At 39.5% G+C, this 1143397-nt stretch overlaps 2 protein-coding genes across 4 annotated transcripts; one reads left to right on the plus strand and one right to left on the minus strand.

The window, feature by feature from the left end:
- Nucleotides 1-91086: 91086 nt before the first annotated feature.
- Nucleotides 91087-326175, minus strand: LOC150081735 (outer mitochondrial transmembrane helix translocase-like). Of its 2 annotated transcripts, XM_090378838.1 has the most exons (10): nt 325951-326175; nt 255457-255498; nt 233679-233856; nt 198748-198816; nt 162880-162968; nt 146947-146989; nt 124035-124231; nt 106725-106775; nt 94596-94735; nt 91087-91432 (listed from the first exon to the last, which is right to left on the minus strand). In XM_090378838.1, exons 1-10 carry the CDS (start codon nt 326113-326115, stop codon nt 91297-91299), a joined length of 1110 nt encoding a protein of 369 aa, XP_090234964.1. In that variant the 5' UTR covers nt 326116-326175; the 3' UTR covers nt 91087-91296. The 2 variants fall into 2 exon arrangements, with proteins under 2 accessions (XP_090234964.1, XP_090234965.1); XM_090378839.1 differs by lacking the exon at nt 198748-198816.
- Nucleotides 326176-358483: 32308 nt separating this feature from the next.
- On the plus strand, nt 358484-882482 carry LOC150081736 (phosphatidylinositol 3,4,5-trisphosphate 3-phosphatase and dual-specificity protein phosphatase PTEN-like). Of its 2 annotated transcripts, XM_090378836.1 has the most exons (12): nt 358484-358701; nt 432305-432394; nt 474770-474854; nt 538175-538219; nt 619249-619423; nt 626596-626703; nt 671589-671730; nt 684419-684582; nt 708560-708753; nt 772639-772750; nt 810287-810464; nt 882251-882482. In XM_090378836.1, the coding sequence occupies exons 2-12, from the start codon at nt 432310-432312 to the stop codon at nt 882274-882276; spliced, it is 1314 nt and encodes a 437-aa protein (XP_090234962.1). In that variant the 5' UTR covers nt 358484-358701; nt 432305-432309; the 3' UTR covers nt 882277-882482. The 2 variants fall into 2 exon arrangements, with proteins under 2 accessions (XP_090234962.1, XP_090234963.1); XM_090378837.1 differs by lacking the exon at nt 538175-538219.
- The last annotated feature ends 260915 nt before the right edge of the window (nt 882483-1143397 follow it).

Here is a 1143397-nt window from a genome sequence, read left to right on the forward strand (position 1 = left end):
CGTTCGAAATACCTGTCCAGCTGAGCCTTAAACTTATTTAGGCTATCAACTTCCACGACAAGGGATAGAAGTCTATTCCACCAACCAACCACCCGCTGGCTAAAGGCAAATTTCCTCACGTCTATCCTACATCTGTCTTTCCTCAATTTGAATTTATGCCCTCTCAGGTGATTATTCTGAGCAAGAGGAAGAATCCCATCAGCATTGAGCATGCTCAAACCATTCAAGGCTTTATACACCTCTATCAGATCACCTCGCTGGTGCCTAGTCCCCAGACACTGTAATTTGCAAAACTTAAGCCTTTCTTCGTAAGACCCCCCCCCTTTGTTCCATTCACTAATCTTGTTGCCCTTCTCTGCTGTACTCGTTCCAGCATCTCTACATCCTTCTTGAAATGAGGCCTCCAGACCTGTATACAGTACTCTAGGTGTGGCCTGACCATTGCCTTATACAAGGGAATAATCACCTCCTTATCCCTGCTAGAAAAATTCCTATATATCATCGACAATACACCATGAGCTACTCTTGCAGCCCGTCTGCACTGCTCAGAAAACTTCATATCTGCCTGCACAACCACCCCCAGGTCCCTTTCATTCTTTACCACTGTCAGTGTAGTACCACAGAGTTGATACGTTGCTCTGGGGTTGCTGTTTCCCATATTTAGTACTTTACATTTGTCAATGTTAAACTTCATTTGCCACCTCTCAGCCCATCTGCTCAACCTTTCCACATCCTGTTGCAGAAGCATAGTGTCAGTAGTGTCCTTGACAACCCTGCCAACCTTCGTATCGTCTGAATACTTGGACATTAAGCTTGATATACCATCATCAATATCATTTATAAATACAGAAAACAATAATGGACCCAATACTGAACCCTGAGGGACTCCACTAATAACATTAGTCCACGATGAGCAGTGTCCATTGATTACCACTCTCTGTCTTCTCCCTCTCAACCACCCCTTTATCCATAGCAGCAATTTGCCTCCAATGCCACACTGCTCCAATCTGTGCAGCAGTCTTCCATGTGCAACAGTATCAAAAGAATTTCTAAGATCCAAGTATATAATATCAAAGTTATACCCTGCATCCAGTTCTTTTGTGACTGCATCATAGTATCCAATCAAATTGGTCAGGCAAGACTTCCCCTTAACAAAACCATGCTGTGTCTGAGCTATAACTGAAGTCTTGTCTAGATGATCCTGCAGTGCTTCTTTAACCAGTGCCTCCATTAATTTTCCAGGAACAGAAGTTAAACTCACAGGTCTATAATTACTTGTGTCAGCCTTTGATCCTCCTTTGTGAATTGGGGTAACATTTGAACATCTCCAGTCCATGGGTACTTCCCCTGAGTCCAAGGAAGCTCTCATAATTATGGCTAAGGGTTTGCTTACTTCCTTTGCTGCCTCCTTTAATATAACTGGATAGATCCCATCCACCCCAGGTGCCTTTCTTGTATTTATCTTCAACAATTTCTCCTCCACTTTACTCTCAGTTATTACAAGATTCTCTAGCTTACTGCTAGAGCTGAATACACCTCTGGCATTCCCCTCGCTGAATAACGCCTCATATGTGAATGTCGATGCAAAATATTCATTCAGTTTGTTAGCTACCTGAGCAGGATCATCAACAGTTGACCCATCGATATCAAGTGCACCAATCTGATTCATCAAGTGGACCTGCAGAAGATGACTTTCAATAAGAAATAAGAAATCTCCTGCAATGGATCGCATTTGAACTACTGGAATAACTCTTCCTAAATATTTTGGTATAAACTGTGCCAGATTACCAAAGGATAAAATAATCAACCCACATCGTCTTTTTGAACTACCCTGTAATTTTGAGCTATAACATGAATTGTTATAGCTCAAATTTTTTGAAATATTTTTCAGTTGTACATGTACAACAATGTAAATATTTTTTCTTCTTATAATTTCCCTTTTATTATATATGCATTTTAATCATATTGTGTAACTTTTTATTATTGGTTTGTCTTTTGTTTTGATCCTAACAAATGCTAAACTTTTCCCAATTTTATTTAATTAAATTTATCATACTAGTTGTACCAGGCGTAATATACGCCATCTTTCTGATTATGGCGTAAATAGTTGAATTTAGATCCTTCAGTCTTCACCATTCTTGTTCAGCGCTGATGTAATTCTACAACAGTCACCTGTGGGATATACTGTATATAAATTTTCCTAAATTTAATACTCTTGGCTATATCGCCGTGATGAGTTATTTTGTTTCTGTGTCTACTTGTACCGTACTTGGCAACCATAAAGATTAATTATTTAATGAAATTAGTTCAAAGTTTAACAATCCTAAATACAGTACTCTTCAGATCAATTGCTGAAGCCAACTTGGAAATCCAAACTTTTCACCATCAATCAACACTTGCATTGGAACAGACACCCGAGTACTTACACTTTGTTGTTCAACCAAGATGAGCTAATCTAACGTTTGTAAAACGGATGCAACGCCTTATTTTCAACGTTCCCTTACAACAGCCCCTGTGTATAGTAAAATCTGTATCTTGCCACTGACAGTAGTCTTGAAGGAATTTTTTTTCATATCAGGAAGTATCTTAACTGTTATAACCAGCATCCTCCAGGAAAAACAAATTATAGCGATTAATGAAAATTGAACAGTAACCTATTATGTAACAAAAGAGAAGAAAACATTTGGGTTCGATCCTGCATTTGTTCTTTTCATACTTTCTTTGTCATATCAGAATTAATTTTACGTTACAGGAAGAGAGACAGAACATCGTTATTGCAAACGTTCAGCAGTCATATAGAGATAATAAACTGAACAGTTTTCAAAACTCTTCAGAGCCATAAAGCCAAAAATTTACAAGTAGCATGTACTCGTATATTCGTGTCAGGAAAGACTTCGATTATTCGGGTTATAGCGCTTGGAAACCAGGCACTGGAGAGGGACACGACTGATGTTTAAAAGGCTTTGAGAAGAAGTAGTAAAATTAATGAAGGCGAAATTTTCACTGTCATAAAATATTCCAGATTTAGGGGCCATAAATTTTAGACTAAACTGTAGAAATTTTAGCCAGCGAGTTATTGATTACTGGAACAAGTTTCCTCCGCAAGTAGGCTGACAATTGAAGAATTACAAAGGGCTACTGAAATAAATTGTATTTTCTCATCTAATTTTTACTTTTTTTGGCCGCTGCTCAAAAGTCTGTGGCTTCATAACGCTGTATGGCTAATACTAGTACCACGCTTTTGAGCCAAAGCACCTAATACCCCTATCTCCACGAGTGAACGCATCCCCACAGCACCTAGGAGTGGCGTCATCGACCGGCACAGCATACATAGCGACGGGACCTGTAATGCCTGTGAGTTCATCAGTACGAAGCCTGTAAAACTGCATTAAGAATTTACAGATAAATGAACCACTGGGTGATATTGATCACAGTGTACTGATGTGGGATTTACATAAAGATGTAACTACAATCAACGGTTAAAGGAGGGTTTTTGCTTTCGTAAAGGTGACTATAGTGGTCTCAGAGAGTTTTTAAATTCTGTGCAGTGGGATCAACTTATGATGTTAAAAACAATGAATTCTAAATGGGAATTAACCTTGGAAGCTACCAGCCTTTTCATACCAACTAAGAAATGCTGTTCAAGATTTAGACCTAAATGGATGCCAGATGAACTAATGAGGCTCGTGGAAAAGAAGAAAAATGCACGGGATGCATATAAATTATCAGGTGACACAGAAGCCTATGACAGATATAAGCTAGTCCAGAGGTTCCCAAACTTTCTCGGTTCACAGTGCCCTTAATGTCCCAGTAATTTTTTCAAGGCGCCCCTTAGGCCAAAAGAAACACCTAACACTGGTTTTCGACCTTTTAATATATACCTATATATATATATATATATATACAGGGTGCCTCAAAAATACACGGTATAACTTCAGGAATGAGTTCCTCATATGTAGACAATAAAAATATTTTCTATCAACATAGTTCCGGAAATGCTTGGTTCCCGAGTTATTAATCGGAAATGTCTTATCTCCCGCAGGTGATTTCCTTCATCACAAGGTACTGACAGAATCTGGTGATTTTCCATTCCGACCATGTACTCAAATCAGGATCAAGCGGATATGAACTTTATGTACGGTTTGGCGGACGGCAATGCTCTGGAGGCTCGTCGTTTGTACCACGAAAGGTTCCCAGAACGAAGATGTCCAGACAAGAAAACGTTTGAAGGTATCCATCGCCGCCTTTGTGAACATGGGACCTGTACACCTCGTGCTACCGACAGAGGACGACTAAGATCTACGACTCCTGAAGTAGAGGAGGAGATTTTGGATGTTGTGCATGCCACTGCTGGAATCAGCACACGCAGAATAGCAATGCAACTGGCTGTTCAACGTTCAACTATTTGGAGAGTGTTGCGAGAACACCAACTGTATCCTTACCATCTGCAACGGGTACAGGCCTTGTCACCAGCAGATTACTCTGCGCAAGTAATGTTCTGCCAGTGGTTCTTGCAGCAGCAGTGTGGTACAACTCCTCACTTTCCTGCCTTAGTGATATTCACAGATGAAGCACAGTTCCCACGAGACGGAATCCAAAACTTTCACAATCACCATGTATGGGCTGAGGAAAACTCACATGCAATTCTTCCATCACATCACCAACAGTGGTTCAGCCTCAACATCTGGGCGGGTGTTTTTGGTGATAAGTTATTTGGGCCCCATGTACTTTCAAACAAACTCACAGGGCAGGCGTACAGAAACTTTCTGGAAAACAACATGACTGATTTCTTGGACGACACGCCACTGGTCATTTGTCAACAAGCACACTTCATGCACGATGGCTCTCTCGCACATTTCAGCCACCTAGCCCGCATATACCTGAATCGAAGGTTTCCTGGTCGGTGGATAGGTAGAGGTGGACCAACTGCCTGGCCTCCACGCTCACTGATTTAAACCCACTAGATTTCTTCTTGTGGGTCCATTTAAAGTCATTAGTGTATTTGACTCCGGTAGCTGATGTAGAAACTCTCCGCAATCGAATGTGGCAGGTTGCGAGACAATACGAAACATGTCAGAAATTTGGCATCGTCTTCGCGAGTCCATGAGGCGTCGATGTGAGGCCTGTATTCAGCCAGAAGGTGAACATTTTGAACAATTACTATAAGGTGATGTGAACAGTTAAGTTTCATAAACAGTCCTTCAAAACTCGGAAACCAAGCATTTCCGGAACTATCTATGTTGATATAAAATATTTTTATTGTCTACATATGAGGAACTCATTCCTGAAGTTATGCCGTGTATTTATGAGACACCCTGCATATATATATATATATATATATATATATATATATATTTTTTTTTTTTTTTTTTTTTTGTTAGTTGTTGGCACATCGGCTTCTGTGGCCATAATGCACCTCCCAAAGTTTTTTGCTTTTACTCTGATCCAAACTTGAGGCGGGATTCGAACCCGCAACCTTTGGGTTACCAGGCAGGCACTTTACGCACCCGGCTAGCTCGTTTGGCATATACCTATATAAAAATTTTATTCTTTATATAGAGGTACTAAATAAAGATCAATTATAGATCACTACAAAATTAAAAAGATACGGTACAATGGATACCGTACACCTTTTTATAATGAAATAAATGTATAAATTTCAAAAAAAAAAAAAATAATAATAATAATAATAACTCTAAGTAACTTAAAGCCAAATTACAGGGCACCCCGGTTGAAAACCACTGAGCTGCTTGTCTATAAATGAAGTCACAAAGGAGGTTAGGCAAGCAAAGGCTGATTCCGAGAAATCCTTGGCAAAGAATGCAAAGAAAAACACCAAAGACTTCTTTACTTATGTAAACTCTAGAAGGAAGGGGATGAAACAGATTGGTCCGCTTGATATTGACGTTTCGACAGTTGATTGATCCTGCTGAGATACCTGACAACTGTATGAGTATTTGGATCTACATTCACACATGAGATATTCTGTAAGGAAGGGAAGGATAGAAGTATACTAAACTCTAACGGGGAGCTAAAAGATTTTGTAATAACTGAGAGCAAAGTGGAGGAGAAATTGTTGAAGTTAAACATAAAAAAGGCACCTGGGGTGGATGGACTCTATCCAGTTATATTGAAGGAGGTAGCGAGGGAAGTAAGCAAACCCTTAGTCATATTTATGAGAGCATCCTTAGATTCCGGGGAGGTCCCCATGGACTGGATATATGCTAATGAATTCCCAATTCACAAAGGGGGTTCAAAGGGTGACACAAATAATTACCTGTTAGTTTAACTTCTATTCCGGATAATAATGGAATCACTGATTAAAGAAGCATTGCAGGATCATCTAGACAAGACTTCAGTGATAGTTCAGAGAGCGTGGGTTTGTTAGTTCTGACAAATTGATCAATTGGACAACACCAATCAAATTGGTCTTGTCTGACCAATTTGATTGGCTACTACGATGTGGTCACAAAGGAGCTGGATGCAAAAAATAATTTTGACATCATATACTTGGATTTCAGTGAAGCTACTGTTGCACGTGGAAGACTGCTATACGAATTGGAGCGGTATGGCATTAAGGGCAAGTTCCTACAATGAATAAAGGAATGGTTGAGTGGGAGACGGCAGGGAGTGGTAATAAATGGGCACTACTGTACGTGGACTAATGCTATTAGTGGAGTCCCCCCAGGGTTCAACAATTGGCCAAGCCAATTGTTGTTTTGTGTATTTATGAATGATATCGATTCGATGAAGTTATATCAGCCTAAAAGTCCAAGTTTGCAGATAATACAAAGGTCGGCAGGGTTGTTAATGACAATAAAGACAGTATGCTTCTGCAACAGGATCTATAAAAGTTAGGCAGATGGCCTGAGAAGTGGCAACTGAAGTTTAAGATTGACAAAAGCAAAGTACTGCATATGGGTAGTAGTAACCCAAGAAAAACGTACTGACTGTGCGGTACTACACTGATGGAAATCGAGAATGAAAAAGACCTGGGGGTAATTGTTCAGTCAGATGTGAAGTTCTCTGAACATTGCAGAGGGGCTGCCAGAGCAGATCATGCAGTCTTGTCAATGATATATAGGAATTTTGCTAGCAGGGATAAGTAGGTCATTATCCCCTTGTATAAGGCAATGGTCAGGCCACACTTTGAGTACTGCATTCAGGTCTAGAGGCTTCATTTTAGGAAGGATGTAGAGTTGCTAGAACAAGTACAGAGAGGGGCAACAAGATTAGTGAGAAGAACAAAGGGGTGCTCTTACGAAGAAAGGCTTAAGTTGTGCAAATTGCAGCATCTGGAGACTAGGCATCTGCGAGGTGATATGATTGAGGTGTATAAGGCCTTGAATTGTTTGAGCAGGCTCAATGTTGATGGGATCCTTCTGCTTGCTCAGATTAAGAACCTGAGGGGACATAGATTCAAATTGAGGAAAGATAGCTGTAGAATAGCTGTGCTGAAGCTTGCCTTTAGCCAGCGGGTAGTTGATTGCTGCAACAGACTTTCATCTGTTGTTGTGTAACTTGATAGCTGAAATAAATTTAAGGCTGAACTAGACGAACATTTGGAGGGGTTTTTTTACTAAATTATTTATTTATTTATTTTTATTATTTTATTATTTTTTTATTTATATATTATTATTATTGTTTTTAATTATTATTATTTTTTTTATTATTTTTTTTTCCATTACCTGCATCACGGGTGATTTTTTTTCTCTATTTTGTCTGTACCTATGGAATGAGCCCCTAGAGGATCCTGACCCACCTTCTGGCAACATCAGGTGATCAGAGTCTCTTTTGAGACAGCACGTGCATTACTGGGACTGGCCCCCCCTTCCCGTGGTGCTCGAGTACCCAGAATCGTCTCTCCAGGTGATTGATGCTTCTGGGTAGCCAAGCGGTCAGACACAACAATAGAACATGCATAAACCTACTTCACACACATATCTGGCCCATTTGTAGTAATACTGTTCTTCACAGAGATACGAGACGAAGTTCAACAGACGTTTTAGGTGCCGCCCTTTACCAAAACACATGTCCACACACACACACACACACACACACACACACACACACACACACACACACACACACACACACACACACACACACACACACACACACACACACACACACATTTCGAGTGACCGGATGGGTGAAATGGGAAGGTTTTTTAATTTTGCTGATGCTGTATAAGCTTGCTTTTTTGCATCATATGTCTCAACTAATGCTAATGCTAAATGAGGAAAGGGAAGGATCTGACGGAGTTTGAATGGGGCTGCTAGCGGGAATCAGAAAATCAGCAACTACAGGCATTGTCAGCTGCTCGAAGGCCGGCATAGTGAACGATCCGCAGGAATGGCCCGAAGGTACGGAGAAACACCCAAAGTGCCGGAACGGAGAGACCACTATTGGTTGTAGAAGGAGGGCAGTTTGCACGTGCTTTCCGGGATAACAGAGAGAGAGAGAGAGACAGAGAGAGAGAGAGAGAGAGAGAGAGAGAGAGAGAGAGAGAGGGCGAAGACGATACACTTGTGATTGCTACAAACTGATGCCTAGTGTTGATGGATCAAGCTCAGTGATAATTTAATTGGCAGTTTCTATGGAAGTTGAAGGCAATGCTCTCTCAAAACGTGGAACTGTGTGCGATAACCACAATTAAATTATCGGTAACGTATTCACATTGCGACAAAGCTGAAGGAACAGTTCGTTTTGGGTTCAAATGTCTGGGACAGCTTGTCATGCAGCAATGTATGATAATGGCGTCATCTTGCATTGAATTCATTTTGCTTAGGGTCCGGCGATTGTGGTAAGTATCGGTACCCTTACCAGATGCTTATCAAAGCGGGTTCCCATCAGTATCCGCTTTGATAACCATCTTTATCCAACTTTCTCTATAGTAGTTAGATTTTTCTGGTTATTCTACATCACTCCGAAGTCCTCTTCCAGTTTTCAAAACTTACAGAAGAAAGTAAGTTCTAAGTTTGTTGGAAATGTTAAGTGCCGCCCTACTTTAGTTCATTAAGTTTCTTTCGAAAATTTGCAGATAGCGTTACCCCTCACCCCATCATGATTCACTATGGAATATTTTTCTTTCTAATCATCTGGGAACTGGCAGCAAAGTGTTTTTTGTGAAGAATACTCATCTTCGTCCTTTTTTTGAATAAATTTATCCATGAAACCATTGAAATCAATTCACAACACAAAACAGTTCAGTATCTGCGTAAAATTACAAGTGCAGTTAAATACTGAAACTTGGAGAGATTAGAAACAGTCAAAACTTCTGGCTATACTAAGACCGCAGCTGACCGCAATACTGAATGTAGAACTGAATAAACTTCATAAAATATCAAACTCAAAAACTAGACAAAGAACAAAAGACATACACAGTAGGAAACAAAAACAGCGAAAGCGACATTTCTACCCACAAAGAATTCCAACAAAAACATTTCGCATTACTTCTTATCAATCGGCATCTTTGAGTCCGTTAACGCAATGGAAAAAACTGCGTCATTGTGGAGGAAATGTAAATAATACTTTTAATAAAATAACAGTTGCAGTGTACGCAAGAATGTTTTTATAATGATAAAATATCACTTACTGCAATGCTTTTTACTCTGTGTCACTCATAGTTCAAAAATGTATAGTTTACCATTTGATTAATTGCTTATTTTTTTGTTAAAATATTGGGGAACATTTCTCCATTTATATATATTTATACTGAAAAGTTCCTACCGTATATGTCAGGCAATTGTGTATATAAATAGGGAAAAACTGTACACGCCGTTAAAACGCTCACGATAATTAGGGCACATAGGAAAAAATGTCTATCTTAATAAATTGGTCCTTGAGGTTGTCACAGACATTCTCTCAGATATACCAGACAAGCTGTACTTGCTACCTGGGCGTCTAAAACGCTGGTGGAACTGATATTAGAGTGACACTGAAGTCAAGTGGACCCAATTTCGGCGAAGTCCGGACGGTCTGTGACAGTCAAATCCTCTGCTTGCACTTTCACGATGGTGGGACTGTTAGTAATCCTGGGTATAACCCCCATGCACAAGCACACTGTGGGCGACCACCCAGGTGTGAACCAACGTAAGCAGGAGTCGAGGTGTGGCGCCCACACCACATGGAGGAATGCTGCCCCGCTAGGTGGTAGATGACTAAGTTCCGGGCAACCCTTCACCATCTCTTCCATCATGCAGTATGACTGATGACTTTTGAGGTTATGATGGACATCATGGCGAGAACCAATCTTCCTTACATTTCGAGGGTACAGCTCTAAAACGGTGTTCGCAGGCCGGCCGCTAGTTAGTACACCGGATCGAACCTATTGGTAACTTTTTAGAAGGCTAGTGTATAATCTTGCAGTCTGCCAAACCCGTGTACTTTTTTTTGACAGAATCACAGTTATCGGGTGAATCAACTACTGCTCATCTCAATTGCCCAAATTATTCGCTGTATGTTACCTCAAAGGTGGTACTTGTGCATATGTCCGTTCCGATATTCCTTGTCAGAGACTTAATAATTTGGAATCTCCTCTTTTCGATCTTCTCTGGCTTAAAATCTCTCTACCTCATTCTGTCAAATTCATCTGTCGTCTGTATCGTTCTCCCAACCCCACTAATGACTTGGCACTCTTTGACTTCCTCTCTTTGCAATTTGACTTTCTCCAGTCCAACTTTCCTAACAGTGAGGTAACTTTCCTTGGTTATTCTCCCTGGTTCGCTCTGTGGAGCGATTCCCACCTATTCCTCGTGACATAGTTCGCTACTGCACCAAGAAAGCGGACTGATGACGTTTCATGATGAGTTAATAAGATACCTACCTGAAAACAACCAACTTCCCTATGCCTACTCACCTGAGGACTGCGTAAATAAGATAACTAAGATATAAGGAGAGCCTCTGATATATCGATTCCCCGAAGGAAGCCATATCGATATACTGTCCCTTGGTGGAATGCAGATCGCCTGGAAGACATTCGAGCGGTCCTGCACTCATCTCCCTCCTCGAGAAGTTGAAGCTGCACTAGAGACGTACCGAGTGGTGCGCAATAACTACACTCAGGAAATACGAAAGGGCAAGAAAGCATCGTGGCAGGCTTTCGTGACCACCACCGGAAACAGTGACCCTTGGCGAATTGTCTTCCGTATTGTAACAAAGAAATTACCTAGAGGAGAAGTCTTGAATGCAACCCTCAAACTTGATGGGATCTCCACCTACTCCCGGATGGACTCACTAAACAATATCCTGGACTCCATCTACCAAACTGTCGACACACAACTATCTCCAGAACAACAAGAGATCATAGCCACCAATGCAACCTATACTCCAGGAACAGACGAACTACCTTTCACAACCATAGAATTGAACATGGCCTTGGCCAAGATGAAAGAAGGGAAGACTCCTGGATGTAATCTCTTGGAGGTAGATGTTATCAAAAATTTGTTGTCCACTACCCCATCCAACCCAGCTAATTCTTTTCAACAGATGTCTAGCCAATGGAACCTTCCCTGCTTCTTGGAAAATAGCCAAAATTCTCAAAAATCAAGAAAACCCACCACAGCTTTCTGCGTCTTATAGATCAATAGCACTACTCTCTCTCTCCTAGCAAAACTCCAGGAACGGATCCTACTCTATCGACTTGCCAACCGATATTCCAAGCAGCAAACTCGTATCCCCACACCAATTTGTCTTCAAGCTTGGATGTAGCACTGAAGACGCCATCCACAGACTAATTACTCATGCCACACAAACGGAAGCAAAATACTCCTTGGCTATTATGGTTGACTTCGCTGGGGCCTTCAATCGACTGTGGTGGCCCGGTGTCCTTCGAAGACTTCGATAGGCTGGAATCTCCAGGAACCTCTACAACAATTAAAATCATACCTTGAAGACAGAAGAGTGCAGATTATCACTAAATTTCAAACAGTCACAAGAAGTGTCTTCCGGGGTTTTCCCCAGGGCTCTATTCTGGGACCATTTCTATGGTCCATTGTCTTGGATGAATTCCTGGGGAATAGACTTTGGTGGGGTTCTTCCCTTAACCTACGCCGACGATCTTGTTCTCGTCATTCAGTCCGACACTAGAGCTGCCTTGGAGGTTAAGGCCAATGTGGCTTTGGAATGCCTCCAGAGTTCGGCCAGAACACAACTTTCTCTCTCCAGTGAGAAGACGATGTCGATCTTATTGATGGAGAAACTCCAGATACGCAGACCACCAGTTATGAAGATTAATAATATTCCAATTCGCCGCTATGAGGAAGCTAAATACCTAGGCCTCTACATTGACACCGAGCTAACCTTCTATCCTCACTTGAAATAAAGAGCAATCAAGATACAGAAATAAGAAGCTATGATAGAAGAATCAGTGGAGCAGATTGGGGCCTAAAACACAAAGCCATCTCCCTAATTTACAAAGCAGTTTTTGTTCCGATTGTCAGTTATGGTGCTTCAGTCTGGTGCACCAAATTTGCACTGGAGCGAAACAAACGCAAGCTGGACTCCATACAGCGATTTATGCTTCTATCGGTAACCAGGGAATGCCGCAATGTCAGCACCCCTGCGCTCCAAGTCATCGCAGGGTATATGCCCCTATACTTTGAAGTTGCCAAAAGAGGCCTTTTCCATCGTCTGGAAAAAGGCAAGCCTACACACCTACTTAATCTCCAACTGGACCTGATAAGCGACCACAAACAGGAAAAAAGATGAATCTCAGATCACTTTGTGGGTTGAATTCCAGGAATCCTGGAATTCAACCCACAAAGGAGATATAACAAAGAAGTTCTTCCCGTCGGTCAGCTTCAGCTTTCCCAAGCCCTGGTACTCACCTGGTATTCCCCCCTGGTACTCACCTGGATTGTAAGCAACCTTTTTATTAACAGGACACGGATCATTCCAGCAAAAACTCAACTCTATGGGTATCGAACCACATCCCTTTTGCCATTGTGGAGATGAGGAGTCCTGGACCCACGTTATGTATGACTGCCCCTCCTATGAAAACACCCGGTTACAACTGTTTACAGTAATCCGAGGAACTCCCCGCGATCAGGAGCAAGATCTACTAAATGACGGAGATAAATATAAAGCGTTCACTCGATTTGCCGAGGCTGTATTCCCCACAAGGCGTGCCAAGCTCACCGCTGCTAGGAGAGTCCAGAATACTCCCCACTCCCTGTTAACCCTTCGGGGGTAGGATAAATGTAAATCTGCGCTACAGAAACAATACTGCAAACCCTTTATGGATAGGATTCACGCTAGCACCCAATTTAGGGTACGGAATCACTGCTGGCTGGATCACTCAACTGGGTGCTAGACCAATACACAGGGGCACCTGCTCATGTGACTTTTAGTCCCATTCCCTACCCCTACTTCGCCTAAATCCATGGTGGACTGTCTTCACTATTATTCCAACTTTCGTTCAGCCCACAGTCTGACCTCTTATTCCCTGTGAACTGTCTTCTACAAAAAAATATATTTTTTTTTTTTTTGTGGCCTCTGTCAGGAAGCTCAAGCGACCCTGGCAGAGGCCAGCCAGAGTATGGTGGGCAGCCTGACTCACCTCCCAGTGGTGGTGGCGGGCAACGCAGGGTCCCATTAGGGGCCCTGCGGCCAAGAAGCCAGAGAAACAACAGAACCCAACACAATACTATACGCATACAACATGCCACACACATTTCTGGCATTTGCAGAGTCCTGTATACCTCACAAGGGTACAGTTGTGGGACACCACAGGTGGCGCCTTACCCTAAACACTATGCCACTATGTTCACAACTCCAGCTGGCTTCCGTTTTCTAGTCGCATCGACCGAGCTTGTAGAGATGCTGAGGCTTTTGCAATTACCAATTACCTTTCACAGATTGTTCATTTACCTACAAGAATACCGGACAATCCTAACCATACAGCAATACGCTTGATCTTTTTCTCACAAACAACTCTTCTAAGTACACGATCGAAGTGAGTGGTCCTTTAGGCACCTCAGGTCACAACTCGGTGATTGTCTCTTCTCCAATGGAGCCTTTATCTCATGGCTATTCCCAACCTCACGTTGTTTGGCATTACAAGAATACAAAATGGGATGACCTGAGAGATTTCTTTTCTTCTTTTCCTTAGTCGGATTACTGTTTCAAAACTTCTGATATCAACGTTTGTCCTACCAAATATAAAATATAGGTGTACATTGGTAAGTGATAAATTCCCTTCACGGCAGAAAATGTCAGGGGATTACCATAAAATGAAAAATAAAAGAATGGTTAAAATATACAAGAAAAGCTGAAATATCAACTGCATTACTCATCACTACATTTCTGTCTAGAGACCTGGCAATTTTAGTACCAAAGTTCATCTTGACACCACATCCATTGAAACAACTTGTGCAAGATATACACTTGTTTAATTACGTACACACAGTTCTTGACAGAAATGCAAACAACTACTAGACAACAGTAGCCTCAGCGAACTAAACGGGGGTTTGTTTCCTTTAATTCGGATCTTCTATGAGCCTTAGTAGGTCAATTCCGATATGTGTTAGGCACTGAATTGTTTCTAACGCACTAGGGGCATAAACCTGTCGGCCATCTTAAGTCTGTTGGTCTTCATTTTCAAGGATTTGGTGCCTCTTAATGCAGATGGCGGGATGTGCCACTCACAAAGCTGCCAGAAGCATGGTGATGATATCGTGCCAGTCATCATTTTGATTGTGGTTATTAATCATTTCCAGGCAGTGATGTCTGGTAAACGCTGCACTTTAAGCTGTTCAGAAAGCCGCGTGGTCCTTAACTGATGAGGGAGATGGTGCTTATGGTTTGCCCATTTCAGCAGCCAGAATTCACTCGCATATATTCTCCTAATGTGGGTAGATGTGGCTGACGCCCACAATTTGGTGCCATACAAAATGGCCGAATACACTGTGGTTTTTAAATATCGTGCGGTTGTTGTAGTCTGTTTCGCGTGCAAGAGGTGTTGTTTTGTTTCCCAACGTAAGTAGTTCATTTTCTTTACAATCAGGTCAATATGCGACTTGAACGTAAGTTTCGTATCAAATGTTACTCCCAGATCTCTATGCGTCTCAACAATTAGGATAGGTTTGCCGTTAAGTTTAGAGTTTACGAGCGTAGGGATTTTTTGAGCGAGTACACCATGATTACAGTCTTCTGCGGATTTAGGGCCAAGCCAAATTTATCTAAGTCCATGAATAAACTCAGAAGCTTATAATTAATCTGGTCACACAATACATTATTGGTCATGGACGGTTGGATGGGTGTTAGGATCTTAATATCGTCTGCGTAAGTGCATACATCATCCCTACCCTTGCAGAACGGGATCATCATGGCGGTAAAGAGGAGTCCAGATAAGACTCCACCCTGTGAAACTCCTGCATGGAGTTGGCATTGGAGGATCTGACTGTACTGTATGTATGGTAATAAATGGACCGACAAGTAAGTAGGGCCTGTAGGAACTTCAGCAAATTTCCTTTCATGTAGAAGGCGTGTTGGAGCAGATGAAGTAAGCCATGTACATCTACACTATTGAAGACTGCTTTTATATTAGCATAAATTATTGCAATTTCCTTTCTGACTTGGAAAGCATTTAGTATCGCAGCTTGAATTGTCAGGCGGTTAGTAATTGTTGATCTTGTAGTTATTGAATAATGAATTTGTTGAGGCTGCCCAGCCAGTATTTGATTCGACAACTTTGGCAGTAGAGCTTTCTCCAGTACTTTTAACAGGGTAGATGCAGTAGATATAGGCCTATAGTGCTCCACGAGGTTAGGCTTTGTAATTTTCGGCATTGGAATTACAGCGTACTTATTGCAGTTCTCAGGGAAAACTCGGCAAGCAAGGACAGAATTATAAATTGCTTGGAGTAGTTCAATTAGGTAAGAGCCGAGACACTTTACCATTAATTTGGGGACTCCATCAATTCCAGCTGTCTTAGTTGCCCTGAGGGAGTTAACACTCTGTATTGGTGCTTCTTTAGTGATAAGAACAGACTCCATCTCATTGACAACTGATTGATCCTACTCAAACTCCCTGACGTGAGACTCGTGATATATGCTACAGAATCTGCTGATGTGATCCATCCATGCTTCTTTGTCAAGTCCCTGATTTGTGTCACTTTTATGTGACACAAATCAGGTAGCTTGACAGGGGAAAGCAAGGAGGTAGCTTTCCCCTGTCAAGTGTGTCTTTCATGTAGCGGTTGATTGCTCTAGATTTTTTCCTATTAAATATTGCCCCGGCCCCCGAGTTTTCTCAGATCGTGTCAGTGAAATTATTCTCTTAGGAATGGAATCCTTTATCTCACACTCCACTTTAAAATCTCGTCCTTTATCTGAACCTTGGTTTTTCAATAAATGTGCTAAGACTGTTCAAGATAAGAATGCTGCATATCATGATTGGTTTGTTTCCAATTTTTCAGTTTCACTTTCTGCCAACACCAAAGCTTGCAATAATTGTAAAGCAGTTATTATTCAGTCCCAACTAGATTTTGAACAGGCTAAGAGTAGAAACTTGCTTCTTGCCCTAATGGTAGCAGAGCATTCTGGTCTCTTGCCAAAGCTATTGGCCCCAACTTTTACCCATCTCTACTCCCACCTCTGTCAAAACCAGATGGTTCTGTTGTCACTTCAGCCAAGGATAGAGCTGACCAGTTAGCATGCCATTACTCTTCCAACTCATGTATTAATGATCTTGGTAAAATACCTCCCACCATTCCCAGCACGCTCCATTCAATGCTTCCTGTGGTCTTCCGTCAAAAGGATGTCAGAAGGATTTTGACGAATCTTGATGCTAAGAGAGCTCCCCTGATGGTATTTCTCCACTTGTTCTCAAAACTTGCTCTCCTGAACTTACTCCTGTTCTTTACCGCCTTTTTTTTCACTTTCTTATTTCAAAGGTGTTTTTTCTTCTGCTTGGAATTTGCTCATATCCGGCCAGTTCCTAAAAAGGGTGACAAAACTCTTTATCCAATTATCGTCCCATTGCAATTACTGTACTTCTATTCTTCATAAAGTAATGGAGAAATCAATTAACCACCAACTCTTAAACTACCTAAAAACCTTCCATCTGATCAATGATCACCAGTATGGATTCCGTCAGTGTCGATTCACTGGTGATATTTTGGTTTATGTTACCCGTTTATGGACAAATTCAATGGAAAAGTTAAGTGAAACACAAGCAGTTGCTCTTGACATCTCAAACGTTTTCGATCATGTTTGGCATAAAGGTCTTCTAAACAAGCTTCCATCTTATTGTTTGCCAACTGTTTTTTATAATTGGTTATCCAGTTTTCTCTCTGATCGCTCACTAAGGGTAATGGTAGATGGCTCTCTGTCTTCTGACTTATCCACTAATGCTGGTGTCCCCCCAATGTTCAGTTCTTTCCCCCAATCTTTTCCTCTTGTATATTATTGACCTTCTTCCATTGACTGGAAATCCTATCCATAGTTTTGCTGATGATAGCACATTGCATTCCACTTTCCATTTTATAGAAACCTTGCCCTGCTCAATCAGCTTCAACTTCTCGAATATCCGGTACTAATTCCTTAAATGTCGATCTCCAAGTAATTCTCCAGTGGGGCAAAGACAACTTAGTTGATTTCAAAATCCTTCTAAAACTCAGACTTGTCTTATATCTCGCAAAAAGGATTCTTCTACTCCTATGCTTATCTTTGTTGACACTCCGATTTCTAGGCAAGTTGATGTATCTCTTTTGGGGATTACCCTGACTTCTAATCTCTCTTGGCACATGCACATTACAAATATTGCTTCTTCTGCATCTAAAAAAACTTGGTTTTGCCTTTCGCTCTAGATGGTACTTCCAAACTGTTGTTCACTCTGTACAAATCGCAAATCCGCCCTACCATGAAATATTGTTCCCACATCTGAGGTGGTGCCCCCAAAACCTCTCTCAGGCTTCTAGATTCCATTCAGAAGATGGCAGTTAGGTTAATTAAGGCCTCATCTCTAACTGGTCTCTCTCCACTCGCTGTCTCATAGACGTACTGTTTCTGTTGCATGCCTTTTCTACATACAGTACTTCCATGGGCACTATTCTTCTGAATTGGCTATAATTCCCGCTCTCTCCTTCAAAACAGTCCGAACACGTGCCGCCACCAGCCAACATCCATTTTCTGTCCAACTTGAAACTCACAAGCTTATGCAGCATCAGCCAAAAAAAAAAAAAAAAAAAAAACCACGCCCATTTCACCCCTCCGTTCGTTCGAAATACCTGTCCAGCTGAGCCTTAAATTTATTTAGGATATCAACTTCCACAACAAGGGATGAAAGTCTGTTCCACCAAACAACTACCCGGCGGCTAAAGGCAAATTTCCGCACATCTATCCTACATCTGTCTTTCCTCAATTTGAATTTATGCCCTCTCAGGTGATTATTCTGAGCAAGAGGCAGTATCCCATCAGCATTGAGCATGCTCAAACCATTCAAGGCTTTGTACACCTCTATCAGATCACCTCGCTGGTGCTTAGTCTCCAGACACTGTAATTTGCAAAACTTAAGCCTTTCTTCCATTCACTAATCTTGTTGCACTTCAGTTACAGTTACAGAAGTTCAAGTCTAATGTCAACAAATATCTTCTGTCGTTTTCTCAACCTCCGACCCAAGCAAGCTACTAAGTACTAGAGATTCTAATACCCAATTAAATTTAACCAGCTGAAGTGTATGGGGAACATAAAATTTCTTTGTAGTATCAAATTTTAGATGGATAATAAAAAGTGGGCACTGCAAGGAAAAATAATAAAAGCGAGCACTGCATCCATGAATCCCCGAAGAAGAAAAAAATACCATGTCCCTTGGTGGACAGCAACTCTCACCGATTTGAAGCAGCAAACCAGACTAAATAGAAGGGAATATCAAAGAGCCTGGCAAGAACCAACGAGACCCCAACAAGAAGTACACAACGTACAAGAGCGATATTGACAAGCAAGAAGAACCTACCATCTTAACATTCAGTTACAGAAGAGAGTTGCCTGGGAAAAACTGATCGAAACCAAAGGTAATTCAGACCCATGGGGTCTGGTCTATAAAATGATAAATAGCAAGATTCCCTCGAGAAATCTACGCCACAATAGGAGTGCAAGGGAACACTCCCACTAGTAATTCGGCAGAAACAATCAATGCAATATTGGGTGCAATGCAATCATGCATCAGGATATAGACCGGAGTGAGACGCTATACCAAAAGGAAGGCAAAAAAAAACAAGTCATATATATGGCCCCCAACGGAACTTCCCTTCACAAATGAGGAAATTGTTCATGCTATCGCCACCATAAAAGCAGAAAATGCCTGGGCCATGATGCCATTGAAGTTTAGGTCCTAAAGAGGGTGTGGCAGTTGGTCCCCCAAAGTCATTCATGGGGACCTTAACTCCTGCCTCCTTGCTGGCACCTTCTCAAGTCCTTGGAAACTAGCCAATCTGAAAATTATTTTGAAAGGGCCAGGCAAGTCAGTACAGCATCCCTCGTCCTACCGGCCGATCGCCCGCCTTGCGGTTTTGGGCAAGATCCTAGAGAAAGTCATCGCGACCAGATTGATGGAGGTATAAAAATCAAAAGGCCTTTACTCGCCGAAACAATATGGCTTCGCCCCTGGACGCGGCACTGAGGGTGCAATCAGTGAATTAATAGCAACCAGAGACAACAACGACAACAAATACCTTCTCGCTCTCTTTGTGGAGTTCGCGAGGCCTTTGACACACTATGGTGGCAAAGCGCCCTTGCGAGGTTCAGGGAGGCCGAGATCTCTGAGCCCCTCTACTCCCTGCTGCCTGACTACTTCAAAGACCACGAAGTTATGTTGAGAATTAAGAGTTCATGAAATCAGGAGGAAAGTCACAAGGAGTTGCCCACAGGATTCGATATTAGGCCCCTTATGCTGGAACCTGGTGTTCGACTCCTGGCTGGGAAAAACCTTTCAATCACCTACCTTCATTGCCTACACAGCTGATCTCACCATACTCACGGCTGGTAACTCTAGGAGAGAAATTGAGAACAGGACAAACCTAATTATCAAGGAACTCGCTACATGCGGAAACAACAAACTAAAGGTGTCGACAAAGAAGGCAGCATAAATGCTCATCAATGTATACCCAAACAAACAGATACTTGGGAATAATAGTAGATGAGACACTCAGCTTTCTCCCTCACATCAAATATATAAAAGAAAAAACCAAAACCTTCTTGTTTGCAATAAAACAGATAACCAGACGAGAGTTGGGACTTAAAGCTCACACACTTAGGCTTTATTACAACTGCATTTTTTTCTCGCAACCCTCTCCTACGGTGCCGGGGCTTGGGGTTATAGAACGAACAAGGTGGCTCTGATTAAGCAGCTGAATCAAGCACAACAGTTAGCGCTACTAACCATGTCCAGAGCCTGCCAGACAACTTCTACTATGGCCCTACAGGTACTGCTTGGGAAGATGCCAGCCCATCTGGAAACCCAATACCGGTATCTTAAATACAGGCTAAGAAAGAATATACCTACCACCTTGGATGACATCACCATCAACCTACAAGCACAAAAAAAAAAGGAACTGACAAGAATAAGAAATAAACTGAAGGAGAGATGGCAGGAAACCTGGTCAATGGCTGAAGTGGGGGATATGATTAGGCGCTACATTCCAGAAGTAAGAGAACTGACCAAGAAAGAAAAGCTATGGATGGCACCAGGCCTACACGCAACATTCCTTATGACGGGACATGATAGCATGAATGCCAAACTGCACCAACTAGGACTGACTCAAGCCGCACACTGCCATTGCGGTGAAATAGAAACAGCCGACCACATCCTCGATGAATTTTATTACTATCAAGATCTCAGACAGAAGCTGTCCTCCTTGGTGGATGCCATACCGCCAATGAATAAAGAAAACCTGATTGCAACAGAAAGTAACTTCAAGACCTTTAACATATTTGCCACCAAGGCCTTAAAAAAGAATTGCCAACTCATGGAAAATAAGCGAGGACGACATCAAAAATTACATTTCCCCTACTCCCCCACCATCCTGAGTGGGGGAATCTTTCTACTTGCTTAACACTTATTTCTTCTATCTAGGGCAGATCTTTCCTTAGACCTGTCCCCCTTTCTATTCCCCTCCTTCTCCTTCCTCTACCTTGAGCACTCCTAAATTTCTCTAGAAGTGCTCAGAATGATGACGATAAAACCTGGCACGCCTATGGGCAGTAATTAAGGACGACAGCACCAAATATCACCTTTTCCTCTACCCCCCCACAATCTTGAGGGGGGAACCTTTCTACTTGCTCAACACTTATTCCTTCTAACTAGGGCCGATCTTCCCTTAGACCTGCTCCCATTCCAGCCCCCTCCTTCTCCTTCCCCTTCCTCTACCTTGAGCACTTATAAAGTTCTTTGGGAATTCTCAGCATGATAGTAGAACCCGGCACGCATTCACATGGCAGGGTTGGGGAGTGGAGGCGGCGACTCGGTGTTTCTGACCCCCATCTGCTAAGTTGCTGATTCTGCCATTGTGTGTAGACACAACAGAACATAACACCATCTCAGACAATACGCAGCACAACGGCCGGAAGTGAGATGACATATTACAAGAAATGAAGCGGCTAATGGAGTAAACTCCAGGCTCCGCTCAGGCAACCCAACACACACACACACACCTAAACATCATGTCTGCGCGGGTAGCACAGTAGTATCGTTACCGTCCTCCCCACACCGGGAAAAGGCCCAGGTTCGAATCCAGTCGACGACGTGAGGAACTTTAATGGGCTTTTTTCAGTCCGTGGCTGAGTTATTCGGTCTCAGGCATAGATAGCAAAGTTTCCCCCCCAGAAACTAGGGTTTTTCGTTCAACAAAACAGACAAATCGACCATAGAACACACTCAATTAACAGACATAAGACACACAGCACGGCAGATGAATTTAATTATTCGGGTGGCTTAAAAATAAATAAATAAAAATACCTAAACATCATTGCTGACCAGGTACACCCTTTCATGGCAACGGTCTTCCCCTCAGGCGGTGCCGTCTTTCAGCAGGATAATGCGCCATGCCACACCGCCCGGATTGTTTGAGACTGGTTTGAGGAATATGAAGAAGGCTTCCAGTTATTGTCCTGGCCTCCAAATTTCCCAGACATCAATCCCATCAAGCATTTGTGGTTTGTGTTGGAACAGCAAATCCGATCTGCAGCGTCTCAACCTGCAGATCGGACCTTACAGGCGTTAAAGGATCTGCTGGTTACGTGTTGGTACCAGATACTACAAGACATATTTAGAAATCTTGTAGCGTCCATGCCCCGCCGGGTACGAGCTGTTTTGGCTGCACGTGGAGGACCAACATCATATTAATAGGTGGTCATCATGTTTTGGCTCATCGGTTTATTTAAAACTGTTTAAAGAGAATTCCCTCTTAGAATTTTATGCAAGTCTTCCTGATGAATATATAAATAAAAAAAAATAATAATAAGGTTTGTTGCTGGTCTGTTCTCAATATTCGGTAGCACATACAACCGTGAGAAAACATTTTCAAAAATGAAATTAGTGAAATCCAAGCTGAGGGCAAGACTTACCGATGAGCATCTGTAACAGATTTTGCGGCTTTCTGTAACTAATATAAAAGCAGATATTGTTAAGCTTGCAAGAAAATTCAATTTGAAGCCCTTGTGGGTAGCACCGTTGGTAGGGTTGTCGTCCTTCTCCACACTGGATGGAGAGACCTGAGTTCAAGTCTCGTCGATGACGGAAAGAATTTCTATGGGTCTTTTTCGTGGCTGAGTTAGTGGGTTTCAGGTGACGGTAGCATGGTTTTTTCCTCTCGGAAACTCGGGTTTTTCTCCAGCAAATAGAAAATCGACCTCAGAACACACGCAATTTACAGCCAATATACAGGGAGCAATATGGTCTTAGTCACGGATGCTACTAAAACCCAACAACAACAATTCAATCTCAAGTATCTGATTAAGGTCTGCTGTTATCTTTTTATTGCTTGTATTTTTTTAATAAATGAATAACATTAAAAAATTATCCATTGACCAAAATTAATTTCTAAATATTCATAATTCCAATATGTGACCCTCTAATAAATTTGGATTTTCAATGTGGCTCTGCCATGTTAAATATTTGGGGACCACTGATACAATTCATTGCAAATAAGCAAAATTATACTTATCTTTGGGGAAGACATTATTTATTTGTAAGGAAGCACCAAGAATGAATTTTCTCACAACTTCAGAAATCAGTGCTACGTAAAATGATTTGTCTTTTCAGACAATTTTCTGCTTTGTCTGAACAAAACAAATTATATAAAAAGAGCAACACGTGCTGCTTCAACTGTTTTTTTTTTTTTTTGCTAGCTCTCTTTGATAGACATAAGGCTTAATGTCCTTAATTATCTAAGATCAATTTTAACTTGTTTCCCTTACAGAAATAATATTATTTCCTTACCTTTATTGAAAAATTGGGCATATGGTTTTTCTATGTCAAGGGGTTCTTTTTGATGAAGCAAGCGTATGATGATGGGAAAGGGAACCACTCCCATCTTCCTAAAATCAGCTTCCCGCTTCACAGGCATTGCGGGCGATGAAGTTGTGCTTTCTAGTGTTGTAGAAAACTGAGTGGGAACTGCCAAACTACCTATTCTTGTATTTAACTGGACTGTAGTTTGCGATTCCGTAGTTATTTGGAATGCAGATTGAGGAGTTGGTCCTGTAATTGCTGAAAACATCTTTGACATGAGGTCTTCTTCCGTTAAGAACTGACTATAAAGATTTTCTGCTGCTTTACTAGAAGTAATTTTCTCTGGTAGTATCGTTGTAGTTAATGAAGAAGTGGTTGGATTAACTGTAGGGAGCGGAGACAAAGAAGAGGAATCGTTGGTAGATGATATTATGCTACTTGCACTTTGTGTATCGCTGGTAGTATTACTATTGTCATCTGGTGCCATTCTCTGAATTTTTCGAATAAGTAGATCCCTATCTGCAATTTTAGTGGAACAGGATTTACATAGATATGAAAATATCCATTTTCCTTTTACATTCTATATTATACATTTTCATGTGTTAATTACAAATGACTTATGAATTACAACACACTCACCTTCAGTGTCAGGAACAATTCCTTTCGGTTTATTCACTGTCAATTCGTCGTGCACCGACAGATTTTGAGACAAAACCGATATGTGGTGCTTTTTTGATCCATGCTTGGATCTCTGAAGTAAGACAGGAGGCTGTATTTTTGAGGAATATCCTTTTTGATCTTGAAGTCGAGAAACATGTGGGAGAGATATAAGGCTTCCATCTAAATTATTAGATTTACTTGAAAAGCTATTTATACTTGCATCCGGCATATTTTCCTTGTTGGTATGATATTCAACTACATTTTTCTTATCACGTTGTGTGTACTGCTTCTTTGGATTTCTAAAACTCCTAAATTGCCCATTTGAGTAGTCAGGATAATAATAATAGGGTATAACGCGATAAATTTCATATGAACAAATATGAATTATACACATCAAAGCTATAATAATTTTAATCATGATGCCAAAAGACATGATTAAAAAAAAGCATGCCAAAAAACTCTAAAGCCAGACGGTAAATGAATGACGATAACTGTATCCAGTTATTTCTTCAATCTCTATTGTTAACATAAATATTGTTACGCTATCAGATATTTGGAAGCAAAATTCGTCCTAACAATTCTAGCTTCTATGTTACATGCTGTATAGTTTTATAATAATTGTCGTAATAAGCTAAATTGCACGAAAGTATGAATTAGCGATTCTAAACATTTTTCTAGCACAATAATGGTAGCTTTTATATCGCACATGAAACCAATTGATTGCAAACCAATACCATATGCTATTTGGTTTAAAATTTACGGGTTTTTTTTTCAGTTAAGTAGTAAATATAAAGATCGCTTAGAATGCTAAACTCAGCATAAGGAGGCCTCTTTTGAACTCCATTTCCTACAGTTTTATATATATATATATATAAGTGAAATTTTGTAGAAAATTATGGAATTTGAGTAATAGAAATAGAAAAAGAGTATCAAAACAGATTAATGCCATCAAAACCGCCAACTTAGGTTACCAACATACTTGGCCCTATGGGCTCATAGGTATATTTTTCACCCCTAATACTCACCCCTTATTCCAAATTCTAACCCACCGGCTATAAAGCTGACCGGGCTAGCCAGGTCAGTAAAGTGCCTACCTGGCAATCGAAAGGTCGCGGGTTCGAATCCAGCCTTGGGCTTGGATCACAGTAAAATGCAAAAACTTTGGGAGGTGCATTATGGCCACAGAAGCCGATGCACTAACAAACAAAAACAGTCTATAAAAGCAAAGTATAAAGCACGGATTTACACTTTATTACCTTGCCAATTAAAAAGAAATGAAAGCAACTAAACCGCGTATTCAGATAAAGTTACCCTCCCAATTACTAACCATAATGCTGCTTAATTTCGCTGATGAGATGAAAAACGGTTGTTGTTGTTATTTGGTTTTTAGGAGCATTAGCAACTAAGGCCATATTGCTCCGGTGCGGTGGTCATTCCCTGACCTTTCCGCATGCTCCGTATTTGGTGGTGACGGGCTCGAACCCCGGTCTAATCAAGAAGCGTGTGCTACGCACTGGTGCTCCTTCCCACCTGGCTACGGAGGCGCCTATGAAAAACGGTGCATTCAGCCCAGCTTGATAGTCAGTTATTCAGAGTGCCTATAATGCATTTACTTAAGGCTTAGTTTGCTGTGTCGCATTTTCTTTGCGTTTTTTGTCAATCCACCAACGCAAGTTACTCCCATCTGAAAACTGCCTGGAGAGCGTCTAAAGAAGTTTCACTTCAAAATACCGTTCACTATACGATATGTAATAAGCGCCAGTCACGATCACGTTTACGAATTAAAATTTAATTCTATTAACGGAAATTCTAATAAGCGAAAATAGAAAGAATATTATTCACAAATTATCTGTACTTTTATAGATTTATACTTTCAGAATGCAAGGAGATTGATGAGAACGTCAAGGCATCATATTTGACACTGACATCAGCGACTATGACAGAGGGTGGTTTATCAGTCTTTGAGAAGCTGGATGGCAGCTTTTGCATGTAGTGGAAAGTGTGGGCCATGGCGATTCCAGTTGTCGACAACAGTGGCTGCAGGAAGGTGACTGCATGTCTACTGGACAGTAGAGCACGATGGAGAACTACAAAATCGGAGGATCCTTTTATCCATCAACGGGTTTACATCGTACCTACAGCCACCGCTAGTTAACATTCGAGCTCTGATATAAGTTGGCTGTAACCAAATCACCCACACCCCTATAGCCTTCAGCGATGAATATCTCTTGTTTGGGGCCGGATGATCGTTGCGTATTCGTCTGGCAATGATTCTGGAGCCATTATTGAATGCAATACTGTATGCACTGCTGGTGGTATGATCGGTGAAAAGATCACGTTTGATGATCCGTCTTCGTTTTTGTAAATAGCAAACTGGCTGCTCGCCGCAATGTTGTTGTTCTTTGAGAGCTATTGGCGCAAGAGCAGCTTAAGCTATAATGCGCCTAGCCGCCGCAATATCACTGAGATTCTGGAACCCATCGCTCATCCCTTTCTTGCTGGGGTGAATGATGCCATTTCTCAGCAGAACTTCGCCCAAACACATACCATAGGGGGTTGCTCTGAGTCTCTTCATGGTGTTTATGTATTTTCTTGGCCATCCAAGTCCATGGATTTCTCCCTCCATCAAACACTTATGTGCCAGCATTGTGTACCATTTACAGAACCGCCCTCAGACACAACAGGCTACTAGAGACGGTCGTGTTCAAAGCCGCTAAGTGGATTTTTCTTATTTATTGATTTGAAATTATTGTTTTTCTAAAACTTTTGATTTAAATTTAGTAGTATAATATTATTTTGTGATTTTTTGATTAATTTGGTGTATTTATTCTTTACTCGGCCTCGTAATTGCATAAAAGTATCGGTAAAGGTTTCCACGTGTTTCAACTCCGCTACCGTTCGTAATTTTCCCGTCTTTGTGATACGATAGTTATATACCGTACTAGATAGCGTTAGTTGAACTTCGTTAGCAGTTAAATTGTACGTTTAAATAAATACATATAACGACTTAGATTACAAACGTAATATAATTAATTATATTTAACATAATTAATAACATAACATAATTAATTAATAAATTAATAGAATCATGACTCAGACCAGAGCAGCAAAGCAAAAGGCTCAAGCTAATGGAAGTGCTGTGGCTCAGAGCAGAACTGAGGGGGGCAGTTGTCCTCTGACTCACAGCCTTATAAAATGCACTGTTTGCTTGATGTTTGCAGAGCAATCGGCTACGGAACATGATACTGCCAAGGGGGATGTCTTTGTGTGTGCGCGATGCAAGGAGTGTATCGATATCAGGCAACAACTCGGCGTTCTTGTGGGCCTATATGAGAGCTTGAAGGACAGGGTGGATGCCCTCGAAGAAACTAAATTGAGGGGCCCATCAAGCTCTCAGCTGCCCACATCAACGCCAGAGCTTGCACTTGGGCATCGCGTGACACAGAGACAACCCCCAAGGCAGAATGCGCTGGTCCCGAAGGAACTAGTAGTTGTTGGTGACTCTATTGTCAGGGAAACGGGGAACATGCTTTGTAAAAAGGATAGGTGGAACAGGACCAGGGTATGTCTGCCAGGGGCAAAGATTGATGACGTTGTAGAGCGAATATCATCTTTTAAGGGCACAAAAGGTGATATAGTTGTACACGTTCGCACTAATAATATTAAGAGTAGGAGACCGGCAGAATTACTTAACAAGTACAGGTCACTGTTGAACAAAAGCCGAGAATTAGGGTTGAATTTGAAAGTGTCTGCAATTCTGCCCAGACACGATAGGAGGGAGTATATGATGAGAGCCTTGTCGATCAATTCGGCCCTGGAAAGATTGTGCAAGGCTCAAGGGGTAGAATTTTTTTCAGCCTGGACTGTACTTGTTAACAGGAGAGATTGCTTCTACAGGGATGGGATACACTTAAATAGAAAGGGTGCAAGAATATTTGCTGATGCTATAGAGACAAAGACCAATAGATTGACAGTAGCCACTGGCAGAGGTGAAAGAGATTATTGCACTGCTTCTATTAGAATGAGCAGAAGCCTGAAAAACAAGATGCATGGTATTTCAGAGACTGCTGGGAGCCATTGCGGTACAAGTAAACACATGGGTTGTGTTAGGGTAGCTAAGAATAGAAACAGGTGCAGGTATACTTGCGTGTACACCAATGCTAGGAGTTTAGTAAATAAATTTGATGAATTTGAGGTATTGCTCAAAACATCAAAGGCAGATATTGTTGGGATATCAGAGACGTGGTGTCACACAGATATAAGGGATGCAGAACTGCAATTTGGGGAGTACAACGTCTACAGAAAGGATAGACAGGATAGGAAGGGAGGAGGGGTTATGCTATTAGTTAAGAAACACATAAAAACCAAGGAAGTGAAGCCAGTCGACATCGCTGGACAGTGCAGTGTTGAGTCAGTTTGGTGTGACATAAGCATTGGGAGATCAAAATTGAGAGTAGGAGTGTGCTATAGGCCTAATGACTCTGATGAGTATAATAAGGAACTGTACAGGGAAATAAAGTGGGCCAGTAAATCAGAGAGTCTTATAATGGGAGATTTTAATTTCCCAGATATTGACTGGAATTTGGGGGCTGGTTACTCACACATTAGCAGGGCTTTTGTGGATTTATTGGATGATTGTTTTCTACATCAGCATGTTCGGGAGGCAACGAGAGGGAGGAATACTCTTGATTTGATTATCAGCAGTGATTCTTCATGCATTAAGAATCTGCAGATAAATGAACCACTAGGTGGCAGTGATCACAGTGTGCTGAAGTGGGATTTACTCAAAGAGGTAACTACCATTAGGGGTAAAGGGAAGGGTTATTGCTTCCGTAAAGGCGACTACGATGGACTGAGACAGTATTTAAATTCTATACAGTGGGACCAACTGATGATGTTACCAACAGCAAATTCAAAATGGGAGGCATTCAAAGAACTTATCTTGGAAGCTACTAGGCTTTACATACCAACTAAGAAATATTGTTCAAGGTTTAGGCCAAAATGGATGTCAGATGAACTAATGAGGCATATGGCAGAGAAGAAAAATGCATGGGATACTTACAAATTAACACATGATACAGAAGCCTATGATAGATACAAGTTGATATGCAACCAAGTTACAAAGGAGGTTAGGCAGGCGAAGGCAGATTACGAGAAATCTTTGGCAAGGGATGCGAAGAAAAACAGCAAAGAGTTCTTTACTTATGTAAACTCTAGAAGGAAGGGGATGAATCAGATTGGTCCACTTGATATTGATGGGTCAACTGTTGATAATCCTGCTCAGGTAGCTAACAAACGAGGGGAATGCCAGAGGTGTATTCAACTCTAGCAGTAAGCTAGAGAATCTTGTAATAACTGAGAGTAAAGTGGAGGAGAAATTGTTGAAGATAAATACAAGAAAGGCACCTGGGGTGGATGGGATCTATCCAGTTATATTAAAGGAGGCAGCAAAGGAAGTAAGCAAACCCTTAGCCATAATTATGAGAGCTTCCTTGGAGTCAGGGGAAGTACCCATGGACTGGAGATGTGCAAATGTTACCCCAATTCACAAAGGAGGATCAAAGGCTGACACAAGTAATTATAGACCTGTGAGTTTAACTTCTGTTCCTGGAAAATTAATGGAGGCACTGGTTAAAGAAGCACTGCAGGATCATTTAGACAAGACTTCAGTTATAGCTCAGACACAGCATGGTTTTGTTAAGGGGAAGTCTTGCCTGACCAACTTAATTGGATACTATGATGCAGTCACAAAAGAACTGGATGCATGGAATAACTTTGATATTATATACTTGGATCTTAGAAAGGCTTTTGATACTGTTGCACATGGAAGACTGCTACACAAATTGGAGCAGTGTGACATTGGAGGCAAATTGCTGCTATGGATAAAGGGGTGGTTGAGGGGGAGAAGACAGAGAGTGGTAATCAATGGACACTGCTCTGGACAATCGTGGACTAATGTTATTAGTGGAGTCCCTCAGGGCTCAGTGTTGGGTCCATTATTGTTTTCTGTATTTATAAATGACATTGATGATGGTATATCAAGCTTAATGTCCAAGTTTGCAGATGATACCAAGGTTGGCAGGGTTGTCAAGGACACTACTGACACTATGCTGCTGCAACAGGATCTGGAAAGGTTGAGCAGATGGGCTGAGAGGTGGCAAATGAAGTTTAACATTGACAAATGTAAAGTACTACACATGGGAAACAGCAACCCCAGAGCAACGTATCAACTCTGTGGTACTACACTGACAGTGGTAGAGAATGAAAGGGACTTGGGGTGGTTGTGCAGGCAGATATGAAGTTCTCTGAGCAGTGCAGACGGGCTGCAAGAGTAGCTCATGGAGTATTGTCAATGATATACAGGAATTTTTCCAGCAGGGATAAGGAGGTGATTATTCCATTGTATAAGGCAATGGTCAGGCCACACCTAGAGTACTGTATACAGGTCTGGAGGCCTCATTTCAAGAAGGATGTAGAGCTGTTGGAACGAGTACAGAGAAGGGCAACAAGATTAGTGAATGGAACAAAGGGGTGCTCTTACGAAGAAAGGCTTAAGTTTTGCAAATTACAGTGTCTGGAGACTAGGCACCAGCGAGGTGATCTGATAGAGGTGTATAAAGCCTTGAATGGTTTAAGCATGCTCAGTGCTGATGGGATTCTTCCTCTAGCTCAGAAAAATCACCTGAGAGGGCATAAATTCAAATTGAGGAAAGACAGATGTAGGATAGACGTGCGGAAATTTGCCTTTAGCCAGCGGGTGGTTGGTAGGTGGAACAGACTCCCATCCCTTGTGGTGGAGGTTGATAGCCTAAATAAGTTTAAGTATCAGCTGGACAGGTATTTTGAACGAACGGAGGGGTGAAGTGGAGGTGGGTTTTTTTTTTTTTTTTTGGCTGATGCTGCATAAGCTTGCTTTCTTGCATCAAATGCCTCTACTAATGCTAATGCTAATGCTAATATATGGGACCAGGTCCAAGAGGCTTGCTGGAAAATACCACACGACATCTATACACATGTGTTCAGATGGTTAGCTCATGCTAACGCAACTGTTGTGGATTTACATAATTTTTATCTGTCCATTGGAAGCATCATTTTGTGGCATTAAATGTGTTTAGAAGAGCTATCTTCATGGCTTCCTCAAGCTAAATCCTCATTAACCACAGAAAGTGAAATTTTATAAAATATATAAGTAGAAAGTGTTAACTTGTTATGGGAATGTGTAGTTATCTAATGTAATGAATAATAATGGGTTGTGCTTGGTTAGTTTCTAATATGCGGGAACCACCCTCTCACTTTTTCATGTTTCAGAAATCAGACAGGTTTTAAAATCAAAAACAAAATGATATGATTTTCGATAATCTGAATTTAGAATCATGTTATGTTGAGGTGTCAGGAAAAAGATATCCCTATGGAGAATTTAGAATAAATTATGAAGAATATGAGTAAGATTATATACGTTTTTTAGTTGCAAGAATAAAAGATGTGTTGCGATGAACACGTAACTATACTTTTCAGTTGAAAAACATATCCAATAATACATTTTGACAATTGCAAGTATTCTGATTATGTCAATATCAAATCTATTGAAGTTTTATTTCAGTGGATATTAAAGAAAAACAATGAAAATTATTAAATATATTGTTTAGTTTTATCTGAAAAGATGGAAAGTTTCAATTATTTGACAAAACATCATTATTTAATTGAAAAAAGTTAATTAAATGAAAATTCCTGAAGTTATGTTCAACTTTATATGGGAGATCATTGCCTTGTCATTCAAGAAAAAAAAAAAAAAAAAACTATTATATTTAGGCCACCCGAATAATAAATTCCTCTGCCGTGCTGTGTCTTATGTCTGTTAATTGCGTGTGTTCTATGGTCGATTTGTCTGTTTGCTGGACGAAAAACCCCAGTTTCTGGGGGGAAAACCTTGCTATCTATACCTGAGACCGACTAACTTAGCCACGGAGTATAAAAAGCCCATTAAAATTCCTCTCATCATCGACGGGATTCGAAACCGGGCCTTTTCCAACCGGTGTGTGCAGGACGGTGACACTACCACTGTGCTACCCGCAGATGCTTTGTTGTTCCTATTTTCCTAAGTCGCCAGACCTGGGCATCTTTAACTTTCTCTTTCTCATAGCTGATAGCAGGGCTGCTGCGACCCTATGTGCCACTAGTAAGAGAAATCAAATTTGCCGCCCCAAAATATTTTGATTAAAAAATAAAATAAGGCGTAAATAAAATAGTATTCATTTATTGAAAAAGGAAAGAATTACAAAATTTCTCACATATAATATAATGAAACAACAAACAAAAATAACAAAATCATTCTGAAATTCTGGAAATAAACTATAAATTCTAAATCACAGTATGATGCACCAGGAACTACGACTCGTCAGACCAAGCAACTGTTTTCCAATCCTTGATAGTCCAGTGCTGGTGTTGGCTGTGCTCTCTTGTTCTTCATTGATAACAAAGGTACGCGATGTGGCCGTCGGCTGCTGTAGCCCATTCGTGACAAAGCGCGACTCCGTTGCGATATTTTGTTCTGCGCACCAAGATTGTATTCTGACGTGATGTGCGACATTGTGGCCCATCTGTTTGCTTGCACAATTCTAGGCATCCTCCTCTGACCTCTCTCACCTCACCAGGCATGGAGGGCGCTGTTGTCTGCCTACTTGGTTAGTCGCACATGTTTACTGCTCCAGATCTTTGCTTTTAAAAATTAATGTTAACAATGAGTTTTGTTTTAAAACATATACCATCGGATTCCTCGTCATGTGGACTGTCGTGGGAGTAAGTTTATTTTTGATTTTTGGGTTCTCCGCTGGGATATTTTCGTTATTTATCTGGCGCTATTGTCTGTAGGCCGGGTCACCACGCCTCCATAGACATAGCATTGGAGAGTGCGGTCACTCTATCTTGGCCGCCACGAAAGTATCTAGGCGACCTTGACTGGGGTGGGTTTCCCCCTTGTGTGCTGACAGTGGATAGATTTGCTTGTGACTTGAGTGCGCTTGAACATTCCGGCAGCTCTGCTGACCTTGAAATTCTCACCAGGTTTTCTCTCACTGATCTTTCTCCCTTGCTGACCGACGGCAAAAAAAAAATCTATATTGTCTTTCTCGCAGCGTCTACTGTGCTACAACTGATTCTATCATGTTTTCTGTATTCCCTCCCCTCCACTTATTCAAATTTTCCGCGACTGACTTTCAACTCCTCCCGTTTCTTGCCTCAAATTGACGCACGAACTTGTGCTTCATCCCATGCATCCTGCAGCTGTTGTGGAGGACTTTACACCGTATAGCTTGCATTCTGCTAAACCAGAGAGCCCCGCAAATCCGAAATCGTACGGAAATGGAGAATGGAATGGAAGAGAGAGAGCTTGGTGCTCCAAGCACAACTGAGGTCATGCCACCAATACAGGGGACACAACCAAACTCAACCGAAAGAACAGAGGAGACCAAGGATCCAAAATCGGTCACGAAGAGGAAAAATACAAAATCGACGTTACCGAAATTTGATCGGGAAACCCGGAGTACAAGTGAGGCCAAGCAACCAAGCGTTCAGATGGGAGGACTTGAAGAACAGCATAAAATGCCAGAGGCAACCATCCTAGACTCGACACTCCCACAGGGAACTGTGCCAGAGCAGACACTCCTACTGCATATGGCTCTCGAAAATATAATGAAGGATAATAGTAATAGGATCTTTTCATCCATCCGTGCAGAAATAATCCTGCAATGGAATAAGCTGGAGACCATACTAATGAACACACATACAAATTACCAGAGAACAATGGCAACCCTGGAAGCCCTACGTGCAGATGGCGGCAATCAAATGCCACAGCGTGCCCCATCATATGCTCAAGCGCTGAGGAATACACCCACAGAAACACTGAGAATGGGCAAGGCCACAGAAGCTAAAAAGAAAACACTTCTGCCAACGCCCAATATAGTCATTTTAAGACCAACAGGGGAAGAAACCAGTACAAGTGAGGAAATCAAGAAAAAAGTAATCCAAAACCTCAGAGAAGAATTCGGAGCAACCAGAATAAAAGCCATAAGAAAGACCAGAAATCCAGGGATAGTAATAGAAACAGAGAGTAAGGAAGAAGCAGAAGGAATTATAACAAACACCAAGATCCCTACACTGGGCCTCACAGCAGAGGCCCCGAAGAGAAAAAGGCCCTCGGTGGTTATCTTCAACATGGACCAGGATTTAACCCCTGAACTTCTGGCGGAGGAGATCTCCAGGAAGAATCTAAAAAGTGCACTCCCAGACCGGGATGGGAAAGTGCTGGTGTTCCCAAAATATAAAACCAGAGTAAATAACAGTGGCAACTGTAATTGGGTCATAGAACTTGCCCCTGAGGCTTGGCAAGTCCTACGAACACAGAGTACCATCTATGTGGAGTGGAGCAGTCATAAGTGTAGGGAGCATGTGGCAGTAATAAAGTGCTATAGGTGCTGCAAGTATGGCCACACCTCCCATACCTGCAACCGGAAAGAAGCTACGTGCGGCCACTGCTCAGAGAAAGGGCATGAATTTAAAAACTGCCCAAACAAGGAGAAAGATCCCATATGCGTCAATTGCAAATCCCTGAGGCTGGACCACACAGACTCCATACGGGATGCAAAATGCCCAACGTACCAAAAAGTAAAGAGTGTATTCCAACAACGAATTGATTATGGGGACACACCATAAGAAATATAACTACGGAGTTCTGAAGATACACCAGATCAATGGACAACGTGCCAGGGCAGTGGTTGACCAGGTGCGCCACAAAGCCGATGAAGAAAATGCTGACATCATCCTTATCCAGGAGCCCTATACACACACAAAGCAGGTCAGGGGATTCCCAATGAGTTATAAAATTATCCAGAGTGATGAGGATACCCCATGGGCAGCAGTGGTAGTGAGGAATCCGGAAATAGCGGCAACAAAATTACCACAGCTCTGTACACCCTGGGCCGCCTGTGCCCATATAATCAGCTCAATTGGGAGCTTCTACGCAATTTCATTGTACTGCAGACCTGGTGTGGAAATCGACTTTGCTATCACATATCTCCAATCCGTCCAAAAACCAACCCTTTAACCTGCCAACATTCTGCAATACCTTGTGGGAAGCCACGATTGATATCACCCTGACCACAAGGAATATTGAAGCCCACGTGACCGATTGGACAGTGCAAAATGCCTGGACCACCGTACAATAACCTACCAAATCAGCAGATCAATGACAAAAATAACTACAAACAGACAATTGGCAAACAGATTCGCAATCCAAAAAGCAGACTGGGAACTCTTCAGAGTACAACTGACCAGCAAGGCGTAAAAAACGCTGGAGGAACTGGACAGACAGGCGGTGGACAGTGAGATTAAAAACCCAGATACACTCCAAGAGAAAATCACCAATATCATAACTGAAGCAGCAGAGACAGCGATGAAGAGGAAAACCCCCTCAGTCGGGGACATGCCCTGGTAGACTCCAGAATTGCAAAGATTGAGAAAACAGGTCCAGACAAAACGGAAGGAATTCCAAGAAGCTCGGAGTATATGGCCACTAATAGAGGTAGCAGTACTACGGCAGCAATACAAAGAGGTGCCAAACACCTATACAGAAAAAATTAAAAAGAACAAGCGAGCCTCTTGGGAAAACCTGGTCTCCAAGACAGGGAACGAGAACCCCTGGGGCGTAGTGTATAAAATCACCACAAACAAGCTCCCCAGGGGAGAAGCATCCACTGTAACGAGGATGCCCAATGGAAGCCTGACTAAAACGTGGGAGGAATCGATTACCAATATCCTTAGTGCTATCATCCATGAACCACCAGATATCCTTAATGAACCACAAAAGGTAATATGCCAGGCAAACCAAACGTATAGAACCCAAGAAATAGAACCGCCCTTCACAGTCGATGAATTACAGGGTGCGGCCTTGCAAATGCGAAACAGGAAATGTCCCGGCCCGGATCTCATAGAACCAGAGATGGTCAAAAAAGCCGTGGAATATATACCGAAACTGATACTTAATCTCCTCAACCGATGCCTGGAAACTGGGAAATTCTCGACAAGTTGGAAGACTGCACACCTAAAACTTATCTTAAAAAACCCAACAAAACCTCTGGCCCAACCGGCCTCATATCGCCCCATAGCCCTACTCTCTACCTTAAGAAAACTCTATGAAAGTCTGCTCCACAAAAGGATCATGAACCATTACAAAACCGCCAATCACCCAGGCAATATGGTTTCAAACCGGGCTTCTCGACCATTGAAGCAGTCCAAAACCTCATAAAACCCCAAAACCCCAAGGCAACCCAAAGTAACAAGAAGTATTTTCTGGTAATAGCAGTGGATTTTGCTGGGGCCGTCGGCACCGTCTGGTGGCCCAGCGTCATTGGTAGACTCCGGAAAGCAGTACTCCCAGAAAACTTGTATAACAGTGTCCGGGCATATCTGTCGGATAGGAAAATTGAGGTCGTCACAACTTTCCGAAGAGTTGTTAAAATCGTCCGAAGAGGCTGCCCACAGGGATCTGTCCTGGGGCCTCTAATGTGGAACATGGTTTTTGATGACTTCTTGGCTCTGGACCTGGGAAATGTGGCCAGTCAGGCCTTTGCTGATGATCTCATTTTAATGGTGGAAGCGGACTCCAGAAGGGGACTTGACAGACAAACCAAGCACTACAAACCTTACAGAATTGGGCAAAAACACATATGTTAATGATTTCACCAACCAAGACAAACTCAGTATTACTAAAAGGCTCTCTAAATATCAGACGACCACCGCAAATAAAGATAGCGGGATCCACCATTAAACTAGCAAAGCAAATAAAGTATCTAGGTATTATCCTGGATGGAAACCTCTTCTTTACACCTCACCTCACCTACTTGAGAGAGAAACTAAGGAACTATGCAGCACTTGCAGCAAGAGTATCTGGCAGGGACTGGGGACTCAACAGGAAGACCCTGTCCCTGTATTATAAAACAATATTCATCCCAGCGATCACCTACGGATCGCCAATCTGGTTCAGGAAGGCCGGAACCGCGGTCAACAGAAGACTGCCTGACACTATCCAAAGAAACATACTTCTAACTATAGGGGATCGCCAATATGGCTGCCGTTGTTACTGCCACGCTGAAACTTCTCTCCGCGAAGTTTCAGCGTGGCAGTAACAGCGTGGCAGCGTGGATTAAATTATGAGTTCTTAGTGCTTTTATTTCAGTAAAAGTATATCCAGTGATTTATAAACTACAGTGGACTCTCTAGGTGAGAAACTTTTGAGTATTTAACTGGAATTTTGAAAGTTACCAGCGTTTTTTATCTGTTTCCTTTGTTTGCCAGACCTACACTGGTCACCATGTGGCTGGCAGCAGGGATATAGAGAGGCACCGATTTTAACGCGGAGGCCACGTTGGTACCTTGTGCTTGACTAGGGAGGGTGCCACGATCTGTGATATATCCAGAGCAAAAGCTGCTCCAACAAGCTGTGTTTACAACTGTTTAAAAAGACAGTGAATTATGTTTTTAGTGACTCCCCCCCCCGCCATGAACTTTCCATGATGTTGTGGAATCTTCTCTTACGTGCCTATTTCAATATTTTAGATGTCACCATAATCTTCGGTACCCACAGGAAACCCCATACAGAGGTAATCCCACTGCTCTAGGGGCATTTTAACACTTGACTTCCCCCCCCCAACGATTTGACCTTGGGGATAGCTCAAATCGTTGCCAGGGTATTGTGTGACAACCATACAATGCACGAACTTGTGTGACCCACCAAACTTCGTATTTTTAAATAAGCTACAAGAATATATAAGCAGAACCCCGCTAATCCGAATACTCCGATTTTCCGATCTGGCCAGAAATGCCTTCGGAAAACCCCAACCAAACCGAAGAAAACATCGGAAAAGAACCAGAACCCATCCTGATTGATGGCAATAGGGACGACACCGAGGAACAAAAGCCGACCCCACTTTCAAAAAAAAGGAACAAGAAACCGGGCGTCCCGAAATTCGAACGGGAAACCAAGTCGCAATCTGACCCGAGCAAAAGTAATTTGGAACAACAAAACCAACTGACTGAGATGACTGAAGAAACGCAAACCCTAGACCCCACCTTACCAGGGGGGGCCCAGTAGCAGACCAGATTCTCATACTCAGGTCTGCCCTGGAGGAAATTTTTGCAAAGCAGAACAATCGAGTGACAACAACGATTCGAGCAGACATTGTCTCACTGTGGACAAAACTGGAGACTATCCTGTACAAAACCCACATAGAGAACGAAAAAATAAACGCCACATTAGAGGCATACCTGCAAGGCGGGGCAAGAGAAATGCCACAGCGTGCCCCGACCTACTCAGAAGCGCTGAGGAGCAAAACCACCACTGCAAACATAAATGAACCTGCCGCCAAACCTGCAAGAGTGTCCTCGAGAAGAACACTCCTACCAACACCCAACATAGTCATCCTAAAGTCAACAGGACAAGATGAACATACAAGCGAAGAAATAAAGAAGGTGGTAATGGAAAACCTGCGGAAAGACCTCGGAGCTACCCGAATTAAAGCAATAAGGAAAACAAGAAACCCAGGGATTGTAATAGAAACGGAGACCAAGGAAGAAGAGGAAATAATCATGTCCAAAGCAAAGATCCCAACCTTGGGCCTTACTGCGGAAACCCTAAGAAGAAAAGGGCCATCTGTCATAATATTTGACGTGGACCAAGACATCACCCCCGAGACTCTAACCGGGGAAATCTATAGGAAAAACCTACAGAGAGGACTACCAGAGAGGGATGAAAAGCTAATGGTAATGCCCAAGTATAAAACAAGGACCAGAAGCAGCGGAAACTGTAACTGGGTAGTGGAGCTGGCCCCAGAGGCCTGGCAAGTCCTGCGGGAACAGCGATCAATTTATATAGAGTGGAGTAGCCACAGGTACAGAGAACACGTGGCTATAGTAAAGTGTTTTAGGTGCTGCAAATATGGGCACACGACACACACACATGTAATCAAATGGAACCAACCTGCGGCCACTGCTCCGAAAAGGGGCACAACTTCAGTAGCTGCCCAAACAAAGCAAAAGACCCTGTATGCGTCAACTGCAAGCTACTAAGGCTAGATCATACGCATTCCATAAGAGATCCAAAATGTCCGACATATCAAAAGTTCAAGTGTATATATCAACTCAGAACCGATTATGGGTACGCAACGTAAAAAATATAACGATGGAGTGCTAAAAATTCACCAAATAAATGCGCAATGTGCGAAAGCAGTGGTCGCCCAAGTATGCCTAAAAGCAAAAGAAGACAATGCTGATCTCATCCTTATTCAAGAGCCCTACACTCACATGAAGAAGGTTAGGGCATACCCGCTCAGGTTTAAAATAGTACAGAGTGACGAAGATACGCCGTGGGCAGCAATTATAGTCCGCAACCCAGAAATTACAGTAACCAAGATCCCGCAGTTATGCACGCCATGGGCAGCATGTGCACATATAATCAGCTCTGTCGGCTGCCTATATGCAGTCTCTCTCTACTGCAGACCCGGCGTCGAGATTGACTTCGCCATTACATATCTCCAGGATGTCCAAACTAACCTAGCAGGACAGAGGATCATAATAGGTGCCGACGTCAACTGCCGATCCCCAGTCTGGCACAGCGCCACGCCGGACCGGCAAGGCACCAGAAACGGCCAAAGACTGGAAGAGTTCCTGGCTAACTCAATATTGACGGTTATGTTGTTGTTGTTGTTGTTGTTAAATTTGTTGGTGCATCAGCAACTTAGGCTATAATGCACTGGTTACTGTCTAATATCTTCTTAGTTTGTCTTACACATGATATGGTTCATATATTGTGATATTTATTTATCAATTTTAGAAAGAGAAAAATGTCATTCATGTCCTCACGATCTCCTAGAACATTCTGTAATGATAACCGGCTGGAGTTATGAAAATGAGAGAAGAAAGCAGATTTCCGTTCTTGCAGATATAGCGGGCATTCCAGGATGATATGTTTTACTGTTAGTGAACATAAGCAGTTGCTGCATTGTGGAGGATCATCGTTTGTTAGTAGGTAGCTATGTGTGAGGAATGTATGACCAATGCGTAATCTGGCTAGGATGGTTTCTTCTTTTCTGTTTCGTCTCAGACTGGATTGCCATTGCTTGGGTTCTCTCTTGATTTCAAGAAGTTTATTATTTGCTTGACCTTGCCACATGCGTGTCCACTGTTGTTTATACATCTGTTTGATAATGGATTTATGGTCAATATAAGGAGTCCTGAAATTAGATGGTATCACATTTGTAGCACATTTAGCAGCTAGATCTGCCTGCTCGTTTCCTAGTATTCCAGCGTGTCCAGGGATCCAACAAAATATTACTAGCTGTCCATGTCCGTGAAGTTCTAGTAGCTGTGCCCAAATTTTTTGTACCAGCGGATGACTAGGGAAGAATTGACGCTGTAGAGAATTAACAGCACTCAATGAGTCCGTATATATGATGGATTTGGTACACGACTCTTCTGTGATATTCTCTAGAGCTAGAACAATGCCGTATAGTTCTGAGGTATAAGTACTGCATTCAGACGGAAGCTGTCTGGAGATGGTGATATTTGGTAATACTACAGCGGTACCAACTTTACTACCAATTTTGGATCCATCTGTATATATTTGAATGAAAGTGCTAAACTCAGAGGAGTGGGTCTTATGAATTTGTCTAATGTTGGAATCTGGAAGGTTATTCTTTCCCCATTGCTGAAAGTGTCTATCAATATGTATCGGGGGCATTTGCCATGGCTGGGTTTCCATGCTAGTGTCCTGAAGAATGTTAGTAAAATTCAGGCCCCAGCTTGTGATAAGAGCTTGAAGCCTAATGCCAGATGGTTTATTGAGCCGTGGTTTACTTTCATAAAGTTTACTCCATTTGGGTATAAAGAGATATTGCCATATGGGATGATGTGGAAGACTGCTGATTTTGGCTGCGTAATTTAGTAACAGAACTTGTCGTCGAAGATGTAGCGGTGGCTCATAGGCTTCGGTATATAGACTTAAGATTGGTGAAGTACGAAAAGCCCCCAGTGCAATTCGTAGGGCACTATGATGTACAGGATCGAGCCATTTAAGTGCACTCGGTCTGGCCGAGTCATATGCAGGAGACCCGTAGTCTAACCTGGATCTAATCAGCGATCGATATAGCTGTAGCAACATGTAGCGATCTGCGCCCCATGACATGGAGGAAACTACTCTCAGAAGATTTAGTTTTCTAAGACAACTTGTACGGATATGTTTTATATGCTCCAGGAAGTTTAATTTTTTATCATAAATTACACCAAGGAATCTAATACTAGGCTGGAAAGTAATACGATGAGAATCTAACTGTAGGTCTGGATCAGGATGTAAAGAACGTTTGCGACAGAAGTGTACTGCTGTTGTTTTTGGTTTAGAAAGTCGATATCCGTTGTTTTTGGCCCAAGAGACTATTTTGTTAATAGTACCTTGTAGTTGTCTTTCAATTAGTCGCATATTTTGAGAGTGACATGAGATGGCAAGATCGTCAGCATATAGGTATGCATCAACTGTATTAGGTATACACTTGGTTATGGCATCAATCCTAATGGCAAAGAGTGTAGCGCTCAACACTGAACCTTGGGGAACTCCCTCTTCTTGTACATATGCTCGAGACAATGATGAATGGAATCGGACTTGAAATGATCTATTGCCTAGAAAGTTTTTAATGAATATCGGCAGATGACCCCGAAGTCCACATTTATGTAAGTCCTGAAGAATCCCATATCGCCAAGTTGTATCGAAGGCTTTCTCTATGTCAACGCATATCATGACTAGGTGCTCGTTTCTGAGGAAAGCGTTCCGGATATTTGTTTCTGCTTTGATAATGAGATCAAGTGTAGATTTTCTTCTCCGGAAGCCATGTTGGTTTGGACTTAGAATGTTTTCCGTTTCTAGAAACCATGTCAATCTAGCATTAACTATTTTTTCTAATGTTTTTCCCAGACAACTGGTTAGAGAAATAGGGCGGTAGTTTCTGGGATCTGTGTGATCTTTTCCTGGTTTCGGGAAAGCTAGCACATAAGAATGGCACCAGCTAGCAGGGTAATACTCCTCTAGAAAAATTCTGTTATACAGTTGTAATAGGGCAGTTAATGAATCCTCACTTAAATGAAAGATCATGGTGTAAAAAATTCCATCGGGGCCTGGAGCACTATTCTTTAATTGGGAAAGTGCACTGCGCAATTCAATCATGGTCAGAGGTAGGTTATACGAATATGGGACGGCAGTATTAAATTTTAGTTTGTATTTTTCTGTCCGGGATTTTAACAATTGAAATGCTGGTTCATATGTGGCAACAGCTGAAAGTGTTTCAAATGAATTACCTAAGATATTGGCAATCTCCAGAGGTTCAGAAATTTCCTTCCCTCTTACGAGTAGAATAGGAGAAATTGTTTGTGTGTATTTGCCATTAATTCGTTTGATCTTTTTCCATATTTTAGAAGTATCTGTGGATCTGTTTATGGTGGAAGCGAAACGTGCCCATGCTTCTTTTTTACTCTCTCGTCTTATATGACGAGCTTTAGCTCTGGCTCTCTTAAACTGTAGGAGGTTGGCTGTAGTTGGATATTTTCGAAACAGATTCCAGTACTTATTTCTTTCTTTTTTAGCATTGTTACATGCTTCATTCCACCACATTTTTGGATGAAGCCTGATTTTGGATGAAGATTTTGGAATAGCAGCCTCCGATGCTTTCATTATTTTTCGTGTAGTATACCTGACTGCAGAATCAATTGTGAGGGTTGTTATGACGGCAGTATCTATTCGAGCTATTTCCTGGTATTTAGTCCAGTTAGCCTTTTCAAATTTCCAGCTTGTCCTAATTTCTCTCTGGGGAGGAGAACTTGAGCTAAAAGTACAGATGATAGGAAAGTGATCGCTACCACAAGGGTTGTCAGTAACAGTCCAGTCTACGATAGGAAATATTGTTGGGGAGCATATTGAAAGATCAATAGCTGAACTTGAACCAGATGGAGAGTGTATGTATGTGTGATCACCAGTGTTTAGAATAGTTAGATTATGTTTATCTAAAAATTTTTCTATTATCTGTCCTCTAGAGTCAAGATGTTGGGAACCCCATAGGGGGTGATGGCCATTCCAGTCACCCATAATACAAAAGGGAACAGGTATTTGCTTAACTATATCATCTAAATCATCAAGGCTGTATGAATGGTTTGGCGATAGATACAACGAAACTAATGTTACTGTTATACCAATGGTGACACGAACTGCAACTGCCTCTAAAGATGTTTGCATGGGGATAGGTCTACAGGGAACTACAGAGTTCACTATGACTGCTACTCCTCCATGAGCTGAGTTAGAGGAACTTCTATCTTTTCTATATATAGTATAATGTTTAATTGTCATAGACACTGTATTTGTGAGATTGGTTTCTTGAAGGCACACTGCAACAGGCTTATATTTACTTAATAGATCGTAAAAGTCATCTACGTTACCACGGAGCCCACGGCAATTCCACTGAATAACTGTACTCATTGTTTGGTTTTAACTGGTGTCTGCTAACATCCGTGAAGTAGTCTGCTTACGCCTGTCTAGTTTCCCCTTTTCCTTCTTTGAGAATACTGGTCTGCCTGTGTCGATGTCATCTTCTGGATGAATTTCAAGAATTGTATCGTCATCGCCTGCTTTTTCATCGATGTCCATGGTATCAGATCTGAGTTTGTATTTATCACTTCTTTCAGAGCTCTTGATTTGTTCTTTCTGTTGCTGTTTGGGATTCTTATCTGGAGGAACTGTTACTGGTGTATTTACTTCTTTTGTTACATATCTGGAGGGAGAGTGTTCCTTTGATGAAGAAAGTACTGATTTAGCCCAACCAGATATAGAGATATTTGGAGGGACTGAGCAGTCAGTTTGAGTTGATATTGAGCGTAGTCGTTGAGTAATTGATGCATACGTAGATGATTTGACAGGAGTTGTAAATTGTTTTTTTGCCTCTTGATATGACACCTTATGCTCTATTTTATATTTCTGAATATTCTTCTCTCGTTTCCATTGATCGCAGTCCTTAGAGAAGGCAGAATGATTTCCATGGCAATTAGGACAGTTTTGAGTTTCCTTGTTACAATCGGTATGTGTGTGTTCTTTAGAACCGCAAGCAGCACAAGTGACTACACCTCTGCATACCGTTTGTGAATGACCAAATTTTTGGCACTTGAAGCACCGTACCGGATTGGGAATGTATGGTCTAACATGACATCTGAGGTATCCAGCCTTTATAGTTGTGGGGAGAATTGGTGTTTTAAAAGTCAGTATAACTGTCCGAGTAGGGACAAGCTCTCCATCTCTTTTGATCAAAATTCTTTTGGCGTGGATTACATTTTGGTTGTTTAATTCCTGGACAAGTTCATCTTCCGATACATTTAGGAGATCCCATTCTGATATTACCCCTTTAGAGGAGTTCAAGGTGGCATGTGGGGTAACCTTTGTGGGAATTCCACCAAAGGTAGAAATTTTCAGGAGTCTCTCTGCATGTCTATGTTCGTTCATCTCCACTAATAAATCTCCAGATCTTAATCGACGAACCATTTTTGGAGGGCCAGCCACATTTTCGAGACATTTCTGAATCAAAAATGGAGATAACTTACTCAGTGGTTGGTCTGTGGAGGAATGCAATATTAAAAAGAGAGGAGCAGAATAATCTGTCCCTTCTTTTTTTTGTCTCTTGGCATGGGATGGGTTTAAGTCATGATCTAGGTCATGCCTATCTACATCTGGATCAGTAGATCCATGGCTAGACTGTTTTGTGTTTTCCATTACTGCTCCTTTTAGCCCTGGGAGAGTGGTTTTCTTCTCCCAGACTTCCAGCCCCGCCACGTGGAGGCAGGAGCGGTGCCACCAGTGACCAAGCGATAAAGAGATTAGTTGTTAGTGTGTTAATAAGTTATTCCTATATACAAAAAGAAAGGTGTCTTGCCTTTCTGTCAAGTGCGCTAACTTCTTTACTTCAGAAGCGCAAAATTAAATAAGCTCAGAAAAATAACACTATTCTATAATCAACCGCTCTTTTAAGTAAATCGCTTTCAAAATCGCTTAGGAATCGCTATAGTCACTCGCTTGGCACTCGGGGCCATTGACGGTTAAAAATCAACCTTTCTGCCTCCCAACCTTCTGTAATACACTTTGGGAGGCGACCATTGACATCACCCTAATCACAAGAAATATCGATTCCCACGTGACCGACTGGACGGTGCAAAATGCTTGGACCATGTCAGATCACCGTACTATCACCTACCGGATACAGAGAACCACAGCAAGAACCGCAACAGAAAGGACGATGCTAAACAGATTTGCAATCTCCAAAGCCAATTGGGAACTCTACCGAGAACAGCTTATTAGTAGAGCCCAACATGATAGAATTGGGCAAACCAGACAGGATGGCCAAGAAATTAGAGAGGAACCAGACGAACTGCAACAAATAATAACAAACATTATAACCAAGGCAGCTGAAGTCGCCATAAAAAGAAAAACGCTTTCGAGCAAGACCATGCCCTGGTGGACCCCAGGGCTGCAACGACAAAGGAGATTAGTCCAACAAAAAAGGAAGGAATATCAGAGAGCACGGAGGTCGTGGCCGCCCGCTGAGGTCACTTACCTGCGCCGACAATATACAATACTGAGAAATACTTATACCGAGAGTATAAAGAAAAGTAAAAAGTCCTCCTGGGAATGACTGGTCTCAACTAAAGGTAATGAGAATTCCTGGGGAGTGGTCTACAAGATCACAACAAATAAACTCCCCAGGGTGGAAATAACCACAGCAACTATAACGCCGCAACGCACCCTCACCACAACATGGGACGACTCGGTGGCCAACATTTTGAACACCATTATAAAAGACCCACCGAATATACTCAAGGAAGACCAACAAGCTATCATACAGGCAAATGAGACCTATAACACCCAACAAATCGAGCCGCCAATTACCATGGATGAGCTACAGGAATCTGCAACACAAATGCGCAACAAGAAATGCCCTGGCCCTGACCTCTTGGACCCAGAACTCGTTAAGAGGGCGGTGGAGCACATACCGGAACCCCTGCTGCACCTCTTCAACTGCTGCCTCAGAGTGGGCCATTTCCCAACTAGCTGGAAAACAGCACATCTCAAGCTCATCCTGAAAAACCCAACTAAACCATCTGAACAACCAAACTCTTACCGTCCCATAGCGCTGCTATCAACACTAAGTAAACTCCTGGAGAGAATACTACATCGAAGAATACTCAGCCACTACAAAGAAGCTAACCTAGAGTCACTCAGACAATATGGGTTCAAACCCGGACTCTCCACGATTGAAGCAATTCGGAACCTCCTAGAAAGCGCAGCACAATGTAATGAAAAGTACTTCCTGGTAATTGCGGTCGACTTCGCCGGGGCGTTCGACACCCTCTGGTGGCCGAGCGTCCTGGGCAGACTCCGCTAGGCAAAAATCCCCATGAATTTATATAATTGCATTAGATCCTATATTTCAGATAGAAAAATCAGGGTAATGGCACCGTTCCGGAGCCTGACAAGATCGGTCCGCCGGGGCTGACCGCAGGGATCTGTCCTGGGGCCGCTCCTGTGGAACATTGTTTTTGATGAATTCCTGGCACTCGACTTGGGTGATGTCAACGCACAAGCTTTCGCGGATGATCTCGTCCTGACGGTGGCAGCGAGCTCTAGATCACAGTTAGAAGCCCGTGCGAACCATGCACTGCAAGTACTCCAGGACTGGGCAAACCTGCATACACTGGAGATTTCCCCGACCAAAACGAACTCAATTCTACTGAGAGGAACACTCAACATCAGACGGCCGCCCCAGATAAAAGTAAGGAGAAGCACAATCAAACTAGCAAAACAGATGAAATACCTAGGCATTATCCTAGATTCTAACCTGTCCTTTAAACAACACCTCTTATATCTGAAGGAGAAGCTGAGAAAATATGCAGCACTAGTAGTCAGAGTAACATGCAGAGACTGGGGACTAAACAAAAGAACATTATCCCTCTACTATAAAGCGATTTTCGTCTCAGAAATTGCTTATGGAGCCCCAATATGGTACACCAAAGCAAGAACTGCTGTAAATAAAAGAATCCTCGAAACAATACAGCGAAAAATACTCCTCACCATCACCAGGGCGTGTAACACGGTGAGTACCTGTGCGCTGCAGGTCCTGGCGGGAACTCTCCCTCTGGACCTGGAGGTGGCGAGATGTGGGTTGATGTACTACCTGGCAAAGGGAACACCGACCACGTTTGACAATTTTACACTGGACCCTACAAACAACCACCGAACGGAAAAACAGAAAATCATGGAACACCTGAAAGAAACTTGGCAGAGGAGATGGCAAGAGACGACCAAGGGTGAAGTCACACGGAAATTTATACCCTACGTAGACAAGACCTATCCAAAAGCTCCCAAATGGTTCTACCCAGGACTGAACACCACCTTTCTCCTGACGGGCCATGGGCCCTTTAACGCAAAACTGAATGCATTCGGACTGACCGAGGACCCAACTTGCACCTGTGGCAATATGGAGACGTGGCAACATATCATGCACAAATGTGAATGCTATGAGGAACAAAGATCAGTACTCATCACCAGTATAAAGTTTGTACCAAAAGACAATGAGCATCATCTCCTGGATTCGGAAGACGAGTACACCGCATTCAGCCGCTACGCCCAGGACATCTTTAACAGAAGGAGAACGGAAATCGCTATCCGCAACAATATGGAAACATCTGAATAGAAGAACTCCATTGAAACTAACCAAGGAGGAGACATTTAAGACTACAGCATGAACATACCGCATGACTACAACCGATCAGAAGAAATTACCAACAAAGATAACTCTCCATTCATGACCTGGTGCAAATGGCCAGGACTGATGCTCTCAACGAATATGACTACCTGAATTGACATCAAAGCAGTACTACAAACTGACCAGAGTCATCACTCCTCTTCCTGATCCCATAAGACGAACACGAGACAAGTGAGACTGAACCAAGACGGTGACCTACCTGAAGTGACACTGAACTGAACATCCAAAAACCATGACTGTGAACGCAACTACGCTGTTGCCTCGCCTTTTGGCGATCTGGGTTGGACACCTAGTCTGGCCCACTTTCTCTCCATATCCTGGTGGGGGAAGGCCGGGACCGTCCCCTCCCCACCGTACCCCCGTTTACTTCTCCTGGTGCGGCATGGGCAAGCCACACTGATAGCTGGTGTCGTCTACCCTATTGGCCTCATACTTCTGTCTTTCCCCTCCAGTCTTCAGTCTCTCTCTATACATCACAGCCACATGACAAAAACTTAAATAAACTTCCAAATTATAACAGCCAAATCGTGCATCAATTCCGAAACTTAACCTCATTAGCGAACCACCCCTTAAAATCGCGTTATTATTATTATTTTTATTTTTTTTATTTATTATTTTTTATTTATTTCTTTTTTTATTATTTTTTTATTATTTTATTTTTTTTTTATTTTTATTTATTTATTTATTTATTATTTATTTATTTTTTTTTATATTTTATTTATTTATTTTTTTTTAGGCCCTAGCCACTGAAATCTCAGGAAATTAGGTGGCAGGGCCTGCCAGTGTAAATAATTATGCTGGGTGTACCTGGTCTGCCTCCACGGGGCTGAGTGTGGGCAACGTTGGGCCCCAGCAGGGGTCTAGCGGCTAAATGGCCAGTGGAACAACCATACACAACACAATACTTCCAAATCCCATACACTTTTAAATCTCTGGCCTTAACAGTGATCTGTTACACCCACAAATAAAACCACGCGGAGATGGGAGAAACCCCTGGTGCCGTTTGACACGAACACACTTTACTTTACACCTTACACACTTCTAACTATAACTAGGGCATGCAAAACGGTGAGCACCCACGCTCTGCAGGTCCTGGTAGGAGCGCTTCCGCTGGACCTCGAGGTGACTAGATGTGGACTCATGTATTTACTCTCCAAGGATATACCTGCCTGCATTTATGACTTTACCTTGGACCCAACCAACAGCCGGGACGGCAGAGAAACAACGAATAGTGGCTCACATGTTGAAGATTTGGCAGCACAGATGGGGGATGTCGCCAAAGGGTCAAGTTACAAGAAGCTTCATACCGATAGTCGCAAAAATGTACCCAAAAGCCCCCCTCGTGGTTCTATCCTAGGCTAAATGCAACCTTCCTCCTGACGGACCACGGCCCATTTAAAGCAAAACTGAACGCACTCGGAATAATAGAAGAGTCCACATGCACCTGTGGAGAACCTGAAATCTGGCAGCATATTATGCACGACTGTGAATGCTACGAAGAACACAGAAGTAGACTTATAACTGAGATTCAATACTTGCCGAAAAATCAAGAGTACCATCTACTGGATTCAGAAGATGAATACAAAGCCCTCAGCCGATTTGCACTTGACGTCTTCAATAGACGACGAACAGAAATAGCCATCCACAACGAATAGATGACCACAAATAATAAATAAAGGCAAACTGATAAAACATCAGCACAGAGGAAAGGATAGCAAAATACTAAGGACAAACGGCGTAATATGCAGCAGAATAAATGAAACAGCATCGACCTAGGAACCAGGATGTCGTCGCTCCCAGGATGAGCCCACACACCTAGAAAAGGACCAAGCCCCACCAACGAGTCATCATCAGACTGCAATTGCTGGAGGGCACTGCAAATTGCCGCTATGGCGAACTGGGCAGGGCTCACTTGCCCGGCCCACTTTCTTCCCCTATCCCTGGTGGGGTGAGGGGAAGGTCTTTCTGCCCCCTCTCAACCCCACCACCCCCTCTTTTCCCTCTGGTGGGGCAAGGGAAAACTGATATACCTAGGGTCGCCTTCCCTATTGACCCCATATTTCTGTCTTTTTCCCCCAGCCTTCCGTCTCTCCCCCCTACTCTACCTATATCTTTTTTTTTTTTTTTTTTTTTTATGAAAACCCCAAACACGAAAGGTATCAAAACCTATAGTACTTAGTACCGTGCATGGGTTGAAGGAGAAGTATGGGAGGGGGGGGGATACCGGAAACTTTGCTCTAGAGACTAAACATGGGTTTCACCACTTCAAGCCTCCAATAAGCAAAGTGGTGGTATTTCCCCGGTTGATGAAAGTCATCTACAACCTATCGCCAGCGAAAAGCGAATGCCCCACACAACGTTAAATTTTAAATGCCAAACTCGACACACTTGCAACCTTTCGGCCTAATTAGATTCAAGCGTTTTTATCCCTCTCCCCCCCCTTTTTATATATATATATATTAGATAGTATGAATCAGAGCTGTAATACTCAATATGTTCTACGTTGATAATAATATTAGTAAATTAATAAGAGGAGTTTACCTCAATATAGTACGTGGAACACTTCCGTATGATACCCTCCAGAAATTAAAACGGAAAAAACGAAAAAATCGACAACTTACCGGTACATTAAAGTAAAATATAAATAATTAAAGTAAAATATAAATAATTAAATAATCAATTTAACACAATTCAAAATCAATTCAAAACAATTAAAATTCAAATTAACGCAATTAAAAGAATCTAACGAAAATATTCAAAACGATTTGAATATTTAAAACGCAATTAAAAGAATCTAACGAAAATATTCAAAACGAAAATCGTTTTGAATATTTTCGTTAGATTCTTTTAATTGCGTTAATTTGAATTTTAATTGTTTTGAATTGATTTTGAATTGTGTTAAATTGATTATTTAATTATTTATATTTTACTTTAATTATTTATATTTTACTTTAATGTACCGGTAAGTTGTCGATTTTTTCGTTTTTTCCGTTTTAATTTCTGGAGGGTATCATACGGAAGTGTTCCACGTACTATATTGAGGTAAACTCCTCTTATTAATTTACTAATATATATATATATATAAAAAGGGGGGGAGAGGGATAAAAGGGATTATATTATGTCCTAGATACGGTCAAATGTAGTATGTATTATATATTTAATCTTATTTTAATCATTAAATTACGTTCTCTGTCGGGTCAACAATGATTAATATATGTTTACATTTATATTTTACTTATATTTCTTACCTTTGATTCTAATACTTCAAAATTTTTCTTAATTTTTATCATCATTCGATTTATTTATATTCGATTTATATTTGACCTATACTGGTTTATATTTGGTTTAGATTTAAATTACTTAGCATATATTGATCATCACAGAAACAGAGAACTTCTTGTCGTTTTTTGCCTTCATTCCGGGTGGTTGGCCCCAGTTGAAGTCATCTAGATTGTCGGTAAAAAGCGATAATAATAATTTTTTTTTTTTTTTTTTGCGTTTTATTAGGTCCATGATGGTATTATTATTGGATTGATTTACTTTTTCTAATAATATTCTATAGACATTATGGGTGTATTGCATGTTGCTTGCAACTGCATTAACCCATAAATATTAGTTATTGTCTTTTTACTTTCTTTCCTTTTTTATCACTAATATAACTATTAATATATATATATATATATATATATATATATATATATATATAAAAGTGTGGGCAACGTTGGGCCTCAGTAGGGGTCCAGCGGCTAAACGGCCAGATGAACAACAGAACACAACACTACCCATGTACAATATCCATACACTTTTAAATCTCTGGCCTTCCTAGTGAACTGGTACACCCACAATGAAAGCAACGCGGAGATGGGGGAAACCCCTGGTGCCGTTAGACACTAAATACACTTTACACTTTTTCTCACCTCACCAGATTAGCACAAGAACTCTTTTCCAGAAGAAGAACCTGTTCTGCGATCAGGAACTAAGTGCACAGTATGCCTTGTAGCAGACAGTAAACTTCGACAACACCCGAATATGAGCAAATACACCAGCACTGAAACCCAAATTGTCTGACCCTACCAACCTACTTGAATAGGACGCACACCACAGAAACGATGGGCTCACTGGATGGAAAAGGCACTGGACCGCCCTCCCTGATGATGGAAACACGATCAACAGACCAGACCCATCCGGGATGCAAAAGAGACACTCCACGAGACACTACCCTGGTCGGGTATATAACCCATAAACGTGACTGACCTCAACCTACCTGGATGGACACATAGCCCATGAATGACATCGGGGCACTGGTTCCGACTGCTTCATTGGACCCATATTTTTTTCCCCACCTTGAACAGCAGATTTGCTGCCAGTGCGCCAACTGGCGACCGAGCTGGGCACTCTTTCCTGGCTTTCTTTCCACTCCACTTCCCTGGCAGGAGGGGGGGGGGTGCCTGTCCTCTTGTCTCCTCCCTTCCACGTCACCCCATTTTTCCTTCTGGTTGGGCATGGGCATGCCCCACTGACGCCTATTGGGGTCGCCTTCCCTATTGACTCCATATTTCTGTCTCTCCCCTCAGTCTTTAGTCTCCCTACCCTACTCTATCTATACACAAGCGATTGCCCTACACGTCCAAATTTAATCATGTCCAAATTACTGTTTGCCAATAGTTTCGGCCTTTCAAATCCTAGCGCTGTTATCCCCATTGCACGCGAAAGATCAATTTTTTTTTTTTTTTTTTTTTTTTAAGATCCTAGCCACTGAAATCTCAGGAAATTAGGTGGCACGACCTGCCAGAGTAAATAATTATAATGCTGGTATACCTGGCCTGCCTCCACGGGGCTGAGTGTGGACAACGTTGGACCTCAGCAGGGGTCCAGAGGCTAAATGCCCAGAAGAACAACGGTACATAACACTATACGTATACAATATCCACACACTTTTAAATCTCTGGCCTTTCCAGTGAACTGGCACACCTACAATGAAAGAAACGCGGAGATGGGGGAACCCCTGGTGCCGTTTGACACTAAATACACTCTACACTCATCAGCAAGCGATTTTCTTCCACATCCTTCCGTTGAGAGGATGTTTTCTGTTCGTTGCACCATTATCGATACACCCTTGAAACTGAGGTGTGTGAAAAGTTCAAAAGAACTGCCATTTCAGAGATGCTTTATCCAGCACCTCTTGCAAGTACTATCATGCCACGTTCAAAGTCCGTTAGATCACTCCTTTTCTCCATTCTTGCTATGGTTTTACGCTAAACTGGTACTAGAAAGGTTGTTCTACTGCATTTATATCCACAACTGTGGTCATGTGACTTGCAACGATGGGACAAATCATCTGTGTGCATAGCAGGGGTGTACCTAATAAAGTGGCAGCACAGTGTATATTGTAACAATTCAAATGGAGTAATATTGTCTTTAATATAAACCCGAAGTACTCCGAGTTCTTCAAATAATGCTAAGTCATCAATATCAAACTCATCACTATCAATGTCACTTCATTTAATATGGAAATCTTTGCAATGATTTAATAAATCATCGTCTGACCACTTTTTTATAAATTCAGAAATACATGTATTATAAAAGATTTTAAATATTTCTACGTTCTTTCATATTTGTAAACCTGTCAGTAAACGAGAAAATTGTGTCCATAATTTGAAATAAAGAAAAATTAAATTTTGAAATGTTGTTGTGGAGCCTGAATAGCTTCATCTATACTTTCATAATGGAAACGACGTTTTTTCAATCTTTCCTTACAGTGCTTACTACTGGAAACGAAACTTCACTGCTAGTGACAGTAGCCATATTATTAGCCGAATCGACAATTTTTCGGATTGCTTCCTCTGTCCTGTTTAATTTAAAATATTTCGTGAAATTCTGTAGACATTCAAGAGGTTTACGTATATTAAAATTCGTTTTTTGGAGCATTTTACTTACCGGATTACAGCAGGCCCCGTTATAATGAGGTTCGCTTTATGCTGATTCGCTATAACGCTGTTCTTATATTATAATCCGTATCTGACTATAACGCTGTCACAGATCACTATAACGCTCTTTTACAGATTGCATTTTTGGTATATTTAACGAAATCGTTTCATTTGATGGAGTCGACATGTGATATCGTTTCATTTGATGGAGTCGATGGAGTGAAACGTTTCCCACGCTCAGTGAAATTTTCTCGTACGCTAAATTAATTGCAGTACAATGACTTGTTACGTAGTTCCGAGATCAAAATTTTAAAAAATGATCAAGTATATTGCTTGTAATATTAGCGTTATATGCATTTATCCGAAGACTAGTCGTCACTCAGTACAGTATTAGACATCGTGCGTAACGGACAGTTTACTCGAACATTGTATCGTAATTAATGCAACCAACGCAGTTACATTTTCGAAGAGTTAATACTGTAATGGCCGATAAGAATGAAAGAGCAACAACGTCTGGGCTCAGTACGAAGACTATAAATGTAAGAAAAAGACTGAATGTGAAAATTAAATTAGACGTTTTGAAGAGAATCGATTCCGGCCAACGACAAGCGGATGTGTGACATAATTTAGGACTTGCAAGTTTAACTGTAAGAACAATTATAAAAAAAAATAAAGAATTAATTTTAACAGCGCGAAAGATAGCTGTTCCACTGCAAGCAACTAGGGCTAGGCCGACTATTAGGATTAAAATGGAAAGACTTTAACTAATTTTATTGTTTAATTATTTAAAATATTTAAATATTTTATTTTAAAAAAAGAGCGAGAGAGAGAGAGAGAGAGAGAGCAAGAGATATGATCTGAAGAAAACTCACCTAAAAAAAAAAAAAAAAAAAAAAATGTGGAACTGCAAGTGGAGATCAAGGAGTCGAAACTTTCAAAAAAGAACTTGTTAAAATTATTAAGAGGGGTATACTTCTCAACAAGTTTTTAACATAGATGAAGCAGGACCTTTGTGGAAACGAATGCCTAAAAGAAGTTTCATATTGAAAGAAGAAAAAAACATGCCAGGTTTCAAAGCAGCGAAGGATCGGTTGACTTTATTGTTGGGTGGTGATGCTGCGGAGGATTTTAAATTAAAACCTCCTTTAGTTTATTTGGAAGAGGGCCAAAGTTCAACCGAAAATCGGCACATTTTTCATGATTAAATTCATCAATTAAAATCGATTTAGATCAATTAAATTCATGATTTTAAGTTTAATTTTGATATGTAAGTACGGTAGTTACCACATAATTCTATACGTATGTAATGCAGAATATTTTATATGTACAAATATTTGAATATTAAATATTTTGACCGACATTTGTGCATCTTTTCACTACCGTTTATTACTGATTAGGAAATATCCTATGGCACCGACCGCAACTTACAAATACATATGTTACCTTATGGGAATGCCGCGCTCTTGGTTCGGATTCACTTAGCGCTCTGTTTTTCCGGAACGAATTATCAGCGTTAAGCAGGAATCACCTGTAATTTTATTTAAAATATCATGGCAAATTATAACTGAACAAAGAAATTTATAAGTTGTTATTTTTAAGGCTATTGACTTAGCATGATTCCTTTTATCCATATCTTTATTTTCGTCTTCAGTGATTTCAAGTAAAGCATCATAAATTTCCTCTATTTCCTTTCACAGCGTTTAATGGCCTCTATTCTACTTTCCCATCGGGTGTCAGAGAAATGTTTCAGAGTTAAATTAGTTATATATTTTGAAGTACATTCCAACGATAGGTTTATGATGAAGAAAGAAAACACATATAATTCCTAAACAATTCAACTATTTCAAGGGAAGTCTTAAAAATACATGAGGTGAAATAGTTGAAATTCGCATTAGTAGAGGCACACGATGCGCAAGAAAGCAAGCATCAGCCAAAAAAAAAAAAAAAAAAAAAAAAAAAAACCCCTCCCATTTCACTCCCTCCATTCGTTCCAAATGCCTATCCACCTCAGCCTTATAAATTTATTTAGACTATCAACTTCCACAACAAAGTATGGAAGTCTGTTCTAACGATCAACTACTCGCTGGCTAAATGCAAATTTCAGCACATCAGTTCTACAACTTTCTTTCCTCAATTTGAAACTGTGCCCGCTCAGGTTCTTAGTCTGAGCAAGAGGATGACTCCATCAGCATTCAGCTTGCTTAACCCATTCAAAGCCTTATACAACTCAATCACATCACCTAGAACGTGCCTACTCTCCAGGCACTGCAATTTGCAGAAATTATGCCTTTCTTGGTAAGAGCACCCCTTTGTTCCCCTCACCAATCTTGTTGCCTTTCTTTGTACTTGTTCTAACAACTCTACATCCTTCCTAAAATGAGGCCTCCAGAGCAGTATACAGTACTCTAGGTGTAGCCTGACCATTGCCTTGTATAACGGGATAATCCCCTCCCTGTCCCCTCTAGCAAAATTCCTATATATCATCGACAAGACTCCATGACAGACCGTCTGTATTTCTCGGCAAACGTGATATTTGATTGCACAATTACCCCCAGTTCTTTTTCACTTTCCACTTGCCTGAGTGCAGTACCATTGAGTTGGTACGTTTCTCTTCGGTTATCGCTACCCATATGCAGTATTTTGCATTTGTCAACGTTAAACTTCATTGCCACTTCTCAGCCCATTTTCCCCTTATCTAGATCCAGTTGGAGTAGCATACTGTCTTTAACAACCCTGCCAATCTTTGTATCATCTGCAAACTTGAACATTAAAACTGATATACCTTCATCAATATCATTGATAAATATACAAAACAACAATGGGCCCAACACCGAAACCTCGGTAACTCCACTAACATTTGTCCACGAAGAGCAGTGTCCATTGATTACCACTCTCTGTTCGTCTCCCAATCAACCATCCCTTTATCCATTGTAGCAACTTACCCTTAATGCCATACCTCTCCAATTTGTACAGCAGTCTTCCATGTGCAACATTATCAAAAACTTTCCAGAAATCCATGTATATATCAAAATTATTTTTGGCATTCAATTCCTTTGTGACCACATCATAGTATTCAATCAAATTGGTCACACAAGACCTCCCTTTAACAAACCCATTCTGTCTTAATTATTACTGCAGTCTTGTCTAGATTCTCTTGCAATGCTTCTTTAACCAGTGATTCCATTATTCTCCCCAGAACACAAGTTAAAACAGGTCTGTAGTTACCTGTCACCTTTTGAACCCCCTTTGTGAGTTGGTGATACATTTGCACACCTCCAGTCCATGGGGATCTCCCCAGACTCCAAGGAAGCTTTCATAATTACGGCTAAGGGTTTGCTTACTTCCTTTGCTGCCTCCTTGAATATAACTGGATAGATCAAATTCACCCCAGATGCCTTTTTTCTGTTTAACTTCAACAATTTCTCCTCCACTTTGCACTATTATTACAAAATCACCTAGCTCCCTGTTAGCGTTTGATAAACTTCTGCCACTCCCCTCATTGAATGAATCCTGTGTGACTGTAGATGCAAAATACTCATTCAGTTTTCAGCTACCTGAGCATGATCATCAATAGTCAACCCATCTATGTTAAGTGGTCCAATCTGATTCATCGCTCTCCTTCTACAGTTTACAGAAGTAAAGAACTCTTTGCTGTTTTACTTTGCATTCTTTGCCAAAGATTTCTCGTAATCTGCCATTGCCTGCCGAACCTCCTTTGTGACTTGATTACAGACTAGTTTATATCTGCCATAGGCTTCTGTGTCACCTGATACTTTATATGCATCCCATACATATTTACTCTGCTACGAGCCTCAATTAATTCATCTGATAAAAGCTTAGTACCCTCCAAAATTAAGTCCCTGAAGGCTTCCCATTTAGAATTCAACGTTGGTAACATCATCAGTTGATCCCACTGTACAGAATTTAAAAACTGTCTGAGACCACTGTAGTCACCTTTACGAAAGAAAAAGCCCTTCCCTTTAGCCTTGATGGTAGTTACATCTTTAAGTAATTCCCACATCAGTACATTGCGATCACTGTCACCCAGCGGTTCCTTTATCTGCAAATTCTTAATGCATGAATAATCACTGCTGATAATCATATCAAGAGTATTACTTCCACTGGTTGCCTCTCGAACACGTTGCTGTAAAAAACAGTCATCCAATAAATAAATCCACAAAAGTCTTGCTAGTAACCAACCCAAAAGTTCCACTCAATATCGGGAAAGTTAAAATCCCCTATTATAAGACATTCTGATTTACTGGCCCACTATTTCTCTGCGCAATATACTCATCAGATTCATTAGGCCTATAACACACCTATTTCATTTTTCCTTTGCCAGTGCTTATTTAACACTAAACAGACTCAACGCTGCATTGCCCACCATCAATTGGATGCACTTCCTTAGACTCTATATGTTTCTTAATGGCATAACTCCTCTTCCTCCCTTCCTGTACACATTGTACTTCCCAAATTCCAATTCTGCGCTGCTTATATCTGTGTGACACGTCTCTGATGTCCCAACAATATCTGCCTTTGATGTCTTGACTAGCACTTCAAACTCATCAAATTTATTAACTATACTCCTAGTGGTGTTCATGCACCTGTTCCTACTCTTAGTTACCCTAACACAGCCCATGTATTTACTTGTTCCACTAAGACTCCCAGCAGTCCTGGAAATCTCGATTACCTTGCTTTCCAGGCTGCTGCCCATTCTAATAGAAGCAGTGCAAGAATCACTTTTGCCTCTGCCACTGTTAACCTTTTAGTCTGTGTATCCCCTCCCAAGCTAGCAAAAAAATACTTGCTTCTCTTTTTAAATAATTATCAAAAACAATTTATACAAGTGTTTAGTTATATCGGTTTGCTTCCCTCTCTCCTTCAACCGAATACTCTAGGCTAAATCGCATACGAATTTCTCGTAGACATCATTACCTCTATGCATACTTCTCCATGCAAAAGCCCGCAAAAATAAAATGTTACACGGTCTATTTGATTAGTTTATGCCAGTAGATTAAAAACCGAAAAAAAAAAAAAAATAAATAAATAATAAATAAAATAAAATAAAATGTTAAAAATGATAATGCTACAAAAGTAGCGTACGCCACAAATACGCAAAAATTTATTTTTTAATTTTATGATTTTTCACATCTCGCACTAATGTTCCGCAGAACAGTTTGGGAAACGCTGGTATAGGTATTGCTTATATTTTATAGAACGTATCCAAGGCCGGACGAAGGTATTTGAGTGCTTTGGGCATGAAGTATTTTTTGTCACTCTTTACTAAAGATATAGATATATTTTGCCTCACTGTTCTTCGTATTTTGGCGAGCAAGGGACCTGCAAACCAGTGCCTTAATCGGCACTTTATCATATATATGTAATGAATAATAATAAAAAAAAAACATACCAAATATATTACTATGGAACATTTGGTGACACACCATGCTTTGTTTATAACAGCAAATTGCAACGAACGCATCGATTTAATTGTATCTTATATTGTGAGTCCCTTCGCGAGTTACCATGAAGTACACTACCTTGAATAAGAAATGCATATTCATTACAATTTGCTATTATGAACAAAGAATGGTATTTCACCGAACGTTCTAGAGTAAATTCCCAATTTATAATGTATTACGCCACGTGCATTAATTTACTTAATAAATATAACTGTATTAATAAAATAATCATTTATAAAATAGTTTATTGTTTACATATTTAATAAAATGTTTTTGTAATATTCAGGCACCTCATATTTAAAACCAAAAATAATTAGATTAGCATTAGGCACCTTTTTTGTGAATATCTGGCAAGAAAATCCTGGTTGCGCCACTGCTGCTGTTTGATTTTATGAATGTTCATGCGATGTTCCTTTCACACTAGTTTCCGAAGTTCATAACGCAGTTACCAATAGAAATATTTCTGGAAATTTCGTTAGAAGAAAAAATATACATGCAGAAAAAGTGCTATACTGATATTGTTCCCTAAAAACAATTACAACAAAGCACTTTTCTTTTATTAAAGACTTAACTGCTGTCAAGGTTAAAGGCTTTTACTTTCATAAAGGTGACTAAGGTGGTCTCAGACAGTTTTTAAATTCTATGCAGTGAGACCAACCGATGATATTACTATGATGCAAATTCTAAATGGGAAGCATTCAGGGAAGTAATCATAAAAGCTACTACGCGTATCGTACCAAAGAAGAAATACTGTTCAAGGCCTATATGAATATCAGATGAACTATTCAGACAACGGGCAGAGAAAAAAAGTGCATGGGATGTATATAAATTATCAGGTGACTCAGAAGCCTATGGTAAATATAAGCTAGTCTGTAATCAAGTCGCAAAGGAGGTTAGACAAGGCAGATTGTGAGAAGTCTCTGGCTAAGAAAAGCAACAAAGACTTCTCTGCTTATATTAACAATAGAAGGGATTGAACTACATTGGGCCACATGATGCCAATGGGTTAATGGCTGATGACCCCCATTCAGGTTGCTGATAAATTGAATCACTATTTTTCCTCTACACTCATACATGAGAAATTCTTTAGGGGACTGGATGCCAGACATTGGAGACACCAGCAGCTTCTCTTCCACAAGCCATATTGGCAATCAAACCGAGCACTCTAGCCTGGTTTTCTTTTGCTCTCCTCCCACAGTTGGGGCAGGAGAACAAAAGAAAAGTAAAAGGCGGGAGGAGACAGGGACATGATGTCTCCTCCCCCCTGGTGAGGCATGGGCCTGCCTCACTGACTTTCTGTAGTCACCATCTCTATCGTCCCCATACCTGTCTTTCCTCCGAGCCTTCAGTCTCCCCCCCCTACTCTGTCTAAGTTGTAGTGTGCACCTCACACAGTTTATCAATTGATAACGTCCAAATTTAAACCATGCTTACATAAGACTCTCTTGGGCTTTTATATTCTAGCGTTAACCCAGTCTTTTTTTTTTTTTTTTTTTCACATACGCCCTTGCCATTGAAATCTTCGGAAACTAGGTGGCAGAGCCTGCCAGAGTACAAAATAACATCTACTGGGTACCTGACCTGCCTCCCCGGGGCCAAGTGCAGTAACGGTGGGTCCCAACGGCTAAATGGTCAGAAGAACAACAGTACACATCCTTCCAATCCCACACACTTTTTAAATCTCTGGCCTTCACAGAGTTCTGTGGTATACAAACAGAGTACGCAACGCGGAGATGGGGGAAAGTGCAAAGTGCACACTTCGCACTTTCCAGAAGTTTATCGAACTCCAATGGGGAACTTGGAATCCATCCAATCATATTAAAGAGGCAGCAAAGGATGTAAGCAAGCCTTTAGCCATAATTAGGAGAGCATCCTTGGATTCAGGGGAGGTTCCGATGAACTGGAGATGTGGAAATGTATCCTCAATTCAAAAGGCGACATGAGTAATTACAGAACTGCTAGCTTCACATCTGCTCAAGGGAGATTAATGGAATCAGTGGTTAAAGAAGTAATGCAGGACCACCTAAACAGGAATGCAATTATATTGCAGTCACAGAATGGATTTGTTATGGGGGTGTCTTGTTTCTAACCAATTTGATAGGTTACTATGATGCAGTAACTAGAAAATGGATGCAAAAAATAGTTTTGATATCACATATTTAGGAGGCTTTTGATACTGTTACACATAAAAGAATGCCGTATAAACTGGAGCAATGGTAGCATTTCGGGCGAGTAACTGCCATTGATAAAGGGATGGTTAAGTGAGAGAAGACAGACTGGTTTTCAATGGGTACTCTTCTTTGTGGACTAATGTTATCGGCAGTTTCCCGAGATTCAGTGCTGAACCCATTGCTGTTTTCAAAATTTAATGATATTGATTAAGGTGTATAAAGCTTAATGTCAACGTGCAGATGATACAAAGGTTTACAGTCTAGTTAACAACAGTAGTCATTACTGGGTCATCAGTGGCGTAGGAACGCCTTGGCATTGGGGCAGGTACCAAGGGCGACGACATGAGAAGGGTGCCACTGACAGACTACATCATTACAGTGCTAAGCTATTACGACACCCGAGGCTAACTGACGAAATGGCATCCCTCGATGATGTCCTATCAAAATGACAGCACAAGGAGGGTGAAAATTAATCTTCACACGGTGATTCAAGCCTGCATGCATCCTTACATCTGAGTACATACTGCATAACATCATAGATCTATTTGCTGTCCAGAATGTAACTTTGAAGGGACCAATTAGATGACTGGCATCAACCGGTGAAATACCACCACTTTGCTTATTCGAGGCTTGAAGTGGTGGAACCCATGTTTAGTCTCTAGAGCTAAGTTCCAGTCAACCCTTCCCTATCTCTTCCATCATGCAGTATGATTGATGACTTTTGAGGTTATGATGAACGTCGTGGAGAGATCCAATATTCCTTACATTTCGAGGGTACAGCTCTAAAACGGTGTTCGCAGGTCGGCCGCTAGTTAGTACACCGGTCCGAATCTAATGGTAACTCTCTAGCAGGCTTCCGGATCAGCTGGTGTATAATCTTGCTACCTTTACTCTGCCAGATAGTGACTGGAGGGAGTCCGAGTAGTGTGTATGCGGGGAGAATTGTCGAGGCCACGTTATGTCAAGGATCTGGGTATATTCTTACCACATGTATGCCATATCCAAAAAATTTCATTACTTCATACAGCATGTCCCACCCAATTTTTCTTACTATTGAATACACCACGAATTATCAAAATAATAGAGCAAGCTTATCTGCGAAAAGATCTAATGTCTCTACCAAGGACTTCATAATTCATTTCACAAATATACGAGGTCTCAATTCTAATCTCAACGATGTCCATTTCCACTTGCAGTCTTCCAAACCCCATGTACTTTTTCTGACTGAATCTCAGTTATCAGTTGATTCAACTACTGCTCATCTCAGATGTCCAAATTATTTGCTGTATGATTCCTTTCGCCACAAAGGTGGTACTTGTGCATATGTCCGTTCTGATATTCCCTGTCAGAGACTGGGCAATTTGGAATCTCCTCTCTTTGATCTTCTCTGGCTTAAAATCTCTCTACCTCATTGTAAAATTCATCTGTTGTCTCTACCGTTCTCCCAACTCCACTAATCACTTGGAGCTCTTTGACTTCCTCTCTTTGCAACTTGACTTTCTCCAGTCCAACTTTCCTAACAGTGAGGTAATTTTCCTTGGCGATTTTAATGTTCACAACTACAGGTGGCTTCCGTTTTCTAGTCACACCGACCCAGCTGGTCGAGATGCTGAGGCTTTTGCAATTACTAATGACCTAGCACAGATTCTTCATTTACCTACAAGAATACCGGACAATCCTAATCATACAGCCAACACGCTTGATCTTTTTCTCACAAATAACCCTTCTAAGTACACGGTCGAAGTGAGAGTTCCTTTAGGCACTTCAGATCACAACTTGGTGATTGTCTCTTCTCCAATGGAACCTTTATCTCATGGCCATTCCCAACCTCGTGTTGTTTGGCATTACAAGAATGCAAAATGGGATGACCTGCGAGACTTCTTTTCTTCTTTTCCTTGGTCGGATTACTGTTTCAAAACTTCTTGTGTCAACGTTTGCTCAGATCGTGTCAGTGAAATTATTCTTGCAGAAATGGAATCCTTTATCCCACACTCCACTCTGAAATCGCGTCCTTTATCTAAACCTTGGTTTTCCAATAAATGTCCTAAGGCTGTCCAAGAAAAGAATGTTGCATATCGTAATTGGCTTGTTTCTAATTGTTCAGTTTGATTTCCTGCTTATACGAAAGCTCGCAACAATTGTAAAGCAGTTATGAACCAGTCCAAACTAGAGTTTGAACAAGCTAAGAGTAGAAAACTTGCTTCTTGCCCTAATGGTAGCCGAGCATTCTGGTCTCTTGCCAAAGCTATTGGCCACAACTTTTGCCCATCTCTGCTCCCACCTCTGTCCCAACCAGATGGTTCTGTTGTCGCTTCAGACAAGGATAAAGCTGACCTGCGAGCATCCCATTTTTCTTCCAGCTCATGTATTAATGACCTTGGTAAAACACCTCCCACCATTCCCAAACCGCTCCATTCAATGCCTCCTGTGGTCTTCCGTCAAAAGGATATCAGAAGGATTTTGTGATTCTTAATGCTAAGAAAGCTCCAAGTCCTGATGGTATTTCTCCACTTGTTCTCAAAACCTGTCCTCCTGAACCTACTCCTATTCTTTGCCGCCTTTTTTCACTTTCTTATTCCAAAGGTGTTTCTCCTTCTGCTTGGAAATTTGCTCATATCCAGCCAGTTCCTAAAAAGTGTGACAAATCCCCCCTATCCAATTATCGTCCCATTGCAATTACTTCTACTCTTTCTGAAGTAATGGAGAAATCAATTAACCTCCAACTCTTAAACTACCTAGAAACCTTCCGTCTGATCAACGATCGCCAGTATGGATTCCGTCAGTGTCGATCCACTGGTGATATTCTGGCTTATGTTACCCATTTATGGACTAATTCAATGGAAAGGTTAGGTGAAACACAAGTAGTTGCTCTTGACATTTCAAAGGCTTTTGATCGTGTTTGGCATAAAGGTCTTCTAAACAAGCTTCCATCCTATGGTCTGCCAACTGTTTTTAGTAATTGGTTATCCAGTTTTCTCTGTGATCGCACACTGTGGGTGATGGGGTTCTAACTTTTCCACTAATGCCGGTGTCCCCCACTCTTTTCCTCTTGTATATCAATGACCTTCTTCTATTGAGTGGAAATTCTATCCATATTTTTGCCGATGATAGCACATTGCATTCCACTTTCCATTTTTCCTCAAATCAGCTTCAACTTCTCGAAAATCTGCTACCAATTCCTTAAATGCCGATCTTCCGGTAATTCTCCAGTGGCGCAAAGACAACTTAGTTGATTTCAACCCTTCTAAAACTCAGTCTTGTCTTATATCTCGCAAAAAGGATTCTTCTGCTCCTATACTTATCTTTGGTGACACTCTGATTTCTAGACAAAATGATATATCTCTTTTGGGGATTACCCTAACTTCTAATCTCTCTTGGCACAAGCACATTACAAATATTGCTTCCTCTGCATCTAAAAAACTTGGTTTTCTCTTTCGCTCTCATTTTTTTTTCTTCCAAACAGCTGCTCACTCTGTATAAATCGCAAATCCGCCCTGCCGTGGAATATTGTTCCCACATCTGAGGTGGTGCCCCCAAAACCTCTCTCAGGCTTCTTGATTCCATTCAGAAGAAGGCAGTTAGGTTAATTAATGATTCATCTCTAACACAGTCTCTCCACTCTCTCTCATAGACGCACTGTTTCTGCTGCATGTCTCTTCTACAGATACTTTCATGGGCACTGTTATTCTGAATTGGCTTCTATAATTCCCGCTCTCTCTTTCAAAACAGTCCGAATACGTACGGCCACCAGCCAACATCCATTTACTGTTCAACTTCAAACCCAGAGAACCAACTTTTCATCTTCCTCATTTATTCATTCAACTGCCGTTTTCTGGAACAACCTTCCTTCGTACATATTTCCTGAAAATTACAATCTACAGAAGTTTAAGTCCAATGTCAACAAATATCTTCTTTCGTCTTCTCAACCTCCAACCCAAGAACGGTACTAAGTACTATAGGTTCTAATACCTCTCGTGTTTGGGGTTCACATAAAAAAAAAAAAAAAAATCAGGCGATCGGTTAATCAGCGCATGCTGGAATGCATAGTAGTTCGCAATTCACGCATTGTGTGCAAACAGAATACGTTATAAGTTAGTGTTTTTGTGATTGCTATATAAACAATATAGAATATTGTGATTTATAATTTAAATGAAACAATAAAGGTCAAATTAATTTTAGATATGCCACCAAAGAAAAAAAGTGGAAAAACTGCATAAAGAGGAAATTAGAAAAAACATTCTGCTAGTTTACGAAACTTGCTTACAATAAGCTACTCCAAAACCTGAAAGGCACAAAGAAAATGAACGTGATTAGAATGAAGATGAAACAAATGATGCCACTGAAATGGAAGTCCAAGAAAAGCTCAAACAGTTGAACTTATTTTAAAAGAATTAGAAAGTGTGGACAATACCAACAAAAGTTGGCAGAATAAAATGGCAGCAATAACATTAACATGGAACATGTTAGTCTGAATTTTAATGATCCGACGTGGAACTTTAATACCCACAAAAACAGATCTCTTATGGTGCAACACGGCCCCGAACAGTCTTAAATATGTATTCTGTAACTAATGGCCAATGTTTCAATAATTCATGGAAATACAAAAATGAAGATATTGAAAAAAAAAAAAAAAAAAAAAAAAAAAAGAGAGGAAATGGTTATTTTATTGTAAAAACAAAGATGCAATATATTGTTTTCCATGCCTTATTTGTATCTGGCACAAATAATGTTCCACTTTGCAGCTCAGATGGATGGAATGGAAACATCTAAATCCAAACATTCTTTTTCATGAGAATTCATTACAGCACACAATTTCACAAAATGGAAATTATTAGAAAAGGGTATTCAAAAATGTGGGCTTGATGATGTGCACAAGCAGCACTAAGAAGCGAAATTTCGAAATGGCGTCATATATTGAAATGTATATTGTTCTGTGCTGAAAATAATTTGGCATTTCGTGGACATGCTAGTAATATCGATACCGAAGAAAACGACAGAGGGCACTGACCAAGTACTGGCCACACGCATAGTTTTGGTGCTCCGTTATTTGTGCCGTTTATTGGTTTCAAGTGCCACATTTTGATTTATTTTGTGTCCATCAAGTTCCTCTTCTCAAGATGTGTCTACAGATATCAACTTTGTGACGATCGGCCAAGGTAATTTATTGGTTTCGAGTGTCACATTTTGATTTATTTTGTGTCCATCAAGTTTCTCTTCTCAAGATGTGTCCACAGACATCAACTTCGTGAAGATCGGCCAAGGTAATTGAAACCTATGGTCATTTTTATTAGCGTTGATCTCACTGGGTCACAGCGTGATTTTGCGTTGAATATTGTTATATTGTCAATTTTGTTAAAGCTAACAGAACCACAAATATTGCCTAAATGTTGATGATAGTAATTATTAGGAACAGTAATTGAACAATTCCACAGCAACATATAACTTTCATGATGAATTTTGGAAATTTTTTTAGCTTTCCTTGTCTGATTTTAGTAGATGCTTAATAAACAAAGGCCTTTGTACTCAGTGTACACCACACGGTCAAGCCCTGTTTGAGTGATCGTTAGCGTGAGTTGGTAGCTACGTACCTCAAGATATCTATATCCAGTATATTTATGGTTACTAAATTTATCTGATTTAAAATATAAATAGAAGTTATTAATTTCACTACATTTAAGATATTGAGAACATATATATGTGCAGTGCTGTGCTCCAAATGGTTCCCCAGGACGAATGCTGAACCAAGTTCAACATCTGGTATTCTTGATATCTAGGGGTTAAGACTTCCCCCTCCCGCTTGTAAAACTCCGGGTCAACGATTATACAGGAGACTCTGAACTAAACATTGCACCCCAGCAGCAAAGCAACTCAGCAGCTTCCCTTCAGAACCTTTCATCCTGTTGCAAAAAAATATCTCAGCACCATTATCCAATTCTGGGTATGGGAAAAAAGACCCGGAGGAGATGCCAAACAGTCAACAAGGCCAGCCAGAGGGTTCCCAGACATCTACCGACAAGCGAGAAGTGAAACATCCCCTGGACAAACCAGACAAGAAGCCACCGGCAAGAGGAACAAGAGGTATAATATTTAAAAACCAGACAGGGAAATGAGGAGCAATAGTGCAGCAAGAGATCAACAGGAACCAAGCAAAAACAAGGGGGAAAAACTTCCCCCTGGATCCCACGTTGCCACAGTGAACAGTCCTCAAGCAAGTGCTCACCCTGCGAGCCACTTTAGAAAACATAACGAAAGATAACAGGATTTCTTCAACCTTACAAGCGGACCAAATTAGAAACAATCCTACAAATGTGGAGCATCAGAGGGCGCTTGCAGCCCTAGAAGCATACAAAGATGTTGATGTGGCAAACAATGCGTCCCGATCATACGCCCAAGCGCTGAGGCACACCCCAAATGAGAGGGAAAAAACCCAGCGAATTACAACTGCAAAAGAAGAAAATACAAAAACTTCAAATATAGTGATACTGAGACCATGTAGAGCAACCAATCAAGTGAGAAAAAACAAACAAAAAGTCACAAATGAAGGAAGACTTTCAAAACATCAGCATAGTCTATCCACCAAACCAGGAACCCAGGGATTGTGATCGAGACTGAGAGCGAGGAGATAGAAGAAATAAAAGCAAATGAGAAAATGACCACGTTAGGGCTAAAGGCAGAATTACCGAAAAAGAAAGGCCCATCTATACTAAAATTTGATGTAGAGTATGACATGGATCCACAGCAATTAACCGAGGTTTATAGAAAGAACTTACAGAGCCACTTCCCAGAGCTAGAACCTTCTGAGTTGATTTTTCCAAAGTTCAAAATAAAAGCAAAGAACGGGATGGGAGTAAATTGGACGGCAGAACTGGTGCCATCTGCATAGCAAATCTTAAGCACCCAAAACAGAATTTATATAGAATGGAGCATCCTGAGATACCGGGAACATATACCAATTCCCAAGTGCTTCCGCTGCTGCAGATATGGCCACACCACTCATACTTGCATACAAAGAGAGCCGACTTGTGGCCACTGCTCCGGCAAAGGGCATGAGTACAATACCTGCCCCAACAAAACCGACACACCAACTGCGCAAACTGTAAGTCTGAAACTGTCCAACATACCAAAAAAATCAAGTTCTACCAACAGAGAATAGATTGTGGCCCAAACACCATAAACAATTCAACTCCAGAGTTCTCACATTCCACCAGCTCAATGCACAGCGTGCCCGGGCGGTGGCAGAGCAAGTCCGACTAAAAGCTGATGATGAAAATGCCAACATCCTCATATTGGAACCGTACACACACCAAAGCAAGTACAGGGATATCCTATTAAATACAAAATTGTGCAGTACACAGGTGAAAACCCCCATTCATGGTCACAAAAATCCCACAATTCTGCACTCCCTGGGCAGCATGTGCCCACCTCCCTGGTAAGTCTATGTGGTTGCCCTATACTGCAAGCCAGGGGCAGAAATCGACTACGCGATAACCTGCAATAAATGGACAAAGAGATACTAGTGGGGGCAGGCATCAACTGCAGGTCTCCCCTCTAGCACAGTACCACGCCCGGAAGAGGCTAAACGAATGGGTAAATGCTCGAGGAGCACCTGGCCAACTCTATTTGTTGTTAAAAACCAACCCTTCAGCATGGGAAGCAGAGATTGACATAACATTACCCACAAGAAACGCCTGGATGACCTCGGACCGTCGTACAATAACCCTCACATTAGAAAGGAACCTGACAAGAACAACTGCCGAGAAGCACATGCTAAACAGATTCGCCTTCAACAAGGCAAACTGGGACACCTTCCGAGAGATGCTATGCACAGCAGGCCAGCAATACCTGCACACACTGAGGGAGCAAGCATGCGAGAGCCAAAACCCGGAACGACTCCAGAAGGATGTAATAAAAATAATTGAAGCAGCAGCAAAAGCCATGAAGAGAAGAATCCCCAGTGCAGGGGCCACGGCCTGGTGGACTCCGGAGCTCACACGAATGAGGAAATTAGTACAGCACAGAAGGAAACAACTTCAGGGGGCTAGGAGGAATTGGCCGCAACAAGAAGTCACTGAACTCAGGAACCAATATAGAATCGCTAGAAATTATTATACTGAACAGATAAAGAAAAAGAAGAGAATCATGGAAGCAGTAGTATAAGGGTCAGGGAACAGCAACCCCTGGGGGTAGTATACAAAATTACTACTCACAAACTCCCCAGGGGGGGGGGGGAGTCGTGACAGCCACCAAAACAGCACAAGGAAACTTAACCATAACCTGGGAGGAGTTGATTGGAAACATTCTGGACATCCTTCCAGAGCTGCCAACAACACTAACAGATGAGCAGCAGGCTACCTTCCAAGCAAATAATTGCTATAATGACCAAATAGAACCCCCCTTCATCTTAGAAGAAATTTAGGATGCAGCAAGCCGTACAAAAAATAAGAAATGCCCCGGACTGGACCTAATCGAACCAGAGATGGCAAAAGAAGCAGGTAAATTTCCACTACGGTGGAAAAAAGGCAAATTTAAAGCTGCTCCTAAAAAACCCAACCAGGTCACTGGAGATACCTAGTTCCTACAGACCCATAGCACCGCTACCAACCATTAGTAAAATATACAAAAGGCTGCTACATACCATAATGACAAGGCATTATAATGAAGTAAATCCTAACATGACAAAGCAATACGGATTTACTCCTGGCAAATCCACTATCTTTACAATTGCACGAAGGATTACCTGGCTGATAGAGCAGTGCAAGTTACCACACCATATAAATGCTTGTCACCCAGTCCACAGGGGCTGTCCTGGGGCCGCTCATGTGGAACGTTTTAGACGAATTCCTTGCCATGGATCTGGGTGGTGTGGAGGCCCAGCCTATGCAGATGACATGGTCTTGACCATCGAGGCTGATAGCAGATCCTCCCTAGAAATGCAAGCAAATGATGCCCTGCAAAAGCTGCTAAACTGGACGAAGCTACACTTGCTCAAACTAGCACCCGACAAGACAAAATCGGTGTTGCTAAAGGTTGCACTAGACTTAAGGAGACCACCACAAATTAAGATTGAGAACAAAACAGTGAAGCTGTGCGAACAGATTAAATACTTAGGAATAATCCTGGGCAGAAAATTAAATTTCAAGCCACACCTAGAATACATTAAATGAAAGATAAGAAGATACGTGGCCCTCATCGCTAGTCACTCGCAGGGACTGGAGACTCGGCCGTACTACCCTGTCCCTCTACTACAAAGCTCTCTTCATCACTGCCATCACATATGGCTCCTGTCCGGTACGCGAGGGCAGGACTAGAAGTGAATAAACGGATCCTCGAAACCATTCAGAGGACCATCCTCCTTACCATTTCAAGAGCAACTAGAACGACTAGCACGGCTGCCATCCAAGTCCTGGCAGGGGTTCTCCCCCTGGACCTCGAGGCTACCTGCTGCGGTCTGCTCTACCATCTTGCCAGAAACACATCAGCTACAATGTATGACCTCACCACTGACACCACTAATGACCACAACTGAGAAGAGAAGAATCAACAACCACATCGTCCAGATTTGGCAGAAGAGACGGAGCGACACAGGAAAAGGCGCAATGACTAAAAGATTCCTCCCCACTCTTATCAAGCTGTGCCCTAAGGTGCCAGCATGCTTTCATCCCGGTCGGAACACCACCTTCCTCCTTACAGGACACAGCCTGTTTAAAGCTAAACTTCACCAACTTGGCATCACAGATAACATGAACTGTCCCTGTGGCAACCTGGTCAATGTTTGAGTGTGATCTGTATGATGACCTACGACTGCACCTAATAACAGCAATCCAATGTATAACAGAAAACCAAGAACCCAGACTGTTAGACACTCAGTCAATATGCCCAGGATCTATTTTCCAGAAGGAAATCAATGATAGAAATACACCAAAGGCAACCCAAATAGGACTGCAGAACCCAAACAAGTACATGATATACAAAAAAAACTCACCATACCACAGAAAGACAAGACTTTAGGGTGACTTGGATGGCCTACTGGCGACCCAAAACCACACTCCCTTGTGCGGCCTTGTTTTTTCCTATTTCCTGGGGAGGAGAGTATTTGCTCTTCTCTCCTCCCCATATTTTCACTCTGGTGGGGCATGGGCATGCCCCACTGAATATGGGAGTCACCTTCCTATCTGATCCCTCTTCTTCCTATTTCATCCCCCGTCTTCACCCTTCACTCCTACCACTTTCTCTTGTACAGCGACTCTCCACATGTCCAAATTTAAATCACATCAAATTTGGCCCGACCTTTTAGGCTCGCTAGAAATAGTTTTTTCAGCATAAAACCCACGCAGCACTTTCCAAATGCAATTTTGCCTAAATCAACCGCGTTCACTCCAACCTTTATTTGAGGTCCTCACTGAAATCCCAGGAAAGTAAGTGGCAGGACCTGCCAGAGTATAATTAGTCTCTTGGTACACCGGGATGGCGTCCTTGTCACTAGGTATGGTAATGCAAGGTCCCTTGGGGCACGGCAGCCAACAGGCTGGATGAACAATGGGCACAACAAACTACATACCACTACATTATTTTGAAACCTCTGGCATAGACAGGGTACTGTCACTCGATACATAGAACATACATGGAGATGGGAGTAATCCCTGGAGCCATCTTATCCTCAACATACCTATACCGAAGAAAATAATTGCGGCGTATTTTTAAACTTGATAAAATTTGTCAGCCAATTTGACGTTGGTATGAAAAATGCTCTGGAATCGCATATTAAACACCACACTAATTATTTTTCTCCAGAAATTCCGAATGAATTTATTAATTTGTTAGCAGCAAAAGTACAAATTGAAATAATTTAAAATAATTAAATGCAACAAGGCATAATATGTTAAGAGTAAGACTTTTATATCTATATAATATCGGTGTGGATACACCATAGATAACTCTTAAGAAAAAACTACGATAGTAGTGTGGGAGGCATCATTTCCTCTATATCTCATATTGTGCTCGATGATAGGCCAGTAGCTTTTAAATGGTGCCATTTCACTTCCACAAAACAACAGATGACTGCTTGTTGGGATAAATGAAAGCCGCTCTCTTCTAAATCTCTAACAGGGTGATTACAATAGGTCGACCAGAGCCTTTTGTCCGAATGTTTAATACACCTTGGTCTGCCCACTGGCTAGGAATGCACAAAGTAGTTGGGATAGATTTTATGGGTCCCACTGAGTTGCAGATGGTAATCTCTTTATCTTTTAATTCGGGCGTAACAACAGCACTATTGCTTACTTGAAGGCCATGGGTGTGAACAATGTGTACCCGGTTAAGTCTCGTAATGCAGTCGTTATATGGAAAATTTTCGTTTCCATAAAACGAAGAAATAAAAAAAATGCGGTAAAGAATAAAATTCTATTTAGTGAATTCTAAAAAAATTCGGTAAAAAGAAAACAGTTATTTCTAAATAAAAAAATTTGCTATAAAGAAGTCTGTTAAACAGAGGTCCAACTGTAATTATTTATTATGATTTTACCAATTATCGAAATATGGATATATCGAAACTGAAATAAGCTAAGGGCGTCGAAAACCTAGCTACACCTCTGTGAGTCATTACATAGTATTTGCTGAGAAATGGCAGTTGAAGTTTAACATTTACAAATGCAAGGTACTGCATATAGGTAGCAGTAATCCCAGAGTAACTTATGAACTCTGTGGTACTACACTTAGGCAGTAGAAAATGAAAAAGACCCGGGGATAACTGTGCAGTCAGATATGAAATCTTCTGAACAATGCAGACATGCTGCCAAAACAGTTCCTGGGTTTTTATCACTGATATACAGAAACTTTGCTAGTAGGGATAAGGCCATGCTTAGGCTGAATCTTGTGTATTGTATGCAGGTCTGGAGGTCTCACTTTAGGAAGGATATAGAGCTGCTGGACGGGGTACAGAAAAGGGCAACCAGATTGGTGAAGGAAACAAAAGGGTGCTCTTACCTAGAAAGGCTTCAGTTCTGCGAACTGCTGTCTGGAGACTAGGCACCTGTGGGATGATCTGATTGGTTTTTAAGGCCATTAATAGACTGAGTAAGCTGAATGTGAATGGCACTGTTCCTCTTGCTGAGACTACACAGATTAGGGGGGACATAAATTTAAGTTGAGGAAGGATGGCTGTAGGATAGATTGCCTATAGGATTGTTTGCCTTAAGCCAGCGGATGGTTGACTTGAAACAGGCTGGAATTAGACAAATCCTTGGAGGGTATGGATGAGTGAAATGTGTAGTGGTTCCTCCCCCATGCTATATAAGCTTGCCTTCTTGCATCATTTGCCACTACTACAACATCACTATTTTAGGATACTACATCATTCCTTTCCATTTTTGTATAGAATTTAAGAACTGCTTGTAAAACAATAAGGGAAGTTTACCCCAATATAGTACATAGAACACACACTTCCGTATGATACTCTTAATTTAAGAACAAAATATCAAAAATACTGTCTATCATCTGTAAAGCATGCTGCTTCACTGCTTAGTAGTGAACAGAGGCCACCCATCGGTTGATGAGAGCATGTTAAAATTTGAGAAACAATCATTCTAGTTTAGAATTATTATTCTACCCTCATATGGCCTAATCCAATTTATTTTCTCATGAAAAAGCACAATGACTGTTCTCATTGTTCTCAACTGATCTCCCATCAGTTGATGAGAGCATGTTAAAATTTGAGAAACAGTCATTCTAGTTTAGAATTATTATTCTACCCTCATATGGCCTAATCCAATTTATTTTCTCATGAAAAAGCACAATGACTGTTCTTCCCTTAAGAATAACAACCATTCTCCACTGCTCCACCTCTCAGACTATCAAAAAGTTTCCACAATTAAAGCATTATGATCAAGTTTAAATAAGAACATAAAAATGATTCACTTTGTACTTAAACAAATAGTGCTGGTAATTAACACAGTAAAATCCTATTACAACAAAATACACCCAAGTCTTGTTTGATTTAGCATTGTCTAAAGCTTCAAGATTTGATACGAACCCTACGAAGATTGTTTCATAATGATCAAGTCTGGCTGATATAAATTGTGATGATGTTATATGCATTAAATTTCTCTTAATTGACAAGAACATAAAAGATTTTTATTCTCAAATAAAGTTCAAAATAGTAAAACCTGATTATTCAAAGTTCAAGGGTCCATATGGTCCTTTCAGTTTAAACCATTGAAGTATCAATACAACTTCAGAATATGTTGGCATTAACTGATCAAGAGAAATTTTCAGGCAGATATTCATTAATACTGCACAGTTAAAAAATATTTAAATAAGAATAAAATAACAAAACTATTTAAATATTTAAAAATATTTAGTTTGTTGATGTGTAGACAGTTAATGCATCAATTCAGTCAACATGAAAAAAGATAACACTCATGTTGTGAAGAAATCTAATAAATTTCTTTTTATTTCAAATTTAATAAGTTAAAACAAGTTTCTTGTTTAATAAATTGTTTTTTTATCACATGAGAAATACAGGTAACCCTTGTATAATGCAGAGGTTAGGTTCCAGAAATATCACATCACGCATTATAGAAATCGCGTTATATGAGGTTCAGGTTTCATACAAAATGTAGGATTATGTTCTGTAGTGTTTTTTTAATTATAAAAACAACAATGACATTCAACAAAAACATATTTTATTCATTCAAGAATTCATGCAACTAACTATTTAACAAATACATAGCATAAAATTATAAAAATTAGGAATTGTACATAAATTTCATTGCACATAATGCATAAATTTCAAAATTAAAGAAATTGATATTTTAATTGTCATCACTGTCTTCAGAGAAAATATATCGTAGATATTCTTTATTTATGAATGGCCAGATGTCATTATCACTTGAAATCTCTTCGACATCATTTGTATAATTCTCACTGCTGATTTTCAATTATCACTAATTCTCACTTCAGCTGGTTTTCTTATCAAAACGTCAGTAATAAGACCTTGCTTACCACCATGCCGCAATTTTTTTTATTAAGTTCATAATATGGAGCTAAACAACTATCCAATTGTCTTTTGAATTTTTCCGAGCGCTCTGCTGAGGGATCATTATCCGTAAAATAACTTCCTAACTTTTGTGCCAAATTTAATCCTTCTGCTAATTTCTTTAGACTGAACTCTTTAACTCAGCACAATCAGAATCTTCAGTAGAACTTTCCTCACCATTTGTATTTGGTTTGTGGCCTTCTATTAATTGAACCAATTCCTCCTCATTTAAATGTTTTTTCATCAATTAATTCACAAATTTCATTTTAAACCATATCGGAAAATCCCTCGCCACAAATGTGTGCCAGATTTGTTATACGACTTAGTTCAGCATCCACAGGAGATATGAAATTTTGATTAAGGATGACACCAGGCCATATTTTTTTCCAGCAACCTTACAGTGTAGAGGGTTTTAACTCTTTACACATAGAGAAATAATTTTTACACAATTAAATATTCAAAACTCCTTCCACACTTGAGGCAGTGTCATGTTCGGATTAGATTCCATTTTTTCCAAAATTAATTCGAATGTTTGACGAATATAATATGCTTTAACTGTTGAAATTATCCCTTGATCAAGGGGTTGAATAAGTGACGTATTAGGCAGCAAATAAATTATTTTAATATTCGGATGAGTTACATTTTTTGTGCCTTGGCACTCAAATAATGTAACCCATCATCTGGCACGTTATCTAAAATTAGTAAAATTTTAAAGTCAGTATTCTTTTTCTTTGTGTATCTTCCTATATCAGCCACAAAACAGTTAAAAAAACCAATTTTCCAATATGCTAGCTGTAAGACATGCCTTTTTGTTGGCTTTCCAATAAACAGGGAGGGTGGACTTGTCAGTCGCTTTCATAGCACCAGGATTTAAAGTTAGGTTAATTAACATTGATTTTGTCATGTAATCACCTGATGCATTACTACAAAACAGTAGAGTAATTCTGTCTTTAGAAACTTTGAATCCAGGAGCTGTCTTTTTCATTTTTCAATATATAAGTGCGTTTTGGCATTTTTTTCCAGTTTAATCCAAATTCGTCTGCATTGAATACCTGGTCTGCACTATATCCACCTTCTTCAATGATTTTTAAATGTTCTGGGAATTTTGGGGCAGCATCTACATTTGTTGATGCTGATCTCCTTGGAGCTGAAGATTATGCAAAGAAAATTTTCGAACCAGCCCTTAATGGTACAAAATTCATGCTGACAGCTTTCTTCTGAAAAATCTTGTTCAAGTTCTTTTAAATATTGATAAATTTTTAGGGCTTTTTGTTTAATAAGGTTTCCATTCAAAGGCATTTTCTTGTGAATGCAATCTTCAATCCAAACCATTAGAGATTTCACCATTTTTTCCATTAAAATATCACATACACAAGCAACGCGCTTTGCACTTATCGTTGACCCAGCAATAACACTATCTCTGATTTTCTGCTCATTTTGTTTGATTGTACGAATTGTTGATTCATTTAAATTCAAAGTCTTTGCAACAACTCCTTGTTTTTCTCCATTTTTCAACTGATCCAAGATTTTAATTTTTTTTTCGAGAGAAATGAATTTTCTTTTCAATGTTTTTTTCCTTCTTTTGCAGTTTTGGTGGCCATTACTATAAAAAATAAATTTTTTATTTGCCAAGGAGTATTCCCTGAATAAATTCACTATTTATAACTACTTGCGCAACAATTAACTCTTTATAAGGTAAAAAAATTGGCACCACACAAAAAAATATGTATGTACTTGTGTGTTTCCCCTTATATAAATTCAGTTGTGGCAACTACAACAGTTATACAAGCAGACACAATTTAACGAACATAAAGTTTGATTTTTAATTCGCGTGGTAAAAGTGTGTAAAAAGAAGCGATACAACAGTTTGTAGATCGCATTATATTGAAACCACGACCGTGTCATGCAAGGGTAGCCACAATTTATAAACCGTGTTGTATAGGTACCACGTTATACGAGGGTTACCTGTACTCTCTATAATTTAATAACTTTCTCGCATGTGATAACAAGAGAGAAGTTTTATTTTTGCTGCCATTAACAGTTGTACAATTTGATGTACCCAAGCTCTACATTAATACATTAGAATAAGGATGTTTGTTTATTATGAATATTTACACATACCTGATAAATAGAGACAGTATCCATGTCTTGGAATATTATTTGCTGTTTAATACTTGTAGTTCATGCTAAGTGGTTAACTCATCTCTTTTTTTGTATTATAACTTTTTGCAAACATTGTAATTAAGTGCAATTTGGTCTTACTAATTACATTATGTGAGCTGGTGACCAACTTGACGTCACTTTAGAACAGCTGTGAGCAGTAGGGAGAAAATGACTAGTGTTTTAGTAGAGCTGAAAAAATAAAACTACATATGACTACAGTTGCAAATTCACCCTGGCGTGTGCAATTTTTTTTTTTGTTTATATAAATAAATTGGTATTTACAGAAAAGATTAACCCATGGAAGATGCTTGAAAGAAAATATTACTTATATACTAAAATAACCTAACAAAAAAAAAAAATAAAAAAAAATTGATTTTTAGGATATTAGAAATACTAAATTTGTGGAGGATACGATCAAATTTTTGGTAAAACCTGAATATGCATTGCTGCTAAATGCCATGGCAAATCCAGTTCAATGAACCCGTGAATTTTGTTGTTACCTCTACCTCTCCTGAAGTTTTGCAGCTTGAACCTTTGTTTTCAGTGAATTTTGAACTTTTCAGTAAAGAAAATAAATAAAAAATATTGAGAAAAAAAGATTCAAGAGGCAAAAAAAACAAAAAAAAAAAAAAAAAACAATATATATATATATATATAGTGTGTAGAGAATTTTATTTTTTGTTTGTTTATTTGCTTTACAGTGATTAGGAGCACTTATTTCTGAAGGAAGGTATTCAACGAGAAAAAGCACGACTACCTAATAAATAAATTTCATTTTTGTTCCTTAGCTCTTCACATTCCATTAATTCAGTTACTTCATTCACTTTTTATTAATTAATTATTATTTTTTAATGCTGGATTATCTTCTTGGGCCATTGGCCAAATTTCATTGCTGTAACAATTCAGTCATTTCTACCAAGGGAAAGTGCAACTGACTTTTTGGATGAAAATCGATTTCAGTTGGAATACAATGCTCATGTGCCACTAAAATTTTAACCAATGTCCAAAGAGTATATACCCCACAGAGCAACAAAAGTTAAAACCTAGGTATTCTCTAATGCATAAAAGTTTAATGCATCACCTTGCAGTTGTGCAAAACAGGCAAGCTCCAATGGCAGGAATTGTGGAACTGAAGCAGCAGATTGAGTTTTGATGGCAGATAAAATTTTAATTCCATTTTGTAAAGGATTTCTTTACTGATTGCTTTCAGTAAATAAAAATGAAAAATGATTTCTCAAATTAGCATACCGAACTACAAAATTAAATGAAAATATGGATGTTTTGGTGACCAATGATTTCGCAATTTGAGAGCAATATATTTCCATAACTGTTCATCACATTTAATAGGTAGTTAGATTTCTCCCACAAGTATAACATGCCAAACCATCAATGTGTGATATTTGAAAGCACAATAAGGTAACAACTAGTTGGTTATGCTACATGATTTAGAAAATCAAGTTATAAAATAAATTATCATTATACAGATAAAAAAAGAAAAAAAAAAATGCTTCTGTTTATGATCTATTCCTTTATGATATTTCATGACGTGAAAATACTAGTTATAACTGCAACAACATGGCAACGATTGCATCTTTCATGCAGTGATACTGGAATGTAATCCAATCTCCATGGTATCCATTTCCACTTACAGTCTGCCAAACCAAGTGGTGGGCTGGAGCCAGCTCGCACAAACCTGTTGTTAAATTTTCAAGAATTTTGCAAGCTGGTTGTTAAACCAACAATGGCATGCAATTCAATCCACAATGGCTAGCAGCATTTGGGCAATAAGCTTGTATATGGTGACTTGGAAAATCTAGCCAGGCGTGCTTATTTCAGGACCCTCTGTGCTTCCTTTCCTCATCCCCTTCCCTACGCAGCAGAATGTGTAGGCATTATCTCGGCTAACAATTTTACAGGAATATTATTTTAAACAAACACACTTTTTCAGTCCCGTCCCATTTTCAAGTGTTGTTAGACCACTAGGGTGAAAATTACCATGATGAAATTAACTAATTATTTCTATACTTTCTATTCTATCTACAAAATTAAAACTCTCAATATATATATAAACAGAAGTGTTTTCTTTATTTAATGTCCCAACTTTAAAATTCAGAAAAATCTATTAACATTCAAAACAGCAAAAAATGTACGTTCAAGTATTTATTTTCTAACTATTCCTGAGAAAAACAGCTCGTTGACCTTGATTTATTTTTTTAATGAAAACCCCAAACACAAGAGGTATGAGAACCCATAGTACCTAGTACCGTGCTTGGGTTGGAGGTTGAGAAGATGAAAGAAGATATTTGTTGACATTACACTTAAACTTCTGTAGACTGTAATTATCAGGAAATACGTACGAAGGAAGATGGTTCCAGAAAACGACAGTTGAATGAATAAAAGAGGAAGACGAAAAGTTGGTTCTGTGAGTTTGAAGTTGAAGAGTAAATGGATACTGGCGGCATATGTTTGGACTGTTTTGAGAGAGAAAGAGCAGGAATTATAGAAGCCAATTCAGAAGAACAGTGCCCATGGAAGTATCTGTGGAAAAGACATGTAGCAGAAACAGCACGTCTATGAGACAGTGGGTGGAGAAACTCTGTTAGAGAGGAGTCATTAATTAACCTAACTGCCCTCTTCTAAATGGAAACTAGAAGCCTGACAGAAGTTTTGGAGACACCGTCACAGATGTGGGAACAATATTCCATGGTAGGGCGGATTTTCAATTTGTACAGAGTGAACGTTTTGAGAATGAGGGTAGCCTGTGCGGACGTACATTTTTGCCACTCCTGGAACAGAGAAGTTTTTTCTGATTTATTTTCTGTTTTATTAGCTTAAATTGGCACATTAACTTATTTTCTAGAGTAGCTTAATATTCACATTTACGATACTTAGATTAAAGTAACTTAGATAGAGATTTTGTAGGTATTACTTAGTATCGGAAAGGGTATCAAATTTATGTTTACCGTTCGTAACTGCCGCCATTGTTACGCGATACAAAATATCTTGAAATAGATAGCATAAGCTTAATATAGTATAGTATAGTACATAATATTGTCAATTAATCAGATAATTAATCTAGTTGAACTTCATTGTCAATTAAATTGTATTTTTAACAATACATATAACGACTTGGGTTACGTAACATAAATAATTAGTAAAAAATAAATAATTAATACTTAACTAGATGCGGAAATTATATAAAGGGATTTCGTAGATAACACTCATAATTGAAACATAAATATAGTGTTATAACTGTGTTGGGATATAAGTTTAGGGTTTGAATTTTGTACTGAAATTGAAATTAAATCGAAATCATGACTCAGACCAGAGCAGCAAAGCAAAAGGCTCAAGTTAATGGGAGTGCTGTGGCTGAGGGGAGAACTGAGGGGGGGCAGTTGTCCTCTGAACCTTTTTACAAAGCATGTTACCCGTTTCGCTGACAAAAGAGTCACCAACAACTACTAGTTCCTTTGGGACCAGCGCATTCTGCCTTGGGTTCTGCCGATGTTTGTGGAGCAGTCGGGTACGGGACATGATACTGCCATGGGGGATGTCTTTGTGTGTGCGTGATGAAAGGAGTGTAAGGAAATCAGGCGACAACTCAGCGTTGTTATGGGCCTATATGAGAGCTTGAAGGACAGGGTGGATGCCCTCGAAGGATTAAAAGTGAGGTGCCCATCAAGCTCTCAGCTGCCCATACCAATGCCAGAACTTGCACTTGGTCATCAGGTGACACAACAGCAGAACCCAAGGCAGAATGCGCTGGTCCCAAAGGAACTAGTAGTTGTTGGTGACTATTGTCAGGGAAACGGGAAACATGCTTTGTAAAAAGGATAGGTGGAACAGGGCAAGGGTATGTGTGCCAGGGGCAAAGGTTGATGACGTTGTAGAGCGGATATCATCTTTTAAGTGCACAAAAGGTGAAATAGTTGTACACGTTGGCACTAATGATATTAAGAGTAGGAGACTGGCAGAATTACTTAACAACTACAGGTCACTGTTGAAAAAAAGCCGTGAAAAGCCCTGGAAAGATTGTGCAAGGCTCAAGGGGTAGAATTTTTTTCAGCCTGGTCTATACTTGTTAACAGGAGAGACTGCTTCTACAGGGATAGAATACACTTAAATAAAAAGGGTGCAAGAATGTTTGCTGACGCTATCGAGGCAGTGTTAGGTGGGTCGGAAAACTGTTAGATTGGGGGGGGGGGGATACAAGGACTAATAGATTAACAGTAGCCACTGGCAGAGGTGAAAGTGATTCTTGCACTGCTTCTATTGGAATGAGCCGCAGCCTGGAAAATAAGATGCAGGATATTTCAGAGCCTACTGGGAATCATTGGGGTACAAGTGAACACATGGGTTGTGTTAGGGTGGCTAAGAGGAACAGCAGGTGCATGTATACTTGCATGTACACCAATGCTAGGAGTTTAGTAAATAAATTCGATGAATTTGAGGTATTGCTCAAAACATCAAAGGCAGATATTGTGGGGATTTCAGAGACGTGGTGTCACACAGATATAAGGAATGCAGAACTGGGATTTGGGGAGTACAATGTCTACAGAATGGATAGACAGCATAGGAAGGGAGGAGGGGTTATGCTATTAGTTAAGAAATACATAAAATCCAAGGAAGTGAAGCCAGTCGACATCGCTGCCCAGTGCAGTGTCGAGTCAGTTTGGTGTGACATAAGCATTGGGAGATCAAAATTGAGAGTAGGAGAGTGTGCTATAGGCCTAATGACTCTGATGAGTATAATAAGAAACTGTACAGGGAAATAGAGTGGGCCAGTAAATCAGAGAGTCTTATAATGGGAGATTTTAATTTCTCAGATATTGACTGGAATTTGGGGGCTGGTCACACACTGACACACTAGCAAGGCTTTTGTGGATTTATTGGATGATTGTTTTCTACATCAGCATGTTCGGGAGGCAACTAGAGGGAGTAATACTCTTGATTTGATTATCAGTAGTGATTCTTCATGCATTAAGAATCTGCAGATAAATGAACCACTAGGTGGCAGTGATCACAGTGTGCTGAAGTGGGATTTACTCAAAGAGGTAACTACCATTAGGGGTAAAGGGAAGGGTTATTGCTTTCGTAAAGTTGACTACGATGCACTGAGACAGTATTTAAATTCTATGCAGTGGGACCAACTGATGATGCTGCCAACAGCAAATTCAAAATGGGAAGCATTCAAAGAACTTATCTTGGACGCTACTAGGCTTTACATACCAACTAAGAAATATTGTTCAAGGTTTAGGCCTAAGTGGATATCAGATGAACTAATGAGACATATGGTAGAGAAGAAAAATGCATGGGATACATACAAATTAACACGTGACACAGAAGCCTATGATAGATACAAGTTGATCTGTAACCAAGTTACAAAGGAGATTAGGCAGGCGAAGGCAGATTACGAGAAATCTTTGGCAAGGGATGCAAAGAAAAACAGCAAAGAGTTCTTTACTTATGTAAACTCTAGAAGGAAGGGGATGAATCAGATTGGACCACCTGATATTGATGGGTCAACTGTTGATGATCCTGCTCACGTAGCTAACAAACTAAATGAATATTTTGCATCGACATTCACACACGAGGAGTTATTCAGCGAGGGGAATGCCAGAGGTGTATTCTCTGGCAGTAAGCTAGAGAATCTTGTAATAACTGAGAGTAAAGTGGAGGAGAAATTGTTGAAGATAAATACAAGAAAGGCACCTGGGGTGGATGGGATCTATCCAGTTATATTAAAGGAGGCAGCAAAGGAAGTAAGCAAACATTTACCATAATTATGAGAGCTTCCTTGGACTCAGGGAAGTACCCATGGACTGGAGATGTGCAAATGTGACCCCAATTCACAAAGGAGGATCAAAGGGCAACACAAGTAATTATAGACCTGTTAGTTTAACTTCTGTTCCTGGAAAATTAATGGAGGCACTGGTTAAAGAAGCACTGCAGGATCATCTGGACAAGACTTCAGTTATAGCTCAGACACAGCATGGTTTTGTTAAGGGGAAGTCTTGTCTGACCAATTTGATTGGACACTATGATGCAGTCACAAAAGAACTGGATGCAGGGAATAACTTTGATATTATATACTTGGATCTTAGAAAGGATTTTGATACTGTTGCACATGGAAGACTGCTGCACAAATTCGGGAACGAGAGTAGCCTGTGCGGACGTACATTTTTGCTGCTCCTGGAACAGAGAATTTTTTCTGATTTATTTTCTGTTTTATTAGCTTAAATTTGGGCACATTGGGGTGGTTGAGGGGGAGAAGACAGAGAGTGGTAATCAATGGACATTGCTCATCGTGGACTAATGTTATTAGTGGAGTCCCTCAGGGTTCAGTATTGGGTCCATTATTGTTTTCTGTATTTATAAATGATATTGATGACGGTGTATCAAGCTTAATGTCCAAGTTTGCAGACGATACGAAGGTTGGCAGGGTTCTCAAGGACACTACTGACACTATGCTACTGCAACAGGATGTGGAAAGGTTGAGCAGATGGGCTGAGAGGTGGCAAATGAAGTTTAACATTGACAAATGTAAAGTACTACATATGGGAAACAGCAACCCCAGAGCAACGTATCAACTCTGTGGTACTACACTGACAGTGGTAGAGAACGAAAGGGACCTGGGGGTGGTTGTGCAGGCAGATATGAAGTTTTCTGAGCAGTGCAGATGGGCTGCAAGAGTAGCTCATGGTGTATTGTCGATGATATATAGGAATTTTTCTAGCAGGGATAAGGAGGTGATTATTCTCTTGTAAAGGGTTTTCCAATAGTAACGCTCGATGTTTGGCAACAGCGCATGACGAAGTCGACAGTCACACAGGTGGTATCTTTGGTAGCCGTATTCAGTTAGTCTCTGCATTTGATTATGGAGCGTTACACGACTGAGCAACGAGTCGAAATTGTAAAAAATTATTATCAAAACCAATGTTCTATTCGTCAAACGTTTCGTGCACTCCGTGCAGTTTATGGTGTCGACGAACGTCCTTCAGAATCCACAATTCGCCGTTTAATAAACAAATTCGAAGCAAATGGGTCTGTGGCAAATCTGAAAGTGCCTGTACGTCAGCAAAATGCAAGATCCGTTGAAAATATTGCTGCAGTCCGGGAAAGTGTGCGTGAGAATCCGCAACAGTCCATTCCGCGTCGGGCTCAAGAACTTGGCCTGGCTTCGACGACAACTTGGCGAATCCTGCATAAGGACTTAGGGCTTCACCCTTATAAAGTGCAATTAACCCAACAACTAAAGCCCAACGATCATGCGCAGCGGCGTGCATTCGCTGATTGGGTGCTAGAGCAGTTGGAGGTCGATCCTGATTTTGGGCGAAAAATAATGTTTAGTGACGAGGCTCATTTCTGGTTAAGTGGCTTTGTTAACAAGCAAAATTGCCGAATTTCGAGCGACGAAAACCCACGGGAGATTCATGAGGTCCCACTACATTCCGAAAAAGTTACGGTATGGTGTACATTTTGGTCCGGCGGAATAATCGGTCCGTATTTTTTCGAAAACGAAGAAGAAGTGGCACTTACGGTCAACGGTGAGCGATACAGGGCTATGATAAGAGATTTTTTTTGGCCTGCAGTGGATGGAATCGATCTAACAAACATTTGGTTTCAGCAAGACGGTGCTATGTGCCATACGGCACGTGATACAGTAACACTATTGCATGAGAAATTTGAAGGTTCCGTTATATCGCGAAATGGTGACGTTAATTGGCCGCCCAGATCCTGCGACCTAACGCCACTGGATTTTTTTCTCTGGGGCTTTCTAAAATCCAAAGTCTATGCTAACAAACCACGGACGGTTGCCGCCTTAAAGGCCAACATTAGGCACGTTATTGCTGAAATTGAGCCACTTTTATGCGATAACGTCATCACCAATTGGGTATCCAGGATTAACCAAACCAGACAAAGCCGCGGCGGACATTTATCTGATATAATTTTTAAAACATAATGTTAACACATATACTTCATAATAAAAATAAAAATAGATCACTATCACTCTCACAATTTGTTTTATTGCGTTACAAAAATCGAGCGTTACTATTGGAAAGCCCTGTATAAGGTAATGGTCAGGCCACACCTAGAGTACTGTATACAGGTCTGGAGGCCTCATTTCAAGAAGGATGTAGAGATGCTGGAATGAGTACAGAGAAGGGCAACAAGATTAGTGAATGGAACAAAGGGGTGCTCTTACGAAGAAAGGCTTAAGTTTTGCAAATTACAGTGTCTGGAGACTAGGCACCAGCAAGGTGATCTGATAGAGGTGTATAAAGCCTTGAATGGTTTGAGCATGCTCAATGCTGATGGGATTCTTCCTCTTGCTCAGAATAATCACCTGAGAGAGCATAAATTCAAATTGAGGAAAGACGGATGTAGGATAGACGTGAGGAAATTTGCCTTTAGCCAGCGGGTGGTTGGTTGGTGGAACAGACTTCCATCCCTTGTCGTGGAAGTTGATAGCCTAAATAAGTTTAAGGCTCAGCTGGACAGGTATTTTGAACGAACAGAGGGGTGAAGTGGAAGTGGTTATTTTTTATTTATTTATTTTTTTGGCTGATGCTGCATAAGATTGCTTTCTTGCATCAAATGCCTCTACTAATGCTAATGCTAACAGCTGTTTGGAAGAAAAGTAACACCAAGATCGAAAGAAAAATCCAAGTTTTTTAGATACAGAGGAAGAAATATTTGTAATGTGCTTGTGCCAAGAGAGATTAGAAGTCAGGGTAATTCCCAAAAGAGACATATCATTTTGCCTAGAAATCTAAGTGTCACTAAAGATAAGCATAGGAGCAGAAGAATCCTTTTTGTGAGATATAAGACAAAACTGAGTTTTAGAAGGATTGGAATCAACTAAGTTGTCTTTGCCCACTGGAGTATTGCCTGGAGATCGGCATTTAAAGAATTGGTAGTGAATATTTGAGAAGTTGAAGCTGATTGAGCAGGGCAAGGTTTCTATAAAATGTAAAGTGGAATGCAATGTGCTATCATCGGCAAAACTATGGATAGGATTTCCAGTCAGTGGAAGATGATTATTAATATACAAGGAGAAAAGAGTGGGGGAAAGAATCTTGAACCTTGGGGAACACCAGCATTAGTGGAGAAGTAAGAAGATAGAGAGCAATCTACCATTGTTCGTTTGTTTGTTATTTGGTTTTTAGGAGCATTAGCAACTAAGGCCATATTTCTCCGGGGATATGCAGTGGTCATTTCCTGACCTTCCCACATCCTCCGTATTTGGTGGTCACCGGCTCAAACCCCAGCCTAATCAAGAATCATGTGCTACGCACTGTGCTCCTACCCACCTGGCTACGGAGGTGCCTCATTTACCATTACCCTCGGTCAGTGATCAGAGAGAAAGCTGGATAACCAATTACAATAAACCGTTGGCAAACCATAAAATGGAAGCTTGTTTCGAACACCTTTATGCCAAACACGATCAAAAGCCTTTGAAATGTCAAGATCAACTGCTTGTTTCACCGAACTTTTCCACTGAATTTGTGCATAAATGGGTAACATATGTCAGAATATCACCAGTGGATCGACATTGATGGAATCCACACTGGCGATTGTTGATTAGACTGGAGGTTTCTAGGTAGTTTAAGAGTTGGAGGTTAATTGATTTCTCCATTACTTTAGAAAGAGTAGAAGTAATTGCAACGGGACGATAACTGGATGGGAGTGATTTGTCACCCTTTTTAGGAACTGGCTGGATGTGATCAAATTTCCAAACAGAAGGAACAACACCTTTGGAAAGTGAAAAAAGGCAGCAAAGAACAGGGGCAAATTCAGGAGCACAAGTGGAGAAATACCATCAGAACCTGGAGCTTTCTTTGCATCAAGATTCGTCAAAATCTTTCTAACATCCTTTTGACGGAAGACCACAGGAGGCATTGAATGGAGCATTTTGGGAATGGTGGGAGGTGTTTTACCAAGATCATTAATACACGAGTTGGAAGAAAAATGAGATGCCAATTACAATATGCAATGTCCTCCTCTTGAACAGCCTTGGCACATTTATTGGAAAACCAAGGTTTAAAGGTAGAGATTTTAAAGTCGAGTGTGGAATAAAGGATTTCATTCCTATAAGAATAATTTTACTGACACAATCTGAGCAAACGTTGACATCAGAAGTTTTGAAACAGTAATCCAACCAAGGAAAAGAAGAAAAGAAATCTCGCAGGTCATATCATTTTGCATTATTGTAATTCCAAACAACACGAGGTTGGGAATAGCGATGAGAAAAGGTGATTCATTTACCTACAAGAGTATTCTTGTAGGTAAATGAATAATCTGTGCAAGGTCATTAGTAATTGCAAAAGCCTCAGCATCTCGACCAGCTGGGTCGGTGTGACTAGAAAACAGAAGCCAGCTGGTGTGTGAACATTAAAATCACCAAGGAAAATTACCTCACTGTTAGGTAAGTTATAGTGGAGAAAGTCAAAGAGCTCCAAGTGATTAGTGGAGTTGGGAGAATGGTAGAGACAGATGAATTTGACACAAGTAGGTAGAGAGATTTTAAGCCAGAGAATATAGAAGAGAGAAGATTCCAAATTACCAAGTCTCTGATTGGGAATATCGGAACGGACATATGCACAAGCACCACTTTTGAGGCGAAAGGAACCATACAGCGAATAATTTGGCAACTGAGATGATTATTATAGAACATGTCTCTGAATTTGTTTGAATTTCGTATTTGGACGATAAGTTTGTATATGGTGACACAGAAAATCCAGCTGGGGTGCACTTATTTCAGCAACCTTTGTGCCTCCTTTCCCCCACCCCCTTTTCTACGTGACAGCCTATGTAGGCATTATCGAGGCTAGCAATTTTACAGGAATATTATTTCCAACAAACACCCTGCTTCAGTCTATCCTGTTTTCAAGCGTTGTTAATCTGCTGGGATGAAAATTACCATAGTGAAATTAACTAATTATTTCTATAATTTCTATTCTATTACAAAATTGAAACTCTCAATACACATAACTTTATAATTTTGCAAAATATTCCTGTTTAGGGTACCTACCCATAAAGCTCATACAGCTGAGTTCGAATCTCACCAAATGAAATTATTTTTATGAAAAAACATGTGTCAACATCCAGCAGCAAAATTTTAAATTAAAAAAAAAATAATAAATAATAATAATAATAATAGTCTCCTCTTCGCAAAGGATCATGGGAAACAAATTATCGGAGTCCAGCCTGTGTGGAAGGGATTATCGGAGCACAGAGCAGAGCATCATATGGTTGCGCAAAGGATCATGGAAAGCAGCTAACATCCTCTGGCAGCAAAGCAAGTGGAGTCCGGGATAGGTGGCTCACGTAATTAATGACATCATCTGCATGAAAGGATGGTGGGAGACAGGGCGCGCCAGCAGCCGAAATTAAAAATCAGTTCAAGTCACCGGTACTGCTACTTTCTTTTAGAGAGTCAGTTGTTAAAAATTTACCGGCACACCCCTGAGTATGCTGCTCCTCTGCTTATCTTTGTTGGTACTTAGATCTCTAGACAAGTTACATATCTCTATTAAGGGCTACCCTGACTTCTAATCTCACTTGGCATAAGAACATTACAAATTGTTTCCTCGCCATCCAGAAAACGCTCCCAGTGTTATTTTTCTTCTAAGCAACTGCTCACTCTGCAGAAATCTCAAATCCACCCTACCAGAATCTCTCAGGCTTCTGGACTCTATTCAAAAGAGGGTGGTTAGGTTAATCAATGACCCATCTGTTACGGTCTCTCTACTCGCTTTCTTATAGACATTCTATTTCTGCTGCATGCCTTTGCTATAGATACTTCCATAGGCACTGTTCTTCTGAACTGGCCTCTATAATTCCCCCCCCCCCCCCTTTCCAAACCACTCTGAAGATGTAGCACATCCAGGCAGCATCCATACACTGTCCATCTTCAAACTCACAGAACCAATTTTTCTTCTTTCCCATTCATTCATTCAACTTCTATTTTCAGGAAAAACCTTCCTTATATGTATTTCCTGAAAATTACAATCTACAGAAATTCAAGTCTAATTTCGACCTTCAGTCGACATACAGTACTAAGTATTATGATTTAAAATATCTTTCACGTTTGTAGTTTTCATAAAAAAAAAAAGTTGGTTTCGGCAGTCTTTTTAAATTTGATAAGGCATTCACTTGCAGAACCAAATTTACTCTTCAAATCAATATAAAATTATGAGGATATACTGTTTCTCTACAAGTTAGTTTGGATTATGAAGTAAATATTTTAAATTTTTAATATTTTAACCCATGCTGTGATAAATCCAAGTGAAATTACATGGGAATAATTTTTTCCTTTATTTGTTTTTTTTATTGACCTTGTCTGCTACACTTTATTTTACTAGCGTCATTTTTTACCTAAGTAGCAATGCAATGATAAGAAACTGAGAAAAGTTTTCCATTTATAGTGTTCAGTTCCCTACTTTGCCACATTTGTTAGTTTGACTGACTGAATTTAAATTTATTCAGTTGGTATTTAATGGTGCATGGGCAACAAAACTTTATGTCATGCTTCACCAGGTCTAACAAAGAGATTTACAAGATCTTGCAATGTTGCTTATATTGTGTAAATTTAGATGGTACTAAGGTAAATAATTTTTTAAATAAAAAAATTATAGCATTTTAATAAATTACCATATAATTTATATTTTTTTCAGTAGTTTAAACTCAGTACAACAATTTACCTTCAAAGTCCTTCATTTTCAAAAAGACTGAAAGATGTCCGTTCTGTAAACCAGATAGACTTGGGTTTACAAAACAAATAACTAAATGAACATCATGAATAATTATTGAAAAATGAATAAAGATTAGTTTGGTGTTAGTTTGGTCTAAACTCAATAACTAGAACATTTTGCTGACTTTATCATACATTACTGATAATACTAAGCAAGGAATAAAGAAATGAAAACAGTTGTGACTTGAAGAAATATAGTAGTCCTTGAAAGATATGGCAAAGAATAGTTGCTCCCTGTTGCAAGAGAAAAAAATGAAGTACTCTGAAAATCAAATAAAACTTAAGTACATAAAGGACCATGATATAAAAGGTCTGTTCATAAAAATTTTATGATAAGTCCTGTATTTTAATGAATTTAAGTCATTTGTGTTGGAAACATTCCTGTAAGTTTAAACATTTAAAAAAAAAAAAAAAAAAAATTGATGCATTATTATGAAAATTAACAATGAGTTATATCTGCCATACTATATGAATAAATTATGCCTATAGAATGATAACCTATATACAAATTGGTATTGTATGGTTTTACTTATTTAATATTAGCTTTGAAATTCATAAGTAAAATTAAGTGGGCAATTACTGTTTCTTTATTTTACAAAAGTGCAGCAAAACTTAACTAAACAACTGATTCATGTTCTCAAAGAAGCTTGCTGCAATGGAACTGTGTGTTCCATATTTGTACTGTACACTTGGTATCCAGTGCACAATACAAATATGTTGAAGAACTTTAAAATATGTATATATTTGAATCTACAGAGAATTCTATAATCCTAGAAATTCATAAATTAATCCAGCTCAATTCCAGTGTGTTTTATAAAACTGCTCGCTCGTACTTTTGAATCTTTCATTCTTGAGAGTGCGCTTAAGAAGTCATCCATTGATATAGGTCTTAGGGCATCATGATATCTTTCACTGTCAGACCTGATGAAATAGTAAATGGGACAAATCTACATAAATAAGCACAATTTTATATGAATACAAGAAAAACTAAACCTGAACTACTCACAATTTTAAACAATTAAATTGTAATTTATTAAATTTAACAAAACACAACTCGCACTATTTGCCCATCTAGTAACACTGGTCAACAAATTGAAAATTAAAACTTTTTTTTCATCAAAGATGCAAACACTTTTTTTTAAACTTCTTTTGCATACTGATTTCAAATATGTTTTCAGTTATTTCCTATCCTGTGCAATTTTCACAATGCATATTGTTAATAATATAAATACAAGTTAATTAAGATGATTTCATTACAAAATACATAAGACTACTCAGAATTATATTTTTATTACTTTTACAGTTTAAACCCAATACACTATTGTGGGCATGAATTGTTGAGGAGGCTTCCATCCTGCAGTGGGTTGATAATGGCTGCACTTTACTTTTTTTTACTTTTTACACTATTGTAAAAAAGTTATGCACAATATAAAAAGGTTGCACAGATCATTTCCTTTGGTACACAATGTCCAAAATGTCAAGAAACAACATCCAGCAATAGTCTTACAGCACATGTTCGTTCCAGGAACCTTGGCAGCAATTTTCCATCAACTTAATGTCTGTGTAGACTCTGCCCTCTAGAGAAATGTTGAGTCAAAGTTTTGTTCATAAAAAAGCTCTGCATTTCACACTTGAGTGTCATGAACGTTTTCAAAAGCTCACCAGAAAAGAATCTTAAATCAGCATTTGTTTTTCTAACCTGGCTAAATATTCTCATATGCTCAGCATTGCTATTAAGCTGTTGTTCGTTGTTTGGTTTTTAGGAGCATTAGCAATTAAGGCCATATTGCTCTGGGATATGCAGTGGTCATTCTCTGACCTTTCCACATCCTCCGTATTTGGTGGTGACGGGCTCGAACCCCGGTCTAATCAAGAAGCATGTGCTATGTACTGCTGCTCCTTCCCACCTGGCTATGGAGGCACCTTTGCTGTTAAGCAACTGTTAAAATTGCCAAGCAGACTTGGGGTAAGTTGTTATATTTCACAATTAAGTTCCCCAATTAAGGACCTATATATCTTGGGATAGAAATTTTCTCAACATAGTCTGTGCTTGTTAACAGGACCGTTTCTAGGTTGGCATACATTTAAATAGAAAGGGTGCAAGAATATTTGCTGATGTTATCAATGCAGTGTTAGGTGAGGCGAAAACTGTGAATGGTGAATATACAGACTAACAATGCCACAGGCAGAGGTGAAAGTGATTCTTGCACAACTTCTGTTCAAATGAGCAGCAGCCTGGAAAGCAAGGTGCTGGGGATTTCAAGAACTGCTTGGAGTCATCATGGAACAAGCAACTACTGTACATGGGCTGTGTAAGGGCAACTAAGAGTAAGAACAGGTGCATGTATAATTGCAATACACCAATGCTAGAAGTACAGTAAATAAATCTGATGAATTTAAGGTGATGGTCAAGGCATCAAAGGTGGATAATGCTGGGATATCAGAAACATGGTGTCAAACAGATATAAGGAATGCAGAATTTGAATTTGCTTTCACATAAGTACTGTGAAAGCAAAAATGAGAGTGGGAGTGTGTTATAGGCCAAATTACACTGATGAATAAAATGAAAAACTGTACAGAGAAATAGAGTAGGCCAGTAAATGAGAATGTCTTATAATGGGGGATTTTAACTTTCCAGATATTGACTGCAACTTGTGGTCATTGGCACACTACCAAGACATTTCTGGGCTTATTGAGTAACTATTTTCTACAGCAGTATGTTCAAGAGGCAACAAGGAGGCACAATACTCTTGATCTCATTATCAGTAGTGATTATTCATGCATTAAGATTCTGTTGAAGATTAAATGCACAAGGCATAATATGTTATGGGTAGAAAAGAACTATATAATATCAGTGTAAATATGGCATAGCTTACCCATAAGTTTAACTACATAAGTAGTGTAATGGCATCATTTGACTTTATCTCATATTGGGGCTACCTTCACAATGAGATATCAGGTATTGCATTACTTCGAATAAATAACGCTTCTCTAGTAGAGGAGACTACTGTTATTTATTCTCAGTGGGCACCACCACCACCCAGACGCATTTCGGAGCTTATTGGCTCACTCATCGGTGGGCAGACAGGTACCCTGATAATGCAGACATGCTATCATGGTTCCGAAGTTAATATAATATAATATAAGTTAATATAATATAAGCCATATAATCTTTATACAATCTCTGGTGCACCCTTTAGTTTCCCATTTTATGAGAGCAATTTTCATTTACTTTATTCATGTACATTTAATACATAAGCATTGTTTTTATGATTAATTTTATCACTAACTTTAGTTTTTCTAATATAAACAGATATAAACAGGATTTCATACATAGATTACCTTTATAATCAACAGTTATATGCAGTAAGGCCTGCTATCCGTGGGGATACGTTTCAAGACCTCCTATGGATGGCTGAAATCGTGGATATAAGCAAACACCTGCTGAACCCATATACAACGTGATTTTCTTCTACATACATACGCATAATAAAGTTTAATTGATAAATTAAACACACAGTAAGACATTACCAACATTAAATACGGTAATAATAAAGTACAGCAGACTCTCGATTTATTTACCGGGACACTTCAAGACCAAATGTTTAGTTTGATTTAGTGTGTCGCATCGATTGTTGTGTTCCGTTGCACCGCAAAAGGACAAATTTTGTTTTGTTATTTATGTCACGGATGTCGGAATTTTTTTTCTTTAATAATAACTATTTTTTTTGTTTAGAAATCACGAAAATGATGGGCAAACGCAAGAATTGTGCTTTCAAATTAAACAAAAACTTTAAATTATTCAAAAGTTTGAAAACGGTGCATCCGTTAAACCTCTAAAGAACCATTATAATGTTGGTGATCGAACCATACACGACATCGTAAAAAATAAACAGAAGCATCATATTGGACATGCGAGTAGTATGTGTTTTTTTTTCTGTGGTTAACCGCAGGTAACTGAATCAGTGGATACGGGGACACAACTGTACTCCACTTTCAATAGCTGAAACTATATACTATTAAATAAATGCTGTATGTTATACTAATTTAGAGTACTAATGAGTCATCTAATGATTTAGCTTACCATTGGCTATGATCCGTTTCTTCTTTCAGATAATCTCTTACTCTGTATAATGCTGCATTCCTGCACAATTCACGTACATCACTACCAGAATATCCTTCTGTTGACCTGGCTATTTTGCTAATACTGACATCCTCAGATATCTGAAAACAACAAACAACAGTTTGCAAAATGAAATATTATAAGCACTTAATTTTGTGCTTGCTATCTCAAAACAAAACAAAACAAAAAAAAATAAATAAATAAAAAAATTACAAAATCAGGTATCTCAACTCATTATCTTGACTTACAACGACTGGGACTTATGACCATGAAGTACATGTTTAGAGAGAGAGAGAGAGAGAGGGAGAGAGGGAGAGAGAGAGAGAGTCAAGATTTATCAAGATTGCATAGGAATATCAGCCGATTACACAATCGATCATACAAGAACATACCCAATCATGCAATCAATTGTTTTGTATTGGTTAATCACCGAATAGCAGTGTTCTTGTGTGGTTGTTTGTCTCTCATTTTTCATCAATTTACTTGTGGTTTGTATTTTGGTTTTTAATTTGTGTTTATATCAAATGCTTAAGGGAAAAGTGATAAAAGAAGGAAAAATACAATAGACTTAGAGATGAAAATAAAATTAATAAAACAACATGAGAGTGGTAAAACAAGTCTCAAACTTAGCACATGATTTAAAATTATCTCATTTGACAATTTCTACCATTTTTTAAAAACTCAAAGAAAATTCATGAGGTAGTGAGAGAATTAGCACCAATAAAATCTACAATAATTACAAAAAAAAGGAAAAATGTCCCATATATGAAATGGAAAAATTGTTAATGATTTGGATGGATGATTAATTCAAAAATGTATTCCACTAAGTTACTATTCCACTAGATAATGACTATCCAAACTAAAAGTGCAGTCTTTTACATACATTAAAAAAGAAACAAAATGCATGCCAAGTTTCAAGGCGAATAATGATTGCATTACTCTTCTCTTGGGTGGAAATATTGCTGGCTATAAGTAGAAACCATTAATTTATCACTCAAAAAAAAAACCCTAATCATATCACTCACAAAACTCTAGAGCAGGGTTGGCCAACGAGTCTATCACGGATTTCATTTCGGTTGATCACGACGAATTTTAAATATACAGTCATCCCTCGATTTGTGCACCTTGTGCAATTAAATTTTTGAGATGGTAGATCACGCCACATTTTGAAGAAAAAAAGTAGATTGCATCACAAATTAAGTTGGCCACTCCTGCCCTAGAGCATCCAAAAAAATTAGTAAAGTCAAATTACTGGTAGATTATTGTTCAAATAAGGTGTGGATGATGCAATTCCTTTTTGAAAACCGGTTTAACAATTGTTTTATTTGAGAAGTAAAAGAATATTGTTGCAAAAAGATATTCTTTTCAAAATCATTTTAATTCTTGATAATGCTCAAGGCCACTCTCTAACACTTAGGAGGTCTATAATCAAACATAAAAGTGATTTTTTTTTTTCTCACTTAGCACCACAAGTTTAATAAACCCTATGGACCTGTGAGCTATTGCTATCTTCAAAGCTCATTATTTAAAAATTACTTCTGCACAGACAACTGGAACAACAGAGAAAGAACAGACATTAAGAGAATTCTGGAATAACAATAACATTCTTAACAGAATAAAAAACATTGTAGAAGCATGGTCTGAGTTGATTACTACATTAGCATTAGTAGAGACATACGATGAAACAAAGCAAGCTTATACATCATCAGCTAAAAAACACCCTTCCCATTTCACCTATCTATTCACTCCAAATGTTTGTCTGGTTCAGCCTTCAATTTATTTAAGCTGTCAACTTCCACAACAACAGGTGGAAGTTTGTTTCAGGAATCAACTATCCACTGGCTAAAGACAAATTTCTGCACATCTATTCTACAACTGTCTTTCCTCAATTTGAATTTATGAGCCCTCAGATGATTAATCTGAGCAAGAGGAAGACTCCCATTAGCACTGAGCTTGCTCAAACCATTCTAGGCCTTATACACCTCAATCACATCACCTCACAGGTGCCTAGTCTCCAGACTCTGAAATCTGCAGAACTTAAGCCTCTCTTCGTAAGAGCAACCCTTTGTTCAATTTGCCAATCTCATTGCCCTTCTCTGTACTCATTCTAGCAACTATACTTCCTTGCTAAAATGTGGTCTACAGGCCTATATACAGTACTCAAGGTGTGGCCTGACCATTGCCTTATTATACAAGAGGACAATCACCTATCAGTTTTTTTTTGTTTTTTTTTGGCTGATGCTGTATACGCTTGCTTTCTTGCATCATATGCCTCTACTAATGCTATTGCTAATATTATCTCTGCTAGAAAAATTCCTATATATCACTGACAAGACACCATGAGCTACTCTTGCAGATTGCCTGCACTGCTCAGAGCTTATCTGATTGCACAATTACCCCCAGGTATTTTTCATTCTCCACTACCCTGAGTGTAGTACCACACAGTTGATATGTTACTGTGGGGTTATGCTGCACATATGCAGTACTTTACAAATGTAAAGTACTGCATATGTCAATGTTAAACTTCAGTTGCCACCTCTCAGCCCATCTGCTCAATTTTTCTAGATCCTGTTACAGTAGTATAACATTATACTACTGCAACAAGAGCAGTGTCCATTGACTACCACTCTCTGTCTCCTCCCACTCAACCATCCCTTTATCCATAGCAGCAATTTTCCCTTGATGCTGTACTGCTTCTAATTTGTACAGTAGTCTTCCATATGCAACAGTATGAAAATCTTTTTTTTTAAATCTAAGTATATGATATCAAAATTAATTTTGGCATCCAGTTCCTTTGTAACCGCATCATAGTATCCAACTATAACTATAACTGCAGTCTTCTCTAGATGATCCTGCAGTGCTTCTTTAACCAGTGCCTCCCAAGAACAGAAGTTAAACAAAGAGGTCTGTAATTACTCATGTCACCCTTTGATCCCCCTTGGGGAACTGAGGACACATTTGCACATTTCCAGTCCATGGGGACCTTCCCCTGAGTCCAAGGAAGCTCTCATCATTATGACTAAGGTTTTGCTTACTTCCTTTGCTATCTCCTTTAATATAACTGGATAGATCTCGTCCACCCCATGTGTCTTCCTTATGCGTAACATCAACAATTGAATGGGACCTATCCAATTTCTCCTCCACTTTGCTCTCAGTTATTACAAAATCATTTAGATGTTTCATTTAGATAAATCATTTAGATTTAGATGGAATGCCAGATGTTTATCAAACTTGATAAACATTTGGTTTGATAAACATCTGGCATTCCCCTCCCTGAATATCTCCTCATGTGTGAATATAGAGGCAAAATACTCATTCAGTTTGTCAGCTACCTGAGCAGGACCATCAACAGTCGAACCAGAGTTTAAAGACAAGAAACCACTGTTTGCTGTTTTTCTTTGCATCTTTTGCTACGGATTTCTCCTAATTTGCCTTCACCCGTCAAACCTCCTTTCACTCAATTACAGACCAGCTTATGGCTACCATAGGCCCCTGTATCACTTGATAGTTTATATGCGTCCCATGCATTTTTCTTGTCTGCCACAAGTCTCATTAATTCATTAACATCCATTTAGGCCTAAACCTTGAACAATATTTCTTAGTTGTTGTGGAAAGCCTAGTAGCTTCCAAGATTAATTCTTTAATTGCTTCTCATTTAGAATTTGCATAACGTCATTTGGGGTCACTGTAGAGAATTTAAAAACTGTCTGGGACCACTATAGTCACCTTTACGAAAGCAAAAACCCTTCTCTTTACCCCTGATGGTAGTTACATCTTTGAGTAAATTCCACATCAGCACACTCTGATCATTGCCACCTTTATCTGCAGAGTTTTAATGCATGAAGAATCACTGCTCATAATCAGATCGACAGTATTACTTCCTCTTGTTCTCTCAAACCTTCTGCTGTAGAAAACAATCATCCAATAAATCACAAAACCCTAGCCAGTGCGCGAGTGACCAATCCATAAAATGCAGTCAATATCTGGGAAGTTAAAATCCCATATAATAAGACATTCTGATTTACTGGCCCACTCTATTTCTGTGTACAGTTGTTTGTTGTACTCATCAGTCATTAGGCCTATAACACACGCCTACTCTCATTTTTGCTTTCCCAGTGCTTATTTCACACCAGACAGTCAACATTTCACTGTTCACCCATGTCAACTGGATGTAGTTGTTTCTTAACTAACGGCATAACCCCCCCCCTCCCTTCCTAACCTTTCTGTACACATTGTACTCCTGAAATTCAAATTCTGCATTCCTTATATCTGTGTGACACCACATCTCTGATATCCCAACAATATCCAACTTTGATGTCTTTACCAGCACACAAAATTTATCAAAAATATTTACTATACTCATAGAATTAGTGTAGATGCAAGTGTTCATGCACCTGTTCTTACTCCTTGTTACCCTAACATAGCCCATGTATTTACTTGGTACATGATGACTCCTAGTTGGCGCCTCCGTAGCCAGGTGGGAAGGAGCAGCAGTGCGTAACACACGCTTCTTGATTAGACCGGGGTTCGAGCCCGTCACCACCAAATACGGAGGATGCGGAAAGGTCATTCAGGGAATAACCACCCCATATCCCGGAGCAATATGGCCTTAGTTGCTAATGCTCCTAAAAACCAAATAACAAACAAACAAACAAACATGACTCCCAGCAGTTTTTGAAATCTCCAGCACCTTGCTTTCCAAGTCTTCTGCTCATTCCAATAGAAGCAGTGCAAGAATCACTTTCACCCCTGACTGCATGTACAGTTAATCTATTTGTCTGTGAATCTCCCCTAGCCAGCAGTTTTCCGACCTACCTAACATAGTCTTGATATCATCAGCAAATATTTTTGAAAATTTTTGAAGGAAGAGAAAAATTTTTGTCTCTTCCTTACATCTCTGGCATGTATAAGAATATGCTGTGTTCTCATCGTCAGTTAATACAGGCAGGTTTTTCACCTGAACCTAATCTAATTCCGTAGCATTTTGCACCACACTGAGCACATGCAGGAAAGACCACTGAAGGCTATCTGTGAGTGTTCATATTTCTGGAACTTAAGAGTCTAAAAAGGATTTGGTATATAAGGATATATTGTGCAGTTAAGGTAGCCAGCTTTAATTGAATTAGGAGACTTTGAATTCAAGGTAAGGATGACATTTCACGCAAAAGTTACCTTCATATCCCTATATACACTGGCATTCAAAGAAAATGCATTACCTAGGAATTTCACATTTCTAACCCTTTTTCGTGATGGTATGTTACATTAATGATTAGCATCACAAATAGAAATATAAACAAAAGATATTTATTAATAGTTAATGCAAAGCTAAGTAATATTTGACAGGTGCTCTCAAAATATTCCAAAATGAGCATTTGCAACCTTTATACCAGGAGTGGCCAACTTAATTTGTGATGTGATCCACTTTTTTCCTTCAAAATGTGCCGCGATCTACCATCTCAAAAATTTAATTACACAAGGTGCACAAATCGAGGGATGACTGTATATTTAAAATTCATCATGATTGACCAAAATTAAATCTACGATTGACTTGTTGGCCACCCCTGCTTTATACAATAGTTTTGGTAAACACGACAATTATGGCTGAAATGTTATCAGAAGCCCTCAATTGTTTCAGTTTATCATTTTAAATGGAAAACAAAATGAAAAGTTCACAAGGTGCAAACCAATCCAGGTAGCCCTCATTTTGCATTGGTCTGATTTGTGCCGATTACAATGCCATTTTTATTTATTTATTGTTGCAATTTTTTTTTTTTTTTTTTGCAATTTTTTTATAAATTGAAAGTTTAAAATCGTCAGACAAAATTTATCGGCATCATACTGTGCTATGTATCGTGCACTGTTTACGTGATTTAAGACAATCTGAGCCAATCAACAATTAGCGCATTCGTATCAGAAATGAGAAAGATTCCCGCCCTCAAAGTACCCACTCGTGGATGCGGGTAGCAAAGGTCCATGCGGTGAAGCATTCAGTTGGTTGCTGTTTACTCTATTTACACGTGTTGGAATTTATTACGCTAACATTTTTTAATTAATTATCCTATTAATAAATCGTGTTATAAAGTTTTTAATTTAATAGAATAAAGACACGCCATGTCTGATAAAAGTAGTTAATTGAATCCTAGTTCAATATTCGGAGGATAGAATCTGATGAAACCCGCCCTAATGTGTGTAGGGCTATGAAGATGCCTCCATCGACTATTAGTACAACTATGAAGAATGCTAATAAAATAAAACAATTGATACAAAGTGATAGGTAAAATTTTTGGTGCCCGGAACCTAACCCTCTGATTTCCCATTGACCCCGTTATATAAAGGGTTCCATTTGTGGCCAGGAACCTAACCCCAACGTAAATCAAGGGTTAACTGTATTCAGTTGAACTGCCTCTGGCCCTGAAGACAGCAGCAGCACACTGTCCAGGCATTGATAAAATCAATTTCAGAAGATAATCAACTGACAGTTTGTGGTTCCAAACACGAGTTATGGCTTCCTGAAGTTCATGAAGGATCTTTGGTTTCTTTCTGGCAACTGCAAATTCCACACTATGCCAACAGTTCTCTATAGGATTCAGGTCTGAGCTGTTTCCTGGCCAACTAACAGTTGTAATGGACCCGTAACAAATGTAAACACATTACTGTCAAACCCCTAATGCAGAAATGAGTAAATACTAAAGTAACCACAGAAGTGCCTACTTACACTTTTTGCCTGATGACAAGGAGCAGAGTCGTCCTGAAAGATGCAGTTACTTGGCAGGTTGAAATGGTCTCTAATGGTTGGCAGCAATTTGCCTTTCAATATAGCCAGGTATCCATTAACATTTACGGAACCTTTTATAAACTGCAGGTGACCCACTCTGCGATACGAAATACATCCTGATACCATTTGACTGGTAGGGAATTTCACTGTTAGACACCATACAGTCTGGATGGTATTCTTCACCACGTCTACGGCAAATCGTTTGTCTCCCATCAGAGCCATGCAGTTTGAATTTCTTCTCATCCGAGAAAATAACTGACTTCCACTGCTTGGGGGTCCATTTGACATGCTCCTTACACCAAATTAAATGGGCCTTTTTCATTTTTTGTGTGAGAAGGGGCTTCTTCTTAGGACGACAGGCTACAAGTCCATTTTTGAAGAGGTGTCTTCTGACTGTTACTGCACTTGCTACCACTCCTTTATGTTCTTCTTTATGGTTTTTTAAGGCATAAGCACTTCAAAACACGGTCCTGTTTTGGCAAAGAGACTCGTTTGCATCTGGTTCCTTTTTTCCTATCAGCAGAACCAGTATTCTTGAGTTTAGAAAGAATACCTACTCACTGTCGACTGAATACAAGACACTCTATAAGCAATATGAGGAAGTACATCCTTCCTCACGTAAAGTAACAATAGCACTCTTTCTTCGTGGCATCAACTGCAAGTAACTCGCCATCCTGACACAAGCAAGGAATGACTGCAACTCTTGCAGAGTGTGCTTATATAGCTGAAAGTAACAGCTGATGGAATATTACGTCATCACCTACCCGTGTTAATCTAATCTGATGCAATCTGTAAGAAATATTGCCATATACTTAAGTTATTCGGACGACAATTACAATTTTAAGGGGTGGTGCGCTTTCTTTGAACACCAGTGTATGAATATTCATTTTGCAATTGTCATGCCTCAGATTTTTTTTTAATTCAGAGCAGATTTCCTTCTTCTCAGACACTTGAGAAGATCACATTCCAAGATTACACCTTAGAGGCACTGTCCCAAGTGCATCTCACTTCTGGTTTCCACAAGAATGTCTCCAAAACAAATCATTCTGGGAAGACAGCAAACAAAAATTGGCACATTTTTCCTATGGTTCAGTGGAATACTATCAGGTATTGAGGTGTTGAACCTGATGTTATGTCTTCAGTTCTGTTTTCTTGTGGGGACCATGTTTAGTTTATCACAATTCATATGCTAATTTTTTTGTTCAGTGCCCAATCACTCCACCCATCACAGAGCCTAAAGGGATGCCCACTACCCAGCAAGCAATAAATATGCTTGGGAGCAGAATATCAGGGCTATCAAGCACTATACCTGCACATCCACAATCCAGGATTCTGTCCCTTTGGCCATGAGAATAGGGAATTGGCTTCAGCACAGTTGAACCACCCGATGTTCTCCCCCCATCATCTGAATTTCTATGGGCGAAATCTCATAGCAACCATACTGGATTCCTGTGGTTTCAGCCTGCTACCTGGGCTGTGAGCAATTGGATCCTAGTGATGCTATTCTGGAATACCAGAAGAATCACTGGGAAGTCTCCTAGCCACATACAGGCACCAATGTCAATGGTTGAAAGAGTCAAGGTAATGCAATAGGACAATAAGGGAGAGAATTGCCATCTTCTCTATAAACTGGCAAAATATCAGCAAATTTCCACGCAGATGGAAAAATACCAGTTTTCCACTGGTATTTTTCCATCCGCATGGAAAATTGTGCTCCAGGAAGCACAAGTTAAACCTAAAAAAAGCTTTAGCCAATTTAGGGAAGAACTATGGATTTAGATAAAAGATGAAAGTTTAGGGCAAATCAACAATTAAAAATGCTACATACTTTAAACCTGTAGTGGTGAAGAATAAGTAGGGAAAATCTATCAAGAAAGGGAAGCTTTCTTGGAATTGACACTGTTCTGGATTCTTCAAATCTCACTGTTGATAAATGAGGGAGACATTAAATGGAATGTTTCCTGTGTGGCATGAGAAGATTTACTGAGATAACTGATGCACGAGTTACAGGTTGCATCTTTAAATCAAAACAGACTGGAATTATCCAATCCTGAAGAGCCTCAGCCAATTTAGTTGAAGAACCACGGGTTTAGATAAATAAGGACAGTTTAAAGTGGAGCAACAATTAAAAATACTATGTACTTTATAAAGTCCTTTTGGTGAAGAAAAGATCAACGTGTTAGTTGCTAAGGTTGTCTGGTATTCTAGTAGGTTGATAAAGTTCTGTAAGATAATAATAGCAAAAGCTTCAGCATCTTGACCAGCTGAATTTGTTCATCTAGAAAAAGTGAAGGCAGTTGGAGTTATGAATATTAATATCGAAAAGGAAAATTAGTTCACTGTTACTAAAAAAAAAAAAGTGCGGGGGAGGGGGAGTTAAAATAATAAATTTGTTAGAATGTGGCAGAGAGAGAGAGATCTCTTAGCATGACAAACCATGGCAAGACCCAACACGCCTTACATTTTGAAGATATATCCTTAAAACTGTTTTTATAGGTTGAGTTGGATTGGATTCAGTTTAATGGTACAAAAATGTTTGTTGGTTATCAGTTACTAGTTTTGTGATCTAATTTGTGGAATTAGATCACTAAACCAATTAATTATAATGAAAGAATATCAGTTATTAGTTAGTGATTTTGGGTCATTGAGTTGAAATTGTAACAGAAATATCAAATTTGTTAGAATGTGGCAGGGAGAGTAATCTCAAACCAAAGGAAATCAAAATGAGGAAACTATGTTAGGAGGTCCCAAGGAATATCAGAATGGAGTTATACATAATTAGTACCCATTAAGCAACACAAATCACAGAGTGAATAATTATATCACTAACTAATAACTGATATTCTTTCATTATAATGGTTTAGTGATCTAATTTCATAATTAGATCATAAAACCAATAACTGATATTCTTTCATAAAATTGTCCCTGAGGACTAGCAAATGGCAGACAGAAATGGAATCTGAGATCAGAAATGAGCATGTATATTTTTGAAATCAATTATGAAGTTTTTGAAGTGTTTAATTCTTTTCTCAGGAAAGTTTGTTCCATTAGTTTGACACATCATGGTAAGACCCAACATGCCTTACATTTTGAAGATACATCCTTAAAGCTGTTTTGGTAGGCTGGGTTGGATTGGATTCAGTTTCAATGGTGCAAAAAAACAATTAAGGCTATAATGCACCAGGACAAGGTAGGCTAGGTGTCAGATAGTCTACCGGACAGAAAATATTAGCAATTCCCTTGGAGCAGCTAATGCATAATCTGCCACTACTGGAGAGAGAGAAAGTATGCAGGGGGAATTTCCAAAGTCATGTTGTTCCAAAGAGTTGGCTATATCTTATTATTGGTGTGACATGTTTAAAATCTTCATACATGTTCCACCAACTTTTACCTTGTCTACTTTCTGTACACCGCATACTTTTTCAACTTTCAATGATTATTTAACTTCAATGTCTCTTTATCTACTGCCTTTCTAAACTTTCTTTATTACGTCATGTGAAGTTACTGAAAATACCTCTAATCACAGAGTTATATTTATGCTACTTTCAAATCCAAATTCAGTTCAGCTCAAACCATCATGTATGCTTTCAAAGTATTCTCTAGAGAAAATAAACTGGGGAAGGTTCTGTCCTCTTATCTGAACTTAATTTTGACTCCTTTTCCACTGTAGAAAATTTGACTGCCACCGAAATGGTAAGACCCAACATGCCTTACATTTTGAAGATACATCCTTAAAGCTGTTTTGGTAGGCTGGATTGGATTGGATTCAGTTTCAATGGTGCAAAAAAACAATTAAGGCTATAATGCACCAGGACAAGGTAGGCTAGGTGTCAGATAGTCTACCGGACAGAAAATATTAGCAATTCCCTTGGAGCAGCTAATGCATAATCTGCCACTACTGGAGAGAGAGAAAGTATGCAGGGGGAATTTCCAAAGTCATGTTGTTCCAAAGAGTGGGCTATATCTTATTATTGGTGTGACATGTTTAAAATCTTCATACATGTTCCACCAACTTTTACCTTGTCTACTTTCTGTACACCGCATACTTTTTCAACTTTCAATGATTATTTAACTTCAATGTCTCTTTATCTACTGCCTTTCTAAACTTTCTTTATTACGTCATGTGAAGTTACTGAAAATACCTCTAATCACAGAGTTATATTTATGCTACTTTCAAATCCAAATTCAGTTCAGCTCAAACCATCATGTATGCTTTCAAAGTATTCTCTAGAGAAAATAAACTGGGGAAGGTTCTGTCCTCTTATCTGAACTTAATTTTGACTCCTTTTCCACTGTAGAAAATTTGACTGCCACCGAAATGGCTTCTATTCAGATGGCCATCATAAAAACTGCTAACAAAACTGCCAGCCTAAAGATAAAATGTGGTGGACTCCTGAGCTCACTGTTGCTAGAAGATTTTGCATCTTTCTCAGAAAATACATCAAAGATACAGAATTTCCTGGTTTCCTGAACATATTCAACACTTGATGAATACATACTTAGAACTTTAAAAATCCCATGTTAAAGCAATAGTCAATTAACTACTTAGCAAAAAACTTATTTTTTCCACTGGCAATAGAGATCATTGGTGTAATTTACAAGGTTGCCAGAAATTGCCCTCCCGAGCAATATGCAATATTGTTATTTACAATGATGGACTAACACAGTGAACAATATACTTAATTCCTTGTTTCCAGGTGACAACCCCCTCACTTGTTGATCTATCACATTAGTAAATTTGCCAAATCAATTTTCTACAGGTCTTACCTCCGATCCTTTCACTTTGGTTGAAGCAAAAGGTACAGTCATGATAAGTGTCCTGGTTGTGATGCAACAGAGGGTGAATTCCTTATCAAGCTTTTCTCCACTTGTCCTACTGTACTGGTTGAATAATATAATAAATGTATTCAGCAAGGCTCATTTCAGTCAATCTGGTTTCACCCCTGGTGTCAGCACTGAATATGCCCTAGATGAGTTTTTTTTTTTTCTTTAGCCAGCAGGTAGTTGATTGCTGGAACAGACTTCCATCTTTTGTTGTGGAAGTTTATAGCTTGAATAAATTTAAGGCTGAGCTAGACAGGCATTTGGAGTGAATGGACGGGTGAAATAGGAGTTTTTTTTTTTATCTGATGCTGCATAAGCTTGCAAAACATATGGTTTTGGATAAAAACACATGTCCATTAAAGTGTGTTTCTCCATAAACTAAAAAAAAAAAAAAAAAAAAAAGTTCCTTTTTTTAATTAAGTCTCCTGGTAAGTTAATAAATAAAATAAATTAATTGTATATAGTGGTTGAAAAGAGCTCTAGAAACTTACAACTTCATTTTCCAAGATCAACTGCAAAATGCCTTGCCTTTGCTGCTGATTCTACAAAATAAAATATTTAATTTTAATATTAGCTCTGAAAGGCAGTCCATAAGAAATAATATTGATTTCAATAAGCAAACTTTATGCCATTAAGGAAACAAATTTATTACATACAAAACTAACAAAGAAGGAAGAGAAGGATTCCTTTACTGACTTACATAGATTGTTACTCATTACAAATGTATACCATTATACCATTAAATCACTAGATAAAAAATAATAATAATAATATGGAACAGAAAAACTAAAACTTTAGGCATATGACGAAAAAAAAAAAAATAATAATAAAAGAAGCAAGGTTAAAATTAAACAATTGTCTACATATAAATATTAAACAAAATACTTCATGCATTAGTTATACGTAATAATCACAAAAGAGATCTGATTAACTGTTACCGGGTCCGGGAACGAGGCTAGCCTGTGCGGACGAAGCTCTTTGACGCTCTTGGAACAGAGAAGTTTTTCCTGATTTATTTTCTGATTTATTAGCTTAAATTGGCATATTAACTTATTTTCTAGAGTAGCTTTATATTCCTAGTTACGATACTTAGTTTAAAGTTTAACTTAGACAGAGATTTTGTAGGTATTACATAGTATCGGTAACGGTATCAAATCCACGTGTTACAAATTGCAGCTCCGTTGAACGAGAGGTTTTTTTTTTAACCAAATTTAGTCGATTTATTAACCAATTGTTATATCAAATTATCTTCTATAAGTAGATTATAGACCTAGTCAGGATCCTTACTTTATTCTAAATTGAGATAGCGAGATTTGGAAGCTAATCAATACTTACGAGTCCGTAGAAGTACGTTCGTGAATTCCCGCCATTTTTACACGATTGCATAAGCTTAGTGTAGTATAGTGCATAATATAATATTGTCAATTAAATTGTACTTTTAACTCTATATATATATATAATGACTTAACCGTAACAAATAATTAATACATAACTATAGTGGTACACATGATATGGAAGTTGTATAAAGGGAACTCGTAGAAAACACTCGATACCGAAAAAATAAATATAGCATTATAAATGTTTAGGATATAACTTAAGGATTTAATTTTGTTCTGAAATTGAAATTTTATTGAATTAAATCAGAATCATGACTCAGACCAGAGCAGCAAAGCAAAAGGCTCAAGCTAATGGGAGTGCTGTGGCTCAGGGGAGAACTGAGGGGAGCATTTGCCCTCTGAATCAGTCTTTTAAAATGCACTGTTTGCTTGATGTTTGCGGAGCAGTCGGGTACGGGACATGATACTGCCAAGGGGGATGTCTTTGTGTGTGCACGATGTAAGGAGTGCAAGGAAATCAGGCGACAACTCAGCGTTGTTATGGGCCTTTATGAGAGCTTGAAGGATAGGGTGGATGCCCTCGAAGGAAATAAATTGAGGGCCCATCAAGCTCTCAGCTGCCCACAACAACACCAGAGCTTGCACTTGGTCATCATGCAACACAGAGGCAGCCACCTAGGCAGAATGCGCTGGTCCCAAAGGAACTAGTAGTTGTTGGTGACTCTATTGTCAGGGAAACAGGGAACATGCTTTGTAAAAAGGATAGGTGGAATAGGACCAGGGTATGTCTGCCAGGGGCAAAGGTTGATGACGTTGTAGAGCAGATATCATCTTTTAAGGGGACAAAAGGTGATATAGTTGTACACGTTGGCACTAATGATATTAAGAGTAGGAGACCGGCGGAATTACTTAGAAAGTACAGGTCACTGTTGAAAAAAAGCCGTGAATTAGGGTTGAATTTGAAAGTGTCTGCAATACTGCCCAGACACGATAGGAGGGAGTATATGATGAGAGCCTTGTCGATCAATTAGGCCCTGGAGGGATTGTGCAAGGCTCAAGGGGTAGAATTTTTTTCAGCCTGGTCTGTACTTGTTAACAGGAGAGACTGCTTCTACAGGGATGGGATACACTTAAATAGAAAGGGTGCAAGAATTTTTGCTGATGCTGTCGAGGCAGTGTTAGGTGGGTTGGAAAACTGCTAGTTGGGGGGGGGGGATACAAGGACTAACAGATTAACAGTAGCCACTGGCAGAGGTGGAAGTGATTCTTGCACTGCTTCTATTGAAATGAGCAGAAGCCTGAAAAACAAGACGCAGGATATTTCAGAGACTGCTGGGAGTCATTGCGGTACAAGTAAACACATGGGTTGTGTTAGGGTAGCTAAGAATAGAAACAGGTGCATGCATACTTGCGTGTACACCAATGCTAGGAGTTTGGTAAATAAATTTGATGAATTTGAGGTATTGCTCAAAACATCAAAGCCAGATATTGTTGGGATATCAGAGACGTGGTGTCACACAGATATAAGGAATGCGGAACTGGAATTTGGGGAATACAATGTGTATAGAAAAGATAGACAGGACAGGAGGGGAGGAGGAGTTATGCTATTAGTCAAGAAACACATAAAATCCAATGAAGTGAAGCCAGTCGACATCGATGGACAGGGCAGTGTCGAGTCAGTTTGGTGTGACATAAGCATAGGTAAATCAAAATTGAGAGTAGGAGTGTGCTATAGGCCTAATGACTCTGATGAGTATAATAAGATATTGTACAGGGAAATGGAGTGGGCCAGTAAATCAGAGAGTCTTATAATGGGGGATTTTAATTTCCCAGATACTGACTGGAATTTGTGGGTTGGTCACTCACACACTAGCCAGGCTTTTGTGGATTTATTGGATGATTGTTTTCTACATCAGCATGTTCGGGAGGCAACAAGAGGGAGCAATACTCTTGATCTGATTATAAGTAGTGATTCTTCATGCATTAAGAACCTGCAGATAAATGAACCACTAGGTGGCAGTGATCACAGTGTGTTGAAGTGGGATTTACTCAAGGAGGTAACTACCATCAGAGGTAAAGGGAAGGGTTTTTGTTTTCGTAAAGGCGACTATGATGGTCTGAGACAGTATTTAAATTCTATACAGTGGGACCAACTGATGATGTTACCAACAGCAAACTCAAAATGGGAAGCATTCAAGGAACTAATCTTGGAAGCTACCAGGCTTTACATACCAACTAAGAAATATTGTTCAAGGTTTAGGCCTAAATGGTTGTCAGATGAACTAATGAGACATGTGGCAGAGAAAGAAAATGCATGGAATACATAGAAATTAATGCACGACAGGGAAGCCTATGATAGATATAAGTTGGTCTGTAACCAAGTCACAAAGGAGATTAGGCAGGCAAAGGCAGACTACGAAAAATCTTTGGCAAAGGATGCAAAGAAAAACAGAAAAGATTTCTTTACCTATTTAAACTCAAGAAGGAAAGGGATGAATCAGATTGGTCCACTGGATATTGATGGTTCAACAGTTGAGGATCCTGCTCAGGTGGCTAACAATCTAAACGAGTATTTCGCATCTACTTTCACGCATGAGGAGTTATTCAGGAAGGAGAATGACGTAGGTAAAGTAGACATTGGCAGTGAGCGAGATGATTTTGTAATAACTGAGAGGAAAGTGGAGGAGAGAGAGATTGTTGAGGATAAACATAAAAAAGGCACCTGGGGTGGATGGGATCTATCCAGTTTTATTAAAGGAGGCAGCAAAGGAAGTAAGCAAACGCCTAGCCATAATTATGAGAGCTTCTTTGGACTCAGGGGAGGTACCCAGAGACTGGAGATGTGCAAATGTAACCCCAATTCACAAAGGAGGATCAAAGGCTGACACAAGTAATTATAGACCCGTTAGTTTAACTTCTGTTCCAGGAAAATTAATGGAGGCACTGGTTAAAGAAGCACTGCAGGATCATCTAGACAAGAATTCAGTTATAGCTCAGACGCAGCATGGTTTTGTTAAGGGCAGGTCTTGCCTGACCAATTTGATTGGATACTATGATGTAGTCACAAAAGAACTGGATGCAGGGAATAACTTTGATATTATATATTTGGATCTTAGAAAGGCTTTTGATACTGTTGCACACGGAAGAAGACTGCTGCACAAATTGGAGCAGTGTTATTGTTATTGTTATTTGGTTTTTAGGAGCATTAGCAACAAAGGCCATATTGCTCCGGGAATATGCGGTGGTCATTCCCTTGACCTTTCCGCATCCTCCGTATTTGGTGGTGACGGGCTCGAACCCCAGTCTAATCAAGAAGCGTGTGCTACGCACTGCTGCTCCTTCCCACCTGGCTACGGAGATGCCTGGAGCAGTGTGGCACTGGAGGCAAATTGCTGCTATGGATAAGGGGATGGTTGAGTGGCAGAAGACAGAGTGGTAATCAATGGACACTGCTCAACGTGGACTAATGTTATTAGTGGAGTTCCTCAGGGTTCAGTGTTGGGTCCGTTGTTGTTTTCGGTGTTTATGAATGATATTGATGATGGTATATCAAGTTTAATGTCCAAGTTTGCAGATGATACAAAGGTTGGCAGGGTTGTTAAGGACACTACTGATGCTATGCTGCAACAGGATCTGGAAAGGTTGAACAGATGGTGGCAAATGAAGTTTAACATTGACAAATGTAAAGTACCACATATGGGAAATAGTAACCCCAGAGCAACGTATCAACTCTGCGGTACTACACTGACAGTGGTGGAGAATGAAAAGGACCTGGGGGTAATTGTGCAGGCAGATATGAAGTTCTCTGAGCAGTGCAGATGGGCTGCAAGAGTAGCTCATGGTGTCTTGTCATTGATATACAGGAATTTTTCTAGCAGGGATAAGGAGGTGATTATTCCCTTGTATAAGGCAATGGTTAGGCCACATCTTGAGTACTGTATACAGGTCTGGAAGCCTCATTTCAAGAAGGATGTAGAGCTGCTGGAACGGGTACAGAGAAGGGCAACAAGATTAGTGAATTGCACAAAGGGTTGCTCTTACGAAGAAAGCCTTAAGTTTTGCAAATTACAGAGTCTGGAGACTAGGCACCGGCGAGGTGATCTGATAGAGGTGTATAAGGCTTTGAATGGTTTGAGCATGCTCAATGCCAATGGGATTCTTCCTTTTGCTGAGAATTATCACCTCAGAGGGCATAAATTCAAATTGAGGAAGGACAGATGTCGGATAGATGTGCGGAAATTTGCCTTGGGCCAGCGGGTGGTTGGTTGGTGGAACTGACTTCCATCATTTGTTGTTGAAGTTGATAGCCTAAACAAATTTAAGGCTCAACTGGACAGGTATTTCGAATGAACAGAGGGGTGAAATGGGAGTGGTGTGTGTGTTTTTTTTTTTTTTTTTTTGGCTGATGCTGAATAAGCTTGCTTTCTTGCATCATATGCCTCTACTAATGCTAATGCTAATTATAGTAAAGGTAGTTCCCGACTTTATGAGTTAATTTGTTCCTAGTGCACGCTCATAAACTGAAAACTCAAAGCGGGAATTTATTTCCCATAGACAATGTTAAAAATAGGGGCTGCGTTATGAACAATGAAATTAGTTAGCTAATTAGTTTATGTTTAAACTAATTAGCTAAATTGATTTATCCAAAGAAATGAAAACATAGCCTGTAAAATCAAGCAAATATTACAAACGTTAAAGAATGTTTATTCTTCACCAGCATCATCGAATAAATGCACCTTCGTTGATCACTCATTATTGGCTCAGCACTCGCTGTTGGTTTGTTGCACAAGGAGTCATCTTCTTCAGAAATGCTTTAAGAGGCATTTGTTTCCAAGATAATCTTCTCTTTTCTTTATAAATTTCAATAGCATGCATAAGCATTTTTTTTTAATGGAACACACGATTTGCACGGAGTAACAAGTTTACGAAGTTTAAAAAAAAAAAAAAACAGGAATGAAGATAAGATTCTGAAAATTTATTATGTTTTTTATATGAGTGAAGATTTCAGTAAAGGGGAAACAGGTTTCACTAACGTAAAAACCACACTATTCCAGCTATCGGTATTTTCTCAAATGCAATAACATGGAGTTTGGTATCCGTTTATAATTCATTGCAGTAACAGAAAAGCCCAATTACAAATTGCCAGTGGGTAGTTGATTGCTGGAACAAATTTCCATCTGGTGTTGTGGATGTGGGTAGTTTAAATAATTCTGGGAAGAACTAGACAAATTATTGGAGGGGATGGACCATGTAATGTAATATGTACTTGTCTAGGAAGCACCAGAGGATCACACTCAACTCTGCATGACGTTGCCTTTTGTTGATACAGACTCCATAAAGCCAGTCAATGTGTGTGTAATGTCATGTTTGCAGTAATGTGTGTGGGTTATGTTGTTCCTGTTGCACGACTGGCCTCTGAGTAACTATGAGGAAGATGTCCAAACGATCTCAGCCTACTGTATTCAATTTGTTCTATATCTTGATCTGAATGGAAACGGCTTCTAATTTCCTCATTCATAACCCTCTCAAGCTTGGAAACTCTAGCACTTCGATGAAGGTAATCCATCTCTAATGCCCTAAGCTTTTTTTTGTTATCCTCTTTCAGTATCCACACCTCACATCCGTATCAAAGTACCGATTCCAGTAATGACTGTCTGATATATTTTTTCTGTTCAAACGAAGATATTGTTGCCCCACCACATACTATTAAGGGCACAAAGAATCTTCCTACTTTGATGAATTTGTGTGCTAACTTCCTCTTTTCCCAGTCTATCCTTAGTTATAATACATTCAAGATACTTGAAGAAGTCAACAGGCTTTAGATGTAAAGATTGTTTAACTTCCAATTTGTCAAGATGCTATGCTGTGCTTAGGAATTCTGTTTCTGTAAAATTGATTTTGAGGCCCCACTGGTTATATGCAGTTTTCTTAACATGTACACTAAATCATTAGTTTCTTGTGTTATGACGACATGATCATCAGAAAAATTGGGATTCCATAAATATCTGACATTAACTGTTACTCCCATTCCACAACAGCTTCTTTTCCATTCTTGCAAGGTGCATTCCAAGAAAACATTGAACAATAAAGGTGATAAGCTACAACCTTGCCTCAGCTGCTTTGTTGGATAGATTGGGTTAGATAGGGATTTTCCAACTTTAATAAATGCCATGTTGTTATCGTATAATTCCCTAATCAGTTTAACAAGTTCTAGAACAAATGAAATCTGTCGTAAGCCTTTTCTAGATTGATGAAGGCAAAGTAGGTATCTTTATTCCTTGCTCTTCTTTTCTCCACTAGTTGCTGCAGAATAAACAAATTATCCATACGTGAGAGGATGTTATTATTTGGTTTTTACGAGCATTAGCAACTAAGGCCATATTGCTCCAGGGACATGCGGTGGTCATTCCCTGACCTTTCCACATCCTCCATATTTGGTGGTCACGGGCTTGAACCCTGGTCTAATCAAGCATGTGCTACGCACTGCTGCTCCTGCCCACATGGCTATGGAGGCACCACACTCGTGAGAGAATGGAATCTATCTAGATATATTAAAGGAAGTAGCAAATAAACTAAGAAAACACTTAGCCATAATTATGAGAGCATTGTTGGACACAGTGGAGGGCCCCCATGGACTGGAGATGTGCATATATATCTCCAATTCACAATGGGGGATCAAAGGGTGACACGAGTAATTACAGACTTGTTAGTTTAACTTCAATTACAGAGAAAATAATGGAGTCAATGGTTAAAGAAGCACTGCAGGATTATCTAGACAAGATTGCAGTTATAGTTCAAATGCAGCATGGGTTTGTCTTGTCTGACCAATATGATTGGATACTATGATGTGATCGCAAAGGAATTGGATGCAAAAAAAAATTTTGATATCATGTACTTGGATCTGAGGAAAGCTTCTGATACTGTTGCACATGCAAGACTACGGTAAAAATTGGAACAGCATGGCATTAAGGACAAGTTGCTGCTATGGATAAAGTTGGTCCAAACATCAAATGCAAATATTGTTGGAATATCAGAGACGTGGTGTCACCCAGATATAAGAAATGCAGAACTGGAATTTGGGGAGTACAATGTGTACAGAAAGGATAGACGGGATAGGAAGGGAGGAGGGGTTATGCTATTAGTTAAGAAACACATAAAATCCGAGGAAGTACAGCCAGTCGACAGGGCTGGACAGTCCGGTGTCGAGTCAATTTGGCATGGCATAAGCACTGGGAAATCAAAATTGAGAGTAGGAGTGTGTTATAGGTCTAATGACTCTGATGAGTAAATAGAGGGAGGGGCAAGTAAATCAGAGAGTCTTATAATGGGGGGAATTTAATTTCCCGGATATTGACTAGAATTTGTGGGTTGGTCACTCACACACTAGCCAGGCTTTTGTGGATTTATTGGATGATTGTTTTCTACATCAGCATGTTCGTGAGGCAACAAGAGGGAGCAATACTCTTGATCTGATTATCAGTAGTGATTCTTCATGAATTCAGAATCTGCAGATAAAGGAACCACTAGGTTGCAGTGATCACAGTGTGCTGAAGAGATAGAGATTTACTCAAAGAGATATCAACCATCAGGGGTGAAGGGAAGGGTCTTTGCTTTTGTAAAAGCAACTACGGTGGTCTGAGATAGTATTTAAATTCTACACAGTGGGACCAACTGATGATGTTACCAAAAGCAAATTCAAAATGGGAAGCATTCAAAGAATTAATCTTAGAAGCTACTAGGCTTTTCATACCAACTAAAAAATATTGTTCAAGGTTTAGGCCTAAACTGATGTCAGATGAACTAATGAGTCATGTGACAGAGAAGAAAAATGCATGGGATACATATAAATTAATGGGAGACACAGAAGCCTATGATAGATATAAGCTGGACTGTGACCAAGTCACAAAGGAGTTTAGGCAGGTAAAGGCAGATTATGAGAAATGTTTGGCATAGGGTGCAAAGAAAAACAGCAAAGAGTTCTTTATCTATGTAAATGCTAGAAGGAAGGGGATGAATCAGATTGGTCCACTGGATATCGATGGTTCAACTGATGATGATCCTACTCAGGTAGCTAACAAACTAAATGAGTATTTTTGCATCTACATTCACTCATGAGGAGTTATTCAGGGAGAGGAATGCCAGAGGTGAATTAAACTCTGGCAGTGAGCTAGATGATTTTGTAATAACGGAGAGCAAAGTGGAAGAGAAATTGTTGAAGATAAACACAAGAAAGGCACCTGGGGGGGGGGGGATCTACTCAGTTATATTAAAGAAGGCAGCAAAGGAAGTAGGCAAATCCTTAACCATAATGATGAGAGCTTCCCTGGACTCAGGGAAGGTACCCATGCAGTATGGCTGATGACTTTTTAGTTTATGATGGACATTATTGTGAGATCCAATCTGCCTTACACTTTGAGAGTACAGCTCTAAAACGGTCTTTGCAGGCAGGCCACTAGTTAGTACACCAGACCGAACCTATTGGTAACTCTTTAGGAGGCTTCGAGATCAGCTAGTGTATAATCTTGCTACCTCTACTCTGCCAGATAGTGACTGGAAGGAGTCCGAGTAGTGCGTAAGCAGGGGGTCATTGTTGAGACCACGTTATGTCAAGGATCTGGGTATATTCTTACCACGTGTACGCCCTATCCAAAAATTTCATTACTTCGTACAGAATGTCCCTCCCTCTCCAACTTTTTCTTATTTTGAATACACCATGAATTGTTAAACTAATAGAGTAAACTTATCTGAGAAAAGATTTAGACCTTCCAAACATTTCCTAGTTCATTTCACAAATACACATGGTCTCAATTCTAATCTCAACGATGTCCATTTCCACTTGCAGTCTACCAAACCCTATGTACTTTTTCTGACAGAATCTCAGTTATCGGTTGATTCAACTATGCTGATCTCAGTTGCCCAAATTATTCGCTGTATGATTCCCTTCAACTCAAAGGTGGTACTTGTGCATATGTCCGTTCTGATTTTACCTGTCAGAGACTTGGTAATTTGGAATCTCCTCTTTTTTGATCTTCTATGGCTTAAAATCTCCCTACCTCACTCTGTCAAATTCATCTGTTGTCTCTACCGTTGTAGAAAATCACCAAGAGACTGTTGTTTCTTGATGATTTTAATGTTCAAAACTCCAGCTGGCTTCCGTTTTCTTGTCACACCGACCCAGCTGGTCGAGATGCTAAGACTTTTGCAATTACTAATCACCTTGCACAGATTGTTCATTTACCTACAAGAATACCGGACAATCCTAACCATACAGGCATCACGCTAGATCTTTTTTTCACAAACAACCCTTCTAAGTACACGTTCGAAGTGAGTGTGAGTGGTGCTTCACGCACCTCAGATCACAATTTGGTGAGTGTCACTTCTCCAATGGAGCCTTTATCTCAGTGCTATTCCCAACCTTGTGTTGTTTCCATTACATTTTGCATTACAAGAATGTAAAATGGGATGACCTGCGAGATTTCTTTTCTTCTTTTTCTTGATCGGACTACTACAGTAAACCCCGCTATTCGCGGTCGCTAATTTAATATAAAATGAAACCTAAAAATATGAATTTTAAAGTACCGTGAACATTTTCCGCCATAAAAAACATGGGCGTGGCTAAAATTATCTTTCCCGGTCAAAACACCGCATAGTGGGTGGGGGGAGAGGGGTGGCAAAATCGCGAGCTGGATGTTCTCGCTAATCGTTGTTCATTATGTGTTATGCGCTTGTCATGGAAGGTTTTGTCGCATGCTTTTAATTTATATGCTTATAAATTGAATAAATTTATCAATTTATAAATTGATACGCTTACAAAAGTGATAAATCTACCGTTTTGTAAAACAGACTTTTTCGAGTGTGTTAATGGAAGAAAATGACTTTATTGTGGACAAGTTCTTTTTAACCCGTACAAAAATATGGCTACGAATAACAAGGGAAATGTGAAAAGATCAAAGAAGGTGATGACATTAGAAAATAAAATTGAGTTATTAGATAAAATTTCTAATGGTGAAAGTGTCTTCTCGGTGGCAAAACATTATAAAATCAATAAGTCAACGGTACGATCAATCAAGAAATCGGAAGAAAAAATCCGCCGTAGTGTCCGTGAAAACAGACTAATTGTTTCAAAAATTTGCTCTGTAACTCGTGATGTTAAATTAGAAAAATTGGAAAAAGCCTTAAATCTGTGGATAGAAGACCGAACTCAAAATAAAATTCCGTTAAGTTCACTCATCATTCGTGAAAAAGCAAAACTCCTTTATCAACACTTTAGCGAAACTGGTGATAGCACTGGCGGGATAAGTTTTTTTTGCTAGCAAAGGCGCTGGTTTGAAAGATTTGTTTGAAATTTCTAATAAATATTACATTTAATATTAAATTGTTTCTTATTTTCATTTCGATGCCATATGCTTGCATTTCACTATGTACTGTCTATGTACATAGTCATATTATGAAGGTACATATAATACATACATAGAAAAAATTTTTGACTAGTTTTTCTTATATATTTCATACTTTGGAACGGAACTCCTTTATTACTATGGGAGCCATAACTCAGTATTCGCAGCATTTCTCAGGAATGTAACCCCCGCGAACAGCGGGGGTTTACTGTATTTCAAAACTTCTGATGTCAACATTTGCTCAGATCGTGTCAGTGAAATTATTCTTGTAGGAATGGAATCCTTTATTCCACACTCCTCTTTAAAATCTCATCCTTTATCTAAACCTTGGTTTTCCAATAAATGTGCTATGGCTGTTCAGGAGAAGAATGTTGCATATCTTAATTGGCTTGTTTCCAATCCTTCAGTTTCATTTTCTGCCTACACCAAAGCTCACAATTGTAAAGCAGTTATTAATCAGTTTTCAACCAAACTCGATTTCGAACACACTAAGAACAGAAAACTTGCTTCTTATCCTAATGGTAGCTGGGCGTTCTGGTCTCTTGCCAAAGCTATTGTCCGCAACTTTTGCCCATCTCTACTTCCGCCTCTGTCAAAACCAGATGGTTCTGTTGTCACTTCAGCCAAGGATAAAGCTGTCCTGCAAGCATCTCTTTCAACTCATGTATTACTGACCTTGGTAAAACACCTCCCACCATTCCTAGCGCACTCCATTCAATGCCTCCTGTGGTCTTCCGTTAAAAGGATGTCAAAAGGATTTTGACGAATCTTGATGCTAAGAAGTTCCAGGTCCTGATGGTATTTCTCCACTTGTTCTCAAAACCTGTGCTCCTGAACTTACTCATGTTCTTTGCAGCCCTTTTTCACTTTCTTATTCCAAAGGTGTTTTTCCTTCTCCTTGTAAATTTGCTCATGTCCAGCCAGTTCCTAAAAAGGGTGACAAATACCTCCCATTGTAATTACTTCTACTCTTTCTGAAGTAAGGGAGAAATCAATTAATCGCCAACTCTTAAACTACCTAGAAACCTTCCGTCTGATCAACGATCACCAGTATGGATTCTGTCAGTGTCGATCCACTGGTGATATTCTGGCTTATGTTACCCATTTATGAACAAATTCAATGAAAAGTTCAGTGAAACACAAGCAGTTGCTCTTGATATCTCAAAGGCTTTCGATCGTGTTTGGCATAAAGGTCTTCTAAACAAGCTTCTACCATATGGTTTGCCAACTATTTTTTGTAACTAGGTATCCAATTTTCTCTATGATCACTCACTGAGGGTGATGGTAGATTGCTCTCTGTCTTCTAACTTCTCCACTAATGCTGGTGTCCCCCAAGGTTCAGTTCTTTCCCCCACTCTTTTCCTGTTGTATATTAATGACCTTCTTCCATTGACTGGAAATCCTATCCACAATTTTGCCAATGATAGCACATTGCATTCCACTTTCCATTTTGAGAAACCTTGCCCTGCCCAATCAGCTTCAACTTCTCGAAAATCCGCTACCAATTCCTTAAATGCCGATCTCCAGGTAATTCTACAGTGGGGCAAAGACAACTTAGTTGATTTCAAATCCAGAATTCAAAACAAATATGCCAACCGTTTAACTATAATGGTTTAATACTGAAAATTATAAAATGTACCAAACGATACTACACTGTAAAATAATATATGCAAAAAACTGATTTAGAAAATAAAATATACGATAAAAATTTTAATATACAATAAAATATTTAAAATACAATAAAATACAATAAAATTAAAAGCGATAAAACATTGACTGAAGCTTTCGGAGGCTTCCGCCTCCTTTCTCAACAACAATGATGTTTAAGCAACACATCCTTAAGTAACAGGCTCACAGCACATGTGGCTGACCAGGCACATGCTCAATATTTCTTCCATATGATCCAGAACCGGAAGCAGCTCGGGAGCGTGGAAATATAAAACGCTCGTCTTTTGCCAGGACCACGGCTTCCAGTAGGGGATGAAATCGAACACCCCTGTCCCTATTCATACTATTGTTCTCAGACGAGCCTATCCACAAACTCTCCAGCCACTTACGGTCCCAGAGCCTATGCGTCCGGTCAAGGATGACAGCATTCACAGGGGAGACCTGATGATGTTTCTCCCAATAATGCTCAGCAATGGCGGACTTATTGAACTCCACGGTCTGTATAGCTCGCATGTGCTCCTCCATACGATCTTTTAGTTCCCGTCCTGTCTCCCCCACATAACATTCCCCACAATCCGGGCATTTGATCTCATATACGACCCCACTACTGGAATCCCCAGGAATGGGGTCTTTGACCTGTGACAACACTGTGTGCAACCTCCTGCCCGGAAGTTGCACACAGTGTGCCTGAAAATCACGTAACATTCTTGAAATTCGATCTGACAAGCCCGGATAGTAGGGAATATAAACTGTGGCGATTGGAACGGACGGTGTTCCATGATTAGGCTCCACACCTCTAATATATTTATCAATGACAGTCTGGGGGTAACCGCATTTCATAAGATCCGCCCTAACTTACCCAATTTCTCTCTCTCTCTCTCTCTCTCTCTCTCTCTCTCCTCAGAGGTACTACAATGTGTCCTAACCCTACCCAAAAGTGCCCTGGCCACACTGTTTTTATGCTGCGCAGTCTGTGCTGACCTATAATGGGTGTACTGGCTCCTACACATGGGCTTCCGAAACACTGTAGTACTAAGCCTGGAGCCTTCTCTACTCACCATTACGTCCAGGAATGGGAGGGAACGGGTAAGATTTCTAAAGAAAAGTACTGGTCTATGCATGCAACTGGGTGTCAGCTGCCCAGGTTTTATGGGCTGCCGAACATACATAAAGTGGGGGTCCCGTTACGACCCATTGTTTCTTTTATTGGGAGCCCTACCTATGCTTTGTCAAAATTCCTGGCGCAGCTGATTTCCCCTATAGTGGGACAGTCCATGTTTGTTGTTAAAGACAGTGTGGATTTTGTGAACTTTGTTAAAAGTCAAAATGTAGGGGGAGAATGAAATAATGGTGTAGCTAGATGTGGTGTCATTATTTACTTGTATACCCATAGCCCATGGGGTGGAATGTGTAAAGGTGGCACTACAAAGAGATGATACCCTAAGTACTAGATCGCACCTAAGTGTAGAGGATATATGCTGTGGCGTAGAATTATGTTTTTCGAGTACGACTTTGCTATATAAAGGAGTGATGTACAAACAGGTTCATGGCACAGCTATGGGTTCTCCTATTAGCGCTATTGTCGCAAACCTGGCAATGGAAGAGTTAGACAATAGGGTTTTTACAAGTTTGGAGTTCCCTATGCGCAAGTGGAAGAGATACGTGAATGACACGTTCACTTTGGTGCAAAAGGGGAGAGAAGAGGATGTAGTTAGTTTTCTCAATGATTTCTCTCCATTTATACAGTTCACCTCAGAGGTAGAAGTGAATGGTTCCCTCCCATTCCTGGACGTAATGGTGAGTAGAGAAGGCTCCAGGCTTAGTACTACAGTGTTTAGGAAGCCCATACCCATTATTGGTCAGCACAGACTGCGCAGCATAAAAACAGTGTGGCCAGGGCACTTTTGGGTAGGGTTAGAACACATTGTAGTACCTCTGAGGAGAGAGAGAGAGAAAAATTGGGCAAGTTAGGGGGGGATCTTATGAAATGTGGTTATCCCCAGAGGGTCATTGATAAATATAATAGAGGCGTGGAGCCTAATCATGGAACACCGTCCGTTCCAGTCGCCACAGTTTATATTCCCTACTATCCGGGCTTGTCAGATTGAATTTCAAAAATGCTACATGATTTTCAGGCACACTGTGTGCAACTTCCGGGGCGGAGGTTGCACACAGTGTTGTCACAGGTCAAAGACCCCATTCTTGGGGATTCCAGTAGTGGGGTCCTATATGAGATCAAGATTGTGGGGGAGACAGGACGGCGACTAAAAGACCGTCTGGGGGAGCATATGCGAGCTATACAGACCGCAGAGTTCGATAAGTCCGCCATTGCTGAGCATTATTGGGAGAAACATCATCAGGTCTCCCCTGTGAATGCTGTCATCCTTGACCGGGCGCATAGGTTCTGGGACCGTAAGTGGCTGGAGAGTTTGTGGATAGGCTTGTCTGAGAACAATAGTATGAATAGGGACAGGGGTGTTCGATTTCACCCCCTACTGGAAGCCGTGGTCCTGGCAAAAGACGAACGTTTTATATTTCCATGCTCCCAAGCCGCTTCCGGTTATGGATCGTATGGAAGAAATATTGAGCATGCGCCTGGTCGACCTCGTGTGCTGTGAGCCTGTTACTTAAAGATGTTTTGCTTAAACATCATTGTTGTTGAGAAAGGATGCGGAAGCCTCCGAAAGCTTCAGTCGATGTTTTATCGCTTTTAATTTTATTGTATTTTATTGTATATTAAAATTTTTATCGTATATTTTATTTTGAAAATCAGTTTTTTGCATATATTATTTTACAGTGTAGTATCGTTTGGTACATTTTATAATTTTCAGTATTAAACCATTATAGTTAAATGGTTGGTGTATTCGTTTTAAATTTTCTGGATATGTATTACTCTCCCAACCTTAGAGGCCTTTGAAGATATTAGTTGATTTCAATCCCTCTAAAACTCAGTCTTGTCTTATATCTCACAAAAAGGATTCTTCTGCTCCTATGCTTATCTTTGGTGACACTCCAATTTCTAGGCAAAATGATATATCTCTTTTGGGGATTACCCTGACTTCTAATATCTCTTGGTACAAGCACATTACAAATATTGCTTCCTCTGCATCTAAAAAACTTGGTTTTCTCTTTTGCTCTCGGCGTTACTTTTCTTCCAAACAGTCTTATTCTGTCTTATTCCAAACAGTTCATTCTGTACAAATTGCAAATCCACTCTACCATGGAATATTGGTCCCACATCTAGGGCAGTGCCCCCAAAACCTCTCTCGTGCTTCTAGATTCCATTCAGAAGAGGGCAGTTAGGTTAATTAATGACTCATCTCTAACAGAGTCTCTCCACTCGGTCTCATAGACGTACTGTTTCTGCTGCATGCCTTTTCTACAGATACTTCCATGGGCACTGTTCTTCTGAATTGGCTTCTATAATTTCCACTCTCTCTCTTTCCAAACAGTTCGAACACGTGCCGCCACCAGCCAACATCCATTTACTGTCCAACTTCAAACTCACAGAACCAACTTTTCATCTTCCTTGTTTATTCATTCAACTGCTATTTTCTGGAACAACCTTCCTTCACGTGTATTTCCTGAAAATTGCAGTCTACAGAGATTCAAATCTAATGTCAACAAATATCTTCTCTCGTCTTCTCAACCTCCAACCCAAGCCCGGTAAGCACCTATAGTAAAAAGGTAAACTGCAGCTATTATCAACTCACTGCAGGATGGAAGCCTCCTCAACAATTCATATTGAGGGAAATGGACCATAATGTGCTACGCTGGTCCAATGCGGGTTGGCAGATCGACCATATTTAGCAGTCAGGGGTTTGAACCCCAGTCTACTCAAGGAGCATGTGCTACTGCACTCCCGCTCCTGACCACTTAGCTAAGGAGGCCATCTGCACCTATAGTACTTAGTACTATAGGTTTTAATACCTCTTGTGTTTGGGGTTTTCATAAAAAAAAAAAAAAAAAATTTCTAGAAAGTTGGCAGCTGTGCAACATGAAATATCTAGTATTGAGAATGCCTTGATATGCTCAATACTAGTCAATCTAAAGAGGTTTCCATATCTCTTAGTCCAATTCTGAAATCATCCAAAGTAGTGGAATAGTTGAATAAAGGAAGCATTAACTACTTCATGAATAATTTAAAAACATATTTTATGCTAATTAAAACTAAATTAAGTCATACACATTTGATTGTCTAAAATTTCTATTTTTGTTTAATTTATTTTCTTAACAAAAAAAGGCAATGGTGGTAATATTAATCAAATCATTTCTAAAATCTGATGCACCATTTTATGTTTTTGTTTTAAAAAGTTTCATTCTCTAGCAAACCATTTGATATTTTGCTACTTGCAAGTAAAATCAGACTTCAAACTTTAAAAAACATTCTGAAACTTACTGGCAGACCTATATGAAACATAGCTGGCATACGACGAAGTATGGCTTTGTCCACATCTTGTGGTCTATTTGTAGCTCCCATAACAATAACCTGACAACCAGGATCAGTAATAAGGCCATCCCACAAACTCATAAATTGGGCTTTCATCATAGCCGTAGCTTCATGATCATGACTATCTCTGGAACGCAAAAATGAATCTGAAAACAAAATTTTAAAAAAAGTTCAGTGGTCTAAATTAAATTTCATTTATTTTCCGATCAAATGTAATTTAATAGGGCAAAGCATTACAAAGGTACTACTAGCATAAACCTGCAAGAATTATGACTAAAAATGCTACCGTTATTTACTATAGTAAATGTTTGGGGTGGGGTTGAGGTGCTTTGGGTTAAAAAGCACAGATTCTAAAGCATCACATAAACACTGGAAGGATGACAATAATAGGAGTTTATTATGAGTTAAATCAATGTAAAGTTCATATAATGTATAGGAACAACTATACAGACAAATAGATTGGGCCAGAAAATTAGGCATGTCTTATCATGGAGGATTTTTCAACTATCTAGATATTGGTTGTGGATTGGAAGCTCACAGTAGCAGAAAAGTTGCTGATTTAGTATTAGTAATTGCAAATAATGCAAGGAAAAAATAATAAACAAAAGATGCTATATAAGCAAGCTTATATAGCATCTTTTGTTTATTTTTTCAGTTTATTATTTTTTTTTTCAGTTTCAGAAATAAAGTTTTTCTTTTCTTTTCTATCCTGAGACGTACTACTTCATTTGCTTAATGCCAATTTTTTTCCTACATACTCTCGTAATTTTAATTTTGTTTAACTTAATATCTCCAAATTCTGATGCATGGGGTCTTCATGGTATGCTATAAAATACTTTGAATTGGCTTAGAATAAATCTCTTTTTGGCTATGAAGTATGGACACTTTCCTTTGTATATCATCTAGACTCCTGTTCGTTATTCCAGTAAGTTATTTCCTATTTCATTTTTCCACCTCTGTTGGTCAGCCATGAAATATACATGTTTATTCTTCCTTACCATTACTTTTTTGGCCTTACTTCCTCTATTGCTAAATTCAAAATGGCTTCACCACTTTTACACCACATGCTACGTACATTTCATGTCAGAAACAGAGACCTTACTTCTTGCTGTCTTTCCTGTGATTTCGACAGTTGACCCTTAACAAAGATGTTGAAGTCACAGGATTTTCAGCATTAAGTACTTACTTTTATTTTTCTTGTACTTTCCATGTTTCTGTAGTTCTAATTCCAGTTTTGTTAGCTCAGTATCCATTCTCTTCCTCACAATCTACTAACTTCTATTTCAAAATATAAGAGCAATGAAGGCCAATTCTTCCTACTTTAAGTAATATTGTTTAAATATAAGATAGCTTATAAAACCTTTTTGTAGGAAATTTCTTCACTCAATGCTCACATCAAATTGATCCGGTTAATATGGTTAACAGATCTGGTTAATGGATCAGTCCGGTGTGGACTGATCCATCACACACACACTGGAAGGATGACAATAATAGGAGTATATTACAGGTTAAATCAATGTAAAGGTATATGTATAATTTATTGAAAAACTATACAGACAAATAGATTGGGCCTATAATATATAATATATAATCTATAATATAAAAGATCTATAAGTTTGTAATGCAACGTGATCATATCCATATTAAAAAGAGTTAATTTATACGATTTTTAATAAAACTAATCTTACTAAAATTAAAATTACAGTTGCTCAGAGCAAAACGAGTGAACATCCTCGTCAACAGCTGGCTCAAACAAAAGAAAATAACAGAATCAAAACGTAATCAACTCCGTGCCTCCGGCTGCCAGATCCCACAATTTTACTGACTACCGAAAGTACACAAAGAAGGCACACCACTAAGCCCCATTGTATCCTGTTATGGCTCACCGAGTTACAAACTATCTAAGTTTGTCTCGAGGCTCCTTTCTCCCCTAGTAGGCAAGACCACCAACACCGTCTCCAACAGTAGTGAGTTCATAGAAAGGATCCGTACCATATCCATCTCACAAGATCAGGTTATGGCATCGTTTGATGTAGTTTCACTTTTTACATCCATCCCTGTAGAACTTGCCATCACATGTGCAAAACAACTCTTAGATAGTGACGAAACCCTTGGCAGCAGAACCAAACTAACACCAGACAATATCTCCACTGCCCTCAGACTGTGCTTAACAGGCGGTGCAATCATGTTTAACAACTCCATTTACCAGCAGGTACACGGCACAGCCATGGGTTCCCCAGTTGGTTGGGTCATGGCAAACATCGTGATGGAGGAGTTAGAGGGTCGTGCATTTACAGACGTACCAGATCCCATTGCCTTTTGGTGTCGCTATGGGGACGATGTGTTCGTAGTTATCCCAAGAAATTCAGGTGACCGAATCTTAGCCCACCTCGACTCTCTATCACCTTTCATAAAATTCATGATCGAGCTAGAGTCGAACAACACCATACCATACTTAGACACCCTTGTCCGGCGCGAGGGCACATGCTTGAAGACAACAGTCCTTCGTAAACCTATGTGTGCTGGCCAATTTACCAATTTCCAGTCAGCACACGCGCGTAGCCAGCTTCTTGCCACTGCACGAACCTTACTAACTCGTGCCTGGACACACTCTAGCTCTGTAAATGAGAGGCACACAGAAATCGCTAAAGTCAAGGCAGGTGTGGCTATCCCATCAATACCCTTGACAGGTGACCTACAGGCACGCGACCACGTAGCGACCAACAGAAACATCCAAGGTGGTGACTCAACCACAAGCGCCTTTATCTCATACTACCCAAACCTATCACAACAGGTCTGTAGAATCTTAAAATCACATGGGATAAAGTGCATGCAACTCCCAGGCAGGAAATTACGATCCCTCATCTCCAAAGTGAAAACACCTGTCCCCACCCTACTACAAAGCGGATTGGTCTACCGCATCTCTTGCTGTGACTGCACTAGCTGCTACTTCGGGGAAACTCGGAGATGGCTCGAAAAACGCCTTTCCGAACACAAAAGAGCGATCCACTTAGCGGATGTGGAGCACTCAGCTATTGCCGAGCACGTCTGGGCAACCCACCACGACATTGACCCACACTGCGATGTCGTGATTGTGGATAAGTCCCGCCATTATCTGTGCCGCGCCTGGTTGGAATCGTTAAACATCAAATGCTCCAATACCTCAGTGAACAGGAACAGTGGTTGTCAAGTCCGCCCTATCACCGAAGCAACGATCCTGTCCATTGACAAGCGCTGGCCACATACATCACAACCACAGGCTTCAACCTCAAACAATTAGCCACGCACTTCACGTACCAGATTGGCAGTACACGCCTCCATTCTAACTGCCATTTCATATCAACTGAAGAAGGTTAACTAGATAACCGAAAGCTTTATGTATCTAATCTAATATATGTATATTTCCTGTTATTAAACCTGTTACAATCTATATTTTTGTATCCGTTTCGCTCTGAGCAACTGTAATTTTAATTTTAGTAGAATGAATCCGGAGCGCATAGGCCTCTTTAATCAAAACTAATCTTGTCTTCAATTCCCAATGTCTACTTACTGCTACCAAGGAAGAGCAAAGCGTAGCCAATGCACATCAATCTACCCCAAACTAAACTCATCAGCAATGATAGACTAGAAACAGAAGACAATTGTCAAACTATATTAAAAACTATTAAAATATTTTAGACTAGACTTCTTTATACATGAGCAGGTTATTTCGATTATGAACTGTGCTCACAAGAATAAAGTTGCAAATTTAACAATATCCGCTCTCTTATAATTTAAAATTAGTGCACTGCAACAAGATTATTTTTGTTAACCAATGTGAATCACACTATTCACATATGCACGTAAAGGTCCACGAGTCCGAAATGGTGTATGGTCTCGCACATTCATAGAATTGCAGTACATTTCATTTCAAGTGTTTCAGCTATTCATTCTGTGTATTAATTACTTTAGGCTCATTAAAAAGAAAAACATGGTTCTCCTGGATGGTGTGAAAGTTAAGTTCAGATGCGCCTGTTCTTTTTGCCCTCACAGATGCCTGGTGTTGTTGTAAATGCATCAAAAGATAATTTTGGGTAGAACCAATGTAAAAGGAGTTGCATTCCCCACAAGCAATGTTATAGACTATATTGCTTTGCTCCATGTTAGGGACTGAGGTTGGTTTCCTCGCCCTCAATATTGCCTGGAGTTTACTTATCGGTTGTGCAACTATTTTGAATTCTGTATTTTTAAAAATGTTAAACTGTTCATACCATTGTTGCACATAAGGAACTTTAATAAAATATTTGTGTGTAGTGTTCTTACTAAGCGGAATTCATTCGGATTTTTGTTTCGCCTGTCGCTGAATGTTCCTAATTATAAATAGTGTACATCCCGTTTAAAAATCATGTTTTAAGTTCCCTGAGTTCATCATTAAGAGTTTCTTGTGTAGAACTGTATCTGCAAGTGATATAGATTTCACCCTTATCCTGTGTTTTTGATTAATAATACTCCAATTAATTAATAATCACTATCTGGGACTGAAAGTTTAGCAACCTAAGATTTTGGTCACATGTGACTCTTTTATGAACCATCTGTTTATAAAATGAAACATGCTTCGATCTGTAATATCCATGTTGTGGAGTGCACACTGCCACACTTAATTTCAACTCCTTAGAGCAATGATTGGATCTCGTTTAGGCTACGATTCTCTAATATATCACTCTGCAAGAAACAATTACTTTTCAGAGACCATTATTATACCATTCAGCACAGTCCTCTCCAGTACACACCCTTAATATCGAAAACGCATGAACCCTGTTACAGATTCATTGGAAACCATTGCCTTTACTGTATGTTGCAAAAATGTTTAGTTTACCCTCCCGTCCCAGTTGGGAATATCTGACTCTACTTGTGGGGGGGGGGGGGTCTCGGACACGCGGCAAGCTCACGGGCTTGTAGGTCGCATCTGTCCAAGACATGGGTAGGGTTGCCACAGTTGGTGAGCCGGCTCTTCTCTTAGAAACTTCATTGCACCTGGATTCCATGGAGCTGGAATGGTTCCAGGCTCAAGAGAGTAGTCCTGCAACACTCACCTAATTATACACAGTAAATGATTCAGCATTCGTGTATCTTCGTGAATACTTTCTTTTTACTTAACATGAATGTTCTCTACCATTCCATTTGTAATGTTTTATATTTATAATTAATATTTTATATTTATGTATGTATGTACTCCTACGGCTCAGGAAGAGATTTTTTATCTCGAAAGCTTCTGTTAACAATTTATTAAATAATTAGTTACTGCTCTTATTGGATGTACTGGATTATTATTTCTTATCTGTGGAACCCAGTACCACAGGCCTCTTCTAATTTAAATTTGATGAATTTGAGCTGCTGGTAAGACATCAAAGGCTGATATTGTTGGGATATAAGAGACATGGCGTCACACAGAGTTAAGGAATGCAGAATTGGAATTTAGGGAGGACAATGTGTAGAGAGGAGATAGACAGGATAGAATAGGAGGGGTGATACTGCTAGTTAAGGAACACAAAAAATATTTAAGGAAGAGCATCCAGTTGACATGAGTGGACAGTGCAGTGTTGAGTTAGTTCGGTGTGACATAAGCAGTGGGAAAACCAAGTTGAGAGTATGAGTGTGTTATAGGCCTAATGACTCTGAGTACAACTGACAACTGTACAGAGAAAGAGTGGACCAGTAAATCAGACTGTCTTATAATGGTGGATTTTAATTTCCCAGATATAGAATGGAATTTGTGGATTGGTCACACACTAGCAATACTTTTGTAGATTTATTGAATGACTGCTTACTACAGCAACATATTCAAGAGGCAACAAGAGGGAGTAATGCTCTTGATCTGATTATGAGCAGATTCAATTCTTCATGCATTAAAAATCTGCAGATAAAGGAACCAGTAAGTGGCAGTGATCAAAGTATACTGATGTGGGATTTACTTAAAGATTAATTACCATAAGGGCTAAAGGGAATGGTTTTTGTTTTCGTAAAGACGACTAAAGTGGTCTCGAAGATTTTTTAAAAATTTTATACAGTTGGGCCAACTGATGATGTTTACCAACAGCATATTCTAAATGGGAGACATTCAAAGAATTAATCTTGGAAGCTATTTGGCTTTTCATACCAAATAAGAAATACTGTTCAAAGTTTAGGCTAAATGGATGTCAAATGAACTAATGAGACTCGGCTGAGAAGAAAAATACATGGGATGCATATAAATTATCAGGAGACGCAATTGCTTATGGTAGATATAAGATAGAATGTAATCAAGTCACAAAGGATGTTAGGCAAACAATCTTCAACAAAGGATTGCAAAGAAAAACAGTACAGACTTCTTTACTTAAGAAAACTCCAGAAGGAAGGGAATGGATCAGATTGGTCCACTTGACATCGACAATTCGATTATTGATGAACATGCTGAGGTAGCTGATAAACTGAATGAGCATTTCGCATCTACAATCACACATGAGGAAGGCTGTAGGGAAGTGGATGCCAAAAGCTTATCAAACTCTGGCAGGGAGCTAAATGATTTTTTAATAACTGAGAGCAAAGTGGAGGAGAAATTGAACATAAGAAAGGCACCTCAGTTGATGGGATCTATTCAGTTATATTATTGTTGTTATTTAGTTTTTAAGAGCATTAGCAACTAAGGCCATATTGCTCCAGGATATGCGGTAGTCATTCTCTGACCTTCCCGCATCCTCCATATTTGGTGGTGATGGGTCAGTTATATTAAAGGAAGAAGCAAAGAAAGTAAGCAAGCCTTTAGCCATAATAATGAAAGCTTCCTTGTACTCAGAGGAGGTATAAATGGACTGGATATGTGCAAATGTCTCCCGAATTCATAAAGGGAGATCAAAAGGTGACATGATTAATTACAGACCTCTTCATTTAACTTCTGATCCAGGGAAAATAATAGAGTCACTGGTTAAAGAAGCAAAGCTGGAACATCAAGACAAGACTGCAGTTATAGTTCAGACACAGCAAGAGTTGGTTAAGGAGAAGTCTTGTGAGAAAAAATTGATTGGATACAATGATATGGTCACAAAGGAACTGGATGAAAAAAATTATTTTGATATCACATAACTGGATTTTAGGAAAGCTTTTGATACTGTTACACAGGGAAGACTACTGCACAAATTGGAGGTATGGCATTAAGGTCAAATTTCTACAATATACATAATGGTTCAGTGGGAAAACACAGAGTGGTAGTCAATGAACACTGCTCTTCATGGACAAATGTTAGTGTAGTCCCCCCCAGGGTTCGGTGTTGGGCCCACTGTTGTTTTCTGAATTTATCAATGATATTAATGAAGGTATATCAGGGTTAATGATAAATTTGGCAGACGATGTGAAGGGTTGCCGGGTTGTTAACAAGAGTAATGATAGTACTGTACACTACAGCAACAGGATCTGGAAAAGTTGAGCAGATGAGCTAAGAGGCGACAACTGAAGTTTAATATTAACAAATGTAAAGTACTGCATATGGGTAGCAGTAATGCCAAAGTAACATACAACTGGGTGATACTACACTCAAGGTGGTGGGGAATGAAAAAAGCCTGTGGGATAATTGTGCAGTCAGATATGAATTTTTCTGAGAAGTGCAGACAGGCTGCAAGAGTAGCTCATGATATCTTGTCAATGATATATAGGTATTTTGCTAGCAGGGATAAGGAGGTGGTTGTGTTACCAAGAAAGACTTAAGTTCTGAAAATTGTGTGTCCTAAGAGTAAGAACAGGAGCATATATACTTGCATGTACACCAATACTTCGAGCATACTAAATAAATTTGATGAATTTGAAGTATCAGAGAAATGGTGTCACACATATATAAAGATTGCAGAACTGTAATTTAGGGAGTAAATTGTGTGCAGAAAGGATAGGCAGGATAGGAGTGGGAGGAGAGGTTCTGCATTTAGTTAAAAAATACACAAAATGTAAGGAAATGCATCCAGTTGACAAAGATGGATAATGCCATGTTCAGTTAGTTTGGTGTGACACAAGCAATGAGAAAACAAAAATGAGGGTAGGAGTTTGCTATATGCCTAATGACTCAGATGAGTACAATGAAGAACTATATAAGAGAAAGAGAATGGGCCAGTAAATCAGAAAGTCTCATAATGAGGGATTTTAACTTTCCAGATACTGACTGGAACTTGTGGGCTAGTCACTCGCACCCTAGCAAGCCTTTTGTGGATTTATTTGAAGATTGTATTCTACAGACGCATGTTCGAGAGGCAACCAAAGGGAATAATACTCTTGATCTGATTAGCAGCAGTGATTATTCATACATTATGAATTTACAGATAAAGGAACCACTAGGTGGCAGATCACAGAATGCTGATGTGAGATTTACCCAAAGATGTAACTATCACCGGGGATAGAGGGAAGGGTTTTTTCTTTCGTTAAGGTGAATATAGTGGTCTCAGTGATTTTTTAAATTCCACACAGTGGGACCAACTGATGATGTTACCAACAGCAAACTTAAATGGGATGAATTCAAGGAATTAATCTTACTAAGAAATACTATTCAAGGTTCAGGCTCAGATGGATGTCAGATGAACTAATGAGACTCATGGCAGAGGAAAAAAAAATGCATGGGATGCATATAAATTATCAGGCGACACAGAAGCCTATGATAGATATAAGCTAGTCTGTAATAAAGTCAAAGGAGGTTAGGCAAGAGAAGGCAGATTACTAGAGACCTTTGGCAAAGGAAACAAAGAAAAACAGCCAAGACTTTTTTTAAATATGTAAACTCTAAAAGGAATGGATGAATAAGATTGGTCCACTTAATATTGATGGTTTGACGGTAGACGATCCTGCTCAGATAGCTGCCAAACCCAATGAGTATTTTGCATCAAAATTCACACATGAGAAATTCTGTAGTGAAGTGGAGAACAGAAGCTTATTAAGCTGAGAGTAAAATGAGAGTAAAACTGAGAGTAAAATGGAGGGGAAATCATTCAACTTAAACACAAGAAAGGCACTTGGTGTGGATGGGATCTCTCCAGTTACATTAAAGGAGGTGGCAAAGACAGTAAGCAAACCCTTAGTCATAATTATGAGAGCATAGTTGGACTCAGGGGAGATCCCTCATGGACTGGAGATGTGCAAATGTAACCCCAATTCACAAAGGGGGAATCAAAAGGTAAAACGAGTATTTTACAGACCTGTTAGTTAACTTCTCTTCCAGGGAAAATAATGGAGTCACTGGTTAAAGAAGCATTGCAGGATCATCTGTACAAGATTGCCTAGTAATAATTCAGACACAAGAGGAAGTCTTGACTGACCAATTTTAGTGGATACTATGATGTAGTCACATCATAGTATCCACTAAAATTGGTGGAACTAGATGCAAAAAATAATTTTAATATCATATACTTGGATTTCAGGAAAGCTTTTAGTACTGTTGCACATGGAAGACTACTGTATATTTTGGAGCAGTATGGCATTAAGGGCAAGTTACTACAATGGATAAAAGGATGGTTAAGTGGGAGAAGACACAGAATGGTAATCAATGGACACTACTCTTTGTGGACTAATGTTATTAGTGGGTCACCCTGGGTGCAGTGTTGGGTCCATTGTTGTTCACTGTATTTATCAATGATATTGATGAAGGTATTTCAGGATTACAGTCAAAGTTTGCAACAAAGGTTGGCAGGGTTGTTAACAACAATTGACAGTATGCTACTGCAACAGGATCCAGTTGGACAGATGTGCTGAAAAGCGGCAAATGAAGTTTAACATTGACAAATGCAAAGTACTGCATATGGGTAGCAGTAACCCCAGAGAAATGTATCAACTGTGTGGCATTACACTCAGAGAAGTGGAAAGTGAAAAAGACCTGCAGGTAATTGTGCATTCAGATATGAAGTTTTCTGAGCAGTGCAGGCAGGCTGCCAGAGCAGGTCATGGGGTCTTGCGAATGATATACAGGAATTTTGATAGCAGGGATAAGAAGGGATAAAATAACCTTGAGTACTGCATACAGGTCTGGCAGTCTCATTTTAGGAAGAGTGTAGAGTTGCTAAAACACAGAAGGGCAACAAGACAGTTGAGGGGTCCTCTTATCAAGAAAGGCTCAAGTTCTCCAAATTGCAGCATCTGGAATTTGGAGAACTCCCAGAAATCAACTACCCGCTGGCTAAAGGCAAACTTCTGCACATCTATTCTACAACTGTCTTTCCTCAATTTGAATCTATACCCCCTCAGGTTCTTAATCTGAGCAAGCGGAAGTATCCCATCACCATTGAGCCTGCTCAAACCATTAAAGGCATTGTACAACTCACTCAGATTGCCTCACATGTATCTAGTCTCCAGATGCTGCAACTTGCAGAACTTAGGAATTTAAGGATCTTTATTTTAGCCAGCGAGTTATAAATTACTGGAATGTTACCTACATGGGCGGCAGAGGCTGACAGTTTGGGGAAATTGAAAAGTCAACTGGAAATAGACAACCTATGCGTTTCCCTCCTACCTATGGTAGGAGGGAAACGCATAGGTTGTCTATTTCCTTTTCTTTTGTTATTATTTTATTTTTATTCTTCTATTTATTTTTGTTATTTAATTTTATTTCATTTATTATTATTATTTATTTATTTTTTGCCTTTCTTGCACCATGTAGCCATTGCTAATACTATCTTTGTAAGAGAACCCCCCACCCCCAACCAATCTTGTTGCCCTTCTATATATTCAATTTAGCAACTCTCCATCCTTCCTAAAATGAGGCCTCCAGACCTGTATGCAGTACTCAGGTGTGGCTGACCATTGCCTTACACAAAGGTATAATCACCTTCTTGTCTCGGCTTCAAAAATTCCTATATATCGTTGACAAAACTCCATGACCTACTCCGGCAGCCTATTTCCACTGCTCAGAGAACTTCATATCCAACTGCACAATTAACCCTAGGTTTTTTTCATTGTCCACCTGCCTGAGTGTAGTACCACACAGTTGGTACAATTCTCTTGGGTTATTGCTACCCATATGCAGTACTTCACAATTGTCAATATTAAATTTCAGTTGCCACTTCTCAGCCCACCTGCTTAAAATTTCTAGATCCTGGTGAAGTAGCAGTCTTTGCTATCATTAATAACTCTGTCAACCTTTGTATCATCTGCAAAGTTAAACATTCAGCCTGATATACCTTCATCGATATCATTAATAAATAAACAAAACAACAATGGGCCCAGCACAAAACCCTGGGGGTGGGGGGGAATCCTCTAATAATATTAATCCACATAGAGCAGTGTCCATTTATTACCACTCTCTGCCATCCCCACTCAACCATCCCTTTATCCATTGCAGCAACTTGCCCCTAATTCCATATGGCTTCAATTTGTACAGCAGTCTTTCATGTGCAATAGTATCAAAAGCTTTCCTGAAATCCAAATATTTTTATGAAATCAAAATTATTAGCATTAGTAGAGGCATACGATGCAAGAAAGTAAGCTTATGCAGCATCAGCCAAAAAAAAAAAAAATTAACCCTCCCATTTCATCCCTCCATTTGTTCCAAATGCCTGTCCACCTCAGCCTTAAATTTATTTAGGCTATTAGCTTCCACAACAAAAGATTGAAGCCTGTTCCACCAATCAACTACCCGCTAGCTAAAAGCAAATTTCCGCACATATATTCTACAACTATCTTTCCTCAATTTGAAACTGTGCACACTCAGGTTCTTAGTCTGAGCGAGACGAAGAATCTCATCAGCATTCAGCTTGCTCAACCCATTCAATGCCTTATACACCTCAATCATATCACCTCGCAGGTGCCTACTCTCAAGGCGCTGCAATTTGCAGAACTTAAGCCTTTCTTTGTAAGAGCACCCCTCTGTTCCCCTCACCAATCTTGTTGCCCTTCTTTGTATTCGTTCTAGCAAGCAAGCCTCCAGACCTGTACACAATACTCTAGGTGTGGCCTGACCATTGCCTTGTATAACGGGATTATCACCTCCCTCTCCCTGCTAGCAAAATTCCTATATGTCATTGACAAGACTCCATGACCTGCCATGGCAGCCCATCTGCACTGCTCAGCGAACTTCATATTTGACTGCACAATTACCCCCAGGTCTTTTTTCACTTTCCACTTCCCTGAGTGTAGTACCACCCAGTTGGTACGTTTCTCTTCGGTTATTGCTATCCATATGCAGTACTTTGCATATGGATAGCAATAACTTATCTAGATCCAGTTGGAGTAGCATACTGTCATTACTGTTGTTAACAACCCTGCCAACCTTTGTATCACCGCAAACTTGGACATTAAACCTGATATTAGCATTAGCATTAGTAGAGGCATTTGATGCAAGAAAGCAAGCTTATGCAGCATCAGCCAAAAAAAAAAAAAAAACCCACTTCCACTTCACCCCTCTGTTCGTTCAAAATACCTGTCCAGCTGAGCCTTAAACTTATTTAGGCTATCAACCTCCACCACAAGGGATGGAAGTCTGTTCCACCAACCAACCACCCGCTGGCTAAAGGCAAATTTCCGCACGTCTATCCTACATCTGTCTTTCCTCAATTTGAATTTATGCCCTCTCAGGTGATTTTTCTGAGCTAGAGGAAGAATCCCATCAGCATTGAGCATGCTTAAACCATTCAAAGCTTTATACACCTCTATCAGATCACCTCGCTGGTGCCTAGTCTCCAGACACTGTAATTTGCAAAACTTAAGCCTTTCTTCGTAAGAGTACCCCTTTGTTCCATTCACTAATCTTGTTGCCCTTCTCTGCTGTACTCGTTCCAGCATCTCTACATCCTTCTTGAAATGAGGCCTCCAGACCTGTATACAGTACTCTAGGTGTGGCCTGACCATTGCCTTATACAATGGAATAATCACCTCCTTATCCCTGCTGGAAAAATTCCTGTATATCATTGACAATACTCCATGAGCTACTCTTGCAGCCCGTCTGCACTGCTCAGAGAACTTCATATCTGCCTGCACAACCACCCCCAAGTCCCTTTCATTCTCTACCACTGTCAGTGTAGTACCACAGAGTTGATACGTTGCTCTGGGGTTGCTGTTTCCCATGTGTAGTACTTTACATTTGTCAATGTTAAACTTCATTTGCCACCTCTCAGCCCATCTGCTCAACCTTTCCAGATCCTGTTGCAGCAGCATAGTGTCAGTAGTGTCCTTGACAACCCTGCCAACCTTTGTATCGTCTGCAAACTTGGACAATAAGCTTGATATACCATCATCAGTATCATTTATAAATACAGAAAACAATAATGGACCCAACACTGAGCCCTGAGGGACTCCACTAATAACATTAGTCCACGATGAGCAGTGTCCATTGATTACCACTCTCTGTCGTCTCCCCCTCAACCACCCCTTTATCCATAGCAGCAATTTGCCTCCAATGTCACACTGCTCCAATTTGTGTATCAGTCTTCCATGTGCAACAGTATCAAAAGCCTTTCTAAGATCCAAGTATATAATATCAAAGTTATTCCCTGCATCCAGTTCTTTTGTGACTGCATCATAGTATCCAATCAAGTTGGTCAGGCAAGACTTCCCCTTAACAAAACCATGCTGTGTCTGAGCTATAACTGAAGTCTTGTCTAAATGATCCTGCAGTGCTTCTTTAACCAGTGCCTCCATTAATTTTCCGGGAACAGAAGTTAAACTAACAGGTCTATAATTACTTGTGTCAGCCTTTGATCCTCCTTTGTGAATTGGGGTCACATTTGCACATTTCCAGTCTATGGGTACCACCCCTGAGTCCAAGGAAGCTCTCATAATTATGGCTAAGGGTTTGCTTACTTCCTTTGCTGCCTCCTTTAATATAACTGGATAGATCCCATCCACCCCGGGTGCCTTTCTTGTGTTTATCTTCAACAGTTTCTCCTCCACTTTACTCCCAGTTATTTCAAGATTCTGTAGCTTACTGTTAGAGTTGAATACACCTCTGGCATTCCCCTTGCTGAATAACTCCTCATGTGTGAATGTCGATGCAAAATATTCATTTAGTTTGTTAGCTACCTGAGCAGGATCATCAACAGTTGACCCATCAATATCAAGTGGACCAATCTGATTCATCCAATTCCTTCTAGAGTTTACATAAGTAAAGAACTCTTTGCTGTTTTTCTTTGCATCCCTTGCCAAGGATTTCTCGTAATCTGCCTCCGCCTCCTTTGTAACTTGGTTGCATATCAACTTGTATCTATCATAGGCTTCTGTGTCATGTGTTAATTTGTAAGTATCCCATGCATTTTTCTTCTCTGCCATATGCCTCATTAGTTCATCTGACATCCATTTTGGCCTAAACCTTGAACAATATTTCTTAGTTGGTATGTAAAGCCTAGTAGCTTCCAAGATAAGTTCTTTGAATGCTTCCCATTTTGAATTTGCTGTTGGTAACATCATCAGTTGGTCCCACTGTATAGAATTTAAATACTGTCTCAGTCCATCGTAGTCGCCTTTACGGAAGCAATAACCCTTCCCTTTACCCCTAATGGTAGTTACCTCTTTGAGTAAATCCCACTTCAGCACACTGTGATCACTGCCACCTAGTGGTTCATTTATCTGCAGATTCTTAATGCATGAAGAATCATTGCTGATAATCAAATCAAGAGTATTACTCCCTCTAGTTGCCTCCCGAACATGCTGATGTAGAAAACAATCATCCAATAAATCCACAAAAGCCCTGCTAATGCGTGAATAACCAGCCCCCAAATTCCAGTCAATATCTGGGAAATTAAAATCTCCCATTATAAGACTCTCTGATTTACTGGCCCACTCTATTTCCCTGTACAGTTCCTTATTATACTCATCAGTCATTAGGCCTATAGCACACTCCTACTCTCAATTTTGATCTCTCAATGCTTATGTCACACCAAACTGACTCAACACTGGCTTCACTTCCTTGGTTTTTATGTGTTTCTTAACTAATAGCATAACCCCTCCCCCCTTCCTATCCTGTCTATCCTTTCTGTAGAAGTTGTACTCCCGAAATTGCAGTTCTGCATCCCTTATATCTGTGTGACACCACGTCTCTGATATCCCAACAATATCTGCCTTTGATGTTTTGAGCAATACCTCAAATTCATCGAATTTATTTACTAAACTCCTAGCATTGGTGTACACACAAGTATACCTGCACCTGTTTCTATTCTTAGCTACCCTAACACAACCCATGTGTTTACTTGTACCGCAATGGCTCCCAGCAGTCTCTGAAATACCATGCATCTTGTTTTTCAGGCTTCTGCTCATTCTAATAGAAGCAGTGCAAGAATCTCTTTCACCTCTGCCAGTGGCTACTGTCAATCTATTGGTCATTGTCTTCCCCCAAGATATACCTTCATCAATATCATTGATAAATATGCAAAACAACAATGGGCCCAACATCGAACCCTGGGGAACTCCACTAATAACATTAATTCCACTAATAATAAAAATGGTAATCAATGGACACGAAGAGCAGTGTCCATTAATTACCACTCTGTTCTCTCCCATTCAGCCATGCCTTTATCCATTGTAGCAGCTTACCCTTGATGCCATACCTCTCCAATTTGTACAGCACTCTTCCATGTGCAACATATCAAAAGCTTTCCTGAAATCCAAGTATATGATATAAAAATTATTTTTGGCATTCAGTTCGTTTGTGACCACATCATAATAACCAATTAAATTGGTCAGACAAGACCTCCCTTTGACAAACCCATGCCGTGTCTTAAATATTACTGCAGTCTTGTCTAGATGATCCTGCAATGCTTCTTTAACCAGTGATTCCAAGTTAAATTAACAGGTCTGTAGTTACTTGTGTCACCTTTTGAACTTCCTTTGTGAACTGGTGATACATTTGCACACCTCCAGTCTATGGGGACCTCCCCAGAGTCCAAGGAAGCTGTCATAATTATGGCTAAGAATTTGCTTACTTCCTTTGCTGCCTCCCATCCACCCCAGGTGCCTTCCTTATGTTTAATTTCAACAATTTTTCCTCCACTTTGCTCTCAGTTATTACAAAATCACTCAGCTCCCTGTTAGTGTTTGATAAACTCTTGGCACTCCCCTCATTGAATAACTCCTCATGTGTGAATGTAGATGCAAAATTCTCATTCAGTTTATCAACTACCTGATCATCAATAGTCAACCCATCTATGTTAAAAGGTCCAATCTGATTCATCCCTTTCCTTCTAGAGTTTACATAAATAAAGAACTCCTTGCTATTTTTCTTTGCATCCTTTGCCAAAGATTTCTCATAATCTGCCTTAGCCTGCCTAACCTCCTTTGTGACTTTCTTCCAGACTAGTTGATACCTGCCATAGGCTTCTGTATCGTCTGATACTTTATATGCATCCCATACATTCTTCTTCTCTGCCACTAGCCTCAATTCATCTGACATCCATTTAGGCCTCAACCTTGAACATTATTTTTTGCATCCAGTTCCTTTGTGACTACATTGCAATATCCAATCAAATTGGTCAGCCAAGACTTCCCCTTAACAAACTCAGGCTGTGTCTGAACTATTACTGCAGTCTCATCTAGTTAATCCTGCATTACTTCTTTAACCAGCGACTCCATTATTTTGCCCGGAACAGAAGTTAAACAAACAGGTCTATAATTATTTGTGTCACCCTTTGAATACACTTTGTGAATTGGGGATACATTTGCACATCCCCAGTCCATGGGGACCTCCCGACTCTAAGAATGCTTTCATAATTATGGTTAAGGGTTTGCATACTATCCTCGCTGCCTCCTTCAATATAACTGGATACATTCCACCTGCCCCAGGTGCCTTTTTTATGTTTAACTTCAACAATTTCTCCTCCACTTTGTTCTCAGTTATTACAAAATCATTAAGCTCCCCGTTAGAGTTTAGTAAACTTTTGTCCTCCCCTTCCTTACAGAATTCCTCAGGTATGAATGTAGATGCAAAATACTCATTCAGTTTATCAACTATCTGAGCAGGATCATTCACACAGTTGAACCACGATCAAGTGGTCCAATCTGATTCATCTCCATCCTTCTAGTATTTACATAAGTAAAGGAGTCTTTGTTGTTTTTGTTTGCATCCTTTGCTTGCTTAACCTCCTTTGTGACTTGATTACAGACCAGCTTATATCTGCCATAGGCTTCTGTGTCACCTGATAATTTATATACATCCTATGCATTTTTCTTCTCTTCCACAAGCCTCCTTAGTTCATCTGACTTCTATTTAGGTCTAAATCTTGAAGATTATTTTTTATTTGTTATGAAAGCCTTGTAGCTTCCAAGATTAATTCCTTGAAGGCTGTTTTTCGCTGTTTTTAACATCATCAGTTGATCCCACTGTATAGAATTTAAAAACTGTCTTAGACCACTGTAGTCACCTTTACGAAAACAAAAACCCTTCCCTTTACCCTTGATGGCAGTTACATCTTTAAGTAAATCCCACATCAGTAGACTGTGATCGCTGTCACCTAGTGGTTGACATCCAAACACCACTGTAGTCACCTTTACGAAAACAAAAACCCTTCCCTTTACCCTTGATGGCAGTTACATCTTTAAGTAAATCCCACATCAGTAGACTGTGATCGCTGTCACCTAGTGGTTGACACCCAAACATGTTGCTGTAGAAAACTATCCTCCAATAAATCCACAAAAGTCTTACTAGCAAGTTACCGACCACAAGTTCCAGTTAATATCTGGAAGGTTAAAATCCCCCATTACAAGGCATTCTAATTCTGATATTTCTCTGCACAATTGCTCATTATACTCATATTCATTAGGCCTATAACACACTCCTACTCTCATTTTCACTTCTAGCGTTTATATCACACCAAACTGACTCAAAATTGCACTGTCCACCAATGTAAACTGGATGCACTTCCTTAGATTTTATGTGTTTCTTAAATAATAGCATAACCCCTCCTCCCTTCCTACCCTGTCTATCCTTCCTGTGTATATTGTACTCCCCAAATTCTAATTCTGCACTGCTTATATCTGTGTGACACCATATCTCTGATATCCCAATAATTTCTGCCCATTGCCTTGATCAGCACTTCAAATTCATGAAATGTATTTACTATACTTCTAGCATTGGTGTATATTTAAGTATACATACACCTGTTCTTAACGTTAGTTACCCTAACTCAGCCCATGTTTTATTTGTTCCATGATAACTCCCAGCAGCTCTTGAAGTCCCCAGCAACTTGCTCTCTAGGCTGCTGCTCATTACAACATTACAATAGAAGCAGTGCAAGAATTGCTTTCACCTCTGCCTGCAGGTTCTGTTAATCTTTTAGTCTATTAGTTTTAGTAAGTTTAAATTGAGGAAAGACAGTTGTAGAATATATGTGCAGAAATTTACTTTTAGTCAGCAGGTAGTTGATTGCTGGAACAAACTTCCATCTGTTGTTGTGGAAGTTGATACCTTAAATAAATTAAAGGAAGAAATGGATAAACTTTTGGAGTAAGTGGATGGGTGAAAAGGGAAGGGTTTTTTTTTTTTTTTTTTTTGCTGATTGTGTACAAGGGGGTACCAAGAAGTTCATACCCTGACCTAGATAAAGCATCAGTAGAAAGATGCCATTTTTAATATAAATTTTTCATATATTCAATAACTACCATGTGAAATTTCAATCCAGTAAGTGATCATACACTAGATGTGAAGCCTGGAATCTGAGGAAGGATGCTATGGTTGACAAAGTGAAGTATCAGGCAGTGATCAAGTTCCTGCATTTGCAGGGCAAGAAAGCTCAGGAAATTGACGAAGAAAAGAAAGCTGTTTATGGGCAGAACTGTCCATCCTCTCACACTGTAGAAAAGTGGAAACAGGAGTTCCAGTGTGGTCATACAAGTGTCTTTGACAAGCCAAGAGAAGGAAGGCCATCAACATCCACAGGCGGTGAGATGGTTGCAAAGGTTTAGCAGCTGGTGCTGAGTGACAGACATGTGACAATTCATTTCATAGCAAATGCAGTGAGAATTAGTTACGGGTCTGCCCACAGCATTTAACATGACCATCTGCACATTTAACATAACCATCTGCACTATAAAGTCTCTGCATGATGGGTTCCATGACTGCTGACGCCTTTGCAGAAGCCGTTGCCACCACCAACTTTGTTGCCCAGTGCAGCTTCGAACTACTGCAGCACCCACCCTATTCTCCTGACTCAGCACTGTCAGACTTCTTGTTTCGAGAAATGAAGAAAACATTGCATGGATGCCACTTCAATTAGTCTCAGGAATTCGTCAATGAAGTGGAATCGTGGTTTCAGGAAAAAGGGGCAGACTTCTGTGAACAAGGCATTAAATAACTGATCCCTGGATGGGAGAAATATGTTACTATACATGGAGAGTACATTGAAAAGGATTAAAGTTCCTGTGAAGTTTCACCTTTCTAGGGCTATTATTTCTTTGTAAGGGTACGAACCGTTTGATATCCCCCTCATATAAGCTTGCTTTCTTGCATCATCTGGAAGCTAGGCACCTGCAAGGTGATCTGATTGAGGTGTATGAGGCCTTGAATTGTTTGAGCAACCTCAATGCTGATGGGATTCTTCCTCTTGCTCAGATTAGTCACCTAAGGGGATATAAATTCAAATTGAGGAAAGACAATTGTAGAACAGATGTACAGAAATTTGCCTTTAGCCAGCAGGTGGTTGATAGTTGGATCCAACTTCCATCTTTTGTAGTGGAGGTCAACAACTTAAATTCATGGCAGAACTAGACAAACATTGGAGTGAATGGATGGGTGAAATGGGATTTTTTTTTTTTTTTTTTTTTTTGGGCTGATGCTATATAAGCTTGCTTTCTTGCATCATATTCCTCTACTAATGCTAATGTTAACATTAGCATTAGTAGAGAAGAATTGTTGAGGAAGTTTCTATTCTGTGGTGGATTGATAATGGCTGCAATTTTAGGCTACTGTATCACCTGGTAATTTATATGCATGCAGTGCATTTTGATTTACTGCCACAAGTCTCATCAGTCCATCTGACATCCATTTAGGTCTATGCCATTAACTGAATCTTTTAGTTGGTGTAAAAAGCCTAGTAACTTCTACAACAACATACCTGACTGCTTTCCATTTATAATTTGCTGTTTAATTCCTTCAGTTTATCCCACTACACAGAATTTAAAAAACTGTCCAAGTCCACTGTAGTCATCTTTATGATAGCAAAAGCATTCCCTTTGCCCTTGGCAATTGTTATATATTTAAGTAAACCCCACATCAATACACTGTGATCACTGCCACCTAGTTGATCTTTTACTTGCAGATTCTTAATGTATGAAGGCTCTCTGCTAATAATCAGAGTACAGTCTGTCCTCGTATAGCACGATAGTTGCGTTCCTAGAAACCCTCGTGCAATGCAAAATCGTGCAATATAAACAACAGGCCCTATGGGAAAAGTAGGGTTAGGTGCCGACCACCCAAGATTGAACACACATTTGGAACCAAAATATTACCAAACACAATAAATAATCGGGTAATTTTAATCGTTATAAAATACTTACGTATTTTATAACGATTAAAATACTTAATAAAAATAATATTATATTATAATAAAGTATTTTTAGTATTTTTTAATACTAAAAAAGTTTTTTTTACGGATAAAATACGTATTTTATTCGTAAAAAATTTATTATATTAAATAAAATCGTAATAAAATACTTATGTATTTTATAATACATAAGTATAAATTATAATACGTAAGTCGTAATAAAATATTGCTAATGCTTTTGCTTCTATCGTAAGCAAACTTGCTTTTTGTTTGATTTTCTATCCAAAGAGATGACAGCCTTTCCATCTCTTCCAATTCTTTGTGTCTTAATCTAATGGATTTTAATTACACTTTGAGTTGTTCTCGCTATGAAAGTTGTTTTTATTTTCTCTGCATTCTTTGTAATTCTCCGCGTTGCCTCATTTAGGTCTGTAGCACGTGCAATATCACATGGTCTTTCATTTCGCTCAAAGCGTTTCACAATTTCATATTTTTTCTCTATCGACAGAAGCGAACTGACCATAAGCCTTACGGGGGAAACCACGGTGGGCCCGAGGCCGGTGTGATTTTGGCCATAAACCGTAGTATGAGGCCACTACAAATTTTCCCGGGTAAGAATTTTTGACCCAGTCCGCCTCTGTTTATCGATATTGCTTCTTTTTTTTTCTCTCTGAATCTGCAGTGTCTTAGCCAGGACGCTTCCTTTTCACACCTTTTAAGTATTTTACTAATTTTTAGGGAATAAAGCACAATTACAAACGAGGTGGCACGCTTGATACACAGAAACAAAGCTGCGCGCGTGTAGCAACTGAATAAACAACACCGTAAAGGCCAAGATACACTATTAACACCTCACATTTTACTAAAGCACATTTCTGGGGGTTACTACCATAAAACAATAAAAACAATTTCCAGTTGCGTTTGTGCTAGTGGAATCTGTTATAAACTGGTAGTAAACTCCATCTAATTGCATTTGCGATTATATCGATAGCTGGAATTGTGTTGGTTTTTACGTTATTATGGTGAAATGTGTTTCCCCTTCACTGATATAAAACACATAAATACATTTTCAGAATCTTCTTCGTTCCTATCGTGTTGCGTTCAGTTGGGGTGATTCCGCATTCGACTGCCATTTCTTGTAAACACAAAGGCGAATCGTGTATAAGCGAATTCGGTTCGTGTTATATAAGATATCGTTTCCCTATTTATAAATCGTGTATGATTGAATTCGTGTAATGCAAACACGTGTTATACGAGGACCGACTGTGCTGCTTTTCTTGCTGCTTCTGTAACATGCTTGTATGGAAAACTACCATCCAATAAATCCACAAAAGTCTTCCTTCTGTGTAAGTAAGTAAGTTTAACTAACCAGATATTCACTGGACCCTGTAGGGTCCAGTGAATATCTGGTTAGTCAAAGTCATCCATTACAAAACATCCTGATTTATTGCCCTGCATTATATGTCTGTACAGCTGTTTGTTATAATAACAATTAGGCCTATAACACAATTTCATTTTTGTTTTCTCAGAGCTGAGGTCCCACCAAATTGACTCAACATGCACTCAATCATGTTCACTGGATGTACATCTGAAAGAAACAAAGCAATGAGTGGAAAACAACATCTGTCTAATTTTAGAAATGAAAAGAATGCATTTTTAAATGTTAATTGTCACTGATGAGATAATTAAATGAGATGCATCTACTATGATTCAGGAGACAAGAGACAATTTGAAGAATTTCAGCTTAAATCATCTCCTATTTCCAAAAAAAGTTCCAAGTACAAGTATTTGAAAATCACACTTCAATTAGCCATTTTTTGATTGTTAGAGCTGGCCTGTATGGGAAAGGCAGTGAAAATAATGATGAACTGCAGAGAAAATGTTTAGTGTTTCTTGGGAATCTACTGTGTTATCCACACATTTTTGAAAAATGTACCACAATCAATTTAGCCTAATACATTGGACAAACTAAAAAAAAAAATAAAAAAAATAATAATAATAAAATAGAGCAATGTTACTTCCACATGACAACATACAACCTCACTGCAGCGTGCAACGCTGAGAAGAATTTTGTTGCTGGAATCTGAATTTGTTCTGCATCAATCCGAGTTTATACTGGCCCAATGGACTTATTTTTAATTTCTGAAGAAATAGATGTGGCTACAGTTAAGATGTGTCACAAAGAGATCAGCCTAATCTGTTCCATTTTTTTCATATTTTTAACAAATAATGGAAATAAGGAAGAAAACAACAACAACAACAAAAAAAAACTATGATGTTATCCTGCACAAGAATTATATAAATGATATAAAAGTTGATTTTTTTTTTTTATTATTCGAATTCAATAATTCATTTGTTATAACTATCAGATGTAATACACAAGTGAATTTCTTTGAAACAGATTACAATAAGCAACATACCTATTTCATCAATAAAAATTATGCAAGGCTGGATCTTGATGGCCTAAAATTAAATAAATTTTATATTAATTATTTTATAATTACTCTGATCAACATATAAATACCTCTTGAATATTATATGCATACCTTTATCTTGTAAGCTTAACACAAGTCTATCAACAGAAATGTGATATCAAGTTACTCAATCAACAGCATTTAAGATGAAATGCTGTTGATTGAGTAACTTTGATTGAGTTAGTAGATTTTTTGGTTAGTGGCAACAACCCTCCTTTCTCCCAGCTCTTCCTGTTCATTTTCCTCCTCAAAATATTTCACAAAATTTGAGGACGAGGTTTGCCGGTGCGGATGTGCCTTTCTGCTGCTCTTGGAACAGAGAAGTTTTTTCTGATTTATTTTCTGCTTTATTAGTTTAAATTGACATATTGACTTATTTTTTAGAGTAGCTTTATATTCCTATTTACGGTACTTAAGTTTAAAGTAACTTAGATAGAGATTTTGTGGTATTACTTAGTATCGGAAAGGGTATCAAATTCACGTGTTTACCGTTCGTAAATAGCCGCCATTGTTACGGGAAAATTAATCAGTAAAATCTATTAATCTTGTCAAACTTCATTGGCAATTAAATTGTACTTTTAACTATACATATAACCACTTAGGTTACGTAACATAAATAATTAGTAACAATAAATAATTAATACATAACTTTATACTGAAGTTATATAAAGGGATTTCGTAGATAACACTCGTTACTGAAATATAAATATTTCGTAGATAACACTCGTTACTGAAACGTAAATATTTCTTAGATAACATTCATAGATTTCATAGATAACACTCATTACTGAAACATAAATATTTTGTAGATAGCACTCGTAGATTTCGTATATAACACTTGTTACTGAAACATACATATAGCGTTATAACTGTGTTGGGATACAAGTTTAGGATTTAATTTTGTACTGAAATTGAAATTTTATTGAAAGTAAATCGAAATCATGACTCAAACCAGAGCAGCCAAGCAAAAGGCTCAAGCTAATGGGAATGCTGTGGCTCAGGGGAGAACTGAGGGGGGGGGCAGTTGCCCTCTGAATCACAGCCTTTTAAGATGCACTATTTGCTTGATGTTTGCGGAGCAGTCAGGTATGGGACATGATACTGCCATGGGGGATGTCTTTGTATGTGCGCGATGCAAGGAGTGTAAGGAAATCAGGCGACAGCTCAGCGTTGTTATGGGCCTATATGAGAGCTTGAAGGACAGGGTGGATGCCTTCGAAGGATTACAAGTGAGGGGCCCATCAAGCTCTCAGCTGCCCACACCAATGCCAGAGCTTGCACTTGGTCATCGCGCAACACAGCTGCAACCCCCAAAGCAGAATGCGCTGGTCCCAAAGGTACTAGTACTTGTTGGTGACTCTATTGTCAGGGAAACGGGAAACATGCTTTGTAAAAAGGATAGGTGGAACAGGACCAGGGTATGTCTGCCAGGGACAAAGGTTGATGACGTTGTAGAGCTGATATCATCTTTCAAGGGCACAAAAGGTGATATAGTTGTACACATTGGCACTAATGATATTAAGAGTAGGAGACCGGCGGAATTACTTAACAAGTACAGGTCACTGATGAAAAAAAGACGTGAATTAGGGTTGAATTTGAAAGTGTCTGCAATTCTGCCCAGAATTGCAGACACTCATAATTATGGCAATTCTGCCATAATTATGAGAGCATCCTTGGATTCAGGGGAGGTTCCCACGGACTGGAGATGTGCAAATGTGTCCCCAATTCACAAAGGAGGTTCGAAGGGTGACACGAGTAATTACAGACCAGTTAGTTTAACTTCTGTTCCGGGTAAAATAATGGAGTCACTGATTAAAGATGCATTGCAGGATCATCTAGACAAGACTGCAGCAATAATTCAGACACAGCATGGGTTTGTTAAGGGAAAGTCTTGTCTGACAAATTTGATTGGTTATTATGATGTGGTCACAAAGGAACTGGATGCAAAAAATAATTTTGATATCATATACTTGGATTTCAGGAAAGCTTTTGACACTGTTGCGCATGGAAGACTACTGTACAAATTGGAGCAGAATGGTACTAATGGTAAGTTGCTACAATGGATAAAAGGATGGTTAAGTGGGAGAAGACAGAGGGTGGTAATCAATGGGTGCTGCTCTTCCTGGACTAATGTTATTAATGGAGTCCCACAGGGTTCGGTATTGGGTCCACTGTTGTTTTGTATATTTATCAATGATATTGATGAAGGTATATCAGGCTTAATGTCGAAGTTTGCAGATGACACGAAGGTTGGCAGGGTTCTTAATGACAGTCATGGCAGTGTGCTACTGCAACAGGATCTAGATAATTTGGGCAGATGGGCTAAGAAGTGGCAACTGAAGTTTAACCTTGACAAATGCAAAGTACTGCATATGGGTAGAAGTAACCCCAGAGAAACGTACCAACTGTGTGGTACTACACTTAAGGTGGTAGAAAATGAAAAAGACCTGGGAATAATTGTGCAGTCAGATATGAAGTTTTCTGAGCAATGCAGACAGGCTGCTAGGGCAGGTCATGGGGTTTTGTCAATCATATATAGGAATTTTGCTAGCAGGGAAAAGGAGGTGATTGTCCCTCTGTATAAGGCAATGGTCAGGCCACGCCTTGGGTACTGCGTACAGGTCTGGAGGCCTCATTTTAGGAAGGATGTAGATTTGCTTGAGCGTGTACAGAGAAGAGCAACACGATTGGTGAGGGGAATGAAGGGATCCTCTTACCAAGAGAGGCTTAAGTTCTGCAAATTGCAGTGGCTGGAGACTAGGCACCTGCGCGGTGATCTGATTGAGGTCTATAAGGCCTTGAATGGGTTGAGCACGCTGAATTCTGATGGGATCCTCCCACTTGTTCAGAATACGAACCTACGGGGACATAAGTTCAAATTAAGAAAGGACAGATGTAGAATAGATGTGCGGAAATTTGCCTTTAGCCAGCGGGTGGTTAACTGCTGGAACAAACTTCCATCTGTCGTTGTGGAAGTTGATAGGTTAAATAAATTTAAGGAGGAACTGGACAGGCATTTGGAGGGTATGGTGTGATTTTTTTTTTTTTTTTTTTTTTGGCTGATGCTGCATAAGCTCCTACACTTGCTTTCTTGCATCAAGTGCCACTACTACTATGATAGGAGGGAGTATATGATAAGAGCCTTGTCGATCAATTCAGCCCTGGAAAGATTGTGCAGGGCCTCAAGGGGTAGAATTTTTTTCAGCCTGGTCTGTACTTGTTAACAGGAGAGACTGCTTCTACAGGGATGGGATACACTTAAATAGAAAGGGTGCAAGAATGTTTGCTGATGCTATCGAGGCAGTGTTAGGTGGGTCGGAAAACTGCTAGATTGGGGGGATACAAGGACTAATAGATTAACAGTAGCCACTGGCAGAGGAGAAAGTGATTCTTGCACTACTTCTATTGGAATGAGCAGCAGCCTGGAAAATAAGATGCAGGATATTTCAGAGCCTACTGGGAATCATTGGGGTACAAGTGAACACATGGGTTGTGTTAGGGTGGCTAAGAGGAAGAGCAGGTGCATGTATACTTGCATGTACACCAATGCTAGGAGTTTAGTAAATAAATTCGATGAATTTGAGGTGTTGCTCAAAACATCAAAGGCAGATATTGTTGGGATTTCAGAGACGTGGTCTCACACAGATATAAGGAATGCAGAACTGGAATTTGTGGAGTACAATGTCTACAGAAAGGATAGACAGGATAGGAAGGGAGGAGGGGTTATGCTATTAGTTAAGAAACACATAAAATCCAAGGAAGTGAAGCCAGTCGACATCGCTGGACAGTGCAGTGTCAAGCCAGTTTGGTGTGACATAAGCATTGGGAGATCAAAATTGAGAGTAGGAGTGTGCTATAGGCCTAATGACTGATGAGTATAATAAGAAACTGTACAGAGAAATAGAGTGGGCCAGTAAATCAGAAAGTCTTATAATGGGGGACTTTAATTTCTCAGATATTGACTGGAATTTGGGGGCTGGTCACTCACACACTAGCAAGGCTTTTGTGGATTTATTGGATGATTGTTTTCTACATCAGCATGTTCGGGAGGCAACTAGAGGGAGTAATACTCTTGATTTGATTATCAGTAGTGATTCTTCATGCATTAAGAATCTGCAGATAAATGAACCACTAGGTGGCAGTGATCACAGTGTTCTGAGGTGGGAGTTACTCAAAGAGGTAACTACCATTAGGGGTAAAGGGAAGGGGTATTGCTTTCGTAAAGGCGACTACGATGGACTGAGACAGTATTTAAATTCTATACAGTGCGATCAACTGATGATGTTACCAACAGCAAATTCAAAATGGGAAGCATTCAAAGAACTTATCTTGGAAGCTACTAGGCTTTACATACCAACTAAGAAATATTGTTCAAGGTTTAGGCCTAAATGGATGTCAGATGAACTAATGAGGCATACGGCAGAGAAGAAAAATGCATGGGATACTTACAAATTAACACGTGACACAGAAGCCTATGATAGATACAAGTTGATCTGTAACCAAGTTACAAAGGAGGTTAGGCAGGCGAAGGCAGATTACGAGAGATCCTTGGCAAGGGATGCGAAGAAAAACAGCAAAGAGTTCTTTACTTATGTAAACTCTAGAAGGAAGGGGATGAATCAGATTGGTCCACTTGATATCGATGGGTCAACTGTTGATGACTCTGCTCAGGTAGCTAACAAACTAAATGAATATTTTGCATCGACATTCACACATGAGGAGTTATTCAGCGAGGGAAATGCCAGAGGTGTATTCAACTCTAGCAGTAAGCTAGAGAATCTTGTAATAACTGAGAGTAAAGTGGAGGAGAAATTGTTGAAGATAAACACAAGAAAGGTACCTGGGATGGATGGGATCTATTCAGTTATATTAAAGGAGGCAGCAAAGGAAGTAAGCAAACCCTTAGCCATTATTATGATAGCTTTCTTGAACTCAGGGGAGGTACCCATGGACTGGAGATGTGCAAATGTGATCCCAATTCACAAGGGAGGATCAAAGGCTGACACAAGTAATTATTGACCTGTGAGTTTAACTTCTGTTCCTGGAAAATTAATGGAGGCACTGGTTAAAGAAGCACTGCAGGATCATCTAGACAAGACTTCAGTTATAGTTCGGACACAGCATGGTTTTGTTAAGGGAAAGTCTTGCCTGACCAATTTGATTGGATACTATGATGCAGTCACAAAAGAACTGGATGCAGGGAATAACTTTGATATTATATACTTGGATCTTAAAAAAGCTTTTGATATTGTTGCACATGGAAGACTGCTGCAGAAATTGGAGCAGTGTGGCATTGGAGGCAAATTGCTGCTATGGATAAAGGGGTGGTTGAGGGGGGGGAAGACAGAGTGGTAATTAATGGACACTGCTCATCGTGGACTAATGTTATTAGTGGAGTCCCTCAGGGTTCAATATTGGGTCCTTTATTGTTTTCTGTATTTATAAATGATACTGATGATGGTATATCAAGCTTAATGTCCAAGTTTGCAGACGATATGAAGGTTGGCAGGGTTGTCAAGGACACTACTCACACTATGCTGCTGCAACAGGATCTGGATAGGTTGAGAGATGGGCTGAGAGGTGGCAAATGAAGTTTAACATTGACAAATGTAAAGTACTACATATGGGAAACAGTAACCCCAGAGCAACGTATCAACTCCGTGGTACTACACTGACAGTGGTAGAGAATGAAAGGGACCTAGGGGTGGTTTGTGCAGACAGACATGAAGTTCTCTGAGCAGTGCAGACGGGCTGCAAGAGTAGCTCATGGTGTATTGTCAATGATATATAGGAATTTTTCTAGCAGGGATAAGGAGGTGATTATTCCCTTGTATAAGGGAATAATCACGTCCTTATCCCTGCTATAAAATGGTCGGGCCACACCTAGAGTACTGTATAGAGGCCTGGAGGCCTCATTTCAAGAAGGATGTAGAGCTGCTGGAACGAGTACAGAGAAGGGCAACTAGATTGGTGAATGGGACAAAGGGGTTCTCTTACGAAGAAAGGCTTAAGTTTTGCAAATTACAGTGTCTGGAAACTAGGCACCAGCGGGGTGATCTGATAGAGGTGTACAAAGCCTTGAATGGTTTGAGCATGCTCAATGCTGATGGGATTCTTCCTCTTGCTCAGAATAATCACCTGAGTGGGCATAAATTCAAATTGAGGAAAGACAGATGGAGGATAGATGTGCGGAAATTTGCCTTTAGCCAGTGGGTGGTTGGTAGGTGGAACAGACTTCCATCTCTTGTCGTGGAAGTTGATAGCCTAAATAAGTGTAAGGCTCAGCTGGACAGGTATTTCGAACGAACAGATGGGTGAAATGGAAGTGGTTATTTTTTATTTATTTATTTTACTTTATTTTATTATTTTTTTGGCTGATGCTGCATAAGCTTGCTTTCTTGCATTAAATGCCTCTACTAATGCTAATGCTAAATTCCAGACAACTTCTTTACCCTAGCAACTGATCATTTTTTTTTTTTTTTTTTTTTGTATTTCATTACAAATTTTGATGAATCCATAACTGTATATGTCCATAAATTCTGAAACTTAATGTGATCAAAATGATGTCCTACCAAAAACAAGCAAGTAGTAAGCAATAAGCTATTTACCACAACTGAACAAACTCTGTCATGTTTACCCTGTGTGAACCCTGCATGAAATTCATTGATTTTAGACTCTTTGCCTACCCAATCATTAAAACTGAATCTACCAATTCCTCAAAAAAAAAAAAAAAAAAAAAAAAAAAAAACCTTTTATTTCACCACTGAAAAATTACGGAAATTTCTATTACTTAATAAACAAATGGAAAAATTGCAGGATCAAGTATGAAACTAAGCTTTTTTTAGTTTACAGTGACCCCCCCCCCCCCGTTTAACGCTGATAATGCGTTCTGGAAAAAACCGAGCGCTAAGTGAATCCGTGCTAAGCGAGCGCCGCATTCCCATAAAGTAACATATGTATTTGTGAGTTGCGGTCGGTGCCATAGGATATTTCCTAATCAATAATAAACGGTAGTGAAAAGATGCACAAATGTAGGTCAAAATATTTGTACATATAAAATATTCTGCCTTATATACGTATATAATTATATGGTAACTATTTACGTATCAAAATTAAACTTAAAATTCCAATTAAAATCATGAATTTAATTGATCTAAATTGATTTAATTTAATTGATGAATTTAATTATGAAAAATGTGTCGATTTTGGGTTGAACTTTGGCCCTCTTCCAAATAAACTAAAAGGGGTATTAATTTTAAATTTCCCGCAGTTTAATTACCACCCAACAATAAAGTCAACCGATCCTTCACCGCTTTGAAACCTGGCATGTTTTTTTCTTCTTTCAATATGAAACTTCTTTTAGGCATTCGTTTCCACAAAAGTCCTGCTTCATCTATGTTATAAACTTGTTGAGAAGTATAACATACAATACCCCTCTTCAATAATTTTAACAAGTTCTTTTTTGAAAGTTTCGGCTCCTTGATCTGCACTTGCGGCTTCTCCCTGGATTTTAAATCTATTCAACCAGCCCTTACTAGTTTTAAATGGTTCCAATTCTTTTTTTTTTCAGTGAGTTTTCTTCAGATCATCATATAGGCTAATCTCTCTCTCTCTTTTTTATTATTTATAATATTTAACTTAATTGAATTCTGCAATGGATATTATCTTCAATAAAATTAGTTAGTCTTTCCATTTCAATCCTAATAGCTGGCCTAGTCCTAGTTGCTTGCAGTGGAACAGCTATCTTTCCCGCTGCTAAAATTAATTCATTATTTTTTTATAATTGTTCTTAAAGTTAAACTTGCAAGTCCTAAATTATGGCACACATCCGCTTGTCTTTGGTCGGATCGATTCACTTCAAAAAGTCTAATTTAATTTTCAAATTCAGTAGTATTTTCCTTACATTTACAGTCTTCATACTGCGCCCAGACGTTGTTGCTTTTTCTTTCTTATTGGCCATTATTAACTCTTTGAAAATGTAACTGCGTTGGTTGCATTAATTATGATACAATGTTCAAGTAAACTGCCCGTTACGCACAATGTCTAATACTGTACTGAGTGATGACTAGACTTCGGATAAATGCATATAACGCAAATATTACAAGCAATATACTTTATCATTTTTTAAAATGTTGATCTCGGAACTACATAACAAGTCACTGTACTGCAATTAAATTAGCGGGCGAGAGAATTTCACTGAGCGTGGGAATATTTCTCAAGTTGGCATGGGAAACGTTTTAACCACATTTTTATATTCATTTTCAAGCTATCGACTCCATCAAATTAAACAATTTCGTTAAATATGCCAAAAATGCAATCTGTAAAAGAGCGTTATAGTGATCTGTGACAGCGTTATAGTCAGATACGGGTTATAATATAATAACGGTGGTATAGCGAATCAGCGTAAAGCGAACCGCGTTATAATGGGGGCCTGCTGTATTCCCAATGCAAACAAGTAGAAGTTGCTCTTCACTAAGGCTTGTTTCAAAAAGGTATTACCTCATTTGTGAAAATTTTCCAGAATGTCAAGAATACCATCAGCTAACAGATAGTAGCCATAGCTGATTCACTCAGCTAAAGCAGCTGCATGCTCCTACTTATTTACATTGACAACAGAAAAGAAATACTGTTTCTTTACACACACTCCTTGCAGCAAATTCCTTTCTGGAAACAAAATTATAGTATATTCTTTCTTCAGTATGTATTGCATCTTCTAACAACATTTCAAGGAAATTTTGTCTATTGGTACTGCTTTATAAATTGCAAAAATTGGTAACAAACAGAAAACACCACACTGCACAAAGAATAGACAAAAAGTTCTTGTTATAAGCTGAATTATAAATAGCAAAAGCTGGAACTGAAGTGAAAACAGCACACTGTGCACAATTTAAAAAGATAATAATAAAAAAAATTGAAGTTCACATTACCCACATACATCATCATCAACCATTTTCAATCCACTGCAGGATGAAGACCTCTCCAGCAACTTTCCAGTTTCTTCTGTTTTGTGGGATGGCCATCCATTTACTACCCATCCATCTCTGCCGTTGTCTTCCAGGTTTTCTTCTAGATTTTGTTATTTTCTTAGTCCATCAATCATCATATCGTTGAGCTATGTGTCCGGCCCAAGACCATTTTAGTTCTTTCGATTTGATAAGAATGTCCTTTACTTGAGTTTGCTGCCTAATCCATGTGTTTCTCTTCTTATCTAACAGTCTGATTCCCAATATAATTTGTTCTATTCTTCGCTGTGTAGTTCTTAGCTTCTCTTCCATTCTTTTGGTGAGTGCCCAAGTTTCACTTCCATAAGTCATGGTGAGGAGTACACATTGGTTCATTATTTTACGTTTCAGACAAACTGGGATATTGCTCTTCAGTATGTGACTATATTTCCTGAGTGCTATCCATCCAAAATTTATTCTTCTCTTGACTTCCAGCCATTTAACATGTCCCAGATATACTTATAACATGTCCCAGATATACTTATCTGGGACAAGTTATTAGCTGTATGACCACCTTTTCAATTACTGCTCCTTCAAACATTATGTATCTTTCTGTGGCATACTTGTTCATCATTACTTTTGTTTTAGCCATATTTATCTTTAGTCCAAAATCCTTACTAACCCTGCATAACTGATTAAGATTTTCCTCTTAATTCTTTGCAATCATGGCTGATGACCACAATGTCATCTGCAAATTGTAAATGGTTTAGGTACTCTCCATTCACATTGACTCCTTTCTGCGACCAGTCTAATCTTCTGAAAGCTTCCTCAAGGGCAGCAGTAAACAACTTCGGAGATATTTTGTCTCCTTGTCGAACTCCTTTCTCAATTTTAAATTTACTGCTGTCTTTGTCTAGTCTAATAAAGGAGGTAGCATTCCCATATATTCTCTTCAAAATCATATGGGGTATCTATGCCTTGTCTTTCTAGTGCCCGAAACATTACCTTATGCTGTATGGAGTCAAATGCCTTTTCATAATCCACAAATGCCAGACATAATGGTGTTTTATATTCATTTGCTTTCTCCATTAGATGTGATATTACGTGGAGGTGAGCCATAGTTGAGAATCCTGTCCTAAAGCCAGCTTGCTCTTTCAGTTGATTCTCATCAAGTATTCTTTCCAGTCTGTCAGTGAACAACTTACAGATGTGGGATAACAAGCTAATTGGTCTATAATTTCCAATTTCTGATTCATCTCCTTTCTTATGCAGCAAAACTATGATTGCATTATTCCACTCCTTAGGCATCACACCATTTCTAATGCATTTTGTGAAGAGTCTTGCCAGTTTTTGTGTTATGTCTCTGCCACCCAATTTTAACAACTCTACAATAACTTCATCTACCCCGGGGCTTCCTGTTTCTTCATTTTCTTCAACGCATGTTCTACCTCATTAGGAAGAATAGTGGGTACATATGTCGTATGTGTTTCTAATTTGCGATCCAACTTCAGCACTGCTGGAATCATTCCCTCGCTCCTTGCATAATTCTCTATAGTAATCTTCTGCTATTTGAATTATGCCTTCTCTGCTATTTATAAGTTCTATTCTTCAGTTTCAGTATCATTTGTCTTTCTGTATTACTGCTCATGGCTGCTGATTTAAATCCTTTGTTTTCCCTTAACGCTTGTTCTACTTTTATTACACATTTATTACAACGTTATCTAGCTTACTGCCAGAATTGAATACACCTCGGGCATTCCCCTCACTGAATAACTCCTCCTAAGTGAATGTCGATGCAAAATATTCATTTAGTTTGTTAGCTACCTGAGAAGGTTCATCAACAGTTGAACCATCGATATCAAGTGGACCAATCTGATTCATTCCCTTCCTTCCTTCTAGAGTTAACATATGTAAAGAACTCTTTGCTGTTTTTCTTTGCATCCTTTGCCAAAGATTTCTCGTAATCTGCCTTCGCCTACCTAATCTCCTTTGTAACTTGGTTACAGATCAACTTATATCTATCATAGGCTTCTGTGCCACATGTTAATTTATATGTATCCCATGCATTTTTCTTCTCTGCCATATGTCTCATTAGTTCATCTGACATCTATTTAGGCCTAAATCTTGAACAATATTTCTTAGTTGGTATGTAAAGCCTAGTGGCTTCCAAGATAAGTTCTTTGAATGCTTCCCATTTTGAATTTGCTGTTGGTAACATCATCAGTTGGTCCCACTGTATAGAATTTAAATACTGTCTCAGTCCATCGTAGTCGCCTTTAAGAAAGCAATAACCCTTCCCTTTACCCCTGATGGTAGTTACCTCTTTGAGTAAATCCCACTTCAGCACACTGTGATCACTGCCACCTAGTGGTTCCTTTAAATAGTAACTGTATGGAATTTATTAATTAAAGTAGGGCATGTACCAATACCTTAAAGCATTGAGCTGCTAAAGAAGAGTGTTCATGAAAGTATAATAAAAGAAAAACAATTTAGCCAAAGTAATAAGTTGAAAGGTTTATTCTACAAGATGCCGACTTACATGAAGGGAAAGGAAAGTAGAAGCATAAGAAAGGAAGATAAAAAATGCTAATTATTTGATTAAAGAAATGATATAATACTGATTATATATAATACAGAACACCAGCTTGTTATGGGAGTTTAATGGTGCATAAGCTACTATGGCTATAATGCACCTACAGAACACCAGCATTACTTATTATTACTTATTTAAAAAGTATTTAATATGCCTACAGTTACAATGTGAACATTGTGCAAATTTTGCTACAGTAATAAGAAATACTTATGAAAGGCCTGACATGCACGTTAATAAGTAGAATATCAATGCTGGTTAAGAAAGCAAGGTAAAGAAGTAAAATAAAGCAAAATGTAACATGGCAAACTTCGCCAGGGAACCACAACAATGACGATCCTAGGGACAATGTTGTGTACACTTATGCAAATGCAAGGAGTTAAAATAGAAAAATAAGAAAACCAAATACAGTAGCCCCTCGATTTAACGAACTAAATGAAGGAAGGGGTGTCTGCTATTGCGAAAGTTCGTTAAATTAAATGTATTTCGATTGCTAGTCTAGACATCAAATGCAGATATTGTTGGGATATAAGAGATGTGGTGTTACACAGACATAAGCAGTGCAGAATTGGAATTTGGGGAGAACAATGTGTACAGAAAGGATAGACAGGACAGGAAGGGAGGAGGGGGTTATGCTGTTATTTAAGAAACACAAAATCTAAGGAAGTGCATGCAAATGATGTTGGTGGACAATGCAATGTTGAGTCTGTTTGGTGTGACATAAGCACTGGGAAAGGAAAAATGAGAGTAGGTGTGTGTTATAGGCCTAATGAATCTGATGTGTATAATGAGCACTTGTGCAGAGAAACAGAGTGGGCCAGTAAATCAGAGTGTCTTATATTGGGGGGTTTTAATTTCCCAGATATTGACTGGAATTTGTGGGTTGGTCACTCACACACTAGCAAAGCTTTTGTGGATTTATTGGATGATTGTTTTCTACAGCAGCATGTTCAGGAGGCAACTAGAGGGAGTAATACTCTTGATCTGATTATCACTAGTGATTCTTCATGCATTAAGAATCTGCAGATAAAGGAATGTGCTGAAGTGGGATCTACTCAAAGAGGTAACTACCATCAGGGGTAAAGGGAACGGCTATTGCTTTCGTAAAGGTGACTACGGTGGTCTGAGACAGTATTTAAATTCTATACGGTGGGACCAACTGATGATGTTACCAACAGCAAATTTAAAATGGGAAGCATTCAAAGAGGTAATCTTGGAAGCTACTAGGCTTTTCATACCAACTAAGAAATATTGTTCAAGATTTAGGCCTAAATGGATGTCAGATGAACTAATTAGACATGTTGCGGAAAAGAAAAATGCATGGGATATATATAAATTAACAGGTAATACAGATGCCTATGATAGATATAAGCTGGTCTGTAACAAATTCACAATGGAGGTTAGGCAGGCAAAGGCAGATTACAAGAAATCTTTGGAAAAGGATTCAAAGAAAAACAGCAAAGAGTTCTTTACTTATGTAAACTCTAGAAGGAAGGGGATGAATCAGATTGGTCGACTTGATATCGATGGTTCAACTGTTGATGATCCTGCTCAGGTAGCTAACAAACTAAATGAATATTTTGCATCTACATTCACACATGACGAGTTCTTCAGGGAGGGAAATGCCAGAAGTGTATTAAACTCTGGCAGTAAGCTAGACAATCTTATAATAACTGAGAGTAAAGTGGAGGAGAAATTGTTGAAGATACATATAAGAAAGGGACCTGGGGCGGATGGAATCTATCTAGTTATATTAAATGAGGCAACAAAGGAAGTAAGCAAACCCTTAGCCATTATTATGATAGCTTTCTTGGACTCAGGAGAGGTACCCATGGACTGGAAATGGGACCCCAATCCACAAAGAAAGGAGGATCAAAGGGAGACCCAGTTAATTACAGACCTGTTAGTTTAACTTCTGTTCCAGGAAAATTAATGGAGGCACTGGTTAAAGAAGCATTGCAGGATCATCTAGACAAGACATCAGTTATAGCTCGGACACAGCATGGGTTTGTTAAGGGAAAGTCTTGTCTGACCGATTTGATTGGATACTATGATGTAGTCACAAAGGAACTGGATGCAAAAAATAATTTTGATATCATACATTTGGATCTTAGAAAGGCTTTTGATACTGTTGCACATGTGGAAGACTGCTGCACAGATTGGAGCAGTATGGCATTGGAGGCAAATTGCTGCTATGGACAAAGGGATGGTTGAGAGGGAGAACACAAAGAATGGTAATTATTGGACGTTACTCTTCACGGACTAATGGTATTAGTGGAATTCCCCAGGGTTCAGTGTTGAGTCCTTTGTTGTTGTTTTCTGTATTCATTAATGATATTGATGATGGTATATCAGGCTTAATGTGCAAGTTTGCAGACGATACAAAGGTTGGCAAGGTTGTTAATGACAGTATGCTGCTGCAACAGGATCTAGAAAAGTTGAGTAGATGGGCAGAGAGGTGGCAAATGGAGTTTAACATTTACAAATGTAGAGTACTGCACATGGGAAGCAGTAACCCCAGAGTAACGTATCAACTGTGTGGTACTACACTGACAGAGGTAGAGAGTGAAAAGGAGCTGGGGGTAATTGTGCAAGCAGATATGAAGTTTTCTGCGCAGTGAAGACAGTCTGCAAGAGTAGCTCATGGTGTCTTGTCAATGATATACACCAATTTTTCTAGCAGGGATATTGAGATGATTATCTCCTTGTATAAGGATATGGTCAGGCCACACCTTGATTACTTTATACAGGTGTGGAGATCTCATTTTAACAAATGAGATTGCAGGATCTTAGAAAGGCTTTTGTAGAGAAGGTATTGCCTGAAGAAGAACATAGCATTCAAAATCTTGATATAATAAGATAAAATAAGATAAAAGCATTAAAATGCAATAAGATAAGTGTTAAAATATAATATAATAAAAGAGTCAAAATATATATTAGCTTTTGAGATGAAGTGCCGCTTCATCAGCTAGTCGGTGAATGGTGTACTTCAGTATATATTGATGGTTTTTCCCCCTTAAGTCATACCTCAGAAATGCTGGCATTACAGTGTTGGACTGGCCTGCAACAGTCAGATTTGAACCCTATTGATTGATCCAGCATTACATTTATCAATGAAAGAAAAAGAAGAGCTGTTAGATTTAAGAAATGATCGCACCCTTCAAGTACAAATTAAAGAAATAGAGTTATCCAAATTTTGGTTAATGGCGAAAAAGGAGTTTCCTTCAATGAGAAAAAAAGCAATTGACAATCTTCTTCCATTTTACCTATTTGTGCGAACAAAGTTTCTCCTCAATGGTGACTATCAAGAACTCGCTGAGAACTACACAGCGAAGAATGGAACGAAATATATTGGGAATCAGACTGTTAGATAAGAAGAGAAACACATGGATTAGGCAGCAAACTCAAGTAAAGGATATTCTTATCAAAACTAAAGAACCAAAATGCTCTTGGGCAGGACACATAGCTCGAAGACATGATGACAGATGGACTAAGAAAATAACAGAATGGTACCCAAGAGGAGCTAGAAGAAAACCTGGAGGACAGCGGCAAAGATGGATAGATGAAATTCATGAGTTTGTGGGTAGTAAATGGATGGCCATTGCAGAAAACAGAAGGAACTGGAAAGTTGCTGGAGAGGCCTTCATCTTGCAGTGGATTGAAAATAGCTGATGATGATGATCATCATCAAGAACTCGAAGAGATCATCATTAAAAAGTCTGAATTAGGAGTTACGTATAGCCATTTCAAGAATAAAACCTGATATAAAAATGTTATGTTCACATATGCAAGCTCAAGTTTCTCAAAAAAAAAAAAAAAAAAAAAAAAAAAAAAAAAAAATGTGAAAAGATTTTATTTTGAAGTTTTGTATGAATTTAGTATTAAATATTTAATATCTTCCACAGTACTTAAATTTTACTTTTCTTATCATAATTACATATAACGCAAATGTGATACATTTTTTTTCACAAAGTCCTTATGGACACCTCAAAATCTGATCTAGTTTATCTGTGTGCCATACAAAAATTAAGTTCCCAAGTGTGCCGTGGCATGAAAAAGGTTGGGAAGCACTGGCTTATAACACAGGTATAAAACGCGCTGCCTGACATCCACATTATATTGAAGTTGCACTGTAATTGTACTGCACTGACTGGGATCAAAACTTAAAATTATAAAAACTACAAGACATTACATACAATAAATATATGGTAGGTTTCAAATGTATAGGGAAGAAAAGGGTAGCAGAAACACTGCATTGTTTGTATACAAAAATTACTTGGAAATGTTACTCTAAATAAAAATTAGAGTTTTAATTCTGAAAAACAAATTTTTAACCAACATACTGACCAAGGTAAAAACTGCTGCTGCTAACTTCTGACTTTCACCATACCATTTGTCCGTTAATGCTGAAACCTCCAAGTTTACAAAACGAGCCCCTATAAATATATAACATCTGATTTTTACTTTTATAAAAGTCATTGTAGAAATCTTTATATACTAATTATCAACATATGTTTAAAAAATAATGATGATGTCATTATTACAACTTTCTTCACCTGCCCATGTATTTACAAATAAATACATGAGCTGTGTTAGTAACTAAGAATAAGAATAGATGCATGTATACTCCATATACACCAATGCTAGAAGTACAGTAAATAAATTTGATGAATTTGAAGTGCTGACCAAGACATCAAAGGCATATATTGTTGGAATATCAGAGACGTGTTGTCACACAGATATCAGGAATGCAAGCAGAATTAGAATTTGGGGAGTAAAATGTGTACAGAAAGGAGACAGAATAGGAAGGGAGAAGGGGTTATGCTGTTTTAATTAAGAAAAACATAAAATCTAAAGAAGTAGATCCAGTTAACATAAATGGACAGTGCAATGTTGAGACAGTTTGGGGTGACATAAGTACTGAGAAAACAAAAATGAGAGTAGGAGTGTGTTATAGGCCTAATGACTCTAATGAGTAAAACAAACAATTGTACAGAGAAATAGAATGGGCCAGTAAATAAGATTGAGTTATAATGGAGGATTTTAACTTCCCAGATATTAACTAGAACTTGTGGGTTGGTCACTCGTACTAGCAAGACTTTTGTGGATTTATTGGATGATATAGTTGTTATTTGTTTTTTTTTTTAGGAGCATTAGCAACTAAGGCCATATTGCTCCGGGGATATGCGGTGGTCATTCCCTGACCTTTCCGCATCCTCCGTATTTGGTGGGCACGGGCTCGAACCCCGGTCTAATCACAAAGCGTGTGCGACGCACTGCTGCTCCTGCCCACCTGGCTATGGAGGCACATGATAGAGTTCTGCAGCAGCATGTTCGGGAGGCAACCAGAGACGATAATACTCTTAATCTGGTTATCAGCAGTGATTATTTGTGCATTAAGAATTTGCAGATAAAGGATCCACTAGATGGCAGTGATCACAATCTACTGATGTGGGATTTGCTTAAAGATATAATTACCGTCAGTGGTAAACAGAAGTGTTTTTGTTTCCATAAAGGTGACCACAGTGGTCTCAAACAGTTTTTAAATTCTTTACAATGGGATCAACTGATGTTACCATCAGCAAATTCTAAATGGGAAGCGTTCAAGGAATTAATCATGGAAGCTACTAGGCTTTTCGTACCGATTAAAGAAATATTATTATTATTAGCCATTATCGGCCAAAAAAAAAAAATTTCCACATTAACCTGAGAGAGAGAGAGAGAGAGAGAGAAGTAGAAGGGAATCACCAAGAAAGCGAAGAATGATGATATCCAAGGCAAACCTAGGACCCTGGGTTTGCCAAGCCCATACTCACCAGATGTGAGCCCCTGAGGTAATTATTCAAGGTTTAGGATAAAATGGAGGTCAGATGAACTAATGAGACTCGTGGCAGAGAAGAAAAATGCATGGGATGCATATAAATTATCAGGCAACACAGAAGACTATGGAAGATATAAGCTAGTCTGTAATCAAGTCACAAAGGAGATTTGGCAAGCGAAGGCAGATTACGAGATATCTTTGGCAAAGGATGCTAAGAAAATCAGCAAGAGCAAGGACTTCTTCACTTATATAATCTCTAAGAGGAAGGGGGTGAATCAGATTGGTCCACTTGATATCGATGGTTCGACTGTTGATGAACTTGCTAAGATAGTTGACAATCTGAATGGCTATTTTGCATCTACATTCACACATGAGGATTTATTAAGTTAGGAAAACATCAGAAGTTAATCAAACTGTAACAGGGTGCTTAATGATTCTGTAATAACGAGAGTGAGGCCTCCGTAGCCGAGTGGGCAGGAGCGGGAGTGCAGTAGCACACGCTTCTTTGAGTAGACTGGGGTTCAAGCCCCTGACTGCTGAATACGGTCGATCTGCCAACCCGCACTGGACCAGCGTGGCAGATTATGGTCCATTTCCCTCAGCATGAATTGTTGTGGAGGCTTCCATCCTGCAGTGGGTTGATAATGGCTGCACTTTACTTTTTTTTTAATAACGAGAGCAAAGTGAAGGAGAAATTGTTGAAGTTAAACATAAGGAAGGCACATGGCGTTGATGGGATCTATCCAGTTATATTAAAGTAAGCGGCAAAGGAACTAAGAAAACCCTTAGCCATAATTTCATATGAGAGCATCCTTGGATTCAGGGGAATTCCCCACAGATTGGAGATGTGCAAATGTATTGCTAATTCACAAGGGGGCAGGGGGGGTCTAAGGGTGACACAAGCAATTACAGACCAGTTAGTTTAACTTCAGTTCTGGGTAAAATACTGGAGTCACTGGTTAAAGATGCATTGCAGGATCATCTAGAATAAGACTGCAGCAATAATTCAGACACATCTGACAAATTTGATTGGATACTATGATGTGGTTATAAAGGAACTAGATACAAAAAATAATTTTGATATCATACACATGGATTTCAGGAAAGTTTTTGACACTGTTGCACATGGAAGATTACTGTATAAATTGAAGCAGTATGGCATTAAGGATAAGTTGCTGCAATGGATAAAAAGGGTGGATGAGTGGTAATGAATGGATAGTGCTCTTCATGGAGTAATGTTATTAATAGTGTCCTGCAGGGTTCGGTGTGGGGCCCACTGTTTGTTTCGTATATTTATCAGTGATATTGATGAAAGTATATCAGGCTTAGTGTCGATGTTTGCAGATCATAGAAAGGTTGGCAGGATTGTTAATGACAGTAATGGCAGTGTACTATTGCAACATGATCCACAAAATTTGGGCAGATGGGCTGAGAAGTAGTAAGTGAAGTTTAACATTGAAAAAATCAAAGTACTGCATATGGGGAGAAGTAACCCCAGAAAAATGTACCAACTGTGTGGTTCTACACGCAGGGTGATAGAAAATGAAAAGACTGGGAATGATTGTGCAGTCAGATATGAAACTTTTGAGCAATTCTTTCTGAGCAATGTAGACAGGCTTCCAAGACCAGGTCATGGGGTATTGTCAATGATATAGAGGAATTTTGCAAGCAGTGAAAAGGAGGTGATTATCTCTTTGTATAAGGCAATGGTCAGGCCACACCTTGAGTACTGTGTACAGGTCTGGAGGCTTCATCTTAGGAAGGAAGTACAGTTGCTTGAGCATGTACAGAAGGACAAGTTTGGTGAGTGGAATGAAGGGGTCCTCTTACCAAGAAAGGTTTAAGTTCTGCAAATTGCAGCAGCTGGAGACTAGGTGCCTGCTGTTGTTATTTGGTTTTTAGGAGCATTAGCAACTAAGGCCATATTGCTAGGGGGATATGAGGTGGTTATTCCCTGACCTTTCCGTATCCTCCGTATTTGGTGGTCACAGGCTCGAACCCCGATCTAATCAAGAAGCGTGTGCTACGCACTGCTGCTCCTGCCCACCTGGCTACGGAGGCACCCCTGCAAGGTAACTGACTGAGGTGTATAAGGCATTGAATGGGTTGAACACACTGAATTCTGATGGGATTCTTCAGCTTGTTCAGTTTATGAACCTGAGTGGGCATAAATGCAAACTGAGGGAGGACAGTTGGAGAACAGATGTGTGGAAATTTGCCTTTAGCCAGCGGGTGGTTAATTGCTGGAATAACCTTCCATATGTCATTTTGGAAGTTGATAGCTTAAATAAATTCAAGGAGGAACTGGACAAACTTTTAGAGGGAATGGTTGTGTGAAATTGTTTATTTTTAAAGAAAGCAAGCATATCTTGTATCACATGCCTCTATTACTACTACTATTTCAGTGATTACTACTGCTATCTCTTGAAGAAATGTATACCGAAATTGAGTCGTCTAGATGAACAGAAATCTCACTACACTATCATTATGGGGGGACTTCAATGCTAAGGTTGGAAAGAGACAAAACAGTGCAGAAAGGGGAACTATAGGAAATTTTGAAATTGGTGAAAGAAATTGAAAGACTTGTGGAATTTGCAAAATCTCGAGGAATGTCAGTAATGACCACTTTTTTTTTCAAGAAAAGGGTGAACAGAAAGTGCACATGGAAGAGCCCAAATGGATTAACAACTAATGAAATCAACTTCATCCTCACTAACAGAAGATATATCATGAATGACATTACTGTCCTTAACAAGGTAAATCTTGGCAGTGATCACAGAATAGTAAGATTCACACTTCATATAGATGTAAGAAAAGAAAGGAAAAAGCTGACTCGAGTAAATAATACAAAGGTCTCTGAGATAGGAGAAGAGAAGAAAAAGCAGCATGTACTGGAACTTAAGAACAAGTTTGAGCTTCTTTAGACTGCTCAGGACCAAGATATCGACGAGGAATATTACAACTTTCTGAAAGTGATAAAGCCCACGAAACCTATAGGTAAAAAGAAATCCAAAGAAGAAAAAATTAGTCAAGAAACACTTGTCAAGATGAACCGAAGATGACAAATGAAGAGTAAGAAAAACACTGACAAGGAGAAAATTGAGTATACTGAGTTATGCAAAGCCGTTAGAAAGAGACTCAGAGAATACATTAGAAAATTTAACACAAGAAAAGTAGAACAACCATTAAGGGAAAACAAAGGATTTAAATCAGCAGCCATGAGCAGTAATACAGAAAGATAAATGATACTGCAACTGAAGAATAGCGATGGTGTACCTATAAATAGCAGAAGACTACTAAAGAGAATTATACAAGGAGCGAGGGAATGATGCCAGCAGTGAGGAAGATGGATCGCAAATTAGTAACACATACAACATACCTGATATCCTTCCTGATGAGGAAGAACATGCGTTGAAGAAAATGAAGAATCAGAAAGCCCTGGAGGAAGATGAAGTTACTGTAGAGTTGTTAAAATTGGGAGGAAGAGACATGACACAAAAACTGGCAAGACTTCACAAAATGCATTAGAAAAGGTGTGACGACTAAGGAGTGGAATAATGATGCAATCATAGTTTTGCTGCATAAGAAAGGAGATAAATCAGAAATTGGAAATTACAGACCAATTAGCTTGCTATCCCACATCTACAAGTTGTTCACAAGGATCATTACTAACAGATTAGAAAGAATACTTGATGAGAATCGACTGAAAGAGCAAGCTAGCTTTAGGACAGCATTCTCAACAATGGATCACCTTCACGTAATATCACAGCTAATGGAGAAAGCAAATTAATATAAAACACCATTGTGGCTGGCATTTGTGGATTATGAAAAGGCATTTGACTCTATACAGCATAAGGCAATGTTTCGGGCACTGAAAAGACAAGGCACAGATACCTCATATATTATGATTTTGAAGAAAATATATGAGAATGCTGCATCCTTTATTAGACTAGACCAGGCCTGGGCAAACTTTTTGGCTGAAGGGCCACCTTAGGAATTCAAAAAGAAGGTGGGCTGCACATAAAATACTATTTTTAGATATATATTATTTGTTATCATGAAGAAGAAATATAACAAAAAAAAATATATTCTCTAACAACCAAGAATTTAATGAGATGAATGGAACTGTTTTGCATCTTTTAACATTTTTTTTAATATCGGGTGTTAATTTTGTATGTGAGATTCTTAAAACTGCTTGTAAATGTTCATTGGTGATGCTTGATCGTAAAGAATTTTTATTTAGATTCATGATGGTAAATGTTTGTTCACATATGTAGGCTGATCCAAAAATAACCAACATTTTTCGGGCAAAATCTTTATGTTTGTTGAATTTGTCCGAATTAAAAGTATTGTAAAATTTACAGATTTCCTCACAACTGTGCGATTCCCTTAAATCGGTATCACACTGTAGATCTATAATCTGAAGTTATAGTTCACTCGGTACACTATCAATTTCAATTGAAAATGGGTCGCGCACTATTGCCAAACTTGTCTCAATTTTTCGGAAGTCGCCATATCTTTGTGAAAAGTCGTCATTCAAAGCGTTGATAATTTCACAATATTTTTCAAATTTATTTTCTGGAATCTTCAGCAACTTCATGGTTGGAAAGTGTTAATCCCTGTTAATCAATAAATGTTCAACAATAAATCAACCTTGTTAATCAATAAATGTCGAAGTAACAACTGGGAGTTTTAACTGAAATCCATTCAAACTTTTTACCATATCATGGGCATATAAATTTTTCCCTTGTCCCAGGCGCCTCCGTAGCCAGGTGGGAAGGAGCAGCAGTGCGTAGCACACGCTTCTTGATTAGACCAGGGTTCGAACCCGTCACCACCGAATACAGAGGATGCGGAAAGGTCAGAGAATGACCACCATATATCCAGGAGCAATATGGCCTTAGTTGCTAATGCTCCTAAAAAAAAAACCAAAATAACAAATTTCCCTTGTAACACGGTGTTGAAAGTATTTAAGTGTATAACGATGTCCAGGGTAAAGGCAAAATCACAAATCCAGTTATTATCAGTTAATTCAGGAAAGTCCATAATATTTTTCAGTTTTACAAATAGAATGATGTCATCTTTAAGATCCCATACTCGCCGAAGAACTTTTCCTAAGCTAAGCGATCGAATTTGGCTATGATAAGGAATATCTGTGTACTCGGATTTAATATCTTGAAGAAAATTAACGCATTGTCTGTGTTTCAGGCCCCTCAATCGTATTAAATTTATTAGTTTAATAATATAAGATGTGATATGTTCAACTTTTAACACATTTTTACATAATACTTGTTGATGTATAATACAATGAATTGTAAATTATAATCAGGATAATTTTCACAAATTTTATCCTGAATTTTCTTTAACGCTCCAACATTTTACCTGTCAAACTTGGTGCTCTGTCAGTTGTTACGCTTACCATTTTGTTCCATTGTAAATTATATCTTGTTAAGCATTTTTCAACTTTTTCAAATATATCAGCTCCCGTTGTTTGGTCTTTAAGAGATTCCATTGAAAGAAGCTCTTCAATAATTTCAAAATTAGAGGTACAACCACATATGAAAATTAATAACTGTGCAGTATTCTTTTGGTCATTACTTTCGTTGAGAGCTATCAAGTACCATGTTATGAATTATAATACTGATAATAATTGCTCATTCAAATTTGTATCGATACATTCAATTCTTCTTACTACGGTTCGCCGAGATAAACTTATATTCTCAAATTTGTGTGTAATGTCCGGACATATAATTCCACAAGCTTCAGTCATACATTCTTTAATATAGTCTCCATCAGAAAAAGGCTTTTGTTGCTTTTTGCAATTATATGAGAAATAACAAAACTTGCCTCTACAGTAGCTTCTTGTTCCTTAGTTAGCCGCATAAACACATTTTGTTGTCTAGATAAATTTTGAATCAGTGCATCAGCAGTTTTCTTTCTTGCTTCCGGAGTTAAATTGGCATCATATTTGGAATGTTTAGTAATGAAATGTCTTTTAATATTGTACTCTTTCAACACTGAGACACTCTCCCGGCAGATGAGACAAATAGTCTTGTTATTTATGTTAGCAAAGAAATATTTTGTGTTCCACTCTTCATTGAAGACACGATGCACTAGTTGAATTTTTCGTTTTTTTATTCATTTTTAAAAGGGCATAAATATTATTTTTATCGCTACTGCCAAGATGATAATCGAAGATAACGCAAAAAAAAACTAACTGCAGGATGACAGTCAGAGAAAAGAGATTGGAACAGCGGCTGGTCAGCAGTCCTATCCTATTACTCCGCCACTGCATCAAAGCCGTTGTCATCACCACTGTTCCACTCTTCAATGAAGACACGATGCACTAGTTGAATTTTTCGTTTTTTTATTCATTTTTAAAAGGGCGTAAATATTATTTTTATTGCTACTGGCACCAAGATGATAACTGAAGATAATGAAAAAAAAAACTAACTGCAGGATGACGGTCAGAAAAAACAGATTGGAACAGCGGCCGGTCAGCAGTCCTATCCTATTACTCCGCCACTGCAGCAAAGACGTCGTCACCACCGGTTGTCTGTTCCATAGTTTTGCATTGTTAGTTTATAATCGCAAATTATACCGTTATAAAAGCGCCCATTGGCTCGCTCCGGTTCGCCCACAATTTCAAATTCTATCTCAATTTGAACAATACAGATATAATAAAACAACTTACAAGTCGACAAATTCTATAAGGTATTACATATACAAATTTATTTTTCAAAAAGGCGTTACAAAAGGCATAAAATAAGTAAACTTTTTTCAAAAATACAATTAAAGCTCACGGGACACACAAAAATGTGCGGCAGGCCGCATGTGGCCCGCAGGCCATAGTTTGCCTGCGCCTGGACTAGACAAAGACAGTAGTAAATTGAAAATCGAGAAACGAGTTCGACAAGGGGACACAATATCTCCGAAGTTGTCTAATGCTGCCCTTGAGGAAGCTTTCAGAAGATTACACTGGTCGCAGAAAGGAGTCGATGTGAATGGAGAGTACCTAAACCATTTACGATTTGCAGATGACATTGTGGTCATAAGCAACAATCCAAAAGAATTAGAGGAAAATCTTAATCAGTTATGCAGAGTTAGTAAGTATTGTGGACTAAAGGTGAATATGGCTAAAACAAAAGTAATGATGAACAAGTATGCCACAGAAAGGGATATAATGAGTGAAGGAGCAGTAATTACTGCTCCTTCACTCACTATAATTTCAATTGAAAAGGTGGAGTCATATACTTATCTGGGACAAGTCATCAGCTGTAATAATGATAAATGGCTGAAAGTCAAGAGAATAAATTTTGGATGGATAGCATTCAGGAAATATAATCACATACTGAGGAGCAATATCCCAATTTGTCTGAAACATAAAATAATGAACCAATGTATACTCCCCAACATGACTTATGGAAGTGAAACTTGGGCACTCACCAAAAGAATGGAAGAGAAGTTGAGAACTACATAGCGAAGAGTGGAAAAATTATATTGGCAATCAGACTGTTTTAAATAAGAAGAGAAACATGGATTAGCCATCAAACTCAAGTAAAGGACAAACTTATCAAAACTAAAGAACTAAAATGGTCTTGGGCAGGACACATAGCTCGAAGACGTGATGACAGATGGCCTAAGAAAATACCAGAATGGTACCCAAGAGGAGCTACGAGAAAACCTGGAAGAGAACGACGGCGATGGACAGATGAAATTCATGAGTTTGTGGGTAAATGGATGACCATTGCACAAAACAGAAGGAACTGGAAAGTTGCTGGAGAGGCCTTCATCCTGCAGTGGATTGAAAATGGCTGATGATGGTCTCTGTGATGGTTTTAAATTATATACGTATCATCTGATGTTAATTCTTTACTTTGGTTTCTTTATTTTTAATTCCACTCTGCCCTTTTTACTTGAGATCCCCCCGAAGAAAGGGTAATTATATTTATTGTTGTTCCCTTTGTTTGTTCAGAACCTGGTATTTCCATTTCACTAACACAGCTTTGTGTTTCCAAAAGAATATTTAATATAGTGTTTTACAGAGTGTAGCTCTTTCTCTTGTGTAAATAAAGTAAGATATTGGCATAAAAAAATAAATAATAAAATTTAAAATAAAATTATATTCCTGAGTATGCACATTTTACTGGAATTTCACAACATAAAATGTTTTTCAACCAAGAAGCATATTCAAAGTTATGCATTACCTTTAGTAGCATTAGTAGAGGCATTTGATGCAAGAAAGCAAGCTTATGCAGCATCAGCCAAAAAAATAAATAAATAAAAAATAACCACTTCCACTTCACCCCTCTGTTCGTTCGAAATACCTATCCAGCTGAGCCTTAAACTTATTTAGCTATCAACTTCCACGACAAGGGATGGAAGTCTGTTCCACCAACCAACCACCTGCTGGCCCAAGGCAAATTTCCTCACATCCATCCTACATCCATCTTTCCTCAATTTGAATTTATGCCCTCTCAGGTGATTATTCTGAGCAAGACGAAGAATCCCATCAGCACTGAGCATGCTCAAACCATTCAAGGCTTTATACGCCTCTATCAGATCACCTCGCTGGTGCCTAGTCTCCAGACACTGTAATTTGCAAAACTTAAGCCTTTCTTCGTAAGAGCACCCCTTTGTTCCATTCACTAATCTTGTTGCCCTTCTCTGTACTCGTTCCAGCATCTCTACATCCTACTTGAAATGAGGCCTCCAGACCTGTATACAGTACTCTAGGCGTGGCCTGACCATTGCCTTATACAAGGGAATAATCACCTCCTTATCCCTGCTAGAAAAATTCCTATATATCATCGACAACACACCATGAGCTACTCTTGCAGCCCGTCTGCACTGCTCAGAAAACTTCATATCTGCCAGCACAACCACCCCCAGGTCCCTTTCATTCTCTACCACTGTCAGTGTAGTACCACAGAGTTGATACGTTGCTCTGGGGTTGCTGTTTCCCATATGTAGTACTTTACATTTGTCAATGTTAAATTTCATTTGCCACCTCTCAGCCCATCTGCTCAACCTTTCCAGATCCTGTTGCAGTAGCATAATGTCAGTAGTGTCCTTGACAACCCTGCCAACCTTCGTATCATCTGCAAACTTGGACATTCAGCTTGATATACCATCATCTATATCATTTATAAATACAGAAAACAATAATAGACCCAATACTGAACCCTGAGGGACTCCACTAATAACATTAGTCCACGATGAGAAGTGTCCATTGATTACCACTCTCTGTCTTCTCCCCCTCAACCACCCCTTTATCCATAGCAGCAATTTGCCTCCAATGCCACACTACTCCAATTTGTGCAGCAGTCTTCCATGTGCAACAGTATCAAAAGCCTTTCTAAGATCCAAGTATATAATATCAAAGTTATTCCCTGCATCCAGTTCTTTTGTGACTGCATCATAGTATCCAATCAAATTGGTCAGGCAAGACTTCACCTTAACAAAACCATGCTGTGTCTGAGCTATAACTGAAGTCTTGTCTAAATGATCCTGCAGTGCTTCTTTAACCAGTGCCTCCATTAATTTTCCGGGAACAGAATTTAAACTAACAGGTCTATAATTACTTGTGTTGCCCTTTGATCCTCCTTTGTGAATTGGGGTCACATTTGCACATCTCCAGTACATGGGTACTACCCCTGAGTCCAAGGAAGCTCTCATAATTATGGCTAAGAGTTTGCTTACTTTCTTTGCTGCCTCCTTTAATATAACTGGATAGATCCCATCCACCCCAGGTGCCTTTCTTGTATTTATCTTCAACAATTTCTCCTCCACTTTACTCTCAGTTATTACAAGATTCTCTAGCTTACTGCCAGAGTTGAATACACCTCTGGCATTCCCCTCACTGAATAACTCCTCATGTGCGAATGTCGATGCAAAATATTCATTTAGTTTGTTAGCTACCTGAGCAGGATCATCAACAGTTGACCCATCAATATCAAATAGACCAATCTGATTCATCCCCTTCCTTCTAGAGTTTACATAAGTAAAGAACTCTTTGCTGTTTTTCTTTGCATCCCTTGCCAAATATTTTTTCTCGTAATCTGCCTTCGCCTGCCTAACCTCCTTTGTAACTTGGTTACAGATCAACTTGTATCTATCATAGGCTTCTGTATCACGTGTTAATTTGTATGTATCGCACGCATTTTTCTTCTCTGCCATATGTCTCATTAGTTCATCTGACATCCACTTAGGCCTACACCTTGAACAATATTTCTTAGTTGGTATGCAAAGCCTAGTAGCATCCAAGATAAGTTCTTTGAATGCTTCCCATTTTGAATTTGCTGTTGGTGACATCATCAGTTGGTCCCACTGTATAGAATTTAAATACTGTCTCAGTTTATCGTAGTCGCCTTTACGAAAGCAATAACCCTTCCCTTTACCCCTAATGGTAGTTATCTCTTTGAGTAAATCCCACTTCAGCACACTGTGATCACTGCCACCTAGTGGTTCATTTACCTGCAGATTCTTAATGCATGAAGAATCACTACTGATAATCAAATCAAGAGTATTACTCCCTCTAGTTGCCTCCCGAACATGCTGAGGTAGAAAACAATCATCCAATAAATCCAAAAAAGCCTTGCTAGTGTGTGAGTGACCAGCCCCCAAATTCAAGTCAATATCTGGGAAATTAAAATCCCCCATTATAAGACTCTCTGATTTACTGGCCCACTCTATTTCCCTGTACAGTTTCTTATTATACTCATCAAAGTCATTAGGCCTATAGCACACTCCTACCAATTTTGATCTCCTAATGCTTATGTCACACCAAACTGGCTTGACACTGCACTGTCCAGCAATGTCGACTGGCTTCACTTCCTTGAATTTTATGTATTTCTTAACTAATAGCATAACCCCCTCCTCCCTTCCTATCCTGTCTATTCTTTCTGTAGACATTGTACTCCCCAAATTCCAGTTCTGCATTCCTTATATCTGTGTGACACCACGTCTCTGATATCCCCACAATATCTGCCTTTGATGTTTTGAGCAACACCTCAAATTAATCAAATTTATTTACTAAACTCCTAGCATTGGTGTACACGCAAGTATACATGCACCTGTTCTTTTTCTTAGCTACTTTAACACAACCCATGTGTTTACTTGTACCCCAATGATTTCCAGCAGTCTCTGAAATATCCTGCATCTTATTTTCCAGGCTGCGGCTCATTCCAATAGAAGCAGTGCAAGAATCACTTTCACCTCTGCCAGTGGCTACTGTTAATCTATTAGTCCTTGTATCCCCCAAATCTAGCAGTTTTCCGACCCACCTAACACTGCCTCGATAGCATCAGCAAATATTCTTGCACCTTTTCTATTTAAGTGTATCCCATCCCTGTAGAAGCAGTCTCTCCTGTTAACAGGAGAGACTGACCAGGCTGAAAAAAATTCTACCCCTTGAGCCTTGCACAATCTTTCCAGGGCCGAATTGATCGACAGGGCTCTCATCATATACTCCCTCCTATCGTGTCTGGGCCGAATTGGAGACACTTTCAAATTCAACCCTAATTCACGGCGTTTTTTCAACAGTGACCTGTATTTGTTAAGTAATTCCGCCGGTCTCCTACTCTTAATATTATTAGTGCCAACGTGTACAACTATATCACCTTTTGTGCCCTTAAAAGATGATATCTGCTCTACGTCATCAATCTTTGCTCCTGGCAGACATACCCTGGTCCTGTTCCACCTATCCTTTTTACAAAGCATGTTTCCCGTTTCCCTGACAATAGAGTCACCAACAACTACTAGTTCCTTTGGGACCTGCACATTCTGCCTTGGGGCTCCCGCTCTGTCGCGTGATAACCAAGTGCAAGCTCTGGCATTGGTGTGGGCAGCTGAGATCTTGATGGGCCCCTCAATTTTAATCCTTTGAGGGCATCCACCCTGTCCTTCATGCTCTCATATAGGTCCATAACAACGCTGAGTTGTCGCCTGATTTCCTTACACTCCTTGCATCGCGCACACACAAAGACATCCCCCATGGCAGTATCATGTCCCGTACCCGACTGCTCCACAAACATCAAGCAAGTAGTGCATTTTAATAGGCTGTGATTCAGAGGGCAACTGCCCCCCTCAGTTCTCCCCTGAGCCACAGCACTCCCATATTAGCTTGAGCCTTTTGCTTTGCTGCTCTGGTCTGAGTCATGATTTCGATTTAATTTCAATAAAATTTCAATTTCAGTACAAAATTAAAACCCTAAACTTATATCCCAACACAGTTATAACGCTATATTTATGTTTCAGTATCGAGTGTTATCTACGAAATCCCTTTATATAACTTCTGTATCAAGTTAAGTATTAATTATTTATTTTTTACTAATTATTTATATTACATAACCCAAGTCGTTATATGTATAGTTAAAAGAACAATTTAATTGACAATGAAGTTCAACAAGATTAATTATCTGATTAATTGACAATATTATGTACTATACTATACTATATTAAGCTTATGCTATCTATTTCGAGATATTTTGTATCGCGTAACAATGGCGGCAATTACGAACGGTAAATAAGTGGATTTGATACCCTTTCCGATACTAAGTAAGTTGTGCCAAACTATCCTTACATTCCAAATGGAAGGACAGTTAGGCATAAAAAAATTCAAAATACCTTTTTGTTCCAAATTACTAAAGTAACCCTTTGATAAGAATATTAAATCAAACTCCTTTGTTTTAAAGTAAACATATTTAGCAATTCTCAAGCTACCTTTTCAAAGTGTAAAAACACTGTACAGAAATCCCATTCCATATAGTGTTTTACAAAGTGTGACTCTTCTGAAAACATTTAAATTCAGCATACTTCTTGCCTTTTACTAAACTTTTTGAATATGTAGAAAGTAAATAATTTTGGCTTTGTTTTAATCATAAAATTTTCAGTTGCCTTTTTTTGAAGAAAATTTCTTTTATACCATAGTTCACGAAAATCAGGTTATACCGACATCAGCATAAATCTTTTTGAAAGTGTTACAAACATTCAAAAGTTTCCAATTTAGTGTTGTAATTTAAATTATTGAGTTTATACATTTCTTGTGTTTCAATATTAGCATTAGAAGCGACATATGATGTGAGAAAGCAAACTTATATAGAGCATCAGCCAAAAAAAAAATAATAATAATAATTCCCATTTCACCTATCCATTGGATAAAAGTTTATCCAATTCTTACTTAAATTTATTTAAGCAATCAACTTCCACAATAACAGATGGATGATTGTTTCAGCAATCAACCACTTACTGGCCAAAGGCAAATTTCCACACATATATTTTGCAACTGTCTTTCCTAAATTTGAATTTATGCTCCCCTCAAGTGCAAAATCTGAGCAAGAAGGATCCCATCACCATTGATGCTTGCTTGCTCAAACCATTAAGAGTGTTATACACCTCAATTAGATCAGATCACAGGTGTCTAGTCTCTAGATGTTGCAATTTGCAGAACTTAAACCTTTTTTGGTAAGAGCACCCCTTTGTTCCTCTCACCAATCTCTTCCTTCACTGTACTCGTTCCAGCAGCTCTACATCATTCTTAAAGCGAAGCTGCCAGACCTCTATATAGTACTCAAGGTGTGGCCTGATCACTGCCTTATACAAAGGGATAATCAACTCCTTATTCCTCCTAGCAAAGTTCCTGTATCTTCAAAAACATGCGAGCTATACAGACCGCACATGCGAGCTATACAGACCGCAGAGTTCAATAAGTCTGCCACTGCTGAGCATTATTGGGAGAAACATCATCAGGTCTCCCCTGTGGATGCTGTCATCCTTGACCGGGCACATAGGTTCTGGGACTGTAAGTGGCTGGAGAGTTTGTGGATAGGCTCGTCTGAGAACAATAGTATGAATAGGGACAGGGTTGTTCGATTTCACCCCCTGCTGGAAGCCGTGGTCCTGGCAAAAGATGAGCGTTTTATATTTCCACGCTCCCGAGCCGCTTCCGGTTCTGGATCATGGAAGAAATATTGAGCATGCACCTGGTCAGCCACGTGTGCTGTGAGCCTGTTACTTAAGGATGTGTTGCTTAAACATCATTGTTGTTGAGAAAGGAGGCGGAAGCCCCCGAAAGCTTCAGTCAATGTTTTATAGCTTTTAATTTTATTTTATTGTATTTTAAATATTTTATTATATTTTAAAATTTTTATCTTATATTTTATTTTGTAAATCGGTTTTTTGCATATATTATTTTCCAGTGTAGTATCGTTTGGTACATTTTATAGTTTTCAACGGTTGGTGTATTTGTTTTAAATTTTGGAAAAAGTTCCTGTATATCACTGAGAAGGCCCCCATGAGCTGCTCCGGCAGCTGTCTCCACTGCTCTAAAAACTTCATATCTGACTGCACAATTACCGCCAGGTCTTATTCATTCTCCACTAAACTGAGAGTAGTACTGCACAGCTGGTACGTTACTCTGGGGTAACTGCTATCTATATGCAGTGCTTTACATTTGTCAATGTTAAACTACAGTTGGCAACTCTCAGCCAGTCTGCTCAACTTTTCTAGATCCTGTTGCAGCAGCGTACAGTCACTACTGTCATTAACAACCCTGCCAACCTTCTTATCATCTGCAAAATTGGACATTAAGCCTGATATATACCTTCAACAATATCACTGATAAATACAGAAAACAACAATCGGACCAACACCGAACCCTGGAGGACTTCACTAATAACATTAGTCCATGAACAGCAGTGTCCACTGATTGCCACTCTGTCTTCTCCCACTCAACCACCCTTTTATCCATTGTAGCAACTTGTCCTTAATACCATACTGCTCCAATTTGTACAGCAGTCTTCCACGTGCAACCGCATCAAAAGCATTCCTGAAATCCAAGATATCAAAATTATTTTATGATATCAAAATTATTTTTTGCATCCAGTTCCTTTGCGACAACAACACAGTATCCAATCAAACTGGTCAGGCAAGATTTGTCCTTAACAAATCCATGCTGTGTCTGAGCTGTAACTGTAGTTCTAGATGATCCTGCAATGCTTCTTTAACCAGTGATTCCATTATTTTCCCCAGAACTAACAGATCTGTAATTACCCATATCACCCTATGAATCTCTTTTTAAATTTGGGATACATTTGCACATCTCCAGTCCTTGGAGGACCTCACCTGAATCCCAGGTTGCTCTCATAATTATGACTAAGGGTTTGCTTACTTAATTTGTTGATTCCCTTAACGTAAACTGGATAGATCCCAACATCCTTCTTATTTTTGACTTCACCGATTTCTCTTCCACTTTCCTCTCAATTATTATAAAACCATTTAGTTCCCTGTTAAGAGTCTGATAAACTTCTGGCCTCCATTTCTCTAGAGAATTCCTGAAGTGTGAATGTAGATGCAAAATGCACATTCAGTTTGGCAGCTATCTGAACAGGACATAAGTAGTAGAACTATCGATATCAAGTGGACCAATCTGTTTCATCCCCTTTCTTCTATAGTTTACATAAGTAAAGAAGTCAATGCTGTTTTCTTTGCATCCTTTGCCAAAATTTCTCGTAAGTTGCCTTTGCTAGCCTCACCTCCTTTGTGACTTGATCACAGACTAGCTTATATCTACCACAGACTTCTGCTGTTGTTTTGGTTTTTAGGAGCATTAGCAACTAAGGCCATATTGCTCCGGGATATGCGGTGGTCAATCCCTGACCTTTCCACATCCTCTGTATTTGGTGGTGACGGGCTCGAACCCCGGTCTAATCAAGAAGCGTGTGCTACGCACTGCTGCTCCTTCCCACCTGGCTATGGAGGCGCCTCCACAGACTTCTATGTCACCCATTAATTTAAAAGCATCCCATGAATTTTTCTTCTCTGCCACGAGTCCCATTATTTCATCTTACATCCATTTTGGCCTAAACCTTGAACAGTATTTCTTAGTTGGTATGAAAAGCCTAGCTTACAAGATTAATTCCTTGAATGCTTCCAATTTAGAATCTGCTGTTGGTAACATCATCTGTTGGTCCCACTGCATAGAATCTAAAAACTGTCTGAGACCACTATAGTTGCCTTTATGAAAGCAAAAACCCTTCCCTTTACTCCTGACGGTAGTTACATCTTTAAGTAAATCCCACATCACTAGACTGTGATCACTCCCACCTAGTGGTTCCTTTAATTTTTTATGTGAACCCAAAACACGAGAGGTATTAGAACCTATAGTACTTAGTACTGTTTGTTATTTGGTTTTCAGGAGCATTAGCAACTAAGGCCATATTGCTCCGGGGATATGCGGTGGTCATTCCCTGACCTTTCCGCATCCTCTGTATTTGGTGGTGACAGGCTCGAACCCCGGTCTAATCAAGAAGCGTGTGCTACGCACTGATGCTCCTTCCCACCTGGCTACGGAGGCGCCGTACTTAGTACTGTGCTTGGGTTTGAGGTTAAGACGACAAAAGAAGATATTTGTTGACATTAGACTTTAACTTCTGTAGATTGTAATTTTCAGGAAATATGTATGAAGGACGGTTGTTCCAGAAAACGGCAGTTGAATGAATAAATGAGGAAGATGAAAAGTTGGTTCTGTGGGTTTGAAGTTGGACAGTAAATGGATGTTGGCTAGTGGCGGCACGTGTTCGGACTGTTTTGAAAGACAGAGCAGGAATTATAGAAGCCAATTCAGAAGAACAGTGCCCATGGAAGGATCTGTAGAAGAGGCATGCAGCAGAAACAGTGTGTCTATGAGAAAGCGAGTGGAGAGACTCTGTTAGAGATGAACCATTAATTAACCTAACTGCCCTCTTCTGAATGGAATCAAGAAGCCTGAGAGAGGTTTTGGGGGCACCAACCCAGATGTGGGAACAATATTCCATGGCAGGGCGGATTTGCGATTTATACAGAGTGAGCAGCTGTTTGGAAGAAAAGTAACGTTGAGAGCGAAAGAGAAAACCAAGTTTTTTAGATGTAGAGGAAGCAATATTTGTAATGTGCTTGTGCCAAGAGAGATTAGAAGTCAGGGTAATCCCCAAAAGACATATCATTTTGCCTAGAAATCGGAGTGTCACTAAAGATAAGCATAGGAGCAGAAGAATCCTTTTTGCGAGATATAAGACAAGACTGAGTTTTAGAAGGGTTGAAATCAACTAAGTTGTCTTTGCCCCACTGGAGAATTACCTGAAGATCGGCATTTAAGGAATTGGTAGCAGAGTTTCGAGAAGTTGAAGCTGATTGAGCAGGACAAGGTTTCTCAAAATGGAAAGTTGAATGCAATGTGCTATCATCGGCAAAACTATGGATAGGATTTCCAGTCAATGGAAGAAGGTCATTGATATACAAGAGGAAAAGAGTGGGGGAAAGAACTGAACCTTGGGGGACACCGGCATTAGTGGAGAAGTTAGAAGACAGAGAGCCATCTACCATCACCCTCAGTGAGCGATCAGAGAGAAAACTGGATAACCAATTACTAAAAACAGTTGGCAAACCATAAGATGTAAGCTTGTTTAGAAGACCTTTATGCCAAACATGATCAAAAGCCTTTGAGATGTCAAGAGCAACTACTTGTGTTTCACCGAACCTTTCCATCAAATTAGTCCATAAATGGGTAACATAAGCCAGAATATCACCAGTGGATCGACACTGACGGAATCCATACTGGCGATCATTGATCAGACGGAAGGTTTCTAGGTAGTTTAAGAGTTGGCGGTTAATTGATTTCTCCATTACTTTAGAAAGAGTAGAAGAAATTGCAATGGGACGATAATTCGATGGGAGGGATTTGTCACCCTTTTTAGGAACTGGCTGGATATGAGCAAATTTCCAAGCAGAAGGAAAAACACCTTTGGAATAAGAAAGTGAATAAAGGCGGCAAAGAAGGAGTAAGTTCAGGAGCACAGGTTTTGAGAACAAGTGGAGAAATACCATCAGGACCTGGAGCTTTCTTAGCATCAAGATTCATCAAAATCCTTCTGATATCCTTTTGACGGAAGACCACAGGAGGCACTGAATGGAGCATGCTGGGAATGGTGGGAGGTGTTTTACCAAGATCATTAATACATGAGCTCGAAGAAAAATGGGATGCTAGCAGGTCAGCTTTATCCTTGGCTGAAGTGGCAACAGAACCATCTGGTTTGGACAGAGGTGGGAGCAAAGATGGGCAAAAGTTGCGGCCAACAGCTTTGGCAAGAGACCAGAATGCTCGGCTGCCATTAGGGCAAGAAGCAAGTTTTCTACTCTTAGCCTGTTCAAACTCTAGTTTGGACTGATTAATAACTGCTGTACAATTGTTGCGAGCTTTGGTGTAGGCAGAAAATGAAACTGAAGAATTAGAAACAAGCCAATTACGATATGCAACATTCTTCTCTTGGACAGCTTAGCACATTTAATGGAAAACCAAGGTTTAGATAAAGGACGAGATTTTAAAGTGGAGTGTGGGATAAAGGATTCCATTCCTGCAAGAATAATTTCACTGACACGATCTGAGCAAACGTTGACATCAGAAGTTTTGAAACAGTAATCCGACCAAGGAAAAGAAGAAAAGAAGTCTCGCAGGTCATCCCATTTTGCATTCTTGTAATGGCAAACAACACGTGGTTGGGAATAGCCATGAGATAAAGGTTCCATTTGAGAAGAGACAATCACCAAGTTGTGATCTGAAGTGCCTAAAGGGCCTCTCACTTCGACCGTGTACTTAGAAGGGTTGTTTGTGAGAAAAAGATCAAGCGTATTGGCTGTATGATTAGGATTGTCCGGTATTCTTGTAGGTAAATGAACAATCTGTGCTAGATCATTAGTAATTGCAAAAACCTCAGCATCTCGACTTGCTGGGTCGGTGTGACTAGAAAACGGAAGCCGCTGGAGAAAATTACTTCACTGTTAGGAAAGTTGGACTGGAGAAAGACAAGTTGCAAAGAGAGGAAGTCAAAGAGCTCCAAGTGATTAGTGGAGTTGGGAGAACGGTAGAGACAACAGATGAATTTGACACAATGAGGTAGAGAGATTTTAAGCCAGAGAAGATCAAAGAGAGGAGATTCCAAATTGCCAAGTCTCTGACAGGGAATATCAGAAAGGACATATGCACAAGTACTACCTTTGAGGCAAAAGGAATCATACAGCGAATAATTTGGCCATCTGAGATGAGCAGTAGATGAATCAACCGATAACTGAGATTCTGTCAGAAAAAGTACATGGGGTTTGGCAGACTGCAAGTGGAAATGGACATCGTTGAGATTAGAATTAAGACCATGTATATTTGTGAAATGAATTAGGAAGTCCTTGGGAGGTTTAGATCTTTTCGCAGATAAGCTTGCTCTATTAGTTTGACAATTCATGGTGTATTCAATAGTAAGAAAAAGTAGGTGGGACATGCTGTATGAAGTAATGAAATTTTTGGATATAGCGTACATGTGGTAAGAATATACCCAGATTCTTGACATAACGTGGCCTCGACAATGCTCCCCCGCATACACTATACTACTCGGACTCCCTCCAGTCACTATCTGGCAGAGTAGAGGTAGCAAGATTATACACTAGCTGATCCGGAAGCTTCCTAGAGAGTTACCAATAGGTTCAGTCCAGTGTACTAACTAGCGGCTGGCCTGCGAACACCGTTTTAGAGCTGTACCCTCGAAATGTAAGGAATATTGGATCTCACCAATGCGTTCATCATAACCTCAAAAGTCATCAATACTGCATGATGGAAGAGATAGGGAAGGGTTGACTGGAACTTAGCTCTGGAGACTAAGCATGGGTTCCACCACTTCAAGCCTCCAATAAGCAAAGTGGTGGTATTTCACCAGTTGATGAGAGTCATCTACCATCTAGTACTGCCTGGTAACATAGAGGGGTGGCGTTCCTCCATGTGGTGTGGGCGCCACACCTCGACCCCTCCTTACGTTGGTTCACACCTGGGTGGGCACCCACCATGTACTTGTGCATGGAGGTTATACCCAGGATTACTAATAGTCCCACCATCGTGAAGGTGCAAGCAGAGGATTTGGCTGTCACAGACCGTCCGGACTTCGCCGAAATTGGGTCCACTTGACTTGAGTGTCACCCGAATATCAGTTCCATCAGCGTTTTAGACTCCCAGGTAGCAAGTACAGCTTGTCTGGCATATCTGAGAGAATGTCTGTGACAACCTCAAGGACCTTTATCTGTAAATTCATAATGCATGAATAATCACTGATGATAATCAGATCAAGAGTATCACTCCCTCTGGTTGCCTCTTGAACATGCGGCTGTAGAAAACAGTCATCCAATAAATCCATAAAAGTCTTGGTAATGTGAGAGTGACCAACCCACAAGTTACAGTCAGTATGTGGAAAGTTAAAATCCCCCATTATAAGACATTCTAATTTACTTGCCCACTATTTCTCTGTACAGTTGTTTGTTCTACTCATCAGAGCCATTAGGCCTATAACATATTCCTACTCTCATTTTTGGTTTCCCAGTGCTTATGTGACACCAAATTGACTCAAGATTGCATTGGCCTTCCATGTCAGCTGCATGCACTGTGTTAGATTTTGTGCTTCTTAACTAACAGATAACCCCTGCTCCCTCCCTATCCTGTCTGTCCTTTCTGTACAGATAGGAGGCTTCTAGAGGTAGCATGGTAGTGAAGACGTGTCATTTTCACACTCTCGACTTTTAATTTGTGTGTTTTCTGGAGGAATAATTATGGTTTTGAATTGTATTTAATGCAGAACATCTGCATCCAAGTAAGTGCTTCTTTACTTATTTCTGCAGTGCATTCACTGATTTCTGAACAGAGTTCTTCTCTGCACTTTCACTATGACGCTGATAATGGCTTCACCCATGTCAATAGCATAGAGAACGACAGCTACCACGCTGAAATTCCCTTTGTTCAGGAATCAACTGGGTATATATGTGGCTCTACTAAAATAGATGTAACTAAATTTGTAGTTGATAACTCATTAGATAAGCCGCAAGTGCAGATCAAGGAGCCGAAACTTTCAAAAAAGAACTTGTTAAAATTATTGAAGAGCGGTATTGTGTGTTATACTTCTCAACAAGTTTATAACATAGATGAAGCAGGACTTTTGTGGAAACGAATGCCTAAAAGAAGTTTCATATTGAGAGAAGCAAAAAACATGCAAGGTTTCAAAGCGGCGAAGGATCGGGTGAATTTATTGTTGGGTGGTAACGCTGCGGGGGATTTAAAATTAATACTCCTTTTAGTTTATTTAGAAGAGGGCCAAAGTTCAACTCAAAATCGACTTATTTTTCATGATTAAATTCATCAATTAAATTAAATCAATTTAGATCAATTAAATTCATGATTTTAATTGGAATTTTAAGTTTAATTTTGATACGTCAGTAGTTACCACATAATTAATTATATACAGATGTAATGCAGAATATTTTATATGTACAAATATTTGAATATTAAATATTTTGACCGACATTTGTGCATCTTTTCACTACTGTTTATTATTGATTAGGAAATATCCTATGGCACCGACCGCAACTTACAAATACATATGTTACCTTATGGGAATGCAAAGGTCGCTTAGTGTGGATTCACTTAGCGCTCTGTTTTTCCAGAATGAATTATCAGCCTTAAGCAGGGGTCACCTGTATATATATATATATATATAAGACAAAGTATAATAAAGGGTAAAATTGTGAAATAGTAGTAGAAAGATAAAAATAAAAATAAATAAGATATAAAAAATGCACCTGAACACAGAAAGCAGCAGAAAAGGATGCAAAAGTTAATGTGCAGGGTTGAAATAATGTCAGTTTTTTTTTTTTTTTTTTTATGAAAACCCCAAACATGAGTTATTAGAACCTATAATACTTAGTACCATGCTTGGGTTGGAGGTTCAGAAGACAAAAGAAGATATATGTTGACATCAGACTTGAACTTCTATAGACTGCAATTGTCAGGAAATACGCATAAAGGAAGGTTGTTCCAGAAAACAGCAGTTCATTGAATAAACAAGGATGTTTGTTTGTTATTTGGTTTTTAGGAGCATTAGCAACTAAGGCCATATTGCTCCGGGAATATGCAGTGGTCATTCCCTGACCTTTCCACATCCTCCGTATTTGGTGGTGACGGGCTCGAACCCCGGTCTAATCAAGAAGAGTGTGCTACGCACTGCTGCTCCTTCCCACCTGGCTACGGAGGCGGCTAATAAACAAGGAAGATAAAAAAGTTGGTTCTGTGAGTTTGAAGTTCGACAGAAAATGTATACTGTCTGGTGGCGGCACGTGTTCAGACTGTTTTGAAAGAGAAAGTGGGATTTTTATAGAAGCAAATTCAGAAGAACAGTGCCCATGGAAATATCTAGAGAAAAAGCATGCAGCAGAAATAGAATATCTATGAGACAGTGAGTGGAGAGTCTCATCTCTTAGTGATGAGTCATAAATTAACCTAATTGCCCTCTTCTAGATGGAATCTAGAAGCCTGAGAGCTGTTTTGGGTACACCACCCCAGATGTGGGAAGAATATTCCATGGCATGGTGAATTTGCGATTTGTAGAGAGTGAATAGCTGTTTGGAAGAAAAGTAATGCCAAGAGTGAAAGAGAAAACCAAATTTTTTAGATGCAGAGGAAGCAATATTTGTAATGTGCTTGTGCCATGAGAGCGATTAGAAGTCAGGATTCTCAAAAGAGATATATCATGTCGCCTAGAAATCGGAGTGTCACGAAAGATAAGCATAGGAGCAGAAGAATCCGTATTGTGAGATATACGACATTAATGAGTTTTAGAAGGATTGAAATCAACTAAGTTGTCTTTTTTCCCCACCTGGAAAGCAGCATTTAAGGAATTGGTAGTGGATATTCGAGAAGATGAAGCTAATTGAGCAGGGCAAGGTTTCTCAAAATGAAAAGTGGAATGCAATGTGCTATCATCTGCAAACTATCCTATGGATAGGATTTCCAGTCAGTGAAAGAAGGTCATTAATATACAAGAGGAAAACAGAGGGAGAAAGAACTGAACCTTGGAGGACACCAGCATTAGTGGAGAAGTTAGAAGACAAAGAGCCATCTACCATCACCCTCAGTGAGCGATTAGATAGAAAACTGGATAACCAATTACAAAAAACAGTTGGCAAACCATAAGATGGAAACTTGTTTAGAAGACTTTGATGCCAAACACAATCAAAAGCCTTTCAGTTGGCAAGAGCAATTGCTTGTGTTTCACCGAACTTTTCCATTGAATTTGTCCATAAATGGGTAACATAAGCCAGAATATCACCCATGGATCAACACTGACAGAATTCATACTGGCGGTCGTTGATAAGACGGAAAGTTTCTAGGTAGTTGAAGAGTTGGCATTAACTGATTTCTCCATTTTTTTTAGAAAGAGAAGAAGTAACTGCAATAGGACGATAACTGGATGGGAGGGATTTGTCACCATTTTTAGGAACTGGCTGGATTTCCAAGTAGAAGGAAAAACACCTTTAGAATAAGAAAATGAAAAAAAGGTGGCGAAGAACAGGAGTAAGTTCACGAGTACCGGTTTTGAGAACAAGTGGAGAAATACCTGGAGCTTTCTTAGCATCGAGATTCGTCAAAATCCTTCTGACATCCTTTTGACAGAAGACCACAGGCGGCATTGAATGGAGCATGCTGGGAATGGTGGGAGGTGTTTTACCAAGGTCATTAATACATAAGTTGGAAGAAAAATGGGATGCTAGCAGGTCAGCTTTATCCTTGGCTGAAGTGACAACAGAACCATCTGGTTTTGACAGAGGTGGGAGCAGAGATTGGCAAAAGATGCAGTCAATAGCTCTGGCAAGAGATTTTCTACTATTAGCCTGTTCAAAATCTAGTTTGGACTGATTAATCACTGCTTTACAATTGTTGCAAGCTTTAGTGTAGGCCAAAAATGAAACTGAAGAGTTGGAAACAAGCCAATTACGATATGCAACATTTTTCTCTTGAACAGTCTTGAGGCATTTATTGGAAAACCAAGGTTTAAATAAAGGATGAGATTTTAAAGTGGAGTGTGGAATAAAGGATTCCATTCTTGCAAGAATAATTTCACTGATACGATCTGAGCAAATGTTGACATCAGATGTTTTGAAACAGTAATCCGACCAAGAAAAAGAAGAAAAGAAATCTCGCGGGTCATCCCATTTTGCATTCTTGTAATGCCAAACAATATGAAGTTGGGAACAACCATGAGATAAAGGCTCCATTGGAGAAGAGACAATCACCAAGTTGTGATCTAAGGTACCTAAAGGACCACTCACTTTCACCGTGTACTTAGAAGGGTTGTTTGTGAGAAAAAGATCAATCATGTTGGCTGTATGGTTAGCATTGTCCAGTATTCTGGTAGGTAAATGAACAATCTGTGCGAGGTCATTAGTAATTGCAAAAGCATTAGCATCTCTACCAGCTGGGTCAGTGTGACTAGAAAACAGAAGCCAGTCGGAATTGTGGACATTAAAATCACCAAGGAAAATTACCTCACTATTTGGAAAGTTGGACTGGAGAAAGTCAAGTTGCAAAGAGAGGAACTCAAAGAGCTCCAAGTGATTAGCGGAGTTGGGTGAACAGTAGAGACAACAGATGAATTTGACAGAATGAGGTAGAGAGATTTTAAGACAGAGAAAATCGAAAAGAGGAGATTCCAAATTATCCAATCTCTGACAGTGAATATCGGAATGGACATATGCACAAGTACCACCTTAGAGGGGGAAAGAATCAATTTCTAAGGCATAACGACCCGTATACAGGTCGTTATGCAATAGAAAAGCTATACCGGCCCAGTCCAAGGGATGGCAAAATCATTTGTATTAATATTTTTTTTCTATTTTTCAAAAACATTTGTATTAATATTTTAATCCATTGTTCAAACATTTTTCATGTATATTAACACATCAATTCTACCATCTTTTCATTTCGGAAGGTTTCTCCCGATTTCACCCCCCTACACACACACACACTGGCACAGGATATCGGGCCCTGCAGCCATTTCACTATCACACCACTATATACAATAAGCAGGACTGCGCAGAATAAATTTAACAACATATAAAACAAAAAGAAGGTGGGAACTGTTCCCTTTCTCACCGTCGACCACCACAGGACAGTAGCAGTAAGTAAGAACCTTCTCATTTATTCAGATACATACCCGTTGGCCTTTGTGTCACCTATCCCAGTTTGCTGCACCGGATGCTCATAAAAAGTATAAAACGAATCTAAATTCAAAATTAAAAATACTAAATGTAAAGAAAATTAAATTTAAAAAATTAAGTAAATAATTAATTCATTCCTATAAATTAGAAACCCTACTAAAACCAAAAATATCGCTTATATATACAGTAATACCCCAAAGTTACGTGATAGGTGGGTCCGACGAAAATCGCTCAAGTCAAATTCGCGTTAAGTCGGGGTACAACTTTGCATATAAATAAATACATATAAATTTTGTTTAACTGGGACCAAGGACTAACAAAAACACTAGTTTAGAAGAAAAATATTAATAAAATTGCAGTTCTTTATACATATTAATACAAAATATGTATTAAAAAAATAAATGACTTACGTAAAAAAGTTATTTCGATGTTGATGGCTTCATAAAATCTAACAAATTCGTCTGACAACACAGCACGTTCTTTTCACGCAGAATTTCTTCGTAGCAAGCTAATAATTTTTTTATTTCTTGCTTTGTAGCTATAATGCGTTCTTCGTTGGAGTCTATGTTTTATAAAATTTTTAAGCCCTTTACAATTGAGCCCTTTTCAATTTTCAACCTGTCAAGTTTGCAATTGTCATGTGCTTTTCGCCGTTGCTTCATTTAGGTCTGTAGCACGTGCAATATCACATGGTCTTTCATTTCGCTCAAAGTGTTTCACAATTTCATATTTTTTCTCTATCGACAGAGGCGGACTGGCCATAAGCCTTACCGAGGAAACCCCGGAGGCCAGTGTGATTTTGGCCATAAACCATAGTATGAGGCCACTACAAATTTTCCCGAGTAAGAATTTTTGACCCAGTCCGCCTCTGTTTATCGATAATTGCTTTTCTTTTTCTCTCTGAATCTGCAGTGTCTTCACCAGTACGCTTCCTTTTCACACCTTTTAAGTATTTTACTCATTTTTAGGGAATAAAGCACAATTACAAAACGAGGAGGCACGCCTGATATGCAAAAACAAAGCTGCGCGCATGTAGCAACTGAATAAACAATACCATAAAGGCAGAGATACACTATTAACACCTCACATTTCTAGGGGTTACTACCATAAAACAATAACAATCCAGTTGCGTTTCTGCTAGTGGAATCTGTTGTAAACTGGTAGTAAACTCGATCTAATTGCATACCGATAGCTGGAATTGTGTTGGTTTTTACGTTATTATGGTGAAATGTGTTTCTCCTTCACTGATACAAAAAACATAAATACATTTTCTGAATCTTCTCTTCATTCCTATTGTGTTGCGTACGGTTGGGGTGATTCTGCGTTCGACTGCCATTTCTTGTAAACACAAAGGCGAATCGTGCATAAGCCAATTCGGTTCGTGTTATATTATAAGATATCGTTACCGTATTTATAAATAGTGTATGATCAAATTCGTGTAGTGTAAACACGTGTTATACGAGGACTGACTGTATACGGCTCAACTGACGTGATCCATTTCTCTCGTGAAAACGATGTAATTTCCGACAAAAGTTGACATGAATTCGAACGCACACATATAAATACGACAGTTGGAATACAAATTCTTGTATATGTGTGCAGCTCATGCACAGTAAAGTTGAATTTTGTTCATCTTTCGCTCTCATTCTTTGCCGTCGCACCGTATATCGATAACATGAAAAACAACCTTGAAGATAGTGGGTGGCAGTGCTGCCAAACGAAAAAATCATAACCGCGTAACTCCGAGTTCGCGTAAGTCGGGGTATTACTGTATTAGCGAAGTAATTAATGGCAAAACTGGTATGGAGACAACAGAAACGGGTAGGTATGAGACATTCCGTTAGACTGGCTATCGATCTGCTCAAAGCCCCCGATGATAGATGGCCATGTGAGGGAATGATTTTCAAAAATTCCATCACCCTTTATCATTTAGTATTATATTTTTTCATTTCCATTATCATTTAGTATTATATTTTTTCATTTCCATTATCATTTAGTTATGATTTTTTCATTTTCAATCAGTATTGATATTTTCATATTTTGCTTCATAGTAATTAATATGTTTACATTAACAGGCCTACCAGAATTAAGATAGCCTATATATGCTAGCTTGATTAACTGATCCATATACACACTAATACCTATAATGTCTAAATTATGCACGTATAAAAATACCACTTAATTGAATTAATCGACCAATATATTATATATATATATACAGGATGATTCACTACCAGTGCAACAAACTTGCAGGAGGTGTAGGGAGCACAAAGACGAATCAGAATCACATAGCATTGCAGGGTCCGAAATGCCTTCGTCATGCGGTAGAGGACGTTGAACGGGAAGTCATGTGAACAGTGATCCCGCTGGAAGTCAGCATTTGCGAACCGGTTCCCGAGGTAGTAGGATGGATGAGTATTTAAACGTTGAACTGGCCGACATGCACCTTGCGTATGGAGCTGCGGACAGTAACGGGTGTGCCACTCTGCGCTTGTACCAGGAATGTTTCCTGCACAGGCATGCTTCTCATCATACAATTTTCGCACGTGTGCACAGAAGGTTACATGAGACTGGTTGTTTCACGAGAGGTACGATGAATCGAGAGCGAACGACGAGGACGCCAGACAATGAGGAGAATGTCCTACATCTTGCAGAAGGCAATCCGTGTACGAGTACTCGAGTGATAGGCCAACGATTGGGTATTTCCCAATCCACTGTATGGAGGATACTGTCAACAAACCAAATGAGTTCATACCATCTGCAATGCGTCCAATCATTGGAGCCTGTGGATTATCCACTCCGGAGGACTTTTGCTACTTGGTTTCTTCAACAGAAACGGTTCACAAATGCTGACTTCCAGGGATCGCTGTTCACGCGACCTCCCGTTCAACGTCCTATACCGCATGACGAAGGCATTTCGGACCCTGCAATGCTATGTGATTCCGATTTGTCTTTGTGCCCCCTACACCTCCTGCAAGTTTGTCGCACTGGTAGTGAATCACCCTGTATATATAAAATATATACAGCATGTCTCAAAAATACACGGCATAACTTCAGGAATGAGTTCCTCATATGTAGACAATAAAAATATTTTATATCAACATAGTTCCAGAAATGCTTGGTTTCCAAGTTTTGAAGGTCTGTCTATAACACTTAACTGTTGACATCACCTTATAGTAATTGTTCAAAATGTCCTGTCCACCTTCTGCCTGAATACAGGTCTCACATCGACGTCTCGTGGACTCACGAAGACAATGCCAAATTCCTGGTTTGTTTCGTATTGTCTCACAACCGACCAATTGCAGAGAGTTTCCACATCAGCTACCGGAGTCGAATACACCAATGACTTTAAATGGCTCCACAAGAAGAAATCTAGTGGGGTTTGTTTGTTTGTTATTTGGTTTTTAGGAGCATTAGCAACTAAGGCCATATTGCTCCGGTATATGCGGTGGTCATTCCTTGACCTTTCCGCATACTCCGTATTTGGTGGTGACGGGCTCGAACCCCGGTCTAATCAAGAAGCATGTGCTACGCACTGCTGCTCCTTCCCACCTGGCTACGGAGGCGCCCAAATCTAGTGGGTTTAAATCAGTTGATCATGTAGGCCAGGCAGTTGGTCCACCTCTTTACACCACGATGTGTAAAGGTCCCATTGTTCACAAAGGCGGCAATGGATACCTTCAAACGTTTTCCTGTCTGGACATCTTTGTTGAACCTTTCGTGGTACAAACAACGAGCCTCCAGAGCATTGCCATCCGCCAAACCGTACATAAAGTGCATATCCGCTTGCTTCGGATTTGAGTACATGGTCGGAATGGAAAACCACCAGATTCTGTCAGTACCTTGTGATGAAGGAAATCACCAGCGGGAGATAAGACATTCCGGTTAGTAACTCGGGAACCAAGCATTAACGGAACTACGTTGATATAAAATATTTTTATTGTCTACATATCAGGAACTCATTCATTCCTGAAGTTATGCCATATATATTTTTGAGACACCCTGTATGTATTATATTATAGATATGTATATAAAGTGCTTAGCATCATAATACACAGCCATTTCTGAATAAACAGAAAATTTTTAAGGTGGCATCGTTTTAGGTTATATCTCATATTGTGAATGCCTTCACAACGAGTTGCCATGATATTGCACTACTTCGAATAAGTAACGCTTCACCTAAGGAGAAGACTAGTGTTACTTATTCTCAGATAGGTACCACCACCCAGACAGCACTGTTTCAGGGCTATTTGGCCCTTCGTCAGTGAGTAGGTAGGTACCCAAGTGATGCAATGATGGCAAAAACAGTTATGAAGTATAACTCCACAATATGAGAGATGCCTGATGGTGTATGATGTATTTAGACTAAGGCGCATTTAGGGCTAGAGCCTCAAGCTGCGAACAAATTTAGACTATGTATATAAAGTGCTTAGCATCATAATACACAGCCATTTCTGAATAAACAGAAAATTTTTAAGGTGGCATCGTTTTAGGTTATATCTCATATTGTGAATGCCTTCACAACGAGTTGCCATGATATTGCACTACTTCGAATAAGTAACGCTTCACCTAAGGAGAAGACTAGTGTTACTTATTCTCAGATAGGTACCACCACCCAGACAGCACTGTTTCAGGGCTATTTGGCCCTTCGTCAGTGAGTGGGTAGGTACCCAAGTGATGCAATGATGGCAAAAACAGTTATGAAGTATAACTCCACAATATGAGAGATGCCTGATGGTGTATGATGTATTTAGACTAAGGCGCATTTAGGGCTAGAGCCTCAAGCTGCGAACAAATTTAGACTATGTATATAAAGTGCTTAGCATCATAATACACAGCCATTTCTGAATAAACAGAAAATTTTTAAGGTGGCATCGTTTTAGGTTATATCTCATATTGTGAATGCCTTCACAACGAGTTGCCATGATATTGCACTACTTCGAATAAGTAACGCTTCACCTAAGGAGAAGACTAGTGTTACTTATTCTCAGATAGGTACCACCACCCAGACAGCACTGTTTCAGGGCTATTTGGCCCTTCGTCAGTGAGTGGGTAGGTACCCAAGTGATGCAATGATGGCAAAAACAGTTATGAAGTATAACTCCACAATATGAGAGATGCCTGATGGTGTATGATGTATTTAGACTAAGGCGCATTTAGGGCTAGAGCCTCAAGCTGCGAACAAATTTAGACTATGTATATAAAGTGCTTAGCATCATAATACACAGCCATTTCTGAATAAACAGAAAATTTTTAAGGTGGCATCGTTTTAGGTTATATCTCATATTGTGAATGCCTTCACAACGAGTTGCCATGATATTGCACTACTTCGAATAAGTAACGCTTCACCTAAGGAGAAGATTAGTGTTACTTATTCTCAGATAGGTACCACCACCCAGACAGCACTGTTTCAGGGCTATTTGGCCCACTGACGAAGGGCCAAATAGCCCTGAAACAGTGCTGTCTGGGTGGTGGTACCTATCTGAGAATAAGTAACACTAGTCTTCTCCTTAGGTGAAGCGTTACTTATTCGAAGTAGTGCAATATCATGGCAACTCGTGAAGGCATTCACAATATGAGATATAACCTAAAACGATGCCACCTTAAAAATTTTCTGTTTATTCAGAAATGGCTGTGTATTATGATGCTAAGCACTTTATATACATAGTCTAAATTTGTTCGCAGCTTGAGGCTCTAGCCCTAAATGCGCCTTAGTTATTATAGATATATATAAAAAAAAAAATATATATATATATATATATAATATAATACAGTCCATTCCGGTTATTTGGGACACATCGGGACTAGTGCATTTTGGCCCGATTAAGAAGCTGCCCCAATTATCTGAAGTTTCACGTAAATAGTTAAAAATACAATGTACCCCCCCTCTTTACAATTAGTTCACTGTACAATCAAATCACGTTACAATGAACTCACAATAGTAAAGTACCGTTCACTATACGATGTATAGTAAGTGTTGGTCATTGTGATCACGTTTGTGAATTGGATTTTAATTCTATTAAACAGCGATTCTATTTAGAGAAAATAGGAGGAATATTATCCACAGGCTATAAAAGTAAAGATATATTAAGCACAAATTTACCCTTTATTACCTTGCCAATTAAAAAATTAAATGATACGTGATAATTGGAAGAATATACGTGATAATCGGAATAATTAATAAGTACAGTAAACCCCCGCTATTCGCGGGGGTTACGTTCCTGAGAAATGTCGCGAATACCGAAAACGCGAATACTGAGTTATGGCTCCCATAGTAAAAAAGGTGTTCCGTTCCAAAGTATGAAATATATAAGAAAAACTAGTCTAAAATTTTGTCTATGTATGTATTATATGTACCTTCATAACAGACAGTACATAGTGAAATGCAAGCATATGGCATCGAAATGAAAATAAGAAACAATTTAATATTAAATGTAATATTTATTAGAAATTTCAAACAAATCTTTCAAACCAGCGCCTTTGCTTGCTAGCAAAAAAAAACATCCCGCCAGTGCTATCACCAGTTTCGCTAAAGTGTTGATAAAGGAGTTTTGCCTTTTCGCGAATGATGAGTGAACTTAACGGAATTTTATTTTGAGTTCAGTCTTCTATCCACAGATTTAAAGCTTTTTCAATTTTTTCTAATTTAACATCACGAGTTACAGAACAAATTTTTGAAACAATTCGCGCGTTTTCACGGACACTACGGCAGATTTTTTCTTCCGATTTTTTGATTGATCTTACCACTGACTCATTGATTTTATAATGTTTTGCCACCGAGGAGACACTTTCATCATTAGAAATTTTGTCTAATAACTCAATTTTATTCGCTAATGTCATCACCTTCTTTGATATTTTCACATTTCCCTTGTTATTCGTAGCCATAGTTTTGCAGGGGTTAGAAAGAACTTGTCCACAATAAAGTCACTTTCTTCTGTTAACACACTCGAAAAAGTCTGTTTTACACTGAAAAACGGTAGATTTATCATTTTTGTAAGCATATCAATTTATAAATTGATACATTTATTCCATTTATAAACATATAAATTAAAAGCAAACGACGAAACCTTCCATGACAAACGCATAACATACTGAACAAGGATTAGCGAGAAACATCCACGCTCGCGATTTTGTCACCCCTCTCCCCTCACCCACTGAGCGCTGTTTTGACCGGGAAAGATAATTTTAGCCACTCCCATGTTTTTTTATGGCGGAAAATATTCACGGCGCTTTAAAATTCACATTTTTTAGGTTTCATTTTATATTAAATCGGCGATCGCGAATACGCGAAACCTCGAATACAGATACCGCGAATAGCAGGGGTTTACTGTACTGTAATATGTACATACGAACTAGTTGACATTTCTGTTCACTGATATTTGTGGTGGGGCTAAAATTTAAAACAGTAAAAAGATAAGCAATCAATAACAAAGAACACAGCACAAACACAAATTGCAAGTAACATTATATGTGCAATTGAGAATGGAGAAACGAGTTCCAAAGCTTTAAAAATAGGAATGAGAAGAAGATCTGAAAATTCATTTTTTTATATGATTGAAGATTTCATGAAAGTGTAAACACATTTCACCATAATAACCCACAGAATTCCAGCTGTCGGTATTATCGCAAATTCAGTAAGATCGAGTTTACTGTCCATTTATGATAGATTTCACTAACAGAAAAGCCCAAGAAACAGGTGACTGCTAATTGTTTTTATTGTTTTATGGTTGTGACCTCCAGAATTTTGACTAAACTACGTGGTACCGTCGGAGACAATCATAGGGTAATCTCCAGTGCTGCGGTCTCCTGCCCTGATTAAACGGCATGCTGTCCCAATTAAGCGAGGCAAACCCTGGCTATTTTCTCGATTGGTTTCTGTTTTTTAAGATTTGCCCCAAATAAGCAGCTGCCCCGATTAACCAGTGGCCCAAATAACCGGAATCCACTGTATATATATCATAATGTCCTCACACTGCATTCTAACATGTGTAAATGTAGCATGAATAATTTGTCCATATGTGCAAATTTTGTGGCAACTAGGTAACTGATATGCAGTCTTGTCAAAAAAAAAAAAAAAAAAAAAAAAAAAAAAATGGTGTCCTCATTCAGGGTCTGTGGGCTAGTCTATAAGCAAGTGAGTGAGGGTAAATGTAATATATGTTAAAAAAAAAAAAAATAACATCCTGTGTGCATGTGGTACAATAGGTATATGACTTGATTAGTGTGAATGAGAGGTATTAATAATCAGGTCCCCCCTCAATATGGTTAGGGGGTCAACCTACCAAGGAAGCCCTCACTGCATTCTGTTGATTCCTTTTCTCAGGCAGCACGGCAGGATGCTGACACTGGTTTCAGCTGGTCTAGCAAGTGTGGGATGTCAAAATTCTAACAAAAATGCTAAGATGGTGACTCAAACCCAACATAGAGTGCTCTGGCCCTATGACTTTAATTCCCTCTACCCCTTACTCCAGGGATCTGCCCATCCTTCCACATCCCCCCTCACTTTTTCCTAATGAGCTCTACCACCTTAAATACTCTCCATTTTTCTTTACAGTTCCCCCTCCCCCACGGAGGGGGGTTTGCCTCTGCAGCAGGGGTGCTCCTCTGTCCCATTCTTCTACTTCCAGCCTTCCTCTCATTCATCCCTTTCACCTTCCCTTTCCCCCAAAACTGTCACCCACATCCCCTCATATCCAATAAAACAATTTTATTTACTTATTATTTTTTTGAGTCCTCCCTAGAAAGCTCAGGGGATGACACAGTTTGCCTGCCAGTAAGTTTGTTCCATTAGTTTGACTATTCGTGATCTGTTTAGCAGTGTTTGCAGTGGGGTAGGGACATGTATGAAGTAATGGAATTTTTGGATATGATATATACACAGCAAGAATATACCCAGTTCCTTGATGAAATGTGGCCTATATAATGCCACCTGCATACAAACTACTTGGACTACTTCTAGTCACTTATTGGCAGAGTGGAGGCATCAAGATTATCCAAGAATTTGTTTTTCTGCTGCGCTAGCACAGTACTGTGCTACTATCTACTTATATTTCATATAAACAATCTGAAAAAGAAAACCAATGTTTATTCAGGGCAGGTAGTGTTGGTTTTTTTTTTTTTTTTTAAGCCCTCTTTTATTTGCATGTTGTAGCCACTGTGACTATATTTGTGCTGATAACCTTAATAATATTAAAAGAGATTGAGAAAAATGGACATTTAGCTAAATACTCCCCTCCCACAAAAAAAAAAAAAAAAAAAAAAAATGTAAAAATATATTGTCTGATAGAAGGAAATGCTATATCAATCAAAAATCTAATTGTTTTTAATAAAGCTAAACAAACCTGCTTCTCGGGCAGTTGCTTTAGCAATCATAGTCTTTCCACATCCTGGCGGCCCATGCAGTAAAACACCTAAACAGTGAAAACACTTATTTGAGACCAAACATTTAAACAGTATTAAAATATTACAGATAGAATGTTTCATTATGGCACCTTATGGAAAGTGCCATAATTCTAAAGATTTAATAAAATAAAATGCTGGTGCTGAATCACAGAAAAATCACATGAGCAGATATGAGACCATAATGAAAGAAGCTTCAACTGCACTTTCAGGATCTGAAGCAGTCCACTTCTGTGACAAAAATTCTTTAAAATTATTAATCTTATTCAATTTTTACCATAAAGGTACCATAAAGGAAACAAGGATCAGGAGAGGTGTGAAGCAGGGTTGCTCTTTATCCCCGTACCTTTTCAATATGTTCATCGAGGAATCCATAACAAAAATGAAGCAGGAAGCAAAGGATATCATGATTAATGGACATCAGATTCGCAGACGACATAGCATTATTAGCCAACTCAGAGCAGGAGCTGTGTAAGATGTTGGAAAGCTATCATTAAGGCTAAAAGATTCACACCTAAAGATAAATGCACAAAAGACTAAAATACTTGTTGTCACCAAGAATTATGAACAACCTCAAACAAACATCAAAATGGGGAACAACAAAGTGGAACAAGTAAAACAGTTTTGTTATTTGGGGAATTTCATAACCCAGGACAACCGGTGTGCTACAGAGATCAGAAAGAATCACCCTTGCCAAGCAAGCTTTCAGTAACAAGCAAAATATTCTAACCAGCAGACACATCGAGAAGAAGACCAGGAAAAAGTTTGCTAAGTCTATCATTTGGTGTGTGCTGCTGTATGGAAGTGAAACCTGGACATTATGCAAGCAAGATACAAAGAGACTGGAGGCTTTGGAGATGTGAGTCTGGGTGGGGGGGGATGTTGAGGATTAGCTGGAAAGAGCGACGATCCAACGAATCTGTCTTGAACAAGAGGCAAGAAAAGCGGCAGCTACTCACAACTGTGGCAAAAAGACAATCTAAATTTTTAGGACATACCCTAAGACAACAAATTTTTAGTGAATATCTCAGAAGGAAAAATATTGGGAAAGAAAGGAAGGGAACAACCAAGGAAGAAAATTCTGGAAAACCTGATGAGGAAAATGAACTTTAGGGGATATGAGGAAATGAAACGTTCAGCAGAAGACAGATGTATGGTTGCAGCAACAATGCGAAGCATTTAGTTTGATGATGATGATGATTGAATTTTTAAACATAATTTGCTAACACATTTTATATAACTTATTTTTATATTAATAATAAGTTATTTCTACTATTTCAATCATTCTGCCATAGTCAGTCAAAGGAAGTATATGCATTTTTAGTGGAGCCAGCAAAGGGCATTAACAGCAGGTGTCTGGTAGACAATTTTTGTTTAAAATTTGTTTGCTAGTAGTGAACGTTTCGGTGTGCAGCCTAATTTCTGTAATATTTTGTAAATTTAAATTCTGTAATATATTATAAACTTAAATTTTGTAATCTATCTTAAGTGCAAATATTACCTAAATAAGGACTGTTATCAGATCCATTTACAGTACAAAGTCCAAGGACTATGTGACTCAGATGGAAATTGCCTGCATGCATTTCCTGGTGTGAGTCAAGACTTCATCAATTGTATAGCCTGTGAAACACCCTAGAGTAAGTCTAGTAGACAAACCAAGACCAACTGACAATTCTTTTCTTTGCACCCAGTGTAATGAGTGTACCAATCTCAAATTAGAATTTAGTGCATTACAAGAAGAATTTGAGTCACAAGAAGAAATGGATGCTAGTGCTAGAAACAAAAGTAAAGAGGATGCTCATTAGGAACAAGTATCTTGTGATCCAAACAGTGATGAAGAATAATATGAGAAGAGCTGAAGCACCCCCAATTCAGGTCCCAGAGAAGAAAACCGAAGTGCATACTGCTCTGGTTGAAAGAGATTTGGGGGGGGGGGACTTTTCAGGGAAACTGGTAACATTTTTTGTAATAAACATATATGGACCAGAACCAGGGTGTGGTGTTTGCTGGGAGTAACAACTTTAGCATTAGCATTAGTAGAGGCATTTGATGCAAGAAAGCAAGCTTATGCAGCATCAGCCAAAAAAAAAAAACCCACTTCCACTTCACCCCTCTGTTCGTTCAAAATACCTGTCCAGCTGAGCCTTAAACTTATTTAGGCTATCAACCTCCACTACAAGGGATGGAAGTTTGTTCCACCAACCAACCACCCGCTGGCTAAAGGCAAATTTCCGCACGTCTATCCTACATCTGTCTTTCCTCAATTTGAATTTATGCCCTCTCAGGTGATTTTTCTGAGCTAGAGGGAGAATCCCATCAGCATTGAGCATGCTCAAACCATTCAAGGCTTTATACACCTCTATCAGATCACCTCGCTGGTGCCTAGTCTCCAGACACTGTAATTTGCAAAACTTAAGCCTTTCTTCGTAAGAGCACCCCCTTTGTTCCATTCACTAATCTTGTTGCCCTTCTCTGTACTCGTTCCAGCAGCTCTACATCCTTCTTGAAATGAGGCCTCCAGACCTGTATACAGTACTCTAGGTGTGGCCTGACCATTGCCTTATACAAGGGAATAATCACGATCTTATCCCTGCTGGAAAAATTCCTGTATATCATTGACAATACTCCATGAGCTACTCTTGCAGCCCGTCTGCACTGCTCAGAGAACTTCATATCTGCCTGCACAACCACCCCCAAGTCCTTTTCATTCTCTACCACTGTCAGTGTAGTACCACAGAGTTGATACGTTGCTCTGGGGTTGCTGTTTCCCATGTGTAGCACTTTACATTTGTCAATGTTAAACTTCATTTGCCACCTCTCAGCCCATCTGCTCAACCTTTCCAGATCCTGTTGCAGTAGCATAGTGTCAGTAGTGTCCTTGACAACCCTGCCAACCTTTGTATCGTCTACAAACTTGGACATTAAGCTTGATATACCATCATCAGTATCATTTATAAATACAGAAAACAATAATGGACCCAACACAGAGCCCTGAGGGACTCCACTAAAAACAATAGTCCACGATGAGCAGTGTCCATTGATTACCACTCTCTGTCTTCTCCCCCTCAACCACCCCTTTATCCATAGCAGCAATTTGCCTCCAATGTCTCACTGCTCCAATTTGTGTAGCAGTCTTCCATGTGCAACAGTATCAAAAGCCTTTCTAAGATCCAAGTATATAATATCAAAGCTATTCCCTGCATCCAGTTCTTTTGTGACTGCATCATAGTATCCAATCAAATTGGTCAGGCAAGACTTCCCCTTAACAAAACCATGCTGTGTCCGAGCTATAACTGAAGTCTTGTCTAAATGATCCTGCAGTGCTTCTTTAACCAGTGCCTCCATTAATTTTCCTGGAACAGAAGTTAAGCTCACAGGTCTATAATTACTTGTGTCAGCCTTTGATCCTCCTTTGTGAATTGGGGTCATATTTGCACATTTCCAGTCTATGGGTACCACCCCTGAGTCCAAGGAAGCTCTCATAATTATGGCTAAGGGTTTGCTTACTTCCTTTGCTGCCTCCTTTAATATAACTGGAAAGATCCCATCCACCCTGTGTGCCTTTCTTGTGTTTATCTTCAACAGTTTCTCCTCAACTTTACTCCCAGTTATTTCAAGATTCTGTAGCTTACTACTAGAGTTTTATACACCTCTGGCATTCCCCTCGCTGAATAACTCCTCATGTGTGAATGTCGATGCAAAATATTCATTTAGTTTGTTAGCTACCTGAGCAGGATCATCAACAGTTGACCCATCAATATCAAGTGGACCAATCTGATTCATCCCCTTCCTTCTAGAGTTTACATAAGTAAAGAACTCTTTGCTGTTTTTCTTTGCATCCCTTGCCAAGGATTTCTCGTAATCTGCCTTCGCCTGCCTAACCTCCTTTGTAACTTGGTTGCATATCAACTTGTATCTATCATAGGCTTCTGTGTCATGTGTTAATTTGTAAGTATCCCATGCATTTTTCTTCTCTGCCATATGCCTCATTAGTTCATCTGACATCCATTTTGGCCTAAACCTTGAACAGTATTTCTTAGTTGGTATGTAAAGCCTAGTAGCTTCCAAGATAAGTTCTTTGAATGCTTCCCATTTTGAATTTGCTGTTGTTAACATCATCAGTTGGTCCCACTGTATAGAATTTAAATACTGTCTCAGTCCATCGTAGTCGCCTTTACGGAAGCAATAACCCTTCCCTTTACCCCTAATGGTAGTTTCCTCTTTGAGTAAATCCCACTTCAGCACACTGTGATCACTGCCACCTAGTGGTTCATTTATCTGCAGATTCTTAATGCATGAAGAATCACTGCTGATAATCAAATCCAGAGTATTACTCCCTCTAGTTGCCTCCCGAACATGCTGATGTAGAAAACAATCATCCAATAAATCCCTAAAAGCCTTGCTAATGTGTGAGTGACCAGCCCCCAAATTCCAGTCAATATCTGGGAGATTAAAATCCCCCATTATAAGACTCTCTGATTTACTGGCCGACTCTATTTCCCTGTACAGTTTCTTATTATACTCATCAGAGTCATTAGGCCTATAGCACACTCCTACCCTCAATTTTGATTTCCCAATGCTTATGTCACACCAAACTGACTCAACACTGCACTGTCCAGCGATGTCGACTGGCTTCACTTCCTTGGTTTTTATGTGTTTCTTAACTAATAGCATAACCCCTCCCACCTTCCTATCCTATCTATCCTTTCTGTAGACGTTGTACTCCCCAAATTGCAGTTCTGCATCCCTTATATCTGTGTGACACCACGTCTCTGATATCCCAACAATATCTGCCTTTGATGTTTTGAGCAATACCTCAAATTCAACAAATTTATTTACTAAACTCCTAGCATTGGTGTACACCCAAGTATACCTGCACCTGTTTCTATTCTTAGCTACCCTAACACAACCCATGTATTTACTTGTACCGCAATGGCTCCCAGCAGTCTCTGAAATATCATGCATCTTGTTTTTCAGGCTTCTGCTCATTCTAATAGAAGCAGTGCAAGAATCTCTTTCACCTCTGCCAGTGGCTACTGTCAATCTATTGGTCTTTGTCTCCCCCCAAGCTAGCAGTTTTCCGACCCACCTAACACTGCCTCGATAGCATCAGCAAATATTCTTGCTCCCTTTCTATTTAAGTGTATCCCATCCTTGTAGAAGCAATCTCTCCTGTTAACAAGTACAGTCCAGGCTGAAAAAAATTCTACCCCTTGAGCCTTGCACAATCTTTCCAGGGCCGAATTGATCGACAAGGCTCTCATCATATACTCCCTCCTATCGTGTCTGGGCAGAATTGCAGACACTTTCAAATTGAACCCTAATTCTCCGGTTTTGTGACCTGTACTTGTTAAGTAATTCTGCCCGTCTCCTACTCTTAATATTATTAGTGCCAACGTGTACAACTATATCACCTTTTGTGCCCTTAAAAGATGATATTCGCTCTACAACATCATCAACCTTTGCCCCTGGCAGACATACCCTGGTCCTGTTCCACCTATCCTTTTAAAAAGCATGTTCCCCGTTTCCCTGACAATAGAGTCACCAACAACTACTAGCTCCTTCGGGACCAGCGCATTCTGCCTTGGGGGTTGTCTCTGTGTCACGTGATGTCCAAGTGCAAGCTCTGGCGTTGATGTGGGCAGCTGAGAGCTTGATGGGCCCCTCAATTTAGTTTCTTCGAGAGCATCCACCCTGTCCTTCAAGCTCTCATATAGGCCCACAAGAACACTGAGTTGTTGCTTGATATCGATACACTCCTTGCATCGCGCACACACAACTGATGATGATACCAACAGATTGTCAGATTTTGGGTATAAAGAGAGCATTATTATTCATGTAGGGGCTAACAACATTAAATTAACATGACCTGACCATTTGTTAGATAAATATAGTCATGCTGAAAAAATGATGACGGTTAGGTCAGAATGTATATGAGTCTGTATTTCTGCCCACACATGACAGTAGGGATTATATGCTGAAAGCAGTTTCAATTAACTCAGAAGAAGGAATCTGCTGTTTGTTATGTTTTTTAGTTATTTGGTTTTTAGGAGCATTAGCAACTAAGGCCATATTGCTCCGGGAATATGCGGTGGTCATTCCCTGACCTTTCCACATCCTCCGTATTTGGTGGTCACAGGCTCGAACCCCGATCTAATCAAGAAGTGTGTGCTACGCACTGTTGCTCCTGCACACCTGGCTACGGAGGCGCCGAAGTAATCTGTAAAGGCTCTAGAAGTGAAAATTTTTGATCAGGGTGGCCACAACTTGTGGGTAAAAGGAATCTTTTCAGTAGAAACAGTATCTTTGAATGTGGGTGGAAGGAATCTTTTTTATAGATACATTTTAACAAAGATGGTGCAAGGATTTTTGCCAGTATCACAGAGGAATCCTTAAGGGTTCAGGGAAACTTCTAGGAAGGAGGAGGAGAAAGATAATACAGATCTGAATTTATTGATATGACTCAAAGTAATACTTGCACTCACCTCAAATAATTTTGTTTGCTGCCGCAACACTTCAAATGTTGGCAATATGTTATGACGGTAGCCATGTTTCAAATAGTAGAAAGATAAAGCTACGGAAACAAGCCTAAATAACTTCAAGGGGGTGTGTCAGGGTAGTAAACTATAAAAGAATACTTAGTCTTAACTGTGTCTACAGAAATGTCAGGAGCATTGTCAATAAAATGGCTGAATCGAACTTCTGGTTAAGACAACTAATGCTAACATAATAGGACTAAGAGAAACGTAGTGCCACCTGGAAATTGAGGATGATGAGTTCCACTATGGTATGTATAATGCATTTAGGAAATATAGGGAAGACAGAAGGGGATGGCGGGGTCATGCTTCTTAACAAAAGCAGCCTGACTGCGAAAAGAGCTTTCGCTGAGTCAGAAGTGAATTTCTTGTCACAAACGGCAAACTGGTTAAGTGAGACTTTATTAAAATAAAATAAAATACAATAAGAAATATACATAAATAAAGCACTTAAACAGATATAAAACAATATAAAATCGTTAAAATATAATAAAAGCATTAAAATAAAGGAATAAAATAAAACAGTAACCTTCAGAGCAAGGCGTCCCTTCATCAGCTAGTTAGTGTACGGTGTACTGAGTACATACACTAGTTAATATAACGGAAGAAGAATGAGCATGATCATAAAATAAAATCACAACCCCGGTGCCGGTGACACAGTATTACACATGCGTAATGCACACCAGTGTTCACTGCGCTGTAGAATGGCAGATTCCATAATGGGATGCATATGAACTCCCCTATTACGATTCATAGTACAACTGCAACTAGCAATGTGGAATGCCTCAAGCCATGAGTGCTGGTGGTAATCATGTGAGTAGTCGACAGTTTCAATGTCGCAACGGAAATCAATTTAATTACTTTAAAACTAACTGGCTTGGAAAATATCCTAACCAGAAGTGGGTGTGAGTGCAATTGTTCTGTCATCTGTTGCAGTTTGTATAATTAAACTGAGAGTAAAATGGAATTAGCCATTTCAAACAGAGCAGTGGCTGTTTTCAAGGAGGCCAGGAAAAGTTTCCTGAAATGTTTGTGGTGAGCCTGGATCAGCTGACAAAAAAAAAAGGCCACAGACTGCTTGTGTTCTGTACAGTCACTCATTCCTCATTCATGAAAAATGAGCCAAAATAAATATTTAATCTTGAAGAAACAAGTATATATTATAATTTGCTGTCAAACAAAACACTTGTTGTTTGAGGAGAGTCTTGTAATGGTAGAATATTAAGTAAACAAAGAATCGCTATTCTGTTATGCTGCAAAGCAAATGACAGTACATAGCATTTCTTGTCTAGCAGCACTGGGGATTTCCCCTACAAACCACAACAGATGACAGAACAAAATTGCACTCACACCTACTTCTGGTTAGGATATTTTCCAAGTCAATTAGTTTTAAGAAATAACCATCTTCTGTGCAATTACAAGCCAATCAAAGTGTGTGGCTTTTGGTCAATTTTCGATATTGGTTACTGAGAGTGCACAGAAGAATGGCTTCAGAAAAAAAGAGCATTTTAATGATTCTAGATCACTGCAAAATATATGACAGCTAATAAATAACAGCCATATATTTGTCATTTAAGTTGACAAATATATGACTAATACCATTAGTTTTATGCAGTCACTGGATCAAGGCATTATTTATAATATCAAGATGGCATACAGAGGCCACCTGCTAAGATACTTGATCTGCAAACACAGAAGGAAACAATATGCAACCAAAGAGGAGATGTCTTGTGTGCTTACTGATTATTATTGCTTGAGATAGTATTACATCAAATGTAATAATCAAATGCTGTAAGAGAGTAGCTTTGGAGAGAATATCATCAAAAGACATGGTCGATAAAATAAAAGTGAGAGCAACATTCAGGAATGGGGAGGATACGGAATGGAGGAAAGAAGGAACATATGGATTTTGTTGGCTAATTTAGGGAGTTCGTTATGGTGAATGATGAAGGTGCTAAATCAGCAACAGCAACTCCTTAACAGCTGCTGATTACCAAGAAAACCAATGAAGTTTTTGTTACCAGTGATGAAAGTGAAAAACAACTCACTGTACCTTCTGAGAAAAATGTTCAAAATGAGTTCAACATAACATATAAAATAGTTGTCTGCAATAACATCAATAAACAATTTATTGCCTTCTGTATATTCTATACTCTTCTGTGTGTGTGTGTGTGTGTGTGTGTGTGTGTGTGTGTGTGTGTGTGTGTGTGTGTGTGTGTGCACACACACACACACACACAGAAGAATTAAATTAAATAAAAATAAATAACTAATCAATTTAATTTTATTTAAGATATTCTATACTTTAATTTCAATTATGTTGTTTTTTTTCTCTTAATTTCTCTTATAAATAAATAAAAATATGTTTTATTCTTATTATTCTTAGACAAAGATTTTGATTTTTACATTTTTTTTTTTTGTTTCATTTAATTTTATTATTTTTACTACATTTTTTTCTTATTATTTATTTTTGTTATTTCTTATTCTTGTTAGAATTATATAGAGAGAACAAAAAAAACAAGGTAAAGCTTTGGCACTGTTGGCAGGCCCTGGTAATACAAACTATGAAGATTTAGGTCCCTTGAACTTTCTATTATTGATATTGTAATGTGGTATGGTAAACTTGCCAGTAGTTGGTACTACCAGCAAGTAGTACCAACTACTCTAGTTCTTCCTTGAATTTATTCAAACTAACCCCACCAGAGGAGTTTGTTCCAACAATCAACCATCTGCTGGCTCAAGGCAAATTTCTACGCATCTGTGATGCAACTATTCTTTCTCAATTTGAATTCATCCATTATCCCCATGTAGCCTGAGAAAGAGGAAGGATTCCATTAAAATTGAACTCACTCAATCCATTCAAAGTTTTATAAACATCTCAACCACATGTCCTTGCAGTTGCCTAGTCTCCAGATGCTCCCATTTCCAAAATTAAAGCCTTTCCTGCTAAGAGAACCCTTTCACTCACAATACTAATCTCATTCCTCTTCTCTGCTCCCATTCGAATAGATTTACATCCTTCCTAAAATGAGACCTCCAGACTGGTATGCAGTACTCAAGATGTGGCATTACCATTGCCTTATGCAATGGGAACAACAAGTTCCCATTTTTCAATGAGAATTTGTACACATTGTAGTCACAATGCAGGCATAGCATTTTTTTAATGAAAAACCCACGCACAAAAAGTATTGGCATCTATAGTACTTATTACCATGCAAGTGTTGAAGGTTAAGAAGATGATTGATTTGATTTTTTGATTTGGTAGTTGTTGGCGCATCGGCTTCTGTGGCCATATTGCACCTCCCAAGGTTTTTGCAGTACTTTGATCCAAGCCCGAGGCGGGAATCAAACCCACGACCTTTGGGTTGCCGGGCAGGTACTTTACCCACTCGGCTAGCCCGGTCTGCCTTAAGAAGATGAAAGAAGATGCTTGCATTAAACTTAAATTTCTGTAGTTTGTAATTTTAAGAAAATTCATGTGAAAGGAGGTTGTCCCAGAAAACAAAAGTTGAATGGATAATCAAAAGGAAGAAAATTCACAGTTGGTTCTATCAGTTTTAAACTGGACAGTAAGTGAATGATGACTGCTTGTGGCATGTGTTCAACGTGGTGTGGGAGAGAGAGGACAAATTACAGAAGCCAGTTCATAAGAACAGCAGCCATGGAACTATCTATAGAACTTAAATGCAACAGAAACAAACTGTCTATGAGAGAGGGAGTGGAGAGGCATTGAAAGAGATGGGTCATAAATTAACCTAACTGCTCTCTTCTAAATGGAGTCTAAGAGGTTGTGGAAGCACCACCCCAAATATGCGAACCAAATTCAATGACTGGCCACTTTTGAGATTTGTACAGAGTAAGTAGCCGTTTAAAAGAAATGCAATATGAAGGGCAAATCTAGTTCTTTAGATGCAGAGGAAGTAGTATTTCTTTGATGTGCTTATGCAAAAGATACCAGAAGTCAGAGTAATCTCAAATAGAGATATATGATCTTGTCTAGAAATTTAAGTGTCATCGAAGCAAAGTACAAAGGGTACTAGGAAAGTTTTGCAATATGACGCAACAATGAATCACAGGAAGCTGCTTGTTGCTGCATGTTGAGACATGTTCATACGTGCATAGTAGCCGCCGCGGCAAGTCGATGGGCTCAGTTATTCATTAGTAGTGAGAGTGTAAAGTGCTTGCGATGGCATCGTGGTCATGAAATGAGATAAGGACAGTTTTGCGGTATAATTTCGTGCATGGTTTAACCATAGACCAGTGCTTAGAAGAAATGACTCTTGCACTAGATGATGATTGTCCACATCGTACAACGATATTCAGGTGGTATAGAGAATTCCAAAGGGGAAATTTCACTCTGGAGGATTCTGAGAGGCCAGGAAGGCCACAAGCGTCAGTTACGGAGGAAAACGTTACTGCTGTGAGGAAAATGCTTGACGAAAACAGGCGAGTGACCTACCAACAGATAGAGGATACTTTGGGCCTAAATGCACCAGCAATTCGTTCGATTCTGCAAGATCATTTGCACGTGAAGAAACTTTGTTCTCTCTGGGTGCCGCATCAACTGACTGAAGAGCAGATGACACGACGTGTGACTTGGTGCCGGGAGATGTTAAAAAAGTTTGATAAGGGACAATCTCGGTATGTGAACAACATCGTGACAGGTGACGAGACTTGGTTGTACTATTACGATCTGCCGACCAAGGCTCAAAACAAAGTTTGGGTCTTTGATGATGACGACACACCCGTAATTGTCAGAAAATCCCGATCTGTATTTTTCAAATCGAGTGGAATTGTGGAACGTGTCGTTTTGGCCACGCAGAAGACAGTCACAGCTGAGTGGTATACTGAACAATGCCTGCCTAAAGTCATTGGATCTATGAAGAACCTGCGGCCAAAGTCAAGAATGGACACCTGGTACCTCCATCACGATAATGCTCCAGCTCACCGCGCCAAAGCCTGCACCGAATATTTGACCACGACAGGACTGAAACTTCTCGAGCACCCTCCCTACAGTCCAGACCTTGCTCCCTGCGACTTTGCACTGTTCCCGCATGTGAAAATGAAGCTAAAAGGGAGGCGGTTTTCCAGTGATGAGGACCTTCTACGGGCTTGGGACAACGAGTGTGCTTTACTCCCTAGTGAAACTTGGCAGAACTGGTTTAAAGATTGGTTTCGGAGGATGGAGAGGTGTATTGAATGTAGAGGAAATTACTTTGAAAAAATTAAATAAACAAAGCTGTATTGCAAAACTTTCCTAGTACCCTTTGTATAGGGGCTGATGAATCCTTTTTGGGAGATATGAAACAGGATTGTTGCTTAGAATGATTGAAATTAACTAAATTATCTTTGCACCACTGGAAAATTACCTGGAAATCAGCATTTGAAGAATAGTGGATATTTCAGTAGTAGGAGCTGTTCATGCAGAGCAATCTTCCTGGAATTGAAAGATGGAATGCAATGTGCTATCTAAAACTCTGAAAAACTATGCTATCTATCTATGAAAGACTATGGCTAATATTACTAGCAGAAAACTATACAAGAAAGCAAGTTTATCCAGCATCAGCAAAAAAAATAAAAATTTCCCATTTCACCTTTCCATTCCCTCCAATAGTTGGCCTAGATCTTCCTTTAAGCTATCCACTTCTACAACAGATTGAAGTTTGTTACATCAATCAACAACCCACTGCTAAAGCAAATTTCAGCACATCTATTCTGCAACCATCCTTCCTTAATTTGAAGGGCAGCTCAATCCATTCAAGGACTTAAACACCTCAATCAGATAACCTTGCAGGTGCCTAGTCTCCAGATGCTGCAATTTGCAGAACTGAAGCCTTTCTTGGTAAGAGTACCCTTTTGCACCTCTCACCAATCTCTTTGACCTTCTCTGTACCCATTCCAGCAGCACTACATTTTTTCTAAAATGAGGCTTCCAGACATGTACACAGTACTCAATACGTAACCTTATACAATGAATAATCACCTCTTTATCCACACTAGCAAAATTCTGTATATCACTGACAAACCCCATGAGCTGTCCTGGCAGCCTGTCTACACTGTTCACAGAACGTCATATCTGAATGCCCAATTACCCCCAGTTCTTTTTCCACTACCTTGAGTACAAAGTACTCAAGGTAGTGGAAAAAGAGTACCTAAAGAGTACCTTGAGTACCTATGGGTAGTAAGCACAGAAATTGTAACACCACACAGTGGTACAATTTCTGTGGTTACTACCCATAGGCAGTACTTTGCATTTGTCAGTGTTAAAGTTTGATTGTCATTTCTAAGCCCATCTGCCAAATTTTTTTAGATAACATTGCATCAGTATACCATCATTACTGACATCACCAAACAGTTCTGCATTCATAAGAGTACTTTGTTCACTATTCTGAAATATCAGAAAAAGATTAAAAGATAATTCCTTTGCTGCCTCCATTAATATAATTGGATAGAACATAACCACCTAGGGTGCCTTTCTTATGCTTAACTTCGAGAATTTCTCTTCCACTTTCCTCTTGGTTATTACAAAATCATTTAGCTTCCTGTTAGAGCTGGATAAAGTTCTGGTATCCCCTACACCAGGGGTTCTTAACCTTTTGCTTTAAGGGAGCAAGATTTTGCAGATTACAATACCTGCGAGCACCATATATTAAAATATAATTTTTTTTTGGTTAAAGATTAAAAATGCATTTTTGTTATTAATTTTTTAAGCCATATTACGCATACAAGAATTTTATATAGTAGGGCCCCACTTTACAGCATTCTGCTTCTCGGCATTCTGCTAATACGGTGGTTTCCAATTATATCCATGTTCGTTATGTTCAGTGCCTGTTGCACATTTTCAGCATTTTTGTGCATGACAAGCTCAGCAGGGGTACAAGAATGGCATCACGTGCCATTTTATTGTTGGTAATTCGGTTTGTTTACAGCACTTGTGCGCTCTACATCTCTTTGTATTCTGGTAATTTTCAAAACTTGAAAACTTTTTAAAGTTATTATATTGTATTATATATAATATTTTTGTGCTAATTACAATGGCAGTTGTAGTACTTTTTTTTTACTAGTGATAAAAAAGGAGTCTTAAGCCTCTTATTTTAAATGCCAAATTAGAAATGATTAAACTAAGTTTCCAAGGCTTTGATGGGAGGAACATTAAGGACTGGTAGACAGAAGTGTCCTGTAGGAGCAACAAGGCTTTCATCTCATAATCTGTATGATTCAATATGACTGTTCAACGACCTCTGTCTGCTGGAAGGATAACGATGGACGAATCTTGCTTCAATGCTTTAAGGGCAGAGATGTTTGCAGTTGAGACTGGAAGAAGCAAAATTGCACAGTTTTCAGGCAATTAAGACTCATTGACCCACGCTGCAATGTCATGGTTGTCGATCGGTCCCGCCATTACCAACAGCGCGGCTGGTTGGAGTCGTTGCACATCACGTGCTCTAATACTTCGGTCAACAGAAGCAATGGATGTCTTGTCCACCCTATTATTGAGACAACCATTCTCATGACTGACAAACATTGGCAAAGTTCACATACGTCACAACCACAGGCTTCAACTTCAAACAGTTAGCTGTTACATCACGCAGTTTACCGGGCATGACAGGCACTAGACGCTCTTAAGTTCTACGTTACTAAATTTTCAGTTCAACCAATGAAGATTACTAAAATAACCAAAAGCTTTTTGTACTGTACGTATTTAACATATTCTGTTTTACTATTTAATATTAAACCTGTCATTTATTTTATTTTACTTTCTGTTTTGCTCTGTGCTACATAATAGATTATACAGAATAAATCCAGAGCACACAGGCCTCTTTACTTCTGTAATTTATTGTTAATTCAAATTTTGGGAAGTGCGCTTTCAAGTATTCAAATTTTCTTGGAATTGTCACTAAAGTCTGTTCATTATGATTACATTCATTACGAACAATGGGCACTCCCCAGCAGTTCCTCCAGATATTTTTTTAGGAGTAGGAAAATTAAGCAAATTTTGTTTTAAAACTTGATTCTGAAACACTTGAAGTTTTTTCTCAAATGCAATAATCTCCTCGTATAAAACTACCACAAATTTATCTTTTCTCTGTAGCCTCAAAATTTAATTCATTTAAATAGCTGAAAATGTCATCCATGAATGAAAGTGTAATCTTGAAATTTCATTAAAAAGGTTTTGTTTATTGCTTTCTATTAGAAAAGCTTTTACTTCTTCAAATACCTCCCAAATTCTGGAGAGTGCCTTTCCACAACTGAGCCAACGAATCTCTGTATGGGTAATAAGATCAGAATGCAGTGCTTGAAGAGCTTCCAAAAATATTTTTAGAAGTCGCTTATTTAGGGATTTTAGCGATAAAATGGTTAATAACTTTAAGAATGACTTCAAGACATCCTATAATTTCTTTTTGATCTTTCATTCGTGAACACGATGCCTCAATATGAATCAAACAATGATAATGCACAAAAAGTAGGTATCCTTTCATCTCTATTAAGATAAGCAATAAAGCGTTTGTTTTTACCTATCATGGAAGGTGCACCATCGGTAACAATTGATACAAGTTTACTCAGATCAATTTTGTGCACTGTGAAGAATTTCGTAAGTGTGTCTGTCATATGCATCTTTTCCAGTTGTATGACCAGTAAGCAACTAAACAGCCAAAAAATCATCTTCACAGTTGCCATCATGTTGAATCAAATTAACTAAGCACATGAGTTGTGATATGCCCGAAACATCAGTTGACTCATCATGTGACAGTGAAAAAAAAAATACACAACTTTCGATTTTACCTGATAATTCATTGAATATTACATCTGCCATTTTATGAACTTGATTTGAAACTGTATCATTACTCAAAGGAATATTTTGGCAGAGCTAATCAATGTAGCTTTCTGTTTTTTGGTAAGATGCTAGCAAGCACTTCTAAACACTACACAATTTTTTATTATTTCACCATTAGTGTAAGGCAATGAATTCTTTGCAATTATATTTGATAAAATAAATGAAACTTCATTTGCTAATGCTATACTACTATTAGTTTAACCAAATTTTAAAATATTTTTCTGTCTTTCAGGTTTCTTGAAGTTTTGCTTTTCTAACATCACTAAATTTGGGAAAAGCTTCATGAAAATTCCTACAACATGTTTGGTAACGTCTTTAAATGGCCTCCGTAGCCGAGTGGTCAGGAGCGGGAGTGCAGTAGCACACGCTCTTTGAGTAGACCGGGGTTCAAGCCCCTGACCGCTGAATACGGTCGATCTGCCAACCCGCACTGGACCAGCGTGGCAGATTATGGTCCATTTCCCTCAGCATGAATTGTTGAGGAGGCTTCCATCCTGCAGTGGGTTGATAATGGCTGCACTTTATCTTTTTTTTTTTCACAATTTGACTTCCAATAGCCAGCCAAACATGCGTGACATAATAAGCAAATTATACTAGTTCCACTACTATTATCTATTACCAAATAATGATATTCCCAAGAGGACTGAAATAAATACTTTTTTATTTTTTGTTTCTTTGCATTTGAAATATGTAGTTCTAAATCAGACAAATGCAAAGGTAGTGTTAATGCTTCATTTTTTTTCCTCACCGTGTTCGTTTTGGTTTCTTTTTAAAAATTTATTTATTTTGAAAGGGTTTAGTAACTTTAGATTAATCTGTTAAAAGAAAATATATTTACACATTTGCATACAAAATCAAAATATTTCTTACTAGGACACTTTCATTACCTTTAAAAGTCAGCACTATACATATACAGTACCTATTGCAACAGTGCAGCTGAGCAAAAAAAAAAAAAAAAAAAAAGGATAAACTATAGCCATTATCACAACAATTCATGTTGAGGAAAATGGACCATAATCTGCCACGCTGGTCCAGTGCGGGGTTGGCAAGTTGACCATATTTAGCAGTCAGTGAGCTTGAACTCCGGTCTACTCAGAGAGCATGTGCTACTTCACTCCCGCTCCTGACCACTTGGCTACCCCGGCAAAAACCCGTTAAAACCAGAAACTGAGAATCACACCAGACAATATCCTCAGTCTGTAGCAACACTATAGCAACAGTGATTGTACTCTCAACATAGTATTTTGTAAAAATTTTTCTTACTAAATAAATGTCAAATTAACAATAATAAAATATTTTAAGAATACTGTAAAATTGTCAAACTTTGGCCGTTTTTGAAATTAAAATGTCGCAAAATATATAATTTTCCTCTAATCACTCACAAAAGAAAGGATTTTCTAGCGAAGATTTGCATGGAATTTTGTAGAATATCGTAGAAAGTTGAAAAACAGAAAGCACCTTTTTTAAATACAAAGATTTATATATAAATTTTTTAGCTTAAGTGAAGGTGCTTGCGAATACCCTATTCAAGATAGGACGCAAGCAAAATTTATTTTCTGAATAGCACAATGGTGCTCACCAGCACTAGGTTAAGAATCCTGCCCTAACCAAAGAATTCCTCATGAGTGAATGTAGATAAGAAACACTCATTCAATTTGTCAGCAACCAGAGCAAGATCATCAATAGTCAAACCATCACATTGAGTGTATTAATCTGATCATTCCCATTCATTTAGTGTTACACAAAAAAAGAAATCTTTGCTGTTTTTCATTGTAATCTTAGCCAAAGAATTCTCATATTCTGTCTTCCCGTGCCTGACCTCCTATGTGACGTGATTAGAGACTAGTTTATATCTACTATAGGCTTTGTGTTGCCTGATAATTTATATGCATCCCATGAAATTTTCTACTCAGCCATAAGTCACAACTGACACAGCAGCCACAGGCAGAGGCAAAAGTGATTCTTGCATTGCTTCTACTGGAATGAGCAGCAGTCTGGAAAGCGAGGTGCTGAGGATTACAAAGACTGTTGGGAGTCACCAAGGAATAAGTAAATACATAGGTTGTGTTAGGGCAAGAGTAAGAATAGGTGCATGTATACATTCATATACACAAATGCTAGGAGTATAGTAAATAAATTTGATGAATTTGAGGTGCTGGTGAAGACATCAAAGGTGGATACTGTTGGGATATCAGAGACGTGCTGTCACACAGAGATAAGAAATGCAGAATTGGAATTTGGGATGTACAATGTGTACAGAAAGGATAGACAGGATGGAAAGGGAGGATGGTCATGCTGTTAGTTAAGAAACATACAAAATCTGACAAAGTGCATCCAGTTGATATGGGTGGACAATGCAGTGTTGAGTCATTTTGGTGGGACATAGGCACTGGGACACCGAAGTTGAGAGTAGGAGTGCGTTATAGGCCTAATGACTCTGATGAGTACAATGAACAACTGTACAGGGAAATAGAGTGAGCCAATAAATCATAGTCTCATAATGGTGGATTTCAACTTCCCAGATATAGATTGGAACTTGTGGTTTAGTCACTAGCACACTATCGAGATTTCTGTTGATTTATTGGATGATTGTTTTCTAGAGAAGCATGTTCAAGAGGCAACCAGATGGAATAATACACTTGATCTGATTATCAGCAGTGATTATTGGTGCATTAAGAATCTGCAGATAAAGAAACCACTAGGTGGCAGTGATCACAGTGTGCTGATGGGGGAATTACTCAAAGATATACATACAATCAGGGATAAAGAGAAAAGTTTTTGCTTTCATAAAGGTGACTATAGTGGTATCAGACAGTTTTTCAATTCTATACGGTGGGACCAACTGTCCATGTTACCAACAGCAAATTCTAAATGGGAATCATTCAAGGAATTAAGCTTGGAAGCTACTAGGCTTTTCATACCATCTAAGAAATACTGTTCAAGGTTTAGGCCCAAATGGATGTCAGAGGAAATAATGAGACTCCTGGCAGAGAAGAAAACTGCATGAGACACATATAAATGATCAGGAGACAAAACAGATGCCTATGGTAGAGATAACATAGTCTGTAATCAAGAGACAAAGGAGATTAGGCAAGCAAAGGTCGATTAAGAGAAATCTTTGGCAAAGGATGCAACGAAAGACACTAAAGAATTCTTTACTTATGTAAACTCTAAAAGGAAGGGAATGAATCAGATTGGTGCACCTGATATCGATGGTTCGATTGTTGATGGGCTCAGGTAGCTGACAAACTGAATGAGTATTTTCAAACTACGTTCACATATGAGGAGTTATTCACGGAGGGAAATGCCAGAAGTTTATCAAATTATGGCAGGGAGCTAAATGTTTTTGTAATAATTGAGAGGAAAGTGGTGGAGAAATCACTGCAGTAAAACATAAGACAAGCACCTAGAATGGATGAAATCTATCCAGTTATATTAAAGCAGGAAGCAAAGGAAGTAAGCAGGCCCTTAGCTATGATTATGAAGGTATCTTTTTTTTTTTTTTTTTTTTTTTTTTATGAAAACCCCCAAATATGAAAGGTATCAAAACCTATAGTACTTAGTACCGTGCATGGGTTAGAGGAGAAGTATGGGGGAAGGGGGATGCTGGAAACTTTGCTCTAGAGACTAAACATGGGTTTCACCACTTCAAGCCTCCATTAAGGTATTTCACCGGTTGATGAAAGTCATCTGCCACCTACACAAGGGAGGTCCACACTAACTGGACTTTTGCAAATGTTTTTCCTCCAATTCACAAAGGGAAGATCGAAAGGTGACACGACTAATTACAGACCTGTTAGTTTAACTTCTGTTACGGGGAAAATAACGGAAGCACTGGTTAAAGAGGCATTGCAGGATCATCTAGACAAAACTGCAGTTGTAATTTAGACACAGCATGGATTTGTTAAGGTGATGTCTTGTCTGACCAATTTGATTGGATATTATGATGTGGTCACAAAGTAAAATGATGCATAAACTAATTTTGATATCATATACAGTAAAACCGTATCTGCGGAGGATATGTTCCAAGACCTACCGTGAATATAAACAACCACCTGCTGACCCCATATATAACGTGATTTTCTTATACATACATATATGTATAATAAAGTTTAACTGATAAATTAAACACACAGCAAGACATTACCAACATTGAATACGGTAATAATAAAGCACAGCAGACTCTCGATTTACCGGGATTGTATCTATTATCTTGCAACCCCGCTGTCTCGCAACATCTACTGCTCAAAACGAAAAAAAAAAAAAAAAAAAAAGACCAAATGTTTAGTTTGATTTAGTGCATCACATCGATTGTTGTGTTCCGTCGCACCGCAAAATGGCAAATTTTGTTTTGTAATTTATGTCAGGGATATCGGATTTTTTTTTTTTATGGTAACTATTTCTTTCTTTTTTTTTTTTTTGTTTACATAGTATGAACCAGAGCTATAATGCTCAATATATTCTACGTTGATATCAATATTTGTAAAACAATCAGAGAAGTTTACCTCAATATGATATGTAGAACTTCCGTATGATACTCTCCAAATACGATAATAATAAAGTAAAACAAATAAAGTAATAAAGTTAAACAGACCTGTCAGTTTAAAAATCATGAAAATGATGGGCAAACAAGAGTTGTGCATTCAAATTAAACAAAAACTTGAAATTATTCAAAAGTTTGAAAACAGTCCATCCTTTAAATCTCTAAAGAATCATTATAATGTTGGTGACCAAAACATATAAGCAACATTGTAAAAAATAAGAGGAAATTCAATTTAAAATTGACATCATAAAAAATAAAGGGAAGCATTGCATTAGATACATGAGTAGTATGTGTTGTTTTTTTTCCGTGGTTAACCACAGGTAACTGAATCAGCAGATACCGAATCCAACTGTACTTGGATTTAGGAAAGCTTTTGATACTGTTGTACATGGAAGACTACTATAAACGTTGGAGCAGTATGGCATTAAAGGCAAGTTGCTATAATGGATAAAATGATGGTTGCGTGGGAGAAGGTTGAGAGGAAGTACAGCCAATCGACATGGCTGGACAGTGCAGTATCGAGTCAGTTTGGTGTGACATAACCACTGGGAAAGCAAAATTCAGAGCAGGAGGATGTTACAGGCCTATAAGTCTGATGAATATAACAAACAACTGTAAAGAGAAATAGAGTGGGCCAGTAAATCAGAGTATCTTATAATGGGGAATTTGTGGGTTGGTCCCACACACACACACACACACACACACACACACACACACTAGCAAGGTTTTTTTGGATTTCTTGGATGATTGCTTTCTACTATTGAATACATCATGAATTGTCAAACTAATAGAGTAAGCTTATCTGTGAAGAGATCTAAACCTCCCAAACACTTCCGAGTTCATTTCATAAATATACATGGTCTCAATTCTAATCTCAACTATGTCCATTTCCACTTGCAGTCTGCCAAACCCCATGTACTTTTTCTGACAGAATCTCAGTTGATTCAACCCCTGCTCATCACAGTTACCCAAATTATTCGCTGTATGATTTCTTTCGCCTCCAAAGTGGTACTTGTGCATATGTCTGTTCCGATATTCCCTGTCATAGACTTGGTAATTTGGAATCTCCTCTTATTCGATCTTCTTCGGCTTAAAATCTCTCTATCTCATTGTGTCAAATTCATCTGTTGTCGCTACTGTTCTCCCAACTCCACTATTCACTTGGAGCTCTTTGCCTTCCTCTCTTTGCAACTTGACTTTCTCCTGTCCAACTTTCCTAACAGTGATGTAATTTTTCTTGGTGATTTTAATGTTCACAACTCCAGCTGGCTTCCATTTTCTAGTCACACTGACCCAGCTGGTGGAGATGCTGAGGCTTTTGCAATTACAAATGACCTTGCACAGTTTTCATTTACCTACAATAATACCGGACAATGCTAACCATGCAGCCAACATGCTTGATCTTTTTCTCACAAAGAACCCTTCGAAGTACACAGTAGAAGTGAGTGGTCCTTTAGGCACCTCAGATCACAACTTGGTGATTGTCTCTTCTCCAACGGAGCCTTTATCTCATGGCTATTCCCAACCTCGTATTGTTTGGCATTACAAGAATGCAAAATGGGGAGACATGCAAGATTTCCTTTCTTCTTTTCCTTGGTCAGATTACTGTTTCAAAACATCTGATGTCAATGTTTGCTCAGATCGTGTCAGTGAAATTATTCTTGTAGGAATGGAATCCTTTATTCCATACTCCACTTTAAAATCTCATCCTTTATCTAAACCTTGGTTTTCCAATAAATGTGCTAAGGCTGTTCAAGAGAAGAATGTTGGATATCATAATTGGCTTGTTTCCAAATCTTTAGTTTCATTTTCTGCCTACACGAAAGCCCGCAACAATTATAAAGCAGTTATTAATCAGTCCAAACTAGAGTTTGAACAGGCTAAGAGTAGAAAACTTGCTTCTTGCCTTCATGGTAGCCGAGCATTCTGTTCTCTTGCCAAAGCTATTGGCCGCAACTTTTATCCATCTCTGCTCCAACCTCTGTCAAAACCATTTGATTCTGTTGTCACTTCAGTTAAGGATAAAGCTGACCTGCTAGCATCACATTTTTTTTCCAACTCACGTAACTGACCTTAGTGAAACACCTCCCACCATTCCTAGCACACTCCATTCAATGCCTCCTGTGGTCTTCCATCAAAAGGATATCAGAAGGATTTTGATGAATCTTGATGCTAAGAAAGCTCCAGGTCCTGATGGTATTTCTCCACTTGTTCTCAAAACATGTGCTCCTGAACTTACTCCTGTTCTTTTCCACCCTTTTTCACTTTCTTATTCCAAAGGTGTTTTTCCTTCTGCTTGGAAATTTGCTCATATCCAGCCAGTCCCTAAAAAGGGCGACAAATCTCTCCCATCCAATTATTGTCCGATTGCAATTACTTCTACTCTTTCTAAAGTAATTGAGAAAGCAATTAACCCCCAACTCTTAAACTACCTAGAAACCTTCTGTCCGATCAACAATCGCCAGTATGGATTCCGTCAGTGTCGATCCACTGTGATATTCTGGCTTATGTTACCCATTTATGGACAAATTCAATGGAAATGTTTGGGGAAACACAAGCAGTTGCTCTTGACATCTCAAAGGCATTCAATAGTGTTTGGCATAAAGATCTCCTAAACACCATCTTATGGTTTGTCAACTGTTTTTTGTAATTAGTTATCCAGTTTTCTTTCTGATCGCTCACTGAGGGTGATGTTAGGTGACTCGGTGTCTTCTAACTTTTCCACATGTCCCCCATGTCCTGGGGATGTCCCCCAAGGTTTAGTTCTTTCCCCCACTCTTTTCCTCTTGTATATTAATGACCTTCTTCTATTGACTGGAAATCCTATCCATAGTTTTGCCGATGATAGCACACTGCATTCCACTTTCCATTTTGAGAAACCTTGCTCTGCTCAATCAGCTTCAACTTCTCGAATATTCACTACCAATTCTTTAAATGCCGATCTCCAGGCAATACTCCAGTGGGGCAAAGTCTACTTAGTTGATTTCGATCCTTATAAAACTCAGTCTTGTCTTAAATCTCGCAAAAAGGATTCTTCTGCTCCTATGCTTATCTTTGGTGTCACTCCAATTTCTAGGCAAGATGATATAGCTCTTTTGGGGATTACCCTGACTTCTAACCTCTCTTGGCACAAGCACATTACAAATATTGCTTCCTCTGCATCTAAAAAATTTGGTGGCTAAGATAAAGAAAACAAACATGAGAATGACGAGAAATGTCGGATAACTTACGTGGAAAATTAGTTTTACGACACCAGACTCTAGCGCTGCTCACTCGGTAAACAGACGGTGGGTGTTATCGGTCTGGACCCAAAATCAAGAAGGATATATTGATTGACAGGTTGACATGGCAAACGATGAAATGATTGGTGGTGGGCGTGACAGAGTACAAGCTACCATGTAGTCATTGGTTGGCATTATAATGTGTATTTATGAGTAAATAATAGTGCATAATAGTTTTATAATGGCCATAATTATGAGAGCTTCTTGGCCTCATGGGAGGTACCCATAGACTGCAGATGTGCAAATGTGACCCCAATTCACAAAGGAGGATCAAAGGGCGACACAAGTAATTACAGACCTGTTAGTTCTGTTCCAGGGAGATTAATGGAGGCACTGGTTAAAGAAGCAGTGCAGGATCATCTATACAAGACTTCAGTTATGGCTCGCAGAGAGCATGGGTTTGTTAAGGGGGCAAGTCTTGTCTGACCAATTTGATTGGATACTACGATGTGGTCACAAAGCAACTGGATGCAGGGAATAACTTTGATATCATATATTTGGATCTTAGAAAGGCTTTTCATACTGTTGCACATGGAAGACTGCTGCACAAATTGGAGCAGTGTGGCATTGGATGCAATTGCTGCTATGGATAAAGGGATGGATGGGAGAAGACAGAGTGGTAATTAATGGACTCTGCTCTTTGTGGACAAATGTTATTAGTGGAGGTGATCTGATTGAGATGTATAAAGCCATGAATGGTTTGAATGTATAATGTTCTTCCTCTTGCTCAGTATAATCGCCTGAGAGGACAAATTCAAATTGAGGAAAGACAGTTGTAGGATAGATGTGCGGAAGTTTACCTTTAGCCAGCAAGTGGTTGATTGTTGGAACAAACTTGCATCTGTTGTAGAAGTTGATAGCTTAAACAGATTCAAGGCAGAACTAGACAACCATTTGGAGTGAGTGGATGGGTGAAATGAGAAAGGGTTTTTTTTTTTTTTTTTTTTGGCTGATGCTATATATCTTGCATTCTTGCATCATGTAACTTTACTAATGCTAAAGACAGAGTGGTTAACAGTGACCACTGGTCTTCATGAACTAATGTTATTAGAGGAATTCCCCAGGACCCATTGTTGTTTTCTGTATTTATCAATGATATTGATGAAGGTATATCATATCAGGCTTAATGTTCGAGTTAGCAAATGATACAAAGGTTGGTAGGGTTGTTAATGGCATTAAGGACAGTACAGTATTGCAACAAGCTCTAGAAAAATTGAACAGATGGGCTGAGAGGTGGCAACTGAAGTTTAACATTCTCCTGAGTCCATGGATGCTCTCATAATTACAGCTAAGGGTTTGCTTACTTCCTTTGTCACCTCCTTTAATATAACTGGATAGATCCCATTCACCCCAGGTGCCTTTCCTCTGTTCAACTTCAACAATTTCTCCTCCACTTTGCTCTTAGTTATTACAAAATCATTAAGTTTCCTGTTAGAATTTAATAAGATTGTGTCCTTAACTTCCCTAAAAAATTCCTCATGTTTGTTTATTTGTTTTTTGGTTTTTAGGAGCATTAGCAACTAAGGCCATACTGCTCCGGGGATATGCGGTGGTCATTCCCTGACCTTTTCACATCCTCCATATTTGGTGGTCATGGGCTCGAACCCAATTCCTCATGTGTGAATGTAGGTGCAAAATACTCATTCAGTTTGTCAGCTGTCTGAGCAGGATCATCAACAGTCGAACCATCAATATCAAGTGAACCAATCTGATTCATCCCATTCCTTCTAGAGTTTATATAAGTAAAGAAATTCTTGATGTTTTTCTTAGCCTCCTTTGCCAAAGATTTCTCGTAATCTGCCTTCTCCTGCTCAACCTCCTTTGTGACTTGATTACGGTCTAGCTTACATCCACCATAAGCTTCTGTGTCACCTGATAATTTATATGCATCCCATGGATTTTTCTTCTCTGCTACGAGTCTCATTAGTTCATCTGACATCCATTTAGGCCTAAACTTTGAACAATATTTTTTGATCGGTATGAAAAGCCTAGTAGCTGCCACGAGTAATTCCTTGAATGCTTCCCAATTAGAATTTGCTGTTGTTAACATCATCAGTTGGTCCCACTGCAAAGAATTTAAAAACTGTCTGAGACCACTGCAGTCACTTCTACGAAAGCAAAAAACCCTTCCCTTTACCCCTGATGGTAATTATTTTCTTCTTTATGTGGCTTCCTCAATGTGAGGGTGCAGTATCATGTATCTCCAGTTCCCTCTATCATAAGCATTCCTCTTGGTCTCAGCATAGTTTTGTGACCTCGTCTAGATCCTTATGTCTTTAAACCACGTTCTTCTTCTCCTTCCTCTTGATCTTTTTCCCATGATCTTTCCGTCAAGGAATGTCTGTGTTCTTTGTCCAGCTGATCCTCTTAGCATGAGTCCTCCTAGTCTCATTTTTCTTTGAATTCATTCAATTAGTAAAGATCTTTGTGTTCTGATTCTGTGTAGGACATCAACGTTTGACATGTGCTCTGTCCATGATATTCTTAATGTTCTTCTGAAGCACCACATCTTGAATGCTTCAATCTGTTCTTGCACTCTTTTCTTATAGGTCCAACATTCACTTCCATATGTAAAAACTGATCAAACCAATGTTCTAATCATTCTTTTCTTTGTTTCAATTCTCTCAGGAGGTCTTTATTCTCCAAAAGGCATCTTCGGCCATGGCTGTTATAATTTTTATTTCTCTTTCCTGATTTCCAGTGTCAGTAAGTTAGGTACCCAAATATTTGTATTCTGTTGCTATTTTCATGTTGTTGATCGCAATGTCTGGTTCAGTTTTACTGACTTTCTTAACTTTCATATATTTTGTCTTCTCTGCATTTAGTTCAAGGCTGTAGTCTTTTGCCTTCCTCAATTAGAAAAACCAGTAGGGTGAAAATGAACTGAACCAAATAAAATAACAATAACAAAAAAATAAAGGGGGGGGGGGGTAAAGAATAAAAGGGTAGTGTTGAAGCAACGTTCCTAAAATAATTTAGAAATTAAGCCAATTAAAAGAAATTTAGTGGTGCCCCCTCAATGGCACCTGTTTCTGAATTATGTGAAATCTCACTAAGGTAGAAACGTAAACTAACAACATTACATGACCAAATAAACTGAAAATTAATAAAATAAAATAGACTGACCATTATGGCCCATCTCGACAGAGGACCACGAGGCCAATAATAGGGAATCACTGGCATTTTGAACGCTAAACAAATCCAGTTCAACTACTGTTTTGTGAGTGGTGTGGTTTGTCCATGCGAGTACTAGACTTTCTGTTTTATTATTATTTTTCGCTGCATAAGGACCACCGCTATGCAAATCTATTGCATCGGCGGTTTGATCTTAGTATCATTCCGTCGTTGCATGGATTTGTTTAGCGTTCGAAATGCAGTTTATTTAACCTATCAACTTCCACGACGAGAGATGGAAGTTTGTTCCAGCAATTAACCACCCGCTGGCTAAAGGCAAATTTCCGCAAATCTATTCTACAGCTCTTTCCTTAATTTGAATTTATGGCCCCCTTAGATTTGCAATCTGAACAAGTGGGAGAATCCCATCAGAATTCAGCATGCTCAACCCATTCAAGGCCTTATACACCTCAATCAGATCACCTCACAGGTGCCTAGTATCCAGCCGCTGCAATTTGCAGAACTTAAGCCTCTCTTGGTAAGAGGATCCCTTCATTCCCCTCACCAATTACCCTTCTCTGTACACATTCAAGCAAATCTACATCTTTACTAAAATGAGGCCTCCACACCTGTATGCAGTACTCAAGGCATGGCCTGACCATTGCCTTATACAGAGGGACAATCACCTCCTTTTCCCTGCTAGCAAAATTCCTGTATATCATTGACAAAATGCCATCACCTGCTCTGGCAGCCTGTCTGCATTGCTCAGAAAACTTCATATCTGACTGCACAATTACTCCAGGTCTTTTTCATTTTCTACCACCCTAAGTTGCTTTAGCCAGTGGCGGAGCACACACAGAAAATTCAAATAAAATCAGTGAAATGTTCTATAATCAAGGTCAAAGCCCGATTGTTTTTCTCGGGAATAATTAGAAAATACATACTTGAACTTACTTTTTTGCTGTTTGTGCATTAATTAATTGATTGATTTTTCTGAAGTTTAAAGTTGGGACAGCAAAAATGTAAGTTCACGTATGCATTTGAACCAGTCTCCAAAACCTTAACAACTATGAAACTCTGCTCACGAATGAGACAAAGATCCTATTAACATTAAATTAATTCATAACACGTTATTTGTGCTAAAACACAGCAAACTAAAAGACCTTAAAAAGATCTGCTTACCATACTCCTTCAAAAGCCTGCACTAAAACACACCATAGAAGACAATTAGATTTAAAATAGGATACACAAGCCCCAAAAATAAAACGAAAGAATACTGCATAACAAAATATCAAAAAGCCTATTCGGCCATGTCAATCTAAAAGATATTACTGATAAAAACCACTAAATATTTGCCTATTGACAAAATGAATTAGAGAAAAGGCATAGATATGTAAGGCCCATTGGCTGGCTATGTGCAATTACAAAAAACACAATAGCACACCTGAATAAGATTGAACTTTCTTGTTTCTGCAAAGAAGCCAAATATAAAGCATTTATAGATCCACTCACAAGAACATACTTACAGCGGATCTTAATATAGAATGAAAAATGAGATGAACAACATTTCTTCTTTTCCTTGGTCGGATTACTGTTTCAAAACTTATGATGCCAACATTTGCTCAGATCATGTCAGTGAAATTATTCTTGTAAGGACAGAATCCTTTATTGCACATTCCACCTTAAAATCTCATCCTTTAACAAAACCTTGGTTTTTCAATAAATGTGCTAAGGCTGTTCAAGAGAAGAATGTTGCATATCATAACTGGCTAGTTTCCAAATCTTCATATTCATTTTCTGCCTACACCAAAACTCGCAAAAATTGTAAAGCAATCAATCAGTCCAAACTAGATTTCAAACAAGATAAGAGTAGAAAACTTGCTTCTTGTCCAACTTGTCCAACTGAGCATTCTGGTCTCTTGACAAAGCTACTAGCCGCAAGATTTGCCAATCTCTACTTTTCTTCCAAACAGTTGTTCACTCTGTACAAATCGCAAATCCACCCTACCATGGAATATTGTTTCCACATCTGGAAACAAAACCCCAAGAGGTGATGTGATTAAGGTTTACAATGCTCTGAGAGGAATTAGGAAAACGAATGAAGATAGAATTCTCATTGTTATAAAGAAATCCAGAACCAGTGGTCACAAATTCAAATTACAGGGGTTGAAGTTTAGGTTAGATCAGTGGTTTTTGACCTTTTTTTAATAATGGCACCCCTCTCAATTTTAGTCCTGTTACATCTGATTCTCTCTTTTATTATATTATGTTTATATTATATTTTATTAATATATATATATTAATAAAATATGTTATGTGATATGTGATAGTTATATGATATTTATACGAAACTTAACCATAATGTAATGTTGTACAAAATGAAACTATCTTTTATAATGTGAGGCTTTTTATATATATATATTTTTTCATTTTGGAATTGTAAATAGAATGATCGGTTGACATATGTTATCATTGTGGTTTATGAACACAATAATAAAAATGTACCATTTATAATGAAATAAATACACAAATTTAAAAAATATATATGTTTAAGTAACTTAAACCCAAATTACGTGGAACCCTGGAATGAAGGTTAGATTGTAGTAAGTTTTCTTTTAGCCAGCGAGTAGCTGATTGCTGGAACAAATTGCACTCGCAATTAGTTGAGGCTGACAGTTTCAATAAATTCAAAGGTCAACAGAATACTTACCTGTGTGAGGACAGTAGCATATAATTTATATTTCCTTATCTACTTAGATGGGTTTTTTTTTTTTTGCCAATGCAGCAAAAGCTTGTGGTTTCCTTGCACTATATGGTAAATACTATCACTATAACTATTACCACTTTGCCCATTGGAGGCTTGAAGTGGTGGAACCCATGTTTAGTCTCCTGTTTAATCTTTTCCATCATGCAGTATGACAGGGTTATGATGGACGTCATAGCAAGATCCAATCTTCCTTACATTTTGAGTACATAGCTCTAAAATGATGTTTGCAGGCCATCAGCTAGATAGTCCGCCAGACCAAACCTATTGGAAACTCTCTAGGAGGCTTCCAGACCAGTTGGTGTATAATCTCGCTGCCTCTGCATATGAAACTCTCTAGGAGGCTTCCAGACCAGTTGGTGTATAATCTCGCAGCCTATGCATATGCTACATAGTGACTGGATGGAGTCCAAGTAGTGTGTGTATACAAAGGGCATTGTCGAATCCATGTTATGTCAAGGAGCTAAGTATATCTTACCATGTGTATGTCATATCCAAAAATTTCTTTACTTTATTCAACATGTCCTCCCACCTTTTCTTACTACTGAATACATCAAACTTAGTCAAACTAACAGAACGAACTTATCTGCGAAAAGAACTAAACTACCCAAACATTTCCTCATTCATTTCACAAATATATGTGGTCCCAGATTTAATCTCAATTATGTCCATTTTCATGTACTGTTTCTAACAGAATCCCACTTATCAGTCGTTTCAACTACCACTTATCCGTTGTCCGAATTTTTCACATTTTTATGATTCCATTTGCTTCAAAGTCACTGGAAAAAATGGTCATGGACATTTCTGACTTCAATATATGGGATGTATGTTCATGGCACATACCCCCTGCACATCTAAAATGAACTCCAATGGTAGTTAAGCATTCCTACAGGCTTGTCTTACTGGACCATTTCCTGCCCAATCAAATGCTCAACAGAACCCAAGGACTTGATGCTAAGCTATTTGCCACCAGTGTAGCTTATGGATGCCATATGCTTCTAATGACAAGCTACCTTGCTGATTCATTTGACTAACTTTCAACACCTGCTGCTCTTCAACTGGCTTCAGCACCACCAGCTATGAATGGACAACCAATCATAAGCAGCACTTGTGCATATGTGCGTTCTGATATTCCCTGTCAGAGAATTAGTAATTTAGAATCTCCTATTTTTGATCTTCTCTGACTTAAAATCTGTCTACCACATTCTGTCAAGTTCATCTATTGCCTCTATCATTCTCCGAACTCCACTAATCACTTGGAACTCTTTCACTTCCTCTCTTTGAAAGGTGACTTTCTCCAGTACAACTTTCCTAACGGTGAGTAATTTTCCTTGGTGATTTTAATGTTCACAACTCTAAATGACTTTCATTTTCCAGTCATATGTACCTAGCTGGTCAAGATGCTGAGGCTTCTGCAATTATCAATGACCTAGCACATACTGTTCATTTACCAACTAGAATATCAGACAATACTAAACAGGCAGCCAACATATCTGATCTTTTTCTCACAAACAACCCTTCTAAGTACACAGTTCTAGGGAGTGGTCCTCTGGTCACAACTTGGTGTCGGTCTCTTCTCCAACGGAGCTTTTCTCTCATAGCCATTCTCAACCTTACGTTGTTTGGCATTACAAGAATGCAAAATAGGATGATCTACAAGATTTCTTTTCTTCTTTTCCTTGGTTGGACTACTGTTTTAAATCTTCTGATGTCAATGTTTGCTCAGATAATATCAGTGAAATTATTCTTGTAGGGATGAAATTTTTTATTCCACACTCCACCTTAAAATCCTTTCTCTAAATCTTGGTTTTCCAAGAAATGTGCTAAGGCTATTCAAGATAAGAATGGTGCATCCACATTCAAATCTCCAGATTCATTTTCTGCTTACACCAAAGCTCATAACAATTGTAAAGCAGTTATTAATCAGTGCAAACTAGATTTTGAACAGGCTAAGAGAAGAAAACTTGCTTCTTGCCCTAATGGTAGATGAGCATTCAGGTCTCTTGCCAAAACTATTGGCCGCAACTTTTGTCCATCTCTATTCCCACCTCTGTCAAGAACAAATGGTTCTATTACCAAGTCAGCCAAGGATAAAGCTGATCTAATAGCATCCTACTTTTCTTCCAACTCGTGTATTGATGATCCAAGAAATGTGCTAAGGCTGTTCAAGATAACAATGTTGCATCCAGATTCGTTTTCTGCTTACACCAAAGCTCATAACAATTGTAAAGCAGTTATTAATCAGAGAAAACTAGATTTTGAACAGGCTAAGAGAAGAAAACTTGCTTCTTGCCCTAATGGTAGACGAGCATTCAGGTCTCTTGCCAAAACTACTGGCCGCAACTTTTGCCCATCTCTATTCCCACCTCTGTCAAGGACAGATGGTTCTATCACCACGTCAGCCAAGGATAAAGCTGATCTAATAGCATCCTACTTTTCTTCCAACTCGTGTATTGATGATCCAAGAAATGTGCTAAGGCCGTTCAAGATAACAATGGTGCATCCACATTCAAATCTCCAGATTCATTTCCAAAGCTCATAACAATTATAAAGCAGTTACTCCTGTTCCGTGTTTCCTTTTTTCACATTCTTAATGCAAAGGTGTTTTCCCTTCTGTTTGGAAATTTGTTCATATCCAGCTAGTTCCTAAAAAGGGTGGCAAAACCCACCAATCCATTGTACTTACTTCAACTCTTTCTAAAGTAATGGAGAAATCAATTAACCAACTCTTAAACTATGTAGAAACCTTCCATCTGTACACCAGCATGGATTCCGTCACAAACGAATAATAATAAGACAGAATATCACAAGTGATATTCTTTGTTATTATTATTATCATTAGCCATATAGTGCAAGGAAGTCTGAGGCTTAACCTCTGCACCAGCCAAAAAAAAAAAAAAAAAAAATTCCTGCGTTACCCTGAGAGAGAGAGAGAGAGAGAGAGAGAGAGAGAGAGAGAGAGAGAGAGAGAGAGAGAGAGAGAGAGTCAGAAGTAGAAGGGAATCACCAAGAAAGAGAAGAATAATGATACTGAGCTCAGGACCCTGGGGTTGCCAAGCCCATACTCATTGGATGGTGAGCCCCTGTGGATAATTTTACCCACTAATGACAAATTCAGTAGAAAGGTTTGGTGAGACTCAAGCAGTTGCTCTTGACATTTTAAAGGCTTTTGATTGTGTTTGGCATAAAGGTCTTCTAAATAAACTTCCATCTAATGGTATGCCAACTGTTTTTGTAATTGGGTATCCAGTTTTCTCTCTGAGTGCACACTATGGGTGATGGTCTCTCTCTCTCTCTCTCTCTCTCTCTGGCACTGACCCTCTTTAAAAATTACAGCTGTGAATTACATGCTCCAAAAAAGAGATAAGTGTTTGCCTTTTTATTTACCTAATTGTTATTTTAAATTGTACTTTATACATAGTCTTATAGTTATAGTTGCGCTGGTTATTTTATTTTTAATTTAGATAAAGTTATTGTAGATTACTACTTAATTAGCATTAGTAGAGGCATATGATGCAAGAAAGCAAGCTTATGCAGCATCAGCCAAAAAAAAAAAAACACAACATCCACTTCACCCCTCCGTTTGTTCGAAATACCTGTCCAGCTGAGCCTTAAATTTATTTAGGCTATCAATCTCCACAACAAGGCATGGAAGTCTGTTATACCAACCAACTACCCACTGGCTAAAGGCAAATTTCCGCACATCTATGCTACATATGTCTTTCCTCAATTTGAATTTATGCCCTCTCAGGTGATTATTCTGAGCAAGAGGAAGAATCCCATCAGCATTGAGCATGCTCACACCATTCAAGACTTTGTACACCTCTATCAGATCACCTCGCCGGTGCCTAGTCTCCAGACACTGTAATTTGCAAAACCTTAAGCCTTTCTTCGTAAGAGCAACCCTTTGTTCCATTCACTAATCTTGTTGCCCTTCTATGTACTTGTTCCAGCAGCTCTACATCCTTCTTGAAATGAGGCCTCCAGACCTGTATACAGTACTCAAGGTGTGGCCTGACCATTGCCTTATACAAGAGAATAATCACCTTATCCTTGCTAGAAAAATTCCTGTATATCATTGACAATACACCATGAGCTACTCTTGCAGCCCATCCGCACTGCTCAGAGAACTTCATACCTGCCTGCACAATTACCCCCAGGTCCTTTTCATTCTCTACCACTGTCAGTGTAGTACCACAGAGTTGATACGTTGCTCTGGGGTTGCTGTTTCCCATATGTAGTACTTTACATTTGTCAATGTTAAACTTCATTTGCCACCTCTCAGCCCATCTGCTCAACCTTTCCAGATCCTGTTGCAGCAGCATAGTGTCAGTAGTGTCCTTGACAACCCTTCCAACCTTCGTATCGTCTGCAAACTTGGACATTAAGCTTGATATACCATCATCAATATTATTTATAAATACAGAAAACAATAATGGACCCAACACTGAACCCTGAGGGACTCCACTAATAACATTAGTCCACGATGAGCAGTGTCCATTGATTACCACTCTCTGTCTTCTCCCCCTCAACCACCCCTTTATCCATAGCAGCAATTTGCCTCCAATGCCACACTACTCCAATTTGTGCAGCAGTCTTCCATGTGCAACAGTATCAAAAGCCTTTCTAAGATCCAAATATATAATATCAAAGTTATTCCCTGCATCCAGTTCTTTTGTGACTGCATCATAGTATCCAATCAAATTGGTCAGGCAAGACTTTTCCTTAACAAAACCATGCTGTGTCCGAGCTAAAAAACAATAAAACAATAAAAACAATTTCCAGCTGTGTTTCTGCTAGTAGAATCTGTTATAAACTGGTAGTAAACTCGATCTAATTGCATTTGCAATAATACCGATAGCTGGAATTGTGTGGGTTATTATGGTGAAATGTATTTCCCCTTCACTGACATAAAAAACAAATACATTTTCAGAATCTTCTCTTCATTCCTATCGTGTTGCGCTCAGTTGGGGTGATTCCGCGTTCAACTGCCATTTCTTGTAAACACAAAGCAGCCGAATTGTGCACAAGCGAATTCGGTTCATGTTATATACGATATCGTTCTTCTATTTATAAATCGTGTATGATCGAATTCGTGTAGTGTAAACACGTGTTATACGAGGACTGATTGTACTCCCAAACTATTCAAGTTTATATAGTAACTGCTCACATGGGAACGAGTAAAATGCTTTACTAATATCCAAATGCACTACGTCAAAATTGTTCTCTAAATCCAGCTCATGAATAACTGTGTCAAAATAGCCTACTAAGTTAGTTAAGCATGATTTACCCTTAACAAAGCCATGTGTGTGTCCTTCGGAATGCATATCTATCTAAATGTCCGTGGATTGCACTCTTTATCATTGCCTCTAAGATTTTTCCTACAACTGAAGTCAGACTAACCAGTCAGTAGTAGTTACCAACTTCACTCTTAGAACCACTTTTACGTATTGGCAATAACATTGGCACTTCCCTGAGTCCGAAGATGCCCTAGTAATTAACCTAAATGGTTTAATACACTCTCTCGCACCTCCCTCAAAACTACAGGGTATATGCCATCAACTCCGGGAGCCTTACTTGCCTTTATACTCAAAAGTTTTTCTAATAAAAAATAATCTATAAAATATTATACCTACACAAATAGTAGGTATAATATAACTATACCTACTTAATCCTATTGTTGAGATATCTTCAGTTTTTAACTTGCTAAAATAAAGCTGATGGCATAAACATTAAAAAATATATATATTAAACACAAAAAAACCCCTGCAAATTAACAGTCTACTTGCCAATTACAACCTTTGGGAGGCTGAATAAGCTGTGATCCTGCAAAGAGCTCTCTCTTCTGTATTGGAAGAATAACTGTTTCTCTGATTTCCTGGATGACATCATCAAGTCCAGCAATATCCTCCCAAGATATGTTAATACTTGATGGATCCACTAACTGGGCTGCAATTGATAATTCATAATCTGAAAGCTGTTAATAAAAAAAATAATAATAATGAAATGTGTTTTTTCTCTCTGGAAATATGATAAATTTAATTAATAAAAGCCCCACCTATCTGACAGTTATATTAATTCCAACTGATATACAGGAAAACTAAAATATAAAACTCCTCATTCCACAATTATCTAAGCATAAATGCAATTTATTGGTTCAAGATAGGGGTTATAATGACATCCAAATAACTCACAACTTTAACTTTTCAGACTCACTTCAAAGCTTGTTATTAAATGTCATTGCTTTCTTTCTACTTTTTGTAGAATGTGTAGTGTTATATTCTCCTATCTATTTAAGACCAAATAAAGTTTAGTAAGCTACAGACTGGAATGTTGTGAAGACCATGATGGGAGTCAACGTGATGTAAGTGAAAAACAATCCACCAAGAAATGGTCATTATTTATGGAAAAAACTTCCCAGTTACAGCAACGCTGCATATTGGTATAAACAATTCAAGTGTGGAAGAAGCTTAGTGCATGATGAAGAAATACCATAGGATGCCCAGCAACTGCCGAAACAGAAGAGACTGTTGAAAAAATTGAGGCATTAATCCAGAAAAGTGCCATATTAGCATCAAAGAACAGAGCTCCAAATTAGTACTAGGGTCTGTGGAGAATGTCCATCAACAGTTGCATAGAGTAAATTGTCTGCTAGATGGATTCCCAGATTTCTGCCTCCTTACCAGAAGAAGGAAAGGGCATAATGTGCACATAAAATGTCGATGTGCCAGGAAAAGCAAGGAGTTTTTTTCATGACTAGTCACCATGGATGAAACTTCAATCCATCTCTATGATCCCAAAACTAAACAAATGTCAAAACAATGGAAGCATGCAGAATCCACCCCTCCCCCAAAAAAGGCAAAGATGCAACCAAGTGCTGGCAAGGTGATGCTGTCAGTTTTTTGGGATCAGATTACCTTCAAAAGGGCTATACTGTGACAGCAAAGTATTATTTCGAACTCCTCATAAAGCTAAGTGCTGCTATAAAAGTAGAAAGGTGAGGAATGCTGTCAAAAGTTGTGTGGCTGCTCCACGATAATGCCTTTGCACATTCCTCACATGCTGCAGTGAAGTGCACTTACAAATGTGGGTTTGAAATATTGCCACATCCTGCTTATTCCTCCAACCTTGAATCCTCAAGGATTTCTTCATCTTTCCTGCCCTCAAGTCCTTTCTTCAAGGGAAAACACTCTGCTGCTGGTGCTGATAATGAGGTGATTTCTGCTGCCGAGTCATGGTTTGAAGGATGATGAGAGGACTTCGATCCATCTCTATGATCCTAAAACTAAACAAATGTCAAAACAATGGAAACTTGCAGTCCCCCCACCCCCCATCCGAAAAAGTGCTGGCCTGCAGAAGTGTATTGAGAGGTGGCTATGTTGAAAAAGCATAATAAATGGTGTTTGTTTCAACCTTCTATCATAGCTACTTCTGGGTGAATACAAATCTTTTTGAGCTCCCGCCCCCTTGTACTTACTTTTATTTTTTTATCCACTTTATATTTTTATTGTTTTATTATTATTTTTGATTTATTTTATTCTTTTATTGTTATTATGTTTATTTTTGTTGACGTACAGCAGAAGCCTGTGACTTCCTTCCACTATGTGATTAATGCTAATATTATAACAATTTAGAGATAGTCAATAAATTTTATCCCTCAAGTAGAACTAAACATTCATGATTATTTTTTTTTTTTTCTTTTAATTTAAACTGATTGTGTGGTTTTAATGTTTATACAGGAGTTTAATGTTTTTTTTTAAAGCTGTGACTGCAGGTCCCCATCCGATCTCAGATGCTTGGTCTTTCGCATGCATGCGCCAAGATAACAAATGATCTCTACTGTAAATGCTATCATGCACTCTGTGGTTTTACTATCCTGTCATCATGACTCCAGTCAAAAAGGCCTGTCAGGTTCAGGAAAGTAAAAATTTTAAAACAATTAACATAATTTTAGCATTTGTTTTTTAAGGACGGATTTATTGCACTCATGGATTTTGGTTGGTGGTTTGATGTATTTGCAGTCAGGTTTGGGATTCTTGGACTTTGATTCAGGGTGCATTGGATCATTTAGTTTTGTCTTCTAGTGGGAAGAATTCATTTAAATTAATTTTAAACTCATTACAACTACAGAAAAAATTAGTACTGAAGTGTTCTACAGGACATCATAGAGGCAATTCCTCTTTTAATAGTGTTGAGATAGTACATTTTGATATCGTACTTGAAAAGTCTGATGATGTTCAAGGAAGTTTTGTGAGAATTATGACAGGTGACCTCATAACCCCAAAGAGTTCTTTAATAATGCCAAATCCCCATGTAGTATTGAAGGCTTTTTCTATGTCAAGACTTTATCACAAAGTGTTCATTATTCACATAAAGATTACAAATGGTGGTACTGGCCTAGACCCGGGGTTCGAGTCCGTCACCACCAAATACGGAGGATGCGGAAAGGTCAGTGAATGACCACCGCATATTCCCGGAGCAATATGGCCTTAGTTGCTAATGCTCCTAAAAAAAAAAAAAAAAAAAACCAAACCTGGCCTCGACCATAAGACAGCTAGACAGAATCTGTTTTTTTTTTTTTTTTTTACAATCCAAATTGACTTTATCCAACCATGTTTTGGTTTCAATGTTTGTTTGTTATTTGGTATTTAGGAGCATTAACAACTAAGGCCATATTGCTCCGGGGATATGCAGTGGTCATTCCCTGACCTTTCCGAATCCTCCGTATTTGGTGGGAACGGGCTCGAACCCCGGTCTAATCAAGAAGCGTGTGCTACGCACTACTGCTCCTGCCCACCTGGCTATGGAGGTGCCTTGGTTTCAAGACTCTATAAGTCACCTGTGTATCATCCTTTCCAGTGTCTAACTGAGGTGCAAGTAACTAGTTCTTTCTGGGTTTGCAAAAGGCTTATGTTAACTGAGTGATGCCATGAGGTTGGAGACATCCATTCAAGATAGATCAAATTAAAGAACAGTAATGATAAATTCAGAGCAGTAATGTTGAGTTGTTTTAGCATTATGTAAAAGATTCTATCAGTCCAGCTGCCCTGTTGGCCAATCTGTTCGAGGCTTCTTGAAGTCAGATGATATTGAAGGGTTCGTTGTAAGCAAGAGATTAAGAGATAAGAAAAAATTATCTTGTATCTTTCTGCTAACCTTCTGATTTTTAGAAAAGAACCCTCATAGGTGGATTCTGCAGAAGCCCATGAGCAAATGTCTGCAAGAACGGATATTTCCTCAAGGGAAAATTTCTTTTTCATTGTTCATTAGGATTAGGGAAGGAGCAGCTGGTGTTCTTAGTTATAGTAGAAGCAAACCATATCCACGAATATTTTTTTTGGCTTGTCTTCTAAATGGTTGTGCTTTAGCTTTGAGTTTCTGATAAAATATAAAAGTTTTAAGGTAGTGGGAAAGCTTTGAAACATCTGTTTCCAGGCTTGCTTTTTTTTTTTTTTTTTTGCGTTGGCATAGACTTCATTCCACTAGTGTTTTGCATGTTTGTGCTCATGCTGTAGGTTGTGGTATTGTTTGAGATGCTGCTGCCAGGATTTGTTAATTAGTCACTATTGTATGGTCTAAGACTTTCCACTCTATACAGGTTAATCAAGTAGAGGGACAGACAGAGGTCAGAAAAAGTGGAATTAGCATTAGTAGAGGCATGCAATGCAAGAAAGCAAGCTTATGCACGATAATGTCAAGACTTTAAATCAGCCAAAAAAAAAAAAAAAAAAAAAAACCCTCCCATTACACCCCTCCATTCATTCCAAATGCTTGTCAAGCCTTAAATTTATTTAGGCTATCAACTTCCACAACAAAAGATGTAAGTCTTTTCGATCAATCGACTACCCACTGGCTACAGGCAAATTTCCGTGCACCTATTCTACAACTGTCTTTCCCCAATTTGAATCTGTGCCCCCCTCTGGTTCTTAATCTGAGCACGAATCCCCTCAGCATTCAGCAAGCTCAAGCCATTCAAGACCTTATACACCTCAATCAGATCACCTCACAGCTGCCTACTCTCCAGGCGCCTGCAATTTGCAGAACTTAAGCCTTTCTTGGTAAGGGCACCCCCTTGTTCCCCTCACCAATCTTGTTTCCCTTCTTTGCACTCGTTCCAGCAACTCTACATCATTCCTAAAATGAGGCCTCCAGACCTGTACACAGTACTCTAGGTGTGGCCTGTCCATTGCCTTGTATAACGGGATAATCACCTCCCTGTCCCTGCTAAATTCCTATGTATCATTGACAAGACTCCATGACCTGCCCTGGCAGCCCATCTGCACTGCTCAGCGAACTTCATATCTGACTACACAATTATCCCCAAGTCTTTTTCACTTTCCACTTCACTGAGTGTAGTACCACACAGTTGGTACATTTCTCTTCGGTTATTGCTACCCATATGCAGTACTTTGCATTTATCCGTGTTAAACTTCAGTTGCCACTTCTCAGCCTATTTCCCAACTTATCTAGATCCAGTTGGAGTAGCATACTGTCTTTACTGTCATTAACAACTCTGCCAACCTTTGTACCATCTGCAAACTTGGACATTAAACCTGATATACCTTCATCAATATCATTGATAAATATGCAAAACAACAATGGGCCCAACACCAAACCCTGGAGAGCGCCACTAATAACATTTATCCACGAAGAGCAGTGTCTATTGATTACCACTTGTCGTCTCCCACTCAACCACCCCTTTATCCATTGTAGCAACTTGCCCTTAATGCCATACTCTCCAATTTGTATAGCAGTCTTCCAAGGTGCAACAGTATCAAAAGCTTTCCTGAAATCCAAGTATAGGATATCAAAATTATTTTTGGCATTCAGTTCCTTTGTGACCACATCATAGTATCCAATCAAATTTGTCAGACAAGACCTCCCTTTAACAAACCCATGCTGTGTCTTAACTATTACTGCAATCTCATCTAGATGATCCTGCAATGCTTCTTTAACCAGTGATTCCATTATTTTCCCCAGAACACAAGTTAAACTAACAGGTCTCTATAGGTAACCTTTTGAACCACCTTTGTGAATTGGTGATAACATTTGCACACCTCCAGTCCATGGGGACCTCCCCCAAGTCCCAGCAAGCTCTCATAATTGTGGCTAAGGGTTTGCTTACTTCCTTTAATATAACTGGATAGATCCCATCCACCCCAGGTGCCTTTTTTATGTTTCACTTAAAGATGTAACTACTATCAGAGGTGAAGGGAAGGGTTTTTGCTTTCGTAAAGGTGACTACAGTGGTCCCACAGATTTCTTGGGTAGACCATGATTTTTTTTTAATAGACTCCACGCTATAGTAGCACTCCATAGTCTTTAGTATACAGTACAATATACCGAAGATTATGGACAACGTTTTTTGCTTGAATCCATCGCAAATTGGTGGCGTAAACTCATCTGACTCTTTTTTTAACCAGCCCAAAATAAAAGCATATTGAAAAAAACCACACTCCTGTAATCAGAAATTACAAAAAAACACTGTGCTACTATAGTGCTGGTAGTGCTATAGCAGCACATTTTTTTTTTTTTTTTTTTGGGAAAGAAGGATGCCGTGTCCGATGTCCTATTTTGCACTAAGATCTAGAATTATTTCAAAGGTTGTCATCTTCAGTATCCATGCATGTGGCACGGGTAGGGCCTTCATTTTTTTCTAAAGGTACTTGATGCTATTGTTATTGGTTTGTCAGCTTTATGACATCAGCTTGAGTAGATATCAAGCAACATGTAAGCAGCTTTTGATTTGATCTGATTTGGATTTTTAACAGCACATTAGCAGCTGAGGTCATAGCATACCAAGTCAACAAGTATGGAGCATTTGTGCACAAATGCACCTTAGTACAGACTGCATCACGTGCTTATCTGCTTCTTGGTAAGTTACTTTCAATTCTGTTTTTGTATCTATATTTACTTTCCTATTTTACACAGCTCACAGTTTTTCAAACTGTGTTGCCTTGGCATTTGCACAAAAAAAAAAATCACAGTGCAGGCTTCTCCATAAATCAGTTTGAGCAGCTATCGAGAAAACAGTAAGGAACATTTGTGCACAGTGCCTTGGTACAGACTGCATCATGTGTTTACCTGCTTCTTGGTAACTTGCTTTCTGTTCTGTTTTGTATTTCTGTACTTGTTCTACTATTTTCCCATAGCTCACAGTTTTTAAAGTAAGCTGCGTGATTGCCTTTGCAACTGGGACATAAAAAAGTTACTTGAGTGTGCTCAGATGAACCACAGTTTGGGCATATCATAGTGACTTGGGAGTCTCCATATTTCTGGTATTTGCAGCATTTGATGGTATTCTGAATATACAGTCGATTCCGATTATTTGGGACACATCAGGACTAGTGCATTTTGGCGCGATTAAGCGGCTGCCCCAATTATCTGAAGTTTCACGTAAATAGTTAAAAATACAATGTACCCCCCCCTTTACAATTAGTTCACTGTACAATCAAATCATGTTACGACGAACTCACCATAGTAAAGTACCATCCACTATACGATGTGTAGTAAGTGCCGGGCATTGTGATCACGTTTGTGAACTGAATTTTAATTCTATTAAACAGTGATTCTAATTAGCGAAAATAGGAGGAATATTATGCACAAATTTACCCTTTATTACCTTACCAATTAAAAAATTAAATGATACGTGATAATCGGAATAATTAATACGTACTGTAATATGTACACACTAACTAAACTAGTTGACATTTCTGTTCACTGACATTTGTGGGGTTAAAATTTAAAACAGTAAAAAGATAAGCAATCAATAACAAAAAACACGACACACAAATTGTAAGTAACACAATACGCGCAAGTGAGAACGGAGTAACAAATTATGAAGCTTTAAAAGTAGGAATGAAGAGAAGATTCTGAAAATTATTTTTTTTATATGATTGAAGATTCCATAGAAGTGTAAACACATTTTACCATAATAACACACAGAATTCCAGCTGTCGGTATTAGTGCAAATTCAATAAGATCGAGTTTACTATCCATTTATGATAGATTGCACTAACAGAAAAGCCCAATAAACATATGACTGCTAATTGTTTTCATTGTTTTATGGTTGTGACCTCCAGAAATCCAACCGAACTACGTGGTACGGTCAGAGACAATTGTAGGGTAATCTCCAGTGCTGCGGTCTCCTGCCCCAATTAAACAGCATTTTGTCCCAATTAAGCGAAGTAAACCCTGGCTATTTTCGATTGGGTTCTGTTTTTTAAGATTTGTCCCAAATAAATGGCTGCCCCGATTAACCGGTGGCCCAAAATAACTGGAATCCACTGTATATGAATGTATGTGATAATTGAAATATCCAGCCTTCACTAAGATTTGGGGATACAGAAAGTTAAGCATTATGTTTCATGTAGGCACTAACTGTCTGAAGTCTTTCCAAATTAGATTCCTTTGCACATATGACATGTTGACTGTTCAGCTCTTTAGCTATTTCTTACTCTGATATGTTAATGAAGTTTCACTTTGCTATAGTTTCTTTGGAGGTACGAGGTGTTACTTTGACAGGAATTCCACTAAAAAGTTGTTAGTTTCATTAATAATAATTCTAAGGCTTTTGATTTTGTTGTTTCAACCAGCAAATCTCCAGCTTGCAGTTGCTTAACTATCTTGGGTGATCTGGTGGCATTTTCCAAACATTTCTGATTAAGAAATGGTGAAAACTCGCTCACAGGAATATCTGACAATGAATGAAGATAACGAAATTCTGGACGATCCTGTTGACCTAGATCTCTTTTTTGCCTTTTAAACTTCATCATTATCAGCCATTTTCAATCCACTGCAGAATGAAGGCCTCTCCAGCAACTTTCCAATTCCTCCTGTTTTGAGCACTGGCCATCCATTTACTACCCAAAAACTCATGAATTTCATCTATCCATCTCCGCCTTTGTCTTCCAGGTTTTGTTCTAGCTCCTCTTGGGTACCATTCTGTTATTTTCTTAGTCCATCTGACATCATGTCTTCGAGCTGTGTGTCCTGCCCAAGACCATTTTAGTTCTTTAGTTTTGATAAGAATGTCCTTTACTTGAGTTTGCTGCCTAATCCATGTGTTTCTCTTCTTATCTATTCTTCCATTCCATTCTTCGCTGTGTAGTTCTCAGCTTCTCTTCCATTCTTTTGGTGAGTGCCCAAGTTTCACTTCCATAAGTCATGGTGGGGAGTATACATTGGTTCATTATTTTACGTTTCAGACAAACTGAGATATTGCTCTTCAGTATGTGACTATATTTCTTGAATGCTATCCATCCAAAATTTATTCTTCTCTTGACTTCCAGCCATTTATCATTATTACAGCTAATAAGTTGTCCCAGATAAGTATACGACTCCACCTTTTCAATTACAGCTCCTTCAATCATTATTTCCCTTTCTGGGGCATAGTTGTTCATCATTACTTTTGTTTTAGCCATATTCATCTTTAGTCCAAAATCCTTACTAACTGTGCATAACTGATTTAAGATTTTCCTGTAATTCTTTGGGATCGTGGCTTATGACCACAATGTCATCTGCAAATCGTAAATGGTTTAGGTACTCTCCGTTCACATTGACTCCTTTCTGCGACCAGTCTAATCTTCTGAAAGCTTCATCAAGGGCAGCAGTAAACAGCTTCGGAGATATTGTGTAACCTTGTTAAACTCCTTTCTCGATTTTAAATTTCCTACTGTCTTTGTCTAGTCTAATAAAGGAGGTAGTACTCTCATATATTTTCTTCAAAATCATAATATATAGGTTATCTATGCCTTGTCTTTCCAGTGCCCGAAACATTGCCTTATGCTGTATAGAGTCAAATGCCTTTTCATAATCCACAAATGCCAGGCATAATGGTGTTTTATATTCATTTGCTTTCTCCATTAGCTGTGATATGGTGAAGGTGATCCATAGTTGAGAATCCTGTCCTAAAGCCAGCTTGCTCTTTCGGTTGATTCTCATCAAGTATTCTTTCTAATATGTTAGTAATGATCCTTGTGAACAACTTGTAGATGTGGGATAACAAGCTAATTGGTCTACAATTTCCAATTTATCTCCTTTCTTATGCAGCAAAACTATGATTGCATTATTCCACTGCTTAGGTATCACACCTTTTCTTATGCACTTTGTGAAGAGCATTGCCAGTTTTTGTGTTATGTCTCTTCCTCCCAATTTTAACAACTCTACAGTAACTTCATCTTTCTGATTCTTCATTTTCTTCAATGCATGTTCTACCTCATCAGGAAGAATATCGGGTATGTCGTATGTGTTGCTACTTTGCAATCCATCTTCTCCACTGCTGGCATCATTCCCTCGCTCCTTGTATAATTCTCTATAGCAGTCTTCTGCTATTTGAATTATGCCTTCTCTGCTGTTTATACGTACACCATCACTATTCTTCAGTTTCAGTATCATTTGTCTTTCTGTATTACTGCTCATGGCTGCTGATTTAAATCCTTTGTTTTCCCTTAATGCTTGTTCTACTTTGTGTTAAATCTTCTTATGTCCTCTCTGAGTCTCTTTCTAATGGCTTTGCATAACTGAGTATACTCAATTTTCTCCCTGTCAGTGTTTTTCTTGCTTTTCATTTGACATCTTTGGTTCATCATGACAAGTGTTTCTTGACTAATTTTTTCTTCTTTGGATTTCTTTTTCCCTATAGGTTTCTTGGGCTTTATCACTTTCAGAAAGTTGTAATATTCCTCGTCAATATCTTGGTCCTGAGCAGTCTGCAGAAGCTCAAACTTGTTAAGTTCCAGTACATACTGCTTTTTCTCCTCCTCTGTTATCTCAAAGACCTTTGTATTATTTACTCGAGTCAGTTTTTTTCCTTTCCTTTCCTACATCTATATCAAGTGTACATCTTACCATTCTGTGATCACTTCCAACATTTACCTTATTCAGGACGGTAACATCATTCACAATTTATCTTCTGTTAGTGAGGATGAAGTCGATTTCATTAGTTGTTAATCCATTTGGACTCTTCCATGTCCACTTTCTGTTCACCCTTTTCTTGAAAAAAGTGTACATTACTGACAGTCCTTGAGTTTCTGCAAATTCCACAAGTCTTTCACCTCTTTTATTTCTTTCGCCAATTCCAAAATTTCCTATAGTTCCTCTTTCTGCGCTGTTTTGCCTTTTTCCAACCTTAGCATTGAAGTCCCCCATAATAATAGTGTAGTGGGTTTTCTGCTCATCTAGAAGACTCTCAATTTCGGTGTACATTTCTTCAACCTCTTCATCATCATGGCTCGATGTTGGTGCATAAATCATTATAATCTTTAATCATTATAATCTTTAGCTTGTACCTCTTAGAAATCTTGAGTGTTTCTTTAGAAATCTTTTAAACTTAAGAGTAAAAAAAAGTCGGTAAAATTTTAATCTTACTGGATCAAGTAAAGAAAAGGCTTTGACACCCATTTTATATTCCCTTTGGCCCAGAGGGTTGGTTTTACCACTCGGGATACCAGCCTCCCCACAGGGAGGCTGGTATCCCGAGTGGTAAAACACAACACTTGTCTGCCCATGGGATCTCTCCAGGGAGGCTGGAGAGATGGCAAGTGGTGTGTTAGGCTAATTAGGCAGATTACTCCAAAGAAAAATATAAAAAGAAAGGTGTCTTTTCTTTCCTGACTTGGCATACTTCTTGTAAGACAAAAGTCTGCAATTTTTTAAGGAACCCTTTGGAGAATGCTCAATCATCATTTGGCCACAGAAACACTTGGCACCCGAAGTCTGACTCTTTTAGTAGAAGTCATTTTAGTTTGCATCCCAATGAAATGCTTCCCCGTAACTTTCTCAGCATGTGACGGCTTGTTGCCATTTATTGGTTTAACCGTCTTCCTATTAAAAAGAAATTTTCAGTTCTGCCTTGAGTCTTTTTATCTCTTTTTCTTCTTTCCACCACTACAATGCTCATGAGTATGCAGAGTGTTCTTCTTGGCAAAATAATGTTCAGCCCAAAAACATGTTTTTGGGCTGAACATGATTTGGGTTCCCTTTGCCCCGACAACATGATAAGCCATTTTCAAGTGTCCATATTGTTGACACTAAGTATTTTAAAGGATTCATTTCATATGGCTTTACTGGGCAGTGCTATGACGAAATTAGGAGATGTTAGCAAAAGGACGAGGTTTCTAGTGTCTACTCGATTCCCATCCCTATGTATAAAATATTCTTTTTAGAGTGCTGTCACTCCTTGTGGCTTAAGTTCAGAATAGATTTCTTCTTCAAGAACTTCATGAAAATCCCATTCAAAGATCACACCATGACAAATTAATTATGCATTATGAAGGAGGACTACTATAATCAAAATTCTCCTTCCCCTCGGGTGGCTCAAAGAAACTGTTCTGAATGCTTTTCACTTCTAATGTCTGTAAAACCATCACCAGATTGTAACGGTTTAACTGATTTTCAGGAACCCCCCCAACCTTTCCATACCCTTCTGAATAAACAAAGGCAATACATTCTCTCTAGTTTTTCATTAGTGGAATGAAGTACCAGAAACTGTTATATAGGCCCTGGTGTTTCTTCCACTCTGGGCCTTTTTGCTGCATTGGTGGCATTATTGTCAATTCATTACTACCTGGCAGGGACTGTGTTAGGGTCCCAGAAGAAGAATTAAATTTATTTATCAGTTTCATGAGTTTTTTTATTTCATTTCTGTGGCCAGGCTCTGCACCCACTATGAAATGAGCCCAAATGGAACACCCATTACATGGAAAGCAACAAATGTGATTGGGAGTAGAATGTCAGGGTCACCTAAACATCATACCCACACAGTGACCAGCATGAATCTTGCCTGTTAAACCATGAGTTGGGACATAACATTGACACAGTTTACCCTTACAGGCAAGCCATCTCAGGACCTCCTGTTTGTCAAATCAGGGACCAAAGTGATGTGTTGAAGCTTGGCCCTCTCAACCACCAGGATTCTCTGAGTTTCCACAGGTTGCAGTGCACACAAAAACACCAGATTCCTATGCTGTTAGCATAGGAATCTAGAACAGGGGTGGCGAACCTATGGCATGCAAACAAATTTTATGGGCACGCGGAATTCAGAGGGTCCCAAAAAATTTTCAAACCTCAAACAACATCACTCCAGGAATCCATCTTGAGTCATAACCTACGCACACCCATTCACTCTGCCAAGCATGTAGTGACGTTATACCATTCAGTAAATATCTGCATTCATGCAGTGATTTGTTTCTTAACCAGCCTGCACTCCAACTGACGTTCTATACAAATTTTGGCTCACATGTAAATGACTTGAACATCAAATTACAGGGATCTGGTATGACCCTTGCTGTTATGTTCAATAACTTCAAGGGTCATATATCATAAAGGCATTTTAAATTAATGCTTTGAAGTTTTTAAACGCAATGTACAGTGGAAATTTTAAATATTTCCAAAACCTAAAAAGACACATCACTGATCTTGAAACTGATGAGTAAACAAGAGCCTCAATGTCTGAATGTCATTGAGTCAACTATTGAACAGTTTTCTTCAAGATTTGTGAAGTCAGAGAATCGGTAGAAACTGCAAAATTAATTGTTTGCAGACAGTATAAAACTAGCTGAACTGAACCTGAAAATGTTTCAATGGATCGACCTGGATGATCTTGAGATGCAATTGTTTTCGACTTGGATGATCTTGAGATGCAACTGTTTGATTTTCAGAGCAGCTCAATTTGGAGGCAAAAATTTATCGATCTCAGAGCTTATTTATAAAATATTGAAAGGGAACGATTAGCAATGGGATTAGCACTACAGAAAAGAGGTATTAAAAATTTTGGAATTCCATTCCTGAAACTTTTGTCTGTTTAAAAAATCTGACAACACCATTACTAACAACTTTGTCACAACATATTCTTGTGAGTCATTGTTCTCGGTGATGAACTCTGTTAAGTCTAGTCATAGGAGTAGTCTCGTGGATTAAACTAGTGCTGCATGCAAAGCTCTAAAAGTTACGAAGTATAAGCCTGATGTAAAGTATCTGTTGTCATTGCTGCAGCAACAGAAGCTCACTGAGGTTTTATAGTTATAATATTTGAAGATTAAATGCACAAGGCATAATATGATATGGGTTTAAATTAACTATATAATATCAGTGTAGATACACCATAGTTTACCCATAATTTAACTACATACGTAACGTGAAAGGCATAGTTTTTAAGTGTATCTCATATGCTACCTTCACAACAAGATACTAGGTATTGCACTACTTCAAATAAGTAACGCTTCTCTAGTAGAGAAGACTGTTATTTACTCTCAGTGGAAACCACCATCTAGATGGCACTGTTTCAAAGCAGCTGTTAGCCCATCACAGGTTGATGGGCAGGTCGCAACTGTGATGGCATGTTTGCATTATCTGGGTACCTGCCCACCCACCATTGATGGGCCAACAGCTTTGAAATTGTGTTGTCTGGGTGGTGGTATCCACTGTGAATAAATAACATTAGTCTTCTCTACTAGAGAAGTGTTACTTATTCGAAGTAGTGCAATACCTGGTATCTCATTGTGAAGGTAGCAACAATATGAGATATAATTAAAAACTATGACTTCAACACTACGTACGTAGTTAAATTATGGGTAAACTATGGTGTATCTACACCGATATTATATAGTTTATAGTTATAAGAGAGGTTTATCATTTTATATTAAATTATTTGTTCTGTAAGCTAAAAATTACATTTTTTATGAAGGATTTCATTTTAATACCTTTATTAAAGCATCTTTAAAATAATGTCTTTTATTTCATTCTTTACGCTTTTGTCAAGTAAAACGTGTATGAGAAAAATAACGATACAGTAGAATGTCGATTATCAGAACTAACTGGGACCAAAGTTGGTTTGGTTAATCAAATAGTTCGGATAATCAAACATACACGAGAATACCCAGTTCATACGAAACAAAGTGCGATTAAGCCTACAATTAAAATTATTGTATGCAAGGTATTTTGAAATATGAAGTATTATAAAAAATAATTGATTTAGGAAATGGTTTACTAACTAAATAATAACCAAAATTTTTTGAAGAAACAATGTATATTAAATTTATTTTGAACTTACCTAATTGTTTTACAGGGTTTCAACTATAAACCACACTTTTTTTTTATATAAACAGAAATGAACAAACACAAGTAATTGCACACAAATAAGAGTATAATGAATCTTGCAAATGTTTGTTTTTTAAAATATGTAATCTTGAATTTTTCTTTGAACAATGCGAGATTGTCTTTTTTTTTGTTGCAAGGTCTTTCATCCTCTTTAATAGCAGTATCTCCGTGAAACTTACACCATGCCATCAGTTTCTAGTGCAGTGAAGGCTTCCGCATGAGTGGGCCTTCAGATGCATTAAGCAGCAGGAGTAATTTTTTTTTGTTGTTGATATGGGGGTTTGATGGCGCATAAGCTACTTTGGCTATAATGCGCCTATTCATTTATAATAAAAAGAAATGAAAAAGTTTCATACATTCAGAATTTATTAAAAAGTCCAGTTTGCTTTAAGAAGTTGAAAAATTCGGAAATATCTGCATCATCTCCAATGAGATTCTCTAAAGTTATTGGTCTACGAAGATTAACCAGTGATAGCAGGGTTGAAGTTCTGTCTTGTTCATAGTAAGGGCAGTCAATGAGAATGTGTTTAATACTCAGATTTATATTACAAAGTGGACACTGTGGCAGGTCATTCCCTGTGAGTAAATAAAGGTGGGTCAGGTAAGTATGTCCTATTCTTACCCTTGAAAGGACTACCTCTTCTCGTCTTGATGTGCAGACACTGGAGCGCCAAATTTTTGGATCATGTTTAAATTGAAATAGTTTATTATTAATTTGAGAGTGCCATACTGCTGTCCATTTTGACAGGCATGCAGCCTGAATGGTTAATGCATAGTCTAATGGCGGAACAGGGATATCAGTTAAGTCGAAGCTAGTTGGATTTTTTGCAGCTTTATCAGCCAGTTCATTGCCCAAAATGCCAGAATGAGCTGGAATCCAGCAGAAGGTGACCAGTTGATGGCGTTCTTCAATTTTTAGTAATATGCTTTTTATTTCGTCTAGAACAGGGTGTACTTTATCTAAGTGGTTACATAAAGCCAAGATTGAGCTGAGGGAATCAGTGTAAATAACAGATTTTAAAGCACAGTCAGAAGAGAGATTCTGTAAAGCTAGTTTGATTGCATATAATTCAGCTGAGAAGATACTGAATTCAGATGGCAAGGATGCTGAAATAACGGTATTTGGAAACACTGCAGCCGCTCCAACGTTTGAATTAGATTTAGAGCCGTCTGTATAAATTGGAAAAAAGTCAAGATATCTTTGAGTGTGAGCTTCGTGAAGTTGTTTGATATTTGTAAAATGTTGTTTCCCCATTGAGAGAGGTAAGTGTCACAGGTCGGTATAGGAGGTGGAACCCATGGGGGTTGAGTACAAGTTGTTACCTGTTGTACAGAAAGGATGGAAACATTCCAAATTTTCATCAGTTCAAGGCGGCGAAAACCAGCTGGCTTTACTATGCTTGGTTTATTTCTGAAAAGGTTTTATAATGGTGGATTGAACAGGAATGACAGTCGGATGCATGGCACAGCTTTGTATCTTGACAGCATACTTCAATAACAGTGTTTTCCTACATAAAGTTAGTGGGGGTTCATGGGCATCAATGTAGAGACTATGTGCTGGTGATGTTATGAAAGCACCGAGTGAAAGTCTCAAGGCACTGTGTTGAATTGGATCAAGCCAGCGCAACGCACTCAATCTGGCTGAATCATAGATGGGAGCTCCATAATCAAGACGGGATCTGATTAATGCCCGATATAGCCGAAGCAGAGATGTACGATCTGCTCCCCCATGTTTGGGAGGATAAAGCTCTGAGTATATTTAACTTTTTTAGACAGGAAGTACATACATTTTTTATGTGGTCTATAAAATTTAACTTATTATCAAGTGTTAATCCTAGAAATCTGATGTTATTAGTGACCGGGATGGAGACATTATAAATTTGAAGTTCAGGATCCAGATGAAGTTTGCGCTGTCTACAAAAATGGATGGCAACTGTTTTCTGCTGCGAGAGTCGATAGCCATTGAGGCTGGTCCACTGTTGTATTTTATTAAGTGATATCTGGAGCTGCTGTTCAATAGACCTCATGTTTTGGGAATGGCAGGAATGGAAAGATCATCTGCATAAAGGTAGGTCTCAACTGTATTTGGAAGCTGATTGGTGATGGAATCTATTCTAAGAGCAAACAAAGTGGCACTCAGTACTGATCCCTGTGGTACTCCTTCTTCCTGTATAAACGTTTTGGAGAGGGCATGTTGGTACTGAACTTGAAACGATCTAGTACGTAGGAAGTTCTGAACAAATATAGGAAGGTTGCCTCGCAGACCAAGAGAGTAAAGATCACTAAGTATGCCATGCCGGCAGGTAGTGTCAAAAGCCTTCTCGATATCTATTGAAACCATTACAAGATGTTCACGTTTAACGAAGGCATTTCGAATGGCGAATTCAGCCTTGACCATAAGATCTAAGCATGACCTATTTTTACGAAAGCCATATTGGCTATGGCTCATTAGATGTTGTGACTCAATGATCCATACGAGTCTTCTGTGGACAATTTTTTCAAGGATTTTGCTCAGGCAGCTTGAGAGAGAGAGATCAGTCTATAGCTATATGGGGTTAGTTGGATCTTTCCCAGGTTTTAGGAATGCCAAAACGGTAGAGTGATGCCAAGAAGTTGGAAAAACATTTTCTAAAAATATACGATTGTAAAAAACCAGAAGCAGGCTTAAAGCTTTGTCATCGAGATGTTGAAGCATGACATAATAAATCCCATCTGGCCCGGCAGCACCATTGTGGGCTGTTCTAATGGCATGCAGAAGTTCAGAGTGTTGCAGAGGTTTGTTATATGGAAGAGTACGGGCAGTTTGAAATTTTTGGCATGCCTTTCTCTTGTGTTTTTAATTTGTTGGAATGATGTAGAATATGCTGATGCCTCTGATATTTCAGCAAACGTATTGCCCAAAGCATTAGCAATATCTAAGGAACTGGATAGATCTTGCCCTTTCCAGGAGAGGATTGGAGAAGGTATAGTAGGAAACTTACCAGATAACTGTCTAATTTTTTTCCGTATAGTTTTCGGATCAGTGTTTCTGTTAAAGGTCGATGCAAAACGGGTCCAGGATTCTTTATTGGCTTGCCTTTGTACAAATCGTGCTTTTGCTCTTAGCTTCTTATAATTAATGAGATTGTTTGTGGTTAGACATTGCCGAAATAAATTCCAGGCTTTGATTTTTGCTTTCTTTGCTTTTGTGCATTCGTCATTCCACCAGTAATTATAATGCTTGCGACCAGGGAGATTTGATAATGGTATTGTGTCCTTGGCCACTTTTAGGAGATGTGATGTGATGTAATCTGTTACATTATCAATATTCTGGAGCTGGATTTTTTCCTCGTCAAGAGAGATTGATGATCGAAATTTTGCCCAGTTTGCACGAACAAATTTCCATTTCCTGCGGAGTTTGTTTGAAGGAGGCTGTGATATTAAAAAATTGCATATGATTGGAAGGTGGTCACTGCCCATAGGATCATTTAAAACATACCACTCTATGGTTGGGAGGAGTATTGGAGAACAAATTGAGAGATCTATTGCTGAGGTGTGTCCAGTTGGGAGTTGTATGTGAGTGTGTGCACCAGTATTGAGTAAGGTGAGGTTTTGTGACTCTAGAAAGCTTTCAACGAGTCGACCACATGTGTCTAGTTTAGGATCGCCCCATAAGGGGTGGTGCCCATTAAAATCCCCTAATATACAGAGAGGTGGAGGTATCTGTATGAGGAGATCTTCAAGATCTTTTAAACAGTAAGTATGGTTTGGTGGTAGGTATATTGAGACAAGTGTTATTGAAATATGGAGAGTTATATGAACAGCAACAGCTTCTATTTCAGTTTGAAGTGGAATATGTTTAGTTGGGATCTTTGAATTTATTAGGATTGCTACACCACATTGGGCAGCATTTGCTGTATTACGATCTCTTCGATAAAGACAATAGTTCTTTATTGAAGGAGAAATTTGTGAGGTTAGGTAAGTTTCCTGAAGACAAAGGGCAACTGGAGAATATCGGTTAATTAGATCACATATATATCTGTGTTGCAACGAAAGCCTCTGCAATTCCATTGTAAAATACAAGGCATTATTTGTGTTTAATTGATGGAGATGTATCTGACTGCTTTTTGAAGGTTACTGGCTTATGACATTCTAATTTAGATTTATCTTTTTTGGAGAAAACTGGCCAACCTGTGTCCATTTCTTCTTCTGCATGGATTTCTAGAAGGGGATCTTCCTGTATGGATGTGCCATCTGTGTCCATGGTTGTATCTTGAAAATTTTTCACTACATTTGTGTTTAAACTATGAGATATGGTATCTATGACTGGAGCAGGAGATGCCACTGGTATTGTCAGAGGAGTATTATTTGCCTGGTCAGAGAACTTGGATTGTTGCTTAGAAAGAACATTTCTAGCCCAGTCAGAAATTGATTTGTTAGTGGGAACTGTTACATCAGTTTGAGTGGAGACTATCTGAAATTTTTTTACAGCATTGGCATAGGTCATATTTTTGGTTATAGTAGGAGCGACTAATTTTCTCGCTTCTGGGTAACTTACTTTGTTCTCAACCTTGTATTTTACTATTTTTTTTCTCGGTTTTCCACTTTTCACATGTCATCGAATATGCAGGATGGTCACCTTTGCAATTTGGGCAGGTCATTTTTGTAGCTGTACAGTTACTTTGTATGTGATCTGAGGATCCACAATTAGGGCAGACAGGTACTCTTCTGCATACAGTTTGTGAGTGGCCATACTTTTGGCATTTGTAACACCTTAAAGGGTTTGGAATGTAAGGTCGGATTCAGTAAAGTAAATAACCTGCTTTTACAGAGGAGGGTAAGTTGGGTGTATTGAAGGTGAGAATAATATTTCTTGTAGGTGTCAGTTGATTATCTTTTTTAGTCATTATTCTTTTTGCTTCAATTACATTCTGTCCCTGCAGTTCTTGGGTTATTTCTTCCTCGGTGACGTTAGTAAGTCCCAACTGGATATCACACCCTTAGATGAATTTAGGGTTGTGTGTGGAGATATTTTAACTGGAATGGCAGCAAAGCTTGTAAGTTGTAACAGCTTCTTGGAATGTCTGTGGTTGGTGGTTTCTACTAGAAAGTCTCCTGATTGCAGTCTCTTCACCGTCTTGGGAGATCCTGCAATACCCTCCAGATGTTTTTGTATGACAAACGGAGACAATTTATTCATGGGCTGACTAGTAAGGGAGTGGATGATTAAGAACGACGGGCAAGGTTGCTCCATCCGATCAGTCTCTTGTCTCTTTGGATTATCATTCTCAATATCCTGATGGTCTGTGTTATCCATGATTGCTCCTTTTAGCCCTTGGCAAGTTGACTTACTTGCCAAGATTTCCGGCCCCGCCACGGGGAGGCAGGAGCAGTGCCGCTAGGAGGCCAAGCGGTTAAAGTGTTAGTTGATTAGTGACCTAGAAAAATGAATAAAAAGAAAGGTGGCTTTTCTTTCTCTGTTCTAACTTGTGGCTTTTCAAGTGTAGAACGGTTTTAAAAAAATAAGGCTTTAGATAAATGTATAAACTTTAATTGCCTTTGAAAAGCACTTTATAATCTCACAAATATCGCTTGGCCTCGAAATACGCTTGGCACCTGGGGCCAGCAGGAGTAATATTTCAGCATAACAACCAGTGCACTAAAAGTAGATACTGTAATTTTTGGGGGGACCAGTGGTGGTTCAGATAATTGATGGTCCGGATAATCGACGTTTAACTCTACAGTACTTTGCAAAATTCCGAGAGGCACACGAGGGTAGTTTTCAAAAAGATTTAGCCAATTTTGGCACACACCCTTAAAAGGTTTCGCCACCCCTGGCGTAGAACCTAGGTTGTGGGTGTTTGATCACAGTGATGGTAATCTGTAGAAAACCAGCAGCATTAGTGGAATATTCCTTCACCACGTACAGGTGCCCACATCAATGAGGATGGAATGGAAACAATGAATAAAAAAAAAAAAAAAAAAAAAAAACTTTGTGGTGGTGATGATGTCAATGAATTTCTATTTGCATATTTTGCCACTATAGGTAGATCTATTTACAGTATTGCTGGCATTATTTATGCATAGTAAAGATTAATAATATGAGCTGTCACTTGAAGTTAGAAATCAACTGATAATGGAAAACAATGGGGATAAAATATTCTATGGAAAATTATATCTTATGCTTGCTCCTGAAATGGTACCTTATACATCTAACACATTTTACAAATTCCTATGAGACATCCATAAAAGATATTGTAAGTTTGGAATAGAATATAGATATCCAACTAGTAAAAAAAATAATAATAAAAAATAAATGTTTGTTGTTGTTTGTTTGTTATTTGGTTTTTAGGAGCATTAGCAACTAAGGCCATTTTCCTCTGGGGATATGCTGTGGTCATTCCCTGACCTTCCCGTATCCTCCGTATTTGGTGGTCACGGGCTTGAACCCCAGTCTAATCAAGAAGTGTGTGCTACGCACTGCTGCTGCTTCTGCCCACCTGGCTACAGAGGTGCCGAAAAAAAAATATATATTTATATCAGCTGGAACATTCTGAAAGTAATTTAGATTTTTTTTTTCCCCCAGCTCAAAATTTTACCCTGCAAGCTGTGATTTTCTGTACCTTCCTAGATATTAAAAAATTTTTACTTGGTATGGTTTTTTTTTTTTTATAATTTTCCCAGATTATCATGTGAGCGAACCTCGTCTGGCCCAATACCACCACACACGTTGTACTTTTAACTCATAGTCATGCTAGCATAGAACCTGATGGAGAGTTCGAGTAATTTATAGAACTTTCCAACGTATTCTACCCAATGAAAGAGCAACAGTTTTAAGGCTACTACAGTATTTTTCAATGAGTCATTTGAGAGATTCATTATTATTTTTCAATAATAACTAATGCATTATTATTATTCAAATACAGAAGGCAAATAGTGTTGGAAATATACCTGATTTCAAGTGCCAAATTTGAAATAAAGTTTGAAAAAAAAAAATTGAAAATTGAAGTGAATAACATTATCGCATATTTGTGTGTTTTTAATATTTATGCACAAAATAAGTAGAATTATATGTAAAATAATATGCACATTTTAAATTTTTTTGCATGTTTTAGTGGCTTCTTAAACTGAAAAATGGAAGAGATTAACAGTTTCCTCTTCATATTTTTTGTCTATAAAACTCTTTTTTTCTAATTTTCAGGAAAATTTTTTTTTTGTTTTTTTTTTAAATAAAAAACCAGCATTTTTTAAATATTTAATTTTTTTGTTATATTATATAAAGTAAATATTGCAATCCATTAAAAAAAGATAATATATTGGTAAAATCTAAGCAGAATTCAAAAAAAAAAAAGTTGTAACCTGTCAGATTCTTTACAATGTGGGACACCATCAGTGCATGGTTAATCATAAAACATCAAATAATGAGAAAAAATTGACTAATAATCATTATTTTAAAACAAAGTCTAATCAAGAAAATCTTTCCATTTGCTAATTTCCTTACCTTTACATCTTTAACACCTATTCTATTCAATATTCTTTCAGCCTGTAAAATTGCAATTCAAATACTTTACAGTTTGCACCTTCAAGTAATGTTTATTTTACATAATATAGGTGTGTATACACAAAATATAAAATATTCTAGGGAAAATTATGTTATGCTTGCTCCTGAAATGGTATTTTATATATTTGCCACATTTTACAAAATTCCCATGAGCCATCCATAAATGATACTGTAAGTTTGAGTTAGAATTTTACCCTGCAGGCTGTGATTTTCTGTACCTTCCTAAATATTAACAAATTTTTACTTATATCTAACTGGCAAAAAAAAAAAATAATCATATCAGCTGGAACATTCTGAAAGTAATTAAGTACCTGCCAATTCCAATAAATTTAAATAATAGATATTCTAATGTTGGGGCAAAGGTATGTAACAATGTCCACCTTGTTACCACACTGGTGGACACTGTTATCCAGTTTGCTGTAGCAAGCAAAACATTTAATGGTCTTTCTGAAAAATGAACACAATCTAAATGAAACATGCAAATAGGATGGTTTCAGCTGTTTTCCATTAAATTTAACAGTTTTTATGTAAATTTTTTACTTCTGTCATTTTATTGCCATGCTATAAATCATGAGAAAGTTTCTGCATTTTGATCAGTTCTGGTCACTTTAAATCAGTTAATTTTATTTTCTTTCCTTTGCATCCTCACTGACGTTCACTTCCATTTTGCCATGATGTTGTCCAGAGCTTCCAGGATGCTTATTGACCAAACAGAACCCTCATATCCAATGACCATAATTGTGGTGCTCCAGCAGCTCTCCTCCCACAAGTTTACTTGATTCTACATACTGTCTGTGTGTAACTTTTCCATCTTCAGTTAAAATGGTGAAAACCATATGAAAATAATCAGTAGCCCAATCTCACAAATCATGTATTGATTGAAAAAAATTGTGTCAAAAAATGGTTAACATACACTGTATAGGACTGTGCTTCTATGACCTCTGTAGTAAGTGTGGAAATTTTTAAATGGCATTTGAAAAAGGGAAGGACATGAGAATTTTTTTTTTTTGTTGTTGATGTTGCATAAGCTTGCTTTCTTGCGTCATTTGCCACTATTTAATGCTAATATTAAAACTGACACAAACTGAAATAAAAATTTACAGAGAGTAAAATGAATAAACTGAAGGTCACCTAATGAAAAATTTTCACTTCATAAAAAATTACATTTTTTGTTTGGTACATTTGTTTGGTAGATTTTCTAATTTTGTTTTCATTTCTAATACCACTTTGTTTCCTCATTTTTAGATCTTGTTACAACTAAATTTAATCAACATTATCCTTTTTCTATACCATGTGTAAAGTTTACATTGTAAAGTTCAACTTAGTTCCTCTGCTGTTCAATTTAGCTCTTTTTTTTTTTTTTTTTTTATGAAAACCCCAAACATGAGAGGTTTGTTTGTTATTTGGTTTTTAGGAGCATTAGCAACTAAGGCCATACTCTCCGGGGATATTATTATTATTAGCTACATGGTGCAAGGAAGCCTGAGGCTTATGCTGCACCAACCAAAAAAAAAAAAAAATTCCCTGAGTTATCCTGAGAGTGAGTGAGAGAGAGAGAGAGAGAGAGAGAGAGAGAGAGAGAGAGAGAGAGAGAGAGAGAGAGAGAGAGAGAGAGGTCAAAGGGAATCACAGAAAGAGAAGAATAATGATATCCAGCTAAGAACCCTGAGTGTGCCAAGCCCATACTCACTAGATGTGAGCCCCTGGGGTATGCGGTGGTCATTCCCTGACCTTTCCGCATCCTCTGTATTTGGTGGTCACGGGCTCGAACCCCAGAACACGAGAGGTATTAGAACCTACAGTACTTAGTACCGTGCTTAGGTTGGATATACTTTCCATACCTTTCTGTCTTTACTGTTTCCCACATATTATTTTTATTTTTTAAGTCTGTACCAGCTGTATATAAGGGACTAAACGTTACAAGCTGTGCAGTCAAAGAATTTTGAGCTCCTGGAAGCAGGTAAGTTTTTATGCAAAAGCTTTGTCTTTTTATTTAATTAAAATACTAAATTGTGTTAAGTAAATAGTTTTAATAGTCCTAGTCATGTTTATTAAATAATTTTTAATTTAGCTTAATTTAATTTAATTTTAAATTAATTTATTTTAATTTAGCTACGAATTTTAAGTTATGACTTAAAATTCGTAGAGCCTTTCTATCAGCTCGGCACAATTACTGTATCTCGTAATTAGTATTATGTAGTATTGTGCATCATAGTGGTCATTGTAGTATTTGAGTTGTAGTAAATAAGTTCAAAGGTTCTAATCAAATAGGTTAGCAGTTTTTTCTGTTTTTAGCAAAGAAATCAGAAATGCAGTAGTGTTATTTAAAACTTAATAACATTAGCACATATTACGCAACAAAATCTGGTAACAACATGTGTTGTTATACTCTTACCTCTTTGTTCATGCAATTGCCAGTTGTGGGACTTCCTGATCAACTGATATACTTCTTCCTCCTGAATCATCCATTCTATCATCTCTTATATGTCCTTGGTTTTCTTCTGTTCTAGGTGTATCCAGGGGGCATAGCTGTTATGACTAACTTCACTGCTCCAAAGGTTGCCCAATAACTGCTCAATCGCCTTCTGGTCAGTGGATCCATTGCCCTGCATCTCCTGTTGTTCAATGTTCCAGATGGTTCTCTGGTTTCCTTCAAATATCCCTGGCTCTCTCCCTGTATCGGTGAAATCTCTTACTGAGTGCAAGGAGGTTCTGCTTCATGGTGTCCAGGTATTCTGCAATTTTCTGATTAAGGGCCTCATGTTTGCTGTGGATGTTTTCTTTCCTGAGGGTGGTCTTAACTTTTCTATTGTTTCTCACTTCTGTTACACCACTGGCACTGAGTCAATTGGCCTTAGCTCTTCTATCTTGTGCTGTAGCCTGTTTCCCTAGTGATTCTTTATCTTTGCATTTTATTTTCTGTTAGTCTCTGTTTTCTCACCCATTTATTCTGGTGGCTGTGCAGATGGTATGTAGTATTACTTCACTCTTTAATCCGTTATTATTCGGCGAATGAAATAGTCTGCGATGCCATATGATTCTGTGCAGTCTCTGCTTCAGTGTGGTGTGGGTAGTCTTTGTGTGGTCCTTTCCCCCAGAGTTCTGCTAGGGTCTTCTTCCACTCTTCTGTTTTTGATATTGCAACCTTATTTTCTCTTTCCACTTTGGCTGCTCTGGGTTGTACTTCTTGTATTTGCTGTACCTCCTCTAGTTCTGGTACAGTTGTGTCCGTATTCTTTGTTCTTTGCAGTTGGTTGCTCAAATCCTGCTTGATTTTTTCCAAAATTTCAGAAGCTATCAGTTTCTTCAAGACAATGATCCATCTACGGTCTGCTAGTCCATGTTCAGTAACCTGAGCAATTAGGAACTGTTCCAACCACCTTGAAGTGTAGTTTCATCCTGCACATTGTCATATCAGTCTCTGGCTTGGTTACTTCATAGTATGCCTGCATGATGAACGTATTCATTTCAATGCTCCACGTCACACGCTGGCTTTTCTTCCTTCCTGGGTGGTCACTGGCACAGTTGTGCAGGAAGTACTTCCAGTTGGTTGGGCTGGATGGTCTTGCCCTTCCTTTGTTGTAACCATATGGGGAACAGCATCACTTTCTCCACTGTCTTCTTCAGAAGAAAATCAGACTTTCTTCTGAGAAAGACAGAAGAAAGTCTCTGATTTTGAACCAACCCTTCTGCCTAAGTTGCCTAAAGCTTGAACACACAATAATCTATGCAGTACGTTCAATATTTCTAATTGTCACCTTCATCCAGCTATGGAGGTGGATCTGTATAGATTTGGCTTTTGCAACTAGTGGAAGTTATTGGAAGCAATACCAGATGGCACATTCCACATCAGCCATCATTTTGACCTTGGTGGAGGTAGGTTTGATAAAGCAATTTTACTTCCTTTTTTTTTTTTCACGGTGGGATTCAAACTCTGGTCCATCACTGTGACCACTTGGCTAATCATGCCCTTTTGTTATTGTTTATACATTTGACAAAAGATGTATTACTTTTGGATCACCTCTTCAATCAGTGTAAGAATACACTTAGAAAATTATATACTAAAATACTTCTAGTAAACCAAATAACAAACACAAAGTAAATAGAAACTGCTTTACAAAATAAAGCAGACTAATTCATGCCTGTTTTCCAAAAAAAAAATAAAAATTAACCTTCCAAAAAAGCCATTTATTTGAAAGTAGTGCAATACCAGTGAAAGTCATGCAGGAAGTTTTTTCTGCTGTGAGCATAAAGAAGAGTAGAACAGACTGTCTATAGTAAAGAACTATCCCACGTGTTCTATGGAACATCAACAGTCTTACATGAGGTGTTTTTAAAAGATTCATTAATATTTTTTTCATTATTATTTTGGATAATCAAAAAGAATTGAATGTGATATTTACTCAGGAGAGGAGTAAGTAATATTCAAATTTCACATGATTCAGTCCAAATTTTGAAAAAAAAAATTTTTTTATTTAAAAAATATTGGAAAATGGAAGTAAATAATATTCTCTAGAATTATATATTTTAGAGAAATGTGTGCATGTACACGTTTAAAGGTTTCATACATTTCAGCATTTAATATTGGAATATGAAAGAATATTTTATGTCTTTATATATTTTGTCTATAATGTTTTTGTTTTGTTTTTTAATTTTCGGCAGAATTAATTTTGGTTTCAAAAATAAAAGCCAAAATAATTTTTAAAAAAACAGATTTTTTAAATATTTATTTTTTATTAAAAACTAAAAAAAAAAACTTACAATTAATATTAGTATCTATTAAAAAAAGAAGAAATATTGGTAAACTCCAAGCAGAATTCAAAAAAACCCATAAACTTTTTTCAGAAATTAAATAGAAAATTTAGCCCTGGCAGCTGTACCTTATGAATCAAACTACTCTTAACCTTGCAGTTGTGGCATTCCTAATTGTTATTAAAATGGTGCCACTGAGACCTCATAGGTGATTTACACCTACCAGGGCTAAATTTTCTATTTAATTTCTGGAAAAAGGTTTGTTTTTTTTTTTTATGTGAACCCCAAACACGAGAGGTATTAAAACCTATAGTACTTAGTACCGTGTTTGGGTTGGAGGTTGAGAAGACGAAAGAAGATATTTGTTGACATTGGACTTGAACTTCTGTAGATTATAATTTTCAGGAAATATGTATGAAGGAAGGTTGTTCCAGAAAACAGCAGTTGAATGAATAAATGAGTGAGATGAAAAATTGGTTCCGTGGGTTTGAAGTTGGACAGTAAATGGATGTTGGCTGGTGGCGGCACGTGTTCGGACTGTTTTGAAAGCGAGAGCGGGAATTATAGAAGCCAATTCAGAAGAACAGTGCCCATGGAAGTATCTGAAGAAGAGGCATGCAGCAGAAACAGTACATCTATGAAAAAGCGAGTGGAGACTCTGTTAGACATGAATAATTAATTAACCAAATTAACCTAACTGCCCTCTTCTGAATGCAATCAAGAAGCCTGAGAGAGGTTTTCGAGGCACCACTCCAGATGTGGAAACAATATTCCATGGCAGGGTGGATTTGCGATTTATACAGAGTGAGCAGCTGTTTGGAAGAAAAGTAACGCCGAGAGCAAAAGAGAAAACCAAGTTTTTTAGGTACAGAGGAAGCAATATTTGCAATGTGCTTCTGCCAAGAGAGATTAGACAGTCAGGGTAATCCCCAAAAGAGATATATCATTTTGCCTAGAAATCAGAGTGTTGCTAAAGATAGGAGCAGAAGAATCCTTTTTGCGAGATATAAGACAAGACTGAGTTTTAGAAGGGTTGAAATCAACTAAGTTGTCTTTGCCCCACTGTAGAATTACCTGAAGATCGGCATTTAAGGAATTGGTAGAAGATTTTCGAGAAGTTGAAGCTGATTGAGCAGGACAAGGTTTCTCAAAATGGAAAGTGGAATGCAATGTGCTATCATCGGCAAAACTATGGATAGGATTTCCAGTCAATGGAAGAAGATCATTAATATACAAGAGGAAAAGAGTGGGGGAAAGAACTGAACCTTGGGGGACACCGGCATTAGTGGAGAAGTTAGAAGACAGAGAGCCATCTACAATCACCCTCAGTGAGCGATCAGAGAGAAAACTGGATAACCAATTACTAAAAACAGTTGGCAAACCATAAGATGGAAGCTTGTTTAGAAGACTTCTATGCCAAACACGATCAAAAGCCTTTGAGATGTCAAGAGCAACTACTTGTGTTTCACCAAACCTTTCCATTGAATTAGTCCATAAATGGGTAACATAAGCCAGAAAATCACAGTGGATCGACACTGATGGAATCCATACTGGCAATCGTTGATCAGACGGAAGGTTTCTAGGTAGTTTAAGAGTTGGCGGTTAATTGATTTCTCCATTACTTTAGAGAGAGTAGAAGTAATTGCAATGGGACGATAATTGGATGGGAGGGATTTGTGACCCTTTTTAGTAACTGGCTGGATATGAGCAAATTTCAAAGCAGAAGGAAAAACACCTTTGGAATAAGAAAGGGAAAAAAGGCGGCAAAGAATGGGAGTAAGTTCAGGAGCGCAGGTTTTGAGAACAAGTGGAGAAATATCATCAGGACCTGGAGCTTTCTTAGCATCAAGATTCATCAAAATCCTTCTGATATACTTTTGACGGAAGACCACAGGAGGGATTGAATGGAGCGTGTTGGGAATGGTGGGAGGTGTTTTACCAAGATCATTAATACATGAGCTGGAAGAAAAATGGGATGCTAGCAGGTCAGCTTTATCCTTGGCTGAAGTGACAACAGAACCATCTGGTTTGGACAGAGGTCGGAGCGGAGATGGGCAAAAGTTGCGGCCAATAGCTTTGGCAAGAGACTAGAATGCTCGGCAACCATTAGGGCAAGAAGCAAGTTTTCTACTCTTAGCCTGTTCAAACTCTAGTTTGGACTGATTAATAACTGCTTTACAATTGTTGCGAGCTTTGGTGTAAGCAGAAAATGAAACTGAAGAATTAGAAACAAGCCAATTACGATATGCAACATTCTTCTCTTGAACAGCCTTAGCAAATTTATTGGAAAACCAAGGTTTAGATAAAGGACGAGATTTTAAAGTGGAGTGTGGGATAAAGGATTCCATTCCTGCAGGAATAATTTCACTGACACGATCTGAGCAAACATTGACATCAGAAGTTTTGAAACAGTAATCCGACCAAGGAAAAGAAGAAAAGAAATCTCACAGGTCATCCCATTTTGCATTCTTGTAATGCCAAACAACACGAGGTTGGGAATAGCCATGAGATAGAGGTTCCATTGGAGAAGAGACAATCACCAAGTTGTGATCTGAAGTGCCTAAAGGATCTCTCACTTCGACCGTGTACTTAGAATGGTTGTTTGTGAGAAAAAGATCAAGCATATTGGCTGTATGATTAGGATTGTCCAGTATTCTTGTAGGTAAATGAACAATCTGTGCTAGGTTATTAGTAATTGCAAAAGCCTCAGCATCTTGACCTGCTGGGTCGGTGTGACTAGAAAAGGGAAGCCGGCTGGAGTTGTGAACATTAAAATCACCAAGGAAAATTACCTCACTGTTACGAAAGTTGGACTGTAGAAAGTAAAGTTGCAAAGAGAGGAAGTCAAAGAGCTCCAAGTGATTGGAGTTGGGAGAATGGTAGAGACAACAGATGAATTTGACACAATGAGGTAGAGAGATTTTAAGCCAGAGAAGATCAAAGAGAGGAGATTCCAAATTGCCAAGTCTCTGACAGGGAATGTCAGAACGGACATATGCACAAGTACCACCTTTGAGGCGAAAGGAATCACACAGCGAATAATTTGGGCATCTGAGATTAGCAGTAGTTGAATCAACCGATAACTGAGATTCTGTCAGAAAAAGTACATGGCATTTGGCAGACTGCAAGGGGAAATGGACATCATTGAGATTAGAGATTATGGGTTTTTTGAATTCAGTTTGGAGTTTACCTATATTCCTTCTTTTTTTTAATGGATACCGATATTTATTGTGTTTTGTTTAGTTTTTAATAAAAAATAAATATTTAAAAAACCTGTTTTTTTTTTTAAATTATTTTATGGCTTTTATTTTCGAAACCAAAGTTAATTCTGCCGAAAATTAAAAAAAAAAAAAAACAGTATAGACAAAATATAAAGACATAAAATATTCTTCTATTTTCCAATAAAAAATGTAAGGTAGTAGTTGACTTTCATCAACCGGTGAAATACCACCACTGCTTATTGGAGGCTTGAAGTGGTGAACCCATGTTTAGTCTCTAGAGCAAAGTTTCCAGCATCCCCCTCCCACCATACTTCTCCTTCAACCCATGCACAGTACTGAGTACTATAGGTTTTGATACCTTTCGTGTTTGGAGTTTTCATAAAAAAAAAAATATATATATATATATTAAAGACTGCTGAAATGCATGAAACCTTTAAACATGTACATGCACACATTTCTACATATTATTTGTATCAGTTGTTTTAAAAACCTTTAAAAAATATATAACATTTTACAGAATATTTTCTTCCATTTTTCAATTTTTTTTAATTAAAAAAACTTTTTTTTTCAAAATTTGGACTGAATCATGTGAAATTTGAATGTTGCTAACTTTAAAAAATTTAAAATGAATTCATTACTCTGGCTTACATTTTTACTCGGCTGTTATGTGGAGTTGAGATTTGGTCTACTGCTGCAAACACACCGACTAAATTCTAATCTGATATGTAAAGTACATTAGACTATAAAATATTTAAGGGCAAAGGCCTCATGTTACGAGGTAGAATGAGTAACATACAGGTTAGTGCAAAAGCATTATTTTAACGTAGCCATCTACCAAAGCAGTTAAATTAATTAATTAAATTGGCATCATTTTGGTTATATCTCATATTGTGAATGCCTTCACAAGTTGCCATGGTATTGTGCTACCTCAAATAAATAACAATTTACCAGTGGAGAAGACTAGTTACTTATTCTCAGTGGATACCACCACCCAGACGGCCCCATTTCAAGGCTTGTTGGCTTCTCCTCGGTGGGTGGGCAGGACAGTGGTCTTTTCCAATGTTGAAGTGTTACTTATTCAAGGTAGTACAATACCATGACAATCGTTGTGAAGGCATTCACAATGTGAGTTATAACCAAAACAATGCCAATTTAATTAATTTAACTACTTTGGCAGATGGCTAAGTAAAAATTGTTTTTGCAGTAACCTGTATGTTAGTCATTCTACCTCGTAGCATGGGGCCTTTGCCCTTAAATATTTTATAGTCTATATCACTGCACACCATCGGGCATCTCTCATATTGTGAAGTTATACTTCATAACTGGGTTGTCACTTTTGCAACACCAGGGTATCTGCCCACCCACTGAGGAGAAGCCAACAAGCTTTGAAACGGTGCCGTCTGGGTCGTGGTATCCACAGAGAATAAGTAACAGTAGTCTTCTCCATTGGTAAATTGTTATATTTTTGAGGTAGCACAATACCATGGCAGCTCGTTGTGAAGGCACTCACAATAAGAGATATAACCAATAAGATGCCAATTTAATTAATTAATTTAACTGCTTTGGTAGGTGGCTACATTAAAATGAAGCTTTTGCACTAACCTGTATGTTAGTAAAGTACATTATTATTAAATGAGTTAGTGTTAACTCGAGATTCCAATATACCAGACATGAAAAGCAAATTTATAAAAAAACTTTGGATCATTCACAAGGTCATTCAAACCAGAGGATAATCAACTCCTTATCGCTGCTAGCAAAATTCCTGCATATCATTGACAAAATCCCATGAGCTGCTCTGGCAGCCTCTCTACACTGTCCAGAAAACTTCGTATCTGACTACACAATTATCCGCAGGTCTTTTTCATTCTCCACTACCCCAGTGTAGTACTGCATAGGTGCTCTGCAGTTACTGCTACACATATGCAGTAGTAGTAGAGGTATGCATTTGGGGTAACACTGGGATACATTTGTGCATCTCCAATCCGTGCGATTTCCCCCAAGTCCAAGGATGCTCTCATAATTATGGCTAAGGGTTTCCTTACTTTCTTTGCCAACTCCTTTAACATAACTTGACAGATCCCAGGTGCCTTTCTTATGTTTAACTTCAACAATTTCTCCTCATCTTTGCTTTCAGTTATTACAAAATCATTACTTCTTCAATGTTAAACTTCATTTTCCACCTCTAAGCCCATCTGCCCAACTTTTCCAGATCCTGTTGCAGTAGCACATTACCATTACTCTCATTAACAACCCTGCCAACCTTCGTATCATCGGCAAACGTGGACATTTAAGCCTGATATGCCTTCGTCAATATCATTGATAAATATAGAAAACAACAGCGGGCCCAACACTGAACACTCAGGAATTTCCCTAATGACATTAGTCCATGAAGAGCAGTATCCACTGATTACCACTCTCTGTCTTCTCCTACTCAAACACCCCTTTATCCAAATCAGCAACTTGACCTTAAAATCATCATACTGCTCCAATTTGTACAGTAATCTTCCATGTGCAAAAGTATCAAAAGCTCTCCTGAAATCCAAGTATATGATATTAAATTATTTTTTGCAATCCAGTTCCTTTGTGACCACATTGTACTATCTAATCAAATTGGTCAGAGAAGATTTCTCTTAACAAACCCATGCTGTCTGAAACGTAACTACAGTCTTGTTAAGATGACTTGCAATGCTTCTTTAACCAGTAACTCCAATATTTCCCCGTACCGTAACAGAAGTTAAACTAACAGGTCTGTAATTACTCATGTCACCCTTTGATCCCCCTATGTGAATTTGGGATACATTTTCACATCTCCAGTCCGTGGGGACCTCACCTGAATCCAAGGGTGCTCTCATAAGTAAGACTAAAGCTTTGCTTATTTACTTTGCAACCTCCTTTAATATAACTGGATAGATCCCATCTTTTTCTTATGTTTCACTTCAAAAATTCTTCCTCCACTTTGCTCTCAGTTATTACAAAATCATTTTGCTCCCAGTTACAGTTTAATAAACTTCTGGCCTCCAATTCCCTACTGAATTCCTCATCTGTGAATGTAGATGCAAAATACTCATTCAGTTGGTCAGCTACCTGAGCAGAATCGTCAATAGTCAAATCATCGATATCGAGTGGACCAATCGGATTCATCCCCTTCCTTTGCATCCTTTGTGAAACAGTTCTCGTAATCTGCCTTCACTTGCCTATCCTCTTGTGTGACTTCATTACAGACTAGTTTATATCTACCATAGGCTTCTGTGTCATCTGATAATTTATATTCATCCCATGTATTTTTCTTCTCTGCATAAACCTTGAACAGCATTTCTTAGTTGGTATGAAAAGCCTAGTAGCTTTGAAGATTAATTCTTTGAATGCTTTCCATTTAGAATTTGCTGTTGGTAAAATCATCAGTTGGTCCCACTAGCACTGCTGTCACCTTTACAAAAGATGGTAGTTACATCTTTAAGAAAATCCCACAAAGTTACATCTTTAAGTAAATCCCATGATCACTGCCACCTAGTGGTTCCTTTATCTGCAGATTCTTAATGCATGAATAATCACTGCTGATCAAGAGTATTTCTCCCTCTAGTTGCCTCTCAAATTCTGCTGTAGAAAACAATCATCCAATAAATCCACAAAAGTTTTGCTCGTGTGCCAGTGACTAACCACAAGCTCCAGTCAACATCTGAGAAGTTAAAATTCTCCATTATAAGACAATCTGATTTACTGACCCACTCTATTTATCCGTACAGTTGTACCCAACAGAGTCATTATTAGTAGTAGTGGCATGTGATGCAAGAAAGCAAGTGTATGAGCTTATGCAGCATCAGCCAAACAAAAAAAAAAAAAAAAAAAAAAAAATCACACCATTCCCTCCAAATGCCTGTCCAGTTCTTCCTTAAATTTATTTAACCTGTCAACTTCCACAACAACAAATGGAAGTCTGTTCCAGCAATTAACCACCCACTGGCTAAAGACAAATTTCCGCACATCTATTCTACATCTGTCTTTTCTTAATTTCAATTTATGCTCCCTTAGGTTCGTAATCTGAACAAGTGGAAGGATCTCATCAGAATTCAACGTGCTGAACCCGTTCAAGGCCTTATACACCTCAATCAGATCACCGTGCAGGTGTGTAGTCTCCAGCCACTGCAATTTGCAGAACGTAAGCCTCTCTTGATAAGAGGATCCCTTCATTCCCCTCACCAATCTTGTTGCCCTTCTCTGTACACACTCAAGTAAATCTACATCCTTCCTAAAATGAGGCCTCCAGACCTGTACACAGTACTCAAGGCGTGGCCTGACCATTGCCTTATACAGAGGGATAATCACCTCCTTTTCCCTGCTAGCAAAATTCCTATAAATCATTGACAAAACCCCATGACCTGCCCTGGCAGCCTGTCTGCATTGCTCAGAAAACTTCATATCTGCCTGCACAATTACTCCCAGGACTTTTTAATTTTCTACCACCTTAAGTGTAGTACCACACAGTTGGTACATTTCTCTGGGGTTACTTCTACCCATATGCAGTACTTTGCATTTGTCAAGGTTAAACTTCAGTTGCCACTTCTTAGCCCATCTGCCCAAATTATCCAGATCCTGTTGCAGTATCACACTGCCATTACTGTCATTAACAACCCTGCCAACCTTTGTATCATCTGCAAACTTCGACATTAAGCCTGATATACCTTCATCAATATCATTCTATTGATTGTTAGTTTGTTTTTTATTTGGTTTTTAGGAGCATTAGCAACTAAGGCCATATTGCTCCAGGAATATGGTGGTGGTCATTCCCTGACCTTTCCGTATTTGGTGGTGACGGGCTCGAACCCCGGTCTAATCAAGAAGCGTGTGCTATGCACTGCTGCTCCTTCCCACCTGGCTACGGAGGCGCCTCATCATTCTACTGATTACCACTCTCTATTTTCTACCACTAACCCATCCTTTCACCCATTGCGGAAACTTGTCCCTCATGTCATACTGCTCCACTTTGTACAATAGTCTTGAAGGTGAAACAGTCTCAAAAGATTTCAAAAATCCAAGTACAGTACATAAATATCACAATTATTTTTGCAATCAGTTCCTTTGTGACTACATCACAGTTACCAAACAAATTTGTCAGACAAGACTTACCTTAACAAATCCATGCTGTGTCTGACCTAGGAGCAGAATCGTTCTGAAAGAAGCAGATACTTAGCAGGTCGAAATGGTCTCTAATGGTTAGCAATTTGCCTTCCAATATAGCCAGGTATCCACAGGCATTTATGGAATTTTTTTATAAACTTCAGATGATCTACTCGGCGATATAAAATACACCCCCTCATGTCATTTGGCTGGTAGGAAATTTCACAAACAATTCGTCTACGGCGAATTGTTTGTCTCCAGAGCCATACAGGTTGAATTTCTTCTCATCTGAGAAAATAACTAACTTCCACTGGTCAGGGGTTGTTTGACATGCTCCTTATACCAAATTAATCCGGCCTTTTCCATTTTTTGTGTGAGGAAGGGCGGGCTACCAGTGCATTTTTGAAGAGGCGTCTTCTGACTGTTACTTCACTTGCTACCACTTCTGCATATTCTTCCCAACAACAACAACCGTAAATCTTCTTTTCAGCACAGACGAAGAAGATTTACGGTTTTTAAGGCATAAGCGCTTCAAAACGTGGTCCTGTTTTGGCGCAGAGACTCGTTTGCATCTGTTCCTGTCAGCAGAAACAGTATTCTTGAGTTTGGAAAGAAGCCTACTCACTGTCGACTGATTACAAGACACTGTATAAGCAATATGAAGGGAAGAACATCCTTCCTTACGTAAAGCAACAATTGAACTCTTGCTTCGTGGAGTCAACTACACGTAACTAGCCATCCTGATACAAGCAAAGAATGACTGCAACTCTTGCAGAGCCATATGCAAGAAATATTAACATTTACTTACGTTATTCGGACGACAATTACAATTTTAAGGGGTGATGCCCTTTCTTTCAACACCAGTGTATTCTTGCACCCTTCCTGTTTAAGTTTGCCCTTTCCCTGTAGAAACAATCCCTCCTTTTAACAAGCACAGGACAGGCTGGGAAAAATTCTACCCCATGAGCCTTGCACAATCTCTCCAGGGGGCACGCACGCCCTCCAGGTCCTCCCACTGGACCTGATTAACAAAGATTTCGTCATGTACTGCATCCTATCATGTGTGAGCAGAATTGCATACACTTTCAAATTTTGCCCTACCTCGCGACTTTATTGCAGTATTGACCTTACTTGCTAAGTAGGTCTGCAGATCTCCTACTCTTAATGTTAATAGTTCCAACGTGTACAATTCTTTCTCCCTTCGTGCGTTTAAAAGATGGTATCTGCTGTACAACGTCATCTACTTTTGCCCCTGGTACTGTTCCACCTATCCTTTTTGCAAAATATGTTTCCCATCATCCTGACAATACAGTCACCAACTCTATTGTCAGGGAGACGCAAAACAAGTATAACTTATTACTGTGGAACCAGCGCATTCTGCCCTGAAGATTTCTGCTGTATTGCCTCATGCACAAGAGTGAGCTCTGGCTATGAGTTGGGCAGCTGAGAGCTTGATGGGTTCCCCATTTTAATTACTTCGAGGGCATCTACCCTACTCTTCACACTCTCATAGAAGTCCATTAGAACGCTGAGTAGACGTATTATTTCTTAACACTCTCTGCACCTAGCACACAAAGACATCCATCATGGGAAGGTCATGTCCTGTTTCAGAAAGCAGCCAACATTTCGCAAGTTGCATATTTTTTAGGCTGTGTTGCGTTGGAGAACATACTCCTTCGGTTCTGCTCCAAGCTACTGCACTCGAGGAAGCCGCTCGAGTTCAGTGGAGCAAAGCTGATCAACCAGGCAAAGAATGGTGTCCTAGATGACCACAAGATACGTCAATTCAGCAATTTAATGGTCCCCTCCCCATTTTGATTTGTGGGGGTGTGTTTGCTTGTAAGAACCCTCTGAGCAATGCTAATTCGATTTTTCTGGAGACATGGTGAATATGGCTTGTTTGGCAGGAGTTTCCAGAGTTCATCAGAGGTACAAAGAGAATCAGGTCGTCTGCAAAGGGGCTAAGGATGAAGTCCTAGGGACATCAGCAGCCTCTGCAGACAGGTCTGGTAACTTGGCGAGAGGCATTTGTGACAGTGATTCTCTTATTACTCAGGCAGTCCTGTATGCAGGGATCAAGGTTTACTGGGGTGTAAGCTTGTCTAAGTGCACAGATACTACTTCTAGGGCCCCAGCGATATCGATAGATATGACCAGGAAGTATTTGGATGTAGAATTTTTAGCTTAACTGCTACTCAGTTAAGCTAAAAATTCCTGACCTGCCCGTTGTGCTGAATGGCTTTCTCAGCACAATGGGCAGGTCAGGTCAGATCAAACCCCCGAACTGATTCTGGGCTTGGAAACTTCCATTGTGCTGGAGATGTAACTTGAAGCGTAAGAGAAATTAAAAAGCTTTACTTAAAACAGAGAGCAACGCTATGGTGTGCAGGACATTGGCTGCATAGTTTGGTTCTTCAAGATGAGGAGTTCATTTGTTTCTTTCCAATCATCCAGAAAAAACAGATATCAAAGTAATTGGAAAACAAGTTAAGACCATGTTGCGTTTCAGTGAGCTTCTTGAGGATATCTAGTACAATAAAGTTAAATACTGTGCATTTTTTTTGTTTTGTATTTGGTGGAGAGTAAGTTTGACCAAGGGTGAAAGGCTCTTCAATGGATTAGGTGTTGTACGAGTCGTTTCCAAGGCAGATTTGTGCCGGTTGCTCAGAATTTTGTGGAATGGTGTTTCCAGTCGTGGTTACCTGGTGCTCTTTTGACTGCTTGATGGTACAAGTTAAGACAGGTCTGGTAACTCGGCAAAAGGCATTTGTGACAGTGATTCTCTTATTATTCAAGCAGTCCCGTATGCAATGATAAAGGTATAATAATTTTTGTGCCTGCAATGGGTATTTCAAAGGGCATCAACTTCATATGGGGGAGTGTTGGAATGCTTTGTATGTTGAGTTAACTTGATGGGAAGGCCTGCAGCTCTGTGGATTTTTCCTCTCGACGGCTTTATCACAGTAATTAGTTATAACTTTTCTCTGATTCAGATTTTAGTTGACGTTGTTAATTTTAAGAGTTTGAGGAGAAGTCCGGAGCTTACTAGTAAATAGGTCCCAGTTTGCTTTGATTGCGTAGAGTGAATGTCGTTTCGAGGATACATGCTGATCGAATTGAGCAAAAGTGGTTCTAAGTAATCATCAGATGGTCGGAGGTTCATGCTTCATGAACTTGCTAGGGGGATATATTGGTGCAAATGCAGCAGCGATACCTAGGTGGTTTCCAAAAGGGCAATGCTGAGAGTAGGCAAGCTGTTTGGCCTGGGGAGAATAGTAAACGAGAATGCAGCCTGTAGTGTGTGCCGGTCTGGGTGAGTATCGTCACCGTCCTCCCCACACCTGGTGGAAAAGGTCCGGGTTCAAATCCCATTGATGATGTGAGGAAGTTTGAAGTTTGTAAACAGCTTGCAAGAACTAATGACTGGGACAATTTCCTCGCCGGAGCGGCAGTCCTGTGATATTGTGAGGTGAGCCTATCAGTTGAATAAGTTGGACAGACACTGCCCAAGGGTACAAAGGGTATGAATTTTAGCTCATTAGGCCTATCACTCTGCTACTCTCATTCTTGCTTTCCCAGTGCTTGCTTACGTCACACCAAACTGACACAACATTGCACCTTTCACCCACATCAACCAGATGCATTGCCTTAGATTTTGTGTTTCTTAACTAACAGCATAACCCTTCCTCCCTTCTGTCCTGTCTATCCTTTCTGTCCACATTGTACTCCCCAAATTCAAATTCTGCATTCCTTATATCTGTGTGATAGCAGCTCTGATATCCCAACAATATCCACCTTTAATGCCTTGACCAGCACTTCAAATTTTGTCAAATTTATTTACTATACTCCTAACATTGGTGTACATGCACCTGTTCTTCCTCTTAGTTACCCTAACACGACCCATGTATTCACTTGTTCCATGATGACTCCCAGCAGTTCTTGAAATCGCCAACCTTGCTTTCCAGGCTGCTATGTTATGTTATTTGGTTTTTAGGAGCATTAGCAACTAAGGCCATGTTGCTCCGGGGATATGCAGTGGTCATTCCCTGACCTTTCCGCATCCTCCGTATTTGGTGGTGACGGACTATAACCCAGGTATAATCAATGCTACGCACTGCTGCTCCTTCCCACCTGGCTACGGAGGCGCCACTTTCCAGGCTGCTGCTCCCTCAATAAAGCAGTGCAATAATCACTTTCACCTCTGCCTGTGGCTACCGTTAATCTATTAGTTTGTGAATACTCTTAATCTAGCAATTTTCAGACCCACCTAACCCTCGATAGCATCAGCAAAATTCTTGCAATTTTTTGAAGGAAGATAAAAATTTCTGCACCCTTTCTAATTAAGGAAAATATTCTTGCACCCTTTCTATTTAAGTGTATCCCATCCCTGTAGAAGCAGTCTCTTCCGTTAACAAGCAGAGCACGCAGAAAAATTCTATCCCGTGAGCCTTGCACAACCTCTCCAGGGCCAAAATGTTTAACAATTTCAAATTTAACCGTAACTCTTAACTTTTTTTCAACACTGATCTGTACTTGTTAAGTCTGCAGATCTCCTACTCTTAACATGTAAAACAATACAGGTCGAATAGCATCTTTATTGGTCCAAGTTGATCAAACAGGCCCATATCAACTTTCAAAAATTTCATGCTATTTATTTGCTTTGTCCATACCAAAAAATATATTCGATTGGAAAACTCCTGCTAGCTGTTAACAAAACTAATTTTTTGACAATATAAAATTTAAAAATTTTAAATGGTCATTTTAATTTTGCATTTCACCATTTAAAATACCAGACATCTTTATTAGTTACGTGCAACAGCAAAAACATAGGACCAAGTATGAAAATGTTAATAAATTTTTTTATTTATTCCTGAGGAAAATAATGGACATTGCATTCACTAATCTAAGAGCTATAGCATTTGTTTCATTTTTACCAAACTTGTGTTCAGCATACTAACTGCAATGAATCTGCTAAAGAATGTGTGGTAGCTGTTGCCAATTTGCTCAGTTCAGCATCTTCATGTTACTATATATTTGAAAATGAAATTAAAAAAAAAAAGAAATACTGTTTCTTTGCATGAAAAAAAAAATATATAGCCCAATAAATAAGAACTGAATTGTTTTTGAAAAAAAAAATATATATATATTATACTTTCTTTCTTCAATGTGTATTGAATCTACTAATATAAATTTCTCTATTGGAAAGAAACAGTGGAAACTGGTGTCAAATTTGATAACATCCATTTCACACTAGATAAAACAAGAAGTTTACATTATTATAATTGTTTTTTAAAAACAATATCTGTACAGCACCTCTCATACATGTCACAGATATTCTCTCAGATATGCCAGACAAGCTGTGCTTGCTACCTGAGTCTAAAATGCTGATGGAACTGATATTTGGGTGACAAATAGACTTAATTTCAGCAAAGTCTGGATGGTCTGTGACAGCCAAATCCTCTGCTTGCACCTTCACAATGGTGGGACTGTTAGTAACCTGGACATAACCCCCATGTGCAAGCACGCTGTGGGGTGACCACACAGGTGTGAACCAATGTAAGCAGGGGTTTAGGTGTGGCACCCACACCACACGGAGGAATGCCACACCTCTGTGTTACCAGGCAATACTAGGTGGTTGATGACTCTCATCAACCGTTGCAATACACCACTTCGCTTATTGGAGGTAGGAAGTGATGGAACACGTGTTTAGTCTCCAGAGCAAAGTTCCGGTCAACCCTCCCCATCTCTTCCGTCATGCAGTATGATTGATGTCCTTTGAGGTTATGATAAACACCATGGTGAGATCCAAACTTCCTTACATTTCAAGGGTACAGCTCTAAAACGGTGTTTGTAGGCCGGCCACTAGTTAGTAGACCGGACCAAACCTATTGGCAACTCTCTAGGAGGCTTCCAGATCAGCTAGTGCAGAGGTTCCCAACCTTTATAAGCCTACACAGGGGTCAACCACATTGGTATCTTATGACGTACAGGTGTGTTAATGAATATATAAGTCTGTTTTGAAAAGTCACATAAATAATTAGGTAAGCAAAACCAAGCTAATCTAAGAACAGAAAACCATATTTATTAATTAAGAAAGTACAATTTATAAATGAAGGTTTTATATTTTCACATAACATGTGGTTTAAACATTTTCCTCTTTACTTGAATTTTTCTCATTATTTCTTAAAACTATCAAATTTACTACATATTAAATTAAACGCTAATGGTTATAATAGTAATGCAGTTAAAAAATGAATTAAAGTTATTAACAAGATTGTTAAGCAATTTAAAATTATTTAAACACATTTATCCACAAAGTTATAATTTTTATTAACAAACTATAATTTTAATAACAAAAACAAAACTGTCTAATTAACATTTTTTTTTCAAAATTTTTTTTTTTTTTTTACTTTTGGATTGTACGTCGATTTACATACAATCCACAATTACAGAAGGAAATACATCTACTTTAAATAATAAATGTTCCAAACAAAGGCAAATATTTAAATTTAAAAGCCAGAAAATATAATATATTCAAATAAGAAAAGAAGATAAGAAAACACACCAGATACTAAAGCAAATATTTCTACTTTCCATCATTTATATTTCAAGAAAAAAAAAAAAAAAAAATCATTGTTTGCTACTAGATCTAATGCGATGACTGAATCTGTTTCGCTTTTACTAGTGAATGGATATCTAGATTTATTAGTGTCTCAGTCGAAGATCTGATTCAATACTAATCGCAGTCCTATATTTATTTTTCATTGCAGTAATCGCTGAAAATCCAGCCTCACACAATTAAGTCGAATTAAATGGCATTACAACTTTCAATGCCTGCTCCAAAAGTAGAGGACATTCTTGGCAGATAGAGAGACAAAATTTTGTTAAGTTTGAACTCTTAAACTTCAACATTAAACCCCTGTCAGACACTAAATCTATGAATGACTCCTTGTACATCACGTCTGGGATCCCATTCGAGAATGCGAAAGTTCCCAATCCAATTATGTGCTGTAAAGTCTACCTGGAAATATTTTTCAAAACTTGTGTGCAAAGATTTTATATTATTTTTATTTATTTTTTATTATTATTATTATTTATTAGCCGTATGGTGCAAGGAAGTGCCTGAGGCTTATGCTGCACCAAAATAAAACCAGCTGAGGAGCCTGGGTGTGCCAAGCCCATACCCACCAGATGTGAGCCCCTAAGGTTAATACATATGTCAAGAAACAGACTTTTCACGCTATAAGTTTGTGATATTATTTCAAACTCCTGAAGAAAACAAAACTGTTTTCTTCAGGAGACAATTACCGGAAGAACAGCTGACTGGCGGTAAGCTAAAAGGAAAGGTGTCACCAGACGAAAGAAGCGTCTGCTCACTTTCATCTTCCATGAACCCCCCCCCCCCAATCCAACATGCTAGCTTCTTCGTTGCCACTACTGACGTAGATTTTCCACGATTTTCCACTTATAGAATTCCTCAACGCCTGCCAACTTCGAAAACTGCGGCCCGGTTCCCCACTTCCTTTCCTTCGTCCTATGAAAGGGACCAAGAAATGGCCTCTTTTTGTTCCGGCTCAAAGGGCATCCGTCCCTAGAACAAAACACTCCTCACGTAGGAGATCGTGGGGCAGATGGCTGTTCCTCGATGAGCTTTCACTTAGGTCCTCCTAAACACAGAGAAGTACAGCACACAATCCGTTCTTGGTCACATAAAAGGGCAAGTCTCCTCCTGCCCCAACCATAACAACAAGATAAGCAGAAAGATTTTTTTTTTTTTTTTCGCAGCTCCAAACTGTGACTGCTTCGGCCGACACACCGTTGTCTCTTCTTTCTTTTTTCCTTCTCTTATTTATTTATTTATTTTTTTTTATCTATTCTTTTTCATTTAATTTTAATTTTTCTGCCGCGTGGGGCCCAACTGACCGGCTCTGGACATAACGAACAATAACCACTGGACATAACGAACAATAACCAATCGTAAGTAGGTAATCGTTCACTTTAGCATCGTGCCATGACAGTGCTATACGAACTTGACATCGCAGAAGTTCCTACACGTGACTGAACTTAAGATTCAAACCTGTTATTCTGACGAATCATGCGTGTCTATGCTTGAATTTTAAACATAACAACTAGAAAAATTCTCAGAAGGTAAGGATTGGTAAAGTTCATGTTTTTTTTTTCTTTTCTTTTACTTGGCTAATGCTATACAGTATTATTTTTGCTTTAAAGTATTATTGCTTTGCTTTCTTGCACCATTTATCACTACTACTAGAAGTTCCAACCCGTGACTGAACCAGTGATTCCAACATGTTATTTTGACAGAGCATGCGTGTCGCTCACTGCTCCATGCTTTACAAAGTATTTTCAATACAGAAAGAAATAAAAAAATAGTTATAATAAAAGGATGAGAGATTACCTCACTCTTTTTTTTATCAGTCAGCCAATCAGTTATTTATTATATACAGCAGGCTCCCGTTTTAACGTGGTTCGCTTTACGCTGATTCGCTATTACGCTGTTCTTACATTATAACCCGTATCTGACTATAACGCTGTCACAGATCACTATAATGCTCTTTTACAGATTGCATTTTTGGCATATTTAACGAAATCGTTTCATTTGATGGAGTCGATAGCTTGAAAATGAATAGCAAAACAGCATTAAAACGTTTCCAACAACGACTTGAGAAATTTTCCCACACTCAGTGAAATTTTCTCACACGTTAATTTAATTGCGTACAGTGACTTGTTACGTAGTTCCGAGATCAACATTTTAAATGATCAAGTATATTGCTTGTAATATTTGCATTATATGCATTTATCTGAAGTCTAGTCATCACTCAGTACTATATTAGACATTGTATTAGTCATCACTCAGTACTGTATTAGACATTGTGCGAAACGAACAGTTTACTTGAATATTGTATTGTTATTAATGCAACCAACGCAGTTACATTTTAGAAGAGTTAATAATGGCTGATAAGAATGAAAAAGCAACGACGTCTGGGCGCAGTATGAAGACTATAAATGTAAGAAAAAGACTGAATTTGAAAATTAAATTAGACGTTTTGAAGCGAATTGATTCCGGTCAAAGACAAGCGGATGTGTGCCATAATTTAGGACTTGCAAGTTTAACTTTAAGAACAATTATAAAACAAAATAAAGAATTAATTTTAGCAGCGGGAAAGATAGCGGTTGCACTGCAAGCAACTAGGGCTAAGCCGGCTATTAGGATTGAAATGATAAGACTTAACTAATTTTATTGAAGATAATATCCAATGCAGAATTCAGTTAAGTTAAATATTATTAAAGACAGAGAGCGAGATTAGCCAATATAATGATCTGAAGAAAACTCACCTTAAAAAAAAAAAAAAAAAAAAAAATGTTGAACCATTTAAAACTAGTAAGGGCTGGTTTTTTTTTTTTTTTTTTTTTTTTTTTTTATGTGAACCCCAAACACGAGAGGTATTAGAACCTATAGTACTTAGTACCGTGCTTGGGTTGGAGGTTGAGAAGACAAAAGAAGATATTTGTTGACATTGGACTTGAACTTCTGTAGATTGTGATTTTCAGGAAATATGTAGAAGGAAGGTTGTTCCAGAAAACGGCAGTTGAATGAATAAATGAGGAAGATGAAAAGTTGGTTGTGTGGGTTTGAAGTTGGACAGTAAATGGATGTTGGCTGGTGGCGGCACGCGTTCGGACTGTTTTGAAAGAGAGAGCGGGAATTATAGAAGCCAATTCAGAAGAACAGTGCCCATGGAAGTATCTGTAGAAGAGGCATGCAGCAGAAACAGTGCGTCTATGAGAAAGCGAGTGGAGAGACTCTGTTAGAGATGAATCATTAATTAACCTAACTGCCCTCTTCTGAATGGAATCAAGAAGCCTGAGAAAGTTTTGGGGGCACCACCCCAGATGTGGGAACAATATTCCATGGCAGGGCGGATTTGCGATTTATACAGAATGAGCAGCTGTTTGGAAGAAAAGTAACACCGAGAGCGAAAGAGAAAACCAAGTTTTTTAGATGCAGAGGAAGCAATATTTGTATTGTGCTTGTGCCAAGAGAGATTAGAAGTCAGGGTAATCCCCAAAAGAGATACATCATTTTGCCTAGAAATCGGAGTGTCACTAAAGATAAGCATAGGAGCAGAAGAATCCTTTTCGCGTGATATAAGACAAGACTGAGTTTCAGAAAGGTTGAAATCAACTAAGTTGTCTTTGCCCCACTGGAGAATTACCTGAAGATCGGCATTTAAGGAATTGGTAGCAGATTTTCGACAAGTTGAAGCTGATTGAGCAGGGCAAGGTTTCTCAAAATGGAAAGTTGAATGCAATGTGCTATCATCGGCAAAACTATGGATAGGATTTCCAGTCAATGGAAGAAGGTCATTGATATACAAAAGGAATAGAGTGGGGGAAAGAACTGAACCTTGGGGGACACCGGCATTAGTGGAGAAGTTAGAAGTTGAATAGATTTAAAATCCAGGGAGAAGCCGCAAGTGCAGAAGGAGCCGAAACTTTCAAAAAAGAACTTGTTAAAATTATTAAAGAGGGATATTATGTGTTATTCTTCTCAACAAGTTTTTGTGGAAAAGAATGCCTAAAAGAAGTTTCATATTGAAAGAAGAAAAAAACATGCCAGGTTTCAAAGCGGCGAAGAATCGGTTGACATTATTGTTGGGTTGTAACGCTGCGGGGGATTTAAAATTAATACCCCTTTTAGTTTATTTGGAAGAGGGCCAAAGTTCAACCCAAGATCGACACATTTTTCATGATTAAATTCATCAATTAAATTAAATCAATTTAGATCAATTAAATTCATGATTTTAATTGGAATTTTAAGTTTAATTTTGATATGTAAGTAATTACCACATAATAATATACATATGTAATGCAGAATATTTTATATGTACAAATATTTGAATATTAAATATTTTGATCGACATTCGTGCATCTTTTCACTACCGTTTATTATTGATTAGGAAATATCCTATGGCACCGACTGCAACTCACAAATACATATGTTACCTTATGGGAATGCGGCGCTCGCTTAGTGCGGATTCACTTAGCGCTCTGTTTTTATGGAATGAATTATCAGCGTTAATCGGGGGTCACCTGTATTTTTAAATTTTTTTTATTTCTATTTGATTGTCTGCTTGGAATTTAAACTTGCCATTCAGATCTCTTTCAGGTGTCCGATGGAATGTAAGAAAGAATTACATTTTTTTTTTTTTTTTTTTGTAAATACTGTTAGCATCGTTAATTTTAAATTTCTGCTTTTACGGGAGCGATATCCTGGTCAATATAAGATAAAATTTTAGGGCTACTTTTTGTCCCCAAATTTAGTGGCTGGTGTGTTACGAGCGGTATGAATCCCACCTTTCCTTTTTCGGATTAATTAAATATTCAGTAATGGATAAATTAACTATTATTCTGATTTCCCTGGTTGCTGATGTATATTTGAATTGTGTTGAAATTCATAGAGATTGTAATACCATCAGCAAGGACGGAAATCAGTAAAGTCAAGTAAATGTTATTCAAAATTAGAAATAGAATTTTAAACATCCTCTAAAGGCCCAGCCCACTCGTAACCTTGCTTAGGAGAAAAGTATATACAGTACAGTTTCGGCTGTATAAACTTCCGTTGGAGGGTCAAAATGTCAAGGGAAAAGTGTCTTCTCCTATAAACATATGAGCATTCGACAACGATGGGAAGATGCTATAACAGGGGAAGGACAGTTCCTTCCCCGCATAAACAACAAAATACCTTGAGTTCTTTCCGAATGATGGTGATATTGAATAACATCTCGCTTGTCCAAAAATGGTCAGAAAAGTAACACCAGTGTAAGTAGCCATGACGTACTTAGGTTGGCTGCTTGTTGAGTGGCCCAGTAGAGGAGTCAACAGATTTCTCAACTATGACCTGGTACTTGGACCGCCTAAAATTCTGGCCTTGGAATTAGACCATCCAATGAGATGAGCGATGGAAAGATACCCAAAAGATTTGACCCTGAATATAAAAGCAGATGGAGAGTGTATGAAAATATAGAGAGAGTTAGGAGAGAAGAAAAAGGTGTTGTCGTTGTTGTTGTTAAGCATAGCATTAGTAAGACGAATTGGAAGATAGTTCGATCTAGAAAATTAAAAGAGAGTCGCGACATTTTATATATAGTGAAACGCTACATAGTAAAATTGGTCAGTGAAAATCGTATTGAGGAGTCAAGTAATTTCCAGCAGCAGAAACGAGCAGAAGGAAGAAGGAAGAAAGCTTGAAGCAAGCCTAAGAGAGAGATAACGGTAAGCTAAAATGTTTCATCATGTATGTGTGAGAACGAGAGATAGTTTAAATGGAATATTACGGTGACGCAGTTTTAAAAGATGATTCCTTTCTAAGTTGATTTCTTTCTATGTTTATATATGTTACCCATGAATCATATACATGCCGCGGGTACAACAGTTAAGTACCATGAATATTAACTGGTTAACATAAAGATCTGATATCCTAATGTATGTACTTAAAATAATAAATGTTTTTAAATGTTGAAACGTTCACAAATACTAAATGTCTTAAATATTATATAGAGGAGAAAAAGGTAAAAGACGATGGTACCCAGTTGATATTCAACAAGGGCCAATAGAAATATATATATGTTTATGGATAGTATAGATTGTTGTATTAATGGTATGGCCTTTGTAAGAGAAATATAATTATAAGGAATCACAGTATAATCTTAAAACGGTTTAAATCAAATGATGATAATTTCCTAATCTTTACTAAAAAGGTGAAATGTTATAAAAGTGAGAATGAGTTATATATATATATATATATATATATATATATATATATGTGTATTTCTTTTGTAATGTGTTTTATATATTGTATTAAATGATTGTTTTGTTACAAATACTGCCTCGTTGACTTCAGATCACATCAGTATTCACCTGGGGTTGATTAAGTTCAATTAAAAATTGCGCTAAGAAAGGTAATTTCATTAAATTATTAATTAAATTCTTTCTTAGTTACACAACGCAAAAACAGATTCAAATCGCATGCATAGTAGAGGAAATAGATTATTCATCTCATCTATTATGTATTAGGATATACGAAATCTGGTCCTAAACAAAGCCACCAGACACACAGATTAAGCCATAACTATGTTGGGGAAGATTACTGATTAAGGAGAAAAATTTAATCATGCAAACACATCTTAATGACAGCTTTCATAGCAATTATAGCCTTTTATAATAGAAGCCATTATTCATTATTTCTCCTATCAAAATGGTTGTGACGACCTAACGACAGATAACATCAAAAAAATAATTATAGAACATCCTAACATAAAACCCCTCCAACAATCGGTTCGTGCGCATTCCACTCTCACTCCTCCCCCAACAATTATGACCATTTATAACATTCTCGACTCCTTCTACTACACTACTCCCCCCCCAACATAATTGTTGCCGTGACCAGTACGAATAACATTTTGTTGTCGCGATCAGTACAAATAAGCAATTATGGCTTTAGAAAATTAGGGGAATTTTACTAAGGTTTCTAACGTTTTTTAAGTATGTGAATAGGTATTAAAAGGTTAAAAGTAATGTCTGAAGCAAAAGTTAATGATTACTGATGCTCTGAGAGTATAGCAACAGGTATTATGTTTTCTGTTTACTTAGCATTGCTGAATTATCATTATTATGAAATATATTATGAATTATGGTATTTTTATTTGATCATGCATAGCAACAAGTAGTAATATTTAATAAAATAATGGAGTTATATATCTTGGCTTAAGAGCATGGAATAGTTAACCAAAGAAAATTTAGTTAGAAAATTTGAAGTTTAAACTTAGATCAGTAGATCTATAAACGGTTTAAAATATATATATATTAGTTATTGCTTGTTGCTGGCCTAACTTTAGCATTATACCATTTGTGGGGCAATTGTGATACAGTGGTAGATTTGAATTTAAAAAAAAATGGAAGAACCAAGTTTAGAAATGTCTGAACCATTATTTCCCACCCAACCCGAGACAACATCTGCGAGGGTGTATCCACCTCAAATTGCTGGTTTTCTTAATCTGGTCCCGATGTACCACGGTAGGGATGACGAAGTTATGACGATCTCTTATTTTTTCGAGATATTAGAAGAAATCGCGGTCATTGCTGGATGGTCGAGTAGGGAGAAAATCGCAGTAATTAAAAGCCGGCTTAGAGATTGTGCCGCTGAGTTCTTGTCTCACTCAATCGAGTTAAGATCAGAAAAAGATTATGATAAAATTAAAGAAACATTCTTGACAAGATTTGAACGTACACAACCTGTCATATCGCAATTACAGAAGTTCAGTAATGCTAGACATGGAACAGACGAATCAGTTATCCAGTTTGGAACTCGTCTGAAAAATTTGTGCAGGGCAGCTTTCAAAACTGAAAGTGAAACACAAGAGGTCATAACTTTGAGAGATCAGACTCTCTTGGCACAATTTTTGAGCGGGTTAAATACAAAACTGAAGCGATTAGTACTAAGCCAAAATCCGGCCACTTTTCAATCAGCCTTGGACATAGCAATGCTTGAGGAACAGAATAATAGCCTCGTACAGGGAAAACAGGTAACCATCAGCGCGGTACAAACAATTGAACCTCAGATTAAACAGATGTTAGGACCAGTGCAAGAACAAATTCTATCATTACAACATTCAAATTCTATCATTACAACATTCATTACATAAGTTAACAACTAACAATGCAGATCTGAATGGTCTAGAAAAACAAATGGCTTCACTTAATAACAGGTTTCAGCAGTATGCAGATGAAATTAACCAACAGTTAGGAGAAATTAGACAAAAACAATTTAGGCCTTATTACTCACCTAATATACGCCGAGATACAGCAGTCAACCGATCTCTTACACTGCTCCACAAGGAGAAAGATGGGGTAATCGAGGAGCTCGCAATCAAAACGTATCAGATTACACCAGATATAACAATAAGTGGCAGGGGCAAACGCAGAGACCTGTAAACATTGATAGGGATGAACAGTGTCAATATCCTGCTGAGAAACCACACGAGCCTATCTACCGCCGGAGAGCGCCAGATAGAAATAACTACACTGGGGTGACACAAGTTGGGAGGTCCGTTATTGATAGAACAAATAATTGCTTTTCAGAAAATGTAAATCCTAGTTCCTCCTATGTCAGAGATAGAGGAGAAACATATAATACCTACAGGGGACGACGATCGTCCAGAATAATAAATCGCAGGCAGGTAAACCATATGGGAGTTAATTCACATTGGCAACCTAATCGCCAAACAAGTTGACTAAAAAGACCCTTCCCATCTAAGCTTCATTTAAGATATCCTAGAGCAGAACATGGCGTTTTCACTGCCGAAAATGACATGGACTTACCTCTAGTTGCTGGTTTAATTCAGGGCGTCCCAACTAAATTTTTAATTGATAGTGGTGCATCAGTATCTTTAATTAGTGCAGGGATCTTTAATAAAATCAAACATCACCGGTCCTTGAATCAAAGACCCCCTGAAGTTACTGTTTGTGGGATAGGAGGTAATGTTGTGCCCATACGCACAAAAATTTCAGTAAATTTAACTCTGGATGGGAAAACATTTAAAGAACAGGTCCTCGTAGCTTTAGATGCCTTAAGCCCAAAATATGATGTTGTTCTTGGATCGGATATTTTGCAAAAACGATCTTTTGTCCTAGACTCAGGCAAACGAATTTTAAAATCTCTGCCACTAGGCATTTGCATGAGAGAAATAGGGGTTAGAGAAAGGATTTTAGGTGATACAAAACCCACTATAGGAAAACTAACATCTAAACACATTATCCCACCCGATACTGAGACAGTACTTACTGTGCAGTGCGATCACACGCTTTTTCCTGAACAGGCAGTAATAGTCGAACCAAATTATAATTTGGGCATTAATGACCTAGCTGTTTGTTGCTCATTAGATCAGTTATCTCAAGACAGGCGTGCTTCTGTCGCGATTGCGAATGTTTCGGCCGAGCCACTGCATTTAGCAAAAGGGACAGGTCTTGTTAAAGTTGAATGCGTTAATATGAAAGAAGCTAATTTTGCAGGGGAGAAAGAGAAAGTTAGGAGATCTTCTCAAGTGTCTATAGAAGATTTCAAGCTGAATCATTTAACTGGTTCCCAACGAAAACAACTGTCTAAATTGTTACTTGATTACAGAGATGTTTTTGCCAAATCTCCTTCCCAGTTAGGCAATTCTAAAATCTTACAACATAGAATAAAGCTCACAGATGACATTCCAGTCGCACAGCGTGCATACCGAACGCCTTATTCTCTGCGAACTGAGGTAGATCGCCAAATTGATGAACTAAGAGAGGCAGGGATAATTTCTCCGAGCGTTTCACCATACAGTGCTCTGATCGTCATGGTTAAGAAACGTGACAATTCTTTTAGATTATGTGTTGACTTTCGAAAACTTAACGCGAAAATGGTGGCAGATAATTATCCTCTTCCTCAGATCTCGGAGATATTGCAGCTGTTATCAGAATCTCGTTTCTTTTCCACTCTCGACCTTCAATCTGGCTTTTGGCAGATCCCAATTCATCCTGCTGATAAGCACAAAACGGCATTTACAACGGGTCAAGATTTATGGCAGTGGGAAAAATTACCACAGGGATTAAAAAATAGCCCAGCAAGTTTCGTGCGAGCTATGGGAATTGCTTTGCAAGGTTTAAAGAAACAATCCATCTTCTGTTATATGGACGACGTTGTGATAGCCAGCCGAACCTTTACTGAACATCTTGAAAGATTGGAGACTGTTTTTCAGCGGCTGAGACAATACGATCTCAAGTTAAAACCTTCTAAGTGTGATTTCCTAAAGCCAGAAGTCATTTATCTGGGTCATCTCATCAACTCTGAAGGCGTCCGCCCAAATCCGGAGAATGTGGAAGCCATCAAAAGGACTTTAGCTCCTAAAACAGTAAAACAAGTCAGAAGATTTTTTAGGTATGACAGGATTCTATAGAAAGTTTATTAAAGACTATGAAGAGATATCTTTCCCGTTGACCAAACTGACGAAGAAAGACACTCCCTTCAAATGGGACGAAGCAACACAGGCCGCTTTTGAGAAGCTTAAAATGGCCCTGATAACAGAACCTGTTTTGATTTATCCTAACTTTTCCAAAATGTTCTATTTGTCTTCTGATGCTAGTGATATTGCCATCTCGGGAGTGCTAGAGCAGATTACAGAAGATGGAGAGAAACATCCTATTGCTTACGTTAGTCGTCTGTTAAAACAAGCTGAAAAGTCGTATAGTACAGTGGAAAAGGAGAGTTTAGCAGTCGTTTTCTCCATTTCGAAGTTTAGACCTTTTTTATACGGGTTTAAATTTCAGATAATTTCTGACCATGCACCATTAAAATATCTTCTCCAATTGAGAAACCCCACCCCGAGACTGACGCGCTGGAATTTAATGTTACAAGGTTACGACTTTGAGGTTACTTACCGTCCTGGTCGACTGCATTCTAATGCTGATTATTTATCTAGACCAGTATTAGAGGAAGATGCTAAGCCTAAGAGGCAAAAGAAATCTAAGAGTGAACATGTTGCGACGATGTCGACCGGAATTACGCTTGAAACACTGGTAATGCCAAAGGAAGCCACTAAAGAGTTAGTAAGAACATTACAAAGAGAAGATAATAAACTGAAATTGTTGATCACTCATTTAGAGGGAAACACCCAAACCTTAGCAAGAATTCCAGATTCATACTATTTAAATGATGGTGTCTTATGCCATTATACTTTGCCTGACACAAGATCAGCTCGAGAACAGCCTTTCGAACAAATAGTGGTTCCACATGCACTAAAACGAGAGATCTTAGACGCTTGTCACAGCAGTCCTTCTAGCGGGCATTTAGCGTTTGATAAAACTTTACAGAAGGTACGGAGAAATTTCTTCTGGGTGAATATGTTTTCTGACATTAAAGCTTATGTGAACACTTGTCCTTCATGTTTGGAAAGAAGAGGATATAATCCAAAAGCAAAAGCTAGCCTTATGCGGGTTCCTTTTGAGACAATTCCTTGGTATCGAGTAAGCATGGATATTCTTGGTCCACTGCCTACCAGTTTGGTTGGCGATAAATATCTGCTGATGGTCGTAGACTGTTTTACACGGTATGTAGAGGCAATACCACTGAAGACAGAAAGCAGAAGTGGCAACCGCTTTTGTGAATCATGTAGTTGCTAGACATGGAATTCCACAGATTTTATTGACTGACAGAGGAAGTAACTTCTTATCAACCTTAATGAAAGAGATCTATCAAAAACTAGGCATTAAGAAATTAGAAACCACTGCGTATCATCCGCAGGCAAACGCAAAAGTAGAAAGGTTGAATAAAACTTTAGCAGCAATTCTATCGCATGTCGTGAATGCTACTCAATCAGACTGGCATACCTGTGTTCCATTGGCAGTAGCAGCATATCATTCAGCTGTACATTCTGCTACTCATGAAACACCAAATTATTTAATGTATGGGAGAGATATTGTGATGCCTCAGCACATCTGGACTGGCGCCTCCGTAGCCAGGTGGGAAGGAGCAGCAGTGCATAGCACACGCTTCTTGATTAGACCGGGGTTCAAGCCCGTCACCACCAAATACGGAGGATGCGGAAAGGTCAGGGAATGACCACCGTATATTCCCGGAGCAATATGGCCTTAGATGCTAATGCTCCTAAAAACCAAATAACAAACAAACAAACAAACAAACAAACAAACAAACAAACATCTGGACTTCAGAAATCCACCCTACATATGCTTCTTTAGAGCATTATTCAGAGCAAATGGTAGCAAGGATGCAGCGAACTTATGAAATAGTTCGGCAGCATCTGGAAGACGCTGCACAAACACAAGAACAATATCGCTCTACTAAAGCTGTAGATAAACAGATTAGGGTTGGAAGCATAGTATATCTCTATACTCCTATGGTAAAACCAGGTAGAACACGCAAATTGTCTCGACAGAGTAGTGGTCCATATCGTGTCATATCACAGACATCCGCTGTTAATTTTCAGATTCAACATATATATCATCCTAAGGATAAGCAACTGGTACATGTAGACAGATTAACGAAAGTGATAGATCGCAAACCATTTCCAGAGCTACGTTTAGTCTTCTGAGACTACTACATCACCTGAACGATCCTCAGAAAACACTAAACCAAAAAGAGTATATGTGGAATCGGAAACAGATGAAGAAGAAGAATGGGTCGAACCGGTTTTCTATCAGCCACAGAGTTTACCCGTTTTAATTCCATTAGCGTATTTGCCAAATAGGGGTCAGAAGCAAGCGACACAAATAAAGCAAGACCAACAGGCAAGTCCACAGAGTGGAAAACAAGAAGAAACTGTCACTTTGCCAGTCAGAAAACAGCAAGTGCGTTCTCAGCCGACACACCAATATAATTTACGCAGCAAAAGCCATGAACCTCGTTTTATATCAGTTCCTGAAAAGGAAGATGTGAAAATACATCCTCAGGCATCAAATAGAGTAATTGTTCCTGAGACAATTCAAACGTCGGATGAAGAAATGGACCAAAGTGGCCCCTCTCAAAATACTGAAAAGGAAGATGAATCTCAGCCAGTTCAAGTCTGCTCTGAAGAAAGGGCAGAAGCAGCAGCACCACACTCTGAAAATCAGAGTCTTTACGATCGATTTGTACGATGGGTGAACGAACCTGAAATTGAACCCAATCCCGAACCAACTTCAGAACGAAATTGGGCGAACGATGGATATGATCTTTTAGTAAAGTGGATAAATGCAAAGGACTGAGCACATGATTAATCTCAGGAATTAGCATTTTCATGTATTTTACCTACTGATTTCATTCAGCATTAAAGAGGTTACCATAATGAAAGGTTGGGAAAAAAAATGGATTGTATTCGAATTTATCATCATGTTTTATCAGCAGTTGTTATTGGATAGCTCAACGAGCACAGATTGTTATACAGTATAGTTAGTAACACAGGAAGGAGAATTTAATTTATTGTGACTGAGAAGTTTCAAGCAAAAGCATAAGTTATTCTTTTGAAAAAAAAAGGGGTGAATAGTGCCAGAACTTTTAATCAATTAATAGTGATGAACCACTATTACTGAGCAGATGATAATTTTCATCCCGCAAAATTATATTTCAAGTATACAGGATTAAAAGAGGAGAGGAGGATTGCAAATGGTCTAGGGTTTTATTAGGCGCCCCCCCTAGTCCCCTTTTGCGTTCTCTCTCTTCCTCTCATTGTATGTCTAAATTCAAGTTCAAGAAAGAAGATTCAGAGTGATACCTAAGAAAGACAATAATCGTTCTTTTGGAGATGAGATGAGGCATTTAGCCTGGGGACGGCTGGTTCCTCCCAGTTACTATTTGTTTTATCACGTTTCTAAAAAGAAGAGTTAAATAAAACAAGAGCTAACATCACATCTGAATTTCAAGATCAAGATAAGGGGATCTTCTTCTTGTGCTGATTGTTTTGTAAAAGAAATGAAAAAAAAAAAAAACTCATTTTACTCAGATCTGGAGCAATCTACATCAGAATTTTAGTTCTGCAAATAATTGTCAAATAGAACTTTATCTATTCATTATAATTCTTTCGCATATGAAATTAACGAGTTAATGACATTGCATTAATATAAGATCGTCAAGACAGGATAAATGCATAGTTATTATCAACTGTTTTATGTATGAAAAAAAAAAAAAGAGAGAAAAAAAAGGGGTATATATTTGTATAAATATTTCAAGAAACCAAAATATTATTTTTATTCTTTGCCTTCTCCGCAGAAAGAAAAGATAGTCACCATTATTAAAACCAACTCAGAAAGGATGCAGCACATACAACGTATTTGGGAAGAAATTTCGCAGTGGATTCACAGGATGTTAGCCTGGTTACTCCCCATAGTGCGAGTGTCGCCAGAAGACCAAAAAGAAATGGAAAATGAAGTGAAGGAGATCCTTTCAGATCGTCTTCAAGTCATCAAGGAAGAAACAGAAGGAAGAAACTCGGGCGTTGCCATTATGGAAAGAAGTTCTGAAGCAGAAAAGGAAGCTAAACAGCCACAGATGACGGACTCACATAGTCTCGCGGTAATAAAGAAGACCAAGGGACGTGAAGAGAAGAATAGCAGAGACTTCGGAAGATCCAGTTCCAATCCTAGGGTGTACAAACCCCGCAGGCAAGATCAGCGTATTAGGCAAGAAGTCAGAGCTACAGAAAACCAAAGGAGGGTGTTCCAACCCTACCCGACTGAGAGTAACAGAGTTCCAGTGATAGAAGAGGAGGAAGATTGGGACAAAGAATATGCTCTCTACGTAGCACAGAGAGAAAATGAGAGCTCTTCTCATCCCAACATAGCCAAACCTCCCGCGAAATCCTTCTTAACAGTTAGAAATACATATGAAGAGCAGTGGAGCAGCCCAAGTTTGGAAACTCCCGTCTATACACCTAAATTAATTCGATCGGAAATTAGCCATATGACGTCGAAGCGTGGGTCAGCCCCTTTTCCCATTCCCGTGGAAAATTGGTGTTGCATAGACCTGCAGTTTTGTAGGGACACAACCGGAGCCCTCTCGCCCAAGGAGATTGCTTTAATAACTTCCGATGGTTTGGAAAAAAACACTGTGTTTAAAGGGGGTTGTAGGTTTTTAAACCTACCAAAATGTCTTCAAACCCAAAACTTATGGATTTGTGATAAACTTTTAGGCTTGCCTTGGGGACGAGGAGCATCCTCAATCGCATTCTTCGACTCTTGGTTGAAACCCCTCACCCGCCCTTATTGTTACATTTTTGTGAAGGGATCAGAAAAGACGAAATGGCTTAAAAATTCATTACCGGGGAAGACGATAATAAATTTGGATGATTTGGGCTGCCCGAAAAGAGATCAACTTCCAATAAGAAGGTTCTCTTTTCGCTGCTTTTGGGACCACCCCCAGTCCTTTTGTGCCGTTCTTGCGGTCAATCAATATGTAGAATGGATTGTTCAGGAGAGTTTCGCGAAAAAAAAGAGAAATACGATAAAGTTAATAGTTTAATAACAAGAAAGAAAGATTCTAGCAAGAAAAGGAATTAACGAAGGTACACACATTTTTATTTAATGAATATTTTAATCACTCATCTTTCCAGTTAAAGTTTACATTTTGGATTATGTCTTAAATAAACGAAAATAATATTAAAAAATATATATATAATAATATTAAAAATATATATATATCCGGGGCAAGAGGAAAGAAAAGAAAAGGAATAGAATCTCTTTTCATAGGAAGGAGACCAGGAAGATGGAGGTGCAAATGAAAGAATTCTTGCTGGTCATATTGCTAATTTTGAAGTATACTACATCTATGCACGCTAACATCCTTATTCTTCAACCGCTTGATAGAGAAGCCATAGCAGGACAGAACGTGATTTTCCCATGCAGACTTATTCGTAATATTACAGCTAATGTAGCTTGGTTTGTCAATGGAAAGAATATAGACAGTTACTACAGACCCCGTGGTCTCCCTCACTATGAAGTAGTTGGTTCTCCTAAAGAGAATGATTTTTCACTGCAGATTTCTGAATTGCAGTTGACAGATGAAGGTGACTATTATTGTCGGGTTAACACTGAGGATGGACGTCAGTTCCGATCCAGCACAGCTAATCTGACAGTTTATGTCACACCTCTACCTCCTCTGATAGGGGAAGGTTCGTTTCTCAGTGGAAACGAGGGGGACCAAGCTACTCTCACATGTAAGTCTCTAGCAGGAAAGCCACCCGCTTCATTAAGCTGGATTAAATACGATGGTTCTATGATAAAAGGATCGTTACAATCTAGCCATGAGCCGTGGTCAGATAAAATTAGAATGACTTCCTATTTGAGATGGATAACTACTCTGATACCAGAATATGATAAAAAGGCTTTCTCATGTATTGCAAATCATGTGACTTATCCTCACCCTTTGATGATTTCCATAACAATCATCGTTAAATATAAACCAAGAGTTACCATGAAAGCAACTTCAAGATTTGCACGTGAGCATGATGATTTTAAGTTAAAATGTGAGGCGTTAGCAAATCCTGACGTTTTCTCATATCAATGGTTCAAAGGAGAAGAGCAATTAATAAAGGAAGGAAATGCTACGCTTATAATCAGGAATATTCGAAGAGAAAATCACAATAACAACTTCACATGCGTGGTGCGAAACGAATTAGGATCAGCTCAAGCCTCATTTATAATTACGGTATCATATGGCCCCACCTTGAACACGAAACTTAGTGACATTGCCACAACCTATGGTAACCCAGTTGTGTTGCAGTGCGATGTCAGAGGATTTCCATTGCCTGCAGTAAAATGGTACTTTGAAGATAAGCTCATTTAAGCTAGCATTATTTCTACTCTAACGATCCCTAAGATGTCGCCAAGAACATCAGGTCGTTATTCATGTGAGGGAGTGATCCCGAATTTTCCGTCGGTAAAAGACGAAGCCTTAATTTATCTGAAGGAACCACCAGAAGGCATATGCAGTTCACATCTCGCAAGTCTTGGAGATGATGTTCAACTTCGTTGCATTTTCAAAAATGTGCCTCCTGTCGAAAATCTGACTTGGAAAGGCCCAAATTTGGATGATTTGACCACACATATAGAAATGCAAGGAATAAGAAATCTCAGTAGTTCACTTATGATTAAGTCTGTACGTGTAGAAGATTTTGGTCATTATCAGTGTCACGCATGGAATAAATGGGGTTATTTAAAACTTACCGTACCTCTAGAAAGAAATTGGTCGAAGGAAGCAATCTACTTCACATTAGGAGTCCCAGCCGGACTGTTAATCATTATAGCCTTAGGAACTGTGTTGTGGAAATTACGAAAACGTGGAAATAACATGGAAGAGATAAGCAACTCTTACCAAATATATTATAGTAGAAACATCACTGACGAAGAGAACATTAATAGCTTAGATCTGAGAAGAGAAGATGAAAGACAAGAAGTTCCCACTTAGATCAGAATGGACTGCCACTTAATCGGAATCGTTCTGAACTTGTGAACATCTTAATCACCGAGTCTTCTAATAAAGCATTTTCTTTTGATTTTTCTTGATGTAATCATGCAATACTCACATTATATCTTTGTGCTATACGTCCTATTCAAGAGAGATCTTCAATTCCAGTTTGCTAAAATCATCAAAAATGTTACCAATAGTGATGTGTTTCCTTCAAATTGGTCAAATAGAAGATGAAGAGAACTCAATCGTTGAAAAGAATAAGAAGAAGGAAATAAACATTTTTTTTTAATGATTTATCATTTTCTATTAGATATATTCTGTTTTTTTGGTGGAACTGAAATTTTAGTTTATAGTCTTTGTCATTTATTACTATATGTATTTTAATAATCAAGTAATTCATTGTTCATAAATATGCTGAAAGAATATATATTAAAATTTGTTTTTTTTTATTATATGTATCATCTCTTCTGAGTGATTTGGAAGATAAGGAAACACAGACTAATTGTGAAAGATGATAATAGTGTACACTCATGGAAGAGTTAAAGCAAGAAAAGATGCAGATACCGAATCGAAACTGAAGAAGTGGACGATTAGACTGGAGTGTATAATCATAGGTGATTAAGGACAGTAATACAAAGGAAGTGAAAGAACATAAATAGTGTGCTTCGAACATTCTATTTCTTCCTTTTTTTTTTTTTGAACAGTTTTTTATCTAAGACTGAATGTTCAGGACTATAGTGAATCTCGAATGCAAAGGAATGGTGATTAGTCAAGAGATAAATAATGCCTCAGAATAATATTATGTATGCTTTTCTTATATAACATTGTATTACTTATGTAATGACTTAGAAGTATTTTAACAATCTATATTGCTACATTGATATAATGATAAGGTAAATATACCCATGTTAATCTTCAATTATTTAGTAATGTTATCAAATAATTATTTTATGTAAAGGAAGGAATCATTTTTTTTTTTGTTTGAAGTCGCACCTACTTTCCCAAAGCTTACCAAAGATTGAGTTCCTGGATTTTCATCCCGTAAACTAAATCTTTTTCTCGGGGGAGAGAGCAGTGTTACGAGCGGTATGAATCCCACCTTTCCTTTTTCGGATTAATTAAATATTCAGTAATGGATAAATTAACTATTATTCTGATTTCCCTGGTTGCTGATGTATATTTGAATTGTGTTGAAATTCATAGAGATTGTAATACCATCAGCAAGGACGGAAATCAGTAAAGTCAAGTAAATGTTATTCGAAATTAGAAATAGAATATTAAACATCCTCTAAAGGCCCAGCCCACTCGTAACCTTGCTTAGGAGAAAAGTATATACAGTACAGTTTCGGCTGTATAAACTTCCGTTGGAGGGTCAAAATGTCAAGGGAAAAGTGTCTTCTCCTATAAACATATGAGCATTCGACAACCAACGATGGGAAGATGCTATAACAGGGAAAGGACAGTTCCTTCCCCGCATAAACAACAAAATACCTTGAGTTCTTTCCGAATGATGGTGATATTGAATAACATCTCGCTTGTCCAAAAATGGTCAGAAAAGTAACACCAGTGTAAGTAACCATGACGTACTTAGGTTGGCTGCTTGTTGAGTGGCCCAGTAGAGGAGTCAACAGATTTCTCAACCATGACCTGGTACTTGGACCGCCTAAAATTCTGGCCTTGGAATTAGACCATCCAATGAGACGAGCGATGGAAAGATACCCAAAAGATTTGACCCTGAATATAAAAGCAGATGGAGAGTGTATGAAAATATAGAGACAGTTAGGAGAGAAGAAAAAGGTGTTGTCGTTGTTGTTGTTAAGCATAGCATTAGTAAGAAGAATTGGAAGATAGTTTGATCTAGAAAATTAAAAGAGAGTCGCGACATTTTATATATAGTGAAACGCTACATAGTAAAATTGGTCAGTGAAAATCGTATTGAGGAGTCAAGTAATTTCCAGCAGCAGAAACGAGCAGAAGGAAGAAGGAAGAAAGCTTGAAGCAAGCCTAAGAGAGAGATAACGGTAAGCTAAAATGTTTCATCATGTATGTGTGAGAACGAGAGATAGTTTAAATGGAATATTACGGTGATGCAGTTTTAAAAGATGATTCCTTTCTAAGTTGATTTCTTTCTATGTTTATATATGTTACCCATGAATTATATACATGCTGCGGGTACAACAGTTAAGTACCATGAATATTAACTGGTTAACATAAAGATCTGATATCCTAATGTATGTACTTAAAATAATAAATGTTTTTAAATGTTGAAACGTTCACAAATACTAAATGTCTTAAATATTATATAGAGGAGAAAAAGGTAAAAGACGATGGTACCCAGTTGATATTCAACTAGGGCCAATAGAAATATATATATGTTTATGGATAGTATAGATTGTTGTATTAATGGTATGGCCTTTGTAAGAGAAATATAATTATAAGGAATCACAGTATAATCTTAAAACGGTTTAAATCAAATGATGATAATTTCCTAATCTTTACTAAAAACGTGAAATGTTATAAAAGTGAGAATGAGTTATATATATATATGTGTATTTCTTTTGTAATGTGTTTTATATATTGTATTAAATGATTGTTTTGTTACAAATACTGCCTCGTTGCTGACTTCAGATCACATCAGTATTCACCTGGGGTTGATTAAGTTCAATTATAAATTGCGCTAAGAAAGGTAATTTCATTAAATTATTAATTAAATTCTTTCTTAGTTACACAACGCAAAAACAGATTCAAATCGCATGCATAGTAGAGGAAATAGATTATTCATCTCATCTATTATGTATTAGGATATACGAAATCTGGTCCTAAACAAAGCCACCAGACACACAGATTAAGCCATAACTATGTTGGGGAAGATTACTGATTAAGGAGAAAAATTTAATCATGCAAACACATCTTAATGACAGCTTTCATAGCAATTATAGCCTTTTATAATAGAAGCCATTATTCATTATTTCTCCTATCAAAATGGTTGTGACGACCTAACGACAGATAACATCAAAGAAATAATTATAGAATATTTTCTTCCCCCCCACAATTGTTGCTGTGACTACCTCATACCCCCCCCCTAACAGGTGCCCGCTACTCAAATGTGTCTATAAGCATAAAAATATTAGGGACCACTGTTTTAGGTTTCTTCCAGTCTGTTTAAAGTGCTGTACATATATTCTTTTTCCCTGTTGGACAATGGAAAGGTTTAATTTTGACATACCGCAAAGATTGCCATTGTAGCATGCAAAAGTTTTCTATACAGTATCTGGATTTCTAAACCAAGGAAGAAGAATACAGCTGAAATGTTTGTGCACGGCAACTTACTAAAAATTTATATAATTATGTCATGAGTATGTGTCATTTTTCTAAATTATATAAACAAAAAATATTATTTATTTATTTCTTTTTATTATTATTATATATATATATATATATATATATATATATATATATATATATATATATATATATTATTCTTTAGTAATATGATAATTTATGTTGTATTTTACTTTTAATATACTTTTATAGTGGTTTTCCTTAAATTATTTCTAGATTTTTCTGTTGTCCCGGTAGCTGTTTTAGCAATGCCCGGGTACGAACAGAGTACATATTTTTATTTTATCTTTCTATTGTGGTTTATTGTGTTTATTTTCTTAATTACGGGTGTTTTCTACTCATAGGTATTATGGTTAATACATTACTGGTCTTTAAGCTAGCCTAAACTCGGTTAGGCCCTGGGCATTTAAGATAACCGAGTTTAGGCTAGCTTAAAGACCAGTAATGTATTAACCATAATACCTATGAGTAGAAAACACCCGTAATTAAGAAAATAAACACAATAAACCACAATAGAAAGATAAAATAAAAAAATATATATATATATATATATATATTTTTTTTTTTTTTTTTATGAGAACCCCAAACACGAGAGGTATTAGAACCTATAGTACTTAGTACCGTGCTTGGGTTGGAGGTTGAGAAGACAAAAGAAGATATTTGTTGACATTGGACTTGAACTTCTGTAGATTGTAATTTTCAGGAAATACATATGAAGGAAGGTGGTTCCAGAAAACTGCAGTTGAATGAATAAACGAGGAAGATGAAAAGTTGGTCCTGTGAGTTTGAAGTTGGACAGTAAATGGATGTTGGCTGGTGGCGGCAATTGTTTGGATTGTTCTGAAAAAGAGGTCGGGAATTATAGAAGCCAGTTCAGAAGAACAGTGCCCATGGAAGTATCTGTAGAAGAGGCATGCAGCAGAAACAGTACGTCTATGAGAAAGCGAATGGAGAGACACTGTTAGAGATGAATCATTAATTAACCTAACTGCCCTCTTCTGAATGGAATCAAGAAGCCTGAGAGTGGTTTTGGAGGCACCACCCCAGATGTGGGAACAATATTCCATTGCAGGGCGGTTTTGCGATTTATACAGAGTGAGCAGCTGTTTGAAAGAAAAGTAACCCGAGAGCGAAAGAGAAAACCAAGTTTTTTAGATGCAGAGGAAGCAATATTTGTAATGTGCTTGTGCCAAGAGAGATTAGAAGTCAGGGTAATCCCCAAAAGAGATATATCATTTTGCCTAGAAATTGGAGTGTCACTAAAGATAAGCATAGGCGAAGAAGAATACTTTTTGTGAGATATAAGACAAGACTGAGTTTTAGAAAGGTTGAAATCAACTAAGTTGTCTTTGCCCCACTGGAGAATTACCTGAAGAACGGCATTTAAGGAATTGGCAGCAGATTTTCAAGAAGTTGAAGCTGATTGAGCAGGACAAGGTTTCTCAAAATGGAAAGTTGAATGCAATGTGCTATCATCGGCAAAACTATGGATAGGATTTCCAGTCAATCGAAGAAGGTCATTGATATACAAAAGGAATAGAGTGGGGGAAAGAACTGAACCTTGGGGGACACCGGCATTAGTGGAGAAGTCAGAAGAAGACAGAGAGACATCTACCATCACCCTCAGTGAGCGATCGGAGAGAAAACTGGATAACCAATTACTAAAAACAGTTGGCAAACCATAAGATGGAAGCTTGTTTAGATGACCTTTATGCCAAACACGATCAAAAGCCTTTGAGATGTCAAGAGCAGCTACTTGTGTTTCACCGAACCTTTCCACTGAATTAGTCCATAAATGGGTAACATAAGCCAGAATATCACCAGTGGATCGACACTGACGGAATCCATACTGGCGATCATTGATCAGCCGGAAGGTTTCTAGGTAGTTTAAGAGTTGGCGGTTAATTGATTTCTCCATTACTTTAGAGAGAGTAGAAGTTTTTTTTTTTTTTTTTTTGGTAGTTGTTGGCGCATCGGCTTCTGTGGTCATAATGCACCTCCCAAGGTTTTTGCAGTACTTTGATCCAAGCCAGAGGCGGGATTCGAACCCGCGACCTTTGGGTTGCCAGGCAGGCACTTTACCCACCTGGCTAGCCCGGTCGGCGAGAGAGAGTAGAAGTAATTGCAATGGGGCGATAATTGGATGGGAGCAATTTGTCACCCTTTTTTGGAATTGGCTGGATATGAGCAAATTTCCAAGCAGAAGGAAAAACACCTTTGGAATAAGAAAGGGAAAAAAGGCGGCAAAGAACAGGAGTAAGTTCAGGAGCACAGGTTTTGAGAACAAGTGGAGAAATACCATCAGGACCTGGAGCTTTCTTAGCATCAAGATTCATCAAAATCCTTCTGATATCCTTTTGACGGAAGACCACAGGAGGCATTGAATGGAGCGTGTTGGGAATGGTAGGAGGTGTTTTACAAAGATCATAAATTCATGAGCTGGAAGAAAAATGGGATGCTAGCAGGTCAGCTTTATCCTTGGCTGAAGTGACAACAGAACCATCTGGTTTGGACAGAGGTGGGAGCAGAGATGGGCAAAAGTTGCGGCCAATAGCTTTGGCAAGAGCCCAGAATGCTTGGCTACCATTAGGGCAAGAAGCAAGTTTTCTACTCTTAGCCTGTTCAAACTCTAGTTTGGACTGATTAATAACTGCTTTACAATTGTTACGAGCTTTGGTGTAGGCAGAAAATGAAACTGAAGAATTAGAAACAAGCCAATTACGATATGCAACATTCTTCTCTTGAACAGCCTTAGCACATTTATTGGAAAACCAAGGTTCAGATAAGGGACGAGATTTTAAAGTGGAGTGTGGGATAAAGGTTTCCATTCCTGCAAGAATAATTTCACTGGCACAATCTGAGCAAACATTGACATCAGAAGTTTTGAAACAGTAATCTGACCAAGGAAAAGAAGAAAAGAAGTCTCGCAGGTCATCCCATTTTGCATTCTTGTAATGCCAAACAACACGAGGTTGGGAATAGCCATGAGATAAAGGTTCCATTGGAGAAGAGACAATCACCAAGTTGTGATCTGAAGTGCCTAAAGGACCTCTCACTTCAACCGTGTACTTAGAGGGGTTGTTTGTGAGAAAAAGATCAAGCGTATTGGCTGTATGATTAGGATTGTCCGGTATTCTTGTAGGTAAATGAACAATCTGTGCTAAGTCATTAGTAATTGCAAAAGCCTCAGCATCTCGACCTGCTGGGTCGGTGTGACTAGAAAACGGAAGCCAGCTGGAGTTGTGAACATTAAAATCACCAAGGAAAATTACCTCACTGTTAGGAAAGTTGGACTGGAGAAAGTCAAGTTGCAAAGAGAGGAAGTCAAAGAGCTCCAAGTGATTAGTGGAGTTGGGAGAACGGTAGAGACAACAGATGAATTTTCCAAGTCTCTGACAGGGAATATCAGAACGGACACATGCACAAGTACCACCTTTGAAGCGAAAGGAATCATACATCGAATAATTTGGGCATCTGAGATGAGCAGTAGTTGAATCGACCGATAACTGAGATTCTGTCAGAAAAAGTACATGGGGTTTGGCATACTGCAAGTGGAAATGGACATCGTTGAGATTAGAATTAAGACCATGTATATTTGTGCAAATAAAATTTTAAATAGGATGTTGCAAGCCCGTGTTGCTTATTGATGTTGATGATGGTATATCAAGCTTAATGTCCAAGTTTGCAGATGATACAAAGGTTGGCAGGGTTGTCAAGGACACTACTGACACTACACTGCTGCAACAGGATCTGGAAAGGTTGAGCAGATGGGCTGAGAGGTGGCAAATGAAGTTTAACATTGACAAATGTAAAGTACTACACATGGGAAACAGCAACCCCAGAGCAACGTATCAACTCTGTGGTACTACACTGACAGTGGTAGAGAATGAAAGGGACTTGGGGGTGATTGTGCAGGCAGATATGAAGTTCTCTGAGCAGTGCAGACGGGCTGCAAGAGTAGCTCATGGAGTATTGTCAATGATATACAGGAATTTTTCCAGCAGGGATAAGGAGGTGATTATTCCATTGTACAAGGCAATGGTCAGGCCACACCTAGAGTACTGTATACAGGTCTGGAGGCCTCATTTCAAGAAGGATGTAGAGCTGCTGGAACGAGTACAGAGAAGGGCAACAAGATTAGTGAATGGAACAAAGGGTTGCTCTTACGAAGAAAGGCTTAAGGTTTTGCAAATTACAGTGTCTGGAGACTAGGCACCAGCGAGGTGATCTGATAGAGGTGTATAAAGCCTTGAATGGTTTAAGCATGCTCAATGCTGATGGGATTCTTCCTCTAGCTCAGAAAAATCACCTGAGAGGGCATAAATTCAAATTGAGGAAAGACAGATGTAGGATAGACGTGCGGAAATTTGCCTTTAGCCAGCGGGTGGTTGGTTGGTGGAACAGACTTCCATCCCTTGTGGTGGAGGTTGATAGCCTAAATAAGTTTAAGGCTCAGCTGGACAGGTATTTTGAACGAACAGAGGGGTGAAGTGGAAGTGGGTTTTTTTTTTTTTTTTGGCTGATGCTGCATAAGCTTGCTTTCTTGCATCAAATGCCTCTACTAATGCTAATGCTATTTCTATTTAGGTTTAAGCTATTTGTCATCTGGACCTTTTTTGTCATATTTAGGCTAAAATTCCTGAATTTGAAGTTAAAATTGGACTAAACTTAGAAATTTAGATTCTAAATTTTAATTTTGCCTAATCAAGTTTTTTTTTTTTTTTTTTTTTTCCCAATGGGAAAGAAATTTCCCATCCTCGGTTTAGTCTAAAAGCATCATCTGTGTACATCTGAAACGAACATAAACCGATTTTTTATTTGAAGAAAAAAAAAAAATGACGGCTTGTATGCAATGGTTGCTTTTTCATAGGCACGCTTGCTAGTAATAAACGGTTAGCTGTACACGGACAGCTATGTGTCGCGTCTACTCTTGCAAGTAACAACGAAAAATATATATATTATATATACAGTATATAAGAAATAACATTCAAGGGGATTATTCTAAAAAATAATTGTGGTGAAAAGTAGCAATTTTATAATATAGAAATTTAAGCAGAAAGCAAATGCATAATAATAAAATCATTATCAGGAAATAAAAACCAAGGAATAAATGAAACTGGAATGGATACTTCGGTGCTTAACTTTGCGATTTGGGCCATTTGTCACCAAAAATAATTTATTAGTAATGTTCAGCAACACTGTACAGTATATGGCTGCTGCTATATTTAATCTTAAAACAAAAGAGCAAAACACACCACGAAAATAATTTACAACATTCTGCATTGTTTTTAAGAAAGAGTGGTACTTCAAGTAATAATTTAAACAATACAGGCAGTATGTGGTTGCCCATGAATTGCCACGTTCTAGCCGGTCCACTGGGAATGAGTACCTCCCAGTACACAATTGTATCAATTATGCAGACGAATTGGCCTGCAAAATCCAGAATACGCTCGAAGCGCAACGGAACCATGAAATTTACATCTCACACTGTTGGCCGAGCCACATAAAGTGACCGAAGAGTGCAGCGAAATTCATTAGAAATACAACTCCTTGCTGTTTATTCACAAGCACATTTGCAAAATCGTATTTTCCTAGAGAGATTCTCAGAGACCTCGTTGGTAGTACAGTTGGTATAATCACAGTCCTCCCTACATTAACGTGATTCGAACTCAGTTCCTTTCCGCCGTGTAGACTTGGCGGAAAAGAACTGAGTTCGAATCCCGTCAATGAAGCAAACTCTTGTTTTTCATCCAGAAAACAGCAAATCGACTAAGAACACGCGATTTGTAGACATATTGCATACGCCGCCACAAAAAACATCCATAAAAATTCCTCACAAAGTAAAAAAAGATCCATAAAAACCCCTCATGTCATCGACGAGACCCAAACTGAGGTCCCTTCCACGGTGTGGAAAGGACGGCGATTCTACCAACTGTGCTACACATAAGATCGTGCAAAGGTACTTGGGGACCCTGATGCAAAAGGGGTTAAGGGGCCTCCTTTGTTTATGTTGAGACTCGGTCTGCGTGGTAGCACAATGGCATCGTCACCGTCCTCCCCACACCGGGTGGAAAAAGCCGGGTTCGAATCCCATCGACGACACAAGGAACTTTAATAGGCCTTTTTCACTCCATGGCGAAACTGGTTTTCCCCCCAGAAACTTCGATTTTTTTGTCCAGCAACACAGACAAATCGATCATTGAACACATGCAATTAACAGACATTAGACACAGCATGGCAGATAAATTTAATTATTCGGGTGGCCTAAAAATAATATATATATTTTTTTATGTTGAGACTGCGCAAGTAGCACAGTGGTATCGTCACCGTCCTCCCCACACCGAGTGGGGAGGACGGTGACGATATGAACTTTTTTCACTCCGTGACTGAGTTAGTCGGTCTCAGGTGCAGAAGCAAGGTTCCCCCCCCCCACCCACCAGAAACTGGGATTTTTTCGTCCAGCAAAACAGGCAGATCGACCAGAGAACACACGCAATTTACAGACAAAATAAATATATGGATAAATGTAATCATTTAAGGGTGACCCTAATATCATAATTAACGTTGAGACTTTGATGGCTCCCCTGGATCGGCCCTGCTGCACTGCATGCAATGTAATCTCCATTTGCACGGCCTTGGTTACACACAAGGGCGTTCCTGATGTGGCTAAAACAGTACAACAACCAACCAATAACTAAACATCCACAGCAGCTACTAATACCACATACAACAGTTACATGTGGAATTGTTGGTCGTATATAAACGTTGCAATAAAAAATATTAATCCTTTGATCTGTCAAAAAAAAAAAAAAAGTGTCATATCATTAGCAGTGGCATATGATGCATGAAAGCAAGCTTTACACAGCATCAGCCAAAAAAAAAAAAATCACTAATCATTTCACCTATCCATTCCTTCTGAACATTTGTCTAGTTTTCTTTGAATTTATTTAAGCTATTGACTTACACAATAACAGTTGGAAGTTTATTCCAGCAATCAACCACCCACTGGCTAAAGGCAAATTTCCGTACATATATTCTGCAAACGTCTTTCTTTAATCTGAATTTATATCCCCTCAAGTGTGTAATCTGAGCAAAAGGAAGAATTGCATCAGCACTGAGCTTGCTTGTTCAAACTATTCAAAGTCTTGTACACCTCAATCAGATCACTTTGCGGGTGCCTAGTCTCCACACGAAGCAATTTGCAGAACTTAAGACTTTCTTGCTAAGAGATGTTCGTGGATGTCGTCAGTCACATTTTTGGTCATAGATATGTTATTTTCTTGGATAAAATCATGAAGTGAAGATAACATGCTAATATTGTTTTTTAATAACTGCTCTTCCATTAGTTTTAATTTTCTTTTAAAAGCATTAATTTTATCACTGGAATCAAACACTGTACTAGTTGTTCCTTGCGAACTCAGATTAAAGTCATTCAATTGGGAAAAAATATCTGCTAAATAAGCTAGTCTGAATAACCACTTTTCATTCAAGAAATGAACTTTTTTGGGATCTTCTGATTGAAGAAAATTATATACTTTGGAGCACAGCTCAAAAAGATGATGAAGGGCCTTTTACTCAAGAAAGCCACTTCACTTTTGTGTGGAGTAAGAATTTTTTATGAGCACTCCCCATTTTGTTTAAATAATCGGGAATTAAGAGCTTAAGATTTTATAAAATTCACTGTCCTTACTGCTTCATCTAGAAGCTTTTTTAGATTAAATGGCATATTTCCTGCAGCTAAAGCTTCACAATGAATTATACAGTGCAAAGACTTACATGCCAGTGTCACTGTCTTAATTTTGGTAACTCCACCAGACAGCTTTCCAACCATTGCACGTGCCCCATCTGTGCAAATTCCAACACAATTTTATCCAGTTTATGTCATTTCTCTTACAATAATCATTAATAAAGAAAAGGATGGATTAAAGTTCCTGTGAAGTTTCACCTTAAGATAAAGATACTTTCTAGGTAAGGGTACGAACTTTTTGATACCCTCTCGTAGATTGGTGATGTTTTCCTGGAAGTAATTCCTCAGGTTTTTAATTGCCTTCTGTTGTTCTTCAATAAGGTCTGTCACACCCCTCCATCCTTCTTTCCAGGCTATGGTCAGTCTCTTGATGGCCACCTATGGATGGTTTCGGTTGCTCTTCGCCACAGTTATCCTGGTCCTTCTCATGTCCCCCCCCCCAGTTTAGGGTTACTCCATTCTATGATCCTGAAGGACTATGTTAGTACTGGGACTGCATAGGTCTTTATGGCTTTGAACTATGTTTGCTCTGTTCAGCTTTGCTTTTAGCAGGCTTCTGATGGTATTTTTCACTCACGTAGACCTTGATCTCCTTGTCTTTTAGATGTTCAGCTTGCACCATTCCCAGTTACTTATAGGTTTATCCATCTGTCACAGCTTTGTTCTGTTTCCTGGTCTTCATCTCGTACATTCGCCCAGCTAGTTTTTTCTAATGCGATCCATGGCGGGTCTTATATTTGTCTAGTCAGAATTCCATCCTAGTGCCATTGCTGAATGTTTCAGTGACTGGAGTAGCCATTGGAGTTGCTTTTTGGAGTTGTTTTATTTTACAGAATCTGTCCTAAGTAGCCCAATAGCACCCCTAGTTACTTGCACTAAATTAACACTAAAATGCAGTAAATCGAGTAAATAAGGTTCCCATCACACTGAAATCTGGAAATAAAAGTGTAATTTAATCTATGTTAGGAATTCCAAAAATAATTTTACATCTCATCCTTTTGGTTCCTTATTTTTTAAGTTCATTGTAAATTAAATGAAACTTCCTTTGTTTAAAGCCAAATATACATGGTATTTGAAATTAAATAGGCTTTAAAAAAAAAGAGTTAAAATTAGAAAGAAAGTGTTCAGAGTACATCAACTTGTAAGTACAAAGTGTATGAAGAGATATAAATTTTTTCTGTATTGATTGAAAATTTAAGTGAGAATAATGCCAGAATTTGGTAACACCCATTTTGGAAAGCTTTGCTATGTTTATCTTCATTTCTGATTTTTCAGATTGGCTCCTGATGGAAAAAATTTCACATTAGGAGACATGCCACTATCGAGAGCTGCATGGGCCCAGGTGGAATGTATGCCATGGGTTGCCTACACCTGCTTTAATCCATTCAGTGATGTTTAAATAGCACTGTATACAGAACACATGGAGTGCCCAACTTCTGTCTTAAATTTCCAAGTGCATTCAATGGAATGTTCAAAGGAGTGCATTCAATTAGAGTATGCACAAAAAAACAAAAAAAAAAAAAAACCCTTAGATTTCAGAAAAGCTTTTGATAGGCTTCTACATAAAACACTGTTGTACAAATTGAAGCAGTGTTGCATTACTGCTGGATAAAGGAATGCTGAGTGAAAGAAGACAGAATGGTTATCAATTGGGTACTGGCTTTTCTTGGATTAATTATTATTATACAACTTGGTTCAGTGCTGGTCCTATTGTTGTTTTATAGTGTTTATTAATGATATTGATGAAGGTACGTCAGGCCTAATGTCTAAGTCTGTAGTTGATATAAAGGCTAGCAAGGTGGTTAATGATAGTAATCAGGTATGCTACTGTAACATGATTTAGAGTAGTGGAAAATTAAAAAAAAGACCTGGGATAAATGTGCAGTCAGATATGAAGTTCTCTGAGCGGTGCAGACAGACTGCCAGGACAACTCATTGGGTTTTGTCAATAATATATAGGAAGATTGCCAGTGGGGATTAGGTGGTTATTATCCCATTGTACAAGGTCAAGATTAGGTCACACCTTGAGTACTGTGTACAGCTCTGGAAGTCTCATTTTAGGAAGGACATGAATCTGTTGAAATAAGGGCAGAATAGAAATGAGATTAGTGAGGTGGTTAATGCCGACATTATGGAAAAGAGGTAAGAGTACCAAGAAAAACTTCAGTTCTGTAAATTGCATTGTCTGGAAACTAGGCAACTGCAAGCAAATATGATTGAAGTGTTTAAAGCTTTTGAATGGATTGAATAAGCTAAATGCTCGTGGCACCTTTACTCTTGCTCAGAAAAGATACACGAGAGGGAATAAATTTAAACTGAGGAAGAATAGTCGCAGGATAGATGTGTGGAGATTTGCTGTGGGTTTGAATAAATCTAAGGAAGAACTAGACAAATTATTAGAGGGTATGAACAGTTCATTTAGAATTATTTTTTTTTGCTGGTGCTGAAGCTTGCTTCCTTTCATCATTTGCCACTACTAATACTAAAGTAATGTAATAAGCTTGTAATTTGTCTATTTTTATTACAGACAGATATGATTTTGGTTTAAACTATCTACTCACACAACAATTAGAGTATGCACAGAAAAAAAAAAAAAAAAAAAAACCCTTAGATTTCAGAAAAGCTTTTGATAGGCTTCTACATAAAACACTGTTGTACAAATTGAAGCAGTTTTGCATTACTGCTGGATAAAGGAATGTTGAGTGAAAGAAGACAGAGAATGGTTATCAATTGGGTACTGGCTTTTCTTGGATTAATTATTATTATACAAGTGTCCTTGAGGTTGTCACAGACATTCTCTCAGATATGCCAGACAAGCTGTACTTGCTACCTGGGAGTCTAAAACGCTGATGGAACTGATATTCGGGTGACACTCAAGTCAAGTGGACCGAATTTCGGCGAAGTCCGGACGGTCTGTGACAGCCAGATCCTCTGCTTGCACCTTCACGATGGTGGGACTGTTAGTAATCCTGGGTATAACCTCCATGCACAAGCACATGGTGGGTGACCACTCAGGTGTGAACCAACGTAAGCAGGGGTCGAGGTGTGGCGCCCACACCACATGGAAGAACGCCGCCCCTCTATGTTACCAAGCAGTACTAGGTGGTAGATGACTCTCATCAAGCGGTGAAATACCACCACTTTGCTTATGGAGGCTTGAAGTGGTGGAACCCATGTTTAGTCTCTAGAGCTAAGTTCCGGTCAACCCTTCCCTATCTCTTCCATCATGCAGTATGATTGATGACTTTTGATGTTATGATGAACGTCATGCCGAGATCCAATATTCCTTACATTTCGAGGGTACAGCTCTAACACGGTTTTCCCAGCCGGCCGCTAGTTAGTACACCGGACCGAACCTATTGGTAACTCTCTAGGAGGCTTCCGGATCAGCTAGTGTATAATCTTGCTACCTCTATTATGCCAGATAGTGACTGGAGGGAGTCCGAGTAGTGTGTATGCGGGGAGCATTGTCGAGGCCACGTTATGTCAAGGATCTGGGTATATTCTTACCACATGTACGCCATATCCAAAAATTTCATTACTTCATACAGCATGTCCCACCCACTTTTTCTTACTATTGAATACACCATGAATTGTCAAACTAATAGAACAAGCTTATCTGCAAAAAGATCTAATGTCTCTACCAAGGACTTCCTAATTCATTTCACAAATATACGTGGTCTCAATTCTAATCTCAACGATGTCCATTTCCACTTGCAGTCTGCCAAACCACATGTACTTTTTCTGACAGAATCTCAGTTATCGGTTGATTCAACTACTGCTCATCTCAGATGCCCAAATTATTCGCTGTATGATTCCTTTCGCCTCAAAGGTGGTACTTGTGCATATGTCCGTTCTGATATTCCCTGTCAGACACTTGGAAACTTGGAATCTCCTCTCTTCGATCTTCTCTGGCTTAAAATCTCTCTACCTCATTGTGTCAAATTAATCTGTTGTCTCTACCGTTCTCCCAACTCCACTAATCACTTTTTTTTTTTTTTTTTATGAGAACCCCAAACACGAGAGGTATTATAACCTATATTACTTAGTATCGTGCTTGGGTTGGAGGTTGAGAAGACGAAAGAAGATATTTGTTGATATTGGACTTGAACTTCTATAGATCGTAATTTTCAGGAAATACGTATGAAGGAAGGTGGTTCCAGAAAACTGGAGTTGAATGAATAAATGAGGAAGACGAAAAGTTGGTTCTGTGGGTTTGAAGTTGGACAGTAAATGGATGTTGGCAGCACGTGTTCGGACTGTTTTGAAAGAGAGAGCGGGAATTATACAAGCCAATTCAGAAGAACAGTGCCCATGGAAGTATCTGTAGAACAGGCATGCAGCAGAAACAGTGCGTCTATGAGAAAGCGAGTGGAGAGAGTCTATTAGAGATGAATCATTAATCAACCTAACTGCCCTCTTCTGAATGGAATCAAGAAATCTGAGAGAGGTTTTGGGGGCACCACTCCAGATGTGGGAACAATATTCCATGGCAGGGTGGATTTGCGATTTATACAGAGTGAGCAGCTGTTTGGGAGAAAAGTAACGCCGAGAGCGAAAGAGAAAACCAAGTTTTTTAGATGCAGAGGAAGCAATATTTGTAATGTGCTTGTGCCAAGAGAGATTAGAAGTCAGGGTAATCCCCAAAAGAGATATATCATTTTGCCTAGAAATCGGAGTGTCACTAAAGATAAGCATAGGAGCAGAAGAATCCTTTTTGCGAGATATAACACAAGACTGAGTTTTAGAAGGGTTGAAATCAACTAAGTTGTCTTTGCCCCACTGGAGAATTACCTGAAGATCGGTTTTTAAGGAATTGGCAGCAGATTTTCGAGAACTTGAAGCTGATTGAGCTGGACAAGGTTTCTCAAAATGGAAAGTTGAATGCAATGTGCTATCATCGGCAAAACTATGGATAGGATTTCCAGTCAATGGAAGAAGGTCATTGATATACAAGAGGAAAAGAGTGGGGGAAAGAACTGAACCTTGGGGGACACCGGCATTAGTGGAGAAGTTAGAAGACAGAGACTATCTACCATCACCCTCAGTGAGCGATCAGAGAGAAAACTCGATAACCAATTACTAAAAACAGTTGGCAAACCATAAGATGGAACTTGTTTGGAAGACCTTTATGCCAAACACGATCAAAAGCCTTTGAGATGTCAAGAGCAACTACTTGTGTTTCACCGAACCTTTCCATTGAATTAGTCCATAACATAAGCCAGAATATCACCAGTGGATTGACACTGACGGAATCCATACTGGCGATCGTTGATCAGACGGAAGGTTTCTAGGTAGTTGAAGAGTTGGCGGTTAATTGATTTCTCCATTACTTTAGAAAGGGTAGAAGTAATTGCAATGGGACGATAATTGGATGGGAAGGATTTGTCACCCTTTTTAGGAACTGGCTGGATATGAGCAGATTTCCAAGCTGAAGGAAAAACACCTTTGGAATAAGAAAGTGAAAAAAGGCGGCAAAGAATAGGAGTAAGTTCAGGAGCACAGATTTTGAGAACAAGTGGAGAAATACCATCAGGTCCTGGAGCTTTCTTAGCATCAAGATTCATCAAAATCCTTCTGATATTCTTTTGACGGAAGACCACAGGAGGCAATGAATGGAGCATGTTAGGAATGGTGGGAGGTGTATTACCAAGATCATTAATACATGAGCTCGAAGAAAAATGGGATGCTAGCAGGTCAGCTTTATCCTTGGCTGAAGTGACAACAGAACCATCTGGTTTGGACAGAGGTGGGAGCAGAGATGGGCAAAAGTTGCGGCCAATAGCTTTGGCAAGAGACCAGAATGCTCGGCTACCATTAGGGCAAGAAGCAAGTTTTCTACTCTTAGCCTGTTCAAACTCTAGTTTGGACTGATTAATAACTGCTTTACAATTGTTGCGAGCTTTGGTGTAGGCAGAAAATGAAGCTGAAGAATTAGAAACAAGCCAATTACGATATGCAACGTTCTTCTCTTGGACAGCCTTAGCACATTTATTGGAAAACCAAGGTTTAGATAAAGGACGAGATTTTAAAGTGGAGTGTGGGATAAAGGATTCCATTCCTGCAAGAATAATTTCACTGACACGATCTGAGCAAACGTTGACATCAGAAGTTTTGAAACAGTAATCAGACCAAGGAAAAGAAGTCTCGCAGGTCATCCCATTTTGCATTCTTGTAATGCCAAACAATACGAGGTTGGGAATAGGCATGAGACAAAGGTTCCATTGGAGAAGAGACAATCACCAAGTTGTGATCTGAAGTGCCTAAAGGACCTCTCACTTCAACCTTGTACTTAGAAGGGTTGTTTGTGAGAAAAAGATCAAGCGTATTGGCTGTATGATTAGGATTGTCCAGTATTCTTGTAGGTAAATGAACAATCTGTGCTAGGTCATTAGTAATTGCAAACGCCTCAGCATCTTGACCTGCTGGGTCGGTGTGACTAGAAAACGCAAGCCAGCTGGAGTTGTGAACGTTAAAATCACCAAGAAAAATTACGTCACTGTTAGGAAAGTTGGACTGGAGAAAGTCAAGTTGCAAAGAGAGGAAGTCAAAGAGCTCCAAGTGATTAGTGGAGTTGGGAGAACGGTAGAGACAACAGATGAATTTTACAATGAGGTAGAGAGATTTTAAGTCAGAGAAGATCAAAGAGAGGAGATTCCAAATAGCCAAGTCTCTGACAGGGAATATCAGAACGGACATATGCACAAGTACCACTTTGAGGCGAAAGGAATCATACAGCAAATAATTTGGACATCTGAGATGAGCAGTAGTTGAATCAACCGATAACTGAGATTCTGTCAGAAAAAGTACATGTGGTTTGGCAGACTGCAAGTGGATATGGACATCGTTGAGATTAGAATTGAGACCACGTATATTTGTGAAATGAATTAGGAAGTCCTTGGTAGAGACATTAGATCTTTTCGCAGATAAGCTTGCTCTATTATTTTGACAATTCATGGTGTATTCAATAGTAAGAAAAAGTGGGTGGGACATGCTGTATGAAGTAATGAAATTTTTGGATATGGCGTACATGTGGTAAGAATATACCCAGATCCTTGACATAACGTGGCCTCGACAATGCTCCCCGCATGCACACTACCCGGACTCCCTCCAGTCACTATCTGGCAGAGTAGAGGTAGCAAGATTAAACACTAGCTGATCCGGAAGCTTCCTAGAGAGTTACCAATAGGTTCAGTCCGATGTACTAACTAGCGGCCGGCCTGCGAACACCGTTTTAGAGCTGTACCCTCGAAATGTAAGAAATATTGGATCTCGCCACAACATTCATCATAACCTAAAAAATCATCAATTATACTGCATGATGGAAGAGATAGGGAAGGGTTGGCCGGACCTTAGCTCTAGAGACTAAACATGGGTTCCACCACTTCAAGCCTCCAATAAGCAAAGTGGTGGTATTTCACCGGTTGATGAGAGTCATCTACCACCTCTTTGACTTCCTCTCGTTGCAACTTGACTTTCTCCAGTCCATGATCCAACTTTCCTAACAGTGAGGTAATTTTCCTTGGTGATTTTAATGTTCACAACTCCAGCTGGCTTCCGTTTTCTAGTCACACCGACCCAGCAGGTCGAGATGCTGAGGCTTTTGCAATTACTAATGACCTAGCACAGATTGTTCATATACCTACAAGAATACCGGACAATCCTAATCATACTGCCAATACGCTTGATCTTTTTATCACAAACAACCCTTCTAAGTACACGGTCGAAATGAGAGGTCCTTTAGGCACTTCAGATCACAACTTGGTGATTGTCTCTTCTCCAATGGAACCTTTATCTCATGCCTATTCCCAACCTCGTGTTGTTTGGCATTACAAGAATGCAAAATGGGATTTCCTGCGTGACTTCTTTTCTTCTTTTCCTTGGTCGGATTACTGTTTCAAAACTTCTGATGTCAACGTTTGCTCAGATCGTGTCAGTGAAATTATTCTTGCAGGAATGGAATCCTTTATCCCACACTCCACTTTAAAATCTCATCCTTTATCTAAACCTTGGTTTTCCAATAAATGTGCTAAGGCTCTTCAAGAGAAGAATGTTGCATATCGTAATTGGCTTGTTTCTAATTCTTCAGTTTCATTTTCTGCCTACACCAAAGCTCGCAACAATTGTAAAGCAGTTATTAATCAGTCCAAACTAGAGTTTGAACAGGCTAAGAGTAGAAAACTTGCTTCTTGCCCTAATGGTAGCCGAGCATTCTGGTCTCTTGCCAAAGCTATTGGCCGCAACTTTTGCCCATCTCTGCTTCCACCTCTGTCCAAACCAGATGGTTCTGTTGTCACTTCAGCCAAGGATAAAGCTGACCTGCTAGCATCCCATTTTTTTCGAGCTCATGTATTAATGATGTTGGTAAAACACCTCCCACCATTCCTAACACGCTCCATTCAATGCCTCCTGTGGTCTTCTGTCAAAAGGATATCAGAAGAATTTTGATGAATCTTGATGCTAAGAAAGCTCCAGGTCCTGATGGTATTTCTCCACTTGTTCTCAAAATCTGTGCTCCTGAACTTACTCCTATTCTTTGCCGTCTTCTTTCACTTTCTTATTCTAAAGGTGTTTTTCCTTCTGCTTGGAAATTTGCTCATATCCAGCCAGTTCCTAAAAAGGGTGACAAATCCCTCACATCCAATTATCGTCCCATTGCAATTACTTCTACTCTTTCTAAAGTAATGGAGAAATCAATTAACTGCGAACTCTTAAACTACCTAGAAACCTTCCGTCTGATCAACAATCACCAGTATGGATTCCGCCAGTGTCGATCCACTGGTGATATCCTGGCTTATGTTACCCACTTATGGACTACTTCAATGGAAAGGTGCGGTGAAACACAAGTAGTTGCTCTTGACATCTCAAAGGCTTTTGATCTTGTTTTGCATAAAGGCCTTCTAAACAAGCTTCCATCTTATGGTTTGCCAACTGTTTTTAGTAATTGGTTATCGAGTTTTCTCTCTGATCGCTCACTGAGGGTGATGGTAGATGGCTCTCTGTCTTCTAACTTCTCCACTAATGGTGTCCCCCAAGGTTCAGTTCTTTCCCCAACTCTTTTCCTCTTGTATATCAATGACCTTCTTCCATTGACTGGAAATCCTATCCATAGTTTTGCCGTTGATAGCACTTTGCATTCAACTTTCCGTTTTGAGAAATCTTGTCCTGCTCAATCAGCTTCAACTTCTCGAAAATCTGTTACCAATTCCTTAAATGCCGATCTTCAGGTAATTCTCCAGTGGGGCAAAGACAACTTAGTTGATTTCAACCCTTCTAAAACTCAGTCTTGTCTTATATCTCGCAAAAAGGATTCTTCTGCTCCTATGCTTATCTTTAGTGACACTCCAATTTCTAGGCAAAAGGATATATCTCTTTTGGGGATTACCCTGACTTCTACTCTCTCTTGGCACAAGCACATTACAAATATTGCTTCCTCTGCATCTAAAAAACTTGGTTTTCTCTTTCGCTCTCGGCGTTACTTTTCTTCCAAACAGCTGCTCACTCTGTATAAATTGCAAATCCGCCCTGCCATGGAATATTGTTCCCACATTTGGGGTGGTGCCCCCAAAAACCTCTCTCAGGCTTCTTGATTCCATTCAGAAGAGGGCAGTTAGGTTAATTAATGACTCATCTCTAACAGAGTCTCTCCACTCGCTTTCTCATAGACGCACTGTTTCTGCTGCTTGCCTCTTTTACAGATACTTCCATGGGCACTGTTCTGAATTGGCTTCTATAATTCCAGTTCTCTCTTTCAAAACAGTCCGAACACGTGCCGCCACCAGCCAACATCCATTTACTGTCCAACTTCTAAACCACAGAACCAACTTTTCATCTTCCTCATTTATTCATTCAACTGCCGTTTTCTGGAACAACCTTCCTTCATACGTATTTCCTGAAAATTGCACTCTACAGAAGTTCAAGTCCAATGTCAACAAATATCTTCTTTCGTCTTCTCAACCTCCAACCCAAGCACGGTACTAAGTACTATAGGTTCTAATACCTCTCGTGTTTGGGGTTCACATTAAAAAAAAAAAAAAAAGAAAATTATATTAAATATTTCATTGGACATTGCTTTTCCACCTACTGGTTTGCAAAACAGTGTCTTCTTGCTCAAATTGAACATAAACCAACACTGAGCTTGGGCCAAATTTGAAATATCTGTGCTTCATCAATTTCCAAGGAATAAAATGAGCTTGTTCTTAATCTTTCGAGTAGAATGGCTTCTACTTGATATGTCATGTCATCCATTTGATATTTTATCGTATTATTCGATAATGAAACATTATCAATTTGTTTAGCTGCTTTTTCTTCCAAGATATATTTTACAATATCTTTGGTTGCTGGTAATACCAATATTTCTCCAATAGTGTGAGCTTTTCCGCACTTAGCAATACATAAATTTGCTGAATATAATGCTTTCACTATGTTGGAATTAACATCAGTGAAGGAAGTCCCAACCGTTATCTCAGCACATAGTTCAATCACCTTTCTATGAAAGAAATCATAAGTTGTCTTTTAAATTTGTTGTCAAGTGTCTTTGAAATGGTATCAAATTTGAATTGGACAGACATTCATAACAAACAACACACTGTGGAATTGGTTCTGCTTCTGTGCTGGATTTAATACAGAAGCCATAAATTATATAATCAGGATCACACCTCCTAATCCATGTTAGCATTAGTAGAGGCACTTGATGCAAGAAAGCAAGCTTAAGCAGCATCAGCCAAAAAAAAAAAAAAAAAAAACCCACTTCCACTTCACCCCTCTGTTCATTCAAAATACATGTCCAGCTGAGCCTTAAACTTATTTAGGCTATCAACTTCCACGACAAGGGATGGAAGTCTGTTCCACCAACCAACCACCCGCTGGCAAAAGAAATTTTCGCACGTCTATCCTACATCTGTCTTTCCTCAATTTGAATTTATGCCCTCTCAGGTGATTTTTCTGAGCTAGAGGAAGAATCCCATCAGCATTGAGCATGCTCAAACCATTCAAGGCTTTATACACCTCTATCAGATCACCTCGCTGGTGCCTAGTCTCCAGACATTGTAATTTGCAAAACTTAAGCCTTTCTTCGTAAGAGCAACCCTTTGTTCCATTCACTAATCTTGTTGCCCTTCTATGTACTTGTTCCAGCAGCTCTACATCCTTCTTGAAATGAGGCCTCCAGACCTGTATACAGTACTCAAGGTGTGGCCTGACCATTGCCTTATACAAGAGAATAATCACCTTATCCTTGCTAGAAAAATTCCTGTATATCATTGACAATACGCCATGAGCTACTCTTGCAGCCCATCTGCACTGCTCAGAGAACTTCATACCTGCCTGCACAATTACCCCCAGGTCCTTTTCATTCTCTACCACTGTCAGTGTAGTACCACAGAGTTGATACGTTGCTCTGGGGTTGCTGTTTCCCATATGTAGTACTTTACATTTGTCAATGTTAAACTTCATTTGCCACCTCTCAGCCCATCTGCTCAACCTTTCCAGATCCTGTTGCAGCAGCATAGTGTCAGTAGTGTCCTTGACAACCCTTCCAACCTTCGTATCGTCTGCAAACTTGGACATTAAGCTTGATATACCATCATCAATATCATTTATAAATACAGAAAACAATAATGGACCCAACACTTAGCCCTGAGGGACTCCACTAATAACATTAGTCCACGATGAGCAGTGTCCATTGATTACCACTCTCTGTCTTCTCCCTCTCAACCACCCCTTTATCCATAGCGGCAATTTGCCTCCAATGCCACACTGCTCCAATCTGTGCAGCAGTCTTCCATGTGCAACAGTATCAAAAGCCTTTCTAAGATCCAGGTATATAATATCAAAGTTATTCCCTGCATCCAGTTCTTTTGTGACTGCATCATAGTATCCAATCAAATTGGTCAGGCACGACGTCTCCTTAAGAAAACCATGCTGTGTCCAAGCTATAACTGAAGCCTTGTCTAGATGATCCTGCAGAGCTTCTTTAACCAGATCCTCCATTAATTTTCCTGGAACAGAAGTTAAACTCACAGATCTATAATTACTTGTGTCAGCCTTTGATCCTCCTTTGTGAATTGGGGTTACATTTGCACATCTCCAGTCTGTGGGTACCTCCCCTGAGTCCAAGGAAGCTCTCATAATTATGGCTAAGGATTTGTTGGCCTACATTAATCACTACAACTACCAACACTACTTTTAATGTTCACTAACCAACCTATAAAGGAAGACTGACCGTATAAAATAAAAAGTAAACAGATAAAGTTCTATGAATCAAGAAGTACAAGGAAAAAAAGAAATATATTTTCCAAGAAGAAAGACTGAAATACTCGCATAGATACGAAATGTGAAAAACAAAAAAGAAGTTTTGGCTTTAGTAAGATATTAACGTTTAAAAAGTTTATTCTCCTATGAGGGAAATTGCAGGTGGTTTCATTCAAGGCCCACGTACTGGTAGCTCACACCTCCCGTACCAGTACCAGTTCACATACGGAGGTTGGGAACATCTGAGATAGTCTATAATCTTGCTGCCTCTACTCTGTCAAATAGTGACTAGAGGGAGTCCAAGTAGCATCTCAATGATGTCCATTTCCACTTACGGTCTGCCAAACCCCATGTACTTTTTCTGACAAAATCTCAGTAATTGGTTGATTCAACCAGTGCTCATCTCAGTTGCCCAAATTATTCGCTGTATGTTTCCTTTCGCCTGAAAGGTGGTACTTGTGCATATGTCCATTCCGATATTGCCTGTCAGAGACTTGGTAATTTGGAATCTCCTCTTTTTGATCTTCTCTGGCTTAAAATCTCTCTACCTCATTCTGTCAAATTCATCTGTTCTCTCTACTGCATTCTGTCAAATTCATCTGTTCTCTCTACCATTCTCCCATCTCCACTAACCACTTGGAGCTCTTTGACTTCCTCTCTTTGCAACTTGACTTTCTCCAGTCCAAATTTCCTAACAGTGAGGTAATTTTCCTTGGTGATTTTAATGTTCACAACTCCAGCTGGATTCCGTTTTCTAGTCACAGACCTAGCTGGTCGTGATGCAGAGGCTTTTGCAATTACTAATGACTTTGCACAGATTGTTCATTTACCTACCAGAATACAGACAATCCTAACCATTCAGCCAACAGCCTTGATCTTTTTCTCACAAACAACCCTTCTAAGTACACAGTCAAAGTGAGTGGTCCATTAGGCAGCTCAGATCACAAAATGGCAATTGTTTCTTCTCCAATGGAGCCTTTATCTCATGGATATTCCAAAATTTATCGAATTCCAAAATTCAATGATTTATCGAACAATTGCTAGTAGAGATAAGGACGTCATAATCCCATTATATAAGGCTATTTTTAGACCACACTTGGAATACTGTGTTAAAGTATGGAGACCACCTAAAGAAAGACATTATGCTCGTTGAAAGGGTCCAAAGATGGGTAACTCACCTGGTGAGATTGGCAAAAGGGCGTGCATGTGAGGAAAGACTTTGAATGTGTGGGTTGCAAAGCTCGGATACTAAGCACCTTAGAGGAGACTTGATTGAGGTGTCACGGTTATAAATGATGATTCTAGAATAAGGGGCCATAATTTCAAGTTATTGGGGGTTGGTTGAATGGATGGATTTCGATTTCATTGGCGCAAAAGCGACTAAGGCTATGGTGTGACACAACTAAGTTATGGGTGGAGATGTTTAGACTGGATTGCATGGTTTTATTTTAGCCAGTGAGTTATAAATTATTGGAATAAGTTACTAACGTGGGCGGTAGAGGCTGACAGTTTCAGGGAATTCAAAGGTTGGCTGACTAATTACCTATGGAAGAAGGGAAACGCATAGGTTGTCTATTTTCTTTTCTCTTATTAATTATTATTTTTTTTTAATTTTCTTCTTATTATTATTATTTTATTTATTTTTTGTTATTTTATTTATTTATTTTTATTTTTATTTTGGCTTGTGCAGCATAAGCCATAGGCTTCCATGCATCATGTAGCCACTGCTAATACTAATGTACACCAGGTAGCAAGGGTGTACAGGTTCTTCCTACCATCTTTTAGGGCAGCGGTTCCCAACTGGTGGTTGGCATAAGTGTTCCAGATAATTTGCACTAAAAATTCTGTAATGGCATCTGCTGAGGTTTACATAATTTTTGTAAACTACAAAACAGTTTAATAATAATTTATGTGGTTTGGTTCAAAATTTATATTTAGTTGTGGTTTGGGTCACGTGCCCTTATACAGGAGCAATATCGCTTATAAAAACATTGTACTGGAAATATTTTATAATAAAAATTCAGAACTATTATACAGCTTCAGAGAATATAGGCTTAGTGGTTTACAATAAAAATATGTTGAAAGGAGTTTGCGAATCAAAAAAGGTTAGGAACTGCTGTTTTAGGGTATATCCATACTTGCTGCTGTTTAGCAGGGTGGGCAGTGGGTTGAATGTTAAAGAGAACCACAATGGGCTCAGGGCATCTCCCTGGAAGATTCCTCTTCACATAGCAATCAGTTTGGTCGTGATGTTCTCGACCTTGACGACAAATGCACCGTACTGCATTTGTCGTCAAGTAATACCAACCATATTAGCCACATTACATGGTTGGTATTACTTGACGACAAGTAATACCAACAGTATTACAAGATGGAAAATGAAAAAGACCCAGTGGTAATTGTGCAATCAGACATGAAATTCTTTGAGCAATGCAAAAGGACTGCCATGGCAGCTCAAGGGGTTTTGTCAATGATATACAAGAACTTTGCTAGCAGGGATAAGCAGGTGATTTTCATATCCCGCTGTACAAGGCAATGGTTAGGCTACATTTTGAGTACTGCATACAGGTTTAGAGGCCCCATTTTAGGAAGGATGTAGTTATGCTGGAATGGTTTCAGAGAAGGGCAATGATATTGGTCAAGGAAATGAAAGGATGGTCTTACCAAGAAAGGCTTTAGTTCTGCAAACTGCAGTCTGGATACTAAGCACCTGCAAGGTGATCTGATTGAGATGCTCGAGACTTTGAATGGATTGAACAGGATCAATGATGATGGCATTCTTCCTCTTGTTCACACTACACATGAGGGGCCATAAATTAAACTGAGGATGTTGCAGAATACCTGTGTGAAGGTTTGTATTCGGCCAGAGGTTACTGATTATTGGAACAAACTTCCATCTGTTGTTATGGAAATGGGTAGTTTGAATAAACTCAAGGAAAAACTAGAGAAATTATTAGAGTGGGGTTCCCGATGTGGGAAGTTTTTTTTTTTGTTTTCTGGCTAATGCTTTATAAGCTTGCTTTCTTGCTTCACATGCCATTTCTAATAATAAAACTTAAAAAAAACTTAAAGAAAAATAAAAAATTTAAATTTCCAAATTTTTCATTGAAAAAATAAGAAACCCATTCACATCCATTAGGAAAATAATCAAGAATTCACATGATTCAAATATAATCTGTTTTTTTATTTCTTTGTGAAACTTTTTCCTAAAATGAAAAACAAATTTGGAGACACCTTTCATGTGCTAAAAAAATGGGTTCCTTTATACAGGACATGAAAAGAAAAAAACTGGGGGTATGTCCATTGCCAGATTAATATAAATTTTATTTAGCTACATATATAAGAATGGCATTTATGACATATATTAAAATTGATCCCATAGTACTTTTATTAAATATTAAGAATATATATCATAAAACCAAATCAGATGAAAACTTGAAATTTTTTTTTTTTTTTTTTTTTATGAAAACCCCAAACACAAGAGATAATTAGAACCTAAAGTACTTAACAGCATGCATGGGCTGGAGGTTGAGAAGACAAAAGAAGATATTTGTTGACATTAGACTTCAACTTCTCTAGACTATAATTTGGGGCGCCTCCGTAGCCAGGTGGGCAGGAGCAGTAGTGCATAGCACACCCTTCTTGATTAGACCGGGATTCGAGCTCGTGACCACCAAATATTGGAGGATGCGGAAAGGTCAGGGACTAACCACCACATGTCCCCAGAGCAATATGGCCTTAGTTGCTAATGCTCCTAAAAATGAAATAACAACAACAACTGTAATTTACAGGAAATACGTATGAAGGAAGGTTGTTCCAGAAAACAGCAGTTGAATGAATTAACGAGGAAGATGAAAAGTTGGTTCCATGAGTTTGAAGTTGGACAGTAAATGGGTGTTGGCTGGTGACGGCACATGTTCGGAATTTTTGAAAGAGAGAGCTGGAGTTATAGAAGCCAATTCAGAAGAACAGTGCACATGGAAGTATCTGTAAAAAAGGTATGCAGCAGAAACAGAAAGTCTATGAGACAGAGAGTGGAGAGATGCTGTTAGAGATGAGCCATTAATTAACCTAACTGCCTCTTCTGAATGAAATCTATAAGCCTGAGAGAGGTTTTGGGGGCACTGCACCAGATGTGGAAACAATATTACATGGTAGGGCAGATTTGCTATTTGTGCAGAGTGAACAGTTGTTTGGAAGAAAAGTAATGCTGAGAGTAAAAGGAAACCAAAGTTATTTTTATGCATAGGAAGCAATATTTGTAATGTGCTTGAGCCAGAGAGATTAGAAGTCAGGGTAATCCCCAAAAGAGATATATCATCTTGCCTAGAATTCGGAGTATCACCAAAGATAAGCATAGGAGCAGAAGAATCCTTTTTGCAAGATATAAAACACGATTCAGTTTTAGAAGGATTGAAATCAACTAAGTTGTCTTTGCCCCACTGGAGATCAACATTTAAGAAATTGGTAGCAGATATTCAAGAAGTTGAAGCATATTGAGCAGGGCAAGGTTTCTCAAAGTGGAATGCAATGTGCTATCAGCAGCAAAACTATGGATAGGATGTATGGTCAATGGAAGAGGATCATTAATATATAAGAGAAAAAGAGTGGGGGAAAGAACTGAACCTTGCGGGTCACCAGCATTAGTATAGAGGACAGAGAGAGCCATCTACCATCACCCTCAGTGAGCAGTCAGAAAGAAAACTGCTTAACTAATTACAAAAAACAGTTTGCAAACCAAAAGATGGAAGCTTGCTTAGAAGACCTTTATGCCAAAAACACAATCGAAAACCTTTGAGATGTCAAGAGCAACTACTTGTGTTTCACAGAGCTTTTCCATTAAATTTATCCATAAATGGGTAACATATGCCAGAATATCATCAGTGGATCAACACTGACAGAATCCATACTGGCGATCGTTGATCAGATGGAAAGTTTCTAGATAGTTTAAGAGTTGGCAGTTAATTGATTTCTCCATTACTTCTAAGTAGAAGTAATTGCAATAATTGGATCAGAGGGATTTGTAACTCTTTTTAGGAACTGGTTGGATATGAGCAAATTTCCAAGCAGAAGAAAAACACCTTTGGAATATGAAAGTGAAAAAAGGTGGCAAAGAATTGGAGTAAGTTCAGGAGCACAGGTTTTGAGAACAAGTGGAGAAATACCATCAGGACCTTTAGCTTTCTTAGCATCAAGGTTCGTCAAAATCCTTCTGACATCCTTTGGTTGGATGGCCACAGGAGGCAGTGAATAGAGTGTGCTGGGAATGATGGGAGGTGTTTTACCAAGATCGTTAATACACGAGTTGGAAGAAAAATGGGAAGCTAGCAGGTCAGCTTTATCTTTGACTGAACTGACAATAGAACCATCTGGTTTTGACAGAGGTGGGAGCATAGATGGGCAAAAGTTGTCGCCAATAGCTTTGGCAAGAGACCAGAATGCTCGGCTACCATTAGGGCAAGAAGCAAGTTTTCTACTCTTAGCTTGTTCAAAATCTAGTTTGGACTGATTAATAATTGCTTTACAGTTTTTGTGAGCTCTGGTGTAGGCAGAAAATGAAACTGAAGAATTGGAAACAAGCCAATTACAATATGCAACATTCTTCTCCTGAATGGCTTTAGCACATTTATTGGAAAACCAAGGTTTAGGTTTTCCAATAAATAAATAAAAGAACGAGTTTTAAGGTAGAGTTTGGAATAAAAGTTTCCATTCTTACAAGAATAATTTCACTGACACGATCTGAGCAAATGTTGACATCAGAAGTTTTGAAACAGTAATCCGAACAAGGAAAAGAAGAAAAGAAGTCTCACAGGTTATCCCATTTTGCATTCTTGTAATGCAAAATGTAATGCAAACAACACGAGGTTGGGAATAGCTACAAGATAAAGGCTCCATTGGAGAAGAGACAATCACCAAGTTGTGATCTGAAGTGCTTATAGGACCACTCACATTCACCATGTACTTAGAAGGGTTGTTTGTGAGAAAAAGATCAAGTGTGTTGGCTGTATGGTTAGGATTGTCCTGTCTTCTGGTAGGTAAATAAACAATCTGTGCAAGGTCATTAGTAATTAGCATTAGCATTAGTAGAGGCATATGATGCAAGAAAGCAAGCTTATTCAGCATCAGCCAAAAAAAAAAAAAAAACCACTCCCATTTCACCCCTCCGTTCGTTCGAAATACCTGTCCAGTTGAGCTTTAAATTTGTTTAGGCTATCAACTTCAACAACAAGTGATGGAAGTCAGTTCCACCAACCAACCACCCGCTGGCCAAAGGCAAATTTCCGCACATCTATCCGACATTCGTCCTTCCTCAATTTGAATTTATGCCCTCTGAGGTGATTATTCTGAGCAAGATGAAGAATCCCATTGGCATTGAGCATGCTCAAACCATTCAAAGCCTTATACACCTCTATCAGATCACCTCGCCGGTGCCTAGTCTCCAGACTCTAATTTGCAAAACTCAAGCCTTTCTTCGTAAGAGCAACCCTTTGTTCCATTCACTAATCTTGTTGCCCTTCTCTGTACCCGTTCCAGCAGCTCTACATCCTTTTTGAAATGAGGCCTCCAGACCTGTATACAGTACTCAAGGTGTGGCCTGACCAATGCCTTATACAAGGGAATAATCACATCCCTATCCCTGCTAGAAAAATTCCTGTATATCATTGACAAGACACCATGAGCTACTCTTGCAGCTCGACTGCACTGCTCAGAGAACTTCATATCTGCCTGCACAATTACCCCCAGGTCCTTTTCATTCTCTACCACTGTCAGTGTAGTACCGCAGAGTTGATACGTTGCTCTAGGGTTACTGTTTCCCATATGTAGTACTTTACATTTGTCAATGTTAAACTTCATTTGCCACCTCTCAGCCCATCTGTTCAACCTTTCCAGATCCTGTTGCAGCAGCATAGCGTCAGTAGTGTCCTTAACAACCCTGCCAACCTTTGTATCATCTGCAAACTTGGACATTAAACTTGATATCCCATCATCAATATCATTCATAAACACCGAAAACAACAACGGACCCAACACTGAACCCTGAGGAACTCCACTAATAACATCAGTCCACGTTGAGCAGTGTCCATTGATTACCACTCTCTGTCTTCTGCCACTCAACCATCCCCTTATCCATAGCAGCAATTTGCCTCCAATGCCACACTGTTCCAATTTGTGCAGCAGTCTTCCATGTGCAACAGTATCAAAAGCCTTTCTAAGATCCAAATATATAATATCAAAGTTATTCCCTGCATCCAGTTCTTTTGTGACTACATCATAGTATCCAATCAAATTGGTCAGGCAAGACCTGCCCTTAACAAAACCGTGCTGCATCTGAGCTATAACTGAAGTCTTGTCTAGATGATCCTGCAGTGCTTCTTTAACCAGTGCCTCCATTAATTTACCTGGAACAGAAGTTAAACTAACAGGTCTATAATTACTTGTGTCAGCCTTTGATCCTCCTTTGTGAATTGAGGTTACATTTGCACATCTCCAGTCTATGGGTACCTCCCCTGAGTCCAAAGAAGCTCTCATAATTATGGCTAGGGGTTTGCTTACTTCCTTTGCTGCCTCCTTTAATATAACTGGATAGATCCCATCCACCCCAGGTGCCTTTTTTATGTTTATCCTCAACAATCTCTCCTCCACTTTCCTCTCAGTTATTACAAAATCATCCAGCTCACTGCCAATGTTTACTTTACCTACATCATTCTCCTTCCTGAATAACTCCTCATGCGTGAATGTAGATGCAAAATACTTGTTTAGATTGTTAGCCACCTGAGCAGGATCCTCAACTGTTGAACCATCAATATCCAGTGGACCAATCCGATTCATCCCTTTCCTTCATGACTTTAAATATGTAAAGAACTCTTTTCTGTTTTTCTTTGCATCCTTTGCCAAGGATTTTTCGTAGTCTGCCTTTGCCTGCCTAATCTCCTTTGTGACTTGGTTACAGACCAACTTATATCTTCCATAGGCTTCCATGTCACCCATTAATTTGTATGTATCCCATGCATTTTTCTTCTCTGCCACATGTCTCATTAGTTCATCTGACAACCATTTAGGCCTAAACCTTGAACAATATTTCTTAGTTGGTATGTAAAGCCTGGTAGCCTCCAAGATTAGTTCCTTGAATGCTTCCCATTTTGAGTTTGCTGTTGGTAACATCATCAGTTGGTCCCACTGTATAGAATTTAAATACTGTCTCAGACCATCATAGTCGCCTTTACGAAAACAAAACCCTTCCCTTTACCTCTGATGGTAGTTACCTCCTTGAGTAAATCCCACTTCAACACACTGTGATCACTGCCACCTAGTGGTTCATTTATCTGCAGATTCTTAATGCATGAAGAATCACTACTGATAATCAGATCAAGAGTATTGCTCCCTCTTGTTGCCTCACGAACATGCTGATGTAGAAAACAATCATCCAATAAAACAAAAGCTTTGCTAGTGTGCGAGTGACCAACCCACAAATTCCAGTCAATATCTGGGAAATTAAAATCCCCCATTATAAGACTCTGATTTACTGGCCCACTCTATTTCTCTGTACAATATCTTATTATACTCATCAGAGTCATTAGGCCTATAGCACACTCCTACTCTCCATTTTGATTTCCCTATGCTTATGTCACACCAAACTGACTCGACACTGCCCTGTCCATCGATGTCGACTGGCTTCACTTCCTTGGACTTTATGTGTTTCTTAATTAATAGCATAACCCCTCCTCCCCTCCTGTCTATACACATTGTATTCCCCAAATTCCAGTTCCGCATTACTTATATCTGTGTGACACCACGTCTCTGATATCCCAACAATATCTGCCTTTGATGTTTTGAGCAATACCTCAAATTCATCAAATTTATTTACCAAACTCCTAGCATTGGTGTACACGCAGGTATACATGCACCTGTTTCTATTCTTAGCTACCCTAACACAACCCATGTGTTTACTTGTACCGCAGTGACTCCCAGCAGTCTCTGAAATACCCTGCATCTCGTTTTCCAGGCTGCTGCTCATTCCGATAGAAGCAGTGCAAGAATCACTTTCACCTCTGCTGGTGGCTACTGTTAATCTATTAGTCCTTGTATCCCCCCAAGCTAGCAGTTTTCCGACCCACCTAACACTGCCTCGATAGCATCAGCAAATATTCTTGCACCATTTCTATTTAAGTGTATCCCATCCCTGTAGAAGCAGTCTCTCCTGTTAACAAGTACAGACCAGGCTGAAAAAAATTCTACCCCTTGAGCCTTGCACAATCTTTCCAGGGGCGAATTGATCGACAAGGCTCTCATCATATACTCCCTCCTATCATGTCTGGGCAGAATTGCAGACACTCCCAAATTCAACATTAATTCTTTGTCGATCCATCCAACCACAGGCACCAAACACCTCTACTGCCACTTGATGAATTTTCATGAAATTTTTATATTTGGCTCTTGTAGAATTATTTGTAATCTTCCCAAACAAAATTTGGGAAGGACAACAAAACATAGGGAGCCTGTATCATCTTTCTAGAAATATACATGTTTATTGTAAAACACTTCTTTAGTAAGAGATATCCTGTATTTTTAGAAGCGTACATGACCATGAGTATGCAAATGCTGAATGTTCGAATTGGTATGCAATCAAAAAAAAAAATTATGAATTAGGAATGAATTAAACCGTTTCCATGCCTAGTTGTAGTAGGGAAGAATATCTGAACACCAAGTATCACACTAAGTCAAGATGATACGGGCTCCCTATTTTGTAACTCAAGCATTTACAGTACGTTAATCTGTCTCATAGAAATTAAGCAAGAAAATCTAAAGGTGGTTTATAATAAAACCAAAAAAACTGGTCAATTTTATCGGTTTTATTATAAATTTTATCTGTTATTATCGAGTACACACATACTTCTATTTCTAAAATATATAAATAAAGTCTAATAAATAAATAGTCATATAAATAAATAATATCAAAACATTCAGTATATTTAGCGAAATAAAGCGAGTAAAACTTTTACCCTCTTCTGAGCTTCGATCTTTTGCTTTCGAGTTGGATCTATTGCATTTACCATCCATCGAATACCGAAATAAGTTAAAGCACCAAATAACGTAAGTCTAAACACCAAACCAATTAATTCATTTCTAGTCAGAGGTGACGAAACATTCATTCTTTCAACAGGCATATTCCCAATACAAACAAACTATACTACTTTCCAATAACCACAGAGTACTATATAACTGTATTGAAAACACGAGCGGCGAAAAGAAAACGTAAAACTTTGGCCCCCTTCTTTTATTGTTGATCGTTCAGCGTAAGGTTATAGAGAAACCAGCCAAAATAAGCCCAAATTAATAATAAAAAATTTTAAAAAGTGGGTTTCATGTAATGTAGCAGTATTACTATTGATCAAATGAGCTAAAGTAGCATAAGCCAAAAAAAAAAATAATGAAATAAAAAAAAAGGAAAAGAAAATTTATTTCATCTTGCCATCCTTCTGTTATCTCAGGGGTTATTAACTTTTTTGTACAGTACAGATTAGTAAGTACTGTATATTAATGTGTTGTACAACTTCCGATAGTTGGCTAAACAAGAGATTTTTTTTTCTATTTTGGAGAAATCCAAACAGCGGCGCAGATCTGCAACCTCAGAAAACACAAATAGCAAATGAAACCGAAGTGAAGAAACTGTGCAGTGTGGGAATGAGACTATACCGGTGAAGACGTTGGCTTCTTGAGCTCTTGCAATTGGATAAGTTTTCTTAGAAAATGTATCGTATTTTTGATTGATTAGCATATTAATTGGTGTTATATAAATAGATTACATAGGCTTATTAGCGTTCGTTAGCTTATTTTTAAATTTAGCTAGTGATTTTGAAGGTTACGACTCGCTACCCATAACTATTGTTTTGGGCGAATATCGTAGCACGTAATCAGTAGAGCAGAAGAATAGTAAGATTTTAATTGTAATGAATAAAAATTTTGAAGGTTTTACTTACTTTTTGGGCATATATCTTTTGTACTTAGCTAAGGATATAAATAATTTAAAATTGTGATTGTTACGGCATAGCACAGCTTATTACGTATATCTCAAACTTGATAGTTAATATCATAATACGTATCACTGAATTAGCTTAGTACAGTATTGTATAGCAAATTTATCAATTAAATTTATTAACCTGATTAATTTTGATTGTTATTTAATTAAATCGAATTTAAATGGAAATCATGCCCCAGAGTAGAGCAGCAAAGCAACTTGAAAAATGTAGCGGGAGTAAAAGTAGTCAGAGCCGTTCCGAGGGTGAAGCTAACGAGGCTCTTGTCTCAGGTTAAAAGCTGAAAGGGGCGCCAAAAGAAAGATTAAATAATTTCCAATGTTTTAGATTTTATGTTTTGATTAATTCAATCCGTTTATCATCTTGCTTTTACACGACGAACATCTTTGTCAACAAAATACATTAACAATATATTAATGTTAAATTATTAAAAAAATTTTGTTTATCTCTCTACACATTAAAAACGTTTCTCCCCTAGTGATCTTTATTCGAGCCAATGGGAGAAGAGGGTGCGGCAGTTACGTCACTACATGTGCAATTAATTATTGACAACTGCCTCCATAACGTTCACCACCCTCGTGTACGTACTTCCCTTTATAACATTTGGAAGTTTGTAACCATTTAATGTTTTTTATTTATTAATAAATATTGTATACAGTATTTGTAAATAGTTTAGTATTTTGTAAATATTTTTAATATTTGTATAGTCTGTAAATATTTCAGTTCTGCTCTTTTGGATGCAATAATATTCCTCATGCATTATGAAACCCGAAGCAAAAGTCCTTTTCCTAAGTGAACTACGTAAACGCAGGTAAATTATTATTCGACCTTGAGAATGCGGAGAACTACAATGCACAGGTTACATAGGTCATTTCCTGATTAGATATCAATCAGTATTGACAGGTGTGTCTTTTATGTAGATAAGATTTGACTTACTCCGCATACCTCTACATTTTACACAGAAAAGCGGGCAAGGGGAGGAACCCCTAGTTTCTAATTAAAATTATTTTAATTTGTGATATTTTTGACGAATGGATAAGTAATCGATCTGTTATATATTTATAATAAATTAGAATAAAAATCACTTTAAACAATTTTAATTTTTAATAATTTAATTTTGTCATTTTAATGTAATTTAATAATTTAATTTTTAATAATAATTTCCAATATTTAATAATTTAGTTATAAATATTGTTGTTACCTTTAATAGTACTTCAAATTTTAAAAATATATAAATTAGTGTTTTGAAAGTTTAATGATACTTTCAAAAAGTTAAGAACAGCTTTAATTTTCAGTTATCATGGTGTTATATATGTATATAAAAAAGACTGAAAACTTGTTGTTGTTGAGCATCTCATTTTATTGTCATCCTTTTATTTTTATTAAAACGTGTACCAGAAATAAATTTTAAAAGAAGTCATATTTTTTAATTAAATTTTTTTATATATATTTTAGGGGAGGGCACAATCTTTCATTCTTGACTCGGCTAATAAAATGGGGCGATATGGTCCTGGAGTAGTAATAGAAGTAGAGGCATGTGTTGCTAGAAAGCAAGTGTATGAGTTTATGTAACACAGCATCAGCCAAAAAAAAAAAAAAAACCAATCCCTCTTGAAGTTTGCCCAGTCTCTCCTTGAATTTATTTCAGCTAACAACTTCCACAACGAGAAATGGCAGATTGTTCCAGCAGTAAACTACCCATTGGCTAAAGACAAAATCCTCACATGTATTCTAAAACTGTCTTTCCTCAATTTGAATTTATGCCCCCTCATGTCTGTAACCTGAGCAAGCTGAAGAATCCAATCGGAGTTGGGCCTGCTCAACCTATTCAAGGCCTTGTACGCCTCAATCAGATCACCTCGCAGGGGCAAAATCTCCAGCCATTACAATTTTCAAAAATTAATTTCCCCTCGCCAATCTTGTTGCCGTTCTCTGTACTTCCTCAAGCAACTCTACGTCCTTCCTACAATGAGGCCTCCAGACTTGTATGAAGTACTCAAGGCGTGACTTGACCATTGCCCCTATACAAAGGGATAATCACCTCTTTTCATTGGTACCAAAATTCCTGTATATAATTTACAATACCTGCTCTGGCAGCCTGTCTGCACTGCTCAGAAAACTTCATATCTAACTGCACAATTACTACCAGGTTTCGTTTTCTACCCCCCCCCCTAAACTGTAGTACCACACAGTTCGTTTGTTTCCCTCGGGTCACTTCTAAATATATGCAGTACTTTGCATTTGTCAAGTGCTGTAGCTTGGGAAGAGTACCAAAGGACATGATTCTCCAACGCATCAGCCTTTAAAAAAAGGTGCAACTTGTGAAATGTTTGTGAATTTCTGAAAGAGGACATGATCCAGCGATTTAGATATCTTTGTGTGCTAGGTGCAGAGACTCAAGAAATTTGGCACAAACTCAGCGTTCTGATGGGCAGATATGACAGTTCGAAAAGTCAGATACATTGCCTCGAAGGTATTGAAGGGACAGTTCAAGCTCTCAGCTGCTTGACTCAATGGTACAGTTCACACTTGTGCATCAGGCAACCTTCAGGGCAGAATGCGCTGGTCCTATTCATATTTTCAGGGAGATGGGCAATATACTGTGAAAAAAAGATAGGAAGAAAAGGACTAGGATATGTCTCCCGAGTGCAAAAATTGATAACGTTTTAGAGGAGATTTAAGAGCAAAAAGCATGATATTGGTGTACACGATGGTACGAATGATATTAAGAGCAGGAGATCTGCTGATTTACTTAAGAAGTATAGGTCAATGTGGAAAAAAATCCGGAAATTAAGTTAAATTTGAAAGTGTCTGAAATTCTGCCCAGATACGATAGGATGGAACCTATAATGAGAGCCTAGTCAATCAATTCGGCTCTTGAGAGATTGTGGAAGGCTCATGGGGTAGAATTATTGCAGTATAGTCTGTCATTGTTAAAAGGAAAGATTGTTTCTACAGGAATGGGATACACTTAAACGGAAAGGATGCAAGAATATTTCTTGATACTATCAAGGAAGTGTTAGGTGGGACGGAAAACAGATAGCTTGAGGAGATTCAGAGACTAATAGATTAACAGTAACCGCAAGCAGAGGTGAAAGTGATTCATGGAGCAAGGTGCTGGGGATATCAAGGAATGCAGGGAGTCATCATGGAACAATTAAAAACATGGGCTGTGCTAGGGCAACTAACAGGAAGAATAGACACATGTACAGCAATGCTAGGGGTATAGTACACACATTTGATGAATTTGAGGTGCTGGTGATGACATCAAAGGCAGATATTATTGGAATATCAGAGATGTGGTGTCACACAGATATAAGGAATGCAGAATTGATATTTCGGGAATACAATGTGTACAGAAAGTATAGTGTAAAAATGTCTTCATTTTAACTCCTGGCTCGCCTTTAAGAAGCAGTCGCCGCTCCAAGTCACCCTATACTTTTGCCACTACTATATTTGTAGAACAACATCCACTTCCTGTGAAGGCTGTTTTTCTTTCGCACTAGCACGCGCTCGTTGATGCCGTGCTAGGGAAAGCAGCAGTTGAAACACTATTCCACCGTAATGAGTCTGACTGGATCACAGCAAGAGATCGTCACTCGATCGGATCGGACGAACGTCATGCACGTAATATTTATAAAAACGGTGAGAAAGTATGTGACTTTCGTCGGGGAAAAGAGAGTAACGTTAGTAAGAAACATACTTTTTAGTGTAGTCTGAACCAGATATCTACGGGGTGCTTGTTTGGAGATCCTTTGTGTAGGAGTGGGCGAACTTTATGTCTGGTAACCTCCTCTGGGCAGTTCGGAGACGTAACCCCGTGCAGATATGAAGTTCCCCATAATCCTCATAAATCCCATTTTTGGCTGTATCAGGTCTCCTAGATGGCAGTCTCTGGCTTTTCTTCTTCCCGCAAAGCTGACCTGTGTACCAATACAAGTTCGGGGAACTCAAAAAAAGGGGACATATATATATATGGAAAGGGGAGAGGAAAAGGGGTTGTTGTTGGTGTGCTGAGAGAGAGAGACCAAGAAACTGAGAGAGCGGAACGGGGAAGAGTTTCCTTTTTTTTCTGGTGAGATTATCTAACGAAGAGAGGACGTCTCGAGAGTTGATGTGTTGCCCCTATCCTGAACTATCAACCCCGGAATATACCCAGGAGTTTTCTGGTAAGTCCATCCTAGTTTACTGATAGTTAACCTAATGAAACTGTCCAACAATAAGACCTACCCTTTATTTACTGATGTCATTAATAGACATCCCTCCTTATAGGTACACGCTATGATAAGTGTCTATTTTATCGCGCTTATACCCTAAGATGTATTACCAATAAGACCCACTATTAAATGTATTACAATCAGTTATTGTCAAACTTACATGTCAACTTTACACTGGCACCTAAATACTTGGACAGCGAGATGCTTGTCAATTCCTTAGAGTACAAGCAATAGTGCCGATCAAGGGCTACACGAAGAACCTAGACCAATTGGCATACATGTATCAAAAATATTCTAACTTATAGTTATTTAGTAATAAAGGTATAGAGTTTGTTTTTTTATATTAAAGATACAACAATTTGTTTCTTTTATCTATTTTGTCGATATGCTCAATAAATCATGTTTTGTTTATTCACCTTTGCCTCTGACCATTCTCTTGCTACACAACACCCACAGCACGTGTTTTTAGTGAAAGAGTCATAATTTTGCTGCACTCTGAGGTCTAACTACTGGAAGGAGCTCAGAATGAATAACACAGCGCCATCTTGATGTTGCGAGCTTATTCTACACGATTCAGAATAGGTCTGGAGAACACGAGATTGTTGTCCTAAAATTAAACCACTAGTCAACAATATAAAACACAGGCGTTTTCTGGAACACCATTATTAGTGATTGAACTTGCCCGGAAACCTTATTTTACATATTAAATGTTGAATAATAGTAAGAGTTGATTGCCTTAATCATCATGTAAAGGATGCTGTCCAGCAAACACACCATAACGGAAACACCTGTGGAACAATAGAAAGGGAGGAAGGATCGGGCTGTGAGTTAAGAAAAACATAAAATCTAAGGATCCAGTTGACATGGGTGGAAGTGCACTGCTATGTCACTTTGGTGTGACATAATCCTGGGGAAAGTGCTTATCTCACACCAAATGATGAGTACACCCAACAACTCCACAGAGAAATAGAGTGTGCCAGGAAATCAGATTGTCTTATAATGTGAAATTTTGCCTTCCCAGATAAAGACTGAAACTTGTGGTCACTCACACACCAGCAAGAATTTGGTGAATTTATTCAATGATTATTTTCTAAAGCAGCATGTTCGAGAGGCAACCAGAGGGAGTATAATATTCTTGACCTGATTATCAGCAATGATTTTTCATGCATTAAGATTCTGCAGATAAAAGAACCATCAGGTGGAATTGATCACAGTGTACTGATATAGGATTTACTCAAAGCTGAAGCTAGCGTCAAGGGTAAAGGGAAAGTTTTTGCTTTCATAAAGGTGACTACACTGGTCTCACGTAGTTTTTAAATTCTACACAGTGGGGGATGAATGATGAGGTTACCAATAGCAAAACGTAAAGGGGAAAGCATTCAAGGAATTAATCTTTGTATCTACTAGACTTTTCATGCCAACTAAGGAATACTGTTCATGGTTTACTGTTTAGGGGCCGCAACCAGCATGAATGGGAATGAAATGCCTAGTAGCTTCCACGATTAGTTATCTTGGACATGATTTCCGTTTAAATACGATTTAATTAATTAACAATGAAATTTAATAAGGTTAATAAATTTAATTGATTATTTGACTACACTAAACAACACTATACTAAATAATGCAATGATACGTAGCACTACGGTATATGGTTTTGCCTTGTACCTTAATTCGAGATACCCGTTATCAGGTTATTCTATAACGTAACGATCATAATGTTAAATTCGTTATATCCTGACCTAAATAGAAAAGATATATGCTCAAAAATTGATTAAAGCCTTCAAACTGTAATATTTATTACAATTAAAACCCTACTATTCTTCTGAGCTACTTGTTACATGCTACGATATTCGTGCCAAAAAACGATACAATAGTATATTATAAGTAGTGAGAGTCATAAATTACAAAATCACTAGCTAAATTTAAAAAACCTGGCTAACGAACTATATTAAGCATATTTAATCTTTTTGTAAAACACAAATTAATATGTTAATTAATCAAAAATACAATAAAATTTCTAAGAAAACATCAGTTTTCTGGAGCTGAATAATTCCCATATCATTTACAATAATAATAAAAAGTTACAGTTGTACCAAAGTATACCGATAAGCCAAATCATTATGACCACCTGCTTAGGATTATTTCAGATATATTGCCAAAAAGCAAGCTTATACAGCATCAGCCGGAAAAAAAAAAAAAAAAAACCTTCCCATTTCACCCATCTGGTAACTCTAAATGTTTGTCTAGTTCAGCCTTTAAATTACATAAGCTATCAACTTATGTTGACAGCTTATGTAATTTTAAGGCTGAATTACATAAGCTATCAACTTATGTTGATAGCTTATGTAATTAACGACAGATGGAATTCTGTTCCAGCAATCAACTACCCACTGGCTAAAGGCAAACTTCCGCACATTTATTCTACAACTTTGTTTCCTCAATTTGAATCCATGTCCGCTCAGGTTCTCAATCTGGGTAAGAGGAAGAATCCTATCAGCATTCAGCCTGCTCAACCAATTCAAGGCCTTATATACCTCAATCAGATTACCTCGCAGATGCCTAGTCTCCAGATGCTGCAACTTTCAGAACTTAAGCCTTTCTTCATAAGCGCACCACTGTGCTCCTCTCACTAATCTTGTTGCCCCTCTTTGTACTCGTTCTGCCAATTCAAGAGCCTTCCTAAAATGAGGCCTCCAGACCTGTACACAGTACTCTAGGTGTTGCCTGACCATTGACTTGTACAACGGGATAATCACCAAACCGTTGCTAGCAAAATTCCTATATATCTTTGACAAGACTCAATTACCTGCCATAGCAGCCTGTCTGCCCTGTTAAGCAAACTTCATATTTCACTGCATAATTACAACCCCAGATCTTTTTCACTTTCCACTTCCCTGATTGTAGTACCACACAGTTAGCACATTTTTCTTGGTTTATTGCTACCCATATGAGTACTTTGCATTTGTCAATGTTAAACTTCAGTTGCCACTTCTCAGCCCGTTTGCCCAACTTGTCTAGATCCAGTTGGAGAAGCATACTGTCGTTAACAACCCTGTGAACCTTAGTGTCATCCGCAAACTTGGATGTTAATCCTGATATACCTTCATAAATATCACTGATGAATAAACAAAACAAGAATGGGCCCAGCACCGATCCCTGGAGAACCCCACTAATAACATTTGTCCATGATGAGCAGTTTCCATTGATTACCACTCTCTGTCATGTCCCACTTAACCATCCCTTTATCCAATGTAGCAACTTACGCGTAACGCCATAGCTAGCCAACTTGTTCAGCAGTCTTCCACATTCAACGGTATCAAAAGCTTTCCAAATATCCAAGTATATCACGTAAAAATTATTTTTGTTATTCAGTTCCTTTGTGACTACGTCACAGCATCCAATAAAATTGGTCGGTCAGAGAAGACCCCCCTTAACAAACCCATGCTGTTTCTTAATTATTAATGCAGTCGTGTCTAGATGATCCTAAAATGTTTCTTTAACGAGTGACTCTAGTATTTTACCCGGAACACAAGTTAAACTATCAGGTCTCTAGTTACTTGAGTCACCTTTTTTCCAAGGAAGCTCTCATAATTATGGATAAGAGTTTGCTTAATATCTTTGCTGCCTCCTTTAATATAACTGGATAGATCCCGTCCACTCCAGGTGCCTTCCTTCTGTTTAACTTCAACAAATTTTGCTCTCAGTTATTAAAATCACTTAGCTGCCTGTTAGAGTTTGATAAACGTCTGGCATTCTCATCATTGAATAATGATGAGAATCCTCCTCTTTGTGAACAAATATGCCAAATACAGTACTCATTCAGTTTATCAGCTACCTGAGCATGATCATCAATAGTGAACCCATCTATGTTAAGTGATCCAATCTGATTTATCCCTTTCCTTCTAGAGTTTGCATAAGTGAAGGACTCTTTGCTGTTTTTCTTTCCGTTCTTTGCCAAAGATTTCTTGTAATCTGCCTTCACCTGCCTAACCTCCTTTGTGACTTGATTACAGACAAGTTTATATCAAGCATAGGCTTCTTTATCACCTGATAATTTATATGCATCGCGTACATTTTTCTTCAGTGCCACGAGCCTCATTAGTTCATGTAGTATCCATTTAGGCCTGAACCTTGAACAATATTTCTTAATTGGAATGAAAAGCTTCGTACAGTTGATCCCACTGTAAAGATTTTAAAAACTGTCTGAGAACCGTGGAATCACCTGTACGAACGCAAAAGCACTTCCCTTTAGCCTTGATGGTATTTACATCCTTAAGTAATTCCCATATCAGTAGATTGGGATCACTGTCGGTGGTTCCTTTTTCTGCAATTTCTTAATTCGTTAATAATCACAGCTGACAATCAGATCAAGAGTATTACTCTCTCTGTTTGCCACTCGATCATGCTGCTGTAGAAATCAGCCATTCAATAAATCCTAAAATATCTTGCTAGTGTGCTAGTGACCAACCCACAAATTACAGTCAATATCTAGAAAGTTAAAATTCCCCATTATAAGACATTCTGAAATACTGTCCCACGCTATTTTTCTGCACAACTGCTCATTATACTGATCAGATTCATTAGGCCTATAACACACAAATATTCTCATTTTTTCTTTCCTAGTGCTGATGTCACACCAAACAGACTCAACACTGCATTGTCCACCAACATCAATTCGGTGCACTTCGTTAGATTTTAGGTGTTCCTTAACTAATAGCCTCTCCTCTGTTCCTGTCCTGTTCATATTGTACTCCCCAAATTCCAAAATTTCACTACTTATATCTGTGTGACACCACGTCATTCATTCATTATCATTCTTATTAGCCATATGGTGCAAGGAAGCCTGAGGCTTATGGTACACCAGGCAGAAAAAAAATTTTTGGGTCACCCTGAGAGAGAGAGAGAGAGAGAGAGAGAGAGAAGTAGAAGGGAATCACCAAGAAAGGGAAGAATGATGATATCCAGCGCTGAGGGACCATGGGTGTGCCAAATCCATACTCATCAGATGTGAGCCCCTGGGTGATATCGGAACAATATCTTCCTTTGATGTCGGTCGAAGAGGTTGCACTTTGAACAGAATTTGTCAGCAGGTGGTCTGTCAACCCTCCCCTCTCCCCACCCCGCCACTACCATCGAAACACTTTGAACCAAACTGACCAGAGGAGTATTCTATCCTCCCCTTCCCCACTCCCTACTCAGAGGTTGAATCTTTGAATGTGATGACATCACCAACCATGTGAATCCTTCCCATAGTCCTTTGCGTGATCTCCTCTTAGGACTTTGTTGTTTTTTACTTCCCATGATGCTTTGCGCTCACCGAATTTCGTTATTATTTCTTTTATTTTATTTTGAATTTTGATACTGGATGGCAGCACATGTATATTTTAAAAAGAATTTTAAGTGGTGACGCTTCCAGTTAAAATTATCTTAAATTTTCATATGCTTGCTTCGAATTTTTCCTTATTCAAGTATAAAGTAAGGCGTTACATTGGTAAATGACGAATTGTATAATAAACACGGTATCTGCTGATACATCAATAAGGAAATGATCGTAACAGCGGTGATTATTACTGCTATTACCATGGTTTCAGAACTCTTGTTTGATTTGAGATTCGAAATTACTTATGTTTCTTGAAAATTGTGGTGAGTTTTCCTATTGTAACACACTGCTGGTTTTTCTTATTGTAACATGCACTTTAAATATGGTAGTTTAGAATTGTTTGAACACCTGTTTTGTGTTTTGCCCTCATCTAGTATGTTGTTTTTGTCTAGCTTTGTTAAATCTCAAGGTTTTTGTCTCAAATTACCATTGCTCATCTTTTGTATGAGTGTGCGTATATGAAAATTCATCAGTTGTTATACAGATAGATTCATAAAAGTATAGTTTCTGTTGTCATTGTTAATTTTACAGAGTGGTGCGTGTGTCTGTGTGTATTTTCATGTTTCTGCTGCAACAACAGATCCAAAAATTGTTAACATTTCAACTGTTCAGAGTACTTTGAAAAGTTTTTTTTATTATTAAAAATATCATCTTTTTACTGTTTTGCTATGTAAAAACCAGTTATTTGTCTATATGTCGCACACATGCAAATTTTCAACTTTTGATTGTAAATAAGAAAAAAACGCTTTTTTATTTGAAAAATCCTCTTATTTTTCACTAATTCTAATATGTTCCCTTGATTCCAAATGTGTAATTTCTGAAATTTTGAGGGATGATGGAATTCCTGGAAACACAAAAGTTCTAAAATGTAATTATTTCAATGATAATGGTTTATATATTTTTAACCCTAACACCATTATGGTGTCTTAACACCATAATCGTTTTGAGGAGGAGGAGGTGGTTGTTAAGAACCTGTGAAGTTGTAGCGGGGTCTGAGGGTTGATTAAATGTTGAAGCTGTATTATTTAAGATATTTTTACTTAATTTTCTTATATTTCTGTCTCTTGACAGTATTTTGTGTTTCCATCCTGATTTTTACTGTGATGAATGAATTTCATGTTTTGAAAGCACAAAAATGTTGTGATGTGTAAACAAATTTTAATTAAAAATCTCACAAACACATCCCTCGGGTACATGCGAAAAACCCGATCATTTTCTCTCTTTCTGACCGTTTTCTCTAATTTTAAAGGGTCCATTAATTACTTGTACGCAGTTTCCGTTTTTTTTTTTTTTTTTTTATGTTAATGTGTAAGCTTATTGGAATTCTGAGAAAAAAACCCAAGAAAGTTATTAGTAATCCCCTGGAGTTGGTGATGACGCTCTATATATTTTTGAATCATGAGGCGTAAATCTGCTGTGACACCGTAATCCTTTTGTGGGTACAATGGAGGATTGGGATGTGGGTGGGGTCTCAATCTTAAATAAATGTTGAAAAACATTTTATTAAGATGTTTTTTTACATAATTTTTCTCAGATTTTCCGAGGTTTGGCTGTATATGGTGGAGCTTTACGCTATTTGGGGGATGTGTGTTACGCTGTTGAACAAAATTTTTCCATCAAATAGTTTCTTTTATAAAATAATTTTTCATTACAATTGTCTTTATCTGAAATCTTTTTGTAGATGTTGCTTTCTTGGAAATGGCTCTCTCAGGAATATGTCAGTTTTCTATCACGTGATTACAAGCTCAATATAAATCCGATGGTTCTTGGAAACGAGCACTTTTTAAATAAATAAATAAATTTTCTGATTATACTCGGGGACGACCAAACAGTCAGAGGAGTTAACAAGATAGACAGAATACAAGAAACAGCACCGTATTAAGCAGTCACGGGATTGAACCCCGGTCACTCAAGGCACGTGTACTTCTTGTTGCGTTTCATGATTTTTGCTGTTATTTGGTTGCTATCAGTTGTAATTGGTGATATGGAATCCAATACTGTAAGTATTATTCATAATATTTGAATTTTTCACTTTAGTTTACCTGTTTAATAAAAGTTCATTTTTTAGAACATTCGTTTTTTTTTTTTTTTTTTCGACTAATGATAGTTAAGAATAGAAATAAGGTGGAATGCTTTCTATTGCTATTTTTCCATGGTAAGAAGGCGGTTTTGAAATCACAACGATGTTATTGCTTATCGATAAGTTTTTATTACAAATTCCGCATTTTTTAACGGTCATATTGTTAATCTATAGGATATTGTGTATAATGTCCACCGAATTCATACTAAAAATGGGATGTGTAAAGGTGTGACTAGGGCATTTTTGATACCTTCGAGAACCTTCTAATAAGAAATTAAATTTGTTGGTTTTGAAATTTTTGCTGATATTTTTATAAATACAAGATCTTTATGATTCATCATTTTAGGGTGGATTTTAGATTTTTCGTAATTGAATCGCATGCATTTTTTTTGTTTATCGATAAGTTTTAGCTGTCGAATCATTAATCTAACCTTTTACAGAATATTGTGTATAATGCACACCAAATTCATAAAATTTGGGGTTTGTAAAGGTTTGACAGGGACAATGAACATTCCTGATATATATTTTTCTTTCCAAAACTTTAAGCAGTCTGTTAATATGGTAATCTTATTCTTTCAATGGTAGTTTTTTTTTTTTTTTTTTTTCATATTCTTAGTTGTACATGTGAAATTTAACAATTCGGTGTCGTTATCTTTTAGCTTATATATATATAAACAGGGCGTTTCAGTTAAACGTTTCAGAACTTCTAAGAGGGGTAGGGTACATCCTGACAACTCGAAATCATATAGCAATGTGGGGTCGGAAATGCTTTCCTGAAGCGGTCTTGTACACAGAAGCACCATAAAGAAAAGAGACCGTAAGTGAGAAATCGTTTTAATAATACATGAAAAGAAGCAAAAGGTACGTGGATTAAAGTAAGTGTTCGAAGTTTCTTCCACGGGCTACAATTCACGCCTCACATCTCCGACGCATGGACATCCGAACATTCTGGAATACTCCAGGCGAATTTCGAATTTCTTCGGCAGCTACTGCGATTCTTGCAACCAGCTCCTCAGCATTGTCAAGAGGGGTGTCATAAACTAGCGATTTCATATGACCCCAGAAATAAAAATCAAGACATGATAGGTCGGGTGACCGAGCAGGCCAACGTACGGGACCACCACTTCCGATCCACTGTTGACCAAATGTGACATCCAGGTAGTTACGAACATCTCCGCTATAATGGGCAGGGGCTCCATCGTGTTGGAACCACATTGTCTGTTGCGTCGATGCAGAAATCTGTTCATCTCTCAAAAGTTGTGGCAATACTTGCTGCAGAAAGATCAAGTAGATAGGTCCGGTTAGACGACATGGTAACAGGTAAGGTCCGATGAGGTGATCTCCCATAATATCGGCCCATACATTGACCGAAAATCTAATCTGTGCTGCACGACGTCGCACGACGACTTCTGTGTACAATACCGCTTCAGGAAAGCATTTCCGACCCCACATTGCTATATGATTTCGAGTTATCAGGATGTACCCTACCCCTCTTAGAGGTTCTGAAACGTTTAACTGAAACACCCTGTATATATATATATATATATATTTTTTTTTTTTATGTGAACCCCAAACACGTGAGGTATTAGAACCTATAGTACTTAGTATCGTGCTTGGGTTGGAGGTTGAGAAGACGAAAGAAGATAATTTTGATATTGAACTTGAACTTCTGTAGATTGTAATTTTCAGGAAATATGTATGAAGGAAGGTTGTTCCAGAAAACGGCAGTTGAATGAATAAATGAGGAAGATGAAAAGTTGGTTCTGTGGGTTTGAAGTTGGACAGTAAATGGATGTTGGCTGGTGGCGGCACGTGTTCGGACTGTTTTGAAAGAGAGAGCGGGAATTATAGAAGCCAATTCAGAAGAACAGTACCCATGGAAGTATCTGTAGAAGAGGCATGCAGCAGAAACAGTGCGTCTATGAGAAAGCGAGTGGACAGATTCTGTTAGAGATGAATCATTAATTAACCTAACTGCCCTCTTCTGAATGGAATCAAGAAGCCTGAGAGAGGTTTTGGGGACACCACCCCAGTTGTGGGAACAATATTCCATGGCAGGGCGGATTTGCGATTTATACAGAGTGAGCAGCTATTTGGAAGAAAAGTAACGCCGAGAGCGAAAGAGAAAACCAAGTTTTCTAGATGCAGAGGAAGCAATATTTGTAATGTGCTTGTGCCAAGAGAGATTAGAAGTCAGGGTAATCCCCAAAAAGAGATATATCATTTTGCCTAGAAATCGGAGTGTCATTAAAGATCAGCATAGGAGCAGAAGAATCCTTTTTGGACTAATAAGACAAGACTGAGTTTTAGAAAGGTTGAAATCAACTAAGTTGTCTTTGCCCCACTGGAGAATTACATGAAGATCGGCATTTAAAGAATTGGTAGCAGATTTTCGAGAAGTTGAAGCTGATTGAGCAGGACAAGGTTTCTCAAAATGGAAAGTGGAATGCAATGTGCTATCATCGGAAAAACTATGGATAGGATTTCCAGTAAATGGAAAAAGGTCATTAATATACAGAGGAAAAGAGTGGGAGAAAGAACTGAACCTTGGGGGACACCGGCATTAGCGGAGAAGTTAGAAGACAGAGAACCATCTACCATCACCCTCAGTGAGAGATCAGAGAGAAAACTGGATAACCAATTACTAAAAACAGTTGGCAAACCATAAGATGGAAGCTTGTTTAGAAGACCTTTATGCCAAACACGATCAAAAGCCTTTGAGATGTCAAGAGCAATTACTTGTGTTTCACCGAAACTTTCCATTGAATTAGTCCATAAATGGGTAACATAAACCAGAATATCACCAGTGGTTCGACACTGACGAAATCCATACTGGCGATCGTTGATCAGACGGAAGGTTTCTAGGTAGTTTAGGAGTTGGTGGTTAATTGATTTCTCCATTACGTTAGAAAGAGTAGAAGTAATTCAATAGGACAATAATTAGATGGGAGGGATTTGTCAACCTTTTTATGGAACTGGCTAGATATGAGCAAATTTCCAAGCAGAAGGAAAAACACCTTTGGAATAAGACAGTGAAAAAAGACGGCAAAGAATAGGAGTAAGTTCAGGAGCACAGGTTTTGAGAACAAGTCGAGAAATACCATCAGGACCTGGAGCTTTCTTAGCATCAAGATTCACCAAAATCCTTCTGATATCCTTTTGACGGAAGACCACAGGAGGCATTGAATGGAGTGTGTTGGGAATGGTGGGAGGTGTTTTACCAAGATCATTAATACATGAGCTGGAAGAAAAATGGGATGCTAGCTGGTCAGCTTTATCCTTGGCTGAAGTGACAACAGAACCATCTGGTTTGGACAGCGGTGGGAGCAGAGATGGGCAAAAGTTGCGGCCAATAGCTTTGGCAAGAGACCAGAATGCTCGGCTACCATTAGGGCAAGAAGCAAGTTTCCTACTCTTAGCCTGTTCAGACTCTAGTTTGGACTGATTAATAACTGCTTTACAACTGTTGCGAGCTTTGTTGTAGGCAGAAAATGAAACTGAAGAAATAGAAACAAGCCAATTACGATATGCAACATTCTTCTCTTGGACAGCCTTAGCACATTTATTGGAAAACCAAGGTTTAGATAAAGGACGAGATTTTAGAGTGGCGTTTGGGATAATGGATTCCATACCTGCAAGAATAATTCACTGACACGATCTGAGCAAACGTTGAAATCAGAAGTTTTGAAACAGTAAGACCTTGTGATTGGAGTTTCTGGGCGCTCCAGACTTATATTGGAAAGAAAAATACAGTCAGTTTTAGATGATTTAATGGAGTGGGCCAATTTGAACAAATTGAAGATCTCTGCAAGTAAGACCTGTTTTATGGTTTTTAAGAAACAATTTGATTACGGCAGGCCTTCTCTTCAAGAGTTCTTTTAGGTGGTGATCAAATTCCTTATGTTGCTAAAACTAAGTATTTGGGATTAATCATAGATGACAAACTTTCCTTTTTCCCACATGTTTCACACCTAAATGTAAAAGTAAGACACTTAACAGGCTCCATTGCTAGGATTTCTCGTAAGGAGTGGGGATTGAATAAGAGAGTGTTGTCATTGTATTATAAGACTATTTTTCTCCAGATAGTGGCATATGCGGCTGTTGTTTGGTTTTCTGTGGTAACTAAAACTAGGATTCGATCGAAACTTTTATCGCTTCAGCGCTCTATGTTATTAACTTTATTGAAAGTACCTAGAACAGCGTCTACAAACGCCCTACAGGTAATTGCTGGTACCATGCCATTGGATTTATTTATTGTCTACAGAGGGTTTTTGTACAAATTGAAAAAGGGTACATCAGTAACGTTTTTGGATATTACAATTGATTTGGAGAATAATATTAAAGAAGAAAAACAACGAATATGGAACAAATTAATGGATTTATGGCAGACCAGATGGGAAAGTGGTGATGTTGGAGCTGTGACGAGGAAATATATTCCCCAGGTGAACTATGCATTGGCAAAAACCGTGGCATCTTGGTTTACGCCTTCTATGTACACTTCTTATTTGTTAACAGGACACGGCTCACTTAGGGCCAAATTATATGAGAGAGGGTTGGAGACAGATCCTTTCTGTACATGTGGCGAGCAGGAGACTTGGATGCATGTAATTTTTTTATGTCGGGAGTATAAAGACCAAAGGCGGATTTTGATGGCGCATATTCCTGACTTATCATTTGATACAGTGCATTTGCTTATTGCAAATCGTGACTGTTTTAATTTATTTCAGGAGTTTTCAGCTGCTGTTTTTGCAAGAAGAACTGTTCTCAGAGCCTTTCTTCAGAGGCAAACCTAGTGTCTTAATTGTCTTCATGGAGTTTCACTATTGGTTTCTGCATCTGGCTGGCGGCTGGGGTGCTGGACCTGATTCATGGTGTTGGGTCTGGTGCTCTGGTTGGTTGTCTTTTGTGCTGCAATCATGAATACTCCATTCTGGATTCTGCCGTGCTGGATCAGATTCATTGCGTCGGGTCTGGTGGTCTAAAGCGTCTATTATCCATGGCGTACAGTTGGAGATTGCTGGATAGTACCGTTATTGGTTTTGGAAGTTCCAGTGCATGTGAAACAGCAGCTGAGGAAATATTCAATTGAAACTGTGATTTTTGAAGTTTATAGTTGTGCCATCCAGACTATTGAATATTATTGTTGTTTTATTATATATATATATATATATATTTTTTTTTTTTATTATTTTTTTTTTTCCCTGCTGGCTCCCTGGTATGGCCAACCCGGGGCGCGGGATTGCTGGCACTCACTGGTATTGCACTACTCAGTGGGTACGGGATTTCAAGTGCGAATAGCGCTACAGTAAAATCAGATTCAAGTAATTTAACATACTTTTAAGGACTTCTTTGTAAAGACTATATATTCCCAAGTTCTCAAGGTAGATTTGGGCTTATGCCTGGGAGCTACCCTGAATAAGAACACACTTGCACACACACATGAGAGTTTAATGTTTGTCAGAGCATATAATTATATGTAAATATATCTTGTATATAAATCATGTATATACTTTTATGTACATAATGTTGAGACTATATTGTGTGTAATTAATAAATGAATGAATGAAATCCGAACAAGGAAAAGAAGAAAAGAAGTCTCGCAGGTCATCCCATTTTGCATTCTTGTAATGCCAAACAACACGAGGTTGGGAATAGCCATGAGATAAAGGTTCCATTGGAGAAGAGACAATCACCAAGTTGTGATCTGAAGTTCCTAAAGGACCTCTCACTTCGACCGTGTACTTAGAAGGGTTGTTTGTGAGAAAAAGATCAAGCGTATTGGCTGTATGATTAGGATTGTCCGGTATTCTTGTAGGTCAATGAACAATCTGTGCTAGATCATTAGTAATTGCAAAAACCTCAGCATTTCGACCTGCTGGGTCGCTGTGACTAGAAAACGGAAGCCAGCTGGAGTTGGGAACATTAAAATCACCAAGGAAAATTACCTCACTGTTAGGAAAGTTGGACTGCAGAAAGTCAAGTAGCAAAGAGAGGAAATCAAAGAGCTCCAAGTGATTAGTGGAGTTGGGAGAACGGTAGACACAACAGATGAATTTGACGCAATGAGGTAGAGAGGTTTTAAGCCAGAGAATATCAAAGAGAGGAGATTCAAAATTGCCAAGTCTCTGAGAGGGAATATCAGAACGGACATATGCACAAGCACCACCTTTGAGGCGAAAGGAAACATATAGCAAATAATTTGGGCATCTGAGATGAGCAGTAGTTGAATCAGCCGATAACTGAGATTCTGTCAGAAAAAGTACATGGGGTTTGACAGACTGCAAGTGGAAATGGACATCGTTGCGATTAGAATTGAGACCACGTATATTTGTGAAATGAATTGGAAGGTTTTGAGCTTGGAAGGTTTAAATCTTTTCGCATATAAGCTTTCTCTATTAGTTTGACAATTCATGGTGTATTCAATAGTAAGGAAAAGTGGGTGGGACATGCTGTATGAAGTAATGAAATTTTTGGATATGGTGTACATGTGGTAAGAATATACCCAGATCCTTGACATAACGTGACCTCGACAATACTCCCCGCAAACACACTATTCGGACTCCCTCCAGTCACTATCTGGCAGAGTAGAGGTAGCAAGATTATACACTAGCTGATCCGGAAACCTCCTAGAGAGTTACCAATAGCTTCGGTCCAGTGTACTAACTAGCGGCCGGCCTGAGAACACCGTTTTAGAGCTTAACCTCGAAATGTAAGGAATATTGGATTTCGCCACGATGTTCATCATAACCTCAAAAGTCATCAATCATACTGCATGATGGAAGATATAGGGGAGGGTTGACCGGAACTTAGCTCTAGAGACTGAACATGGATTCCACCACTTCAAGCCTCCAATAAGCAAAGCGGTGGTATTTCACCTGTTGGTAAGAGTCATCTACCACCTAGTACTGCCTGGTAACATAGAGGTTCGGTGTTCCTCCATGTGGTGTGGGCGCCACAACTCAACCCCTGCTTACGTTGATTCAGACCTGGGTGGTCACCCACCATGAACTTGTGCATGGAGGTTATACCCAGGATTACTAACAGTCCCACCATCGTGAAGGTGCAAGCAGAGGATCGCCGAAATTGGGTCCACTTGACTTGAGTGTCACCCAAATATCAGTTCCATCACCGTTTTAGACTCCCAGGTAGCAAGTACAGCTTGTCTGGCATATCTGAGAGAATGCTGTAAATTACTGAAAAAAATCTACAAGTGTTATTAATAACCCGTCTCTTTCTTTTAAGGTAATTGAACGTTTTGTCAGTGATGTTTCAAAAAATCTTATGATTATCGACATGGGCGGTTTTATGTTGAAATATGGGACCACCTCAACGTCAACTGACCACACACAGTTTCAGGAAATTGGTCAAAAATCAGCTGTGATCGACTTTCAAATGTTTCTAAATTCTCATGGAAATTATGTTTTAAAAGAAGTTGCATTTTTTGACGGTGAAAATTTATTTAGCAATGTAATGTACCCACCATGTGGGTGGAATAAATTACCAAACGCAATTAAGAGACAAAATATTTGGATTTTTAATAACAGTCACCAATTACCATGGAATTTCATTCAACATAAAGATTTAAGGATGTGGTTGGATATGGTCACTACAAAGTGTAATATAATTTATGTGAAGGGAGAAGAAAAGAAACACATTTTGTCGAAATATACCAATGCATCTGTAATTAATTTACAATGAAAGGAAATTCAGCTTGAAACGGCCCTTTGTTTATACAAATGCGCTCATATAAACGTGCAATTATTTTTTATTGGCTACAAAACAAATTAAAATAATGTAAAAAATAAACTATTTAATTAGGAGTTGTGTTCCAAGAATTACCCCAAAGGACTATGATGTCATAAGACCTGTTATACCCTGCATGGGGAACAAAACTTCTTTGAATTCCAAGAATTAACCCAAAGGACTATGAGATCATAAGACTTGTTAAAACATGCATGGGGAAACAAAACCTGCTCTTTGAATTCCAAGAATTACCAAAACGTATTATGACATCATTAGGCATATTACACCATGCAAAGGTTTTTAATCACGATTGAACATTTCTAAAGTTCAAAAATTTACAGATTTAAAAAGCTTTGGAAGTTTATACCTGTGCGCATGTTTGTATGCATCTGTTTTTGATTGGTTGAAAAGTAGGGTGATATTTGGTTTAAAAGCGAAGGCAGATTACGAGAAATCTTTGGCAAGGGATGCAAAGAAAAACAGCAAAGAGTTCTTTACTTATGTAAACTCTAGAAGGAAGGGGATGAATCAGATTGGTCCACTTGATATCCATGGGTCAACTGTTGATGATCCTGCTCAGGTAGCAAACAAATTAAATGAATTTTTTGCATCGACATTCACACATGAGGAGTTATTCAGCGAGGGGAATGCCAGAGGTGTATTCAACTCTGGCAGTAAGCTAGAGAATCTTGTAATAACTGAGAGTAAAGTGGAGGAGAAATTGTTGAAGATAAACACAAGAAAGGCACCTGGGGTGGATGGGATCTGTCCAGTTATATTAAAGGAGGCAGCAAAGGAAGTAAGCAAACACTTAGCCGTAATTATGACAGCTTCCTTGGACTCAGGGGAGGTACCCATGGACTGGAGATGTGCAAATGTGCAAGTGTACCCTATCCCGATAGAAGCAGTCTCTCCTGTCAATAAGCACAGAGCAGGGTGAAAAATATTCTACCCCTTGAGCCTTACATAATCTCGCTAGGGCCGAATTGATCGACAAGGCTCTCATCATATACTCCCTCCTATCGTATATGAGCAGAATTGCATTGTCTTTCACATTCAACCCTTACTCGCAACTTTTTTTCAATATTGACTTGTACTTGACGAGTAAATCTGCAGATCTCTTACCCTTAATGTCATTATTTGCAACCGGTACAACAATATCACCTTTTTTGCCCTTAAGAGATGATATCTGGTCTGCATCGCCATCAACCTTTGCCCCTGACAGACATACCCTGTTCCTGTTCCACCTATCCCTCTTCCATAGTATATTACCCGTCTCCTTGACAGTAGAGTCACTAACAGTAACTATTTCTTTCAGAGCCTTGGAGATTGCCTCTGTTTTGCCTGATGCAGAAGAGTGAGCTTCGTTGTTGAGCTGGGCAGCTGAGAGCTTGGTGGCCCCTCATATTAATTTCTACAAGGGCATTTACCATACACATCAAGAGGGCATCTATAAGAGGCCCTCTGATGGCCATCTTATAGACGCCAATCAGAATGCTGAATTCATGCCTAATTTTTGACACTAGGCGTCTAGCACAGACGAAGACATCCTCATTGGCTAGAGCTTGTCCTATTTTAGAAAGTTCAGCAAACATTTCACATTTTAATAATTTACGGAAGATCCTAATATAATAATTTTAAAATTTAAAACATTTCGCACACATTTTTGGAGATTGTGATTGCGTTGGAGAATCGCCCCCTTCGTTTCTCCTCCAAATCACAGCACCCTCGCTAGTCTGTGATCTTTCTTCGAAGCTCTAGTCTGGGTCATGATTTCCGTTTAAATATAGGTTAATTAACAATGGAATTTAATAATATTAATAAATATTTTTGATTAATTGATAATATCATACTAAGCTAACAGATTCCTAATACAGTGCTTCGCATTACTTTATCTAATTTTACGGTATACTTATGTTATCAATTCGAGATATATATGTTGCGCCATTTCTTATGGATTACAATATGGCGGCTATTTCAACAATATTGGCAACGACACCAGGAGTTGTAACTTTCAAAACTCATTATTTAAATTCAAAATAAGAAGCTAACGAACGCTTCTAAACTTATTTAATCTCTTTGTAAAACGCAATGTAGTATGTTAATTAACGAAAAATGCCGAAAATTTATCGAAATATTGATACAGCATCCAAAAATCCACCTGACTGTTCTCTTCCACGACTAGAGCGCCCCCTATTGCTCTTTGCCACAGGTGTGCCTTTTAGGCCGATGAACCTTGTTTAGGAGAGAGGCCATAGAGGTCGTAGGACCCGGCGCTCACCTATAACACCAACCTTTCTTTAAACTTTGCAGTTTTGTCGTCGGGTCATTGTTTGACCATTTTGACGCCAGTCCTTGTTCATTTTTAACTACAGCGGCTCTCGAACACCCAACTAGTTCAACCGTATAGGAAATCGAGGCACCTGCTCATCGAACACCCACAATCCATCTTTTATCACAGTCCGATAAATCACAGCTCTTCTAATCGAGAATGAGAAGCTAAAAGCTGTCAACGAAGAAATCAAGACAAGGTCTACAATACTGGAAAAGGCCTTAGACATCTGCGCTAAGATTCCGCAGGCTTCACCCGAGCGGGAACTGGGCCTAACCACAGAACCTGAATCATCTACAGTGCCCTCTTATGCCGGTGCTGTACTTAAGAACCTTCCAACCTCTAAACTGTGTGCCTCCATCCAAGGGCATCCACCACAGACCAGTCAACAAAACCCCCAGCATATAAGAAAGAGAACCCTGATAAAACAGCAGAATCTGGTCGTTATCAGACCCATTAACTCCAAAGAATCACATACAAGTGAACAAATCAAGACCAAAAGAATGACAGAGTTGAAAGATGATCTCAAAACTAAGAAAATAAAAGCAATAAGAAAAACTAGAAATACAGGCATAGTGATCGAAACGGAAACTAAAAAAGAAGCTAACAAAATTATGACCAATGCAAAAATAATAACAATGGGTCTAAAGGCAGAGGCGCCAAAAATGTTGGGGCCCTCTATCATCATTTTTGACCTCAGTGACAACCTGACCCCGCAGCAATTCACTGAGGAACTATACTGTAGGAACTTGCAGGAGTACTTCCCAGACTTAGAGGCAGATGCCTTAATCACACCTAAATACTCAAAAAAAAAAAAAAAGTCAAAGGAGGAGGAGGCAAAAACTGGATTGTTCAAATCAACCCAATCGCCTGGAAGGTCCTTATCAATCAAGCAAGGGTATAAACTGGGGCAGCCACCGCTTTCGCGAACATGTGGCTGTGCCTAAATGCTTCAGGTGTTGTAGGTTCGGCCACACCTCACACATTTGATTCAGACAGTGCCATTGTGCTGAAAAAGGCCACGAATTTAGCAGCTGTCCTAACAAAACCAAAGATCCTATTTGTGTGAACTGTAAAAGTTTCAAAATCGACTCAGCACATTCCATCAGAGACAGAATATGTCCAACATATATAAAAGCCAAGGGTCAGCACCAACAACGGATCGATTATGGGGAGACACCTTAAAAAATTTAACTTCGAAGAGGTAAAAATAATGCAAATTAACGCGCAGCGGGCCCGGACTGTGGTCGGCCAAATCAGGATTCGGGCAGAAGAGGACAACACGGATGTAATTATCCTGCAAGAGCCGTACACCCATAAGAACCAGGTCAGAGGTTATCCCTTGACCTACAAAGTCATCCAGGTGGAAGAGGAAACCCCCCTGGGCAGCAATAGCTGTAAGAAACCCTGACATCACAGCCACAAAGATAACACAACTTTGCACAGCCTGGGTATGTGCCCACATTATTACAGCGCTTGGAAACTTTTACGTCGTTGCCCTATACTGCCGTCCAGGAGAAGATATTATCAGGGCTATAAGATACCTTCAAAGTGTACTAAATACTCTTCCTGGAGGGAGAATTATGGTTGGGGCAGATGTAAACTGCAGGTCTCCCGCGTGGTACAGCACAACACCAGACCGTCGAGGAGCAACAAACGGCCAAAGACTGGAGAACTACCTGGGTAACTCCCCTTTCGGAATCCTCAATCAGCCAAACAACCTCTCCACTTTCAGCAGCACCGTTTGGGAAGCCACCATTGACATTTCTCTTGCTACAAGAAACACAGCCAGCTATATCTCCGACTGGAAGGTCCAAGATGATTGGACGACCTCGGACCACCGAGCCATTACATTCAGGATCACAAAAAAACTGTAATAGACAACCAATTTCCAGAGTAATGCAACATAGATATGCAATAGAAAAAACAAACTGGGACACGTTCAGGGGTGCCCTGCTGGAAATGGTGGGAAAACAGCAGCAGAAACTCAGGCAAACTCAAAATCCAAACCTTCTTCAAAAAGAGATTACCACCCTATTAACACAAGTCTGCAATGCCACAATTAAAAGGAAAAAAACCTTCTCCGGGAGCGGTGCCCTGGTGGAATGAGGAGCTTCCAAGGATGAGAAAGGAGGTACAAGCCAAACGAAAAGCGTTCCAAAGGGCGAGAAGATCTTGGCCTGATGTGGAGGTCGAAGAACTTAAACAAGTATATCGAACAGCAAGAAACGTGTATACGGAAAGAATAAAGAAATCAAAGCAGCAATCCTGGGAGCAACTTGTCTCTTACACTGGAAATTCTGACCCCTGGGGGGGGGGGGTGTACAAAATCACCACAAACAAACTCCCCAGGGGGGAGTGAACACCGCTACAGAAACCCCGCAGGGAAACCTAACCACCACCTGGAGGGACTCAGTCGCAAACATCCTAAACAACGTTTTTCCTCCAAACATTAATCCAACAACAACTGAGCAGCATGAGAGCTGCAGAGAAAATGAAACCTATTGGACTGGACAAGTTGAACCGCAGTTCACACAGGAAGAACCCCTAGCCGCAGCAGCTCTTATCAAAGGGAAAAAAATGTCCAGGGCCTGACTTGTTCGAGCCTGAGATTGTGAAGAAGGTTGTGGAGATTTCCCCGGAGCTATTGCTGCACCTATTCAAACTCTGCCTACACACTAGCACCTTCCATGATGACTGGAAAATTGCAAATATGAAACTTATCGTTAAAAATCCGACAAAACCACCACATCTACCAAGTCCGTACAGGCCCATAGCCCTATTGTCCGTATGCAGCAAGCTCCTAGAGCGTCTCCTCCATGTACGGATCCAAAGCCAATATGAGCAAGCAAACCTAATATCTCCAAACCAATATGGTTTCAGACCAGGGCGTTCCACGGTTGATGCTCTACAGGCACTGCTCACTGAGGCCCGCCAAGCAGACAGAAAATACTTCCTGATGATTACAATTGATTTCGCGGGAGCGTTCGACACCCTTTGGTGGCCGAGCATCCTCCGCAGACTCAGGAAAGCAAATGTACCGGACAATTTGTTCAATATCATGAAAAGCTACCCCTCAAATAGGGTAATCACAGTAAATGCACCTTATCAGAAACTCACAAGACGGATACACCGTGGCTGCCCCCAGGACTCGGTCCTGGGGCCGACCTTATGGAACATGGTGATGGACGAATTTCTATGCCTTGACCTCGGGGAGGTTCGTTCACAAGCCTTTGCTGATGACCTCATCCTGATGGTGACTGCAAATTCCAGGACCCAGCTTGAGACCTTGGCAAACCATGCACTCCAAATCCTCCAGGACTGGGCAAAAACACACTGCTTGACCATATCACCATCAAAAACAAACTCTCTGCTTCTTAAAGGAACTCTCTGTATTACAAGACCACCACAGATTAAAATTGGAAACAAGACCATAAAGTTGTCAGTGCAACTGAAATATCTTGGCATAGTACTAGATAGAAAACTCTCCTTCCAAGCTCATCTCAAATACATCAGAACCAAAGTGAGAAACTATACTGCCATGGTTGCTAGGATATCCCGTCGGGACTGGGGTCTCAGCAAGCGAACCCTCTCGTTGTATTACAAGGCTATCTTCATCCCTGTGATTACGTATGCAGCCGGAATTTGGTTTGGCAAGGCTACGACTGCAGTAAACAGACAAATCCTGGATTCCACTCAGCGCACGGTCCTGCTCTCCATCTCTCGTGCCTGCTGCACTGTGAGTACTCACGCCCTCCAGGTCCTGGTGGGGGCCCTCCCCCTCGACCTGGAGGTGGTGAGAAATGGAATGCTGTATCATCTGTCTAAGGGCGTGTCTAAGACCTGCTTGGGATTCGAGCTGTATCTTACCAACAACCAAAAATTTGAGAAGAGGAGACTTCAAGCACACATGCAGTGGGTGTGGCAGGACCGCTGGACAAATTCAACCAAGGGGGAAAGCACCAGGAGATTCATCCCAGATGTTAGCAGAATCTATCCAAAATCCCCATTATGGTTTTCTCCAGGCCTGTATGCCACGTATTTGCTTACTGGCCATGGTTCAATAAAGGCAAAACTAACAACCTTTGGCCTAGAAGAGGACCCAACATGCGCCTGTGGAGGAATTGAGGACTGGGATCACCTCATGCACGAGTGCCCCCTCTACGATGACCTCCGCTGCCAGCTTATCACAAAGCTGACTTATATACCAAAAAGCAAAGAAAACCACTTACTGGATACTAAGGAAGAGTATCAAGCTCTCACCAACTAAGCACAGCAGCTTTTCTTGAGGAGAAGACAAGTAATTGCAGCAACATGATAACCCTCTACTAAATGAACCCAGGTACCCTGATGGTACTGGAACCGGGCAGCTAAACTTGACCAGCATTACCATCATTGGTGTTAACTACTATACATTCTCCAAAATGTCACCCACCAAAGATAACTACCAAATAACTACTTTTGAATAGAGACAACCCACAAATGAAGACAATCTAAGAAAGACAAAAGGTTCTTATACTTCTGGACTTGTCTCTCATGGATGTGACCAATAAGACAATCTCCTAGATAAAGACTGACAACGCCACTGGCATGCCATTAGATGTCAACTTCTTTTCTTGGCCAACTAGCATTCCGAACCATGAACCCTAACTTGGTTCACTTTAATACCCCCTCCCCTGGTAGGGAGAGGGAGGGGACGGGTTTTTGTTTCCTCCCCCTCCCTGCTACCCCCTTTTTTTCTCCTGGTGGGGCCAGTCCCCACTGACCTTTCTTGGGTTGCCTTCCCTATCATCCCCATATTTCTGTCTGTCCCCCCTTCCTCAGTCTTTACCCCTACTCTAAATAAATATGCATTTTATTCTATTTTATTTTTTATTTTATTATAATTATTATTTTTATTTATTTTTATTTTTTTTAATTATTTTTTTAATTTTTTTTATTTTGGGTTTATTGATTTTTTTAATATATTTATTTATTTATTTATTTTTTATTTTATTTTATTTTTTTTTTTAAATTTATTTATTTATTTTTTATTTTTTTATTTTTTTTTCTTTTATTATTATTTTTTTTAGGCTCTTGCCACTGAAATCTTAGGAAATTAGGTGGGAGGGCCTGCCAAAGTAATTACTTCTAATGCGATCCCTCTATGCCTGACCTTCCCCCTCGGGGTTAAGTGTAGGCAACGGGGGGTCCCACTAGGGGCTCAACGGTAAAAGGTCAGAGGAACAACACAGCATGACACTACATAACATAAACATGTACTTTACACTTTTTAAAATCTCTGGCCTTCACAGTGTTCTGTGTTTCACAAACAGGGTACACAACACGGAGATGGGGGAAACCCCTTGGGCTGTTAGACAATGAACACTTTACACTTTACACTTTAGCCAATAAATCGTCTGCGCGGATAGTACAGTGGTATCGTCACCGTCCTCTCTTCACCTGGCGGAAAAGGCCCGGGTTAGAATCCCGTAGATGACGTGAGGAACTCTTTAATGGGCTTTTTTCACTCCTTGGCTGAGGTATTCGGTTTCAGCGTAGATGGCAAGGTTTTTCCCCAGAAACTGGAGATTTTAGTCCAGCAAAACAGGAAAATCGCTCATAGATCACACGCAATTAACAGTCATAAGACACACAGCACGGCAGAAGTATTTAATTATTCGGATGGACTAATTATAATAGATTGGTAGTCCGATAAATCCTTCCTTTTAACCTTTCAAAATTTCGGAATTTTACTACCTACTGAACCACTGACACCCTATATGTGCTACGTAGATCGACTAACTGCGCACTGTCGTACATGACGTTCAATGGGTGGCATTCAGTTTTCGTAAGGGTGGTCATAATTCAGTAAGCTACTCTTTAATCAAGTTACAAAGGATATTAAATAAGCGAAGGAAGATTACGAGAAATCTTTGGCAAAGGATTCTAAAAAAACAGCAAGGACTTCTTCTCTTATATAAACTCCAAAAGGAAGGGAATGAATCAGATTGGTCTACTTGAAATCGATGGTTCGACTCTTTATGATCCTGCGCAGATAGCTGAGAAACTAAATTAGTATTTGGCATCTACATTCACACATGAGCAGGAATTAAGGGAAGGAAATGCTGGAAGTTTATCAAACTCTAAACGGTGTGTTTAATGATTTTGTAAAAATTGAAAGCAAAGTGGAGGAACATTTCTGAAGTTAAACTTAAGCATGGCACGTAAGGTGGGTGGAATTTATCCATTTATATTAAAGGAGGCGGCAAAAGAACTAAGAAAACCCTCAGCCATAATTATGAGAGCACCCCTGGACTCAGCGGAAGCCCCCACCGACTGGAGATTCACAAAATTCACCAAAGGAGATCTAAGGGTGATATGAGTAATTACAGATCAGTAAGTTTAACTTCTCTTCCAGTTGTCTGCGTGGGTAGCACAGTGGTATCGTCACCGTCCTCCCCACCCCGTGTGGAAAAGGCCCGGGTTCGAATCCCGTCGATGACGCGAAGAACTTTAGTGGGCTTTTTTCATTCCGTGGCTGAGTTAGTCGGTCTCAGGCGTTGATAGCAAGGTTTTTTCCCTCAGAAACTGAAGTTTTTTCGTCGAGCAAAACAGACAAATCGACCAGAGAACACACGCAATTTACAGACACGAATACGGGTTAATGTAATCATTTACGGGAAACCCTAATATAGTAATTTTTTTTTCTCTTTCAGGTAAAAATAATGGAGTCACTGGTTAAAGATGCCTTGCAGGATCACCTAGACAAGACTACAGCAATAATTGAGACATAGCATGGGTTTGTTAAGGGAAAATCTTCTCTGACAAATTTGAATGGATACAATGATTGAGGTGTATAAAGCCTTGAAAGGTTTGAGCATGCTCAATGCTGATGGAATTCTTCCTTTTGCTCAGAATTTGAGAGGGCATAAATTCAAATTGAGGAAAGACAGATGTAGGATAGATGTGTGAAGTTTGCCTTTAGCCAGCGAGTGGCTGGTTGGTGGAACAGACTTAAATCCTTTGTTCTGGAAGTTGATAGCCTAAATAAATTTAAGGCTGAGCTGGACAAGCATCCATCTTATGGTTTGCCAACTGTTTTTAGTAATTGGTTATCCAGTTTTCTCTCTGATCGCTCACTGAGGGTGATGGTAGATGGCTCTGTGTCTTCTAACTGCTCCACTAATACCGGTGTCCCCCAAGGTTCAGTTCTTTCCCCTACTCTTTTCCTCTTGTATATCAATGACCTTCTTCCATTGACTGGAAATCCTATCCAATGTTTTGCCGATAATAGCACATTGCATTCAACTTTCCATTTTGAGAAACCTTGTCCTGCTCAATCAGCATCAACTTCTCGAAAATCTGCTACCAATTCCTTAAATGCGGATCTTCAGGTAATTCTCCAGCAGGCAAAGACAACTTAGTTGATTCCAACCCTTCTAAAACTCAGTCTTGTCTTATATCTCGCAAAAAGGATTCTTCTGCTCCTATGCTTATGTTTAGTGACACTCCGATTTCTAGGCAAAATGATATAACTCTTTTGGGGATTACCCTGACTTCTAATCTCTCTTGGCACAAGCACATTACAAATATTGCTTCCTCTGCATCTAAAAAACTTGGTTTTCTCTTTCGCTCTCGGCGTTACTTTTCTTCCAAACAGCTGCTCACTCTGTATAAATCGCAGATCCGCCCTGCCATGGAGTATTGTTCCCACATCTGGGGTGGTGCCCCCAAAGCCTCTCTCAGGCTTGTTGATTCCGTTCAGAAGAGGGCAGTTAGGTTGATTAATGATTCATCTCTAACAGACTCTCTCCACTCGCTTTCTCATAGACGCACTGTTTCTGCTGCATGCCTGTTCTACAGATACTTCCATGGGCACTGTTCTTCTGAATTGGCTTCTATAATTCCCTCTCTCTCTTTCAAAACAGTCCGACCACGTGCCGCCACCAGCCAACATCCATTTATTGTCCAACTTCAAACCCACAGAACCAACTTTTCATCTTCCTCATTTATTCATTCAACTGCAGTTTTCTGGAACAACCTTCCTTCATACGTATTTCCTGAAAATTACAATCTACAGAAGTTCAAGTCCAATGTCAATAAATATCTTCTTTCGTCTTCTCAACCTCCAACCCAAGCACAGTACTAAGTACTATAGGTTCTAATACCTTTCGTGTTTGGGGTTCACATAAAAAAAAAAAAAAAAGTTAATGTGATTCAGGCGAAGATGTTGTTTTAGGATTTGAGGCGCATCAGCTGTTGTTGTAATAGGGTTTTAGGAGCATAAGCGACTAAAACAGAGGGGTGAAATGGGAGCGTGTTTTTTTTTTTTTTTTTTTTTTTTTTGGCTGATGCCGCATAAGCTTGCTTTCTTGCATCATATGCCTCTACTGATGCTAATGATTTGGTTACAAAGGAACTAGATGCAAAAAGTAATTTTGGTATTATATACTTGGAATTCAGAAAATCTTTTCACACTCTTTGCATGGAAGATTACTGTACAAATTGGGGCAGTATGGTATTAAGGTTAAGTGGCTACAATGGATAAAAGGATGGCTGAGTGGGAGAAGACAGAGAGTGATAATCAATGGTCAAAGCTTCAGATATGAAGTTTGTTCTGGGCAATGCAAGCAGGCTGCCAGAGCAGGTCATGGCGTATTGCCAATGATACATCGGAATTGCAGGGGCTCACATTTGGTGAGTATGGACTTGGCACACCTAGGTTCCTGAGCTGGATATCATCATTCTTCTTTTTATTGGTGATTCTCTTCTACTTCTGACTCTCTCTCTCTCTCTCCCCCCGGGTAATTCAGAAATTTTTTTTTTTTTTTTTTTTTTTTTTAATGCTGTATAAGCCTCAGGCTTCCTTGCACCATATGGCTAGTAATAATAATTTTACTAACAGAGAAAGAATGTGATTTTCTCTTTGTTTAAGGCAATGGTCAGAGCACGCCTTGAGTACTGTGGACAGGTCTGGACGCCTCATTTTAGGAAGGATGTATAGTTGCTTTAGCGTGTATAGAGAAGGGCAACGTGATTGGTTAAGGGAAGAAGGGGTTGTCTTACGAAGAAAGACTTAAGTTCTGCAAATTGCAGCGGCTGGAGACTAGGCACCTGCGAGGTGATATGGTTGAGGAATACAAAGCATTGAAAGAGTTGTTTACTCTGAATTCTTATGGGATTCTTCCGCTTTCTCAGATTCCGAAAAAACAAGGGGGCATAAATTCAAATTGATGAAACATAGTTGTAGAATAGATTTGCGGAAATTTTCCTTTAGCCAGCGGGTGGTTAATTGCTGGAGAAAACATCCATCTGTTGTTGTGGAGGTTGTTAGCTGAAATTAATTTAAGGAGGAACTGGACAACTTTTAGAGGGAAAGTTGTATGAATAGTTTTTTTTTTTTTTTTTTGGCTGACACTATTATATAAGCTCATACGCTTGCTTTCTCGCATCACATTCCTCTATTACTGCTACTACTATTTCATTTAGTAAAATACGCAAATCGCCAGAAAATACAAATTTACACACAATATATATATATATATATATATATATATATATATATATATATATATATATATACACGGCGCAGCATGGCCTAAGGGAATGATGCATCTAAAATTCTACAATAAATGTGATAACAAAAAGAAGTTCGAAGAATGCTTCAACCTTTTGAATGTTTTAGAACGCGATGCAACTGGGTTTTTTTTTTTTTTTTTTTCGGAATTGACTTCGAAGCAGATGGCAGGTTACTAGGTTTTAGTTTTGACCATCTGTGTCGTGTTGTGGTTCATAGTTATTTTATGTCACCCTTTTTGTCTTACAAGCCATTTCTTATAATAAAATACGAAGGCATGTTAAATTATTTTAATTCTTTGACTCTACTAGAGAAAGTCACCAAGTAATGTTTCTTTTGAGGTTTCCCGTGAAGGAAAACCGAAGTACCTTCTGTCAGAAGTTCCATGTTTAGCGGAAATGAAAGGTAACAGGAAGACTAAATCGAAATGTAATTTAGTGAAACATTTATAACGGGGAAAAAAAACAAAACAAAAAAAAAAAAAAAAAATGGTAAGCTCCTCATATCAAGTATTTAACGCTAGTATAGGTTGAATTTATTGCCATGTGGATTATTTTATTATTTTCATCAATGGTTTCTGTAAGTTCTAAATTGTGGAACGTATATCAACAGAGGGTTGTATATTGAAACAGGGCTACATGCTTGTGACATACAGTTTGAGTAACGAAATGCTGTATATTAATTAATTTTAATGATAAGAAAAATTTTATTTTCTGATCAAGTAATGTAGAATCATGTGATCTCATAAATTATACTCCTGTTTCCCTACTTCTGATAATTATATATGCATTTAGCGAACTGACAGTCCGACGTAAGAAATGGTAACCAACGAAGGTGGAATATTTTATTCAGCATCGTACAGATGGTCTGCCAGTCTTACTGCTTTCCCACGTATTCAACAAAGTAGCATATTTAGAACTCTAAGGCATTTTCTTTCATTTCAAATGGCTGACACAAGTTCTTATAAAGTGGCCTGTCAGTTTATGGGTTTGCAAACATCTACAGATTTCTCGAACTCATACAGTAGAAAAACTATGAAGCATATGAAAGAATACAAAATTATACTATGAAGGATATGAAAAGAGATTTTACTGCAAGGTTTAACAAAGAAAGACAGTGCTGTGGTGGGAATATAAGTAGTTCACAAAAAGATCAATTTTGGATAAAAAAAGAAAGGACTAGATGATGATTGACATGGTAGGAACAATGTGCAGCAATGCTGCAATCACCCAAAACCACTGTGCAGAAACGGATCTTCTGAACTCGGAAGTCCACAAACCAAAATGCTAACACATAATATATGTATAATATAATGCATATTATACATAATATGAATAACACATAATATATACATGTTACGCATATGAAAACTGGTGTTCGTCAAGATCTAAATGGTAATGATGGCATGCAAAAAAAGAAGTGAAGCATTTGCAAAGTTGTTTAAAGTTTTACAAATGCTCCAGCAATGTGTTATTATTCACCTCTGAGTGTGCAGTCTATTGAAGTGCCTCTAACAGGAATGTTTAATGTTTATTTTTGGGGTAAAGAGAACCTATATTATTGCAAAGAATTAAGAGCATGATCAGCTTCATATGATAATCAGGGTTTAGTGACAATTTGATAGGGTACTAGTTCTTGGATGATTCTCTCAAACAAAATTAATATCTGGTCATGTTGAGGATTGGTTTGTTACAGAGCTCCCAAGGCTGAATCTTCTAGTTGATTGCTAGTTCCAGTAGGATGGGGCCCCTGCCTAATGTCAGAGAATATCAGGGAATGCTTGCATGACATGTTTGGGGATAGGTGGATTGGGAGAGGATCAGCACATTTGCAAGTGCCTATTCAGTGGCCTCTAAGACGTCCTAAACTTTTTGTGGGACATAATTAAAAACATTACATCCAAGAAAGGATGACAGATATAATAGATACCTGGTATAACCTCCATGCACAAGCACACTGAGTGACCACCCAGGTATGAACCAACGTAAGCAGGGGTCGAGGTGTGGCGCCCACACCACATGGAGAAGTGCCGCCCCTCTGTGTTACCAGGCAATACTAGGTGGTATATGACTCTCATCAACTGGTGCAATACCATCACTTTGCTTATTGGAGGCTTGAAATGGTGGAACCCATATTTAGTCTCCAGAGCTAAGTTCTGGTCAACCCTTCCACATCTCTTCCATCACGCATAATGACTGGTGACTTTTGAAGCTATAATGAACATCGTGGTAGATCCAATCTTCCTTACATTTCGAGGGTACAGCTCTAAAACGGTGTTTGCAGGGCGGCCACTAATTAGTACACTGGACCAAACCTATTGGTAACTCTTTAGGAGGCTTCTGGATCAGCTAGCGTATAATCTCGCTACCTCTACTCTGCCAGATAGTGACTGGAGGGAGTCTGAGTACTGTGAATGGGGGGGGTGCATTGCCGAGGCCACGTTATGTCAGAGATCTGGGTATATTCTTACCATGTGTACACCGTATCCAAAAATTTCATTACTTCATACAGCATGTGCCCCCTACTTTTTCTTACTATTGAATACACCAGGAATTGACCAACTAATAGAATAAGCTTAGCTAGGAAAAGATCTAAACCTCCCAAACACTTCCTAGTTCATTTCACAAATATACGTGGTCTCAATTCTAATCTCAATGTTCATTTCTGCTTGCAGTCTGCCAAACCTCATGTACTTCTTCTGACAGAACTGCAGTTAACGGTTGATTCAACTAATGCTTATCTCAGTTGCCCAAATTATTTGCTGCATGATTCCTTTCGCCTCAAAGGTGGTACTTGTGCATATGTCCGTTCCGATGTTCCCTGTCAGACTTGGTAATTTGGAATCTCCTCTTTTCGATCTTCTCTGGCTTAAAATTTCTCTACATCATTCTGTCAAAAAAAAACACCCAGAGGCTCACATCTGGTGAGTATGGGCTTGGCACACCCAGGGTCCCGAGCTGGATATCATCATCATCCTTTTTCTTGGTGATTCCCTTCTCTCTCTCTCTCTCTAGGTGTCTCCGTAGCCAGGTGGGCAGGAGCAGCAGTGCGTAGCACACGCTTCTTGATTACACTGGAGTTCGAGCCCGTGACCACCAAATACGGAAGATGCGGAAAGGTCAGGGAATGACCACCGCATAGCCACGGAGCAATATGGCCTTAGTTGCTAATGCTACTAAAAACCAAATAACAAACAAACTCCCTCTCTCTCTCTCGGGGTAATTCAGAAAATTTTTTTTTTTGGCTGTTGCAGCATAAGCCTTAGAATTCCTTGTACCATATGGCTAATAATAATAATAAATTCATTAGCATTAGTAGAGGCATTTGATGCAAGAAAGCAAGCTTATGCAGCATCAGCCAAAAAAAAAAAAAAAAAACCACTTCACTACTCTGTTCGTTCGAAATACCTGTCCAGCTGAGCCTTAAACTTATTTAGGCTATCATCTTTTAAGGGCACAAAAGGTGATATAGTTGTACACGTTGGCACTAATAATATTAAGAGTAGGAGACCGGCAGAATTACTTAACAAGTACAGGTCACTGTTGAACAAAAGCCGAGAATTAGGGTTGAATTTGAAAGTGTCTGCAATTCTGCCCAGACACGATAGGGGGGAGTATATGATGAGAGCCTTGTCGATCAATTCGGCCCTGGAAAGATTGTGCAAGGCTCAAGGGGTAGAATTTTTTTCAGCCTGGACTGTACTTGTTAACAGGAGAGATTGCGATTGTTCTACAGGGATGGGATACACTTAAATAGAAAGGGTGCAAGAATATTTGCTGATGCTATCGAGGCAGTGTTAGGTGGGTCGGAAAACTGCTAGCTTGGGGGGAGACAAAGACCAATAGATTGACAGTAGCCACTGGCAGAGGTGAAAGAGATTCTTGCACTGCTTCTATTAGAATGAGCAGAGGCCTGAAAAACAAGATGCATGGTATTTCAGAGACTGCTGGGAGCCATTGCGGTACAAGTAAACACATGGGTTGTGTTAGGGTAGCTAAGAATAGAAACAGGTGCAGGTATACTTGCGTGTACACCAATGCTAGGAGTTTAGTAAATAAATTTGATGAATTTGAGGTATTGCTCAAAACATCGAAGGCAGATATTGTTGGGATATCAGAGACGTGGTGTCACACAGATATAAGGGATGCAGAACTGCAATTTGGGGAGTACAACGTCTACAGAAAGGATAGACAGGATAGGAAGGGAGGAGGGGTTATGTTATTAGTTAAGAAACACATAAAAACCAAGGAAGTGAAGCCAGTCGACATCGCTGGACAGTGCAGTGTGGAGTCAGTTTGGTGTGACATAAACATTGGGAGATCAAAATTGAGAGTAGGAGTGTGCTATAGGCCTAATGACTCTGATGAGTATAATAAGGAACTGTATAGGGAAATAGTGGGCCAGTAAATCAGAGTGTCTTATAATGGGAGATTTTAATTTCCCAGATATTGACTGGAATTTGGGGGCTGGTTACTCACACACTAGCAGGGCTTTTGTGGATTTATTGGATGATTGTTTTCTACATCAGCATGTTCGGGAGGCAACTAGAGGGAGTAATACTCTTGATTTGATTATCAGCAGTGATTCTTCATGCATTAAGAATCTGCAGATAAATGAACCACTAGGTGGCAGTGATCACAGTGTGCTGAAGTGGGATTTACTCAAAGAGGCAACTACCATTAGGGGTAAAGGGAAGGGTTATTGCTTCCGTAAAGGCGACTACGATGGACTGAGACAGTATTTAAATTCTATACAGTGGGACCAACTGATGATGTTACCAACAGCAAATTCAAAATGGGAAGCATTCAAAGAACTTATCTTGGAAGCTACTAGGCTTTACATACCAACTAAGAAATATTGTTCAAGGTTTAGGCCAAAATGGATGTCAGATGAACTAATGAGGCATATGGCAGAGAAGAAAAATGCATGGGATACATACAAATTAACACATGACACAGAAGCCTATGATAGATACAAGTTGATATGCAACCAAGTTACAAAGGAGGTTAGGCAGGCGAAGGCAGATTACGAGAAATCCTTGGCGAGGGATGCCAAGAAAAACAGCAAAGAGTTCTCTAGAAGGATTGTTTGTTAGTTTGTTATTTGGTTTTTAGGAGCATTAGCAACTAAGGCCATATTGCTCGGTGAATATGCGGTGGTCATTCCTGACCTTTCCGCATCCTCCGTATTTGGTGGTGACGGGCTCGAACCCCGGTCTAATCAAGAAGCGTGTGCTACGCACTGCTGCTCCTTCCCACCTGGCTACAGAGGCGCCTCTCTAGAAGGAAGGGGAGGAATCAGATTGGTCCACTTGATATTGATGGGTCAAGTGTTGATGGTCCTGCTCAGGTAGCTAACAAACTAAATGAATATTTTGCATCGACATTCACACATGAGGAGTTATTCAGCGAGGGGAATGCCAGAGGTGTATTCAACTCTAGTAGTAAGCTACAGAATCTTGAAATAACTGGGAGTAAAGTGGAGGAGAAACTGTTGAAGATAAACACAAGAAAGGCACCCGGGGTGGATGGGATCTATCCAGTTATATTAAAGGAGGCAGCAAAGGAAGTAAGCAAACCCTTAGCCATAATTATGAGAGCTTCCTTGGACTCAGGGGAGGTACCCATAGACTGGAAATGTGCAAATGTGACCCCAATTCACAAAGGAGGATCAAAGGCTGACACAAGTAATTATAGACCTGTGAGCTTAACTTCTGTTCCAGAAAAATTAATGGAGGCACTGGTTAAAGAAGCACTGCAGGATCATTTAGACAAGACTTCAGTTATAGCTCAGACACAGCATGGTTTTGTTAAGGGGAAGTCTTGCCTGACCAACTTGATTGGATACTATGATGCAGTCACAAAAGAACTGGATGCAGGGAATAACTTTGATATTATGTACTTGGATCTTAGAAAAGCTTTTGATACTGTTGCACATGGAAGACTGCTACACAAATTGGAGCAGTGTGACATTGGAGGCAAATTGCTGCTATGGATAAAGGGGTGGTTGAGGGGGAGAAGACAGAGAGTGGTAATCAATGGACACTGCTCATCGTGGACTGATGTTATTAGTGGAGTCCCTCAGGGCTCAGTGTTGGGTCCATTATTGTTTTCTGTATTTATAAATGATATTGATGATGGTACATCGGGCTTAATGTCCAAGTTTGCAGACGATACAAAGGTTGGCAGGGTTGTCAGGGACACTACTGACACTATGCTGCTGCAACAGGATCTGGAAAGGTTGAGCAGATGGGCTGAGAGGTGGCAAATGAAGTTTAACATTGACAAATATAAAGTACTACATATGGGAAACAGCAACCCCAGAGCAACGTATCAACTCTGTGGTACTACACTGACAGTGGTAGAGAATGAAAGGGACTTGGGGGTGGTTGTGCAGGCAGATATGAAGTTCTCTGAGCAGTGCAGACGGGCTTCAAGAGTAGCTCATGGAGTATTGTCAATGATATACAGGAATTTTTCCAGCAGGGATAAGGAGGTGATTATTCCATTGTATAAGGCGATGGTCAGGCCACAACTAGAGTACTGTATACAGGTCTGGAGACCTCATTTCAAGAAGGATGTAGAGCTGCTGGAACGAGTACAAAGAAGGGCAACAAGATTAGTGAATGGAACAAAGGGGTGCTCTTATGAAGAAAGGCTTAAGTTTTGCAAATTACAGTGTCTGGAGACTAGGCACCAGCGAGGTGATCTGATAGAGGTGTATAAAGCCTTGAATGGTTTAAGCATGCTCAATGCTGATGGGATTCTTCCTCTAGCTCAGAAAAATCACCTGAGAGGGCATAAATTCAAATTGAGGAAAGACAGATGTAGGATAGACGTGCGGAAATTTGCCTTTAGCCAGCGGGTGGTTGGTTGGTGGAACAGACTTCCATCCCTTGTGGTGGAGGTTGATAGCCTAAATAAGTTTAAGGCTCAGCTGGACAGGTATTTTGAACGAACAGAGGGGTGAAGTGGAAGTGGGTTTTTTTTTTTTTTTTTGGCTGATGCTGCATAAGCTTGCTTTCTTGCATCAAATGCCTCTACTAATGCTAATGCTAACTTCCAAGACAAGGGATGGAAGTCTGTTCCACCAACCAACCACCCGCTGGATAAAGGTAAATTTCCGCATGTCTATCCTTCATCTGTCTTTCCTCAATTTGAATTTATGCCCTCTCAGGTGATTATTCTGAGCAAGAAGAAAAATCCCATCAGCAGTGAGCATGCTCAAACAATTCAAGGCTTTATGCACCTCTATCAGATCACCCCGCTAATATCTAGTCTCCAGACACTGTAATTTGCAAAACTTAAGCCTTTTGTCGTAAGAGCACCCCTTTGTTCCATTCACTAATCTTGTTGCCCTTCTCTGTACTCGTTCCAGCAGCTCTACATCCTTCTTGAAATGAGGCCTCCAGGCCTGTATACAGTACTCTAGGTGTGGCCTGACCATTGCCTTATACAAGGGAATAATCACCTCCTTATCCCTGCTAGAAAAATACCTATATATCATCGTCAATACACTATGAGCTACTCTTGCAGCCCGTCTGCACTGCTCAGAAAACTTCATATCTGCCTGCACAACCACCCCCAGGTCCCTTTCATTCTCTACCACTGTCAGTGTAGTACCACAGAGTTGATATGTTGCTCTGGGGTTGCTGTTTCCCATATGTATTACTTTACATTTGTCAATGTTAAACTTCATTTGCCACCTCTCAGCCCATCTGCTCAACCTTTCCAGATCCTGTTGCAGCAGCAGCAGCATAGCATCAGTAGTGTCCTTAACAACCCAGCCAACCTTTGCATCGTCTGCAAACTTGGACATTCAGCTTGATATACCATCATCAATATAATTTATGAATACAGAAAACAATAATGTACCAAACACTGAACCCTGAGGGACTACACTAATAACATTAGTCCACGATGAGCAGTGTCCATTGATTACCACTCTGTCTTCTCCCACTCAACCATCCCTTTATCCATAGCAGCAATTTGCCTCCAATGCCACACTGCTCCAATTTGTGCAGCAGTCTTTCATGTACAACAGTATCAAAAGCCTTTCTAAGATCCAAATATATAATATCAAAGTTATTCCCTGCATCCAGTTCTTTTGTGACTGCATCATAGTGTCCAATCAAATTGGTCAGACAAGACTTCCCCTTAACAAAACCATGCTGTGGGTGAGCTATAACTGAAGTCTTGTCTAAATGATCCTGCAGTGCTTCTTTAACCAGTGCCTCCATTAATTTTCCTAGAACAGAAGTTAAACTCACAGGTCTATAATTACTTGTGTCAGCCTTTGATCCTCCTTTGTGAATTGGGGTCACACTTGCACATCTCCAGTCCATGGGTACCTCCCCTGAGTCCAAGGAAGCTCTCATAATCTTACTTCCTTTGCTGCCTCCTTTAATATAACTGGATAGATCCCATCCACCCCAGGTGCCTTTCTTGTATTTATCTTCAACAATTTCTCCTCCACTTTACTCTCAGTTATTACAAGATTCTCTAGCTTACTGCCAGAGTTGAATACACCTCTGGCATTCCCCTCGCTGAATAACTCTTCATGTGTGAATGTCGATGCAGAATATTCATTCAGTTTGTTAGCTACCTGAGCAGGATCATCAACAGTTGACCCATCGATATCAAGTGGACCAATCTGATTCATCCCCTTTCTTCTAGAGTTTACATAAGTAAAGAACTCTTTGCTGTTTTTCTTTGCATCCCTTGCCAAAGATTTCTCGTAATCTGCCTTCGCCTGCCTAACCTCCTTTGTAACCAAGTACAAAGGAGGTTAGGCAGGACAACCCTTATCTATCATAGGCTTCTGTGTCACGTGTTAATTTGTATGTATCACATGCATTTTTTTCTCTGCCATATGTCTCATTAGTTCTTCTGACATCCACTTAGGCCTAAACCTTGAACAATATTTCTTAGTTGGTATGTAAAGCCTAGTAGCTTCCAAGATAAGTTCTTTGAATGCTTCCCATTTTGAATTTGCTGTTGGTAACATCATCAGTTGGTCCCACTGTATAGAATTTAAATACTCTCTCAGTCCATCGTAGTCGCCTTTACGAAAGCAATAGCCCTTCCCTTTACCCCTAATGGTAGTTACCTCTGAGTAAATCCCACTTCAGCACACTGTGATCACTGCCACCTAGTGATTCATTTACCTGCAGATTAAATCAAGAGTATTACTCCCTGTAGTTGCCTCCTGAACATGCTGATGTAGAAAACAATCATCCAATAAATCCACAAAAGCCTTGCTAGTGTGTGAGTGACCAGCTCCCAAATTCCAGTCAATATCTGGGAAATTAAAATCCCCCATTATGACTCTCTGATTTACTGGCCCACTCTATTTCCCTGTACTGTTTCTTATTATACTCATCAGAGTCATTAGGCCTATAGCACACTCCTACTCTCAATTTTGATCTCCCAATGCTTATGTCACACCAAACTGACTCAACACTGCACTGTCCAGCAATGTCGACTGGCTTCACTTCCTTGGATTTTATGTAATTTTTAACTAATAGCATAACCCCTTCCCCCCTTCCTATCCTGTCTATCCTTTCTGTAGACATTGTACTCCCAAAATTCCAGTTCTGCATTCCTTATATCTGTGTGACACCACGTCTCTGAACTCCCCACAATATCTTCCTTTGATGTTTTGAGCAGTACTTCAAATTCATCAAATTGATTTACTAAACTCCTAGCATTGGTGTACACGCAAGTATACATGCACCTGTTTCTATTCTTAGCTACCCTAACACAACCCATGTGTTTAGTTGTACCGCAATGACTCCTAGCAGTCTCTGAAATATCCTGCGTCTTGTTTTTCAGGCTACTGCACATTCCAACAGAAGGAGTGCAAGAATCACTTTCACCTCTGCCAGTGGCTACTGTTACTCTATTAGTCTTGCCTCCAATTTGCCTCCATCAGCAAGCAGTCTCTCCTGTTAACACGTACAGACCAGGCTGGAAAAAATTCTACCCATTGAGCCTTTTCACAATCTTTCCAGGCCCGAATTGATCGACAGGGCTCTCATCATATACTCCCTCCTATCGTGTCTGGGCAGAATTGCAGACACTTTCAAATTCAACCCTAATTCACAGTTTTTTTTTTCAACAGTCACCTGTACTTGTTAAGTAATTACGCCGGTCTCATATCCTAAATATCATTAGTGCCAACGTGTACAACTATATCACCTTTTGTGCCCTTAAAAGATGATATCTGCTCTACAACGTCATCAACCTTTGCCCCTGGCAGACATACTCTGGTCCTGTTCCACCTATCTTTTTTGCAAAGCATGTTTCCATTTTCCCTGACAATAGTCACCAACAACTACTAGTTCTGTGGGACCAGCGCATTGTGCCTTGGGGGCTGCCGCTGTGTTGCGTGATGACCAAGTGCAAGCTCTTGCATTTGTGTGGGCGGCTGAGAGCTTGATGGGCCCCTCACTTTTAATCCTTCGAGGGCATTCACCCTCTCCCTCAAGCTCTCATATAGGCCCATAACAATGCTGAGTTTTCACCTGATTTCCTTACGCTCCTTGCATCGCGCGCACACACACAAGGACATCCCCCATGGCAGTATCATGTCCCATACCCGACTGCTCCAAAAACATCAAGCAAGTAGAGCATTTTAATAGGCTGTGATTCAGAGGGCAACTGCCCCCCTTAGTTCTCCCCTGAGCCACAGCTCTCCCATTAGCTTGAGCCTTTTGCTTTGCTGCTCTGGTCAGAATCATGATTTCGATTTAATTTCAATAAAATTTCAATTTGAGTACAAAATTAAAACCCTAAACGTGTATCCCAACACAGTTATAACGCTATATTTATGTTTCAGTAACGAGTGTTATCTACGAAATCCGTTTATATAACTTCCGTATCAAGTTAAGTATTAATCATTTATTTTTTACTAATTATTTATGTTACGTTACCCAAGTCGTTATATGTATAGTTAAAAGTACAATTTAATTGACAATGAAGTTCAACAAGATTAATTATCTGATTAATTTACAATATTATGTACTATACTATACTATATTAAGCTTATGCTATCTATTATCGCGTAACAATGGCGGCAATTACGAATGGTAAACACGTGGATTTGATACCCTTTCCGATACTAAGTAATATCTACAAAATCTCTATCTAAGTTACTTTAAACTAAGTATCGTAAATAGGAATATAAAGCTACTCTTGAAAATAAGTTAATATGCCAATTTAAGCTAATAAAACAGAAAATAAATCAGAAAAAATTCTCTGTTCCAGGAGCAGCAAAAATCTACGTCCGCACAGGCTACTCTCGTTCCCGAATTTGTGCAGCAGTCTTCCATGTGCAACAGTATCAAAAGCCTTTCTAAGATCCAAGTATATAATATCAAAGTTATTCCCTGCATCCAGTTCTTTTGTGACTGCATCATAGTATCCAATCAAATTGGTCAGGCAAGACTTCCCCTCATTATATACTAGATTATATACTAGCTGATCCAGAAGCCTCCTAGAGAGTTACCAATAGGTTCGGTCTGGGGTACTAACTAGCGGCCGGCCTGCGAACACCGTTTTAGAGCTGTACCCTTGAAATGTAAGAAATATTGGATCTCGCCACGACGTTCATCATAACCTCAAAAGTCATCAATCGTACTGCATGATGGAAGAGATAGGGAAGGGTTGACTGGAACTTAGCTCTAGAGACTAAACATGGGTTCCACCACTTCAAGCCTCCAAACAGGTAGTTACCCAAAGAGGTAGTTTCCTCTTTGAGTAAATCCCACTTCAGCACACTGTGATCACTGTCACCTGGTGGTTCCTTTATCTGCATATTCTTAATGCATGAAGAATCACTACTGATAATCAGATCAAGAGTATTACTCCCTCTAGTTGTCTCTTGAACATTCTGATGTAGAAAACAATCATCCAATAAATCCACAAAAGTCCCGCTAGTGTGTGAGCGATCAACCAACAAATTCCAGTCAGTATCTGGGAAATTAAAATCCCCCCATTATAAGACTCTTTGATTTAGTGGACCACTCTATTTCCCTGTACAGTTTCTTATTATACTCATCAGAGTCATTAGGTCTATAGCACACTCCTACTCTCAGTTTTGATCTCCCGATGCTTATGTCGCACCAAACTGACTCAGCACTGCACTGTCCAGCGATGTCAACTGGCTTCACTTCCTTGGATTTTATGTGTTTCTTAACTAATAGCATAACCCCTGCTCCCTTCCTATCCTGTCTATCCTTTCTGTACACATTGTACTCCCCAAATTCCAGTTCTGCATTCCTTATATCAGTGTGACACCACATCTCTGATATCCCAACAATATCTGCCTTTGATATTTTGTGCAGTTCCTCAAATTCATCAAATTTATTTACTAAACTCCTAGCATTGGTGTACACGCAAATATGCACCTGTTTCTATTCTTAGCTGCCCTAACACAACCCATGTGTTTACTTGTACCGCAATGACTCCCAGCAGTCTCTGAAATATCCTGCATCTTGTTTTTCAGGCTTCTGTTCATTCCAATAGAAGCAGTGCAAGAATCTTTTTCACCTTTGCCAGTGGCTACTGCTAAATCTATTAGTTTTTGTCTCCTCCCAAGCTAGCAGATTTCTAACCTGCCTAACACTGCCTCTATAGCATCAGCAAATATTCTTGCACCCTTTCTATTTAAGTGTATTCCCTCCCTGTACTTGTTAACAGTCTCTCCTGTTAACAAGTACAGTCCAGGCTGAAAAAAATTCTATCCCTTGAGCCTTGCACAATTTTTCCAGGGCCGAATTGATCAACAAGACTCTCATCATATACTCCCTCCTATCGTGTCTGGGCATAATTGCAGACACTTTCAAATTCAACCCTAATTCATGGCTTTTTTTCAACAGTCACCTGTACTTGGTAAGTAATTCTGCTGGTCTCCTACTCTTGATATCATGAGTGCCAACATGTACAACTATATCACCTTTTGTGCCCTTAAAAGATGGTATCTGCTCTACGTCATCAACCTTTGCCCCTGGTAGACATATCCTGGTCCTGTTCCACCTATCCTTTTTACAAAGCATGTTCTCTCCATTTCCTTGCCAATAGAGACACCAACAACTACTAGTTCCTGTGGGACCAGTGCATTCTGCCTTTGGGTTGCTGCTGTGTTGCGTGATGACCAAGTGCAAGCTCTGGCGTTGATGTGGACAGCTGAGAGCTTGATGCGCCCCTCAATTTAGTTCCTTCGAGGGCATCCACCCTGTCCTTCAAGCTCTCATATAGGCGTATAACAATGCTGAGTTGTTGCCTGATTTCGATACACTCCTTGCATCGTGCACACACACAAAGACATCCCCCATGGCAATATCATGTCCCGTACTTGAATGCTTCACAAACATCATGGAAGCAGTGCATTTTAAAAGGCTATGATTCAGAAGGCAACTGCCTCCCCTCAGTTCTCTTCTGAGTCATAGCACTTCCATTAGCTTGAGCCTTTTGCCTTGCTGCTCTGGTCTGAGTCATGATTTCTATTAATTTCAATAAAATTTCAATTTCAGTTCAAAATTATAACCCTAAACTTGTATCCCAACACAGTTATAACAGTATATATATTTTTAAGTGTCAAGTATTAATTGTCTACGAGTTCCGTTTATATAACTTCCGTATCAGTTATGTATTAATTAATTATGTTACGTTTGTAATATAAGTTGTTATATGTTATAGTTAAGTACAATTTAATTGACAACGAAGTTCAACAAGGTTAATAGATTCTACCGATCAACTGACAATATTATAACCTATACTATACTAACACTATCTAGTTTGGTATGTAACGTATCATATGACAAAGGCAGCAAGTTACGAACGGTAAATCTATGGATACTTAAGTATTGATTAACTTTCAAATCCTCTGTCTCAATTCAGAATAACTAACGATCCTTACTAGGTCTATAAGCTACTTACAGAAAATAATTTGATGTAAGAAATATTCAATAAAGCAGCTAAATATGGCTAAAAAACTTCTCGTTCAGCGGAGTTCCAACTCCGCCCATCTGTTTTCTCTGCTGTTCTTCCAACTCCACTAATCACTTGGAGCTCTTTGACTTTCGCTCTTTGCAACTTGACTTTCTTCAGTCCAACTTTCCTAACAGTGAGGTAATTTTCATTAGTGATTTTAATGTTCACAACTCCAGTTGACTTCCTTTTTAAAGTCACACCGACCCAGCTGGTCGAGATGCTGAGGCTTTTGCAATTTCTAATTACCTTCCACAGATTGTTCTTTTACCTACAAGAATACTGGACGATCACAACCATGCAGCCAACACAATCTTTTTCTCACAAAAAACCCTTCTAAGTACATTGTCCAAGTGAGTGGTCCTTTAGGTACCTCAGATCACAACTTGGTGATTGTCTCTTCTCCAATGAGCCTGTATCTCATGGCTATTCCCAACTTTGTATTGTTTGGCATTACAAGAATGCAAAATGGGATGAGCTGCGAGATTTATTTTCAGTCAGTCTCAGACAGTTTGTAAATCCTTCTGGTCTCAGACAGTTTTTAAATTCTGTACAGTGGAACCAACTGATGATGTTACCAAGAGCAAATTCTAAGTGGGAAGCATTCAAGGAATTAATAGTGTAAGCTACTAAACGTTTCATACCTATTAAGAAATATTGTTCAAAGTTTAGGCCTAAATAGTTGTCAAATGAACTAATGAGACTCATGGCTAGAGAAGAAAAATGCACGGGATGCATATAAATTATGAGGCGACACAGAAGCCTGAGCTAATCTGTAATCAAGTCACAAAGGAGGTTAGGCAGGCAAAGGCAGATTACGAGAAATCTTTGGCAATGGATGCTAAGAAAAACAGCAAGGATTTCTTTACTTATATAAACTCTAAAAGGAAGGGGATGAATCCGATTGGTCCACTTGATATCGATGGTTCCACTGTTGGTGATCCTGTTCAGATAGCAAACAAACTGAATGAGTATTTTGCATTTACATTCACATATGAGGAGTTGAGGTTTGAAAATGCCACAAGGTTATCAAATTATAACAGGGTGCTTAATGATTTTGTAATAACTGAGAACAAAGTGGAGGAGAAATTGTTGAAGTTAAACATAAGAAAGGCACCTGGAGTGGATGGGATCTATCCAGTTATATTAAAGGAGGCGGCAAAGGAAGTAAACAAACGCTTAGCCATAATTATGAGAGCATCCTTGGACTCAGGAGAGGTCCACACGGACTGGAGATGTGCAGATGTGTCCCCAATTCACAAAGGGGGATCGAAGGGTGATATGAGTTATTACAGACCAGTTAGTTTAATTTCTGTTCCAGTTGGTGCCTCCGTAGCCAGGTGGGAAGGAGCAGCAGTGCGTAGTACACGCTTCTTGATTAGACCAGGGTTTGAGCCCGTCACCACCAAATACGGAGGATGCGGAAAGGTCAGGAAATGACCACCGCATATCCCGGAGCATTATGGCCTTAATTGCTAATGCTCCTAAAAACAAAACAACACAAACTGTTCCAGTTAAAATAATGGAGTCACTGGATAAAGATGCCTTACAAGATCATCTCGTCTTGTCTGACAAATTTCATTGGTTATTATGATGTAGTTACAAAGGAACTGGACGCAAAAAATAATTTTGATATCATATACTTGGATTTCAGGAAAGCTTTTGACACTGTTGTGCCTGGAAGACTACTGTACAATTTGGAGCAGAATGGTATTAAGGGTAAGTTGCTACAATGGATAAAAGGATGGTTGTGTGGGAGAAGACAGAGGGTGGTAATCAATGGCTGCTGCTCTTCGTGGACTGATGTTATCAGCGGAGTCCCACAGAGTTCGGTGTTGGGTCCACTGTTGTTTTGTATATTTATCAATGATATTGATGAAAGTATATCAGGCTTAGTATTGAAGTTTGCAGAAGATACAAAGGTTGGCAGGGTTGTTAATGACAGTAATGGCAGTGTGTTACTGCAACAGGATCTAGGAAATCTGGCAGAGAAGTGGACTGAAGTTTAACATTGACAAATGCAAAGTATTGCATATGGGTAGAAGTAATCCCAGAGAAACGTACCAGCTTTGTGGTACTGCACTTAAGGAGGTAGAAAATGAAAAAGACCTGGGAGTAATTGTGCAGTCAGATATGAAGTTTTCTGAGCAATGCAGACAGGCTGCCAGGGCAGGTCATGGGAGTGTTGTCAATGATATACTGGAATTTTGTTAGCAGGGAAAAGGAGGTGATTGTCCCTTTGTATAAGGCAATGGTCAGGCCATGCCTTGAGTACTGTGTGCAGATCTCGTGGCCTCAATTTTGGAACGAATGTAGATTTGCTTGAGCGTGTACAGAGAAGGGGAATGAAGGGATCCTCTTACCAGTAGAGGCATAAATTTGCAAATTGCAGCAGCTGGAGACTAGGCACCTGCGAGGTGATCTGATTGAGGTGTATAAGGCTTGAATGGGTTGAGCATGCTGAATTCTGATGGGGTTCTTCCACTTGTTCAGTTTATGAACCTATGGAGGCATAAATTGATATTGAGGAAGGACAGATGTAGAATAGATATGTGGAAATTTGCCTTTAGCCAGCGGGTGGTTAATTATTATTATTATTATTATTAGCCATATGGTGCAAGGAAGCCTGAGGCTTATGCTGCACCAGCCAAAAAAAAAAAAAATTTTTGAGTTACCCTGAGAGAGAGAGAGAGAGAGAGAGAGAAGTAGAAGGAAATCACCAAGAAAGAGAGAAGAATGATGATATCCAGCTCAGGACCCTGGGTGTGCCAAGCCCATACTCACCAGATGTGAGCCCCTGGGGTTGCTGGAACAAACTTCCATCTGTCGTATTCCCTCCAAATGCCTGTCCAGTTTCTCCTTAAATAAATTTAAGGAGGAACTGGACAGGCATTTGGAGGGAATGGTGTGATTTTTTTTTTTTTTTTTTTTTGTCTGATGCTGCATAAGCTCATATGCTTGCTTTCTTGTATCAATGCCACTTCTACTTTTGATGTCAGCGTTTGCTCAGATCATGTCAGTGAAATAATTCTTGTATAAATGGAATCTTTAATTCCACACTCCACTTTAAAATGATGTCCTTTATCTAAACCTTTTTTTTCCAATAAATATGCAAAGGCTGTTCAAGAGAAGAACGTTGCATATCGTAATTGGCTTGTTTCCAATTCTTCAGTTTCATTTTCTGCCTACACAAAAGCATGTTACAATTATAAAGCAGTCATTAATCAGTCCAAACTAGATTTTGAACAGGCTAAGAGCAGAAAACTTACTTCTTGCCCTAATGGTAGCCGAGAATTGTGGTCTCTTGCCAATGCTATTGGCCGAAACTTTTGCCGATCTCTGCTTCCACCTCTGTCAAAACCAGATGGTTCTGTTGTCACTTCTGTCAAGGATAAAGTAGACCTGCTAGCATCCCATTTTTCTTCTAACTCATGTATGAATGATCTTGGTAAAACACCTCCCACCATTCCCAACATGCTCCATTCAATGCCTTCTGTGGTCTTCCGTCAAAAGGAAGTCAGAAGGATTTTGACGAATCTCGATGCTAAGAAATCTCCAGGTCCTGACCTTCTTATTCCAAAGGTGTTTTTCCTTCTGCTTTGAAATTTGCTCATATCCAGCCAGTTACTAAAAAGAGTGACAAGTCCCTCGCATCCAATTATCATCCAATTGCAATTACTTCTACTCTTTCTAAAGTAATGGAGAAATCAATTAACCACTAACAGTTAAACCACCTAGAAACCTTCTGTCTGATCAATGTTTGCCAGTATGAATTCCGTCACTGTCGATCCACTGGTGATATTCTGGCTTATACTCAAATTTAATGGAAAAGTATGGTGAAACACAAGCACTTGACATCTCAAACTCTTGAGATGAACTCTTGACATCTCAAAGTCTTTCGATCGTGTTTTTGGCATAAAGGTCTTCTAAACAAGCTTCAATCTTATGGTTTTTCAACTTTTTTTTGTAATTGGTTATCCAGTTTTCTCCCTGACTGCACCCTGAGGGTGATGGTAGATGGCTTTCTATCTTCTGGTGTCCCCAAGGTTCAGTTCTTTCCGACACTCTTTTCCTCTGGTATATTAATGACCTTCTTCCATTCATCAGAAATCCTATCCATAATTTTGCTGATGACAGCACATTGCATTCCACTTTCCAGTTTGAGAAACCTTGCCCTGCTCAATCAGCTTCAACTTCTCGAATATGTGCTACCAATTCTTTAAATGCCAATCTCCAGGTAATTCTCCGGTGGGGCAAAGACAACTTAGTTGATTTCAATCCTTCTAAAACTCAGTGTTGTCTTATATCTTGCAAAAATGATTCTAAAATGATTCTTCTGCCTGTATGCTTATCTTTGGTGACACTCCTGTTTCTAGGCAAAATGATATATCTCTTTTTGGGATTACCCTGACTTTTAATCTCTCTTGGCACAAGCACATTACAAATACTGCTTTCTCTGCATCTAAAAGACTTGGGTTTCTCTTTCACTCTGAGCATTGCTTTTCTTCCAAACAGCTGTTCACTCTGTACAAATAGCAAATCCGCCCTACCACAGAATATTGTTCCCACATCTGGGGCGGTGCCTCCCAAAACTTCGCTCAGGCTTCTAGGTTCCATTCAGAAGAGGGCAGTTAGGTGAATTAATGACTCCTCTCTATCAGAGTCTCTCCACTTTGTTTCATTGACATACTGTTTCTGCTGCATGCATTTTCTACAGATATTTCCATGGGCATTGTTCTTTCGAAGTGGCTTCTATAATTCCCGCTCTCTCTTTCAAAATAGTCCGAACACGAGCCGCCACTAGACAACATCCAATTATTGTCCAACTTCAAATTCACAGAAGCAACTTTTCATCTTTGTCGTTTATTCATTCAATTGCCGTTTTCTGGAACAACATTTGTTCATATGTCTTTCCTGAAAATTACAGTCTACAGAACTTCAAGTGTAATGTCAACAAATATCTTCTTTCGTCTTCTCAACCTCCAACCCAAGCACGGTACTAAGTACCGTGCTTGGGTACTATGTACTATAGGTTTTAGTACTTCTCGTGTTTGAGGTGGTGGGCACCTGTACGTGGTGAGGGGACCTCCCAGTGACGCTGCTGGATTTCCAGACTAGCGTCACTGGGATCCAACGCCCACAGCCCAGGTTCCAGGCTTACATCAATGGAATCCGGCGTGTTTGCCGTGCGCTGCGACCCGTGGAAATTCGGAAAGGGGGATCCTGGTGGTGAGGGGCCCAGCTTCAATACACCACTTTGGCCCCTGCTTCGACAAGACGGGTGGTCCTGGAAGGCCCGGGTAGGATCAATCGGCTAGTAGGCTTGCCTGCGAGGGTCAACCGTGTCAATGCCACGCCCCTACCCTCATGGTCCAAGGGACAGGATTCAGGCTGGCGGCGGTGCGGGTATAGTGTCTGGGTAGCTCTGGCGTCCCACTCCCGAGCGCATTTATTGCATGCCGGGTAGTGGGCGTCCCTTTGGGCTCCGTGGTGGGTGGGGAGCCCGGGCACTGAACCATATTAAAAACTCTATGAATCCTGATAAACTTACTTCTTCAGGGGCCCCAACCCGGTCCCTATCTGAAAACATAGACGGAGAGGCAGATAATATTATTGCGACAAAGAGGCAGCGAACTGAAACATCATCATCAGGGCCTGTCCCAAGATTTCTAATAATACATTCCACCAGTGAAAAACCGATTGGTAAAATGTCGCCCTTTTTTATTCAAAAAGGGTTAGATGGGTTAGTAGGTTCACCCAAATCGGTTAAGAGGCTCCGTTCTGGAGACCTTTTAATTGAATCTAAAAATGACAGGCAATCTGAACATCTACTCGGAGTAACATCAATCGGAGGAGAATCCCTATAACAGTGACACCACACAGAACACTCAATTCATCGAGAGGTGTTATTTCGGAGTGGGACCTTCTCGACGTCACCGAGGAGGAAATCTGCTCCGAATTAAAACCACAGGGAGTCATTGCCGTCAAGAGAATCACTGCGCGAAGGGATGGAAAAATTGTTAAAACCAGGAGCGTTATCCTGACTTTTAACTCTCCTAAACCTCCTGACGAGATTAAAGCTGGATCCATCAACTGTTCAGTGCGTCCATACGTTCCGAACCCTCTACGGTGCTTTAAATGCCAGAAGTATGGACATTCTCAAATGGCCTGCCGTGGAGTCCTTGCATGCGCTCGATGCGGTGCAAAGGACCACGAAACAACAGCATGTTCAGCCGTAAAACCCACCTGTATTAACTGTGAAGGCGAACACCCGGCCTATTCACGAGCATGCCAGAGGTGGAAAGAAGAAAAAGAAATTCAACGGCTGAAGGCAGAGCTAAATATGTCATACCAGGAGGCAAGGAAATCGGTCAAACCCCTGAATATCAACAAACCTACCTATGCCCAGAAGGTAGCAGGGAGATGTTCCGTCGGAACTCAGACGGACGTGACCATTCCTCCAAAGGAGTGTTTCACCCCCATCGCGCGGTATCTATTAAGTTCTCAAAAACCTGCACAAAAGGACCAATCAGCTGCTACTCCTATATCGGTACCTCCTAATGCTCCACAAATTACAAAGGTAGTTATGAAAGAAAAGAATAAGAAAGGGGAAGTCCCCCCTAGTACCCAAGAAAAGATGGAAGTCGAGCATAAGGAGGTACCGGATGATTCAGTCTTGGAACTCTTTGCGGAGGAGGAAATGGACACGGGACAGCGTCCATTCTTCCCCAAAAAAGACAAATCCAAGACTGATAAAAGTAAGCCCTCAGCACCTCGGAAGCCGCCTGACGGACCCACCAAGCCAAAATAATGGCTAAATTCCTACAATGGAATTGTCGTGGATTCTGGCGAAATATAGATGACATCAAGGCCCTCCTGCAAAAGCACGAGCCAGTTTGCTTTTGCTTGCAGGAAAGGCAAATGACGATCCCACGATGCATAACACCACAATTTTTCATAAGGATAGAATTGCGGATGGCTTTGTACATGGGGGAGTGGCTATCCTTGTGGGTAACCAGACCCCAGTGCAGCCCTTGCTAATTACAACCAGCATAGAGGCTGTTGCAATTCGTCTTTCAGTGGGATTTTTAATAACTGTGTGCTCCATTTATTTGCCACCTGGGACCAACATCACCCAGGCAGACCTTGATGATCTTCTAACGCAGCTGCCTCCCCCTTTGTTACTTCTCGGGGATTTTAACGGACATAACACCCTGTGGGGTAGTGCTAACATCAACGGAAGGGGACGAGTCATAGAGCGTATGCTCAATGACAATGACCTTTCCCTTCTAAATACTGGAACAAACACCTTCTTCCACATGCCTACCCGTACTTTTTCTGCCATTGATCTCTCTATCTCCTCCCCTTCTCTACTCCCTTCACTCACCTGGGAAGTGGAGGAGAATCCATACGGAAGTGATCACTTCCCTGTGATAACCTCTTTACACAGTGGGAGACCATGTCTTCCCTTCAGGTTACCACGGTGGAAGATTGATCAGGCTGACTGGACTGCCTTTCAACATCAGGCAAATTTTGATCTTAGCACAGTCAGTCAAGAGCCTATCAATGATGCAGTTAAGTACATCACAGAAAATATTGTCCAAGCAGCTGCGAATGCTGTTCCAAAAACATCTGCACGGTTTCCACCATTTCCTAAACCTTGGTGGAATTCACAATGCACAGCAGCAAAAAAGGCTCAAAACAAAGCGTGGGGGATATTCCGCCGATATCCTACCACGACCAACCTTATAGCCTTTAAATGTGCACGAGCCAAAGCACGATATATCCGCCGTCAGAGTCAAAAGGAATCGTGGATCCGTTTTACATCATCTATTAACCAGTCTACCAACTCTAAGGTAGTCTGGGATAAAATCCGGAAAATGAAGGGAAAATATACATCCCACCCTTCGTCAATCCTAGATTATAATGGATGCGCTATTGCCGATCCAACTGCAATAGCTAATTCTCTTGGGGAAACATTCTCTAACATCTCTGCAACATCTTCCTATTCCCCAGAGTTCCTGGTCCTGAAATATAAAATCGAAAAACAGGCACTTAGCTTTAAATCTAAAAGCATTTATCCCTATAACGGGGATTTCACTATTCAGGAACTGGAAAGAGCCCTCGCTCTTTCCAAAGCAAGTGCCGTTGGACCAGATGGCATCCATTATGAAATGATTAAACATCTATCACCAAAATCTATGGATTGTCTGCTCCTTCTGTATAACAGAATCTTTACTGAAGGGCAGTTTCCGGACTCCTGGCGAAAGGCAATCGTTCTTGCCTTCCCTAAGCCAGGAAAGGATCCAAAAGTCACCACCAACTATCGTCCTATTGCTCTGACTAGCTGTCTGTGCAAAATCCTGGAGAGAATGGTTAATTCTCGCTTAATATGGTATCTCGAGTCAAATGACCTTCTCTCCAACATCCAGTGCGGCTTCCGAAGGAACCGGTCCACTTTGGACCATCTTATTAGATTGGAAGCATCCATCCGGGATGCTTTCCTAAAACGCGAACACTTGGTGTCGGTGTTCTTTGACATGGAGAAAGCGTATGACACAACTTGGAGATTTGGCATTTTAAAAGATTTACATAGCCTAGGCCTTAGAGGGCATCTCCCCCTTTTTATTCAAACATTTTTAGCCAATCGATCGTTCCAAGTTCATGTGGGATCCTCACTCTCTGGCTCCTTTAGCCAAGAGGAGGGAGTACCACAAGGATCAGTATTAAGTGTCACGCTTTTTGCCATCAAAATAAATTCCATCACAGAACAACTTCCTCCGACTGTAAACAGTGCCCTCTATGTTGATGACTTTAGCATTTTTTGTCAGTCATGCAACATGAGGGTTATTGAAAGACAACTGCAGAAAGCCATTGATAGTCTGAATTCCTGGGCACTTGCTAATGGCTTCAGGTTCTCGCCGGAGAAGACCGTTTGCGTACACTTTTGTCGCAAGCGTAATCTTCATCCTGAACCTGAATTAAGGCTCGGACAAAATGCTATTCCAGTAGCAGCGAACACAAAATTCTTGGGACTCATATTCGATAAAAAAACTCACGTTTTTGGATCATATTCGTCAACTCCGCACAAAGTGCACAAGAGCCCTTAATATGCTCCGCTCGCTCTCCTCTTTATCTTGGGGTGCAGATCGATGCACCCTGCTACGGCTTTATCGTGCACTTGTGCGATCCAAATTAGATTATGGGTCCCAAGTATATAGTTCAGCCAGAGACAGTGCCCTTCGATGGCTGGACCCTGTCCATCATCAGGCTATACGTATCGCTACTAGAGCATTTCGAACATCTCCTGTCCAGAGTCTATACGTCGAAGCAAACGAACCACCGTTATCGTTTCGACGTAAGCAGTTGTCTTTAAAGTACGCTTTAAAACTGAAATCCCTGCCAGACCATCCTACGTGGCCCTTCGTTTTTGAGCCACGATGGGAAAACTTGTACAAAACCCGTAAGACTGCCAATCGTCCTTTTGGTATTCGCGTCCAAGAGCTACTCAATGAACTCAATATCAAGGTAGACAAGGTTGCCCAAACATCAAAGCAACCCTTTCCACCCTGGCATGCTCGTGTCCCGGCATGCGACTTGTCCATTAGACATTGGGGAAAGTCGGACACTCCATCGTCAGTCTACCTGCAGCTTTATTCAGCACACCGAGCTGAACATTCCGACTTCGCGCCAGTCTACACAGATGGTTCGAAGTCGGAATCATACGTGGGATCTGTTGCTGTCTTTACAGACAGCACTACATCGGAGCAGATTCCCTCTGAATGCAGTATCTTTACTGCAGAGCTGCATGCCATAGAGTTAGCCTTGGATCACATTAGTGAATGCCAATACCAACGGTTCATTTTATATTCCGACGCTCTCAGTGTGTTACAGGCTTTAATATCTGTGCGGTATAATCCTCATCCAGTTCTGTCTAGCATTCAGCAGAAGATTCACGTTCTCCATGAACGCGAATATGACATCCGCTTCTGCTGGATTCCGAGCCACATTGGGATTAGGGGAAATGATTTGGCTGACGCCGCAGCCAAATCAGCAATTCCCAATAATAACCGCTGCCTGTTAGTCCCCTATACAGACTACAGGCAAATAATACATCAAAACATACACTCCCAATGGCAGGACTCGTGGAATAGGCAGACTGCGAATAAATTACATCGTATAAAGCCTGTAATTGAACCGTGGCAGTCTAGTCTGCGCAGGATTCGTAAGGAGGAAGTTGTTCTAGCTCGTCTCCGCATAGGACACGGTCATCTTACACATTCTTTTTTGCTGAGGGCAGATGACTGTCCTATGTGCGAGAACTGTGGCACAGTATTATCCATGGGACACATTTTAATTGATTGTCCAGATTTTAGAAATATCCGTCTTACCGCTTTTAATCATCTGACTGTGCCGTATACACTCAGTCAGATTTTATCCGACAATGACAATGTGTCAGCTGTTTTTAGCTTTTTAAAATCAATAAATATTTTTAATCGAATATAAAATATACACCTTTCCTTTATATATTTATTATACCTTTGGACATAGTGACCTAACTAATTAGGTCACTGAAAGTTTAAACTTTTTTATAAATGACATGGTCTTGGTGCATTATAGCCTTAGCAGCTAATGCGCCAATAAAACCAAACCAACAACAACAACAACAACAGTGTTTGAGGTTTTCATAAAAAAATAAATAAAAAAAAAACAGAACAGTTGAAGAAGCTGTAAAGGTTATCTTCACGAAACTCAACAAGCTGCGTTCTTTAAAATATCCCACAGGACGTGGTGCAGGATCCTATTGTGTCATGAAAGGTGTTTATACTAACTATCTGGATCCTGAAACATGCTTTCTGTGACTAGTATAAAGTAAAATAAACTGCAGTCTGCTTTCTTCCTTTGTTTTCAATTATCTTATATCCATTCCGTGCTATTACCGTATTTCCCCATGTATAATACGCACCTTTTTTCGAATAATTTGGGGTCTAAAAACTGGGTGCGTCTTATACAGTGGTTGTAGGTTTTTTTTACTTGCATTTCCCGGTTTTTCGCGCTTGTTGTCTTTGCACTCATTGTTTCGCACTTGTTACCAGAATATTAGGTTACGTTTTGCCACATTCTGCTCAGAAATGGCTCAGAAAATATTTTCGTACAATTCAAGTTAAAAGTGATCCAGTTTGCAAAAGTGAATGAAAATCGTGCTGCTGAACGTAAGTTTGGTCCTCCTCCAACTGAGAAAACAATTCGAGACTGGCTATGGGAAGAAGAAACCCTACTGAAAACGCCATGGCATAAGAAGGCCATTAGAGGCAAGTCAGAAAAATGGCCTGATTTACACCCGCAGGAAGAGTGAAGAAACCAATTATAGGAGAAGTTTGTACCTGGGTGAAAAGATCCTGGGATAATATCAAGAGTGAGATCATTGTCAAGTCATTTATATGACTTGACAATGAACATTATAATGACAACATTATAATGATCATATAATGACAATAAGTCATTATATGATGAGAGCCCTGTCAATCAATTCGGCCCTGGAAAGATTGTGCAGGGCTCAAGGGGTAGAATTTTTTTCAGCCTGGTCTGTACTTGTTAACAGGAGAGACTGCTTCTACAGGGATGGGATACACTTAAATAGAAAGGGTGCAAGAATGTTTGCTGATGCTATCGAGGCAATGTTAGGTGGGTCGGAAAACTGCTAGATTGGGGGGATACAAGGACTAATAGATTAACAGTAGCCACTGGCAGAGGTGAAAGTGATCCTTGCACTGCTTCTATTGGAATGAGCCGCAGCCTGGAAAATAAGATGCAGGATATTTCAGAGACTGCTGGGAATCATTGGGGTACAAGTAAACACATGGGTTGTGTTAGGGTAGCTAAGAAAAAGAACAGGTGCATGTATACTTGTGTGTACACCAATGCTAGGAGTTTAGTAAATAAATTTGATGAATTTGAGGTATTGCTCAAAACATCAAAGGCAGATATTGTGGGGATTTCAGAGACGTGGTGTCACACAGATATAAGAAATGCAGACCTGGAATTTGGGGAGTACAATGTCTACAGAAAGGATAGACAGGATAGGAAAGGAGGAGGGGTTATGCTATTAGTTAAAAAACACAAAATCCAAGGAAGTGAAGCCAGTCGACATCGCTGGACAGTGCAGTGTCGAGTCAGTTTGGTGTGACATAAGCATTGGGAGATCAAAATTGAGAGTAGGAGTGTGCTATAGGCCTAATGACTCTGATGAGTATAATAAGAAACTGTTCGGAGAAATAGAGTGGGCCAGTAAATCAGAGAGTCTTATAATGGGGGATTTTAATTTCCCAGATATTGACTGGAATTTGGGGGCTGGTCACTCACACAGTAGCAAGGCTTTTGTGGATTTATTGGATGATTGTTTTCTACATCAGCATGTTCGGGAGGCAACTAGAGGGAGTAATACTCTTGATTTGATTATCAGTAGTGATTCTTCATGCATTAAGAATCTGCAGATAAATGAACCACTTGGTGGCAGTGATCACAGTGTGCTGAAGTGAGAGTTACTCAAAGAGGTAACTACCATTAGGGGTAAAGGGAAGGGGTATTGCTTTCGTAAAGGCGACTACAATGGACTGAGACAGTATTTAAATTCTATACAGTGGGATCAACTGATGATATTGCCAACAGCAAATTCAAAATGGGAAGCATTCAAAGAACTTATCGTGGAAGCTACTAGGCTTTACATACCAACTAAGAAATATTGTTCAAGGTTTAGGCCTAAATGGTTGTCAGATGAACTAATGAGGCATATGGCAGAGAAGAAAAATGCATGGGATACATACAAATTAACACGTGACACGGACGCCTATGATAGATACAAGTTGATCTGTAACCAAGTTACAAAGGAGGTTAGGCAGGCGAAGGCAGATTACGAGAGATCCTTGGCAAGGGATGCGAAGAAAAACAGCAAAGAGTTCTTTACTTATGTAAACTCTAGAAGGAAGGGGATGAATCAGATTGGTCCACTTGAGATCGATGGGTCAACTGTTGATGACCCTGCTCGGGTAGCTAACAAACTAAATGAATATTTTGCATCGACATTCACACATGAGGAGTTATTCAGCGAGGGGAATGCCAGAGGTGTATTCAACTCTAGCAGTAAGCTAGAGAATCTTGTAATAACTGAGAGCAAAGTGGAGGAGAAATTGTTGAAGATAAACACAAGAAAGGCACCTGGGGTGGATGGGATCTATCCAGTTATATTAAAGGAGGCAGCAAAGGAGGTAAGCAAACCCTTAGCCATAATTATGAGAGCTTCCTTGGACTCAGGGGAGGTACCCATTGACTGGAGATGTGCAAATGTGACCCCAATTCACAAAGGGGGATCAAAGGCTGACACAAGTAATTATAGACCTGTGAGTTTAACTTCTGTTCCCGGAAAATTAATGGAGGCACTGGTGAAAGAAGCACTGCAGGATCATCTAGACAAGACTTCAGTTATAGCTAGGACACATCATAGTTTTGTTAAGGGGAAGTCTTGCCTGACCAATTTGATTGGATACTATGATGCAGTCACAAAAGAACTGGATGCAGGGAATAACTTTGATATTATATACTTGGATCTTAGAAAGGCTTTTGATACTGTTGCACATGGAAGACTGCTGCACAAATTGGAGCAGTGTGGCATTGGAGGCAAGTTGCTGCTATGGATAAAGGGGTGGTTGAGGGGGAGAAGACAGAGAGTGGTAATCAATGGACACTGCTCATCGTGGACTAATGTTATTAGTGGAGTCCCTCAGGGTTCAGTATTGGGGCCTTTATTGTTTTCTGTATTTATAAATGATATTGATGATGGTATATCAGGCTTAATGTCCAAGTTTGCAGACGATATGAAGGTTGGCAGGGTTGTCAAGGACACTACTGACACTATGCTGCTGCAACAGGATTTGGAAAGGTTGAGCAGATGGGCTTCGAGGTGGCAAATGAAGTTTAACATTGACAAATGTAAAGTACTACATATGGGAAACAGCAACCCCAGAGCAACGTATCAACTCTGTGGTACTACACTGACAGTGGTAGAGAATGAAAGGGACCTGGGGGTGGTGGTGCAGGCAGATATGAAGTTCTCTGAGCAGTGCAGACGAGCTGCAAGAGTAGCTCATGGTGTATTGTCAATGATATATAGGAATTTTTCTAGCAGGGATAAGGAGGTGATTATTCCCTTGTATAAGGCAATGGTCAGGCCACACCTAGAGTACTGTATACAGGCCTGGAGGCCTCATTTCAGGAAGGATGTAGAGCTGCTGGAACGAGTACAGAGAAGGGCAACTAGATTGGTGAATGGGACAAAGGGGTTCTCTTACGAAGAAAGGCTTAAGTTTTGCAAATTACAGTGTCTGGAAACTAGGCACCAGCGGGGTGATCTGATAGAGGTGTACAAAGCCTTGAATGGTTTGAGCATGCTCAATGCTGATGGGATTCTTCCTCTAGCTCAGAAAAATCACCTGAGAGGGCATAAATTTAAATTGAGGAAAGACAGATGTAGGATAGATGTGCGGAAATTTGCCTTTAGCCAGCGGGTGGTTGGTGGGTGGAACAGACTTCCATCCCTTGTCGTGGAAGTTGATAGCCTAAATAAGTTTAAGGCTCAGCTGGACAGGTATTTCGAACGAACAGAGGGGTGAAGTGGAAGTGGTTATTTTTATTTATTTATGTTAATTTTTTTTTTTTTTTTTTTTTTTTTTTGGCTGATGCTGCATAAGCTTGCTTTCTTGCATCAAATGCCTCTGCTAATGCTAATGCTAATTTGCCCAGACACGATAGGAGGGAGTATATGATGAGAGCCTTGTCGATCAATTCGGCCCTGGAAAGATTGTGCAAGGCTCAAGGGGTAGAATTTTTTTCAGCCTGGAATGTACTTGTTAACAGGAGAGATTGCTTCTACAGGGATGGGAAACACTTAAATAGAAAGGGTGCAAGAATATTTGCTGATGCTATCGAGGCAGTGTTAGGTGGGTCGGAAAACTGCTAGCTTGGGGGGAGACAAAGACTAATGGATTAACAGTAGCCACTGGCAGAGGTGAAAGAGATTCTTGCACTGCTTCTATTGGAATGAGCAGAAGCCTGAAAAACAAGATGCAGGATATTTCAGAGACTGCTGGAAGTCATTGTGATACAAGTAAACACATGGGTTGTGTTAGGGTAGCTAAGAATAGAAACAAGTGCAGGTATACTTGCGTGTACACCAATGCTAGGAGTTTAGTAAATAAATTTGATGAATTTGAGGTATTGCTCAAAACATCAAAGGCAGATATTGTTGGGATATCAGAGACGTGGTGTCACACAGATATAAGGAATGCAGAACTGGAATTTGGGGAGTACAATGTGTATAGAAAGGATAGACAGGACAGGAGGGGAGGAGGGGTTATGCTATTAGTTAAAAAACACATAAAATCCAAGGAAGTGAAGCCAGTCGACATTGATGGACAGGGCAGTGTCGAGTCAGTTTGGTGTGACATAAGCATAGGTAAATCAAAATTGAGAGTAGGAGTGTGCTATAGGCCTAATGACTCTGATGAGTATAATAAGATACTGTACAGGGAAATAGAATGGGCCAGTAAATCAGAGAGTCTTATAATGCGGGATTTTAATTTCCCAGATGTTGACTGGAATTTGTGGTTTGGTCACTCACACACTAGCAGGGCTTTTGTGGATTTATTGGATGATTGTTTTCTACACCAGCATGTTCGGGAGGCAATTAGAGGGAGTAATACTCTTGATCTGATTATCAGTAGTGATTCTTCATGCATTAGGAATCTGCAGATAAAGGAACCACTGGGTGGCAGTGATCACAGTGTGCTGAAGTGGGATTTACTCAAGGAGGTAACTACCATCAGAGGCAAAGGGAAGGGTTTTTGCTTTCGTAAAGGTGACTATGATGGTCTGAAACAGTATTTAAATTCTATACAGTGGGACCAACTGATGATGTTACCAACAGCAAATTCAAAATGGGAAGCATTCAAGGAACTAATCTTGGAAGCTACCAGGCTTTACATACCAACCAAGAAATATTGTTCAAGGTTCAGGCCTAAATGGTTGTCAGATGAACTAATGAGACATATGGCAGAGAAGAAAAATGCATGGGATACATACAAATTAATGGGTGACATGGAAGCCTATGATAGATATAAGTTGGTCTGTAACCAAGTCACAAAGGAGATTAGGCAGGCAAAGGCAGATTATGAGAAATCCTTGGCAAAGGACGCAAAGAAAAACAGAAAAGAGTTTTTTACCTATTTAAAATCAAGAAGGAAAGGGATGAATCAGATTGGTCCACTGGATGTTGATGGTTCAACAGTTGAGGATCCTGCTCAGGTGGCTAACAATCTAAATGAGCATTTTGCATCGACATTCACACATGAGGAGTTATTCAGCAATGGGAATGTCGTAGGTGAAGTAAACATTGGCAGTGAGCTAGATTATTTTCTAATAACTGAGAGGAAAGTGGAGGAGAAATTGCTGAGGATAAACATAAAAAAGGCACCAGGGGTGGATGGGATCTATCCAGTTATATTAAAGGAGGCAGCAAAGGAAGTAAGCAAACCCCTGGCCATAATTATGAGAGCTTCTTTGGACTCAGGGGAGGTACCCATGGACTGGAAATGTGCAAATGTAACCACAATTCACAAAGGAGGATCAAAGGCTGACACAAGTAATTATAGACCTGTTAGTTTAACTTCGGTTCCAGGAAAATTAATGGAGGCACTGGTTAAAGAAGCACTGCAGGATCATCTGGACAAGAATTCAGTTATAGCTCAGACACAGCATGGTTTTGTTAAGGGCAGGTCTTGTCTGACCAATTTGATTGGATACTATGATGTAGTCACAAAAGAACTGGATGCAGGGAATAACTTTGATATTATATATTTGGATCTTAGAAAGGCTTTTGATACTGTTGCGCATGGAAGACTGCTGCACAAATTGGAGAAGTGTGGCATTGGAGGCAAATTGCTGCTATGGATAAAGGGATGGTTGAGTGGCAGAAGACAGAGAGTGGTAATCAATGGACACTGCTCAACGTGGACTAATGTTATTAGTGGAGTTCCTCAGGGTTCAGTGTTGGGTCCATTGTTGTTTTCTGTATTTATAAATGATATTGATGATGGTGTATCAGGCTTAATGTCCAAGTTTGCAGACGATACCAAGGTTGGCAGGGTTGTTAAGGACACTACTGATACTATGCTGCTGCAACAGGATCTGGAAAGGTTGAGCAGATGGGCTGAGAGGTGGCAAATGAAGTTTAACATTGACAAATGTAAAGTACTACATATGGGAAACAGTAATCCCAGATCAACGTATCAACTCTGTGGTACTACGCTGACAGTGGTAGAGAATGAAAAGGACCTGGGGGTAATTGTGCAGGCAGATATGAAGTTCTCTGAGCAGTGCAGACGAGCTGCAAGAGTAGCTCATGGTGTCTTGTCAATGATATACAGGAATTTTTCTAGCAGGGATAAGGATGTGATTATTCCCTTGTATAAGGCATTGGTCAGGCCACACCTTGAGTACTGTATACAGGTCTGGAGGCCTCATTTGAAGAAGGATGTAGAGCTGCTGGAACGAGTACAGAGAAGGGCAACAAGATTAGTGAATGGAACAAAGGGTTGCTCTTACGAAGAAAGGCTTAAGTTTTGCAAATTACAGAGCCTGGAGACTAGGCATCGGCGAGGTGATCTGATAGAGGTGTATAAGGCTTTGAATGGCTTGAGCATGCTCAATGCCGATGGGACTCTTCCTCTTGCTCAGAATAATCACCTGAGAGGGCATAAATTCAAATTGAGGAAGGACGGATGTCGGATAGATGTGCGGAAATTTGCCTTTAGCCAGCGGGCAGTTGGTTTGTGGAATAGACTCCCATCGCTTGTTGTTGAAGTTGATAGCCTAAATAAATTTAAGGCTCAGCTGGACAGGTATTTCGAACGAACGGAGGGGTGAAATGGGAGTAGTGGTTGTTTTTTTTTTTTTTTTTTTTGGCTGATGCTGAATAAGCTTGCTTTCTTGCATCATATGCCTCTACTAATGCTAATGCTAATTTAAGAAGTGTGCCATTTCAAATGCCATAGATGGAACTGAGGACGAGGAAATATATGAAGACAGTGATTTGTCATCAGACACAGATGAGGACAAGCTAATGGATGGGAGTTTTGACAGTGATGAGGTGTATGAATTTTATGATGAATAAAACTTGAGTTCAATAACTTTATGTAATACATTTTTTTTCAAATTTCGGGCCCCAAAATTAAGGTGCGTCTTATACATGGGGAAATACGGTATATCCATGTGACTAGGGCAAGACTTTGAGCACAGCCTATATGTTGAAATAAAAATGTCTTCTCAGTTTTAAGTTCCTGTAACTCCTTGTTTTTATCATCATTATTATTATTTTGACGTTATTTGAAATCTTTACCACCACATCTTCATAACGTATGTATTTCTGCCTTTTTTCTTTTTAAAAAAAAATTAAAAATTAAATTATGTTGAAATGGATTTAAAGTAGTGTTGTGGATTTCTTACTTTCATTAATGAATATTGCTCTAATGAATACTTGAGAATTTTTTCCCACCAGTATTGGCAGTCAAGAATAAGGATGCTCCGATTAATCGGTAATCAGCTCTTTGGCTGATTAATTGTTAATCAGCTTTTTTGTTGATTAATCGGTTTTGGGTCATTTCATGTCAAGTGGCCTAGGTGTCCCTGCTCGACCATCTTTAATTTTGTTGAAACTTGGTGTGGATGTTTAAACAGGTTTCAAATGATGCTGTGCAAAATTTCAGTTCAAAATGTATGCTTGAGGTACCAGCACCTTTTTTGTGGAGGTTGCTTGTGTTATGCAGAATAAATCACAAAATATTTTCAAAGTTTTAAGTGTTACTGTTGCATAACGGTGAGAGGTAGTGCTCTGAAACTTGGTATACCCAGTTACTTTTTGGCAGAGATTGCAAAACTTTTGGCATCCAGGCTCAAAATCATTCACATTTTTTACAATGCAGTCTAAAACTGGCAAAAAAATTTGTCACAACAAATTTAAGCAAGACTTCTGAAAGTCATAACTTTGAAATAAAAACTTTTGGTACCTTCATCTTTGGACATTCCACTTACCAACTGCATGAATTCAGCCTATCTAAATATGAGCTCTTATACTTCTTTTCTGGCTGAGATATTTTCCTTCAAAGATTGACTCAAAATTTGGAAGTCAAATTTGACCTATCTTAAGTGGTGAATATCTTAATGTGGGACACCGTCAATTCTCTCGTTTTTGCTACCACTGGAAAGAGCAGAGTTTCAGCTACAAGGGTCATGGTTTATCTGTTTTGTGTCTTTGCACTTAAGGCCTTAAAGTTAAGCCTAAACATCAAGTAGTTTTATGTGGCGTATTGTTATTTTGCGAGATAATTTTTGTTGCAGAACACTTCCTTAATCCTGCATAATGTTTAGAATACCCAAGAATTCTAGAATATTCTTGAATTCCAAAAAAAACTGATGAACATTCTAGAACTCTGGAATATCCTAGAATCATACAAAAAAAGTATAAATAGCTGATATTTGAACCATGCTGTTATGTGTTTTATCTTCATGATGACCAGTTTGTTTAATTTGTTCCTCTATTTTTTATTGTTTGACTGTAATAAAGTTAAGTTTTCATTGCTTGCAGAAATGTCCACTTATTAGTCAGCATGGAATCAGAAGATTTTGCTGGAGATAATCTGGACTCATGCACCATCAGTCATATGGATAATTCTAAATGTCATGTGCTATCCTATACACGCAAAACTGGGTTAAAATTATTTAAAGAATTTGAATTTGAAGAACATCAGCTGAAAGGTCGTGGATTAAAACTGGGTGAAGAAGACACAATTTGTCTACCCCATGAAGCTTTGCTTTTGTCAAAATTTGAATTTTTGTAATGTTCATGTTCCAATCCTTTCCAGAAGAAAAATCATACAGTGAAAAAACGTTTACAACCAATTGATTTGTAAATGGCAAACTACCTGAAAGACCTAACAAAGGTAGACATAAAACCAGGCCAGAAGCTGTGCCCATCATGCCAAAAAGAGTGTAACAGCCAAAAAGCAGCAACAGGAACATCAACTTCATCTGGATCAGACTGTGATGATAAAATGCATGTGACTGAAAGCTTGAACACAAGTTTAATGGCTATTGGTATTTCTTCTCTGAAATTTCAGCAAATGGCTGAGAGAGACTGACAAGGCTATGCCAAAAGGAAGTCAAGTACAAGATATAATTGCCAGTAAAATTGCATCTATTGGTGGCTTGGATCCAAATGACATAATGGAGCCAAGTGCAAGTCATCAGTGTGGAAATTGCTTAGATTATAATGAGCTGCTGAAAGAATTGAAAGAAAAGTTGATGGTATCAAGTCATTCAGAAATACTTCAAATATTAACACTAGCTCCAGTTAGTTGGTCCATTAAGAAAACAATGGAAGAGTTTAGTGTCTCAGAAAGAATGGTCAAGAAATCTAGAAAATTTAAAGCAGAAGAAGGAATCATGGCCATACCTGGAAAAAAGCACTAGCCATGGCAAGTCACCATGTGATGGAATTGGTAGAATGATTGGCAACATGTACAAGTCTCCAATGCTCAATTGAAAACCAAATCTTGACACCAAGAAACATATTTGAATTTTGTGACAAGCATGTGATGGGAATAAAATTCTGTTTTGTTTCTAAAGAGGAAATTGAACCAGTAAGGCAATTTCAAGAGAAAATCATCACTTTATTCTATTGATTGTAAGACAGATTCGTGCTTGCAGAGTATCAGTTGACATCATTTGTAGCTCATGTAGATCAGACTAGTAAAACCAATATTCAATATGTGCCAATTGTTAATTTACAACCTGGTAAATACATTGCCTGTATTTATGACAATAATTGGTGGATTGGTAAATTTCATGCATCCTCATGGAGCAGCTTGCTCATTTCACTGGCCTGCTAGACAAGATGTCTTCTGGATTCCTGAACAACAAATTATTGCCAATCTTCCAGTGCCAAAAACAACAACAATGGAAAGACAATATAGCTTGCCTGAAGTAGTAATATCAACCATCAATGAAAAATTCCAGCCCATTACGAAGCAGTGATTCAATATGCTTATTTCAAATTGTATTGTGTTTTAAATAAATTTTGTTGCAGTTATAACTTCTTTCAAGCTTAGAAACCAGTAGAACATCTTTATGCGTGGAATCCTGAATAAAGACCACTTTTCAGGCTTGGGAACTTGCACTAAAGAAACCCATGCAATTTCTTTTCTTGCCATTTGCACCCCCATTGTAAAAAAAATACAGATCTTTTTGTGCATTGGCAATATATCCTTTTTCCTTAAACCAATTGCAGAAAATTTCACTCTTGTAAATGCAATAGTTCTTTTCTTATTGAGATGTGAAACTTCATAAAATAAGTATGCAAATTATTATGTGGAAAATATAAAATGTTTAAGGCCATTTTTAGGCCTTAAGTCTAGGGTGTCAAACTGGCGGCCCGCGACAAAATTTTTGTGGCCCACGATGCCCAAAAATAAAATGTTAAAGTAAATAATTAAAAAGTACCTATTTATAATTCTAGAATATAAGGATTAAAAAACCTCTGTAATAAATATAAAAATAATCATTTTAATCGATAATAATTAAAAAAAAAAAGACTGGATCGATGTAGCCTTGATTAGAAAGAACTAAAAATATAAATAGTAATTTCAAATGAATGAAAATTGAAATTATTATCTTTAAATAACATTGTAACTTTTTAGTTTATTTCTTTAAAAATAAAAGAGTTACGTTTTATTTTTTTAAATGGAGCAATCTTAATCTAAATTTCTTTTACATTTAAACTAATATTACAATATTGCAAATGCAGCGTGTTTTATAATTTTATCGAAAAGATACTTCATTCGTACTAGTTTCTTTGTTGGGATCTGCTGTGTTTTGTGTGTTGTATTTGCTATCTATAATTTAACAAATACCTAAGTAATTGTTTTTTTAATTTTATAATTTTAATTTCAACTATAGAATTTATATAGAAAATGTCGCTTTCAACACCAGTCAAGAAAAGAAAAATTGATAACGAGGGAAGAAATTTCCAAGAAAAGTGGGAGCTTGAACTATTTTTGTATGGAAGTGAACAGTAAAATTACATGCTTAATTTGTAAGGAAAATATTAGGGTTGCTAAAAAATACAACATTAAATGGCATTATAACTCTATTCGGGCTTCGAATATAACAATATTTCTTATAACAATATTCGGGCTTCGAAGGAAAAATAAGAAAAGAAAAATTAAAAACAATGAAGAAAACACTTTATAGTCAACAACAGGTATTTACAAAATTCATGAAAACTAATGGATCAGTAGTAAGAGCAAGTTACGAAATAAGCTATTTATTAGCAAAACGTTCAAAGTCGTTCATGGATGGTTCGTTAATTAAAGACTGTATGATAAAAGCAGCTGAAATCGTCTGTCCCGAAAAAGTGCAATCATTTCGCGATATTTCATTATCAAGAAATACAGTGGTAGAGAGAATTAGCAAAATGGCAGATAACATCAGTTCACAACTACAGGATATATCTACGTAAGTCTTGTTCTTTTCAATTGCGATTGATGAAAGTACAGATATACGTGATGTTGCTCAAGTTGCTGTATTTTTTCATGGTTGCGATAATAACATGAGGATCACCGAAGAATTGTTGGAAGTTATCCCTCTTCTTGTAATTCTTGGAATCAAAAATATCGACTGGCATAGATATTTTTGCTGCTGTGTGGAGCATTTTAGAAAAGTGTAAGCTTCCACTTGACAGACTTGTGTCTGTAACAACCGACGGTGCTAAATCAATGACAGGTAAAAATCGAGGATTTGTGTCAAAATTGATTAGAAAATTACAAGCTGAGTACCCAGATAAACCGAAAACCATGGCTGTCCACTGCCTTATTCATCAACAAGTTCTGTGTTTAAAAATATTAAAAATGGATGATGTATTGAAAACCGTAATAAAAACAATCAACTTTATTCGAGCGAGAGCACTCAACCATTGGCAATTTACTTCTTTTCTTAAAGATTTAGAATCTGAGTTCGATGATCTTCCTTATTATACAGAAGTTCGATGGTTATCATGCCACAAAGTTTTAAAGAGATTTTATATGCTTTTGGGGGAAATAAGTTTTTCTTGAAATGAAAAATGAAAATGTATCAGTTATAAAAAATCCTTTGTGGATTAAGGATTTGGCATTTTTAATTGATATTACAAGCCACCTCAATAATCTTAACATTTCATTGCAAGGTAAAAGTAAGTTAATAACGAACATGTACGATGCAATAGCAAGTTTTGTACAAAAACTAACGTTGTTTAAAAATCATTTAAAAAAGATGTTTTGACCCATTTTCCTACTTGTGAGCAGTTAAAAACACAAAATCAAAATTGCTCTTTTCCACAATATTGTGACAAAATTGAGGAAATCAAAAACGAATTCAATAAGCGCTTTAATGATTTTAAAGAGTTAGAAGATATGTTTTCTCTTTTTATTGTACATTTTTCATTTGAAATTGAAAAAGCTCCCACTTTGATTCAACTGGAATTAATTGATTTCCAAAATGATTCATTTTTGAAAGACAAATGTCGAGAAGTAGGAATTCCGAAAATATATTCTTACTTAGGTGAAAAATAGCCGGAAATTAAAAAGTTTGCTGCGCAAATTATGTGCTACTTTGGGAGTACATACTTATGCGAGCAATTATTTTCATGTATGAAATTAAATAAAACGGCACATAGATCGAGATTGACAGATAAACATCTTTCGACATACTGAAAATTGTATGTTCCCAGTCTTTGATTCCTGATGTTGAAAAACTAGTAGGGGATAAATGCTGGCAGGTTTCCGGGAAAACAAATTAATTATTTTCATAAATATATTGAATATTTAATTTTTAAATAAAAATAATAATATAACAATTATATATACTAAAACCTAAGGAGCGCAAGGAAGCCAAAGTAACACAAAGTAACTCTATTAGTTACAATTTATTAGGAAATGTTTTGGAAATTGTTATTGTTACAAAATCCATCTTCAGTCTTTGTAGCAATTTCTGAAACGTTTCCTAATAAATTGTAACTAATAGAGGTGTGTTACTTTGGCTGCCTTGCACTCCTTTAGTTACCAGTTCATCAACATCCACTTTACTCCCATTTCTTCACTATACATACTAAATTATAAATTACTTGTATTCTGTAGATCTAAATAAAAATTTAAATGTTAATTACATATGAGTTTTAATTATCCTGATTATGCTACTGAATTCTGAATCTATATATAATAATTAAGAAAATTTAATGCGGCCCGCGAAAATCATACCATCACACAAAATGGCCCGCAACAGAAATGAGTTTGACACACCTGCCTTAATCAGCAAGGCACAAAACTGAAAAACCATGATTCTTGTTGCTTAAAACCTGCTCTTTCCAATGGTGTCAAAAACGAGAGAATTGAAGGTGGGCCACATTAAGATATTTGCCCTTAAAAATAGGTCAAATTTTGACTTTCAAATTTTGAGTCAATCTTTGAAGGAAAATATCTTAGCCAGAAAAGAAGTATAAGAGCTCATATTTAGTTAGGCTGAATTCATGCAGTTGGTAAGTGGAATGTCAAAAGAAGAAGGTATCACAGGTTTTTATTTCAAAGTTATGACTTTCAGAAGTCTTGCTTAAATTTGTTGTGACAAATTTTTCTGCCACTTTTAGACTGCATTGTAAAAAAAGTCAATGATTTTGAGCCTGGATGCCAAAAGTTTTGCGATCTCTGCCAAAAGGTAACTGGGTATACCAAGTTTCAGAGCACTACCTCTCACTGTTATGCAACAGTAACACTTAAAACTTTGAAAATTTTATGTGATTTATTCTGCATAACACAAGTGACCTCCACAAAAAAGATGCTAGTGCCTCAAGCATACTATATTTTGAACTGAAATTTTGCACAGCATCATTTGAAACCTGTTTAAACATCCACACCAAGTTTCAACAAAATTGAAGATGGTCGAGCAGGGACCATCTTCAAAATTAGGCCACTTGACATGGAATCAGCCATTTCCTGCTAAATTTAAGTTAGTTAATCACTGCCAAGAAATTCATCAGATAGCTTTGACATACTGAAATGGATTAAGCAAACATTTTCTGAGTTTGGCTGCTGTTATAGCCAATATTATTTTTATTAATACAGAGAATACAATTTAATCAAATTGTATGAAATCTTTTAATCAAATTTATCACTTTTTTTAACAGAGTATAAAGGAAAAAACAAATTAAAAGTAGTTTTATTACAGAGTAATCAAAATTGAATACTCTTAAATTGTAATGCAAAAAAAAACCAAACAGTTTCCCCATTTTGCAGGTTCATACAAAGAACCTGCAAAACATCACAGTTTCTTGCAGATTCATACAAATTATCACCAGTGCTAAATATTCTTTCACTTTCAACTGATGAAGATGGTGCACTTAAATATGTCACAACCAGTTTACTCAGAAGAGGTAGTTTGTCTCCATGTTTTTCCACCACAGAAATGGGCTATTATTTCTAGGCAGTAATGGCAAATTTAAATTCTGATTCTTGAGTGCAACACTGAATAATACTTGTTCTTTTTTTTTTTTTTTTTTTTTGACGATTGTTTCTGTTTTTAATTTACCATTTGTGACATTTCTTTTGTTCCTTCGTTTTAACAGTATCTGCTGATTCGTCAAACAAATTTGAAAAGTCATAGTAAAGCCTGGGGTATCTTGATCTTCAGTAGAACTGGTTGAAGCATATCTTGTTGAAATATTATCAAGAGAATATCCTCTTACCTCCATTTGATCTTGCTTCAGAACTTCTAAAACTCATTCCTTTATTTTGGTTTTCATATCACTTCTTTGAAATTTCATCTTAAATCTAGGATCTTTAAAAGTAGATAAAACACAAAGATTTATTTTCCATGTGAGCCAAAAATATTTTCACAACTGGTGATTTAAGCTCCTCAACTGTGGTAAGAATTCTACTGAAATTATCATTTTGGATAGCTTTGGACAAAAATAAATTAAGCATCAAAATTGTAGGGATTATCATTGAAGTGGTAGTAGATTTCATTAGTGATTCTTCAAATGGACCTAGGAGTTGGACAGTTTTTTCTACAAGACCCTACTGGTATGAACTTACTGTTAGAATATTGTTTTCCACAGCATGTGTTGCGAGAGCTTTTCGCTCTTCTGTGTTTCTTTCCAGCTTGTATGTAATACGTTGAATTCCAATGAGTGGATACATCTTGAATTATTTTATCCTTCTTTAAACTTAGCTGCTCCTGTATTTCCATTAAATTGTTAACTGCTGAAGCAGAATGACAAGTACTTTACAATATTCTACTATTGATTCTATTGTTGGCATTCATGGCGAGTAGACATGCCTGTTACAGCTCTTCATAGTGACATTAAAGAAGTATAGATATGAGGGGATTAAAGCAGGATTAGTGAAGTAGAGCAGGATTTAAAAGGTTATTTTAAAAGGTTATGCCAGATTTCGCTCATCACTCATGGACGTTCGTGCCATGAGGGGACCTGATTGCGGATCTGATCACTACCTCATCCGGGCTAAGGTGCAGCTCAAATTACGGCATGCAAAAAGATCATCTCGGTCAGCCAAGCTGGACTGGAGGCAGCTAATGAATGCTGCCAACAAACAGGCATATCAGATCGCCCTATCCAACCGCTTCGAGATGCTGGCTGTGCCCGAGGATATAAATGAAGAAGAAAAGCAGATCTCTGATGCCATCCTGGAATGTGCCAAGCCCCTATGTCCACCTGCCCGACGTCGAACGCAACCATGGATATCAGACGAGTGCCTCGACCTCGTGGACAAACGGAAACAGGCAAAGTTGGTCGACTTTGAACGGTACCGGCAGCTAAACCGAGAAGTCCAACAAAGAATGACAGCAGAAAGAGAAGCATACTGGAACCAAGTGGCAGACGATCTTGAAGTGGCGGCATCCAAAAACGAGTACCGCACTCTCTACCGCACCCTCAGATGTCTGAGTGGAAAGACCAAATTGACTAGTGACAACATCAAGAATGCTGATGGGACCTTCGTGCGATCACCATCCGAACGCCTGCAACGGTGGAGTGAATTCTTCAAAGCTTTGTATAATCACGACCCACCTCAGGGACCGCCAGCAACAGCACTCTCGATCGACCCCCCTGAGGTCTCCATGGTCGATGTTGAGCCTACAGTAGAAGAAGTGAAAGCAGCCATACAATCCCTGAAGAATGGCAGGGCACCAGGAGTGGACCAAGTCACCACAGAAGCGATCAAAGCCGGGGGAGATGTACTGCTTCACCGACTACACTCACTCCTCAAAACCATCTGGTGCACTGAACAAATTCCGTTAACATGGAGGAAAGCCATTATCGTACCGATCCACAAGAAAGGTGATAACCGGGACTGCAAGAACTACCGTGGCATCAGCCTCCTTTCCATCATCGGAAAGGTCTTTATGAAGATCATCCAGTCAAGACTGCAAAAACATCGCGAGCAAACCAGTTGAGAAGAACAGGCAGGATTTAGACCCGGGCGAGGATGCTGTGATCAAATCTTTGCCATTCGTCAGCTGATGGAGGAGAGGATCCGGTGTGGACAGCGAACCGTCATTGTTTTCATTGACTTTAAGTCTGCTTTCGACTGTGTCCACCGGCCTGCCTTATGGAAACTACTAGAGGTTGAACATGTACCTCGAAAAGTCATCACACTCCTCCAAACTGCATACAGCCAGGTGCGCATCCAGAACGATTTATCTGAGGAATTTACCATCCAAACTGGAGTCCGCCAAGGGGATGTAGCCTCCCCATTGCTTTTCAACATCGTGGTCGACGCCATTATGAGGCAAGCATTCAGAAACAGACAGGGCATACAATATGATAAGGATCACTATATGACTGACCTGATGTTTGCTGATGATAGTGCTATCCTTGCCGGTAACGACGCTGAAGCCACGGACATCCTCTACGACATTGCCCGGCCATACGGTTTGAAGATCAATGCTGGTAAGACAAAGGCCCTGACAACAGATGGGTCGCAAACCACCATCTATCTCGAAGGCGTCCAGATCGAGCAAGTGCAGGACTTTAAATACCTTGGGTCGCTGGTCCAGGAGAAGAAAGTTGCATCCACCATGGAAATCCACAGCAGAATTGGACAGGCGGCCACTGCGTTCGCCTCGCTCAAATGGTGTCTATGGAAGAGGACCAACATTTCCACAAAGACTAAAATCCGACTCTTCCGGACTTTGATCCTGCCCATTCTTCTTTACGGATCGGAAACATGGATTAGTCTCAAGTTAGATTTGAACAAACTTGAGGTATTCCAAATGCGATGCCTGCGGCAGATCTTGGGCATCTCTCTTCGCGACCGCATCACTAATGATACCATCCGCGCCAGATGCCAACAGCAACCAACCATTGCCGACCAAATCCAGAAGCGAAGGCTCAGATGGTTTGGCCACGTATGTAGAATGGGCACGAACAGAATACCATCCACACTCCTTTGGAGACAACGACCCACCCAATGGAGCATCCAACGGACCGCGCCTAGGAAAACATGGGCCAAGCAAGTGGAAGATGACTTGAAGAGCCGACGTCTCGACCTTAACCAGGCCAGGACTGAAGCCATGGATCGTAAGGTATGGAAGAACATCACAGAGCAAGTCCGAAACCCTGCGGCACCTACAGCAGCATACTGGTTGCGTGGCCAACCGCCTCCCCCAGCTGCCAGCTAAGGACCAAAGAAGAAGAAGAAGAATATTTATTTTAATAAGTTTTTTTTTTCCTAAAATAGTTTCATTTTTTTATATTATAAATATAATTTTTTGAAAGTTTCTTTTATTAATAATTAGTAAATTTCATAATGGTCATTACAAGATCTGCCTTGAACACTTCGTCAGAGGGTACCATGACTCATACGGAACTAGCTGATGGCAATTTCCAGGCGGGTCATGATTTTATCCTTTTTGCAGAACCTGTGGTATGTATTCCAAGGCTGATCTAATGGATAACCCTAGCCCACTTGGAGATTCTTTTCTTCGTTGCCATTGTAAGGAGTGCACTGATCTTAAGTTACAATTTGGTGCATTGCTAGAACAATTTGAGTCACTGAAAAAACAGGTGCTTGCTCTCGAGAATAATGGAACTGGGAGCTCGTCAGCGACTCAAGACTCTGGCAACCTACCAAGTGATGCACTACAGATTCGGCGCCCCAGAACAGAATAACAAAGTGCAAACTACTCTGGTTCAAAAGGACTTAGTGTTATTAGGAGACTCTATTGTCAGGGAAATGGGAAATAGGAAATATTTTTTGTAATAAAGATAGGTGGACTTGAACCAGGGTATGTCTGCTGGGAGCAACTATTAATGAATGTCACCAACAGAAACACATTGTCAGATTTTAAGGGGGGAAAAGAATTATTATTGATGTGCGGACTAATGGCATTAACATGTTGACTGCCAAATACGAGTTAACTCGGACTGGTATGACTTGCCTTTCAGGTGCAGCCACGAGTATATTTGTAGCAAATATGTGCAACTGATGGATAGTGGGCTTCTGGGATAAGAATGACAAATCAACCATGGCGTCAGAAAATTTATTCATACAAAAAATTTTTTTTACAAATACAGTCGAACTTGGTTATAATGAGCACATGGAAATAACGAGATCACGGCTGTAACAAGCAAAAAGCGATAATGATTTTAATTGCTCTGGTAGTTGGAAAAACCCAATTCTTGGAATAGATGAAAATGAAAAAGGGCAATTTAATGGTAGATGACTCTCATCAACCGGTGAAATACCACCACTTTGCTTATTGGAGGCTTGAAGTGGTGGAACCCATGTTTAGTCTCTAGAGCTAAGTTCCGGTCAACCCTTCCCCATCTCTTCCGTCATGCAGTATGATTGATGACTTTTGAGGTTATGATGAATGTTGTGGCGAGATCCAATATTCCTTACATTTCGAGGGTACAGCTCTAAAACGGTGTTCGCCGCAGACCGGCTGCTAGTTAGTACACCGGACCAAACCTATTGGTAACTCTTTAGGAGGTTTCCGGATCAGCTAGTGTATAATCTTGCTACCTCTACTCTGCCAGATAGCGACTGGAGGGAGTCCGAGTAGTGTATATGCGGGGAGCATTGTTGAGGCCACGTTATGTCAAGGATCTGGGTATATTCTTACCACATGTACGCCATATCCAAAAATTTCATTAGTCAGTCCTCGTATAGCACGATAGTTGCGTTCCTAGAAACCCTCGTGCAATGCAAAATCATGCAATATAAACAACAGGCCCTATGTGAAAAATGGGGTTAGGTGCCGACCACCCAAGATTGAACACACATTTGTAACCAAAACATTACCAAACACAATAAATAATCGTAATAAAATACTTACGCATTTTATTACGACTATTAAGTAATAAAATATTGCTAATGCTTTTACTTCTATCGTAAGCAAACTTGTTTTTTGTTTGATTTTCTATCTAAACAGATGATAGGCGTTCCATCTCTTCCAATTCTTTGTGTCTTAATCTAATGGATTTTAATTACACTTTGGAGGTGTTCCTGCTATGAAAGTTGTTTTTATTTTCTCTGCATTCTTTCTAATTCTCGGCGTTGCCTCATTTAGGTCTGTAGCACATGCAATATCACATGGTTCTTTCATTTCGCTCAAAGCGTTTCACAATTTCATATTTTTTCTCTATCGACAGAGGCGGACTGTCCGTAAGCCTTACTGGGGAAACCCTGGGAGGAGGCCGGTGTGATTTTGGCCATAAACCGTAGTATGAGGCCACTATAAATTTTCCCGGGTAAGAATTTTTGACCCAGTTCGCCTCTGTTTATCGATATTGCTTTTCTTTTTCTCTCTGAATCTGTAGTGTCTTCCTTTTCACACCTTTTAAGTATTTTACTCATTTTTAGGGAACAAAGCACAATTATAAAACGAGGAGGCACGCTTGATACACATAAACAAAGCTGCATGTGTGTAGCAACTGAATAAACAACACTGTAAAGGGTGAGATACACTATTAACACCTCATATTTTACTAAAGCACATTTCTTGGGGTTACTACCATAAAACAATAAAAACAATTTCCAGTTGCGTTTCTGCTAGTGGAATCTGTTATAAACTGGTAGTAAACTCGATCTAATTGCATTTGCGATTTTAGTGAAGGGGAAATGTGTTTCCCCTTCATTGATATAAAAAACATAAATACATTTTTAGAATCTTCTCTTCATTCCTATTGTGTTGCGTTCGGTTGGGGTGATTCCGCGTTCGACTGCCATTTCTTGTAAACACAAAGGCGAATCCTGCATAAGCGAATTCGGTTCGTGTTATATAAGATATCGTTCCCCTATTTATAAATCGTGTATAATCGAATTCGTGTAGTGTAAACACGTGCTATATGAGGACTGACTGTACTTCATACAGCATGTCCCACTCACTTTTTCTTACTATTGAATACACCATGAATTGTCAAACTAATAGAGCAAGCTTATCTGCGAAAAGATCTAAACCTCCCAAGGACTTCCTAATTCATTTCACAAATACACGTGGTCTCAATTCTAATCTCAACGATGTCCATTTCCACTTGCAGTCTGCCAAACCCCATGTACCTTTTCTGACAGAATCTCAGTTATCGGTTGATTCAACTACTGCTCATCTCAGATGCCCAAATTATTGACTGTATGATTCCTTTCGTCTCAAAGGTACTCGTGCATATGTCCGTTCTGATATTCCCTGTTAGAAACTTGGCAATTTGGAATCTCCTCTCTTTGATCTTCTCTGGCTTAAAATCTCTCTACCTCATTGTGTCAAATTCATCTGTTGTCTCTACCGTTCTCTCAACTCCACTAATCACTTGGAGCTCTTTGACTTCCTCTCTTTGCAACTTGACTTTCTCCAGTCCAACTTTCCTAACAGTGAGGTAATTTTCCTTGGTGATTTTAATGTTCACAACTCCAGCTGGCTTCCGTTTTCTAGTCACACCGACCCAGCAGGTCGAGATGCTGAGGCTTTTGCAATTACTAATGACCTAGCACAGATTGTTCATTTATCTACAAGAATACCAGACAATCCTAATCATACAGCCAATACTCTTGATCTTTTTCTCACAAACAACCCTTCTAAGTACACGGTCGTAGTGAGAGGTCCTTTAGGTACTTCAGATCACAACTTGGTGATTGTCTCTTCTCCAATGGAACCTTTGTCTCATGGCTCTTCCCAACCTCGTGTTGAATTTACAAGAATGTCTTGGCATTACAAGAATGCAAAATGGGATGACCTGCGACACTTCTTTTCCTTGTTCGGATTACTGTTTCAAAACTTCTGATGTCAACGTTTGCTCAGATCGTGTCAGTGAAATTATTCTTGCAGGAATGGAATCCTTTATCCCACACTCCACTTTAAAATCTCGTCCTTTAACTAAACCTTGGTTTTCCAATAAATGTGCTAAGGCTGTCCAAGAGAAGAATGTTGCATATCGTAATTGGCTTGTTTCTAATTCTTCAGTTTCATTTTCTGCTTACACCAAAGCTCACAACAATTGTAAAGCAGTTATTAATCAGTCCAAACTAGAGTTTGAACAGGCTAAGAGTAGAAAACTTGCTTCTTGCCCTAATGGTAGTCGAGCATTCTGGTCTCTTGCCAAAGCTATTGGCCGCAACTTTTGCCCATCTCTGCTCCCACCTCTGTCCAAACCAGATGGTTCTGTTGTCACTTCAGCCAAGGATAAAGCTGACCTGCTATCATCCCATTTTTCTTCCAGCTCATGTATTAATGATCTTGATAAAACACCTCCCACCATTTCCAACACGCTCCATTCAATGCCTTCTGTGGTCTTCCATCAAAAGGATATCAGAAGGATTTTGATGAATCTTGATGCTAAGAAAGCTCCAGGTCCTGATGGTATTTCTCGACTTGTTCTCAAAACCTGTGCTCCTGAACTTCTATTCTTTGCCGCTTTTTTCCCTTTCTTATTCCAAAGGTGTTTTTCCTTCTGCTTGGAAATTTGCTCATATCCAGCCAGTTCCTAAAAAGGGTGACAAATCCCTCACATCCAATTATCGTCCCATTGCAATTACTTCTACTCTTTCTAAAGTAATGGAGAAATCAATTAACCGCCAACTCTTAAACTACCTAGAAACCTGCCGTCTGATCAACGATCGCCAGTATGGATTCCATCAGTGTCGATACACTGGTGATATTCTGGCTTATGTTACCCATTTATGGACTAATACAATAGAAAGGTTCGGCGAAACACAAGTAGTTGCTCTTGACATCTCAAAGGCTTTTGATCGTGTTTGGCATAAAGGTCTTCTCAACAACTTCCATCTTATGGTTTGCCAACTGTTTTTAATAATTGGTTATCTAGTTTTCTCTCTGATCGCTCCTGAGGGTGATGGTAGATGGTTCTCTGTCTTCTAACTTCTCCACTAATCCCGGTGTCCCCCAAGGTTCAGTTCTTTCCCCCACTCTTTTCCTCTTGTATATAAATGACCTTCTTCCATTGACTGGAAATCCTATCCATAGATTTGCCGATGATAGCACATTGCATTTAACTTTCCATTTTGAGAAATCTTGTCCTGCTCAATCAGCTTCAACTTCTCGAAAATATGCTACCAATTCCTTAAATGCTGATCTTCGGGTAATTCTCATATGGGGCAAAGACAACTTAGTTGATTTCATCCTTTCTAAAACTCAGTCTTGTCTTATATCTCGCAAAAAGGATTCTTCTGCTCCTATGCTTATCTTTAGTGACACTCTGATTTCTAGGCAAAATGATATAACTCTTTTGGGGATTACCCTGACTTCTAATCTCTCTTGGCACAAGCACATTACAAATATTGCTTCCTCTGCATCTAAAAAACTTGGTTTTCTCTTTCGCTCTCGGCGTTACTTTTCTTCCAAACAGCTGCTCACTCTGTATAAATCGCAAATGTGCCCTGCCATGGAATATTGTTACCACATCTGGGGTGGTGCCCCAAAACCTCTCTCAGGCGCCTTGATTCCATGCAGAAGAGGGCAGTTAGGTTAATTAATGATTCATCTCTAACAGAGGCTCTCCACTCGCTTTCTCATAGACGCACTGTTTCTGCTGCATGCCTGTTCTACAGATACTTCCATGGGCACTGTTCTTCTGAATTGGCTTCTATAATTTCCGCTCTCTCTTTCAAAACAGTCCGAACACGTGCCGCCGCCAGCCAACATCCATTTACTGTTCAACTTCAAACCCACAGAACCAACTTTTCATCTTCCTCATTTATTCATTCAACTGCCGTTTTCTGGAACAACCTTCCTTCATACGTATTTCCTGAAAATTACAATCTACAGAAGTTCAAGTCCAATGTCAACAAATATCTTCTTTCGTCTTCTCAACCTCCAACCCAAGCACAGTACTAAGTACTATAGGTTCTAATACCTCTTGTGTTTGGGGTTCACATAAAAAAAAAAAAAAAAACCTGCATTGGATTAGCGGATTGGATTATTACCTTGTCCTAAATTTATTTCGGGACTTCTAAGAATTTGGGAAATGGGACTTCTAACAACTTTAAATGCATTTTGGGAGTTCTAAGAACGTTGAATGGATTTTTTGACTTTTAAGAACGTTGTATGCATTGCAGGACATCTAAGAACTTTGTATGCAGATCACTTTATCATTCTTAAAGTAAAATTAATTAGAAATGAACTCTTCCTTCGGAAACACTTCTACTAACAAAAGAAAGTCTCTCTCGATTCGCGAAAAAGTGGAAATTATTTGTGAGTGGTGCAATTAGAATGTGGTGCAAAAAATGCTGAAGTGTGTAAAAAGTTTTCTTTGTCATCTTCAAATGTATCGACATTGTGGAAGAATAAAGATGTTTACATATCGGCACTGGAAAAGAACATAACAGAAAAAAAAAATTTTGAAATTGCGAGGTTACAGATGTCGATGAAGCATTACTTCAATGGTTCACTACACAAAGAAGTGCTGGATTTTCAATAGAGAACTTGAAGGCTGAAGTGGAAAAATTTGCTAAACAATTTGGATGCGAGGAATTTGTATGTAACAGTGGTTGGCTGGATCGATTTATAAACTGACATAACATAATTTAAGGCAAAATTAGTGGAAAATCTCGATCTGCAGATCCAATAATGGCAAATTGAATGGATTGACAGTGTTTGGGCAGAAATCCGGAAAGGTTTCAATGACGAAGACATCTACAACGCCGACGAAACAGGACTGTTTCATAATTTGACACCTGACAGTACATTTAAATTCAAAGGGGAAAAATGTGTTGGGGGAAAAAATCAAAGGCTCCCTTGACGGTACTCGTACGTGCAAATATGACAGGAATTGAAAAAAAAAATTGTTTGTTATTGGAAAATCATTAAAACCTCGGTGTTTCAAAAACGTAAGGAAACTTCCTGTGGATTACACTGCAAACAAAAAAAGCTTGGATGACTTCGGAAATTTTCGGCAATATGTAAATGATTGGAATAAGGAGCTGTTCAAAAAAAAAAGAAAAATATTTTATTGTTAATTGATAACTGTCCTGCACATCCCCGGATTCAAAATTTGTCCAACATTAAGCTAGTGTTTCTACCTCCCAATGCAATATGAGTTTTACAACCAATGGACATAGGTGTAATCAAGAGTTTGAAAGGATTTTATAAAAGATTTCTAGTTCTATATCTGATCAGTCAAAGAGAACAGAAACTTAATCTATATCGATATTGGATGCCATAAATTTATCGAATGATGTGTGGAACAATGTTACTTTGACAACCATATCGAATTGCTTCAAGAAATCAAAATTAAATTCAAATGGAATTGCAATCGTAGATGAAGATGGTGGAAACAAAGAAAATAACTTGCCATTATCCGAATGGTTGCTACTTAACAACGTTGTAGGTTTTAATACAGATAACGTCGATGAATTTGTTTGAGTCGATGACAACTTGTTAACTAGTGGTCTTCCTACAGAGAATACATTGTAGATGCTGTGCTCAACACTGACGATAACGACGATGATATGATGAAAAGTGAACCAAAATCAGTGCCCACAAGCTCATGGTGCAATGGACATATTAGTCAATTTTTTTGAAGAAAACCGAGGCAAGTAATGAAACTTAAGAAATATCAAAGTGAAATCTTTAAAACAACCATCAATTTTAAAATTCATAAATAAAAACTAATTGAAATCATGTTTATTATTAATTAGTATTGTTTTTAATTACAGAGAAATAAATTGTTTAGTATTAAGTGTATGGTTTTAAAATTACAGACAAATTGTGTTGTTTAATATTAAGTGTATTGTAGTTTATACAAGCATATTAATACAAATATGTAGGTATATATGATTATTATTTATATTATTATTTTTTATTATTTATATTATTTTTGTATTATATTATATTAATTTTATATATATATAAAATTTTATATATATATAAATTAATTAAGCATATATAATTAATATTATATATAATTATATTATTTTTTTGTCTAATATTTCTTTGTTTTTTGAATCTATCTTTTTATCAAGTTATTGAGAATTTTAAAAAACAGGAGGTAGATTTAACTCATCACTGATATAAAGTGTTCATTGCTTAATGGCCCCAGGGGTTCCCCCATCTCTGCTTTCACGGATATAGCGAGTAACAGTTATAACAAGTAAATTTGTTGGTCCCTTGATGCTCGTTATAACCAAGTTCGACTGTACATAAAGAAAAGTGTATTACTAAGACTTGACAAAAATAATATTGTTTATTTGTGATATTTCTTGAAACATTCTTCTACATAAAGAGCAAACTTTCCTTGCCACACTGTACAATAATAGCGTATTTCTTGGCATTTTTTATTTCTGGTACATACTCGACACTGCTTAGTCGGACGTGCTTTTTTTTTTCAGTTGGTGGTATAGCCTCTAAATAATGAATATCGCGTACAGACGCAATCTTTTTTGGAACGTTTAGAGCTTTTATGGTGGAACCTGTAACTTGATGGAAAAGGATGTATGCATTATGTATATATATTTCTAAAATATGTAATGCAATTTTTTTCAGCCATCTGATGGTTTTTCTTAGCCCTGAATAATATGAGAAAGCATTTGATCTGTGCTGGATATTCCGCTATTGTAATCTCGAATTATGTTGGGTTTTATCGAAATTTTTCCATTCCCGTTACATACCTCGATCACTTCACAATGTTTTTGTTAGAAATAGTGAGAACTTCTCTTTTATCCCTCCACTTACGAACTACAACAAGGCCATTTCGTTGCCATACAACTTCTCCTTTCTTCAATTTTCTCATCACTAGATCTTTTGGATTTTCTTTCCTGTTGTGCGTAATGTTCCACATAAGTTTTTCGAGAAGACAACAATTTTGTCAGAGCAACAGAATTATAAAAATTGTCCATATACTCTACATATCCTTGTCTAAGTAGTCCTCATACAAGGATAGCAAAACTTCAGCAGTATGACCTATGTTTTGTTCATTTTCTTCTGATATACCTGAGTAGATTTTTATTTTCATAACAAGGCCGTTGGACTCGCACATTTAGTAGTTTTCTGTATTTGTGCTTTTTATTTTTTATGTACTGGCGGAAATTCAGTCTCAGACACCACAACATCATCTACTCGTCAGTATAGATGTTTTTATTCGCTACGTAATTATTGTGCATAACATTATTGAAATGATTCAAAATCGGTCTTACCTTGTATAGCCTGTCATCAGATTGTAATGAGTTATCTGCGAAATGAAAATATCGTAATATCAATTGGAATCTATTTTGACTCATAAATGATCGCCAAAACATTAGCATTAGCATTAGTAGAGGCATTTGATGCAAGAAAGCAAGTTTATGCATCATCAGCCAAAAAAAAAAAAAAAAACCCACTTCCACTTCACCCCTCTGTTCGTTCAAAATACCTGTCCAGCTGAGCCTTAAACTTATTTAGGCTATCGACCTCCACCACAAGGGATGGAAGTCTGTTCCACCAACCAACCACCCGCTGGCTAAAGGCAAATTTCCGCACGTCTATCCTACATCTGTCTTTCCTCAATTTGAATTTATGCCCTCTCAGGTGATTTTTCTGAGCTAGAGGAAGAATCCCATCAGCATTGAGCATGCTTAAACCATTCAAGGCTTTATACACCTCTATCAGATCACCTCGCTGGTGCCTAGTCTCCAGACACTGTAATTTGCAAAACTTAAGCCTTTCTTCGTAAGAGCACAACTTTGTTCCATTCACTAATCTTGTTGCCCTTCTCTGTACTCGTTCCAGCAGCTCTATATCCTTCTTGAAATGAGGCCTCCAGACCTGTATACAGTACTCTAGGTGTGGCCTGACCATTGCCTTATACAATGGAATAATCACCTCCTTATCCCTGCTGGAAAAATTCCTGTATATCATTGACAATACTCCATGAGCTACTCTTGCAGCCTGTCTGCACTGCTCAGAGAACTTCATATCTGCCTGCACAACCACCCCCAAGTCCATTTCATTCTCTACCACTGTCAGTGTAGTACCACAGAGTTGATACGTTGCTCTGGGGTTGCTGTTTCCCATGTGTAGTACTTTACATTTGTCAATGTTAAACTTCATTTGCCACCTCTCAGCCCATCTGCTCAACCTTTCCAGATCCTGTTGCAGCAGCATAGTGTCAGTAGTGTCCTTGACAACCCTGCCAACCTTTGTATCATCTGCAAACTTGGACATTAGGCTTGATATACCATCATCAATATCATTTATAAATACAGAAAACAATAATGGACCCAACACTGAGCCCTGAGGGACTCCACTAATAACATTAGTCCACGATGAGCAGTGTCCATTGATTACCACTCTCTGTCTTCTCCCCCTCAACCACCCCTTTATCCATAGCAGCAATTTGCCTCCAATGTCACACTGCTCCAATTTGTGTAGCAGTCTTCCATGTGCAACTGTATCAAAAGCCTTTCTAAGATCCAAGTATATAATATCAAAGTTATTCCCTGCATCCAGTTCTTTTGTGACTGCATCATAGTATCCAATCAAGTTGGTCAGGAAGACTTCCCCTTAATAAAACCATGCTGTGTCTGAGCTATAACTGAAGTCTTGTCTAAATGATCCTGCAGTGCTTCTTTAACCAGTGCCTCCATTAATTTTCCTTGAACAGAAGTTAACATTATAGAATGCACTTGTACTCCAGTAATTCTCTATTGAAGGAAAAGAACAAGACCCATTTGTAACAAAAGTCCAAGAAACATTATCATTTCTGAGATGTCAGTGTCTTTCCATTTTGACGACCTGGCATATTTTTGCGATTGACCACATTTTTCAATTTCTTGCCTAGAGTATAAATTAGTTTGTTCCACTAATAATGTAAGAAAGTCTTCCAAAATATAAAGCTCTATCAATTTTTGTACACTAAGTTCTGTTGTGTCCATTTTCAAATCAACGTTCTCTTCAAAAATAAATTGTGGAGGATCTTGTGCTATTTCATTCCAAAAATTATTATCATTATTTGACGTACTTGCCTGCGGAGAATTCGGACTATCTTCAGGCTGGGAGCTGGCTTCACCTTTGCTGTCCACAGTCAGAACCAGAACCATACAGTTTGTCAAAAATCTCTTTTCCAAGTCACTCATATCAGCATATAGCCCAAGCTCTTCTTTGGTCAGTGGTCTTTTCTTTTCCATGTTTTAGGTTGTTTTTTTTTTTTTTTTTTTTTTTTAGAAACACGTAACAAATTACTAAATACAGTGTACATACATGGCACAGTCTGTCACTACTACAGATTTATGCACAGTGCTGACTCACATACGACGAATTTTACAGGTAAGAGTATGTCTTGAGTTAACTCGTAGTTGGCTGCCGTGAGGAATTTTCTATTACACTTTACAACAGTAAGATTTTTTTAGGAGTTTTGGTGATGAATATATATTGTAATTTGGGTTTTGAATAATTTAACATGCCTAACTCAGATTGGCGTCTGAGACCTCTACACTCAAATAAGCTGTAGCAGTCAACGTGTTAAGCATACACGATCTTGGCATTTGTTAGACAAATACAGGACCAAGCTGAAGAAATGTTGCGAGTTAGGTCACAATGTCTGTGTCATCAATTCTGCCCAGGCACCATAGGAGGGATTATATGCTGAAAGCCTTGTGGATTAACTCAAGACGTGAAGGATTCTGTAAGACTTTTGGGGGGAAATTTCTATCAGCTTGGCCTGCACTTGTAGGTAGAAGGAATCTGTTTTGTGGAGACGGGATACATTTAAACAAGGGTGGTGCAAGAGTTTTTGCCAGTATTATTGAGGATACCTTAAAGGTTCAGGGAAACTGCTAGTTTGGGGGGAACAAGGGTAATGCGTTTATCTAATAGTATTTGTCAAATTAACACTTGCACATAACTCGAATATTTGTTTTCTACTGCGACAGAACATAGTAGCAAGATGTTCTGAGGGCAGAATCATTTCAAATGAGCAGGTAGCAAATGCCAGGGAAGCGAGCTTAAATAACTTTAAGGGATATGTCAGAGTAGTAAATATACAAGAACACTAAGTCTTAATTGTTTATACAGTAATGTTAGAAGTGTCATCAATAAAATGAGTGAATTCGAACTGCTGGTTAGGACAGGTAACACTGACATAATAGGGCTTATGGAAACGTGGTGCCACCCGAAGATAGGGGATGATGAATTTCAGTACGGTACGTATAATGTATTTAGGAAGGATAGGGAAGATAGAAGGGGTGGTGGGGTCATGCTTCTTATCAAAAGCAGCCTGAGCGTGACAAAAGCTTTCCTGGATTCAGATGTTTCGCATGCTAGTATAGAATCTATATGGTGTTAGATAGTTGGCAGCAAAGGTATAATCAGAGTGGGAGTAATCAACAGGCCAGGTGATTGTGAACATTATGATGAGAGCCTCTACATGCAAATGGAATGGGCAAGTAATTGTGAATGTCTTATTATGGGTGATTTTAATTTGCCTCTAATTGAGTGGAGCAAATGTAAAGGAAACTTCACATGGGGGGGGGGAAATTTTTTAAATCAACTAAATAATTACTATTTGTATCAACATGTGAGGGCAAGTACTAGGGGAAAAGAATACTCTGGACCTCATCATCACCCATGAACTGAACCTGATGACATAATAGAGCTAACAGTACAGGAACCAGTAGTAGGAAGTGATATCTCAGAGTTCTACGGTGGACGATGAAGAGAGAGAGAGAGAGAGAGAGAGGGGCAAAGGAATGGTTTATAATTTCAGGAAGGGAAATTACGATGCCTTAAGGTGCTGTTATGGCCTCTGTTAACTGGGTAGATATCTCACAGAGAGTGAATACAATTGAATTATGGTATACGTTTAAAACATTAATCACAGAAGCCTTGAATTAAAAAAAAAATACTCCACGAGGAGGATTCCAAGTTGGATCAGTAACGAAGTTTCCAGATTACTTGAGCAGTAAAAGGCGGCATGGAAAAGTTACAGAGCAATAAAAAGTACTGAAGCCTATAACAACTACAAATTTATCTTTAATAATGCCACTGAAAAGATGAGGCTGGCAAAGAGTAGTTATGCATGTATCTGCTCTGATATTCCATGTCAGAGACTTAGTAATTTGGAATCTCCTCTTTTCAATCGGTTATGGCTTAAAATTTCTCGACCCCATTCTGTCAAATTCATCTTTTGCCTCTGTTGATATCCCAGTTCCACTAATCACTTGTAACTCTTCGACTTTCTTTTTTTGAAACTTAACTTTCTCTAGTCTAACTTTCCTAACAGTGAGGTAATTTTGTTGGTAATTTTAATGTTCACAACTCCATCTGGTTTCAACTTTCTGTTCACATGGACTCAGTTGAGATTAGTATTATTATAGCCATATAGTGCAAGAAGACCACAAGCTTTTGCTGCACCATTCAAAAAAATAAAGTATAGATAAGAAAATACATATTATGAATGTCCCTCCTCATGTAGCTAACGGTCCAGTTCACTTTTATATTTTTTCAAACTTTCAGTCTCAACTACGTGTGGAGGTAACATGAACTTCTTCCCCTGTAATTTGAATTTATGGCCCCTAGTTCTGGAATTTTTTATAACAGTGAGAATTCATTTTACTAAACCCCCCTCCCTCTCAGAGCCTTATAAATCTTAATCAGGTAACCTATAAGGTGCCCAGTTGCCGAGCTCTGTAGCCCATAATCAAAGTCTTTCCTTGTACAGCCAATCTTACCATGCAAGTTGCCCATCTTTCAAGAAGGTTGATGACATTTTTTTCAGATGAGGTCTTCATACTTGGGCACAATATTCCAAATGTGGTCTTACAGTGGACTAGGACCTCCCTATCTCTACAGAATATTATTTGATAAATCATTGATAGGACACCATGGTATTTCCTGGCTACCTGTTCACACTGCTCAGAAAACTTTGTATATTCATACTGTAACTCGCATATCCCTTTCTTCCCTCGATGGTTTTTAATTCATCCTCACCAAGTGTGTAACTTATATTAGAGTTGCTATTCCCAGTTGTAGGACCTTGCATTTTGCTGCATTAAAATATAGCTGCCAGTTTTCAAATCATTTTTGAAGCCTGTTTAAGTCATCCTGAAGGAGTACTGTTTGGCACTGATCATTAACGACTCATAAACGACATTTGTCAATGTCGTTTATGAAAATTGGAAACAACAGTGAAAGTCCCCCAAAGAGGTCTGCTGTTGTTTATGAAAACAGAAACCGGCCTTTGGGGACTCCACTCCTGATTTTACTCCAATCTGAAGAATATCCTTTTATCACAATCCTCTGCCTCCTGCCTTGCAGCCACTCTGCAGTCCATTTTAAAATCTTTCTACTAATCCCAACATGTTTTAGCTTATACAGTTACCTCTAATGAGGGACAGAGTTAAATGACTTGCTAACACCAAATAAAAAGTTGTCAAAATTGTTCTATACATCCAGCTCTTGAGTAACTATGTCAGAATAGCTTTACTGAGTTGGTTAAACGTGATTTTCCCATAACAAAACCATATTGTGTGTCCTAAACATCCCTCGGTGAATGAAGGATATTGCTGGGTTTTGTGGTCTGAATTTAATGGATTAATTTAGTTTAAAGTGACTTCAAAGTTAAATTTATACAGGTCTGATAAAGCCAGTTGAAATCAACCTGGTGGCACAACTTTTAGAGAACGTGGTGGTAAATATATAGCAATAAGTTTAAAAATAGGTTGTTTCAGTTGAAAGTTCTTAGGATTGTAAGCTTGCAATGGTCGCCCATCGTTTAATGTAGGACATCAAAAAAGGAAAGCTAGCTGTAAACCCAATTTGAAATTGGGCAAGCCTTGTAACTGAGGATATTAATGAGTGTTAGGGAAGTTAAAAACAGTAAGAGATATAATTAGAAGGAAAATAGCTGAGCAGATCAAGAGTTATTTAATATTTATATTATTTCAGCAAAATTAAATTACTCATAGGAAGACATAACTATTGAGTTTAAACAGAGAGGAAGAAGGACTGCTAGCACCACTGGAGTGGTTTTTAATATACATGGTTAATAAACATTTCAGAAGTGATAGAATAGGATGATATTGTATGGTAAAAACACAACTTTTGATCAAAAATTGGTTAAGAAAATAAATGAAATGTTTGGCAGCCATTTGTTGAAGAGAAGTTGACATGGGGTAAGAAAGCAGCTAATAAATTCTTAGTAAATGGTTTGTGAATCATGGCAGTGATATATATAGAAAGCTTAAGTAGGGGAACTTAGGAATGTCTATATAAAGTCGTACTAGTCGGGGATTATTAAGATATAGGGTTTGCCATTCTCTTGTAGGCTAACATAGAAGAAGCCATTATCACTGAAATTGCAGAAGGAAGATGAACTGCTGCCATCTTGGTGATTGTTTTCAGAAAGCAAAATATAGTAATTGTAATAAAGAAATCATCATCATCATCAGCCATTTTCAATCCACTGCAGGATGAAGGCCTCTCCAGCAACTTTCCAGTTCCTTTTGTTTTGTGCGATGGTCATCCATTTACTACCCACAAACTCATGAATTTCATCTGTCCATCGCTGTTGTTGTCTTCCAGGTTTTCTCTTAGCTCCTCTTGGGTACCATTCTGTTATTTTCTCAATCCATCTGACATCATGTCTTCGCGCTGTGTGTCCTGCCCAAGACCATTTTAGTTCTTTAGTTTTGATAAGAATGTCCTTTACTTGAGTTTGCTGCCTAATCCATGTGTTTCTCTTATCTAACAGTCTGATTCCTAATACAATTCTTTCCATCCATTCTTCGCACTCTCTTCCATTCTTTTGGTTAGAGCCTTAGAGCCCTAGTTTCACTTCCATAGGTCATGGTGGGAAGTATATATTGGTTCATTATTTTACGTTTCAGACAAATTGGGATATTGCTCCTCAGTATGTGACTATATTTCCTGAATGCTATCCATCCAAAATTTATTCTTCTCTTGACTTCCAGCCATTTATCATTATTACAGCTAATAACTTGTCCCAGATAAGTATATGACTCCACCTTTTCAATTACTGCTCCTTCACTCATTATATCCCTTTCTATGGCATACTTGTTCATCATTACTTTTGTTTTAGCCATATTCATCTTTAGTCCAAAATCCTTACTAACTGTGCATAACTGATTAAGATTTTCCTCTAATTTTTTGAGATCATGGCTTATGACCACAATGTCATATGCAAATCATAAATGGTTTAGGTACTCTCCATTCATATTGACTGATTTCTATGACGAGTCTAATCTTCTGAAAGTTTCTTCAAGGGCAGCAGTAAACAACTTCAGAGATATTGTGTCTCCTTGTCAAACTCATTTATCAATTTTAAATTGTTGGTGACTCTATTGTCAGGGAAATGGGAAACATGCTTTGTAAAAAGGATAGGTGGAAAAGGACCAGGGTATGTCTGCCAGGGGCAAAGGTTGATGATGTTGTAGAGCAGATATCATCTTTTAAGGGCACAAAAGGTGATATAGTTGTACACGTTGGCACTAATGATATTAAGAGTAGGAGACCGGCGGAATTACTTAACAAGTACAGGTCACTGTTGAAAAAAAAGCTGTGAATTAGGGTTGAATTTGAAAGTGTCTGCAATTCTGCCCAGACACGATAGGAGGGAGTATATGATGAGAGCCCTGTCGATCAATTTCACCCTGGAAAGATTGTGCAAGGCTCAAGGGGTAGAATTTTTTTCAGCCTGCTCTGTGCTTGTTAACAGGAGAGACTGCTTCTACAGGGATGGGATACATTTAAATAGAAAGGTTGCAAGAATGTTTGCTGATGCTATCGAGGCAGTGTTAGGTGGGTCGGAAAACTGCTAGATTTGGGGGATACAAGGACTAATAGATTAACAGTAGCCTGGCAGAGGTGAAATGCTTCTTGCACTGCTTCTATTGGAATGAGCAGCAGCCTGGAAAATAAGATGCAGGATATTTCAGAGACTGCTGGGAATCATTGGGGTACAAGTTAAACACATGGGTTGTGTTAGGGTAGCTAAGAAAAAGAACAGGTGCATGTATACTTGCGTGTACACCAATGCTAGGAGTTTAGTAAATAAATTTGATGAATTGGAGGTATTGCTCAAAACATCAAAGGCAGATATTGTTGGGATTTCAGAGACGTGGTGTCACACAGATATAATGAATGCAGAACTGGAATTTGGGGAGTACAATGTCTACAGAAAGGATAGACAGGATAGGAAGAGAGGAGGGGTTATGCTATTAGTTAAGAAATACATAAAATCCAAGGAAGTGAAGCCAGTCGACATCGCTAGACAGTGCAGTGTCGAGTCAGTTTGGTGTGACATAAGCATTGGTAGGTCAACATTGAGAGTAGGAGTGTACTATAGGCCTAATGACTCTGATGAGTATGATAAGAAACTGTACAGGGAAATAGAGTGGGCCAGTAAATCAGAGAGTCTTATAATGGGGGATTTTAATTTCCCAAATATTGACTGAAATTTGTGGGTTGGTCACTCACACACTAGCAAGGCTTTTAGGGATTTATTGGATGATTGTTTTCTACATCAGCATGTTCTTGAGGCAACTAGAGGGAGTAATACTCTTGATTTGATTATCAGTAGTGATTCTTCATGCATTAAGAATCTGCAGATAAATGAACCACTAGGTGGCAGTGATCAGTGTGCTGAAGTGGGATTTACTCAAAGAGGTAACTACCATTAGGGGTAAAGAGAAGGGTTATTGCTTTCGTAAAGGCGACTACGATGGACTGAGACAGTATTTAAATTCTATACAGTGGGACCAACTGATGATGTTACCAACAGCAAATTCAAAATGGGAGGCATTCAAAGAACTTATCTTGGAAGCTACTAGGCTTTACATACCAACTAAGAAATATTGTTCAAGGTTTAGGTCGAAATGGATGTCAGATGAACTAATGAGACAAATGGCAGAGAAGAAAAGTGCATGGGATACATACAAATTCCCACAGGAACTAGTAGTTGTTGGTGACTCTATTGTCAGGGAAACGGGGAACATGCTTTGTAAAAAGGATAGGTGGAATAGGACCAGGGTATGTCTGCCAGGGGCAAAGGTTGATGACGTTGTAGAGCGGATATTATCTTTTAAGGGCACAAAAGGTGATATAGTTGTACACGTTGGCACTAATGATATTAAGAGTAGGAGACCGGCGGAATTAATTAGCAAGTACAGGTCAATGTTGAAAAAAAGCCGTGAATTAGGGTTGAATTTGAAAGTGTCTGCAATTCTGCCCAGACACGATAGGAGGGAGTATATGATGAGAGCCTTGTCGATCAATTCGGCCCTGGAGGGATTGTGCAAGGCTGAAGGGGTAGAATTTTTTTCAGCCTGGACTGTACTTGTTAACAGGAGAGACTGCTTCTACAGGGATGGGATACACTTAAATAGAAAGGGTGCAAGAATTTTTGCTGATGCTGTCGAGGCAGTGTTAGGTAGGTCGGAAAACTGCTAGTTGGGGGGGATACAAGGACTAGTAGATTAACAGTAGCCACTGGCAGAGGTGGAAGTGATTCTTGCACTGCTTCTATTGAAATAAGCAGAAACCTGAAAAACAAGATGCAGGATATTTCAGAGACTGCTGAGAGTCATTGCGGTACAAGTAAACACATGGGTTGTGTTAGGGTAGCTAAGAATAGAAACAGGTGCATGTATACTTGGGTGTACTCCAGTGCTAGGAGTTTGGTAAATAAATTTGATGAATTTGAGGTATTGCTCAAAACATCAAAGGCAGATATTGTTGGGATATCAGAGACGTGGTGTCACACAGATATAAGTAATGCAGAACTGGAATTTGGGGAATACAATGTGTATAGAAAGGATAGACAGGACAGGAGGGGAGGAGGGGTTATGCTATTAATTAAGAAACACATAAGTTCCAAGGAAGTGAAGCCAGTCGACATCGATGGACAGGGCAGTGTCGAGTCAGTTTGGTGTGACATAAGCATAGGGAAATCAAAATTGAGAGTAGGAGTGTGCTATAGGCCTAATGACTCTGATGAGTATAATAAGATATTGTACAGGGAAATAGAGTGGGCCAGTAAATCAGAGAGTCTTATAATGGGGGATTTTAATTTCCCAGATATTGACTGGAATTGACTGGAATTTGTGGGTTGGTCACTCGCACACTAGCAAGGCTTTTGTGGATTTATTGGATGATTGTTTTCTAAATCAGCATGTTCGTGAGGCAACAAGAGGGAGCAATACTCTTGATCTGATTATCAGTAGTGATTTTCATGCATTAAGAATCTGCAGATAAATGAACCACTAGGTGGCAGTGATCACAGTGTGTTGAAGTGGGATTTACTCAAGGAGGTAACTACCATCATGTTTTCGTAAAGGCGACTATGATGGTCTGAGACAGTATTTAAATTCTATACAGTGGGACCAACTGATGTTACCAACAGCGAACTCAAAATGGGAAGCATTCAAGGAACTAATCTTGGAGGCTACCAGGCTTTACATACCAACTAAGAAATATTGTTCAAGGTTTAGGCCTAAATGGTTGTCAGATGAACTAATGAGGCATGTGGCAGAGAAGAAAAATGCATGGGATACATACAAATTAATGGGTGACATGGAAGCCTATGATAGATGACTTGGTCTGTAACCAAGTCACAAAGGAGATTAGGCAGGCAAAGGCAGACTGCGAAAAATCCTTGGCAAAGGATGCAAAGAAAAACAGAAAAGAGTTCTTTACATATTTAAACTCGAGAAGGAAAGGGATGAATCAGATTGGTCCACTGGATATTGATGGTTCAACAGTTGGGATCCTGCTCAGGTGGCTAACAATCTAAACGAGTATTTTGCATCTACATTCACGCATGAGGAGTTATTCAGGAAGGAGAATGATGTAGGTAAAGTAAACATTGGCAGTGAGCTGGATGATTTTGTAATAACTGAGAGGAAAGTGTAGGAGAGATTGTTGAGGATAAACATAAAAAAGGCACCTAGGGTTGATGGGATCTATCCAGTTATATTAAAGGAGGCAGCAAAGGAAGTAAGCAAACCCCTAGCCATAATTATGAGAGCTTCTTTGGACTCAGGGGAGGTACCCATAGACTGGAGATGTGCAAATGTAACCCCAATTCACAAAGGAGGATCAAAGGCTGACACAAGTAATTATAGACCTGTTAGTTTAACTTCTGTTCCAGGTAAATTAATGGAGGCACTGGTTAAAGAAGCACTGCAGGATCATCTAGACAAGAATTCAGTTATAGCTGAGACACAGCATGGTTTTGTTAAGGGCAGGTCTTGTCTGACCAATTTGATTGGATACTATGATGTAGTCACAAAAGAACTGGATGCAGGGAATAACTTTGATATTATATATTTGGATCTTAGAAAGGCTTTTGATACTGTTGCACATGGAAGACTGCTGCACAAATTGGAGCAGTGTGGCATTGGAGGCAAATTGCTGCTATGGATAAGGGGATGGTTGAGTGGCAGAAGACAAAGAGTGGTAATCAATGGACACTGCTCAACGTGGACTAATGTTATTAGTGGAGTTCCTCAGGGTTCAGTGTTGGGTCCGTTGTTGTTTTCGGTGTTTATGAATGATATTGATGATGGGATATCAAGTTTAATGTCCAAGTTTGCAGATGATACAAAGGTTGGCAGGGTTGTTGAGGACACTACTGACGCTATGCTGCTGCAACAGGATCTGGAAAGGTTGAACAGATGGGCTGAGAGGTGGCAAATGAAGTTTAACATTGACAAATGTAAAGTACTACATATGGGAAACAGTAACCCCAGAGCAACGTATCAACTCTGCGGTACTACACTGACAGTGGTGGAGAATGAAAAGGACCTGGGCGTAATTGTGCAGGCAGATATGAAGTTCTCTGAGCAGTGCAGACCAACTGTAAGAGTAGCTCATGGTGTCTTGTCAGTGATATACAACAATTTTTCTAGCAGGGATAAGGAGGTGATTATTCCCTTGTATAAGGCAATGGTTAGGCCTCATGTTGAGTACTGTATACAGGTCTGGAGGCCTCATTTCAAGAAGGATGTAGAGCTGCTGGAACGGGTACAGAGAAGGGCAACAAGATTAGTGAATGGAACAAAGGGTTGCTCTTACGAAGAAAGGCTTAAATTTTGCAAATTACAGAGTCTAGAGACTAGGCACCGGCGAGGTGATCTGATAGAGGTGTATAAGGCTTTGAATGGTTTGAGCATGCTCAATGCCAATGGGATTCTTCATCTTGCTCAGAATAATCACCTCAGAGGGTATAAATTCAAATTGAGGAAGGACGGATGTCGGATAGATGTGCGGAAATTTGCCTTTGGCCAGCGGGTGGTTGGTTGGTGGAACCGACTTCCATCACTTGTTGTTGAAGTTTATAGCCTAAACAAATTTAGGGCTCAACTGGACAGGTATTTCAAACGAACGGAGGGGTGAAATGGGAGTGCATTTTTTTTTTTTTTTTTTGGCTGATGCTGAATAAGCTTGCTTTCTTGCGTCATATGCCTCTACTAATGCTATTGCTAATTAACACGTGACACAGAAGCCTATGATAGATAAAAGTTGATATGTAACTAAGTTACAAAGGAGATTAGGCAGGCAAAGGCAGATTACGAGAAATCTTTGGCAAGGGATGCAAAGAAAAACAGCAAGGAGTTCTTTACTTATGTAAATTCTAGAAAGAAGGGGATGAATCAGATTGGTCCACTTGATATCGATGGGTCAACTGTTGATGATCCTGCTCAGGTTGCTAACAAACTAAATGAATATTTTGCATCGACATTCACACATAAGCAGTTATTCAGCGAGGGGAATGCCAGAGGTTTATTCAACTCTGGCAGTAAGCTAGAGAATCTTGTAATAACTGAGAGTAAAGTGGAGGAGAAATTGTTGAAGATAAACACAAGAAAGGCACCTGGGGTGGATGGGATCCAGTTATATTAAAGGAGGCAGCAAAGGAATAAGCAAACCCTTAGCCATAATTATGAGAGCTTCCTTGGACTCAGGGGAAGTACCCATGGACTGGAGATGTGCAAATGTGACCCCAATTCACAAAGGAGGATCAAAGGCTGACACAAGTAACTATAGACCTGTGAGTTTAACTTCTGTTCCAGGAAAATTAATGGAGGCACTGGTTAAAGAAGCATTGCAGATGGTTAAAGAAGCATTGCAGAATCATCTAGACAAGACTTCAGTTATAGCTCGGACAAAGCATGGTTTTGTTAAGGGGAAGCCTTGCCTGACCAATTTGATTGGATACTATGATGCAGTCACAAAAGAACTGGATGCAGGGAATAACTTTGATATTATATACTTGGATCTTAGAAAGGCTTTTGATACTCTTGCACATGGAAGACTGCTGTACAAATTGGAGCAGTGTGACATTGGAGGGAAATTGCTGCTATGGATAAAGGGGTGGTTGAGGGGGGAGAAGACAGAGAGTGGTAATCAATGGACACTGCTCATCGTGGACTAATGTTTTTATTGGAGTCCCTCAGGGTTCCGTATTGGATCCATTATTGTTTTCTGTATTTATAAATGATATTGATGATGGTATATCAAGCGTAAAGTTCAAGTTTGCAGATGATACAAAGGTTGGCAGGGTTGTCAAGGACACTAGTGACACTATGCTGCCGCAACAGGACCTGGAAATGTTGAGCAGATGGGCTGAGAGGTGGCAAATGAAGTTTAACATTGACAAACGTAAAGTACTACATATGGGAAACAGCAATCCCAAAGCAACGTACCAACTCTGTGGTATTACACTGACAGTGGTAGAGAATGAAAGGGACCTGGGAGTGGTTGTGCAGGCAGATATGAAGTTCTCTGAGCAGTGCAGATGGCCTGCAAGAGTAGCTCATGGTACAGAGTACTGGAATGAGTACAGAGAAGGGCAACAAGATTAGTGAATGGAACAAAGGGGTGGTCTTACGAAGAAAGGCTTAAGTTTTTCAAATTACAGTGTCTGGAGACCAGGCACCAGCGAGGTGATCTGATAGAGGTGTATAAAGCCTTGAATGGTTTGAGCATGCTCAATGCTGATGGGATTCTTCCTTTTGCTCAGAATAATCACCTGAGAAGGCATAAATTCAAATTCAGGAAAGACAGAAGTAGGATAAATGTGAGGAAATTTGCCTTTAGCCAAGGGGTGGTTGGTTGGTGGAACAGACTTCCATCCCTTGTCGTGGATGTTGATAGCCTAAATAAGTTTAAGGCTCAGCTGGACAGGTATTTCGAACGAACAGAGGAGTGAAGTGGAAGTGGTTATTTTTTATTTATTTATTTATTTATTATTATTATTATTATTGTTTTTTTTTTTTGTTTTTTTTGGCTGATGCTGCATAAGCTTGCTTTCTCACATCAAATGCCTCTGCTAATGCTAATTTACTACTGTCTTTGTCTAGTCTAATAAAGGAGGTAGCATTCCTATATATTTTCTTCAAAATCAAAATGGAAGCTGTGACATTACGTGAAGGTGATCCATAGTTGAGAAACCTGTCCTAAATCCAGCTTGCTCTTTCGGTTGATTCATATCAAGTATTCTTTCTAATCTGTTAGTAATGACCCTTGTGAACAACTTGTAGATGTGGGATAACAAGCTAATTGGACTGTGATTTCCAATTTCTGATTTATCTTCTTTCTTATGCAGCAAAAGTATGATTGCATTATTCCACTCCTTAGGTGTCACATCTTTTCTAATGTATTTTGTGTAGAGTCTTGGCAGTTTTTGTGTCATGTCTCTTCCCAATTTTAACAACTCTACAGTAACTTCATCTTCCCCCAGCGTTTTTTGATTCTTCATTTTCTTCAATGCATGTTATCCCTCATCAGGAAGGATATCAGGTATGTTGTATGTGTTACTAATTTGCGATCCATCATCCCCACTGTTGGCATCATTCCCTCGCTCCTTGTATAACTCTTTATAGTAGTCTTCTGCTATTTGAATTATGCCTTTTCTGCTATTTATAAGTACACCATCGCTATTCTTCAGTTTCAGTATCATTTATCTTTCTGTATTACTGCTCATGGCTGCTGATTTAAATCCTTTGTTTTCCCTTAATGCTTGTTCTACTTTTCTTGTATTAAATTTTCTTAATGTCCTCTCTGAGTCTCTTTCTAATGGCTTTGCATAACTCACTATACTCAATTTTCTCCTTGTCACTGTTTTTTCTTGCTCTTCATTTATTGTCTTTAGTACATCATGATGTGTTTCTTGACTAATTTTTTCTTCTTTGGATTTCTTTTTACCCATAAGTTTCTTAGGCTTTTTCACTTTCAGAAAGTTGTAATATTCCTCGTTAATACCTTGGTCCTGAGCAGTCTGCAGAAGCTAAAATTTGTTCTTAAGTTCCAGTACATACTGCTTTTTCTCCTCTTCTGTTATCTCAAAGACCTTTGTATTATTTACTCGAGTCAGTTTTTTCAATTTCTTTTCTTACATCTATATCAAGTGTGCATCTTACCATTCTGTGATCACTTCCAACATTTACCTTGTTCAGGACAGTAACATCATTCACGATATAACTTCTGTTAGTGAGTATGAAGTCAGTTTCATTAGTTGTTAATCCATTTGGGCTCTTCCATGTCCACTTGTTGTTCACCCTTTTCTTGAAAAAAGTGTTCATTACTGACATTCCTCGAGATTCTGCAAATTCCACAAGTCCTTCACCTCTTTTATTTCTTTCACCAATTCCAAAATTTCCTATAGTTCCTCTTTCTGTGCTGTTTTGCCTTTTTCCAACCTTAGCATTGAAGTCCCCTATAATGATAGTGTAGTGAGTTTTCGGTTCATCTAGAAGGCTTTCAATTTCGGTATACATTTCTTCAACCTCTTCATCATCATGGCTCGATGTTGGTGTATAAATCATTATAATCTTTAGCTTGTATCGCTTAGAAAACCTGAGTAGTAGTCTTGACACCCTTTGTGATGTTCTTTGGAATTCCAAAATGTTTGGTTTTTATATCTTTATGGACCAGAAAGCCAACTCCACCTTCACTCCTTTCACTGTTTCCATTGGTGTACAGCAGATTTCCACTTGATAATCTTGTAAGTGATTCATTTCTTCTTGTTTCAGCCAAACCAATGATATTCTAATTCCTTTTCCAGCTCTAATATCCTGTCTTCACCGATGAGCGATCTTACGTTGTAACAGGCCAAGTTCTGTTTCTGTGCATGGCAGCCTGGTCGTACCCAGAGATTCTTAGCACCCTCTGCTTCCAATCCGATCCTCTCGCTGCCGCAATAGTGGGAGTGAAAGCAGCTGGGGACTGAGGGCCACTTGTTTCGTCTTACTGTCATGGGCTGGAGGGTTTGGTCTTTTCTTCTTCACGCTGACCAGGCGTCTTGAAGAGAACCACTCTACACATTCGTTGCCACATAAGTGACGTAACAGGGCTTACCCTTGAGAAGGTGTGCATGAGTGGATTTTAGGGAGGCAGGCCAACCAGACTTCTCCTAAATCTTCTTAAATAGAAAGATATTGGATCCATCAGTGTTTTAGACTGAGTGTCTGATTGAACACAGAATGCCTGTTCCACTCTAAACCCCATAATAAGGAAAATAAGCATATATATATATATATATATAGATACATCATAGTTATAATATATATGTGCTACTATTGGCTTTAGCATTAGTAGAGGCACATGATGCAAGAAAGCAAGCTTATGCAGAATCAGCCAAAAAAAAAAAAATGCTTTGATTTCACCCCCCATTCGTTCCAAATACCTGTCCAGCTCAGCCTTAAATTTATTTAGACTATCAACTTCCACAATAAAGGATGGAAGTCTGTTCCACCAACCAACCAACTACCCGCTGGCTGAAGCCAAATTTCTGTACATCTATTCTACAACAGTCTTTCCTCAATATGAATCTGTACCCCTCAGGTTCTTAAATCTGAGCAAGAGGAAGAATCCCATCAGCATTCAGCTTGCTCAACCCATTCAAGGCCTTATTCACTTCAATCAGATCACCCTGCAGGTGCCTATTTTCCTGGCGCTGCAATTTGCAGAACTTAAGCCATTCTTCGTAAGAGCATCCTTTGTTCAAATCTTGTTCCCCTCACCAATCTTGTTGCCCTTCTTTGTACTCATTCTAGCAACTCTACATCCTTCCTAAAATGAGGCCTCGAGGCCTGTAAACAGTACTCTAGGTGTGGCCTGACCATTGCCTTGTATAAAGTGATAATCACTTCCCCGTCCCTGCTAGCAAAATTCCTATATATCATTGACAAGACTCCATGACCTGCTCTGGCATCCTATCTGCACTGCTCAGCTAACTTCATATTTGGCTGCACAATTCCCCCCCGGGCCGTTTTGTTCTCTACCACTGTCAGTGTAGTACTACAGAGTTGATACGTTACTCTTGAGGTTACTGCTAACCATATGTAATACTTTACATTTGTCAATGTTAAACTTCATTTGCCACCTCTTAACCCTTGCCAACCGGGCTAGCCAGGTGGGTAAAGTGCCTGCCTGGCAACCCAAAGGTCGCGGATTCGAATCCCGCCTCGGGCTTAGATCAAAGTACTGCAAAAACCTTGGGAGGTGCACTATGGCCACAGAAGCCGATGCGCTAACAACTACCAAAAAAAAAAAAAACCACTTAGCCCATCTGCTCAAGTTTTCTAGATCCTGTTGCAGCAGTGTACTGTCATTAGTGTCCTTAACAACCCTGCCAACTTGGACATTAAGCTTGATATACCATCATCAATATCATTTATAAATACGGAAAACAACAATGGGCCCAACACTGAATCCTTAAGGACTCCACTAATAACATTAGTCCACGATGAGCAGTGTCCATTGATGACAACTGTCTGTCTTGTCCCACTCAACCATCCCTTTATCCATAGCAGCAATTTGCCTCCAATGTCACATTGCTCCAATTTGTGCAGCAGTCTTCTATGTGCAACAGTATCAAAAGCCTTTCTAAGATCCAAGTATATAATATCAAAGTTATTCTCTGCCTCCAGTTCCTTTGTGACAACATCATAGTATCCAATCAGATTGGTCAAGCAAGACTGTCCCTTAACAAAATCATGCTCTGTCTGAGCTATAACTGAAGTCTTGTCTAGATGATGATGCTGCAATGCTTCTTTAACCAGTGCCTCCATTAATTTTCCTGGAACAGAAGTTAAACTAACAGGTCTATAATTACTTGTTGCCCTTTGATCCTCCTTCGTGAATTGGGGTCACATTTGCGCATCTCCATTCCATGGGTACCTCTCCTGAGTCCAAAGAAGCTCTCATAATTATGGTTAAGGGTTTGCTTACTTCCTATGCTGCCTCCTTTAATATAACTGGATAGATCCCATCCATCCCCTTGTGCCTTTTTTATGTTTATCTTCAACAATTTCTCTGGCATTCCCCTCCCTAAATAACTCCTCACATGTGAATATAGATCCAAAATACTCATTTAGTTTGTTAGCCACCTGAGCAGGATCATCAACAGTTGAATCATCAATATCCAGTGGATCAATCTGGTTCATTCCTTTCCTTCTAGTGTTTACATAGGTAAAGAACTCTTTGCTGTTTTTCTTTGCATCCTTTGCCAAAGATTTCTCATGATCTGCCTTTGCCTGCCTAATCTCCTTTGTGACTGGGTTACAGACCAGCTTATATCTATCATAGGCTTCCATGTTACCCATTAATTTATATGTATCCTATGCATTTTTCTTCTCTGCCTTATGTCTCATTAGTTCATCTGACATCTATTTAGGCCTAAACCTTGAACGATATTTCTTAGTTGGTATGTAAAGCCTAGTAGCTTCCAAGATAAATTCTTTGATTGCCTCCCATTTTGAATTTGCTGTTAGTAACATCATCAGTTGGTCTCACCGTATAGAGTTTTAAATACTGTATCAGACCACCATAGTCGCCTTTACGAAAGCAAAACCCCTCCCTTTACCCCTTATGGTAGTTACCTCTTGAGCAAATCTCTCTTCAGCACACTGTGATCACTGCCCACCTACTGGTTCCTTTATCTGCAGATTCTTAATTCATGAAGAATCACTACTGAAAAAAATATATTTTCTACCAGACATTTTTTTAGGCATTTATTTAATCTGAAAAGAATAAAAAAAACCTAAAAAAAACAATCCCCCACCATATTCGGTTAGTTGTCAATGTCAAGTACGCAATCTTATAGCTTACGCTTCTTACTAGTGCCTACCGCTTACTTCAAATAAACCGTGTCCAGTTATTTTTATTATGGCTCGTTTTGAAGAAATGCAAAAAACGATTGAATTGAATTGGGGCGACAAAAGATTTCCGGAGAGTGATTTAACTTATATTTATTTGGTATTTAGTAAACTTTGCCGATACTTACCAGTGAAGAAACGAAGCACCTGAACAGTACACTTCACTGAATGAATGACTATTTAATATTCAACTATACTGTACTATACATAACTTTAATATCAAACGGTGAGAGCTACTCTAAGCTAAAACGCTTTAGAGAAGCTAGACTTGCACTCCCATTCCGACGTTGCCACATTATTTGAATAATTGACAAATGACAAAGTATATTTTGATTTTACTGGCTACCGACAAGGGTGATAGGAGACAGAGCTGTATTTACTATTTGCTGTCATTTAAAACATTGATATTTGATATTTTATTCAAATCCAATAATGTTGCTAACCAATGATTTAAACTTTATCTATGTACGAAAAAATTTTGTATAATTTATTTTTTCTTAAATTTTTAATTTAAATTGTTTTTAATTTTTTTATTTTTTTGACCGTGAAGGTGGCCTTTGATTGAAAGGGGCCCTGGGCTGCAGCCCATAAAGACCATGCCTAAATCTGCCTCTGAGTAGCATACTGTCTTTATTTCATTAACAACCCTGCCAACCATTGTATCATCTGCAAACTTGGATATTTAACCTGATATACCTTCATCAATATCATTGATAAATATACAAAACAACAATGGGCCCAACACCAAACTCTGGGGAACTCCACTAATTAACATTTGACCATGAAGAGCAGTGTCCATTGATTACCACTCTCTGTTGTCTCCCACTCAACCATCCCTTTACCCATTGTGGCAACTTACCCTTAATGCCATGCCTCTCCAATTTGTACAGCAGTCTTCCATGTGCAACAGTATCAAAAGTTTTCCTGAAATCCAAGTATTTCCTGATATCAAAATTATTTTTGGCATTCAGTCCCTTTGTGACCATATAGTATCCAATCAAATTGGTCAGACAAGACCACTCTTTAATTTATTGTTATTTGGTTTTTAGGAGCATTAGCAACTAAGGCCATATTTGCTGTGGGGATATGCAGTGGTCATTCCCTGATTTTTCCACATCCTTCGTATTTGTGGTGGTGACGGGCTCAAATCCTGGTCTAATCAAGAAGTGTGTATGCACTGCTGCTCCTTCCCACCTGGCTATGGAGGCGCACACGTTTCTTGATAGACTGGGGTTCGAGCCCGTGACTGCCAAATACGGAGGACGCAGAAAGGTCAGGATTGACCACCGCATATCCTGGAGCAATATGGCCTTAGTTGCTAATGCTCCTAAAAACCAAATAACAAACAAACCACCCTTTAACAAACCCATGCTGTGTCTTAACTATTACTGCACTCTTGTCTAGATGATCCTGCAATGCTTCTTTAACCAGTGATTCCATTATTTTTCCCTGGAACACAAGTTAAACTATCAGGTCTATAGTTACTTGTGTCACCTTATGAACCCCCTTTGCGAATTGGTGATACATTTGCACACCTCCAGTCCATGGGGACCTCTGGTCCAATCTGATTCATCCCTTTCCTTCTAGAGTTTAAATAAGTAAAGAACTGTTTGCTGTTTTTCTTTGCATCCTTTGCCCAAGATTTCTCATCTGTCTTCGCCTGCCTTTTACTTGATTACAGACTAGCTTATATCTGCCATAGGCTTCTGTGCACATGATACTTTATATGTATGTCATACATTTTTCTTCTCTGCCATGAGCCTCATTGCTGGGTCCGTTGTTGGTTTATGTATTTATCAATGATATTGATGAAGGTATATCAGGCTTAATGTCCAAGTTTGCCAATGATACAAAGGTTGGAATGGTTGTTAAAGATAGTGTGGTACTGCAATAGGGTCTAGAAAGTTGGGCAGATGGGCTGAGAAGTGGAAACTGAAGTTTTACGTTGACAAATGCAAAATACTGCATATGGGTAGTAGTAACCCAAGAGAAACATACCAACTGTGTGATATTACACTTAGGGAGGTGGAGAATGAAAAAGACTTGGGGTAATTGTGCAATCAGATATGAATTTCTCTGAGCATGCAGATGGGCTGCCACAGCAGTTCTTGGAGTTTTGTCAGTGATATATAGAAATTTTCTAGCAGAGACAAGGAGGTGATTATTCCTTTGTATAAGGCAATGGTCAGACCACACCTTAAGTACTGTGTACAGGTTCTGGAAGCCTTATTTTTAGGAAGGATGTAGAGTTGCTAGAATGCCGACTGGGCTAGCCGGGTGGGTAAAGTACCTGCCTGGCAACCCAAAGGTCGCGGGTTCGAATCCCGCCTCGGGCTTGGATCAAAGTACTGCAAAAAATCTTGGGAGGTGCACTATGGCCACAGAAGCCGATGTGCCAATAACTACCAAAATAAAAAAAAAAAAAAAAAAAGTTGCTAGAATGAGTACAAAGAAGGGCAACAAGGTTGGTGAGAGGAACAAAGGGGTACGCTTACCAAGAGAGGCTTAAGTTCTGCAAGTTGCAGCATCTGGAGATTAGGCACCTGTGAGGTGATCTGGTTGAGGTGTATAAGGCCTTAAATGGTTTGACAGAATCAATGCTGATTGGATACTTCCGCTTGCTTAGATTAAGAATCTGAGGGGGCATAGATTCAAATCGAGGAAAGGCAGTTGTAGAATAGATGTGCAGAAGTTTGCCTTTAGCCAGGATGTAGTTGATTGCTGAACAGACTTCCATCGGTTGTTGTGGAAGCTGAAAGTTTAAAGAAATTTAAGGTTGAACTTGAGAAACATTTGGATTAACTGGATGGGTAAAATGGGAAGGTTTTTTTTTTTTTGTCTGATGCTTTATAAGCTTGCTTTCTTGTATCATATATCTCAGCTAATGATATGACATGACTGACTGACTCAGTGAAATGCACAATATGGCCACAGCTGCCCTTTTGCCACTAAATACCTATACAAACAACAACTGAAATAATTTGCTAGTTCAAATTTATTTTTTCCTTGGCGGCATCACTTACTAGTCATTTTGAGCACTTTGGTACCCCCGAAAAAAGCATCCTTTTGGGTATTCTGATTTTCAACCAGTCAGATAATTTGTTGCAAAACTGAAGTTACAAAATTAAAAAAAAAACTAAATAAATAAAAGTAGAAACTGAACCAAAATTTAAAAATGGTATGTGTGTTTTTCTTCTATTTGCATTAATTAAATGTTTACAAGTAAAGTATATTTTATTTGTGTTATGCATTTTTTATTGATAATAGTTTGAATGATGATGGCTGCAAAAATTAAAGGTCTTGTAAGTAAGAAGAAACGACGTTACCAAGAAGATGGATTTGATTTAGATTTAACATGTATCCTTTTATTTATTTATTTTTTTAAATTTCTGTTAATTTGTGCACGAAAGTCATTAGCATTATAGCCTATTTGTTGTTTCAAATTCTTAATTTGCAAAACCAGGTTTTTTTATTAAATACTTATGTTTTTAATTAAAATGAGTAAATAAAAAGTAATTAAATATAACATTAAGTTATTAATATAGAAAATTTTGTTTAAACATAAGATGTAATTTCTTGTGGCAAAATTCATTTCTCTGTCTTTTTTTTTTTTTTTTTCTCCCTGTTCATTCCCCACCTCCCTTAAATTTTGAAAAGTATTCTGCATTTTTATGTGATTATTGCAGTTATTAGCAAAAACTAGTCTGTTATACAATCCTGGCTATGAATACCTGGCATTTTGCAGAATATGTTTGAGACTTTTTTTTTTTTTTTTTTTTGAGCATGGTGATTTGGTGTCGTACTTCCAAATGTGTAAAAGAACTTCTTAATCTTCAGGCACATCAGTGTGTCTATCCAGTGTGACAGTTTGGCAAAACAGTGAACAAATTTTTGTTAAATTTTATATTTGGCTCTTTTCAAAACATTTGTTGAGCTATTCCATATTTTGTTAAAATTAGGTAAATCTGACAATTATTTTTCATATATAATTTGATCCAAGTTTAATTTCCTGTGCTGGAAATTGTTTTGTGGCAGTGCACTGATTTTGAGAATGAATGAGCAGCTGAAGAGGTATTTGAAAAATTCTTGTCTGTCAGCAATTTCCTTATTTTGAAATCAGATGAACACAATTGCAGACATTTGTTATGCATGTTGCATAATGTTTGAACATTATTTATATTATTTATTTATTATTATTATTATATATATATTTTTAAGATTTAAAAAACCAACACCAGGCTTTCACAAACGAAGAGGGCCATGCAGTAATGAAATATCTTTTTTTGAAAGTAGCAGCTACGAAGCAAATCCACCAGGATTGGTAGACAACTTCAGAACTATTCACAATGGATTTTGAAAGATGGCCCAATTGAGTTATGATACATAGCATAGACACTTAACATATCTGTGAATAAGTCATATCATCCCCAGAGAATTGTGAAAAGTTTTGGTGAAATGGGATATCAAAAGATCAAATTTAAACCAGAGGAGGGAGGTGGTGAATTGTGCAGACAATTCTTGTGAAATTTTAGCAGGATTCAAACAATTTTGCAGAACTGAAACCTTTCTTAGTACGAGAAAGTTGTTCCACTCACCAATCTTGTTGCCCTTCTCTGCACTCTCCAAGTAGTTCCACATCCTTCCTAAAATGAGGCCTTCAGATCTGTATGCAGTACTCAAGATGTAGCATGATCATTACTTTATACATTGGTATAATCACCTCCTTATCCCTGATTGAAAAATTCATGTTAATTGACAAAACCCCATGAGCTGTCCTGGCTGCCTGTCTGTACTGCTCAGAGAAATCCATATCTGGCTGCACAATTATCCCCAGGTCTTTTTCTTTTTCCACTTCCACGAGTGTAGTACCACACAGCTGGTACAACTGTGTATTTACTGTGTGGTACTACATTCAGGGTTAAGGTATTAAGGTATATCCAAATATCATTGCATAGGCGTAAACAAACATTTTGGTTGATTTTTGCCTATGCAACAACAACCACCTTTTAAATCACTTTTCACTGACAATGGTGTAAAATGGCTGGGTCAGACTGTGGCACTTTCCCTACTACCCTCAAAGTGTACTATTTCTTGGCGAATTGAATTTCAACAGTACTACAGCATGATTACAGAGAATACTAATCAAGGTCAGTAACGGAAACTTATACAAATTGTTCTATTTCTGTACACTTTTATGCCTTCATTAGTTTTTGCCATTTGAAATGGAATTTCATCCTTGAAAAGAATGTCATGTATCGTTGTTTACAAAAATTAATTTATAACTGAACATATCACACAACTTGTCCTATCTTAGCTAATTGTATAGTTTTGCACGTATCCCATATGTAATTAAAGTTTAAATAATTTTTTTATTGCATCTCTGAGGCAAAATGAGAAAAATTGATTTCTCTTGTAATTTTTATCTGATAACTGTTTATAAAGATTTCATCATCTAATTGAACAAATGTGCAGAAGAGAATATTATAGCTCATTGGTTTCCACTTTGAAGAAAGTTGCAGTGGCTGGTTCTGCTCTGTAAGTTAGAGTTGGCTTCTGTTAGTGTTTGTAGTGAAATTTATGCTTTGCCATGAACTGCATTTTTTTTTTTTTTTTTATATCTGTCTCAGAGGAAATGATTACACTTGAGTTATATCTGAAACATTGGTATATGCAGGTATGGTATATTGAGGTTGCGCTGTATTGAAAACAGTAAGGGACCCAATAGCTATCCCCGTGGAAACAGTAAGGGACCCAATAGCAATCTCCACTCTAGCGGGAACATGCTCAGAGCCATAAACACCTACTCAGTCCCAGTACCAAAGCACTCCTTTGGGATTATGGATTGGACCAGCGCTGAGCTGGAGGAGATTGAGATCCCTTAATAACTCCATGTGCAAATGTAGATGCAAAATATTCATTCAATTTGTAACGTACTTGAGGAGGATCATCAACATTCGAACCATCGATATTAAGTGGACCAATCTGAATTAACATCTTCCTTCTAGAGTTTACATAAGTAAAGAATTCTGTGCTATTGCTCTTTGCATCCTTTGCTAAAGATTTCTCATTATGTGCCTTCCTTGTGTGACTTCCTTTGTGACTTGATTGCAGACTGTCTTATATCTACCATAGTCTTCTGTGTCTCCTGATAATTTATATGCATCTGCACTTTTCTTTTCTGCCTTCTTTGTACACAAGTCTCACTAGTTCATCTGACATCAATTTACACCTAAACCTTGAACGATATTTCTTTGTTGGTATGAAAAGCCTACTAGCTTCTAAGATTAATTCCGTGAATGCTTCCCATTTAGAATTTGCTGTTGGCAACATCATCAGTTTGTCCCACTGTATACAATTTAAAAACTGTCTGAGACCACTGTAGTCACCTTTACAAAAGCAAAAACACTTACCTTTACCCATGATGGTAGTTAAATCTTTGACTAAATCCGACATCAGTACACTGTGATCACTGCCACGTAGTGATCTTCCTCTTTTTTCTGCAGAATCTTAATGCATGAATAATCACTGCTGATAATCAGATCAAGAGTATTACTCCCTTTGGTTGCCTCCCCGAACATGCTGTTTTTGTGCTACAAAAATCAGGGACCTCCAAATCAAATCAAAACCATGAACACGCTTCTGTAGAAAACAATCATCCAATAAATCCACAAAAATCTTGCTAATGTGAAAGTGATCAACCCACAAGTTCCAGTCAATATTTGGGAAGGTAAAATCCCCCATTATAAGACAATATGATTTACTGGCCCACTCTATTTCTCTGTACAGTTGTTCATTGTACTCATCAGTCATTAGGCCTATAACACACCCCTACTCTCAGTTTTGGTTTCCAAGTGCTTATGTCCAGAGGTGTATTGCTAAAAAAAATTGTACCGGCACGCTCGTCAATTAACTACATATAGTTACCTATGCTTTTTTCATTTGCAAAAATAAATAAGTCAAAGATTAGAATATTTGTTCAGTATTTATTTATAACTATTAAATAAAATTTCAAAAGTAAAAAACAAAGACAAAAAATTTTAAAAATCAGAAAAAAAAAAAACAAAAACTCTAAAATAATATAAAAAATACTGTTCAGAAGAATCGTAGAAATTCCCATACAGGATCGATTACGTATTCTTGTGTGACTGCCCTTCTTGTTTGTTGGTCGACAGCAGAATGGTGCGACCATAACCAAGTTCAGACATAAAAATTTGGATTCCATAATTCTAATGGTGGACCATGTAGTTTAATAAACAACAAACAGTTTAGAAAAAAGTACTGGAACGTTGTTCTGGTGCATTGTTCTGGTGTGTTCCAGCCCAAATAAACCGCTGTGTGCATCCAGTTGACATGGGTCAGTTTGTCACACCAAACTGACCATGTCAACTGGATGCACTTCCTCAGATTTTGTTTCTTAACTAATGGCATAACCTCTCCTCCCTTTCTATCTTATTCTATCCTTTCTGTTCACATTGTACTCCCCAAATTCCAATTCTGCATTCCTTATATCTGTGTGGCACCATGTCTCTGCTTTCCTAACAATATATCTGCCTTTGATGTGTTGACCAGCACTTCAGATTCATCAAATTTATTTACTATAATCCTAGCATTCTGGCATATGCAAGTATACATTCACCTGTTCTTACACTTAAGTTACCCTAACACAGCCCATGTTACTTGTTCCATGATGACTCCCAGCCCTAGAAACTCCCAGTCCTTGAAATTCATAGCACCTTGCTTTCCAGGCTACTATTCATTCCAATAGAAGCAGTGCAAGAATCACTTTCACCTCTGCCTTATATCTACCTGTTATCTACCTGTTAATTATATCTACCTGTTAATCTATGTGTTAATCTGTTAGGCTGTGAATTCCCCCAATCTAGCTGTTTGCTGACCCACATAACACTGCTACAATATCATCAGCAAATATTCTTGCACTCTTTCTGTTTTAAGTGTAACCCATCCCTGTAGAAGCAATCTCTCCCGTTAATAACCGCACACCATGCTGAGAAAAATTCTTACCCATAAACCTTGCACAATCTCTTCAGTGCCAAATTGATTGACAAGGCTCTCACCACATTCTCCCTCCTATCGTGTCTGGGCAGAATTGCAGCTTTAAAATTTAAAACCTAACTCCTGACTTTTTTTCAACATTGATCTATACATTAAGAGTAGGAGATCTGTAGATTTACTTAGCAAGTATAGGTCAATGTTGAAAAAAACTCAGGAGTTAGGTTTTAAATTTTAAAGCTGCAATTCTGCCCAGACACGATAGGAGGGAGTATGTGACGAGAGCCTTGTCAATCAATTTGTTGTTGCCAGCATGTACAACAATATCACCCTTTGTGCCCTTAAAAGATATCTGCTCTATAGATTTACTTAGCAAGTATAGGTCAATGTTGAAAAAAACTCAGGAGTTAGGTTTTAAATTTTAAAGCTGCAATTCTGCCCAGACACGATAGGAGGGAGTATGTGACGAGAGCCTTGTCAATCAATTTGTTGTTGCCAGCATGTACAACAATATCACCCTTTGTGCAATTAAAAGATATCTGCTCTACAACATCAGTAACATTTCCACCCTGGCGACTTACCATGGTCCTATTCTACCTATCCATTTTGCAAAATATATTTCCCGGCTCCCTGACAATTGCATCCCCCACAATAACTAGCTCCTATGGGACCAACGCATTCTTTTTTCAGAAATTCAGTTAGTTGTCTGTTGCACAAGAGTGAACTCTGGCATTGAATTGGGCAGCTGGCAGTTTGATGGGATCCCCATTTTAATTCCTTTTGGGGCATCTACTCTGCTCTTAAAACTCTCATAGATGCCCATCAAAATGCTGATTTGGCACCTAATTTCTTGACACTCTGCATCTAGCATACACAAAAACATCCTGCCTGGCTAGATAATGTCCTGTTCCAGAAAGGTCACAAAAATGGGAAGCATTCAAGGAACTAATCTTGGAAGCTACCAGGCTTTACATACCAACCAAGAAATATTGTTCAAGGTTCGGGCCTAAATGGTTGTCAGATGAACTAATGAGACATATGGCAGAGAAGAAAAATGCATGGGATACATACAAATTAACACGTGACACAGAAGCCTATGATAGATAAAAGTTGATATGTAACCAAGTTACAAAGGAGGTTAGGCAGGCGAAGGCAGATTACGAGAAATCTTTGGCAAGGGATGCAAAGAAAAACAGCAAGGAGTTCTTTACTTATGTAAACTCTAGAAAGAAGGGGATGAATCAGATTGGTCCACTTGATATCGATGGGTCAACTGTTGATGATCCTGCTCAGGTTGCTAACAATCTAAACGAGTATTTTGCATCTACATTCACACATGAGGAGTTATTCAGGAAGGGGAATGTCGTAGGTGAAGTAAACATTGGCAGTGAGCTAGATTATTTTCTAATAACTGAGAGGAAAGTGGAGGAGAAATTGTTGAGGATAAACATAAAAAAGGCACCCGGGGTGGATGGGATCTATCCAGTTATATTAAAGGAGGCAGCAAAGGAAGTAAGCAAACCCCTAGCCATAATTATGAGAGCTTCTTTGGACTCAGGGGAGGTACCCATGGACTGGAGATGTGCAAATGTAACCCCAATTCACAAAGGAGGATCAAAGGCTGACACAAGTAATTATAGACCTGTTAGTTTAACTTCGGTTCCAGGAAAATTAATGGAGGCACTGGTTAAAGAAGCACTGCAGGATCATCTGGACAAGAATTCAGTTATAGCTCAGACACAGCATGGTTTTGTTAAGGGCAGGTCTTGTCTGACCAATTTGATTGGATACTATGATGTAGTCACAAAAGAACTGGATGCAGGGAATAACTTTGATATTATATATTTGGATCTTAGAAAGGCTTTTGATACTGTTGTGCATGGAAGACTGCTGCACAAATTGGAGAAGTGTGGCATTGGAGGCAAATTGCTGCTATGGATAAGGGGATGGTTGAGTGGCAGAAGACAGAGAGTGGTAATCAATGGACACTGCTCAACGTGGACTAATGTTATTAGTGGAGTTCCTCAGGGTTCAGTGTTGGGTCCATTGTTGTTTTCTGTATTTATAAATGATATTGATGATGGTGTATCAGGCTTAATGTCCAAGTTTGCAGACGATACCAAGGTTGGCAGGGTTGTTAAGGACACTACTGATACTATGCTGCTGCAAAAGGATCTGGAAAGGTTGAGCAGATGGGCTGAGAGGTGGCAAATGAAGTTTAACATTGACAAATGTAAAGTACTACATATGGGAAACAGTAACCCCAGAGCAACGTATCAACTCTGTGGTACTACGCTGACAGTGGTAAAGAATGAAAAGGACCGGGGGGTAATTGTGCAGGCAGATATGAAGTTCTCTGAGCAGTGCAGACGAGCTGCAAGAGTAGCTCATGGTGTCTTGTCAATGATATACAGGAATTTTTCTAGCAGGGATAGGGATGTGATTATTCCCTTGTATAAGGCATTGGTCAGGCCACACCTTGAGTACTGTATCAGGAGGCCTCATTTCAAGAAGGATGTAGAGCTGCTGGAACGAGTACAGAGAAGGGCAACAAGATTAGTGAATGGAACAAAGGGTTGCTCTTACAAAGAAAGGCTTAAGTTTTGCAAATTACAGAGCCTGGAGACTAGGCATCGGCGAGGTGATCTGATAGAGGTGTATAAGGCTTTGAATGGCTTGAGCATGCTCAGTGCTGATGGGATTCTTTCTTTTGCTCAGAATAATCACCTGAGAGGGCATAAATTCAAATTGAGGAAGGACGGATGTCGGATAGATGTGCAGAAATTTGCCTTTAGCCAGCGGGCAGTTGGTTTGTGGAATAGACTCCCATCCCTTGTTGTTGAAGTTGATAGCCTAAACAAATTTAAGGCTCAGCTGGACAGGTATTTCGAATGAACGGAGGGGTGAAATGGGAGTAGTGGTTGTCTTTTTTTTTTTTTTTTTTTTTTGGCTGATGCTGAATAAGCTTGCTTTCTTGCATCATATGCCTCTACTAATGCTAATAAAGTGCTGAAACAACAGCCCACAGGTGACTCCACCTTGTGGAATACTAAGTCAACAGATCGGGTGAATGATTGACCATGTATGTCAAGCTGCAGGACCCTAACCTTAAGTAGTGCATGAGGAAATGTAGCATATTTCCTTTAACCATATAGTAATCCTTGCAGAATTTAACCAGTGCATTGTAACATTATCAAATGCGGTGTGTATGTGCATGTAATATGTATTTGTAAAATAATAAGAGAAGTTTACCTCAATATAGTATGTAGAACGCTTCTGTATGATACTCTCCAGAAATTTAAACGAAAAAATCGAAAAACTTTCATTAGAGTAACAAATAATTTTAAAAATAATTAAAAATCAATTTAATGCAATTAAAAATAGGAAAATTAATTAAAAGAATTTAACAAAAAATATTGCAAAACGAAAAATCGTTTTGCAATATTTTTTGTTAAATTCTTTTAATTAATTTTCCTATTTTTAATTGCATTAAAATTGATATTTAATTGTGTTAAATTGATATTTAATTGTGTTAAATTGTTTTATTGTTAAATTGATTTTTAATTATTTGTTACTCTAATGTAACAAATAATTAAAATTTGATTTTTTCGTTTTAATTTCTGGAGGGTATCATACAGAAGTATTCTACGTATTATATTGAGGTAAATTTCTTTTATTATTTTCCAAATATTGTTTTCAATGTAGAACATATTGAGCATTACAGCTCTGGTTCATACTATGTAATATGTATGTAATAGCCATTTCATCACTGTCCTCAAAGATCCCAGGATTTTCAACTTGATGGATATAAGGTATAAGGTATAAGGTATGTTAGTGTCTAACGGCTCCTGGGATTTCTCCCATCTCCGCGGGTGTACATTGTATCGGGGCCAGAGATTTGAAGTGTGTGGGGGTCATGTGCTGTATATTGTGTTGTGCCCTTTGTTCCTCCGGTCTATTAGCCGCTGAGCCCCTAGTGGGACCCGACGTTACCACACCATGCCACGGGGAGGCTGACCGGGTGTACCACTGTAGCTAGAGTACTCTGGCGGGTCCTGCCACCTACTTTCCTGGGATTTCAGTGGCTAGGACCAGATTTGAGAATGAGATGATCGCTGTTTCTTGAGCAACGGTTGTAATTTTAACAGAGCGTAGGGTTGTTCGCTGATAACTTGTTCTAGGGCCAAATAGGTCGGGCAGTAATTTTGATGTTTTTAGATTTAGACCTGTGGGGAATGCGTGTATGTGTATATATAAATATATGTATATACACACACACGCACACATATATATATATATATAAACTAAATAAAAAAAAAAAAAAAAAAACGTTGTGCAAGAGAAAAGTAAGGGAGGAAGGCAGAAGACTGGAGGGTAGGAAACAGAAGAAAGGGGCCAATAGGGAAGATGGCCCCTGATGACAGTGTGGCATGCCCAGTGCCTCACCAGAGAGAGGAGTGGGGTGGCGGGTGGACGAAAACCACCACCCCACAAAAAAAAAAAAAAAAAAAATAATAAATAAAATAAATAAATAAATAAATATAAAAAAAAAAAAAAAAAAAAAATCATTCTGTAAGAGAAAAATAGGGGGGGGGGATAAAAGAACGGATGGCAGGAAACAGAAGAAAGAAGCCGAAAAAAAAAAGAAAAAAAAAAAAAAAGGAGAGAGAGATATACTCCGCAAGTTCAGGGTAGGTACAGCTAGCACGGCCAGTCAGTTGGAGCCGACAACTTGCTGGAAATCCAGCAGTGTGAGTGCTGCTATGGTGGATGGGTCATGTTCAGTAAGGTCTAGTTCAGGTGCCGTCATTGGGGCTCCATTTGGTGAGTCTGTGTCGCATCCAGACTGAAGGCTGGTCCAGTAGTCCATCAGAACGAACAGTGGGGGGGTGGTCAAAACCGGGAGTCCAAGATTGATGGTCAAGTCCAGGGATCGATGCTAGGCCTCTTCTTGATGAAATGTGTCACATCTGGGCGAGAGAAGTTTGTCCAGAAATCAATGATGAGGAATTTGTCAAGGTATGTGCGGACCCTGTCTTTTATTGCACTGCTAGTCAAGTCTTGTGCAAGTTGGTCCAAGGCGTTAGCATCCATGGCTCAATGATGCGTAGCAACAATTGGCAGTCATGGTTGTTATGACCTATTGATTCGGATACTAAGGTGGTGGTAGCACTTTCTGCCTGGTAAATAAGTCCATTGCAAATTGAGTCAGAGCTCGGTAAGTTTCTTCATTCTGTAGGGTGAGGTGTTCTTGATTTTGGTAGTTGAAGCGTAGTTTTGTTATTAGGATCCTCCTGAAGTCCTCGTAGATTTCACAGCTGTGGGCAAGGTGCTCCCACGTCTGATCCTCTCCACAGTGGCAGTGGGGTGAGTCTGAAATTCTGAAGTCATGTAGTTTTTTCTGGAAGGAGCCATGTCCAGTGAGGAGGTAGGTAGCATAGAGTCCTGGTGAAAACCAGACAGGTGTGAGGGGGTAGGAGGCCCTGACATCAGGGAGGAATCTTTTGGTGACAGCGCCTTTAGTTGATGCCTGCCATCTTTCTTGCCAGGTGTCTGTTAGATGTTCATTAAGTCTCTTCTTTTCAGCGTTTCTATTATTTGCTGGGTCAGTGGTGAAACCTGCACAAGTAACTGCTCTTCCTTTGGCTATTTGGTAGAGCAACCCATGACGAACAATCTCCAGGTCCAGTGGAAGAGATCCAGTGAGGACCTGGAGCGCATGGGTGCTGACAGTGCGACAGGCACGCAAGGACAGAAGGAGAAGAGAGCGCTGGATAGTTCCTAGGCGCGATCTGTTTACTACGGTATTGGCCTTCTTGTACCAGACTCCAGAAGCATAGGTGATAACCGGGATGAAAACTGCCTTATAGAAGAGTGACAGCGTTCTCTTCTTTAAGCCGCAGTCCTTCCGGGCAACTCTTGAGACTTGGGCAGCATACTTCCTGATCTTAATCCTGAGTTGGTCTAGATGAGGAGTGAAGGAAAGGTTTTTGTCTAAGATCAAACCTAGATATTTAAGCTCTGTTTTTAGTTTTACTGTAACACCATTGACCTTGATTTGGGGAGGTCTTCTCAAATCAAGGGTGCCTTTTAGTAGGATCGAATTGGTTTTCTCTGGGGAGATCTTTAGGTTGTTATGCTCTGCCCAAGCTTGAAGGGTGGAGATGGCCTGGTTGGCAGTTGCTTCTAGTTGGGTTCTGTTATTGGCAGAAAAGAGCATGACCAGGTCATCTGCATAGGCCTGGGTTTGTACATTGTTGAGTTTGGTGTTCAGGAAATCATCCAGCACCAGATTCCAGAGGAGAGGCCCCAGGACAGATCCCTGAGGGCATCCCCTGAAGACTGGTCTGGAGACACTGCAGTGGGGAGCAGACACGACAACTCGCCGGTCCTGGAGATAGGTCTTGATGCATCTATATAAGTTTTCTGGGACATGCGCTCTTCGGAGCCTGCCCAGGACGCTGGGCCACCAGAGGGAATCGAAGGCACCAGCAAAGTCAAAGGAGATTAGTAGAAAGTATTTGGAGTTGCAGTTGGTAGCAGCTTCAATGATTGTTTCCAGTGCATCAATCGTGGAGCGTCCTTTCCGGAAACCGTACTGCTTAGGTGAGGAGAGACCAGCGTCATTGTAGTGGGCTTCTATTCTATGGGAGATCATCCGTTCGAGAAGTTTGCTGAAGACTGGCAGCAGTGCAATGGGCCGGTAAGATTGTGGCAGATCATGTGGTTTGGTTGCATTCTTCAATATAAGTCTAAGGATTGCAGTCCTCCATTGTGTGGGGAAGAATCCTTGGTGGAGACAGTGGTTTAACAGGTTGAGTATTGTAGTGGGAATAAGTTCAATGACCTTCTGGACGATTTCTGGATCGAGCATGTCTCTGCCCGGAGCCTTCTTGTTTCTGATTCTAGATGCAGCTAAGTTGAGCTCGGTTGTGGTGAAGGGTTCTTCAATTGCAGTTGTGTGATATGTTTCATTTTCCGTGCAGAGCTGTAGCTGTTCCGGTGTGTGTGGGTCAGCAGGCTGCTGGAATGTAGCGTCTAGAATATTATTGATAGTATCTTGCCACGATCTGGTGTACAGTCCGTTCGGTAATTTTGTGGTTGATACGACCTCACCTCTGGGGAGCTTGTTAGTGGTCACTTTGTACACAATCCCCCAGGGATCGGCGTTCCCTTCAGTGCTTACCAGGGCTTCCCATGAGCGCCTTTTGCGCTGTTTTATTGTTGTGGTATACTGGTTCCTGGCCACTCGATATTGCTGCAGTAAAGCCTCTGTTTCTTCTGGAGGCCATGTTCTTCTTGCACGTTGATAGCGTTTTCGTCGGTAAATGACTTAGCGTCTAAGAGTCTGGAGTTCAGGTGACCACCAGGGGACAGCACCAGGTCTGAATCTCTTCTTTTTGATAGCCTTGTTTGCAGCATTACTGACGAGCTGTGTAATTGCGCATTGATGCTGGTCTGGGCTGAGGCCGCTAGGATTGAAGCGGCTGGCTGCACTGGTCAATTCCTCCTTAAAAAGGTTCCAGTCAGCCTTATTCAGGGCATATCTTCTTTGTTGAGTTCGGTTGGTTGGTTGAGTGACTAGTGAACGGTGTAGTTGGAAGGTTAGTACCCTGTGGTCAGAGGTGGTCCAGTCCTCACGGACTGTCCAGGAAGCAAGGTGCTGAGCAATGGAGCTTGAGGCTAAGGTGATATCTATTGTAGCTTCCCACAGGGTACTGGAGAAAGTTGGCAGGCAGTTAGGTTTGTTTAGAATGACCAGGTTGCTGTTAGACAAGTAGTCCTCAAGACGTTGGCCATTTCTATTTCCTCTGTGATTTTGAGTTCGGCTGTGCCAGGCTGGGGACCTGCAGTTAACATCAGCCCCTATAATGAGTTTTGCATTTGGCATTTGTAGCTGGATGGTCTGTAGATATCGGGTGGCAGGAAGAATATCTTCCCCCGGTCGACAGTATATCGAAACTAAGTAGAATTGCCCCAGTGGTGAAATTACATGGGCGCACACAGCTCAGCTAGTACACAGATCAGTGATTTTGGTGACAGTCAGTTCGGGATTGCGAACGACGATCGCGGCCCAGGGTGTGTCACCATCAACCTGGACCACTTTAAATCTCAAGGGGTAGCCTTTTACCTCCTTGTTATGAGTGTATGGCTCCTGAAGTAGCAGCACATCTAAGTTCTCTTCATCTGCCTTTTTGACCAGTTGTGCAGCAACAGCCTTGGCCCTCTGAGCGTTATGTTGTGCTATTTTCACGGTGTGGGTATTTAGGTTTGGTCTGTTACTCCCCATATTCTATTCTTGATTGTTGAGCACTTCTGGCTTTGAGATAAACTGGGCAACTGCTGTCACGGAGCGAATGGTTGGCTGGCACCTTTAGGGCCTTGCAATTGGCACATGTGGGAGGTTGAGACTTTTTGGGACATGTAGCGTATTCATGCCCCATTTCGGCACAGTGGCCACAGGTGGGCAGATTTTGCCTGCACGTGTGCGTGGTGTGGCCGAAACGGCAGCACCTGAAACATTTGGGGACGGCTACATGCTCCCTAAAGCGGTGGCTGCCCCAGTTGATGTAAATTCTTGTTTGTTGGGAGAGGATCTTCCAGGCCTTGGGTGATAGCTCAAAGACCCAGTTAATGGTGTGCCCAGCTCTGGGTTTTGTTTGGAATTTAGGGATTATGTGAGAAGTTGGTTCTTCATCTGGGAGTTCCTGTTTCAAGTTTCTGTGGAAAATTTCGCTTTGCAATTCCTCTGGAAGGAGATCCTTGTCCACATCTAGTACCAGTATGCAAGGGCCCTTTTGTCTAGGGGGCTCGGCCAGGAGTCCCAGAGATGGTAATTTAGGATTCTTAACAATCAGTTCAGCATCCTCTTTTGTGGCTGTTTCTATAATTACTCCCGTATTTCGCGTTTTGCGAATTGACTTGATTTTAGTGTTCTTTAAGTCATCTGTCAAGGAATCCATGATGGTCTTCTTGACCTCCTCACTGGACATACGACCTTCATTGGTAAGGGGTTTAAGTACCACAAAGTTAGGTCTGGGTGATAGCGTTTTCTTCAGTGTAGTCCGTAGGTTGCCACCTGAATTGTTTGTCTGGTAGCTCAGTTCCTGAGATTCGGGAATAAAGTCCGGTGGTGACTTCCTCAGCGCATAGGCATATGTGGAGTCGCGCTGTCGCATTTGTTTTACTCCACAGTCAGTGTAGGCTTCCAATTTTGCAGTTGCCTTTTCGCTTTCCAGGTGAGTCTGGATAAGCAGCGATTCTAGCTTGTTCCATAGGGTGACAATTTCTGCCCTAAGAAGTGTTGTAACTCTGTTAGTTGGCTCTTTGAGCACGTTCTCCAGTGATACTTTGAGTTGTAGCGATTGTTGGATAACTGTCCCCTCAGGCATGCTGGGGTCAAGGGGGAGGTCAGGTTGTCTCATATCTGTGTACTCGGTTTGGGAGAGGGGGGGTTCCATGGTCCCTCTGTTTTGAGATTTTGACCTGGTTTTTCGATCAAATTTGGTACCGATTGATTTTTTGTTCTTAATGGGGAGTTCAGTTTGAGATCCCTCATGTTCTTCGTGTTGCTCTGCTATTTTAGGGTTGTCGGTCACTGGCAGGGTTGTGTTTACAGCCGATTTCCTCGATTTACCCTCCATTTTGAGCAGATATGAATTGGCGAGTTCACTGCGGATGAGCGAGTGGCGAGACAGTCTCACAGAAGGAGCTCAGAAAATGAGTGCAGATGATACCCACTGCAAGTTAGTAGGTGAATCAACTTAAGAAGTGCTACACAAGAACAGTAACCACCAATAGGATTTACGTGCTGTTGTCACGTGCTATTTGCCCTGGGATGACATCCATATGGTCATTATAATGGTATTAAGTTACACCAGTGCTTGCAATATTATTTATGTCAAGTGGCACAATTCTAATTTCTGCCGAAATCGTGGGGCCAAAATCAGCCGTTCACATCCAGTATCAGTGCCCTAATTTAAATAGCCGACTGGGCTAGGTGAGTAAAGGGCCTGCCTGGCAACCCAAAGGTCGCGGCTCAAATCCCTCCTCGGGCTTGGATCAGAGTACTGCAAAAACCTTGGGAGGTGTATTATAGCCACAGAAGCCGATGCGCCAACAACTAACTAGGGTTAAACGAGGCAGTCAGCGATTCCTGAGTTAGGCCTAACAATATTACAAAGGTAATAAACTAATATCAACAGTTTACAAAATCAATTAAAATTTATAGCCAGTTAGAGAAAAACTTACTGACAATTTCTGGACAACAACTGAATTAAATAAAGCACAATGAATACATTAGGATATTAAATGAAGTGTGCAGCATACTAAAACATCAACCGTACTAACAACGACACTAGCGACACTCCAACTTGATGGATAGTAGATTGGTGATAAATGATCTGTTTTTTATGGAGTAATGTATTTGTGGAAGATGATTTGGAAAAAAACCTAGAATTGAAGATTGGCAGCAAGGTTTTTCCGAGTAGTTTGAGGAGACAGGATGTCCTATGACTGTGTAAACATTTCACTCTGTAGGCAAGTAATGTCAAGGTACAATTTCATTATATACATATGAACCAGAGGATCCAGGATATATGGACTTAGATATTTCAGAATAAATTCTGGGATGTCTGAACCAGCTGTTGCCACGTCAGTTGCACAAATTACTTCATGTACTGTTGGTTAGTCTTTTTGGACAGAAGAAGAATGATTTGATTTTTCTCTGAAACTTGAAATGTGTTGAAGCCAGTCGTAAAATTTCCTGATTTTTCTCAGTGAAAGGCAGCTTACCTTTCTAAAAGGTGGCATGAAGGTATCTTATTGATTGGGACTTTGTTCTGTTGAAGATTGTGCTAGTCCTTGAAAAATCAATCCTATTTTGAATATTGCCATATTATTTCCATTTTTGGTGCAGAGTCTGCTTATGCTTAAACAAATTTGTAAGTTCATGTCACGACCATATCCTTAATCTCTCTCTACAGGGTTATGAAGAGACAAACATGTTTTAAGGAGATAAACTACAAGCTCTACTGCGGTGTGTTCACGTACCGCAGTAGTGCTTGTAATTTGTGGAGATAGCTGAGCCAGCAAACCAGCATTTATTGATTTCAAGATTGTTATTTATTGATGTCTGCAATCCCACAGGCAGTAATTTTACTGGTTTTCTATGGCTGATTAAAATTTCATGCTGACATAAAAGCTAGAAAAGCAATAGAATCATGATCTGATACAGCAGATACATCAGACCAGAAATCATGGGATACCTACCTAGTAATGGGTAGGCCCAACTTTCACTTGGATAAGGGCAGTCACGCCGACCGGGCTAGCTGTGTGGGTAAATTCCCAGGGAAATTAATGGAGGCACTGGTTAAAGAAGCACTGCAGGATCATCTAGACAAGAATTCAGTTATAGCTCAGACGCAGCATGGTTTTGTTAAGGGCAGGTCTTGCCTGACCAATTTGATTGGATACTATGATGTAGTCACAAAAGAACTGGATGCAGGGAATAACTTTGATATTATATATTTGGATCTTAGAAAGGCTTTTGATACTGTTGCACATGGAAGACTGCTGCACAAATTGGAGCAGTGTGGCATTGGAGGCAAATTGCTGCTATGGATAAGGGGATGGTTGAGTGGCAGAAGACAGAGAGTGGTAATCAATGGACACTGCTCAACGTGGACTAATGTTATTAGTGGAGTTCCTCAAGGTTTAGTGTTGGGTCCATTGTTGTTTTCGGTGTTTATGAATGATATTGATGATGGGATATCAAGTTTAATGTCTAAGTTTGCAGATGATACAAAGGTTGGCAGGGTCGTTAAGGACACTACTGACGCTATGCTGCTGCAACAGAATCTGGAAAGGTTGAACAGATGGGCTGAGAGGTGGCAAATGAAGTTTAACATTGACAAATGTAAAGTACTACATATGGGTAACAGTAACCCCAGAGCAATGTATCAACTCTGCGGTACTACACTGACAGTGGTGGAGAATGAAAAGGACCTGGGGGTAATTGTGCAGGCAGATATGAAGTTCTCTGAGCAGTGCAGACGAGCTGCAAGAGTAGCTCATGGTGTCTTGTCAATGATATACAGGAATTTTTCTAGCAGGGATAAGGAGGTGATTATTCCCTTGTATAAGGCAATGGTTAGGCCACATCTTGAGTACTGTATACAGGTCTGGAGGCCTCATTTCAAGAAGGATGTAGAGCTGCTGGAACGGGTACAGAGAAGGGCAACAAGATTAGTAAATGGAACAAAGGGTTGCTCTTACGAAGAAAGGCTTAAGTTTTGCAAATTACAGAGTCTGGAGACTAGGCACCGGCGAGGTGATCTGATAGAGGTGTATAAGGCTTTGAATGGTTTGAGCATGCTCAATGCCAATGGGATTCTTCATCTTTCTCAGAATAATCACCTCAGAGGGCATAAATTCAAATTGAGGAAGGACGGATGTCGGATAGATGTGCGGAAATTTGCCTTTGGCCAGCGGGTGGTTGGTTGGTGGAACCGACTTCCATCACTTGTTGTTGAAGTTGATAGCCTAAACAAATTTAAAGCTCAACTGGACAGGTATTTCGAACGAACGGAGGGGTGAAATGGGAGAGGGTTTTTTTTTTTTTTTTTTTTTGGCTGATGCTGAATAAGCTTGCTTTCTTGCATCATATGCCTCTACTAATGCTAATGCTAATGCTAAAGTGCTTACCTGGCAACCCAAAGGTCGGGGGTTTGAATCCCGCCTTGGGCTTGGATCAGAGTAGTGCAAAAACCTTGGTAGTTGCATTATGGCCACAGAAGCCAATGCGCCAACAACTAACAAAAAAAAAAAAAAAAAAAAGGGCAGTCACATGGCAAGGCATTGAGTCCACTACACTAGTTCACGAAAGTGTTCCACAGGTATTTCCATCCATGCTTGCTGCACGGCTGGCCATAATTCCGTCGCATTCCTGGGTGGATCATCTAAAGCTCGAACGGACCTTTCCACAGCATCCCAAAGATGCTCCACAGGGTTTCATGTCCAGTGAATGGGGAGGCTATTCCATGGTGGTAAAATCTGCGGAATGCTCTTCAAACCATGTTCTAGTCACCACAGCTCTGTGGGGAGGCACATTGTCTTGCTGGAAGAGTCCATTGCCCTCTGGGTGCACGATAACCATGAAGGGATGCAGATGATCTGCAAGGATGGACACGTAATCTAGACCTTTCAGAGATACATCTAGATGCACCAGAGGTCCCAACACCCCAAAACTTGTCGGATCAGGAGACCTGACTCCAATCATTCAAGGTCCAGTGCTGATATTTTTTCTTCCAGTTGAAGTGTAAAGTCCTCTGTCGTGGTGTTAGCAATGGGATGGCTCCCATAACCCATTGCGGTTAATGATCGCCTGATAATCATGGTGGACTTGTTTCTGGCACCTCTCTTGTTGAAGTTGGTGGTGATTTGTGTTACACTGTCGCTTTACAGTTGGCTGAAACAGTGCGAGACGGATTTCAGTGGCCACTTTCTCTGCCCATAGCGTTGTTCATGATGAGATGTTATTCCGGAAAAGGTGTATTCTCGATACACTCTTGATACTGTCAAACGGGAATAGTGCAATTTCTGTACTGCCTCCGTGATAGAGTGACCCATGTGACGGCACCAACTATCATCCCTCTTTCAGAATCGGTTAACTCACAATGTTTATCCATACTGATATTAAATTACTGTCTACGTGAATGCAGTGTACCTCTGTACCTGCCAAGTGGTAGGTTCGTCCACTAGCAAGAGGGATGACAGTGTTGCATTGCCCAGGAACCAGGTATCCCATGAATTTTTCCCTTTCATTGTATATATATATATATATATATATATTGAAGAGAAGAAAAGGTCAAGTTGGTTCTATTCTCTTGTGAGACAAGATGGATGCCTAAAACTGAGAGGTGGATGCCTAAAACTGTGAGGCAGACTTTCAGGTGATTCAGTATTGGAGCAAGATTAAAGTCCGCACAAACAATTTATGTGGCCAATGCATGGAGTTGGTTTGTAAGCCATTGTGGGACGTCTTCAATGACTTCATTTTCAGGGGTGGATATACAGAGTAGCCACATCAGTAATTGCACTCCTATGTTTGAGAATAAACTTAATTGCTCAATGGCCAGGGACTGGCTGGACCCATGAATTACGGGAGAGGATTGAGGTCCTGTAGAAGATAGCTACCTCTCCATACAATCCTAAATGAAAGTAAAAACCAAAACATGCTGCAGTAGCTACTGCCAAGACTTCCTTAGTCTGGTTCATCCAGGTTTCAGAAATACAAAAAAATATCAGGCCAGTGGGAGAGAAGCAGTTGCTCTGTAGTATCCAGCTTATTTCTGAAGCTGCTTGCATTCTAGTGCCAGATAGATGTGGTCTCACAGCACTTGACAGTATTGCAGTGGGTATCTTGGTTGGTGAATCCTTGAGAGAACTGGCTCAGACCACATAGCGACTTGTACAGGGATAGTTCAATTATTCACATCTGAGCTTGCCAACAGCAGGGGTACAGAGGCACTGTATTGGCAATGAAGACAAGTAGTGCCCCCCCCCTCTTCATTTTCAATGTCTCATCACGAATGATTAAATTGTAATCTTGCAGAATGCCATGATTATTTGATTTGCAGTTGTCTCAGGTATCAGTCTAGATAAAAAAAAAAAAAAAAATAAGATTTTGCTGTCTTGAGTTCTCTGGATGGACCTCACTGGAATTCTTTGAGGTTTCAAAAGACAGTTGCTATGGTGAGTACCCTTCATTAGGGGAGTTAGCAGGGGTGGTCAGTTGAGTGCTGAGAGAGAGAATGTGGTGCTTGATCTGTATATGTTGCAAAGGAGGAAGTAGTAAATCGAGAGATTTTCTATTTCAGTTTTACCATACATTATTGTAGTATCCTGCTATGTGTATTTCTGTATTCCTTGTTATGTGATCAGTTGCTGTACTAGCATTTATTTGCTTCTGCATTGTAAACATACAGCTTTTATTTTTTCAGAAAAGTCTGTTCGTGGTTTCATTATATCCAGAATGAGAGTGATAGATATTTTTTTTTTTTTTTTTTTCGTGTGAACTGGACAAATGTTGTTGTAGAAGTTGATAGCATAAACAGATTCAAGGCCGAACAGTTCAGCCTTGGATCTGTTTAAGCTATCAACTTCTACAACAACAGATGGAAGCCTGTTCCAGCTATCAACCACCAGAGGCAAACTTCCACACATTTTTATCGTACAACCGTCCTTCTTCAATTTGAATTTATGCCCTCTCAGGCGATTATTCTGAGCAAGAGGAAGAATCCCATTATCATTGAGCATGCCCAAACCATTCAAGGCTTTATACACCTCAATCAGATCACCTCGCAGTTGCCTAGTCTCCAGACACTGTAATTTGCGAAATTTAAGCCTTTCTTCATAAGAGCAACCCTTCGTTCCATTCCCTGTTCTTGTTCCCCTTCTCTCTGCTTGTTCCGACCGTTCTACATCCTTCTTAAAATGAGGCCTCCAGACCTGTATACAGTACTCAAGGTGTGGCATGACCATTGCCTTATACAAGGGGATAATCACCTCCTTATCCGTGCTAGAAAAATTCCTGTATATCATTGACCATCTGTACTGCTCAGAAGACTTCATATCTGTCTGCAAAATTCCTCCCCAGGTCCTTTTCATTCTCTACCACTGTCAGTTGATATGTTGCACTGGGGTTGGAGCCTCTGTAGCCAGGTGGACAGGAGCAGCAGTGCATAGCTCACGCTGCTTGATTAGACTGGGGTTAGTTGCTAATGCTCCTAAAAACCAAATAACAACATCTCAGCTCAGCTCAACTTTTCTAGATCCTGTTGCAGCAACTTGAGTTTCACCAAACTTTTTCATTGAATTTGTCCATAGATGGGTAACATAAGTAAATACAGTCCATTCCGGTTATTTGGGATACATCGGGACTAGTGCATTTTGGCCCGATTAAGCGGCTGCCCCAATTATCCGAAGTTTCACATAAATAGTTAAAAACTACAATGTACCCTACCCCTTTACAATTGCTTCACTGTACAATCAAATCATGTTACGACGAACTCAACATATTAAAGTACCGTTCACTACACGATGTGCAGTAAGCGTGGGTCATTGTGATCATGTTTGTGAATTGAATTTTAATTCTATTAAACCGCGATTCTAATTAGCGAAAATAGGAGGAATATTATCCACAGGCTATAAAAGCAAAGATATATTAAGCACAAATTTACCCTTTTATTACCTTACCAATTAAAAAATTAAATGATACGTGAAATCGGAAGAATATACGTCATAATCGGAATAATTAATACGTACTGTAATATGTACATACTAACTAGTTCACATTTCTGTTCACCGACATTTGTGGGTTGGGGGATTAAAATTTAAAACAGTAAAAAGATAAGCAATCAATAACAAAGAACACGGCACACACAAATTGCAAGTAACACAATACACGCAAGTGAGAATGGAGTAACGAGTTACAAAGCTTTAAAAATAGGAATGAAGAGAAGATCTGAAAATTAATTATTTTATATGATCGAAGATTTCATGGAAGTGTAAACACATTTCATCATAATAACCCACAGAATTCCAGCTGTCGGTATTATCGCAAATTCAGTAAGATCGAGTTTACTATCCGTTTATGATAGATTTCACTAACAGAAAAGCCCAATAAACAGGTGACTGCTAATTGTTTTTATTGTTTTATGGTTGTGACCTCCAGAATTTCGACCGAACCAGGTGGTACCGTTGGAGACAATCATAGGGTAATCTCCACTGCTGCGGTCTCCTGCCCTGATTAAATGGCATGCTGTCCCAATTAAGCGAAGTAAACCCTGGCTATTTTCTCGATTGGTTTCTGTTTTTTAAGATTTTCCCCAAATAAATGGCTGCCCCGATTAACCAGTGGCCCAAATAACCGGAAACCACTGTATATCACTGATGGACCAACACTGGAGGAATCCATATAAAAATATATATAAAGAAGAACCCCTGCTTTACTACTACTAATGTGGTCTCACAGCAACTCTCATACCACCTTCATTGTATTGTAATACAAGCATACGTTTTTAGCATTAGCATTAGTAGAGGCATATGATGCAAGAAAGCAAGCTTATGCAGCATCAGCCAAAAAAACATGCTCCCATTTCACCCCTCCGTTTGTTCCAAGTACCTGTCCAGCTCAGCCTTAAATTTATTTAGGCTATAAACTTCCACAACAAAGGATGGAAGTCTGTTCCCTGAACCAACCGCCCGCTGGCTAAAGGCAAACTTCCGCACATCTATCCTACATCTATCTTTCCTCAATTTAAATTTATGCCCTCTCAAATGATTATTCTGAGCAAAATGAAAAATTTCATCAGCATTGAGCATGCTCAAACCATCCAAGGCTTTCTACACCTTAATCAGATCACCTCACAGGTGCCTAGTCTCCAGACACTGTAATTTGCAAAATTTAAGCCTTTCTTCATTAGAGCAACCCTTTGTTCCATTCGCTAATCTTGTTGCCCTTCTCTGTACACGTTCCCACTGCTCTACGTCCTTCTTAAAATGAGGCCTCCAGACCTGTATACAGTACTCAAGGTGTGGCCTGACCATTGCCTTTATAAGAGGATAATCACCTTATCCGTGCTAGAAAAATTCCTGTATATCATTGACAAGACACTATGAGCTACTCTAGCAGACCATCTGCACTGCTCAGAGAACTTCATATCTGCCTGCACAATTACCCCCAGGTCCTTTTCGTTCTCTACCACTGTCAGTGTAGTACCACAGAGTTGATATGTCACTCTGGGTTTGCTGCTTCCCATATGTAGTACTTTACATTTGTCAATGTTAAACTTCATTTGCACCTCTCAATCCATCTGCTCAAATTTTCTAGATCCTGTTGCAGCATTGTACTGTCATTCGTGTCCTTATCAACCCTGCCAACCTTTGTATCGTCTGCGAACTTGTACATTAAGCTTGATATACCATCATCAATATCATTTATAAATACAGAAAACAACAATGGACCTAATACTGAAACCTGAGGGACTCTACTAATAACATTAGTCCATGATGAGCAGTGTCCATTGATTACCACTCTCTGTCTTCTCCCACTCAACCATCCCTTTATCCATAGCAGCAATTTGCCTCCAGTGCCACACTGCTCCAATTTGTGCAGGTCTTCCATGTGCAACAGTATCAGAAGCCTTTCTAAGATCCAAATATATGATATCAAAGTTATTCCCTGCATCCAGTTCCTTTGTGACCACATCATAGTATCCAGTCAAATTGGTCAGGCAAGACTTTCCCTTAACAAAACCATGCTATGTCCGAGCTATAACTGAAGTCTTGTCTAGATGATCCTGCAGTGCTTCTTCAACTAGTGCCTCCAGTAATTTTCCTGGAACAGAAGTTAAACTAACAGGTCTATAATTACTTGTGTTGCCCTTTGATCCTCCTTTGTGAATTGGGGTCACATTTGCACATCTCCAGTTGATGGGTACCTCCCCTGAGTCCAAAGAAGCTCTCATAATTATGGCTAAGGGTTTGCTTACTTCCTTTGTTGCCTTCTTTAATTTAACTGGATAGATCCCATCCACCCCGGGTGCCTTTTTTATGTTTATCTTCAACAATTTCTCCTCCACTTTCCAGTTATTACAAAATCATCCAGCTCACTGCCAGAGTTTAGCTCACCTCTGGCATTCCCCTCCCTGAATAACTCCTAATGGGTGTTTGTAAAATTCTCATTTAGTTTGTTAGCAACTTGCGCAGGATCAACAACTGTTAAACCATCAATATTCAGTGGACCAATCTGATTCATCCCTTTCATTCTAGAGTTTACATAGATAAAGAACTCTTTGTTGTTTTTCTTTGTATCCTTTGCCAAGGATTTCTTATCTGCCTTTGCCTGCCTAATCTCCTTTGTGACTTGGTTATAGACTAGCTTTTATCTACCATAGGCTTCTATGTCACCCATTAATTTATATGTATCCCATGCATTTTTCTTCTCTTCTACATGTCTCATGATTCTTTGAATGCTTCCCATTTTGAATTTTCTGTTGGTAACATCATCAGTTGGTCCCACAGTATAGAATTTAAATACTGTCTCAGACCACCGTAGTCACCTTTATGAAAGCAAAAATCCTTCCCTTTACCTCTGATGTCAGTTACCTCTTTGAGTAAATTCCACTTCAGCACACTGTGATCACTGCTACCTAGTGGTTCCTTTATCTGCAGATTCTTAATGCATGAAGAATCACTATTGATAATCAGATCAAGAGTATTACTCCCTCTAGTTGCCTCCCGAACATTTTGATGTAGAAAACAATCATCCAATAAATCCACAAAAGCCTTGCTAATGTGTGAGTGACCAACCACAAATTCCAGTCAATATCTGGGAAATTAAAATCCCACATTATATGACTCTCTGATTTACTGGCCCATTCTATTTTTCTGTACAGTTTCTTATTATTATAGTCATCGGAGTCATTAGGCCTATAACACACTCCTACTCTCAATTTTGATCTCCCAATGCTTATGTCACACCAAACTGACTCGACACTGCACTGTCCAGCAATGTCTACTGGCTTCACTTCCTAGGATTTTATGTGTTTATTAACTAATAGTATAACCCCTCCTCCCTGCCTATGTTGTCTAGCCTTCTTTTACACATTGTACTCCCCAAATTTCAGTTCTGCCTTCCTTATATCTGTGTGCCACCACATCTCTGATATCCCAACAATATCTGCCTTTGCTGTTCTGAGCAATACCTCAAATTCATCAAATTTATTTACCAAACTCCTAGCATTGGTGTACATGCAAGTATACATGCACCTGTTCCTATTCTTAGCTACCCCAACACAACCCATGTGTTTACTTGTACTGCAATGACTGTCAGCAGTCTCTGAAATACCCTGTATCTTGTTTTTCAGGCTGCTGCTCATTCCAATAGAAGCAGTGCAAGAATCACTTTCACCTCTGCCAGTGGCTACTGTTAATCTATTAGTTTTTGTCTCCCCCCCCAAGCAGCAGTTTTCCGACCCACCTAACACTGCCTCGATAGCATCAGCAAATATTCTTTGCACCCTTTGTATTTAAGTGTATCCAATTTCTGTAGAAGCAGTCTCTCCTGTTAACAAGCACAGAGCAGGCTGAAAAAAATTCTACCCCTTGAGCCTTGCACAATCTTTCCAGGGCCAAATTGATCGACAGGGCTCTCATCATATACTCCCTCCTATCGTGTCTGGGCAGAATTGCAGACACTTTCAAATTCAACCCTAATTCACAGCTTTTGGCAATCATTAATGAGATAGAAGGTTTCAGGATAGTGGTTAATAGTTTCAGTTGGTAGTTAATAGATTTGTCCATTGCTTTGGAAAAAGGAGAAGTTCAATTGAACAATAATTGGATGGGAGGGATGTAAGAAACTTTCAAGCAGAAGGAGAAATGCCAGTGGAATAAGAAACTCTCAAAAGGTTACCCAGAATATCATGTCAGAAATACCATGTCAAAATGTGAGAGATACCATTAGGGCTTGGAGTTTTCTTGGCATCAAGAAAACTTCAGATTTCTTCTGACATTATTTTGACATGGAATATACTGTCAAAAGTAGATCAGCTTTTGCCTATCTGTATTCCCATCTCTGTTTTAACAGAGGTGGGAATATAGATGACAAAAGTTGCCACCAGTAGCTTTGGTAACAGAGAGAGACCAGAATGGTCATCTGCCACTTAGACAAGAAGCAAGTATTCCTCTCTTAACCTGTTCAAAACCTAGTTTTGATTGATTAATAATTGTTTTACAATTGTTTTTAGCTTTAGTACAAGCAGAAAATGAATCAGGAGATTTGGATGCAAACCAATTGGGATATGCAACGATCTTGTCTTGCACAGACTTAGCACATTTGTTGGAAAACTAAGGGTTGGATAAAGGACAATACTGCACTTTATCCCTTATACAAAGGGATAAGGTGCAGTATGGAATAAAGGATTTTATCCCTACAAAAATAGTTTCACTGACACTATCTGAGCAAACATTGACATCAGAATATATAAAACAGTAATTCACCCAAGGAAAAGAGGAATGAAACCTCACAGATCGTCCCATTTTGCATTCTTATAATGCCAGACAACATGAGAGAAAAGCTCAATTGGAGAAGAGACCACTCACCTTAAAACTGTACTTTGAAAGACTGTTCATGAGAAAGAGATCGAGTGTTGGGTGTGTGATTAAGATTGTTTGGTATTCTGGTAGGTAAATGAACAATCTGGGGAGGTCATTAGTAATTGCAAAATCCTCAACATCTCCACCAGTTGGGTCTGTGTGACTAGAAAACTGAAGCCAGCTGGAGTTGTGAGCATTAAACTCGCTAAGGAAAATTACTTTCCAGTTAGAAAAGTTGGTCTGGAGAAAGTTAATTTTCAAAAATAGATTAGTGGAGTTGAGAGATTCATGTGATTAGTGGAGTTGAGAGAATGGTGGAGGCAACAGATGAATTTGACAGGAATGGGGTAGATAGATTTTAGCTCAGAGAAGATAAAAAAGAGGGGATTCCAAATTACTAAGTTTGTGACGGGGATTATCAGACTGAACATATGCATAAGTACCACATTTGAAGCAAAAGAAACCATACAGCGAATTGGACAACTGAAATTAGCAGTGGCTGCAGCAATTGATAATTGAAGAACTTCAAACTTTGGAACCTATAGGCTTGCACTGTCATATTCCAGAGCTATATATATATATATATATATATATATATATATATTACTTATTATTATTGATATTTGGAGTTTTAATAAACTTATTGAGCAGTTTTAAATACTAAGTCTCCGACATTCACCTCACAATCACAATGAGAGTCAAGTGCAGAGGCAGTATGGGTTAAATATAAAAACAGGCAGATGCAGTGAAACTTTACCATAAGGTGTTTTGTACATATTGTGGCAAGAACATTAATACATGTTTACACTAACCACCATTGAGGTGATTTGTATGCTGATACAATCCAATGAAACAAGTGTAACAAGTTCATATACTTAATACACTTATAGCAGAAGCTATAATGAATGAATAAATTTGGTTAATTGCAGCTTTAGTTTTGTTACACTTGTGGCTTTCTGTTGAGAATTCTTAAGATTCCTTATGGCAGTTGTATTATTGCTAACTTCAAAACAGAATATGCAGATTGCAAGTTTGCCACCTGGAGTTTTAATAAACTCCAGGTGGCAAACTTTGGAACCTTTAAATTAAATATTATTTAACTTTAACTTAAATATAATTATATTTGGAGAAGAATTGATATACGTGGTCTTTGACTAGGGAACTGACAAGTGCACAAGGATTCATGAAATATAACATGCTATCCAAAATCATTTTAGCAGTTTAATGATTCCTCATACAATTCTGAGCATAGAGAATATTCCAGGTGGGGGAACTGGATTCAGAGATTCCTTCTGGTGAAATTTTGGAAATGTTCAAGCAAAACCTTGATTCAACATTTCTGAAGATATGTGAAGATCCTTCATGCAATCATAATCAGTTTGTCTGATGGCTATCCAAACAGAAATCAGCAGAGAGAAAAATGTTCAGTACATACTGTGCCTGATTGCCACTCCTTTGGCTATATTTTAATATAAAATGTGTATTTAGTGAGTGAAATGTAATTTTTTGTACAGTATGGACCTTAAAAAAATCTACTTTTTCCAAACAAACTGCCTCTTTCCCTCCTGCATAAAAATAGCTAATATCCATCTTTTCCTAAGTTGAAAATTGTGTGACACTGTGCTTTATTCCAATGCTTTAGCAAATAGTATACGTATTCTTACATTACACTTAATTTATACATTATGTTTGCATTAGTTGAGGCATATGCTGCAAGAAAGCAAGCTTATACAGCATCAGCCAAAGACAAAAAAAAAAAAAAAAAGTTCCAATTTTGCCCATCATTTTGCCAAATGTTCAGCCTTAAATTTATTTAAGCCATCAACTTCCACAACAACAACAGATGAAAGTCTGTTTCAGCAATCAACTACCTGCTGGTTAAAGGCAAACTTCTGCACATCTATTCTACAACTGTCTTTCCTCAATTTGAATATATGCCCCCTCAGGTTCTCAATCTGAGCAAGCAGAAGTATCCTGTCAGCATTGAGCCTGCTCAAATAGAATATAACTCAGTCAGATCACCTCACAGGTGCCTGGTCTCCAGATACTGCAACTTTGCAGTACTTAAGCCTATCTTCATAAGCGTACCCCTTTGTTCCTCTCATCAACCTTGTTGCCTTTCTCTGTACTTGTTCTAGCAACTCTACATCCTTCCTAAAATGAAGCCTCCAGACCTGTATGCAGTACTCAAGGTATGGCCTGACCATTGCCTTATACAAAGGGATAATCACCTCCTTGTCTCTGCTAGCAAAATTCCTATATATCATTGACAAAACTCACTGATATGGTCTGGCAGCCCGTCTGCACTGCTCAGAGAACTTCATATCTGACTGCACAGTTACCCCCAGGTCTTTTTCATTCTCTTCCTCCCTGAATGTAGTACTACATAGTTGATGTATTTCTCTTGGGTTACTGCTACCCGTATGCAGTAATTTGCATTTGTCAGTGTTAAACTTCAGTTGTGACTTCTCAACCAATCTGTCTAACTTTTCTAGATCCTGTTGCAGTAGCATACTGTCTTTACTGCCATTAACAACCCTGCCAACCTTTGTATCATCTGCAAACTTGTACATTAAGCCTGATATACCTTAATCAATATCATTAATAAATACACAAAACAACAATGGGCCCAACACCGAACTCTGGGGGACTCCTGTAATAACATTAGACCACGTAGAGCAGTGTCCATTTATTACCACTCTCTGCCGTCTCCCACTTATTCATCCCTTTATGCATTTCAGTGACTTGCCCTTAATGCCATACCACTCCAATTTGTACAGCAACCTTCCATGTGCAACATTATCAAAAGCTTTCCTGAAATTCAAGTATATGATATCAGAATTACTTTTTGCATCCAGATCCTTTGTAAACACATGGTAGTATCCAATCGAATTGGTCAGACACGACTTCCGCTTAACAAACCCATGATGTGTCTGAACTATTATTGCATTCTTGTCTAGGTGATCCTGTATCACCTCTTTAACTAGTGACTCCATTATTTTTCCCTGAACGGAAGTTAAATTTACAGGCCTATAATTATTTATGTCACCCTTTGCACCCATTTTTGAGTTGGGGAGACATTTTCATATCTCCAGTCCATGGGAATCTCCCCTGAGTCCAAGGAAGCTTTCATAATTATGGCCAAGGGTTTGCTTGCTTCCTTTATTATAACTGAATAGATCCCAACCAACCTAGGTGTCTTTATTATGTTCAATTTCAACAATTTCTTCTTCACTTTGCTGTCAGTTATTACAAAATCATTTAGCTCCCTGCTAGAGTTTGATATGCTTCTGGTCTCCACTTCCCTACAGTCTTCCTCATGGGTGAATATAGGTGCAAACTACTTAGTTTGTCAGCTACCTGAGCAGGTTCATCAACAATTGAACCATAGATTGTTGATGAATATTGGTCAATTGGACCAGTCTGATTCATCCCCTTGTTTCTAGAGTTTACATAACTAAAGAAGTCTTTGCTGTTTTTCTTTGCATCCTGTGCCAAAGATTTCTCATAGTCTGCTTTCGCTTGCCTAACCTCCTTTGACTTGAATACAAGACCAGCTTATATCTTCCATAAGCTTCTGTGTCACCTGATAATTTATATGCATTCCATGCATCTTTCTTCTATGTCACGAGTCTCATTAGTTCATCTCCCGTGCCTAAACCTTGAACAGTATTTCTTAGTTGTTATGAAAAGCCTAGTAGCTTCCAACATTACTTCCTTGAATGCATCCCATTTAGAATTTGCTGTTGGTAACATCATTAGTTGGTACCGCAGTATAGAATTTAAAAACTGTCTGAGACCACCATAGTCACCCTTATGAAAGCAAAACCCTTCTCTTTCCCCCTTGTGGTAGTTACATCTTTAAGTAAATCCCACATCATCACGGTGTGATCACTGCCACCTAGTACTTTATATGCAGTTTCTTAATGCATGAAGAATTGCTGCTGATAATCAGATCAAGAGTATTACTCTCTCTAGTTGCCTCTTGAACATGCTGCTGTAGAAAACAATCATCTAATAAATCTACAAAAGCCGTGCTAGTGTACGAATGACCAACCCACTAGTTCCAGTCAATAACTGGGAAGTTAATATTCCCAGTTATAAGACAATCTGATTTTCAGGGCGGGCTCCTCCGTAGCCAGGTTGGAAGGAGCAGCAGTGCATAGCATACGCTTCTTGATTAGACCGGGGTTCGAGCCCGTCACCACCAAATACGGAGGATGCGAAAAGGTCAGGGAATGACCACCGCATATCCCGAGCAATATGGCCTTAGTTGCTAATGCTCCTAAAAACCAAATAACTGATTTTCAGGCAATTCTTTTTCTCTGTAAAATTGTTCACTGTACTCATAAGAGTCATTAGGCCTATAATACACTCCTAATCTCAATTTTGCTTTCCTATGCTTATGTCACACCAAACTGACTCAACGTTACACTGCCCATCCATATCAGCTGGATGCACTTCCTTAGAAGTTTTGTTAATTAACATCATAACCACTTCTCCCTTCCTATCCTTTCTATCTTTTCTGTACACATTGTGTCCCCGAATTCGAATTCTGCATTCCTTATATCTTTGTGACACCACGTCTCTGCTATTCAAGCAATATCTGCCTTTGATCTCTTGACCAGCCCCTCAAATTCATCAAATTTATTTACTAAACTCCTAGCATTGGTGTACATGCAAGTGTACATGCACCTGTTCTTACTCTTATTTATCCTAACACAGCCCATGTATTTGCTTGTTCTGTGATAACTCCCAGCAATGCTGGTAATCTCTAGCACCTTGCTTTCCAGGCTGCTACTCATTTCAGTATATTCAGTGTAAGAATCACTTTCACCTCTGACTTCTGCTACTGTTAATCTACAGGTGACCCACGCTTAACGCTGATAATTCGTTCCGTAAAAACAGAGCGCTAAGTGAATCCGCATTCCCATAAGGTAACATATGTATTTGTGAGTTGCGGTTGATTCCATAGGATGTTTCCTAATCAATAATAAACAGTAGTGAAAAGATGCACAGATGTCGGTCAAAATATTTAATATTCATATATTTGTACATATAAAATATTCTGCATTACATAGTATATAATTATGTGGTAACTACTTACGTATCAAAATTAAACTTAAAATTCTAATTAAAATCATGAATTTAATTGATCTGAATTGATTTAATTTAAAGGATGAATTTAATCAAGAAAAATGTGTCGATTTGGGTTGAACTTTGGCGTTCTTCCAAATAAACTAAAAGGGGTATTAATTTTAAATCCCCTGCAGCGTTACCACCCAACAATAAAGTCAACCGATCCTTCGCCGCTTTGAAACCTGGCATGTTTTTTTCATCTTTCAATATGAAACTTGTTTTGGGCATTCATTTCCATAAAAGTCCTGCTTCATCTATGTTAAAAACTTGTTGAGAAGTATAACACATGATACCCCTCTTCAATAATTTTAAGTTCCTTTTTTAAAGTTTCGTCTCCTCAATCTGCACTTGCGGCTTCTCCCTGGATTTTAAATATAATAGAATAGAATCTTTAATTGCAGCAATGATAGACATACAATTAGTCCTGTCACGGCATGGTGGTGCCAGGTGTTTACAAATCTATTCAACCAGCCCTTACTAGTTTTAAATGGTTCCACATTTTTTTTTTTTTTTAGGTGAGTTTTCTTTAGATCATCATATTGGCTAATCTCTCTCTCTCTCTCTCTCTCTTTTTTTAATAATATTTAACTTAAAAGAATTCTGCATTGGATGTTATCTTCAATAAAATTAGTCTTTCCATTTCAATCCTAATAGCCGGCCTAGCCATAGTTGCTTTCAGTGGAACAGCTATCTTTCCTGCTGCTAAAATTAATTCTTTATTTTTTTTATAATTGTTCTTACAGTTAAACTTGCAAGTCCTAAATTATGGCACACATCTGGTCTTTGACCGGAATCGATTCGCTTCAAAATGTCTAATTTAATTTTCAAATTCAGTGTTTTTCTTACATTTATAGTCTTTGTACTGTGCTCAGATGTTGTTGCTTTTTCATTCTCATCGGCCATTATTAACTCTTCGAAAATGTAACTGCCGTTGGTTGCATTAATTATGATACAATATTCAAGTAAACTGTCCGTTTCGCACGATGTCTAATACGGTACTGAGTGATGACTAGACTTGGAATAAATGCATATAACGCAAATATTACCAGCAATATACTTGGTAATTTTTTAAAATGTTGATCTCGGAACTACGTAACAAGTCACTGTACTGCAATTAAATTAGCGTGCGAGAAAATTTCACTGAGCATGGGAAAATTTCTCAAGTCGGCCTGGGAAACGTTTTAATGTTGTTTTGGTATTCATTTTCAAGCTATCGACTCCAACAAATGAAATGATTTCATTAAATATGCCAAAAATGCAATCTGTAAAAGAGTGTTATAGTCAGATATGGGTTATAATCTAAAAACAGCGTTATAGCGAATCAGCGAAAAGCGAACCGCGTTACAACGGGGGCCTGCTGTATTAGTCTGTTAAAACCCCCATGCTAGCAGTTTTATTACCCACCTAACACTGCCTCGATAGCAACAGCAAATATACTTTCCCCCTTCCTATTTAAGTTTATCCCTTCTCTGCAGAAGCAGTCTCTCCTGTTAAAAAGCACAGACCATGCTTGAGAAAAGGTTTACCGAGTCTTGCACAATCTCTCTGGGGCCGAATTGATTCAAAGCTCTCATTATATTCTTCCTCCTATTGTGTCTGTGCAGAATTGCAGACTCTCAAATTTAACTCTAACTCGCAACTTTTTCTCAACATTGACGTGTACTTATCTGCAGATCTACTCTTAATGTCATTAGTGATATCTTCTCTACAATGTCATCAACTTTTGCCCTTGGGAGACATACTGGTCCTATTCGACCTATCCTTTTTTTACAATAATATGTTTCCCATATCCCTGACAATAGTCACCGACAATAACTAGCTCCTGTGGGATCAGCACATTCTGCCCTGAAGATTGATGCTGTGTCGCCATGCACAAGATTGAACTCTGGTGTTGAGTTGGACAGCTGAGAGCTTTATGGGGCCCTTATTTTAATTCTTTCTAGTGCATCTACCCTACTCTTCAAACTCTCATAAATGCCCATCAGCACACACAAAGACATCCTCCATGGCTAGATCATGTCCTGTAAACTGTAATGCATTAGAGAATCACCACCTTCGGTTGTCCCCTGAGCGACAGCTCTCCTGCTACTTTGTGCTTGTTGCTTTGCTGATCTAGTGTGGGGCATTATTTCCATTTAAAATCTGTTTAATTGATTAACAATGAAAAGTAATAAGGTTGATAAATTTAATTTACAGTAATGCACTAAGTTGATGCAGCATTATGTATTATGCTGTCTGGTTTGAGTTAGTTCTCCAACATTCTTAGTTCTTACGTTATACTGTACGCTGTCATGTACGAGATAATGAAGTTACGCTATGATAGATACAAGTTGATCTGTAACCAAGTTACAAAGGAGGTTAGGCAGGCGAAGGCAGATTACGAGAGATCCTTGGCAAGGGATGCGAAGAAAAACAGCAAAGAGTTCTTTACTTATGTAAACTCTGGAAGGAAGGGGATGAATCAGATTGGTCCACTTGATATCGATGGGTCAACTGTTGATGACCCTGCTCAGGTAGCTAACAAACTAAATTAATATTTTGCATCGACATTCACACATGAGGAGTTATTCAGCGAGGGGAATGCCAGAGGTGTATTCAACACTAGCAGTAAGCTAGAGAATCTTGTAATAACTGAGAGCAAAGTGGAGGAGAAATTGTTGAAGATAAACACAAGAAAGGCACCTGGGGTGGATGGGATCTATCCAGTTATATTAAAGGAGGCAGCAAAGGAAGTAAGCAAACCCTTAGCCATAATTATGAGAGCTTCCTTGGACTCAGGGGAGGTACCCATGGACTGGAGATGTGCAAATGTGACCCCAATTCACAAAGGAGGATCAAAGGCTGACACAAGTAATTATAGACCTGTGAGTTTAACTTCTGTTCCCGGAAAATTAATGGAGGCACTGGTTAAAGAAGCACTGCAGGATCATCTAGACAAGACTTCAGTTATAGCTAGGACACAGCATGGTTTTGTTAAGGGGAAGTCTTGCATGACCAATTTGATTGGATACTATGATGCAGTCACAAAAGAACTGGATGCAGGGAATAACTTTGATATTATATACTTGGATCTTAGAAAGGCTTTTGATAGTGTTGCACATGGAAGACTGCTGCACAAATTGGAGAAGTGTGGCATTGGAGGCAAATTGCTGCTATGGATAAAGGGGTGGTTGAGGGGGAGAAGACAGAGAGTGGTAATCAATGGACACTGCTCATCGTGGACTAATATTATTAGTGGAGTCCCTCAGGGTTCAGTATTGGGTCCTTTATTGTTTTCTGTATTTATAAATGATATTGATGATGGTATATCAGGGTTAATGTCCAAGTTTGCAGACGATACGAAGGTTGGCAGGGTTGTCAAGGACACTACTGACACTATGCTGCTGCAACAGGATTTGGAAAGGTTGAGCAGATGGGCTTCGAGGTGGCAAATGAAGTTTAACATTGACAAATGTAAAGTACTACATATGGGAAACAGCAACCCCAGAGCAACGTATCAACTCTGTGGTACTACACTGACAGTGGTAGAGAATGAAAGGGACCTGGGGGTGGTTGTGCAGGCAGATATGAAGTTCTCTGAGCAGTGCAAACGGGCTGCAAGAGTAGCTCATGGTGTATTGTCAATGATATATAGGAATTTTTCTAGCAGGGATAATCAGGTGATTATTCCCTTGTATAAAGCAATGGTCAGGCCACACCTAGAGTACTGTATACAGGCCTGGAGGCTTCATTTCAAGAAGGATGTAGAGCTGCTGGAACGAGTACAGAGAAGGCAAACAAGATTGGTGAATGGGACAAAGGCGTGCTCTTACGAAGAAAGGCTTAAGTTTTGCGAATTACAGTGTCTGGAAACTAGGCACCAGCGAGGTGATATGATAGAGGTGTACAAAGCCTTGAATGGTTTGAGCATGCTCAATGCTGATGGGATTCTTCCTTTTGCTCAGAATAATCACCTGAGAGGGCATAAATTCAAATTGAGGAAAGATAGATGTGCGGAAATTTGCCTTTAGCCAGCGGGTGGTTGGTAGGTGGACAGACTTCCATCCCTTGTCGTGGAAGTTGATAGCCTAAATAAGTTTAAGGCTCAGCTGGACAGGTATTTCGAACGAACAGAGCGGTGAAGTGGAAGTGGTTATTTTTTATTTATTTATGTTACTTTTTTTTTTTTTTTTTTTGGCTGATGCTGCATAAGCTTGCTTTCTTGCATCAAATGCCTCTACTAATGCTATAGCGTAACAGTTACAGTATACTGTAACGATCACAATGTTAAATTAGTTATAACCTTAGCTAAATACAAAATATATATGCTCAACACAGGATTAAAATCTTCAAACGACTTATCACTTTTAGAACCCTAGTATTCTTCTGCACTGCCGGTTACGTTCTACAATCTGCTTGCCAAACACAGATACAATAGTGGTATGAGCAGTGAGTCGTAACTTACAGTAATCACTAGTTAAATTAAAAAAAAAAGCTAATAGATGCTACTAAGCCTATTTAATATCTTTTTAAAACACAATTTAATATGTTAATCAAAAATATGCAAAACAGGTATGAATTAATAAAATTTTTTGAAATCGTGTTCTCTCATTCATTTGTTCTTAAAGTCCTCTATGCTGTTGGTGTTTCCTAAGACATGTCTTGTCCATGCTGTTTACACATTAATTCTTAAATACAATGAAACCAAAGAGAAATTTGTACAAACATAATAATTATTGAATGAAGCATACCTCTTTCCTATGATCTCTTTCATTCTGTATCCTTTTGTATAGGAAGTTTGCAAACTTCTTAAGTTTATCTGCATACAAGAAAAAACTGTGTGTTATCCAAATTGTCCATATTAAGCAGGAAGTTTTTCCTCAAGTTCTCATAAAAAAGGTCAGAACTTCATCACATGTAACATTTTCAGTGTCCACATTCACCCAAGTGACTTTCAACTAAGCAAAAGCCCTTCAATGTGTTCTGTCAAAAAAAACTGCTGGGTAGTTACCAACAGGTTCAGTCTAGTGGATACAATTGGGGCCAAACTGAGAAAACTGTTTAATAGCTGCACCCTTGAAATGTAAGGAATATTGTATCTTGTCCCTCTTAACTTCAAAATACATCAGTCATACTGCGTAATGGAAGATATGTGGGTTGCCATAGCTTTGCTCTGAAGACTAAATATGATTTTGACCACTTCAAGCCTCCAGTAAGCAAAGTGATGGTATTACAGCAGATGATGAGACCCTTCTACCACCCACTGTTGCCAGGTCACATAGAGAGGTGGCATTCATCTGTATATTGTGGATGTCACATCTCACCCTTTCTTGTATTTCCTCATGTATACTGCAGCACAAAAATAAAGAGAATTTAATTTACACTGTTCATTTTATGAAGAGAAGGGAGAAGATTCTGATTTAAAGAGTTTTCCTTGAATCCATTTTAGATTGAAAAGAAAAATAAATGAAAATAACAATGGTTGGACCACTTAAGAAAGCAACTTTATTGAATTTAAAGGTACATTCAAGCAAGAAAGAAAATAAACTTATAAATTTACTAAAACTCTTTTCAAAAAAAATTTTTTTTTTTTTTTTTTTTTTTTTTAGCCAGATGTAGCATGTTTATGCCTATTTCATACCTGCTTTAAATAAAATCTAAATCAATAATATCATTGTTTATCTTGTATTTAACTTCAATCAATGGCTCAGTGGCTACCTTATTGTAACATATCATAAGCGTTAGGATTAGTAGAGGCATCTGATGCAAGAAATCAAGCTTATACAGCATCGGCCAAAAAAAAAAAAAAAAAAAAACCTTCCCATTTCACCCATCCATGCACTCCAAATGTTTTGTCTAGTTCAGCCTTGAATTTATTTAAGCTGTCAACTTTCACAACAACAGATGGAAGTTTGTTCCAGCAATCAACCACACACTGGCTAAAGACAAATTTCCTCACATCTGTTCAACAACTGTCTTTCCTCAATTTGAACTTATGCTGCCTCAGGTGCATAATCAGAGTAAGACTCCCATCAGCATTAAGCTTGCTCAAACCATTCAAGGCCTTATACACCTCAATCAGATTCCCTCACAGGTGCCTAGTCTCCAGAAACTGCAATTTGCAGAACTAAGCCTTTCTTTGTAAGAGCAACCCTTTGTTCCATTCACCAATCTTGTTGACCTTCTCTGTACTCATTCCAGCAGCTCTACATCCTTCCTAAAATGAGGCCTTCAGACCTGTATACAGTACTCATGGTGCGGCCTGACCTTATACAAGGGGATAATCACCTCCTTATCATTGCTAGAAAAATTGCTGCATATCGACAAGACACCATGAGCTACTCTTGCAGACTGTCTGCAAGAGTTGTCTGTCAGAAAACTTCATATCTGACATCACATTTATCTCGATGTCTTTTTCATTCTCCACCATCCTGAGTGTAGAACCACACAGTTGAAACGTTACTCTGGGGTTACTGCTACCCATATGCAGTTCTTTACATTTATCAAAATTAAACTTAAACTCTCAGCCCTATCTGTTCAACTATTTTAGATCCTGTTGCAGTAGCGTACTGTCATTAGTGTCATTAATATCCCTGCCAACCTTCATATCATCTGCAAACTTGGACATTAAACTTGATATACCTTCATCAATATCATTAATACAAAGGGTACTAGGAAAGTTTTGCAATACGGCTTTGTTTATTTAATTTTTTCAAAGTAATTTCCTCTACATTCAATACACCTCTCCATCCTCCGAAACCAATCTTTAAACCAGTTCTGCCAAGTTTCACTAGGGAGTAAAGCACACTCGTTGTCCCAAGCCCGTAGAAGGTCCTCATCACTGGAAAACCGCCTCCCTTTTAGCTTCATTTTCACATGCGGGAACAGTGCAAAGTCGCAGGGAGCAAGGTCTGGACTGTAGGGAGGGCGCTCGAGAAGTTTCAGTCCTGTCGTGGTCAAATATTCGGTGCAGGCTTTGGCGCGGTGAGCTGGAGCATTTTCGTGATGGAGGTACCAGGTGTCCATTCTTGACTTTGGCCGCAGGTTCTTCATAGATCCAATGACTTTAGGCAGGCATTGTTCAGTATACCACTTAGCTGTGACTGTCTTCTGCGTGTCCAAAACGACACGTTCCACAATTCCACTTGATTTGAAAAATACATTTTCTATCATTTTCTTCTTTACAGATCGGGATTTTCTGACAATTACGGGTGTGTCGTCATCATCAAAGACCCAAACTTTGTTTTGAGCCTTGGTCGGCAGATCGAAATAGTACAGCCAAGTCTCGTCACCTGTCACGATGTTGTTCACATACCGAGATTGTCCCTTATCAAACTTTTTTAACATCTCCCGGCACCAAGTCACACGTCGTGTCATCTGCTCTTCAGTCAGTTGATGCGGCACCCAGAGAGAACAAAGTTTCTTCACGTGCAAATGATCTTGCAGAATCGAACGAATTGCTGTGCATTTAGGCCCAAAGTATCCTCTATCTGTTGGTAGGTCACTCGCCTGTTTTCGTCAAGCATTTTCCTCACAGCAGTAACGTTTTCCTCCGTAACTGACGTTCGTGGCCTTCCCGGCCTCTCAGAATCCTCCAGAGTGAAAGTTCCCCTTTGGAATTCTCTATATCACCTGAATATCGTTGTATGATGTGGACAATCATCATCTAGTGCAAGAGTCATTTCTTCTAAGCACTGGTCTATGGTTAAACCACGCACGAAATTATACCGCAAAACTGTCCTTATCTCATTTCGTGACCACGATGCCATCGCAAGCACTTTACACTCTCACTACTAATGAATAACTGAGCCCATCGACTTGGCGCGGCGGCTACTATGCACGTATGAACATGTCTCAACATGCAGCAACAAGCAGCTTCCTGTGATTCATTGTTGTGTCATATTGCACTGAACACCGAACCCTGGAGGACTCTTCTAATAACATTAGTCCACGAAGAGCAGTGTCTTCTCCCACCCAACCATCTATTCAACAACTGTCTTTCCTCAATTTGAACTTATGCTCCCTCAGATGCATAATCCCATTATCCATAGCATAAATTTGCCATTGTTATCTGATAAAGCGTCTTGGCTCCTCATTTGGTTCATCTTGAGCTTTGTCAGCTAAAGATGAACCAAATCGCTGCCTGCAAGTCAATAAGTTCTTTGTTAGATTATTCCTTCTCTTCTTTCTCTATTAACTCTTCCATATCTTTGGCATCAACCTCCAACTGAAGTAGCTGTGCAACCTTTATAATCTTATCTGTAACCTCTTCATATGATTTGTCTTTTTCAAATCTTTCGAAGCCTTTTACGTGCTGCATATTTTCTTCCATGTGCCATTTAAACAACTTTTAGTAATTCCTACCTAGGCCTTATTAATGTTTAAGATGGCATGTTAAATATTGTAAGCTTTCCAAGTCTCTTCACGTAAAATTTTTCTAACTGTCTATTGCAGACAATGCCTAAGCAAATGTTGTGCGTAAATCGTATGCTTTTAAATTCGAAATAACACCGTGATCCTTAGGTTGGATGAGTGAATTTGTGATTCACAGTAGAAATAAGATTCTCACGTTCGAATTGAAACATCTAGATGTGTAGGATATCCAGGAGCATTATCTGATAGAAGCAAAATCTTGATAGGAACGTTTTCTTTACAATATTTTTCAACCTTGGGAGTGAAGCAGCATTTAAACTAATCCTCAAAGAGAGATATTGTTATCCATGCTCTCTGGTTTGATTGGAAATGCACGGGTAGGGTGGCTTTATTGATGCCCTTAAATGCATGAGGATTTCCAGAATGGTATACAAGCAGTGGTTTTAATCTGTAATCTCCCGCTGCATTAGCCCCAAGCAAGAGTGTGACCCTATCTTTTGATGTCTTGAAACCTGGCATTATATTTTCCTCTTTGGCCATGTATGTTCGATCCGGCATTTTTTTCCAATACAGAGCAGTCTCATCAATGTTAAAAATTTGCTGCGTTAAATATCTGCCTTTAGCAATAATTTTTTCAACACATCACAAAATTTCTCTGCTACTGCAGAATTGGCACTGACGACTTCACCACATACTTTAATGTTGTGGAAACCAGCGCGATACTTGAACCTATTAAACCCCCCCCGTTGCTGGCCATGAACCAGGGTTTGTCGTACTTATCCTTAATATCTTTATAAATACTTGTTGCTTTTGCTTGAATGGTCATTAGATTCATGGGCACTCGCTTCTGAATCTGGTTTTCCATCTATATTATTAATAGCTGTTCCATCTTCGATATAGCACCTGAATGTTGTTTTGTGATCATTGTTGATCTTAAGTGCGTTGATCCTTTGAGATGTTCTTTTATACACGCACTGTTCTTTAAAATAGTATTCACTTTAAAATTGAAACAGCAAGACCTAATTCCGTACAATAGATGGCAAACTTTGTCCTGCTTCATACTTAATAATTTTCATCTTCATTTCTAAATCAGTTTTGTTTCGTTTCCTGGTAATACCACCACTTGCACTTTTCTTTGGTTGCTTTCCCTTCATCATTGTAATATGTAAATAGGAATGAAGAGAAGTTTCTGAAAATTTGCTTTTTTATAAGATTGAAGATTTCAGTGAAGGGTAACACATTTCACCATAATAGCATAAAAACCCACACAATTGCAGTTATCGGTATTATCACAAATGCAATAAGATCGAATTTACTACCCATTTATAATTATATGCACTAACAGAAAAGCCCAACAAACCGAAAAGTGCAAATTGTTTCTATTGATTTATGGTCGTGACCTCCAGAAAACGTGCTTTAGAAAAATATCACAAAGGTGTTCAGAATTAATTCTTATAATGTGAACATATGATAACAATGAAAGGGTAGTGCAATTTCCGTTATAAATATGACCTTTTAGAGAGATAAATAGCTTAGTAACATGGTGAAATTTTCAACTTCCAAGGACTTGGAACGAATTACAAAAAAAAAAAAAAAAAACCCAATGTGTTATTGGGTTCACATAACGATATTTTCATGGAACAGATTTTCACGAAAGGGATGCAAAATAAATTTCCAACGATTTTTTAAAGTTTGCACTGGCTGGCAAAAACTTATGTAAAGTCGAATTTCCGTAAGTTGAGTATTACGTAAGTCAGGAAGTTCCTGTATTCCAAAATTGTTGTCTGTGTTTGTTTTGTGTTCAATGCTAAAAGAAAAAGTTTTTCAAACACTTTTTCATTTTAAAAAGTATTGATTGAATTTAATTTTACAGTGCATTGTAGGTGTTTTCAGTATTTTAAAAACTAAATAAATTAACAAAATCCATACCTGGCATTTTTAGACTTACTGTTGGGGTAATATTGCAGTCTACATTTTGTAAATTTTATTTTATACATTACTGAAATTGTATAAGGATATAAAGAGGTAATTACAAGGGTATATTGTATCAGGTAGTAGAACGTATTATTGAAAAAGTTAATTTATGTCATTGTCTGCTTTATCCAATGGCACTAATTTCCTGATTAATTTGCATTGGTATGTTGCCCAGTACATACCTAAAACCAATTGCACTTCTGAACCATATATTATGAACTCTGCAATTTGGCTGCCAATTTGGACTGGATATCCCTTGAAATATGAAGACTTAGCATTCTCCTCAAGTTCAAACAGGTACTTGCAAAATTCTATTAGCTGTTGTTCGTAAAATAGTTTTGCCTGTGAACAAGCACCACATAATGTGCTTTGCTTGTACCTTACTTTGGAACATCTCATGTGTGAGGAATAAATAACTTTTTTTTTTAAAATTAAACTGTTTTGTCGTTGTAATTTTAGCTATCATGTTACAGCGTAAAGTGAACAAGCACAGAAGACACAGTACAGAAATGTAAATTGTCAATTTCAAGATTTTTTTGTTTGCATACGTTTTTAGTTAGTTGAGTAAAATCAACAAGCACTAGATTTTATATGTATAAATAATATGTGTTTAAAAATTAATTGAGAGCGAGGATAGGTATTAAGATAAAGAAATTAATATCAGTTAACTGCAACAATTTCCTAAATGCAGACTTCATCTTTTCTTGCAAATATAGTATCATGTTTATGTTATTTATTTTTATTTTTTTCATATGGACTGCATTTTAGATGGATGCATATGTTTCACAATATATGTGTGATGCATATGTTTGTGTGTGTGTACTTTGTTAATGGAACTAGTCACTAGTGATTTGAGACTGCAATTTGTTTCATTATGAATTTGATTTCTATCCATTTAATTCTGTGAATTAAATGGATGTGTTAATATAGTATTTATTTTTAAAATATTTCATGTGGCCTTAGTTTTAACATGTTACTAGAAAACAAATTTGTTAACATATAGGTTAAAAGGGAGGCCATTAAATGTATTTAATATTAATAATGCTGTTTAATATTTCTGTATTTATTTAAGATTAATTACTTAACCACAAGTAGATATCTGTAATAATATTATAGCAATGGGCTTCCCAGCTGAAAAATTAGAGGGTGTTTACAGAAACCACATAGATGATGTTGTTAGGTAAGTTTGTACAGGGATTTAGTAAATATTATGATTTAATAGTCTAGTATTTTCATTTTCACTAGGATATAAAGAAACAAAATAAAACTAAGGTGTTTATAAATTCTTTATCTAGCATTAACTGACTGATAATATAACATTTGTATTGACAGTGATAGCAGTTATCAGGAACTAGACATGTGCGAATCACTGAAAGTGGATTGGTATAGAAATTGTCATGCTTGAATGTGAAAACAACATAAAGAGTTGGCAGATTTATTCTGATATATTAAAGGCAGTAGCAGGAATGATTGCCAAACCCTATCTTTTATAACATATGCATAATATTTTAATTTGAAAGGCATGTTTTTTCATGCAAGATGGAGATAACTTGCAAATGAACGGAGGGGTGAAATGGGAGTGGTGTGTTTTTTTTTTTTTTTTTTTTTTGGTTGATGCTGAATAAGCTTGCTTTTTTGCATCATATGCCTCTACTAATGCTAATATCACTGCATTGGTTTTTAAAAAATTATTTATTATATTGGGATAACAGTTAACATTTGAATTTTAATTTTAACTTTTAAATTTCAAGTTAAAATTTAAATGATAATTATTTCCAGTATAATGAATCATTTTTTTAGAAACTAATGCAGTGAAGTGTTTCTGTTTGCAAGATAATGCTTGCATCTCTGGACTTGGGTGACATAGCAGCAGATTGGAAAAGTGCAAATGTAATACCAATTTACAAAGGTTCCAAGGGTGAAATGAGTAATTGCAGAATCCATGATTAAAGATGTACTGCAGGATTATTTGAGCAGAAATGGAATCGCAAAAGAACTAGATGCAGCGAATAATTTTGGACAATACATACTTAGTAAGGCTTTTAATATTGTCTGTTGTGAATGGTTTTTGTATAAATCAAATCGGTGTGCCATGAGTGGGAAGTTTGCTGTGCTGTGGATTAAAGCAGTTATAAATAGCTTTTTCTTTGACTGGGAGTTTTACAGAGTTTCTCTTTGAGGGGAGTTTTACAGAGTTTAGTACAGGGTCACTTGTTTCTGAAACTTGATAATAACATTGATGAACATAAACATAATAGGCTTGATGAAAAAGTTCTCTTGATATAGAGATTGGGAGAATAGTAAACAACAGTTAGCAAAATATTCTGCCTCAACATTTACATTTTGTAATAACAATTTTTCTCTGTCGTTTTCTTTTTTTCCAAAAGAATAGTAAAACTATGTTAAAATTGGATTTTTTCCTTTTTATTCTGGAGAAAACTTTATTCTACAAGTTATTCATTTCAGTACAATGCACGGAATCTATAAGAACTTAGTTTATTACAAACTAATATCACTAAGATTTATTTTCAAAGAAAATATACATGAAACGACAGCCCTTTAATAAAGCCTTTAATAAAGGCTGCATTCCTTCTCATCCACAATTGTAGAAGACCACATACAAGTTTGTGCAAATGCAGCATATTAATACGCAGCAATTCTAAAAAAAAACTAAAAACAGCATCGTTTTAATTATATCTCATATTATTGAATACCTTCACGAGTTGCCATGATATTGCACTGCTTCAAATAAGTAATGCTTCACCAACGGAGAAGACTATTGTTGCTTATTCTCGGTGCCACCACCCAGATGGCACAGTTCCAGTGTATTTGGCCCTTCTTCTTTAGGTTAGGTGATACAGTGATGACAAAGCAGTTATGAAGTATAACTCCACAATATGAGAGATGCCGGATGGTGTATAAAGTGAATTAGACTAGAGCATTTTAAGGGCTTAAGCCTCAGGCTGCGAAAGAATTAGACCACGTACAGGTTTGTGCAAATGCAGCATATTAGTTCGCAGCAATTCTTAAAAAAAAGCTAAAAACGGCATCGTTTTAATTATATCTCATATTGTGAATACCTTCACAACGAGTTGCCATGATATTCCATTACTTCGAATAAGTATAACAAATACCATGGCAACTCGTGAAGTTATTCACAATATGAGATATAATTAAAATGATGCCATTTTTAGCTTTATTTATAATTGCTGCATACTAATATGCTTCATTTGCACAAACTTGCACGTTGTCTAATTCTTTCGCAGCCTGAGGCTTAAGCCCTTAAAGTGCTGTTATAAAAGACCAATGAGAGATGTGTGAGATAATGTCATGAATGTCAAAACAACTTGATGCTTGTTGGAAAGGTCAGTAGTACAACACAATATTTATGGCAGATTTTGCCACTAATGTTTTATACATGTAAGAAAAAAGCATTACTTGCAGTTCACCAAACAATATGTTATTGATGTGATTTGTATGCTAGAATAATCAATGAAGAGTTACAACTTCTGATATTTAATATAGCTATATGACTTTGTGAATAAATATGGTAAATTGCTACTTAGTTCGGTGGCCAGCTTACTTTCTGTTGTGAATTTCTAAGACCAAAGTGTTTCCTTACTGCAGGCAAAAATCTGTTGACTTAAAACATAGATAACAGTTGCCAACTGGGTTTTTGGAAACTTTAAATTAAATATTATTTAACTTAAAGGTATCCAGTATTTGTGAAGTGCTTATACCAAAAAAGATTAGAAATCAGGTAATCCTAATAGAGATATGCAATGTTGTTTAGAAATGTGAGTGTCATTGAAGGTAAGTAAAGAAGCTGTAGTTTTTGAGAGAAATAAGACTGGGACTGAGTTTTACTTTGTTCCATTGAAGAATTACCTGTAATCAGCATTTAAGGATTTGGTGATGAATATTCAAGAATTTGAGGACAAGGTTTCTCAGCTTGGAAGATGGAATGTGTGTTGTCATCAGCAAAATCCATAGGATTTCCATTTGATGAAAGGTTATTAAATACATGAGGAAAAAGAGTGGAAGAAAGAACTACACATTGGGGAACACCAGCATTAGTGGGGAAGATAGAAGACAAGATATATCAGAGGATATATCTGTCTTCTATTTAACCCAAAATTTAGCTGTGACTATACATATTTTTATAAATTAATATATACTTCAGTACATTTTATCTCAAAGAAATAAAATACAAATAATAGAAATAAATTAAAAAAAAAAAAAAAAAACACTTGGTACCTGGATTAGTGGGTTGGTTTGTCCATATTTTGTTAAAAAGAGTGCTTTATGAAAACAAGTCCCAGCCTCCTCAAAAAAAAAAAAAAAAAGAAAAGAAAAGAGGTTCCCAAAGTGTGGGGCACACTTTGGGAACCTCTACCATATACCATCATCCACAGGTGAACATTCAGTTAGAAAACTGAATACCTGATGCAAAATACAGTTGACTGGACTGTGTTTTGTTTGGATGGGAACTTGTTTAGATGTATTTAATGCCAAATACAGTTGAACTTCCCTATAACGAATTCAATAAATCCAGCGAAAAAATCTGTTTAGAGAAATTTCGTTATATAGAGAATATCTTTTTTATTAGACATTGTTATTTAATTAGAAAATAAAAACGAATCTGCATTTATTTTTAATGTATTTTATTTCAAAAACACTTATTTAAATTACGTTTACATAATTTTCGCCAGTAAGTATCACAAATTAAAAAAAAACTAATTTTCGTTTGCACAGTACAATTAAAAAATGTATGATTCTCAAAGAAAACCCCCACATTTGTTCAGAGCATTAAAAACATTATCAGGAACATTTTCACAAAACTGTAGACCCATACGAACCGTTTTAAAAGCGTGAATCATTTCTTCGCGAGTTGGCTTTTCTACAGGTTGTTATGATGCATCATCGTTAATTTCTTCGTGATCATGGTCGCTTCTAACACTGTTCAGCAGTATTTCATCTTCATTTGGATGTTCTGTTGTAGTCAGATCTTGTTCTACATAAACATAACTATCCAGTGTTATTTCATTTTCGATGTTTCCTGACGATTCTAATAATGTTCAAAAGTTTTTCAGTTGTGAAAGGGGCAGTTCATCTTGTTCATCCAGTTGTTCGATTTCTGTATTCAATGCAAATCCCACTTTCGAAAAACAATTTTGAATAGTGTGTTCAGTGACATTGTGTGTCCAAACTTTTGCCAGTTCAGAGATTCAATCTCTAAGGTTAATTGTAACCTCCAAGTTTCTATTTTCTGATAATGCATTGATAATCTTCATTATTATTCTCTTTCGATAATGAAATTAAAAATTTTTAATACCTTGGTCCATTGGCTGTAGTTTTGACGTCACGTTTGGTGGTAAAAACAACTTCACACTTTTAAGTTTGGCGGAAATACTGGCAGGATGTGCCGGACAGTTGTCAGTTACCAACACGATTTTCCTTTTTTCTTTTCTTATATGCTTGTCTAGTTTTAATATCCGGTCTTCAAAGATATCACTTCTCATCCATGCTTTTTTATTAAAGGTATAGTCAACTTCCAAAGATTTTGTGCCTCTAAAACATCTTCGGTTTTTTTGATTTTCCGGTGACTAAAAGTCTTAATTTTTCACTTCCTGTCATATTTGCTCCAACTAGCACAGTGATTCTTTTTTGCTTTGTTTTCCACCAAAACATTTATCATCCTTAAAAGCAAGTGTTCTATTCGGTAAACATTTAAAGAATAAACCTTTTTCATCAGCATTAAAAACATCCTTAGGTTCATATTCTTCCAAAATCTTCTTTAAGGTATTGTTCCTCCAACTGTTGCAGTCTTCTTCACTTACATTAACACTTTCTCCACAAATAACCTTTTCCACAATTCTGTGGAGCTTCTTAAATTTATCTAGCCACCCAGTGCTCGCATTAAGCTTGTAGGTATGCCATATTTCTCCGCAATATCTTTTTTCTTAAAACCCTGGTCAGTATCATGAAGAATCTTTGCTTTATCATTAACACTTAAACACTTTCTCTTCGACATTGTTTCCGCAACTGTAAAAATTACTCTACTGCAGCTCTTGCCGATACACACACCACAAACTTCACCATATAGTGAATTGTTAGTACTGCCTATTCAATGACGTTCGTTTGCCAATTCAACAGTATCACGTGACCTTTCCTATCAATCACTTTGAAGAAATATACGACTTAGTGAATTTCTTTTATTCTGCTTTCATTCGTATATACACGAATTTTCTTTTGTGTATATACACGAAAGAAAATTTACGGTTAATGTATGCTGTATGTTACTTTTCAGAAAAAAAAAAAAACAAGAGCATATAGCCTATGTATATATTAAGTGCAATAGCATCATTAATACACAGCCATTTCTGAATAAACAGAATATTTATAAGGCGGCATCGTTTTAATTTTTATCTCATATTGTGAATACCTTCACAACGAGTTGCCATGATATTGCACTACTTCAAATAAGTAACGCTTCACCTAAGGAGAAGACTAATGTTACTTATTCTCAGATAGGTACCGCCACCCAGATGGCTTCCGTAGCCGAGTGGTCAGGAGCTGGAGTGCAGTAGCACATACTCCTTGAGTAGACCAGGATTCAAGCCCCTGACTGCTGAATACAGTCGATCTGCCAAACTGTACTAGACCAGCGTGGCAGATTATGGTCCATTTTCCCTCAGCATGAATTGTTGAGGAGGCTTCCATCTGCAGTGGGTTGATAATGGCTGCACTTTACCTTTTACCCAGACGGCACCGTTTCAGGGCTATTTGGCCCTTCTTCGGTGGGTGGGTAGGTACCCAAGTGATGCAATGATGGCAAAACAATTATGAAGTATAACTCCACATTGCATCACTTGGGCACCTACCTACCCACCCACCGAAGAAGGGCCAAATAGCCTTGAAACGGTGCTATCTGGGTGGTGGTGGTGGTGGTGGTAGTACCTATCTGAGAATAAGTAACATTAGTCTTCTCCTTAGGTGAAGCGTTACTTATTTGAAGTAGTGCAATATCATGGCAACTCATTGTGAAGGTATTCACAATATGAGATATAACTTAAAACGATGCCGCCTTATAAATATTCTGTTTATTCAGAAATGGCTGTGTATTAATGTTGCTATTGCACTTAATATATACATAGTCTAAATTTGCTCGCAGCTTGAGGCTTTAGCCCTAAGTGCATCTAAGAGCATATAGCCTATGTGATTGATGAAAAATTGTTTCAAAAGAACGAAATAAAAAAAAAAATTAAAAAAAATAATTCATGAAAACCATCTACTGTGAGTCCAGTTAGATGAGAACGGACATATCATATAATGATTGGCAGGAAGGTCACATGGTACAGTTGAGGTGAGAAGCAAATGTCACTCAATAGGCATTACTAAAAACCGACTATGGTAACATTCTATGTATTGCCGCCGCAGCACGCTAAAGGTTTACTGCAGCGAATTTCGTTTTCCCCTGAGCCAACATCAATTTACAAATCTACCCTATTTATTATAAAGTTTATGACCACTTTTAAGATGCTAATTCGCAATTTCGGAGGGAAGGAGGCCATATATTTGAGCGGCTGTTTAGCAGTAAATGCTTGAAAATCTTCAGAAATGCTTTTACTAAATTTTTAAAAAATTCGTTATAGAGAGACTAACACTTCACTTTATGGCGTTAATTTTACATGTAATTTCGTTTCAAGGTTCAATGTTTTTCGAAAAAATTCGTAATATAGAGAAATTTGTTAAATAGAAGTTCATAATAGAGAAGGTCCACTGTATTATCAAAATTAGAAAACTTAAGTGTCAAGAGCAGTTGCTTAAGTTTCACCAAATTTTTGCCTCAAATTTGTCCTGCCAGTTCCTAAAAAGGAATGCTGGATATGAGGAAATTTCCTATCAAAAGGAAAAACACTAGTGGAATAAGAAAGTGTTAAAAAAAAGCAACACAGAAGAGGAGCATAGGTTTTGAAAACAAATGGAGAAATGTCATCAGGATATGGAGTTCTCTTGGCATCCAAATTGCTAAGAATTTCCAAGATTCTGTCACAAGACCATAGGAGGCATTGAGGGAAGCATATTGAGTATAGTACGAAATGAATTACCAAGGTTGTCGATACAGGTGTTAGGAGAAAAATAGGCTGCTAGAAAATCTGCATTGTCTTTGGCTGAGACTGCAGTAGAACCACCAGGTTGTAAGTTGGGAGTATTGATGGAGAGAAGTTGCACCCATCAGCTTTAGCAAGAGTCCAGAATGTTCAGCTGCGTAGCACACGCTTCTTGATTAGCCCGGGTTCGAGCCCGTCACCACCAAATACGGAGGATGCGGAAAGGTCAGGGAATGACCACCGCATATCCTGGAGCAATATGGCCATAGTTGCTAATGCTCCTAAAAAAAAAACCAAATAACCAAAACCAGAATGTTCAGCTACCATTTGGACAAGAAACAAGTTTTTTTACTTGTTGGAAACAATATTTGGATTAATCAATAACTTTTAAAATTGTTGCGAGCAGACATAAAATGAAGTACAAGATTTTGATACAAGCTAATTGAAATATACTGCATTCTTTTCTTGAACCACCTTAGCCATCAAAAGTAATTTTCGGCTAGTACATTTATTGGAAACTAAGATTTAAATAAGGGATTAGGCTTTAGGCTGGAATTTGTAATACAAGATTTCATACCTACAAGAACATTTTCACTGACATGATATGAGCAAGCATTTGGCTTGGAAGATTAAAAACAGTAATCCAACTAAATTAAAGAATAGAAATCACAGATTATCTCATATTGCATTCCTGTGAATGATAAACAACACAAGGCCAAGAATGACTGTGAGAGAGGCTCTGTGGTAGAATAAGCCATCATCATGTGGTGAAATGCCTAGACCTACTGACATGCTTGGAAACGGGTGTTAGATAAAAAAATAAGCAAGAGTGGTTTTGGTGGTGCATTAGCATTACTAGTGCCCTATGATGCAAGGAAGAAAGCTTATACAGCATTAGCCAAAAAAAAAAAAAAAAAAAGCTTCCCATTTCACCTATCTATTCACTCGAAAAGTTTTCCCACTTCTTCCTTGAATCCATTTACGCTATCATCTTCCCCAATGACAAATGAAAATTTGTTCTGCAACTCAATTTGAATTTATGCTCATTCAAGTGTGTAATATGAGTGAGAGAAAGAATTCCATCAGCATTGAGCTTGCTCTAACCATTCAAAGCCGTATACACCTCAACCAGATCACCTCACACGTGCCTAGTCTCCAGAAGCTGCAGTTTGCAGAACTTAAGTCGTTCTTGGTAAGAACACACCTTTGTTCCCCTCACCACTTTGGGCCCTTCTCTGTACTTTTTCCAGCAGCCCTGTATTCTTTTTTAAAATGAGGACTCCAGACCTGTATGCATTACTCAAGGTGTGACCTGACCATTGGTTTATACAAAGGGATAATCACCTCCTTATCTGTTCTAGCAAAGTTTCTATATATCATTGACAAGTCCCCATGAGCCTGACATGAGTTTCTATATATCATTGACAAGTCCCCATGAGCCTGACACGAGTTTCTATATATCATTGACAAGTCCCCATGAGTCTGCTCTGACAGCCTGTCTGCACTGCTCTGAAAACTTCATATCTGACTGCACAGTTACTCCCAGAGCTTTTTCATTCTTCACTACCCTGAGTGTAGTACTGCACAGTTGGTACGTAACTCTAGGGTTACTTTTACGCATATCCAGTACTATGCAGTTGTCAATGTTAAACTTCAGTTGCCACTTCTCAGCCCATCTGCCCAACTTTTCTAGATTCTGTTGCAGCAGCATACTGTCATTAACAAATCTGCGAGCTTTGTATTATCTGCCAACTTGGACATTATGTCTGATATACCTTCATCAATATTATTGATAAATATAGTAAACAATAATGGTCCAATAACAAATCTTCAGGACTTAGCATTATTAGAGGCATATGCTACACATCAGCCAAAAAAAACAAGCCTTCCCACTTCACCCATGCATTCGCTCCAGATGTCTGTTTAGTTCTGCCTTGAATTTATTTAAGCTGTCAACTTCTACAACAACAGATGGAAGTTTGTTCCAGCAATCAACCACTTGCTGGCTAAAGACAAATTTTCGCATATCAATGCTGTCTACAAATGACTTTCCTCGATTTAAATTATGTCCCCTCAGGCGATTAATCTGGGCAAGAAGAATCCCATCAGCATTGAGCTGGCTCAAACCATTCAAGGCCTTATACACCTCAGCTTCACTGGTCAGATAAGATTTCTCCTGAACAAACCCATGCTGTGTCTGAACTGTAATTGCAGTCCTGTCTAGATGATAATAGAGTCACTGTTTCTTTAACCAGTGACTATTATTTTTCTTGGAACAGAGGTTAAACAGGTCTGTAATTACTCCTGAAACCCTTTGATCCCCCCCCCCCTTTGAATTGAAGATACATTTGCACATCTCCAGTCTGTCAGCACCTCCTCTTAATCCAAGGATGCTCAATTAGTGCTAAGGGTTTTCATATAAGTAATTAAGGGTTTCTCATAATTAGTGTTAAGGGTTTGCTTACTTCCTTTGCTGCCTCTTTTAATAATATAATTGGATAGATCCAATCCACTCCAGGTGCCTTTCTTAATTTTAACTTCAACAATTTCTCCTCCGCTTTCCTCTCAGTTATTACATAATTATTTATTTTCCTGTTAGAGTTTGATAAACTTCTGTCTTCCACTTCCCTACAGATTCTCTCGTGTGTGAATGAAGAAGCCAAATACTCATTCAGTTTGTCAGCTACCTGAGCATGATCATCATCAGTTGAACCATCAATATCAAGTGGACCAATCTAATTCATCCCTTTCATTCTAGAGTTTACATAATTAAAAAAGTCTTTGCTGTTTTTCTTTGCATCCATTGCCATAGATTTCTCGTAATCTGCCTTTGCTGGCCTAACCTCCTTTGTGAGTTGATTATAGACTAGCTTATATCTACTATTGTCTGCCATAGAAATACTGTTCCAGGTTTAGTCTTCTAAACCTTGAACAGTATTTTGTAGTTGGTATGATGAGCCTAGATTAATTCCTTGAATATGTTCAATTTAGAATTTGTTTTTGGTAACATCATCAGTTGGTCCCACTGTATAGAATTTCAGTAAAAAATTAGCTACCTTAGCCACCTTTAAGTAAGCAAAAACCATTCTCCTTATGCCTGATGGTAGTTACAACTTTAAGTAAATCTCACATCAGTACACTGTGATTGTTGTGTATCCTTTATCTGCTGATAATAATATCAAGAATTTTACTCCCGGTCGCCTCCCGAACATACTTCTATAGAAACTTTCAACCAGTAAATCCTCAAAAGTGTGGCTAGTGCACGTATGATGAACCCACAATCAATTACAGTCAATATCTGGAAAGTTAAAATCCCCCATTATAAGACATTCTTATTTACTGGCCCACTCTATTTCTCTGTACAGTTGTTCATTGTATTCATCACCATCATTTGGCCTGTAACACACTGCTACCCTCAGTTCAGTTTTGCCTTCCCAGCATGTCACACTAGACTGACTGAGTGTTGTACTGGCCACCCATGTCAACTGGATGCCCCGTCTTAGATTTTGTGCTTCTTAAATAAGATCATAACTCCCCCCCCCCATCCTGTCTGACCTTTCTGTTCACATTGCACTCCCCAAATTCAAATTCTGCATTCTTTATATCACTGTGACACCCATGTCTCTGATATTCAAACAGTATCTGCCTTTGATGTCTTGGCCAACACTTGAAATTCATGAATTTATTTACTATACTTGCTCAGTTGCTCCAGTACTGAATTGATTGGCAAGGCTCTCGTTATATCCTCTCCTGCTTTTGTGCCTTGGTGCATGCAAGTATACATGCACCTGTTCCTACTCTTAGTTATCTTACCACAGCACATATATTTACTTATTCCATGATGACTTCCAGTAGGTTTTTAAATCCCGAGCACCTTGCTTTTCAGGCTGCTACTTATTTCGGGTTGAAGCAGTGCAAAAATCACTTTCACCTCTTCCTGTGGCTATTGTTAGTCTGTATATGCTACCAGCTAGCAGTTTTCCAACCCTCCTAACATTGCTCGATAGCATCAGTAAATATTCTTGCACTCCTTCTATTGAAGTGTATCCCATCCCTATAAAACAGTCTCTCCTATTAACAAGCACAGACCACACTAAGAAAAATTCTACACCACGAGCCTTGCACAATTGCTCCAGTACTGAATTGATTGACAAGGCTCTCCTTATATACTCCCCTGTTTTTGTCTGATCAGAATTGCACACACTTTGAAATTTAACCCTAACTCACGACTTTTTTTTTCAACATTGACCTGTACTTCTTAATTAAATCTGCAGATCTCCTACATTTAATGTTATTAGTGCCAATGTGTATAACAGTAACACCTTTTGTGCCCTTAAAAGATATCTGCTCTACAACATCATCAACCTTTGCCCCTGGCATTGTTAAGATTGTTCAGTATCCTTTGGTTGAGGTGGCGAAAGGCTTGCCATCTCAACCAAATCTGTCCATGTAAGTAGTAAACTGAAGACAGCTGGAGTTTTGAACAATAAAATCACCAAGGATAACAATGTGGGGAAAAAGATGAATTTGACAGAATGGGTCAGAGAAAGATTTTAATGCCATAGGAGATTCCAAATTACATAGTCTCTAATGAGGAGTATCAGAGCGGACATATACACCAGTGCTACCTTTGAAGAAAATAGGGATCATATAATGAATAGTTAGGCACATGAGATGATAATTGACTCAACTGATAATTGAAACATTGCCAAAAAAAGTAAGTAGGGCTTGGCAGGTTATAGTCAAAATTGGAATTCATTGAGGTACATTGAGTGGTACTATGACATATATATTTGTGAAATGAATGAGGTAATTTTTGGGTGGCTAGACCTTTTTTGCATACGTTTGTTCTATTAGTTTGACTGTTCGTGATGAATTTAGTAGATAAAGAAAAGGGGAGGGGATATCTTGTTTGAATTAATGAAATTTCTTGCCATCACGACATAATGTGGCTCGACAGTGTCCCCCTCCCCAAACACACTACTTGCGCTTCCAACAATCACCACCTGGCAGAGTAGAAGCAATAGGGTCAGTCCAGTGGGCTATCTAGAGGTCATCTTGCAAATATTGTTTTAGAGCAGTACTAAACATGACTCGGGGTGCCAGTTTTGTTCTAGAGATGATACATGGGTTTCACCACTTCAATCTTCCAAAAAGCAAATTGGTGTATTGCACCAGGTGGTGAAAGTCATTGGCCGGCTAGGGAAATGCCTCTGTTTTGGTGAAAAGAACTGTTTTTCTCCTTACAGTTACCCAATCTCTAGTTTTTGAAAGTCATGAGTTAGTAGTATTAGGAGTAGTGGCAAATAATGCAAGAAAGTAAGCTTAAACATCATCAGCCAAATAAAAAAGCCAACAATTCACATTTCACATGTCCATTCTCTCTAACAGTTTAACTAGTTCTTCCTTGAATTTATTCAAACTGCTCACCTCTACAACACCGGATGGGAGTTTGTTCCAATGTCAACCCCCTCTGTGCTGAAGGCAAATTTCTGCACATCCAACCTGTAGCCATTAGTCCTCGATTTGAAAACGTGTAATATGAGCAAACAAGGATTGCATCAGCATTGAGCTTACTCAATCCATTTGTGGCCTTAAACATCAGTCAAATCTCCTCAGAGGAACCTAGTTTCCAGATGCAGCACTTTGCAAACTGAAGCCTTTCCTGGTAAGAGTAACTTTTGCTTACCTCACCAATGTAGTTACTTTTCTCTGCACCTGTTCAAACAGATCTACAGCTTTCCTAAAATGAGGCCTCCATACCTGTATGCAGCATTCAAGGTGTGGTTTAACCATTGCCTTGTACAATTGAATAATCACTTTATTATCCCTGCTGGCAATTTCATCCTCCACTGCTCGATTACACTACCACACAGTTGGTACATTTCTGTGATTACTGCTCCCCATATGAAGTACCTTGCATTTGTTAATATTAAACTACACTTGCTACTTCTCAACCCATTTGCCTAATTTGTCTGTATCTTGTTGCCATAGCATACTCTGATTGCTGAGGTTAACCCTTCATATCATCTACAAATTTGAACATTAAGCCTTATATGCCTTCATCAGTATTATTAACAAACTTAGAAAATAATAATAGGTCTAGCACTGAACCCTGGGATACTCCACTAATAGCATTAATCCAAGAACAGCCATGCCCACCTCTTGTTCAACAACCTTCAGCAACTTACCATTAATGCGACACTGTTCCAATTTGTACAGCAGTCTTTTGTTTGCAATAGTATAAAACAGCTTTTCTGAAATCTAAGTATATGATGTCAAAATTATTTTTTGTCCAGTTCCTTTGTTGCTGCATCATATTACCAGATCAGATTGGTCAGACAGGATTGCTTCTAACAAATCCATGCTGTAACTTCAGTATAATTGCATTCCTGTCTAGATGATCATACATTACTTCTTTACTCAATGACTCTATTATTTTCCCTGGAACAGAAGTCAATCTAACAGGTCTCTTATTACATGTTTTACTTTGATTCCCATTTTTGAGGCCCCAGGTGCCAAGCGATTATTAGTGTAACCAAGTGATCCAAGTGAGCTCTATGCTGCGTGTACAAAGCGAATAGTTTTCTTTTGGTTTTAAATAGTTTTAAATTATTTAGTTGTATTGTGTAACTTCTGCACTACAAGAACTAGGCAGAGTTCCAGAGAGGAAACTCACTTTTCTGTTTCTTTAACAGTACTAACCAAACTAACTCAGCCGCTTGGTTACCCTTGTTGCACTGCTCTTGCCTTTCCATGGCAGGGCCGGTAACCTGGAAAGAAAAGTTATCTTTCCAGGGCGAAAAGGAGCAAAATGATCTCCCCTACAGGATCTAAGGATCCTAACATGGCTACTCATGAGATAGAAGACTAACTCATGCAGTGCCAAAAGACAAAAAACTGATACTATTAAGAGAAGAGCTCCAATGCATCTTGTATTGCACTCTACTCAAGAACAGTCTCTAGGTAGTCTCTCACCTTTTAAAATACAGAAACACCTAGAAAATCTAATAGGATCGCCAAAAACAACCCAGCGTCTTAGATCTGGTGGCCTGCTTGTTGAGGTCTCAGACAAACGACAATCACAACGGCTCCAAAAACTAACATCCTTTGGAGGATTATCCATCACTGTTTCCCCCTCATACTACTCTAAACACCTCTAGGGGTGTGATAGCTGAGTGGGACCTTATAAATCTCTCAGAAGAAGAGCTGAAAAATGAATTACAAGACCAAGGAACCGTGCATGTAAAGCGCATATTTGCCAAACGAGACAATGCTCTAGTTCCAACTCGGAGCATAATATTAACATTTGATAGCCCGAAACCTCCAACATCCATCAAAGCAGGGGTATCTCAATTGTCAAATAAAACTATGTTCCTAACCCAACACGCTGTTTTAAATGCCAAAAATTTCAGATGCCTAGACATAAATATGCCAAAGCCTCTAAAAAATTTAATTCAGTATCCATTCAAACTGACACATTAATTCCACCAATCATCTCCATTTCTGAATGGGCTCGATCCATCCTTGCTCTCTTCTGTACCACAATCATCAAAGCAACATATTTCAAGCAGGGCTTAACAACACACCAGTCACCATACCACCTGCTGTCCATGCAGCCCCTGTAAGACCCGTTCAAACAGAGAAACCAGATCCCGTAAGCAAACAGCCAGTTGACTCCATCCTTATGGATACCAATGAAATCCCCAGTCAGGAAGAAACAGAAGCCATTCTGGAGATCCGTCCAGAAGATGAAATAGACACAAGACCAATTTTCTCAAAAAGAGATAAAATTAAGATTGACCGCGTCAAACAGACTTTTAAGAAACAGACAGACTCAGCTCCTTCATCTAAATCTAAACAATGAACAACGTAGTCCAGTGGAATTGCAGAGGCTTGTGTAGCAATATTGATGACATCCAGGAAATAATTAAACATCATAATCCAGTTGGCATTTGTTTACAGGAGACATATTTAACTCCTAAGGTATCTCTCTCGATCAAAAAATTATTCTCTTTTCAGAGAAGGTAGACCGGTTACAAATAAAGCTCACGGTGAGGTTGCTATTCTCATAGATTCATGAGTCCCTTGCAGACGTATTCTTTTGCAAACCTCTATTGAAACGTTTGCTACGCGAATAGCAATTGGATTCACTATAACACTTGTTTCTATCTACCTACTGCCCACTCAGCCTTGCACTATTCATGAACTTGAAGATCTAATTCTCCAGTTGCCAACCCCTTTCTGTTTATTGGGCGACTTCAATGGACACCATCTATTGTGGGGCTCTCCCAGTGCAGATGGATGGGGACAACTTATTGAAATGCTCATTGACAGGCAGAATTTAACCATCCTAAATACTGGTTCACCAACTTACATCCATCTCCAAACAGGAACTGTGTCCTCAATAGATCTATCTATCTGCTCTCTGATCCTTTTTCCTTGTATTGAGTGGACAGCTCTGGATGATCCACTGAACAGTGACCACTATCCACTAATCTGTAAAATTCAAACTTCACACTCTGTGACTTCAGAAAACTGCATGAAATGGAAATTTTCCAAGGGTGATTGGGCAAAATATACTTATCATGTATCCTTTGATAATCAGATCATTGAATCTTGTCCAATTGACATAGTCACCAGCCATATCGCTAAACAAATCCTAGCAGCTGCGTCTATTGCCATCCCATGGTCACAGTCAAGCTCCCATAGATCCATAAATTATTGGTGGAATGAGAACTGTAAGAGTGCCAAAAAAGAAAAAAACCGAGCCTGGAATATATTCTGCAAACATCCTACTACCAATAATCTTATAAATTATAAAAATCTCAGAGCCAAGGCTCGCCATATCATGAAGAAAGCAAAAAGAGACTCCTGGGTCCAATTTGCAAATTCACTTAATAAAAATACAGATTCTAGAATAATATGGAGAAAAATAAAACAACTAAATGGCAAATTTCCTCCTCTATCCTCCCCAATTTTCAACTGGAATGGACAGGAGCTGTGTACTCCTGCAGAAATTGCAAATGCTTTAGGCTCTGTATTCTCACAGCTGTCTGCATCGACCGCATACGACCAGTCATTTCATAAGATTAAAGCTTCAGCTGAAAAATCTCGATTGAACTTCAAAACCAAATCGTATCTATCATATAATCGGCCTCTTAATATGATTGAACTTCAAGAAGCTATATATACCTCAAAGAACAGTGCTGCTGGTCCAGACGGAGTGTATTATACAATGCTTAAACACAGATAACAAAGCATTATCCTTGCTGCTGACTTTCTACAATCGTATTTTCACTGAACATTCATTCCCCACATGTTGGCATCACTCCAGTGTACTGGAAATTCCCAAACCAGGGAAAGATCACTCTATCCCTCATCACTATAGACCTATTTCTCTTACCAGCTGCTTGAGTAAAATCCTGGAAAAAATGATACACCACCAACTGATCTGGTATTTTGACTCCAAATATCTAATATCTGATAGTCAATTTGGCTTCAGGAAAAATCGATCATCCCTGGATCTCATGGTCAAAGCTGAAACGAACATCAGGAATGCGTTTATCCAAAACGAGCATCTCGTTATGGTATGCCTTGACATAGAGAAGGCCTTTGACACCACTTCGCGATTTGGCATCTTGAAAGATCTGCATTCCCTTGACCTCAGAGGCCACTTACCATATTTCATACAAAACTTCCTTCAGCATAGAATTTTTCAAGTCTGCTATCGGCAAGTCCTCTCGCAAATCTATATACAAGAGGAAGGAGTCCCACAAGGCTCATTTCTGAGTTCTACCTTATTTGCAATAAGAATAAATAACATAACCAAATGCATACCCGATACTGTAAACACATATCTTTATGCCGATGACCTGACTGTTTCCTGCAGTTCACAGAATATGAACTTCATCGAAAGGCAACTACAAATCTCTCTTAACAATATTGAACTATGGATGACACAGAATGGATACCGACTATCACATCAGAAATCTAGTGTCATTCATTTTTGTAACAAACGAATAATGCATCCTGAACCAGAGCTTCACTTAACGAATCATCCTATATTAGTCATGAAAAGTATTTGCCTCCTGGGCCTGATTTTTGATAGTAAGCTTAATTTCTTAGAACATGTCAAATATCTGCGGACTACTTGCCAGAAAAAATGAATATACTCAGAGTTCTTTCTTCGACAACATGGGGTGCAGATTGCTATACCCTGCTTCAACCGTATAGAACTCTAATTAGGTTTCGTCTTGATTATGGTGCCCCAGTCTATGACTCTGCCAGGGAAAGCGTGCTTATGCACCTTGCACCAATTCAACATTCTGCCCTCAGGATTGCTACAGGAGCATATAGGACATCGACAGTACAAAGCCTTTATATTGAAGCCCATGAAGTTCCACTCTGTCTCAGAAGAAAGGTGTTACTTCTGAATTATGCAGCTAAAATTCGAAGTGCCTACCCATCCAATTTGGCCTATACTTAGTGATCCACAGTTTAAAATTTTCTATAGAAATAAACCCAGTGCAGTTCAGCCTACTGGTATCAGATTACAAGCACTATCAGAAACTTGGAATGTACATCTCGAAAAAGTCCTCCAAGAACCAATATTAATATAGGCCCCATGGGCCTATATTAAACCATCCTGCGACAATTACTTCCTAAACTGTGGGAAGCATTCCCTGGCAAATATCAATATACAACAACTCCATACTGCTCACACAGAGAATTATTCTCTTTTTACAAAAATATATACCGATGGATCAAAGTCTGATAGTGGAGTAGGTGCTCCAGCAGTTTTCCCTTTTAACACCATCTCTGTATCACTTCCCACTGAATGCAGCAGTTATACAGCTGAGTTATTCGCCATCAAGCTTGCCCTATAAAATATTCTCCATCTGTCCATCAAAAAGAGTATAATATATACAGACTCACAGAGTGCACTTATAGCTCTACAAAACACCTCTTCACCAAAGAATCCTTTAATAAAAACTATAAGATGTATGTTGATACATACTCAGGAACGCCAGCTAGTAGTTATCTTTTGCTGGATCCCAGGCCACACTGGGATATCTGGAAATGAATGTGCAGACTATGCCGCCAAACATCCTTCTAATTCAGATTCATCATGTGCTCTTGTTCCATATGCTGACTACAAATCTAATATACAAAGAATATGTAAGGAACAATGGACACTTATATGGCAAAATAAAACAGATAATAAGCTCTTTCAAATAAAACCAGATCCACAGTTATGGGCCTCTAGCTTCCGGGAAAACAGAAAGGAAGAAGTAATCCTAGCCAGAGCAAGAATTGGTCACAGTCACATTACCCACCTATTTCTCCTCACAGGCAATGATCCTCCTCAGTGTACACACTGCAGTTCTCAACTCACAATGAAGCACATTCTTGTTGAATGCACCTTATACTCACATGCCCGGCAACTCTCATTCAGTTTTCTTCCTAATCTTAAAGAATCTTTGAAGCTTTGTCATATCATAGGTAACAATGCCAAGCCCACAGAATTTTTCTTATTTATCAAGCGAATAAACTTATATGATCATTTCTGACTGTTTGCAAAACAGTCATTATGAGTATCGTCCATATCACCGATAGGCACAATATGGCCTGAGCAGCCCTTGCACCAAAAATAACAACCACCCCCCCCTTTTGCATCATGGGGGATTTTAATGCACATAATCCTTTATGGGGTGATAAGATATATGATAAACAGGGAAAAATATTAGAAAAGTTTCTTGATAAATTAAATCTGACCCTACTGAATACTGGACTACCCAGTTATTTTCACTTGCCTTCTGGGTCAAGCTCAGCAATTGACCTCTCCAATATGCTCACCAGCCCTTTTTCCTCTGTTTGAATGGTCTGTTCATGATAGTTTACTGGGTAGTGACCACTACCAGTAGTCTGTCACATAGAAGCAAATTTACCACCCTGCCATAATCAGATAGCCAAATGGAATTTTGCAAAAGCTGATTGGGAAAAATATAGGCAGCTAGCAATCCTAGAAAAAACAGTTGTTACAATGTGTCAATAAATGATGCTGTTGATTACATAACAAACCAAATACTGCAGGCCACAGAAGTAGCAATACCAAGAGTTTCCATAAGTCAGCGAATAAAACCAAAACCCTGGTGGAACAACGAATGCAACCAAGCCAAACGAGAGAAAAATAAATCCTGGAATAACTTTCGCAAGAATCCTACCACTGCTAATCTACTCCAGTTTAAAAAATCTAGAGCCAATGCTAGGCGCATTCAGCAGTCAAGCAAAAGAGAATCATGGAAACGTTTTGCTTCCACGATTATGAGGGCCACCAAAACACAAACCATCTGGAAAAATATTAGGAAAATGTATAACAAATATCTTTGAAAATGTATATCAAATATCTGTCAATACTGAATGTAAATGGCAGTGACGTTTCACTGCCTCAGGACATAGCTAACACTCTCGGAGAGCCTTTTTCTCAAACCTCTGCCGTATCCTCATACTCAACAGAATTCCAGAAATTAAAGCCCCTTGCTGAAAAACAGAAGTTAAATTTTGGCACTAACCACCATCAGTCATACAACTGTCCCTTTTACCATAATTGAAATAAGGCTTGCTCTTAACAGCACAAGACTTGGTGCTGCTGGACCTGATGGAGTTCACTATTCCATGTTAAAAGAGCTAGGTGAAGAGTCGCTTCGTGTCTTACTTCTTCTGTATAACTGAATTTTTTACAGAAAATGCTTTCCTTGATGTTGGAGACATGTATATGTCATAGCATTATTAACACCTGACAAAGATTCAATGAATCCACGTCATTACCGGCCTATTGCTCTCACCAGCTGTATGGGCAAAATAATGGAAAAAATGGTAAACTCTCGCCTCACCTGGTGTGCTTATCAAATATAACCTTATCAGTCCTTCGCAGTGTGGATTTCATACAGGTATAGATCAACAAATTTTACTCTTGACTCAAATGGAAAACCAGATTCGTAGTGCTTTCGTAAGGAAGGAACATCTGACTACAGTTTATTTAGACATCGAGAAAGCTTTTGATACAGCTTGGCAATATGGAATTTTTCGTGATCTCTACATTTTAGGTTTCAGGAGCAGTATGCCACAGTTCATACAGAATTTTCTGAAACAGCAGTTGTTCCAGGTGCGCATTCAATCCACCCCCTCTCTCTCCAAGAAGAAGGTGTTCCACAGGGTTCAGTTCTAAGTGCCACGCTATTCGTTATAAAAATCAACTCTGTATCAAAGATCATTCCACCCACTGTGTTTACTACTCTATATATATGCAGGTGATTTTAGTATATCTTGTCACTTCCAGAACATGAGAATGATTGAGAGACAGCTGCAAGGAGCTCTTAATAAGATTACAATGTGGGCTGCAGATAACAGTTTTCGCATATCACCTGAAAAAACAGTTGCAGTTCATTTCTGTAGAAGATGTAATCTCCATTCTGACCCAATTCTGAAGCTGGGCAACTACGACATACCTGTTGCCTACTATCTGATTTTTTGGCTTAACCTTAGATCTTTAATGAATGTATCAAACAACTTAGAATCTCCTTTTTCAAGAAATTAAACATATTGAGAGTATTATCAGCTACATCATGGGGTGCTGACCGTCATACACTTCTTCATTTATATCACGCTATTGTAAGATCACAATTAGACTATGGATCTCCAGTTTACAACTCTGCTAGACCCAGTATCTTAAGGTTTTGGACCCCATTCACCACAGTGGCCTGCACATTGCTCTTGGAGCCTACCGCACATCTCCAGTCCAGAGCCTTTACGCTGAAGCTCATGATCCTCCACTCTCTCTACGAAGACAAATTTTACTGTTAAATTATGCTGTCAAAATCAAAAGGCAACCCCTTCATCCAGTGTGGAAACATTTATTTACTCCAGATTGGGAGAACTTGTATGCCATTTATCCATCAATAAATCGAACTGCTGGCATACTTCACTCATTACTCGAAAATTGGCAGCTAGACCTTTCTAAAATAGCCACAACTAGTTTCGCTGCTCCTCTATGGGCTCTCTGTCCTGCAGCATGTGATCTATCCCTGTTAGAATAGGGGGAAGTACACTTTCTCCACAGAATATAAAACAGTCTAACAAATCTCTAATTGAAAAATATGAATCTTATACCCAGATATACACTGATGGCTACAAAACTGACCATCATGTCGGTGCTGCTGTTGTTCTTTCATCGTCCACAATATCCAGTTAGTTACCTTTAGAATGCAGCATTTTTACTGCTGAACTACATGCCATACAAATGGCCCTGGAAACTATAAAATTGCATCAGTTTACCCATAGCATTATTTTTACCAACTCCCTCAGTGCCCTTCTCACTTTACAGCAACCAAGAAAACAATGTCATACAAAATGCAAAGTGAGGCACAACATCTTACAAAATGAACATCCTGGATTGATACAACTTACAATTTCAAATATCATACAGAATGTGAGAGTGATGAGTACGTTGTTCCAGGGTAAGCTCCCACCAGTTATAGAATGAAATTATCTTTCATCCTGTGCTTGCTCTTTTATCTTTCCTTCTGTTTTCTTTTCCATTCCATTTATGGATTTCATCCATCTTGTTGCTCATTTTCTAATAAAACTTTTAAAAATTTGTGCTGCAAATTCCTTAATTGTCACCAAATCCTCCTTTGGTTTAACCCTATGAACCTCAGAAAATGTACTCATATTGTTATTCATGCTCAGAGCACTACATTTCAACTCGATCCTTAAGTCTACATACTCTTCACAATTGTATAAAATGTGCTCCCATGTTTCCACCTCCCCTCTACAAACACATCTTATTCTCTGAACTGATCCAAACTTATTTAAGCTTTCAAAGAAAATGTGTGACATGTTGTGAGAAACAAACTGTATAAGTCAGTTTGAAACCATTTTCAACTTATATTGGTTCTTACATCTGGTAAAAATTTTCTTGTTATTTTGGCATTACCTTGCCAAATTTCTAGCAACTTGTTCCACATGCTTCTTTTCTCCCTCTTCATATCTTCTTCTAGATTTAATTCTATTTCCAGCAGCCTATATGGTTTCCATCATCACAAATAATAGCATAGCTCTGTGGGCTGGCAACAAATCTAATGGCAGCCTCCCCACTATAACCTGACGTGCTTCATTGGATACAGTACTACATGCTATCAATATTTTGTGTCAACATTACTCTTTGTACTGAATACAGCCTTCGTTTACCCCTTTCTTTCATTCCTTCCACTTACCATATTGGCACACCTTAAATTGTTATTGGTGCAAAGATACATTCATATAAAAGATTTATTTAGTAAATCGGAATGTCTTATAATGGGGGATTTTAACTTCCCAGATATTGACTGGAACTTGTGGGTTGGTCACTCACACACTAGTCAGACTTTTCTGGATTTATTGGATGATTGTTTTCTGCAGCAGCATGTTCGAGAGGCAACCAGAGAAAGTAATACTCTTGATCTGGTTATCAGCAGTGATCATTCGTGTATTAAGAATTTGCAGATAAAGGAACCACTAGGTGGCAGTGATCACAGTGTACTGATGTGGGATTTACTTAAAGATTTAATTACCATCAGGGGTAAAGGAAAGGGTTTTTGCTTCCGTAAAGGTGAGTACAGTGGTCTCCGACAGATTTTAAATTCTGTACAGTGGGATAAACTGACGATGTTACCAACAGTAAATTCTAAGTGGGAAGCATTCAAGGAATTAATCGTGGAAGCTACGAAAAGTTTCATACCTATTAAGAAATATTGTTCAAGGTTTAGGCCTAAATGGTTATCTAATGAACTAATGAGACTCGTAATAGAGAAGAAAAATGCATGGGATGCATATAAATTGTCAAGCGACTCAGAAGCTTATGGCAGATATAAGCTAGGCTGTAATCAGGTGACAAAGGAGGTTAGGCAGGCGAAGGCAGATTACGAGAAATCCTTGGCAAAAGATGTTAAGAAAAACAGCAAGGATTTCTTTACTTATATAAACTCTAAAAGGAAGGGGATGAATCTGATTGGGCCACTTGACATCGATGGTTCGACTGTTGATGATCCTGCTCAGATAGCAAACAAACTGAATGAGTATTTTGCATCTACATTCACACATGAGGAATTATTAAGGTTTGAAAATGGCAGAAGGTTATCAAATTGTAACAGAGGTGCTTAATGATTTTGTAATAACTGAGAACAAAGTGAAGGAGAAACTGAAGTTAAATATAAGAAAGGCACCTGGGATGGATGGGATCTATCCAGTTATATTAAAGGAGGCGGCAAAGCAACTAAGCAAACCCTTAGCCATAATTATGAGAGCGTCCTTGGAATCAGGGGAGGTTCCCACGGACTGGAGATGTGCAAATGTATCCCCAATTCACAAAGGGGGATCGAAGGGTGACACGAGTAATTACAGACCAGTTAGTTTAACTTCTGTTCTGGGTAAAATAATGGAGTCACTGGTTAAAGATGCATTGCAGGATCATCTAGAAAAGACTGCAGCAATAATTCAGACATAGCATGGGTTTGTTAAGGGAAAGTCTTGTCTGACAAATTTGATAGTTTTTTATAATATAACTTTAATCCTCCTTTAATATAACTGGATAGATCCCATCCCGGGGTGGATGGGATCTATCCAGTTATATTAAAGGAGGCAGCAAAGGAAGTAAGCAAACCCTTAGCCATAATTATGAGAGCTTCCTTGGACTCAGGGGAGGTACCCATAGACTGGAAATGTGCAAATGTGACCCCAATTCACAAAGGAGGATCAAAGGCTGACACAAGTAATTATAGACCTGTGAGCTTAACTTCTGTTCCAGGAAAATTAATGGAGGCACTGGTTAAAGAAGCACTGCAGGATCATTTAGACAAGACTTCAGTTATAGCTCAGACACAGCATGGTTTTGTTAAAGATTTAATTGGATACTATGATGCAGTCACAAAAGAACTGGATGCAGGGAATAACTTTGATATTATATACTTGGATCTTAGAAAGGCTTTTGATACTGTTGCACATGGAAGACTGCTACACAAATTGGAGCAGTGTGACATTGGAGGCAAATTGCTGCTATGGATAAAGGGGTGGTTGAGAGGGAGAAGACAGAGAGTGGTAATCAATGGACACTGCTCATCGTGGACTAATGTTATTAGTGGAGTCCCTCAGGGCTCAGTGTTGAGTCCATTATTGTTTTCTGTATTTATAAATGATATTGATGATGGTATATCAAGCTTAATGTCCAAGTTTGCAGACGATACAAAGGTTGGCAGGGTTGTCAAGGACACTACTGACACTATGCTGCTGCAACAGGATCTGGAAAGGTTGAGCAGATGGGCTGAGAGGTGGCAAATGAAGTTTAACATTGACAAATGTAAAGTACTACACATGGGAAACAGCAACCCCAGAGCAACGTATCAACTCTGTGGTACTACACTGACAGTGGTAGAGAATGAAAGGGACTTGGGGGTGGTTGTGCAGGCAGATATGAAGTTCTCTGAGCAGTGCAGACGGGCTTCAAGAGTAGCTCATGGAGTATTGCCAATGATATACAGGAATTTTTTCCAGCAGGGATAAGGAGGTGATTATTCCATTGTATAAGGCAATGGTCAGGCCACACCTAGAGTACTGTATACAGGTCTGGAGGCCTCATTTCAAGAAAGATGTAGAGCTGCTGGAACGAGTACAGAGAAGGGCAACAAGATTAGTGAATGGAACAAAGGGGTGCTCTTACGAAGAAAGGCTTAAGTTTTGCAAATTACAGTGTCTGGAGACTAGGCACCAGCGAGGTGATCTGGTAGAGGTGTATAAAGCCTTGAATGGATTAAGCATGCTCAATGCTGATGGGATTCTTCCTCTAGCTCAGAAAAATCACCTGAGAGGGCATAAATTCAAATTGAGGAAAAACAGATGTAGGATAGACGTGCGGAAATTTGCCTTTAGCCAGCGGGTGGTTGGTTGGTGGAACAGACTTCCATCCCTTGTGGTGGAGGTTGATAGCCTAAATAAGTTTAAGGCTCAGCTGGACAGGTATTTTGAACGAACAGAGGGGTGAAGTGGAAGTGCGTTTTTTTTTTTTTTTTGGCTGATGCTGCATAAGCTTGCTTTCTTGCATCAAATGCCTCTACTAATGCTAATGATAGGATATTATGATGTGGTTACAAAGGAACTGGATGCAGAAAATAATTTTGATATCATATATTTGGATTTCAGGAATGTTTTTGACACTGTTGCACATGGAAGACTATTGTACAAATTGGAGCAGAATGGTATTAAGCGTAAGTTGCTACAATGGATAAAAGGATGGTGAAGTGGGAGAAGACAGAGGGTGGTAATCAATGGGTGCTGCTCTTCTTGGACTAATGTTATTAGTGGAGTCCCACAGGGTTCGGTGTTAGGTCCACTGTTGTTTTATATATTTATCAATGATATTGATGAAGGTATATCAGGCTTAATGTCGAAGTTTGCAGATGATACAAAGGTTGGCAGAGTTGTTAATGGCAGTGTGCTACTGCAACAGGATCTAGATAATTTGGGCAGATAGGCTAAGAAGTGGCAACTGAAGTTTAACCTTGACAAATGCAAAGTATTGCATATGGGTAGAAGTAACCCCAGAGAAACGTACCAACTGTGTGGTACTACACTTAAGGTGGTAGAAAATGAAAAAGACCTGGGAGTAATTAGCATTTTAGCATAGGGAAGGAGCAGCAGTGCGCAGCACACACTTCTTGATTAGACCGGGGTTCGAGCCCGTCACCACCAAATACAGAGGATGCGGAAAGGTCAAGGAATGACCACCGCATATCCCGGAGCAATATGGCCTTAGTTGCTAATGCTCCTAAAAACCAACAAAACAAAACAGGCTTCCATGTCACCCATTAATTTGTATGTATCCCATGCATTTTTCTTCTCTGCCATATGTCTCATTAGTTCATCTGACAACCATTTAGGCCTGAACCTTGAACAATATTTCTTGGTTGGTATGTAAAGCCTGGTAGCTTCCAAGATTAGTTCCTTGAATGCTTCCCATTTTGAATTTGCTGTTGGTAACATCATCAGTTGGTCCCACTGTATAGAATTTAAATACTGTCTCAGACCATCATAGTCGCCTTTATGAAAGCAAAAACCCTTCCCTTTACCTCTGATGGTAGTTACCTCCTTGAGTAAATCCCACTTCAGCACACTGTGATCACTGCCACCCAGTGGTTCCTTTATCTGCAGATTCCTAATGCATGAAGAATCACTACTGATAATCAGATCAAGAGTATTACTCCCTCTAGTTGCCTCCCGAACATGCTGGTGTAGAAAACAATCATCCAATAAATCCACAAAAGCCTTGCTAGTGTGTGAGTGACCAACCCACAAATTCAAGTCAATATCTGGGAAATTAAAATCCCCCATTATAAGACTCTCTGATTTACTGGCCCACTCTATTTCCCTGTACACTATCTTATTATACTCATCAGAGTCATTAGGCCTATAGCACACTCCTACTCTCAATTTTGATTTACCTATGCTTATGTCACACCAAACTGACTCGACACTGCCCTGTCCATTGATGTCGACTGGCTTCACTTCCTTGGATTTTATATGTTTTTTAACTAATAGCATAACCCCTCCTCCCTTCCTATCCTGTCTATCCTGTCTGTAGACGTAGTACTCCCCAAATTCCAGTTCTGCATTTCTTATATCTGTGTGACACCACGTCTCTGATATCCCAACAATATCTGCCTTTGATGTTTTGAGTAATACCTCAAATTCATCAAATTTATTTACTAAACTCCTAGCATTGGTGTTCACGCAAGTATACATGCACCTGTTTCTATTCTTAGCTACCCTAACACAACCCATGTGTTTACTTGTACCGCAATGACTTCCAGCAGTCTCTGAAATATCCTGCATCTTGTTTTTCAGGCTTCTGCTCATTCCAATAGAAGCAGTGCAAGAATCTCTTTCACCTCTGCCAGTGGCTACTGTTAATCCATTAGTCTTTGTCTCCCCCCAAGCTAGCAGTTTTCCGAACCACCTAACACTGCCTCGATAGCATCAGCAAATATTCTTGCACCCTTTCCATTTAAGTGTATCCCATCCCTGTAGAAGCAATCTCTCCTGTTAACAAGTACATTCCAGGCTGAAAAAAATTCTACCCCTTGAGCCTTGCACAATCTTTCCAGGGCCGAATTGATCGACAAGGCTCTCATCATATACTCCCTCCTATCGTGTGTGGGCAGAATTGCAGACACTTTCAAATTCAACCCTACTTCACGGCTTTTTTTCAACAGTGACCTGTACTTGTTAAGTAATTCCGCTGGTCTCCTACTCTTAATATTATTAGTGCCAACGTGTACAACTATATCACCTTTTGTGCCCTTAAAAGATGATATCTGCTCTACAACGTCATCAACCTTTGCCCCTGGCAGACATACCCTGGTCCTGTTCCACCTATCCTTTTTACAAAGCATGTTCCCCGTTTCCCTGACAGTTGAGTCACCAACAACTACTATTTCCTGTTGGACCAGCGCATTCTGCCTTGGGGGGCTGCCTCTATGTTGCAAGATGACCAAGTCCAAACTCTGGCGTTGATGTGGGCAGCTGAGAGCTTGATGGGCCCCTCAATTTATTTCCTTCGAGGGCATCCACCCTGTCCTTCAAGGTCTCATATAGGCCCATAACAACGCCGAGTTGTCGCCTAATTTCCTTGCACTCCTTGCATCGTGCACACACAAAGACATCCCCCATGGCAGTATCATGTCCCGTACCGGATTGCTCCGCAAACATCAAGCAAACAGTGCATCTTAAAAGGCTGTGATTCAGAGGGCAACCGCCCCCCTCAGTTCTCCCCTGAGTCACAGCACTCCCATTAGCTTGAGCCTTTTGCTTTGCTGCTCTGGTCAGTCATGATTTCGATTTAAATGTCAATAAAATTACAATTTCAGAACAAAATTAAAACCTTAAACTTGTATCTTAACACAGTTATAACGCTATATTTATTTTTCAGTATCGAGTGTTATGTACGAGTTCCCTTTATATAACTTCCGTATCAAGTATGTATTAATTATTTGTTACGTTTGTACTCTGTCGTTATATATATAGTTAAAAGTACAATTTAATTGACAATGAAGTTTAACAAGATTAATAGATGTACTGATTAATTGACAATATTATATTATGCACTATACTACACAAAGCTAATGCTATCGAATTCCGGATATGCTGTATCTCGTTTCAGTAACGAGTGTTATCTACGAAATCCCTTTATATAACTTCCGTATCAAGTTATGTATTAATTATTTATGTTCCGTAACCTAAGTGGTTATATGTATAGTTAAAAGTACAATTTAATTGCCAATGAAGTTCGACAAGATTAATAGATTTTACTGATTAATTTTCACGTAACAATGGCGGCTGTTTATGAACGGTAAACACGTGGATTTGATACCCTTTCCGATACTAAGTAATACCTACAAAATCTCTATCTAAGTTATTTTAACTTTAAGTACCGTAAATAGGAATATAAAGCTACTCTAGAAATAAGTTAATATGTCAATTTAAACTAATAAAGCAGAAAATAAATCAGAAAAAACTTCTCTGTTCCAAGAGCGTCAGAAAGGCATTTGTGCAGTCAGATATGAAGAGCGGCAGAAAGGTAATTGTGCAGTCAGATATGAAGTTTCAAGAGCGGCAGAAAGGTAATTGTGCAGTCAGATATAAAGTTTTCTTAGCAATGCAGACAGGCTGCCAGGGCAGGTCATGGGGTTTTGTCAATGATATATAGGAATTTTGCTAGCAGGGAAAAGGAGGTGATTATCCTTCTGTATAAGGCAATGGTCAGGCCATGCCTTGAGTACTGTGTACAGGTCTGGAGGCCTCATTTTAGGAAGGATGTAGATTTACTTGAGCGTGTACAGAGAAGGGCAACAAGATTGGTGAGGGGAATGAAGGGATCCTCTTACCAAGAGAGGCTTAAGTTCTGCAAATTGCAGTGGCTGGAGACTAGGCACTTGCGCGGTGATCTGATTGAGGTACACTTGCTCATACACTTGCTTTCTTGCATCACAGCTACTACTGCTACTACCACCCTTAATACCCCATTGCTTCCTGGATATGTGAGATATAATTCCTACAAATTTTTTAATTTTATCACTTATTGCATTGATAGGTCCAATGAACTTCATGTGCCTATCTGTATGCACTCCTAAACACATCAAAGTCATCACTGATTGCAGACTGAACTTTCCTGTTTTTTATATGTGGATGTCTCATGTCTCCTTACAGATAGTCTCCCCTTCAACAATAAATCTTTATTTTACCTCCCAGAAATTGACAATCTGTGTAGACACCTTTCATTCAATTCTGACAATACCTATTGCTGTTGTTTCCAGTTTTGCTCTCACTCCTCCCCCTCCCCCTACTGTTATCACTAAGTTATGTAGACATCCTGAAATTCTTTTCTCAACCATTCTTCTAACATTAGTGAACAAAACATGGATCCTTGTGGACAACCTTTCATTACCTTTATTCTTACTGTTTCATATTCATTTCTGTCACAGATCTACACTAGTAATCTTTAATTACATTATTGATTTGCAATGAACATTTTGCCTTCCTCAACATCATTAGAACACTCCATTGGCAGGGTTGTCAAGGACACTACTGACACTATGCTGCTGCAACAGGATCTGGAAAGGTTGAGCAGATGGGCTGAGAGGTGGCAAATGAAGTTTAACATTGACAAATGTAAAGTACTACACATGGGAAACAGCAACCCCAGAGCAACGTATCAACTCTGTGGTACTACACTGACAGTGGTAGAAAATGAAAGGGACCTGGAGGTGGTTGTGCAGACAGATATGAAGTTCTCTGAGCAGTGCAGACGGGCTGCAAGAGTAGCTCATGGTGTATTGTCAGTGATATATAGGAATTTTTCTAGCAGGGATAAGGAGGTGATTATTCCCTTGTATAAGGCAGTGGTCAGGCCACACCTAGAGTACTGTATACAGGTCTGGAGGCCTCATTTCAAGAAGGATGTAGAGCTGCTGGAACGAGTAAAGAGAAGGACAACAAGATTAGTGAATGGAACAAAGGGGTGCTCTTACGAAGAAAGGCTTAAGTTTTGCAAATTACAGTGTCTGGAGACTAGGCACCAGCGAAGTGATCTGATAGAGGTGTATAAAGCCTTGAATGGTTTGAGCATGCTCAGTGCTGATGGGATTCTTCCTCTCGCTCAGAATAATCACCTGAGAGGGCATAAATTCAAATTGAGGGAAGACAAATGTAGGATAGACGTGCGGAAATTTGCCTTTAGCCAGCGGGTGGTTGGTTGGTTGGTGGAACAGACTTCCATCCCTTGTCGTGGAAGTTGATAGCCTAAATAAGTTTAAGGCTCAGCTGGACAGGTATTTTGAATGAACAGAGGGGTGAAGTGGAAGTGGTTTCTTTTTTTTTTTTATTTATTTATTTATTTTTTTATTTTATTTTATTTTATTTTATTTTTTGGCTGATGCTGCATAAACTTGCTTTCTTGCATCAAATGCCTCTACTACTAATGCTACTCCCAACTGATGTTGTCAAATGCACTAGCAAAATTTATAAAGATTCCAAACATGTGCTTAACATTTGCCTCTTCTATATTTTTAGTTGTATTAATGCATCTTCTGTATCTTTCCCTTGAATCAAGCAAAATTATTTCCCTGAAGTTAGAAGATTGTGTTCATTATACTAGTTTATCCTTCATGTCAGCATTCTCTTATAGACTTTACCCAACCAGGCAATAGGGCAATTGGTCTATATTAGCTTGGCTCATTTATAGGTTTCTCTAGCAACTTTAACAGGACAGGGGTGGGGTTACGTTCTTAGTTAAGAAGCGTATTAAATCTAAAGTAGTGCATCCAGTTGATATGGGTAGCCAATGACAAAGCACTGGGAAAACAGAAATGAGACTTGTGAGTTGGTCACTCGTACACTAGCAAGTCTTTTGTAGATTTATTGGATGACATGTTTTCTACAGAAGCATGTTAGAGAAGCAACAAGAGGAAGCAATACTCTTGATCTGATTAACAGTAGTGACTCTTCATATGTTAAGAACCTGCAGGTAAAAGACCATCTGGGTGACAGTGATCACAGTGTGCTGATGTGGGATTTACTTAAAGACATACCACTGTCAAGGGTAAAGACAAAATCTTTTGCTTCCGTAAGGGTGATTATAGTGGTCTTCTATAGTTTTTAGATTCTATACTGTGGGACTGCCTGACGATATTGCCAGAAGCAACAGCTAAATAGGAAGCATTCAGGGAAGTAATCAAAGAGCTACTAGGTTTTTCATCCCGACTAAAAAAATACCATTTTGGTTAAATTAACTGATGAGACTTAAAATGCATGGGCTGCATATAAATTATCTGGTGATTCAGAAACCTATGGTGATATAAACTAGTGTGTAATTAAAGTCACAAAGGGGGTTAGGCAAGCTAAGACAGATTATGAGAAGTCTCTGGCAAAGAATGCCAAGAAATGCAACAAGGACTTCTTTACTTATATTAATTAATTAAATTCCATTTATTAGCTCTTTGCCAGGAGTCCATACAATACAGAAAGCAACATAAAGACAAACAGGCCAGTGGTCGCAGGTTTGTCCAGAGGCGTACCGGACAAAGTGACAGACCGATGTAGCCTTGTCGAGATGTATCACCTATAATGATCAGAATTATGCTGATAATGTCAAGGTGCCCCGGGACAACCAATGAAATTGTTATAGGGGCTTACAAGATATAAGAACATAAGCTTTAAAATATAATAAAACGAATAGTAATAATAGTAAAATAATGACATATATGGTAATAATAAAGTATATAAAATTATTTTTATTGTTATTTGTAGAATGTAGTAGGTATATATCTATAATTTAACTAGTGCTAATAATGAAAATATCGTGTATCCTGGGAGCGATATATGTTGATTAAAGGGGGGGGAGGAAAAGAAAAGTGTAACGTTATAAACAAGAAGAAACAAAGTGTGAATTTTGCAAAAAAAAAAAAAAAAAAATGCAAATTTTGAAAAGAACGACCAAGGTAGAAATAGCATTGCAGTATCTTTCATAATTTATGTGTCTTCTGTTTCTGACATGTTCTGTATGTCAAAAAGCACGTGTAAGCAGCCACGTGGTAAAAACTAATTTAGAATACAAATTTTGAATAAATAAAGAAGACACATAAATTATGAAAGATACTGCAATGCTATTTCTACCTTGGTCGTTCTTTTCAAAATTTGCATTTTTTTTTTTTTTTTTGCAAAATTCGCACTTTGTTTCTTCTTGTTTATAACGTTACACTTTTCTTTTCCTCCCCCCCCCCTTTAATCAACATATATCGCTCCCAGGATACACGATATTTTCATTATTAGCACTAGTTAAATTATAGATATATACCTACTACATTCTACAAATAACAATAAAAATAATTTTATATATACATTATGGTTGTAGGGTACTTTTGCTCTTGCAGTGTCCCTGATCCATAATTCATATTTTCGCTTATATATTTTCGCTTATTCATATTATCGCTATTCAAATTCAAATCCAATTTCTCTACTTAATTTTAATCTTATTATTCGTAATAATAAAGTACATACAATTGACATGAAATGACTAAAACATAATTCTCTGGATGTTTATCGTTGTTAATAAATTAGATGTAGTTCAGGATACATTAAACTGGAAATACATGATAAGCGAACACACAAATGTCTACTGTAAAGTCCGGGTGAAAGGAAAGATAAGATGCAACATGATGGTTATTTTTTTGTTTGGTTGAGATTCCTTGTTATTAGTTTAGCAGCCTTGGGACAGAAGAGTTTTGTTTTGAACTATTAAGACAGGGTCTAGATTTAGAGTTGATAAAGAAAAGTGTGTTGTAGGGAAAGTGCTTTTCGGTCAAACGGAGTTTGGTTAATAAAGGGGAAAGTGTGGGTTTGGATTTTGCAGATTTCCTAGGAATTTTCCTGCTATGAATTGCTAAATTTCTGGACAATCAGTGGCAGAGTTATACAATTTGGTAATAGACTGAGAGATTGTTGTACCAAATTGAAAGAGAGAAATCGGAATAGTTAAGACAGTCAACCATGAAAAACTGGGAAGAAACTTAAAAAACATGCATTTGAGAAACTAGTATTCGAGAGAAGTGAATTTTTTTTTACATTTGCATTGACCACAACAGCCCAGACAGGAGAAGCATAAAGAATTTTTGGCTTGATCATTTTGGAGAAGAATTGGATGATAATATGTTGTAGGTTTTTTTTTGCTGACCAAATGGCTCTTGTGAGTTGTTTCAACGGGTAATTTAAATGAGTGGAGAAGTTGAATTTGGAGTTACAGAAAATTCCAAGATCCTTATGGCTAGATACAGTAGGGATGATTTGAGAATTAAGCAAGGCAGTGATCGGAAAGATGTTCTTTCGAAGCAAAATTGGGAGGTGAATAGATTTTGAGGGGTTGAGTGAAAACTTAAATGAACTGAGGTATAATGAGAATTCTTGGAGAGTATTGGAGAGCTTATGTACTGATAGATGATTGAATTGAATCTGAGTTGGCTTTGATTTTAACATCATCCGCATAAGAAATTACACGATTATGAGTTAATAAGAAAGGTTGGAGAATTGCAGAGAAAATTATTGCTGATAGCATCCTGCCCTGAGGGATTCCATATGAGCATATAGAATGATAAGATTTATTATTTAAGTTTGTTACAAGAACCCTTTCATTCTGGAGGTTGGTAAAGAAATTGAATAGATTTCCATTGATGAGGTAAAACTATTCGAGGAGCTTCAGCCGAGAGTTTATTGAGACCGCATCAAACGCAGAGCTAATATCAGTGTAAATAGTATTGATTTGATTTTTAGAGTTAAGGGAATTTAGAAAGATTGGTTTAGAATGATTTGTTGTGAGTGGGTTGGTCTGAGTGGACCTGTCATTAATTCCATACTGAGTCTTTTTTTTTTTTTATGAAAACCAAACAAGAGAGGTATTAGAACCTATAGTACTTAGTACCGTGCTTGGGTTGGAGGTTGAGAAGACGAGAGAAGATATTTGTTGACATTAAACTTGAACTTGGTTGTTGATGAGTCTGGTTATTATGTATTGGGAAAAATTGTTTCCCAATTGTTGGAAGCATAGATCTTTCCAGTGTTTTAGGGCAGAAGATGAAATTGATATTGGCCTAATGTTCTCATAGCTTTTAATGTTTTTTTTCATTTTGGTAGTGGGAAGATTTTGTAATGAGCCCATTCAGAGGGGAAAAGTTATTTATGGCTTGATTGAAAAATAAAACAAGAAAATCTAAAATGTAGACACTGGCAACATTTTAATAGACAGTATACATTCTTTGAATTCTGGGCTGGGATTGGTTTTGTTGTCGAAACGAGTTATCAGTTCCAACCAACAGTTGAAATTGAAATCTTGCAGTATGGGTTTGTTTGTTATTTGGTTTTTAAGAGCATTAGCAACTAAGGCCATATTGCTCCGGGATATGCGGTGGTCATTTCCTGACCTTTCCGCATCCTCCGTATTTGGTGGTGACATGCTCGAACCCCAGTCTAATCCAGAAGCGTGCAGTATGGGATGGGACATTTTGGGATATATTGTAGAATTCTTAATCCTAGCAGATGTGAATTGTTGGATTTCTTTTCTCTTTAGTTTGTTAAATTAATTACAGTGCCCAGATTTCTGACAAACTGAATACAAATTTTTGCTTCTACATTCATGCATGAGGAGTTCAGGGGAATTACAGAAGTTCATCAGAATCTAAAAGAGAACAAAATACTTTGTTGATCACTGAGAGGAAAGTGGAAGAGGAATTGTTGAAGCTAAACATAAAAAAGGTGCCTAGAGAATCTTTCCATTTATGTTAAGGGAGGCAGAAAAGAGGGTGAGCAAACCCTTAGCCATAATTATAAGAGCACCTTTGGATTAAGGAGAAGTCCCTATGGACTTCTGATGTGCAGATATATTTCCAATTCACACAATGGATCAAAGGGTAATATGAGTAATTACAGACTTGTTAGCTTGACTTCTGTTCCATGGAAAATAATAATGGGGTCTCTGGTTAAAGAAGTGACACAGATTCATCTAGACAAGAATGCACTTATACTGCAGTCACAGCATGGATTTGTTAAGAAGCAATTCTGTCTGACAAATCTCATTGGATATTATAATGCAGTAACAAAGGAACTTGGTGCAAAAAATAATTTTGATATCATATACTTGGATTTCAGGAAAGCCAGGAAATTTATCAGTGATATTGATGAAGGTATATCAGGCTTAGTGTCGAAGTTTTCACATGATACAAAGGTTGGCAGGATTGTTAATGACAGTACTGGCAGTGTGCCACTGCAACAGGATCTAGAAAATTTGGGCAGATGGGCTGAGAAGTGGCAACTGAAATTTAACCTTGACAAATGCAAAGTATGCATATGGGTAGAAGTAACCCCAGAGAAATGTACCAACTACACTTAAGGTGGTAGAAAATGAAAAAGACCTGGGAGTAATTGTGCTGTCAGATATGAAGTTTTCTGAGTAATGCGACAGTCTGCCAAATAGTATCAAAGCTTTTGATTCTATTTGCACATAAAAGATTGATGTACAATTTGGAGCAGTGTAACATTAAGCAAGTTACTGCTATGAATAAAGGAATGGTTGAGTGGGAGAAGACAGAAAGTGGTTATTAATGGAGACTGTTATTCATGGACTTATGTTAATGGTGGAGTCCCCCATGGTTCATTGCTGGGCCCATTGTTGTTTTTTATATTTATTAATGATATTGATAAATGTATGTCAGCTTATGTCTAAGTTTGCAGATGATACAAATGTTTGCAGGGTGATTTAATACAGTAATCAGAGTAAGTTGCTGATTGAGAAGTGGCAGTTAGTTTTTTTTTATGTAAACCCCAAACACAATAGGTATTACAACCTTTAGTACGGTGCTCGGGTTGGAGGTTGAGAAGACGAAAGAAGATATTTGTTGACATTGGACTTGAACTTCTGTAGACTGTAATTTTCAGGAAATACATATGAAGGAAGGTTGTTCCAGAAAACGGCAGTTGAATGAATAAACGAGGAAGATGGAAAGTTGGTTCTGTGAGTTTTAAGTTGGACAGTAAATGGATGATGGCTGGTGGCTGCATGGGTTCGGCTGTTTCGAAAGAGATAGCGGGAATTATAGAAGCCAATTCAGAGGAACAGTGCCCATGGAAATATCTGTAGACGAGGCATGCAGCAGAAACAGTACATCTATGAGACAGCGAGTGGAGAGACTCTGTTAGAGATGAATCATTATTTAACCTTACTGCCCTCTTCTGAATGGAATCAAGAAGCCTGAGAGAGGCTTCTTGATTCCAAACAGAGCAAGCAGCTGTTTGGAAGAAAGGTAACGCCGAGAGCGAAAGAGAAAAAACAAGTTTTTTAGATGCAGAGGAAGTAATATTTGTAATGTGCTTGTGCCAAGAGAGAGAGATTAGAAGTCAGGGTAATCCCCCAAAAGAGATACAGTCCATTCCAGTTATTTGGGACACATCGGGACTAGTGCATTTTGGCCTGATTAAGCGGTTGCCCCAATTATCCGAAATTTCACGTAAATAGTTAAAAATACAATGTACCCCCCCTCCCCTTTACAGTTGGTTCACTGTACAACCAAATCATGTTACAACAAACTCGACATCGTATAGTGTCGACAAACATCGACACTATACGATGTGCAGTAAGCGCCGGTCATTGTGATCACGTTTGTGAATTTAATTTGAATTTTAACAGCGACTCTAATTAGCGAAAATAGGAGGAATATTATCCAGAGGCTATAAAAGCAAAGATATATTAAGCACAAATTTACCCTTTATTACCTTACCAATTAAGATATTAAATGATACGTGATAATCGGAATAATTAATAAGTACTGTAATATGTACATACTAACTAGTTGACATTTCTGTTCACTGACATTTGTGGGTGAGGGTTAAAATTTAAAACAGTAAAAAGATAAGCAATCAATAAAAAAGAACACGGCACACACAAATTACGAGTAACACAATACGTGCAAGTGAGAACAGAGTAACGAGTTTCAAAGCTTTAAAACTAGGATGAAGAGAAGATCTGAAAATTAATTTTTTTATATGATTGAAGATTTCATGGAAGCGTAAACTCATTTCACCATAATAACCCACAGAATTCCACCTGTCGGTATTATTGTAAATTCAATAAGATCGAGTTTACTGTCCGATTTCACTAACAGAAAAGCCCAATAAACAGGTGACTGCTAATTGTTTTTATTGTTTTTTTGTTGGGACCTCCAGAATTTCGACCGAACCACGTGATACCGTCGGAGACAATCGTAGGGTAATCTCCACTGCTGCGGTCTCCTGCCCCGATTAAACAGCATGCTGTCCCAATTAAGTGAAGTAAACCCTGGCTATTTTCTCGATTGATTTCTGTTTTTTAAGATTTGCCCCAAATAAACGGCTGCCCCGATTAACCGGTGGCCCAAATAACCAGAATTTACACTGTATATCATTTTGCCAGAAATTGGAGTGTCACCAAAGATAAGCATAGAGGCAGAAGAATCCTTTTTGCGAGATATAAGACAAGATTGAGTTTTAGAAGGATTGAAATCAGCTAAGTTGTCTTTGCCCCACTGGAGAATTATCCGAAGATTGGCATTTAAGGAATTAGTAGCAGATTTTCGGGAAGTTGAAGCGGAAAGTGGAATGTAATGTGCTATCATCGGCAAAACTATGGTAGGATTTCCAGTCAATGGAAGAAGGTCATTAATATACAAGAGGAAAAGAGTGAGGGAAAGAACTGAACCTTGGGGGACACCTGCATTATTGGAGAAGTTAGAAGACAGAGCCATCTACCATCCCGCTCAGTGAGCGATCAGAGAGAAAACTGGATAACCAATTACAAAAAACAGGTGGCAAACCATAAGATGGAAGCTTGTTTAGAAGACCTTTATGCCAAACACGATCGAAAGCCTTTGAGATGTCAAGAGCAACTACTTATGTTTCACCGAACCTTTCCATTGAATTAGTCCATAAATGGGTAACATAAGCCAGAATATCACCAGTGGATCAACACTGATGGAATCCGTACTGGTGTTCGTTGATCAGACGGAAGGTTTCTAGGTAGTTTAAGAGTTGGCAGTTAATTGATTTCTCCATTGCTTTAGAATGAGTAGAAATAATTGCAATGGGATGATAATTGGATGGGAGGGATTTGTCACCCTTTTTAGGAACTGGCTGGATATGAGCAAATTTCCAAGCAGAAGGAAAACCATCTTGGGAATAAGAAAGTGAAAAACGGCGGCAAAGAATAGGAGTAAGTTCAGGAGCATGGGTTTTGAGAACAAGTGGAGAAATACCATCAGGACCTGGAGCTTTCTTAGCATCAAAATTCATCAAAATCCTTCTGACATCCTTTTGACGTAAAACCACAGGAGGCATTGAATGTAGTGTGTTGGGAATGGTGAGAGGTGTTTTACCAAGATCATTAATACATGAGTTGGAAGGAAAATGGGATGCTAGCAGGTCAACTTTATCCTTGGCTGAAGTGACAACAGAACCAGTTTGGACAGGTGGGAGCAGAGATGGGCAAAAGTTGCAGCCAATAGCTTTGGCAAGAGACCAGAGTGCTCGGCTACCATTAGGGCAAGAAGCAAGTTTCTACTCTTAGCGTGTTCAAACTCTAGTTTGGACTGATTAATGACTGCTTTACAATTGTTGCGAGCTTTGGTGTATGCAGAAGATGAAACTGAAGAATTAGAAACAAGCCAATTACGATATGCAACATTCTTCTCTTGATCAGCCTTAACACATTTATTGGAAAACCAAGGTTTAGATAAAGGACGAGATTTTAAAGTGGAGTGTGGGATAAAGGATTCCATTCCTGCAAGAATAATTTCACTGACACGATCTGAGCAAACGTTGACATCAGAAGTTTTGAAACAGTAATCCGACCAAGGAAAAGAAGAAAAGAAATCTCACAGGTCATCCAATTTTGCATTCTTGTAATGCCGAACAAAACGAGGTTGGGAATAGCCATTAGATAAAGGCTCTATTGGAGAAGAGACAATCGCCAAGTTGTTATCTAAAGTGCCTAAAGGACCTCTCATTTCGACCGTGTACTTAGAAGGGTTGTTTGTGTGAAAAAGATCCAGCGTATTGGCTGTATGATTAGGATTGTCCGGTATTCTTGTAGGTAAATGAATAATCCGTGCAAGGTCATTAGTAATTGCAAAAGCCTCAGCTCGAACAGCTGTGTCATTGTGACTAGAAAACGGAAGCCAGCTGGAGTTGTGAACTTTAAAATCACCAAGGAAAATTACCTCACTGTTAGGAAAGTTGGACAGGAGAAAGTCAAGTTGCAAAGAGAGGAAGTCAAAGAGCTCCAAGTGATTAGTGGAGTTCGGAGCACGGTAGAGACAACAGATGAATTTGACACAATGAGGTAGAGAGATTTTAAGCCAGAGAAGATCAAAGAGTGGAGATTCCAAATTACCAAGTCTCTGACAGGGAATATCAGAATGGACATATGCACAAGTACTACTACCTTTGAGGCGAAAGGAATAATTTGGAATACAGGGAATAATTTGGGCATCTGAGATGAGTAGTAGTTGAATCAACCGATAACTGAGATTCTGTCAGAAAACGTAAATGGTGTTTGGCAGACTCCAAGTGAAAACAGACTTCGTTGAGATTAGAATTGAGACCACGTATATTTGTGAAATAAATTAGGAAGTGTTTGGGAGGTTTAGATCTTTTTGCAGATAAGCTTGCTCTATTAGTTTGAACAATTCATGGTGTATTCAATAGTAAGAAAAAGTGGGTGGCACATATTGTATGAAGTAATGAAATTTTTGGATTTGGTGTACACATCGTAAGAATATACCCAGATCCTTGACATAATGTGGCCTCGACAAGCCCCCCCCACATTCACACTACTCGGACTCCCTCCAGTCACTATCTGGTAGAGTAGAGGTAGCAAGATTATACACAAGCTGATCCGGAAGCCTCCTAGAGAGTTACCAATAGGTTCAGTCCAGTGTACTAACTAGCGGCCAAGCCGACCGGGCTAGCCGGGTGGGTAAAGTGCCTGCCTGGCAACCCAAAGGTTGCGGGTTCGATTCCCGCCTCGGGCTTGGATCAAAGTACTGCAAAAACCTTGGGAGGTGCATTATGGCCACAGAAGCCGATGCGCTGATGCTACCAAAAAAAAAAAAAAAAAACTAGCGGCCAGCCTGCGAACACCGTTTTAGAGCTGTACCCTTGAAATGATAATTTTTAAGTTTAATTGATATATAACGTATGCAAGGTGGTATTAGTAATGGCTGTATGGTGCAAGAAAGCCTAAGGCTTATGCTGAATCGGCCAAAAAAAAAAAAAAAAAAAAGAATAAAATAAAATAAAAAATTTCATCTTTATACATTTTACTTAGGCTTCTCATTTCCTTAAACATCTGAATCAATTATCCTCTAAGGTGCCTAGTTTCTAACCTGTGGAACCCACATATTCGAAGTCTTTCCTCATATGGACGCCCTTGTGCCGACCTCACCAGATGAGTTACCTGTCTTTCGACCCTTCAAGAAACTTGATGTCTTTTTTTAGGTTTGGTCTCCATACTTGAACACAATATTCCAGATGTGGTCTAACAATAGCCTTATATAATTGGATTATGACATCCTTAGCTGTACTAGAAAATGTTCGATAAATCATTGATAGGACATCATGAGCCTTACTTGCAATCTGTCTACAGTGCTTGGAGAACTTCATGTCTTACAGTATCATTACTCAAAAACCTTTCTTCCCGTACTGACTTCCACTACTGCTCTCCACCAAATGTATAAGTTATTTTGAGGTTACTGTTCCCCAGGTGTAAGACCTTACACTTTGCTGGATAAACATAGCTGCCACTATGCTGACCATCCCTGAAGTGTATCTCGGTTACTCCAAAGAAGCTCTTCTTGGTGGTGGTCATTAACTACTCTACCAATCATCATCTGCAAATTTAGACATCACGCCCTCTATCCTTTCATTGATGTCATTTAAGAAAATCAAAAACAACAGTGGTGCCAATACTGATCCTTAGGACACCCCGCTTCTTACATTAACTCAATCAGCGGAATAGCCATTTATCACAACGCTGCCTGCTGCCCTGAGGCCATCCTGCTATCCATCCAAGGATTTTCCCTGTGATTCGAACCTGTTTCGGTTTATAAAGTAACCACTCGTGGGACTGAGTCAAATGTTTTGCTGAAATCTAAATAAACAATTTTTAAATTAATCTCTAAATATAGTGCATGAGTGACCCTGTCAAAATGGCTAACCAGATTTGTTAAACATAATTTTCCCTTTACAAGACCATGCCGAGTATCCTTCACAATTCCATTTCTAAGTGATCCTGAATTCCACCCTTAATCATTGCCTCCATGATTTCCTGAATACAGAAGTTAGACTGACTGGTCAGTAATTTCCATTAAACTCTTAGAAACATTGGCACTTTTACAATCAGGAAAAACATCTTTCCTGAGTCCTTTGATGCTCTCATCATTAGCCTTAATGGTTCAATGCACATTAGCATTAGATAGTAGGAACCAGAGCTATAATGGTCAATACATTCTACATTGATAGCAATATTTGTAAAAGAATAAGAGAAGTTTACCTCAATATGATACGTAGAACACTTCCGTATGATACTCTCTAGAAATTAAAACGAAAACAAAAAAAATCTTGCATTACAGTAAGAAATAATTAAAAATCAGATGAACACAATTAAAAAATCAATTTAACGAAAAAAATGCGAAACGATTTTCTTTCCTAAAAGCTGACAATGCTTTTCGACCTTATGTTGTGATCACAGGTTGGCAGGTGTGATCACCAAATAGGAATGAGCATGGAACTTAAATAGGGATTATTTGTCTTCGTGCATTCATGCAGAGGACCATGAGTCAGAGATTAGATATGGCCGGTGAACATTAACACAATTCTTGTGTAATTTAATTTTGACGGTTTCAGCAATTAATCTTTAAAGAATCTGTTAATTTCTTTGTGCCACTGTTCAACATATGGGACAGAAATAAAGTATTTTTTGATATTGCTATTGTTAGTTGGTGTAATTTTTTGTATTCTGTCCTTAGCTTGTACCCTAATTCTGTCTATTGTAGTAAGTGGGTAACCCCTATTTATCTGTCACATATGTGGAACAGTGGCACAAACAACTTAACAGATTCTTTAAAGATGCCAAAAATTTAAAATTGTAGCCAGGCCAATACGTAAATTACACACTATACTGAACAATCACTCAGTCCTTTTCTTGTTCGCAACACAAATTAATGACCTAGTATACATTTCTTGCGGTGATTGCGACTCATCTTATCAGGGTTCTTTCTACCCATTTCCTCTGAATTTTCGTGTTAATCAATGTGCAGCCTCAGTTTGTGCTTCTTGTTCAGCAGCATCAGAATTAGCCTTTCATGCCATTAATGAAAAACATACTTTTTTTTTATTTAACAAGGCCAAAATACTTAGTGTCCAACATAATTATACAAGACTATTAATTGCAGAAACCATTGAAATCAAATTACACAAGAATTCTGTTAATATTTGCCAGCCATATCTAATCTCCGACTCGTGGTCCTTTGCGTGCATGTGTGAAGACAAATAATCCCTATTTAAGTTCCATGCTCACTCCTATTTGGTAAGTTTCATTCCTGTGATCACAACATACGGTCGAAAATCATTGTCAGCTTCAGGAAGGAATATCCGTTTTGCATTTTTTCATTAAATTAATTTTTTACTTAATTTTTAATTGTGTTCATTTGATTTTTAATTATTGTTAATTATTTCTTACCGTAATGTAAGATTTGCTTCTTTTTTTTTAATTGTTTTCATTTTAATTTCTGGAGAGTATCATACGGAAGTGGAAGTGTTCTACGTATCATATTGAGGTAAACTTCTCTTATTCTTATACAAACATTAGCATTAGTAGATGCATATGATGCAAGAAAGCAAGCTAATACAGCATCAGCCAAAAAAAAAAAAAAAAACCTTCCCATTTCACCCATCCATTCTCTCCAAAAATTTGTCCACTTCTTCCATGAATTTATGTAAGCTATCAACTTCCACAATGACAGATGGAAGTTTACTCCAGCAATCAACTGCCCACTGGCTAAAGACAAATTTCCACACATCTGTTTGGCACCTGTCTTTCCTCAATTTCAGTTTATGCCCCATCAGGTTTGTAATCTGAGCAAAAGTAAGAATCCATTCAGGCCTTATGCACCTCAATGAGATCACCTCGCAAGTGCTTTGCTCCAGATGCTGCAATTTTGCAGAAATTAAAACTTTTTTCATAAGAGCACCCCCTTTGTTTGCCTGAAAGTCTTGTTGCCCTTCTCTGTACTTGTTCTAGCAACTCTGCATCCTTCCTAAAATGAGGATTCCAGACCTGTGTGCAATACAGTCAGTCCTCCTATAGCATTGATAGTTGTGTTTCTAGAAACCCTTGTGCAATATAAATAACAGGCCCTATGGGAAAAATACGGTTAGGTGCCAACCATCAAAGATTGAACAGACATTTGTAACCAAAACATTACCAAAGACAATAAATAATTGGAATAAAATACTTATGTATTTTATTACATAATAAAATATTGCTAACGCTTTTGCTGCTATCGTAAGCAGACTTGTTCTTTTGTTTGTTCTTCTTTTCAAACGGATGACAGCCATTCCATCTCCTCCAATTCATGGCGCCTCCATAGCCAGGTGGGCAGGAGCAGCAGTGCGTAGCACACGCTTCTTGATTAGACTGCGGTTCGAGCCCGTGACCACCAAATATGGAGATTGCAGAAAGGTCAGGGAATGACCACTGCATATCCTTGGAGCAATATGGCCTTAGTTGCTAAGGCAACTTAGCTCCAAAACAACAACTCCTCCAATTCTTTGTCTTGATCTAATGATTTCGTTACACTTTGAGTTGTTCCTGCTATGAAAGTTGTTTTTATTTTCTCTGCATTCTTTCTAAATCTCAGCGTTGCCTCATTTAGGCCTGTAGCACGTGCAATATCACATGGTCTTTCATTTCGCTCAAGGCGTTTCACAATTTCATATTTTTTCTCTATTGACAGAGGCGGACTGGCCATAAGCCTTCCTCAGGAAACACTGGTAGGCCAGAAGACGATGGAGGCCAGTGTGATTTTGACCATAAATGTTAGTATGAGGCCGCTACAAATTTTCCCAAGGTAAGATTTTTGATTGAGTCCACCTCTGTCTATTGATATTGCTTTTCTTTTTCTCTCTGAATCTGTAGTGCCTTCACCAAGACACTTCCTTTTCACACTTTTTAATTATTTTACTAATTTTTAGGCAAGGGAAAGCAGATTATTATGTGAAATCTATGGCAAAGCATACAAAGAAAAACAGCAAAGACTTCTATCCTTCCATGAACTCTAAAAGGAATGGGATGAATAAGATTGGTCCATTTGATATCGATGGTTTGACTGTAGATGATCCTGCTCAGTTAGTTGCCAAACTGAATGAGTATTTTGTATCTACATTTACACTAGGAATTCTATAGGGAGGTGGAGAACAGAAGTTTATTTTTCTAACAGGGAGCTAAATGATTTTGTAATAACTAAGAGCAAACTGGAGGAGAAAATGTTGAAGTTAAACATATGAAATGCACCTGGGGTTTAGTTATATTAAAGGAGGTGGCAAAGGAAGTAAGCAAACCCTTAGCCATAATTATGAGAGCATCAATGGACTTTGGGGAGGTCCCCACAGACTGGAGATGTGTAAATGTATCTCCAATTCACAAAGGGGGATCAAAGGATAACACTGTTAATTACAGACCTGTTAGTTTAACTTCTGTTTTCGGGAAAATACTGAAGTCACTAGTTAAAGAAGCATTGCAGGATCATCTAGACAATGTTGCAGTAGTGATTCAGACGGCATGGGTTTTTTAATGGAAAGACCTTGTCTGACCAATTTGATTGGATACTATGACGTGGTCACTAAGGAACTGGATGCAAAAAATTATTTTGATATTATATACTTGAGATTCAGGAAAGCTTTTGATACTGTTGCACATGAAAGACTACTGTACAAATTGGAGCAGTATGGCATTAAGAGCAAGTTGCTACAATGGATAAAAGGATGGTTGAGTGGGAGAAGACAGAGTCGTAATCAATGGACGCTGCTCTTCGTGGAATAATGTTATTAGTGGAGTCCCACAGGGTTCGGTATTGGTCCCACTGTTGTTTTGTATATTTATCAATGATATTGGTGAAGGTATGTCAGGCTTATGTCGAAGTTTGCAGATGATTAATGGCAGTAACTGCTGCAATAGGATCTGGAAAAGTTGGGCAAATGGACTGAGAAGTGGCAACTGAAGTTTAATATTGACAAATGCAAAGTAAAGTACTGCATATGGGTAGCAGTAATCCCAGGGAAAAAATGTACCTACTGTGTGGTGTTACACTCATGGTAGTGGAGAATGAAAGAGACCTGGGGGTAATTGTGCAGTCAGATATGAAGTTTTCTGAGCAGTACAGACAAGGCTGCAAGAGTAACTTATGTGGTCTTGTCAGTGTTATACAGGAATTTTGCAAGCAGGGATAAGGAGGTGATTATTCCCTTGTATAAGACAGTGGTCAGGCCACACCTTGAGTATACACGATTTATAAATAGGGGAATGATATTGTATATGACACGAACCAAATTCTTTTAAGCAAGATTCGCCTTTGTGTTTACAAGAAATGGCAGTGGAACATGGAATCACCCGAACTGAACACAATACAATAGGAATGAAGAGTGAATTAATTCTGTGACTTATGTCCGTCATAGGCTTCTGTGTCACCTGATAATTTATATGCATCCCGTGCATTTTTCTTCTCTGCCACGAGTCTCATTAGTTTCCTCTGACATCCATTTGAGCCTAAACCTTGAATCGTATTTTTTATTTGGTATGAAAGCCTAGTAGTATCCAAGATTAATTCCTTAAATGCTAGAATTTGCTGATGGTAACATCAGTTTGCCTACTGTATGGAATTTAAAAAATCTCTGAGACCACTATAGTCACCTTTATGAAAGCAAAAACTGTTCCCTCTAATCTTGATGGTAGTTAAATCTTTAAGTAAATCCCATATCAGTACACTGTGATTACTGCCACCTAGGAAATTAAGTGGTGGAAATCCATTAATATGGACAATTCTTTAATTACTCCAAATAAGATTGTTGAGCACATAGTTACACTGTTCGGAGTACCAACAGATAAAAAGCATACTATTCATATAAAGAAAAACTTAAAAACTGTGAAGACTACATGTCTTGCTGAATCGGAATATTCTCAACCATTTAAAAACGAAGAAATCACGACAGTTAAATTAGGCAAGGTGCCAGGATTCGATGGAATTCATCCTGAATTCCTGATAAATTGTGGCAAACATGCTAAGACGTAGCTTTCGAGATTTTTCTCAGATATTCTAAGGACTGGTAAGCTGCCTCAATCCTTTAAGCAGACAAAAAAATCATTGCTATTTTAAAGGCAGGTAAATTGAGCGATAAACCAGAAAGCTACCGCCCAATTGCCTTACTGAGTGTCTACTATAAGTTTTTGGAACGACTATTAATGAATAGAATCGGTCAGAAAATTATAGAACATGTCCCTGTTGAACAAGCAGGATTCAGACCAGGCCGCAGCTGCACCGATCAGATCCTCTTGCTGACAACCTATATAGAGGCTGGATATCAACAATGTTTAAAAACCTCTGCTGCCTTTATAGATTTAACATCTGCATATGATACAGTCTGGAGAGAGGGGTTAATTTATAAACTCCTTCAGGTGATACCATGTAGGGCTATAGCACATCTAATTAATAATATGATGTGTGATAAATTATTTAAGGTTGTCAATGGTAACAACAATTGTCAGTGTACAGAAGAAGCTGAATAATGGCCTACCACAAGGCTCTCTTCTGGCCCCTCTTCTGTTCAGTTTGTATATAGCAGATATGCCTAAAACAAGATCAAGGAAATTTGGTTTTGCTGATGACTGGGTTCTGACTACAAGACATGAAACTTTAAGAAAGACTGAACAGACACAAGTGATCTTTCGATCTTAGGAGAATATTCCCGTATATGGAGACTTCAACTAAATAAGAATAAAACGGAAGTAACATGTTTCCTTAAGTAACATCTTAATAACAAATTGGCAAATCATGATATTGAAGTGTACTTTGATAGTATTTTATTACATCGTAATAGATGCCCAAAATATCTGGGCGTCACCCTTGACAGAACTCTATCATATAAATACCACTTAACTAAGACTGTAGCAAAGTTATAATCCCGGAACAATATTTTGCAGAAACTCTGTGGAATGACCTGGGGCTCCAAGGCAGAAATTCTTCGATGCTCAGCTATGGGTCTTGTTTATTCCATGGCTGAGTACTGTGCTCCTGTCTGGATTAATAGTCCTTATACCAAATTAATCGATACACACCTTAATAGTACAATGCATCTGATTTCAGGCACAATCAGATCAACTGCAACTCAATGGCTGCCAATCTTGAGTCATATCCCTCCACCACACCTTCAAATGACTAAAGCACTGGCCGACTGGGCTAGCCAGGTGGTTAAAGTGCCTGCCTGGCAACCCAAACGTTGCAGGTTCGATTCCCACCTCGGGCTTGGATCAGTTTAAAGTACAAAAACTTTGGGAGGTGCATTATGGCCACAGAAGCCGATGCGCCAGCAACTAACAAAAAAAAAAAAAAAAAAACACTAAAGCACTGCTAAAGGAATACCAGAAAATTATGGAAAATCTGCATTTACCCATTCATAATGACCTTCCAGATATAGGTATAAATAGATTAAGATCTAGACATCCTCCTATTAGAACAGTGGAGAGATTGAAAATTATTAATTTTAATCTCTTAAAGGAATGGAAACATGAATGGAGCCAACTTTCTCCTCCAGGACTTGAAAATACTAAATGGATTTCGGAAAGACCGGATGGTTTTAACCTACCTTGGAAGATCTGGACCAAAATAAACCGAATGAGAACTAGACATGGCAGGTGTGCGGATTTCCTTTTTAAGTGGAATAAGAGTTATACTTCATGATGTGACTGTGGTGTTGATAGACAGACTGTGCAACATATTACCCAAGACTGTATCCTGAGAGTGTTTTGTGGAAAACCGGAAGAGTTCCTGATATTGACTCTGGCATCAATTGAATATATTATTAATTTGGATATACAATTGTAAATATATGAGTTTCTTTTTAATGCTCTCTTTCTTTTTTTGTTATATGTATTCATCTATGTGTATTTTTTCTTTCCCATACAATAAATAAATAACTGCCACCTAATGGTTTCCTTTATCTCTAAATTCTTAATGCACGAATAATCACTGCTGATAATCAGATCAAGAGTATCACTCCCTGTGGTTGCCTCTAGAACATGCTGCTGTAGAAAACAGTCATTCAATAAATCCACATAAGTCTTGCAAGTGTGTGAGTGACCAAACCACAAGTTCCATTCAATATTTGGGAAGTTAAAATCCCACATTATAAGATTTTCTGGCCCACCGTATTTCTCCGTATAGTTGTTCATTGTACTCATCAGAGTTATTAGGCCTATGAGAAACTCCTACCCTCATTTTTGCTTTCCTAGTGCTTAAGTCATACCAAACTGACTCAACATTGCACTGTTAATCTGGCAACTGGATTCATTTCCTTAGATTATATGTGCTTCTTAACTAACAGCATAACTCCTCCTCCTCCCTTTTTATCCTGCCTATCCTTTCTGTACACATTGTACCTCCCAAATTCCAATTCTGCATTCCTTATATGTGTGTGACACCATTTCTCTGGTATCCCAACAATATCCACCTTTGATGTCTTGACCAGTGCTCAAAATTCATCAAATTTATTTACTGTACTCCTAGTATTGGTGTACATGCATGTTTTCTTACTCTTAGTTACCATACACAGCCCAAGTGCCGACCGGGCTAGCTGGTCGGTAAAGTGCCTACCTGGCAACCCAAAGGTTGCAGGTTCGAATCCCGCCTCAAGCTTGGATCAAAGTACTGCAAAAACCTTGGGAGGTGCATTATGGCCACAGAAGCCGATGCGCCAACAACTAAAAAAAAGAAAAAAAAAAAACACAGCCCAAGTATTTACTTGTTCCATGATGACTCCGTGCAGTTCCAGAAATCCCCAACAACTTGCTTTCAAGGCTCATTCTAATAGAAGTAGTGCAAGAATCACTTCCACATCTACCTGCAGCTACTGTTAATCTATTAGTCTAAGAATCTGACCCATCTAACATTGCCTCAATAGCATCAGCAAATATTCTTGTACTCTTTCTATTTAAGTGTATCCCAACTTGTAACAACAACCTCTCTTGTTAACAGAGAGTTTGTCCACTTCTTGAATTTATTTAAGCTATGAACTTCCACAATGACAGATGGAAGTTTGTTCCAGCAATCAAGCACTTTCTGGCTAAAGGCAAATTTCTGCACATCTATTCTACAACTGTCTTTCCTCAGCTTGAATTTATGTCCTCAGGTGTATAATCTGAGCAAGAGGAAGAATCCCATCAACATTGAGCTTGCTCAAACCATTCAAAGCCTTATACATTTCAATCAGATCACCTCGCAGTTGCCTAGTCTCCAGAGTTTGCAATTGCAGAACTTAAGTCGTTCTTGGTAAGCGCAACCCTTTGTTCCCCTCATGAATCTCATTGTGCCCTTCTCTGTGCTCGTTCCAGTAGTTCTATATCCATTCTAAAATGAGGTCGGAGCCGTTTGTAGTGCTAAAGGTGTGGCCTGACTATTGTCTTATACAAGGGAATAATCTCATCTTTATCCCTGCAAGCAAACTTCCTGTATATCATTGACAAGATCCCATGAGCTGCTCTGGAAGCCTGTCTGCACTGCTCAGAAAACTTCACATCTAGCTGCACAATTATCCCCAGTTCCTTCTCATTCTCCACTACCATGACTCAGTGTCATACCACACAGTTGGTAGGTTACTGCTCTCCACATGCAGTACCTTGCATTTGTCAATGTTAAATTTAAGTTAATCCCTCTAATCACAACTGCCCAAATTTTCTGGATCCTGTTGCAGTAGCTTGCTGTCATTACTATCATTAACAATCCTGCCAAACATTGTATTTTCTGCAAAATTGTATATTAACCTGATATACCTTCATCAATATCGTTGATAAATATAGAAAACAACAATGGTCCCAACACTGAACCCTGGAGAACTTCACTAAGAACATGAAGAGCAGTTTTCATTGATTACCACTCTGTCTTCTCCCACTGAACCATCCTTTTATCCATTGTAGCAACTTGCCCACAATGCTGTACAGTACTCCATGTGCAACAGCATTGAAATCTTTCCTGAAATCCAAGTATATGATATCAGAATTATTTTTTGCATCCAGTTCCCTTGTGACCACATCATAATATTCAATGAGATTGGCCAGAGAAGTACACTGTATAGAATTGAAAATGTACCTGAGACCACTGTACAGTAGGATCTCCATATTCACAGATTTGTATTTTTCCGAAATTTGTGGTTGTGAAATTTATCATACTAAAAATTTAGCCGCTGCTCGTTCATTCACTGTTAATGATTGGTGGGGTACACGCATTTTAAGTCTTGCATTGAGCATCAATCAAGTTGCATTGCTTGCAACCTTTGTGTGATTTGTGTGTCTGCATTAGGCTACTTGTGCTTAAAATATTTCAGTGCTTATGTGTATATAGATAGGTTCTAAACAAAGTGTGTTTAGTGAAAGACAAAAGCCTAAAAGAGCCAAGAAAGTGATGACTTTGAACGAGAAAGTGCGGATTCTAGTTAAATGTCTAAATTTCTATGTATCCCATGCATGTTTCTTCTCTGCCATATGCCTCATTAGTTCATCTGACATCCATTTAGGCCTAAACCTTGAACAATATTTCTTAGTTGGTATGTAAAGCCTAGTAGCTTCCAAATAAGTTCTTTGAATGCTTCCCATTTTGCATTTGCTGTTGGTAACATCATCAGTTGGTCCCACTGTATAGAATTTAAATACTGTCTCAGTCCATCGTAGTCACCTTACGAAAGAAATAACCCTTCCCTTTACCCCTAATGGTAGTTACCTCTTTGAGTAAATCCCACTTCAGCACACTGTGATCACTGCCACCTAGTGGTTCATTTATCTGCAGATTCTTAATGCATGAAGAATCACTGCTGATAATCAAATCAAGAGTATTCCTCCCTCTAGTTGCCTCCCGAACATGCTGATGTAGAAAACAATCATCCAATAAATCCACAAAAGCCTTGCTAGTGTGTGAGTGATCAGCCCCCAAATTCCAGTCAATATCTGGGAAATTAAAATCCCCCATTATAAGACTCTCTGATTTACTGGCCCACTCTATTTCCCTGTACAGTTTCTTATTATACTCATCAGAGTCATTAGGCCTATAGCACACTCCTACTCTCAATTTTGATCTCCCAATGCTTATGTCACACCAAACTGACTTGACACTGCACTGTCCAGCGATGTCCACTGGCTTCACTTCCTTGGATTTTATGTATTTCTTGACTAATAGCATAACCTCTCCTCCCTTCCTATCCAATCTATCCTTTCTGTAGATGTTGTAATCCCCAAATTCCAGTTCTGCATTCCTTATATCTGTGTGACACCACGTCTCTGATATCCCAACAATATCTGCCTTTGATGTTTTGAGTAATACCTCAAATTCATCAAATTTATTTACTCAACTCCTAGCATTGGTGTACACGCAACTGTACATGCACCTATTTCTATTCTTAGCTACCCTAACACAACCCATGTGTTTACTTGTACCGCAATGACTCCCAGCAGTCTCTGAAATACCCTGCATCTTGTTTTCCAGGCTGCTGCTCAATCCAATAGAAGCAGTGCAAGAATTACTTTCACCTCTGCCAGTGGCTACTGTTAATCTATTACTCCTTGTATCCCTCCAAGCTAGCAGTTTCCGACCCACCTATCACTGTCTTGATAGCATCAGCAAATATTCTTGTAACCTTTCTATTTAAGTGTATCTCATCCCTGTAGAAGCAGTCTCTCGTGTTAACAAGTACAGACCAGGCTGAAAAAAATTCTACCCCTTGAGCCTTGCATAGTCTTTCCAGGGCCGAATTGATTGACAAGGCTCTCACCATATACTCCCTCCTATCATGTCTGGGCAGAATTGCAGACACTTTCAAAATCAACCCTAATTCACCTCTTTTTTTCAACAGTAACCTGTACTTGTTAAGGAATTCTGCCCGTATCCTACTCTTAATGTCATTAGTGCCAACATGTACAACAATATCACCTTAAAATATGATATCCGCTCTACGTCATCAAGTTTGCCCCTGGCAGACATACCCTGGTCCTGTTCCACCTATCCTTTTTACATAACATGTTCCCCATTTCCCTGACAATAGAGTCACCAACAACTACTAGTTCCTGTGAGACCAGCGCATTCTGTCTTGGGGTTGCTGCTGTGTTGCGTGATGATCAAGTGCAAGCTTTGATGTGGGCAGCTAAGAGCTTGATGGCCCCCTCAATTTAGATCCTTGGAGGGCATCCACCCTGTCCTTCAAGCTCTCATATAGGCCTATAACAATGCTGAGTCGTTGCCTTATTTCCTCACTCTCCTTACATCGCGCACACACAAAGACATCCCCTTTGGCAGTATCATGTCCTGTACCTGATTGCTCTGCAAACATCAAGCAAGCGGTGCATTTTTAAAGGCTGTGATTGAGAGGGCAACTGCCCCCTCTCAGTTCTTCCCTGAGCCACAGAACTCCATTTAGCTTGAGCCTTTTGCTTTGCTGCTCTGGTCTGAGTCATGATTTCGATTCAATTTCAATAAAATTTCAATTTCAGTACAAAACTTATAACCCTAAACTTGTATCCCAACACAGTTGTCACACTATATATCTATGTATTTTTTTTTCAGTATCTTTGAGTTTCTTTATATAACTTCTGTAACAGTTATGTATTAATTATGTTAAGTTTGTGAAATCTAAGTCGTTAAATTGTACTTTAGTTATAAAGTACAATTTAATTGACAATGAAGTTCAACAAGCTTAATAAATTTTACTGATTAATTGATAATATTATATACTATACTATACTAAGCTAACACTATCTAGTTCGGGATATAACATTGTTTCATATTACAATGGCGGCAAGTTACGAACAGTAAATCTACGGACACTTAAGTATTAATTAACTTCCAAAATCTCGCTGTCTCAATTCAGAATAAACCAAGGATCTTGACCTGGTCTGTAAGCTACTTATAGAAAATAATTTAATATAACAATTAGTCAACAAAGCGGCTAAATATAGCTAAAAAACTGCCCGTTTGCCGCCTCTGCAAAATATGTAAAACACGTGGATTTGATACCCTTACCGATACTACGTAATAACCTACAAAAGCTCTAAATTAAAATATAAACTGAATACAAATAGTTTGGAATATAAAGCTACTCTAGAAAATAAGTTAATATGCCAATTTAAGTTAATAAAATAGAAAAAACTTCTTTTTTTTTCCTGAGCTGTTAAATCTTCGCCTGCACATAGCTACTCTCGTTTCCAATATTCCAGTTGTTCTGGAACCTGCTACTGGATTAATTCCTGGGGACAGATATTGACCCAGCTGAGATAGGGTTACCTTTGCTGACCACCATGTCATGCTTGTCAATGCCAACACTTGGGCTGTTTTAGAACAGCTAATTTAGCAATCAGTACCTTCCAGCAATGGGCAAGTATACACAAACTAGCAATATCCAGCAGTAAAAGCAAATCAGTTCTGTTAAAAGGTAACGTGAAGAGATATCCACAGATTAAAACAGAAGGTAAATCAATAGCCCTATTAACAGAAATGAAATACCTAGTTATAATATTTGACAATAAGTTAACTTTTTGAAAAGTCGGGAATTATGCTCGAATAATTGCTATGATTTAAAAAGGTAGACAATTTTTATTAATAAAGCAATCTTCCTCCCAATTATTACATATAGCACAAGTGTAAGGTACTATAGAGCCACTTTAGATAAGAATAAAATTAAAAATTAGATTCCATGCGGAGGATTATACTGTTAACCACCGTGAGGAAATGCCTCACTGTTAGTAGTAGTAGTGGCATGTGATGCAAGAAAGTAAGTGTATGAGCTTATGCAGCATCAGCCAACAAAAAAAAAAAATCACACCATTCCCTCCAAATGCCTGTCCAGTTCCTCCTTAAATTTATTTAACCTATCAACTTCCACAATGACAGATGGAAGTTTGTTCCAGCAATTAACCACCCGCTGGCTCAAGGCAAATTTCCGCACATCTATTCTACATCTGTCCTTTCTTAATTTGAATTTATGCCCCCTTAGGTTCGTAATCTGAACAAGTGGAAGGATCCCCATCAGAATTCAGCGTGCTCAACCCATTCAAGGCCTTATACACCTCATTCAGATCACCGCGCAAGTGCTTAGTCTCCAGCCACTGCAATTTGCCGAACTTAAGTCTCTCTTGGTAAGAGGATTCCTTCATTCCCCTCACCAATCTTGTTGCCCTTCTCTGTACATGCTCAAGTAAATCTACATCCTTCCTAAAATGAGGCCTCCAGACCTGTACGCAGTACTCAAGGCGTGGCCTGACCATTGCCTTATACAGAGGGACAATCACCTCCTTCTCCCTGCTAGCAAAATTCCTATATATCATTGACAAAACCCCATGATCTGCCCTGGCAGCCTGTTTGCATTGCTCAGAAAACTTCATATCTGCCTGCACAATTACTCCCAGGTCTTTTTCATTTTCTACCACCTTAAGTACCACACAGTTGGTACGTTTCTCTGGGGTTACTTCTACCCATATGCAGTACTTTGCATTTGTCAAGGTTAAACTTCAGTTGCCACTTCTTAGCCCATCTGCCCAAATTATCTAGATCCTGTTGCAGTAGCACACTGCCATTACTGTCATTAACAACCCTGCCAACCTGCTGTTAGTTCCAACTAGGTCCTGGCAGGGGCACTGCCACTGGACTGATAAATAATTAAACAAGGACTCAACTATAGACTCAAAAAGTTAATCCCTTAAGGATTACCACAAACCTTGAGACTAATATTAAAGAAGAAAGAAAAAGCATAGCAACCACACTCTAACAGCAGTGGCAGAGTAGGCGGGAACACACATACCTAAAGGGGAAATTACTAGGAAGTTCCTGTTTTGTGTCACCTTTTTTCACTTTCTTATTCCAAAGGTGTTTTCCCTTCTGCTTGGAAATTTGCTCATATCCAGCTAGTTCCTTAAAATGGTGACAAATTCCTCCCACCAGTTATCATCCCATTGCACTTCTCTTTCTAAACTAATGGCAAAAACAATTCACCACCAACTCTTAAACTATCCTTTACCTTCCATCTAATCAGTGATTGCCAGTATGGATTCTGTCAGTGTCGATCCACTTATGATAGAATTCGTTCAACCATGTACCATTTCAATGCAAAAGTTTTGTGAAACTCAAGCAGTTGCTCTTGACATTTCAAAGACATTTGATCATGTTGGGCATATAGTTTTTCTCCACTAATGCTGGATGGTTCAGTTCTTTCTCCCACTATTTTACTCTTGTATATTGATGACCTTCTTTCATTTACCAGAAATCCTATCCATAGTTTTGATGATGATGATGATAGCACATTGCATTCCACCTTCCAGTTTGAGAAATATTGCCCTGCACAAACAGCTTTAACTTCTTGAATATCCACCATCAATTCCTTAAATGCTGATGTCCAGGTAATTCTTCATTAGGACAAAGACATCTTATGTGTTTTCAATCCTTCTAAAACTTAGTTTTGTCTTATATCATGCAAAAAGGATTCTTCTGATCCTATGCTTATCTTTGATGTCACTCAGATCTCTAGGCAAAATCATATATCTTTATTGGGGATTGCCCTGATTTCTAATCTCTCTCTTGGCATAAGCACATAAAAAATATTGCTTCCTCTGCATCCAGAAAAATGGGTTTTCTCTTTTGTTCTCAGCATTACACTCTTCCAAACTTTTTTTTTTTTTTTTTTTTTTGTGGATTTGCAATTTGTTCACTCTCTAGGAAGTTAATCCTTGCTTTACGATATTAATCCTTTCCAAAGACACCATCGTATCGTGAAAATATCGTTAATGTAAACCCAATAACACATTGTTTTTTGGTAATTCATTCTAAGACCCCCGGAAGTTGATATTTTTGCTATATAACTTAGCTATTTATTTCTCTAAAATGTAATTTTTATAATGAAAGTTGTACATATTGATTAAAAAAATTGATTAAAACTAATATATTGATTAAAGCACAACGCAAAAAATCACTTCAACCAAAGGATGCAAAAACAAAACATGCGGCCAACACATTTACAAGCACTGCTGTTGGCTGAGAGGAAGGACCATGTGGTCCAATCGGAGACAATCCAGCCCATCCCATCGTAAAGTGAAATAAGTAGGCACCAGTTAACATAATCACTGGTTAGTGGAATCAACTGCTTTAATTTAAAAAAAAAAAACAATTCAAATTATTAAAATGCACTACACTTTCATCATTATCATAAGAATCAATTTTGAATGCCTTTGTGATGTTTTTCTAATGCATAATTCTGGAGGTCACTACCAAAAAACAATATGCAATTTCTGGTTTATTGGGCTTTTCTGTTAGTGCAATCTTTTCTGTTAGTGCAATTATTATAAACACATAGTAAACTCAATCTTATTGCATTTGTGATAATACCGATTGTGGCATTTTATGTTATTATGGTGAAATGTGTTTCACCTTCCTCATCAATCATATAAAAAACATATATAAATTTTCAGAATCTTCATTTACTTTTTTAAGCTTTGTAAACTTATTACTCCCGTATCTCACTTGCGCGTGTCATGCATGTTAGTTGCAATTTGTGCGTGTCACGTTCTTTGTTATTGATTGCTTAACTTTTTACTGTTTTAAATTTTACAACCTCCTCCCCCCTCCAAAAAAAAAAACCTCAGTGAACAGAAATATTGATTAGTTAGTATGTACATATTATAGTATTAATTAAGCTATGTACATAAGCATAAATTTATTTTTATTTTGATAACCTGTGGAAAATGGGTTTTTGATTTTCACATATCATTTAATTTTGTTAATTGGTAATGTAATAAAATGTAAATTTGTGAGCTTTCCTTTTATAGCATGTGGATAATATTCCTCCTAATTTTGCTTATTAGAATTGCCATTTAATAAATTAAAATTCAATTCGCAAACAGGATCACAATGACCTTTGCTTACCACATATCATATAGTGAACAGTATTTTATTACGGAGAGTCCATTATAAAGTGATTTGATCGTATAGGGAACAAGTTGTAAAGAGGTGGTCCACTGTACTTTTGAAGGGCTGCTGATGAGAAAAAATCAAGTGTGTTGAATGTGTATTTAGGATTTTTCAGTATTCTGGTAGTAAATATGAACAAGATGTGTGAGGTCATTAGTAATAGCAAAAGCCTTAGCATCTTTACTAGCAAGATCCATGTAACTAGAAAACCAAAACCAGCTGGAGTTATGAACATTGAAATCACCAAGGAAATTTACCTCACTGTTAGGAAAATTTAGACTGAAGAATAATGAGTTTTTAAAAAAATAAAAAGAAAATGTTTCAATTGATTTTTGTATTTGTGAGAACCAAAGCCACAGTAGGCAAATTTGATAGAATTGGGTAGATATTTTTGCAGATCTCAATTGAGAAAGTCTCTGGTGAGGAATATCAGAGCGGACATATATATAAATACCATCTTTAAAGTGAAATTACTCATAGAGGAGCAATTAGTGCAACTGATATGAGTATTGGATTAGTTGACTGATAATTGAGATTCATAAGAAAAAGTTAGTGGGGCTTGAGAGGTTTCATTGGTGAGATCAACACTGGACTCTAGGTGAAAATGCACACAACTGAAATTGGAACAGACCATTTCATTCAATGATTTGTAAAATGATTAAGGAAGTTTTTGGGTGATTTATATCTTTTTACAGATAAGCTTATTCCATTAATTTGATTATTCGTGATGCATTCAGTAGACAAGGTAAAAGTATAAGATGGGACTTGTATTTATTAATTAAATTTTTGGATAGAGCATACACACAGCAAGAATATGCCCAGATCTAAGGATCTGGCCATATTCTTGTCTGTTACAGTGATTATGGTAACTTTAACAAGTATCCATATCATCAACTCTAATTCTACAGGCTAGCATTGCTGATATGGATATTTTATTAGTTACCATGTTTGTTCAGCTAAACTATCTGTTAGCCTGCCTGCTAAAAGCACTTTAGCACTGTACCCTCAATGTATGGAATATTGGATCTTGCCATGATGCTTACCATAACTCAAATGATCGCATTCATACTGCATGATTGAATAGATGGGGTTTTCTGGTGCTTTGCATTTGGAGACTAAACGTGGAGTTCACTACTTCAGGCTTCCAATAAGCAAAGTGGTCGAATTCCATTTCTCTACCATCTAAAATTATGTAATAATATATGTAAAATAGGGAATATGCATAATATATAATGTAATGATTAATATGTTGATGTAATAATGTAATGTGTGTGTGCTTAGATATTTTCTATATTCCCTTTGAAGTTTAAATATGAGTTTCAGCATCTTCCATATTATAGACATGTTTAATTTCTTAAGAACTTATGTAATTTTATGTCTTTATATAGGGAGGTATTTTGAGGACTGTGCTCAGATACAATGTAGCAATTCCATGCACTTAGCTCCACTAATGGCACGATCAGATAAACCCACTCAGCTGCAATCACTGGTACTTGATATTGTCATTTATAAATCAAAAAGAACACAATGTACTTTACTGAGAATCAGTACTCTTGCCATTATACAGAATTTGGCTTTGATTATTGTTATTTTTATTTGATACTAAAGTCTATCTGCGAAAATATTGATATTTTGGCGAAGTGCGTCATATGTTGTTGCTCTCATTTTTACTCAGTCTGGGAAGTGTAGGAATAGTGATAATGAATCTCTTAATGCTGCTTTTATTGCTATTGATGAACTTGGCATCCCAGATCTTTATTTTATGTAATTATTGATGACTTGTAAATTAAGGTATACTTATAAAGTTGGTATTTAATTGTTGATAATTGGCATCTTTCACTTTTTTACAGGAAATAATTTAATATTTATAATACACACACACACACACACACACACACACACACACACACACACACACACACACACACACACTGTATGGCCAGAAGTATTTGAACACATACAGGTAGTTGCAAAAAGGCTTTTAATTCAAAAACCTTATATAAAGTAGGATCATTGTTGGCCTATAGTAATGTACCATCACTTAGACATACTTCCTACCAATATCAGGTAGGGGTTGACCAGAATTTGCCTCCATTCCTCCTGTAAAGTATATATGCCAGAACCAGTTTGGAAGGAGGCAATTTTGGCTATAGCCTAATCTAACTCCAGTTCATCCTACAGGTGTTCAGTGGGCTTGAGGTCTGAGATTCTCATCCAGCCAGTCTAACTTTTCATTCCTATATGACCCCTGCTGTTATGGACTGTTTTTGTGGTGATATTGATAGGGCCTGTTTTATTAGTACTGCCACAGTGTAGTTAGCACCAAAATGTCTCAAGTAGGGCATGGATTTGTGTTTTTGTCTATCAGTTGACCAAGTCCAAACCAGCTGATTGTCCCATACTATTAGACTACTTCCACCAAACTTCATGGACCAGACAATACTTTATAACAAGAAGTGCTCTCCTAGCATGGTTACGTGTGTCCATCAGAACAAAATAATCGTATGATGAGATTTGCCAGTCCGTAGCACTTGCTACCATTATTCTTGAATCCACCAACATTGGAAATTGCACTACTCAAAATGCTGCTTCACATTTGTAACTTTGATATTGGGATTGTACATAATATCTTTCCATTGAGCAAATGTCTATGCAGTTCTTTACAGATGATTGATATACTGATGATGTTTGTGTGGCCTCTTGACCTGCTCCATGTTTTTCATAGGCAACATGCATAAAGCACAAACTACCTGCTTTATATTTCACTGAACATGTTCTCTGAGGCTGTCAGGCCTATTTTTTTGAGGTGTCACCTGTGGATTTCCATCTTTGAATAACATTCACTACAGTGGATTTTGTGAGTCAGATGAATGAATCACATTTGCACACACAGGTTACTTATGTGGCATCCAAACACCCATTCTTCATACTAGCTTCTAACATACTGCTGCTGCTGCTGCACAGGCAGAGTCACAAGATTTTTATTGATATGCGTTTAGTGCATGGAACTTCTGAATATATTTGTGGGGGGGGGGTGTTCAAACACTTTTAGTCATACTGTGCATGTTACCAGCAATTGTGGAATACAGGTATTGTATAGAATGCGTGGCAAAGTTTGAAATTTTTTTTTTCTTATCGCTATATGATATTCTTATATAAATCAACATAGTTGCCAACTTTTATACAAAAGTATATTGAGTAGTACTATCCTCCCCCTCATCTTGCCATAAAGGAATTTGCAGGGATGTGAAATAACTTAATTGAATCAGTTTTCAATTTTTATATGGGAATATTAGGGAAATATTATCCCCTAATATATTTTTGTTAAAAATGAATTCTAATGGTATAGGAGCAAGATATAGGAGGAAGTTGTATTTCCCCATATGCCCTTGTATAAAAGTCAGTAACTGTGGTTCATTATGCAGTAATATGGCTTTAGTCACTGATGCTCCTAAAACTCTACTACATCAATTACATACATGAAACTTATGTACATAAATTATAGTTTCCAACTTTATACAATAGTGTATGTGGAAATACTACTCCCTGCTTATTTTACTGTTAAATTGTACTACAATACCAGGGAAACTCATAGCAAAGTTGGAGCAAGATCTATAAGTGATAAATACAATATCAAAAAAAAAAAAGTATAATATATAAAAAAAGTTTAAAGTTTATTTTATACTTTAAAGGCATTCTGTACAATTCCTGGATTTTACGCTTTGCTAATCTAACACACTCATATTGACATATACCTACACAGTATCAAGAAAATTGCACAGCTTGGAATGATACATGGTGAATGACCATTACAAATGGAATGTTCAGTATTTGTTCTGTAAGGCTGCATTGTGGAGAAGAACAGCTAGTAGTGTTCATGGTGCTTCATATGGTATCTTCATACATGTGTGTTGGCACATTATAGCCTTAGTTGCTAATGCGCCAATAAAACCCAACCAACCAATCATACATGTGTGTACAAAAGGAATGGAATAATGGACAAGGCATTGAATAATAGGTTTAATTATCAGATAATTTGAACATGCCATCATTACAAAGTAAAACCCCTACCGTCTTAATGTGATACATTCCTGCATCAAAACAGTGATACAAAAAAAATCTCATGTTTTTTGTATCATTGTATCAACATTCAGTTAGCTGACATGTATTCCATGATTCCTTTAAATATCTTCATTTGAAAAAGGTCCAGGAGGTTAAGGTCAGGAAACAGTAGTGGCCATGATGTGGGACCACCACATCCAGTCCATCAGGGAGAATGCTATGTCTAAGTACTCTGATGTCTGTCTGTCTCCAGAATGTGCTAATGTTTAGAACCACATCACATACTGATTCAATGAAGGCTGACCATTTGGTAGCTTTTTCATGGATGTTTTGAGAAATGCATAATTTCTGGAATTCAAATGATTTGGGGGTAGATATGGCAAACAGGATATTGCTAAAGTTCCATGCAATATGTTAATGCCCCACTGTATTTTTGATGTTATCATTCCAATGTGTGATGAGGCTTGCCATGTTACTGTTCATGGTGTTGCAGTAGTTGAACATTCCCTTTTTGGCAAGCTATACTGCTTTTTTGCTCCACATTATTCATTATACCAGCATGTTACTGCAGCAACCACTTGCAGATCTAGATCTGGTCAGCAGTCACCAGGTGGGCAGCAAATCTTTTACTCCCGCATAGTAAAATGGATGCATATTTTATGTACAGATGTGTTTTTGTGAATAATACCAAACTTCCTGAAGAGCAAATATATTCTGTGTAGAATAGTATGCTATCACTGCCAGTATTTCCTCTTTCACTTATGGTTTTGCACAGTGTGGGTGACCTGTAGTACTGGTATCACCTGGTAATGTGCTTGCCTATTTCTCTCTCCCTCTCTCTCTCGTGTGATGATTATGGCATACCAGATAGTGTAACAAACAGACTTGCTGCACAGTAGATACATTTTATAATACTTGTTTATATTGAGTTTATTACAAAACTTGATTCTAATAAATGGAGACAACTTTTCTGATAATTATTCTTGACTGCAGTCTTTAAATAGGCAAGTCATGACTCTGGCATCCAGCCACGTACCACTATAGCAAGTGATTTGCATACATCCATGTGATCTACTACTATGTTCTTACAGCACAGTTTCAGTATGTGTAAAGGTTTCACCACTCTGATATTGTCATAGGAGTCTATTCTGCTTTATTACTGATGTATAAACAAACACAGGGAAGCAATTAATGGGTGATGCAGAATTATTTGTTTCACTTTGCTCATTTTTAGTGCATCTAAAATGCTTACACTTTTGATTGTAACAATAGTACTTGTGTTCTGGTATTTTTAATTCATTTCATAATCATTTTGTTAAATAACAACATACTAATGGCATACATGTATGAGTAGAATAGCAATACCACCACATTCTGAACTGGCTGGATTCGGGCTACTACCCTAAGGGGACTTAGAACAGGTTCAGAAACTGAATCACACATCAATGTCACTGTCATTGCCAGATAGATCATTCTTTATGGGATCCACCCATAGATGCTTCTTTGGGTGACTTACACATTGCTTCTTGCATTTTTTTATAGTATTGTCATAATCAATGTTAGGAAAGAACGAAATAGGAATAACACTGACTGATTTTGGCTCAGCATGGTAGATGCACATTCGTCCCCACACTGCAGCTTTGTGAACAGACAATTTAACTCGTTATTCCATGCTTGATTCTTAGTTCTTTTCCCTTTTATACATATCTGAATATATGATATAAATACTGATGGCAATTTTTCTACAACTTAGTCTCACAGTGCAGTACAGTATATTCCATTTGCAATAGTCTTTTATGAACAATTGTTTCATGTCAGACCTACGTACAATTTTCTTGATACCTTATATATGTGTACACACAGTATATATTTGTTAATTTATATTTAACTTTATTTTATAGATTTCTAGATTCCAAGCACAAAGATTGTTACAAAATTTATAACCTGTAAGTATATACCTAAATACCATACTTAGTGAGGTTATTTGGAGAATAATAAATAAAAGTAATTTTCTATTAGGGCATTCAAAACTGCTGAAATGGTTAATTTTAGTTTGTTTTTAGCATTGCACTGTACTTTTTGAAAGAATTTTGGAAAGCATCAACAAAAAAAAACACTATTCTTGCTGTAAAGACCATTTTGTCTTATATTATTATTATACAAATCTCAGAGTGTGCATAGCTAGCAGAGGAAACAAGACACTCTTTGCAAGCATATGCGTTTTCATTATGTGCTTTCCAAAAATTAAAAAATGCAAATGCAGTAAAAACAAATATTTGTGTTTAAATGAAATTAAATTTAAAAAACGTTTGAACTGTGAAATAAATGCAGCAAATTAAATAATGCTGTTAATAGAGTTATAGGTAAGGCAGGGTATTTTTCTGCCTCTATGAACCTAACTACCCTGTATCAAAACAAAAGTAATTAAATAAAAAAATAAATATAAAAATAAGATTAAGAAAAGAGAAGAACCAATGCAACACTCATCATCGGAGAAGTGAACATGCAGCTCCTTGCCCAAAGAGACACATGCCCAGACCTCAAAGAACAAGTGCTACTAGAATAATAACACAAAAATACCAAAAAAGAAAGAATTAGAGCACATTTGTGAACTCTGAAAATTTTATTATTTTCAGAGTTAACAAATGAACAATTATTTTATTTATTCATTTTTGTTTTGATATAGGGGTGATTAGGTTCATAGAAGCAGGATAGCATCTAATCTTTAGTCCTGTGTGGGCCCACTGTATTAGACTTGCACACCTGACCCACATTGTTTGTACCTGCGATAAAAAAAAATAAAAAAAATAAAAAAAATATATATATATATATACACCGATAAGCCAAAACATTATGACTACCTACCTAATATGATGTTGGTCCTCCACGTGCAGCCAAAACAGCTCATACATGGCGAGGCATGGAAGCTACAAGATTTCTAAATGTGTCTTGTGGTATCTGGTATCAACATGTAATCAGCAGTTCCTTTAACTCCTGTAAGGTCTGTGGTTGAGACACTGCAGATCGGAGTTACTGTTCCTACACAAACCACAGATGCTTAATGGGGTTGAGTCTGGGGAATTTGGAGGCCAGGACAATACCTGGAAGTCTTTCTCATGTTCTGCGAACCAGTCTCAAACAATCTGGGCAGTGTGGCATGGTGCATTATCCTGCTGAAAGACAGCACTGCCAGAGGGGAAGACCACTGCCATAAAAGGATGTACCTGGTCAGCAGTGATGTTTAGGTAGGTGGTATATGTCAGAGTGCCTGGCACATGGATGATTGGACCCAGGGTATCCCAGCAGAACATTGCCCAAAGCATGACACCGCCACCAGCTTGTTTTCGTCTCACGGTGCATCCAGGCACCATCACTTCCCTGGGTGAACAACACACACATTTTCGGCCGTCCACATGGTGCAACAGGAAACATGATTCATTGGACCAGACGACCCCCTTTCAATCGCTCAAGGTTTATTATATTAAAATTTTTTAAATTTTAATATAATAAACATTGAATATGCAACATTCAATAAAGTGTGATGTCCTGTAGATTATGTACAATCTGTAGAATTGTAGTATGTAGAAAGATCAATATTCCAACAGATTGAGTCTGTCAATCTGTGGTCCCAGTTTTCCCCGAAAACATAACCCCCCCAGGCAGGGAATTCACCCCTGGTTGAGAACCCCTCTTGTATGTAATACATACAGATACAAAACAATTAAATCGGAAAAAAAAGAAACCTATTCATAATATAATTAGTTTTACAAATTTTTGGTAAGTTGTTGTGAGTAAAAAATCAAGTTTCCAGCTTCGGCTGTATACTTCTTCTTTCTCAGATTAGAAATCCAGATGTAGAAAATTCTTTCATTTGCTATTGGCAAGAATAGAAAGAATTAAATTCCTCCAGTTCTGTATCACAGGAAAAGTATGCACTTCATGGAGACCATATAAAACTATCTATCCTAAAATGTTACCTACCATGTCGACCCCGATGATACAATATAATAAGCAGAAATATGGAGGATTGCATCCACTAATTGTCTCCTTCCAACCTCCAACTTCACTTTCAGGTTCTGAATACTCATTATTTTTTTCTTAATTACATATTCTTTATTTTATATCTTCATATACCTTGTGAAGTGTTGAAGTTTGCAGATGAAAGAAAGGTTGGCAGGGTTGTTAATGACAGTAATGGCAGTGTGCTACTGCAACAACATCTAAAAAATTTGGAAAGATGGGCTGAGAAGTGGCAACTGAAGTTTAACATTGACAAATGCAAAGTACTGCATATGGGTAGAAGTAACCTCAGAGGAACATACCAACTGTGTGGTACTACCCTTAGAGTGGTAGAAAATGAAAAAGACCTGGGAGTAATTGTGCAGTCAGATATGAAGTTTTCTGAACATTACAGACAGGTTGCAAGAGCAGGTCATGGGGTTTTGTCAATGATGTACAGGAATTTTGCTAGCAGGATGATTGTCACTTGTATAAGGGAATGGTCAGACCACGCCTTGAGTACTGCATACAGATCTGGAGGCCTCATTTTAGGAAATATGTAGATTTTCTTGAGCGTGTACAGAGAAGGGCAAGATTGGTGAGGAGAATGAAGCTTCCTCTTACCAAGAGAGGCTTAAGTTCTGCAAATTGCAGTGGCTGGAGACTAGGCACCTGCGAGGTGATCTGATCGAGGTATATAAGGTCTTGAATGGGTTGAGCACGCTGAATTCTGATTGGATTCTTCCACTTGTTCAGATTACAAACCTAAGAGGGCATAAATTCAAATTGAGGAAAGACAGCTGTAGAATAGATGTGCGGAAATTTGCCTTTAGCCAGCAGGTGGTTAATCGCTGGAACAAATTTCCATCTGTCGTTGTAGAAGTTGATAGGTTAAATAAACTTAAGGAAGAACTGGACAAACATTTAGAGGGAATGGTTGTGTAAATTTTTTTTTTTTGTTTTTTGGCTGATGCTACATAAGCTCATATGCTTGCTTTCTTGCATCACATGCCATGATTACTATTACTATGGCCTAAATTGACTGTGGGCCATAAAAATTAAAATCTCGTGAAATCATTATATCCATATTTATATCTCAAAAGTATTTGAATATGAATAGACATTTTATAAAAATAATTTTAAGAAACAGTAAAAAATTAGGCTTAGTTTTTTACAGTAATTTTGAATTTTCAATGACGCAATGTAGTCCTACAAACTTGGTGTAATTATTTGGACCCTATTAATGTTGAATGAAATCTTTCAGTTTTATACTGAAAGATTTCATTTTATGTCAATTCAGTTTATAATTCTCCAGCACTTTAGTGCAAACTCATAATATTTTATTGCACTTCTCAATTGCAAAACAATAACAATAACAACAACAAAATAGCACCATAATCAAAAATAATTCAAAAATTAAAAAAGAATTTTTATTTATTTTTTTTCTACTTTTCATGTGTTTGCCAGTGCGATATTGAGATGGGGAAGTTAAAGATAATAATTTTATCTAGAAAACTAATCTTGCCTTTTAGGAAAATTCACATATTTATAAAGAAAAGTGATAAAGTGATAAATAAAATGAAAAATGATAAATTAACACAATTTATAAAGTGGTGAATTAGTATTTTGTGTAATTCAAAAATTGCACAATAAAAATAAATTACATACCTGATAATTTAACAAATAATAATATGTAGGAAAAAAATAATAATAATAAAAACAGTTACTTTTTGAATTATATTATAAAGTATGATAATTTTTTGGCATTATTTTGATAAATTATTTATATTCAAAAACTGGAACTACACCCAACCTGCAAAGCACAAAATTACTGAAACCCAACCCACATTATGGGTAACCTGCAGGTAACAAACCTGATTCAAGGAATCTACTTGCCTTACCCGTAACCCTGTTAATGGCATTAATTAATTTGCTGTATTTAATTTTGTGATTCTAGTGTTTCATAAATCTAACTTAATTTAAATTCTTAGATATATATTTTTTCAGTAGTACAGGAGACACAGATAAAAACAATAAGGTTTAAGCAAGAAATCCTTTAATACTGGTAAGTTAATTAAAACAAAATGAATAAATCTACCAAAAACATTCGGACTTGTGTAGTCTTTCTTCAGTTGGGAAATGAGTGTTATTATAAAATGAAGAATACCAGGCACCCAGCCATGGTGGTCATGTGAGGTGAAACGTATGACAAGGGTGCAGGTAACAATCAGTTGGAAGTAGAGGCTTGTGGTAGTGTTTGAGTGTGAAGTGTTTGAGTATGAAGTGTCTGCCAACATTTATCATTCTGGAGGATAACTTCTTCCATGATGGGATGGATGCCCTCCTTTATTTTGGTTCAAGGCACCTGGACAACAGTGTCAGAATTGGTCAATAATTTCAACGTGCCGGTAAGGATCAAGGCTGTGCTTCGCAATCACAGAGTGTTCTGAATATGCAGAATGGATTGCTCTCTCTGATGTTCGGAGATTCGATCTTGGAGCCTCCTGCAAGATTCCCCGACATAGCAGCCAGTCCAGTCATAGCAGGAAATGCGGTACACTGAACCGCTTCGCCAAAGGGTGGGGGATTGGCATTTTTCCCCTCGAGAGGAGGGACTAAAACTTCCTGCTTGGTAGCTGCAAGCACTTTTTCCTGTGGGCCCGTAAGAAAATGTTACCAACGTTGGATTCTAAATGAGAAGCCTTCAGGGACTTAATTTTGGAGGCTACGAATCTACTAGGCTTTTCTTTCCAACTAAGAAATACTGTTCAAGGTTCAGCCCTAAATGGATGTCAGACGAATTAATGAGGCTCGTGGCAGAGAAAAAAGAATGTATGGGATGCATATAAAGTATCATGTGACACAAAATCCTATGGCAGGTATAAACTAGTCTGTAATCAAGTCACAAAGGAGTTTAGGCAGGCAAAGGCAGATTACGAGAAATCTTTGGCATAGGATGCAAACAAAAACAGCAAAGAGTTCTTTATTTATGTAAACTCTAGAAGGAAAGGGATGAATCAGATTGGACAACTCAACATAGGTGGGTTAACTATTGATGATCATGCTCAGGTAGCTGGCAAACTGAATGAGTATTTTGCATCTACAGTCACACATAAGGAGTCATTCTATGAGGGGAGTGCCAGAAGTTTATTAAACGCTAACAGGGAGCTATGTGATTTTATAATAACTGAGAGCAAAGTGGAGGAGAAATTGTTGAAGTTAAACACGAGTAAGGCACCTGGGGTGGACAGGATCTATCCAGTTATATTAAAGGAGGCAGCAAAGGAAGTAAGCAGATCCTTAGCCATAATTATGAGAGCTTCCTTGGACTCGAGGAAAGTCCCCATGGACTGGAGGTATGCAAATGTATCACCAATTCAGGTGTTCAAAAGGTGACACAAGTAACTACAGACCTGTTAATTGAACTTCTGTTCTGGGGAAAATAATGGAATCACTAGTTAAAGAAGCATTGCCGAATCATCTAGACAAGAATGCAGTAATAGTTAAGTTTGTTAAAGGGAGGTCTTGTCTGACCAATTTGATTGGATACTATGATGTGGTCACAAAGGAACTGAATGCCAAAAATAATTTTGATATCATATACTTGGATTTCAGGAAAGCTTTTGATACTGCACATGGAAGACTGCTGTATAAATTGGAGAGGTATGGCATTCAGGGTAAGTTGCTACAATGGATAAAGGCCTGATGTAGCCGAGTGATTAGGAGCGAGAGTATATAGCATGCGTTCCTTGAGTGGACCGCAGTTCAAGCCCGTGACTACTAAATATGATACATATTTGTATTGATGATTTATTGTAAACTCTACTGATTTAGTTGTCGTGCCGGAGTATGAACAGAAAATTAAATTTAATTTTTTGAGTAGGAGATGACAGAGTGGTAATCAATGGACACTGCTCTTCGTGGACAAATGTTAGTGGAGTATCCCAGGGTTCGGTGTTGGGCCCATTGTTGTTTTGTATATTTATCAATGATATTGATGAAGGTATACCAGATTTAATGGCCAAGTTTGCAGATGATACAAAGGTTGGCAGGGTTGTTAACGACAGTAAAGACAGTATGCTACTCCAACTGAATCTAGATAAGTTGCGAAAATGGGCCGAGAAGTTTAACATTGACAAATGCACAAAGTACTGCATATGGGTAGCGATAACCAAGGAGAAACGTACCAACTGGATGGTTCTGCACTCAGGGAAGTGGAAAGTGAAAAAGACCTGGGGGTAATTGTGCAGCCAAATATGAAGTTTGCTGAACAGTGCAGATGGGCCGACAGGGCAGGTCATGGAATCTTGTCAATGATATATAGGAATTTTGCTAGCAGCGACAGGGAGGTGATTATCCCGTTATACAAGGCAATGGTCAGGCCACTCCAAGAGTACTGTGTACAGATCTGGAGGTCTCATTTTAGGAAGGATATAGAGTTGCTATTACGAGTACAAAGAAGGGCAACAAGATTGGTGAGGGGAACAAAGGGGTGCTCTTATGAAGAAAGGCTTAAGTTCTGTAAATTGCAGCGCCTGGAGAGTAGGCACCTGTGAGGTGATCTGATTGAGGTGTATAAGGCCTTGAATGGGTTGAGTAAGCTGAATGGGTATGGGATTCTTCCTCTTGCTCAGACTAAGAACCTGAGGCGGGCACAGTTTGAAATTGAGGAAAGATAGTTGTAGAATAGATATGCAGAAATTTTCCTTTAGCCAGCGAGTAGTTGATTGGTGGAATAGGGTTCCATCTCTTGTTGTGGAAGCAAATAGCCTAAATAAATTTCAGGTTGAGCTTGACAGGTATTTGGAATGAATTGACGGGTGAAATGGGAACGTTTCATTTATTTTTTGGTTGATGCTGCATAAGCTTGAATTCTTGAATTGTGTGCCTCTACTAATTCTAATGCTAAAACATTGCTCGGAAGAGCTGGAGAGTTGCGTGTTTGTGGATTTGCCAGATCCTATATCCTTTTTGGTCACTATGTTGATGATGTGTTTGTCGTCATTCCCCGCTGATCAGCGGACTGACTTTTATGACACCTCAATTCTCTGTCGCCCTTTATCCAATTCACCATTGAACTGGAGTTAGGCAATATGCTCCCATTTTTAGATTCTCTTGTTCGATGCAAGGGCATGTGGTTAAAAACTTTTGCAAACCAAAGAGTGCTGACCAATTCACTAACTGCTGGTCAGCAAGCTCACAGCCAGCTTCTTGGTACCCTGCAAACCCTACTCACCCACACCTGGACTCATTACAGTTCAGTGGATGAAGGATGCAATGAGATTATTGAAATAAAAGCAGATCCCTGCAAGTGCCCTAGATTAGTGTGACCTGCAGGCCCATGACCGCACAGCACACCCTAGGGCCCCACGTAGCGGTGGCACTACCTCAACTGCCATTATACACCACTACCCGGGCATGTCACAACAGCTCTCTAAAATCTGACTGGTCAATGGGTTAGTGCTTGCAGCTATTTACCAGGTCCGTCCTCTCAAGGGTAAAAACACTGATCCCCACCTTTTGCAAAGCGGTCCAGTTTACTGCATTTCCCACCACTACTGCACTGGCTACTATGTTGGAGAAAATGGCAGGAGGCTCCAAGATCGCATCTCTGATCATGAGAGATCAATCCGGTCCGCAGATTTGGAACACTCGGTGATCATGGAGCACTTCTGGTCTTCCCGACACTACCGTCACCACATCTGGCTGGAATCGCTCCACATTTCCTGTTGATCAGTTGCCTTTAACCGAAATAAAGGACGACACATCCATCCAATCATGGGAGTATTTATCATCCAGAATGATAAGCATTGGCACACGCTTCATACTCAAACACTAAAGTTAAAACCACAAGTCTGTACTTCCAACTGATTGTTTCCTGCATGTGTTTCACCTCACATGACCACCATGACTGGGCACCTGGTATTCTTTATTTTATAATAATAATTTCCCAACTAAAGAAGGCCTACACAAATCCAAAAGCTTTTGGTAGATTTATTTATTTTGTTTTGTTTTGCTTAACTTACCAGTATTAAAGGATTTTTTGCTTAAACCTCATTTTTTTTTATCCGTCTCTCCGGTACTACTGAAAAAATTTATATCTTAAAATGAATCCCAGAGACAGAGGCCCTTTCCAATTTAATTTAAATTGATATTACTGTTTTCATCCCCACAATAAAATACTTATGTTTCCTGCATTCATCACAATTTGACTCTATTTTAATATAAATTCCGATTAACATTCTTCACTAATTATTATGTAGTCCATCCACTTCATCATGCTTGTTGGAGGATAATTTGCAGTGTGGATGGGTAGGAGGACACGAGGAAACTAACATGGCATTTAAAATAACAATAACATTCTTGATTTTTTTTCTTGTGTGAAAAAATGCCATCAGAGTTTGTCAGTTGTTTCATTACTGATTATTTTTTTACATTGTTAATCATTAGCTAAGCATTGAAGAAGCAGAAATTTTGATTGGGATTATTATTTATTTATTTATTTTTTTTTTGATTATTTAAATATGCAAGAGGTTTCAACTATAAAAGAATGTATGCACTACTATGCCTACTCAAGCCTGAATAATGTTTTTATTAATTATGTTCGAATTTATACTTAATAAAGCAAATGAATAGATGGTTATTGAATGTGCTGATAACTTAAAAGAAGCATTTTAGGGCTAAGCCTCGGGTTGTGCAGAAGTTAACTAATGTACAAGTTAGTCAAAATGCATCATTGTAGTATGCAGCAACTATTAAAGTAGTTAAGAACTGGCACCACCCAGATGGCAACATTACAAAGCTAATTGGCTTCTCAACTGTGAGTGGGCAGATACCCTAGTGTTGACCCATGCAACCTGAGGCTTTAGCCCAAAAATGCTTTTAAGTTTAATCTACTTGCATACCAGCAAGCATCTCTCATATTGTGAAGTTATACTTCATAACTTCACAATATGAGAGATGTTGTGAAGTTATGTTGCAATGATGACAATCCATAACTGGATTGTCATCATTGCAACACCAGGGTGCCTGCCCATCCACCATTGAGAAGCCAATATGCTTCAAAATGGTGCCATCAGAGTGGTGGTATCCACCTAGAATAAGTAACAATCGTCTTCTCCATTGGTGAAGTGTTACTTATTTGAGATAGTGCAATATCATGGAAACTCATTAGGAAGGTATCCACAATATGAGATATACTTAAAGCCAGCGGGTGGTTGGTTGGTGGAACAGACTGCCATCCCTTGTGGTGGAGGTTGATAGCCTAAATAAGTTTAAGGCTCAGCTGGACAGGTATTTTGAACGAACAGAGGGGTGAAGTGGAAGTGGTTTTTTTTTTTTTTTTTTTTGGCTGATGCTGCATAAGCTTGCTTTCTTGCATCAAATGCCTCTACTAATGCTAATGCTAAATGATGTCAATTCTAAAGCACTTCAGTAGTTGCTGTGTACTAAAATGATGAATTTGCACTAACTTGTATGTCAGTATAACTTCTATACAACCTGAGGCTTTAGCCCTAAAATGCTTTTAAGTTTAATCTACTTGCACACCATCAGGCATCTCTCATATTGTGGAGTTATACTTCATAACTGGATTTTCATCATTGCAACACCAAGGTACCTGCCCATCCACCGAAGAGAAGCCAATAAGCCTCGAAACTGTGCTGTCTGTGGGTGCTTGATGCTGCCCAAGTTACTGAGTATAGGTAACTTCCCCAATGGGGAAGCATTGCCTATTTATGAGTGAGGAGTCTGTCCCTTTCCTCTTTCGATGGCATTTATGTTTCCTCTCTTACTATTACTTTCCTCTACCTTTTTGCTTTCCTAAGTCTAATAGGGACAGATATGTGGATAACATAGCTTTTTATCCCAGTGGTGGGAACCAAAAATTTTAAAACCCGGTTCTCTATGACCTTATTCCCCCTTTTCAAGGTAAAAAGAAAAACCAAACATAAACGAAAAGTAATGCAGCTCACATGCTGTTCGGTGTGAAACAGCCTTTAGTGACCGGTTTAGCAAACTCAGAAAATTTTAGGAACAGGTTTGCACAAACCGGCTGAATCCCACCACTGGCTAAGTGTCAGACAACATTAACTACAAAATTGCATTTTTATTTTGAGACAACTTTATACAAATAATAATGCATATTATATCATAGAAATGTATTTCTCTAGTCGTTTACAAGTTAGCTTGAGCTGTAAGCACATTTCTGGTAAACCAAGAAAATGTGAAATGACCTTTTCTTGGTTAATTACAAAAACGATTATGCCATTAATGCACATATAAAACAAAAACTCATACATAAATCATATCTACAAGGATGTGTGCAGAAGAAAATAGTGAAAATATGGTTACGGTATTTGATAAATTCACCTTTGTTTAAATTCTACAGCATAAGTGAGTGACGATTTCTTGGGGACAAATGATGATAGTCAACAGAAACATTCAGATAAAATTGTGGAACCTGTCAACAATGATGATGAACTATTGTTAATTCAACAAGAAACATTATTATTGTCTGAAGATAAATATTCATGTATATCACTGGGTCAGAAACGATCTCCAACAAGTTTCATATTTGATATATATGCAGAAGAACTTTCTTTTCTAGCTGTATATTTGGGACATGCACAAAAATTTAAAAATTTATTTAAAATTACTCCCTTTATGATGGCATCGAGTGAAATTCGTAGATCTGATCATCGTGGAGTAACTCCCCAACATTTGTCATATATGTTGGGGAGTAACTCCCCAACATATATGGCAGTTAAAATTATGCAAATGCGTACTGCGAAAATCTGTAAATTACATATAAATCAGTAGGAATAACAGCTAACTGCTCATTCTATATTGGAATCGAAGGAATTTATGTTATGTTATTATTTGGTTTTTAGGAGCATTAGCAACTAGGGCCATATTGCTCTGGGGATATGCGGTGGTCATTCCTTGACCTTTCCGCATCCTCCATATTTGGTGGTCACGGGCTCGAACACCGGTCTAATCAAGAAGCGTGTGCTACGCACTGCTGCTCTTGCTTACCTGGCTACGGAGGTGCCGAAGTAATTTATAAACAAGTTATTAGAGATTTTGGGAATTAGTACAAATTGTTCGACAGTCCGATTGTACATTTTCTAAAATTCTTACAAAAATAGGCAATGGAGAAGCGTTATTACCAGATTAACTTAAAATTATAGAATCGAAATTTGTTACCAAAGAAGATGCTACTAATTTATGTCCGCAAGGGATTCGAAATAAAATTCATAAAATGTCAGTAACTGAAATTGTTGGACTACCATACACTCCACCATTATTGAAAGGAAAACCGTACATGATTACTACAAATATAGATGTGGTCAATGAATTGGTAAACGGTGCAATTGGTACTTTATATTTCGAATTTGAGGATGATGAAACAGTTAAACGAGTATGGATGAAAATTCTTGAGTCAAAAATAGGACATAACTGTCAATCTCATTATAAACAATATGTGAAAGATAAACATTTACCTAGTCAATCCTTACCAATTGTAAAATGATCAACTAAGATTCCATTCAAGAACAATAGGAAATTAACATGTAGACATACACAATTTCCTTTAGTATGTGCTTGTGCTTTGACTATACATAAATCTCAAGGAGGGACCTTCAACAAAGTCGTAAATAATTATGAGATAGATCATCAACAGCAACTTGTATACGTGGCATTAACTCGAGTGACCTCATTGCAAGGTTTATATATTACAAATCCCCACGACGATTTCACATTTCATCCCATCAAAGCTACTATTAATATAGAACTTCGTGCTGAACTAGATCACTTGAAAAATAATAAGCTACCACCTCTACAGGATGAACTGCAAGGTTTCATACAAAGTGGCATATCTATATCGTCAATGAAAGTACAAAGTTTACAGGCCCATGTTCGAGATATTGAAATGGACACAATCTTATAGCAGTCCAAAATATTGATATTAAGTGAATCATTGTTTAAGTAATATATGATGAACATATTACTTAAACCATTCCAATGTGTGACTCAATTTAAAAAGTCTGATGTTCGTAGTGGTGGGTGGTTGGTTGGTTGGTTGGTGTCGTGTCCATTTGAAGTCAAATTGAACCATGCGCTGATATCACTGCTTTAGCTAAGTCCACAATCTTTTCGTTATAAAGTTCTCCCTGAAAAGGGGATTCGTCCATGCTTTGCAAAGTCGCCTGAATTGCAGGACAGCTGAAGATGTGTTCCGGAGTAAGCTGTTCTTTCGGACAGTTTCTGCAAAGTTTATAAGTTCTGGTACCATCCGCACTAATTTTCATGCCTGCCATGTGTCGAGTTCTCAGTCTGGCAATGGTCTTAGTGATGTTCCTATTTGCATTAATCTCGCAGATTTGGTGATCAGTTTCTATATGTTTCTGTCTGAGTCTGTGTCTGGCGATGGCGTTAGCATCATCTAGAGTTATGGTTTTTGAGGTGTTGTGATTTAAGTTTCTTGCCTCTTTTGCCAGTTTATCGGCCGCCTCATTTCCTTCTATACCCACATGCGCAGGCATCCACTGTAGTGTGCAGCTCTTTCCCAATTGATGAACTGTCTCCAAATGTCGGTGAATGTCCTGTGTGAGTCCTGTGCGTCCATGTTTTATTGCCAGCAGGGCCGCTCTTGAGTCGCAGAAGATTACAAGCCCTCTGGCTCTGTCTATGTCTCTTAGTGAAATATAACTATTTAGGGCCTCAAGGATTGCCCTTAGCTCACATGTAAAGTTAGAGGCGATGCTGCCTGCACCTATGCTTTGTTGCATTTTTGTAGTATTTGTCAGGGTGGTGTGTATGCCTGCTCCGCCCTTGAGGATCGTCTCGTCAGAGGATCCATCGGTATACATCTGTACTAAGTCACGCCTCGAATAAGTCTCAATTGTTTTGATTCCTATAGCTTTGACAATGGTCTCGATTTCTTTTTTTGTGTAGTGTTCCACGAGATCCAAGTTTATTGTGGTATCTTGGGGGATGCAAGATGGTAAGGTGGGCTCTTGAAGTATGTCATATTTTGTGAGTTCAAGATCAAGACTTTCTCTGATTTCCTTATCGTATTTCATGGTAGATGACCTTTTGAGTCTTGACCTGCAGTTCCAATTTATAAAGGTCCTACGGGAGATATGATCAATATCTCTGCTGTTAGCCTTATTAGTGAATTTAATTGTGTGATATCTTCTTCTTTGATTTAGTGTCTGAAGGCCGCATTCCCGCTCTGCTTTGGTGTTGTTTGTAGACGAAACAGCCCCGATGATTATTTTGGCTGCTCTTGCTTGGATCCTGTCCAGTTTTCCAAGTGCAGACTCAGAAGCATGCACCCATATTGGTGCTGCATATTCCAAATTAGCCCTGATAAGTGAGGTATAAGTTGTTTTAAGTGTTTTCGGATTTGCTCCCCAGTTCGTACCACATAAGCTTTTTAGGATGTTTAACTTCTTCAGTGCTCTGTTGGAGCTATTTTCAATGTGTTTGGTGAAACGTAGTTCTGTGTCGAGGGTTATACCCAGATATTTTGGGTTATCCATTTTTGAAGTGGGCACGCCGTCTATAGCGATAGCTGGGTTAAAGTTCTTTCTGCGGCTTCTGTCTGTGGTAAAAACTGTGTGGTTAGTTTTATGGGGATTTATCTGTAATTTCAGTTCTCTTGCCCAGTCCACAATTCCTTTTAGTGATCTGTTTATGGATATTTCTGATTTTGCCATGTCTCTGCTGGTATGCCATATTGCTATGTCATCTGCATAGCATGCAATCTTGGTGTCTTCGTCTATATGTTGATGGACGTTATTAGTGTATAGCAGGAAGAGCAGGGGACTGAGAACAGAGCCTTGCGGGACTCCCTGCCATGTTCTTCTGTCCCTGTAGTAGGCCCCATTATATCTTACTCTGATCTTTCTGTCTCTTAGGAAGTCTGCAATCCATATTAGGGCGTTACCCTTTATACCATGTTTGTATGCTATTTCAATTAATTTCTTTCTCCAGACTGTGTCAAAGGCCGATGTCATGTCGAGGAAGACAGCAATAGTCTTTTTTGAAGGGTTTTCTTGCAAGCCGTCTATGATTGACTGACATAGATAAAAGAGTTGATCTTCTGTGGCATGTTGTTTCTTGTAAGCTGTTTGGTAGAAATTTAATATTTTCGTTTTTGTGAGTTCATTCATAATTCTAGAATGTATTATACGTTCCATGATTTTGCAGAGAATACTAGTGAGTGCAATGGGTCTGTAATGTTTACACTCGGTGGGCGATTTCCCCGGCTTAAGTAAGGGGACAATGATTGAGGTTTTCCATGCCTTGGGGAGTTTTCCCTTTTGCCAAGTTATGTTTATTATTTCCAGTAAGCATTTTGTAGCGGTTTCTCCAAAGTGCTTGACCATCTCCCCAAAAATTAGATCACTGCCTGGAGATTTTCTTGCATCAATGTTCCTGATCGCTGTCTTAAGCTCTTGGCAAGTTATAGCCTGAGTAAAGATATCATCATTTTTGTATCCTCTTGCCTCTGTCAGAAGTCTTCTAACTCTTCTATTCAATTTCTTGTCTTCCCTATTGAAGGATAATTTACTGATGTTGGAGTAGTGTGTTGCTAGCATATTTGCTGCCGCTTTGTTTGTATCTGCATCAGAACCAGAAGAGTTGATGATGTTTGAATTCTGATCTGTTGTACTAGAAGAGCATTTATTTAGGGCTCCGACGACTTTCCAATACTTTGCATCTTTCCTTGGGTCTAAGCTGTTGCAAAATTCTGCCCATTTTTTACTCTTACCCTTTGCTATCTCTTCCTCTACCTTTCTTGTAGCTGCGGCAAGCCTGTTTCTGTTTAGGCTTGTGTTGTTGGTCTTTACTAGTTCGTTTAAATGGTCCCTTTCTTTAATCAAAGAATCAATGTTGAGATCTTTCCAATAAGGGACCCACTGTTTTTTCCTTTTACCTCTGGGTATGAACCTCTTGGCCGCAATTGTGATGTTCTTTGTAAGGTTTGAAGTCTTTTCTTCAAGACATTCAGTTCGAGGCTCATTTAAGCATAGTTTGTCCAGTAACTGTGTAAAACCTGTCCAATCTGCTTTTCTGAAGTTCCATGATCTCTTTTTCTGGTCAACTTCCTCCACTTGAAATTTAAGTGTGGTTATAATGGGGCGATGATCACTCATGGCACTATTCAAGATTCTCCAGCTGCAAAGGCTTGACATATGATAGCTGACTGCTGTGAGATCAAGGGCAGATTCCGTGCCAGTAGTTCTTGATAAGTAGGTATTTTGCTTGTTATTTAATATGATCAGACCTAGATCAATTAGGATATCTTCTACCTGCTGTCCCTTTTCATCCAGGACAGGTGATCCCCAAGTGGGACTTTTTGCATTAAAGTCTCCTACCATAATAACAGAGTCTATTGGGATGATGCTTATTTCATTGAATGAATTGGGGCTGATGGAGGAGTTATCGGGATGATACACATTGACCAAGATGAAGGAGCGCTCTGGAGAGATGATCTCCAGAGCCTGGACTTCTGTGTTGCCAGTATCTTGCCCTGCAGTGATAACTTTATACTTGACAGCAGAGTCTTTAATTAGGAACGCTAATCCACCTCCACGTTTATTCTCTCTATTCTTTCGAATCGTAGTGTAACCTTTAATGTTCAGCTGTATTTTGTCGTTCAGCCATGTCTCCTGAAGACAGGCAATGTGAACATCATTTTCAAGTAAAAGACTCTGTAGTTCGTCTCTTTTCCTCTGTGTTCCATTAATGTTTAGCTGTAGGATATTGATTGTCCTCGTAGCACATTTCCCATCAAGTTCCCGGACTGTAGAGCTTGACGCGTCGGCTACCCCGTACGCGGTAGCATGGTCTAAATCTGTGAATTGACTTCTCATGGAAAAAGGGTTGCCATTGCCGTAGAGAGGTTGGACTTCTACCTGTTGGTCCGCGGAAGGTATTTGATTTCCCTTCTACCACCCAATGGGAGGCATTCCCCGATCCGCCACCTGGGGACGCGCCCTCTAGGGGTTACAGGCTCCCCCGAGGGTCGTAGTGGTGGTGTTGTGATATATCAATGTGAAGGTTCAGCTATCATCAGTACACCACATATCTTTGCACAACATAATAGCAGCAATACAACAGTGGTATCAGATGAAATTGGAGGCATTTGTGGATCTTTGTGCAAATTCAATAGTGAATCTATTTTCATCATTGTCATATACATCACTCTAGGGATGTCGTTAGATATAATTAAAAAATTCATAAACAACAATTTGATGCTGTATTCCATTGAAGGTGCAAAATTATTGGAAGAGCCACTGAATCGTATACTTATAGTTCTTGCTGGTGATTTCAATCTAGAATTAAATTCTGAGGCTGGAAAGAAGTTTTGTAAATTTATGAAAGATGTCTTCAATTTAGATATTAAATCAAATACTTTAGTAAATACTACACGTAGTGGAACGACAGCCGATGGAGTATTCACTTGGGAATTAAAATCATTTGAGTGTCAAAATTACATATCTCATTTCAGTTACCATAGACCAATTTTAGTGTTATTATAATATATTTTATTAGAAGATTAAATGCACAAGGCATAATTTCTTATGGGTTTAGGTAATTAACTATATAATATCGGTGTAGCTACACCATAGTTTACCGCCGACCGGGCTAGCTGAGTGGGTAAAGTACCTGCCCGGCAACCCAAAGGTCGCGGGTTCGATTCCCGCCTCGGGCTTGGATCAAAGTACTGCAAAAACCTTGGGAGGTGCAATATGGCCACAGAAGCTGATGCGCCAACAACTACCAAATCAAAAAAAAAAAACCATAGTTTACCCATAAATTTGAACTATGTATGTAGTGTAAAGGCATCATTTTAATTGTATCTCATATTGTGGGTGCCTTCACAACGAGATAGATGGTATTGCACTACTTCAAATAAATAACGCTTCTCTAGTAGAGAAGAAGAAGACTACTGTTATTTATTTTCAGTGGATACCACTACCCAGATGATCGTTTAGAAGCTAATGGGCCTCATCATCAGTGGGTAGGCAAGTACTGTGGCAGTTAAAATGATGCCTTTGCACTACATACGTAGTTCAAATTTATGGGTAAAATATGGTGTATCTACACCAGTGTTATATAGTTAATTACCTAAACCCATAAGAAATTATGCTATGCCTTGTGCATTTCATCTTCTAATATATTATTATTACCATTTGGCATCTCTCATAATATATTACTATTTGGCATCTCTCATATTGTGGAATCACTTCGCAACTGTGATGGCATGTTGTGTTACCAGGGTACCTACCCACCCACCCACCCACTGATGACAGGCCAACAGCTTTGAAACAGTGCCATCTGGGTGGTGGTATCCACTGAGAATAAATAACAGTAGTCGGCTAAGGTAAAGAAAGCCTGCACAAGGAGCATGCAAAAGTTTGATGAAATATACCGGTAAAAGTACTTTGCCGTAACGACATTTGTATTGTTGCTCGCCGAAGTGGGGGGGGGGGTAGCCTGACCTTTTTTTCTTTAGAATCACTAATTGAATTAACTAATTCAATCATGAACAAAGTCATATTGGAAATTCTGCCGTCGTAAAAAATATTCGTAACGTAGTTTCACCGGTAAAATTTTTCCAAGTTTGCCGTGCTTTTCCTGTGGGCTTCCTTTACCTTTTTTTTTTTTTTCTTTTTTTTTTTTCTTAATAAACAGTTTATTCACTAGTCCACCAGTGATTCTAAAGAAAAAAGTCAAGTTACCACCTCCACTTCGGGAGGGTTTCAATCTCTCATGTGATTCAATTTCTACCCCTGACCGATAACACCCACTGTCTGTTTACCGAGCGAGCAACAATACAAATGCTGTTACGGCAAAGTACTTTTACCGGTAAATTTCATTGAACTTTTGCAGGCTTTCTTTACCTTCGCCCAGTAGTCTTCTCTACTAGAGAAGCATTATTTGTTTGAAGTAGTGCAATACCAGCTATCTCATGAAGGCAGCCACAATATGAGATACAATTAAAACGATGCCTTACACTGCATACGCAGTTCAAATTTATGGGTAAACTATGGTGTATCTACACTGATATTATATAGTATAATATATTTTATACGAATTATTTCATTGTACACTAGTACAATGAAAAATTCCATTCGTTGTATTTCATTGTACTGAAATTATTTTTTCAATAAAAATAATGCAGCAATACTTTTTTTATTTATTTTACTGTACAAGTTTCAGAATGTTTTATTTTGCTGTACCAGTTTCATAATGAGGTCCTGCCGTAAAGACATTTTTAACAGCTGCTGCTGTGACATTATCAGTGACACTATCAGTCTCAGAATAGATCGGCAGCAACTGATTATGTACCTGGTACATAATTTTGTAAATTTTTTTTTTGAATTTTTTTATAATTCTTTTTCAAAGATATGATTTTATTTTTGGCAATAATTTAACTCCATTATTGGACAGTTGGGTCAAAATTTAAAAAAAAAAAAAATTAATATTTAAAGGCATTTAGGTACAGGATTTTTGTTTTTGCAATTTTGAAAAATTTTACAAAAAAATTCACCCCATCTGTAATGTAAAGCTCACTTCCATGAACCAACACATTTAAAATGCTTTCTAACTCAGTTGCTTTTGTTAAGCTCCCAAGACAAAGCAAACAGACTATAATCCTCCTTTTGATTTTGATTTTTGGGAAAGGGTGATAGAGACTAAATTGAAGGAAATTCCTGGTGCAAATAAATAGCCAGGTATTGGTGCTATGAGCCAAACAATGTGCAGGGTCATTTATTAATAGAATGTGTTGAATTAATGGCTGATACCAAAAATACTGGAAATATAATACGCTGTAGCTACCTGTTTCTGATTTTTATCTACCAATTGTAGATAGATCTAAAGGTTGGCTACGTGTCCAGCTTGGTTTAGGAGTATATTACACGGTGTGACTGAAAAGTTTTAAGAAATTTTTTAAATGATACTACCAGTTCCATATATTGCCCACTGTTTAAACTATTCATTATGAAGTCTAAACTGGCTCATTGCAAAGTTTCATCAGTGTGCACAAAGATGTTCTATTGGAAAGTCATATTTAAAGTGGCACTGTAAAATCACGTCATCATGGATTCAAGGATTGAGCAAAGAGTGGCGATAAAATTTTGTTTTAAAGCTAGAAAAAGTGTAACTGAAACAGTTGCATTGGTGAGTGCAGCTCGTAGACATAAAACATTGTCACGACCCAACATTTTTTGCTTTAATGGGTGGTTCCACGAAGGGCATTATATGTTCTAATGATGCGTGGGGGTGGTTGCCCATCCCAGTCATATCAACTCAACCATTGAAAACGTTTGGCATCAGCAAGGATACCTTGTATTCAATTGTTCTTAAAGATTTGAAAAAAAATTAATTGATGGCAGAACAGAAAGAGGAACAAGTTCCTGCATGTCAAGATTTGATTGAGATGGCAGACTAATCCAGACTTTTCTTTTTTTTTTTTTAAATCATAACCGGTGATGAATCCTGGTGCTTTGTGTACAAGCCTGAAAAAAAAAAAAAGATGGTCAGCTGCATGGGTTGGAGAAAAATTCACAGAGGCCGAAGAAACTCTGGTTCAAAAAGTTTCAAACCAAAATGAAGTTGGTGACTTTGTTTTTGATTGGCAAGAAGTTGTGCACAAAGAATTGTCTGAGAAGGACAGGCTGTTGAAAATAAATTAGCATGTTAGGCCAGAGCAGCATAGTCAAGTAAGTGGTTCTTCCTTCGTGACAATGCACCTTCACACAACGTGATTGTTGTCAAGCAGTTACTCACAATAAAGGGCATTACAGTGCATCGAATTTGGTGCCTACTGATAATTTTCTCTTCTGCAAAGTGAAATTACACCTGAAGGAAGCGTTATTTTGATAGTCTTTCAGAGATCCAAACCAATGTAATAAGTGAGTTAAACAGGGTTCCGCAGAGCCACCCAGAAGCTGTACGACTGTGCAAAGATATGTATCAAGTACATAAAATGGTAATATTTAATCTTCAAAATTAAATGGTGATTTAACTTTCGATTTAACTTTTTGATTTTTTATGAATGTAGTCCTAAAACTTTTCACACACACCTTTTATACTTTCAGTAATTTAGGCACTTATTGACTAGCCCAACTAATAGTGGCCTACACAAGTATATACAAGTCAGAGCCAATCATATTCTGTATATAGTGGGAGGGAGTTTAATTTAAAGGGAATATTAAAATTAATTGAAATAAGATAGAAATAGCACCTTGTTCTTCAATTGTGGGGTATAAAAATTAGAAATAGAAATCAAAAATCACAAAAGGCAAGAGTAGCAGAGTCTGACATACTGAGAATAACTGCCTATCCCATGAGATTGGGTACCTTATAATTCAGTAAAGAAAGGTAAATTGAATAGAACAAGGAACCCTGGATAGTATGGGTAGTTGAATAGACTTAATTCAAAGTGCCATCAACAGATATATACAGGGAATAGCTACCATGAAGTGCTATGTATACCATGGCTACTAAGCCTAATATCCCTAAATGAAAATCTATTAACATGAATCAAGAGTGGAAATAATGAACAGGTAGGTAATTACAGCAAGTATTAAACACAAATCCAATATAAAATAGGGGTTATTGCATAACTAAGCTAAGAACAAATCAGACTAAAAAGATTAAGATAAAAAGTATATTTAAAATCTAATTTATAGCTAACAGAACCAGGCAGAGGAATTCCATATGCCTGGTAATAATGAAAACAGGTAGCCTAACCACTAAAATATTATTTAAATTATATAAATATTATATAAAATATCACAATACTGGTCAAAATCATAATACTGGTATTTCGGTATTTTTAATTTATGAAACCAGGATACCAGTATTCCAAAAAAAACCCCAAATTTTCATGACAATTAAGTGCAATAAAGTGAGGAAGCTGGCTGCCATGCACATAAACTGAACTTGGCTTGTTACAACGTGAGACCGCTCATTGGTGAAGACAGGATATTAGAGCTGGAAAAGGAATTAGAAAATGTGAATTGGAATATCATCGGTTTGGCTGAAATAAGAAGAAGAAATGAATCACTTATAAGTTTATCGTGGAAATCTGCTGTACACCAATGGAAACAGTGAAAGAAGCGAAGGTGGAGTTGGCTTTCTGATCCATAAAGATATAAAAAACAACATTTTGGAATTCTAAAGTACATCACCAAGGGTGTCAAGACTACTACTCAGGATTTCTAAGAGATACAAGCTAAAGGTTATAATGATTTATGCACCAACGTCGAGCCATGATGATGAAGAGGTTGAAGAAATGTATACCAAAATTGAGAGCCTTCTAAATGAACCAAAAACTCACTACACTATCATTATGGGGGACTTCAATGCTGAGGTTGGAAAGAGACAAACAATGCAAAAAGGGGAACTATAGGAAATTTTGGAATTGGTGAAAGAAATAAAAGAGGTGGAATTTACAGAATCACAAGGATTATCAGTAATGAACACCTTTTTCAAGAAAAGGGTGAACAGAAAGTGGACATGGAAGAGCCCAAATGGATTAACAACTAATGAAATTGACTTCATCCTCACTAACAGAAGATATATTGTGAATGATGTTACAGTCCTGAACAAGGTAAATGTTGGATGTGAACACAGAGTGGTAAAATGCACACTTGATATAGATGTAAGAAAAGAAAGGGAAAAACGACTTGAGTAAATAATATGAAGTCTTTGAGATAATAGAAGAGGAGAAAAAGCAGTATGTACTGGAACTTAAGAACAAGTTTGAACTTCTGCAGACTGCTCAGGACCAAGATATCGATGAGGAATATTACAACTTTCTGAAAGTGATAAAGCCCAAGAAACCTATAGGTAAAAAGAAATCCAAAGAAGAAAAAATTAGTCAAGAAACACTAGTCATGGTGAACCGAAGACGACAAATGAAGAGCAAGATAAACACTGACAAGGAGAAAATTGAGTATACTGGGTTATGCAAAGCCATTAGAAAGAGACTCAGAGAGGTCATAAGAAGATTTAATACAAGAAAAGTGGGAAAACAAAGGACTTAAATCAGCAGCCACGAGCAGTAATACAGAAAGACAAATGATACTGAACTGAAAAATAGCGATGGTGTACTTATAAATAGCAGAGAGGGCATAATTCAAATAGCAGAAAACTACTATAGAGAACTATACAAGGAGCAAGGGAATGATGCCAGCAGTGGAGGAAGATGGATTGCAAATTAGTAACACATACAACATACCCGATATCCTTCCTGAAGAGGTAGAACATGTGAAGAAAATGAAGAAATAGAAAGCCCTGGGAGAAGATGAAGTGACTGTAGAGTTGTTAAAATTGGGAGGAAGAGACATGACACAAAAACTGGCAAGACTTTTCACAAAATGCATTAGAAAAGGAGTGGAATAATGCAATCATAGTTCTGCTGCATAAGAAAGAAAATAAATCAGAAATTGGAAATTATAGACCAATTAGCTTGTTATCCCATATCTACAACTAGATTACTAACATTACTAACAGATTAGAAAGAATATTTGATGAGAATCAATCGAAAGAGCAAGCTGGCTTTAGGACAGTATACTTAACTATGAATCACCTTCATGTAATATCACAGCTAATGGATAAAGCAAATGAATATAAAATGCCATTATGCCTGGCATTTGTAGATTATGAAAAGGCATTTGACTCCATACAGCATAACGCAACGTTTTGTGCACCGGAAAGACAAGGCATAGATACTGCATATATTTTGAAGAAAGTATATGAGAATGCTACCTCCTTTATTAGACTAGACAAAGAAAGTAGCAAATTTAAAATTGGGAAAGGAGTTCGACGAGGAGAGACAATATCTCCGAAGTTGTTTACTGCTGCCCTTGAGGAAGCTTTCAGAAGATTAGACTGTTTGCAGAAAGGAGTCCATGTGAATGGAGATTACCTAAACCATTTATGATTTGCAGGTGACATTGTGGTCATAAGCCACGATTCCAAAGAATTAGAGGAAAATCTTAATCAATTATGCAGAGTTGGTAAGGATTTTGGACTAAAGATGAATATGGCTAAAACAAAAGTAACAATGAACTAGTATGCCACAGAAAGGAATATACAGGTAGATTCTCGACTTTACGAGTTAATTCGTTCCTAGCGCACGCTCGTAAAGCGAAAACTCATAAAGCGGGAATTTATTTCCCATAGACATAAGGTTAAAAATAGGGGTTATGTTCTCAACAATGAAATTAGTTAGCTAATTCATTTGTGTTTAAACAATGATTGATTTATCGAAAGAAATGAAAACGTAGCCTGTAAAACCAAGCAAATTATAATAATAGAGAAATCATTTACGACTTACAAATGTTAAAGAATGTTTGTTGATCACTCATTATTGGCTTGGCACTCGTTGGTTTGTTGCACAAGGAGTCTTCTTCAGAAATGTTTCAAGAGGGGTTTGTTTCCAAGATAATCTTGTTTTCATTATAAATTTCACGACTGCATGCAGAAGCATTTTTTAATGGCACACAAAAATTGCAACTAACACGATTCGCATGGTGTAACAAGTTCACAAAAAGAAATGAAGAGAAGGTTCTGAAAATTTATTCATGTTTTTTTATGATTGAATATTTCAGTAAAGAGGAAACACATTTCACCATAATAATGTAAAAAACCACATAATTCCAGCTATCAGGATTTTTGCAAATTCAATAACATCGAGTTTACTACCCGTTTATAATTGCTTGCAGTAAGTAACAGAAAAGTTGATAAATTCAAATATTTGGGATCAGTCTTACAAAGTGATGATCATCCCAAGCAGAGATCAATAAGAGAATTACAGATGGCAGAAAGGCTATCGGCATGTTAAACTCTGTTCTGTGGAGCAAAAATATTCTAAATAAAACAAAGAAACTTATATTTCAAACAATTGTACAAAGTCTTCTATTGTATGGAGCGGAAACCTGGATATTGAATAGGCGAGCGGAAAACAAATTAATCTCCACAGAAATGGATTTTTGGAGATGCTCAGCAGGAACTTCTAGAAGAGACAGAAAACGGAATGAAGACATAAGGGAAAAATGGAAGTGAAAAAGACTGTTATTGACACCATCAAAGAAAAGCATCTAACATGGTATGGACATGTAAAATGGATGCAAGAAAACAGATATCCGAAGGCTATCCTGGAATGGATACCTCCTGGAAGAAGGAGAAGAGGAAGACCTAGGAGGACATGGATGGATGGAGTACGGGAGTGCATGACAGCCCGAGGCTTAACTGACCAAGACACCTTGAACAGCACTTTATGGCGTGAAAAAATTCCTAATAAGAAATAACTTATTATTTCTTATTAGGAATAAGAAAACCCATTGTAACCCGTAGGCTGAGAAAACCCATTGTAAATGGAAACACTCCCCTTGATGATGAAGTAACAGAAAAGCCCAGTAAACCGGAAAGTGCAAATTGTTTTATGGTCGTGACCTCCAGAAATGTGCTTGAGAAAAATATCACAAGGGTGTTTAAAATTGATTCTTATAATGGAACATATGATAACGATGAAAGGGTAGTGCAGTTTAATGATTTGAATTGGTAACTAGTACAATTTACAAACCACGCTCACGACCTTTTATATATTTTTTTTTTTTTTTTTTTATGAGAACCCCAAACACGAGAGGTATTATAACCTATAGTACTTAGTACCGTGCTTGGGTTGGAGGTTGAGAAGACGAAAGAAGATATTTGTTGATATTGGACTTGAACTTCTGTAGATTGTAATTTTCAGGAAATACGTATGAAGGAAGGTTGTTCCAGAAAAACGGCAGTTGAATGAATAAATGAGGAAGATGAAAAGTTGGTTCTGTGGGTTTGAAGGTGGACAGTAAATAGATGTTGGCTGGTGGCGGCACGTGTTCGGACTGTTTTGAAAGAGAGAGAGCGGGAATTATAGAAGCCAATTCAGAAGAACAGTGCCCATGGAAGTATCTGTAGAAGAGGCATGCAGCAGAAACAGTGCGTCTATGAGAAAGCGAGTGGAGAGACTCTGTTAGAGATGAATCATTAATTAACCTAACTGCCCTCTTCTGAATGGAATCAAGAAGCCTGAGAGAGGTTTTGGGGGCACCACCCCAGATGTGGGAACAATATTCCATGGCAGGGTGGATTTGCGATTTATACAGAGTGAGCAGCTGTTTGGGAGAAAAGTAACGCCGAGAGCGAAAGAGAAAACCAAGTTTTTCAGATGCAGAGGAAGCAATATTTGTAATGTGCTTGTGCCAAGAGAGATTAGAAGTCAGGGTAATCCCCAAAAGAGAGATATCATTTTGCCTAGAAATCGGAGTGTCAATAAAAATAAAGCATAGGAGCAGAAGAATCCTTTTTGCGAGATATAAGACAAGATTGAGTTTTAGAAGGGTTGAAATCAACTAAGTTGTCTTTGCCCCACTGGAGAATTACCTGAAGATCGGCATTTAAGGAATTGGCAGCAGATTTTCGAGAACTTGAAGCTGATTGAGCTGGACAAGGTTTCTCAAAATGGAAAGTTGAATGCAATGTGCTATCATCGGCAAAACTATGGATAGGATTTCCAGTCAATGGGAGAAGGTCATTGATATACAAGAGGAAAAGAGTGGGGGAAAGAACTGAACCTTGGGGGACACCGGCATTAGTGGAGAAGTTAGAAGACAGAGAGCCATCTACCATCACCCTCAGTGAGCGATCAGAGAGAAAACTGGATAACCAATTACTAAAAACAGTTGGCAAACCATAAGATGGAAGCTTGTTTAGAAGACCTTTATGCCAAACACGATCGAAAGACTTTGAGATGTCAAGAGCAACTACTTATGTTTCACCGAACCTTTCCATTGAATTAGTCCATAAATATAAATTATATAATATCGGTGTAAATACACCATAGTTAACCCATATATTTGAGCTACGATTTGAGCTCCTTATGGGTTAACTATGGTGTATTTACACCGATATTATATAGTTAATTATCAAAACCCATAAGGATTATGCCTAGTGCATTTAATTTTCCAAATAAATATAAATGTATAAGCCAGAATATCACCAGTGGATCGACACTGACGGAATCCATACTGGCGATCGTTGATCAGACGGAAGGTTTCTAGGTAGTTTAAGAGTTGGCGGTTAATTGATTTCTCCATTACTTTAGAAAGAGTAGAAGTAATTGCAATGGGATGATAATTGGATGGGAGGGATTTGTCACCCTTTTTAGGAACTGGCTGGATATGAACAAATTTCCAAGCAGAAGGAAAAACATCTTTGGAATAAGAAAGTGAAAAACGGCGGCAAAGAATAGGAGTAAGTTCAGGAGCACAGGTTTTGAGAACAAGTGGAGAAATACCATCAGGACCTGGAGCTTTCTTAGCATCAAGATTCATCAAAATCCTTCTGATATCCTTTTGACGGAAGACCACAGGAGGCATTGAATGGAGAGTGTTAGGAATGGTGGGAGGTGTTTTACCAAGATCATTAATACATGAGCTGGAAGAAAAATGGGATGCTAGCAGGTCAGCTTTATCCTTGGCTGAAGTGACAACAGAACCATCTGGTTTGGACAGAGGTGGGAGCAGAGATGGGCAAAAGTTGCGGCCAATAGTTTTAGCAAGAGACCAGAATGCTCGGCTACCATTAGGGCAAGAAGCAAGTTTTCTACTCTTAGCCTGTTCAAACTCTAGTTTGGACTGATTAATAACTGCTTTACAATTGTTGCGAGCTTTGGTGTAGGCAGAAAATGAAACTGAAGAATTAGAAACAAGCCAATTACGATATGCAACGTTCTTCTCTTGGACAGCCTTAGCACATTTATTGGAAAACCAAGGTTTAGATAAAGGACGAGATTTTAAAGTGGAGTGTGGGATAAAGGATTCCATTCCTGCAGGAATAATTTCACTGACACGATCTAAGCAAACATTGACATCAGAAGTTTTGAAACAGTAATCCGACCAAGGAAAAGAAGAAAAGAAATCTCACAGGTCATCCCATTTTGCATTCTTGTAATGTCAAACAACACGAGGTTGGGAATAGCCATGAGATAGAGGTTCCATTGGAGAAGAGACAATCACCAAGTTGTGATCTGAAGTGCCTAAAGGACCTTTCACTTCAACCTTGTACTTAGAAGGGTTGTTTGTGAGAAAAAGATCAAGCGTATTGGCTGTTTGATTAGGGTTGTCCAGTATTCTTGTAGGTAAATGAACAATCTGTGCTAGGTCATTAGTAATTGCAAAAGTCTCAGCATCTCGACCTGCTGGGTCGGTGTGACTAGAAAACGGAAGCCAGCTGGAGTTGTGAACGTTAAAATCACCAAGGAAAATTACCTCACTGTTAGGAAAGTTGGACTGGAGAAAGTCAAGTTGCAAAGGGAGGAAGTCAAAGAGCTCCAAGTGATTAGTGGAGTTGGGAGAACGGTAGAGACAACAGATGAATTTTACACAATGAGGTAGAGAGATTTTAAGCCAGAGAAGATCAAAGAGAGGAGATTCCAAATTGCCAAGTCTCTGACAGGGAATATCAGAACGGACATATGCACAAGTACCACCTTTGAGGTGAAAGGAATCATACAGCAAATAATTTGGACATCTGAGATGAGCAGTAGTTGAATCAACTGATAACTGAGATTCAGTCAGAAAAAGTACATGGGGTTTGGAAGACTGCAAGTGGAAATGGACATCGTTGAGATTAGAATTGAGACCACGTATATTTGTGAAATGAATTAGGAAGTCCTTGGGAGGTTTAGATCTTTTCGCAGATAAGCTTGCTCTATTATTTTGACAATTCATGGTGTATTCAATAGTAAGAAAAAGTGGGTGGAACATGCTGTATGAAGTAATGAAATTTTTTGGATATGGCATACATGTGGTAAGAATATACCCAGATCCTTGACATAACGTGGCCTCGACAATGCTCCCCGCATACACACTACTCGGACTCCCTCCAGTCACTATCTGGCAGAGTAGAGGTAGCAAGATTATACACTAGCTGATTCGGAAGCTTCCTAGAGAGTTACCAATAGGCTCAATATCCAACCAATAGGTTCAATTACCAATATCCGGTGTACTAACTAGCGGCCGGCCTGGAACACCATTTTAGAGCTGTACCCTCGAAATGTAAGGAATATTGGATCTCGCCACGACATTCATCATAACCTCAAAAATCATCAATCATACTGCATGATGGAAGAGATAGGGAAGGGTTGGCCGGAACTTAGCTCTAGAGACTAAACATGGGTTCCACCACTTCAAGTCTCCAATATGGCCTTATGGTCACGCTCATAACCTTAAAAGTGACATTTTAGAGAAATAAATAGCTTAGTTATACAGTGAAAATTTCAACTTCCTAGACCTTGAAATGAATTACCAAAAAACAATGTGTTATTGATTTTTCATTTCGGTGTTTTAACGATACGATGGTGTCTCTGGAACTGATTAATATCGTAAAGCGGGGTACACTATTATATAGCTATGCACGTGGTTTGGAATGCGGTATTTATGAATGTTTAACATTCATTTTTTGCATTTAATGTTCATATTTTCGATTTTGTTGATACCATCAAAGACAAGTTAATACAGGAAAAAAAAAACCTTGTGAACCCGGGAACTCGTAAAGTGAGAAATGCCTGTAATGATTGAAGAAGCAATAATTAAAAAGGTGGAGTCATATACTTATCTGGGACAATTTATTAGCTGTAATAATGATAAATGGTTGGAAGTCAAAAGAAGAATAAATTTTAGATTTATAGCATTCAGGAAATATAGTCACATACTAAAGAGCAATATTCCAATTTGCCTGAAACATAAAATAATGAACCGTATACTCCCCACGATGACTTATGGAAGTGAAACTTGGGTACTCACCAAAAGAATGGAAGAAAAGCTGAGAACTACACAGCAAAGAATGGATTGAATTATATTGGCAATCAGACTGTTAGATAAGAAGAGAAACACATGGATTAGGTAACAAACTCAAGTAAAGGACATTCTTATCAAAACTAAAGAACTAAAATGGTCTTGTGCAGGACACATAGCACGAAGACAAGATGACAGGTGGACTAAGAAAATAACAGAATGGTGCCCAAGAGGAGCTAGAAGAAAACCTGGAAGACAACGGAGATGGACAGATGAAATTCATGAGTTTGTGGGTAGCAAATGGTTGGCCATTGCACAAAACAGAATTAACTGGAAAGTTGCTGGAGAGGCTTCATCCTGCAGTGGATTTAAAATGGCTGATGATGATGAAAGTAAGGAAAAAGCAAGTAATTACTTGAATTCACATTTTAAATCAAACTTTTATTACAATAATAAATATTCTAGAAAAATTATTAAACATGCAGTTATTCTAAAAACAAAAAAATAAGCATCCACTCTCCATGTCCGAATAAAGTGAGCCCTTAAGAAACTGAATAGTGTTATCATTTAAACTGGATTTCATTTTGGTACATACTTAATTAGCGGCAGAAAACGTCCTTTTGGATTCTGTGCGGTTGGTGCTTTGTACTGAGATAGTCGTAGACCAGTTACAGTTAACCCCCCCCCCCCGTTATTCCCTCATCTTCAAAAAATGTTATTTCCTTTTTATCAAAAATTTTTTGACTTTTTATGGCCCTATATCCGTATTAACGAAAGAAAGGGACTGACAGTTAAGCTTGGTGAGGAAACTAAATCTAAATTGTGTGTATGTGTGGGGGGGCTTATTTATTATTAATTTTTATTTCTCTGTACCTTAGTATTGCCATCAGTGTCCATTGTTATGATTTTCGCACAGCAGCCCCCCTCAAACACTAATGCCCAGAAGCTATCTGACTGCGTTAAAAAATGAGAATTTCCAATTGCTGAGGGATATATCCCCCCCACCACACACATGAATATATACATTATATATGTCAGTTTCTGAAGAACAATAACACAAATATAAAAAAAAAGTCATTTATCATACAAAACTACTTACAAGTATATACATATTGAAATAATTACACTCAAGCACCAGCCAAGCGATTAAAATTTTTTAACCCCTTGGCTCCACTACTAGACTCCACTAGTAGTGTGGTCTATGAGATTAAGTGCCCGGATTGTGAGGAATGCTATGTGGAGGAGACGGGGCGACGTTTAAAAGACCGTCTGGGGGAGCACTCGACCGCTATAAAGACTGCGAACTATGGGAGGTCTGCTGTGGCAGAGCATTTCTGTGAGAAGCAACATCTGATCTCCCCTGAAGACGCGGTCATAACTGACCGTGCCCATGGGTTCTGGGAATGCAAGTGGCTCGAGAGCTTACGAATCGGTGCATCTAGTCATAATACTATCAACAGGGACAGGTATGCGTTTATATCCCCTGTTTGAGGTGGTTGTCCTCAGAAGTGATGATCGATTTCGTATGGCATGCTCCTGAGCCACTTCCGTTTCTGGTGCGCAAGTAGGAAATGCCGACTATGTGCCTGGTGAATTATGTGTTTGAGTGTCATGGGCCTGTTAAATAAGGATGTGTCGTGCCAGTAATAGTACACTGTTGAGGAAGGAGACAGCGGTCTCCGAAAGGTTCGGTATTTTAGTATATTTTAATGATTTTAGCATTGTTTTTAATTGTTTTAACCTATTTTATTGTAATTATTGTAAGAGTCTAGTTTAACCAATATTTGTGTCATGTTAATTTTTATATCATTTTATTTTATAGTAAAATTTTAACCGCTTGGCTGGTGTTTGAGTGTAATTATTTCAATATGGAATTACCCAGCCCCATGGTCCTTTTTGAAGATAAAGTATATACATAACTGATATTCATTTTTCTCACTTAATCTGTTAATACATGCTATCATTTCCATAAAATTTCTCTCAATTAACAATCTCAACTCTCTCTACAACTGCAAATACTAAACTAATTCAATCTTAATTACTCCCTCATATTTCTCTTAATCAGCAATATCAATTCTTTCTTCACAACAGCAATCCATAAATCGCTAACTTAATACTAACAATTCATGTAATCTCTCTTAATTTAGCAATATCAATTTCTTTACAACTTCAACCAATAAACCAACTCAGTACTAAAAATTTCCTTATTTCTCATGTTTTTTCAACTTCAACCTTACTCTAAAATAATCTCCCACTTAATCTAAGTGCCATTTCCAAAACAACAGTTCAGAGGACTTGACTTGCCTTCCTTCTCTTTCACGCTGGGATTCCTTTGTGCGGGTTCCTTTCAAGGAGTGTGGTAATGTCTCTCTCTCTTCTTAGTTGAACTCTGCATCTCTGCTGTAAAGCTCTTCCAGTACTGTCTTATTTCAGGATTTCGAAAACAGTTCTCTGTTAATTCTGAAGGAAATTATCACAGCAGTAGTAGAAGCCAGTGCGCTGTCTGACTGGCTTGTTATTCAATTTCCGGATTAACTTCCAGCACAGGCATATTCCCGGTGGAACCCTTCACTATAGAACTGAACCCACCCAGAACTAAAATTGGAAGTCTGCAACCCCTCCGAACAACAACTACAAACCCTCTTTTGATGCGAGCACCTTATTTATTTCCTTCTCATTTATTTATTTATTGAATTGATTGCAAGTTACAATCGTCCTTGTGCTACTTTTTTATAAACAAGCTTATGTGCAAACCCCAGAGTGGTTTGCATGCATTTACGTTTCTGCCCCCTATCTAATTTAAACCCGACCCAATCACGGTGTTATTCTTTAAACTCACCCTTTTTCCTTTAGTGGGAAAAACAGAATATTTTTCCCACACAGTGGAATGCTTTCATCTTTTACCTCAAGATCACTTGTTCACAGTACCTTTGAACTGCTTCAGACTGACACCCTTTCCCAAAATGCACTAAGTGTCGCATCCTCAAGTAGCGGTGTAATAGAGGGATTAAACTATTGTTGAGAAGCTTTTAATTTTAATCCCTCTGCACTTGCCATACCATTGTTCACCATATTCCTTAATTGCCCTACCAGGCCTACTCCCACTAATGGAAATATTTCCGTAATGATGGTTTTGGTTGTTCCTTAAGTGCTTTACTTCCACACGCACACGCACTCTACTTACTAAGAGAAATATATTTGTAAGATTTTGTCTTACAGTTTCATGACGTTTTCAGGTTTCTGTTGCATTTGTACTGTATATAACAATCCCTCATTTGCAAATTTAGCAGTATTAATGATTTATTGTTGTCGATTTTATAACCTCTATGTGAATAACTATTTTTTAAATTAGTACCGAAAAACCGGTATTTTTGTATGAATACCGGAAAAAAATGATCAGGATCCCGGAATCTCGGTACTGTAAGCCCTAGTACTGACTAAATCTCTATGATCACATATAAAATAGGCTGCTTAAATTATATCATACCATAAAAAAAAAAAAAAAAAATTAAAAAAACAAGTAAAACTACAAAAAACAAAAATGAACCATTGCTGCTAATAGCCCAGTGTTCAGTTGTTTACCAGATGCTGCTTGCTAGACACCTGCTAGGAGACCTTATTGGGGTGCTTAAGGCTTTAAATGGATTGAACAAACTATGTTGATGGCATCCTTACTCTTTCTCAGATGACTTACTAGAGCAGAGGTTCCAAAACTTTCTCGGTTCACAGTGCCCTTAGTGTTCCAGTAATTTTTTCACAGCATCCCTAGGCCAAAAGAAATACCTAAAACTGGTTTTCAACCTTTTAATATATACCTATATAATAATTTTATTCTTTATATAGAGGTACTAAGTGAAGATCAATTATAGATCACCGCAAAATTAAAAAGATACAGTATAATGGATACCGTACACCTTTTTAAATTGAAATAAATGTATAAATTTCAAAAAAAAAAAATAATAATAACTTTAAGTAACTTAAACCGAAATTACACGGCACACCAAGAATGTTGTTGAGGCACCCTAATGTGCTGTGGCACCCCAGTTGAAAACCACTGCACTAGAGGGTACATAAATTTAAATTAGAGAAAGATGGTTGCAGGCAAGATGTATGAAAATTTGCTTAGAGCCAGAGTAATTGATTGTTAGAACATACTTTCATATGATGTTGTGGGCAGTTTATATGAATTTAAGGAAGGATAAGATTATTAGAGGGGGATGAGGTATTTTATCTTTTGTTTTTGGCTGATGTTGCTTCTTTTCTTCTGTGGTAGGCCCAAAACTTTCAAATAACCCTCATTATGTATTGATAGGTCAGGTCCAACAAGTGGCCTATTCCTTTGCAAAAATTTGCTAATTCAGAGTTTAGCTGTGTACTAATATGATGCATTTGCACTAACTTGTACGTGGCCTATTCTTTAACACTCTGTGGCTGGCTCCCATTATATACAGCTCTACGTGTTGAGTTTGACACTAACACATCATAAAATAGTTTTCTATTGACATTTGAAAATATCTGATTTAATAATACAGGTAGAACATCTGAAATCTGGCTGTCCAAAAACCAGAATGAACTGAAATCTGGGATTTTTAAGATTTACGCACGTATGTACACACACACATGTGCATTAGTCCTGGAGCTCGCACATGTGTGAGCTCTGGAATGGCTGATTTTTGTGAATGAGTCACATCGATCTTTAAGCATTCGAAACTACCTGCAAGCTGTGCTATATGGAAGCATAGATTCGCCATAAGCCTCTTTTAACATTTCATTCGCTTCACCTGATGTGTTCTTGAGATGAAACAAAATTTGAGAGCAGCATACTGTTCCTCACGTGTTACATCCATTGTTACATAGGCAAAAATTTGAACTACTGTCAAGGTCACATCATGCACACAAGTCAACTGCACAGTTGCTATGTGATGCAGCTTAATTTAGTCTGGCGTTCCACACCTCAGTTAGAAATAGCAAGCAGTATGGTTGGTCGTGGAAAATTGTGTATCATTCTTTATTGAACAGCTCTTGTAAATTAATATTTTGTGCAGGTCAAGATTTCTCAAACTGGAAGATAGTGAACAAAACAAGTTAATTAATTTAAAATGAAGTTCTACAAAATAAATAAATATTCCAAACTTGATTTTCTTCAAATTAATTTTCCTAACTTGATTTTTTTCGAACAAAATTAACTTGTTTATTTATTAGTGCAAGGCATAATTTTAGTCTGTACTGTGGAAGCATATATCACCCAAGTGGGTGATATACACTTTCACAGTAGGGAAGACTGTTGTTACCCATTCTCAACAACGAGGCCCCGAGTGCTAAGCGAGTGATCAAAGCGAATTTAAAAAGTGAACTTCAAAGCGACTTCTCCAGAATCAGCAGATTACTGAGAATTTAAGTCTTTATTTGCAAAATTATTTCATTTCTGCTCTTCTGAATAAAGAAGCAAGCTCTCCAAAAAAGAAAGGAAAGGTACCTTTCTTTTTGTATATTGAACTAATTTATATAACACACTAACCACTAACCTCTGATCGTTTGGTCACTGGTGGCACCGCTACTCCCTCCACGTGGCAGGGCCGTTAACCTGGGGGAAAAGTTATCCTCCGGGGCCAAAAGGAGCAACCATGGATTTTTACAATTATCCAGCACTTTAGCCTAAATGCTCAACTCATGACCTGATTGAAACCGAACATGACGTATCACAAATCAAAAGAAAACGTAGAAATGAGAATCAGCAGGAATTACCAACATTTCTTATATTCCATTCTCTCTCATCCAAGCCTATGAGTACCATTTCTAATTCAGAAATGTTTAGAAAGCATGGCTAATTCATCGAAAATGGTGAAAAGACTCCGATCCGGAGATCTACTAATTGAAACATCAGCATTCTCAGGCTTTACTAAAATTATCAAATTTTGGAGGAATTCCTATACAGGTCACCCCTCATGCTACACTAAATAGTTCCAAAGGAGTAATAGCTGAGTGGGACCTGATGACTGTAGCTGAAAATGATAGTCGAAGAACTAAAAAAGCAAAAAGTCATCCAGGCAAAACAAATAATGATTAAAAAGGATGGTGAACTTGTTCCAACTAGAAACATTATTCTAACATTCGATACACCTACCTTACCATCATATGTGAAAGCCGGATACCTAAATTGCCGAGTACGTCCGTACGTTCCCAACCCAATCAGATGTTTTAAGTATCAAAAATTTGGACACTTGCAAACAGTATGTCGAGGGGACACTACATGCCCGAACTGCGGCTCCAAAGATCATGCACAAACTGACTGCACTGCAGAAAAGCCACAATGCCCAAATTGCAAAGGCCAGCATCCAGCATATTCAAAAAATTGCGAACTCTGCAGAGTAGGCAAAAAGATCCAGAAGTACAAAGTCGAACAAAAGGTCACCTATCAGGAAGCTAGGAAGCAAGTTATGCTCAATATGCCAAAAATCACATATGCTGCAGCAACCAAAAAATACCAGTCAACAGCAACACAAATGGCAGTAACAGTACCACCATCCATTTCAATTGCTGATTGGGCTCGATCAGTGCTATCATCCCCACTGCAGTCACCTACAGAACAATGTAAAGTAACTTCTGCTAGCAATACCCTGCTAACAGTACCCCCCAACTGCTTCCGATACCCTACCAGAAACTGCAAAATTAAAAGCATCACCCCAAACAGTTCAGACCAACCATGCTCAGCAAATATCGATATTGATTCTGGTACCCTACAGAATGAGCCAATACTAGATCTACATGCAGAAGATGATATGGAAATTGGACGCCCCACTTTTCCAAAAAAAGAAAAGATGAAACTAGATTGAGGCAAACAGGCAGGATATAAAAAACAGACAGAACCATACACAACTTCTAAAATTAAATAATGCACAACATTATACAATGGAACTGTAAAGGTCTACGAAGCAATATTTTTGATATTTATGAACTAATCAAACAACATAGTCCAGTTATCCTATGCCTGCAAGAAACCAGTCTAACCCCACAAGTGACTCCATTGATCAAAACTATAGTATCTATCAACAGGACAGAAACAATATTAATTCAACAAGAGGAGGCGTAGCCATAATTGTCGACAACAAGGTTCCTACAAAACAGATCCTGCTGCAGACCACATTAGAGGCTGTAGCAGTACAAAAGTGTTATTTTAACCGTAGTCTCACTGTACCTTTCCCCAAACAAAGAATTCACTGTGAAAGAGCTGGAGGAACTTATAAAGCAGTTTCCATCTCCTTTTATTCTGATAGGAGATTTCAATGGGCACCACCCTATGTGGGGATCTCCCCAGATAGACAAAAGAGGAAAACTCATTGAAACAGTTATTGATAACCAGAATCTCACATTATTAAATACAGGTGCTGACACCTATATCCACTTTCTCACCAGAGTATCTACTGCCATAGACTTAACAATATGTTCCCCAAAATTGTTCCCAATCATTCAGTAGTCAGTCTCAAATAACCCACTGAACAGCGACCATTACCCGATTATTCGCAAATTGCAAACAAACAGAACCTCACATATAATCAGTCCCATAAAATGTAAATTCTCCAAAGCAGATTGGAACAAGTTTACCAATGCAATTTCCTTTGATGATCAAGTTATTAAAAACCAGCATATTGATGATGTTACCAACCATATTACTACACAGATAATAACAGCTGCAACCAGTGCCATACCCAAAGTCACAATTGGTCCACATAGATATGCCAACATTTGGTGGAATGGCAATTGCCGTGATGCTAAAAAAGAACGGAATAAGGCATGGAATCTTTTTCGTAAGCACCCAACAACCGACAACCTAATTAATTTTAAGAAACTCAAAGCCAAGGCATGTTATGTGCAGAAAAAAGCAAAAAAAGACTCTTGGATTCAGTTTGCTTCTACCATCACTAAAAATACTGAAAGTAGAAAAATATGGAATAAAATAAAGAAACTAAATGGAAAATACCTCCCAGAACTAATGCCTATTCTAAGCTGGAAGGGTAAAGAGTTTTCCTCTTCAGTGGATAAATGCCATGGCAGAATGCTTTTCTCAAATATCAGCCACATCAGCATATGAGCCTGCCTTCAAACAGCATAAAGCCAATGCAGAAAAGTATAAACTGAACTTTCATACAACGGCATCTCTCTCATATAACTGACCTTTTACATTACTGGAACTAGAGAGCTCCCTAAACCGGTCAGCGAATACTGCACCAGGGCCTGATGGAATATACTACATGATGCTTAAACATCTAAACAATCAATCTCTGAATTCACTACTGGCATATTTCAACCGGCTATTCTCAGAAGGTTACTTCCCTTGTTCTTGGCGCCACTCAATAGTCCTAGCCTTTCCTAAACCTGGAAAGGATCAGTCAGATCCACTAAACTATCAGCCAATATGTCTCAACAGTTGCCTTGGGAAGATAATGGAAAAATGATTCATGCTCGATTAGTCTGGTTTCTAGAATCTTATTCAGTAATGGACAAGAATCAGTATGGCTTTAGGAAAAATCGGTCAACTCTAGACCTTATTGATCAAGGCAGAATCCAACATACGGAATGCTTTTATCCATAGAGAACATCTCGTCATGGTCTGCCTGGACATTGAAAAAGCCTTTGATACAACCTGGCACTATGGCATTCTTCAAAATCTCTATGCCACAGGACTTCGGGGCCAGCTACCACTAATCATACAGAGCTTTCTCCAAAATAGAACATTTCAGGTGCGTTACTGCAATACACTGTCCCAAAAAGTTGTTCAGGAAGAAGGGGTCCCACAAGGATCAGTTCTTAGTGCAATGCTCTTTGCAGTTAGGCTGAACAATGCAACAGATAATATTCTGCTTAATGTCGACACTTATCTATATGCAGACGACCTTACAATATCCTGCCATTCACAAATTATGCGCTCCATTGAAAGCCAACTGCAACTCTCAATAAACAAAATAGAATCATGGGCATCCCACAATGGCTATCGCCTCTCCAGAACAAAAACAACTGCTATTCACTTTTGTAAAAAGTGACGGCTTCATCCAGATCCTGAGCTAAGATTAGGAGCCCAACCAATACCACTTAGCAACAATATCCGGGTCTGGGTTTAATACTGGACACTAAACTTACCTTTCAGGCGCATATAATGCAAATGAGAACTCAGTGCATGAGAAAGATGAATATTCTCAAAGTTAACTCTTCTATGACATGGGGAGCCGATCGCTTCACACTCTTACACTTATATCATACTTTAGTAAGATCTCGTCTAGATTATGGAGCCCCAGTTTATGACTCTGCGCATAAGACAGTACTAGCCCGGCTCAATCCAGTCCAGCATAGTGCTCTCAGGATTGCTTTAGGAGCCTTTAAGACATCCCCAGTGCAAAGTTTGTATATAGATGCTAGTGAACCTCCACTACATCTTAGGAGAAAAGTATTGCTCCTTAACTATGCAGCCAAACTACATAGCCTCCCTTCTCACCCCATCTGGACTTATATGTTTGAGCTTCAGTGGGAAAATTTGTATAAAAATAAACCCAATGAAAACAAACCTGCTAGTATCCGGCTACAAGAGCTAACCAAACATTGGAACATCTCTCAAGCTGCAGATGTAGTACAAGCACCATGGGCAATCTATATACCTCTTTGCGATAACTATTTTCTACAGTGGGGAAAACACTCCCTATCAAACCACAATCTTAGACAGTTACATGCAGACCATGCATTGACCAATGCTTACAGTCTTCAGATATACACAGACGGATCCAAAACTGATAAATCCATGGGAGCTTCAGTAATCGGTCCTACCTCCACTGTTTCTGTACAATTACCGTGTGAATGCAGTGTGTATTTACTGCCGAATTATATGCAATCAAAATGGCTCTAAATCTCCTTAATGATTTTCTAAATACCCAGGTCATAATATACGCAGACTCTTTAAGTGCAATGAATGCCCTACAGGAAAAACCACAAAATTCCCATCCACTTCTCGCACAAATCAGATCACAGTTATGTCACCTCAATAAAAATAAGCTGACTGTCACGTTCTGCTGGATACCCAGCCACGTTAGAATTCCAGGAAACGAGTGTGCAGACAAAGCAGCAAAACACCCTTCTTGCTTCGATCCCATCCCAGTTCCTTTTTCTGATTACAAGCCAATCATACGGAGGATATATACAGAGATGTGGTCTGAAAAGTGGCATAATCAGATATCAAACAACCTTCTTGAAATAAAACAAAACCCACAGCTATGGAGATCTAGTTCCCGATTAACCAGGCACGAATTGGTCATACGCACCTAATGCATCTCTTTTTTACTGCTAGGAGAAGAGCTTCCTCTCTTCTCGCATTGTAGTTCCATTCTTACAGTGAAACATTATTATTGAATGTGCACACTATGATTCAGTTAGAATTAAATGTTTCAGATCTTTAATCAACTCACAAAAACCCTTGCAACTAGCTCATATACTTGGAGATGATGTTAATCTATCAGAACTTTTTAAATATCTAAAAATGATAAACATGTAGTCACTTTTAGAACAATTCCTTTCATATATTGACCAACAATCTTAAGTTATAGGTGCATTTTGGCCATAGCAGCCCTTGCGCCAATAAATCCCACTTCAACAATGAAGGATAACATGAGGTCTCCCCCACCCCCATGGTGCCATTTCAAGGCTTTTTGGCCACTCATCAGTGGGCAGGTAGGTACACTGGTGATACAATCAGTGACAACCGAGTTACGAAGTATAACTCCACAATATGAGAGATTAGCATTAGTAGAGGCATTTGATGGAAGAAAGCAAGCTTATGCAGCATCAGCCAAAAAAAAAAAAAAAAAAACCACTTCCACTTCACCCCTCTGTTCGTTTGAAATACCTGTCCAGCTGAGCCTTAAACTTATTTAGGCTATCATCTTCCACGACAAGGAATGGAAGTCTGTTCCACCAACCAACCACACGCTGGCTAAAGGCAAATTTCCGCACGTCTATCCTACATCTGTCTTTCCTCAATTTGAATTTATGCCCTCTCAGGTGATTATTCTGAGCAAGAGGAAGAATCCCATCAGCATTGAGCATGCTCAAACCATTCAAGGCTTTATACACCTCTATCAGATCACCTCGCTGGTGCCTAGTCTCCAGACACTGTAATTTGCAAAACTTAAGCATTTCTTCGTAAGAGCACCCCTTTGTTCCATTCACTAATCTTGTTGCCCTTCTCTGTACTCGTTCCAGCAGCTCTACACCCTTCTTGAAATGAGGCCTCCAGACCTGTATACAGTACTTTAGGTGGGGCCTGACTATTGCCTTATACAAGGGTGCCTCCGTAGCCAGGTGGGAAGGAGCAGCAGTGCGTAGCACATGCTTCTTGATTAGACCGGGGTTCGAGCCCATCACCACCAAATACGGAGTATGCGGAAAGGTCAAGGAATGATCACCGCATATCCCGGAGCAATATGGCCTTAGTTGCTAATGCTCCTAAAAACCAAATAACAACAATAACAACAGCCTTATACAAGGGAATAATCACCTCCTTATCCCTGCTAGAAAAATTCCTATATATCATTGACAATACACCATGAGCTACTCTTGCAGCCCGTCTGCACTGCTCAGAGAACTTCATATCTGCCTGCACAACCACCCCCAGGTCCCTTTCATTCTCTACCACTGTCAGTGTAGTACCATACAGTTGATGTGTTGCTCTGGGGTTGCTGTTTCCCATATGTAGTACTTGACATTTGTCAATGTTAAACTTAATTTGCCACCTGTTGCAGCAGCATAGTGTCAGTAGTGTGACAACCCTGCCAACCCTTCGTATTGTCTGCAAACTTTAACATTAAGCTTGATATACCATCATCAATATCATTTATAAATACAGAAAACAATAATGGACTCAACACTGAACCCTGAGGGACTCCACTAATAACATTTGTCCACGATGAGCAGTGTCCATTGATTACCACTCTCTGTCTTCTCCCCCCTCAACCACCCCTTTATCCATAGCAGCAATTTGCCTCCAATGCCACACTGCTCCAATTTGTGCAGCAGTCTTCCCTGTGCAACAGTATCAAAAGCCTTTCTAAGATCCAAATATTATATATATCAAAGTTATTCCCTGCATCCAGTTCTTTTGTGACTGCATCATAGTATCCAATCAAAGATGCCAGACAGTGTGCCATAGTAAAGAATAAAAGGGATTTTAGGGCTGAAAGCCTCAGAATGCAGGAAATTTACTAGATGAACAAGTTAATGCAAGGCATCATTTTAGTCCATAGTAAATCACCGAAGTAGGTGAAATAGCATCATTGTTACTTCTCATATTGTGAATGCCTTCACAACAAATTGCTCTGATATTGCACTACCTCAAATAAGCAACACTGTGCCAGTAGAGAAGAGTAATGTTACTTATTCTCAGAAGATACCACCACTCAAATGACACCATTTGTAAATGGGTATGAGATAATAAACTCTGTTATCCACATCCATGTCCCTATTAGACAAAGATATTATAAGTGAATAGGCACATTATAGCCTTAGCAGCTTATGTGCCATAAGCCTCCATAACAACAACATTAGACAAAGAAAAGTAAAATGGTAGAGAAAGTGATAGTAGGAGAGGAAAAAGAAGAAATGCCATCAAAGAAAAGGAAAAGGGCAGTTATTCCTCAAACTCACTCACTCAAGTATTCACTCATAAATCCTTTGAATAGGCAACGCTTCTTCAGTAGGAAAGACTGTTATTATCCATTCTTGGTAATGAAGGATAACATCAGTACCTACCCTGGTGATGCAATGAGTGACAACCCATTTATGAAGTATAACTCCACAATACGAAAGATGCTGGATGGTGTTCGACAGTAAAGACTAAAAAGTGATTTAGTGCTGAAAGCCTCAGATTAAGGGAAATTTACTAGACAAACAAGTTAGCGCAAGTTATCATTTTAGTCCATAGTAAATCAAAGTAGGTAAAATTGTTTTTGTTTACATATATTGTGAATGCATTTACGAGTTGCAATGTGACATGGATTTACTATGGACTAAAATGTTATATCTGCCTTGCACTGACTTGTTCGTGTAATAAATTTCCGATAGTCAGAGGCTTTCAACCCTAAACCCCTTTTTAGTCTTGTTTATTTATTTGAAATAGGCTCTTTTACTATATGTTCTTTTATTAGTTATTTATATACTATTTATAATTTTCTGCTCTTTCTTATATAGTTTAGAAAGCCTTCATTGACATACTGACCCATTTTCAGTCAGTGGGTCAGCATAATCTTTTATCTCCTTTATATTGTTTACCATTTTTATAACAGTTTTTATTCAGATATGGTTCTTCGCACATTATAGCCAATGTTGCTGCTGTGCCAATAAACTCCAAACCAAATGAAACAAAACTATAAGAAAAAGAAAAAAAAAAAACCATGTAATTTAAGAAAAGAATCGAATGCATCTAAAATGTAATGCACTGCAGACATTACCTTGTTCCTTCTGCTTGGAAATTTGTCTCATTCCAATGCTAAATGCATTCTGATGAATTCCTTTAGCATTAACATTAGAAATGGCATATAATGCAAGAAAGCCAGCTTATATAGCACTAGCCAAAGGAAAAAAAAAAAATTCCCATTTCACCTACCTATTGATACCAAAAGTTTATCCAGTTCTTCCTTGAATCCATTTAAGCTATCAACTTCCACAACAACATATGGTAGTCTGTCTCAGCAATCAGCTAATCGCTGGCCAAAGGCAAATTTCCACACATCATTTCTGCAGCCACCTTTCCTCAGTTTGAATTTATACCCCTCATTTGTGTAATCTGAGCAAGAGGAAGTATCTCATCAACATTAAGCTTGCTCAAGCCATTCAAAGTCATATACACCTCAATCAGATTACCTCACAGGTGCCTAGTTTGCAGATGATGCAATTTGCAGAACTTAAGCCTTTCTTGGTAAGAGCAACCCTTTGTTCCCTTCACTATTCTCGTTGCCCTTCTCTGTACTTGTTCCAGAAGCTCTACATCCTTATTCAAAGGGATAATCATGTCCTTATCCCTACTAGCAGCCCTCCTGTATATTGTTGACAAGACTCCATGAGCTGCTCTGGCTGCACAATTATCCCCAGGTCTTTTTAATTCTCCACTACCCAGAGTATTTTTTTTTAAGAAAACCCTAAACATGAGAGGTATTAGAACCTATAGTACTTAGTACCGTGAATGGGTTGGAGGTTGAGAATGCGAAAGAAGATATTTGTTGACATTAGCCTTGAACTTCTGTTGACTATATGTATGAAGGAAGGTTGTTTCAGAAAACGACAGTTGAATGAATAAACAAGGAAGATGTAAAGTTGGTTCTGTGAGTTTGGAGTTGAACGGTAAATGGATGTTGGCTGGTGGCAGCACGTGTTCGGACTGTTTTGAAAGAGAGAGCAGGAATTATAGAAGCCAATTCAGAAGAACAGTGCCCATGGAAGTATCTGTAAAAGAGGCATGCAGCAGAAACAGTATGTCTGTGAGACAGAGAGTGGAGAGACTCTGTTAGAGATGAATCATTAATTAAACTAAATTCCCTTCCCTCTTCTGAATGGAATCTAGAAAAATGAGAGAGGCTTTGGGGGCACCACCACCCCAGATGTGGGAACAATATTCCATGGTAGGGCGGATTTGCAATTTGTACAGAGTGAACAGCTGTTTAGAAGAAAAGTAATGCTGAGATCAAAAGAGAAAACCAAGTTTTTTAGATGCAAAGGAAGCAATATTTGAAATGTGCTTGTGCCAAGAGAGATTAGAATTCATTGTAAACCCCCAAAAGTGAGAAATCATCTAGTCTAGAAATCACAGATTCACCAAAGTTAAACATAGGAGCAGAAGAATCCTTTTTGCGAGATATAAGACAGGACTGAGTTTTACATGGTTGAAACCAACTAAGTTGTCTTTGCCCCACTGGAGAATTACCTGAAGATCGGCATTTAAGGAATTGGCAGCAGATTTTCGAGAACTTGAAGCTGATTGAGCTGGACAAGGTTTCTCAAAATGGAAAGTTGAATGCAATGTGCTATCATCGGCAAAACTATGGATAGGATTTCCAGTCAATGGGAGAAGGTCATTAATATACAAGAGGAAAAGAGTGGGGGAAAGAACTGAACCTCGGGGCACACCAGCATTAGTGGAGAAGTTAGAAGACATAGAGCCATCTACCATCACCTTCATTGAGAGATCTGAGAGAAAACTGGATAACCAATTACAAAAAACAGTTGGCAACCCATAAGATGGAAGCTTCTTTAGAAGACCTTTATGCCAAACATGATCGAAAGCCTTTAAGATATCAAGATCAACTGCTTAGGTTTCACCGAATTTTTCCATTGAATTTGCCCTAGATAGTATGAACCAGAGCTGTAATTCTCAATATGTTGATATTAATATTTGTAAAATAATAAGAGAAGTTTACCTCAGTATAGTACGTAGAACACTTCCGTATGATACTCTCCAGAAACTAAAACGATAAAATCAAAAATCTTACATTAGAGTAACAAATAATTAAAAATAAATTTAACACTACTAAAAATAAATTTAACACAACTAAAAATCAATTTAATGCAATTAAAAATAAGAAAATTAATTAAAAGAATCTAACTAAAAATTGCAAAATGATTTTGCTTCCTGAAGCTAGCTGACAACGCTTTTTGTCCGTATGTCATGATTACAGGAATGAAAACTACAGAATAGGGGTGAGCATGAAACTTAAATAGGGATTATTTGTCTTCGCGCATGTATGTACCAATCGGAGATCAGATATGGCCAGCGAACATGAACAGAATTCTCGTATAATTTAATTTCTACAGTTTCTTCAATTAACAGTTGCATATAATGCGACTATTATGTTGCATATGTTCGACACCATTATGTTGCATATGATTTTCGTTAACAGTGTGAAAGGCTAATTCTGACGCTGCTGAATGAGAAGCACGAACTGAGGCGGAATGTTGATTAACATGAATATTCAGAGGAAAACGTGTCGAACCTTGGTAAGACGATTCGCAATCACCGCAAGAAATGTATAACAGTTCATTAATTTGTGTTGCGAACGAGAAAAGGACTGAGCGATTGTTCAGCATAGTGTGTAATTTCCGTATTAGCCTAGCCACAATTTTAAATTCAGTATCTTTAAAGAATTTTTGCGTTCAATTCTTTAATTAATTTTCTGATTTTTAGTTGTGTTAAATTCATTTTTAATTATTTGTCATTCTAATGTAAGCTTTTCGATTTTTTTGTTTTAATTTCTTGAGAGTATCATATGGAAGTGTTCTATGTACTATATTGAAGTAAACTTCTCTTATTATTTTACAAATATTGAATTTGTCCATAAATGGGTGACATAAGCCAGAATATCACGAGTGGATTGATACTGACGGAATCCATACTGGCGATTGTTGATCAGATTGAAGGTTTCTAAATAGTTTAATAAGACTTGGCAGTTAATTGTTTTCTCCATTATTTTAGAAAGAGTAGAAGTAATTGCAGTGGGATGATAATTGGATGGGAGGGATTTGTCAGCCTTTTTAGGAACTGGTTGGATATGAGCAAATTTCCAAGCAGAAGGAAAAACACCTTTGGAATAAGAAAGTGAAAAAAAGCGACAAAGAACAGGAATAAGTTCAGGAGCACAGATTTTGAGAAAAAGTGGGGAAATACCATCAGCACCTGGAGCTTTCTTAGCATCAAGATTCGTCAAAATCCTTTTGAGGGAAGACCACAGGAAGCATTGAATTTGGTGTGTTAGGCATGGCGGGAGGTGTTTTACCAAGATCATTAATACATGAGTTGGAGGAAAAATGGCATGCTACCATGTCAGCTTTATCCTTGGCTGAAGTGACAATAGAACCATCTGGTTTTGACACAGGTGGAAGCAGAGATGGGCAAAAGTTGCTACCAATAGCTTTGGTAAGATACCAGAATTCTTGGCTACCTTTAGGGCAAGAAGCAAGTTTTCTACTCTTAGCCTGTTCAAAATCTAGTTTGGGCCGATTAATAACTGCTTTACAATTGTCGCGAGCTTTGGTGTTGGCAGAAAATGAAACTGAAGAATTGGAAACAAACCAATTATGATATGCAACATTCTTCTCTTGAACAGCCTTAGCACATTTATTGGAAAAGCAAGAATTCGCTAAAGGATTCCATTCCTACAAGAATAATTTCACTGACACAATCTGAGCAAAAGTTGATATCACAAATTTTGAAACAGTAATCCAACCAAGGAAATGAAGAAATGAAATCTCTCATGTCATCCCATTTTGCATTCTTGTAATGCCAAACAACACAAGATTGGGAATAAGCCATGAGATAATGGCTCCATTGGAGAAGGGACAATCACCAAGTTTTGATCTGAGGTGCCTAAAGGACCACTCACTTGGACGGGTTGTTTGTGAGAAAAAGGTTAAACGTATTGACTGGATATTTAGGATTGCCCAGTATTCTGGTAAGTAAATGAACAATCTGTGCAAGGTCGTTAGTAATTGCAAAAGCCTCAGCATCTCGACCAGCTGGAGTTGTTGGACATTAAAATCACAAAGGAAAATTACCTCAGTAGCATTAGCATTAGTAGAGGCATTTAATGCAAGAAAGCAAGCTTATGCAGCATCAGCCAAAAAAAAAAAAAAAAAAAACCCCACTTCCACTTCACCCCTCTGTTCGTTCAAAATACCTGTCCAGCTGAGCCTTAAACTTATTTAGGCTATCAACCTCCACCACAAGGGATGGAAGTCTGTTCCACCAACCAACCACCCGCTGGCTAAAGGCAAATTTCCGCACGTCTATCCTACATCTGTCTTTCCTCAATTTGAATTTATGCCCTCTCAGGTGATTTTTCTGAGCTAGAGGAAGAATCCCATCAGCATTGAGCATGCTTAAACCATTCAAGGCTTTATACACCTCTATCAGATCACCTCGCTGGTGCCTAGTCTCCAGACACTGTAATTTGCAAAACTTAAGCCTTTCTTCGTAAAAGCACCCCTTTGTTCCATTCACTAATCTTGTTGCCTTTCTCTGTACTCGTTCCAGCAGCTCTACATCCTTCTTGAAATGAGGCCTCCAGACCTGTATACAGTACTCTAGGTTTGGCCTGACCATTGCCTTATACAATGGAATAATCACCTCCTTATCCCTGCTGGAAAAATTCCTGTATATCATTGACAATACTCCATGAGCTACTCTTGCAGCCCGTCTGCACTGCTCAGAGAACTTCATATCTGCCTGCACAACCACCCCCAAGTCCCTTTCATTCTCTACCACTGTCAGTGTAGTACCACAGAGTTGATACGTTGCTCTGGGGTTGCTGTTTCCCATGTGTAGTACTTTACATTTGTCAATGTTAAACTTCATTTGCCACCTCTCAGCCCATCTGCTCAACCTTTCCAGATCAGATCCTGTTGCAGCAGCATAGTGTCAGTAGTGTCCTTGACAACCCTGCCAACCTTTGTATCGTCTGCCAACTTGGACATTAAGCTTGATATACTATCATCAATATCATTTATAAATACAGAAAACAATAATGGACCCAACACTGAGCCCTGAGTGACTCCACTAATAACATTAGTCCACGATGAGCAGTGTCCATTGATTACCACTCTCTGTCTTCTCCCCCTCAACCACCCCTTTATCCATAGCAGCAATTTGCCTCCAATGTCACACTGCTCCAATTTGTGTAGCAGTCTTCCATGTGCAACAGTATCAAAAGCCTTTCTAAGATCCAAGTATATAATATCAAAGTTATTCCCTGCATCCAGTTCTTTTGTGACTGCATCATAGTATCCAATCAAGTTGGTCAGGCAAGACTTCCCCTTAACAAAACCATGCTGTGTCTGAGCTATAACTGAAGTCTTGTCTAAATGATCCTGCAGTGCTTCTTTAACCAGTGCCTCCATTAATTTTCCTGGAATAGAAGTTAAGCTCACAGATCTATAATTACTTGTGTCAGCCTTTGATCCTCCTTTGTGAATTGGGGTCACATTTTCACATTTCCAGTCTATGGGTACCTCCCCTGAGTCCAAGGAAGCTCTCATAATTATGGCTAAGGGTTTGCTTACTTCCTTTGCTGCCTCCTTTAATATAACTGGATAGATCCCATCCACCCCGGGTGCCTTTCTTGTGTTTATCTTCAACAGTTTCTCCTCCACTTTACTCCCAGTTATTTCAAGATTCTGTAGCTTACTGCTAGAGTTGAATACACCTCTGGCATTCCCCTTGCTGAATAACTCCTCATGTGTGAATGTCGATGCAAAATATTCATTTAGTTTGTTAGCTACCTGAGCAGGATCATTTAAGAGTAGGAGACCGGCAGAATTACTTAACAAGTACAGGTCACTGTTGAACAAAAGCCGAGAATTAGGGTTGAATTTGAAAGTGTCTGCAATTCTGCCCAGACACAATAGGAGGGAGTATATGATGAGAGCCTTGTCGATCAATTCGGCCCTGGAAAGATTGTGCAAGGCTCAAGGGGTAGAATTTTTTTCAGCCTGGACTGTACTTGTTAACAGGAGAGATTGCTTCTACAGGGATGGGATACACTTAAATAGAAAGGGTGCAAGAATATTTGCTGATGCTATCGAGGCAGTGTTAGGTGGGTCGGAAAACTGCTAGCTTGGGGGGGAGACAAAGACCAATAGATTGACAGTAGCCACTGGCAGAGGTGAAAGAGATTCTTGCACTGCTTCTATTAGAATGAGCAGAAGCCTGAAAAACAAGATGCATGGTATTTCAGAGACTGCTGGGAGCCATTGCGGTACAAGTAAACACATGGGTTGTGTTAGGGTAGCTAAGAATAGAAACAGGTGCAGGTATACTTGCGTGTACACCAATGCTAGGAGTTTAATAAATAAATTTGATGAATTTGAGGTATTGCTCAAAACATCAAAGGCAGATATTGTTGGGATATCAGAGATATGGTGTCACACAGATATAAGGGATGCAGAACTGCAATTTGGGGAGTACAACGTCTACAGAAAGGATAGACTCGATAGGAAGGGGGGAGGGGTTATGCTATTAGTTAAGAAACACATAAAAACCAAGGAAGTGAAGCCAGTCGACATCGCTGGACAGTGCAGTGTTGAGTCAGTTTGGTGTGACATAAGCATTGGGAGATCAAAATTGAGAGTAGGAGTGTGCTATAGGCCTAATTCATTGTTAGGAAAGTTGGATTGGAGAAAGTCAAGTTGCAAAGAGAGGAAGTCAAAGAGTTCTAAGTGATTAGTGGAGTTGGGAGAATGGTAGAGACAACAAATGAATTGGACAAAATGAGGTAGAGCAATTTGAAGCCAGAGAAGATCAAAGAGAGTAGATTCCAAATTGATACGTCTCTGACAGAACATTGGAATGGCCAAATGCAAGTACTACCTTTGAGGCAAAAGGAGTCATACAGAGAATAATTTGGACAACTGAGATGAGCAGTGGTTGAATCAGCTGATAACTGAGATTCTGTCAGAAAAAGTACATGGGATGTCGCAGACTGCAAGTGGAAATGGACATCGTTGAGATTAGAACTAGGAGGGTGCTGGGATCGCAGAACAGTACGAACGGTGGATTTTTGGCTGCTGTAAAGGGATAAGTATTTTTTAATTTTTAGAGTATTCTTCATTATTTAACATATTACATTGTGTTTTATGGAGATATTAAATAGGTTTAGTAGCGTTCATTAGCTTCTTATTTTGAATTTAACCAGAGATTTTTGGAAGTTACGACTCCTGGTGTTGGCGCCAATATTTTTGAACTAGCTGCCATATTGTAGTCTATAAGAAATAGCTTAATGTATATATATATATATCGAACTGATAGCGTAAGGTATAAAGTTAAACTAGATAGCGTAATATGAAGCACTGTATTAGGAATCTGTTAACTTATTATAGTATTATCAATTAATCAAAACTATTATTAATCTTATTAATAAATTTCATTGTTAATTAAATAATATTTAAACGGAAATCATGACCTAGACTAGAGCTGCGAAGCAAGGTTCACAGACTAGCGAGAGTGCTGTGGCTCGGGGGAGAAATGAAGGGGCTGATTCTCCAACGCATCACAGTCTCAAAAAATGTGCGAAATGTTTGCTGACCTTTCTAAAAAAGGACATGAGCTAGCCAAGGAGGATGCCTTTGTGTGTGCTAGGTGTCTGGAGTGTCAAGAAATTGGGTGCCAAGTCAGCGTTCTGATGGGCGTCTATGAGAGCTGGAGGTGTAGGGTAAATGTCCTCGAAGAAATTAATATGAGGGATATATCAGGCTATCAGCTGCCCAGCTCAACAACATAGCTCACTCCTGTGCATCAGGCAACACAGAGGCAATCTCCAAGGAAGAATGCGCTGGTCCCAAAGGAACTAGTTATTGTTGGTGACTCTATTGTCAGGGAGATAGGGAATGTATTATGTAAGAAGGATAGGTGTAGCAGGACCAGGATATGTTTGCCAGGGGCCAAAGTTGACGACGTCGTAGAGCAGATATCATCTTTTCAGAGCACAAAAGGTGATATTGTTGTACATGGAACTAATGACCTTAAGAGTAAGAAATCTGCAGATTTACTGAACAAGTACAGGTCAATGTTGAAAAAAAGTTAGGGTTGAATGTGAAAGCGTCTGCAATTCTGCCCAGACACGATAGGAGGGAGTATATATGATGAGAGCCTTGTCAATAAATTCGGCCCTGGAGAGATTCTACAGGGCCCAAGGGGTAGAATTTTTTTCAGTTTGGTCTGTACTTGTTGCCAGGAGAGACTGCTTCTACAGGGATGGGATACACTTAAATAGAAAGGGTGCAAGAATATTTGCTGATGCTATGGAGGCAGTGTTAGGATGGGTCGGAAAACTTCTAGCATGGGGGGGATACACAGACTAAAAGGTTAACAGTGGCCGCAGGCAGAGGCAAAAGTGATTCTTGCACTGCTTCTATTTGAATGGGCAGCAGACTGGAAAGCAAGGTAATGGAGATTTCCAGGACTGCTTGGGGCCATAGTGGATCAAGTAAATACATGGGCTGTGTTAGGGCCGGAACAGGTGCATGTATAGTTAATAAATTAACTATACATGGAGTATAGTTAATATGCTAGGAGTATAGTTAATAAATTTGATGTGCTTGAAGTGCTAGTCAAGACATTAAAGGCAGAAATTGTTGGGATATCAGAGACATGGTGTCACACAGATATAGGCAGTGCAGAGTTGGAATTTGGGGAATACAATGTGTATAGCAAGGATAGGAGGGGTTATGCTGTTAGTTAAGAAACATAGAATCTAAGGAAGTGCAACCAGTCGATGTTGGTGGATAATGCAGTGTTGAGTCTGTTTGGTGCGAAATAAGCACTGGGAAAGGAAAAATGAGGGTAGTTGTGTGTATTTGGCCTAATGAACCTGTTAAGTATAATGAGCAATTGAGCAGAGAAATAGAGTGGGCAGTAAATCAGAATGTCTTATAATGGGAAATTTTAACTTTCCATATATTGACTGGAACTTGTGGGTTGGTAACTCTCAGATAAAGGAACCACTGGGCGACAGTGATCACAATGTATTGATGTGGGAATTGTTTAAAGATGTAACTACCATCAAGGCCAAAGGGAAGGGCTTTTGCTTTCATAAAGGTGACTACAGAGGTCTCAGACAGTTTTAAATTCTGTACAGTGGTATCAACCGATGGTGTTACCAACAGTGAATTCTAAATGGGGCCTTCAGGGACTTAATTTTGGAGGCTACTAGGCGTTTCATTCCAACTAAGAAGTACTGTTCAAGGTTTATGCCTAAATGGATGTCAGATGAATTAATGAGGCTAGTGGCAGAGAAGAAGAATGTATGGGATGCATATAAAATATCAGGCAATACAGGAGCCTATGGCAGGTATAAACTAGTCTGTAATCAAGTCAGAAAGGAGGTTAGGCAGGCGAAGGCAGATTATGAGAAATCTTTGGCAAAGTATGCAAAGAAAAACAGCAATAAGTTCTTTACTTATGTAAACTCTAGAAGGAAAGGGATGAATCAGATTGGATCACTTAACATAGATGGGTTGACTATTGATGATCATGCTCAGTTAGCTGATAAACTGAATGAGTATTTTGCATCTACATTTACACATGAGGAGTTATTCAATGAGGGGAGTGCCAGAAGTTTATAAAATGCTAAGAGGGAGTTAAGTGATTTATAATAACTGAGAGCAAAGTGGAGGAGGAATTGTTGAAGTTAAACATAAGGAAGGCACCTGGGATGGACGGGATCTATCCAGTTATATTAAAGGAGGCAACAAAGGGAGTAAGCAAACCCTTAGCCATAATTATGAGAGCTTCCCTTAACTCAGAGGAGGTCCCCATGGACTGGAGGTGTTCAAATGTATCACCAATTCACAAAACAGCTTCAAAAGATGAAGAAGCAACTACAGAAATATTAGTTTAACTTGTGTTCTGGAGAAAATAATTGAATCTCTGGTTACAGAAGCACTGCAGGACCATCTAGACAAGACTGCAGTATAGTTAAGATACAGTATGGGTTTGTCAAAGGGAGGTCTTGTCTGGCCAATTTGATTGCTTACTATGATGTGGTCACAAAGCAACTGAATGCCAAAAATAATTTTGATACAGAGTACAGAGTATTTTTGGGTCTAGCGGCACCAGTGATTTACCCCATCTCCGCGTATGTTATTTGTATCGAGGACAGTACGCTGTCAAGGCCAGAGGTTTAAAAGTGTATGGGTCATGTGTTGTGTAATATGTTGTGTCCCTTGTTCCTCTGGCTTGTTAGCTGCCAGGCCCCAGATGGGACCTGTCATTTACGTACTCCGCCACGTGGAGGCCAGCCACCTATTTTCCTGAGATTTCAGTGGCTAGGACCTAAAAAAAAGAAAAAAAAATAAATAAAAAAAAAAAAATAAATAAATAAAATAAAATAAATAAATAAAAAATAATTAAAATAAAAATTCTTCTTTTCTTTTGGGCACAGATGGTGCATTATACACTGCTTAGAGGGGCTATAAGTGATAAGCGCTGGAGGTGATAAGATTTTCAAATAGGTAGGGCATGAATTTTGGTGTTTTAAATTTGTACGTGTGAGGCAAGCACTGTTGTAAGGGGAAAGAGATGGGAGGGGAGGTGGAAGACTTGGGGGGTTGGAAATTGGAAATAAGGGGTCTATAGGGAAGATGAACCCTGTTGAAATAGTGGGGCATACCCATGCCCCACCAGAGGAGAAAGAGGGGTGGCAGGAGGGAGAGGAGACAGCAGGCCAACCCCTCCCCCCCTGCTAGGGAAAGAGGTGTAAAAAGCAGGCTAGACATATAATTTTGATAGTAAACCCCCCGCTATTTTTATACGGTAAACCACCACTATTCGCGGTCGCTGATTTAATATAAAATGAAACCTTGAAAAATGTGAATTTTAAAGCGCCGTGAACGTTTTCCACCATAAAAAAACATGGGCGTGGCTAAAATTATCTTTCCTGGTCAAAACAGTGCTCAATGGGTGGGGGAGAGGGGTGACAAAATCGCGAGCGTGCATATTTCTCGCTAATCCTTGTTCAGTATGTGTTATGCGCTTGTCATGGAAGGTTTCAGCGTTTGCTTTTAATTTATACGCTTATAAATTGAATAAATTTATCAATTTATAAATTGATATGCTTACAAAAGTGATAAATCAACCTTTTGGGGTGTAAAACAGACTTTTTCGGAAAAAAGTGACTTTATTGTGGACAAGTTCTTTCTAACCCGTACAAAAATATGGCTACGAATAACGAGGGAAATGTGAAAAGATCAAAGAAGGTGATGACATTAGCAAATAAAATTGAGTTTTTGGACAAAATTTCAAATGGAGGAAGTGTCTTCTCAGTGGTAAAACATTATAAAATCAATGAGTCAACGGTACAATCAATCAAAAAATCGGAAGAAAAAATCCTCCGTAGTGTCCGTGAAAATGCACTAATTGCTTCAAAAATTGCTCTGTAACTCGTGACATTAAATTAGAAAAAATGGAAAAAACTTTAAATCTGTGGATAGAAGACCGAACTCGAAATAAAATTCCATTAAGTTCACTCATCATTCGTGAAAAGGCAAAACTCCTTATCAACACTTTAGTGAAACTGGTGATAGCACTGGCGGGATAAGTTTTTTAGCTAGCAAAGGTGCTGGTTTGAAAGATTTGTTTGAAATTTCTAATAAATATTACATTTAATATTAAATTGTTTCTTATTTTCATTTCGATGCCATATGCTTGCATTTCTATGTACATAGTCATGCCTATGTACATAGAAATGCCTACTGCCTATGTACATAGTCATATTCTGAAGGTACATATAATACATACATAGACAAAATTTTAGACTTGTTTTTCTTATATATTTCATACTTTGGAATGGAACCCCTTTATTACTATGGAAGCCATAACTCAGTATTTGCGTTTTCGGTATTCGCGGCATTTCATAGGAACGTAACCCCCGCGAATAGCAGGGGTTTACTGTACTTGGATTTCAGAAAGCTTTTGATACTGTTGCACATGGAAGACTGCTGTACAGATTGGAGAGGTATGGCATCAAGGGTAAGCTGCTACAATGGATAAAGGGATGGTTGAGTGGGAGAAGACAGAGAGTGGTAATCAATGGACTCTGCTCTGCGTGGACAAATGTTATTAGTGGAGTTTCCCATGCTTCGGTGTTGGGACCATTGTTGTTTTGTATATTTATCGATGATACTGATGAAGGTATATCAGGTTTAATGTCCAAGTTTGCAGATGATACAAAGGTTGGCAAGGTTGTAACGACAGTAATGACAGTATGCTACTCCAACTGGATCTAGATAAGTTGTGAAAATGGGCTGTGATGTGGCAATTGGAGTTTAGCATTGACAAATGCAAAGTACTGCATATGGGTAGCAATAAACAAAGAGAAACGTACCAACTGGATGGTACTGCACTCAGGAAAGTGGAAAGTAAAAAGACTTGGGGGTAATTGTGCAGCCAAATATGAAGTTTGCTGAACAGTGCAGATGGGCTGCCAGGGCAGGTCATGGAGTCTTGTCAATGATATATAGGAATTTTGCTAGCAGGGACAGGGAGGTGATTATCCCATTATACAAGGCAATGGTCAGGCCACTCCACGAGTACTGTGTACAGATCTGGAGGCCTCATTTTAGGAAGGATGTAGAATTGCTAGAACGAGTATAAAGAAGGCAACAAGGTTGGTGAGGGGAACAAAGGGGTGCTCTTACCAAGAAAGGCTTAAATCTGCAAATTGCAGCACCTGGAGAGTAGGCACCTGTGAGGTGATCTGATTGAGGTGTATAAGGCCTTGATGGTTGAGCAAGCTGAATGCTGATAGGATTCTTCGTCTTGCTCAGACTAAGAACCTAAGGGGACACAGTTTCAAATTGCAGAAAGATAGTTTTAGAATAGATGTGCGTAAATTGCCTTTAGCCAGCAGGTAATTGATTGGTGGAACAGGCTTCCATCTTTTGTTGTAGAAGCTAATAGCCTAAAGAAATTTAAGGATGAGCTGGGCAGGCATTTGAAACAAATGGAGGGGTGAAATGGGGGGGGTTGGCTGATGCTGTATAAGCTTGCTCTCTTGTGTCGTATGCTTCTACTAATGCTAACTGAGACCGCATATATTTGTGAAATAAACTAGAAAGTTTTTGGGAGGTTTAGATCCTTTTGCAGATAAGCTTGCCCTATTTGTTTGACAATTCATGGTGTATTCAATAGTAAGAAAAAAGTGGGTGGGGAACATACATGCTGTATGAAGTAATGAAATTTTTGAATATGGCATACACATGGTAGGAACATACCCAGATTCTTGACATAATGAGTGTAGGTGCAGAGTTGGTACTTTTTACTCTGGGATTTACTGCTGTGCTTTGCATTTGTCAATGTTAAAATTCAGTTCCCACCTCTAAGCCGAACTTTTCTAAGATCCTGTTGTAGCAGCATACCGTCATTAACAACCCTGCCAACCTTTGTATCCTCTGCAAACTTGGACATTAACCTGATATACCTTCATCAATATCATTGCTCTACAAAACAACAATGGTCCCCACTCCGAAATCTAGAGGACTCCACTAATAACATTACTCCACAAAGGGCAGTGTCCTTTGATTAACACTATCTGTCTTCTCCCACTCAGCCATCCCTTTCATATCAGCATCCATATCAGCAACTTGCCCTTAATGTAATAGCGTTCCAATTTGTGCAGCTATATTTTATATAGTATGAATCAGAGCTGTAATGCTCAATACGTTCTACGTTGATATTAATATTTGTAAAATGATAGGAGGAGTTTACCTCAATATAATACGTAGAACACTTCATAAGCGGAGGTATCTGAAACAACTGAATCTAACTTATTAATATAATCAGGTTTATCTAGTATTACCACTGTATCTCCTTTATCTGCCTTCTGTATAATAATGTCCTTATTTTCCCGAAGTTCTCATAAAGCTGAACTGTGATGTGTATTCAGTTTAGGAAGTCACGTTTCTTTTATGTTATTCACTACTTGGTTAACTTGTTGAATAAATAAATCTTTGTGTGGAACGTTATGAAGTCCAAATTCAATATCAGTTATGCATTGTTTTTAGGTAGTTTTCGAGGTGGCAAATTATAATTTAATCCTTTGGATAAAAGTGAAATTTGGTCCTGCGATAGCGTACATGAGGAAAGATTTGTAACCTGTTGATAAGTTGGTTCATTGGATACTGGGTGAGGGGATGTTCGTGAACTAGCTGACATATTCTGTGCTAGTACGTTGCGTGTCTGTGGGGGGGGGGTTGTCACCCAACTGGTATGTACTTGGTCTCAAGACTGCGACAATTTATTAGAATTCGCATGAACGTGTCTTGACCTTTCCGATAATGTTTGCAATTTATTAACGTGTCTGTTTTTTATTTCTGAGGCCTGTGCTTCCCGTCGTAAATCTGTGGAGGTCTTCAATAGAGACCAGTCGTTAGGATGTAGATAATTTTTTAATTTATCGCGAAGCTTCCTCACCTGAGAAAGGTATTTTTGTTTATTTGAATATCGAGATTTTAAGGCAAGCTTAACGATATTACACGATGTGGCCAGTGTTAGTTGTTTAATGCCCGAAAATTTTAGATTTAAATTAACCCTGCCAAAGTTCGGAACGATGTTGTTTTGAAGGCAATATTTTAGAAAGGAAATATGGTAACTTTGGGCTGAGTATCTTAGTGTTGATTTAATGTAATTTTTCACAAAGCCGTTCAAAAAATCCCCCATAATTATGTGTATCGAGAGGTTACACCTGGAGAGACAGGAAATGAATGAAATAGTCAATAAGAGTTTAAAAAATGAATTAGATAGTATGAATCAGAGCTGTAATGCTCAATACGTTCTACGTTGATATTGATAGTTGTAAAATAATAAGAGGAGTTTACCTCAATATAGTATGGGAAGTGTTTTACGTACTATATTGAGGTAAACTCCTCTCATTATTTTACAAATAAAAAGCTATATTTTGTGTGAAACAGTGTCAAAAGCTTTCTTGAAATCCAAATATATGATATCAAAATTATTTTTTTCATCCAGTTTCTTTGTGACCACATCATAGTATCCAATCAAAGTGGTCAGACAAGACTTCCCCTTAGCAAACCCATGCTGTATCTGAATTTTTACTGCGGTGTTTTCTAAATGATCCTACAATGCTTCTTTAACCTGTGACTCCATTATTTTCCCAAGAACAGAAGTTAAACTAACAGGTCTGTAATTACTTGTGTCATCTTTTGGGCAGTCCATGGGGACTTCCCCTGAGTATAAGGATGCTCTCATAATTATGGCTAAGGATTTGCTTACTTCCTTTGCTTTCTTTAATATTCCTTTAATATAATTTAATATAACTTAATAGATCCCATTCATCCCAGCTGCCTTTCTATGTTTATCATCAATTTCCCCTCCACTTTGCTTTCACTTATAAAATCATTAAACACCTGTTAGAATTTATTATGCTTCTTTGCTCCACTTTCCTACAGAATTTCTCATGTGTGAATGTAGATAGAAAATGCTCATTCAATCTGGCAGCTATCTTAGTAGGATCATAAACAGTTGAACCATCGATATCATGTGGACCAATCTGATTCTAGAGTTTACAGAAGTGAAGAAATTTGCTGTTTTTTTTTTTTAATCCTTTGCCAAAGATTTCTTGTAATCTGCCTTCGCTTGCCTCCTTTGTGATTTAATTGCAGACAAGCTTATATCTACCATAGTCTTCTGTGTCACCTGATAATTTATATTGTGTTGTTTGGCATTACAAGAATGCAAAATGGGATGACCTGCGAGATTTCTTTTTTCCCTTGGTTTGATTACTGTTTCAAAACTTCTGATTTCAACATTTGCTCAGATCGTGTCAGTGAAATTATTCATGTAGGAATGGAGTCCTTTATTCTACACTCCACTTTAAAATCTCGTCCTTTATCTAAACCTTGGTTTTCCAATAAATGTGCAAGGCTGTTCAAGAGAAGAATGTCGCAGATCGTAATTGGCTTGTTTCCAAACCTTCAGTTTCATTTTCTACCTACACCAAAGCTCGCAACAATTGTAAAGCAGTTATTAATCAGTCTAAACTAGATTTTGAACAAGCTAAGAGTAGAAAACTTACTTCTTGCCCTAATGTAACTGAGCATTCTGGTCTCTTTGCCAAAGCTGTTGGCTGCAACTTTTGCCCATCTCTGCTCCCACCTCTGTCAAAACCAGATGGTGCTGTTGACCCTTCAGCCTAGGATAAAGCTAACCTGCTAGCGTCCCATCTTTCTTCCAACTCATGTATTAATAAACTTGGTAAAACACCTCCCACCATTCCCAGCACACCCCATTCAAAGCCTCTTGTGGTCTTCCATCAAAAGGATTTTGACGAATCTTGATGCTAAGAAAGCTCCAGGTCTTCATGGTATTTCTCCACTTGTTCTTAAAATCTGTGCTCCTTTTCTTTGCTGCCTTTTTTTTCTTTCTTATTCCAAAGGTGTTTTTCCTTCTGCTTGGAAATTTGTTCATATCCAGCCAGTTCCTGAAAAGGGTGACAATTCCTCCCATCCATTTATTGTCCCATTGCAATTACGTCTACTCTTTCTAAAGTAATGGAGAAATCAATAAACCGCAACTCTTAAACTACCTAGAATCCTTCTGTCTGATCAATGATTGCCAGTATGGATTCTGTCAGTTTCAATCCAGTGGTGATATTCTGGCTTATGTTACCCATTTATAGACAAATTCAATGGAAAAGTTCGGTGAAACACAAGCAGTTGCTCTTGACATCTCAAAGGCTTTCGATCATGTTTGGCATAAAGGTCTCCTAAACAAGCTTCTATCTTATGGTTTGCCAACTGTTTTTTGTAATTGGTTATTCAGTTTTCTCTCTAATTGCTCGGCCCCAAGTGCCAAGCGATTCTGTGATCAAGTGACTCTGCTCTGAATTAGCGCTCTTTCTTGAAGTAGAAATCGTTTCCTTATTTAAAGCATTTATTAACACACAATTAAATAATCCATAGTAAAGAAAGCAACTTTACTAGAATAAGAAGGAAAGCAACCTTCTGTCTCCCTTTTATTTTTTGTTATATATTAATCACTAACCTCCTAGTGCTTGGTCACAGGGTGGCACTGCTCCTGCCTCCACGTGGCGGGGCCGGTAACCTGGAAGGGAAAAGCTCTCCCTTCCAGGGCGAAATGGAGCGAACTGACTCCAATACCCAGGAATCCACTGGGTCAACGGACCCGAATAGAACTGACCCAAGATATGGGAAATCTAGTTCTTTCGGAGACACCTCTAAGACAATCAGAAAAGGCGATACAAATGACTCTGTCTCCACAAAGAGATTAAAAACAGACGTTAAAGTTTTAATTTCCCCAACATACATTATTATACATTCAAATACTGAGAAAGCGGTAGGGCAATTGTCACCCTTTCTCATACAAAAGACTCTTGAGAGTTATGTTGGCCCACCACAACAAGTTAAAAGACTAAAATCAGGCGACATATTGGTAGAAACAGCCAGTGCTAAACACTCCGAAAAATTATTACAAATGACAACCTTTGCAGGAATACCAGTAACGGTATCCCCACACAATACATTAAATACCTCAAAAGGTGTCATTACGGAATGGGACCTTCTAAATGTGCCCGAAGAGGAAATTCAAATTGAGCTTCAGGAACAAGGAGTCATTAGTGTTAAAAGAATTACAATTAAAAAAGAAGGGATAATCACCCCCACCAGGAATCTGATACTCACTTTCAACACGCCTAAAGCACCCAGATCAGTAAAAGCTGGATATCAACACTGCAACATAAGACCGTACATCCCAAACCCTCTCCGTTGTTTCAACTGTCAGAAGTTTGGTCACTCGCAGACAGTATGTAGAGGAAAATTAACATGTGCAAACTGTGGTTCGCAAGAACATGCCACTTCTACTTGCACAGCTGGAAACCATAAATGTGTCAATTGTAAAGGGGAACATACAGCATATTCAAGGGAGTGTGAAATTTGGAAGAAGGAAAAAATGATACAAAAATACAAAGCAGAAAATGGAGTTTCATATCAAGAAGCTAAAAAGGCGATTACAATAAATATAGCAAACAAACCTTCTTATGCGCAGATTACCACCACCAAAAAGGCTCCGGAAATTAAATTACCCATTTCAAAATGTTGTGGCACACAAACGGATGTCACAATCCCCCCAGGAGAATCCATCTCAGAATGGGTTCGTGAGTTTTACAAACCATCTCCATCACAAACACAAGAAAAGATTATCAATACTCCGTTATCTTTCCCACCAGATAATTCAGAAAATGTAAGGAGAAAAGGAAACAAAGAAAAGTTAGGTAATACAGGAAAAAAGATTGCAGAACAAATGGATACAGATGCAAGAAACCAAGGAGAGGAACCAATTCTCGAAATCTTCACTGAAGAAGAAATGGATACGGGTAGACCATATTTTTCAAAGAAAGACAAAATAAAGGTAGACAAAGTTAAATCAGCCCCAAGGAAGCAATCCGAGGGAACATCTAACCTCAAATGACAGGTACAATTATCCAATGGAACTGTCGAGGTTTTCGCTCAAACACTAATGATATTATAGACCTCATCACCCAGTACCACCCACTAAGTATCTGCCTACAAGAAACCTATTTAAAACCACAGGACAATAGTATAATCAAAAATTATATCATATATAGAAAGGATCGCATAACGAATGGAACAACGAGAGGAGGAGTTGCAATATTAGTTAACAAACATGTACCTTCCCAAACAATACCATTGAACACACCATTAGAAGCAGTTGCAGTCCGTCTAGCAATAGGCTTCAACATTACCATAGCCTCAATATATCTACCCCCTAATCAAGAATTCCAATTTAAGGTTTTCGAAGAGCTGATCACTGAACTATCATCCCCATTCTGTATCTTAGGTGACCTAAATGGACATCACCCACTATGGGGCGATCCCAAAATAGACCAACAGGGTAAACAAATAGAAAAATTAGTTGTCGAGAACAACCTAATAATTTTAAATGACGGCACACACACATATTTCCACCTTCCATCAAAAAGCAGTTCTGCAATAGACTTATCAATCTGTTCCCCAACACTGTTCCCTATCACTAAATGGAGCGTGCACGAGACTCCATTGAGCAGTGATCACTACCCCATTATTTTGAAAATCATGAAGAAAACGCCATGTCAAGCCAGTAGGCACCCCAGATGGAAAATATATGATGCAGATTGGGAAACATTCATGTTACTAGCCAAGTTAGACTGCAACATTATTAAACGAGAATCGGTACAAACATCAGTAGCCTATGTTACTGATAGTATGCTTCAAGCTGCGGAAAAGACAATACCTAAAACATCTTCTAACATCAGAATATATCCAAAACCATGGTGGAACAAAGAGTGCGGGGAAGCTAAAAAAAAGAGAGAAATAGAGCCTGGAACCTTTTTCGCAGAAATCCAACAACAGACAATTTGATACAATTCAAGAGAGCCAGAGCTAAGGTCAGGAAAGTGCAAAAAATAAGCAAAAAAGCCGCTTGGATGAAATTTGCATCCACTATAACTATTTCCACACCAGCTACACTTATCTGGAAAAAGATCAGAAGGATGTCAAACAGTTCTCAATTAAACCCCTCACCATTGCTAAATTGGAAGGGACAGTTGGTTACAAATACCTTAGACATAGTCAATGTTCTTGGCGAAAATTTTTCGAATACATCTGCTAACTGTGCATACCCCACTGCTTTCAAAACGTACAAGAAAGAGGCCGAAAAAATAAAACTAAACTTTTCTAGCAATCAGTGTGAACAATACAACTTGCCGCTCACTATAGCAGAACTAAAACAAACTTTGCTACAGGTGAAACACAGTGCCGTCGGTCCTGACGAAATCCACTATGCAATGATACAACAATTAGATGAACAGTTCCAATTAGCCCTGTTAGATCTATACAACAAAATATACCTTGAAAATTCTTTCCCAAACAAATGGCACCACGCAATAATACTAGCTTTCCCAAAACAGGGAAAAGATCTGTCAGACCCACAGAACTATCGTCCCATAGCTTTGACTAGCTGCTTAGGCAAGATCTTAGAGAAAATGGTCAACAATAGACTAACATGGTACCTAGAAAATAATGGTCTTCTCAACTCAGAACAATTTGGCTTTAGAAAAAATCGCTGTACCTTGGATGTACTTATACAACTGGAAAATCAAGTAAGAAATGCTTTTCTCAGGAAACAACACCAAGTCATGGTTAATTTTGATATCCAAAAGGCATATGATACCACGTGGCGATATGGTATACTTAAAAGGTTACACCAACTTGGCCTTAGAGGACACCTACCCCTCTACATACATAATTTCCTTAAGAATCGGACCTTCCAAGTTCGAATGAACAATACACTTTCTAATATATATTATCAAGAAGAAGGGGTCCCTCAAGGATCTGTACTTAGTGCCACACTTTTTGCAATCCACTTCAGCACAATAATAGAACAAATCCCAAACAATATTTTCACAACTGTTTATGCTGATGATTTCAGCATTTCTTATCAAGCGCAGCATATGAGGACAATAGAACGGCAATTGCAAGTAGCCATTAACAGAGTCATAAAATGGACAGAAAGAAATGGATATAGAATATCGGTACAAAAGACTGCATGTATACATTTCTGCCGAAAAAGGAATCTCCATCCTGACCCAGAACTCAGGCTGAAAGAACAGATCATCCCAGTTAAAAATAGTGTCCGTTTCTTAGGATTAGTTTTTGACAAAAAACTGACTTTCCTAGAGCATATCAGTCACATAAGAGTCCACTGTTTGAAGAAAATGAACATCTTGAAGGTCCTATCCGCCATATCCTGGGGAGCAGACAGGACAATCCTGCTACGTTTATATCGCCTTCTCATTCGGTCTAAGCTAGACTATGGTGCCCCAGTCTATGACTCGGCAAGGCCTAGTGCCCTGAGATGGCTCGACCCGGTACATCACTGTGCACTACGTTTAGCCCTTGGAGCTTTCCGCACCTCACCTGTGCAGAGCCTGTACGCCGAAGCTCAAGAACCTCCTCTGCAAATCAGAAGACAAAATCAATTACTCTCTTATGCAGCTAAAATAAAATCCTTACCAGACCACCCTCTACAGAAAACTCTTTTTGCTTCTGAATGGGAACAACATTATCAGCAACAACAAAGAATCAATAAACCTGCGAATGTGAGATTAAAAAACCTTCTTCTCAGTAGAGAGCTTAACCTAGATAACATAAATCCGCTGACGAAGCAGTCAACTCCACCATGGACAATCAGACAACCTTTTATGTGACTCCTCCTTCCACATTTCGAGCAAACAAATCCTTTCTCATATAAACCATCAACAGCTGCATGCTGCTTATAAGGCACAATTTTCAGATTATTGCTTTCTATATACAGATGGATCCAAAACTGATTCTCATGTGGGAGCGGCAGTTTACTTTTCTGACATCACATTGGCCCAAAAACTCCCAAAAGACTGTAGCATTTATACCGCAGAACTGCAAGCCATTATGTTAGCACTAGACGAAATCGACCATTCAAGTTTTCAAAACAGCATAATTTTCACTGACTCCCGTAGTTCCATGATGGCAATACAAAATATCAGTTCTAACAAACATCCTCTACAACAGCAGATTCAATACAAAATATCAAAACTCCTTGAACAAAGTCGCAACATTAGATTTTGCTGGATCCCAAGCCATGTCGGAATACATGGTAACGAGCAAGCAGACAGAGCCGCCAAAGAAGCTAACAACAATATTTCTGCATCAGAATATATCCCTTTCTCAGACTATAAACACGTAATTGATCACAGTGGGAAACATCACTGGCAGCAGCAATGGCAAGTACTTACCACTAACAAATTGCATCAGATCAAAAGATTACTCCAACCATGGAAATCCAGCATTCAGAAAAATAGACGTGATGAAGTGATACTTGCTAGGTTAAGGATAGGACACACATATTTCAGTCACTCTTATCTTTTGCGAGGAGAGGATCCCCCCCTATGCCCTATCTGTCACACACAACAAACAGTAGAACATATATTGATTACTTGTCCAGCTTTTGCAGATGAGCGCCGAAATTCCTTCAAAGAGCTAAACAAACATCACTCCCTCACTCTCAAAACCATACTGGAAGATAGAAAAAATATAGCAGATGTTTTTCAGTTCCTCAAGAAAATAAATTACTACAATCAAATATAAAACTAAATATTTCTAAAACAAGCTATAGCCATTCTATGTTACCCTTGGAAATCATTAGCAGCAATATACGAATTAAAACAAAACCATTATATAAAATTTTACAGGCGCATTTTAGCCGCAGTAGCTCTTGCGCCAAGAATTCTTAAATCAAATCAAATCTAATTGCTCACTGATGGTAGATGGCTCTCTGTCTTCGAGCTTTTCGACTAATGCTGGTGTCCCCCACTCTTTTCCTCTTGTATATTAATGACCTTCTTCCATTGACTGGAAATTCTATCCATATTTTTCCCGATGATAGCACATTGCATTCCACTTTCCATTTTGAGAAACATTTCCCTACTTTCCCTTAATTGGTAGTGGATATTCGCTACCAATTCCTTAAATGCCAATCTCCAGTTAATTCTCCAATGGGGCAAAGACAACTTAGTTGATTTCAACCCTTCTAAAACTCAGTCTTGTCTTATATCTCGCAAAAAGGATTCTTCTGCTCCTATGCTTATGTTTGGTGACACTCCCATTTCTAGGCAAAATGATATATCTCTTTTGGGGATTACCCTGACTTCCAATCTCTCTTGGCACAAGCACATTACAAATATTGCTTTCCCTGCATCTAAAAAACTTGGTTTTCTCTTTCACTCTCACCATTACTTTTCTTCTAAACAGCTGTTCAATCTGTACAAATCGCAAATCTGCCCTACCATGGAATATTTTTCCCACATCCGTGGCGGTGCCCCCAAAACCTCTCTCATGCTTCTAGATTCCATTCAGAAGGAGGGCAGTTAGGTTAATTGATGATTCCTCTCTAACAGAGTCTCTTCACTCGCTGTCTCATAGACGTTCTGTTTCTGCTGCATGCCTTTTCTACAGATACTTCCATGGGCACTGTTCTTCTGATTTCGCTTCTATAATTCCCGCTCTCTCTTTCAAAACAGTCTGAACACGTGCCGCCACCAGCCAACATCCATTTACTGTCCAACTTCAAACTCACAGAAAGAACTTTTCATCTTCCTCATTTATTCATTCCACTGCTGTTTTCTGGAACAACCTTCCTTCATTTGTATTTCCTGAAAATTACAGTCTACAGAAGTTCAAGTGTAATGTCAACAAATATCTTCTTTTGTCTTCTCAACCTCCAACCCAATCACGGTACTAAGTATTATAGGTTCTAATACCTCTTGTGTTTGGGGTTTTCGTAAAAAAAAAAAAAAAATTGTGATCCCTCTTCCTCACTGCTGGCATCATTCCATCGCTCCTTGTATGTATAGTAGTCTTCTGCTATTTGAATTATACTTTCTTTTCTATTCATAAGTACACCATCGCTATTCTTCAGATTCAGTATCATTTGTTTTCCCTTAATGTTTGTTCTAATTTTCTTGTTTTGAACCTTCTGATGTCCTCTCTGATTCTCTTTCTAATGGGTTTGCATAACTCGGTGTACTCAAATTTGTACTTGTCGGTGTTTATCTTGCCCTTCATTTGTCATCTTCGGTTCATCACGATAAGTGTTTCTTGACTAATTTTTTCTTCTTTTAAGTTTCTTGGGCTTTGTCACTATCAGCAAGTTGTATTTGTCATCCATATCTTGGTCCTAAAATGTCTGCAGAAGTTCAAACTTGTTCTTAAGTTCCAGTACACACTGCTTTTTCTCCTTTTCTGTTTTCTCAAAGACATTATTATGATTTGCTCCAGTTAGTTTTTATCTTTCTTTTCTTACATTTGTATCAAGTGTGCACCTTACAATTCTATGATCACTTCCAACATTTACCCTGTTCAGGATGGTTACATCGTTCACAATATAGCTTCTGTTAGTGACGATGACATCAGTTTCATTAGTTTTTAATCCATTGGCTCTTTCATGTCCACTTTCTGTTCAACCTTTTCTTGAAAAAAGTTTTCATTATTGACTTTCCTGGAGATTCTGCAAATTCCACAATATTTTCGCTTCTTTTATTTCTGTACTGTTTTATCTCTCTCCAACCTTAGAATCGATCTCCCATTATGATGGTATAGTGAGTTTTCTGTTCATTTATAAATCTCAATTTCGGTGTAAATTTCTTCAACCTCTTCATCATCATGGCTCGATGTAGGTGTGTATATCATTATAACCTTTAGTATGTACCTCTTAGAAATCCTGGGTAGTAGCCTTGACACCCTTGGCGATGTACTTTTGAATTCTGAAATGTTGTTTTATATCTTTTTGCACCAGAAAGCCAACTCCCCCTTCACTCTTTTCGCCATTTCCATTGATGTACAGCAGATTTCCACTTGATAAACTTGTGATTCAAACAGCTATATATGCATATGACTCACAGCTATATGACTGGGAAATAAAGTGGGTCAGCAAATCAGAAAGTCTCATAATCAGGGGTTTTAATTTTCCAGATATTTTTGATAACTGAAAGAAAGTGGAGGAGAAAACATTGAGAATGGACTTAAAAAAGGCACTTGTGGCAGATGGAATCTATCCAGTTATTATAAGGGAGGCAGCAAAGGAGTTAAGCAAACCCTTAGCTATAATTGTGAGAACATCCTTGGATTCAGGGGAGGTAGCTATTAACAGGATGTGTGGATATATCCCCATCAAAAGGCAACACAGGTAAATACAGACCTGTTAGCATAACATCTGTTCCAGGAAAAATAATAAAATCACTGGATAAAGAAGTAATACAGGATCACTTGGACAGGTATGCAATTACACTGAAATCATCGTATGGATTTTTCAAGATGCTGTCTTGTCTAACTAATCTGATAGGTTACTATGATGCAGTGACCAATTCACTATATGCAAAAAATAATTTTGACATTATATAGATTCTTGGATTTCAGGAAGGGTTTTGATACTTTTGCATATAAAAGAATGCTGTAGAAACTGGATTAATCCCGGGGCTGACATCTGGAGAGTATGGGCATGGCACACCCAGGGTCCTGAGCTGGATATCATCATTTTTCTCTTTCTTGGTGATTCCTTTCTACTTCTCTCTCTCTCTCTCAGGGTAACTCGGAAATTTTTTTTTTTTGCTGGCGCAACATAAGCCTCCGGCTTCCTTGCACCATATGGCTAATAATAATAATATGGCATTAGGGGCAAGTTACTGCTATATTTAAAGGGATGCCTAATTGAAAGAAGATAGAGAGCGGTTATCAATGGGCACTGCTCTTCGTATACTAATGTTATTAGTGGGTCTGTTACCGGGTCTGTTGTTGTTTTCAATATTTACCAGTGATATTGATGAAGGTATATGACACTTAATGTATAAGTTTGCTGATGATACAAAGGTTGGCTGGGTGGTTAACAAGAGTCATCAAGGTGAGCTTCTGCAACAAGATCGAGGAAAATTGGGTCAGTGGGCTGCGAAATAGCAGCTGAAGTTTAACGCTGACAAATGAAATATGCTGTATATGAGTAGCAGTAACCCCTAGTAATGTATCAATTATGTAGTACTACATTCGGGGTAAAGAAGAATAAAAAATACCTGGGGTAATTGTGCAATCAGACAGAAATTCTCTGAGTAGTGCAGACATGCTGCCAGGACAGCTCACTGGGTTTTGTCAATAATATACAGAAACTTTTCTAGCAGTGATGAGGTCATTATCCCTTCTTATAAGGCCTTGGTTAGTCTGCATCTTGAGTACTGTATATACCGTATTTCCCCATGTATAAGACGCACCTTAATTTTGGGGCCCGAAATTTGAAAAAAAATGTATTACATAAAGTTATTGAACTCAAGTTTCATTCATCATAAAATTCATACAACTCGTCACTGTCAAAACTCCCATCCATTAGTTTGTCCTCATCTGTGTCTGATGACGAATCACTGTCTTCATATATTTCCTCGTCCTCAGTTCCATCTATGGCATTCGAAATGCCACACTTCTTAAATGACTTGACAATGATCTCACCCTTGATATCCCAGGATCTTTTCACCCAGGTACAAACCTTCTATAGTTGGTTTCTTCACTCTTCCTGCGAGTGTCAAATTGTCCCCAGAAGACTTCATCCATTGGTTCCATTCTTTACTCATGGCAGCTTTGAAGGGTTTTTTAATGCTGACATCAAGTGGTTGGAGCTGGGATGTCAAGCCTCCAGGTATGACGGCAAGTTTTGTTTTTTTGCTCTGAAGCAATCTTCTTTGTAATTTTTGTTATGTGCGCCCTGAACTGATCAAGCACCAATAGGGCAAGTTTGCGTAAGAGTCCACCTGGTCTCCTGCTCCAAACTTTCTCAAACCAGATCTTCATCCCATCCTGATCCATCCAACACAGTCTTTTCTTCTTTTGGCATTGTTTTGCGTTTGAAAATCAGCATAGGAGGCAGCTTGGTTCCATCGGCACAACAAGCTAGAACAACTGTATAATGGCTCTTTTCATGTCCACTTGTCTTCACAGTTAGTTTTCACCCCTTTCTTATCAACAGTTCTGTTACTTGGGACATCAAATTGAAGGGGGACTTTGTCCATATATGCAATCTGTCCCAACTCAAACTGATGTGTTTTCCGACATTGAATGACAAAATGATGAAATTCAAGGACCTTCTGCTCATAGCTTTCAGGCATCTTTTGCGTGCCTGAAAGCATGTGTGTGTACGCATGCTTAGTCCATTCCGTTTCATGAACCTGAAGCACCAATTGTGTCCTCCTTAGAAATCAGTAACTTCTTTTTCATCAGCAATTCTTCTTGCCTCATGCTGAATCATCTTTGTGGACACAGGAATTCTAGTTGCCCTTTGCTCCTCAATCCATATCTTCAATTCCCTCTCTAAATCAGGCCATTTTGCTGACTTGCCTCTAATGGTCTTTTCTGCCGTGGCGTTTTCAGTAGGATTTCTTCTTCCCCTAGCCAGTCTCGGATTGTTTACTCAGTTCGAGGAGGACCAAACTTATTCAGCAGCACGATTTCCATTCACTTTTGCAAACTGGATCAATTTTAACTTGAATTCAGCGCTGTACGAAAATCTTTTCTGAGCCATTTCTGGGCAGAACGTGGCAAAACGTAACCTAATATATTGGTAAAAAGTTCGAAACAATAAGCACAAAGACAAGCACGAAAAAGCGGGAAATGCAAGTAAAAAAAATCTACAACCACTGTATAAGACGCACCCAGTTTTTAGACCCCAAATTTTTGGAAAAACGGTGTGTCCTTTACATGGAGAAATATGGTAGATTTGGAGGCCTCATTTAAGGAAAGATGTAGGTCGGCTGAAACAAGTGCAGAGAAGGGCAACCAAATTGGTGAAGGGAACAAAAGAGTGCTCTTACCTAGAAAGACTCTGGTTTTTTCCAATCGCAGCCTCTCGATACCAGACACCTGCAGAGAGATCTAATTGACAGGATTGACAGGATTGCTGATATGTTTCTTGTATCATTTGCCTACTACTAACAGTAAAAGCATGCTTGTACTTTATGGCAATAGCTTTAGTCGACAAAGCAGCACTCCAAAAACCATATAAAACCAAGTCTTGACCCTGTTAATCAAAAATATTCTCATTTTTTTTTATTGTGTAAAAGCAAAGCCGCTGTATTCAATTACTGTGTTAATCAAGGGCTTCCTGTATATACTATGATATTGAGTCTATGTTATGTGTATTACACGAGCTACTTATTTTCCTCAATCGAAACCCTACAATTGCACTACCATGTATTACACTACTAATTACATGATATGATATTCAAGTAAAAAATCACCAAGTAAAAGCTCTGTGAATATTAAATAGTAACTTTCTAAATCTCTACCTAATTTAAAAATAAACTATCAGACATGACCAGAACTATTAAACTATTGATTGAACACAATTAAAGTTATTAAAAAAAAAAAAAAAAATTCCAAAAACTTCTGCTTCCAAGGGCTTGAAATTCTTCATCTGTATAGCTCATGTTCTCAATCCCAAGCCCAAAATGTATTAACATTAGTAGAGGCATACGATGCAAGAAAACAAGCTTATTCAGCATCAGCCAAAAAAAAAATCCTCCCATTTCACCCCCCATTTATTCCAAATGCCTGTCCAGCTCAGCCTTAATTTTTTTTAGGCTTTCAACTTCCACAACAAAAGATGGAAGTCTATTACACCAATCAACCACCCGCTGGCTAAAGGAAAATTTCCACACATCTATTCTCAAACTATTTTTCCTCAATTTGAATCTATGCCCCCTCAGGTTTTTAGTCTGAGCAAGAGGAAGAATCCCATCAGAATTCAGCTTGCTCAACCCATTCAAGGCATTATACATCTCAATCAGATCACCTCGCAGGTGCTGCCATTTGCAGAACTTGAGCCTTTCTTGGTAACAGCACCCCTTTGTTCCCCTCACCAATCTTGTTGCCCTTCTTTGTACTCATTCCTAAAATTAGGCCTCCAGACCTGTACACAGTACTCTAGGTGTGGCCTGACCATTGCCTTGTACAATGGGATAATCACCTCCCTGTCCCTGCTAGCAAAATTTCTATATATCATTGACAAGACTCCATGACCTGCCTTGGCATTCCATCTGCACTGCTCAGCAGACTTCATATTTGACTGCACAATTACTCCCAGGACTTTTTCACTTTTCACTTCCTTGAGTGTAGTGCCACACAGTTGGTACATTTCTCTTGGGTTTTTGCTACCCATATGCAATACTTTGCAATTGTCAACGTTAAACTTCAGTTGCCACTCCTCAGCCCATTTCCCAGCTATCTAGATCCAGTTAGAGTAGCATACTGCCTTTACTGTCGTTAACAATCCTGCCAACCTTTGTATCATCTGCAAACTTGGTCATTAATCCTGATATATACCTTCATCAGTATCATTGTGAATACACAAAACAAAATGGGCACAGCACCGATCCCTGACTCTAAGGATGCTCTCGTAATTATGGCTAAGGGTTTGCTTACTTCCCTTACTGCTTCCTTCAATATAACTGATTAGATTCCATATGCCCAGGTGCCTTTTTTTGTTTAACTTCAATTTCTCCTCCACTTTGCTCTCAGTTATTACAAAATCACTTAGCTCCCTGTTAGTGTTTGACAAACCTCTGGCATTCCCCTCCTTGAATAACCCCTCATTTGTGATACTCATTCAGTTTATCAGCCACTTGAGCAGGATCATCAATGGTCGAACCATCTATGTTAAGTGGACCCATCTGATTCATCCCCTTCTTTCTAGAGTTTACATAAGTAAAGAACTCTTTGCTGTTTTTCTTTTCATTCTTTGCTGAAGATTTCTCATAATCGGCCCTTGCTTGATTACCGACTAATCATTGATGAAAGTAATATCTGCCGTAGGCTTCTGTGTCGCCTGATAATTTATATGCATCCCATGCATTTTTTTTCTTTGCATTAGTCTCATTAATTCATCTGACATCCATTTAGGATGTCAGATGAATTAATTAGAATACCTTGAACAGTATTTCTTAATTGGAATGAAAAGCCTAGTAGCCTCCCTGAAGCCTTCCAATTTAGAATTCGCCATTGGCAATATCGTCAGTTGATCCCACTGTATAGAATTTAAAGACTGTCTGAGTCCACTGTAGTCACCTTTACGAAAACAAACACCCTTCCCTTTACCCTTGATGGTACTTACATCTTTAACCAAATCCCATTTCAATACACTGTGATCACTGTCACCTAGTGGTTCCTTTATCTGCAAATTCCTAATGCATGCGTCATCACTGCTTATAATCAGATCATGAGTATTACCCCCCTCTGGTTGCCTCTCGAACATTTTGCTGCAGAAATCAATTCTCTGATAAATCCACAGAAGTCTTGCTAGCATGTGACCAACCCACAAGTTCCATTGGCGCCTCCGTAGCCAGGTGGGAAGGGGCAGCAGTGCGTAGCACACGCTTCTTGATTAGACCGGGGTTCGAGCCCGTCACCACCAAATACGGAGGATGCGGAAAGGTTAAGGAATGACCACCACATATCCTGGAGCAATATGGCCTTAGTTGCTAATGCTCCTAAAAACACAACTCTACTACTACAAGTTCCATTCAATATCTGGAAAGTTAAAATCCCCCATTACAAGACATTCTGATTTACTGGCTCATTCTATTTCTCTGCACAACTGTTCATTGTAATCATCAGTACACGTTGTACTCCCCAAATTCCAATTCTGCATCCCTTATATCTGTGTGATGCCACATCTTTAATATCCCAACAATGTCTTGCTTTGATGTCTTGATCAGCACTTCACATTCAGCAAATTTATTTTCTATACTTGTAGCATTGGTGTACATGCAAGTGTACAAGCACCTGTTCTTACTCTTAGTTACACTAATACAGCCCATGTATTTATATGTTCCATGATGACTCCCAGCAGCTTTTGAAATCCCCAACACCTTGCTCTCTATGCTGCTCTTTACAGTAGAAGCAGTGCAAGAATCACTTTTGCCTCTGCCTGTGGCTACTTTTAATTTTTTGGTCTGTGTATCCCCCCCCCCCAAGCTAGCATTTTTCCGACCCACCTAACACTGCCTCAGTAGCATTGGCAAATATTCTTGCACAGTTTCTATTTAATTGTATCCCATCCCTGTAGAAGCAGTCTCTCCTGTTGTTGGGCCCATTGTTGTTTTCTGTATTTATCAATGATATTGATGACGGTATATCAGGTTTAATGTCCAAGTTTGCAGATGATACAAAGGTTGGTAGAGTTGTTAATGACAGTAAGGATGGTGCTCTGCTGCAACAGGATCTATAAAAGTTGAGCAGATGGGTTGAGAGTTGGCAACTGAAGTTTAACATTGACAAATGCAAAAGTACTACATATGGACAGCAGTAACCCCAGAGTATTAGCATTAGCATTAGTAGAGGCATATGATGCAAGAAAGCAAGCTTATGCAGCATCAGCCAAAAAAAAAAAAAAAACGCTCCATTTTCACCCGTCCGTTAATTCCAAATACCTGTCCACTTCAGCCTTAAATTTATTTAGGCTATCAATTTCCACAACAAGAAATGGAAGTCTGTTCCACCAACTAACTATCCGCTGGCTAAAGGCAAACTTCTGCACATATATCCTGCATCTGTCTTTCCTCAATTTGAATTTATGCCCTCTCATGTGATTATTCTGAGCAAGAGGAAGAATTCCATCAGCATTGAGCATGCTCAAGCCATTCAAGGCTTTATACACCTCAATCAGATCACCTCGCAGGTGCTTAGTCTCCAGACATTAATTTTCAAACCTTAAGCCTTTCTTCGTAAGAGCAACCCTTTGTTCCATTCACTAATCTTGTTGCTCTTCTCTGTACAGTCGGTCCTCGTATAACACGTGTTTACATTACACAAATTCGATCATACACGATTTATAAATAGGGGAACGTTATCTTATATAACACGAACCGAATTCGCTTATACAAGATTCGCCTTTGTGTTTACAAGAAATGGCAGTCGAACGCGGAATCACCCCCCAACTAAACGCAACACGATAGGAATGAAGAAGATTCTGAAAATGTATTTGTGTTTTATATCAGTGAAGGGGAAACACATTTCACCATAATAACGTAAAAACCAACACAATTCCAGTTATCGATATAATAGCAAATGCAATTAGATGGCGTTTACTACCAGTTTATAACAGATTCCACTAGCAGAAATGCAACTGGAAATTGTTTTTATTGTTTTATGGTAGTAACCCCCAGAAATGTGCTTTAATAAAATGTGAGGTGTTAATAGTGTATCTCGGCCTTTACAGTGTTGTTTATTCAGTTGCTACACACGCGCAGCTTTGTTTATTAGCATTAGCATTAGTAGAGGCATTTGATGCAAGAAAGCAAGCTTATGCAGCATCAGCCAAAAAAAAAAAAAAAAAAAAAAAACCACTTCCACTTCACCCCTCTGTTCATTCAAAATACCTGTCCAGCTGAGCCTTAAACTTATTTAGGCTATCAACCTCCACTACAAGGGATGGAAGTCTGTTCCACCAACAAACCACCCGCTGGCTAAAGGCAAATTTCCGCACGTCTATCCTAAGATAGACGTGCGGAATTCGTAAGAGCACCCCTTTGTTCCATTCACTAATCTTGTTGCCCTTCTCTGTACTCGTTCCAGCAGCTCTACATCCTTCTTGAAATGAGGCCTCCAGACCTGTATACAGTACTCTAGGTGTGCCCTGACCATTGCCTTATACAATGGAATAATCACCTCCTTATCCCTTCTGGAAAAATTCCTGTATATCATTGACAATACTCCATGAGCTACTCTTGCAGCCCGTCTGCACTGCTCAGAGAACTTCATATCTGCCTGCACAACCAACCACAAGTCCCTTTCATTCTCTACCACTGTCAGTGTAGTACCACAGAGTTGATACGTTGCTCTGGGGTTGCTGTTTCCCATGTGTAGTACTTTACATTTGTCAATGTTAAACTTCATTTGCCACCTCTCAGCCCATCTGCTCAACCTTTCCAGATCCTGTTGCAGCAGCATAGTGTCAGTAGTGTCCTTGACAACCCTGCGAACCTTTGTATCGTCTGCAAACTTGGACATTAAGCTTGATATACCATCATCAATATCATTTATAAATACAGAAAACAATAATGGACCCAACACTGAGCCCTGAGTGACTCCACTAATAACATTAGTCCACGATGAGCAGTGTCCATTGATTACCACTCTCTGTCTTCTCCCCCTCAACCGCCCCTTTATCCATAGCAGCAATTTGCCTCCAATGTCACACTGCTCCAATTTGTGTAGCAGTCTTCCATGTGCAAGAGTATCAAAAGCCTTTCTAAGGTCCAAGTATATAATATCAAAGCTATTCCCTGCATCCAGTTCTTTTGTGACTGCATCATAATATCCAATCAAATTGGTCAGGCAAGACTTCCCCTTAACAAAACCATGCGGTGTCCAAGCTATAACTGAAGTCTAGTCTAAATGATCCTGCAGTGCTTCTTTAACCAGTGCCTCCATTAATTTTCCCGGAACAGAAGTTAAGCTCACAGGTCTATAATTACTTGTGTCAGCCTTTGATCCTCCTTTGTGAATTGGGGTCACATTTGCACATTTCCAGTCTATGGGTACCTCCCCTGAGCCCAAGGAAGCTCTCATAATTATGGCTAAGGGTTTGCTTACTTCCTTTGCTGCCTCCTTTAATATAACTGGATAGATCCCATCCACCCCGGGTGCCTTTCTTGTGTTTATCTTCAACAGTTTCTCCTCCACTTTACTCCCAGTGATTTCAAGATTCTGTAGCTTACTGCTAGAGTTGAATACACCTCTGGCATTCCCCTCGCTGAATAACTCCTCATGTGTGAATGTCGATGCAAAATATTCATTTAGTTTGTTAGCTACCTGAGCAGGGTCATCAACAGTTGACCCATCAATATCAAGTGGACCAATCTGATTCATCCCCTTCCTTCTAGAGTTTACATAAGTAAAGAACTCTTTGCTGTTTTTCTTTGCATCCCTTGCCAAGGATTTCTCGTAATCTGCCTTCGCCTGCCTAACCTCCTTTGTAACTTGGTTGCATATCAACTTGTATCTATCATAGGCTTCTGTGTCATGTGTTAATTTGTAAGTATCCCATGCATCTTTCTTCTCTGCCATATGCCTCATTAGTTCATCTGACATCCATTTTGGCCTAAACCTTGAACAATATTTCTTAGTTGATATGTAAAGCCTAGTAGCTTCCAAAATTAATTCTTTGAATGCTTCCCATTTTGACTTTGCTGTTGGTAACATCATCAGTTGATCCCACTGTATAGAATTTAAATACTGTCTCAGTCCATCGTAGCCGCCTTTACGGAAGCAATAACCCTTCCCTTTACCCCTAATGGTAGTTACCTCTTTGAGTAAATCCCACTTAAGCACACTGTGATCACTGCCACCTAGTGGTTCATTTATCTGCAGATTCTTAATGCATGAAGAATCACTGCTGATAATCAAATCAAGAATATTACTCCCTCTAGTTGCCTCCCGAACATGCTGATGTAGAAAACAATCATCCAATAAATCCACAAAAGTCCTGCTAGTGTGTGAGTGACCAGCCCCCAAAATCCAGTCAATATCTGGGAAATTAAAATCTCCCATTATAAGACTCTCTGATTTACTGACCCACTCTATTTCCCTGTACAGTTTCTTATTATACTCATCAGAGTCATTAGGCCTATAGCACACTCCTACTCTCAATTTTGATCTCCCAATGCTTATGTCACACCAAACCGACTCAACACTGCACTGTCCAGCGATGTCGACTGGCTTCACTTCCTTGGTTTTTATGTGTTTCTTAACTAATAGCATAACCCCTCCCCCCTTCCTAACCTGTCTATCCTTTCTGTAGACGTACTCCCCAAATTGCAGTTCTGCATCCCTTATATCTGTGTGACACCACGTCTCTGATATCCCAACAATATCTGCCTTTGATGTTTTGAGCAATACCTCAAATTCATCAAATTTATTTACTAAACTCCTAGCATTGGTGTACACGCAAGTATACCTGCACCTGTTTCTATTCTTAGCTACCCTAACACAACCCATGTGTTTACTTGTACCGCAATGGCTCCCAGCAGTCTCTGAAATATCATGCATCTTGTTTTTCAGGCTTCTGCTCATTCTAATAGAAGCAGTGCAAGAATCTCTTTCACCTGTGCCAGTGGCTACTGTCAATCTATTGGTCTTTGTCTCCCCCAAGCTAGCAGTTTTCCGACCCACCTAACACTACCTCGATAGCATCAGCAAATATTCTTGCACCCTTTCTATTTAAGTGTATCCCATCCGTGTAGAAGCAATCTCTCCTGTTAACAAGTAGTTGTTTATTCAGTTTATAAAACTGAATATAAAAACAGTTTATAACAGATTCCACTAGCAGAAACGCAACTGGAAATTGTTTTTATTGTTTTATGGTAGTAACCCCCAGAAATGTGCTTTAGTAAAATGTGAGGTGTTAATAGTGTATCTCGGCCTATACGGTGTTGTTTATTCAGTTGCTACATGCACGCAGCTTTGTTTATGTGTATCAAGTGTGCCTCCTCGTTTTGTAATTGTGCTTTATTCCCTAAAAATGAGTAAAATACTTAAAAGGTGTGAAAAGGAAGCGTTCTGGCTAAGACACTGCAGATTCAGAGGGAAAAAAAAAGCAATATCGATAAACAGAGGCGGACTGGATCAAAAATTCCTAACCGGGAAAATTTATAGTGGCCTCATACTACGGTTTATGGCCAAAATCACACCGGCCTCCGGCCCACTGTGGTTTCCGCCGTAAGGCTTCTGTCCGCCTCTGTCGATAGAGAAAAAATATGAAATTATGAAACGCTTTGAGCGAATTTTAAGGCCATGTGATATTGCACGTGCTATAGACCTAAATCAGGCAATGCCGAGAATTACAAAGAATGCAGAGAAAATAAAAACAACTTTCATCGCAGGAACAACTCAGTGTAATTAAAATCCATTAGATTAAGACAAGAATTGGAAGAGATGGAATGGCTGTCATCTGTTTGGATAGAAAATCAAACAAAAAGCAAGTTTGCTTACGATAGAAGCAAAAGCATTAGCAATATTTTATTACGACTTACGTATTATAATTTATACTTACGTATTATAAAATACGTAAGTATTTTATTACGACTATTTTATTTAATATAATAAATTTTTTACAAATAAAATACGTATTTTATTCGTAAAAAATACTTTTTTAGTATTAAAAAATACTAAAAACACTTTATTATAATATTTTTATTACGTATTTTAATCGTTATAAAATACTTAACGTATTTTATAACGATTGAAATTACCCGATTATTTATTGTTTGGTAATGTTTTGGTTCCAAATGTGTGTTCAATCTTGGGTGGTCGGCACCTAACCCTACTTTTCCCATAGGGCCTGTTGTTTATATTGCACGATTTCGCATTGCACGAAGGTTTCTAGGAACGCAACTATCGTGCTATACGAGGACAGACTGTACTCGTTCCAACAGCTTTACATCCTTCTTAAAATGAAGCCTCCAGACATGTATACAGTACTCAAGGTGTGGCCTAACCATTGCCTTATACAAGGGGATAATCACCTTCTTATCTCTGCTAGAAAAATTCCTGTATATCATTGACAAGACACTGGTCAATAATAGCTACTCTTGCAGACCATCTGCACTGCTCAGAAAACTTCATATCTTCTTGCACAATTACCCCCAGGTCCTTTTCATTCTCTACCACTGTCAGTGTAGGAGCCTCCGTAGCCAGGTGTGCAACAGCAGCAGTGTGAACACAGGCTTCTTGATTAGACTGGGGTTTGAGCCCATCACAGCCAAATACAGAGGAAGTGAAAGGTCAGGGAATGACCACCGCATATCCCCGGAGCAATATGGCCTTAGTTGCTAATCCCCCTAAAAACCAAATAACAATAACATCAACTGTCAGTGTAGTACCACAGAGTTGATACGTTTCTCTGGGGTTACTGCTTCCCATATGCAGTACTTTACATTTGTCAATGTTAAACTTCATTTGCCACCTCTCAGCCCATCTGATCAACCTTTCTAGATCCTGTTGCAGAAGAATACTGTCATTATAATGTCTTTAACAACCCTGCCAACCTTCGTATTGTCGGCAAACTTGGACATTAAGCTGAATATACCATCATCAATATCATTTATAAATACAGAAAACAACAATGGACCCAACACTGAACCCTGAGGGACTCCACTAATAACATTAGTCCACGATGAGCAGTGTCCATTGATTACCACTCTCTGTCTTCTTTCACTCAACCATCTTTTTATCCATAGCAGCAATTTGCCTCCACTGCTCCAATTTGTTCACAAGCCTTTTCTAAGATCGAAATATATGATGTCAGAGTTATTCCCTGCATCCAGTTCCTTTGTGACCACATCATAGTATCCAATCAAATTGGTCAGGCAAGACTTTCCCTTAACAAAACCATGCTGTGTCCGAGTTATAACTGAAGGCTTGTCTAGATGATCCTGCAGTGCTTTTTTAACCAGTGCCCCCATTAATTTTCCTGGCACAGAAGTTAAACTAACAGGTCTATAATTACTTGTGTTGCCCTTTGATCCTCCTTTGTGAATTGGGGTCACATTCGCACATCTCCAGTCAATGGGTACCTCCCCTGAATCCAAAGCTCTCATAATTATGTCTAAGGGATTGCTTACTTCCTTTGCTTCTTCTGGAATGCCAGAGGTGAGTTTAACTCACCTGCAGTTTAACATGCAGGAGCTACAGTTAACATGCAGTTTAACATGCAGGAGCTACAGTTAAATAACATTAGTGACAACTTTTATTGACATTTTGAATGAAAAGGTTTAAGTCAGGAGCATATCTTATTGTTATTACATGTATTCTTATCGAAAAGTAATTTTCATTTGGCACAGCAATTTTCTGGAACATATCTACTGCATTAAACTAGGGATACCTGTATTAGTCTGTTTCCCCTTCCCCACTTAACAGTGCCTCAAGAACATCATCAGATATCCTTACACTTTTTGTATCTAAGCATGCCCCATCTCTATAAACAGTCCCTTTAAAGTTCTGATTTGCAACGTTTTCTCATGCTAAACTTTGCATCATTTACCAACATTTTCAACAGTATCACCAACCTTTGCCCCTTGCAAACATGCCCCTGGTCCTGTTCCATCTATTCTTATTGTGCATCCTGCTCATGATGATCCTTGTGTGGCTGATGCATGGGGTAGGCAGCATTAATATTAAGGTAGCAGCTGAATATTTAATGAGTTCCCTGATTTAATTCCTTCTAGAGGAACAACCTTTATCTTCAAGCACACAAATTCATCCACCATCACACTAAATTTCCGTTTAATTCCTCAATCTCACTGCACCCAGCACACACAGTGCATCTTCTGTGGTATGTTCAGTTATAGTCAAATGTGCATGCATACCACACAGCACATGCATCAAGATCCTGACATGTAGGAGAACTCTTCTTGGCAGCTCATCTATTAAAAAAAATGTTTTTTTTTTTTTTTTATTTGTTCCTATATGTAATTGCATGCCTTCTTTTTTTAATCCAGGAGTACACTGATTGCTATGTTTAGACACAGAGGTTTGATCCCTGGGGTACTTCCTCATACTGGGTCACAACAGTAACTAGTAGATTAAAAGAAACCTGCAAAACAAATTTTGAAAACATTAAAAGAATAAAAAACATTTTTAATAAAACCCGCAAGCTTCAGACGTTAAAAACACACACACCACTCTGTGAGACTTTTTTTCATCACTATATTGCTAATGAAAATGTTATTATGCTGGTCAAGCATTATTAGGGATTTTACTGTATATTTAAGACAAAAATAATTCTTTAAATAATATAAGAATTTATTTAAATGTTTTAATTTATTTAAATGTAACAATCAGAAAATAATCTGTGCGAGACTCACTTTTATAATTTTAAATTTCCCTAACTTTATTGGCTGTTCAATATGCTACCTTCTTTTTTTGATGTGCAGTTGTTCAGAACGACATTATGATCCTTGTAAGTTTCATCAACGTGTAGCTCAATATCCATTTGATGATCACAATCCACCAAGTTTAGAACTAATGAAACCATTTTGCGAAGATGTTGATACTTGGTTAAAAGAAAACGGCCATAATGTTGCTGCAATTCATTGCAAAGCAGGAAAGGTAAGTATTATTCTTAATAATGAATAAATTATAAATATTGCAAGTGTCATTTACATTCTAGAAATTTGTTTTTTTTTCATGTCCTGGAATCTTTCATTAGTGATAAGAATTTATTTTTATGAGTTGTCATTTTAGATTCTTACCACTAGATTTAATTGAATATATTTATTGGGCTTCCATTTGCAGCAGTAAAGCTAAGATACATGAAACAGGACTGAAGCTATGATAAAATTATATATAGTATGGCTGACATGTAAGTTTCTACATGCAGCCAGCTACTAAGTAACTAAGAATTGGCATCATTAAGTACAGGGTTGTTAAAATTAAAGTATCCCTATGTAGAGGGCTCTGGAGCAAGTTCTAAGGCTTGTACTGGAGAGAAATTTGGACAACAGGTACAATAAAGAATGCGCTCGCCATTTATGGGAAAAAAAATGAGTTACAAAATTTGTCACTGTATGACGCTGTCACTGTTTGGCACGTAACTGTCTTGCAATTATGTTACGTTAAATAATGTAAGTTATTTGCATAATCATAAGTTATTACCACAGCTCCACTGCTCAGCGCTACTGGTATAAAAGCAAAGCAGTCTTTTCAAAATCATACAGTAGATGTTTGCCTGCACTACAGCAGCAATGCCAGCAACGTTGCAGGAAAAGGCACTATTAGTGAAGCTATACTATCAGAACAGCAACAATGCAGCTGCGGCTGTCAGAGAATTCCGGCATCAGAAGCGCATAAGGCGTGGACCTATGACTGTTTGGACATCTTGGTGTTCTACCAGGTAGAGGTCGAAAACGAATGGACTCCTCTCGTGTTGAAGATGTGGCTATGGCTGTCGTGGATTCATCAAGTCAATCTCCATGTGGTAGCGCAAGTATGCCAGCTATTTCTCATGAAGTGGACATGCCGTATTCCAGTGTAAGGCTAGTAATGCGTCAGGTGTTGATACTATCCTTACAAGATGCAAATGCTACATCAGCTAAAGCATGGTGATGCAGATATTCATTTCACATACGCTTCAGTTTCTGGCACGAATGACAGTGGACATCACTTGGCCATGGAACATCCTTTGGAGTGATGAAGCCCACTTCTGCTTAAAAGGACAAGTGAATACACACAACTGTTGCATTTGGGCAACAGAAAACCCTTGAGTTATCCAAGCGGTCTCCTTGTATTCTTAAAAATGACAGTGTGGTGGGGATTTTAGCATTAGCATTAGTAGAGGCACACAATGCAAGAAAGCAAGCTTATGATTATGCAGCTTAAGCTTGCTTAAGCATCAGCAAGAAAGCAAGCTTATGCTGATGATTATGCAGTATCAGCCAAAAAAAAGCCTCCTATTTCACCCCTCCATTCGTTTCCAATACCTGTCCAGCTCAGCCTTAAATTTATTTAGGCTATCAACTTCCACAACAAAAGATGAGAGTCTTTTCCACCAATCAACTACCCACTGGCTAAAGGCAAACTTCCGAACATCTGTCCTACAAGTGTCTTTCCTCAATTTGAATTTATGCCCTCTCAGGTGATTATTCTGAGCAAGAGGAAGAATCTCATCAGGATTGAGCATGCTCAAACCATTCAAGGCTTTATTAGATCACAATTAGATCGAACACGTCAATTAGATAACCTCGCAGGTGCCTAGTCTCCAAACACTGTAATCTGCAAAACTTAAGCCTTTCTTCATAAGAGCAAAACTTTGTTCCATTCACTGATCTTGTTGCCCTTCTCTGTACTCGTTCCAGCAGTTGTACATCCTTCTTGAAATGAGGCCTCCAGACCTGTACAGTTCTCAAGGTGTGGCCTGACCATTGCCTTATACAAGGGAATAATCACCTCCTTATCCCTGCTAGAAAAATTCCTGTATATCATTGACAAGACACCATAAGCTACTCTTGCAGCCCATCTCCATTGCTCAGAGAACTTCATATCTGCCTGCACAATTACCCCCCACGTCCTTTTCATTCTCTACCCACTGTCAGTGTAGTACCACAGAGTTGATACGTTGCTCTGGGGTTGCTGTTTCCTATATGTAGTACTTTACATTTGTCAATGTTAAGCTTCATTTGCCACCTCTCAGCCCATCTGCTCAACCTTTCCAGATCCTGTTGCAGCAGCATAGCATCAGTAGTGTCCTTAACAACCCTGCCAACCTTTGTATCTCCTGCAAACTTGGATATTAAGCTTGATATACCATCATCAATATTATTTATAAATACAGAGAACAACAATGGACCCAACACTGAACCCTGAGGGACTCCACTAATAACATTAGTCCACGATGAGCAGTGTCCATTGATTACCACTCTCTGTCTTCTCCTCCTCAACCACCCCTTTATCCATACCAGCAATTTGCCTCCAATGCCACACTGCTCCAATTTGTGCAGCAGTCTTCCATGTGCAACAGTATCAAAAGCCTTTCTAAGATCCAAGTATATAATATCATCAAAGTTATTCCCTGCATCCAGTTCTTTTGTGACTGCATCATAGTATCCAGTCAAATTGGTCAGTCAAGACTTTCCCTTAACAAAACCATGCTGTGTCGGAGCTATAACTGAAGTCTTGTCTAGATGATCCTGCAGTGCTTCTTTAACCAGTGCCTCCATTAATTTTACTGGAATAGAAGTTAAACTCACAGGTCTATAATTACTTGTGTCAGCCTTTGATCCTTCCTTTGCTGCCTCCTTTAATATAACTGGATAGATCCCATCCACCCCAGGTCCCTTTCTTTTGTTTATCTTCAAAAATTTCTCCTCTACTTTACTCTAAATTATTACAAGATTATCTAGCTTACTGCCAGAGTTAGCATTAGCATTAGTAGAGGCATTTGATGCAAGAAAGCAAGCTTATGCAGCATCAGCCAAAAAAAAAAAAAAAAAACCCACTTCCACTTCACCCCTCTGTTCGTTCAAAATACCTGTCCAGCTGAACCTTAAAGTTATTTAGGCTATCAACCTCACTACAAGGGATGGAAGTCTGTTCCACCAACCAACCACCCGCTGGCTAAAGGCAAATTTCCGCACGTCTATCCTACATCTGTCTTTCCTCAGTTTGAATTTATGCCCTCTCAGGTGATTATTCTGAGCTAGAGGAAGAATCCCATCAGCATTGAGCATGCTCAAACCATTCAAGGCTTTATACACCTCTATCAGATCACCTCGCTGGTGCCTAGTCTCCAGACACTGTAATTTGCAAAACTTAAGCCTTTCTTCGTAAGAGCACCCCTTTGTTCCATTCACTAATCTTGTTGCCCTTCTCTGTACTCGTTCCAGCAGCTCTACATCCTTCTTGAAATGAGGCCTCCAGACCTGTATACAGTACTCTGGGGGAGACAAAGACCAATAGATTGACAGTAGCCACTGGCATATAGAGATTCATGGTGATAGAGATTCACCAGTTGAATACACCTCCGGCATTCCCCTCCCTGAATAACTCCTCATGTGTGAATGTCGATGCAAAATATTCATTTAGTTTGTTAGCTACCTGAGCAGGATCATCAACAGTTCAACCATTGATATCAAGTGGACCAATCTGATTCATCCCCTTCCTTCTTGGGTTTATATAAGTAAAGAACTCTTTGCTATTTTTCTTTGTATCCTTTGCCAAAGATTTCTCGTAATCTGCCTTCGCCTGCCTAACCTCCTTTGAAACTTGACATCTTGTTGAATCAATGCCACGTCGGATAGCTGCTGTACTGGGGGCAAAAGGAGGACCTACGAATTATTAGGTAGGTGGTCATTATTCAGTGATCACTCAGTGTATGTTTGTAATGCTACTCATTCTTATTTTTCACAATACGCCATTTTTACTGAAACAATGTTGTATGTGGAGGACAGTAAATTATTTTTTGTGTGGGTATCCAACACTTGCTTTCTATATTAGTATTTCCATAAACTATGCGTTTTGGTGATTAAGATTTTGATTTTGGGGATTAAGATTAAGATTTTCCCATGTTGTGTCATGGATAACTTAAGGTGTGCCGAGAAGAGAAAAATGTTGCAGATCACTGTACTATATAATATTATAATATAATATATGATTAGTGGTTATAGCATGTAGTAGTATACAGTTAGTAGTTATTATTTTTTTTAATGAAAACTCCAAACACGAGAGGTATTAGAACCTAAAAACGAGAGAAGATATTTGTTGACATTAGACTTGAACTTCTGTAGACTGTAATTTTCAGGAAATATGTGTGAAGGAAGGTTGTTCCAGAAAATTGCAGTTGAGTTAATAAACGAGGAAGATGAAAAGTTGGTTCTGTGAGTTTGTTTGTTTGTTATTTGGTTTTTAGGAACATTAGCAGCTAAGGCCATATTGCTCCGGGGACTTGCGTTGGTCATTCCCTGACCTTTCCGCAACCTCCGTATTTGGTGGTCACGGGTTTGAACCCCGGTCTAATCAAGAAGCATGTGCTATGCACTGCTGCTCCTGCCCACCTGGCTACGGAGGCGCCTCCTGTGAGTTTGAAGTTGTACAGTAAGTGGATGTTGGGTGGTGGCGACACGTGTTCGGACTGTTTTGAAAGAGAGAGGGGTGGAATTATAGAAGCCAATTCAGAAGAACAGTGCCCATGGAAGTATCTGTAGAAAAGGCATGCAGCAGAAACAGAAGGTCTATGAGAGAGAGAAAAAAGTGACTTTGTTAGATATGTCATTAATTAACCTAACTGCCCTCTTTTTAATGGAATCTAGAAGCCTAAGAGAGATTTTGGGGGCACCGCACCAGATATGGAAACAATATTCCACGGTAGGGCGGATTTGCGATTTGTACAAAGTGAACAGCTGTTTGGAAGAAAAGTAATGCCGAGAGAAAAAGAGAAAACCAAGTTTTTTAGATGCAGAAGAAGCAGTATTTGTAATTTGCTTGTGCCAAGAGAGATTAGAAGTCAGGGTAATTCCCAAAAGAGATACATCATCATGCCTAGAAATCGGAGTGTCACCAAAGATAAGCATACGAGCAGAAGAATCCTTTTTGCGAGATATAAGACAAGACTGAGTTTTAGAAGGCGTGAAATCTACTAAGTTGTCTTTGCCCCACTGGAGAATTACCTAGAGATCGGCATTTAAGTAGATATTCGAGATCGGTAGTGGATATTCGAGAATTTGAAGCTGATTGATTAGGGCGAGGTTTCTCAAAAGGGAAAGTGAAATGCAATGTGCTATCATCAGCAAAACTGTGGATAGGATTTCCGATCAATGGAAGAAGGTCATTAATGTACAAGAGGAAAAAGAGTGGGAGGAAAGAACTGAATCTTGGGGGACACCAGCATTAGTTGAGAAGTTAGAAGACAGAGCCATCTACCATCACCCTCAGTGAGCAGTGTATGCAGGTGGCATTGCCAAGGCCATATTATGTAAAGGAGCTGGGTATATTCTTGTCATGTGTATACTATATCCAAAAATTTCATTACTTCACACAACATGTCTGCCCCACCTTTTCTTACTACTGAATACATCATGAATTGTCAAATTGATAGAACAAACTTATGTGCAAAAAGGCCTAAACCTCTGAAATACTTCCCTGTTTTTCAAAATAGAATGATCTGCACAATTTCTGTTCTTCTTTTCATTGGTTTGATTACTGTTTTAAATATTTTGATGTCAGTGTACAAATATACATGGTTGCATTTATCATCACAGTGAGGTCCGTTTTCACTTATAGTCTGCCAAACCCCATATACTCTATCCTGACAGAATTTCAGTTATTGGTTGATTCAACCTCTGCTCGTCTCAGTTTTCTGAATTATTTGCTGTATGATTCCTTTTGCTTTCAAGTGGTACTTGTGCATATGTCAGTTCTGATATTTCCTGTCAATCTTTTCTGGCTTAAAATCTCTCTACCACATTAATTATTAATTTATTATTCCAATTATTAATTTGGAATCTCCTCTTTTCGATCTTCTCTGGCTTAAAATCTCTCTATCACATTCTGTCAAATTCAGCTGTTGCCTCTGTCGTTCTCCAAACTCCACTTATCACTTGGAACTCTTTCACTTCCTCTCTTTGAAACTTGACGTCTCGATTTCAACTTTTCTAACAGTGAGGTTCTAATATGTTCTTAATACCTCTCGTGTTCATAACTCCACCTGGCTTCCATTTTCTAGTCGCACGGACCTAGCTAATCGAGATGCTGAGGCTTTTGCAGTTATTAATGACCTCGCACAGATTGTTCGTTTACCGATCAGAATACTAGACATTCCCAAATATGTAGCCAGCATGCTTGATCTTCTCATAAATAACCCTCGCAGGTCTGCTGTGCCATGGAATATTGCACCTACATCTGGGGTGATGCCCCCAAAACCTCTCTCAGGCTTCTAGATTCCCTTTAAAGAGGGCAGTTACATTAATTAATGACATTTCTAACAAAGTAAATTTTCTCTCTCTCTCTCTCACATAGGACATTCTGTTTCTACTGAATGCCTTTTCTGTAGATAGTTCCATGGGCACTGTTCTTCTGGATTGGCTTCTATAATTCTCGCTCTCTCTTCCAAAGCAGTTCATAAATGTGCCACAACTAGTCAACATCCTTTTACTGTCCAACTTCACACTCACAGATCCAACTTTTCGTGTTCCTCATTTATTCATTCAACATCCATTTTCTGGAAAAACCTTCCATCATATGTATTTCCTGAAAATTACAATCTACAGTAATTCAAGTTTAAAGTCAACAAGTATCTTCTTTCATCTTCTCAACCTAGGTGGGAAGGAACAGTAGTGCGTATCACATACTTCTTGATTAGACTGGGGTTCGAGCCCGTCACCACCAAATACAGAAGATGCGGAAAGGTCAGGGAATGACCACCGCATATCCCGGAGCAATATGGCCTTAGTTGCTAATGCTCCTAAAAACCAAAAAAACAACATCTTCTCAACCTTCAGCCCATGCAAAAAGTACTATAGGTTCCAAATACCTCTCGTGTTTGGAGTTTTCATAAAAAAATAAAGAGGAAGCACCACTGATAGCTGAAGATCATTCACTAAAAGAAGCTAGGCTTCTTTTAGTGAATGACTTTGAGCTGCCAATAGTATTCCCCTGTAATGTAGTTACTTCTTGAATACATTGAATATGGTGAACCTTTAGTTTTCTCACTGGTAAAAAAGATGTGGGTGTGTGCGTGTGTGTGTGTGCGTGCATTGAATTGTGATTTTCATTTGCTTCTCTTCCTATAGGGACGAACAGGTGTTATGATTTGTGCCTATTTATTACATAAAGGACTGTACGAAACAGCTGAAGAAGCTCTAAATTACTATGATGAAGCCAGGACACATGATCAGAAAGTATTTATTTTTCTTATAATTTTATGTAATTCAGATATTACTTCTTATATTAGAAAGTAATTTATTCACTTATTCCCTTCCAATGACAGCAATATGCTTGATCATATGCTCAATTCAGAAACAAAATCATATAAGCCATGAGTTTATATGAAAACTTAATTGGATAATGTGACCAGAAAGAGGTATATAATGCAGTAGTTGTTGTCGGTGATTGTTCTTTTGTCAGGGGACTTGTTTTAAATTCATTTTTATGTTCGCTAGAGAAGGGGGGGATAATTGCTCTGTAACTTATTGCAGCTGTTGACATTTATTGCTGTCCTTCAAAAGAGAGTTCACCCACATCTTTCTTCCAGAAAAATGGCATGTGTAGAGTTGGATGCTCACTCACAGCAGTGCTAACTGAGAAGAGTGATGGTACTTCTTTATTTTATTGTGGTGAACTTTCAGTGTTGGAAAGAATATTTTTATATTTATCTTTTACTTTCACCACCAAAAGCAGTCTTCTGTGTCTACCCTCATATCACTGCTGATGCACTGGGGTTGTGGCACACTTCTTGCGCTTGACTGCCGACACACTGAGATCCCACAGTAAATCAGTTTCAGAGAGAGCTATTGGAAAGGAAATAATGTCTGTTTATATGTGTTAACATTGCTGTCCACCTCTTCATACAGGGTGAGGTGGAAGTAATTGTTGCTTGACACTCTAGGTTAGTTATATAGCTGCCTGCAAAGGTGTTCTTGTAAGTTCTCTCAAGGTAATGACATCTAATTTTACACATCACAGTGAGATCACACTAGTAGAGTTCCCCCATTGTGTTACAAAAGCTGATGGGTTAAAAAACCACTTTGATTTTTTTTTAACTAGTGGCGAACAAAATAACTGCATCACAAAAAAAGTAAACGTATAAGATATTGTTTGATTACAATCATTTTGTTTGTTGCAAAGCAAAGGTATTATATCAGGTAATGCTTCTATTGCATCAGACGGTAATTGCAAGCTGTTGCATCAGCTGTTTCTGTAAATATGGTGTTGGAAGGATACACACACTCATTAGTATCCTGTTTTGCAGAGGTGTTCAGTTGACACCAAGGAAAAAAAAGTGTAGTTGTTACTCTGTCCCAGGAAGCGTTTTCTATGTGTGCTATTACTGATAAAATAGGCTGCCACCAGTCAAAAGTATCCTGGGTGCTGAAATTAAAGCGTGAAACCAGTGATGTGAAGAGAAGACCTGGCTCAGGCCATAAGAGAGTGACTTTGCTTTCCCAAGATTGATATTTGAAATGGCTATGCCTTTGTAATCAACTGATCTAAAACTGGACTTTGAGATGGCCTCTGGTGTTCAAACAAGTGCACAAACTATCCAAAGATGGCTTTCGGATATTGGAGCAACAAGAAGCCTTTGTTGACCCAACAAATGAGGAAGAAGCGACTTGTCTGGGCTAAAATGCATGTTTCACGGACAAAAGAGCAATGAGACACCGTCATCTTTTCTGACGAAACAAACTTCAACCTGCATGGGTCGGATGGTAAGCGATATATCAGAAGACAAAAATTGGAAGCATGCCATCCTACATAACACTGATTATAAAGTTCCCCGCCAGTCAGATGGTCTGGGGATGCATAACAAGCAAAGGGGTGGGGCGAATTAAGGTTATTAACGGAACGGTGAATGCAGAAACCTACATCAGAAACCTACATTTCAGGAGTGCCTGAAACCCGTTATTAGGGATCACCACACAGACGTCCAAAACTGCATTTTTCAACAGGACTGAGCACTTTGACACACAGCAAAATTGGTAAGTTTTATGGTATTTAGATATAATGATGAGTTTGTCTTCTTGTCTCACAAGGCTTAGAACCTACACCAATGTTATTCCTCATTTTTCTCCCTTAAGTTGCAGTCATACCTCAGAAATGCTGGCATTACAGTGTTGGATTGGCCCGTCAACAAGCCAGATTTGAACCCTATTGAAAATTGCTGATACATAATGTTTCTAAAATTGCTCAGAAGAAGTCAACAAGTAAGACTCAGCTGCAGGAGGCCATTGTAAGGGGATGGTACCATGAAATTGGGCAAATGTATATCCAGAAGTTGATTAACTCTATGCCAGATCGTTGCAAGGCTGTAATTTCAGCTTGAGGAGGAACAACAAAATATTGAGGACTTATTTTGCTGATTTGTAGTGCATAATACTATTACATTAACTTGTCATTTCAGTTTGTACACATAAATGCAATAAAATGTATGTTTGGTTGTCATGATTGCCATTACATGATTTCTCATATTTCCATTAATTATGCGTTTTACCCTTTGGGAAGATATACATAGCAATTAGATATATCAGGTGGAGTCTTTTTATTGGATTTCATTCACAGAGATATATATCTCATCTAACAAATGAATTTTGAATATTTCTGCAGCCCATAATGCAGCACAAAACACATTATTTTCAAAATTCACAAGTGATGCAGTTTTTTTGTCTGCCACTGTATTGTCGTTATGAATTTTACATTTTACAAGGAAATCTGACACTGCACTGTTAACCACTAAAAATCATTTTAACAAGAAATATTCAAAAATGGCCATTCTCTAAGCATTTAAAATTTGGGGATTTGCTGCAATACATTCTTGATCATGTTACGAAAGGTGATGCATTCTACAACAAGTTAAGTAATTCTACTTCTGCAGAAGTTAAGGAAGTTTTTTTTCTTTATGATAACCCCCAAACACAAAAGGTATAAGAATCCTAGTACTTTAAAGTATAGCCGACTGGGCTAGCTGGGTGGGTAAAGTGCCTGCCTGGCAACCCAAAGGTCGCGGGTTCGAATCCCGCCTCGGGCTTGGATCAGAGTACTACAAAAACCTTGGTAGGTGCATTATGGCCACAGAAGCCGATGTGCCAACAACTAAAAAAAAAAATAAAACATAAAACTTTAAAGTATTATGTATGGATTGAAAGCTGGCAAGACAGAAGATACATATCAGATTAGAATTTGTGTAGGCTGTTTTTAGGTAATATATGTGAAAGATGGTTAGTCCAAAAGAAGAATGTGGAAGAGATAAATGAGGAAAAGGAAATGTTAGTTCTGTGCATTTGGAGTTAAACAGTGATTGGATATTGACCAATAGGCATATGTTTTGACTGTTTTTGGAAAGGGAGGGGGAATTACAGAGGCCAATTTAGAATAGTACCCATGGTACTATTCTAATTAGAATAGTACTCTACAGAGAAGAAATGCAGCAGAAACTATTCAACTTGATGACAAATTGGAGAGGGTTTTTAAGAGAAGAGTGATCAATTAACTTAGTTGCCCTCTCTAGGCGAGTCTAAACACTGGAGAGAGGTTTTGGAAGTACTTGTGGGAACAATATTCTGTGGTAAGTCAGATCTAAGATTTATACAGACAGAATACCAGTTTGAGAGGAAAACTTACTCTTTCACTGGCAGCGAAGCAAAACCAGTATTTTTATAATGTGCATATTCCAAGATTAGAAGTGGGATAATCCACATTTAGGATATGTGATCTTTTATAGAAATCCGAGTGTTATCGAAGAATAATTTTACTGTGCAGTCCAAGTAAATATTAGGATCAGATGATTTAAAACAGTAATTCAACCAAGGAAAAGAACAGAAATCATGCAGATCATCTCACTTCACATTCTTGTGATGCCAAATTACACAAAGATTAGAGTGGCATTGGGAAGTAGCTTCAATGGAAGAGACTATAACCAGATTGTGATCTGAAGTGTAGAGGATCGCTAATATTAACTGATTTAAGTTTAAAAGTTGTTGGTGAGAGAAAAGATTAAGGAGGGGTTTGAGTGTGTGGTTATGATTCTATAGTATTCTACTGGGTAAATAAACAAGTTTTGCAAGATTATTACCAACTGCAAAAGCCTCAGCATTTCTCTCTCTCTCTGGTGACTCCATAGCCAAGTGGAAAGGAGCAGCATTGCATAGCACATGCTTCTTGATTAGACCGGGGTTCGAGCCCGTCACCACCAAATACGGAGGATGCGGAAAGGTCAGGGAATGACCACCGCCTATCCCGGAGCAATATGGCCTTAGTTGCTAATGCTCCTAAAAACCAAATAACAAACAAACTCTCTCTCTCTCTCTAAGTTGAGTCTGTAAAACTAGAAAACTGAAACCAGCTGGAGTTGAGCAATCAACAATGATTCACTATAAGGGAAGCTAGATTTGTGAATGCCAAGTTACAAAGAAGGGAAATCAGAGTTCTCTGTCATTTGTAGAATTAATGGGATAAAGATATTTTAAGCAAGAGAAGATTGGAAAAAAGGACATTCCAGATTAGGAAATCTCTGATAAGAAATATCACTGCATATAGATGCACAAGTACCACCTTTTAACCGTGAGTGAGCTTTCAAAATTTTAATTTTATGAATCAGCAAAAAAAATTCAAAATTGTTCATTTTTTTTATGTTGCCTATATTTTTAATCTTTTCTGAACACGTCTGTGAAAAATCCATGTTCTGTATTAAAAACATATTTTTTAAAATTAATTTTTGAAAATTAAAAGTCCCTTTAGATCCGTCGACAAGTGAATGCATATTTGGGAATTAGATGCCAGCCTCTCACTATCAGGAGTACTTGCTGCATGAAATGTGAAGAACTTATTAAATCTTAATAAGCTGTTGACTTACATCAACTGTTACATCAACAGGAATAAACTGTTGACTTACATCAACAGTTTATTCCTGATGATGCATCACAAAGCCAGAAAGCAAGGCATTACCGATTGGAGGAAAGCACACAGCAGTAAAGCATGCTTGCTTTACTTATTTTTCAAAATTAAAATCAGCACATCATAAAGAGAGTAATACTCTTGATCTTGTTATCAGCAGTGATTATTCGTGCATTAAGAATTTGCAGATAAAGGAACCACTTGGTGACTGTGATCACAGTGTACAAGGTGATGTGAGATGTACTTCAAGATATTACTACCATCAGGGGTAATGAGGGTTTTTGCTTTCGTAAAGATGACTACAGTGGTATTGTCAGACAGTTTTTAAATTCTATACAGTGGGACCAACTGATGATGTTACCAACTGAAAATTCTAAATGGGAAGCATTCAAAGAATTAATCATGAAAGCTACAATTGGAGTATCAAAAAGTTCGTACCCTGACCTAGGCGAAACATCAGTAGGAAGATGCTGTTTTTAATATAAGTTGTCTACATATTTAATAACTAACGTGTGAAATTTCATTTCCGTAGGTCAGCTTTTCCCAACCTTTTTTGACTCTTGAACCCCTTTCAGCATAATATTTTTCATCCCGAACCCTTTCCAACATAATATTTTTAAAGCGAACCACTAAGCCTATATTCTGAAATCATATAATATTTCTGAATTTTTATTATAAAATATTTCTCTACTATGTTTTTATAAGCAAAATAGCGTAATAATAAAAATTATTATTAAGTATTATTTATACTTTGTAAAGCAGTTATTAATCAGTCCAAAAAGATTTCAAACAGGCTAAGAGTAGAAAACTTGCTTCTTGACCAAATAGTAGGCAAGCATTCTGGTCTCTTCCCATAGCTATTGACCGCAATTTTTTCCCATCTCTGTTCCCACTTCTTCAAAACCAGATGGTTCTTTTGCCACATCAGTCAAAGATAAAGCTGACCTGCTAGCATCCTATTTTTCTTGCAACTCATGTATTGATGATCTTGACAAATCACCTCAAACCATTCCCAGTACACTCCATTCATTGCCTCCTGTGGTCTTCCATCAAAAGGATTTTGATGAATCTGATGCTAAGAAAGCTCCAGGTCCTGATGGTATTTCTCCACTTGTTCTCAAAACCTGTGCCCCTGAACTTACTCCTGTTCTTTGCCACCTTTTTTCACTTTCTTATTCCAAAGGTGTTTTTCCTTCTGCTTGGAAATTTGTTCATATCCAGCCAGTTCCTAAAAATGATGACAAATCCCTTCCATCCAATTATCGTCCCATTGCGATTACTTATACTCTTTCCAAAGTAATTAAGAAATCAGTTAACTGCCAACTCTTAAACTATCTGGAAATCTTTCATTTGTACCACTGGTGATATTCTGGCTTATGTTATCCATCTATGAACAAATTCAGTGGAAAAGTTTGGTGAAACTCAAGCCATTTGCTCTTGACATTTCAAAGGCTTTTGATCATGTTCTAAATAGGCTTCCATCCTATGATTTGCCAGCTGTTTTTTTGTAATCGGGTATTCAGTTTTCTCTCTGACACCGCTCACTGGTTGACAGTAGATGGCTCTCTGTCTTCTAACTTCTCCACTAATGCTGGTGTTCCCCAAGATTCAGTTCTTTCTCCCACTCTTTTCCCATTGTATATTAATAATCTTCTTCCATTGACCGGAAATCCTATCCATAGTTTTGCTGATGATAGCACATTGCATTCTGCCTTCCAGTTTGAGAAACCTTGCCCTTCTCAAACAGCTTCAACTTCTCGAATATACACTACCATTTCCTTAAATGCTGATCTCCAGGTAATTCTCCCATTGGAGATCCACCTTTCAATCCTTCTAAAACTCAGTCCTGTGCTATCTCACAAAAAGGATTCTTCTGCTCCTATGTTTATCTTCGATGACGCTCCAATTTCTAGACAAGATCTTGGAGATACCCTGACTTCTAATCTCTCTTGGCATAAAGCACATTACAAATATTGCTTTCTTTGCATCTGAAAAACTGGATTTTCTGTTTTGCTCTTGGCGTTACTTTTCTTCCAAACAGTTGTTAACTCTGTCGAAATCACAAATCTGGCCTACCACAGAATATTGTTCCCAGGTCTGGGACAGTGCCCCAAAACCTCTCTTTCAAGCTTCTAGATTCCATTCAAAACAGGGCAGGTAAGTTAATTAATGTCTCATCTTTAACAGAGTCTATCCACTCTTTGTCTCAAAGACTTTTCTATAAATATTTCCATGGGCACTGTTCTTCTGAATTGGCTTCTATAATTTCCGCTCTCTCTTTCAAAGCAGTCTGATCACGTGTCGCAACCAGTCAACGTCCTTTTACTGTCCAGGTTCAAACTCACAGAACCAACTTTTCATCTTCCTCATTTATTCATTCAATTTCCGTTTTCTGGAACAATCTTGTTGTTGTTATTATTTGGTTTTTAGGAGCATTAGCAACTAAGGCCATATTGCTCAGGGGATATGCAGTGGTCAATCCCTGACCTTTCCGCATCCTCCATATTTGGTGGTCACGGGATCGAACCCCGGTCTAATCAAGAAGCGTGTGCTATGCACTGCTGCTTCTGCCCATCTGGCTACGGTGGCATCGGAACAGTCTTGTTTCTTATGTATTTCCTGAAAATTACAATCTGCAGAAGTCTAATGTCAACAAGTATCTTTTGTCATCTTTTCAACCTTCAACCCAAGCACGGTACTAATTACAGTACTCTAGTTTCTAAAAAAAAAAATTTAATATGGAAAACATATTTATTTAACATGATATACTGTAAGATAGTAAACTAACTATAAAGAACTGTGGGAGATTTGGTTTCTTTCTTTAAAATTCTTTACTTTTTATCTAATTTTATTTTACTTTATTGTTTATTATTAGTTATATTTTGTAGTTTCCAGTAATATACCTATGTAAATCTTAGCAGATGCTATTACAGAATTTTTAGTATGAACCCCCTGGAATATTTTGCAAACCCCCAGGAGTTGCGAACCATTGGTTGGGAACCGCTGCTGTAGGTTCATACAAGACAGGTGGACCCCGGAATAGGAGGAAGGACGCTTTGGTTGCCAAAGTGGAGCATCGAGCAGTGATCAAGTTCCTGCATTTGCAGGGCAAGAAAGCTCAGCAAATTAACGAAGAAAAGAAAGCTGTATATGGGCAGAATTATCTATCCTATGACACTGTAAAAAAGTGGAAATGGGAGTTCCAGTGTGGTCGTACAAGTGACTTTGACGAACCAAGAGAAAGAATGCCATCAACATCCACAGACAGCAAGACGGTTGCAAAGGTTGAGCAGCTGCTGCTGATTGACAGACATATGACAATTCATTTCATCGTAAATCCATTGGGAATTAGTTATGTGTCTGCCCACAGCATTTTACATGACCATCTGGACATGTCTAAGGTCTCTGCACGATGGGTTACAAAATTTCTGATGCCTTTGCAGAAACAATGTCAAATGCAACATTCTTGCCAACTGTTAGATTTGCACTACTACAGCGGGCACCCTATTCTTCTGGCCTGGCACCATCAGACTTCTTGTTTCGAGAAATGAAGAAACCATTGCGAGGACACCACTTTGATTCATCACAAGAAGTCATCAATGAAGTGGAATCGTGGTTTCAGGCAAAAAAGTGCGGACTTCTATGATCCAGGCATTAAACAACTGATCCATAGATGGGAGAAGTGTGTTACTATACATGGAGAGCACATAGAAAAAGATTAAAGTTCCTGTTAAGTTTCACCTTTATAGGGCTACTATTTCTAGGTAACGGTACAAACTTTTTGATACTCAATCTTACTAGGCTTTTCATACTGATTAAGAAATACAGTTCAAGGTTAGGCCTACCTAAATGGATATTAGATGAAGTAATGAATCTTGGGCAGAGAAGTAAAATGCATGGGATGCATATAAATTATCAGGTGACACAGAAGCCTATGGTAGATATAAGCTAGTCTGTAATCAAGTCACAAAGGTGGTTAGGCAAGCGAAGTTAAATTATAAGAAATCTTTTGCAAAGGATGCTAAGAAAAAGGACTTTATTTATATAAACTCTATAAGGAAGGGGATGAATCAGATTTGTCCACTTGATATTGATGATTCGATGGTTTATGATCCTTCTCAGATAGCTGACAAACTGGATGAGTATTTTGCATCTACGTTTACACTAAATTTATCTCATAAACGATGAGTATTTTGCATCTATGTTAAGCTAAAAACAGATGGTAGTCTGTTCCTGCAATCAACTACCTGCTGGCTAAAGGAAAACTTCAGCACATCTATTCTACAACTGTCTTTCCTCAATTTGAATCTATGCTCCCTCAGGTTCTTATTCTGAGCAAGCAGAAGAATCCCATCAGAATTCAGCTTGCTCAACCCATTCAAAGCTGTATCCACCTCACCTTGCAGATCACCTTGCGGGTGCCTAGCCTCCAAATGCTGCAATTTACAGAACTTAAGCCTTTCATCATAAGAGGATCCCTTTGTTCCCCCTCACCAGTCTTGTTGCCCTTCTCTGTACTCATTTCAGCAACTCTTTCCTTCTTAACATGAGGCCTCCAGAACTGTATGCAGTACTCAAGGTGTGGCCTCACCATTGCCTTATACAAGGGGATGATCATTCCTTATCCTTCCTAGCAAAATTCTTATATATCATTGACAAGACTCTGCGACCTGCTCTGGCAGCCCGTCTGCACTGCTCAGATTCATATCTACTGCACAATTACCCCAAGTCTTTTTCATTCTCAAGTTCCCTGGGTGTAGTATCACACAGTTGGTACATTTCTTTTGTGTTACTGCTACCCATATGCAGTACTTTGCATTTATCAATGTTAAACTTCATATGCTACTTCTCAGCCCATCTGCCCAACTTTTCTAGATCCTGTTGGAGTAGCATACTGTCTTTTCCACCATTAACAACCCTGCCATCTCTTGGGATCATCTGCAAACCAAGACATTAAGTCTGATATACTTTCATCGATATCATTGATAAATACACAAAACAACAGTGGGCCCAGCACCGAACCCTGGGGACTACACTAATAACATTAGTCTATGTAGTGCAGTGTTCATTTATTACCACTCTTTGCCGTATCCCACTCAACCATTCCTTTATCCATTGTAGCAACTTGCCCTTAATGCCATACAGCTGACATGTGTAACAGTACCAAAAGCATTCCTGAAATCCAAATATGATATCAAAATTATTTTTTGCATCCAATTCCTTTGTAGCCACATCATAGTATCCAATAAAATTGGTCAGACAAGGCCAATTAACAAGACCAATCCCCTTAACAAACCCATGCCGTGTCTGAACTATTACTGCAGTCTTGTCTAGATGATCCTGCAATGCTTCTTTAACCACTGATTCCATTATTTTCCCCTGAATAGAAGTTAAACTAACAGGTCTGTAATTCCTCGTGCCACCCTTTGATCCCCTTTGTGATTTGGGGATACATTTGTGCATCTCCAGTCCATGGGGACGTCCCCTGAACCTAAGGATGCTCTCATAACTATGGCTAAGGGTTTGCTTACTTCCCTCGTTACCTCTTTCATTATAACTGGACAGATTCCGTCCACCCCAAGTTGCTTTTTTATGTTTAACTTCAACAATTTCTTCTCCAGCTTGCTCTTCGTTATTACAAAATCATTTAGCTCCCTGTTAGAGTTTAGTTAACTTCTGTCCTCCCTTTCCTTACAGAGTTCCTCATGTGTAAATGTAGATGCAAAATACTCATTCAGTTTGTGAGCAGGATCATCAACAGTCGAACCATCAATATCAAGTGGACCAATCTGATTCATCCCCTTCCTTCTAGAGTTTATGTAAGTAAAGAAGTCTTTGTTGTTTTTCTTTGCATCTTTTGCCAAGAATTTCTCGTACCAGCCTTTGCTTGCCTAACCTCCTTTGTGACTTGATTACAAATCACAAAGACTAGGTTATATCTGCCATAGTCTTCTGTGTTACCTGATAGTTTAGCATTAGTAAAGGCATATGGCAAGAAACCAAGCTTATAAAGCATTGGCAAAAAAAAAAAAAAAAGAAAGAAACCACTCTTCCCGTTTCACCCATCCATTCACTCCAAATGTCTGTCTAGTTCTTCTTTGAACTTATTTAAGTAGCTTGCTGACCTCCACTGTAACAAATGGAAGTTTGTTCCAACTATCAACTACCTGCTGGCTAAAAGCGAATTTCCGTACATCTAAGGCGCCTCCGTAGCCAGGTGGGAAGGAGCAGCAGTGCGTAGCACACACTTCTTGATTAGACTGGGGTTTGAGCCCGTCACCACCAAATACGGAGGATGCAGAAAGGTCAGGGAATGACCACCGCATATTCCCGGAACAATATGGCCTTAGTTGCTAATGCTCCTAAAAACCAAATAACAACAACCGTACATCTATTCTACGATTGTCTTTCCTCAATTTCAATTTATGCCCACTCAGATTAGTAATCTGAACGAGAGGAAGAATCCAGTTAGCATTGAACTTGCTCAATCCATTAAAGGCCTTATACACCTCAAATAAACCACCTTGCAAGTGCCTAGTCTCCAGAAGCTGCAATTTATATGTATTCCATGCATTTTTCTTCTCTGTCCCAATCCTTATTAGTTCATCTGTCATCCATTTAGGTCTAAATCTTGAAGTGTATTTCGGAGTTGGTATGAAAAGCCTGGTAGCTTCCAAGATTAATTCCTTGAAGGCATTTATAATTTGCTGTTTTTAACATCATCAGTTGATCCCACTGTATAGATTTTAAAAACTGTTTGAGACCACTGTAGTCACCTTTATGAGAGCAAAAACCCTTCCCTTTACTCTTGATGTTAGTGACATCTTTAAGTGAATTCCACTGTCACCTAGTGGTTCCTTTATCTGCAAATTCGTAATGCATGAATAATCACTGCTGATAATCAGATCAAGAATATTACTCTCTCTGGTTGCCCCTTGAACACATTACTGTAGAAAACAGTCCTTCAATAAATCCACAACAGTTTTGCTATTATGCAAGTGACCAATTCACTAGTTCCAGTCAATATCTGGAAAGTTAAAATCCCCTATTACAGGATATTCTGATTTACTACTCTATTTTTCTGCACAATTATTTGTTGTACTCATCAGAGTCATTAGTTCTATAACACACTCCTATTCTCATTTCCCTTTCCCAGTGTTTTGTCACACCAAACTGACTTGACATTGCACTGTCCACCAATGTCAATTCCAATTCTGCACTACTCTCATCTGTGTAACACCATGTCTCTGATATCCCAACATATCTATCTTTGATGTCTTGACCAGCACTTCAAATTCATCAAATTATTTTCTATACTTCTAGCATTGATATATATCCAAGTATACATGCAACTCTTCTTACTCTTATTTACCCTAACACAGCTTAGTAAATAGCTCATGTATTTACTTGTTCCATGCGGACTCCTAGCAGAATTTATGCATTAAATAATGCATAAATTCATACAGCAAAACTGGATATACATAGGTATATCCAGTTTTGCTGTATGAATTTTTGCAGCACTTTTGATGAGATCAATGATTTCCTTGCCCATGTTAATCCCATATACCTGCAGTAAACTTTATTCTGCTTGCCATAAGTGGTAAGAGAAAAGTTTCTAATTAAATTGCTGATTTCATATGCTGAGTCATATGGTTTTAGTTATTTCAAAATTACACATGATTGTTTATTAGAAAAGTTTCTAGTCTAAAGGCTAGGAAGGCTCCATTGATGGTATTTATATCACCCAACAATTTTCAAGGAGGCAGCCACATAGTGCATTGAACCATTTAGTTTAATTATTAGGGCATCATTGGACTCCAAAGAGATTCCATTGGATTGCAGAGGCACCACTGTATCACCAGTAAATAAAGGCAGCTGTAAGAGGGAAGTCGGTAAATGCAGATAATTTAGTCTGATTTCAGTGGTAGGAAAAACCTGGAGGCAATGGTAAGATGCAGTCTAGAAATATTTAGATAGAAATGGCATTCTGAAGGACATAAACATGGTTTTAAGGGAAAAATGTGTTTAACTAACCTGATTTGCTGTTTTGACACAGTTAATCATGAGCTGTATATAGAAAATAATTCCGACATAGTTTATTGATTTCAGCAAATTTTCTTTTAGTTAGCAAGTTGTTCAATGCACTCAGTTGATGTGTGTGTGCATGCAATGATCAGTCACTGTGGTATGAAATAAGAGCTGCAAAATAAAAATGAAATTTGGAATGTATTATAGGCCTAATGACTGTGATTGGGGTAACAAACAACTATACAGACAAACAGAGTGAGCTAGCACTTCAGAATGTTGTATGATGGAATGTTTTAATTTTCCAGATATTGATTGGATTGTGGGGTAGTCACTCGCACAGTGACTACCCCACAAGTTTTGGTTTTATTGGATGACTGTTTTTCTGATAGAAAAGCAAAATCAATACCCTTGCTCTAATAATCAACAGTGACTCTTCACGAATTACAAATCTCCAGATAAAGAACTGACTAGGTGGCAGTAATCATAACTTATTGATGTGGGCTAGAGGTTTGCACGAGCCTACATTTTTTATTTTTACTCGGCCCAGGCTGAAGTCTATGCAAACCTGATACAACCTGAGCCCGAATCTGTTTTTCAAATTCATTACCCATACCCGACCCACCAGAACCAATTTTTATCCCAACCCAACTGAAACTTTTTATACAGTTAAAATTGCTAGCAATAGTTTCTGAAGTTTAATAATTAATTATAAAATTAATTATTAATAAAAATTATAAAAAAATAAAAATGTAATAAATTTTCAATTTACCATATTTTTTGCAAATTGTTGTGCAGAAATAAAATAGAGTCAACACTGTTGCTACTTAAATTGATTCGACACTCTTGCACTGCTAATCCGGCTGCACTAAAATTCTTTCGGAACTTGCACTGCTGGTGGGACAAAGTACATGCCTAGCCACTTTGGGCAAATATTTGAATTCACCTTCATGACTTTTCCTCCACTCCTATAGGTCATTGGGTTGAACATGGCCCATCACATCAACATGCATATATTTATCAATTTCATCATCTTCACTTATCGTCACTTCAGCAGTGTCTTGGAACATACTAACGTCTGGTATTTTCGCTTTCTTTGTAACAGGTTCCTCGTTGTTGCTAGACTAAATTTATTGGTGTTGTTTTTGGCATTGTTATAATTGAGGACGGTGACTGTTCATCACATTTGTATTCTTCTATTAAATCTCTTACATAATTTTTTTTTTTTTTTTTTTTCTCTTGATCTGACAACATCTTTAACTGGCAAAAATTTGGCCATAGGAACGGTGCGATTCTGTGTAATTTATGTATGGTAAATTTTTCATTTAAAAGTTGATGAGCTTTATTTTTTAGTTCAATCAGATCATTAGGGTCAGAAACCAAAATTGTAAGTGATTCAACAGGCTAAATCTTATTGGCAAAACAAACTGCAATGTAGGATATGCATCACCTTCAAGTTGCATTGAAGCTTCTTTAAATGGTTTCAGGAAACTAATCAGCATTTTAAGTCTGTCTTGTTGGACATGGACCATTCTCTCTCTCTCTCTCTCTCTCCTCTTCCCGACGTTTGATGAGAATATTCGTAGTGTCGTCATAGTTGACATCAAAAGGTTTATTCATTTCAACTCTACTATTCCAGCGAGTGTCTCACTCTTGACGAACGGTGGTTTTCAGGTGATGAACGAGACCAGACTGCTTCAAATATGTCACAATGTCTTTAACTTCTTCGGTAAGTAATTTAATGAGTGCTAGAGTTTCTTTCAGGTAATTTTCTTTGAAGGTATTTCGTAGTTGTTGTGTTTATTATGTGACAACTGCAATTCAATCTGAGAAACTGTTGAAGAACACACACACAATATTAGTTCCTTATTCAGTGATGAAAGTTAATTTAGAGAGAACATCTGGCTTTATTCCTAATTTACAAGTGTGGGATTCAATTCATTTCAGATCTCATTAGCAGTTTTTTTATCGTCAGGAAATTCACATGTGAATAATACTTTAGAACAAAGCTTCCGGTTTTTTTCAATCCAGTGCAGTGTCAACATTGTGTAAGATAACTGTTTATATTCATCTGTCCACATGTCCGTAGATGCACTACATTATCGTGAATTAATTAAAGGCTGAATGTGATGGGAATAAGTGCTGTTTGTAACTTTTCCACTTCCTTGAGCATATTATGAGAAATAGTAGTGGGATGTGGCAATAAATCCTTAACATTTAAATTTCCGTGGAAAGCTCCTATTTTTTATTAAAGTCTAAGTTTACGAAACCAATACTACTTACATTAAAGTTACAAGTGAAATTTCTTAGAATTGTAAGTTGGCCAACCCAAAATCTCGTATGTAGTAGAACTAGGGATTAATGGTATCAGACTTTTAAGAAATGCTGTACACATACAACTAAAGAGGGACCCAGTGCCGGTGGACATAATGACTCATATAATACTCTTGATGTAACGTAAATTGCAACTTAATACTCTCTTAAGGGTAAAGGTTACTTTATTCAACAAAAATATAGACTGGGTCATTTCCACAAAAGAGTCCAAATTTCAGTGAATTTTGGAGATGTTGGCGAAGTACTCCTTATTGGTCAATTAAAAATGTTAACAGACAAATAATATACATTTTTTTCTAAAAAAACCTTTAAGAATTTAAATACATAGAAAAAAAAATTTTTTTTAAATGTATGTAAGAAATAGCCCAAAAAAGTTCAAAATGTTTGAAATAGCAATTCATTACGATTATTTGTACCCAACCCGAGCCCGAACATTGTTCGTGTTACCTGGCCTGGGCCCATGTGGACTTCTAATGTGGGCTTTACTTAAAGATATAACTACTGACGAGGGTAAAGGGAAGGGAAGGGATTTCACTTTTGCAAAAGTGATACAGTGGTCTTAATCAGTTTTATAGACAGAACAAACTAATGATATTATCAATTGGATATTCTAAATGGGAAGCATTCAGGGAAGTAATCACAAAATCTGCTAAGATTTTTATATCAGCAAGGCATAGTCATTGAGGTTTTGACATAAATGGATGTCAGATGAACTGATAAGACTAATGGCAGAGAAAAATAGCATGGTATGATCAGGGGACACAAAAACCTACAGTAAGTACAAATTAGCCTGCTGTGGATTAGACAAACTAAGGCAGATTTTGAGAAGTTTTTGGCTAAAAATGAAAAGAGATTAGCAAAAAATTTGTTCCTTAAACACTTTGAAATTAATATATTTGAATAAATAAAATTTTTTTCTTAATCTTGCCTGTGTATATAATAAATAGTAACATGAAATAATTACGTATCTTTTTTTTCCAAAGTGCTTATGTCATGCCCTACATAAATTCTGAATGACTGAATTTTTTATTTTTCTTATGAATAGCCTTCTTGCATATTACCACCTGCCTGTGTATTTTTACAAAGAAATGTCACTTGCAAATTGATGCCTGCTAAATTCATTAGGGAATTAAAAAATCACCCTGGAGGATAGTATAGCCTTCTGGCTGATATCAAATGGAGCACACTATTCCAACTATATAAGTCCTCCTTCTCCTTTCATACAATTTTAAAATGTGAACGTTTTTCACATTTTAAAATTTAAAATTTCAACATAAGAGGAAAATGCCTTTTTTCCCCTTATGTTGAAGTATCAGTTTTACTGCCATGATGCATACTACATGTCAGAATAATGTTCTGGCCTTTTCTGGCACTATGGAATACCATTTATGGAATTCCAGGACACCGTCCTGGAATGCAAATATATGGAGTTAGCTTATTTGCTGTTTGTGACTGCAAACTCCTCCTGAATTTCTCTTATTTTTCTTGTTCACCTCTTTGCCTAACGCATAGGCAAGGGATGAACTTTTAGAATCTTTTGTATAGTGGAAAACATGCTACTGTAATGAAAAGCAGCACTTTACTACATGATGAACTCTACTTGGCCAAGCAAAAATAGAATTAACTTTAACGATATTGTTTAGCCTCAATGGGTGACTCAGCTTACACAAAGCGAACAATATAAACAGACAAACAACAAAAGCTGCGAAAAGTAATACTACTAATCAACAACCACAATTAAATATTTTCATATAGAGCCTGTCAGTCAGTGCAGTACTGATGCTGGGATAATGAGCTTTGCTGTTAATTGATCCACCTATTTATTTAAGTTATTTGGTTTTCATAGTTAATTTGCATATTTGCATTTCATTTGTTAAGTTTGTTATGTGAACTGTAGAGAGCAGCAGCCTTGACATTGCTTTTGGATTGTGTAGAGACATCTGTTGACATTTGGCTATATAGCAGTCAATGACTGAAATACAAGGGCTATTCAATAAAGAATGATCATAACTTTTCCTGAAAAACCATACTGCTTGCTGTTTCTAGCTGAGCTGCAGAATTTAAGACCAAAACAAGCTGCATCACATATCAACTGCGAAATTGACTCATGTGAATAATATGACCTTGGTGGACGGTCAAGTTTATGCCTGTTCAGTTTCGCTTAGGTAACAATGGATGTGACACACAAGGAACTGTCGGGGGGTTATTCTTTTTCTTTGCTGTATTATCCAATATTATAATGGCGTTAATTGGAGCCCTACTGGACTTAAGCTAGAAAGTTCCCCTCTTTTCTCGTATCCCCACTGCGCTATCTGACTGCAGGATTCTGAGATAGTTCAGAGATTCCTGGCTTGAGGAGGGTTAAGTATTCCCCCTCAGATTTAATGCAATCTGTTTATAGCAGCAAGCAAGTAGTTGTATGAATAACTATAGCAATAAATATGGTAAAAAACAATTTTAATACACACTAATGAATAATTACAATGTGGATACATATCTATATACATATTTGACAATTTCATAGGATCTCACACAATTGAAGGGTTAAGGTTAATCAATTATCAACAACAGTATAGCAATAACTATATATCCGCTAATTAGACATTCTCATCTTGATTATCAATGTTCAGTCTCACTTGGTTGACTCTTATAACATGCACAGTACATAACATACAAATTATGTGTACAATTAACATTTTGTACAATGGTAAGTACACATTACTATATTCAGTCAGGTGACCTTTAATCGTAACAATTAATCTGTTTCACAAAGAACTTCCTTATAGGAATCATAGGCTTTTAATTAGTCATACACTTGGTTAGTTCTAATATTATCTAACTTCTCATTGATTTCCTGATACCCACTGTAAGTTCAGCCATACTTCATAAGTTACATTATTTTTCTGTCTTAGAATGCAGCCATTATTCTCATTTATTACATATCCCATTTATTACACAACTCCCTTAGGGGGTATAAGCAACGCTTAGAAGTTTAGAGTCATTACACTTACTTGGGATACTCTTCCATTCTTGTTGGAATTTCAACTGGCAGTTCCTTCTGGAGTTTTAGAGATGTTCTCGTATTGCAAGGGTTCTGGATTTCAGGGCGAATATGATCATTGGCATCCATGGGCGGTGTACATCCTGGTGACGCGGTATACATTCGATGAAACGGCCACTACCGGCATATATGAACTGGATTTCTTTCCCTAAATAGCTTCGTTATAATCCAACAATTCTCTCCTTATAGGCTGATGTTTACATTATCCTTCCATTTTAACGCTCTTTATCATTTTGTTTCATTTGGGCCTTGATTACACTAAAAAACTCCCCTTCTCCATAATTGCATTTTTTTCTACTGCACTCCTTGCTAAAACTTTCTCGACTGCACTCCCTTTCCCTCTCTTTTCTTTCTCCAAGCTTTCTACTAATCAAAAGGCTTACCACAAAATTCTCCATACCGTTTTTTGGAATTTGATCTCCCTTTTTCTCTAAGAATTACTCTCCCTTTCACATTCCCAATTAGTTATGCTCTATATTAGGAAGTGATCGACAACGTATTTGATGGACAACTTCACCAGCGTACTGTCCTGCTACATTCCCGGTGTGTGATTCAGCATACCCTCAGGCATGACCAAGGTTATCTTTCCCACCAGCCCGGATTTTGTTGCTTTTGTGTGATACACTAGCAATTAGAGTGATTTGCATTAATTTTCTCATTTAATTCAATTATTACCTTTATCTCTCTTTAATTTTTTATTTCGTTAATTTTCATAGGTCATACTGCAATTGTATATAAATAAAATTTCTCTCCCCCTCTTTTTCGTAGTCCAATGTTTCCATCTAATTCTCTAACAGCCAATACATGTAAATCAATATCTTACAGAACAGTATGCTGTTCTCAAATTTGTTTCTGTATAGAATAGTTTGCAGGTGGTTTCGAATGTTTAAAGATGAATGTGATTCATTCACAAAAGTCAGTAGTCCTGGATCTCCAGCCACTGTGGTCACACAGAAACCATAAACACTGTTTCTATAATCATGAGAGAAGATTGTCATATAACAGTAAGGTGCAACTGGCATGTGTGTTGAATAACAGTAGAAAACACACATGGTATTCTCCATGACCATTAGCATACGATGTGTTTGTGCATGTTGAATTCAAAGATTGCTCAGAGCAAGTTTTCACTTGGAGGTTTGTCAAGAGCTGCAACGGATGGTTACTGAAAATGGAGAGGTTCTGCACAAAGTGATAACAGTGGATGAGATATGGTTTCTTCATTTCGACCCAGAATAACTGGGTCGAATCCAGCTATGATATTATGGTCAAGATGTCTCAGTCTCAAGCTGATCAGTCCAAACTAGATTTTTTAACAGGCTAAGAGTAGAAAACCCTTGATGTTATCTTCACCTCATTGCAATGATGGGGCTTGCATGTTCTGAGAACCATGAGGAGCACCATGCCAGGAGTAGCTTAGCTATTAGTAGGGTCACCCATGCAGGACAGGTAGGAACCAGACTAAGAGAGATATCTAGGAGAAGGAAACTCTGATTCAGACCAGGGTAGGTGTTGACTCTTTAGCCCAGTAAGGCAACATACCTAGGAGAAGGTGCTTTAATAACACCTTTGGGTGAGGGCAGTAGGGTGAGGGCAATGAGTGGGGATAGAAGCTAGCTAAACAGTCACTGTCCTGACAGCTTAATGATAGATTTTGTCATTACAGCACTGTGATGCAGAAAGCCACCAGGTAAGCTACTGCATTACTATACCCCCAGAACAATCACCATGGCAAGAAAACAACAACTGTCCCTGAGTTCCCAGTGTCCCTTTAATGGGACAGGAGTGCTAAGAATCCTAGGCTCAAAACAGTGAACCTTTTGTGAATGCTATTTACTGCAGGTAAACTTAAGAATGCGATCCAGGAGATGAAAAGACTTAAGGTACAGATGATGGAGCTATGTGAAACTAGATGACCTAGTTCATGCACATGTGTTTCCAAAGACACAGCATTGTTCTGTATGATAGGCACACCCTGACTTAAGGAAATTTGACTGTACATAAGATTTGCATCCGTAAGAAGAATTTTGGAGGTATCATCAAAATATCGTAATGTGAACCCAATAGCACATTGTTTTTTTTTGTTTTTTTTTTGTTTTTTTGATAATTCGTTCCAAGACTTTAGAAGTTGAAATTTTCGCTATATAACTAAGCTATTTATCTCTCTGAAAGGTCATTTTCATAATGGAAATCACACTACCCTTTAATTGTTAGCATATGTTCCATTATAAGAATCAATTTTTTGAACACCCTTGTGATATTTTTTTAAAGCACATTTCTGGAGGTCATGATTATAAAACAATAAAAACAATTTGCACTTTCTGGTTTATTGGGCTTTTCTGTTAGTGCATCTAATTATAAATGGGTAGTAAACTCGATCTTATTGCATTTATGATAATCCTGATAACTGAAATTCTGTGGGTTTTTTCGTTACAGTATTATGGTGAAATGAATTCCACTTCACTTAAGTTTACCTTTAATCATATAAAAACATAAATTTTCAGAATCTTTTCTTCATTCCTATTTACTTATTACAATGGTGATGGGAAAGCGACCAATGGTAAGTGCAAGTGGTAGCAGTGCTAGGAAACAGAACAAAATTGATTTAGAAATAAAGATGGAAATGATTAAGAAGTAAGAAGCAGGACAAAGTTTGTCTTCCATTGCACAGGAATTAGGTCTCGCTGCTTCAACATAGAATACAGGACAGTGCACATATAAAAGTACATGCTAAAGGATCAACGCATTTAAGATCAGCGGTGATCACAAAACAGCGTTCAGGTGCTATATCAAAGCTGTAAAAGCTATTAATAATATGGATAGAAAATCAGATTCAGAAGGGAGTGCCCCCAAGTCCAATGGCCATTCAAGCAAAAGCAAGAAGTATTTATGAAGATATTAACGATAAGTATAGCGAACTCCAAGCCAGGTTCGTGGCAAACAATGGGTGGTTTAATAGGTTCAAGCATTGCACTGGTTTCCAAAACATTAAAGTATGTGGTGAAGTCGCCAGTGACAATTCTGCAGCTGTAGAGAAATTTTGTGATATGTTCGAAAAAACCCTTCCAAATCTCCACAGCCCTCAACTTCTGCAGCGGTGTGCTTATCAACTGGAGAGTTATTCTGGCAACGATGCTCGAAAGGTAAAACTTTCTGACGTTATGTCTGTCTCCTCTCTCTTTTTGTAATTTTGTACACTTTTGTAGTTTTTCCCGAGCATGACAAAAAAATTTAATAAATAATTCTATTTACATGTTCGTAACAATGTCCTTGTCCGTCGGTCAGCATTTCTTTTTGCTTCAATCAAATTTAGCCCGCATAGTTGCGAATGCTACATAAACATTTGGCGGAGTTCCGTGGAACACAACCCTTACATATGTCGGGGAGTGGCTGTATTCTGGAAATGACAACAACAACAACATACACCAGTTTGGAGTGAGGGTCCTTGTCACCAAGGATGTCTCCAAAAGCGTCCTCAACGTTGGGCCATATTCTGAGCAAATAATGTTACTCCAGCTGATGGGACAACCTTTAAATGTCAACATAATTCAAGCATATGATCCGATGTCTGATAAGGGAGATGTGGAAATGAACGTTTTTACACAGAGCTGAAAGAAGTAGTCAAACTATCAAAGAAACAATACTAAAATATTGTTATGGGAGATCTGAATGCCAAGGTTGGAAAAGGCAGATCTGGTGACACTGTAGGTGAATTTGGTCTTGGAGCAAGGCATGAGTTGGATCACTGATACAATTTTGCCAAGAGGATACTTGATGAGTACTAACACCTGGTTTTAACCCTCCAAGAGAAGGCTCTATACATGGAAGTCTTCCCTACACAGCACACAAAACATGGTCAGAAACTAAATTGAATATATCATGATTAATCAGTGTTTCCTGAGCAGTATCAAAAGCACCAAGACATTCCCCAGTGCAGATATTGATTCTGACCACAATCCAGTCATAACCGAGATCAAGCTGAGATTGAAGGCTACTAGGAGAAAACAACCGATGAAGAAAGTTGACTTAGAGAAGTTAAAAATCCTGAAATATCAGTTAATGAAGACATGCCTTAATGAAAGCATGTGAATTTTCCATCAAAAATTGGGGTAAGGCCAGTCTGTCTACTGACAACTCCATGCTGCCCAATGTGCCCAGTACCCTGACTTCTTGCCTGTCTTTACTGATGGCTTGGAGTCAGTAGCCGGATCTTCTGCCATCTTCCCAGATCACACTATATCTGGGAAGATTCCCATGAATGCAGCATATATACAGCTATACAATTGGCCTTGGACCACATTAAAACACACAAGTATCAAAGGTGTATGGTGTATACTGACTCTCAAAGTATACTGCAGCTTTATTGGGGATGAGGTATAGCCCTCATCCATTCCTGACCCAGATCCAGCAGATGTTACATTCTCTTTCTGAGCATTCATTCGTCCTTCATTTCTGTTGGATCTCAAGCCATACTAGGATCAGGGGTAATGAACTGGCAGATGTGGTGGCCAGATGTTAGTCCCCCTATACAGACTACAGGCAGGTGATTCACCTTATGTTACCATCCCAATGGCAACAATCTTGGCATGGGTAGGACACAAACAAGCTTTATCAGATAAAGCCTGCAACTGACAGTCTAGTCTGTGCAGCAATTGCAAAGAGGAAGTTGGTCTAGCTTGGCTCCACATAGGACACAATCATCTGACACATGCTTTTCTACTGAGGTCTGATCACTGTCCTATGTGTGAGCATTGTAACACCATTTTGACATTGAAACATGTCCTTATTGACTGTCCTAGATTCTTAAATGCATGCCGTTTATGTTTTAGCACTTTTAACTATCTGACTGAGCCTTATACACTCAGTGAGATTTTAACTGACAAAGACGATATGTCTGCAATTTTTAACTTTTTAAAAATCACAAATCTTGATACCTGTATATAAATGTTTTTAATATGCATCATATATATTTTTCTTTTACTTGAATTTATTTTTATCTAAATTTACTTGTCTTATAGCCATTTGTATATACTGATATATATTTTTTAAATATATTTAATTTTTTATTAACAAGATACATAACAGGTAACCATTAATAGTGTATCTGAGAGCAGAACAATGAACAGAGTTGATGACAATAATAAGGAATCCAACAATAAGAAAAACATTGATACAGATTCAAACATTAAAATCATATTTACAAAAGAGGATGCATTAAGTTAAGTTACTGGTAAAACAAATAATAAATTAATTACTTGGAGAATAGAAAATAGTAAAACAAATAATAATAATAAACTACAGTAATTAGATGAGAGCTAGTCACTTTGCAGTTCAAGAGAAGAGGCAAACTTGTGGATGGAGCTCATCAGTGATTGGAAGTTGTCAAAAAAAGTCAGTGAGAGAGTCATGCTGATTTGCTGATTCTGTTCAGTGGACTTCATAAAGTCAGTGGTCGCAGAGTTGAGGCGAAACAGTGTAAGGTTCCTGACTTGTCTACAACTTGTCTACTTGTCTTTGATTGAGTCCAATGCACAAAGCTCATCGAGATCCTTGAGGAGTCCAGCCTTAATGAAAAGGACATCCAAATAATCAAACACCTCTACAGGAACCAAACGGCATCTATTATAGTTCATGGCAGAAAGACAGAAAACGTTAACATTGAACATGGAGTGAGGCAAGAATGTATACTCTCTCCCATCCTGTTTAACATTTACTCGGCCATCTTCAAAAGAGCATTAGATGGAAGAAATAAAGGAATATCTGTAAATGATAGAGTGATTAACAACCTTCGCTATGCAGATGACACTGTACTTAATACAACTAATATGCAAGACTTACAGATATTCCTCAATCTTGTGAGTGAGTGAGGAAAGTTAAAGAATGGGCTTCAGAATTAATATCAACAAGACTAAGCTCATGGTCCTTAATGGGACAATGCCAACACCTCCCCTCATGTTAAATGGAAGGCTGATAAAGTGTAAAGTGTGTTTAGGGTCAAACGGCACCAGGGGTTTCCCCCATCTCCGAGTAGTTTACATTGTGGTGTGATACAGTTCACTGTAAAGGCCAGAGATTTAACAGTATATGGATCTTGAGGTGTTTGATGTCGTGTACCATTTTTCTTCTGGCCATTTAGCCGCCAGACCCCTGCTGAGGCCCGACGTTGCCCACACTTCGCCCCGTGGAGGCAGACCAAGTACCTAGTAGTTGTAGTTTACTCTGGCAGGTCCTGCCACCTAGTTTCCTGAGATTTCAGTGGCTAGGACCTATAAAAAAAAAAAAAAAAAAATTTGCATGGGTTGATCGCTAGATTGCAAGACCGAAATGTGAGCGAACTTAATTTGGAACTATTAAATTTTGACCTGTGGGGTATAGGCGAGCAGATAGAGAGGGAGAGGAGACTGAAGACTGGGGGGGAGAAAGACAGAAGAAATGGGGTCAATAGAGAAGACAACCCCATTAAAAGTCAGTGGGGCATGGGCATGCCCCACCAGGAGAAAATTAGGGTTGACGAGTATGGGGGGGGGAGGCAGGAGGGACAGCCTCCTCCCCTACTGCTGAGGGAGGGGGGAAAGAAAGTTGGGTCCAGCAAGAGCTGTTTCCTAGCACTGCTACCACTTGCACTTACCATTGGTCGCTTTCCCATCACCATTGTAATAAGTAAATAGGAATGAAGAAAAGATTCTGAAAATTTATGTTTTTATATGATTAAAGGTAAACTGAAGTGAAGTGGAATTCATTTCACCATAATACTGTAACGTAAAAACCCACAGAATTTCAGTTATCAGGATTATCATAAATGCAATAAGATCGAGTTTACTACCCATTTATAATTAGATGCACTAACAGAAAAGCCCAATAAACCAGAAAGTGCAAATTGTTTTTATTGTTTTATAATCATGACCTCCAGAAATGTGCTTTAAAAAAATATCACAAGGGTGTTCAAAAAATTGATTCTTATAATGGAACATTATGCAGAAAGCTCTGTGGTCTCATTGGGCTGGTTGGAATTCAGCTGAGTTGAAAGTCACTCGTGAGCCTGTGACCCACTCGGAGGAGGTCCATATCTGGTGTGCACTTTCGTGGGTCAGGTCCAGTTCGTGTGATCCTCTTATCATGGGTTTATTTTTATTATTATTATTATTTTATTTCTTTTATTTTTTTGCTGTCATAGGATTCATTTCATGGTTGTTGCCGTTGCGGTGGTGGATGTGGGAGAGTCCGCCTTCTTGTGAAGAGGTCTTGCGAATATTGAGTGAAGGCACTATAGGTATCCTTTTCAGTTAGTATCAGATATTCCTGGTCTCGTAGCATTATTTGGGTGGTGGTTATAAATCGCCAGGGAGATCCTCGTACAGTGGGCAGTCGTACATCAAGTGTCCCCATGTCTTGCGTAGACCGCAGTGGCATAGGGGAGTGTCGCTCAATCCGAATCCATGGAGTTTTCCTCTTATGGCGCCATGGCTGGTCAACAGGTAGGTTGCGAGAAGTCCAGGAGAAAGCCAAGGTGGATAGTTCGGGTACACCAGTTGGATATCAGGAATAAATTTTTTAGTGATTTCACCTTTGGTTGATGTCTGCCAGCGGTTTTGCCAGCTCTGGTTGAGATGTGCGAGGTGACGTTTGCGTTCCACTTTGTGGTCAGTTTCAGGGTCCACGGTGAAGTTCAGGTGGTTAGCCTCCTGTCCCTTGGAGAGTTTATATGTTAGGCCGCGGAAGACTATTTCCAGGTCTAGGGGAAGAGTCCCTGTCAGGGCCTGGAGAGTGTGCGTGCTTACAGTATTGCAAGCTCTTGTTATTGTAAGTAATATATACCGCTGCGTGGTTTCCAGTTTTCTTCTGTTGACGGCCGTGGTAGCCTTCCGGTACCACACGCCAGCGGCATACATTATGGCAGGCAGGAATACGGTTTTATAGAATAGCTTGAGGGCTCTCCTTCGCAGGCCCCAATCCTTGCGGGAGACCCTCATGAACAGAGCAGAGTATCTTCTGATCTTTTTCTGTATGTAGGTCAGATGAGGGGTGAATGAGAGGTTATTATCTAGGACAACCCCGAGGTGTTTTAGTTCCTTTGTGAGCTTGATTGTAGTGCCTTGGATGCGGATTTGGGGTGGTCTCCTGATGTCCAGGGTACCTTTTAACAGTATTGAGTTGGTCTTGGTTGAGGATATGCGGAGATTGTTTTCATCAGTCCACTTCTGTAAGGTGTCAATGGCACGAGTAGCAGAAGTTTCTAGCCTGGCTCTGCTGTCCTCTCGCAGTATCAGGGTCAGGTCGTCCGCGTATGCCTGAGTTGCCACACCACCTAGGTCTAGGTTTAGGAAATCGTCGAGAACCATGTTCCAGAAGAGCGGACCCAAGACTTCTGTTCCAGAAGAGCGGACCCTGTGGGCAGCCTCTGAAGATCTGTCTGGAAATAGAACGATATGGAGTTTCTACAACAACCATTCTGTTGTCAAAATATGTTTTGATGCATTGATATAGGTTGGCTGGGATGTTTGCCTTCCGGAGTCTGCCGAGGACGCTTGGCCACCACAGGGTGTCAAATGCCCCAGCAAAATCTATTGCGATTACAAGTAGATATTTATGGTTTGTTGTTTCAGCAGCTCTGGTAATGTTTTCCAGGGCATCCAGAGTGGAGCAGCCCCTTCTAAAGCTGAATTGATTCTGTGATTGTAGGCCTGCAGCCATGTAGCAAGTTTGAATTCTATCTTTGAGGAGGTGTTCAAAGAGTTTACTTAGCACAGAGAGAAGGGCTATCAGTCGGTATGACTCCGGAAGGTCCTGTTCCTTGTTTGGACTTTTCAGGACTAAGCGCAATTTGTCTGTAGTCCAAGCTTATGGAAAGCATCCCTCAATAAGTCAGTGATTAAAGAGGGTGAATATTACCTCTGGAATTGTCTCGATGGCCTTCTTGACGATTTCAGGCTCCAGTAGGATGATACCCGGTAATTTCTTGTTGCACAGTTTTGCTGCAGCAGTGTGATGTTTGGTGATGGTCAGCGGTTCTTCCTTATTGGTGGTAGTATAGGTATCATTGTCTTGACATAGTTGTTGCTGTTCTGGTGTAGTGGGAGTAATATGTCCAGGAAACATGCTGTCCAAGATGTTGTTGATATTATCCTGCCAGGTCTTGGTATAAGTGCCTAGCAGCGTCTTTGTTGCAGGGATAACTTCTCCCCTGAGGAGTTTGTTTGTCGTTATTCTGTAGACAACCCCCCCCAGGGGTGCTTGTTTCCGGTTGTAGAAACAAGTTGCTCCCATGAGCGCTGTTTCCTGAGTCGGATTAGAACCGTGTACTCATTTCTTGCGGCGCGATAGTGGTCGCAGAGTTGGTCTATTTCTGCTGCTGGCCAGGAAAGTCGTGCTCTCTGGAATAGTCTTCTCCTTCTGTTCACCTCACGTCTGAGCTGTTGTAGTTCCGGGGACCACCAGGGGACAGCTCCTGGAGTTGGGTTTTTACTTTTAATTGAGCAGCTTGCAGCGGCAGCAGTGAGATCCGCCACGGCGGTTTGGTGCGTCCGGGCTCAGCTCCTCTATATGGAGGGTTTGTGCTGCTTCTCTTAAGGTAGTCTGGAAGAGTGGCCAGTCTGTCTTCTGTATGGCATATCTATGTTGGATTTGTTGGTTTGGTTGTTGCCTGTCTATGGTGCGTTGAAGCATGAAGGTTATGACCCTGTGATCCGATGTGGTCCAGCTTTCCCTGACCATCCATCCCAAGAGGTGACTAGCCAGAGACCTTGAGGCGAGTGTAACATCAATTGTGGCTTCCCACATTGTGCTAGAAAAGGTGGTGGGTTATTTGGCTGATTGAGTATAGTGAAGGTACTGTTTGCCAGGAACTCCTCTAGGTGTTGTCCATTTGTGGCGCTGCGATGCTCTGGGGTTTGGCTGAGTCACATCCGCTCCCACAACGATCCTGGCATTCTGGAATTCTGTGAGTAAACTCTGCAGGTACCTGGTAGCTGGGAGGATATCTCCCCCTGGGCAGTAGTACAATGAGACTGCATAGAATTCGCTGAGCGAGGTTATAATATGGGCACAGGCGGCCCAGGATGTACAGTAGCTGGAAATCTTGGTTACAGTGATAGTAGGGTTTCTAACCAGGATGCAAGCCCAGGGGTTGTCTCTGTTATCCTGGACTATTTTGTAGGATAGGAGATATCCTCTCACCCCCTGGCTGTGGACATATGGCTCTTGGATAAGTAGGATGTCGAGGTTCTGTTCATTCGCTTTTTTGGTGAGTTGTCCGGCCACAGTCTTAGATCGCTGTGCATTTAGCTTCGCAAAGTTTACCCTGTCTAGGTTAAAAGGTCTAAGGCGTGCGTCCATAATCAATCTCATTTGGTATGCACCCTTAGCTTTGATGTAGATGGGACATTGATTGTCCCTGATTGAGTGGTCTGCTGGCATCTTCTGTGATTTACAGTTTGCACAGGTGGGCGTGTCATCTTTTTTGGGCAGGTGCCAAACTCATGGCCTTTCTTTGGACATGGTCGTATGTCCAAATCGACAGCAACGGAAACATTTGGGAACAGACACATGCTCTTTGAAGCGATGGCTGCCCCAATATATGAAAACCCTGGTTGTTTGTGCAAATCGTTTTCCATACCTCTGGTGTGAGTTCAACCACCCAATTTGTGTTGTCTCCTGTTCTGGATTTTGTTTGGAATTTTGGATACTCATGCTGAAGGTTCCTGGAATATAGTTCCTCCTGCAGAGCTTCTAGTGTAGATCCTTGTTGGTGTTAAAAATGACTATACTGGGCCCTTTCTCTTGGGAGGCGCTGCCTCTAAACCAAGTGTCCTCAACAACCTCGGGTTGTTGAGGATTTCGTTTGCATCTTCCTTCGTCTGGGTTTCAATGATGACAACCATATTCGTTATTTTTCGGACAGATATGATTTTTGTAGTCTTTAGATCCTGTGAGAGGTTCTTCATAATGGTTTGTTTCACCTCTTCACTAGTCTGGTGTTGTGCTGTTGAGGTCGGTTTTAATATTACTAGGTGTGGAGTCGGCAGGAGCGTTTTGTAGTAGTTGCCACGTGTGGCAGTTGAGGAGAGGTATCTGGAGCTGTGGTCCTCAGCACTTGTGCATATGTGGGTGCGCTCTGTGGCATTTGTTTTGCCCCACATTCAGCGTAGGCTTGCAGTTTAGCATTGGCCCTTTCGCTTTCGAGGTAGGCTTCGACAAGGAGTGCATAGAGTTTGTTCCACAGTGTTATTATTTGAGCCCTTAGTGCAGTGATGACTGTTTGTTTGCTCTTTAAAGAGGGATTCTAGTGCAGTTTTCAGGAACAGGGATTTTTCATGTATTGTACCCTCGGGTAAGGTAGGATCCAGGGAGGTTTCCTGTGTCCTATCATCATTAGTCTCCTTTGTCTCAATCGCTGTGAGGTTTTCCTGCGTTTCCCTTATCTCTGTCTGGGAACGGGTTTCTATTTCAAATTTTAGTATTGAGCCTTTTTTATTTTTCTTCTTACCCGTTTGGGGGAGTCCTGGAACGGGGATCCATCCCTTCGTTCTGTTGGTTTGTGATGATAGCGCATTCGTCGCCTTGGGTTTCCCTAAGAGGGTCTCTGCTTTTGCCCATATTCCTCTCCATGTCACTATTTCCAGATGACCGAGACTCGTCGGTTTATCAGGATTTCCTCTCTACTATCAAGAAGCACTGTGAGCGTTATGAAAAATGAAATCAGCCACAACTGCGTAGCACAAAAAGGAGATTTGTGAGCCTTTAAGTTATTGGGCTATCCCCTTCAGTCACTTGTGAGGGGGGGAAATAGCCGGGTGCAAAAAGGCTGATAGGGAGAGTTGACAAAATCAAATATCCAGGCTGTTTTATTATTATTATTAGCCATATGGTGCAAGGAAGCCTGAGACTTATGCTGCGCCAGCCAAAAAAAAATCCCGAGTTACCCAGAGAGAGAAAGAGAGAGAGAGAGAGAGAGAAAGAGAGAGTCAAAAGTAGAAAGGAATCACCAAGAAAGAGAAGAAAGATGATATTCAGCTAAGGACCTTGGGTGTGCCAAGCCCATACTCACCAGATGTGAGCCCCCTGGGTTTAATTTTTGGGTCAATGACAAAAACAAACTGGATATGGAAATAAAAGCAAGGATTGAAATGGCTGGGGAATATTTTCTTAAAATGACACCTGCATTGTGCAGTGGAAATCTGGATCTCCACCTTGGAATCCAGATGATGTTACGTTTGGTCAGTTTTTTTGTATGTTGCTGAGACATGGACACTGAAAACTAACACCTTGATAAACTAGAAGCATTTAAAATGTGAACGTATAGAAGAATGTTAAAGATACCATGGATAGGAATAGTGACCAATGAGAGTGTCCTACAGAGAATTGGAAAAACCCGTGAATTGCTGAAGGACAGAAAGAAAAAGAAAAACAGTACTTCTTGGACACCTGATGAGGAACAACAAATACGCAGTTCCATGGCTAATTATTGAGTGGAGAATGGATGGAAGAAAATATCTGGGATGAGACGTGCATCATGGCTTGATATCATTAAGAATTGGACAGGACTGAATGCCGAGCAGCTGTTCAGAGCTACCAGAGACAGAGACATTTATCACGGTGGTCGCTGACCTCTGTTAGGAGATGGCACACAGAAAAGAAGAGTAGAAAACTTGCTTGTTGAGCATTCTGGTCTCATGCCAAAGCTATTCGTTGCAACTTTTGCCCATCTCTATTCCCACCTCTGTCAAGACCTGATGGTTCTAATGCCACTTCAGCCAAAGATAAAGCTGACGTGCTAATATCCTACTTTTCGTCTAACTCATGTATTGATGATCTTACTAAACCACCTCCTATCTTTTTCATTCTCCACCTCCCTGAGTGTAGTACCACAGAGTTGTACATTTCTCTTGAATTACTGCTTCCCATGTGCAGTACTTTGCATATGTCAATATTAAACTTCAGTTGCCACTTCTCAGCCATGTCTTAACTTTTCTAGATCCTTTTGCAGTAGCATACTGTCTTTAGTGTCATTAACAACCCTGCCAACCTTTGTATCATCTGCAAACTTGGACATTAAGCCTTCGTCGATATCATTGATAAATACACACAACAACAATGGGCCCAGCACTGAACCCTAAGGAACTCCGCTAATAAAATTAATCCACATGCCGACCAGGCTAGCCAGGTGGGTAAAGTGCCTGTCTGGCAACCCAAAGGTAGCGGGTTTGAATCCTGAATCGGGCTTGGATCAGAGTAAAATGCAAAAAATTTTGTGAGGTGCATTACGGCCACAGAAGCCGGTGCACCAACAACTAACAAAAAAAAAAAAAAAAAATAGTCCACATAGAGCAGTGTCCATTTATTAGCACTCTCTGCCGTCTCCCACCTAACCATCCCTTTATCCATTGCAGCAACTTGCCCTTAATGCCATACTGCTCCAATTTGTACAGCAGCCTTCCATGTGCAACAGTATCAAAAGCTTTCCTGAAATCCAAATATATGCTATCAAAATTAGTTTTAGCATCCAGTTCCTTTGTGACCACATTGTAATATTCAATCAAATTGGTCAGACAAGACTTCACCTTAACAAACCTATGCTGTGTCTGAACTATTGCTGCTGTCTTATACACCCCAATCTAGGTGATCCTGTATCACTTCGTTAACTACTGACACTTTGAACCAGTGACTCCATTATTTTCCCCGAAACAAGTTCTGTAATTATTTGTGTCACATTTTGAGCCCCCCCCCTTGTGAATTGGGGACACATTTGCACATCTCCAGTCCATGGGGCCTCCCCTAACTCTAAGGATGCTCTCATAATTATGTCTAAGCATTTGCTTACTTCCTTTGCCGCCTCCTTAATTATAACTGAATAGATTCCATCTTCCCCAGGTGCCGTTTTTTATTTTTAACTTCAACAATTTCTCCTCCACTTTGCTCTCAGTTATCACAAAATCACTTAGCTCCCTGTTAGAGTTTAATTAATTCTGACATTCCCCTTCTTGAATAACTCCTCCTGATGTGTGAATGTAGATCCAGAATACTCATTCAGTTTATCAGCTACTTGAGCAGAATCATCGATAGTCAAACCATCTATGTTAAGTTGACCAATCTGATTCATCCCCTTCCTTCTAGAGTTTACATAATTAAAGAACTCTTTGCTGTTTTTCTTTGCATCTTTTGCCAAAGATTTCTCGTAATTTACCTTTTCCTGCCTAACCTCCTTTGTGACTTGATTACAGACTAGCTTATATCTGCCGTTGGCTTCTGTGTCGCCTGATAATTTATATGCATCCCATGCATTTTTCTTCTCTGCCACAAGCCTCATTAATTCATCCAACATCCATTTAGGCCTGAACTTTGAACAGTATTTCTTAGTTGGTATGAAAAGCCTAGTAGCCCCCAAGATTAAGTTTGTGAAATCTTCCCATTTATAATTTTCCGTTGGTAACATCATCATTTGATCCCCCTCTATAGAGTTTAAAAACTGTTTGACATCTCTGTAGTCACCTTTACGAAAACAAAAACCCTTCCCTTTACCCTTGATCTTAGTTACATCTTTAAGTAAATCCCACATCAGTACATTGTAATCATTGTCTCCTAGTGGTTCCTTTATCTGAAAATTCCTGATGCATGTGTCATCACTGCTGATAATCAGATCAAGGGTATTACTCCCTCTGGTTGCCCTCAAACAAGTTGCTATAGAAAACAATCCTCCAATAAATCCACAAAAGTCTTGCTAACATGCGAGTGACCAACCCACAAGTTCCAGTCGATATCTGGAAAGTTAAAATCCCCCATTACAAGATATTTTGATTTGCTGGCCCATTCTATTTCTCTTCACAATTGTTCATTATACTCATCACATTCATTAAGCCTATAACATACTCCTATTCTCATTTTTCCTTTCCCAGTTTATATCACACCAAACAGACTCAACATTGCACCCGTGTCAACTGGATCCACTTCCTTAGATTTTATGTGTTTCTTAACTAACAGCATAACCCCTCCTCCTTTCCTATCTTGTCTATCCTTTCTGTTCACATTGTACTCCCCAAATTCCAGTTCTGCACTGCTTATATCTGTGTGAGACACCATGTCTCTGATATCCCAACAATATCGGCTTTAAATTTCTTGATCAGCACTTCAAATTCATCACTGTTATTTACTATACTTCTAATATTAGTGTACATGCAAGTATACATGCACTTTTTTTTTACTCTTAGTTACCCTCACACAGCCCATGTATTTACTTGATCCACGATCACTCCCAGCAGCTCTTGAAATCCCCAGGAACCTGCTCTCTAGGCTGCTGTTAATAACAATAGAAGCAGTGCAAGAATCGCTTTCACTTCTGCCTGCGGCTACCATTAATTTTTTAGTCTGCGAATCCCCTGAAACTGGCTGTTTTTCGACCCACCTAACACTGCCTTGATAGCATCAGCAAATATTCTTACACCCTTTCTATTTAAGTGTATCTCATCACTGTAGAAGAATTCTCTCCTGTTAGCAAGCACAGACCACACGGAAAAAAATTCTACCCCGTGAGTCTTGCACAATCTCTCTAGGGCCGAAATGATTGACAAGGCTCTCATTATATACTCCCTTCTATCGTGTGTGGGCAGAATTGCAGACACTTTCAAATTTAACCCTAACTCACGACTTTTTTCCATCATTGACCTGTACAAATTCAGTGGAAAAGTGGTGAAACTGGAGCACTTGCTCTCGACATTTCAAAAGCTTTTCATTGCATTTGGCATAATGGTGTTCTAAATAAGCTTCCATTTTATGGTTTAACAGTTGTTTTTTGTAATTGTACCCTGTTTTCTGTCTGGCTGCTCACTACTGGTAATGGTAGATAGCTCTCTCTTCTAACTTCTGTACTAATGCTTGTGTTTCCCCAAGATTCCGGTCTTTCTTCCACTCTTTTCCTCTTGTATGTTAATGACCATCTTTTTTCCAGAAATCCTATCATAGTTTTGCTGATGATAGAACATTGCATTACACCTTCCAGTTTGAGAAATGTCGCCTGGACAAACAACTTCAACTCGAATATCCACTACCAGTTCCTTAAATGCTGATATCCAGGTAATTCTCCAAAGACAACTTAGTTGATTTCGAATCCTTCTAAAACTTGGTTTTGTCTTATATCACAAAAAGCATTCTTCTACTTCTATGCTTGTCTTCAATGATATTTTGATTTCTAGGTAAGATGATATAACTCTATTGGGGTTTACACTGACCTCTACTCTCTCTTGGCATAATCATGTTATTGCTTCCTCTGCATCTAAAAAGCTGGGTTCTCTCTCTCTCTCTCTCTCTCTCTCTCTCTCTCTCTCTCTCTCTCTCTCTCTCTCTCTCTCTCTCTCAGTGTTACTCTTTTTTCAAACTGCTGTTCACTCTGTACAAATCTCAGATCTGTCCTACTGTGGAATTTTGTTCTCACAACTTGGGCAATGCTCCCAAAATCTCTCTCTCAAGCTTCTATATTCCATTCAAAAGTGGGCAGTTAGGTTAATTAATGACTCATCTCTAACGATGTCACTCTTCTCTCTCTGTCTCATAGACATTCTGTTTCTGCTGAATGCTTTTTCTATAGATACTTGCCCATGGAAGTATCTATAGAAGTTCTTATGAATTGGCTTCTATAATTCCCACTCTCTCTCTCTCTCTCTCTCTCTCTCTCTCTCTCTCTCTCTCTCTCTCTCTCTCTCTCTCTTCCAAAATCGTGCCACAACCAGCCAACATCCATTTACTGACCAACTTCAAACTCACAGTTCCAACTTTTCTTCTTATTCAATTATTCCTTCAACTTCTGTTTTCTGGATCAACCTCCCTTTGTACATATTTCCTAAAAATTGAAATCTACAGAAATTCAAATCTAATTTCAATAAGTATGTTCTTTCATCTCATCCTTCAACCCATGCACAGTACTGAGTACTATAGGTTATAATACTTCTTGTGCTTGGGCTTCTCATAAAAAAAAAAGAAAGAAAGAATTAGCAACAAAACTCTGTTTGGGAGTCTACATCATCATCATTGCCAACACCAAAAGAAGAAAAACGTGGCTTCTGCAGTTATGGTTATCTCTTTGTTTGACATTCAAGGAATGGTTTGTCAGCATGTTGTGCCATTTCATACTACTGTTATGAGACCTTATTACAGAACTGCCCTGCACACTTTGTGGAATCACATTCGTCATAAGTGACCATAGCTGCATGCAGTTGGTAGATGCTGCATAATGGCAATGCAAAGCGTCACATTGCCCATACTGTCATTGAATACTTAGCCAGCATTAATGTCAAATGTGTTCCTCAGCTGCAGCTCTGAACTTTGCACCACCTGATTTGTTTTTATTTTTATTATTTAAAGTTCAAGAAGGAACTGTAAAGAAAGCATTTCCAGTCATCAGAAGTTGTAAAGACATCAGAGGGAATTGTAAAATACATGTAAAAAAATGGCTTCTACCATGTTTTTGAAGAATGGCAGAAACTTTGGAGTGAGTACATTTCATCAAACGGAGTACTTTTGGAAAAATGTTTTTTTTTTATAACTGTAGGTGTCATTTTCTAAGTCTTTTATTCACTTTCTTAAAACAATAACTTTCAAATAAAATGAGCAGTACATGCACACAGATGATCTTCTCTAAGAATCATGAAAAGCTAAACCAAAACTCTGCTAGTTTAGTCTTTAACTGAAATTGGAATTCACCATGGTTTTGTTTTTTCACCCCCATAAGCAATCTACAATTATTGTAGGAAGCCTACATTTTAGCCTAAACAACATGCAAATCAGCCTGTGAATGCATCTCTGCAGTCATAAAACCACTGTCACAGTGTGGCTTAAGATGCTGAAATATCATAAACCAACATTTTTAGCACCATGTGATGCAGATTGAAATAAAAAACAATATCTTAAATAATATGAAAATTCACAACATTCTAGTAGATGCTTCAATTTTTAAATTTTTGTGTGCACTTTAGCTCGAGAGGAAAGTGCATCCACTTTCAGATTAACAGTGCATCTGTTACCATAATGGTCAGAATGTGAACTCTCTTCTAATTCGTCCTTAAAACTGGACCAATCCAGACTTTCCTCTTTCATCTTCTGATTACTTCATCTTAGCCAGATTTACCATATTTTTGATAGTGGAAGTGAACTGGACAGTTTTGCCTATTGCATAAAATTTAGAATATGGGATGTGGGCATTCATGGTAGGGAGATTACCATTTCAACTTGCTTTTTTAATTTTTTTCTTTTAGAGACCCAACAGACTCAGACTTTTTGTGACAAAGTTATCTGCATACTGTGAACATTTTCTTCACAGCCACACTTCACTGCAGTAGATGAGACATTTATAATATAAGTTGAATAACATATAAATGCTCAAGGCATAATTGATTGAGTTTAATACACTATAAAATATAGGTGTAAATATACCATAGCAAACTCATAATAAAAATAATGAAAAACTACATAAGTAGTGTAAAGGCATTGATTAAATTGTATCTCACATTGTGACTACTTTCACGAGTTACCATGTATTGGACTGGTCACAGGGCGGCCATTAGTTAGTACACTGGACCGAATCTATTGGTAACTCTTTAGGAGGCTTCCGGATCAGTTTGTGTATAATCTTGCTACCACCTACTCTGCCAGATAGTGGCTGGAGGGAGCCCGAGTAGTGTGTATGCGGGGGGGAATTCTCGAAGCCACGTTATGTCAAGGATCTGGGTATATTCTTACCATCTGTATGCAATATCCAAAAATTTTATTACTTCATACAGCATGTCCCCCCCACTTTTTCTTACTATTCAATACACCACGAATTGTCAAACTTATAGAGTAAGTTTATCTGCGAAAAGCTCTAAACCTCCTAGTTCCCAAACACTTCCTAGTTCATTTGACAAATATATGGGGACTCGGTTCTAATCTAAATGTCTGCCAGGGGCAAAGGTTGATGACGTTGTAGAGCGAATATCATCTTTTAAGGGCACAAAAGGTGATATAGTTGTACACGTTGGCACTAATAATATTAAGAGTAGGAGACCGGCAGAATTACTTAACAAGTACAGGTCACTGTTGAACAAAAGCCGAGAATTAGGGTTGAATTTGAAAGTGTCTGCAATTCTGCCCAGACACGATAGGAGGGAGTATATGATGAGAGCCTTGTCGATCAATTCGGCCCTGGAAAGATTGTGCAAGGCTCAAAGGGTAGAATTTTTTTCAGCCTGGACTGTACTTGTTAACAGGAGAGATTGCTTCTACAGGGATGGGATACACTTAAATAGAAAGGGTGCAAGAATATTTGCTGATGCTATCGAGGCAGTGTTAGGTGGGTCGGAAAACTGCTAGCTTGGGGGGAGACAAAGACCAATAGATTGACAGTAGCCACTGGCAGAGGTGAAAGAGATTCTTGCACTGCTTCTATTAGAATGAGCAGAAGCCTGAAAAACAAGATGCATGGTATTTCAGAGACTGCTGGGAGCCATTGTGGTACAAGTAAACACATGGGTTGTGTTAGGGTAGCTAAGAATAGAAACAGGTGCAGGTATACTTGCGTGTACACCAATGCTAGGAGTTTAGTAAATAAATTTGATGAATTTGAGGTATTGCTCAAAACATCGAAGGCAGATATTGTTGGGATATCAGAGACGTGGTGTCACACAGATATAAGGGATGCGGAACTGCAATTTGGGGAGTACAACGTCTACAGAAAGGATAGACAGGATAGGAAGGGGGGAGGTGTTATGCTATTAGTTAAGAAACACATAAAAACCAAGGAAGTGAAGCCAGTCGACATCGCTGGACAGTGCAGTGTGGAGTCAGTTTGGTGTGACATAAGCATTGGGAGATCAAAATTGAGAGTAGGAGTGTGCTATAGGCCTAATGACTCTGATGAGTATAATAAGGAACTGTACAGGGAAATAGAGTGGGCCAGTAAATCAGAGTGTCTTATAATGGGAGATTTTAATTTCCCAGATATTGACTGGAATTTGGGGGCTGGATACTCACACACTAGCAGGGCTTTTGTGGATTTATTGGATGATTGTTTTCTACATCAGCATGTTCGGGAGGCAACTAGAGGGAGTAATACTCTTGATTTGATTATCAGCAGTGATTCTTCATGCATTAAGAATCTGCAGATAAACGAACCACTAGGTGGCAGTGATCATAGTGTGCTGAAGTGGGATTTACTCAAAGAGGTAACTACCATTAGGGGTAAAGGGAAGGGTTATTGCTTCCGTAAAGGCGACTACGATGGACTGAGACAGTATTTAAATTCTATACAGTGGGACCAACTGATGATGTTACCAACAGCAAATTCAAAATGGGAAGCATTCAAAGAACTTATCTTGGAAGCTACTAGGCTTTACATACCAACTAAGAAATATTGTTCAAGGTTTAGGCCAAAATGGATGTCAGATGAACTAATGAGGCATATGGCAGAGAAGAAAAATGCATGGGATACTTACAAATTAACACATGACACAGAAGCCTATGATAGATACAAGTTGATATGCAACCAAGTTACAAAGGAGGTTAGGCAGGCGAAGGCAGATTACGAGAAATCCTTGGCAAGGGATGCAAAGAAAAACAGCAAAGAGTTCTTTACTTATGTAAACTCTAGAAGGAAAGGGATGAATCAGATTGGTCCACTTGATATTGATGGGTCAAGTGTTGATGATCCTGCTCAGGTGGCTAACAAACTAAATGAATATTTTACATCGACATTCACACATGAGGAGTTATTCAGCGAGGGGAATGCCAGAGGTGTATTCAACTCTAGCAGTAAGTTACAGAATCTTGAAATAACTGGGAGTAAAGTGGAGGAGAAACTGTTGAAGATAAACACAAGAAAGGCACCCGGGGTGGATGGGATCTATCCAGTTATATTAAAGGAGGCAGCAAAGGAAGTAAGCAAACCCTTAGCCATAATTATGAGAGCTTCCTTGGACTCAGGGGAGGTACCCATAGACTGGAAATGTGCAAATGTGACCCCAATTCACAAAGGAGGATCAAAGGCTGACACAAGTAATTATAGACCTGTGAGCTTGACTTCTGTTCCAGGAAAATTAATGGAGGCACTGGTTAAAGACGCACTGCAGGATCATTTAGACAAGACTTCAGTTATAGCTCAGACACAGCATGGTTTTGTTAAGGGGAAGTCTTGCCTGACCAACTTGATTGGATACTATGATGCAGTCACAAAAGAACTGGATGCAGGGAATAACTTTGATATTATATACTTGGATCTTAGAAAGGCTTTTGATACTGTTGCACATGGAAGACTGCTACACAAATTGGAGCAGTGTGACATTGGAGGCAAATTGCTGCTATGGATAAAGGGGTGGTTGAGGGGGCGAAGACAGAGAGTGGTAATCAATGGACACTGCTCATCGTGGACTGATGTTATTAGTGGAGTCCCTCAGGGCTCAGTGTTGGGTCCATTATTGTTTTCTGTATTTATAAATGATATTGATGATGGTATATCGGGATTAATGTCCAAGTTTGCAGACGATACAAAGGTTGGCAGGGTTGTCAAGGACACTACTGACACTATGCTTCTGCAACAGGATCTGGAAAGGTTTAGCAGATGGGCTGAGAGGTGGCAAATGAAGTTTAACATTGACAAATGTAAAGTACTACACATGGGAAACAGCAACCCCAGAGCAACGTATCAACTCTATGGTACAACACTGACAGTGGTAGAGAATGAAAGGGACTTGGGGGTGGTTGTGCAGGCAGATATGAAGTTCCCTGAGCAGTGCAGACGGGCTGCAAGAGTAGCTCATGGAGTATTGTCAATGATATACAGGAATTTTTCCAGCAGGGATAAGGAGGTGATTATTCCATTGTATAAGGCGATGGTCAGGCCACACCTAGAGTACTGTATACAGGTCTGGAGGCCTCATTTCAAGAAGGATGTAGAGCTGCTGGAACGAGTACAGAGAAGGGCAACAAGATTAGTGAATGGAACAAAGGGGTGCTCTTACGAAGAAAGGCTTAAGTTTTGCAAATTACAGTGTCTGGAGACTAGGCACCAGCGAGGTGATCTGATAGAGGTGTATAAAGCCTTGAATGGTTTAAGCATGCTCAATGCTGATGGGATTCTTCCTCTAGCTCAGAATAATCACCTGAGAGGGCATAAATTCAAATTGAGGAAAGACAGATGTAGGATAGACGTGCGGAAATTTGCCTTTAGCCAGCGAGTGGTTGGTTGGTGGAACAGACTTCCATCCCTTGTGGTGGAGGTTGATAGCCTAAATAAGTTTAAGGCTCAGCTGGACAGGTATTTTGAACGAACAGAGGGGTGAAGTGGAAGTGGTTTTTTTTTTTTTTTTGGCTGATGCTGCATAAGCTTGCTTTCTTGCATCAAATGCCTCTACTAATGCTAATGCTAATGCTAAACAACATCCATTTCCACTTGCAGTTTGCCAAACCCCATGTACTTTTTCTGACAGAATCTCAGTTATCGGCTGATTCAACTGCTGCTCATCTGAGGTGCCCAATTTATTTGCTGTATGATTCCTTTTGCCTCAAAGGTGGTACTTGTGCATATGTCCATTCCGATATTCCCTGTCAGAGACTTGGTAATTTGGAATCTCCTCTTTTCGATCTTCTCTGGCTTAAAATCTCTCTACCTCATTGTGTCAAATTCATCTGTTGTCTCTACCATTCTCCCAACTCCACTAATCACTTGGAGCTCTTTGACTTCCTCTCTTTGCAACTTGACTTTCTCCAGTCCAACTTTCCTAACATTGAGGTAATTTTCCTTGGTGATTTTAATGTTCACAACTCCAGCTGGCTTCCATTTTCTAGTCCCACCGACCCAGTTGGTCGAGATGCTGAGGCTTCTGCAATTACTAATGACCTTGCACAGATTGTTCTTTTTCTCCAAATAACCCTTCTTCTTTTTTCTCACAAATAACTGTTGAATTGAGTGGTCCTTTAGGGACCTCAGATCACAACTTGGTGATTGTCTCTTCACAAAAGGGAGCCATTATCTCATGGTTATTCCCAACCTCATATTGTTTAGCATTACAAGAATCCAAAATGGGATGACTTGCAAGATTTCTTTTCTTCTTTTCCTTGGTTGGATTTCTGTTTCAAAACATCTGATGTCAACGTTTGCTCAGATCATGTCAGTGAAATTATTCTTGTAGGGATGGAATCCTTTATCCCACACTCAACTTTAAAATCTCATCCTTTATCTAAACCTTGGTTTCCCAATAAATGTGCTAAGGCTGTTCAAGAGAAGAACATTGCATATCATAATTGGCTTGTTTCTTCTTCAGTTTCATTTTCTGCCTACACCAAAACTGCAACAATTGTAAAGCAGTTATTAATCAGTCCCAACTACATTTTGAACAGGCTAAGAGTAGAAAACTTGCTTCTTGTGCTAATGGTAGCCGAACATTCTGGTCTCTTGCCAAAGCTGTTGTCTCCAACTTTTGCCCATCTCTGGTCCCACCTCTATCAGAACCAGATGGTTCTGTTGTCACTTCGGCCAAGGATAAAGCTGACCTGCTAGCATCCCATTTTTCTTCCAACTCACATATTAATGATCTTGGTAAAACACTTCCCACTATTCCTAGCACGCTCCATTCAATGCCTCCTGTGGAGGTGCCTCCGTAGCCAGGTGGGAAGGAGCAGCAGTGCGCAGCACACGCTTATTGATTAGACCAGGGTTTGAGCCCGTCACCACTAAATACGGAGGATGCGGAAAGGTCAGGGAATGACCACCGCATATCCCGGAGCAATATGGCCTTAGTTGCTAATGCTCCTAAAAACCAAACAAACAAACAAACAAACAGGCCTCCTGTGGTCTTCCGTCAAAAGGATTCCAGAAGAATTTTGTCGAATCTTGATGCTAAGAACGCTCCAGGCCTTGATGGTATTTCTGCACTTGTTCTCAAACCCTGTGTTCTGGAACTTACTCCTTTTTTCACTTTCTTATTCCAAAGGTGTATTTCCTTCTGCTTGGAAATTTGCTATATCCAGCCAGTTCCTAAAAAGGGTGACAAATCCCTCTCATCCAATTATTGTCCCATTGCAATTACTTCTACTTTTTCTAAAGTAATGGAGAAATCAATTAACCGCCAACTCTTAAACTACCTAAAAACCTTCTGTCTGATCAATGATCGCCAGTATGGATTCCGTCAGTGTCGATCCACTGGTGATATTCTGGTTTACGTTACTCATTTATGGACAAATTCAATGGAAATGTTTGGTGAAACACAAGCAGTTGCTCTTGACATCTCAAAGGCTTTCGATCATGTTTGGCATAAAGGTCTTCTAAATAAGCTTCCATCTTATGGTTTGCCAACTGTTTTTTATAAAATTGGTTTTGTAAAATTGGTATGGTTCCTATGCTTATCTTTGGTGACACTCCGATTTCTAGGCAAATTATATATCTCTTTTGGGGATTACCCTGACTTCTAATCTCTCTTGGCACAAGCACATTACAAATATTGCTTCCTCTGCATCTAAAAAACTTGGTTTTCTCTTTCACTCCCAGCATTACTTTTCTTCCAAGCAGCTGTTCACTCTGTACAAATTGCAAATCTACCTTACCATGGAATATTGTTACCACAACTGGTGCAGTGCCCCCAAAACCTCTCTCAGGCTTCTTGATTCCATTCAGAAGAGGGCAGTTAGGTTAATTAATGATTCATCTCTAACAGAGTCTCTCCACTCGCTTTCTCATAGACGCACTGTTTCTGCTGCATACCTCTTCTACAGATCCTTCCATGGGCACTGTTCTTCTGAATTGGCTTCTATAATTCCTGCTCTGTCTTTCAAAACAGTCCGAACACGTGCCGCCACTAGCCAACATCCATTTACTGTCCAGCTTCAAACCCACAGAACCAACTTTTCATCTTCCTCATTTATTCATTCAACTGCCGTTTTCTGGAACAACCTTCCTTCATACATATTTCCTGAAAATTACAGTCTACAGAAGTTCAAGTCCAATGTCAACAAATATCTTCTTTCGTCGTCTTAACCTCAAACCCAAGCACAGTACTAAGTACTGTAGGTTCTAATACCTCTCGTGTTTGGAGTTTTCATAAAAAAAACAAAAAAAGACTACGCCGACTATTGTTACTTATTCTCAGTGGGCAGGTACCCTGGTGTTGCAATCATGTCAACCCAGTTACGAAGTTCTTTCCACAATATGAGTGATGCCAAAAGGTGTGCAAGATAATACTTAAATAAAATATAAATGCTCAAGGCATAATATATTATGAGTTTAAATTATACTATAAAATATAGGTATAACTACACCATAGTGAACTCATAATGAAAAACTACATAAGTTGTTGTTATTTGGTTTTTAGGAGCACTAGAAACTAAGGCCATATTGCTCCGGGATATGCAGTGGTCATTCCCTGACCTTTCCGCATCCTCCGTATTTGGTGGTCATGGGTTCGAACCCCGGTCTAATCAAGAAGCATGTGCTATGCACTGCTGCTTCTGCCCACCCGACTACAGAGGCGCCTTACATAAGTAGTGTAAAGGCATCGAGTTACCATGTATTGCGGGCACCTCCGAAGCCAGGTGGGAAGGAGCAGCAGTGCATAGCACACGCTTCTTGATTAGACCTGGGTTCGAGCCCATCACCACCAAATACGGAGGATGCGGAAAGTTCAGGAATGACCACTGCATATTCCTAGAGCAATATGGCCTTAGTTGCTAATGCTCCTAAAAACCAAATAACCAACAACCATGTATTGCACTACCTCGAATAAGTATTGCTTCACTAATAGAGAAGACTAGTGTTATTTATTCTCAGTTTGCAATGCGCACTCATCAAGGATAGGCCAACAAGCCTTGAAACGATGCTATCTGGATGGTGGTACCCACTGAAAATAAGTAACAATAATCTTCTCTATTAGTGAAGCATTATTTATTTGAGGTAATGCAATATATGGTAACTTGTGATTAAATCAATGCATTTACACTACTTATGTAGTTTTTTACTGAGTTCACTATGGTTTATTTACACCTATATTTTATAATATAAGTTGGTATTGTACGAAGGAACATTTCTCATTCCACCAAACTTTCTCTCAGTGCCATAATTTGTGACCCTGTTTCATGTGACCAAAACTCACTTTATATTCTGCATGTGGTATATTTATTTATTTTTGTATGAACTAAAATATTATAACTGAGAATAGTTTACCTATCACTGATGTAACTGAAATCTAAAACCTCTGTGATTTTCATGTATATTTGAGACTGCTAATCCAATGATAGAAGAAGTGAAAACAAACTTTATATTACTGTGATCTGTGATTATTTCATTGCTGATAAAGATCTGCTTATTCCTATCCATGTATTTCTATTTGAGATTTGGAAATCTATCTCAGAATGGAGTCAATATTTTTCATTTCCTGTCATTATCTCTTGCCATTCCTACCCTTCTTTATTGAATAGATTAGTTAAAAGATTCCCATATTTCTCATTGTGTTTTTAACTAAAATAATTAAAACAAACTTGTTGTACAAAATATTTTTCCAACTGTTGGGAAAAGTAGACAGGTATGATAGGTTTTAGGTTAATGGATTTTAGGTAAGAAGATATTTTCAAATATCACATCAGTCTCACCCCCCCACCTCAATTCGAAGATGTTTTGGCCAATAAGTACATGTAACCTTATGGTCAAAGAACCTGAAAAGATACTCTATTGAATGGTTATAAGAGCATAAATCAGTAAAGAGCTCTCTAGAATTGGTTTACATATCAGTGAAGTAGTGATATATTTTTCGTTGTATTTAGGGTGTTACAATTCCAAGCCAGCGAAGGTATGTTGATTACTATGGTGAACTAGTCAAGAGAAATGTAGATTACAGACCAGTAACGCTCATCCTCAGGTCGCTACGCCTTGAGCCAATACCAACTTTTAATGGTGGAACTTGCAGTAAGTTTAAAAAGTTTAAACTTTTACGTAACTCCTGGAAACATCTTATTTTTAATAATTAGTATTTCCTTGTCATTGTATAGGTTAATGATTTAGTATATTGATTCTGTTTGGACATGTAACAGCCTGGAAAGCAATGTTATGATTGGGGGGGGAGATTAAATAAAGTAAGTAAAGCCCATGCAAAGTAGTAAAATTGATCGAATACTTCAATTATATTGATAGAAGGTGCTCTTAATCAGCTGAACGAATTTAGAACATCAGGATTTAAATTGTGTATGAATAAAGCTGTAGACATTGCAACTGAGTTGGAAGTACTGAAGTGTTATCAGAAGTGAAAGTTCTAGAAAAAAGAGCGAGTTTACCCACGAAACTTCATCAGATGAACTCTGTATTGATAAACCAAAAGGTTTGAAACGGAATTTTTAATATAATGATCAATGTAGTTATCCTTAGCTTACAAGAAAGATTTGATCAAATGAATGAAATATCTTTGGCTTTTCATCTTATTCTGAAATCAGAAAACTTCATGAATTTATTAGAAAGTGCAATAGAAATGAACTGTCAGCACCTTGAAGGAATTCTCACTGGTGAAGATGGAAGCAGCAAAATTGATGCCAAAAGTGTTATCAAGAAATCTAATCTTTGCAGCATGTATCAAAGGGGGGGGGAATGGTTGCTTAAGATTATTCACATTTATTCAATAAAATAAACTTAGTTGAATTATATCCCAAAAAAAACCCCAACCAAGTACTTGGTTGTGTTTTTTTTTTTTTTTTTTCAAACTATCAGCCTCAACGAGAGTAACTTACTATCAACTACTTGCTGGCTAAAAGAAAACTTCTTACAATCTAATCTAAACCTCAACCATTGTAATTTGAATTTATGACAAGTTCTGGAATTGTTCAGAACAGTGAAAATTCCACCTTGATTGATTTTACTAACAAATCGCAGAGCCTTATAAACCCCAATCAGGTCACATCTGAGGTATCTGTATCCCATGTAATTGGGATCTTTCCTCATACAGTCGTCCTTCTTCTGATTGCCTCATTCAGGTTGCCCCATTTAGACTTTTTCAAGGACTCTGTGCCTTTTTTTCAGATGAGGTCTTCATACTTAAACACAGTATTCCAAATGTGATCTTACTGCGTTATACAGTGGAAGTATGACCTCCCTATCTTAATGTTCGATAAATCATCGACGGGCTACCATGGTTAACCTGACTGCCTGTTTACACTGTTCGGAAAACTTCATATCGTAATTCCCAGATCCCTTTCCTCCACTGTTTTTAATTCAACCCCACCAAGTGTATAATTTATTTGGGGGTTGCTATTCCCAAGGCCTTGCATTTAGCAGCATTTAAACATAGCTGCCATTTCTCTGGCCCTCTTTGAAGTCTGTTCAAGTCATCCTTCACTTGAACATCCTACTTGGCACTGATCATTACCAGCTCTTCCAATCTTTACGTCATCTGCAAATTTTGACATCACACCTTCTATCCATTTGTCGATATCATTTATGAAAATGAGAAACAACACTGGTCCCAGTACTGATGATCTGGCAGGCGATTCTGTGACTCAAGGAACTAAGTAAACCTTGTATGAACCATCCTTTTCGAAAATTTTTTATTGCCAATTACGGTTGCATCTGGAGAGAGAGAGAGGGGGGGGGGTTTCAAGACTCAAAATGATTAAAACATATTCACGAGCAACAATTGGCCAAGAAAGAATTAATGGATTGGCCATTATGTCAATATAATAAGATGTACTAAAGGATATAAAAATATCAGACATTATAGACAGATTTATATCAAGTAAATATTGTAAGGCAATGATGGGAAAACTTTTAATTTTATATAAATAATGTACTAGTCTTTAAAGTTTAAATAAATAATTATGATTTGAATAATTTTTGGGTGTTTCCTATATTTTTCAATTTTACGAATTCCACCTTTAATTTTTGCAAGGGGGCTCCAGATGAATATTTTGCCCGGGGCTGACAGAAGTCTAGGTATACAGTACTGGGCATAAGCACTAGAAAAACAAAAATGTGAGTAGGAGAGTATGTTATTGTTATAGAGCAAATAACCGATGAGTATAATCATAAACTATACTGACTAACAGAATGAGCCAGTAAATCAAAATGTCTTATAATGGGAATGACTGTGTGTCATGGCCAAAGACAGATTATGTGTTGGTCACTCATAGACTAGCAGAACTTTTCTACACGAACATATTAGACAGGTGATGAGAGAAAGCAATACCCTATACAGGGTGTCTCAAAAATATTGGTACAAACGTTTAGGGGAAGTAGGTAACATCTAAAGGAATGTGAATCGCATAGGAACCCATAACATCGGAAACGTCATGGGAAAGTAGTAGCAGAGGCACAAGAAGCAAAAATGACACAAGACAGTAATTAGTGGCAAACATTTATTTGACATAATATTAACAATGGAGTACGAAATGGATGCATTTCATGATGTTACAACAGATGCTTGAAGATTCCACTACGAGACGCGATGCATGCATGACACCGATGCAGCATGGATTGGCAGACACGGCCGAACACACCTGGAGTTTCTTTGACAGTAGCAGCAGCGCAGAGGAGTCTTGCCACGAGATCCATTTTAGTCTCCACAGGTGATTCATACATGATAGATTTGAGGGCCCCCACAGAAATAAATCAAGGCTCGATATATCAGGTGAGTGTGGGGGCCAGGCAACGGGTTCACCACAGCCAATCCATCAACGCCCAAAACGCCTGTTCAAATGGTCATGAACACACCTTCCATAATGGGCAGGCGCCCCATCACGTTGAAACCAAACGTTGTGTCTCACATTTGCTGGAACATCGTCAAGTAACCCTGGTAGAACTTGTTCTAGAAAGATCCGATATTTAGCGGAGTTCATACAGGATGGTAACAGGTATGGGCCGACTAAGCAGTCACCGACCATACCTTCCCGCACATTTATTGCAAAGCGATGTTGTACTGCATGGGGCGCACACCGTATGGGTTGTCATGAGCCCACACATGAGCATTGTGCTGATTGAATAAGCCTCATCCGTGAACAAAACATAGGCTGGAAAATTCAAGTCTTGAACACTTTCTTGGAGAAACCACTGCACAAAAGCCACACGTGCAGGATGATCTTGGGGGAGCAGTAACTGAACCCCTTTGGAGGTGAAAGGGGTGTAAGGAATCGTCGTGCCAGACACGCTGTACACTGCAACGAGACACTCCTAAGGTAGAGGCAACGGCACGTGTGCTGGTAGAAGGATTATTCTGGACGGCATTCAACACACTTTCTTCCATGGCGGGAGTTTACATCGAACAGGTCTGCCTGCACTACTCCTGTTACCTCTAAATGACCCATAATCACACAAATTTTGATGCACACGCGCAAACAAACGGTGGTCCGGTACATGTCTATCTGGGAAGCGTTCTCCATAAATTCGTTGAGCGGCTCATCCATTGCTCTCTGCTAATCCATATACAATAGGTGCATGTCTGCCAGCTAACAGTTCGTATATTGATGCATGCTCTTCGTGCGGCGACTACTGCTTGAATGGGTAAACCAGAAATTTTCTGTCTCCTATGCAATTCATGTTCCTTTAGATGTTACCTACCTCCCCTAAACGTTTGTACCAATATTTTTGCGACACCCTGTATATGATTAAATGGTGTGTGTGTGTGTGTGTGTGTGTGTGTGTGTGTGTGTGTGTGTGTGTGTGTGTGTGTGTGTTTAAAAATTCACCATGTTTTGGGTGCAGTTTTAGTGATAATTATAAAAATCCAAACTGGTTTTTTCCAATCAGCTTTTTTGCAAACAATAAGAATTTTTTTAAAAACAATAAGGACAGGGTACATGCCCTCGAAGGATTTAAATTAAGGGGACCATCAAGCTCTCAGCTGCCCACATCAATGCCAAAGCTTATGGGCACCTCCGTAGCCAGGTGAGCAGGAGCAGCACTGCTCTTGATTAGACCGGGGTTCGAGCCTGTGACAACCAAATATGGAGGATGTGGAAAGGTCAGAGAATGACCACTGCATATTCCCGGAGCAATATGGCCTTAGTTGCTAAATGCTCCAAAAAAAAAAAAAAAAAAAACCCAAACCAAAACCAGCCAAAGCTTACACTTGAACATCACACAACACAGCAGCAACTCCCAAGGCAGAATGCACTGGTTCCACAGGAACTAGTTGTTGTCGGCGAAACGGGGAATATATGTTGTGCAAAAAAGGATAGGTGGAACAGGACCAGGGTATGTCTGTCAGGAGCAAAGGTTGATGACTTATAGCGACAGTGACTAGATGTTGTTTCATGACAAATGCATTGTGGACATGAAATTCGGCTTTGATGAGCACTTCTGTAGGTGATCTGTTTTTCCAAAAGCCATACTGATGATCTGGAACCATCCTAGACATGATCATCATTTAAGGACACAAAAGGTGATATTGTTGTACACATTGGCACTAATGATATTAAGAGTAAGAGACTGGCGGAATTACTTAACAAGTACAGGTCAATTTGAAAAAAAAAAAAGCCGTAGGTTAGGGTTGAATTTGAAAGTGTCTGAAATTCTGCCCAGATACAATAGGAGGGAGTATATGAAGAGAGCCTTATCATTAAATTCAGGCCTGGAGAGATTGTGCAAAGCTCAAGGGATAGAATTTTTCTCATCCTGGTCTGTGCTTGTTAACAGGAGAGACTGCTGCTACAGGGATGAGATACGCTTAAATAGAAAGGATGCAAGAATATTTGCTGATGCTATTGAGGCAGTGTTAGGTGGGTCGGAAAACTGCTAGCTTCGGGGGATACACAGACTAATAGATTAACAGTAGCTGCTGGCAGAGGTGAAATTGATTCTTGCACTGCTTCTATTGGAATTGGGTAGCCAAGAATAGGAACAGGTGCATGTATACTTGCATGTACAGCAATGCTAGGAGTTTGATAAATAAATTTGATGAATTTGAGGTGTTGGTTTTACCTCAAAGGCAGATATTGTTGGGAGATCAGAAATATGGTATTACACAGATATAAGGAATGCAGAAATGGAATTTGGGGAGTACAATGTATACTGGAAGAATAGGAAGGGAGGAGGGGTTATGCTATTAAGAAACACAAAATCCAAGTAAGTGCATCCAGTTGACATGGGTGGACAGAGAAGTGTCGAGTCAGTTTGGTGTGACATAAGCACTGGGAAAGAAAAGTTGAAAGTGGGAGTGTGTTATAGGCCTAATCACTCTGATGAGTATAATAAACAACTGTACAGAGAAATAGAGTGGGCCAGTAAATCATATTGTCTTATGGTGAGGGATTTTAATTTGCCAGATACTGACTGGAATTTGTGGGTTGGTTACTCACATACAGCAAGATCTTTGTGGATTTATTGCATTATTGTTTTCTACAGCAGCATGTTCAGATGGCAGCTGGAGAGAGAGTAATACTCTTGATCTGATTATCAGTAGTGATTCTTCATGCATTAAGAATCTGCAGTAAAGGAACCACTAGATGGCAGTGATCACTCTGTGGCGATGTGGGATTTACTCAAAGAGATAACTACCATCCGGGATAAAGGGAAGGGTTTTTGCTTTCTTAAAGGTGACTACGGTGGTCTGAGACAGTTTTTAAATTCTATACATTGGGACCACTTGATGATGTTACCAACAGAAATTTCAAAATGGGAACCATTCAAAGAATTAATCTTGGAAGCTATTAGGCTTTACATACCAACTAAGAAATATTGTTCAAGGTTTAGCCCGATATGGATATCACATGAACTAATGAGACATATGGCAAAGAAGAAAAATGCATAGGATACATATAAATTGACAGGTGACGCTGAAGCCTATAATAGATATAAGCTGGTCTGTAACCAAGTCACAAAGGAGATTAGGCAGGCAAAAGTAGATTACGAGAAATCTTTGGCAAAAGATGTAAAGAAAAAAACAGCAAAGAGTTCTTTACATATGCAAACTCCAGGAGAAAGGGGATGAATCAGATTGGTTCACTTGATATTAGAATAAGCATTAGTGGAGGCATATGATGCAAGAAAGCAAGCTTATGCAGCATCAGCCAAAAAAGAAAAAAAATGCTCCCATTTCACCCCTCCATTCGTTCCAAATTGCCTGTCCAGCTCAGCCTTAAATTTATTTAGGCTATGAACTTCCACAACAAAGGACAGAAGTCTGTTCCACCAACCAACTACTGGCTAAAGGCAAACTTCCACATATCTATCCTAGATCTTTCTTTCCTCAATTTGAATTTTTTTTTTTTTAATGTAAACCCCAAACATGAGAGGTATTAGAACCTCTAGTACTTAGTACGGTGCTTGGGTTGGAGGTTGAGAAGATGAAAAAAGATATTTGTTGACCTTGGACTTGAACTTCTGTAGACTGTAATTTTCAGGAAATATGTATGAAGGAAGTTTGTTTCAGAAAACGGCAGTTGAATGAATAAACGAGGAAGGTGAAAAGTTGGTTCTGTGAGTTTGAAGTTGGACAGTAAATGGATGTTGGCTGGTGGTGGCACGTGTTCGGACTGTTTTAAGGAGATAGAGCAGGAATTATAGAAGCCAATTCAGAAGAATAGTGCCCATGGAAGTATCTGTAGAAGTGGCATGCAGCAGAAACAGTACGTCTATGAGACAGTGAATGGAGATACTCTGTTACAGATGAATCATTAATTAACCTAACTGCGCTCTTCTGAATGAAACCAAGAAGTATGAGAACCTCTCTCATGCTTCTTGATTTGTTGAGTTTTGGGAGCACCACCGCAGATGTGGGAGGGCAGATTTGCCATTTATACAAGGCGCCTCCATAGCCAGGTGGGAAGGAGCAGCAGTGCGTAGCACACGCTTCTTGATTAGACCGTGGTTCGAGCCCGTCACCACCAAATACGGAGGTGCGGAAAGGTCAGGGAATGACCATCGCATATCCTGGAGCAATATGGCCTTAGTTGCTAATGCTCCTAAAAAAAAACCAAACCAAACCATTTATACAGAGTGAGCAGTTCTGTGGAAGAAACGTATTGCAGAGAGCGAAAGAGAAAACCAAGTTTTTTTAGATGCAGAGGAAGCAATTTTAGTATTGTGCTTGTGCCAAGAGAGATTAGAAATCAGGGTAATCCCCACAAGAGATATATCATTTTTCCTAGAAATCAGAGTACCACTAAAGGTAAGCATAGGAGCAGAAGAATCATTTTTGCGAGATATAAGACAAGACTGAATTTTAGAAGGGTTGAAATCAACTAAGTTGCCTTTGCCCCACTGGAGAATTATCTGAAGATCGGCATTTAAGGAATTGGAGCAGATTTTCGAGAAGTTGAAGCTGATTGGACAGAGCAAGGTTTCTCAAAATGGAAAGTGGAATGCAATTTGCTATCATCAGCAAAACTATGGATAGGATTTCCAGTCAATGGAAGAAGGTCATTAATATACAAGAGGGAAAGAGTGGCGGAAAGAACTGAACTTTGGGGGACACTGGCATTAGTGGAGAAGTTAGAAGACAGAGAGCCATCTACCATCGCCCTCAGTGAGAGATCAGAGAGAAAACTGGGTAACCAATTACTAAAAACAGTTGGCAAACCATAAGATGGAAGCTTATTTAGAAGACCTTTATACCAAACACGAAAGCCTTTGAGATGTCGAGCAACTACTTGTGTTTCACCGAACCTTTCCATTTAATTAGTCCATAAATGGGTAACATAAGCCAGAACATCACCAGTGGATTGACACTGATGGAATCCATACTGGCGATCGTTGTTCAGAAGGGTTTCTAGGTAGTTTAAGAGATGGCGGTTAATTGATTTCTCCATTACTTTAGAAAGAGTAGAAGTAATTGCAATTGGACAATGATTGGATGGGAGGGATTTGACACCCTTTTTAGGAACTGGCTGAATATGAGCAAATTTCCAAGCAGAAGGAAAAACACCTTTGGAATAAGAAAGTGAAAAAAGGCGGCAAAGATTAGGAGTAAGTTCAGGAGCACAGGTTTTGAGAACAAGTGGAGAAATACCATCGGGACCTGGAGCTTTCTTAGCATCAAGATTCATCAAAATCCTTTTGATGGAAGACCACAGGAGGCATTGAATGGCGCGTGTTGGGAATGGTGGGAGGTGTTTTCCAATATCATTAATACATGAGTTGGAAGAAAAATTTGATGCTAGCAGGTCAGCTTTCTCCTTGGCTGAAGCGACAACAGAACCATCTGGTTTTTACAAAGGTGGAAGCAGAGATGGGCAAAAGTTGCGGCCAATAGCTTTGGCAAGATACCAGAATGCTCGGCTAAAATTAAGGCAAAAAGCAAGTTTTCTACTCTTAGCCTATTCAAACTCTAGTTTGGACTGATTAATAACTGCTTTACAATTGTTGCGAGCTTTAGTGTAGGCAGAAAATGAAACTGAAGACTTAGAAACAGGCCTGTTATGATATGCAACTTTCTTCTCTTGAACAGCCTTAGCACATTTATTGGAAAACCAAGGTTTAGATAAAGGACAAGATTTTAAAGTGGAGTGTGGGATAAAGGATTCCATTCCTGCAAGAATAATTTCACTGACACGATCTGAGCAAACGTTGACATCAGAAGTTTTGAAACAGTAATCCGACCAAGGAAAATAAGAAAAGAAATCTCACAGGTCATCCCATTTTGCATTCTTGTAATGCCAAACAACACATGGTTGGGAATAGGCATGAGATAAAGGTTCCATTGGAGAAGAGAAAATCGCCAAGTTGTGATCTGAAGTGCCTAAAGGACCTCTCACTTCAACCGTGTACTTAGAAGTGTTGTTTGTGAGAAAAAGATCAAGCATGTTGGCTGTATAATTAGGATTGTCCGGTATTCTTGTAGGTAATTGAACAATCTCTGCAAGGTCATTAGTAATCGCAAAAGGCTCAGCATCTCGACCAGCTGCGTCGGTGCGACTAGAAAATGGAAGCCAGCTGGAGTTGTGAACATTAAAATCACCAAGGAAAATTACCTCACTGTTATGAAAGTTGGACTGGGGAATGTCAAGTTGCAAAGAGAGGAAGTCAAAGAGCTCCAAGTGGTTAGTGGAGTTGGGAGAACGGTAGAGACAACAGATGAATTTTACACAATGAGGTAGAGAGATTTTAAGCCAGAGAAGATCAAAGAGAGGAGATTCCAAATTGCCAAGTATCTGACAGGGAATATCAGAATGGACATGTGCACAAGTACCACCTTTGAGGTGAAAGGAATCATACAGCAAATAATTTGGGCAACTGAGATGAGCAGTAGTTGAATCAACCGATAACTGAGATTCTGTCAGAAAAAGTTCATGGGATTTGTCAGACTACAAGTGGAAATGGACATCGTTAAGTTTAGAACTGTGACCACATATATTTGTGAAAAGAATTAGAAAGTGCTTGGGAGGTTTAGATCTTTTCGCAGATAAGCTTGCTCTATTAGTTTGACAATTCATGGTGTATTGAATAGTAAGAAAAAGTGGGTGGGACATGCTGTATGAAGTAATGAAATTTTTGGATATGGCGTACACATGCTAAGAATATACCCAGATCCTTGACATTACGTGGCCTCGACAGTGCTCACCGCATACACACTACTCGGACTCCCTCCAGTCACTATCTGGCAGAGTAGAGGTAGCAAGATTATACACTAGCTGATCCGGAAGCCTTCTAGAGAATTACCAATAGGTTCGGTCCGGTGTACTAACTAGCATCCGGCCTGCGAACACCGTTTTAGAGCTGTATCCTCGAAATGTAAGGAATATGGGATCTCGCCGCTATGGTCATCATAACCTCAAAAGTCATCAATCATACTGCATGATGGAAGAGATAGGGAAGGGCTGACCGGAACTTAGCTGTAGAGGCTGAACATGGGTTCTACCACTTCAGAAAAGTATGTAAAAAGGCTTCGAAGGATTTGAAAAAGATGAATCATATAAAGATGTTACAGATAAAATTGTAAAGGTTGCAGAGCTACCTCAGTTGGAGGTTGAAGCCAAAGATGTAGTGGAGTTAATAGAGGAAGTAGAGAAGGAATTATCTAATGAAGAACTTATTGACTTGCACACAGCAATAGTGAAAGAAGAAAATGCTGATGTAGCTCAAGATGAACCAAGTGAGGAGCCGAGATGCTTCATCACCAGAGAGATCGCAATGGCATTTTGTGAAATTGCATCGGCAATGGCAAGGTTTGAGAAGATGGATCCTGACAGTGAACGATTCTTAAAAGTTAACAGAGGGGTGAATGATATGCTTGCTTGCTACAAAGAAATCTACGATGAAAAGAAAAAAGCACCGTCCAGGCATCCATTAATATGTTCTTTTGTAAGGTTGCAGCCGACCCCTTCTAAATCTCTACAGCCCTCAACCTCCACAATGGCGTACTTATCAGCTGAAGATGTCGATTCTGGTAACGATGCTTGAGAGGTAAAAGTTACTGACGTTATGCCTGTCTCCTCTTTTTTTTTTTTGTAATTTTATGATTTTGAAAATCTTTTAAATTGCAAGCTTTTGTCATTTTTCCTGTGCATAAGATAAAAAATTGAATATATACAATAAATAATTCTGTTTACATGTTCGTTGATCATTTATATTTTGATTCAATTAATTCAGCAAGCACAGTTGTGTGTGCTGCACAAGCATGGAAGGCGCCTCCGTAGCCAAGTGGGAAGGAGCAGCAGTGCGTAGCACACGCTTCTTGATTAGACCTTGATATTGTTCAAGGTTTAGGCCCACGCTTCTTGGGCCTAAACCTTGAACAATATTTTTAGACCACGGTTCGAGTCCGTCACCACCAAATACGGAGAATGCGGAAAGGTCAGGGAATGACCATCGCATATCCCGGAGCAATATGGCCTTAGTTGCTAATGCTCCTAAAAACCAAAAAAAAAAAAAAAAAAAAAAAAAAGCATGGAGGAAATTGTGACTTACATAATATCCGACTTATGTAGAGTTTCACAGAACGCAACCACTACATTAATCAAGTAGTGGCTGTACAGTGTTGGTACATCACTCTGTGATTACTGCCTGCCTGTCTGTATGCAGTACTTTGCATTTGTCAGTGTTAAACTTCAGTTGTCATTTCTCACCCATCTGCCTAAATTTTTCTAGATCTTGTTACAGTAGCGTACTGTCATTACTGTCTTTAACCACCCTGACAACAATTGTATCATCTGCAAAATTAGACATTCAGCCTGATATACCTTCATCAGTATGATTAATAAATACAGAAAGCAACAATGGGCCTAGCACCGATCCCTGTGGAACTCCACTCATAACATTAGTCCCCGAAGAGTAGTGTCGATTGATAACCACTCTCTGTCTTCTCCCACTCAACACCCCTTTATCCATAACAGTAACTTGCCCTTAATGCCAGTCTGCAGAAATTTGTACAGCAGTCTTTTATGTGCAACATTATCAAAAGCTTTCCTGAAATCCAACTATATGATATCAAAAATATTTTTTTCATCCAGTTCATTGTCAGTGCATCATAGTATTCATTCAAATTGTTCAGTCATCTTTCCTTAACAAACCCATGCTGTGACTGAAATATAACTGCACTCCCATTTAGAAGGTCCTGCATCAATTCTTTAACCAGTGACTCCATTATTTTCACTGAACAGAAGTTAAGCTAACAAGTCTGAAATTACTCATGTTGCCCTTTGATCCCACGTTGTGAAATGGGGATACATTTGCAAATCTCAAGTCTAAAGGGACCTCCCCTTGAAACCAAAGATCTCATAATTATATGTAATTATTGTTTGTTTGCCTCCTTTTCTTCCTCCCTTAGTATAATTATATAGATCCCATTCTAATTTTGACAATTTCTCTTCCGCTTTCCTCTCAGTTATTACAAAATCATTTAGTTCACTTTAGTTTGATAAACGTCTTGCATCCATTTCCCTAAAGAATTTGTGTTAATTTAGCTCCAAAATACCCATTCAGTTTGTCAGAAGCCTGAGCAGGATCATCAATAGTTAAACCATCAATATCAAGTGGATCAATGTGATTTGTCTGCTTCCGTCTAGTTTTTACATACTTCAGTTGATTTGTACAAAAATAAACAACATTGGTTTCACGATTTTTTTTTTTTATAGACATGTTTTTTTTTTCACTTCGACTACCATTCTTGAACATTCTTTTAGAGATCCTTATTTCATTCACCTTTTTTAAGAATGCTTTTATGTTTTTATTTATTGCATTCTGCACTTGTTGAATTGAAGGTAAGCATTGTAAATGAATTAGAATTTTGCTCAGTTCTTAGTTATTATTTTATTATTATTAGCCATATGGTACAAGGAAGCCTGAGGCTTATGCTACACCAGCCAAAAAAAAAAAAAAAAAAAAAATCCCGAGTTATCCCCTGAGAGAGAGAGAGAGAAGTAGAAAGGAATCGCCAAGAAAGAGAAGAATGATGATATCCAGCTCAGGACCCTGGGTTTTCCAAGCCCATACTCACCAGATGTGAGCCCCCAGGGTTAAATATTAGAAAAGTAGTACTGGAAATATTTTAGTGTGAATGTTTATTCAAATTGATAAGTTAAAAATTTTTTACCGAAATATGATTTTGTAAAAACAAAGAGAGAATCAATTTTTTCCTATTCATTGCATATAAAATTGCTTATAAAAGTTAGCCATTAGTCATACTTTATTAGTTAGCCTTCAAATAAGATGGCTTGATTTATATTTTGCTTTTTTTAAGGTCCATACTTTGTAATTTGTCAGCCTAAAGCTAAGTTGTATACGTCTCCTGTGATAGAAGTAAAGAAAGGATCGAAGTTCCTATATTTTGAAATCCCTCACACATTACCAGTCTGTGGGGATGTAAAAGTAGAATTCTATAACAAGCCAAAAATGATGAAAAAGGCAAGTTTAACATAATTCTTTTTTATTCCTAAACACATGCAATTGGAATTAATTTAATCTTTATTATAGCATTATTAATTGGAATTAAATGTTAGCTATTATAATAAGTTTTCATTTCTATAAACTTCAGAATGATTATTAGAATTTCAGTATCATAGCATCTTAGATTAAAAATTTTTAACGATCACTATAGTATTTTGTAAAAGAAAGATATATACTTCTGCATTGAAGTATAGTAAACCCCCGCTATTCGCGGTATTTGGATTCGCGATTTCGCGTTTGCTGATTTAATATAAAATGAAACCTAAAAAAAATGTAAATTTTAAAGCGCCGTGAATATTTTCCACCATAAAAAAACATGGGCGTGGCTAAAATTATCTCTCCTGGTGAAAACAGCGCTCAGTGTGTGGGAGGGGAGAGGGGTGACAAAATCGCGATCGTGGATGTTTCTCGCTAATCCTTGTTCAGCGGAGATGGGGGAAACCCCTGGTGCCGCTTGACACCAAACACACTAATCCTTGTTCAGTATGTGTTATGCGCTTGTCATGGAAGGTTTTGTCATTTGCTTTTAATTTATATGCTTATAAATTGAATAAATTTATCAATTTATAAATTGGTATGCTTACAAAAGTGATAAATCTACCGTTTTGCAGTGTAAAACAGACTTTTTCTAGTGTGTTAATGGAAGAAAGTGACTTTATTGTGGACAAGTTCTTTCTAACCCGTACAAAAATATGGCTACGAATAACAAGGGAAATGTGAAAAGATCAAAGAAGGTGATGACATTAGCAAATAAAATTGAGTTATTAGACAAAATTTCTAATGGTGTAAGTGTCTCCTTAGTGGCAAAACATTATAAAATCAATGAGTCGATGGATCAATGAAAAAATCGGAAGAAAAAATCCGCCGTAGTGTCCGTGAAAATGCGCAAATTGCTTCAAAAATTTGCTCTGTAACTCGTGATATTAAATTAGAAAAAATGGAAAAGGCTTTAAATCTGTGGATAGAAGACCGAACTCAAAATAAAATTCCGTTAAGTTCATTCATCATTCGTGAAAAGGAAAAACTCCTTCATCAACACTTTAGCGAAACTGGTGATAGCACTGGCGGGATAAGTTTTTTAGCTAGCAAAGGCGCTGGTTTGAAAGATTTGTTTGAAATTTTCATTTCGATGCCATATGCTTGCATTTCACTATGTACTGTCTATGTACATAGTCATATTATGAAGGTACATATAATACATACATGGACAAAATTTTAGACTAGTTTTTCTTATATATTTCATACTTTGGAATGGAATCCCTTTATTACTATGGGAGCCATAACTCGGTATTCGCGTTTTCGGTATTCGCGACATTTCTCAGGAATGTAACCTCCGCGAATAGCGGGGGTTTACTGTATTTGTAAAGCATTTTTCATTTAAGTAAATACTGTTGTTTTCACTTCTCTCATAATTATGGTTATTAACAAAAAGTATTGGCTGAGTCATCAAATATGGACATAGGAGATGCAGAATTTCAGTTATGGCAAGTACAATACAGGTAGTTCTCGATTTATGAGTTTTCCTTTTCCGAGTTCCCAGGTTTACAAGGTTTTTTTTTTTCCCCAAGTATCAAGTATCAACAAAATCGAAAATATGAACATTAATTGCAAAAATGAATGTTAAACATTCATAAATACTGCATTCCAAACTACGTGCGTAGCTATACAATACAGTGTACCTCACTTTACAATATTAGTCAGTTCCAGAGACACCATCTTATTGCTAAAATATTGTAATATGAACACAATAACACATTGATTTTTAGTAATTCGTTTCAAGATCTCGGAAGTTGAAATTTTTGCTGTATAACTAAGCTATTTATCTCTCTAAAATGTCATTTTTAAGGTCAGGAGTGTGACCTTAAGACCATATAAAAAAGTCGTGAGCATGGTTTGTAAATTGTATTAGCTACCAATTTAAATCATTAAAATGCATTACACTTTCATCATTATCATATGTTCCCTTATAACATTCAATTTTGAACAGCTTTTGATATTTTTCTAAAACTCATTTCTGGAGGTCACGACCATAAAACAATAAAAACAGTTTACACTTTCCGGTTTATCGGGCTTTTCTGTTAGTGCATCTAATTATAAATGATTAGTAAACTCGATCTCATTGCATTTGCGAAAATACTGATAGCTGGAATTGTGTGGTTTTTTTACTATTATGATGAAATGTGTTTTCCCTTTACTGAAATCTTCAATCGTATAAAAAACATAAATAAATTTTCAGAATCTTCTCTTTGTTCTTTTTTTTAAGCTTCGTAAACTTGTTACTCCATGTGAATCATGTTAGTTGCAATTTTTGTGTGCCATTAAAAAATGCTTCTGCATGCAATCGTGAAATTTATAATTAAAAGAGAAGATTATCTTGAAACATTTCTGAAGAAGACGACTCCTTATGCAACAAACCAACGAGTGCCAAGCCAATAATGAGTGATCAACGAGTGTGCATTTAGTCGATGATGATGAAGAATAAACATTCTTTAACATTTGAAGTCAAATAATTTCTATATTATTATAATTTGCTTGATTTTATAGGCTACGTTTTCATTTCTTTGGATAAATCGATCATTGTTTAAACATAAACTAATTAGCTAACTAATTTTATTGTTGAGAACGTCTATGGGAAATAAATTCCCTCTTTATGAGAGGGAATTTATTTCCCAAAGAGATGCTGAGGCTTTTTTTGCAAAAGCCTCAGCATCTTGACCAGCTGGGTCTGTGTGACTAGAAAATGGAAACCAGCTGGAGTTGTGAACATTAAAATCACCGAGGAAAATTACCTCACTGTTAAGAAAGTTGGACTGGAGAAAGTCAAGTTGCAAAGAGAGGAAGTCAAAGAGTTTCAAGTAATTAGTGGAGTTGGGAGAACGATAGAGGCAACCGATGAATTTGACCGAATGTGGTAAAGAGAATTTAAGCCAAAGAAGATTGAAAAGAGGAGATTCCAAATTACTAAATCTCTGATAGGGAATATCAGAACAGACATATGCACAAGTACCACCTTTGAAGTGAAAGCAATGCTGCAGATACTCTTGTAGATAAACTATAATTTAGTGTCAGCAGACAGAGGGTGGTTTTAATGTTATTTGTGGAGTACTAGGCCATTACTTTTTCAGTATTGATGAAGACATATCATGCCTAATGTCTGGCTTAGATAATGTTTACTCTGATTAGTGTACTGTGAAGTTTGTGCTGTTCTTAATTTTCTCTCACTCTCTCTCTCTCTCTCATGTCAAAAACAAAATTTTGTTATTGAGTGATAGAAAAAAATGTGGTTTTGAACGAAATTACTGAAAACTTGTTGTTTCCTTGGTATAGAAGGGTACGTGCAACAAGTAGAAATCTCTGTGCGGGACTTCAATTGGTAAAACTCGTTCACAGTTGGATTTCACATTGATTTCCATCATGTACTCCAAGCTGTGCTAATCTTCTTATGATGATTTTTTGACTGATGAGGGAAGATGCTCCCTAGCAAACAGCAGCTAAATGCAGCATATACACATTCACCTGAAAGTTTGGAATCAGTGTATGACAGCAGTTTTTGTTAATTTTTTTGAAATTAGCCATGATGATGTAAAGTTTAGTATAAAAAAAACACACACAAAAAGTATTTTAAAATTTTTTAGTAAGCATTGAAAAATATACGGCAAAAAAAAAAAAAAACATTGAAATGATTAATATTAACAACTATACTGATTTTTCGTCAAAATATCCTCCATGAAATTTTATCACTGCCTTACACAGGTGTGGCATTCAAGCAATCAATTTTATAATGATGTCTTGACTGACATTATTCCAAGTGATCTGCAAGGTTTTTCATTTTTGTGAAGGCAGGTAGACCTCACAAACTTGACGGTCTAGATAATCCCATAAAGGCTCTATTAGGTTTAAGTCAGCTGATTCTAGTGGGCATGCCATAATTTGAAATATCCCCTCCTGTTCAGGGGTAGGCAGAAGGGGCATATGCCCCCTTAACCAGAAATTTCAAATTAAAGAAAAAGAAGGCAGGAGGCATTCTAAAAAAAAAAAAAAAAAAAACTCAAAACCCTGGTCACCATGTCCCCCTTACAATGACACCTGGACCTGGTCGCCACTGCCTCCTGTTATTTAGTTGCTAGAAACTCCCTGTACAGATTAGAGCAGTGCCTTGGGTCATTGTCTTGTTGTGATATAAAATTTCTTCCTCAAAGTCCAGAGGATATTGTATTATGTTCAAAAATGTTTTTTATAACCGTCTTTTCATAAAATTTCTTTAATTCTGACAATGTCACCCACTTCAGAAAAACAGAAGCAACCCCAGATCATGGTGGAACCACCACCGTGCTTGACTGTGTGCACCAAACAACGTGGCACCATTTTTTTCCAGTTGATCGTCTCACATAAACTCTATGCTTAAATCCAAAAATTTCAAATTTGGATTCATCTGTCCATAGTATGATTTTTCCACTCTTTGATTGATGGCCCTTAGCCCAAGCCAACCATTTCTTTTGATTTTCTAGTTTTAATAAGGTTTTCGGATTGCTACACGACCATGAAGGCCTGCTTGTTTAAGACGAAGTTTTACAGTGGATGTAAACACAGGAGTTTCCTATTGAGTTCAGCTTGTATTTCAGGTGCAGTAAGTCGTTGATTGCATTTAGAAATCAGTGTTATGGTTTTATCTTGTGCTTCCATTGTTGCACGCAATCTCCCTGATCATAGTTTATCCTTTAAACTGCCTTGAATACGGATTTAATTTTGCTATAAAAGATAACCAATACCCCTCCAAAGAATGCATCATAGAACTTCAGACCAAACTGGACAACCACCCAGACAAATGGCGTATAATACATCAGGCCAATTCCATCCTTAATTCAAAACTCCAATCCCAATCTAATATAAATAAACAATAGCTAAAAGACATACAGAAAATACGAAATAATCCACATGTTATTACACAGAAAGCCGACAAAGGCGATACCATAGTGTTTCTTAATAAAAATACATATATCGGCAAAATAAAACAAATCCTATCTGACCAGGATACATACAAACCCGATAATACGTACAACATATCCATACATAAAAATAAACTTGACATTATCTTAAGAAAATTAAGGACAAATAAAGAAATCACCTTACACACTTTACAACAAATCGGAATACGAAATAATATCATACCCCACATGTTTGGTATTACCAAACTACACAAACCCAACCACCCACTAAGACCAATAATCTCCTTCAATAAATCAGCTTTTGCCAATTTATCCTCCTTTCTTGTTAAGATCATTTCCTCCTTACAAGATTTTCGAAATATAAAATTAATAACACCACCCAAGCTTTTGAAAAAATAAGTCCTATTACAATCTCCAATAAAGACATTTTAGCATCTTTCGATGTAGTTTCTTTATACACTAATGTACACCTGCCATCTACACTACAAGCTTTACGTAATTTCCTAATGGATAATAGCACCTTAACCAACCGCACCTCTCTCTCTCTCTCTCTCTCTCAATCAATAGTATATTAGAACACATCATTTTTATTAGATGCTAAATATTTCCGGTTCCACAATCAGATATACTAACAAATATATGGTTTACCTATGGGATTGGGAATCTCAGCCACCTTTATCTGAAATATACCTAGCCTCCATAGAAAATCAAATTTTACAACCTCTCCCTCCAGAGATTAAATTATATACCCGATAAACAGATGACATCCTTATCATAGGAGACAAAACCATAATTGATAACCTTTTTATTAAATTTAATTCAATGCACGACAGATTAAAATTTACCCTCAAATTAGAAGAAAAAGGACAGATTAATTTCCTTAATCTCACCATATATAAAACAGATACTAAACTCGGAACTAGAATTTACAGAAAAAATACCCATACTGGAAAATATTTACATTTCGAGTCGCACCACCCACTTAGTACAAAAAAAGCTGTTCTCTATAATCAAATTTATAATCCCATCAAATACAGTTCTACACAAGAAGACCTATCCAACGAACTCCAATACCTTACAGAAAAATTCATATCCAGAAAATATCCACTTCAGTTAATCCAACAAATTATCACCACCGTCCAAAATAATATCAACAAACCATCCAAACACATTACATGCAATAACACACATGTTGTTATTCCTTACCACAGTGATCTTGCTAGACAGTTCCGTCGATTATTTACCGGTACAGATATCACTCTCATATTTTCACCATATAATAACCTAAGATCAATGTTTAATTCATATAAAGACACACATAAATATCAAATCATTGACATGAACAATATCGTTTATCTAATTAAATGTCAACAAAACTGTAATGCATGCTACATTGGTAGTACAACCTCTAAATATGGCTCCACAAAAACATCAAACACATGCGCATATTACCACTACAATAGCTTTAGAACAGGACAATCAAATACAGAACTCACGTTATATGTACAGGCCCACAACCACACCCCCTGAGTTGATTCAGCCATCTCTATCATTAAATTAAAATCTAGTTTTAATTATTTAAAATTTTTCAGTACGAAGCCCTTATCATAGAGTGGTTTCGTCATCATTTTAAATTTAATGTATTAAATGCCATACTATCCTATAACCTCTCACCGGCTTGGAATCTCATTCACCTGAGATTACCACATGTATCAAAAAGCATCACGGGAACATAGTCTTTTAAATGCACGTGTTCACTCCCTCCCACTATCGCCAACTGAAGACATTAACAACGAAAGCCAATTCGTTAAGGCTCTTGGCCTCCTCAGTTTAACTTTCCTAGCTTTATCATTTCAACTTTTAATTCATGACAACCATGGATGAAGACATGCACTTCTATTTCCTTGAGCATATTTTAAACTCAACTACCATTTTATCCTATCTCAACACGTCAATTGCAGATTATATAAAAAGGTGAGTATCGCAAATTAAGCTATGCTATTAATTTGAGTCAATTTAAATCGGTACTTTAAGAATTATACAATTCATCTAATTCTCAGTTTATATTATTGCAGAACATTCAAGAATTATCTATAATCTTCTATATCTATATCTATAATGAAAGTACTCTCAATTTCTAGAATCATCTACAGCATTCATGAATCTTCTATAAGGTTCCACCACATTCAGGAGTCATCTCCACCTTTCTGGAATATTTTTGAATATCCAGAAATATCTAAAATATTTTAAAATATTATTTCTTTTTTTTTTTTTTTTATATATAATAGGAAATATTTTTTTGAAATTGGTAAACAAGTTGGTACTATTTTAATAAAAATTTTGAAAATTAAGAAAAATGAAATGTGATTTCAATCTTTTAGGTGCGAGTTTATATTGGAAAACTCAGAGAAAGTACGTATCTATACTGATTACTCTAAAACAGATGCAGTTTTTTGTGATCTGACAATTTCTTCCACCATCTCAGTATCTGTAGCACTTCTTACAAAATCCAGTATTTATACTGCAGAATTGTGTGCTATAAAACATATGCAGTTGCCATTTCAAACAAGCTCTAATACATAAGATTCCTTAAGTGCAATTAGCAGTGGCATAGCCAGGATACGGTCAGCAGGTATGTTGTACCCCCTAACACTGAAATCTGGTATTGTGGCATTTTTTTTAGCATTAGGCAATTGGTGCCTTTTTTGTGAATGTATCTGCTGACAAAAAATCCTGGCTGTGCTACCGGAAAATAGTCTTACCATTAGTATAAATAGTAGAATATAATGTAAGGAAACAATCTTAAACAGTATCAGCAAAAAGAAATACTCACCTCATCTATCCATCCCCTTTAACAATTTATCTATTGCTTTCTTAAATTTATTAAAACCATCCACTTCTACAACACCAGAAGAAAGTTTATTCCAACGATCAATTACTTTCTGGATGAAAGCAACTTTTTGCACATTTATCTTGTGTCATCCTTTTTCAATTTAAGTTTATGTCTACTTATATGTACGAGGTGAGCTTATCCACATATTGGAAAAGATTTTGACTTGACTCAATTGTCCTCTTGACTCAATTGTCATATTAATTTATTTTCTAGAAGTAGCGTTATAGTCCTAGTCACGCTTCTTAGTTTATTTCGAATTTAGATAAGAGATTTTTTAGATTGCCATATAGTATCTGTAGAATCTTGTACCATTCAAAACTTGCCGCGATTGTTGTAGTATATTAGATCGATGCGGAATAGGGTAACTTATATCTTGAACTTGATAGTGCAAGGTATAACGTAAAACTAAATAGTGTAATAAGTAGCACTGTATTAGGAATCTTGTAGCTTAGTATAGTATTGTCAATTATCAATTAAATTTATTAATCTTATTAATTTTCATTATTAATTAAATTGTATTTAAGCAGAAATCATGCCCCAGACTATAGCAGCAAAGCAATAGCACAAAGTAGCAGAAGTGAAGTGGCTTGGGGGGGGGGGGGGGAGAACCAAAGGGAGTGATTCTACAATGCATCACAGTCTAAATAAATGTGCAAAATGTGAAATGTTTGTGGACTTTCTGGAACAGGATATGATCTAGCCAAGGAGGATGTCTTTGTGTGCGCTAGGTGCAAAGAGTGTGAAGAAATTAGGTGCCAACTCAGCGTTATGATGGACGTCTATGAGAGTTCGAGGAATAGGGTAGTGTCATTGAGAAATTAAAATGGGGAGGGAGAGGCATGAAGCTGTAAGCTGCAAAATTCAATGCTACAGCTCACTTTTGTGCATCAGGCAACACAGCGGCAATCTTCAGAGCAGAATGCGCTGGTCCCACAGGAGCTGGTTATTGTTGGTGACTCTGTTGTCCTGGAAATGGGAAATATATTGTGCAAAAAGGATACGTGGAATAGGTCCAGGGTATGTCTACCAGGGACAAAAGTTGACGACATTGTGGAGCAGATATCATCTTTTAAGGGCATAAAAAGGTGATATTGTTGTACACATTGGCACTTAATGACATTAAATGTAGGAGGTCTGCAGACTTACTGAAAGAAAAAGAATAGCCACAAAGCTCCATGAGTTATGGCAAACAAAATGAGAGCAGGAAACCAGAGGTCTAGTTACCAAAAGGTTTCTGCCACGAGTGGCAATGGTCAGCCCAAAGCCACCTAAGTGGTATGCCCCTGGACTTTTTATAACATTCATATTGACAAGTCACGGCTCCCTAAGGGCAAAACTAACCTCCCTAGGGCTGACTGATGACCCAAATTGCACCTGTGGCGAGAGTGAAGACTGGGCACACACATTCTATATGAATGTATAATTTGACATCCCCCAGAACACAGCTCATAGCACAGATTGGCCCCCTTCCAAGGGGAGAATATCTATTCATTATAGAAGAGGAAAATTATAAAGCCTTTACAACCTTCACACAGAAAGTGTTTGAAATACACAGAACAATCCAAAGAATGGCAATTCAGCCCCCCAAAAATTAAATAATAATCAATAGTTAAAGTTGCCCACATCTCCCAACATGCCCAGCCGATGACCTATAACTGTCAGGACAGCAGTGTTCTGCACCCTGACATAACAAAATCAGATTGACCTGGGTGCCCCCTAGGATTACCCTGCCATGAGTAGGAACCTGGGGTCCCCACACCAAATAAGTAATCATGTGGGGGAGGGAGATTATTATTAGCCATAAGGTACGAGGAAGCCTGAGGCTTATGCTGCACCAGCCAAAAAAAAAAAAAAATTTGAATTACACTGAGAGAGAGAGAGAGTCAGAAGTAGAAGGGAATCACCAAGAAAGAGAAGAATGATGATATCCAGCTCAGGACCCTGGGTGTACCAAGCCCCTACATCACCAGATGTGAACCCTGGGGTTAAATACAGGCAGCCAGGGAAGCAGATTAGCTGAAAAATATCAGTAAGCTAGTAGCAAGGGGATGCAAGTAGAATGAAAGACAGAATGAATAGGCTGGTCACTGAGTGAAAGAGTGAATTAGTAATTATGGTAAAAGGGAATAAATGTCAGTTTTGGTGAATGAAAGAGGGACCCAGCACGAGGGAAAGAGAGTGAATGGGAATAAGTGGAAGAGCAATTGTAATTGGCTGAAAGAATACAAAGTTATTAATAACTTACACTAAGTTGCACTGTATTAAACTACTTTATATATGCTAACAAACATTTACTAACAACACTATGACTGCATAGTGTTGTTAGTAAATGGCCTGCAAAAAACTTGTGGCTAGGCCTGCACCACAACTGAAGAATAATAGTAAGTTGAGGTGCCCAGAGAGTGCAGTGCAGAAAGTAAGAGTTGAGCAAATAAAATGAAAGCCAGAAGAATGAATGAGAGTGTAAGTGTGTGAGAAAAAGAATACAAACCATAAATGTTAAAGTTAAGTTCACACTAACCCTAGTTTTAATCTTTCTTATTTAGCTTAATTATTAAGCATAAGTATTTAAATTACATTACACACCATTGCATCCCCCCTGGTGTGTGAGAAAGAGATGAATGAGTGAGTGGGGAAAAAAAATTATATATATATAACCTAAAAGAAAAAATATATATATATTATAAACTATATAAAAAAAATGTATAAAAATAGAATGCAAGTAAAATATGCGGATTATGAATGAAGTAAATGTGTGTGTCTCCCCCCCCCCACCTGGTGGGGGTTCTGCACTGCTAGCTAACATATCCCACAGCCAGAGCGGAATGGGCAGTTTGACCTTCTTACCGGATTCGATAAGACATGAACCTGACAACCATCACTGATGAAGACATACTGTGGCTTTGCTGCCAATGTGCCATTTGGCAAACTGAACTGGGTACTCTAACTCAGTTCCCTTTAAAACCACATCCCCAGGCAAGGGAGGGAGGAGGTGGGTCTCTGTCTCCTTCCCTCCCTGCCTCCCCCCATACTTCACTTGGCAGGGCTTGTCCCCACTGACCTCTTTGGGGATGCCTACTCTATCATCCCCATCCTTCTGTTTTTCCCCCAGTCTCTAGTCTTTCTCCCCAACTCTAACTAAACCGACTGAGTATGCCCCTAACAATACTGCCAAATTCTAATCAGCATCAAAAAATTCAACCTCTTTCAGCCTTTCCAATTTCTAGTGTTCTCCCCCCCCCCTTTTTTTTTTAGACCTTGCCACTGAAATCCTCAGAAAATAGGTAGTGGAGCCTGCCAGAGTACTTAAATAATCTACTGGGTTCCTGACCTGCCTCCTCGTGGCCAATTGTGGGCAAGTCTGGTCCCAATAGGGGCCCAACGGCTAAATGGTCAGAGAAACAACAGAACATAATGCTACACAACAGACCACTCCCAAACACTTTTTAAATCTCTGGCCTCCACAGAGTTCTGTGTCACTCACAAAGAATACAATGCGGAGATGAGAAAACCCCGGTGCCATCAGACAAATAACACACTTTACATAGTGCTCACTATCCAGGCAGGTGGCAGTGGTTGTTTAACATAGGGCATGTTTTTCTGGCAAGAACTAGAATGCCCCTGGTTTCACTAATGAGATCTACCAGCAGATCTTAGGAGACCATGTGCAACCTGCCATGTTGCATTTTTTCATGACAGAAATGAGATCTTTCAAGATGTACACCATGCCATTGGGCTGCACTGTATACAAGTGGTTCAAAGAACAAAGTGAAGATTAAAAGACTAAAAGGTTAACAGTGGCTGCAGGCACGGGCAAAAGTGATTTCTTGCACTGCTTCTATTAGAATGAGCAGCAGCCTGGAAAGCAAGGCAATGGAGATTTCCAGGACTGCTGGAAGTCATAGTGGAACAAGTAAATACATGGGCTGTGTTAGGGTGATGAAGGGTAGAAACAGGTGCATGTATACTTGCATGTACACCAATGCTAGGACTGTAGTTAATAAATTTGATGAGCTTGAAGTGCTAGTCAAGATATCAAAGGCAGATATCATTGGGATATCAGAGACGTAATGTCACACAGACATAAGCAGTGCAGAATTGGAATTTGGGGAGTACAATGTGTACAGAAAGGATAGACAGGACAGGAAGGGAGGAGGGGTTATGCTGTTAGTTAAGAAACACATAAAATCTAAGTGCATGCATCTGCTTGATATTGGTGGGCAATGCAATGTTGAGTCTGTTTGGTGTGACATAAGCACTGGAAAAGGAAAAATGAGAGTAGATGTATGTTATAGGCCTAATGAATCTGAGAGTATAATGAGCAATTGTGCAGAGAAATAGTGGGCCAGTAAATTGGAATGTCTTATAATGGGGATTTTAACTTCCCAGGTATTGACTGGAATTTGTAGTTTGGTCACTCGCACACTAGCAAGACTTTTGTGGATTTACTGGATGACTTTTCTACAGAAACATGTTCGAGAGGCAACCAGAGGGAGTAATACTCTTGATCTAATTATCAGCAGTGATTATTCATGCATATTAAGAATTTGCAGATAAAGGATGGTAACAGTGATCACAATGTACTGATGTGGGAATTACTTAAAGATGTAATTAAAGAATTACTTAAACCATCAAGGCTAAGGGGAAGGGCTTTTGCTTTCGTAAAGGTGACTAGGGATCTCAGACAGTTTTTAGATTCTGTACAGTGGGATCAACTCATGACGTTACCAATGTTTAATTCTAAATGGGAAGCCTTCTGGGACTTAATTTTGGAGGCTACTAAAGGCCTCCGTAGCAGAGTGGTCAGGAGCGGGAGTGCAGTAGCACACACTCTTTGAGTAGACCGGGGTTCAAGCCCCTGACTGCTGAATACAGTCGATCTGCCAACCCTCACTGGACCAGCGTAGGAGATTATGATCCATTTTCCCTCAGCATGAATTGTTGAGGACACTTCCATCCTGCAGTGGGTTGATAATGGCTGCACTTTACCTTTTTACTAGGCTTTTCATTCCAACTAAGAAATACTGTTCAAGGTTTAGGCCTAAATGAATGACAGATGAATTAATGAAGCTCTTGGCAGTGAAGAAAAATGTATGGGATGCATATAAAATATCAGGTGACACAGAAGCCTATGGCAGATATAAGCTAGTCTCTAATCAAGTCACAAAGGAAGTTAGGCAGGCGAAGGCAGATAACGAGAAATCTTTGGCAAAGGATGCAAAGAAAAACAGCAAAGAGTTCTTTACTTAATGTAAACTCTAGAAAGAAAGGAATGAATCAGATTGGATCACTTAACATAGATGGGTTGACTAATGATGATCATGCTCAGTTAGCTGATAAACTGAATGAGTATTGTGCATCTACATTTACACATGAGGAGTTATTCAATGAGGGGAGTGCCAGAAGTTTATCAAACTCTAACAGGGAGCTAAGTGATTTTGTAATCATTGAGAGTAAAGTGGAGGAGAAATTGAAGATACACATAAAAAAGGCACCAGGGGTGGATGGGATCTATCCAGTTATATTAAAAGAGGCAGCTAAGGAACTAAGCAAACATTTAGCCATAATTATGAGAGCTTCCTTGCACTCAGGTTGTTGTTGTTATTATTTCGTTTTCAGGAGCATTAGCAACTAAGGCCATATTGCTCTGGGTATATGCGGTGGTCATTCCCTGACCTTTTCGCAACCTCCGTATTTCGTCGCTCGAACTCTGGTCTAATCAAGAAGCATGTGCTATGCACTGCTGCTCCTGCCCACCTGGCTAGAGAGGTGCCCTTGGACTCAAGGGAGGTCCCCATGGACTGGCTGTGTGCAAATGTATCACCACTTCACAAAAGGTGACACAAGTAACTATATACCATTTAGTTTAACTTGTGTTCTGGGAAAAATAATGGAATCACTGATTAGCATTATAGTGCTGCCGTAGCCTAGTGGTCAGGTGCGCGGGTGCATAAGTACACGTGCCTTGAGTGACTGGGGTTCAAGCCCGTGACTGTTGAATACGGTGCTGTTTCTTGTATTCTGTCTATCTTGTGAACTCCTCTGATCATTTGGTTGTCTCGGAGTATAAAGAGAAAATTTATTTATTTATTAGTATTAGTAGAGGAATTTGATGCAAGAAAGCAAGCTTATGCATCATCAGCCAAAAAATAAATAAATAAGAAATAACCACTTCCACTTCACCCCTCTGTTCGTTCGAAATACCTGTCCAGCTGAGCCTTAAACTTATTTAGGCTATCAACTTCCACGACAAGGGATGGAAGTCTGTTCCACCAACCAACCACCCGCTGGCTAAAGGCAAATTTCCGCACGTCCATCCTACATCTGTCTTTCCTCAATTTGAATTTATGCCCTCTCAGGTGATCATTCTGAGCAAGAGGAAGTATCCCATCAGCATTGAGCTTGCTCAAACCATTCAAGGCTTTATACACCTCTATTAGATCACCTCGCTGGTGCCTAGTCTCCAGACACTGTAATTTGCAAAACTTAAGCCTTTCTTCGTAAGAGCACCCCTTTGTTCCATTCACTAATCTTGTTGCCCTTCTCTGTACTCGTTCCAGCAGCTCTACATCCTTCTTGAAATGAGGCCTCCAGACCTGTATACAGTACTCTAGGTGTGGTCTGACCACTGCCTTATACAAGGGAATAATCACCTCCTTATCCCTGCTAGAAAAATTCCTATATATCATTGACAATACACCATGAGCTACTCTTGCAGCCTGTCTGCACTGCTCAGAAAACTTCATATCTGCCTACACAACCACCTCCAGGTCCCTTTCATTCTCTACCACTGCCAGTGTAGTACCACAGAGTTGATACATTACTCTGGGGTTGCTGTTTCCCATATGTAGTACTTTACATTTGTCAATGTTAAACTTCATTTGCCACCTCTCACCCCCATCTGCTCAACCTGTCCAGATCCTGTTGCAGCAGCATAGTGTCAGTAGTGTCCTTGAAAACCCCTGCTAATCTTCCTATCGTCTGCAAACTTGGATATTAAGCTTGATATACCATCATCAATATCATTTATAAATACAGAAAACAATAATGGACCCAAAACTGAACCCTGAGGGACTCCACTAATAACATTAGTCCATGATGAGCAGTGTCCATTGATTACCACTCTCTGTCTTCTCCCCCTCAACCACCCTTTTATCCATAGCAGCAATTTGCCTCCAGTGCCACACTGCTCCAATTTGTGCAGCAGTCTACCATGTGCAACACTATCAAAAGCCTTTCTAAAATCCAAGTATATAATATCAAAGTTATTCCCTGCATCCAGTTCTTTTGTGACTGCATCATAGAATCCAATCAAATTGGTTAGGCAAGACTTCCCCTTCACAAAACCATGCTGTGTCCGAGCTATAACTGAAGTCTTGTCTAGATGATCCTGCAGTGCTTCTTTAACCAGTGCCTCCATTAATTTTCTGGGAACAGAAGTTAAACTCACAGGTCTATAATTACTTGTGTCAGCCTTTGATCCTCCTTTGTGAATTGGGGTTACGTTTGCACATCTCCAGTCCATGGGTACCTCCCCTGAATCCAAGGAAGCCCTCATAATTATGGCTAAGGGTTTGCTTACTTCCTTTCCTGCCTCTTTTAATATAAGTGGATAGATCCCATCCACCCCAGGTGCCTTTCTTGTGTTTATCTTCAACAATTTCTCCTCCACTTTACTCTCAGTTATTGTAAGGGTTCTCTAGCTTACTGCCAGAGTTGAATACACCTCTGGCATTCCCCTCGCTGAATAACTCCTCATGTGTGAATGTCGATGCATAATATTCATTTAGTTCGTTAGCTACCTGAGCAGGATCATCAACAGTTGACCCATCGATATCAAGTGGACCAATCTGATTCATCCCCTTCCTTCTAGAGTTTACATAACTAAAGAACTCTTTGCTGTTTTTCTTTGCATCCTTTGCCAAAGATTTCTCGTAATCTGCCTTCACCTGCCTAACCTCCTTTGTAACTTGGTTACAGATCAACTTGTATCTGTCATAGGCTTCTGTGTCATGTGTTAATTTGTATGTGTCACGTGTTAATTTGTATGTATCCCATGCATTTTCTTCTCTGCCATATGTCTCATTAGTTCATCTGACATCTATTTAGGCCTAAACCTTGAAAATATTTCTTAGTTGGTATGTAAATCCTAGTAGCTTCCAAGATAAATTCTTTGAATGCTTCCCATTTTGAATTTGCTGTTGGTAACATCCTCAGTTGTCCCACTGTATAGAATTTAAATACTGTCTCAGTCCATCATAGTCGCCTTTACGAAAGCAATAACCCTTCCCTTTACCCCTAATGGTAGTTACCTCTTTGAGTAAATCCCACTTCAGCACACTGTGATCACTGCCACCTAGTGGTTCATTTATCTGCAGATTCTTAATGCATGAAGAATCACTACTGATAATCAAATCAAGAGTATTACTCCCTCTAGTTGCTTCCCGAACATGCTGATGTAGAAAACAATCATCCGATAAATCCCTAAAAGCCTTGCTAATGTGTGAGTGACCAGCCCCCAAATTCCAGTCAATATCTGGGAAATTAAAATCCCCCATCATAAGACTCTGATTTACTGGCCCATTCTATTTCCCTGTACAGTTTCTTATTATACTCGTCAGAGTCATTAGGCCTATAGCACACTCCTACCCTCAATTTTGATCTCCCTATGCTTAGGTCACACCAAACTGACTCGACACTGCACTGTCCAGCAATGTCGACTGGCTTCACTTCCTTGGATTTTATGTATTTCTTAACTAATAGCATAACCCCTCCTCCTTTCCTATCCTGTCTATCCTTTCTGTAGACATTGTACTCCCCAAATTCCAGTTCTGCATTCCTTATATCTGTGTGACACCACGTCTCTGAAATCCCAACAATAGCTGCCTTTGATGTTTTGAGCAATACCTGAAATTCACCAAATTTCTTTACTTAACTCATAGCATTGGTGTACATGCAAGTATACATGCACCTGTTCTTTTTCTTAGCTACCCTAACACAACCCATGTGTTTACTTGTACCCCAATGATTCCCAGCAGTCTCTGAAATATCCTGCATCTTATTTTCAAGGCTGCTGTTCATTCCAATAGAATCAGTGCAAGAATCACTTTCACCTCTGCTAGTGGCTACTGTTAATCTATTAGTCCTTGTACCCCCCAAATCTAGCAGTTTTCCGACCCACCTAACACTGCCTCGATAGCATTAGCAAACATTCGTGCACCCTTTCTATTTAAGTGTATTCCATCCCTTTAGAAGCAGTCTCTCCTGTTAACAAGTACAGACTAGGCTGAAAAAAAATTCTACCCCTTGAGCCTTGCACAATCTTTCCAGGGCCGAATTGATCGACAGGGCTCTCATCATATACTCCTTCCTATCGTGTCTTGGCAAAATTGCAGAAACTTTCAAATTCAACCCTAATTCATGGGTTTTTTTTTCAACAGTTACCTGTACGTGTTAAGTAATTCTGCCGTTCTCCTACTCTTAATATCATTAGTGCCAATGTGTACAACTATATCACCTTTTGTGCCCTTAAAAGATGATATCCTCTCTACAACATCAGCAACCTTTGCCCCTGGCAGACATACCCTGGTCCTGTTCCACCTATCCTTTTTACAAAGCATGTTCCCCGTTTCCCTGACAATAGAGTCACCAACAAGTACTAGTACCTTTGGGACCAGCGCATTCTGCCTTGGGGGCTGCTGCTGTGTTGCTTGATGACCAAGTGCAAGCTCTGGCGTTGGTGTGGGCAGCTGAGAGCTTGATGGGCCCTCACTTTTAATCCTTCGAGGGCATCCACCCTGTCCTTCAAGCTCTCATATAGGCCCATAACAACGCTGAGTTGTCGACTGATTTCCTTACACTCCTTGCATCGCGCACATACAAAGACATCCCCCATGGCAGTATCTTGTCCCGTACCTGACTGCTCCACAAACATCAAGCAAGTAGTGCATTTTAAAAGGCCCTGATTCAGAGAGCAACTGCCCCCACTCAGTTCTCCCCTGAGCCACAGCACTCCCATTAGCTTGAGACTTTTGCTTTGCTGCTCTGGTCTTAGTCATGATTTTGATTTAATTTCAATAAAATTTCAATTTCGGTACAAAACTAAAACCCTAAACTTGTATCCCAACAGAGTTATAACGCTATATTTATGTTTCAGTATCGACTGTTGTTATCTACGAAATCCCTTTGTATAACTTTCGTAACAAGTTAAGTATTAATTATTTATTTTTACTAATTATTTATGTTACGTAACCTAAGTCGTTATATGTATAGTTAAAAGTACAATTTAATTGACAATGAAGTTCAACAAGATTAATCGATTTTACTGATTAATTGACAATATTATGTACTATACTATACTATATTAAGCTTATGCTATTTAGTTCAAGATATTTTGTATCGCGTAACAATGGCAGCAACTTACAAACGGTAAACACGTGGATTTGATACCCTTACCGATACTAAGTAATACCTACAAAATCTCTATTTAAGTTACTTTAAACTAAGTATTGTAAATAGGAATATAAAGCTACTCCAGAAAATAAGTTAATATGCCAATTTAAGCTAATAAAACAGAAAATAAATAAAAAAAAACTCTGTTCCAGGAGCGGCAAAAAGCTACGTCAGCACAGGCTACCCTCGTTAAAGAAGCATTGCAGGATCATCTAGACAAGACTGCAGTAATAGTTAAGACACAGCATGGGTTTGTTAAAGGGAGGTCTTGTCTGGCCAATTTGATTGGATACTATGATATGGTCATAAAGGAACTGAATGCCAAAAATAATTTTGATATCATATACTTGGATTTCAGGAAAGCTTTTGATACTGTTGCACATGGAAGACTGCTGTACAAATAGGAGAAGTATAGCATTAAGGTTAAATTGCAGCAATGGATAAAGGGATGGTTGAGCGGGAGACTACAGCGAGTGAAAATCAATGGACACTGCCCTTTGTGGTCAAATCTTATTAGTGAAGTTCCGCAGGGTTCAGTGTTGGGTCCATTGTTGTTTTGTATATTTATCAATGATATTGATGAAGGTATCAGGTTTAATATCCAAGTTTGCAGATGATACAAAGGTTGGCAGGATTGTTGACAACAGTAAAGACAGTATGCTACTCCAACTGGTTCTAGATATGTTGGGCAAATGGGCTGAGAAGTGGCAAGTTTAACATTGACAAATGCAAAGTACTGCATATCGGTAGCAGCAACCCAAGAGAAACGTACCAACTGTGTGTTATTAAACTCAGGGAGGTGGAAAGTGAAAAGGACTTGATGATAATTGTGCAGTCAGATATGAAGTTTGCTGAGAAGTTTGCTATGAAGTCAGGCTACCAAGACAGGTCATGGAGTCTTAGCATTAGCATTAGTAGAGGCATATGATGCAAGAAAGCAAGCTTATTCAGCATCAGCAAAAAAAAAAAAAAAAACACACCACTCCCATTTCACCCCTCCGTTCGTTCGAAATACCTGTCCAGTTGAGCCTTAAATTTGTTTAGGCTATCAACTTCAACAACAAGTGACGGAAGTCGGTTCCACCAACCAACCACCCTCTGGCCAAAGGCAAATTTCCGCACATCTATCCGACATCCATCCTTCCTCAATTTGAATTTATGCCCTCTGAGGTGATTATTTTGAGCAAGATGATGAATCCCATTGGCATTGAGCATGCTCAACCCATTCAAAGCCTTATACACCTCTATCAGATCACCTCGCTGGTGCCTAGTCTCCAGACTCTGTAATTTGCAAAACTTAAGCCTTTCTTCGTAAGAGCAACCCTTTGTTCAATTCACTAATCTTGTTGCCCTTCTCTGTACCCGTTCCAGCCGCTCTACATCCTTCTTGAAATAAGTCCTCCAGACCTGTATACAGTACTCAAGATGTGGCCTAACCATTGCCTTATACAAGGGAATAATCACCTCCTTATCCCTGCTAGAAAAATTCCTGTATATCATTGACAATACACCATGAGCTACTCTTGCAGCTCGTCTGCACTGCTCAGAGAACTTCACATCTGCCTGCACAATTACTCCCAGGTCCTTTTCATTTTCCACCACTGTCAGTGTAGTACCGCAGAGTTGATATGTTGCTCTGGGGTTACTGTTTCCCATATGTAGTACTTTACATTTGTCAATGTTAAACTTCATTTGCCACCTCTCAGCCCATCTGCTCAACCTTTCCAGATCCTGTTGCAGCAGCATAGTATCAGTAGTGTCCTTAACAACCCTGCCAACCTTTGTATCGTCTGCAAACTTGGACATTAAGCCTGATACACCATCATCAATATCATTTATAAATACAGAAAACAACAATGGACCCAACAGTGAGCCCTGAGGAACTCCACTAATAACATTAGTCCATGTTGAGCAGTGTCCATTGATTACCACTCTCTGTCTTCTGCCACTCAACCATCCCCTTATCAATAGCAGCAATTTGTCTCCAATGTCACACTGCTCCAATTTGTGCAGCAGTCTTCCATGTGCAACAGTATCAAAAGCCTTTCTAAGATCCAAATATATAATATCAAAGTTATTCCCTGCATCCAGTTCTTTTGTGACTACATCATAGTATCCAATCAAATTGGTCAGGCAAGACCTGCCCTTAACAAAACCATGCTGCGTCTGAGCTACAACTGAATTCTTGTCTAGATGATCCTGCAGTGCTTCTTTAACCAGTGCCTCCATTAATCCTTACACTCCTTGCATCACGCACACACAAAGACATCCCCCTTGGCAGTATCATGTCCCGTACCCGATTGCTCTGCAAACATCAAGCAAACAGTGCATTTTATAAGGCTGTGAGTCAGAGGACAACTGCCCCCCTCAGTTCTGCTCTGAGCCACAGTACTTCCATTAGCTTGAGCCTTTTGCTTTGCTGCTCTGGTCTGAGTCATGATTCTATTAATTTATTAATTAATTATGTTATGTTATTAATTTACCTGGAACAGAAGTTAAACTAATAGGTCTATAATTACTTGTGTCAGCCTTTGATCCTCCTTTGTGAATTGGGGTTACATTTGCACATCTCCAGTCTATGGGTACCTCCCCTGAGTCCAAAGAAGCTCTCATAATTATGGCTAGGGGTTTGCTTACTTCCTTTGCTGCCTCCTTTAATATAACTCGATAGATCCCATCCACCCCAGGTGCCTTTTTTATGTTTATCCTCAACAATCTCTCCTCCACTTTCCTCTCAGTTATTACAAAATCATCCAGCTCACTGCCAATGTTTACTTTACCTACATCATTCTCCTTCCTGAATAACTCCTCATGCGTGAATGTAGATGCAAAATTCTTGTTTAGATTGTTAGCCACCTGAGCAGGATCCTCAACTGTTGAACCATCAATATCCAGTGGACCAATCTGATTCATCCCTTTCCTTCTTGAGTTTAAATAGGTAAAGAACTCTTTTCTGTTTTTCTTTGCATCCTTTGCCAAGAATTTTTCGTAGTCTGCCTTTGCCTGCCTAATCTCCTTTGTGACTTGGTTACAGACCAACTTATATCTATCATAGGCTTCCATGTCACCCATTAATTTGTATGTATCCCATGCATCTTTCTTCTCTGCCACATGTCTCATTAGTTCATCTGACAACCATTTAGGCCTAAACCTTGAACAATATTTCTTAGTTGGTATGTAAAGCCTGGTAGCCTCCAAGACTACTTCCTTGAATGCTTCCCACTTTGAGTTTGCTGTTGGTAACATCATCAGTTGGTCCCACTGTATAGAATTTAAATACTGTCTCAGACCATCATAGTCGCCTTTACGAAAACAAAAACCCTTCCCTTTACCTCTGATGGTAGTTACCTCCTTGAGTAAATCCCACTTCAACACACTGTGATCACTGCCACCTAGTGGTTCATTTATTTGCAGATTCTTAATGCATGAAGAATCACTACTGGTAATCAGATCAAGAGTATTGCTCCCTCTTATTGCCTCACGAACATGCTGATGTAGAAAACAATCATCCAATAAATCCACAAAAGCCTTGCTAGTGTGCGAGTGACCAATCCACAAATTCCAGTCAATATCTGGGAAATTAAAATCTCCCATTATAAGACTCTCTGATTTACTGGCCCACTCTATTTCCCTGTACAATATCTTATTATACTCATCAGAGTCATTAGGCCTATAGCACACTCCTACTCTCAATTTTGATTTCCCTATGCTTATGTCACACCAAACTGACTTGACACTGCCCTGTCCATCAATGTCGACTGGCTTCACTTCCTTGGACTTTAGGTGTTTCTTAACTAATAGCATAACCCCTCCTCCCCTCCTGTCCTGTCTATCCTTTCTATACACATTGTATTCCCCAAATTCCAGTTCCGCATTCCTTATATCTGTGTGACACCACGTCTCTGATATCCCAACAATATCTGCCTTTGATGTTTTGAGCAATACCTCAAATTCATCAAATTTATTTACCAAACTCCTAGCATTGGTGTACACGGAGGTATACATGCACCTGTTTCTATTCTTAGCTACCCTAACACAACCCATGTGTTTACTTGTACCGCAATGACTTCCAGCAGTCTCTGTAATATCCTGCGTCTTGTTTTTCAGGCTTCTGCTCATTTCAATAGAAGCAGTGCAAGAATCACTTCCACCTCTGCCAGTGGCTACTGTTAATCTATTAGTCCTTGTATCCCCCCAACTAGCAGTTTTCCGACCCACCTAACACTGCCTCGACAGCATCAGCAAAAATTCTTGCACCCTTTCTATTTAAGTGTTAAATCTTGTCAATGATATATAGGAATTTTGCTAGCAGGGACACGGAGGTGATTATCCCGTTATACAAGGCAATGGTCAGGCCACACCTAGAGTACTGTGTACAAGTCTGGAGTCCTCATTTTAGAAAGAATCTAGAGTTGCTAGAACGAGTACAAAGAAGAGGAACAAAGGGGGTGCTCTTACCAAGAAAGGCTTAAGTTCTGCAAATTGCAGTGCCTGGAGAGAGTAGGCACCTGCGAGGTGATCTGATTGTGATGTATAAGGCCTTGAATGGGATGAGCAGTCTGAATGCTGATGGGATTCTTCCTCTTGTTCAGATTAAGAACTTGAGGGGGCATAGATTCAAATTGAGGAAAGTTGTTGTTATTTGGTTTTTAGGAGCATTAGCAACTAAGGCCATATTGCTCCAGGGAGATGCGGTGATCATTCCGTGACCTTTCCGCATCCTCCGTATTTGGTGGTGATGGGCTCGAAACCCGGTCTAATCAAAAGCGTGTGCTATGCACTGCTGCTCCCTCCTACCTGGCTACGGAGGCGCCTATTGAGGAAAGACAGTTGTAGAACAGATGTGCTTAAATTTACCTTTAGCCACCTGGTAGTTGATTGGTGGAACAGACTTCCACCTTTTGTTGTGAAAGTTGATAGCCTAAATAAATTTAAGGCTGAGCTGGACAGGCATTTGGAACAGATGGAGGGGTGAGATGGGGTTTTTTTTTTTTTTTTGGCTGATCCTGCATAAACTTGCTTTCTTGCATCGTATGCCTCTAATAATGCTAATGCTAAAATATCACCCATCTTGCTTAACCCCCAAATTAGCCTGACCTCAATCCAAATGAACACCTGCAGGATATTTTGTAACAGGAAATGAGGAGTATGTACATGCAACAATCATCTTTTCTAATGCAGGCTATTATTTATTGTTGTTATTTGGTTTTTTTAGGAGCATTAGCAACTAAGGCCATATTGCTCCGGGATATGCGGTGGTCATTCCTGACCTTTCCGCATCCTCCGTATTTGGTGGTGACGGGCTCGAACCCCGGTCTAATCAAGAAGCGTGTGCTACGCACTGCTGCTCCTTCCTACCTGGCTACGGAGGCGCCGTCTAATGCAGGCAGCATGGCTGCTGATCCCTATGGACATTTTCAGACATCAAGTGGAGTCAGTGCCTAGGCAAATAGTAACTATTACCTATGCAAACAGTTGCTCAACACAGTAATAGGCAGGTGATCATAATTTATGATCATTCAATGTGAACTATATATAACAAGTATTATTCCTAAAAGTTAAATTTATGTATATATATGCTTTAAAAAGAATCTTCACTTCAATTTTAACATCACAATTATTGAAATTAATTTGTCTTTATTAGGAAAAAATGTTTCAGTTCTGGTTTAATACGTTTTTTGTGCGTTCAGAAGTAGCATCCGATGACACAAAGGCAAATGGTTGTGCTGACAACAGTTCATTGAATAATCTCTTTACTTGTGCAGATAGCGAGAAAGATGGAAATGAGAAAGATAGTCCTAGATTACAGCCCCCACTGTGTACAGAAAAAGGTAAAAGGTTAGTAATTTTACTTTATATTGAGCTTGTTATTTTTAGTAACTTTTGAATTAACATAATTGACTTTATATCTTTATATGACTATTTACATAAATGAAAATATTAAGTAAAAGTGAATATCGTGACTAAGCAACTGCAAGTAGAAATAAAATAGCACTGTAGTAAAGGAAGTTTAGTTGGTGGTAATAATGATAAATGATGCAAGAAAGCAAACTTATATAGCACTAACAAAAAAAAAAAAAAAAAAAACCACTACACTCTTCCCCCATCCTTACCTTCCTTGAATTTATTCAAATCATCGACTTCCACAACAACAGATGGACGCCTGTTCCAACAATCAACCATCCTTCCTCAACTTATATTTATGCCCTGTCATGTGTGTACTCTCAGAACATCCTAACAAAATGTGCAACGTTGCACATTTTGTGAGGCCATGATTCGTAAGAGAATTGCCCACTTTGGTTCTCCCCCAGGCCACACTACTGCCACTGCTTTACTTTGTGCCCTGTTGATTTGCTGCCAAGGAAACAGTCATTCAAGAAATCTGCAAAAGTCTGGCTAGTGTGTGAGTGATCAACCCACAAATTCCACTTAACTGGAAAGTTAAAATTTCCTGATTTACTGGCCCAGTCTATTTCTCTATATACCTCTTTGTTATACTCATCAAAGTCATTAGGCCTATAACACACTCCTCCCAGTTTTGTGTTCCCGGTGCTTATATCACACGAAAGTGACTCAACATTGCACTGGTTACTTATGTTGACCTGATGACCTTAGATTTAATATGCTTCTTCACTGAGAGCATAAACCTTCCAACCCCTTCTGTCCTGTCTGTGCTTCCTGTATATATTGTACTCCCCATATTCAAATTCAACATCACTTAGGTCTGAGTGACACTGTCTTTCCTATGTCTACATTTAATAACATAATCAGTACTTCAAATTCATCAAGTTTATTTACAGTGCTGTATATGTGCAAGTATGTACACTAATACTAGGAACTTTGGTCCTTGAGACTGGGCGCCTCCGTAGCCAGGTAGGCGGGAGCAGCAGTGCGTAGCACATGCTTCTTGATTAGACCGAGGTTCGAGCCCGTAGACACCAAATACATAGGATGCGGAAAGGTCAGGGAATGACCACTGCATATCCCCCGGAGCAATATGGCATTAGTTGCTAATGCTCCTAAAAACCCAATAACAAACACACCTAGAGACTGTCATAGACATTATCTCGGGTATACCAAGCTGTGGTTGTTACCGGAGAGTCAAAACACTGATGGAACTGATATTCAGATTACACTCAAGTCAAGTGTACCTAATTTTGGTGAAGACCAGTCTGTCTGTGACAGCCAGATCCGCAGCTTACACATTCAAGATGGTGGGATTCTTAGTAACCCTGAGTAAAGTCCTGAAATACCGAACCTAGCATACTGGAGGAGACCAGCCAGGTGTGAACATAAGCAAGGATCAGAGTGTGGTGCCTACACCACACTGTGATTGGTGCCCACACCACACAGAGGAATGCCAACCCTATGTGCTACCAGTCAATACTAGGTGGAAGATGACTCATCAACCGGTGCAACACTACCACTTTGCTTGTTGGAAGCTTGAAGTGGTAGAACCCATGTTTAGTCTCCAGAGCAAAGCTCCAGCAAATCTCCACTCCTCCATTTCTTCCATTTTGCAGTATTGATTGATGCCTTTTTGAGAATGGACCTCATAGTGAAATCCAATCTTCCTTGAATTTCATGGGTACAACTCTAAAATGGTGTTTACAGAATGGTCACTAGATAGTCCACCAGACTAGACCGTACTTATTGGTAACTCTCTAGGAGGCTTTGTGATCAGCTAGTGTATAATCTCGCTTCCTCAACTCTGACAGATAGTGACTGGAGGGAGCACAAGTAGTGTGTCGAGGCATTATGTCAATGTGCTGGGGATATTAACATTATTATTAGTACAGGCATATGGTGCAAGAAAGCAAGCATATACAGCATCAGCCAAAAAAGTAAAACTTCCCATTTCACCCATCCGTTTACTCGAAATGTTTGTCCAGTTCCTCCTTGAATTTATTTAAGCTATCAGCTTGCACAATAAGAGATGGAAGTTTGTTCCAGCAATCAACCACCCGCTGGCTAAAGGCAAATTTCTGCACATCTATTCTACAACTGTCTTTCCTCAATTTGAATTTATGCCCACCTCAGGTGCATAATCTGACAAGCAGGAAGAATCCCATCGGTGTTGAGCCTGCTCATATCATTCAAGGCCGTATACACCTCAATCATATCACCTCGCAGGTATCTAGTCTTCAGATACTGCAATTTGCAGAACTTATGCCTTTCTTGGTAATACCAACCCTTTTTTTTTTTCCTACCTCACCAATCTCGTTGCCCTCTCTGTGCTCATTCCAGCAGTTCAACATCCATCCTAAAATGAGGCCTCCAGATCTGTATGCAGCACTGAAGGTGTGGGTTGACCATTGCCTTGCTGATTCCCGCCTCGGGCTTGGATCAAAGTACTGCAAAAAACCTTGGGAGGTGCAGTATGGCCACAGAAGCTGATGCGCCAACAAGTACCAAGAGAGAGAGAGAAAAAAAAAAAAAAAGATCATTGCCTTATACAAAGAGATAATCGCCACCTTATCTCTGCTAGCAAAATTCCTGTATATCATTGACAAGACTCCATGAGCTGCTCTGGCTGCCTATCTGCACTGCTCAGAAAACTTTATATCTGACTACACATTTTAATTTTTTTTTTTTTTTTTTTTTTCATTCTCCACTACTCTGAGTGCAGTATCCACAGTTGATACATAACTCTGGGGTTGCTGTTATCCATATATAGCCCTTTGCATTTGTCAATATTAAACTTCGGTTGCCACTCTCATCTCATCTGCCCACTTTTCTAGAACCTGTTGCAGTAATGTATTGTCATTTCTGTCATTAACAACCCTGCCAACCTTCGTAACATCTTGAAACTTGGACAGTAAGTTTGATATATCTTCATCAATATCATTGATTTATATAGAAAACAACAATGAGCCTAGCACCAAAACCTGGAGGACTCCACTAATAACATTAGTCCATGAAGAGCTGTGTCCATTGATTACCACTCTGTATTTTCTCCCACTCAACCATCCCTTTATCCATAGCAGCAACTTGCCCTTAATATCATACTGCTCCAATTTGTACAGCAGTCTTCCATGTGCAACAGTATCATAAGCTTCCTGAAATCCAAGTATAATACAATATCAAAATTATTTTCTGGATCCAGTTCTTTTGTGACCACATCATACACTGGGGTGCAAAACTTAAGGACCAACACCATTTCTAAAGGTTACAACCACAAAAATCAAACAAAACAGCCTGTGGCGATTTGCCTAACTATGGCCATTCAGTAGAAAGCTGGTGCACATGCAAAAATTTGAATCGTAACGAGAGGGCTCACATAAATAGATAAAATGGGCCGCCGTAGCCTAGTGGTCAAGCGCGCAGGCGCATAAGTACACGTGCCTTGAGTGACCGGGTTCAAGCCCGTGACTACTGAATACGTTGCTGTTTCTTGTATTCTGTCTATGTTATGAACTCCTGTGACCGTTTGGTCGTCCCAGAGTATAAACAGAAAATTTATTTATTTAAAAGCAGCAGTTCGGCAGTTATGTGCAAATTACCGAATGGTGAGCATGATTGTTACAGATATTCGCTTTGTTTCATACAGTGCTACAGACAACGAAATGGCCAGTAGAATTTGCCTAACTATGGCCATTCAGTAGAAAACTGGTGCACATGCAAAAATTTGAATCGTAATGAGACGGCTCACATAAACAGATAAAAGCAGCAGTTCAGCAGTTATGTGCAAATTACCGAATGGTGAGCACGATTGTTACAGACATTCGCTTTGTTTCATACAGTGCTACAGGCAACGAAATGGCCAGTAGACAACATCTGGATGCTTTACCCGGGGTCAAATAATTGGGAAACTCGAGGAAGGTTGAAGTTGAAGGAGTGTGGTATCGCCCATAGCATCGTCTCTTGAGAACTCATCTTGAGAACTCTCAAGGAGAGTTCGGTATCATCTCACGTGCGTGGTCAGCCTTCAGAACAACAGGTACTGCTGTTCGATGGACCAGTGGTGGTTGTCCATGAAAAACAACACCCAATGATGACCGCTATATACTCCTACAGGCCAAGAGGGACCGACACTAGACAGCAGGATCCATTGCAAACCAGCCACACAGAAGCAGGATATCACGGTTTACTGTGGCCAGCCAACTCCACAAAGGTGGACTGTTTGCCCGACTGCCAGTACGCTGTGTCCCTTTAACACCTGCCCATCAGAGACACTGTTTACAGTGGTGCATCAAACAGAAGGACTGGACAGCAGCACAATGGGGTAAGGTACTCTTTACTTATGAGAGTAGATTCAGTCTCAGCAGCGATTCTGGACATCTTGATATGCTTTTGGTGAGAGGTTGGCACACGGTATCACCCCGCAAATATCACTGAAAGGGATCGATATGGCGGTCTAGGTGTTCTTGTCGGGGAGGCGTTACCTTGGATGGATGTACACAACTCCAGATACTGGAAGGTTGTACTGTAACCAGTGCACGCTACTGTACTGAGGTAATCCTTCCCCATGTGCGTCTATTCCGAGGTGCCATTGGCCCCGAGTTCATGTTTATTGATGATAACGCCACACCCCATCGCACTGCAGCTGTTGATATGCTTTTGGAAAGTGAGGACATTGTTCGTATGGATTGGCCTGTCTTTTCAATCGATCTAAATCCCATGGAACACATATGGGACGCTCCGGGGAGACGCCTAGTGGCACGTCCACACCCACCAGAAAGTGTTCACCAACTGAAGATGGCACTGACAGAGGAATGGACGACATTACCTCAAGAACTTATCAACAACATTGTTCTAATATCGATAGGCAGTACAAAGCCTGCATTGACATTAGGGTGGCCATATCTCCTACTGAGGACCACCTCTTCCCTTTGTTCCATCTTTGGCAGTGATACATCTGTATCATGGCAGCCAGTGCTATGTTGCCATTTTTGAATAAAGTCCCTCTGTACCGTTTTGTTTCTGTTGTTGTGTTGGTTGGCTGACCGGGCTAGCCGGGTTTGTAAAGTGCCTGCCTGGCAACCCAAAGGTCTCGGGTTCGAATCCTGCCTCGGGCTTGGATCAAAGTACTGCAAAAACCTTGGGAGGTGCATTATGGCCACAGAAGCCGATGCACCAACAACTACCAAATAAAAAAAAATAAAAAAATAAATTGTTGTGTTGGCGTCGTTTCCTTCATCATTTCTGTACCTCATGAGGTTCCTTTGGTATGCTTTTTCCATATCCAGGCCAGGTGAAAACCTGACTGATCCTTAAGTTTTGCATACCAGTGTAGTATCCAGTCAAAGTGGTCAGACAAGATTTCCCCTTAACAAAATCATGCTGTGTCTAGATTTTTATAAATTTCTGGCATCCACTTCCCTAAAGAATTCCTCATGTGTGAATGTAGATGCAAAATACTCATTCAGTTTGTCAGCTTCTGAGCAGAATCATCAACAGTCGAACCATCAATATTAAGTGGGCCAATCTGATTCATCCCCTTTCTTCTAGAGTTTACATAAGTAAAAAAGTCTTTGCCGATTTTCTTTACATCCTTGCCAAAGATTTCTCGCAATATGCCTTCCCTTTCTGACTTGATTACAGACTAGCTTATAGCTACCATAGGCTTCTGTGTCGCTTGATAATTTATATGCATCCCATTCGTTTTTCTTCTCTGCTGTGAGTCTCATTAGTTCATCTGAAATCCATTTAGGCCTAAACATAGAATGCTATTTCTTAGTTGGTATGAAAATCCTAGTAGCTTCCAACATTAATTCCTTGAATGTTTCCCATTTAGAATTTGCTGTTGGTAACATCATCAGTTGGTCCCACTGTATAGAATTTAAAAAAATTCTGCCTGAGACCACTGTAGTCACTTTTATGAAAGCAAAAACCCTTTCCTTTACCCCTGATAGTAGTTACATCTTTTAAGTAAATCAGTACACTGTGATCACTGCCACCAAGCGGTTCCCCAATCTGTAGCTTCTTAATGTATGAATAATCAATGCTGATAATAATCGGATCAAGAGTATTACTCCCTCTGGTTGCCTCTCAAACATGGTGCTGTAGAATACAATCATCAATAAATCCACAAAAGTCGTGCTAGAGTCGAGCGTCCAGCTCACAAGTTTCAGTCAATATCTGGGACATTAAAATCCCCCATTAGAAGACATTCTGATTTACTAGTCCACTCTATTTCTCTGTGCAGTTGTTCATTATATTCATCAGTCATTAGGCCTATAACAAACTCCTACTCACATTTTTGCTTTCCTAGTGCTTATGTCACACCAAACTAATTCATCATTGTGCTGTCCACCCATGTCAGTTGGATGCAATGGCTTAGATTTTGTCTCTCTCTTAATTAACTGCATAACCCCTTCTCCCTGTCTATCCTTTCTGTACACATTGTAGTCCCTAAATTCCAATTCTGCATTCCTTATGTCTGTGTGATAGCACATCTATGATATCCTAACAATATCTGCCTTTGATGTCTTGACCAGCATATTCTTACATGTATGCCATATCCAAAAATTTCATTACTTCAAACAGCATATCCTTGCCAACTTTTCTTACATCTGAATACACCATGAATTGTGAAACTAATAGAACAAATTTATCAGTGAAAAGATTTATACCTTCCAAAAACTTCCTCATTTATTTTATAAATATACATGTTCTCAGTTCTAATCTCGATGATGTCCATTTCCACTTACTACCTGTCAAACCCATCTACATTTTCCGACAGATTCCAAGTTATAGTTTGATTCAGCCATTCCTTATCTCGATTGTCTGAGTTATTCATTGTGTGATTAGTACTTATGCATATGTCCATTCTGATCTTCTCTATCAGAGACTTAGTAATTTGGAATCGCCTCTTTTCAATCTTCTCTACCTTAAAATCCCTCTACCCCATTCTGTCAAATTCGTATGTTGCTTCTATCATTCCCCTTACACCACTAATCATTTGGAACTTTGACTTTCTCCAGTCCAACTTTTCTAACTGTGAGGCAATTTTCCTTGGTGATTTTAATGTTCACTACTCCAGCTGGCTTCCATTTTATAGTCACACAGACCCAGTTGGTCGAGATGCTGAGGCTTTTGCGATTATTAATGACAGATTGTTCATTTACCTACAAGAATACTGGACAATCCAAACCATACAGCCAATACGTTTGATCTTTTTCTCACAAACAACCCGTCTAAGTACAAGGTCGAAGTGAGTGGTCCTTTAGGCACCTCATATACAACTTGGTAATTGTCTCTTCTCCAATGGAGCCGTTATCTCATGGCTATTCCCAACCTTGTGTTGTTTGGCATTACAAGAATGCAAAATGGGATGACATGCCAGATTTCATTTCTTCATTTCCTTGGTCAGATTACTGTTTCAAAATTTCTGATGTCAATGTGATATTTTTCTCACAAACAACCCTTCTAACTACATGGGATGGGTGAGTGGGCCTCTAGGCACCTGAGATCACAAGTTGGTGATGGTCTCTTTTCCAATGGAACCTTTCTCTTGTTCCTATTCTCAACCTAGTATTGTTTGGCATTACAAGAATGCAAAATGGAATGATCAGCAAGATTACTGTTGGGTTACCGTTTCAAATCTGATGTCGGAATTTGCTCTGATCATCCTTTATCTGAACCTTGGTTTTCCAATAAATGCGTGAAGGCTGTTTTATATCAAGTTGTGTATCAAGAGAAGAATGTTGTATATCGTAATTGGCTTGTATCCAAATCTCCAGGTTAATTTTTTTGCTAACAACAAAGCTTGTAACAATTGTAAAGCAGTTATTGAAAATTCCAAAGTAGATTTCTAACAGGCTAGCAGTTCGAAGCTTGCTTCTTGTCCAAATAGTAATAGAACATTCTTGTCTCTTGCCTAGCTGTAGGCCACAACTTTTGCCCATTTCTGTTCCCAACTCTGTTAAAACCAAATGGTTCTGCTGCTGCTTCAGTCAAGGATGAAATGACCTGTTATAATCTTGCTTTTCTTCCAATTTTGGTGGGTGACCACCAAAATTGGAAGAAATTAGCGCCCACACCACATGGAGGAATGCCGCCCCTCTGTGTTACCAGGCAGTACTAGGTGGTAGATGACTCTCATCAACCGGTGAAATACCACCACTTTGCTTATTGGATGCTTGAAGTGGTGGAACCCATGTTTAGTCTCTAGAGCTAAGTTCCGGCCAACCCTTCCCTATCTCTTCCATCATGCAGTATGATTGATGACTTTTGAGGTTATGATGAATGTCGTGGCGAGATCCAATATTCCTTACATTTCGAGGGTACAGCTCTAAAACAGTGTTCGCAGGCCGGCCGCTAGTTAGTACACCGGACCAAACCTATTGGTAACTCTCTAGGAGGCTTCCGGATCAGCTAGTGTATAATCTTGCTACCTCTACTCTGCCAGATAGTGACTGGAGGGAGTCCGAGTAGTGTGTATGCGGGGAGCATTGTCGAGGCCACGTTATGTCAAAGATCTGGGTATATTCTTACCACATGTACGCCATATCCAAAAATTTCATTACTTCATACAGCATATCCCACCCAATTTTTCTTACTGTTGAATACACCATGAATTGTCAAACTAATAGAGCAAGCTTATCTGCGAAAAGATCTAAACCTCCCAAGGACTTACTAATTCATTTCACAAATATACGTGGTCTCAATTCTAATCTGAACAATGTCCATTTCCATTTGCAGTCTTCCAAACCCCATGTACTTTTTCTGACAGAATCTCAGTTATCGGTTGATTCAACTACTGCTCATCTCAGATGTCCAAATTATTCGCTGTGTGATTCCTTTCACCTCAAAGGTGGTACTTGTGCATATGTCCGTTCTGATATTCCCTGTCAGAGACTTGGCAATTTGGAATCTCCTCTCTTTGATCTTCTCTGGCTTAAAATCTCTCTACCTCATTGTGTCAAAATCTCTACCGTTCTCCCAACTCCACTAATCACTTGGAGCTCTTTGACTTCCTCTCTTTGCAACTTGACTTTCTCCAGTCCAAATTTCCTAACAGTGATGTAATTTTCCTTGGTGATTTTAATGTTCACAACTCCAGCCGGCTTCCGTTTTCTAGTCACACCGACCCAACAAGTCGAGCTGCTGAGGCTTTTGCAATTACTAATGACCTAGCACAGATTGTTCATTTACCTACAAGAATACCGGACAATCCTAATCATACAGCCAATACGCTTGATCTTTTTCTCACAAACAACCCTTCTAAGTACACAGTCGAAGTGAGAGGTCCTTTAGGCACTTCAGATTACAACTTGGTGATTGTCTCTTCTCCAATGGAACCTTTATCTCATGGCTTTTCCCAACCTCGTGTTGTTTGGCATTACAAGAATGCAAAATGGAATGACCTGTGAGATTTCTTTTCTTATTTTCCTTGGTCGGATTACTGTTTCAAAACTTCTGATGTCAACGTTTGCTCAGATCGTGTCAGTGAAATTATTCTTGCAGGAATGGAATCGTTTATCCCACACTCCACTTTAAAATCTCGTCCTTTATCTAAACCTTGGTTTTCCGATAAATGTGCTAAGGCTGTCCAAGAGAAGAATGTTGCATATCGTAATTGGCTTGTTTCTATTCTTCAGTTTCATTTTCTGCCTACACCAAAGCCCGAAACAATTGTAAAGCAGTTATTAATCAGTCCAAACTAGAGTTTGAACAGGCTAAGAGTAGAAAACTTGCTTCTTGCCCTAATGGTAGCCGAGCATTCTGGTCTCTTGCCAAAGCTATTGGCCGCAACTTTTGCCCATCTCTGCTCCCACCTCTGTCCAAACCAGATGGTTCTGTTGTCACTTCAGCCAAGGATAAAGCTGACCTGCTAGCATCCCATTTTTCTTCCAGCTCAAGTGTTAATGATCTTGGTAAAACACCTCCCACCATTCCTAACATGCTCCATTCAATGCCTCCTGTGGTCTTCCGTCAAAAGGATATCAGAAGGATTTTGATGAATCTTGATGTTAAGAAAACTCTAGGTCCTGATGGTATTTCTCCACTTGTTCTCAAAACTTGTGCTCCTGAACTTACTCCTATTCTTTGCCACCTTTTTTCACTTTCTTATTCCAAAGGTGTTTTTCCTTCTGCTTGGAAATTTGCTCATATCCAGCCAGTTCCTAAAAAAGGGTGACAAATCTCTCCCATCCAATTATCGTCTCATTGCAATTACTTCTACTCTTTCTAAAGTAATGGAGAAATCAATTAACCGCCAACTCTTAAACTACCTAGAAACCTTCCGTCTGATCAACGATCGCCAGTATGGATTCCGTCAGTGTCGATCCACTGGTGATATTCTGGCTTATGTTACCCTTTTATGGACTAATTCAATGGAAAGGTTCGGTGAAACACAAGTAGTTGCTCTTGACATCTCAAAGGCTTTTGATCGTGTTTGGCATAAAGGTCTTCTAAACAAGCTTCCATTTTATATTTTGCCAATTGTTTTTAGTAATTGGTTATCCAGTTTTCTCTCTGATCGCTCACTGAGGTTGATGATAGATGGCTCTCTGTCTTCTAACTTCTCCACTAATGCCGGTGTCCCCCAAGGTTCAGTTCTTTCCCCCCACTCTTTTCCTCTTGTATATCAATGACCTTCTTCCATTGACTGGAAATCCTATCCATAGTTTTGCCAATGATAGCACATTGCATTCAACTTTCCATTTTGAGAAACCTTGTCCTGCTCAATCAGCTTCAACTTCTCGAAAATCTGCTGCCAATTCCTTAAATGCCGATCTTCAGGTAATTCTCCAGTGGGGCAAAGACAACTTAGTTGATTTCAACCCTTCTAAAACTCAGTCTTGTGTTATATCTCGCAAAAAGGATTCTTCTGCTCCTATGCTTATCTTTAGTGACACTCCAATTTCTAGGCAAAATGATATCACTTTTGGGGATTACCCTGACTTCTAATCTCTCTTGGCACAAGCACATTACAAATATTGCTTCCTCTGCATCTAAAAAACTTGGTTTTCTCTTTCGCTCTAGGCGTTACTTTTCTTCCAAACAGCTGCTCACTCTGTATAAATCGCAAATCCGCCCTGCCATGGAATATTGTTCCCACATCTGGGGTAGTGCCCCCAAAACCTCTCTCAGGCTTCTTGATTCCATTCAGAAGAGGGCAGTTAAGTTAATTAATGATTCATCTCTAACAGAGTCTCTCCACTCGCTTTCTCATAGACGTACTGTTTCTGCTGCATGCCTCTTCTACAGATACTTCCATGGGCACTGTTCTTCTGAATTGGCTTCTATAATTCCCGCTCTCTCTTTCATAACAGTCCGAACACGTGCCGCCACCAGCCAACATCCATTTACTGTCCAACTTCAAACCCACAGAACCAACTTTTCATCTTCCTCATTTATTCATTCAACTGCCGTTTTCTGAACAACCTTCCTTCATACGTATTTGCTGAAAATTACAATCTACAGAAGTTCAAGACCAATGTTAAGAAATATCTTCTTTCGTCTTCTCAACCTCCAACCCAAGCACGGTACTAAGTACTATAGGTTCTAATACCTCTTGTGTTTGGGGTTCACATAAAAAAAAAAAAAAATTCATGTATTAATGATCTTAGTGAATGATGTCCTACTGTTCCCAGTACACTGCATTCAATTCCTCCTGCAGTCTGCCTTCTGATAAATGTTAGAAGGATTTTGAACACTCTTGATGCTAAGAAAGCTCCAGCAGCACTTTATGGTATTTCTCTACTTGTTCTCTAAACCTTTGCTCCTACTTCTGTTCTGTTTCACCTTTTTTCACATTCTTATTTCAAATATTTTCCCTTCTGCTTGGTAATTTGCTCATATGTAGTCAGTTCGTAAAAATGGGTGACAAATCCCTCTCATCCAATTATTGTCCTATTGCACTTCTACTGTTTCCAAAGTAATGGAGAAATCAATTTTTTTAATTTTTTTTTTGGCTGGTGCAGCATAAGCCTCAGGCTTCCTTGTACCATATGGCTAATAATAATAATAATAATAATCTCTTAAACTATCTAGAAACCTTTCATCTGATGCACTATCACTAGTATTAAATCCATTACTGTCGATCCACGGGTAATATTCTGGCTTATGTCATCCATCTACAAACAAATTCGGTGGAAAAGTTTGGTGAAACTTGAAGTTTCTCTTGACATTTTATGTTTGGCATAAAGGTCTTCTAAATAAGCCTCCATTTTATGGTTTTCCATCTGTTTTTTGTAATTGGGTATCTAGTTTTCTCTCTGACCTGTGGGTGATGGTAGATGGCTCTGTCTTTTAACGTCTCCACTAATTCTGGTGTTCCCAAGGTTCAGTTCTTTCTTTTCCTCTTCCTTTCCTTCTTCCATTGACTATAAATGCTATCCATAATTTTGCCGATGATAGCACATTGCATTCTACCTTCCAGTTTGGGAAAAGTTGCCCTGCACAACTTTTCCTAACCAGCTTTAATTCTTGAATATCCACTACCAATTCATTAAATTCTGATCTACAGATAATTCTCCAGTTGATTTTGAATCCTTCTAAAAATCAGCTCTATGTTATATCTTGCAATTAGCATTCTTCTTCCTTCTTCCTTCAATGACACTCTTATTTCTAGGCAAGATCATATATTGCTATTAGTGATTACCCTGACTTCTAATCTCTCCTACCCTAAGCACATCACAAATATTGCTTCCTCGTCATCTAAAAAACTGGTTTTCTCTTTCATTCTCAGAGTTACTTCTTTTCAACAGCTACTATCTCTGTACAAATATCAAATCCTCCCTACGGTGCAATATAGTATCCACATCTGAGTGGTGATATAACAGCTCTCAGGCTTCTAGACTCCACTCAAAAGAAGACAGGGGCGCGTCCGTAGCCAGGTGGGCTGGAGCAGCAGTGCATAGCACACGCTTCTTGATTAGACTGGGGTTCGAGCCCGGGCCCACCAAATACGGAAGATGCGGAAAGGTCAGTGAATGACCACCACATATCCCCAGAGCAATATGGCCTTAGTTGCTAATGCTCCTAAAATCCAAATAACAAACAAAGAAGACAGTTAGATTAATTAATGACCCATCTCTTACAAAGTCTCTCCACTCTCTGTCTCTTAGTTTCTGCTTCTTGCCTTTTCTGTTTCTGCTGCATGCCTTTTCTGTCGATACTTCAATGGACACTGTTCTTTTGAACTGGCTTCTATAATTCCTCCTCTTTCTTTCAAATCAGTTTGGAAACTTGCTGCAACCAATCAGCATCCTCTTACTGTCCATCTTCAAACTCATAGAACCAATTTTTTTTTTGCTTGTTTCAACTTCCATTTTCTGGAAAACCTCCATTCACATATATTTCCTGAAAATTACAATCTACAGATATTAAAGAAATTAAATTAATATCAGTATTAGTATTAATAACGGCCGCCATGGTGCAAGAAAGCCTATGGCTTATGCTGCACCAGCCAAAAAAAAAAAAAAAAATCCAAACAAAACAATGATAAAAACAAAAAAAAAATAAAATAAATTAAATAACTAAATAATAATAATTAATAAAAAAAATAAAAATAAAAAAAAAAGGAAATTAAACCTATTATCCTATGCACTTCCCTTACCCGAAAGTACTATCCAAATGACCTTTGAATTTCCCCAAACTGTCGGCCTCTACCACCCATGAAGGCAACTTATTCCAGTAATTTATAACTCGCTGGCTAAAATAAAACTTCCTGCAGTCCAATCTAAACATTTCCCCCCATAACTTGAATTCATGTCCCCTAGTTCTAGCATCATTTATAATCTTGAAAATTTTGTCCTCATTCATTTTACTGATGCCTCTCAGACACCTCAATCAAATCTCCTATAAGGTGTGTAGTTTCCAAACTCTGCAACCCACATATTTGAAGTCTTTCTTCATAAGGACGCCCTTTTGCCGATCTCACCAGGCGAGTTACCCTTCTTTGCACCCTTTCAAGAAGCTCGATGTCTTTCTTTAGGTGCGGTCTCCATACTTGAACACAGTATTCCAAGTGTGGTCTAACATAAGCCTTATATAATGGGATTATCACATCCCTATTTCTACTTGCAAAAGTTCGATAGATCATCGAAAGGACACCATAGGCCTTCCTTGCAACCTGTTTACAATGCTTAGAGAATTTCATGTCTGACCGTATCGTAACACCCAAGTCCCTTCCCTCCATACTGGGTTTAGTTGAACTCCACCAAGTGAATAAGTTTTTTTGAGATTACTGTTTCCCATGTGTAATACCTTACACTTTGTTGAATTAAAGCACAGCTGCCATTTTTCTGACCATTCCTGAAGTCTATCTAGGTCTCTCTGAAGAAGCTCAGCTTGACAGTGATCGTTAACTACTCTACCAATTTTAACATCATCTGCAAATTTAGACATCACGCCCTCTATCCCTTCATCAATGTCGTTTATGAAAATTAAAAACAACAGTGGTCCTAATACTGATCCTTGGGGAACCCCACTTCGTGCATCAACCCAATCTGAGGAATAGCCATTTATCACAACCCTCTGCCTCCTGCCCTGAAGCCATCCTTCTATCCATCTAAGAATTTTCCCATTGATTCCAACCTGTTCCAGCTTATAAAGCAACCGCTCATGTGGGACTGAGTCAAAAGCTTTGCTGAAATCTAAATAAACAATGTCGAAATTATTCCCTAAATCCAGCTCGTGAGTGATCCTTTCGAAATAGCGAACCAGATTTGTTAAACATGATTTTCCCTTTACAAAACCATGCTGAGTATCCTTGAGAATTTCAATTCGATCCAAATGATCCTGAATTCCACCCTTGATCATTGCTTCCATGATTTTTCCTACTACTGAAGTCAGACTGACAGGTCGATAATTTCCATCTTCGCTTTTAGAGCCACCCTGATGTATGGGAGATACATTTGCACTTTTCCAATCCAAGGGAATCTCCTCAGAGTCTAATGATGCTCCCATAATTAGCCTCAATGGTTCAATGCACTCGCTTGCCGCCTCTCTTAAGATTATAGGGTATATTCCATCAACTCCAGGTGCCTTACTAGTCTGTAGGCTCGAACGTTTTTTCATTAAATAATCTTGCAAAATTTCAATATCATTAATTACATATTTTTTAACTTCACTCCCCCAATTTCCCATTGCCACAAAAGGTTTTTCATTTGTAAATATCGATGCAAAATAACTGTTGAGTTCATCTGCAACGGCAACTGGTGTATTTATTGTACTATCCCCTTTCCCTTACGTAAAGGTCCGATCTGGTTTATCCTGCTCTTCTTGGCATTTATATATGTGAAGAATTCTTTATCCCTCCTCTTTGCTCTGTTTGCTAGTGATGTCTCATAAACTGCCTTTGCCTGTCGAACCTTTTCTGTGGCTCTATTACACATCACCTTGTAGCTGTTATAGGCTTCAGTACTTTTTGTTGCTCTGTAACCTTTCCATGCCACCTTTTTCTGTTCAAGTAATGTGGCAACTTCACTATTCATCCAACTTGGAACCCTTCTTGTGGAGTATTTTTTTAATGGTATATATGCATTCAAGGCATCTGTGATTAATGTTTTGAAAGCGAACCACAGTTCAAATGTATTCATTTTCTGCACGATATTTACCCAGTTAATAGAGGCCATGTAGTACCTTAAGGCATCGTAATTTCCTTTTCTGAAATTAAAACCCATTCCTTTGCCTTTTACTTCTGCTAACTCTCTCATCATCATCCACCGTAGAACTCCGTGATCACTTCCTGCTACTGGTTCCTCTACTGTCAGCCCTGTTATGTCATCTGATTCATGTGTGATGATGAAGTCTAGGATATTCTTTTCTCTAGTACTTTCCCTGACATGTTGATACAAATAAGTCATCTAGTTGATTTAAAAATTTTGTTCCCCATGTCGAGTTTCCTTCCCATTTACTCCAATCAGTTAGAGGCAAATTGAAATCACCCATAATAAGGCATTGACGCTTACTTGCCTATTCCATTTGCATGTAGAGGCTTTTGTCATAATCTTCACAATCACCTGGTCTGTAGATTACTCCTACTCGCATTATACCTTTGTTTCCAACTATCTCACACCATACAGACTCTAACATGTGAAATGACTGAATCCGGGAAAGCTATCGTCGCACTCAGGCTGCTTCTGATAAGAAGCATTACCCCACCACCCCTTCTATCTAAACTATCCTTCCTAAATACATTATACAAGCCATACTGAAACTCATCATCCCCAATTTCCGGGTGGCACCACATCTCTGTAAGCCCTATTATGTCCGCGTTACTTCTTTTAACCAGCAGTTCGAATTCTCTCATTTTATTGACGACACTTCTAACGTTACTGTATAAACAATTAAGATTTACTGTTCTTGTATATTTAACAACCCTAACACAACCCTTGAAGTTTTTTAGGCTCTCTTCCCTGATATTAGCTACCCGCTCACGTGAAACGTCTATGCCCCCATAACATCTAGATAATACGTCCAGTTGGGGTAACAGATAAGAACTCTTAAGGTATGTGAAAGAGTTACATTGACCAATATTATCAGATAAACGCGTGTCAGTATTACCCACATCCCCCCTAACTAGCAGTTTCCCTGAACCTTTAAGGTATCCTCAATAATACTGGCAAAAACTTTTGCACCACCTTTGTTTAAGTGTATCCCGTCTCTACAAAACAAATTCCTTCTACCTACATGTGTGGGCCATGCTGATAGAAATTTACCCCCTAAAAATTCCTCTCACCACCGACAGGACTCGAACTCGGGTCTTTTCCACTGGATATGGGAAGGACGTGATCCTACCAACTGTGCTATGCACGATGGTGGTTAAGCAGACGGCCACCCTCATGGGGGTTCGTCTGCTATATATCAACAAATATCTTCTTTCATCTTCTGAATGTTCAACTCAAGCACCGTACTAAGTACTGTATCCCCTGTTACCTTTTGTTTTGGCGTTTTCAAATGAAATACTGTTAAAGTCAACAGATGTGGACATTGCACAGATATTAGAGACATGGTGCCACTCAGGCATAAGTGATGCAGCATTTGAATATTGTCAGTACACTGAAAGGGCAGGATGCATGGGATACCTGGTTCCTAGGCAATGCGACACTGTCATCCATCTGCTAGTGGATGAACCCACTGCTTGTATAGATACATTGCATCACTGCATTCATGTAGATGGTAATTCAATGTCAGTATGAATATATGTCGTGATTTAACAAACTTTTAAAGAGAGAGAGAGAGAGAGAGAGAGAGATGATAGTGGGTGCCCGATGCATGAGTCACTCTATCGCAGTGATACAGAAATTGCACTATCTCCATTCGACAGTATCAAGAGTGTATTGGGAATACGCCATTTCCTGATTAACATCTCATCGTGGGCAGAGAAAGGTGGTGGATGAACATGGCCATCGACATCTGTCTTGCATTGTTTCATCAAACCAGAGAGCGACAGTTGCACAAATCACCACCAACTTCAACGAGGGAGGTGCCAGAAACGTCTCTACCATGACTATCAGGTGATCATTAGCTGCAATATGTTATGGGAGCCACCGACTCACCAGAGTCCCATTGCTAACACCATGACACAGAACTCTATGCCTCAACCAGGCAAAAGAACATCGGCACTGGACCTTGGATGATTGGAGATGGTCTCCTGCTCCGATGAGTCCCATTTCCAGTTATTTCTAGCAGATGGGAGGATGTGTATCTGGCAGAAACCACACAAAGCTATGTACCTGTTATATCAACAAGGAACTGTTCAGGCAGGTGGACTGTCATTAATGGTCTGTGGCATGTTCATCTGGCACATGTCGAGACTTCTGGTACATCAGGACGCATCTCTGAACAGTCCAGGTTACATGCCCATCCTTGCAGACCATCTGCATCCCATCATCGTCATCGTGCACCCACAGGGCAATGGACTCTTCTAGCAGGACAGTACACCTCCCCACATAGCCATGGTGACTAGAACATGGTTTGAAGAGCATTTCGCAGATTTTACCACCATGGAATGGCCTCCCTGTTCACCGGACATGAACCCTGTGGATCATCTTTGGAAGCTGTGGAAAGGTCCGTTTGAACTTTGATCCTATACCCAGGAATGTGATGGAAGTATAGACAGCAGTGCAGCAAGCATGGATGGAAATAACTGTGGAACGCTTTCATGATTAGTGGACTCAATGCCTTGCCATGTGACTGCCCTTATTTGGACGAAAGGTGGGCCTACTCGTTCTCATGGGACAGAAACCATTGGATACCTACTAGATAGGTATCCCATGGTTTCTGTTCATTCAGTGTACATTCTCTGTAGTAAGGACAAACAGGATGGGAGGAAGTGGAATTATGCTCTCAGTTAAGAAACAGTGAACCTAAGGCAGTGCACTCAATGACAGAGGAGATCAGTGCAACGTTGAGATAAGCATTGGGAAAACAAAAATGAAAGTAAGGGTGTGTTAAGTATAACAGTGAACTATACAGACAAATAGAGTGAGCCAACTAAAGTAGAATGTTTTATAATGGGGTATTTTAACTTTGTAGATATTGAGCAGAACTTTTTGGTTGGTCCCTCACATAGTATCAAAATATTTTGGATTTATTGGATGACTATTTTCTACACCACTGCATTAGACAGGATATGAGAGGAAACAATACTCTTGATCTGCTTATCAACCATCCACTGATAAAGAAACCACTAGGTATCAGCGATTGCTGTGTATCAATATGTTCACCGGTTGGTACTTCTTTGGATTTCATAAAGGTCTCGCACAGTTTTCATAATTTGTTCTGTAAAACCAGCTGATGATGTTACTAATAGCAGATTCTAAATAAAATCAGGAAAGTGGTCATAGAAGCTACTAGTCTTTTTATACCAACTCTGAGATACTGTTTAAGATTTAGACTTAAATGGATATCCAATGAGCTGATGACACTGGTGGCAGAGAAGAAAGATACTTATAAATGTTGCAATAGATATGAATCGCAACATTTATATATTTATGCTGCAAAATTTATATCACAAAACACTAGGGCAACAGATATGAATGTTGTAACTGTCAGTGATCATACTTCAGTTGCTGACATAGTGAATAGATATTTTTCATCTTCTTCCACATCAGGAATTCTTTTAGTAATGGGGATGCCAGATGAGAGCTAAATGAATTTGTGATAACTGAGTGGAAGAGAAATTCTTGAAGCTAAAGATAAATAAAGGTACCTCAGTTAGTGCGATCTATCCAATTATATTAAGAGAGCATCCTTGAATTTTAGCGAAGTCCGTAGAACTGGGGATGGGCTAATATATCTCCAGTTCACAAGAGGGGATCAAAGGGTGAAGTGAGATAATTACAGATGTGTAAGCTTCACTTCTGTCCTGAGAAAATAATGCAGGCCCACCTAGACAGGAATGCAGTTCTTTAATAGCTGTGTCATGGATTGTTAAGAGGTGATTTTGTTTGACCAAAGATATTATGTTACTGCGATGCAGTAAAAGATGAAATAGATGGGATAAAAAAATTTTTGACAACATACTTATATTTCAGAAAAGCTTTTGACACTGTTCCAAATTAAAGACTGCTGTACAGATTAGAGCACTGTGCTGTTAAGGGCAGGTTACTGCTACAGATGATTAAGGAATGGATTGATTGAGAGAAAATGGAGACTGCTCTCCTTAGGGCTGCTGTTATTATTAGTGGATTTCCCCAGTACTGGCTTATTGTTTTCAGTATTTATTCACAAAATGGAAAAGGCTTATCAAGCTTAATGCCTAAGTTTTGCAAATGGAACTTCTTTTGATTAATTAATGAGAATTAACTGGCTTGTAAGTTACAAGCCAGTTAATTACCATTAGCAGAGGTATATGATGCAAGAAACCAAGCTTATACAGCATCAGCCAAAGGGGGAAAAAAAAAAAAAAAAAAAAACTCCAAACGTTTTCCACTTCTTCCTTGAATTTATTTAAGCTATCAGCTTCCACAATGACAGATGGAGGTTTGTTTCAGTAATCAACTACCCGCTGGCTAAAGGCAAATTTACGCACATCTGTTCAACAGCTATCTTTCCTCGGTTTGAGTTTATGTCCCCCCCCCCCCCCCCCGAGCTTTGTAATCTGAGCAAGAGGAAGAATCCCATCAGCATTGAGCCTGCTCAATCCATTCAAGGCCTTATACACCTCAATCATATCACCTCTCAGGTGCCTAGTCTCTAGACTCTATGCCTTTCTTTGTATGAGCACCCCTCTGTTCTCCTCACCAGTCTTGTTACCCTTCTCTGTACTCATTCTAGCAACTCTACATTCTTCCTAAAATGAGGCCTCCAGACCTGTACACGGTACTCAAGATGTGGCCTGACCATTGCCTTATACAACGGGATAATCACCTCCCTGCTAGCACAATTTCTGTATATCATTAACAACACCCCATGACCTGCTCTAGCAGCCTACTGCATTTATCAGAAACCTTCATATCTGACTGCACAATTACCCCCAGGTCTTTTTCATTCTTTACCCTAAGTGTAGAGCCACACAGTTGATATGTTACTCTGGGGTTACTGTTCCCATATGCAGTAGTTTGCATTTGTCAATGTTAAACTTCAGTTGCCATTTCTCAACCCATCTGGTCCTTGAAGTTGTCACAGACATTCTCTCAGATATGCCAGACAAGCTGTACTTGCTACCTGGGAGTCTAAAATGCTGATGGAACTGATATTCGGGTGACACTCAAGTCAAGTGGACCCAATTTCAGCGAAGTCCGGACGGTCTGTGACAGCCAAATCCTATGCTTGCACCTTCACGATGGTGGGACTGTTAGTAATCCTGGGTATAACCTCCATGCACAAGTACATGGTGGGTGACCACCCAGATGTGAACCAACATAAGCAGGGGTCGAGGTGTGGCGCCCACACCACATGGAGGAATACCGCCCCTCTATGTTACCAGGCAGTATTAGGTGGTAGATGACTCTCATCAACCGGTGAAATACCACCACTTTGCTTATTGGAGGCTTGAAGTGGTGGAACCCATGTTTAGTCTCTAGAGCTAAGTTCTGGTCAACCCTTCCCTATCTCTTCCATCATGCAATATGATTGATGACTTTTGAGGTTATGATGAACGTCGTGGCGAGATACAATATTCCTTACATTTCGAAGGTACAGCTCTAAAACGGTGTTCGCAGCAGACCGGCCGCTAGTTAGTACACTGGACCGAACCTATTGGTAACTCTCTAGGAGGCTCAGCTAGTGTATAATCTTGCTACCTCTACTCTGCCAGATAGTGACTGGAGGGAGTCCAAGTAGTGTGTATGCGGGGAGCATTGTCGAGGCCACATTATGTCAAGGATCTGGGTATATTCTTACCACGTGTATGCCATATCCAAAAATTTCATTACTTCATACAGCATGTCCCACTCACTTTTTCTTACTATTGAATACAACATGAATTGTCAAATTAATAGAGCAAGCTTATCTGCGAAAAGATCTAAACCTCCCAAGCACTTCCTAATTCATTTCACAAATATACGTAGTCTCAATTCTAATCTCAACGATGTCCATTTCCACTTGCAGTCTGCCAAACCCCATGTACTTTTTCTGACAGAATCTCAGTTATCGGTTGATTCAACTACTGCTCATCTCAGATGCCCAATTTATTCGCTGTATGATTCCTTTCGCCTCGAAGGTGGTACTTGTGCATATGTCCGTTCTGATATTCGATGTCAGAGACTTGGCAATTTGGAATCTCCTCTCTTTGATCTTCTCTGGCTTAAAATCTCTCTACCTCATTGTGTCAAAATCTCTACCGTTCTCCCAACTCCACTAATCACTTGGAGCTCTTTGACTTTCTCTCTTTGCAACTTTAAATTCTCCAGTCCAACTTTCCTAACAGTGAAGTAATTTTCCTTGGTGATTTTAATGTTCACAACTCCAGCTGGCTTCCGTTTTGCAGTCACACCGACCCAGCAGGTCGAGATGCTGAGGCTTTTTCAATTACTAATGACCTAGCACAGAATGTTCATTTACCTACAAGAATACCGGACAATCCTAATCATACAGCCAATACGCTTGATCTTTTTCTCACAAACAACACTTCTAAGTACACGGTCAAAGTGAGAGGTCCTTTAGGCACTTCAGATCACAACTTGGTGATTGTCTCTTCTCCAATGGAACCTTTATCTCATGGCTATTCCCAACCTCGTGTTGTTTGGCATTACAAGAATGCAAAATGGGATGACCTGCGAGACTTCTTTTCTTCTTTTCCTTCGTCGGATTGCTGTTTCAAAACTTCTGATGTCAGTGTTTGCTCAGATCGTGTCAGTGAAATTATTCTTGCAGGAATGGAATCCTTTATCCTACACTCCACTTTAAAATCTCATCCTTCATCTAAACCTTGGTTTTCCAATAAATGTGCTAAGGCTATTCAAGAGAAGAATGTTGCATATCGTAATTGGCTTGTTTCTAATTCTTCAGTTTCATTTTCTGCCTACACCAAAGCTCGCAACAATTTTAAACCAGTTATTAATCAGTCCAAATTAGAGTCTGAACAGGCTAAGAGTAGAAAACTTGCTTCTTGCCCTAATGGTAGCCGAGCATTCTGGTCTCTTGCCAAAGCTATTGGCCGCAACTTTTGCCCATCTCTGCTCCCAACTCTGTCCAAACCAGATGGTTCTGTTGTCATTTCAGTAAAGGATAAAGCTGACCTGCTAGCATCTCATTTTTCTTCCGGCTCATGTATTAATGATCTTGGTTAAAACACCTCCTACCATTCCCAACATGCTCCATTCAATGCCTCCTGTGGTCTTCCGTCAAAAGGATATCAGAAGGATTTTGATGAACCTTGATGCAAAGAAAGCTCCAGGTCCTGATGGTATTTCTCCACTTGTTCTCAAAACCTGTGCTCCTGAACTTACTCCTATTCTTTGTCGCCTTTTTTCACTTTCTTATTCCAAAGGTGTTTTTCCTTCTGCTTGGAAATTTGCCCATATCCAGCCAGTTCTTAAAAAGGGTGACAAATCCCTCCCATCCAATTATCATCCCATTGCAATTACTTCTACTCTTTCTAAAGTAATGGAGAAATCAATTAACCGCCAACTCTTAAACTACCTAGAAACCTTCTGCCTGATCAACGATCGCCATTATGGATTCCGTCAGTGTCGATCCACTGGTGATATTCTGGCTTATGTTACCCATTTATGGACTAATTCAATGGAAAGGTTCGGTGAAACACAAGTAGTTGCTCTTGACATCTCAAAGGCTTTTGTTCGTGTTTGGCATAAAGGTCTTCTAAACAAGCTTCCACCTTATGGTTTGCCAACTGTTTTTAGTAATTGGTTATCCAGTTTTGTCTCTGATCGCTCACTGAGGGTGATGGTAGATGGCCCTCTGTCTTCTAACTTCTCCACTAATGCCGGCGTGTCCCAAGGTTCAGTGTTTTCCCCCACTCTTTTCCTCTTGTATATTAATGACCTTCTTCCATTGACTGGAAATCCTATCCATAGTTTTGCCGATGATAGCACATTGCATTCCACTTTCCATTTTGAGAAAACTTGTCCTGCTCAATCAGCTTCAACTTCTCGAAAATCTGCTATCCATTCTTTAAATACCAATCTTCAGGTAATTCTCCAATGGGGCAAAGACAACTTAGTTGATTTCAACCCTTCTAAAACTCAATCTTGTCTTATATCTCGCAAAAAGGATTCTTCTGCTCCTATGCTTATTTTTAGTGACACTCCGATTTCTAGGCAAAATGATATATCTCTTTTGGGGATTACCCTGACTTCTAATCTCTCTTGGCACAAGCACATTACAAAAATTGCTTCCTCTGCATCTAAAAAACTTGGTTTTCTCTTTTGCTCTCGGCGTTACTTTTCTTCCAAACAGCTGCTCACTCTGTATAAACAAATCCGCCCTGCCATGGAATATTGTTTCCACATCTGGGATGGTGCCCCCAAAACCTCTCTCATGCTTCTTGATTCCATTCAGAAGAGGGCAGTTAGGTTAATTAATGATTCATCTCTAACAGAGTCTCTCCACTCGCTTTCTCATAGACATACTGTTTCTGCTGCATGCCTCTTCTACAGATACTTCCATGGACACTGTTCTTCTGAATTGGCTTCTATAATTCCCGCTGTCTCTTTCAAAACAGTCCGAACACGTGCTGCCACCAGCGAACATCCATTTACTGTCCAACTTCAAACCCATAGAACCAACTTTTCATCTTCCTCATTTATTCATCCAACTGCCGTTTTCTGGAACAACCTTCCTTCATACGTATTTCCTGAAAATTACAATTTACAGAAGTTCAAGTCTAATGTCAACAAATATCTTCTTTCGTCTTCTCAACCTCCAACCCAAGCACGGTACTAAGTACTATAGGTTCTAATACCTCTCATGTTTGGGGTTCACATAAAAAAAAAAATCTGCCCAACTTTTTTAGAACTTGTTGCAGTAGCATACTGCCTTTACTACCATTAGCAACCCTTCTAATCTTTGTATCATCTGCAAACTTGGACAGTAAGCATGATATACCTTCATCAATATCATTGATAAATACAGAAAATAACAATGAGCCAAACACGGACCCCTGAGAGACACGACTAATAACATTCCACGGAGAGCAGTGTCCATTGATTACCACTCCATGTCTTCTCTTGCTCAACCTTTAACCATAGCAGCAACTTGCCATTGATGCCATATTGTTCCAACTTGTACAGTAGTCATCCGTGCCCCAGGAACTCACATCTGGTGAGTATGGGCTTGGCACACCCAGGGTACTGAGCTGGATATCATCATTCTTCTCTTTCTTGTTGATTCCCTTCTACTTCTCTCTCTCTCTCTCTGTCTCTCTCTCTCTCTCTCTCTCTCTCTCTCAGGGTAACTTGGAAATTTTATTTGTCTAGTGCAGCATAAGCCTCAGGCTTCCTTGCACCATACGGCTAATAATAATATTACTAATAATCAGTGCTTTTTTTTTCGGACGGTACACAACAGTATGACATACCGGCACCTTTATTAACAGTGATGTATGACATTTGGATGCAGTGCACTTCGATATTTGTAATAGTTCGTAAATTTTTTTCATGTGTTTACCTACTATTCAAATAAGCTTAAAATGATTTAACTAAATTTACATTTTTTACTGTCTATTGTTAAGATACTTGTTAAGACACAGGACCATGTGAGGAAATGTCGCGAGCTAGGCCATAATGTCTATGTGTCTGCAATTATACCCAGACACGATAGGAGGGTTTATATGTTAAGAGCCTTGTGGATTAACTCAAGACTTGAAGGAATCTGCAAGGCTTTAGGGGGGGAAATTTCTATCAGCATGGCCCACACTTGTAGGTAGAAGGAATTTGTTTTGTAGAGACAGGATACACGTAAACAAAGGTGGTGCAAAAGTTTTTGCCAGTATTATTGAGGATACCTTAAAGGTTCAGGGAAACTGCTAGTTAGGGGGGATGTGGGTAATAGTGATACAAGAACAGTAAATCTTAATTGTTTATACAGTAATGTTAGAAGTGTCGTCAATGAAATGAGCGAATTCGAACTGCTGGTTAAAACAAGTAACGCGGACATAATAGGGCTTACAGAGACGTGGTGCCACCCGGAAATTGGGGATGATGAGTTTAAGTACGGGTTGTATAATGTATTTAGGAAGGATAGGGTAGATAGAAGGGGTGGTGGGGTAATTCTTCTTATCAGAAGCAGCCTGAGTGCGACGATAGCTTTCCCGGATTCAGTCATTTCACATGCTAGTATAGAGTCTGTATGGTGTGAGATAGTTGGAAACAAAGGTATAATGTGAGTAGGAGTAATCTACAGACCAGGTGATTGTGAAGATTATGACAAAAGCCTCTACATGCAAATGGAATGGGCAAGTAAGCGTCAATGCCTTATATTATGGGTGATTTCAATTTGCCTCTAATTGATTGGAGTAAATGGGAAGGAACCTCAACATGGGGAACAAAATTTTTAAATCAACTAGATGACTGTTATTTGTATCAACATGTCAGGGAAAGTACTAGAGAAAAAAATATCTTAGACCTCATCATCACACATGAATCAGATGACATAACAGGGCTGACAGTAGAGGAACCAGTAGCAGGAAGTGATCACGGAGTTCTACGGTGGATGATGATGAGAGAGTTAGCAGAAGTAAAAGGCAAAGGAATGGGTTTTAATTTCAGAAAAGGAAATTACGATGCCTTAAGGTACTACATGGCCTCTATTAACTGGGTAAATATCGTGCAGAAAATGAATACATTTGAACTGTGGTTCGCTTTCAAAACATTAATCACAGATGCCTTGAATGCATATATACCATTAAAAAAATACTCCACAAGAAGGGTTCCAAGTTGGATGAATAGTGAAGTTGCCACATTACTTGAACAGAAAAAGTGGCATGGAAAGGTTACAGAGCAATAAAAAGTACTGAATCCTATAACAGCTACAAGGTGATGTGTAATAGAGCCACAGAAAAGGTTCAACAGGCAAAGGCAGTTTATGAGACATCACTAGCAAACAGAGCAAAGAGGGGGGATAAAGAATTCTTCACATATATCAATGCCAAGAAGAGCAGGACAAACCAGATCGGACCTTTACGTAAGGGAAAGGAGATAGTATTAAATACACCAGTTGCCGTTGCAGATGAACTCAACAGTTATTTTGCATCGATATTTACAAATGAAAAACCTTTTGTGGCAATGGGAAATTGTGGGAGCGAAGTTAAAAAATATGTAATTAATGATATTGAAATTTCGCAAGATTATTTAATGAAAAAACTTTCGAGCCTACAGACCAGTAAGGCTTCTGGAGTTGATGGAATATACCGTATAATCTTAAGGGAGATGGCAAGCGAGTGCATTGACAATTGAGGCTAATTATGCGAGCATCACTAGACTCTGGGGAGATTCCCTTGGATTGGAAAAGTACAAATGTATCTCCCATACATAAGGGTGGCTCTAAAAGTGAATTTGGAAATTATCGACATGTCAGTCTGACTTCAGTAGTAGGGAAAATCATGGAGGCAATGATCAAGGGTGGAATTCAGGATCATTTGGATCGAATTGAAATTCCAAGGATACTCAGCATGGTTTTGTAAAGGGAAAATCATGTTTAACAAATCTGGTTCGCTATTTCCAAAGAGTCACTCACGAGCTGGATTTAGGGAATAATTTTGACATTGTTTATTTCGATTTCAGCAAAGCTTTTGACTCAGTCCCACATGAGCGGTTGCTTTATAAGCTTGAACAGGTTGGAATCACTGGGAAAATCCTTAGATGGATAGAAGGATGAGTTCAGGGTAGGAGGCAGAGGGTTGTGATAAATGGCTATTCCTCAGATTGGGTTGATGTAAGAAGTGGGGTTCCCCAAGGATCAGTATTAGGACCACTGTTGTTTTTAATTTTCATAAACGACATTGATGAATTGATAGAGGGTGTGATGTCTAAATTTGCAGATGATGTTAAAATTGGTAGAGTAGTTAATGATCACTGTCAAGCTGAGCTTCTTCAGAGAGACCTAGATAGACTTCAGGAATGGTCAGAAAAATGACAGCTATGCTTTAATCCAACAAAGTGTAAGGTATTACACAGCTGGGAAACAGTAATCCCAAAATAACTTATTCACTTGGTGGAGTTCAACTAAACCCAGTACTGGAGGAAAGGGACTTGGGTGTTACGATACGGTCAGACATGAAATTCTCTGAGCATTGTAAACAGGTTGCAAGGAAGGCCCATGGTGTCCTATCAATGATCTATCAAACTTTTGCAAGTAGAGATAGGGATGTGATAATCCCATTATATAAGGCTTATGTTAGACCACACTTGGAATACTGTGTTCAAGTATGGAGACCGCACCTAAATGAGGACGAAATTTTCAAGATTATAAATTATGATAGAACTAGGGGACATAAATTCAAGTTACGGGGGGAAATGTTTAGATTGAACTGCAGGAAGTTTTAATATAGCCAACGAGTTATAAATTACTGGAATAAGTTGCTTTCCTGGGTTGTAGAGGCCGACAGTTTGGGGAAATTCAAAGGTCATCTGGATAGTACTTTCGGGTAAGGGAAGCGCATAGGATGATAGGTTTAATTTCCTTTTTTTTTTTGTTTTTATCATTGTTTTGTTTGGATTTTTTTTTTTTTTTTTTTTTGCTCGTGCAGCATAAGCCATAGGCTTTCTTCCACCATGCAGCCATTACTAATACTAATACTTTCTATATAAAACTGTATAACAATTTTTATAATTATAAATTATTCTAAACCACGCACTGTTCGCATTTCTGGCCTTCAGGCAATTTAGACAATTAGTGTTGCTGTGCAAATTAAGAGATTAGCTAAAGGGATTAGCATTCTACAACTTAGTGGTACCTGGTTAAACCTATCCGACCACCTGTCCCACATACAGAGAAGTTGTGCTGGTCAAGAGTGAGCAGATCAAGATGTATTCCCATTGGGCTCTGGCCGACCTTCTACTGCAGTGGTGTCCAACCTTTTCCTGTACAGGGGCCATAGTCAAAAAAATTCAAAGTTAGATTTCTTTAGTCTGTTACTTTTTCCATATCTTGTTGCATGTAAAAGTAAAATTAAAAATATTCGAAAATTTTATAAAGTACAATACACAATTACATTTAATGAGAAAATTTTTTTGATAATTAACAAAATTTAAAATGGCGATTTAGTTCACTTTCCTTGCGGGCCGTAGGTTGGACACCTCTGTGAATCAACTGTGTAAGCGCCTTGTTCGAGAAGTAGAAAAGTGATTTTCTTTTACCCCGACAAATAATCATCTGTTGTTTCGCGGAAGTGGGTTATCCATATTTTCCCTATCTGTGTTTACGTGGTCACAGTACCTAAGTATCCAAATGACACCGATATTTTGAACAGTTTAAAAAAAAAGAAAAAGAAAAAGAAAAGAAAAGAAAAAATTCAAATTTAAGAACTAGTGACAATACTGACGTGAGAGAAGGACAACGGGGACAACGAAGGTATTAATTCTTCTAAACATTAATTGTTGGCATTTGGTGAAAATGAAGTTAGAAAATTGTCAGTTAGGTTACAATTAAATGCAGTTGGGTATACCTAATTGATAAGAAGGTTTTGGAAGAATTGAAGCATTTGATGGATGCTCTGAGTAGGATACCAATTTAATCGAATGAATATGAATGAGGATTTTCACAAATGAACCTGATCGCCAGTGCTTCGTTGATGACAAAAACAGTTTCTTCAAACTGTAGGCCCACTGCTGACCCGCTTCCATCTACGCAAAATATGTCGATTCGTGGCGTTTCGGAAACATAATTCAGCAACCGACACACAAAGAAGAGGAAAAGAAGTCGATATTGGGTGTCGGATGAGAACTTAATAAAATTTGGGATATTCTACAAAAACTTTATTATGAAATTATTTTTACTTATTTTTCGCACATTTTTCTTATTTTTTTTTTTATATACTTAAATCATAAATTTATGCTTAATAAACTGTGTTAATATACTTAATTTGTTCTTATTCTAAAAACATTACAGGTCACCCCCGCTTAACGCCGATAATTCGTTCCGAAAAAACAGAGCACTAAATGAATCCTTGCTAAGCGAGCGCCACATTCCCATAAGGTAACATACGTATTTGTGAGTTGCGGTCGGTGCCATAGGATATTTCCTAATCAATAATAAACGGTAGTGAAAAAATGCACAAATGTCGGTCAAAATATTTAATATTCAAATATTTGTACATATAAAATATTCTGCATTACATACGTATATAATTATGTGGTAACTATTTATGTATCAAAATTAAACTTAAAATTCCAATTAAAATCATGAAAAATCTTTCAATTTTGGGTTGAACTTTGGCCCTCTTCCAAATAAACTAAAAGGGATATTCATTTTAAATCCCCCGCAGCGTTACCACCCAACAATAAGGGTCAACCGATCCTTCGCCGCTTTGTAACCTGGCATGTTTTTTGCTTCTTTCAGTATGAAACTTCTTTTAGGCATTCGTTTCCACAAAAGTCCTGCTTCATCAGGTATTTGTTTCCACAAAAGTTCTCCTTCATCTATGTTAAAAACTTGTTGAGAAGTATAACGCATAATAGCCTTCTTCAATAATTTTAAAAAGTTCTTTTTTGAAAGTTTCGGCTCCTTGATCTGCACTTGCGGCTTCTCCTTGGATTTTAATTCTATTCAACCAGCCCTTATCAGTTTTAAATGGATCCACATTTTTTTTTTTTTTAGGTGAGTTTTCTTCAGATAATCATATTAGCTAATCTTTCTCTCTCTCTCTCTCTCTCTTTTTTTTTTTTATAATGTTTAACTTAACTGAATTCTGCATTGGCTAGTATCTTCAATAAAATTAGTTAGTCTTTCCATTTCAATCCTAATAGCCGGCCTAGCGCTTTTTGCTTGCAGTGGAACAGCTATCTTTCCCGCTGCTAAAATTAATTCTTTATTTTTTTATAATTGTTCTTACAGTTAAACTTACAAGTCCTAAATTATGGACTTGTAATTGACCGGAACCTTGTCGTTGACCGGAATTGATTTGCTTCAAAACGTCTAATTTAATTTTCAAATTCAGTCTTTTTGTTACATTTATAGTCTTCGTACTCCGCCCAGATGTTGTTGCTTTTTCATTCCTATCGGCCATTATTAACTCTTCGAAAATGTAACTGCATTGGTTACGATACAATGTTCAAGTAAACTGTCCGTTACTCAAGATGTCTTAATACTGTACTGAGTAATGAGTAATGACTAGACTTCAGATAAATGCATATAACCAAATATTACAAGCAATATATTTGATAATTTTTTAAAATGTTTATCTCGGAACTACGTAACAAGTCACTGTACTGCAATTAAATTAGCATGCAAGAAAATTTCACTGAGCGTGGGGAAAATTTTTCAAGTCAGCGTGGGAAACATTTTAATGCTGTTTTGCTATTCATTTTCAAGCTATCGGCTCTATCAAATGAAACGATTTCGTTAAATATACCAAAAATGCAATCTGTAAAAGAGCGTTATAGTGATCTGTGACAGTGTTATAGTCAGATATGGGTTATAATATAAGAACAGCGTTATAGTGAATCAGCGTAAAGTGAACCGCGATATAACGGGGGCCTGCTGTACTACTAAAGTAACGGTATCAGGGGGAAAAAAATTTAGAGTACTTTTCATATTAAATTTTTCAATTTTTCCTGATAGCAAAAATGAGTACCGGCACCTATTTCTTTTATAAAAAAAGACACTGCTAATAATAATGTGCAACAGTATCAAAAGCTTTCCTAAAATCCAAAGATATGATATCAAAATTATTTTTTGCCTCCCATTCCTTTGTTGACCATATTGCAGTATCCACTCAAATTGGTCAGACAAGAATTATAACTGCAGTTTTGTGTAGATGATCCTGTAGTGCTTCTTTAACCACTGACTCCATCATTTTCTCCAGAACAGAAGTTAAACTAACAGGTCTGTATCACTAATGTCACCCTTGATCCCTTACCTTTGTGAATTAGAGATATATTCGCACATCTCTAATCTGTGGGAGCCTCCGCTGAGTCCAACGATGCTTTCGTGATTATGGCTAAGAGTTAGCATTAGTAGAGGTATACAATGCAAGAAAGCAAGCTTATGCAGCATCAGCCAAAAAAAAAAAAAACTCCCATTTCACCCCTCCATTCGTTCCAAATGCCTTAAATCTATTTAGGCTATCAACTTCCACAACAAAAGTAATCATTAATGAATTTGCTTACTTTCTTTGCCTGCCTTCTTTGATATAACTGGACATATCCCATCCTCCCTATGTGCCTTTCTTATGTTCAACATTTTCTAACTTCAACAACTTCTCCTCCCCTTTACTCCTCTCAGTTCGCACAAAATCATTTAGCTCCCTATTAGAGTTTAATAATGTTCTGTTCTCTGCTTCCCTACAGAATTCCTCGTGTGTGAATGTAGATGCAAAATACTCATAAAGTTTGTCAGCTATCTGAGCAGAATCATCAACAGTCAAGCCATTGATATCAAGTGGATCAATCTGATTCATCCACTTTTTTCTAGGATTTATATAAGTAAAGAAGTCTGCTGTTTTTCTTTGCATCCTTTGCCAACGATTTCTTGTAATCTGCTTTCTCTTGCCTAACATCTTTTGTGACTTTATTTAGACTAACTTATATCTACTGTAGGCTTCTGGATCTCTGATAATTTATATGCACCCCATGCATTTTTCTTTTCTGCCATTAGTCTCATTAGTTTGTATGAAAAGCCTAGTAGCTTCCGTGATTAATTCCTCAAATATTTCCCATTTAGAATTTGCTGTTGGTAACATCATCAATTGGTCGCATTGTATAGAATTTAAAATATCTCTGAGACCACTGTAGTCACCTTTACAAAGGCAAAAACCCTTCCCTTTACCCCTGATGATAGTTACATCTTTAAGTAAATCCCACATCAGTACACTGTGATCACTGCCACCTAGTGGTTCTTTTATCTGCAGATTCTGAATGCATAAAGAATCACCACTGATAATCAGATAAAGAGTATTACTCCCTCTGATTGCCTCTCAAACATACTGCTGTAGAAAACAATCATCCAGTAAATCCACAAAAGTGTTGTTATTGTGCGAGTGACCAATACACAAGTTCCAGCCAGTATCTGATAAGTTAAAATCCCCCATTATGAGACATTCTGATTTTTCCTGGCCCTCTCTATTTCTCTGTATAATTGTTCATTGTACTTATCAGAGTCATTTGTCCTGTAACACACTTACTCCCTCATTTTTGCTTTCCGATTGCTGATTTCACACCAGTCTGACTCAACAGTGCACTGTCCACGAATGTTAACTGGATGCACTGCCTTAGATTTTGTGTTTCTTAACTAACATCATAACCCCTCCTCCCTTCCTGTCTTGTCTTTCCTTTTTGTACTCATTTTACTCCCCAAATTCCAATTCTACATTCCTTATATCTGTGTGACACCACATCTCTGATATCCCAACAATATCTGTCTTTGATGTCTTGACGAGCACTTCAAATTCATCAAATTTATTACTTATCCTCCAAGCATTGTTGTGTATACTTGCATGTACACCATTACTATACTCCCAGCATTGGTGTACATGCAAGTATAGATGCACCTGTTCTTACTCTTAGTTACCCTAACACAGCTCATGTATTTACTTGTTTCATTATGATTTCCAGCAGTTTCTGAAATCCGCAGCAACTTTCCAAGCTGCTGCTCACTCCAATAGAAGCATTGCAAGAATCATTTCTGCCTCTTCCTGTGGCTACTGTTAATCCCCCCACCCAATCTAGCAGTTTTCCTATCCACCTAACAAGGCCTAAAAATTACAATCTTGGACTGACAAGTGGAATTTGAAGTTCAACGTCGATAAATTATTGCATATGGATAGTAGTCCTAGAATAACATAACAACTGTTTGGTACCACAGCCAAGTTAGTGCAAATGAAAAAGATTTGGGAGTAATTGTGCAGTCTGACACGAAGTTCTCTGTGCAGTGCAAACGGCCCACATGGATAGCTCAGAATGTTCTATGATGTAAAAGGAACGGTAAGGCCACATCTTGGGTACTGCATACACATATGTAAGCATCATTTTAGGAGGGAGTGGATCTGTTTGAATGGATTCAAAGAAGAGCAATGAGATTAATGATGAGAACAAAAGGGTGCACTTAGCACAAAAGCTTCAGTTTTTCAAACTGCAGCATCTGAGATTAGGCCCCTGCATGGAGGTATGAGTTAGGTGTTTAAGGGTTTTAATCAATTCAGTAAGCTCAGCACTGACAGAATTCTTCCTCGTGCTCAGACTTCTCACATAAGAGGGCGTAAATTCTTGCTCGGACTACTCACATAAGGGGCCGTAAATTCAAATTGAGGAAGGATAGTTGCAACAAGATACAGGTGTGGAAATTTGTCTTCAGCCAGCAGTAGTTGATTGTTGGAACAAACATCTGGTTTTGTAGAAGTGTGTAGTTCGAATAAATTCAAGGTAGCATTAGATAAACTACAAGTAGCATTAGCATTAGTAGAGGCATATGATGCAAGAAAGCAAGCTTATGCAGCATCAGCCAAAAAAAAAAACCCACTTCCACTTCACCCCACCGTTCGTTCGAAATACCTGTCCAGCTGAACCTTAAATTTATTTAGGCTATCAACTTCCACGACAAGGGATGGAAGTCTGTTCCATCAACCAACTACCCGCTGGCTAAAGGAAAATTTCTGCACGTCTATCCTACATCTGTCTTTCCTCAATTTGAATTTATGTCCTTTCAGGTGATTATTCTGAGCAAGAGGAAGAATCCCATCAGCATTGAGCATGCTCAAACCATTCAAGGCTTTATACACCTCTATCAGATCACCTCGCTGGTGCCCAGTCTGCAGACACTGTAATTTGCAAAACTTAAGCCTTTCTTCGTAAGAGTACCCCTTTGTTCCATTCACTAATCTTGTTGCCCTTCTCTGTACTCGTTCCAGCAGCTCTACATCCTTCTTGAAATGAGGCCTCCAGACCTATATACAGTACTCAAGGTTTGGCCTGACCATTGCCTTATACAAGGGAATAATCACTTCCTTATCCCTGCTAGAAAAATTCCTGTATATCATTGACAAGACACCATGAGCTACTCTTGCAGCCCATCTGCACTGCTCAGAGAACTTCATATCTGCCTGCACAATTACCCCCAGGTCCTTTTCATTCTCTGTCAGTGTAGTACCACAGAGTTGATACGTTGCTCTGGGGTTGCTGTTTCCCATATGTAGTACTTTACATTTGTCAATGTTAAACTTCATTTGCCACCTCTCAGCCCATCTGCTCAATCTTTCCAGATCCTGTTGCAGCAGCATAGTGTCAGTAGTGTCCTTGACAACCCTGCCAACCTTTGTATCGTCTGCAAACTTGGACATTAAGCTTGATATACCATCTTCAATATCATTTATAAATACAGAAAACAATAATGGACCCAACACTGAACCCTGAGGGACTCCACTAATAACATTAGTCCACGATGAGCAGTGTCCATTGATTACCACTCTCTGTCTTCTCCCCCTCAACCACCCCTTTATCCATAGCAGCAATTTGCCTCCAGTGCCATACTGCTCCAATTTGTGCAGCAGTCTTCCATGTGCAACAGTATCAGAAGCCTTTCTAATGACGAGTAATGGCGAGATGGTATGAAAAGTGCTTGTGTTTTTTTTTGTTCTTATTTTTTTGCTGATGCTGAATAAGCTTGCTTTGTTGGAGGCCTCTGGACTTGTATACAGTACTCAAGTTGGGGCCTGACCATTGCCTTATACAAGAGAATAGTCATCTCCTTATCCTTGCTTACAAAATTCCTATATATCATTGACAACACTCCATGAGTTACTCTTTCAGTCTGTTTGCACTGCTCAGAAAACTTCATATCTGACATCAAAATTACCGTGACGTCTTTTTCATTCTCCACTACCCTGAATATAGTACTTCATAGTTGATATGTTGCTCTGTAATTTCTGCAACCCAATGCAGTACTTTGAATTTGTCAGTGGTAAACTTCAGTTGCCATCTGTTGCAGCAGCATACTGTCCTAACTGTCACTCACAACTCTACCAACCTTTGTATCATCTGCAAACTTGGATATTAAGCCTTATACCTTCATCAGTATCATTGATAAAAACAGAAAATAACAATGGGCCCAACAGAGATCCCTGGGAGACACCACTAATAAAATAACATTAGTCCACGAAGGAGAGCAATGTCCATTGATTACCACTCCATGTCTTCTCCCACACAACCATCCTGTTAACCATAGCAGCAACTTGCCCATAATGCCGTACTACTCGAACTTATACAGCAGTCTTCCATGTGCAACAGTATCAAAAGCTTTCCTAAAATCCAAGTATATGATATCAAAATTATTTTTTGCATCCAGTTCCTTTGTGATCACATTGTAGTATCCAATCAAATGGTCAGACAAGACTTCCCCTTAACAAACCCATGCTGTGTTCGAGCTATAACTGAAGTTTTGTCTAGATGATCCTGCAGTGCTTCTTTAACCAGTGCCTTCATTAATTTCCCTGGAACAGAAGTTAAACTAACAGGTCTGAAATTACCTGTGTTCCCTTTGATCCTTCTTTGTGGATTGGGGTCACATTTGCACAACTACGGTCTGTGGGTACCTCCCCTGAGTCCAAGGGAGCTCTCATAATTTTGGCTAAGGGTTTGCTTACTTCCTTTGCTGTCTCCTTTAATATAACTGGATAGATTCCATCCACTCTAGGTGCCTTTCTTATGTTTATCTTCAACAATTTATCCTCCACTTTACTCTCAGTTATTACACGATTATCTAGCTTACTGCCAGAGTTTAATACACCTCTGGCATTCCCCTTCCTGAATAACCTGATGTGTGAAAGTAGATGCAAAATATTCATTTAGTTTATTAGCTACTTGAGCAGGATCATCTACAGTTTAACCATCGATATTAAGTGGACCAATCTGATTCATCCCCTTCCTTCTAGAGTTTACATAAGTAAAGAACTCTTTGCTTCCCTTTACCCTTGATGGTAGTTACCTCTTTGAGTAAATCCCACTTCAGCACACTGTGATCACTACTGATAATCAGATCAAGAGTATAACTCCCTCTAGTTGCCTCACAAATATGCTGCTGTAGAAAACAATCATCCAGTAAATCCACAAAAGCCTTGCTGGTGTGTGAATGACCAACCCAATTAATTTTAATTAATTTTCCCAGAGATTTTAATCTTTGGAAAATTAAAATCCCCCATTATAAGACACTCTGATTTACTGGCCCACTCTATTTCTATGCACAATTGCTCATTATACTCATCAGATTCATTAGGCCTATAACACACACCTACTCTCATTTTTCCTTTCCCATTGCTTATATCACACCAAACAGACTCAACATTGCATTGTCCACCAACATCAATTGAATGCACCTCCTTAGTTTTTTAACTAACAGCATAAATGCCAGTATACCATAGTCTGCTTAGTTTACCTAGCCTCCTTTGTGACTTGATTACAAACTAGTTTATATCTACCATAGGCTTCTCTATCACCTGATAATTTTTATCTTTTTCTTCTTCTCTGCCATGAGTCTCATTAGTTCATCTAACATCCATTTTGTTCCAACTCTTGAATAATATTTCTTAGTTAGTATGAAAAGCTTAGTAGCTTCTAAGATTGGTTCCTTTAATGCTTCCCATATAGAATTTGCTGATGGTAACATCGTTTGATTCCACTGAATAGAATTTAAAACTGTCTGAGTCCACTGTAACCACATTTACAAAAGCAAAACCCTTCTCTTTTCCCTTTATGGTAGTTACCTCTTTAAGTAAATCTCACATCAATATACTGTGATTACTACCACCTGGTAGTTCTTTTATCTGCAGATTCTTAATGCATGAATAATCATTGCTGATAATCAGATCAAGAGTATTACTCTCTCTTGATGCCTCTCTAACATGCTGCTGTAGAAAACAATCCAATAAATCCTCAAAATCCTTGCTAGCATCTGATTGACTAACCCACTCAATATCCCAAATCAATATCCCAAAAGTTAAAATTCCCCAAAAATATCCCAAAAGTTAAAATCATCAGACATTCTGGCTGATTGACCCACTCTATTTCTCTGTATAGTTGTTTGTTATGCTTATCACAGTCATTAGGCCTATAATACACATGCCTACTCTCATTTTTGCTTTCCTAGTGCTTATGTCACATCAAACTGACTCAGCAGTGCACTGTCCACCCATGTCAACTAGGTGCACTGGCTTAGATTTTATGTTTCTTTACTTAAAGCATAACGTCTCCCCTGTCCTCCTTTCTTTTCTGAACAATAGATGTCGGTGAGAATCATGCTAAAATGCACTCTGATTTAAATAGTAATTTTATAAGTAATAATGAAGTATAGCATATAATAGATATGTGGATTGTATTCAAGAAGTGAAGGAATTATATCTGAGGATATAATTTTTGTAACAAGTCCTGTAATTATATAGATACTAGAAGTGAAATATATTTTGGCAGTTGGAATTTTCTCTAACTGATTCCGACAACAATGGATACCTATGCTATTGCATTGGAAGCCTGCTGTTAATCTTTGTGCATTGATATTTCAAATCTGTGAGGTTCTTCCAACTGTGTGACATGTCTATCTTGTAGGGAACGTTAAGATTGATACAACTATGTGATATAGAGTTCTCCTAGGCAGTGGATTTTCTAGATATATTTTTTATTTGTATGTTATCTACTTGTTTAGAATTAGTGTGGACCATGACTGATTAGTTGAATAATGGCTGAGAGGAGGGAAGAAAATTCTAGCACCTCCTCAGTGGGACATTTCGGCTTCCAAACCTAATTTAGTATATATATTTATATTAGGTTTGGGGTATACAGCACCCCACACTGCACCTTCTTATCAATAACTTTTATTGGCTGAAAGCTATGAGCAAAATAATTTGGTAATGTGGGGAATGTCCATTTCATTGAGCAGTTGTGGTGCAGCAAGCAGTAAAGGAGTGATGGAGAATAACACAGGTGTGGAATATAAGGAAACATTGTTAGTGCAGACTCCATGGTAACAGTGGCAAAAAAAAAGAGGGAGCAGAAGAAAAGGAAGGAAAAACTGAAGTTAGATTATAAATGTAGGGAGAATTTCAGATAAGCCTCTGAAAATTGATGAGCAACAAGGACGTGCTGGAGCATCTGAATATGAGGAGGTGACAGTACTGGATAGGGATTGGGAAGATGTGGTTTCTGGGGTTTGCCCTTGAAGATAATGAGGCTGGAATTTTGACTAGAAACTTGTTCGGCAGCAAAAATTTTGGGAGATTTGGGCTGTGAGAAATTAGTGAACACAGGTTGCAGTGTTTATATTCTGTCAACAATCTATTTCTGGGTGTAGTTAGAAATACCAGAATATGATCTGGAGAAGATTGTTTCAATGAAAAGAGGAGAAGCCTCTTGGTGAGGTATACAGGAATGTGAACTTAGATCTAGCTTTAACGGACAGTGAGCAGAGCTGAGTAGCAAATGGTGATCTGGAGGGACTGAATGGATTGAGCAGGATTAGTTTCCCCTTTGTCTAATGCAGAGCATGTGGTTGAAGATGAGAATGTTGCATTTAATCTAGATTTTGAGGCAGATGAAATAATCTGAAAATCAGATGCTTAAGAAGTGAAAGAGTCCTCATCTAAAAATCAGAGTCATGTATTTCTGCGCTTAGTTGCTGCGTTACCAGGAATGCTCTGAACTAGCATATTGGAGCATCTGTTCAATGAGGATGTTGGAATAAGCAAAAGTGTAATTAGCTAAATTTTATCTAGGTAGGGTGCACTGGAAAATGTGGCAATAGAAGTATAAAGTGTGTTAGTTGTCTGATGTTGTGTAGTGTTATGTTCCATTGTTTCTTTGACCATTTAGTCGTTGGGCCCCTATTGAGATATATTGGAAAAAGGAAATGTTGTGGAAATGGAGAGTGAGGAAGTATTGATTGCATAAAAAAGAATGGAAGAATAAACATCAGGGTTTCTCATTCTACAAGCCTAGGACACCAGGCCCAAGTGGTCATTTACAGCATCAGTAAGATCAGCATGGATGAGTTGATGAATGAGTTATATAACTGAAATCTCAGTTATAAGATGATATGGATGCAAATGGATATTGAGGGCTCTTTGCATTTTGGGAGTGTGAAAAAGGCAAAAACTGGTAGAAATTGGATAATGGAAGTATCAAGCTGTATTTGCAAATATCTTATGGGTCAAGGTCGCATTTTTGTAGGGATGTCAAGGTGAAATGAATTCATACAGACTGAATTCATTTCACCTTGTGACAATCTGTTACAATTGCCAGTCTTATGGACATAACTTAACTTGTAGGTGCCATGAGTCAATTTGCAGTTGCCAACATACACATAAGCCTCTGGTATGTGCAAATTGAAAGTCAAGGGAAATTAGATGTAACCATTTGGTAAGAGACAGAAAATGTCTGGAATATAAGTATGCACTAACATTGATTATTGAATGGACTAACTACTTTGCAACTTGCAATGGTTACAGTACAGTAGTTTCCATAATATGCATTAAAACATTCTTTAAATATAGTTTAGTTAAATGGGCAATGATCAAGGATTGTGGCAGATGAATTCCAGATTGTATGCTATTGTGCACTGATTGGTCTTGCATGTATCCAAGAACCATGTGAAGTAAATGATTGGATTATGGGACACTCCCTCTCTATTCAAATTGCTTACAGTCAAGATTGTAATCTGCATACAGCTATTCTTATCTTTAACGATAATACTGTTACTCTTCTATATTTGTTTTGCACTTCACATGCTGCATGCTTATCAGTTGAGAAAGATAGCATCAAATTTTGCCTATTATCACTTTATTTCAAACACAGGATGCGAATTGAACCATATCTAAATTACTTGGATGACTTGTTCCATCACGTAGAGGGTGAAAGGTCATTCTGTGTTTGGATTCCAATTCTAAGAATACCTTTTGGTTCAGCAGGTGGCTGGTGATGGGGGATGCTTACTTGAAGAGGCGATACATCATCACAATTTGTTTGTACATAATCAGTGCTCAGAACACAGTACTTTTTTGGAGTGTGAACGGGGAATCTAACATTGATACCATGTTTTGCACCATGCAGTGATCAGTTCTCATAAATAATTGGTCAGTTGAGCCAGACCGGATATCCAGTGACCATTGAGTAATTAGGTTTCGGGTTGTTAAGTGAGCTATTTGTCATCCTGGTTATGTATAAGGCCAAATAAGACAGTTTCGATATGATCAGCAAATTGGACTAGCTTTGATGAGCAACTTTGGGTTGAGGTTGGTGTGATGAAAGTGAACCAGTTGGGTTCTATGGCAACATGTGATGCAGCATAATTGGTTACTTAATGCCTCTACAGCTTCTATGAGGTGCTGTCAAGATAAACATGCCCTAATAAGGTGGTGGCTAGTGGAATTGACACATCTGCATAAAGAAACAATTTGGGCAAGGAAGTTATTCCAACAGAGTAAATGTTTGGGAGGAAATGATCAAATTACTCTACAGAATGGCTACCAATGTTTGCATAGAAAATATACTCGTGATCGTGAAGAAAAAAACATAAAGCTTGGAAGGAACTGCTGAGATTTTGTGCTAATAACAACCTCTGGGGTTTAGTTTATAAGATTTGTAATAACAAGTTGAAGCAACTTACCAGATATGTGATTGTTCTGTTCATATTAATGGTCAAACGTCAAGATCATGGGAAGAAAGTGTGCAGCTTATTCTCAATCATCTGTTAGGTAATTCTAACTTAAAAGTTGACACTGAACCTGAGGAATACCTGGAAATGAAGGAGTTAAATGACTGTTATGAAGGTGAAGGAGATGAGAGTGAGCTTCAGATTGACAAGTTAGAATTGGCTATTTCCAAGATCAAAAACAACAAATGTCCAGGAATAGACCTTGGACATGTTAGCAAGTGAAGTTTCAGGTTGATTCCAAGTCATCTTCTTAGCATCTTCAACTCCATCTGTGAGATGAAAGACTCCTGGTGGTGCACAGTAACTACATTTTATCTGAAAATCAGTGTGGTTTCACTGCAGGTAGAGGAACAGATATGCATTACAGTAGCTGGTCAATTGTGCAGCAGTTTGTGGTTAAATATAATTTGGGCATTTTCATTGATTTTGCCAGGTTATTTGACACAGTCGATTGGAACAGTGTGTTATTTGGTATGCTATAAACAAAATGTACAAAGCAATTATGTTCTGTCATAAAGGATTATTATTATTATTTATTAGCCATATGGTGCAAGGAAGCCTGAGGCTTATGATGCACCAGCAAAAAAAAAAAACATTTCTGAGTTATCAGAGAGAGAGAGAGAGAGAGAGAGAGAGAGAGAGAGAAGCAGAAGGGAATCACCAAGAAAGAAAAGAATGATGGTATCCAGCTGTGGACCCTGGGTGTGCCAAGCCCATACCCACCAGATTTGAGCCCCTGGGGTGTATTTCATAAACAGAACTATAACTGTCAAGTCTTCCTGTGCAATGATTACAAGAAATGCAATAAAAGGTTGCCTTCAGGGATCTGTCATTGGGCTACTTCTGTGGAACCTGGTGCTCAATCAATGGCTGAAATAAATCCATAATCATGTCTTGATGGTGACTTATGCCTGGTTCTGTTGGTGGGAAAGTGATTCACGAGTACAATTGGAAGAACATTCAAACTTATTCTCTCAAAAGTACATTAATGGTGCAAAGAGTGACAGTGTCCACAACAAAAAGTAAAACTGTGTTATTGAAAGGGCATCTGTCAGTGACTGGGAACCTGGTGGTTTCTTTAGGTGGAGCTCATCTCCAGTCTGTAAAAAATATAAAATACTAAAGGATCCTAATTGATAAACAGCTATACTTCTTTTTCCATATTACTTACATCATGGCAATTCGAAAATTGTAGATCTCTTAAAGTACCATTTATAACTGACACAATATAATAGTATAGCTTAATTTACATCATGGATAAAATCCAAAAATTTGTTGGAATGATTGCACAGATAAAGAGGAAGAACTGGGAAATAAAAGGAAGAACACTGGATTTTTTCTATGACTGCATCTTCTTGCTAATTGTTAGTTATGGTGTACATGTATGGTTAGAGTGTAGGTTACAAAAGGTGAACATCAGAAAGCTGTTTGCAATACAGCATGCAATGTTATTGAAGCTAAATGTGGTCTGCAGCACTGTTTCAAGTGTTGTGGGTTGTGATCAGGCAGCTCCCTGTAGGCTTACATTTAGTTTTCAAGTCAATGTGTTTTCACTTAAGAAGCACCATACAGGCATCTGTCAATTGAAATTGATTGCACTGGTGCATACAAAGAAGAGAAGACCTGTTATCTGGGCTCTCTTGGTTGGTCAATAGCAGGAGAGGTGGAATGATAATACTAAGGGTCACATTACAAATAAGTTCCTTCTGCATATAAATATTAATGGTAAATCTTGGTCCAGATGGTATAGTTCAAATTTACATGCCACCCTTCTTCTTGACAGGACATTGATAATTTTTTGCAAAGTTACAATAGTTAGATATTATGGATTGCCCTGCTTGTGTCTCTGGGAAAGATGAAACTTGGACACATATTATATGGCTGTTATGAGTACTCTAATCTTAGGGAGGAATTAATGGTAGGGTTGCCGAATCTACGTGTGTTGAATCCTGGATGTGAACAACTTCTGGTAGGAACACAGGCAGATATAAAATCCTTCCAAGGGTTGGCCCTCCAGGTATTTCGAAGACACAATCAGAACGATCCACACTGATTGGAGAATAACAAGATTGGCTGATCATTAGAACAGATTTCAATATTTCGACAGGGTAGACACAGAATGTGCGGTATAATTCTAATTATAGGTGAGAGCCCTCAGAGCATAAAAGAAGAACAATCAGTTGCAACTATTGCATTGCACTTATTGTTATGCATTGCATCAACCTTCATGCAAAGATGATTCCTTACTAACGAACAACGTGCACAGGTAATTCATCTATGTTAGTCTCGGATAAAGAACATCTATTGCACCTCATTGTGCTGTACTGATCATTTATCAGAGAAATCAAATGTCATAAGTGCAGTGTCACTGTTGATTTTTTACTACACACTCTTGTTCTGTGCATTACAATTTTGGTAAATGCAGTTCCTTTTGCAGAATGACTTCAGTTGAATTAACCATTGCTTTCCTCAGAGCATAAAGAGGTGGTAGATGACTTTCATCGACTGGTGAAATACCTTATTGGAGGCTTAAAGTGGTGAAACCCATGTTTAGTCTCTAGAGCAAAGTTTCCGGCATCCCCCTCCCCCCATACTTCTCCTTCAACCCATGCACGGTACTAAAGTACTATAGGTTTTGATACCTTTCGTGTTTGGGATTTTCATAAAAAAAAAAATAAATAAATAAACATTTCATATGGCCCAGTAGTAATGTGCAGTACCTTGTACTGATGCAGACTTGTTGTGTCTCAGACTGTAAGTACATCAGACAGTTTCAATAAGATCATACATTTTGTTGTACTGTGCACGACTTGGATTACGCATTTCTTCTTGGAGGGTTCTTGTACAGATAGACTTTGGACGTTGTTGCTTACTTTTGAATGGACCTTGTTTTGTGTACAGTATTATGAATTGTATCTATAATACTATGTATATGGTATTGTAAATATATGGTGGTGTTGGCCGAATTTATCAGGGACCACATGATACAAAAAAAAATATATCCTTTCTGTACGCATTGTAATCACTGTATTCAAATTCTGTATCCCTTATATCTGAGTGACACCACATCTCTGATATCCCTACAATGTATGCATTTGATGACATAACCAACCCTTCAAATTCGTCAAATTTATTTAGCTGTTTGTTATTTACTATATTGCTGTTTGTTATTTAGGAGCATTAGCAACTAAGGCCATATTGCTCCGGGGATATGTGGTGGTCATTCCCTGACCTTTCCGCATCCTCCGTATTTGGTGGTCGCGGGCTCAAACCCAGGTCTAATCAAGAAGCGTGTGCTACGCACTGCTGCTCCTGCCCACCTGGCTACGGAGGCATTTATTTAGCATGCTCCTAACATTGGTGTACATTAAAGTATACATGCATCTTTTCTTACTCTTGGTTACCCTAACACAGTCCATTCCATGTATTTACTTTTTCCATGATGACTCACAGCAGGCTTTGAAATCTCCTTGCTTTTCAGAATGATTTGTTTTTCATTGTCAAATTATTAGTGAAAGGTACCCAAAGACAACCTGCTAGTTTGTGAGCAGGCAAATTCCACGTAGGGATCCATGATGGGTGAAGTATGTAGGGCACATGAAAAACCTCTTTTTTTTGTTACTCATATAAGCAATTCAAACCTTCTGAGAGCCCAACAAACCCCTACCTAACCAACAAGATAATATCATCAAAACTGCAACAAAGTGACCCAGAACCGAGGGTATTCCATCAGTAATACTGGTATTCCTCATCCTGTTCTACAAGAACAGGCAATCAGGAAAATGTTACCCTTTTTCACCCAGAAAGAATTTGAAGGGTTGACACACTCCCCAAAATCTGTAAGAAGATTGTATTCTGAAAATCTTTTAGTGAAAGCATCTTGTTCCAAACATGCAGAGAAAATCCATAAAACTCTTATTTCATCATTTGGTGTAATATTGCAGTGAGATCTTCATAAAGTGCCAAAAGTATGGCCACTCACAAATAATTTGTCTCCCCCTGCCTCTGCTCAATGTAGTGCCAAATACCATGAGAGCAAGGAATGCTCAGCTCCAAAATAAATTTGTATTCATTTTTTTATGAGCACACCCTGCTTACTCCCTCCCAAGCATGCCAGTGGTGGAAGGAAGAAATTCAAAAACAGAAAACAATTTAACGTTTCCTATCAAGAGGCCAGGAAACATGTCCAACCATTAAGTTTCAGTAGCCCACATATGCCCAGAATGTTTCAGAGAAGTACAATTGCTTTCTTCATTCATGCCTCCACCTATCAGATCATTTTCTACTATACCAGATGCTCAGATGAATCCAGAACATCGATGACGACCAGAAATTTGCTATCAACCAACGATATGGACGTGAGATACTTGGCCCCACACAACCCATAGACTGCAAACTCTCAGCTGCATCTGCCAATCACCAAACCCCTTAACTAAAACAGGGAATGGCAACCCCAGGAGACGTGATGCACCATCTCTTGACAAAGTGTTATAACCCATCGCAACCATCTAGACAGAAGTGAAACTGCTCCGGTTGTTCCCAGTAACAAAAAGCCTTCTTTCTTCACATCCAAAGACAGCATACGCTTCATAACCACTTGGAGATCCCTGTGAATTAACTAATGAGCATAACGGAATATGAGCCTGGCGCTGCCTTGCTGCTGCTCTGTCTCATGAACTGTGAGGACAATAGTCACTACTGTAAATCGTATGTGCATCAGTTGTCATTTGATTTATTTAAGTTTAATGTTCTAAATCTCATGGTACGCCATCTTTTTAATGTAATGTTTTTAATACTAGTTCTCATCACCTTAATGTCTTATGTAAATTAACAGCACCCTATATCATTTAATGGCATCTTGTTTTGTTCTTAATATCTTATGTTATTTAATGTTTTTTAACACCTCTTATCTGTAAACCCCTGGCCTTTTGGCCATGAAGGGAAAGTGCAACACTATTTAACCTTGTAACCAGTTACAATCAAGTGTTGTTGCAATAAAGATTCTCCCCCCCCCCGCAAGGAAAAGCCCCCAAAAATTGTTCCCTACTGAATTTGCAAGAAAAAATGGACATAGAAGGAAAGGAGGCCACAGAAGCCTCACCCTTGGAATTTTTTTTTTTTTTTTTGCCAAGGAAGAAATGAATACCACCCAGTGTCCATACTTCCCCAAAAAAGGTAAACCCGTCTACCTCAGCCCTTTGAAAGATGGATCCAGCAAATTTAAATGATGGTCAAATTCAAATTTTTGCAGTGGAATTTTCATGGATTCAATCTTAGCTGTTTTCTTTGTTTATTTTCCACAAAGGAAAATGGATTTATTTACCACCTGGGGTATTCCCAAGAACATCATCAAAAAACATCATATTCCCAAGAACAACATCCCCCAATCAGACATAGTTGATCTCATTAAGCAGTTGTCCTTACCTTTTCTACTACTAGAGGATTTCAATGGACGTAATACTTTCTAGTGCTGATGTCAGTGGGAGGAGTCTGATTACAGAACATACACTCAGCATACACCCCTTCAAAATGTAGGTCCAGTACCATTCTTTGTGTGCAACCCCCATACATTTACTGCCACTGACCTTTCTATCTGCTTTCCTGTGTGTAAATGAGAGTTTGAAGAAATTCTTTATGGAAGTAATCACCTTCCCATCAAGGATATCAAGGCTGATTGAAATGCCTTTAAACATCTGGCAATATTTAATTCCACCACAGTCAGCCAGGAGCCAATCAGTGATGCAGTTAAGTACATCACAGGAAGTATTTTCTAAGAAAGGCACAAAACAAGGTCTGTAAGCTGTTTAAACAATATATTACTTTGGATAATATTAATAGCCTTCAAACATACTTGTGCCAAAGCAAATGTCAGAGTTAGAATGCACCTTGGATCCACTTCACATCTTCCATTACCTGGGCAGCTAACCCCAAGATTGTCTGGAACAAAATCTGGAAAACAAAGGACAAATATACATTATAGGCCCAACACTCTAGGGAAGACATTCCTAAAGTATTAGATAGTATGAACCAGAGCTGTAATGCTCAATATGTTCTACGTTGATATCAATATTTGTAAAATAATAAGAGAAGTTTACCTCAATATAGTATGTAGAACACTTCCGTATGATCTCTCCAGAAATTAAAACAAAAAAATCAAAAATCTTACATCAGAGTAACAAATAATTAAAAATCAACTTAACACAATTAACAATCAATTTAGTGTAATTAAAAATAAAATTAATTAAAAGAATTTAACGAAAAAATTGCAAAACGATTTTCCTACCTGAAGCTGACAACGCTTTTCGGCCGTATGTCGTGATCACAGGAATGGAAATTACCAAATAGGGGTGAGCATGAAACTTAAATAGGGATTATTTGTTTTTGCGCATGTGTGTAAATGCCCATGAATTGGAGATCAGATGTGGCCGGCGAACATTAACAGAATTCTTGTGTAATTTAATTTCTACAGTTTCTGCAATTAATAGTCACGTATAATTACGTTGGACACTAAGTATTTTGACATCGTTAAATAAAAAAGTATGTTTTTCGTTAATGGCGTGAAAGGCTAATTCTGGGGCTGCTGAATGAGAAGCACGAACTGAGGCTGCATGTTGATTAACACGAATATTCAGAGGAAAACATGTCGAACCTTGGTAAGACAAGTCGCAATCACCGCAAGAAATGTTGTATACCAGATCATTAATTTGTGTTGCAAGCGAGGAAAGGACTGAGTGATTGTTCAGTATAGTGTGTAATTTCTGTATTGGCCTGGCCACAATTTTAAATTTGGTATCTTTAAAGAATCTATTAGTGCCACTGTTCGACATATGGGACAGAAATAAAATATTTTTTGATATTACTATTGTTGGTTGGTGTAGTATTTTGTATCTTATCCTTAGCTTGTACCCTAATTCAGTTTATTGTAGCAAGGGGATAACCCCTGTTTAAGAATCTGCTGGTTAATATTTGTATTTATAAGCCCAAAGCAGATTCTGTCATTGAATATTTATAGGCATTTAGAAATTGATTAAAGATAATCGATCTTTTGTAGGTGAACATGTGATAGCTGTTATAATGTGGTGCCTCCGTAGCCAGGTGGGCAGGAGCAGCAGTGCTTAGCACACACTTCTTGATTAGACCAGGGTTTGAGCCCTTGACCACCAAATACGGAGGATGCGGAAAGGTCAGGGAATGACCACCACATATCCCCGGAGCAATATGGCCTTAGTTGCTAATGCTCCTAAAAACCAAATAACAACAACTGTTATAATGTAAAAGCATACCCGTGTTTGTAGGTTTTCGATAGATGTTAGATTGAATTTTATTCGAGTTAGTGTGAAATTTAGAAAATTTAATGACTTTGTATCCATATGCTCCTTTTCCAATGTAAATTTGAGTCTAGAATGAATATTATTAAACAAATATGTCTTGGATAGTACTACTATCAGTAATAACTAGAGCAGGGGTGGGCAACCTTTTTTGAATAAAAGGGTCATATTCGTTTTTGGAAATAGTGGAAAGGCCGCACCGATCCTTTGAACTACTACTTACGAAATAAAACGTACTTAATTATCAGTGTTAAATTTTATTACATATAACTATAGAAAAGGCAAATAAATTTCAATAAAACATACATATTTGCAATATTCTCATCATAATACATCCACCTACATTTTATATGAACACAAAATTTTAAAAAATATAATTATAAAGATAATAAATTATTTTCTAAATTGTTATTCAAATGAAAATTTATAGCAATTATTTAACATTCTCTCTGTGTATTATACAAGAATAATTAGAAAAAACTGTACTATTGTAAAAAATAGCTTAATATGAGTTAACTAATGATTTGAAGATTTGATGCTTTGGTGGTTGAGTTGTTTACCAAAAAAGATGTCGTGGCTGAAACCTCTTCGATTGCATTTTTTTAATGAGCTAAACTCATCAGAATGCATTGGTTTCAGCCGAAACATCTTTTTTGATAATTAACTAATGAGATTTTTGGTTTTATTTTTTATTAGATAACAACTGGATATTAGGCTCCATCTTAGTTGCAAGCAACTTTGAGTTGGTCTTCTAAATGAATATCAGATATCTGAGTCCTTAAATGACTTTTAATTTGTGTAAGGTATGAAAAAGTTGATTTGCAACAATGCGTAGTTGCAAAGCAAGACAGCAATCGACGAGCATGTTGATGTAAACGTGGGTATTCAACTGCATTTTTCCATATTTCAATAGGATCTTTTTTTGTATCAAAAAAAAGTCTTTATCATATTATCTTCTCCTAATTCAATTAATTCTGTCTGTAGTTCTGTGGGTGCTGTCAGGATATCAACTAAATGTGGCTCATACGCCAATTTCATTTCTAAAGTATGTTCTTCGAAATCAGAAAATCTATCATTGTATTCTTCAATTAGCATGTCCAATACGGTTATGTAGTCTTTGAAAGTGTCACATACAACATATTTCTGCCCCTTTAACATATTTTTTAAATGAGAGAAATGTTCCCCAGATATTTCTGATTTAGAGAAAAGAGTTTTGTAAAAAATTAATTTTTTTCGAAATACCTGAATTTTACACATGTCATATATATGTCTTGTTTTTCCCTGCAAATAAACATTTAATTCATTTTGCTTTTCCATAATATCACAGAAAAACGTAGCATTTCTACAAAATTCTTCATCTAATAAATCACATTCTTGTTGTTGTTCCTCGTAAAATTTTTTAATTTGTTCTCGCAAAGCCAAAACTTTTACTAAAATTTATCCTTTTGATAACCAGCGCACTTTACAATAATATGGCAAGTCGATAATGTCAATAATATGGCATGTCACAATTTAAATTTTAAAATAAAAAACTATTTTCGTCAAATTATTAACTCAGTTAAAATATTTTTTTTATTTTAACAAACTTAACAGAGGATTAGAATTTTTCTTTTATTAAATAGCTTTCATTTTTTATCATTTGTGGTACATAAAAATGATTTTTAAATAAATAGAAAAAGTTAAACATGATATATTTTACTTTTTAGATCAAAAAATTTGTATTTTCCTTTTTTAATTATCTGAATAATGTTTTCTATATTGCGAAAAAAAAAATATAAAGCTTTTTACTATTAAAACGTTTTGAATATTTAATTTTAAAAAATATTAATTTAAAAGTAGTAGGATTATTTAATGATTTTATTTCATCTTTGTGTGACAAAGGCCGCACATAAAATCTTAGAAGGCCGCGGGTTGCCCACCCCTGAACTAGAGCATCGTCTAAATACCTCCCATAGTGTGTAATACGGGGTTGAAAAGGCATCAAATGTATGTGCTCAATCGTTGAGAGATAAATCTCCGATATTAAGCCACTCAGGCTCAATCCCATTGGCAAACCAAAAATTTGTTCGTACACTTTGTCTCGAAAGGCGATATAGTTGACCTCAACTAACAGTTTAAGTTTAATTAAGTGAAAAATTTCCATATAAGGAAATTTTTGCACAATAACAGATGGAAGTTTGTTCCAGCAATCAACCATCCACTAGCTAAAGGCAAATTGCCAAACATCTATACTGCAGCCATCTTTCAATTTAAATTTTTACCCCCTCATGTGCATAGTCAGAGCAAGAGGAAGAATCCTATCAGCATTGAGCTTGTTCAATCCATTCAAAGCCTTAAGCACATCAGTCAGATCACCTCGCAGGTGCATAGTCTCCAGACATTGCAATTTCAGAACTGCAGCCCTTCTTGATATGAGCACCTTTTTGTTCCCCTCACCAATCTTGTTGCCCTTCTCTACTCATTCCACCAGCTATACAATCTTCTTAAAATGAGGCCTAAAGAGCTGTAAGCAGTACTCAAAATGTGCTTGACTATTGCCGTATACAATGGAATAATCATCTTGTTATCCTTGCTAGCAGAATTGCTGAATATCATTGAGATCATCATGAGCCTGTCTGCACTGCTTAGAGAACTACTTATCTGACTGTACAATTACACCCGGGTCTTTTTCATTTTCCACTACCCTGAGTGTAGTATCACACAGTTGGTACTTACTCTGGGGTTACTGCTACCCATATGCAGTACTTTGCATTTGTCAGTGTTAAACTTTAATTGCCATTTCTCGGCCTATCTGCCTAATTTTTCTAGATCCTGTTGCAGTATCATACCACCATTACTGTTTATTAACACAACCTTTGTATCATCAGCAAACTTTTACGTTAAGCCTGATATACCTTCATCAGTATCATTAATAAATACAGAAAACAACAGTGGGCCCATCACCAAACCCTGGGTACTCTGCTTATAACATTAGCGTGCAAAGAGTAGTGTCCATTGATAACCACTCTCTGTCTACTTCCACTCAACCATCCCTTTATCCATAAAAGTAACTTGCCCTTAATGCCATATTGCTCCAAATTGTACAGCAGTCCTTTGTTTTTTGTTAGTTGTTGGCACATCGGCTTCTGTGGCCATATTGCACCTCCCAAGGTTTTTGCATTTTCTATTCTGATCCAAACCCGAGGTGGGATTCGAACCCGCGACCTTTGGGTTGCCAGGAAGGCACTTTACCCACCTGGCTAAACTGGTCGGCTGTCCTTTTTGTGCAACAGTGTCAAAGGCCTTCCTGAAATTCAGGTATATGATATCAAAATTATATTTTGCATCCAGTTTCTTTGTGACTGCATCATATTATTGAATCAAATTGGTCAGAGAAGATTTTCCCTTTATAACCCCATGTCTGAAATATAATTACTGCCTTGTATAGATGATCTTGCATTACTTCTTTAACTAGTGATTCCATTATTTTCCTCTGGAAAGGAGAAAGTTAAGCTAACAAGTCTAATTTCTCATGTTACCCTTTAATCCCCTTTGTTAATTGGAGATACATTTTAGCCTTTTCAATTCGTGCGGACTTCTACTGAAAAGAAAGATACTCTCAATTATGGATAACCATTTCCCTACCTGCTTGGCTGTTCCCTTAATATATCTGGATATTTCCAGTTATATTAAGGGAGGATTCACCCCAGGTGCCTTTTTAATGTTTAACTTCAGTAGTTTCTCTTCTAATATCCTACTTCTAATATCCTGTCTTCGATGAAGACAGGATATTAGAGCTGGAAAACGAATTAGAAAATGTGAATTGGAATATCATCGGTTTGGCTGAAACAAGAAGAAGAAATGAATCACTTATAAGTTTATCAAGTAGAAATCTGCTGTATATCAATGGAAACAGTGAAAGGAGTGAAGGTGGAGTTGGGTTTCTGGTCCATAAAGATTTTAGAAACAACATTTTGGAATTCAAAAGTACATCACCAAGGGTGTCAAGACTAATACTCAACATTTCTAAGAGGTACAAGCTAAAGATTATAATGATTTATGCACCAACATCGAGCCATGATGATGAAGAGGTTAAAGAAATGTACACCGAAATTGAGTCTTCTAGATGAGTAGAAAACCCACTACACTGTTATTATGGGGGACTTCAATGCTAAGGTTGGAAAAAGGCAAAACAGCGCAGAAAGAGGAACTATAGGAAATTTTGGAATTGGCGAAAGAAATAAAAGAGGTGAAAGACTTGTGAAATTTGCAGAATCTCGAGGACTGTCAGTAATGAACACTTTTTTCAAGAAAAGGGTGAACAGAAAGTGGACATGGAAGAGTCCAAATGGATTAACAACTAATGAAATCGACTTCATCCTCACTAACAGAAGATATATTGTGAATGATGTTACCATTCTGAATAAGGTTGGAAGTGATCACAGAATGGTAAGATGTACACTTGATATAGATGTAGGAAAGGAAAGGAAAAAACGACTTGAGTAAATAATACAAAGGTCTTTGAGATAACAGAAGAGGAGAAAAAGCAGTATGTACTGGAACATAAGAACAGGTTTGAGTTTCTGCAGACTGCTCAGGACCAAGATATCGACGAAGAATATTACAACTTTCTGAAAGTGATAAAGCCCAAGAAACCTATAGGGAAAAAGAAATCCAAAGGAGAAAAAATTAGTCAAGAAACACTTGTCATGATGAACCGAAGACGACAAATGAAGATCAAGAAAAACACTGACAGGGAGAAAATTGAGTACACTGAGTTATGCAATCCATTAGAAAGAGACTCAGAGAGGGCATTAGCATTAGTAGAGGCATTTGATGCAAGAAAGCAAGCTTATGCAGCATCAGCCAAAAAATAAAATAAAATAAAATAAATAAAAAAATAACCACTTCCACTTCACCCCTCTCTTCGTTCGAAATACCTGTCCAGCTGAGCCTTAAACTTATTTAGGCTATCAACTTCCACGACAAGGGATGGAAGTCTGTTCCACCAACCAACCGCCTGCTGGCTAAAGGCAAATTTCCGCACGTCTATCCTACATCTGTCTTTCCTCAATTTGAATTTATGCCCTCTCAGGTGATTATTCTGAGCAAGAGGAAGAATGCCATCAGCATTGAGCATGCTCAAACCATTCAAGGCTTTATACACCTCTATCAGATCACCTCGCTGGTGCCTAGTCTCCAGACACTGTAATTTGCAAAACTTAAGCCTTTCTTCGTAAGAGCACCCCTTTGTTCCATTCACTACTCTTGTTGCCCTTCTCTGTACTCGTTCCAGCAGCTCTACATCCTTCTTGAAATGAGGCCTCCAGGCCTGTATACAGTACTCTAGATGTGGTCTGACCATTGCCTTATATAAGGGAATAATCACCTCCTTATCCCTGCTAGAAAAATTCCTATATATCATTGACAATACACCATGAGCTACTCTTGCAGCCCATCTGCACATAAGAAGATTTAACACAAGAAAAGTAGAACAAGCATTAAGGGAAAACAAAGGATTGAAATCAGCATCCATGAGCAGTAATACAGAAAGACAAATAATACTGAAACTGAAGAATAGCAATGGTGTACTTATAAATATCAGAGAAGGCATAATTCAAATAGCAGAAGACTACTATAGAGAATTATACAAAGAGCGAGGGAATGATGCTAGCAGTGGGGAAGATGGATTGCAAAGTAGCAACACATAGGACATACCCGATATTCTTCCTGATGAGGTAGATCATGCATTGAAGAAAATGAATCAGAAAACCCCTGGGGAAGATGAAGTTACTGTAGAGTTGTTAAAATTGGGAGGAAGAGACATAACACAAAAACTGGCAAGGCTCTTCACAAAGTGCATTAGAAAAGGTGTGACGCCTAAGCAGTGGAATAATGCAATCATAGTTTTGCTGCATAAGAAAAGAGATAAATCAGAAACCGGAAATTATAGACCAATTAGCTTGTTATCCCACATCTACAAGTTGTTCACAAGGGTCATTACTAACAGATTAGAAAGAATACTTGATGAGAATCAACCAAAAGAGCAAGCTGGCTTTAGGGCAGGATTCTCAACTATGGATCACCTTCACGTAATATCACAGCTAATGGAGAAAGCAAATGAATATAAAACACCATTATGCCTGGCATTTGTGGATTATGAAATGGCATTTGACTCCATACGGCATAAGGCAATGTTTCGGGAACTGGAAAGACAAGGCATAAATACCCCATATATTATGCTTTTGAAGAAAATATATGAGAGTGCTACCTCCTTTATTAGACTAGACAAAGACAGCAGGAAATTTAAAATTGAGAAAGGAGTTCGACAAGGAGACACAATCTCTCCGAAGCTGTTTACTGCTGCCCTTGAGGAATCTTTCAGAAGATTAGACTGGTCGCAGAAAGAAGTCAATGTGAACGGAGAGTACCTAAGCCATTTACGATTTGCAGATGACATTGTGGTCATAAGCCACGATCCCAAAGAATTAGAGGAAAATTTTAATCAGTTATGCACAGTTAGTAAGGATTTTGGACTAAAGATGAATATGGCTAAAACAAAAGTAATGATGAACAAGTATGCCACAGAAAGGGAAATAATGATTGAAGGAGCAGTAATTGAAAAGGTGGAGTCATATACTTATCTGAGACAAGTTATTATCTGTAATAATGATAAATGGCTGGAAGTCAAGAGAAGAATAAATTTTGGATGGATAGCATTCAGGAAATATAGTCACATACTGAAGAGCAATATCCCAGTTTGTCTGAAACGTAAAATAATGAACCAATGTATACTCCCCACCATGACTTATGGAAGTGAAACTTGGGCACTCACCAAAAGAATGGAAGAGAAGCTGAGAACTACACAGCAAAGAATGGAACAAATTATATTGGGAATCAGACTGTTAGATAAGAAGAGAAACACATGGATTAGGCAGCAAACTCAAGTAAAGGACATTCTTATCAAAACTAAAGAACTAAAATGGTCTTGGGCAGGACACATAGCTCGAAGACATGATGACAGATGGACTAAGAAAATAACAGAATGGTACCCAAGAGGAGCTAGAAGAAAACCTGGAAGACAAAGTTGGAGGTAAATAGATGAAATGCATGAGTTTGTGGGTAGTAAATGGATGGCCAGTGCTCAAAACAGAAGGAACTGGAAAGTTGCTGGAGAGGCCTTCATCCTGCAGTGGATTGAAAATGGCTGATGATGATGATGAGTTTCTCTTAAACTTTTCTTTCAGTTATTACAAAACTATTTAGCTCTCTGTTTCAGTTTGATAAACTTCTGGCATCCATTTCCCTAAAGAATTCCTATGTGAATGTACTTGCCAAATACTTATTCAGTTTGTAAACAACCTGAACAGGATTTTCTATAGTTAACCCATTGATATCAAGTTTTTTTTATGAAAACTCCAAACACAAGAGGTATTTTAGAACCAATAGTACTAAAATACCTCTCGTGTTTATTACAAGACCTTAGTACCGTGCTTATGTTGGAGGTTGAGAAGACGAAAGAAGATATTTGTTGACATTGGACTTGAACTTTTGTAGACAGTAATTTTCAGGAAATATGTATGAAGGAAGGTTTTTCCAGAAAATGGCAGTTGAATGAATAAACGAGGAAGATGAAAAGTTGATTCTGTGAGTTTGAAGTTGGACAGCAAATGGATGTTGCCTAGTGGCAGCATGTGTTCGGTTTTGAAAGAGAGAGCGGGAAATATAGAAGCCAATTGAGAAGAACAATGCCCATGGAAGTATCTGTAGAAAAGGCATGCAGCAGAAAAAGCATGTCTATGAGACAGCGAGTGGACAGACTGTTAGAGAGGAGTCATTAATTAACCTAACTGCTTTCTTCTGAATGGAATCTAAAAGCCTGAGAGAGGTTTTGGGGGCACCACCCCAGATGTGGGAACAATATTCCATGGCAGGATCGATTTGTGATTTGTACAGAGTGAACAGCTGTTTGGAAGAAAAGTAACGCCGAGAGCAAAAGAGAAAACCAAGTTTTTTAGATGCAGAGGAAGCTATATTTGTAATGTGCTTGTGCCAAGAGAAATTAAAAATCAGGATAATCCCCAAAAGAGATATATCATCTTGTCTAAAAATTGGAGTGTCACCAAAGATAAGCATAGGAGCAGAAGAATCCTTTTTGCGAGATATAAGACAAGACTGAGTTTTAGACGGATTGAAATCAACTAAGTTGGCTTTGCCCCACTGGAAAATTATCTGGAGATCGGTATTTAAGGAATTCATAGCGGATATTCGTGAATTTGAAGCTGATTGAGCAGGGCAAGGTTTCTCAATGTGGAATGCAATGTGCTATCATCGGCAAAACTATGGAAAGGATTTCCGGTCATGGAAGATGGTCGTTAAAATACGAGAGGAAAAGAGTGTTGTTGTTGTTAGTTGTTGGCGCATTGGCTTCTGTGGCCATAGTCCACCTCCCAAAGTTTTTGCATTATACTGTGATCCAAGACCGAGGTGGGATTCGAAGCTGCGACCTTTGGGATGCCAGACAAGCACTTTACCCACCTGGCTAGCCCGGTAGGCAGGAAAAGAGTGGGGGAAAGAACTGAACCTTGGGGGACAACAGCATTAGTGGACAGAGAGCCATCTACAATCACCCTCAGTGAGCAATCAGAGCTGGTTAACTAGTTACAAAAACAGTTGGCAAACCATAAGATGGAAGCTTGTTTAGAAGACCTTTATGCCAAACACAATTAAAAGCCTTTGAGATGACAAGAGCAACTGCTTGTGTTTCACCGAACTTTTCCATTGAATTCATCCATAAATGGGTAACATAAGTCAGAATATCACCAGTGGATTGACATTACACCGGAATCCATACTGGTGATCGTTAATCAGACGGAAGGTGTCTAGGTATTTTTAGAATTGGCAGTTAATTTCTCCATTATTTTAGAAAATTGATTTCTCCATTATTTTAGAAAGAGTAGAAATAATTGCAATCGGACGATAATTGGATGGGTGAGATTTGTCACCCTTTTTATGAACTGGCTGGATATGAGCAAATTTTCAAGCAGAAGGAAAAACACCTTTGGAATAAGAAAGTGAAAAAGCGGCAAAGAACAGAAGTAAGTTCAGGAGCACAGGTTTCGAGAACAAGTGGAGAAATACCATCAGGACCTGGAGCTTTCTTAGCATCAAGATTCGTCAAAATCCTTCTGACATCCTTTTGACAGACTCAGGAGGCATTGAATAGTGTGTTAAGAATGGTGGGAGGTGTTTTACCAAGATCATTAATACATGAGTTGGAAGAAAAATGGGATGCTACGGTCAGCTTTATCCTTGGCTGAAGTGACAATAGAACCATCTGGTTTTGACAGAGGTGGGAGCAGAGATGGGCAAAGGTTGCAGCCAATAGCTTTGGCATGGGCGCCTCCGTAGCCAGGTGGGAAGGAGCAGCAGTGCGTAGCACACGCTTCTTGATTAGACCAGGGTTCGAGCCCGTGACCACCAAATACTGAGGATGCGGAAAGGTCGGGGAATGACCACCGCATATCCCGGAGCAACATGGCCTTAGTTGCTAATGCCCCTAAAAAACAAATAACAAAACAGCTTTGGCATGAGACCAGAATGCTCGGCTACCATTAGCACAAGAAGCAAGTTTTCTACTCTTAGCCTGTTCAAAATCTAGTTGGGACTGATTAATAACTGCTTTACAATTGTTGCGAGCTCTGACATGGGCAGAAAATGAAACTGAAGAATTGAAAACAAGCCAATTACTATATGGAACATTCTTTTTTTTGAACAGCCTTAGAACATTTATTGGAAAAACCAAGGTTTAGATAAAGGACGAGATTTTAAAGTGGAGTGTGGAATAAAGGATTTTATTCCTAAAAGAATAATTTCACTGACAGGATCTGAGGAAAAGTTTACATCAGAAGTTTTGAAACAGTAATCTGACCAAGGAAATGAGGAAAATAATTTTCGCAAGTCATCCCATTTTGCATTCTTGTAATGCCAAACAATACGAGGTTGGGAATAGATATGAGATAAAGGCCCTATTGGAGAAGAGACAATCACCAATTTGTGATCTGAGGTGCCTAACGGACCACTCATTTTCGACCTTGTATTTAGAAGAGTTGTTTGTGAGAAAAGATCAAGTGTGTTGGCTGCATGGTTAGGATTATCCGGTATTCTTGTTGGTAAATGAACAATCTGTGCGAGGATTAGAAATTGCAAAAGCATCAGCATCTCAACCAGCTGGGTTAGTGTGACTAGTAAATGGAAGCCAGCTTGAGTTGCGAACATTAAAATCACCAAAGAAAATTACCTCACTGTTAGGAAAATTGGTCTGGAGAAAGTCAAGTTGGAGAGAGAGGAAGTCAAAGAGCTCCAAGTGATTTGTGAAGTTGTTAGAACGATAGAGACAACAGATGAAATTTACAGAATGAAATAGTCTGTATGAAAAGGATAATAGCTTCCATAATTATTTCCTTGAATGCTCTCCATTTAGAATTTGCTGATATTATATTTTTGGATTTGTTTCTAATAAAACTCTCCTAAAGCTTCACATGTTGTCAAAATTAAATCCCATATACCATGTTTTCATGAAGAGGAGAAGGTTCAGTGTGTATGCATTGCATCACGTTCACCCTTTGAGCCCTTTAAACATGTGCAGATTGGTGCAGCAGGTTACAGGCTAAGAATCTAGCCTGCTGTGTTATCATGGTACTGACCAGTAAGACGTGATAAGGTGTGCTCTGGGACATCAGCACCTGCTAGTAATTGGTTAAGAAGGCTATTGTGTGGAGCAATCCAATTCAGCATTGCATCATGAGATGCTGTTTTTGTTTTCTGTGTTTTGTCTGTCTCTCTCTTTGTGAACCAGTATGTTTATGAGCACAGATTTAGACATAATTTGAATTTTTTTTTATCCATATTTATGACGAGGAACACGTTGATGATGTAGTGAATGTCCCATTTTTTGGGCATAGACTTTGCAGAATTTTTTTTTTTTTTTTTTTTTATGTAAACCCCAAACACGAGAGGTATTAGAACCTATAGTACTTAGTACCGTGCTTGGGTTCGAGGTTGAGAAGATGAAAGAAGATATTTGTTGACATTGGACTTGAACTTCTGTAGATTGTAATTTTCAGGAAATACGTATGAAGGAAGGTTGTTCCAGAAAACGGCAGTTGAATGAATAAATGAAGAAGATGAAAAGTTGGTTCTGTGAGTTTGAAGTTGGACAGTAAATGGATGTTCGCTGGTAGCGGCACGTGTTCGGACTACTTTGAAAAAGAGAGTGGGAATTATAGAAGCAATTCAGAAAAACAGTGCCCCTGAAAGGATCAGTAGAAGAGGCATGCAGCAGAAACAGTAAATCTATGAGACAACGGGTGGAGAGACTCTGTTAGAGATGAATCATTAATTAACCTAACTGCCCTCTTCCGAATGGAATCAAGAAGCCTGAGAGCGGTTTTGGGAGCACCACCCCAGATGTGGGAACAATATTCCATGGCAGGGCGGATTTGCGATTTATACGGAGTGAGCAGCTGTTTGGAAGAAAAGTAACGCCTAGAGCGAAAGAGAAAACCAAGTTTTTTAGATGCGGAGGAAGCAATTTTTGTAATGTGCTTGTGCCAAGAGAGATTAGAAGTCAGGGTAATCCCCAAAAGAGATATATCATTTTGCCTAGAAATCGGAGTGTCACTAAAAATAAGCATAGGAGCAGAAGAATCCTTTTTGCGAGATATAAGACAAGATTGAGTTTTAGAAGGGTTGAAATCAACTAAGTTGTCTTTGCCCCATTGGAGAATTACCTGAAGATCGGCATTTAAGGAATTGATAGCAGATTTTCGAGAAGTTGAAGCTGATTGAGCAGGACAAGGTTTCTCAAAATGGAAAGTGGAATGCAATGTGCCATCATCGGCAAAACTATGGATAGGATTTCCAGTCAATGGAAGAAGGTCATTAATATACAAGAGGAAAAGAGTGGGGGTAAGAACTGAACCTTGGGGACACCGACATTAGTGGAGAAGTTAGAAGACAGAGAGCCATCTATCCTCAGTGAGCGATCAGAGAGAAAACTGGATAACCAATTACTAAAAACAGTTGGAAATCCATAAGATGGAAGCTTGTTTAGAAGACTTTTATGCCATACATGATTGAAAGCCTTTGAGCTATCAAGAGCAACTACTTGAATTTGTTTCAACTACTTTCACCGAACTTGTCCATTGAATTCGTCCATAAATGAGTAACATAAGTCAGAATATCACCAGTGGATTGACGCTGACGGAATCCATACTGGTGAGATCGTTAATCAGACGGAAGGTGTCTAGGTAGTTTAAGAGTTGACAATTAATTGATTTCTCCACTACTTTAGAAAGGGTAGAAGTAATTGCAATGAGACGATAATTGGATGTGAGGGATTTGTCACCCTTTTTTAGGAACTGGCTGGATATGAGCAAATTTCCAAGCAGAAGGAAAAACACCTTTGGAATAAGAAAGTGAAAAAAGGTGGCAAAGAATAGAAGTAAGTTCAGGAGCACAGGTTTTGAGAACAAGTGGAGAAATACCATCAGGGCCTGGAGCTTTCTTAGCATCAAGATTCGTCAAAATCTTTCAGACATCCTTTTGATGAAAGACCACAGGAGGCATTGAAAGGAGCATTTTGGGAATGGTGGGAGGTGTTTTACCAAGATCATTAATACATGAGTTGGTAGTAAAATGGGATGCTAGCAGGTCAGCTTTCTCCTTGGCTTAAGTGACAACAGAACCATCTGGTTTGGACAGAGGTGGGAGAGATGGGCAAAAGTTGCAGCCAATAGCTTTGACAAGAGACCACAATGCTCGGCAACTGATTAATAACTGCTTTACAATTGTTGCGAGCTTTGGTGTAGGCAGAAAATGAAACTGAAGAATTAGAAACAAGCCAATTACAATATGCAACATTCTTCTCTTGAACTGCCTTAACATATATATTGGAAAACCAAGGTTTAGATAAAGGGCGAGAATTTAAAGTGAAGTGTATAAAGGATTGTATTCCTGCCAGAATAATTTCAGACACGATCTGAGCAAATGTTGACATCAGAAGTTTTGAAAGAGTAATCTCACCAAGAAAAAGAAGAAAAGAAATCTCACAGGTCATTCCATTTTGCATTCTTGTAATGCCAAATAACACAAGGTTGGGAATAGCCATCAGATAAAGGCTCCATTGGAGAAGAGACAATCACCAAGTTGTGATCTCAAGTGCCTAAAGGACCTCTCACTTCGGCCGTGTACTTAGAAGGGTTGTTTGTGAGAAAAAGATCAAGCGTTGTTGGCTGTATGATTAGGATTTTCCGGTAATCTTGTAGGTAAATGAACAATCTGTGCAAGATCATTAGTAATTGCAAAAGCCTCAGCATCTGGGTCGGTGTGACTAGTAAACGGAAGCCAGATGGAGTTGTGAACATTAAAATCACCAAGGAAGATTACCTCACTGTTAGGAACGTTGGACTGAAGAAAGTCAAGTTGCAAAGAGAGGAAGTGAAAGAGCTCCAAGTGATTAGTGGAGTTGGGAGAATGGTAGAGACAACATGAATTTGACACAGTGAGGTAGAGAGATTTTAAGCCAGCGAAGATCAAAGAGAGGAGATTCCAAATTGCCAATTCTCTGACAGGGAATATCAGAACGGACATATGCACAAGTACCACCTTTGAGGCGAAAGGAATCATACAGCGAATAAATTGGGCATCTGAGATGAGCAGTAGTTGAATCAACTGATAACTGAGATTCTGTCAGAAAAAGTACATGGGGTTTGGCAGACTGCAAGTGGAAATGGACATCGTTGAGATTAGAATTGAGAGCACATATATTTGTGAAATGATTTAGGAAGTGCTTGGGAGGTTTAGATCTTTTTGCAGATAAGCTTGTTTTATTAGTTTGACAATTCATGGTGTATTCAATAGTAAGAAGAAGTGGATGGGACATGCTGTATGAAGTAATGAAATTTTTGGATATGGCGTACATATGGTAAGAATATACCCAGATCCTTGAAGTAACGTGGCCTCGACAATGCTCCCCGCATACATACTACTCGGATTCCCTCCAGTCACTATCTGGCAGAGTAGAGGTAGCAAAATTATACACTAGCTGATCCGGAAGCCTCCTAGAGAGTTAGCAAAAGGTTCAGTCCAGTGTATTAACTAGCGGCCTTCCTGCGAACACCGTTTTAGAGCTGTACCCTCGAAATGTAAGAAATATTGTATCTCGCCACGACATTCATCATAACCTCAAAAGTCATCAATTATACTGCATGATGGAAGAGATAGGGAAGAGTTGACCGAACTTAGCTCTAGAGACTAAACATGGGTTCCACCACTTCAAGCCTCCAATAAGCAAAGTGGTGGTATTTCACTGGTTGATGAGAGTCATCTACCACCTAGAACATAGAGGGGCGGCAGTCCTGGTAACATAGATGGGCGGCATTCCTCCATGTAGTGTGGGCACCACATGTCAACCCCTGCTTACGTTTATTCACACCTGGGTGGTCACCCACTATGTACTTGTGCATGGAGGTTATACCCAGGATTACTAACTATCCCACCATCGTGAAGGTGCAAGAGGATTTGGCTGTCATAGACCGTCCGAACTTCGTCGAAATTGGGTCCACTTGACTTGAGTGTCACTCGAATATCGGTTCCATCAGCGTTTTAGACTCCCAGGCAGCAAGTACAGCTTGTCTGGCATATCTGAGAGAATGTCTGTGACAGCCTCAAGGACCAAAAGATTGTATAAAGATAGTTGAAGAAGGTATGTCTGTTCCTCCTCTTCCAATTTTTTTTGTTTTGATCTGGAAATATAGTGAAATACAGATAATTCATGCCTTATTCTAGCATTTGCCGATGATATTCTGATCTTCTCGGCACGGATTGTAAAGATATTTACCGAAAATAATTAAGAAGACTGCTTTCGAGTTAGTCACTCTTAAAACTTTCTCAACTTTATAAAAATTATAAACACGTTCAAATTTATTTATGTATTTTGTAGGTGTGGGTTGCTTAAAACATTTGTGTATTTTTCCCCCAACCTAAATGGGCATATGACACTACTGATATATATATATAGTAGATCTCTGAGGTATCTAGAATATTCTCAGTAATTGTATTTGTATATGAAAAATGATGGCAGAGCATGTGGAACTACAATGGTACCGCATGGTGCATTCTGAAAAGCTAATAATATGATAATAATTCTTAGATTAACCATCATTTATAAGCATCCATTTATTTTTATTTCCTTTCATTTCAGCTTGAATATGGATGAGGGAATAAACACTGTTCCCACTTTGGTTTTGATGAAATATCATTTAGATAAAGCATACAAAGACAAAATGCATAAGCTATTCAGTCAGGATTTTAAGGTAACTGATTAATTCTCTACCATATTCAGTTTCTCAATAGTATTCATATATAAATTTTAATTACAGAATTGTTTTAACTTTACACGTTCTGCCTTTATATATATAAATGTGTAAAAAAAGTACTAGGAGTGATGAGAGCCTTGTCAATCAGTTTTGCCTTGGAGAGATTCTGCAGGACTCACGGGGTGGAATTTTTTTTCAGCTTGGTCTGTGCTTGTTAACAGGACTGCTTCTACAGGGATGGGATACACTTAAATAGAAAGGGTGCAAGAGTGTTTTCTGATGCTATCGAGGCAGCATTAGGTGGGTCAGAAAACTGCTAGCATGGGGGGGACATTCACACACTAAAAGATTAAAAGTAGCCACAGGCAGAGGTGAAGGTGATTCTTGCACTACTTCTATTAGAATGAACAGCGGCCTGGAGCAAGATGTCTACACTTCTGAATTTACAATAAAACAATGTAGATGAAACACAGGGTGATAAAAGCGCTAAAATATCGTAGCTTTCAGTTGCATCGGCCTCCTTTTTCAACAGTGAGGCTTATCGTACAGCACATCCTTAAATATCAGCAGGCTCACGGTTCTCAGCACGTGGTTCCACAGGAGCATGGGCAGGGCCCTCCCCATGTGCACTGGAACCGGAAATGGCTCGGGAGTGTGCCAGGCGGAACCGCTCATCCTGTCCAAGAACCACTACCTCGAAGAGGGGATGAATGGATTCCCCTGTCTCGAGCCACTTGCTGTCCCAAAATCGATGTGCCCGGTCGATGATAAGAGCTTCATCTGGGGAGATTTGATGGTGCTCTTCCCAAAAATGTTCTGCCACAGCAGATCTTCCATAATCCGCAGTCTTTAACGTGTTCATATGCTCCCCCAGACGATCTGTGAACTGCCGTTTCGTTTCACCAACATAACATTCCCCACAATCCGGTCATCTTATCTCATACATGACCCCGCTTGTAAATTCCCTTGGATGGGGTCCTTAACCTGTGATACAACTGTATGCAACCTGCACCCTGGAAGCTGCACACACAGTGGGTCTGCATGCAGCTTCCAGGGCAGAGCAAGAGGTGCTTGGGATTTCAGGGACTGATGGCAGTCATCATGAAACAAATAAATACATGGGCTGTATTAGGGTAACTAAGAATGAGAATAGGTGCACGTATACTTGCATGTACTCCAATGCTAGAAGTATAGTAAATAAATTTGATAAATTAGAATTGCTGGTCAAGACATCAAAGGTGGATATTGTTGGGATATCAGAGACATGGTGTCACACAGCTATTAGAAATGCAGAATTGGGATTTGGGGAGTACAATGTGTACAGAAAGGAGGAGGGGTTATGCTGTTAATTAAGAAAAACATAAAATCTAAGGAAATGCATCCAGTTGCCATAGATGGACAGTGCAATGTTGAGTCCGTTTGGTGTGACATATGCACTGGTAAAGCAAAAATAAGAGTAGGAATGTGTTATGGGCCTAATGACTCGAATGAGTACATCAAACAATTGTACAGAGAAATAGAGTGGGCTAGTAAATCAGAATGTCTTATAGAGGATTTTAACTTCCCAGATATTGATTGGAACTTGTGAGTTGGTCACTCGCACACTAGCAAGACTATTGTGAATTTATTGGATAATTGTTTTCTGCAGCAGCATGTTCGAGAGGCGCCTGGAGAGGATAATACTCTTGATCTGATTATCAGCATTGATCTTTCGTGTATTAAGAATTTACCACTATGTGACAGTGATGACAGTGTAATGCTGTGGGATTTACTTAAAGATATAAGTAAATCACGGGTAACGGAAAGGGCTTTTGCTTCTGTACAGTAGGACCAACTGATGATGTTACCAACTGCAAATTCTGAGTGGGAAGCATTCAAGGAATTAATATTGGATGCTACTAGACTTTTCATATCGATTAAGAAATATTGTTCAAGGTTTAGGCCAAAATGGTTATCAAATGAACTAATGTGACTGGTGGTAGAGAAGAAAAAAGCTTGGGATGCATATAAATTATCAGGCAACACAGAAGCTAATGGCAGATATAAGCTAGTCTGTAATCAAGTTTCAAAGGAGATTAGGCAAGCGAAGGCAGATTACGAGAAATCTTTGGCAAAGGATGCTAGGAAAAACAGCAAGGATCCTGCTGTTTTTCCTGTTAATGATCCTGCTCAGATAGCAAACAAACTGAATGAGTATTTTGCATCTACATTCACACATCAGGGGTTATCAAGAAAATAAAAATGCCAGAAGCTTATCAAATTGTAACAGGGTGCTTAATGATTTTGTAATAGCTGAGAGCAAAGTGGAGAAGAAATTGTTGAAGTTAAACATAAGAAAGGCACCTGGGGTGGATGGAATCTATCCAGTTATATTAAAGGAGGCGGCAAAGGAACTAAGAAAACCCTTGGCCATAATTATGAGAGCATCCTTGGACTAAGGGAAAGTCCCCGTGGACTGGAGACATGCAAATGTATCCCCAATTCACAAAGGGGGATTCGAAGGGTGACATGAATAATTACAGACCAGTTAGACCAGTAAAATAATGGAGTCACTGGTAAAAGATGCATTGCAGGATCATCTAGATGAGACTGTTGCAATAATTCAGACACTGAACGGGTTTGTTAAGCAAAAGGCTTGTCTGAAAAATTTGATTGGATACAACAATCTGGTTACAAAGGAAATGGACGTAAAAAATAATTTTGATATCATATTGGCATTTGCATTAGTAGAGGCATACGATGCAAGAAAGCAAGCCAAATTAGCCAAAAAAAAAATCCTCCCATTTCACCCCTCCATTCATTCCAAATACCTTAAATTTAATGCCTTAAAGCTGGATGCTCATCCTTAAATTTATTTAGGCTATTATTAGCTTCCACAACAAAAGATGGAAGCCTGTTCCACCAATCAACTACCCGCTGGTAAAGATAAATTTCCGAACATCTATTCTACAACTATCTTTCCTCAATTTGAAACTGTGCCCCCTCAGGTTCTTAGTCTGAGCAAGAGGAAGAATCCCATCATTCAGCTTGCTCAACCCATTCAAGGCCTTATATACTTCAATCAGATCACCTCGCAGGTGCCTACTCTCCAGGCGCTGAAATTTGCAGAACTTAAGCCTTTAAGCCTTTCTTGGTAAGTGCACCCCTTTGTTCCCCTCACCAATCTTGTTGCCCTTCTTTGCACTCGTTCTAGAAACTCTAGATACTTCCTAAAATGAGGCCTCCAGACCTGTACACAGTACTCTAGGTGTGGCCTGACCATTGTTTTGTATAGTGTAAGTATGTAATTGTATTTAGGGTCAAGCGGCACCAGGGGGTTCCCCCATCTCTGCGTAGTTTATATTGTGGTGTGTTACAGTACACTGTAAATGCCAGAGATTTAAAATTGTGTGGGTCTTGGATTGTTTAGTGTCATGTACTGTTGTTCTTCTGGTCGTTTAGTTGCTGGACCTCTGTTGGAGGCTCAACATTGGCCCACTTATACCCTGTGGAGGCAGACCAGGAACCCAGTAGCTTATATGTACTCTGGCAGGTCCTACCACCTAATTTCTTGAGATTTTGGTGGCCAGGACCTAAAAAAAAAAAAAAAAAATACATATACATACATATATAAAATATACATGTACATACACATATACACGTTAGATTGTGTAGGGGTTTGCGCTAGGAAACTGAAAAGCTGAAAATTGGGCGTAACATATTTTATAAGTATTTAAGTTTCAATGTGTGGGACTTTTGCTTGTATACAGGTAGAGTGGGGGCAGGGAGACTGAAGGCTGGGGGAAGAAAGATAGAAGTATGGGGCCAATAGGAAAGGCGGCCCCGGTTTTGTCAGTGGGGCATGCCCATGCCTCACCAGAGGGAGGAAAAGGAGGTGGCGGGGGAGAAGACGGACCCCCCCACTAGGGAGTAGGAATGAAAGATGAACTGCTTAGAGGAGCCGCTCAGGTCGCAATGGTGCATGTGTGCAATTAAACTGCCGTTTCAATTGCTTTGTATAAGGTCCGTGTTGCTTTCTTTGTGTATCAGTTTGCTGGGAATGCCAGAGGTTTAAAAGTGTGTGGTTATTGTACCTGTATAATGTTGTGTACCGTTGTTCATCTGGTCATTTAGCCACTGGAGCCCAGCGTTGCCCCACCGTCACCCCGTGGAGGCAGACCAGGAACCCAGTAGACTTAAGCAACTCTGGCAGGTCCTGCCGCATAATTTCCTGAGACTTTGGCGGCTAGGACCTAAAAAAAAAAACTTATGTACACATACACATATCAGAACATACATATATATGCACATATACACAACTGTGATACATATACAGGTAATTCTTGACTTTACGAGTCAAGAATTACCTATATAACATTAAAAATCGGGGTTATGTTCTCAACAATGAAATTAATTAGCTAATTAGTTTGTTTAAACAATGATTGATTTATCCAAAGAAATGAAAACATAGCCTGTAAAATCAAGCAAATTATAATAATAGAGAAATTATGTATGACTTACAAATGTTAAAGAATGTTTATTCTTCATCATCATCATCATCGACTAAATGCACACTCGTTGATCACTCATTATTGGCTTGGCACTCGTTGGTTTGTTGCACAAGGAGTCGTTGTCTTCAGAAATGCTTCAAGAGGCATTTATTTCCAAGATAATCTTCTCTTTACTTTATAAATTTCAATAGCATGCATAAGCCTTTTTTAACAGAACGCACAAATTGCAACTAACACGATTTGCGCGGAGTACCAAGTTTACGAAACTTAAAAAAAAGGGAATGAAGAGAAGATTCTGAAAAATTATTTGTTTTTTTATACGATTAAAGATTTCAGTAAAGGGGTAACACATTTCACCATAATAATGTAAAAAACCAGCTATCGGCATTTTTGCAAATGCAATAACATCAAATTTACCACCCATTTATAACTAACAGAAACGTTAGTTATAAATGCACTAACAAAAAAGCCCAATAAACCAGAAAGTGCAAACTGTCTTTGTTGTTTTATGGTCGTGACTTCCAGAAATGAGCTTTAATAAAATATCATAAAGCCATTCAAAATTGGTTCTTATAACAGAACATATGATAACAATGAAAGCGTAATGCGTTTAATGATTTGAATTGGTAACTAATACAATTTACACTATAAAAACGACCTTTTATGGAGTTATATAGCGAAAATTTCAACTTCTGAAGTCGTGGAATGAATTACAAAAAAACAATGTGTTATCATTACAATATTTTTGGGATACGATGGTGTCTCTGGAACGGATTGATATCGTAAAGCAGGCTACACTGTATTGTATAGCTATGCGCGTGGTTTGAAATGCGGTATTTATGAATGTTTAACATTAATTTTTTGCAATTAATGTTCATATTTTCGATTTTGTTGATACTTTGAAAAAAAAAACTCGTGAACTCGTAAAGCGAGAACTGCCTGTATATAAATATATACTATAAATCAACAGGGATTACCTTTATTTTAGATATAGGAAGCTTCTTTTCCAACTCTCCTAGTCCAACTCGCTAATAATTCTTGAGGATGGCGATATCTATTTTGTAAAGCAGGTGGGACATCTTCCCCACTGTCAGAACCGTAGTGTTCAGACCATGCGGTCTCAACAATGAGTGCTCATGACTGCTGTCTACAAACACCATACTTCTGGCAGCGTGGAAACCATTACTTGGATTGGCATAAAATTTGATTTTTTGAGGTCTAAACTGTTTAATAAAAATGGACCGATTATTTCTTTCGGTCCTCTAGCTGGACTTTAGAGTTAAATTTAGGGGTCTAATAAAATTGGATACGGGGGGGGGGGGATTATTCTCTACATTCCTTAAGTCGGACTAGAACTTTTCAGGAGTCATGTTCACAGGAACGGAGCAACTCACAATTAATCCGAAAATTTTGTCTTATGTTGTAGTGTTTGGTGTTTGTTCTTCACGCAGGCGGATAAGTGACCAATCGTCGCACAATAGGAATGGCCTACGGATATTGATTGAAGTTTCATGTAGTTTCATCTCTAAGTTTTCTGCAATAAGTAGTTTGTGATAGTTGTGTTGAATATTTATAATTTTTGTTTCATTAAAGCTGAATGGATGTCGTTCATTTATTGCGTGGAACGAAGGTTCCGATGCATTTGAACGACCCGCCCGCACAGAAGCTTCGTGTTGTTTTGCTCGAAGCTGTGCCACTCCCATGGTCGATCCTACATAAACAGCGTCGCAATTTTTGCATGGGATGCTGTATACGAGGTCGTGCTGTGATTAGAATGCGGTGTTTGAAGGTTGATTTCTGAAGGATGTGTATAATTTGTTCATGGGTTTTGCTATGATTTTCATGTCGGTTCCCTTGCATATTTGATTGTTCGAACTAGAACTATACTTCACGCATACATGTAATTAATTGATCTTAATTGATAACTGACTTAATTGATCACCCAAGTTATACATTAATATACAACACTATGGCTGAATGGTTAACAGGGTTAAAACAAGACTATACTAGAATTACATTGAAATATGCGGCCCAAAAATATCATCCAGTTTTTAAAACAAAGTGAGCCATGCCTCACCAGAAGAAAAGTTGGGGTAGGCACGGGGCGAATCCCAGCATGAACCATGATGGAGCCATTGGGTAAGAATCGTTTGGTGACTTCTCCCTTTGGGGAATTCTATCTGGTTTTCCAGGTCTGCATGAGGTGATTTGTAAATCTCTTTTTCTCAGTCAAACGGTTTGTGGTAGGATCTGCTTCGAAGCCAGCGAAGGTGCAGGCTTTTCCCTTGGAGAGTTCATATAATACTCCACATTTAGCCACTTCAAAGTCTAAAGGTAGGGTTCCCCCCCCCCCCAGCACCTGCAGCACGTGGGTGCTAACTGTGCTGCAGGCCCGGGTTATAGTGAGCAGCATGGCTCTAGGATAGAGTCGAGGATTCTGCGATTTATAGCCATAGTAACTTTGGGGTACCATGCTCCAGAAGCATAGGTATCTATCGGCAGGAAGGTGGGTTTGTAAAAACGCTTGAGGGTCTTCTTTTTCAATCCCCAGTCCTTTTTTGCGACTCTGGTAACAAGGGCTGTATAGCCCCGTATCTTCTTACGGATGTATTTCAAGTGTGCATGGAAAGCGAGAGTGGGGTCCAGTATTACTCCCAGGTATCTAAGTTCCTTGGAAAGTCGTAGTGTGACATCATCAATCTATGGGGGTCTCCTGTAATCCCTTGAGGAGAATGGAGTCCATTTTGGTTGCCGAGATCCTAAGGAAGTGGATATTGGTCCACTCTCGTAGAATTTTAAGGGCATGATTTGCCTTTCTTTCCTGCTGGATTCTGCTGTTTGCCTCTATCATCAGGATGAGGTTGTTTGCAAAGGCTTGTGAAGACGCCTCTCCAATATTGGTATTTAGGAATTTATCCAAGATGATGTTCCATAGCGTGGGTCCTAAAACGGAGCCTTGTGGACAGCCTCTGTTGATTTTTCTGGTGAGTATTTTATATGGAGCATTCACCATGATGAGTCTACTGGAGAGGTAGCTTTGGATTACTCCATACAGGTTGCCTGGCATCCCAGTCCCCCTGGAACCGGGCAAGAACGCTCGACTAGCAAAGTGTGTCGAACGCCCCAGTGAAGTCGATAGAGATAACCAGGAAGTATTTGTTTTCTGTGGCAGCTGCACACGCAAGGAGGTTCTTTAGGGCATACACAGTCAATGTTCCCGGTCTGAAGCTGTACTGGTTTGGGGACATTAGGTTTGCCTGTAGGTAATGAGCCTGTATTTTGGTTAACAGGAGTCGTTCCAAGAGTTTACTGCAGACTGTTAGTAGGACTATTGATCTGTAGGAAGTCAGTTGGTCTGGTCGTTTTGTTGGGTTTTTAAGTATGAGTTTAATATTTGCTTTTTTCCAGTTCTTCGGATAGGTCCCAGTTTGGAGACATAGATTGAAGAGGTTCAGTAGCATATCGGGGACTATCTCCACCACCTTCCTGATAATTTTTGGCTCCAAGAGGTTCGGACCCGGACATTTCTTACTTTTCATAAGGTGCACAGCTGCTTGTAATTCCTCTATTGTGAAATCCGGTTCCCTGTCTTCTGTTCAGTAGTCGTCATTCTCTGTGCACATCTTGATTTGTTGGGGTGTCTGTGGGTCTACATGAGGGTGGAAGGTTGTGTTCAAAATATTGTTGACAGATTCCTCCCAAGAATTGGTACCATCTCCCTGTGGTGTTGTGGTCGTTGAAATTACCTCTCCCCTAGGGAGTTTATTAGTGGTTACTTTGTAGAGTTGGGTCAGTTTTGCCAGTGGTTGCGACCAGATTTTTCCACGAGAGTTGTTTACTCCTGCGTATGAGCAAGGTATACTGGTTTCTGGCCTCCTTGTAGATTTCCCGCAGTGCATCCACTTCAGGGACAGGCCAGGAGCGTCTGGCTCTCTGGAATGCTTTTCGTTTGTCCTGGACTTCTCTTCGGAGCCTCTGGAGCTCCGGACTCCACCATGGTACAGAACCTGACAGGTTTTCTTTGTTTTATGGCAGCATTCGCTGCTTTAGTGATGATCGCTGTGACTGTTTTTTGGATTTGGTCAGGGTTTTGGTTTGTTTGAATTGCAGCTTGCTGTGTATCTTTTCTGCTATAGAGTGTCTATGAACTGGTTCCAGTTTGCAGTGCACATATCTCTGTAGCATTTTTCTCTCAAGATAGTCTCTGATGGTCTCTATTGAGTTGGAAGGTCAGAACCCTGTGGTCAGACATTGTCCAGTCTGTTATATTGCCAGCAATATTCCTAGTGGCTAGAGAGACATCGAGGGTTGATTCCCATCATAGCTTGTAGTAAGTCGGTAGTTGATTAGGTTGGTTTAGCACTGTTATCGTTAATATTGCTCGGAATTCCTCCAAGCTGTCCATTCCTTGTCCCCTGCTTGTCCGGGGTATGGCTGTATCAAGCCAGTGACCTGCAGTTCACGTCCGCTCCTATTATTAGTTTCTGGTCGGGGAGGATATTTGTTACATGTTCTAGGTTATAGCCATCGTTGTGTCCTCTCCAGGGTGGCAATAAAGGGCTAGGATGTAGAAGGCTCCCAGTGCTGAGATAGATATGCACAGACTGCCCAGCCCGTGCAGAGGTGAGTAATCCTGGTAACTGTTATATCTGGATTTCTGACCAAAATAGCTGCCCAGGGGATTTCATTTTCAGGCTGTATGATCTTGTATTGTAGGGGATATCTCCTTACTTGATTGATGGCTGTGTATGGTTCTTGGAGTATGATGATATCTATATTTTCGTAATCGGTTTTCATCCTGACCTGGTCGGCCACTGCCCTGACTATATGAGCGTTTAGCTGGAAGAATTTGATTACTTAACTGTTGAATTGTTTATGGTGTGGTGCCATAATCTGTTCTGGATTGGGTCAGGCTCTTGTATTTTTGGTATATGGGACACATGCTGTCTCTGAAAGAATGGAAGGCATCCATTATCTGACCTGCAGTTAGCACAAACAGAGTCTGTGCTCTTATTTAGGCAGTCAGTGAAGTTGTGGCCCTTGCCAGCGCAGTGGCCACAGGTTCATACAGCCTGGGAGCATGTGTGCAACGTGTGTCCAAACTTGTAGCATTTGATGATAGCCATGTGTTCGCGGAATCGGTGGCTACCCCAATGTATATAAACTCTAGTCTGATTTATAAGTATTTACCAAGCTACCAGGCTCACTTCTACAGACCAGTTGACTGTGCTCGAGGACTTGGTCTTGATTGTGTGCTTGGGTGTCACATGATCATTTAGATTTTTATCTGGCAAATGTTTGGACAGATTTCTGTCAAACAATTCTCTTGCGACCTCCTCGGGTTTGATATCCTTATCTAGGTCATATATAAGGACGGAGGGCTCGTTCCTTCTTGGGAGTTCAGCTCTGAGCCACAGGGTTGCGATCTTGACCACCCCTGAATTCCTTGTCTTTCGTACCGATTTTATTTTTGTGGTCCTTAGGTCATCAGAGAGTTTACCAATTTTTTTTTTTTTTTTTTTATTGAACCCCAAACACAAGAGGTATTAGAACCTATAGTACTTAGTACCGTGCTTGGGTTGGAGGTTGAGAAGACGAAAGAAGATATTTGTTGACATTGGACTTGAACTTCTGTAGATTGTAATTTTCAGGAAATACGTATGAAGGAAGGTTGTTCCAGAAAACGGCAGTAGAATGAATAAATGAGAAAGATGAAAAGTTGGTTCTTTTCGCAAAGCGGATTTGCGATTTATACAGAGTGAGCAGCTTTTTGGAAGAAAAGTAATGCCGAGAGCGAAAGAGTAAACCAAGTTTTTTAGATGCAGAGGAAGCAATATTTGTAATGTGCTTGTGCCAAGAGAGATTAGAAGTCAGGGTAATCCCCAAAAGAGATATATCATTTTGCCTAGAAATCGGAGTGTCACTAAATATAAGCATAAGAGCAGAAGAATCCTTTTTGCGAGATATAAGACAAGACTGAGTTTTAGAAGGGTTGAAATCAACTAAGTTGTCTTTGCCCCACTGGAGAATTATCTGAAGATTGGCATTTAAGGAATTGGTAGCAGATTTTCGAGAAGTTGAAGCTGATTGAGCAGGACAAGGTTTCTCAAAATGGAAAGTTGAATGCAATGTGCTATCATCGGCAAAACTATGGATAGGATTTCCAGTCAATGGAAGAAGGTCATTGATATACAAGAGGAAAAGAGTGGGGGAAAGAACTGAACCTTGGAGTGACACCAGCATTAGTGGAGAAGTTAGAAGACAGAGAGCCATCTATCCTCAGTCAGAGACAAAACTGGATAACCAATTACTAAAAACAGTTGGCAAACCATAAGATGGAAGCTTGTTTAGAAGACCTTTATGCCAAACACAATCAAAAGCCTTTGAGATGTCAAGGGCAACTACTTGTGTTTCACCGAACCTTTCCATTGAATTAGTCCATAAATGGGTAACATAAGCCAGAATATCACCAGTAGATCGACACTCACAGAATCCATACTGGTGAACGTTGATCAGACGGAAGGTTTCTAGGTGGTTTAAGAGTTGGTGGTTAATTGATTTCTCCATTACTTTAGAAAGAGTAGAAGTAATTGGATGGGAGGGATTTGTCACCCTTTTTAGGAACTGGCTGGATATGAGCAAATTTCCAAGCAGAAGGAAAAAGACCTTTGGAATAAGAAAGTGAAAAAGGCAGCAAAGAATAGGAGTAAGTTCAGGAGCACAGGTTTTGAGAACAAGTGGAGAAATACCTTCGGGACCTGGAGATTTCTTAGCATCAAGATTCATCAAAATCCTTCTAATATCCTTTTGACGGAAGACCACAGGAGGCATTGAATGGAGCGTGTTGGGAATGGTGGGAGGTGTTTTACCAAGATCATTAATACATGAGCTGGAAGAAAAATGGGAGGCTAGCAGGTCAGCTTTATCCTTGGCTGAAGTGACAACAAAACCATCTGGTTTGGACAGAGGTGGGAGCAGAGATGGGCAAAAGTTGCGGCCAATAGCTTTGGCAAGAGACAAGAATGCTCGGCTACCATTAGGGCAAGAAGCAAGTTTTCTACTCTTAGCCTGTTCAAACTCTAGTTTGGACTGATTAATAACTGCTTTACAATTGTTGCGAGCTTCGGTGTAGGCAGAAAATGAAACTGAAGAATTAGAAACAAGCCAGTTACAATATGCAACGTTCTTTTCTTGGACAGCCTTAGCACATTTATTGGAAAACCAAGGTTTAGATAAAGGACGAGATTTTAAAGTGGAGTGTGGGATAAAGGATTCCATTCCTGCAAGAATAATTTCCCTGACACGATCTGAGCAAACGTTGACATCAGAAGTTTTGAAACAGTAATCCGACCAAGGAAAGGAAGAAAAGAAGTCTCGCAGATCATCCCATTTTGCATTCTTGTAATGCCAAACAACACGAGGTTGGGAATAGCCATGAGATAAAGGTTCCATTGGAGAAGAGACAATCACCAAGTTGTGATCTGAAGTGCCTAAAGGACCTCTCACTTCGACCGTGTACTTAGAAGGGTTGTTTGTGAGAAAAAGATCAAGCGTATTGGCTGTATGATTAGGATTGTCCAGTATTCTTGTAGGTAAATGAACAATCTGTGCTAGGTCATTAGTAATTGCAAAAGCCTCAGCATCTCGACCTGCTGGTTCGGTGTGACTGGAAAACGGAAGCCAGCTGGAGTTGTGAACATTAAAATCACCAAGGAAAATTACCTCACTGTGAGGAAAGTTGGACTGGAGAAAGTCAAGTTGCAAAGAGAGGAAGTCAAAGAGCTCCAAGTGATTAGTGGAGTTGAGAGAACGGTAGAGACAACAGATGAATTTGACACAATGAGGTAGAGAGATTTTAAGCCAGAGAAGATCAAAGAGAGGAGATTCCAAATTGCCAAGTCTCTGACAGGAAATATCCGAACGGACATATGACCAAGTACCACCTTTGAGGCAAAAGGAATCATACAGCGAATAATTTGGGCATCTGAGAGAGCATTAGTTGAATCAACCGATAACTGAGATTCTGTCAGAAAAAGTATATGGAGTTTGGCAGACTGCAAGTGGAAATGGACATCGTTGAGATTAGAATTGAGACCAGGTATATTTGTGAAATGAAATAGGAAGTCCTTGGGAGGTTTAGATCTTTTCGCAGATAAGCTTGCTCTATTAGTTTGACAGTTCTTTGTGTATTCAATAGTAAGAAAAAGTGGGTGGGACATGCTGTATGAAGTAATGAAATTTTGGGATATGCCGTACATGTGGTAAGAATATACCCAGATCCTTGACATAACGTGGCCTCGACAATGCTCCCCGCATACACACTACTTGGACTCCCTCCAGTCACTATCTGGCAGAGTAGAGGTAGCAAGATTATACACTAGCTGATCCGGAAGCCTCCTAGAGAGTTACCAATAGGTTCGGTCCAGTGTACTAACTAGCAGCCAGCCTGCGAACACCGTTTTAGAGCTGTACCCTCGAAATGTAAGGAATATTGTATCTCGACACGACGTTCATCATAACCTCAAAAGTCATCAATCATACTGTATGATGGAAGAGATAGGGAAGGGTTGACCGGAACTTAGCTCTAGAGACTAAACATGGGTTCCACCACTTCAAGCCTCCAATAAGCAAAGTTGTGTTATTTCACTGGTTGATGAGAGTCATCTACCACCTAGTACTGCCTGGTAACATAGAGGGGCGGCGTTCCTCCATGTGGTGTGGGTGCCACACCTCTTCACTAGAATGTTTGTCCTCTTTATCAAGGGATCTCAACACTACTACAAGGTTAGGTGGCTGTGTGGTCACACTGAGCCGGTGTCCTCAGCGCATCTGCGTAGGAGGGAGCACTCTGTGGTAAATTTTTTGCTCCTCCTTCCATATAAGCCTCCAGTTTAGCTGTGGCTATTTCGGATTCTAAGTATCTTTGGAACGAAACGGACTCCATTTTATTCCATAAAGTAACAATTTGGCCTGCAGAGATTCTGTTGCTCTGGTCCATAAACAGGTCCTCTAGGGCTGTCTTGAGAGTGTGTGCTTGATCCAAGGGGGTCCCTCTGGGAGTGCTGGGTCCAGGGGGGGGGGAAATCCTTTGGCTTTGTTTCAACTTGTTTTCCTGGTTGTAGGGGGTCAGGATCATCACGAGCATCCTTTGGTTGGCTCTGGCTTCTAGTTGCCCTGTCCAATTTAGGGACTATTTGATTTTTAATTTTTTCTTTTAGCTAAAGGTGTCAGTTTAACTTCTTGAGTATGGATCTGGTGTTCAGGGTTAACTTCTTGAGTATGGATCTGGTTTTCAGGGTTAACTTGTTCATGGTCAGAATCAAGTTGTAGCACTTCAGGCTGGTCACTATCTTTTTCGTGCGGTTCTCCCACCATGTTTGTATCCATTTCGGATTTTCAAAGTTATCCAGATTAGTGGGTTCTATGTGCGTTATTTTGTTATGGGGCTCTAAGAGCTGTTGGAGGATATTAATCACTATATTTGTATTTGGGTATATTTGTTGCCTTGCAATCTGCAAACAAAGATTTGGGCTCTCCCCTACTGTCTGTATAGGGGGGGAAACAGCCTGGTATAAAAGTGACCCTAGGAAAACGGGGTTACTTTCTCTGGGGATTTTTGCTGGCGCCGATAAGAGTGGTGACATTAGTTTTTGAACTACATGTATATTTGCTAAGATCCATTCTGTCCACGGTATGTCTATGGAATGGGGGGGGAGACAAAATACATATTTCACTAGCACAGTAACAGTAATTCAGCACAGATGATGGAGCGCTCTTGCAGTTCGGGTTTGGCACAAGTTGGGGCACCTCCCCTGTCAAATACAGGGTATTTACGTGGCCGCCTCTCTATATCCTTGCTGCCAGCCACATGGTGACCACTGCGGTCTCGAAAACAAAGGATATAGATGATAATGCCTGCTAAATTCCCAGTTGAAATTTAAAAATTTCTTACCATGAGAGTCCACTTGTTGACTTCTTTAGGTGAGAACGCTGTTTGGGTCAATAACTATAATTAAAACGCATATTTAAGCACATTTTTCATCAGCGATGATCATCACGTCTGACTAGTAAGGCAGCCATTTGGCTCTCTATTGCTTTGTATAACGGGATAATCACCTCGCAGTCCCTGCTAGCAAAATTCCTATATATCATTGACAAAACTCCATGACCTACCCTGGTAGCCTGTCAGCACTGCTCAGCAAACCTCATATTTGACTGCACAATTACCCCCAGGTGTTTTTCACTTTCTACTTCCCTGAGTGTAGTACCACACAGTTGGTATGTTTCTCTTCAGTTATTGCTACCCATATGCAGTACTTTGCATTTGTCAATGTTAAACTTCTCAGCCCATTTTCCCAACTTATCTAGATCCAGTTGGAATAGCATACTGTCTTTACTGTCGTTAACAACCGTGCCAACCTTTGCATCATCTGCAAATTTGGACATTAAACCTGATATACCTTTTCATCAACATCATTGATAAATATACGAAACAACAGTGGGCCCAACACCGAACCCTGGGGTACTCCACTAATAACATTTGTCATAACATTTGTCGATCAGTAGAGCAGTGTCCATTGATTACCACTATCTGTCGTCTCCCACTCAACCATCCCTTTATCCATTGTAGCAACTTACCCTTAATGCCATACCTCTCCAATTTGTACAGCAGTCTTCCATGTGCAACAGTATCAAAAGCTTTCCTGAAATCCAAGTAAAGTATATGATATCAAAATTATTTTTGGCATTCAGTTCCTTTATGACCATATCAGAGTATGCAATCAAATTGGTCAGACAAGACCTCCCTTTAACAAACCTATGCTGTGTCTTAACTATTACTGCAGTCTTGTCTAGATGATCCTGCAATGCTATTTTAACCAGTGACTCCATTATTTTCCCTGGAACACAGGTTCTGTAGTTACTTGTGTCACCTTTTGAACCCCCTTTGTGAATTGGTGATCATTTGCACACCTCCAGTTCATGGGGACCTCCCCTGAATCCAAGGAAGCTCTCATAATTATGGCTAAGGGTTTGCTTACTTCCTTTACTGCCTCCTTTAATATAACTGGATAGACCTCATCCACCCCAGCTGCCTTCCTTATGTTTAACTTCAACAATTTCACCTCCACTTTGCTCTCAGTTATTACAAAATCACTTAGCTCAGCTCCCTGTTAGCATTTGATAAACTTTGGGCATTCCCCTCCCTAAATAACTTCTCATGTGTGAATGTAGATGCAAAATACTCATTTAGTTTGTTAGTCACCTGAGCAGGATCATCAACAGTTGAACTATCAATATCCAGTGGGCCAATCTGATTCATCCCTTTCCTTCTAGAGTTTACACAAGTAAAGAACTCTTCCCTGTTTTTCTTTGCATCCTTTGCCAAAGATTTCTCGTAATCTGCCTTCACCTGCCTAACCTCTTTTGTCACTTGATTACAGACCAGTTTATATCTGCCACTGGCTACTGCGTCAACTGATACTTTATATGCATCCCATACATTCTTCTTCTCTGCTACAAGCCTCATTAATTCATCTTGACATCCATATGAAATCAATATACTTGGATTTCAGGAAAGCTTTTGACAGTTTCACATGGAAGACTGCTGTACAACTTGGAGCAGAATGGTATTAAATGTAAATTGCTACAATGGATAAAAGGGTGGTTGAGTGGAAGAAGACAGAGAGAGTCTTAATCAATGGATGCTGCTCTTCGTGGACTAATATTATTAGTGGGGTCCCACAGGGTTCATTGTTGGTATTGATGAAGGTATGTCAGGCTTAGTGTCGGAATTTGCAGGTGATACAAATGTTGGCAGGGTTGTTAATGACAGTAATGGCAGTGTGCTACTGCAACAGGATCTAGAAAATTTGGGCAGATGGGCTGAGAAGTGGCAACTGAAGTTTAACCTTGACAAATGCAAAGTACTGCATATGGGTAGAATTAACCCCAGAGGAATGTGCCAACTATGTGGTACTACACTTAGGTTGATAGAAAATGAAAATGACCTGGGAGTAATTGTGCAGTCAGATATGAAGTTTTGTTAACGGTATACAGGAATTTTTCTAGCAGGGAAAAGGAGGTGATTATTTCTTTGTATAATGCATCGGCTTCTGTGGCCATAATGCGCCTCCCAAGGTTTTTGCAGTACTTTGATCCAAGCCACAAGGCAGGATTCGAACCCACGACCTTTGGGTTGCTAGGCAGGTACTTTACCCACCCAGCTAGCCCGGTCAGCTTTGCCAACTGGTGACGGTTTATTCAAGTAAAGTCCCTCGTAACGACTATTGGCACCACCGGTCTTTTCTCTTTTTTTCATTTTTTCATTTGCGTTTTTTAACCTCTTTATGACAACCAAGGATTAGAGATCTGCACTTCTACTTCCTTGCGCTCATTTTAAAATCTGTTTAAAATATTTTCACCCCATTCTCCACCTTAGTTCTTTTTACTGCTTCTCCAACCTGAATTTAGCCACCATCTACCAATAAATTTATTGCAGATTTATACAAGGTGCGTACCGTTTTTTAAGCATTTGCTATTCATTTTTTAATAAGCAATCAATAATGGTGATCATGGCACACACAAATTGCACAAGTCAGATACAGAGTAACAAGCAAAAAAAATAGGAAAGAAGAGAAGATTCTTACAATTTATTTATTGTTTTTTTTTTTATATATATATATATATATATATACAGGCATACCTCGAATAACGAATAGGATGCGTTCCATGAAATTACTTCGTTAAGCGAAACTTCGTTTTCAGAGGTAAAAATACTATGGCCAGAATAGGGATACGTTCCTACGTAAAGAAAATGAAAAGCTTTTTTTTCGAACAAAGAAAAGTTTTATTAAATAAACAGTCAACTTACATACAAAGTGAAACCACATTTTAAAATACGAGTCTAAAGTTGATTGTTTATGCTCTTTTTCTCTTTCATTTAACAATTGCCTATACGGAGTTATTGCATTTAACACAGATCGCTTAACAATAACACTTCTTCCTAAATTGGGATCATTTTCACTAAAAAAAATTTAAAACGTTTTCAATGTCATTTAAGCACCTTTTTAAATCTTTGGTTGTTAACACTTTTTCGGCAGGAACTTCTTTAACTTCGTCATCATTATCTTTGTCTTCGTTGCTAACAAGGTTTTCTAAATCTTCCACTGAAAAACCATCATCTTCTGCATTCAATAAATTTCTAACATCCTCTTCATCGACATTTTCGAAACCATTGATTGAGCCATCTGGATAACTTCATTTCTAATTTCTTGGATGATGTTATTTTCTTCTTCTAGTACAACTTCTGGCCATATTTTGCGCCAAACTCGATTTAAGCATTTCTTAGTGACTTCTTCCAAGAACTATCAATGTTTTCAATTGCGTTTTTAATGGTGTAGTTTTTCCAAAAAGTTTTAACTGTCATTTCCTCTTTATCCTCTAGTTCAGTTAAATTGCTTAATGTTCGACGCAGATAATAAGCTTTAAATGATGCTATTACTCCCTGATCCAATGGTTGAATCAGGGAAGTTGTGTTTGCTGGAAGAAACACAACTTTGACAGGAATGCATGTGTCCAACGTGTTAAGATCAGTAGGATGTCCCGGAGCAACAACAAAAGAGCTTTTTCTTCAAAGTTGTTTTTTTGACAATACCGTTTTACTTCAGGACAAAAGTGGTTAACAAACCAATCAGTAAATAACCCCTTGGTAACCCACGCTTTTCTATTTGCTTTCCATATTACAGGTAAATTCATTTTTATGTTACCTATTAATGCCCTTGGATTTTCTGAATGGTAAACTAATAACAATTTTAATTTATAATCGCCAGAGGCATTTGATCCAAAGAGTAACGTTAAACGGTCTCTGGCTGCTTTGAACCCAGCAGCTGATTTTTCTTCAATAGAAATGAAGCTTTTTGTTGGTAGCCGTTTCCAGAACAAACCGCTTTCATCAACACTGAACACCAAATTTGGAAAATTTTCACGTTCAATTGTTTCCTTTAGTTTTTTTGGAAACTTATTTGCAGCTTCTCCTGTTAATTTTACACTATGAATCCTGGCCTGTTTTTTAAATTTCTCGAACCAACCACGAGAAGCCCCAAAGGTTTCCGTAATTTCTTCAGTTTGTTTAGATTTCAGGTGATTAAACTGGAATATATTTTTTTATGTTAAATGGGGCTTGAAATTGCCGACTTCGTTATATCGAAGCTTTGTTATCAGAGGTTACGTTAAGCGAGGTATGCCTGTATATATATGACTGAAGATTTCAGTGAAGGGGAAACACATTTCACCATAATAATGTAAAAACCCACAGAATTCCAACTATCTGTATTTTCATAAATGCAATAAGATTGAGTTTACCACCCATTTACAATTAGATGCACTAACAGAAAAGCCCAATAACAGGGAAAGTGCAAATTGTGTTTTTTGTTTTATGGCAGTGACCTCCAGAAAGGTAAAATGTGAACTCGCGCGGGGTGATAACAGTGAGTTTTCGCCTTAACCCTTGAAGTCCTTTTCAGAAAATTTCATTTTGACCGCTATCATGGTGCCGAATAAGTGACAGCGGTACTAGTAAATTTACCAAGAAAAGGAACGCGATCGATTTGGATCAGAAAATTAAACTAATAAGAATGTATGAAAATGGTCAAACATTAACAAGTATCGTGCTGAATTCAGATTTGTCAATAATAATATAGTTGCAATATGTTAATAGTCATTCCTGAGTTACGTAAAACTCGACGAAGTAAAAAGTTACGTCTTACGTTTACGTATGTCGAGGACTTCTGTATTTCTGGATTAACCAGGAAATCGATTATCCCGGATTTATTTTTTACCATCTATCCCGGAAAATCGAGAGTTTACTGTATATGTGACATAACATCGCTGATATCCCAACAATATCTGTCTTGACCAGCACTTCAGATTCATTGAATTTATTTACTGTACTCCTATCATTGGTGTATATACAAGTATACATGCACCTGTTCTTACTCTTAGTTACCTGAACACAGCCCATGTATTTACTTGTTCACTGATGACTCTCAGCATTTCTTAAAATCCCCAGCACCTTGCTTTAGAGGCCGCTGCTTGTTCCAATAGAACAGTGTTTCTCGACCTGTGGTCTGTGAATTGGTTGTAGGTGATCCGTGGGAAGGTAAATTTTATTGTAACTATGAAATATCACAGATAAAATTGGCAATCAACTGTTTACTTTGTTGTCACAAATCAAGAAGTATCCCTTACAATGTATATTGTATTGCATTTGTTTTTTAGTATTTGTAAAGTATTTTTTATGTTTTCACAAAACTAGTGTGCGAGAATAAGTGTTAAAATTTGTAGTAATTCTTTGATTGTATATGTTGGGTGAGTTTTTTAATTATATTTAATTAATAAGTGATATTTTGTTTGAGATTGAAATTATTTATTTGGAATTTGATATCAGCCCTATACTCAGTATAGTATACTGAACAACATGGATAATTGGCTAAAAACAGGATTTTTGAAATGTCAGTCTAATGCTAGTTTTTTCGTAGATGTAAATAAACCGTACCCAGTGGTCCATGGTAAGTAAAGAATGCTTTAATTGGTCTATGAATGATAAATGGTTGAGAAGCACTGCAATAATAGCAGTGCAAGAATCACTTTCACCTCTGCCTGCAGCTATTATTAATCTAATTAATCTGGTATCCCTCCAAGCTAGCAGTTTCCAATCCACCTAACACTGCCTCAATAGCATCAGGAAATATTCTTGCATCCTTTCTGTTTAAGTGTATCCCATCCCTGTAGAAGCACTCTCTCCTGTTAACAAGCACACACTTAACGCTGAGAAAAATTCTCCCCCATGAGCTTTGTACAGTCTCTTTTGGGATGAATTGATTAGCGTTTCTCTCATCGTGTACTCCCTCCTATCATGTCTGGGCAGAATTGCAGTCACTTTCAAATTTAACCCTAACTCGTGACATTTTTTTTAGCATTGACCTGAACTTGTTAAGTAAATCTGCAGATCTTCCACTCTTTATGTCATTAGTGCCAACGTGTACAACAGTATCACCTTTTGTGCCCTTAAAAGATGATATCTGCTCTACATCATCAACTTTTGCCCCTGGTAGACAAAACCTGGTCCTGTTTACCCATCATTCTGCCTTGGAGATTGCCAATGTGTTGCCTGATCAAGTGTAAGCTCAGGCATTGATCTGGACAGCTAACAGCTTGATGGGCCCAATTTAAATTCTTTGAGGGCATCCACCCTGTTCTGCAAGCTCTCATAAAGGCCCACAATGCTGAGTTGGCACCTAACATCCTCACATTTACATTGAGCACACACACAAAGACATTCTCCTTGCCAACTGGGCTAGCCGGGTGGGTAAAGTGCCTGCCTGGCAACCCAGAGGTTGCGGGTTCGAATCCCACCTCAGGCTTGGATCAGAGTAGAAAATGCAAAAACCTTGGGAGGTGCATTATGGCCACAGAAGCTGATGCGCCAACAACTAACAAAAAAAAAAAAAAAAAAAACCACGTCCCGTTCCTGCTAGCTCCACAAACATCAGCAGTATATTTTATAAGGCTGTGATTTAGTGGACAACAATCCCCTCAGTTCTCAATTTATTAAAATATACATAAGATAAAAGTGTTATAATATAATAAAAGCGTTAAAATACATAGAAGCTTTCGAGACTAAATGCCTCTTCATCAGCTGGTCAGTGACTGGTGTACTTCAGTATATATTGATGCTTACAATAGGAAAAGTCAGCTGGGCATGATCATGTATCACGAGTCTGGTGTCGGTAGAACAGAATTACGTACACCTGATCACCACCAGCACATAATAGGGTGTAAGTGCACTCCCCTTGTGCGATTCATAGTACTATTATTGGTAGCTTGTGCAGTATTTCAAGCCATGAGCACTGGCAGTAATCACTTGAATAGCCAACAATTTCAATGTCCCGTTGGGGATCAAGATTGTGCTGCTCTACCCAATAATGCTCGGCTACTGCGGAGCGTTCAAAATTAGCAGTTTGCAGAGCCACCTTATGCTCAGAAACCTGGTCTTTTAACCTTCTACCAGACTCACCTACATAACACCTCCCACAATCTGGACACGTAATGCGGTATACGGAACGACTCTGTAGGAAAGGAGGAACAGGTATTTTCACCTTTGAGATAATAGACTAATTTCCTTCCCGGAAGTTGCACACATCGTATATGTTGTTGTTGTTGTTGTTGTTTGGTTTTTAGGAGCATTAGCAACTAAGGCCATATTGCTCCGGGATATGCGGTGGTCAGTCCCTGACCTTTCCGCATCCTCCGTATTTGGTGGTGACGGGCTCGAACCCTGGTCTAATCAAGAAGCGTGTGCTGCGCACTGCTGCTCCTTCCCACCTGGCTACGGAGGCGCCACATCGTATATGATGGAGACGCAACATCCTAACAAGATGTTCCAATATGCCCGGATAATAGGGGGTGTAGGCAGTAGAGATAAATTCATTGATGCGAGGATGATTAGATTGCGTAACAAATTCATGAGCCTGAAGCTCACATCTATCTAGAACATGAGGTGGATAGCCACAATTTGAAAGCTCTGCCCTAATTTTAGAAATCTCCAATTGCCTGTTACCAGTCGAACTAGAGTGCATCCAAGCACGGGATAATAAAGTGCGAGCAGTGCTATGAAAATGACCAGGGGCGTGTGCAGATCCATAATTGGTAAATTGGCCTGCACACATTGCTAACATTTTTCTGCCTGTTTGGATTATCTTTCAGACATCAACAGATTATGATTGCGTCAAGAGGGGTACTGTGGCAGACTTGCATCTCTTCAGTAATGTTGAATCAAAGTACCATTGTTTATTAACAATGGCACTGCTGTTCAGACTTTGATGCGAAGTGCATTTCCAAAACTGCACCAGAAAGAGAAGATCTGAATTTGGCTTTCAAATTCCAAATTAAACAGACTGGTTGCTTAGTATGAAATTTAAAGCCTGTTTCATTTTTATCACAATTACTAATGATAAAAAATATATAATTATTCTTATATATTACCAAAATTAATATTAAAATTAATTAATTAATATATATATAATATAATATATAAAATTAAAAGAAATAGCTTATAATTAAAAGCAAGCAAACAAGAAATAAAAAAAAAAATTAAGGAGGCATTCCCTACATGCATAAATGAATGCCATTCATTTTCAGTGTAAGCGAACTGAATATAACATCAGTGAATTATTATTCATTTAATATTTGCTTGAATAATATTCCCTGACACTCATTGTTGCTAGGAAGAATTATTAAAATGCCAAGAATGACTTAGGATAACTTTTTATTCCATGTTCCCTTCTGCATGTGATATTTCCCCAACAAAGAATCACTGAGCATCAGTTCTATTTGCTTTCATAATAATGTATGTTGCTTTCACATTGAAATTCACAGGAGTGATATTCAGCAGTGCTGGAAACTTTTTTTTTTTTTTTTTCCCCCCAAAATCAATTCATTTTAATTTGGTTCAAAAAACTTGTTCTACAAATAAGGTTATCGGATGATGAATTGGTCCTTGAAATACAATGATGTTTAAATTAAATAATATTTAACGTTAATGCTTCTGATAACCCTGTTGGGCAACTGGCTATCCATGAATTTTTGCCTAGAACTGGCAGACTTTTGACTGTTATAAGGAAATGCACTTTTGTAACAACTTCTCCTAAAGGCTTATTAAAAATTTAAATTATTTCATTGGATCATATCGCCATACAAATCATCTCAAAGGTATAATGTGTAAACTTATACTAACACTTTTTTTTTTTTTCATTTATATAAAGCAAATTATGTTAAAGTTTTACACATCAATTTGTTTTGACATTATGACATACTGTATTTGAGTCTCGATGACCTTACCTTTTGTAATTGTGACTGACAAGGAAGGTGGGCTTTACTAATTTATTGATAAGGGAGTGTAGTGTTTGGGCTCATTTTTCTAAGCCCTGTTGGCTTTGCAAGTTTAAGGTTTTTAATAAATTCTAAGTTCTTTTATTAATCTTTATTACCCCTTATCTTTATTAAACTTTATTACCCCTTATCTTTATTAATCTTTAATCAACTTATCTTTATTAATCTTTAATCAACTTATCTTTATAATCTTTATTAATCCTTATTACTTTTCAGATTGACAGAAGGTACCATTATTGAACTGCAGATGTGTACCACAACTATGTTCTTTAAAAAATTTAGAAAAATGGCAGAATTTTTTTTTTTTTTTTTTAATTCAGATTTTAATGCAATTTACACTAATTTTTGTGAAAAGAAAAAGAAATAATAGTGCTTTATGCAAAAAGATGGAGAAACTCGGTAGTACTAACTGTATTATGATAGTGAGAAGGAGAATGAGTCAAATTGAATCAAAAAGATGGATTCACCATTGTACATGTTAAGAATTGGCAGCTGTTTTTGTTAAGGAACTCATAGAATCTATGGAAGTGTAAACGATTGAAGTGGATAATCAGTGCAATGATTATCCAAATGATTATCAAAATACTTACAATGTTGAGATGTAAGTATTGGGAAAACAAAAACAAGAGTAGGAGTTTATGTGGTGTTTGATATAGCGGTGACCTTTGCTCTCATATGACAGCAAAGGTCACATGATATATGAGTGGTATTAATTATAGTAATAATCCTAATGGAAAATAACCACTTCCCTAACTATATTAGTTTTTACTTTTCCTAGAAACAGAAAAGTGTCACTTCTTGAGTTATGACTTATTAAAAATACAAAAAATTACCTTGCATGAGAAGACAGTCACAATTAAAAAAGTATCATTTTACCATTACAACAAATACAGTATTGTCTGTTACAACTATGATGTGTCACTATTCTACTGTGACCAGTGGCAATACCTGCTTAGTAGACAAGTGACATAATTGCATTCTACTGGCTCAAAATTGGAGTTATAAATATGTTGTTTTTTCCAGGATGTGAAGTTCAAGCTTGTGCATCCTCCTATTATATTAACCCAAATTCAACAATTTTTGAGTTGTATCACTTTTCCATCATATGGAAAAGTGACACAACTCAACTCAAAAATTGTTGTATTATATTAGCTATATTATATTATAATTGTTTATTTTGTTATTTTTACCATACTAAAACAACAAGTTGTCTTATGATTTATAGAAATATTCATTCAACATTTGTTTGGCAGCACGAAGGTAGGAGGGAACAGAAATATGGCGTTGTTTTACCTATATTGCAGAATTACTCAAGACTAAAATCTTGGAATGAAATACAGGTAACCCTCATATATAACACGGTGGTTAGGTTCCTATAAAATGCAGTGTTGTGCGAAACCATGTTATACAGGACTAAGAAAATGTATGAGGGGGTTACGTTCCAGGAGCTAACAAAAATACACTATTTCGTTAACAAAAATACACCGTTCTAGATTTCGTGTACCTTCTGCTCTCTTTAAAAAATTAGTAATCTGGGTTTGTTTGCTTTTGCTTGTTAAATCTTTGTGAATTTCATCATGTGGAACTAGCATTTTTGAAGCTCACTTTTGAACTTTGGGCTCCTTTCATTCAAGAAATTGCATTCAAAAAATAAGATTCTAATTTCTCGGCTAACTTTATGCTTTCCCATATCTTTTTAGTGTAAAATATGGAAGTTTAGAATTTTTATCTGCACTATCATCCTCTGAATTGATTTAGTTTTACCTCCAATGCCATTTCCACCAAATCCACTGTGCCAGCCTCTTTTTCTACCAGTAATTCTTGAATGTCTAGTAGAAATTGGGGAGTACAATGTGTATAGAAAGGATAGACAGGATAGGAAGGGAGGAGGTGTTATGCTGTTAATTAAGAAAAACATAAAATAAAGAGAAGTGCATCCAGTTGATATAGATGAAAGGTGCACTGTGAGTCAGTTTGGTGTGACATAAGCACTGCGAAAGCAAAAATAAGAGTAGGAGTGTGTTATAGGCCTAATGACTCGAATGAGTACAATGAACAATTGTAGAGAGAAATAGAGTGGGCTAGTAAATCAGAATGCCTTATAATGGGAGATTTTAACTTCCCAGATATTGACTGGAACTTGTGGGTTGGTCACTCACACACTAGTAAGACTTTTGTGGATTTATTGGATGATTGTTTTTTGCAGCAGCATGTTCGAGAGACAACCAGAGAGGGTAATACTCTTGATCTGGTTATCAGCAGTGATCATTCTTGTATTAAGAATTTGCAGATCAAGGAACCACCAGATGGCAGTGATCACAGTGTACTGATGTGGGATTTACTTAAAGATATAATTACCATCAGGGGTAAAGGAAAGGGTTTTTGCTTCCGTAAAGGTGAGTACAGTGGTCTCAAACAGTTTTTAAATTCTGTACAGTGGGATCAACTGACGGTATTACCAACAGTAAATTCTAAGTGGGAAGCATTCAAGGAATTAATCGTGGATGCTACTAAAAGTTTCATACCTATTAAGAAATATTGTTCAAGGTTTAGGCCTAAATGTTTATCAAATTAACTAATGAGACTCGTGACAGAGAAGAAAAATGCACGGGATGCATATAAATTATCAAGTGACTCAGAAGGCTATGGCAGATATAAGCTAGCCTGTAATCAGGTCACAAAGGAGGTTAGGCAGGCGAAGGCAGATTACGAGAAATCTTTGGCAAAAGACGCAAAGAAAAACAGCAAAGAGTTCTTTAATTATGTAAACTCTAGAAGGAGGGGGATGAATCTGATTGGTCCACTTGATATCGATGGTTCAACTGTTGATGATCCTGCTCAGATAGCAAACAAACTGAATGAGTATTTTGCATCTACATTCACACATGAGGAGTTATTAAGGTTTGAAAATGGCAGAAGATTATCAAATTTTAGCAGGGTGCTTAATGATTTTGTAATAACTGAGATCAAAGCGGAGGAGAAATTGTTGAAGTTAAACATAAGAAAGGCATCTGGGGTGAATGATCTATCCAGTTATATTAAAGGAGGCAGCAAAGCAACTAAGCAAACCCTTACCCATAATTATGAGAGCATCGTTGGACTCAAGGGAGGTCTTCATGGACTGGAGATATGCAAATGTATCTCCAATTCACAAAGGGGGATCGAAGGGTGACACAAGTAATTACAGACCATTTAGTTTAACTTCTGTTCCGGGTAAAATAATGGAGTCACTAGTTAAAGATGCATTGCATTATCATCTAGACAAGATGCTAGCAATAATTCAGACACAGCATGGGTTTTTTAAGGGAAAGTCTTGTCTGACAAATTTGATAGGATATTATGATGTGGTTACAAAGGAACTGGATGCAAAAAATAATTTTGATATCATATATTCGGATTTCAGGAAAGCTTTTGACACTGTTGCGCATGGAAGACAATTGTACAAATTGGAGCAGAATGGTATTAAGGGTAAGTTGCTACAATGGATAAAAAGATGGTTGAGTGGGAGAAGACAGAGAGTGATAATTAATGGGTGCTGCTCTTCGTGGACTAATGCTATTAGTGGAGTCCCACAGGGTTCAGTATTGGGTCCTCTGTTGTTTTGTATATTTATCAATGATATTGATGAAGGTATATCAGGCTTAGTGTCGAAGTTTGCAGATGATACAAAGTTGGCAGGGTTGTTAATGACAGTAATGGCAGTGTGCTACTGCAACAGGATCTAGATAATTTGGGCAGATGGGCTAAGAAGTGGCAACTGAAATTTAACCTTGACAAATGCAAAGTACTGCATATGGGTAGAAGTAACCCCAGAGAAACGTACTAACTGTGTGGTCCTATACTTAAGGTGGTAGAAAATAAAAAAGGCCTGGGAGTAATTGTGCAGTCAGATATGAAGTTTTCTGAGCAATGCAGACAGGCTGCCAGGGCAGGTCATGGGGTTTTGTCAATGATATATAGGAATTTTGCTAGCAGAGAAAAGGAGGTGATTGTCCCTCTGTATAAGGCAATGGTCAGGCCACACCTTGAGTACTGCGTACAGATCTGGAGGCCTCATTTTAGGAAGGATGTAGATTTGCTTGAGCATGTACAGAGAAGGGAAACAAGATTGGTGAGGGGAATGAAGATATCCTCTCTTACCAAGAGAGGCTTAAGTTCTGCAAATTGCAGTGGCTAGAGACTAGGCACCTGCGTGGATCTGATTGAGGTATATAAGGCCTTGAATGGGTTGAGCATGCTGAATTCTGATGGGATCCTTCCATTTGTTCAGATTACGAACCTAAGGGGGCATAAATTCAAATTAAGAAAAGACAGATGTAGAATAGATGTGCGGAAATTTGCCTTTAGACAGTGGGTGGTTAATTGCTGGAACAAACTTCCATCTGTCATTGTGGAAGTTGATAGGTTAAATAAATTTAAGGAGGAACTGGACAGGCATTTGGAGGGAATGGTGTGATTTTTTTTTTTTTTTTTTTTGGCTGATACTGCATAAGCTCACACACTTGCTTTCTTGCATCACATGCCACTACTACTGCTACTACTACTACTATGTCTTCAGTAATCATATCTTTTTTTAGCAGCATTGGCAGCTAAGGCGATTTATACTCTATGCATATTGTGTATAAATTGCACGTGTCCTGAGGTCGATTTTCTGTTTGCTGGAAGAAAATCCTGAATTTCTGAGGAGGGGGGGGGATGGAGACCATGCTGCCCTCGAATTAGGCCAACTAACTCAGCCACATTGTGAAAAAGACCCATAAAAATTCCTCCCATTATTAACAGGATTCGAACTCGTGTCTTTTCCACCCGGTGTGGAGGAGGAGGGCCATTCTATCAACCGTGCTATCCATGAGGGCTTCAGTAGTGATATCATCAAAACCTTCCCCTCCTACCAACATAGCAAGTTCTACTATTGCACAGATTCAGTTTTCTGCCAGTTCAGCCATATTTCTTGACTGAACTGACTCTGGCCATACATTTTTCCATATGCATTTAACGTTGACGGTTTTACTTCTTTCAGCGATGAAGCTATGATTCTGATACAGTCCACAATTGATAAATGTTTCTATGCCTCCATTACTTCAGTAGATTTGGAATCAATTTTTTCCAAAATCCATTGTAACGATTTTCTGATGTAATGAGATTTAAAGGTGGAATAATGCCTTGATCTAATGGCTGAATGAAAGAAGTTGTATTAACCTGGTACAACTGTAGTGGGTAAGAACATCACTTCAATGTTTGGATGACTTAAATATTTTGGATAGCCTAGTGTGCTATCCAATAGTAATAAAACTTTGAAATCTAGATTTTTCCACAAGTTCAATAGCACAGAACGTAACACGGGAATTTCCAAACATAAAAAATACAGGGATTTCTCAATAATTTTTTGTTTTACTAAGAAGTCAACAGCAGGGATTCAAAAAGAGTGGAAATGTTGAAAAATTACATCCAACTTAATAGCAAGGTTTTCCTCTCACAAAAGCTCGAAAATACCATGTTATGCTAGGTGTACCGAAATTTCCTAACTGTGTTAGAGCAAAACCTGTTATATTTTTATGTTTGGTCCTTGAGGCTGTCACAGACATTCTCTCAGATATGCCATACAAGCTGTGCTTGCTACCTGGAAGTCTAAAACACTGATGGACTAATATTTGAATGACACTCAAGTCAAGTGGACCAAATTTCGGCAGCAAAGTCCGGACAGTCTATGACAGCCAAATCCTCTGCTTGCACCTTCACAAATGTGGGACTGTTTGTAATCCTAGGTATAACCCCCATGTGCATGCACACTGTGCGTGACCACCCAGGTGTGAAACAACGTAAGCAGGGGTTGAGGTGTGCCACCCACACCTCAACCCCTTGATTGAGAGTCATCTACCACCTAGTATTGCCTGGTAATACAGAGGGGTGGCATTCGACTCTCATCAACCAGTGCGATACCACCACTTTGCTTATTGGAGGCTCAGTGGTGGAACCCATGTTTAGTCTCCAGAGCTAAGTTCCGGTCAGCTCTTCTCCATCTCTCCCATAATGCAGTATGATTGATGTCTTTTGAGGTTATGATGACCACCATGGCGAGATCCAAACTTCGTTAAATTTTGAGGGTACAGCTCTAAAGCGGTGTTCGCAGGCCGGCCGCTGGTTAATACACTGGACGAAACCTATTGGTAACTCTCTAGGAGGCATCCAGATCAGCTTGTGTATAATCTTGCTGCCTCTACTCCTCCAGGTAGTGACTGGAGGGAGCCGAGTAGTGTGTATGCCCGGTGCCATTCTAGAGGCCACATTATGTCAAGAGTTCTTACCATGTGTATGCCATATCCAAAAATTCCATTACTTCATACAGACATACTGTATGAAGTAATTTCCCACACACACACATTTTTTCTTACTATTGAAAAAAGATCCAAACCTCCCAAACACTTCCTAGTTCATTCCACAAATATATGTGGTCTCAGTTTTAATCTCAATGATGTCCATTTCCAGTTACAGTCTGCTAAACCCCATGTACTTTTCTAACAGAATCTCAGTTATCATTAGATTCAAACACTGCTTATCTCAGTTGCCCAAATTATTCACTGTATGATTCCTTTTCCTTCAAAGGTGGTACTTGTGCATATGTCTCTTCCAGTATTCCCTGTAGGAGATTTGGTAATTTGGAATCTCCTCTTTTCGATCTTCTCTGGCTTAAAATCTTTCTACCTCATTGTGTCAAATTCATGTGTTGTCTCTACCATTCTCCCAACTCCGCTAATCACTTGGAACTCTTTGACTTCCTCTCTTTGCAACTTGACTTTCTTCAGTCCCACTTTCCTAACAGTGAGATAATTTTCCTTGGTGATTTTAATGTTCACAACTTCAGCTGACTTCCATTTTCTACTCACGGACCCAGCTGGTTGAGATATTGAGGTTTTGCAATTACTAATGAACTCGCACAGATTGTTCATTTACCCACCAGATTACTGGACAATCCTAACCATACAACCAACATGCTTGATCATTTTCTCATAAATAACCCTTCTAAGTACACTGTCGTAGTGAGTGGTCTTTTAGGCACTTCTGATCACAACTTTTTTGGAGATGATCCTAATAAAACAGAATAATTTACTTTCCCAAATCGTATAGGAATATATTATAAAATATAATTATTATTTCATATTCACCATTAGAAAGACACAATATGGTCCTAGCAGCCTATGTGTCGTTAAACTCAACGACAACAACAGATCACAACTTGGTGATTGTCTCTCCTCCAATGAAGCCTTTACCTCATGGCTATTCCCAATCCCGTGTTGCTTAGCATTACAACAATGCAAAATGGGATGACAAGAGAGATTTCTTTTCCTTGGTCGGATTACTGTTTTAAAACTTCTGATTTCAACATTTGCTCAAATCATGTCAGTGAAATTATTCTTGTAGGAATGGAATCCTTTATTCCACACTCCACTTTAAAATCTCATTCTTTATATAAACCTTGGTTTTCCAATAAATGTGCTATGGCTTCAAGAGAAGAATCTTGCATATCGTGATTAGCTTGTTTCCAATTCTTTAGTTTCATTTTCTGCCTACACCAAAGCTCGCAACAATTGTAAAGCAGCCATTAATCAGTCCAAACTATATTTTGATCAGGCTAGGAGTAGAAAACTTGCTTCTTGCCCTAATGGTAGCCAAGCATTCTGGTCTCTTGCCAAAGCTATTGGCCGCAACTTTTGCCCATCTTTGCTCCCACCTCTGTCAAAACCGGATGGTTCTGTTGTCACTTCAGTCAGGGATGAAGCTGACCGTCTAGCATTCCATTTTTCTTCCGACTCATGACCTTGGTAAAACACCTCCCAGAATTACCAACACGCTCCATTCAGTGCGTCCTGTGGTCTTCCATCAAAAGCATGTCAGGAGGATTCTGATGAATCTTGATGCTAAGAAAGCTCCAGGTCCTCTTGGTATTTCTTCACTTGTTTTCAAAACCTGTGCTCCTGAATGTACTCCTGTTTTTTGCTGCCTTTTTTCACTTTCTTATTCCAAAGGTGTTTTTCCTTCTGCTTGGAAATTTGCTCATATCCAGCCAGTTCCTAAAAAGGGTGTCAAATCTCTCCCATCCAATTACTTCTACTCTTTCTAAAGAAATGGAGAAATCAAATAACCATCAACTCTTAAACTACCTAGACACCTTCCGTCTGATCAACGATCGCCAGCATGGATTCCGTCAGTGTCGATCCACTGGTGATATTCTGGCTTATGTTACCCATTTATGGACAAATTCAATGGAAAAGTTTGGTGAAACAGAAGCAGTTACTCTTGACATCTCAAAGGCTTTCGATCGTGTTTAGCATAAAGATGTTCTAAACAAGCTTCCATCTTAAGGTTTGCCAACTGTTTTTTGTAAAATTGGTAAAACCAAATTGGTTGTCCAGTTTTTTCTCTGATCGCTCACTGAAGGTGATGGTAGATGGCTCTCTGTCTTCTATCTTCTCCACTAATGCTGGTGGCCCCATGGTTCAGTTCTTTCCTCCACTCTTTTCCGCCTGTATATTAATGATCTTCTTCTTCCATTTACTGGAAATCCTATCCATAGTTGTGCCAATGATAGCACATTGCATTCCACTTTCCATTTTGAGAAAACTTACCCTGCTCAATCAGCTCAACTTCTGGAATACCCACTAAGAATTCCTAAAATGCCAATCTCCAGGTAATTCTCCAGTGGGGCAAAGACAATTAGTTGATTTCAATCCTTCTAAAGCTCAGTCTTGTCTTATATCTCGCAAAAAGGATCCTTCTGCTCCTATGCTTATCTTTGGTGACACTCCGATTTCTAGGCAAGTTTATATATCTCTTTTGGGATTACCCTGACTTCTAATCTCTCTCTCTCTCTCTCTCTCTCTCTCTCTCTCTCTCTCTCTCTCTCTCTCTCTCTCTCTTGGCATAAGCACATTACAAATATTGCTTCCTCTGCATCTAAAAAACTTGGTTTTCTCTTTCGCTCCCAGCATTACTTTTCTTCTAAACAGCTGTTCACTCTGTACAAATTGCAAATCTACCCTACCATGGAATATTGTTACCACAACTGGTGCGGGGCCCCCAAAACCTTTCTCGGTCTTCTAGATTCCATTCAGCAGAGAGAAATTAGGTTAATTTATGACTCGTCTCTAACAGAGGCCTCCGTAGCCGAGTGGTCAGGGGCGGGAGTGCAGTAGCACACGCTCTTTAAGTAGACCAGGGTTCAAACCCCTGACTGCTAAATACGGTCAATCTGCCAACCCGCACTGGACCAGCGTAGTAGATTATGTTCCATGTCCCTCAGCATGAATTGTTGAGGAAGCTTCCATCCTGTAGTGGGTTGATAATGGCTGCGGTTTACCTTGCCTTACTTTTTTACCTCTAACAGAGTCTCTCTACTCACTGTCTCATAGATGTAGTTTCTGCTGCATGCCTTTTCTATAGATACTTCGATGGGCATTGTTCGTCTGAATTGGCTTCTATAATTCCCGCTCTCTCTTTCAAAACAGTCTGAACTTCAAACTCACAGAACCAACTTTTCATCTTCCTTGTTTATTCATTGAACTGCTGTTTTCTGGAACAGCCTTCCTTCATATGTCTTTCCTGAAAATTACAGTCTACAGAAGTTCAGGTCTAATGTCAACAAATATCTTCTCTCGCCTTCTCAACCTCCAACCCAAGAACGGCAATAAGTACGGTAGGTTACAGTACCTCTCGTGTTTGGGGTTTTCATAAAAAAAAATAAATAAATAAATTCTCGCACAACATGGTGCTTACATATTTTTTTTTTTAGCAAAACCGTGTTGTAGAAGTACAGTAATACCCCGAAGTTACGCGATAGGTGGGTCCGACGAAAATCGCGTAAGTCGAATTCGCGTAAGTCGGGGTACAACTTTGCATATAAATACATATAAATTTTGCTTAATTGGGACCAAGGACTAACAAAAACACTAGTTTAGAAGAAAAATATTAATAAAATTGCAGTTCTGTATACATATTAATACAAAATATGTATTAAAAAAACAAATGGCTTACGTTAAAAAGTTATTTCGATGTCGATGGCTTCATAAAATCTAACAAATTCGTCTGATGACACAGCGCCTTCTTTTTTTCACGCAGAATTTCTTCGTAGCAAGCTAATAATTTTTTTTATTCCTTGCTTTGTAGCTATAACACGTTCTTCTTAGGAGTCTATGTTTTCTAAAATTTTTAAGCCCTTTACAATTGAGCCCTTTTCAATTTTCAACCTGTCAAGTTTGCAATTGTCATGTGCTTTTTTCCGTTGCTTCATTTAGGCCTGTAGCACGTGCAATATCACATGGTCTTTCATTTCGCTCAAAGCGTTTCACAATTTCATATTTTTTCTCTATCGACAGAGGCGGACTGGCCATAAGCCTTACCGGGGCCAGTGTAACCCCGGTGGGCCAGTGTGATTTTGGCCATAAACCATAGTATGAGGCCACTATAAATTTTCCCCGGGTAAGAATTTTTGACCCAGTCCGCCTCTGTTTATCGATATTGCTTCTTTTTTTTTTTTCTCTCTGAATCTGCAGTGTCTTCACCAGTACGCTTCCTTTTCACACCTTTTAATTAAGTATTTTACTAATTTTTAGGGAATAAAGCGCAATTACAAAATGAGGAGGCACGCTTGATACACATAAACAAAGCTGCGCGCGCATGTAGCAACTGAATAAACAACACCATAAAGGCAGAGATACACTATTAACACCCCACATTTCTAGGGGTTACTACCATAAAACAATAAAAATCAAGTTGTGTTTCTGCTAGTGAAATCTGTTATAAACTGGTAGTAAACTCGATCTAATTGCATTTGCGATTATACCGATAGCTGGAATTGTGTTGGTTTTTACGTTATTATAGTGAAATGTGTTTTTCCCTTCACTGATATAAAAAACATAAAATCAGCAAAGTTGAATTTTGTTCATCTTTCGCTCTCATTCTCCGCCGTCGCACCGTATATCGATAACATATGAAAAACGACCTTGAAGATAGTGGGCGGCAGCGTTGCCAAACGAAAAAATCAAGAACCGCGTAACTCCGAGTTCGCGTAAGTCGGGGTATTACTGTACTGTATAAGGGTTATAGATACTTATGAATGGTACCTAATAAACAGATTTAACAACTTTTTAACACAAATTTGGGTACCTCCATAGCCAGGTGGGCAGGAGCAGAAGTGCGTAGCACACGCTTCTTGATTAGACCCGAGGTTCGAGCCAGTGACCACCAAATACGGAGGATGGGGAAAGGTCAGGAAATGACCACCACATATCCCCGGAGCAATATGGCTTTAGTTACTAATGCTCCTAAAAACCAAACAACAACACAAATTTATTGATGTTCAAAATCACACACAAAAAAAAAATAAATAAATAAAATAAAATAAAATATGCACTGTATTTTTCAAAATTTAAAAAAATATTGCCATTGCGCTTTGAAATAATCGCAGCCAGGATGATTTCTGAGTAAGTAGTCACTGCAAAAATTATTTTCCTAACCAAAGTTAAGAGTTGTCATTCGTCCATAAAATTTGTAAACCAATAATGTCTAAGCTAATTCTGACTTTTAACTTATCTGAAACATATTGCAACCATGCTCCTTGTATCTCTTTCTGCTCCGACCTTCATAATAAGTTTTATGCACAATTCCGCATGGCTTCTGTAGTTCATAGAAGGTGAAGTATTAATTTTGTACAAAAATGTCAAGTCAAAGGAGCCTCTGGGCCATATCTTGCCTTGGTCCACTAGCTAATCCTGCCCTGAAGAGAACTATAAATTTTATTTGTTGGGGATGAAACAATACAGGTGGTATGTATTAATAAATTTTCGTCAAATAAGAATAAAAAATTGCCTTCAATAATTCTTAATTTGGTCCAGAATTAAATTTCTCAACAGTTCTTAAATTTCAGTAGTCTGAGGACCCTTTTTCATGTAAATTTTTTCTTCAGGTACCCCTGCCTGTAATATTTATTAATAGAGGTTAGTTATTTTTATTAGTTATTCAATTACATATAAATTACAAAATATATATATTTTTTCAATATTTAATTCATATTTTGTGAACAATGGCACTTCTTTGAAGAACAGTAATGCTTTTACTATATATTGTTCTTACTGCATTGTTTTGCTACCTGAAACAGAACTATTTTAATCTCTACAAAAATATTTGCACAGTGTGTTTAAATTTAGATATTTTAATTTAAATTCGCATGAATTAATTTTAAAGTATTCAATCAGTTATTTTTTAAATAAACAATGTTACTCACAAACCTCTGAGGCGTCTCCGTAGCCAGGTGGGAAGGAGCGGCAGTGCGTAGTACACGCTTCTTGATTAGACCGGGGTTCGAGCCCGTCACCACCAAATATGGAAGATGCGGAAAGGTCAGGGAATGACCACCGCATATCCCAGAGCAATATGGCCTTAGTTGCTAATGCTCCAAACAACAACAGCACAAACCTCTGTAAACAGCTCTGCGGCTGCCTAGGGATTCAAGGATCTCACTTTAAGAAGTGTTTTATGGAATAAAGATAAAAATGTCCCCTCCCCAATTCCCTATTATTTCCAAAAAATGTCTGTTTTCCATCTGTAGTTATTGTTAGCCTTGTGGCAGATTGAGGGGTGCTAAATATTTTTCCCACACTCATATATGGCAAGAAAGAATTATTTGGCAGAGATATGGTAATTGAAATTAATATTTAAAACTATTAGAACACATTTTTCTTCTGCTAATACATATTCAAAGGCCCACTCTAAGTGGAAACTCCCAGGATGGGGGGGGGGCAGCATGTCGCACTTCATATGCCTAGTTATAAGTATAAGTAATAATTTTATTCTATAATTTCTCTTTTATTTTCTTCTTTTCATTCTTCCTACTTTTCTGGTGCCTTCTAGGCTTGGCCAGCTGTGTACATTGCAGTATATTGTTAAATGAACTTATATTTTACTTGACTTTTACTTTTATTTTTTAAGCTGCTCATAACTTATATATGTAATTTCCATATCCCATTTTTATTTCAAACTTGTACATGCATCCTTGCTGTTTTTGTATCACATTAAATAGATTTTTCTTGTCTAATTATATTACTTTATATATGTGTATACATACATAGTCCCCTGAGCCCACACCTGTAAAAATTGATAAATATGCATACTCACAAAATAGTTAAAGGCAAACAAATTTAATGATGGGGGCATCATTTGTTTTTATTACCTTTCTAGCATGACAGAAACAAAGCAAAGTACAAATATAGATATGTATAATTATAACCAAGTTTAATGTAAAATATACTAATAGTAACAGGCAGTAGCTTTCGAGACTAACAAGTCTCTTTATCAACTGAAATTCAAAATACAAATACGTATAATTATACGTATCTATATTTGTTCTCTCAACCATGGACCCCAGTACACCAGGCCCATTTGTTACTAAAGCAAAGTAGATTCAAATTAAGAAAAGGCAATTGTGTATTGGATGATGTAAGAAAATTTGCCTTCAATCAAAGAGCAGTCATGTACTGGAACATGATACTGCCAAGCCTGTAAAATCAGATCTTATGTAAACTTAAAGAACAATTACATAAATATTTGGTATACTTTGCTCCACTGTTCTGCTATTTTAATAATGGTAGTTATTTTCATCGCAATTGAAATACATGTAAACTGATAAGACAAACTGCTTCAACTTACCAAGTGAACCAAAGTAAAGGCATCATAGGTAGTCCTACAGTTCAGAGAATTGTTTATCTGTAGGACTAAGCTACCTCCTCCTCTCCCAAAGTTTGAAAAAAAAAAGCTTCCCGTATTAAACAGGAATATCTTTCTTCTCAAAATTTAAAAGGGTCATGTGAATAGAAAAAAAAATCAATTTGATACATACTGAATGAATGAAATAAGGGATTACATTTAATTTGGTTAGAAAGCACAGTTGGAAATTTCTAGTGACATACATCCAGTATTCTATTTAAAAAATGTTTTTGCAGTTTTCACATATGTATGGTAGCTAATGTAATTTTAGTTTTACTAAATATCTTAGTTGCAAAAAGGTGTTAATTTATTTTTTAAGAAATATGTTTTATTTATATAGGTTAAAATGTATTTTGCACAAATCAATGAAACTCAAAGTCGCTCCCCATGTCATGATCATAGAGGATTGACCTGTAATCATAGTACCAGTGATACTGCCAGCAGTCATGGAGAGGCTAGTAGTGATAATGAACTATTGGATGACACAGAAACAGAAACTGATGATGAGGAATGGGAAGGTTGTGAAGTCACATATATTTAGTATATGTACATACTTCTTATCTAAATTATATCGGAAATTGGGTGTTGTGTTATTTTTAAAACTAGACTCTATTAATACTAAACTATATAAATAAAATTAACCACATTTATTAGAAAAATATATGAAGTTAATTTTGATATTCTGTTGAAATTGTAAATATTTCCTTTCATTCATGCTGAAAATTTTAATTACATTAACTATATATAGCTTTAATCATGTCATTAAATGAGATGTTTTCTTCATGGGTGATTTCCATTAAGAAATGAAACACTTTAAACACCATGATAAATATTCACTAAATAAGCATCATGTTATGAATCCTATACTAGATCCTTGTTCACATACACAGTGGGTAAGAACAAAGATTACAAGTTTGCTTTTCTGAAACTATTCACATAATGTTGTTAGAGGCATCCCTAATCCCAGTGTTCTGAATTTTGATTCTTTTGGTGCACCCTTTAGCTACATGTTGGTTACATTCATCTATAAAATCTTCCTTCCATATCATCTATAAAATCTTCCTTCCATATCACCTGTATATACCTTGCCACATTTTTGTATATTACACTTATTTTTGTATATTACACTTATTTTTGTATATTACAGGTCTTTCATTATGGTATAGTATCAAATATTTGAGCAAACTCTCCACGTTTACAGAGACTGTACTTTTATGCAGATTCTTTTTGTTTTTACACCAATGTAAAATGTACATACTTGAGGTTGTCACAGACATTCTCTCAGATATGCCAGACAAGCTGTACTTGCTACCTGGGAGTCTAAAACGCTGATGGAACTAATATTTGGGTGACACTTAAGTCAAGTGGACCCAATTTCGGCGAAGTCCAGATGGTCTGTGACAGCCAAATCCTCTGCTTGCACCTTCACGATGGTGGCACTGTTAGTAATCCTGGGTATAACCTCCATGCACAAGTACATGGTGGGTGACCACCCAGGTGTGAACCAACATAAGCAGGGGTCGAGGTGTGGCGCCCACACCACATGGAGGAACGCCACCCCTCTATGTTACCAGGCAGTACTAGGTGGTAGATGACTCTCATCAGCCGGTGAAATACCACCACTTTGCTTATTGGAGGCTTGAAGTGGTGGAACCCATGTTTAGTCTCTAGAGCTAAGTTCCGGTCAACCCTTCCCTATCTCTTCCATCATGCAGTATGATTGATGACTTTTGAGGTTATGATGAACGTCGTGGCGAGATCCAATATTCCTTACATTTCGAGGATACAGCTCTAAAATGGTGTTTGCAGGCCGGCCACTAGTTAGTACACCGGACTGAACCTATTGGTAACTCTCTAGGAAGCTTCCGGATCAGCTAGTGTATAATCTTGCTACCTCTACTCTGCCAGATAATGACTGGAGGGAGTCCGAGTAGTGTGTATGCGGGGAGCATTGTCGAGGCCACGTTATGTCAAGGATCTGGGTATATTGTTACCACATATACGCCATATCCAAAAATTTCATTACTTCATACAGCATATCCCACCTACTTTTTCTTACTATTGAATACACCACGAATTGTCAAACTAATAGAGCAAGCTTATCTGCGAAAAGATCTAAACCTCGCAAGGACTTCCTAATTCATTTCACAAATATACGTGGTCTCAATTCTAATCTCAACGATGTCCATTTCCACTTGCAGTCTGCCAAACCCCATGTACTTTTTCTGACAGAATCTCAGTTATCGGTTGATTCATCTACTGCTCATCTCACATGCCCAAATTATTCACTGTATGATTCCTTTCGCCTCAAAGGTGGTACTTGTGCATATGTCTGTTCTGATATTCCCTGTCAGAGACTTGGCAATTTGGAATCTCCTCTCTTTGATCTTATCTGGCTTAAAATCTCTCTACCTCGTTGTGTCAAATTCATCTGTTGTCTCTACCGTTCTCCCAACTCCACTAATCACTTGGAGCTCTTTGACTTCCTCTCTTTGCAACTTGACTTTCTCCAGTCCAACTTTCCTAACAGTGAAGTAATTTTCCTTGGTGATTTTAATGTTCACAACTACAGCTGGCTTCCGTTTTCTAGTCACACCGACCCAGCAGGTCGAGATGCTGAGGCTTTTGCAATTACTAATGACCTAGCACAGATTGTTCATTTACCTACGCCGACCGGGCTAGCCGGATGGGGAAAGTGCCTGTCTGGCAACCCAAAGGTCGCTGGTTCGATTCCCGCCTCGGGCTTGGATCAAAGTACTACAAAAACCTTTGGGAAGTGCATTATGGCCACAGAAGCCTGTGCGCCAACAACTACCAAAAAAAAAAAAAAAAAAAAAAAAAAAATCATTTAACTACAAGAATACCGGACAATCCTAATCATACAGCCAATACGCTTGATCTTTTTCTCACAAACAACCCTTCTAAGTACACGGTCAAAGTGAGAGGTCCTTTAGGCACTTCAGATCACAACTTGGTGATTGTCTCTTCTCCAATGGAACCTTTATCTCATGGCTATTCCCAACCACGTGTTGTTTGGCATTACAAGAATGCAAAATGGGATGACCTGCGAGACTTCTTTTCTTCTTTTCCTTGGTCGGATTACTGTTTCAAAACTTCTGATGTCAACGTAAGCTCAGATCATGTCAGTGAAATTATTCTTGCAGGAATGGAATCCCTTATCCCACACTCCACTTTAAAATCTCGTCCTTTATCTAAACCTTGGTTTTCCAATAAATTTGCTAAGGCTGTCCAAGAGAAGAATGTTGCATATCGTAATTGGCTTGTTTCTAATTCTCCAGTTTCATTTTCTGCCTACACCAAAGCTCGCAACAGTTGTAAAGCAGTTATTAATCAGTCCAAACTAGAGTTTGAACAGGCTAAGAGTAGAAAACTTGCTTCTTGCCCTAATGGTAGCCGAGCATTCTTGTCTCTTGCCAAAGCTATTGGCCGCAACTTTTGCCCATCTTTGCTCCCACCTCTGTCCAAACCAGATGGTTCTCTTGCCACTTCAGCTGACCTACTAGCATCCCATTTTTCTTCCAGCTCATGTATTAATGATCTTGGTAAAACACCTCCCACCATTCCCAACACACTCCATTTAATGTCTCCTGTGGTCTTCCGTCAAAAGGGCCGACCGGGCTAGCCGAGTGGGTAAAGTACCTGCCCGGCAACCCAAAGGTCGCGGGTTCGATTCCCGCCTCGGGCTTGGATCAAAGTACTGCAAAAACCTTGGGAGGTGCAATATGGCCACAGAAGCCGATGCGCCAACAACTACCAAATCACAAATCACAATCCGTCAAAAGGATATCAGAAGGATTTTGATGAATCTTGATGCTAAGAAAGCTCCAGGTCCTGATGGTATTTCTCCACTTGTTCTCAAAACCTGTGCAACTGAACTTACTCCTATTCTTTGCCGCCTTTTTTCACTTTCTTATTCCAAAGGTGTTTTTCCTTCTGCTTGGAAATTTGCTCATATCCAGCCAGTTCCTAAAAAGGGTGACAAAACCCTCCCATCCAATTATCGTCCCATTGCAATTACTTCTACTCTTTCTAAAGTAATGGAGAAATCAATTAACCGCCAACTCTTAAACTACCTAGAAACCTTCCGTCTGATCAATGATCACCAGTATGGATTCCATCAGTGTCGATCCACTGGAGATATTCTGGCTTATGTTACCCATTTCTGGACTAATTCAATGGAAAGGTTCGGTGAAACACAAGTAGTTTCTCTTGACATCTCAAAGGCTTTTGATCGTGTTTGGCATAAAGGTCTTCTAAACAAGCTTCCATCTTATGGTTTGCCAACTGTTTTTAGTAATTGGTTATCCAGTTTTCTCTCTGATGGCTCACTGAGGGTGATGGTAGATGGCTCTCTGTCTTCTAACTTCTCCACTAATGCCGGTGTCCCCCAAGGTTCAGTTCTTTCCCCCACTCTTTTCCTCTTGTATATCAATGGCCTTCTTCCATTGACTGGAAATCCTATCCATAGTTTTGCCGATGATAGCACATTGCCTTCAACTTTCCATTTTGAGAAACCTTGTCCTGCTCAATCTGCTTCAACTTCTCGAAAATCTGCTACCAATTCCTTAAATGCCGATCTTTGGGTAATTCTCCAGTGGGGCAAAGATAACTTAATTGATTTCAACCCTTCTAAAACTCAGTCTTGTCTTATATCTCGCAAAAAGGATTCTTCTGCTCCTATGCTTATCTTTAGTGACACTCCGATTTCTAGGCAAAATGATATATCTCTTTTGGGGATTACCCTGACTTCTAATCTCTCTTGGCACAAGCACATTACAAATATTGCTTCCTCTGCATCTAAAAAACTTGGTTTTCTCTTTTGCTCTCAGCATTACTTTTCTTCCAAACAGCTGCTCACTCTGTATAAATCGCAAATCCTCCCTGCCATGGATTATTGTTCCCACAACTGGGGTGGTGCCCCCAAAACCTCTCTCAGGCTTCTTGATTCCATTCAGAAGAGGTCAGTTAGGTTAATTAATGATTCATCTCTAACAGAGTCTCTCCACTCGCTTTCTCATAGACGCACTCTTTCTGCTGCATGCCACTTCTACAGATACTTCCATGGGCACTGTTCTTCTGAATTGGCTTCTATAATTCCTGCTCTCTCTCTTTCAAAACAGTCCGAACACGTGCCGCCACTAGCCAGCATCCATTTACTGTCCAACTTCAAACCCACAGAACCAACTTTTCATCTTCCTCATTTATTCATTCAACTGCTGTTTTCTGGAACAACCTTCCTTCATACATATTTCCTGAAAATTACAATCTACAGAAGTTCAAGTCCAATGTCAACAAATATCTTCTTTCGTCTTCTTAACCTCAAACCCAAGCACGGTACTAAGTACTATAGGTTCTAATACCTCTCGTGTTTGGGGTATACATAAAAAAAAAAAAAAAGTTTTTATGTACAGATTCACTACCATGTGATCAGTTTCCAAACCATGTTCTTTTTGTTGCTCAAATTTTTTTTTGTATGGTCTTGCTAATGAATTGGGATTAAATGGAATTGGATACCCATTGTTTAATAATAAGCCTCTAATAGTATTGATTTTCTTATTGTTTCAAAAATTTTCAAACATTTACTTGTTGGAGTGTTGATAAATCCTATTTTAATTTTTTTTGTGGATGATGTAGATATACATTTTATGTATTCACCCAGAATCCATCAGCTTCCTGGATATACCTGCCAATTTAGCCTTTCATATTTGCCACTAGGACATCCAAGAAAGGCAAGCTATTGTTGGTCCCAATCTCAAGCCTAATGTTCTAATCAGCATTGTTCTGGTGAACAATGTTGTTGTTGTTTCTTAAATTCAAAGAATTTAAGCTATTCCCAAAATATGAAGTTGGATGACTCCCACTTCAAAGTTCTCCATACTATCTTTTGTGTCGTGAAAAAACTTTTATTATTATAAAAGTCTATAACATTTGATGTGATATGAAATAATGTATTTTTTCACCATTACAAAGGATAACTCAAAAAGTTGGTTTTCCATGTGTTTCATAGATCACTAGTTTGAAAGCAGTGCCATAGTAGGCCATAAAAAAAAATTGGCTATTAAAGAAAATATGCTGTGTATTTTTGTAGCTTGCTGCTACAAATTCACCAATTAGCGTTCAACATAATTATTATCAACCTGTGTTCAGGAAAGAATATATTCATAATTATTATCCATCCAAACTTTTCCATCCAAGTGCATGGATGGAAAGGTACAATAAAACTGGAAGTTTACTACATGATAAAGGTACTGGATAGCCTCAAACACCTGGCAGAGTTCAGAAGATCATTTATAATGTATTGCATTGAATCCCGAGAATATCACTTTGATGCACCTCAGGAGAACTTAAAATTCTGAAGTGAAAAGTACATGTTCATTGATTCACAGCTTTAAAGGGATACCCCTTATTAAACAATGGGTACCCTATAAAGTTCAAGTGATCAGCAGTTATTACCAACAGATTTTCCACCACAGTGTTGTAGTTAATTGAAGAAGACAGTTTCCTAAAGGAAGTGTGCTTTTCATGTACTATTAAAGGGGTACTGTTAAACCCAACTCATTTAATTAACAAGACCACAAAAAAATATTTGAGCAACAGTAACAACACAGCACAGAATACTGAATACAAAAATTCAGTGGTGGTTCCATACATGAAAGGCATCAGTAAAAAAACAAAAAGAATCTACGAAAATTAGTCATGAGGTAGTCTTTAAGCCTGTTAATAAATTGGAGAGTTCATTCAAAGATTTGATAATATATTATAATAAAAGATGTCATACACAAGATTTTTATTATAATATGGTGTCAAAGCTATACATGGGCAAGGTGAGTAGAAGATTTGAAACACATTAGCAATAGCATTAGTTGAGGCATACAATGCTAGAAAGGAAGCTTATAGAGCATCAGCCAAAAAAAAATAAAAACCCTGCCATTTCACCCATCTGATCACTCCAAATGTTTGTCTAGTTCAACCTTAAATTTATTTAAGCTATCAACTTCCACAACAACAGATGGAAGTCTGTTCCAGCAATCAACTACCCACTGGCTAAAGGCAATCTTCTGCATATCTATTCTAAAACTGTCTTCCCTCAATTTGAATCTATGCCCCCTCACATTCTTAATCTCAATGTGGAAGAATCCCATCAACATTGAGCCTGGTCAAGCCATTCAAGGCCTTTTACATCTCAATCAGATCACCTCGCAGGTACCTAGTCTCCAGATGCTGCAACTGACAGAATTTGAGCCTCTCCAGTTAAGAGAACCCCCCTCACCAATCTTGTTGCCCTTCTCTGTACCCGTTCTAGCAACTCTACATCCTTCCGAAAATGTGGCCTCCAGACCTGTATACAGTACTGAAGGTGAGACCTCACCATTGCTTTATACAAAGTTATAATCACCTCCTTGTCTCTGCTAGCAAAATTCCTATATATCATTGAAAAAACTCCTTGACCTGCTCTGGCAGCCCGTCTGCACTGCTCAGAGAACTTCATATCCTACTGCACAATTACCCCCAGATTTTTTTCATTCTCCACCTCCCTGAGTGTAGTACCAGTTGGTATGCTTCTCTTGGATTACTGCTACCCATCATATGCAGTACTTTGAATTTGTCAATATTAAACTTCAGTTGCCACTTCTCAGCCACTTGACCTAACTTTTCTAGATCCTGTTGCGGTAGCATACTGCCTTTAGGGTCATTAACAACCCTGCCAACCTTTGTATGATCTGCAAACTTGGACGCTAAGCCTGATATACCTTCATCGATATCATTAATGGAGTCCCCAGGACTCCACTAATAACATTAGCCCACGTAGAAGTTAGAAGACAGAGAGCCATCTACCATCACTGAGGGTGATGGTAGATGGCTCTCTGTCTTCTAACTTCTCCACTAATGCTGTTGTCCCCCAAGGTTCAGTTCTTTCTCCCACTCTTTTCCTCTTGTATATTAATGACCTTCTTCCATTGACTGGAAATCCTATCCATAGTTTTGCCGATGATAGCATATTGCATTCCACTTTCCATTTTGAGAAACCTTGTCTGCTCAATCAGCTTCAACTTCTCGAAAATCTGCTACAAATTCCTTAAATGCCGATCTTCAGGTAATTCTCCAGTGGGGTAAAGACAACTTAGTTGATTTCAACCCTTCTAAAACTCAGTCTTGTCTTATATCTTGCAAAAAAGGATTCTTCTGCTCCTATGCTTATCTTTAGTGACACTCCGATTTCTAGGCAAAATGATATATCTCTTTTGGGGATTACCCTGACTTCTAATCTCTCTTGGCATAAGCACATTACAAATATTGCTTCCTCTGCATCTAAAAAACTTGGTTTTCTCTTTCGCTCTCGGTGTTACTTTTCTTCCAAACAGCTGTTCACTCTGTACAAATCAGAGATCCGCCCACCATGGAATATTGTTCCCACATCTGGGGTGGCGCTCCGAAAACCGCTCTCAGGCTTCTTGATTCCATTCAGAAGAGGGTAGTTAGGTTAATTAATGATTCATCTCTAACAGAGTCTCTCCACTCGCTGTCTCATAGATGTACTGTTTCTGCTGCATGCATCTTCTACAGATATTTCCATGGCCACTGTTCTTCTGAATTGTCTTCTATAATTCCCGCTCTCTCTTTCAAAACAGTCTGAACACGTGCTGCCAACAGCCAACATCCATTTACTGTCCAACTCTAAACTCACAGGACCAACTTTTCATCGTCCTCGTTTATTCATTCAACTGCAGTTTTCTGTAACAACCTTCCTTCTTACGTATTTCCTGAAAATTACACTCTACAGAAGTTTAAATCCAGTGTCAACAAATATCTTCTTTCGTCTTCTCAACCTGCAACCCTAGCACTGTACTAAGTACTATAGGTTCTAATACCTCTCGTGTTTTGGGGTTTATATATAAAAAAAAAAAAAGTTGAACTAATGAGACATATGGCAGAGAAGAAAAATGCATGGGATGCATATAAATTAATGAGTGACATGGAAGCCTATGATAGATATAAGCTGGTCTGTAACCAAGTCACAAAGGAGATTAGGCAGGCAAAGGCAGAGTATGAGAAATCCTTGGCAAAGGATGCAAAAAGAGAAAAGAAAAAAGGAAAGGGATGAATCAGATTGGTCCACTGGATACTGATGGTTCAACTGTTGATGATCCTGCTCAGGTGGCTAACAAACTAAACGAGTATTTTGCCTCTACATTCACACATGTGGAGTAATTCAGGAAGGGGAATGCCAGAGGTGAAGTAAACTCTGGCAGTGAGCTAGATGATTTTGTAATAACTGATAGAAAAGTGGAGGAGAAATTGTTGAGGATAAACATAAAAAAGGCACCCGGGGTTGATTAAATCTATCCAGTTATATTAAAGGAGGCAGCAGAGGAAGTAAGCAAACCCTTAGCCATAATTATGAGAGCTTCCTTGGACTCAGGGGAGGTACTCACAGACTGGAGATGTGCAAATGTGACCCCAATTCACAAAGGAGGATCAAAGGCTGACATAAGTAATTATAGACCTGTGAGTTTAATTTCTGTTCCAGGAAAATTAATGGAGGCACTGGTTAAAGGAGCACTGCAGGATCATCTAGACAAGACTTCAGTTATAGCTTGGACACAACATGGTTTTGTTAAGGAAAAGTTTTGCCTGACATACTTTATTGGATATTGTGATGCCCTCACAAAAGAACTAGATGCAGGGAATAACTTTGATTTATATATTTGGATCTTAGAAAGGCTTTTGATACTGTTGCACATGGAAGACTGCTGCACAAATTGGAGCAGTGTGGCATTGGAGGCAAATTGCTGCTATGGATAAAGGGATGGCTGATGGGGAGAAGAGAGACAGTGGTAATCGATGGACACTGCTCATCGTGGACTAATGTTATTAGTGGAGTCCCTCAGGGTTCAGTGTTGGGCCCATTGTTGTTTTCTGTATTTATAAATGATATTGATGATGGTATATCAAGTTTAATTTCGAAATTTGCAGACAGTACAAAGGTTGGCAGGGTTGTTAAGGACACTACTGATAGTATGCTGCTGCAACAGGATCTAGAAAGGTTGAGCAGATGGGCTGAGAGGTGGAAAATGAAGTTTAACATTGACAAATGTAAAGTACTACATATGGGAAACAGTAACCCCAGAGCAACGTATCAACCCTGTGGTACTACACTGTCAGGTATAGGTATGTTGAGGGTCTGACGGCTCCAGGGATTTCTCCCTTCTCTGCATATGTTCTACAAAGGGTACTAGGAAAGTTTTGCAATATGACGCAACAATGAATCACAGGAAGCTGCTTGTTGCTGCATGTTGAGACATGTTCATATGTGCATAGTAGCCGCCACGCCAAGTCAGTGGGCTCAGTTATTCATTAGTAATGAGAGTGTAAAGTGCTTGCGATGGCATCGTGGTCACGAAATGAGATAAGGACAGTTTTGCGGTATAATTTCGTGCGTGGTTTAACCATAGACCAGTGCTTAGAAGAAATGACTCTTGCACTAGATGATGATTGTCCACATCGTACAACGATATTCAGGTGGTATAGAGAATTCCAAAGGGGAAATTTCACTCTGGAGGATTCTGAGAGGCCGGGAAGGCCACGAACGTCAGTTACGGAGGAAAACGTTACTGTGAGGAAAATGCTTGACGAAAACAGGCGAGTTACTTACCAACAGATAGAGGATACTTTGGGCCTAAATGCACCAGCAATTCGTTCGATTCTGCAAGATCATTTGCACGTGAAGAAACTTTGTTCTCTCTGGGTGCCGCATCAACTGACTGAAGAGCAGATGACACGACGTGTGACTTGGTGCCGGGAGATGTTAAAAAAGTTTGATAAGGGACAATCTCGGTATGTGAACAACATCGTGACAGGTGACGAGACTTGGCTGTACTATTACGATCTGCCGACCAAGGCTCAAAACAAAGTTTGGGTCTTTGATGATGACGACACACCTGTAATTGTTAGAAAATCCTGATCTGTAAAGAAGAAAATGATAGCTGTATTTTTCAAATCGAGTGGAATTGTGGAACGTGTCGTTTTGGACACGCAGAAGACAGTCACAGCTAAGTGGTATACTGAACAATGCCTGCCTAAAGTCATTGGATCTATGAAGAACCTGCGGCCAAAGTCAAGAATGGACACCTGGTCTCCATCATGATAATGCTTCAGCTCACCACGCCAAAGCCTGCACCGAATATTTGACCACGACAGGACTGAAACTTCTCGAGCACCCTCCCTACAGTCCAGACCTTGCTCCCTGCGACTTTGCACTGTTCCCGCATGTGAAAATGAAGCTAAAAGGGAGGCGGTTTTCCAGTGATGAGGACCTTCTACAGGCTTGGGACAACGAGTGTGCTTTACTCCCTAGTGAAACTTGGCAGAACTGGTTTAAAGATTGGTTTTGGAGGATGGAGAGGTGTATTGAATGTAGAGGAAATTACTTTGAAAAAATTAAATAAACAAAGCTGTATTGCAAAACTTTCCTAGTACCCTTTGTATGTATCGAGTGACAGTACCCTGTCTATGCTTAGAGGTTTAAAAATAATGTATGAGTTATGTGGTATGTAGTTTGTTGTGCCCATTGTTCATCCGGCCTGTTGGCTGCCAGGCCCCTAGTGGGACCCGGCATTACCATACCTAGCGATGGGGATGCCGGCCGGGTGTACCAAGAGACTAATTATACTCTGACAGGTCCTGCCACTTACTTTCCTGAGATTTCGGTGACTAGGACCTAAAATAAAGGTTGGAGTTATCGCTGTTGATTTAAGTAAAATTGCATTTACAAAGAGCTGTGTGGGGGTTTTACTCTGAAAGAACTATTTTTAGAGAGCTTAAAAGGTCGGGAAAAATTTGATGTGATTTAAATTTGGACATGTGGGGCAGTTGCTGTACAAGAGAAACTGATGGGAGGGAGGGTGAAGATGGGGGGGATGAAATAGGAAGAAGAGAGGTCGGATAGGAAGGTGATTCCCATTTTCAGTGGGGCATGCCCATGCCCCATGACAGTGAAAATATGGGGAGGAGAGGAGAAGAGTAAATATCCCCTCCCCGAAAAAAAAAAAAAAAAAAAGAAGCCGCACAAGGGAGTCCAGTTTTGGGTCACCAGTAGCCCATCCAAATCACCCTAAAGTCTTGTCTTTCTGTGGTATGGTGAGTTTTTTTTACTTGTTTGACCTCCTGCATTCTTTCTAGTCGGGTTGCCTTTGGTGTATTTCTATCATTGTTTTCCTTCTAGAAAATAGATCCTGGGCATATTGACTGAGTGCCTTGTAGTCCTCTTGAGTGTCTAACAGTCTGGGTTCTTGGTTGTCTGGGATATATTGGATTGCTGTTATTAGGCGTAGTCGCAGGTCGTCATACAAATCACACTCAAACATTAATTGTCTCCAGGACTCTGGGTTGCCACAGAGACAGTCCGCGTTATTTATGATGCCAAGTTGGTGAAGTTTAGCTTTAAACGGGCCGTGTCCTGTAAGGAGGAAGGTGGTATTTCGACCAGGGTGAAACCACGCTGGCACCTAAGGGTACAGCTTGGTGACAGTGGGGAGGAATCTTCTAGTCATTGCACCCTTTTCTGTGTTGCTCCATCTCCTCTGCCAAATCTGGACCAAGGTGATTGGTGATTCTTCTCTTCTCATAGTTGCGGTCATTTGTGATGTCAGTAGTGAGGTCATACATTGTAGCCGATGTGTTTCTGGCAAGATGGTAGAGCAGATCACAGCGGGTAGCTTCGAGATCCAGGGGCAGAACTCCTACCAGGACTTGGAGGGCAGCCGTGCTAATCGTTCTAGTTGCTCTCGACATGGTAAGGAGGATGGTCCTCTGAATGGTTTCAAGGATCTGTTTATTCACTTCTAGTCCCGCCCTTGCTTACCAGACAGGGGAGCCATATGCAGTGGCAGGGATGAAGAGAGCTTTGTAGTACAGAGACAGGGTAGTACATCTGAGTCCCCAGTCCCTGCGAGTGACTCTAGCAATGAGGGCTGCATATCTTCTTATCTTTTGTTTAATATATTCTAGGTGTGGCTTGAAATTTAATTTTCTGTCCAGGATTATTCCTAGGTATTTAATCTGTTCGCACAGCTTAACTGTTTTGTTCTCAATCTTAATTTGTGGTGGTCTCCTTAAGTCTAGCGTACCTTTTAGCACCACCGATTTTGTCTTGTCGGGTGCTAGTTTGAGCAAGTGTAGCTTCATCCAATATAGCAGCTTTTGCAGGGCATCATTTGCTTGCATTTCTAGGGAGGATCTGCTGTCAGAATTGATGGTCAAGACCAAGTCATCTGCATAGGCCTGGGCCTCCACACCACCCAGATCCATGGCGAGGAATTCATCTAAGACAAAGTTCCACAGGAGTGGCCCCAGGACAGAACCCTGGGGGCAGCCCCTGCGGACTGGGCGACTGAGGCATTTATATGGTGTGGTAACTTGCACTGCTCTATCAGCCAGGTAATCCTTCATGCAATTATAAAGATTCAATGGAAGGTTGGCAGCTCTGAGTCTCGCCAAGACGCTCGGCCACCAGAGGGTGTCAAACGCCCCGGCGAAATCCACTGCGATGACGAGGAAGTATTTCCTTTTACAATGGGTGACTCTAGAGAGGAGGTTCTGTATTGCTTCGATACTACACTGACAGTGGTAGAGAATGAAAAGGGGACCTGGGGGTAATTGTGCAGGCAGATATGAAGTTTTCTGAGCAGTGCAGATGGCCTGCAAGAGTCGCTCATGGTGTCTTGTCAATGATATACAGGAATTTTTCTAGCAGGGATAAGGATGTGGTTATTCCCTTGTATAAGGCAATGGTCAGGCCACACCTTGAGTACTGTATACAGGTCTGGAGGCCTCATTTCAAGAAGGATGTAGAGCTGCTGGAACGAGTACAGAGAAGGGCAACAAGATTAGTGAATGGAACAAAGGGTTGCTCTTATGAAGAAAGGCTTAAGTTTTGCAAATTACAGTGTCTGGAGACTAGGCACCAGCGAGGTGATCTGATAGAGGTATATAAAGGCTTGAGTGGTTTGAGCATGCTCAATGCTGATAGGATTCTTCCTCTTGCTCAGAATAATCACCTGAGAGGGCATAAATTCAAATTGAAGAAAGACAGATGTAGGATAGATGTGCAGAAATTTGCCTTTAGCCAGTGGATAGTTGGTTGATGGAACAGACTTCCATCCCTTGTTGTGGAAGTTGATAGCCTAAATAAATTTAAGGCTCAGCTGGACAGTTATTTCGATCGAACTGAGTGGTGAAATGGAAGTTGTTTTTTTTTTTTTTTTTTTTTTGGCTGATGCTGCATAAGCTTGCTTTCTTGCATCATATGCCTCTACTAATGCTAATTTCTCCTCCACTTTGTTCTGTGCCTCCGTAGCCAGGGTTTCGTTGTACTCATCTGAGTCATTAGGTCTATAACACACTCCTACTCTCATTTTCCCTTTTCCAGTGTTTATGTCACACCAAACTGACTTAACATTGCGCTGTCCACCAAAGTCAGCTGGATGCACTTTGTTATATTTCATGTGTTTCTTTAATAACAGCATAACCCCTCCTCCTTTCCTACCCTGTCTATACTTTCTGTACACATTGTACTCCCCAAATTCCAATTCTACACTGCTTATATCTGTGTGACACCATATCTCTGATATCCCAACAATATCTGTCTTTGGTGCACATGCAAAAAGTATACATGCACCTGTTCTTACTCTTAGGTACCCTAACACAGCCCATGTATTTATTTCTTCCATGATGACTCCCAGCAGCTCTTGAAGACCCCAGCAACTTGTTCTCTAGCCTGCTGCTCGTTACAGTAGAAGCAGTACAAGAATCACTTTTGCCTCTACCTGCAGCCACTGTTTACCTTTTAGTCTGTGTATCCCCCCCAAGCTAGCAGTTTTCCGACCCACCTAACACTGCCTCGATACCATCAGCAAATATTCTTGCACCCTTTCTATTTAAGTATATCCCATCCCTGTAGAAGCAGTTTCTCATGTTAACAAGCAGAGACCATGCTGAAAAAAATTCTACCCAACGAGCCTTTCACAATCTCTCCAGGGTCGAATTGATTGACAAGGCTCTCATCATATACTCCCTCCTATCATGTCTGGGCAGAATTGCAGACACTTTCAAATTCAACTCTAGCTTGTGACTTTTTTTAACATTGACCTGTACTTGTTAAGTAAATCTGCAGATCTCTTTTTCTTAAGGTCATTAGTGCCAACGTGTACAACAATATCACCTTTTGTGCCCTGAAAAGATGATATCTACTCTACTGTAGCGTCATCAACTTTCGCACCCAGCAGACATACCCTGGTCCAGTTCCACCTATCCTTTTTGCATAATATATTCTCCTCTCCCTGAGAACAGTCACCAACAATAACTAGTTCTTGTGTGACTAGCACATTTTGTCTTGGGGATTGCCGCTGTGTCGCCTGATGCACATGAGTGAGCTCTGGCATTGAGTTAGAGAGCTGAGAGCTTGATGGGTCCCCCTCTTATTAATTTCCTCGAGGGCATCCATATAGATGAATGCAACAGAAATGTCACTAAATGGAACAAAAAACAATCATAATTAGTAGAATGCAAATGGTATGGGTGGGGAGATTTAAAAATAAATAAATAAAAGAAGTCTTTCACATTAAGATGTTAGGCCGTGTTGCGTTGAAACCGAAATAAAGGGAGAAAAACATAGAAGTATTATGGAATGAGCATTTGAACAAGATTAAGTATGAAGTAACTGATATACGTGTGAGGAATAGCAGACTGTGAGAACACTAGTCACTATTAGGGATGGATGCTTTTTATGACATGTTGGCAATTTGAGAAATGCAGATTTGTACTCTTTGTATTCATTGTGCTTGAACAAGAACTTGGTACAGGGTTTGTAACATTCTGCTTATTTATTAAATTATTTATTGTGATGTATAAACTCTCGTAATAGTTAATTTCTTTATAACTGTGTTCACCTTAAGGCCTCCTCCATTTTGTTTCTCTCTGTGCATGCACACATTGGAACTTGTGAAACATAAACGTGAAAACACCCTTTTAATCATAGTAGAATTATTTGGCTTGTGTTGCATTTGGCAAGCAGAGAGTCAAGGAGAAAAATACTTTACATATTTTCTGTGTACAGTATTTTCTATGGCATCTTTGTTTAAAAGGTGAAACTTCTTTATGACTATAAAAAATCTAAATCTACACATAAAATTTTTGTTTAAAATTAAATTAACCTAAAGTTTGAATTGGAACTGAAATTTAGAATTAAAATATGAAATGATTCTAATATACGAGGTGTTACCCAAATGTTCCCGAAATTTGAATGTTGTGCGGAAACTACGTCTAGTACAGACTTGTGGCACTGAGTAACACTACATGCATCCTTTGTGAATCAGTGTGCCACGTGGTGTCGAGCTGGATAGAGTCATTGAATATTTATGCGCAATTCTTTGACAGTGTGTTTCGCGTAGTTTGCGATTGTTGCAATGGCTGATATGAGAGAGCAATGTGCCTTCATCGTTTTGTTTCCTTATTAGCGATACAGCAGCAGAAACCCATAAGAAGTTGAAACAAACTTTTCGTGACAATGCTTTAGACCAGACGCAGACCTACTGTTGGTTTAACCATTTTAAAAATGGTCAGATGTCGGTTGATGACGATCTGGGCATCCATCATTGAGCACCACTCTGGAAAATGTCGCAAAAGTTCGGGCAGCGGTTCCATGAAGATCGCAGTCGGACCATCCATGCATTTGTGGCATTGTAGGACTATCATACGGCACATGTCAGTGGATTTTGTCAGACAACTTGAACATGAAAAGGATTGCAGCCAAGTTCATGACATGGTTACTAAATGTAGACCAAAAGCAGCATCGCATGGAAGTTAAAAGAGATATTCAAGAACGGGCCAGGAGTGACCAAAACTTCCTTTCTACGGTCGTCACTGGTGACGAGAGTTGGATATATTGGGTATGACCCAGAAACTAAGCAACAATCATCCCAGTGGAAGAGCCCATCTTTGTCCCAACCAAAGAAAGCCCAACAAGTGAGGAGCAATGTTGAAGTCCATGCTGATCTATCTGTTTTTTTGGACATGGACAGGATTATCCATAAGCAACGTATCAACTCTGTGGTACTACACACAGTGGTAGAGAATGAAAGGGACTTGGGGGTGGTTGTGCAGGCAGATATGAAGTTCTCTGAGCAGTGCAGACGGGCTGCAAGAGTAGCTCATGGAGTATTGTCAATGATATACAGGAATTTTTCCAGCAGGGATAAGGAGGTGATTATTCCATTGTATAAGGCAATGGTCAGGCCACACCTAGAGTACTGTATACAGGTCTGGAGGCCTCATTTCAAGAAGGATGTAGAGCTGCTGGAACGAGTACAGAGAAGGGCAACAAGATTAGTGAATGGAACAAAGGGGTGCTCTTACGAAGAAAGGCTTAAGATTTGCAAATTACAGTGTCTGGAGACCAGGCACCAGCGAGGTGATCTGATAGAGGTGTATAAAGCCTTGAATGGTTTAAGCATGCTCAATGCTGATGGGATTCTTCCTCTAGCTCAGAAAAATCACCTGAGAGGGCATAAATTCAAATTGAGGAAAGACAGATGTAGGATAGACGTGCGGAAATTTGCCTTTAGCTAGCGGGTGGTTGGTTGGTGGAACAGACTTCCATCCATTGTCATGGAAGTTGATAGCCTAAATAAGTTTAAGGCTCAGCTGGACAGGTATTTTGAACGAACAGAGGGGTGAAGTAGAAGTGTTTTTTTTTTTTTTTTTTTGGCTGATGCTGCATAAGCTTGATTTCTTGCATCAAATGCCTCTACTAATGCTAATGCTACTCAAGCATTATAGGCCTCTTCTCAGGAGAAGAGAACTGTATCAAGGAGTGATTATGGTAAACACTGAATGTGATTAACATTAATCTGGCAGTGGACCAGTTTTGGAGATGTGTTAGTTTCCCCATGGACATCTGTTAGTAACCTTCGCACTCTTCTCTGCTTTTGCTTTTTTTTATTATTATTCCTCCAAAACTGCCAAGGCACATATTATACATGTATATTGCACAGACACAAAAAATACATTAAAGTTGATTAAAAAACCAATTAAAATAGTTAAAAAACATTTAAATAATAAAATGAATATATTGATAATAAAAATGAACATTGAAAAAAACCAAAAAATAAAATAAAAAACATTTAAAAAATTTAATGGTAATAATTAAAATAGTAAAGTATATATATATATACACACACACACACACCGATGAGCCAAAACATTATGACCAGCAAGTCATTATACAAATTGAAGCAACTGCAGGTGAACTATGGTGCATGCGCGGGTCGGGACACAGTATAAAAAACACCTGATACTGAGCTCCATTAATCAGTGTTACTCTTGTTCTTCAGATGGGAAAGGTAGCAGACTTAAGCGATTTTGACAAAAGTCAAATTGTGGCCACACGACTGGGTCAGAGCATATCGAAAATGGCACGTCTGGTGGGGTGCTCACTGTCAGCCATGGTTAGTACCTACCGAAAGTGGTCTGAGGTGAGAAAACCCACAAAGTGTGGTCTTGGACAACCACAGCTCATCGATGCTCGAGGTCAGCGAAGGCTCTCCCGAATGGTACATGGCAACAGAAGGGTGACTGTGGAGCAACTAGCCGGTAATTGGAATGCTGGTGATGGGAGTAATGTGTCACGAAACACAGTACATCGAACCCTGCTGAAAATGGGGCTGCGTAGCCACAGGCTGCTCTGGGTGCCCATGCTAACCACGGTTCACCGGTGACAGTACCTACAATGGGCACGTGAGCATCGAAACTGGACCTTGAGTGATTGGAAGAAGGTCATCTGGTTCGATGAATCACATTTCCTGTTGCACCATGTGGACGACCGGGTACTTGTGCATCATTTACCTGGAGAAGTGATGGCGCCTGGATGCACTGTGGGACGAAACGAGCCGGTGGCGGTGGTGTCATGCTTTGGGCAATTTTCTGCTGGGATACCCTGAATCCATTCATCCATGTGCTGGGCACTCTGATGTTTACCACCTACCTAATTTGCTTTCCAGGCACACCATTTCTTGGCAATGGTCTTCTCCTCTGGCGGTGCCATAGTTAAGCAGGCTAATGCACCATGCCACACCACCTGGATTATTCAAGAATGGTTCGTGGAACAAGAGGAAGACTTCCAGGTATTGCCCTGGCCTACAAATTTCCCAGACATAAATCATCTATGGTTTCTGTTAGAACAGCAACTCCAATCTGCGGCATCTCAACCACGGACCTTAACAGGAGTTAAAGGATCTGCTTGTTACATGTTGGTACCAGATACCACAAGACACATTTAGAAATCTTGTAGCATCCATACTTCCCCGGGTACAAGCTATTTTGGCTGCACATGGAGGACCAACCACCTACCTAATCATTGCTTACCAGGTACACCATTTCATGGCAGCGGGCTTCTCCTCTGGCGGTGCCATAGTTCAGCAGGCTAATGCGCCATGCCACACCACCTGGCTTGTGATGTGCCATGTACCAAAACATTATGACCACCTATTAGGTATGTGATCATAATGTTTTGGCTCATTGGTGTATTTATATATATACAATGCACCAAAGCGTATGCACTAATATATACTTCTTAGTAGTAGTAGCAGTATTGGCAGACAAAGCCAGGAATTAAGCTTATCCAGAATTAGCAGCAAAAAAAAAAAAAAAAAAAAACTATCCACCTCATCTGTCATCCCAGTTAATAATAATAGATCTAATTCTTCCTTAAATTTATTCAAACTACCCCTTTTCACAACATAGATAATAGTTAATATAAAGTAATATATTGATATTAAAAATTAAGATTGAAAAAAATCCAAAAAAAAAAAAATTTTTTTTTATAATTTAATAGTAAAAATTAAAATAGTAAAATATATATGTATATATATATTTATATATATATATATATACACATAATATGTATGTATGTATAATATACACAAATTATTATTATTAGTAGTAGTATTGGCAGATAATGCCAGTAATTAAGCTTATCCAGAATTAGCAGCAAAAAAAAAAAAAAAAAAAAAAGAAAAAAGACCTATCCACACCAGCTAATAATAATAAATCTAATTCTTCCTTAAATTTATTCAAACTACCCACTTCCACAACACAGTTAATAGTTTGTTCCAACAGTCAATTACTCTCAGGCTGAAAGAAAATTTTCACATATCTATCCTGCAACCAACCACTTCAGTTTCAGGTTATGTCTCTTTGTGTGTGTGTGTTCTTTCTGAGAAAAGAACACGCACACACACAAATTAAATGCCATAATCTTTACGTTTACTCAGATCCTTTAAAGCCTTAAACACTTCAATTACGTCTCCTCACAAGTGCCTAGTTTCAAAGCACTGCAGTTTGCAGAACCAAAACTTTTGTGGTAAATGTAGCCCATTGTGTTCTTGATCAATATGGTTGCTCCTACTTCAAGAGATGTCTTTCTTAAAATGAAGCTTCCAGACCTGTATGCATTACTCAAGATGTGGCCTAACCTAAAAATAATTTGAATAAATAGTAAAAAATTAAATTGCGACTCTTTTATGTGTATGATGATTGCCCACTTAAATTGCGTGGTAATTTCGAATTTACCACAATGAATGAGACTCCAAGTTAATGTTCTTTCAGTTTTGTGCTAAAAGATTTCATTTTTAGTGTTGATCCACTTTCTAATTCTGAATCAGTGAGTGAAAATTTCGTAATCAGAAGCAATATAATGTAACCACATAATGACAACAACAGTAATATCATAATCAATGATAGTTCAGAAATCGAAAAAGGATGTATATGAGTTGTATTTTCATATACATCTCTCATCTGGCAGTGTGATATGGGGAGGGAGAGTAATTTTAAATCTAGTTAACTATTCATACCTTTTAGTACACAATTTATAAAGATATCAGTACTGGAGTAGAGTTGTAATTCAGATCACAAAAAATGAATAAATAAATAAAAAAAATACAATATACACCTTATTATATAGTAAATAATGGTACTCAAAAAAATAATAAAAAGTTATATTATCAGTTAACATATGGTGTTATTTGAATTAAATTACATTCAAAAACTGGAATCACACCCAAACCAAAACTGCAAAATTTCTGAAGACCCAACCTGCACCTCAGGTAACTTCTGGTGGAATAATGGAATAATGGAGGTGATCTCCTGGCAAACTTTCTGTATATCACTGACAGAAACCCATGAAATGTTCAGCCTGTCTGTACTGCGCAGAGAACTTCCTGCCGAGCTGCACGATTACTCCTTAATCTCTTTCATTCTCCACCACCTTGAATGTAGTACCATCTAATTGTTATTCTGGGGCTACTGCTGCCCATTGCATTACCTGGCTGTTAATTGCCACATACTTGTCCATCTGCCTAATTTTTCTAGCTCTTGCTGCAATAGGTTTTTTTTTTTTTTTTTTTGTGAAAACCCCAAACATGAGCAGTATTAGAACCCTGCATCATATCCAGGTATCATCATAAGGGGGAGCATGATGACCAGGTTTATGAGAGTTTTTTTAGATAGACCTAGGAACACTTATACACATGGTTAGTGGGGCATATTCCCCCTCTGCCCCCCCCCCAAATGTGCCCCTGTTAGAACCTGTAGTACTTAGGACCATGCATGGGATGAAGGTTGAGAAGATGAAAGAAGATACTTGTTGACATTAGACTTAAACTTCTGTAGATTGTGGTTTTCAAGAAATGCGTATAAAGGAAGGTTGTTCCAGAAAACAGAAATGGAAAGAATGAATGCAGAAGAAGGAAAGTTGGTACTGTGAGAATGAAGTCAGTAAAAGGATGTTGGCTGGTTGTGGCATGATTTTTGACTGTTTTGGAAGAGAGAGGGAAAATTAAAGAAGCCAGTTCTGAAGAACAGTGCCCAAGAGAAAAGGCATGCAGCAGAAACAGAACATCTATGAGACAGAGAGTGGAGAGACTCTGTTAGAGATGACTCAATAATTAACCTGACTGCCTCCTTTTGAATGGAATGAAGAACCTGAGAGAAGTTTTAGGCCCCAGATATGGGAACAATATTTTATGGTAGGACAAATCTGTCCGATTTGTACAGGGTGAACAGCTGTTTGGAAGAAAAGAAATGCCAAGAGCGAAAGAGAAAACCCACTTTCTTAGATGCAGAGGAAGAAATATTTGTAATGTGCTTATACCAAGAGAGATTAGAGGTCAGGGTAATCCCAATAGAGATATGTGATCTTGCCTAGAAATCAGAGTGTCACAGAAGATAAACAAACATAGGAGCAGAAGAATTCTTTTTGTGAGATTTAAGACTGGACTAAATTCTAGAAGGATTAAGATCAACTAAGTTATCTTTTCCCCACTGAAGAATTAGCTGGAGATGAACATTTAAGGCATTGGTATAGTGGATATTCAAAAGGTCAAAGCTGTTTGGGCAGGCCAAGGTTTCTCAAACTGAAAGAGTAGAATGCAATGTGCCATCATCAGCAAAACTAGGGATAGGATTTTCGGAAGGTCATTAATATACAAGACAAAAAGAGTGAGAGAAAGAACTGAATTTTGGAGAACACCAGAATTAGCGGAGGTGTCAGAAGACAGAGAGCCATCACCTATAGTCAGCTGTCTCAGAGAATACTGGATACTCAATTACAAAAAACAGTTGGCAAACCATAAAATGGAAGCTTATTTAGGTCTTAATGCCAAACACATTTTTAATTTTTTTAAATTTATTGATTAAAGCAGCCCCCAGCCAAAAATAATCTGCTATACATATAGACATGGTAAAATATACAAATATAAACAATATTCTTATATACATGAAACATTGTACATTTCAATTAATTCAATTAGCACATAATGAACCGAGTTTGGGATGACCATTGCACTATACTGTGCAATGGTCATCCCAAACTCGGCTACATCCCAACGAGCTGGACAAGCAGGCTACAACAGCAACCGATGAAGAGACACTGTCCACAGATGAGTATCACATCCTAGAGACTGATCATTGCCATTAACCTCTAAAATATAAATAGTTCAAGGAGCCGTAATCCACCAGCAGTCAGAGAGCTCAACACAAGTTAATCCAGCAAATCCAAGTTGGAAGATGTTATTCCAGGATCAAATCTAAGAAAATCAACAACTAAGGCTTCTTGCCAACTGCATTGGCAGGAGCAGAAGTGGACACCCATCCATGAAGGAAACAGAGTACCGACATCATGTCCACTTCTGCAAAGAAATTTCTCTGTTCCTATAAAAAATAGCATATTATTCCATGTAAATAAAATGGTACAGTTGACCAATTCATCCATTATTCAATCTTAACTTTTCCAACTGCAAAAAATATTCCTTCTCACGAAAAGTGAATTTGCAAAGTTTTTAAAGGCAATAAAATTTTCACTTGTTTTTATAAGTAATGGCTCAATCCCATCCACCAGATGAGTTACATTATCAACATTATTCAGTAAATCCATTCGTAAATCAGCATATTCCAAACAATTAAAAACAACATGTCCCCACGAAATAATGATAACGTATAAATCCAGTAAAATATCTTTAATTATAAATACTTTGTAGCTTTCGAAACAATCGTGTCTCTTTTTCAACAGAATTTGAACTTAACGGATACAGTTATGCGTGCAGTGAGGTGTGTGAAGGCACGTTATTCAATCATTAAACTGGCGTTCATTGTTGCTGCAGGAACATGCGCAGTTCTTCTCCAGCGCTTGTCGAGGTATAAAACGGTTGTCTCCAAGATGGGGTGCAGTCTCATGCCCTGTTCCGCAAGGCAGTCTTGAAGACGTCTCGAAGTCTCTCCTATGTAGCAGCTGTCACAGTCTCTACAGGTTATGTGGTATATTACACTGCTGCATAAGAGAGGGGTGACAGGGGTCTTTACACTGGAGACCAGAGAACGTAGGCTTCTACAGGGCAACTGTACGCATTTTATGCGATATTCCCTGAGGATTTTTGAGATCCGGCCTGGATAGTTGGGAACGTAGGCGGTAGGTATATTGTCCTGGGTTGGTGGTCTCGAGTGGACTGTGAGCTCTTGTGCTTGCAATAGGCACTTGTCTAGTACGTGTGTTGGGTAGCCACAATTGATTAAGTCTGTCCTCACACGAGAAATCTCACTGTGCCTAGCTGCATCTGTGCTGGAATGGCTCCAAGCTCTGGAGAATAGAGTGCAGGCAGTGCTGTTGAGATGACTGGGGGCATGGCCGGATCTGTAGTTTGTGAATTGCCCGCACCACATAGGCTTACAGTATACTGAGGTTTCCAGGTGTGGGCCCTCACGTTTTACTAGGACATCCAGGAACAGGAGTGATCCGTTAACCTCTAACTCTAGAGTGAACTGGATGAACCCAGACAGGGAATTGATATATTCTAGTAATGTTGTTTCAGAGCCACATGGGATGACAGTGAAGATGTCATCAATATATCTGCACCATGTTGTAATAGGTACAGGTGGGTTCAGGAATATCTGTTCTTCTAATTCTTCCATGGCGATGTTGGCTACTACAGAACTAACAGGGGCACCCATAGCAGTGCCATGTACTTGTTGGTATACGGAATCCTCAAAAGTGAAGATGCTGCTTGACAAGCACAGGTTGAGGGTGGTACAGATGTCGTCAGTAGACAGTAGTGTTCTGTTTGGAAGGTTTAAGTCATTCTCAAGGAGCCTCTTGCCTGCTGGACAGGGATTGATGTAAATAGTGACACTACATCAAATGATGCCATAACAGCGTTGTCAGGAATTAGAGGTTTTTAAGAAGGTGAATAAATTCGCTGCTGTTATTGATGGTGTGCGTGGTATTTCCTATAAGAGGTGAGAGGAGACGTGCACTATACTCGGACAGTTCATACATAGGTGCATTGCAGCAGGACACTATGGGTCTGAGAGGAATGCCTGGCTTATGGATTTTCGGTAATCCATAAAACTGTGGCAGTTGGCAGCCCGAGTTGGAGCGGAGATTTTCTTTTCTTTAAACCATGCATGGACTTACTGACGCATGACTCCAGATGTTTTAAAACCTTAATGGGTGGATCTGTCACAGGTTCATAGACGTTGGGGTCTAGTAGGAGGGCCAGGACTTTCTCGTGGTAGGCTGACCGGTCTAATACGACAGTCCGACAGCCTTTGTCAGCAGGAAGTATGACAATGGTGTTGTCCTTTCTTATAGAGGAAAGGGCGGCGTGTTGACAGTGGTTAAGGTTTGAGCAGGTGGGCCGTGTGCTACGGAGGATGGCGGCTGTTCTGAAATGGATTTCATTAGCAGTTTCTTCAGGGAGGTTGGTAATACTTGCCTCATTATTTCATTTCACCATGGATTCCAATACAACAGGCCCATTTGTACTTAACATGTTCCCATGTTTCTAGATTGCCACACGTACAGTTGCATCTTTCTACAATTCCAAGACTATTCAGTTCAGTAAAAAATGATCCATGACCTGTTAGTAAGAATATGCAACATAGATTAGATACTAACCAGATCAGTTTAATATAATTTACACCGTTAACACAAGGGAAAAATTTACTCTACCTTTTTCCACACAATTCCATCTGCTTTGCCATTTTTGTAAAAGGAGCTCCCAAATACTTTTTTTTTTTTTTTTTCATTTTTTAAGTCACTTCAAGTGTTAATTTCGATGCCCAGCAACTCAGATTTCATACCTCTTTTCAAATAAAAGGACAGGTCTCTAAATACTAACTGTATCAAAAGCCTTTGAAATGTCAAGAGCAACTGATTGAGTTTCACAAAACTTTTCCATCGAATTTCTCCATAGATGAGTAATGTAAACCAGAATAGCACCAGTCAATCGACAATGATGGAATTCATACTTGCGATCGTGGATCAGATGGTTTCAAGATAGTTTAAGAGTTAGCGGTTAATTGATTTTTCTATTACTTTAAAAAAAAAAGTAGAATTCAGTATAATGAGGCAATAATTAGATGGGAAGAAGAGAAACACCTTTGGTATAAGAAAGTGAAAAAAAGGTGACAAGGAACAGGAGTAAGTTCAGGAGCACAGGTTTTAAGAAGTGGAAAAATACCATCAGGACCTGGAGCTTTCTTAGTATAAAATTTTTCAAAATCCTTCTGATATCCTTTTGATGGAAGACAACAGGAGGCATTGAATGGAGTGTTCTGGGAATGGTGGGAGGTGTTTTACCAAGATCTTTAATACATGAGTTGGAAGAAAAATGGGATGCTAGCAGGTCAGCTTTATCCTTGGTTGAGGTAGCAATAGAATCATCTGGTTTTGAAAGAGGTGGGAACTGAGATAAGTAAAAGTTGCAGTTAGTAGCTTTGGCAAGAGATCAGAATGCTTGACTACCAGTTGGTCAAGGAGCAAGTTTTCTGTTCTTATCCCATTTGAAATCTGGTTTCGATTAATTAATAACTGCTTTGCAATTATTGCAAGCTTTGGTGTAGGCAGAAAATGAACCTTCAGATTACAAGCTAATTACGATATGCAAAATTCTTCTCTTGAATAACCTTAGCACATTTCTTGGAAAACCAAGGTTTAGATAAAGGACGAGATTTTAAGGTGGAGTGTGGAATAAAGAATTTCACTCCTACAAGAATAATTTCACCGACACTATCTGAGCAAACGCTGACATCAGAAGATTTAAAACAGTAATCCGACCAAGGAAAAGAAGAAAATAAATCCTGCAGATCATCCCATTTTGCATTCTTGTAATGCCAAACAACTCGTGGTTGAGAATGGCCACAAGAGGAGGGCTCTATTGAAGAAGAGACCATTACCAGAGGCGGATTTAACGGCGGGCGCACCAGGCACGCCCCCTGGGCCCCGACTTCTGAAAGGCCCACGCAAAACCCCAACAAATTAGTTGAACATATTAGTTCAAAACTTTGTGATTATTATTATGCTATTATTAATTATATTATATTCAAATTTTATTGGAAATAAAACATTAATAGTACATAATATTTTTTATTTATTTAAAAAATTGGTTAACATGTATTTTTATTTTCCCTGTCTCTCTCTGTTTTTTTTTAAGGGGCCCAATATTTTTTTCTGCGCCCGGGGCCTCAACCGACCTTAATCCGCTCCTGACCCATTACCAAGGTTTTTTTGATCTGAGGTGCCTAGAAGACCACTCACCTTAACTGTTAACTTAGAATGATTGTTTGTGAGAAAAAAGATCAAGCACATTGGCTGTGTGGTTAGGATTGCCTGATATTCTTGTAGTTAAATGAAAAAGGAGGTAAATAATCTGTGTGAGTTTGTTTTGACCAACCAGGTCCATGTGACTAGAAAACAGAAGCCAGAGAAGATCAAAAAGAGGAGATTCCAAATTACTAAGTCTCTGACAGGGAATATCAGAATGGACATATGCACAAGTACCACCTGTTAAGCGAAATGAATCATTCAGCAAATAAGTCATCCAACTGAGATGAGTAGTGGTTGAATCACCCAATTTCTGGAATTCTGTTCAGAAAAAGTACATGCGGTTTGGCAGACTGCAAGTAGAAATGGGAATCATTGAGATTAGAACTGAAACCATATAAATTTGTGAAATGTACGAGGAAGTGTTTGGCAGGTTTAGATCTTTTCACAGATAACTTTGTTTTCTTAATTTGACAATTCATGTTGTATTCAGAAATAAGAAAAGGTGGCAAGAACATGCTGTATGAAGTAATGAAGGTTTTGGTATAGGAAGGCCGTACACATGGTAAGAATATACCCAGCACTTTGACATAACATGGCCTCCTTCATACACATTACTCTGACTCCCTCCAGTCACTATGTGGCAGAGTACAGTCACCGATTATATGCTAGCTGATCCCGAAGTCTCCTAGAGAGTTACCAATAGGTTCCGTCCAGGGGGACTATCTAGCGGTTGGCCTGCTAACATAATTTTAGAGTTGTACCTTTGGTGAAGAATGAAGATTGGATCTCGCCATGATGTCCATCATAACCTCAAAAGATGTCAGTTACACTGCATGATGGAAGAGAAAAAGGTTTGCTGGAGACTAATCATGGCTTTAACCACTTCAAGGCTCCAATAAGTAAGCGGTTGTATTGCCCTGTGTTGGTAAGAGTCATCTACCACTTAGTATCGTGTGGTAACACAGAGGGGTAGCATTCCTCTGTGCGGTGTGGGTGCCATACCTCCCTGCTTACGTTGGTTTGCACCTGGGTGGAGGTGACTCCAGTATGCTAGGTGCTGTATTTCAGAACTTGTACCTGGGGGTTATACCCATTGTTAATAACAGTCTCACCATTGTGAAGGTGCAAGCAGGGGATTTGGCTGTCACGGACCAACTATAATTTGCCGAAATTAGTTCCACTTAACTCAAGTTCACCCAAATATCAGTTCCATCAGCATTTTAGACTTCCAGGTATCAAGCACAGCCTGGCATACACAAGAGAATGACAGCCTCAAGGACCAAATTCCTAGGGCCTTGTTTCCTGTCATTTTCTACTCTGCCAACTTTTGTATCAAATTTAGATACAAAGGTTGCACATTTAGACAATAAGCTTGATATGCCTTCATCAATATCATTAATAAATATTGTAAACAGTAAGGGACCTAGCACTGAACCCCGAGGGACTCCACTGATAACATTAGTCCAAGAAGACTAATGTTATCAGTGCACATTTATAACCACCCTCTGTCTGCTGCCACTCAATTATCCCTTTATCCATAGCAGTAACTTGCTTCCAGTGTGACACTGCTCCAATTTTTATAGCAGTCTTTTGTATGGAATAGTGTGAAAACCTTTACTGAAATTTAAATATATATGATGTCAGAATTATTGTTTGCATCCAGTTCCTTTGTTACTGTATCATAGTAGCAAATCAGATTAGTCAGATAGGTTTCCTCCTAATGAACCCATGCTGTTATTTCTGTATAATTCCATTCCTGTTAAGATAATACTGCATTGCTTCGTTAACCACTGACTCCATTATTTTCCCTGGGAAAGGAATCAATCTTAGAGTTCTATAATTACCCATATGGCCCTTTGATCCTCCTTTGTGTATAGGAGACACATTTGCACACCTCAAATCTACAGGAATGTTTGTTGAATCCAAGGATCCCCTCATAATTATAACTAAGGTTTGCTTACATCTACTTGCTGCTTTTTTAATGTAACTGGTTAGATCCCATCACCATCAGGTGCTTTGTTTACTTGTATCTTCAGCAATTTCTCTTCAACTACCTTCTCAGTTATAACAAAATCATTTGGCTCCCAGTTATAACTTTGTCTACATCTGGTGTTCCCATTGCTAAACTTCTTCATGCATGAATTTTGTGTCATATCACACAGGCAAATATTGTTCATCCCTTTACTTCTAGTGTTAAGATAACCAAAGAATTCTCTGCTGGTTTTCTTTTCATTCTTAGCCAAGGACTTCTCATAATGTGCCTTAGCTTGTCTAATTCTATTAGTGACTTGATTGCAGACTAGTTTTTACTTACTTTAGGATTTCATGACCCCTGCTAGTTTATAATCATCCCACACAATTTTCTTCTCTACCGCTAGTCTCATCAGTTAACTGATATCCATTTAGATATCTTGAACAGTATCTCTTTGTTGGTTTAAAACAGTATCTCTTTGTTGGTATAAAAAGCCTAGTAGCTGCTATGATTGCTTCCATGAATGCCTCCCATTTAGCATTCACAGTTGGTAACATCACCAGTTGGTTCTGCCGAAAGGAATTTAAAAACTCTCTAAAACCACTGCACTCTCCTTTAAAAAAGCAAAATCCCTTACCCGTGACAGCAGTTATATCTTTAAATATAAAGATATAACTGCTGTTTTATTTTAAGAAAAGTTCTCTGATATTTTACTACTGATAAGAAATTTTCACTATATTTTAATGAAAATAGCAACAATTTGCTTGCTTCAATTTTCTCTATCATGTCAGAAATTTACAAATAAAAAAATATTGGTGGAGGTGCTTCTGGTTTATTTCGTATTTTTACAGATTTTTCTTACATGTCTCTCAGGATTTTCTCATAATCTGGGTGTTTATTGTTTCCCAAAAAATTGTACTACATTTTTAAAGCCAATCCATGTCTCTCAGTTTGGTTCATAGATTCTACAAGTACAAAGTCTAGCAGCTTGAAGGATTGAGGTCCAACAAAACTTTTAAAGTATATACACCGATGAAGCAAAACTATGACCAGCGAGTCATTATGCAAATCAAAGCAACTGCAGGTGAACTACGCACCTGCACGGGTTGGAACATGGTATAAAAAACACCTGATACTGAGCTCTGTTAATCAGTGTTACTCGTTTTTCCGGCGCCTCCGTAGCCAGATGGGCAGGAGCGGCAGTGCGTAGCACACGCTTCTTGATTAGACCGGGGTTCGAGCCCGTGACCACTAAATACGGAGGATGCGGAAAGGTCAGGGAATGACCACCGCATATCCCCGGAGCAATATGGCCTTAGTTGCTAATGCTCCTAAAAACCAAATAACAAACTCGTTTTTCAATGGGAAAGGCAGTGGACTTAAGCGAGTTTGACAAAGACCAAATTGTAATGGCCAGACAACTGGGTCAGAGCATATCCGAAATGGCACGGCTGGTGGGGTGCTCATGGTCAGCCGTGGTTAGTACCTACTGAATGTGGTCAGAGGAGGGGAAACCCGTGAACTGCTGGCAAGGTGTTGGACGACCACGCCTCATCGAAGGCTCTCCCGGATGGTACTTGGCAACAGAAGGGCAACTGTGGCGTAACTAGCCAGTAATTGGAATGCTGGCGACGGGAGTAATCTGTCACGAAACCCAGTACATCAAACCCTGCTGAAAATTGGGCTGCGTAGCTGCAGGCCACTCTGAGTGCCCATGCTAACCACGGTTCACCGGTTATTGTTATTTTGTTATTTTGGTTTTTAGGAGCATTAGCAACTAAGGCCATATTGCTCCGGGATATGCGGTGGTCATTTCGTGACCTTTCCGCATCCTCCGTATTTGGTGGCGGGCTCGAACCCCGGTCTAATCAAGAAACGTGTGCTACGCACTGCTGCTCCTTCCCACCTGGCTACGGAGGCGCCTTGGTTCACCGGTGACAGCGCCTACAATGGGCATGCGAGCATCGAAACTGGACCTTGAGTGATTGGAAGAAGGTCATCTGGCCCGATAAATCAATTTTCCTGTTGCACCATGTGGCGGCAGTGTCATGCTTTGGGCGATGTTCTGCTGGGATACCCTGGGTCCAGTCATCCAACTATGCCGGGCACTCTGACGTCTACCACCTACCTAAACATCAAGAACAATGGTACATAACACTATATGTATACAATATCCACACACTTTTAAATCTCTGGCCTTTCCAGTGAACTGGCACACCTACAATGAAAGAAATGCGCAGATGGGGGGAACCCCTGGTGCCACTTGACACTAAATACACTCTACCTAAACATCATTGCTGATCAGGTATACCCTTTCATGGCAATGGTCTTCCCCTCAGGTGGTGCCGTCTTTCAGCAGGATAATGCGCCATGCCACACTGCCCAGATTGTTCAAGACTGGTTCACGGAACATGAGGAAGACTTCCAGGTTTTGCCTTGGCCTACAAATTCCCCAGACATCAATCCCATCGAGCATCTGTGGTTTATGTAGGAGCAGCAACTCTGATCTTCAGTATCTCAACCACAGACCTTACAGAAGTTAAAGGATCTGCTGGTTACGTGTTGGTACCAGATACCACAAGACACATTTAGAAATCTTGTAACGTCCATGCCTTACTGGGTATGAGCTGTTTTGGCTGCACATGGAGAACTAGTATGTTTTTAGGTAGGTGGTCATAATGTTTTGGCTCATCAGTGTAAGCAATGGGAATGTAGTGCAAACATACTTGAAATAATTTCCTTCTCTATTCAGAATTTTGACAAACTGTTTCATTAAACCTAGTTTTATATGCAGATGAGGTAACGGTACTTCAACCCTACTAATCATTCATGTTTAACGTTCTTTGGACCCAGTGTCAGAGATTGTTTTGGTGGTTGCACTTTACTTTCCCCAGTATTCATTTCTTGACCAGTGATCTCATTTGCACAGAAAGCAATCCTATCTATTCCTATATCTTGTAGACACTTTATCAATTACCAATGTTTCACCTTGTTGAAGGGCTTTTTCATAATCTATGATGCATATCAGAACAACTTTTTTCATTTCTATATATCTCTCTCTCAAAAGTGGTTCTTATATTGAATATTCCTTCCCCTTGTTCATTTTCAATTTATAAAATCGAATTGTCTTGTTGTTGTTATTTGGTTTTTAGGAGCATTAGCAACTAAGGCCATACTGCTCCGGGGATATGCGGTGGTCATGGGCTCGAACCCCCGGTCTCAAGAAGCGTGTGCTACGCACTGCCGCTCCTGCCCACCTGGCTACGGAGGCGCCAAATTGTCTTGTTCAGTTGTATTCGTTATTCTGTAAAAATATTTGTTATTCTGTAAGCAATTATTCTCAGTAATATTTTAGTTATGTGGCTCATAATTCATATGGTTCTGAACAGAGCCAGAACTAAGCAACCCTACACCTGGGGCAAAAGTAATATCAATACATCCCCCCCCATTATATGCAGGTAATTAATCTTTATGAATTAATAAAAATTACTATTGCAACGATCTGTGATTTGCATATATTTAAATATACAATGAATATAACAAAATAAATATCAAAGAATAATAACTTACAAATATTCATTTATATCTACAAGATTTTGTTTCTGTATAAACTACAAAGAAATTAAAAAATCCCAGATAACTTATGTTTATATATCTAATATAAAATCATAGAAACAAAATATTGCGAAATATAGTACTTTTAACATTATAACATAAACTAAAAATCTGCAATGAAGATGTATTATTTTAATTGAATTTTTTTTTTGCTTTTGCCAAAGCAAAATCAATAATTTTATCACAGTTTGTTTTGTGAAACTTGATTTTCCATAGATATAATTGATATGTTGGTTAGTTGGTCTTGTCTAGTTTCTGATCTAAGGTTTGATTTATCAGTTTAAGTTTACTGAAGGACCTTTCACAAGAAGCTACTTTTACAGGCAGAGTAAAAAAAATTCGTAACACTATTTTTACATTTGGATAAGATTCTATTAGATAATACTCATGAATAAATTGAAGAAGTTGTAAAGGGGTCACAGATTTTATATTCTGTAGAATTGATAAAACATGATTTTTGAAACTTTCAATTTCTGTTGAAATATCTGATGCATTTAAATCTTTGTTGTATTTTAATGCAAGGTCGGAAGCAGCCTTCTGCAAGTCAGATTTATTAATTAATGTGAATGAAGTTCCAAATAGAAAATCAAAATCTGAAGTAATAGTATTCAGTTTTTCAAATGCAGTGCATTCATAAGAACATCCAAAATGTATTTAATTTCAATACACAATTGTTGTTTGGTAGATAAATTGAAATCATGTGAAGATTTGTAACGTGTCTTTATGTTTTTTTTTCTTTCATCTAGAAATGTAGTTGGGATATTAATTTTTTTTCTGCTGTGTTAGCAGTCTATCCGAAAATATCTTTAAATTCACTTTCCCATATTTCTTGGAGATTTTTTATCAATACACTTGTTAATTGGGAAGAGTTACGTATGCGAAGCTTTTTAAATTGCAATGCTTTACTTACACAGAATATTATGAATAATTTTATTCCATATAGCCAATCTGCATAAAAATGGATAGCATATTCGTAAAAGCAGACTTTGAGTGAGCAATACCGATTTCTGCATTTGCAGACATATCTTCAATATTAATTAAGACTTCATGAACTTTTATTTTTAAGAACAAAGATTTTATAGCTCGTTCTTTGGATGACCATCTTGTGTCTGTTTGTCTTTTAAGTGAATTCTTCAAAGTACTCATTAAAATTTCCCAGCAACTAGTGGAAGCAGAAAAAGAAGTAAATATTCTTTAAACAGTGCCAAAAAAACTTATCATCCCAGACATTATTGACGCTGCATGTACACCAGCTACCTGCAATGCTCCTTTTTTTTTTTTTTTTAATAGGTCCTTGCCACTGAGATCTTTGGAAACCAGATGGAAGGGCCTGCCAGAACACTTAAAAAATCTACTGGGTGCTTGACCTGCCTCCTCGTGGCAAAGTGTGGGTAACGGTTGGTCTCACTAGGGGCCCAATGGCTAAATGGTCCGAAGAACAACAGAACATAACACTACATGACATTCCATTCCCCACACACTTTTAAATCTCTGGCCTCCTCTGAATTGTGATATACAAACAGAGTATACAATGTGGAGATGGGGGGGGGAACCCCTGTGCCATGAGACAGCTAATGCACTTTACTCACACCAGCTAAATTAAGACTATAGGGTCATGGTACTTTATGCCAAACATGGTACAAACATTGTGAATTCATTTTTTTTTTTAAATTATTGCCTGTACACCATTATATTTTCTGCCATATTGGCCCCATTATCGTATCCCTGCCTCCTTACATTTTTAATGTCAAGTCCATTCTTTTCTAATTTGGTAAGAATTTCTGTCACCAATCCAATGGCAGTCCTTTCTTTACTTTCTATAAAATCAATAAAAATCTCTTCTGTTGATTTTTTCTAATTATAATTTGCACGTATCTAATTATTTGGGACATTTGTTCATGATGTGATAAATCAGGTGTGCAATCAATTAACAAGAAGCACTTAGCTTTTTTAATTTTTGAAATAATATTGGCCCAAATTTCATTTCCAATTAACACATAAATTCATCTTGAATTTTATGTGATAAATAATTCACAGTTCCTTTTCGATTATTTGAAATTTGTTCTTCTAGTTCTTTATTATGACTTATAAATTCAATAATATTGAGGAATATTTCAGCTTTCGGTTTCCTAATTATCTCATTTGAACCTCTTAATGCAAGGTTATTTTTTGCACAAAATAATATTGCATCAAGAATAATTTTTAAAATTGGTCTCCATTTTTCCTTCTTTGTTAAAATTGCTTTTTGTATAGCATCATCAAAAAGTCCAGAATTTTTTAGACTCTTTTCCATTGATTAAATTTTCTGAACACTTTCTAAATAAATAAACATGAACACTTTCAAAAATTTTCATAAAATAGAAATTTTAGAAAGCGTTCATGGGTTCTAACAAATTTTCATGATTTGGAATTCATTGATATGTGTTTCCAAGAGGAAACACATATCCTTTGTTTTAATTGACTAGTGAAGGCACATTGCCAGTATTTTTGTTAAAAATTTAACAAGGGGAATGCTGAAGTTTTTTTAGTTAGTTAGTATATTACACGTTTTATTACACATACTATATCGTAATATTTTAGAAAATAATTACAATAGGTACAAATATAAAAAAATGAGCCAATGGTAACTTTTTTTTTTTTTTTTTGTTTGTCTGAGAAAAACCGTTTATGTGGCATTTGAAAACCCGCTTCATTGTAGTTGATTGTTCATTCTGGAGCTATGTGACTGCCACGTATAATTAGAAAAAGACAAACTTGATAATATTTTTTTTAAATAGGAGTTTGCTCACAATCTGCATTTCTGTAGTATAAAAAAAGTATTTTAACAAGGGGCAAAAATTAACAAGAACTGGGCCCTCCCAATACAATTATTGTGTCTAAACTCATTTTGAAAATGAGACAAAAATCGAATTCTAAAACATATATTTAAAATAACTAATAATTACACATAATTTTATAATCTTATAAAAATATGTGTAATAATTTTAAAAAGCATTCATGGGTTCTAACAAATTTTCATTAAATCATAAAATATATGGTTACAGTTCAACTAAAGGAAATTAAGTACATAAAAGAAAGATTTGTTTACAACAATTTATTTAAATTTACTTTTTTAACATGGAGACACAACAACTGGACAACAAAATTTGAATTAACATTTTAGTTTATTTTAACCTGCAACAACAACACACACACTGTGGCACTTTTCAATTCAAGTGAAATACTTGCCAACTGGCTAGCAGTGGAGGATTAGTACTGGAGAATTAGATATCACTGAAGAACCAAAAAGCTCAGAGCTGTGATGCCACAAAATGGGCCATACTTTATGGAAATGCATAATTGGAGTTTCTGTGTTATTTTTGAAATTTGTAAAACACTGTTCCTCCCTAATATTTTTTTTTTCCATAAGTGATTATAAATCCGGAATTTATAACTTTTTTCACTTTCACAAAAATTTCTGGAATCAGATGTAGCACATACAAAGAGAATACAGTATTTTTTTTTAATAAAATTTTTATTATAAATAAAGAACACAGGTTTTGACCAGAGGCCATGTCAGGAATATGCCTTAATCTTCTGACTGGCTGTAGAAAGCAGTCGACTAGCACGACTTCTCAGTATGTGGGATAAGTAGCTGCACACGTTTTAAGGGCACCAGTTACATTGCAGAAAGGTAATCCCTTTAATTCTTAATTCACGCTTTCTAATTGCCTAAAAGACAGAGGTGGGAACAGTGCTTACAAAGTTATGTAATCTCGTAATCCCTTCATTATATGGAAATTTTCTTCATTCTACAGAAACTATTTTAAATGTAATTACCAAAAGAAATTCAAAAAAATTTGCTATAAAGAAGTTCGTTAAACAGAGGTCCGACTTTAATTAAATCAAAAATGAAGCAATATTAAAATACATAATCGGTCGATTGCACCCTAAAATGCTGCGCCTGTGGGCCCAAAGCCCCACTTGCCCCACCCTAGTTCCGGCTCTGGTTTTGAAATCTTTTACAGTCCTTAATGTTTTGCTCTTTTGGAGATAGGCACAAATGTAGAATTCATTAGGTCTTTTGGGAATTTTCTTGTGTTGTATTTTTTAGATTAAAAATCTTTGTTAGGCTATTTATTGCTTTATTCAATATTTTTAAAAATACATCATCAATGTTGCTTTTCCACCTTTCATTGCTTTGATTGCTCTTACCACCTCTTCCTTCAGGATTTCCAGCCCTTCTGTATTCATTCCTGCATGACAGTTTCCTTTGTCATTATCATCATATAGTTCCTGTATATATTGTTTAAACTCAGCCCATCTGTTAGAGATATCTATCTTTGATACAGTTGTTTCCTCTCTTTCTCTTTTTTCTTAAAGATGTGTCATTTATTTTTTAGAACATTTCCCTGGTTTTGAAGTTCCTGTCTAACTCTACAATTTCTTTACAATTATTATTTATCCAGTTGTCCTTTGCTTTTCTGCATTCCTGTATAAACCATCGGCTGCCCTGCCATGTCTGCATTGCACAGAGAACATCATATCTGATGGTACAAGTATCCCCCCCCCCAAGAACTTTTTAATTCTCCACAACCCAAAATGGTACATTATAATAAGAAACTGTACAGGGAAATAGAGTGGGCCAGTAAATCAGAGAGTCTTATAATGGGAGATTTTAATTTCCCAGATATTGACTGGAATTTGGGGGCTGTCACTCACACACTAGCAAGGCTTTTGTGGATTTATTGGATGATTGTTTTCTACATCAGCATGTTCGGGAGGCAACTAGAGGGAGTAATACTCTTGATCTGATTATCAGTAGTGATTCTTCATGCATTAAGAATCTGCAGATAAATGAACCACTAGGTGGCAGTGATCACAGTGTGCTGAAGTGGGATTTACTCAAAGAGGTAACTACCATTAGGGGTGAAAGGAAGGGTTATTGCTTTCGTAAAGGCGACTATGATGGACTGAGACAGTATTTAAATTCTATACAGTGGGACCAACTGATGATGTTACCAACAGCAAATGCAAAATGGGAAGCATTCAAAGAACTTATCTTGGAAGCTACTAGGCTTTACATACCAACTAAGAAATATTGTTCAAGGTTTAGGCCTAAATGGATGTCAGATGAACTGATGAGGCATATGGCAGAGAAGAAACATGCATGGGATACATACAAATTAACACATGACACAGAAGCCTATGATAGATACAAGTTGATCTGTAACCAAGTTACAAAGGAGGTTAGGCAGGCGAAGGCAGATTACGAGAAATCTTTGGCAAGGGATGCAAAGAAAAACAGCAAAGAGTTCTTTACTTATGTAAACTCTAGAAGGAAGGGGATGAATCAGATTGGTCGACTTGATATCGATGGGTCAACTGTTGATGATCCTGCTCAGGTAGCTAACAAACTAAATGAATATTTTGCATCGACATTCATACATGAGGAGTTATTTAGCGAGGGGAAAGCCAGAGGTGTATTCAACTCTAGCAGTAAGCTAGAGAATCTTGTAATAACTGAGAGTAAAGTGGAGGAGAAATTGTTGAAGATAGACACAAGAAAGGCACCCGGGGTGGATGGGATCTATCCAGTTATATTAAAGGAGGCAGCAGAGGAAGTAAGCAAACCCTTAGCCATAATTATGAGAGCTTCCTTGGACTCAGGGGAGGTACTCACAGACTGGAGATGTGCAAATGTGACCCCAATTCACAAAGGAGGATCAAAGGCTGACAAGTAATTATATACCTGTGTGTTTAACTTCTGTTCCAGGAAAATTAATGGAGGCACTAGTTAAAGAAGCACTGCAGGATCATTTAGACAAGACTTCAGTTATAGCTCGGACACAGCATGGTTTTGTTAAGGGGAAGTCTTGCCTGACCAATTTGATTGGATACTATGATGCAATCACAATGGAACTGGATGCAGGGAATAACTTTGATATTATATACTTGGATCTTAGAAAGGCTTTTGATACTGTTGCACATGGAAGACTGCTGCATAAATTGGAGCAGTGTGACATTGGAGGCAAATTGCTGCTGTGGATAAAGGGGTGGCTGAGGGGGAGAAGACAGAGAGTGGTAATCAATGGACACAGCTCATCGTGGACTAATGTTATTAGTGGAGTCCCTCAGGGCTCAGTGTTGGGTCCATTATTGTTTTCTGTATTCATAAATGATATTGATGATGGTATATCAAGCTTAATGTCCAAGTTTGCAGATGATACAAAGGTAGGCAGGGTTGTCAAGGACACTACTGACACTATGCTGCTGCAACAGGATCTGGAAAGGTTGGGCAAATGGGCTGAGAGGTGGCCAATGAAGTTTAACATTGACAAATGTAAAGTACTACACATGGGAAACAGCACCCCAGAGCAATGTATCAACTCTGTGGTACTACACCGACAGTGGTAGAGAATGAAAGGGACCTGGGGGTGGTTGTGCAGGCAGATATGAAGTTCTCTGAGCAGTGCAGACGGGCTGCAAGAGTAGCTCATGGTGTATTGTCAGTGATATATAGGAATTTTTCTAGCAGGGATAAGGAGGAGATTATTCCCTTGTATAAGGCAATGGTCAGGCCACACCTAGAGTACTGTATACAGTTCTGGAGGCCTCATTTCAAGAAGGATGTAGAGCTGCTGGAACGAGTACAGAGAAGAGCAACAAGATTAGTGAATGGAACAAAGGGGTGCTCTTACGAAGAAAGGCTTAAGTTTTGCAAATTACAGTGTCTGGAGACTAGGCACCAGCGAGGTGATCTGATAGAGTTGTATAAAGCCTTGAATGGTTTGAGCATGCTCAGTACTGATGGGATTCTTCCTCTCGCTCAGAATAATCACCTGAGAGGGCATAAATTCAAATTGAGGAAAGACAGATGTAGGATAGACGTGCGGAAATTTGCCTTTAGCTAGCGGGTGGTTGGTTGGTGGAACAGACTTCCATCCCTTGTCGTGGAAGTTGATAGCCTAAATAAGTTTAAGGCTCAGCTGGACAGGTATTTTGAACGAACAGAGGGGTGAAGTGGAAGTGGTTTTTTTTTTTTTTTTTTTTTTGGCTGATGTTGCATAAGCTTGCTTTCTTGCATCAAATGCCTCTACTAATGCTAATGCTAATTAACAGTTGGTCCATCCACAAACATTTGGAGTGAGTGGATGGGTGAAATGAGAAGGGTGTGTGTGTGTGTTTTTGGCTGATGCTATATAAGCATGATTTCTTGCATCTTTTTTTTTTTTTTTGTAGTTGTTGGCGCATCAGCTTCTGTGGCCATAATGCACCTCCCAAGGTTTTTGCAGTACTTTGATCCATGCCTGAGGCGGGATTCGAACCCGCGACCTTTAGGTTGCCAGGCAGGCACTTTACCCACCCGGCTAGCCCGGTCGGCTGATGCATCATGTGCCCTTGCTAATGCTAATATGGGATTACTGACCTGTTGCAGTACTTTATGTTTGTCAATGTTAATCTTCAGTTGTGGGTGGTTATCCTTGTTAGGAACCCGCACATAACTGCCACCAAAATCCACACCCTCTGTACCCCATGGGCAGTGTGTGCCCAGCTTATAGGACCTAAGGGATCGTTCCATGTCATCTCATTGTATTGTCGTCCAGGCAAAGACATAGCCCCTGCCATCAGGTATCTGCAAGCAGTCCAAGCCTTCCTTCCAGATGGGAAGATTATTCTCTGTGCCGACATTAGCTGCCGTTCTGCAATGTGGCACAGCAACTCGGAAGACCGCCCAGGCAATCACAACGGCCGGCAACTCGAGAACTTTCTCGCTACATCCTCTCTTGTAATCCTTAACAAGCCTAACAACGTGCCTACCTTCAGTAATACCCTATGGGAGTCCACAATAGACATCTCAGCAGCCACAAGATCCATTGTCACTAAGATCACTGACTGTAAAGTCCGCGAGGCTTGGACAACTTCCGACCATAGGGTGATTACTTTTAACCTTCAACGCTCAATAGAATCAGCACCTCCACCTAGAAACAATATCATCCGTTATGCAATTAACAAAGCAGACTGGAACCTCTTTAATTTAACGGTCCAAGCTTCCCTTCAAATTCCTAGAAATGCCAATCTCACCAACCACAACCAGCATCAGAGGAAAATAACATCAATCATAACCAATATCTGTGACAAAAACAATCAAGAAGAAACACCCTTTCACGAGTGCTGTCCAACAGTGGTGCAACCAACTGGATCATCTCCACCATCAGGTTCATATAGCACGGAAATCATTTCAACGTGCTCGCCGTACCTGGCCCCCTCAGGAAATTGATGCCGTACGCAATAACTATCGTAGGCTAAGAAATGACTACACTAGTTTAATTAGAGCCAAGAAGAAACAGTCTAGGGAGCACCTGGTCTCCACGACTGGAAACAGCACCCCCTGGGGAGTTGTGTATCACATTGTTACGAACAAGCTCCCCAGGGGTGAGGTCATCTCCTCTACAGTCACCCCACAGGGCACCACAACCCTCACATGGGAAGAGTCAGTAAACACCATCTTGGAGACGCTGTTCCCACTGAACACAGATCCTCAATCCAGCCAGCAACAAGAAATGTGTACTGAAAACGCATCCTACAGTACCACTTCTATAGAACAGCCTTTCAACTTAGATGAATTAAAACTTGCCATTGGCAAAACAAAAAACAATAAAAGCCCAGGGTTAGACTTCATTGAAGCAGAAGTAATTAAGAAGCTTGCAGAGATGCAATCAAATCTTCTCAGCCTGTACAACCATTGTCTGGAAGTTGGACTCTTCCCAGATGACTGGAAAGAGGCCAATCTACGCCTCATTTTGAAGAACCCAAGTAAACCACCAGATCAGCCAAAGTCATACAGACCCATAGCACTCCTTCCAGTTTTAAGCAAAATATTTGAACGTCTTCTCTTATCCAGATTGGAAAAACACAATAAAAATGCAAATCTCCAGTCTCCAAACCAGTTCAGTTTTCGGGCAGGCCATTCAGCAGAAGATGCTCTTCGGCAGCTCACGGATTCAGTCAAAAATTCAGCCACCAAATACTTCTTGGTAATATCAGTGGATTTCGCCCTGGGCTTTGACTTTCTCTGGTGGTCAAATATACTACAAAGACTCAGAGAAGCTAGCATTCAGCAAATCTTTACAGCTGTATATAGGACTATCTTCACAACAGAAATGTTACAGTCAGAAATGCCTATCGACAAGTCTCTAGAAATGTCTACAGAGGATGCCCCCCATGGCTCTTTCCTTGGCCCTTTCCTATGGAATGTGGTCATGGACGAGTTCCTGAACCTAGACCTGGGGGATGTTTCCACCCAAGCCTTCGCAGACGGCTTGATATTGACAGTCACTGGAAACTCCAGAGCTTCCCTGGAAACAACAGCCAACAGAGCCCTTACAAAGCTACAAGAATGGGCCAGCCTCCATAAACTCCATATATCCCCTGAGAAAACTACTTCAATTCTACTCAGAGGAACCCTTCAAATAAGCAGGCCGCCACGGATTAAAATTGCTGGTAGAACCATCAAACTGACAACTGAGATGAAGTATCTTGGGGTAATTCTCGACACCAAGCTCACGTTTTACCCGCATATAGACTACCTTCATCACAAAGTCAGGAACTACACGGCAATGGTAGTGAGGATCAGCAGGTTTGACTGGGGCGTAAATCGCCACTCACCGCAAATGCTATACAAAGCTGTATTTATTCCCACTATAACCTACTGTGCAGGTGTCTGGTTTCATCATAAATTCATTGTTCGTAACCAAAGGAAACTCACCTCCATCCAGCGTAATATCCTTCTTACTGCTGAACAGTAAGCAACCCAGCGCTCCAAGTCTTGGCAGGAGTTCTCCCTCTAGACCTGCAGATAATTCGCAAAGGCATGCACTATCAGCTCGCAAAGGGACTCCCTACCACCATCCCGGATTTCACTACAAATCCAGCGAACACCATCAAAGAAGAAAAAAAGCACCTTGCAGTCTACCTTCTTAACGCCTGGCAAAACAGATGGAATACCACCCCCAAAGGTTCCATCACTAAAAAATTCTTACTTGAAATAGCCCCTAAAGCTCCAGCATGGTACAGCCCAGGGTTATATACCACTTTCCTGATTACAGGTCATGGATCCATAAATCACAAACTTGCCTCTATGAACATCGTGGATGACTCTCACTGTCTTTGTGGTGAAAACGAAGACTGGGATCACGTATTCTATGTTTTCCCGCTCTACTAGGACCTGCGAACGTTACTCATATCAAAAATACATGCCTTGCCTCGAGGAAATGAACATTTTCTGATCAATGAGGAAGATCGGTACCATGCTTTCTCTGCCTTCGCCCATGATCTCTTCACGAGAAGAAGATTACTGGTACAATGTCCTGGAACTGATGCACATTGATCAACACTCTTTTTCATATAGTGAACATCTTCACCTAGATTGTGACCACTTCTAACTACTGAACTTGACACTCAGGTCGCTTGAATTGTTTCATCCGTGCCTCTCTTGATACGTGATTGTCTTCCCACCCTCTCGAGGGTCCTCTTCTTCCACTTCCGCTTAGGTGGGAGAATTCCCACTCAACCTGCGGAGGATGCCTTCCCTTACATCCTCTGTCGCTCTGTCTACACCTCTTCCTTTACCCTCTCTGGTACATCTTGTACCCTTTTTTTTTTTTTTTTTTTTTTACTTGGTCTCTTTCCAGGAAGTTCAGGCGACCAAGAGGAGACTAGCCAGAGAATTATGGGCAGCCTGGCTACCTCCTAGTGGTGTGTGCGGGCAACATGGGGTCCCACCAGGGGCCCTGCGGCCAAAAGCCAGGACACCCAACAGAACCCAGAACAATACTTCATTTACAACACACAAAATTTTTCTGGCTTTCACAGTGATACTGTTTGTCTCCACAGAGTTCATATGACGCAGATGTGGGAAACCACCGGAGGTGCCTTTCCCCCAACAGTATGCACACTATGCCACTTCTCATCTGATAGCCTAATTTTTCCAGATCTTGTTGCAGTAACATACCCTGATTACTGTAATTAACTACCTTGCCAACCTTCATAACATCAGCAAACTTAGATATTAAGCCTGATGTGCCTTCATCAATATTATTAAAAAATATAGAAAACAATAATGGGTTCAGCACTGAACCCTGAGAAACTTCATTAATAACATTAGTCCAAGAAGAGCAGTTTCCATTGATAACCACTCTCTGTCTTCTCATACTCAACCATCCTTTTATCCATACAGTAACTTGCACTTAATGCCACATTGCTTCAATTTGTACAGCAGTCTCTTATGTGCAACAGTATCAAAAGCTTTTCAGAAATCCAAGTATACAGTGTTGAAATTACTTTTATTGAATCCAGTTCCTTTGTTACTGTGTCACAGTATTCAATCAAATCGATCAGACAACTGCATTCCTGTTTAAATGGTCCTGCATTACTTCTTTAACCAACAATTCCATTATTTTCCGCAGAATAGAAGTCAAGCTAACAGGTTTCTAATTATTCATGTCTCCCTTTCGTCTCCCCTTTGTGAATTGGGGATACATTTGCACATCTCCAGTCCACAGGGGCCTCCTCTAAATCCAAAAGTGCCCTCATAATTATGGTTAGGGTTTGATTACCTCCTTTGCTACTTTTCTCAATAGAATTGGATAGATCACATCCACCTCTCTGGCTTTTTTATTTTGCTTCAACAATTTCTCTTCCACTTTTCTCTCGGTTATCATATAACCGTTTAGCTCCCTGTTGGAATTTGATAACCCTGTGCCATTCCCATCTCTAAAAGCCTCCTTTTACCATATTTAGTCTATCATCAACAGTTAAACCCAAATACCATATTTAGTCTATCATCAACAGTTAAACCACTCACGTTGAATGTGATTCATCCCCTTTATGCAATGTTTACATAAGTAATGAAGTCTTTGCTGCTTTTCTTTGCATTCCTTGCCAGAGACTTGTAATCTGCTGTAATTTTCCTAGCCTCTATTGTGACTTGATTGCAGACTAGTTCATATCTATTGTAGGCTTCTGTATCTCCTGATAATTTAGATGCATTCTTTCTTCTCCTATCACTATATCTGACATCGATTTATATCTAAACCTCAAACAGTGTCTCTTGGTTGTTATAGAAAGCCTAGTAGATTCTACAATTACAATTACTTCCCTGAATGCATCCCATTTAGAATTAACTGTAATTCTAAATGGGATGCATTTAGAATTTGTACTCGTTCCCACTGCATAGAATTTAAAAACTGTCTAAGACCAGCTGTAAAAGCAACTACATGCAAATGTGACTATCATCACCTCTACAAAAGCCATTTCCTTTGCCCTTGACATTAAAAAAAAAAAACCTTCCCATTTCACCCCTCCATTCGTTTCAAATGCCTGTCCAGCTCAGCCTTAAATTTATTTAGGCTATCAACTTCCACAATAAAAGATGGAAGTCTGTTCCACCAATCAATTATACCTGCTGGCTAAAGGCAAATTTCTGCACATCTATTCTACAACTGTCTTTCCTCAATTTGAATCTATGTCCCCTCAGGTTCTTAATCTGAGAAAGAGGAAGAATTCCATTAGCATTCAGCTTGCTCAGCCCATTCAAGGTCTTATACACCTCAATCAGATCACCTCGCAGGTGCCTACTCTCCAAGCACTGCAATCTGTAAAACTTAAACCTTTCTTCGTAAGGTCAACCCTTTGTTCCATTAGCTAATCTTGTTGCCCTTCTCTCTAGTCGTTCCAACAGCTCTACATCCTTCTTAAAATGAGTCCAGACCTGTATACAGCACTCAAGGTGTGGCCTGACCCTTATACAAGGGGATAATCACCTCCTTATCCCTGCTAGAAAAATTCCTGTATATCATTGACAAGACACCATGAGCTACTCTTGTAGACCATCTGCACTGTTCAGAAAACTTCATATTTGACTGCACGATTTCCCCCTAAGTCTTTTTCACTTTCCACTTCCATGAGTGTAGTACCACACAGTTGGTACATTTCTCTTGGGTTATTGCTACCCATATGCAGTACTTTGCAATTGTCAATATTCAACTTCAGTTGCCACTTCTTAGCCCATTTGCCCAACTTGTCTAGATCCAGTTGGATTAGCATACTGTCATTAACAATCCTGCCAACCTTTGTATCATCTGCAAATGTGGACATTGATCCTGATATACATTTATCAGTATCATTGATAAATACACAAAACAACAATGCGTCCAGCACCGAACCCTGGGGGGACTCCACTAATAACATTTGTCCATGAAGAGCAGTGCACATTGATTACCACTCTCTGTCATCTCCCACTCAACCATCCCTTCATCCATTGTAGCAACTTACCCTGAATCCCATACCTCTCCAATTTGTACAGCAATTTTCCATGTGTAACAGTATCAAAAGCTTTTTGATACTGTTACACAATTACACAAAGTCTTACACAAAACAACAATGCGTCCAGCACCGAACCCTGGGGGGACTCCACTAATAACATTTGTCCATGAAGAGCAGTGCACATTGATTACCACTCTCTGTCATCTCCCACTCAACCATCCCTTTATCCATTGTAGCAACTTACCCTGAATCCCATACCTCTCCAATTTGTACAGCAATTTTCCATGTGTAACAGTATCAAAAGCTTTCCTGAAATCCAAGTATATGATATCAAAATTATATTTGATATTCAGTTCCTTTGTGACCACATCATAGTATCCAATCAAATTGGTCAGACAAGACCTCCCTTTAACAAACCCATGCTGTGTCTTAACTATTACTGCAGTCTTGTCTAGATGATCCTGCAATGCTTCTTTAACCACTAACTCCATTATTTTATCTGGAACACAAGTTAAACTAACAGATCTATAGTTACTTGTATCACCTTTTGAACCTCCTTTGTAAATTGGTGATACATTTGCATGCCTCCAGTCCATGGGGACCTCCCTTGAGTCCAAGAAAGCTCTCATAATTATGGCTAAGGGTTTGCTTATTTCCTTTGCCGCCTCCCTTAATATAACTGGATAGATCCCATCCACCTCAGGTGCCTTCCTTATGTTTAACTTCAACAATTTCTCCTCTACTTTGCCCTCAGTTATTAAAAAATCACTTAGCTCCCTGTTAGAGTTTGATAAACTTCTGGCATTCCCTTACATTACTAATGTGAAAAATATGTAAAGGAATATTATATATATATATATATATATATATATATATATAAAAAAAAGCAAATCGTAGATCAAATATGATATGCACAAAAAAAATTGTAAAACACATAAGTTCTGTATCATTATCAAGCATAGACCTCTGTTTCACCTTCAGTGTTCAGCAGTAATCTGTTAGCTACTAAAGATAATGATTAAAATTATCTTTAGTTTCGTGCAATTGCTTAAACCTGTCTGTGTATTATATCTAACATTAAAATAATATATAATAATCAACCTGCTTTAGAGGTCCCACACCCTGAAAACAATGCTATGTATAAATATAATTTACCTTAAGAAACATACGAACATACCTATGAAAATATTTTATTCCAAAATACAAAATGAAAGGGTAATAGATTCATGTTTATATTTTTTGATTAAAAAAGAAAGTTATAAAAAATACTGAAATCCATTAAGAAATGATGAAATATTAGTAATGTTGAATGCCAGTAAGTTTCAGATTTAAAACCTCTGGCAGAAATTAATTAATTTTTTAAGCAACTGCGCAAAATTTTTCCCAGATAGCTAGAAAAACATTGGAGCAATTGCTTAAACCTGTCTGGGTATTATATCTAACAGTAAAATAATATATAATAATCAACCTGCTTTAGAGGTCCCACATACAATATTTCACAAATACAAACCTTTGACTTTCAAAGTCTTTTCACTTGTATTAATCTTAATTTGAAATCTACTCTTAATGAAGTATATTTTAAATATAAACATGTAATTAAATGCAGTGGATATAAATATTGATAAAGGTAATACAGTTAATCGCTGTAATAAATGTGAAGTCTTTAATTTTAATGTAGTCATTTCCTTGCATTGGTTATCCAGTATTTTTAAAAGTGTGTGCCCCAGTGTACTAGAATTGCTATATTTCCAGTGATACTGAAATTGCTGTTGCTAACATTATAAAGTTTTATTATAAGCTAATATGCATCCTATTATAAGTTTATGGTGTCAGTTAACACCACAAACTTATCTTCAGTATTACTTTCATAAGGCATTGAATATTATCAGTCATAAAAAGTTAATGGTTATGTATGTAAAAATCTAATATTCACTTAACTTCCACTTAATTTACTTATCTCCTATCCCCATATAAAAGTTTTATTTATTTTAATTTAACATCTTGAAATTACTGGCCTGCTGATTCCAACTTTCAAAATCTGACAATGATTTAAGTCTTAGAACTACATTTAGTAATTCATTTTTCTGTAAATTTTTAATGGCTTAATGACATAAGTCCAGTTTAAAGTTGCTTAGAAGGAGTCTTAAATCACCACTTTCGGTAACCTGGAGTCGATTTCTTTGCTTGGAGATAAGTTGGATGAACACACTAAAACCACATTCTACTAAATATAAAGTTGGGAATGCAATAAGTAGCTTCTTAATTTTTTCACTGTCCATAGTGCAGGATAGTGATCAAAAATTTTCTTCTGTAACCAAAACTCTTGATAAGATTTCTTAAACTTTGGTTTCAGCTCAATATCATTTTGTAGCTCAATTAGTTCTTCTAATTCTAATACCCCAACCTCCTCAATATCTAAAAATGGATTCGTCACCCAATCTGGAAGTTCTATCAAAAGAAGATCCTTAAATCGTTCAGACAGATCTTTATGCAGTGTATCCAAATAGTCACAAAAGACTTGCAGATCATTATCTTGTATCCCACCAATCTTTTCTAGCTCAGACAGAGAGGGAAATTGATATAGCTCACGACAGCCTATATTGCGCTTGAATAAAGTTAACTTTGAAATAAAAGTGGATTTGACCTTAATAAGGCCAAAGCAGTTTGATATCATTTCCTTGCAACTGTAAATTAATTTAATTGAACTCTGGAAATAGTTTGGACAAATATGCAATGTCATGCCTGATACCTTTAATTTTGTCACTGAGAAAAGCTTCTTTCTCTTCAAAAAACTCCACAACAGAGTCTAAAAGGTTATAAAAGCATCTTATGCAGTTGCCTTTTGATAGCCAATAAATTCAGTATGAAGCAACTAACGTTGAAAACTTTCATCATTCTCAACACGAAGCTTCCAGAATGGTCAATCATCGAGAGCATGGGCTTTGATTTTATTAACACCAGTAATGACTTGTGAAGACTTTTGCAACCAGTTGGCGATGAATGACACAGTGAATGAGAAAGACATTTGGTATTACTTCCTTCAATTACGCAATACAACCACTGTTGTGACCAGTTATTGATGGAGCTCCATCTGTCACAAGAGCAAGTATGTCAGCAAGTGGAATTTTCTTGTCTTTAAAGAACTGGGGTCAACAGGCATAGCATCTGTCAATCAGTGTCCAAACTAGCATCCCCTCTACTCAGATCCATCTTTGACAAGCTCTGTCATAAAAGCCACTGTAAACGGCTGATCTGCAAAGCATGCTGTTAAAATATATATATAGCATGCACCTTGTTGATAGTGTAAACTGAGACTAAATACATAATTTCTATTAAGCTGCCACAATTAAGCATATCAAATAAAAGCTGTTAAGTTAATTAGTCAAGCAATAATTGATTACCCAACAGTTGTTCCAATGTTAATTGCTTCTCCAACAACAACCAGGTAGCGATGCTTATATTTAATTCGATAACACTGGTTTACAAATTTAAGTTTGTTCACTGAGGTTTGAATTTCAATAGGTCTTACTGCCAAAATATGTTGCTGTGATTTCAAATATGACTTAGATTTTTTTCTATCACATCCAGATACATCACGTTTTAAGAAATAAAAGAGTATTGTTTTTTACAAAAGTACGTAACTTTATTGTATTTAGTAATGACAAATTGATAGGATTATATTTTCATATATCAAAAAATACGTAAATACTAACAAGTATTAATCAAAATTCTGAAACTTTCATTAATCAGACCTTCGTCTCTTTGTTTGAAAAGAACGCTTAATCGTTTTTCTTTTATGTACAGTGCCAGGTTTCTCTCTTTTTAAACACCAGCAGTAGTCAGCCATCATGCTTGTATTCCACCTTCCCTGGTACCTCTGCTCCACTTCCTTTATGTCCTGATGGAATCTCTCCCCTTGTTCTTTGCTCATCTTGCAAGATTTTCGGGGAAAAAATCAAGATGGGCATGCAAAAAGTGAATTTTGATGCTTGTATTGCAACCTAAATTGCAAAACTTTTCGAGCATGTTTTGAACAACTTTCTCATAATCCTGTGATTTATGATTTCCTAGAAAGTTTTCCATTACACTTTTAAAAACAATCCAGGCTTCCCTTTCAATGTCAATCATAGTAGTTTCAAACTGACCGTCTAAAACCGATTTTCTAATTTGGGGACCAATACCCTCCTTAAGTTTTGCCTCAGATAAACTGGAAAATTTACTGCAAAGGTATTTAAAGCAGTTGCCATCTTTATTCAGTGCTTTAACAAATTGCTTCATTATGCCTAACTTGATGTGAAGTGGAGATAAAAGTATTTTATCTGGCTTCACCAAACTTTCATGCACAATATTTTTTGACACCAGTGTAAGATTGTGCCTTCCGAGGCCATTGCTTCTTTGCCAATGCAGTGCTTTTGCTCTGCTATCCCATTCACAAATAAAACATGGCATTTTAATGCACCAACCCTGTTGCCCCAACAACATACATAGCACTTTTAAGTCTCCACAGTTGCCATTCGTGATCTTGATATTTAATTTTCTCCAGAAGCAACTTTAGATTGTCATAAGTTTCTTTTAAGTAGACTGAATGAGCAACTGGCACAGATGTGTACTTATCTCCATTATACAAGAGAACACCTTTTAAACTAGTCTTAGAAGAGTCTATAAATAGTCTCTATTCATTAGGAACATATGCTGGAGCTTCTAAGGCACTTATTAAACCAGTGATATCACTGCAATATACAAGAGGACCTTCTTGTGAAAAATACTGTATAAACCCCCTTTCATGATTTCTGTACCAGGAAAATGATGTACATGGAGCAAGTAAGTTCGTTGCTTGAAGTCTGGATCCCAGAATTTCAGCAGCATACTTTGGAAGACCTAAGTCACTTACTAAATTGTTCAGTTTGACTTGCGTGAATTGCTGTGGCATTAAAATATTTTCTGATTGATAACATTCCTCTTCTCTTTAGCTTCTGCTTCGGTGGAAGATGATGTGGACTCCAAAGTTTCTGGTGGAGGTTTTACAGGCAGATCAGATCCATGCGGAACCAGTCTTATGTCTGACGGTAGATCTGGATATTTGATGTCCTTTTTATTTTTTTAATTGTAACCTTTAACGTCACATACACAAAAGTAACATTCGGCATGGCTTACTGGCTCGTGCCACGCCATAGGAATAGCAAGCACACCTTTTTTCCTTGACTCCATTTTCTAAGATGTTCAACACATGTATTGAATACTTTGTGGTGCCCACGATTTATCCTGATCGCTTAGTTTTTTGTCAAAGTATGCATAATACGATTTTGTAACAAAATATGTCAGGACTGTTTATACACTTTCTGGTTGCCATACTAAAAGAAAACTAACACACAATGAGAGTTCACAACGATTTTTACGGGAGTACTGTGACCGCATAAGGGATGTGCCACATATAGGCTCTGTGGTTGGTGGACTGTACAATCAAGTGAGTGCATGCTCAGACAAGTTTAGCCCATAACTACACACAGGAGTCTACACACCTTGCAGCGTGTGTAGTTATGGGTTAAACACGTACAATCTGTTGTATTTAAGGCAAATATTTGATACTGATTACAAATATAGGGGTGTAAAACTTGTAAACCATTGCAGAAACTATAGTTATGTACACATTTGCGTATATCTAGGTAAAATTTTGTTAATGAATTGTGAAAAATCTTTACGTGATAGAAACAAACGGACTTCAGTTTAGCAATCAGTAAACATGCATAAATAACTGCCACATACTTTTACTCAAACCCCAGATTTACTGTAAACCAGTATAATTATTATGTTGAAAATGTGGTGTAATGTGTTTCCTTGATAGAAAGAAGTTGCTTTAATTGGTTTCATAAGAAGCATGAGTGAGCTTGTGCATTCTGTTTACTTATGTACAAAATGCAAATATTCATTTAATTTTCTAAGATGGAAATACATTTAGGGTTTGCATAGTTCCTTATTTATATAATTGCCACAGTAAAATATTTATATTTCTGGTTATGTTATCGTTGTTGTTTTTCATTAAATATGCTGATTATTGGCGTACAAACAAAAATAAAAGAATCTTTTATGCTTGAAAATAAAAAAATTCTGCAGAGACCATAGTTCCTAAGGACGATAGTTCCTGAATATGCTGTACTCAGACAAGGGTGCATGATTTTTGCTTATAATTTGATAAATAAGTGTAAGTGTTTTTAGGATCAAGCAGCACCAGGGGTTCCCCCCATCTCCGCGTAGTTTACGTTGTGGTGTATTACAGTACACTGTAAATGCCAGATATTTAAAAGTGTATGGATCTTGGATCGTGTAATGTCCTGTACCATTGTTCTTCCCATTTAGCCGCTGGACCCCTGTTGAGATCCAACGTTGCCCCACTTACACCCCGTGGAGGCAGGCCAGGAACTCAGTAGACTTAGTTTACTCTGGCAGGTCTTGCCACTTAATTTCCTGAGATTTCAGCGGCTAGGACCAAAAAAAAAAAAAAAACTTTGGGTGGCATATTCCAATGGTCATCAAGAAAATAAAATAAAGTGATTTTTATTATTTGCATTGACATGGGGGTATTATCGCTTTAATTTTTTTAGGCTGAATGCTGGGCGTATGGCGGGTTTGTTGTATTAATTTTGATGTGTGGGACTTTCTCTACCGTGAAGATAGAGGGGGTAGGCAGAAGTATGGTGCCAATAGAGAATGCGGCCCCAATTTCAGTGTGGCATGCCCATGCTCCACCAGAGAGGAAACGGGGGATGGTGAGAAGGGGGGACCGTGTGGCCGTCCCCTCCTCCCAGGGAGTTAGGAATTATAGGTGAAAGGGGGCTAGAGTGCCCTCTTCAGGTCTCCAATATGGCCTTTGTCTCACGTCAGTTTCTCTTCATTGTCACTCATCTTTGTGTTCCTCTTTCTTTGGTTCAGCATCCTTCCTTGATTGTGTGATAGCTTTTTTTTTTTTTTTTACTTCCCTATCAGGTGGGTTCTGTTATCTTAAACTGGTGGTGTTCCGTTCTCAACTTTGGGTGGCGTATTCCAATGTTCATCAATCATTGGTTGATATCCCCATCCTTAGTTTCTCGTATTCCTTGGTGTCCATATTTGGTTTCATTACTCCTGTTGGCCTTGGTGGATGGCTATTTGTAGTTTTATTCTGGAGAAGACATCCTGGGCAAAGCGACTAAAGGCTGCAAATTCTTCTGGTGTATCCAGGAGATGGTGTTCCTGGGTGTTAAGAATGTATTTAATTCTCGTGATCATTTGACATATGATGTCTTTGTATATTTCACACTGATGCATAATGTGGTGCCATGTTTCTAGTTCACCGCAGAGACAGTGTGATTCTTCGATTATGCCCAAGGCATTTAATTTGGCCTTGAAAGGCCCGTGGCCAGCGAGTAGAAAAGTAGTGTTTAGGCCTGGGTACAGCCATGCGGGAGCCTTGGAATACAGCTTGGTTACTTGGGGAATAAATTTTTTTGTTATTGCTCCTTTTTCCATGTCTGTCCATCTTCTCTGCCAAATTTGTACGAGGTGGGTCACTATTTTTTGTTTCTCGTTTTTCCTGTTATTGGTGATGTCAATCCAAGGGTAGGGTCCCCGCAAGGACCTGTAGAGCACTCGTACTAACCGTGTTACATGCCCTTGTTATTGTTAATAATATGTTGAGGTGGATCGTGTCCAGTATCCTTTTAATCTCTGCTGTTCCTGCTTTCTTGTACCATATGGGAGATCCATATGTTATTATCGGGATGAAGATGGCTTTCTAATACAGGGACAGAGTTCTCCTGTTTAGCCCCCAGTCCCTGCGTGTAACTCTGGCAACAAGCACTGTGTATTTCTGCAGTTTATCTTTTAGATAGATTAGGTGTGGTTTAAATGTTAAGTTCTTATCGATGATCAGTCCCAGATATTTAATTTGCGTTGACAGTTTGATTGTTTGTCCAGCCAGCTTGATTTGTGGTGGTCTTCTAAGGTTTAACCACCCTCTCAATAGTACTGAGTCCATCTTCCTTGGTGAGATTGTTAAAGTGTGTAGTTTTGCCCAGTCCTGCAAGGTTTCAAGGGCTTGGTTTGCAAGCGTTTCAAGGTTCTGTCTGGAATCCGCCGCGACCGTCAGGACGAGGCGGATTCCGGTGTGGTTGGCGGCAGGGCCTCTCTATGGCCCTGCTGCCAGCCACATGGTGACCATTATAGGTCTGGCAACATAGGACAGATAAAAACACTGGTAGTTTACTAAATTCCCAGTAGAATATAAAAATAATCTCACCTTTGGACTCCTCCGATTAACTTCTTTCAACTTGAACACTTTTTTGAACTATATGAACATTTTAAACTACTAAATTCCATTAAAAATCAGGAGTACGATAAAACGTGTCCGGACACTAAGGCCGCCATATTGGCTTCCACTTATAATTTGATAACGGAATCTTGTCCGTTTTGCACACCGTTCATGTGACACTATGTATAATAGTTAACAAATATGCACAAATATTCGTGCTATGCACTAACCCTGAACAATAGTAAATAAATGATCAACATTCTCGGAAAGGTCCGGCCTCAAACTCTCCCCTATCACCCCCATTCTTCTTTGTACCCCCCCCCCCCCGGGTAAACCCACCGCCCACTTTGGGAACCACTGGTATACACCCTCCCATTGTGGTATCTTACAGTATAGAAACTTGTATCCATCAATTAATTCTCTCTCTCTCTCCCTCCCTCCCTCCCTCTCTCTCTCTCTCTCTCTCTCTCTCTCTTGGGGGGGGGTTAATAACTGACTTTTAATGGTTCATACTTCCAGATCTTCATTTGAGGTTGTATATAAAAGAACAGTCGAGTGGAAATCTGCTGTACACTAATGGAAACAGTGAAAGGAGCGAAGGTGGAGTTGGGTTTCTGGTCCGTAAAGATATAAAAAACAACATTTTGGAATTCAAAAGTACGTCACCAAGGGTGTCAAGACTAATACTCAAGACTAAGAGGTACAAGCTAAAGGTTATAATGATTTATGTGCCAACATCGAGCCCTGATGATGAAAAGGTTGAAGAAATGTACACCAATACACTATTATTATGGGGGACTTCAATGCTATGGTTGGAAAAAGACAAAACAGCACAGAAAGGGAAACTATAGGAAATTTTGGAATTGATGTAAGAAATGAAAGAGGTGAAAGACTTGTGGAATTTGCAGAATCTCAAGGATTGTCAGTAATGAACACTTTTTTACGAAAAGGGTGAACAGAAAGGTGAACAGAAGAGTCCAAATGGATTAACAACTAATGAAATCGACTTCATCCTCATTACCAGAAGATATATCGTGAATGATGTTACTGTCCTGAATAAGGTAAATGTTGGAAGTGATCACCGAATGGTAAGATACACACTTGATATAGATGTAGGAAAGGAAAAAAACTGACTCGAGTAAATAATATGAAGGTCTTTGAGATAACAGAAGAGGAGAAAGAGCAGTATGTACTGGAATTTAAGAACAAGTTTGAGTTTCTGCAAACTGCTCAGGACCAAGATATTGATGAGGAATATTACAAATTTTTGAAAGTTGTAAAGCTCAAGAAACATATAGGGAAAAAGAAATCCAAAGAAGAAAAAATTAGTCAAGAAACACTTGTTATGATGAACCGAAGGTGACAAATGAAGAGCAAGATAAACACTGACAAGAAGAAAATTGAGTATACTGAGTTATGCAAAGCCATTAGAAAGAGACTCAGAGAGGACATAAGATTTAACACAAGAAAAGTAGAACAAGCATTAAGGGAAAACAAAGGATTTAAATCAGCAGCCATGAGCAGAAAGACAAATGATACTGAAACTGAAGAATAGCAATGGTGTACTTATAAACAGCAGAGAAGGCATAATTCAAATAGCAGAAGACTACTATAAGAATTATACAAGGAGCGAGGGAATGATGCCAGCAGTGGGGAAGATGGATCACAAATTAGCAACACATACAACATACCCGATATCCTTCCTGATGAGGTCAAACATGCGTTGAAGAAAATGAAGAATCAGAAAGCCCTGGGGGAAGATGAAGTTACTGTAGAGTTGTTAAAATTGGGAGGAAGAGACATAACACAAAAACTGGCAAGGCTCTTCACAAAATCCATTAGAAAAGGTGTGACGCCTAAGCAGTGGAATAATGCAATCATAGTTTTGCTGTATAAGAAAGAAGATAAATCAGAAATTGGAAATTATAGACCAATTAGCTTGTTATCCCACATCTACAAGTTGTTCACAAGTGTCATTACTAACAGATTAGAAAGAATACTTGATGAGAATCAACCGAAAGAGCAAGCTGGCTTTAGGACAGGATTTTCAACTATGGATCACCTTCATGTAATATCACAGCTAATGGAGAAAGAAAATGAATATAAAACACCATTATGCCTGGCATTTGTGGATTATGAAAAGGCATTTGACTCCATACAGCATAGGGCAATGTTTCGGGCACTGGAAACACAAGGTATAGATACCCCATATATTATGATTTTGAAGAAAATATATGAGAATGCTGCCTCCTTTATTAGACTAGACAAAGACAGTAGCAAATTTAAAATTGAGAAAGGAGTTCAAAAGGAGACACAATATCTTAAAGGCTGTTTACTGCTGCTCTTGAGGAAGCTTTCAAAAGATTATACTGGTTGCAGAAAGGAGTCAATGTGAATGGAGAGTACCTAAACCATTTACGATTTGCAGATGACATTGTGGTCATAAGCCACGATCCCAAAGAATTAGAGGAAAATCTTAATCAGTTATGCAGAGTTAGTAAGGATTTTGGACTAAAGATGAATATGACTAAACAAAAGTAATGATGAACAAGTATGCTACAGAAGGGGACATAATGATTGAAGGAGCAGTAATTGAAATGGTGGAGTCATATACTTATCTGGGACAAGTTATTAGCTGTAATAATGATAAATGGCCGGAAGTCAAAAGAAGAATAAATTTTGGATGGATAGCATTCAGGAAATATAGTCACATACTGAAGAGCAATATCCCAGTTTGTCTGAAACGTAAAATAATGAACCAATGTGTACTCCCCACCATGACTTATGGAAGTGAAACTTGGGCACTCACCAAAAGAATGAAAGAGAAGCTGAGAACTACACAGCGAAGAATGGAACGAATTATATTGGGAATCAGAGAAACACATGGATTGGGCAGGACACATAGCTCGAAGACATAATGACAGGTGGACTAAGAGAATAACAGAATGGTACCCAAGAGGAGCTAGAAGAAAACCTGGAAACAATGACGGAGATGGATAGATGAAATTCATGAATTTGTGGGTAGTAAATGGATGGCAATTGCACAAAACAGAAGGAACTGGAAAGTTGCTGGAGATACCTTCATCCTGCAGTGGATTGAAAATGGCTGATGATGATGATGTATAAGAACAGGCATTGCAATCCCAAACTGCCTAAGTTGATATATTTTTCTATTTCTTGCTTTTCTATATTCTTCTTTTTACTTCTCATGAGCCATTACTTTTAAGAATATGTAGTGAGAAACTATTCTCCCTCTGTTAACTTTCTCTCCTTCACAAAGTTTAGCATCAATTATTTTGCTAATTTGTTCATTCTTTACTCCCTTTTCTATGCTGAGCTGTATTTGTCATGTATTTGATTAAACAATAACACCACACACACTTATTTCTGTTTCCTTCTAGAATTGACCAATTTCTCTTATTTCTCCGCCTGAGGTCATTATAGTTGTTGACTTCTTAGCTTAGGTGCTAAGAATTTCCTGTGCCTTTAGTATATATTTGACTTTGGAAACAGTAAGTTCTTTTTACATATTCTATTTGATCCTCTTTTGAGCCAACCATAAACTCCATGCTAGTTATTAATAGTTTTTTTCTTTCATAAGTGTTTCTGGCCTTAACCTTTCTTTATTTCTAATTTTAAATTCAAAATTTAATTACAACTTACTTGCATAACCTTTACAAACAGAGGCCTACACATTACTGTCTTTTCTCACAATTTCGCTGGTTGCATAACCACTCACATACCGAGACAGTTAATCAATGGGTACTAGTTTTCTATACTGTAAATTACCACAATGGGAAGGTGTATACTATATACAAAATACACAAACCTCAGTGCTTGATATGAGGGTGGGAGACAGATAGACATATATGGAAGTTAAGTGAATATTAGATTTATATATATATATAACCATTAGCTTTTTATGATTGATAACACTGAACAACAAATTTTGGGTCATATCTTGTTACGGGCATAAAAGTAAGTTTACTTTATAGATTTTGGGGTGCCAAACATGGAAATCATGCTAAAAATGGCAGATTAGGCTCTTATTTTCGAAAAAAGTAGTTCGTTATATTTATACAAGATATTTTTTGTTTATATGGCGAACATACCTGAATCAAACATGGGACCTTTTCACCTTCCGCTGGTATTCAATTTTGGGAGCATCCCTTTTCACCATCCAACAATAATCGGCCAACATGGGGGTACTCCATTTGCTTTTGTATTATCATATCATTTGCTTTATTCCATCACTGTGATGTCTTGATGGAAGCACTCACCATGTTCATCGCTGGCAGCACCACAGTTTGGCGGGAAGGAAGGTGTGAGTGTAAGAAATGCATCTTCAATGACATGTTGCATGTGCTCCAGTTTTTCGTAAGAAGTAATGAGATCTTGCCGGCTTTAACATTTCCTAGAAAACCAGTAGAGAGATTTTAAAAGGCTTTCCACGCTGATTTCTCACTCTCACTAAAGCAGCGTTTCCCAAACTTTTTTAGTCATGGAACACTTTTCATCTTGCAGCATATTCATATTCACGGAACACTTACGAAACACAAGTTTAGTGGGAGCCAAAGAACTGTTTGCTAATATTTCATTACATACGACGCACTGTGCATCAGGAGCATTTTTATTTCCAATAGATGTAAAGCCGAAATTCAAATAACTCTCATCATACTTTCGTTTTGGTCTTTTTTTAGTTGGTTCCCGTTTTTTCACTTTGGATTTTTGGGGAACAATAGGCTACGATTGTTCATCGTCACAATTATTTTAAATATTATAATGATACAAAAATGGTGTACCCTACAAATACGAAAAATTTATTTTATTTTTTTAATTATTAATTATGATTTTTCGCGGAACACTTGTTCACATCTCATGGAACACAGTTTGAGAAACGCTGCACTAATGGCACATTCGAACTGTTCATCTTTGAAAAGTTGCATTATTTAGAGACCAATGAAAATTACTGCCTTAATTTCTCTGTAGTAAGTCTTGGGAATTTCTCTTGCAAGTATGTGAATGCAGGACTGTTCGCTTCCAAAGCCTTCAGAAAATTTTTCATGAACCCCAGTTTGATCAGGAGTGGTGGAAGCAAAACTTTATTTGGATCTATCAGAGGTTCAAATGCTTCATTCCATTAATAATTTTTGTAGAGGCCAACTCCTTTTCTCATAGTGGCACTACTATCCCACTCACAGAAAAAGCAATAATACTTGGTGTAACCCTTTTGTAGTCTAATAAAATGGGGATTACCTTTAAATCGGCACTATATCTCCACTCATACTTCTGATAGTGTACACCTAAGAGGGTGTGTGTTCTCCATGTTTGCAGATGTTTCTTTATTTGTGGACAGCATACGCAAGAGCTATTGAAGGCAACATATTTCCATTGTGTAATAACACAGCCTTAAGGCTAACCTTAGAAGCGTCTATAAATATTCGCCATTCAGAAATGTCTTGTGTTCATTGCTGCCACTAGATCGCCAACATCCTTACAAACAGTGAATTCACCTTTTGTGTAATAGAATTTATCATAGTCCTTTTTTTTTTTGAGTACGAAATGTCACTTTCACAGAATGATCTAGAAGATTCCACTGTTGTAGCCTCAAGGGAAAAGCTCTGCCTTATTCTCCAGCAGTTTGAGATCTCTGATGAGATCATTAAGCTCATTTTCTGTGATCTTATGTGGTTTGGAAGGATACAGGTTTGGACAAAATGATGGATCCCTTGACGTAGATGGCTGCTATACTTCTTTGTGGTATATCAAGTAGATGTTCATCAGGGTCTTCATCTTCATCAGCATACAGAAAAACAGTTGGGTGGCTCAGGAACTTCACCGTGAGGCACAGGACAAATTGCAGATGGTATATTTGGGTATGTCACTGGCCACATTTCTAATAGGAGGCACTATACAGAAGTAATGGTCTGTGGCATGAATTGTTGCCCCCCCTCCATATCTTGCCTACTTTATGCCAAAAGTACAAGAAGTAGGCCTTTTTTGCACTCGTAAGAGTTAAGGGATGCTTACTTGGAGCTAACATGACTTCTCAACATACCTAACAGAAATTATCCAGACTATTCACACAATTACGGGGCATATTAATCTTACACGACACAAATACTGAGCAAAAAGTAGGAATCTCACAGAGAACAACCATTAACTGAGAACAACCATTAACTGAGAACAAATCACCCAGTACTTAGCCGTATTCAACAATTACTGCAACAGAGTTGAAGACACATTTGAGGTGAATAACAACAACCTATCATGTGATGCAGAGCGAGGGGACAGTTGCTGATCATGTAATAAGAGTGAGGTGATACTGAAACTGCAGTGTTGCTATTCATTTTGCAGAGTGCCTTGTTGATAATGCAGAGTAACTCGCTAATATGAGACTCCAACTGTACTTCGAAAATAAGAGCCAATCGACAAATTTTAATGTGATTTTCGTGATCAGCAGCATAAAATTAGCCAAGATTGATTATTTTCGTTTTCATAACATTTTACGTGTTGACCAGTGTAATATTGAATGCCTACTTAAGTAGTTGGCTATGTACAGAAATGATGCTATTGCACTAACTTGTACGTAACTTAACTTCTTTCGTAACCTGAGGCTCTAGCCCTAAATTATGTAATAATACTGAAGATAAGTCTGTAATGCTAACTGGGATGATAAATTTATAATAGGATGCCAATTACCTTCGAATAAAACTTTATAATATTAGCAACAGCAATTTCAGCATCACTGGAAATATAGCAATTCTAGTATACTGAGAGGAGATAACACTGGAGCATACATTTTTAAAAATACTGTATAACTAATGCAAGGAAATTACTACATTAGAATTAAAAATATCACCTATATTACAATGATGCCACCTAATTTGATGCCACTTCTTTTACTTTTTTTTTTTTTTTTTTTTTTTGTGTATGTATGTATTCATTATGATCATGGACTCTTTTGGCTCTGTAGTAGCCCTATTCCATAAAGTTTCTCCCCCCCTTCTCTTCACGTTCCTTTTTTTTTTCTTCATAGCTTATTCCTTATTACTACACATCGTTTTATATATACACATTTGCAAGGTAAGTGAAAATTTTGTGTAAAAACTTTAATAATCCAAATTCATGAATTAGATAACTGTTTTATTTATTTATTTATTATTATTATTTATTTATTTTTAGATTGGCTAAAACCCATAGAAATGATGTAGAACATGCAATTAAATTTTGATGAAAGAAAGGCAATTCTTAAATGGTACTGGAAATTTGAAAATGTAGAGGCTCAGCATACACGGGAAAGACGATATGGAACAAGGGTGCCTATCCATATAACAGTAACCTGTCTCTGTGATAAATTTGAGGAACATGGAACTGTACAAAATATCAAAAAGACAAGCAATGGAAAGAAAAGGACATCAGGAGGTATCAAAAATCTGAAGTTCTCATGAATGCATTTGAACATTCCTCACAGAAGTCAACAAGAAAGTGTTCATGAGAACTGCAAATGAATCAATTGAGTATTATACGACTCTTAAAGGACATAAATTTGAAGTCGTTTAGACTTCAATTCAGGAAGGCAATCCAGATGAATAAACACAATTTTGTAAGTGATATTGCCATAAAAATGGAATCAGTGCTTTTGAAGGTGGTGGAAAATGAACAAGACAGCAGTGCAGGCAGGCAGGCGGCCAGAACAGCTCATGGAGTAAATGCAAGGTATGCATATGGGCAGCAACCTTAGAATAACATAACAATTAGGTGATACCATACTCAGCACAGCTCATGGGATTTTATTAATGATATAAAAGAATTTTGCCAGAAGGGATAAGGAGGTGACTATCCCATTGTATAAGGCAGCGGTTCTCAAACTGTGCGTCGGGACGCCTGGGGAGGCACCATAATTTACCAGGGGCATCGCAGATGATGTAATAGTTTATGTAAGATTTCCATGGCAAATATTAAAATTGTATTACGAATAATTTTTTTACTATTAGATATCTACTACTATTTGATCTGTATTATTAATGTAAATAATTATAGGAAATATTTTGGGTATTTTTGACAAAGAAAACGTATAGTGTTCCCTTTTCGTTGTTATCTTTATATGAATTTTGGTGTTTAGCAAAAAAAAACATGAATACCGGGAATGTAGCAATAAAGCTTTGCGAATACTAGTGCCATTTTCAAGTTCTTACCTTTGTGAAGTTGGATTTTCGGCATTGGCAGTCATTAAATCTAAGTACAGATCAAAATTAAATGTTGAAAAAGAAATACGTGTTGCCATTTCAAAAATGACGTCTAGGTTTGATGAATTATGCAATGAAAAGCAAGTGCAAACATCACATTGATGTTTTTTAAGAATAAAATAATATCCCTGTTATTATTTCGTATATTAATAATTATTGTATTAACATATTAAAAATAAGAAATTGCACAATTATAGATGTTTTACTTCAAGGGAGGCACCGGGAAAACATTACAGCTCAAGGGAGGCGTGGGCTCAGAAAATTTGAGAACCGCTAATATAAGGCAATGGTTAGGCCTGATACATGTGAAACTTTTGAAAATGGGTGCAGAGAAGAGAATGAAATTAGTGAGAGGCACAAATAGGTGCTCTTACCAGGGAAGGATTCCATTCTGTAAATTAGAGGCCGAGTAGAGCAAGAAGATTAGTGAGAAGAACAGAAAGGTATTCTTATCAGGAAAGTCTTCATATAGGCTGGAGCCTCATTTTAGAAAGGAAGTGGATCTTTTGGAATGGATGCCAAGTAGAGGCAAGAAGATAAGTGAGAAGAACAGAAAGGTATTCTTATCAGGAAAGTCTTCATATAGGCTGGAGCCTCATTTTAGAAAGGAAGTGGATCTTTTGAAATGGATGCCAAATAGAGGCAAGAAGATAAGTGAGAAGAACAGAAAGGTATTCTTATCAGGAAAGTCTTCAATTCTGCAAATTGCAGTGTCAGGAGACTAGGCACTATAAGGCTTTGAATGGATTAAGCCACCAATTGTGATGGTATCCTTCCATCAGCTCAGACTACACACATACACAGGGGCATATATTCAAATTGAGAAAAGATGATTGTAGGATAAATGTGTGGAAGTTTGCCTTTGACCTGCAAGCAGTTGATTGTTAGAATAAACTCCACGTGGTGTTATATAAGTGAGTAGTGGGAATAATTCAAGGAAGAACTAGATGAAGTATAGGAGGAGGGATGGTCAGGTGATGCAAGAAGTTTGATTTTTTTTTTTTTCTTTTTCTTTTTACTGATGCTGTATAAGCTTGCCCCCTTGCTTCATTTGCCACTACTAATACTAAATCAGAACAACTGTTGCTAATAGGTGCAAATTTTCCTTCCAGTTGTCAGTGCTTTTTTTTTTTATCTTACATCTGAAAGTTATAAGCTGCTTCCTGTTATCACCAGGAAGAGACTTTTAACTGCTATAAATGGATTGCCACTACTGCAACTGCAGGCCTCAACCTTGTGCTGCAATTCATGATAAAATGCTTCAGCCGTTTATCCTTGATCCAGTACTATCAATTTTTAACTGTGTCTTAGCAGAGCCCTACTTTCCCAATCTGTTGAACAGCTATGCTGTGAGACCACGTACTAAATCCAATCTGCGATCCTCATTAAAGGGTTCAGGCCAATATCTTGTTCCTCCAGCCTTTTGAGCCGACCGGGCTAGCCGAGTGGGTAAAGTACCTGCCCGGCAACCCAAAGGTCGCGGGTTCGATTCCCGCCTCGGGCTTGGATCAAAGTACTGCAAAAACCTTGGGAGGTGCAATATGGCCACAGAAGTCGATGCGCCAACAACTACCAAATCAAAAAAAAAAAAAAAAAAAAAAAATCCAGCCTTTTGAAACTCACTGAGAAGACATTGCTCCGAACCATCACTAATCAAATCATGCCTCATAAACCTCCACAAATTCCCTACACCATTCCCAGAAGATCCACAATTACCAATTATATACATTCATAACCAGCACCATAGAGCTTTCCGTTGCATACATCAACCTGGAAGCTGCCTTCAACTCGATCATCATCTTGTTCACTTCCTAGAAAATTGCTGCCATATAAAAAGCAACATTTGATTTATCACAATCCTGCTTTCTGATAAAAACTATATTTCGAAAAAGATCATTGCAGGAATTCCCCAAGGTGGAGTTCTCTTGAGCATTATTTACAACAGTCATTTGTGCAAAAGAAAGAAAACATAACCTGCTATGCTGATGATATTAAGCCACATATTCAAATTAACCCCGAAGACCATACCTTAAACATCAATAATAAGGTCAACCAAAAGTTATATGACTTAGGATCCTATCTCAATCAATTTGGACTACTGATTAACCCTGCCAAACCAGCCGTGTTTTTGGGCACCAACCAACTTGGACTTTTGTCCAAGCCTCTCTAGACAATATTCTCATTCCAGTGGTTAATATACATACTGAATTGGCGGTCGTCTTCAGTTATAAACTGGGCTTCAACCCCCACATTGGCAAACTAATAACAAATATCTGCCAGATGCGCTGGACTTCCAAACAACTGCTCCATGTTAGGGATCTGGATGTGACCTGCTTGTGATCTGGATGTGTACGCACGTCTGTATACTCCATCATGTTATGTGTCTCAGAAATTTGGATGTCTGTAGATCCCATCAGTATCAAGCATGTATACTAATTTAATTCTAATTTTTTTGTTACTTATTGGTGCATCAGCTTCTGTGGCCATAATGCACCACCCAAAGTTTTTGCACTACTCTGATCCAAGGCAGGATTCGAACCCACGACCTTTGGGTTGCCAGGAAGCACTTTACCCATCCAACTAGCCTGGTTGGCCACGTATACTCTGCCGAATACTGGCACCTTCATTGGATTACGCACAGACATCATCATCCACCCCAGCAAAGAACAACTGAAATAGCAATCTCATTAAACTTTGCCCAACTGCCATTTTTGGTAATAGAAAGAAACATTTTTGGTAATAGAAACAAACTGCATAAATGACTACTGGAATGATCTCAGAGCCAAACATCTGGGAACTGTGTGGCTGGAGAATCCCTCAACCCAAACTGAGGTCAGCTCCCACACTTACAGCCCATCCTAAAAGACTAGCCCTTTGTGATCATTTTCTTCCCAGGCAAATGCTCACCATAGTCCAAGCAATTGACAGTGACCTCTATAAATTTGCAAAGGATCAGAAATACCTAAGACAGATCCTTGTTAGCCTACCCTCAACCAGGCAAACAGCACATTAAATATGGGAAATTTAATAATGTATAAAGTATATGTAATAATGTATAATGTCTGTGTATATATATATATATATATATATATATACACAGTCGGACCTCTCTTTAACGAACTTCCATATAGCGAATTTTTCTATGTAGCAAACTTTTTTGATTTTCCCTTGGTCATTACATTGAAAATAGTTTCCCTACAACGAAGAAAATTTCCATATAGCAAACTGATTTCGAGAGACCTGGGTATGCATTGTTCGCACCTCTGGCCTTTAGGCAATAGAGCTTCTGCTGTAGAAAGCTCGAATTAAGAACTAAAGGCTTTAATTCCATGAATTAAGAGCTAAAACATTTTACAATTTAATGGTGCCCATAAATCCCTGCCGGAGGAAACTGGCCAACCATGGTGCAGGATAGAAAAAGATGGAAAAGTCTGGGAGAGGCCTTTGCCCAGCAGTGGGTCAGTGGCTAAAAAGAAGTAAAACTTATACAACTTTATACACCGCCAGAGTGGCCAAGTGGTTAAGGCGCCAGACATTGCCGAGCCGGAGTTCATAAACCTTGCCAGAGCCAAAACACAATGACAGATTTAAAGTACAACTTATACACTACTATGCCGAGAAGTCCCGCTGGTCAGCTGTCCACAGCCATTGGCAAGGATTAAGGCATATTCCCGATGCGGACATTGGCTCTGGTCAACCTATTTTCTACTGTAAGCATCCTATTAGAGAATTAGGAGAGAGTGATTTTCCTTTATCTCCAAAATTCATCTGTTGTTTCAAAGAAATGAGTCATCCACACTTTCACTAAATTTCACCCATCTCTGTTTACATGGTAGCTACAAGTGGTCCCTAATTTCAGCTTTGTTTTAACTGCTGTGCAAGTAACCTTACGTTGTCTAAGAGGAAATCCTTGAGGTAGCGTGAAAAGGTGGAAGTGCTTAATGTAGATCACAGCGTAAAAAAAAAAAAGAAAATGCTTTAAAATTTGATGTTCCTTCCAGTTTTGATTCTCAAGCAGTTTGAGGAAACATGACCCATTCGGAAGCGTGAGAAATTATGCCTTTGGGAATATGTAGATGAAGCAGTTTTTAAGTGGATGAAGTTGATTCAAGATCAAATCATGCTGATATCAGTGTTATTAATAAAAGAAAAGGCTATGGAGTATGCATCTTTTCTGAGGCACAAAACATTCCAAGCCAGTTCTGGTTGGTTGGATAAATTTAAAGAGTGTCATGACTTCAAAAAAGTTAATTTCTGATGAAAGTGGAGGTGCAATCAAAGAAGAGTATACCCATTGGAAAGAAACAGTTTTGAAAAAAATTATGGAGGACACTAGTCCAAAGACATTCAACGTTGATGAAACATGTCAATTTTTTAAATGCTTGACAAACAAGACACTGACTTTTAAAGGTGATGAATGTTTAGGTGGTAAAGATAGTAAGGAGAGAATTACACTCTTGGTTGCAAATATGGCTGGTAATGAAAAACTGAAGCTTTTGGTAATAGGCAAAAGTAAATATCCCAGATGTTTCAAAGGAATAAAGGTGTTAAGAGTTTTAAAAACCTTGAGTGACAAGTGAAATCTTTGAGCAGTGGATTTTAAATTTCAATAGAAAGATGACGAAAGAAAACAGAAAAATTGCGTTGATTGTCAACAACTGCCCTGCCCACCTTCACTCGGTAATTTCAAAACTTACAAGTGTGAAGCTTGTTTTCTTCCTTCTGAATACAATAATTCGTCTTAACTGCAGCCAATGGACCAAGGCATTATCAAGAATTTGAAAATGCACTACCGAAGGTGCATACTGAAAAAAATTATACTGAGAATATAAACCAACCAACCTATAGATTGTATTATAGATTTGTGGATGTATGTGTGGATATTGGCGAAAGTGTGAAGTCAAGATGTGATGGAAACAATTAAGAACTGTTTCACAAAAGCAGGTTTTGCTAAAATGCTGATTAACAGAGATGAGAGGGATGAACTACTAGAAGACATTAAGCAATCTTGAGAAGAGTTCCAAGCAAGGTTTGATCAGTGGAGAAATTGTTCTTGACGAAATTTTAGCAGTTGATAACGATATCATAGTAGTTGAATAGTAACTCCAACATTTTGGAGTGTATTTAAAGAACTACACAATGACAATAATGACAATATCGATGATGAGTTGGATGAAATTCAGAGAAATTAAGGCAATAAGGGCAATATTAAACCTTCTGAACAAATGTTGGCAGCATTTGAAACTTTGTATCGAGGTCTTCAGTATAAAGAAAATGTGACAGAAAATATATTTCAGTGTTTAAAGTTTAAACAAATACAAATATTTTTATGAATGGTGTACAGTAGAATTCTGTGTACAACCAAAAATAACCAAATATTTTACATAATTCTTAAAAGTGCACTAATAAATTTGTGGGCATCATTTAAGTAGTCATTTCTTAATATATATGCATTAATAAATTGTTTTAAAATGTTAGAAAATTTCTTTCCCATTTTTTACTATATTTCTGAATTTACAGTATTTTTTATTGTTGAAAAGGTAATATTTCTTTATAATGAAATTTCTGTATAAATAATTTTTTTTCAAGGGAATGATTGATTTCATTATGTAGAGGTCCGACTGTATATGTATGTGTAAATAATTTCTAAAACTTATTTAATTGGCTCTGTGGAAAGAACCTGAATTCTCGACATGGGCTCTGTCCTCGAGGGCATTTTCCACTAAATCTATTATGAACTGTGTTTACAATTACTTGCCTATATATGCAAATAAGATATGACACCTATTTAGAGATCTAAACAATTCATACATAATATGTATATATAAATATGCATTCCACAGAGCTATACATGAAAAAAATATAAATATATACATACTCACAAAAGGGTTAACGTTCAGAATGTTTCAATCTAGGCAAAACCCAAACATTCAGAAAATTAAAGCATAGCTAACAAAATGTCATTCTAATTCTATTCACATGCATTTATTATACAGAACAACTTTATAATTAGTCAGAAAAAAAGACTAGTTAGGCAAAATTTAGAAATCTGTAATCCTAACTGTTGATATTACCATTAATCACAGCAGTGACGTTGTAAAAATTGATAACACCTCTACATTCGCAGGTGCCTTGTCTCCAGACACCTTAATTTGCAAAATTTAAGCCTTTCTTCGTAAGAGCAACCAACCCTTTGTTCCATCATGAATCTTGTTGTCCTTCTCTGTACTCGTTCCAGCAGCTCTACATCCTTCTTAAAATGAGGCCTCGAGACCTGTATTCAGTACTGAAGGTGTGGCCTGACCATTGCCTTATACAAGGGGATAATCACCTCCTTATCACTGCTAGAAAAATTCCTGTATATCATTGACAAGACACCATGAGCTACTCTTGCAACTGTCTGCACTGCTCAGAAAACTTCATATCTGCCTGCACAATTACCCCCAGGTCCTTTTCATTCTCTACCAATGTCAGTGTAGTACTTTACATTTGTCAATGTTAAACTTCAGTTGCCACCTCTCAGCCCATCTGCTCAACTTTTCTAGATCCTCTTGCAGCAGTGTACTGCCGTTAGTGTCATTAACAACCCTGCCGACCTTCATATCGTCTGCAAACTTGGACATTAAGCCTGAGATACCAGCATCAATATCATTAATAAATACAGAAAACAACAATGGACCTAACATTGAACCCTGGGGCACTCCACTAATAACATTAATCCACAAAGAGCAGTGTCCATTGATTACCACTCTCTGTCTTCTCCCACTTGACTATCCGTTTATCCATAGCAGCAATTTGCCTCCAATGCCACACTGCTCCAATTTATGCAGCAGTCTTCCATGTGCAAAAGTATCAAACACTGTTTGATACCATTACAGATGAAAGTCAGGTGGATTCAAGTCCGGTGAAAGAGGGGGCCGCAGCTTTTTTGGGATTATTCAATCAGCAAAAATTTTGCCTATGAGTGTCATCGATTGTGTAGCAGTATCAGTTTGCCGATAAATTGGTAGAGAATATTGGAATGGTAACATTCAGAGGTTATTGTTTCACTGAAGAAGATAGGCCCAATGATTCTTCTTCTGGAGATAGCAACAACCCAAACACACAACCTTTTGCTGCTGATGGAGAGGGTGTTAGCAATTTGTCAGCATGATTTATTTAAAAAACTTTATCTGCTTTAATTATTTTTATTGTGTTTCTTCTATTATAATGATCATATGGTGAGATCCCGATTTATAACCAATGATTTTTGATGCCATAAATTCCATTTAAAATCAGTAATAGCTTTATACCCAAAATTAGATTTATAACTAATAATTTTTGACGTCACAAATTCGATTTAAAAAAAAAATTCTTCTCAAAGCATTGTTAATTGAGTAATTGCTGCATACTAATACAAATAAAACTGTAAACATAAAAAGATGACTTCACATTCTTCCAGAACTGCTCTTCTCATTAAATGTGTTATCTGTATAATAAAATTAAATCAGATAGAGCGTCCTCTGGTCTGACAAATCAGACAACCACACAAACCAGCGCTCATAAACCAGTTATGAGCGCTGGTACGTTCATTATAAAGACATTCACGGCAAATGTAATTTAATTCTGAAATTTAATATTTGCCCATGACGTGCTCGTTCGTGATCCTCTTCTAATAGAAACATTATTTTTAAGCAATTGTGAGATGGTTTCATTCCCTCACGGATTTAGTCCACTTGGTTTCTCATCCAGCCAACAGACAAACCGATCATAAAGTACAAGAAAAATATAGGCACAACTTACTGATGTCTCATGGCCTTGTTGCTTACCGTGAACAAAATGAATGTCTGCACATAGGAAAGCAAAGTAATCAGCATTTGTGCAGTTAAAAAAGTCAGTGAATAAAAATATAAAAATAAAAGTCATAAAAATATAATGGGCAAAAAATAGTGTGATGAACTGCTGATTAGGATACTATAACCAAAGTGTTTATTCACCAAACAATCCCAAATCAATCCAGCATAATAAAAGATGAACTGAGATACAGAATATAGCCACAAATGTATACTAATGTGCAGCAGTCGTGAACACAGTAATTATGATTGTAATTTTTTTTTTTTAATTGTTATTGGCAATTAGGAAGGGGAGGAAGGTACCCTCTTCGAAAGAGCAAGTCCAGTAGACTGTTCTATAGGTTCCCATCACATATGATGCAACGAATATGTAAAGTGGAACTTGAAAAGGGTAATGACTACTGGAAAATTTCAAAGACCACAACATGACATCTAAAACTTTCAATTTAGATGCCGAGCAATGGTCTCTAAAATTTTCCTGTAGAGCGAGAGGGGAAAAAAAAAAAAGGCTTGGAAATGTAATCCGCTGAAGTGTGATTTCCAGCTAAATTATGTTGCATTTCTTAATTTCCAAAGTAAACATTCTTCAAATCTTAAATTTTTGAATACATGTCACGCAATTAGATTCTTTCCTATCAATTCAGGAAAAAAGCAAAGAAAGAAATCAAAAATACTAGTAGCATGCAGCTCCCAACGAATAAAAGCAAGTACTGTGCACTTTACAAAACAGTTTGCAAGGGTCCTAACCAGAATTCCCTTTAACTGCACACCTATGTGGCCACACAGTGGTTTTGGAAGTTCCACACTAAATTTTTTGAGCATGTGCTGTATTCTGGAATGCAGCTGAACATGGCTGCACCCAGTCCCAGCCTGCCAGGGACTCCTTATGAAGTTCTTTGCGTATTTCTATTACAGGAATACAATTCAAAGAAATTTATTTTTCAAGGAAGACACCTCCTACCCTTCACCATTGTCTTACTGTCAGTAAAAGATGTATCAAAAGCATTTCATAATAAGGATTATTTTCCAAGTGTTCACTCTGTGGTTTATAAAATCTGTTAACACTGTCAAGAATTATTTTCGTGGTGCTAGTTTTATATTTGCAAGATCAATTTAATCTAATAGTTATAATTATTTGTTATTAAATTGTTTATTTTCCAATTCACGTATAAAAAATCACTCATAATAGTAATCTTTAATCATTTCTGTATGGCAAACAGCTGCAAGTGCACAAAGCAATAGTCATTCCTTGCACTAAGATAAAACACCTTGAGGAACAATGATCCTGACTACATCTGGCTAATATCTGTTGGAGGAGTTTGTGTAATAGCAGATTGATCAAACGGATCAGAATCTTTCTGCTTAATTACATGCCTAGTGTTACCATTTAGGCTGGATTTAACATAGTACAGTTTCCTCAAGAAAGCAGGAGTTCCTGGACCAATACAATTCTGTAAGAAGTCAAGTTTTTTTTAGTTTTTAATATTTATACGTAACAAGGCCTAATACCATCTAAATCTGGATATTTTGATGTTCTTCTAGTTCTGAATATGGTAATCCAATTGGTGTCATTCTTATCCAGTTAACTACTAAAATATATCCATATAATGTCTGGTTTTGAAATAGTCCAAAAAAGCTTGTGTTTTTAACTTCAATTTTGTCTGGTTAGGAGACAAAAGAAAGCTCAGAATAAAAATATAAATACAGTACAATGTACTTGGATTTCTTAAACAGGAATAGATGGCAACCTTTTCAGATTTATAATCTCATTATAATGGATAAAATTCATTCTTCTATGTTAATTATTAATCTGTTATGTCAGTATTTCTAAAAGGTTGTGTTTTTTTTTTTTTTTTTTTTTTTTTTTGTTAACAGGTGAAGGCGAAACAACTTACCTATGACAAATCAATTTTTATTTGTTATGAATTATCCTGCCTGTGTTTTCCTGTGGACTGTGATCATCTCCACTTTATTTTATTTTTTTATCATGAATCTCACAACAGTTGTAAATAATGTGATGAGTGTGACTTCTATTTTGCTCCTTGTGTTTAGATGTCATGTAATGTATTCTGCTTGTTATATTCTATGTGATATTGAGTCACAAGCCAGTTTGGTAAACTTAAAGATATTTTATACTTGTTTGCTTTTTATTTATAAGAAACATAAATTTATGCAAAATACACTCACAAATATTTTAGTTTGTGACTTGTGTGATCTCATGTAGTAATAGCCAGTGTGAATATTTTATGTTATAGATAAACCAATTTTATATAGAAATTGTTTTAGATGTCTATTGTAGATATTTGATGTAAAAAGAAATTTAATATATTTGGTATGAAATGGAAGTTCATATTAGAACTACAAGTCAGATTTTTGTATGACTTAGTATATTCATTCTTTTAAGAGGTTTTTAAAATAATTATGTATAAATATCACTTATATATTGTTGACTGGTATTAATTAAAAAGTACAATAAACAATGAACACCAGCGTGTTATTACTGTCACATAATTGTTTCATACTTAGCAAATACTGTTGCTTATTACAATTTGTAAGGAGCTATAAACTATATATATAATTAAAAAGTATATGGCTGTTAAAAAATTGAATACCACTTTTATTTCTAGCAGTAATCATGTCATTCAGAGCCAGTGGCATTATCTAGTTGGGGAGTGGTCATGTGCAACCACTGCAACCAAGATGATCTTTTACACTGCCTTATAAGGGAGGTGTAGTCGTCAGAAACGATTACACCTCCCTTATAAGGCAGTGTAAAAGATCATCTTGGGAACGACTCGTCAAAACGACTGGCAATACTGAACCCTGGGGGTGGTGTACCGCATCACCACCAACAAGCTCCCGAGGGGCGAAGTTATCCGATCCACTCTCACACCAAACGGCACTATGACTACATCGTGGGAGCAGTCTATGGCCAATATTCTGGACACACTTTTTGGTACAGATACTGATCCTCTGACAGTACAACAGCAAGAAATATGCCAGGCAAACAACATCTACTTCAACAATGCTGTAGAAGACCAATTTACCACCGATGAACTGCAGCAGGCTCTTACCAAAATGAAAGATAGGAAATGTCCCGGACCAAATCTCATTGAACCCGAAGTCCTTAAAAAGACCGCCCAAATTAACATCCAGTTTCTACTCGACCTCTTCAATAAGTGCTTGTCCCATGGATCTTTCCCAGAAGAATGGAAAAACGCCAATGTAAAACTAATCATAAAAAATCCGTCTAAACCGCTCCAACAACCAGAGTCATATCGACCCATTGCCCTTTTATCCATGGTCAGTAAACTGTTTGAACGACTACTCCTAGTACGGCTCCAAGACCATTACACCAAAGCTGGGCTCCAGTCCAACTTCCAGTTTGGATTTCGACCGGCACGTTACACAGAAGACGCACTGCAAATGATCATCTCTGCAGTCTCAACTTCTACCTCCAAATACTACCTACTAATAGCAATAGACTTCGCAGGAGCATTTGACAGGCTCTGGTGGGCAAGTATCCTTCACCGACTTAGGCAAGCAAATATACCATTAAATTTATACAAATGCATCGAAAACTACTTATCAAATAGGAAAATTACAATCTCCTCAACGTACCGAAGAATTACCAGGTCAATCTACAGAGGTTGTCCCCGGGGTTCAGTCCTTGGTCCTTTTTTGTGGAACATTGTCCTGGATGAGCTCCTTGGACTGGACCTAGGTCCTGTAGCTATACAAGCCTTTGCTGATGATGTGACCATCTCGATTGAGGCTGACAGCAGAGCTTCTCTGGAAGCCAGAGGAAACCAGGCACTTCAAATCCTTCAGAACTGAGCAGCCCTACACAAACTAAGACTCTCACCCCAAAAGACACAATCCATTCTCCTGAAGGGATCAGCTTACTAGAAACTCCACTATCAAACTTCAAGGCCAAACCATCAAGCTAGTTTCTATGTTAAAACTACTGGGAATAGTACTTGACCCTAAGCTCACTTTCTCTCCGCATCTTGCACACCTCCACGCGAAAGTGAGAAACTACACTGCTCTCATCGCACGGGTGAGTCGTCGCGATTGGGGATTGAACCAACGCACCCTTAAGATTCTGTATAAATCAATCTTCCTTCCCTTCATAACGTATGGATCAGGGGTCTGGTTTCGCAGGGCAACTCTTTACAACAGCAAACGTAAACTGGGAACCATCCAGCGCACCATCCTTCTTACTATTACAAGGGCATGCTGCACAGTTAGCAACCCAGCCCTTCAGGTTCTTGCAGGCGTCCTTCCGCTTGATCTGGAGGTTATTCGAAGGGGCCTCCACTACTGTCTATCCAGGGGTATACCAGCAACTATCCTTGGACACTACATCAATAACCTGAATGAAATCAGGCAGGAAAAGAAAAAAATTGCCATCCTACTACTTCAGACCTGGCAGGACAGATGGACTGCTACTGACAAGGGCCCAATCACCAAGAAATTTATACCATATGTGAATGCCGTATTTCCTAAATCTCTAACTTGGTTTTCTCCTGGTCTTTATACCACCTACCTCATCACTGGACACGGATCAATAAACCATAAATTAACATCCATGGGAATCATTGACAACCCCTACTGTGCATGTGGTGAAATAGAAGACTGGAACCATCTAGTCTTCCTACCATCTACCTGTCAACACTATGAGGACCTCCGCAGCATCCTGTTTACTCATATCCAAGATAACCCTCAAGGAAATGAACACTTATTCATCACAGAAGAAAACTACTACTATGAGTTTACCAAGTTTGCACAAGCCCTCTTCATAAGACGGAGCACCCTATTGCCAACACAAAATAGGAACAACCCAAACATCTGATCCTAACCTAACTGGCAAAACCAATCTTAACCTGGATAGGATCAACTGGCGTATGGATCACCTCATTCTTCAGTGGCAACTTGCACACGGCTCTCTTGTCTTATTTATCGTCCTTCCCGGGTTCCCCTTTCAACTGATGGCGCTTATTGCTCCATTGATAACCTAGAGGATACCTTCGCCTACATCCTCCATATTTCTAGCTATACCCTCCTTTCTTGCGTACACTAGGCGTCTCCCTAGCCAGGTGGGAAGGAGCAGCAGTGCGTAGCACACGCTTCTTGATTAGACCGGGGTTCGAGCCCATCACCACCAAATACGGAGGATGCGGAAAGGTCAGGGAATGACCACCGCATATCCCCGAAGCAATATGGCCTTAGTTGCTAATGCTCCTAAAAAAAAAAAAGAACCAAATAACCAAATAACTTGCGTACACTCTGTACTTCCCCGACTCTAGCTTTTTTTTTTTTTTTTTTTTTTTTTTTTTGTCTCCGTCCAGTAAGCTCTGGCGACCCTGGCGGAGACAAGCCAAAGAATAATGGGCAGACTGGCTACCTCCTAGTGGTGTGTGCGGGCAACGTGGAGTCCCACTAGGGGCCCTGCGGCCAAATGCCAGGACACACAACAGAACCTAACGCAATATGTCATATACAACACACAACACTTTTCTGGCATTTACAGTAGTACTGTATTCCTTCACAGCGAACATATGGCGCAGATGTGGGAAACCACGCTTCTTGATCAGACGAGTCTGCTGACGAGGCTACTAGAGACGGTCATATTCAAAGCCGCTAAGTCGATTTTTCTTATTTATTGATTTGAAATTATTGTTTTACTAAAACTTTTGATTTAAATTTAGCAGTATAACATTATTTTGTGATTTTCTGATTAATTTGGTGTATTTATTCTTTACTCGGCCTTGTAATTGCATAAAAGTATCGGTAAAGGTTTCCACGTGTTTCAACTCCGGTACCGTTCGTAATTTTCCCGCCTTTGTGATACGATAGTTATATACCGTACTAGATAGCGTTAGTTGAACTTCGTTAGCAGTTAAATTGTACATTTAAATAAATACATATAACGACTTAGATTACAAACGTAATATAATTAATTATATTTAACATAATTAATTAATAAATTAATAGAATCATGACTCAGACCAGAGCGGCAAAGCAAAAGGCTCAAGCTAATGGAAGTGCTGTGGCTCAGAGCAGAACTGAGGGGGGCAGTTGTCCTCTGACTCACAGCCTTATAAAATGCAGTGTTTGCTTGATGTTTGCAGAGCAATCGGGTACGGGACATGATACTGCCAAGGGGGATGTCTTTGTGTGTGCACGATGCAAGGAGTGTATCGATATCAAGCAACAACTCGGCGTTCTTGTGGGCCTATATGAGAGCTTGAAGGACAGGGTGGAAGCCCTCGAAGAAACTAAATTGAGGGGCCCATCAAGCTCTCAGCTGCCCACATCAACGCCAGAGCTTGCACTTGGGCATTGCGTGACACAGAGACAACCCCCAAGGCAGAATGCGCTGGTCCCGAAGGAACTACTAGTTGTTGGTGACTCTATTGTCAGGGAAACGGGGAACATGCTTTGTAAAAAAGATAGGTGGAACAGGACCAGGGTATGTCTTCCAGGAGCAAAGGTTGATGACGTTGTAGAGCGAATATCATCTTTTAAGGGCACAAAAGGTGATATAGTTGTACATGTTGGCACTAATAATATTAAGAGTAGGAGACCGGCAGAATTACTTAACAAGTACAGGTCACTGTTGAACAAAAGCCGAGAATTAGGGTTGAATTTGAAAGTGTCTGCAATTCTGCCCAGACACGATAGGAGGGAGTATATGATGAGAGCCTTGTCGATCAATTCGGCCATGGAAAGATTGTGCAAGGCTCAAGGGGTAGAATTTTTTTCAGCCTGGACTGTACTTGTTAACAGGAGAGATTGCTTCTACAGGGATGGGATACACTTAAATAGAAAGGGTGCAAGAATATTTGCTGATGATATCGAGGCAGTGTTAGGTGGGTCGGAAAACTGCTAGCTTGGGGGGAGACAAAGACCAATAGATTAACAGTAGCCACTGGCAGAGGTGAAAGAGATTCTTGCACTGCTTCTATTAGAATGAGCAGAAGCCTGGAAAACAAGATGCATGGTATTTCAGAGACTGCTGGGAGCCATTGCGGTACAAGTAAACACATGGGTTGTGTTAGGAAACAGGTGCAGGTATACTTGCGTGTACACCAACGCTAGGAGTTTAGTAAATAAATTTGATGAATTTGAGGTATTGCTCAAAACATCAAAGGCAGATATTGTTGGGATATCAGAGACGTGGTGTCACACAGATATAAGGGATGCAGAACTGCAATTTGGGGAGTACGTCTACAGAAAGGATAGACAGGATAGGAAGGGGGGGAGGGGTTATGCTATTAGTTAAGAAACACATAAAAACCAAGGAAGTGAAGCCAGTCGACATCGCCGGACAGTGCAGTGTTGAGTCAGTTTGGTGTGACATAAGCATTGGGAGATCAAAATTGAGAGTAGGAGTGTGCTATAGGCCAAATGACCCTGATGAGTATAATAAGGAACTGTACAGGGAAATAGAGTGGGCCAGTAAATCAGAGAGTCTTATAATGGGAGATTTTATTTTCCCACATATTGACTGGAATTTGGGGGCTGGTTACTCACACACTAGCAGGACTTTTGTGGATTTATTGGATGATTGTTTTCTACATCAGCATGTTCGGGAGGCAACTAGAGGGAGTAATACTCTTGATTTGATTATCAGTAGTGATTCTTCATGCATTAAGAATCTGCAGATAAATGAACCACTTGGTGGCAGTGATCACAGTGTGCTGAAGTGAGAGTTACTCAAAGAGGTAACTACCATTAGGGGTAAAGGGAATGGGTATTGCTTTCGTAAAGGCGACTACAATGGACTGAGACAGTATTTAAATTCTATACAGTGGGATCAACTGATGATATTGCCAACAGCAAATTCAAAAAGCTACTAGGCTTTACATACCAACTAAGAAATATTGTTCAAGGTTTAGGCCAAAATGGATGTCAGATGAACTAATGAGGCATATGGCAGAGAAGAAAAATGCATGGGATACTTACAAATTAACACATGACACAGAAGCCTATGATAGATACAAGTTGATATGCAACCAAGTTACAAAGGAGGTTAGGCAGGCAAAGGCAGATTACGAGAAATCCTTGGCAAGGGATGCAAAGAAAAACAGCAAAGAGTTCTTTACTTATGTTAACTCTAGAAGGAAGGGGATGAATCAGATTGGTCCACTTGATATTGATGGGTCAACTGTTGATGATCCTGCTCATGTAGCTAACAAACTAAATGAATATTTTGCATCGACATTGACACATGAGGAGTTGGGCATCGCGTGACACAGAGACAACCCCCCAAGGTTGTCTCTGTGTCACGCGATGAGTTGAATGCTAGAGTTGAATACACCTCTGGCATTCCCCTTATTCAGCAAGGGGAATGCCAGAGGTGTATTCAACTCTAGCAGTAAGCTACAGAATCTTGAAATAACTGGGAGTAAAGTGGAGGAGAAACTGTTGAAGATAAACACAAGAAAGGCACCCGGGGTGGATGGGATCTATCCAGTTATATTAAAGGAGGCAGCAAAGGAATTAAGCAAACCCTTAGCCATAATTGTGAGAGCTTCCTTGGACTCAGGGGAGGTACCCATAGACTGGAAATGTGCAAATGTGACCCCAATTCACAAAGGAGGATCAAAGGCTGACACAAGTAATTATAGACCTGTGAGCTTAACTTCTGTTCCAGGAAAATTAATGGAGGCACTGGTTAAAGAAGCACTGCAGGATCATTTAGATAAGACTTCAGTTATAGCTCAGACACAGCATGGTTTTGTTAAGGGGAAATCTTGCCTGACCAACTTGATTGGATATTATGATGCAGTCACAAAAGAACTGGATGCAGGGAATAACTTTGATATTATATACTTGGATCTTAGAAAGGCTTTTGATACTGTTGCACATGGAAGACTGCTACACAAATTGGAGCAGTGTGACATTGGAGGCAAATTGCTGCTATGGATAAAGGGGTGGTTGAGGGGGAGAAGACAGAGAGTGGTAATCAATGGACACTGCTCATTGTGGACTAATGTTATTAGTGGAGTCCCTCAGGGCTCAGTGTTGGGTCCATTATTGTTTTCTGTATTTATAAATGATATTGATGATGGTATATCAAGCTTAATGTCGAAGTTTGCAGATGATACAAAGGTTGGCAGGGTTGTCAAGGACACTACTGACACTATGCTGCTGCAACAGGATCTGGAAAGGTTGAGCAGATGGGCTGAGAGGTGGCAAATGAAGTTTAACATTGACAAATGTAAAGTACTACACATGGGAAACAGCAACCCCAGAGCAACGTATCAACTCTGTGATACTACACTGACAGTGGTAGAGAATGAAAGGGACTTGGGGGTCGTTTTGCAGGCAGATATGAAGTTCTCTGAGCAGTGCAGATGGGCTGCAAGAGTAGCTCATGGAGTATTGTCAATGATATACAGGAATTTTTCCAGCAGGGGATAAGGAGGTGATTATTCCATTGTATAAGGCAATGGTCAGGTCACACCTAGAGTACTGTATACAGGTCTGGAGGCCTCATTTCAAGAAGGATGTAGAGCTGCTGGAACGAGTACAGAGAAGGGCAACAAGATTAGTGAATGGAACAAAGGGGTGCTCTTACGAAGAAAGGCTTAAGTTTTGCAAATTACAGTGTCTGGAGACTAGGCACCTGCAAGGTGATCTGATTGAGGTGTATAAAGTCTTGAATGGTTTGGGCATGCTCAATGCTGATGGGATTCTTCCTCTAGCTCAGAAAAATCACCTGAGAGGGCATAAATTCAAATTGAGGAAAGACAGGTGTAGGATAGACGTGAGGAAATTTGCCTTTAGCCAGCGGGTGGTTGGTTGGTGGAACAGACTTCCATCCCTTGTGGTGGAGGTTGATAGCCTAAATAAGTTTAAGGCTCAGCTGGACAGGTATTTGGAACGAACAGAGGGGTGAAGTGGAAGTGGGTTTTTTTTTTTTTTTTGGCTGATGCTGCATAAGCTTGCTTTCTTGCATCAAATGCCTCTACTAATGCTAATGCTAACCACAGGTGGCGCCTGACCCTAATACTATGCACACTATGTGCAACCAATGCTCCAAGTTCTCTCTCGAAAATATATATATAGTTATGTTAATAAAGTTTTTGTTTATATTTGGCCTACCCTAGAATAACGTACACATTTAAGAAGATGGTGCTTGCTAGTATAAAATTATGCACATAAGAGGGGCATTTGAAAAGTTTATTGCCTGAGTATGAAAGGGTAGTGATACAGTGTTAAAAACGTCTGTACTAAAAATGTATAAGATTTCAAATTGTAACCCATCAAGCTTCGTGCAGATCAGTAAAGTCTTATTTAAATTACAGATCCTGACTTCAGCAAAGTTGTGTGAATGAGGAAAGATGTGCAATTCATCCAGTATTTGGGAAAAAAAGGAACTAATGCAAAAGGCAGTTCATGAGGATATGGTTACAACATTGGGGGAGTTTCCTTTTCCTATTCCATGGTTAAGAAGTAGGCAACAGAATATAAACAATGGAGGGAGAGCCTGGAATATGACACATTCTGTGGAAGACCTGCGACATCCTCAACTCTAGTGTTGTTGACGGTGTGCATGATCTGGTGATGAGTTATCAACAAATGACAGCTTGGTATATTAACAGCATCTCACCTGAACATGTGTTCCACAAAATAACACAGGTTCTTGCTATGAAAAAAGGTTTCAGCACAATGGATACCAAAGTGGTTGACAGCAGATAAAAACACAAGAGTTGTCTAGTGAACATTTGCATTGCTTTCAGGCAGGTCCATCAAATTTCTTTGCAAGGTTTTTGTGACCACATGTGAGATGTGAGTCCATCACTTTCAGCCAGAGACAAAGGAGCAGTCAAAACAGTGGAAACACAGCCCCTTCAAAGATAGCTAAGTCAGTTGCTTCTGGTGGTATGGTGATGGCATCAGTTTTTTGGGATGTTGATGCTGCTTTGCTAGTGGATTACCTTCAAAAAGGCCAGACAGTCACAGGAGCATATTATGCAGATCTTGTAGGGCATTTGTGTGAAAACAACAAACACCAAGGAAAACTCAGCAGAGGAGTCTTGTTCCACACTCATGCTATGCAGTCACTGCCCTGACTGCATAGCATGAGTGTGGCTCTGAAATTTTGGACCGTCCCCCATATTCACAGACCTAACACCATCAGACTTTCACTATTTCCTAATTTGAAAAAATACCTGGCTCGAATCCATTTTCCCTCCAACAGTGACATCATTTCTGTAGTGTATGCATTCCTGGAGGTCCAAGAGAAAACTTTCTTCACAGCTGGAATTGAGCAATGGTGGCAGAAGTGTATTGACTTCAAAGGGGACAATGTTGAAAAGTAGCATGTTACCAGACTCCTCAAATAAACCCTTCCCCCCTTCATATTCAGGCCACAAACTTTTCAAACATCTCCCATATTTAAAAGTTTAGCAAAGCTTACTGAAGTTATAATCTTTGTCTTTTTTTTTTTCCTTTTTTATGTACTGCTCATTTTGTAGGCTAAATTAGAAATGGTGAAATAAAAATTTGTTTGAATTTAAATGCATGAAAATTAAAGTTAAGTGAAGAATATAGTATCCAGTTAGAGACATGTAAATTCTATTTTAAATTTGCAAATTATAATATTAAGATATGAAGAATTCTATTAAAAGATGCTGATTATTCAATTATATAAGTCAACATTTTAAACACTAAAAAGTAATCTAAAATTTTAAGATTGGCATTTACACATAGCATAAAAGCATTGTTAAAGGTTAGGTTAGAAAAGCATGAACCAGTATATATTTACAATTTTTTTACATGTATATATTTTTACACGAGTATACAAAAAGGAAGAGCAACATTTTCATCATCAGATGGAAATAGTTTGTGGAATTCATCAGGTTTAATTTTTGGTTTATTTAATTAAACCTTTCAAGAATTTCAAAAATTGTTGAAAAACAATTTCAAAAATTTCAGGTTTACTTTTTGAGAACTCAAGAATTAAACCTGAAAGGTTTAATTTTTGAGTTCTCAAAAAGTAAACCTGAAAATATAATTCCTAATGAATTCTCGACTAATTACATTTTCAATTCTCAAAAAGTAAACTTTGCAGATTGCTTAATGCAAACACTTTCATATTGAGGCATTGTTTACAGATAAACCAGCAGCACAGTACTAAACAGGCAATGAGAAACACTATTATGTAATCAAAGCATCTCAAGTACACATATTGCATCAGTATTTTAGAGTGATATCATGGTATGTCTGAATACTTCGGTTTTGTGACTTTCTCTATATATATATGGGAGTTGTGTGTGTTTCTGCTTTCTACTGTATATTCCAACAGGGTAGTAAAATGTCTGTATAAACTTTTAAAAAATAAAATAAAATAACTGAATTAATAAGAAGCTCAACTTTTCTGGATCCTTTTAGCATTAGTAGAGGCATACGATGCAAGAAAGCATCAGCCAAAAAAAAAAAAAATAATAAATAAAAAACCTCCCATTTCACCCCTCCATTCGTTCCAAATGCCTGTCCAACTCAGTCTTAAATTTATTTAGGCTGTCAACTTCCACAACAAAAGATGGAAGCCTGTTCCACCAATCAACTACCTGCTGGCTAAGGGAAAATTTCCACACATCTATTCTACAACTATCTTTCCTCAATTTGAAACTGTGCCCCCCCCACCTCCGGTTCTTAGTCTGAGCAAGAGAAAGAATCCCATCAGCATTCAGCTTGCTCGATGCATTCAAGGCCTTATACACCTCAATCAGATGCAGGTGCCTACTCTCCAAGCACTGCAATTTGCAGAACTTAAGCCTTTCTTAGTAAGAGCACCCCTTTATTCCCCTCACCAATCTTGTCGCCCTTATTTGTACTCATTCTAGCAACTCTACTTCCTTCCTAAAATGAGGCCTCCAGACCTGTATACACAGTAGTCTAGGTATGGCCTAACGATTGCCTTGAATAACAGGATAATCACCTCCCTGTCCCTGCTAGCAAAATTCCTATATATCATTGACAAGACTCCATGACTTGCCCTGGCAGTCTGTCTGCACTTCTCAGCGTCCGTCTGCACTGAACCTTCCACTTCCCTGCGTATAGTACCACACAGTTGGTATGTTTATCTTCTTTTACAGTAGCATACTGTCATTAACAACCCTGCCAACTTTTATATTGTCTGCAACTTAGATATTAACCCTGATATATCTTCATCAATAATCATTGATAAATACAGAAAACAACAATCGGCCTCAACACCGAACTCTGGGGAACTCCACAAATAACATTAGTCCACGCAGAGCAGTGTCTATTGATTCCTGCTACTAAACCATCCTTTTATCCATAACAGCAGTTTGCCCCCAATGCCACACTGCTCTGATTTGTACGGCAGTCTTCCATGTGCAACAGTATCAAAAGCCTTCCTAAGATCCAAGTATATGATATCAGAATTACTTTGCATCCAGTTAATTTGTGACCACATCATAGTATCCAATCAAATTGGTAAGACAAGACTTCCCCTTAACAAACCACTGCTGTGTCTGAACTGAAACTGAAGTCTTGTCTACGTGATCGTGCAATGCTTCTTTTACCAGTGTCTCCATTAATTTCCACAAAACAGATGTTAAACTAACAGGTCTGTAATTACTTGTGTCATCCTTTGATCCTCCTTTGTGAATTCGGGTCACATTCTCACATCTCCATTCCATGGGTAATTCCCCGGAGTCCAAGGAAGCTCTCATAATTATGGCTAAGAGTTTGCTTTACTTCCTTTGCTGCCTCCTTTAATATAACTGAATAGATCCCATGCACCCAAGGTGCCTTTCTAATGTTTATCTTCAACAGTTTCTGCTCCACTTTACTCTCATTATTACAAAATCGTTTAGCTCACTGCCAGAGATTAATACATCTCTGGCATTCCACTTGCTAAATAACTAATGTGTAAATGTAGGTGCAAAATACTCATTCAGTTTACTGGCTACCTGAGCAGTATTATCAACAGTTGAACCATCCATATAAAATGGACCAATCTGATTTATCCCCTTCCTTCTAGAGTTTACATAAGTAAAGAACCCTTTGCTGTTTTTATTTGCATCCTTTGCCAAAGATTTCTTGTAATCTGCCTTTGCTGCCTAACATCCTTTGTGACTTGATTATAGACCAGCTTATTTCTACCATAGGTTTCTGTGTCACCTATTAATTTATGTGTATCCCATGCATTTTTCTCCTCTGCCACATGTTTCATTAGTGTCCATCTGACATCCATTTAAGCCTAAACCTTGAACAATATTTCTTAGTTGGTATGAAAAATAGCTTCCAAGATTAATTCTTTGAATGCTTCCCATTTTGAATTTGCTGTTGGTAACGTCATCAGTTGGTCCCACTATACAGAACTTAAATACTGTCTCATACCACTGTAGTCACCTTTATGAAAGCAAAAATCCTTCCCTTTAACTCTGATGGTAGTTAGCTCTTTGAGTTAATCAGCACACTGTGATCACTGCTTCCTAGTGGTTCCTTTAAGTGGAGATTCTTAATGCATGAAGAATAACTACTGCCCAGGGGCTCGCATCTGGTGAGTACGGGCTTGGCACACCTGGGGTCCTCAGCTGGATATCATCATTCTTCTCTTTCTTGGTGATTCTCTCCTACTTCTTTCTCCGAGGGTAACTCGGGAATTTTTTTTTTTTTTTTTTTTTTGGCTGGTGAAGAATAATCCTTAGGCTTCCTTTCACCATGTAGCTAATAATAATAATCAGATCAAGAATATTACTCCCTCTAGTTGCCTCCTGAACATGCTGCTGTAGAAAAGAATCATCCAATAAATCCACAAAAGCCTTGTTAGTGTGTGGGCGACCAACCCACAAGTACCAGTCTAATTTCCCAGATACCCACAAGTATCTGGAAAATTAAAATCCCCCATTATAAGACAATCTGATTTATTTGCCCACTTTATAGTTATTCATTATACTCATCCGAGTCATTAGGCCTATAACAGACTCCTGGAGGTGTTATAGTCTCTCAATTTTGCTTTGCCAGTGTTTATATCACACCAAACTGACTCAACACTGCTCTGTCTACCCATATCAACTGGCTGCATTTCCTTAGATTTTGTGTTTCTTAACTGATGGCATAACCCCTCCTTCCTTCCTATCCTTTCTGTACACACTGTACTCCCCAAATTCCAATTCTGCATTCCTGGGTGCCAATTCGGGGTCAAGTGTTCATATTGAAAATTAAATAGCGATCTTTCTCAGAGATAAAAGTTCCTCTTAAGTTATATCATTTTCTGTCAACAGTTTCATTTATAAATCAGTTCTACACTTGGAAGATCTCAAGTAAGAAGAACACAGAAAGGAAACTTGCCTTTCTTTTTTGTTATTTATATTACATACTCTACTAACAAACTAATCCTTCTAACCGCTTGGCCTCCTTGTGGCACTGCTCCTACCTCCCCATGGCAGGGCTGGAAACCTTGGCAGAAAAGTCCTTTTGCCAAGGGAGAAAAGGAGAAAACATGGCAAATATAGACCAGGTTAAAACAGAAAATCAAAAAATGACAACCCAAAGAGACAGATGAACGGATGGAGCAACCCTGCCCATCTTTCTTAAACTTCCACTCTCTTAATAACCAGCCTATGAGTAAATTGTCTCCATTTGTTATACAGAAACATCTGGAGGGTATTGCAGGATCTCCCAAGATGGTGAAGAGACTGCAATCAGGAGACTTACTTATAGAAACCATGAATCAAAGACATTCTGAAAAGCTTTTACAACTGATAAGCTTTGCTGGCATTCCGGTAAAAATATCTCCTCATTCATCTAAGGGGGTCATATCTAGTTTCGATTTATTAAATGTCACAAAGGAGGAAATAACCCAAGAACTTCAGGGACAATGTAATTGAAGCAAAAAGAATAATGATTAAAAAAGATAATCAACTGGCACCTACCAGAAATATTATTCTTACATTCAATACGCCTAACTTACCCTCTGCTGTAAAAGCAAGTTATTTATTTTGTCGCATCCGTCCCTACATTCCCAACCCTTTAAGATGCTATAAATGCCAGAAGTGTGGCCATTCTCAAACTATATGTAAGGGAATTCCTGTCTGCCCCTACTGTGGATCCTCAGACCACATACAAAATGACTGCACAGTTACAAAAATGACCTGTACAAATTGCAAAGGTGACCATCCTGCATATTCCAAGACATGAAAAGTGGAAAACAGAAAAAAAATAGTAAAATACAAGGTTGAGAACAACGTCAGTTACGAAGAAGTGAGAAAAATAGTTGCACAACTATAAACCAAAATATTACCTATGCAAATGCTGTAAAAAAATATCAAGCAGTCTCCAATAATATCCTACTAATAAATCAATTTCTGATTGGGCAAGAAATGTCCTCTCTGAGTCCCAAACAACTTCACACAAGAAACAATCAACGACCACAGACCAAGAAAACAATACTCCTCTCATAATACCAGCGACACCTCCTCCAGTGATTGCTACCACATTTCGTAGTATTCAGGACAACCATGGACACAGATGGCAAATCTGTACAGGATCCTATTTTAGAAATCCATTCCGAGGACACTGGTCAGTTTTCCAAAAAAGGCAAACAAAAATTGGAACGTCATAAACCAGTCACCAAAAAGCAGTCAGAATCAACTAAACACAAATAATACCTTGTATTTTTAGCATTAGCATTAGTAGAGGCATATGATGCAAGAAAGCAAGCTTATTCAGCATCAGCCAAAAAAAAAAAAAAACACACCACTCCCATTTCACCCTTCCGTTCGTTCGAAATGCCTGTCCAGTTGAGCTTTAAATTTGTTTAGGCTATCAACTTCAACAACAAGTGATGGAAGTCGGTTCCACCAACCAACCACCCGCTTGGCCAAAGGCAGAACTTCCGCACATCCATCCGACATCCGTCCTTCCTCAATTTGAATTTATGTCCTCTGAGGTGATTATTCTGAGCAAGATGAAGAATCCCATTGGCATTGAGCATGCTCAAACCATTCAAAGCCTTATACACCTCTATCAGATCACCTCGCCGGTGCCTAGTCACCAGACTCTGTAATTTGCAAAACTTAAGCCTTTCTTCGTAAGAGCAACCCTTTGTTCCATTCACTAATCTTGTTGCCCTTCTCTGTACCCGTTCCAGCAGCTCTACATCCTTCTTGAAATGAGGCCTCCAGACCTGTATACAGTACTCAAGATGTGGCCTAACCATTGCCTTATACAAGGGAATAATCACCTCCTTATCCATGCTAGAAAAATTCCTGTATATCATTGACAAGACAACCATGAGCTACTCTTGCAGCTCGTCTGCACTGCTCAGAGAACTTCATATCTGCCTGCACAATTACCCCCAGGTCCTTTTCATTCTCCACCACTGTCAGTGTAGTACCGCAGAGTTGATACGTTGCTCTGGGGTTACTGTTTCCCATATGTAGTACTTTACATTTGTCAATGTTAAACTTCATTTGCCACCTCTCAGCCCATCTGTTCAACCTTTCCAGATCCTGTTGCAGCAGCATAGCGTCAGTAGTGTCCTTAACAACCCTGCCAACCTTCGTATCGTCTGCAAACTTGGACATTAAACTTGATATCCCATCATCAATATCATTTATAAATACAGAAAACAATAATCGACCCAATACTGAACCCTGAGGAACTCCACTAATAACATTAGTCCACGTTGAGCAGTGTCCATTGATTACCACTCTCTGTCTTCTGCCACTCAACCATCCCCTTATCCATAGCAGCAATTTGCCTCCAATGCCACACTGCTCCAATTTGTGCAGCAGTCTTCCATGTGCAACAGATTGGTTTTGAGGACGAGCGTTTCCTGTGCGGACGTGCCTTTCTGCCGCTCTTGGAACAGAGAAGTTTTTTCTGATTTATTTTCTGCTTTATTAGTTTAAATTGACATATTAACTTATATCTAGAGTAGCTTTATATTCCTATTTACGGTACTTTTAAGTTAAAATAACTTAGATAGAGATTTGTAGGTATTACTTAGTATCGGAAAGGGTATCAAATCCACGTGTTTACCGTTCATAAACAGCCGCCATTGTTACGTGAAAATTAATCAGTAAAATCTATTAATCTTGTCGAACTTCATTGGCAATTAAATTGTACTTTTAACTATACATATAACCACTTAGGTTACGGAACATAAATAATTAGTAAAAATAAATAATTAATACATAACGATACGGAAGTTATATAAAGGGATTTCGTAGATAACACTCGTTACTGAAACGCGATACAGCATATCCGGAATTCGATAGCATTAGCTTTGTATAGTATAGTGCATAATATAATATTGTCAATTAATCAGTAGATCTATTAATCTTGTTAAACTTCATTGTCAATTAAATTGTACTTTTAACTATATATATATAACGACTTAGAGTACAAACGTAACAAATAATTAATACATACTTGATACGGAAGTTATATAAAGGGAACTCGTAGATAACAATCGATACTGAAAAATAAATATAGCGTTATAACTGTGTTAAGATACAAGTTTAAGGTTTTAATTTTGTTCTGAAATAGTAATTTTATTGACATTTAAATCGAAATCATGACTCTGACCAGAGCAGCAAAGTAAAGGCTCAAGCTAATGGGAGTGCTGTGACTCAGGGAAGAACTGAGGGGGACAGTTGCCCTCTTAATCACAGCCTTTTAAGATGCACTGTTTGCTTGATGTTTGCGGACCAATCCGGTACGGGACATGATACTGCCATGGGGGATGTCTTTGTGTGTGCCCGATGCAAGGAGTGCAAGGAAATTAGGCGACAACTCGGCGTTATGGGCCTATATGAGACCTTGAAGGACAGGGTGGATGCCCTCGAAGGAAATAAATTGAGTGGCCCATCAAGCTCTCAGCTGCCCACATCAACGCCAGAGCTTGCACTTGGGCATTGCGTGACACAGAGACAACCCCCAAGGCAGAATGCACTGGTCCCACAGGAACTAGTAGTTGTTGGTGACTCTATTGTCAGGGAAACGGGGAACATGCTTTGTAAAAAGGAACAGGACCAGGGTATGTCTGCCAGGGGCAAAGGTTGATGACGTTGTAGAGCAGATATCATCTTTTAAGGGCACAAAAGGTGATATGTTGTACACGTTGGCACTAATGATATTAAGAGTAGGAGACCAGTGGAATTACTTAACAAGTACAGGTCACTGTTGAAAAAAAGCCGTGAAGTAGGGTTGAATATGAAAGTGTCTGCAATTCTGCCCAGACACGATAGGAGGGAGTATATGATGAGAGCCTTGTCGATCAATTCGGCCCTGGAAAGATTGTGCAAGGCTCAAAGGGTAGAATTTTTTTCAGCCTGGAATGTACTTGTTAACAGGAGAGATTGCTTCTACAGGGATGGGATACACTTAAATAGAAAGGGTGCAAGAATATTTGCTGATGCTATCGAGGCAGTGTTAGGTGGGTCGGAAAACTGCTAGCTTGGGGGGAGACAAAGACTAATGGATTAACAGTAGCCACTGGCAGAGGTGAAAGAGATTCTTGCACTGCTCCTATTGGAATGAGCATGGAATGAGCAGAAGCCTGAAAAACAAGATGCAGGATATTTCAGAGACTGCTGGAAGTCATTGCGGTACAAGTAAACACATGGGTTGTGTTAGGGTAGCTAAGAATAGAAACAGGTGCATGTATACTTGCGTGTACACCAATGCTAGGAGTTTAGTAAATAAATTTGATGAATTTGAGGTATTTCTCAAAACATCAAAGGCAGATATTGTTAGGATATTAGACCGGTGGTGTCACACAGATATAAGGAATGCAGAACTGGAATTTGGGGAGTACAATGTGTATAGAAAGGATAGACAGGACAGGAGGGTTTATGCTATTAGTTAAAAAAAAAAAAATCCAAGGAAGTGAAGCCAGTCGACATTGATGGACAGGGCAGTGTCGAGTCAGTTTGGTGTGACATAAGCATAGGTAAATCAAAATGAGAGTAGGACTGTGCTATAGGCCTAATGACTCTGATGAGTATAATAAGATACTGTACAGGGAAATAGAATGGGCCAGTAAATCAGAGAGTCTTATAATGGGGGATTTTAATTTCCCAGATATTGACTGGAATTTGTGGGTTGGTCACTCACACACTAGCAAGGCTTTTGTGGATTTATTGGATGATTGTTTTCTACACCAGCATGTCCGGGAGGCAACTAGAGGGAGTAATACTCTTGATCTGATTATCAGTAGTGATTCTTCATCCATTAGGATTCTGCAGGTAAATGAACCACTAGGTGGCAGTGATCACAGTGTGCTGAAGCGGGATTTACTCAAGGAGGTAACTACCATCAGAGGTAAAGGGAAGGGTTTTTGCTTTCTTAAAGGCGACTATAATGGTCTGAGACAGTATTTAAATTCTATACAGTGGGACCAACTGATGATGTTACCAACAGCAAATTCAAAATGGGAAGCATTCAAGGAACTAATCTTGGAAGCTACCAGGCTTTACATACCAACCAAGAAATATTGTTCAAGGTTCAGGCCTAAATGGTTGTCAGATGAACTAATGAGACATATGGCAGAGAAGAAAAATGCATGGGATATATACAAATTAATGGGTGACATGGAAGCCTATGATAGATATAAGTTGGTCTGTACCAAGTCACAAAGGACATTAGGCAAGCAAAGGCAGATTATGAGAAATCCTTGGCAAAGGATGCAAAGAAAAACAGAAAAGAGTTCTTTACCTATTTAAACTCAAGAAGGAAAGGGATGAATCAGATTGGTCCACTGGATGTTGATGGTTCAACAATTGAGGATCCAGTTCAGGTGGCTAACAATCTAAACGAGTATTTTGCATCTGCATTCACACATGAGGAGTTATTCAGGAAGGGGAATGTCGTAGATGAAGTAAACATTGGCAGTGAGCTAGATTATTATCTAATAACTGAGAGGAAAGTGGAGGAGAAATTGTTGAGGATAAACATAAAAAAGGCACCCGGGGTGGATGGGATCTATCCAGTTATATTAAAGGAGGCAGCAAAGGAAGGAAGCAAACCCCTAGCCAAAATTATGAGAGCTTCTTTGGACTCAGGGGAGGTACCCATGGACTGGAGATGTGCAAATTTAACCCCAATTCACAAAGGAGGATCAAAGGCTGACACAAGTAATTATACCTGTTAGTTTAACTTCGGTCCAGGAAAATTAATGGAGGCACTGGTTAAAGAAGCACTGCAGGATCATCTGGACAAGAATTCAGTTATAGCTCAGACACAGCATGGTTTTGTTAAGGGCAGGTCTTGTCTGACCAATTTGATTGGATACTATGATGTAGTCACAAAAGAACTGGATGCAGGGAATAACTTCGATATTATATATTTGGATCTTAGAAAGCCTTTTGATACTGTTGCGCATGGAAGACTGCTGCACAAATTGGAGAAGTGTGGCATTGGAGGCAAATTGCTGCTATGGATAAAGGGATGGTTGAGTGGCAGAAGACAGAGAGTGGTAATCAATGGACACTGCTCAACGTGGACTAATGTTATTAGTGGAGTTCCGCAGGGTTCAGTGTTGGGTCCATTGTTGTTTTCTGTATTTATAAATGATATTGATGATGGTGTATCAGGTTTAATGTCCAAGTTTGCAGACGATACCAAGGTTGGCAGGGTTGTTAAGGACACTACTGATATTATGCTGCTGCAACAGGATCTGGAAAGGTTGAGCAGATGGGCTGAGAGGTGGCAAATGAAGTTTAACATTGACAAATGTAAAGTACTACATATGGAAAACTGTAACCCCAGATCAACGTATCAACTCTGTGGTACTACCCTGACAGTGGTAGAGAATGAAAAGGACCTGGGGGTAATTGTGCAGGCAGATATGAAGTTCTCTGAGCAGTGCAGACGAGCTGCAAGAGTTGCTCATGGTGTCTTGTCAATGATATACATCAATTTTTCTAGCAGGGACAGGGATGTGATTATTCCCTTGTATAAGGCATTGGTCAGGCCACACCTTGAGTACTGTATACAGGTCTGGAGGCCTCATTTCAAGAAGGATGTAGAGCTGCTGGAACGAGTACAGAGAAGGGCAACAAGATTAGTGAATGGAACAAAGGGTTGCTCTTACGAAGAAAGGCTTAAGTTTTGCAAATTACAGAGCCTGGAGACTAGGCATCGTCGAGGTGATCTGATAGAGGTGTATAAGGCTTTGAATGGCTTGAGCATGCTCAATGCCGATGGGATTCTTCCTCTTGCTCAGAATAATCACCTGAGAGGGCATCAATTCAAATTGAGGAAGGACGGATGTCGGATAGATGTGCGGAAATTTGCCGCTGATGCTGAATAAGCTTGTTTTCTTGCATCATATGCCTCTACTAATGCTAATGCTAAACAGTATCAAAAGCCTTTCTAAGATCCAAATATATAATATCAAAGTTATTCCCTGCATCCAGTTCTTTTGTGACTACATCATAGTATCCAATCAAATTGTTCAGGCAAGACCTGCCCTTAACAAAACCATGCTGCGTCTGAGCTATAACTGAATTCTTGTCTAGATGATCCTGCAGTGCTTCTTTAACCAGTGCCTCCATTAATTTTCCTGGAACAGAAGTTAAACTAATAGGTCTATAATTACTTGTGTCAGCCTTTGATCCTCCTTTGTGAATTGGGGTTACATTTGCACATTTCCAGTCTATGGGTACCTCCCCTGAGTCCAAAGAAGCTCTCATAATTATGGCTAGGGGTTTGCTTACTTCCTTTGCTGCCTCCTTTAATATAACTGGATAGATCCCATCCACCCCTAACCATTGTTACCCAGGTGCCTTTTTCATGTTTATCCTCAACAATCTCTCCTCCACTTTCCTCTCAGTTATTACAAAATCATCCAGCTCACTGCCAATGTTTACTTTACCTACATCATTCTCCTTCCTGAATAACTCCTCATGCGTGAAAGTAGATGCGAAATACTCGTTTAGATTGTTAGCCACCTGAGCAGGATCCTAAACTGTTGAACCATCAATAGCCAGTGGACCAATCTAATTCATCCCTTTCCTTCTTGAGTTTAAATATGTAAAGAACTCTTTTCTGTTTTTCTTTGCATCCTTTGCCAAGGATTTTTCGTAGTCTGCCTTTGCCTGCCTAATCTCCTTTGTGACATGGTTACAGACCAACTTATATCTATCATAGGCTTCCATGTCACCCATTAATTTGTATGTATCCCATGCATTTTCTTCTCCGCCACATGTCTCATTAGTTCATCTGACAACCATTTAGGCCTAAACCTTGAACAATATTTCTTGGTTGGTATGTAAATCCTGGTAGCCTCCAAGATTAGTTCCTTTAATGCATCCCATTTTGAGTTTGCTGTTGGTAACATAATCAGTTGGTCCCACTGTATAGAATTTAAATACTGTCTCAGACCATCATAGTCGCCTTTACGAAAACAAAAACCCTACCCTTTACCTCTGATGGTAGTTACCTCTGAGTAAATTCCACTTCAACGCACTGTGATCACTGCCACCTAGTGGTTCATTTATCTGCAGATTCTTAATGCATGAAGAATCACTACTGATAATCAGATCAAGAGTATTGCTCCCTCTTGTTGCCTCACGAACATGCTGATGTAGAAAACAATCATCCAATAAATCCACAAAGGCCTTGCTAGTGTGCGAGTGACCAACCCACAAATTCCAGTCAATATCTGGGAAATTAAAATCCCCCATTATAAGGCTCTCTGATTTACTGGCGCACTCTATTTCCCTGTACAATATCTTATTATACTCATCAGAGTCATTAGGCCTATAGCACACTCCTACTCTCAATTTTGATTTCCCTATGCTTATGTCACACTAAACTGACTCGACACTGCCCTGTCCATCGATGTCGACTGGCTTCACTTCCTTGGACTTTATGTGTTTCTTAATTAATAGCATAACCCCTCCTCCCCTCCTGTCCTTGTCTATCCTTTCTATACACATTGTATTCCCCAAATTCCAGTTCCGCATTACTTATATCTGTGTGACACCACGTCTCTGATATCCGAACAATATCTGCCTTTGATGTTTTGAGCAATACCTCAAATTCATCAAATTTATTTACCAAACTGCTAGCATTGGTGTACACGCAGGTATACATGCACCTGTGCAAACCTCTGCAATTCCATTTTACAATGGAATTGCAGAGGTTTTCATTGCAAAATACAGACGACATCCAAGATCTAATTAATCGTTCTTCTCCAGCTGCCCTTTGTCTTCAGGAAACATACTTAACCATGCAAATTTCTCCTTCGAGAATGAACTATTCCCTTTATCAAAGAGATCAAAATACAGCTAATGCTGCCCATGGTGGTGTGGCAATCCTCTGGTGAGTATGGGCTTGGCAAACCCAGGGTCCTGAGCTGGCTATCATCATTCTTCGCTTTCTTCATGATTCCCTTCTACTTCTCTCTCAAGGTAATACTGGATTTTTTTTTTTTTTTTTTTTTTTTTGGCTGGTGCTGCATAAGCCTCAATAATAATTCAAAGATCCCAACTAAACATATACCACTTCAAACGGAAATAGAAGCCATTGCTGTTCGTATAACTGTCCACATTGCAATAACACTTCTCTCAATCTACCTCCCGCTAAACCATATTCTTTAAAAGATCTTGAAGACCTCTTCATACAGATACCTCGACCTCTGTATATTAGGGGACTCTAATGGTCACAACCCCTTATGGGGCGCTACTAAATTAGATAGATGGGGTCGACTAATTGAAAGCTTTTTAGAGGCACTAAATCTCACCATACTTAATACTGGTGTACCCACGCATGTACAGCTCCCAACTGGAGACGCCTCAGCAATAGATCTCTCAATTTGTTCTAAAGTACTGGTCCCGTCGATAGAGTGATATGTATTAAATACAGCACACTCGATTTACCGGGATCGCATTAATCGGGACACTTCAAGACTCCAAATTAAAAAAAAAAAAAAAAACACAAATCATAAAATTCAAGTAATAACTAGAATAGGTTTTACTAGGTGGTAGGTAGATGACTTTCATCAACCGGTGAAATACCACCACTTTGCTTATTGGAGGCTTGAAGTGGTGAAACCCATGTTTAGTCTCTAGAGCAAAGTTTCCGGCATCCCCCTCTCCCCATACTTCTCCTTCAACCCATGCACGGTACTAAGTACTATAGGTTTTGATACCTTTCGTGTTTGGGGTTCTCATAAAAAAAAAAACAGATATTTTGCAAGTCGTAAATAAGCGACAAGAACCGGCGTTATAAGTCGTCATTGGGAGATTAAGGTGCCTATTATCTTGCAATCCCCGCTGTCTTTATATCCGCCGCTCAAAAAAAAAAAAAGAGAAAAATTTTTAGTTTGTTTTAGTGCGTCGCGCCGATTGTGGTGTCCCGTGGCACCGCAAAAAGACAAATTTTGTTTCGTTATTTATGTCTGGGATGTCGAAAAGTATTTTTATAGTAATTTTTTTTTTGTTTGTTTAGAAATCGCGAAAATGATGGGTAAACGCAAAAGAGTTGCGCTTTCAGTTAAAGACTTGAAATTATTCAAAAGTTTGAAAACGTTGCATCCGTTAAATCTCTGAGGAACCATTATAATGTTGGTGACCAAACCATTAGCATTAGTAGAGGCATATGATGCAAGAAAGCAAGTTTATGCAGCACCAGCCAAAAAAAAAAAAAAAAAAAACTTCCACTTCACCCGTCCGTTCGTTCGAAATACCCGTCCAGCTGAGCCTTAAATTTATTTAGGCTATCAACTTCCACAACAAGGGATGGAAGCCTGTTCCATCAACCAACTACCCGCTGGCTAAAGGCAAATTTCCGCACATCTATCCTACATCTGTCTTTCCTCAATTTGAATTTATTCTCTCTCAGGTGATTATTCTGAGCAAGAGGCACAGTCCCATCAGCATTGAGCATGCTCAAACCATTCAAGGCTTTATACACCTCTATCAGATCACCTCGCCGGTGCCTAGTCTCCAGACACTGTAATTTGCAAAACTTAAGCCTTTCTTCGTAAGAGCAACCCTTTGTTCGATTCACTAATCTTGTTGCCCTTCTCTGTACTCGTTCCAGCAGCTCTACATCCTTGAAATGAGGCCTCCAGACCTGTATACAGTACTGAAGGTGTGGCCTGACCATTGCCTTATACAAGGGAATAACCATACGCGACATTGTAAAAAATAAAGCTATTAGATTTAAAATCGACATCGCAAAAAATAAAGGGAAGTATCGTATTGGACGTGGAAAGTTTTTTATCTATCGCCATATTTTTTTTTTTTTTTTTTGTAGGTTGCTGAACATTTTTCGATCTAGTAAGTCCCGGACTTGCGCAACTACGGATTTACGTAATTTTTTTTCACTCAATTTTTTAAATTTTTTTTTTTTTTTTTTTTTTTAGGATTGTAAAATTTAAAACAACAAAAAGTAATAATAATAAGCAATCAATAACGACGAACATGGCCAGCACAAATTGCACAAGTGAGATCGGAGTAACAAGCAAAAAAATAGGAAAGAAGAGAACATACAATTATTTATGTTTTTTTTTTTTTTTTTTATATATGACTGAGGGTATCATACGGAAGTGTTCCACGTACTATATTGAGGCAAACTCCTCTTATTATTTTACTAATATTAATATCAACGTATAACATATTGAGTAGTACAGCTCTGATTCATACTATCGACTGAAGATTTTAGTGAAGGGGACACACACTTCACCGTAATAACGTAAAAACCCACAGAATTCCAGCTATCGGTATCATTGCAAATGCAATAAGATCGAGTTTATTATCCTTTTATGATAGTGCTAACAGAAAAGAACAATAAAACCGAAAGTGCAAATCATTTTTATTCTTTTTGGTGACCTCTAGAAATGTGATTTAGTAAAATGTTAGCTCGCGCGGGGTGATAATAGTGAGTTTTTGCCTTAACCCTGTGAAGTTCTTTACAGAAAATTTCATTTTGACCGTTATCATGGTGCCGACTAAGAGAATAAGTGACAGCGATCTAGTAAATCTACCAAGAAAAGGAAGGCGATTGATTTGGATCAGAAAATTAAACTAATAAGAATGTATGAAAATGGTAAAACATAAACAAGTATCGTGCTGAATTCAGATTTGTCAATAATAATAATATAGCAGCACTGAGATATAGGTTAGTGCAAATGCATCATTTTAACATAGCAAAGTACCAAAGTAGTTAAATTAATTAATTAAATTGGCATCGTTTTGGTTATATCTCCTATTGTGACTGCCTTCACAACGAGTTGCCGGTATTGTACTACCTCGGTATTGTACTACCTCGAATAAATAACACTTCACCAGTGGAGAAGACTATTGTTATTTATTCTCAGCGGATACCACCACCCAGACGGCACCGTTTCAAAGCTTGTTGGCATCTCTTCGGTTTGGGCTGGTACCCTGGTGTTGCAATACCGACAACTCAGTTAGGAAGTATAACTTCACAATATGAGAGATGCCTGATAGTGCGTAGTGATATTTAATGGCAAAGCCTCGTAGCATGAGGCCTTTGCCATTAAATATCACTAAGGGCCTTTGCCATTAAATACTTTGCAGTTTAAATCACTATGCACCATCAGGAATCTCTCATATTGTGAAGTTATACTTCATAACTGGGTTGTCACTATTGGAACACCAGGGTACCTGCCCACCCACTGAAGAGAAGCCAACAAGCTTTGAAACGGTGCCATCAGGGTTGTGGTGGTGGTATCTTCTTCTTCAAGAGGAGTGTTTCCATTTGCAATGGATTTCCTCAGCCTACAAGTTATTCCTTGTTAGGAATTTTTTCCCGCCATAAAGTGCGGTTCAAGATGTCTTGGTCGGTTAAGCCTCGGACTGTCATGCACTCCCGTACTCCATCCATCCATGTCCTCCTAGGTCTTCCTCTTTTTCTTCCAGGAGGTATCCATTCCAGGATAGCCTTTGGATATCTGTTTTCTTGCATTCGTTTAACATGTCCATACCATGTTATACGCTTTTCTTTGATGGTGTCAGTAATAGTCTTTTTCACTTCCATTTTTTCCCTTATGTCTTCATTCCATTTTCTGTCTCTTCTAGAAGTTCCTGCTAAGCGTCTCAAAAAATCCATTTCTGTGGAGAGCAATTTGTTTTCCGCTCGCTTATTCAATGTCCAGGTTTCCGCTCCATACAATAGAAGACTTTGTACAATCGTTTGAAATATTAGCATTAGCATTAGTAGAGGCATTTGATGCAAGGAAGCAAGCTTATGCAGCATCAGCCCAAAAAATAAAAATGAATAAATAAAAAATAACCACTTCCATTTCACCCCTCTGTTCGTTCGAAATACCTGTCCAGCTGAGCCTTAAACTTATTTAGGCTATCAACTTCCACGACAAGGGATGGAAGTCTGTTCCACCAACCAACCACCCGCTGGCTAAAGGCAAATTTCCGCACGTCTATCCTACATCTGTCTTTCTTCAATTTGAATTTATGCCCTCTCAGGTGATTATTCTGAGCAAGAGGAAGAATCCCATCAGCATTGAGCATGCCCAAACCATTCAAGACTTTATACACCTCAATCAGATCACCTTGCAGGTGCCTAGCCTCCAGACACTGTAATTTGCAAAACTTAAGCCTTTCTTCGTAAGAGCACCCCTTTGTTCCATTCACTAATCTTGTTGCTCTTCTCTGTGCTCGTTCCAGTAGCTCTACATCCTTCTTAAAATCAGGCCTCCTAACCTGTATACAGTACTCTAGGTGTGGCCTGACCATTGCCTTATACAAGGGAACAATCTCGTCCTTATCCCTGCTAGAAAAATACCTATATATCATTGACAATACACCATGAGCTACTCTTGCAGCCCGTTTGCACTGCTCAGAGAACTTCATATCTGCCTGCACAACCACCCCCAGGTCCCTTTCATTCTCTACCACTGTCCGTGTAGTACCACAGAGTTCATACGTTGCTCTGGGGTTGCTGTTTCCCATGTGTAGTACTTTACATTTGTCAATGTTAAACTTCATTTGCCACCTCTCAGCCCATCTGCTCAACCTTTCCAGATCCTGTTGCAGCAGCATAGTGTCAGTAGTGTCCTTGACAACCCTGCCAACCTTCGTATCGTCTGCAAACTTGGACATTAAACTTAATATACCATCATCAATATCATTTATAAATACAGAAAACAATAATCGACCCAATACTGAACCCTGAGGGACTCCACTAATAACATTAGTCCACGATGAGCAGTGTCCATTGATTACCACTCTCTGTCTTCTTCTCCTCAACCACCCTTTACCATAGCAGCAATTTGCCTCCAATTCCACACTGCTCCAATTTTTGCAGCAGTCTTCCATGTGCAACAGTATGAAAACCCTTTCTAAGATCCAAGTATATAATATCAAAGTTATTCCCTGATTCCAGTTCTTTTGTGACTACATCATAGTATCCAATCAAATTGGTTAAGCAAGACTTCCCCTTAACAAAACCATGCTGTGTTCGAGCTATAACTGAAGTCTTGTCTAGATGATCCTGCAGTGCTTCTTTAACCAGTGCCTCCATTAATTTTCCTGGAACAGAAATTAAACTCACAGGTCTATAATTACTTTTGTCAGCTTTTGATCCTCCTTTGTGAATTGGGGTCATATTTGCACATCTCCAGTCCGTGGGTACCTCCCCTGAGTCCAAGGAAGCTCTTATAATTATGGCTAAGGGTTTGGTTACTTCCTTTGCTGCCTCCTTTAATATAACTGGATAGATCCCATCCACCCCAGGTACCTTTCTTGTGTTTATCTTCAACAATTTCTCCTACTCTTTACTCTCAGTTATTACAAGATTCTATAGCTTACTACCAGAGTTGAATACACCTTTGGCATTCCCCTCGCTGAATAACTCGTCATGTGTGAATGTCGATGCAAAATATTCATTTAGTTTGTTAGCTACCTGAGCAGGATCATCAACAGTTGACCCATCGATATCAAGTGGACCAATCTGATTCATTCCCTTCCTTCTAGAGTTTACATAAGTAAAGAACTTTTTGCTGTTTTTCTTTGCATCCCTTGCCAAAGATATCTCGTAATCTGCCTTCGCCTGCCTAACCTCCTTGGTAACTTGGTTACAGATCAACTTGTATATATCATGGGCTTCTGTGTCACGTGTTAATTTGTATGTATCCCATGCATTTTTCTTCTCTGCCATATGTCTCATTAGTTTATCTGACATCCATTCAGAATTTGCTGTTGGTAACATCATCAGTTGGTCCCACTGTATAGAATTTAAATACTGTCTCAGACCATCGTAGTCGCCTTTACGAAAGCAATAACCCTTCCCTTTACCCCTAATGGTAGTTACCTCTTTGAGTAAATCCCACTTCAGCACACTGTGATCACTGCCACCTAGTGGTTCATTTATCTGCAGATTCTTAATGCATGAAGAATCACTCCTGATAATCAAATCAAGACTATTACTCCCTCTAGTTGCCTCCCGAACATGCTGATGTAGAAAACAATCATCCAATAAATCCACAAAAGCCCTGCTAGTGTGTGAGTGACCAGCCCACAAATTCCAGTCTATATCTGGGAAATTTAAATCTCCCATTATAAGACTCTCTGATTTACTGGCCCACTCTATTTCCCTGTAGAGTTTCTTATTATACTCAACTGAGTCATTAGGCCTATAGCACACTCCTACTCTCAATTTTGATCTCCCAATGCTTATGTCACACCAAACTGACTCGACACTGCACTGTCCGGCGATGTCGACTGGGTTCCTTGGATTTTATGTATTTTTTAACTAATAGCATAACCCCTCCTCCTTTCCTATCCTGTCTATCCTTTCTGTAGACATTGTACTCCCCAAATTCCAGTTCTGCATTCCTTATATCTGTGTGACACCACGTCTCTGAAATCCCAACAATATCCACCTTTGATGCTTTGAGTAATACCTCAAATTCATCAAATTTATTTACTAAACTCCTAGCATTGATGTACACGCAAGTATACATGCACCTGTTCTTTTTCTTAGCTACCCTAACACAACCCCATATGTACCCCAATGATTCCCAGCAGTCTCTGAAATATCCTGCATCTTATTTTCCAGACTGCTACTCATTCCAATAGAAGCAGTGCAAGAATCACTTTCACCTCTGCCAGTGGCTACTGTCAACCTATTAGTCCTTGTATCCCCACAATCTAGCAGTTTTCCGACCCACCTAACACTGCCTGATAGCATCAGCAAACATTCTTGCACCCTTTCTCTTTAAGTGTATCCCATCCCTGTTGAAGCAGTCTCTCCTGTTAACATGTACAGACCAGGCTGAAAAAAATTCTACCCCTTGAGCCTTGTACAATCTTTCCAGGGCCGAATTGATCGACAGGCTCTCATCATATACTCCCTCCTATCATGTCTGGGCTGAATTGCAGACACTTTCAAATTCAACCCTAATTCACGGCTTTTTTTTCAACAGTGACCTGTACTTGTTAAGTAATTCCGCCGGTTTCTTTTTTTTTTTATGTTAAGTAATTCCGCCGGTTTTGTAAACCGGCGGAATTACTTAACATAACAAAGAAATATAAGTTTCTTTGTTTTATTTAGGATATTTTTGCTCCACAGAACAGAGTTTAACATGCCGATAGCCTTTCTGCCGTCTGCAATTCTCTTATTGATCTCTGCTTGGGATGATCCATCTCTTTGTAAGATTGATCCCAAATATTTGAATTTATCGACTTGTTTGATTTTAAAACCTAAAAGATTTAGATCGTGTCCTGGCCCTGAAGACAACATTTCAGTCTTGCTAAAATTGATTTTTAGACCCCATTGTTTATATTCCTCAAACAATTGACGACATGCATACTTTGCATCTTCTAAGTCTTGTGCTATGACCACCGGATCATCTGCAAAAAGTAAATTGTGAATATAGATGTTCTTATTAATCGGCAATCCCATTTTATTACAATTTTTTGACCAGGATCTTTGGCAGATGTCGATATAAATTTTGAAAAGTGTTGGTGACATGCAACAACCTTGTAATAAGCCTTTTGAAGCGTGGAATTCAGTTGACAAAGCTGATCCCACTTTAATTCTGCATGTATTATTCCTGTAAATTGCCTTAATAATGTTAATCAGTTGTCCCTCAATATTTGCTTCTTTTAGTGCTTCCCATAAGAGTTTTCTTGGAACACTGTCATATGCCTTTTCAAGATCATTGAAAATCATAAAGATTTTTTTCCCTTATGCTTGGCATTTTTCAAGGATCTGTCGTTCTGTTGAGATATGATCTATACATGACCTGCCGGCTGAAAAACCACTTTGTTCTTCTGATACCTCGATTCGGACTTCTAAATGCTTCCTGATCCATTTTCCAAGGGTCTTTGACAGCGGGTTCAGGACGCATATTCCTCTGTAATTTGAACAGCTTTTCGAATCGCCCTTCTTATAAATTGATGTAATATATCCTGTTATCATTTCTTTTGGTATTTCTTCTCCTCTCAGTATACTATTTAACAGTTTTTTTTATCAGAACAGCCACTCCTCTTCCTCCATATTTCAGAAGTTCCATGTAAACTCCTCCAGGTCCAGGTGATTTGCCATTCTTTCTTTCCTTCCTTTAGCAGGAGTTCCATTTTCCCTAACAGAAACTTTTAAGCCCGAGTCTTCTGCACTAAAATCCTCCATCGTCTTGGACTCTTCCCGGTCTTCTTTTAAAAGTCCTTCATAGTACTCTGTCCAGTCTTTCAAAGGTATTAATTGCAAACCAGCGTTGTGTTTATTCTGTTTTCTCAAGTCTTTAATTACCTTCCACGATTCCGCTGATTGCTTGAAGCCCAATTTGCTATTAATAGTTGCGCATTTCCTTTCCCATTCTTCATTTTTCGCTTCTACTACCAACCGATCGGCTATTTTCTTTTTTCAACATAAATGTTCCTATATGCATCATTCCTATCACCCAGCCATTTCTGATATACAAGTTTCTTTTCCTCTACAGCAGCTCTTACCTTCTCTGTAATCCACTTCTTGTTTGGTAGTTGGCTCTTCTTTTTGCCTAGGATTTCATGAGCCATTTTTTTAACAGTATGTTTTTTAAATATTCGTAGATTTCTTCAGTATTACCTTTTATCTCTATGTTAATTGCAGCATCCAGTCTCTGGGCGAAGTTGTTTCTAATGCTGTCGTCCTGGAGTAGGTCAACGTTAAATTGATCCACTTGTGGCATTTCTCCTTCCCTGCACTGTTGGTTGTCCACACATATTTTCTTAATCCAGTTCCACCTCAGTGTTGATTTAACAAGAAAATGGTCAGATCCACATTCAGCTCCTCTATAAACTCTAACATCTTTCAATACATATGTCCCCGAATGTTTTGAAATAATGTAATCTATAACTGATCTAATTTGTCTTGTCTCCTGTGACCAAGTATATTTATGGATATCCTTGTGTTCGAAAATGTATTGTTTATTTTCAAGTCGAACTGTTCACAAAGATTGCATAGTCTATCTCCGTTGTCGTTCCTCTCTTTCTCTTCAAATCTTCCAATAACTTTGCTATTTTGTTCAGTTCCTACTCTTGCATTTAAATCTCCCATTAGAAATATCTCTTTGTTCTTAGGAATTTTTTCTATTAGTTCTCTCAGATCCTCCCAAAATTCATCGTTCAAGGTATCGGCGGTGTCATTAGTCGGGGCATATATTCCCAAAATACATATTTCTCTCCCATACATTTTCAGTTCCAATGAGATCATTGTTTCATTAATAAATTGCCAGTTTTTGATGTTGTGTCTCAATTTCCTTTTAACAGCAATAGAAACTCCTGCTCTTTCTCTTTCACTCTTATCGACTCCACTCCAAAAATGGTAGTATTCTCCCATTATTTCCTCTCCACATCCCTTTTTCTTTGTCTCTGATAACACGACGTTGTCTAACTTGAATTTTTGCAGTTCATCCGGAAGAACGTTTCTTTTAGTTGAAATTCCTTGAATATTCCAGCATCCCAAAATAATACTCCTTTTCCATTTGCCGAGTCGTTCCGGAAAGTGCAGTCCATTTTCATTTTCACTTGTAGGTCGTTTAGCATTTGTGTATTTTTTACACTGAAACAATAGTGTAAAACTAAAATAGTATAAACAGTTTCACACTGAAGCTAGCCCGTTGCAGCAACCCCCAACCTGGAGGGCCGGGGTATCTCTCTTAGTCTGGCCCCTACCCTTTGATCTGTCCGGCTTGGGAGGCCCTACCAGTAGCTAAGCTACCACCGACTTAACTCTCCTGGTCATCGGGACACGCAAGCCCCTCCCCACCGCAACAAAGTGGAGAATACCATCGGGGGAGTGGTGGTATCTGCTGAGAATAAATAACAATAGTCTTCTCCACTGGTGAAGTGTTATTTATTCGATGTAGTACAATACCATGGCAACTCGTTGTGAAGGCAGTCACAATATGAGATATAACCAAAACGATGCCAATTTAATTTAATTAATTAATTTAACTACTTTGGTAGATAGCTATGTTAAAATGATGCATTTGCACTAACCTACATATTAGTCATTCTACCTCGTAGCATGAGGCCATTGCCTTTAAATACTTTACAGTTTATATCACTACGCACCATCAGGCTTCTCTCATATTGTGAAGTTATACTTCATAACTGGGTTGTCACTATTGCAATACCAGGGTACCCACCCACCCACCGAAGAGGAGCCTACTATCTTGAAACGGTGCTGGGATTTCGTAGCCATCTGAGGAAAAGTTTACTGGGTAGAGTAAGTTATAATTTTAAGTTCTTTGCTGTAAGTTTTGTTGACTTAAAACTTTCCCTTGAGTGGGAGCAAGGACCTTAGGGCACATTTTTGTCTGTTTTTTCTATTCTTTTATTTTTTTTCGAAAACGGGTGTGTTCATTCATGAGAGAACTTTGGAGTTCAGTTTAAATGTTGTGTATGAACCAAGACAAGTTATAGAAGGATTGGTAAAATGTGTGAATCTATCAAGATTGCAGGGATTTACTCTCCTGCTGATGAGAAAATATCAAATAGTGTGTAAAGATTGCTTAACCAGAGATATTTTGTTAAGAGGCTTTCCCTTTGAAAACCAGATGGTATACATTCCCATCTGGTAGGAAGTATTAGAAAGTACATTACTATAGAGCGTTACGCGATTGAAATGTCGAATACACATTTGAAAAACTCACTGGAAGAATAAGACAAAGTAACGAAAATCGATATGCATGCATGAGAGGGTTTCCCGGAGCTTTATACAGGTAAAGTTACGGTTCAAATGGAGATGAGAAAGCAGTTCCCAACATTATTTATGTCATGGGAAACCGACTACTTTCGAATTACAGAGGGATAGTGAAAAATTGCTTAAAATGTGGTAGCCTGGACCATTTAGGAATACACTGCACGAAACGGCGGTGTTTCAATTGCAAAGAGATTGGACATATTAGCAACGAATGTCCGAGAGCATGCAGCAAATGCGGAGAAACCAGCCATAAAATGGGCAGCTGCTCTATTCGCTCTTATGCGGACGCCGCAAGAGGAGGGGAGGAAAGGGAAAATGAGGAGTGCCCGATAAAGCTAAATAGTATGATTCTTCTAAAACCACATGGGATGAACAAAAAAGTAATTCCAGAAGGAAAAGGGAATTCAATAATTGAAACAGGGGAGGCAAAAGGGCTTCCAAATTCTGAAATCTAATGGAAACTTGAGGTCCTTCATGTTGTCACAGACATTCTCTCAGATATGCCAGACAAGCTTTACTTGCTACGTGGGAGTCTAATACGCTGATGGAACTGATATTCGGGTGACACTCAAGTCAAATGGACCCAATTTCGGCGAAGTCCGGACAGTCTGTGACAGCCAAATTCTCTGCTTGCACCTTCACGATGGTGGGACTGTTAGCAATCCTGGGTATAACCTCCATGCACAAGTACATGGTGGGTGACCACCCAGGTGTGAACCAACGTAAGCAGGGATCGAGGTGTGGCACCCACACCACATGGAGGAATGCCGCCCCCTCTATGTTACCAGACAGTACTAGGTGGTAGATGACTCTCATCAACCGGTGCAATACCACAACTTTGCTTATTGGAGGCTTGAAATGGTGGAACCCATGTTTGGTCTCTAGAGCTAAGTTACGGTCAACCCTTCCCTATCTCTTCCATCATGCATTATGACTGATGACTTTTGAGGTTATGATGAACATCGTGGCAAGATCCAATATTCCTTACATTTCAAGGGTACAGCTCTAAAACGGTGTTCGCTAGTTAGTACACCGGACCGAACCTATTGGTAACTCTCTAAGAGGCTTCCAGATCAGCTAGTGTATAATTTTACTACCTCTACTCTGCCAGATAGTGACTGGAGGGAGTGCGAGTAGTATGTATGCGGGGAGCGCTGTCGAGGCCAAGTTATGTCAAGGATCTGGGTATATTCTTACTATGTGTACGCCATATCTGAATACACCACGAATTGTCAAACTTATAGAGTAAGTTTATCTGCGAAAAGATCTAAACCTCCTAGTTCTTAAACACTTCCTAGTTCATTTCACAAATATACAGGGACTCGGTTCTAATCTAAACAACATCCATTTCCACTTGCAGTTTGCCAAACCCCATGTACGTTTTCTGACAGAATCTCATTTATCGGTTGATTCAACTACTGCTCATCTCAGATGCCCAAATTATTCGCTTTATGATTCCTTTCGCTTCAAAGGTGGTACTTGTGCATATGTCCGTTCTGATATTCCATGTCAGAGACTTGGCAATTTGGAATCTCCTCTCTTTGATCTTTTCTGGCTTAAAATCTCTCTATCTACCTCATTGTGTCAAATCCATCTGTTGTCTCTACCGTTCTCTCAACTCTACTAATCACTTGGAGCTCGTTGACTTCCTCTCTTTACAACTCGACTTTCTCCAGTCCAACTTTCCTAACAGTGAGGTAATTGTCCTTGGTGATTTTAATGTTCACAACTCCGGCTGGCTTCCGTTTTCTAGTCACACCAACTCAGCAGGTCGAGATGCTGAGGCTTTTGCAATTACTAATGACCTTGCACAGATTGTTCATTTACCTACAAGAATACCAGACAATCCTAATCATACAGCCAATACGCTTGATCTTTTTCTCACAAACAACCCTTCTAAGTACACGGTCGAAGTGAGAGGTCCTTTAGGCACTTCAGATCACAACTTGGTGATTGTCTCTTCTCCAATGGAACCTTTATCTCATGGCTATTTCCAACCTCGTGTTGTTTGGCATTACAAGAAGACAAAATGGGATGACCTGCGAGACTTCTTTTCCCTGGGCGGATTACTGTTTCAAAACTCTTGATGTCAACGTTTGCTCAAATCTTGTCAGTGAAATTATTCTTGCAGGAATGGAATCCTTTATCCCACACTCCACTTTAAAATCTCGTCCTTTATCTAAACCTTGGTTTTCCAATAAATGTGCTAAGGCTGTTCAAGAGAAGTATGTTGCATATCGTAATTGGCTCGTTTCTAATTCTTCAGTTTCATTTTCTGCGTACACCAAAGCCCGCAACAATTGTAAAGCAGTTATTAATCAGTCCAAACTAGAGTTTGAACAGGCTAAGAGTAGAAAACTTGCTTCTTGCCCTAATGGTAGCAGACCATTCTGGTCTCTTACCAAAGCTATTGGCCGCAACTTTTGCTCATCTCCGCACCCACCTCTGTCCAAACCAGATGGTTCTGTTGTCACTTCAGTCAAGGATAAAGCTGACCTGCTAGCATCCCATTTTCTTCCAACTCATGTATTTATGATCTTGCTAAAACACCTCCCACCATTCTCAACACGCTCCATTCAATGCCTCTTCTAGTCTTCCGTCAAAAGGATGTCAGAAGGATTTTGAAGAATCTTCATGCTAAGAAAGCTCCAGGTCCAGGTGGTATTTCTCCACTTGTTCTCAAAACCTGTGCTCCTGAACTTACTCCTATTCTTTGCCGCCTTTTTTCACTTTCTTATTCCAAAGGTGTGTTTCTCATATCCAGCCAGTTCCTAAAAAGGGTGACAAATCCCTCCCATCCAATTATCGTCCCATTGCAATTACTTCTACTCTTTCTAAAGTAATGGAGAAATCAATTAACCACCAACTCTTAAACTACCTAGAAACCTTCCGTGTGATCAACGATCGCCAGTATGGATTCCATCAGTGTCGATCCACTGGTGATATTCTGGCTTATGTTACCCATTTATGGACTAATTCAATGGAAAGGTTCGGTGAAACGCAAGTAGTTGCTCTTGACTTCTCAAAGGCTTTCGATCGTGTTTGGCATAAAGGTCTTCTAAACAAGCTTCCATCTTATGGGTTGCCAACTGTTTTTAGTAATTGGTTATCCAGTTTCCTCTCTGATCGTTCACTGAGGATGATGGTAGATGGTTCTCTGTCTTCTAACTTCTCCACTAATGCCGGTGTCCCCCAAAGTTCAGTTCTTTCCCCCACTCTTTTCCTCTTGTATATTAATGACCTTCTTCCATTGACTGGAAATCCTATCCATAGTTTTGCCGATGATAGCACATTGCATTCCACTTTCCATTTTGAGAAACCTTGTCCTGCTCAATCAGCTTCAACTTCTCGAAAATCTGCTGCAAATACCTTAAATGCCGATCTTCAGGTAATTCTTCAGTGGGGTAAAGACAACTTAGTTGATTTCAACCCTTCTAAAATTCAGTCTTGTCTTATATCTCGCAAAAAGGATTCTTCTGCTCCTATGCTTATCTTTATTGACACTCTGATTTCTAGGCAAAAAGATATATCTCTTTTGGAGATTACCCTGACTTCTAATCTCTCTTGGCATAAGCACATTACAAATATTGCTTCCTCTGCATCTAGAAAACTTGGTTTTCTCTTTCGCTCTCGGCGTTACTTTTCTTCCAACCAGCTGCTCACTCTGTATAAATCGCAAATCCGCCCTGCCATGGAATATTGTTCCCACATCTGGGGTGGTGCCCCCAAAACCTCTCTCAGGCTTCTTGATTCCCTTCAGAAGAGGGCATTTAGGTTAATTAATGATTCATCTCTAACAGAGTCTTTCCACTCGCTGTCTCATAGACGTACTGTTTCTGCTGCATGCCTCCTCTACAGACACTTCCATGGGTATTTCTGAATTGGCTTCTATAATTCCCACTCTCTCTTTCAAAACAGTCCGAACACGTGCCGCCACCAGCCAACATCCATTTACTGTCCAACTCCAAACTCACAGAACCAACTTCTCATCTTCCTCGTTTATTGATTCGAGTGCCGTTTTCTGGAACAACCTTCCTTCATACGTATTTCCTGAAAATTACAGTCTGCTGAAATTTAAGTCCAGTGTCAACAAATATCTTCTTTCGTCTTCTCAACCTCCAACCCAAGCACGGTACTAAGTACTATAGGTTCTAATACCTCTCGTGTTTGTGGGTTACATATAAAAAAAAAAAAAAAAAAAACAGAAGAGATAGCGAGAGGTCAGAAAAGGGGGGGGTGAAACAAAGACGAAGAAAGCCTAGGGGGAGAGGAAAAAAGAAAGAGGCAAATTGTGGAAGAGGGAAAGAACATCATACAAGATCTGAATGAGTTAAATTCGGATGACTCTGAAATAGAATGGGCATTAGGTGAGGGTAGTGATAAATTTCTGGGGGTTGAGCATTTAAAGAAACATGTACCAGTAGGACTATAAACATTAATTGTTAAGTTAGTAGAATAGGAGCAGAGGCTAGGGAAGCCCAGAATAGTGTTAGAGCACACCCAGGAAGGTAAAGTAGGCAAATTCAATTTATATGGAGGGACATATTTTTTGGAAATTTGGTGGAACAGATGTTACTGGGAATAAGTTAAGTAATTCCCGAATTTCGTGGATATTGGGGCATGAACAAGAGTTAGGCAAGACCTTGTATTCTTTAAGCATATCTCTAACACAATTTCTCTAACAATTAAAATTTCTAAGGTATAGCGAATTGCATTAACATGGTAATTATTGGCACTTGGAATATACGGGGATTTGCTCAAGGGCAGGCTCAGCATCATGTATGAAGGACCGTGTTATTACTAGGCGTAAAAATTTTATTTATTCAAGAAAGTCACTTTTTTAATAGCGTCCAAGTACGCAATTTCCAGAACAGATTCAAATGTTTATGTTTCTGGAGTTTTGGTTCAAGGACTGCCACTGGGGTAGGCATTATAGTCTTACCCCCAATTATAGGAAAATTCTGCAATCTTCAAAGAGATATAGAAGATAGAATAATCTGCATTGACTGGAGATTAGGTTTGCACACGATAAGGCTGATTAATGTGTATGCACCAAACACCGTATGCGAATACTAAATATTCGTATGCGAATATTTAGTAGTTTACTTCTTTTTATGTTGGGGGGGCCCGATTGATTATTCTAGGAGGACACTGGAATTGTGTTTTAGACCCAATCAAAGACAAGACAGGTACTTGGGATCGCACAGGAGGCTCATTGGAGTTCAACAGTTTGTGCTTAAAGCATGACCTGATAGGTGTATGGAGAATGAAATACCTTATAAGTCATTGAGCAACCTGGTCCTGGACATAAAACCGCATTGACCGGTTTTATGTCCCAAGTAAAGTGGCAGAGAAGGTGACGCGGGTAAGACATTAATATTTCCGGACCCCGTTCTATAACGGATCATAAATTAGTTATGATAGATTTTCCATTAGGTTTAACGGTAGAACAGGGAAAGGGCACCTGGAGGTTAAAACCGGTGCTCTTGCAAGGTGACCCGCATGACATTAAAAGATTAACGCATCATTTGAGAAATTCTAATTACTGGACAGAAGAAAGCTGGGCAAACTACAAGAATGCAATCAAAACAGCTTTTCAAAAATTAACGAGGGAAAAAGAGTATGGAAGTCCTGTCGCTATTGGAGAGGCAGGCAGAAAACGAAGCTGTCCAGATGCGTATATGTTATAGAAAAGCAGATATGTCATCAGCTTTCTTCTTCAAGCAGTTCAACAGATCACACAGAGACAGCAGTCTTATCCATCAGATACAGGAAGGCCCACGCCAACATCAGACTACTGGGGACATTGTTAAGTGTTTCGCACATGTTTACAAAAAAAATGTATACAGCATTTAGAGGACCAGCTTTACCAGCGAGCTGGGTTTCTGGCAGCTCATAGACAAGAACAGGATCAACCTATCTCGTTGTATGAACTATCGTCAGCCTTGAGAGAAATGAAAGGAGGTAAAGCGCCAGGTCCAGATGGACTAACAGTAGACTTTTTTGTAAAAAAAGTACTGGAAGGAAATTGGACTAGTCTTGGCTGTCATTTTCTCCGAGTCCTTCTCGGAAGGGGTAGTCCGGGAAGGATTTATAGAAGCCCAAACCGTATTCCTTAAAAACAAGGTAAAACGGGGAAAGAAGTAGGCGAATGGAGCCCAGTTGAGTATGTTGAGTAATGACACATCAGTGTCATTACTCAACATAGATTATAAGTTGTATACCAAAGTGCTAAACGCCCGACCTAAAAGGCATTTAGAGACATTATAGGTCCTAATCAAACGTATGCCATTCCAGCAAGATCCATGACGTCAAATCTGTCATTTCTGAAAGATTTGCAAGGATATTGTAAGCAGAAACAATACAGCATAGTGGTGGCTATTCTTGATTTAGCAAAGGCTTTCGACAAGCTTTCCCATGAATACCTAAGAAGTTTGCTGCATAAGAGTCCGAATGGGTTCTCTATTAAGAACAGCTATTATAAGTCTGTACAAAGGGGGCACAAACTATTCTTTTGATTAATGGCTACAGCTGGGAGAAAATAAAATTGGAACGGGGGGGTTAGACAGGGATGCCCACTGAGCTCTGCACTATTCTCATTGGCATTAGAACCCATATTAAGGCAATTAGTTATTTCTAAACACATCAGCGGGATTCATCTTCCTGGCCCAAATTCTGATTGTAAATATGTAGCACGTGCGGATGACGTGATTTTAACTTTAGCCGACAGCAGTTCTCTACAAAGAGCGCTGGATACTTTCAGCTATTTTAGTTTATCTAGTAGTCTGTCTAAATAAAAGCAAGACCAAATGTCAACAGTGGGGAATTGAAGTTCCAGTACAATTGCCGGTAGGCCTCACGGTCTCGGCAGCCTCTGTAACTATCCTGGGAGTACCCTTTGTGAAATGTCCGGCAGTATCGTCCCGGCAATTGCTGGGTTCTTCGGAGGATGCTTTGTCAGAGTGGAATCTGGGGATGTTATCTTTCTCCGGAAGGGTCTGTATTATGTGGACGATTCTGGTACCGATTTTGATGAACATTGTATCAATCACATCATTCAGTTATTGTACGCAGAGAAAGGCAATCCGATGATTATTTAAATTTTTCTGGAACAGTAGACAGCAAGAAGTGACGCAGCAGAGGCTATATGCAGTGTGAGGGGGGGGGGAGCTATGCAGTACCACAGTTGAAGTGGTTAAGGTGGGCTTGTGTTAAAGCACATCCGAACGGCTCTATGGGGAACCCATGCAGTGGCTGCCTTAGTAAAGTATAATATGGGGAGGTTTACTGAACTGTTAGGAAAGGAACACAGTGGTCCAACAGTAGAAATAATAACATCCTTTTATAAATTGGTAATCAAACATTTACAAGAATTATCTGCAGGGGGCCTGTACAGGGAACACAAGCTTAAAGTTTCAGAGATATATTGGAAGTTATTCGATATGAATGTACCGCCGATGCCGCGAAGCTGAGTGAGACTGGATACAACTCAGATGTTGAGGAACCTACATCATTATATAGGCTATGAGTCATGAAAAGGCATGGAGAATAATACACGGGCACTTTCCAGTGGAGATGAATAAAGCCAAATTTCGAGGGCATGTGAATGTTGAATGTTTATACTGCAAGGCGCGTGAAACAGTGGAACATGCATTTTCTCCTGTCCGGTTATTCAGTGTATCTGGCTCAGTGTGCACAGAACAATGGGAATACCGCGCTTGACCAGGGAACAAGTACTATTTTTACAGTTTCCGGCCCCGATTTCCAGAGCGACGCATCCTTATATACCTCTTAAACGAAGGCAAATATCAGGCTTGGAAAATTAGGAAAAGAAAAGAAGGAGGTTCTGCTGTGGAGGTGTCAAAGTGTGCCCTTCGAATGATGCATGCTGCAATCAGAAGATTTTTGGTACTAGAGTTACTAGAACTTGGAAAGCAAAGATTCTTACAATTATGGTGTTTCCCCACACCTTTATGTCGACTAATAAATGATAACATATATGTGCAGCTTAGATGGTAATGATCAGTCTAGGTTGGGGGAGTGGACGTAACAACTTGATTAGCTTAGTTATTAGAGAGGAAAGGGACCAAGCCAGCTGCAGGCATTTGGCCTCTCTCTCGCATGTACAGCGGGTGAGCTTTGAAAGCTGCATATAATAAAAGGAGTGTGAAAGAGGGGGACGACCCTAGAAACCATGTAGGGCAAGCCAACTCCAGGCAGTTGGCAACCTGGTGGTCACATGGACTGGGCCGTCCTCGGAGTGTGTCAGTGGGAGAGTGAGCAGCCCACTTGGGTTGGAAGGTATGCAGATATGAGTGACTGTCCCTTTCTGTTTCTTGCAGGGAGTATGGAGTTTTTCTTTTTTCAGAACCATATAGACCACTATGTGGTTCCAAAGCAGGACCCATATAGTCCTTGATGGGTTTAATTTTACAGAAATATCTGAGAACTGGAAAGCACGTCTGGTTTAACCAGGATGCCTACCTGCCCACTGATGAAGGCCAAATGGCCAGAAATGGCACCGGTGGGAAGAATTTAATTATCTTTGTGGGACCCCGATTGGGTAATAACAGTCCTCAGTAGTGGGGACGCATTGCCCAGTCGGGGTATGCAGCTTTGAGTTTGTGTGTGTGAGTTAGAACTAACTGTCCCTTTCATTCTTCTACGGTATCTTTTCCTCTTCCTCTCTTACTGTCACTTTTCTACGTCTTTCTTTCTTTGCTCAGTCTCATAGGGATATTGAGGATAGCTGAGATCATTATCCAATACTATTTTCAAAACGGTGCCTTCTGGGTGGTGGTATCCGCTGAGAATAAATAACAATAGTCTTCTCCACTGGTGAAGTGTTATTTATTCGAGGTAGTATAATACCATGGCAACTCGTTGTGAAGGCAGTCACAATATGAGATATAACCAAAACGATGCCAATTTAATTAATTAATTTAACTACTTTGGTAGATAGCTAAGTTAAAATGATGCATTTGCACTAACCATATTAGTCATTCTATCTCGTAGCATGAGGCCTTAAATACTTTATAATATAGCAGCAATATGTTACTAGTCATTCCCGAGTTACGTAAAACTCGAAGTAAGAAGTCCTGGAATGTATGTCGAGGACTTCTGTATTTTTAAATTAACCGCGAAATCCATTATCCGGGATTTGTTTTTTTACCATCTATCCCGGAAAATCGAGTGTCTACTGTAATCCTATGGGCAGTGACCACTTTTCAATAGAATGCAACTTTGTGATAGCACCGACTCTTTCAACTCAACCCTGCAGAAAATGGAAATTTGTCCGTGCAAATTGGGCAAAATTTCAGTCATCAATTGCTCTTGATGAGGAAAAAATCCGCCTCCACCCATTGATAACGAGACAAATTACATCACGTCGCACCTTCTAAATGTGGCTAAACATACTACCACTAATCCGCCGGGCCGAAAACACAACTACTGGTGGAATGACGATTGCACCAAAGCAAAGAAAGCCAAAAATAAAGCCTGGAATTTATTTCGGCAATGTCCGACCACATCCAATCTCAATAATTATAAGAAATTAAAGGAAAAAGTATGTTTCATACAAATGCAAGCCAAGAAAGAATCCTGGACCCGTTTTGCATGAAGCATCAACAAAAACACTGACACCAAAATAATATGGAAAATAATTAAGACAGCTTTCTCGTTAGTTTCCTACCGTGCCTTCTCCAATCCATTCCTGTAATGGGCGAGATCTATCTAGTCCTTTGGATATTGCAACTGCTTTGGGCAATACATTTGCTGAAATCTCAACGGCGTCAGCTTATACTACATCATTTCAAAGAAAACCTCATTTCTCCACTTCAGTACGGTTTCAAAGCTGGTTGCAGCACTGAAGATGCTCTTCTTAAATTAACATGTACTGTTTCAAGCTCTCAAGGCAAGTATGTGCTAGCCATCACAGTTGACTTTGCTGGAGCGTTTGGTCGGCTGTGGTGGCCAAGTATTCTCAGAAGTCTCCGACAAGCCAAAGCACCATTCAACCTTTATAGCTGTGTCAAGGAGTACCTGAGACACCGCACTGTCCATGTTAGTACCAGGTACAAGTCTGTCACTAGCCAGGTCTCCCGAGGCTGTCCCCAGGGCTCGGTCCTGGGGCCTTTCTTTTGGTCCATCGTCCTGGACGAGTTCCTTGGGATGGACTTGGGGATTGACTCAACCCCTTGCGTTTGCTGACGATTTGGTTTTGGTGGTGCATGGTGACACAAGAGCTGATTTAGAGGAGAGAGCAAATTGTGCACTAACTAAGCTCCAGGATTGGACAGCCATTCACCGACTAAAGATCTCGAGAGAGAAAACCAAATCTATAACGCTCCAACTACGAAGACCACCGGTTATCAAAATTGACAACACCTCCATAAAATTATACCCAGAAATCAAGTATTTAGGAATCGTCTTAGATATGAAGCTAAATTTCCATCCTCACTTGAAATATGTCACAGAAAATAAAAATACTCGGCCATGATCATCCATATAAGCCGTGCAGACTGGGACCTTAAGCGCCGGGCTCTGGCCCTCATCTATAATGCCATATTTGTGCCAATAGATTGCTATGGAGCCTCAGTATGGTGCACTAGGGCCTCCCTCGACCGAAATCGCCGTAAATTAGACTCCATACAGCGTTCTATGCTCCTTGCTGGATGTAGGGGTATACATCCAGCTAGCACCCCAGCACTACAGGTGCTAGCTGGATGTATACCCCTACACCTAGAGGTAATAAGAAGAGGATTATATCAACGATTGAAGAAGAGTATTCCCACCGAAACAGCAGGCATCACTCTTAACCTTGATAACAACCCCAAACAGGAAAGGAAGAGAATCTCTGAAATTATGTACAGGACCTGGCAAGAGACATGGGACACCAACAAAGGATTGATAACCAAAAAGTTCATTCCCTCTGTGAACCTCATCAGTCCAAAGCCTCCTCCCTGGTACTCACCAGGCCTCCATACTACATTTCTATTTACAGGCCATGGACCCTTTAAAGCGAAGCTAACATCCCTAGGCATAGAAGAAGATCCGTTGTGTCACTGCAGGGCTGAAGAAACGTGGGGATCACGTTATGTATGATTGCCATGAATATGACGGGTTCCGGCTAAGGTTTGCCACTAAAATGCAAGAAAATCCCCGGTATTGTGAGCACCTGATTATAATGGACGAGCAGCGCTATACCGCCTTTACAGAGTTTGCGCAGTCTGGCTTCACTGCTAGACGGGTTAGGCACCCAAACACCACCCATTGAAGATCAAAGTAAGAAACTTCCTGGATATGACAGTCCTCTCAGGAGAAGGAAAAAAAAAAAAAAAAAAAAACATTCCTTCCTTCCTTCGTCCCAGGAGTGGCAGAACCTACACCAGCACAGCTCAGCTGCTCCCTTGCTCCCTTTAGGCCTCCCTAGCCAGCTCCCTTACGTGGTCCTTTGCCTCCACTCCCTGGCGGGTGGGGGAGTTCATCCCTGGTGTCCTCCCCCTCGCCACCCCTCTTTTTCACTCTGGTGGGGCATGGGACTGCTCCACTGACTTGGGGTCATCTTCCCTATGGACCCCGTATCTCTGTCTTTTCCCCCTAGTCTTCAGTCTCCCTCCCTTTCTATAACTTACAACTAGTGTCTGAATCAACTCCAAATTGTTTGTGCCCAACACCCAAAAACTTAACAACATCGAATCGCCCAACTAGTACTCCCTTTTTTTTGGCTGACCCCTATCTATAGCGTTTTTTTTTTTTTTTTTTTTAGGTCCTTGCCACTGAAATCTCGGGAAATTAGGTGGCAGGACCTGCCAGAGTAAATAACTAAGTAGTGTACCTGGTCTGCCTCCACGGGGCCGAGTGGGGCAACGTTGGGTCCCATTAGGGGCCCAGCGGCTAAATGACCAGATGAACAACAGTACACGACACTACACAAATACAAAATCCATATATTTTTTAAACCTCTGGCATTGACAGTGTTCTGTTTCACACCCACAATGTATAGCACGCTGAGATGGGGAGAACCCCTGGTGCCGTTTGACACTAAACACACTCTACACACTCTACTCTACACATTTCAAAGAATTAAAAACTCTGCCGAACAGCGTTCAATTAACTTCCAAACTGCACCCCTTCTGTCATATAACAAACCTCTACAATATTCCAAACTCTTGCATGCCATCGGAACAGCCCACAATGGTGCTGCCGACCAGATGGGATCTATTATGTCATGCTACAACATCTTGATGACAGAGCTTTGCGCTTCCTCCTGCTTTTTACAATTGTAATTTTCTAGAAAATGTTTATCCAGCTTCTTCGCATCATTCTACTGTTTTGGCGTTCCTAAAGTCTGGAAAAGATCCAACCAATCTCCATAGCTATAGACCAATATCCCTCTCAAGCCGCCTCAGCAAAATTCTAAAAAATATTGTCCACAGTAGACTTGTCTGGATCATTGAGTCAGAACGGTTAATGAGCAATAGTCAATATGGCTTTCGTCAAAACAGGTCATGCTTGGACCTTATGGTTAAGGCTGAATTTACCATTCGTAATGCCTCTGTTAAACAAGAACATCTAGTAATGGTTTCCATAGATATAGAGAAGGCCTTTGACACCACCTGGCGGCATGATATGCTAAAAGATCTTTACTCTCTTGGTCTGTGGGGCAACCTTCCTATATTTGTTGTTGGGGGTTTAAAGACACAAGGGCATCTGAGGCCAAATTGTGTCTATTCATCGTTTAATTGCATGACCCTATCTTTATAGTTGTTAAATTATATACTTTTGTATAGGCCAATACATTTTAAGTATATTAAAAGTTCTTCAATATTTGCATTGTTTCCTAGGATATGAGATAAATCAGGTGATACGTTAAGCCTGGAAACTGATTGAAAAGTGTTTGACCAGATGGTTGAATGCAAGGGACAATCAAGCAGAAAATGGCGGACCGTAAGCCGACTGTTACAGGATGAACACTGAGGTGGGATTTCTCCCAATAGCAAGTGGAGATGGGTATGATGTGTATGTCCAATTCTTAGCCTTGCCAACACCACTTCCTCACGTCTGTTTGGTCTGAAGCAAGAGAGCCACAGCTTTGGTTCTTGTTTTATTTGGTAAAGTTTGCTGTTAGTATTCCTTTTCCATATCTGTGACCAGTTGTGGTAACATGCTTTACGAATAACAGGTTTGTAATCAGTGTATGGAACCTGAGGATGTTGTGAGAGAGTGGGTTGAGGATGTTAGCATTAGCATTAGCATTAGTAGAGGCATTTGATGCAAGAAAGCAAGCTTATGCAGCATCAGCCAAAAAAAAAAAAAAAAAAAAACCCACTTCCACTTCACCCCTCTGTTCGTTCAAAATAGCTGTCCAGCTGAGCCTTAAACTTATTTAGGCTATCAACCTCCACCACAAGGGATGGGAGTCTGTTCCACCAACCAACCACCCGCTGGCTAAAGGCAAATTTCCGCACATCTATCCTACATCTGTCTTTCCTCAATTTGAATTTACGCCCTCTCAGGTGATTTTTCTGAGCTAGAGGATGAATCCCATCAGCATTGAGCATGCTTAAACCATTCAAGACTTTATACACCTCTATCAGATCACCTCGCTGGTGCCTAGTCTCCAGACACTGTAATTTGCAAAATTTAAGCCTTTCTTCGTAAGAACACCCCTTTGTTCCATTCACTAATCTTGTTGCCCTTCTCTGTACTCGTTCCAGCAGCTCTACATCCTTCTTGAAATGAGGCTTCCAGACCTGTATACAGTACTCTAGGTGTGGCCTGACCATTGCCTTATACAATGGAATAATCACCTCCTTATCCCTGCTGGAAAATTTCCTGTATATCATTGAGAATACTCCATGAGCTACTCTTGCCGCCCGTCTGCACTGCTCAGAGAACTTCATATCTGCCTGCACAACCACCCCCAAGTCCCTTTCATTCTCTACCACTGTCAGTGTAGTACCACAGAGTTGATACGTTGCTCTGGGGTTGCTGTTTCCCATGTGTAGTACTTTACATTTGTCAATGTTAAACTTCATTTGCCACCTCTCAGCCCATCTGCTCAACCTGTCCAGATCCTGTTGCAGCAGCATAGTGTCAGTAGTGTCCTTGACAACCCTGCCAACCTTTGTGTCATCTGCAAACTTGGACATTAAGCTTGATATACCATCATCAGTATCATTTAAAAATACAGAAAACAATAATGGACCCAACACTGAGCCCTGAGGGACTCCACTAATAACATTAGTCCACGATGAGCAGTGTCCATTGATTACCACTCTCTGTCTTCTCCCGCTCAACCACCCCTTTATCCATAGCAGCAATTTGCCTCCAATGTCACAATGCTCCAATTTGTGTAGCAGTCTTCCATGTGCAACAGTATCAAAAGCCTTTCTAAGATCCAAGTATATAATATCAAAGTTATTCCCTGCATCCAGTTCTTTTGTGACTGCATCATAGTATCCAATGAAGTTGGTCAGGCAAGACTTCCCCTTAACAAAACCATGCCGTGTCTGAGCTATAACTGAAGTCTTGTCTAAATGATCCTGCAGTGCTTCTTTAACCAGTGCCTCCATTAATTTTCCTGGAACAGAAGTTAAGCTCACAGGTCTATAATTACTTGTGTCAGCCTTTGATCCTCCTTTGTGAATTGGGGTCACATTTGCACATTTCCAGTCTATGGGTACCTCCCCTGAGTCCAAGGAAGCTCTCATAATTATAGCTAAGGGTTTGCTTACTTCCTTTGCTGCCTCCTTTAATATAACTGGGTAGATCCCATCCACCCCGGGTGCCTTTCTTGTGTTTACCTTCAACAGTTTCTCCTCCACTTTACTCCCAGTTATTTCAAGATTCTGTAGCTTACTGCTAGAGTTGAATACACCTCTGGCATTCCCCTTGCTGAATAACTCCTCATGTGTGAATGTCGATGCAAAATATTCATTTAGTTTGTTAGCTACCTGAGCAGGATCATCAACAGTTGACCCATCAATATCAAGTGGACCAATCTGATTCATCCCCTTCCTTCTAGAGTTTACATAAGTAAAGAACTCTTTGCTGTTTTTCTTTGCATCCCTTGCCAAAGATTTCTCGTAATCTGCCTTCGCCTGCCTAACCTCCTTTGTAACTTGGTTGCATATCAACTTGTATCTATCATAGGCTTCTGTGTCATGTGTTAATTTGTAAGTATCCCATGCATTTTTCTTCTCTGCCATATGCCTCATTAGTTAATCTGACATCCATTTTGGCCTAAATCTTGAACAATATTTCTTAGTTGGTATGTAAAGCCTAGTAGCTTCCAAGATAAGTTCTTTGAATGCTTCCCATTTTGAATTTGCTGTTGGTAACATCATCAGTTGGTCCCACTGTATAGAATTTAAATACTGTCTCAGTCCATCGTAGTCGCCTTTACGGAAGCAATAACCCTTCCCTTTACCCCTAATGGTAGTTACCTCTTTGAGTAAATCCCACTTCAGCACACTGTGATCACTGCCACCTAGTGGTTCATTTATCTGCAGATTCTTAATGCATGAAGAATCACTCCTGATAATCAAATCAAGACTATTACTCCCTCTAGTTGCCTCCCGAACATGCTGATGTAGAAAACAATCATCCAATAAATCCACAAAAGCCCTGCTAGTGTGTGAGTAACCGGCCCCCAAATTCCAGTCAATATCTGGGAAATTAAAATCTCCCATTATAAGACTCTCTGATTTACTGGCCCACTCTATTTCCCTGTACAGTTCCTTATTATACTCATCAGAGTCATTAGGCCTATAGCACACTCCTACTCTCAATTTTGATCTCCCAATGCTTATGTCACACCAAACTGACTCAACACTGCACTGTCCAGCGATGTCGACTGGCTTCACTTCCTTGGTTTTTATGTGTTTCTTAACTAATAGCGTAACCCCTCCCCCCTTCCTATCCTGTCTATCCTTTCTGTAGACGTTGTACTCCCCAAATTGCAGTTCTGCATCCCTTATATCTGTGTGACACCACGTCTCTGATATCCCAACAATATCTGCCTTTGATATTTTGAGGAATACCTCAAATTCATCAAATTTATTTACTAAACTCCTAGCATTGGTGTACACGCAAGTATACCTGCACCTGTTTCTATTCTTAGCTACCCTAACACAACCCATGTGTTTACTTGTACCGCAATGGCTCCCAGCAGTCTCTGAAATACCATGCATCTTGTTTTTCAAGTTTCTGCTCATTCTAATAGAAGCAGTGCAAGAATCTCTTTCACGTCTGCCAGTGGCTACTGTCAATCTATTGGTCTTTGTCTCCCCCCAAGCTAGCAGTTTTCCGACCCACCTAACACTGCCTCGATAGCATCAGCAAATATTCTTGCACCCTTTCTATTTAAGTGTATCCCATCCCTGTAGAAGCAATCTCTCCTGTTAACAAGTACATTCCAGGCTGAAAAAAATTCTACCCCTTGAGCCTTGCACAATCTTTCCAGGGCCGAATTGATCAACAATCCTCTCATCATATACTCCCTCCTATCGTGTCTGGGCAGAATTGCAGACACTTTCAAATTCAACCCTAATTCTCGGCTTTTGTTCAACAGTGACCTGTACTTGTTAAGTAATTCTGCCGGTCTCCTACTCTTAATATTATTAGTGCCAACGTGTACAACTATATCACCTTTTGTGCCCTTAAAAGATGATATTCGCTCTACAACATCATCAACCTTTGCCCCTGGCAGACATACCCTGGTCCTGTTCCACCTATCTTTTTTACAAAGCATGTTCCCCGTTTCCCTGACAATAGAGTCACCAACAACTACTAGTTCCTTCGGGACCAGCGCATTCTGCCTTGGGGGTTGTCTCTGTGTCACGCGATGCCCAAGTGCAAAGTCTGCACTTTCATTTCCCGGAATGCTAGAATGGCCAGGGATCCAGCAAAAGCAGATTGACTGATTGGACATACTACAGGAAAATAGTTGGGAATGAATTTCTTTCAATGTAGGATGAGAAGAGGAAAAATTCTTCCTTATGGCATTGATAGCACTGAGGGAATCCATGTAAATTATTGCGGGTGAGATGCAAAGTTCAATAATCTTACTAAGTGCTAACTTGATGGCATAAAGTTCAGTAGTGAAGACACTGCATGATAAAGGTAGTGTGGCTGAAATTGTACATGTAGGAAAAACAGCTGCAGCACCTACCATACTATCAGTTTTGGACCCATCAGTATATATTTTTCAGAAATCGGAGTTAAGAGTAGCATGAGCTGAGTGCAACTGTCTCATGTTATTGGGAGATATGACATTCTTCCCCCACTGGAGAAAATGTGTGTCATGTGAGGCACAAACATACGTCCAAGGTGGAATAGGTGCAGTTGTGTTCTGAAAAATATCAGCTAAATCAATGTTCCAACTCAGAATAAGATTTTTGATCCTGAGAGAAGCAGGTCGATTTTCATGTGGCTTATTCTCATAAAAGGAATCCCACCGAGTGTGATAAAGATACTCCCAACTGGGGTGCGATGGAAGACTCTGGATCTTAGAAGCACAGAAAACCAATAATGTTTTTCTACGAAGATGGAATGGAGGCTCGTGGGCTTCGATATAAAGATTTTGCATGAGAGAAGTCCTGAATGCGCCCAGAGCAGTCCTCAGGGCACTGTGCTGGATGACATTCAGCCGATCTAATGTGCTTTTCCTAGCTGAGTCATATACGGGAGAACCATAATCTAAGCGTGAACGGATCAGAGATTTGTAGAGGTGAAGTAAGGAGTACCGATCAGTTCCCCACGACATGGATGAGACTGATCGAAGCATGTTCAACTGTTTTAGACAAGTAGTTCGTAGATATGTGATATGTGCTTGGAAGTTAAGCTTACTATCTAATATCAGACCGAGAAATCTGATGCTGTTTACTACTGGTATTGGACAATTGTTTAGCTGTAATTCAGGATGGTGGTGGACAGCACGTTTCTTACAAAAGTGAGTGGTGGTAGACTTTTGTTCAGCTAGTCGATATCCGTTGCGTGACATCCAGGATTCAATTCTGTTAATGGCAAGTTGGGGTTGACGCTCAATGGTGTTCATGCTTTGCGATTGGCAGGAGATGGCGAGGTCATCCGCGTACATATAAGCCTCCACAGTTTTGGGCATGTCTCTAGTTATGCTGTTGACTCGAATTGCAAATAACGTTGCACTGAGTATAGATCCCTGTGGTATTCCTTCTTCCTGAATATGGGGTGTAGACAGTACGTTCTGATAACGGACCTGAAAAGAGCGGTGGCGCAAGAAATTCTGAATTATCTGAGGGAGATGACCCCTTAGTCCTAGGTGATAAAGGTCCATAATAATACCATGTCGCCAGGTAGTATCAAATGCCTTTTCAATATCTAAATTGACCATGACTAGATGTTGCTTCATGACAAAGGCGTTGCGAATATTCGATTCAGCTTTGATAAGGACATCAAGAGTGGATCTGTTCTTACGAAAGCCACTCTGATGATCTGTTAAAAGGTTCTCTGCTTCTAAGATCCAGGTAAGCCTCGTATGTACCATTCTTTCAAAAATTTTCCCTATGCAGCTTGTGAGAGATATTGGCCTATAATTGTTAACCAAAGAAGGGTCTTTGCCTGGTTTTGGTATGGCAAGTATGAGAGAATGACGCCAGAAAAGCGGATAGGCATTTTCTGAGAAGATTCGATTTTAGAAAATTAATAGGGTACGTAAGTCCTCTTCAAGTAATTGTTTTAGCATGATGTAATGTACGTCGTCTGGGCCGGCAGCACTATTTGAAGATTTATTTAAGGATTCTTTGAGTTCTGTTATATTAAATGGTTGATTGTATGGAAGTGAGAGCCGTGTGAAGAAGTTAATTTTGCGGCGTTCTGCATCTGCCTTGATGCGCTGAAAGGAGATCGGGTAGGAAGAAGAAGCAGATATTGTAGAGAATGATTCTGCTAGCGCATTGGCGATTTCCTTAGGTGCCGATAGATCTTTCCCATTCCAACAGAGTATTGGAGAGGGTGGTCGAGTGAATTTTCCATTTAGTGCTTTAATTCTTCTCCAAATGAATCGTGGGTCAGTGTCTTTGGTGATAGTTGAGGCAAATGAGATCCACGAGTCACGTTTGGCTTTTCTCCTAATCTTCCTTGCTTTGGCTTTAAGTCTTTTGTATTCTATTAGATTATTGGTTGTCGGAAACTTACGGAATTTGTTCCAAGCACGGTTTTTCTCACGCTTGGCATTAGAACAATCTGTATTCCACCAGTTGTTATGGTGGGAGTACTTGTGAGGTTGTGACTTCGGGATTGAATATTTTGCTGCATTTAGTATTTGATTGGTAATGTAGTTAGTTACGTCTTCAATTGGATGTTGCTGAACATAACTCCTGTCTAACTGGACCTGGGTATAGTAGCTCTCCCAGTTTGCCTTCTTGAACTTCCAGGTGGATCGGACCTCGAGATTTGCAGTTACCCGTGTTTGTAATGAGCAAAGGATTGGAAAGTGATCGCTGTTTAAAGGATTGTTTAGCACTGACCATGGCATACTTGGGAGAATTGCTGGTGAGCACATAGACAAGTCTATTGCAGAAGTAGATCCTGTAGATAGGTTAATATAAGTGGGAGATCCAGAATTTAGGTTGTTATTATTCATGAATGTTTCTATTAATTTGCCTCTTGTATCAATCGCAGGCGACCCCCATAATGGATGGTGGCCATTGAAGTCACCTAAAAGGCAGATTGGAGATGGTAATTGCATAACCAAATTATCAAGTTCTGTATTTGACAATGGTTGAGAAGGGGAAATATATATAGAAGTTAGGGTAATTGATATACCGATTGAAATACGTGCTGCCACAGCTTCTAGACTAGTTTGTAACTGAATTTGCCTGGACGGTATGTTTGATTTTATAAGCATAGCTACTCCTCCGCGAGCAGGAGACTCCGAAATCCTGTCTTTTCTATATATTGTATAATTTGTAAATTTTGGTGAAGCTTCAGATGATAAGAAAGTTTCTTGTAGACATACTCCTATCGGATTGTATTGAATCAGTAAATCTTTTATGTCATCAGAATTGCTTCTTAGTCCTCTGCAGTTCCACTGTATGATATTAGACCTTATTTGAGTTTAGTTGTGGTCGATTGTTCTGACTGTTTTTTAGAAGTGGAGCATTTCGATCTGTCTTGCTTTATTTTATCTTTTTTCGGGAAATAGGGGCGAACAGAATCCATGGTGTCATTTGCATGGAGTTCCAAAATGGGCTCCCCATTATCTGAACGCTCATCTACTTCCATACTGTTGGTGGGAGTTTCCATTTTTTTTTGAACCTGTGCCAGATTTCCTTTGCTCTGTGTCATATGGGACCGATTCAGTATCACCAGGGATACTGATTGGGGTATTTGTAGCTTCGCTAGTTTTATTTTGAGGATTTTCTTTTTTTGAATTTGAAAGAGTAGATTTAAGCCAATTAGTCATTGAGGTATTAGGCGGAATTGATACATCTGTTTGTGCTCCAGTAGATACATAGTTTCTAGTGCGAGCAGCGTAGGTTCGACTGCTAGGCATGCTCAACATAACTTGCCTACGTGCCTCAGGAAAAGTAACTTTATTTTCTATTTTATATTTTTGGATTTTTTTCCCTGTAATCCATAATTCGCAAGATTTGGAAAAGGCAGGGTGACTTCCCTTGCAGTTTGGACACGCAGCGGTTGCGGCCGAGCAATCAGCTTGAGTATGTTCTTTAGCTCCGCAGATGGGACAAATGGGGTCACCTCTACATGCCTGCTGTGAATGACCATATTTCTGGCATTTGAAGCAACGAACAGGATTCGGAATATATGGTCTAATACGACAATTCAAATAGCCAGCTTTGATTGAGGATGGTAAGTCTGGAGTACTGAATGTTAAAATGATGGTTCTAGTTGGAGTTAGATTCCCATCTTTTTTACTCGTGATTCTTTTTACACTTGTTACCTTTTGACTACTAAGTTCTTGGAGTAGTTCTTCTTCGGAGACTGTGATTAGGTCCCACCCACTCACTGATTAGGTCCCACCCACTCTTGGTGAATTTAAGGTTCTGTGGGGAGTAACTGATACTGTCAGCCCCCCAAATGATGTTGTATTTAACAGCCGCTCAGAATGTTTTGAGGTGGCTGTTTCGATCAGGAGGTCTCCAGATTGTAGTCGCTTCACCATTTTTGGTGACCCTGCAATAGACTCTAAACACTTTTGTATCAAGAATGGTGATAACTTGCCTACAGGTTGGGCAGATAACGAATGTACCACCAAGAAATTCGGTATCTCATTTGGACATTTTGCTTCCGTTCGAAGCCTTTTTGGGTGAATAGAGTCATGGTCAATGTCGAGTCTCTTGTCTTGAGCTCAATGGCTCTAAAGGGGGATAACTATTTGTACCCATGTTAGCTCCTTTTGGCCCTGGGGGTTTACCTTTACCACCCAGATTACCGGCCCCGCCACGGGGAGGCAGGAGCAGTGCCGCTTGTGGCCAAGCGTATAGGTTAGGTTAGTTAGTAGGAGTACTAAATTAAAGAAAAAGGTTCTTTCCTTCTTCTGGGCTCACTTCTTAGTGTTTTTAAGAAAATGAAGCTACTTAACGAAAAGGTTTAATAAGTAAGGGAGAAAGCAAAATAGAACCTAGTCGCTTACCAAAAAACGCTCTTTAAACGCACCAGAATCGCTTGGCCACGGAAACGCTTGGCACCCGGGGCCTCCTATATTTGTGAAGAATTTTCTATTTACAATATCGTTTCAGGTTCGATACCAGCAAGCCCTTTCTGCAACGTTCATTCAGGGTAAAGGCGTTCCACAGGGATCAGTACAAGGATCAGGGATCATAGATTCTATCACTAAACTTCCAAATAAACATAGAGACTTACCTTTACGCAGATGACCTTTCCATCTCCTGTCGTTCCCAAAACATGAGATCTATTGAACGACAACTTCAGATATCACTGAATAAAATACAGCAATGGGCCGGCATCAACGGCTATAGACTTTCACAGCAGAAAACAGTTGCTATCCATTTTTGTAAACAACGCAAGTTTCATCCGGATCCTGAACTTCATATCTCTAACATCCCAGTAGCTAATAACATCAGATTTCTAGGATTAATCATGGACAACAAGCTAAATTTCTTAGAGCACATTAAAAAATTACGTACATCATGTCTAAAAAAGATAAACATACTTAGAGCACTATCTGACCGAACCTGGGGTAAAGATCGCACCGCGTGCAGATTATACAGGGCATTAATCAGATCCCGTCTTGATTATGGAGCTCCCATTTACGATTCTGCAAGAAAGAGTGCATTACGCTGGCTTGATCCAGTTCAACACTGTTCGCTGAGGATTGCACTTGGTACATTCAGAACATTGCCAGCACACAGCCTTTACATTGATGCTCACGAGCCCCCACTATCTTTACGTAGGAAATCGCCATTGCTGAAGTACTCTGTCAAGATACAAAGTTAAATGCCTTGCATCCCTCCACCATTAGAAAATCTGTTCAGAAATAAAACTAGCATAGTAAAACCAGCTGGTCTTCTCCTTCTTGAACTAATGCAGGTGTGGAATGTTTCCATCCATTCTGTACAACAGGTAGCAATTTGTACTCAATCACCATGGGTTCCACCTCCTATACCGACCTGTAACACTTACCTCTATCAATGGGGAAAGAATATTTTGCAAGTATCAAATATCAGTCGACTTCATGCAGTTCATACTCAAAGATATATTGATTTTTTACCAATATACACAGATGGCTCTAAATCCAATTCAAACGTTGGAGCAGCTGCAATGTTTCCGAATACAATTGTATCAGCATCCCTTCCATCTGAATTCAGTATCTTTTTAGCTGAATTATTCGCAATTAAACTAGCTTTACAAAATCTCTCTTCTGACCAGTCTTTAAAATCTGTAATTTACACTGATTCCCTCAGCTCAATCAAGGCATTGTGTAATTCCTCAGATAAAGTTCACCCTGTTATTAATCAAATTAGATTATTATTGTAGATTGAAGAACGCCACCAACTAGTTACCTTCTGTTCGATTATTTTTATTATTAGCCATATGATGCAAGGAAGCCTGAGGCTTATGCTGCACCGGCTAAAAAAAAAAAAAAAATTCCCTATTACCCTGAGAGAGAGAGAGAGAGAGAGAGAGAGAGAGAGAGAGAGAGAGAGAGAGAGAGAGAGAGAGAGAGAGAGAGAGAGAAGAAGAAGAAGAAGAAGAATGATGATATCCAGCTCAGGACCCTGGTTGTGCCAAGGCGGTACTCATCAGATGTGAGCCCCTGGGGGTGAATACCAGCACATTCTGGTATTTTGGGCAATGAACTGGCCGATAATGCTGCAAAAATCCCAACCACCTTACATTTAATCAATATCCGTGCTCCAGCATCAGACTATGCACTAATGATTAACGCTGCATGCCTATCAAAATGGGCAGCATTATGGCATTCGCAAACAAATAATATCCTCTTTCAGATTAAACAGGATCCGAAAATCTGGCACTCTAGTGTCCGTGCATCAAAACGAGAAGTAATCCTTTCAAGTGCAAGATCATACTCAACTAACCCACCTTCATTTATTCACAGGAGATAATCGACCACAGTGTCCACATTGTTATATAAATATGACTGTTAAACACATTCTCCTTGACTGCCCTTATAAAAACAAGACAGAATTTCAACCCTGCAATCGATGGTTAACTTTCATCAACCAATAACTGTAGAGAATTGATTGGTGACAGAGCCAATATTTCTGAAGTTTTCCACTTCCAGAAGAAAACTGAAATTTTGAATCTTTTCTGATTAAGGACCTTATTGACTGTACGAGACCTTCTGATTTCCTTTTTATTATAAAAGAATAGGCGCATTATAGCCAAGTAGCTTATGCCCCATGAAACCCCCATAACAACAGCATTCCTTATATCTGTGTGACACCACGTCTCTGATACCCAACAATATCTGCCTTTGATGTTTCGACCAACATCTCAAATTCATCAAATTTATTTACCAGCCTCCTAGCATTGGTGTATACACAAGTATACATCCATGTATTCTTGTTACCCAAACACAGCTCATGTGTTTACTTGTTCCGCGATGACTCCCAGCAGTGTCTGAAATTCCCGCACCTCGCTTTCCAGACTGCTGCTCATTCCAATAGAAGCAATGCAAGAATCACTTTCACCTGCCGGGTTCCAATATGGCGGCCTTAGTATCCGGACACGTTTTATCGCGCTCCTGATTTTTAATGGAATTTAGTAGTTTAAAATGTGAATATAGTTCAAAAAAGTGTTCAAGCTGAAAGAACTTAATCGGAGGATTGCCTAGGTGAGACTATTTTTATATTCTACTGGGAATTTAGTAAACTACCAGCGTTTTTTATCTGTGTCCTTTGTTGCCAGACCTACAATGGTCACCATGTGGCTGGCGGCAAGGCCATAGAGAGGCACTGATATAAAGCAGTGTCCACGTCGGTAGTTTGCACTTGACTGGGGAGGTTCCCAAACCGTGTTAAAACCGAGCAGGAAGTTTGCTCCACCAAACTGTGCTGATAACTGCTGTATGTTATATTATGTGTGTATTAACTGCTTTATGTGTACATTAAACCAGAAGCAATGAATTCAGTGACTCCCCCCCCTCTTGCCATAAACTTTGCCTAGCTGGCTGTGAACTCCTTACCTATGCATTCCACGGAATTACTAATGACACTCGCCTCCGGCGCCCCAGGAAGCCCCTATGAGAAGTGATCCTGCTCTTCTGGGAGCATTTTCACACTAGGCTATTCCCCCCCCCCTTAGTGACCGAAGGGGATAGCATAAAACTTCAATAACCACCTGAGTGACCGAAGGGGATAGCACAAAACTTCAATAACCACCTGTGTGCCTCCAAATTCAACCACAGATTTGTGGAGGACATCGTCCGACAGCATTTTCAGTGCCCTACCAGATCATCCCAACATACGTCCGATAAACCGAACTGTCCCGTTATCCGGAATTCGCTAAATGGAAGGGAAAACAGAAAAAATTATGGAATCCTTGATGCAGTCACAAAGTGACCACCTCGACATTATTGACGAGACAGAAGATATGGAGGACACCCGATCAGGGGCCTCTCAAGCCAAGCGAAAAAATAAGCGAGTGACCCGCTCCCAGACCGAGTCTAGAGAGCAGCCCGACCACACAGCATCTCAAAGGGAAACAAACAACGATGACAAACAACAGGAACCACCCCTGAACCACACTCTTCCAGAGGGCTCCGTCTATGAGAAAACATTCATTTTAAAAACGGCCCTTGAAAATATATTCAAAGAGAACCCTAACAGGATCTCCTCCGGACTGAGGTCTCAAATTGTGACAATATTTCACAAAATGGAGACGATTCTCTATGGTACATACTTAGAAAGTGAGTGAATAGCTACACGGCTACAAACCTATATGGAATGTGGGGCAAACAAAATGCCACAGCGCGCCCCCACATATGCCCAAGCGCTGAGGAATATACCAAACGAGGCAGAGAAAAAAAAAAAAAAGTGGAAATCCAAAAAAAGAAAGTATTATTGAAAACCCCCGAACATCGTCATACTGAGACCCACCGGAGAAGAGAGACCCTCCAGTGAACAAATAAAGCAAAAAGTCATAAACAATCTCAAAGAGGACTTCGAAGATACTAGGAAAAAAGTCTATACGGAAAACAAGAAGTCCTGGTATCGAAATCGAGACGGAAAGCAAGGAGGAAGCCGAAGGGATAATAACGAACCCCAAGTTAAATACCCTGGGACTCATGGCAGAGACCCCAAAAAAGAAAGGCCCATCAATAGTTATTTTCAATGTGGACCAAAATCTACAACCACAACAACTCACGGAAGAAATATATAGAAGAAACCTAAAAAGCCACCTACCGAATCAAGAAGGGGCTACACTGCTGACTCCAAAATACAGAACCCAGTCCAAAACAAATGGAGGATATAACTGGACAGTTGAGCTGACTCCGCTCGCCTGGCAGGTCCTAAAAAACCAAAGCAGGATTTTTGTCGAGTGGAGCTGCCTCCGTTTTAGAGAGCATGTGGCCATACCGACATGCTTTAGATGTTGCAAATATGGCCACACCACTCACACCTGTGCCCAAAAGAAACCACCCTGCAGCCACTGCTCAGAGAGAGGGCATGGTTTTAAGACCTGCCCCAACCTAAAGGAACCCATCTGCACCAATTGCAAAAGCCCCAGAATGGATCCTGGCAGGTCCTAAAAAACCAAAGCAGGATTTTTGTCGAGTGGAGCTGCCTCCGTTTTAGAGAGCATGTGGCCGTACCGACGTGCTTTAGATGTTGCAAATATGGCCACACTACTCACACCTGTGCCCAAAAGAAACCACCCTGCAGCCACCACTGCTCAGAGAGGGGACATGGTTTTAAGACTTGCCCCAACCTAAAGGAACCCATCTGCACCAATTGCAAAAGCCCCAGAATGGATCCAACCACTCCATACGAGACTCAAACTGTCCCACTTACCTCAAGGTAAAAGGCACCTACCAACAAAGAATCGATTATGGGAATACAACATAAAAATTACAATTGCGGCGTACTAAAGATACACCAACTAAACGCCCACAGAGCTCGAGCGGTTGTTGAGCAGGTACAACTCCAAGCAGATGAGGATAATGCCGACATTATCATAGTCCTAAAACCGTATACCAATCAGAAACAAGTAAGGGGATACCCGCTCAATTATAAAATTGTTCAAAGCAACGAAGACACCCCCCTGGGCAGCAGTACTAGTAAGAAATCCAGAGATAACGGTTACAAAGATACCACAACTTTGCATGCCCTGGGCAGCCTGTGCCCATATAATATGCTCCATAGGCAGCTACTACATAATAGCCCTCTACTGTAGGCCTGGAGTAGAAATCGACTTTGCCACAACATATACAATCAGTACAGACAACCCTGGTAGGGCATAAAATCTTGATTGGAGCGGATGTTAACTGCCGATCACCTGTCTGGCACAGTACCAAACCGCACCGCAGGGGAACCTCAAACGGACGGAAACTAGAAGACTTCCTAGCAAATTCAATATTTACAGTCATAAACCAGCCGTTCTGCCGCCCAACGTATTGTAACATGCTATGAGGAGAAACGATCGACATAACTTTAACGTCCAGAAATATAGATACAAACGTAACCCACTGGACTGTACAAAACGCGTGGACTACGTCTGACCACCGAACCATCACTTACAGCATACAAAGGAATCAAGCTAGAACAGTCGCCACTAAATACCTGTCAAAGAGATTCGCAATCGGGAAAGCAAATTGGGTGCGCCTACTGCAATTTCTTCTCCACCCAAGGGAGACAGTACATGGAGGACTTGGACAGACGGGAGACCGTAGGTGAAAGGATAGATCCCAGCCAGTTCGCACAAGATATAACCTGCATAATCATCAATGCAGCGGAAGCGTCCATGACAAGGAAAATTCCGATGACGGGAGCAATGCCGTGGTGGACCCCGGAGCTGCAAAGAATGAGAAGACAAGTACAGGAGATAAAAGAAAGCAGTATCAAAGGGCACGAAGAACATGGCCCCAGGCGGAAGTCGCGGAACTGAGACAACAATATAGACAGATCCGAAACTTTTATACAGAAACTATTAAGAAAAACAAGAAAACATCCTGGGAACGACTTGTCCAAGTAACAGGAAATACTGAACCCTGGGGAGTGGTGTATAAAATCACCACAAACAAACTCCCCAGAGGCGAAGTGATGACCGCAACAAAGACGGCGCAAGGAACACTCAATGCAACATGGCAGGACTCAATAAAGAACATACTCAGCAATCTAATCCAAGACCCACCAGGCATACTAACAGAGGACCAGAAAGCCATCTGCCAAGCAAACGAAGAATATGAGACCCAACAACTAGAACCCCCTTTCACAGCCAACGAACTACAAGAAGCGGTATCACAAACCAGGAACAAAAAGTGCCCTGGCTCCGATCTCATCGAGCCGGAAATGGTCAAGAAAGCAGCGGAGGTTATGCCGGACCTCCTGCTCCGACTGTACAACACCTGTATCAAAGAGGGCCAGTTCCCCATCAGCTGGAGGACAGCCAATCTAAAACTGATCCTCAAAAACCGAAACAGACACCAAAAATCCCAATTCATATAGACCCATAGCCATATTGTCGACACTAAGCAAGCTTTACGAAAGATTATTACATAAAAGGATCCCCAACCACTATAATGAGGCAAACCTGAATTCACCCAAGCAATACGGCTTCAAATCGAGATCTTCGACCATAGATGCCGTCCAAGGCCTAATCACCAAAGCGATGCAGTGTACCAAGAAATATTTCCTTGTCATAGCCGTCGACTTTGCTGGCGCGTTCGACACCCTCTGGTGGCCGAGCGTCCTTTGCAGGCTCAGGGCAGCGAGAACACCAAGCAATTTGTACAGGAGCATCAAAACTTATCTCTCGGACAGAGACGTCCAAGTAATAACGCCCAACAAGAAGTTGACTTGGCCGGTCCGCAGGGGCTGCCCTCAGGGATCTGTCCTGGGGCCGCTCCTGTGGAATATAGTGTTTGATGAGTTCCTCACCATGGATCTGGGGGAGGTGGAGGCCCAGGCCTTCGCAGACGACCTCGTACTGACGGTCGCGGCGGATTCCAGACAGAACCTTGAAACGCTTGCAAACCAAGCCCTTGAAACCTTGCAGGACTGGACAAAACTACACACCTTAACAATCTCGCCAACGAAGACGGACTCAATACTACTGAGAGGGAGGTTAACCTTAGAAGACCACCACAAATCAAGCTGGCTGGACAAACAATCAAACTGTCAACGCAAATTAAATATCTGGGACTGATCATCGATCAGAACTTATCATTTAAACCACACCTAATCTATCTAAAAGAGAAACTGCGGAAATACACAGCGCGCGTTGCCAGAGTTACACGCAGGGACTGGGGGCTAAACAGGAGAACCCTGTCCCTGTATTATAAAGCCATCTTCATCCCGATAATAACATATGGATCTCCCATATGGTACAAGAAAGCAGGAACAGCGGTGAATAAAAGGATACTGGACACGATCCAACGCAACATATTATTAACAAGAGCATGTAACACGGTTAGTACGAGTGCCCTACAGGTCCTTGCGGGGACCCTACCCTTGGATTTAGAGGTAACCTGCTGCAGACTTATGTATCTACTAGCCAAAGGAACCCAGACCACCTACAACGGTCTTACCATTGACATCACCAATAACAGGAAAGACGAGTAACACAAAATAGTGGACCACCTCGTACAAATTTGGCAGAGAAGATGGACAGACGTGGAAAAAGGAGCGGTAACAAAAAAATTTATTCCCCAAGTAACCAAGCTGTATCCCAAGGCTCCCGCATGGCTGTACCCAGGCCTAAACACTACTTTTCTACTCACCGGCCACGGGCCTTTCAAGGCCAAATTAAATGCCATGGGCATAATCATGGAATCACACTGTCTTTACGGCGAACTAGAAACATGGCATCAAGTTATGCATCAGTGTGAAATATACGAAGACATCAGAGGTCAAATGATCACGAGAATTAAATACATCCCTAACACCCAGGAACACCATCTCCTGGACACACCAGAAGAATTTGTCGCCTTTAGTCGCTTTGCCCAGGACGTCTTCTCCAGAAAAAAACTACAAATAGCCATCCACCAAGGCCAACAGGAGTAATGAAACCAAATATGAACACCAAGGAATACGAGAAACTAAGGACGGGGATATCAACCAATGATTGATGACCATTGGAATATGCCACCCGAAGTTGAGACCGGAACGCCACCCGTTTAGATGACAGAACCCACCTGATAGGGAAGTAAAAAAAAAAAAAAAGCTATCACACAATCAGAGAAGGATGCTGAATCAAAGAAAGAGGAACACAAGTAGGCGGCTTGCCCGATGAGTGACAATGAAGAGAAACAGACGTGAGACAAAGGCCATATTGGAGACCTGAAGAGGGCACTCTAGCCCTCTTCACCTATAATTCCTAACTCCCCGGGAGGAGGGGACGGCCACACGGTCCCTCCTTCTCGCCATCCCCTGTTTCCTCTCTGGTGGGGCATGGGCATGCCCCACTGAAACTGGGGCCGCCTTCTCTATTGGTTGGCTCCATACTTCTACCCTTTCCCCCAGCCATCAGCCTCCCTCCCCTCTATCTTCACGCTAGCGAAGTCCCACACATCAAAATTAATACATCAAAACCGCCATACGTCCAGCATTCGGCCTAAGAAATTGAAGCGATAATATCCCCACGTCAACGCAAATAATAAAAAATCACTTTATTTTATTTTATCGATGACCATTGGAATATGCCACCCAAAGTTTTTTTTTTTTTCTTTTTTTTTGGTCCTAGCCGCCGAAATCTCAGGAAACTAAGCGGCAGGACCTGCCAGAGTAAACTAAGTCTACGGAGTTCCTGGCCTGCCTCCACGGGGCGTAAGCGCGGCAACGTTGGATCCCAACAGGGGTCCAGCGGCTAAATGGCCAGAACAACGGTACACGACATTACACGATCCAAGATTCATACACTTTTAAATCTCTGGCATTTACAGTGTACTGTAATACACCACAACGTAAACTACGCGGAGATGGGGGAATCCCTGGTGCCGCTTGACCCTAAAAACACTTACTTACTCTCACCTGTGCCAGCAGCTAGTGTTAAGCTGTTAGTCCATGTATCCCCCAAAGCTAGCAGTTTTCCGACCCACCTAACACTTCCTTGATAGAATCAGCAAATATTCTTGCACCCTTTCTATTTAAGTGTATCCCATTCCTGTAGAAGCAGCCTCTCCTGTTAACAAGCACAGATCAGGCTGAAGAAAATTTATCCCATGGGCCTTGCACAATCTCTCCAGGGCCGAATTGATTGACAAGGCATCTACACTGTGCTGCCACTTTATTAGGTATACCTACCTAGTAGCGTGCTGAACCTCCTTTAGCCTTCAAAACAGCCTGAATTCGTATAGGAACAAGTATTGAACAAGATGCTGAAAACGTTGTGCAGGAATGGAGTACCATGCAGACATGAGTGTGTCACGCAGTTTTTGAGATTCGACGGAGGTTTAGGCCTGCAGTGAACAGCCCTTTCCAGCTCATCCCAAAGATGTTCAATAGCATTCAGATCTGCAGACTGAGCGGGCCACTGCAGCAAAGAAAAGTCATTGTCATGTTCCTGGAACCATTCCATAGTGATTCGGGCTTTGTGCACCGGCGCATTATCCTGCTGGAAGTAACCATCTGACTAAGGATAAACTGTCAACATGAACATATGCACTTCGTATGCACATATGCACATATGGCACACGTTGGGTCCAAGGAAACATTTCCCACACCATAACACTGCCCCCACCACCTTGCACAGTAGTCGTCAGACATGATGGGTCCATGGATTTGTGGGAGTGGGGATTTTATTTATTATTTATTAATTATATTTATATATCCTTTTGGTTAGTTCCCCTTTTAAATAACTCCCCACTTGCGCATCTGACTATTAACTTCACAGAAAATTTTAGGTTCAAGGGGAAAAGCTCTTTAGATGTATTTAATGCCCTTCGGATAGGCTGGTGCTCAGAACAACAAAAAATACACAAAAGTTGTATATAAAATTTAATTTATCGTACACATTTACATGAATACATCAAAACCATAACGATCAAATTCAAACACATGACAAAATAATCTAATCTCATCTACTTATATATCATAATCATAATCAAAATTCCCCTTTCAAGAACTGATAATGTTTCTTCCTCCTTACACCTGAGCTCAAATAACTTTAAAAATCTGTTAACATTCTCTCTCCTTTACAAATCAATTTCTTACTCCAAAATTAGATTAAACTTCTATACTCTTAATTTCTGGAGAATTTGTTATCCCCCCCTTTATAACAGATTATAATTTACAACCTTCTTCAATACAGGTAATCATGCCACTGCCAATTTCTACAAATAACAACTTGAACATTTGATGGCTACCGTCGTTTTTCTTATTCCCTCTAATTCCTTTCCAAAATTCAATACTTATTACAATGATTATTAACAGTTATCACTCACTTCTAATTCCCATCCAAAACATATTTAATTGCAGCCTATCAAACAATTATAAACAAGGCATCAATTACTTCGAATAAACTAAGACTTCTATACACTTATTACTTATTAACATTGTCCTTCAGCACATATCCTACAATAACTTACCGTTACAACTGAGTAATTCTTATACCTATCTCAGTGTTCTGTTTAAAAGTTCTACCAATTCGGCTATCAGGGTATCTACAGTCCTTTGTGTGAATGAGAATACTTAAGAGAACTAATCACTTACTTAGTTATCTTGAAGGGCTCTGCGGCATGTCCTTCATCTTTCTCGCGGTGAACAGCAAGTCTATTCCATTTGGAACGCATCTCACAAACTCTTGGAGAGTTCGACAGGAGTTTTCGGGTTTGCTTCTTGGGTTTCGAGTACTTTTGCTCCTTGAAAGCGATTCATTTCATCTGGTCAACATGTTTGTTCTCCCTTCTGTCCGGCTCCGGATTTTATCGGCTTCAGCACCATTATCTCCTGGGCATCAGACATCTTGTTTATTAACACAGGAGTTGATTCCTTCTCAATTGTTGTGTAAGATCCTACAATGAGCTAACTTCTACCGCATTCTGCCTTCTCAACTATTTAGTTGCCTTCTGCTCTTCACGGACAATACGTCGGGCTTCCTTTATGGTCCAACGATTTTTAATTTTTCTCTACGGCACTTTTCTCCATCCCTTTCACTCCTTCACTCCAAAAAACTCTGTCTGCTACTGACATTACTGACAGATTGAATAACTGACTGACTAATACATCTTAACTTATTCTCTCCACTTACACCATTGCCTCTCTCACTAATTCTTCTATCTTAAAACTTATCTACCCTTTCTCAACTAACTACTCCATCTTAAACTGGTCAGCACTTTCTCAACTCTGACAGATTCACTCATTTCACTAACACTAACTAAGATCTCCACTTTCTCTCTTACTAACTCATCCTAACCAACTCCGACAAAATCTCAACTTTGTCTTACATTAAACCATTGTCACTGACACTAACAAAAAAAACTCAACTCTGTGTGTATCTCCCACCCCTTCACTCTTTTTTATTCTACCCCTCCCACATCTTACTCCCGAGTCCGCCACGCCTATTATCAGTGACTCCTTCCAATCCTATGCTCATCCTCCAATTTCTTCTCCTTTCATTTGTTGGAAAACCCTTTCTCAGCCAGCCCAGTAACACGTGTTCCAATACTCCCCTTTTTACAATTTTACCAGGTCATACTCTGTGCCCTTAGATGTTAGCCAATTATCCAAAAAACAACACTCCCCTCTCTCTAACGTCTTGTCCCTGTAACATTCTAAAACCACGAAACTCACATCTAGTGACCACAGCATCTATTTTTGGAATCTTATTTGCTGGTCAAGAACCCACTTCCTGTTTACGACCCCGCATAAACCTTAATTCGTCTGTTTGCGCCAGACCCCATGCCGCTTTACAGTAGTTTTCTTCGTTTATTCCCCGCTTATAGTGGAAGTTGAAAGCATGGACCCTGCCTTTATTTCTTACTGAATAATCCTATTAGTGAAATAGACGATATTACCATCTTATCCCACTAGCGGCAAGAATCTTTAAAAAAAAAACTAACTTCCAAAGTTTTTATAAAAAATTTTTATTTTTTATTTTTTTGTAAGATTCCATATCTTACAAATTCATGTTGTTTTCGCCAAATTCTGTGCCTTCCATCAACATGATGCACCAGGAACTTAGACTCGTCAGACCAAACAACTGTTTTCCTATCCTCGATAGTCCAGTGCTGGTGTTGTTGTGCCCATAGGAGGCGTGCTCTCTCGTTCTTCATTGATAACAAAGGTACGATGTGGCCGTCAGCTGTTATAACCCATTCGCGACAAAGTGCGACTAGTAATCCGTTGCGATATTTTGTTCTGTGCACCAAGGTTGTATTCTGACGTGATGTGCGACATTGTGTACGGTCTGTTTGTTTGCACAATTCTAGCCATCCTCCTCTGACCACTCTCATCAACAAGCGATTTTCTTCCACAGGAGTGCCATTGAGAGGATGTTTTCTGTTCGTTGCACCATTCTTGATACACCCTTGAAATTGTGGTGCGTGAAAAGTTCAGGAGAACTGCCGTTTCAGAGATACTTTGTCCAGCGTGTCTTGCACCTACTACTCTGCCACGTTCGAAGTCCGTTAGATCACTCCTTTTCCCAATTCTTGCTACGGTTTTTATGCTTAACTGATACTAGAAATGTCTTGTTGCATTTATATCCACAACTGTGGTCATGTGACTTGCAACGTTGTGGACAACCCATTTGTGTGCACAGCAGGGGTGTACGTAATAAAGTGGTAGCACAGTGTATGCATAGTACAAATAAATGCAAAAGAACAAGGGCAGTATCAGATGAAATAAAAGTAATATGTGAAAGGGAGCATATTGATATAGTCTGTATTCAAAAACCCTGTACTCAGAAGGGATGTGTTATAGGTTATCCACTACCTACATGGATGATGTGTACAGAAGAGGATCAACAAGCAGCAATTTACCAGGAACTCCCTAATAGTGCTTAATTTGTTATACACAAATTAAGCACTATTAGGGAGTGTGTATACGAGTTGAATCTGAATCAACTTTGTTGTTCATTTGCTGCATGTACTGTCATGTTTCAGACATATTAATGGCAGGGCTGGTTTTAGGCACGATCAAGCGGTTCCACCGAACAGAGCGCTAAAATTTAGGAGGTGCAAAATTCCCCGAAAGTTCACTGATTTGCTGTAAATTTAAAGTCGGAGAGTGCGCACCAAAAAATCTCGCACAGGGCCGCTGATAGACCTGGGGCTGCTTCTGATTAACGTCGACATTGCACAAACAGAAAATGTAGGCTCACTTACATGATATCCACTTATATTTGCCATGTCATTGATGACTTGCTTCGATCATTTGATTAATGAGCTTGGGCATCAGACACATTTCTAGCTCTCAGTAATTTAGCGGTTCAGAATCTTCTGTGGAAGAGAGCATGCTTTTTTTTTTACCGTAAAGGGGAATCAAATATTGATTTGACCATCTACAATATTACTGCAGCACGAATGATTGAGAATTCGGAAGTGAAATCAAGCTGGACTGATAATGATCACTAATCTATTCTATTTACAGTCAGAGGAGGAGCAGGCTAGGCTCCCAACTATATGGCAGCAGAACAGGTTTACCGTACTTTATGCAAAATTGCACAAATTTGAGTACTGTATTTAAAATAAACTTGAATGTTTGGGGACAGGCTATTGAATCTGTATTGGGAAAAATGGACATCAGATGCTCGTACATGCAATATGATGCCTATTTGTGCATTAATGAGATGGAAGAACTACAAGAGTTCCTGTGAAATGGCGGTCAGCTGAACGTTACTGTAAAAAAAAAAAAAAAAAATTTGGCTAGAATTGAAATGTACAGTGGCGGACAAAAAAACCATCATCGTAAAAAAAGTCACATTTGTAGTGAAACATATAAGATATTGTTTGATTACAATCATTTTGTTTGTTGCAAAGCAAAAGTATTGTGTCAGATAACGCTTCTATTGCATCAGGCAATGATTGCAAAGTCGTTTCTATAAATACGGCGTTGTAAGGGTATACACGCTCATTAGTATCCTATTTTGTGGAGTTGTAAGCATGGTTCCATATCCACCAAGGAAAAAAAGTGTAGCTATTGCTCTGTCCCAGGAAGGGCTTTCTATGCGTGCTGTCACTTATAAAATAGGCTACAACCAGTCAACAGTATCCTTAGTGCTGAAATTTAAAGCGTGAAACCGGTGATGTGAACAGAAGATCTGGATCAGGCTGTAAGAGCGTGACTACGCCTTCCCAAAATCTATATTTGAAACGGCTATGCCTTCGTAATTGCCATGCTAGTGCTCCTGATCTAAAACTGGACTTTGAGATGGCCTCTGGTGTTGAAACAAGTGCACGAACTATTTAAAGATGGCTTTCGGAATGCGGTGTGCATGCCTATCGTCCCAAGAAGAAGCTTTTGTTGACCCAACAAATGAGGAAGAAGCGACTTGCTTGGGCTAAAATGCATGTTTCATGGACAAAAGAGCAATGGGACAATCATCTTTTCGAAATGGAACCAGTATGGGTCGGATGGGAAGCGATATGACAGAAGACGAAAATCGGTGGTATATCCTGACTGCATAACATTGACTGTAAAGTTCCCCGCCGGTCAGATGGTCTAGGGATGCATAACAAGCAAAGGGGTAGAGCGAAAGTTTATTAATGGAACGGTGAATGCAGAAACCTACACTGCTATCTTGGAGGAGTGCCTGAAACTCGTTATTAGGGATCACCACACAGACGTCCCAAACTGCATTTTTCAACATGACTCAGCACCTTGCCACACAGAAAAATTGGCAAGTTTTATTGCTATTTAGATTTAATGAGTTTGTCTTCTTGTCTCACAATGCTTAAAACATACACGAATGTTTTCCCTCGTTTTTCTCCTTTAAGGTTCAGTCATACCTCAGAAATGCTGGCATTACAGTGTTGAACTGGCCCGGCAACACCAGATTTGAACCCTATTGAAAATTGCTGGTACATAATGTCGTCTAAAATTGCTCAGAAGAAGCCAACAAGTAAGATTCAGCTGCAGGAGAGCATTGCAAGGTGTTGTACCACGAAATTGGCAACCGTATAACCAGAAGTTGATTAACTCTATACCAGATCATTGCAAGGATGTAATTGCAGTTCAAAGAGGAACAACAAAATATTGAGGACTTATTTTGCTGATTTACAGTACATAATACTATTACATTAGCTTGTCATTTCAATTTGTACACGTAACGTAAATGCAATAAAATGTATGTTTGGTTTGCCATTTGCACGATTTCTCATATTTCCATTAATATATGCATTTTACCATTTGGGAAGATATTTATGGCAATTAGGTATATCAAGTGGAATCTTTTTAACCACCCTCTGGCTAAAGGCAAATTTCCGCACATCTATTCTACAACTGTTTTTCCTCAATTTAAAAAAAATTAAATTTTAAATTTATACTCCGGGACGACCAAACGGTCAGGAGTTCACAAGATAGACAGAATACAAAAAACAGCACCGTATTCACGGGCTTGAACCCCGGTCATTCAAAGCACGTGTACTTATGCACCCGCGCGCCTGACAACTAGGCTACGGCAACCTTATGCTTCCTCAGGTGCATAATCTGGGCAAGAGGCAGAATCCCATCAGCATTCAGCTTGCTCAAACCACTCAAGACCTTGCTTATACACCTCAATCAGATCACCTTGCAGGTGCTTAGTCTCCAGACACTGCAATTTGCAGAACTCAAGCCTTTCTTGGCAGGAGAAACTTTGTTCCACTCATCAATCTCGTTTCCGTCCTCTGTACTCATTCCAGCAGTTCTACATCCTTCCTATAATAAGGCCTCTAGACCTGTATGCGGTATTCAAGGTGCGGCCTGATCATCGCCTTATACAAGGGAATAATCACCTCCTTATCCCTGCTAGCCAAATTCATGTATATCATAAGACCCCATAAGCTACTCTTGCAGCCTGTCTGCACTTACGGGCGGCAGTTCAAGAGGGCGCCAAAAAAATTTTGGCATATACAAGTCGGACCTCTGTTTAATTAACGAACTTCTTTATAGCGAAATTTTCTATTTAGCGATACGCTCAATATCACATATTCTTTCATTTCGTTCAAAGCGTTTCATAATTTCGTTTTTTTTTCCTCTATCGACAGAGGCGAACTGACCTTACGAGGAAATCCAGGTGGGCTGGAGACCGGTGTGATTTTGGCCATAAACACTTGTATGAGGCCGCAACAAGTTTTCCCCAGTAAGAATTTTTGACAGTCTGTCGGTATTGCTTTTCTTTATCTCTCTGAATCTGTAGTATCACCAAGCAAGCTTCATTTTCACACTTTTCTCAAGTATTTTACTCATTTTTAGGGAATAAAACACAATTTCACTATAAAAAGGACAAAAATGAGGAGACACGCTTGATATACAGAAACAAAGCTGCCCCCCGGTGGGCACAACTGATTAAACAAAGCAGTAAATACAGAAACACACTATTGTCTCCTCACGCTAGCTCACATTTTACTAAAACACAATTTGGAGATCACTACCATAAAACAATAAAAGTAATTTCCAGTTGCGTTCCTGCTGGTGAAATCTGTTATAAACGGGTAGTAAACTCGATATAATTGCATTTGCAATAATACCAACAGCTGCAATTGTGGGTTTTTATGTTATTGTGGTGAAATGTGTTTCACTTCATTGAAATCTTCAATCGTATGAAAAACATAAATACATTTTCAGAAACTCCTCTTCTTTCAGTTCGGGTGATTCCCGAGTTCGACTGCCATTTCTTGTAAACACAAAGGCGAATCGTGCCCAAGCGAATTCGGTTCGTGTTATATACGACATCGTTCCCTTATTTATAAATCGTGTATGAATACACTAGCTGATCTGTATGATCGAATTCGTGTAGTGTAAACGCGTATTATACGAGGACTGACCGAGACTTACCCTTTTTTTCTCAGGGTAAGTATTTTTTGTGTTGCCGTATGCAATTTATTTGTTAGCATATGCTTATAGCTTCGATTCTTTATACGATTTAAATTTTTTAGCATTGGCCCACTTATGATGATTTGAAACACGCAGTGATCAGGCGACGCATTTACTGGATTCACTGCTTCTCAAACGTCAATTGTCTCTATTGTCTGTGCTGTGCATTGTGTTAAAAGTGCTTTATCAACTGCGTTTAGTGTTTCTCAAGGTTTTGATTTCGTCACATCAAACTTCTGATTTCATTTGACTCTGTTTATTTATGACTGTTTACGTAAAATTTTAAGATTTTTAGATTCACCGCTTCGCAATCATCAACTGTGTGTAATAATTTTTGCATTCACTTTATTAGGAAACACACAACGAGGATTTCTGTTTTTTTAAAAAACTGGTTGATTAGAAAAAGAAAAGTAAAATTGTTTTTAAAATGTATTTAAAAGTGGTCATAGACAGACCAAGAAAATAAATCAAATTCACCAGACTCTTTCACACACGATTTTAATGTAACATATAGAAAATAGTCTACTTTCGCCAAGTACGCGACATATTGTTTTCGTGTGCTTTGTTTGACGTGTGAACCATTCTAAAAAGCAATGTTCAGTGCATACCTTTTAGAACGAGTCTGACCTTACAAGGTTCGAGATGAAGATCATGTTACTCTACGCGATGGGAAAGTTTCGTTTGCTCCCAGTGAAATTCTATCGGTCGGTTATAATAAGTATGTCTGTACTTAGATCCCAAACAGTGTTATGACCAATGTACAAAGAACATCTCATGCATCAGTAAATGAACTTTGATTTCTCTGGACAAGCCAGCATTCTAATTGCGGATGGTAGAAAAAAAAAAAAAAAAAAAAAATATATATATATATATATATATATATATATATATATATATATATATATATATATACTGTACATATAAAAATATATTAAGGTAGCAGAGAAAACAAAAAATAAAAATAAAAATAAATTATAATTACAAAGAAGAAAACACTAATTAAAATACTAAAAGTTATAACCTCAGGGCAATTCAAATTATAGATACCAGCAGCGTATTTGTTGGCTGTTTTTTAATCTATTTATATAATTTCATAGCCAGCAGTACAAAAGAAACATAAAAAAGCCAAAAAACAAATCTTTAAAACGTTGTGAATGTCACCTTCTTTTCGACAGTCGGGCTTGAATTTGATTTCCTTATTTTTGAGTGCCAGAACTCACTTTGAAGGCATTCGCCTAGTGATGGGCTTAAACGATTTATTCGATTATGGCAAATTACTCGAGTCCTAATTCCAATGATTACAAATGAGTAACTATTAATTATTCCATTCATTTCATAATGGAAAGTCATTCGACTAATTGGATTATACGCATATCATTTCGAATGATTAGTACACTCACTGGGAAAAAAAGTTAGAAACCTTTTAGCAATTGGTCAAGAGATGATTACAGGTGCTGTATGCAAACGCAAGTTGTCACATGGTACAATCACATGATCCTTGGTATTGGATAAATATTGTAAGTTTTCGTGGGACTGCTTAGTCGAGCCGGTCACGGAGAAAACTGGCAATTTTTCCAATTTTCAGGAAGGTATTGTTAGAACACGTTCAACAGGCGCCACAATTGAGAGAGAGGAAAAAAAAAAAAAAAAACAATGAGTGGAAGACGAAAGGAGAATGCAGAAGAAAGTCTGTACTCCAAGAGCTGTTACTGACGATACAAAGATCGATATTATCTGTCGTCAATCGTGCTTGCAGAACAGTATCAACTGCGGCATTGCAAGTATTAGCTGGAACCATGCCACTGGATTTGTTATTTTCCGAGGATTATGCTACAGAATTAAAAGGGAGATACAAACTATATATCTAAATTTAGAGGCCAATCTAAAGATAGAGAAGAAAAAATGTTGGAACGAACTGACTAAACTATGGCAGACCAGATGGGATAATTGCTCAACGGGATTCGTAACAAGAACTTTTATTTCACAAGTAATACATTTACTAAAAAAGTCGACAAGAACATGGTTTTCCACGGGAATGGAAACTTCGTATATTATAACAGGGCATGGGTCCCTCAATGCAAAATGGAGCTGTTGAAAACTGGAAGCATATACTTTATTACTGTCCATATGATGATTTATGATTACAAATGCAGGACTGCGTCTCTAATTTCCATCCTGGGGAAGAAGAGAATCTTCTCTCCAGCAGAGCAACTTTTCAGGAATTGCAAGAATTTGTCTGGTTTCTGTTTCCTGATGTATTGTCCTCCTGCTAATTTTAACAACTCACTTAACTTCCTGGAATATGCTCTTGACTTCCTCAGCTCAAAATCTCTCCTAGTTGCCTCTGACCTTAATGCCAAGTCTGAGTTCTGGTTTTGCCCTACTGCTGATGCCCGTGGATCACTTCTGGAGGACCTTGTCCTGAATAGAAACCTAACAATACACAATCAACTCAGTCCTTACACCACGTACAGCAGCCCTACAGGTGAATCACCATCTCCACTAGGGACCTTGACCCCCTGGTCTCTGACTGGAAGGTTATCCCAGACTGGACCCTCAGCGAACATAGTCATACTATTCCTCATAAACTAAACCCCACTGAAAAAAGCCAACCAGATAAGACAGCCTGCACTTGTGAGGTTCTCCACCACTACCATGGAATATTGTTCCCACATCTTGGGCGGTGCTCCATAAGTCTCTCAGGCTTCTACACTCCATTCAAAAGAAGGCAGTTAGGTTAATTAATGACTCATCTCTCACACAGTCTAAGCAATATATTTTTTTTTTCTTCTTTTCCGCGTTCTTCACAGTGTAGCTATTTTTATTATATTTTTTTAAAATTTCCTTTTTACTTTTATTTTTTCTCTTTCTTTCCTTTGCGTTCTATACCGGGTAGCTGTCACATTGTTTTTTTTTACACCACGGGATTTTTTTTTTATTTACACCTCGGGATTTTCCCCCTTCTTTTCTGGAGTGGGCTCTCAGAGGAATCTGGCCCACCTTTAGACATCATCGGGGTGGGGGAGCTGAGTCTCGACTTGAGACAGTTACAAGCTCCATTGGGACTGGCCCATTTTCCCGTGATGTGGACAAATACCCGGAAGGGTAGCCAAACAGCCAGCGTAACAACAGAACACACATAATACACACAAACCTACACTTCTCACATTTCTGGCCGTTTTATAGTGGTAATGTTTATAACAGAGATACGAGGGGGAGTTGAACTGACGTTCTAGGAGTTCTAGTCTTGTAACACATGTCCACATATCTTCACTCTCTGTCTCATAGCCTCTCCCTTTCTGCTGCATTCCTCTTCTCTAGATATTTGCATGATACTGTTTTCCTGAATTGGCTTCTATAATTCCCGTTCCCTCTTCAAAAATAGTCCGAACACGTGCCGCAACTAGTCTGCATCCTTTTACTGTCCAACTTCAAGCTCACAGAACCAACTTTCCTTCTTCCTCATTCATTCCTTCTACTTCCATTTTCTGGAACAACCTCGCTTCATACTTATTTCCTGAAAATTACAATCTATAGAAATTCAAGTCTAATGTCAACGAGTATCTTCTTCCAACTTCTCCCAACCTTCAACCCATACATGGCACTAAGTACTGTAGGTTTTAATACCTCTTGTGCTTTGAGTTTTCATTAAAGTTTAAAAAAAGGCTCCGGTTGAGGGCAGTGTTGTTTTATTCAAAAATAAAATTGCACAAATTAATTTTTTTAAAATTAATTCAATTACTTTTAATTCATTTTCAATCCTCCTTACGGACTACCACCTTATTCTGGCGAGGAAGTTTGAGTACCCCAGTGACCCGAAAGCTATGCTGGTAGGAGCTTACGCTTCTGGTAGGGCCACCAGACAGGTGGAAGGAAAAGGATGCGAAGAAGTGTAGTCCACAATCGAAGAGAAGTGCTCAGCAACCCGCCCTTTAGAGGTAAAATTAATTTGTTTAAAGAAAATTAAGAGATAGAAACCGGACTGACAATAGGGAATCACTAGGAAGAACAGATTCGGGGAACTATAAGAAGAAAAGAATAACAATCTCTTGGCACCAGCACATTACAAATATTGCTTCTTCTGCATCTAAAAAACTTGGTTTTCTCTTTCGTTCTCAGCGTTACTTTTCTTCCAAACAGCTGCTCACTCCGTACAAATCACAAATCCGCTCTACCATGGAATATTGGTCCCACATCTGGGGCGGTGCCCCCAAAACCTCTCCCAAGCTTCTAGATTCCATTCAGAATCTAGAAGCCTGGGAGTTAGGTTAATTAATGACTCCTCTCTAACAGAGTCTCTCCACTCGCTGTCTCATAGATGTACTGTTTCTGCTGCATATCTTTTTTTACAGATACTTCCATGGGCACTGTTCTCCTGAATTGGCTTGTATAATTCCTGTGCTCTCTTTCAAAACAGTCCGAACACGTGTATGGATATTGGGAGACCACCACCCAACATCCATTTGCTGTCCAACTTCGAACTCACAGAACCAACTTTTCATCCACCTCGTTTATTCGTTCAACTGCTGTTTTCTGGAACAACCTTCCTTCATACGTATTTCCTGAAAATTACAGTCTTCAGGAGTTCAAGTCTAAAGTCAACAATTATCTTCTTTTGTCTCCAACCCAAGCACGGTACTAAGTACTATAGGTTCTAATACCTCTCGTGTTTACATTAAAAAAAAAAAAAACTGTAGGGACATACAATGTAAGGTCTCTTATATGAAATGTAAGAAACCTTACATTTCATGTCACAATTACTTTTTTCTTAAAACTGATTTTTTTTTTTTTTTTTTTTTTTCAGGATGATTAACTGAAGCGGAACGTAAATATAGGGCAATTAAATACCATGATTAGAATTTTACAGAATACATAACATTTAATTCTATTTTACATAGAATTAAATACTATGATGAGAATTTTTACAGAATACTATACATACCCAATTATACTGTATAGTTTTACGTTCTAAATAGTGTTAATTAAAATGAACCACCAGCCATTCGTTTTAATTAAAGCTGCATAATACTGTATTTATTAATCTTCTCCCGTATGCTCGCTCGCTCGCTCTCTCTCTCTCTCTCTCTCTCTCTCTCTCTCTCTCTCTTCACAAGCGCACGACGTTAAAGCTGTTCCTAAACAATTAATAGAAGTAATTCGAAATGTACACGGTGATCACTGAATTATGACTACCCCTATGAAAACTGAACGTGACCCGTTGACTACGTGAGGTACAAGAGTGCGGAGTTAGTCGACCTACGTAGCATAGATAAGGTGTCAGTTGTTCAGTAGGTAGTAAAATTCCGAGCGTGATGGGTAAAAGGAAGGATTTATCGGACTTTGATAAAGGACAGATTGTGGGTGCTCGACTAGCTGGTACCTCGATTTCCCAAACGGTTGAACTGTTGGGGGTGTTCGAGAGCCGCCGTAGTTAAAGTGTACTAGGACTGGCGTCAAAATGGTCAATCAACGACCCGACGGAAAAACTGCAAAGGTTAGCAAAAGGTTGATGTTAGAGGTGAGAACCGGATCCGACGACTCGTACAGGCTAACAGGCGTAGCACTATTGAAGAGCTGACTACCCAGTACAACATGGCCAACCCGGAACAATACCTGGCATGACCATGCGTCGCACGCTCGCACGTACGAGTTATACCAGCAGACGACCCCTACGGCATCCTCTCCTAACCAAGGTTCATCGTAAAAGACTCGCCTGGTACAAAGAGCATGCAAGTTGGACGTTAGGAGAATGGAAGAAGGTGTGCTGGTCGGATGAGTCACGTTATTTACTCCACACCGTGGATGGTCGTGTACGGATTTGGCGTCAACAACATGAGGCTCTTGATCCATCATGCATGGTATCAAAAGTGCAGGCCGGTGGAGGCGGTTGTATTGTGTTAGGAGAATGGAAGAAGGTGTGCTGGTCGGATGAGTCACGTTATTTACTCCACACCGTGGATGGTCGTGTACGGATTTGGCGTCAACAACATGAGGCTCTTGATCCATCATGCATGGTATCAAAAGTGCAGGCCGGTGGAGGCGGTTGTATTGTGTGGGGCATGTTTCACTCACAGGAACTTGGACCCCTGGTGCATGTGGAACAACGTATCACTGGTCTCCGCTATCGTCAACTGCTTGCTGACTATGTACACCCCGCTTTGTTACACTTTTTCCCGAATGGCGATGGTGTTTTCCAAGATGACAATGCGCTGAGCCATCGGGCACTTGTTGTGCAGCAATGGTTTGAGGAACACAGTTCTGACTTCCAGCATATCGATTGACCTTCGAACTTCCTCCGATATCGATCCCATAGAGCACTTGTGGGCCACTATGAAAAGGCATATCAGCGTCTGGATACACCAATCACCTCCATACCTGCATTGCTGACCGCATTACACACAGCTTGGTTGGCCATACCTCCCGAACGCTTCCGACATCTTGTTGAATCAATGCCACGTCGGATAGCTGCTGTACTGAGGGCAAAAGGAGGACCTACGAAGTATTAGGTAAGTGGTCATAATTCAGTGATCACTCAGTGTATATATAGACAACAAATGCATAATCAAAGCACATCAAGGAAATACATAGGAAATCGAAATGGCTATCGCAATAAGACTCGGAGAGTCATACTCTCTTCAGCTTGACAATGGGTAAATTAATTAATGAAGTAAACAGTGCAGTGTATATAAAGACATTAGAATACAAATAATAATAATAATAAAATAAGCTGCTATACCGATGATTGGTATCGTCGGTATAGCAGTTATGGCAGAAAATGAAAACGATTTGAAAAAAATGCTACATTTTAATAAAATATCAAAAGAATGTACTATGGATATATCCATAGAGAAAACAAAATGCTTAATAATAGCTAAAGAACCCCTCAGGTATAAATTAGAACTGGAAGGTTAGATAATAGAACAAATATTGAAATTTAATTACTTTGGAATACAGATAAATAGTCAGCAATAATTCAAGAAAAAGTGTAGAATATCAGGGAGGGTAAATAATATAATTGGAATCTAAACATTAATTAGGATGCTAAAGTTAAAAATTATTTAAAACTATAGTAAGACAATAACATACAAGAGGCACAAAAGCAAAAATAAAACAAATAAATGAAGCTATAGAAATGAAAACAATAGGAAATGAAAACAAAACATGAAAAGATAAGCTTAAAAGTGAAGAAATCAGCAAAAAAAAAGCAACATATTAACGAATGGATATATAATAGAAAAAAGAATGGGAAAACATCAATAGGATGGATAAAGACAAGCGGGCAAAAATTTAAAGAACTGGAGACCCATCGCCAAACGAAGTCGAAGAAGATGGAAGGATGATTTATCCTAACCCAAGAAGCAGTATACACCGATTTCTAAGATAAATTCTTTCTTCGGCTTTTACTGTTTGCAAAATCATTAACAACGTCATCAAATTTCCTATAGCGAGTAAGTTAATGCTTTTGTGAAAATAACCTTTAGAATCGGATTTATATAAACACTCGAATTTGTTTTAAAAAAATTATTTAACGCAAGTGCCGTAGCCTAAAGGCACAAAAAGTACACGCGCTTTCAGTGACCGTGGGTCGAGCCCATATGCCTAAGGCTTACAATACCAGTCAAAATTTTAATATGTACCGGTATTTTTAATTTATGAAACCGGGATACCGGTATTCCAAAAACAAACGTTTTTCTCAATAAATTTTGATGACAATTAGGTGCAATAAAGTAAGGGGAAAAACAAGTACTGTAATTACTTGAATTCATGTTTTAAATAAACATTTATTGTAATAATAAATATTCTGAAAAAAATCATTAAAAATACGATTATTCTAAAAACAAAGAAATACATATTGTTACTGCAAAGTTTAGTTATGTTTAAGCATCCACACTAAAGTGAGCTCTTAAGAAACATAAGAAATCAATAGTATGATCGTTTAAAATGGATCTAATTTTGGTACATATTTGATTAGCGGCAGAAAACGCCCTTTCGGATTTTATTCTGGTACTGAGATAATCGTAGACGATCTCAGTCCATATTTTCAAGGTTTTGAACTATTTTTAGCAAAAATAGTTAAAAGTATTTCATTAATTTCCGACTCAAGTTCATCTTTTAAAATCTCATTGGAGTCAGGCAATTTCTTATTTTGGAAAGAATTTGCGGAACACTGATGTTCGGTTCCACGCTGGTCTTCCATGGTTGAATTATGTTCGTCATTTTCTGAAGGCGAAAGACGTTTTATTCAGCGAAGTATAATTTTCACTATGATATCTTTACTGAGTCTAGCAGAGAGCAAAGAGTGGGGATAAGGAATAAAGAAAAGAGCAAAGGGTGCAGTTAAGGAATTCTTCACATATATAAATGCAAAGAACAGAAGGACAAATCAGATTGGACCCGTATGTAATGGACGTAGGATAGTATTAGATAACATAGCTGAAGTTGCAGATGAACTCAACAGTTACTTTGCATCGATATTTACATAAAAAAACCCTTTGTGTCAATGAGATATTAAGGAAGTGAAGTTGAAAAAAAAAATGTAATTAATGATGTTGAAATTTCAAATGATTATTTAATGAGAACTTTCGTGCCTACAGGCGAGTAAGGCTCCTGTGGTTGATGGCATATACCCTATAATCTTAAAGGAGGCGGCAAGTGAGTGCATTGAACCATTAAGGCTAATTATGAGAGCATCACTGAAGTCAACAGAGATTCCGTTGGATTGGTGTAAATTGAAACATAAAGGCGGTTCTAGCAGTGTCACGGGATATTACCGAATGGCCAGTCTAACTTCAGCAGTAGGGAAAATCATGGAGGCAATGATCAAGGGTGGAATTCAGGATCATTTAGATGGAAATGGAATTCTGTAGGATACAGAGCATGGTTTTGTAAAGGGAAAATCATGTTTAACAAATCTGGTTAGCCATTTTGCCTGGTCACTCATGAGCTGGATTTAGGGAATAATTTCGACGTTGTTTATATGGATCTCAGCAAAGAATTTGACTCAGCCCCACATGAGTGGTTACTTTATATGTTGGACAGGCTGGAATCATAGGGAAAATCATTAGATAGATAGCACGATGGCTTGAGAGCACCAAGCAGGGGGGGGGGGGGTTGTGATAAATGATTATTCCTCAGATTGGGTTAATGTAAGAAGCGGTGTTCCCCAAGGATCAGTATTGGGACCACTGTTGTTTTTGATTATCTACTGATCTTTACAGATGACGTAAAGATCAGTAGAGTAGTTAATGATCGCTGCCAAGCAGAGCTTCTTCAGAGTGACCTAGATAGACTTCCGGGATGGTTAGAAAAGTGGCAGCTATGCTTGAATTCAGCAAAATGCAAGGTCTTACACCTGGGGAACAGCAACCCAAAAATAACTTATACACTTGGTGAAGTTGAACTAAAGTCAGTAGTGGAAGAATGGGAGTTACGATACGGTCAGACATGAAATTGTCCGAAAATTGTGGACAGGTTACAATGTTGCATGGTGTCCTATCGATGATTTATCGAACATTTGCTAGTAGAGATAACGACGTCATAATCACATAAAGGTGATTTTATAACCTTTATGTGATTAAATTATAAACAATTATTTTTTTTAAAATTAGCACCGCAAAACAGGTATTTTTTGTATCAATACCAGTATTTCAACACCGGAAAAAAATGACCGGGATCCCGGTATTGTAAGCCCTACATATGCCTACTTAATACGGCATAATGTTGTTGTATTCTCTACGTCTTGTAAGCTGCTCTGACCTTTGGTCATCCCGAGGTATAAGCAGAAAATTTATTTATTTTTATTATTATGTTTGATATAATTAGTATAGTAACATAGTAAGGTAACATAGTAAAGCCTCGGAGTGAAAAGTACCTAGGCCTACTAGCACCAAACAAAGGGTACCTACAGTAGCGGATTAAGGTCGGTTGAGGCCCCGGACGCAGAAGAAAATATTGGGCCCCTTAAAAAAAAGAGAGAGATAGGGAAAATTAAAATACATGTTAACCATTTTTTAAAATAAATAAAAAAATATTATGTACTATTAATGTTTTATTTCCAATAAAATTTGAATATAATATATGTATAATGTAATTAATAATAGCATAATAATAATCACAAAGTTTTGAACTAATAGTTGAACATATTAGTTCAACTAATTTGTTGGGGTTTTGCGTATAAAGTGGGGTTTTGCATGGGCCCTTCAGAAATCGGGACCCAGGGCGCCCGCCGTTAAATCCGCCTCTGGGTACCTACGGCCTACGAGCACTAAACAAAGGGTACCTACGGCCTACGAAAACACCAAACGAAGAGTATCTAGAGTACAACTAACACCAAAAGCAATTCTAATTCATCGCAATTCAAATACACCAGTTTAAATAATAAATAAATAAATTTTCTGTTTATACTCCGGGACGACCAAACGGTCAGAGGAGTTTAGATGCCTGTATATGTAATTTGTGCTGTTGTATCCACTGTGTAATATTCAATAAATAGATACTACTTATAATTAATTATTTGCACATTATAATACTCTATCATTTTCTTAAGAACGATTCTTTTTTTATATTTTTACTCAATAATAATATGCAATAATTTTTGGTTTTTCGTAACGAAACAATAAAACAACAAAAACGTTCTCTTTAACTTTTCATTGTTACTCTAGAGCAGCTGTTCTCAAAATTCACTGACATAAGAACCCCTCCCTCCACTTTTAGTTGATAAATGTTTTCAAAGAACCCACAAACGCATAACAATAGTTTTTCTTTGCTCTAAATTTATTCAGTTTTAATTATTGATAACAAATTTCGAACATTGTTAGCGGACACTCTGAAACAACCATACAGACCCAGGAGTGCATGGATCAAACAAATTTGATTTCTCAAAAGAAACGTTGATCTAGAGAATTTCCGAATAAAACCAATGCTTTTATTATTGTTATTGCCTTCAATAAATCTTTGTGCTTTCACGGGACATCAATGTACAGCGTCTTAGGTAGAACGCATATTGAATGCTGCTCGAGCTTGGCCGTTGGGCACTATTTGTTAATAAAACTTCGAATTACTTTGACTGTTGAAAGAGCTTTAAACAGCAAAAGTTCGTAATCCAACCTGTTAATATCACTACTGTGGAAGACATGGACATTAGTACCTTCCGGTACCGTCCCTCGCGTAGAGGGCAAAACTTTCTTCGGTTGCTCTTTGTTCCATCGTATTCCTCTGTACCTCAGGCTACAATAATGACTAAGAAGAAAGCCTGCCTAGGTCGCTCAAGTAAGACATTGCTACTTGCTTCGGCTCTAACAGCACGCGCTCCACGATCGTAAGTGGGACGTGACGCAGGAGACGAAAGCAAGCAATGGAGGAGGGGGAAACGGAGGGGTGAAAGTTAGATTTCTAGCGCAGCGCGTACACCTTAAGGTGGCCTCCTAACCTACGGTTTCTCCTCTTTCACGAGCGGGGCATGGCTGACATCTGCTGCACTGCTTATAAGATTTCAGAATTGAGTAGCTAGTCTTTTAGTTTGTTTGGAACCACCTGTCTTTTGCACACCTAATGATCACGGCGCGCGCTCCATGTAGACACCTGGACATGGCTGAGTCATCCAGTGCAGGTTTGCGATGTACAAAGCTGTGTTTACGTTGCTCTTCATCTGAGGCATTAATACACAGGTCTTACAAGAAAGTAACAAAAAATTAGTACTGTATTGACCAAACCGCTAGCAACCTCTCAGAGCAGATTTCTACATTTTGCAAGCAGAACCGAACTTACACATTTAGAGGGCTGAGGCGGAAAATTACATTGGGTATTATAGATTTTAAAATAAATCCATATAAGGAAAACTTTTTAATGTAATAATTGATAATGCAAAGCAATACATGTACACATGCTTTGTATCAGGTAATATATTCGCGAAAGTAAACAATCAGAGGTAACAGAAATAATCAATAACTTAATAAATCAATAACTTAACACAATAATAATTATAATAATTAAATAACATTCAAATCACAAATAAGGTAAAATTTAACGCAAGAATCCATAATATAATATAAACAATAAATAATATAATTACAAATCCGAAAGAAAATCTGCTATCAATCAAACGCAAAAAAAAATAATAATAATAATAAATAAATAAATAATCACAAATAAGGTATTATTGCTCACCAATTACTGTAAATACAGTATAACGAAAAAAAAAAAAAAAAAAAAATTTCTGGCCTTTGTCCTTGCGAATACGTCAATTATATCATCATAATTTTTCAAATTCGTTGATTGATTCTGTTTCAATAAATAACAAGGATAAATCGGACATTTTATTTTATTAAATTATTCCTTAATTCTTGATCCTTTTTAATCCCGAAAATTACCGTTCTCCACTTGCTTATGTTACGCGCATTGCATTTTTACAAATATTTTAAGAAGAGTTTCAACGTCAGGTAAGATAGATCTCAAACCGTTATTTATAATGTACATTTTTTTTTTTTTTTTTTTTTTGATAGTTGTTGGCGCATCGGCTTCTGTGGCCATATTGCACCTCCTAAGGTTTTTGCAGTACTTTGATCCAAGCCCGAGGCGAGAATCGAACCCGCGACCTTTGGGTTGCCGGGCAGGTACTTTACCCACTCGGCTAGCCCGGTCGGCATAATGTACATATCTTTCATATTTCAAATATTTTTCTCTTTAGAAAATTTTTAACAACTGTATAACTTCATCTTTAACTTATCGGCATCAACGTCATTTTTTACAAGTGTTTATTAATTTTTCAATATTCACATCATTAAACTAATTTTCATTCATTTTTTATTTTTAAAAAATATATTTAGTATTTCACAGTATATTTCTGTTCGGTGATTAATTTCATTAATGAGAGAGAGAGAGAGAGAGAGAGAGAGAGAGAGAGAGAGACAGAGAGAGAGAGAGAGACAGAGAGAGAGTCTTTATTGCAACATGAAAATAAGATGGCCACACTAGAGTTTGCGTTACAACCTACCCTCAAAGCACTCATCCCAGCTTATGAAACATTGAAAGTAAATTACATACAATAGGGCAAAGAATATTAACAAATTGAAATTTAAAGTGGCTTATATTAAAGTACACTAAAATGGGTTAATAATAAACACCGAGAGAGAGAGAGAAAAGCTCTCCACACTTGCAGTTTGCAATTCATTGGCTATTTTTATAAAAACAAAAGATGGGAACTCATCATATCATCATACCATCACATTACAAGCATGAAAACAAGAGATGTTTGCAAATCTCGCAAAAAAAAAAAAAAAGCGAGAGAGTAACGGCATATTTAGTCCGTTGCCGTTACGTGGATAACACTTCCTTTCGTCGTGGCTTGTGCAAATTTGTGAAGGCCAGCATTAAGTCTGTCGACCCAAGAGAGCATTTGAAAGTGGAGGAAACGGTTCGTCAGGAATAGTCACGTATTCTAGGGCCAGTTTTGTTATACTCTACGAGCTGGGAGCTGAATTCTCCAGCAGGTGATTGCCATATTCAGAAATTAGTCCCGCAACGGTTTAAAAATGAAATCTCGTGATGTGGCCCACCATTGGTCAAGATGAACAAGGATTGATTACTGAGGCACCTATGACTGTAAGAAATTTTTCCAATATGTATCTGAGCGTTGAAGAAATTAGCGATCGCTGATGATTTTTGCCTATTAAAGTGGACACGAAATTTTGAGTAAGATATTCAATCACAAACATCATTTGTCTCCTTCCAAATTTAATGAAGTTGTTGTTTCAGTTGAAAAGCTACATTGAAGTCTGTGTTCCATCCGCGCTTTCGAGTTGGAGGTGATTTTAACAGTCTTGGAGCTGGAAAACTTTGCAACACTAATTAATCCAGTTTGTTAGGAAAGGTGTTGCAAGCGTGACTTCACACGCTTGCAACAATGTTCCCTTAGATAATCACACTGAGTTGGAAGGTTGAAGACGCCAATCACAACGAAAACTTCGGATGGGTGGAGGTGATTTAACATCCAATTAGCAACTTCAGTAATAACTTCCCGGATGAACATCGGTGGAACATATACTGTGAAGACAGCAATAATGGCTTTATAGCGAGCGAGAGTTAAAATCAGTGCTTCAAAATTAGTTGGCTCACTTCTTATTTATTAAATGAAATATGGACTAATTAAAAAAAAGTTGCGAATCCACCACCGCCTAAACCCTCTTGAGATTGTAATATCTAATCTTACAAATAAAATAGAAATATTTGTTTTAGTAAAATAAATCCAGGAAGGGCGATGGAAAGGGATTATTAAGTTTAAAAATAGTAAATATTAAGATTTAGTTTTACTGGATATTTAGTTTTAATGTAAATAAGGTTAAAGTCTGAAGAAACGCTGCATTTGGAGATGGAAAAGTTATAGATGTATGTGTTTAAATAGCGGCTAAATGGAAACAAGTAATTTCGAGTATTTTAAGAAAACAAACAGGCACAGAGGTCAACACTAGGGAGGGGTGCCTTTTGCGAACAGGCGAGAAAGGGTTGCTGAGGGCAAGAACAACAGGACTGTGAAACTGGATTATGACTTATGAGGCGTCTCTTTTGATCTAAGCCACCGTTAGGAAGTAATCAGGAAATGAGTGGATGTCCAGTGTTCGCATGAAAAGAAAACGGCGTTAGGGTGACTGATATTTGGGTAAGTTCGATATATTTAGCAGAGAAGGTGTGAACACGTGTTTTGGAGGTGACCAGCAAACATGAAAGGGCCATACTGTCGTGTGAAAAAAAAAAAAGAAATTTCTAGAGAAGGGTTGGCTTGTGCGTTAAGGAGATGGCTGTGGTGAGATGTTTTAGCAAATAGGAAGGAATGAAAAATTAAAGAGTATGGGGATTGGTTGCGAGTCCTTGCGGCAGGCATTCCAAACTTGAGGGGAGAGTAATTGAGCAAATGTCCACTCTGTATCTGACTTCTCTGTGGTCGAAGGGGAGAAAGTCGTGAGTTTGCAGGTGCAAGTGGAAGTAGATTTTTTGGTGGTCGGAGTTCACATCTCGTGGTAGCAAGATAAAGAAGAAAAAGGAACCGGACGCAAACGAGTCTCTACGCCAAAACAGGACCGCGTTTTGAAGCGCATATGCCTTAAAAACCGTAAAGCACTTTCGTCTGAGCTGAAAAGAGAATGGAAAGAACATACAGGAGTGGTGGTAATGAGGCGTAGAGGACGCGAGTACGTGCGGACTGAAAGAGATGATGTTTTTTTTTTTAAGGTATGGAAGAGTGGGAAACATGTGCATTGAAAGTTGTGCAGATATGTGAGGCAAGAAGAGAAAGAAAGCCTTGTCCGGCATGGAAGGCAGTGATATGGTGATCGGCGTCCCTGGCAACGTAATCGCAAGCTGTACCTCCGAAATTATGTCATGTAAGAAACTACACTTGCGTCTAGGGTCTAGCCCGTTGAGAAATGGCCAGTTGGGCAGATATATGAGCCAAGAGAGGAAAGAAAAAAAATCAGAGCGCCCAAGAAAGGAACTTAAGCCTGTATGCCACGAAGGAAGCCTGAACGCAAGGGAATTGCAAGTAGCGGACATTTCGGAATGTAAGTCTATTCCTGTTTTTTTTTTTTTTTTATTGAACCCGAATTCATGGACTCATAATTTAAACTCTGTAAGAAATTGATTGATAGTTCTTTCTAAAGAAAATTCAATTTGAAATAGGCAAGTTAGTTACTAAGGTTGAGATAATGTGTTATGAATGTTAATGATCATGAAATAACCTAAGGGTAGTACAGGGTTAATAAAAAGAGAGAAAGAGTATAAAAGAATTAATAACGAAATCTAATCATAGGGGTAGTAATTCGAGGATATGTAAACATGTGTCATTAATTTAGACAAGGTGTCGACAAATGATAACTTGACAGATACGGTTTGTAGAGAAAGAAATTTTATTTATTTATTTTATTTATTCTAAATAAATTCTAAATAAATTCCAAAATGAGCATTTTCAACATTTATACAACAGTTTTAGTAAACACGACAATTATGGCTGAAATGTTATCAGAAGTCCTAAATTTGCTTCAGTTTATCATTTTCAATGGAAAACAAAATGAAAAGTTCACCAGGTGCAAACTAATATTTAGTTGAACCCCCTCTGTCCCTGATGTCAGCAGCACACCGTCGAGGCATTGACAAGATTAATTTCTGAAGATAATCAACTGATAGTTCGTGGTTCCAAACACGAATTATGGCTTCCTGAAGTTCATGAAGGGTCTTTGGTTTCTTTCTGGAAACTGCAGGTTCTGCACGATGTCAACAGTTCTCTATAGGATTCAGGTCCGGGCTGTTTCCTGGCCAGCTAACAGTTGTAATGGACTGTTGTTCCAACCATTTTTTCACCTGTAACAAATGTAAACACATTACTGTCGAACTTGTAATGCAGAAATGAAGCTAAAGTAACTACAGAAGTGCCTACTTACACTTTTGGCCCGATGACAAGGAGCAGAGTCGTCCTGAAAGATGCAGTTACTTGGCATGTTGAAATGGTCTCTAATGGTTGGCAGCAATTTGCCTTCCAACATAGCCAGGTATCCATTGGCATTTACGGAACCTTTTATAAACTGCAGGTGACCTACTCCGCCATACAAAATGCATCCCCATATCATTTGGCTGGTAGTGAATTTCACTGTAGACACCATACATGCTGGAGGTTTTCTTCACCACGTCTACAGCGAACCGTTTGTTTTCCATCAGAGCCATGCAGGTTGAATTTCTTCTCATCCGAGAAAATAACTGACTTCCACTGCTCGGGGGTCCATTTGTCATGCTCCTTACACCAAATTAATCGGGCTTTTTCATTTTTTTTGTGTGAGGAGGGGCTTCTTCTTAGGACGGCGGGCTACAAGTCCATTTTTGAAGAGGCGTCTTCTGACTGTTACTGCACTTGCTACCACTCCTGTATGTTCTTTCCATTCTCTTTTCAGCTCAGACGAAAGTGCTTTACGGTTTTTAAGGCATATGCGCTTCAAAACGCGGTCCTGTTTTGGCGTAGAGACTCGTTTGCGTCCGGTTCCTTTTTTTTTTTTTTCTATCAGCAGAACCAGTTTCTTTAGTTTGGAAAGAAATCTACTCACTGTCGACCGATTACAAGACACTCTCTCTATAAGTAATATGTCGGAAAGAACATCCTTCCTCATGTAAAGCGATAATAACACTCTTTCTTCGTGAACTGCACGTAACTCGCCATCCTGACACAAGCAAGGAATGACTGCAACTCTTGCAGAGCGTGCTTATATAGCTGAAAGTAATAGCTGATGCAATATTACGTCATCACCTACGCGTGTCAATCTTATGTGATGCAATCTGTAAGAAATATTGTCATATACTTACGTTATTCGGACGACAATTACAATTTTAAGGGGTGATGCACTTTGTTTGAACACCAGTGTATATATGTGTACGTGTATTTTGTAAGAAAATTTGCAAATGCTGTTGTTCTGCGGGAGGATCCAAGAGGCGCCTCTGTAGCCAGGTGGGAAGGAGCAGCAGTGCGTAGCACACGCTTCTTGATTAGACCGGGGTTCGAGCCCGTCACCACCAAATACGGAGGATGCGGAAAGGTCAGGGAATGACCACCGCATATCACGGAGTAATATGGCCTCAGTTGATAATGCTCCTAAAAACCAAAATAACATGACAACATGACATAACAACATGAGGCTCCAAGTAAATTTCTTATTGTTGCTGTAGTAGTGCATAAACTGGTTGCACAACTTTATTGAAGGCATTTTCAAAAACTCTGTCAGGACGCCGAAAAACACATAAAATGTATTACATCCGTTTCCACGCAGAGGCGTATGCTTTCTAGTTGTTGTTTGGTTTTTAGGAGCATTAGCAACTAAGGCCATATTGCTCCGGGGATATGCGGTGGTCATTCCCTGACCTTTCCGCATCATCCGTATTTGGTGGTCACAGGCTCGAACCCCGGTCTAATCAAGAAGCGTGTGCTACGCATTGTTGCTCCTGCCCACCTGGATACGGAGGCGCCTGTTTTCTAGTAAATCATTTCACATTTCAACTACAAAAACAGTTTTGAAGAGAGGCCGGTTTCGTAAAAGATCCGTGATTCCTCGAAATTTTACATGCAGTTTTAAGTTTGTTTAGGAAGATTTTTAATATATATATATATACAGGGTGATTCACTACCAGTGCGACAAACTTGCAGGAGGTGTAGGGGCCACAAAGACGAATCGGATTCACATAGCATTGCAGGGTCCGAAATGCCTTCGTCGTGCGGTAGAGGACGTTGAACGGGAGATCGCGTGAACAGCGATCCCGCTGGAAGTCAGCATTTGCGAACCGTTTCTGTTGAAGAAACCAAGTAGAAAAAGTCCTCCGGAGTGGATAATCCCCAGGCTCCAATGATCGGACGCTTTGCAGATGGTATGAACTCATTTGGTTTGTTGACAGTATCCTCCATACAGTGGATTGTGAAATACCCAATCGTTGGCCTATCGCTCGAGTACTCGTACTCGGATTGCCTTCTGCAAAACGTAAGACATTCTCCTCATTGTCTGGCGTCCTCGTCGTTCGCTCTCCATTCATGGTACCTTTCCAATTCATGGTTCCTCGTGAAACAACCAGTCTCACGTAACCTTCTGTGCACACGTGCGAAAATAGTATGATGAGGAGCACGCCTGTGCGGGAAACGTTCCTGGTACAAGCGCAAAGCGGCGCGCCCGTTACAGTCCGCAGCTCCATACGCGAGGTGCATGTCGGCCAGTTCAACGTTTGAATACTCGTCCATCCTACTGCCTCGGGAACCGGTTCGCAAATGCTGACTTCCAGCGGGATCGCTGGAAGTCAGCATTTGCGAACCGCATTTGCGACATTATTAAAATATATATATATATATATATATATATATATATATCGAAAACAATAACTTGAAATATTACGTTTCTATGATTTTAGCTTAAATGTATGAACTGTATTATTGATAAGTTCTATACCGTCGCAAAACTTACCTTTAAAATGAGGTTATGGTCCTTATAGAAACTTAGAAAACACTGCACTGTTCACTAGAAACATACAAGTTTCTAGTGAACAGTGCCGTGTTTACAAGTAAACGTGACTAAGCTTTGGATTAGAATGGAATTTTTTGGTTGGAATGGAATTCTTTGCATTAGAAGAGTTATGAAAAATATGTTTAGGCTATTCACACTAACATCGAAAAGTAAATGAAACTATGTTTAATGGAACAATAGACTAATAAACCTAGACCCGGGCTTCTCAAGTAAATTAAGTAAAGGGGAAGGAGTAGAAAATGAAACGGTGGATTCATATACTTATCTTGGGCAAATCATTAGCTGCAACAATGATAAATGGTTGAAACTCAAGAGAAGAATAAATTTTGGATGGATAGCATTCAGGAGTTGGCCTCAACCAAAATCATTAACACCTGGAACGAAGAAAGTAGCATTTGAACCTCTGGTAGATCCAAATAAAGTTTTGCTTCCACCACTCCAGGTCAAACTGGGGCCCATGAAAAATTTCGTGAATGCTTTAGAAGTGAACGGTCCTGCATTCACAAACTTGCAAGAGAAATTCTGAAGACTTAGTACAAAGATGATTAAGGCAGGCATTTTCATTGGTCCAAAAATAAGGCAACTTTTCAAAGACAAACAGTTTGAATGTGACCTTAATGATAGTGAGAAATCAGCGTGGAAAGCCTTTCGAAATGTTTCGACTGTTTTTCTAGGAAGTGTTAAAGCCGGGAACTACAAGCGGCCTGTGAAAGATCTCATTACTTCTTACGAAAATCTGGGGTGCGTGCAACATGTCATTGAAGATGCATTTCTTGATCTCACACCTGGATATCTTCCCGTCAAACTGTGGTGCCACCAGCGACGAACATGGTGAGTGCGTCCATCAAGACATCGCAGCGATGGAACAAAGATACAAAAGCAAATGGAGTAACTCCATGTTAGCCGATTAATGTTGGATGGTGAAAAGGGATGCTCCCGAAATGAAATACAAGCGAAAGTTCCTTTGTTTGGTATAAGTATGCTCCTAACTATATCTTACTGCCATATAAATAAAAAATATATTGTATAAATATTAAAAAAAATACTTTTTTTCGAAAATAAGCACCCAACCTGCCATTTTAAGCACGATTTCCGTGTTTAGCACCCCCAAAATCTATAAAGTGAACTTGCTTTCATTCACGTAACAAGATATGACCCAAAATTTGTTGTTCAGTGTAATCAGATTACGAGTATTATCCTCTCTTGTTGCTTTTCTAACATGTTGCTGCTGTAGAAATCAGTCATCCAATAAATACACAAATGTCTTGCTAGTGCGCGAGTGACAAAACCCACAAATTCCAGTCCATATCTGGAAAGTTAAAATCCCTCAATATAAGACATTCTGATTTACCGGCCCACTCTATTTCTCTGTACAGTTGTTCGTGCTCATCAGGTTCATTAGGCCTATAGCACGCCTCTACGCTCATTTTTGCTTTCCCAGTGCTTATGTCACACCAAACTGACTCAATATTGCACGGCCACCCATGACGACTGGATGTGGTGCCTTAGATGTTTTGTGCTTCTTAACTAAGAGCATAACTCTCCTACTATCCTGTGTGTCCTTTCTGTACACATTGTACTCCCTCTGTTCAAATTCTCCATCCCTTATATCAGAGTGACTCCATGTTTCTATTATCCCAATAATATCTGCATTTGATTACTTTACCAGCACTTCTAATTCATAAAATGTATTTACTATACTGCTAGCATTGGTGTACATGCAAGTGCACATGCACCTCTTCTTACTCTTGTTTACTGTAACACAGCCCATGTATTTACTTGTTCCATTAGGACTCACAGCAGACCTTGAAATTCCCAGCACCTTACTTTCCAGGCTGCTGCTCGTTCCAATAGTAGAGCAAGAATCACTTTCACCTCCTCCTGTGGCATTGTTAATCTCTTTGTTCTGTGTATCCCTCATGCTAGCAGTTTTCCGACCCACCTAACATTGCCTAAATAGCATCAGCAAATATTTTTGCATCCTTTCTATTTAAGTGTATACCATCCCTGTAAAAGTAGTCTCTCCTGTTAACAAGCAGATACCTCACTGGGAAAAATTTTACTCCATGAGCCTTACATAACCTCTCCATGTCCGAATTGATTGAGTAGGCTCTCATTATATATACTCTCTCTCTCTCTCTCCAATTGTCTCTGGGCAGAATTTTAGATACTTTCAAATTTAACCCTAAGTCGCGACTTTTTTTTTCAACACTGCCCTGTACCTGTTAAGTAATCGTGCAGAACCCTACTGTTAATGTAGTTAGTGGCAACATATACCATCTTTTGTGCCCTTAAAAGATGATATCTGATACAACAAAGATGATATGGGGCTGTACGACGGTACAGCCCCATATCATGTAACTTTTTCTCCTGGTCATATTCCACCTGTCCTTTTCACACAATATATTTCCTGTTTCCATGAAATTGAGCCACCAACAATAACTAAATCTTGTGGGACCAGCGCATTCCTGCCTTGAAGGTTGCTGCTGTGTTGCCTGGTGCTCAAACGTGAGCTCTGACGTAGAGTTGGGCAGCTGAGAGCTTGATTAGGACCCATATTTTAATTCATTCGAGGGCATCCACGCTACTCTTCAAGCTCTCATAAATGTCCATCAGAACGCTGAGGTGGCGCTTAATTTCTTCATACCATCTACACCCAACTAACAGACACACAAAAATCACCCTTGGCTGTATTCTATCCTCTTCCAGAAAGTCTGAAAACATTACACAAACAGCACGCTGCTTCAAGCCATGAAGAATTTCAAAGAGAATCGTCCCTTTCCATTCTCGTCCGAGCTAGCGAACTCCTCCTACTTTGTACCGGTTGCTTTGCCCCTCTAGTCTGGGTATGATTTCCGTTTAAATTCAATATAATTGAGTCTTTTCCCAATGTACTTTCACTATTGCATTGTCGTTAATTATCGTAGTGGTAACTACTTCTAGACTTGTTCTTTATCTACAGTAAAAATGAGAGCGATTACCCTTGTGTGAACATGCGTTGTGTCTTATGTAGGGCAGCCCCTAAACGTTAGTTCAACTCCGCTGTGATACCCTGTAATGATACAAAACTCTGTAAAATGGCCAGTGCTATGTTTGTGCAGTGTGTTTATTGGTATGTTGTTTAGTTGTTTCTGGCCACTTGGCTACTGGGAAGCAACGGTCACCAGGAAGGCTGCTTCCCAGTACCCGTCCACACAACTATGCCCCTACTATTCTACCAAAAATGCAGGATGAATAACATTCCACACTCATAGATGAGCAAGAGGCCAAACCTATGAGTGCCCGCAATCTGGTACCCCGGTAGACACACCAGCAATCCTGCCCCAAAAGGCTGGGAATTAAAATAAAAATGAGAAAATAAAATTAAATTAAACTAAAATTAAAATATTGAAATTTATATAAAATGGTTAAAAATATATAAATTTAAAATAAAAGATTAAAAAATATATTTCAAAACAGTTTAAAATTAAAAGCAATAACACACGCAGTAACACATACAAAAACCTAATATGTGTTGTCTGAGCAAAGGTAAGAATGCCATCAGCGTTTAGCTTACTCAATCGAATCGAGGCCTTCAACATTTCAATCATTTGTTCTCGCAGGTGCCTAGTTTCTAGATGCTGCAATTTACAGAATAAATCTTTCGTGCTAAAAAGTACCCTTTTGTTCCGCTCACTAATCTCGTTGCTATTCTCTGCACCCTATCCAACCGATCTACATCTTTCCTACACGTACACGTGAGGGTTCCGTATCTGTATGCAGTACTGGAGATGCAGCCTAGCCAGTGCCTTATTGCCCTTGCTGTCAAAATTCTTGTTAGAACCCCATGAGTTGTGGTAGTAGGCTGTTGGAATTCTGCGAACTTCGTGGAAACTACCATCTTTACTGACAATGAGTGGAAAACAAACCGAAATCACGGCCGAGCCGAATGAGCGAAGGCAGCCCGAGCAGGAGAATGATGCCAACAATGCGGAAGATACACCAATTATTCAGAAAAAAAACAAGAAAACGGTGCCGAAGTTCAATAGAGAGAGACTATGAGCCAAACTGAGCTCAAGGATGCGCAGGATGGAAACAGCGTGCAACCCCACCAAAGCAACAGGACAAGCCCCTGGATCCGACTCTCCCTAAGGGCACTGACCTCGAAAACACCTTAATACTTAGAACTGTCCAGGAAGATATTTTCAAAGACCAATTGAACAGGGTCACAACTGCGTCGGGAAACAGATAGTGTCCCTCTGGACAAAACTGGAGACCATACTTCTCCAGACTGACAAGGCAAGGGAAAAAGCCTCGGCAAAACTGGAGGCATACCTAGAATGTGGGGCAAACCAAATGCTACAGCGTGCCCCTACATACGCACAAGCGCTGAGGAATTCAAACATTACAAATACTACGACCATGAGTGCCCAACCAAGGAAATCCCCACTGATCAAAACCCCAAGTGTGGCAGTGATTAGACCTACAGAGACCAGCGAAGAGCTGAAAAACAAAGTTATGTCGAACCTCAAAGATGACTTCAAAAGCACAAAGATTAAGGCAATAAGAAAGACAAGAAACGTAGGTATTGTCATAGAAACGGAGACAGAGAAAGACATGGAGAATAACCTGACCAACACCAAAGGGGAAAGGACCATCAAGTATTATCTTTAATGTAGACAAAGAAGTCACTCCACAAATCCTAATCCAGGAATCTGGCAGAAACATTGCCAGATCAGGAACCTCAGGCTATGGTACAGTCGAAGTACTCAATGAAATCGAAGACCGGGACTAACAAAAACTGGGTTGTCGAGATTGCGCCTGGCAGACCCTGAAACATCAATCCAGCATCTACGTAGAATGGGAAAGTCATAGCTTCCGAGAGCGCGTGACCGTGTCCAAATGCTATAGATGCTGTCGGTATGGCCACAACTCCCATACAAATCCAAATCGCTGCCACGTGTGGCCACTGCTCAGAAAAAGGGCATGAATATAACAACTGTCCGAACAGGGCTAAAACCACCGACCTGTGTAAACTGCAAAGCACTCACGCTAGAGCATAACGCAATCAGAGACCCCAAATGCTCTACCTACCTCAAAATAAAGAGTCTTTTCCAACAAAGAATCAATTATGGAGACTAGGCATAAACACTACAATGCAAAACAATGTAAAAAAACACCCTGCAAAAAATCATGCAAGTCAACGCAGAACGAGCTCGAGCAGTGGTCGACCAACTTCGAAAGAAAGCCGACGAGGAAAACACAGACATACTGATCCTTCAGGAACCATACACTCATGTTAAAAAAGTACGAGGTTATCCAGCCAATTACTAGACCATCCAAACTGACGAAGACACCCCCTGGGCAGCCATCGTTTTCCGAAACCCAGCCATTACAGTAACGCGAATATCTCAACTATGCACGGCCTGGGCTGCGTGCCTAGGCCGTGCCCATATTATCTCCCCATTGTGGTGGTGGGGGGATAATATGGGCACGTGGTGTCCCTGTACTGCAGGCCTGTGGAGGATATAACCCTCACAACTAGATACCTCCAGATCCTCTTGGACACATTGCCTAATCAGAGAATCCTCATAGGAGCAGATGTAAACTGCCGCTCCCCAGCCTGGCACAGCATAACCCCAGATAGGAGAGCCACGAGAAATGGCCAGATTTTGGAAGATCACTTGGCAAATACTACATTTGAGATCCTCAACCTGCCACACCAACTGCCAACTTTCTGTAACACTCTGTGGCGTCGCTCGATACATTAAACACTTGACGGTCCAAAACTCCTTGACCATGTCCGACCACAGTGTGATTACATACTAGATACAGAACCAACTCAATAGAACCCCGATAATAAAAACATCACTAAACCGCTTCGCAATTAATAAGGCAAATTGGGAAACTTTCAAGGAAAAACTCACTGCTGAGGTTGGGGAGAACTACCAGACTGCGAGTCGACCCAGAAAGGCAAAGAAAAGAAAAGTAACTGAAATCATCACAAAAGTTAGTGAACAGGCAATGAAAAGAAAAACCCCAAAGCCAGGCGCCATGCCCTGGTGGACCCCGACATTGAAAACCTGAGAAGAGAAGTAATAATACGACGAAAGGACTTCCAACGATTCCGGCGGTCTTGGCCGGCCGCTAGGTTGCAGCCATGAGAGACAGGTATAAAGACGCAAGGAATCGATACACCAAATTAATAAAGGACACCAAGCGCAAAACTAGAGAAAATCTTGTTTCCACAGCAGGGAACGCTTACCCCTGGGGAGTAGTTTATAAAGTAGCCACTAACAGACACCCCCAGAGGAGAAGTCATAGAAGCAACGATGACCCCCGCTGGGTTCCCTGACCACTACGTGGGATGACTCGGTGACCAATGTCCTAAACATGATCTTCCTGGAACAGGTAACGCCTACCCTCCCGGAACAACTGCGGATCCGCAGTTGTTCCGGGAGGGTAGAAAATGAAATATACTTCAATGACACACACACACAATCAAGAAAATGACTCATACTTCACTGACTAACAAGAAACACCCCTCACTGTGGATGAGTTGCATGCGGCCGCCATGCAAATCAGAAGCAAAAAATTCCCTGGCCCAGACCTAATTGAACCGGAAATTGTGAAGAAAACGGTTGAATACACCCCGGATATGTTACTCACGTTATATAACACCTGCCTCCAAGAAGGAACCTTTCCTAATGTTGGGAAAATTGCGAACATCCAACTTAAATTGAAAAATGCATCAAAACAGCCAGAAAAACCAGTCTTACCGTCCGATCGCCTTAATCCCAGTTGTAAGCAAACTATTCGAGAGAATGCTCCATACGAGGCTCCTCCACTATTACGAAAGGGAAAACCTGACAAACACAATGCAATTTGGATTCAAACCTGGCCTATCAACGATCGAAGCTCTCAAGACTATGCTGCTGCAACAGGATCTGGAAAGGTTGAGCAGATGGGCTGAGAGATGGCAAATGAAGTTTAACATTGACAAATGTAAGGTACTACATATGGGAAACAGCAACCCCAGAGCAACGTATCAACTCTGTGGTACTATACTGGCAGTAGTAGAGAATGAAAAGGACCTGAGGGTAATTGTGCAGGGAGATATGAAGTTCTCTGAGCAGTGCGTACGGGCTACAAGAGTAGCTCATGGTGTATTGTGAATGATATACAGGAATTTTTCTAGCAGGGATAAGGAGGTGATTATTCCCTTGTATAAGGTAATGGTCAGGCCACACCTTGAGTGCTGTATACAGGTCTGGAGGCCTCATTTCAAGAAGGATGTGGAGCTGCTGGAACGAGTACAGAGAAGGGCAACAAGATTAGTGAATGGAACAAAGAGGTGCTCTTACGAAGAAAGGCTTAATGCAAATTACAGAGTCTGGAGACTAGGCACCAGCGAGGTGATCTGATAGAGGTGTATATAACCTTGAATGGTTTGAACATGCTCAATGCTGATGGGATCCTTCCTCTTGCTCAGAATAATCACCTGGGAGGGCATAAATTCAAATTGAGGAAAGACAGATGTAGGATAGACGTGCGGAAATTTGCCTTTAGCCAGCGGGTGGTTGGTTGGTGGAACAGACTTCCATCCCTTGTAGTGGAGGTTGATAGCCTAAATAAGTTTAAGGCTCAGCTGGACAGGTATTTTGAAAGAACAGAGGGTTGAAATGGAAGTGGTTTTTTTTTTTTTTTTTTTTTGACTGATGCTGCATAAGCTTGCTTTCTTGCATCATATGCCTCTACTAATGCTAATGCTAATGCTAAAAGAATCTAATACACTCCATGAGAGATATGTGCAAAGTGGCAAATAAAGCTTGTAAAGGGCCAACAATATACCGTACTTATATCTGCTGTAGAAGAGCTAAGGTATTACAACCATATGTGTATGCAACCGTATATGTATATTTTTTTCCATCTTATTACATAATATTAATTTAAAATATTGGTCACAATGAAAAGGCATTCATATGGACCGCAGCATACTTAATAAATGTCTAAAGCTCTTTCTTTAATTTATTTTCTTATCATTAAAATGCATAATAATTTTCCTTCAGTTGATAACAAATATTAGGCTATATGGGCAATTATTTCAATTGTAATTCTTGTTTCAAGTAAAATTTACCTTGATGCAATTTATATGGCTGCCACTGTATTTTAAGCAAAAAGTGATCATGGGGCTATCCACTAGGGCAGAGAGGGAAGATCCTGAAATAGCTGCAAAATGATTCATAGTTTCGTTGATGAAAGACAATGATTTCGAGAACATAACCCCAGGCGCTCACATCTAGTGAGTACGGGCTTGACATACTCAGCGTCCTGAGCTGGATATCATCATTCTTCTCTTTCTTGGTGATTCCCTTCTGCTTCTGATTCTTGTTTTCTCTCTTTCTCAGAGTAACAGAATTTTTTTTTTTTTTTTTTTTTTTTGGCTAGTGCAGCGAAAGCCCCAAGCTTTCCTGCACCATATGGGTAATAATAATAATAATAATAATAATAATAAAGATGCAGAAGAGTCTTTCGTCTAACAAATATAGCAGTTGCAAAGGCCTGAAAGGCCAAGAAGTTCTTTTTATCAACTGGAATTGTCTCTCAGCCTTCTGACATAAGATTGAGATTATTCACCCGAGATACCAATTCAATTCGTAGATTGCTGTACTCCTCACAGCTGTACATAACATGTTCCTATGATTCCCTTTCGCCACGATGGCAACTAGATCCTTCAGTGATTCCTAAATCGTGCAACTTTGCATTAATCGAAACATGACCAGTCAATAAGAACATAGCTTGTAAGTTTAATGCACACCATTTGAACTTTATTTAGGCTGCATTTCTTATATCTGAGAAAACGTTTTGTGTCATCCAACACTTCTGCCAAACATTTACCAGAGCATTCCAGATTTTTGCCTTTACCTTCCTGTGATCTGCCAAGATGTCCAGCTCTATATGCAGAAAAGAATAGGGATGCCACGTTGGATGGAGTAAGCCAATGCACAATACACCAAATGCAAATCGATAGGCAATTTTCTGGTCACAACTTGCAAAGCTGGGGTCGACACAGATCTGCATGCCATGCACATCCTAAGGAGCATTACTCTTTGAATGGAACTGAGCTTTATAGTAAATATTTTTCCACTTACACATTCAAACTAAATCGGTGCACCATGGGGATAAATACACATTCATATAGCAAGTTCATTGCCTTACCTTTTATTTCCCAACCAACCCTAGTGATTCGAGTAATCATCCGAGTAAATTTCCTCGCCATTTCTGATAGATATATAACATGCGAGTTGAAAGTCAAAAATCTATCAAGCATAATACCTAGATATTTTAATTTCCTTGCCGATTTTAGACTCGACCCATTCATTCTCACAACCACAGGGGCTCACATCTGGTGAGTTTGGGCTTGGCACACCCAGGGTCCTGACCTGGATATCATCATTCTTCCCTCTCTTGGTGATTCCTTTCTACTTCTGACTCTTGTTTTCTCTCTCTCTCTCTCTCTCTCTCTCTCTCTCTCTCTCTCTCTCTCTCTCTCTCTCTCCCAGGGTAATTCAGAAAGTTTTTTTGGCTGGTGCACCACATGGCTAGTAGTAATAATAATAATAATAATAATTGAAAGTCATCTACCTGAAAAATGATTCTCGAAGACCATTGTCCTCGTTTTGGTTCCTGATACAGTCAGTTTATGTAACCTAAACCAGTTATTAAGTTCAAGCAAAACCTGCTGTGACCTGGTTTCTAGTTGAGTCCGTGAATTTCCTTCAATAAGCAGCACAAGATCATCAGCGTATGCCACCACACCATCAAAGTCCCTGCGCAACCAGTACTCGAAAACTAGGTTTTGGACCACATTAGTGCTCCAAAAACTGATCGTTGTGAACATCCCCTGGTCACCTCTCGTACAATGGAACTAACCAACAAATTAACAGTCACTGTATGGTGTGTGAAATAGTCCTTTACCACCCTAAAGATCTTAGTTGAACAGCCTGCAAGTTGCAGCATCATAAGAATGCTGTTCCATTGAATGGAGTCAAAAGCTCCCTCAAAGTCAATAAAGATTCCAAGGCCATACTTACTGTTCAAGCCTAATATATAGTTCCATAATGCCTGCAGTGCATCTTCTGTTCCACGACCTCGAATAAACGACCTTGGAGGCACTGGTTAAAGAAGCACTGCAGGATCATTTAGACAAACTTCAGTTATAGCTCGGACACAGCATGGTTTTGTTAAGGGGAAGTCTTGCCTGACCAATTTTATTGGATACTATGATGCAGTCACAAAACAACTGGATGCAGGGAATAACTTTGACATCATATACTTGGATCTTAGAAAGGCTTTTGATACTGTTGCACATGGAAGACTGCTGCACAAATTGGAGCAGTGTGGCATTGGAGGCAAGTTGCTGCTATGGATAAAGGGATGGTTGAGGGGAGAAGACAGAGAGTGGTAATCGATGGACACTGCTCATCGTGGACTAATGTTATTAGTGGAGTCCTTCAGGGTTCAGTGTTGGGTCCATTGTTGTTTTCTGTATTTATATATGATATTGATAATGGTATATCAAGCTTAATGTCCAAGTTTGCAGCTGATACAAAGGTTGGCAGGTTTGTAATGGACACTACTAACAGTTCGCTGCTGCAACAGGATCTAGAAAAGTTGAGCAGATGGGCTGAGAGGTGGCAAATGAAGTTTAACCTTGACAAATGAAAAGTACTACATATGGGAAAAAGCAACCCCAGAGCAACGTATCAACTCTGTGGTACTACACTGACTGTGGTAGAGAATGAAAGGGTCCTGGGGGTGGTTGTGCAGGCAGATATGAAGTTCTCTGAGCAGTGCAGATGGTCTGCAAGAGTAGCTCATGGTATCTTGTCTTGTCCATGATATACAGGAATTTTTCTAGCAGGGATAAGGAGTTGATTATTCCCTTGATAAGGCAATGGTCAGGCCACACCTTGAGTACTATATACAGGTCTGGAGACCTCATTTCAAAAAGGATGTAGAGCTGCTGGAACGAGTACAGAGAAGGACAACAAGATTAGTGAATGGAACAAAGGGTTGCTCTTATGAAGAAAGGCTTAAGTTTTGCAAATTACAGTGCCTGGAGACTAGGCACTGGCAAGGTGATCTGATAGAGGTGTATAAAGCCTTGAATGGTTTGAGCATGCTCAATGATGATGAGATTCTTCCTCTTGCTCAGAATAATCACCTGAGAGGGCATAAATTCAAAAGATAGATGTGCGGAAATTTGCCTTTAGCCAGCGGGTAGTTGGTTGGTGGAACAGACTTCCATTCCTTGTTGTGGAAGTTGGTAGCCTAAATAAATTTAAGGCTTAGCTGGACAGGCATTTCAAATGAACGGAGGAGTGAAGTGGAAGTTTTTTTTTTTTTTTGGCTGATGCTGCATAAGCTTGCTTTCTTGCATCATATGCCTCTACTAATGCTAAAAGACACTGCTGGATAAAGTAGACGCCTGTACTACCAAATATTTTTTTGTTATCAGTATCAACTCTTTCCGGGGGCGTTTGACGCCATCTGGTGGCCTAGCGTCCGAGCGAGACTTAGGCGGGCTGGAGTGCCTCTAAACCTGTATAACACAATCAGGAGTTACTTAAAACATAGTACGATCGAAGTACATGCACCGTATAGGAAGCTAACCAGACAAATCCACAGGGGATGCCCAGAGTGTTCTGTCATAGGACCCCTGTTATGGAATATGATTTTAGATGAAGGCCCTTGATATTGGCGAACTCGGCGCCCAGGCCTTCGCCGATGATTTGATACTAACAGTTTCTGCTGACTCATGAGCGCAGATCGAAGAAAAAGCCAACCACCCCCTATAGGAATTTTGCAAAACTGGGCTACAATCCATTGCCTGCGGATTTCGCCAAGTGAGACCTGCTTGGTACTCCTGAATGGCAGACTCGACCTCGCCAGAACACCGCAAGTGAAAATCCCAGCCGCCACAATAAAACTTGCTATAGAAATCAAATATCTCAGAATCAGCATTGACAAAAATCTGTCTTTCCAGTCCCATCTAAAGTACATTAAACAAAAGATACGGAAATATACTGCATTGGTCACAAAAGTGACCAGGAGGGACTGGGGGCTAAACAAGAGGACCCTGTCCCTCTACTACCAATCTACCTGCATCCCTGTCATCACCACTGTGGTAAATAGAAGAACCTTGGACAGTATCCAGCAGTCAATAATTCTGACAATCACTCGAGCTGTCTCGACAGTCAGCACGCACAGACACTTCAGGTTCTGGTTGGAGTCCTCCCACTGAACTTGGAAATCATTAGAAGCCCTCTGACATATAATATGGCAAAAGAAATACCATGTACTGTCCTGAACTACACGTTGGACCTCGTCAACAACAGGAAGCTTGAAAAAACCAGACTGCTCGACCACCTCCGACAGGAATGGCAGGATCGGTGGACAGAGTCCACTAAAGGTGAAATCACCAAGAAGTTCCTCCCGAGCGTAAGCAGAGTCTTTCCAAAACCCCCGAGTTGGTTTTGGAAAGAAACGTCACCTTTCTGTTCACCGGGCACGGGCCATTCAATGCAAAGCTATCTAGCTTTCGAATCACTGAGGATCCCCGTTGCCTCTGTGGCCGCGAGGAGACATGGCAACATCTCATGTATGAGGACCTGCGATGCATGCTCACCACTGCTATCACCTACTTTCCGCAGAACATGGAACAACATCTTCTCGACTCGGAACATGAATACAAAGCCCTTACTGTCTGTGCACAGAAACTCTTTGCTAGAAGGAAAGCATTTATAGCAAACCACCATGCACAGCAGCCGGAGCTGATGATGAATCACGAAACCAGGACTGGTGAAAACAGGAATACACAAGAAAACTGTACCAAATTAACCTACAACCACGAACATGACAATCATCCAGCCTTGTTCACGAGAGAACTAACAATCAGGAAGATCTACGAACTAAGAAAATGATATAAACAAGACCCAAGGCAGCATCCTCATAACATGCACACTGGGCGACCTGAACAGGTTACATGACCAACCGTAAGACGAGACTGCCTCATGGATTTGGCTCCTATATTGAACATCAACGAAGATCCGGTTCAGATCGTTTGGACTCTTCACATGCTCTCTACTGCCAATGCCTAATGGCGATCTGTACCGGGCTCCTTGCCTGGTAGCTTTATTCCATTTCCCCTGGTGAGGAGGAGGAGGAGACGGTCTTGTCTCCTCTCCTCCCCTGCCGACCCTTATTCTTCTCCTGGTGGGGCACGGGCCTGCTTCACTGAACATCCTGGGGTCGCCTTCTCTATTGTCCCCATACTTCTGTCTCTCCCCCAGCCTTCAGTCTTCCCCCCCCCCAATTCTGCCTAATACGCCAGCGTATAAACTGCAAAAACTTAACTTCGTCCAAATTAAACCGCATAAACCTCAATTGGCGTTTCTAATTCCAGCGTTCACCCTTACCGAGTTTTTTTTTTTTAGGCCGTCGTCACTGAAATCTCAGGAAACTAGGTGGCAGGGCCTGCCAGAGTAAAATTTCATTCTGTGTACCTGGTCTGCCTCCACGAGGCCAAGTGTGGGCAATGTTGGGCCTCAGTGGGGGGGAGGTACAGCGGCTAAACGGCCAGATGAACAACGATACACAACACTGCACATACAAAATCCACAAACTTTTAAATCTCTGACCTTCCCAGTGAACTGGTACACCTACAATGAAAGCAACGCGGAGATGGGGGAAACTCCTGGTGCTGCTAGACATCAATACACTTTGCACTTTACCAGGTCCGTTATCGAAGTACACTCTCCAAAATCTCCACACAGGAGGAAGGAGTCCCACAAGGGCCAGTCCTCAGTGCCAAACTCTTCGCAGTTAGAATACACACTCTAACAACGACCATCCCGAATTCAATAGAAACTTATCTTTATGCTGATGATCTCACTATATCCAGTCATTCACAAAATATGTACTCTATTGAAAGGAAACTCCAACTACTAATAAATAAAACACAATCGTGGATGTTACAAAATGGTTACAGACTATCTCCACAGAAAATATTTGCTATACACTTCTGCAAGAAGCGAAAACTGCATCCTGATCCTGAATTGCGCCTGGGAAATCATGCTGTTCCAGTCAATGACAATATTAGATTCCTATGTTTAATATTGGATAAGAAATTAAACTTCCTGAAACACATGCGGCATGTACGAAATATTTGTTTGAAGAAAATGAATATCCTTAGAGTGCTTTCTGCGATGCCATTGGGAGCTGACCGACACTCCCTTCCTCACCTGTATAGAACTATAATCCGATCCAGACTAGACTATGGTGCGCCCGTATATGACTCAGCTATAAAATCAGCATTACAGTCCCTAAATACCATTCAACACAATACACTTAGAGTAGCTCTAGGTGCCTTCCGAACGTCGCCAGTCCAGAGTCTTTATATTGATGCAGATGAACCCCCATTATCATTTCGGAGACAGATGCTGCTGCTGCTTACGTACGCAGTCAAATTTCGGAGTATGCTCTCACATCCCATCTGGCCTTACATGTTTACTCCGTCTTTTCAAAATTTCTACAGAAATAAACCAAATGAAAATAAACCTGCTAGAATCAGATTGAAGGATGTTGCACAGAATTGGAGTGTCCCACTAGACAATATCCACCCAGACACCGGAGAAATGGAGCCTCCATGGTCCACTTTCAAACCTTTATGTGATGAATATTTTTCGGAAGTGGGGAAAACAGGCGTTGAACAATCAAAATATACAGCAGCTACATTCAACTCATGCATCAGCAAACGCACACTATCTGCAAATATATACTAATGGATACAAATCTGATACAGATGTAGGTGCTGCAGTAGTTCTTCCCACTTGTGCTACCTCTGAAAAACTTTTCCCAAGTTGCAGTATTTACACCGCTGAACTCCATGCAATAAAAATGTCTGTCAAACACGTCAACAACAGGTCTAATGAAGAGATGATAATTATAGATTATCATCTCTTCATTAGACCTGTTGTTGTTAGTACTGCACTCAAGGAATCGGTGGTATAGCCGATTCCTTGAGTGCAGTACTAAATGTCCGAACTCTTTTGAAAGAAATCAGAGCACAGTTATTTAATCTCGCAGAACATAACACAGGGGTAAGGTTCTGTTGGATTCCTGGGCATGCTGGAATCCAGGGAAAAGAAAAAGCAGATCAAGCAGCAAAATATCCAGTCAATCCATTTGCCTCGATTCCTTATATGGACTGCAAAGTCATCACAAAATAGTTATGTATTGACCAATGGGCATCAGTATGACAGCAACAAACTCATAATAAACTCTTCCAAATAAAGAAAAAGCCACAATACTGGAAATCTAGTTCACGATTAAGCAGACGAGAAGAGGTTGTCCTTGCAAGGACACGCATGGGCATTCCCATCTCACCCACCTGCACTTGCTGACAGATGATGAAGCTCCTCACTGCCGTCATTGTGTCGCCCTACTAACAGTGAAACATATCCTCCTCGAATCTCCCCAAAATCTGACAGAAGTGTTGGCATTCGAGGTGAGCGGACATGCTTCGTCAGGGCTCTTCAGCTTAGTGGATTGGATTACTGTTGATTATTGCTTTTAAATATTTGATTTATTTAGTATATTGTCGGATTATTTTGTTATAGGTTTTCCTGTAACAGATTGATTTTTATAATACAGTAATATAAATATCAATTTTTAAAGTTAATTTTCATTGATATTTAGCTAATTTTATAATGGTAATTACGAGATCTGCCTTAAAGACGTCACAGGTTATCGTGACTCATACGGAAATAGCCGATGGCGGTTTACGTGTGTGTCATGATTTAATCCGTTGCCGAACCTGTGGAATGTTTTCCAAGGTCGATCTAGTGACTAATCATAGCTCATCTGGGGATTCTTTTCTTTGTGATCAATGTAAGTAGTGCACCAATCTTAAATTACAATTTGGTGCACTGATGGAACAATTTGTCCTCGAGAATAATGCATCTGGGAGATCGTCAGGGACTCAAGACTCCAGCAATCTACTAAGTGATGCACTCTCGATTCGGGCCTCAAAACAGAAAAACCAAGTGCAAACTACTCTGGTTCCAAAGGACTTTGTTTTGTGGGAACGCGGGATTTATTTATATGAATAGCAATAACAACTGGCTCTCCAATTGTTGGAACGGCAGTTTAGTTTGGAGCTCTAGGATTTATTATCTTTACAAACCTCATCCCTCCTTGGAACCTTCATTAGGCCGATGCTTAAGAAATTTATTTTTTCTAACTTTTCTTGAAGCAAAGGAGGGTTTCCTCTCTTCCCTTCCAAGACCCACAAGCTATCCGCTGCGCAGTTAATCGGCACCCTTTATTACTCACTCCTTTGTCATTAAGGTTTTTGTATCAGAAGATCCAAGTTGGAGGAAATGCTAATTTTCTCTTATTATTATAATCTCCCCGTGCTAGAATAGTTCCCGTGACTTATTGTTAATGCTTGGTGTCAATATCACGTAAAGCTCTTGATAAAACAAACTAGATTTATTTACTTATCTATACAAGATATTTACACACACTATATAATTCATAATAAAAAATTTCTTACAATGCACTAATTTTCAGACATGTTATGATGTCTGCACCCATCTTTGTTCTTCTGACAATAATTTTTAACTTCCACATCTATATAGAATGCTAATAGCCTAAACAATACAATCATTTGAGGTTACGCATATGTACTTATAATATACAAGGGGTAATTCCATTAAGTTTCACCTTAATCCTATATATTCTAGAGAGGAATGCTCTACTGAATTTCTACAGAATAAATATTATACACTGTTATTACTAGTTATACATTCCATGAACTTGACCTTTTTCAAGTTTAACAACTTTCCTTATTTTTCAGATACTTCTAATCACAGATGAGTAACACTCACACACTTTCTTCTCTCTTTCTCCCAAGTTATTGACTCTACTTTCTATCACTTACAATATAGTGTTGTTCATCTGGTTTCAGTTCTTTACTGACTGTCCTGTCCATTAAATTTTTTTCCTTTTATTTATTTATAACACCGTTTCTGTTAATAAATATTCTTTTGCTTCTTCCGCTATTTCCTCTCTGGGCTTGGCCACCGCAGACTGGCTAGTTGTGCTCCCAGCTCGACCTGAGACGTTCCTACCACGCACAGGATCTTTCTCCAGGACTGTTGCTTTTAGCCCTCCGTGGATAACTCGAACGACCTTCCTTACTCTGACCCTTCTGCCTTTTTGCTATTATTTTTCCCACTGTACTATCATTTTTTCGGAACTTTCTATATGCGTTTCCCGCACTCCCAAAAATATCTTTCCGCCACTCTCACGCCTCTCCCCGGAATTTTCTCTGGATCCCTTCCTTCCAGGTTTCGGGACTCTGGTTATCGTCTTCTTCCTGCATCAGATTTTTGTTTCCAACTCTCACATATTTTTCGTCCAATCATTAGTTATATCTCTCTCTTCATCTTTAATTTCATTCGCTCATTTTTTTCAATGTCGTCCCGACCCGCGTCTGGCAGGTCGAGCTCCCTTCTTTGTGTCGAGAGCATCCAGGCGCTAAGCAATCTCAAGCACTATCCTTGGGATGACCATTTCCTGCGCGTTTGCAGGAATGTCTGTCCTGCGCGTGCGCGTGATTGTTCGGGTCGGGTTATTCACACGCTCCGCTTACTTCAATTGTTTTAGTTTCTTAAACTAGTCTAACCATCTTAATTTTCATCTAATGTCTTAGATCTTTATTCATAGTTCGTGAAAAGTGAGAATCAAAGTGCTTTTTGCTACTATTTCGTCCCGTAATTTCGGATTTCCTGGCAGAATTTCTAAAGTTGAATCGGACCTTGTTGTTCGCCATTGTGAGTACAGTGTGTATTCATTTACCCGTTGGAGCCCACATACTGCGAAAAGTAAGCGGTCAGCTCTTCACCACCCTACTTAATCCTAGCCTGAAGGAACATTCCTGGGTCAGTAAGTACTCTGCTTTTATTTTGTCAGCAACCTTGCCATCTCTCCCTGTAGTGTTTAGTGAATTTTGGGTACAATGCCGTCTAAAAATATGCAACCCTGCTCGAGCTGCGAAAAACTTTCCGACTGCCTAATAAAATGTTCTTCATTATCATGCCAGCTTCTTTTTTGCAATTTTTGTAGTGGCATTAAAGACCTAAAACGGACTGCGCAACTTAGGAAATCAAAATGGAGATGTGTAATCTGCTGCAAGCAAAATAGGGATTCATCAGATACAGCTGACATATTAGCTGCTCCCTTAGTGCACCTGCCTCCCTCCCCCACAGTCTCTCCCTCTAGAATGCTGAATGTTGTTAATGACGTCACCACACAGATCAATTCCACTCTTAGTGAACCCGCTACGAAGAACAAGTTTTTGCCTGGAGTTACTGATAATTATTCTCAAACGGAATCACAGGCTCCAGTCAGCTGCGCTTTCTGCGGGTGTAACACTGAGAAACTTGAAACTATTGAAGGCATTCTAAGAAAACTGTATTCAGAAAATAGCTCGCTAAGGGAACGTCTGAGCCAGCTCGAAGATTATCAGCGAAAGTCCTTGAGCCTACTACAAGGACTCTTGCCCGTGAACACTAGGCTCCCTTGTCCGGGCCCACTGGAACGCCCATCTCCCACACCTGAGTCATCCCTACTACCCGAAACGGATATAGTTACACTCTCTAAAGACAGCGCCTATAGCGCCATGCTAAAATCAACGAAAAGGGACTCTGAAAATGCAGGCATGAATGGAGCACAGCAAGGCCAGATGCCCGGACCTCAACCTCAACCGCCGCAAGCATCCCCACGCCAACGGTATTCCAGAAACAGCAAAACCACCTTGATTGGCACGAGAGTAGTTAACATTAGCCTCGGAATACGAGATCGCCAAGCCACCAGCAATACTCATGCAAATATCTTCATTAGCAGGCTGGATCCGTTGACAAAAGTTGAAGAAATTCAAGCACTGTTGATGGAACTAGGCATACCCGGTAAGCATTTCAAAATCAATACCAAGATTCCGTCTTATGCTTCCTTTAGGATTCAGATTGATGGGCCTAATACACAACAATACCTGAATGCCGAATACTGGCCCAGAGGGCTGTTGGTAATGCCGTACTATGGGACACCAAAGACCAAGAACTTATCAAGCCCGAACCCCATTCGACAACAAGGCATAACTACAACAGCATAGCTACCTGTCCTCTCTAGCGGAGTCTCCCAAATTATATCCGAGAGCGAGTGCAACTTACGGATGTCTAACGTGGAGATGACGAGCGAACATCGGACCGATCGCATTCCAGTCAGAATATCCAGTAAGAGGGCTCATCGAAAGCGACATCGATCCCGGGATGAGATTTCAGATCATTATGTGAAAAGCAAATACGGTTCCAAGAGTAATCTCATCATAGTACAACCTTCTGTCGAAATAAAAATTCGATGCTTCCTACAAAACATCAGGAGTGTCAAAAACAAATTAGATGGCCTACTTGATTTGCTTTCCTGCTCAGACTACGACTTCGTCATTCTGATTGAAACCTGGCTCAGAGATGAAATGGAAATTTCCGCCTTCACCTCAAATCTTGGCTATCACACGCTGGCTGCTAATAGAATTGGGAGACGTGGTGGCGGTGTAGCAATCTGTCAAAGGAGTTCACTACCCCTGATTAAGGCATACACTTATCCAGGAAGTGACATAGAAGCTGTTCTTGGAATCTACCGAAATCCTGGTTTGTCGATCTCTGTGTGTGCCGTGTATTTACCCCCACCAGTTTCTGAGGATTCTGTCCTTAATCTGACAGCATGGCTGTCATCCACAACCAATCATCGGCAAAAGCTCATCATCCTCGGAGACTTTAACCTTCCACTGCCAGCCACAAAGAAGCTCCTAGATACTCTGTCATCGAACATGTCGGATATGGGCATTGGTCTTATTCATGTTCCTCCCTCACACGGCGATGCCACCCTGCAGCGCATCTTCTCAAACTGTTTAGTAAAGGAAACCCTGACCATAACTGAGAACTTCCTCCCGTCCGATCACGTTCCGATTGCTGCAATGATATCTATGCAGGCACCTAAGGATGAACTTAGAAAAGTACAAACTGCAAACACTGTCAGGAGAATATACAATCCCAAATACATCAACATTGGAAACGTTACTACCCTTTTCCAACTTTACCCATGGAACATACTGGCTGAGCTTAACATAAATGAGGCTGCCTACTGGCTTTCGAGATGGATGGAATTCATTACAAGGTCTGCAATGTCCAAAACTTGCATCCTAAGTCCCCACTCAAAGCCATGGTGGAATGACTTCCTGACCAAGGCCTTTAGGGAAAAACAGGCAGCTCATGCCTCTTACAAGAAGTCGCCTTCACAAGAGTCATACACCAAATTTTCCAAAGCAAGGATGGATTTCCAGAAGAGGAAAAATTTTCTATTGACAATTTCATGAATGGCCGGCTATCCAGGGGAAAACGTGTGTGGTCCACTAGTCATACTTGCACCCCTCTATCTTTTGATGTCCAGGAATGGTGTGAGCATGTGCTCCGTATTAAGCGAGATCACCGTGAGTCCGAAGCATATCCTTGGAACGAAGCGTTTAACATTTCTTCACCTACTAGTAATACAGAAATTTCCGAAGAACAACTAATAAAAATAATAAATTCTCTACCTGACAAGTCCACCATAGAAAATGACGCAATAGCTCTTTTTAGTCTAAAAATTGCTTCTTATTTCATCAGCAAAGAGCTCACTCAACTCTACAACAAAGTTCGCAAATTTGCACAGGTACCTTCAAGCTGGTTATTATTATTATTATTATTATTATTATTATTATTATTATTATTATTATTAGCCATATGGTGCAAGGAAGCCTGAGGCTTATGCTGCACCAGCCAAAAAAAAAAATTTTTGAGTTACCCTGAGAGAGAGAGAGAGAGAGAGAGAGAGAGAGAAGTAGAAGGAAATCACCAAGAAAGAGAGAAGAATGATGATATCCAGCTCAGGACCCTGGGTGTGCCAAGCCCATACTCACCAGATGTGAGCCCCTGGGGTAAGATCATACAGAGTCGTGGCAGTTCCGAAAAAGCCTCATGCGAAAAGACCGGCTGACTTCAGGCCAATATCAATTGCCTCTCCCTTCCTGAAATGCCTCGAGAAGTGCATCTATAATGATGTAGCACTCGCAATCTTTGCGCATAGGCCAGAACATACCCATTATGCCATGCCTAATAGATCTACCGTAACCTGCCTACAGTCATTATCACAGAAAATACTTCAGGCCTGGAATGACAACGAAGATCTTCACACCATTTTTCTGGACGTGAAAGCTGCTTTCGACTCAGTCCAGATAACACCCCTTCTTGCCTTACTTGAAAGATTCGGGATCCCACAAGGTGGTTGTCTCTCAGCCTTGTTATTTGCAGCAATATTCGTTCCACTAACGGATCAAATTCCAGCCTTCCTATCGTATGCTGATGATATTGTTTGCTACTTGCCATGCACACGCCATGTTGGTGATGCACAAGAAAGGCAAACCGCCTCTGAATCTGTAAACAGCTACCTAAATACATTCTATAAGTATGCTAAATTTTTTGGCCTGTCAGTCAATCCAGAGAAGTCAAACTATCTCATCTTTACGCCAAGTCGAATGACTTCTACTGATACTGCATCTTCTCTACTTCCGGAATTGGCAGGAAAGGTCCTGACTCCCACAGACAGCGTCAAATTCCTAGGAGTAATCCTTGATGCCAACCTCACCTATAAAAAACAAATCCAAGCTCAGTATTCCAAAGCCCTGAGAGCGTTCTGGGGAATAAAAATGATCTGTGCAAAACGTACAATAAGCAAATAATCAAGAAATACCTTGCAACTTACTTCTGTAGTGTGCTCTCCTATGCCGTGGAGGTTTGGTCGGCGGCACCATCCACCAGCCTCAGGAAACTATGGGGCCTCGAATTCTGGGTGCTGAAGTGGGCCAACTTGTGGTCGCACCAGAACTACACAACATCTAAATCTACTCTCTGTTGCAATCTAAGAGTGAAGTGAGAAATTATCGACCTGCATTCTGACTTCAGTGGTAGGGAAAATATTTGGAGAATATTTAGAACTCTTAGAACCACCCTTATGTATGGGAGATATATTGGCATTTTTCCAATCCAACGGAATCTCCCCAGAGTCTAGTGATGCTCGCATAATTAGCCTCAATGGTTCAATGCACTCACTTGCCGCCTTCCTTAAGATTATACAGTATATTCCATCAACTCCAGGAGCTGATGGAATATATTCCATCAACTGGCCTGTAGGCTCGTAAGTATTTTCATTAAATAATCTCGCGAAATTTCAGTATCATTGATTACATATTTTTCAACTTCGCTTCCACAATTTTCCATTGCCACAAAAGGTTTTTCTTCTGTAAATATCGATTCAAAATAACTGTCGAGTTCATCTGCAACGGCAGCTGGTGTATTTAATACTATCCCCTTTCCCTTACGTAAAGGTCCGATCTGGCTTGTCCTGCTTTTCTTAGCATTTATATATGTGAAGAATTCCTTGTCCCCCTCTTTGCTCTGTTTGCTAGTGATTTCTCATAAACTGCCTTTGCCTGTCGAACCTTTTCTGTGGCTCTATTACACATCACCTTGTAGCTGTTATAGGCTTCAGTACTTTTTATTGCTCTGTAACTTTTCCATGCCACCTTTTTCTGCTCAAGTAACTTCACTATTCATCCAACGTGGAACCCTCCTCGTGGAGTATTTTTTTAATGGTAAATAGGCATTCAAAGCGTCTGTGATTAATGTTTTAAAAGCAACCACAGTTCAATTGTATTCGTTCTCTGTCGGATATCTACCCAGTTAATAGAGGCCATGTAGCACCTTAAGGCATCGTAATTTCCTTTTCTGAAATTATAACCCATTCCTTTGCCTTTTTACTTCTGCTACCTCTCTCTTCATCATCCACCGTAGAACTCCGTGATCACTTCCTGCTACTGGTTCCTCTACTGTCAGCCCTGTTGTGTCAACTGATTCATGGGTGATGATGAGGTCAAGGATATTCTTTTCTCTAATATTTTCCCTGACATGTTGATACAAATAACAGTCATCTAGTTGATTTAAAAATTTTGTTCCCCATGTCGAGTTTCCTTCCCATTTTCTCCAATCAATTAGAGGCAAATTGAAATCACCCATAATAAGACATTCACTCTTACTTTGCCCATTCCATTTGCATTTAGAGGCTTTCGTCATAATCTTCACAATCACCTGGTCTGTAGATTACTCCTACTCGCATTATACCTTTGTTTCCAACTATCTCACACCACACAGATTCTATACTAGCACGTGAAAAGTTTGAATCCGGGAAAGCTATCGTCGCACACAGGCTGCTTCTGATAAGAAGCATTACCTCACCACCCCTTCTGTCTACCCTATTCTTCCTAAATACATTATACAAGGCATACTGAACCTCATCATCCCCAATTTCCGGGTGGCACCACGTCTCTGTAAGCCCTATTATGTCCGCGTTACTTGTTTTAACCAGCAGTTCGAATTCGCTCATTTTATTGACGACACTTCTAACATTACTATATAAAAAATTAAGACTTACTGTTCTTGTATATTTAACAACCATAACACAACCCTTGAAGTTTTTAGGCCCTCTTCCCTGGCGTTAGCTACCCGCTCACTTGAAACGTTTCTGTCCCCAGAACATCTAGATAATATATCCAGTTGGGCAAACAGATAAGAACTCTTGAGGTATGTGCAAGAGTTACTTTGACCAATATTATCAGATAAACGCGTGTCAGTATTACTCACATCCCCCCTAACTAGCAGTTTCCCTGTACCTTTAAGGTATCCTCAGTAATACTGGCAAAAACGTTTGCACCCCCTTTGTTTAAGTGTATCCCGTCTCTACAAAACAAATTCCTTCTAACTACAAGTGTGGGCCAAGCTGATAGAAATTTTCCCCCAAAAGCCTTGCAGATTCCTTAAAGTCTTGAGTTATTCCACAAGGCTTTTAACATATAATCCCTCCTATCGTGTCTGGATAGAATTGCAGACAGATAGACATTGTGGCCCAGCTCGCGGCATTTCCTCAGCATGGTCGTGTATTTTTCCAACAAATCGTCAGATCGCGTACGTTTAATGTCATTAGTCCCCACATGAATAATAATATTCTCTGGTTCTACTCCACCTATCTTTATTACAAAAAATATTCCCCGTTTCCCTGACAATAGAGTCTCCTAATAAAACTGTAAGAACTATTCTTACATATATTTTAGGAATTTATAATTACCAATTTTTGATAAATATCTAAGTTAGAAACAGACAAGCTCTCAGCAGATTTGCTTGCGCTGTGTACTTTTCAAAAGGGAGAGATTAGCTTAGCAGCAGGAGGGACGCTGACCGGACTGTAATACAATGGGTAGGCCAGTTTTGACGCAGTTCGTGTGTACAGAAAAAGGGCTGCGGAAAACTTACGGTAACAGGGGATAGAAGAACGCCAACACCCTAGAACGGTTTTCGACTCCATCAGAAAAAGGAAGACTCCTGATTAGAGAGCACACCGTGTTCGAGCGGTAAACAAAGTTCAAACAGGCCGACACGGGAGGCACTCAATAATTTCACAGGTGGCGTCTCGTAAGGAAGCCTAACGGAAGAGGTAAATAGAAATAATAATAATAATAAGATTCTTTATTAACATAAATTTTATACAATAATGATTCCGTACACAGAAATCCAGAGGAATTTTACAATTTGTTGTTTATACAAGTGATTTTGTTTTATATAAAAAAAAAAAAATATATATATATATATATGTATGTATCTATAATAATAATAATAATAATAATAATAACTATATAATAATTAATAGATCAAAGCAAAGATGATAATCAGAATGTAAAATGAATGAAGTAGTAATTACAGCTAAAACGGACTACAAGTTGAGCAGAACATGAAATGACATCGGCTAGCTAAGATCGGCACTTACACAAATGTCCTTTAGAAACAGCAAGATGGGCCAAGATGCCATCGCGATATGCCTTGTCTATAGTCCACAGGTCGATGTCGATGTTGAGCGAGTTGAGAGTGTCCAGAGTCACATTAGGGAAGTGTCTCCTGAAATTCTGTAACCGCTGGAGCCTTGCGCACAGGGAGGGAGTACTACGGAGATGTCTGCCTGGCAAACGCCAACCAACCGTGTTCCAGATGTTGATGTGATCCTGCTTAGCTGAGCACAGATGAAGGAATGACATTATTTTTAGCACATGGGCTCTGTGGACTAGGTGGTTCTAAGATGGTGGTTCTGGTGGTTCTAAGAACCACTTTGGTGGTTCGTAGAACCACCAGAGTTCTAAGAGTTCTGAATTCCATCCTGATCAAGGATGGAATTCAGGATCATTTGGATAGAATTGAAATTCTCAAGGATACTCAGCATGGTTTTTTAAAGGGAAAATCATGTTTAACAAAACTGGTTCACTATTTTGAAAGGGTCACTCATGTTTAACAAAGCTGGTTCACTATTTTGAAAGGGTCACTCATGTTTAACAAAGCTGGTTCACTATTTTGAAAGGGTCACTCATGAGCTTGATTTAGGGAATAATTTCGACATTGTTTATTTAGATTTCAGTAAAGCGTTTGACTCAGTCCCACATAAGCGGTTGCTTTATAAGCTGGAACAGTTTGGAATCACTAGAAAAATCCTTCGATGGATGGCTTCAGGAGACAGAGGGTTGTGATAAATGATTATTCCTCAGATTGGGTTGATGTAAGAAGTAGGGTTCCCCAAGGATCAGTATTAGGGCCACTGTTGTTTTTCATTTTCATAAACGACATTGATGAACGGATAGAGGGCGTGATGTATAAATTTGCAGATGATGTTAAAATTGGTAGAGTAGTTAATGATCACTGTCAAGCTGAGTTTCTTCAGAGAGACCTAGATAGACTACAGGAATGGTCAGAAAAATGGCAGCTATGCTTTAATCCAACAAAGTGTAAGGTATTACACCTGGGAAACAGTAATCCCAAAATAACGTATTCACTTGGTGGAGTTCAATTAAACCCAGTACTGGAGGAAAGGGACTTGGGTGTTACGATACGGTCAGATATGAAATTCTCTGAGCATTGTAGACAGGTTGCAAGGAAGGCCATGATCGATGATCTATCGAACTTTTGCAAGCAGAGATAAGGACGTGATAATCCCATTATGTATGACTTTTGTTAGACCACACTTGGAATACTGTGTTCAAGTATGGAGACCGCACCTAAAGAAAGATATCGAGCTTCTTGAAAGGGTGCAAAGACGGGTAACTCGCCTGGTGAGATCGGCGAAAGGGCGTTCTTATGAAGAAAGACTTCGAATATGTGCGTTGCAGAGTTTGGAAACTAGAAACCTTAGAGGAGATTTGATTGAGGTATTTAAGGCTCTTGAAAGGCATCAGTAAAATTAATGAGGACGAAATTTTTCAAGGTTATAAATGATTCTAGAACTAGGGGACAAAAATTCAAGTTACGGGGGTAGATGTTTAGATTGGACTGCCGGAAGTTTTATTTTAGCCAGCGAGTTATAAACTACTGGAATAAGTTGCCTACATGGATGGTAGAGGCTGATAGTTTTGTGAAATTCAAAGGTCATCTGGATAGTACCTTCGGGTGAGGGAAACGCATAGGATGATAGATTTAATTTCCTTTTCTTTTATTAATTATTAGTTTTTTTTTTTTAATCATTGTTTTATTCGGGTTTTTTTTTTTTTTTTTTTTTTTTTTGGCTGGCGCAGCATAAGCCATAGGCTTTTTTGCACCATGCGGCCATTACTAATACTAAAATCTGGCTGCTCGTTTGACAAATTTTAAATTCATTAGAGATTATCCATATTCTCAGCGATGACGCAAATCTGTCCAACTTATTTAATTTTTTTTAAAGAAACTCATTTATATGAACTTATATGACACATGGAAAAAAAAAAAAAATTCAATTGCAGAATTACTGAGACAGGCACAATTTGGCCTTAGTTGTCTTTGTGCCGATAAACTTCCATTAAAACCAACCAACCAATGCAAACTTTTAATTTTCCGATATTCACGTAGTGCTGCATTAACGTCACTATTATTCTGGTAGAACAGTTTTACTAAAAGAGCACGTTCTTTTTTTGTAAGAGCCGTAATGGTTATTGACGGTGGCCTTTCTGCTTTTATCTAACAGGATGTCATTTGCGTAAGCAGCGTGTCTTGAAGTAAATGACAACTTTCACATATGTGCAGCGCCGTTTCCCCCTGGTGGTGGAAATTTCAACTTTTTTTTTTTTTTTTTACCTTAAATGACATACCCACCGATTTTGACACCGCTAACTCTAACCGTTTGACACTAGGGTCTCCTGAATAGGGAAACTTATTTAATGACCACTCAGTATATAACGCTAAATTTATTTTTTGCATTCTGTTCGTTTTTTTCTGCTTCATAGAGTCCAATCAGATTGGTTTGACAACATGGACCCTTATCTTCATGCTACGATTGCCATATAACTTCATTCTTGTTTATACTCCAGCACGACCACCAGGTCAATGGAGTTTACAATAAATACAAATGTTAATAGTATTTAGTAGTCACGATCTTGAACCCCAGTCTATTCAAAGAGCGTGTGCTACTGCACTCGTGCTCCTGACCACTCGGCTAAGTGAAATTTCTGCCTAAGTAATCCTGTATTACCTCTTTAACCTGTGGCTCTATTATTTCCCTTGGCATAGGTCCGTTGGCAATCTTGGCAACCATGCTTACAGGTCCGTTAATCACTTCACACATTGATCCTCCCTGTGAATTGCATATGTAATCCATCGAACGCGACATCGATCCCGGGACTAGATTTCAAATACTGTTCCAATAGTAATCTCATCATAGTACAACCTTCTGTCGAAGTAAATATTCGATGTTTCCTACAAAACATCAGGAGTGTCAAAAACAAACTAGATGGCCTACTTGATTTGCTTTCCTGCTCAGAGTACGACTTCGTCATTCTGATTGAAACCTGGTTCAGAGATGAAACGGAAATTGCTACCTCCACCTCAAATCTTGGCTATCACACAATTTGCTATTGATAATTTCATGAACGGCCGGCTATCCAGGGGAAAACGTGTGTGGTCCACAAGTCATACTTGCACACCTCTATCTTTAGATGTCCAGGAATGGTGTGAGCATGTGCTGCGTTTTAATAGAATTGGGAGACGAGGTGGCGGGGTTGCAATCTGTCAAAGGAGTTCACTCCCCCTGATTAAGGCATCCACTTATCCAGGAGGTGACATAGAAGCTGTTCTTGGAATGTACCGATTTTTTTTTTTTTTATGAAAACCCCAAACACGAAAGGTATCAAAACCTATAGTACTTAGTACCGTGCATGAGTTGAAGGAGAAGAATGGGGGGAGGGGGATGCCGGAAACTTTGCTCTAGAGACTAAACATGGGTTTCACCACTTCAAGACTCCAATAAGCAAAGGGGTGGTATTTCACCGGTTGATGAAAGTCATCTACCACCGTTGTATTGCTGGTTTGTCGATCTCTGTGTGTGCCGTTTATTTCCCTCCACCGGTTTCTGAGGATTCTGTCCTAAATCTGACAGCATGGCTGTCATCCACAATCAATCATCGGCAAAAGCTCATCATCCTCGGAGACTTTAACCTTCCACTGCCAGCCACAAAGAAGCTTCTAGATACACTGTCATTGAACATGTCGGAAATGGGCATTGGTCTTATTTATGTTCCTCCCTCGCATGGCGATGCCACCCTGCACCACATCTTCTCAAACTGTTTAGTGAAGGAAACCCTGATCATAACTGAGAATTTTCTCCCGTCCGATCACGTTCCGATTGCTACTATGATATCTCTGCAGGCACCTAAGGATGAACGTGCGCAAGTACAAACTACAAACACTGTCAGGAGAGTATACAATCCAAAATACATCAATATTGGAAAAGTTACTACTCTTTTCCAACTTTACCCATGGAACATACTGGCTGAGCTTAACATAAATGAGACTGCCTACTGGCTTTCCAGATGGATGCAATTCATTGCAAGGTCGGCAATGTCCAAAACTTGCATCCTTAATCCCCACTCAAAGCCATGGTGGAATGACCTCCTGACTAAGGCCTTTAGGGAAAAACAGGCAGCCCATACCTCCTACAAGAAGTCGCCTTCACGAGATTCATACGCCAAATTTTCCAAAGCAAGGATGGATTTCCAGAAGTGTAAACAATTTGCTATTGATAATTTCACGAACGGCCGGCTATCCAGGGGAAAACGTGTATGGTCCACAAGTCATACTTGCACACCTCTATCTTTAGATGTCCAGGAATGGTGTGAGCATGTGCTGCGTTTTAAGCGAGATCACCATGTGTCCGAAACATATCCTTGGAACGAAGCGTTTAACGTTTCTTCACCTTCTAGTAATACAGAAATTTCCGAAGAACAGCTAATAAAAATAATAAATTCGCTACCTGACAAGTCCAACATAGGAATTGACGCAATAGCTCTTTTTAGTCTAAAAATTGCTTCTTATTTCATCAGCAAAGAACTCACTCAACTCTACAACAAAGTGCTGAAATTTGCACAGGTGCCTTCAAGCTGGTTGTCTTACAGAGTCGTGGCAGTTCCGAAGAAGCCGCATGCGAAAACACCGGCTGTCTTCAGGCCAATATTAATTGCCTCTCCCTTCCTGAAATGCCTCGAGAAGTGCATCTATAATGATGTAGCACTCGCAATCTTTGCGCATAGGCCAGAACATACCCATTATGCCATGCCTAATAGATCTACTGTAACCTACCTACAGTCCTTATCACAGAAAATACTTCACGCCTGGAATGACAATGAAGATCTTCACACCAATTTTCTGGACATGAAATCTGCTTTCGACTCAGTCCAAATAACACCCCTTCTTGCCTTACTTGAAAGATTCTACGGGATATCCGGAAATATGCTCGCGATCCTCAATAATTTGCTATCTAGGAGAATGCTTCACTTCAAAGGTGATGGCATTACAGTCACTAAAAGCGTCGAAGTAGGGATCCCACAAGGTGATTCTCTCTCAGCCTTGCTATTTGCAGCAATATTCGTTCCACTAATGGATCAAATTCCAGCTTTCCTATCGCATGCTGATGATATTGTTTGCTACTTGCCAAGCTAACGCCATATTGGTGATTCACAAGAAAGACAAACCTCCTCTGAATCTGTAAACAGCTACCTAAATACATTCTGTAAGTATGCCAAATTTTTTGGCCTCTCAGTCAATCCAGAGAAGTCAAACTATCTCATCTTTACGCCAAGTCGGATGAGTTCTGCTGATACTGCATCTCCTCTACTTCCGGAATTGGCAGGAAATGTTCTGACTCCCACAGTAGGAGTAATCCTTGATGCCAACCTCACCTATAAAAAACAAATCCAAGCTCAGTATTCCAAAGCCCTGAGAGCGTTCTGGGGAATAAAAATGATCTGTGCAAAACGTACAATAAGCAAATAATCAAGAAATACCTTGCAACTTACTTCTGTAGTGTGCTCTCCTATGACGTGGAAGTTTGGTCGGCGACACCACCCACCCGCCTCAGGAAACTATGGGGCCTCGAATTCTGGGTGCTGAAGTGGGCAAATTTGTGGTCGCACCAAATCTACACAACGTCTAAATCAATTCTCTGCTGCAACCTGCAATATACGCCCATAGTCCACAGAGCCCATGTGCTAAAAATAAAGTCATTCCTTCATCTGTGCTCAGCTAAGCAGGATCACATCAACATCTGGAACACGGTTGGTTGGCGTTTGCCAGGCAGACATCTCCGTAGTACTCCCTCCTTATGCTCAAGGCTCCAGCGGTTACAGAATTTCAAGAGACACTTCCCTAATGTGACTCTGGACACTCTCAACACGCTCGACATCGACCTGTGGACTATAGACAAGGCATATCGCGATGGCATCTTGTCCTATCTTGCTGTTTGTAAAGGACATTTTTGTAAGTGCCGATCTTAGTTAGCCGATGTCATTTCATGTTCTGCTCAACTTGTAGTCCTTTTTCGCTGTAATTACTACTTCATTTTTACATTTTGATTATCATCTTTGTTTTTATCTGTTAATTATTATTTAGTTATTATTATTATTTTATTTCATTTTTTTTTTTCTATTATAAAACAAAATCACTTGTATGAACAACGAATTGTAAGATTTCTCTGGATTGCTGTGTAAGGAATCACTATTGTATACAATTTATTTTAATAAAGAATCTTATTATTATTATTTGCATCTCTAATCCACAAGGAACTCTCATAATTATGGCTAAATTTTTGCTTACCACGTTTTTTGTTTCTTTTAATGCACTCTGCTTGCAGCGTGACTTGTTTAAATAGCTAAAGGAATAATTCACGATCAGTTGTATAGATGTTATACATTGTAGCGACTTTCATTCTGCTTATTTTTTCAGTGGATTCCTGCTGTTTGTGAAGTACCAGACTTTAATCACTTTTTTTTAAAATTATTATTTGAGTAACGCATCACTTAAACGATTTAAACTCATCTTGACAAGAATAGAAATCAAAGCAGGAGGAAAAACTTCAACTTCCAAAAACTCTACGTGGTTTTGGCCCTCTTTCGCAAGCGACATGTCATGCACTTGAAAACGTCAGTGTTTATGAACATAACTAATGACTATGTCCTTATACTTTATGTATAGCCGCTCACTTAAGGTGATGCCATTAAACAACACATTTCTGATGCAATTGCGCTAACTTGTACGTTAGACAATACATTTCTTTAATAGTCGTTCTCCAACTTTCTTTGGTTGTTCGTCTATATGCTTCACACATGCCATATCAGGAACGGTACTTAAAGCGGACACGAGGAAAACCTCACGTCAGAGTTCATTTCACTCGAACTCTGTGCTAGTCTCATCTCAGGACAAGTTACACCGGTTGTCGCTGCTCGCAAGAAGCAAGTACGCATGCCCACACATGGTGTATAGACGTACCATATGATAAAATGTTTATAAGATAACCTCACAGTGGTTCAACCCTAACACAATATCGTCTATTATTAGTTTTGCTGGCGTTTGGATATTTTGTTGCAGTTCGTTGTTTCCAAGTTCGTTGTTTCCTTCTGTATTTCAATGCAGCACCGATTATAAATAGTAATCTTCTATTTCTTATTTATTCTGTTTACCGATTTAAGGAGCCAATGTTCTTAACCAAGCAATTTTTCAAGCAAAACCCACTTCACATTTGAAGTGGGTTTGGGGAGCTGCGGACAAGATGGTGGAGGTATATAATGGTATGGAATAAAGGCAGGGTTGCACATATCAGATAATAACCTGAGGGTTACGTATTCCTGCGAATTCTTGGTGTACCCACTTTGCTAAATAGATCTTCGCTCTCGTGACATTTAAACGCTGTTGAAATGTGAGGCCCTCATCTCGTGTTAGACTCATCTCGTCTATATGCGTGATGACTTTTCCAGTAGGTTCACTTGCAATATAAAGGTTAAAGAAACATTTAACATTTCTGTATTATTCTTTAACCATTTGTTTGCAAGAGTCATTTCAGTTGATTGCATGTGATTAAATTCTAAACCGATTTATGCTAGATATATTTCAAGTTGTGTTTCTGACTGGCCACTAGATAGCCTGCAGGTGCTCCATTACGATCAGATGATGTTATGTAAAAGTTTTAAGTCGTGCGCATAAGATATGAAATCTCAGTTAGCATTAGCATTAGCATAGGCACATGATGTAAAAAAGCAAGCTTATCATTTATCATCGGAAAAAAAAAAACAAAAACACACACCCTTCTCATTTCACCCATTCACTCGCTCCAAATGTTTGTCAAGTTCTGCCTTGAATCTATTTAAGCTATCAACAGTAACACCAGACATAACAACAACCACCCTGTGTACTTGGTAGCAATACACATCATAAGGTAGAACCCCCCAGTCAGGGAGAAATAATATAAATAATAATAATAATAATAATAATAAGGTGATCACCCAGACTGAGTACACTCTTAGACACGACCAGATAGCCAGGATAATACATCAGAAGCTAGCAAGGAAATACCAGATGATCAAAGAAAGTGTACCGTACTACAAGTAGGAACCCCACGCAGTACTAGAGATCCCAATCCACAAGCTTTACTGGGACCGCGCCATAATAACGGATAGGACAATCCCGCACAACTGTCGGGACATAACCTTTATGGACAAGAAGGAAAAGGCTACCTACCTGATTGACACAGCGGTGCCAAACACCTGACAACCTGCAGAAAACTCATGGGAAAAAAATCAGGAAGTACACGAACCTAAGGCAGGAGATCAAAGAGATGTGGCACATGCAACAAGTAACGACCATCCCGATCATCGTGTCAACCACAGGTATGGTGCCAAAGACCCTACATAACAGCCTAGAAGCAATAGGTCTCCCAGCGAACACCTACAAGAAACTCCAGAAAGTCGCAATCCTGAATACCTGTAATATAGTCATAGAGTTCCTCGATCAACAGTAACACCAGTCACGACAACAACCACCCTGTGTACTTGGTAGCAATATCCGTCACGAGGTGGAGCCCCCAATCAGGAGAAATAATAATAATAATAATAATAATAACAAAAAGGGCGCGATGTCCCAGTGGTTAAGACACTGGACTTCCAGCCTGATGTACCCGGTTTCGATTCCTGCCTTGGTGGGAGCGAAGGCGGCACTATTATGCTGGGAGACCGATATAATAATAATAAAAACATCGCGAAAGTTGCTCCATTGGACTTATCTGCCCCAAGGTCGGAGATACAGCTGAGGCAGATATTGGCGCCATCTAGTGTCACTCGCGAGAACTAAAGAGAACCATGGTACATAAGCCGAAGCTAAACAAGTCCACTTCCATAGATGGATGATGTCGCAAAGAAATATTAATTATACTGCATCGAGGTGCCTCTTAACCTCTACAAAGTAATTGAAAGCTATTTAACGCAAAGAAGAGTGGAAATCAATGTGCACTATCAAAAAATAACAAGAGAGGTGCACAGAGGATGTCCGCAGGGGTCGGTGCTAGAGCCGCTCTTGTGGACAATGGTCCTCGATGAATTCCTGACTACGGACCTGGGTTCTGTGGCAGCACACGCCTTCGCGGACGACTTGACATTGACGGTAGAGGCGGACTCCAGGGCCCAATTGGAGACGCTGGCAAATCAGGCACTGCAGCGGCTGCAGCGGCTGCAGCAATGGGCATCAAAGAACCAGCTGAAAATATCGTCAGACAAGACCTCATCGATCCTGCTAAAGGGGACTCTGCAACTACGACGACCCCCGCAAATTAAAATCAGCAATGTAACAATCAAATTTGTGAGCCAACTGAAGTATCTGGGCGTTATCCTAGATAAAAACCTGACGTTCCAGCCGCATCTGAAATACATCAGAAGAAAAATCAGAGGATACTCTGGACTGGTAACCAGAATCACAAGGAAAGATTGGGGACTCAAGAAAAAAGCACTGATGCTTTACTATAAAACAACCTTCCTGCCTGCAATCACCTATGCAGCAGCGGTGTGGTATCCAAAAACGACACTGGTAGTCAACAAAAGAACACTAGAAATGACCCAAAGGACCATACTGCTATCAACAACGCGCGCCTGCAGTACGGTAAGTACCCCAGCATTGCAGGTACTTGCTGGAGCGCTCCCTCTGGACCTGGAGGCAGTTCAGGCGGGGCTACTGTTTTTGCTGGCCAGGGGAGTGGCCGCTACCCACCAAGGATACACGACTGACCCGGCGGGCAACCTAAAACACGAAAAAAATAGGCTACAGACCCACCTCCTAGATCTTTGGCAGAGAAGATGGACAGAGACTACAAAAGGCGAAGTAACAAAAAGATTTCTACCGGACCTCCGGAAAATATACCCAAAGCAGCCACCGTGGTACTTCCCAGGGTACCATATGACAACACTATTAACCGCACACGGACCCTACAAGGAGAAGCTGTTTGGCATCCGGCTCGTTGAGGACCCCAACTGCATATGTGGGGAAAGTGAAAGCTGGAGCCACATAGTCTATGATTGTCAACACTATGAAGACCTCAGAGGGCGACTAATAACAAGGTTAAGTTACTTCCCAAAAGGACTGGAGCACCACTTCCTGGACACTGAGGATGAATATAGGGCACTCTCCCAGTATGCGCAAGACCTATTCACCAGGAGAAAAACACTAATAGCTATCTACAGCAACGTACACAGAGATTGAAAAAAATTGGCGCCAAATGTGACAAAAAACTGAAACCCCGCAGAGGACAGTACTTGGACAAGAAGAGTGCTGATCACACGGAAGAGAAAAGCAAGGACGGGGGGATGCAGCACAGACAGTAGAGAACAGACAAAACGCAGCACAGTTGGAAACAGCTTGATGGCGATCTGAAGAGGACACTCTAGCCCTCTTCACTTATTATTCCCACTTCCTTGGGAGGAGGGGACATTTTTGTTCCTTCTCCTCCACCCCCAAACTTCTACTCTGGTGGGGCATGGGCATGCCCCACTGAAAACTGGGGCTATCTACTCTATTGGCCCCATATTTCTGTCTTTTCCCCCCCAATCTTCGGTCTCCCTCCCCTCTCTACCTTCATCATAGCGAAAGCCCCACACGTCAGAAACTTAACATGATAAAATTACCTTACGCCCAAAACTCGGCCTAGCAAACCAAAGCGACATTACCCCTACAACAGCGCAGATTTTTTATTTATTTATTTTTTCATTATTTATTTATTTTATTTTTATATATATTTTTTAATTTTTTATTATTATTTTTGTTTTTATTATATTTTATTTATTTATTATTATTTTTTTTTATTTTATTTATTTTTTTTATTTTATTTATTTATTTATTTATTTTTTTAAGGTCCTAGCCGCCGAAATCCCAGGAAATTAAGCGGCAGGACCTGCCAGAGTGAATCTACAGCTACTGGGTACCTGGTCTGCCTCCACGGGGCGTAAGTGGGACAACGTTGGGCCTCAATAGGGGTCCAACGGCTAAATGACCAGATGAACAACGGTACAGAACACAACACATGAACAATTCCCACACACTTTTAAATCTCTGGCATTTCCCAGTGAACTGGTTCACCACAATGAAAGCAACGCGGAGATGGGGGAAACCCCTGGTGCCGTAAGACAACAACACACACTTACACTTACTTACACTATACTGCATCGAGTGTGGCGCAGGATAAAGTCAGACACGTTCAGGCCTTAGGCAGAGGGGTCGGCTTGAAAAGTTGGAGACAGTCTCCCGAGCAAGACAGCGGAGCAAGTAGCGCTGTCCCCCATATGGCTACCACAAGAGAATAGCAAGACCATCCACCCCACCAACTGGAAATGCTTCCTGGCCAACTACGCTAGTGACCACCCAGGAAGGAAGAAAACGCCAACGCATGAAGGAGAGCATCGAAATGAATACGTACATCATGCGAGCATACTATGAAATAACCAGGCTAGAGACCGATATGACAATGTACATGTCGCGACTACATACCAACTGGTTGGAACGATTCCCGAATATTTAGGTCACCAAACGGCGATTAGCGGACCAAAGAAGGACCATCGTCACGAAGAACCTAATAATTCCTGCCATCTTGGAAAAAATCAAGCAGAGGTGGAAAGAGGCGAAGTCATGATATCCAGAATAGTAGACGAGTGAAAGAAGGCCCTAACAGAATTCGAAGGAATGACCCCACAAGAACCCACGTGATACCTAAGCAGAGGCCAAATAAAATCCTGTGGAGAGTAACAGATCACCTCAATCGGCAATGAATACCACATTACCTTGCCAACAATGGTGCAAAACTCTGGAGGCTATTCACACAACCGTATACTGTGCTGCCGTAGCAGCCACTAGAATTAATGGAAAAGAAACGAGGGACCAGCAGCAGAAGAACCAAAAACAGAAGGAACCGGCAGCTCGGAAAAGACCTCAGCCGAAGATAGAAGAATTAAGAGTCAAGATAGGTCAGTTGACCCAGTACCAACAGGATAATAGAAGTAAGAAATTGATTGTAAAGGGGAAGAGCATCCTCAAGAGGGACATAGCATGCATAGTATTAGGGTCAGGTGCTGCCTGTGGTTTCCCACATCGTACTTGGTAGAACCCCCACGTTGCACACACACACACACACACACACACCGCTAGGAGGTAGCCAGGCTGCCCATTATTCTCTGGCTAGTCTCTGCAGGGTCGAGTAAGCTTCCTTAGGCGACCCTGCGTAAAAAAAAAAAAAAAAAGAGACAGAGAGTTAGAGCGGGTGGGCTTTAGAGTCAAGAAAAGGGGGGGGACAGGTAGAAATATGGGGAATGAAGAAGAAGGCATCCCCCAAGTACAATGGAATACATCCATCAGGCGAAAGTAGGGGATGGGAGTGGGAGAAAAGTTGCTGTGCAAGAGAGCACAACCGTGATCGCCATTTGGCACGATCTTCTTGCTCTTCTCATTCAGGTCCGGTCTTGATGTCAATTTCAGTGGTGATATCCAGTTTGGTAGTTAAAGTCCTATCCGGTGATCTGTGTCTAAGTTTGTTGTTTGTTTGTTATTTGGTTTTTAAGAGCATTAGCAACTAAGGCCATATTGCTCCGGGGATATGCGGTGGTCATTTCCTGACCTTTCAGCATCCTCCGTATTTGGTGGTCACACGCTCGAAGCCCGGTCTAATCAAGAAGCGTGTGCTACGCACTGCTACTCCTGTCCACCTGGCTACGGAGGAGCCTGTGTCTAAGTCAGTAGGGATATAAATAGGAATGCAGCTGTAGTTGTCCTATACTGGATCTTCTTAGATTTGGTGGTGGTGGTGTAGTCTCATTTGCTGGTAGGCCTCACCATTGATACTCAAAATATAGGTGATTGTCTTCTCTTGGTTTTGATGATGATCCGGATAGTGACTATATCCATGGTAGGGTCTTCCGTCGTGCGAATAAGTCTTGTGCATAGCGTGTAAAGGCGACATAGTCTTCTTCTCTTTCGAGGATGTGCTGTTCTTGGTTTTTAGGAAAGTAATGTATCCTAGTCAGGAGGAGGCATCTCAAATCTTCATATATTTCGCACTCGTACATCAGGTGGTCCCAACTTTCAACGGAACCACAGAGGCATTGTGGGTTTTCTGTGATCCCGAGTGCAGTGAGCTTTCCTCTAATAGATCCATGGCCAGTTAACAAAAAAGTGATGTAGAGGCCAGGGGAGAACCATGTGGGGGATTTTGGGTATACTGTTGCTATTGTAGGAATGAATTTTCTGATGACTTCTCCTTTTGTAGACTGTGTCCACCTAGACTGCCAGATCTGCTTCAAGTATGCAGTGAGGCGCTTCTTCTCGGCCTTGATGTTATTTGAGGGGTCAGTGGTAAAATCCAGACAGGAGATGGCTTTACTTTGGAAAGCATATAAAGCAAACCATATTTGATTAATTCTAGATCTAGAGGTAACACGCCGGCCAGCACTTGCAAGGCATGTGTGCTGACCGTGCATCAGGTCCGGGTGATGGTCAGCAGGATGACACGCTGAATCGAGTCAAGCTTCCTCTTGTTAACTGCTGTGGTGGCCTTTGAAAACCAGATACCAGATACATAAGTGATTATGGGGGTGAACATAGCCTTATAGAAGAGAGTGAGAGTGCATCGCTTCAATCTCCTGTCCCGACGTGCGATTCTTGCCACTAGTGCAGTATATTTTCGAATCTTAGTATGTAGATATTTCAGGTGTGGTGTAAGTGTAAGTGTAAGTGTTTTCAGTGTCTAACGGCAACTGGGGTTTCCTCCATCTCCGCGTTGCTTTTATTGTGGGTGTACCAGTTCACTGGGAAGGCCAGAGATTTAAAAGTGTGTGGATTATGGAAGTGTGGTGTTTTGTACCGTTGTTCCTGTGGCCATTTAGCCGCTGGACCTCTTCTGAGGCCCAACGTTGCCCCACTTACGCCCCGTGGAGGCAGACCAGGTACCCGATAGTCTTTAGTTCACTCTGGCAGGTCCTGCCACCTAATTTCCTGAGATTTCAGTGGCTAGGACCTTAAAATAAAAAAAATAAAAAAATAAAAAAATTTTTACACATATATGTATAGATATATGTGTGATATCTCTCGATTGCGTAGGGTGATGTCGCTTGAATAAGGATAGACCGAAATATGGGCGTAAGTTAATTTGGATTCATTGAATTTATGTGTGGGGGGAATTCGCTTGTGTAAAGATAGAGGGGGGGGAGAATGAAGACTGGTGAGTTAAAGGAGGAAGGATAAGGCCAATAGAGTAGGACGCCTCAATTTGGTGTCAGCAGGGCATGCCCATGCCCTGCCAGAAGGAAGAATGGGGGTGCGTGGAGGGGGGGAAACAGTATGAACGTCTCCTCCCCCCTGCCGGGGTGGAGTAGAAAGGGCCGGACAAGGGAGCCGGCCCATGTCGCCAATATGGCGTGTGTGCAGCCTGGCTGCGGAGTGGCTAGGTCAGCAGGTTCAGGACAGCATCACCACACTGGCCCCACCAGGAGGTACATCCAGGGACAAGGTCTCTACCGACTTGTTCGCAGATCGGTTGAATGCCGGCGTTGGTCATGGGATCAAGGTCTCATCCAGTTTGGTCGTGGTCATGGTCATTCTATTTCCATTTTGGGTGGTCGTTGTTGGTATGTGGTCACTTTCACTGTTTGTTCTGTTATCTGGGCGTCGATGCAGTGTTGTCACTCCTGCATATGGTAATTGTCACATTCTAGGGTAGTTCGTTGGGTAAATTACATCCGCTGTCGGTCCAGTTGACAGGGTGTGCATGTTTGATTGTGATGTTCATGGGAGCAAAGTCCCGTCCGCTATCGTGGTACTTTGATCTTTCTGGTACAGTTGGCAAAGTAATGGCATTCATGAGAGCAGAGTCCCGTCCGATGAGTTGTAGTTGTAGTCAGGTCCTGCATCAGGCCTGGGGAGGTTGGGTCATTGCCCTTAGCCGGGTAAACAGCTCATGTACAAAGCAAAGAGAGGGCCTTGTAGTGCTCCTCCTCATGTAATATAAGGTGCTCCCGTTCCTTCGGATTAAAGCGTATCTTTGTGATGAAATGACATCTGATGTCCTCAAAGAGGGGACAATTGTGCATTAGGTGTGACCATGTTTGGTTTTCTCCGCAGTGGCATAATGGAGAATCCCTGATGCCGAAAGTTGACAGCTTGGCATTAAAAGAGCCATGCCCTGTTAGAAGAAAGGTGGTGTAGAGCCCCGGTGAGAACCAGTTTGGCTGTTCGGGATACACTTGGGTAATGTCTGGGATGAACTTCCGGGTTATCTCACCTTTAGTTGAGTCCGCCCATCGGGACTGCCAGGTTTGTTGAAGATATTTGGTTAGTCGTTTCTTTTCTGCGTTGCTGTTGTCGGTCGGGTCTCTGGTGAAGCCAATGCAAGTTACACTGTTCACTCTTGATAGTTGATATAGCATGCCACAGCGGACAATCTCCAGGTCCAAGGGTAGGAGCCCCACAAGGGCCTGCAGTGCATGTGAGCTGACCGTGCAGCATGCTCTGGAGACGGTGAGTAAGATGCTGCGCTGTATCGTTTCTAGCTTTCTTTTATTGACTGCGGTGGTTGCTTTTTTAAACCAGATCCCTGCTGCATAGCTGATGGCTGGAATGAAGAAAGCCTTGTAAAAGAGGACCAGGGTTCTTTTCCTTAAGCCCAATCCTTTCGCGAGACTCTTGCTATGAGGGCTGAGTAGTTTTTGATCTTTTTTTGTAGATATACGAGGTGTGGGTTGAATGAAAGATTTTGTCAAGGATGATTTCTAGATATTTTAATTCCGTGGTCTGTTTTATGGTTTTTCCTTCTATTTTTATCTGAGGTGGCCTCCTGATATCAAGGGAGCCTTTTAAAAGTATTGAGGATGTCTTATAAGGTGATATTCTTAAGTGATGATTTTTTGACCATTCTTGGAGGGTATCTATGGCCCTGTTTGCAATAGCCTCAAGTTGTGCACGATTGTCCGCCTCCAGCATCAGGACCAGGTCATCTGCGAAGGCTTGAGCATCTGCTCCGTTTAGATCCTAGTTGAGGAAGCCGTCCAACGCCAAGTTCCAGAGGAGAGGCCCCAGGACTGATCCCTGTGGGCATCCCCGGAACACCGGCCGGGTGAGTTGGCTATAGGGTGTAGATACTGAGATCCTTCTGTCCGAAAGATAGGTTTTAATGCATTGGTATAAGTTGCTGGGAATGTTGCCTTCTGGAGTCTGCCGAGGACACTTGGCCACCAAAGTGAGTCAAATGCCCCGGCAAAGTCGATGGAGATAATAAGGAAGTATTTACTATTGCTGTGTGTAGCTGCATTTACTATACGTACCAGGGCACACACGGTGGAACATCCTCATCGAAAGCCAAATTGCTTGGGAGAGGGGAGGCTTGCTTCTTGGTAGTGAGCTTGTATTTTGCTGTGTAGTATGTGTTCATACAATTTACTTAGTACTGGCAGTAGGGCTATGGGTCTGTATGACTCCGCGAGTTCCTGTGGTTTCTTTGGGTTCTCCAGTATTAGTCTAATTCGTGTTGCTCTCCAATCATGGGGAAAATATCCTGCAGATAGGCAGTGGTTATATAAGTTTAATATAGTTGTTGGGATATATTCCACGGCCTTTTTTACAATTTCTGGCTCCAGGTAGTCTTCTCCAGGTGTTCGCTTATTTCTTATTTTTGCTGTCGCCAGATGGAGGTCTTCGAGTGTGAACGGGTCCTCCCGATGTGCTGGGCAGTAATTAGTATTTTCCTCACGGAGCAGAAGTTGCTCAGGAGTGTGGTCTGAGGGGAGTTTCTGGAAGGTGGTATTCAGGATATTGTCTATAGATTGGTGCCAGGATGTGGTATAGTGGTAATCGGGTGTCTTTGTCGAAGATATTACTTCTCCTTTTGGTAATTTATTAGTTGCCACTTTGTATACAACCCCCCAGGGGTCCTTATTTCCTGTTGTTGAGACTAGTGTCTCCCATGAACATTTTTTCCGGGTTCTTATCAGGGCTGTGTATTTGTTTCTGACCTCACGGTATTGTTGTCTGAGGACTTCTACCTCTGCCGCCGGCCAGGATCTTCTCGCTCGCTCGAACTTTTACGGTGTGTATTTACTTCATTCCGCAGTCTCTGAAGCTCAGGGCACCACCATGGAACTGAACCTGCGGATGGTTTCTTTCTTTTTATAGCTATGTTTGAAGCCTCTGTGATTAGACTTACTATAGCACGCTGATGCTGGTCTGGGGTGAGGTTTGTGCTGTCGAATGCTTCAACAGTTGAAGCATTCGACATTGTTCCGAAATTGTTCCCAGTTTGCCTTGGCTATAGCGAATCTGTTGAGGATTGTTCTGGGTGTGGGTGGTCTATTGAGGGCACGGTGCATCTAGAAAGTTTTTACTCTATGGTCAGAGGTTGTCCAGACCTCTCTGACCTTCCATGAGGATATGTATCCTGCTGTGGAGCGAGTGGCTAGGCTTATGTCTATTGTCGACTCCCAAAGAGTACTTGAGAAGGTCGGTAGATTATTTGGCTGATTCAATACTGTGAAGCTGCTGTTGGTCAGGAATTCTTCCAGGCGCTGTCCATTGGCAGTTCCTCGTCGATCGGGAGTTGTACTGTGCCAGGCTGGTGACCTGCAGTTTGCATCTGCAGAGACGATTATTTTAGTATTAGGGAGCTCGTGGAGGACATTTTGCAGGTATTGGGTTGGAGGGAGAATATCTTCGCCGGGTCGGCAGTATAGCGATATGGCATAAAATTCTCCCAATGGAGAGATGATCTGGGCACAGGCAGCCCATTCGTTGCAAAAGTGTGTTATTTTAGTAACCGTGAGGTCAGGGTTGCAGACGACCAGGGCAGCCCAGGGGGTGTTGCCGTTATGTTGTACAATTTTGTACGTGAGTGGGTATCCTCTCACCTCTTTCTTGTGTGTGTAGGGTTCCTGGAGGAAGAGGATGTCAAGGTTGTCCTCGTCTACCTTTTTCTTTAGTTGCGTAGTGACTGCAATTGCCCGTTGTGCATTATGCTGTGCAAATTTCACTGTGTTAGAATCTTTATATTTACAAAGAGTTCCCATAATCTGTTCTTTGTTGTTGAGTGCTTTTGGCTTTTAAGTACACGGGACAGTTACTGTCTCTGACAGAGTGGTCTGCTGGTAACTTTAGGGCTTTGCAGTTTGCGCACACTGATAGAGCTGTTTTGTTTGGGCAGGAATTGTAATTGTGGCCTACTTCTGCGCAGCGCCCATAGGTTGGAGAAGTTTGCGGTTGGGTACACGTGTGGGTGGTGTGGCCAAATCGGCAGCATCTAAAACACTTTGGAACAGCCACGGGCTCTCTGAAGCGATGCGTTAGTACTTTCCACGCTCTGGGAGCTAGTTCTACCACCCAGTTAGTTGAGTTATTATTTCTGGGTTTTGTCTGATAATTGGATATTATCAGATTCGATGGGTCCATATCCGGGTGTGCTTGCTGCAAGTTTTTGTGATATATCTCACCTTGCAATTGTGTTGGGGATAGGTCATTTCCTGTGTTAAAGATTACAATGCTTGGTCCTTTTTTCTTGGGAGTTTCTGCTTGTAGGCCCAGGGACGGCACTTTCGGATTTGTTATAATTTTGTTCGCCTCCTCCTGTGTTTCTGTCTCAATGATGACGCCGACGTTGCGAGTCTTTCTTATCGATTTTATTCTGGTGTGTTTGAATTCATCGCTAAGGTTAGTAATTACAGTCTTCTTTACTTCTTCACTTGTGTGAAGAGTCTCGGTGTTTGTTGGCTTCAGTATGACCAGGTTGGGTCTTGGTAGTAGTGGTACTTTCTTTTTGCTGGGAGCAGCGAGGGTTGGTGGTCGCTCCGTTGTCATTGTGGTCCTCAGCGCTTGGGCATATGTGGGCGTGCGCTGTTGCATTTGGTTTGCCCCACATTCCACGTATGCCTGGAGCTTAGCATTGGCTCTCTCACTCTCGAGGTAAGTTTCCATCAAGAGAGTGTCCAGCTTGTTCCACAGGTTCACAATTTGCGCCCTTAGCCCTGTGGTTACCCTGTTAGATTGCTCCTTAAATCAGGTGTGGTAAGGTGTAAGGTGTATTTAGTGTCAGACGGCACCAGGGGTTTCCCCCATCTCCGCGTAGTTTTCATTGTGGGTGTACAAGTTCACTGGAAATGCCAGAGATTTAAAAGTGTATGGATATTGTATATGTGTAGTGCCGTGTACCGTTGTTCATCTGGTCGTTTAGCCGCTGGACCCCTGCTGAGGCCCAACGTTGCCCCACCTTTGCCCCTGGAGGCAGACCAGGAACCCAGTAGGCTTAAGTTACTCTGGCAGGTCCTGCCACCTAATTTCCTAAGATTTCAGTGGCTAGGACCTAAAAAAAAAAAAAAAAAAATTTTTTATTGTATTTTTATTGCATGCATATATACGTGCATACAAGCACATATATACACACATGCACATATGTACAGCATATATGTGCCAACGTCAATCGTGGGGTTGACGTCACTTGAGTTGGGTGCATATATGCGAGCATACACATATCAACGTCAATCGTGGGGTTGACGTCGCTTGAGTTGGGCCAGAACGTGGGTGAAGATATTTTGGATGTATTTAAATTTAGGTGTGTGGGGCTTCGCTAGCGTGAAGATAGAGAGGGGGGAGGCTGAAGACTGGGGGGAGAAAGACAGAAGTATGGAGCCAATAGGGAAGACAGCCCCAAGTTTCAGTGTGGCATGCCCATGCCCCACCAGAGTAGAAATGAGGGGGGGCGACGAGAGAATCGTCTCCCCGGGGGAGTAGGGTTTAAAGGTGAAGGGGGCTAGGGTGCCCTCTTCAGGCTGCCGTGAGGCTTTGGGAGCTAGGCTGCAGTTTGTTGTTTGTTGTCTCTATCTTGTCCACTTTATTCAGATTAGGACACTCATGAGGCAATCCCTGTCCTTTTTTTTTTTTTTTTCTTTCCGTTGATTCTGTTTTCTTCTTCTTTTTCCCTTCTTCTTTTCTTTATTCCTTTCTTTTCCATTCATTTTCTTTTCTTCCACAGTTTTCTTTTCCAGGAGTTGTCTCTGTCTTATGCGATTTATGTTACTGTATTATCAGGCAATTAACAGCCTTCTCCTTGTGAAGAGGTCCTGTGCATACTGGGAAAGCGCGCGGTACTCCTCTTCCGTGTCAATGAAATGATGTTCAAGTCCTTTGGGGAGGTATTAGGTATTAGGTATGTTCGGGTCTGACGGCACCTGGGATTTCTCCCATCTCCGCGTATGTTCTCTGTATCGGACAAGACAGAGATTTAAAAGTGTGTGGGATATGTACTGTGTAGTTTGTTGTGCCCATTGTTCATCCGGCCTGTTAGCCGCCGGGCCCCTAGTGAGACCCGACGTTACCAATACCCGCCACAGGGAGGCCGGCCGGGTGTTACCAATATTTGTACTCTGGCTGGTCTTGCCACTTACTTTCCTGGGATTTCAGTGGCTAGGACCAAAAAAAAAATAATAATAAAAAATAAAATAATAAAATAAAATAAAATAAAATAAAATAAAAAAATAAAAAATAAAAAATAAAAAAAATAATTATTATAATAAATAAATAAATCGAGGTTGATATTAGTGATTACTTAGCAAGTTAGTATTAATAGTACGCGACGTGGGGCTGTGCCCTGAAAGTGAGTTTTAAAAACCAAATAGGTTCAGGCAAGAATTTTGATGTTCTCTTTTGATTTTGAAATGTAGGGCTAAACGCTGTGCAAGACAAAAGTTTGGGGGAAGGATGAAGACTGGGGGGAAGAAGTTGGAAATAAGCGGTCGACAGAGTAGATAGCCCCTGCAGGTAGTGGGGCATGCCCGTGCCCCACCAGAGTGAGAAAATTGGGGAGGCAAGGAGAGGCAAGCCTCTCTTCCCCAGGAGTTTGGAAAGAAAGATCCGCTCAAGACAGTGCGGATATGGGTCACCAATAGGCTGTTCCGGCGGGACAGTGCCACCGTATGTCGTCTCCATCAGTTTGCAGGCCCTATAAAGCTGGCCGTTGAGTCTCATCTAGGTGGGACACTAATAGGAAGTTAAATCTGGGATGTCATCCTTCCAGACTGCATGTGGTCTGGGTCCTATTTTCTGGTCATTATCTTGGGGTCATAATCAAGTCTACTGGCTGTCATTATGGGGTTTTATCCCTTCCGTGATGTTTGATAGTCCTCACACTACCTTTTGTCATTATATAGTGGGTCTATGCTGCAAGGTCTGGGGGAAGTGTCCCTTTGTTGTGATGTCACAACTATTTAAAGGTGTTTTTTTTTTTTTTTCGCTTCCATTGGCGGTAATCATGACTCTTGTGGTTAGACAATATATTGTCACTTGTCTTTTCCCAGTTCATTTTGTACTAATGGATTTTCGTGATGAGGGTGCATCTGAAGTCTTCGTATTGTGGGCAGTCGTAAAGCAGGTGGTCCCAGGTTTCAACCTCCCCGCACGTGCAATTTGGGTCATCGACGAGGCAGAAGCTGAACAGTTTCTGGTTGAAGAGTCCATGTCCTGTGAGTAACGAGGTCAGGTGCAAGCCCGGGAAGAACCAGCCCGGTTGCCTTGGGTATATTTTGTTCAGTTCTGGAAAGAATTTACGAGTGATCTCGCCCTTTGTCGTCTCTGTCCATCTTTGTTGCCACTCCTGAAGGAGGTAGGTCTGTAGCCGTGCTCTTTCCGTTTTTTGACTGCTTGCTGGGTTGATTGTGAAGTCCTGATGATTTGCGGCCACTCCCTTTGAGTGCAGGTAGAGCAGTCCTGCTTTCACAGCTTCTAAATCCAAGGGTAGCGCTCCAGCAAGCACCTGCAGTGCAGGTGTGATTACCGTGCGGCAAGCTCGTGTAGTTCTCAATAGGATGGTCCTACGTGTCATGTCCAGGATTTTCTTGTTGGTTACCAGTGATGTTTTGGTGTACCATACTGCAGCTGCCTAGATTATTGCTGGGATGAAGGTTGACTTATAATATAGCATTAGGGTTCGTTTTTTCAGTCCCCAATCCTTCCTCGTAATCCTAGCCGCTAGGGCTGAGTATCTTCTTATTTTCATTCTTATGTGTTTCAGGTGAGGTAGGAAGGATAGGTTATTATCTAAGATAACTCCTAAGTACTTCATTTGCTTGGTGAGTTTGATGGTCAGGCCATTTATTTTTATTTGGGGCGGACGCTGTACCTGAAGAGTTCCTTTCAGCAAGATGGATATGGTTTTCGTCGGTGCAATTTTTAGCTGGTTTTTTGTGGCCCAGTATTGTAATTTCTGCATTGCCTGATTACCGATGTTTTCCAGTTGGACTCTGGAATCTGCCTCAATAGTAACAATGAGATCGTCCGCAAAGGCCTGGGCCTCAGCCAGCCCCAAGTCCTGGCACAGGAAATCGTCCAAGACCATGTTCCAAATGAGAGGACCCAAGACAGACCCCTGCGGACATCCCCTATGTATGTTTCTTGTGATTTTTTGATAATTTGTGTTTATTTCCACTCTTCTGTCTGAAAGGTAGTCTTCCATTGCTTTGTATAAGTTGATTGGTACTGCAGCTTCTCTCAGTCTGTTCAGGACGCTTGGCCACCAAAGTGAGTCGAACGCCCCGGCAAAATCGACTGAAATTACCAATAAATATTTTTTCCTGCACTCTTGTGCTTTCCTAAGCAGATCTCCAAGGGCATCCACCGTAGAGGATCCTGGCTTAAAGCCAAACTGATTTTTAGCTGCCAGGCCTGGCCTTTCGTAGTGGTTCTGTATCCGCACGTGGAGCAGCCTCTCGTATAATTTACTGACTACTGAGAGCAGCGCGATGGGTAAGTATGATGATGGACATTCTGGGTTCTTAGTAGGGTTTTTCAGAATTAGCTTGGTGTTTGCAGTTTTCCATGCCGCAGGGAATTTCCCTGTTTCCAAACATCTGTTGTAGAGGGTGAGTAGGATTTGCGGGGCAATTTCTACTATTTTTTTCAGTATCTCCGGTTCGATCATATCAAGTCCAGGGCATTTGCGGTTTTTGATCCTGGTAGCAGCCGCACTGAGTTCCTCATGGGTGAAGGGGGGCTCGAGCGCAGGGGTGATATATTTTTCATTTTCTTCGCAGATCCTATGTTGTTCTTGCAGAGTTAGGGTCGCGGGTTCCTTGAAAATTGTGTCAAGTATATTACCCATTGATTGCTCCCAAGTGGTTGTGTAGTCTCCTTGAGAGGTCCTGGTGGTGCTGATCACCTCCCCCCTGGGCAGTTTGTTTGTAGTAACCTTGTAAACTACACCCCAGGGGTCAGTTCTTCCTGTCGTGGATACTAGACGCTCCCAGGAACGCTTCTTGCTTTTCTGTATCGTGTCCGTATAGTGATTTCTGGCTTCTCGATAGCGCTGTCCTAAAGCCTCCACTTCATGTGCGGGCCAAGTCCTACGGGCTCTCTGGAAATCTTTCCTAGCTTTTTGCATCTGGCGTCGAAGCACGGCTATTTCTGGGGTCCACCAAGGAACAGCACCAGGTTTTGGGTTTTTTTCTTTTGATTGTTCGATCGCTAATGGTTTGTATTAGGTCTGTGGTCCCCCTCAGCAGGTCATCCGGGTCATTTTGTGGGTTTATACTGGCTGGGTTGCTTTCTATGGCTGTGATGAGCAGGTTTTTGAATGACATCCAGTCTGCTTTGGCAACTGCATATCTGTTTTTCTGTTGGTTTGTTAGTGTTACTGTTGTCAGTTGTCTGGTTATTTTAAAGGTGATTGCACGGTGGTCTGAGGTAGTCCATGCCTCCTCCACCTTCCAGTCAGTCACAAATCCCGCCAAGTTCCTAGTGGCTATGGATACATCAATCGTAGCCTCCCAGAGGGTGTTGCAAAAGATTGACAAGTGGTGAGGTTGATTTAGCACTGTCAGCTGTGATCCTGCCAAGTAATCTTCAAGGAGTTGACCATTTTGGGTTCCACGCCTGCCAGGGGTAGTACTGTGCCATGTCGGGGATCGACAGTTCACGTCAGCTCCTATGATGATTTTTTTGTTTGGTAGGATGTCCTGCAGGCATTGAAGATAGTCGATTGCAAAATCTATCTGTTGTCCTGGTCTACAATAGAGTGCCACAACATACAGGTTCCCTAAAGCTGTATTTAGCTGGGCACATGCGGCCCACTCCGTACAGAACTGCGTGATTTTCGTCACTGTGATATTGCTGTTCCTTACCAGGACAGCAGCCCATGGGGTGTCTTCAACTGTGTGTATCACTTTGTAGGTGAGTGGGTAGCCTACAACCCGTTTCCCATGCGAGTATGGCTCCTGTAATATGATGACATCCGCGTTTTCCTCTTCAGCTTTAACCCGGATCTGGTCGGCTACTGCTCTAGCCCTCTGCGCATGTATTTGAATTATTTTTAGTATATTTGTGTTGTAAGCTTTAATTTTCGTCCCCATAGTTAATCCTACTTTGGTATAAACTCTTGGCTCGTTGGTACGTGGGACACACGGGGTCTCTCAGTGAATGTTGTACTCTAAGTTTTTACAGTTTACGCAGGTAGGTCCCACATCTTTGTGGGGGCAGGCATTATATTCATGGCCTTTTTCTGAGCAGTGGCCGCATGTTGGGGTGGTTTGTGCACACGTATGCGTGGTGTGACCGAACTTGCAGCAGCGGTAGCACTTCGGAACGACCACACGTTCGCGATATCGGTAGCATCCCCATTCTATAAACACCCTTGTTTGGTTCTTCAGGGTTTGCCAGGCTTCCGGGGTTAGTTCAACTACCCAGTTTTTGTTTATTCCATCCCTCGCTTTAATGGAGTGTTTGGGCATTGCTATCTCTTGTGGATTTTTGTTAGGGATTTTACCCTGTAGGTTTCTATGGTAGAGTTCGTAAGCTAATTGGTTCGGTGTGATGTGTTTATCTACGTCGTATATTATTATGGCTGGCCCTTTTCTTTTGGGTGGTTCAGCTGTTAGACCCAAAGTGGCTATTTTGGGGTTTTGTATTATTCCTAGCATCTCTTTCTTTGTCTCGGTTTCTATTACCAGTCCTATGCTCCTCATCTTGCGTATTCCTCTGATTTGGGTTTGCTTGAGGTCTTCCTTCATGGTGCTTATTAGTTTTGCCTTAATTTCTTCACTTGTTTTTATTTCCTCGGCATTTTTGGGCCTTAGTATTACCAGGTTTGGCGTTGGGAGAAGTGTCTTTTTCTTTGGCTGTTCATTTCTTGGCATCTGTGTCACAGTTGGTGGATTACTCAGTACACTTGCATAGGTAGGGATGCGCTGTTGCATTTGTTGATGACCCTACATTCCTGGTAGGCCTCCAGTTTGGCTGCATTTCTTTCTGCCTCACTGCGAACCTTGTGGAAGACTGTCTCCAGCTTGGTCCATATTCCTACAATATCAGCCCTAAGGGCGGCTGAGATTCTACTTGCGGAGTCTTTCAGTTTGTTTTCAAGCTCCACCCGGAGGGCCAAAACCTGGTCCAGTACCGTTCCATCGGCAATCTGGGGTCTATGGTAGGCTGGGACTGCTTACTTGATTCTTCACTGTTCTCTGGTTGGGGGTCCTCATTGTTTTGCTGGTCTTTCGATTCGCCTTGAAATCTTGTCTCCATTCCTGTACTCAGGGCGACATATTTTTTGTATTTCTTTTTTTGAAGTTTGTTGTGGCTGTGCTCCATCGTCGTCATCATTCTTCTCTATAATTTGCAAATCATCATTTTGCTCTAGGATAGGTTGTTGCCTTCTTCGTTGGTGTTCATCTTCTGGCTGAAGTGCAGTCAATTTCTGACTATGGGTAGTCATTTTGTCTCAGGTACGGTTTATCGAGACTACTCCGGATTATCGAGGTAGGATCCACACACTGAAGAACCGGCTAGGAATGTTTACAAATGTTTCCGATCGTAAGTCCGTGGCACAATTTCGGGCCTAGCAGTGGTCAATATTTTGTAGTGGGAAAGTGAATGCTCTGAAAAGCAGGTGGTCGCTGCAAGGCAATTACTGCCAGAGGCGTAGAGTGCGCCCAAGTTACGCTCGCTAAAGAGAAGCTTAAGCGGCAAGTGGCCTTCAGCTATGACTGTGAGTGTGGCCCGAGACGTTGATATGCGCCTAGCAAGTGGTGGCGGTGGCGAAGCTAGTGTCGAAGGCTGTAGATGGCAACCAGGAGCTCTCGCTAATAGCTGCTTAATCATTAACACATATGAGGGGTCACCCTCCCCACTCAATAATGCAGATCACCGTAGTCACACCCTCCAGTTCAAGAACAATGGGTGAAGCAGTATGTGTGTCGTCACAGGCCGTCCAAGTGTAGCACGGCGCAATAAAAAATAGTTCTCTACACTAAGTACATGTTTAAAGCACACGATTTTACACAATTCGGCAGTTTACGGTACAGTTTGGTGGAGCGGTCTTTCAGCTCAGTTTTAGACACAGTTTGGGCAACTCCCCAGTCAAGTGTAAACTACCAACGTGGCTTCTGCTTTATATCAGTGCCTCTCTATGGCCCTGTTGCAGCTTGTTTGTTTGTTATTTGGTTTTTAGGAGCATTAGCAACTAAGGCCATATTGCTCCAGGAATATGCGGTGGTCATTCCCTTGACCTTTCCGCATCCTCCGTATTTGGTGGTGACGGGCTCGAACCCCGGTCTAATCAAGAAGCGTGTGCTATGCACTGCTGCTCCTTCCCACCTGGCTACGGAGGCGCCATGTTGCCAGCCACATGGTGACCATTGCAGTCTGACAACAAAGGACACAGATAGAAACGCTGGTAATTTACTAAGTTCCCAATAGATAATAAAACTAATCTCACCTACGGAATCCTCCAGATAAGCTCTTTCAGGTGGAACACTTTTTAAACTTATTAAACAATTTAAACACTTATTTTCCACACAAATTCAGGAGCGCGAAATAATGTGTCCGGTCGTAACCCGGTCAAGGTCAACCAGCAATCAGGTGTGGTAAAAAAAGTGTAAAGTGTATTCGTGTCTAGCGGCACCGAGGGTTCCCCCCAACTCCGCGTTGCTTTCATTGTAGATGTAACAGTTCACTGTAAAGGCCAGAGATTTAAAAGTGTATGGATTTTGTAAGTGTAGTGTTGTGTATCGTTGTTGTTCTGGCCATTTAGCCGCTAGACCCCTACTGGGGCCCAACGTTGTCCACACTTAGCCTCGTGGCGGCAGACCTGGTACCCAGTAGTTGATATTTTACTCTGGCAGGCCCTGCCACCTAGTTTCCTGAAATTTCAGTGGCTAGGGCCTAAAAAAAAAAAATAAAATAAAATAAAATAAAAAAAATAATAAATAAAAAAATAATAAAAATAAAAATAAATAAATAATAAAATAAAATAATCGCTGAAGAAGGTTTAAACCGAAAGAGTTTTGCGTGCGCGGTTTGAATTTGGACATATTTTAATTTTTGACATTGTGTGGGACATGCGCTGGTGTATAGACAGAGTAAGGGAGGGAGACTAAAGACTGGGGGGAAAAGCCAGAAGTATGGGGACAATAGAGTAGGTGTCCCCGAAAGCAGTGGGTCAGGCCCATGCCCCACCAGGAGTAGAGAAGCGGGGAGTGGCAGGGGAGGAAACAGGAAACCGTCTCCCCCTGCCTGGGGATTGGGAATTAAAGGTGAATAGGACTAGGGTATCCTATTCAGACCGCCATATGGTGTACTGCAACTAGTTCCTGCATTTATGTCCAGTCCGGGTTTTTTGTCACTTGGTTTGTTTGCCTGTACTCATCTTCGTCGGGTAGTTCCAGTGGCTGTGTCTGAGCAGGTTCCTTGTCACTTTGCTATTTTCTTGATCTTTGTAGGGTCCTGTTAGGTCCTTTGACCCGTTTGTGGCCTCACGTTGGTCGGGGTTGTCTTCTTCCACGCTCATTTTGATTTCCTCTTGCTCTTTGCAGTCTTGTGGGGTGGTCGATTTTCTTCGAGTATGTAATTTACTTTCATTCATTGTGGATGGCAATTTCTGTTCTTCTTCGGTCGAAGACTTCTCGTGCAAATTTGCTGAAAGCCGCGTAGTCGTCTTCTGTGTCCAAGAGATGGTGTTCTTTGTTTTTCGCTATGTACTTTATTTTAGTTATTAGCACGCTTCTGTGTTCCTCATAGCACTCACAGTCGTGCATTATATGATGCCATGTTTCAGGCTCACCACAGGTGCAAGTTAGCTCCTCCGTTATACCCAGCATGTTCAATTTTGCCTTGAATGGGCCATGGCCCGTTAGTAAGTAGGTTGCATTTAACCCCGGGTTAAACCACGGGGGGGGGCTTTTGGATAAGTCTTGGCAACCAGTGGTACGAATCTCTTCGTCACTTCGCCTTTGTTTGATGCTGTCCATCTGTCCTGCCACAGCTGTAGCAGGTGAGCCACGATTCTATGCTTTTCTGCTTTGCGGTTGTTGTTTGGTTCTAGGGTGAGCCCATAGATTGTAGTGGGTGTTCCCTTAGACAGGTGGTAGATCAGCCCGCAGCGAGTCACCTCGAGGTCCAGTAGGAGGACTCCTGTCAAGACTTGGAGGGCATGCGTGCTCACTGTTCTGCATGCACGAGAGATAATGAGCATAATGCTACGCTGGATTGTGTCCAGGTGTCTTTTATTTACTACTGTCCCTGCTTTTTTTTGTACCATATCGGGGATCCGTAGGGTAATGGCTGGGATGAAAATTGGTTTGTAGTACAGGGACAGGGTTTTTCTATTTAATCCCTAGTCCCTGCGTGAGACTTGCTATTAATGCTGCGTAATTTCTTAGTTTTTCTTTCAGGTGGATGATATGAGGGTGAAGGATAAATTACTGTCGATTGTAATCCCTATGTATCGTATTTGTTTTGCAAGTTTGATGGTTGCTCCTGCTATCTTTATTTGCGGTGGTCTGTGGATGTCGAGCACTCCTTTCAGTAGAACAGAGTTCGTCTTCGTGGGTGAGATCTTCAACATGTGTAGCTTTGCCCAATCCTGTAACACCTGTATTGCCTTGTTTGCATGAGTCTCCAGGCCCGATCTGGAGTCCGCCTCCACCATCAGGACCAAATCGTCAGCAAAGGCCTGGCAGCTCACTTCGCCCAAGTCCTGAGCCAGGAAGTCGTCAAAGACAATGTTCCACATGAGCGGCCCCAGGACCGAGCCCTGGGGGCAGCCCCTGCGGACCATCGAGCCACTTTTCGAAAAGGTGTTACCACCTCAATTCTTCGATCAGTTAGGTAATCTTTTATACACTTGTAGAGGTTTGTTGGGAGCGCTGCCTCACGGAGCCGGCCGAGGACGCTCGGCCACCACAGGGTGTCGAACGCCCCTGCGAAGTCCACTGCAATGACTAGGAAGTACTTCCTGTCGCATTGGGTTGCTTTGAATATAAGGTTTTGGACTGATTCTATGGTTGATAACCTATGCTTCTGGAGTCTGGTACAAGAAGGCCAATACCGTAGTAAACAGATCGCGCCTAGGAACTATCCAGCGCTCTCTTCTCCTTCTGTCCTCGCGTGCCTGTCGCACTGTCAGCACCCATGCGCTCCAGGTCCTCACTGGATCTCTTCCACTGGACCTGGAGATTGTTCGTCATGGGTTGCTCTACCAAATAGCCAAAGGAAGAGCAGTTACTTGTGCAGGTTTCACCACTGACCCAGCAAATAATAGAAACGCTGAAAAGAAGAGACTTAATGAACATCTAACAGACACCTGGCAAGAAAGATGGCAGGCATCAACTAAAGGCGCTGTCACCAAAAGATTCCTCCCTGATGTCAGGGCCTCCTACCCCTCACACCTGTCTGGTTTTCACCAGGACTCTATGCTACCTACCTCCTCACTGGACATGGCTCCTTCCAGAAAAAACTACATGACTTCAGAATTTCAGACTCACCCCGCTGCCACTGTGGAGAGGATCAGACGTGGGAGCACCTTGCCCACAGCTGTGAAATCTACGAGGACTTCAGGAGGATCCTAATAACAAAACTACGCTTCAACTACCAAAATCAAAAACACCTCACCCTACAGAATGAAGAAACTTACCGAGCTCTGACTCAATTTGCAATGGACTTATTTACCAGGCAGAAAGCGCTACCACCACCTTAGTATCCGAATCAATAGGTCATAACAACCATGACTGCCAATTGTTGCTACGCATCATTGAGCCATGGATGCTAACGCCTTGGACCAACTTGCACAAGACTTGACCAGCAGTGCAATAAAAGACAGGGTCCGCACATACCTTGACAAATTCCTCATCATTGATTTCTGGACAAACTTCTCTCGACCAGATGTGACACATTTCATCAAGAAGAGGCCTAGCATCGATCCCTGGACTTGACCATCAATCTTGGACTCCGGTTTTGACCACCCCCACTGTTCGTTCTGATGGACTACTGGACCAGCCTTCAGTCTGGATGCGACACAGACTCACCAAATGGAGCCCCAATGACGGCACCTGAACTAGACCTTACTGAACATGACCCATCCACCATAGCAGCACTCACACTGCTGGATTTCCAGCAAGTTGTCGGCTCCAACTAACTGGCCGTGCTAGCTGTACCTACCCTGAACTTGCGGAGTATATCTCTCTCTCATTTTTATTTTATTTTTTATTTTTTTATTTTTTATTATTTTTTTTTTTCGGCTTCTTTCTTCTGTTTCCTGCCATCCGTTCTTTTACCCCCCCCCCTATTTTTCTCTTACAGAATGATTTTTTTTTTCACTCCTCTCTCTGTGAGGCACTGGGCATGCCACACTGTCATCAGGGGCCATCTTCCCTATTGGCCCCTTTCTTCTGTTTCCTACCCTCCAGTCTTCTGCCTTCCTCCCTTACTTTTCTCTTGCACAACGTTTTTTTTTTTTTTTTTTTTATTTAGTTTATATATATATATATATATATATATATATGTGTGCGTGTGTGTGTATATACATATATTTATATATACACACACACGCATTCCCCACAGGTCTAAATCTAAAAACATCAAAATTACTGCCCGACCTATTTGGCCCTAGAACAAGTTATCAGCGAACAACCCTGCGCTCTGTTAAAATTACAACCGTTGCTCAAGAAACAGCGATCATCTCATTCTCAAATCTGGTCATAGCCACTGATATCCCAGGAAAGTAGGTGGCAGGACCCGCCAGAGTACTCTAGCTACAGTGGTACACCCGGTCAGCCTCCCCGTGGCATGGTGTGATAACGTCGGGTCCCACTAGGGGCTCGGCGGCTAATAGACCGGAGGAACAAAGGGCACAACACAATATACAGCACATGACCCCCACACACTTCAAATCTCTGGCCCCGATACAATGTACACCCGCGGAGATGGGAGAAATCCCAGGAGCCGTTAGACACTAACATATCTTATACCTTATACCTTATAATCCCGGTTTGAATCCATACTGTTTTGGTGATTCTAGGTTTGCAGCTTTGTAGTGGCTCATAATTCTTTTATGCAACAGCCTTTCGTATAGTTTACTCAGGGTAGTCAGTAAAGCGATCGGTCGGTAGGAATCCGGTTGTTCCGGTGGCTTGTTAGGGTTCTTCAGGATGAGTTTCAGATTTGTGGTTTTCCAGGAGGTCGGAAATTTCCCCGCTTGCAGGCAGCAGTTTAGAAATTTGAGCAGGAAGCCAGGTATGTTTTCCACAGCTTTTTTGATCAGCTCCGGCTCCAGGAGGTCCGGTCCCGGGCATTTCCTATTTCACATCTTTGATGCGGCATTTTGTAGCTCCTCCATGGTGAAGGGCGGCTCCATTTGTTGCGATGTGTATGCCTCGTTCGCTTGGGAGATTTCTTCTTGCTTGTCACTGAGAAGACCACCAGAGGGCTGCCTTACTAGTCGGACGTGCTGATCAACGCTAAAGAAAAATGTGCTTAAATATGCGTTTTAATTATAGTTATTGCCATAAAAAGTGTTCTCAACTAAAGAAGTCAACTAGTGGACTCTCACGGTAAGAAATTTTTTAAATTTCAACTGGGAATTTAGCAGGCTATTTGCGTTTTCATCTATATCCTTTGTTTGCGAGACCGCAGTGGTCACCATGTGGCTGGCAGCAAGGATATAGAGAGGCGCCAATATAAAGCGGCGGCCACGTAAATACCCTGCATTTGACTGGGGAGGTGCCCCAACTTGTGCTAAACCCGAGCTGCAAGAGCGTTCCATCATCTGTGCTGAATTACCGTTACTGTGCTAGTGAAACATGTATTTTTTGTCTTCCCCCCCCCTCTGCAATAGACATACCGTGAACAGAATGGATCTTAGCAAATATACGTGTAGTGCAAAAACTGATGTCACCAATGTTATCGGCGCCAAGAAAAACCCCCAGAGAAATTAACCCCGTTTTCCTAGGGCCACTTATATACTAGGCTGTTTCCCCCCCCTATACTGCCAGTGGGGGAGAGCCCGAATCTTCGCCTGCAGATCACACGGCAACAAATATACCCACGGACTAGTGGTTTATATCCTCCAACAGCTCTCAGAGCCCTCAAACAAAATAACGCGTCTAGACCTCACTAATCCGGATAACTTCGAAAATCCGAAATGGATACAAACATGATGGGAGAACCACACGAAAAAGATTGTGACTCTGACTGTGAACAAGTTAACCCTGAACACCAATTCCATACTGAAGAAGTTAAACCGACACCTTTGGCTAAAAGAAAAAATAAAAATCAAATAGTCTCTAATTCGGACAGAGCAACTAGAAGCCAGAGCCAACCAAAGGACGCTCATGATGATCCTGGCGCCCTACAACCAGGAAAACAAGTTGAAACCAAGCCGAAGGATTCCCCCCTGGACTCTGCACTCCCAGAGGGATCCCCCTTGGATCAAGCACGCACTCTCAAGACAGCCCTAGAAGACCTATTTAGGGACCAGAGCAACAGAATCTCAGCAGGTCTCAGAGGCCAAATTGCTACTTTATGGAATAAAATGGAGTCCGTTTTATTCCAAACATACTTAGAATCTGAAATAGCCACAGCTAAACTGCAGGCTTATAAGGAAGGAGAAGCAAAAAATATGCCACAGCGCACTCCCTCCTATGCAGATGCGCTGAGGATACCGACTCAGTGTGACCACACAGCCACCCAACCAATACAAGCCAAGGAGAAATCCACCACTCGGCGACCTAACATTGTAGTGTTGAGACCCCTTAATAAAGTGGACAAACATTCTAGTGAAGGCATTAAGCAGGCAATAATTAATAAACTCTTCGATGACCTAAGGACCACGAAAATAAAATCGGTACGAAAGACAAGGAATCCAGGTGTAGTCATCGAAACAGAGACCACAGAGGAAATAAACGAAATAATAGCCAACCCCAAGATAGCAACCCTGGGACTCAGAGCGGAACCCCCAAGAAGGAAGGGGCCCTCCATCCTTATATACGACCTTGATAAGGATATCAAACCCGAGGAAGTCGCAAGAGAATTGTTTGATAGAAATCTGTCCAAACATTTGCCAGATCAAAATCTAAATGATCATGTGATACCCAAGCACACCATCAAGACCAAGTCCTCGAGCACAGTCAACTGGTCGGTAGAACTGAGCCCGCTGGCTTGGCAAATACTTATAAATCAGACTAGAGTTTATATATATTGGAGCGGCCACCGATTCCGCGAACATGTGGCTATCATCAAATGCTACAACTGCTGCAAGTTCGTACACACATCGCACACATGCTCCCAGGCTGTGCGAACCTGCGGCCACTGCGCTGGCAAGGGCCACAACTTCACCGACTGCCCAAATAAGAGCACAGACGCCGTTTGTGCAAACTGCAAAAGTCAGAAAATGGATGCCTCCCATTCCCTCAGAGACAGCATGTGTCCCATATACCAAAAATACAAGAGCTTGACCCAATCCAGAACAGATTATGGCACCACACCATAAACAATTCAACACTAAAGTAATCAAATTCTTCCAGCTAAACGCTCATAGAACCAGGGCAGTGGCCGACCAGGTCGGGATGAAAGCCGACGACGAAAATATAGATATCATCATACTCCAAGAACCATACGCAGCCGCCAATCAAGTAAGGGGATACCCCCTACAATACAAGATCATACAACCTGAAAATGAAATCCCCTCGGCCGCTATTGTGGTCTGAAACCCAGATATAACAGCTACCAGGATCACTCACCTCTGCACGGCCTGGGCAGTCTGTGCGCATCTTATCTCAGCACTGGAGCCTTCTACGTCGTAGCCCTTTATTGCCGCCCTGGAGAAGACATAACGATGGCTACAAGGTACCTAGAACATGTAACAAATATCCTCCCTGACCAGAAACTAATAATAGGAGCAGACGTGAACTGCAGGTCACCAGCTTGGTACAGCCATACCCCGGACAGACAGGGGACAAGGAATGGGCAGCGCCTGGAGGAATTCCTAGCAACATCAACGATAACAGTGCTAAACCAACCTAATCAACTACCGACTTACTGCAACCTACGATGGGAATCAACCATCGATGTCTCCCTAGCCACTAGAAACATTGCTGGCAATATAACAGACTGGACGGTTCAGGATGCCTGGACAACGTCCGACCACAGGGTCCTGACCTTCCAACTCAACAGAGACCATCAGAGACAATATCCTGAGAGAAAAATGCTGCAGAGATATGCGGTGAACACTGCAAACTGGAACCAATTCAGAGACACCCTAATAGCAGAAAAAGATACACAGCAAGCTGCAATTCAAACAATCCAAGACCCTGACCAACTCCAAAAAATAATCACAGCGATCATTACTAAAGCAGCGAATGCTGCCATAAAACGAAGAAAACCTGCCTCAGGTGCTGTACCATGGTGGAGTCCGGAGCTCCAGAGGCTCCGAAGAGAAGTCCAGGACAAACGAAAAGCATTCCAGAGAGCCAGACGCTCCTGGCCTGCCCCTGAAGTGGATGCACTACGGGAAATCTACAAAGAGGCCAGAAACCAGTACACCTCGCTCATACGCAGAAGTAAACAACTCTCGTGGGAAAATCTGGTCGCAACCACTGGCAACACTGACCCCTGGGGGGTGGTCTACAAAGTAACCACTAATAAACTTCCCAGGGGAGAGGTAATTTCAACCACCATAACACCACAGGGAGATGCTACCAATTCTTGGGAGGCATCTGTTAACAATATTTTGGATGCAACCTTCCACCCTCATGTAGACCCACAGACACCCCAACAAATCAAGATGTGCACAGAGAATGACGACTACCGAACAGAAGACAGGGAACCGGATTTCACAATAGAGGAACTACAAGCGGCTGCGCACCTTATTAAAAGTAAGAAATGTCTGGGTCCGGACCTCTTGGAGCCCGAAATCATCAGGAAGGTGGTGGAGATAGCCCCTGACATGCTACAGAACCTCTTCAATCTATGTCTCCAAACTGGAACCTATCCGAAGGACTGGAAAAAAGCAAATATTAAACTCATAATTAAAAACCCTACAAAACCACCAGACCAACCAACTTCCTACAGACCAATAGCCCTACTAACAGTCTGCAGTAAACTCTTGGAACGACTCCTGTTAACCAGAATACAGGCTCACTACCTACAGGCAAACCTAATGTCCCCAAACCAGTACGGCTTTAGACCCGGAACGTCGACTGTAGATGCCCTGAAGAACGTCCTTGCACGTGCAGCTGCCACAGAAAACAAATATTTCCTGGCTATCTCTATCGACTTTGCTGGGGCGTTCGACACCCTTTGGTGGCCGAGCATCCTGGCCCGGCTCCCGGGGAGTGGGATGCCAGGCAACCTCTATCGAGTAATCCAAAGCTACCTCTCCAGTAGACTCATCATGGTGAATGCTCCATATAAAATACTCACCAGAAAAATCAACAGAGGCTGTCCACAAGGCTCCGTTTTAGGACCTACGTTATGGAACATCGTTTTGGATGAATTCCTAAATACCGATATTGGAGAGGCGTCTTCACAAGCCTTTGCAGACGACCTCATCCTGATGATAGAGGGAAACAGCAGAATCCAGCTGGAAAGAAAGGCAAATCATGCCCTTAAAATCCTACAAGAATGGACCAATATCCACTTCCTTAGGATCTCAGCAACCAAAACGGACTCCATTCTCCTCAAGGGTGCCCTAGATTACAGGAGACCCCCACAGATTAAGATTGATGGTATCACATTACGACTGTCCAAGGAACTTAGATACCTGGGAGTAATACTGGACCCCACTCTCTGCTTCCAGGCACACTTGAAATACATCCGTAAGAAGATACGGGGATATACAGCCCTTGTTACCAGAGTCGCAAAAAGGGATTGGGGATTGAAAAAGAAGACCCTCAAGCTGTTTTACAAAGCCGCCTTCCTGCCCATAGCTACCTATGCTTCCGGAGCTTGGTACCCCAAAGTCACCATGGCTGTAAATCGCAGAATCCTCGACTCTATCCATAGAGCCATGCTGCTCGCTATAACCCGGCCTGCAGAACAGTTAGCACCCACGCGCTGCAGGTGCTGGCGGGAACCCTACCTTTAGACCTCGAAGTAGCTAAATGTGGAGTATTATATGAACTCTCCAAGGGAAGAGCCTGCACCTTCGCCGGCTTCGACGCAGATCCTACCACAAATCGTTTGACTGAGAAAAAGAGACTTGCAAATCATCTCATGCAAACCTGGCAAACCAGATGGGAGAATTCCCCAAAGGGAGAAGTCACCAAACGATTCTTCCCCAACGTTGGAAAACTCTATCCAATGGCTCCAGCTTGGTTCACGCCGGGACTCCACGCGACCTTCCTGCTAACAGGACATGGTGCCTTTAAGGCTAAACTTACAGCCCTGGCATTACAGATGACCCTACTTGCTGCTGTGGAGAGCTGGAGAGCTGGCACCACCTCATGCATGAATGCCAGCTTTATGATGACCTCCGCTGCCAACTCATCACTCGGATCACTTTTTTGCCCAGAGATAGAGAACAACACCTCCTGGATGGGAGACAGGAATATATTGCCTTCTCAAAGTTCGCTGAAGCCCTGTACAGAAGAAGACGGGACCTGAATGCACATTAGCCACATAATGGCTAGAAGCCAAAATGTGCATAACACCAAAGATGGACTACTAAGCAACCATGAAGATAGACAAAAAATCTGAATGAAGGACGAATAGCAGCTGTTCTGGCGGCCTGAGCCAAGCACTAGCCTGGCTCTCCTTTAATATCCCTTCCTGGCAGGAGGACGAGATGACCAGTCGCCTCGCCCCCTGCTACCCCACCTTTCCTTCTGGTGAGGCATGGGCATGCCTCACTGACCACCTGGGGGAATCTCTTCTGTGTCCCCCATACTTCTGCCTTTTCCCCCCAACCTTCTTCCTCCCCTCCCCCACTCTATCTATACACAACGCGAGCGCCCTACACACTAAATTTAATCTAGCAAAAAAATAATCTTCGCCCAGTCTCGGCCTAATTATCCTACGCAATGCCCTACTCCTGCCATATGAATGCATGCACACGTGCTGTATGCAAACATCCAAAGTAATTACGATTGCATGGATGCGTATATATTATGTATCACTGTTGTGTATATGTGCATATATGTGTATGTGTACATAAGTTTTTTTTTTTTTTTTTTTTTTAGGTCCTAGCTGCCGAAATCTCAGGAAATTAAGCGGCAGGACCTGCCAGAGTAAATCTTAGTCTACTGGTGTTTCCTGGTCTGCCTCCACGGGGCGAAGGTGGGGCAACGCTGGGCTCCAGCAGGGGTCCAGCGGCTAAATGACCAGATGAACAACGGTACACGACATTACACAGGTACAATACCCACACACTTTTAAACCTCTGGCATTCCCAGGAAACTGGTACACCCACAAAGAAAGCAACGCGGAGATGGGGGAAACCCCTGGGGCCGCATGACAACAATATACCTTACACCTTACACCTTACCTTGTCACTGAGATTGTCTGGGGGTTCTAGAATGATTGTATTAAGGATGTTATTAATTGAATCATCCCATGTTTTAGTGAGGGATCCTTGGGGCGTTTTTGTTGCCGTCGTTATTTCCCCCCCCTGGAGAGCTTATTTGTGGTTATTTTGTATACAACCCCCCCAGGGGTCCTCATTTCCTGTCGCAGAGACTAGTCGCTCCCAGGAGGCTTTCTTATTTTTCTTTATTTTTTCAGTGTAGGCATTACGTAGCTGTTGGTATTGATGCCTTAGATAGGCTACCTCTGCCGGTGGCCAGGTTCTCCGCGCCTTCTGGTATTCTTTTCTCTTTATTTGAACTTGCTTTCGCAGTCTTTGTAACTCCGGGGTCCACCACGGCATGGCTCCTACGGAGGGTGTCTTCCTTTTCATCGCCATTTCCGCTGCAGTGGTTATAATGTGGGTGACTTTCTCCTGCATCCTGTCTACGTTTTCCATGCTGTCACTCTCCCATCCGGTCAATTCCTCTTGTGCTTGGCGGATGCCCCGCGAGTAAGTAGAATACCACGGGTGCACAGCGTTCGATAAAAACTAAGTGCTTTTTGTGATACAAAAACTTTTGGTAGGAACTACTATCAATTTTAGTTTAATTCAGTGTTGTGTAAAGTGGTGATACTTAAGGGCCCTCACATCCACGATTGTGCGGGGTGGGCGGCCAGGCGGAGCCTGGTCGGCTGAGAAGGGCCTTGTTGTTGGTAAACAACTAAAAGACAGAATAGTGTAGTGTGGGATTAAGAAAAGGTTTCTCACGCATTTCCGGTCCCTTTTGGACGCGGGAATTTGGACTTTCTTGAAACCGATATCTGGAACTTGTTGTTATAATTACGACATTCTCTTTGTTATAATTTTTTGTGTTGTTTGTTATTGTGTAGTGTTGGTATGGCTGCGCAACCTGAGGGTATCAGGCTGCCTGGAGATGTGATGGATGTGTCTCAGCCAGTGGAGGGGGCTTCCTCTCCTGGCGGAGAGGTCTCTTTCCAAGATTGAGGTCTCTTTCCGTGCGGTTGGAAAGGTTGCCAAGTATTGAAAATGATGGAGCAGGGACTTCGGTCCAAGAAGCAAGGGGAGACCTGAAGAACTGGTGAGCGTAGATACAGCACAGCGCTCTGCAAAGAAACGTCTTAGGGTTGAAAGTGAGGAGGACGAGGATGAAATTGATGAAGCCTTCGCCGACATCACGCTAGTAAGAAAGCAGCTCCGTGACTTCATGTTTAAAGACTCTAACAAAATTAACCGGGCTGCCATGAACTGCATATTGGATATGTGGGACTCATTGGAATCCAAAGTGATAAAGACGCATATGGAAAATCGGGTCTTGCGTGTTAAATTGCATGAGAGACGTTGTTTGTCAGGTGAACCAAACATTTGCTGAAGTAGTGAAAAGAAGTGAAGGAGTAGTAGAGAAGCTAGCAAAGGAGCGACATGCCGTTTTCATAAAGGCAAACTCTGATCACCTTAAAACTAGTGAGGAAGTTCACAACGAGGTGATTAAGCATGTAAGACCTGAATTAAAAGATGTAAAAGTTCGGGCACTCCGGACCATTAGAGACCAGGGAGTTGTCTTGGAGGTTGACTCCAAGAGCGACTTGGATAAAGTTATGAAATGTGAAATGATTAAGACTAGGGGAATGAAGATAGAAGTGCCTCGGAAGCTAGGCTGCCGTATAATAGTGTATGATGTTGACGGAAGTATCGAAAAGGAAGAGTTTTTAGATCAGTTATATCAGAAGAATGTGTGTGATTTACAGATTGGCAAAGATCAGTTCATTCAGGATACCTATGTTAGATCAGTGGCGAAGGTCTTCGACAGGGATGTTAAAAACTGGATAATAGAGGTTCCTGAGGTAATCAGAAGATTCTTGGTGGAGAGGGGCCGAGCATACATCAATTGGAGTTCACATCGTGTAAAGGATATTGTTTTTATTACTAAGTGTTTCAAATGTTTGGCCTTCGGACATGTGTCCAGAAATTGCAAGGCTAGACTTACCTGTGGGCATTGTGCTGGTGAGGGTCACCTCTTCAAAGATTGTCCTCGGCACAAAGACGAAGCTAAATGTGCTAATTGTAAACGTGTAGGTGGGAGGGCTGACCATTCAGTTAGAAGTAAGGAATGTCCTGAGTTCAAGAAGTTTATGGAGCAAGTAAAAAAGAAACCTGTTATTGGGTAGTACACCCGGAAACAGTGTATTTTCGAAATTAAAAATATTTCAGGTTAATGGTCAGCGTTCCTACCAGGTTGCATTGCAACTGGCTGAGAGGACAAGAAGAGAATTGTGTGACCTTCTCCTAGTGCAGGAGCCCTATAGAGTGGGTAATTTTGTGAGGGGATATCCTTTAGACTATAAGGTGGCGCAATATGATACTGATTGCCAGGCGGCTGTTGTGGTGTGTAATCCGGACCTGGTAGTCACTCAAATACATGGGCTTACGTTCACACATGGAGTGTGTAGGCTGCCACCAAGATCAGAAATCGCAAATGCCCAGGACTGGACATGATCGAACCAGAGATCTTGAAGAAAACTGCAGAATTTGCACCGCACTTTCTACTTACTCTCTACAACAGGTGCCTGGAAACAGACAAATTCCCCACAGCATGGAAAACAGCAAACACCAAGTTGTTACTTAAAAATCCTAACAAAAAACCGGACTGCCCAGAGTCATATAGACCTATTGCACTGCTCTCAGTGGTCAGCAAACTATATGAGAGACTGCTGCACAAGCGAATCAAAAACCACTATGAGAGGACAAACCTGGCGGCTAGGAATCAGTTCGGATTTAAGCCGGGTTCCTCCACAGTGGATGCACTTGGAAACCTGCTTCGGAAGGCACAGGAATGCAGAAAAAAATACCTACTAGTCATTTCAATTGATTTTGCTGGGGCGTTCGACTCACTATGGTGGCCGAGAGTCCTAGCCAGACTAAGGGTGGCTGCAGTCCCTATCAACCTATACAAGGTAATGGAGGACTACCTATCTTGCAGGAAAGTAGGAATAAATGCCAACTACGAAAAAGTCACAAGATCTGTATACAGTGGCTGCCCGCAGGGGTCTGTCTTGGGGCCACTCCTTTGGAATATGGTTTTCGACGAGCTCCTGAACCTGGACCTGGGGCTGATCGGAGCCCAGGCCTTTGCAGACGACCTTATTCTTACCATTGAGGCTGACTCAAGAGCCCAATTGGAAACTACCGCAAATCAAGCTCTGCAGAAAATACAAAATTGGGCTACAAGAAACCAGTTAAAAATTTCACCGACGAAAACCACATCTATTCTACTAAAAGGAACCCTGCAAATACGGCGTCCACCCCAAATTAAAATAGAAGGTGTGACCATTAAACTTGCCAACCAAATGAAATATCTAGGAGTTATCCTAGACAAAAACTTATCCTTTCAACCTCACCTACAATATATAAGGACGAAGATAAGACGTTACTCGGCACTGGTGGCGAGGGTTACGAGAAAAGACTGGGGATTAAAAAAAACAGCACTAATGTTGTATTATAAGGCACCCTTCATCCCTGCGATAACTTATGCTGCTGCAGTGTGGTACAGCAAAACGACGCTTGCAGTCAATAGGAGAACTCTGGATACGATACAAAGGACCATTTTACTAACAACCACACGAGCATGCAGAACAGTAAGTACACCAGCGTTGCAGGTGCTTGCTGGAGCGCTCCCCCTCGATTTGGAGACTGTAAAAGCTGGCTTGCTCTTCCTGTATGCCAGGGAGGTTGCTGCCACCTTCCAGGATTTCATAATTGACCCAGCGAGTAGTACAAAAACAGAAAAAGTCCGATTACAGGCTTACCTACTTCGGGTGTGGCAACAAAGATGGACCGATACAACAAAAGGAGAAATCACAAGAAAATTCCTTCCCAACCTCAGCAAAATATATCCCAAGCAACCAGCCTGGTACTTTCCGGGGAAGCATTTGACTTCGCTCCTTACTGGTCATGGTCCCTTTAAGGAGAAGCTGCTTGGGTTCTGCCTTGTTGACGACCCCAACTGCACATGTGGGGAGATCGAGAACTGGAACCACTTGGTCTACGACTGCCCAGAATACGAAGATCTCAGAGGCATCCTGATCACAAAGATACACTACCTTCCGAAAGGACTGGAATCCCGCTTCATTGACACAGAAGAGGAATACAGAGCACTTTCTCAATATGCGCAGGACCTCTTCGAGAGGAGAAAACTGCTAATTACCATAAATCGTGTCTGAAGAAAGATCACCACAAGTTAAACTGTACAAGACCATAAAATACTATCCAACAGAGTTACTACAGAGAAAAACCTTGAGACAAGTGAGTGAAAAACACAAGGACGGAGCTTACCCCATGAGCGACTGGACTGAAATCGACTCAATATTGAAGAAAAGAGACTTAACGCAGCACATCTGCCAAACGCCATTTGGCGACTTGAAGAGGGCACCCTAGCCTTCTTCATCTTTAATACCTATATCCCCGGTGGGGGGGAGAGACGGTCTTACTGTCTCATCCCCTTCTCGCCATTCCCACTTTCCCTTCTGGTGGGGCATGGGCGTGCCCCACTGTGACTTGGAGTTGCCTCCTCTCTCGACTCCATACTTCTGTCTTTTCCCCCCCAGACTTCAGTCTCCCCACCCACTCTACCTGCACATACGCAAGCGAATGCCCTACACATCGGAATTGATTTAATCATCTCCAAATTACGTTTTATGCCCATACACTCGGCGTTTCAAAAGTTTAGCGTTATTCCCCATAGAATTTACCAAAAAAAAATTAAAAAATATATATATACAGGGTGTTTCAGTTAAACGTTTCAGAACTTCTAAGAGGGGTAGGGTACATCCTGACAACTCGAAATCATATAGCAATGTGGGGTCGGAAATGCTTTCCTGAAGCGGTGTTGTACACAGAAGCACCATAAAGAAAAGAGACCGTAAGTGAGAAATCGTTTTAATAATACATGAAAAGAAGCAAAAGGTACATGGATTAAAGTAAGTGTTCGAAGTTTCTTCCACGGGCTACAATGCACGCCTCATATCTCCGACGCATGGACATCCGAACATTCTGGAATACTCCAGGCGAATTTCGAATTTCTTCGGCAGCTACTGCGATTCTTGCAACCAGCTCCTCAGCATTGTCAACAGGGGTGTCATAAACTAGCGATTTCATATGACCGTGAAAATTCCTTCACAAGGGAAGGAATTTTCAACACGCATAACGACCATATCTGGGCGGTCGAGAACCCGCATGCAATACGACGTCGTGCAGCACAGATTCGATTTTCGGTCAATGTATGGGCCGGTATTATGGGAGATCACCTCATCGGACCTTACCTGTTACCGTGTCGTCTAACCGGACCTATCTACTTGATCTTTCTGCAGCAAGTATTGCCACAACTTTTGAGAGATGAACAGATTTCTGCATCGACGCAACAGACAATGTGGTTCCAACACGATGGAGCCCCTGCCCATTATAGCGGAGATGTTCGTAACTACCTGGATGTCACATTTGGTCAACAGTGGATCGGACGTGGTGGTCCCGTGCGTTGGCCTGCTCGGTCACCCGACCTATCATGTCTTGATTTTTATTTCTGGGGTCATATGAAATCGTAAGTTTATGACACCCCTGTTGACAATGCCGAGGAGCTGGTTGCAAGAGTCGCAGTAGCTGCCGAAGAAATTCGAAATTCGCCTGGAGTATTCCAGAATGTTCGGATGTCCATGCGTCGGAGATGTGAGGCGTGCATTGTAGCCCGTGGAAGAAACTTCGAACACTTACTTTAATCCATGTACCTTTTGCTTCTTTTCATGTATTATTAAAACGATTTCTCACTTACGGTCTCTTTTCTTTTTATGGTGCTTCTGTGTACAACACCGCTTCAGGAAAGCATTTCCGACCCCACATTGCTATATGATTTCGAGTTGTCAGGATGTACCCTACCCCTCTTAGAAGTTCTGAAACGTTTAACTGAAACACCCTCTATATATATATATATATCTTAGTTTATTTTTTAACTTTCTTTTCCTCTTTTTTTTTTTTTTTTTAGGTCCTAGCCGCCGAAATCTCAGGAAATTAAGCGGCAGGACCTGCCAGAGTAAATCTTAGTCTACTGGTGTTTCCTGGTCTGCCTCCACGGGGCGAAAGTGGGGCAACGTTGGGCCTCAGTAGGGGTCCAGCGGCTAAACGACCAGATGAACAACGGTACATGACATTACACATATACAATATCCATACACTTTTAAATCTCTGGCATTTCCCAGCGAACTGGTTCACTCACAATGAAAGCAATGCAGAGATGGGGGAAACCCCTGGTGCCGTTTGACCCTAAACACACTTTACACTTTACACTTTACATGGAGTGTGTGTAGAAGTGACTGGTAAACCTGGCAAGTTTTATGTAGTTAGCTTATACTGCCAGTTCCGAGATGTACCGGATATATACCTTGAGTACGTGGCAAAAGTATGTCGTGTCCTAAAAGGGAAGAAAATAATTTTTGGAATAGATGCCAATGCAAAATCAAGAACATGGCACAGTTTGGAGGGTGATGCCAGAGGTGCTCTTTTTGAAGAATGCTTTGTGGCCTGTCGCCTGGGGGTTGCGAATTGCCCACGATTCCCAAGTACATTCAGTACGGTTAATGGTCAGTCGAATATTGATGTTACTGTGGGTACGGCTAACGTCGTATCTATGATTCAAAGATGGTGTGTTTGGGAGGACTGGACGACGAGCGACCATCGGGTGATAGGCTTCGAGGTGGTCGCTCATGAGAGAGGACTATTAAAAGAGGCACCTGGCATACTAATTAGAAAGTCCGTTAACTGGGATAAGTTTAATAAAAGTATTCAGGAGTGGCTAGCAGGAAAGGAGAGCACGTTTGCTAACAGCAATGCCGAAGCTAAGGCATAGTTTGTAACTCGTATGCTGAGAGGGGCTTCATGTAGCTCAATGTCTAGAAGAAAAAAGATTGCTCGAGCTGTTCCCTGGTGGAGTGAAGACCTGGAGTGTTTGAGGAGGCAGGTAAATGCTATGAGAAGGCGGGCTCAAAGAGCTAGGGACTCGGGGTCGGAGTTGGCAAATACCTATTGGGCAAGGTATCGGAGAACAAGAAATAGGTATGTGGGAGATATTAGAAAAGCAAAGCAGAAAGCATGGGAGGACTTTGTTAAAGTTGTGGGAAACAAAGACCCATGGGGACTCCCTTATAAAATAATGATGGGGCGTGTTCGGGTAGCTACGGTTGCTCACTCCATTGCGGTAGAAGATGCCGAGACTTTGACTTGGGAAGAGTCTATGACCCAAATTTTGAGTTCTTTGTTTCCGAATGACTCTCCGCGGGATGATTCACCAATCCAGGGTCTGGTGAGAGCGGAAAATGTGGCATATATTAGTCAAGAGGTGGAGGAATAATTTAGTCTTGAAGAACTTAAGTTGGCACTGCAGCAATCAAAAGCTGGGAAAGCGCCCGGTGGAGATGAAGTCTTCATGGAGGTGCTGAAAAAGATAGGAGAAACACATGCCTGGTTGCTGCTCGCAGGTTATAATGCCTGTCTAAGTGAGGGAATTTTCCCTAGTTGCTGGAAGACTGCAACCCTGAGATTATTGCTGAAGCATCCTGACAAAGATACCAAAGATCCAAAGTCCTTATAGGCCAATTGCCCTCTTATCGGTTTTGGGCAAGACCTTTGAGAGGCTGCTGGTGGGTAGAATTATGCGGAGATACGTTGGACAAGGGCTAGTATCGTCTAGACAGTATGGCTTTACTAAGGGTAAAGCTACAGAGGATGCGGTCTCTCAAATGCTTGATATTGTGCAATGTAGTCCGAGGAAATATGTGTTAGGAGTCTTTGTTGACTTCAGGGGCGCCTTTGACTCTCTCTGGTGGGAGAGTATACTGGCACGATTAAGAAAGATTACTTGTCCAATGAATTTATATAGACTGATGCGGAGCTATTTCTCTGATCGGACAGTTGTTGTAAAGAATAGATACTCTTCTGTTGATCGGAGGGTGGAGAGGGGAGCACCACAAGGCTCAATTTTTGGGCCTGTGGTGTGGAACCTGGTCCTCGACGACATTCTTGATGATGACTGGGAAGATGTGGAGATTTTGGCTTACGCAGATGATGTGTTGTTGTTGATCCAAGGTGATGCCCGCTTGGTTCTAGAAAATAGGGCTGAGTGGGCCTTGAGCAAATTGAGTGATTGGGCAGACTCAAATAAGTTGAGCATTTCAATGGAAAAAACAGTATGTATGCTCCTGAAAGGGAAGCTTAGTGCTAGTAGAAATCCTACGGTGAGTGTCGGAGGGCGCTCGTTAAGCTATTGTACGCAAGTAAAATACCTCGGCATGATGATAGATGAGAAACTTAGTTTTGTCCCACATGCCAGGTACCTGAGAGAAAAGGTGAAGAAAGTATATGGTAGAATTAGGAAAGTAGTACATCAAGAATGGGGTTTAAGAGGAAGAGCTCTTAAATTAATGTATGATTGCGTGTATAAGGGGATCATTACTTATGGATGTGGTGCCTGGGGCGGTGCCTTGACTCATGCATTCGTTAAGAGACGCTTGTTTACATCACAGAGACTGGCGATCCTGGCGCTTACCACAGCTTGTAAGACTGTTTCCACTGATGCATTGCAGGTTCTGTCGGGGAAACTCCCAATTGACCTGGTTGTGGCGCAGAGATTTCTGTTGTATAAGACCAAAAGAGGGGTCCCGGCTGAACTTCTTGGCATGCAGGCTTGTCCAGATGCGAGTAAAGTTTATGGTCGAGCTGACCTTGGATCAGAAAGGAAACGATAGGATATGCAGATAGTTAGGATCTGGCAAGCACGGTGGACACGGTCAGTAGTTGGCAGAGTTACATATAAATTTCTCCCAGACGTTGTGGCTCAGAGGACGAACAAGGGATGGCCTATGCTTGGGCTGTATCCGGCAATGGTTGTAATAGGGCATGGTCTTAGGGCTCGTTTGGCTCGATTAGGGTTATGTGAGAGCGGCAGCTGTAGTTGTGGTGAGGAGGAGGAGACAAGCGAGCATTTGTTACTGTGGTGCCCTCAGTATGAGGGTCTTCGTAGAAGACTGAGAATGGTAATGGGTGGAAATGTGGAAATGAAAAGTCGGGAAAATTATATTGCGTTTTTGCAGTATGTTGCTGAAGTTTTTAGAGTAAGACTTTAAAGTTTTTAAATTTTCAAAGTTTGTGTTATATTGTAGATGGGTTGTGTCACTATGTTGTGATGGATGTAAATAGGTTGGAGATGTTTTAATTAATTTATTGCTGTGCTTGGTTATGTATATAATGTATATATTGTAGATTTATCTAAAACGGAGTTTTATGTCTAGATTTTAATATGAGAATGGTCCTTAACGGAAGATTGGTGTGTTGCTAAGAGATAGTAGAGGACCTACCTCCACGCGGTAGGGATGGAAACACATGCCTTATGGTCAACTGTGTTGACTGAGGTATGTGGCTAAAGGTCCATGATGTGCTAAGTTTTTAAGTTTTAGAGAAACATGTTGATGAGCTTTAGCTCATGAAACATTTTAGAAGTATATGATGATGTGCTTTGCGGATCAATTGTTCTCGAAAGAGCTCCCAGTTTGCCTTTTTGATGGCGAACCTGCTCGCCATGTATTTGCCATTTGTTGGTCTTGGCATCGTTCTCTTGATATTGAAGGTGATTGTGCGGTGATCCGATGTGGTCCAGGCATTTTGCACAGTCCAATCGGTCACATGAGCTTCTATGTTTCTTGTGGTTAGCGTGATGTCTATGGTTGATTCCCATAGGGTGTTGCAGTATGTCGGTAGATTGAAGGGTTGATTCTTTACAGTGAAGATAGAATTTGCTAGGAACTCCTCAAGCTTCTGTCCATTCCTGGTACCTCGTCGGTCCGGTGTAGTACTGTGCCAGACAGGGGAGCGGCAGTTTACATCGGCGCCGATTACGACTCTTTGTCCTGCTAGGGTTTCTTGCACCGTTTGTAGGTAAGTGATAGCGAAATCTATTTCTATTCCGGGTCTGCAGTACAGCGAGATCATATACATGCTGCCAACAGAGCTAATAATATGGGCACATGCTGCCCATGGCGTACAGAGTTGTGGTATTTTTGTCGTGGTTATCTCCGGGTTCCGTACTACTACCGCCGCCCTTGGAGTGTCTTCGCTGCATTGTACAATTTTATATCGGAGCGGATAGCCCCTGACTTGCCCTGTGTGAGTGTAGGGCTCCTCTATCAGGATAACATCTGCGTTAGCCTCATCAGCGCTTTGCCGTACTTGGTCGGCCACTGCTCTGGCCCGCTGCGCGTTTATTTGGTGCACCACAAGGATTCCGTTATTAAATTTCTTATAGTGTATCCCCATAATTGATTCGTGACTGGTATGAACTCTTAGCTTTCTGGTAGGTTGGGCAGTTTGTGTCGCGTGTGGAATGGGCATGATCTAACCTCAGGGATTTGCAGTTGGTGCAGATGGGATCTTTTTCTTTCTTCGGGCAGCTGCTGTAATTGTGGCCCATTTCAGAGCAGTGGCCACATGTTGCTTCTTTTTGGGTGCAAGTGTGTGTTGTGTGGCCGTACTTGCAGCATCGGAAGCACCTTGGTACATCCACACGTTCTCTAAATCTATGATTGCTCCACTCTATGTATATGGTGTTTTGCATTCGTAGGATCTGCCATGCTTCGGGGGCCAGCTCTACCACCCAGTTGCAGTTTCCACTATTTCTAGATTTTGTTCTGTACTTGGGTATAATCAGCTGTTTTTCATCCTTGTCAGGTAATGGGTTTAGGAGGTTTTTCCTATATATCTCTTCCCTTACTCTTCCAGATGTCATATCCTGGTCAATATCAAAAATGATTACAGATGGCCCTTTTCTTTTGGGGGCCTCCGTGGTAAGGCCTAGGGTGAAGATCTTGGGGTTTGTTATTATCTGCTGTGCTTCTTCTTTGGTTGCCGTTTCAATAACTATTCCGGGGTTCCTGGTTTTTCGGATAGCTTTGATTCTAGTAGCGCCGAAGTCCTCTTTCAAGTTCTCTGTGACTTTCTTCTTTATTTCCTCACTGGTGGATTTTTCATTCCCTACTGGTCGTACAACCACTATGTTGGGTGTAGGCAGAAGGGTTTTTCTTTTGACCTTTGGTCTGACTTTTGGTCTGTACATTTGTAGGTTTCCTCAGCGTTTCTGCTTAAGTGGGTGCCCGCTGTGGCATTTGTTTTGCCCCACATTCCATGTAGGCCTCCAATTTGGCCTTATTTGTTATTGCTTCAATGTGGACCTTCTGTAGAACTGTTTCCAGCTTGGTCCAGATGGTCACAATTTCTCCTCTGAGGGCAGTGGTTATTCTGCTAGAGGATTCCTTCAACTTGTTTTCGAGCTGCACCCAGAGGACAAGCATCTGGTCCAGAACAGAACCTTCGGGAAGCGTAGGGTCCATGGGGGGAGATTCCGCATTTTTTGGTGCGTCATTGGCATCCCGTTTGTCCTCTGTAATGTCATTCTGTGTGGCAGCTACTTCATTTGTCTCCTTTTGCTCGGATTGCGAGCGTGTTTTCCTTTCTGATTTCGGAGCAGTCATTTTCCAATTTTTTCCTTTGGTCGGGGGGCTCCTGAGCCGGGGTTCTCCGTCTCTTCTTTGTTTTCTGTCAATATCGAGTCATTATTTTGATCTTGTTCCGCAGCGACGGTAGTTCTGTCCGATTTTCTCTCCATTTTGTTGGTATACCGGATTTAAGAGGTTTTCCGGATTATCGGGTTTTCGGCGTGCTTGTTGAAAGTAGGGCTCCAACAGCTGTCGATGGACCAATCAGGTGTGGTATTAGGTATTAGGTATTAGGTATGTTCGGGGTCTGACGGCACCTGGGATTTCTCCCATCTCCGCGTATGTTCTCTGTATCGGACAAGCCAGAGATTTAAAAGTGTGTGGGATATGTACTGTGTAGTTTGTTGTGCCCATTGTTCGTCCGGCCTGTTAGCCGCCGGGCCCCTAGTGAGACCCGACGTTACCAATACCTGCCACAGGGAGGCCGGCCGGGTGTTACCAATATTTGTACTCTGGCTGGTCTTGCCACTTACTTTCCTGGGATTTTAGTGGCTAGGACCAAAAAAAAAAAAAAAAAAAAAAAATCGAGGTTGATATTAGTGATACAAGTTAGTATTAATATTGCGCGACGTGGGGCTGTGCGGTGAAAGTGAGTTTTAAAAACCAAATAGGTTCGGGCAAGAATTTTGATGTTCTCTTTTGATTTTGACATGTAGGGCTAAACGCTGTGCAAGACAAAAGTTTGGGGGGAGGATGAAGACTGGGGGGAAGAAATTGGAAATAAGGGGCCGACAGAGTAGATGGCCCCTGCAGGTAGTGAGGCATGCCCGTGCCCCACCAGAGTGAAAAAATTGGGGAGGCAAGGAGAGGCAAGCCTCTCCTCCCCAGGAGTTTGGAAAGAAAGATCCGCTCAAGAGAGTGCGGATTTGGGTCGCCAATAGGCTGTTCCGGCGGGAGAGTGCCACGTATGTCGTCTCCATCAGTTTGCAGGCCCTAAAAAATTGGCCGTTGAGTCTCATCTAGGTGGGACACTAATAGGGGATTAAATCTGGATGTCATCCTTCCAGACTGCATGTGGTCTGGGGCTTATTTTCTGGTCATTATCTTGGGGTCATAATCAAGTCTACTGGCTGTCATTATGGGGTTTTATCCCTTTCGTGATGTTTGCTAGTCCTTACACTACCTTTTGTCATTATGTAGTGGGTCTATGCTGCAAGGTCTTGGGGCAGTGTCCCTTTGTTCTGATGTCACGACTATTTAAAGGTGTTTTTTCGCTTCTATTGGCGGTAATCATGACTCTTGTAGTTCGACAATCTATTGTCACTTGTCTTTTCCTAGTGCATTTTGTAGTCAGTCCAAGGTCTGTATAGTCGGTTCCTCTGTGTCGTCTCGCAGCTATTTGCAGTTTTGTTTTGTCTCATTCCGTTAAGGTCTTCAGTATATGGCGGCTAGTGTTTGGCGCCTGCTAAATAATCCCTGGGCAAAATCAGTTAAGGCTAAATATTCTTCTTGTGTATCTAGTAGATGTGACTCGAGATCCCTCGGTAAATAGTGAACTCTAGTTATTAGTCTGCATCTAAGGTCTTCGTATTGGACACACTCAAACATAATGTGCACCCAGCTTTCTTGTTCCCCGCAAGTACAACGCGGATCCTCCACTATTCCCAATGCTGTAAGCTTTGCATTGAAAGCCCCATGACCCGTAAGGAGGTAGGTCGTGTAAAGTCCGGGTTGCAGCCAGGTTGGAAGAATGGGGTATACTCTGTCTACGTCCGGGATGAACTTTTTGGTGATGTTCCCTTTTGTTGTGTTTGTCCAGCGGTATTGCCAGGTTTCTTTTAGGTATTTCTGCAGCCTGTTCTTTTCAGCCTTGTGGGTTGCATTGTTATCCACTGTGTAGTCTTGGTGGGTGCAAGGCATTCCTTTGGTTATATAATAGGCTATTCCAGTACGTATGATGTCCAGGTCAAGGGGAAGGGCTCCGGCCAAGACCTGTAGGGCAACAGTGCTAGTGGTGCTACAGGCTCTGGTAATGGTTAACAGGATAGTTCTATGGATTGAGTCGATTATGCGTCTATTTACGGCGGTTGATGCCTTGTGATACCAAACCGCAGAGGCGTATGTTATAGCTGGTAGGAATGTCGTTTTATAATATAAGGAGAGCACGCGACGTTTAAGTCCCCAGTCCCGACGAACCACACGTGCTAACAGTGCAGAGTACTTCCTTATCTTTGTTCTTAAATGTGTGAGATGCTGCTTGAAGGAAAGATTACAATCTAATATCACCCCCAGGTACTTAAGCTGGCTTTGGAGTTTCACTGTGGTGTTGTTCAACCTTTATTTGAGGTGGCCTGTGCAGGTCAAGGGAGCCTTTCAGTAAAATTGAGGATGTCTTAGTTGGTGAGATTTTTAGGCAGTGTAAGATGGTCCAGTCCTGTAGTATCCTGATGGCATGGTTTGCTTTTACCTCCAACTGGGTTCTACTGTCGGCAGCAATTTTCAAGATTAAGTCGTCGGCAAAAGCTTGGGTTTGGACGTCACCAAGGTCCATGGCCAGGAACTCATCCAAGACAATGTTCCACAACAGCGGCCCCAGGACAGAACCCTGGGGGCAACCCCTGCAGACACGGCGGTTTACCCTACCATAGGGTGCCACGACACTAATACTCCTGTCGGTAAGGTAAGACTTGATAGTGAGATACAAATTGCAGGGAAGGTTGGCCCGCCTTAGCCTTGCCAGGACACTTGGCCACCAAATGGTGTCGAAAGCCCCGGCAAAATCTATGGAGATGATTAGGTAGTATTTACTGTTGCAACTGGCCACACCGTGCAGCAGATGTCTAAGTGCCTCTACTGTCGAAGACTCAGGCTTAAAGCCGAACTGGGTAGACATGTGCAGTTCAGCACTCTTGTAATGTGTGTCAATTCGGGCATATAGCATTCTCTCAAATAGTTTGCTGATCACTGGTAGCAAAGCTATCGGTCTGTAAGTGGTTGGCTGTTGTGGAGGCTTCGTGGGTGTTTTTGGGATCAGCTTCAGTCCCGCAGTCTTCCAGTTTCTTGGGAAGATGCCTTGATGCAAACAGTTGTTAAACAGATTTAGAAGGAGTTCGGGGGTCAGATCCGTTACTTTTTTGACAATTTCCGGTTCGAGATAATCGAGGCCAGGGCACTTATTATTTCTTACGTGATTTGCCGCGGATTTGATGTCATCTAGCGTGAACGGTGGTTCACGGGAGTCAGTGGTGTATATGTCATTTTCTTGACATATTCTATGCTGTTCAGGTGAAGTAGGCATGGCAGTCTCCGGGAAAATAGTGCCCAGAATATTTGTGATTGACTGTTGCCATGTGGTGGTTTGGCTCCCCTGTGGTGTCAATGTGGTAGAAATAACTTCCCCCCTGGGGAGTTTGTTTGTGATTATCCTATAGACTACCCCCCATGGCTCATTATTTCCTGTTATGCCTGCCAAGTTTTCCCAGGCTCTTTGTTTGCTCTTGTTTATCGCATCCGTATATCTGTTTCTTGCTTCTCTATAGTGCTCCTTTAGTATCTGGACCTCAGCAGCAGGCCATGTGCGTCTTGCCCGTTGAAAGAGTTTTCTTCTTCTCATGGTCTCCCTTCTGAGTTGCTGGATCTCGTGAGTCCACCACGGGACTGCTCCCGGTTTGGGATTTCTCCTCTTCATTGATGCTTCACTCGCCGCAAGTATTATTTCCGTTACCCTCTTTTGATTCTCGTCTGGATCCCCATTCTGGTTTGTTGTTTCCAGGTGTAGGGCTGCAGCGGGCATTAAAACCTCTCTGAACCTTTCCCAGTTCGCCCAGCGGATGGCGAAGCGATTTAGTGTTTGTTTAGGTATCAGTAGCCTGTTTAATGATCTTCTGATTTGGCAGGTAATCACCCTGTGGTCGGAAGTCGTCCACGAGTCTCTGACGATCCAATCATCAACGTAACCTGCAAGGTTTCTCGTGGACAATGTGACATCAATAGTCGCCTCCCACAGGGTATTACAAAATGTAGGCATCTGGTGTGGTCTGTTCAGGATAGTGAACCGGGAGTTCGAGAGAAAGTCCTCTAAAATCTGTCCATTTCTGGTACCTCTCCTGTCTGGGGTCAGACTGTGCCAGGCTGGTGAGCGGCAGTTTACATCTGCCCCAATTATGATCCTTTGATCAGGGAGCATGTCGGTCAAGGCCTGCAAGTACCTGGTGATGGGTGCGATGTCCTCGCCCGGCCTGCTGTAAAGGGCCACAGCATAGATTTGGCCCAATGGCGTTAAGATGTGGGCACACGCCGCCCAGGGTGCACAAAGCTGTGTTACTTTAGTCACAGTATAATTGGGATTGCGCACCACAACTGCAGCCCAAGGGGTGTCACTCTCGTCATGGACTATTTTGTATGCAGCCGGATATCCGCACACTCGTTTTGAGTGGGTATATGGTTCCTGTAATAGTAAGACGTCAGCTGCTTCCTCGTCCGCTATGACCCTAAGTTGCTGCGCCACTGCTCTAGCTCTCTGCGCGTTATGCTGTATTATTGCAATTTTGGATCTATTGTACTCTTTAGGGCGTCTCTCCATAGTCGGTTCGTGACTGGTATAACCCTTTTACTTTAAGATAAACTGGACAGTTCGGGTCTCTGATAGAATGCGAATGGTCCATTTTCCCTGCCTTGCAGTTTGTACAGATTGGATCTTGCTCCTTGTTTGGACATGTTTTATATTCATGTCCCCTGCCAGAGCAGTGACCGCAGGTTGATTCTGTTGTGTACATGTATGAGTTGTGTGGCCGTATTTACAACACCGGAAGCATTTCGGGACTGCCACATGCTCCCGGAATCGGTGGGATCCCCATTCAATGTAGATTCTCTCTTGATTCTTTAATTGCTGCCAGACAGTCGGGGCCAGCTCTAGAACCCAGTTTCTGTTTGGTCCTGCCCTAGATCTGGTGGAGTACCTAGGCTGCACCAGGGTTCGCTGTTCCTGTAGTTGCTGGGGGGTCGGTCTCAGATTTCTGTTTATTATCTCTGTGGCTAACTGTTCCGGGGTTAGGTCTTTGTCAATGTCAAAGACAATGATAGCAGGTCCTCTCTTTTTTGGCAATTCTGCAGTCAAACCCAAGGTGGCAATTTTTGGGTTATCCATTATCGTCTGTATGTCTTCGTTTCCCTCCGTTTCAATAACGAGTCCTACATTCCTCGTTTTCCGAATGGACTTTATCTTAGTAGCTTTGAGGTCATCCCTTAGTTCCTTCATCACAGTTGTCTTTATTTCTTCACTAGTTCTCTTTTCCTGGGGGCCATCTGTGGTCACAGGTCTAAGCACAACCAAGTTGGGTATCATCAAGAGAGGTTGCTTCCTTTTTGGGGGCCCGGGCTGAGTTTGTTTTCCCTGATTTTGATTACTCCTCAGCGTTTCAGCAAAAGTGGGAGCACGCTGTTGCATTTTATTTGTCCCACATTCTTTATAGGCCTGCAGCCTCGCGGTGACCTTTTCATTTTCAACATATGTCTTGAAAAGGATAGTCTCCATCTTGTTAAAGATTGTGACGATTTGCGACCTCACAAGGGTGGTTATTCTATTATTCGGTTCTTTAAATATTGATTCCAGTGCTGTTTTGAGTGCCAGTGACTTTTCATAGACAGTGCCCACCGGTAGGGAGGGATCTATGGGGGGAGATTCCTGCTGCTTTTCATTGTTTGTTTCTTCGTTCGCATTGACATTTTCCTGAGTGTCCTTATTCTCAGTTTGGGAGCGTGTTCCCCGCTCTATTTTCGCTGTTAACAGCTTTTTGTTTTTACGCTTGCTTTGTGTTTGGGGGGTCCCAGGACAGGCGTCTTCTGTGTCCTCTTGTTGTTCTAGGGGGGTTATCTCGTCGTCCTGCCCTTTTGGCTGGGTTTCTTTCAGTTTGTGATTTTTGCTATCCATATCAGCAAAGGTTCCGGATATTCGGACGTGCGGATTATCGGGGTTGACAATCTTTATATCAGTTTGTGGCTGTAATATGCTGGTGAACAATACCCGCTACACGCATACAGGTCAAAGAGATTATTTTGTAGGTTTTTAGGGCTTCCAAAATTTGGTCCGCTCTAATCAAAACGATTATTCTAAACATATACTGCCAGCATATTGCTGTACTGGTTTACATAGGAAAATTTCTTAAAAACGTTCATTCTCTAAATATAGTTAACGAAAAGTCACAAAAGGTCACCTGTACATCCAGTCCAATTTCCTCTTTCTTCCAACACCATCTGTATGTTTCAGTCTTCTGTTGGTACTTGTTTCAGAAGCTGGAGAAGAGAGCTACCCACTGATACCAAAACTTTATGTACTGTACGTATCGTATTCCCAGCAATATCCACTAGGCCTAACTGCCAACAATGCGTGTTTGACTACAGCAAAGCGTTAGCAGAATGCTAAGCCTAAAGGGATTTGGTCTATGACGAGAGAGTACAGACCAGATAACCCTCGTAATAACAAAATTTTTTTACCCACTTAATCCACTTGCGAAGTTCTTTTAGCTGGCACACTTTTCCAGTGGAAGAAAATACTTTAAACACATTAATATAACTCAACATTCAGGAGCTCCAGAACACGTGGCTACACTGAATGACGGCCATCGAACGTCTCGTGGTGTGAAATATAGGTTCCTATCCAAGATATCTCATCTCAGTTGTTAACTGGATAGTTCTTCCTTGGATTTTGATTTGTGGTGGCCTCGCTACGTTCAGAGAGCCTTTAAGCAGGATGGAATTTGTCTTTACTGGTGAGATTTCCAGGTGGTTGTGCCAGGCCCAATCCTGTAAAGTGCCGAGTACTCTATTTGCTGTGGCTTCCAGTTGGGATCTAGTATCAGCGGCAAGGGTAAGGACTAAGTTGTCTGCATATGCTTGAGATTGGACATTCTGCAGGTCTATGTTGAGGGACTCATCAAGCATGATGTTCTATAGCAGAGGACCCAGGACAGAGCCCTGGGGACATCCTCTATAGATTTGGCGCGTAACTTTGCTATACGGTGTCCTGACGGTTATGCTCTGCTGTGATAGATTATTTTTTATGTATTGGTACAGGTTGCTATGGAGATTTGCTCTACTGAATCTGCCGAGGACGCTTGGCCACCAGAGTGAGTCAAACGCCCCGGCAAAGTCCACTGAGATGACTAAAAAATATTTTCTGTCCGTGCTCTTTGCGGGATCCGGAAAAGTGGCCCCTCACATTTCACCGCCCCACAATTCGCCTCCCACATGTCGCCCCCAGCACATTTCGCCCCCTGTAGATAATGAGCAGGCTACAAAAATATAAATAATACACCTAATTTTTTAATAATTCTAATTTATTTTGTTTTAATAGAATAAATGCACATTATTATTGTTTAAAACTCAAAGTTGTATACAGTGCCTCTAAGGTAATCAATCACATTAGATTTTGAAAATCTTGGACTATTCTTTTGATCCTAGCAGAAATTGGGTATACTTCTTGTTTCTTGGATTGCCTGAATTACCAGCAATTCCACAATTTAAATTGTGCAGCCCTTGTTGTTTCTTTAAGAATCAATGAATCGGTAAATATTTGGGAATAAAGTAGCACAAGTTTCCTGAAATCCCCTGTGCCACCCCTCCACACCGTTGTTAGTACGTTGCTGAATGATCATTCAGTGTTCGTGTGAAAACGTTCCACAATTCGATGGCAAAAATGGGTAATTGCCGGCCTCTCCGTTTTTTTTTTATGAAAACCCCAAACACGAAAGGTATCAAAACCTATAGTACTTAGTACCGTGCACGGATTGAAGGAGAAGTATGGGGGAGGGGATGCCGTAAACTTTGCTCTAGAGATTAACATGGGTTTCACCACTTCAAGCCTCCAATAAGCAAAGTGGTGGTATTTCACCGGTTGATGAAAGTCATCTACCACCTACGTTGTCTTCTTCCAATATATGTATCTTCAAAGTAGTTTACAATCACCATAGCTTCGATGGGGAAGTCATCAGCTTCAACTAAATCTTCAAATGCTTGAATAACATTAGCAGGAGGAATAAATGCCAATGCTGGAATCATTCGGATCCAACGAGCAAATTCATGGTCTTGTTCGTATCGGGCTTTTAAACCTTCATTCTGTACCTTTCGCCAAACGCTTTTGAAAAGATGAAAAAAACAACCGGTATTTACATTCCAGGAAATTCTTGTTGGAAGGCTTGCACGACACTTTGTTTGAAATCTGTAATGAGTCGCTGTGGTTGGAGACCCGGTTGTAGATTTTTAACTTCTTGAAGCAACTTGATGTATGTGGCACGAGTTTTGTTTGGCAGAAGCACGTAGACCACTAGAATAATTGCATTGAATTGAGCCACATGAATTATATAAAGCTGCTGGAAATGCGTGGGTACTGTGCTAAAAGTTCCATCAGAAAACCACTCCTGGCTACGCGCCAATAACAGAAGATTGTTACTAGTGGGAAAAAATAAGCATGCGACCCGGGAGCAGTTCGTCCTGAGAATCATACATCAAAGACTGTTGTACATTGCCATCGATAATAATTTCTTGATAATTTTGTGGAATTACTAGGTCCTGAAGATTGCTCGGCAAAGCAGGAGTACCATCGTTGCATCAAACATGACGAATGTTTCGTTTAAGTGAATCCTTTTTAGGATTGTTATTTTGGTTTTTAGGAGCATTAGCAACTAAGGCCATATTGCTCCGGAAATATGCGGTGGTCATTCCCTGACCTTTCCGCATCCTCCGTATTTGGTGGTGACGGGCTCGAACCCCAGTCTAATCAAGAAGCGTGTGCTACGCATTGCTGCTCCTTCCCACCTGGCTACGGAGGCGCCCCTTTTTAGGAAGTAATGACATGACATTGGCATGAGCCTCTGCAATTACTGATGCAACAATTTGCTGTGGCCGTTCGTTCGTGGTTGTTGCATGTTGCCGTATTTGACCAATCAATTGCAATGCTTCCGACCTTGCGGCTTGAGCTGCATGGTTATGTTTAGTTATGACTTTCACAACTGGGCCTTCCAAACCCTCTGTCCAAACACGCCCTTTGCAGGTGGAAAGTTTTTCAAAAAACCCAAATTCCATGTTGTTCATCTACAGTTCTCTTTGAAAACACGTAAATGTGGTTGTCATCATCTACCAATTTTCTTTTGCCTCTTATTGACGGAACACTTTTTGCCATTGTACACACGGGATTAATCAATCAAGATGCAAAAATAATACGCAGATATTGCACTTGCTGCGACGCTCAGCTTGTTCACGCGATGCACTGCCGATAATGAGGCGGCGAAAACAGCAAACAAGCGCTGTCCACTGCGCCAAGAAATGTGAGGAGAGCCAAATGCAGGAACTTTTATTGTTTGAATTTAGACAAATCAGAACAAGATTCACTGTTACTGAGAAGACTCCTATAGGATTAGTCACTGTTCCCTCCCCCCCACGTCTGTCACTAACCACGTGAATATCGCCCTCGTGGTCGGTATGTATTCTTTCCATTGTGAAACTATTAACAGTTCCAGTTAATCCTTTCACAATGGAAAGAGAACCCTGAAGACATTCAAAAGGGGAGAAATTAGTTAAAAGCTACGTGACAATTTGTACTCGAATGTAATTTTGAAAATTTGTTCGGAAAAGTTAGAGTTATCGGAAGTTCAGTTAGAGTAATCGAGAGAGTTTAACATTGAATCTCCACTAAGGGAGCTGGGACTTCAATAAAAATTCGAGTTATCGAAGTTGACTGTATTTACATTTTTGTAACCTACTCGTTATGTACTAGGGGCGAAATGTGCTGGGGAGAAATGTGCTGGGGGCGAAATGTGGGGGATTAAATGCGAGGAGCCACTTTTCCATAAAGCACTCAGTTCTTCGGCTGTGAATGGAGGCTCCTGCTGTTGAGTGGTGTAACTTTTGTTGTCTTCACACAGTTGTATTTGCTGCGGAGTGGATGGGTCAGCTGGCTGTTTCAATATTACATCAAGTATGCCCCGGTACCATTTTGGCGGTTTGGCTGCACAGTGTTCTTATTGCTCTGATCTAGCGTTTATTATAGTGATCTTAGTGCTTCCACAAGAGACTTCTTTTTTACTATCACTTAAGGAAGGGAGTTCCAACCCAACTGCTAAATTTTCAACTTGACACCACAAACGGCACCAGGCAGGAAAGACAACGGATAACCCAACATCTACAAGAGATATGGCAACATAACTGGGACACTACAACAAAAGGGGCCATCACAAAACGATTCCTTCCATCCATAAGCTCAACTCACCCAGAACCTCCACCCTGGTTTTCGCCTGGCCTCCATGTGACCTTTATCATCACCAGCCATGGATCGTTCCAACAAAAACTGACCGCCATGGGAATCGAGAATGATCCACGTTGCCACTGCGGCAAAGAGGAGTCCTGGGGGCACCTCATGTATGAGTTCACCAGCTACGACAACATTAGGCTTAAATTCCTCACCACGATACAGAGAAACCCTCGTAATCAAGAATCCACTCTGCTACTCGAGGAACATACCTATAAGGCATTAACCACCTACGCGCAGGAAACATTTGCTCTTAGACGAGCTAAGATTGCAGAACTCAGAGCCCAAGAACTAAACCGGACCAGCGTGGGATAACCTCTATGCCCCCGGAAAACGCAGACATAATCGTGCAAAACCCTAATAGGGTAGGATCTATTGCAGGCACCATCCAAGGTGCGGGATGCTGGAACTCCTTGGAGTGCGGGATTTAATTCATCGCAAACCCGAAATGGGTAGGATATACTGCTGGCACCGATCTAGGTGCGGGATTGCTGGCACTGACCTCAGTGCGGGATCTACAGGCACTATGCCATTGGCAATTACACAGGGGCACCTGTCCCCTGTGACTTTTTAAACCCACACTCTTTCCTATACTTCGCCCAATTAGGGTGGATTTATTCTCCACTGTCAACCCACCCAAATTCATTCCCCCTCAAATCCTCTATTCCTCTATGCCCCCCTCTCTCTCCCTTTTTTTTTTTTTTTAATCTATTACTTTTTTACTTATTTTTATTAATTTATTTTTATTTTATATATATATATATATTTTTTTTTTTTTTTGGTCTCCGTCAGGAAGCTCAGGCAACCCTGGCGAAGGCCAGCCAGAGTATAATGGGCAGCCTGGCTCACCCCCCAGTGGTGGTGGCGGGCAACGTGGGGTTTCCTTAGGGGCCTTGCGGCTAAGCAGCCAGAGACAGAACAACAGACCACAGCACAACTCTGTCACAAACCAGACACCACACTTTTTCTGGCTTTTACAGAGATTCTGTAAATTCTTCACAGAGTACTATGGTGCAGATGTGGGAAACCACCGGTGGCGCCTTCCACAAAACACTATGCCACTATGTGCAGTGACTACTGCTATCTGGTAGGCCTTACTTCCACGCAGTCCGGGGTGTGCGACCAGGCGAGTCCTGGTCGGCTAAATAGGCCTGACTAACGGACTTTGTTAGTCTAAATAGATTGTGTAGTGTGGGACTCTCTGGACACGAGCATTGTGTTACCATAAACTGTTAATTATTGTTGTGTTGAATCATGTCAAAAGAACTGACTACTGCTCAGCCACGGGCTAAGCTAAGCCTGACTAGATTGACAAGTGAGGAGATGGACGTTCCTGTGTGCGACGATCCAGGTGACCGTGCATGCTTCACGGAAGAAGACTCTTCTAATGATTCGTCAGTAATCGAGTCAGTACAGAGAACTGCCGCGAAGCGGCTCAGAGAGGACTCCTCCGATGAGGATGGAGACTCACAGAATAACTTCAAATAATTGAAGGAAGTGCGTCAGCAGCTCCATGATTATATTTTTAACGACTCAAATAAAGTTAACAGAGCGGCGATGTACAAAATTCTTAATATGTGGGACCAACTGGAAGCCAAGGCAATAGAAATTTTTGCCCAGAACCAGTCGCTCAAGGCAATGTTAAAGATGAGTCAGTCCTCAATCAACGTTGCTTTTACTTCGTACGCGAGTGTCGTGCGAAGCCAGACGAGCTTACCACCAAAGCAGAAGGAAGTGCACTCCGTATTAATAAAGGCTGACACAGATTCTCTTAAGACCAGTGAAGATGTGAAATAAGTAGTTTTACAGACTGTAAAGCCTGTTCTAAAGAGCGTCAATGTTCGTCGTCTAAGAACTATTAAGGACTCTGGAGTAGTGCTGGAAGTTGCCAGTAAAGAAGATCCACAAAAGATTTTAAACTGTGATGCAATTAAGGCGAAGGGAGTGAAAACTGAAGTCCCTAAGAAGTTAGGCAAGCGCCTAATTATTTATGACGTTGATCCTGACGTTGAAAAAGCTGATTTCCTGTCTGAGATGTTCGAGCGAAACTTCAGTTCTCGAGGAATAGATAGAGCTCATTTCCAAGCAAGTGTTGTTATCCGGTCTATTGCAAAAGTTACAAATAAAGATACCAAAAACTGGATCATCGAGGTTCCCACAGAGTTGCGGAACAATCTGATCGAGAACGGCAGAGTGTTTCTACATTGGTCGTCATACATCTTTCTTACGGTTAAGTGTTTTAAGTGCTGTTTTGCCTTTGGGCATCAAGTAAGAAGCTGTAAAGCCAAAGCTGTTTGTGGCCACTGTGCTGGTGAGGGACACTTTCAGAAGGGTTGCCCTAAAAAGGCCGAGAAGCTTACCTGTGCGAACTGCTTGAAGCGCGGAGGTACTACTGACCACTCAGTGCGTAGTAGGGAATGCCCTATCTACAAAAGTTACCTTGAAGTGATTAAAAGTTAAGTTGCTTATGGACCAGAACTGTACCAGAGCACTTACTCTGGTACAGATCTCTCTTGGTCAGTTCTCCTGCTGCTCAGCAGACAGTGTTGGGTTCCTTTTGACTGTTGGTCTCCCCCGATGTGTGCTGCTTCCTTGCAGTTCTCAGTCTCAGTTAAGCTTGTATAATTTGTACAGTTGTATATAAGTAAGGAGTGCTAGGAGCACTACTGTAGCCGACCAGGCTAGCCAGGTGGGTAAAGTGCCTGCCTGACAACCCAAAGGTTGCGGGTTCGAATTCTGCCTCGGGCGGGATTCGAACCCGCCCATCAAAGTACTGCAAAAACCTTGGGAGGTGCACTATGGCCATAGAAGCCGATTCGCCAACAACTACCAAAATAAAATTTTAAAAAAAGCACTACTGTAATTAAGAATTTTTCCCGCATGTTAGCGGAAGTTAGTTTTATGTAGCAACCGCTTGTCGTTGCAAATGTACATTTTGAGTATATAATAATTGGTATAAATATGGTGTATATAATGTAAATATGGTGCATATAATTGTACATATATAATATAAATGGTGCATTTAGTTATGTATACAAATATACATAAATTGTGTATATAAATATATATAGATGTAATTTTGGTGGAAATTTTAGTTGATTTCTAAATTGATTTGAGTTTTGAATTGGTTTGATCAGAGCAATCAGATCTTAATAAAAACTGTGTAAATAGCTAAAAATTAAAGGGCAGTAGCGACCTGCCTCCACGGGGCTAGGGATGGTAAACTTTCCTGTTGAATTTCAGCAGGGAAGGCAAAATAGGTCGAAAATAGCTTATTAGCGTTGTTGCGCCTCTTTCGCCAGGAAACGCACCAGATGAGTGTACATATGATGATGACATCAAGTATGTTATTTATCGATGCGTGCCAACTCGTGGTTATAATTCCAAGAGAGGTCTTTGTGGATGGAATCACTTCACCTCTGGGGATCTTGTTGGTGGTTACCTTGAAGACTACGCCCCCCCCCCCAGGGATCCGAGTTGCCAAAAGTAAAAACATGGTCTTCCCACGGTTTTCATTTGAGCTTCCTAATTAATATGGTGTAGCTATTCCGGACTTCCCTGTGCTGCTGCCTGAGGGTTTCTACCTCGGCCTCCGACCATGATCTGCGAGCGGGCTGGAAAGTTTTTCGTCTGTGATTTACTTCGCATCTTAAGGCTTCTGGCTCAGGGCCCAACCAAGGGACTGCACCTAGTTTGGGGTTCTTCCTTTTGATGGAGAGGTTGCAGGCCAATGTGATCATGTCTGTGACAGCACGTTGGTGTTGCTCTGAATTTAGTCCTTGGAAATCACTTACTTGAAGCCTCTGAGAGGACTCGGCCAGCACCTGCTTGAAGAGGTTCCAGTCTGACCTGGCGATGGCGTATTTCTGCATTATCTGTCTGATTATTGGTGAGCAAGCAATGGACTGTTTCAGCTGGAACGTAATGGCCCGATGGTCGAATGCTGTCCATGAGTCATGTACCATACAGTTCGAGAGATATCGTGCCAGTGATCTGGTTGCAATGGTCACATCGATTGTGGCGTCCCAAAGAGTACTGGAAAAGGCTGCTGTGTTATTTGGTTGATTTATTACGATGAGAGTGGAATTTGCAAGGAATTCCTCCCGTCGCTGGCCATTCCCACGTCGGTCTTCAGTCTCACTGTGTCACAACTGGGAGCGGCAATTAACATCAGCGCCGATGACGATTTTTGCATTGGAAGGACTGTCTGCATATACTGTATCTGATTGCAGGTAGGATGTCTTCCCCTGGCCTACAATACAGCTAGACGACATATAATTCTCCTAGAGGTATAATAAGGTGCACACATGCAGCCCAGGCTTAGCAAAAGTGCACAATTTTCATGACCATAATATTAAGATTTTGGACCGCTACAGCGACCTAAAGGGTGTCTCCATCCACTTGGGCGATCTTGTAAGTTAGGGTGTACCCCCTGATTTCCTTATTATGCGTGTAGGGCTCTTGTTTTAAGATAACGTCGATGTTCTCTTCGTCAGCTTTTTTCCATATTTGTCTTCTACCGCTCGAGCACGCTGCGCGTTAATTTGTAAAAATTTTATCTCCTTGGTGTTATAGAATTTATGCGGCGTAGCCATAATCGATTATGGCCTTGTGTATGCTCTTGTATTTTAGGTAGACAGGGCATTTATTATAGAATAGAATAGAATCTTTAATTGCAGCAATGATAGACATACAATTAGTCCCGTCATGGCATGGTGGTGCCAGGGGTTAACAAAACATATTTACAAAAGAGATACACATGAGAAAAAAAGATAAATCAGATTATTAGCACAGTTTTACATTTTCAGTTCGACGAGGATACCCTTCCTGTATTTTTTATTATTGACCACTTCTTGGAGGTCCCCGTCGATGGCTTGCAGTGAGGGCAGCATTTGCTTTGGCAGGAATCTGTCGGTTAGTACTAGCCGGTTACGGTTTGCTAGCAGCTGTGCTGAAGACCGGAGATAAGGGGGAGGAATGCGCCAAGAGCAGTGATCCCAGAAGTTCGGCTCTGTAATTTTACCGGTGGCCATCTTGATGGTGAACAGCAGCCTTCTTTCTCCGATGTAGGACCGGAGCCTGCGTAGTTGAAGAGCTTCTGCTAACTGCGTTGATCTGAGAGCTGGGGGAAGGTGGAGTTTGCTGTTGGCCCATTTTAGAAGCCAGAATTCGGCAGAGAATATTCTTTTGATGTTGGATTCGGCGGCCGAGGCCCATATCTCTGAAGCATACAGTATTGTCGGGTAAAGGATTGATACGACGTATCTTTTTACCAGTTGTGGGTCGGTGGTGTGGAGTAGCTGTTGTTTGGCGACCCAGCGTAGTGAGTTCAGCCTCGACTGTATGAGGTTTATGTGATCGTTGAAAGATAGTTTGGAGTCGAAGACGACCCCCAGATCTTTGTGTGTCACACTGAGGAGTGGTTACTGAGGAGTTGGAACTGAGGAGTTGGAACTGAGGAGCCGTTAAGCACAGGCTCCAACGTTCTTGGGCTGCCCTTTAGAGAGTAAGTTATTTGTGCTGATTTTAGGGGGTTGATTTGGAGGTTGAAGGTATTGAGGTAGTCAGCCATGTCCTGCAGTTTGCTAGTGATTTGCTGAGTGATTTCGGCTGCCGAGTTGGATGGCGATATTTTAGTAAGGAGCTTGACATCGTCAGCGTATGTGATCCAATTGCACTTATTGGTCACAAATGGCACCATGATTGCTGAGAAGAGAATGCCAGACAGGACCCCCCCTTGAGGTACACCGGCAGTTATGTGGCGCGTGAAGGTCTTTGTTCCGATCTTTAGAACATCCATGATTGAGTGGTCATGTTGCCTTTTCTGTGCCTTGCAGTTCACACAGACTGGCTTGCCGGATTTATTAGGGCATGTGTTGTATTTGGGTCCTTTTTCGGCACAGTGCCCGCAGGTTAGCTCAGTCTGCGTACATGTGTGTTTGGTGTGTGACCGAAGCGGCAGCACTGAAAGCACTTGGAAACAGCCACATTTATTGCCACACTGATGGGGCAAGCTCGACCACCCAGTTGGTGGCATTTCCATTCCTAGATCTTGTTATATATTTCGGGAGTATTAGTTGAGACAGCAAACATGAGACCACAAATCAGAGAATGAATAGAAGAATACTTGGACACACTGAAGCAGAACCTCCTCGCACTCAGCAAGAGACTACGCCGATACAAAGGGAGCTCCCAGAGGAAAATAAACAACTGAATCTTCGGTGAGAACCAAAGAGCCTCCTACAGGAAACTGGGAGAAGATGAGAAAACAGGAAATGGACTACCCGAGAAGAAGACGATCGAGGAGTTCTGAGGAAATATCTGGAGCAGTGAAATAAGACATAACAGCCGAGCCCCCTGGATAGAAGTAGGACGGAAGAAAACCAAGGACGTACAAGAGATGACAGAGTGAGAGATTCGAAAAGAAGAAGTAAAACAGTCGATTAGGAAGCCCACAACTAGCGATGTCCAGGAAACTCATGAGGAAAAAATTAAGAAGTACACGAACCTGAGATATGAGGTCAAGGAAATGTGGCATAAGCAAGAAGTATCAACCATTCCGATCATCGTGTCGACCACCGGTATGGTACCAAAGACTCTACATAGCAGCCTAGCAGCAATAGTTCTCCCAGAGAACACCTACAAGGAACTCCAGAAAGTTGCAATCCTGAATACCTGTAGGATAGTCAGAGACTTCCTTGACCAACAGTAACACCAGACATTACAACCACCCTTATTTGGTATATTTGGTAGCAGTATCCGTCACGGAGTGGAATCCCCCAATAAGGGAGAAATAATATAAGAGCAACAATAATAATAATAATAACAATAATAACAAAGGCTACCTATCTGATTGATATAGCGGTACCCAACACTAGCAATGTCCAGAAAACCCATGGGGAAAAAATCAGGAAGTACACGAACCTAAGACAGGAGATCAAAGAGATGAGGCATATGCAACAAGTAACGACAATCCCGATTAATCGTGTCAACCACAGGTATGGTGCCAAAGACCCTACATAACAACCTAGCACCAATAGGTCTCCCAGCGAACACCTACAAGGAACTCCAGAAAGTAGAAAACCTGAACACCTGTAGAATAGTCGAAGAGTTCTTCGACCAACAGTAACACCAGACATAACAACAAACACCCTGTGTACTTGGTAGCAATACCCGTCACAAGGTGGGCCCCCCCAATCAGGGGGAAATAATATAAGAGCGACAATAATAAAAATAATAATATCTAATACTGACCAATAATTTAGAAATACAGGTAAGGGGAAGGCTTATACATCATTCATACAGTGACAAGAGTCGGACCAAGTTATTTCCCCCCCCCCCCGGGCAAAAAGTTTTTTTCGGCGCCTTCTTTATTATTATTATTGTTGCTCTTATATTATTTCTCCCTGATTGGGGGAATCCACTCAGTTACAGGTACTGCTACCAAGTACCCAGAGTGGTTGTAATGTCTGGTGTTACTGTTGGTCGAGGAAATTTCTGACTATCCTACAGATGTACATGATTGCGACTTTCTGAAGTTCCTTGTACGTGTTCTCTGCAGAGGCGGATTTCCGCACAGGCTCACGAGGCGCGCGCCTGGGCCTCTTAAATCGAGGGGCCTCAAAAAAAATTGTTTCATTTTAAATTTTTACACTCATCTTTATTACCGTTACTGAATAAAACTATAATTTAAGATGATAAGTTAGTGAACTCTTATGCGAATATCCCTACATATTATATGAAATATCTATGCGAACTAAGTGAATCTGAAGTAGAATACATATTATCATTAATGCTTAAATTAAACACTTTCAATTTTTTCCTAGTGGAGGTAATTCCACGAGTGAAGAACCCGGTGACCATATTGCTCAAGAAACGATATTAGATTTGTTCGCAGAGGCAGTTCAAAACTATTCCCAACTAATTGGGAACTAATAAGCAAGCGCAGTAGTCTTTTAAAGCCTCTGAAATCACTACTGCGCTGGCTCACATGTAACGGAGCATCGTCTTTTTTAATAGCTTTCGGAACTAACATTTCACTCACGAATCTGTTACAAATTACTAGAGTTTGGCGTGGTTGGTGTTTTAGTGTAGGAGTTTTTTTGTTTTGTTATCAAGTAAGTATCTGTAATATCTTATGTATTGTTTATCTATTTATCAAAACTGAATTGTTTGACGAGGCGTGACATTTATAGCAAGTGATAATTGGGAATTAATTTTTTTAATTCCCAATTAATAAAATATGTATGAAAGAATTGCGCAACCAAAATGATTAAAACCGCAACACCAAATCTAGAGCGCATGCTATAGTAAAAACGTGCGCGTAGAATGCACACTGTAGTGGTACCGAAAATATTTAGAGGGGGGGGCCTCGAAATTAAATTGTGCTTGGGGCCTCTCAAGTGCTAAATCCGCCACTGGTCGACTGGCTTCACTTCCTTGGATTTTACGTATTTCTTAACTAATAGCATAACCCCTCCTCCCTTCCTATCCTGTCTAACCTTTCTGTACACATTGTACTCCCCAAATTCCAGTTCTGCATTCCTTATTTCTGTGTGACACCACGTCTCTGATATCCCAACAATATCTCCCTTTGATGTTTTGAGCAATACCTCAAATTCATCAAATTTATTTATCAAACTCCTAGCATTGGCGTACACTCAAGTATACATGCACCTGTTCCTATTCTTAGCTATCCTATCACAACCCATGTGTTTACTTGTACTCCAATGACTCCCAGCAGTCTCTGAAATACCATGCATCTTGTTTTTCAGGCTTCTGCTCATTCTAATAGAAGCAGTGCAAGAATCTCTTTCACCTCTGCCAGTGGCTACTGTTAATCTATTAGTCCTTGTATTCCCCCAAGCTAGCAGTTTTCCGACCCACCTAACACTGCCTCGATAGCATCAGCAAATATTCTTGTACCCTTTCTATTTAAGTTTCTAGGGGTAGACGACTCTCATCAACCGGTGAAATACCACCACTTTGCTTATTGGAGGCTTGAAGTGGTGAAACCCATGTTTAGTCTCTAGAGCAAAGTTTCCGGCATCCCTCTCCCCCCATACTTCTCCTTCAACCCATGCACGGTACTAAGTACTATAGGTTTTGATACCTTTCATGTTTGGGGTTTTCATAAAAAAAAAAAAAAAAAAGTGTATCCCATCCCTGTAGAAGCAGTCTCTCCTGTTAACAAGTACAGACCAGGCTGAAAAAAATTCTACCCCTTGAGCCTTGCACAACCTTTCCAGGGCCGAATTGATCGATAAGCTCTCATCATATACTTCCTCCTGTCGTGTCTGGGAAGAATTGCAGACACTTTCAAATTCAACCCTAATTGACAGCTTTTTTTCAACAGTGACCTGTACTTGTTAAGTAATTCTGTCGGTCTCCTACTCTTAATATCATTAGTGCCAACGTGTACAACAATATCACCTTTTGTGCCCTCCCTTAGAAGATTATATCCGCTCTACAATGTCATCAACCTTTGCCCCTGACAGACATACCCTGGTCCTGTTCCACCTCTCCTTTTTACAAAGCATGTTCTCCGTTTCCCTGACAATAGAGTCACCAACAACTACTAGTTCCTGTGGTACCAGCACATTCTACCTTGGGGGTTGCTGCTGTGTTGCATGATGACCAAGTGCAAGCTCTGGCGTTGATGTGGGCAGCTGAGAGCTTGATGGGCCCCTCAATTTAGATCCTTCTAGCCAAAGTAATCACTGGAACTTATGAAGCATCTGATATCCTTAGCAAAATCAACTTCAATGCTCCTTGTAGACAAGTCAGGAACCTTACAACTTTTCGCCTTGACTCTGCTACCACGGACTTTATGAAGTTCAGTCCACTGAACAGAATCTGCAAATCAGCAAATGACTCTCTCATTGACTTCTTTGACAACTCACAATCACTGATGAACTCCATCCACAAGTTCGCCTCTTCTCTTAAACTGCAAAGTGACTAGCTCTGATCTAATTATTGTAATTTATTATTATTATGTGTTTTATTATTTTTCTATTCTCTAACTGATTAATTATTACTTGTTTTACCGGTAACTTAACTTAATGCAATCCTCTTTTGTACATATGATTTTAATGTTTGAATCTATATCAATGTTTATCTTCCTGTTGGATTTCATATTATTGTTATGTTTATTGTATTGATCTCAGATACACTGTTAATGGTTAATGTTAATAAAAATAAAAAGAAAATTTGTTTTCTTGAACCGCTTCGTCTACGGCTTCTTCCTCATCGTCTGGCACTGGTTCGGAAGCACTCATCTCCATCAAGTTGTCTTCTGTTAATTCCTCTGATGTGGTGTCTATTAGCTCTTGAATTTCTCCAAGATCCATATCTTGAAATCCTTCACCCCCCACCTTTTTTTTTTTTTTTTTTTTTTAGCTATATCCACAATCTCTTTCATGATTTCCTTGATTGGCTCCGTCGTAAATACTGGGAAGTCATACACAACATCTGGACACAGTTTTCTCCAGCAGGAATTTATTGTTTCGGGCTTGATGGCTTTTCACGGCTTTTTCTATAACAACGATGGCATCTTCAATGGTGTAATCCTTACAGACTTTCATGATGTTCTCACTATCGGGGTTCTCTTCCATAGCGTTGACAATCCTTTCCATGGAGTACCGTGTGTAATGAACCTTAAAGGTCCTTATGACCCCCTGACTAGAGGCTGAATTAGAGACGTTGTGTTTGGGCAAGGTACTTCCTGACTTCTGGGATAAAGCATCGATGGAACCAATCCAGAAAAAGGGTTCTCGTTGTCCAGGCCTTCTTGTTGTTCAACCAAAAGACTGGCAGTTGGTATTTATATTTTCTCTTCAAGGCTCGGGTATTAGCAGCTTTATAGATAAGGGCATTCCTGATCATAAACCCGACTGAATTTGCACAAAACAGTAGAGTTAGCCTATCCCTTCGTGCTTTAAATCCTGGTGCTCGCTTCTCTTCCTTACTAATAAATGTCCTTTGTGGCATTTTTTTTTTCCAGAATAGGGCACTTTCGTCTGCATTAAAAACCTGTTCAGGCAGATATCCTTTCTCCTCCTTTCTTCCTTTAAATCCTTTCTTAAAATGATTTTCTTAATGGCGTCTGGGAACTCGTCTGCTGCCTCTTGGTCGGCAGAAGCTGCTTCTCCTGTTATCTTGGCATTTTTTAAGCCAAACCTCTTTCTAAAATTATCAAACCATCCTTTGCTGGCATTAAATTCTCCAGCTTTAGATCCTTCACTTTCCTTTTGCTTTAAGTTGTCATATAATGACTTCGCTTTTTCTCGGATCATATTAGAGTCTATAAGGTATGCCTTTCTTATAGCAATCTTGCACCCACATAAAAGCTGCATTTTCAATACGAGATAAAAAGGTATTTCGCAAAAAGTGCAAGGTTTTCGCGCCTGCTGGTGTAACTGCAGCGACGGCTTCACGAATTTCCATTTCTTTTTTTTACAATGGTCCTTACGCTGGATTCATTTATCTTGAAATGGCGGGCAACCTTCATACAACCTTCCTTCATACGTATTTCCTGAAAATTAGTCTACAGAAATTCAAGTCCAATGTCAACAAATATCTTCTTTCGTCTTCTCAACCTCCAACCCAAGCACGGTACTAAGTATTATAGGTTCTAACACCTCTCGTGTTTGGGGTTTACATAAAAAAAAAAAAAAAAACCGCAGCTGCAGACCTCAATCTACGGTATATCAAGCAATTCAACTTTTTCTTGTAGTGTCAGCAAGACATTACAATAATTCTTGGGAGCACTTCCAGCATCACTAGTGGCACTTCGTATGGGTCCCATTGGTTTCCGGTTTCCGGTATTGCATTCAAGGTTTCCGGTATTGCACTAAACACGATGAAAAATACGAGACAACCGCGTATTTTTTGAGAGATCAATTTTTACTGCAATACGCAATTTATTGGAGAAACGAACTTCTCACGCAGCGATGATCAGCGTCACACGGCGTTTTAAGCGGATACTCGCAACACTTGAGCTCACCGCAATAGCAAGACGAGGTGGCTACGAAATTATTACAGTAGTACAAAAAATTATGATATTAGGGCCCCCCCCCCGTAAAATGATTACATCTACTTATATATTTATTTGTCTGTAAAGTGCATGTGTTCTTTGGTCGATTTGCCTGTTTGCTGGACGAAAAAACCCCAATTTCTGGTGGGGGAATTTCTACGCCTGAGACCGACTAACTCAGCCACGGAATGAAAAAAGCCCACTTCGTTGTTGAGTTCTTCGCGTCATCAACGGGATTCGAACCCGGGCCTTTTCCACCCGGTGTGGGGAGGATTGTGACGATACCACTGTGCTACTCGCGCAGACATTACAATAGTACATAGTGTGCATAGTGTTAGGGTCAGGCGCCACTTGTGATTTCTCACATCTCCGCCATATGTACGCTGTGAAGAAATACAGAACTACTGTAAATGCCAGAAAAGTGTTGTCTGTTGTATATGACATATTGCGTTAGGTTCTGTTGGGTGTCCTGGCATTTGGCCGCGGGGGCCCCTGGTGGGACCTCACGTTGCCCGCACACACCGCTAGGAGGTAGCCAGGCTGCCCTTTATTCTCTGGCTGGTCTCCGCCAGGGTCGCCTGAGCGTCCTGGACGAAGACCAAGTTAAAAAAAAAGAGAAGAGAAGAGAAGGCCTGGGGAACAAGAGGAAGGGAGGGTCTGAATGTGAGGAACAAGCTAAAGTGGACAGATAGAGAAGGCAGTCCACCCGAGTAAGGAGAAATAGGAGATGGATAGAGGGATCAAAAGTCAGAGGGGCAGGCGCCACTGTGCTAGTACAGTATGTACTACAGTTAATTTTATTCAGTTATGATTTAATACTGCATCTTTACTTTGTTTACATTTCTCTCGACCGCGAATGGTGCCATATACGGTTTGTAAGTGTTTGTGTGCGTAAGTTTCGATAAATTTTAACTTTTTATAATAGACTAACCGTAGGCTACCCGTTTTTAAAACGGGATACAATTATTAGGTTGCTAATTCATCTCATACTATTTACTTAATACGATTTTTTATACTTTTTGCTTTTTTCTTCTCTCTAGTTTATGCATACATCGGCTATGTGTAGGCGCCTCAGTAGTCAGGTGGGCAGGAGCAGCAGTGCGTAGCACACGCTTCTTGGTTAGACCGGGGTTCGAGCCCGTCACCACCAAATACGGAGGATGCGGAAAGGTCAGGGAATGATCACCGCATATCCCCGAGCAATATGGCCTTAGTTGCTAATGCTCCTAAAAACCAAATAGCAACAACAGCCTCATGTGTAAACATCAGAAATTACGCTATTATATACAAAGATATATCTTTGTGTGTATATATATATACATGTATATAGGCTATGCGGTTCGTCTGCGAATTTTTTCAAATTGTCGCAAATCTCCAAAACAATTTCAAATATATTTATTGAAAAAAATCTGCGTATAAGTGGACCCGTGCAGTTCAAACCGTGTTGTTCAAGGGTCAACTGTAGTTGAAAATATGTTGACAAACTTTAAGAACCTGGGCTGCAACAAGGAACATTTTTTTTACACTCTCAAATCGACTATTTCCCAGAAAATCTAGGTAGTGTTAGTGAAGAACTGTGTGAGAGGTTTAACCAGGTCATTAAAGACATGAAGATGAGAAACAGAAGGAGTTGGAATGTCCACACGATGGCTTGCTATTGCTAAGAAAATCAAAGAAACGAAAATTTGACCGATCGTTGATCAGTTTTTAAAATGAGAGGAGGGTGTTTATTGGACTTTTTACCAGACTGCCCTTTTTAATAGTGTTTTCAACATGTATTTAAATATAATAATCTGGTAAAAGTAACATTGTTATAATTTCAATGTCCAAATTCTGCCAAAATTAATAAAAATTTGTGAAAAATCAAAATTTCTTTCGTGATTTTTGAAGAAACCTGACATGATGGAAACAAACGGAAGTTATTTTTGAAATTAGGATCAGAAATTACTCATAAATACGCTTTTATGAGAAAACATCAGGAATTTTTTTTTTTTTTTTTTTTTTTCGAAATTCACATAATGGGGTAATCCATTATGTGAATTACACTCTTCAGTTTAATAGCCAGTCAGACATTTCGATATTAATTAGTTCTAGTGCAGAGGACTACATGTACTATAAAAAGAAAGGGGGAAAAAATCGCAATTTTCACGAATTAGATTGAAAAAAAAAAAATCCCAAAAAAGACAATAGACTTGTTTTTTAATGTCCAGACCACAGACAGGCATTATTAGTCATATGAAAATTCTAGCACATAAATTTAATGAATTTTCGGTATGTTTTGGAATGAGCATAACATTTCAAAACATTGTTAAATTTGAAAACAGTGTCGTTAGAAAATGTACACTAAAATTTTATTTATGATTATATTATTTTATTGAAAAATTCTTCCAGATTGTATTAATATGTTAATATTATAATATATTTTTTTCATAAGGAGCACATTTATTAAACTGAAATCGGGAAATTTTTGGTTCGTTAAACTTTCATCAGTCTATCAGGCTAGACTTCATACAAGTTAATAACTTTTCTTAGAGTATTAAAATCATTTTATACCATACTCATGTTCAGTTGAATTAAGCATTAATGTATCTACAAATACAAAAATATTAGGATCAAGTGCGGTGACTTTCTCTACTGAATTTAATATAATATAAATGCGAAGACACTTCAGATGAAGCCTAAGCATTCAATTAAATTTTGGCAGTATCATCAGTGTTCCGCCAAATAGTCCGAGAAGCTGTACCGAACCATCACACTGAAACGGCATCAAGACTTCCATAAAACTCTTGTGCGATCGAAAAGTGAAAAATCAGACGTCTACATTAGTCAATTTCATAAGAATAGTTTTTGTACTCTTCTGACAATGTCAAGCTGTTGAATTCGCCTCCACCATGACTAGCAGCGCAACGAGGGGCGGAAAGGGGATGCGGGGCTTCAGCCTTCCCAAAGCAACTCGATCGAAATAAAAAGTAATTTTCTCTACATCAAAGCAGCGACCTTAGCCCTCCCTAAAGAAAATCTTGGTGCGCCCCAGACTTCAGTCAGTCAAGGTCAGGAGCGCAGCCAAACTTACGCTAGCCACCGAACTATGTCATTTAATAACAAATGTGTTAAATGACATTGATCAGTGAATATATTATGATCTGCATGTCTTTATTAATTTAATATAATTTAATGTTGATTTTGCGAGTTTCGAAAATATAGTTCCACAAATATAGTGAATCATCGCTAAGGCGTAGGTGGCTTCATTAATGTTATTTCTCAATTAAAATAAAAAGTTTTCACCAAATGCTGAGCAAAAAATTAACTTTTCTTCCCGAAAATTTCACTTTTAGAGCTTCATTTTAATCCCCATCGTTATAGTTATGACTCATCTACAAAACAATGATAATAAAAAAAAAAATGGTCTGAGTGTCTTATCCCACTAAGCATAGCATAGTCTCTTTGTTACAGTCACAAAGTATCATTAGTTCCGGCAGCTAGCATAGTTATACAGGTGGTTGCTACCCTACAGAGTTTTTATTGCTGACTCAGTGGATAATTAACTTGGAGAGGTGCACCTACGGCTAATAGATGCAGTGATTTTTTTATTTTTTTTGCTAGAGAAACATAACAGCTGAAAAAGATCAAGATGAAGAAAAATTAGCCCTCATATTACTTACTTCGTAACTGTAGCAATTCATGTTTTGTTATTCTCCTGAAATTTGATCTCAAGTTAGCAACTGGCAGAAAACAAACTTTCTTAAAAAAAAAAAAAAAATAGAAAAACATAACCAAATATATTTAAATCTTATTTTATCACAGTTTTCTTTCTTATTCACTCTCTTGAGAAAAGCAAACACGATGTTAGGAAAGAGATGCGAGATCTTTTGTCCCAGTCAAAGGTTTTGCTGCATTCAACCATTTCATGTGCATCTGTACCATAAATATTATGGAAAAAATATTTCTAATAGTAATTAATTAATATTATAATTAAACAAAATTTAAATTATAATTATAATAAATTTTATTAAATCATTATTTAAGTTTTATACTGGTTGAGTTGTTTCATAAGTGCCGATACATGCAACGGCGGTTTCTCTCAGGTATGACAAGCTGGGCTTGCTACCTGGGAGCCTAAATCGCTGATAAAACTGATGGCTGGTGGCGGCACGTGTTCCGACTGTTTTGAAAGAGAGAGCGGGAATTATAGAAGCCAATTCAGAAGAAAAGTGTCCATGGAAGTATCTGTAGAAAAGGCATGCAGCAGAAAAAGTACGTCTATGGGACACCGATAGGAGAGATTCTGTTAGAGAGGAGTCATTAATTAACCTAACTGCCCTCTTCTGAGTGGAATCTAGAAGCCTGAGAGAGGTTTTGGGGGCACCGCCCCAGATGTGGGAACAATATTCCATGGTAGGGCGGATTTGCGATTTGTACAGAGTGAACAGCTGTTTGGAAGAAAAATATCGCTGAGAGCGAAAGAGAAAACCAAGTTTTTTAGATGCAGAGGAAGCAATATTTGTAACGTGCTTGTGCCAAGAGAGATTACAGGTCAGGGTAATCCCCAAAAGAGATATATCTTTTGCCTAGAAATCGGAGTGTCACCAAAGATAAGAATAGGAACAGAAGAATACTTTTTGCAAGATATAAGACAAGACTGAGTTTTAGAAGGATTAAAATCAACTAAGTTGTCTTTACCACACTGGAGAATTACCTGGAGATTGGCATTTAAGGAATTTGCAGCAGATATTCGAGAAGTTGAAGCTGATTGAGCAGGGCAAGATTTCTCAAAATGGAAATTGGAATGCAATGTGCTATCATCGGCATAACTATGGATAGGATTTCCAGTCAATGGAAGAAGATCATTAATATACAAGAAGAAAAAAGTGGGAAAAAGAACTGAACCTTGGGGGACGCCAGCATTAGTGGAGAAGTTAGAAGACAGAGAGCCATCTATCATCACCTTCAGTGAGCGATCAGAGAGAAAACTGGATAACCAATTACAAAAAACAGTTGGTAAGATGGAAGCTTGTTTAGAAGACATTTATGCCAAACACGATCGAAAGCCTTTGAGAGGTCAAGAGCAACTGCTTGTGTTTCACCAAAGTTTTCCATTAAATTTGTCCATAAACGAGTAACATAAGCCAGAATATCACGGTGGATCGACACTGAAGGAATCCATACTGGCCATCGTTGATCGGACGGTAAGTTTCTAGGTAGTATAAGAGTTGACGGTTAATTGATTTCTCCATTACTTTAGAAAGAGTAGAAGTAATTGCAATGGGACGATAATTGGATAGGAGGGATTTGTCACCCTATTTAGGAACTAGCTGGATATGAGCAAATTTCCAAGCAGAAGGAAAAACACCTTTGGAATAAGAAAGTGAAAGAGGCGGCAAAGAACAGAAGTAAGTTTAGGAGCACAGGTTTTGAGAACAAGTGGAGAAATAATATCAGGACCTTAGCATCAAGATTCGTCAAAATCCTTCTGATATCCTTTTGACTCTCCTATTGGATAGAGCATGCTAGGAATGGTGGGAGGGGGGGTTTTACCAAGATCATTAATACGTCAGTTGGAAGAAAAGTGGGATGCTAGCAGGTCAGCTTTATCCTTGGCCGAAGTGACAACAGAACCGTCTGGTTTTGATAGAGGTGGGAGCAGAGATGGGCAAAAGTTGCGGCCAATAGCTTTCGCAAGAGACCAGAATGCTCGACTACCATTAGGGCAAGAAGCAAGTTTTCTACTCTTAGCCTGTTTAAAATCTAGTTGGGACTGATTAATAATTGCTTTACAATTGTTGCAAGCTTTGGTGTAGGCAGAAAATTAAACTGAAGAATTGGAAACAAGCCAATTACGATATGCAACGTTCTTCTCTTGAACAGCCTTAACATATTTATTGGAAAACCAAGATTTAGATAAAGGACAAGATTTTAAATTGGAGCCTGGAATAAAGGATTCCATTCGTATAAGAATAATTTCACTGACACGATCTGAGCTAACGTTGACATCAGAAGTTTTGAAACAGTAATCCGACCAATGAAACGAAGAAAAGAAATCTCGCAGGTCATCCCATTTTGCATTCCTGTAATGCCAAACAATACGAGGTTGGGAATAACCATGAGATAAAGGCTCCATTGGAGAAGTGACAATTCGACAATACACTTCGACTGTGTACTTAGAAGGGTATTTTGTGAGAAAAAGATCACGCGTGTTTTCTGTATGGTTAGGATTGTCCTGTATTCTTGTAGGTAAATGAACAATCTGTGCAAGGTCATTAGTAATTGCAAAAGTCTCAGCATCTCGACCAGCTGAGTCGGTGTGACTAGAAAACGGAAGCCAGCTGGAGTTGTGAACATTAAAATCACCAAGGAAAATTACCTCACTGTTAGGAAAGTTGAACTGGAAAGGGAGTTACAAAGAGAGGAAGTCGAAGAACTCCGAGTTATTAGTGGAGTTAGGAGAACGGTAGAGACAACAGATGAATTTGGCACAATGAGGTAGATTTAAATCCAGAGAAGATTGAAAAACGAGATTCCAAATTTCCAAGTCTCTGAAAGGGAATATCGGAACGGACATATGCACAAGTAACACCTTTGAGGCGAAAAGAATCGTCTCCAAGGTGGAACTTTTGCGAAAAAATACAGGGAATAATTTGGGCTACTGGGATGAGCAGTAGTTGAATCAACCGATAACTGAGATTCTGTCAGAAAAAGTACATTTAGTTTGGAAGACTGCAAGTCGAAATGGTCGTCGTTGCGACTAGAATTGAGACCATGTATATTTGTGAAATGAACTGGGAAGTGTTTGAGATGTTTAGATCTTTTCGCAGATAAGCTTACTCTATTAGTTTGACAATTCGTGGTGTATTCAATAGCAAGAAAAAGTGGGGGGGGACATGTTGTATGAAATAATGAAATTTTTTGATATGGCGTACACATGGTAAGAATATACCCAGATCCTTGACATAGTATGGCCTCGACAATGCCCCTCGCATACGCACTACTCATACTCCCTACACTCACTATCTGGCAGAGTAGAGGTAGCAAGATTATACACCAGCTGATCCGGAAGCCTCCTAAAGAGTTACCAATAGGTTCGGTCCGTGTACTAACTAGCGGCCGGCCTGCGAACACCGTTTTAGAGCTGTACCCTCGAAATGTAAGGAGGCTTGGATCTCGCCATAATGTTCATCATAACCTCAAAGGTCATCAGTCATACTGCATGATGGAAGAGATGGGGAAGGGTTGACCGGAACTTAGTTCTGGACACTAAACATGGGTTCCACAACTTCAAGCCTCCAATAAGCAAAGTGATGATATTACACCGGTTGGTGCGAGGTATCTACCACCTAGTATTGCCTGGTAACACAGAGGGGCGGCAATTCTCCATGTAGTTTGGGCGCCACACCTCGACCACTGCTTACGTTGGTTCACACCTGGGTTGTCACCCACAGTATGCTTGTGCATGGAGGTTATACCCAGGATTACTAACAGTCTAATAAAGAGGTTTAGCTAATAAACATCATATCAATTCAATTAACACCTCACACAAGACCAACAATTGTGGTCCAACGATTAGCCCTGCCAGAGCTAGCATCATGATCAATTTAACAATATTATGTCAAAAACATTTGCCAAAACAACTAAAGGAAACTGATTGTAATACATAGCAAATATGTCATCTGTATAACACATAAAACAATACCCTCGGCTTCCAAAGTTAAATTTCGAAAGGTTGCCCATTTCCCATAACTTCCAGAAAGTTCATAGGAACCCGAGTTAGAATTGTTATAAAGAACCTTAATTAACAATATATATACATAATATACAAATTGTACATGCAATAACAAGGTATCACAAGATCTAAATATACATATCATAATATACATGCAGTAACAATGTATCATAAGATCTAAATATACATATCATAATATACATGCAGTAACAAGGTATCAAATTCAATAACTTATAAAACTCATCAAAAGTCCAATAATCGAATTCCATATGTGAAAGTTCGAAAGGAAGATGAGTACCAGTATATTCAGAGCTATATGATAGGCAGCAGCAATGACTTCCAGTAGTCACGAAAGTTCATGGGCACCGAGAGATTCACTAGATCAGTATAGTAGCCACATATGTAAGTGATGCATTCCAAAATAATCCAAGAAACGTTAATAAAATCAAAAATTTCCCACATGTAATTCCAAGGTTTAAATTTTTCATAAACAATTCACCATATGCATATCAAGAAGCTAATTGCAAATGCTCTCTTGTTTTGAAAGCACGATTGGAAAATTGTGCGATTGGCATTGAATTTTACAAAGAGAGTTTGAAAAGCAACCAACATCATTTAATTGCCGTGAGAAAAGTCATCAATATGACCTTCTAAGTCCATCCGCAGGTCACTGTAAGATGAACAGTGATATAAGATGTGATCTACAGTTTCTTCTTCACCACAATGACATAATGGGGAAGTTGCCAGTTTAACTTTATAGTTTGCTGTTTAAACTACCGGTAATTAAAAACGTGTTATGAAGGCTCAGTAATAGCCAGAGGGAATCTTTCTTGACAATCTCCCTAACAACTGGGAAAAAACCTTTAGTTTTCAGAAAAAAATACCGACATCAGTTGCAGTCCACACCGATTGCCATTTATTGACAAAAAAAGCATCCGAAGCCTTTTCTTTTCTTCTGTTCGACTATTCTCCAAGTTAAGACTGATGCCACCAATTGTCGCGGGAATGTGTCTCCTATGATGATAAACTAAATATCTAAATTGCGCCTGGTACTGTATTGTAAGTTTACCAAGCAACACTTGAAGAGCTGCAGTAGAAGTGGTTTTGCAAGCTCTGGACATCAGGAGCATAGCTGCTTTCTGAGCTTCTTGCAAATGCTTAATTATTATCACTTTATCAGATCTATAGCCTCAGGCACCAGCCCCATAGGAAATTGCCAAAAATATACAGTTATAATATAACCTTATGGTTCCAAACCCCATTCTTTACATGTGATTTGTCGTAATTTGGCCAAAAGAACTGCATTTGTCCTTGACATATTTTACGTGTGGCGTTTGAAGCGTGCGGTAAGAAATTCCTTCGATCGCCTAATAGTATGCCTAAATATTTCACTGTAGCACTGTATTTGATTACCTGCTCATTATATTTAATGAGGAGGACATCCAGGATCTAACTTTTCCTTTAGAAGCAGTTGATGCATAATAGAGACCTGAACTTGTGAATTTTTGTCCATTGCTGTAAATCAGCTAGTACAAGATTTGCAGTATCCTCTAAAGTTTTCCTCGAGTTACCTTTAATCAGAAGTACAAGGTCATCTTCATAAGCAATCATGCTTGCACTTTAAAACTCTTTCCTAGCCACATATCGAAAACCATGTTCCAACATAGGGAACCCAAAATGGAACCCTGTGGACATCCTCTGGAGACAGACCTTGTAATTTCTTCAAATTCATTGCTAACACTTATAAAGCGATCAGAGAAGTAACTCCTTAAGATATCACAGAGAGGTGCAGACACATGGGCCTCCCGGAACCTGTCCAGGGCACTTTGCGACCAAAGTATGTCAAAAGTCCCTTTGAAGTCCACAAAGAGACCCAGTAGATATTTTGTATCTGTGCTGTCATAACGCTCAAGTAATTCGTGAACTGCATCCTCTGTCCCACACCCTTTCACAAAACTAAATCGATAAGGGGATGAAAGGCATCTTGAGTTATATGCCTTAGTAAGTCTACCAGCTATTAATTTTTCAAATACTTTACCCATTACGGGCAGCAGGGCAATAGGTCTGTAGGACAGAGAATCATTAGCTGGTTTGTCTGGTCCTTTCAAAAGTATTTTCAAGACAGCCCTCTTCCACATCTTAGGGAACAGACCTTACGGAAGGCCAGAATGAGCCTCCCTTTTCTACAGAGGAGGTTGGACATGCAATTTATTCCTTGCGATCCGGATACTATTTTTCTGTTGTAATTGCTATTTTCGCTTTATACAAAGTGCAGTGATTGCATTACGCTACTTTGTCAGTTATCTTTTTCCGCCATCCTGGGAAGTACTGTTTCATCATATTTAATTCCGTTTCTTCCCAATGCATTTAACTTCGTTAACCTCATACACTGTGCTGCAAATTTATTAGGTACACCTACCGAGTAGAGTGTTGAACCTCTTTTAGCCTTCAAAACAGCCTAAATTCGTACAGGCATGGATTGATCAAGATGCTGAAAACGTTGTGCAGGAATGGAGTACTATGTAGACATGAGTGTGTCATGCAGTTCCCCGAGATTTGATGGAGGTGTAGGCCTGCAGCAAACAGCCCTTTCCAGCTCATCCCAAAGGTGTTAAATAGGATTGAGATCCAGGGAGCTGAGCGAGCCACTGCAGCAAAGAAAAGTCATTGTCCTGTTCCTGGAACCATTCCATAATGATTCGGGCTTTGTGCAAAGGAGCATTATAATGCTGGAAGTAACCACCTGACTGAGGATAAACTGTCAACATGAACGGATGCACTTTGTCAGCAACGATGTTTAGGTACGATGTGGCATTCAGACGTGAATCTATGGATATCAATGGACCCAACGCGTGCCAAGAAAACATTCCCCACACCATAACACTGCCCCACCACCTTTCACAATAGTCGTCAGACATGATGGGTCCATGGATTCATGTTGTTTTCGTCAAATTCTGAGCCTTCCATCAATATGATGCACCAGGAACTTAGACTCGTCAGACCAAGCAACTGTTTTCCAATCCTCGATAGTTCAGTGCTGGTGTTGCTGGGCCCACAGGAGGCATGCTCTCTTGTTCTTCATTGATAACAAAGGTATGCGACGTGGCTGTCGGCTGTTGTAACCCATTCGCGACAAAGTGCGACGAGTGGTCCGTTGCGATATTTTGTTCTGCGCACCAAGGTTGTATTCTGATGTGATGTGCGACATTGTGGTCCGTCTGTTTGCTTGCACAGTTCTAGCCATCTTCCTCTGACCTCCCTCATTAACAAGTGATTTTCTTCCACAGGAGTGCTGTTGAGAGGATGTTTTCTGTTCATTGCACCATTCTCAATACCCTTGAAACTGTGGTCCATGAACAGTTCAGGAGAACTGCCGTTTCAGAGATGCTTTGTCCAGTATGTCTTGAACCCTACTACCATACCACGGTCGAAGTCCATTAGATCACTCCTTTTCCCCATTCTTGCTACGGTTTGTACGCTTAAATGATACTAGAAAGGTTGCTCTGCTGCATTTCTATCCACAACTTTGGTCATGTGACTTGCAGCGTTGTGGGACAAACCATCTGTGTGCACAGCAGGGGTGTACCTAATAAAGTGACAGCACAGTGTATGTTTTACTGCATTCCAAAGCCTGAGGTCATTTTTACACACTATATATTCACTGTCTCCAGTAAGTAATCCTCTTAATTTCCATCAAAGTGTGCTGACATTCGCTACACGACCTACTCCTCAACTCCGGCATGGTTCTACAGTAAGTAACGTTATTGACCCTCTGATCCTACTCCTTATTTCAACCTCTGTGGTTATTTTTTACCTTAGCATTTTTTAATTTTTAATACTTTTCAGTTCTCCGCCTCTGTTGGGTCAGCCATAAAATATTGGTCAGCATCCTATATTAACTGCTATGTTTAACCTGGCTTCCATATGCGCTCATATTATAACTTGATTTCTTTATACATTCAGGAGAACTGCCATTTCAGAGACGCTTTCTCCAGCATGTCTTGAACCCTACTACCATACCACGGTCGAAGTCCGTTAGATCACTTCTTTTCCCCATTCTTCTTACGGGTTGTACACTTAAATGATACTAGAAAGGTTGCTCTGCTGCATTTCTATCCACAACTTTGGTCATGTGACTTTCAGCGTTGTGGGACAAACCATCTGTGTGCACAGCAGGGGTGTACCTAATAAAGTGACAGCCATGTCACTTTATTAGGTACACCCCCTACACGACCTACTCCTCAACTCTGGCATGTTGCATATATACACGTGCTACATATATTTCATATTAGAAACAGAGGCCTTACATATTGCTGCATTTCCCTTGGTTTTGATGGCCGATCCTTGAGAAAGACATTAAAATCATTGAATTTGCAGCTTTAAGTACCTTTAATAATGTATTAATTTTACTTTCTCTTTGCAGAAACAATTCGTTTTATTACTTGATTTTGGCTTCCGGTTGTATCAGCCCACCTAATTCCCACTAGCCACATTCATTACTATCAAGCCCGAACCCCATTCCACAACAATGCATAACTACGCCAGCAGCTACCTGTCCTCTCTAGCGGAGTCACCCAAATTATATCTGGGAGCGGGTGCAATTCATGGATATCTAGCATGGAGATGATGAGCGAATATCAGACTGGTCGCATTCCAGTTAGAATATCCAGCAACAGGGCACCTCCAATGCGACATCAGTCTCTAGACAAGATTTCAGATCATTATATGAAAAGCAAATACTGTTCGGTGAGTAATCTCATCATATTACAACCCTCAGTGGAGGCAAATATCCGATGTTTCCTACAAAGCATCAGGAGTATCAAAAACAAACTAGATGGTGTTATACTGGGATTTCTCCTTCTATTTTCGTTCGGACTCCTCTAGATGCCACGTTTGTGTTGCGGGACGCATTTTCTTCCTTGGTTACTTTGTTCCCGAGCGTAACCCCAGTATACTCATGTGACTGCCTAGTGGTTTTTTAAATTAGGACAATGGTCTCGGCCCTCAATAATCCTACCCAACGGAAGGGAATAGGAACCGCAGCTTTGACCAAGGCGTTGTGATAATACTCAAACTCTTTCCAATTTTAGGTAGAAATTTGAGTACCCGCAATATTAGTTCTATTCTAATCCTTTATTTATAGATCGTCGTGTGAATAGAGAACAGGTCTGAGACATATATTTAAACAAAAGATAGTTTAATACAATCGACTATAAAAAGAATACATATATCAAAGAAATGTTCTAATGACAGTGATAGGCGAAACATAAATCAATTAGTTACTATACTATAAATTGACTTTATAGAAGTATTTAAGGGTGTTTCACAGCATCAATAGTTTGACAATCTGTGGGCTCTCCATGTATGTGTCCTTCGTGTGGATTAGTCATCCCTGGCACAAACTGACATGGGACGTGATAGTTATACAAACATGTTGGGTGTCAATATTAAAATACCGCGCTATTTAGGATAGCACTCATAAGATGTGTTTTGACCTATTATACATTATTTTACCTATCGTTAATTTGTGAAAACCGACAATCTAAGTGATGTGCTATTTAAGATAGCGGCGTGAAGGGGCTTCTATGACTTAGAAATACTAACAGAATCGATTATATTTTGAGGAGTAAAGTTTATGCATAACTGTAGGAAACTATTAGAACTTACCGAAGTTAAGACGACTCCTTCGGCTACGTATGGGGCTCGGGGTCGGTGTTCTCATCATCTTCCTATCACCCTCTTTCTCCATTCTGTAACTCTCTTCCACTCTCCTCACCAGACTTCACTGCTAAACTCACGACTAATCTCCGCTACTCAAAACTGCTTACTGCCACGCTGATCTTCTCTCCTCCAACTGCCTTTGGTCTCCCGTCCTCCTGGTATTATGCACCTTATCACGTGAACTTTCGTCACCCCTGGAGCCCGGTCGAGGGTGGGAACACCTTATTCTCATGCCGACACAACCAATAAGCTCAACAGTATTTGCCGGAGAGAGCGAAAGCTCGTATTTTTCTGGACTGGTAAACTAACTTCTCCCTAACGACTGCTTATCTAGAGTAGTGACAACAGTGAACAGGGGGGTTGATACAATATTCGGATGATATTCAGACGTGTGAAGTCTCGACCCAACTGAATTTTGGACTCTTATCGCTATCACGAGCTGGTAGTCAAGTTTGTCCTGTAAATTTCTTAGTAATGTTTTCACTGGGATAACCAAGAAAACAAAAGCACCTCTTTTAGCATAAGGGATACAGCAAAAGAAAAAGGGGGGTACAAAAAGTAGAATGTAAAATGAATGCATTTTACACCCGTCATTACTGCCACTGAGAATCTCAGTCTTGGTACCCAACTAAGACTGACATTCTCAACCCTCCTACGGGGTTTTTGACCGTTTGGCCGGGGGGGGGGAATGGGGTAAACATGAACGTTACTCCTCTTACAACATATAAAAGAAATTAATCACTAACACATTCTATGGATATAATAAGAGAAATACAAGATACACAAAACAAAGTACAACACTTGGTTCAGTGAGTGGATACAATGAATTTACACTTTCCACGTTAATCACTCTCCACACGGAGGCCATTGTCTGCACTCGTTTATTGAGAGATTGTTTTTTTTTTTCAAAACAGAAATTTGTACTACTTCTGGTTGACATTCTATAGTTAGAGAATGAGTGAGCACTTCGAAGCACAACAGGAAACGGGTCTGGATTTCAAGCTGAGGCTGTCAGGTGGTAAAAGAAAAGTTCTTCTGTAGTCCATGATTCGGCGAAGTTATTCTTCGGCAGGCTAAGGAGATACACCGGGTGCTTCTCCTTCCAAGGAATGTTCTGGGCACTGCTTCTGTCCATAGTCCTTACTTGGCTCACAGGCACGACATAAAACATAAACAATCATACAATTAGTAACTGCCCTCGGGTCATGGACACAAAGCATCTGAAGTTAATCAAGCAAGTACATTATGATTGTATACATGTAGCTAGATATTACACTAATATAAACATACACAAATAACTAAAATGAATCATTGCAACATACATAAAAGGAATGTCATACATATAAAGTTGATAATAATACCTAAGTCAGGTCTCTTTTTTTTTTTTTTTAAACAAAACTACTGCCCTCCTTATCAATCATCCCACCATTCAGACTCAGATGGGCTAGACCTCGTCTTCACAATACCCTCGCTTTCCAGCCATTGGGTATACATCTTGGCCGCATACACTGCACAATACTTCCTCAGGTAATCCCATTGGCATGTGAAACGTTCCCCTTTTCTAGGCGGTGCTAATGACTCCTTCCATGGGCAGGCAAAGTCATTAGTGCCTATGACTGTCTTATCTGGGAGAACCGCCTGGACAAAACGCAATCGCTCTGTCCCCTCGGTGAAGATCGTTTCATAGGTCCTAGTAAGCAGCCTAATCCATGGACCAAAAAACGTCGGCGTACACTCTCCGCGTCCCCATGGGAGGCCCAGTCGCTGGTCACAGAGCCAGAGATTGGAAAGTTTAATCTGCTCCGGAAGTGAGGAAAACCTTGTCGCTTCCTTCAACATGATGTTCCAGTGCAGTTCATTGCACCCGATGATAGCTGCTTCCTTTGGAAAGGGGAAGCCTTTCTCATCCTTGCAGAACTGGATGTCGATGAACGCCCAGTTCTTGAAGGTGACCAGTGGTGATGGGCGGGGGCTCCCTGTTGACGACATCTGGGAGAGTGAGGACCGGATCACCGTAGGCCGGAAAGGATGCTCCCTGGCCAGCTCCTTGGTCGCGGTCATTTTTGATGGAGTGGAGAAGACAGGGATCGGGCAAAGGGATGGTCCTGCCGAACCGATGTGAACTGGGGCCACCCGGATTTCGAAACGACTGTTGAGGAAATCCCTCCTCCTGTCCTCTGGCTCCTTCTCAAGTGTTGGAAAAATGGACACGGTGCTTCTCAGAGTAGGGGTATCCAGGTCGATAGCCCTGCATTTTCGGGATGGGGTGCAGAAGGAGAGTCCTGCGGGTGGTGTCCGGGCATCTCTGGGGAGGTGACTACGCCAGCGATGGCACTGGCGACAAAGATGCTGGGGACATCTTTCTGACCCTTCGCTGGTGTTCTTGATGTGGTGGTGTCTCTACATTCCAGCCATTGGGGTGGGGGAAAATGGCTTCAGGTTGTTTGAGCGCCGGGACCTTGGAGTCGACCGGAAAGGACGGATCCTGCTTAGTGTCCGTGGTTCCCTTCATCACATACCACCAATGTATGGGGGTGTGGAGGAAGGACCAAAGCTTAAGAAGAAGTTCCCTCAGGTATTTAAGGGTAGGTATATTAGCTGCTGCAAATAGTTAGAGAAATTAGTACATGAGAGTATTAACCTCACACATTCGACATTTGCCTCACACTTTCAGTTTTTCTTTTTTCAGAAGGAGAACCTTCTCACTAGTACTCTTTTACTCTTTCCATTTGAGGGGTTATTTCATTCATACATCTCATTTATTCGTTTTTTTTTCTTGACATACACTGAGAGAGAGAGAAAACAAAAGTAACTAGGGAATCCCGGGTATATCCTAGACTAACTGCCTCCTTTCTCCCTCCTATTTATTCTCGAATAATTTCATCTTCAGACTGGTATGCATAATATACATATACACATATACATTCCTTGTACTTAGGAAAGTGATAGGTGAAATAAAGAAGAAACTTTCTCAATGATCATACCAAGGTTTAAGCAGCAATGCTAACTAAATTCCCAATCGTTCCTTACTCTCTCCAAAAAAAAAACTCATGCATTCTCTTCACATCCACTCCTCTAGTTCTCAGTATTCTTTGCTCCTTTCATCTCATGCATCATCATGAAGGGGATACGTATAAGTGTGTATGTCTCTGCACCCTTCTTCCCCTTTCGATTTAGATATTTGATACAGATTCGGAATCAGACCTTTTGTACATACGATGGCTAAAAAAAAATTTTTTTTTCATATATATCTAGTGCCTGTTGTTATAGCCCGTTTCTTTTCGCAACCTCACTATTTCCACTTTAGCCTCTGCAGGTATCTCTCAGAATACCTGCCAGATCAAAACCGCTGCCATCACTTGGTCGGGTGTATCTCTCAGCAAGTGGTCGGCCCAAAATCCACTGAATTGCTCTTTCAATCCTATCTGGGGCTCACTTTGGGTTATGACTGCTTGAGTGTTGTTACTGTGATCTGGGGTGACACCTCCTTCTGCTTCAGCTACATTGCTGGGGATGTCAACCACTGTTTCTGCTCTTCCCACTGAAGCTGTCTTTGGTATTAGCTCCTCAACCTGCTTCTGGGGCGCCACAATTTCCTCTGGTGGAGCATGAATTATGTGGTTGCGACTGCGTAAATTATATCCGTGGGTCTGAGTAGGTGCTTGCACAGCTCTCTCAGGCCTTACTGACTGCTGCGTCCCGGGGTTGGCCCTTCTGATTTAGTGGTGGGAGAGACGACCATGGGATTGATATGGGCAAGCTTGTCGGCCTGATCATTGTTGGTCGGGAAATAGTAGGTGGGATTAAGTCACAATCCTCCACCAGGGGTTCATCAAAAATCCATGTCTCTTTGGGTACTGATGTGGGGCTTGTTTGGCCTGGTGATTCACTACCTTCTGATTCCTCTGACTCCTCCATTCTCAGTTCGGGAAACGCTTTCCTGTCAATAACCTTTGTCAATCTGTCCACATGCACAATTTGTTTATCTTTGGGGTTATACAGGTGCTGTATTTCATAATTCACTAACGACGGCTGACTGATCACACGGTAGGGGCCTGTGTTCAAACGAGCCAATTTCTTTGTAGTACCCACTTTTATCTTAGGGGTAAAAAGATAAACAAGGCTTCCTACACGGATATTTTTGTCCACTGCAACTGATGCTCTACGATCCTCTTGCCTCTGCACTGCCTCTTCCAAGTGTTGGGAGACAACTTCGTAGGATCTGCGAAGGCGTGCACACAATACTTCTGCATAGTTTTTTAAAGACGCATATGAATGTCTCTCTTTGGAATGCCATAAGTCAGAAGGCAACACCAAATCTCTGCCATACATTAAAAAGTTTGGTGATTCCTGTGTGGAACTATGAGTGGCCGCATGGTATACAGCGATTGCTAGTGGGGCCATGACATCCCAGTCTGTTTGAGACTCATTCACCACATGAGACAGGATGTTTGCCAAGGTGCAGTTTAAACGCTCAACCTTTGCGTTGCCTTGGGGGTAGAAGGGGGTCGTGTGAAGTTGATTGATATCTAGCTTTTTACACACCTGTCGTAACAGTGAGGACATGAAGTTAGTGCCCTAATCTGTTAGGATGTATTTAGGAATCCCATGTCTCGAGATCACATTGTTTATGAAAGCTGTGGCCACTTCCTCAGCCTTCTGGGTATGAAGTGGGATTACTTCTGCATAACGGGTGAAATTATCTACTGCCATCAGTAGATATTTGTGTCCTGTCAAAGTCATTGGAAGGGGTCCCAAAATGTCCAAGGACACTCGGACCAAAGGTGAGTTCTCAGTAGGAACTCTCATCAGGGCTGCTTTAGCCTTAGGGTTATATCCTCTACGCTCCATACAGGATGGACAAGACTCTATATAATTCCTGACATCGCTATATAGGCCTAACCAAAAGAAATGTTTTCTGACCTTCTCTAACATCTTGTGTAGCGCTGGATGCTCCCGCTGAGAATACTGTCATGACAGGACTTCAACACTTCTGCTTTCAAGCTGGTTGGAACTACTAATTTGTTCACAGGGCTCTGAGCGAGTGGCTCCATGGTCAGGTAAAGTGTAGTGATACAGTATCCCGTCCTCACTCAGATAGAAGGAATCTGGGATTTTACTTGTTGCCTGGAGTGCTCCTTCTAATTGTTCAATTAACCCCTGTAAATTTGGGTCCTCTCTTTGGAGATTTCTAATCAAAGTTCTGGTTTGCTGTTGCGGCTTGACCAGTGACTCTATGGTGGGATTTGCTGCTATAGGAGCAACTAATTCAGCAGTTTTGAATTTCTTAGGCCCTTTTTGTCTCTCCTTTTCCTCTAACACTGGCCTTGAAAGGAAATCCGCATTTGAGTGAAGTTGACCCGGTCTGTATATGATTTTCAAGTTGTATTCTTGTAGAAGCATGCTCCAGCGAGCTAAACTAGGCGATGGATTCTTTAAGTGAAGAAGATAGCTCAATGGTTGGTGGTCTGTTATTCGTGTGAAGCTGGAGGCGATTAATAATGGTCTGAACTGTGACACTGCAAAGACTATTGCCAAAGCTTCCTTTTCTGTGGTACTATGCATAGTCTCTGCTTTCTTTAGTAGTCTGGAGGCGTAAGTGATTGGCTGTCTTTGATTTTCATCAACTTGTTGCTCTAGCACAGCCGAGATCACATAATTAGATGCGTCAGAAGACAACAAATGGTTTAGAAAAGTCCGGGTAAATTAAAAGGGGTGGTGTGGTCAAGGCAACCTTCAGCTTGTCGAAGGCCTCTTGGTCGGCACTGTTCCAGGAAAAGGGGGTGTTCTGTTTTGTAAGTTGAGTTAGCGGCCTGACTATCTCTGCATACTCTGGGACAAATTTTCTGTAAAATCCTGTCATCCCAAGAAACGATCGCACTTGCTTCATGGTTCTTGGTTCTCGACACTCTCGAACGGCAGCCACGTTCACTGGATCGGGACGAACACCGTCCTTGTTAATGAGATGACCTAAGTATTTTAATTGCTGTTTTAGGAACTCACACTTCTTTGGTTTCAGGTTCAGATCATATTTTCTCAGGCGCTGGAAGACTTTCTCAAGCTTCGAGAGGTGTGAGGGCCAATCTTTCGAAACTATGATTATATCCTCTAAGTAAGCAAAAATGGAATCACGCTTCAAATCTTGCAACACCAGCGCCATCGCTCTCACAAAACTACAGGACACGTTCTTTATCCAAATGGCATGCATCTGTACTGTAGCAACCATTCCCCTGTAGTAAAAGCTGTCTTGTGGCGGTCCGCAGGGTGCACTTCAATCTGGTTGAATCCGGCTTCCATGTCCAGAGAGCTGAAGTAACGCGCACCTCCTAGAAGTTCAAGTATCTCGCTCATGCAAGGGATAGGGTAAGAGTCCGAGATCGTCTTGGCGTTAAGTTTCCTAAAGTCAATACATAACCTGTATCCCCCACCTCGCTTCTTCACTAGAACAATGGGCGCGGTGTACGGAGAGCAGCTGGGTTCAATGATGTCTGAATCTAGGAGTTCTTGGACCTGGTTGCGAATCTCATCCTTTAGTAAAAAGGGGGTTCTGTAAGCATTCTGTCTAACAGGAATATTGTCTGTCAATTTAATTGTGTGCTGGATAACTTTTGAGTTGCCTAGTTGGGCTGGTGATTTGGCGAACACATCCTGATATTTGCGTAACAGGTCTGATAATTGGTGTCTTTGATCGGCAGTCAGGTGATTAGGCTTAAAGTCCTCTATGGTCACTGGAGAAACTCCCCTTTTGCCTTTTTCATGGCTCTTAGGGTTAATTGATTGAGGATTAAGGTGCTCCAGACTCGCAATACCCATGCCTTTTGGAAGATGCAGAGGTTCAGCTGTTAAATTGGCAATGAGCACAGATACTTCCCCACTTTCGTCTACCTGGTCTATCAAATATTTCACTGCTAAATCATCCTGGCTTAAGTTTGAATTTGGCCCTGCTAATACTAGTTGTTTGGGAGGGGCAGCAAGCTGGTCACAATATACTGTTACCACCCGTTCTGTGCTTGCTGGGAGCACATGTTTACGTGTAAGCTTAGCAACTGTGGGTGTGGAATCCACCAATTATTGCCGAATATCCTCTTCCCTCAGGCAAATCCCTAATGGAACTGATCGTATGATCCCTTTACCTAAGTCTAGGCTGAATGAAAACTTTCTTAATATGTTCAAACCCAGGATTATGTCATATTTGCCCTTAAAATTTTTTGAAGTTACCAGAACGTCCTCCCTAAAAGTTGCTTTACCTAATTTAATATTGGCAGTCACTGTAGTGTGTATAGGTACAATATTTCCCGAAACTCCGGTTACAGTTAATTCTGGAGGTCTGGAATCTAACGATTTATCAATTTTAATTTTATTAAATAAATATGCACTCATTAAGGTTACGCTAGCACCAGTGTCTAAAAGAAATCTGGTTTTAATGTTTTGTACAGATCCCAATACCACAGGTAATTTCATGTTATCTTCCAGAATGTAAATGCCATGTTGTGTCCTAATGTTCCTGACCTCTGTCTTACTAACTTTGCTGGGGTTAGGGGGGTAAAAGAGTTTCACTACATCGCGAACCCCTTTTATTATGATTAGAACCCCTTTTATTATGATTAGAACCCCTTTTCAGTCATAAATCTCTATCCCTATCTCGCCTGTAGTTTCCAGTATTTGTACAATTATTTTGTCTGCCCTGAAATGTTTTTGGTTGAGTTTGCCCCTGAATATGCTCGTTCCTATATGTTCCTCTCCTTATCCTAGAATAAGAGTCTACATTACCCCTATTACGGTCATCATGACGCATTCTACCTGCGACTTGATCTCGGTTTTCATTAAAGTTACAAAATCGGTGGTTAGCGTAGGACGTCCTAACTTTTGGGGGTGCAGTGTACATGTCCGTTCCGTAATTCGTGCATGGGCGGCTGCGGAAAAAAATTGAGTGGGTTGATGGAAGCTCGGACGGCCGCCGAAAATGTGTCTTTCCCTTCGTTCGCGATTGTTTACTGTATTTCTGGCTGCCTGCTGTCTACCGTAGTACGGCGCAATGAAGCGTCTTTCTGGACGGTCAATGACCTCTGTTCTGAAGGTCACGTTAGCGTCGGTGAGCAGATCTAATGCACTGTCCGAGTGGAGGTATGTAGCACTTAGTGCTGCCTGACCGTGGGTAGGGGAAAATTTGCCCACCTTCATAGTTTGCATCTGCTGACTCAGGGCGGCTATCTGTGTCTCTAAATTGTTGATTGTTGCGTGATTTACTCATAATGAACTTAATGATTGTTGTAAGTCACGTATTTGATTTTGAATGGGTTCAAGAATGTGTTTGGAATTGTTTTCCTGTCGCTCCCATTCACTCTCGTCCCTTACCGGACTATTAATAACATGTAAAGGGACAGCTTTTGTGTGAGTAAGCTGGTCATTAATCTCCTCCCTCTTGGAGATCTCAATTCCCTGTGAAAAAGTTAAAGAATTGTGTGTGAGCACCATTTTTCTAATTTTTCCAGATAGCCCCTAAGGAATTGGGCCAGCATTGCCTGGTCTAAAGTGTTTAATACTTCAGGTGTCTCTCCCTGAATTTTGAAAGCTGCCCTTGCCAGATTTCTTACCAGCGCGCTATACTTCGCAATGGATTCCGAAGGTTCTTGCACAGCACTCGCGAACTGCTGGAGGGAGGTGATAATTGGTTCCCTTTTTTCGAACTGAGCCAAAAAAAAGCATTCTTAAATATGTTGTAATTCTTTTCCCCACATAGTTCAAAGGATTGGGCTAAAAAGTCCGCTGCTGAAAAGCGAAGTTTAGATTTCGAGACTGCTAAAAGCTCTCTGTGCCCCAAGAGTGCTAATTCTCCGACACTTTCCAAAGTTTCGAAAAACAATTGGACTGAAGAGCCTTCATCATTTTTGCTAAAAAATAACGGCACAAGACCTAAATATCCCGTGATATTTGCTGAATGTGGTCTGTCTGGTTCTGGGGCGGCTTGTGGCCCTTGAATTGGGGGGGGTGATATTCCTGTTGTTTGAGGAATCTGATCCTCCATTTTTGATTTACCCAGGATTGGGAGATTCAATTGCTACTTTTGGGCCCCTGTCTCCCAAAATAATGTGACTTACCTGTTGCTGAAACAAAATTATGATGTTAGTAATCCTTATTTAAAACAAGAGTGTGTTATAACATGTAGTCATTTGTTTATTAAATTCAATCATCAGAATAGCAATAATTTTCCAATTAGTGTGGATGTCCTGTGTTGTTGAAAGGGAGTAATGCCTCCTACCTATTCTCTTAATACACGAAATCAACAATCTTACTACTTATCAGTAATCCCTTTTTCCTCTTCTCGGTTTCCTTTTTGGGACTCGTTCTTCAGTGAGGACAGCTTTTCATCCCGCAAAATATTTAATCCTGGTCACATCACCAGTGTTATACTGGAAAATTTCTCCTTCTATTTTCGTTCGGACTCCTCTGGATGCCACGTTTGTGTTGCGGGACGCATTTTCTTCCTTGGTTACTTTGTTCCCGAGCATAACCCCAGTATACTCATGTGACTGCCTAGTGGTTTTTTAAATTAGGACAATGGTCTCGGCCATCAATAATCCTACCCAACGGAAGGGAATAGGAACCGCAGCTTTGACCAAGGCATTGTGATAATACTCAAACTCTTTCCAATTTTAGGTAGAAATTTGAGTACCCGCAATATTAGTTCTATTCTAATCCTTTATTTATAGATCGTCGTGTGAATAGAGAACAGGTCTGAGACATATATTTAAACAAAGATAGTTTAATACAATCGACTATAAAAAGAATACATATATCAAAGAAATGTTCTAATGACGGTGATAGGCGAAACATAAATCAATTAGTTACTATACTATAAATTGACTTTATAGAAGTATTTAAGGGTGTTTCTCAGCATCAATAGTTTGACAATCTGTGGGCTCTCCATGTATGTGTCCTTCGTGTGGATTAGTCATCCCTGGCACAAACTGACATGGGACATGATAGTTATACAAATATGTTGGGTGTCAATATTAAAATACCGCGTTATTTAGGATAGCACTCATAAGATGTGTTTTGACCTATTATACATCATTTTATACCTAGGAAATAAACTCATACACCGACCATTGAACAAAATTTTACTGTCACTAAAATTTCTACAAATAGTATAAAAAACAAATTATTTACAATAAACTAATGATTGTATATTGCGGAATACTAAAAACTGTAATAAAAGATCGTTTACCATAAAATAAGCTAAAATATAAAATTAAAAGCGCTAAAAACCTGGAGCTTTCGAGAGCGTCAGCTCTCTTCTTCAACAGTAATATGACTTTCTGCAACATCTCCTTAAAAAGCTGGTTCACGGTACCTCCACACGCGGTATTTCTCCACGTGGTTCAATCGGCACAAGGTCAGAACCGGAAGCGAAAATGTCTCGGGTACGTGGCAAATAAAATCGTTCATCCGAACTTAATACAATTGTTTCAAAAATAGGATGAATATGCATGTCTCTATCTCTATTCATGGTATTCTTACTGGATGAACCAATCCGTAAACCCTCGAGCCATTTATGCTCCCAGTATCTGTGTGCACGATCCAAAATAATAGCGTCCTCTGGGGAGATTTGATGCTGCTTCTCCCAAAAATGTTCGGCCATGGCAGACTTACTGTAATCAGCGGTTCTTATGGCATTTAAATGTTCCCCCAGATGATCCCTAAGCTGTCGTTTTGTTTCCCCCACATAACACTCCCCACAATCCAGGCATTCTATTCTATAAATAACTCCACTACTGAGATCTTTTGGTATACAGTCTTTGACCTGGGACACAGCTGTGCACAGGCTCCGCCCAGGAAGTTGTACACAGCGTGTCTTATAACCCCATAAAATTCTTGCCAGATGCTCAGTAAGGCCCGGATAGTAGGGGATGTATGCAGTGGCTACCAGGATGAACGACTCCCTATGCTCAAACACCCCTCTACTATATCTATCCAAGATCCTCTGGGGGGTATCCGCACTTTCTAAGTTCTGCCGTGACATGATTAATTTCTTTTTCTTTATCCTCAGAAGTGGTACAGTGTGATCTTACTCTGTTAAATAAAGCTTTTGCTACACTATTCTTGTATTGTTCAGCTTGTGCTGAATTATAGTGGGGGGTATTGACCTCTACACATGGGTTTTTTAAAAACTGACGTCTTAAGCCTAAAACCCACCCTAGAGACCAAATACATCCAAAAACGGCAGAGTACCACCCGTTTCCACCTCTGAGGTGAATTATATAAATTGGGAGAAGCTATTAAGCCAGCAAATGGCATCATCCTCCCTCCCCTTCTGGACCAGGGCAAAAGTATCATCAACATATCTTCTCCAGTTCCTGATAGGAAACGAACACCCACTAAAAACCCTACTTTCCAACTCCTCCATGGCCAAGTTGGCCACGGTGGCACTAATGGGTGAACCCATGGCCGTACCGCGAACCTGCTTATACATAGTTCCTTAAAATAACATGGTAGTACTAGCTAGACATAATTCTAAACCGGTACAAATATCTTCCACACCGAGCAGTGATCTATTACCAAGTGAGGTATCCCTGGTCAATGCCATTTTTACACAATATACTGCATGATTGATAGGAATACATGTAAATAAAGATACAACATCAAAAGAGATCATGCTCTCATCATCATTTATAGTCAAATTCCCCACAAAATTAACAAACTCTCTACTGTCCTTAACAACCTACTCGGACTGCCCCACTATGGGTGCAATTAATTTGGCCAAGTACCCCGATAGCGCATAGGAAGGACTCCCTACAAATGAAACTATAGGTCTCAAGGCTACTTCTGTCTTTTGAATTTTTGGCAGTCCATAGAATCGCGGGAGTTGACTACCTGTAGTGTGTAATGACCAGGGGGGGGGGGTACGAAAAGTAGAATGTAAAATGAATGCATTTTACAATGTTGTTGTTGTTGTTGTTTGGTTTTTAGAAGTATTAGCAACTAAGGCCATATTGCTCCGGAATATGCGGTGGTCATTCCTTGACCTTTCCGCATCCTCCGTATTTGGTGGTGATGGGCTCGAACCCCAGTCTAATCAAGAAGCGTGTGGTACGCACTGCTGCTCCTTCCCACCTGGCTATGGAGGCACCTGCATTTTACAATGGCCTACTTGATTTGCTTTCCTGCACAGAGTACGACTTCGTCATTATGATTGAAACCTGGCTCAGAAATGAAATGAAATTGCTTTCTTCACCTCAAATCTTGGCTATCACACGCTGGCTGCTAATAGAATTGGGAGACGAGGTGGTGGCATACCAATCTGTCAAAGGAGTTCACTCCCCATAATTAAGGCATCCACTTATACAGGAGGTGACACAGAAGCAGTCCTTGGAATCTACCGAATTACTGGTTTGTCGATCTTTGTGTGTGCCATTTAATTCTCTCCATCGGTTTCTGAGGGTTTGCCCTTTACCTGACAGCCTGGCCATTATCCACAGTCAATCATTGGCAAAAGCTCATCATACTCAGAGACTTTAACCTTCCACTGCCAGCCACAAAGAAGCTCCTAGATACACTGTCATTGAACATGTCGGAAATGGGCATTGGTCTTATTCGTGTTCCTCAATCAAATGGCGATGCCACCATGCAGCGCATCTTCTCAAACTGTTCAGTAAAGGAAACCCTGACCATAACTGAGAACTTCCTCCCATCCAATCAGGTTCCGATCGCTGCTAGGATATCACTGCAGGCACCTAAGAATGAACGTACGCAAGTACAAACTACAAACACTGTCAGGAGAGTATGCAATCCAAAATACATCAACATTGGAAAAGTTACTACCCTTTTCCAGCTTTACCCATGGAACATACTGGCTGAGCTTAAAATCAATGACGCTGCTTACTGGCTTTCGAGATGGATGGAATTCAACGCAAGGTCTGCAATGTCCAAAACATACATCCTTAGTCTCCACTCAAAGCCATTGTGGAATGACCTCCTGACTAAGGTCTTTAGGGAAGAACAGGTAGCCGATGCCTCCGACAAGAAGTCGCCTTCACAAGACACATATGCCAAATTTTCCAAAGCAAAGATGGATTTCCAGAAGAGTAAACAATCAACTATTGACAGTTTCATGAACGGCTGGCAATCCAGGAGAAAACGTGTGTGGTCCATAAGTGATACTTGTCCCCCTCTGTCTTTAGATGTCCAAGAATGGTGTGAGCATGTGCTACGTTTTAAGCGAGATCACTCTGTGTCCGAAGCGCTTAACGTTTCTTCACCTACTACTGCAGTAATACAGAAATTTATTATTTTTATTAGCTGTAGTAATACAGCTAATAAAAATAATAAATTCACTACCTGACAAGTCCACCATAGAAATTATCGCAATACCTCTGTTAATTTGTCTGTTAATTGTGTGTGCTTCCTATGTCTGTTAATTGCGTGTGTTCTACGGTCGATTTGTCTGTTTGCTGGACGAAAATCCCCAATTTTCTTGGGGGGGGGGAAACCTTGCTATCTACGCCTGAGACCAATTAACTCAGCCATGGAGTGAAAAAAGGCCCATTAAAGTTCCTCTCGTCATCGATGAGGTTCGAACCCGGGCCTTTTCCCTCCGGTTTGAGAAGAGGACGGTGACGACACCGCTCTCTACCCGCGCAGACACTCCCTTTCAACTCCCATTCAACTCTACAACAAAGTACTCAAATACGCACAGGTCCTTCAAGCTGGTTGTCTTACAGAGATGTGGCAGTTCCGAAGAAGCCGCATACGAAAAAACCGGCGGCCAATATCAATTGTCTCTCCCTTCCTGAAATGCCTCGAAAGTGCATCTGTAATGATGAAGCACTCGCAATATTTGCGCATAGGGCCGAACATACCCATTTATGCCATGCCAAATAGATCTACTGTAACCTGCCTACTCTTATCATAGAAAATACTTCATGCCTGGAATGACACGATCTTCGCGACATTTTTCTGGACATGAAATTGCTTTCGACTCAGTCCAAATCACGCCGCTTTTTGCCTTACTTTAGCATTACCATTAGCATTAGCATTAGTAGAGGCATTTGATGCAAGAAAGCAAGCTTATGCAGCATCAGCCAAAAAAAAAAAAAAAAAAAAAAACCACTTCCACTTCACCCCTCTGTTCATTCAAAATACCTGTCCAGCTGAGCCTTAAACTTATTTAGGCTATCAACCTCCACTACAAGGGATGGAAGTCTGTTCCACCAACCAGCCAACCACCCGCTGGCTAAAGGCAAATTTCCGCACGTCTATCCTACATCTGTCTTTCCTCAATTTGAATTTATGCCCTCTCAGGTGATTATTCTGAGCTAGAGGAAGAATGCCATCAGCATTCAGCATGCTCAAACCATTCAAGGCTTTATACACCTCTATCAGATCACCTCGCTGGTGCCTAGTCTCCAGACACTGTAATTTGCAAAACTTAAGCCTTTCTTCGTAAGAGCACCCCTTTGTTCCATTCACTAATCTTGTTGCCCTTCTCTGTACTCGTTCCAGCAGCTCTACATCCTTCTTGAAATGAGGCCTCCAGACCTGTATACAGTACTCTAGGTGTGGCCTGACCATTGCCTTATACAAGGGAATGATCACCTCCTTATCCCTGCTGGAAAAATTCCTGTATATCATTGACAATACTCCATGAGCTACTCTTGAAGCCCGTCTGCACTGCTCATAGAACTTCATATCTGCCTGCACAACCCCCCCCCAAGTCCCTTTCATTCTCTACCACTGTCAGCGTAATACCACAGAGTTGATACGTTTCTCTGGGGTTGCTGTAGTACTTTACATTTGTCAATGTTAAACTTCATTTGCCACCTCTCAGCCCATCTGCTCAACCTTTCCAGATCCTGTTGCAGCAGCATAGTGTCAGTAGTGTCCTTGACAACCCTGCCAACCTTTGTATCGTCTTCAAACTTGGACATTAAGCTTGATATACCATGATCAATATCATTTATAAATACAGAAAACAAAAATGGACCCAACACTGAGCCCTGAGGGACTCCACTAATAACATTAGTCCGCGATGAGCAGTGTCCATTGATTACCACTCTCTGTTTTCTCCCACTCAACCACCCCTTTATCCATAGCAGCAATTTGCCTCCAATGTCACACTGCTCCAATTTGTGTAGCAGTCTTCCATGTGCAACAGTATCAAAAGCCTTTCTAAGATCCAAGTGTATAATATCAAAGCTATTCCCTGCATCCACTTCTTTTGTGACTGCATCATAATATCCAATCAAATTGGTCAGGCAAGGCTTTCCCTTAACAAAACCATGCTGTGTCCGAGCTATAACTGAAGTCTTGTCTAAATGATCCTGCAGTGCTTCTTTAACCAGTGCCTCCATTAATTTTCCTGGAACAGAAGTTAAGCTCACAGGTCTATAATTACTTGTGTCAGCCTTTGATCCTCCTTTGTGAATTGGGGTCACATTTGCACATTTCCAGTCTATGGGTACCTCCCCTGAGTCCAAGGAAGCTCTCGTAATTATGGCTAAGGGTTTGCTTACTTCCTTTGCTGCCTCCTTTAATATAACTGGATAGATCCCATTCACCCCCGGTGCCTTTCTTGTGTTTATCTTCAACAGTTTCTCCTCCACTTTACTCCCAGTTATTTCAAGATTCTGTAGCTTACTGCTAGAGTTGAATACCCCTCGCTGAATAACTCCTCATGTGTGAATGTGGATGCAAAATATTCATTTAGTTTGTTAGCTACCTGGGCAGGGTCATCAACAGTTGACCCATCAATATCAAGTGGACCAATCTGAATCATTCCCTTCCTTCTAGAGTTTACATAAGTAAAGAACTGTTTGCTGTTTTTCTTTGCATCCCTTGCCAAGGATTTCTCGTAATCTGCCTTCGCCTGCCTAACCTCCTTTGTAACTTGGTTACAGATCAACTTGTGTCTATCATAGGCTTCTGTGTCATGTGTTAATTTTTAAGTATCCCATGCATTTTTCTTCTCTGCCATATGCCCCATCAGTTCATCTGACATCCATTTTGGCCTAAACCTTGAACAATATTTCTTAGTTGGTATGTAACGCCTAGTAGCTTCCAAGATTAATTCTTTGAATGCTTCCCATTTTGAATTTGCTGTTGGTAACATCACCAGTTGGTCCCACTGTATAGAATTTAAATACTGTCTCAGTTCATCGTAGTCGCCTTTACGGAAGCAATAACCCTTCCCTTTACCCCTAATGGTAGTTACCTCTTTGAGTAAATCCCACTTCAGCACTCTGTGATCACTGCCACCTAGTGGTTCATTTATATGCAGATTCTTAATGCATGAAGAATCACTGCTGATAATCAAATCAAGAGTATTACTCCATCTGGTTACCTCTCGAACAGGTTGCTCTAGAAAACAATCATCCAATAAATCCACAAAAGCCCTGCTAATGTGTGAGTGACCAGCCCCCAAATTCCAGTCAATATCTGGGAAATTAAAATATCCCATTATAAGACTCTCTGATTTACTGGCTCACTCTATTTCCCTGTACAGTTTCTTATTATACTCATCAGAGTCATTAGGCCTATAGCACACTCCTACTCTCAATTTTGATCTCCCAATGCTTATGTCACACCAAACTGACTCAACATTGCACTGTCCAGCGATGTCGACTGGCTTCACTTCCTTGGTTTTTATGTGTTTCTTAACTAATAGCATAACCCCTCCCCCCCCTTCCTATCCTGTCTATCCTTTCTGTAGACGTTGTACTCCCCAAATTCCAGTTCTGCATCCCTTATATCTGTGTGACACTACGTCTCTGATATTCCAACAATATCTGCCTTTGATGTTTTGAGCAATACCTCAAATTCATCTTATTTACTAAACTCCTTGCATTGGTGTACACGCAAGTATACCTGCACCTGTTTCTATTCTTAGCTACCCTAACACAACCCATGTGTTTACTTGCACCGCAACGGCTCCCAGCAGTCTCTGAAATATCATGCATCTTGTTTTTCAGGCTTCTGCTCATTCTAATAGAAGCAGTGCAAGAATCTCTTTCACCTCTGCCAGTGGCTACTGTCAATCTGTTGGTCTTTGTCTCCCCCCAAGCTAGCAGTTTTCCGACCCACCTAACACTGCCTCGATAGCATCAGCAAATATTCTTGCACCCTTTCTATTTACGTGTATCCCATCCCTGTAGAAGCAATCTCTCCTGTTAACAAGTACAGTCCAGGCTGAAAAAAATTCTACCCCTTGAGCCTTGCACAATCTTTCCAGGGCCGAATTGATCGACAAGGCTCTCATCATATACTCCCTCCTATCGTGTCTGGGCAGAACTGCAGACACTTTCAAATTCAACCCTAATTCGCGGCTTTTGTTCAACAGTAACCTGTACTTGTTAAGTAATTCTGCCGGTCTCCTACTCTTAATATCATTAGTGCCAATGTGTACAACTATATCACCTTTTGTGCCCTTAAAAGATGATATTCGCTCTACAACGTCATCAACCTTTGCCCTTGGCAGACATACCCTGGTCCTGTTCCACCTATCCTTTTTACAAAGCATGTTCCCCGTTTCCCTGACAATAGAGTCACCAACAACTACTAGTTCCTTCGGGACCAGCGCCTTCTGCCTTGGGGGTTGCCTCTGTGTCACGTGATGCCCACGTGCAAGCTCTGGCGTTGATGTGGGCAGCTGAGAGCTTGATGGGCCCCTCAATTTAGTTTCTTCGAGGGCATCCACCCTGTCCTTCAAGCTCTCATATAGGCCCACAAGAACGCTGAGTTGTTGCCTGATATCGATACACTCCTTGCATCGCGCACACACAAAGACATCTCCCATGGCAGTATCATGTCCCGTACCCGATTGCTCTGCAAACATCAAGCAAACAGTGCATTTTATAAGGCTGTGAGTCAGAGGACAACTGTCCCCCTCAGTTCTACTCTGAGCCACAGCACTTCCATTAGCTTGAGCCTTTTGCTTTGCTGCTCTTGTCTGAGTCATGATTCTATTAATTAATTAATTATGATTAATTGTTATGTTATTAATTATGTTAAATATAATTAATTACATTACGTTTGTAATCTAAGTGGTTATATGTATTCATTTAAAAGTACAATTTAACTGCTAACTTGAAAGATTCTATGGGATATCCGGAAATATGCTCGAGATCCTCAATAATTTGCTATCTAGGAGAATGTTTCCCTTCACAGGCAATGGCATTACAATCTGTAAAAGTGTCGAGGTAGGGATCCCACAAGGTGGTTCTCTCTCTCTCTCTCTCTCTCTCTCTCTCTCTCTCTCTCTCTCTCTCAACCTTGCTATTTGCAGCAATATTCGTTCCACTAATGGATCAAATTCCCGCGTATGCTGATGATATTGCATGGTACTTGCCATGCAAACGCCGTATTGGTGACTCACAAGAAAGACAAACTTCCTCTGAATCTGTAAACAGCTACTAAATACTTTCTGTAAGTATGCAAAATTTTTTGCCCTGTCAGTTAATCCAGATAAGTCAAACTATCTCATCTTTACTCCAAGTCGGATGACTTCTGCTGATACTGCATCTTCTCTACGTCCGGAATTGGCAGGAAATGTTCTGACTCCCACAGACAGTGTCAAATTCCTAGGAGTAATCCTTGATGCCAACTCCACCTATAAAAAACAAATACAAGCTCAGTATTCCAAAGCCATGAGAGTCTTCTGGGGAATGAAAATAGATCTGTGCAAAATGCACATTAAGCAAATAATCAGGAAATACCTCGCAACTTACTTCTGTAGTGTGCTCTCCTATGCCGTGGAAATTTGGTAGGTGGCACCACCCACCAACCTCAGGAAACTATGGGGCCTCGAATTCTGGGTTTTGAAGTGGGCCATCTTGTGGTCGAACCAGACCTACACGACATCTAAATCTACACTCTACTCCAACCTACAATACACGCCCACAGAATCCATTTGCTAAAACTAAGGGCATTCCTTAATCTGTGCTCAGCTAAGCATGATCACATCAACATGTGGGACACGGTTGGTTGGCGTTTGCCAGGCAGACATCTCCGCAGTACCGCCTCCTTGTGCTCAAGGCTCCAGAGGTTACAGAATTTCAAGAGACACTTCCCAAATGTGACTCTGGAAACTTTCAACTCGCTCAACATCAACATCGACCTGTGGACTATAGACAAGGCATATCGCGATGGCATCTTGGCCTATCTTTCTGTTTGTAAAGAACAGTTATTAGCCGATGTCATTTCATGTTCTGCTCAACTTCGGCCTTTTTAGTTTTAATTACTATTTCATTATTACATTTTGATTATTATTTTTTGTTTTTTATTTATTTATTATTTATTTTTTTCTAATAAAAAAAATCACTTGTATAAACAACGTATTGTAAGGTTCCTCTGGCTTTCTGTGTAAGGAATCACTATTGTATAAAATTTATGTTTACAAAGAATCTTATTATTATTATTATTACTAATATACACTTATTTATGGTCGTTGGTTTCTTTCTACTATACATAGTAGTACCTCAGGTCTATAATTCTCTAAAAATATCTTTTATAATTATACTTATAAAAGTATAATTTTAAAAGGTATTTTAAAATTAATATTTTAAAAGTATAAGGTATAAGTATAATTTTATACTTATAAAATTATACTTATATCTTTTATAATTATACTTATATATAATTATAAAAGGTATTTAAACAACCGGTCCAAAAAAAGGGATAAATAAACTAATGTGTGGAAACTACAGAGGGGTTGCCCTACTTAGTGCAACTTATAATATTTTATCCTTCATCCTGACTATAAGAATATCGAGACTAGCAGAAGGAATAGTTGGTGAATATCAAAGTGGGCTCCGTGCAGATAGGTCGACTGTTGACCATATTTCCACCATCAGACAGATCTTGGAGACGTGCTACGAATATAAATAGGGACTGAAGTAGCCCAATGGTCAAGAGTACATAGCACGCGTTCCCTGAGTGGACCGGGCTTCATGCCCGTGACTACTAAATACGATAAATATTTGTATTGACGATTTATTGTAAACTCTACTGACTTGGTTGTCGTGCCGGAGTATAAATAGAAATTTTTTTTTTTTTTTTTAATGTAGTTCTGCACAATATCTTTATTGATTTCAGCACGGCATATGATAGTGGGTAAAGTGGAGCTGTTGGAAACGATTGAAAGCCTGGGAATACCAAAAAAGCTTGTAAAGCTGACGAAGATTATGCTGTTTAAGGTGCAAGGGAATCTCTCCGAGTCCTCCGAAGTAAGGAGTGGGCTGAGACAGGGGGGGACCCTTTGTCGCCAATCCTTTTTAACTTGGTGTTGGATCATATATAACAGACTCTACCAGCTAAGTGTTGGTAGAGTCTGTTATACAAATGATGTAGTGATGACTTCCAGAAACCCAAATATTCTGAGGACAGCTTTTGAAGGGTTTGAGAAAGAAGCAAAAAGGTTTGGGTTGAAGGTAAATGAAAATAAAACGAAGTTTATGATTACAAGTAGGAAGGAGAGACAAAGTACCCAACAGATCTGGCAAACAGCAAAGCATAGTTTCAATAGAACAGAATCCTTCAAATATGTGGAAGCTATGATTCAACATGATAATAGTAACACACCAGAATTTTAGACTCGTCTTAATGCCCTATTGGCGATCTGGGCCAATCCCCTTGACTGGCCTACTATTTTTCCCTCTCCCTGAGTGGGAGGGGGAGGAGATGGTTTTGCTGTCTCCTCCCCTTCTTTAATCCCTTTTTCCCTCTGGTTGGGTATGGGCATGCCCCACTGTAAACTGGAGTTGTCTTCCCTTTCGGCTCCATATTTCTATCTATCTCCCCCCCCAGTCTTCAGCTTTCTCCCCACTCTATCTGACAGCAACGTGAACACGCCCCACACAATCTAAAGTCGCCAATCTAAATTAATTTCGCCGAACATTCTGGCAACTTCTCCTTAGCGCTTCCCGCGACGCGCCAGAGTGAACTGTATACTAATGGGTACTTGGTCTGCCTCCATGGGGCGAAATTGGGGCAACGTCGGACCTCAGTAGGGGTCTGGCGGCTAAATGACCAGATGAACAACGGTACAAGGCATCACACATATACAAAGTCCATACACCTTTAAATCTCTGGCTTTTCCAGTCAACTGGTTCACCCACAATGTAAACTACGCGGAGATGGGGGAAACCTCTGGTGCTGTTTGACCCTAAACACACTTTACACTTACTCCTCTTAATGCTGGTAATAGATGCTATTTTTCCCTGCCGAAACAGTTTCAATCAAGGCTGCTCTCTAGAAGAACGAAATTAGTATTATACAAAACAGTGGTATGACTTATCGTGACTTATGCTAGTGAAACATGGGTGCTTAATAAAAAGGACGAAAAATCTTTAAATATGTGGGGAAGGAAGATATTAAGGAAAATCTTTGGCCCGGTAAAAGTCGGAGAAGAGTGGAAAATAAGGACAAACCAAGAAATGAAGAAACTGTATGGAGAACCGGATATAATGTGAGTGATAAAGAGCTTAAGACTTAAATAGGCAGGCCACGTGATACGAATGGAGGAAAACAGATGGCCAAGGAAAGCAATGGAAGGGCAACCGGGAAGAAGACCGAGAAGGAGGTGGGTGGATGACATAGAGAACGACGAGATTAGGGTAAAAATATATGTATATAAAGTGCTTAGCATCATAATACACAGCCATTTCTGAATAAACAGAAAATTTTTAAGGTGGCATCGTTTTAGGTTATATCTCATATTGTGAATGCCTTCACAACGAGTTGCCATGATAAATGCGCCTTAGGTAAAAATATATATATTGCATTGGCTCCTACGATTTTCGCAGTAGTTAAATGTCCTTGGACCCACGGCTCTAGGTACTATCATTTATTTTTATGTTAAACTTTAATTTCGTTTTATTTCAGGTAAAATATATATATATATATAATGCGTGGTTTGTAGAATAAATAAAGTGCCTGTGAAAATGGAAATGAAAAGTACACAAGGTACCTGAACTAAGAGAAGTTAAAGGGATAGTCGAAAGTGGAAGTGAAGTATTGGTTAAACAGGTGAAACAATTTGAAAAACCTAGTGTCAAAATGAACTGGGACTGAGGGGAAAAAAATATATATATACATATATACAAGTAAATAAATAAATAACACTATATTCAGATATAGGAGGGCATTTTTAGCAAGGGGTCGAATCAGGGGATGGCAAATATGCAAAATCTGAATATAGTAGATGAAAAAATATGATACATAGCCAAGAAATTCATCAGGGGACTACTCCTGACCATGTATCAGGCACTGCGTTTCCAAACTTGTCTGTAGTATTAGAAAAAGGGGAGCAAATATGCGGCCTTTTATCGTAATACTAGTAGACAAAGTAGTTCCTACGCGGTGTGAAAAATGTAAATTAAAATAATTACAAATATATACAAAGTTGCAAAGTGTAATGTGGGATATAACACAAATATATATATAAAAACACAATATAACACAAATATATAACACAAATATATAACACAAAAATATATATATATATATGTGGATATTTTAGTTTTTGTAGTTTCTTTAACCCCTTTTTGGTGATATTTCACGTCTTTTGGAACTGGTACCTTCAAGGGGGGTACCGCTAAATTATATATAATTGGCATTATTTTAAATTTACATCGTTTTTATTAATTGGGTTTAATGACTAAATTATACAGGGGATTATCGACTACTTTTTTTTGTGCCGACCGGGCTAGCCGGGTGGGTAAAGTACCTGCCTGGCAACCCAAAGGTCGCGGGTTCGAATCCGCCTCGGGCTTGGATCAAAGTACTGCAAAAACCTTGTGAGGTGCATTATGGCCACAGAAGCCGATGCGCCAAAAAAAAAAAAAAAACTACTTTTTTGTCTTATTATCTCTACTTTCCCTTCTCTGTTTGTTTATTTTATATTATTTTGCGTTTCGTTTCGCTCTGCATTTTTGCCGTACTACTGACTGATGTTTTTTATTTTAAATATCATATTTTAATTATCAGACATATATATATATATATTTTTTTTTTTTTTTTTTCCTCGGTCCCAGTTCATTTTTGCACTAGGTTTTTCAAATTCTTTCCCATTTTTAACCACTACTTCACGTTTACTTTCTACAGTCCCTTATACTTCTCTTAGTTTTGGCACCTTGTGTACTTTTCATTTCCATTCTCACAGACACTTTATTTATCACAACTGACACGGGCGCCACGCAGTGCGTGTCACCTTGTGCCGCACCTGTTATTGTGGTGTTTTTATACACGTGGTTGCGGTGTTTTTTTTTTTTTTTTTTATGAAAACCCCAAACACGAAAGGTATCGGCCCCGAGTGCCAAGCGAGTGATCTAGCGATTTACAAAGCGAATTTGAAAGCGTTTTTCTAAAGAGAAGTTGATAAAGAGATTTCCAAAGGCTTTACTTTCAAAGTTATTTATTTTCTGGCTCTTTGTAAATAAAGAAGGAAGCCTCCTACAAGAAAGGAAAGACACCTTTCTTTTGTATATATAACTACTTTTCTAACACACTAACCACTAACCTTTTATCGCTTGGTCACTGGTGGCACCGCTCCTGCCTCCACGTGGCGGGGCCGGTAACCTGGGGGATAAATCAACCCTCGGGGCTAAAAGGAGCAGTAATGGAAACGAATGAATTTCCACGTCTAGAGCCCAAGAGTGCTCAATATGACAATCGTGAACCCGACCATGACTTTTCTACCTCTAAGAGAATGAAAAAAGATGCAGGCAGACAGGAATCACCAGCTTTCCTGATTATCCATTCTCTGTCGGCACAGCCTGTTAGCAAGCTCTCCCCTTTCATCATCCAACGATGCCTTGAACATGCAGCATCATCTCCAAAAATGGTGAAACGTCTCCAATCCGGGGACTTGTTAATAGAGACTTCTCTCCCAAGACACTCTGAACAACTACTGAAACTCACCACTCTAAGCGGAATTCCAATACAAGTCACTCCGCATAACACCCTGAATTCATCCAGAGGAGTGATTACTGAGTGGGATCTACTGAACGTGTCTGAAGAAGAAATAGTACAAGAACTAAAGTCACAAAATGTAACTCAAGCAAAAAGAATCATGATACGAAAAGATGGTACCTTAGTCCCAACACGTAACATAATTCTAACTTTCAATACACCGAATCTACCAGCATCAGTCAAAGCAGGTTACTTAAATTGCCGTGTTCGACCCTTTATCCCAAATCCCCTAAGATGCTACAAGTGCCAGAAATTTGGTCACTCCCAGACAGCATGCCGTGGCGTTTCAACATGTCCAAACTGTGGCTCCACAACTCATACCCAGTTAGAATGCAAAGCACAAACTCCACAGTGTCCTAATTGCAGGGGAAGCCATCCAGCATACTCTAAAGAATGTGACCTCTGGAAGATAGGGAAAAAAATTCAAAAATATAAGACTGAAAATAAAGTCTCCTATCAAGAAGCTAGGAAACAAATTAAACAAACCATGCCAAATAGCTCTTATGCCTCGATTATCCACTCTCACCAATCAGTAGCATGTCAGACGGAAGTGTCACTCTCTCCAGATAAATCGATTGCAGACTGGGCTCGATCAGTTCTATCGACCCAGCCTACATCAAAGCCAAACACAGTTGACCAAAGTATGAATACACCTATCACAGTTCCAACCCAAATCATAACCCAAGGTAAAGTAACAGAAAAACCTCAAAAATCAGATCCTGTCGAGGTTAATCAACCACCCTCAACAAGGATGGATACCGACGATACGACTACCCAAGACCTCCTTGAATTACATGCAGATGATGAAATGGAAGATAGCAATAATTCAACACGCCCCAATTTCCCCAGAAAAGAAAAACCTAAGCTGGATCGTCACAAACAACCCACTTATAAAAAGCAGTCAGATTCATCTCCCTCTTTCAAATCCAAATAATGGAACAGATCATCCAATGGAACTGTAGAGGCCTTCGCAGCAACATCGATGATATCCATGAATTAATTCACCAATACCGACCTCTTGCAATGTGCTTGCAGGAAACGAATTTGACACCTCAGAACTCAATCAAAATCAAAAATTATACCTTGTTTAGACAAGACAGAGCTGGCACTAATAGTGCTCACGGAGGAGTAGCAATACTCGTGGATTCAAGCATCCCCTCCAGACGCATCCATTTACAAACCTCCTTAGAAGCTGTTGCCGCTCGCGTTGTAAATGGTATTACACTGACACTGGTTTCAATCTATCTTCCACCAAATCATCAATATACCATCAATATACAAGAAATCGAAGATCTTGTCTTGCAGTTACCATCTCCCTTTTGTATCCTAGGAGACTTTAATGCCCACCATCCAATATGGGGTTCACCTATATCAGACAAACGAGGGAAGCTTATTGAAATGTTGATAGAGAGGCAAAATTTAACTTTACTAAATACTGGCACTCCCACATATATCCATCTCCCTACAGGTACAACCTCTACAATAGACCTTACCATTTGTTCCCCAATCCTCTTTCCAAGTATAGAGTGGGTAACTCTAAGCGATCCTTATAGCAGTGATCACTATCCCATAATCTGCAAAATTCAAACATCCTGTTCCTTCCCAACAGAAAATCCAATGAAATGGAAATTTTCAAGAGCTGATTGGACAAAATACAGAACGCAAATATCATTTGACAACTACATTATTCAGTCCTGTTCCATCGACAGTGTTACTGAGCACATCACAAATGAAATTCTGTCAGCCGCATCCGCTACCATTCCTCAATATCAAGCAAGAAATAGACGAAAAACAAATTATTGGTGGAATGAGGACTGCAACCATGCGAAAAAAGAGAAAAACAAAGCCTGGAACCTTTTCCGCAAACACCCAACCACCCTCAATCTTATTAGTTATAAACGTCTTAGAGCAAAAGCTCGTTACATCAGACGTAAAGCGAAAAAAGAAAACTGGATTAAATTCGCCTCGTCAGTGAATAAAAATACTGATATTAGATTAATCTGGAGAAAAATAAAATGTTTAAACAGTAAATTTCCTCCTTTATCCACCCCACTACTGAACTGGAATGGACAGGAGCTTTCTACCCCTACAGAAATATCAAATGCACTGGGAACCACATTTTCTCAGCTGTCCTCTTCTATCGCCTATGATCAAACATTTCAAAAACTTAAAACAATTGCAGAAAAATCCAGACTAAATTTCACTGACAATTCCGCTTTACCTTATAACAAACCATTTACCATGCTTGAGCTGCAACAATCCCTTAACAACTCAAGAAACAGTGCTGCTGGCCCAGATGGGATATACTATGTAATGTTGCAAAATTTGGATCAGAGATCACTCTCATTACTGCTCATATTTTTCAATCGCATTTTTTCCGAACATACCTTCCCAAGTTCCTGGAGTCATTCTTATGTACTAGCAATTGCAAAGCCCGGTAAAGATCATTCTGTTCCGCAAAATTACAGACCAATATCCCTTACCAGCTGTCTAAGCAAAACCCTAGAGAAAATGATACATCGCCGTCTCACTTGGTTCCTGGAGTCCCAAAACTTGATTAACAACAACCAATTTGGATTCCGGAAAAATCGATCTTCATTGGATCTCATGATCAAAACCGAGACAAACATTAGAAATGCTTTCGTCAAGAAGGAACATCTCGTAATGGTCTGTCTTGATGTTGAGAAAGCCTTCGACACTACTTGGCGATTCGGCCTCTTAAAAGATCTGCATTCTCTTGGCCTGAGAGGTAATTTATCCTACTTTATCAAAAATTTTCTACATCAGAGATCCTTTCAAGTCCGTTACCGGGGAACCCTCTCTAAGATCTTTACCCAAGAAGAAGGAATTCCGCAAGGGTCGGTTCTCAGTGCCACTTTATTTACAATGAGAATGAACCACATAATTGAACTCATTCCGAAAACTGTAGATTCCTACCTCTTTGCAGATGATCTCTCAATATCCTGTCATTCTCAAAACATGCATTACATTGAACGCCAGCTACAAATATCAATTAATCGCATCGTGACATGGATGACAGAAAATGGTTATAGACTGTCCAGCCAGAAATCTGCTGCCATACACTTCTGTAACAGACGAAATATGCATCCTGAGCCCGAGCTCCACTTGAATAACCAACCTCTTCCCATAGCTAATTGTATTCGTCTACTAGGATTATTTTTCGACAACAAGTTAAACTTCCAAAAACACGTTGAATATCTCCGGACAAACTGTCAAAAGAAACTGAACATACTCAGAGTTTTATCAGCGACAGCATGGGGAGCAGATCGTAACACCCTGCTTCACCTATACAGAGCCATAATTAGATCACGCCTGGACTACGGGGCGCCTGTTTTTGATTCTGCTAGGGAGAGTGTTTTATCTCGGCTCAACCCTATCCAACATTCAGCTCTTAGATCAGCATTAGGTGCATTCAGAACATCTCCAGTGCAAAGTTTATATATCGAAGCCCATGAACCTCCTCTAAATATCAGGAGAAAGATGTTGCTGTTAAACTATGCAATCAAGATCCAAAGCCAGGTAACCCATCCTAATTGGTCAATACTTCATGATCCGCTGTATATGACCCTGTATAGAAACAAAACACAGACAGTTCGGCCTGCTGGTATTAGGCTAAAACATCTAACAGAAGATTGGGATATACACTTCGATAAAATCTTGCAAGATCCTATAGATCCTGACCCTCCATGGTCTGACATCACGCCATGTTGTGACAAGTACTTCCACCAGTGGGGTAAACACTCTCTATCAGACTTTACCATCCAACAGCTGCACACTGAGCATGGTCAACATTATCCTGACTTCGCTAAAATATATACAGATGGGTCGAAATCCGAGAGTGGATCGGGTGCAGCAGTGGTACTCCCTGATAAAATAGTTTCTCAATCTCTTCCGACAGAGTGTAGTAGCTACACAACTGAATTATTTGCCATAAAGCTTGCATTAGAAAATGTCTTCCATATATCAATTCAAAAGAGCATAATTTACACAGACTCGCAAGGTTCCGTATTAGCATTGCAAAACAATTCCCCACCTACTCATCCGATATTAAAGCTCATCAAAACACAGTTGATACGACTTAGAGAGCATCAGCAAAAGGTTATCTTCTGCTGGATTCCAGGCCATACCGGAATACCAGGGAATGAAATTGCAGATGATGCTGCCAAAAATCCATCCAGCCCAGCCCCAACGAATTCGCTAGTACCTGTCACAGATTATAAAATGAATATACAAAGAATATGTAAAGATCAATGGACTCTTCAGTGGCAAACACAATTCCAAAATAAACTATTCCAACTAAAACCCTTACCAAAATTATGGGCTTCTAGCTCTATAGCAAACAGACAAGAAGAAGTAATTCTAGCCAGAGCCAGAATTGGACATACTCATTTAACCCATCTGTTTCTTTTGTCAGGAAATGATCCTCCCCAGTGTAATCATTGTCATACACCACTCACAGTCAAACACATACTTCTGGACTGTACTCTATATAATAATGCTCGACTAATGTCTTTCAATTCTCTGTCAAATTTAAAGGAACCTTTGTCACTTCACCATATCATAGGCGAAAATTCAAATCTTGCAGAATTCTTCTCCTTTCTAAAACGAATAAGATTGTATAACCGTATTTAACTGCTTATAAATCAACAAACACAGACTGTATGCATCACTTCCATAAGTGCAATATGGCCTAAGTAGCCATTGCACTTTAAACCCCAACAACAACAACAACAACAACGAAAGGTATCAAAACCTATAGTACTTAGTACCGTGCATAGGTTGAAGGAGAAGTATGGGGGAAGGGGGATGCCGGAAACTTTGCTCTAGAGACTAAACATGGGTTTCACCACTTCAAGCCTCCAATAAGCAAAGTGTAATCATCGGTCTTAATTACATTCGTAATTTAAAAAAATCATACTTATCCGAATTTAAAGGTGAAATTAAACTAGTGGGTGAGGGGGCCGAACCCCCCGCTGAAACGGGGGTCTGGAGGCAGAGCCCCCAGAAAAAAAAATTAATTTTGAAATGTCGACTGACGAAAGTGACGTGGCTACTTTCCCCCTCTTGTTACTTGCGGTGTTTGGATGTCACGTGGTGCCGATTTAATCATCGGTCTTTCTTAATTACATTCGTAATTAAAAAAAAAAAATCATACTTATCTGAATTTAAATAAAACCGAAATAAAACTAGTGGGTGAGGGGGCCGAACCCCGCTCAGCCGTGTTAACCGTGCCATGTACCTACCGGCACTGGCAACACGAGGCACGCTGAGGTTTTTTTGGGTTACGAAACCCAATACGAAACCGAAAAATTAAAAAAAATAATTTATTGTTTATTGGTATTGTTCTCGGCTAAATAATTCCGGAGGTGTGGGGGCTGGAGCCCCCAGATAGACGGGGGTCTGGGGGCGGTAGCCCCAGAAAAAAAAGTACAAAAATAATAAAATTAAATTTTTTTAAAAAAATAAAGTAACTTAACTCTGTGATTGGCTGATTACGATTGCGTAATCACATTTTGGTCAGTTCTTGATTTGTGCGGGTGCCTGTTGCTTGCTGCCGTGAAATCTCCTTTGTCACAGGTATTTTTCACAGGAAACGGGCAAACACTAACAAAATTGAGGGAACATGGAATGCTATTAAACGGCAACTGTCATTAAGCAAAGTAAATGATGAGTTCGACTCCTCCCTCGAAGAGTATATGTGGCGAAGGAAACATTCGGGCAGCAGCGATTTAACTATAGAATTTTTAAAAGCTGTGAGCTTAGTGTATAAACCTGAAACCGAGGTTGAACGAGGACACCCGGCCGATGAGGTGAGTGGTTTTTCATTGTCTCAGTTCAATCTGATTGTTTTTCATAGAAGTAGCATAGAAAAACGTGCGTTTTTGTTTGTTTCGTAAAATTTCCCCTAAAATTACCTTTACTTTTTCAGCCTTTCTCACTGTTAATGCTCGTAAAATAGCATAGAAAAACGTGCATTTATGTTTTTCATAGAAACATTTTTGTTTGTTTGGTGAAATTTCCCCTAAAATTACCTTTTCTTTTTCTCCTTTTCAGCCTTTCTCATTGTTAATGCTCGTAAAATAGCATAGAAAAACGTGTATTTATGTTTTTCATAAAAAAACGTGTATTTATGTTTTTCATAAAAAAACGTGCATTTATGTTTTTCATAAAAAACGTGCATTTATGTTTTTCATAAAAAACGTGCATTTATGTTTTGCTTTTCAGCCTTTCTCATTGTTAATGCACGTAAAATAGCATAAAAAAACGTGCATTTATGTTTTTCATAGAAATAGCATAGAAAAACGTGCATTTCTGTTTTGTAAAATTTACCCTCTATTTACCCTTAAATTACCTTTTCTTTTTCAGCTCCAATTTTGTGGGGGGGGGGGGGGGTTAGGGGGTGGCAGCACCCACCAAAAATTTTAAAAAAATAGAAGCATTTATGTGTTTACTCGCAAAAAAAAAAAAAAGAAGCATTTATGTGTTCACTGGCATCAGAAATTATCGTTGTTAATGCTCGCGAAATAGTCTAGTTATGTACGGGCGAGAAGAATCGGTGATTGCATTTCGTGTAAATTTTTGTTTCTTGGTTTTTCAAAAATTGCTTTTTCTTCATTTGTTTTCAGCCGCCATATTTGTTGCTGTGCCAAATGCAGTCCGCGTGTCATTTCAAATCCACCGGACGAGGAGAGGAGGGGGGAACGCAGTAAGTGGGCGGAGTCACAACTCGTCAATCATTGCCATGTTCACTCGATTTTGTTAATGTTTGTTTTTCCTGTGAAAAATACCTGTGACAAAGGAGATTTCACGGCAGCAACAGGCACCCGCACAAATCAAGAACTGACCAAAATGTGATTACGCAATCGTAATCAGCCAGTCACAGAGTTAAGTTACTTTATTTTTTTTTAAAAAAATAATTTAAATAATACCATGAACATACGGAAACATTGACACGCACCGTCTGGCACGCGTGTCAATGTTTCCGTACGTACAGGAGATCACGTGACACTGGGCGGAGTCAGCACCCGTCAATCATTGCCGTGTAGGCGAATGTAGAGAGGGTGCACCAAGTACTAAATCTTAGCCCAAATTTTTCACTTCTACAAATCGCTTCCCCGTACCCTAAATGACATAACAGATGTATGTCACACCTACTTAATACCTCTTGGGCTGCGTCCCACAACTCTTACTACGACTGTACAATAACTGCCTGAAGCAAGGTCACTTTCGAACACAATGGAAAAAAAGCCATCTTAAAATTCATACCAAAAAGCCCTACAAAACTGCCGGAGCTCCCTACATCCTACAGACCAATTGCCTTGCTATCGACGGTGAGCAAAATCTTGGAAAGACTACTACACAAGAGAATTGAACAGCACTATACGGAAGCAAACCTTAGCAACTCAAAACAATATGGGTTCAAATCTGGAACCTCTACTATTGATGCGATCCGAGATCGCCTTAACAGAGCTGCACAATGTACCAGCAAGTACTTCCTGGTGATCGCGGTGGACTTCGCTGGGGCGTTCGACACCCTTTGGTGGCCGAGCGTCCTGGCGAGGCTTCGCGCTGCAGCCCTTCCAAAAAATCTATTTGACTGTGAAAAGTCCTATCTCACTGACAGGGAAGTGCAGATCCTTGCGCCCTATTCCAGCCTATCGCGTGCAGTTGGCAGGGGCTGCCCCCAGGGTTCTGTTCTGGGGCCGCTCCTTTGGAACTTTGTCCTCGATGACTTTCTCTGCAAGGACCAGAGGCCCAGGCCTTTGCCGATGATTTACTTTTAATCAGAGCAGCTGATTCAAGAGCCAACCTTGGAAAAACAAGCAAATGGAGCGCTGCAAATCCTACAAGATTGGGTTAAACTAAATAACCTAAAACTAGCACCGGAAAAGACCAACTCGGTCCTCTTGAAAGGAAAACTAAACTTGAACAGGCCACCACGAATCAAAGTAGAATGAATAACAGTAAAATTTCTAAGTATAAAATACTTAGGAATTATCATTGACAGCAATCTCTCATTTAAACTGCACTTAAACTACCTCAGGAAGAAGATATGCATATACACAGCACCTATAGCAAGAATCACGCCTAAGGACTGGGGGCTAAATAAAAAGATCCTCTCCCTATATTACAAAACACCTCTTCATCCCGGTAATTATGTACGGATCGCCAGTATGGATGACGAAAACCAGCACAGTAACAAACAGGAAAATTCTTGAAACAATTCAGAGGAACATACTACTTACAATCACTATAGCGAGTAGCACAGTTAGTATGGCGGCGCTCCAGGTCATTGCAGGTGCACTACCCCTTGACCTGGAAGTTGCCCGCACGCGACTAGTGTATTATCACAAAAAAGCTATACCAATTACAACCTGTGGCATAACCCTTGACGTGACTAGTGGCTGGAAGAGGCAAAAAAAAAAGACTGATGAATTCCTAACAGAAACCTGGCAAAGAAGGTGGAATGAAACCACCAAAGGAGCAAAAACCCATAAATTTCTTCCATTAGTGACAAAAATGCACCCAAAAGCCCCACCGTGGTTTTTCCCGGGCCTTAACACTACGTATCTACTAACGGGTCATAGTCCGTTTAAGGAAAAACTAAACATGCTAGGCATAACAGAAGATAGAAATTGTACTTGCGGAGAACCCGAATCATGGACTCATGTCATGCATGAATGTGAAAATTATGACGACATAAGAGCGAGCCTCATTACAAACATCCAGTACAATCCAATTAACCAAGAATCCCGACTCCTGAATGCACAAGAACAGTTTGTAGCTTTTACCAACTATTTACAAGAAGGAAAACAATTATTGCAATACAACCTGTCCAGCAGGAAGATAACAACACTCAATAGAAAAGCCTAAACTTAGAAGGAATGGATGAACCAGAACAACGGAGAAACTCAAACAGACCAGAATCAAAGACGAAAATTCAACAGTACAGAAAAATTCACCATTAGTGCCTAAAAGTCTAATCACAGTTGCTCACAGGAAAAGGAGAAAACAACTATCTTGAGGAAAACTACCCCAGACAAGACAAATTCTCGTCACACTGACGAAATTCCTGAAAGACACCAACACTGAAGCGTCCGAGAGCTGGAGTAGAGCGCCATCTGGCTCTCAGATCCTGTACCTGCAGGAACCTCTTTAAACCCCATTTCCTCGCAGGGGGAGAACCCTCTTCTCCCCTTGCCACCCTTCTTTCCCTCTGGTGGGGCAGCATGCTCCACTGAAAAACGGGGGGTCATCTTCTCTATCGACCCCTTTGCTTCTTATTTCCACCCCAGTCTTCTGCTTCCCCACCCAAAACTGTCATCTTACATAGCGATCAGCCCAACATCAAAATTTAAGATACACCAAAATTTATGCCCGACCTTTTAGGCCTTAGTGACTTTCAGTGTAAACCCTAAACGATGTTTAAAAGAACCTTAACTAACTAAACTACGCTCGCGACTTCTCCAATGTATTTTATTTTATATATATTTTTTTTTTTAGGTCCTAGCCATTGAAATCTCAGGAAAGTAAGCGGCAGGACCCACCAGAGTAAAATAGCCTCATTGGGTACACCCGGCCAGCTTCCCCGTGGCAGGGTGTGGAAACGTCAGGTCTCACTAGGGGCCTGGCGGCTAATAGGCCGGATGAACAAAGGGCACAACATGCCACATAGCTCATGAACCATATATATTTTTTAAAAAAATCTCAGGCTTGCCCGAAAAATAGAAAATACGCGGAGATGGAGAAAACCCCAGGCGCCGTTAGACTCCCAACACATCTTACACCTTACACCTTACCTCCTGGGCCGGAGCCAATATGGCCGCCTTCACGATTGTCAATATGGCTGCCAGACACGTTCATTTCACGCTCGTGGATTTAAGTTTAAAGTGTTTTTCTCATCAAAAGTATATACAGCGATTCTTCAACTCCAGTAGACTCTCCAGGTGAGAAAACTTTCTGTGCTTTGTTGGGAGTTTGGCTGGTTAGAAGCGTCACTATTTATATTCTTTGTGTCAGACCGCATGGTCACCATGTGGCTGACATTTGGAATATAGAGAGGCGACCGATATAACGCGATCGCCACGTTTCTACCTGGCTCTTGACTTGGGAGGTGCAACGGTGCTTGTAACCTTGGACAACATTTGTGTCCCAACATTTCTCACTAAACTGTGTGCGAGTTTTACCCAAAAATAATGACTTTTGTGTGGTCCCCCCCCCCCTGCCATAGACTTTCCATGTTAAAGGCTGAACTTTTCTCTGGTATATTCTATTGTCTTTTTAATGGCACCATCGTGTTCGCCGCGCCCAGAAACCCCATAGGGAAGTAGTCCCGTTGTTCTAGGGCTATTTTTACACCCGGCTATTTTACCCTCAGACAAGTGACTGAGGGGGATAGCCCAATAACTTAAAGGCTCACAACTAGCCTTCTTTTTGTGCTACGCACTTGTGGCTGATTTCATTTTTCATAACGCTCACAGTGCTTCTTGATAGTAGAGAGGAAATCCCAATAAACCGACGAGTCTCGGTCATCCGGAAATAGTGATATGGAGAGGAATATGGAGAAAAGCAGAGACCCTCTTAGAGAAACCCAAGGCGACGAATGCACTATCATCACAAACCAACAGAACGAAGGGATGGATCCCAGTTCCGGGACCCCCCAAACGGGTAAGAAGAAAAACAAAAAAAGGCTCAATACTAAAATTTGAAATAGAAACCCGTTCCCAGACGGAGATAAGGGAAATGCAGGAAAACCTCACAGCGATTGCGACAAAGGAGACTAGCGATGACAGGACACAGGAAACCTCCCTAGATCCTACCTTACCCGAGGGTACAATACATGAAAAATTCCTGTTCCTGAAAACTTCTCTAGAAACTTCTCTAGAAAGCTCCTCTTTAAAGAGCAAACAAACAGAGTTACCACTGCACTAAGGGCTCAAATAATAACATTGTGGAACAAACTGGATGCACTTCTTGTCGAACCCTACTTCGAGAGCGAAGGGGCCAATGCTAAACAGCAAGCCTATGCTGAATATGGGGCAAAACAAATGCAACAGCGTGCACCCACATATGCACAAGCGGTGAGGACCACGGCTCCAGATACCTCTCCTCAGCTGTCACGCGTGGCAACTACTACAAAACGCTCCTGCCGACTCAACACCTCGTAATATTAAAACCGACCTCAATAGCACAACACCAGACTAGTGAAGAGGTGAAGCAAACCATTATGAAGAACCTCTGACAGGATCTAAAGACTACAAAAATCAAATCTGTCCGAAATATAAGGAACACAGGTGTCATCATTGAAACCCAGACGAAGGAAGATGCAAACGAAATCCTCAACAACCCGAGGATCCAGACACTTGGTTTAGAGGCAGCGTCCCCCAAGAGAAAGGGCCCCAGTATAGTTATTTTTAACACCAACAAGGATCTAACACCAGAATTATATTCCAGGAACCTTCAGCATGAGTACCCAAATGTGGAACCAGCGACACTGATCACCCCAAAATTCCAAACAAAATCCAGGACAGGAGACCACGCAAATTCGGTGGTTGAACTCACACCAGAGCATGGAAAATGATTGCACAAACAACTAGGGTTTTCATATATTGGGGCAGCCATCGCTTCAAAGAGCATGTGTCTGTTTCCAAATGCTTCCGTTGCTGTCGACTTGGACATACGACGCACACCTGTGCCCAGATAGAGCCTACTTGCAGCCATTGTGCAGAGAAAGGCCATGAGTTTGGCACCTGCGCTAAAAAAAATGACCTGCACACATATGCAAACTGTAAATCACAGAAGATGCCAGCGGACCACTCACTCAGGGACACTGATTGTCCACCCATCTACATCAAAGCTAAGGGTGCATACCAAATGAGGATTGATTATGGACGCACGCCTTAGACCTTTTAACTTAGAGAGGGTCAACTTCGTGCATCTAAACGCACAGCGATCAAAGGCCATGGCCGGACAACTCACAAAGAAAGCGAATGAACAGAACCTCGACATCCTACTTATCCAAGAGCCATATGTGCACAGCCGGGGGTGAGAGGATATCCCCTATCCTACAAAATAGTTCAGAACAACAGAGACAACCCCTGGGTTTGCATCCTGGTTAGGAATCTTAGTATCACTGTAACCAAAATTTCCAGCTACTGTACATCCTGGGCCGCCCGTGCCTATATTATAACCTCGCTCGGCGAATTCTATGCAGTCTCATTGTACTGCCGCCCAGGGGAAGATATCCTCCCAGCTACCCGGTACCTGCAGAGTTTACTCACAGAATTCCAGAATGGCAGGATCGTCGTGGGAGCGGATGTGAACTGTCGATCCCCGGCGTGGTTCAGCCAAACCCCAGGGCATCGCAGCGCCACAAATGGACAACACCTAGAGGAGTTCTTGGCAAACAGTACCTTCACTATACTCAATCAGCCAAATAACGCCACCACCTTTTCCAGCACAATGTGGGAAGCCACATTTGATGTTACACTCGCCTCAAGGACTGGTCACCTCTGGGATGGATGGTCAGGGAAAGCTGGACCACATCGAACCACAGGGTTCGATGTGGATCAGACATAACCTTCACGCTTCAACGAACCATAGCAGGCAACAACCAACCAGACAAATCCAACATAGATACGCCATACAGAAGGCAGACTGGCCACTCTTCCAGACTACCTTAAGAGAAGCAGCACAAACCCTCCAAATAGAGGGGCTGAGCCTGGTCAAGCACCAAACCGCCGTGGTGGACCTCATCACTGCCGCTGAAAACCGCTCAATTAAAAGGGAAAACCCAACTCCAGGGGCCGTCCCCTGGTGGTCCCTGGAACTACAACATCTCAGACGCGAATTGAACAGAAGGAGAAGACTATTCCAGAGAGCACGACTTTCCTGGCCAGCAGCAGAAATAGACCAACCCGCGACCACTATCGCGCTTCAATAAATGAGTACACGGCTTTAATCCGACTCAGGAAACAGCGCTCATGGGAGCAACTAGTTTCTACAACCGGAAACGAGCATCCCTGGGGGGTTGTCTACAGAATAACGACAAACAAACTCCCCAGGGGAGAAGTCATCCCCGTAACAAAGACGCCACTGGGCACTTATACCAAGACCTGGCAGGATAATATCAACAACATCTTGGACAGCATGTTTCTGGGACATATTACTCCCACTACACCAGAACAGCAAGAATTATGTCAAGACAATGATACCTATACTACCACTAATAAGGAAGAACCACTGACCATCACCGAACTTCACACTGCTGCAGAAAAAACTGCGCAACAAGAAATCACCGGGTATCGACCTACTGGAGCCTGAAATCGTCAAGAAGGCCATCGAGACAATTCCAGAGGTAATATTCACCCTCTTTAATCACTGCCTTAATGAGGGACACTTTCCACACGCTTCGAGGACTGCCAAATTGCACTTAATCCTGAAAAGTCCAAACAAGCAACAGGACCTTCCGGAGTCATACCGACCGATAGCCCTTCTCTCTGTGCTCAGTAAACATTTTGAACACCTCCTCAAAGGTAGAATCGAAACTTGCTACATGGCTGCAGGCCTACAATCACAGAATCAATTCGGCTTTAGGAGGGGGCTGCTCCACTCTGGATGCCCTGAGAAACATTACCAGGGCTGCTGAAACAACAAACCATAAATATCTACTTGTAATCGCAATAGATTTTTCCGGGGCATTTGACACCCTGTGGTGGCCAAGCGTCCTCGGCAGACTCCGGAAGGCCAACATCCCAGCCAACCTATACCAATGCGTCAAAACATATTTTGGCAACAGAATGGTTGTCGTAGAAACTCCATATCGTTCTATTTCCAGACAGATCTTCAGAGGCTGCCCACAGGGCTCAGCCTTGGGTCCTATCTTCTGGAACATGGTTCTCGACGGTTTCCTAAACCTAGGTCGTGTGGCAACTCAGGCATACGCGGACGACCTGACCCTGGTACTGCGAGAGGACAGCAGAGCCAGGCTAGAAACTTCTGCTACTCGTGCCATTGACACCTTACAGAAGTAGACCGATGAAAACAATCTCCGCATATCCTCAACCAAGAACAAATCAGTACTGTTAAAAGGTACCCTGGACATCAGGAGGCCACCCCAAATCTGCATCCAAGGCACTACAATTAAGCTCACAAAGGAACTAAAACACCTCGGGGTTGTCCTAGATAATAACCTCTCCTTCACCCCTCATCTGACCTACATACAGAAAAAGATCAGAAGATACTCTGCTCTGTTCATGAGGGTCTCCCGCAAGGGTTGGCGCCTGCGGAGGAGAGCCCTCAAGCTATTCTATAAAAACGTATTCCTTCCTGCCATAACGTATGCCGCTGGCGTGTGGTACCGGAAGGCCACCACGGCCACCAACAGAAGAAAACTGGACACCACGCAGCGGTATATATTACTTACAATAACAAGAGCTTGCAATACTGTAAGCACGCACGCTCTCCAGGCCCTGGCAGGGACTCTTCCACTAGACCTTGAAATAGTCTCCAAGGGACAGGAGGCTAACCACCTGAACTTCACTGTGGACCCTGAAACTGACCACAAAGTGGAACGCAAACGTCTCCTCCCACATCTCAACCAGAGCTGGCAAAACCGCTGGCAGACATCAACCAAAGGTGAAATCACTAAAAAGTTTATTCCTGATATCCAACTGGTGTACCTAAACTATCCACCTTGGCTTTCTCCTGGACTTCTCGCCATCTACCTGTTGACCGGCCATGGCGCCATAAGAGAAAAACTCCATGGATTCGGATTGAGTGACAGCCCCCTATGCCACTGTGGTCTACGCTAGACATGGGGGCACTTGATGTACGACTGCCCACTGTACGAGGATCTCCACTGCCGATTTATAACCACCACCCAAATAATGCTACGAGACCAGGAATATCTGATACTAACTGAAAAAGATACCTATAGTGCCTTCACTCAATATGTGCAAGACCTCTTCACAAGAAGGCGGACTCTCTCCGCATCCACCACCACAACAGCAACAACCATGAAATGAATAATCTATGACAGCAAACAATACAAACCAACAACTAACTGCCTCAGAAAAAAAAAAAAAAAACATGATAAGAAACTAATCACACGAACTGAACCTAACCCACGAAAAGAGCACACCCGATATGTGGACCTCCCCCCGGACGGGACCCAGCCTCTTGAGTGACTTTCTACTCAGCTGAATTCCAACCTGCCCAATGAGACCGCAGAGCTTTCTGCATATGCCAGCCATAATGGCAATCGGTGCCGGCGCTCTTGATAGACCCATCTTTCTTTTCCCCTCCCTCGGCGGTAGGGGAGGAGGCAGGAGGCTGTCTCTCCTGTCTCCCCCCTACTCGCCAACCCAGATTTCCTCCTGGTGGGGCATGGGCATTCCCACTGACTTAAAATGGGGTCGTATCCTCTATTGATCCCATTTCTTCTGTCTTTCTCCCCCCAGTCTTCAGTCTCCTCTCCCTCTCTATCTGCTCGCCAGCGTATACTCCACAGGTCAAAATTTAATAGTTCCAAATTAAGTTCGCTCACATTTCGGTTTTTCAATCTAGTGATCAACCAACGCAAACAATTTTTTTTTTTTTTTTTTTAAGGTCCTAGCCACTGAAATCTCAGGAAACTAGGTGGCAGGACCTGCCAGAGTAAACTACAACTACTGGGTACCTGGTCTGCCTCTACGGGGCGAAGTGTGGACAAGTCGGGCCTCAGCAGGGGTCTGGCGGCTAAATGGCCAGAAGAACAACGGTACACAACATGACACACCTCAAGATCCACATACTTTTAAATATCTGGGCTTTACAGTGAACTGTATCACACCACAATGTAAACTACGCAGAGATGGGGGAAACCCCTGGTGCCGTTTGACCCTAAACACACTTTACACTTTACCTCCTGGGCCACTTTTGCTCGAATTACAGCCAGTAATTTTGTAATTTTGCCCGGAATAAAGCTCACGTCTTTCATGGACTTCACAAGGTGTTGCACGGTGGTCTGTGGGATGGGCGGAAAAAATATCCAAAGAAAACAAATAAATTACTTTAATTAATTGCCACATAAATTTAAATTACCAATGAGTAATTGGAAATTACCCATTGGTAATTACCATAAAATTCGAAAATTAATTCAAAAAATATTTTTTTTTGGGATGGGGGATTTCATGTATGAAAGTGAAGTCCATATAATAAATTAATTATTCGATTTCGGTCTGTTTTAATATAAATTGGAATCCACAGAGAATTTGTTATCAAATTCGGCAAAATTCAAGATTCAGGTTATGGCATTAAATGTATTATTTCAGAATTTTACCTTTTTATTATCCCAAAATTACACACGGGACTGTATCATCATCATTTGTCTAATTGAAAATCGATGATAGATTATTTGACCAATTTATGAATTTTAAGGAATTTGTTTCTGAGAAAAAGAGAGATGATAATTGGGAAAACTTATTAGCCCATAGAAAGCGGCTGAATATTTTAATCAATGCAAGAGGTCCGAGGAATGTTCAGAGTTTTTAAAATTTGCTCAATATACATTTTCTATTTTTGTCCACAGTGGAAACGTAGAGTGTGTATTTTCATTAATTAGCAATCATTGGAACAACATTAGAAATAAAATGGAAACAAATACTATGAATAGTATTTTGTTGGTTACTTATAGTTTGAAAGTGGATTGTAAAACATTTGCAGTAACGATAAATACGTTTTGCAATTTTTTAGTAATAAATATAATTTTTAAAATGTCCTCGTTTTTAAAACTAAAAATGTCCCATTTGTTTCCTGTTTTGTCCCAGTTTTTGAATTATAGATTTGGTAAACCTTCATTAATAACGGTATTATCATAAAATATATTAAATAGTAACTGTTTTAATCAGCGAGTTTCTGCGATTTAGTATTAAAAAAAAACAAAAAAAACAAATAAAGGGATAGAAAAAATGTGTCATGGCACTTTTGCCATGTAGTTCGGAGAGGTCGTGAAATTACGCACAAACATATTTACATGTAATGTGTGAAATAGTTATATAGTTATAAAGAGGTAACAGGAAAAAATATCCCATTTTCTTATTTAAGTATTATTATTAAGATTATTTAAGTATATTTAGAATATTATAATACGTTATAATATTATATTATTATAATTATAGGACGGGTTCGGTTAAAGAAGTTAGTCCAGCTAGAGAAAAAGAAGAGGATGAAAAGTGTTAGAATAGGAACATTGAACATTGGGACGATGAATGGAAAGAGTAGAGAGATTGTGGATTTGATGCAAAGAAGAAGAGTGAAGATCTTATGCCTACAAAGGTGTAAGGGAAATAAAGCAAAAGAGCTCGATGAAGGGTACAAGTTGTTCTTTAGGGGAGCAGATGAGAGAGGAAGAAATGGAGTAGGTATTGTAGTTGATAAGGAGTTAAAAGATGGAGTGTGTGAGGTTAACAGAAGGAGTGATAGGATTATGAGCATCAAACTGGAAGTGGGTGGACACTTGACCACAATAGTATGTATATGCCCCGCAAGTAGGATGCGGGGAAGAAGAAAAGGGCAGTTTTTGGATGGAAATGGATCAGGTGGTCATGGCAATACCTGAGAAAGAGAAGTTGATTGTTGGGGGCGATTTAAATGGACATTTAGGAAGAAGCAAGAGAGAGGAAGGAAGAGTGTATGGAAGGTGGAGTATTTGGGAAAGAAATAGAGAAGGGGAGAGGATAGTAGAACACGCAGTGGCATTCGACCTGGCGATAGTAAACACCTACTTCGAAAAGAAAGAAAGCCAGCTGATAACATACAAGAGTGGGGAAAGGACAAGCCAGATTGACTATATCATATGCCGTAGGAGGCTTCTAAAGGAAATAAGGAACAGCAAGGTGATAAACGGAGAAAGTGTGTCTGCACAACATAGATTGCTTGTGGTCGATTGGAAGGTTGCAGTGGACAAAAGTAGGAAATATTCAAGACAGAGGGAGATAGTTATATACAAAGAGGTAACAGGAAAAAATATCCCATTTTCTTATTTAAGTATTATTATTAAGATTATTTAAGTATATTTAGAATATTATAATACGTTATAATATTATAACACTTACTTCGAAAAGTAAGAAAGCCAGCTGATAACATACAAGAGGAAAGTGGGGAAAGGACAAGCCAGATTGGCATAAGCAGGAAAGGGATAAAATGGTGGAGATTGAAAGAGGAGGGTTTGGGAAGGAGTTTAGGGAAAAGGTGCTAAAAGGAACAAAGTTACCGGAAGACGTGCATGAGTGGTGGAAGTTAAATAGTTGTATCATAAGGAAAGTTGGAGAAGAGTTGTTGGAGAAAACATCAGGAAAGGAGGTGCCCAAGGGAAAGGAGTCTTGGTGGTGGAATGAGGAAATGCAATCGGTGATAAAACAAAAGAAGGAGATGAAGAAAAGATGGGATTTAACAGGTAGTCAGGAAGATAAAGAAGCATGTAAATTAGCAAATAAGGAGGCAAAAAAGGCTGTGGCAATAGCAAAGGCGAGGGCAGTGGACGAGGCCTATGGGGAACTGGAAAGGAAAGATGGAGATAAGCAATTGATGAGAATAGCCAAAGCGAGAGACAAGGCATCAAAGGACTTCTCATCAATAAAACAGATAAAAGATGAGAGGGAAGTGGTTATACAGGACCAGGAGAAGATTAAGGAAAGGTGGAAAGACTATTTTAAGAAGTTATTAAATGAGGAAAACCCAAAGCATTATTCGAGGATGGAGAGACGAATGAAAGAGTAGTGGAAGGCATAAGCAGGAAAGAAGTGGAAGGCGCACTTAGAAAAATGAAGAGGGGGAAAACAGTAGGTGTTGATCAGATACCAATAGAGGTATGGAAAAGTCTGGGAGAAGAAGGGATCGATATCCTATGGGACTATAGTGGAAGGCATAAGCAGGAAAGAAGTGGAAGGCGCACTTAGAAAAATGAAGAGGGGGAAAACAGTAGGTGTTGATCAGATACCAGTAGAGGTATGGAAAAGTCTGGGAGAAGAAGGGATCGATATCCTATGGGACTTTATGGAAAACTGTGGCAGCAGGAGAGGATACCCAATGAGTGGAGGGAAAGTATACTTGTGCCAATCTATAAAGGAAAGGGTGATGTGCAGGAATGTGGGAACTACAGGGGAATAAAGTTAATGTCTCATTCGATGAAGTTCTGGGAAAGAATTGTGGAAGGAAGGATAAGACAGGAGACGGAAAAGGAGAGGAACAGTTTGGTTTCATGCTGGGAAGAGGAACAACAGCTGCGGTCTTTGCTTTAAGGCAGGTGATGGAAAGACACAGGGAGATGCAAGTAGAGTTGCACATGGTGTTCATAGACCTGGAAAAAGCATATGATAGAGTGCCCAGACAAGAGGTATGGAGATGCATGAGGGAGAAGGGTGCATCATAAAAGTACGTAAGGCTTGTGAAGGAAATGTACGAGAGAGCAGTGACTCAGGTTAAGAGTAGTGTAGGTATGACTGAGGGGTTCTCTGTAGAAGTTGGACTGCACCAGGGATCAGCTCATAGCACATATCTGTTTGATCTGGTAATGGATGTGTTGGTGAGAGAAGTGAAGAGTAGAGCACCATGGAGTATGCTGTTTGCGGACGATATCGTACTGTGCGAACCATCCCAAGGTAAGCTAGAGAAGAAATTGGAGGAATGGAGGAAAGCGTTGTAAGAGAGAGGCATGAGGATAACTAGAACAAAGACAGAATATATGGTATTGAATGGAGAAGTGAGAGTGCTATAAAACTGCAGGAGGAAAAGCTACCATCAGTTTCGAAATTTAAGTATCTGGGATCGAACGTTGAGAGAGATGGAGGATTGAGTGCAGAAATACAGCATAGAGTGCAATGTGGATGGTTGAACTGGAGAAAGATGAGTGGGGTCCTGTGTGATAAGAAAGTAAATTGTAGAATGAAGGGAAGAGTGTATAAAACTGTGGTTAGACCCGCATTGATGTGGTGCTGAGACATGGGCGATTACATGGGCGATTACATGGCCGATTCCCAGGAGAAGAAGATGGAAGTGGCGGAGATGAGGATGCTAAGATGGATGTGTGGTGTGATGAGGAAGGACAGGAGAAGAAATGACTACATCAGAGGTAAGGTTTTTTTTTTTTTTTTTTATGAGAACCCCAAACATGAAAGGTATCAAAACCTATAGTACTTAGTACCGTGAATGGGTTAAAGGAGAAGTATGGGGAGAGGGGGATGCCGGAAACTTTGCTCTAGAGACTAAACATGGGTTTCACCACTTCAAGCCTCTGAATAAAACAATGCAGGAATCTAGATTGAGGTGGCTTGGACATATGGAACGAAGAAGTGAAGAAGAGGTGTGAAAAGTTGGAGGTGATAGGGAAGAGGAAGAGGGGGAGACCTAAGCTAAGATGGAAGGACAAGGTGGCAGAGGATTTAAAAGAGAGAGGATGGAGGAGAGAGGAAGCCCAGGATAGGGAGGAATGGAGGAAAAGAATTAAGGACGGAAATGCCGACTCCATATAAACGTGGGAAGAAGGCGAAGATAAAGAAGGAGAATATTATAATACGTAAAAAATCATATAATTTATATGATATGATTTTTTGCAAATTTTAATCTGTAATTTTGATATCATTAAACTGTGATCATTGTCCGTAATGTGTGACTTTAATGATATCAAAATTACGGACGTAATTGTCCGTAATTTTGATATCATTAAACTGTGATTATTGTCCGTAATTTTAGGTGTTAAAAAATAAATATTTACTTTTGTTTTCTCATATTGTCTTATTACAGTGAAAATGATGAATGTTATATGATATAAATTCGAAAAGGTGAACAATTCGTAAATTAATTGATTTATAAAGATATGTAATAACAACAAAAAAGACAATTGTAATTATATATTTATTCAAATATGAACAAGAACAATGCTACACATGGACAAAAAGAGACATTTAGGAGTGGCGTTCGTTGGATAGCTCCAAATCACTTGTTGAGCCTATACCTTTCTGTATATGCCTAGGAATATAACTAATTTAACATTGTGGTCATTACGGTATAGCGTAACGTATATTCCAAACTTAATAGCCCAAGGTATTACATATCACCATGACGTGTAGAGCAGATATCATTTAAGGGCACAAATGGGAATTTTTCCCGGGATTGGATTCGTACCCTCGTGTTGCAATAAAGTGTAAAATGTGTTTAGGGTTCTAACAGCAACAGGGGTTACCCCCATCTCCGCGTAGTATATACATTGTCGTGTGTTACAGTACGCTGTAAAGACCAGAGATTTAAAAGTGTGTGGATACTGTGGTGTGTAGTATCGTGTACCGTTGTTCTTCTGACCTTTTATCCGTTGGGCCCCTAATGGAATCCACCGTTGCACACACTTCACCCTGTAGAGGCAAGTCAGGTACATCAGTATTTTAAAAATGTTTTTATTCTTTTCAATGACGAATGGCAGTGTTAGGACTCTGAAGTAGTCATCGGAATGGTCAAAAGAACTTTTATGAGTTTTGTAAGTTCGCCAAGAACTTCAGCTAGATTATTTTCTGAGATAAATTTCAGAAAGTCAGTTAATTTGCAATAATTGTGTAGATCATGTCTGCTATAGAAAACTTGTAATTCCGTAAGAGTTTTCTCTTTCAATCATGGGATATGCCTCAGTAGTCTCCCTTACCTCTTCCATGGGCATTTTCGTACGAAAAATAAAAGAGTTCTCCTTGTTAAACAATTTAGCAGCAATTAATTGCCTTGTAAAAGAATATCTCTCAGCTACGACTGTTAGGGGAGGTGAGGTGAATGTTACATCACCAGTGATAGGGGGGTGAGAATGAATTAAGATGTGAATGAATTGATGCGGCACTTTTCATCATGTATGTTCTGGGTCCCCCATAGGTGTTACCTGGACCTTCTAAAGCGGCACTTGCATTACGCAGTTTAGAAAAGTGGGGTGCTCCCAGTGTTTTGCACCTTCATGTAGATCCGGCTTAATGTGTTCGTCTCATGGTTTTGATTAGGACCAGATCTCGTATACCCTCAACATAGGACAGGGGAGAAGAAAAACTCGCCTCACCACATGTCACAGTTTGGATCTGTTTGCGTTGTGTAATATTGTGGAACTTAAGAACTTAAGTCCGCCAATATGCAATAACCCTTTTCCATTTTGATCTTATCCAAGTCTTGTGATTACTGGTGTGAATAGGAGCTTAGCAAAGAGGCAAAATTTCAACATAACAAACGTTTATTGAATATACAGGGTGTCTCAAAAATATTGGAACAAACGTTTAGGGGAAGTAGGTAACATCTAAAGGAATGTGAATCGCATAGGAACCCATAACCGGAAACGTCAACGTAAGTCGGTAGACGGCGCGGTAGTCTCCGCACGAAGAGCATGCATCGATATACGAACTGTGAGCTCTCAGACATGCACCTAGTGTATGGATTAGCAGAGGGCAATGGACGAGCTGCTCAAACGAATTTATGGAGAACGCTTCTCAGACAGACATGTACCGGACTACCGTTTGTTTGCGCGTGTGCATCAAATTTTGTGCGATTATGGGTCACATTTAGAGGTAACAGGAGTAGTGCAGGCAGACCACGTTCAACGCGAACTCCCGCCATGGAAGAAAGTGTGTTGAATGCTGTCCAGAATAATGCTACTACCAGCACACGTGCCGTTGCCTCTGCCTTAGGAGTGTCTCGTTGCAGTGTACAGCGTGTATGGTACGACGATTCCTTAAATCCCTTTCATCTCCAAAGGGTTCAGTTACTGCTCCCCCAAGATCATCCCGCACGTGTGGCTTTTGAGCAGTGGTTTCTTCAAGAAAGTGTTCAACAAGACTTGAATTTTCCAGCCTATGTTTTGTTCACGGATGAGGCTTATTTCACTCGGGAAGACTCATTCAATCAGCACAATGCTCATGTGTGTGTGTGCTCACGACAACCCACACGGTGTGCGCCCCCATGCGGCACAACATCGCTTCGCAATAAATGTGTGGGCAGGTATGGTCGGTGACTGCTTAGTCGGCCCATACCTGTTACCATCCCGCATGAACTCCGATAAATATCGGATCTTTCTTTGTTGAACAAGTTCTACCAGGGTTACTTGACGATGTTCCAACAAATGTGAGACGCAACTTTTGGTTTCAACATGATGGGGCGCCTGTCCATTATGGAAGGTGTGTTCGTGACCATTTGAACAGGCGTTTTGGGCGTCGATGGATTGGTCGTGGTGGACCCGTTGCCTGGCCCCCACGCTCACCTGATTCATCGAGCCTTGATTTCTTTCTGTGAGGGCGCCTCAAATCTATCGTGTATGAATCGCCTGTGGAGACCGAAATGGATCTCGTGGCGAGACTCGTCTGCGCTGCTGCTACTGTCAAAGAAACTCCAGGTGTGTTCGACCTTGTTCGCCAATCCATGCTGCGTCGGTGTCACGCATGCATCGCGTCTCATGGTGGAAACTTCGGGCATCTGTTGTAACATCATGAAATCCATCCATCTCGTACTCCATTGTTAATATTACGTCAAATAAATGTTTGCCACTAATTACTGTCTTGTGTCATTTCTGCTTCTTGTGCCTCTGCTACTACTTTCCCGTGACGTTTCCGGTTATGGGTTCCTATGCGATTCACATTCCTTTAGATGCTACCTACCTCCCCTAAACGTTTGTACCAATATTTTTGAGACACCCAGTATAAAAAAAAACATGTACACATCACTTACATTCTCTTAAAATATTTGTTTTAAAATCTAATTATCAAAACATGATGTTTGTTAACATAAAGTATTACAATGATCGTTTAGTTATTTTATACCCCTTTACAAAGGGTCATACAATTATCACAGTAATTTAAAGTATATGAAAATTCTCATATATGTGGCCATCGCCATTGCTTAAGTATCAACATCATACTCTTAACTTATCTCTCACCATAATATTTAAGTAAATGTTATCGTCAAACTTTTACTTATCACCATGTGTATTAACCATTTAATATTCATGCTATTCTCCAAAATTAGGTTTTGCGACATTTAATACCTGTCATGCTTAACATAGTAAATCATAGAAAGGAATCATCTTTAAAAACTTAGTTATCCGTTATTATTCCATTTAAAGGTTTGCCTTTCACACACACATCTTACAAATAGTAAAGCTTTTCTGCTTACCCCTTTATCTACTTCTTTGACTCTTTAGGCTGGCTCTTTGCTCGGGCGTTTCCTCCTTGCTTTCTTGCTTCTCAGATTCCGCTCTTCTTCTAAACCTATCGTAATTGGTTTGTTTCTAATTCTTCAGTTTCATTTTCTGCCTACACCAAAGCTCGCAACAATTGTAAAGCAGTTATTAATCAGTCCAAACTAGAATTTGAATAGGCTAAGGGTAGAAAACTTGCTTCTTGTCCTAATGGTAGCCGAGAATTCTGGTCCCTTGCCAAAGCTATTGGCTGCAACTTTTGCCCATCTCTGCTCCCACCTCTGTCCAAACCAGATGGTTCTGTTCTCACTTCAGTCAGGGATAAAGCTGACCTGCTATAGCATCCCATTTTTCTTCCAACTCATATATTAATGATGTTGGTAAAACACCTACCACCATTCCCAACACGCTCCATTCAATGCCTCCTGTGGTCTTCCGTCAAAAAGATGGCAGAAGGATTTTGAAGAATCTTGATGCTAAAAAATAAAGTGTAAAGTGTTTTTCCTTCTGCTTGGAAATTTGCTCATATCCAGCCAGTTCCTAAAAAGGGTGACAAATCCCTCCCATCAAATTATCGTCCCATTGCAATTACTTCTACTCTTTCTAAAGTAATGGAGAAATCAATTAACCGCCAACTCTTAAAGTACCTAGAAACCTTCCGTCTGATCAACGATCGCCAGTATGTATTCCGTCAGTGTCGATCCACTGGTGATATTCTGGCTTATGTTACCCATTTATGGACTAATTCAATGGAAAGGTTCGGTGAAATACAAGTAGTCGCTCTTGACATCTCAAAGGCTTTTGATCGTGTTTGGCACAAAGGTCTTCTAAACAAGCTTCCATCTTATGGTTTGCCAACTGTTATTAGTAATTGGTTATCCAGTTTTCTGTCTGATTGCTCACTGATGGTAATGGTAGATGGCTCTCTGTCTTCTAACTTCTCCACTAATGCCGGTGTCCCCCAAGGTTCAGTTCTTCCCCCACTCTTTTCCTCTTGTATATTAATGAACTTCTTCCATTGACTGGAAATCCTATCCATAGTTTTTCTGATGATAGCACATTGCATTCCACTTTCCATTTTGAGAAACCTTGTCCTGTTCAATCAGCTTCAACTTCTCAAAGCTCTGCTACCAATTCCTTAAATGCCGATCTTCAGGTAATTCTCCAGTGCGGCAAAGACAGCTTAGTTGATTTCAACCCTTCTAAAACTCAGTCTTATCTTATATCTCGCAAAAAGGATTCTTCTGCTCCTATGCTTAGCTTTAGTGACACTCCGATTTCTGGGCAAAATGATATATCTATTTTGGGGATTACCCTGACTTCTAATCTCTCTTGGCACAAGCCCATTACAAATATTGCTTCCTCTGCATCTAAAAAACTTGGTTTTCTCTTTCGCTCTCGGCGTTACTTTTCTTCCAAACAGCTGCTCACGCTGTATAAATCGCAAATCCGCACTGCCATGGAATATTGTTCCCACATCTGGGGTGGTGCCCCCAAAACCTCTCTCAGACTTCTTGATTCCATTCAGAAGAGGGCAGTTAGGTTAATTAATGATTCATCTGTAACAGAGTCTCTCCACTCGCTTTCTCATAGACGTACTGTTTCTGCTGCATGCCTCTTCTACAGATTCTGCTGCATGCCTCTTCTACAGAAGAGGCATGCAGCAGAATCTTCTTCTGAATTGGCTTCTATAATTCTCGCTCTCTCTTTCAAAACAGTCCGAACACGTGCCGCCCCCAGCCAACATCCATTTACTCTTCAACTTCAAACCTACAGAACCAAGTTTTCATCTTCCTCATTTATTCATTGAACTGGCATTTTCTGCAACAACCTTCCTTCATACGTATTTCCTGAAAATTACAATCTACAGAAGTTCAAGTCCAATGTCAACAAATATCTTCTTCCGTCTTCTCAATCTCCAACCCAAGCACGGTACTAAGTACTATAGGTTCTAATACCTCTCGTGTTTGGGGGTTCACATAAAAAAAAAAAAAAAAAAAAAAAATTTGGTTAAGTTCTTTTTCACTCTACTGGTTTGCCATTCTACTGGCAAATATCCTATTTTAATTTAGCTTATATATATATATATCTGTCATAGGGTTATTTTGTTTTGTCTCATTTGTTAGTATATTGAAAACATTAACCAATCAAAGAAGAGGAGGGAGATTATGTATGTCATAACACATATTTCTGCATCAGATATTGGTGTTCACTTAGGTACACCAGGATGTTTTCTGTATTTGACCTTTAAAACAAGTCTGTTTTTGACTTGTGGGAACATGGCCCTAGACTTTGAGGAAACTTAAAACTAATTGTCCTCATTCTGGGACACTGGCTGTCTTAAATTCGTCAAAGACACCATCTATGTTGTCTTTGACTTTGTGTTTATCTATGTTGGTATGTGGTTGTATGCTTTTAACCCAGCCCACCTGCTTGCTGTCTCGATTAGTCCATCAGTGTTTGTCCTTGACAGGTTTTTAAAACACGTTTTCCTCAAAATGAACAACAACTGCCTGATCAGACCTCTGTGGAGGCTAGATTGATACCACTGGATTTGACAGTGCAGCTGTGCTGCAAAGCGCCTTATTGGCGATCTAAATCGAGCTCCCTGTCTCGATTCACTTTATACCCTCTTCCCTGGCGGGGGGAGACGGTTCTCTCTCTCCTCCCCACCCTGCCACCCCTCCTCAGCTGGGCGGACTGGGGGCTTAAACGGAGGGCCCTCTTTCTCATCTACAGATATATCTTCCTTTCCATAGTTTGTTATTGTGCAGCTGTGTGGTGTCACAGAGTTATCCTTCACAGAAATCGCAGAAAATTGGATTCTATCCAATGCTTTATGCTTTTAGCCATCACAAGAGCTTGTTGCACCGTAAGCACCCCCACTCTCCAGGTCCTGGCTGCTGAATGCTCCTCCACCTTGAAGTCATCAAGAGCGCACTACATCATAAACCCAGAAAAGGATCCCTTGCACAGTCGCTGACATTCAGCTTGATATGGCAAATGAACCAAAACACGAAAAGAGAAGGATAGCAGACAAACTGCGTGAAATATGGCAAGATCACTGGGATTCGACAACAAAAGTGCTGTTACCAAAAAATTTATTCAAATTTATCACTGACATACCAAAGCCTCCTCCCTGGTTTGCTCCAGGTCTCCAAGTCACCTTCCCGCTTACAAGGCATAGCCCATTTAGACATAAATTAACCTCGCTTGGAATTGAAGAAAATCCATTCTGTCTCTGTGACCATGAAGAAAACTGGGAACATGTCATGTACCTCTGTCCGCAGTATGACGACTGCCGAACAAGACTATTGTGTCACGAAGACACAAGAAAATCCCAGAAATTCTGAGCAATTTTTTCTCATGAAGAAAACTTCTACTTCTACCAAAAATTTGTATATAGCTCTCACTGAGTTTCCCTCAAGATGTATTCCAGAAAAGGCGTTCTACCCACTTGAGGCACACATTACCAATTCCAGGACAACCCAACTGATGACACTAACTCTTCGCACTTTTCTTTTTTTTTCTTTTGTTCTCCATCAGGAAGCTCAGGCTGCCCCTGACGGAGAGCAGCCAGAGTACTGTGAAAGTCCGGCTCACCTCCCAGTGGTGGTGGTGGCGGGCATCGTGAGTCCCACTAGGGGCCCTGCGGCTAAGGAACCAGAACATTACAACAGAACCCAACACAAACACCCAACACATTACAACAGAACCCAAAACCTATTGTCTCCTTCCCTCCTCGCCATCCCCTTTTCCTTCTGGTGGGGCATGGGCATGCCGCACTGACCACTGGGGTCATCTTCTCTATCATCCCCATTCTTCTGTCTTTTTCCCTCAGTCTTCAGTCTCCCTCCCCCACTCTACCTATAAACCAGAATACACCCCAGACGTCAAAATTGAACCTCGCACAACGACTCTTGCCTACCAATTCTAGCGTTTTCCCCCTTTTCATTATTATTTTTTTTATTTTATATTTTATTTAATTACTTTTTATTTTGTTTAATTATTTTTATTTTTTTATTTATTCATTTTTATTATTATTTATTATTTTTTTATTATTATGTATTATTTTTATTTCTTATTATTTTATTATTATAATTTTTTTTAAGGTCCTAGCCACTAAAATCTCAAGAAACTAGGTGTCAGGACCTGCCAGAGTAAATAATATCTACTGGGTACCTGATCTTCCTCCACAGGGCAGAGTGTGGACAACTTTGGCTCCCATTAGAGCGCAGCGGCTAAGTGACCAGAGGAACAACGGTACACGACACTACACATATACAAAATCCATACACTTTCAAACCTCTGGCATTGAGAGTGTTCTGTTTCACACCCGCAATGTATACTACGCAGAGATGGGGAAACCCCCTGGTGCCGTTTGACACTAAACACACTCCACTCCACTCTACTTAAACATCATTGCTGACCAGGTACACCCTTTCATGGCAACGGTCTTCCCCTCTAATGGTGCCGTCTTTCAGCAGGATAATAAGCCATGCCACACCGCCTGGATTGTTCGAGACTGGTTCGCGGAACACGAGGAAGACTTCCAGGTCAGGAAGACTCCCTGGCCTCCAAATTCCCCAGACATCGATCCCATCGAGCATCTGTGGTTTGTGTTGAAACAGCAACTCCTATCTTCAGCGTTTCAACCACGGACCTTACAGGAGTTAAAAGATCTGCTGGTTAGGTGTTGATACCAGATACTATTATTATTATTATTATTATTATTATTATTATTATTATTATTATTAGCTATATTATGCAAGGAAGCCTGAGGCTTATGCTGCACCAGCCACAAAAAAAAAAAAAAAAAAAAAAAAATTCCCCAGTTACCCTAAGAGAGAGAGAGAGAGAGAGAGAGAGAGAGAGAGAGAGAGAGAGAGAGAGAGAGAGAGAAAAGTAAAAGGGAATCACCAAGAAGGAGAAGAATGATGATATCCAGCTCAGGACCCTGGGTGTGCCAAACCCATACTCACCAGATGTGAGCCCCTGGGGTTAATACCACAAGACACATTTAGAAATCTTGTAGCGTCTATGCCTCACCGGGTATCAGCTGTTTTGGCTGCACGGGGAGGATTATACATCATATTAGGTAGGTGGTCATAATGTTTTGCCTCATCGGTATATACGGCATATTTACTTACTTTATATATTAAAAATAATAAAACTATAAGTGTTGCCTAAGAATCAATTTCTAATAAATTTATTTTTTAATTTTCAATAAATATTTTAATAATATTTGTTTGTTCAAGTCTTTCAACAACCAGAAGGTAGCTATTCACCTAAAAAATATCCAGAGGGTAATCGGTGTATACCCTCCACTACAGCCCGCTTGCAAGAATACATGCACCTATTCTTACACAGCCCACGTATTTACTTGTTCCATGATGATCACAGCAGTCCTTTAAATCTCCACAGTACCTCCCTTTCCAGGAATCACTTTCACCTCTGCCTGTGGTTGTTTGTTTGTTTGTTTAAGGGCTTTACTGTTAATTTATTAATCTGTGAATCTCCCCAAGCTAGCAGTTTTCCGACCAACCTAACACTGCCTCGATACCAACAGAAAATATTCTTGCATTCTTTCTATTTAAGTGTATCCCATCCCTGTTAACAAGTACAGTTCACGCTGTGAAAAATTCTACCCATGAGTCTTGTACAGGGACGAATTAAGTGTATGTGTAGTGTCATGTACCGTTGTTTCTCTGGTCATTTAGACAATGGGCCCCTGCTGAGGCCCAAGATGTTGCCCAACTTACGCCCCGTGGAGGCAGACCGGGTACCCAGTAGTTTGAAATTTTACTCTGGCAGGCCCTGCCACCCAGTTTCCTGAGATTTCAGTGGCTAGGGCCTATGTTAAAAAAAAAATTCCACTAATACTGCTCAGGTTATATCTGGTTGTATGTCTCTAGATCTCTATGCTGCTTACAGAGTTTTTTGTTACTTTTTGAGGAAGGGAGTTGAATTTACTTTTATAGGTTTATCTAAATTATTATATTTATATCTAAATTATTAGTAATAATTTAGATATAACTAATTCTAAGGTTAAGAAATTGATAATGACTACTTTGATGGATCAGCGGCAGGCCAGTTGGTGCAGTAGTGAGACTAGTCAGGTTACCCATTTGTTTCTTCCAGATATTAACTTTGTCTTTGATAAGAAAAAAACAGCTGGTTGTTTCCAGAAATGGAAACCTTGTATTTTATGACAGGACATGGATCTTTTAATTATAAGCTGCATTATTTTGGGTTAAAACCTGACCCGTTTTGCTACCGTACGTGTGTTGAAACCTGGGATCATGTACTCTATGATTGCATTATTTATGAGCAGTACAGACAAAATTTAAGAACTACTATTGTAGAATTAGGTCCTGGAAATTAAAAATTATACCTCGCGAATAGAAGGCATTTTAATGCCCTGCAAGATTTTGCAATATTGGTCTTTAATAAGCGGCCTTTCCTTGTAACGTCAACTTCTGATCTTGCTTAGCAGTAAAATGAGAAGGGAAAAAAATAAAGGGGGGTTCTATTTCTTGATTGTTGTAATTGTTGTTTTCACATATGTGTTGCTGTGCTGGTAAGATTGGCATTTCTAGTTTTAGGAATATTGCATCTAGGATGTTATTTATCGACTGCTCCCAAGTGGTAGTAAGATTTCCATGCTGGGTCCTGGTGGGCGTTACCTGGTGTGCGGTAACGCCCGATTAGAACTGGAACAAAAAGCCAGTTGGGTATTGAGCAGGATCAGACTTGGGCCTCGGTTCATAAGCTGATGATATCGCCGACGAAGTCGCAGTGCATGATGCTTAAAGGGCTTCTTAGTCCGAACAGACATCCCACAGTAGGCCTTGGTGGGCTCTCCTTAGGCTCCAGTGATTAAGTATCTAGGAGTCAATCTCGATCAGAGACTGAGTTTTATTCCTCATGCGAAGGCCAAGTTGGGTATTGAGCAGGATCAGACTTGGGCCTCGGTTCATAAGCTGATGATATCGCCGACGAAGTCGCAGTGCATGATGCTTAAAGAACTTCTTAGTCCGAATAGACATCCCACAGTAGGCCTTGGTGGGCTCTCCTTAGGCTTTGCTCCAGTGATTAAGTAACTAGGAGTCAATCTCGATCAGAGACTGAGTTTTATTCCTCATGCGAAGGCCATGAGGGATAAGATAAAAAAGCTGTATGGAAAACTGAGGAGAATTACCCGAACTGACTAGGGTATCAAAGGTAGGAACTTAGACATCCTATATAAGTGCCTCTTTGTCCCCATTATTACCTATGCCTGTGGAGCCTAGGGTCAGGCAGTTGACATCGTGAAGCGACACTTGATGGCGCATCAGCGATTTGCGCTGCTCAGCGTGACCAGAGCCTGCCGTACTGTCTCCACAGAAGCCCTGCAGATTATAGCTGGTGCAGTGCCAGTTGACTTGGTAGTTGACGAGCGACTCCTGAGATACCGAACCAAGAATAACTTACCCACGGAGCTGATGGGTGTCCGTTGTTGCCCCGATGCGGGACGAACTTACGGCAGACCTGACTTGAAGGTTGAGAGCAAGCGTATATCGCTAGAGGTCCATTGGCTCTGGCAAGAGTGTTGGGCGACGTCCTCAAAGGGCAGAGTGACGTTCGAGCTATTGCCTGACGTTTCGAAGTTGGAACAGATACGTAGGTGGCCTAAGCTTGGGATCTTTCAGGATATGATTGTTACTGGACACGGACTTCGGTTGTGGCTGCATCAACTAGGCCTCGCGGACAGTGATCGCTGTCGTTGCGGGCAGATTGAGGATAGACAACATGTAATTTTTCAATGTCAGCTGTATGACATACCAAGGCGAAGGCTTCTTAGCCGATTAGGGGTATCCTCTCCCCATGAAATGCAAAGGCTTTTTGACGATGAAAGTATATATAAAGTTTTCTTGACGCATCTAAAAAGTGTAAATATCATTCGTAGTGCTCAGAGCGCTACTTGAACCGATGGGTTCACTTTATTCCCGCATGCTTGCGGATGTTAGTATTTTGTTGCAACTGCTTGTCGTTGCTTATTTATGTATATAAAATTTCTTTTGACTTCTAAATTGATGTAGTGCCAGTTGACTTGGTAGTTGACGAGCGACTCCTGAGATACCGAACCAAGAATAACTTACCCACGGAGCTGATGGGTGTCCGTTGTTGCCCCGATGCGGGACGAACTTACGGCAGACCTGACTTGAAGGTTGAGAGCAAGCGTATATCGCTAGAGGTCCATTGGCTCTGGCAAGAGTGTTGGGCGACGTCCTCAAAGGGCAGAGTGACGTTCGAGCTATTGCCTGACGTTTCGAAGTTGGAACAGATACGTAGGTGGCCTAAGCTTGGGATCTTTCAGGATATGATTGTTACTGGACACGGACTTCGGTTGTGGCTGCATCAACTAGGCCTCGCGGACAGTGATCGCTGTCGTTGCGGGCAGATTGAGGATAGACAACATGTAATTTTTCAATGTCAGCTGTATGACATACCAAGGCGAAGGCTTCTTAGCCGATTAGGGGTATCCTCTCCCCATGAAATGCAAAGGCTTTTTGACGATGAAAGTATATATAAAGTTTTCTTTATATATACTTCAACGACAGCGACAGTGATCGCTGTCGTTGCGGGCAGATTGAGGATAGACAACATGTAATTTTTCAATGTCAGCTGTATGACATACCAAGGCGAAGGCTTCTTAGCCGATTAGGGGTATCCTCTCCCCATGAAATGCAAAGGCTTTTTGACGATGAAAGTATATATAAAGTTTTCTTGACGCATCTAAAAAGTGTAAATATCATTCGTAGTGCTCAGAGCGCTACTTGAACCGATGGGTTCACTTTATTCCCGCATGCTTGCGGATGTTAGTATTTTGTTGCAACTGCTTGTCGTTGCTTATTTATGTATATAAAATTTCTTTTGACTTCTAAATTGATGTATATAAAATTTCTTTTGACTTCTAAATTGATGTATATAAAATTTCTTTTGACTTCTAAATTGATGTATATAAAATTTCTTTTGACTTCTAAATTGATGTATATAAAATTTCTTTTGACTTCTAAATTGATATAGTTTTTAGATTGTGGTTGGATCAAAGCAATCTGAATTCTATGAACTAAAACGAGGGCGAAAATTAAAGGGTTGTAGCGACCTGCCGCCACGGGACTAGGGATGGTAAACTTCCCTGCAGCAGGGCGTGTCCTTGCCGCTCGGAAGGCCAAATAGGTCGATATAAATAGTTAAATTGCGTTGAGTTTTTGCTCAGGGAACGCTCCAATGAGTGTAAATATGATGATGATCATGTGTCATGCGGGCTACCGACAGTTCAAGTCTGCCCTCACAATGATCCTCTGGTTTGGTAGGATGTCAAGTAGCTGTTGCAAGTAATTTATGGCAGTTGTGATATCCTGTCCCGGTCTAGAGTAGAGGGATATGGCGTAGAAGGCTCCTATTGGTGTGATGACATGGGCGCAGGCTGCCCAGGGTGTGCACAGCTGTGCGATCTTCGTCGCCGTGATATCCGGGTTTCGGACCAGAACCGCGGCCCAGGGAGTGTCCTCATCAGATTGGATTAATTTATATTATTATTATTATTACTAGCCATATGGTGCAAGGAAGCCTGAGGCTTATGCTGCACCAGCCAAAAAAAAATTTCTGAGTTACCTAGTGTGTGTGTGTGTGTGTGTGTGCGGCGCCTCCGTAGCCAGGTAGGAAGGAGCAGCAGTGCGTAGCACACGCTTCTTCATTAGACCGGGGTTCGAGTCCGTCACCACCAAATATGGAGAATGCGGAAAGTTCAAGGAATGACCACCGCATATCCTGGAGCAATATGGCCTTAGTTGCTAATGCTCCTAAAAACCAAATAACAAAACAACAACAACAAACAAACCTAGTGTGTGTGTGTGTGCGTGTGAGAGAGAGAGAGAGAGAGAGAGAGAGAGAGAGAGAGAGAGAGTGTAGAAGGAAATCAAGAAGGAGAAGAATGATGATATCCAGCTGAGGACCCTAGGTGTGCCAAGCCCATACTCACCAGATGTGAGCCCCTGAGGTTAAATGCCCCTTATTTGTTTGGAATGTGCATACGGTTCCTGAAGTAGCAGGATATCAGCGCTCTCTTCGTCGGCCTTAAGGCATAGCTGGTCAGCCACGGCCCTGGCCCTCTGTGCATTATGCTGGAATATTTTCATCTCTGTGGTATTGAATTTCTTAGTTGTAGTCGCCATAATCAGTTCTAGTTTGGTGCATGCTCTTCGCTTTGATGTATGAGGAATAGTTGAGGTCCCTTATCGAGTGTTTGCAATCCATTTTTACCGACTTGCAATTAGCATAGATACGGTCTTTGTCCTTATTTGGACAGTTTTCAAACTCGTGTCCCCGCTCTGTACAATGGCCGCAGGTGGGCTGAGTCTGAGCGCAGATGTGGGTAGTATGCGCGAATTTACAACACCGGAAGCATTTTGGGGCGGATATGTACTCCTTGAAGCGGTGGCTGCCCCAGTTGATAAGGACTGTTTTGCTGGCATATAGTCTTCCAGACAGCTGATGAGAACTCTACCACCCAGTTGGTGGCGTTTACTGCTCTAGCTTTAGTCTGAAATCTCGGAGTAACGATGGTTGATGGTGCCTTCCCTGGATGGTCTTGTTTGGATCTCAGTCGGGGTTATATCCTTGTCCAAGTCGTATATAATTACACTAGGTCCCTTTCTTCTCGGTGCTAGGGCCTCTAATCCAAGTGTGTGGATTCTTTGATTGTTTAGTATCAGGTTTGCATCCGGCTTTGTCTGGGTTTAAATGATAACACCCACATTTTTCGAGTTTTGCGAACCGATTTGATTTTTGCCGCTCTTAAGTCTTCGGTAAGGTTGTTTACTACTATTGTAAGATGCAAAATCTTACATGTTATTATTTTAGAAAAAAAAAAGTGAGATTTATTTAAATAAAGTTTAGGAAATAGCAAAATAGGACAGTAAACATTATCAGTGACTAATATTATTCTAGGTCACTCACAAGGAATTAAAAATTAGACAAGGTTGAATTAGAGAAGGGAGCGGTAAGCTATTAGCAATTAGGGATACATTTCAGTTCCCACCGTGGCAAAGAACAAACAATAACAACGGGAATGGTGACAGCGACTACTGGCGTGCAGGTGAGAATAACTATGGCCAGAAAGAACAAAAGGGCTGTAGACTGAACATTGTCGGACATTCCTTTGTCCGGTGACACCTAAAATATCGGCCAGGTAGTAAAATACGGATCAAATTACTCCGGTTAGCAATCTATTTGCGTCTGACTGTCGGCGATGGCAAGGTTGTTAGAGCATGTAAAATAAATCTGCTAAGCTTAACGAGGGGTGGCGAAGGTGACGGCGAACTTCAAAGCATCGGATTGCCTGGGAAAAATTTGCAAATTTATTAAAATTAGCTCTGAATATAGCTTGAGAAATTTTAAAGGACGAATAGGAAATAATGAAAGTTGACAAAAATGAGAAGATTGGGTAAACTCAGAAAAAAGACGGGAAGGAATTATGAGGGGCGTTGCTGAATTCAGAGTAACAAAAAGTCAGTGAGCAGGGGGAAACGAGGTCAGTTCCCTCAGTTGAGCTTTACGTGGCGGTTTGAAGATGGGTTAGTAAAATGAGATCCAGCAGTTGAGCTTTATGTGGGCGATTATGAAGATGAGTTAGAAACAGTGAGAACCCCAAGTTGAGTATGTGGGGGTGTGTGGAAATGAGTTAGGAAAGACAGAGTTGAGTTTTTGACAATGTTAGTGGGAAAATGAGTAATAAGTTGTGTAAGGTTAGATAAGTCTTGTCCTAT

The sequence above is a fragment of the Mastigoproctus giganteus genome, chromosome 8 (genome assembly GCF_048544385.1).
Source record: "Mastigoproctus giganteus isolate SK-2022 chromosome 8, ASM4854438v1, whole genome shotgun sequence".
NCBI classification, from domain to species: domain Eukaryota; kingdom Metazoa; phylum Arthropoda; class Arachnida; order Uropygi; family Thelyphonidae; genus Mastigoproctus; species Mastigoproctus giganteus.

What these genes read in the sequence shown, in the direction of transcription:
- LOC150081735 (XM_090378838.1), bottom strand. Translation starts at nt 326,115, where the DNA reads ATGCCTGTTGAAAGAATGAATGTTTCGTCACCTCTGACTAGAAATGAA. An exon ending in CAGCAGCAGTTTTTACCTTG is followed by an intron (nt 146,990 to 162,879) that starts GTCAGTATGTTG and finishes ATTTAATTTTAG; the next exon opens with GCCATCAAGATCCAGCCTTG. An exon ending in GAAACGGATCATAGCCAATG is followed by an intron (nt 91,433 to 94,595) that starts GTAAGCTAAATC and finishes CTATTTCATCAG; the next exon opens with GTCTGACAGTGAAAGATATC.
- LOC150081736 (XM_090378836.1), top strand. Translation starts at nt 432,310, where the DNA reads ATGATGATGGCTGCAAAAATTAAAGGTCTTGTAAGTAAGAAGAAACGA. An exon ending in CCAGGACACATGATCAGAAA is followed by an intron (nt 626,704 to 671,588) that starts GTATTTATTTTT and finishes CGTTGTATTTAG; the next exon opens with GGTGTTACAATTCCAAGCCA. An exon ending in TGATGATGAGGAATGGGAAG is followed by an intron (nt 810,465 to 882,250) that starts GTTGTGAAGTCA and finishes TTTTGTTAACAG; the next exon opens with GTGAAGGCGAAACAACTTAC.